The sequence below is a fragment of the Chlamydotis macqueenii genome, chromosome 10, assembly GCF_036417535.1.
Source record: "Chlamydotis macqueenii isolate bChlMac1 chromosome 10, bChlMac1.mat, whole genome shotgun sequence".
Taxonomy (NCBI): domain Eukaryota; kingdom Metazoa; phylum Chordata; class Aves; order Otidiformes; family Otididae; genus Chlamydotis; species Chlamydotis macqueenii.
The window spans coordinates 12,893,215-14,021,824 of record NC_141565.1 but is presented as its reverse complement, the minus strand read 5'-3'; the positions used below and the strand labels follow the sequence as shown (position 1 = coordinate 14,021,824).

Below are 1,128,610 nucleotides of genomic sequence, written 5' to 3'. Positions count from 1 at the left end.
CCATAAGCAATCAAGCAACATTCATTGCAGCCTGTATTTCCCATCTCTGCTGAAGCAGAATTCTCCTGTGGAAGGGAAAGCCATGCGAGTTTACCAGCTTTTACTTTTCTGTGCATCTTGTTAACACACGTTATAGTTTCCCACTCATTAATCCTGCAAAGGAGCATTTACAGTGTATTTAAAATGTTTTTTCTCCTTTACCAGCTTCCTGCAGTGCTGTCCAGTTTCTGATCTGAAGAGCAATCAATAAGCTCTACCATCCGCTGGGGTTCCTGGCTGCCCAATTAGAATAGCAAACCTCAACATGCTGTTCTATTATATGACAACAGCAGTTGGCTTTGGCGCGGCTCACGGTGCCTAATGCTGGTTTTAGATGTTTCTATTTGAGTAACAAAGCAGTGCTGGCCTGGGAAGTCAGCAGAGCTGTTCTCTGCCAAACAATAATCAAATTCACACGCGGAGGACCGGAGTTTCCATTGTAGAGTGTTTTCGCCAATTGGTTGTGTGGGGGTTGATGGCCATGTCATCATTTTAATTGCTCAAAACAGTGAATGGGTGGATTTCTGGCTTGTCAAGGACATTGTACAGAAAAGAGACATTATTAATCTCTCCTAAGCCTAGCTGGTGAGCAGGTCCTTAAAACAGCTGAACGGTGAGCACACACTCAGCAAGTGGGCAACCTGACAGTGTGGGACAGCATGGACCATGGCTCAAAGGGAATGTGCTGCTGGCTGGTGAGCTCTTCTCAAGCTGTTATAATAGTTGTTAAAAAGCCTGGTGAAATGGAGCATAAACAGAAGGTGCTGCTCCAGCTCATACAGTTTTCAGAAAGAGGAATATATTTTCTTGGGGCACCACAAATGTACCTTGTGGACCTCTGAACTGGCAACAGCAGCAACTGCTTGTGCCAATGGGATGCCACCACCTCTCCCCAGTGCCTGGCTCCACAGGAGACAATTGAGCATCCACTGACACTACCAGTGAAAAGAGCTGCTCAGCTGGCCCAGATCAGGCCTGAGAGGCAAGCAAGGACCAGGTAAACAAGCTCTGTCTGTCTCTTCCATGGTCACAGGGATTCGTGCTGTCTGGCAGATCCGTGCTGATGAGCACAGCAGTTGGTGGGAAAGGAGTGGGACATGATAGAAAGAGCCAGTGTGCAGGCAGCTGAGAAAAGGAATCCCGTCTCACCAGACTAGGGTTTCTAAATGTATTGAAAAGGAAAACCATGCTAAGTCTCCAAAGATATTGTCAGGAGGGGACTGTGTGGCTTGGCAGGGAAGCACAACCCACTCAACCAGGACTTCTGTTTCCCAGTTCCCCAAGGCCACTGAGCTCCACAGAGCTTCACCCACTGCAGAGAGCACCCTTTCAGAGAAGAGCAGTTCAGTCCACAGCATTCCTCCTTACAGGAAGGTACCAGTTTGAAAGAAAAAGTTTCCCCAACACACACACTTGCAGAGGAAGAGGCAGGAGTCCCTTAGAGACAGCAGCATCCCCATTTTTCCTGCCTTTAACACGCTCCTGTGATGTCTAGCCAGCAGCTCGGCCAGTGAATGTGAACCCAGGCTTGCCTTGCTGGATCCAACCTGCTCTTCTGCTCTCCTTGCCCATCACAAAACCACCCAGTCAGCCACACTACTCCCCAAACCAGTAACTTTTCAACTTAAAATGCAGACACATGGCAAAAGGGACAGCGTGTTCAGAGCCCAGCCAGCACAGCACAGCACCTCATAGTGATGAGCAGACTCCACTCCAGCAGGCAGCAAACCCAAACAGCCACCAAACACAGAGTTCCTTCCCTGAAATATTTGGTTTAAATACATTGCTTTGTATTTGAAATGCAGCCCTATAGGAGAGGCCTGCAGGTCTGAAGAGCTTGAGGTCCATCTTCCAGCACTGTCTTACCCATTGAGGGGCAGGTCCCTGCCTCGCCATGCGTTCTGCTCAGGACAAGGGTTGGTTTTGATGGTCATGAATGCTACACTAGTGAAATTAGAGTGGCAACTAGTAATTTGTTTTTCGACTTCAGAGTTGTTGGTTTTTTGGGGGTTTTTTTTTTGGGGGGGGGGGGGTCGGTTTTTTTTTTGTTGTTTTTAAAAGAAGGAACATCATCAGAACTGGAAGTATTGAATGCCCAGATATTGGGAGCAGAAGGGACAGCATCCTAGTACAACTGCACATAAGTTTGGCAACTCCAGTGTGGACCATGAAGAGACATACCTGTGAATCGCTGTCATCATAAAAATGTGTTTAGGTGTTTCAGCTGCACAGAGCTCGGATCAACATCCAGAAGGAAGCGCAACACAAAGCCAAGCTTTTCCCAAACAGCACACTACATTTGCTAACAGCCTCTTAACCACAGAAGTACAAGAAGCAGGTTTGGAAATAAAGGTTGAGGTGGTCACTCAGCAGGGAACAGCATTCTCCTAGGTGAGCCTCCTCCAGCAGTGCAGCAGTGATCATTAGAGAACTTGCTTGTCATCATTTAAGCCTCCCCAATGGTACCGGGAGTCCAGTTGACCTGCTGTTACCTGGTGGGTAAGCACAGATACAAGACTTATTACCCTAAGCTAAGGCATTGCAGGTCACTGTGCCTCCTAAGAAGTAAAAAAGACAAGAGATTCCCAGTTTTCCTGCTTCCTGAGAGAAGCAGCCATTTTGCACATCCATAAAATAGATCTCTTCTGAGCTATTTGGCCTATAAAATAGTTAGCCAGCACTAACTAGATGCCAGCTTAACTTCACCAAAAATGTTATATTCTTTCTTCAGTCCTATTTTTAAGCACTGACATTAGGAGGAAAGACACAAGGGACCTAAATCTGTGGGAAGTCTTTAAGAGAGAACACATTTCTTCCACCTGCATTTTGCAGATTTCCAAATTTGCTGACTTTCACCCATTAATTTTTCTACTGTACTACCTACCCAATGAATGGGATATTAGCAGACACTAGGCAGAGCTGCAGATACCTCTCACAGGGAGCTAAAGCATCCTCCAACAACAGTCTCTTTGCATCCCTCTCTTAAGTAGCTGAGTGCTTCCTCCTGGTCTGGCTCCTGAGTGCTCAGCCCTCAGGTGATGCACATCACACTTGATTGGTCTCCATTAGCAATTTGGCTACTTCTAATAGATGTCTGATTTTTTTTTTTTTTTTCCCCAAGTCATAGAGTATCCAGATTGGCAACTACAGCCAAGAAACAGACCCAGAAATTTTAGTGGTAAATGGGCACAGAGGAGGTAATTAAACTAAAGGGAGTCCCGGTAGAGTGGAGGTATGCAGGAGAGCTAGGCAACTCCATCAACACTGTCAGCCAAAGATCTGTCCGGAGGAGGAAGGAGATGCTTCTAACTCATTTGCAGAAAAGCCATGTGCAGCTGTGAGAAAGAGTGGCTGCCCTCCTCAGGCAGCATTTTAAATAGGGAGAGCTTTTTAGACCTTTTCCTTACAATCTCTGTGCTCTGTGACTGTGATTTGCTGTATTTTCACTTGAGACAAGGCTGATGCTCCAGGCCAAACCCTGCTGCCAGGAAATGACACCTCCACAGGGGTATCACATAGCTGTTCTCCAGGCCCCTTTCACACCTCCCTCAGGAGCAGCTGGTGCTGCCCACGCCCGGAGACAGGCTCCCAGAGCCCATGAATCACTGGTTTGAGTAAGCCTGGCAATTCCTACCAAGTTGGACCACGGCAGACACGTGCTCTGGATCCGGAAGGTGCGTCGCAAAGCCTGGGCATACAGTTTGGGCTGCATCATACCAGAGGTTTATAGGATGCGACGTCGGCTTGAGTCTTTCTGTCGCAATTCGTGGTGGGGTATGCCAACAGGCTTTTCACAACAGATGTCTCCCAAATTAGTGAGACAGTTATGGTCATTGGGGAAATGGCCCTGGGACCAGCAGTCCCAGGGCCTTGCTGCTTCAGGATGGTCCTTCTTGTTCACAAAGCCCACGCTGTGACTCTCCTTCCTTCACTGTATTGCAGCAAAGCAAAAGCTGGAGAGTGACTGAGCATCCTCCGCAACAAGGGGCTGCATCTGCCCTGCGCTGCTGCTGCAAGGCTTGGACTGGGTCCAGAGCCCCCAAAATCTGCATTTCCAAAACTCACCTCCATGCTGCTGCAGCACCTGAAACTCTAACAGTGGCTGAGCCTAGTGACGTGGAAAAGGGCACCCCCCTGGCAGTGGGTCTGGCCCCAATGCTGTGCAATGGATTAAATAAACGCATAAAGTGCCATGCCGTGAAAGGCCTGATGTACTTGTGGTTTCCTCAGCTGCTAAAACAGCCTCATCTCCCCAACCCATATTAAGCCCAAGCCCTATGGTTCTGAATCTTTGCTGAATGGAGCCCTAACTAAGTAAATCAATCATTCTTCAGTGTATGATCCGTCACTGCCCGCTGCGCTACCATTCCCGCTTCCCCTGGCCTCTCTCTAATAGGCTCATATTGACGTTTAACAGTGAACGGTACAGATGGGAGCTGCTGCACGTGAGCATCCCAGAGGGGTCTGTAGGCCCTGCAGACAGCACCCCATAGTGCCGCACGCCAGCAGGAGCCTGCAGATGCAGCGCTTCACACCGCGCTAACGACCATGACAAATTGCTGACGATGCTCAGCCATTTTGCACCCAGCTACTCTGACGCTCCTGGTTGATACAAGCGGTGACGTGTTGGTGACAGGGAAACATTAGTCATCCCTAGTCCACAAATGCCAACCAAATCCCTCGTCCTCCCCATCGCCTGCCTGCTGTGCAGCTGTGAAATGGAAGCCAGGATCACCCGCTTGTGCTGAACTGAGAGAGGAAAAGAAGGAAGAGAGGGTACTGGGATACAGCAGCTGTACATTAACTTCCCTATAAAATTAGTATCCTAGGGAAACACTGATGACCAGCTTACAAATTCTCCTGGCCTCTGATAACACCCTACACGTGCCTTACTTGTTTGCCTTACTCCCTCACCCTACAAGCTCTGTATCAGCTTTTGTCATTGTGGCTACAATCACATTATGTCTATGTAATAATTAGAAAGTCATAAGTTTTCCTCGCCATGAGCTTGCAGAAGTTCATTCTGAGCCTATGAGTGTTTCCAAGGTAGAGAGGAAAACACACTATTCTGCAGGAGAGGGAGGAATACCTGGCTGGTTGGCCAAGCTCCCAGTATTTCACTGGACACAGCAAGGAATAATCCAGGGAGATGTGTTTTGTGGCTTTTTTTCTAATGAGGTCAGACATCACGGTATTTTAGCTGGATTATGGGTCTGCAATCACATGCCTCATCTTTGGTTTTCATGAGCTGCTCTCTGCTGTGTAGGACCTGAGGCTGAATCAATCGTTGCTGTACTGGAGCTTCACCTTTTGTGCAATTAGCTCAACCTTTCTGGAATAGCACGGATGGCCTTGTAAGTGGGAGAGCTTTACACACATCATTAACCGCACCTCAGCTCTGAAGGGCTGGGTGACAGGAGCCCACCACTTTGGGCTGCCAGGGACCTGGCCTCAGAGCTCAGTGGAGGAGCACAAGACTCCCACTGCCCATGGGGAGCCGAGCTGTACGTCAGCAGGAGCCTCCAGAACAATTTCAATGCCAGCTGCTGAGAGAACACCCTGTAGCAGGGAAATCTGCCCCAAAAATGAGGGGAGGCTGCTGTGGGAGGGCTGGGGCCACTCTCACACTGCAAAGACAGACATTTCCCCTTCTCCCTGCTGCATAAAGGTTTCTGCCCTAGGGTGAACCTAGGTAATAAGCACAAAAGAAACATAAACCCTGAGCATTCAAGAGGGAGAAGGAAACAGTACCCGATCTTTGGTCGAAGACAAGAGACAGGGCAAGAGGCATCCTCCAAGGTGGGATTTAAAAGAGACAAACTGCAAACACCCAAGAGTAATTTAAGCTCCTCATCCCACACAGCTCAGTCCAAGACAGCATCAACCATTTCCTAAAAGTCCCTGGGAGTAGCGAACTGGGGAGGGGCACAAAGAAAACTGCTGATGAAAAAGGCATCACAAACACAAGGAGTGAAGGTACGCACGGCCCCAAAGGCAGCTCTCATCTTCTCACCCCCCATCTGCTCCCCCTGCAAAAATCTCTGTCAAATGACTGTGAAATGTCGTGTTCTGTGTAAAGTTTTTGGAGTCAAAACCAAAACCGCTTTCATGGAGGAAAGCTGCTTTAAAAGTAAGAGATGACTCAAAGGATGGCACATCCTTAGTGCCTGCTGAGGAACGCCAAAGGGAACCCCAGCTGAGGAGCTCGCTGCATACTGAAGCGCACTTGAGCTGCTCTTGCGGCGCTGCCTGTGCACAAACACGCTCCATATCAGAGGATAACCTTAAGGGGAATAGCTTTGAAAATCCAGAATTAGACATTCCTATTAGACATTACAAGAGAAGAGATGCTGGCTTTTAATGTTGCTTCTACCCTGAGACTGGTTTGCGCAAGTAGGAAGGAGTGTTGTGTTTGTTTGAGTTACTCGCCAGGAGGAAAGACATCAAGAGCATCCACTGATAGCACGTCTGCCTTTCATAGGCACGCATCAGCCTTTTCTGAACCCCACTGACAAAGCTGCCGACAACATACAGGCAGCCTCTGGCCAGCACTACTGCATGTTTGTTTGCCAGACTGCAAGACCCTGATCAACTTTGTTTTCAGAGGAAGACATTAAAAATCTGAATTCCAGTGCCAGACAAGTTGTCACAGTAGAGAACAACCAACTCTACATCTCTACCTGGAACCTTCCTTTCTGTACACCTCTGTCCCACACACAATAACCTCTGCAGTTGCTGCCCTATTGCTAATAGCAGAAAGCAGAGCATCATTCCAGGAGATAAATCCATGTTTGTTCCATGAAGATGGGACATGGGGGCAATTTTAAATCCCAGCACTGGTTTCAAATGGATGACCTGCTGGCAGAGGACTCCACAGTCACTGGGCAGTGCCCTTCTTTGTAAACGCTCACAAAAGAAAGAAGGCTGAAACAAAGGTACTGGTCGACCTAAAATCAAAGTGTCCACACATCCATTCATTTACATATTACACTAGAGGCAAAAGCTGTGCCTTATTTGACAGTGTCAGGAAAAGAAACGTAGACAGCAGAAAAGGAAAGATATTTACTCCTATGCCAAGTTATCAGGCTGTCAAGGAATAAAATCTTGTCATATATCATTCATGCACTATATACGGGCTTCACACTTCTGTAGCCTCTTCCTTCTTTCCTTGGATCTCAAAGCTGTTTGCAAACATAAATGAATAAAACCTCTCACCTCCCATGAAGCAGGTAATTTGTTTTTATTAATACCTAAATGATAGAGGAAATTAATTAAGGAATAGAAAGGGCAAGAGGCCCAAGATCACACAGCAAGAGCACTTTAATCACTACATTCTTGCCACTTAACAGTAGTGCTTGCATGTTAATGCCTTCCCGCTCTCCAGCCAGCGTTTGTGATGGACCATGTTTCCATTCTGAGGACTCCCCCAGTCCTGGCCAGCTTTGCATCTTTGCAACATCAGGGACGTGAAGTTTTTCTTCACAGTCACACCATCACACCTCTGGTTTAATTATTAATTGTGCTGAATATAAGTAGCAAAGGAGATGATCCTAGGATTAATACTGAAAAGGCAACAAGAGACAAAATGCTGCTCCAGTCAGCTACTATCCTACCTGCTTTATATTAAACACGTCTCAGCACTGGATCTCTGCATAGCAGAGGAGGAAGGGTGAGGCTTAGGGCCATTGCACACTATGAACTTCCCCAATGTATCACAGTTACAGAACCTCCTGTGCCAAATAACTTTGTGCTTATCCACAGTGGAAATTCACAGTGCTCAACAGCCCTTGAAATTTCTAATTTGTACGTTCCCATAGATGAGCGGTGCAGTGGGTGCGTTTCTTGCTACTGTACTGCGCCTTGGACACAGGATCAGGCACTCTTTGGAGCCTGACCGCACTCCCTGAAATTTGTGGTTCTATTTTAATTATTAAGCAATGCATATCTATCTGCTTCCCCATTTGCATCTGGTGCTTTTAACGACAAGAAAATACATCCTTTTTTAATGCGAACCTAGTAAGAGGTATTAGGAAAGTGAAAGCTATTACATGTGCAAATTTCAGAGCAATTAGTCACAGAGGCAGAAGCACAGACACAAGATTAGTTCTCAAGTCTCTGCTCCCTGTCTGCTTCCTCACTGGAATCAGCAGTTTTGCGCAGACCCAGGAGGCAAAGGCTACGCTCAGCACCACCGTCACGCATCGGACCGATTCTCCAGCACCCACCATGCCATTAGCAAGTGCAGTGCCCTTCAGGCAACATCTCCTACAGCTTTGCAAGGCTCTGAACTGGGCGCAGGCTGTCAGAGAGAGACTGGCCAAGGGGAAGGACTCAGAACAGATTCATATAAAGAAACAAGAGTTTTCTTTCTCCATTTACCTGCAGCCGTGTTCCCACTGAAGAAAATACTCTCTGTGGATATAATACTATATTTATTATATAATTTACAATATATATATATAACATATACTTTCTACACACTCCCCTGTGTAGAAAGGGAACACAAACAGCTAAATTCTGTTCACGTGAAGATTTCTTCCCCTGACAGTGCTATTCTAGATGCATCACTGCGTATTTGCAGTGGAAGATGGAAATACTTCTGGCATTAAAGACAGTGGCATTCTTAATTTATCTCACATGTGGGAAGGTGCATGTGGGAGGAGTGTGAGCGACTCTTAGGAATACCTCCTATGTCATTTAATAAAGAATGGTATGCATTTCCCCTAGAATTTTTTTTTTAATAAAGCTCAAAATTGTAATAGAAGATTCGTTGGAAGAGTTTAGGAAAAGATAACTAAGGGAAATAAATCTCACACTGTGCTCCATCTTGTAGGATTTTTGAGTACTATATATATATATAAAAATAGATTAAATTATTAAAAAATGGAATCCAAATTATTCTGCTTTACAACACTCTTGAGCACTTACTCAAGTCTGCTGTCTGATCTGAAAATCTTTACATTTTGGAATGCTCCCAGTTTTGAACGAATCCGTGGCTACAGTTGTGTTGTGGCAATGAAAATCTGTGCCTGAATAGCCCGTGGACTGTGCCTCTGTTCCTTGGAGGGGACCAGAGCCGGGAAGGACTTACCATCCCAGAGAGTTCACCCCCAGATTCCTATGAGAAGCCAAGTTTCTCACAAGGGTGAGGGCCAGGAAAACCATTTGATGCGAATTTCCCAGGCCACCTTTGCTGAATGCTCTTTCCCTGTCTACCCTACAGCATGCTCTGCAGCCATGCAGGCTGCACCTTCCCTGCACAGCATCAAACCAGCCTCCCCTCATACCTGGTGCTCTGGATGTGAGCTACTGCTCTGGTACCTGCTGCCATCAGCAACCATCACCTGGACTGTGTAAGGGAAAGGACCACACAACAGACCTGAAAAAAACAAAAACAAAAACAAAAGTTTGCTTCTCAACATTTGAAGGGACTTTTGCCATTGTGAGTTAAAATCTGGGGAAGTTTGCCCTGCCTGAGCTCTGGCTACCTAGCAGAAACAGCCATCTGTGCCTGGGCACTTCCACACAGACCCACAGCTTCACTGAGCTATGCCCTGAGCCTGCAGCTCAGCCCAGCCCAGCCCAGCCCCGTCCCCTCGCCGATCTGCACAGATTGGGAAAAGCATTTCACAAGCAGGGCAGGGCTCCTAGCTGAAGGTGAGCAGATGCAGAAGAACCTTCCCATGCCCCAGGAGCCGCCCACATTCCTCACAGGAAATTACAGAGTAAAGGTTCCACAGGGCACAGGCAGGGGGTCCAGATCCGCCCCTGAATATAAGAGCTACAAATAGTCTATTTTCCTCTGGCTGACAATACATTAGCAAACCTATTTTTGTTGTTCATAGATGTTCACAGAAGACCTAAAGATAGTCTGTTATTGTCAACAGAAAATGCAATTCAGTTCCCTAAAAATATCAGGAACACGGGCTATGAAGAGTTTGGTTTTCCCCGGCAATACACTTTTTCATTATTGCCCTGGATTAAAATTAAATTGCTAACATCAGGACAAGCAGATGAATCCATGGTTATGATAGCATAGAAAAATGTCAACACAATGCTTGTACACTGTATGCTCCTTCAGTATTTAAAGATTCTTATCTCTAGAATAATATGAACTAAAACGCATTGTGAGGGTCTCACACCATTAAGCGAAGCAGTGCTGCTCGTGTTGCTTCACTCCTGGGCACTGCCATCAGACAGGCAGTATATAACATTTTGAAAGGAATTTTCAAGGCTGTTTTCTGGGTTTGCCGTACAGGGAACTAGCACAGTCAGTTCTAAAAGAGAACAGGAATGTTCTTGTGCCTGCAAATCCAATCATAACATAAGCAGAATACCGATAAAAATGCTAAAGTTGTGTACCAATCCCAATCAAAACAAGCCCATACCAAATCCTGGCTCACAGCATCTTTGTAGCGGGGCCAATGTGCTGTCAATTTTTGGTGACAGGTAAAATAGCAACTCAAGTTCTGAAACATTTAGTAATACAATAATGACTTGAGGGGTCAAAGGAATGGTATAATTTCCAATTCCATATAAGAATATAAAAGTAATTGAGAAGCAAACTGCTGCTTCAGGAAAGGGCACATTCATATATCCTTCCAAGATGCTTTATAAAGACAACCTTTACCCTGAAAATGCCTTTTCTCTTCCCAGGGTGGCAGCACACTGAGGCGGAGGTTGCAGCCAAACTCCACTGAATCAAATCATTGCCCCACACATTCCCCCAGACCAAGAGCTGGTGCTGACAGCTCCAGCTCCATCCTGGAAAAGTTCCTTTACAAACCCTATTTCTGCCAGAGTTGGTACGCTCCTCAGTTTTCACTTTTAGCTGGTGAAGAGTAATTTAATTTGCAAAATACGTATTTTTGCACTTGTTTCACAGTAGTTTAATCACTAAGCCCAATATAAATACATGGGAACAGTAATTGACAGAAGAAGGTTACTAATGACAGTCACTTTGAACCAATTAATTGGGAAGTGCTTTTGATGCAAATTACATACACACCAATAATTTCATTTTTTCCTTAGCAACCACTTCCCTGGGGTTATTCCCAGGATTCTGTACAGATGCACTTTCCCCATGAGAGCACTGGCCAGTACGGACACTTGGCAGTCCCGGAGAGAGAACGACACTGACAGCAGGATTAAAGCATGCGAAGCCGCATGCAATCAGGCTCTCAAGTCTCTGAACTCGGTGCAAACCCCATATTGCACATGCTGCAAGCGGCCCTGCTAGCCCTTAGGCTCTTTCAGATCAGAAAGGAAACCACAGCTTTGTTCTAGGAAAGGCATAAAGGGCTTCAGAAGTCACATTATCAAAGAGCTCTGCAGGCACGGGCCAGAGTGCAGCATTTTGTTATGTCGTCTCACCTTGTTGGAAACACGCTGTTGGCTTCTAAGGAAAAATAATAGGGATTAGGTTTATTTCCGTAAACTCAATTCTTTCTTTATTTACTTTTTGGCCAACTGTTGAGGCTCATGCTTCTATACATCACCACTTGGAAAATATTAATCTAAAATAATATGGACAAAAAATATCACTGGTTGTTGTTGGAGTCTCAGGGGAGCACAAAATGAAAAAATAATTCTGGACAATTTCTGCTCTTTCCTGTAATGAAAAAAGTAAATGGAAGCATCAAAGTGACACCTCCATCAATTTAGAATTAAGGAATCGACTTTTCCTGTCTTGACTCAGAACACAGCAAAAAAATTTTGACAATCCCAGTTTAGAAAACTGCCATAGGAAAAGCAGTTAATTCATTCATCGATTCAGCTTTAATGTATAAGAAACAGTGTATTATACAAACTAATACACCTACTGAATTATACTCTACATGATTCTTGTCTCACTTTTCACTTCTGTGCTTTCACTAATTGAGCTTCTGTCCTTCATTATTTGTACAACAGTGTCTCAGGGGATCCTCTTGTTGTCTTTATAAAAATGTAACTTAAGTGCTCCCATAAAATAACCATGTCTTTGTATTAGCTTGTGTTAATGTAATTAATGTAATTAATTAATTAAGGGTGTGCTTTAACTGCATGGATGGATCATTTAAATATACTGGAGAGGACATGAAGAGTACATAGAAAGCTTGCAGAGTGTTTACATAGTCTTCCCACACGTTTTGCCAAAACTGTATTGCTCCAAGCCCTGTGACACGCTAAACAAAAACAAATTTGAGCACCAACAAGGGCAAGCCTCTAGGATAGAAACACATAGTACGGAAGTACAAGTGTTATTTACCATAAATCATATGGCTGGGATCTTTAAAAGAAGCTCCTTTCCCATAGGATCTTGAGGTTACTGAAAGGAGTCACCCACCGAGATGTGACACTCCCCGCAGGAGAGCTGAACGTTAACGCCCTGCAATTCCGCCTCACGAGCCCTCACCATATGCCACACACAAACACACGTAGTTTAGAAATCAAGGCGCTATCCTGCAAGCAGCTATGCGAAAGCTCAGCCGTATTCCTGCAAGTCCTGATAAGTAAAGGAAACTGTAGAATTAATTATGTGAGTTGGAACTTATGGGCTCAGGTATTTCCATACTGATTACAATTACCAACGTGTTTATCTCCATTTGTATTCTTCACCTATGTGCTTAACATTTATATCAGCCATATAAATTGCACATTTTAAAAAGGAAAAGCTAATTCAGTTCAGCCAGGAAAATTTCTCCTTGGGATCAAGCTGGACCAAGAGCTGCACAGAACAGAAACTGTCCTCCACGCACGTCTGCCGCAAACCTCACTGATGCATTTGGGCTCCAGCATGGGTAACATCAGACCTCTGAGCACCCAGAGGTCTGGCCCTCAGCCCCAGCTCAGCCCACTGGAAACACAAAGCAGACTCGCATTCCCAGCACACGAGGATACTGATAGCTGTGAATGGGCTCGTGCTGCAGAGCCAAGGTCACCTTGCGTGGCAAAGGGCTCCTAGGTAGACACACAAACTTATGCAGCCAAATGAAACCTGCACCTTTGTGTGCAATGCACCTGGGGCAGCCCTTAGTGCTCCATGCTGAAGATGGCTCTGGGATGTTTTTTGAGCAGAAATGAGCTCCCGGCCACACACCACACCAGCCAGGTGCTGCAGAGAGGCACAGCGTATCTGCTCCTGCGGGGCGTGGGGTTAAACAGGTACCCAGCTCCTCATCAGCTCACAGCAAAACCCTGCAGGGCCAGAAGATAAATCCCTGTGAAGATAAATTCTAGAGGACACAAGATCCCATAGGAGTGAATAGAAAATTTTCCATAGGAAATTTATTTCCAAAAATATATTCAGACTGCTGCTCGCTCCCAAGTGCCACCAGAAGCCACACAGCGTGTGCCGTCCTCATTTCAGCTCCCTCTGCACCCACCCTAATCGGATGTGTTACTGGCAAATAAAGGCAAAGAGATGCAATCGCAGTGACAGACTACAGGGTTTCGCTGTCCGAAGTACATTCCCTTTAGAGCTGCTGCTGCTGAATTGTAAATTAATAATCAGGCACACAGCCTCTTCTGAAGCAAATGGTGAGAAAATACTTCTACGCTGACTTTCTGTCCCTCCATGGTAGACCTGCAAGGAGTGCTTCACAGTTTTCTGTTGGGACTGCAGTGAGCAGGTTGTGCCGGCACACGGGGGTCAAGAGAAGGACTTTGTGTCGTATCAGAGCTGGACCTGGCATGAGTGCTCACAGCCCCACGCGCTCCACCCGAATGTCCTTTCTGGGACATGTTCCTATGATGCAATCCTTGGGTTGCACTCATCTGAACATCACAAAGGAGCCTTTTCTTTCAAAGGTCAGGTCTTTACACACTTCAGCACCTGACCAACGCGCGGCACATCCAGTGAAGCTGGATTACACATTGCATTAGCACTGGGAGGAAGGGTGTATGTATTTTATATATACATACATGTGCACTGTATTGTTTTTTCTAAAGTCTGTCAGATTACTACATTGTAACAGAGAGGCTATTACATACAAGTTTAGTTAGCTGTGCATCATTTCACACCTTCATTACAATCTTTACCAGGAAAATGGATTGCTTTTGAGCCTCTCTCCATTCTCATTAAACTTCCACTCTTGCGAGGTGTCAGAACTGTAAAATGCCTAATATGGCCAGTTAATTATAACACCGCTCAGTTCTTTAGCCTTTTCAATTACCCACATTTCCACTGGCTGAAGCAGCCAAGCTCCCACTTAGGGTTAGTCAGACCAAAGCTAACAAGGGAGATCAAGGGGTGGCCAGCAAATGGAGAACAACATGCTCCACTGGCCAATGCAGGACCTGTGAAACCAGCAGAAAGCTTTCCACCAGCAGCAGATGGCATTTCTGAGAAGGTGGAATGGGCAGTCTGTGCTTGTGCAAGGACAAAAGACAGAGGTGTGGCATGGTTTTCAACTTCCTTTGCTAATACTGGTAACTAAGAAGTCTGACACTATAAGCATTATTAAGAAAGCTCTCCTCAGAATTGCGCAGGGTAATAGTAGTATTTGTCAGAACAAGAATTGGCAGGAATTAGCCTGAAATCTCATGAACAACTTTGATTTCTGCTTCAGGACACGCGCTGCCGGATGCTAGCAGTTACCTCTCAGCTTGAGCGCTGTCATGTTCTTGTGCGTATGGAGAGACCTGCAGAAACTCTGGCTGATGGCAGCTCCCAGGGACCAGACGCTGGAAGTCTCCTCCTAGTCCAACGGGGCCACTTCCCACACCCTGCTGCAGATAGGAAGAGAGAGGGTTAGGCAGTCTCTGACACTTAGGCAGAGCAAACTGGCCCCATGTCACTTGAGTTTCTGGTGAAACTCAAGTATTTGGGGGTGACATGAAGCTTTCTGAAGTTTTTTAACAGCACAGATACTGTGGAGATCAGGGAGCTTGACGTTCCTTCAACTGTTGCATTATGGCTGGATGAAACACTTCTGCCCACCCCATCCAGCTCCCCTGACAGGGCCACCCTACCAGCTCCCATCTGAGCTGACACCAGCCTGCTCAAAAAAAATCTTGATTTAAAGTTTCTCGTAGCAGCAAGCCCACTAGAACGCAAAGCAAGATTTTCTCAGAATAAATTACCCTCCTACCTTGCAGGCATGGCATATACCCACACAAAGGACACTCTCTTTTCATTTTTTTTCGCTTAGTACAGAAACAAAGCAACTCAGGATTGTCCAAGTCACACCGTGCTGTACAAATGAATATTTCATTTTTAACAGGGAATATTTTTCAACATATTTATGAAGAAAGCATCCTCGCTGTAAAGGAACACCATGTTCTGGCAGAGACATCCCAAACACAACTGAGAAAGCCATCTCCCTGATGAGGGATCAGGAGATCAAAGTTGTGTCTTATTAGTTGTATAAAAAGTATCTTTAGCTCTCAGTTGAAAGGAAAAATTTGCATTTAAATAGAAAGATTAATAACTGTAATACACAGAGCCCACACTGAATAATTTTTTTGTAAGAGAAAATAATTCATATTGTTTTATATAAATTGTACACCTTAAGTCAAGCTACAAAAAATGATAATTGTAATATTTTATGGAACAATTTTAATATAATACAGCTTTGTTACATTATTATTCTCCATTGTAAATAATGCATGTCTGGAGCTTTGGGAAAGGCTGGATTTAAAATACTTATCTCTGAAAATTCAATAGTGTGTGTGGTTTTTTGGTGTGTTTACACTATGCATGAGTTTTACTTATTAAAATTAAAAATAAATAAATAAATTTAAAAATCTATCAGAAGGATAGGAACAAACCATCCCTCCAACTGCAAGCACAGATCGGGAGGTGATGCCTGTAGAGACCTTATTGAATTTTTTTTGAAAGAAAGATTGTTCTCTAGAACAAGCAGATTTAGATTCACTCAAGTATTTTGAAAAGCTATTGAACTGTTGAGTTGTTTTGGTCAGGTCAGAAAAGCTGATCTTTAAATTTAAACCTAAAAAAATCAATTTTGACAATCTTTTAGCATTGAGGGGTAGCTTTTAATTTTATTTTGAAATTATTTGTCACATACAACTACATTTTTAAACAACTGACTCTAGGCCACAGGAAAACAGCCTCCCTTTTCCATTTCATTCTAAACAAGTCTTTAAAAAAAAAAAAAAAAAAAGAAAAAAAGAAAAAAAGGTTGTTTCTGAGAAAACTTCCAAAAAATCCCTTAGGATCAACTGGAAACATTTCCTTTTTGGTCTGTGTGCGATTTGCTTTAGGCATGAGTTATTGCCAGCACTGGGGAGGTCAGCGGGGAGCAGAGGGCTCTGTCTCCAGGTTGTCTCCCCTGGGTGCTCTCCTGCAGCCGTCCCAGCAGGACTGCAGTACCTCAGGCGTTTGAGGGTTGCGATTTCTTCCTGCTCCATCCTTCTGGACTGCCAGTCTCCTCCCTGCTACCCACCCCGCGTGCCTCCAGCCCACCGTGAGGGATGCGCGGGGGAAGATGTCAGGCGGAAGCCTGAACTGCTGCAGTTTGGCAGAAAAGCTGCGTTTTCCACCCTGTGCATTGGGAAAGAGGCCGGTGCAGCCCAGGGGCTGCGGCAACTGCTTTAAGCAGCTGTACTATTGCTGTTTGAGTGCTGGAAGAAGGTAATTCCTTTGCTTTCCTCTCCTGGACTAACACCAGCAGAGCCCTACCACACTCAGCACATTTATTCTGCCTTTGCTCAAGGGATAGCTTGTACATCCCACAGCCAGTTTGCTACTGCTGGGCACTGTCACTGGTGTCAGATACAGAAAACACGGCAGCCTGCCTCCTCGCCTGCCGAGGGAAGCTGGCTGCTGCTGAAAGCACCGCAAGCTCCTGTTTGCAATGGGAAAGGAGCGGTTTCTTCACTGGCCGCACTGCGAGACACAGAATCTGTTTCCTGCTGCAGCATGAGCACAGAGCAGGGAACACACAGCCTTTAATTTATCACTTCTTCATGTATTCCAGTCCCTACCCAGAAAAACCTTTTAATTAGAGACGGATCAGGAGGGAGCTGCCCAGCTTTCCCCCAGTGCCATGTGGCTAATAGAAGAAAGCAAAACCCCTTGCTTTGCTCAGAGCCACCAGCACCACTAATTACCCTCCCAAAATTCAGCTCAGGTTCCTCTCGCTGCTTATTTAATCTCCATCACTCTTGCTGCCTTCCATTTCATTGTGCAAGCACCAAGCAACAGGCCCAGACACAATCAAGGAAGTTTGGAAGGGCCATCGCTGGCGTACGGCAGAGCGCCCCGCGCTCCTGGAAGCGAGGGCTTAACAGCAGACAATCAGGAGAAGATGGGCAGACGCTTGAAAACACGGCGTGTGTCCATTAGGGAGCACAGCTCTCTCTTTAGGCTCTAATGCATCCGGGCTCCAGAGGCTGTGGGCTTTGCTGTGATGCGTGCTAGCTGCCAGCAGCAGCGCTGGGCTTTTAGGTCGGATGCTGGTGCAGGGATTGAGATGTTCATCACCTTTCTGCTCTCGTCCTCAGTGCCACCTTGTGCCCAGAGCCCACAGCCTGGCTGCCACCAGCATGGACATGCTGGCAAGGCTGGCAGCTCCTGGGAAATCCCTCTCTATCACTATAATTACAGAGCCAACACAAAAATAAAAGTGTGCAGGGAACCACATAACTTGTGAAGTGCCGTACAGATATAAATGCATCAAAAACCTAATTAAAAAGTCTCTCTCAATGGTCAAAGTGAGAAGGCAAAGCCCTTGACAACAACTAGAGGAGAGCACATGGGAGCTAACGAGAATGAGCCCCAACATTAGCAGCAGCCCACCTGGACCACAAGTGAGATTTAGGTGACCCACAACTGACCTGCCAGTGCTGGCTGGGCTCCTCCTGGCCCAGCTGCTCCCTTTGGTTTGGGAGCTTAGCCACGCAGATGGATACAAAACAGTGGCAGGAGCCCAGGGGGAGCCCTTCCCCAGTGAGGGAGTTGGGTTCAAATTTGTTTATGTCGATTATTTGCCTCAGGAGATTTGCGTCAGGGAGACGAGGTGGGTGGCAGCAGATCGCAGCAACATGAAGGGCTGTCAGGCAGGCATACAGCAGCTGGCCTGATGTGCAGACACAGCTGGAATTGCAGCTTTCATTGTCTGCCTCAGGACCTAACAGCACAAGCTAGTATAAACCAAAGCATATATCCCTTTTTTTTTTTTTTTTTAGGCAAACCTAAATTTTAAAAAGTGCTGAAGTAGGAATTTAAGTTAAGATGTTGGTTAGCAAAAACAGCAAGAAAGACCTGAGAAAGCCCTCAGCCCTCACCCTTTAGGCTTACTAAACCACGGGACTTCTTTATCCCCATCTTCCTGAAAGGAGAGAATGAGATGTTGAATGCTACAACTTCCAGAAGATGGATCTGAAAACAGGAGGACTGTTCTGCTGCCCATGGCCACCTGACGTCTCTGCAAGTATGAAAGAGCAACTCTTCCTTCAGCAACCATTGTGCCTTCAGGCAGCTTTGCAGGAATTTGTGGTCTCGTCACTATTTTCCCCTATATTGTGGGGAGGGGAAAGATTAAATCTTTTCTATTTAAAACAGCAGTAAAAGCAAATCAGTCGTTTTGTAAAGACTAGTTTTCTTGCACACAATGTCAGTTAGCTTTACAATATTTTGTCATATGTTCCTTAGCTACTCAGTGTTACTTGTGGAGCTTCTGAATGTAAATATTTCCTGACAAGGAGAACGATGAAACCACATAATTTTTTATCTCACATTATACACTCACATATCACATATCCAAAGTCAACAAATGACTCTCTTGTGTAAAGTAGTTTTCAACTTCCCGTTCATCCAAAATAACAGCTATGAAAATCCTTGTCTATTGTGTAGTAAGATAGTTTGCTGCCTTCATTTTTCCGACCACGTGTATTGTATGAGCAGAGGACAGAGTCTTTTATGTTATCATCCTGCTGTCTGGAAATCTCTTTCTGCAATCTGTTTTTTTCATTGCCATTTTCAGATGTTTAATGAAGCGACACATGGATAGGAGATGCCCCTGTTATTTCTTTTGACCAGTCTCTATCGTTTTCAATCTCAGAAGTATTGAATAAATGGAAATATGGTTACAAGCTCTGTTTTGCACTTCCTGAGCAAAACTGCCATTGCAGGTGATGAGAAATGTGGGTAAGGTAGACAATGCAGGTTTCAGTCTCCTTTTTTTTACCATGTTGCCTGTGTGGAAGAACATAAAAGGAACATATTCACTGTTCATAGGCTTTTTCTCCTTTTTCACAAAGTATTACCATTAGGAAAGGGTGTTTTCTAAATAAACGATCCCTGTTCATACTCTGCCACAGCCACTCCTTTACCTAGCAGCCTTCCCCTTTGGGACGTCATGCTAGTACTAGCAAAAGTCCAAGACATAAATATGCCACGGTTCTCTGCATGCAGGTAGGGATCTACCCAAGAAAGCTGTGCAGAAAGCCGAATTCTCACCATCTCCAGCTCAGAGGTGCACCACTGACCTTTTCTTCCTGCATAGCCATCTCAAATGACAGGAATGATCAGGCTTCAACACTGAAGGTCAGTCACATCAACCTTGTCCATTTTCAACTTGAGTACAAGCTCACATACATCCTTCCACTCACCGGGATCATGCTCAGCCTACTGGTCTGCGAGAGCATACATTAGGGGGAATTTTAATGACTTGAACTTGTGCTGAACTTCCTCTTTTAGCTGCTGTTTTAGTGATTTGTTGACTCTCCAAGGCTCATTCAGGACTTTTTTTTTTTTTTTTTTTTCCTAGCCTTGACAGAGTAGATAGAGTAGACATAGATTTTATGTGCCAACTCTTCTGCATTTTTGGCACTCCACTCGTCACATAGCAGGTCATTGAAATACAAGTTCAAGAAACAGAGGATGCCTCCTGCGTATATCTGTGGTGTCTCAAAGTAGCCTAAACTAATCTCTCCCTCTCTTCCCCATTAGCAGTGACACTAAGCTGGAAGCAACGGCTGGGGATGCTTTAGCAGCCACACAGAATCTTAATAAGATCTACGTACATTTATATTGTGCATTTCAGGCCGGCTGGCTCAGTTTCCTTAGCCACAGCCTCACAAAAGGAGCTGAATACACTGGTTTATTTTTGTGGGCTTTTTAATTATTTTAGCATTGTCTCTGATTTTTGTATCAGCCATCTGCAAAGTGTGGCAGGATGTGTGTAATCTTCTATGGCACATGTTGTACTTTCTCCATTATTATCAGATGGGAGAGAAAACCAAAGTTAAGGGAGATTAAGGTCAGCGTTCTCTCAACATTCAATCGCTGTATAATCCACTGCGTTATCGCTAGGGAAGATTATCAGCCTTGATAGAACCCATTCTTCGAACCATTCAGCTCTGTTGAGGCCCACTTCTCTCACAGAACGGTATTTCTGTTCAATCTGAACGAAGAGAAATCGTGCACAAATTTTCCACTACATCCTGCTAATATGCAGTAAGTGATTGTTTCTGGGCAGGATGCGGGAAAGGCATTTCACTGTAGAGCATGGCTGTGCACTGTGCTGCCCTGGGCCAGAGCAGAAAGAATGCTAACACAGCCACATTGGCAAGCTGGAGACAGCCCCCCCAAAGCCTTCACCCCAGCAATGGACAGCCAAGTCAATCACTGAAACACACTTCATCTACCAAAGTTCTGTAAGGCTGGGCCACACACGGCTTCTGAGCATCACCACATGTAACCAGTTAATAGTCTTCGAGTGTGTCCGTGTGACAAATCAAGAACAGGGACAGGACCAAACAGATGCTGGGCGCTGACACATTTTGCATGGGTTAAAAGCACCCCAAAGAGAGAGGGAGAGGGAGGACAGCAATACTTATGCACAGTTGTAGCCCCACTGTGAAACAGCCAAAAAAATCCATTAAAATGACCACAGTTCAGGAGTAACCAGAACACCCCAGAATTCAGGATAATTTCCCTGTGTTTACAATTAATGTACGGCGGTAGAAGTCTTTTCAGATTACTCTAATCTGGGGTTCCTTATCTAGTTCCAACAAGTTAATGACTGTCGCTCCTCTGGAAGTCATCTCTTAGCAACAAAAAAAACTCATTAGCTTGGAGGACTCCCTCAACAAACCGCCCAATGCTGGGAGTTCATATGAGATGTCAAAGGAAGACAAGATGGAAGAGCAGACGCTGACCTCGGGCAGGCAGCATTCAGCTCCAGGAAACTCACTGTCAATTATCACATTGTGCACAAGTGAATGGGGGATCTTCCGCTCTGTGCTGGGAGGCGATGGAGAAACAGGCATCATCTCTTTCCCACAGGAAGACTCACCGTGTGCACCAGAAGAGAATGCCTCATTGCAAGCCTTGGCTGCAGAATCCACTCCTTACAAATTCCTGCAGGCCTACAACAAACAATGGCTACAGTTCAGGCAGTAGGAAAACACGAGAGAACTATTTGCAATTTGGTCAGACATACCAAACCAGCACCTTATTTTGTTCATGAGGCTTTTCAATCACTTGTAGGTTAGCTGTGTGGCACCTACACCTTAGTAGTCCAAACTCCACAGCTGCTTTTCCATGGATTTCCACTTATTTCTTGTTTTCAATGACTTGAGATTGAAGTCCTCATGTTTTTTCCCTATTCAGTCTCTGCCTGAAAGGGCATATAGTGTGGATACACACAAGGCAGGAATGCCAACACTAAAACTGATTGGTCTGGAAGTGAACAAATGAGCAACCAAAGCTAATACTGCAGAAGGGATCAAAACAACAGAGTTTCAGCAAGCTATAAGCAAATGTGGGTAAAAAATTGATAAAATATTTCCACTGTGAGAAAACATGAGGCAAATAATCCAAACACACCAAAATGTTTCATTTTTAAAAAGTCAAAGTATTTCATTTCAATATTTTCCAAATGAAGCTTGCAGCTTTTTCTCTCTAAACCAGTTTTGGTGTGTAATTCAGTTTAAAAGAAAGAAAGCAAGTGTTTTTTAAAGGGTCAGTTCACCTACAAAGTAGCCATGGCAGTGTTTGGTTGATTCACAAATTATTTTGACGTTGCAACCATGGAATCCTCTTTGAGGAATGAGAATTACTGGGGAAAGATAGGATCCACCTCACGGAATGGTGCAAAAAGCAGCCAATATCCTACTGAGTAGGGCACTCAACCAGGTTCATAGGGGCCAGATACCAAAGCGGGAGGACTAGGAGGGGAAGAAGCAGGCATACACAGGTTAAGCAGGAGACCCTGAAGAGGAACTGCCATGAACTGAGCTTCTATGTTATATTAAAGTCAGTTAAAACCACGCATAAAATTTTGCTACCTTGCTTTCCTGGGCAATAAATGATGGCACGTGTCATGAGGAAGGCAAATGAACATGAAGGCAGTGAAGCAATGTGAAACAGAGGTTTTCCCCAGTAGCAGAAAAGGTCTGGAGAGCCGAGACTCCAGTTCTCACCACGGTCCCAGGAAAGTTCCACTCTTTGCTTCAGAGTTTTCTGCAAGATAAGAGATCATCACTAATCCCATAAAACATGGCACACCTCTACTCAGAGCAGCTGAAAAGCAGCAGTCAAGGCTGAGAGGTGCTCAGACCCCGTGTGCGAAGAGAATCTGTGTGAGCACCAGCATGGTCTCCAGGATCGGTTTCTCCCGAGGCAGAGAGGAACTGACCTGGAGCCAAGCAAGCAGCATGTTTGCTCCAGTGTGGGAAACCTTCCTGGTGCCTAATCAACTTTCCAGCTAGGGTAAGGTCTTCATTCTGACACACTTTTAATTTTTTACTTATAGCTTTAGTACTGCTGTATCGTATGTAACTGTACTTTCATGCTTGGGTAGCAGCAGTAATGGATCAGCAAGATTTCTTGCACCTATCTCAGGAGAAGTTTTATTAAATCATTAAATAAAATCATCACATAGTCTGCTTTTAAAAAATAAATAGTTTTTTTTTTTAAAAAAGGTCAGCTTTAGAACTGAAACACAAGTGGGAAATTAGGTGTTGTGAACATTATACCAAAGTAGCTGAACTAGCTCCTCCTTATTGAGGAGGAAATAGAGTGCACAAATTTAAGACAGAAAGAGAGAAAAAAGAAAACCAAAAAAAAAGATCCTTTTGAATTAAGCCTTTTCTCACCTCTAGCAAGGCTCTAGAAACAGCACTAATCAATCCAAATGACACTTCAGTGTGGAGATCTATTATATTCCTCAACGATCATATGGCTTTATATGTTATAATTTGGTTCTGAATTATGGCCTACATCAATTATAATTGAACACTGCTTCCCACTCTACAATCAGACTGTGCTGAGAACAGAAAGGCAGTGGACATTAGAGGATTGCTATCAGAACCACCTAATTTAATTAAGGAGGAGATTTATTAAAATGGTAACATTAACAGGTGTTTTATGAGACTAATAATTAATAAGGTTTCTGTAGAACATTTGTAAGAGAAATAGACAATATGCAGGGCCAGCAGAACTCCCTGTAATGGGATAACAATAAAGCATTACAAACTGTAGATCAGATATTATGATAATAATCTGATACTGTAAATTATGGCTTGAAGAGGATTAAATGTCATTACTGCAAATTAGTATTTATTTAAGCTGCAGCAGGCCTTTGCACACCGTCTGGAGGAAAGGTGGGCTGCAGACAGGCTCCCCAGCACAGACACTTGCTGTCCTCCTGAATCCTGCCATGATGAGCTGAGAACCTTGCTATCTGCCAACACAGCAATAATGCTGACAGTGTCCACCCAGGAAAATGCAACGGGGCTGTGAGGAGGTACTTCATGCCGATGAAGTCCACTGACACTTTTTTGACCTTTTTGAAGTTACCTTCAAGCAGCTGAAAGTGGGCAGCCCCATGCTGCTCCCCAGGCTGCAGGCTCAGAGGTCTCCCCATGGGACAGGGGTCCACGCTGTCTCCTGGGGTTCCAGCCAACTCCCAGCCCACAGGATAGCAGACAGTGGGAACAGGAGTGGGGACGGTGGTGGCTGCTCTCTCCCTTCCTGTTGCAAATCGTGCAGGCACAGCAAGAGGTGAGTCTCAGGAGCACAAGAAGAGAAAAGGGAAAGCAGAGCAGGAAACTAAGGGGGAGAAGTGTGCTTTCATCGCAGCGAGCAACACCCCAGCTTGCTAACGGAAGAAGTAGAGAGAAAATAGCCTCAAGGTCTCCTCTGGAAATGAGGATGCTGAGGGACTTTGCCAGAGTTACTTAGCAGTTTACAGCTCACGTTAATACCTGGCACTTTCTTAGCTCTAGGCTTTAAAAAGTTTCATCCCAGCCCTGGTCCCACTAGTGCCCCAGGTAAGAGGAGGGAGGTGGCTGCAGAGAGCACAGCTCTTTCTCTAAACCAACTCCAATCCCTGACACAGTGATGGAAGAGGATATTAGCAGTGGGAAATTTTTTCAAGGCCAGCACTTTAATGAGCTCCTAAATAATGACTTTATCTTAGAGGCACACTCAGTATTCATTCAGTATCACACCCGAACAATACCACTGCCTGACTTCAATGAACAGAAAACAAGTTCAGAGAAACCAGTTCTCCACTTTGGGAGGCAATGATGGGATGGGGCATTCATCCCTCGCCAGGCCCAGGGTGAGAGACTTCCCTGGTGTGATGGAGGGTGGCATGGGCCGTGCTCCCCTCTGAGCTTGCAGTGCCGCTAGCTCCCACCCACTCTGCGCCGAGGCAAAGATGCCCGTGTGCCTCTGCAGCTCAAAGGGCCGTTCATTCCACTCAGCTGAGGTCCAAGGCACCTTTTTGCCAATAATTAACATCTGACATCAATGACAAGCACAGAGTTTGCAGAGTGAATGAAAGAGCCACTGGGTGTCAAAGCAGGTGTCTCTTCCCCTCTGGAGTGCAGGGATGCTGATTTTGGACCAGATCTTAGCTTCTTCTTTCTTCAGGGGAGGATTTTATTTGCTTTTTAATCAGGCTGAGCCAAGGGGGAAGGCCTTCAGCTTTGCTTTTATCACCCAGCCTCTACAGAGGCTCTGCCACAGTCCTTTTCCACAAATTGCCACTGAACTGGTTTGGGTTACTTCAGATGTGCCCATTAATCACAGCTTAGTTGCTGTGAATAGTTCTGGTTAGCACATGGCAACTGGGGCAGTTTTGATCAGTTTCCTCAGCTTTTATTTCCAAGTTTTGGATCACAGTCATCTTGGAGATTTATACCTACCCCAATATGAAATATTGTCTCTGCCAGACCTTGGGGAACTCCTGCAGGAGGCAATTGCCATTAACATTTCCAGAAATGGATGCTGGGCAATGGCTTTTTATGGTTCTGAGATGCTTACAAGAGTGGATTAACCTGTCTTGACAGAGAAACCAGTTACCATCCAGCAGCCTCTGGAGCTCCCACACATCTACTTTCAAGTTTTATTTTATTTTTAGCATTCTCCTTTATTTGTGTGTGCCCGCAGGGAGCAGAAACCCATACCAGAGTGCTGTGAATACCCTGCTTCCCCAACCAAATCCCTCATGAGCTGCAGAGACCGCTGATGAGAGGCATTTCTCGCAGTGCTGCAGACTCGGGAGGTTCACAGCATGTAACAGAATCTCCACCCCATTTCCCATGGGCAGGCAAGGACTCCTGGGCACTTTGAGGGACTCCCATGCCCAGTTCTCACTTCACTGACTGGCTCTGTGAATCCAAACCTCATAAGGTCCTTTGAAATTCCCACCTGTAAGTGGTGCACCTGTTGTGACAGCCAAATTCCTTCCGTTTCGCAGGAATGTTCTTTTCCTTTGTTTTGTATCATGGAACACATGAAGAACAGTCTTGGGTTTGCATTTGAACACCAGTTCCTGACCGTAAACAAGTAGCTGGTTCCCATGTACAACCCAAATATTCATACCTGCTTGTAAAGGCTGCAGGCTGCACCCAGCCACGCCAACAGCAGGCATCCTCTTGGCTTCACAGGCATAGTACAGGGCTGGAAGAAATTCAGATTATATATTTCACAGCAGAAAAGGTGCACAGCCTATTCCCTCCCAGCAAGGGAGATCCTCTGGGCCAGTTTGGGCAAGATTTTTGCAAATACAAAGCCTGCTTACTTCCCTGGTATTGCTATTTAAATCACTTCTATGGGATGCCACTGTCAGTCACTGAGTTTTAATATTACCACAGCAGCATTACAGGAGAATGAGTGCTGAATCAATAAAAAATTAAGGAAATACAGTTTTTATTACACAGTGATATTTGGAATTGATCCCTTAGGCTTTCCAGTCGCCTCAGTTTTGTTTTATATGCCAGTGGATAGAGTATCGTGCAAAATAGTTTGAATGCAGGAACCAATCAGTTGTAATCTAATTTTAAATGGACCACAAGCAAACCGAGAAAATAAAGACAGGCAGGGGCATCATGTTGACAGATGTGCCTGTGGTATATTCTATCTCTGCTCTGCTTAACTAGAAAAAATACTCTCCTAAATCGTTTTATCTATGTATAATGCCAATAACAAGAACAATAGGGGGAGAAACTTGATTTCTGCAGGGACATGAAGAAATTTATAGAAAAAAGTGAAAAGAGAAAATAATACCATTTCTTCTTGGCCTCACTTGTAAAACGCTAAGCTAACAGCCAATAAGCATATGAAAAGCATAGAATGAGCAGCACGGGTGTTTTACTTGTTCAAGTTAACAAGAATTTCTCTCTGAGGCCAAAATCCAATTGTTCCTCTGACTCCACAAGGGAAAGGGCCGCAATTTGCCTCTAAGAATTGTGGATGAACAAAGAGATTGTGATAACCAGCAGGTAGTTACACACAGCACGGTGGGCAGCTTTCTGCAACTTCACCTCACACTGCAGTCCTAATTAATTTCAGCTGCTTTCACCTGCTATTTGCAATTATGATTTTCTCTTTCATTTCTACCACCATGAGCTCTTACAGCTCACCAATCCCTCCCCTGCTTAATCCAGCTTGCACTACTCCATGAAGCAAGTCCTTAAATCATGACCTCCGTGCTGCTCCTAGTGCTGCACTGAACCATCAGCTGTGCTCCCCACAGCCAAAATCTGACTCCCCCAAGCAGCGACATCCTTAGTCTCAGCTTAATACATTTGAGTATTTGAGCTTCAGCCTCCTCTGCTTCTCCCTCCAGGAGGGCTGATGGTCTCTATGAGGGGTCCATCTTCCACCTGCCAACCCCTGAGGGCGATTTGCCCACATATCAGAAATCAGCTGAAGTGCCTCTGTGTGCCTCTAGACCTGACCCCTTCCCAAGTCAGCAGCTTTCTTTGGTCTTACACTGAATTTGCACCTTTTACCTGTTTATCAAGTCATCCTGTAATTCCTGCTCTGTCTTGACTCAAACTGCTGTGTTTGCTTCCTAAACACAAAGAAAACAGAATTAGAGGTTTGTCTATAAATTTTAGACCCAGTTAGTGCAGGAAGCTACCACAGAGCATTAAGAACCTTCACTCTGAGACCCCTCCAGACCCACTGAAATACATCTGCCATAACACTTGGGAGAAGTTACATTACCACAGGGGCTCAACTTCAGGAAACGCTTTAGAAACTGATATTTTTCTAACACAAAAAAATATAGCAGTTACATTGAGGTGGTTCAACAGTCAATCTCCCTGGATGAAAAAATAGATAAAGAGAACGAATCACCAACCTAAATATTCATCATGGCTTCACTACTAGTAATCATGGCTACATTTCATTTTCCTCTGCAGCTACTAGCTTGACCATTAATGCTGACTGCTGGTGCTCTGAAAAACTGACAAGCCAAAACAGAAGCTAAAAGTCTTTTGAGGCAAATAAAGTGTGAGTGAATAATATCCAGGAGATAAGAAAAAGAAAAAAAAAGCATTTAAAAAAACCCTGCAACCATGAAAGAAAGTTTCTTTTAAAAAGGAAAAAGATATCTAGTTAAAATGCAAGCTGTAAAAATAATTTCAAAATTCAGTCACAAATGGAAAAATGATGGCTGTGATCTCAAGAAGCATAAATCAGCAACAAGGAAGAGCAGAGAATTTGAAAAAGGAACATAAAGCTGTCAATGGGAATCCTATGTATTGTAGAATAATCAAAATATTGAAATTTAATATAATAGCATGACATTAAATATGCAAGGTTGCAGAGAGATAAGGATGGAAAAATTGTCAAACATCGTGCAGAAAATGCATAAATAAACAGCAAACATTTCTGTTCTGTATTTAAAATAACAGAAAATTTGTTCATCTTTTACAGTAACATTCAACACTTTCTATTCCAACAGCAACAGATTTTAAACAGCCATTAAATGTAAACATTTAAGTGCAAGATAGAATAATTTGCTCTCCAGCCTATTAAAACAATTGATAAAGATCTCTCTGAAACAGCCATGTTCCTTTCAAATCATCTGCATTCTATGAGGAAGCCTCAAAGGAACCTCAGCAAATTCAGGATCACCCCAGTACTGAGGTTTCCCAGGGTGACCACAGCACGGACCCCCTGCACCCACAGGCTGGGTTCTCACCCCCTGCCATCCCCAGATCAAAGGGAAAAGGCATTGCTATGCTATTTCTTGACTTTGAAAATGCTTTGCTGTCAATTTCTTTGATTCGCCTGTTCTCCAGCCCACCTTGGAGAATGCTATTTGTTAAATGGATCCTACTTGAGAGTTTGTGAATACATTTTGATTGGATTTGATTATCACACATAAACCTCGGAGTACTTGGGCTGGCCAGGAATACAAATACAATTATTAGTAGTAACAAACCTTAAGCAAACCTGCACTGACTCACTGCAAAACACTCTTCAAACCCCAGCAAAACAACTGCTTTCACTTTGCTCCTCTGCCCACTGTTTGCACAGCAGATGCTCTTTGGAGAAAAAGCTGTATCACCTTCACCCAGAGTCTGAGTTTGACTTTTCTACGCATTTGCCCTCTCGCTTAGGTTATGCCAGCCCATCTGCAGGCATAGCTAATCCTCTCGTTAGCTAGCAACTGGTAGCTCAGCTCTGCTCTGCTGTGCTTAGCATCATACAGATCAGCCAAGTATTGATGCAGCATCACTGAGGAGAATCTAGATTGTTTTTTTTCCCATGCTTCCTTCTTTTGAAACTTAAAATATAGGCTGGAAATAATTTCAAGGGCTGCTGAGCACTGCCACTGGGGGAATGCAAGGGGCTTTCAACATTAAGACTCAAAGACAGTTGGAAATTTGGAAGCAGTTGCCTTTGAAATTAGATTGTGAGGATAAATTCAAAGAAGCCCCTGTAGCTTGTCCCACTCCCTGCAAATACACATAGCACTTCTGAGAGAGGCTAACAAAAGCTCTTCTCTTTTGCTAGGTCCAGCCCATCATGTCTCATCCCAGAGCCTTGGTCCAATCAAAAGCACTCAACCCACAGGCTGCATGGGGAGTTGGCATCAGTGGTGGACCTGCATCGGCATCAGCCAGGAGAGGCCAAGCCAGCACTGCAAACTCAGAGCAGTGCCAGCAAAGCATCTCTGAGAGGAGGTGGAGGTCAGCTCTTGTTTGCTCAGTGTGCAAACTGAAGATCAGATTCCTTCAAAGACAACTCACCAGTAGAGATGGGATGGAGAGAGCTCACCTATGGCATCTCTGTCCTACCAGGCCCTGGATCACTGGAAACAACCACGAGCCACCAGATGGTGGTGCACATCTTGTGGTGTTATTACCATCTCTGTTTCAGTAGCACACAGGGGTCTGCAACAGAGCCAGTTCTGCTTCCGTTATGCCCTTTTCATGATAAATCCTTCCACAAAGCGTTGGCACTCAAACTAGCCAAAGTAGACCAGAAGCATTATAAACCCAGTGATACAGCTGGAAAAAAACAATGAGGAACTCACTAAAGTGCACAGAAGTCATCTGTGGCAGAAGTAGAAACTAAAGCCAGGTATCCTCAGCCCCAGCTCCAAGCTCAGACACTCCCTACAATCTGTTTATCCAATTCCCTCCTGCTCCTCAGCCCTCTGAGGCACCACAGTTCCACAGCTTCTGTTAAACAAAGGAAAGCAGCATTGTATCAGAAGAGGATCTGGCAGGAACAGTCTTTGCACAGCGTGTTATGTTTCACTCTTGGTACTAGTTTCCGTTCATGTAATGTATTTTTAAATGACAAATTTCCACATTTTGTCTTCCTGTAACCTAAACGTAGCTTAGTGACATCTCCTTCCATGCCATCTCCACTTACACACAACAAGTGAAGGAGACTGCCAAGTCATCCTCACAGAAAGGTCGCTTAATTTTGGTTTGTAAAGCCAAATCTCCTGCAGTCTCCATAATTACCAATCAATTTTACATAAATAGCAAAATTAAGCCCCATTATTCTCATTTACCACAAAATTAAAGGAATTAATTAAACATGGGAAAAATGCTGATCTCTGCCAAATCGTTACTTCCAACTGATAAAAACAAATTCAGGAATGATATACAGACAGGAGAAGAAAATCAGTTTTCCATCCAGCAACTCAGTGAAGTATTGCAAAGACGACTGAAAATAACAATCAGTGAGCCAGGCTTCTCTGTCTGAACACTGGGACAAGAAAGGCACATTGGTTGTTATGGAGGAAAAAACAACTCCAAAACAATCCCCTTGTTTTTGTTGTTGTAAAAAAGAAAAGGCCCTGGGGACTGGTAACAACAGGCTTCAACAAGAATGGTTCTTTCAGACTTGAATTTGTCAAAGGACTGCTGCTCTGTAATTATCATGAATGGTTTTAGTTAAATATCTCAAAGGAACAAAAGAGGGTGCAAACATTTGGAGACAAATTGTGACCACAGGAAATCTTTGCAGGTGGCTCAATAATGGGGGGAGACAGTTTCCGAAGCACAGGAGCCAGGGTTGGAAAAATAGGGAAAAACTGAACGAAGCATTGAAGAGCTTTGAAACTCCAGCATCTTCTCCTGTCCTAATGAAGACACATCAACAGGCTGGTTCTGAAGTTACCATCGTCAGACAAATGCATTACTGCAAGCAGTGTTTGAAAGACACTTGCAATTACAGCTGCTCTGGAACAATGAAATATATACTGTTCCTTAAATAAACTGAAAAAATGATAACCTCTTTTAACTGTCATGGTGTAGTAGAGAGATCTTCATATCTTCCTTAATGAGATTTTTATTGCCAGTGTAAATTTGTCTTGAACTGAATTTTTGTCTTGGGAACTCTGAATTATGTTTTACAGAGTTGTTCCTGGTAAGCATGCAGGCTTGCACACATTTTTTTGCTGTGAAAATGGCTCCTTCTGGCAAACCGAAAGCAATTGAAGCTCAATTTAATTAGCTGCCTTCTGTAAATATGCCATTATTCTTCTAGCTCGGTGCTGGAGTTATATTTACAAAGGGAACAGATAGCAATAATTATTTTGGGCCATAGTTAGTCAGTATTAGTTAATGCCTGAGCGTAATTGAGAGGAAATTAAGACAAGTGTAGTCTTTGAAACAAAAGGGGGAAACAGAAGAATATATCAGTCTAGAACACTACAGACACTGCACCTGTATGTTCCTCCTCGGGCTGGAATATGTAGAAAGTTGTAGCTAAAAAAGCAAACGTTTACCCTGTGCTCTGGAACTGCTCTGGAACCAGAGAGGAGTAATGATAATCACCTTACATTTTTGAAATAACTCTTGCCAGTCTTCTCTGAGTTTCTATCTGCTTCAGCTGTGTCAGAGGATCCAGAGCCGGAGGAGTCCAAGCTGCTGGGCAAGGTTTCAGACAACATCTGAGAGCCCCTGCATGGCTCAGGACAGGGAGAACTTGCTCCCATGACATTTTCATGGATCTCTGAAGTGAGCTAATACTTTCCAGTGCCCATCTCAAGAGTAAACATGATTCTTCACACTGAAGCACTGCCCCACAACCCTTTTCATGGGGCTGGATACATTATTCAAATTAACACTCAGAACAGATTAGTTTAATTGCATCACCATGTAGATGCTTCTATTTAGAATTAAAGAGGCCTTAATTTAATTTACCTTAATCCACTTTCAAAGTAAATTATAGCAAAAGAAGACTTCACTAATTCTGAATGATTGTTCACACTTAGGTTAAATGCAGTTTAACTAATTCTCTTTAATGTATGCATCTACTTAATTTTCATTACTTTTTCATTACATGTTCCCCCATCTTCAGGTTAGCCACTTGGGCCCACTGTTTCCATGCTGGAAGTAGTTGTCAATGTACGCTGTAGGACGAAGATGGTTTTGAGATTAGCTTGTTACACCATGCAATAGAAGACAGTGTTTCGAGATTCACATTTCCAACAAAAGCTCTCTCTGCCATACTGGACAAGCCCAGCAGGTGACAGCTGAGGAATGTGCCCGGGCCATCAGCATCAACCTCCTGGGACCTTGCACTGACAGCTGCTCGGCTAAACGGCTTCTGGCTCCAGGGCTGACTTGCTTGCTGTGCTGCCTTACGTGATGAAGAAACTCCCTCCAGTTTCCTGTCCTCAGCTTCTCCTCTGAGACAGGGTCAGGAACCCCTTATTTTCACCTGCTCGTTGCCTGTTCAAGCCATTGCCCTTCAGTGTGGTCACACACAGTGCTGAGAACAGCGGGACTCTGGGCCACGATATGCACGCAGGGCCTCCCCACGCACGCAGGGCCTCCCCACGCACGCAGGGCCTCCCCACGCACGCAGGGCCGGCACAGGTAAGGTGTGCTGGCCATCCCCCTCTCCCCTCTGCGCCCAGGCAAAGGCAGGATGCACCAGGGCTCACAGCAGCATTCTCCCAAATGCACTATTGTCCACAACCTTCCTTTAAACTTGTCTTGAAATCATGGGTTTCTCACTGTGCTTAATGGTTGGCTAACCAGCATCACTGTTAGCAAACGTAGATGCCATCTAATCTGCAGGTGGCAAGTTAATGGGGTCTGAGTAGCAAGACATTGACAAGCCAGAAATTACGCAAGCTCCATTGGTGCTACTAACTCCTGTGCTATTTCCACGCACACGGAGCTCCACAGCAAATCAAAGGATTTGTTCAACAAGGAACAAATTCTCACTTCAGCCATTACGTAAATGAAATGCTAAAAATGTTCTTTTGTTCCTCTGAGGTATTAGTACTACTAATGCGAAGTGCACAAACTTCATAATCAAGTAAAATATTATCTTGTGGTACTTGCAACGTGCCAGAAGTTTATGAACTACATCGCTGGGAAACTCGCAATCCTCACAGAGCTTTGGATGTCCTTTTACCAAGGTTCAGACAAAAAGTGTTCTCATAATTTAAAGTTCTGTTGTAAGGAGGGATGGGAAATGGCATGCATCTGGCATGTAGCTACTTAGAAATGAAGAGTTAGTACAATAACAATAAAAAAAAGATCTAGTGTATCTGAGCACACCAGGTTTCTCCTTTGCGTAACTTATGATTTCAGAGTGCCCTGCCAAAGCTGAGCTGAACTATGAATACCAACTATTTTAGTCTTCAAGAGTTATAGTGCAGGAAATTCACATCTCTCTATTCTTTCCCCTAGCTGTCACTCAGGCTGCTCCTTGTGAAAGACCTGAATCCAAAAGCCAGCTTTGGACATTAATTTGACAGCAGATGGATCAGATGGATTGGACCTCCATTCTAGCAGTGCAAAGCTGGAATACATTGCTGCGGTGCAGGCTGAACTGCTGTAGTGCCTGACTTAGAGCCTAAGTGCCTCTGTTTGCCCTGGCTAGTGACACCACTGCTCCATGGGCTGGTGAGGATCTGTCCCAGGGTACTGCAGGTCCACAGGCTCTCACAGACATATTTACCCTGATGGGCACAACAGCACTTACCCAGCAATGCTACCACAAGAAGCACTTCTTTCTGTACCTCAGAATAATTCCAACTAAAGCATTAAATGATTTTAACACAGGAATAAGTAGCAGTGGACTGAGAAGAGCTCCTTGGGCAGTGAATCCAGGTTCCTGCAGGACTCACCCCTGTAATCTCTTTCATGCCCTGAGGATGCTCCATTGAAAAGCCAGCTCTGGTTTGTTTGTTTGTTTTTTTTTGCCTGACTGCTCCTACTAAGACACGAGGAAGCTTCCAACATCCTAAATTAATTCATGACAAATCTAGCCCCCTTTCTTCTCCTGCTAACATTATCCTCAGCTGAAACGGGTCTTCCACATCCACTTGGGGTTTTGCTCCTTGATGTGCTTGTAGGAGGCAAACTAATCCCATCTCAGCTTTTGTTTTGCTTGGCTAAGGAGGTCAAGCTGAAGTTTAAATCTATGTGTTAACTAAGAGTTTGTAGCAGTTCCCATTACTTTTTAAATAGAGCTAAAATGATGGGGTTTTTTTCCTGCTACAGGCACAAACCTAGAAATATAGACACCTAGTGAATGAAATGCATACAGAATAGTTAACACAGCAACCCAAAGCTCACTTCTGCTTACCTTGTGCAACCAGGTAGGATGGCTGAACTGCCACCAAATTTAGCCCTCTTGAAATGGAGGAAAGCCTGCCAAACAGACATGCCTCTCTAATGTCATATATCTATATTCAGAGGAAGCCATTTATATTCCTGTTAGGTCAGCTTTGCAATTAAAAACTTCTAATGCTTTTGCAATGCAGTGTTATGACTGAACACCAAGCATCTCAGACACAGAGACCGACAAACCAACAGTAGGATGCTGTGGAGTGAGGCAACAGCAGTGCAGTCGCAGAGAGGAGAATTAGAAGATGTCCAAAGGACATAGACTGGAGCAAGGAAGTTTGGGAAGTAAGTAGAGATGCGCAGACACCAGCAAGGCACAATGTCCGCAGACAGCTGGAAGATAATGCCATTGCCCCATCAAAGAAGTCAAAAGAGACACAAGAAAACCTATGAAGGGCTAAATTCCCATTAGCTTGCAGGGGCCAAATGCTGACCTCTCATTCCAGACGTACCTGGGTGCAATAACCTCTTCAGATGAGTGGTGGGTAGTTAAGGGCAGGCACAGTCACGAGTACGTAACTTGGAGCAGGCTGTGCCTCACACAGCAGCAGAGCAGTCTCAGCTCCACCGCTGTAACACAGACGAAAACGTGCCATTAAACATGTTACTCCACTCAGCACTGCCATATATAAAAATGTTTTTCCAAGATACAATTCACTACAAAAAGAGTTGAGTACATTTCTCTGTCACAGCAAGAAAAAAAAATATGGGTAGTTAGGTTTAAAGGAGCAGAAAGCATGTGCCCTGCTTTCTGACCCTGTTTTTTGTTTATTGTTTGGATCCTACATCATATTTTTCTCGTTTTCTCCTTCAATTATTTATTAAGAAAAAAAAAAAAGAAGAAGAGATGGAGAAGGGTTCTCTGTTCTTGTTTGTGCCACTGCTCATGGCTGCTGCTGTGGGAATACTGCTAACAGCAGCTACTAGTGTTTTATTAAAAATAATAAAGTATATTGTTATCATAAAATAGCAATGTAATCAAACGGATTATTCTCTTATGCCCTTATCTGAGTTTTAACTGTAAATTAGAGCTCAGATAAAAACAATCTACTGTAGAGCATATAGAGTTTTGAAAAGCTCATATATTTCTGTATAAACCATTCAGTTAATCTTTTATATATATTACAGAACAGCCCCCTCCCTGAAACTGTGAATCTCACATATATTTTTTTTTTATACTGAGCCTCTTATTCTGTCTTTTATAGATGCACAGGGGGACAATCGTCTTAACTCTATTGACTTTCATAGAGCTGCTCTGGATCCAGCCCCACTCCCAAAGCAGAGCGAAGACTCCCCTCGCCAGCAGCCCTGTGGAACAGGAACACTGCTCCATCTGCCGGGCTCCCGCACAAGGGACAAGGAGAGGGCGAGGTCTGGAATAATATTCAGTGCGAGCGATAAATTCGAGGCATATTGATGCCTGGCGCTAGGGCCTTAAATCTGTCAAGTCAGCCAAAGGCAAACGCCGAGAGTGCAGGTTGTGCGTCTTCCTAAGACAGCGCTGTCCTTCTTGCAAGAGGTGGGATGCAAGCAAACAGAAGCGACTGCGCACGTGAACAACCCTTCCACACGTTATCGTTCACAGCTCCTAGGTGACGCTCCGTGCAGGCGCACGCACCGACGCTGATGCTCCCAGTGTACAATAACGCATTACGGGTTCCCTCACTCACTGAAAATCACAGCCTCTCTGCAGCAACCCATTTTCCAACCGTCCCCTTTGGTTAAAGCATCGCTGCTTGTTTATAGATAAATCTTTTTCCTACTTTCAGCCCACAGCACTGATAGGTCTCAGCTATTACTAATGACACTCTTCCAGTACCTGCTCTCTTTTCTAGCCTCTCATATATATATACAGCAAATTACATAGTCAAAATGGACCTGAGGCACAGTCAAACAGATACGGCTCTTCGAGTTCTTGATCTTTCCAATACAGGCCAGTAGTATCTCCTTCCCTTACACATACCCCATTAAAAACAAGCGTGAGTTAGATTACTAAAATGGTGTCTTTCTCTAGCAGTGTAACATGGCTTTGCAATAAAACAGTCTGTTAAAAAAAACTTATTTAAATAAAAAAAAGAAAAAGTTCTTGTCTTAACATTATTCAAAGCATATTCAATGATTTAAGTAAAAAAAAAAAAAGTTAAACATTTGCATTTAACTTCTCTTTTTGTTATGCTTTATTCTCTTCCTGAATTTCTAAGAGCTCAGCCAGTGTGAAATAAGGAACTGACTTCCTAGCTTTGTTTTTCCTTTCTGAGATATCGTCACCTTATAGCTGATTCACTTCAGGGTCCTTTTTCATTAACATAAAGCGGTAACATCTGGATTGCAAATGGTGCAGGCCAATGTTCATTTATGTAAGAAATGTTCCTGCTGAAAATAAAGTAACAAAAGAAATTCATTTACAGAAGTGCTTTTATTAACCCAGCGGCTAGCAGAGGTTGAGAACAATACCTAAACAGAGGAATAATGTGATCTGGTGACCTATTCGTAACACTCGTGGATGGTTTTAAACCCAGAAGTTTGGGGTATGAATATTACCAGACAAACTGTTGGGGAGAACCTCATGCAGCAGGAAGCATTTGCAGGAGCCTCTGCTGCTCGCCTTCAGCCAGCTCAGCTGCCATCACACCGCCTCGGAAACGGAGATTATGTGGGAGCTCACTGATCCACAGGAGGAGAATAACAGGTGGCAAGTGAAGGGAGCTCCAAGATGATGAAGTGAACTGTTTTTATGTATCCAGGATGCATACTAAAGCAGCAGTCTTAATACTTATCCTCTAGCATTAAGCATTGTATTGATGGAGCGACTTTTTGGTCAGAAGCCATCTGCTGTTTCCGTGGGTAAGAGTCTAAAAGAATTTGCAAAGCTGGCTATCAAAACAGGAAAAGTTTCATTTGGCTGTGAGTGTTTTCATGAGGCACTAGATCAGCAACAACACAGAGATGCAAGATAAATCCGTTTATGAAATAAATCAGAGTGGACAAGGCATCCTGCTGCTGAGGTCCAGGGTGATGGGGAGCAGCATTTGCTCGTGTGAGCTGCCCTTTGAGGTGCAGAAGGCAAAAGTCTGGTCTCCCTGGAAGAACTGGGATAACTCCTGGTGTTTCCAACTCTGAGATAAGCAGGGGTTGGGCTTGGCAGGTTTATGGATTTAAAAGTTGGTAAGGAGAGAGGGGGAAAGGAGAGGTGGCAAGTCAGGGGCAGCTTGGAGGGGAAGCAAAGATGGAGTAGGGCAGGAAAGAAGGGCAGCAGGGAAGGCAGGGGACTGGGGTTACGAAGCACTGCCAGTGACTACAGCAGGAGCTGCAAGAAGCCAACCAAAAAGTGGCTGACGTTTGAGGAATGAGATGCTGGGGGCCAAGGCACCCCAAGGATCCCTGAGCATGGCTGATCCTGCAGCAGCGTGGCACCAGAAGCACTTCTGGCAGAGGAGGGGCAGGATCTTGCGCACGTCCCTCTGGGGCTGGACTGCAACAACAGCCCCTGTGTCGCCAGGACAGGTCAAGAGAGGGTAGGGTATAGAAAGAAAGTAACATGCTTTCCTCTGAATGAGTTCAGAATTAACTTACATCACTCCACCAACCATCTCCACATGCCCCAGTTTGCTGGTCTCAGTTTCAGAGCAGTGAATGCACCATGTGCCAGCTCTCTGTGCTCCTGACCATGCTGCAGTAGCTGGGACATCGTCAGCATCCTTGATGTGTCACACAGCCTGCTTTAAATGCCCCAAGAAGTGCTCAGCCATGGGAGGACACGCTCAGGATGAAGGCATACCCCTGAGCGATCGCCCTGACCTGATGCCGGGGGCATTCGTTCCTCTCTACTCTCATCCCCATTCGCGCAGTTGCCCAAAGCAGAATAAACAGCAGCATTTAAAGGTGAAACAGAGTCTCACAGACAGTGTTACGTAGCCCTGGAGCTGACAGCATAAGGGCCCAAGTCACAGGTAGGAAGACGGGCAGCCTTTCACATTTTCAAGAAGGTCAAGGCGGGGGCGGAGAGAGGCTAAAAGACAGTACAGGCTGGCAGGAGCAGCCAGGGCTGCTTCTCTGCTGTCACTCCCCTGGCACAAAGCAGCCAAATCCCTTCAGTTGTCAAACGTGCACTATGCTATTGTTAATGATGCTATTACTTACCATATGTTTAGCAGTATGGCTGGATTTATTCAGCTTATTCAAATGTGGGATTGAACATTTCGGTGTAGCATGCGGCCTCAGGCTCAGGGGGGTTTGAACTGTGGGAGAAAGCAAAAGCTATTTCAGAGGAGGAAAAATGTTAGTTATTTAACAAGGTCAATAGCATAAATTCTTATTTTGTTTACTTCAGAGAGCAGAGAAGCCAGTGTTTACACCCTGTTTCTGTTAATTACTTTCAGAGTAGGCTGAAAAATCATTTGCTCTCCTACCTAAAATTGTGCTTTATGCTGCTAAAAAGAGCTGCCAGCCATTTTACTCAGGAATGACTACACTCTGTAGACAGATAAACTGATTCTTTTATATCATCATAGATGGGGTCAAGCTATACTACTCAGAGCCAGTGCTTGCAGGACCTGGAACATTGGTTCAGCCACTTGAAAAAGTAAAGGTTATTTGTAAAATTTAGATTCAGGTTCAGCTTTCAAACTTGTCCAAAGATTTAGGTTATCCAGTGAGAAGAGCTTGTTAAGAACTGGCTTGCCTTGGTTTATCTTTTAATCACAGGTGCTCAAAACCTGTAGCTCCCATCAATTTCATACAAACCTCTGTTCTGCATGTTCAAAAAGAGAGGCCTGGTAATTGCTGAAAGTAGCACTATGTTCCAAAAAGCTTGTAAGTAAAGTCTTACTACAAACCATATTTGTTTAAAAGAGGAATAAACCTGAGACTTGTCTCGTTTCCCTTTGCTTCGCTGCTGTGAAACAGATGTTAACACCATCTATCTAACCCATACGATATCCCCATTGGATTCTTAGCCAGTTTAATTCTCAAGACCTTCCTATTACCAGAACTTGTTCTGGTAACCAGGTACTCCCAGTTTAAAATATTCTGCTGCTTTTACAGAAGAATGCGGCACACCAACCTCTTTTACCCCTGCCAGTGTCATTCTGGCTCTTCTTTGATGTATCCAAGCACAGCTCTAAAACTATCACCAGCCCAAATTCTTATTTTTATTCTGGCAAGCCTGCTGACAATAGTTGACAGAAAGGAAACACCTTCCAAAATTACATTTAAAATACCATTCTGTTGGGAGTCCTTAATAAAACCAGTAAAACACAGAGCTTATATAAAATGCAAATGATGACAGCTGATTTGCAATTTGACTGGATCACGTAGTGAAGAGAAAAGAAGAGAAAAACGCAGAACAGTAACTGTGAGCATATTATTTTCCAAAGCAGAAAAAAACCTGCAAGACCTCTCCAGATATTTAACATCAAAAATCCTTCCAAATATTATAACTCATTGCAGAATAAACCATACTAGTTCAGTGCTCATGAACTACACCTTTACTGCCCATTGTTTCCAAGGAACAGACATGGCAGTAATTAGTGGGGCATGAAAATCAATTCTGATGACTCAAAAGACAATCTGTGATTGTGGAAATGACAGTGCTTGGAATAACAAGAAATATACTTTGCATTCAGAACAAGGCAAGCTCTTCCTTTGACCACAACCATACTGATGCAACACCATCATTTCAAACCAACCACTCGGCATATGAGTGGCATCCAGGGGATCAGGCCCAGCCAGCACGGGTTCACTAAAGGCAGGTCGTGCTTGACCAACCTCATTTCCTTTTACGACTGGGTGACCAGACTGGTGGATGAGGGAAAGGCTGTTGATGTGGTCTACCTGGACTTCAGCAAAGCCTTTGACACGGTCTCTCACAGTATTCTCCTAAGGAAACTGGCTGCCCATGGACTGGGTAGGTATACCCTTCTTTGGATAAAGAACTGGCTAGGGAGCCGTGCCCAGCAGGTAGTAGTTAATGGAGTCAAGTCCAGCTGGCAGCCTGTTACAAGTGGTGTCCCCCAGGGGTCGGTACTTGGGCCCATCTTGTTCAATATCTTTATTGATGACCTAGACGAGGGGATTGAGTGTACCCTCAGTAAGTTTGCAGATGACACCAAGCTGGGTGGCGGTGTTGATCTGGCTGAGGGTAGGGAGGCCCTTCAGAGGGATCTGGATAGGCTGGATCGCTGGACTGAGCTGAATGGGATGAGGTTCAACAAGGCCAAGTGTCGGGTCCTGCACTTTGGCCACAATAACCCCATGCAGCGCTATAGGCTCAGAGCTGAGTGGCTGGAGGACTGTGAAGAGGAAAGGGACCTGGGGGTGTTGGTTGATGCTCAGCTGAACATGAGCAGACAGTGTGCCCAAGTGGCCAAGAGGGCCAACGGCATCCTGGCCTGCATTAGAAATACTGTGGCCAGCAGGAGCAGGGAGGTAATCATCTCCCTGTATTCGGCGCTGGTGAGGCCGCACCTCGAGTATTGTGTTCAGTTTTGGGCCCCTCACTACAAGAAAGACATTGAAGCCCTGGAACGCGTCCAGAGAAGGGCAACAAAGCTGGTGAAGGGTCTGGAGCACAAGTCTTATGAGGAGCGGCTGAGAGAGTTGGGATTGTTTAGTCTGGAGAAGAGGAGGCTCAGGGGAGATCTCATTGCATTCTATAGCTTCCTGAAGGCAGGTTGTGATGAGCAGGGGTTTGGCCTCTTCTCCCAGGCAACAAGCAGGACCCGAGGAAATGGCCACAAGTTGTACCAGAGGAGGTTTAGATTGGATGTGAGGAAAAACTTTTTCTCCCAAAGAGTGGTCAGGCACTGGAATGGCCTGCCCAGGGAGGTGGTAGAGTCGCCGTCCCTGGCAGTGTTCAAGAGGCAGCTTGATGAGAAGCTACAAGATATGGTTTAGTAGCTGTGGCAGCAATGGTAATGGCAAGACAGTTGGACTAGATGATCTTATAGGTCCCATCCAACCATGTGATTCTATGATTCTATGAATCTAAGAAGTAGCTCCAGACCCATCCGTTGCACAGAACTACCAGGTGAAACAGCACTCCTAAAGAAGAAAAATGCATGCTGAAATCAGGGCTGTGACCCCAGCTCCCTGCCTGGCTACGGGAGCTCTGCCTCCACACCTGAGACTGGCCCAAATAGCACCTCCCTGGCCACCTCTGACATGGTACACTTGGAGCACGCTAGCATTCTGCATGAACAAGGAAATGAAGATATGACCCTCAATCCCTCTAATCCTCTGTTTGCTTCTGCTACAATGGTGTAACAGGTCCATACTTGCCTACCAGTGCATTGACAATATAGAGAAGCAAATACTCATCTCATGCAGAGTACCAATCCAAACCAATTCCAGTGACAGGCCTGGGAACATGACGTCCTAACATACACTAGATGACAGGGGAGTATTTCATTCCTCATTTTAGTGGATCTTCAAAACACAAAGCTCATCAGCTTCTTCAGGACTAAAAGGTACTTTGGCAGAGAAGAGTAGTCATGAAGCAAATTTGCAACAAAAAGTGTGAACAAAACCAACAAATTCCTTCTGAAAAAAACCCATCATGTGCTCTTTGTAGATAGCACTGTAATTTACCCAAAGCATCACTACCCAGGCTGAGAGGCTCCTATTTCACAAGAGAACACTGCACAGGCAACCCTGAGAGGGACCTAATCAATGGATAATGTGAGGATGGTTCTTGCAGTGCCAGATCTTGGTTGAAACAGAAAATGTCTTTTTCAGAGAAGCTGCAAGGCTGAGGTGCTTTGTAGAGCATACAGAACACTCAGTACGTAACTGGATGTCTTTACCACTATGGCCAATACAGCACAATCAGTTGCAACCCATTTATACTTCTATTCATAACAGCAAAACATCCTCAGGGAGACCATGAAGGGACCTGGCAGCTTGTTCCAGTGCCCCAGTCCCGCTGGACCAGCCCCCATTGTGCAGACCCGGCCTCTGAATGCACGGCTTCCCCACGCTGCTCCAAGCGCGGCCACGTTTCCATTACATCTGGGGTGGTGTAAAAGATTAACGGCATTAAGAAATTTTAGGCACAATGATGGCAGAGTAAGCAGAGAAATAAAAAACTATCAGTATATAGAACAATCTTAGATGTAAAAAGAAATTTTAATAAGACATTTCCTTTGGGTCAATATCTAGGACCCAGCATAGTGAGGTAAAAGGCACAAGGAAAGAACAGTACCAGATGCAAAAGCATCTGGGATTAAAAACAAACAAACAACAAAAAAAAAAGAAAAGAATAAAAAAAGAAGAAATATTTCAGACCTTAAAGTAGACATTTAATAGTAGCGGGCTGTTCTTTAGCAAAAATACTGCTTTGATCTGTCATAGCTCTGCCTATGGGTGTGCTATTCCGAGTGTTTCAAAGAAATCTCTTATCATTGTGTACCTGCCTCAGAGAAATCATACCACTGAAGGAACAAGAAGGTTGATTGTTATTTTAATTGAATTTGTTTTCAATTTATTTTCAAGTTGTCTGGGGAAAACCTTTTACACGTGCATTGTTTGATTTGTTTTTAACTTTGGTTCCATTATCCTAATAATGAAGCTTTTAAGGCATTTTAAGAAGCCTGTTTGTCAAAAAAGTTACTCGCATTGATCAGATCAATACCTACAAAAGCACCTGAAAGCAGGAAATAAATATGGATTTTAAAAAGCCAGCATTATGTTACAGAACTTGGGTTTTGTTGTGACCTCAGATGCTCAGCATGAATCGCTGACTTGATCTCTGCCAACGTACACAACCATGAGCTAATGTGCCAGGGGATTATTTTCCAGCATCCTTTAATGCAGGCTACCCGCATGTGGTCTCTTTTTCAAAGGTGCTGAACGCTTCCAGCTCATGCTGCTCCCTGCATTAAGCTCTGGGACAAACCAGAACAGAAGGACTCCTTGAATGAGATTAACAGTAAAGCCAGGATTTGTGCTACAATAGGTTAATTAGTTTTCTAGGTAGTTCGCTAATAGTTCTTTACAATTTTATAACAAACTGGAGATGTATGAGCTGTGGAGCTGCAGGAAAGGGCAGGCCGCGTGCAGAAAGGGTTGTTGGGCAGCCACGCACCTCTTCTGCAGGCTCCCACCAACTCCAGCGGGCTTTGGGACGAGGCCCTGAACTACAATGTCTCTTCTTCCCACGCAAGACCCTTCTGCTGCCCTGAAAGCATAAAAGGATCCGATAATCCCCTGCTCAGGCCCTTCCCACTGCCCTTCACGTGCAGAACCGGGTGGGAGCCGGGATGGCTGGGTGCCACGGCGCAGGGCCATGCTGTGCCCAGGGGCAGCTGCCAGCCTTCAGAGCCCTGCAAGCGCCTCACCTCCCGCTTCCCCACATCCGTTTCTTTCAGGTCCACAAGCAGCTTCCTCACTGCCTGCCTCCCTCCCACTTTTCAAATATATCAAATCAGTCAAAACATCCTATCGCACAAGAAATCGAGGGGGGTTTTGTTTCTTTAAAGTATGCTGTTGCGTTAAGACCAAAAGGTTTTAAAGATGATCTTTTCATTTCTGAGCTTTCTTCTCTAAGTGATACGCGCTTCATTTGTTAAAGCTGTTTGGAGTCTTTTAACACTTGGAACTCATTTTCATTAATAATAAAAAAGTCTCAGCTAATCTTCTAATGATCACGTTCTGTAGCGCAGTTTCAGCTCATTTAATAGCTGAGTTTGCCTGTGTTGCCTGATGCAACAGCAGTGGCTTATACCCAGCTCTTACATTAATTTTTTTGCATTTATGAATGAAGTTCATTATTTCTTTTCCATGGTAATAAAACAGCTGGGTGGCATTAGACAGACAGGCCTCATTTTGTTATTATTTCAGTGGAGATCTATTAATTTTTCTGAAGACAAAATTTCTTGAAAAGCAGAAATGAAAGGACCAAAATGACTTGTAATGAGTTGTTTCTGTCACTCCCTTCCCTTTCCTCTATACCAAAAAAGGAAACAAACTACCAACACCATTAATTTTTAAAATGCCATTTTGAAATTAAATATTGAGTTAGGTTTTTAAAAGACAGGATAGTTTTAAAAATTAAAGAACAGAGACCTAAACTAAGTACTTTTTCAGAATACAGAGTATCTCTTTTTGGCCACTAAACTATGACTGCTCATTCCACCTAGCCAATTTTTCGCTTTTACTACCAATCCAAAATATCCACGATTTACTGAGCTCTGACTTCACCTAAGCAGCAAACCAGAAGTTTTAATAATCTGAAGAGAAATTTGTTTAAAGTAAGGTCCTTAGGGAAGGACCTGCCATTAGTCACATGTTTGTTCAGCATAAAGTCCAAATCTTAGTTCACTGAGAAACCAAATTGCAATACAAGTAACGAGAATGCCTTACGGCCGCGGGATTCATTAGACAGCCCATAGAGGTAGGCATAAAAGCAGAAATGCTAATGTAGGTATCCTGGGCAAAACTTAAACCCAGGGAACGACACCAAGAAAGTTCACTGAAGACACGGGGAATCTCTCGAATACACAGTAGCTTTACAGTTGCTGTAAAGTCTTACTGAGGAGTGACCGCAGTTCACGTTCTGCATCCAGTGGGACGGGTGAAAGCTGCAGCTGCCTACCTGTGCCCCAGGGCAGGTTTCATCATGTGTCTGCCCCCAGGCATGGTACATGAAAAGCAGCTCCAGCCTCTTTTGTCACAGGTTTTTCATATCTCCTCATGAAAGCACTAAAGCTGAGGAGTGTCCATGTATTACACCACCCCTACCTGTATCAAGAAGCACTTTACTGATCAGGCAGCCCCACTGAGACAGATAAAAGCCTCAAGAAATCTTAGACATGCAGGAGGGAGCAGCCTGGCCCAAAGTAAACACCACTGTCATATGCAGGTCTTATGAACGAGGAACCTCTGTTGCTAGATCTGAGAGAATAATGCCATTAGCCGTCATCAGCTCTGGCCTGTATCAACCTGCTGCCAGCAAGGCAGATCTCTGCCAGGACATAGAGTGGTTGGTGCCAGCACCAAACAAAGGATGGAGCCCTGCCATCCTCACACAGGCCTGAGGGAGCAGGGACACGCACCACAGTTGTGCGAGGAACCAATGCTACACCTCGAGGCCTTGGTAGACCCCAGATTGAAGGCTTGGCCAGCCAACCACACCCGTGCCCATCAACAGCCGTGGGCTCTGGCTGGTGTTCATGCTTCTCCAGCTGGAAAAGCTTCATGACTCTGCTCCTCGATCACTTTTAGCAGCCAACAGAGGAGGGAGGACACATGGCTCTGGCCTCTCTGGGTGGTCACTACCATCACCTTGGTCCCTCCATATGTGCACAGGGCTCAGCAATGGTCCTGGTCCCCTACTTGGGGCCTGGAGCAGCACACCTGCATGCCAATGTCCCCACTGTCCTCATGGACTGCTTATTTAGATGCCACCACCCTTTAGATGCCCTCCTACTTCTGCTTTAATTTCTGTTCCCCGTCATTTGCAGTAGTGAACAATGATGCGTTACAATTTTCAGGTGCCTAAGGCTTGGAGAGCTTTCCTAGATATAATCAGCAGAAAAGAAGGATTCTACACTGAAAGCCAGTGCCAACATCCCTGCAGTGATAACCATCCCTGTATAATTAAAACGAACATTTCATAAAATGTCATCTCCAAGCAGCATATTTTAGATAAAAAAATAAAAAACATTTCCAAGATCAAAAGAAGAGAATTATAATTGGGAAAGGGTGGAGGTGGGGGAGGACAGTGTGACAGCCCCAAGAAGTATTATTATTATTACGAGGCAAAGTTTGCTAAAATGCCAACTGCTCGCCCACAGTGAAAGGAAGCACCAGTTTACTTGTTAATCGCCTTAATTAATTAACTGGCATTGTTCTGGATTTCCTGAAGCTGGGTTTACTGTTTGAATCAATTTTAAAGAGCTTCCAGAAAGAAAATTTAAATTTCTGCTTAAAGACTTTACAGATTAGTAAACAAGAGCCTGCTTCCAAACCATTTGGACAAAACCACAGCTGTGATTCATGGAAATGCGGTCGTTTTTCCCCATAGAGTCTGTTGTGATCAGCTATATTGACCTAATGCACAGCACAAACTTCCCTGAATTAATCCCTCTTTGAACTACAGCAGCTCTGTTAGAAAAACACCCCATCCTGATTATCAAATTGGCAGCGAAGCAGCAGCCAGCATCACTGTGGTGTGCTGTACCAAGGGCCGGCTCTCGCTGAAACCCCTGCTTCTTTCCACCACCGATTTGTTCGGTTCCATGCTCTACCCACTGCTGGCCTTCCCCGCTACTAGGATAAAGGCAGTTTGGCAAGCCCTTGCTCCCTGTACGAGCACTTACAGATGGTGACTGAGTTTTCATTACCAGGGCTGTGATCTTCCAGACTTTCTCAATTAAATGGGCATGAAACAGGCCCTGACCTCTCTCATGGTCCTCTGAGGCTACTCCAGTTCTTAGCATGCTTCTCAAAATCAGGACATAGTTACATCCAGTGCCAGATATTAGGGGACACCATCTTCCTGAGAGTCATGTTAATATAAACAGTTATCTGCTCTGTAACCTCTGACCACATCATCACATTCTACTTTCTCCCACCCCACAGATTATCCAACCTGTGCCTCAATTCTTACTTCAATCGCTCTTTCCAGAGTTATCAATTCCCACTCTGTAAACTTGACTACTGACCTCTGGCTGTAGTAAAACAGATCTTAAAGTTACCCCTTACATGGAATCATAACTATGAAAGCACACACACAAAAGTTTTCACATCCTGAACTTAAATTTTTTCTTCCTGTGTTCATCAGGGCCGTTTCTTTCCTGGAGCTCTGTAGAAGACTTAGGTGTGGGATGGTACTCACCTTACCACAGACTTGACCCATCAAGGCCTGGCACTCAAAACGCCCTTTGTGATCAATGGGGACAAACAGTGGCTTTCAAGGTTCATTTAATCTCACCTGTCTTACACATTTTTGGACAATGAATGACACCTGCAAAGTACCAGCTTCCTTCCACTGACTGTACTAGAAGCTGCATGTGTCCAAACTAAGATGAATACATCTGTGTCAGGTTGGGTGAATCTCATCCTTTGAATATAAATAATACACTGCAGATAAACGCAGCATAACATGTATGATCTTATTAAAGTACTTCAGTACTAAAACACCTATCACATAAATATGGAAGTGCACACTTCTTTAAATAATGGATTTTAAGTGGTAATTTTGATGTCAGAGTCTGCTTTTACATGCATGTAACAAGACAAGAGGGAGTAAGGGGTTCTCCCAGCTCAGTCCTTGTGAAGAATAGCTGGCTGGAATCAGCCCCTTCCAAAAAAGATGCACACATAGATGGTTGTTCCCTTCTCTAACATGGTCAGCACCACAAAAATGGGGATGGAGAATGCATCCCTCTCACCTATATATTAAAATCTCAGTCCTTTCTGCTTAGAAGGGCAGGAGAAGATCACAGCCTAGCAACATTTTTCTTCTCTATTTCATGGAATGGCTCATTGGGCAATGGCAAAATTTTCTTTGAGAAAACTATATTCCATGGAAGGAGGACTCAAAAAATCCTCAAAGAGAAAGCTGAATGGAAAGCACACAGCCATTTTTCATCGGCTTTTTCTAACGTGCAAATAAAACAGTTCCCCACTCCTCCTGGCAGGGGCAGAAGAGCAACTAATGAAGCAGTGATGATCTCTCCAAAACAGAGAGCTGCCCTCCCCCCCCCGCCCGAGAAAATAAAAACTGCTGCAGCCTGCCTGCCATGCTCACAGCTCATGCCAGGTGACTGGTTTCTTACCCTGCTGGGCACACTAGAGATGCTGGAAGGAAACTGGTAAGAGCTGTTGTGGGGAAGAAGGAGATTTTGCAGAAATCTCTGCATGTCTCAGCCCCTAAACATGCACTTCCACATAGGATTGAGAGTGAGATAGTCCTCTGTACACTGGTGCCTGGTTTGGGATGACATGGATCCTCTGGCACTGAATATGGGCATTTATGTAAGGAGGAAAATTTTGGACAACACAACAGAAACTCCAACTGCAGAGAAATTTGGTAAGACCTGAGAAGGAGCAAAAGACACAGGGAGGAGGGAGTGGGGAACAGAGGGAGAGAAGGGAAGAACAATATGGCCTCTGGAGGGCTGACCTGCATTTAGGATTGGCTTGTCATCCTGCTGCTCTGCTCACCTTAGAAAGGACTCGGTTCTCAGCATAGCTTTGTCTTACTTGTCTGACTGTGAAATCCTCTTGAGGAACCTCTCTAAGCTGGAGCAGAGGGAGAACCAGAAACACGGTGACATGGATGCAGGGCCAGGGAGCCACGCGCTGTCAGGGACTGCAGGGCACTGGCAGTGGGACAAGGCTTTGCAACATTGCAGTTTGGTGTCTTTGGCACATCTGGAGCTGCAGCAGTCCTGGCACAGCTGGATAGGCTTCCATTTGCACTCACGCTGACAGCAAGGGAACCCACGCACACTGTAGCTTAACTGCTTCTCTGAATGTCCAGCTGTTGGATATTTCCAGGAGAAGACCAATGCATTAACTTTTTGCATGATTTGACTGAAGCTGTGCAGTGAATCCTGTGTTACAGAGGACATTTGGTAATCTCCAGCACTAGCAATTGAGTCCTTGTCACTCAACCAGGTGACAGACAGGAGGCCAGGAAGGGAGCTTAAGAGACAGAGGGGAAAGTACAATAAGGGGGACTGGCAGAGAGTAGGTAAATACTAGGGTCCCAGGCAGAAACATCGAAGACAACCACACTCAGAGTGCACTTAAGAAGGATAATTCTGCATAGATTGAAACAGGAAAGTTTGTGGGTTGTTTTGTTGGTTTTTTTGTTTGTTTGGGTTTGTTGTTTTGTTGTTTTTTTTTTTAAGTGGAAAATCAAATTGCAATGATGGGTGCTGGGCAACTTGTCCCCACAGTCAGGGCGAGACCACACACTGTGAGCAGCTCCCACCCTCCCATCTTTCTTCAGCACTGAAATCTCTTTTACTCCTTACTGAGCTATCAGGCCAGAGGACAGCTGAATAATTCTGCACAGCAGGGAAATTGCTGCTGGACAATTAGCAGAGCTCTCCAGCATTACAGGGCTTTGACTAACTTAACCTCCAGCAATACAAAGTTTCACCTGACAATTTGGTCTTTTCTCTGCAAAAATACTACAGCACCAACACAGAGACATGGATAAGTCATGCGCTGGTCCATTGCCCAGCTTAGTGTTTGGTTTGGCTTCAGCAGTTCAGCTGACACATGCATCTTTCTTTGGTTTCCTTTTTCCAGTCTTCCATTTCCCTAGTGTCCCTTCTCCTCCTGCCCCACGGCTTTCCATCACCCCTCAGCCTGCTGCGCACGCTCTCCACTCACAGGCAGGGCTGCATGTGACGCCTTACTCAGGTCACACAGACCCCTCTTGAGGCTGTATTGTGCATTACTGTGCAAGTTATCAAACACACATACCCCCCCAAAAAAAAAAAAAAAAATCAATAGGACTATTGAGTAGGATACACTAGACCTGACTGGAAAGGGTAGAACAGCCCAAAGAAAGTGGGAGATGATGCAGTCACATCACATCCAGCTTTTTACGTAGCCATGTGCTGCCTTCCTTTCACCTTTTTAGCCGCCAGTCATTGATAACCTGTGCCGTTAATCCTGCCTGTCACTAAAGCTACGGCATACCTGCGCACCGCAGTACTGTACAACGGCTCGGCGTACTGCGTAAGAGCAAGAATCTTCTTAATGGACTTCTGCAGCAAGAGTGGGAAATGGGGGTGTTCCCACTGACATATATCCTCGTGAGAGGTAACGATCAGCACTCCCATGGCATTTTGCTAATAACCTCAAATAGAGTGATGAGTTCAGCTGGGAGGGGTGATTTTTTTTTTTTTTTGGCGGGGGGAGTAAAAGTTTGATTAGCTTTCAGAATGCAATATTTCAGAGCTTGCTCATTGCTAATTAAGGGTTAGTATACTAAATTAGCAGTAAATTAACATTCATTTCTCTGCTAGTACACTAGAGCTGCAGGAAATTACCCAAATTATTCAGGTAGTGACATTCATCACTGGGTGGAATGACTGTAGCTTAAACAAGATTTAGTGCTACTCCATAGCTAATATTCACAGCTGCAGTAGCAGAGAGGCAAGCTCCCTCATTTGCAGTAATTTTGACAGCAAAGGTGCCAAGATAGGGTAAAATGTTCATCTGAGCTGTTGATGATTGTGGCAACAGGACATGACAGGCCATGCATTGCTGAGAGATCACCACATGCTTGGGGTGCAAATGGGGAGGCACCTGGCTGGCGCCTGCAAGCGACCAAATGCTGCTGTAAAATGAAAATATCACCCCAAAAATGTATCTGTGCAGTTACTGGGGATAATTGATGCTGGTGCAGCATTACTTCAAACCAGTTGTAAAGCTCCATCTGTAGCTTCAGCACTATAGACATTTCATAATTATGTTTAATATTGCAATCCCCTATTTCAAGGGAGGATTTGAGGATCTCTGCACATTTGTCTAAGTGATGAGCATTTTATCTAGGGCTTAGGAGCTTACCTTCCTCCTCAGGGGAATAGAAGTCGCTGACTGCCTTCAGAGCCCTCCCTCACCTCCTTTCAGATCAAATGCAACTCGACCACAGCAACCCGAAGAGCCTACCACCCAACATGCTTTTGATGGTCTAGGAGAGAAGTAGTGGGCACCTCAGTGCAGTCATATGCCCTTATCCCAGCAGAGACCTTTCCCAATCCTTCCATCGCCAAGGAAAAGGGTACACGAAGTGCTGAAGCCTGGAGCTTGCTGTGTTCCCAGGCCAGGTGGTGCCCAGTTGATTTGGCCCTGGGCAGGATTTGTACCACCATTACGCACTCTGCCCTACTGCAAACAATGCCCTGCTTCTTTCACCACCTATCCATTTGTAGCACATTCCTGGCAAGAACTTCAAGCCGATACACAACATTCATGAAGAATGGAAAACTTGCACACTGTGCTTTTGAGCAGGCTGCAAGGTGTGCAGGGAGGGAAGGTCCCTCTGAGAAGAACAAGGACTGCCCATGCTCTAGTGCAAATCCTCAGCAAAGGAGCCAAAAAGAGGGAGGGCAGCAAAGAACCTGTGTTAGGAGGAAGGTGGCAAAGTGGGAGATGGGGACTCTGAGAACAAAGCGCTGTTGCTTTCTTATTCACTAAGGCTGTGTGAAATTAAGGACCAAAAGCCCTCAATATTTGAGACACTCTTCAGGATACCATTTTACCCTTGACTATTAAGAACACAGTCCCTTTGTAAAATGCATATGCCTGAATAGACACAGTTACACAGACAACAGGACATATCCCATTTGATCCCAAAGAAGTCCACGTGCTGTCTGAAGTCTTGTACAGAATGGCAGCAGGTGTCTTTACACTCTATTTTTCAATTCTCCAGCACTCAGACTGGGGGAATGAGCTGTTCCCCCCTGCAAATAAAGGCCTAGTCTGAAGCAGGCATGTTTTTAAGCTCACGGATGGGGATTTCAGATGCCATCACTATTAATTTTCACTCTTCTGGCTCTGTTCCTTGTCTGCTGCTGGCAATCACAGTAGGATCAAGAATGAGTCTCAAAACAGGAGGAAGAGACAGTTGTCTAGTTGTGCTTTTTACATTCTCTCACAAGCAGCCCAAAGCAGGGATGATAATGCATATCTTAATTAACTAAGGCCCTCCACAAACTGCCTGGGGCAGGTTTTTATAGATACTGGCTTCTGGCTGGACAACTGGCAAGCAGACTTTTACTGCTTGGAAACAAAGCCATTGTAAAAAGCCAGTAAGTTAAATCAATGTTCTATTAATTCATTTTTAAAGTCTCACAGGAGCATAGTACTCTTTGTCCAAAAATGTTCCAGAGCTTTAACAGCTGCACTGCTAGCACAGGAAGCAGAAGAACAGGCTTCTCAGATGTCGATGTGTGCAGGGACATTGCTCTCTCCAGTTTAAAATCCACTAGGCTTCATACAAAGCTGGTATCAGCCAATTTTTGTCACCCAGCTTGCCCTTAAGATGAAGGATCACCAGATTGCTGCACTGGGAAGAGCTACTAACATGAAAGAAGCAAATCTCTAGTTTGCAGGGTGGGGGGAACACCCCAAAAAAACTCCCAGTTTGTCTCTCTCCCTTCCTTATCCTTCATGGCACAGGGGTCCCCACATACATGCCTTGATGCTGAGCAGGGGCAGAGGGAACAAATCCTCTGTCACCATTTTGCAGCCACTTCTACCAGGGGAAATAGGAGAAGAATCTATTTACTTGCTCCTTTGCGACCTGCAATGAAGAATGAATTTTGCACAGTGCTCTCAGGAGGAGCAGCCACTGCCTGCCTTCCCAAAGGGATGAAGTTTGCTCTCTGTCGGTTTCAGCCTTGCTCTGCCAGCCAACACGAAGAGGACAGCAAGGGAACTGAAGTTCCCTTGATCTTTTTTAGCACTGTTTATCCTTGAGGAGGTGGAAGGGGTAGAACTGCTTCTCTCATTAGCCACAGCCTCATCTGAGCCCCTCCGTATCAGCTGTCTGCCTCACAGAGCCCTTCCTGCAGGACCTAGTTACCGAGAGCCTCAGTGGAAAACAGCACTCCCAGATGTCAGTGACTGCTGAGGGGAACATGGAATAAAACTCAAGATTATGAGAAGAACAGATGAACAGAGAAACCCAGATGTATTATTTGGTGTTGAAGCTGTGTTACGATGCCATACAGGGCAGGAAAGCTGGCCGCTCAGAGCACTGGGGCGCTTTGCTGCGTGGTGACGGCACCCTGACCTGGCCCCATGCCCACCCCCATCCTCAAGAGGAGCTGTAACCACCTCACCCCCCATTTAGTAACACAGTTCCCTAGTAGCTCACAGAGCCTGTGCGGGGGACTGGAGGTTCACAATTTCCATTTTGCAGAGGGCTGGGGTTGCTGCAGTGACTTCCCTAAGCTCACCCAGGAGGTCTGAGCAGAGCCAAGAACAGACCGCGGGCTTCCTGCGTGCCAAGTTACCAGCTCTACATTAGGCTAAACTGTCCTACAAGCACAAAGCGCCTCAGAGCACAATTTTTGGGCACAGAGTAGGAACTGCACAGAGCAGAGCATCTGTGCCGGCACTGTACCCCATGCCCAGCCTGCTCTGACTTTGCCTGTCCATCTGTACCCTCCCCTTTTCCCAACGGGCTCTCCCCAACCAAACATCACTGTACATTTTGGAAGCACTTCCCTCCCATGGATATTTCATACATGTTTTTAACTTGCCACATTTTCGAAAGAAAAAGAAAAAAAAAAAGCAGCAATGAATGTCTTGCAATGACAAATAACGTATGCTGTGACATTGGAAAACATGCAGCATCTTATTAACGAAAGCTGTTCAACTAGTCTATTGCAGGGACTAAGTCAAAGTGCCAATTTTTTAATGCTGTTTACCAAATCAAACAGACATTCTGCAGTCCACCTGTTCCTAGTGCTGCTGACTTCACGATAGCCATTTTCTGAAGCCAGAGAAATAATTACTAGACCAGTTTATTGATGGCAGCTGGTTTGGAGTGAAAAAGTCCAAAATGTGCAATAATTAAAGACTGTAAAGGATGCAAGCTATTAAAAGGACAAAGAAAGTAAAACAAACCAGTCCAGAATGGGCAAACAGACACCTTCCATGGGAAGTAAAAATCTCTTCTCCAAGCCGATGTATTCACAGTCAACTCACAGGGAAGTCAATAAAGGTGCAGAGGGGGAAATAAACCAACAATCCAAACTTCAGCACTTATATTTTTATCCAGGAATTGTAGCCCAGCCTGTATCACTAGCATGGGATTCAAAGTGCTGGAGTCAAGCGATAGCCTAGAGACCGACCTGTGCCAGCTGCTTCAAAAGGCACTGTAAAATCCCATAATGGAGGATTATGCACCAGTATGCCTGAGGGAGAAGTTGTGTTTAGCGTATGGCTGGAAGTACAAAGGACAAAACTCCATCCTGCCTAACTGTAGATGATATTGCTAATCATACAAACGATGCCAATCTGTCGGTCTCAATATCCTACCTTGTGGCAATGAGTCCCACAGGCTAATTAAAACTTAGGTTAAAAGTGCTTCCTATTAAAGCTGTTCAATGCATTGACTTCAAATTTAATCTGATGTCTCTTTTTCTTATCCAGGAGAGAAAAAAGTTACAGCATTGTTGTTTTATTTATATTCATCATAGCCTTTCTCTCAGTGGCACATCCAATGCATTGTTCTCCCTAAAACAAACAGACCTACCCTTTGCAGTCTCTGCTTGCACGCAACTCTTCCCGCTGAAATATTTTCCATGGCTCTGATTAGGTTTGCTGCCCTTCACTGAACCTCTTCTATTTCCTGCTCTATCATTTTTTAATTAGGGTAACCAAACCAAACATGCCTCTCAAGGTGAGGCCACATCACCATCTCTAGAACAACACTGTCATATTTTCAGTGTTGTCCTCTATTTAGCAAATTAATGTCATGCCATTTCATATTTATGCTTTCCTGATCACTGCTCAGACCTGAGCAGATGTTTTCCACTGAGCTCTTCAAGATCTTTTTCTGTTTTGAAGCTTATCCCATTACGAGATCGACTGTTCCGTCCAATTAGTAGTAACTTCCTTTTACTCACATAGCATTTTTCTATCAGTATTTTGATTAATATAGCTTTGGTAGATTCAAAAGAAATTCTCAATTGTATAAATTTGTTTATATTTTGGAGCATCATATTTCACCAATTTGTGACTCACTGTCTTTCAGATTATCATAAAATATTGGGTACAAGCTTAAGGGGTGCCTGCCATGCAATGCAAATGATTGCATACATAATTACTGAAGCTCTCCATGGAGATACGATTTTTAAAGAATGCATGTATTATAACACAAATAAAAGCCTAATTTATTTTTAAAGCATTTTCAAATCTCAGACCTCATCTTTCTGCACCTGCACCACAAGCCTACAAAGAGGAAAGGAGGGAAGGAGCCTCTGTCGCTTCCTGGGGTACGTTCACACGCACAGCACCAAGCCAAACGACCCCACCTCCTCTACCTGCTGTAACACAGTTTTCAAGAAAGGTGAACACGACGGTCTTCAAAGGGATTTTAAACAAAACAATGTCAGGAAAGGCTTCATCACCCTATGTACCACACACTTCTATAGCCTGTGAAGAGAAATATCCCTCTCAGTGAAATGCAGACCACATGTGGTTTCTGAACACAGAATGTCTTTTTATAATGATATATTCATGCTCACTGTCGTCCTTCAGAGATTTCCTATAGAGTGGATGCTTTTCCTTTCAAAAAAAAAAAAAGTGTTGAATTACTTCAGTGGGAATCAAGTTTCTGAACATCCAAAGGAGGAAAAAGAGAGATGAAGAGAATCTTCAGCAGTTTCACATCTAAACAGAAGTTCCTTTCCAAGGATTTAGATAGATTTCTCTTGTTCCTACTAGAGAAATATTTCCAAGTACTTGGCAGCAACCTCCTGCAGCCACAGACAGGAGGCATTTTGCCCTTCAGATAGCTGAAGGGCGCACCTCAAATCACCACTTAGTGCTGGGGTTGTTGGCAATGGCTTCTGGAATGTTATTAATTACAGCCGTTGGTTTTAAAAAAAAAAATTTCCCCAGCATATGACATACTAAGTTGTCACGTGTTACTTATTTCTAATGAGAACTTAAGTTAGGTAACAGTCCAGAAGCATAGCTGGGTGTTATTTGAAAAAGCTGTGTTTCTGCAGGGAAGGAAAAATCATCACATTTTCCAGAGATCAGTTTTCTAGAAATAAAAAATGGCTACTTTCCTTTTAGGACAAAAACAATACTTTCTACCTCAGCTAAAGAATCCCATCTGCTGTGGGCTCTGAGTCATCGGCTTATTAGCAAAATTGTCTGAGAGAAGCATAAATCTGATTTGCTCAGAACCCAAATCTGCAGTTAGACAAAAATCACAGCCTGCCACTTCCCCCTAAATCACACTCCTTCCTTGTCTTCAATTCATTACCACCAACGATCAGCAGCACCTGCTGACCTGCTGCTGGACAGGCGCTCCCCCAAATCTCCTGTAGTACTTTCCCTTTCACCACGAGGCTTTCGGCCAGCACCAGCCCTGAAGGGTGCTTGTTGCCCTGACAGGCAGTCCATCCACATGCCATAATTTCTGGCTGGTGGCGTTTATGCTGTGATTCCCTTTTGGCCATATGTATAAAGCGTTTTGGTTTTTTCCTCTCTCTGCCTCTCTTTATCTTCTGAATATTACACGCTGTCAGAACCACACGTTGGTTTGTATCTTTTAACGGCTGTCACCACTCAGGAGCTCACTCCATGCTTCTCTTTTAACAGCACATTTCTCTGCTGCTTTACGCTGAGCCATTACTACTTGGATGACCAATGCTACACACTTCTGGGGTCAGGTGTGAGATTGTAAGTTTGCTGGGGTTAATTTCTGAGTTGCTTTTTTGCTGGTACTTAGACACGCTTTCTTAGTAAATCATCAGAGCTAATGGGGGAGGGAGCCCGAGGAGGATGACAGAGGCATACTTTACAGACGATGTTTATAGCTCTCTCTTCTTTTCTCCATCCAAGCTTGTCATCTGGGGAGGCAGCACATCCTGATCTCTACCGATGTAAGATCAAAGCCTTCTAGGGCTGTCAGAACTCTGAGCCTGTCGCTATCCCTATTTACACGTGTTTATTTTTAGTATTATTATTAATATTAACTCATCTTGGCAGTTCCTAAGCAGCCACACAGGCAAGGACCCTATCTGCTAAATGCTGTACAAATGCAAGCCAAAATGACATCTCTCCAAAGAGCTTACAGCCTCAGGAGAAGCTTGTAACAGAGATGATGTTTAAATGCTGGACTTCATTCAGGTTGATGCAGTGTTAGCAGAGCCATGCTGCACAGGACAGATCATCACAGGAGTTTAGAGTCCCACTTATGTCATGGTGAACCAAAATTGGGCACCTGGATGTCTTTGAAGAACTGTCTCAGTCCTTGTGCGCCTCATTTTCAGTACAGTCAACGAACACTTCCTAGAGCAGCAGCAGCACCCCAACATCAGTGCAGTGTTCCCACAGCAGTGCCTCATTTCAGAGCAGGAGGAAAGACTATGGGTCCCTAGTGACAACCTGCTCCAGGATCTTGACAGCCCAGTTCTTCAGTCACCTAGGTACTCAACTCCCCCAAAAGCAGCAAAGCGCTCAAGTACCTGAGGGATTTGAGAGCTTGTTTCATTTTGGCAGAGCAACCCCCAAGGTGTGAGATGCCACGAGCACAGAGCTGTCATGTTCACAAGTGCAGAGGTCCACCAGCAACCACTTTGTGATAAATGGCACCAGAGGAGATCCACGCCAAATGCAGTTTGAGTTTTACGATTGTTCTTTTAGCACCTCTTCGGATTTTGTTTAGTTCACTTCTGCAACAACAGCTGGGAGCAGTATTTCCTTCAAATTACAGAAAGATTTAGTGTTATCTTAATGTGATACAAGTGTAGCCTGAATTATATTTAGGAGGAAGCACAATATGTGCTAATGAATAATAAAGACTGTGTACAAGGGTATTAGCCTGTCTCTGCTGCTGCTTGAACCAGTTCTCACCTTCTTAATAGCGTTAGTAACCCACAATGGTTCTGCCACTCAACAGCCTGCTCCCAGGGGAGAAAACTGGAAATATTCTCCATTTTGTACGGCGTTAGCTGGAAAGAGGCATCTCCTTCCAGAGCTGGAAGACAGATAGACTTTCCCCTCTGCTAAAGATGCCTTGCAGGATTGCAAAGCCAGCAGCAATAAAAACAAAGGTGCCCACGTCCACCACGTGAAAACTGACAGTTACACAAAGCGTCTGGGCAGAGGCTTGGCCCCAGCTTCACTCCAAAAACTGGCAGCAAGTCCAAGATGCAGTCCTTATTTTGCCCTTCTCAGTTTGTCCATCTGCAATATAAAGGGGCATTCTGCAGAACGTTAATGTCTGTATCACTGCTACGGACGTGTGGCTGGTAGAAAACAGAAGTTTAGTGGAGTTAACAGCAAACTGTCAGCTGCGATCAAGAATAGCACCAATATGGTTCACTGATTATCTGAATTACTTCAGGCTATCTTAGCAAAACCCTGCAATGTATCACAGCCACCAACAGAACACATGATTTTATGCAAAGAACAACATTTTTAAAAGATGCTACAAAAAAAAAAAAAACACCGATACAAATAGCTGAGGGAGTGAAGTGCTAATGGATGCTCCTTTCTTTCTGCATTATTTATCTTTCATAAAATACCACATAAACATGCTTTCTCCTACACAGTCAAAAATAACGTATTTGACTTATCTATTTAAGAAGCAGTGATACATGTCAACCAAATCGTTTCAACACGGGATTCTTCAGTTTCAGCAACTGTCAGAGGGCTCCTCTATTGAAAATAATCAATGTCTTTGACAGATAAAGAGAGGTAGCATAGTGACTTATTTTGATACAACTTGACAGCTTTTTTTGACAGTAGTTTTCACTGTCAGTCTATTGGATTTGAATTTTAACTGAGGCCCATGAGAAATACACTTTTGGTCTTTAGCACCAGGTCTCTGCAAATCAAAAGGGCAGTAGGAGCACAGTACTTACCTGCTTTTTATTCACCATTATCTATCAAGTCTTCAATTTTAATTACTCATTTTTAATACCCTTCCCAATTTTATACTCTTGAGATGTCATAATATGGCACATTTAAGCTATACTTTGCTACTCCCTTGGCAAGAAGGGACATTTCACACAGCTAGACTTGGAAACAGAGCTATTTTCTAATGTCACTGTGTTCAGATTGACAGTTCAGTTCCATCAAGAGCTCATCTGTTCTGCTCTTACAAGACTGCAGAAACTTAGAAGAAGTTATTAGTACTGATTATGAAATATTCAGACACTTGTCCATGCAGGAGCTGGTGGGCTAAGGTTCTGTTCATTAAAATTCTTTATACAAACACATCTTTCCATTAAAAAAAAAAAAATCAACAAAGGATCCAGATATGAATTCTCACAGAACAGGAACAAGGCATTTGAAAGAGTCGCTTGAATTACAACCATGTCCTTCATTGCAGCAAAGCAACACTGCCCCACCAAATAGATGAGGCTTGCTGTTGGCAGACATTGCCCTAAGACAAAGAGGAGGCAGGGGCAGGGTGAAGAGGACAGAGGGAAATTCCTCATTATTCTGTATTTTTATAAGCATTTTTCAATAATTACCATTTTAAACAACTTCTCCCACTTAAGAGGTCAGGCAGAATCCACTTGCTGTGATCCAACTTGTTAGTTCCTGGCTGCAATTTCCATGAACACTGTCATTGTATAATTTCTCTTGTCTTTGATATAAATATCTGACCTTGTAGGGTTTGGTATCTAAATATTTATTTGTTTCCAAGCCTAAATTCACAATATGATGTGTGAAAATTCCCTTTGGTATAACAATGCTCAAAGAGACAAGGCTGTGAAATGACTGAAGGTACAAAGGTGCAGGAAATAAAAGGACTTGCATTCCCAACTCATCATTCCACATACCGCTTGAGACAAGAATCGCATCCTGGCTTTTGATGTATTGTTGTTGTATATGTTGAGAGCTCGGTTATGTTTAAATGTAGTACTTCAGCTCCTTTGCTTAACAACACCTGATAACTTGCTTGACATCTCAAAGAGTTTCTTAAAATATTCTTAAACCTTTGGCGTCCCTTCCTGCCCTGGGCTTCATGAATAAAACATTTATCCAGTCAGCAGCTTTAGCAAAGAGGAACAGCCAAGTTCCATCCATCAACGTCAGCAGCTGAAATACTGAGTGATTTCAGATCCTTTAATAACTCTGTTTCTTTATGACTATGTTGGTAAACAATCAAATAGTGCTGCCACCTGGCTCTCAGTGAACATTAATTTTTAGTATTATCAAATACTACTAATAACAACAAGCTGTATTATTTCCATTTTAAAAATGTCTGCAATGCTGTTCACCTTCATGAGAATGCACTGAGGTTTATTTCTGATTTGTTATGAAGGTCATCGAAAGCTACTCACACTAAACCTGCTGTGACTTAAAAAAAAAAAAAAAAAAGAAAAAAAAGAAAAAAAAAAAAGAGTAAGGATAAATAGAGCCTTTACTTCACATATAATGTGCTTCATTTATCATTGGGATCACCAAGTAGCAAAACAGTGCCCTTTTTGTAAGGTTGTTAATAGAAACTAAGCATTTTGGGGTGAAACACCAATGATATAAAGCTTCTGTTGTTGTAGAAGTCCAATGAAGCTTGGAGATCCAAGTACTATAAGGAAATTGCCTACAGAGATTCAAAAGGAGGTTCCTGGTTCAAGCCTCCATGCTGGGGAGGGGGAGGAATTAGGAGAGGGAGGAACAGGGAGGAGAAAAATCAGAGCTTTCTGAATCAAAAACCTAGCCAGCACAAGTGTCCACGCACATTTTCTTTGAATTAAATGGGTATTCAAGATAAAAATCTTTTCATAGCACTTTACACTGGCAGAACAGTAGGAAGAGCTTTTCCACACACTTGGATACAAGCACTGGTTTAGCCTCTAACTGGGGCATGCAAATGGGAAGTCCTGATATCCAATCTTCTAACCTCTCATGCAGGAAAACTATTCTTAGGCATGCAAGAATAACACATTGAAGTCAAAAGGGTCATCTAAATAAGGATGACTGGGCAGGGTACGGCCCCTGGTCTGTCTGTATTCACCAGGGATTTGTGCTTGGAATATAAACAGCAAATACCCAGAGACACGCTGATATGAGCATAGCTTTGAATATTTGATCCTGCATAAATGAACCTTCCCAGCTCTGGAGAGAAATAATTACCAGCATCGCATTTGCAGAGGATGAAAACCAAGTGAGGTCCCAATAAAAAAGCAGAAGAGCACGAGGCTCCCTAAGCCCAGCTAGACTTTTGCTCCTAAGCCCTTCGGGTGCAGCTGTGGGTGCTGCTTTGGGATCACGCCAAAGACAGCTCTAGGGGGTTACAATATTTTCCCCTCCTCTCCGGGGAGACTCCTTGCTCCCAGCACAGCACTGGCAATAGCCCTGCTGAGCACTTCTGGGCCAGACGCGAGCAGTGCAATGCGTGCAGGAATATCGGAGAGTCATTCCCACCTCCCTGTACACGTTCCCAGCTGCAGAGCAGTAGGAAACCACAGGCTGATTGCACCAGTGAAAAGATGTTTTTTCTAGGTTTCTGCAGGTTTAAACGAGCTCTGTGCTACTGATGTCGGGGGCACAGGTAGGGATCCGTAACATTTTCATTTAGAGACATCTTAGAGCCTCTCCATAGGAAAATAAACAGACTCTTCAGTAAAATTACACCCAATTAAGCCACAGGTAAATAATTAAGCCACAGGCTTCAGTATTTAAGCACTTCCCAGTTGCTTGGATAAGTGAATGTCACTGTTATGGATTAAGCTTCTATACTCTAGGTTTTCTCTGTTGCATCTTAAAAAACAACACTTAGTCCTATCTAACTGAAGACCGGCTCTGACTCCTTTGTTGAAATGAAGACAGGTACTCTTCCCAGGGAGCACAAGGTAGCCCATTCTTTGATTCCCAGGAAGGGTGATGGCAAAGATTATTAACCATCAACATGCTGGCTTGGTAAAACAAAAACCCACTGGCACAGAAGACTGGCTCCAGACCCTTGTCACACAGTTGGCTTGTACAACTACACATGTTAACTCATGTGCGTGTGGACCATGGCTGATCATGCTGGCCAAATCAATCATCTCTCTTTCCATCTGCTCCTGGATATCCAGTTCTCATCCCTTATTGCGTCCTGCATGCACTGCATCTTCCCTGAAGGCAACCCTGTGCTACCCAAAGTCCTGCACGCCCACTCCCACGGCCAGCTCGTGACCCCTTTACTGACTGCTTTCGGGACCACTGCCACTGGCAAGGGACAGGGAGGAAAAGCCATCAAGATCTTCTCCCACCTGCACGGAGCAGCCCAGCAAGGGCAGGAGAGCTGAGAGCCAAGTGGGCTTTCCAGCAAGATGCTGTGTGTTCTGCTCTCACTGGCAGAAGTTTGGGCACAACTTCAGAAATCTGCCTCCCCCCGCTGAGCCAGAGACATGTGGTTCCCTCCTTGGCCTGCTCCAACATATGCAGGACTACTCATTTGAAATCTGCAACCTCTCCATCATAAACCAATCTCCAGAGAAATTAATTACTACTTTTTCTGTGGGGGATTTTCTTTGTTTTGTTTGTCTGTGTTAAACAGATACTTGGATATTTTTTTTTGCTTTAAAAACAAATAATAAGTAAATAGAAGACCAATCCCATCTCCTCCCTATATCAACAGCAGCAGCAGCTGGAATGCCCAAGGACAAAAATCCTTTGTCTTGAATTAAAAAAGAAAAAAAAAAAAAGTCTGTTCCCCCCCCCCCCCATATCCCCATTGAAACATGTTTCACACTTTGCTACTGGAAACATAGCCTGCAGACATTTACATCACAGGCTTTGTTATTGTATGTTATAGCAAAAGACAAAAGGAACAAGGTTTTGTAACCAGAGGGCAAACACTGCAACTGGTAATTTTTTAGGGGGTGACACTTCTGATAATGCCGCTTTAGTTGAGTTACCATTCCATATTGTAATTTCATTACAGCGTCCTATCACAGCACTTAATAGGAGATATAGACATCAACACATCTATTACCTAAAACAAAGATATTAGGAAACTTCTTGGGACTGAGTTTTATATTGACTTCTGGTCAGCATTTCCAGAGAATTTCATTAAATTTTTCATCAAAAAACATAACATATGGACCTTTTGAACAGGAACTCCTACCAGCAGGAGTAACACAATTTTTTTCCCCCCATTTTGTGATTTATCATCCATTCCATTACATGCTACACAGATTGTCATTTTTTTTTAATGCGTTTGATAAAAGAGTTCTTGTTCTACTAGGTCAGGTATTATTATTCACCAACATCACGTACCAACGCCAGCAGCAGCTGCAGAGCTGTCACTGAGTATCAGAGCTACCGCTGGGCTTTTCCCTACCATACTCTGGTGCCTTAAAATGGGAGAGCAGCTCCCTGTTCCCTCCTTATCCCGAGGAGGATACACACACTCTCACAACTGATATCACAGCAGGAGGCTGCAGAGAGCGGAAAACAGCCGTGCCTTTCCACAACGCAGCCCATCTGAAAGATCTGGAGCTATGCTTGCTGCCTGCCAACGCTGGAGCAGGTTGCCGCTCGCACAGGTCAGTGGCTGTAATTGCCGGTGGCTCCATGTCAATCTCCCTCTTGCACCCGCAGCTGAGACCTGCCCTAACCAACTTCCCAGGGACTTCGCAGGATTTGCAGCACAGCAGTGTCAGTGGCACTGCCACAAGCATGGTACGAGGAAGGAGATGTGCCCTGAGCGCCCAGCAGCCCTCGCACAGCTGAGCCACCAGTACACAGCAGCGGAGCTGGGGTCCTGCCATTCGCATCGCCTGTGCCAGCAAGTACTCCTGGCCCTGCGCCCGTGAGATCAGCGTAGTGGAGCACAGCAAAGGCAAGAGGCTCTCATTGCATGTCTTGCCAGTTCTTAGATGTTCCCTTATCTGCTCTTAATTATCCCGGCTATTTTTACACTGTTTCTCCCCCCATCTCCTAATTGCCTGAACTTATTTTCCTGATGGTTTTCTGCTGAAGATGAATTTCAGGAGCTCAGTATCTCAGGCAATTTCAAGACGTAATTAACACCAACACTCCCCTCATTAGCAAGTGGCCTACTTTCTCTCCAGCACTAAAATTCCCCTAGATGTTTGGGAAGAAGTTCTTACTATCCCCCTGTAGCTCTCTGACCAATATTAACTCCTTGTGCTTCACAGGGCTCTCCTCTCCCTGCCTGCAAGTGGGAAACACCTCCTGGAGTCCCTTCACCTCCTGGTTTCCTCCTCAGGTTTCTGCACGGGGTAGTTTTAGCTTCCAGTCACGGAAGAAGAGCTGTGCTGCCTGTCCCAGCACAGAGTTCAGTCCCCTTCGCCATCAGGGTGTACAACTGACACTGTTCTAGGTGCTGCTCAGACATCTAAGAGTGTCCTCATCCTAGAGGGCTTGCAATCGACCCAGAGAAGACAAGGAGGGATGATCATCCCCGTGGAAATTTTGGGTACTGAGGCACAAACACACAGCCTACAGCAAACCTGGCTTTGCAGCTCAGTAGCAAACCACCTTTTTCTTTTAAGTGCCCAAGCATATCTCCTCCCCTCCACCCAAGCTAAACTTCTTGTGACTTCGGTAGGAGTTTTCCTCAAGTAAGAAGAGCTGATTTGGGACAGCAGAATGGATTCTTCCAGTTTTCCTTCCTATACTCCAACACCCTGGTACTGACATGTCCTACAAACCCATCACTTAGTAAGCAAAACCAAAGGCTTATTTCCATAGCTAGCCATCAAGAGCTCACATAGGAGTCTAAACTTAATTGTCTGTGGCTGTAACAATATCAGATAACCCCTGCAGAGATAAACAAGCAGACTTGGGAGATTAATATTTTCTTTGATCTAAACTTCGTAGGACGCTCTGTTGTCAAAAAGTCCACAGAGATTACTTGTGTTGTAGTAGGTGGCACTTCATTTTCCAGAATCTATGACCCAGCAGAAATTACTGTCAGCTCCCTGACCAGCGGAGGGGTATTGATTCCCCTGTTACTACAGCAACACATTAGTTATTAGATGGCGTCTCGTATGCGGTGACTAATCTGCCTCAGCAAGGTCTCGCGTTTTGACACTTTTTCATTCTAATCCTTAATTAGTGTATTTGATGCGGCCTGCACATTTTATTTTTATACTAAGTAGTTATCGAGAATACAGTGAAACTGAGCACAGATCAAAGGAGCAAAACCGGTACGCTGTCAACTAAACTAGTTATGCAAAATAAGAAGAAAAAAAAAATAGCATGCCATATCAAGTGCGTAAGCCAGCTTCACTCAATAGTCCTAAAGTTGCATAAAAATCAACCTGGGACAGTCTTCCATCCCCAGACTTCACTTGAAACATGAGTAACCCTGATACATTACCTCCTTTATATCTCCTCTGTCCCAATGATTACACCAGAAGGCTAGCACATGTTCACCAGCAACTTTATCAGCTTCCTTTGATACTTGGCATCTCAAGGAGGAATAGAGTTTGACAGGAATCTTCCCTTTACACCAAAATAGCCAGAGACTGAGTATCCTTTTATGGCTTACCATCTCTTTGATGTGAAGTGGTGAGTGAGGGTCCTGTCGAAAACCAGATCACACACGTAGAATCCAAGCGGTTCCTGCCTTCATGAGGACCCAAACCTGGACAAAGCAGCAGTGTACTTGGCTAAGACCCACACTCATTCTCACAAACCACTTGATACATAAAACTGCGGGTTTTGGCCACGAACTTAAGCAACTTTAACTTTATGTCACACTCATTAATGAGCACCTGTGTAACCTGACAAAAATATTCCAGTACTAGAAGCAAAAAAAAGCCTCACATTAATTGAGAAATTTGTATCCACAAACCCACCAAAAATTGAGAAAATTCAGTACCAAAAGTCAGAATGAAAATAAAAATGAAGAATTAACGTTTAACTGAGGTGCCATAAAAACTTCTTCTTACATCTACTTCAGTTCCCTTAAGTTGTAATTAATTGAAAATAAAGTTCCAAGCAGAGTCCATCCCTTCCAGCTTTCCTATCACAAGACAGAAAATAGGAAAGAAACTTCATTCTCCAGCAACAAAATCCAGTTATGTCTACTGACTGTACAGGAAGGGCAATTGCTATGTGTTTGCCATGGGAAAGTTTCACTATATCAACAGTCTGCATTCTGATAAAACCTCTCCCTGTATCTTTCATGGAAACCCTGCACCCTTTGCACATTGGTATAAAATAGATGAAAACAAACCCATGTGCTAGGTCTGCTGTTCTACTGAGGACCAGCAGAACATTAGGCATAACCTGTTCAATTACTGAAGAAGAGATGAGGAGGACTGCCAGATGAATTTACTTCAGAACCACTGCCTTAACATCAAAAGGGCAAGCTCTAGCTAACGCCTTCCAGGTAATGCTTCTCTTTCTTTTCACCTACAAAGGTTTAGGCATAAAATATCCACCAGATTTCTTGTGCACTTAAATGGATGAACATGAGCCTGCGAAACCCATGTCCCTCCATAGGTTTTGCCATGCTCCATCTCTAGATGTCAGGGTGTCCACAGGCCTCAGCTGCACATTGGAGCTTACACAAGCAAGATATATTTGTACAGATTTAGGAGAGGGATGGAAAGTTTGCCATACTATGCAACAAGAAGTTTTTCTTTAGCTTAATTTGATAGCCATAGCGTGAATCCATACTTTGCTTTTTCCCAATTCCGATCCATCAAGTGACGGAAAAGGATCCTAGAGAAGAAAGGTGAATATCCAGACATCTGACTGTACGCATTTCCATTGCTTAGTATTATCACCAGGCTGGAGGGCACCAAAGGTTGCAAATTCAACCTGGGGACTCTCTGCTTCACCAGTATTCCCTGTCCTACAATTTAAATTTCACAAAATCAAAGATATGGAAAGGGAACATTTAGACCACTCACTCACCAGTCCCAAGTCACTCTCTATAGCACAGTCTCCACTGCTTTATTCAGTTTCAAAAGTCTCAACTAGAGATGAAATGTGACTAGACTAAAATAGAACAGAATTTGGAATTGCCTTGATCTACGTGATGCAGCGTGGGAGTGTATGTACATGTGTGCCAGCAGTTTTCTGAAACACACCCACTTTATCCATTAGAAAATTGACCTAGTATGGTCAAGAAAGTGTCTTGTATTAGCCCAAGCAACCCATTTGTGTTATCATTCATCTTGAACAAGTCTCTGGATGTAATTCATAGAATTGTGGACCAGCTATTAAATCAGAACACTGCTCTCCAGAGAAATCTAACCCAGACTCTAAGTCCATAACAGCAAGAGCAGTCAAGTGCTCCACCAATAAGCAATCAAGTCAGGCTTACCCTATTACTTAAACGGAAACCTGCAGGCACAGTGGATTGGGTAGTAAACCACACAGTATTTGATTGTATTAAGATATATTTCATCGGAGGTGGACAGAAGCACTAACAAAATGCAAAAGGAGGTTTCTCATCACTCTTCGTGAAAAGTGTAGTAAAAAAACTTAAAGTCAATCAAGATGCAGTTGCATCAACAATAAAACATCACTTAGAAAATTCAAAGGCATTGGCAATTGGGCATTGGCATTTAGTACAATTGGGCATACAACTGGGGAATGTTGCCAACCAATAAAAGCACCTAAGGAGCAGAGTCATTGTTCCTCACGCTCTTCATTAAGAAGATGGGACATCAGAAGCTATCAGTAATAACACAGCAACAAAACTGCCCACTAGACAAACTTATGCTTTCTGAAAAAGTATTTCATAATACCACCACTACCTTAGGCGCCCCCTCACTAAACAAAATCACAACATTCATACATACCGGTTCCACCATAGATGAGTGTCGTGGTTTTGTTAGTAAGGGGGGGCTTAAGGTGGTAGCTTCTGTAGGAAACTGCTAGAAGTCGCTCCCCTTTGTTCAGTGGACTCGGCCGGGCCTAGGGCGGACCTGCTGCTGGCCAAGGCCAAGCCAATTGGTAGCAGAATGTCCCGTGATAACGCCTCTGCGATAACGTATTTAAGTAGGGGAAAACAGGAAAAAGAGGGAAGAGAAGATGTGACGCAGCTGAGCGGGGGGCAGAGAGGGGGAGGCGCGAGCCTCATGGGCCTTGCAGGCCTCACCCTCTGGCCTCCCGCCGGGCAGCCGACTGGGCCCAACTCGGCCCGGCCCGGCTGCAAGAAGTGGAGAGGAGATGAGAAGTGAATAAGATGTAAAAAGAATCCTGAGAGACGTCTGCCAGCCTGTTGTGAGGAACGGCTGCAGACGCCAAGGTCAGTGAAGAAGGAGGGGGAGGAGTAATATGGCTCCTGGCCAAGATTCCTCTGCAACTCGTGGTGAAGACCATGGTGGAGCGGGTTGTCCCCCTGCAGCCCATGGAGGTCCACGGAGGGGCAGAGATCCACCTGCAGCTCGTGGAGGACCCCACGCCAGAGCAGGTGGAGGCCTGAAGGAGGCTGTGGCCGGTGGAGGGCCCGCTGGGACAGCTGTTCTAGAGGGACTGCACCCCGTGGAAGAGATGACCCACGCCGGAGCAGTTTCACGGAGGACTGTGGCCCGTGGGAGGGACCCCACGCTGGAGCAGAGGAGGAATGCGAGGAGTTCTTCCCCCGACAATGATACAGCGGCGTAAAAAACAACGCGTGATGAACTGACCGCGACCCCCATTCCCTTTTCCCCCCCCCGTGCCGCTCGGGAGGGGAAGGTAGTAGAGATAATGTTAAGCCCGGGAAGAGGGAGGGGTGGGGGGAGGTTATCTTGTTCCCTGTCTCATTCTCCTGCTAATTTTAGAAATAAATGAATAGTTTTCCCCAAGTCGAGTCTGTTTTGCCCGTGACAGTAACTTTAAGGATTTCTCCCCGTCCTTATCTCAAACCTTGAGCCGTTTTTCTTATATCATCTCCCCCTATTCTCTCGGAGGGTGGGGGGAGCGAGAGAGAGACTGCGTAGTCTGGTCCCGATCGGGGCTGAACTACGACAATGAGACATTCACCTCAGTCTTTCTTTCCATAAACCTAATATTCTAGTTATGAGTAATCCAGCCTCAGGTGTAAAAACCTGAGATGTAAGACCTTGATATGAGGCATAGAGCAAGAATTAAATCTGTCCCCCATGTTCCCAGACTCCTGACTCCAGTGCCCCTGGCTGGTTTTGGGAGTAAGAACTGGTTTTCTGTCCTCTGAGATTTCCCTTCCAAGAGCCTCCATTTCATCCCAGTACAGGCCAGGAGGAGCCCTCCTCCCAGTCCTTTCCTATACTAAATGCCCTTCTCCATTTCTTTCGAAGTTGGTGGGAGTGCAGCATGTCCCACAAACACCCCAGGAGATCATAGCTTTAAGCCCAAAGGCCCAGCCTTGTTAACACTGCAGCTGATGTCAGCCACCCCCTTGAAGTCTGTTTTATTTAATTACCACTGTCAAACATCTAAAAGGCTGTTAGCTAAGAACAAACTTTACGAAGGTGAGACAGAGAAGAGAAGCATTGCTAGGAAAGGAGGCTTACAAATGATAAGTGTCTCATACACTTGGGCTTGGGGATGAACGAGAGAGCAGAAGAGACTGCAGCTAAGTACCAGTTTCTGACTCTTTATACACCATTACATACCCAGTTACCCACAAATAAAGCACATTCTGCACTCCTCTCCACATCATATTTCACTCTAGCATATGAATAATCTGATATGCCTATAAGCAGAGCCCAGATTCAAGAATATTAAGAAATTGCACAGATACAGTAATAATGAAACAAAATTCCTAAGCCAGAGAAAAACCAGCTGTGTGTAATTCATTATGTCACAATAGTGTCATGTTGCTCGACAGAAAAACATGCCTTTTTGCCTGGCTTAGATCAGACTCATTTGCTGCTGGGAATCTTGCTAAACCTGAAGAAAAATATGAATTGTGCTTCAGGATGTCACACATTTGTCTTGCAAATGTAACCTTACTTGAGACAGCTCCGAGAGTAAAGCAACATGCAATGCAAATGCACATACACTAATCGTAAATGGATGAAACAGAAAAAACTACAGCTGGATGTACAGTGTACTGGAGCACAGCATCCCTCTCAAGCACAAGTCCTGGAACCACCACCAGAAGACACGTCTATGGGCCACATCCTAACACCAACAGTGATTAGCGTAGTTCCCTTCAGTGCAGGGCAGCTGTACATAAAACCACTAGATGAACATGTGGTTTAACAGCACCTGTATGCTAAGAGAGGACAAGAACCAGTGGAGAGGAAAAGGAACAAGTCTGTAGAGGCCAGTTTATCATACTTGAACCAAGGACTTACTGCTCTTATATACTGCCCTTAGCAGCTGCTGTGCCTTGGGGGCATTTTCTTTGCTCAGAAAAAGCTGTGTACAGTAACTCTTGCACCTTCTCCTAATGGTGGCTGGCTGTGATCCGATCACTGCTGTATGTAGCATTAAGGTCAATACGCCTGTGGCCATAAATACCAAAATACATTTTGCTAATGATCAACCATCGTCACTGAGCAAAGACAAATGTGTTCACCGCAAACTCTGGGAGCACCATAGCATTGCTTTTAGAACAAGAAAATATACTGAAGAACCTGGACTTCTTGTCCCTGGAAATAAGCCATGTCTTCATGGCCTAGTCACCTCTATAAATACGATGAAGTATGGTAAATACATCTGGGATTACATTAGACACTGAGCAATTTGGGAAGATTGGTCGACTGTGGAAATCCAAAATGATCTCACTAAAACAGCTTAAGTGGTACTAGCTAAGCAGGTTTGGAGCCCACATTTCAAGGCAGAATACCATTTGGTATAAGAACTCACTCTGCAAAACTGTCTAGGCTCAATGTCCATTACTAGACTACTTGATGATTTATTGCGTCCTATGTTGGAACTTCTCCTGGTGCCTTTTGTGTTGATGATGTCATTTGAAGATCACTTCTCATCATGGCTGGTACATGCAGTAAAAAGATTTACAGTGTTTGTAGGTCTCTACCAATGGCTCTTACACACAGCCTTTAAGATCTGAACACAGAGAGCGGGATTCACCTCATCTAACCAACATCCCAAAGTCAGGCAGTCAGCCTGCCTTGCTATATAGGCTCTTCTATATAGGAAAAAAAAAAAAAAAAAAAAAAAAAAGGGAAAGGGTATCTCCAGATGGTGAGTCTTCCCACCTAGCTCAACCATCTACTTGATGAATTCAAGCCAAAATGATGTTACCTACTTATCTGACGGTGCTACATACGTTCAGTATCACAGGACAGACTTATCCGTGCTATAGAGCAGTAAGATCTCAGCTCTGTAAGAAACATAACTTAGAAAGGGGGAAGGGGTAGGAAGTGTATTAAGATGGCACATGGCCACCTTGTATATGTAACTGTTTTAGTCCAATTTGTATGACATCTTCCCCTCCAAACTTCGCTTATTCTGGAAACCCAGTGAAACAAAAATAAGTGAAAATACCTGAGCTCAAGGCATTTTTGAGGCTAAATCACATCACAGTTCTCAGGTGTCTGCAGATGCAAGCCCCATAACAAGCAGAGAGAAGCAGTGGAGGTGGATTAATCCAAATCCTTCCCCAATTCCACATGTGCATCACTGCCACCCCATTGAGCTTTGAGGCAGAAATACCCCAGAAAGGGTTTACCCATTTTCACATAGCAACAGAGAGTTCATCACAGGCATGATGAAAACTAAGCTACTGTGTCCTGTAACAGACACTGAGCTCAGCTTCATCCTGCAGTGAAGCATCTCTGCCTCCACACCTCTGTGATTTTGCAGCCCTGCTCAGCATGGAAGCGCTCTCCACATAGCGGAGGTAAATCCAGTGATGCCTGACCAGGGAGGGCAGGGAGGAGTTGTACAGACAACACTGCCGCACATGACCCAAAAGGCTGCCCTGGCTGTACTACTGGTGGGAAGGGGAAGGATACACAGCAGCATCTCTAGCAAGCCCCAAATTGCAGTTCCTTCCTTGGCGGGATCTTTGCATTACCTGGAACTGAGGGAGGTAGAAACCTGTACCATCGCAGCACCAAAAGCATCCCGAAAGTACACTCAAAAGAACACTTTAAAGATCCCAGAGGAACAGAGCTGTTGTGTCCATGCAGAACACCAGGCAGTGAAAGCACTCCCTGCACCTTCCCTGCACAAGGTCAGGGTGGTCTCACCGCAGGCAATGGGAGTTCACCCTGTCCCTCCACTGGCCCCTCAATGCAGCCCCCTCGGGTTATTTTGCAGCCTTCCTCTGCCTTTCAGGAACATTTACATCTTCCATCTCATGGGAGGAACATGCAATGCAGGCAGCACAGCAAGCAGAGACAGCCACGTTTCTAGGTGCTGGGGCATCTCTCTTCCCCACTATCTTGTGGGACACCAGCAGGAACACCAGTCAGCACGTTAGCCCTCGCAAGTACAAGTCCAGCCTCTGCATTCACAGCAAAGATTAAAACAACTGCACAGCCATACCCATCTCTAAGATCCTGTTACCAAATTAGTAAAACATGCAGCTACTGTATGTCATTTTTATTGTATGTAAAAAGAACCCATTACATTTATTTGGTAATTTTTGTTGGTGTCATGAATGCCTAAATAATCCTGTGTTTAGAAACAAGCCACTGGAGACCAATAAGATACATTTATTGTAATTACACGATTCTTCTAATTAATTTTTTTTTGTCAGGAAATTTCAAAAGTAAAAATCTCCAGCTAAATGTGCCCCCCCCCCCCCTCCAGTCAGTAGACACGTTTCTGAGCCTTACTTAAAAAGCTTGGTTCCCTTTTGCCTAGTTGAAATAAAGTGGAATTGTTAGTGAGAGTGGGCAGAAAGGAGAGAACATTGTCATTAGACCACATTGTTTAAATCAACCCGTAACAAGCATTTCATTTTGTTTGGGTCATTAACTTCATTTGAATAAAAAAAATGTAGTTTGCCTGGCAAATTGGTTGGTGACCAAATGCCTCCAACAGGAGCCTCTTCTGGGTTAAACCCAAAGCCTGTAACACAGCCACACAAATTTTACAGGTGGGAAACTTAACCATAAAGAAAACACGTTTCAAAGAAGCACCTAAAGAAGCAGATGCTTATCAAAGATATACAAAAAATTTGATATTTACTGATGTATGAGATCGTACAGCCTGAGGCAGTACTCCTGTAATTTGTTCAATTCTCCCCTGTAACACAGATCACTGAATGTCATAAAGTAATTCAGATAAGGCAGCCTGTAATTGGGGGCTAATGATATCAACTCTGCTGGACGCACAGCCACTTCTAACACAGGACGCCCAAGTGATTTATGATCTATGATTCTATGATTTTACTAAAAACAGTATACCACATCCCTGGATAAGCCTCAAACAAATCCATTTGAACAGTCAACCCCTCTTTTCCAAGCCACACTGGGCTTTGGAAATAGCTCACTTACTTTCTCTCTTCCTGCAGTCATCCGCCGAGTTAAAAAGCTACCACCCTCTCCCACTCTTTTTGCCATTACCCCAAATTAAACCAGCTCATCTCCCTCAGCCTTTCCACACAGTGCGTGCCCACCAGCCCTGCGAGGCTCCCCACAGCTCCCCTTTGGATCCCTCCAGTTCCTCCTCTTCCCCCACAGCACCCCCCAAACCACACCCTGTGCTCAAGCCTCCATCCCACTGGTGCGGGTGAGCAAAAGGCAACTGCCCCTCTCCCATATGACACCAGGGTTATCAGTCTGTAAGCGAAGGCTGGTTTGGATCTTTTTTTCTGCAAGAACACGCTGTTGTTCACCCATTTGTTTTCTGATCCCTGATAAGCCTTCATATCCTTTTCTGCTGTGCTTAGTCCAATGCTGTCAGCTTGTGCCTCTGCTACTGAAAACTCAAAGCTAGACGTAGTGTGTGCGCATATACATTTTTTTTTTTAACTGAGCTGCTTTCTGATTATTTCTCAGTTTTCCTATACAGCTATTGAATTCTAATGATGATCTCCAAAGTGATGCCACCTTTCTCAGGAAGGTTCCATCTCTAGGCTCTGCATGTAGATTCTTAACTCCACCGCAGTATCAAACAGTCCCAGACCCCTGACAGGCACCGTAAGGTACCTCACCTAAAGCCCTCCCCAGTTTGACAGCAAACCACTGATAACTTCTCCCTGCACACAATTTGACAATCATTCGTAACCTGTTTTAGAGATTCAGTTTCCTTTGATTGCTTTGGAGGTTGACACAAGATGGGACATCAAAAGACTCAGTGCAGCCAAGCTGTCTGACACTCCTCTCCTTCCACCCTGTCGTGTTGTCATAGAGGGGAAATAGGTGGGTTTGATGTGATATGCCCCTGACAGTTGTGCTGGCTGTTCCTTATCACCTGTGATGCTCTAAGTGCATACAACCAGATCACTGGATCCTTTGCCCCAGCAGTGAATTCAAACTGACTGGTCTAAACTTGCCCAGCTCTTCTTTTCCCCTCTCTTTCAGAGGCAGGTGCTATCCACATCTTCTCTTTTCCCCTTGAGCCTCCCCAGACCTCCTCATGCTCTTGAGGATAACTGCTAATTGGCCCTTAAAATTGCTCCAGTTTCTTCTCAAAATACTTCAAGAGTTGGGAATATCTAGTCTGCCCCAATATACTAATAGCTGCAGAAATTTAGAAATCTATAGGGTGTGCATTCCTTTCCAGAGAGCAAAGGGGAGATGTTTTCTCCCCAGGGTTTTGGCAAGCTCAGCGTCTCAGCACTACTGGTCTCTCTTGCTATCCCAGAGACCTTATATGCCAATCCTAAAGCACATTGCCTTCAGATTGAATTGTGAGCTTTTCTTTCACAACTGTCACCTGAATTGCTTTTCACCTTCCCTCACTCCACCGGCTTATCCCTGTCTGTTCAGATCTGTACCTGTCCATCTATCACTCTATGGACAAAAATTGTGAAGTTGCTGGGTATTGTATCCTGTTGTGTTCTCCTTTCCAAATCCTACCCTGCACTGCCTGGGATCTGATCTGGCAGATGCTCAGCACCAGCTGCATTCATCCCACCTCTTTGGTGGTCCATAGCTGACTGTCTCCAACAGACTGCCTGTTCCAACAGCCAGCACCAGGAGCCTTGTGGCAGATCCACCCTGACATCACCCCAAGCATCAGCCTCTGCGTCATGGCTGAGTCCTCCCTGAACAAGCTGCATGCTTTTCTACCCAGACTCTTGCTATGGCCATTCTACCAAGCCTTTGCTATGCTATTTAAATTATAACATCGATTATACACAAGACCTGAACTTCCTCCTGTTTATTCCTTGTGCTGACATAGCTTAAATATTTGACTGATGAACCCATTAATTTCCTTCTTGTGACAATTGTCCCTCAATTTCTCTCAGTTCTCAATCCTGCCAGCACTCTGATGCACCACCATCCTCTGCCAATCCCATTTCAAAGCCTTCCTCAGCAGCAGCAAATCTCTCCTCGTTGTCTGTTTCCTGCATACGTGATTCCACTGGGACAACACATAACACAGGGACAATGTCTCACGTTGCATTTGGTCCCTGCTACTCTCCTCCCTGGTCTCCTGCTGCCTATCATCTTAACTGCAGTAATGCTTATTTAAAACAACCACCCCCCCAAGCTACTCTCTCCTATCCTCCTGTTTACGGAACAGCACTGATTAAGCAGAAGTATTTTTTTTTTTTAAATCTAAAAGTAATTTATATTATATAGAAAAAAAAGGTCAGGTAGATACTCCATTTATCACTATTACAAAGGGCTGTAACACAGTGATGAAAAGAAAGAGAAATTAATTACAAGTCAGAGGCTGCAATAACTCTCTCTGTAATTGTGACGAAAAATTTAAATTAACGTTTCTGTCACCAAGAGAAGTTTGATTAATTTTACAATAGTGGAGATGCTATCACCTTAATATTGGTGGGTAAGGAAATTTTACTATTTGCAATTTAGATGTAGATCATTTCTTTAAGACTCAAAAAGTGCCTGCGAGGCACCTTCACACTTTATTAACAGCTCAATCAGTGCCACGCTAGAAATAATTAGCCAAGAAACCATGTAGTAAATATATCTAGACTAGCCGACCTGCAGAATAAGAAGTACGTGATAAAACCCAGACCCCTCCAAGAGAAAGTCTCTCTCCAGTGCTCCAAAGCAACCTCCGCTGCCCAGCTGCCTGCTATGCCACTCTGCCTTCAGGGAAACAACACAAATACCAGATTTTCTGACAGCTTTGTTTTGTTTTCTGTTTTTAAGCCTTTGTTTGGCTGCAAAGCTGGAGGGCAGAAGGGTTCAATCCAAGCAGTGCCCACTGCCACTGCACCCTGACATGGTGGCAGCCCTGCAGCGCTGGGTGCCGTATGAGGTGCTGGCTTCCTTCTGGGGCTCATGGGTGCAAGAGTGGGGATGGCAAAGGGCTGCTAAGGGAAGCTCATTGCTGACAAACAGCGAGTGAAATGCAATAGGAAAGAAGCTGAGGTAGGTAGGGATTACCATGGTGTAGGACAAGACTCACCCAGTCTGCAGCTGAGCACAGCGTTCAGTGGCCAGGCAGGCCTCCCATTCCCAGCCCACGGGCACAGGAATTGCTTTGTTTGGGTTCTTTTAATCCTCACAAGACCCTGACCAGAGGTCTTGTGAGGACCCTGCAAAAGCCCAAGGATATAATGCAGCAAAGTAAGGATCAGACAAAAGCCCTGGGAAGCTTTCCCAGTTCCTCTCTGCACTATTTAGCAAGGGCCATTAATTTCTTCCTTTCATAAACACTGCAAACGATGAAAATCTGGAAAATAAAATGAGTGTAATGAAAATGTATTGGTTCTAAGGCAATCAATGCCTTTCTGTTTCCTTTTCTCTGTAAGCTCAGTTCCTCGTCTGTGCTCTGCTCCCCGTAGCCAACAAGGCTGACTGTTTCCAGCATGGATCAATGAACCATTCGTTAGAAGAAGTGAACCTGTACGAACAGCACTTGTTTCTCCTCCAAGATCAAACAGACCCACAAGAGAAGTTTCAAGACGGCTCTCAAAACTTCAAGTCTAGGGAAAGTCGGAGCACTTGAAGTGCAGTTTGTGCATAACAGGTCTAGCAAATCCTTGTACTCACTGCACCTAAAAACTGAGCAGGAGGAAGCCAAGACTGCATGTGGAGGTTGGATCATCTCCTCTGCAGAGCAGAGGCAACACTGCACCATGGGTGCAGGGGCTCATGAAAGGCATTGGGGTGAGCAGCGGCGGGGGAAGGGCTTTCTAATGCTGTCACCTTGTAAGTAATATTAAAGAACTGATGCAATTTTCTCCTTGAATGTCTTTAAATACAGTGATGTTGGGGGACAGGGGGCGCAGACACAGAATGGAAGGAAGGAAAACAGTGGTGTAGTATAACCAAAGTAGCGTACTCATCATTCAAAGAACTTAAAAGATGCGAGTTTGCCTTAAAAATCTGAAAATCCTTACAAGGAATACTATTAAGAAATGTTTATTCCAGCAGTGAAGTGATTCCCCAAAGCAGTCAGGAGCTGGCACTGCTGTAGATAGCTCTGCAGCTCCAAAGCCTTAGTGATGGGGAACGAGACGGAGGTAACAGTTTCGTCAAGCATGAGGCCCTTTCCTCAAATGTATCACCATAACATCTGACAAATGGTACCTCCAGGATATCTGTCAGGGGCTGTCATTGATAGGGTACAAGTAGCCAGTGTAATTCAGCATGACGCTACCTGACATGGGGCAGCACAAGGTTCACAAACCACACTTGTTTAAATAACTAGAAAGTCAAAGAAAGCACTTGCTGGCCAAGGAGGTGAACTGCAGCAGGCACATAAAATGGCAAATTATAGCACATGGCTAAGGCAAGGCCATGTTCCTTCCTCCCACTGAACTGACACAAAAATTAATGGGAGATCTTTAAAAGGATGAGCTATAGAAAGAGGCACTAAAGGCTGTTTCCAATTACTTTGAGGTATTTGGAAGTAGGCAACAATAAAGAGAGGAAATTATGAAATACAGATGCTGGACTGGTTGCAAAACTTGGATTTCCATGTTCTGAATACTGTTGTAAGCCACAGAGAAGCACTTGGCTGCCTTCTGAAAAACAGCTGGGGAAAAAAAGAGAAACAGAGAGCAAAGTAAGTGTAAGAGGATAACGCCACCACAGCAGCGTGCCCTGCAGTCCGAGCTACAGCTGCCAACAGGACCAGCCCAGAGAGAGCAGCGCTGGGCACAGCTATGGGCAAAGCAAAGCATGATCTCTGCCTGTTCCAGCCACTGAAAGCATTCACCCATGCCTCAGGGCCAGCATCATGAGGCAATTAAAACCACAGTTCTCCTCAAATTGCTCCAGTAGCTTTATGGCTGAGCTGCCCCTTGGGAGCAGGCACTGCCAATAGCCTCCAGGGAGAAAGAGCTCCCGACGAGGCAGTGGTAATCCTGCTGCCAAGACATTTTGGTAGGGCCTTTCACATACACTAAAACCTGCAAATACTCCGCTTTAGTGCGTTGGTAACACGGAGTAGACAGAAGGGGACAGTCCCCTGGCGACAACATCCTGGGTGCTGCTGTAACCCAAGGGTCATGCTGAGCCCAGGCCTTCCTCAGTGTTCAGCCGCACCTCCTTTTGGCACAGCTGCTTCTGGTGCCTCTCACCTGCTCCCTTTCCAGGGCTGCTTTCACACCATGTTTTTTCTTCAAACACTTCCCTCCTGCCCATTTCCATAACCACCATGTACAGATCCTCCTCTGCTCAAGTCAGTGCCTTTTCTCAAGTAGCTGGGCACTGCCAGAGTATAACGTACACATGAAGCAGTAGTTCTCTGATAAGTATTTGACAGATTAAACATTGCCTTGAGCTTTAGTTCTTCTGCAGAGTTATGAAAAATAACTTCCACTGGAATTTACATTTCATGATAGCTCGCAGAGTGACTGTCTGCCCATTGAGGCTCTGCGTTGGAGAGCGTCTGAGCTTGGCAAGCGACCCATCTCCACCCATCAGCTCCATCTCCTGTTCTCATGGTGCTGCAAACCGGGAGCCAAGACCTAGCACTCCAGCTGCCCTGCAGGGATGACCATCCCTGAGAACAGGGCAGGCTCTAGAGGGACGCCAAGGACAGACAGTCTGTGTGATACAGAGGCTGGTTTTGATGTCTGGAATTAAATACTACAGCACAATTGGAGTTTCTCCTTGAGGCCTGATAGAGTCATCCCCAAGGACAGAGAACAGCAGAGGGCACAGATGCTGTACATCCACCCACATACTAATTGAAAGAAAAAAAAAAAGTAGGAGAAATGTTATGATGCTTGTTTTAAGAGCTGATGACACATTTGAGAACTTTATGAATCACCCAGAACAGCTATACACTTGTGGGATCTGGCAAGATATGAGGCTTTCCAAACCACTTACTATCTCCGGACAAACAGATGTCACAAAGTATCCAGCTTCTCTATTACATGATTTCTTCTTCCTCATCCCCAAGAAGAAATAGATGTTCAGCTCTGGCAGCAGTCACAGAGAATCAATTGAAACCGTTTATTGAGAAAATACTTTCAAATAAACAACCAATTCCTTATCAGAAAGGATGCACTGAGGAACTATGTACCATCCATGAATTAGATCCAAAAGCTCTCCAAAACTTCATGTCTTTGAATAGTAAAGCTTTTAAGAGGGTGTTCTGGTTTTATTTGGTGAGGTGGGGCCTAAGGTGGTAGCTTCTGTAGGAAACTGCTAGAAGTTGCTCCCCTTTGTTCAGTGGACTCAGCCAGGCCTAGGGTGGACCCACTGCTGGCCAAGGCCAAGCCAATTGGTAGCAGAATGTCCCGTGATAACGCCTCTGCGATAACATATTTAAGAAGGGGAAAACAGGAAAAAAAAGAAAGAAGATGTGAAGCAGCTGAATGGGGGCAGAGAAGGGGAGGCACGAGCCTTGTGGGCCTTGCAGGCCTCACCCTCTGGCCTCCCGCCGGGCAGCCAACTGAGCCCAACTTGGCCCAGCCGGGCCGCAAGAGGTGGAGAGGAGATGAGAAGTGAATAAGATGTAAAAAGGATCCTGAGAGGCATCTGCCAGCCTGTTGTGAGGAACGGCTGCAGGCGCCAAGGTCAGTTCAGAAGGAGGGGAGGAGTAATGCGGCTCCTGGCCAAGATTCCCCTGCAGCCTGTGGTGACGACCATGGTGGAGCAGGTTGTCCCCCTGCAGCCCATGGAGGTCCACAGAGGGGCAGAGATCCACCTGCAGCCCATGGAGGGCACCACGCCGGAGCAGGTGGAGGCCTGAAGGAGGCTGTAGCCCATGGAGGGCCCGCCGGGACAGCTGTTCTAGAGGGACTGCACCCCGTGGAAGAGATGACCCACGCTGGAGCAGTTCCACAAAGGACTGTGGCCCGTGGGAGGGACCCCACAATGGAGCAGGGGAGGAATGTGAGGAGTTCTCCCCCCGACAACAAAGTAGCGGCATAAAACAAGGCACGATGAACTGACCATGACCCCCATTCCCTCTTCCCCTGTGTGCCGCTCGGGGGGGAAGGTAGTAAAGATAATGTTAAGCCCGGGAAGAGGGAGGGGTGGGGAAGGTTATCTTGTTCCCTGTCCCCCCTCTCCAGATCCAATAACACTGCTAGTAGCAATGTACCTTTGACTACTGAGGAAAAAAGAAAAAAAGAAAAAAAAAAAAAAAAAAAAGATAAAATCATTAAATGTATCTCTCACAGAATCCACTGTACAAGCTAACATCACTTTGCTTTGCTTTCAATCACAGATTAAGGTTAATCTCCAGAACTACTGGCATACATGCAGACATGTTGAAAAGACGCAAATAACTCCACAGAGGAGGCACAGAGAAGAAAGCTGTTCACCAGAAATGTATTATTCTACATTAAAATGCATCAGCTGATTTACAGTCCCTGTTGGATACTAAAGTACAGCTGGGAACAGCAGAAGCTGTGAGCCCAGAATACAGCACCATGAAAGCACGTTCCAAATGACTGCATGCATAACTGTGTCCATCTGGTGGGGGGGGTCTGGGCACATACTTTAAGTGCTTGTCAAATACTGACCTACACACACCTCATTTTCTGTCTATTACAAGAGCTCTGACACAAGCCTGAATAAATACAGAAGGGTCCCTTTGTGAAGATGCAACCCTCATGGTACCCTGCAGCACAGACTCAATGAGCACTTCCCAAGCCTTCGATACAGCAGTCTGACTCCCCAGCGATGAACAGGAACCCCCAGCTTGAGGCTAAGTGATGCAGATGAAGGTATCATGTCCTGAGGTTGCTATACGCTAGATACAACTCCCCTGCACCAAGGGCAAAACGTGATCTGCCCTTATGCTAGCAGAAACAACTACGTCTTGTGGAAGACAATCAGCGTGAAGTCCAGGATTGCATCAGTATGTTTCTCCTTAGAGACTGGCAGCTGAACCCCAGGACTGGGCTTCACAGCAGCATCCTTGACAAAGGCTACCCATGAGATGCTGTTAGTGTCCTAGGCACCTGCTTGCAGTTTTATTGCAAGGTACCAGATGATGCTGCAGAAAAGGGGGGGGGGGGGGGGGAAGTAAAATTTTACTTATTCCAATGAAAAAGCTTTCCCTGGAACCCAGAGACCAGGTTACAGTCCTCCCAAATAAGAGGAGGTCCTAAAAATGGATGGATTTGAAAGGGATGTGTCGTAGCTCAGATACACATTGTGAAGGAAACACTAAGGGGCAGCCACTTGCATCCCTTGATGCCATGAATTCGCCACAATAGTTCAAAGCTTTGCTGTCCAGCCCTTCAAAAAAAGCTTTCAGAGACCATCATCAAAAAATACTTCCCAACTGCTTTGGCTTCAGTTGTGCCCTAAACTATCCAATCACTGGACTCTGATGCTGCCACCACCCTCCTGAGTCTTTTTTTTTATCCCATATTTCTCCTTTTCCTTGGTTTTCTTTGCTTGGTTTTATCTGTGCTTACCCAGAGTATGACTTTGCTGGCCACAACAGACCTGGCATTTCACTGACATGTCGGTCTATTTGCAACATACTGCTGACAGAAAGAGGTATTGCTTTTTTACTTTCCTTTACACCTGAACTTTGCCCTTGCAGACCCATTAACACCTGCTGGGAAAGTAGCAAATAATTGTTTTATATTGTAGAGTAATTCCCCATCCCCAATCCTCTTTCAAGCTGGCTGTACTTCTGCAGCACACCTACCTAGGCAGAAGCAAACACACGGTGCAGCAAACTCCCTCTGAGACTGTGTGAAAAAGACTATCTGGAAATGTGTCAGCAAGGAAAGCCTGAGGACACAATTTTGTAAAATGTGTCTGAAAGCTGTGGAAGGTCTGTCTGGTAGTCAAGACCTCATCATTAAAATTCAATCAAAAAAGGCAGTAGAACCTTCTAAGTTAAAACACTAAATAAAAGGAGATCAAGATAAATAGCAGATATCATCTGAGCCAGTCATAAGAACGAATGTGCATCAATCTCTGAAAAAGTCACTTAAGATTGATAACACCAAAAGACAACATCTTGATAATCAGTTTTACAGTGATGGATTGAGGGAAAGCTTAATGAGTCAACTACAGGATTGGAATTTCATTACAGACTTCACCAGAGCTAGAAGAACCTGTAAAAACATAGGACAAAATCTGCCTTGTAAAATACAAGAGCGCATACATTTCTGTCCACATGGTGAATTATCGCATATATTTGCGCGAGGAGGTGTTTGACTGGAATCTGCTGCAGAAAACAACCCACATCTCCCAGAACTATATTATGCCTACCACTCTGTAATTTAGCAGTTGTGAGAGCTGATCTAACATAACGTAATTGTATTTTAACGTCTTCTATGAGACTAAGACTCATTAGTCATCTTCTATAGAGAAACACAAGCTGAAGTCACATGTCATTATGCCAAGTTGTCGGGCATATGGTGCTCCACACTATCTTCACACTAACCTTTAAGTCAGACTCTGCCAGCAAATGAAATCTGATGAGAGCATCCTTAGGAGGTGAAGCTGTTTTTTGGTTTCAAACTATAATTAAACCTGTTTAACCTTCCACATTAGCAGGGCTGATGACAAACTGCCATGTTTCCTGGGTCAAATTCTCATTTTATTTAAAGCAGCAAAGTTACTTCAGATTCAGTTGATCCATATAAGATTTCACAGCCAAGAGCTAGATCTTGATGCTAAAATTGCCTCAGTAGAGAAGCATCCATGTTAATTAAAGTACACTTTCTCTCCCTTACATAATACACTGGTTGCACTCCTCTTGAAGCTTTGCTCCTCTATTTGTTAATCCACTTGGCCATTTGCCCTACTTATCTGTGTAGTTTAACTCAAAATATACCATGACACGCTGCTTCAGGAGCCAAAATGCTAACATGGAGCTCAAAAATCTCAACTCATAGGATGCTGCAACATAACAAGAGGATCACAACTCAGTTGTTTTTAAATAAAACTTCAGCATTAACTTTTATTCTGAGAAAAGGTAGAAAGGTAGTTTTTCCCTGTTGTTGATTTAAATGCTGCAAGCAACACGAATGCTAATATCACAGATACGCAGTGATTATCAAACTCTCTAGGTGTTACATTAAGTGTGTTGCCAACAGCATGTTTTTCTCTGGAAGGCAAACTCATTTTGCAAAATTTTTTTTTCTTTTATGGCTGAAAGACTTTTCCTTATTACATTAAAAGTGTATAACAATGATCCAGTAACGTGAACATCATGAACAAGAGCATAACCCTTTACACAAGCTATCTGTGCAAAGCACAGAAACAAGCAGAAACCTCAGGAGAAAAGTTCAACTATCAAAACAGTTATATATCCCCTGAGACTACCTAGCAGTGACAAAATAGCTTATTATTCCTTTTGTAGGACATCTATTTGTGAAAAATTTACATTTTTCATTCCCTAAAAATGTATTATTAATAACAACAAGCACATCCTTTCCAACGAAGTCCTGCCTGTGTAATCCACAGGGAGAAGCAACTCCACACAGTGCTTCAGCCTGGTGTAAGCACTGACAGCACCAGAGCAGCGACTGTATCTGAAGCCATGTGTGCTTCAAGCATTTTACCGAAATGGACATCCCAGATCTTACAGTATTTAATCCAAGCTCCTACCCCAGTGAGTCCCGGGCAGAAGGCAGACGGGCAGCAGCTCCCTGCCTCAGCAGACAGCAGGGAGAGAGCAAGCCCTGACCTGGCCAGGCAGATAACTTGACCAGGGCACCCTTGCAGAGAGCTGAAGGCACGCCTCAGCCCTGGAACAGAGGTGTCCAGCTGGCACGAAGATCAGCCCCTTCTTCCAGGGACATCAGCCCAACCATAATGTGCAGTTTGCAAGGGAAGGGCTAACTCCATCCCTCAAACAGAACCTAGTCAGAACTAAATGCAAGAAAACCTGTGCTGCCTTCTCCAGAAGCCACAGCAGTGCTGGGCAGCTCACCCTTTTTTTCAGTTTCCACAAAGAAACACAATATTCTCGGCAGGAGGAGAGACCCTCGTGCCCCTTGCAGGTTGCCCACTGCCACCAGACCTACCTGGAAGGTGAGTTCGAGCAAAAGCAGGTCAGAGCATTGGCATGCAACTCTCCAGCAAGGACAAGACAGGGCATCTTTTTTAAAAAAACTGTGATAAAATGAACATATTTAATAGATGCTGAAGTGAATATCTCTCTGGAAACCTAACTGGCAGACATTTGGGTTTTCCTAAGTGGATAATTGATCACAAGACTATGCAGTGATGTTATGATAATGAAACAAAGAGGGAACTGGGATTTGAGGATTTCAAATAAGCCTGTCAGAAACATGTAATAATACTGTCAGATCAATGTGCCGTCAAATACAGGTGTGATGCGATAAGGCCTCAGAGTTTTTAGTAGATTATATTATTGAAGCAGTAATTTCAGAACATCTTTTAGGTAATAAATTACAATAAATCAAACTTTAAATCTTGAAAGCATGCACCAGAAGAGACAGTGTATGATGCAAGAAAGACAAGTACATTTAAACAGTACTCCCAAGTTGGAGTAAAGCAAATTCAATTGTTTTTGAGAGATAATGCTCAAAGGCTAGTTTCGTATGAAATCAATAAATCTTGCAAAGTTAGAATGAAAAACCTGCTAAATGCTCCTGTCCTTCACTCTGTGTTTCTAATACAGGCATAACCAAAGGTGAGAAAGGAGTGCGAGGGGAATGCCCTCACAAGGCACAGTGGTCAGTACCGAGTACTGTACAGATACTACAAGGTGGCATTTTTAAGAGAAACAGTTTTCCATAAGAAAAGTTCAATTTCTGTGAACAGCATCATTTCATCAAAAAAGGAAAATATCTTATTAGGTGCCAAAATGCTATCTGCTCTCCTAAAGGAAAACACCTGATTTTCATTTCAAAAGTGTGGGGTTTTTCATCAAAAGAATTTTAATGTCTTCAAATTTACCAAGAGTACATCTATAGCTCATAGTCCATAATTCACCTGTTTCTGTCCTCTAGCACAACAAAAGGGATGGAAAGAGAAATCTGAAGTTACAGCTTGGACCAGATGGGAAAAATGCCATCAGCTGAGTTTACTGATGAGTACAAAACAATTAAGGCCAGTACAACACATGGCACTTAAACTACTTAAACAGGATGCAACCAACCAGCAGGCCAATATCATGCCCAATATTGCGTTAGTGACAAAGAAAGGAAAACAATGATTGATTATTGGAATGGCAGCCAGCAGAGATCAGGGAAGAAAATAAATGAAATCTCATCCAGATCAGTGGGAAGAAGTTTTAGCAGCCTTCAGCAAAGGCCTTTTAGAAAGGAATGTTTTCTAAAACCAGATTATACTTTGTGCTCGTAAGTTAGAGGTTATTGCTTGTATGTTTTCCTAGTCAATCCCTTTTGCAATTCTTTTTAATTTTAAATTACAACAGAAAAAAAAAAGAAAGCACACCTATGTACCCTCTCCCACTGTTGAGCGCATTCATAACCACACAGGGTCTCTGCAACAGCCATTGTAGTCGCTTAAGTGGAGAAAAATAGAATGAAGGAGAGCATTTCATTTATTTTTAATACCGTTTAACACAGTTCAGCACCTGAGGTCCGGGATCCAGCAGAATGTGGCTAGCCAGCACTCTCCTCTGAAAAGGGATCATTTACTGCTTTACTCAGGGGAACATTCTTCCAGCACAACAGGAGCACACGAGCTGCAGTCAGGCAGCTAACGCTCCACTGCCCAGGGATCAGAATCAGCAAAATGTTTCCTCTATTATATTTTACATAGGTTTTCTTATAGAGAAAGAGACAGACAATATTGTATTTCTCTACCTTTGATGGACCTCTTTTCCCAGCAATCATTTGCCTCAGGTTTTCCCTTTAGAATTTGGGTCATAAGAAGCTTTGCTGACTTCACTTTCTGGTGCAGTATATTTTCCTCTGAAAAGCAGAGCCTGAGAGCCAGGTCAGTATTACAGCAGCACTCCTCTTCCTGCTCCGAGCTGGAATTGTTCCACAAAGATGTGGAGATACCCAATTTCTGTCAGGGCTTGCACTTAAAATGCACTGTCAGTTCTCATTTCTCACATTATCATCTCAAATGGATAGAAAAGGACAACTAAACTGGCAATCAGCTTCCGAAAAAGAGAAGGTCAAAATAGACTCTCTCACACGAAGAGCTGTCTGCTGTCATGAGACAGCCATAACAGGTGCAGTCAGCAGACCAGTAACGTTTAATGTGCTTTCTGGAGGAGCTCGCACCTAGGCAGACCCGTCCCAGGGGTCTAAGCAAGAAAAACACATCAACGAAGATGTCCCCCAACAGATCCAGCCCCAGCCCAGTTCTGCATTGCTAAGTCACACACAGAATCTCAGGCAAAGGCATCTCCCAGATGAGGATTTCTGTTACTGTTTTCCTTAAAACCACAGCACAGTGCAGAACAACTGCAAACAGACACCTGTTTAGCAGGCACCAAGGCCAGGTTCTCTCAAACCTGGCTGCTGGACACTCCCCAAAGCTGAAGGGCCCCAGAGAACTGCATGCAACAGCAGTGAATGGCACCAAACACCAGGCGTGAACCACACCAGAGTACAGGGATACACAAGACAGGTAACGGCTCCACGTCATCGACACAAAACCCCCTCCAGAAATGACATTTCTCCCTCAGCTCAAAGCACCCTCTCTGATGAGCAAGACACCTCTTTATCTGAGGCTGAGCTTCAATTCAGCCGGTATAAGAAATGCTGGTATTCAGCAGTTTAACAAGAGAAAGGATTAAATGGAAAATAGCCCTTTCCTTGTTCCTGGCTAGGAAGCATGATATCAAAACAGATCTCTGCTTTGCCTGTTTACTGAACACAGGATTAACCGGTGCCCCACGTTGTGCCAAACAGCGCTTGGTCTAAATTTTTGTAAGCTCAGTGTTGTCACAAACTTCATCACACATTAAAAGCCGATATCTGTATCCCTCTCCCCACCCAGAAGGTGAATTGATATTGAACTGATGCCTTCTGCTGCTGTGACAAAATAACCCCCTGAAAACCAGAAGTAAATGGAAAACACAGTGCTTTCTATCGATTGTGATGTTTTCAGTTAACTCAGTTTCGCCTGTGGCCATCCCCCCACAGCACATGCGCACCGGGGGAAGTGCTGCACTGCTCCAGCCAATAACTTGTAGGAAATGGAAAGCTGCATCTGTTTAATAGATGTTTCCAATTTCTTACATCACCATCAGTATCTGTTTTAGTCACTTGGCAGGTTTTCTACAGCTTCTCAGGCCCGAGCTGATTTCAAACCTATTTGGTAATATCAATGTGACTTCAAGGTTTAAGGATTCATTATTTTTTTTAGACCTGAGAGCAAGAGAATGTGTTCATTTTTTTTCCTGCATGGGCTTAGTGGTTTCCTTCTAGTTTATTCCTCTATGTATCATTAAAAAGAAGGGCTGATAAGGAAATAAAAAAGCCTTCTCAGTGAAACATGCAAAAAAAGAGACGACTTTAGTTTAAAAGGCTATTATAAGCGCTTTATGTTTTATAACCTGCAGAATTATTACAGGGGTAGCGTTTCTCCATGCAAAACACCCTCTCCAGGAATCTTAGGCTAGTGAAAACTCACCACCCTATCCTTAGATAAAAATTCATATGCACATTTGAAAGTTTTGAGCCTTGTTCCTTCTCCTGCTTATTTTTAAACAGTAAGAGGGAAAAAGCACCACACCAACACACCACCTTCTGAGAGGATCAGTCAGCACTCTGTATTGCTCTGGGTGAGTTCTGTAGCCATTTGTTAAAGAAATGCTTTTAGCCACAACCCAGGCAATATCACAAATGCTAACAGTGTCCCGCATATCCAGAAAGCTCTTCCACAGCTTCTTCTAGACCTGCACATCTGACTGGCATTTGTTTTATACCCAAAGGCCTTTTCTGTGGCATCAAAGTCACCAGTGGAGCATCAGGGACCTTCTTGCACGTCTGTCCTTGTACTCCACAGGAGTAGCAAACACCGAGTCGTCTCACTGATCCGGCGCGCCAGGTTTGATCAGTGCAAGGACATGATGGATGTGTCACACAGGGGACAAAGCACACAGAAGCGGGATCTCTGCTGTAGGCAGCATGGGCTGCCCTGCGGCCAGCCGGGCTCCCAGGGCCTCCCTGGGTCTGCGAGCACAGGGCAGCGGCAGCCCCGGGAGCGTGTTTCACGTGGGCTAATCTTTTCAAGCGTAAGCAGGAAAGAGCTCCTTTCTGAATACCCTCTGATAAATGTTGTTTCCAGATCCCTTGCCACAAATCATCTGCACAAACAAAAGAAAGGAAAAAAAAAAAATTCTTCCTTCTTACAGGTTTCAATGATGATTGCTCCTGGCACATATTCCAAACACAGGGCCAGGCACTTGTTTCGGGATTTTACTATATATGCACCAGAATTAACTAGTACTTGCTGCTTATCCACAACTGCCAGAGCCTGGAGAGGGAAAGAAGGTTGGAAGAAATCATCCAGAGACTCCTTTCTCCCCAGTCTCTGCTGATGCATATGGGAAAAGGAGAAGGTATTCACATAAAGAAGAATTAGAGGACTGCAGTAGCTCTGCAAAGATTATTAATTTGGTTCTGAGTTGGCACTAGTCAATACCCTCCTGTAAAGAGCTCAGGTCTCTCATGTTTCTCCAGGGCCAAGAAAGCACCAGAAGCTGCAGGGGGAGAGTTCAGAGGGCTTTGGGTGGGCAGCCTGTCCCCATGGGAATGTGGGCAAGCACTGGGCCCCAGCCAGCATTCCCCACCCAGAAAAAACCTGCTGCCTTCTACATATGGAGGGAGCCAACACAGTGCTAGATAGCACAAATGCACAGGGTATAGGTCAAGCCAGAGAGACAATGTACTTCTAAAGAGATTATTTTCTAAACACCCGTTAACATCTGCTCCTTCATTAGGAATGTCCTTGGTGTCTTGGCAGCAAAAATGCACCAATCATTAAGATGCCTGCAGTTTCCCCCTCAATATTTCAACTTCTGCATGACTCAGGAGCTGGGCAAGGCTTTTTCCTGCCACAGGAATCAAGATTGGGAGCTGAATGCACGAGGAGCAAGGTAAGATAAACAGTGGCCTAGGGCATATAGAAAGGGAAAAAGGAAAGCATTTCAACCCAGTCTTTCCTAACTGTAAGAGAATGTCCCGGTTTCAGTGCAAGTAGAGAGGGACTTGGAGTCAAGGCTGGACTGATATTGCATAAAACTGCAGTCATTTACTGCTTGTAGGAGCTGAAAGGACTGCAAACGGCCCACGCTAAAGGTGCTTGCCTGGTCCAAACAACTGCCATCACTACCAGGGCTGAGTGCATCGCATGCCTCTGGCCAGGAGGAAACTCTCACGCAGAGGCATTAACATGCAGAATATGCCACAGCTAAATGGCCTCATTCAACCCAGAACGAAGAAGCAGTTTCACAGAATTTAATGACTGATTAATATTCATTTAATAATTCTTGCCTAAAACTGCAGCAAATTATTTTAAATTATACCATTTGGGAGACAGCAGACTCAATTCAACAGGATCACTGGGCTCAGACTTTCCAAGTTGCTCCCTGGATTATTTCATTCTTCCTTCCCTTGCCAGGTGACTGGCAGGTGTCTACCTCGCCTTTCTTTCTCTTCTTATTTCTGCCTTTTTCCTCTTTTTTTTCTATGTTTGTTTTCAAAACGCATGCAGATCTAACAGGACACGTAGAGGAACTGCGACCAGACTAAGGCAATGGCCCTACCGTTCTCACAAACTTTGGAGATAGCAGGCTGTTGTGAACCAAGAAGGACAAGCCATGCTTGATCTGCTGCCAGCAGACTCCAAAGGGAGCAATAAAGAGAGCATGCAGGGTAGAAAACAGATCTGAGCTAGCAAGCTGTGCAGCTTCAGTCTGCTCATGCTCTGTAGGAAGATTGGTATTTTAATGGCATTTTTTTAAAATGCAAACCCAGAACAAAAATTAAAGAAGCCTGGTGGGCCCCTAAGCACCTACCACTCAGCAGTCTTAGCACCAAAACCTGCACCCACCAGCCCACAAAGAAAGTCAAGGGAAGAACAATCAAGGGATAAAAACAAAGCAATAAAATCCACATTATATTAGCTTCAGGGTTGTCCCTGGGGAGATGGGTCAGTACATTGTGCAAGGCAGGAAAGTCAGGCTCCTTCACAACAAACCTGCAGATCAGCGACCCCAACCCAACCTACTTCATCTAGAGCACACATCGAGCCCAGCGCCCCACACGAACTCCAGTGCAGGCACAACGAACGGGTGTCCAACACAGTAAATCTGCAGGCTAGGGATCCACAACACTACAAACACAGCCTAGGCACAGCAATAGGAGTTTTTGTAGCTATAGATGCCCCAAACCCAGCACCTCACCCTCCCACCCAGGCAAAGCCCAGACAAGAGCTCAGGACCGAGCAGCGTGCTGTGCTCCCACCTCTGTCTCCAAATGGAAGAAAGTTATCAAGATGCAAAAGCAATGCTGCAGCAGCCCCTCAAATCCCAGAGAACATTATTCCCTCTCCTCTTCTCCCCACAGTCCCCACCAGTGTGGACAGCATTACCTTTTCCTTGCTGTGCTATGCCCTGGCAGCGTGCTCCCCCTTATCCAGAGCCAGTCTCCCTTCCCATTCCCAGAGCCTGGCACTTGGCTGGCCGGCACCTTCACCTTAAACTCCTATCGACATACCTGCATTTGGACAACTACAATTCTTCCCTTTTCAATTTCAATTTTTATTGATTTTTGAGGCACTCATTTCTGAGATGTATGGTATCATTGGATTATACTGTTTAGCAATTTATTTGTGTCTCTCTTTATGCGCTGGATTGATTCTTTTTTTTCCATCAAGTCTCAAAAAAAAGATGCTGCCACTGTTGTTATTTGGCTATCATAACAGCTCACATAGCCCTGAACTATTAGGCAGTGCTGTTCCAAGAAATTTTGTGCCGAGGTAATTTGGAGACTAAATCAAGTTTTATCACTGAATGAGGTTAGTGGATATTAATGGGAAGGCAGGAGTTTGCACTGAATCATTAATGTGGATAAATGGAGAGGGCCCGTTTAATACTTTACACAGCGAGTGCTAATAATGCCTGAAAACGGTGGGGAAATATTGCAAGTTGTACTTAAACACAGCCGAGAAGGAGGCCTAATTTGACCTGTTCTGGTACATTAGTGGTGACCGTACAGCGGGACCCTCTGCCAGCCCACGCCATCTCTCTGTGCTGCCCTGCTGTAGTTCAGCGGCCGAGTCCTTACTTTCAGGAACATTTATGAGTTTCTCTAACTGAACTAAATAAATACAAATGCAGCTGGGACAATATGCATTTGAAGGAAATTGCTGCAAACAAACATTTCCAGGAACCTGAAATTTAAAATAATTCTTTAAATAATGAAAACTAACTTACAAAAGAAATAACAACTAGAGGCAAGTGTGACTGCCAGAACCTGCCCATCAATTAAATGTTAGGTATTTTCCATACAGGCTCATGCATACATTGATTAGGTTGTTCAGAAGTGCTCAGAGCTACTGTGACCTTTGTATGCTGAGCAAGAAGCAACTCTCTGGGATGTACGGCCTGAACTGCCAGTCTAACATCCAGCCATTTCCACAGCCTCTCTGTGAACGAATGCCTGGGAAGAGCGGAGCTAGAGAGGGATGGACAAAGCCAGGGCATGCTGCTGCAGGTATTTTAACTGGCCAGAACAATGCCATACACAGAGCATTCATACATCTTACTTCCAGGAAGAAATTCAGCAATAGTTGAATCATTTGTCTGCACTGGGGTGTGCGCTACAGCTCAGAGTTTACAAAAGAAGTCATCCTGCAGCAACAGGCACTTTCACTGCCAAGCAACTGTCAGCCCAATTATTCCAGGGTAATGCACACTAAGCAAGCAAAGCGAGGTGCGTTATCAGAGGCAGAAGCACAGGTCTGAGGTTGCCTACTACAGTAAGGAACATGCAGTCTGTACACAGGACAGAGCGGCGAGAAGATGATGGGATTATGGAGGAAGACTGAAGTGTGTTTACTGCCAGCAGAGGCAACATGGTATTCTTTGTTTCCCAAGCAAAAGCAACTGCTCAAATCTTATGTTAACCCTCTGCAATAGTAAGAATGAAGCTCAGCAGTACTCACCAGCTGAAGAGACAGAGACCACAGCTAGTTATAAAACAGCATCTGCTAGGCAGCCTTCCCGTGTATAAAAAGCAAACCCTGGAAAAGCAAACCAGGAAAAAAGGCTCCAGGAAAAAGGGAGCCCTGCAGTGGGAGAGTTAAAAGAGGACTAGCAAGTCAAAGAGGTGCTGTTTGAATAGGGATGACCCACTCTGTTAGAACAGCTTAGGTCCCCTTTTAAGCAGCTAAATGAAAGGACTAGTACCCTGAAAAAAAAAAAAAGGCCTGACCCAGCAGGAGCTGAGCACAGGACTGTTTGTCACAATAAAATATTGGTCACAGGTGAGCTGGGTGTGCTTTGCCCTTCCCTGAGCACAGCTGAGAAATACACAGCTGATCACTAGCTGATAAAATGGCGCTCAGGATCAGAGACCATTTGCTTTCTTATTGCCTCACTGGTCAGTGCAGAGCCCTTTGGGGACCCCTGAGTACTCTACTTTTTTTACATCCCCAGCACTGCCATTTCTGGGCTGTGTTTCCAATGGTGTGCCATGGCACTAGTTGCCATGCTATGTTTCAGGGTTTCTGAAATTCTCCTACTACTGCCTCCTGTGCCTTACTAGGACATGGGAAGCCTCAGGTGTCTCCTGATCCCACCCAAGCACAGCTGGTGCTCTGCTCCTACAGGCAAGGCAGGTGGGTGCTGTGCTCACCTTCCAAAGTGGTGTTGTCAAACCAATCTTCCGAGCGCAACAGGAAGGCTCTGCAATATTTAGAGTTCATTAACCTAAGCGAGCATCAGTGAAGCAATTAGTGAGAAGCTCATACAGCAGTGGTTTGGGGGCTGCTCTTGAGGACACAGAGTTTGTCTGTCACAATTGCAACTGGAATTTCAGAAGAGCTTTCTGAGCTGGAAAATCTACCAAAAAAGACATGTGATGAGCAGGCTTTCAGAGATTCTGATGCTGTTTTTTGATTATCCCTTTAGAAATTCAACTATGTCTGGAGCAGCCCCCACACTTTGCATGATATTGCTTTGCAAGCTTTCCTGGCTGCAGCTCAAATAGGTTTGATTCTACATTATTGATCTGCCTGGCCTGTGCAAATTGCACATGCTGTTGGGAGTCCTCAGCAAGAGTGTTTAGCAGAGGGCTGAAACTGTGACGGCATCCCCTTCCAAAGAAGGAAGGAGGGAAGCACAGAGCTGAGAGAGAGTCTAGCAGGGACAGTGATTCCTTCTTGCCCTGCTCCATGCTCCCAGCTGGCACAGAAACCAATGAAACTGTCCTGGGGAGACAAACAGGGAAGGAGTATGCCTAGATCCATGCAGGCTACTCAGTGTATGCCATGGCTGTTAAGTCAGTAAGAACTGGATGACTGCTAACCATCAGTGTGATCAGTGGGTACCCCACAGCTGCAGATCCCTTCCAGCTACTGAGGGCCTGCTAGGAAGGCTGCTTCCCACTGCAAACTTTCCTGTGATCAGAAAATTCAGTCAAATTGAGTTTCTCAGAAACTTTCTCAGGAATAAGGAGTTTAGCCCAGCTGCAATTCACTGATCAAGTCATGCAACTGAAAATCTACCACTTCATTGGCTTTCCCAAGTAATAAGTTTCAGATATCGTCATGTCTTACTGAATGCATTTCACAGAGTGAATTCTGAAATGCAAAGTCAAAGCCCTGCTGCTAGTATGCTTTCATCAGCCTTGTCTAAACTGACCCAAGTAATTCCCTCTCTAATTCTGATGAAGCAGAGTGCTTCAGCCAGCGGAGAGGAAAGGGGTTGTTTCAGGAAGAAGTGACTGAGTTAATCTAGGTTAGACCGTGCAGGTGAGCTCACTTGTTCTTTACAGCTCTAAGTGCAATTGCAATTAATTCAGTCTTTAACAATGAATCTGTCTGGTTATTTGAGAAAATGCAGTCTATTATCTTTATCTATTTATTGGAAAGTACTGGCAAGCACAGAAAGTGAAGAGTTAAAACAATACTAACAGCTAAATCAAAGAAAAACACGTGAGTAGCAGAACATCACATAGCAACGAGAGAATTATGAGGAAGAAATGATTACAGTGTAGAAAGGGCACAAAAGAACAATATAAAAGACTGAGTTACAAAAAGAATTCCATGTAAGGGGAAAATATACATAAATAGGGAAGATGCTGAGAGCTAAAGAAAATGCTTTCAAAACTCTGAAATCTTTGGGTTTAGCATGGAACTACAATATTTTACAATTATGAGGATATTATTTGATGTTTTTAGAATCCTGCGAACTTCTGCAGATTGAGGAAGCAGATGTTTATAGACCTTATAGAGGTTTAAGAACAAAAGAGGTACTGAATGTTTTTTTTTCTAGTTTGCTCTCTAACAGAACAACGACTGGAATTTCAGTTTCTGAGTCTTTAGGAGACATCCTCCATTGATTTAAACACCCAAATGGCAAATCTGCCACTTCTTCCTTTAAGCTGTTTCAATTATTAATTACATTCACAGTTAAAAACTGAATCTTATTTCCAATGTAAACTTTGCTGACTTTTTCTACTCTCTGCTGTGAAATCAGACTCAGTCTACTAACAGGGTAGGTGAATTTTTTGAGCCACACATTATTTTTTAATTTTGCTCTCTGAACTTCTTTTAAAGTATGAGCACCAGACCAATGGTCACAGTTTACATTATTTCAATACAATTCTATACATTATGAGATTTTACATATATATATTTTACTTCACATACTCTTAGGAAGGCATGGACGGACATTGCTCATTTCCACAGCTTTCCAAAGATTCTGGAACATCCCAACAGTCTTATACTTCCCTCAAGTCCTTGGATTATCCAGGAGTCCACTGCCTATCAGGAACATGGGGTAGGACATGGTGAAGGATAGTCACTTCTTGACAAAATCTCACCACCAATCTCCACACCAATCCCTGCATTCAGAGATAATAGGGTGATGCCCAATAAAGTATTGTCAAAGTGTTTTACAGCTTGCATTAAAAAGACCTCACTGCAGCTGGGTTATCGGATGAGATTCCTTCTAGGACTCTGTTTTCAGGTTTCCTATCTCCCTTTTAAATTCTTTCCCTCTTAGTGGTAAAAGAGAAGGCTTTATGTTCAAAAAGGCAGGGAGCCGGGGAGATGGTTGTGGCATTGCTGCTGGCAGATTTCCTGCACTCAGGCCCTCGGTTCTCCAGGAAAATTGTAACTACTGCAAAGAGAGTAAGGGCTGAGAGCTGTCTGGAGACAGGGATTAACCTCATACTAGGATGTTCACCTCAAATCCAAGCTTCAAAGGTTAGGCTGGAAGGGTCCCAAAAGCTAAAGGCTTCCCTACAAAGGTGGGCTGTGCATTCATGGCAGTGGCACAATCAGCCATAGCAGCTTGCGCAGACATAAATGAAATAGCATATAAGGCGCAGTGCTCCCTCTCTGTGGAGAGAAATTCCCCCCAGAATGAGGGATTGAAAAGTCAACATAATCTCTTTTGCCCTAACTGCAAATGAACCAATTTCCAAGGCAATATTCTTAGACCTGAAAAGTCTCTCTCTCTTTCACAGGAAATAAATTCAAGCAGGAGCTACGGGCAGGGGGTGGGAATCCATCTCAAACAAAATAATTATTTAGATGGCTTCAAATTTGTGAAGGAAACTTAATTTGAAAATATACATTTCTTCCTCCAGCAGCTCCCTCCACATCCTCCCTATAAAACACTCAGGGTGACTGCAGAAACACTGCAAACAGTGGGGTCAAAGGGTGGCAGAACGAGGTCATAGAAGGTGTGTTGAACAATACAGCCCTAAGTTAAAAAACTCACATTTACTCATTGTGTTCAATTGAAGATGGAACTGCTTTTCTCAAACCAACACATCAGTCCATAAACAGATGGAAGTCCAAGGCTCATCCCCTTAAAAAGGCACCATTCCTACCCTGCAGCCACACGACCCACACAAGCAGTGTCTGTAAAACATTCTCCTATTACAGTCCAGGACATTACACCTGCAAAAGTGCTGCTATCAAACTCAACCCTTTTTTATGCATCCCATGGGCAATGTTACCACCATCACCTTAACCAGAGGCAGTCCAGCTCTCTGGGGGAGTCCAAGGGCTGCAGCGGGACCTGTGCTGCTTCTCAGGACTGGAGGAATGGCAAGAAGGGCAGATCTCCTGCAGGAACAGGGGAGACATCACGGATCTGGGAGCCTGATGATGTCTGGTCTTGATGGAAAACTCCATATGAATAGCCCCATTCTACACCTTCCCATGGAAAATCCACTTCCCGCTCTATTATTCGCTGTTCTCTATGTCACCACAGTTGCACCACTAGAAATCATCTTCAAAAGGATGGTTCTGCCATAGAAGGGGTGGAGTGAGGAGGTATCTGAGAAAGGGACTGCAAGAGGGGAGATCTGCACTCCCCAAGCAGGGACAAGGCAGGGACAGGCACAGAAACCAGGCTGAGCATAAAGATGCATGGCCACAGCTGCCACTTGGTTTGCATTTTACTTCCAGGACAGGTCCCCACCTTAGGCAACTGCTTACTTACCCGGTGCCTGAAGCCCTGGCGATAGGGCCTGTCTTGTGAACCGTGGCCCTAAAAAATCATATGAGGTGGCTGTTTCCCTTGAGGAATCGGTTGGGGAGCATTTCCAGGAGCTGGAGACTGTGCTGAAATCAATCAAGTTAAATGGCGGTATATGAGAATAGGAATGAATAAACCTCGAGGGATATCATTTGTCATTTACTGTACTTGTTAAAAGTTACAAAACAGCAGTTCAGCAGAGGTTAGAGAAAGGACAATGCAAGAACACAAACTTTCAATCCATTTCCGAAAGTGCTTACAGCTCCAGTATTTTCTAGGAAGATGAAAAATTCATAATGAGGAAAAAAATAAGAATTAAAATGAAACTTTATTTCTTTTAATGTAAAAGTAATAAGCTATTCAGACCTCTCAATTGCCAGCAACCATTGCTTATAAGGTGAAAGATCCTGATCCAGTCATGAAGAATATTTTGGACAATAAAATGTCTGTGAAAAAGCACACAAAAATGATAATAATAAAGAAAACTGCACAGCCAGAGGTCAGACATACTTTATACTAGGAGCTGAACTCTGATAATTCACAGTAGATTAAATTCAGCAGCAGTAGAGGCTTAGCAAGAAATTTGGATGTTAGGAAGATTTAAGCTGGGAATAGGCCTTATTCTTATTTTACCAAAGGCCAGACATAGACTCATACATGTTTATGAGGAAAAAGCAAAAGTGACTGAATTTCAAAGAATGGGCTGCGTAGAAAGTAGATCGGGCATAGCAGGGTCTACGGAAAATGCTGTGAAAAGTTAGAGGGCAATAACTGAAATTTTAATCAGCAACTTTCAACTTTACTTCCAAGTGTCAAAAGCCAAAAACCATGGCTAAGAATACTAAGTGCTGAAAGGTTTTTGAGAAGCTACTTCTAATCTTCGAATGTGAAACTGAGAATTTTGAAAGAAATCAAACGTTTACAATCAGAATTTCTGTTACTCAACATCAATCTTTTGACTTAAAAATGTTTTGAGCTACATTTTTCTATTAATTGTACTTTAAAGTCCAATTCCATTTCCTTCAGCAATAACGCCACCTCTTTGATTACAGAGGGCAGCAGAAATCTTCAGAGCAAAGCAGGAGATGCAGTAGCTTAGGGCTGCACTTTGCCACCCCTGGGCGAAATCTGCATGGCACAGCGAGCGAGGCAACAGGCTGAGGAGCAAATGGCAGCGTTCTCCTGGATTTGCTCCAAAGCAAATGCGACCCTGTGCTCATCACTGCCTCTCTTCTGCCTTCATCCATCTTACAGGCTTATGCTATGTGCTCTTCAGGGCATGAGACTGACTTGTAGAGCCTCCACCGTGGGCTGCTGGGTCACACACAAACTGTGAAAGCACCCAGATTTAGTGACCAGGACATGGACTCATGCAGAGGAGCCCGTGCTGCTAAGGGCTCAGGCATCCACACAACAGAGAATTTCTTCTGGTAGTTTAAAACTTCATATGGAAGAGTCCATCTTGGCATTTACTGTGAAATAAGGTAATTCTCTGTGTGCCCTTCTGTGTGGCAGAGCCCTGCAGCCATTCCCATACCATTGTGTGGGTGGTTCAGGGATCCTCTGTGAGGTTTCCGGGCAGAGGAATTGCAGGCTAAAATTTTCCAGTGACAAGAGGGAAGGGAATTTGCAGGGCAGTGGGGCAAATCTGCCTGTCATTATTATTAGCAGGTGACTACTACTGTAGTCATGTGCTGTCAGAGTTAAATTGCAGCCTGCTGAGTTCTTTAGCTATTCCTGCCCATAGTCTGTTCTTGAGAGGCAGTTGTTGAAGAGACGGTATAATTTTGATACCTGCTTAATTTGTGTACCTATATCCTGCCTGACAGAATGATTTCTCTGGCTTTATAAACAGATCCGTGTTCCTCTCAATTGGCATTCACTCCTCTTGCTGCAAGAGCATCCGTCTGCCCGAAATCTTCAGAAAAACAGTTCATAGGGAGCAGTTAATTGTGATCTGTCTCAAAAAAAATTAGTCCCTATTTTTCCTCTGACAAATGAAGACATTGTTCCAACAATATTTTCCTTCTCTACTGACAGTGCTAAATATTTATATCCCATGCCTCCTAGAAACGCTAGTCTCCTCATGAATAAACACCAGGCTAACAAAGAGCAGCTTCCAAGAAGGACGCAGGGTGCAGCTGACCTATTCACACTCCTTCCCCATTTTAAATACCAGGTTGCCCATGGCAGCCATTTAAAATCAACGCTGATCCTGATACCTGACCCGAGTTTTTTGTGTTTGCCAGAAAACATACTTAAGTAGGCCCATCTTGGCAGTATGTAACAAACAAATCTAAGCCTTGCATTGTAAAATGTTACAACCCAAGCCACATATTAAAAATGCAGAAATAAAATGAATGCGTTGTTGGTAAGCCTTGGTGAACACATCCCATTTCTGCCAGCTCCCGTTTCATTGTGCAAGCAAGTACTGGTGTGGCATCCTTCTTCACTGCCCTGGTCTTTGCAGGTGGACCTCTTTAGCAATGAGGCTCTAATTTGAAGGGGAAGGTTCCCCCATTAACCACCAGGACCTGATCCAGCAGACAGCCTAGTGCTGTCAATGGAAATGCCTCACGTTGCCTCCCAAATGAGGCAAAGCTGCTGAGCAGCCCTGGCCATGCACCTCCGGCAGCACTGGCCAGCAGTGAACCTTCCTCCCCAAAGAAAAGCTTTTATTCTCTTCTACATTTTTATTTCAAGCTTAAAAGAAGGAATAAAGGAATAAAATGCAATTATGATGGCTGGTGATGTTATTTTCACCATTTACCATTTTTATTCTTCTGCAGTTCAGGGTTACCTCATGCACCAGGAAATAGATGTGTCAGCTCCGCTTCTGGCCAAGGCCTCTATCTCCCCAGGACTCCACCTACGGCAAGGCCATTTACAAAGATGTCAAAACAATCATACAATTACATTTATAAGGTTTCTTTGTTGTAAAGATTATCAGAAAGGCAGGCAATTTACAGCAGGAGAAGAGCTTTGTATTCTAATTACTGCAAAGCAGGGCTCAAGCAATAATCAAACTAAATAGGTTTTCTCTTCTGGGAGGTGAGTGTATGAGCTGATGTGGAGATTTTTTGTTACATTAAGGGACCAGTTAGACAATTGGCTAAAACGACAGCACTGCTCCCAAAAGGGGCAGTCCCACACTCTCTACTCATATGGCTATTCAGTATTTTTCCACATTTTACGATGATTTTCCCTTTTGCTTATGCATCTGTAGTTGTTGTCATATTTATATCATCTCATCTTTCTCCTTTCCTTCTCAAACCTCCAATTACTGTGTGCCCATCATAAGCCTTCAAGAAGTTCCCAGCTTCTGCGTCTGCCAGTAATACAGCAGTGCCCTCTTCTCCTTTGTAGGGCTTTTCAATCCTCAGAACCCAGCTCCCTCTGGAAGAACTGAGCAGCCTGCAGCAATCTTTCCTTCAGCTTTAGCCCTCTTATTATCACATGCAACTCCCATTTGAAATTAGCCCATCAATATTTAACTTCCATCATTACAGCTGGTACGGAAAATGCACGCTCCCATCCCTTGTTTGCTTGCTCCCACTGAGCGCCTCTGGAAATGATTCCTCTGATGTTGGGTAACAAGCATGAGCCTAAGTAAGGTAAACAAAGTTCTACATAGCTGCTTCTAGAAAATAATGCAAAAATTTCCCCTGTTTTCTGCACAAGCAATTGCAATTCCTCTGTGTGACTCCAGAGAAGCATGTTTCTGCTGCTAAAGAAATTTCTACGCTATTTCTTTTACAGATGAGCTAGCCTATGTGCGAGCCAACCCTCCTAAATATTTCCCTGCAAACTGCATTGGCACAAGTTAAGTAACCCACTGAACGGCATGAGTAGGAACACACTCCCGAAGTCCATGGAGGCCCACTCAGACTGAACCCACGGCAGGAGCTCAGTTCTGTTATTTAAAAACATTGAAAGTGTTCAGCTATTGAGTTCCATTTGTCAGTACTTCCAGTACTGTTTTCCAGATGGAAAGGAAACTGAACACTTCATGTTTAAACAATTGCTTTATTTTGATCCCAAGAACACTTACTGAAGGAAAAAAAAAAAACAACACATCTCTTTTCTGTGGACAGAAAATTTTATCAGAAATTACCTACTTTGCCAAGATCCCATCTGCATGACATTATTTGATTCTGTGTAAAGAGGAATCCAGAAGCATCATCCTTAACAGTGTCTAGAGCTCAGATAAATACATTTATTTATTTATTTTCTTAAAGATTAGCTTTTAAATTCTCACAGTTGCCCGACTCTTCCCAACGGCCTAGTAAAGCTTTTGTTTTATTTAAAAGTCTATCACCACCTGTCAGTGCATCATCAGGAAAACGCTGGAATGTGCCATTAGTCCTGAGCTTGGATAGGACAGATGAGCTTTTTTAGTAGCTGTACTGTATTAATGCCTTGTTAGGGTTTCTTATATGTCTCCTGCTAATAGGAATAACCTCTGGAGCAATAGCAATTTATCCATACATCTAGCTTACACTGCTTGTCACAGTTAGTAACAGCTGATAACCCTCTTGGGCTGCTTTTCATCTTCTGTAGAAGTGCTCTCATTCTAGAACGCATTATTTTAACCTGTCAGAGTATAAACAGGACAATTACTTAGACCAATGTAGGCTGAAAGTCTTGATAACTAAAGTTAAATCCAGCATTGTCACTCTAATGTGTTCGTGTTAAACCAAGCACAATGAGACAGCTTGCCTTCTCAAATGAAAACATTTGTCAAACTCGCTAATTCAAAATCGACCTAGTATGGATCTCTTGATTTGCACTGCTTGTCAACAAGCCTGGGAAAGCAGCAACGGAAACAGTGAACTGATTATTGGGGCAAAGAGAGAAAATCACCAAGCAGGAAGAACCAAGCTGGCTTGTGTCTATGAAGGGAGAGCTCACCAGACTCCAGGAACAGCAGCAGCAACCCACCCATTGCACTCAGGATTTGTAAGACTTGCACAAAATCCAGGCCTGCTCCTGCACTCTTGAGCACTCAGGAACAATATCTGGTCACCAGATATTTCTGAGTCCACAACACGTGCTACAGCTGCCTCCACATCCCTCTATTTCCCCCCAGCGCACGCAGCTGTGTTAGCAGCAACGTCGCTTTGCTCAGCAGACCGCCAGCAGTCAATCTCCAGCCCACGCACTGCATGCAGCTCACCTGCTCTTGCTGACCAATTTCTTCAAAGAGAAAGGGCAAAAGATGTCAACACCATTTCCTTCCCCACATCCCACCCTTGCTACAGTGCCTCTGTCTCACTTATTCCATGGCACATCAGTTCCTGCTAAGCAGAATCAACGGCCATGCTGCTCTCTAACCTTTCTGCTTTCTTCTTCAGTGACTGCCTTGGTGCTCTCGCTCAGGCCTGACCTTATCTTTCTCCTCTGGCTCCTTCCTCTCCTTATTCAAACCTAGCACAAGTTCCCCTGAAACTACCCCTCCTGAAGCCTCTGCTGACCTGTCTCCCCAGGATGGACCATGGCAAAACGTCAGGATTGTTCACAGTCCAGGCCTGGAACCAAGCTGAATGTTCCACTACTTTGTTTTGCTATGCCTAGTCCCATATAAAAATATCCTGAAATGTGGAAATACAAATATCCCAGCTAGAAAGAAATGGACATCATTGATCAGATTCCTCTTTTCTGAAATTGCCAAAAGCACTTTTTTCCTGTAATACCTAGCTCAGTTTTCATTTCCCTGTGATTGTGAGCAGACAAAGCTTTGCTTACAGTGATCTGATAACTAATACAAACATTCTGAATTTAAGAACACCTGTAAACTTATTCCTGATTGTTTTCCTGACAGTTTTTAAATGCCAATCAGTTATGAAAATGTTTATGAAATTGTATACCTTTTATCATTCCCTTAACTCCATCACATTTGTATTTTTACAATAGTTTTATTTCAAATTGGCTTGCCATTACAGTAACCATATCCTGCAATCTAACATTCAGATGGTAACAAATCCCTTTATAATAGTTTGAGCAAGTAATTATAACCAGGAACATATGCACAGCTAATTGCTTGCACCTCTGGATAAAGCCTTTAACTCATGCTTTTCAGTAAGACTGTTCAATTGGAAAAACAAGAGTGAAAATTAATGACCATACAAGTGCCCTGTGAAAATAACTGGAGACAGGACATCACAAATAACCACCCATCAAGGCAGAAGGACTGGGGTTCAGATATTTTCAAGCACAAAACGGAATGAAATGCTGGTTTGGTCCCATTCAATGTTAATATTATCAATACCCCTCCACTGATGAGGCTGACAGAAAAGATACAATTTAATAAGCCATGGTCCGTTTAAAGTCTCAGGTTTATTAGATGTAGAGGCTAGCAACATAAATGTTTAAAATGCAATCAGAAAAATTATAGATGGGTTCATTGAATATTTCTCCTGCAAAAGCCTGTGTCCCAGAAAATGAGGAAATATGTAGGATTTTTACATACAGCACAGCCACAGTAAGTCAAACACTTGACACACAGGTTAATATATCCTTCCAGCTTCTCTTTGCATAGTTTTTCTGTCTTCATAAACTTACCTTTGTATCTTTTGTCTTCTTTTTCCAATTTGTAAACACGGTTTCAAAGTCTTATTTCGTTTCAAAGTCTTCATTCAACTCTCTGCTATGACTGGTTCTTTAAAAGGCCAGTCTTTAGTCATCGCTCTGTTACTCTCTTAATGTCTACAACTCATTCTTTCCTATTATTTGCTTCTGTATTTTACTGCAGACTAAACCCAAAAGTATCAGTTTGAAAGGGGAGATGATGTATTTTCCACTGTTGCATTCTTCCCACTCTTTGGGTACCTCTAAGGGTCTCGAAGATCTGTCTGAAATGACAACAGTTTAGCAAACCAAGGAACTAATCCCCATCCAACCTTTGCAACCCTGGTATCTTCCTGAACTGCAGGCTCCGGACCCACTGAGAGAAATAAATAACCTATGTATCTGTCAAAAAACTCACCAATATACCACTGTGGTATGTTATCCATTGTACTGGATAACTAGAACATTCTTCTTTAAGCTAAAAGAACCCAGTTATTTCCATTTAGTTCATACTTACATCATTTTAGCACAGAATACTTTTTAAATAGAATTTTCTTCTTCGTTTTCTCTTTTTACTTTTGATGATAAAAGTAGAGGTATTTATTTATTAAAAAAAAATATTGCTATCTAAGATCCAACAGAGGCCTAAGCACAATGATATATCGAATGTCGTGCTGAAGGTCAGAAGTCTTGCAGTCTTACCTGGGTATATCGCATACAGTGTAGGGAAGAACACACGGCTGATAATTGCAATAATACCTTGAACAAGCAATCTCATCACGGCACGATGGGGGAGTGAAAGTAGTTGTAAATGCGGGAAATGCCAATAAATATCCAATGTAAAAGAAGGTTGGCAGCAATACACTAGGAACCAGGAATGACACAAAATTAATAAGGGAAGCAAAAGGACAACCAAAGAAATCAATGGTCAATAAAGCTAAGGATAATAAAATGAAGTTTATAAACTGTGTTGTAACAAAGACTATCTAACTGGTCCGTTACCACGATGGAAATTATAACATTGTCAATAATACTGCAAGAAAGACAACTATGTTCATTAAACACTTCTGTTCTGTGTTTCAGCTAGTGATGTAGCCTCACAACAGATCAATGCTGATTAAATACTTCATTTTCCAGTAATAATTAATTGATAAGGATGTTAAATACCAATCAGAATCTTTAACCAGCAATCCAGACAATTTATATCCAGGTGTTGAAAGGCTCTATCAAAACATGTCTTTTGCACTTTTTCAGTTAATCTTGAACATTCACAAAATTCCAGGCTCCAGTATAGTTACTCTTGTCACAATATTTAAAAGATTTTAGGCAAAATTAATGAATTCATGTTGGTCTTCAAAGCAAGAAACCAAATTGTCAAAAAAAAAAAAATGATCTGGGATTTAACTGATAAAGAATTCACAGAAAGTACTTCAAGCAAACTCTAAAGAATGGCAATGAACTTTAATTCAAGGAAAACAGACACTTTTGCTTTGTGTTGTATAAGATTACAAAGTTATTTAATAAGGATAATATCCCTAACTAAACAAGAATTATCCTACTCCAGTTGGCATGGCTTCCCACAGCATTTTGACAAGGAAAACAGAACAATCGAAATCTATTGAAACAGACATTAAACACATGTCAAAGAGATGCAACCACTGGAGAAACTCGTCCTAGATCAACCTAGCCAAGACAAACACTGCTCTACCTGGACAGGTCACATCCTCCCATCTTCCCCTGCTGTCTCATGCCATCTTTGTCCCCAGCTACACTCCATGCAGGCAGCAAAAGCTGGATCACACTGAAGGAAAGAATTTGAAATTCAGTGCAATGCAGTTAAAATACAGCAGGGCCGAGAAAACATTCTGTGAGCGATACTGAATTTATGGACAGGGGCATTGGCGAAGTAAGAACAGAGGCTTTGCTGTAGGACTTTGTGGATCAATGTACAAATTGTTATTCTCATTGTTCAGTAGAACAATTACTAAAATCCATTTGCCGGTAAATGTGCCTTGTCTTGTAAATCATTGGGTCATTAACCTTAACAATGTCAGTGTGTTGTCACTATCCAATTCAATTAAATTACTGACCAAGGTAATACCTAAAAGCACACTTCAGACAAAGGGATCTACTATTATATTATTATCTATGACAACACTTAGTAATATATTAATTTTGTACCTGGAAATAGGAATATATCCTAAAACTCAGGTAATATATTCTAAAAGACAAGTGAAGTGATACACAAACTGGCTGAACAAAAAAAAATGGGAATGGAAAGGTTAGGAAAAGAGGAAGAGGGGAAGAGAGAGAGAATGGAAAATGGTACCAAACAATCACCTCCAAAGGGTCATGTGTGCATCGTTAGTGCCATATTTCGATGTTCCTAGAGGTCAGAACGCGTCAGAGATGCAGGATTTTGTCCTGCCCATGAGTTATTAAATCTGGCAAACTGATTTAGCAAATGTCCAGTGATGCTGTTTCTAAAAAGGGCCCCTCTCTCCACATGCCAGAGTGAGTACTACAGCAGCACATGGAAAGAGTGAAGAAAGTCCCTGATGACCTTCTCAGGCCAGCAGCGAAGCACAAGCCCAGCAGCCTGTCTGAGTGGGAGAGGAAAGAGCAGTTTCACTGGAAAAAACAACTGTATGTACAATGCATGAAGGCTGGTAAGCTGCTCTTATCACACTAAGGAGTCTCATTTAGATGTGTTTCTGCTGCATGCTTCCATGCATATATTCTCACATTTCAGGCAGATTCTCAGCCCACACTTCAGGGCAGGAAAGTCTTCCTGGGTTTTTTTGCTCCTTTTGTTTTCCTCCAGTTTTCTCCTTTCTCTCTAAAAAAAAAAAACAACATAGGCTTTATGACACAAAGGCACAAACAGGCAGGCTCAGTGAGGTAGCTTATTACTATTACTTATATGACTTTTGCTTTTCCGTGGTCCAAGACTTCACTGTGGTAGGTGCTGTAGAAAGCACAACAGCAAAGACAGCCCCTGCCATCAGAGAGATGCCAGAGGGCTGTGGGCAGATGGCTGGAGAGTATGTGGAAGCCACAAGACCATGTTTGTCAGCACACCAGGCAATAAGCAGCCTGTCTAGCCACTGACAGGCTTTTTGTAAACTGGACAGCAAACAAATTTGCCTTACTCTGTGGTCTCTGTTCAAGCCATTGGATTGCAATGGAGAACTCAGTCTCATTTATTAAACCTCAACAGTACTGTGTCCTTGCTGGACACTTTCTGGGGTAGGTCTGCCAAGGTGGAATGCTTTACCTTGAATGTATATGTTCTAGATATCCCAAATTATGGAGAGCTTCCTCAGGGATGTCTTTGTGAGGCAACAATACAGCACCATGTTAAACTCAACAAGCTCAGTCAGAAACAGCAGCCACTGGCTTTAGAGGAACTGTTGATTCTGAGGCTTCTATGAAGACTGTGCTACTGTCTTAGCAAGTTTTTTTGGAAGGATACACAATTTCAGGCTGAATCAAGAACTTTACAAACCCTCTATGCACAGAGAGCCCTTGGTGGTATACAGAAATGGCACGTAATGCCATGTGAGTTCAATGTATTTTACAGAAAAGAATATCTCAGCTCTCAAAGGTGGAGGGAGGAGAACAGTGTGAAAGTGGAAAAAAATCAACATCCCATTTTGTGTAACTGAAAATTTTGATCAAATAAATGCATTCTACTTTCACTACAAGTTTTATCTTGAATGGAAAAAATGAAAATGATTCTACCAAATATTTTGTAAAAAGTTATTTGGGCTAAAAACAAATAGAACAGGACTGGAAATGAACTAAATTAAATCATCTGCAAAACTTCCTATTTTATGGGAGACACAATGACAGGAATGGGCTTTAAGCATAACAACACACACAAAAGGTAGAGTGCTGCTTTGTTAATGGAATTGCACTATGGATCATGAGCCGAATAGATGTAATTTTATGTGAACAGCACACACAAAAAAATTCCCTCAATAAACATATGGAACATGAGGCTTCTTTTCTCCTTACTTTAACTAGGCAGCAGGGAAACATTATGACCGAAGAGCAGATATCAGTATTAGAAGACTTACAGGGTTGCTTAAATAGGAGTTCAAAATAAAATAGAAAGCAGACAAAATAATTGTTTGAGCAATGTAAGTCATTATTGTTTTCCTCATAGGTTTTCTCTTCTTTCAAGAAGTGCTGACCTGGGCACACATATACATTTTTTAAAATATATTTTCTTTTAACTGCAGAAGTGTCTTCCGGATGTAGCAAAAGAACAATATATCCTGTAGAGTCTACTACGAGAGCTAGAGGTCTTTGGGGAGGAAAATATATTTATTAGAAAGGAGCATAGTATCTGAATAAAGAGACATAAAGTAAGACTTAAACAATGCTCTTTGCTTTTCAGTGACTTTTCCAGGTCACAGATAATTAACTAGAAACCACTGACATTAACAATATCGGACTTGTATTCCTTTCCTTGCTTTGGAAACTGGATTTGGCAGCACACTTAAGAGCTTTTCAGAAAGCTCCTGTTGATAAACTATTAGAGTGAAATCCACATCCCATTTGCAGTTAATCATCCTCGTCAGATCATCCTTTATTAGTCCCAGCTCACAACCCTGCTGGCAGTGACTATTTGTTTTTAAGAGAGCATTTCTTTTTAAAACTTACCTGACACCAAGATGCTCATTATGTTGGAAATTATGGGAAACAAGGACAGCAATTCCAGACCTAGAAAACACTGGCTCTCATTGCTCTCCTGTTCCCCAACGCCAGGTCTCATAGGGATGATTGCAGCGCGATCCTTAAACGGTTGTCTTCATCCTTCGAGTCTTGCGAGGGATTTCAACAACACCCTAAAGCTTGCTAAGAGACAATAACTCATTCAAAGACAAGTGCAGCAGCTTCCAGAGACAGATTTTCTTCACAAAAGTTACATGGATACTCCAAGTACTTTATTGCCATTTGAAAAAAACCTCCTCTCTTAGCTGCTGCAGTTTCCAAACTCTGCTTTTAGAATTCTCTGGAGAATCAGTATTTTACTGCAAAACTCCTTGCCCTTTCCTAGCTCTAAGCCACATTTTCAAATTGTAGTATCTCGAAGGTCTTCCTGGAATGGCTTTGGGTTTGTTCCTTCTAGTCTGATTGCAAATTTATTAAAATCTGCAAGACTTCCCAGTAAGGAACGTGAAGGTTGGTACAGGTGGGTAAAATGTCAGTGTCCGCAACTTGACAATCTAGACAGGCAATTTAAGGTAACAACCATGTGGCCCTGAAGAACAAATCTCGTAGTTCTATGATGTCTGTTTTCAAAATCTTTTAATTATTTAGAAGGCAGCTATTCTGGCTCACCAAAAGTTAATGATTAGGGCCACACAATTGGAAGTCATTGATTATTGCTGAATTCTCCATGCTGTCAGTAGCACTGACATGCATGTACCACATAGCATGGCTGTGAATACCAACACCCATAATCTGCCTTACTTATTCATAGTGCATTAATTGCAACAGACCACATAAACCTCACATACTTCATCATCTTGATAAGTTCTTACTGCATGAATCATTTTATAGATTAGCTTTCAGTGCTTGTTCTGATTTTTGATTCCTATGGAGGCACAGCCACACTACGCCACTCACTCATCAGTACATTCCACATCACATTCCCCATCTTTCCTCTGTGCTTGCAGTTTCCAATTTGCACATTAATCAATGATCGCAATGATGCTGAAATGACTTTATTTACACCTGTCTCACTTTGCCTCCAATACCAGAGACACAGTGCCCAAACCCTTAGCAAAATGGCATTCTCCAAAAAGTCCAAAAATAGCAAGGCTTTTCGCTGTTCCATACTCCTGCTTCAGGAGTGCAGAGCAACTAGAGGGAAATTTTATTATACCTCTACCTCAGCTTCTAAAAAGCTTCAGGAAAAGTTCATACTTCGCTAACCTGTAGCTAGGCAAGTCTGCTAAATGTTTAATCATAGATATCCAGAAAAACACTCTGAAAACAATACAAGAAATCCTAACACAACCTTCAAACATCAACACTTGAATAAGTTTACTTGTTCCTGTAAGGAAAGTCTTGAACTTACTGAAATGGCATTATCTTAGCTGAACCACAACTCCACTGTGTTTCTGCAGGGGTCCTCTTCCCAGAAAGACTCCTTTCTGCTCAGCAACAATTTTTTTGCTACAAAAAGGTGAGTGCTGAGTACTCCAAAATCCTGTATAAGCTATAAGTACAGTGTGATCTGTGTGTCAAATGGTTGCAAAATAAATAATTTTCCCATAATTTTAATGAAAATGTATTCAAATTGAATAAACATATTGCACAAAAGATGTAGTGCAAGCATCCATTTCATAAATACACTGTAATTAAACAAATGTCAGCAGTTCAGTCTTATGCAGAGATGCTCTGACAGTACTTGAGAATCTCCATTGCACAGTTCAAGACAATTCTGAGACCTTGTTATTGTTTGCAATATAATTTTTTCCTTATGCATTTTACTCTAACAACCTCTTAGCAAAACTGTATTCATCTTCAATAAACATCAGCTCTACCTAGGCATGGATGTATCATTATAAAGCCTTGCTCTCCATCACAAGTGAACAAGGTAAGGTAATCCTGCTGACCACTTTCCAGACTTAAAAACTCAGAAAAAAACCCACATTATTCTGTAGATAATTAAGTCAAGGTTAAAACTCTCACTGTCAACTGGCTCTCGGGGCAGCTCTGTCCCCAGGGTATAGCAGCCTTTGTTAAACTACTTTATATTCTTCAGCTCCTTGAAGCTGGCAGATCACAGGGACTCTAATGAACAGCCACATTCCAGTGCTACCAGAGATGAAGTGAGAAATGACCATGGTACTTTTCCACAATGTGACTCTCAGGTACACAGGAGGGCAAGGCTCTATGTGACTGTGAATGCAAGACTTCACACAGACCCACCAGCAGAACAACTGAAGACCACAGTCAAATGCCATTCCCAGTGGTGCGCATCAACCAGCAAGATGCATATATCTACAGCTGCCTAGGAAACCCAGACTCTGGGGAGCAGAAGGGAAGAACAGGGGAAGTCCAGAAAGCTCCACACACATGCTGAGCTCTGCAGGCAGGATCTTCTCCTCTTCCTCTCTCCTGTTTATGTTCAGACCCTGAAGTCCCCACCCACAACTGGAGATAGAAAGATGAGAAAGAAGAGACTGTCAGCTCCATTCCTATGCTCACTGGTTGCTAATTACAGGGCAACACAAGTGATATCTAGATACGCCTGACAGAAAAGCCCATGCCCAAAGCCCTGTGTTTCCTTTATATCACAGATGAAATCTTTAACAATAGTAAGACATCCAGCAGAGAAAGGAGTTGCTATACAACAGCATCCATTTTTGTCCCAGGAACAAGAGAGTTAAATCATTCCAAGCAGCCGGCAGCATTTTTTTCTGAGCAACGGCTCAGTATAACCATTACAGAGGCTGGATGTACAAGTAGCAGCACAGTTCTGAGTGCTGCTGTATGGTGCCCATCATATTTGTCTCCTCCTGTGCTCAACGTTCTTGTGCTGATAAAAGAGCAGTTAGTAGCTCTTTGTTATATAAATGTCAGCAGAGGCAAACAGAGGGGAAATTTGGTGGTCAGATGTAGGTGGCCCAACACTGCTAAAAAAGATTAGGCAGCTGATAGGGAATGATATTTACCAGCTGCATAAGGTGTCAGGTGTTGTGGAGAGGTATTGTTCTCACAAAAAAATGGCTTGAAATAGGTTCCTTTTGTTTCCCCCAGGCTTTTCAGCTCAGCCGGAAAGGAACCCACTGATCTTCACAAGACAAAGAAGGTCCTTGAAATACTTCAACGCTTGGCTGAACCCTCAGAACCTCTTCCACAGTACTGCTGCACAGTGCCTTTGTGCTGAGATCGAAATCACAGAAGTACAGCTTTCTTACAAGAAGTGAAATCAGCCATCACTGACTCAAGCATCTCACCAACCTCCTCAATTTCTCAGAAGGAGATTTATCAAGTGCTTGTAATTATAAGTTGCGTATGCTGCAAATCGCTCCAGAAAACAGTGGAGCTCAAACACCTGTCCTCAGTGTCACAATCTCCAGTGAATTGCAAGGAACCTCAAGCACCTTCTGTGCAGACCTTCAGGCAGGGTAAATTATAATTGTTCTGTCCAGTCAGGGGAGCTGTGCTGATTTCCATCATGGAAAGATCTGCTCCCTTGTGTGGGACAAGTTAAAAGGAGGAAATGGACTGCGTCATGCTTGCTCCTTATCTCTGTTTCAACTCTCCAGTTAAAAACATATTCCTTGATTATGTCGAGATGACTTCTGAGTCTGTGATTATTTGGTCATGTCCTGTTCTCTGACAGGGGTGTGGAGTAATGCCAGAGCCAGCTGCAGTACTGCTGGGAGCAGGTAAGAAGCTGCTGAGTGCTTCCATGTATTGTGGTTTTGCTGAGGACTTGGTTTTTCAGTATAGTGGGATGTGCCCTTACCTCTCTGGGCAGCCCAGTTCTCACCTCCACAGCCCATTTCTTTGGAAGCAGTCAAGCAGTGCACGCACCCACTCAGGAAATGTATTGCAGCACTCCAAAGACCACTGCAAGAGCTGCAGTAATCCACGTCTGAAGCTTATGTGTGTGTGTTGTATAAACCCCTGTAATTCTGCATGTGGATGCTGGAAAAGGCAAACCTCAGTTCTTTTTAGAGTGGGCCACATTAGGGATCTCCAGATTGAAGAGCATGAGCTGGTGTAGCTTCAACTTAAAAACCAGGCTCTGTAGTTGAGACAATAGTGAATTCACAGCCAGGATAGACTGGTGGGGCAGCACATCTTGATCAATGGGTCACATTTCTTCTTTACATGACATTTAATTCCTCACTACAGCTCTTGACTGCCTGAAATCCAATATAAAAAGAATGCATTCCCATAAATGTGAACGCTGAAATAAGTACCTCAATAACATCAGGCACCAACTCCTCACCATGAGGACAGCTGGTAACTAATTAAAAGCCTGAAAGAACACACGAGCCAGGAACCATCCTTGTGCTTTGTTGAACAGGCTCCAGCAGCCAGCTGTGTAAGGGAAGCTTTTGATCCCAAGTGCTCCAGTACAGAGATGGTTCATCTCCAGAGAAGACAGGCACACAGCACTCAGATCCAGTCCCTCACCTTGCCCACAAGGTCATGACATCCTGGGGATGCAGAAGGGCATTTCCCAGCCTGCAAGTGGGAAATGTGGGGAGGGGATGTTACTGGAGCCAGCACTCTGCTCAGCTGAGCTGTGCTCCAGTGCAGTTCTTCAGGCATAAGTGGCGGCAGGAGGAAGTCAAAGCACCTCTTTAGTTCTAAAAAGTTGCACCCCAGAGGAAAACAAAGCTCCTACTTGACTGCAGCATGATGTGAAAACTCTGCCCAGGATGCCACTGACAAAGCTGAAGGTCTGGCCCTACAACAAGCCCCAACTCCACGATCAACATATTTTTGCTGCTCTTTGTCACTGTTTTTAGTTCAATGTTTCTTAAAGATCACTGAAGTGTGACTCTTGCGTTCAAATGACCGGTTTGGCAGGCAGAGGATACAGCACAGATCTTGATGCATGCCATATGAGCTGGTGCGTAGATACTGCATGGCAGAAACCTGACCTGGTGGAGCTTCATCACTTATTATAATTAGCAATCTGAGGCCTGTCTACACATGCCAAGAATCACACTTCACAGCACAATGAAAACCTAACCTAGCTTAGACTCCACACAGGGAGTTTGTACCAATTTTAATTAAATCAGTCTCCAGAACAATGTGACTATATTTCTTGTGTAGGCATGCCCCAGAAGCAAATGGATTATAAAATTGCTCACTCACATTTATTATCAATTTCATGTTAACAATCATTCTTTTTTAAGCCTTAATTTCTGGAATCATGTTATTGACTGGGAAATTCAACTTATATATTTCTTTTAATCCTGTGTTTAAAATAATGGCATGAAAACATATCCTTTTGTCTCATGACTACTCAAAAAATTGCATGCAAATTATCCAACATGCATTGTTCTTCCTTTTAAGTAGTAATTATTTATATGCCAGTCCCATGATGTGCAGGAGCGGTACTCAGGATCTTTGAATCCATGAGAAAATAGTATGAAACTAGAATAAAAGGAAAGGCTCTTCAGAGACACTTAACTGAGACAGCTGCGTTACTGGGCTCTAGGATCTTTAAAATCCCTGCAAAGATTCAGAAACCCCAAGTAGTGGTCCTGATCTTGGCTGCACTGGATTGCCCCTTGGTGGTACCTCTCTTCAGTGTCTACTTGAGAAGCCCATCTCTGCCAAAGCCTTGCCATTAGGCAGGACAAACTCAGCTTCTGTACATGCACAGGGGCAGCTCTGTACCCCTCCCCTCTGCCAAAGGGCGTAGCAGTACCAAGGCAGAGACTGCAGTGCCCACACACCCAGCATCCCAAAGTCTCTCCCTATTAAATATGAAGAATAAAAACTATTCTGGGAACATCTGCATTGCAATCACAGCTGCACATGCAGTTTCTCTGTGGCGCAGGGGACACCAGGACTAAGCCTGCTACCGGGCTCCTGCCTCCTGCCAGGAGGCTGCTGCCTGCCCATGTTCTCTTGCAATTCCTCCGCCTGCCTACCAGCCCAGCTGTTGCCCCCCTGACATCAACTCTTGTACTAAACAGAAGGAAAAGCACCCCACCAGACAGCTGTGAATGATCTGCCATCCCACTCTGAAACTGCCAGTACAAAGGAGTTAACAAAATCTGTTTGTGCTGAGAGTATTTATGCTTCAGCAGTTCCATTAATAGGTATTAAATAACGCTTCTTTAAGCTACAACGCTGCTGCATAGGGTTTCAGCCTCATCTTTATGGATGCCTTGTCATAATTTCTAGAATTATAGAACTTCCTGCCACGCATCTACATATATCTGCAAAGTTACAAAATAGTCAAAGATTGTTTTTTCTGCCCAGGAGTAGCACAAATGACTTTTCATTAATCAGGATCAGACAAGATGAAATTAAATCAATTCTTCTCCCTAGAGTTTGAGATGCACAAAGAGGGAGAAACCAATTCTTCTCAAACCTCAACTCAGGAGCTGTACAGTGAAACCCCAGCTCTGGGTAGATGGTCTCTGGAAGGAACTACCACAACAAGTAGGCACCAGCTACTTACCACCTCTCTGCTACCTGACCCCCTCCACACACACACAAATTCTCTTTTCTACAAACTAAGCTTCCAAAACTCCCTCTGGATAGACACTTTCCAGCAAGAGAATCATAATGTCCTTGGCAAATCCAAAACTACAAGATGCTCTAATTAAGATTCTCTAATTTTATGTATTGGGTTTAGCTGGCAAGGTTTTGATAGTGGGAGGGCTGCAGGGGTGGCTTCGGTGAGAAGACATCAGGAGCTGCCCCGGTGTTGAACAGAGCCAGCTGAACAGCTCCAGAATGGACTTGCCGTTACCCAAAGCTGAGCCTGTCAGGGATGTCAGTAGTGCCTCTGTGATAACATTTTTAAGAAAGGGTAAAAAAATGCTGCATAACAGCAGCTGAGAAAGGAGTGAAAGAAATGTGAGACACCAAGGTCAGAAGAAGGAGGGAAGAAGGTGCCAGGTGCTGGAGCAGAGATTCTCCTTCAGCCCATGGAGAAGCCCACAGTGAAGCAGGTTGCACCCTTGCAGCCCATGAAAAGACCACAGTGGAGCAGATGTCCACCCTGCAGCCCATGGAGAGCCTGCAGTGGAGCAGGGTCCTACCAGGAACTGTGACCCATAGAGAGGAGCCCACAAAGGAGAAGGTTTTCTCGCAGAACCTGTGGCCCATGAGGGACCCATTCTGGAAGCAGTCTGTTCCTAAGGGACTGTATCCCATGAAGAGGTCCCATGCTGCAGCAGTTCTTGAAGAACTGCAGCCTGTGGGAAGGACCCACGTTGGAGAAGATCGTGAAAGACTATATCCTGGTGAAATGACACCATGCTGGAGCCGAGAAAGAGTGTGAGGAGGAAGAAGCAGCAGAGACATCTAGCAATATGAGAAGTACATGCCCTGTCCACCTCCATGTACTTTACATGCATGTACTCATGTGCAACACACAAGAATTCATGGGACGGATAGGAGGGACTACACTATTAGGCAATCCTCCCCTCTTTATGTCATTCACTTATTCCCAAAAACTCAAACGCAGTCTAGTTCATATGTTCTTTCTTCTACATTGTACATCACACAGTGTGATTAGGCATCATCTCCAAAAGGAGCATCCAGGAGACACTGTATCCCACGTTCCTTCAGGCGATTCCAAATTTACCCAGAGTAGGTGATGATCTCCTACACATGGCAAAAAAAATGTTGGAGAGTAACGAGAGGTACCAGGTATGGGAATGTAACTGTACCTGAGAAGGAGAGAAGTAAATGGGCTGCACTGTAATAATGCAAAATTCAGATTGCATGCCGACTTTAGGATTTCCACTGACCCAGAATCTAAGCTCAGATCTCACATACCTCACTTCTAGTGTTTGTATGTGTGAACGCATCTATAGCAGAGCAAGGGGCTGGAGAAAAACCATAAGTCTGCTACTGCTCATCCTGAAATGCATGGAAGTTTTGGTTAAAACCTCTCTGAGAATCCCTGAGCACAAGGAGATGCTGTTTGCATTCCTGGAGACAGCATGCTTCTGGACACAGCGAGCCTTGCTGAGCACCTGTCCTCACACCCATTTATCTCCAGATGACATTGGAGGGAGGCTTTTAATACCATCAGAGCCTATTCTGCCCAGCCCAAAAGCATCCAATACAGTTCCCAGAGCCTTCCGTGTGATAAACGGGAAATTTGAAAAAACATGGGGGAGGCATATCGGAGCCCAATAAAATGAGATGGCATCCTCTGCTCTACAGGGGCCAAGACAGATTTCTGACTGAACTGTAGCAGCAAACCAGCATGATAAAAGAGCTAAAGCAAGAGGTTATGATATGCTTGAATCACTCCAGAGAAAGCAAGTGCTGTGTGTAACTAGGGAGATAAATAATCAGGCAGACAGAGTAGCACTGCCCCCTCACTCGCTTAAATCAAAGAGGCTCCTCTTGCTACTGCTCCACCCACTTGGAACTGGCATCAGGGAAGTTAAAAAGTTGTCCTTGGGAGGAACAAATAGAGAAGTGCAATTCTGGAACTGAGATGAAAACTCACAGGCAACAGCAATGCCTGTGCAGTCTGCTAACCAGCGGTCCCGCAGGCTCGCTCCCAGAGAAGCAGGCACAGCAGCAGGCCACTGCAGCGGGTTTCTCACATGGCCACCCAATGCTTGGAAACATTCACTGCCCTGACAAGGAGCTTGGTTTTGGGGATAAGCGGAGCTGGACTGCCATACCCTCAGGATATGTCATGGCCATACAAGCCAAAATACAGCAGCAAACTACACTCAAGCATGCTTGGCGCAAGTCCTTCTTCTGAGATCCCAATGGCAGGATGTCTGATTAGTTGGCAGTATCGGCCCCTGGCTGACTGACGCTGCTATTCAGCAGCTCGGATTTGACCCTCAGCAGGATTTACATTCTGCCTGAAGAGCCGTGCATTGAAATCAGAGGGCCGTGTGAGTGTGTCCAAGGTCAGGGTTTCCTGTAAGTAATACCCTTCACCTCAAAAGAAACTGCATGTTCCTGACAATTATTTGAGAAGGTAATTGAACTCAGCTGTTTCAAATGCGATTTCCATACAATGTGCACTGTACTTTGATCCTGAGTTGAAAAAAGGAATAAATAATCCTGGTTTAACCTTGACTTGACATGGGACTTACTATGCAAACACCCTGCCTGCAGATCGCACAGCCCAAGGAGGAAAGAATGTGACACTCTAGCATGGGGGAAGAGCTGCTTGTTTGATATTTCTGCCCTTCAGCTCCCAGTGTCAAAAAGCCGTCTAAAAGCTCACAAAACAGGTAAAAACTTGACAAGAAAAATCTGCTTTGGCCTCCCACTGCATTCTTGAAAGGGGAAATTGAAAACTATACTTCTCACAAGGACCAGGCGCTTAATGGTAGAAGGAGGATGTTCAATTCTCTTGCATTATCTTGTTGGTGGGAGAAGCCAGTGTATTTGCTGCATCTCAGAATAAGAATTTTTCTCCTTACTGTAGATAAAGAGCAAGTTTCCAAAATGCATCCTTCGCATTACACACATGGCTGAGGAGGACCAGCTGTGAGAGAGAATCCTGTTCTTCACAGGCTGCAGCAAGATCACAGCGAGAATATCAAGGGATGGGAAAGAAGGAGAAGACTCCAGTGAGCAACCTTCCTGTACGACTGTATACACACGTGGCTCTGCCCAACACAGGGTCACAAGCTTCAGTGAGTTCATTCTTACACCACATCTATGAGTTAGAGAAGTGGCCTTATTCTCCAGCCGGGAGCAAAGGCAGCAAGAGTCCCAAGAAGCTTGTGGTGATCAGAGAGCTGAAGCCAGCTCTAAGCCAGCTTAGCCATCTGAGCATCCTAAAGTCTGGTAGGAGTAGGGAAGAAAGTATGCAAAGCTATGCGTACACACATATCCACCCACTGGAACCAAGGGATAATTTCACATATAAATTACAGTGCAAAAGTACCTGTGCCTCTGCATGCAAAACGTGAGGCCACGCCTGAGAAGATCTAACTTTTGGGGTGCTGAGTGTAACACTGAGCTTCCCTTCTATGAAACATACAGACATTGCAGAAAGGGGAAGATTTGGGAAGAAAACATAGAAACAGGTAAAGAAATGTAACTAAAAGGATGACAAAAAAACCCCCAACATTACAATTCCAAAAGTGTCTTAAGAGGACCAGCAACAAATTGGGGGCATAGCTTCCCTACAAATATCAAAGGAAAGTATATCTGCCATGATTGCAGAAAATGAGGTAAGGCACCAGTTAGGCTCAGCAGCACGGAAAGTACTGACAGGAGGCACAGAGGCAGTGATGGGACAGTCACTCACAGATATTTGCATGAAGTTGTATTTAAACATCCAGTTAGCTTTGATCTGTTACTCTTGCAAAGAAGCCGTTCTTAGGAGTCCTTCTGATCTAATCCCTGGCAGCTGCTCTGTTTACCCTGCTGACATCTCTGTACAAAAATGCATCAAATACTGTCACGCACATTTGGGTACAGGTGTATCCATGCATGCGCAAGCATACACACACAAGAATACACACAGGGTACATGCTTTTCGTCTTTGCAACCAGACCATTAATACACAGGACAGAAACCATATGTCCTTCTCATCTTTCACTGTGCCTGCGCCTCACTTCAGCAGAACCAGAATTAAACACTGCTCATGGTGAACAAGGAAGGCAAACTCCAGCTCCGAGTGTGTAACGATCCACTCAGAATGCACCAAAGGATTCACTGAGTCTTTACATATGCTTCCTCTCAGCATGCAGGTGTAAGATTTAAAAATCCATATTTTTCTCCAATAAACTTAAAAACAGCTATAATACCAAGTACCAAAAGCACCATCTGTGCTTCACATATAGCGATGATGTTTTTTTCAGAGTTGATGCTGTTTCTCGGTATAGCTTGATCCTATTTTGTCAACCACATCACGAAAAGTGCAAAGAACCCCTGTGGATCCAAATGTCTCTGAAACAAGATGCTTTAACAAGTGCATATGACTTCTTGCTTCTTCTTTAAGGTACTATCTTGTTGACTGACACACACAGTAACATTTTAAATTGTACAAATGTTCAACCCAGACACTGAAGTGCTCCACACACCTCGGCACTGATGGACTGGAGACTGTTGTGGCCAGCACAAAGCAAGGATTGCGTGCTGAAGAAAAGGAGCTGAAAAAGGCAAGCGCTTCCAACGTTTTGCTTTCATTGCTCTGCAGGGAGCATCTCCTAGCTGGCCATCTGCTCTTTACTACATATCCACCACTAACATCCCCTTCAGGAAAGTCCATCCCAAGCACTGCTTTCTGTACTCTCACCAGTGTCAAAGCTCCTCTAAAGTCCACTCAGGACCTTGCTGTTCCAATGTATCTCAAAAGCCCACAGTCAAAGGCCTCAGTCATGGATGTGCATACGAAACTCTAGACATTGAGACCTGGCAACATAAGTTTGACAGACTCCTGTCTGGTGTTCCCCTCCTTCACTCTCCTCTGCTGTAAACTGTAACTTAACCCTGGATCTGTTGCCTCTCCTCAGAGCTATGTGAATGCTGTTCCATCAACCTGCTCTATTTAGGGCAATGTCAGCACCCATGATCCTTCCCAGAGGTACTGCAGCTATTTCTCACCACACTCAAAGGCTGGCAGTGTGGGCGTGGGTATCTACTTTAAATCTACAGTTACCAATTTGATGTTTGGTATTTGATTTGACTCAGAAGTCATCATATGGTCTGAAAGCCACTCCTTATACCATCACAAAGGCAGACCCTGCTCCACTATGTACCTTGGTGTAGCGCCTGCACCTGCTTCTATTCCAAGCCCTTCCTTCTCTCACTTTCTTCAATCCCTTCTTTTGTGTCTCATAATGTCTGTAGGCAGAAACATTACCAAATGCTTTTTTACAGAAGGTTTCCAGTTGAAATAAAAAGATATTATAAGAGAGCAAATCTGGGTCACCACAGGGTACAGAGACAGCATTTCACCAGAAAGTTCCCCAAGAATGTATTCTTAGAAAGAAACAGCAACTTTGAGCAATTTCCTTCAGTAATGTTAGCCTGAGTTCCCTTGTCATCCTTTGGTTTGCTTCCTTTTGCTTCCTTACTTTTATCTTTCCACTGGAGCACAGCTTCACATCTGCAACTTTCTCTCCAGCAGAAATGCGGTATCTCAGCAAGGCCAGTGCCCTGCTCTGTAGATACTGTCTCCTCCTCCAGTGCCTGTAACATTTTAAACGAGAACCAGATGGCTACCATCACATAACCTATGGTCATACCATCAGATAACGTACTGAGGGAGCACTTTTTAGGAATGTGTCCTGACTTGCTTTCTCACCATGACTTCCTACTTAAGTCAGCATGTTAAATGAGCAAAAAATCACAGCATTTCATCCACAATCTAATACCACACATGTCCTTTGAAAGTTCATATCTATTTGTTTTGACCTAAACCCATTTGTACAAGTTCCCTCCTGTTGTACTGCAGGAGACGCTCCTGATGCATCCTCCTCCAGGCAAGAAATGCTGTATGAAGCAAGGATACAAAGACAGACATCAAACTGCAACAGACACAAAATTGCATTCTCTGCTGGTGTTAATCATCATAGTTCCACCCAAGTCATTCTAGTTTTGCCAGTTTATAACGACACAAAACACGTCCCTGCATTTCCCTTCAGTCTGTCACTTGTTAATCAGTTTGAATGACAGTCATTCTATTCGTATTTGCTGGAGTTCATAGTCACTACTTAGCACCGTTGCCTGAATGCTGATTTTTTGGTACCACTCTTAGCAATACAGCTATTTCTTTCATAATTCTTTGCAAACATCAAAAAGAGAGAATAGAAATGATTTACTAGTGAAGCATATTAACATTTAAAACCAATGACCAATTAGAGATTTTAAAATGTCTGAATAGACCCACTATTCAAAATGCCATCTGGTCTCCTGATTATTCCTTCCATGTACTTCCTCATGACAATGACACAAAAGAAGATTAGGACAAAAAGAAATTCTTCAAAAGAAGATCACTTTTACTGTACTTAGCTGCTGTCATTTTTGGGCAGGGTAAATGATCAGTTTCCAAACAAAAATGCCTAAAGTGAGGTTCCTGAATCAGACTTTTCTTCCACTACTTTCTTTTTGCACAGTTTCCAACAAACATCTATTGACTTACAGTGCAAAGCAGCAAGCGTACCTAAAGCTGTACTCTAAATTCACCCCTATTATCTTTGTGTTGACACTTCATCCTAGAAGATATATGCTGAGCTCCAGGTAGATCATTTGTAACCCTTATAATGATGATGGCAACAAATATAGCACAGTGCCCTCCAACTGACACGGAATGGATACTCAATGCTTCACTATTTTGCAATGAATAAATTGGTTGTCAACATATGCGCAGTAGCAGTTTTTCCCCCAATTTAATGATCATACAGCCATGGCACAGCAGATCTCTATGTATTATAATGATCAGGAAAGCTTGATTGAAAGATTTGGAGAATGATCTTCAAGCCAAAGTTGCAGTTGCCCTCGAAAGCAGCCATATGAATCGATTTCTGTGTCGGAGAGATGCCGCACAGCAGTTTCACCTTGCCTAGGGGTGACCTTCATTAAAATACAGTTGCTTTCTCAGGACAATAAAAGCTCTCTCTTCCAAAGCCTGTTTTCATAGATAGCCAGATGCAATACCTATGTCTGTCCGTAATTTGGACATTTGTCCTGCAAGTTGGGGGACTGAACATGTAACTGTGTAGATGGTCTTTATATTGGAAGCGAAGGAGACACACACTGATGTACCCAAATGGCATACTGCAGCAAAGAGGTTTGTGTAAGGATTACAAGCCATTTCCCTTCTACAGAAGTTCTGTATAGGAAAACAATCTGTATAGGAAGACAGATACCTCCTGCTTTGTGAGCATTTCGATCTTAGGAGTAGGATGCTTTGATGGCCACAGAAACGTAGATAATCTCTGTGGAAGAGTGGACGTGACCCACGTCCACACCCCTACCGAGCACCAGCACTGGGACAGCCCCACTCAAATGCAGAGCTCCCTGCAATGAAGCAATGCTGCCCGTCCCGGTCACTACTCAATGCCACACTGCAATTCCAGCACAGTTCAACAAAAAGTTTGGTTGATACTTTTCAGAAAAAAAAGTTGAGGTTTTGACAAGTAAAATTCTCACTGGCGTTTATTGCTTCTTTAACATTTTCTTTTTTATTTTTCTCTGGTATCAGGTTTTCATTTTTTTTTCCCAACTAATCTGAGAAAACTCAATCTTTCCAGGTAAAAAAAAAAAACCTTCCAGATTTCAGATGTCAATTTTCAGTTTTACTTTTTCAGTAAAATGTCATATATTTGTTGAAAAAAAGACAGAAAAAATAAAATTCAAAAGGAAAAAACTAGACACCACTAATGAATTCCATTTCCCAGCATGTACAGATCCATCTGGCACAGCAGCAAATTGCTCACGACCCTCTGGCAATGCCTTCAACATTAGGGGACTCTTTAATCCCAGTCCTCTCCTAACTGGAATTAGTAGAACAGGGAGGTAAGTGGCCCTTTATTGATGTTAACAATCTTCATTATGAATTTATATTATGACTACTTTAAAAATTCACAGAAAGCATTATATTTTGAACACTGAATACATAAAAAAATATATTGGGATTGATTGATAATTATAAATTATGTGTTACATTTAAGGTTCATCCCTGTGCAAAAAACACAATTGATTGAATTTAGGGACTTTCCCCACAGAAATATTTGTGAAGAAAATCAGCAACTGAATTGTTACCCTGTCCCATTCATTTCATTGGCTGTTAAAGGGGAGAAAGCACTTTAAAACTGGAGTTTTTTCTCAATTTTGCTAAACTTTAGGCCTTTTTTAGTGCCTTCCTGCTCGCCAGCATATGCCTATATACACATGCACACACACACACTTTTAGCATTTTCTTTTACTACTTTGTTTACCTTTTTCTACATTACTGGAAATAGGTTTATTTAAAGTGTGACTTTCACCTCTGAGGCTTTCATTCCTTTGCTCTTCCAATTAAGGAACTTTTTTCCAGTTAGGAAAAAGTCAAGCAAATGAGGATAAGCAATTTCCACCTTTCTTTAGTTTTACCAGTGGGAAAAAAAACCCAAGGACTCTAGATGTGCTCTGGAGTATGTCAGTTAGCATAGCAATTAATTACAGCATCCAGTACCGATGAAAATTTGGTTCAGTGCAACAGCACGCGACATTGTCTCACATTCTGAGTACATTTATTTCTTCCCCAAATTACACATGTAGGCCTAGAAATGTCTCACTTTTTAAATTATTATCTCATACCAGATGGGATGACTCAAAGTGAGTGCTTAAAATTCATGCTTAAAACTTTTCTTCTGCAGGAGCCTACGATGGCATCTAATGACATGTGCCCCTCTCCAGTGGTGGGACAGCAGAGCCTCTCTTTTGGGGACTTCAGTGGGCACTAGAGAAACAATTCACGTGACATCAAGTCAATGCTCATGTCTTTCCAGTGGTGGAGGCTTCCCTTGGATTCTGCATTCAGTGTGCCAATGCACAATTTGAACAGAATGACTTCTGGTTTCAGACCGACTCCTTTGTACACCCCCTCAAACATCAGCGCTTCAGGCCCAAGGCAATAGCGCTGACAAAAGGAGATGGAGACAAGGCCAGACAAGCCATTCAGCAAGTCTCAAGCCAGGGCATGAATTGACACAGAAAGTTGTAGTCAACCTCCTCTTCCTCCCTCGCCGCAGTGTTTCAAGGGGCAGCTCAGCAGCTACTCTCCACATTTCCCTTCCGCCTGAGCTGTGGTAGAAGTTTATGAAACTGCTTGCAGCTTTCATTATACTTCTGCACTTTTCCAAGTTGCACACTTTCCTCTGAATACAATATTTGCTTTAAATATTTGGAGAACGCCAGTTTCTTTATTTACACATGCCTGAAAGAACTCTGACGACTCTGCTGTGTTCCCTGGGTAATTCAGTAATTCCTGCTAGCCTCCCTTCAGTTAATTACTCTGTAAGACTGTCTGGTGAAAAATGAATTCTGCCCGATTCCTCTCCTGAAAAACATGCAGCAAGCAGCAAGTCAGACTAATTCTTGCTGCAAGAGAGCAGTGCACAGAACAAACACCGCATGTGAAACAAATCAATATTGTAATCACCAATGCAACCAATCAAAGGGAACTCCAGGATCAATCAATACTGTATCTTCTCAGATGACAACGGTGGAACAGAAGTTTTTAATACCCTTCCAAGATAAATCTCTTCCCCCACAATGTGAGACACGATTTGCCAGTAAGTTCTGTAGTCAGGGGAAGATCTTCCTAAACACTAGCCAGATTGCAGATTAAAGCAGCCAAACCTTTCTGCACTTGAGGGGATCTCCTGATGCCTGTCCATTCAGGGACCCTATTTATTTTTAACTGTAACCCTTCCTGTTCTTGTACTACAAACCAAGCAATGCAAACCCTTCAATTTGTCACTTCAGGAGAGCAGATCATTTCATGACTGAACTGTATCTTCCAAATTAAACACTTAATAGCCCAGAACCTCTTATTTAGCACCATCCGACTGCAGTTTCAGGGACTAGTTTATGTAAATCACAGATACCAATGTGTTAATGTTAGCTTTAGATGATCATGGTTTATCTATGCGCTTATTCTGGGAATGAAACCCATCTGTCTCAGCACTGTGCAATGATTAATAGGTTTTTATCCCATGCTAGCTCCATGATGCAGTGGGCTATTAGACCCCTTTGACAGAACCAAGACACAGGGAGATTAAGGGGGTGCCTACACAGATAAGTGCAGGCAGATGCGTGCTCCTCTGCCCGCACTGGCTGGAACCGGGTCCGTTTGGGCCTGGAAGCCGTGAACACACTGCTGAGTTCCCAGACAGGAGCCATCCCATGTGCAGCCAGTCAGCGTGCAGAGGGGCACAGGTCTGCCTGCAGCCAGCCGTGGGGACACGTCTGCAGGGACATTCCCTGATGCAGGGCATCCAGCAGGTTGGAGATGGAGGGGTGAACCAGATAGAAGCCTGAGTAGCCAATTCACCAGATTCCCATCCCTCATCTGATAAGCTACAAATTAGACACAGTGACCACAAGCCTCAGGGAAGATAAGGAGGAAGAGAGAATATTTAAAGGACACTCCTTCCATCCCAGGGTTGGGAACAGCGCCCAGAAAATCAAGGGGATCAGCCATGTGAGCACAGCAAATTATGGGCATGCTTGCAGCAGGGGATCTTCCATTTCACTGCTTTTTATTAAAAAAAAAAGAAAAAGCCCTTCTGGCAGCTACAGGAATATATCGTAGCTGTGAGTGACTGCTATTATTGCTCACTTTAAAAGCAAAGTAAGAAAAAAAATAATTAAAAAAAAGCAGTTCTCCCTACTTAGAATGGCTCAGGTTGAGATTAATTTGGTATACGTCCCTAAAATACACCTGCAAGCATCCAGCCATGATTTTGGCACTTACCCTGTGCATCAGACTTTGTGCCTTGCAGAGGTCTCTCTTGAGAGCAATGAGGGGCACACGGAGAGCATCGGCATGAATTGGAAAACAGCCTGTTTATAGTAGCTCTCATTAAGGAAGAAGGAGGGGGCTCCCTTGGAAAGATGCAACTGAAAAATTAGCTCTTTGATTAATTGATTTTCAGGTCATTAAGGACCTTTCTGGTCCTCTCACTCATTCTCCTGTGTGAAAAGTCAGGGGATTTTCCCAGAGACTGCCAGGGCTCTGCTGGAGATGATGAGGTGTCCGTGGGGACAACCATCTGCACAAAGGCTGCCAGTCTCCAGATCAGAGCCTCAGTCTAGCAAGGGCCAAATTTCACAGCCTGCAGACATTTTATTTTCAGTTTGGCATCCTGCTGATTCCATCAGAAGTGCTAACTGAGAAAAGCACATGGACCCTGAATCAGGATCTGGAACAGACAGTGATTCTTTTTTAAAGTATTTCCCTCAGCCTTTTAAACAGCATGTCAAGTGCTGTGGTTCCCTCTGACCCTGAGACATTGTACCAAAGCTCCTTTTCCTCAGGAAGCCTTTCCAAGCCTCTGATATGCACATTGTACAGAGAGAATCCTAAAATGAAGATGACAGTCCTGTGCACCACTCTATTTCTTAGCATTTTTTCTCTCTTCTTTAACTTTCCACTCCAGCAAGCAAAGTTTAACAGAATCAATTTCTCTATAAGCTCAGTAAAATCCTCAGTGGGAGCCACTGCTCTGTAGACTTCTTTTAGTTATTTATTGCCTGCCTTCTGCATACCATATATGTTAAAAGATGTACTACCAGCTTAGAAAACAATTAATCCTATTATCGCTTGGGACATGGATGCTGCAGAAGCAGTAACAGCACCAAGAGGAACTGCGCAGGACTGAGTTCAAATTGAAAGGCTGGTTCCAGGATGTGGAAATACTTCACACCCCACACATGGCACAAAGCATCTTTCTCTACATGCTCTAACTGCTTGTATTGTCAAGATTCTGGAAGTGGTTCCCATTCCCGCCAGTAAAATCTGGAGAGACTTCATAGTTTATTAAGGTTATCAGCAAACTGCTGCAGATACTTCAACTTCCAAAAATGTGGATGTTTACCTGCAATATGACAGATTTGAGTTGCACTCATCTGCCAAACCATTGGCTGTGAGCAGGAGCTCCATGCATCCTCTCCCTGGTGAAACCCTCACTGAACCGCACTCCTGCTACCCGCTCTCATTCTAACACATCTGCAGTTGTCAACAATATTTTTTTCCTAAACTCAGTTATCTCTAGGCCAAGTGTCTCTCACTTCCACTGACCTGTTAACAGAAAAATGTTGTTCTGTACGTGGAGATGAAGTCAGGTCTCAGCGTGTCAACCTGGATGACACAGGTCTGCCTGAGATCACACCTAACCAAGGATGTTGGTGCTGCCACAGCTGCAGCTTTTCAGAGGACATAAAACAAGATCCTGCGGCCAGGAGAGATCCCCAAACACTTTGCACTTCAGCAGCAACATTAGCAGCCTGCCCTGGCTGAGCTCCACGCTGCTGTCAGAACGCTGGCCACTCACCAGCCACACAGCACAGAGGGCACCTGCAGCCCCAAAGACAGCTTGCGTTGAAAGATAAAGCCTGTGTACAAAGCACAAGAGCTATCAAACCAGGAGGAGGGGAGGCTCTTGCACAGCAATATCCAGCACAAGCTGCCGCAGACTCAGGGCAGAGCTGTGAGAGACACCCGCATGTGCTACCAGCAAGTGACATCCCTGCCCCAGAGAAAGACAAACACCTCGATGCGTTTGGCAGACGTGTTCAGTGAAGATCCGGCTCTCGCTTGTCTGGTGTATTGTGCTCTCAGGTTTGCAGAGATGATTGGACTGTGACCATTTTTAGCTCAGTCTCAGTAAATCAATTTATCTGCAGGTTAAATCGATTCATCTCTCTTTGCCTTCACTTCTACATATATAAAATGGAGAAAGAGTCAGCAGCCTTTCTCTCCAGCAAAGTATTTTAGGATCATGATGAGCATGATACAAGAACTCAGGTTTCTTACACAGTTACCCTGTGCAGTTGTGTTATGCCACCACTCCAATTCCAAATGAAGGCAGTGGTGCTGTGAAAGTTTCAAAAGTTGTATTTTTCTACCAAATTAAGACAGAAATGTACCAAAATGTTGGAATTCCTCTCCCCCTTTGGACTCTACAGCACAGACACTGCCTATGGACTCCTGTAACACACAGCAGCAAGTTCCTCAGGCAGTCACCGGACTGATAACCTGGCTGGGCAAAGGGACGTCCATGGGGCCTCCAGCTACAAAACCTATGGGACCCTGCGACAGCCCATGGTATGACCAACAGAAAAAAAACCTACAATGTCTTTGTCAAGTTTTCCCAACTTGAAACCAAATCAAATTGAACTTTCCCAGCAGAAAACTGGATATTCCCCTCTGACTGCTTCCAGTGAGGCGTACGGGATAGCTTTCAGCTGCTCTGGTCAAGGGCTGTCATAACCCCTACACACCGCTGGGCATACAAATCTCATGTATTTGTCTTTACCCTCTGACTTCCCCTAACCTTCAAGTAGAGGACATCTCCTCTTTTTCCCTCCCTACTTGTTGGGGTAGTAAGTACTCCTCTTGGAATTTTATGGCATTAGGCATAATTTTATGGCTTTCAGTCCTGGTACTTATCAGGCTGACAGAGGCCTTTCATCTGAGCACCCACCACTGATCTTGCTGCTCTTGCAGGTCAACTCCTGCTTGCACTCATCTGTCAGATGCCAGTTCTGCACGGTGGGCAAGGCTGCGGGCTACAGCTCCAAACACGGCTGGGTCAGCTGAGCTTGACGTGTTGCTGTAAATACCTTTGCTTTTAGGTAGCAAGTTTGTTACTGTCAGTACTTCTATCCCAGGAACAAGAAAAACTGAAAACCCATCTGCACCCCAAATCCTTCCCTTTTTGCAAGAGAAGTGAGTCATTCCTGCACAGACCAGCACATCTCTGATGTAGACTGCTGGGCTGTGGGTTCATGGCTCAAAGCTCTGCTCCATCTTCTGAGTGTTGCTCTCACATCTGAATTACTTAAAACTCCCTGGACAGACTGGTACCCCTCTCCCAGCTTTCACACCCATCCTGTTCTGGGCAGAACCTCCACGAGTATTCCCTCTGCCATTCTTCTTGTCTCTCTGTTCCCTCAACCTACCTCTTGCTATTTTGCCCATGTTTGTAAAAAACTTTTCCCCTCAGCCCCAGCTCTCAGTCCCCTGGGGCTGGGAAACTTAGCAGCCCTTCAGTTGTCACAGACACCAGTGTCAAAGGCTCTGTTGTTTGCTCACACAGCCCAAAACAGACAGGCCAGCCCCCACGGACCAGGGGCACACAGCTTTTCCTCAGCTCAGGCTCCAGGGGAAATGTTTTCAAAGCTAAAAACTGATGTTGTCTGAATGTCAGAAGCCAGAAAGCAGTGAAACAGAAATTTTAAAATAATGAAACAGCTTGGTAACACAATTCTCCACCCTGAAGCCCTCCACAACAGCAATTCACTGCTTGTTATGGACAGAGTGATTGCTGAGCAAATCTGGCCGTTGCTAACAGAAAGGGAAGTGCAGCCTCTTTCTCTGGTTTTAGCTCCAGCCCCAGCCAGCACCAGAAAATGCAGGTTCACGAGAGGTATAAGCAATTCAGGAAGGCAAAGAAAATGTCCCCTAGATGGGAACAGCATTGCCTAAATTCTGTTTCAATTTTAAGCTTCAGTTCTGGGCAGTTGTGACTTTATGAGAATCACTTTAATAACGGCTAATATTTGCAAGTCTCCTGTAAATTCAATTTTTACAAGCAAATTCTATACAGAGCTCTGATCCTCAGTGTGAAGACCGTTAAAGTCAACAGGAGTTTTTCTGTGGGTTTTTTATCTCATTCCCTAACCACAAAGAGAAACAATCTGTCCCAGCCAATGTAAAGAAAGCACTGTCAGAACATTTACAGGACAGTTTTCCCTGGGAATTTCTATTGCCTACGTCTCTGCTCTGCTGCCAGAATATCAGACATGAAAGAAGAGTGTCCTTCAGTACAGGATTGCTCTAGAAACACGATTAACATTTCACCACTACTTTATCAGGAGCAGGACCAAATCTACAGTAAGCCCCACAAGTCAGCTACTGATACAACACTCAACACCACCAAAGCCAACAGACTAAGGAGGTCTGAATTTGGCCAGACACTATCACACCCACAGTCACGTACGTCACACCCGGACGAATCTCTTCCATTTATAAATGAAGTTTTATTAGCTGTATTACAGGGGCTTCCGCCACCCCAGGAAACACACCTAAGCCTGGCACCAAACTCCCACTGATGGTTTTCTGGGTGGGCTACTACAGTCAGAAAAATACTGCCAATACTACACAACTTTCAAAGCATTATTAAAGCAATATTTTTTATATTATTACCAAGGTCTAATACTGTTTTGAATCTGCAGTTATGGAGTTCGTTTTAAAGCACTTGATTATACTTTGAGAAGAAATAGTCTTACAGTACAAGTCATTTTCTCAAGTACACTTGAAGAAAGGATAGTCTATGGCTCAGTAAATACAACAGTCTGAAAAGTTATGAGCTATCAGACTAAGCTGAATTGACTTACTGATATTACCTGCAATGAATGAGTTTTAGATAGCCTCTCATAAATAGAAGGCTACAGAGCCTACGATTTTATGGATGTCTTGCACTTATCAATATATATGAGAAATGATGCTGTCAGGCTTTCGAGGGGATACTATGTGAACCACACCACTGTCAATTTAACTTTTTATGATTAAATATTTGGTGCTGTTAAAGGTTATTTAACATTTAATATAGCTGCTCTTCTACATAGCTGATAACTGTCATCTTTACATAATACTGAAGCTGAAAATGGATGGGAAAGGCATATTTTTCAGAAGGTTCCTATTTTTTTTTTCAATTTACTGTTAGATTTGTTCCAGTAATAGAATAATATTAGGTGAGTTTAAAAGGCTTTCAATATTCAGATGTTCAAAAATTTAGTCTTAATGGCAGCTGCAGCTGAGCTCAATGTTTGCTACTGAGGCTGCTGAGTTTTCCTCTGCAGCAGAAAAATCTCTCCCAGGTTGTACAGTGGGATGGCAGCTCATCCTGCAGTGGGGATCCTTGGGGCTCATATTCCATCTAATCAGTTTTTATATCTTTGAGAGAGACATCATCAACTTAAACATCACATTCCTGCTTGATCATTTTTTTTTTTTGTACCTGTTAAGGTTACTGTAGCTGAAAGAGATGAAGGATAAAATTATTTCTGTGTGTTTTGCAGAAAGTACCCTTTGTGCAGTGATAGAATGCTGTCTAGGCAGGGTCCCCCCCACAGCTATACTGCAAACATTTACAGACTTGAGAGAAAAATGCAACTGGCTCTACCCAGGCAGGTCTCAGCTCTTAGTGAGACAACTTGTGTGCAAAGGTAAGCACACTGGCATATATTTCCAAAGCTCTTGAAAAATAAAAAAAAAAAAGGCACAAGAGAAAGATGCCAATTCTTAGAGCCAAATAAATTATCAGTAAACTGCACAGACTTAATGGATAGATCTGGTGCTCACATCACTCTCCACTGTTTGTTTTTTTTCATTTGACAACTGAGCATTTTAGCTGGGTTTCCTAAGCAGAGTCCAAAGCTAGTCTTTATATTTTTCTGCACTCGCACATCAAAAAGATGGAATTTTTAAAACACCTAGAGGCAGAAAAAAAAAAAAGTTTCTATAATTAAAAATAAAAACAAAATGTATAAACAAAAACAACCACACAACTAGAGTGTAGAATCAGGTCAGTTCAGGTCTTGATCCCAATTACATTTTCTGTCAAGTTGATTCCTTTGTGGAACTGAGACTTAGTATTTTCTTCGGTAGCACTTACTATGGTACATTTACGAAGAAATCTTTATTGCTTTTCAGTGACTGAATTCTATTTCTGTGTAATAAAACCCTTTATGTGGACTTCCCTTAGTGATGTAATAATGTAAAAATGCAAGCCCTCTTAATCTTCAGAAGCTATCATTCAATTTTGCTACAGTCTAAGGTCTTTGAGTGTCTGCCCTGTGTCTAAGGTCTCATCAGTGGGTTTCTGGGTTTCACCAGCGCATCCCAAATGCAGACATAAATCATTGTTTTGCAAGCTGTCATATCTTTCCTGTTACAAAGCTCATTAATTGTGATGACAGCTCTTCAACAACAGAGAAAAGAGAGCAGAATTATCACTTATCAGTGACATTTAAAAAGTGCATGAGGCTGTTGTTGCAGGAAAACACATGGACAGCAAAGCACCAAGGCACGGAGGGCCCAGCGCAGGGAGCCCTGGGCATCAGTTCCTCCTGCAAGGCAGGGACAGCGCTACCATTCTGCTGCCCAAATGGACACCTCTCACCCGGGTGCAACGCAACAGGGTGGATACGCTTGGACAGAGCTCCTGTAAAATCCTTCCTGCACAAAGTTGCCTGCCGGGGTGCAGCTGGAGGTGGCCTGCCATGGAGGTGCACACCTCAGAGGTGTTGTGGATGATGATTAGACTGGTTTCCTGTGCATCACACTTTCAAGCTGTACTCCATAGCTATGAGAATTAACCATGTAAACTAAAATATAAGCCAAGAAGACGGTGCAAGCACATATGCATAGAGTTTGGGCCCAAAACACCGGCTTCGAATGGTGCCATCTCACAGACCTGGGAGAACTCACTTCTTTTTTTTTTTTGTTAAAATTGCTTACATCTCCTACAATACAAAAGACTTAAGCAGAAACCAAATTTTAACCACTCTGAGCTGCAATGACCATATGGAACTGCTTCATATTCAACTTCAGATTCAAACAGTCTCTGAATCTGTGGGTCATTGAATTAAAGGGGTTTTTGGGAGCATTTTTCAAATGAAACTTCTAATATGCCTACTGCTCCCTTTCAGTACAGCCGAGCAAATTCAGACATTAAATGAAATAGGCACACTTTCAGATATTCAAATTAAGTTTCTACAGCCCCAAATAAAATATATTTCATTATGTCAGGTTAAACCTCCAAAATAAATAGGTCAGAAATACAGATTTCCATATAAAAAAAAAAACCTGAGAAATTTTTAGTGGAAATTCTCAAACACTTGAAAGGCCTCTTCTATCTCTTTGCAGCAGAGGTAGGAAGGGCAGAAAATTATGACACAGTAATTATTATGATGGATGTTGAGCCAGTCCTTTATATTAGATACACTGCTTGTGCAGGAACCCGCACTACAGATTGCATACTTCACTAAGCAGGACACTCGAGATTATAATGGGCAATATAGATTAACAACATTAGGTTAAAGCAGGATAATTCTTCTTCTTCCTCATTTCTATTCCTTTCCCATGGACCAGCTTCTGCTTCACATTTCTATGCTTCCAAATTTCATCAGCACATCAAGCAGACATTTTCCATTCAGCCAGGACAAATCCGGAGTAACTGGATGGAAATTTACAAAATTGCACTAGTGTAAAATTCAACTATGACTAAAGAATCAGACCTGTCTGTTGCAAATTAAAGGTGATGTTGTGTTTGCTTTTGCTGTCTCGTGCAAACAGCAGGAAAGATCCATCTTACTCTAAATCAGCATAAGAATTCAAGAGAAAGGCTTGTCTCTGCACAGTGTAAATAATCAGCATGCTATTATAAAAGGGCCTATTTACAATTGTAGCAATTATTTCAGCGTTGGTGTGAGACCAAAGCAGTGTAACACTTTGCATGTAGGCAGGGGCTGAACACTGTCCTATGCTCATCCCTCTCAGATTTGGGTTTGCTACCGAGAAAAAGCCAAACTGTGCTTCGGTAATTATCTTTCCAAATGCAGCCTCACTCCTGACGTTCAAATGGAATCAGCTAAAAGCCTTGTAGAGCTCTGACTCAGATCCTTGTCCCAGCTTCACTGCCACCTGCTCACACTGAGTCCGTCCGCCTGCTTTCGGCCGGGCAGCCGTGCAGGGCTGCGGCAGCCCGGAGCTGAGCAGGGGCTGCCTGCACGCAGCGTTGGCTCAGCTCCTTCTCTCCTTGCCTACCAAGCTCCTTGTCAGTACAGTTTCACTGTGAGTATTCTCCAAGCTAGTTAACAAGCTTAAAGACAAATTAGCCTGCAGGGTCACAGTCACACCGGGGACAGCAAAGCAGATGTGACCTTTGTTTCTTTGGCCAAAATTCATTCCCTTCTCAGCTGACTCAGCATTCAGGTACTAAACTTCACACAGGAAAAGTCTAGGTATCAGAGCTGCTGGGCAAGCACAGCTTCCACCCAGCTTCAGCTAATCGCACCCATCAGCATTTGCTCCTTTTTCCATACCACACATACATTTTGCGGTGCTTTTAAGCCACACATTGTAGCTGCTCTCTGCCATGACCAAAAGCATCTACATCACATAAAAAAAAAAAAAAAAGAAACAGAAGTCCTCATCACATCACGAATTCATACCCAGTTACACAACAGGAGAGCACAAGCAAGACAGCGCACATGCTGGCGGGCTGCTTGCAGGCCTAAGCAATTGAACGTGTCCTCTCCACAGCTCATGCCAGGCAGAGTACGCGGAAAGCCAGAACATGGTTTCCTGGGTATGCAGACAGGGATGATGAATTGTCCCAGTCCTGGCAGCAGCAGGGCAGTCCAGTGCACTCCATGCTGCCCCATTTCCCATGCAGTCTCTAGGGGCCCCATCTGCAGGATGCTGACGCTCCCTTGCTCAGGCTGCAATTCCTGGCAGGGCTGCCCCTCTGCTTGCCCTGTGCTGATTCCTAAAGGACCATTTTGGTACATGTCAGAGTGACCCCTTCCAGCATGCTACAGGACTGGATTCCAGCACGGCTCATGAGGAGAGCTGTTAAATGTTTAATGTCAGCTGCAGTGGAGAAATGCTGTAAACATTTCCTGTAATTGGTCTGCTTTAAAAATTCATTTCATGTGAAAAAGCAAAGGAAATACCACACTGCAGTTTGTGGCTCAGGGGTGCTAGCAAACCCTGAGATGTAAAAATCAGAGGGAAGCCATTATTTTTGCAGCACTTCTTCTCTTCCAGTGTGGTCTGGAGGGCAGACATGCCTGTGCTCCCAGCAGCGTGCATGCTGCTTGGCCTCGGCCAGGGCTACGGGGTGAGACAAAGAGATGCTGGGGGCTGCACCAAGCCTGAAGAGCCGTTTACAGGTCTTGCCTGTTTCTCCTATGCTCAGCTCAATGCCTCCACTGAGGGAAAGAAACGCGGGAACAGCCAGCAAACATCTGCAGAAGGGGGAAAGCGAAGCACGAACATAAAGAAGGGAACTCAGTGACTTAGGTGACAGAGACTGAAAGAACTGGAGATTATTTGTGCTGTGCATTATCAGTCCTTAGGACTGGAGATAACAGAAATGATAATACAGAAGCAGGCTTACTGTGAATTTATGAATTGGTAAGTCACTTTCTTGTAACAGTCCACGGTAAATCACTGTTTGTTCCTACGTTTCTGTAAGTTGTTATGCATTCCCTACCTGCTATCTGGCTTTATCTCAGTTTGCTTCTTATTTGTCAGACAGAGAATGCAAGATTTCTCCTAAATCAACTTAGCAAAATGCTGACATTTCAGTCCTCTTGATTCTTAGAAAAGGAAAGAAAAAAAATAGTTTATTCTTTCAAGTCCTCATTCATCTGGTTGCAATTTCTGCAGAGTTTGGTTGGTGATTTTCCTCACACTGACAACAGGTGGGCATCGCTGGATCTCTGGTTAGAAGAGGAGAATGGCTCAGGGAGCCTGGGTTTAACGTACAGAAAGGCCTTGCTCAGCTCCTGGCTCTACTGGTCAGTTTTTTGGTAAAAGCAGAGTCCCTCTCCCTCAGACCACAGCCATTGAGCAGAGAAGGTATTTCTCTATGTTCAGCCACTCAGTATTCCACTCTGTCCATCCAGGGAGATTAGCTTTAGAGTAGAACTTTTTACTACTGTGAATATATATACTGTGTCTTTGATGCTGTTCAACTTGTGCCTCCCAGTGCCATAAAACAGATTTTAATGTCCCTTTCTTCCCAGGATCTAGCAGCCTGGAGTGGGTATTAACTGATTGTTCTGTTCATTTTGTTTTGCAGGATTTCCCCATGGTATTATCACCATGATAGAGAACAGTTTTCTTGCTTATAGGGGCTTATGTTATATCCCTTTCCTATCTTTTGAACATCGACAGTATCACCTATATTTATCTAGAAAAAAAAAATCCACAAAAACTACCTATCCTGTTTACTAAAGAGTTTGTTATTGTCTTGTGTTCCCCATTCATCCCCTATGAGTGCCTGTCACTTTCTCTTATTACTTACGTAAGAAAATAATTTGTCCTGTCAGAAGTTCTGTTGCTCTTTAATAAGGAGTAATTAGGTATGGAAATAAACAATCTCTCTATTTTCCTCTAGACACATAGATTGATTGGTTTATACTTTAGGTGTATGTACTAGATTGCTGTCTGCATGTGTGCAAACGAGCAGGTGCACGTGCAAGAGAAAGGAGGAAATTACTGAGGAAACACAGCTTAAAGAAATCAGTTTTGCATTTAGATTGATTTCTGTCCTGAGGCCAGGTTAATGTAACTTGAGTGAGACTCATGAGGTTGGGCACCCCATCTGAAACAATCCCAAAGGCTTTACTTTTCACAACCACTACCAAAAAAAAAAAAACAAACAACAACCAACAAATAAGAACTGTAAAAAAAATACCACAATTTTGGCATTCCAAGCCCAGTCTATACCCAAAACACTCTGTTCAAAAGTCATGACTCAAATTTCTTGCTGCCACAGTTTATGAAGTGTGCAAACAGCACCATCACAAACACGAGAACACATTATCTGCACCTTGCAAACACAAAGCCTTTCCTTGAAAGGAGAGAAACATTCGTGTTGATCAGACATGTCTGGACAGTCTTAGAGTTTTGCTTTCCCCAAATGACATCAGTTCTGATATCTCACAAAGAAATTCAAGAATCAAATCTTCCTAATTAAAATGAACAGGATATTTTATAAGATTATATTATGCGTCCCATATTATGATTTATTATTGACACATCACAAAATAAATCAAAATTCCAGCACCTCCTCAATTTTGAAAATATTTTAACTTACACTTTCTAGAAAGTTTCAAAAATCTTCTTTTTTTTGTACCAAACAGGAAGGAAACCAAACTGGAATTAAAACATTTCCTAAAAAGATAAATTCACAAGGTCAATTCATTCTTGCTTCCTATACAGCAGTAATTCAATAATAGCCATAGTCCAGTCTTTTCTGGTGTAATATGACAAAGAAAATGCTCTGGCTTTTAACGATCATTGTCTTCAAGCTATTTTTTTTTTCCCCTCAGAGGTTATTAAACCTTCAGGCACTATTAAGTCTCTTACAATGACCCTTTTGCTGTCGGATGATGGGGCATCCCATAAGGAACTGTAATACTAAGGTTGAGTAGTCATATTCTTCTACTACAGGTCAAGAATATTCAAGAGATTTTGTAATTTAAGCCACTGGAAAAAAAAAAAAAAAAAAAAAAAGGAGGGGGGGAATAATTAACTGACACAAGGATTCTTGTGCTGCTCCAGAAAAAAAAAGGCCTTTTCTTGTTGGATTTCTTGGTTTTCATCACCACTTGCTGCAGGGATTAGGGTAAGCTCTTTTCATTTACAAGTAGAGTTGCTCAGGAAAAGAGGAGCTTTCTTTCCTTTTCTTAGATAAAAGCCCTAGCTTTGTGTGCTTTTAAACAGAATTCTAAAGAAAACACTATTCCTAACACCTCCCAGATTTCTCCACACAAGAAGTACTCAGTACACCTTTGGCTCTCCTCCCTAAGCCCTATTTCAAACATTCCCTACTGTTTTGTAGAAGGTTAATGGTGTAAGCATGCTACATTACATAGATATAAGTAAGCAATAAACAGCGATAAATACATCTTACAGTTGACCATGGGAACATCAGCAGACTCCTGGAGAAAAGCTTGTAGTGACAGCCAGCTGGGGTATCAGCAAGACCAAGCGGGGCAAGAGGAAAGTCCAGGAGACAAATTTATATCTACAGGCAGACAAGATGTCAGAGACCCCAGAAAAGCTGCTCATTCTCATTCTATATGTGAGACTGGAGAGAGCAAAAATCCAACATCTAGTTGGGAAAATATTCGAGATGAAAATATTTACTGTAAAGGATTCCTGTGAACTGAGATTACACACACACAGAGGAAGAACAGCAGCAATATTCTTGACTATGTAAGTGAGACAGTGATGTGATAAGGAAGATTAGACCTACAGAATGCTTAGCTCTAAAAGAAGAGCTACCTAATAAATATTATTACTAGGAAACTAAGAAATTGCAGATAAAAGGGCAAGACATTTATGGGTGGCATGGGTACTGTTTAGAAAACCATAGATATTCGGAAGAAACATTTGCCCCTTATCCTTTCAAAAGGATCAAATGAAGGTTGATGTGGTCAAACAGGAAGGGGGGGTTGGCGGGGGGGATGGGAGGGAAAGGCCAATAAGAGGTCCTTCTTTAAAAGCAGAAATCAGGTCCAAACAGGTAAAACAAAAGAAACTCAGATACACTAAACAGGAAGTTATAAGAAAGTGGCCAAAAAAAACCCCTATTTTGAACAATCAACATGCTAAATATACAAAAAGTAAATAGCAAAAACTTTTTCAATCCACACGGAAAAAAAGGAATCCTACCAAAGAGTCTGCAGGGCAAATAAGAAATTGAGCTATTAAAGAAAGATTGAAGGAAGATAAAACCATTGCAAAAACCAAAACCAGCAAAAAAAAAAAAAATCCAACCCTAACTGCATTCTTTACATCAGCTTTCTTGATGGAAGAGATTAAGGGTGTTTGGATATCAGAGGTTTTTTGTGGGCTTGTTTTGTTGGGTTTTTTTTCTATACAGGAAAGATGTCTGAGGAATTGTGTCAAACTGAAATGTCAGTAGGAGAAGTTTCAGAATAAATGAATAAAATTACTAGTAACCAGCACCAAGATAGTATTGGATATGAAATTGCCAAAGTACTTATTGTGGCATGTACCCCATCGCTTACGTACAGCTCAGTAAAGACAGGAAGAAATGAAAAAATGACAGCAATTTTTAGGAAGCTTTCCAGAAGGAGCTAGGTCCATTAAATCTTACTAGTTGGGTGAATCATAGAATTGAAACAACAACAAATAAAAGAATTAGCAGACAGTTAAATACAATACTATGAGAATGCACCAACAAGGCTATTGTTGAAAGAAATCTTGCCTCACAAATATACTGGAACAATGACCTAGGTGAATAAAAGGATAAGAGAGGGTGTTATTTCTGAGCCACTGACAAGGTCAGAGGTAGCAAACCCAACACAGGAAGGAACGATCTGCCCATGGGATCTGCATTCATAGGTAACGGGGAGACTGCTGTGAATCCTCAGGCGACAAATTTCACTGAATAGGCAAACCTGTTCCAGACATTGTGAGGTGTCCTGCACATAAAACAATACGGTGATAGAATGGCAAATAAAACTAAATGTAAAGAAGTTAAAGTCATCAAGAGGAAATACATACATATTGATTATCTTCAAATTAGCTATGACTACCTAGGAAAGATCTCAAAGTCACTGTGAACAGTTCTATAGAAATATGCTGTTACTTTAAGCAGTGGTCAAAAAAGTAAATCATAGAATCATAGAATCATAGAATCATAGAATGGTTAGGGTTGGAAGGGACCTTCAAAGGTCATCTAGTCCAACCCCCCTGCAAGGAGCAGGGACATCCCTGACTAGGTCAGGTTGCTCAGAGCCTCATCCAGCCTGGCCTTGAACGCTTCCAGAGATGGGGCCTCCACCACCTGTTCCAGTGTTCTATAACTCGCATCGTAAAAAATTTTTTCCTAATTTCTAGTCTAAATCTACCCCCCTCTATTTTAAAGCCATTACCTCTCGTCCTATCGCAACAGGCCCTACTAAACAGCCTCTCCCCATCTTTCTTGTAGGCCCCCTTGAGGTACTGGAAGACCGCTATCAGGTCTCCCCGGAGCCTCCTCTTCTCCAGGCTGAACAGCCCCAACTCTCTCAGCCTGTCCTCATAAGAGAGGTGCTCCAGCCCTTTTATCATCTTCGTGGCCCTCCTCTGGACCCTCTCCAACTGGTCCATGTCCTTCTTGTGTTGGGGGCTCCAGAACTGGACACAGTACTCCAGGTGGGGTCTCACCAGGGCAGAGTAGAGGGGGAGAATCACCTCCCTTGACCTGCTGGCCACGCTCCTCTTGATGCAGCCCAGGATGTGGTTGGCCTTCTGGGCCGCAAGGGCGCATTGCCTGCTCATGTTAAGCTTCTCATCCACCAGCACTCCCAAGTCCTTCTCCTCAGGGCTGCTCTCAATCCATTCCCCGCCCAGCCTGTATTTGTGCCTGGGATTGCCATGACCCAGGTGCAGGACCTTGCACTTGGCCTGGTTGAACTTCATGAGGTTGGCACAGGCCCACCTCTCCAGCCTGTCCAGGTCCCTCTGGATGGCATCCCTCCCTTCCAGCGTGTCGACGGCACCACACAACTTGGTGTCGTTGGCGAACTTGCTGAGGGTGCACTCTATCCCACTGTCCATGTCACCGACAAAGATGTTGAACAGGGGCGGGCCCAGCGCGGACCCCTGAGGGACGCCACTCGTGACCGGTCTCCACATGGACATTGAGCCGTTGACCACCACTCTCTGAGTGCGGCCATCCAGCCAACTCCTTATCCACCGAGTGGTCCGTCCATCAAACCCATGTCTCTCTAGTTTAGAGAGAAGGATGTCGTGCGGGACAGCGTCAAATGCAATGCTAGGGTCTATTAGGAATAGTTAATGTAAAAACACAAGAGAGAAACAACATTTTGTCACTATATAAATCAACACATGCCACCTCTGTAGACAACAGCAGTCCCATCTTTCAAAATTCATGGAGCAGAACTAGAGAAAGCAATGGAAGGGGTAACTAGCGTGATCAAATATGTATGCAAAAAGCCTACCAAATGTAATTTTGCTCTTTTTCTCAAAATTCAAGATGAAGGGAACAAAAATTAAAATGCCAGAAGCCAGTCTGAAACAAACAAAAAGAATGTCCTTTTCACAAAAGCTAGAATTATTTCTTAATGTCCTTGCAACAAGAGCTTGTATCTGCCAACTCTTCATAGAGGTCTAAGGAAAAATTAGACAAGTTCATGGAAGAAAGATATTATATACGATTATGTGAACATAATAAACTAACAAAATTTCCTAAGCTACAGCTGCCAGAATCTATGAAAATACCTAGGAAGAAAATTCACACTTTAATTGCTCCCTTTTTTTGCTCTTCCCTTGAATGTCTGCTACTGGCCACTCCCAAATCCAGATTAGGGCACTGATAAGACTTGGATTACACTGGCTGTGGCTGTTACTACGTTCTTATGATAGCAGGAAATGTTATGCATGGATGTAAGCGATAATTATACGGAACTGTGATTAACTGGACCCAATAGTGATCTTTGGTGATTTCTTTAAGACATTTTGGTAACATCTTTAAAGTTAATGGAACTTTAATATAAAATGTGTTTGTATTGTATAGGTATTCATATAGAAGTGCTTTAATTAGATATCTTTATAGCAAGTGGTCTTTATAGTAAGTTAAACACCATTTCCATTTTTACAGAAACTGTTACCATTCTGAAATGTCTTGTCTTTGCCATTCAGTTTGGGAAAAATGCCAGAAATTTAATTTGAGCATTTTAAGCAAAACAAAAAAAAAAAAAAAAAAAAACCAACCCCTCACAAAACAATTTTTTTCCAGAGGAATCATGTTTATCACAAAAGATAATTACAACAGCCTTTTTCAGCAAAAAGACCTGTTCTAATTTTATATATATGTAAAATCCAGCCTCACTACTAAATAGGTCACCCACCCTAGATACACTTTGGCATTGCTGCTCTCATAATTCAACTCAACGAGTTTTTCATTGGTATGTGTGTTCATCACCCATGTCATATTCCAGCAGGAAACCTGGACAACAGCCTCTCAAGATGAAGATACAAACTCCTCTGTGCAGTTTAAAGTGAACCAGACCCTACTATTGTTTAATCCAAATTAAACTCCAAGCATCCACCAACACTGAACCACAGCAATCAGCTCCTTCAGCCGCTTCATACAGTACACACCAGCTCTCTCTTTTCTCTGAAGATCACAGCTGCCACTTCACAGCCTCTTTCTGTCTCAACCCAGGCTCTGTTTCGTATTATTGTATCACCAGTCTTGTTTACAACACATGCTCAGGTTCGGTGTTCTGGGTTCATGCTTTTCCCTGCAAAGCGCTTTCAAAGTAACTCTCTCTCACACAGCCAGGGAGTCAAGTAATATACAGCAGGGTCTACTGCACTCCTCAGGACCAGAATTGAAGTGGGTGGAAGAGCAGGGGGACAGTGCATCCTTGCTGGAAAAGATCTTAATCTTCATGATATCTAAGGACAATGATCAAATCGCAGAGTGAACCCAAAATACACAAGTATAACTCAGTCTTGAGATTCATATCACAGCCTTTCCAAAAGCACTGGAATTTATGTGTTATTTTGGGCATCGTAGCTCAATTCGCTAAAGGGAACCACATCAGAAATAGCATTTCAAAAGATCCTGTACATAGCTGCATTCCTTACAATGGTCTCTAGAACACAGCAAAACCAAAATATATTACTTTTGAATTCCTTTGAATAATTCTGCAGAAGTTATGAAAGATGAGGAGCAGTCTAGGCAAACTATTTTATGAGAAGCACAAACCTTTCTCATTTGCATTTTCATGGTTTTCAAGCTATGCAAGTTGTACTATCACCAACATTACACAAACTTGCTGAAATGCTCCTAACTTGAATGGCAAAAAATACTGAGTGTATGCTGGAATTTTCACTCACTGTGGATTAAATGACTCTTCGTCTTTTACTGCTAATAATGTTTATCATTTACTTTCAGCTCTATGTAAAATTGTTATAGCTATGTACATCATGAATAGTCTGAAAAGCATATAAACTACAAGGTCTGTGCAATTATGTTTGCCAAGAGTATGGCATATTAATCAAATTTAATATTTTGCTTCAGTCAATTTTATTTCAGAATGCAAAGAAACCTGTTATTGTTTTGAGACTTCAAAGATTTCCATCTTTCTCCTATGTACAGGGCTTTGGTGAATTAGTCAGCCGGGGACCCTGAGAAGCCCCCTGTGTGTCACCTCAAAGCCTCTGCTCTTCTTCTACCTCCCAGCTCTGCACAGCTCAGTTCCCAATTTCCTCACCCATTTTCTTTTCTTTTTAAAGCCTGACAGGCTACTTTCCACAGATTTTAATAGTTCTTTGCCTCAGGTACACTCTCTGAATTCCCCCCTCCAGTAAATCCATTGCTGCCTCACCTCCACTGCTCTCGTGAGCTCTCTTGTTATCAGACATAAGCCGCAGTAGTTAGCAAAAAGCAAAATCTCCTCTTAAAGAGCAGCTACAGAAATCAGCTCATTTCAGTGAATGAGGCTAACCTCTTTGTTTCCTTCCCTCCTAGGACTGTAAGGTGCAGCTGTTGATCCCAGTCCTGACTTTCAACCTAGGCTGTCTGGAAGTGATCAATGGAAAACATGTTAGGGAGATGGAAGGGACTTGTCTTGCTCAAACTGAAATATTTGTTGGAGGATTTCTGCAAAATTCATTTTGTATTGATCCAGAACATTTCTTTTGACCCAAAAGAAAATAATCTTGACTTCACTATATGGATTATTTACCTTTTATTTGTTTGTTTGTTTAACCTTCAAATTCAGGTCACACTTTTCCATGAAGAAATGTTACTTTGAAACAAAGTTTGGACTGAAACAAAAGGTTGAACTGAAACAAAAGGTTGGAAAGTTTTTCTTGATGCAATGTGGCTGTGCAACACTGGAGAAACCCCACAGTGAAGCATTTCATTTGGATAATGCGGGGAAGAAAAGCGCACAGGATGCTACACTGACGTGAGGCTGCTGCCACATCCCAGGTCTGAGCCCCAATCCCGGGCTCGGCAGCGCCCGTATGAGGAGACAGGGCTGCAGCCACCTGTGAAAAAGGGTTTCAACATATTCTAAATTTCTGTCTCTTTGTATGAGCTACTGCCAGAACTCAATCTAAGTTTGTAAATAATGTGCATCCCACCACCAAAATCTCATTTTTTTAACATACGCAGTCTTCACTAAAATACCACCCAGTTCCTTCCAAACTTTCTGGCCACATGAACAATACAGTGACACACCTGAAATCAGTCTCAAAATCTGTAGCATTGCATCCAAATGAACAACCACTCCTCCCCAGCCACTCTGCTCATTGGCATTTTCCTGGGACGCTTCCCTGCTAGACCCCAGAGTATGTTGCCAGAGGAAACCACAGATGTCAGCTGTCTGAGCTTACACGTGTATTTCCATCCACAAGACCTTTTGCAAGCTGCAATGGCCTGAAGTACTTCATAGACACAGTCTCAAAATTTTGTTTCCTTCATCGTGTATCCAGTCGTACCATCACAGTTACAAATCCCAGGAGACACCACAGCAGTTCTCAGTGACACAGCAAATAGCAGCCAATTCACGTGGCACATTTGTAAAATTAGAAAATTTAAGTACTGCAGGACAAACCACGCCTTCTTCCAGCCAAAACCCTCTGTCCTAACTCTTCCAGTAGAAAGCCACGTTCTGTGGTAATGACTTAAGTATCTCCATTTCCACTCATTTATACCCAGGCAACTGTGAATCAAGGAGTTAGAGCCCACTTATTTCCCCATGTCTCCAAGTATTTTTATTAAGTAATTCTGGCCAAGAAGAGAATCTGGTTTTGCATGTTTATATTTTTGCTGCTCTCAGCCGTGCCCCTTCTTTTCAATGTGAGTTGCAAGTGATAGCCCTGAAGAAAGTGCTTTTAACTCAATGTACTTATGAAAAAAACAGATTTACAGTCTAATCTCTTCATGTGCAGTGATGTGTGTTAAACAAATTCTGTTAGCATCAAAAAACACTGTAAATTTGGTGTATGCCTAGGAAAATACAGTCCGTATTATCATCAGCAAAAATCATGTTTTTTCCTCAGTTCTGCTACTTAGATGAGCTAGGGACAGTCTTATTGAAAGAAAATACAATTTTCCTAGCATGCTCTTCATCAGTTCAAAGCAGCAACAGTCCACTCAAAAAAAAAAAGAGTTAATGGTTGATTTTTCCAACTAGTGTCTACTTTTTAGTCATTAGCTAGCAAAATGTTTACTCCTATAAAAATATCTGTTTCCTAGGGATTATTAATCATAGTTTATTGAAAAGCAATCAGTTGTGTAGTTGAGTTTCCCACCCCTTTAGAAAATTAAAATGCTGAGATATTCATTTTTGCAATGAATATCTATCCAGTAATTACCATATTTACTTTTCATTTATGGGGGAATAATCTGTTTTAATTAAGCCTAACTGAAGAACTTTTATCAGATGTAATTATCCCTTTCGATAAATATGTCTCCGCTAATTACATTTAACCATGGGATTTATAGCTCTTAAGTCATTTGGGGGGAAATATAATAAATCTTTAGTAATATATGCTAAATTACTATAAATTAATTCAGATCATTAACATAATAAACAAATTAGGATAATTTCACTTAATTAGTTTGGGTGGTTAACTCAAAATCCCTTATAGAGCTTCATGATAATAAAAATTTTACCAGTATTTTCAGAGATAACTTTTTGTAACAAACCTGTTTGAATATTTACACAGAAAATTAGACCACTGCTGGAACACAGTAAACAAACATTCCTCTTGGATAATAACGCCTTTTAGGAATTGATGCTGGGTACCTTTTTAAACGGAATTAAATGTGCCTCCCAGGTTTTCCAGTTCATACCATTGCATACTGAAGAACCTGCATGGGGGTATGGTAAAATTTTACAAGTGAATTCCTTCCTCTCTCCTCCTCCCCTTCCTAGTTTTTGCTAGTCATCAAAAGTCAGGTACAGGCAAAGGCAACAACAAAGTACCCTGTAATCAAGAGAAACAGGATTCCACAGGGGAAGCAAAGCGGCTTGCCCTGGCAGAGGGAGATGCCCAGCTCTGGATTAACGCCCACTGCCTGCTTCCCTTTGGTTTCAGGGGTGATGCAGTGGGGGACACAATTTAACTGACAAGCTGCAAGGACAATCGTGCAGCCTCTTCCCAAGGCACACCCCAATGTGTACTGTCAAACCATCAAACGCAGGTGTCTCCTCTCAAACAACAGCTTATGCCCCATTCCACACCAGGACAACAGAAGAATGGTGAGTCAGGGAGCTGACACCACTGACATAACTCACTCAGGGGCTATCAGAAATCCCTTGGCCATGTTCTTCTTGAACTGAACTGTTGGTGTATCAGTCAGATTTTCCTGCAGTGGGTCCACTTACGCTAGCAGAGTTCTCCCCCTTTGCATAGACTACAGAGACAAACCCTACAGAATGCCAATGTGCTGGCCCACAAACCATTTGTAACTGCTGACAAACGTACCATCTCAGCAGTGTTCCCACCTCCTGCTAGTTGGAGATAAGTCTTGAGCTTAGTTCAGCCAATGTCAAAACCCACCTATAGATTTATACAGAAATCACTCACCAGCTTACATGTTCAAGGTGAGGAATAAAGATGAAAGCAGATGAGCTTTTTAGTCATAAACTTTTGGAGCTTAATCTTCTTAGATGAACTCAGACAAGCAAAGAGCTTCCCTGCAGGCAAAATATTCCTCATAAATAGAGAAAAATACCGATCAGCAAGACTTATTATTAAAAGAACATTTTAAATCTTTTTCCCTAAAGCATTATTGGATCTTTCTGGTGGGAGTGCCACCTTTATTCCACGCTGTCCTACTTTGCTGTGCTGATCTGTGAGAGGCAGGGGGTGTTTGGTTTAATGGCCTAGGCTGGTTGCTTTTTCCTGCTCTCAGTTGCAGCTTGTGTAGGTGAGGGAAATAGGAGAGAGAATTTTCCATGTCTTGGCATCAGGACTCAGACAATTCACTGCATATAAAGCAAAAGGAGAAAAATAATGTTTGGGATCTTGGCTTGATTTTTATGTGCCAATTTTGCTCTTAGTATTTTCTCTGTTCTCTCATTGCCCAGCACCAGTGTCTGGGCCCTCTGCAAGGACCTTTCTTCTGGGCTCCACAGGCAGTTCTGCCCACAGTGATCCAGTGTCCATAGACCATCTCCTAGCCAGCATGTCACCCTCCGCCTCTCCCTCCTCCAGTCCCAGGAGGTGAGCAGGCAGAAGGTGCAGTGATAGTACTCTGCCACAGTGGCTCTCAGGAGTGCAGAGCTGGCACAGCAGCACAAAAAAAAAAAAAGAAAGGTTTTTGTTTCACCTAGGAGCCATGGAACAACTTGGTAGCATGTCTCTGTGGCAATCTGAAGGCTAGAGAAACTGTACATCTGATGCCTAGTACTGTTTCCACTGTCCCAAGACAGAAAAGTCCACGTCAGACCAGGGCAGATCCTCCCTTCACTGAAAGCTTTGTCTTCAGTGGGAAACTCTTTGGGAAAATTCACTCTTACGTACCACATCAAACCCAGAACTAGGGCAATATGAGGCTAGCATCATGCATGAAGCTGAAGCTGTCCTTCTATGAAGGAATGAATTTCACCCCAAACTGAGTATTTTAATAAGTCATCTGTGCTGGTTTTGGCTGGGATAGTTTATTTTCTTCAGAGTAGCTAGTGTGGGGCTATGTTTTGGATTTGTGCTGGAAACAGTGCTGATAGCACAGGGATGTGTTAGTTACTGCTGAGCAGGGCTTACACAGAGTCAAGGCCTTTTCTGCCTCTCACTCCCCCCCACCAGCAAGTGGGCTGAGGGTGCACAAGAAGTTTGAGGGGACACAGCAGAGACAGCTGACCGACCAAAGGGATATTCTATATGGTATGATGTCACACTCAGCATATAAAGCTGGGGGAAGAGGAAGGAAGAGGAAGATGTTCAGAGTTACAGCGTTTGTCTTCCCGAGTAACTTACATGCGATGGAGCCCTGCTTTCCTGGAGATGGCTCAACACCTGCCTGCCGATGGGAAGCAGTGAACGAATTCCTTGGTTTGCTTTGCTTGAATGGCTTTTGCTTTACTTAAATTGCCTTTATCTCAGCCTACAAGTTTTCTCACTTTTACTCTTCCCTATCCCATCAGCTGGGGAACGAGCAAGCTTAGTTGCTGGCTGAGGTTAAACCACGACAGTCAAGAATTGTCCATCTTCATGCCTTATTTTCTAAAGATGGATGGCACAGATGTTTTATTTGACATAATGCTGGGAAACTCAAAATCCTATTTGTATTTCCAAACTGTCATGTTAACTTTCCTCCCATTTTACTTAACTCATTTTTTACCTTAGTCATATTAATGGTTATGTAATAATATTAGACAATGTTCACTAACCATTAACTCCAAAAATAATGGTTGTGCTAAATCAGAGTTAATTAGCGTGTCACAAACTCCAGTCCTAGCACAGGGTGATGACTGAATGAAAAGAATGCAATGTCACTTCAACAAGAGTTACATATACAATTTTAAGGGGTATTTTAAATATTTTTCTTAATAGCTGTCGGTAGAAATGATGGGATGTGATTCTTTAGAGAGCATTGCTCTTTACTAAGTACAGGCAAGTGAGCTATCACCAGACTTACACTGGCTGCAGAAAACAGATTTAACATTAATTTATGAGTAGCTGAACTTTTTCTCTTTAATGTTTAATAGTGAATCATACTCTAAACCCTTTATATTTCACTACACATCAGCAAGGCTGTCAGGAGCAAAAGATCAGGATAACATAATTCTTATGGCTTGTTCTCACACACCCCTCATTTATTCCTGAAGCAGCCTGAATCATCCTGAAAGTAAGACGCATGGGGTGGCAAAATTTAAATGTGAAAGGAGTTGCTCTTTAAGGGCCATCAAGTTTTTAAAAGCATAACTTCCAGCTGAAACCATGCGAGCGGAATTCATTCTCTCAAGCAGACACTGAGTCATGCACATTCACTTACAGAGCCCGTAAGCAAGGGAAGGTCAGGCCCCTGTCTGTGCCTATGTACCTGCATCCCACACACATCACAGGTAGGAAGAAAATGCAGATGGCAAAGGGTCCCAAGACTCAGGATTTTCACCCTTTCAAATCTTCCCTCTAACTTACTTAATGCCACAAAGAAATCATATGCAGATATACCTCTTCCTCAGTGCCTCATGAGTCATGAAGCAGGCCTGCCAAAACGGTAACTTCTGTCATTGTTATCAGTAGATCACAGTATAGTATGGATTCCATGCATTTTTAACTCTCCAATGTCTTTTCAATATAGAGCAGATACATCAGATTTTCACATACAGCGGAAAACTACATGACCGCTTTGATGATCTCTGAAACCAGATCCTTAAAGCCTAATTTTACAACTGTACGGGGATAGACACTTAAAATATGTTCACGGTGCACTGTGGAATCACAGTATTGACACTATTTTTCACTTTTAACTTTCTCTTGTTTATGTATGTTTTCCACATTTATGAACCATTTACAAACATATGTAAATGTAAATGATCAGATATGTCTTTACTTCTAGTGAGAAGATTAAAAAGAAATAATAATAATTTTGAGGCCTAAAAGATCTATTTATAAATGTCTTGGCAGACATTTTCATTTGGAAGAAAAAAAGTCATCACTGAGGGCCTCAGAAGACCAGCAGAAACTGTGTGATTCTGTCACCTCACAACATAGCAGCAAAGCCCTCCTCACCTTCCCCCCAAAGCTTCCTATGCAACATGGAATAAGGAGCAACACCACAGCAAAAAAAAAGCCCTCACAATTCACTCACGTCACATCAGGTTGGGTTTTTTACATTAACTTCTCTACATGCTAGCCCCATACCTCTTCCTTCTCTTTCTTGATCTCTGTGGATGACAGCTCCTACCCTGCCTTAGGGTTCCCAGAAAGCACTGAGGCCATCTTAGTCTTTAGCCCTTCAATGCAAAGGGCTGCAAGGAAATTCAAGGGTAGGTAACCACAAAGTGCCCTTCCGCTATCTCTATTGTGATATCCCTGGACACAAGCACAAAAGAACTTTGCTGCAAGTCTTATTTTTTTTCCTACATACTATGCAAAGTAAGAAATTCAAATGGAAGAATTCATTATCATTTATTTAGATCTAAAATGGCCAGAGAGCTCAGGCTCCTGGAACTCTGGACATCACTTTAGTATGGCCGGTGAGTGTGGAGAGCAGAGGTTTCAAGCTCTAGGAAAGCGGCTCCAGTTCAGTTGCAATCAAAAATCTAACTAAGACGAAGGGGTAAAAATATTAAATACCTGGTATGATACTCAAAGACACATGGACAACTGTAGCACTGCTGTCACTGCTGAGCTTTGACAGATGAACTGCTTTTCTCTATCATCTGAAAAACCTGAGATCCCTCGATGAGACCCTGCAAGAGTGACTCTGTAACACCTGATGGAGAAGAAGGCTCCAGTTAAGAATCTGACCTCTGGTATTATAATAATGTAGGAGGAAGATGAGTACTCCACAGGAACATCCACAGGACACTTAATGGAAGAAGTGTATTCCCTTACCAAGCAGACAATGGAAGAAAGAATGTGAAAGGCTTTTATATGAGACTTTTTATTACTACCACTACCACCTGGGTGTTCTGCCTACTCAAAATATCTCTGTGATCTCTCAGGTGTGGTGAAACACTGACTAGTGCTGGACATAAAATCGGTTAGCCTCAATGATCTCACTAACTCATGGCGTTTCCTGAGTAGTTGAAAACTGTTGACAGGCTGCTGCTCTCTCCTCCCCAGGCTGTTTTCTCAATGACAGTAGATACATCCAACACTACGCTACTGCTGTATCACCCCTTCAAAGTGCTGCTGGTACAAACCATTGATTATAATTTTACAAAGCCATAGAGGCTAGTTGTTATGTTAGGTAATCAGGAGACTGTTACAGAACCATGCAAGGAAAGTGAAGCCTTGGGCTGTTACAGTAGCTAACAAACTTGTCATTAATTACTGAGAAAAAGCTTTCTGCCTTTTAAATAATTTATACAGCTGGATCTACAGTAGCAAAAGACTAAACATAATTAAAATGGAAAATTTAAATTCCAAGGGGAAGGCTGGCTTCAGGATTCAGCCAGGACCAGCAAAGCACAGATAAGGACCACAGCTAAGGACGATCCCGCCCTCAGGCTGGCACATGGCACTTCCAACACTCACCCTGGACTGGGGTTCCCTTTATGAAATAATTTTGGATAAAGACCTGCTAATCTCATAAACTTGCACATTGGATGCCTTGCTTAAGCACTTTATCCCTATGACCGGCATATCTTTGGAAGAGCTTTTTTGTCTTAGTCTTTGAGGTTCAGTGAAGGGGAATGTAATCTTCCAGCAGGGTTACTGTCCTCTTAGGTTTCAATTTAATTGGGCTATGCAGTAGTTCAAGTACTCTGTACATTCAAAAAGAAATCTTTGGGTGAATTCAATCCGTATAAATTATATAGTCCCTTAATATGCAAAGCAGTCTGCTAATGCACTCCAAACTCATTTGCATTCTTCTTTCACAGGGAGCAGCTTTTATTATACTATATTTTAAAATTAAGTAAAATGTAGCAAAATATTAATCTCATCACTACATTTTATTATAGCGATCCTCACTATATCTCCTGTTATGTGTTATGTCTGAAAACAGATCAGTATTGCCCCAGTTTTTAGAACTCCAAAGCTTAATGAGAGGACTTACAACTGTTTTTCAGTATATATATACACACACATACACACACACACAGTATGTCCAGTTATTGTAACAGGACATGACTATGCTAATCGTCAGCCTACGCAGTCCCATCAAGAGGACATCCCAATCAGTAAAAAAGAATGTCCAACTATGCTGGTGCTTCAGGATTTAAAAAAAAAATAATAATAAAAAAAATTTTTTAATGCTACTTCAAAGCTCTCTGCTCTGTTATCTCTGGCTCAAAGGTAAGAACTTTTTTCTTCAGTGCAGATTTCAGTCATTTTAGAAATAACCAGTATCTTATTTAGATATGGAATATGTTACAGCAAGAGCACCACTACCTCAGTTTTTCATCTACAGCCTGTAGTCACTACCTGTGTTGCTTCATCTCTTGCACAGAGCTCACATCACGCAGTATATATATCTTACAGTACAGTTACAGTCTTCTTTCTTAAAACTACCTACGAGTTATACCTTATTATTACTTTTCAGTGTTAAGGTTATATGAAAATTGTTATTTGACATAAGTATCTCCCTATTATACTGAGTATTCCCCTAACACCACTATGGTTAACCTAGATTAACCTCCACATAGTTAAATTAGCCTTTCATGTCTAATCATGCCCTGTGATAGGAGATATTAGTTCCAATCCTCGCAGCCATAAGGGACCTGCAGTTTCAAGTGACCTCTATACATGGACAATAATCCAAAGTAAAATAGACATGAAAGCAGGATTAAGGTCTAGACATGTAGGATTTTATACCAGTTTCCAAGGTCATCTTAAAGACTTGAAGATTCTGTTCTAGTTGAGAGCTCATGGAAAATTAACCTGTTTTAAAACTGACAGCAAGGTAGTACTCAGCAAATAATCTGTTTGTGTGCAGATTAACTTTCTATCACATACTTATATCCTGACAGATTCATGTGCTGTCCTCAGCTACTTGTGCAATACACTTACTTACTGTATTGGAAAATACACAGAAGCACTTTGCGATGAGCTAATGATTCTACCTGCACAATAAACTATTGCTATCTAACTGTCGTAGAATAATCACGTTGGCTTTTGATGCTCTGTTAATTTATGATTTTGCAGGTTATGATCTTCCCATCAATTTGCTGTTCTCATTTATCTGGCCTAATTCTACTGTGATTTGGTTGTTTGGTAATTTTGCTAAGGTGTTCAATTTGCACTTAAAACCAAGTCAATGCACGTTAATAAAATTGTGTCAACTAATCAGTACGGAAATGTTAAATTGGTAAAAAATAAACCTTTCTTCTGAGTCTGCTTTGAGCAAAGACAACTGCTTTGCATAGCAGACAAAGCTGCTCAGACTGAAAAGCCCATGGAACCAAGGAGAAGAGCTACATGAAATTGAGTCTTAAATCATTGCTGTGCACATTTTTTCATTTAAAAATTTAAATATATTAAAGCCATGTGGGTCTTAGCACTACTGCTTTTCCCACACAGCAACTGTCCCTCACTGCGTTCCTCTTAATGCCACATTTCAGTTGTGCAACCAGGGAGGAGCAGGATGGAATGGATGTGCTAGGAATACTCAGACAAAAATCAAGACATCTTATGTTCTTAATGCTCAGCATCACCAGCCCAAAATTGGCTGAACTTTGCACAGCACCTCAAATAGCTTCTCTCTAGCAAGCTGTAGACTCTAAGGGCATGTCAGGTGAAGGAAGAAAATATCGGTGCCAGAGGATCTTCAGCACAATAGCAGAAATTAACTCATGGCTCCAGCAGAGAACTGATGCCTGAAGTTCTTTTCTCTGGCTGTCATCAAGAGAGACGTCTGGGAAAATTGGAGTTTTGCCACTGGCTTCAGTAAGATAAGGACATTGCACTTTATACAGAAGTCATTCTGAATCTCCAGTGAACCCTGAAGAGAGCATTTGTTCAAGCAGGTCAGCAATTTCCCCACTTCACACATTGCTTATGCTGAACTGGCCCTGCAGTAACAACCCTGCAGTGCTGCATGTCAACTCAGCAACAAATGCATCCAACAGTTGCCCTTATTTTATGCAATCTGTATCTCATCCAAGTACTTTTGGCCCTTGTAATACGTTTTGATACTATTTAGCACAATGTGTTTTCGATATGCAATTCCTCACTCCATTTTTACCTCTACGTTCAACTGTTGTGTACAGTAACAGGACATTTGTTTCCCAGTTCTACCTCCTGAATAATGCAGAGTGCTACTGCAGCATCACTCTCAGAAGCCATCCCCTTTCACAGCTGGCAGTCACTGAATTTACACATCTGCCATTCACTCAGTCTTTCTGCTGTGTGCTTTCTTCTCCCATGCGGCTGAGAGCCCCTTCCCCACTCCACAGTTAAATGAGAGTTCAAAACCCCACTTGCATTGGATGGTCACCTGGTTAAGAAAAGCAGAGGGGCCTGTAGCCGTATGGAAGGCTGTTACCTGCCCTGTAAGGGCAGAATCCAGCAGAAAATTACAGCCAGGACAGGAAGCAGAGCATGCCTGAGTAACCCCAGTCTGTCATGTTGCCTCACATCAAGGGATACCCTCCCCCAGGCAGCCCTCCAGGCTGCTTCCTGCTAAGCCAGCTCAGGAAAGAAAATGCAAAATGACAGACCTCTGCCCTGTGGGGTCTTCCCCAGAGGGTTAGCATTTCCCATAGAGTTCTACCATAGACTTCATAGAAATTACAAAAACCACAAAGTTCCATCTTTTCTCCAGCTCTGTTTCAGTGGCAAGTCTTATACTCTGGCAGATTCTTAGTGGGTGCAAAGCAACACAGTCCTGCTGGATGGGAAAGGTGTTGAAAATCCATGAAGTTGTACCAGTTTTCACCAGTGGAGGATCTAGACCACTGTACTTAATGAGAGTTGGCTGAGAATCAAAGCACTACTAATATTTAGTGTCTGTAAAGAGCTAAAACTAATAAAACATTCGAAACAAGTGGGAAAAAAATACCTAAAAGGAGAAAAGATGTAATTAGGTACTATAATTTCCTAAAGTACTTCCAGCGCCCACATCTACACTGAGATGTATGACTTTTATTATTAATGACTTAAATGCATAAGTAACAAAGGACTGTGCTACCATTTGCAGTTCATAATTATGCCACATTTGTCTGCCATCACTGATTCACTAATACTAATTTTGTTTAACATACACTGTGTGGAGAACTGTACAATAAATCTTGTGATATAAAGCAATAACATCTCCCAACCTTGTCTATGTGATTTCTCTCATCTTACCCAGAATACAGTTCATCTTTTTCATATTCTCTATACACTGTTTTAGGAATTAATAGCAATAAATGCATGTTTGTACAGCATAAAATGTGAATTATAGCAGAATTGTATTTGCTGGAAGGTCAGTACTGAGAGCATCTCACTGAACGTGGCTTATCAACTGGGAATCAAAGGTCTAGAAAGTATAAAATGTATTACCAGTGGAATCAGAACACAATCTAATTTAGGATTCTTTTCAAATACAAAGTGCCATGGAAATATTTCACTTGTCAGTGCCTTTCTCCATTTGACACAGATATCTTCTTTAATGTTATATTGGCACACTCTAAGATGAATTTTACCATTTGTTCTCTTAGCCCTATAACCAGATCCTTCACTGCTGTATATCTGAACAATTGGGCTAGATTTTAAATTAATTTTCACAATGATCCACCATATTATTACAAGTTTTTGTTGTTGAAATCAATATTCAAAGTTACTTTTATATTCTGTATGAAGTTTCTATACTTCTGCAACTAGAGCGTACATAGTTTGTATTATTCAAAGCTCCTACAGCAACCACATGAATATTATAATATTATTCTAAAATTAACTTTTACGTGCATTCTACTACAAAACAGTTGAACAAAGAATATAAATGCAGTTTAGTCCCAACATAGTAATCTCTTCTGAACATGTTTTGATGTTTTGGAGACAGACAAAACTTTATATATCATGCGGGGCGGGGGGAAGTTTTACAATGCACTTGGCTTACAGAAAGCTTTAACAAGTATTCTCAGCAGACAACTGAAATCCAGTGTTTATTCATTGCAAGAGATTGGTGTTTCTTACTGACTTTTCCTTAGTTTTGGAAGAAACTGAGGATCAAAAAAAAAAAAAATTAAAAATCTGCATTTGTGAACCACCACATCCATTACTGTGTAAATGCTATGGATATAGTAATATTTGCTGCACTTCTACGCACTGCAATTGATTTTGATCTGACTAGGCTTATTACTTACCTACGAAAGATAATACTGCTCTTGGCCAGTTCTGTGGCTGCAAAACTTTGCCCATCAGTTTCCAAATATCACCAAAATATCAAATATTCAACTCCAAAACATCATCCTGAGCTGGTAGGCAAATTAGTTACAGGAGGTAACAACCCTCTTCAGAGTTTCAGGTTTTTTTCTTTCTTACCATCGTATCAGTACCATTGTATCTATAAAGCAGTACAGCATGGACAAGTAGGATTTAATGATCCACTTAAAACCCAGAAGTGGATGTGTGGCTGACAGTTCATCTACCATTTATTTACTGTAGCTCAAGCCCAGAAAAGCCATGTAGTAGCATTCAGCTCCAGCTTTCTTCACAGCAATATCATAAGCATGTGCTTAACTTTAATCACGCCATTGCTCCCATCCTGGACTTCATTGCTGCCTGGCTGCAGATGCTTTCCAGAATAATGTCTTTATGTCAGTCGCTAAGATCCATATGCACAGATTTAATGGACCAACTCCACACTTCTTTCTTACTAATGTCAATGGAGGGAAACGGTCACCCGAGACATCTGCACACCAGCAGATGGTTCCTATACTTCTGACAGCCACACAGCCTCACTCTACCAGCTCTAACTACACCGACAAGTTTCTTCTCATGCAAGAAGTCCCTTCCTACACAAGCAGCAGAATAGGGAAGAAGGAGAGTTCTGCCCTGCACTCAGTGCTGAAAAAGGCAGACACACCCAAAAGCTTCATTGCACACACCAAGATAAAGATCAAACAAGCTCATTACTCAGTCCAAGCAGTATCTATTCTTCTAAATGTATCTTTATCTATTGTTCTGAATATATTATCTTATTCCTTTTATGAAATAAGAAGCATACAGCAAATGAGGGCTTATCTCATACCCAAAAGATCTGGATGGCAATCAGCTTTTTGATCAAGATGTCTAGCTTTCACAGCTTTTCAGAAAAAGTGTGATAAAAGATAAAACCTGGTTTTGTGAGTGATCTCTCTGATGCCAAAAGTCCAGCCTTAAACCATCTCCATCTGTCTCTCAAGAAAGAGCAACAATTATCTGTCCTTACTCAAGATACAGCATTTGATCTGTGTTGCAGAGAGGCGCAATAGCATATTTAGATTGTATCACGCAGATGATACAAAGCTCAACATGAAAAGTACTTCCCATAGAAATCTCTGCCATCACTGTTAGCTTCCTTCACATGATACCAGAGATGCGCTCTGTGCTGTAAAAAAAACAGAATGCAACTTAGTTTGTGTATCAAGGCATATAAACTCAAATTAAGAAAGTTTATTGTATCCTCCACTGATTTCCAGCCACATCAGGCTGCTGACTACCATTTAACATGTTCTAGCTGGAGTCAAGCTGAACCAAGTGCAAAAATTCGAACTGCTAGCTGCTGTCACGTGTAGACCGAGAGGGTAAATTGAACAGCCCAGAACATCTTGATATCTCTATTTCTATGAATTCCACAACAACAAAAATAAGTGTTTCTTCTTTAACATCCTAAATCGTGAACAACAAATAATTTGATAGGTCTCATAAGATCTATCTTATTTCAGTGCCATGCAGTTCAAATCTATTTACCCAAAATGACTTTTAACTAAGCCTTTTCTAAAATATAAAGTGGTCAGCTGTACTCTCATACCAGAAGACTAGGGAGTAATAATCCTCCCTTGGTACAGTCCTGTACAGGCTGAACTCTCAGGTCTTTTCATTTCCCATAACTTTTCCCCCAGAGATCAGATGTTTCTTTCCTATATAGCAGATATGTTAGAGATTTCTGTGGATCTAAAAACCAATAAAAGAATCTAAGTAAAGTATTGGGAAATAATTTCCAGATTTATTGAATATACATTTCTCTCTGCACAAAAATAATTAAGACATTCAAGTACTAAATTATTTGAAGTGCACAAAAAATGGTTTTAAAAGATGATATTCATGGCATTAATTTTCTTGTAACTTCATCTGAATCTACTTCCTTATATGCTCAGATTTTTTTCAGCTACATAATTACATTCTTAATTCTTAGGAAAAAAATATATTTGCAGCTATCCATCAAATAATTTTTCAATTGCTAAATAGCAAATTAGGAAAAAGATGAAAGCCTTTATCCTTTGCAAAACCAGAATGGCCTTGACTGTATACCTTGGTATTTGACTTTGGGCACAGTACTTACCTAAGCGTACTGCACCAACTAATGAAACACATAATAATACGTAACCATGTTACTTCCGCTTGACATAATTTAACACTATGTGAACTGAAATATTTCAGATTTTCACAATAAACTGACTATGCAGTGGAGAAGCTCTGAAACATTTGCCAAAACTTTCCATGAAGTACAGAAACTCAGTTTTATACTTAAGCATTTCACCATAAACTCTGAACTCCAACCAAAAACAAATTTAATGCCAGTCCTTAGAGAATGGGGAAAGGAAAATCCAGTCTGGACACATGGGAATTTCCAATTTCCTCAGTAACAGAGAACCTGGAAGAAACTAAACTCTTCAGTGATGACACAGATATCGTCAGATGCACTTCTGAACATAATTCAAAGATGAAAAAGCAGCAATCAGAGGATAATCCCTTCTTGGAAAGACAACTTGTTCTACTACTCTGGTTACTGGGAATATTTTCATACATCAGCAAACAGAGAGATGGTGGAGGAACCCCCCTCACTCCTAAGTCACTGGCAAACCTGGCATGTGTAAGAGCCACGACAAAGTCATTGCTTGGGCAGCCACAGGGAAAACATTTGCTCCTAGCAAATGACTTGTTGGAATTTGAAAACTATGGCCATAACGGTAGCCCTTTCTCTTCTAGTGACAAGCTCCAGAATGAAATAAATGCCTGTGTCCAATTTCTCGTTCAGCTGTCACGCTTTCGACCCTGGAGACCCTTACTTCAGTTCCCCTGATATACGTTCACTGCCTGGGAATAGGTGGCTGCACTGTGTCGTATGTGGATTTCCATTGCAAGACCTGTCATCCTGGCACTGTTCACAAAATACCAATGCTTTTCTGTCCTGATGACTGCTTCATTGCTGTGACTCTGATGATGAATGAGCAGTAAACATGCCACAAAATTAATTCAACCCTATGGCAGATTATCATGAGAAGCTGAAAGTTACAAAAATAGACTCATTCTTGTTACAGCTTTAAGACCGACAAGTAAATCTCATTCACAAAAGGAAACTATAATGACACGAATATAAATGTTAATGTGAGGTTCAAATGCAATTTTAAATATTTATCTTGCAGAGGTAAACAGCCACAGTGAATATCTGAAGAGTAAACACACATTAAATCAATTCAAGTGCTTGCAAACTAATCTATTCTCAAATACATTTACTTAAAGGCAAAGAGTCTGCATTGCCAAGAACACAGACATTGACTGATACCATCATACTTCACAAACATCAGTCTCTTGTGAGCAGCCATCTTCAACAGGTCAGCTCTCTGCCCAACAGTCAGATTTCCTGGACTCTCTCTCATCACTGATTCTCACGATAGTTTTGCTCTCTTTAAGTTGAGATTGAATGTTTTTCCCCAAAGTGTACACAGGTGTCAAAAAAAAAATAAAATAAAAAGCTCCAGACATCTCCCTGCTGTCTTTGAGATGGAAGATACTTTTAAAAGCCAATATGTGGGTCCACATTCGTACAGCATTTCCGTTTTCATTGTCAAAACTCTAGATTAGAACCCAATTGCAGCAGCTGATCTAAAACCCAGGAAGCTCCCATGAGCTAAGCAAGCACTGTGTGGAAATGTTGATTTTTCAATGGTTTTAACTGAATTTATTTTGATAGTTGATATCCAAACATTTCACAACTTACAGCTTTGGAAATACGTATTTTTGCCTTAGCTTTTTCTGAACTGTAATTTCAGCATGCAGATGAAATACAATAGAAAGCTTCATCAAGCATGGCGATCTTCTCATTTACCATGGTTGGCAAATGTAGGGACAGACCACCACTGAAGACAGTGAGACCTTCTGAAACCTGTGCTTCACTTTTTTAAACAAACACGTGATGATATCCTTAGAACATAATATTAACCGCCAGGTCCAGAGAAGTGGCCTATATGGGAAACTGGTATCTCTTCCTAAGGTAGTGATTATATTTCCATACAGTAAAGTCAATGAGGTTAAGATTGTACCAAGAAAAAAAAAAAAGCAGTTAAGAACTTTCAGATTGCTCCCTCCATGTTATCCATAACATGGTTTATGTATCAGTACTTGAAACTATAGAATAGAAACGTGAAGTCTTAATAGCTCTCTATTTTAAATGAATACTTTGTTTGGACTTTTTAACAGACCCACCTTTTAAACTTCCAGTATCTCTCAAGACAGTAATTTCACACGTTGTCAGAGCTGGCCATTACCTACAAAAGGATAATTATGATGTTCAGTGAAGATCAGTTAGTCAGAGGTCTTTGTAGTTTGATGACAGTATAATGACAAAGAGCTGGAAACAAGGATATCTCATTTTTGTCTGCATAATGTAACTAATTATACAACAATTCATAGATAAACAAATTTTGTATAAACATAATGCATTCATTTGTAGGAATTCCCTCAGTTTAGTTTAGCAAATGCTTTTCTAATTCTTGAGGTATCATTAAAAGCTTCCTAAATTGAATAGAAACAGATGTGACTTGTAGTACCATTGTCAAATGTAACCCTTGATACTCCTATTAAAAAAAAAAATGAAGGAAAAATTATATTTTTCTCAGATGCTACTTAATCACTTAGTATAAGAGGAAATAACAGTTACTAAGGACAAAATTAAGGGTTTCAAGCTGTAGTTTTATTAGCCTTTGGCATACAGCAACATTTGTCAAGGTAATTTCCCATTCACATGGGGCATAATGTATTTTTAAACAAAAAGAATCTAAAACCCTAGTAGATTATTTGAACTTGGTCACTTCCATAAAACAGCAGGAGATTCCCCAGCTAAAACACTAAATGATGCCCAATATGGAGACCATTGGCAGTTTGAACTGAAGCTGAAGGCAGTTAATGGACCAACATCAGATGTACTTAGATTATGAAGATGCTTATTTTACAGGATATTACTATGCTAATAGATTGTAAAAGAGCTTACAAGTACCTGGCTTTAATGTGTTTACCCCTGAAGACCATCCAAAACCTGCTTTGTAAGCAATACTCATGAATTATTACAGACCTAAAAAACAATTACTGTGTTATCATCTGTTTCAGCTTTCAGGTTCATTACTGTAAATGTACATACAGTGAAAACAGTGAGCAATCTAGTAGAAAATAGATTAATTACAAACAGAGAATATGATAATATAAGATTAATTTTACCTAATTTTATCTAATCAAAGTCAGATAAATTAAATAAACAGACACTTCCACCCAAAAAATGAAGCCTTTTAGCCTAGGAACTGTGGAGTATTTCATAAGCAATAGCCACTGAAGTTTATATCTAATTCAGCAAGTCACTTTTTCCCTGTTACCGCCAACATCTCACAGCCAGCTGCTTGGTACCTTTGAGCCTCTAGCAATGCCACCTCCCCTTTTTCCTTCCCAGCTGTTTTGCTTGCATGTAAGAAAAGGCAGAGTAAGATAGACAGATCAGCCCAGGTTGGCAGCCATCTCTGGAGAAACCAACACAAATCAAAGCCTCTTAGCATCTGTTTACCAGGTCCCTTGGGGCAATGAGTCTCACTTGAAAATCCCTGCCTAAGGACATGTAGTCTTCACGCTGTGACAAGGCTGAGTCTCCTTAGAAGGACGTATGCTTCCCGTTCTCCTGCCACAATACTCTTAAATTAAGAAGTACAGGTCTTGTCAGGCACTGAAGCGTGGTACACATCAGAGTTAGCAGGTAGTTGCGCTAGTTGCAAATGGTGTCATTTTAACAACAGGTTTTTCAAAAACAAGTCCAAGGGTACCCTGCAAGCAGCAGCCTGCTGCAGCAAGAACTGGGCCTGGGAGGCTGTGCTTGGCAGTAGATGCAGGTCTTGATATAGTATTGCTAGGCACAATTTATGGCGATAATTTCAAAATTAAAGTAGTACAAAGCACTGAACTGAAAAGAGCTCAATTAACATGCATGAGGCCAAACTTCCTGCTGATATAATTTCTCCAACTTCAATGGAACCGGAACAGAAGTGAATCTGGCTCATTATTTGCTATTCTTCTGAAGACATACAGATGATAGTATCTGTTTTACTGTTATCACAGCATGGAAGGAGCTCTGTTATAGTGACCACTAATGCCATATGCTGGGGAAAAGATAAATGCTATTTCTTGCTTCTAAACAATGAACAGGGAGATTGTATCTGGCCTCATATAAGCTAATATTCAGTGTAAGCTCTTATACTACACCATGGTAACTGACATACTCTGTCTAAATATGAAGCAAGCCACAGATGCAGTCTTCTGAACAAGAAAATTAAAGATTTTAAATACCATTCTCAGGCAAAAGTAAGGAAATGTAGGACCTAGTCCAAATCCCACTGCAGATGTGGGCAATCTCACTGCTAGCAATGGGTTCCTTCTCAGAGTTCAGACTCTACCCAGGTATGTGGTGATGTCTCATACATAATTCTTTTTCTTTTTTTGCTTCTAATTTCAGAACTGTAGCCTGCTTTGTCTATCCTAGGGTTCAGATTTAACACACTTTGATCTTGATTTGCTGATATTTGCTAAGCTTCATGCTGGGCTTCCAAAAAGGAGATGAACTTGTCCCACTAGCTCTTTCTATGCACAGACCTCCAATCTGCACATATGTTCCCTGTACCTGCCCTGCAAACTAAGGGTTGCAATTAAAGAACCATTTCCTGTGAAATAGGACTTACACAAACACTGTCTTACAGGGCTAGCCTATGAACAAACACCGTATTTAGCCAGGCCTGATGTCCTTCTAGCACTTAGTCATTTTCCCTTTCAGCTGTAGTAACCCAAGAGATTTCATTCTACTCTAGTCAAACATTCCCACTGAGGAACAGCAACTAATTAAGCACATGAAGATTAATGAAAAATAAAAGAAGAAAAGATATCAGAGTTGTTGAATTTAAAATAGCTCCAGTGTCACTATTTTAAAAATGATATATCAAATTTCATTACAGTCTCATTTGAAGAAATGGTAAGAATTAATATTAACAGCAAATCTTCATTTCTTAGCTAGTCACTAGCAGTTACAAGGCCAAACACCAGCAGTGTGATACTTATGGAAAATAAAACACAGCTGCAATGCTGGACACAGAAGATAAAAGTATGTCTCAAAACATTCCCTGAGAAAACAGGCACTGTTAGAAGATCGCCGTGTGTCAGATTTCACAGGTAGGTCATGTTCTGCCATCTGCTAATAGTATCACAGAGTATTATCAACTGGGACAGCATGCACAGTTGCCTGATGAGACACTAGATAGCTATAGAGCTGCATTAGAAGAATTAGGCAGGATATGTCAATTTGGTAACCTTACTGTAATGAAATGATAGATGACCAACTGGTGAGAAAGGCCACAGCTTCCCGGATCCATGCAGAATTACCTTCTGAATCAAAGCTGACACTAAGACACAAACATCTCTCCTCAGGTGGAACAAGCCTTCAAGGAAGCCTAGGCTCTTGAAATAACAATATAAATATAAGTTCAGGAGAAATTGAGCTGCAAAGAAAAGCTTTGTGTTTAAGGAATCTCAATATGTCCTGAAACAGTTCTTCCTATAGCTTTTTGACAGCTAAAGCAACATCTTTTCCTTGCTAAAAGTGGCTTAGAAGAGTAAAGTAATCATGCTTGGGCATCACTGCCCTAGAAGTAATGGCATTTACACAAATATGTTCCAATTACTGGTGCTCTCCTGTCTTGGAGATAAGTCCAAAATATATTTCCAAGTGTACACTTGCATAGATTTAAAACATTTTTTTTCCCATGTCCAAGGTCCTACCAATAATGTTGTAGTTCATTATTAATTTCATCTGCTTCCTAATTCCCTCATGCCACATTTTTGCTGAAAAACTGAAGGCTAGATTGTATAAAATGTTGTGTTAAATTCTAGTCTTCAGATGCTGACTTCCTCAAGGCCAAAAAGTTTGGCAATGAATTTTTCAATCAGGCCATGGTTTTGCCATGAGATCCGAGATGCAGCTGTAGATTCCACAACATTTTTCTTGAGCCCTTACCAGCATGTAGCTTCTAGTGAAGCCACACATCTGTAAAAATTCTCCGCTACTCACTGTCCTCACCAAGTGTATTCATCTCCCAAAGAATTAAGTTGCAATTACTTTTCTTCCATCTTTGGAATATGCTACAACTGATACATGAATGGCTTATTTCCTTGCTTTGTATCTCAGCCCAAATTTGCTCACATTAAAAACCTTATTTGCTCATCATTATGAAGGGGCAATGTCTGACCCTAATTCTCCTGGGAGGCAGCTGGCTGCCTTCATGTGTGAGGCAAGACAGAAGCACCACAGACTCTGCTGTCATGGAATATTCAAGACTGTTGCTAAGACATTTTTGCAGCAAGCCCATAAAAATGCCTGTGATGTTTCTGGCTAAATGGGTAAGAAAAAACATTGCTTCCTGCACAAGCTGAAAATGAGAAGGGATAATTAAATCAACTCTTGATACTGAAACAACACAGTAATGGTTTCTCTCTCCAGCACACAAAGTTCAGGCTGGTCTGACCCAATTACTGGAGGCCAGGATGACAAAGGAAAAAACCCAGTAGAAGAAGAAATTACTGCCTGGGCACTTGCTGGTATGTGGTTCTGAACAATGGAAAAAAAACTGATACACTCTAGGCTTATCAGGATGTCTTTGTGGTAGGTGTCACATACCCGTGAGTCATGTCCTGTTCAAGGCACACATACTCTGAAACCTATTTGTTGCAAACAATTTTCTTTAGGAGCTGACTAACTAATGGGTAACACTGAGAGTGGACCTGCATTCAGGGCTGCTGGGACAACCACAAGAAACTGCTGCTCAAAGTTGGTCTGGAAGAAGAGAATGGCCATACATATGGTCAAAAGCAGATTTTTTTTTCCCCTTTTTTTTTTGTTTTTTTTTTAATGGTAAGCAGAAAATCAGACTCCTAAAGCCATTCATGCACACCCATGGAAAATACTGACCTACCTTGGTGTTCATTGCCTCTGCTCAGGAGAATTACAGTAAAAATAGCAGTCTAGCTATTTTGAAACATATTTTACTCTGAGCCCACTGGAGTCAGCAACAAACCTGCCCTTTCAGGTAACCTTATTTTGCTTCTTGTCATCTCCTGCTTACAGCATAAAGGAGCTTGAATTGTTACTTTCCAAACATTTGGCTCTCAGTTTCCTGCTAATAAACCAGCAGTACAGGAGACTTACCCAACATTACAAAACTCCTTCTTAGACTCTGTAGGACTAACAGTGTTTACACTTGTTGCCACCAAAGACAGGACAGAGCAGACACAAAACAAACAAAAAGATATTCATCTATTTTCCAAACTATAAGTTTAATTAACACAGCTGTAAGTCTGTGGTGCAGGTTAGTTCAGAGAGTACATTATTTCAGGCAAAGCCATTTGTTTAGGCAGATTTTTCTTCTCCTCCACCAGAGTAGACCCAGAGCACAACCATGGGAAAAAATCTGCACTCAAGCAGACTGTGTATTGTGTGTGCTAGTTAGCAAGGTATCTGTATTATAGCTAAGCAGTTAAATATCATCAAGGCCAGGTTGGATGAGGCTCTGAGCAACCTGATCTAGTCAAAGATGTCCGTGCTCCCTACAGGGGCATTGGACTACGTGGCCTTTGAAGGTCCCTTCCAACCCCTAACCATTCTATGATTTTAATATTGACCATGACAATGAGTAAGGGTGCAAATGCTCTGTCTAAACTACCTTTGATCAACAGGCTTGAGGATGTTCTTGAAGATAAAGTAGTCTACAGGGCTTACCTGGAATCAGCCCGTTATACACACTCATCTGCTGTGGAGCTATCAGCAAAACCCTTCCAAGACAGATTGCAGTCTTATGGCCCAGGACTTACGTACTTCCTAACTGGTCTATTGAAATACACGTCAAGACGTATTACCAATGAATACAACCAATGCACTGTTATTTACACAGAAAGAGGGCTGTATCCACCTCACCTCACTCACTTCTCTAAGACTGCTAGAAAGAGCAAAGAGGACATCAACGGACATGGGATCTTGAAGCAATCCCACACAGCAGAAATTCAGTTTTGCTCTTTATGTGGAGAAATAAAGGGCAGTGCAGACTCCTGTCAGTCCTAGTTATCTGTCTTAAGGACATTGCTTGATCCCAGCAGGCATCCATACCAGGAGGTGGCCAGGCACCAGATAAAACAGGAAGGCACTGCAACATTACCATTCAGTAGGAGAGTTTAAAATGAAATCAATTAAACTGGTTACATTTTTCCAAATTTGACCCTTTCATACCCATGTCCCTACCCTCTCTCACATATACATCTCTGCCAGATCAGCCAAAGAAGAAGAGAAGAGGCAAAAAGTTCCAAGGAGGTTTCACCTTCCCTTAAAGCAGATGTCATGGCCAGCCCTCAGCAGTGCCATGAGCAGCACACTGAATCTGAACGTGCAGCCTGTCCCTGGCTGCCAGCAGACCTGCTCTTCAGCACACAGAAAGGGGGACCTGGCACAACGCTGCATCACGTAAGAGGGTGAGAAGCACACAGGGAGAAAACATCTACAAGTGTCTTGCTTCTGATCCATGCAGTCAGGATCAACTTTACACACCAGCCTCATTTGCAGATGTGAGATTTAAAGAGGGAGAGAGAAAGAGTGGATCTGCCTTCAACAGGCATGCTGAGCTGTGCTGAGAGTTCAGACCCCTCCAGCACTGCTCCCGGAGGAGATGGCCACTAGACTAGATGGACCACTGCTCCGCTGCAGCCCTGCAGCTCCCATGAAATTACAAAGAGAAGCAGAGTGCTCCAGTTACCATGGCATCCCTAACAGCAGCCCTCCAAGTCTTACGCTAATGATTTTGGAGTCTGATGTTTACATGCTTAGTTTAAAAGTATAATGATTTAGGAGTTGACAGGATTACACCAGAGGAAGAGAAGCATTTTGCCTCCAGGCTTTCATTAGAAATTAGATGTATCATTTTTAAATATGCCCACTAGCATTTTAGTGTACCTTTGAGATGTTTCTGCTCTGGTATGGCATCTCAAAAGCACAGGAAGAGGAAAATGCAGGCCTTCCACATCTAGACTGTAGGAGGAAAGGGGGAGGTTGGTGTCCCCAAGGAAATGGTTTGGGACTGATGTATGAAATCACTTTGTAATTCAGACTTTCTAATAAGACTCTCACAGCAAAGGGTCCTAAATCTCCATGCCTTTTTGATTGATAAAGTAGGAGTATCCCTGGGCAGAATGAGGACAACAGCAAACATGCTTTAAATTAAAGGGAAAGCAAGCTGAGCAAGATGTGACCCAAATAGCTGAATGGCAGTGTACGGGCAGCATTTCTTGTCCAAGCCTCAGGGAATCTGCCAGGCACTGTTCAGACATGCACTGCTGCTCCAGCACTGTGCAGAGGCCCTGGAACAAGAGACACAGACAATGAACACAGTCACAACTTCATGCACTTTTTGCTCGGTACCTGTTATTGTAGTCGAGCCTGGAAGACAAAACAGGAACCCAGTAGAAGCAGCTAAAATTTCAGTTGCAGCTGATGCTGTTTAAATGCCTAATTGTCACCATTACATGGCTCCAACTTTTTAAAAATAAGTTTCCCATAATTATTTCAAGTTTTTGGCCTAACTCCAGTACAGGATTTAATGGGACTCATTCTGACAAGATATAGGATATTGTCCCAATAGAGTCTCATTTGGATATGGGCCACCTGCAATTACCAATGAGCAGAGCTGTGCAAGATTAAAAGCACAGGCAGTGTAATTTCTACCTTGTGTCCCAGGCTCTGTGGATTTGTTACTCATCCAGCCTGTCCATCTGGGGAGCAAACAGCATGTACTCCTTGATGAGAAACTCTGGCCAACCGACCAGCTGTGAAAAAAAAATAGATTACTCTTGTCACATTTTTCTCCTAAGTAATTTGATAGGAGTAAAAATATAATTTCTTTGAAGGTTTGCAGTTAAAAGAAGATCCAAGGGATGGGTCTTATTTATATTTTAAGTCCACCACACTTTTATTTGCTAAATCCAATTTTGAAGATATAGCACTGATGGAACAGTTTGCCGTCATTTGGGACACTGGAAAAGTGAATTTCTATTATTCAGAGTACTGTCAAAAACACAATGGCTGTTAAAGGAAAAAGTTCCTTATAAATGCACTACTGCACTCTATGAGAGAAAGCAGACATTATTAAAAAGGAATTAATAAAGTGGTGGGGAAAAAAAAAAAATCATATGTTCCTGCTGTAGCCGGGAAACCTAACAGAGAGATCTTTTCTTATTCAAGAGGGTTTTGTACAATATTCCATAGTTGTTCTGAAGTTTCAAGAATGGGTCAGTGACCTAGAACTGCTTTTAAAAGGCAGATTGCAAGTAACAGAATAAATGGCATTATAATATGAAAATTATACTTTGGCTTATATTCAGTTGTAGTTGCAGGTCTATCAGACAGTAGCTCAGACATCATGCTTGCGAACAGATTTACTGCTTGAGCTTAAGAAGCAGAGGGGTTTGCTATAGCTTCTAAGACCTTCTCTAGAAATCTTCACAAGGGGCTGCCAGAAAACCCACCTCTCCTGTGATAGAGAGAGAGAATTCAAGCACACTCAGATAGCACGGTAAGTTTTAGAGGTTATGCTGGTTTTGGCTGGGATAGAGTTAGTTTTCTTCAGAGTAGCTAGTATGGGGCTATGTTTTGGATTTGTGCTGGAAACAGTGCTGATAGCACAGGGATGTGTTAGTTATTGTTGAGCGGTGCTTACATGGAATCAAGGCCTTTTCTGCCTCTCACTGCCCCCCACCAGCAAGTGGGCTGGGGGTGCACAGGAAGTTTGAGGGGACACAGCCGGGACAGCTGACTGACCAAAGGGATATTCCGTACAGTACGATGCCATGCTCAGCGTATAAAGCTGGAGGAAGAAAGAAGGAAAGGGAGGGAAATTGAGAGTGATGGTGGTTTTCTTTCCAAGTAACCGTTACACGCGACGGAGCCCTGCTTTCCTGGAGATGGCTCAACACCTGCCTGCCAATGGGAAGTAGTGAATTAATTCCTTGGCTTGCTTTGCTTGCATACATGGCATTTGTTTTACCTGTTAAACTGTTTTTATCTCAAGGCACAAGTTTTCTTACTTTTACTCTTCCAATTCTCTTCCCCATGCCACTGGGCAGGGAGTGACTGAGGAGCTGTGTGGTGTTTAGTGCCAGCTGGGTTTAAACCATGACAAAGGTACACAAAAGTTTTATGCGCTGTGCTTTTTAGATCTTGTATCTGATGAGACAAGACTAGATACTCATGTAAGGCTACCAGTCTTGAAACTTTCTTTAACAGCTTGTCCCAACTAACAAGTGATTTGAGGAAGTTATTGGCGATTAGCACATCAGCATGACTTACTACTCAGCGGCTGTCCTAAACTTTATCAGCCAGTTGTTATGTATAGATTTAGGTCTGTCGGTGCAAGAATCACCGTTTCAGGGATGTTGGCTCTGGGCACGTAAATCATGTCATGCAGACTTGAGAGCAGTGAATATATTACAACCCTGAATTACATCATGAGAGGTAAAATGCTTCTATAGCATCCTGTCATTCCCCACCACCTGCCACATTTCTAAGATTTAAAAAGTAAATCCTATTACTTTTTTATACCTAAAGGAATATAAAAATTGCAGAAAAGTATTTTGAAATACAGAAAATATTGTTGTCCTTTATGATTCTCCCATTATCTCTGCACCACATGGTATAAATACCCTTCCTTTCCACGTGTGCCACACTTCCTATACTAGGTAATGGAAAGAGATGGATCTCAGTAATTACGAAGAGAGAAAAGCCACAACAGGAGAGAATGCGCTTGCTGCGTGTAATACAGCAATCGCTAACCCGACCTGACTGGCAGAGGTCATGCAGAAGGTATGACTCCTGGTGCTGTCTGATGCCTCTGACTTAAAGCACCAAACTCCCCCAGATAACTGAGAGCTAGTCAGAACAGCATTTTCAATGTTAAAAGGAGAGAGAAGAACAGATGTGTTCCCCCTGATTGAGAAAAATCTTTGATAACAGCTTAGCTGTCAAAAGGAGATGATGGCAGGGAACCTGCACTACAAGCAACTGTACAGACTACTTACTCCTATGATGTCAGAGATGGAATATCTCAGGGGACAGCAGTTATCCAGCATATGCAGTACTAAAACATTAAGATGTGCTTCAGCATCAAGAAATTAAACTGCTTCCCATTCTCATGTTCAAAATTACCTTTCATTTAAGGAAATGAGAAACATGCCAAAAAGCATTTCCGATATTGCCTTTAACATTTGTATATTTCAATTGATGATAAAGAACAACAATAACAACAAAATTCCTGGTGGCTTTCTGAGCACATGGTCAAGTGAGATGGACCAGTTCACCTTGTAAGACTCACCTAGTCTGGATTCAAGCAAACTTTCAGCAGAGATACCAATAAAAACCACCTACCAATGACTTAGTGGTAAAAATCCATTTTCAAACACTTTTCACCTCAAACAGTTACCCCATTCTTCTAGTTTTCCATGTATGTATAAAAGCAGCATGAATGTACCCAGAGATGTGCACTGCAGTAGTCAAATTCAACATTCAGCTTTTCTTCAACAGAAAGGGAGTCCTTTCACAGTGCCCATGGGAAAAGAGGAGTTCCACAAAACACAGAACAAATCATAAGGCTTCTTGCTGAAACACTGTGGTCACTCAGTTATAAATTCCCACACCAAGTCGTGTATATCCCATACATTATTTTGGGTACAGTGGACTATTCCCAAAGCGGAGGCTGATACTGTGTAAATCATGTAAATCAGGCTGATACAGTCCAGTAGGGACATTCACCCAAAGTTTTATTTGCTGTTTTCAGAAAAGGCTTGTTTCTGGAATTTTTATGGTGTGTCCAGCATAATATATGGTGGGTACAGCAAACACAATGCCTGTTTCAAAATACACCTATACTAGCCATCCTCGGACCGGTCTTATGCTTAATTGAAATCAAAAACACCTACAGGTGAGGATTTGCTGATCTTCAACTTTAGAAACTCAGATAGTGTATGTATATACATATATATATATATATAGTGTGTATATATATTTTTTTTTTTCCACAAAATGCTGTCTTGAAGTCAGTATGTTCAAAATGCATGCTTTTTTTTCATTGCATTTAATAAGTTGTCACTCCAATGGAAACCAATCCAAACCAGGATTTACAGCAATTTAAAAAAAACAAGAACATGTATGTCAATTATTTTTTCTGTATCCTGAAGCATCAAAATTCAGAAGTCTGACCATTTAATTATAGATAAATATATACCACAGTACACACACAGAGGGGGATAAATAAATGTTTGAACTACATGAAGTATATGTATTTCCTACCCAACATTTCAGTGTATTCTAATCAACTATTTATCATAAATAGAAGACAGACTATTTTCCATTCATGATATAGCAGCTGTGATGGACTCTATAAAATACTGACTCAATATACATTTCTTTTCTTTTGACTGCACTGAAATCTATCTTGTAGTGAATGCCTCCACTTACAAAGAGGGTCTGACACTGGATTAGGAGCCGTTCAAGCCTGAAAAATTAGTCCTTATCAGGCCTGTGCATGGGAGTAAGTTTCACATAATGAAAGCAACACGATTCCACTGCGCAAGGCTGTGTTTTAAGTAAAATGGACAGAAGGCAACATGCCCAAAACCTGCAGTGTTCTGCTGCTACATGAGATGGGAGATATTTAGCCAAATATTCTGCTGACATATGTCCACTGACTTGGAGTCAAAGCAGTCATAGCAGTACAGAACCTGCTAACAATTAACTGTATTCACACACAGAAATACATTTATATGAATATGCATGCATACACAAACAGGCTTATTCCTCACACAGTTTCCAGATTAGTCATCTTGTGGGTACAAAAAGATACATGCTCATATTTTATACAGTACATTTGAAGTTTGAGCTACAAAGATTCCTGCATGTAAACGTATGGGTACATTTCCTCCGACCAGAGAGGTATGTCAGGAGAATATGATTTCACAGCCAGATCTGTAACAACCACCCCAGAGATAACCCCAGAGGCAGTTCCATGGCCAGCTGTTCAGAGTTCACAAAGAACTCGGGCAATAAGCCAGAGCCAAGTCCAGATGCCGCTATTGGGAACTTTCCAAAGCTTTACATCTGGATCCCACTTCTGCCAAATGCCCCATCTGCCTACGAGGTGATAAATTCCACCTCTCAGAGGACATGTAGCAAGACAGCACAGAAGGGAAAGGGAGCACCAACAGCACCAAATCAATAAAAGAGACAGCTAACACTTGGTTAGAATTTAAGAAACGATTTTCTCAGTATCGTCCTGCTCCACATGCCTGTGTCAGTGTTCCACAGAAGGCCCAAAGCACTGCTTTTTCACGGCCTTCAGCTAGATCTAAAGCAACAAGACATGTGTCAAGCATGCAAGGGTAATACAAAGGGTTTGTGGTATTTTTTTCCCTCAAGATATGAAGAGAAGGCTCAAGTAAGTCTGAAGAATGTAAGAAGAAAACTGAGTCCCAACACAGAAGTATCAATATAGGAGGCTGCCAAGAGGCAGGATTGTCCTTGAGAAGGGTTGTAGGTTTTAAAAAGATAGGCTGTTCAGGAGAAAGAATTAGTATTGCTAGAGTAAAAAGGCATTCCTTTATGCTCATGAACAGCAGGGAGGAAGAGAAACTGCATAGGAATAAAATATGCATCTACTAGTGGGGCAACACATCAGATTTTTGCAACTGAGGACTGTAACACAGCAGCCAAAGAGGAAGAATTGAGTGAGAAATCACAGAGGATATTGTGTATGTGGAACTGTACAGCAAGGTGAGATTAAAAAAATACTGTGGAAACAGTTTTATGTGCTTTAGGGTTTCTATTGCACCCCTTTTTGGTGTCTTCTCCTTCAAAACTGGCAGTAGTTCAAATCCCTCTGAATTTCACAGAATCGTCAGCTCTTCTTTCACACTGAATTGCAGAAAACTCAGCTTGGGGTGGGATCCTCAGTGAAAAGAACTTATCTGAAAAAGTCCATTGCATTATATAGCTCGAAGCCTTTGCAATATCACTAATATTAACAGCAATTGTTTGTACATCACCCTAGAAAATTGAAATTATTTTTCAACAGGGGAAAAGGAAATTTGAGGAAAGCTAACATGGCATCCACACTTAAAAAGGAATGAAGAGCCAAACTAGAAAACTACAGAACTGTGGTACAGACGAAGATCCTAAACACAGTGATAATGCAAAGAACAGAAGACTCTTTGGACAGGCTGCACAGTGAATGGTCCAAGAGGATTTCAAAAGGGAAGGTCACGCTCAGCAAAGCTTTTGTGAGCACAACAATGAAAAGCTGTTGGGACTGAAGCTAGAAATACAGGGTAGTTGACTCCATGAATGCTTTTTATACAATATTATATAGTATATAAAGATGAATAAGTATGGCAGATAGCACAATTCACAGACAGGAAAATGAACTCAGTACTACATCGAAGGTCAGTGATTAGTAATAGATGGGTTCAACGTGGAGAGAGGAAAGAGAAGTGACTGGTATTGCAATTTGGCTTTGTGCAGGGCCCAATTAATAAACAGGGCACAACAGCACCATGGAGGAGACAACCGAGTGGTTGAAGCATTAATCAGTCCTGGAAAAACAGAGATAAAAGCAGCTATGTATTTTTTTTAAAAAAAAAAAAAAAAAAAAAAAAGAGAGAAACTGGCAAGGCAGTGACTTATACACAATGATAATTTAACATTAAATATAACAGAGAACATAATACTGCTTAGAGGCTAATCAAGTTAATAACCCTTTGTGCAAGGTATCGTGTAAACAGAATAAATATCATCCCCTGCTCCAAAGGCCTTACAACTGTGAGACAAAATAGAAAATACATGACACTGGGATCAGCATTTCAAGAAGATAAAAGCCTAATAGCAAGCATGCTAAAGATATCACAGTGAAAATGGTCCAGAGAACAAAGGCAAACAAAAGCTGAAAACCAAACAAGAGTCTGGCAGTCAGAAGTTATGGAAGCAACCAAGGTTGCGATCAAAATGCAACGGCAGATGAGCAAGCCAAGGAAATCTCAGGGGGTTCCTGCAAAAAGGACAAAAAAGGTCCTAAAGACAGGAGCTAGAACAACAAAAGGAAATGTAGATATGGGTAGGTATAGATATGAATACACATACACACATGTATATAGACATCTATAAACAGATACAAGGGATTAGACTTTCCTGGAGACTGAAGCAGAGCTGTGAGCTTATAGAGGCTGTGGAGTAGGAAAACGAAGAGCAATTCTACTTAGCTGATTCCTGTGAAGCTGAACTCACAAAGTGCCCCACAGGTTGCTGCATGGAACCACTCACTCACCTCAACCTTGCTCTGTGCAGGCAGATGCTGAAAGCTGTGACCTGTCCATAGCTGACAGCATCTCTCCCTCCCTTTCTCCACATACATACTTTGTCTTTTCTGTCAAACGCATCTGATCTAGTGGAAAGAGAAAACAACTTGTCCAGTAGGCACCGTAAAAGAAACAAATGCAGAACATCTCAGGTCAAAATCTGATAATTTCCACCAAAATAAATAAATAAATAAATAAACAAATAAACTTTTTGTTCTTTGAAAATGGTCCACAAACTAAGCCAAAACTATACAGGATTAAATATGCCCATTTTCGTAAAACTGAAGCTCTGAACAGCAATGTGAACAATCTTATCTTTGTAGGATCAGTTTTGGGTTCTTCCCTGAAAAAAAAAGGATTTAGAAGAGTTTTGTTCACTCATTGGAAGTTTATTTGGTTTTAGGTTTTTTTTTTTTTTAATCAGTTGTAATGTCCCAAGGAGGGTGATGCATCCAGTAGCACCAATCAAGTTTTTATTCTGAATTATCTATTAGTGGCACACTGCAATGCTACTTACCTTTGCCCAGTGTTCATTAAGATTGCAAGACACAGAGCATGGCACCAACTTTAATTCTGGCAAGGAAGGTTTGCCTTAAATGCATCAGCCCATAAAGCAGCACTGACAGAACTGACACAACTTAATCCTGTACCTCCTGAGGGATTAGACGCCTCACTCTGGGCTGCCAGAAGCATTTAGACACCTTGGGTTTCATGGCCATGAACCTCCACCAGAGTTTTGACACCTAAATTGTCCCTCTCGGAAGGGAACAGGGATCAGCCTTAAATCACTGCGAAGGCGGTTGCTACAGACATCATCTCCACTAAATACACAAGCTGGGGTGATTAAAGCAATAAGAGACTGATGTTCCACGAACTTCCACCACTGCAGCAAAGCCATGGGTCAGAATCTGCCACATCTTAAGGCATTTCTCCAGTACTTTTGACTAATACTCTGATTAGCTTAGCTTTACAATGCAGTGGTCTAGGAGAGCAATCTGGGGGAGCACGAACAGAACTGGATTTTCAGCACAGAGTTGTGGCTTGTACTGTTGCTTTTTACTATTCAATACAGCTAGATTCCCTCGAGTCCTTTTGGTTTGGGGGACTATTATAGGAGATTTTTTGTCCGGATAGGTGCTAGAGTGGCCTGTGCTATTTTCCAGTGTTGAAAGCCAAAGATTTATATACATTAGTAAAAAGTAAAAGTATTTCACAAGAAGGCAGCAGCACTGCATGTTGCCAAAAAAAGCAGAGCTGCTCACTGCCATGGCTGGAATGCATTTCTGCAAAGGACCGAGCACCACTTTGATTTAATGGAAGAGCAGTGCTGCATTTCTGTACATCAGCCAGTGTAAGATTAATGCCTTCTGATGTGAGACTACTGCACACCAGAGAGTGCTGACTGACAGGAGCATTAACTAATGTTTGTAACATGATGGTTTTACAATCAGTGTCCTCATATCTTTTTAACCAAGGGCTCCCGTAAAGCAGTAGGCAACAGGACATGTCACTTTAATAAGCCTCTAAAATCTAAATTCAAAATCTTGCTGTTTGTGCACAGAGTTGTACATCTGTGTGCATGTGCACATTCATGTACACTCTATGAAATGTCTTAAGATGAGCGCTTATGATTACTGGTATGGAATTGCACAAACTGAGAAGAATTATTGGTTTTTAATGGAAAATAGCAGCATAATAGTGGATAGGGGGTTTCCAAATTTTGAGATTATTAGGCTCTAAACGTATTCCTCCGAGAACTCCAGTATATTTATATCATTTTCTAGGGCACACTAACGGTACAAAAATCCTACCTGGTTGCGAACCAGTAGCCATGTTGCCTTACAGTAAACTCAAATATGGCTTACAAGTGGGAAGCCCAAATTCCAGCTTTGATCTGTCCTTTACTGGAAAACTGAAATTGAGCCAGTTTGGGGTCAGAGATGAAAGAAAATAATGTGCTGTAGACTAAGGCTCAATTCTAAGCAAAAGCAGAAATAAGACAAACAAAATTAGTATTCTGAAGCCTGTGGTAAACTCTACTGAGCTGGAGACTTCTCATTTATCCATTGCTGGTTTCCAAGATTTAAGACGTGCCCAGCTTCAGCAAGACTAAAATCAAAACTATTTCTACTTTTCCTCATCATCAATGCAGATTAATTAATTAAGAACTAAGCAAAGACCATCAATCTAACTTCCAGGTAATCAATAATAAAGTCCTGTAGGTTCAGACTGATCCGTCTCTATTTTCACTGGAAAACAATTAGTGGGTTGAGTGTTATTAGAGTATATTGGACCAATTCCGACAGAGATGTAATGAACGGAATTAAACTGATTTAATTAACACCTGCATATTGAAAGATATACAGAATAGGCCTGAACAGAAATCTACAAGAAACATGATCCCAATCCGAATCTTCTTTTCGGGCTGTTCTCCAGAAAAGACAACCCTGCTCTCTAGACTCCAGTCTCTGTCCTGTTACTTTGCTCTGCAGCTGCCCCTTGATCAGGGAAGCCTGGGAGGCTTTGCAGAGGCCTGACCATGAAGAATTACCTCTTTGCTGTGCTCTGTTATTTCCAAGAGGACAGTTAGAGGAGGCTGTCAGATCAGTCTCACATGACAGCATGCAACCTTCATACAGTTTGGTCTACTGACCACTGTCCAGGCTCTGTGGAGTAGAATTCATGTTTAAAGATTTTTTTTTATTATTATTTTTTTTTAATAAATTTTTCTCTGTCTTTAAGGGTTCATAATGTGACACTGCTTCAATTCTATATGCTTAAGGTGTCATCTCCCCTTCTTTGTTCACATTTTTACAGGCATGTTCTCCATATTTCAGCGAGATGATTTTATTTTGGAGTTAATCTATCCTTTACATCCAGTAGTCTTCTTTTTGCTTGCACATTAATAATAAAACAGGGTAAAAAATAAAGAAGGTTCATTTCACAGGAATACATTCATTTTTTTTAAACTCAAAACACTGACACAGCTCAAGTAGCTACCTTGTATCTCCAGGTTCCAGCAGACTAATGGAAAGACTGATAACCAGCCCACAAGTCATTTCTATGCCTGCGAACACGTTAAATACAGGCTGTTCCTGTTCTGTGCAAAAGAATCTCTGTGTTATCATCCTGTTTCTCCTTAAGACTTTTCAGCTGCTGCTTTTATGTTTCTCTTAGGGTGGAGAGAAAAAATTAACAGATTTCTGTTCATCTTTTTGTCTATAGCCACAGTTCAGAAGTGGCAGCAAAGTAGATAATGTGTTTGACCTTGTGGGAGTGGTGGGGGTCTCAGGGCACCATGCTCTCGTGCTCTCTTCCTTTCTTTGGGACCCTGCAAGTGATGGACAGAGGATTATGAGGAGATGAAAAGAATCCTTTTATGTTGCTGTTGAAATTAACTGATCAGACTCTGTCATCTGTACGGTCTTGCTCTTCCTTTTCTTACACTCTCCCCGCTGTGGGAACAAAGTTCTGCAAAGAGAACAAAAGTGCCACTCAATTCAACTAAAAGGAGTTCTCTGAAATGGCAAGCTGTTAATGTACATACTAAAGATCATCTCCCATTGTGCTTGTCAACCAGTTTGCCAATCATTTTTTGCTTTATCTTAAAAGTCTGTGAGTTGCCATGACAAGTCCTGAAAAGAAATCTTAAACACTTTACACCTGAAGGAAGATAATTGATGACATGTTTAAACGTAAGTCTATAAAGGCTAAGTACCAATTCCTGCCCATCAGCAAGGTATGGACGCCTGGGAAAAGAGCTCTGCAGAATTCAGACAAAATCTGGCTACAAAAGAACAGCTAAGGAAGTCTTCAGAAGTTTTTATCAAGAACACTCTCATCAGTGAGCAGTATCTGCAATGCTACTGCAGTAGGAGACAAACCTAAGGGCAACATTCCCAAAGAACTCATTTTGATAGGTAGGACAAAAACCAAACTTATGATGCATCCACTGCAGAAAGAAGTTATCAGAGACGGAGAGACAGTATGAAAAAGGAACAGGCAAATACATAAGTCAAGACTGTCGATGTTCTGTGTGAGGGCTGTCATCTTTAGGTGAAACTCCTAAAATAATGGAGTCCTGACCTTGCATTAGGGCATGCAGATGCTGGCAAGACTCAACACATCATTGGCCATGATAGTTAAGTGTTGGCATTGAAGTCTTTTGGTTAAGCCAGTAGTGACTCAAGGAGATGTTTACGATGAAGTAGTTTCAGGGTAGAACAATAAGTGTGATTTTTCTGCAGGAAAGGGGCACAAGAGAAAGGAAATGAGAAAAAAAAATAGATTATGAGCTAGATACCTCTGTGGAAAAGAAGTTTATTGCTACAATTATTTATTTTTTTTAATCTCAAGATCACCGTTAGAAATACATGCCTCCCATGCAAAGGTGCAATCCAGCATAAATTTGGTGAAGACTATCCTTAGATCAATATTCATTTAGATTGTAAAAAGGTGTCACAGCTGAGAAAGCTCTAAAATTACAATTGTTGTCAACAGAGGAATGTCCAATTGCAGACTCTTAGATTACGTTATCTAGTACCTGATAGCAAAGATGTTTATAAGAGCTATCTACAATGTTTGGAAACTTCTGCTATCTTTATATTAAATTTGGCTGATAAGCTACAATACTTCAACATGTGCATGCACATTGTTTGTGCAAAGGGCTTTCAAGCTGAGGAAATTTTAGGACACCGAATTATTTCTTTTCCTTCTTCATATGTGCATACAGTACACTACCTGGAAATGCACGGGCACCATAGCTTTGAAAATGTTGAGACTCCTTTGTAGCTAAGGCAGAAACTTTCTACTTAGAGTTACTAGCTCTTTAGAGAATACCTTCCTTTAAATTATCTCTTCTTCCTTTCATAAAGATCATTAATTGCATGGGTATTTGCAGTGCTACCTCAGACAGGTGTCGTCACATATCTTTGCCCAAGTCATTTGATTAATTGCCTCCAAAGCATGCCTCTGGCTAGAGGGCATGCCACCTTTTACTACAATCCCTGCCAGTCACCAGCAATTTATCTGTTGCATGTACATACACAGTCCTAGCTGAAAACAGCAAGGATCCACGTTACCATGCCCATCTCACTCAATTAATTGCTTCAGTGGCAAGCCCCTGTCCAGGACACATTTCGGTAACTGTAGTGTTAAGTGACCCATGCAAACATTTTCCACATATATACTAAATCCATTTACTGGATTTACCACTCACCCATTTTCTGTCACCATACACTCCAGTCCTTGCCACTCATTTGAAGGTTAAATATCAAATGTACAAGCTTGGCTCCAGCTGCTGATCTCCGACTGCCTGCCCTTTGCCCCGTGTTCTGGGGCTAGAATATGCTAGGTGAGATACAGTTCTTTCTAGATCTGAATGTATTTCATTAGGTAGAAAGTGTCAGCATTAAGAAGCTAGATGGTATAAAGTTTACATTATGTCAAATTTATATTTTGTGCAACCTACTTACATCCTCTGTTGCTACATAATGCCCAGACAGCTGCAGCTTGCACCAGGTATACAATGACCAAGAACTTAGTCTTGCACACCCTAAAGAGGATACAGAAGTCAGGATGAGGAGCTCCATAAGTTCCCAGTTCAATAAATGGCATGTGTCATTCAGGCCAATAAAAGTTTTAGGTCAGAGTATACATGTCCATGGAATCTGATTACAAAGACTGACACTATAACTGTAGTTGTGACCAATGTCTGTGCAATGCAAATTAGGCACAGGCACGAGGATAAGGAGAGAACATATTGCTGCAGGTTAATAGATACAGAAAATACTAGATGGAATCCCTTCAGCAGAGCCCCTACTTCACAAATCAATGGGAGATCTGCAATTGTCATTAACTACAGCAGGAGTCCATCTTAGTCTGGCACTCTTAACTGATTTTACAAAGTCATAATTGCAACTGGTACACATCACTTCTAATTTCTACATAATAATTATTAATCACTAAACTCTCCCTTCCTCAAAAGTTACCCAGTAATGAAAAAACGTCATGAGAACAGGATTGTAAATGTGTCTGATAAACAATTCAGCCTGACCGCCGGTGATTATCAGTTCATAGCACATTAATGTAGAAACTGAAGTTAAGTAGAGTCAGTCAAAATCATCGTAAGTATTAGTGTAAGTAATTTATGGTGCAGGAAGTAACATTTCAGAAAAGAAACAATACTGGGAAAATCCTGCTAGTCTGGCATGAGTGAGTTAGTGCTGTAGCACAGAGGGAGTTGCTGCATATGAGCCCTTATGTGACAGTTACTGATACTCTGCATCTCCTCAGTCAGGGAAGCACACATGCTATCCTCAGTCTGAACAGGTAGAAGCTACACAGCAAGCAGTTATCCTCCAGGTTCACAAAATTCCCCAAAAGCTCAAATACACCCTGGCCATTCTTCATTTAAGAGTCCCCCACACAGCCATGTGTGCACAGCAGATTTATACACCAGTTAAGCCACTGCTGTTCATTCTGCATGCAGGACCATGCTGAGACTAACTACTGCAGTATAGCTGTATGCATTGGGAATGATGCTATGATTTCTCTGGATATCAGCCACATTTATGGAGCCTTATTTATTGATCTACCAAAGGTTTCTGATACAGTTGACCGCACATTTTTGTTACAGTAATTTAAGCGTGACACAGATTTTACTGTAGCTTGGTTTAGCAGCAATACAATTGGTCACTACGTATTATGGAAAAACTGGCATTGCAACAGCTCTGTGCTGTAAAGAAATGACGTTCTATGCCCCTAGATAGTTGGCCTAGTATCTTTTCCAGGTGAGGCATATTCATTCGCCATAACCTGCATGACTCCCCTGAAAAGTTCGCAATAAACACTGTTGCTCATATTCTTCAGTAGAACCCATCCACAGCCTGCAGCCTGGGCAGACAAAGGGACAGCAACAATTTTAAATATCCTCTCTGCTCCTCTGATTATGAACGCTCTCAGGACTCAGAGGCCTCCAGCATAATCTCCCAGGCTTTCCCCAAATGCCACAAGATTGCCCAGTATTTGGTATTGCTATCTCTCTAACACTCATCCTAGCAGATACCTAATTATAAGGCTTGCAGAGGGATATGCAAAACCCCGTACAAACTTCAGTAAGTGACCTTACTTCACATGACAACAGTCTCTCTTAATATGTATGCTGTTTTAAAGAAAGTACATATACAAAGTGAAAGAATTAATTCTGTCAAAAGAAGCACTTCCTGTTTTATTTAGTGCGATTCTCATCTACCTCCAAAAGCAGAGTAATAAACAAGAGAATCTCACTTACAGAAAAACTGCGTAGTATAACATGATTTCCTAGGTAATATAGCAGTTCTGGTCTCAGAAGGCTAGCAAGCTGCATGCAGAGGTGAGAAGCCATGGCAGGATCAGTACAGCTCCAGCATCTAGGAGTCACCATTGCTGGGCACTGTAAAACACCAGAGGTATTATTGAAGACCATATGGCTTGAACCTACTATTTGGCCTGGAAATGGAAGGGAAGAAAAGGAGGAAATCTGTGAATGGTTCTGGGCAGGCCCTTTATCCACAAGGGACAGCAAGCAAGAGCAGTCCTTTATTTTCCTCAATACTCAGCTCAACATTTGAAAAATTATTGTGATCAGCTCTTTTGTTTCAGGGTCTTATCTGATCACCTACCAGAGTTAACGAATAATTTATTTTCCTTCCAGTTGAACAGATGGACTCTACCTCCATCCCTGAAGCATCAGAGATCAGCTGTAATACGTAGGATGCGGTGAAGAGAATTTTCTTCCTCAGGCACCCATTTTCCTGGGTGCTGCAAGCACAGGTGGGAGGCACATCCATCTTTCTCTGCCTGTGACACACATCTGCTTTTTCGAAAGGCTTCAGTCTAAAAATCACTAGGCCAAAAGCACAGACACATCAGTGAAAGGTGTTAGTACAGAATTTACTTAATATTTAAGATTATATAGCGCCCTCATATCACTCTTAACCCTGTGATGATAGTATCTTAATAAGTATGCATAGCAGATTAAACTTGAGGTTCATCAAGAAATACCATGGCATCTCTGAATTGAGCAGTTAACTCACTTTTTCCTGCAGAATATAAAATAAATTGTACTTTGAATGCTATATAGCACTCAAGGATTATGGCTCAGATCACCTTCCCTCAAAATTCCTTAGCAGATGTGATGAATTGTCAAAAAAGCCCCTCACTGGAGGGAGGGAGGCAGAAAACATTCCTCCACAAAGCCAACAATATAGGGAGGTGACCTCTCTTATCCCAACAGTTCCTGAATCCATAGCACAGTTGCTTGATGAAACTTCAGGCTTCACAATCTCTAAGTGTTACAATGCTAACACATGTGGCCAGAAGCTCTTATCACCTATGCATTTTTTTCCCCATGAAAACAGCTGCTTAAATGATTCCATATCCTCAAAGAAAGTTGCTGCATTTTCCACTCTACAGTACGTTTTGTTTCTATTCCAGTTCATCTAGGATGATATTTCCATACCTTATGTGAAACAGTGAAGCTGATCTCCCTTTTACCTTCTCATTAAAAGAGACTGGAATGCATTCCCTGTACACTTACACACAAAATGGCTTAGGTCCCATTCCAAATTATATGTACTTACTGAAATGGGATCCAAAAATGGATAGAACTTGAGATCACACATTTATATTAATTTTAATGTTCTCAAGATTAGTCAGAATTTTTAAGCAAATCAGTCATTTACTTGGATCCCTGTTTCACATTAGAGAGGGTGGTTGTACTGAGGTTTTAAAATCAATTTTGGAGTCTTTTTCTACTGAGGATTAAGCTTGATGTTTAAAGGGACTTTATGTTAATTTCAATAAAATTTTGCTTCCCTTTTCATTTACTATTTTATCAATTCAGTAAGAGAATTTTGGAGCATCTCATAGCTCAGCTCTTGAGGTCTAACATGACAGTTTCTTGGTAGGCTGCTCTTTCTCCCTTTTGCATTGACTATGACAGAGGACTTGAGCAATGGTCTCTCCCCTTTGACACTAATCTGATGGAAGACCCCTAATGTCCTCCTCCCACCCCACTCTTCTCACCAAGTATATTTTGACAAAAGATCAGAAAGGTCAATAACCAGCACATACCCATGGCTACTGAGGTTTACCCTCATAGCTACTAAAAAGAGCAAGTACAAATCACAGTCTATGAGCAAAAGCTAAGAATAACTCACGGGCAGCACTGCTGGTGCCTTTAGAAAGCTTATCACACAATAATGAAAATCCTAGATACTGCTAGACAACATAAGAGAAGAACAAACCAACTGTAAATTTCAGCCAAGCTACAGTGACTGTTATCAGTCTGTGTTATGATAGCCCTGGAGGCCCCAACCTAAAAATCACTAAGAAAGGGCAGGAAAATGGCTCCAGGGTCATCAAACCCATTCCTTACCTCACGGCAGCAACAACATGCCTGGCCATCCCTCTGAAGTGTTTGTCTTGCCTGTTCAATAACTTTGCCCCCCTCACTCTGGGTCTGCACAGCCAAAAAGGACCAGTCCCATCCCTGCACTGCACCAGTTAATAGCTGAGAACAAGAGCAGAAGGAAGGCAGAATTCACTCCTCCCTTGTTACCGATGGGCAAGAGGGGTGTGCCTGAGGTGTAGCCCCAAATACTTCAGGTAAACAGCTGCCCCAGAACAAGGGACAAAGCTATCCTTCTATTTAGTTGATAACCCAAAATGCAGCTCTGCACACCAGACCTATGCACTCTGCGTGCACTTCACAGCCTCCACCTTCGGCAATGTTCCCACAAGAGTCTGGCTGGGTTCTGGGCTTCGTTCATAAACGCGTAAACACCGTCCAAGTGCTCTACTGAACTGGGTTCACAGCTTATAAATACAGAGCACTGACCAATGAATTAAAATATAAGGAGACCTGGGAAGTCACAGGGACCAAGTAGATAAGACTGGTCCAGAGAGCAAAAGCTACAACGAAGGCTTTTCACCTCGCTGGGAGAGGAGAATGAAAACAGAGATGGGCGTCCACACAGGAGTGTAAAGCAGTTTGGCCTTATACATAGAGGGATGAGCTAACAGCCTTTAAAAACAAGAATATACATTTCTTCCTAACACCGATCAGCTCTGTGATGCAGGGCCAGCAACCTCCCCAGCGTGCCCTTTCTTATTCCATCTCTTGCTGGCTTCACCAGAAGTTCCTCCAGGAAAGAACAGTCTCCCAGTACTCCATCCCAGGTTGTCATGGGCTCAGCTGCGACCTCTGTTCCTATTCTTATGCAATTAATCCAAACAAAATCAAGATGAGCAGTGATCACTTTTGACAGAACACACAAATTTTCTCTATAGTGTGGTAATAGTATTTTTCCACTTATTTTCCTGGCAGTTTGCTCAAAGATTAGATTTTGCTAATTATAAATGAAATTTTGTAAATATTTCTCTTAATTTTCCCCTCAAAAAATAATTTCAATGAAAACTGATGGATTTGCAAATAGCCTTTGTTACCAGAAGTTCCATTTTCACCAGGTACATCTACAAAGTGCATAAAATATTGTCCAGTGCCAAACATGATACCAGCATTCAGACAAAGTATTCAAGGTCAAGAAAGAGGTCAAACAGCTCAACAAATAGCGAGAGTTGAAAACACTCCTAGCCTCATGATCCCCTCCATAGCATCTTGCTCCTGTGCCACCTTATTCCTCTCTGCTTGGTACCTGTATTAATGAAAGCTACATAACTGACATCACCTACATCTTGTCTGTGGCTATTTTAACACCTCAAATCTGTTGCAAGTCTCCCCCTCACTCCTTTTTAAAGTAGATTTATCAAAGAAATAAGTCCTTCTCTCTGCAGAACATGGAATCTTTCCCCTCAATAGATGGAGTAGATTTAAGACCCAACACCTAATGATTTAGCAAGCCAGAAGAAGGAGCTGTTCAGCAGCAGAAAGGGAAAAATTTTAACTTTTTATTCTGAGAAGCATAGCATTTGCTTCTTCCATAAGTGTTCCCAAGAAAAGTATGTCTAGAAAAGAGATTTGAAATAATTTTATAAAAGGTTTTTATGCTGCCACTGAGCCCTGTGCCTTTGGACTCACACCAGCAGTACTGAAGGATTGCAGTAGATTCCAGCCATTCATTCTTCACCACACACATTTCAGATTCATCAAACAGGAGTGGTTTGTTCTTCCTGCCTCCGATGGAGTTTGCCAAGCAGCAGCAACACATTAAATGTTTTTGCTTATACGATTTCGACAGGCTTCAGCATTGTAAATAGCTTCTTTAGCTCTGCTACCTCAGGTTATGGATCTCTTAATAAATATCACTGTTCACCTTTCTTCCTAGAGTGTGGTTTTACTGGTATCTCAGAAACAAGAGCACATGGGCCTCAACCTTTGGTTGACTGCTCCCCGGGCTTCACCCCAGGTCTTCTCAGCACTCATTTCTCCTGCCAAGAGAACTGCTCCTTCCACTCCTCAGCCTCACTCACAGCAAATAGGCAGAAGCTAACAAGGGTACCACAGCTCAACAGGCAGGTTCTGTGAATCTCTTTAATGGGAAGGTGCGGATGAAGTTGTTCTATCCCTCTCCTCTCAGTTCTGCTTCACCCAAGCCCTGGCATCCTTGTAGTCACCATGTCCAGATAGAAATAGAGGATTCTTCCTTCTCTCTTACAGAATACCCTGGCCTATCTTACTGTCCCAGGTAACTACCATCCAAGAAACCAACCAGGTCTCTCACAGCAGTACAAAACCCTCCACATACTCATCACTGTACCCCTAGACAATTCTTCTCCTTACAATTAAATCTAGAGGATGCTATGCTGGTCTGCTACTCAGTCCTACTCTCCAATTCTCACTCAGGCTGACTATTTTGTAATGAAAAAAGGGAATAGAAACTGTGTTGCCCTATTCTTTAGCCAAGCAATGATCCTCTTATTGCTGTCAGCAGTTTGATTAACATGGTTACTGCTCAGTATAGACTCCAGAGCCCCTTTTGAGAGATATGTAGGTGAAAGGTTTGTCTAAGGAACCCACTGGAATCAGTCTGGGTTTAAAAAATTGTTGCTAATGTGATTATTAAATGCACACAAGCCTATTTCTTCATTGCAGTTGTGAATGCAGAGATGCTAGAGACCATTTATATTATAACAAATATATGAAAATCCTTTGTGTTCACCTAGGGTTTTGAGCTGAGCCCAAGCTGAAGCCAACAGTATCTTTTTCATGGTACAGGATTCTTAAGATGCCTCTGAAGCTTTTATCAGATATTTTAGCACACAGTTATTGAGCACAGGTGCCAAAATACAAGAGTACTTCCATCTCTGTCTGCACTTCTTGATGGAGGAAAATAGGTTCTCTGTTCTGTGCCACTGCTGCCATCCAGAGCCGGTATGAACGGCTGTTTTTCTAAAGTCTGACTCTAGCAGTAGGATATCTGATAGAATTTCATGCCGCAGCATTGCTAGATTTTATTTGCTGCATTTGCAATGCCATCCTTTTTCCCTTTAAACAAATTGACCATTAAAGAACATCCTCTGTGAAAACAGCTCAGAGGACGCTGGCACTTTGAATGTTATGCTGGAGGATGGGAAATTTGTATCTTTTGATGGAACAAAGTCACTGGTTTTACTTTGCTGTCGCTTTTTGTTAAGCATGTGTCCAGCTTCATTTACATGCCTGTCAACATCCCTTTCCCTTGCTTAGAAACACTGAGGCCAATACTACAGAGCTAACCCTGGAAACGGAAACACAAGAACGCATCTCTCTTTCTACACTCACAGCCCTAAGGGTGGTGCCAGGGGGCAGCCAGAAGAAAAATACCCCTGCATTTTAGCTATGACAGACACTTACAGACCAGCTTTTCTGAATTTGGTGCCATAAATATACAGATTTAGTTTTCTAAATAAACAAAGCAGTCTTTGCTATGCACCAAGAGTGTTTGGGTTTGTTGTTTGTTTTTTTTTTTTGTTCTTTAGAGGGATATAGGGGTGTGGAAAAGGGGATTTTACTGCATTTTACTGATGGATCTATGACATGAGTCCCATCTACCTCATTCTGTTCTCTTCTACTTTCCTAATAAAGACAGCTTCACAGCAAGCCCTCTTTGGCACAAAATTTCCTGCCAACTAATGTCAGAAACACACAGTACGTTACAGTTTTAATGGTTGGATTTAGTTCCCAAAGATGTCAGGGCTATATTTGTGACCAGAGCAGACACTGGTCTCAGCATTTGCAAAACTGCATGTGTAGCAGAAGATGGTCATCTGAAATCAAGCAACCAGCCCCTTCAGAGTAACATTGCACCAGGTAGAAAATGGCTAAGGGAAGGCCATGTATAGGATTTAAACACAATAGATAGGTCTTTCCATACATACAATGCAGAAAGTAGTCTGATAACAATCAAGCGATGCAGGACTGCACATACCAGCCTAACCTAGGTGGTGTCTTTGAGGTTACTCAAACCATCATCTGCTGGTTCACCAATATCTATTGTCACATAGGATGGTCCTTCAGAGTAGGAGCCCAATTCAGCCACGTAAGACTCAACAGCACTGCCCTGCATCAGCATTCCATTACAATGAACAGGACCATTTAAAGACAGAAATAAATATTAATAAGGTGAGCAGAACTCAGCCCACAAGGGCTTCAAAATACATTATATATTTTTAGGCAGCATGGGGGCTGTTGTATCAAACTGCCAAACGCAGTAAAGGCATCCACTCACACAAAATGACTGCTTGTCTCAGTCATTGTAGACTTACTTGACAGTGTTCTTGGTAGAATCAAATTTTTCTAAATTCAGCAGGGAATCTTGCTTTGTTTGCAACTTTAGAACACCAGCACCTTCTAGACAAGTTACTACTAGAATTGCAATTCAAATTTATTTTTGTAGATCTCAGTGCTAATAATAGCAGAAAATGTATCAGGCCTATTTAACAGCAGACAAAATAATTTTTTATATGATTTCCAAGGGCTATATTTTGCATTTGCATGATCATACACTTAATCAAATCAATCTTATGCCCTAAAGATGAGTATTTAATTTAGTATTTTAAACCATGCTGCATCCCGTGTTCTACATGAGAAATAGCCAGGGTGTATGCCTGTGCCTTAATCAAGATGAACTCCATTTCATTAAGACACACATTGCCTTTGAGAAGAAAAGTGTTAGGATGGGATTCAGCAGGTGGCACTGTTACACATAATTTAACACTTTTTTACAGGATAAGTATACTTTTTGATTTGGAGATGGGTTATGCCTTTGTTAGTTTTTCCAGTGAAGTTTCTTTCTGGAGAGCAAAAAAGAGGGAAGGACAGCTCTTCCAAAGTATACGAAGTTCTCTCTCCACTTTAATCTCTCTCACAGGAGTCAGCAGTTCAAGCAGAAGTTGAGGTGTACACTGGAAACACATGACACATTTAAGACCATTTCTGTTTCAGGAAAAAGGTGTACATTTAAATAAACCTCACATTACTTTGAATACAGCCAACATCTGTATTATAGCCAACAGGGAGCCAACTCACAAAAATTCTTGAGGGATAAAACCTTCTCATAAATGATGCTCACAATATTACGTAGCAGTTGTAAAAAAAAAAAAATTAAAAAAAAAACTGTTGAGTACTTAATGGTGAATGTTACTTTGTTGTACTGAAATTGGCACGTTCCTCTTTGTGAGCACCAGCAAGTCTATTGGGATTAAAAACGTAAGAAATTTCAGGATACGACTTGAACTGTACCCTTTTCTCCTGCCCTTGTATTTTTTCTGAGTGAACTGTAGTCCAGCTCAAATAGACATCAGAAAGGATTTCCTTTCATTATTGCTGCCTCTTGGCTTGGTGCCCTCTATCATAACTACTACTACAAGGGAAAATATTGAAATGAATAACAAGTCTCTACCCATGAGCACATCCTACGTTCAGAGATACTTAAGGCAGGAAGGGGGCTGCCAAATCTAGAACATCTGTAATCAATGTTTGGCACCTTCTACAGTGCAGGGATGAGCTCTGTCTGCAGATACAGCTGCCATTCAGTCCTTCCTATATTCCAGAGGAGGACAGTTCTCATTGATAAATTTCAGGCTAGAGGACATGGCTTGAAAGCTCTTACTAAATGGAAATGTAAAGCTCAGAAGCTTGGATCACACTAGCATGGATGCCAATAAAAATGCCTCAAGAGGAGATGCACTGATTTGTAGTTCCTCACAAACATTAGGAGAAGCCTTCTAACAGCAAGGAAAACAAATTGTCTACTGTTTTGGCACACCTATCACACTCTAGTCTACTCTTTAAGATTGCCAAGCACCTCCCAGCAATGTGCTCAGCAGTATTTGAATTAGTCTTGAAAGCGGAAAGCTGGTCTCAAGGCTCCAGCCTTGTTTTCCTACTTCTCTCTCACTCACCCACTTCTACTATCAGTCATGACAGAATTAGTTACTGGCCTGCTCCCAATCCACTTTCCACTAGTATGCTCTCTTCCCAGCATAGCTGAGTCCACTACTGACTGCCCATCAACTCTTCCCAATAGTTTTTAAAATGTGACTTCAGTTTCAAAGAGCTGACTTTGTATCACTGTTGCTAGTTCTGCAAGGAATGAGATTTTGAATGCATGCAGTTTCACTGGGCAGATAATGATAGCAGCCGACACTTTGGAATCAGATCTAGGAGAAAAAAGAAAAAAAAAATATATATATACACACACACACAATATCTCTTGCATAGAATTCACCAATCATGAAATAAATTACCCTTCTCTTTTTTTTTTTTTTTTCTTAATCATACTGTTCAAACTCAACTGTGCCAGCATCAAAATCTTTGAACTTCTATCTAGGAGGATGAGCTGAGTAAATAACAACAGATTCTGCCACATAAGCTTTTGGGGAAAGGCAAGGATGCAGAAGCATCAGGAAAGATTTATGAGAGAAGAGTTTTGTCTATTTTGAAGCAAACCTATAGTGAGATTAAAATAGCTTTTAAAACAGATGTTTGAACCAGGAAACCACAGGTGGGAAGAGTCAGATGACATACTTCTATGAAGGCTAAAGGAAATCAGGAGAGAAGGTCTATAAAGGGTAGACCCACACCTCCCCCCTCCCCCCCGCCCTTGCAGATGCTGAAGTAAAGGGCCTTGTTGGCAGGCGCCATGTGGGAAGAATTTGAGGAAGTTTTCAAAGAAAAAGGAATTATTGGATTGTTCTATCTTACTTGAGGGCATGCTTACTAGTTTTCACGCAAGAATAAATGCAACTGAGAGGAACTCAAGCCTCTGCATATAACCCGTAGAGACAAGTTATCACCCTACAGTGGGAATGATTTAAATGTCATTTGTTGCTGAATGCTAGACAAGGAGACTGTACTTCCAAAGACATGCCTATTGCTTTGAGTTAGCATTTGCCTTTTGAACTCATGTGCATTTGTAAAGGTAAGTCTTTGGCACCAAGAAGAGCCTCAATGCTATACAGAAGCTGCCTATTTGGAAATGAATTCTCCACCACGAAGATTCCAGTAACCTTCTCAGGACACGGCTGAGTTCCACGCCTGTGAGTTATTCTGATAGGAAACTATTATATGCCATTTGAAGGTGGTATGTAAGCTGAGGAAACCAGCACAGAAAACTCAGAGACCAGTATCAGATGGGCTCAAAGACACTTCTAGTATGGGAAGACATGCTGGGCTATTCTCTGTGTAAAACAATACCATCTGCCTTCCCCCTTTAAAAATTAAAATTCAAATGAAAGCATAATTCTGATTGTTTCAGCCTTTATCTAACTCAACTGTTCAGCACAGCATTAAATAGCATGAAATAAGGACCCTTCGAGGACGGTGCATACTGCATGAAAGCATTCATTAAGTCTAAGTTATGGTTACTTCTGCTGTCAAGTCAACAATGCACAATCAGTGGTGGCTAAAATTTTAGGCTGGTATGTTAGACTAACAAATAGCTTTTGAGCCTATAAATTCTGTTTCCTGCTAATGAGGACAAATTATATGTCACCACGGGATTAATTTCTTTCTTTGCACTAAACAAAATAACAGGAAGAAACTTCTTGCAGATACAACTTTGTGAAAACTTGTCATGATTTTTTGCTAGAAACAGCACTTCTGTTTTCAGCACTTTGGTTCAGCATAAAGCATACAAAGATGGAGCAAAGGCAGCAACTAGAAGATTTGGATTTAAACACATACGGACTTTGAAGAGAAATAATACAAGAAATTGAAACTCACACCTAAACAGGATTCTGCAAGTGCCCCATGTTGTCACAAAGATATGGATTCACACAAAAATGAAGCATCTCTGAAGCTCAGGGTGCACTGAATCCAAACACAAAATTTATGACCAGGACCAGCACTAGTTAGGATAATCATCCTCCAGTAACACAGACCATCAGCTTGAGCTATTAGATTTTATTGAATACTCTTCCTAAAGTTCATAGGCTGTTCTCTGCTGGCTTGACAAATGCCAACTCAGTCGTTCAAATCAGTACTGCAAACCAACGTCCTTATCTCACTTCTCTCTGACTGTATCACCACCACTTCCTGGAATCCACTTTACCTGAGGCACAAAACTTTGTCTCTCCCATTGGGCCTGCCACAGCCAATTCCCACAGCGTGTCTAATAATGCTCCTGATATCTCACCAACCAACACTGCTGGCTTTCACAACCTCAGAGTACTTTCTATTTTCTACCTCAGTGTCCCATAAAGCTCAGAGAAATTCAGTGAACAACCCACCTTCCCTTTGCTGCCATGCACACAAAGCACTTAGCAAGGAGCAGGCTGCTGGCGCAGTCTGACAGCTGCCTGTCACACCAACCAGGGCTGTCTCATCCATCTCAGGTGCTGCCCATATCCAGCTGCTGCCTCCTCTCTTCTGTTCCTATTACCATTTGAACCAGTTTGCATTTCAATACTTAGCACAGCAGGACTCTGGCCCAGTATAGAGGTGTTACCACAGTGTAACAACATGCTATTACATACAATATTTTCTGAGCTTGTCAGCCAGGCAACCATACTAACTTGCTGCTATTAATGCAGGTAGAGGAAATTCTCTGTGCTTCGGTGAAAGAACAGGGTACAGAATTAGCCATGTACCCCCCAAAAAATTAACTAAAACACAACAACATGGCAAACCAGTAATAAGAGATCCTAGATCCAAATTAAATATATAGCACATATTCCAAGACTGCAGTGATGGAGTTTGGGATTATTCTAAGTTTATATTAGCACATTAATACCAGCTATGTTACTAGTGTGCCATATTTATATTGCACTCAGTGCCTTCAAGGAAAGATTGCTAGCACTGACAGCTGAATTTCCACAGATTTTTAAATTTTATCTAGAAAATAAATACCATAGGTATATAGTATTTAGAATAGGAATTGGGAATAACAGCACAGGCTACATCACCATGGATCACACAAAGGGCATATAACTCCTCATGGAGACAAAGCTTATGCCTCATGGACAAAACAAGAATCACACAAGCATTTTACAGTTAGTATGCTTCCTCAGGATCACTAAAACAAGAATTTACATATTTTGCAGTCCAGACCATGCAGCTGAGTCAAGACAAAATAGCCCATACCTCTGTAGAGATATACTCTTCTGGTGGACAAAGAACTCCAGAAAGCAAGCTCTATGTGTGGGCTCCAAGGTGCACAAATCAAGTTGTGTAGAAAAGAAGGGCTGTTTTTCCATGTAGAAGATAGTAAAGCTTGTTAGAGGTTGTTTGGAAGACAACAGAAATAAATGGATAAACCTACCTTAACCTTGTGTTACACTAGAACAAAGGTGAAAGCTTGCACAAAGCAACCCAACAACAGCAGCTTCAAATTTCATCCTGTAACGCTAATACCCCTAACCCCCCTCCAAACTGCATAACACCTGAAGGCATTAGGCTGATAAAGGGAGTTTAACCTTTGACCTTCAGCCCATGTGTTCCTGGGAAGTGTAGTTCAAGGTAGTTAGGTGACAATGTGAATCAGAGTGAATTACAGAACATAATTTCACAGGATTATTTATTTGTATGCAAAAGAAGTCATGAATTACTTGATGGCTTGTATTGTAGAAGATTAAATCAAGTGTTTTCAAGTGAAAAGACTTAAGTCTCTGGGTTATTGCAAGAGGATCAATTTCTCCTACAAAGTCAAATTAACCTCAGCTCAGGTAAGGGAATTGAGATAGAGTTATCTTAGCAAATGGCTCCATAAGCTTTGACATGCTTATTGTTATATCTGATAGGAAGTTCTACAGACTGAGCTGTGTAGGCTTAAATATTTTATATTAAGTCTTCTAGTATTTTTAACTAAAAGAGACATTTTTAACCATCTTTCCCATTTCTCCAGGAGCAAGCCTGCCAGTCACAGTTGATTCCTGAGTTCCCAGTGACTCACAAGGATGTCATCCCCTTTATTCCAAACCAAATCCTTTCTAGCATTTCAGAAGAGAGAAATAAAATCATCTACTCACAGTTTCAGCTATAATAGTTCTGAATAATTTATAGGTAGGAAGAGATGGAGAAGAGATGTACAGCATATGACTGATCATATTAGCATAGTACAGCCAGATAAAATGTTTTCCAGAAGAAAGGCAGTTTAGTTGCGTCTTTGTAAATTACACTGAATTACTGAACATGCAATGACTTTCAAAATGTAAATATTTCTAATGAAAGCGCTGTATATGAGAGTAGCTTCTCCTACCTTATTGCATAAAGTAGATCCTGATTATCTTTTCCATAAAAGCAGAAAATAATTATTTGACGGTTTATCAAAATTCTCATTAGATTAGGGGAAGATGCACTGAGGTATGGGCCTCCGAAGCATGAATTCAGGTCTCATCTATCCAGCTCACTGGTCTTTCAGAGGCAGTGATGGATGGAGCATGATGCTGAAAGTCAGAAGACAAGTTCTGTTCCCAATTTTGCCAAGTGATCCCAGCAAAGACGCTTGTCCTGTTAAAATGCTATGGTCTTTACAACATAACAATAGACTTCTATGACTTTAAAATCCACAAGACATGAAAAATCTACTAGTTTAGTGAGATCACAAAATAAAAGAGGCTTGGTACTTGTTCTAGCATGACAGAATTAGTGAATTGCCCAAATAATTACACACAATTACCCACACAAAGTCTCACAAACAAAAACCACAACTCTCAGTCCACATCTGTCTATCTCCATGTGCATTTGTAAGCTGGCATCCCCATTAGTAATAGACATTTCCCAATATATGCCATGTAAATATTTAGCACAATAAGTAGACCTTACTAGGTGAGCAGGTCCATGGGGATAGGAACAGTTCTTTGCTCTTCCAGACTTCCATACAGATTTAATGAAATGAGATATTTACAGTTTAAGATGCTCAGCAGATGAGGAAAATTTCAGCTTTTGCCTCTACAGTATTTCCTGATGGTTTCATTACTGGAATACTTCCCACTGGGGGAGAAGGGAAAGTGGGTGTGAGTGAGAAAGACTGTATATACTATACAGAAAACTACAAGGCAAGAAGTTGATGTGAAAAAAAAAATGAGTGAAATGACTGAAACAAGACAAGAAGGAGTACACTATCATTTGTAAGTTACTGTGCGCCCCTCTGCTCCCTAATAGCATCAATCACGATGGTCACTGGAGTGTACACGGTGGAAACAATATCTTTAGATATTAAGAAAACCCTTTCTACCATTGGATCAGACACCTGAGAGAGGAAATAGCACAAGAGCCACTTGACCAATTCCCTGGGAAGGGTAAAAGTATTGCTTTTAAAATTTAGTCCAAAGTGGCTGCTCTTCCTTTTCTGTCTCCCTTCTGAAGCTGGTTACTGGGAAGCGACAGCTTCCTCACCCTCATCCTGAGCCCCATTTGCAAAGTGGATTCTGGCAGGAAATAAAGGTGCTCAGCTCCTGTTTGGACAAGGCTGCTATGTGTTAGTAACCCCACAGAGCAGCCAAAGCAGGCTGTGTCAAAGTGTCACACCTCAGCCAGTCTCTGCTTAGCATACTAGCTTAATGGCAAACAGTAAGTGACGCGAAACACTCTGCTTTCTCTTGTGTCTCTGTAATACCAAAAACCAAAAGTCAGACTTAGTAAGTCACCAGGAAAAGTGGATTCAAAATGGATATTCAACTTTTTGGAGACTTTTTTGCGTCCAAGGAGGTCTCTTCAAATCACCTCTGATACTTCTTATTTTCCAGACATCCTAGACACTGCCATGAGGAAAGAGGTAATTGATTGGGGCCTCGAAATTTAATGTATTCACTGAGACTTGGTCTACTAACAGCTCATATTCATTTCAATAATAATTGAATCAGCAGGTCACACCATGCCACCAGGATAATTACAGACAGAATGTATGAGATTTTTAAAATCTGATTTTTTTGTGTGTAGTTTTAGTTTACATCAAGCATGAATGACAAGGAAGGTCCAAAAGGTTATAGCAAATATTTGGCATGATAAATGGACAGCAGAATACTATAATATTCATACCCAATCCTGCTATTTTTAGTGAGTCAAAACACAGTTGGAAGGCTGGTTTTTTTTCAGAGTTTTTTGTTTGCCCACGTAACAACTGCAAGATTTGGCCCTATTCACATCTGAACATAGAGGCACTTCATTACAATTTATAGTGAAACTCAGAGAGCAAATACACATTTAAAAGTATTTATAAAAGCAATCACTTCTACAGTCCACAATTTCCACACTTCAATTTGGATCTTATTTCTTCACATTTTGTTATTTACTCAGTAATTTCTATTTATCTAAGAGTGCACTGCTCAGATGTAATATCTCGCTTTCAGCAAGGCCCTGCTTCTTACCCAATTTTTCACAGCTAAGTTCACTGGAGTAGAAGAAGGTCAATAAGTGATTCTCTCAAAAGTCTTAATATGCAATTCAATTATTTTATGCATTTTTTTTTACTTGACAATGTGCAGGGTTGATAATACCAGAGTCAGATAAGCACACTGGAAACATGCTGGAGGGAAATTCTTCTGGCTCTCTGGTCTCTGGGTATGCGCCATTTGTCAAATAGGAGGACTCCTGTCTATCCACAACAAGAACAGTTCCTTTAGAAAGCACTCACATGCACTAAGCTACATCTCTAGCCTAATGACTTTAACAGATCCATTCCTGTGTCAGAGTCAGGTACCTACATGACTTAGCTGAATCATGACCAGGACTAACTTTGCAGTAGCTGTTGTGGAGCAACTGGTTAAGTGCTGACATTTCCATTGTGCGTATTGTTAGCATACAGGCAGGAGATATGATGCTGTCAGAGCATTTGGAGCCAGACAGAACCTCCTAATATTACCAAGTACTCTCAGGTATTATGGAAAAAGAACTTAACCCTGAAGAATAGTGTTTAATATAACTTAGACTTTAATATAGGCAGACAAAATTGTGCCAGCTAACCAGAAGTAAATACTACAAGAATCAGAGCTCTACCGACAGACAGTCTTACTTTCACAAATGCCTTATCCCACAGAGCCACACTTAATAAACTATTAGTTAAACACAGTTTAACTCACAGTTGTGTTATAATATGGTCTAATCTTTTTACAGAATACCAGTACAGACAGGATATAAACAGGATGCACCCACGCGACGGCAGAGATTGGCAGTACTGGAGTGGTGTCAGTAATAGCTCTATGGCTGGGGAGGTTACATCTTACTGGCACACCCATGGAGACACAGCCTCTTCTGCAGAAATGACATCTCAGTCCCTGTAATGGAACATCATAGAAGTGCATACCTCAAAGTCACGTGCACCACACAAGAGTAGCACAATCACCGCAGGATGGCTAAGGAATATTTGACTGGTGTCTTGATGGGTGAAGGCAGGTGTAGTAAGTGGGACAGTATAGGAGGGATATGGAGATAGACGGAGTCAAGGACAGAAGTCTCTTCTTATTGCTTCAGACTAACTGACAGCAATGGCTGTTCCAACCTGAGAACTAGGCACATCCCCATGCCATAGGAACAAGGGCTGTATAATGAGATTGCATCAATGGTGCTGCGACTGCCATAAAAAATAAAAAGAGGTAATGATAAGATACAGAAAAATAGAGCAGTGAGGTTTACAACTGGGCAACCTGAAGTCATACGAAAAACCTACCTAATTTGACTACATCATAGGGACCAAGAGGAATTCCTAATCGGGACTGGCAAGCCTAGCCAGGTTTTTTCCTCAGCAGTGTATCTACATTATTACAGTCTGTCACTTGTTCACAGTTAAGCCAGAATAGCCGCATTTCCTTTGAATATTCCAGCTTCCAAAAAAATCCTGCCAACATTGTCTCTAAGTCTTAGTTAGGACCCAAAGCCACGCCTGTTCTCCATATGTGTGCAGAGATGCTGAGGATTCATTATAAATTCATATCTTCCCTTAACTGTTTATAATTTACTCGTACTAAAAGCCCAGTTCTGTGATGTAAACTTGTGTGCAACATTACCACAGCTGATGAGAGGAATTCAACACTTAACAGTGTTACCTGAGTCTGCGCTGCAGCCGTGAGTGACAAAAAAAAATCCTCTTCCTTTTCTTCCTCTAAATGGAGTAACCGTCATATGAGCCTCTTGCTATGCCTGGAAAAAGAAAAACAATAAATTACATTAAGCTTTCACTACAGGCTAATGTATAATTTAAGTGAAAAGTTCTCTACAGACAGAAAACAAACATGCTATGCATTACCGCTGTGTTGGATACTTTATTCAAGTGTCTCCTGAGGCCATTAAGTAGTTGACAATGTCTACTGAAAGTATAATGTATGGGAAACTTCACCTTGTATGGAGATTTGGTAACCATGCACCCCTTATACACTTTGAAAGTTCTCCTCCAGAAGATACTATATATAATCAAAATAAGGTTTAGAAATAATTTCTCTGAAACTCTTCACAGCTGTCATATAATAGCTGAAGAGGACCTTCCTGTGTTGCCCCAATATCATAAAAGACTCCAATGAGAAAAACAATCAGCCAGATTCTCCACTGGTTTAACAATCAAAACAAGAAGTTTGCTGCTCACATTTAATTAAAGAATACACTAAATGCTGAGAAACAACTTTCAGATGGGGAAATTTCAGATCATTATGCTGCAGCTTGCTGTTTGAAAGATTCAGGATGCAAATATGGTTAACTTGGTATCAACCACCAATAACCTGGCATAATCACCGTCAAAGTAACTGAAATGTTATTAAAATTATTATCATAATACTTAGGAGTCACAGTCAGGCATTACAAGTCCTTGATATTAGACACTGGGAAGACAGAACAGAAAGACTACCCACTGTGAGAAGCTTACAGCCTAGTTTATTATATGAGACAACAGAAGAATGCATACAAATAAACAGGAAAAAACACACACTGAAAATGTGCAAAGCTTGTAGCAGAATGCTCTGCAGAGATCCCCAAGTTTGTTGGTAAGTTCACACAAGAAAATGAACCCATCTCCTGGCCTAGGAGCAGGGCTATGATCCATTCAGCTGGGTGCTCCCACATATGTCCTCAGCACATGTGTACTGGGTATCACACATATGGCAAGGCAGCGACCTTATGACATTGATTCACTGCACATTCTTTACACTTTCAAAGTGCACAGGCTCAGTATATCCCACGCTCTCTCTGGAACACTGCTTCCATATGCCCAAAAATGTCAGATAAACATTACACTTCCCAAAAGTTCATCCAAGATTTTGGCAGCAAAAGATGACGCATCTAAGAGCAAGTAATATCATTCTGCTCACATACCCATGATGTGTAGTAAATGAGCCCTAATGCTCAGGCACGTCAAGACAAGGTAGCAAAATGTAAATGAGGTCATACCGCTTGAGAATCTGCTCATGCAGGTTTTGGTCAGCAGAAGCTAACAGTTCCCATTCCCTGCAGGAGAAGAGGACCTAACCCATCAGGTGAAACTCAGCTGGACTGCTGCCAGCAGTTCAAAATCATCCCACCTTCCTTCAACACACATGCTGCAATTGCTAGCAATGCCCTTGGCTACCACCAGTGAGTTAGGTCATTATGATTTGTTGCCATAATTTATTTTTCTGAGACATTTTTAAACTGTTTTGATCCTAAAACTTGTTCATTCCCTCCTTATATCACAATTTTGGGGTCCCTACTCTAAAACTGTCATGCGGTGGAATACTACAGTGTATGCTGGTGACTAAAGATAAATAAACTCCATATGTGGTTCAAAAGTTCAGCTACAATTTGAATGCTTTGGAGTAGAAAGTGATAAAAGAGCAGAAGAAAAAAGAGAGGAAATATAGGATGAAAAATGCAGTTGAGAGGAGGAAAGAGAAAGTTGTAAATGAGCATAGAAGCAATTTAATTACCATATAAAGCACACTTGTCAAATGCTACATTTCCTTGCTTTGACGTTTGATCTACAGAGGAAAGCTGTTTGCTGTTCCTTCTGAGGTGGTTTGGTTTTGTTAGTGATTCAGCAGATACTGCCGGATCCTCTGCCCTGGACTTCTGCCAAAAGTAGCCCAGAGAATCTCACCAGTTGATTTCTGCACCGAGCTGAATAACTTCTTGTTGAACTGGGTCACGTCTTTCAGGAAGACATCTGTTCTTCACTGGATCCATAGGTGAGTTGTTTCAATTATTATTTTCCCTTGCTGTTAAAAAATTTGCACTTTATTTCCCATTTGAATTTGCCAACCTTTGTTCTAACAGTCACAGGTCTGTACCCTGATGACAGCTCATCTATCAGTTCAGCATTAGGCAATTCATATGTGCCAACGCAGCTACTGGGAAGGGGACAATTCTATCTTTGGAAAGACTTTCCTTTAGAGAGGGCAAGAAAAACAACCTTTAATAAAAACTCCTCAGCAAGAAAACCAGCCTTTAATAAAATCTCCTCTGTAACTAAAGAGTGAATTACAAACTACAGGGAGCAAAAATACAGGGAGCAATCAGTAATAGCACTAGAAGCTAGAGTGACAAGCTTGAATGTGAGCAGCCTGAAAGGCAGCTGCTGATGCAAAACTAGAACAGCTTCTCAATGATTTTTTTAACGACTCAGCAGTCCTGTGTTGGACTCTGCAAATCATCCCTAAACTGGAAGGGATGAGGTGCCCAAAAACTGTCTGTCTTTATCACTCAGACAAAGTCACTGTAGCAAAAAGTTACCATACTTACTTCTTAATGACAGCAAAAGCAAGTTTTAGGGTTGCTACTTTTAACTCCTATCCAATGCTTGTTGCTACTTGCAAATATCCAAAGATCACCGTATCACCGTGCCAGCTGCCCAGAACAAAGAGTAGTGCTGGGATCAGGGAAGTGACTACATATGGACTCGGGTAGCACCAGTGAGTGAAACTGAGCTGGCTAAGGAAAACAGCCAGGCGACCTTTGTGTAGGACTAACCTACTAATGGCAAAAGGGCTTGGCTGAGGAACACCATCTTGCTAAGGCTAGCTTTGCAGAACAAGAGGTTTTGACCGAAATGGACAGCCTTCAGGGTCATAGATGACTGTTTAATGCATATGCACCTTCTGAATCCATGAGGACGCAATGCAACTCTGTGAAATATTACTGCACTGATTCCGTCAAATGCCAAAGAGGGAAGAAAATAGAGAACTACCCAGGAAAAAAAAAATCACAATTTTTATAAGTAAGATTAAGTATGCAGGGGCACAGTAATACTGCCTAGAAGGAAATGTCTATCAGGACAGCAGTCTTGTCTATACCCTCTAGGATCTCACCATCTTGATTTTCCCAGTTCCCTGTTCATGTGGATGCTATGTGCTTACCTGAAATCCATGTGTCCATCTATTTACTCGCTGGCAAGCTCCAAATTGTCTTTCTACTTCTACTATTATATATACATAGATACATATATATATAGTATGCATGTGTGTATGTAATAGTTTAATTGTAGCCAACACAGCGCTTACTTTTCCTCACAAAAGATGACTGCTGGCATTCTCTATCTTACACACGCTTCTGTATCTGCTCTCCATTTGAGTTTAATTTCAAGTCCACCTCCTTTTCTAGTTACCATTGTTTTATATCACATGGACAGAAATGTCTGAAGCAAACAGAAGGACTAGTTTGTTGCTAGAATCATATACCAAGCTGACCTAATGTCAACCAATACTCCCTATGTATTCCCCAATTCTGACATTCTTAATCTGAGAGATGTAAATGCACCCATGAGATGGAACAACACTTTTTGACCTTGCATGGAGAGTAGACATAGAAGAAGTGATTTTCAGCCAAAACAGTTCACTTTTTACTCTGTGTATCAGGCATGAAATTAAAAATCACCAGAGCCATGTCTCAAGAACTAAGTTCATGTTTTTGCATGCATCTACAATTTTGTCTACGAGAGACTGGCAGGTACATCACCGAGCACTGGAAGGGCTTGAATCAATATATGCTTCTGACTGACAGATGGTCAATCACATAGTACAAAACTACCCCACAAAGAGCCTCCTAGATGTTGTACCATAGCAGCTAAGCAGCTATTAAGGTTAATGTGGAAAAACAAAATGGAAAGGCCAAATGTGAGAAGCTGTGCATGAGCTGATCACTGCTCTGTCTTCTGCAGAAACCCTCTCCAGAAGGCATGATAGACCATGTAGGACATGTGTTGGGTTGCAAGCAAACTGTTAACTTTCTATGTAGGAAACACCAAAACAGGATGAATGGCTGTCATACTGCAATTCAGCTTCTGCTCAGAGTACTTGTCAGATTGTGCTGGCTCACCCAGATTCAATTACGGACAAGCTGGCTTCCAGGAAGATTCTACCATGAAGTCCAAATCAGTTATGTCAGATGAAGGGTCAGTGGTGGAAAGCCAAGGCTGATGAATGGCAGGCAAATGCTGACAAGCACCATATGTGCTTGTTTTATGATGAGCTCAAGGGGGTTTATGGACCAAGAGAGAACATGACAATGCTGATCATGAGGGAAAAAAATATGCTGATCACAGATTGCCAAGGCATAAGGGCCCAACACTTTCAGCATTTGTTTAGCAAAAGTACAACCACCAGTAGAAATGTGTTGAACTCACTTTTGAGGAGGCTTGGTTGAGCTAACAGTCATAGTCAAATCAGCAATACAATAGCATCGATGCAAGATGGTAAAGCACATAATTTCCTGAAACATAGAGTGTGAGTTGCTAGGCTCTGCTTAAATGATTGCATCATCTTTTTTTGTCAGATCTGGGATGCAGGTGTCACTCCACAATATGTCAAAGACAGATAAATCATCTAGAGATGGAAGAAGAGAAACCTTACTATGACTACAGAGAGCAATCTCACCACTGGCCTTCACTAGCCAGTGGCTTTCTCAGATTCTTCTCTATCATTTTTACTTCCCTCTGACAAAGAGGAAGGTTCTGGACAGCAAGGTAGCCCTAAGGAAACCACAAAACATTTCACACGTATTTTGCAGCTCAGCAAATGAAGGAGAAATGTTCAAGTTTTAATTATTCTAAAATGGGAGCTCACCTGCATTCCCATGACTATGCAAGAAAGTTTCAATCACCTTTAGGATAACTCTAGCAATCGAATGTACTGCACAACAGAAAATGTGTCTCACCTTCTCCCTGTGACAAGCAAGGTCAAACAAGGATGTATTATTTAGGCCCTATCCTATTTGTATTATTTTATATAGCAGAGCTGGACCAAAGTGACCGAAACCTTATCATGAATATCAGGACCTGCTTTTGAACTGATGTAAGTTTGTTTAACCTGTTGGGTTAATACAACACTTAACTGATGGAGAACTGATGCTCAGCACTTGCCACATAGCAATCCTCTTCTCTACCATTACCATACGCAGATCTAAACATCTACCTACTTAACTGTTCACTTTTCTTGTGAGAGTTTTGAACTGTGACAATTCTGAAAGTCTATTGTATCCAGATCAAGTTTTCCACTAGACTGAAGGTGTACAAAACTGGTTTGCCTACCACATTGTAAGTCATGATGTTGTTTTAGAGCCAAATTTATCAGCTGGAGAAATTCTACTCCAGCTAAAGGAATATTCAGATACTTTTCTGAATACAGTGGTAAGACTAAGTGATGATTTCTCACAACATGTTGATTCTCTGCTCACAAAAGCACTAATAATGAAGATATAACAGATGGGTCAGGCACACTCCAAATATGAATGCCTTACTACCTCTTTTATAAATCGTATTTAGCATGGAAAGAGGAATCATATTTGCCTAAGAAAGTGCAGCACACACATACAAAGGAAATGCTTGTGTGAGTGCCACTTACTGGCTGACCCTCTCAAGATTCCAACTGCAAATAGGCAGCAATGGAGTGGCAATACGAGGAAAGGCATAGGATGTTTGAACAGAAGGGACATGTCCTTGGGCAGAAAAAAAAAAGTGTAAAATAAAAGACACAGAGCATCAAAACCAGAATACCTCAAATAGTGAGCCTTGTTAACCAAATAAATGCTTTGAAGAAGCTTACAAATAACTCAAATGTTTTTAAAGATACTCTTTAGATTAGAACTTTAAAAGTGCAAGAAATTGATTTAAAAAACCCAGATGTTTTCTCCCCACTCAGTATGTCTGTAGTTGATAAGCTCCCACAACAATTCTGTAGTGCATCCTCATCAGCAAATTTTTACATTTCCCAGACACACACTGACCTGGAATCTCAGACCACAGAAGAAAATTCTCAGATACACTGTGTACTGCTGCATATCTACATAATTTTTCAATGCATTGTAAACTTCATTTAGAGAATAAAAACAGTTGATTTGTCAAACCTATAATTCAGTTATCACACACCAAAACCAAGACATAGGAATTAATGAAGGGATGCATTCTCAGTTTAGGAATCTATTCCTTTGTCTCTGCTGTCAATTCTGGTAACAAACAGAAGCTGTGAACACACTTCTTCCTTTTCAGTTCTACACAGCCGTCACACTGGGCTGCAGAGTCAGTTACTGGTTTTCCAAAAATTAGAAAATATAAACCAAAATTTACTTAGTAATAGCATTATGTCTCTTAGAATCTGATCCTTGTGTGGCTGCACTTGTGTGAGTGTTTGCATATTCAAATTTTAGACAATAGCAGTTTACAATCTAAATTAAGAAGCACAGCTCGGATAAGGTAATCATACATAATGATGTTAATGACTGGACCTACAGCAGGTTTGGAATGAGAAACCTCTCAAATACTTTTGAGTTCTGTGGGACTAGGAATTTCATTATTAAAACCAATTGGCAATTGTCCTATTTCCATAGACACTTTTCATAGTGATGATAATGACTTTATCAGAGCTCACAGTTCCCTCTTGCTGACCTGTTCACCTGCCCTAGAACTGCACTCACCAATGGGAGAAACAAGGATTCTGACATTTATATCTAGCACTCCAACAGCATGGATTGCACATATCAGGCTACCAAGTCAAATAGAAAATTATGTGTTAATTTAGCTATCACCTGCCCTAATCAATGTCATTAATCTAATATGACTGTATCCACCAGCAGCGTGAGAAAGGATATTCAATGATGCTGAAAGTCTAGAAAATAAAGATGACAATTCTATATGAAAAACAGGTAGCAGAAGAGAGATTCAACAACAAATAATTGAAATCAGCGCTTAAGATAAGGACAAACTCAAAATTCAAACTGTATCTCCTACTGTTCAGTTTTGAATTTGGTACCCTTCTACAAATGTAGCTTTTAACTTTTAACAATTGTTAAAATTGCTTGTCAATTCTTTAATTGTTCTCACCATGGCTATAATGTTACCACATAGCCATTCCCATGGTATATTCAAGAGGAGTCAAGGAAGGAAGTCCTATGGCAAATCTTAACTTTACAGCATTCCTACAAAATCATTTTAAGGTCATGGGCTCCATGTCACTCTCAGATTGATTTTGTGCAGTCACATCCATGCATACCCACAGATTCTAGCACACCTCATACATAATTCAAAAGGTACAAAGCAACAGATAGTCAGGCTTGGCAAGTTATGCAGCTTACTAATTTTTTACTTAAGTTCCCTAGTGTGTATTATTTTTATTTTGTTGTTGTTGTTGTTGTTGTTCTTATTATTGCCTATCACTATTAAATTCTGATGCCCTAGCAATATTTACAGGCTACATTCAAACTGAGCTGTGCTATGCTAGCCTCTATACACACTTTTAAGCAGCTCACCCTGGCCTAAAGGACGTTGAACCAGAATTTTGCATTTTTCAAGGTTTGTCCTTCTCATGTATTACCTTGGTTTCACATTTCACTTTGCATTGGCTATTCCATCATTTTTCAAACATTTCTGGTTATTCTACCTGTCAAGGAAATGTGCATTAGCCTTCAACAGGAAAAGGCCATGTACCTGTAAGTAAAAAGCAATTAAGTTAATAATGAAAACAGTCAAGGTTTGTGTAGCTCTGTCATAAAAATGAGAGATTTATTAATGGTACATTGGTTGGGGAAGAGAAACGTTAACTCCTGTGTAGTTAACTTGTATATGCTTTGTACGCATTTTGCTTTTGTAAGAACTGAGGAATGAAACTGCATTAATAGATGCCTATTAAGAGGGCAAGTTTGCGTTCACAAAACCTTTGACCCATCAATCAATATTCACTAGTCCAAACCGCACATTGACATAAATAGAGTGCAAGCTTTTTCTGTTGCAATGAGAGAGCGCTTACACTTATGAGCTGTGAAAGTTTAAATAGGTTTGCAGCAGGTGGGAGAGAGAATATGAACAAGTTCATCTATGAGATGCAGAAGCAAGTATGCTTGAATTTTGTAGGTCTGTGCCAAACAGGACACAAAATACTCCTGCTGTGGGCAAACCGAGTACGTGAAGATACTGGAAATTTGTGTCCTAGGACTAACATCTTAGGAACTGACTGGCCATTGCCATTCCCAGGCTGTTTTGCCCACCAGAGCAACTTCACTCCAGTTAGCTTAGGTATAGCTCTGTGCTAACAAAGTTATACATCTTTTAGCTCTGCAAGGTCGCCTGCATCTCTTATACCATTATGGTGACTCACAGGCCTCTGAGACATGTTTTCACTACAACAAACTTATTTTGACTATCAAAGGAAATAACAGATCTATTGCCTGCCCCTTTCCTAGCTCCTTTTCAGATTCTAGCACTGGATGATGGCTAAGGGCTTGCGAGAGACAAGGAGGAAAAGACTGAGGTGCACCACTTAGTGTATTTTTTACCACTGGAAAATCTCATGGAAGTTACAGGAATCCTGAATGCAAGCCAGAGGGTCTTGAAATCACTCTGACTCATTGCAAGGCTCATAAGCATCAAGCTTTCTCAATATAAAGCAGCGCAAATATGGACTAGAGCCACCTCTCCCCTTCTGCACTCGATTTCCTTTCTGACTTCATTCTTTCACTGGTGTAAAGAAACAGGGCCATACTGCTGAAGTATTTATTACAATCCATGACCACTTGAAATTAGAACTGACTCATAAATAAAGTGGCACAGGCAGATTTGGGGTAAGCATATCTGATTTACAGACTACAATGCTATGCACAGAAATAGACTTGATTAGCAGCCATCTCAATTTAGTAGCTGCCTACTTACAGCACAGTTTATAATAGACTTTGACTTCATTCATTAGCTGCTCTTGTTTGGTACAATATTCACTCCTTTATCACACACACTTTTAAGCAAAGCTGCAGGGGAAGGCAATTAAATGCAATCGAAGCAGTGCCTTCTAAACAAAGATATACAGGATGTTCCCTCTGCTAACATAGCTGAAGGCCATGATTATAATTTATAACTAAACAAATGCACATATATATGACATTACAAGCTCTGAACCATGATGTGTAGGTAATGAAACTGTACAATCCTTATTTATGCTATGAAACAAGCTCTTACTTTTATTGCAACTAGATAAACTCTTCTTCTGTTGCTGTACGCAGGTGCAGCTCACAGCGAGTCGAGCAGGATTTGCAAACGCACCGCAGTGGCAGGTAAGGGCTGCCCACTTCAGTACGCACTTGGTTTTTAAGACCTCATACTCACGGGAGATATCAAATTGTCCTAAATGCTTATAACCAAGCAGGACAACCTGGTTTGAAAACATTTTATAAACAATTAGAGAAAATGTAGAAAGAATTTTGTCTCTGCACTGTAACCACAAAACGCATGACTAGAGGAAAACAGGAAAAGTGTCAGAGCAGTAGGGTTTTCTTAGCTGCCTGGGAGTGCCAGCAGCTGCACATTGGAACCGCCCTGCAGTCTCTGGGTGGCAGGTGGGCTACAGGCCCACTGGTTTGGGCTTGGCAAAGAATAACTTCATGCTCTTTCTGTAAGCCTTCAGCCAGAAGAACCATCTCCTTCCCCGCAGCAGCTAAGTGTCATCTTGGGTTATCATCCTTTAGTTTCAGCACCATACCCTCTTATTACACTCTCATCCATCCCTATTTCTATGGCTGGCACATTAATAAGAATTAAACCCACTAACACTTTTCTGATGTTAACTTTAATTTCATTTTCTGTAGAACAGGTGTCATGAGGAATTAATACCATTGCATTTAGCATTTCAATTAGTTAAATAATATTCAAATTAAAATAGGAATGAGTTAAAAAAAAATGACATTTTAGCAGTGTCAGAACTCCCAAATTTCAGTAAAAATGTGCAACTCTGATGAACTAGTATTAACCCTGGAGCCTGAGAACAAAATTTAAATTCTTTGCCATCCAATCACAATTCTGCTCTCAGCCTAACCAGTTATTATTAACTTCTCTGCTGGTGATGAGAGCTATTTTGTAACTTTATTTCATCAATTTCTAGTAGAGCAAAGAGGACATGTAGTTTGGTTCCATTTTTCATCTCTAAAGACATGGGTAAATTATCTGTGGATGCAGAATTTGAGCTTATGACATCTAAATAAATCATTTTCCCCTGTAGAAGTGATAGTAAACAGAAGTTAAACTCTTATTGATCTCCACCTCACATTTGCCACACTGGATCATAGAACTGGCATCCAGAATCTGAATATAAAATACATATTTTTTTTTAGCACTATGATTATAGAGCTAAGCCTGAATTTAGACAGCAACAAAGCAAATGTCACAGTTACTTGTCAGCAGATGTGGACAGCTGTTTGAATAAAGCTCTAGAGGTGTCAGCTGCTTTACTCATCTTCTCCATGACAGCCAGGCAGATCCCACAGCTCTGCAGCTGTACCATGTGTCAATTACCCAACATGGAAAATACCAAATTTTTGCTATGAGAATGGCCCCGCTCCTCGCACAATCCAATATAACTTCCTGCTAGAAACAATCCGTTATGCATTCTATGTCAACTATTATTCCCAAATACAGGACCATATCTGTGCATGCTCTGGTGACAACAAGAAAGAGTGAGAACTGGGAACACATCCTAAGAAGATAATTTCAGAGGGTAAAACATTCTGGAATTGCTGATATCTAAGGAAGGACAGAATGCTGCAGAATGTGATTCCATTTTGCCACAGAGCCTTCAGTGAACTTAGTAGCTGCACATGAATGGATAAGAGGATCTGACTAATTTATGAATTCACTTTAAGGTTTTTAAAAATATAGGTAAAAACATGTTGAGTAAAAATGCCAAAATACAACCCATTACAAAGTCCTAGTAGTGGTTAATGCAAGTGGTACAAATTCTGTTTTGGAATATTTCTCGACATCCTCACAATTCTTTGGAGTAAGTGTGCCAAAAATATGTATTTGTCACAAAATCAAATTAAAATAAAAAAACCACCGTATTTACAAAAAATATGTCCCATTAAAGCTCAACAGTTCCAGAGTACAGGAAATGTTTCATATACAATCATCCGGAATCCTTTCAGTAGGAAATTTCCCATTGATAGTCATGGAAGCAAGACTGGATCCTTAATTACACACAACATTTGCATTCTTCATTTTAGTAATTGCACAAAGTTCATCTGTTTGGCTAAGTGCTGGCAAACAGCCATGAGAACGTGGTGACCAAACAGAACTGATGCCAGGGAAGACTGGCACAGTCATACATTATTAATATTACTGTAATACACAGCCAGTGAAACCGCTAGTTATCTCAGACTCTCTTCTCTTCCTCTTAAAAGGAAAAAAATCTTCTTAAATACTTGTGAAGAGAAAACAGGCAAGTAAGCCAAGCAAGTTGAAAAAAAAAGACCTCTGGAATCAGATTTTTAGCTACACGAAACATCTGTCATGTATCAAAGCCAAGACGTACTGAGGCAAGAACCACCTAAAGGCATAGTGTTCTAAGCACGGAAGAATGAAAGGTCACAGACAAGTGCATGTGCAGTGTACATAATGGCATTTCTGAGCTGGGGGAACCGGATCCATGCACATGTAATTCATCAGTCTAAAATGTGAGCAATGCTTTGCTCTCCATCAGAAGCAATGCACTTTCATAGGGTTTATCTTCTGTAAATATCTTGGGCCTTCAGTGAGATTTCCTGGAAACTACTTCCCTCAAATTGTTCAGTACTTCACCTATGCGTCACCCAGGAATTAGTTTTCTTAAGCAGCTTTATGATGACCATGACCTGACTCCAATGAAATTAATTCTACAGCACTTTTTAACTCAATCCAATAAAAACCTACTCATCCCAACATGGACTCATGGATCATTTTAATATATACATTTATGTCAGTATAATCAGCATTATAAATTAAATGAGAATCCTACCATTTATTTTACACAGAATAGTGACAGAGTAATTCAAGCCAGTCAGCATTAGAACTGTACAAAATATCTTTGAATATTAAATCTAATATAGGTCATAGTTGTTTTAAAAGTATAAGATCAGAGAGAATTTGTTGACATTAAAAAATTACTTTCTTTTTGTCATTTCACATAAGTGATTTTTTATTTCCACATGCTTAAATACATATGTAGAGAATGCTTTTAAAACATCACATTGTTAAATCATCCCATGTGAAAATGAAAATCCTTAACAATAGACATACGTTTCATTTCCTTAACCTACCTATATATTTGCATGTCTCCTCTCAGCCACTATCTCTTCTTATAAAGACTAGTGTACATTTTTACTACTGTGACAGAGACCTCCAGCAGATCACAATATCTCTGTGTCATTAGAAACACCAAAGCGTGATAAGTATCTGTTCTGTCCAGTATTTAACACCCACTCAATTCACAGACTCTTGAGTTGTTTTTCAGCTGTACCCATCTTCCCTGGAGAAGCTGTATGCCACTTTTCCAGTGCCTCCATATCACGTCACATACATCTACGATAGACAAACTATTTTTATCTGTACTTTTTTGTCATCATTTTTAAGGGACAACCATGCTTTCACCACCTGTCTTTCCAACTACCACTCATACAGACCCTTCCTTCTCCAAAAGACCATCTGAGGGCCACCTCCTGCTTCAATGCCAGCAAGAGCTTCTTTATAGCACAGAATAATATCCTCAGCCACTTTCAACTTCAGTAAGCACAAGGAACAATGTGGAAAATTATCATTTATCCTAGATAAAAATTCGAGTATATTCAAGAAGTAAGAATTCACTAAGTTTATGCAGCTGGAGAAGTTCAAAATGTTATTCTGTTCTGTCTGGTAAAAAGTCTAAAACTGGGCACTAAATTTTATTCCAAATCCATTTTCATTTCATGTTAATTCCTAAAATAATAATGGCTTTATTTTAATAGATTTCCAGATAAATCATCACACTCAAAGATTCATTACATTTTCTGTATAAGGTAAAGGCTGAACTCTTCACAGGAGGAGACCCTAACTATAAGATCACCACCAGTGCTTCCGGAAATCTCTAGGGACAGATTTACTGGTGTGGAAAAACACATACTACTACACCGAAGTCAACAGAGCCAAGAAAATTATTACATACTTGAAATGACTTTCTGCAGAAACTGTAGCATCTTTGTACGAGGGGGAGCTAGAACAGCCCTTTATCTTAAAGCCTTTGCTGAGAGAAAGGAAGATTAAGAAGTATGGTTTCTTTTAACCAAAAGGCAAGTGCAAATATCTAATAAGTCATATCCCACAAGTATATGATAAGAAAGAGGGTTTCTTTGTTAAGTACTGCGCAAAATAATAGCTGTGCATAATAATAGCTGTGCATAGTAATAGCTGGGACAGATACCTCTCAGCAAAAATGGTAGCGTTTGATTACATGAGTAGAAAACATTCATCTGACAGGTTAATTATTTTTGAAGCAACAGCAGCAATGAACTGATTAATACATAGAGCGCTCTATCTGTATGCTTCTGTAACAGTCACATTAAGTAAACTCCATTTCCCTGAAAAGATTCAGACTTACTGAAAAGTCTTTATGTACTTATAAATGTGTCAACAAGAGATAGGGAGGTAAGGGTTTCTAAGAGGTATTACTGCAATGTGTATTTGATAATGAAATTTGCTGGTTAAATTAGCCAAAGAAAAGGTATAAAGGTGTAATGGACTTAATCTACCATTTAAAAAGAGCACACATTTCCAGTTGTAGCAAAGATATGATGGATGCTTTCTACAACGGAGTATCACAACTAGCAAGGACAGAGATGAATTTACTTGTTTGCAAGTGAGATATTTTTACAAATTATTTTGGCCATAAGCATGAACTCTTCTCTTTGACAAACCAATCCCAATTATCATATGCACCAGTTGTAAAAAAAAAAAAAAAAAAAAAAAAACAACCCCCAAAACACTAAAAAAATAATCAATCTGTTGTATGGATCATTGCAACTTGTCCACTTCAGTGGACATTCAGAGAGTCACTGATCACTTAAATCACAAGGTATTGCTACTGTTCTAATCCCTAACTGGATTATTGAAACTAGAAATTGATAAATAGCAAACAAATATATTCATTTTGAACATTTGGATGCTTTCAATTTGTACTGAAATTAATTATATTTTAAGATTTGCAATTAAAGTGAGGATTCAGAGACTTATGAGAGCTGTTCAGAGTGCACACATTGGGAATTTTATGTCCCCAAAATTAATATAAATCAAACTCAGAGCTTCTGCTTACCAAAATAACTTCAAATCAATCTTGTTAATAGTTGATTAGCCATACCAGCTAAACAGTTGCAACTCAGTGCTACTTATTACACTGGAGAGCAGAGCTGCCTAAAAGTGGAAATCAAAATCTCTAGCATTTAAAGATGAAGGACATCAGGGAAGTTATTTGACTAGCACTCATGTATATACTCAGATTATATGACTAGTGGCTTATAAGGAATGACTCAAGTGTCAGAAAAGTGTCATGTGTTATCACGGTATGCTATTTAATATGCATATCACTTTTGTTACCTCAGAGCTCCTTGCTCACGAAGAGGAAAAAAACCTAGTGTGATGTAGTACAATGGTAATGGTATATTTATGTAAATGCAAACTTCTCATCAAACTTCTCACCAAACAAGATGAATCAGAGTTCATTCTCAACTTGAGACAAATGATAAAATATCAGAATTTTTTACAGTTATGCAATTACTTTCACCTGGAAGAACTAAATCTAAAGGGATGGTATGAAGTAGTGGAGGGCTCTGGGACAGGGTTTCTTTAAGCAAATACATCCCATATTTCTGTAGAGAATTACCTCACATTTCAGAGTTCTATACAAATATAAAACCATGAAAAAAAATTGTAAAACTTTACTCATATGCTAATAGGACTTCATCTTCCAAATAGGTGCCAGATTTATATTTCTCCTTATGAAATGCAACAAGTCCTTTCAGATTCCTTCTGAGGTGAAAAGAATTAAAGTTCATTTCTGGAAGTGTGAGAAATTATACTTTATCAGTAAATCTTATATCTTTACAGATTCTAGTGTGAAATTAATACATCACCTCTAGATAAAATGTATAATTCATGAACTGATACCCAGTCAGATGTAGCAGACACGAAAACTCAAGCATCTGAAAATCATCAGCATACATCTGGAAAACAAATGATGTCAACAATCCCATAAAAGCGGAATTTTTTTTTTTAAGTAAAAATTTTTCACTACATCTATCTGTTAACTTTGCAATGTAAGATTTAAAAATTGAGACAACACTTAGAAAATAAGATAGAAAACTTTTCTGAGAACACCCACAAAATCATTATCATGTATAAATAGGAAACAAATGAGTTGTTACAGACCCAAGAAAACAGCTATACACCATGAATATAATCATGGCACTATCTCTTGGAGAATAGTAGGAGCATATATTGAAATAATGATGTAGCTTACAAGTTTGCTGAGAGCAGAATTTCGGAAATCTATGGTGAGCCAAAAGGAGCCAGAATCTGTACAACTTATTTACTTGGAGAAGAAACGGAGTACATTTGAGAGACAGTGCGTAACAGGTGCTCAGCGTCTGATGCAGTGGATAGCACAGGCACAGACTGAAAATGAGGGAATAAAAATGCCTTGCATCTGCCATGGCTGGAGTGCCAGTGTATATCACAGCAGGCAAAGCAGGAAAAGCCAGTACAAAATGCCTCTTGGTTTTGTAGCTCTTTACAGAGATCTCTTTTCAGCTCAGTGCCAATGGCCCCACATAACCATTCAAATTATGGCCTTAAAGGCAATTGACTTTGCTGACTGACCCTCAGAGTATTCCCCCAAAGCATTTCTACTCATCCTTAGGGGAAAATGTCGACACGATTTGCAGCATCTTGCACAGAAGTCACAGGAGACAGAGGCTTCATTCTCCTCTCAATGACCTATGGCTATACCCAGAAAAAACCCTTCTCAAACCGGTCGAGCCTGATCCCACCTTCACACCAGCTGCCATTCACTATTCTAATGGCTTCAAGCAGCCCTAAAGCCTCTTAGCCAGGCACTGGCAAGCAGCCTTCCCTGCAGATTTTACATTACCCTAGGAAAGGGGACATTTCCAGTGCACTCTGAATGTGCTGCAGTCCCGAGCTGTCAGCGCAGCCTCTACAGACACGGGCAGATGAACCACAGGAGGTGAGCTTTCACTAGGAACTGCACCAGAAGCTGGATGGCTTCAGGGTACTTGTGGCATAAAAGAAAACCTTTATGCCACCTTCACATGCAGCCACAAATTACGAACTGGCTCTTTGCAAGGGACTGAAACATAAAAAGAATGTTTTAAAAGGATACAAGAGCAAAGAAGCATTTTGTACTGGCTTGTCCCGCTCTCCCTGCTGTGATCTCTGCACATTGCCATGCTGGCCTTGAGAAATGCAAAGCATCTTTTATTCCTTCCCTCTCACTTTGCAGTGGTGGCACACACTACAAGAAACACTGCAAATGTCTGAATCAATTACTCCCAAATATCCAACTCCTCCTCAGAGCAAACAGATGTCCCACAAACTTGTCACTGCATGAGGCAGGATGTCTTTGCAAAGAAAGCAATTTACTTTCTTTTACTTATATTAAAGAAAGATTTAGCAGTAGAAGCTACACGAAGGTTTGAGGAATAAGCAGGACTTGGTACCTTTAGGTAAAAATAATTTACCAGGCATCTTTAATTTTAATAGAAAGATTTATATATGGTTTAATATTTTCCTATTTCGTATATCTATCCAAGATCAGGTGCTGATTAGGTCTTGGGATCTTAATCTCAAGAAATGATGAGACAAACATGCAAGAAATTGAACTGATATACAACTTAACTTGTAAAAAAAAAAGAAGATAGTCTTGTCTGCTTCTCATTCAATCCACCATGTCACAATAACCCCCTTACATAGTTTTGTCTTGAAAGGCATAAAATAATTTTTGCCCCCACATCTTTCATGAGAAAGCTGTTCCAGAATTCTACTTCATCAACAGCTAAAAATGTCCTTCCAGTTTCCAAACTTAATTGTATTCATGATTGCTTTATACTCATTTGTCCTTTTGCCAACATTGCTCTTTAACTTCAGCACTTCTTTTGCTTCCTCAGTCATTTCCCACACATGAGCTTGCAACTTATTAGTCTCCAGATGCATGACCTTGCACCACATAGCAGTGAATTTCATTTGATTTTGACTACTGCAAGCCCTAAGTTCATCCAGCTTTTCCTATCTGACAGGCTACTCCTATTCAGGCTTCTGTCATCTGTGTATTTTACAATACACATCTTTTTTTTTTTTTGGACTACAGTATTAACAAAAACACCAAAAAAAAAAAGATTAGTCAGAAGACCAGTCCTTAAAATTCAATTAAAACTTTCCAGTGTCTCCTGTTGTTCTCAGACCTTTAACATCATTCTTTACTCACTCTGCAACTTTCTGATGAGCATTACCTCTAATTTCCCTAAGAGATGCCAAATCACATACACAACTGCAGTCCAGCTAGAGGAGTCCAATTACATTTTCTTATATAGAAAATGAGTTATCTTATCAAAGATGGATTTATCCTCAACATATTCCATCAAATCAGTGCTGAGCAGTGGCCAAGAAGACAAGTTGCTGAAAGACTGTTTGCAAAAATGCCAGGTGCTGTATTTTTTATCCAGCCCAGTTCACCTTCATTGCTCAAAATCCCAACCTCTATTAGTGGCAAATGTGACATTAGTGCCCATGTTTGCCACTGCTGAGCTAAACCAAATTCCATCATCACTTGGACCTGAGTAACCCTTTCTATCTAAGCAGCTATCCAGGAGCAGAGGATCTCCCCATCTTCTCTGTCTTTAGATTCAGATTCTATCAAGGTGCAGCATATTTTGTGGTAGCCAGAAAATTACATCTTTAGCTGTAAGCTCCAAAAAGAGCAAAAAGTTCAGTCAGGGAAGGGAAAAGGTAAAAACGTGATCTCTTTTCCCAGATTCACAATGATATTAATGAAGAATTGAGCCAATAAATACAGAGTTTCATATCATCAAGACTGATGTGCAGAACTCCTGTGAACCGTTATCTCCTGAACTCTGCCAGTCTGATTTGTCCTAGGTACAGTTGTTTGTCTGAGATACATCTTCTTGGGAAGGACTGGGAAATGCAGAGGAAGGAGGTGATAATGAAATGTAGTATTACTGTATACAGTGATTTGCATCTCAAATTCTTCTACTTTGTGGCACAGCCCCCTGAGCTGAGAAGACACTCCATCTCTAAAATCACTCTGGTCTTTACCCCAAGCTTCTATAAAAGCCAGGGGTAACACAATAGAAGTTGAAGAAATTGAAAAATGTTTCTTATTTTAGCAATTCCCTAAAACCTGTTTGTCACCATGCAGTTGGCTTTATTCATAACATCTAATGATGAAAGCATACAAACTGTATTAGCAGAGTTCTGCTAAAACTCTGTGAAAGCTCAAACCACCAGTGCCCACAAAAGCATCGTGTGCTTTCGCCTTAGTGATGCATACTGGTAAGAAGTAAATAAATGTACCTCTCCACAAACTATCCTCTGTGAGGGTGGCAGCCACCTGCAGCACTTAGTTCATTAATTTAAAATTAAACTTAGAGTAATTCATGTTATACTGCTTTTTTTTTTTTTCCAAGGTGAATCAGTTACAATCAGACAGAATTCATGCTTTGGAAGGGAGCAATATATTTATGTCACATTGCCTACTACAAAGTCTCTGCAAGCATGTAGAGTTTTAAAAGGCATGTCATTTTGGTAGGTTTGATTTTGTTCATGCTGTCCTCATGACAAAAGAATTTGTCAGCTCCCTCTTAGAAATGTATAGAAACATTTGTTTCAAATTGTTTAAAACAAATCTAGTAAGAAATTATCTAAGACATGGCCCCTGTCCTTTCCACTCTGCTTACAACAGAAAATAGAGCTAACTGTATCTGAAAGAGGAACACAAAACACTAATCTTACACATGTTGGGCTTTTAGATAACCAACTACTCAGTCATAACACAGTAAATATTGATTTATATTTCAGTTCACAGATATGAACAAAAGGCCATAGACAGCCAACTTTCAGAATATACTGTATTACATAGAAATGTAAGACATTAGGTCAAGTACTGCCTGCAAGTACTCAAAATCTTCCTCTCAAAATTTGTGACATTTTTTTAGCCTTATTTCATATGGTATATCCTACAATATTAAATTCCTCCAAGTTTTATGAAAATCAACAGTGGAGTGGAGAACAGGTGTTATTAATGCTGGCATTAGTGAAAGATGGGAAGAATTAAGCCACTATTCATTTTTTTATTTGGTAGTGGCCAAGCTAATATACACTTACTGGCTGCCACTCAGCACATCTACTGCACTGGACAAACCACAGCACACACTGTCTTTTCTGGCTGCTAAGCAGGAAAAGCACACAGAGGACTTAAGGCATCTGAGAGCCCTGCACCGGGAGAAGAAGACTTTTAGGAAAACATAAACTGGTCAAGATACAGGATAAGTAACATGTGATGTAGGAATGTGAAAATATTAGAGAAGAAAAAGGAAAGACAAGCAGGATTGCTGTTTTAAGGAAGTCACAAGAGACAGAGGTTGTCAGACTAGAGGAACTTACAGCATGAATCTGCATGAAATCTGTCTTTGTGAAGACTTTTCTTCACAGAACAATTTCATAAAGCCAAAATGGAGAATACTGTACAGAATCCAGTGCCTTAGCCCAAAAGAAATCATTGAAAACTGTAGATGCTTTTCATTTCTCAAAATTTATATTTGGGTTTATATGTTTATCTGTTTTCCAAATGTGCAAAGAGTTTTATTTGCAAGTACTGAAAGTACTTACAAATTTGTAAGTATTGAAAGTACTTATACTTACGCAAAACTCAATATTAATTTTTTAAAAATTAGAGATATCACAACAGAAGCATTTATATGTGACGCATACTGTGAGAAACCCTAAACCCTAAGAATGTGAACAATAAATAAATAAAAAATAGCACCAAAACATTAAACAAAGATCTGACAAGTTGGATTAGCAATGTCAAACTATATATTGACTTCTTTTTCTATCTTGTCAGTAAAAATAAAATTAAAAGTGGAAAGAAAGCAAAAAACCCCCACCCAGTAATCCAAACGAATAAAGGCTCTGTTTATCCTTCCTCAGCACGAAAGAACACAGGAAATGTCAGAATAGAAGAGACTGCTTTCACCCATTGCAAGCAATATCTTGCCTTCTAATACTTCATGCTACTTCAGAGGAAATACTCTATGACATTCTCCTTCATTGTACAATCTGTGTACTGGAGAGATGAAGAAATTTCTCTGTGAGTCCAGATAGCCATCCATTTTAGCCCTGAATCATGAGGCTGCTTGTGAAATAGCAGTTTTTATTCTTCTCTCTCCAAGTCAGTACAACTTTTTCAGCATTATGAACTATCTGCCTTAAGAATGTCCCAATAATAGCAAATTAGTAGTTAAAAATTTTACTGTATACACAGTCATCACAATCAAATTGATAAAGGCCATCAGTTTATTTCAGAGGTGAAATCCTCTGCAGTACTGAGACTAGTGTGGACACGGTTTCATTCTGAGAATAGCATGAAGATGGTTTCACTCCAGACTGAGAATGCTGTCGTCCAATTTACAATAGATAACGCGCTGAGTGCATAATACAGAAATTGTAAAATGGTTTCTTAAGAAATCATTGGCAACTTAATTGTGTTATAAAAATCAATATTTATCATTTAATGGCTTTATTGGACAGAGAAGAGTGGCTATGCTATTTAAAGTTCCCACTGGTCATCCAGAGCTGTTTTTCTTTAATCCTTTTCAAAAATTATCTGAATCAAAGAGGCATGAACAAACTATGAAAGACAATAGACAAAATGTCCTTCTACACTGTAAAGCTGAAACAAAGCAACCAATAGATCAGTATAGCTTGGAGTGTTTGAAGACTATAACTACTATAAAGCACAACAGCAGGTGCAAAGAGAACTTTTTTCACTTTAATATAACATGCCAAACTTAAGCACAGATTGCTTCAATACTATAGCAAACCGTGGCAAGTTTTTGCTTTTTCTGTACACTTCCATTGGTATTACGTAACCTTAATGAAGGTTCATTCGGAAGGAATGAAGGTCACTAGCACACATACTGCATAAAGCTGATGGGTCCTTCAGTTAAAGAAATTTACTGCCTTTTTTTCAGATGTTATGACACTTATTTCATCTGTAAACAGACACTAGTTGCCCCATATTAAACCAAACAAAGCAAAAAAAAAGAGGAACAAATTAATACTCTTTTCAGCTCTCTGCTAGTTGTCTTTCTATGTTAAAGAATACTGGCTGACTAGTTAGGCATTCTCAATAAATATGTCTTCATAATTTTCAGGGGTTAAATGCCTGCTCTGAACTGAAATCTGGTCAACTGATAACATGGATTGATTCCTATAAAGCTTGACAAGACCTAAGTAGCCAATTTTCCAGTTTCAAGTATTATTGTCTGAGTACTTGGTGATTTCTGGAGCGGTGTAGTGCATTTGTTTTACAGAAAGAATTTTTTTTTTGTACATTTCATGAACAGAATTAGTCTGATGATAGCAGGATACTAACGTCTTTGCTCTCATCTCAGCACTGTCCAGTGTGGTGTAAAGAAAAGACACGTAGAGAAGAAATGCCTCCACAGCTTTCCCATTCCTACTGCAACTGCATCCAGCCCCTTACCAGTCATCTTGACTATGGCTCTCCCTGAAGTCCCCTTCCAAGCTTGAGCAACCAGACTGCATAGCACTGAGAGGAAACTTGATGAAAGTCTAATCTTGGAAGTAAACACCACAGAAATTGGCTCAATTATGTTTTTTCATAACTATCCACAATCCTAAAATAAGGATTCTACAGAACCTTTGTTGATGAAGTATTTGCGAGGCTTAGGAAAACAGGTTGTGAACTGATTCTCAGTTTTAACATATTTACCCAAGAACTGTCTTCTCCAAATTGCTGTGTTTTCTGAATCGAAGGTGTTACTCCATCCTTCCGAAAGAAAAGCCTTAAGCTGATGGAGAGATTATATACATGCATATATTTCTCTCTGATAAATTATTCTCTTCTAGAAGTTCAGATAGAGACAGTTAGGATAACTAATGAATTCCACTATTTTATTTACTTGAACAGTACTTGTGTCAGAAGACCAGTGTACAAATAAAAATGAGATGAAATTCAGAGTTCATGTACATGACCGAAGGAGGAAGCGTTCTGCTGGAACCACAAACAGTAGTGGATACAATGGTGACCACACAGTTAAATTACCCTGCATGATGCAATCTTGGCAAACACATTCCTAGGAAGGTCCCTGGCTGAGGCGGAGTGCTCAAAGGAGATGAAAATCGATCTGGCACTAAGGCAAACATGCCACAGCTCCATGGTAGCTGTTACCAAGTGAAGGCTAAGCAAGCAGAAAGCCACGCCATGTCTCCCTTCCCTGTAAGTCAAGAATGGCAAGAAGGATCTACAGAAAATTTCAGAGGATGCTTGTGTGTCTTCTTTCTTAGCTTAACTAGTATTTATAACTTATATAGCTCTCAAAACATAACATGGCATTTTAGGAAATACAGCATGAACTAGAAAGTCAAGAGATTTCCAGACTACATGAACTGACAGTCTAAAAAGGCATAAACCAACCAGTTCAGAACAACACAGAACAGACTGGCAAATGGCCATCAGAGCTGAAACGGAGCTTTACATAGGAGGGAAGGGAGGCTATCAACTGGCAAGCTGCTCCAAGTACGAGCAATAGTATACAATAAGGCAAAGTCTGGAATGGATGAAGGAAATTACAGTACTATTCCTATGGATATAAACCCCAACCATGTCAGTGAGGGCCCTTTAAAAATGGCTGGGTTTAATATCACACACCAAATATCTACTGCATATTGAATACCCGCGTAAATTAAATCAATTCAGTTCCCAGCATGATGCTACTAACATCTTGGTATGTTAATTTAAGACAGGAGACCTAATCACACTTTGTGCTTAGGGCATTTACAAAAAGGGATGTCCATATGTTCCAGTTTCCTACTCCAAGATACAGTAAAAATCTCTTCACTGAAATATATTGTACCATGTAAGGGGTTAAGTTAGAACATAGAAAGGTTGTATTAGAAGATAAACATATATGAGTTCTCACAGTTTTCCCCGAATTATTACCCAGGCGCTGGCTGAACACTCTTCTTACCTTTCTATGGCTTCAGTAGATGTACACTACACAGCAGACTAAAATGTTTAGCCAAAGAAAAATACATAACCCGGCAGCTCAGGTACCAACAGCACCTGATCTACAGATACAGCCTTAAAGAAGTCAGTATAACAAACATCTTGACTGTGTGATCATTACTCTTACAGTGTTTCCCACATTACCATAATTCCAAACCAGACCTTGGAAGTACGATGGACTCAGGCCATAGACGGGCCAAATTTCACAACAGAAGGTTTCTTGCTAGTTTCACATTACCTGCAATTTTTGAGTTATAGTGTCTACAACAAATGGTATGTTTTCTTCTGTAAAACTGGAAAAAAAACAGAGGAAAAAAATTTCCCCTGACAGTATGTCTAAAACCATTTTTTTTCCGGCAGCTGGCAAAGGGGACTTGTGCAGCCCAGTTTTGCCCTAAGCAGGCAGCTTCCACACCTTACACTCACGGCTGGGTGTTTCATATACCTCTATAACTTCAGGCTCTTCAGCTTGAATCTCAGTTTTTAACTGGAATTTCTTCACTCCTCCAGCCTTAGTATAACTCCTGTCACAAAGGATTCGGGCTTTTTAGATATAGAGCTATGTGTAACAAATTTCAAGATGACTTCAGGTTAAATCGTATATAATGAACTATGTGGTTTCTGTTGGCTACAGAAGTCCCCAATAGCTTTTTCACCTTTCTTTTGCTATCATCATCTCTCTTTTGTCCTTGTTCTATTAACTGTTTTTATTTAATAACCTGTAGCTCAGTTTTAGTATTATTGTTTTCCTTATCTCCAGTACCCAAGAACTCTAATCAGTGTAATCCAGTGCATGATAAAACTACACTGGATGTGATTTCTTTGAAAATCCCAAGGTAAAATAAGAAAGCTAAACATGTTTTATAATTGATTTAACTCATTCCTTTCCTTGGCAAAACCAGGACAATACCTTTCAGGAGCAAAAGCAAGGAAGGTGACTGGAGTGATGGTGGGCCAAGACATGGCAGGACCCATTTGTGGCTCAGCACTTTCAGTTCGTGTATTTCATCACGCTGTGATGGGTTACGGGGTTCTTAACAATAGTTCTTGTAGGAACATTAAGACGCACTTTGAGGAAGAAAAAAGTAGTCAATTATCTTCTTGTGAAAAGGCTACAAAGTTTCATGAAGAAATGTCATAATCAAAAAACCTGTCACTTCACGGAAAGGTCTTCTTTGACTAATATCTCATAATAAAACCAGGATCAAATAGGTTCCCTGTGACCTTCTTCCCAGATGTTTTTGAAGCCATTAGGAGGTATTTGCTTATTCTTGGCACAGATAGTAAACTAATGAGGCTGGCCTTCTCATTTCCTTCTCTTAGAGAAAAATGCCAGATCTGCAAGTCCATTCTAATTCCTTAAAAAAACAAGGACTTTGATGTGGCTCCTCTCACTCATAGCTCATCCTTCTCAAAAAAAAAAAAAAACAAAAAAAACCACTTTACACAATGAAGCCTTAAAGAGTAAATGGCAAATGCATTCCAGGAGTTGAGTTGTTGGAAACATGTCCATTTGAAACTCCTCCACAGGCCCTGGGTGACAGAGCGCCATTTCACATGGCCACCCTCCGCCTTGGTGCCTGGAGGGACACCCTGTGAGGGGGCCAGCACAGCCTTCTGTGCCACCTTTGGCCAGGTTTTATCCACTTAATGGCCCGCGGGACAACTATGCCCCTTCTCTTCTGAGCAGCTGCCGACGATGGAAGCCGCATTGACAGACGAGGGCGCGGCTACACTCAGGTAAGCGCCGCCAGCCATGATTGATCGATCGAGCCACGCCCCGTGCGCCGCCATTTCAAACGGCTCCCGTCCTTCCTCTCTCCCTCCCCGCCTCACGGCCAACCCTGGGCCCACCCGCTCCGTAGGTGCGGCCTCGTCCCTAGCCACTCTCGCCCAGGTGAGACCCGGTGGGGGTCTGAGCTCCCCGGGCTGAGCGGTCCCGCTCCTCTGTGGCGAGCGGCGGGGACGCGGCAGGGCGGGAGGGCTGCGCCGGGTCGCGGCCAGGCTCCCCCCGGTGGCGGGGGGAGCCGGCCCGGCGCTGGGGGACGCGGACTTGCCGCTGCCAGGGAAACGGTTCTGCGGGGATGCCGGTGCTTGAATCGTGGGCCTTGTGTCAAAACGTTTTATGATCGAATTTTTATAAACGTGAAAAGCTTGCTTTTAATTTTTTTTTTCTTCTTAATTCCGTGAGTTGTGCCTAAAGGCTGTTCTGTGCCACTATTCACATAGGAACACCAATAGTCTTGGTATAGTTTATTAATGGTCTTTCTGCCCATTTATTATATTAACTTCTATTTTGAGAAAATATATAGCAGTGTTACAAACCGGGCTTTAAATATTCAATATGTGGAATTCATTTGTCTGGAAGATACTAAAACTCTTCATCAGTGATGAACTGCCTTCCCTGGTGTGTCCCAGCCTGCCGTAAATCAGCGCTGGCTTTGGGCCCGTGGTGGTGACTTATATGTATTAACAGTCTTGGGCCCAAGCCGATGTTCCCTGCCAAAAATAGTGTATTTGTGTCATTTTTCAATGCAAATTAGTAGTAGGTGCAAATTCACTTTATTTTGCTTTATACTTTTGACTTCAGAATAGAAAATCTTAGATAAACACAACTTTTTCAACACTGGGATGTTGATGAGAAAAATGCATTTGGACACTTGTATAAGTAGTCCCTCTTAAGTCAAGGGCTAACTGTAACTACAAAGATTTTTAGGACTGCATGAGTCTGGCCATCCCTCTCTCCCTTGGGGTTAGAACAGTGTTTAGTATTAAGTAATTTAAAGAAGCATGAAGGTCTGTTTGCATTTACTGTTTGTTAAATACTCTTGCTTGTAACTTACTAGAGACTAATTGTTTGAATCGTGGGTCTACATAAACATAAAATATTATTGAAATACTTGAATGTGAAACATTCTAGTCTGAAGAAAAAAAAATACACATAAGATGTCACAGGATGGAGATATTTTTGCAGGGTCCTGAGTGTCTTGTGTGAATGGAAGGATTAGGGGGCCCTTTGGACTGCTGCTAATTTATTTTCAGTGTAGGAAACATTGTGAGACTAATGATCCAAGTCAGTGCACAAATCAAGACCTCACTAGGTAAATCCGACTAGGAATATATTCTTCCAAAGATAAATATATTTCATTGTTGCTTAACTTTATAAACAGCATTGTTGATGGTTTGTCATTGACTGACATTTTAAGCCTATATTTCCAGTTGGACAGATGTACTAAAGTACATGGTTCAGGGCAATTAAAAAAAAATGATCTGGGACTGAAAAAAAATTAGAGAACTGATACTTAATGGCATTCTATAAAGATATCATAAAATATCTATTTATTTGACAAAAATGCAAGGATTTGAGGACTTATATTTCAAGAAACTGTTGATTTTTCTAAAATAGTCCTTCTGGATTTTAAGCACTTTTGATTTTTAGAATTTCTGGAGAGGCTAGGAGGAGGAAAGATGAAAAGGGGAAAAATATTTCAACCATCAGTTTTCCAGACCATTCTCTCTTTTTTGTTTTTAAGCATAGGATACAATAACTAAAGACAATGGTACTTGATGCGTAATGAAAACAGCTCTTATCTCAGTAATTACATGACAAATATGTCATTCACTTAATGTTTTTAGTAGCTACCAATAATAATAGCAAAGATAATTTCTAGTCTTCGTTGGTAGTAACTTAATGGGAATTAGGAGATTACAAGTAAGCGATATATGGGCAAAAATGTATTGCAATGTCACTTGCAGTATTTTTTGCCTTTTTGAAAAGCAAACTGACATTTTACTGATGTGTTTATGGTAATTGACTTTGTAGTATGAATGAGTTACCCTAACAAACATGAATGTTTACAAACTTTGGGTTTAGTTTACCTTTCACTAAAGTTAGGAAGAGCCATTGTGTTGTGAATTTGATAGTTACAAGGGTCGTCAGTTTTCTGAGTTTGTTTAAAATATGTTCTGCAAATTAGGAAATAACCTATCTTGCAGATATGTATCTCAGTTTAAAAAAAAAAACAACTGCATTAGTGACAAATTTTAAGCCATATTTTAAGAGTGAACTTTATTTGACAACTTGAAGATTTCTAGTGATGGTTTGAGATTTCTAGTCCTTCAATAAGTGTTCAGCACCGCACAGTTTTTGTATTTCTTTTTGCTACCGCATACTTCCTAGATATTATCTGTTCATATATAGATCTACTCTTTCTGTGACCCATTATGAAAGTCTTTAATTATATGATCATGTTTTTTATCTTAAGTATATCATTTGCCTGAGAAACTTTCAGTTCAGACACATGCTTTCTCCACTTAAATTTGAGAATTAGTTAGTAGCAGAATTTTTTTTGTGTGATATGTGTTTGTGTCTTCATGGTGTTTTACCAGTGCACGTATGTTCATTCTGTGCTCAGAGACAACTGAGAACTATTTCCATACAACACAGTCTGGAGAGAAATTAGTGAGGTCAAGCCAAAGCTAATAAGCACTGCTGAGAGGCAAAGTGTATTAGCACAGTATTGAACCCAAGTTAATATATCTACATGGCTTCCACTCATCTTGTACTCTATGCAGAGCTGTTTGCATCTTCCTTCAAAACTCTGTGATGTGCCATCAGTGGACTGGCTCTTGTGAAATCCAGGTATACTTTATGAGAAAATAGTTAAGAAAATTAAGTACTACTTTCTATGTTTTATGTGTAACTCTGACTACAGCAGAGTCTGCAAATACTGTAGCTGTCCACTGCTAGCTTTAGCATTTCTGTCCTGAAGGATGGTGAAGTAATGAAGAGGAAACTTGGCCTCTACATAGCACACACTAAATGTTTGTTCCAAAATATATGGTGTGATTCCAGTCAGCAGAAGACTTCTGAACAGAATATTAGTAGTACTCTCTGAAAGAGATAAGTTATTATTTTTAGTCTCAGAATTTTATACTTTTCAGATAGTGACTCTTACATAAGGATCCTTCACATTTATTTAGTCTTAATATTTTTCCCTGAAATGTAATAAGGCATAACAGAACTGCAGAATGTGTGAGGGTTATGTTAGGTGCATGATGCTTGGTAGATCTGGAACTGATTTTTAAAGCAAAAGTAACTGGAAGGGCTTTACTCCTTAAGGCAGTGCCTTCCTTCATACCTTCTTCACTTAAAAGTAATAATAAATAAAAACTGGGGGATGGTGAAATCCTTAGTCCTAGAAGGACAAGTGCCTCACCATGTGGGTCACAGTAATGCATTTGTTGTAGATGTGTACTGTAGGAGGGCATGACTTCGGCTTCTCTGTCCCTACTGCTCCTTCACATTTAGGTCTGGCAAAGTGAATCAAAATAGCAGGTCACTCTGAGATTAGTTCCATGGTACCATAACTTCTCATTAAAATGTGAATCATGCTATTCTGAGTAGTTCTGCTTGTTTAAAGGCTGTAGATAATAGCAAAGATAGGGCTGCAAAGAAAAAAAAAAAATAGTGATCAGTGATTTCCAAAATGATTACTCTGTATGTAAAGTGAATATATACAGAAGCAAAAAATAACAGGCTTGCTTTGGAAGTGCTTTCTTTAAAAGGCATTTCCAAAATGTCTTGTTCATAGTTTAGAATAGTTCAATATAGCTATCAATGTAGTCATTCTTAAAAAAACAATTATGCTAACTAAGCAAGTGGTAAATTTGTGTAGAAAATAAACTAAGATGCAGAATAATGCAACTGATGTGTTAGATGTGCAATGGCAGTGTTAAAGTAATATAATCAAAGTACTAATTATGGGTCTGTTACAAATGCTATGGTTTCTAAATTTAATTTTCCTTATAATGAAAAAGTTTAAAATGAACTAATGTTTGTGGCAGCAGCACAGGATAATTTTCTAGTATCTGGGGTTTTCTCTATTTTGATTTCATTTACAGACACCTTTAAGACTTAAAATAATTGTTGCTGGTTAAAATATTTGCAGCCTAACATCAACAGATTTATCACATTTTCCTAAATGAATGATTATATACTTTTTTAATAGAATGCTGCTCTAATCCTTTAAATGTGTACATTTTTTATTAACTCATACATATTGTCACTGAATTTCTAGCTCGTTCAGTCATATATCTTCTTATAAAATTTTTTAAACTTTTTGTCACTTCTGGTTGTGAGAGCTAAACTGTTCTTTATGAGAAGCTATACTTACATTCTCCTGGTCAGCATATTGTTTTTATCTGTTAAGAAAATGGTTTCAGGCTCAAAAAAAAGTCAGTAATTAAAAATAATTTAAGTGATCTGTGCCTAAACTTAAGCAATGAACATAAATAAAGTATGCCAAATAAGTGAGAGGCACAGTCTTCTGAAAGAGTTTTTCTCTGAGTTGATGAGCACAGTAGATTTTCTACAGTGAACGTGCATGTTGTCGCTTATGGCTGGGTCTGCCTGTCTTGGCAGATTGACAACTGCCTTTTATGTTCAAGGTCCCTTCGCTTTTTATTGACTTCAGGTGAAACTGCAGACATTCAGTGTGATCAAATGAGGACATGGGAGGCTTCCAGTATCAGTCCCTTACTTTCTACTGTTCTGATCCTCTAACTGCAGACGTCTCTTAATTCACAGTGGCTTTAAGCAGCCCTCAAGTAACTGAAGTGTTTGGTTTGAGTCTTACACTAATCATCTTCAAAGAAGAATGCTGAATGTCAAAGAAGATAATTTGTCTCAGAAGTCTTTGCCCAATGTCTCTAGATGGAATGGTTTCTGTTGCAGCTATTCCATGTTTCTCTTGTTCTATATTATATGTTAAGCTTCTCTTTAATGGACTCTAATGTTCTCTGTGGGAATTTGATAACAAAGAATAATAAAAAATATGTATTAAAGATCATTTTCAAGCCTTTTTAAAGTATGAGAAAGCCTTAGTTGTTAAAAATAAGGGCTGATGTAAAAGTATTAGTTTTACTTGGAATATAAGGAAAGGCAGTCATGTGGACTTGATACCTGAAAAGAACATTTTCCAAGACAGCGTCAATGTTAGTATTTTTTTTATCTTAAGTCGTTTGTTATAACACTCTAATGCAGCTGATATACATTCTGTACTCATGAAAAGTATTTCATAATAGTATTCATATATTTTAAAGTATTATTGGAATTTCATTATAGGATGTTTTTCATGTCAAGTCTTGTATAAAGTTTTTTGTTTGTTTGTTTTTTCAGCATAGTCTGTAAGTGTCTTTACTGATTGAGAAGCTGAAATTATTTTTTGCCTTTGAAAGCTGGAAAATGTTCAAAAATCAGTATCAGGTAAAACAAATAGTTTTATCTTTTACCCTCTTTCATTTCACCTCTAATAGAACTCAATTAAAATGGCTTATTCTGGGAAGCAAAAAGCCCAGATACAGAAATGTTTTTGGAATGTTTCATTATTCAGTATTTTAATAGAAATGTTATGAAACAATGGGTAGCTGCTGGTGCCGTCAGGTCTAGAATGGACACCAACATGGTGTTACCAATGGTTTTTTTGTCTGGTGTACCTTCGCTTGTGGGCCAGGGAAGGCACATCATCTGCTCCTACCCAGTCATGGAAGCAAGCCTAAGTCTTCGCGTATAGCCAGAAAAGGGGGTTGCTGTATTCTCTTGGTCCAGCACAGGGCTGTGACAACATTAGTTGCATCATTTGCAAACCTTGTTTATCCCTCTTACTGTTTCCTGCCCTTCCTTTTCACCATGCTTTGCCTGCCTTTCTCTGCACCAGTCTCCACTCAAGAGAGCAACCTACTCCTGACTATTTTTCCCCACTAGTTCCAGATGTGCTACAGCTGTACCTAAAATTGGTGTTTCTGATGCTGTTACCTAAGCTATTTCAGCTTTATATGGTATTTCTGATACCATTGCCTAGGTGCTGTTAGCTTTGCAGAATTGTGCTCCGCAAAAGATGCCCCATGCTCCCCTACAGTTGGCTGTAGAGTTTGATAGTGTCTTCCTTCACTCCCCGTTGGGCACTCATGACATCCAGCCATCCTCTATGACGCTAAGTAACGTTTGTCAGCTTCTCACATCACTGTTTGTTCAGCATTTTCTCATGTTGTGTCTGGTGGTTTTCTGAGTCCTGTTCAGTTAGTTTAATCTCAAATGAGGACCTACTCAAGGGCTGCAGTATTAACAAAATATGTTTGTAAAAATGGGAGAAAAAGCCACTTGTTTAAGATTTGCTACAAGCACATACAGCTTGGCAGTTGATCTTTTTTAACTTGCTGAGAGTTTGATCCTGTAGTCCTTAAATATGTCAGATAACTTTCAAATTGGTAGTATGTCATATTTTTTAATTTTTTAAAATCCATTTTAAATTTTAAAAATTTCATGAGTTTATGGAATGCCATTGAGCCTCCTTAGAGCTTAGTAATTCTAGTAGCTGGGGTTAGCCATGTGACTGGAAGCTGCCAGGTGTGGGTGGGCAGAGGAAAATACCTAATTCATATACAATGCAACGTTGATGTTCTATCAAAGCGTAATTTGAAGAACATTTATGTTACTGGCAAGACTGCTCGCTTCTCTTGCTCATTCTGACTTGTGTACAATTGTTTGGGCAGCTGAGCATAAAGAGAAGTGGGGAGCGTAGGCAGCTAGGAATGAGAAGGGAGCAGCAGATTTGTAATGATTTATTAGGTCAACCATGATGCTGAAGAAATGCTTATCAAACAATAGGCTGAGTACATCAAATGTCACATTTTTTGTGACATCAAATGAGAAAAATATTGAAGCAAATAATTCCCTAAGCAGAGGTGATAAAGCCTACCTCCCCAAGAGCCTATGGTTAGTTTCTTTGGTCTGTGTAAGGAGTTTTCACCTGGCAGGGGCATTCATAATCATTTTCTAATTCTGTGATGCCTCATGAAGACTGCAGCAGGAGTACAGCCCTTACCTTTTTATAATGATACTGGTAGGATCAGATCTATGAGGCCACTTAAGTCAGCTCAGAAAAGACAATAAATTTTTATGAGTTTTTCCAGTCAAGTCAGACTGCAATTTGGTAACTAGTAGGAAAGTTACTGGGAAATGTCTTTGACGTGGTCACATAGTCACATGTGCAGGCAGAGCCAAATGTGTTCATATATGTAGACAGATTGTATAAACTTAGTTTCCGTAGGAAATCAGACAAAACATCTGATCTACAACAGTTCTAATTTTTTTAGCAGTATGTTTTAAAACTTACCTCATTTGGTGAGTTGTAGAAAAAAAACATATCCCAATATAAATTACTGATCTCCTCCTCCTGCATGTTTTTAGAATTTTTACAATAATTTTGCCATTTAGAGAATGACATTATAAATAAAATAATTTAAAATATTCCATACTGTTCCTTCAATTTTATGTTCTGATCCTCTAATAAGGCCAAATATTGACTGTATAGATTGCTGTATTATAGGAGTCTAGAATCATAGAATCACAGAATCATAGAATGGTTTGGGTTGGAAGGGACCTTAAAGATCATCCAGTTCCAAGTGCTCTGCCATGGGCAGGGACACCTTCCCCTAGACCAGGTCACTCAAAACCCCATCCGACCTGTCCTTGAACGCTTCCAGGGATGGGGCATCCACAGCTTCTCTGCGCAACCTGTTCCAGTGCCTCACCACCCTCACAGTAAAGAATTTCTTCCTTATGTCTGATCTAAATCTATGCTGTTCCAGTCTAAAGCCATTGCCCCTTGTCCTATCACTACATGCCCTTAGTTGTTATTAATATTCTGCTGTCTGACTGATCAGTAATGCTGACTGTGGTAACAGCCTGATATGTGGAGGTGTTGTTCTTGTCTGCTCTTCTTGACCATTGATGATTCAGTGCTGAACATTTGGTTGGACCATATATCCTTAAACCATTTTATCATAGGGTGGCCCATTTGTTGAAATATTCAGTGCTCAAGGCAAGAACCCAGGAGCAAAATGGAAGACTTTTGGCAATCCATCAGCTATACGGAAGGTAAGTTTTTAAAGAAACTTGTAAAACCTAGAGTATAAAATAGAAAAATGTGAATGAAGCTTAAAATTAGAAGGTAATGAGGGCTTTGACCTGACAGTGGAGTTCTCACCTGCAGTTCTGTTGTTATGACAGACTAAATAACTAATTAGTTCTTAACACCTGCTTGCAGACTAAGTTGGTCGCAGTGTAATTTTATAGTTTAAATATTTAGAAAGTAATTTTGCTGTTCTGATAACTAATGGATTGAGTTGGGCCCATTGGATCATGATTCCTGTTTGTCAGCATTATTTGTTCATAAAACATGCAGGTAAAGGATGTATTTCTACGGGTTATATTACTGCCATCATATCTGAACTACTGTCACGCTTGCACTGCTGTCTGCCACTTGTAGTTTGAAAAAAAAAAAGTAGCTTTGCATGTTAGTAGCATGGTTGGTTGCAAGGGGAAGAATTCTGTCAGGATGCTTATGTTTCTTTATTGTTCTTTTTTTTGTAGGAATATGATAAAGAAATTAAAGGTTTTGTTTTTGTACTTGAAGGAAACAGTCAAATCAACAAAATGCAGCTGCCAAGGGAAACTAGACAAACTTGTAAGTGTCAGACAATTAAGTTTCTGTGATGTTGTTCTGATTATTGCATCAGTCTTATATTGGAATGTGAAAATTATGTTATTCTCCCTTACTTTGAGTGTAATTCAGCATTAGCAAAGTGGTTTTTCATTAACTTTTTAGCAGGTCAATTACAATAAGTAAAATCTATAGAAATGCCATATTAAAGTAAGTGCTGTAGGGAAGATCATTGTTGGTACGTGTTGTCCTAGTGCTGCTAGGTTCACTTCTGTACCTGATCTTTCTACAGATTGATGTCTGGCAAATAACTTCTGGCTCCATTCAGCACTTACCGAAGCCAATACTTCTTTTGGCATTACAGAATGTGCAATAGGTTCCTATCCCATTTCTCATTTTACTTTTTAAAATATTTTTATTTTGGGGTCAAATAAGCACTAGCAGTACAGGGAAGTTACACCCAAATTTCAGCTGTGTTTATCAAATCAGTCTTTGATAGGTAGCACGGAGTGTTTCCCCAGGTTATCTGATACTCACACTAGAATTATCCAGAATCAAAGCAGTCTGTTTCTGAGGGCATACAGCAATCATCATAATTTATGCCTTAAACTCCACTGCAGGGTATTGTACCTTATAAGGCTTGTAGTAGTGAATCGAGCTGGTTTAGAATTAACTGCTTGCTTTTGAAGAAAAATTGAGATGGTGATTGTAGTCAAATGAAACAGGAGTCTTTTAGTATACTTCTCATGCAGGGTAATTCTAAGTTAGTTTTTCCAAACAAACACACACACACAAAATTGTATAGTCTAGTCGTGCACTAAGACCTTGAAGATTAATCTGATTCTTAGAAAAGAAATTTACAGTTATCTTCAGTATAATAAATACTAGTCTTATATATCTTTCTGAGAAATCCAACTTTAATTTGTTTATTGCTAATGTTACAATAAACTGTTACAGCCTGAAATGAGGACTGAGAATTAGTGTTGTAGATTATCACTGCTAGGAATGGTTTGATTTTAAATTTACTTTAGCTGGTGCTGAAATACTGCAGTCAAGTTTCCATCTGTTACCATTCTGTGTCTCTCTGTCTCTTCCTCTCTTGAGGTGTATGTACCTCAGGTATTTCATTTCTGTCAAGTATACGATCTCCTAGTTGTACTGTAATCTCTGAATAGTCTTCCAAAATAAAAGCTGTTTATATATACAAATATAATTTGAAATTGTAGTGTCATTTGACCCACAAGAGAAGGAAATTCTGAATTGACATTCTTCAAAAGAGGAACTAATATTGCTATTGAGTCTTATTAAGTAAATGAAGAGCAACCCATACCCTCCCTGATGGAATAACTAAGAAGAAAACATACAGTTTAATTCAATCTGTTTTCCCCTTGATAGGGAGCTACTTGAATCCTGAAAAATTTCTTGTGTTTGTTCCCTCAGTTAAGCTGCTTTCTAAAAATCAGAAACCTCCACTGAGCATTGTCATGATTGGGATTGCATTTCTACCCAAGGATGTTCTGAAGTTGTTTAATAAGGTGTACATTGTCACAAACGGAGCACAAGTTTCACTTGACTGTGAGATAATCTTGATAGGAAAGTATTGCTTTGTTTTATAATTCCTGTGGGATATTTAGTGTCTACATATACTTGGAACACAATGTAGAATTGTAAGTAAAAAAAAAGGTTCCTTTTATTTTCATGAGAATTCCACCAAAGCCACAGATGGGACTTTTAAAACAACACTTTTATTGCAGTTTGAATTGGTTTTCTTCAGGTTTTTCTTGTGTACATATGTTGTGTGAACCTTGGGAAATTGTGTTGCAGAAGCATAGTTGTATGGTACAAAATTGAAATGCTTGATGGTGAAATGTGCGTCTGCACGCACACAGCATGTGTATTTATTTTTTTTGCTGTTTCTAGTAGGACTGATCCAGCAATTTCTGACACTTCAGATTTTTGTGCCATTGGGACAAGACTTCTCCACTGAGTTACTGTAAGACGCCTAAAATTTCTTTGAATACTTAATGTAAAGTGAATGCCTGATTGCAGTCATTGACTATGGTAGCAGATATTGCATTAAAGCATGGTGACTTACCAAGTCAATAAGAAGTAATTAAGTTAATGAGATCATTATTTATCAGATGTTTTAAATGCTGACATTCCTTTGAAGACAGAGCAAACCCTCAAAATCATGAATGAAGATGGTGGAAAATCTGAAGAAATGAGTCATGAGTTTATCAAGCATATGAAAATACTGGCTCATGAGGGTCTCCTGAAAATTTATAAGAGCTTTATAAATAACTATTCCAAGACCCTTTGGTTCAGGGCAGAAAGACATATATATTATAATAATTGGGGCAGAAAAAAAAACCCTGACAAATGGTAAAAAGCTAGAACAACAAATGGAGTGCTCAACTCGTATAGTTATATCCATGCTGTAAGGAAAGAGAGGTATAGCTGAAACAAACTTTTTTCATTAGTTCAATGTGGAATTATCTACTACAGTTTTAAACTTGGGCAATTGTCAGTATTTGAACATTTCCCACCTAATCGCTCTTTATAACCAGCCCAACACACTCAGCTCTGTGGCGAGTAGAACACGTAAGATTTGGATTAACAAAATAACTATTATGCCATTAGGAACCCTGCAAGAAAAGATGGGTTGAATGATATGCAATTAAACTGAGTAAAGTCAATGCAGAATTTTATTTTTGTTTGTCTTTCTCTAACTTTGCATTCATCTATACCCATAGGTGTCAGCTTTTCTTGTTAGTATCAAGCCTCTTCTGTCTGGAGTAAGGGGAGACAACTCTTGTAGGTTTAAGTCAAAGATGACAAAATGAGATGCTGAGAAAATATCATTCCAGCTATATTGTAGTAGAGAAAGAGTGTTCATTATAATGTCAATAATATATTTCATGAAATTAGGATGGTATTCTATTTTATGTTGCTAGGTAATTCTGTTGTATTCTGTGCCTTCATATAAGTATTCTTTTGCATTCTGTTCAGTGATTGATCTGATCAGCAGACAAGAATTTCTTCAAGGCCAGCCATCACTGCTGGCATCAGCTGAGCTATACCTTCTAACTTGCTACTATCAACCAGTCATTTAGGATTCCTGTCACAAATATTCAATATGCAAACAACTGTTTAAATTAGCTGGTTTGCTTCTTCTTTCAAAAAAAAAATTTAAGTAGAATTTTAGATCCTTTATTAGGTGGCGTGATTAGATGAGTATCACTACATTAGCAGCCAATGTATTCATCTGCCTAAAAAATGTGTGAAATAGGTTGGGGATGAAAAATTTGGAGAAGCATAATAAAATCACAACTAAGGTGGAAAGCATGTAATTTTTGCAGCCTTTTTTGAAGCAAATAGTAACAAAGCTGTTAGTAATGCTGAATATAACTGTCTGTTGTAAATGTAGTAGCCAGTTGTTAAATCTTCAGTATTACGGATTTTGCTACCTTCCTGAAAAAGCAAAAGTAACTCAATATTTGAAAAAAATACTTGTATGTAAAAGAAAACAACATCTGGCTTCTGTTGTCATTCTTGGTTTAATTCCCAATATACGGACATGTGCAGGTGCTAGCACTTCTGCATGGTGTTTTGTCAAGCACATGAACATTCATTCTTCTTAAAATACTGTGATGCTAATCATTGTCATATTTTATTTCAGATATGTTTGTTTTCAGTGTTAGGTGTCACACAAAATTAGTGTATCATGGTGTAATAAGTTTTTATAGCAAATAAGTAGAGCTGTTGATGTAAGACAGTAAACCTTCAAGTTGTACCATAGCCTTCAAATAAAAATAGAGTGTTCTGAGCTTTATTTGTGGTTATGTACTGAAATATTATGTGGTCTCCTATGTGTCCGTGTAGGTTGCTCAGCCTTTTTTTTCCCCCCAGTTCTCCCATAAAAGTTATGGGAGTAGTATTTATGAATTTATTTTGAAAATATATTATAAAGAGTTAAATAACTAATAGTTGTATGATGCTTTTAAATATATGAAGTGTAAGTGGAATTATAGTAAATTTTAAAATCTGGTGGTTGATCAAGTACCTGTTCGTTGATATGCAGGCTAGCGTGTGCTGATAGTACAGACTTAACATTTGATGTATTATCCTATCACTGAATAGAGGCCAGTTCAGGGAGATAGCATTCCTGATGAAAAAGAAGTTTCCCAGTTCTGCATTTGGGCATCCAGATAGGCCAGGAGATAGTAACAACAAAATGTGGTCGAACTAATATCTAAAGTGTTGCAGCAGGGTTAGTGGCAGAACCAGGTATGGTCCTTACTGGTCCATTGCTGCGGCTCTTAAGTCATGCTGTCTATCTCAATGACAGCCAACTCCATGTTGGCTTATTCCTCTTCAGGACTATTGGAATAAATGCTAACCATTTTTGTTTTAATCAAATTACAGTTACTTGGCTTTATCTGTTGTGATTTCATTAGTTAGTGGAATTACTCCCGCAGTTGTTTCTTCCCTGCTATTTGTAGTTTCATTAATATACTAAGTTTTTTTTTTTTTTTCCCCTCTGTTTTTCCCACAACAATGAGCTGACAGGAAAAATATAAGGAAGAACTGCAACCACTCACAGAATGAGATTGTAGCTGAGGTTGGGAAGAGCATCCAGATGGTCTAGTCCAGCCCACTTGCTCAAAGCTGACTCAGACTCAGCTAGAATAGCTTGTGCAGGACTTTGTTCAGTTAGGTTTTGAACCGCGGCGAGGATGGATAATGTACAGTCTCTATGGGCAACCTGTTCCAGTGTTCAATCACCCTTACAGTAATTTTCTTATCTGTTTAAACAAAATCTCTTGTATTTCAATTTGCACATTGCCTCTTACCCGTGCTTTAAATACTGGTGAAGAGAGTCTGGCTCAGTCGTCTTTACTCCCTCCCATCAGGTATTTGTGCACATCACAAATGATGTGAGATCCCCCCTTGAACCCTCTCAAGGCTAAGCAATCCCAGCTCCCTCAGCCTTTCCTCCTAAGTCAGATGCCCTAGTCCCTTAATCATCTTCATTATCCTCCCTGAACTTGCACCAGTATGTCTCTTATATCGTGGAGCTGAGTACTGGACTCAGCACCCTAGCTGTGGTCTTACCAGGGCCAAGAAGAGGAAGAATCACCTCCCTGGACCTGCTGGCAATGCTCTTCCTAATGCAGCCCAGGAGGCTCTTGGCCTTCTTTGCTGCAAAGGTGTTTTGCTGACCTGTGGTCAACTTGTTGTCCACCAGGACCCTCAGGTCACTTTGTACAAAGCTGCTTTCCATCCAGTCAGCCCTCAGACTGTACTGGCCCATAGGATTGTTCCTCCTTATGTACAAGACTTACAGTCTGTAATTTAAAGTTATGACTTTGTATTTGAAATCTAGTTTGGTTTTGTCTTTTTTTACTTGTTGAAATTCATCAGAATTAAGGCAAATGCTTTATTTTTGTTCACATGTATTTTTTACTAGGGAGAAGAATTTCAGAAAGTTTGGGAATAATCAGACATAGTTGGTAGGTATTAGCTTTTGAAAATTTGGCATTTTCCTAACTCTTTGGAATGGCATCTTAGAATTAGCATGACCTAAAACCACAGTTGTAGCTTATTTTCACTCTATAAGGAGTGATGTTTTTGATCTTACATAGAAGCTTAGTTGGTTTGTAACACAGAGATTCACTTGATTTGTTGAATAAATGGGAACTCTGTGGGGTTTCAAACTCTGGAACATACCTGATAAGGTTTAAGAAGTTTTCTGTCAAAGTTTAACTAGCTATGTACAGAGGAACCTGCCGGGGGAAAAGGGCTTAAACTGTCCACATTCCTAAAGTAGTAGTACTTGTTGATAAGAAATTTTATTGCAAGGCTTATGAACAGCACGGTAGAATATAGATTTTTGTACCATATTTCCTTTTTTCAAAATGCTGTTTCTGTAAATATAAGCTTATTACTTTCAAACTTTTAATAATCAGAACATACTAGATTTTACATGCATAGCTAATTTATTCATAGACACCATAATAGCTTAAATTTGTGTGAATTTCATGCTATCATAATTAGTCATTTTAGCTTTGCTAACAGAGGTATCGTAAATTATTCATGTTAGTCTGAAGACCCAGCATATTTACAGATACATAACAGTAAAAATAATAAAATTATGAATCTTAGTTAGTCTTGGAAAACTTAAACCAACCTTTCCTAGATCTTGCCACTAACTTAGTTATTTTATTTCTTTTATTAGGTAGGCAAAACCATTTTACTTACTGTTCTGACCCTCAGATGTTTTCATTGTCTTACTACTTTCAAAAAGGATCAGACCAAAACCAGAGGCGAAATAATTTAACTTACTGGAACACTGTATCAATCTGAGAGAGAAGAAAAGTACTAACTATCTATATTTTGTTGGTGGATCAATTTAAGTAACAGGGGGTAAATGGAATCCTGTTTGGTTGGTAGAGTTTGTTAGCCAGGATTTCCATATGCCAAGTAAAGTGAATGCATGATCCAGTGTTAGCAAGAAAACATAGTTTTGTCCTTTTAAAGGGTAGACTTCTTAGCAATTCTTAGTTATTAGACTAAATGGTTTACATGTGAGAAATACGACTGTACTTGCGTGAACTGACAGCAGGTGCGAACATAACTTTGTAAGCACAAAAGGACAGATTGTCTCTTTAGAACAGATAAATTCATGGAAAGAAAAACAAAGTGGAAAAAATAATAGCCAATAAACTAAAGAAAAGAGGCAGCAGAATTAGTTGCAGGCATAAATAACTGCATTATAAGGGTAATTTGTTTAGATTCTTGAAATGTAGGCACTAAACTTTCTACATATTAATACTGAGTACAGTACCTTGTACCGAACAAATTAAAAACTATTTTCTAAAATTACAGTTTTCTAAATGATTTGGCACAGTTAGCCATGCTTCAGAGGACCATACCACCATGCCTTAAAATAGAAATTACTAAATAGTTGAAAATAAGGGAAAGATGAGCTCATTTCAAACAAGGAGTGTTACAATATTGACAGAAGCTGATAGATTATTTTTGAAACATTAATTTCTAAGAGTAACGAAATTTTCACAACAAATTATTCTTCATCAGTGAAAATACCAGGTCATTCTTTCAGTTGTAGAATTGATTGCAAATATGTCGATATCTTGTAGGGAGAGCTCAGGAATCACCAGTTCTTTGTAATTGCTCATGTTTGGAAAGTTTTTCTATTCTAGCAGCAAGATTTGATGATTCTTTTTTTTTTTTGCACCTACCACCTGTATTACTGCCTTTTTATGGATACTGTTTAAGGGGATTTTGGTCTGTTTTTCCTTAATTCTCTCCAGAAAAACATTATCAACAGAAAATTCCAGTATATAAAAATAAAACTGGTTCTTCACAAGTTGTTCTCTAGGCTAGGTGACATACCAATCTTCCTGATCTCTTGTTTTGTAGAGAGTTCATTGATTTTAAACATGACTAAGTCTATTTTTATGAGGGCAGAATACAATGCTCTGGATTTTGGATGATCAGGCAGCCCATTCAATAACATAATATCTCCTAAAAAATCAATTTACAAGCACAAAAAATAAAACATATGTGAAGTACAGACTGCTCCTGAATAAAGAAACTTAAGAATCTGTAAGTGTGGCAAATCAGCTGACCATTGCTATTACTTTGTTTTTCTGTCTTTAAAATTCAGGTGATGATGCTACTGTCTAATGTTTCTGAAGCACATACTTCTTATGGAGAAAATGGCACTACAATTGCTAAGTACTAATATACTAACATACTAATAGTTAAGCTTTAGCAGAGGATTCTGTCTGGATTTTGACCAGGATACAAAGATTTCTGTTAATAATAAGTTTTATGGGAGTTGCTCTTGGCTTAGCAACATCGATGAATACCTGCTTTCGTGTTTGGTAAACTTCCAGTTTAAGTCATTTGTAAGGAGAAAACCACTTTCATCTTAAGAACAAGTGAGCCTGATAAATAAAGCTTCCTTTCAACAGTCCAGCATCATTTTTTCTAAGTTCATTATAAGCCTTGAATTGAACATTAACAAATGGTTATAAACTGTTATACATACAGAAGCAAAGTGAATAGGTAATCTGAGAAGATTAGTTTATCTGTACTCTTGGGTAGTTGCTACCATTTACTTGCGATCTCACTGTAGTTACCATTGTGAGGAGAATAGTCAATCAAAGTTGAAGATACAAAATAAAACTGAAAATTGAATTGGAAGGTAATTTTGCTTTCAAATGGTTTGCAAATGTAGACGTTAAGTGTGAAATGAATGCAGTTAATGACCATAGCTGGGAGAGTTATGCACCTGCTGATCACAGGAATATTATTATAAATGATGTTGATTTTCCTGTTGACTACCTCATTTTTCTCAACATGGTCTCATTACTTTTCTATCACATGTCTGACCCCTAGATATAAATACTCAAGCACAGACATAATAAAAATACCTTAACTCCTATACAGATTTTTATATGCATCTTTTAAAATCAAGATGTGTGCTGCAGATGTGTTTTGCCTTTGTAGATTTAACATAGGGCATGCTTTTTGAATAACAGGAAAAAAAAGGTTGAGTTTTACCGTAAGTACTCTTGAGTCATTTTACAAGTGAGAGTTCTAATGTTCTAACTCCTGTTGTCTGAATTCTTTCAGAAAAGAGTTTCATCAGGCCCTTATTTTATTTTTATTTTCCAAGAAGCAATATAACTGAAAAGTCTGAAAGTTACACTGACTCACAAGTAATTACCTTTCTTCTCCCAGGAAATAAATTATTTTATAGAATTTTAAGACCATCTTCTTTTTCCAATTTTGTCTGTTCTTCACAAACTTAAACTACTTTTGCCTGTAGAATATAAATATTTATATTGTTTTAAATTTATTTACTGAAATTTTTAGCTTCCTTAGGTGTGGTTATAACTATGTATCTAAGGTTTTCTGCTTCTTTACAGCATACACAACATCACAAAAACCATCTTATTGTGCACTTATATGACAGTCTGAGATAAATGTGTGTGTGTTTATCTAAATGAATGTGTTCAATATTGCACTTTGAACTATAACTGAGCTGTACATTTACTAATGGCCGTTTTATTGCTAAGGTACCTAATATTTTCAGGAGGGAGAAAGACAAAACTATTCATATTAAAATAAATAATGAAACTTAAATATACTGCAGTAATATTATAAAGTGAACTTAAGTTATTATTGGCAGTTGTTCGGAGATATACATGACTTAAGTCTAGGCTTCTACTGCTTTGTCATAGCAACATTCTCAATTGAGAATTACACAGTTTGAGTTTCAGCAGGAATAGTATTTTTGTGTTTCAGCACTTAGATTACTGCAGCTACCTGGTTCCTCAGCGCAGTTGCTCAGCTTTACACGTAACCAGGAGATCTAGGGGAATTTCAAGCAATCCCTACTCCAATTCTTTGAAGTTCTTTGGCACCTCAATTTCTTAGCACCTCTGAACATCAAGATTTAGAACAGAGTAGTGAGTTTCTGAAAACTACATCCGTAGGTTTTTCATCAAAGGAGAAGCAGCAAAGTGATGGATGGAGCTAAGCCTTGATCTTGGGCACAGGCTTAGCTGTGCAACCGACTTGCTGATGATCTTAAGCAAGATGCGAAGTAATTCACCTAAATTTCTTCAAAAGTAAGATCAAGCCCAGAATGCTAGCTTTGTAAGACACTTTGAGGTCTTCTGGTGAAATAATTTTTCAAGGACTTGATGGCATTATTCATCCATACATAAATATATGTGCAGCTGATACTGAAATCTGCTGTGTCAAATGATAGGAGTGATAAGGATATTGAGATTCTATGATATAATGTTCTTCTCTCAGCATAGTAGTGAAAGTTCTGCCTTTGAAGTGCGTGTGATTTATGAGAGGAACTGCTAATCTTTCAAAATGAAACAACTAGTAGACTCTTCCACTTACTTTTGATTTGCCCACCCATGTTATGTGGAGGAATAGATTGCCTGCAAGGGAGAGGAAAGAATCAACAAGTTCTGGAAGGCTGATGGACTTTGTTTGCTTTGCATGATTGTCCTGATGATTATGGGGAAACAAGGAAGTGCTTCTGTGTTTCTGTCGCCTGTACTAGTAGAACCTTTTGATGTTTACATACTTGCAGTGTATTTTGTACTGTCCTTGTTTCATCTCTTGAACTGCAAAAATTAGCTGAAGTGTATAACTTACTCCAGAGTTAATGCTCTCCTAACTTGACTTAAGGAACCCTAAGAACATTTCAGGGTGTTTATCTGCAAATTCAGGGTGACAGCATTTCATTAGTTAAGCTACAGCTAGTCTTTTACTAATGAAAAAGTGTTTTTCAGTGATTAAAAAAAAAATCTACAGAGCAATCTCACAATTTTAAAGTAAAACTCAACATTTAAATATCATGATTTAGAGTAATTATTTTTAACAACACTAGTGACAGAAAGTTGTTTATTGTAATTATTTGTCATCTTCTCAGAGGGGCTGCTAATTACAGAGAAATACCCATCTGTTAGGAAAACGCTTGTTCAAAAATAATAAGTAAATAAATCATTATTTCTCCATACAGATTGCAGCCTTTACAGTAAGGTCTATTCTCTGGTATAATAAGGTAGGACTGCTGGGGGATATTAAGGTTGTGCTGCTGTTGTGGTTTAACCCCAGTAGGCAGCTAAGCCACACACAGCCACTCTCTTACTGCCTCCGCAACAGGATGAGGGAGGGAATCACAAGGGTAAAAATGAAAAAACTAATAGGTTGTGATAAAGACAGTTTAATAGGTAAAGCAAAAGCTGTACATGCAACCAGAGCTAAATAAGGCATCTACTAATTCCCATTAGCAGGCAGGTGTTTAGCCATCTCCAGGAACACAGGACTTCATCATGTGTAATGGTTACTTGGGAAGACAAACACCATAACTCTGAACTTCCTCTCTTCCTCTTTCTTCCTCACAACTTTTATCACTGAGTGCAATGTCATATGCTATGGAATATCCCTTTGGTCAACTGGGGTCAGCTGTCCTGGCTGTGTCCTCTCTCAACTTCTTATGCATCCCCAGCCCACTCACTGGTGGGGTGGTGTGAGAGGTAGAAAAGGCCCTGACACTGTGTAAGCACTGCTCAGCAGTAGCTAAAACACTCCCATGTTACCAACACTGTTTTCATCACAAATCTAAAACATATCATTATACAAGCTACTCTGAAGAACTTTAGCTCTATCTCAGCCAAAACCAATACAGCTACTCACAAGACTTGAAGGAAACAGAACATGAAAATAAGCCTCTTTATCAGTTTAAAGGAAACCTAAATCTTTGTGATCATGGCTGTGGTCTGAATCTGCTATAAATGTTCACATTCAGTGTCCTTGGCGTCATTGTGAGATAACCTGAACTTCTGTATTGTAATTCACATTTCAAGATATGTGCTTAGGAAATGAAACAGGCAGACAATGTCTTGGGACTATCTTTAAGCCAACAAAGAGTCTATATAAAATGATAGAGGCATTTTTAGGAAAAGAAAGCGAATAATGTTTTTCTAGTTAGCAGGTGACAGCGTGTCCCAAGATAACACAAGCTTAAGGGGCAGAAACAAGTGTGATTATTAAAGGCTACTGGGTTCTCAGTTTGTACAAATTGAATTCTTTCGTAGTGTGAAGGGCTATGAAAATCTAGTGAAGAGTATAGACTGTTGAAATAAAATTAGCATGTAAAGTGATTTTAGATATGCAGGAATATAGCCACCAAGTTTGAATTTGAGGAAAAGATCTCATTACTCATCTTGTAAAAGAAGTAATTCTTAAATTCCGTATTTGCTCTCGCTGACATAAAGGTTCTCCATATGAATAGTTGTTTTGTGATTGCCCAAAGATACTGAATTATTGAGTTGACAAAGATCTATTCCATTCTCTCTTGCTTTTTCTTTTATAGGATAACTGATTTAGAAAACATTAAAAGAAGATTGTATTTATCAACGGTCCACAAGGAGTTGTCTGTGACCCCTCTGCATGCAAAAATTCCTCTGTTTACGATCAAGCGCAAAATAGTAGGTGTCTTGGGAATATTCCTTGAACTGTGGTTGAGCATTCTTTTTTATCAGAAATGTTTTATGAAAGTTTATAGACCTGTTGAAATTACTGTTTGGTTTAGAATTCAGTTCCTGCCGATTCAAGATAAGTGTGTGTGTGTGTCCCCTCTGCTGGATGGTATCAGAACCAATTAATACTACTACCCTTTACTCTCCTTCTACCATTAGGAGTTCATTCCCATTTTCCAAGATTAGTGGTATTTGCAATGTGTTTTTCAACATGTATGCACTAAGAGGACTAGATAACACTTAGTACACTAAGCAGCTGTGGATTTAAGGCTAGACATGAGATAGAGTATTTCACAGAAACCTCTGAAGTTCTGACTTCTTTTAAGATAGTTAGGTGAAGGCAGCTGTGATAATTTTAAATTTCAGGAGTTTTCTACTTTGTGGGAAGAACTGATTGGATTTTTTTTTCAAATGAATATACATCAGATCATACCCTTGAAGCTGTCGTTAATTCAAGATCCCCTGAAATTAAATTATTTTTTTTCACTGTAGTTTCAGTTAGTTGATCTTGGTGTCAGGCTAGCACAAATGTTTCAGGATTGAAGTATGCATTAATGTACAAGTTAAATTCTATCAGAATATGGACTTCAGTTATGTGTTTTAATTTAGATAATAAAACATTATATCAGAGATCTGATCAGTTATAATGACAAAATATTTTAATAACCTTAATGGTTGACCAACCTTAAAGAGTAGATCTGTATTTCTTAGTATATCTGAATGCATATCTATCTTCTTGGTTACCTGCCTTTTTATTGTTGCTTTTACTTAAAGGAGGGAGTATGCTGCTTTCAGTGATTAGACAGATCTTCTACGTGGCTCTGGTAGTTTAACTTACTGTATACACAAGATGATAGCAATTAGCAGTATGATTGGTTGTGAATAAGGTTTGTTCCATCAGTAGTTTACATTGTAGTAGTTTATATTGTCATATGCTAATTTCCTGTATTGTATTCGTACAAATGATGCTATTTTTCAACCTTAGCAATAGAAATAGCAGTTATAATTAAATACTGCATTTTTCCATTCCATTGCTTGGTGTCTTTAAAACAAGTATTCCTTTCCTTCTAAAATATAGCAATATACAAGTGTTGAATTAAATGTAAAAAAACTTGTAACTGAGAGAATTTGAAGTGCTACTAGAATAGTGTAGGAGAGTGTAGCATATTGATGTTAGTGTTCTGACAGTGTTTCCTGAAACAAGTGGAATAATCATCTAATGAGAATTAAAACATTTATTTAAGTAGGATCTTGAGCAACCTAGGCAGTTGTCATTATTTGATTTGTCTTTTGGAAATGTCTTGACAGGAATGGATAACATTTATTATAAACAAGAAAAAAAAATTAAAATGTTATGATACGTGGGGATCTTCTCCATATTAGAAATTTGCCTGATAGCTTTCAGTGTGGAAGGGATACAAGCTTTGGAGAGGTCCTTTTTTTATGAATCTCAGAAAGAAATCATCAAAGAATCTCTAGCTGTAACCCTTGGAGCACTTAAGCTGCAGTAACTTTAACTTATGTTATGAAGTAATATTGAATAACAATTTTTTTTTCCCCAGAAAGCCTTCAATAAATATACTTTCTCACAAGTTACTTAGAAATAGCTGCAAAACATATTGTGGGTACGCTGGGTAACAGAGCTCACTTAGGCTGGCAGTCACTAGGTCATCTATGCTGATTTGTTTGAACACATAATTGTTGTGAGTGCAACTACAGCAATATCTTTTTTATTATCAAAATGTTATGCATTATGAATCACAGTTTGTGAGAATCTAATACTCCACGGAGATTTCATTTATAGAGAACTACACACTAATACTCTTCTGCAATGATTAGTGTTTGGGTTTTATTAAAGAGTATTCTTTCTCTTTTTTAGTGGTGCAATATGTGTATTGACTTGGTAGAATTCACCAGTGAAATATTCAGAGGAGCTGTCTTCCAGTCTTTGGATGGAATTATTATTTCAGCTAACTGTAAACTGAGAAAGATCTTCACTTTAAAATCCAAGCCTCAAGATACAGCTGAAGAAGATGGTGTGTTATAATTACTATGTAGTCTTAATCATGACTGTTCATATTGTAAAATCTAAGGCTTCTTAGTTATAAGTTTGGCAATTTGAAAGATTATATGGTTTCATGAAAATTAAAGTGATAGTACAGCATATGAAATCTGCTGGTGGGGGATTTGAGGCAGCTGCTCATATGTATCTGTACTCCTCTGTTTTAAACATTGGGTTCCTTAGAAGTATTTTATTGAAGAAATTCTGGCAAGATAGAGAGCTTGTTTTAATGAGGGTATCTGATAGAAATCACGTATTGGCCAAGAAGAGGGTATCTGAAAAGAAAAAGAAATACTAAACTTGACAGCATTTGCTTAAGGTTTTTTTCCTTAATTTTGGATGTTTACAGTTGATAAAAGATTTTTTTCTTCAAATAATCCAAGACAAAACTATAACAAAACAAGATTATGTGAAACAGAGCTATGAAACTATCATAAGCACCTCTCTTTGCTCTTCAGTCCATTTATCCTAATGTGTCTTTGGGAAAGTAATGTTGGTGGTGAGCTGAAAAATGAGATATTATATATGTAGTAGGGCAGGATATTGGTCAAAGGTTTACTGGTCTCCAAACTAGCACCATAATCCTGAATCATTATTTTCCATTATTTTTCTCACTGATACTTATAATAACAGAGGAGGAATTACAAAAGCACAGCTGGCAGTTCCTTATTTTGTAGGAAGCCCAGGTATAGTTCAGCTTCAATTTCATTCAAATTTTTGTTTTGTGGCTTTTAAAGGACACGCCTCAAAAAAGGATTCTGGTTTCTGAAGGAGGGCTAGTTAGCAGTATTGTAGGTGTAACAAACTGTATCTTCCATTTGGAAAACCTAAACCAGTATGGGAGAGTATGTGGTCATTGTGATTACTCCTCTTTTTTTTTTTTTGTTGGTGAGGCTCAAAAAAAAAAAAATTTAAAAAATTACTGCAGAGAGAATCTGGTAAAATTTCAGCAGAAACTGCAGGTAGAGCATCTGTGCATTGTTTCCTCTCTTCAATTCTAAACAGTTTCTGAAATGTGCATAAATGTTCTAAATGAGTTCTAGAATTCCAAACTGTAGTTAACATAATGAGTAGACAGTTTTAATAAACTGTATGCATGATAAAATATTGCACTTTTAATTACTGGATTATCAGTTCTATGATTACTGCACAGCTGGTGGGCATTAGTATTTTCCGTATGCTTATGAATTTCCTTATCTAGGCAAGTCTTAAAATTACATTACAGCTCAAGGTTTGGCTGTGTTAAAATAACTCTATACTTCATACTTAATTACAGAAAAACAATAATAGTTTTTTTGTTATTATTAATTAACTTTCAGTTAACAATTATGATTTGATAAAGCTTTTTTCCTCTCAGATGGTTGGACCAGTTAGTTGAGCTCCACTGAATGCAATGACATTGCAACTTTTAATGAGGGTTGAGTTCTTTGCTTAAACATCCTTGGTTGTGGAAGTAGTTATTTCAAGGTGCAGCCTGTGTGTTGTTCTTTCTTAGTAGCTCGTATGCAGTATGTTTTGCATTCTTAAAATGCTAGCAAGTAGAAACAAGAAACCACGTATACTAAGAAATTATTTCTGTGTGAGATCATTGAGATAGAAGGGGAAAGAACTCCTCTTCTTTACCCCATGACATTGAGGCATACAAGCTTGATATATACCTAGTTTCTAGTTTCCATAGTAATTTCAAGGTTACCTATTTTTTTTAATCACTGAGTATTGTCTTACAGTGGTAAATAATGTACTGGTTTGGTGAAAAAAATGGTTGCTAGCATTTATCTTAGTTAAATAAAAACATCCACTACTGAAATATAACATGGGACACTTCAGTTTTTCTCTTAGGATCTCGATACTTGATCCATTATTCGTGTTTGGTTTTGAGATTATGTTTTCCTCTTCTTATCATTGGGAAAACAGGCTAATAATATTCATTAGCTTGCTGTGTTCAACTCTTATAAAATTTTAGATGAATTTGTGTCAGAACATCAGGAATGGTTCTGACTTTGGATACCTTTCTTTGTAGATAATAACTTCATAAACTCAGTGTATATTGGTTATCAAGGGAAAGCAGAGGCAATCACATCACATTCTACTAGTGCCTGCTGTCACAAGAATAGATAGGTTGGCAACTCTTTGGTTTATCATGAAAGTGTAATGGTGTCCCAAGTTTGGAATTGAAGCTTGTCAAATTCTTGATCTGCATATATAGGACTTCTCTATTGGCTACTTATGTTTCTCTGGTATAAATTCCATTTTCAGATGCTCAGTTTGTCTGAAAATCAGCATATCAGTGTTAGAATTAAAGCTGAGGTGTAATAAAAATTAACAAAATGTGGTTTGTGATCCTGTTTTGCTTGTTCACTTGCCAGATCAAAGAAGGTGGTTTACTGTGGCTATTCCAGCCATTGGTGCATATTTCTTAGTTTAAATGTATTCAATTTTTTTTTCCTAAAAAGATACATAATATAAACTTAAACTTTACATCCTTATTGTCTTAAAAGTGAACAATAGCAGCAGATTTTTCAAATGACCATTGTTACAACCATATGACCTAAAATATATGTAATCTAACTAATCTAACTAACAAATAATGTAAGTCAGATTTAATTCCATTGTGTCATCTGAGTGAGGTAAAGGCTGTTTTTTGATTCTAGATATGTGCGTCGTTCCACTTATGCCATATGAGTCCACAGATGTTATTCCTCGAACCTGCCAGCTAAATACAGATGTGCCACAAGTTACACAGTTACTGAACCTGACTAAAATTCACAAGCTAGAAATAAAATGCAGGAGATACCCAACAACAGTGCAAGAAACAGGTATTCTGTTTATTAAAATCCTGTGTATAAGATCTATACAGTATGCGTACAAATAATGGATTTTTTTGTAAAAGCGCATGTTAAGTGTTCCAGTGTCTTAAAATAAAACATGACAGCTCTTGCATAGCTGTAATGTCATGGCTGCACAGACACATGTCTGCTCTGTAGTTTGAGATCTATGTGCAGCCTAAACAATTCTCATTCAAGTGGGGGATTTGTAATAACAATATTTAAGGTATGTCTTCTGAATGTACATTGAAGTGTGACTGTTCAGTTGTTACACTTCTTTTTAAAGTATGTTAACATTAATGAAACTCTTCTAAAGATATGACCAAACATAGTCTCCTCAGCTGATACTCTGAGAAAAGAAATCTTGTCTATATTGGTGTCTTGGAGATACTTGAATGTTTCTGTAAGCTAGAAGATAATAAAATATATAATTTAGACTTTGACAGCATTGCATAGAAGAGATTTATTAAAAGAGCTAGACAGTCATGTGCCAAGATACAAACTATTGGCTTGGATAGAAAGTAAGAGACAGAAAGCAAACAGAGGATCAGTTTCTAAATTTTTGTAATAGCTGAAGGCTAACAGCAGGAGACCTCGAAAGTTTTTTGTTCTAGGCTGCACAGGATTTGTAAGCCAAGAATTGGTAGAAACTGAACTGTAGAAGCAGATGCCAAGATTCGAATGTGAAATTGCTTAAATAGATTTGGGCCAGACAGTTGACTGCTTTTTACTAAAGCTGCTGCTTTGGTTTAAAACTGTGCATTTTTCCTACCTGCGGTAAAGTCAATAGCAAAATTTCACTAAGGCAAATGTGTTTACAGTCCTTAATGTTCTAATTCTCTTTAAAAGAATTTTGTGATGAGATAGATCGTGATTAAATAGCAGCAATAGAATAAGAGATGTAAATTGTTTGTGTTCATTAATGGCACTCTCTAGTTTTAAAATTATTCATAAATCATTGTGGTTAACTATGTAAAGAATGAACTAAAATTTTCAGCTATTGACAGGAGTTTTTTTGTGGTTGAACAAAATCAGGTTTTTAAATCCTGGAATATGTGCAAGCACTTCTTAAAAAAGAGGATTATAATGGATTTTAAAATTAGAATATTTTGTATGCTCTGATACATGTCCTTCATGGAGAACTGATAATTTTGCTCCTTTTAAAATGCTGAATTGATTGTTATTTTCAGCTTAAACTTGAGTAGTACATAAACTGCTCACTACTAGAGCTTAGAAAAGTACACAGGTGAAATATTTCTCTATAGGAACCCTCTTTCCTCTTTTGTTCCTCTTTGGCTTCTGTACAAGACACAGGACTAAGCCTTTCATTTGGCCCATACAATGGGCCTGACCTGTATGAACATGAAGTGCCTGCCGTGTCTTACTAAAATTTTTCATTTTCCCTTTAGTCTGTACCACCTTTTATGAGTCATTGGTTCATCATACCAAAACAGGGTAGTAGAACGTATTTTGAAAAGGAAGTAGGTTTGAAGTAGCTCAGAGAATTAGAATCCATTTCCAATCTTCATCAGTGTAGGAAATGTTACAAGTGGTGCTGTAAGTAAGGAAGATACATTTTTATTCCGCTGTTTTTAGTACTTTCTCAGTCTTAAGCATTCTCATCTTTAGTTTAAATTCAATGAACAATAATTTCTACCATTTCTGTTAAAATGCTCAGGAGATACATATGCAAAGTATTGACCAAAGGAATAAGATCAGTTACAGGGAATGGTAACTACTAGTGAAGTTTAATACTGTAGAAGACAAGACTGTGACAGACAACGATAGTGTTTAAGGTGTAGCATCTCATGAAACTCTAAAGAAAAATAAACTGTGAAACAAGTATTTATTTGAGAATAACCTTGACAATATGAAAGGTTTAACAAAATACTTTTTAAACTTATTTTCTTCTACTTTTACCAGAATATGAAGAAAAAGCTAACTCCAAGATTTTATCATCTGCACTAAGCTACCATGGTCATGCTTTTTCAAGTTGTTAACTTTTGCTCTCTCTTGATACACCTCATTAGTAAAGGCAGTCTTTGTCCTGCCGCAGCTGAAATGAATAGGAGGGGTTTTAGATTTTTGCTTAGAGACTCTTCATACGCTTACTTATTTAAATTACATTCAGCTTTTTTTACTTGCAAGTACCATTTTTGCAGTATTAATATTTTTAGAGTATTATTGCCCTGCAAGTAGTCAAGCCAAAGCTCCGTTGTGAAATTTGACGATAAGTTTTCTTTTGAAATACCAGAGGAAACTCTGCAATTACTTTCTCAGTGAATATATTCAAAAATCAGTATTTCTTGGCTGGATTGTCAAAATACGAGGGGCTGTAAAACTCAAATGAGTACAATAGCATGAGTGATCTATCTAAACAGAAAAAAAAAGAATGTTCATTTAGAATAAGACTCAAGTTTTATCATTTGGACTTCAAAGATATATAGCCCTTAGGTATATATAGTAAAATAATGAATGATAACATCCCTAACCTGCGTGAAAATGAAGTGCCTTCAGTTTAAGGTTTAATCTTTATTTTTAATCCTGTCCTATGAACATAGCATGTGTTCTTCCAGGTATGCTTTTCAAATTTAAGAAGTTTGCCTTCTTGAAAATGGAAGCTTAAGTATGTTTGAGTACATTTTAATTGGAAAGCGTTCTTTTTATCTGCCAAATGTTTGGTTACTTGATAATCAAAAGCCCAAATTATTTTTAGTATCGTCAACTTTTAATTACACGTATTATATTGTTATGCCATCAGCACACTGTTATGTGTAGATGTAGGTAATTAATTGCAGTCAATTAATGTGTTCATAGAGATATTTTCATGCAAATCAGCTTTTATAATTGGAGCTAACAACATCCCAAGGTAGTCAGCAAATTAAAGAAATTGTTGTTAAACCAAGGCAGGTCATCTAATCTTGTGAAATGGCAGCTGTTAGCAGCAACCAAATGTCACACCAGGAAAAAGGGAAGAGGGTAATGACAGAAAGTGGCTTGTTTTGTCCTTATTAGTACAGTAAATTATTATATTTGGTGGCTAATGCATGATCTTTTTTCATTTCCGTGATGACACTGGAAATAAAGCTGGTGTTGAAATAAGATTAAATAATTCTATGTAAAATGCTAAGGATTGACAAAATGTTTTGTTTCTTCTTTATTGCTTTATGAAGCTGTCAGATCTCTAAAGTGAGATAATTAACCGTTAAGTTGTAGCAAGAAAAAAAATCTTCAGACATTGTAAATTTAAAATATAAATTAATGTGAAGATACCCTTTTTTATCAGCTCTGTAAAGGAGAATTCACTGACAATCTTGGAGAATTAAAAAAGAGGAAAACAAATATTACATGCAGTTTTGCAACCCTGATGATGAAATTAATACATAACCATTTTCCTGTCCTTCCCTTTTAATTTGTTTCAGAAAATTTACCTGCATTCCATTAGGGTTTGTTGTGCAGACTGGTTGGCATTTTCTATGCTTGAAAAGAATCATAAAAATATATCTACATTTTAAAGAGTAAAAGAAATTAATCAAAGGAGTATATTCCTTTTAAAAGGAATAGAGTATGTTTGCAATATTAGGCCTCAGCCTTGGTAATACAGTAGATCCAGTAATTTCAAAAAGTAAGCTGCATGTAAATAGTTCTCTGAGCTGTGAGTGACACCTTGACAATATTGCCTCAGTCTTCTCGTGTTATCATTTATTTATGCTGTTATTTATTAATTAGAGGTTTTTTTCTTCCTGTCAGAAGTTAAGTTTTCATTGAAGTTCTAAAGAAATCATGCAAACCAATTTTTTTTTTTTATAAATAGCCCCTTTTAAATAAATCTTTAAAGCAAGGAGATTAGAAATATGTCTATATAATAGACCAGAAGTTTCTTGCTTGTATGTTGACGTACTTTTATAAAATGTACATTTGCTGTTCCTACTTACTTCTAGGGATTGTGCTGTAAAGGAACATAATTTTTGTCTATGTTTAGTATTCATAATTCTTTTGTTTGAAAAAATACTAATATTTATTCTTTGTAAGTACTGTAAGGTTTTTTTACTCTCTTTTCTTAGGTAGCTTAGTTAATAGAGGACAAGACAATATATGCAGCAGTAAAACACAGGATGTATCACATATTGCATTTGGATCAAAGATCCTCAGGCCACCTCCATCTTCAAACAGAAGAGTCGGTACAAGCGTATCTGGAGAAGTAAGAAGGCTTAAATTACTTTAAATTAAACCTACTGGCAGCTCTACAAAGGAAGAGGTTGGCAAGCAGAGTTACACTAAAGGTTTTTTTCAGAACTAATGTGAGGTTGTGTCTGGGGTACTGTGTTCAGTCATGGACCGCCAGTGCGAGAGATGCTGTAGCATCCAGTGGAGGGCAAGTAAAATGCTTGGGTTGCTACACCCCATGATACGGTTTAGTTCAGCCCACAGAAGAGAAGGCTAAGGGAGAATCTAGTTGCTATTTTCAACTAATGCAGAGTTGTAGAGAGCACAGGCCCACATTCTCCAAAGAGGTGTTGTAAAAGGACAAGAGGCAGCAGGCCCAAATTGCAGGGAAGCTTTGACTGGGTATAAGGATAAAGTAAAGTGGTTCTGTACTGCAACAGGGTCACAGGGAGATGGTGGAATTTTAGAACTTTCAAAGATAACAGAACTTGACTGGAACAGGCTGATCTGATTTAGCATTAGGCCTACAGAGGTCTCTTCCTACTGAAATTACTCTGTGATTTCTTATCATTCGTATTTTTCTGAATTTTTTGTTTAGACTGCTGAAATTTGTGTGTGTGTTTATGTAAATATTTTTCCTTATGATGAAAGCTACGATGCAGAGTGGAAACTCTGCTTTTCAGTATGCTCTAAGTGGATGATAGTCAGCCATACAGCTCATGCGATGCTGTCAGTTACAATGAGGGGAAACAGCTGGTCTCAGTCGACCAGGAAACAATATGCAGATTTTAGGAATCTGATTGGAACTGTAATTCCCAATTTAACACAGTTAATAAAGAATCCAGGCAAAGGAAGTAGACTCTTCTGTAGGAAGTCAATTGAAAGATAAGATGTAAAATGAGATTCCTTTATCCAAAGAAAAAAAGGACTTCTGAGGTCTAGAATAGCCACAAGTTTCACTGTTCTTTCATCCAAATAGTAATTTTTTTTTTTTCCCCTTTTCTTTGCGTTGCTTTCCTTTCACTCAGTGAAAAACCGCCTGCTTGTTACTGGACTGTAAAGATTGAAGATAACATGGAACTGTACCTGCCATAGATTTTCCTGAGAATATAATATTAAAAAAGAAATTTTGAAACATTTATTTGAAAAATAAGCCTAATTCAAAATGTCTGTTTACCTTTGAGTATTTTGAAAGCTGATATATTTTTGTCTTTCACTAAGGAAGTAATATCTTTCAAGGTAACAAAGACCTGGAGCAGCAAAAGTAATAGATCATGCCGACTTCAAAATTCAGGAAAGGGAACGGAATCCATACAAGACATTGAGAGATTGAAGTTGTCATTCTCACCTCCTTTAGATCAAGGAGGCAGAAGAAATACTCACCAGACAACTAAAGATGTTTGTCAAAATGGTAAGAGCGTAAAACAAAGAATATGTAGAGTTCACAAACTGACAAAATTTTTGCATGGTTCTGACTTCAGAGTGTAAGACTTAATTATCTGTTTTTCTAATCCTTTATCTACCTTATTAATTACTGGAGACATTTATGTTAAATCATGGCTTGTTCTCCTGTATGAATTTGAATAAATGCTCATTCTCTCTGCAAATATTCACATTGTTAAGTTTTTGAGCCAGGGATAACCACATACTGGTAGTAGCCACAGGTTTTATGCATATTCCACTTTCATTTATGCTGTGTATGTAACTGGGCTACTGCAGTGGTTCTTGGTTATTTTGCAGGCTTTTGCGAGCTTGTTTTTTGTAACTTCTCTGGTTTGCCCTTCTTCCATACCTAGTATTAAATTTTTACTTTCCTGTGACTGTCATATTCCTGCTGCCCTAGAAGATTCTCATGCTCTTTGGGAGATGTTTGTATCCCAGGACAATGCTCCATATGCTGTTTTTCCATGCCTCAAGTAAGAAAAGCACACAATGTGAGTGTTCACGGGCATTTCATAAGCTTTTGCATTGTATTTCAGACCCTACAATTCAGACTCAGGAAACCTCTGAGAGTGGAAGAGCTGATTTTCAACTCACCTCACCAGAAGGACCATCAGCAGACAAAAACAGTCATAGAAGATTATCTCTAGAAAATGCAGCCAAAATCACATGGGACATAACCAGTGGTATGATGCTTATTTTATGTTAGTTTACATCTCATTTATGTGTGGCGTGGGGGACTACCTGTTGTAAATTTCAAAGGACCCAGAAGCAGTTCGTATACAACGTACATATCTGTGTTGTGGAGGATTATGGAAATCAAACTCCCTGCAACAGAATTGCTTTTGAGCATTGATAAAGATTTGCAGGATTAAGCAGAGTACCGGAGCAGTGAATGAATAAAAAAAGATAAATTCCATGTTCTCATGATTAAAGGGAAAGAAGTAAAAATAATGTATTCTTTAAATCCCTGTTAAGTTTAACGCTAAAGACTCCAAACATCAAATGTATGAGAAATTTTGCTTGTCCCATATAAGAGTTTACAATATTGATTATGGTACCTATGCAATATGAGGGTTTTTGATTTTGTTTTTAAAGTTCAGTGGTGAATTTTCTTTTCTTTTTTTTTTTCCTATTAAAAGCCATAGCCACCAACTATGACACCACTTCTGACAATGCTCCATATGCTGTTTTTCCATGCCTCAAGTAAGAAAAGCACATACACCTATGGCAAGTCATTGGCACAAAACCACATTCCCCAAGCAAGTGCAAGCTTACATGGTTTCTGACTCCCCATTTGTGCTGTGGTCAAAACAAGTTATATCAACAAGAATCTATTGTATTCTACTACTCTTCTCTTATCACCAGGCATTTAGTATTCTTGAGCCCTTGTGCAACCATATCCTAAGGTGATCTTGGGGCAGTACTGCACTTGTTCTGCCATTAGCTTGAGTGCAAATATTAATTTAAATTTTGTGGGCATAGGGAAGCTTTCATAAGTGATTGTTCATATTACCTTAGAGGTTAGTCACTGCTGTTTATAGTAATATCTTTTAGATTTATGATAGACCTCAGATCAACATGTCTTCTGCAGCAGGCGTGCAGTACCTTTACTAAGGTAAATAGTTTTTAAGCAAGGGACAAATAAAATGAGCATTATTTATAGTTTGCAATGCTGAAACCTTCATTAAAATGTTAGGCTGCAATTAGAAGCTTTAGCATAAGTCTGACTGTGTAGAAGAACTAATTAGATGTTTAGGTGATCATTCTTGCATTTATCTTGTTTGCTGCAATGTTGTGATTACATAGTAATTTGCATATTTTGCTAAGAAGATATTCCATATTGTTCATTACAATTGACATGGAAATGCTGAGTTTAAAAGAAATTCCAGTATCATTTGTGGTGGAGAGATAATGGGATTTGGTTTGGTCCAAAACACCCCATATTTTTCACTTGTAGACTATTAACAAAATGCTACACTGACTACAGGTTACAGAACTTGCTGAACTCTGTAGCCAGCATAAAATGTCGTCTTAAAGCTTTACAGACTTCTCTGTCTTCCCCCTGCATATTTCATTAAGAATAAGTACTGTGGTATACAAACTATTTGCTTTTAACTTACTACTAACCCAAGTATATTTCTTCAACATCTCTGGAAACAAATGTTCTCTTTACAGAGAAGGTTAGACTAAAAACATAGTAAACTTACTGTCTTCTGTGACAGCAAGCATTTTATTATTGCAGTGTGATTTTATTTTTACGTTTTTAGTATTTTTATAGAGGCTTTTTTAATACAGTTGGTGGTAACTTTGGTTTTTGGGGCCAGAAAGTTTCAAGATCCAGTGAATAATCCACACCATGCTACCTTTAATGAAGATAAGGGAGTATTGCATACTTGAGCAATTCTCCTTTTCTCAGATGCTATTTGAGATTGGTTTTAATCAATCAAATTGACATTTTTTTTCTATACCAGCATTCCAAACAGTAAAATATAAGTTAACAATAAGACTCTAAAAATGGCCTTTTCATGTTTATCTGGTGCACTAAATCTTTAAATCCATTTCTGTAGTTTATTGCTTGTTTTAAAATTGGCAGATTAGTGCTGCCTGTATTCAGGGAAACTTGGTGAAACACATCTTCATACATTTTTCATGTCACACTATTTTTGATCAGAGCTGTAGTTTGAAATTGAGATTTAAACCATAAGTTGTAGACATAAAAGAAAGTGCAGAGTTTCAGCAATAAAGAAGTAACAGATTGTAGTATTATGAACTTTCCACCAACTATGTGTGATTATTTTTTTAAATGTCACCCACAAAAAAATGCCTATAGAAAGAGATTAATAGCCAAATTTAATAAAATTATGTTTTCCTACAGTGAGATTCACTTGAACAGTTTCAAATCTTAACAGTTTCAAATAGTTTCAGATCTGCACATTGCAGGCTTGCATATCATATATCATAGCCTGCAGATTTGTTGAGCTATGGTCTGGAAATATTTTTATTAACTTTGCCTCACTTAGAACGCAGCTTGATCTTTTTCGTTGCATCCTCCTGACTCTTCCAACTGGTTAAATCTGATAAGTAGAATGTTTCTGTGTGAAAAAAAAAAAAACCTTATTTTGCTATGCAACTTCCAGATAAAAAGAAAGTGATCAGAGTAAAATACAATTTACGTATTCGGTGTTAAAATAAATATTGTACTTTTCAGGTGATTTGGTGTTTCAAAAAAATTCTACTGAGAGTGTTCAGTTGGATAGGAGTGAGCAGTTTGTAGCTACTGAAGATTCAGCCTGCAATAATTTAACCTCAGCACAGAATGCCTCTGTTGAACATCACAGCAATGAAACAGGTGATCACCAAGTGAATAATAAAGAGATTTTCACATTTTCTTCAAGACCTCGATCAGCTCCTCATGGGAAATCTCCAAATGTGTCACCAGAATGTTGTGTTTTCCCTTTGGATTGGAAGAAAGACAGTAACGGAGTACAAATGAAAACCCAAATTGAAGATAACTTTCAAGGAACTGACAGCAGTGAAGAGGTAGGCCACTTTATACATGTAATTCTTGATAAAGTAGTCTTCATCCTAAAAGCTGTAGGATGAGATTCTGTCTTCAGGTTAGACAGAGAGGATGATTCATCTTTTCCCCATATACCTACAAGTAGATTTGTCTTTGTCAGGTTGCTGTGTCTAGCTGGATACAGGAGTGAAAATGCAGGTATGGCATCTGTAACAAGTGGACTAAAGAAACCTTACTCTCTGTCAGCCCATGTGCTAACAGAGAAGTGCAAGTATAGTGCATCATTACAACAAAGAAAATTCTAGGACAGTCTACATCATGGATTTGAGTAAGTTATAAGTCCGTTATGGTTGAGGAAGAGTGCAGTAAATAAGGCTTCATTATGCCTTTTAAAACTGCAAGCAGGGACTGTTTTGCTCACCAGCATTGTCGAAAGTGAATTAAGAAATTTCAGCTTTTTAATATCACTTGGTCGTTGCTGTTTCTGCTTTATATCCATGCTGTGTCAGCATGACCAGTGTTAATTCTTTTGCAATGTGGAAATCTTTCAGCAACAAAATTAATGAAAGAAAATAAATATTTTTTTTAACAAATCTATCATACTATATAGAAGTTCACCCAATTGTTAATCCACTGAATAGTTGCATTGTTTCAGTACAGTGACTCCTAAAAGTTTCTACCTTTATGAACATTCTAATATATTTCATTTTTTATTGTAAAATCTGTTTCTTAGCATTCTAATCTGTTGCTCATAGCTGAGAAGTAAAATGCAACCAAGTTACACAATAGCAAGATAGACTGAACTTAACAGAAATACTGCTCTATATTCTGTATTTCTGAGAAACCAAATTGCTGATGCTAATTGCAAGAAATAAATTTTTTCCTCAGTTTTTTTCTGTGGTTGTGGGGGTTTTCCCATTATCTGGGGCAGTGTATTATTTTTTTAACTTAAACCAGTAAGACTTTATTATTTCAAACAAAGTTACATAATTTCAGAATTGAATCCGTTTTAGTCAGGTTAATAGTTCATGAGCAGTGCTATATGAGATACCATTCTGAATTTATAGAACTGTTTGGATTTCAAAGAATTTATTTGTCCATTATGCTCATGAAAAGCCAGAGAGGTTACTGTAGAAGCTAGATTAAGGAAATATTTCCATAAGAATTATAGAAGCTTTCAGTAACAGTAGTTTCCAATTCGATTGCAATTGGCGGGCGTGGGGAGGCATATTAAAGTCCTTTGTAAAGATATGTCTGCAAAGCAGCGTAAAAATGGCAAATGAAAATTTCTGAAAAGGTACCAAACAGTAAAGGCCGTGCTATGATAAGTGAGTGAAAATAAAGTGTCTTTTAAAACACAGTGCATATGGCATACTTAACTAATGAACTGGAAAGCAAGACAAATTTATGTAAATTAATTTTAAAAACTAAATTAAACATTAAAATTTGCTAGTGCTTAAGCCTTTATTGAAGATGGGTAACCTGCCATGCCATTCCCTAGCCCCAGAGATCCAGTGCCAACTGCACAGAGAGAAAGCAGTAGCCAAGTACTCCTGCTTTTACAGCACAACAACATTGAGGTGCAACATTAATAGCCAGTCTAGAAGGCTGGTGTAAGAGAGACTGATAGATCATCTCTGTCTTCCTTAAAAAGATTTAAGATATTATATAAACTAAAAACTTTTCTTTGACTATGTGGTGTGCTAGGCAACAGCCTTTGTTTCATTCATTGTCTTTGGATGCAAACTGCGTTAAATAATATCAGCACTGCAGCTGGGGTTGCATTATACTTACAAAGCTAGAAGATAATTACATTAAACAAATCTACAGCATGCTAACAAGTTATCAAAGGTTTTTTTTATCAGTCTGACTACTACATTAGTAATTCATAGTTAAGTCTTTCTTTGATGTGAAAGAAGTCACTGAACCAACAAATTACTTAGCAATCATATTTTGCCCATATTCATCCTCTTCATTCTGCATTATTCTTGAAGTCCGCTGTATATTGATAGTCTGGATACACATTTAATATTCAGATTGCTCTACTTTGCATTACTGAAGTAATGCAAACATTTTTAGAAAACATTTTTATTTCCTGAAAATACAGGAAAGAGGATCCTGGAAAAGCTGTGATAGCTGAACCCAGTTTCCTAGTTTACTTCACTTATATGGCAAAATGTTTATTTGACTAAGTTGTGCTGAATCTTGCAATGCTTTTTAAAAGTATGACTGAAGACACATTAAAAAGTGTGAGGGATTTAAGCTTCAGATAAAGTTATCCATTTACTTCTAATGTGTGGAAAACAAATACAGTGCTTTCTTTAGTAATCTTCCTTCTTAAGCTAACCTAACTTAATATGGAGTTCCAGCACAGATTTTAAGATAACTTATGGCAAATAAAAATAAATGGAAAAAAAAAGGGAAATACAGATTTTTGTTTCAAGGAAATTACTAAGTGAGGGAATAAAACTGTAAACTTCCAAAACTGAGGGGTTATTTTCTTGAATGTGCATTTCATTCTGTGTAGTCCAGTCCTGGACTCACTGAAGTCAGTAACAAACTTGTACCGCCTTCATTTGCAGTAGAACTGCACCTTGGCTATGAGAGGCATATTGACGATGGTATTTCAGTGTCTCATTGAATCTTGCAGTATATACTGCTTTGCATCCAGTGTAGTAGCATATGGCAGAGGACCAGCATGATGACAGGAAGCTGAGGCCTCTCTCATCCTTTCTTCCTTGACAATAAGAACATTGAGGCAAATGCTAGATGTGCTTACCTATTATTTTTCTTTCCATGTGTTCAGAGTTGCTGTTTTTTGTTGAGATGGGTTATGAGTGAACATCATACGCGTGATTCGTGGGATATTCTGCAGAGATATTGTTAGAAGCGTGAATATAAGGTTAACAAGCTAACCTTCAGAATTCTTAAATTATATAAAAATGTTACTGAATACGATATTCAGTTATATTACCAGAGGTGAGCAAAGTGATCTCAGCAGGAGTTATTCCCTCTACGTTTAAGTTGAAGATATGATGTGAAAATATGGAATATTAATAATTAAATGGGAACACATCATTGTCGTGGACTTTTTGCTTGCTTTTGGTTTACAGTTTTAATAAATGTTATTGAAATTATTATTGTCATATAAAACAGAGATTTGCAAGGTTACTAGCATTCCAACTCCTCCTCTTTCTACTTTTCAAGACTTGAGATGTAAGAATATGTTTATGGTATACTCAGTGTAATTGCCAGGAAGAGCAGCTAGTTTTCAGAATCCTTGCAGATTTAGAATTAGGCAGCAGAGATTAAGGAGCCATTTCGAAATTCTGAGGTTATGTAAAACCGTATTGTGTGATGATGAGAGGGAATTGCTCTTGTTTTGTTTCCTAAATTTAGGATGACATCAATGAATTCATCCAGGGTACTGAGAATGTTGAGATCAGCCACAGCAGGCAAGAAATGTCTGATTCAGCAGTTTTTAAAGAGATCCCCTTGAAAAGGATGTCATGGAGAAATGAATGCTCGAAGAATAAGGGATGCAGCAAACATAACCTCAAAGAAACCATCTTATCAAAACCACACAGTTCCACTATGAGAAAAACAGATTCTGTTGGCTCTCAGAGAAGCATAAAGCCTACTCTTTCTCTTTCTCCAACTGGAAGTAAATCTGAATTCTTTAAAGTAATTCCAAATGGATCTGAAAAAAATGAAAAATATGAAGGAGTTTCTGGTCAAATAAAAAGATCCATCAGTAAGAAGTCTCTCAAGGAAATCTTGAAAGAAAATTCATGTCTGACAACAGAGACTTGTGTAAGTGATTTTTACTTTGTAATTAAATTATTAGATTGTATAGAGAAGCTATATTACATATAACCATGTGTATGAACTGAGAAGTAATAGATCTTTCATCCAGATGTATTCTGGTTCCATCGTAACATTATTTACTGAGTTCAGTTTGTTGAAAGTTGATTTAATAGTTTTTTGCAGCACACAAAATAGTACTCCAGATAAAACAGAAATTACAGAGCTTTATAGATGGAAAGAGATGTCATTGAGCAACTCACATTTTGGAAATATGGGAGTTAGTAGTTTGGGGTTGAAAGATTGCAAAGGAAAACTTACAGACTTTGAATTGATATATTAACAAGTGACTACAGAAAGAGCGTTAATCTAGGTACTTCATAGTCTTTCTGCAACAGCCCTGAAAAATAATAAATTATATGATTGAGGGCCAGCAGTGAGGCTGTGTCATAGGCTAAATTGCCAGGCTACTAAAGGAATTGTTACATTCACCAAAGTGTTGTTTTATTCCTTGTTTTTTCTTCCTGGATTCTTCTTACGGAAGCATGCAGTAATCTGAGGAACAAGTGTGTCTGAAGCTAATTATGTTCTTACATATTTCCTAATAGTTAATTCCTGTCTTTTCAGCTTATTATGATGTGCTTTGAATTGTGCTTTGAATCAGGAACTGTAGCTTAAGAATCAAGTGTGTTCCATAAATCACAAATGAGACAGTACATTACTGTTCCATCTTTTTGGATGGAGTTATTTTGGGCTTAGAATTACTGCAGATCCATATCTTTTAACATGTGACCTCTTATTTAAATGTGTTATGAGTAGATTAGGTTTATTCCTGAGCATCTGAGAGTGGAACAGGCCAAACTTGTTCCTTGGGCTTAGGAGATCTTTTTTTCAGACATCAGCTAGTACCCTATGAGGCCAAAGACTTACATAGCCAGCATCCCCTGTCCAGCAGCCATCAGTCGTAGATGGCTACGGAAAAAAAAAGCAGCACAAGGACAGAGCATACAGTGATACCTTGCCAGCATGTCCTGCAGGTTTCCATCTAGCAGTCCAAAGTTAGCAATTTCTTCAGTTAAAGGTGTTGTCTTTGTGGTAAATAACTGGTGGTGGGATTTTTTCACCACAGATTTGTGTAGTTGCTTTTTGTATCTGTATGGCCTTTACCTTGTGACAGTGAATTTCAAGTTTAACTGCTATTTGTGGGAAAAAAATACATATATTTTCTTATTTGTTTTGAAAGCAGTCTCATTACTAGTGCTTTCTAATTCTTGTGTTTCTTATAAGAAACAATAAATATATTTTTTAATTATTATTCTTACCTGTGCCACTTATTATTTGATGGCTGTATATCATATTCCCCTGCAATTGTCTCTTCAACAGATCAAGGAGTTTTATGGTGTTTGGTCCCAGGATTGCTGTTTTGTGAATTATTTTTGTCAAAACTAGTGATAGAAGCCAAAGACATCAGTGAAAAATGTCAGTGGCTGGTAATCTTAAAGACAATAAAAAGAAAAACAAATTTTAATAAGCAGAGAAAATCCTACCGATAGCAGCATATGTTCTAAGAATTTATTATCTGGAAAAGACTTTACCATTGCCACTAGTGATGTAGAAAATGTGGAAGAATGCAATGCTTGTATTCTTTTGTATTTGGGAAGAGGTATGATAATGTTTCTCTAATTTTTAGTGATAGGAAAACCCCAATTGATACTGGTAGTCTGATTCTGTTTCTTAAATGTGTTAATATCAATGTATCTGTTTGTAAGTGTGTAATAAAATTTGCTGACATTTTACATTCCCTTTCCCTCCTAGTTTTATCTATAGGAATTTATTTTTTCTAGTTTCCAGTAACTATTCACTTTTTTGTGATTAAATATACTCCTCCCTTGTTTCCTGGTTCTTTTCAGTTTTGGAAAATTGTTCCACTTAAAAGTCAACTATGTTTATTACCAATCATAACTGTATCTATTTGTCCATAACAAATGAAGTAGTATGTTGGTTACTTTCCTAAAAGATGTTACCAGTATTTAATGCAGTGATGAACTTTGTCCTGTAGAACATAACTAAATGTAGATTATCTAGGTGGATTGCAATTAAGTTTTTAAAGTGTTAGATGTATTTTACAACTTTTTTGTGATACTTTGTTTTGAAAGATGAAGGAAAAGAGCTATCATTTTTCCTCTGCTCAATAAATAGTTGATTACAATTTAGACAGTATGGTTATTACCATACTGCACTTATAGCTCTAAGTGTATTGCACATATAATTTATTGCTTGTAAGTATTTTTTGCAAGGACAAAGCCTATTATCAATGTATAGAAACTCAGGAGTTACAGACTTTGTTTTATTGCTGCAAAATATAAGATGAAATATCTGGCAAATTTAGCTCTCATACTTGACTTGATCAGGTAATAAAACTTTCCCATCCAGAAGCCTTTCCTTGGAGTTGGTTGATACTTCTCTTTGTACTAGGCCATGGTCAAAATTTGAAGCCAAATTTGAGTGCCACTGATTGCTTTTTAAGCAGTGGTTGTTGGTATTATAAAGTATATTCTCCTAATAGTTATAGAATAAAGTAATATATATATATTATTAGTTTTTACTAAGAATATTTCCAATATTTTTAAAATTAATATAACAAGCCATTTGAATATGGCCTTTTTCTGACCACATACATATGTAAAGATTTTTTTTGTGTCTTCTGGAGCAGTTTTGCAAGAAGAACCCCACAAGTTTCTAGGAAAGAAGTGCTGACATTTAGTATTGTTAAATACAGTGAGACAGCACTGGAGGGTTTTTTTTTGTTGGCTGTGAGCATGTAATTATTTTATTTCCACTTCGAAACACTGTTCATTGTTTTAAGAATTATGTATGAAAGCATAGTTTCACATGAAAGGCTGTTAGAGTGAGCGTTTACAGAATAGTCCCTTCTAATCTGCTCATACAGAGGACTGGTAAAGAAAAATGCTTAACCAACCCTTCCTGCGATCGATTTGCTAACTACTTAATACACTTTAAGGACCTCATTGCTTGCAATGTTTTATTCATGTTTTAATAGAGTATTCTATTATTAAGTTCAAATATTTTTAATTAAGAAAGAAGTACAGCCCTCTGGGTAATATTGCAAGCATGTAGATAGCTAGTAATTAAAGTTTTCCACACGTATAACTACATTCAAACAATTCTGAATAAATCATTTGAACCTAGAAGAATGCAAATGTTATTATATGTGAAAAAATCCTTTAAACAACAGGTTTTGTCAATTTAGCAAAAGTTTTAAGTGCTTAATAAAAATACTTTATCATAAGGGGAGGATATGCAAAAAGACAAGATAAGCTTTTAATTACTAATGAAATACTAATTTTCGACAAATTTAAAAGTATTGCAAAATTACTTCTTACATCAAAAGCGTCTGTGAAATTTGTGAAGAGGCTTGTTTTGTAGTAGTCATGTGAAGCTACAGAATAAATAGTCCAAACTATTTCTCTGTTACAAGGAGTTTGCTGTACAGGATATTTAACATAGAAAATTGTCATGACATCTGTTCTCCTTTCTGAGTATGGTATTTCTAGAGTGAGACCATTATAAGAAAAGAAAAGAGAATGGCAGTTTCAAATAAGCTGAGGGGGAAAAAAAAACAACAAGAAATGTTTTAAATTGTTTTGTAAAGGAAGAGACAAGCAGGTTTGGGCAATGTTTTCCCTTTATTAAATAAGAATAAGAAAAATGTTCTTTCAATGCTTAGTGCTTTTATTCCGCATAGCACTGCAGAATGCTGTCATTTGAATGACTACATGCCAATTGCTTCTTACATGAGGTAGGAAAGATAAACCAAAGCTTCTCTTATACTAATAAAATAAATGCAGAATGCTTCTGTATCGGAAAATTAACAGGAAATCAGCATCTTAAGTGAGATCAATAAAAGTCATAGCAGCTGTAGATCTGGTAGAATACTAATACCTCACAGCAAAGCAGACTTTCCAGAGGTAGCATAACAAGATTCATATGAAGTGAACAAATAACAAATAGTAACTGAGCTAATAGGGTTCAGTAAGGGTCTAGAGAAAACATCATGTATTATTTTAGGATTAAAAATGGTACCAATAATCACACTATTCAGGAATGAAGCTTGGACCTCAAAAGGCAGAGATAGCAAAGGGGTGGCAGCTGTGCTAACAGCTTCTGTCATCTCCTCGTACCTTGTAAAAAATGGCAAACTGGGTTTATCTATGCCAAAAAGCAGCCTCTGAGTGCTTGAGGTGATTCTGTAGGAAAAATCTTTGCAAAGATATTTGACTTCAGAATTTGAAATACTTAGTAAAAAATCAGAAATGTTTGCAATAGCCTTTAGAACTGTCTTTTTCACAAAGATTTGCATACTTACAACTGTTTCCATATGAGCACACATCAGTCATAAATCCTGTTTTGTGTGATGTATTTACCTGCTGATTGCCAGCTTCCAGGCACACTTCCCTTCAAAGGTGTTTTACTTTGTTATTTCAGTCCTAATTTTCTTTTTGCCTGGTTATTTGCAATAGATGGCTTTAAGTGAAATCTGGTATCATGGTAGTCAGAGTGAAACATCAAACATATATAATAGCTACTCCCAAAAACTTAATGTTGGGCAGCAATTTTTACTGAATGGTACTTAATTTCTTAACTAGAATTAAAATAGGAAGTATTATTTTACATACTATTGAGATAATAACTGTTGATTTCTTTTATGGCACCCATGAGGAAATAAAAGTATGCTACATGTTTTTATTCTAAAACTATATTTGTGAATGCATAGTAAGATATTCTAGAGCTTGAGGTGAAATCAACTTTGTTCATTGCATGATGCCATTACATGTATTGTTAAAAAGGAAGAGATTCTCCATCTGTCCTTGATCCAAAATTCCTTCCAGTGTTCATTGTATTGCACATCCTATACTTGGAGTTTAGCACTGTGAGTGAATCTGTGAGCGTATCCCCAGTTAAACTCCTGGAGGGCAAATATGTGATGTAGTATCCTTCATTATCTGGCTTTGCTTTGGTCTCAAGGACAAAAAAATCTGGCAAGAAAGGGGATCAGACAGACAATAATGCTTTTCTGATTCCCAGAAAATACAGTTGTATTAAGGTATATGGAACTCCCTAAAACAGGAAAAAGTACTGTCTGTCACTAAAATAGCCTCCTTTTTCAGCGGTGTTGTCATATCATGTTTCTACTGAAAGCAGAACGTGAAATGCATATAAAATACTAAGCAATAGATATGAAAATCTAGAATATATACATATCTTTTTGCATGATTTCCTTAAAATAAGGAAATCTATGTCCAGTGTATAACATCTTTTGTAAGCTGTATACCTCATACCTTTGTGGAGCTGAATAAGTGAGCCTATATAATATTTTATTAATCACTCGCATATATTCATGAGTGTTTTAAAAATCAAATGTCGTGTTTGTGTGGTGTCATAACCTGAAGGTATGGAACATTGCTGTACTGTTTCTCTAAGATAAAGCTGCAGTTCAAGTTTTCCTGTGTCTCAAGTGTGACCAATTCATGATTATAATCCACACAGAAGACTTAAATATGTGTCTTGTATACAGAGGAAGAAAGCAGAGGAGGTTGTAGTAATAATTCTAGTGTGTGATGTTTCAGTGTGTCTTCTGGTGGTAAGGTGACTTTTGTACCCCTGGAAGACACACAGAAACATTACACCCTGGATTTCGTAGCAGGAAAAGCTAGCAACGTTCATATCACTGGTACTACTGATTTGCTTGTGTTCTCCAGGTCTTCACTTACTCTGTACCTCCCCACAGCAAAACAGACTGTGAGATTGCCTCTTCTGCCAGGAACATGATAAACCCCTGGTCTAAAAGCCCCATTCTCTTCACTAGGCTCAAAGCAGTGTCCCTCTTTGGGATACTGTTACATAGTGTCTTGCAGCCCACTGGCCGTATTCCAGTGATGTAAATCCTCTGAAGTCCTGGTGACTACTTGAATTCACTTTTCAAGCAGAAATGCTTTGTAATTCCATTCAGAACCAAAATTGTATCCTCAAGTATTAGAGCCGTTTGCGAAACAGCAATCTATATGTGGACCCTTAAAAAAGGGAAAGTTTTTCTTTAGGAAGTTCTTTAGACAAAGATGATGCCACAACAGTTGGGTGAACTTAAACAATCTTATCATGAGGTTTTGTGTGAGGTATAAGTACAAACTGCAAATAGTTTTGTTTGTTTGTTTGTTTTTTGTTTTTTTTGCTTTTGGCCTGTGAATCAAACTTGGTATAACAATTAGAGTTACATTAACAATTCAATCAATTAGGATAAAGAAAAATGAAAATATAGTTATTTTAAAATGTATACACTAGAAAGTTACCAAAGTAAATTTTAAAATTTAGTGCTGACGTATGTAGCTTTCCAGAGAAATTTTATGCTGTGCTTGACCAATAATTAAATGTTATGTTGATGCTGTTTGTGATACTGTGATAACTGAGTGATTTGGTTTATTTCAAGATTTGTATTTAATGCTTAAGCAATTTCAGCTGCTGGATTTTTGAACTTCTGAAAGCCTGCTTTTATCTTGTTTTTAATTGCAGTAACTTCACCAAACACCCTGGACCCAAACTGCAGTCCATAACAGTGTTTGTGGTGTTCTTCCTTCCTGTAATTATGTGTAAATATGCTTGATCTTCACAGCTGAAGGGAAATCTGTTAACTAATCTTTTCTAGTAAACATCATCTTTGTCTTTTTTAGTATTGTAGCTTCTTAAAGATTCCCCAAGAGATTCTCCAAGGTATCTATTTCATTCATATTATTCTGTTCTCTGATCCTAACTATATTGTTGGTTTTTCTGTTTTATTTCACAGGAATATGACTGGAGAAATTACCAGTCAAATAGACTGAGTTCATCTGAACTACAGATGCTGGCTAGCATGAAGAGACAACAAAATGAAGAATTAAGGGATACTGGGATCTCACATGGGCTGAGTGCATCACAGATAGACAACTGCAATGTTAGCATAAGTACAAGCAGTGATGATACAGCAACTTGGAATTCTTGTTTTCCGCCAGTAAGTCTAAACCCACAGTATTTTCTCTATATAGTTTCTATCAGTTCTGAGACTCATGGTTCTTGAATAATAAAGTTTATTTTAGTAGCTTTGAAATTTAAGGTATCGTTACGAAACATTTTTTAGAACTTAGAGTAAAACATGCAACCAAAAGACACACACTTCCAGCAGGTTCTGTAGTACCACCATGGACAAAGAGCAAATCCGTTATATATATATAACGGATTATATATATATAATATATATAATATATATATATTATATATATATAATATAATATATATATATATAATATATATATATAATATATAATATAATATATATAATATAATATAATATATATATTATATATATAATATAATATATATATATATAATATAATATATATATATATATATATAATATATATATATAATATATATATAATATATATATATATATATATATATTCCTTCCTAGAATCCTGAATAATCATGTAGGCTGTATAGCTTGTCACAATAGTGGCTGAAAACCTGCAGGTGTGTGGGAGAGTACTTAAAAATAGTTCCAAAATGAATGAAACCCAGATATACCAGTCAGCAACTGCATTACAGTGTGAGTAATGGAAAATAATTGCTTCTTACAATGATGAAGTCTCATTACTGAAAAGGACTGAAGCAGGAGAACAGCGGCAAAAAGCTGAAGTCATTTTGAGCACCTAGTATGTGATCCTTCTGTATTTTACACTGTATATCATTATTTGTCCTGGCACAAAGTGGTACAAAATTACACACAGCTGTACTACGTGACGGAGTACTGCTATAAGCAGAGGAGTATTTGTTACAGTCCACAAAGGGTATTGAATGTATGAAATCACAGAATAACATTTCAGCAACTATATAAAGGAATTTGCAGGAGCTGCTGTAAAACTAGATAACCTTGTACTCCATTTATATCTCAGCAACATAGTTCTTATTTTATTATAGGTGAAACAGTAATAAACAATGAATGTGGCTTAAGTAAAGAACACAACACAAATCTCAGAGGCAGATTGAATGTTAGAAGTGTAAACACTGGTGTGTTGTCCCAGTATAAACTATTGTGGAGTAAATGCTCTAAAATATTAGTTGCAAATTACCTCCAGAGATCTATAGGGCCCAAACAGAGACCTGTAGTAGCAATGTTCCATAGTGAGTGATCAACACAGCACTGGAACTTCATGGCACACTGGTAAACAAAGATTTCAGATGAGAAGAGATGTATCAGTAAGTGGTTAACTGTACAAATAAAAACTTGGGTTACAAGTAATATTTTGCAGGATGTCAGAGAAACATTAGTTGGTTTTAATTATTTGAGATACATCAACGTTACACATCTAGTTGATTTCATCATATTTCCGATGCATTTTCTCAGTACTCACTAGATAGACTCAAACATGGTGTAACTCTGCAAGACTGGACAAATGGAACTCAATTAAATAAAGAGAGTAGCAGTCTCATTAATTTTTGAGTAGTTTAATTATAAGGAAATTGATAAGAATATTTAGACACGTCAGGTTTGGTTAATAGAAATTGCATGACTAAAACAAAATGAGCTTTCAAAATGTACTGCTCCAGTATTCAGTGAAGCACGATGTGATTGCAAAGACAGTTCTTTGATCTTACTTCCTTGATCAGCTTCTGTAGCTTCAAACTAATAGCATCAGTCAAAAAACAGTGTTTAGATATAATAGTGTTTAGTTATAATAATTTAAATTGTAGTTTAATATAGCTGTATTTTTTCATAATAGTCTTTGGTAGCCATCTTTCTCTACATAAACCAAGTGTAAAAGGCAACATGTTTGAGATAGAAGTTTTTCAAATTTTATTCAGTCAATTGAAGTGTTGGTGTGTCTTACATACACAGCCTTGTCAGGTTTCTCCTGTACATTTTGCAAGGAGGGTATTGAGGTTTTAAGATTTAATGGCAAGAGCCTCATTTCCAAGAAGAGATAGTTTAGAAAACAAACCTAATCTTTCTCGGATAAGGACTAACCACTTTGTCCCTCGCTACAACAGACTGCTGAAATTCAGCCTCCACGGTCCTCCCTACCCGTATACCTCTGCCTTTATGCAAAGGGACCCTGTACCTGTACAGTGTCGGTTAGTCCACGGTGTCTATTGATACACTTCATATTTTCCTTTCTTAGATAGCTGCCATGGCACCAGCCTTTCATAGATGTGGTTAGAAGTTTTTGGAGTATGGACTTGTGTGTTTAACACTGCTTGATGTAATTCTGTTTCAATATGTGGAAAAATGCAGAGTATTCGTGTGAGGAGGATGATTCATTTTCTAGACCTTTAGTAGGTGAGAAGGTTATAAACAACATTTATTAGGGAAGTTGATTATTTAATCACCTCAAGTTGATTTAACAAAAAAGCTTTTAAAAGAGTAGTTGGGGGCATTTTTGGTATGCTGATGTTACATTTCAGTGTATTTTGGTATGCTTACAACATTTCAGAAGACTTTGAGAGTAGTGACGCTGTGCCAGTGTTCAAATGGATAGCTGAAATGAAATAGTCGATGTAAGCCAGTTGGTCTGATATCATTGTCAAAACAGTGAAAAATCTGGTGTGAGATTCAGTTAACAGAGATTTAAAGGGTGGTAATATGTTTAATGATAGTCAAGATCGTTTTATAGAAAATATGTCCTGTTTAAAAAAAAAAAAAATCTAAATTTACTGATAAAGTTACAATTGTTAAGGCAACTGCTTAGATGTAACATGCTAAGACCATTGTACGTATTTGTTTAAAAATGAGCAGCATACAATATTGATAAAGGACACCTTGAATTAATTTAGAACTGGTCAACTGACAAACATAAAAAGCAGTCAGCAAGGAATTACCTGTGAGTACAGTATATTCAGAGGGGCCCACTTCATGGTTCATTCAGTTCTGTAGCTGATTTTGTTCAGTGTTTTTTATTGGTGAGCTACAGTTTAATAGCCTGTGATATACGTGTGGTCATGAATTGATCTAATTCTTCCCTCTGGCTTTCAAATCTATAAATCTGACAGATAATTTAATAGAGCTGTTTTCAGTGAATCCCCATGGCGTTCACATGTGCAGTAAATGTGTGCCGTGTATGCACAGGCAGTCTGCACAACTGAGAGATCAAAATACAGCCTAGCTGGAGTGATTAGAACATGTTAAAAGGTTGCTCTTCCTGAACTTCAGACTTCTGCCATCCATGGTCATGCAGTAAGACGTAAAATGAGTAAAGTCATTGTTTCTTCAGCTTCCAGGTTTTACCAAGAAGTGTTCCTTATATGGAACACTATGGAAGTGTTTCTCTCTCTGTGTGTGTATATATATTCCTTATATATATTATGTAGAAAATATGTGTAGAATAAAAGCAAATTTGTTTTTATGTCACTGATCTTTAGTACCACCATCATTTGAGGTGAGTCAAGAGAATCTGCAAATGATCAATCCTTCCAAAATCAGATGCAGAAAAGTTTATATATATCTGTAGCCATGTTCCATTGCATAGGCAAATGATTTCAGCAGTGCAGGATATAGAAAAGAAATAGAAATAATCCTCATATTGTAGTTTGAGAAATTAAGGACAGCTTGAAATTCTTGTCATGATTAAACTTTCTTGCTTACATGTGTTTCCAGGTTGTATCTTTTTTATTATTTAAATCAGTAGTATCTGTTGCTTTCTCTTATGTTCTTCAAAGATAAGTAAGGAGTATTTTTATTCCAAATTTTCATGCATTTTATACAATATTTTTGTCCCTTGGTGGAATCTATGGCAACAGCACCACCAGAAGGCAGCTTTTTGTGTTTCATTTTGAAATAACTATGATGTTTTGCAAGGTAGGACAGGATATAATCATGTTAGACAGTGAACTTATGTATCAAAGTAATAGTTTATATATAAAACATATTTTAGTGAGTTTATTTTTTTCATCACTTGCTGTTATTAGTCTGACTTCCAGATTCATTGGGAGTTCTCATTACTGACTCTGATAAACCTAAGAAACCCTTCTGAATGTAAAGGCATATGGATCAATCATATTGCTAAGTTGCAGTTAGAACAGATGTCCTTAAACAACTATAAAACAGATATACTAAAACTGTATTTTATATCCTATGATACTTTTCCAAGAACTGAATATATCCTGCCAGGAGAAATCATTGAAGTGTAAGTTGTTTAGTAGCTGCTGTAAACTATGACAGCCAAAAAGGAATAAAATAGTTTTGGATATTATACGTTACCCAGCGTAGCTATCAGTTATAAATATGAAAAACTTCTATTTTAAAATGGATTTAATTCAAAGGAGCACTATAAACCCTTGTAAAATATGTGTGGGGCACAGTTCCGAATCAATAATATGTGTATGTAGAACTAAATATTTTTAAAGACTTTATTTGATCGTGTCTTACCTGAATGTTTTCTTAAATCTTAAGGTCTATGAAATTTCATGTTAGCTTTGCAATAATATGAAAGACACAGTTCTATATATTGCAGTATATAATGTGAAGTTTATACACACACATATAGACATTATCTGAGAAAATTTGCAAAGCTTACAAAATATTTCTGCTTCAATGCTTTGCATTATTCTAGAGATGCAATAAGTCCTTCCTGCCCCATCAGGGAATCTATTTCCACACTTCAGACGCCACTTCAGATATAACACAAACATTCTGGAGAAAGATCATATATAAAAGAACTCAGGATATCTTCTTGCATATGGTCCCTGATGCAAAGGAGATGGAAGATTCTACTAGATTGCTCACTGATACATCCTGGAAGCTTGTAGTGGTATAATGCTGCATTAGCAGACTCCAAAATATGCTCACCACTAAGACCTGTCTTTTGAGTAAGGAGTTCTCACAGAGAAGAAAGATTACTTATTCCCCAAGCAACTTCCTAAATATAAATTCAGTCACATAAGCCTTGATCTGCAATATATTTGAAAGAGTACTTCCAGGTTCATACCTAATTTGTGGAAGGTCTTCTGGCCTCCTTTGTGATGATTCAGAAAAGAAAGCCATTTAACACAAAAATGGTCTGGCAGAACTGAAGTCTGACAGACAAGAGGAGTGATATTTAAACCCAGAATTATTCCAACTGAGAGCTCAGTTTGACAGCCCCTGGAGGGATCTGTTCACATCAAGCCAAATTGCAAAACTGAGGCAGACTATTCTTTACTATGAAATGAGACTAAAAATTATTTAGACAGATACTCTGGTTCATAGACTGACTAATTCACTTTGTCTCATCCTCAGTCTTCCACTAGCCATCATTTGGGAATTGCACTATCCACCACCAGGCAGTGACTCATATTTGGCAGTAATTAGGATGTCATTCATCCTGAACATACATTTTACTACATCCCCCTCACCTCCTGAAACCATGAGAACATATTCATATTGATTTCGTGTAAAAAAAAAAAAAAAAAAAAGCAATTACTTTCATAATGATTAGTATTTATTTTTAGTATTTCATGTACTAAATTGTACAAGTATTGGTAATGTGTGTGTATATTTTAACTTCTTTTACATTGGCTTTAGTGATTTGTGTAGAACTGCTTTTGAGGTGTGTGATAATGGCGGGAGGGGTCTCTTCTGAAAACACTACATATATACTGAGAGAAAATGTATTTCTGAATTTTTTAATTGATCTTTCTTGCAAATAACTGTTTTTAATGCCATAAACCAAATGTAGTTTAGAACCTTTGGGGCACATTCTTACAATGGGTAGGCAAGATTTGGAGACTGTGGAAAATTATGATCTTCTATATGAATATTCATGCAGTCCACTGTTAGCTATTCATGAACAGCTTAATCCAGGTTTCAAGTTGGCAGTGCCATAGAGAAGCATATGTGCTTCAGTAAACCTCATTTGGGTTTGCTAAGATTACTGTTAATGTTGCTTCTGAGGAGAGAGGAGCCATGCCTGCCAGCCCTATTACCTCTGGCTCAGTATTGTCTAGTCTTAAGAACAGTTGGTTGTGCCCAGATCCTACTAAGAGTCCCTGTACCATGCTTCCTATACATGTACGGTTCAGACTTATTCTATCAAACAAGACTTTGCTACCCTTCCCTCTCTGAAGTTTCCTGATACTGACCCGATATGCTCAGAGGCAGTAGAGAAATGACCATGTGGTCAGCTCCTTAATTCATATGTGTTTGCACCCAGAGAATAATCATCTGTTAAGTTGTCCTTTTGCACAGTTAGGATCTGAATATCTCTTTTACATTTCACAGACAGGAAAAAAAGACTGCAAAATTCTAATATCAAAAGCTGCAAATGTGTATGCTCATAAAATATCTCTTACATAGTTTTAAATATTCTGAAAGAATATTTTCAACGTTATTTTCTCACTATTATTTTATGTTTTCCACAGCCCATCAGTCAGGAGCATCACTATCAGAAAGAAATGAGCTCACTTTCTCATTCCAACCCACGGTAAGATTCCATTTATAGCCCAGGCAGTAAGGATTCAGTTACAGTGTTCTGAATATTAAATGTGACTTTCTTTGATTTAATCTTAAATCTCTTTTCAATTGCAACCTCCTCTCAGAGGGCTTTACTATTGCTCATTTTAGTCATTGTCTGCAGTATGTCTGTGTTGTCCTGGAATGCAGAACTGAATTCTGCATGTTTTGGATGTACCACTGTGTATTTAAAGTAACTGACATAGACCTTGCTCCTACATCTGCTTTGATGTGTGATTCAGCAAATCATCCTCATCTGACATACATACACTCTCACCTATTTCTTTCTCCCTCTCTGCTTTGAAGGCTTAGAACTAGAATTCTGTATGTGACTGTAGGTGTCAGGGAATCCATTTGTAACAAAAGATTTTAATGTTACTTATTTAGACAGGTTTTTTCAATAGATAGCCCAGTCAGGAGACGGTGTTACAACACTGTGGGATAGTTCAAAGAGATCCTGTCTACAACATGTTTTGGCTGTCAAGTTTTTTGCTTCATCTATTTTGTGTGGAATCAGCAACAAAATCCCTGTGACTTTAATATAAGGTGAGATGAAGACAAGGGGAGAAGGTGGCTAGGGAGAAATAATCAAATTGAGACAGTCAAAATTAATTGTCCAGTTTCAGAACTGCCTTGTACTTGTGAAACCCCAGCATCACTTTGTCGATTTTTTAACATTCTGAACAGGAAGTGTACTTATTTTTAAAAGTAGTCCTGTTTCACTTTCACTTGGTGTCATTAATGTGGATTTTGCTTTTTCAAGTTTTAACTGTTCAATTTATGTGTGTTGGGAGAGGTAGGAAGAGAGGACATTTCAGATAAAACTTCTTTATCTTTTAGCAACAGTCTGAAATGTTCTATGATAGCACAGTGCCAGTCAGTTGTGCGGGATAATATGTATTTCTCCTCACACAGGTGTTTTAAGTCACTTGTCTCACTGTCATCCACATTTTTGTTATCTTCTTGTTAGATTTTGTGAAGTGAACACTGTGAAACTTCTGCAAATTCACCCAGATGCATCAGTTATCGCAACATACAGCCATATGTTTCCTAGTGCATACTGTATGTTACTGGAGTTAAAGTATAATCCTGGATTCCTTCTTACTTTCACATGTAAATCAAAGTGCTCGTGTTGGTCTAGAAAACCTCTCTGTCTTGGGTGCTGGTTACTAAAGGAACTGTCTCTGTCCTTATGAGTTGTTACAATGGGTGAAGCGGACAGAGACGCTTGACGGCAGTGCACAGAGTAAGATATCAGGTACCTTGTGATTGACACTTTGTCAAGGAATTTTCATTCCAGAATCTATTTCATAATTCTGATGGCATTAGAATTGCCTATATTTTAGTGCAAGCTACATTGTTTTGTCTTCTTTTTGCCCATACATTGGTTCAGTCAGGTTTTATTAAGTTATTTTTGTGTATGTGCTAAAGCAATTTGGTACTCGGTACATTTTATATACTGAAAAAGAGAATAAACACTATCTGCAAAAATAAAGCTTTTCATCATACCAAGTTAATATGATCAACAATGAAAACTTGTATTTCCATATAATAAAATTTAAAACAAAATAATATAAATTACAACTTAGTTCTTATGCTATTTTAATCCAATGCACACTGTAGACTTAAATTTATCTAGAAATAATTTTTGAGAAATGTAGGAAAAGTATTCGTAAAATACCTGACTTGCAAGTGCCTCATAAATTCAGTAGCCCTTATGAACTGCCAGAAAAGCATTATTGGGCTGTAAATACAGAAGATGACAAAATTATGAGGTCAGTTTGTATCATGATATAAAAACTGGAGATTATGTGACTTGAATACCATTATTCACATCATTACCTTTCATTTATAATGGAAAACTCGGTAATGTTTTTCACTGAGGGTGTGTACCTAAATGAGAGGGAGATAAAATTAATGGTGATTCTATAACTTAGTTCCTAAACTGTTTTTAAAGCCAATTTTAACAAGTAATGTATGAGCAACTGGAAAATGTCTAAATCCTTGTAAGCCTACTGTAGCTATGTAGGGGAACACGCAGAATATTTGAAAAATTGATATATCTGATGTAGATGAGTGCCATGGCATGACGACAGTTACGTGATGCACTTACCGAAACAACAAATAGTTTGTTGTAAAGAGTGATAAAGAATTTGACAGGTCTCAAGTAACTTTAAAAAGTGTAGCAGTGATATTTTCTGGGAAATAAAAAAGAGAGCAATGTGGAAGCTATTGTCCAGTAAATGTAGCTTCTGTCCTTAATAAGATAAAAGAACAAACCAGGGAAGAAAGCGCCTGTGAAGATAATGGAAATGCAGTCAATAAAAAGACCCAGCTAGACTCATTTTCCATTGGTTCCACTGGGTAAAGGTCGTAAGTCTGCCAAGAATGTTGCTACTGCAATACAAATCCCCTCCACATCATCTGCTTTGCAAGGCATAGAACCAGTTAATGAAAGGAGACAGATTGACCGCAGAGGCTACAGAGCCAGGTGAGCAAGATGATATGCAGTGTTTCAAGCCTTAGCTATGCAGTTCCCACTGACTGATGTGTTGTGTGGCCCTAGCTGAACTTCAGAATTGCTCTCTCCTCTCCAAATAAGAAGCTGTAACTGTCTATGTTATTTCTTCCTCCAGTGCAGGGACTGGAAATTGCTATGTACCCTGCATCTGCTTACAAAGCATTTGTCCTCCAAAATATGTGTGTGTCATAGAAGATTTGTAAGTTTCGTTAAAGGAAATGCTGAAAGAAAGTAAATATTCTGGAGGAATTTCAGCCAAAATGTAGAGCTGCTCTCTGAAAAAGATTACTTGAGTCTAATTTTATGAAAAGATTTTCTGAACTTCTACAAATGCTCTCCATAAAATTTATTTCTGATAAAAGCTGATTTTTTCTATCTTTGAGAGTTTTTTAATAAGTCAAAACCTATCTTTATAAGCATTGCCTTACCAGATCTTCTGTTAGTACCCTACTCAACTCTTCCCAAGCTACTGAATAAAGTCTATTCCTCTGAAGTTCAAACAGCTGTTCCCCAGAAACTGCATTAACGTAGGACACAAATATTTTAGCATTCCGTTGGGTCTCCTTTCACAAGAAGTATATTTTACTTAAGCAATTTCATACAAAGTGTGCGCAGACAAATTTTCAGTTAGTTTTTACCCAGACGTTTAACTCTACGTGTTAAAAAAATGTGTTCCCTTCATGAATTGTGGCACAGAGATTTGATAATAGTAAATATCTGCCTAATTTGGACTATAGCAAAGAATGCAAGATCTGCACATAAGACACAGGCATAATTTTATGAGAAAGTCTGTTATCAGTGGTCTCAAACTAAAGAATGAGTGATCAAGCTGTTTTTCATTCACAAATGAAAGTAATTGTTAAACCGAAGTTGAATTTGTTGTCCCTATTAGTGGCTGGTGGGTTTCATGTGTTAACAATGCTAAAATCAACAACCTTCCCAAACCACTCTGTATGTGTGGGGTGGTAGCTTTTCCAAGGGTGGTTGGAACCTGAGAAGTTAATCAGCATATCAGTCAATGAAAATGATCTTTTGAAGTATTGTCTGTGCTTCTGCTTTGAGCTTGGTAAGAGTTACTGGCATAGAATTACCGGGAGTAAATAGAACTGTACTCCCATGTTAGCTCCACCGCTATCTCCTCTGTGCTGCTGGAAGCTCACGCTTGCCAGGCTGGTATGTGGAAGTGCGTATGTATCAGTATATAATGTACCCTACCCATTCAGCCCTATGTGTTGGAGTTCGCCCCACCTGATGGATGATCATGACCCCATGTGAGGACAAGAGGGGAGTCTTAAGCCTTCTTGCTGATGCTGAGTCCATCTGTAGCTCATGATGTAGATTGTCAGCCCCAGAATTCCAGTAAGAATCTGAAGAAGCTATGAGATGTCTTTTCATCAGGCTCTCATGTACCCTTTCCATTGTCTTGTTCTTCTCCATGACTCTCTGACCTGCATCCATGTTAACTGTTACCTCTGCAAGTTTTGCTATGGAAAGTGAATGTTACAGCTGCTCTGAAGTGGTAGGATTCAGGACCATCCTAGAGCCAGTCCAGTAGCTAACTTGTAAAATAAGCTAGGTTTATCTGCTCTGTACATGCAAGTCAGTTGCTTCTTCAATGGGAATTTTTATGTTTAAATTAGATTCTGGCGATGGTTATGTAGTGAATAAAAATAAATCTCTTAAAACTAAGAAATGTACAATGTCCCTAAGATTTTAAGGAAAACCAATGATATTATGAAGTGTTTACTAAAATTGCTAAATGGAAGTACGGTGCAATTCAGGCCAGCATTTCGTCTAGATTTGTTTTATCTATAAACAGTGTCACCACTGTACTGTGGTTTAAGTTTGTTGTAGCTTTGCAACTTGTGGATGTGATATAGTGTTCCTTGTATCTATAACTGGCTGATAAGAGCCTGCAGTCTTTGACAAATGATTAATAGTCGCTCACCTCACTTCACATGGGCTTGGTACAGCCTGACTAAAGCTGTCTTGTCATTGTAACCTACATGTGTTACATTAGGCTGATCAGGATGTTGTGATTCTTCTTTCCCCTACAATAAAAAAAAAACAAAACAAAACAAACAACCACCACCACAGCACAAGCTAATAACACTTTCTTCCTTTTTTTTTTTTGGTAAAGATATCTCTCCAGTTATGGTAAATGTTATAGATTTGAGATTTATCATCACAAAATAAATATTTCATTGACATGGAGATTAACATGTTTGAGGAGGAAAATAGCTACAAACTTTTCAGAAAAAGTTATAGGTTTTACCTTAAGAAAAAAAGCAGAACCCATATCATTAATTACTACTTTACCAAACAATGTGATTTTCTTATTTTTGTAGTAATATGGATGCACAGTAGTTCGAACAGTGAATCATTAAATGGATAAACATGTTCCTGTAACAAAATACATTTTTAACTTCTTTTGAAACTTGATTATCAGTAAAATTCTGGTGTATTAGTTAAATATAATGAACACCTCTTTCTATGCATAACTGACCACTCTGTTGATTTTAGGAAGTAAATTATTTCTTCACTTTCTTGAAAAATTTCTCCTAGAGAAGTATTTTTTTAGACTCTGTTGTTGCCATAAGTATTCCCATTATTATGGCACCTAAAATGTGCATAATATATCAATGATTCCAGCCCAAAAACACATCCACTGCAAACTCTCAAGTATTAAGAGTATGTTTAGCTTTGAGACCACCATTCAAGTACTCTCATCCATCCCAGATTAAAACTAAACGTTCCAATAGCTGATGGATGTGTTATTACACCATTGAGAGATTCAGTAAGATTAAACTCTCCTACAAAACGGTGCAGTAAAAGAAGGTTTGTTGCTAGAACATTTATTTGCATCACACCAGAATTTGTCCAACATGCATGCAGTGAAATTTAGACACAAAACGTCTTTGTCTCCCATATTTCCAAGCAAAGGCTTAAATAGCAGAATAACTTAAGCAAATTTAAAAATTGAGTTTTGCAAACAAAGAGGCATATTTATTTTAATGATTCATTACAAGATCAAAGTCATACAACTCCATTACTGCTGCAAAACAGACAATATTACATTGTCAAGTATTATAAAATTACACAACAGTAGTCAAAACAAGTGAAGAAGAATAATATATCACAAAACGTACTCTGGTTTTTCATTGTACTTGTTCAGTTACTTTACTCATCCACAAAATAGACTAATTTGCAATGGGTCTCCCAGTCGTTAATCTGAATTACCAAAGTTCTACTGCATTTGTCAGGCTATAATATGCATTAAAAAGAACATGACAAACGAAGCAAATGGCACAGGAAACATCTAATTGGTAAGGTTAAAATTTTTAATCCTGATGGTAAAAAGCTTAGCTGCAGAAAGGTTGTTCAGAGCCAAGTGGCTAAACTGTAAAAGCATGTTAAAATGATCCAAAAATGGCTTTCCCTTGTATGGGAATCTGAGAACATGAAAAAGTGGCAGCATATACACTAAGGGTTTGAAAATAAAACATGGCAAATGCTTTCAAATCTGCTGTTGCATCTATGTTTATATAAGGTAGTTTATATCCTTTTTTTTTTCTTGTATCTTCAGGGTTTATTGAGACTATCTTTTATTGGTTCCACCCTTTTTCTAAATTTTCCTGGGCCATTCAGAGTTGTCTGACCGAGCTTATACGTAGAGACGGAAAACAGGCAGTAAAAGTTTATACGTGCCTCTAAGATCTCTAGGATTGATAGGGAGAGATAGGTGTTATCTTGTTACACGTCCAGGATTCACAGAGTGTTGCAATCTCTCCTTCAGAACCCAATTGAACTGTTGCTGTGGCCCTTAGCCAATGTGTCTTCTTCCAGGGGATCTCCGTTGTCTACAGATGACAAGGCACTTCCATCCAGCCACAAGCCAGCATCTAAGGTCTGAGTCTAGCTTCTGACACCTCTTAGAGCCTTGGGATTTTAGGGTAGTTCACAGGGTAGGCAAGCTTCCCAATACGTTTGTACCAGTGGTATTGTTCCCTTTCCGGAGAAAAAAGCTTACTGCCACTAACCACACTCCCATTTATAGAAGTATGTATTTATTCTTCCATCCTCCTTCTGAACTGGAAGCTTATTTAAATACAGGCTTCTTGACTGACATCCCATACGCATACAGGATTTTCTTACAGAGCAAAATCGTCTGACTTTCCAAGGGCACAAATGCCCACACTTCCCTTCCCTGCTATTCCAGTATAATTTGTGCAAGAGTGTTGGGTTTGATTCTATTATGGTATTTTACATTTGTCATTGACAAAACTTGATATTTTTGAAGAATTAAGCTGAGGTAGCATACTTTTCACTTTGTGGTGATGATTAAGTTTCTGACTTTGTGCTATGCCATTCATTGCATTACTATACTAAAAGCTCAGAGTGTTCTTGAATTCTTTTTTTTTTTTTATTTTTTTTTTTACTTTTCTGGAAAAGAAAGGTAGTTTTCACAGACTAGCAACATTCAACAGCATCACCTTTAACAAGTTTGATAATATTAAAGTTAGTGCTCTGTTGAGTCATGTCTCTCCATTGATTTTTTTAAAAGCCCTCTGGCTCCATGTCATCCATTAAAAGTTAAATGGGATGCAGTCTACATCCAGTATACATAGAACAGTAAGATGCTGTGGGTGGCTGACTGTGGACAAGAGGAATTACTTTAACTCCAATAAGACTCGTTAGGTACTAGATTCAGGTGTTTCCTGAACTGGTGGAATATTAAAATATAATTTTTAAATGAATGGTTTATTTAATTGTTAAAAATATGTAAAAAAGGAAGCACATCCAACTTAACAGACACTTCATTAAATGTGGAAATCCATTTGATTCACTGATCAATGGCTATCTGATGTAGTTATTGGAATTTATTTGCTTAAGATGAGATTAATATGAAGGCATTTTACCACACCTTTGTAAATGCATTGCTTCCAATGTATACAGCTGATATTCTGATAAACTAATCAAAGCTAGCAAAGAAGAAAGGGCTGGTGTTTTACTTAGATGATAAAACACTGTTTTTTCCCTTCTGGTGTCATTTTTTGCTAGTGAATATTGAGACTATAATCTAGCCAGCAAGCCAATATGACGATGAACTAGAGGTTTAGTGTTTAAGTAAATTCCAATGTTACTGTTATTTAACAAATCTATGATAGAAGTCTCATGTATTGAACTGCAAAACATTGACCAAATAGCACAATATATTAATTACTAATTACTAAGCTGTTAAACCTCCAAATTCAGGTCATTCATATTTTTAAACTGATGTAGATGACTGCATGTGGTTTTAATAACCTGCACAAATTTATCTTTTGAACTTTGATAAATAAAGAAAAACAGGATAGCATTAACAGGTCAAACTTTCAGCTAATACAGTCAGCATGATTATACTGTGTGCTCTCGTAATAGCACCTTACACTATGTACATACCTTGCTTAATAAGTAGAATTCACATTTCCTTTGTTATCCTTGAATCTAATCTGGCACCCGTAAGCCAGTTCATTTACAGATTTAAGACTTTTAGAAGAGCAGATTCAAGTCTTCCATGCACAGTTGCACTTGTACTTTTTGTGATCTCTATTTTAGTTAATAATTCATTGAAAATTAAATAATGTAGTTTCTATATAGGTGTCTCTACCTCTATTGGAAGTGTGTTATTTGGCAGGCTGGAGTTGCTGAAGTGGTTTGGAGGGAGGAAAAAGGCATTCTATGAATCCGTTCATGATTTTCTAAATCTTAGTGCTAGCAAAAAAAGAAAGTTCCAGTAAAGCATACAGTAAATGAAGATATTATGTATTAGGGATGGAATGAATCTGTCACTTTGACGGATTGTGAGGCAAAGAACAGATTAACAGATTACTCATAGTCAGAATGCAGCTCACTGTGAAAAATGTGCGGGAAATGATAAGTGTTGGTTTGTGCTGATTTAATGATATTTTGAAACTACAATAACACTCCAGGAGAATAATGCAATGTAGTTCATGGCTTGCATTTTTTTAGTCATCAATGTGTTGCCAGTTTGCCCTTAAATACTTAGGATATTTCTTTTTAAAATTGAGCTTTCAGTTCATGCAAGTCATATGGATATGTATATTTCTGTTATTTTTCAAGATTTTTATTTAAAAAAAATCCCTGATTTGCATTATAAGTATACTCTATGTTCTTTTGGTGGTATATCTTTTTCTGAATAGTCACTCAGGTTTTGATTATAAAGGTGCTGATTTTCCCCCCTGGAGCTAAGTAGCACTGAACAGTTACTGATTTATAGATTACTATTGAATCTTTCATGGTTTATGGCATATTTATCTAAGAACTTTAAGAATGTTCAAAAATTGAAATTGTTTGAAGCATTTTAGATAAGATAATGAACAATTTAAGTCTAAGATGACTTCACAGTTATTACAGACATGTAGTGGTAGGACCTGAAATTTTATTTTGACATTTTTTCAAATATGATTGCATTTTGAACATAACACAAACACATCTTATTGTTAATGGCCTTCATAAGTCTGAAACTATTATTGAAGGGTTTATTTCTATGGAAATACTTCTATTTAAAAAAGCTACCCATTACGCATACATCATTAATATATTACAAAGCAGAACCTAAATAGCTGTGCATAGGTAATCTGATTTAAGTTAATGAACTTACACATGCATGAAGTTCAGCAGATACATAAATAATTGAAAATTCAGATCTGCTAATCTAGAGGAGCCTAACAAGTAATGCATGCTCCGAAAAAAGATGTAGCAGGGAATAGGTGAGGGATGTTACAAAGCTATGTGCCTTTTTATTGATTTACCTAAGAGCTGAGTTAGTCTCTGAAAACCTTTGTTAAATAGATATAACTAAAAATCCAAACAAGTGAGAAAAATAGGTCTTCATCTTAGCTGTGTTGAATATTTAGGCTATACTGGACAATACTTTTGATATGAGCTGGCACTTTGCATTCAATGGATCATGGTAAGATATTACTTATTCACTTCGAGCATTTGCAGTAGAATTTGCTTCATGTGATATTAAATATTACTAATACAACAGAAGTATGTGCTGAGTTTTTAGTTGATAGTTGCATAAGATGTCAAGAATTGGTCCTTTTTTCCTTAAAGTATTTTTATACTCTTGATTCATACATTGGCATTCTCTGGCCAACCACAGAGTTAATCAAATTATCTATTGTAAAAAATAATTCAGCAGATGTGCTCCTCTTTTTATCACTCAGGCACAAGCCAGTTCTCCTCTCATATTCATAAAGTTTATTGAGGAGTTTATGCAGTTAAATATCATCTTTTGTGTTCTTTATTGATTGTACTCTTTAGATGCTTAATAGTCTTTCAATTTGATGTGTTCTTAATGATACAAAACTGATGTTGTTTTTCCATTCCTTAATTTGATGTAATGTAGCCCTTGCCTTGGATTTTTTAAGTATACTGCCAGGCTGACCAAATAATTTGAATATTCCTTTTAATTCCTGTATAGATTGTTGGAGAAAACCATACTAAAACTTTGAAGCATTTTAGTGTTATTAATAATGTGGATTAAATAATCCCGTCGACTTAAGTAATACAAATTAAATCTGATCCAAAAGAAATGTGATAAAGTATGCTATCTTAATTCACAGCAATGTTAAAAATCCTAATGCTGAGTGATTTGCATTTTTCTCAATCCAGCCAGAAGGAAAGACTAAAAAGCAAAAATACCTGTGAAAAATCAAAATATCAAAGATGTTCATTAAGATGTAAATCAAAACCCTCTGGTTCTTTGGATTTCTGTTTGTGGTAATAATTTTGGTACATTGTCATTGATAAGTGCTACTTAATTAAGCATCACTAATTTTCTCAACAGATTTTACTGATGAATGCAATTTTCTGCAAAATTTAACATACTGTCATAAAACTGAAAACGATATTCATAAGTCCAAAAGTGTATTTTACTTTCCATCACAGTTCAGCTATCGCGTGATATTTCAATATATGACAATTATTTTCTGAAAGTACTTTTTAAAGTAAAGACCATGATATAACAAGTTTATATAACATTTTAATTATATTTTGGTATGGAGAATAGCTTTCAGAATAATGAAGAATTTCAGTGCAGGCATTAAAGGCACATGATACTGTGGGTGTGTATGGAAGCTATTCTGAGCCTTCATGCAATGCAACTCACAATGTCAGAAGACAATACTTAGCATTCTGCATTGTCCTCAGGAAAGCTCTAGATAGTTTATTGCATGTTGACTGTATTGATTATGGCTGGAGGCATTGATAGTATAAATAGATTGCCTTTAATTAGTGATTAGCTTTTGTGTTTTAAGGAGGTAAACTAGCTTCTTGAAGAAGTTCCCCTCAAAAATATTCTTTATTCAGTCAGAATTAAAACACAGGAAATGGGAACACAAGCCACAGCCTGCATTTCTCAGAATATTGCTAGTTGTCTCCATGCTGGGCTCTACTTCAAGGCAAGGTCTACAGATTTTTCAGGGGTTGTTTGTTTGTTGTTTGGTTGGTTGGTTTTTTTTAATTAACTCATACACTTTGTCTCTCACACACACATGCTTTAGTTGCGTCCTAAAAGCAACTGCAGATTTCGTTGTGAAAAAGTCTGTCTTAGCTGCTAGACTGCAGCATCTATCAGAATTACTGCTGTTAACCCGCTTTTCAGAAGTTTATCAATCAACTACCAGTATTTACTCTCTACTGCAATTTGGCCAAGAAGATTTAGGCACACATGATGGTTTTTGGTTTTGTTTTTTTTTTTCTTCAAGATTTTAGGGAAAGTTGATTTAGACTTTGCTAATTTGTGGAAGTAATAAGCCAATTTCTAATATATATTGTGTAAAATGTTTCAACCTTAAGGGAAATATTAAGTCAACAATGAATCCCTAATACTGTAGTGTTTTGATTACTTGTCTTGGTGGGAGGGGACTGAATAGCAAAACTATTTGTTTTTCTTGGACATTGAGAGAAAAAAAAAACAGGAACTGAATCTAGACTGTCTTAGTAGGAAATATTAAACTTACCGACACATCTCTGTTGCCTCTATCATAAATAAAAACTCCTTTGCTTCCCTTTAGAACCATCAAAATCCCTAGATGCTACACTTGCACCTCCTAGAGAAAGTAATAATTTATCTACTGAATGAGATGTATCAAAATAAATATAAAGATTAAACTGAACAACTCTTTACATGAGAATTGACTCCAATAAATGAAGGACAAAATCAAAGACAGAATAATCCAACTAGTCACAAATGATCTCATCTCTGATTTCTCAGACTTGATCTTTCAGGAAGACCTTCCAGAGATGAGACTTCAAATTAAGATTCATACATTTCCTGAGTAATAAGAACTATTAATTTAACAGAAATACTGGTTAATGACATATGATTACCTCAATCCCTCAGTGTTCTCTAAATGAATTGCCTCCTTTTTCATTGGAGGTAATTGCCTTATTATCTTTCTTTCCTTCTTACTAACATCCTCTCTGCTTTCCAGGCACCAACTATTTTCTTTAAAAAATCTGATACCTATTTTATATGAAAAATACATATCTTTAAACTCTTCTGGTTTGTGCCAGACCTGTAGAACTGCCTATATATTCTAAAGCTTCTTTACTTTTCTAACTACATTTCTTGGTCTGACTAAAATAATTCTCTTTAGAAGCAAGCACTGTCTTTCCTCTGTCCTTGTACCACTTTTCCTTCAGCAATCTTCCTAGCAGAAATATTCTAGTTTCTTCTCTGGATCTCAAACATCACTGTCTTTTAAAAAAAAAAAGCTGTAGTGAGTTTGGAAGAAAGGGTAGCTTGGGAAGATGTAGATTAGTTCTAATAGTTCTTCCTTACCTTATGTTGGCTGATTCTGAGGCAGCACAAGCCACACATGCAAGCGGCAGCAATGGAAAATGTATTCTACCATGCCACTGGATATCATAGCATGTATTTAAGTGTTATTCCTAAAAACTTTTGAAGCTTTGGTGTGAACAAAGATATTTTGGCTATATTCAGGCAATGCAAATATGGTGAGCAACAACAGAGAGTACTAATAACAAGATATCTAGGCAAGCCTGTTGCTGTGTGGATTAGTTTTACCAGTTCTTACTGGCATTAGATGAATAGCAGACAAGGAGAAGGATTGGTTTTGAAGTTGGCCATATATGTGAATATATAAAAAAAAATTGACATATGTTTTTTACATATTGAAATGATGGAAAATTCAATAGATCTTCTTTTAAATCTGCTGTACTACTTGCTGGATTTCTACACCAGCAGTTCTGTTTCCTGAGGCAGAAAATTAGTTTTTTCCATTTTGACTGCAAATGTGTAGGTGGTTGTCCCCTGATTCACCTCAGATTATGTGTACGTGCCAACAGGAGATGATGTGGAATCAATAACGAGTCCAGAAGAATCAGAAAAACTAGCAAAAAAAAAAACAAAACAAAACAAAAAAAAACCAGTTGGCATATTTTAGCAGTTATAACACATGACTGAGCCTTGCTAGATTTCTCTGTCAGAGGCAAATCTTACATGACATCATCAAGGCTTTTCATAACATAGAAGTACATTACCTGTTTACTTTGTGTTGGACAACTGAGTTGAAACAATTACAGTCTGGCATCATAAAGAAATCTGTCAAGCTTTGGAAAATTTCATCCCTTCTAGAGGAAGCCATGGATGTTGAAGTTACCTCTACAGCTCTGGCTAATTTTCCTGGCCTCTAGCACAAGCTTGCATGCACAGTGTTCTTGTGCCAGCTGTTGGAACAGCCATGGCCAGTCATAAGTTGAATCAATCCCAAACCGAGTTTTATTTACTCTGTAGAGCTGCACTGTTCCCGTCAGCACGAAGCAAACGTAAGGGAATTTAAAGACCCCTTTTCCCTTCCATTCCCCTTGCCTTGCAGTGAAATAGGTTGGTCAAAAAGGATGGATCTAGTTCAATCAAAATGAGATTATTTACTGAGGTCCCTTGAATTCTAAATAACTTGCAGTTATTTAGTCCAGTTAATGGTTATGTGGAAGCTTTAATGTGTTATAGCTCTTTACTGTTGAAGAGGAGAGATGGGAACTTGAGGCAACATCAGCTATGCCCAGTGTACAGAGATTAGTTTCATATATGAAAAGGATTACAAGATGAGGTTACCTGCACAAGGAATGTCTTAACTTTGTGACTTAGATGTGTCCTTCCAGGGATATCTTTCTCTGATGGTATAAAGTGAGTGACTTTTTCAGTGAAAAAAACTGCAGTTCAGTTTGCAATAAAAAGCAATAACGGCAGAAACAACTGTTCTGTTTTCCTTTCTTTGAGCTGTAACGATCAAAGACAGTGGTGTATGTGGAGTGAACGTTGAACTTTGCATGAATGTATGATAATGTGAAAATGATTTTTAAAAGCTATCACTAAGTAGTATTTTGGAGAGGCATAAATTGCTTATTAAATTGGATAGGTGAAAGAAGGTTCGTACTCCCTCTTCTATGATAAAGATCCTATCAAAACTTTTTTCTTTACAGAAGCAAAAAAATAGATATGTGACAGCCATGATCAGTCCTCTATGTAGTCTTGCCTGTAAATAAAGTCATGGTACACTCAATAACAAATTTTTATTTAGAACATATAAGATTTCATATAATAAAAAATTGTTACAAACAATTGTTTATAATGCATTTACTTAACAGAGCTTTTTTTCAGTGTCAACAGTTCTGTGAACAGTAAGAACCCAACTCCATCCAATGTTTTCTTATTAAAAACACTAGAAAATTGTTAGTATCTTATTCTTAGCTCTGATCACTAATTCCATCCCTTTATTGAAAATTTTAAAGGTGAATTAAATTGGAAATATTAAGTTATTTAATACAAATTAGCTGTCCTACAGTTCATGAGCACTGAGTTGGTATCGCACTGTTAGGGGCATCCATCTCATGGCTAAGCTCAGCCCTAACCCACCAGCCATCCAGACTGAAAGATACAGCACTGGCTATGTTACCCTTTTCCAGGGGGCTCCAAGCAGTGCCAGGCCAGTGGTAACCAAATACATCTTTTGTGATTGTCTCCAAGCCTTTTCCCTTAGGGAGGGTAAGAATTTTTAGTCAAATTGACCTTCACAGTCTTTCATCAAACACAGGTGGTTCATCCCAAGTCTTTGCTCCACAGAAAAAGGCTCCCATGAGTCCCATAGGCTTTCAAAGTGTAGCTCTGTGGATTATGGATCACACCTCATGTACCCCTTTGGCAGAGAGAACAATACCAGCTGAAATCTGCAAAGCAAACCTGACTTAAATCATGGATTTTTAGTGTGAATAGAGCAGGTAAAAAGGCTAAGGAAGGGAAGAATCTTTAACATTTAAAAATTACATTAACTGTAAAGTTTATTTTTATAATAATAAAATCCAGCTTGATTTTCTTCCATTGCACTCAACAACCTGCAATTTCCTTGGAAATATTTTTAATAATCAAAAGAATTAGAACAAATAGGAACACAAACTGTGCTTTTATGAGTATTTTGATTTGTGTTTTTCAGGGATTGGTTGGACGTGTTCAGCCCCCCCATCATTCCTGGAAGCCAACAACAAGAGCACACTAAGTCTTCAGTGACTCAGAGTATTCCAGGTAGGAATTCTTGAAGACAATGAAAAAGACCTGGGTTGGGTAGAAAGACATTTCTAAATATTGTTTCTGTAATGCTACTGCTGCATTTTCATAGTTTTCTATACTGCTACATTTTGATTCCAGGTTCTCTTATTTATTATTCTCGGTTCAAGATAGCAGAGTTTGCCATGCAGTAATCTTTGCCTCTGATAGAAGAATAACTTATGCAGTTGCGGTTTCCTTATGTTGTGGCTCAATGCAGATTAATTCATGAAAAATGCATCTTATTTGTTAAAAATAAGGAATTTATGCTAGTGGGGGTAGCAAACCAATGAAAGAAAGAACACAAAGACTAAACATTCTTATTCAGAAGCACAGTTACACTTACATAAGTGATACTTCTCTTAGGAAGAAAAATTTGAGATTTTGCCTTAAATGAAATCTCAGCGTGATATCCTGAGTAAATACTGTTGTCACCGCCTAACATGTTACAGGTTTTTGTTCATTAATGATGTTTGCTTATAGAATGGCAAAGAACTTAGCTGAAACTGGGAAGTCAACAACAATAGAATAAAACAAATACCTTGTTTTCTTCAAATGCCGTTTTTTTTTCTTATCAGTTGTCTTAGGAAACAGGGTAGGTATCTACATTTTTCTTCAAGTCCGGGGAATTCAATGTGAAATCTCATAAATCTGACCTTTGTATTTTGGCTGCCCAAGGGATGAAGATGTCTCAGTGATTTACTGTCTAAAATAGATTATACCCTCAAATTTAGAATGTTTTCATAGATGTATGTTTGTAATTGTTTATGACAGCAAAATAGGATTTTGCTATCAGGAGGAGACTTTAATTTGAAGAATCAAATAATATGTTTTGTTAAGGGTCCTAAGAAAGCCAGAGACAATTGGACAGTAGTCCTTGAGTTAAAGACATGTTGGATATAAATCTCAGAATTTTTTTTTATGTTAGTATTATGAAATCCAAGGTTTGCTGCAGTAAAGCTAGAATTTCTGTAAATTTTAAAAATTGGATTATTATCTTCAAAAAGCTTTTAAAAATAAGTGTACTTGGGAATTTGTTGGATTTCTTCTGTTATTCACACTTGAATTTCCAAACTGTTTTGTGAGCTGTTCCTAAACTCATTTTCCTTTATGCTGACATATTTTACATCATATGTCTGTGATTGCACATTTGGAGAACAGAAAATCTTTATATACCATAGCTTTTTATTTTGGCTTTTTATTTATGTACCTTTATTCAATCAAATTAATTTGACTGACTCATGTATATGTATGATATTTGTAATTTTGGTAACTTCACACAGAAACTATTTCTTCAAATACTCAAAGAAACCTGCGATAGTGTTGAAGTGATCAAGCTTAATTTTAGTTTGGCCATGGACACTTCATTCCTACATATGGTCAGGTTGCACACAGTATACCATTTGAAAGTAGAAAGAGATCTTCTAATGCAACTGTTACACATTAGTTGAGTCTTGTAGAAGAATGTCACTTAATTTAATTAGTCCTTCTTTTTAGGAAGTAAAAGAACAGAAGTAAGGTTTTCATATGTTTTCTTAATCTGTTCAAAACTGAATACTCCATTCTGCCATTGCAAATCTGTTGCAGCATCTAAAAATGCCCTAAAATGCATTTGGGGATGTTGTGAGATGCTAAAAGAAAGAAGCCTAACTTTTAAACCAAGATACATCTACAAAACTTCTTGTGCACCCAAAAATACATGCAGGAAATTATTGCTATAAAGGTACAAATCCAGCTAGTCCTGCATGCAATCTAATTCTGATTTGGTATGAATTGAAGGCATACAGAGAAAGAGGTGTACCCCTGATTAATCTGAAGAATTTCTTATTCCTGAATCAAACCATGGAGTATATTGGGAGGCCAGTTCTGAGCTAGAGAGGGAAGGAAATTTAAGCTTAGAGAAGAAAAGAGAATCATTTTGAAGGAAAGCATAGGCAGGGAAAAGCAAAATAATAAAAGTAAGAATTCAGTGGAAATAACAACACGATTTCAGGTGAAAATACAAGGTTATGTGAGGGAATGAGGCATGAATACCATTTGCTTGTGTACCGTGATCTGAAGTGTAGAAAAAGACGTTCAGTTCTACGCCTTCTTTCTGCGCTGCATAATTTCTCCCAAGAGCTATCCAAACAAAGTATCTCAGTTAACCTCATTTAGCTTACCAGGCCTGATGAAGCACCCACAGCAAGGAGGGCTACAATTTAACTTTACCTTTTTACCTTTGGTTACAGTAGGAGACAGTTTCTTTCTGATGGCATTTGTTAATGCTACTGAGGAAACAAAAATGAAATCTATTCCCAAACGATAAAGTGCACACTTCTGTATGCATTAAACACACCAACCTAGATCTCTAGATAATGTAACCTATATATCGTTGTGTGATCCTGGCTGCAAATAGATTGTGAGCGTTGTGAAACTGCTGCTGTAGGCATAACAGGCCATTACTTATTATGAAGTGTTAGGGCATACAAAGCATTCAGTTTGTATTAGCAGTCTGGGAAGGAGGTGAACATTTATGATGAAATTTCAGATACAGATTGCATTCAACTGTGAATTATTTCCTATCAAAAAGCTATAGATCGTATAACTTAGCTTATATGAAAGATAGACAGGTTTAAAAAAGGAGCTACAATATATAAAGCACCTGTAATAAAAGTCTGCATAGTTTTATTAGTGTATTTTAGGCTAAGGATTCATTTCTGTTGCCTGAAAACATTTTTGCATTTTACATAACTTTAGACAACCTAGATTTATTTTTTTTTTATTTTTTTTTATTTTTATTGTCTAAAAGAATCTTATTTCCTCTCTGGTACTGAAAGCTCTCTTGTACACATTTACCTATACTGGACATTCAGGTGACGTGTTGGATACTAGACATTCAAATTCTTTGATTCTTACAGGCCTTAAGTACACACTATCTGTCTTTGTACTATAACAGTATTATTTAAGAAGGTCATTGAGAAAAATATCACTTAGGAATACTTTGATCCACTATTAGTAAAGGTACTTCTGCTGAACTGCTCCGCTGGACTTTGTAAAGTCCAGTTGTTAAGCAAACTCTGACTGGCATCATTTCACCTCAATTAAATACAAGTCTTCAAAAATATAATAAAAATGTGAATTGCTGTTATATTGAAGGTAACATTCAGAAGTCAAAAGATTATACACTTTAAAAAAAATTCAGCACATCTGACAGGAATGTATTTCCATGTTATTGCCTAAGTGAATAAGAATGATTTAGTCTCACTTTTCACACTTAACACAGGTGAAGATGACCTCAATGCTGAAGATGATGAGGAAGTGTTGACTCTTTTGTATGATCCATGTCTGAACTGTTACTTTGATCCGAATTCTGGGAAGTACTATGAATTGGCATAGTCGGATTATGAGAGGATATCGGTTTGTGTTCAGAGTAGGTTTATCTTTTAACTGTTTGTAAAGTGTGACTGAGCTGTATAATTTATCATGTAACTTAAAACTTGAATTAACTAATAGTTTTGCAAATTAATATATTTTGTAAATAGTATCTTGTAGCTTTGTATTAAGTTGTAATGCAGTGGAAAATCACATAATATAAAAGTTCCTTGTGAGTAAGACATTTATTTGTTAGTCTAATTTATTTCCAATATTAAAAGGTTTTATATGGGAACATTGATATTGAATCAAGAGAGTTTGTGGTGTTAATTTGAAAATTACAGTTTTACTCAAATAAAATTAATTTTTTCATTACTTGCTTACTGTGTATTTTTAATTGGTTCTGAGCCATCTTATTCTTCATACTCTAAGATATGCAGTGTGTTGTTCAAAGGCCTCTATTTCGTAAGCTCACTCTCTCCCTTTAATCATCAGAGAAAGCAGTATTTTCCTCATCTTCAAGAAATTCTCTACTGTTGGATATTACAGTAATGGGATGATGTCAGAGCTATAGTGTGGTACAGTGTGTACAGTGCAGTGCACTTTAAGGTATGTGCATGGACAGTTTATAAATCTAGACCACAACAGAGTAAACTGTCTATTTTGCCGATGTAATTTAACATAGGACTGAAAAGCAGTAAGAGTTATTGCTTCAGGACTCAAAAACTGGAGCCTTGTTTCATGTAAGGCAAGAAAGTGTGTGTGTGATTCATATGGGAAGCTGTGCTCAGAGTGCAGGTCTTACATGTTTATATTAGTTTTTCCGTTACACTTTGCAGTAAAAGAATGAAATTTATTTAACCCAGCTGTACTGAGTTTCAGTGCAGTTTTCAGTGAGAGTCCTAAAGTTCCAACTTGGGGATTTAAATTGCCTGCATCACGGCAGGTTTTTTTTTCTGTGGTACATATAATATCACTGTTGGCCATGGAGAAAGACTATCAATATAAACCAGACCATACATAACCTTCAAAAATAAAATCAGCATATGAAATGAATAAAATGCTGTGTATGGAGACATGTCAAGCCTTGTTCTAAAAACCAGTTAACCTGATCCTGATGTTTCTGCTTTGCCATGGCTGTTACTTGGCTCCAAGCAGTGCCCCACATTTCCAGCCCCAGAGCAAGGGAGATTCTGACCACTGTACAGTGCTGCTCACCACTCGTGTCCCCCTCAACCAACAGAACACCTGCTCAAAGGGTAAATAAATCATTAAAAGATCAGCTGCTTGGTATTGAAGAAAAGGTGGCAGGCAGGGGTTGCCTATGCAACATGAAGTCCAAGGAGTTGTGTTGTAATGGAGCTGAGGTAGCGGCGCAGCTCTGGAGTTCACCAGTTCAGTACATAACAGCTTTCTGGAGGCAGTTAAAGGAAACGTCAAAATCAGATAGAAAAAGTGATCTATAGGTGCTTCTGGTGAATCTTGTTCTAAATTTCTACTTGATTATATCCAGTGCTATTCCACTGTAATTATTTGCAAGCTGATTACTCAGTGCATTTTTAAGAATAATGTATTTGAATGTCATAAAGTGAGCTTAGTAAGCTCACTGGTAAGTGATTAAAAATGATATGTCTGTAAATTATATGTAGTTATGGATCCCAGTTAATGAGTACCCTAGAATCAATTGAAAATGCAGTTGTTAATAGTGGCTTGGCATGAGATCAGATTGTGTATTTGGCTTCTGTGGCAGGTACAAACATATCATCCCAAATTGATTCTAATAAGAGTAGCACTGAAATCCACAGGAAGACAGATACTGTGTTGAGATAATTTACTTACCCTGCCTTAGCCTGTTTCTCCCAGAAGGATTTGTACCTGTTCTTGCTAATGCCATAATCAGTTTAAAAGTTCAATGAAATCATAATTTTGACCTTCAAAAATCAGATGCTAGCTTGAACATGCTTGTGCATATCTAACCACTTTCTTTTTAGCATCATTTAGTGATCAAGACAGTGCTCCCTACATCTGTGGCAAGGGCTATTTAAAGTGTGTTGTTAATTTTCCTTTCCTAGCCCCGTGTCACACAGGAGTGATTGGATGTCCTAAGGCGCCACAGTGAATCCAGACTGGGTCACTGATGCTACTGAGATAACTGGTTACTTTAAAAACAAACAACTAGCAAAAAACGGGCTGCAAACTGGAGAGTGCTGTTTATGAGGCAGAAGTCTGTAAAGGTCCAGCGGGTTGTCTGCCAGGCACAGGCACTGTGGGGGTAGAAGCACTTGTTCTGGCTTCACAGCAGGCAGTCGCTAATGTGTCACATATAAAAGCATACCAATGGACATCCAAAGCCTGGACAAAAGGGAGTCCTTGGAGACTCCACACTCTTACCCTCACCTCTAATGGGATAAGGAGGCAGGTGGGTAGCGACACTGCGTTCAGAGCGAGTCTGTTGTTCCAGACAGGTTGATAGGCAAGTCCAGATGCACTCTGTTTTGCTCTCATTAGCACAGCAGTTTTTTATAGGTAAATCCTACTTCCCAAAATGAGCAGTTTGAGATCCCTGCCCTTTGTGTTCTAGTTCACAGCTTTATGTCATCAACATCCATGGGGATTGATTGCCCTAGTGCTGTGAACAACACCTGTGAGCTGAGTGGCACAGAAGGCTGAGCTACAAGGACGGTAAGTTTTGCTCACAATGTTTTTCTTAATCATCATCCTGTGAACCTAGAACTCAAGCACCGCTGGCACGCAGCATGCTTTTTGTTTAGCCTATTTGTCAAAGCCAGCATTTATGGCAAGTGATGAAGAACACAGAGCAGTCATGCTTGCTCCTAGCAGTCATGTGCAATGTTTTAGTCCATGGGCATCACATCGTTCTCACTAGAGTGTGTTTTCCAACAGGTAGAAAGACCTGTGTCTGGGCGTAAAGTTTCAGGTTAATGAAACTGCCTGCAGGGATTTATTTCTACAGACCTAGTATCAGTTATGATTTTTGAGAACATTTTGAAATGCAGTAAATTTTAGTTTCTTAGATGTGCGCTGAAAATAGAGGAATCTAAGTTACCTTGGCAGAGCTGCTGGAATCAGCACATCAGAAGTCAATCAATTGGTCACTCAGGCCTATCTGTGTTCCTTACACACGAGGCGTGACAGGCACCTGTGCTTTGTTTCCAGTTGCTAAAAGCCACCATCAACCAGCTTTCAGATAGTTAAGGAATAAGAAGAAATCTTTAAAAGACTTTTTAGCCACAGCCCAGAGCAGCGTGTTTCTATGTCACTGGAATGATTCTCCCCGTTTCTCATTCTTTTTACCTTAGATCCATCTAGCGAGATTTTCTCCAAAACCCAGCCAAATAACCAGGTTTCAGGCCTTAGATCTCTGTGGGCTGCAGCAGCATTAAGCTGCAGGTCACAGACAACCTGGTACACATGAGCACCACCATGGACTCCTCCAAGCAGGTGCTAGGACTTCGGAATCTTTGATCTTCCAGTGCTGTCACTTACACCCAAGTGTTGTCTGTACGTGTGAGCCTCATTATGCCAAAGAACACACTCTGTCCTAAGGAGCTTACAGTAGGACATCAATATTGATTTTTTTCCCCTCTGCTGCTGTGGTTACTAGGTGACAAAACGTGAAAAGTCATGCTTTATTATTCACATCTCCTTCAGCCATAAAGCATTCTGTTTAGCGACACAGCCTCTAAACTTTGGGTCAAATGGTAAGGTTGCACAGGCTGAAAAATCCTTAAAAATAATTTTGCGTAATGCGTTTCATATTCAAGTTATTTTTCCATTTTATTTCTTTATTTTAGAAAAGGGCTTATTTTTTTTAAGCAATGAGCTACAGATAAAATGAAAAGACAATCCAGTCTGTCTTTTCTATATGGTATTGCTGATAATCACCACTTTTCTCATGGTTACTATAGTAACTTGGCATCCTTATCTGCCACCTTTTTTGGCACCTTGAAAAAAACTATTTAAATTCAGTTCCCTGATAAACTGTAAGCTTGGCTTCACGGTACCCATGGGAGTATGTAAGTGTAACAACAATACTTGTCATTTTTTCTTATTTGGTGTTTAACTTGCTTGTTAGCAGCTGTACAGGCAGTTCTGACTGTGATGTTTTGGGATCCTGCTGCAGGCGTTATAACGAGCGCAAATGCGAACACCCTGGATGAAACCCCAGAAACAGCCATAAGCTCCCAAGGGGTCACATACAGAAGCCCATGATGCAAAGACCTGAGCAGGATTTTTCTCTTCGCATGCCACTCTAAAAGCAGTTCTGTTTCCAAGCTTGACAGTTTTCAAGAGGAAAAATAATCTGCGGACATTAAACTACACAGTGAGAATTATTATGAAGGTTCCTGTAGTAAATCAGTGGTGAATCAACAGCCTTGTGATGCTTCTAGTCCCTTTCCAAGTATGTGACATCCAGTCTGCATGGCAGATGAGAAGTGGACCCGGGCTGGGGATGCTGGAGAGCTGAGGGACAGTTTTGGAGGTGAGTTCAAGGACAATGCAAACACCAGGTGCCTCAGCTGAGCACAGCTCCCCAGCAGTTCCACCTTTTATTTTCCTCTAAGGGCACCAAAAGGGTGCTTATGATAAAGGTTGTTTTTCTAATTGTGGCCCAGATATGTCCCTCTGCTCATGCACCCCCTGCATTGGTGACCTTAAACCCCTCTGCACAGAAGTACCCTCATCACTGGAAGAGGAAAGGAGATGTTGACACCTGAACAGCCGGTGTTAGCTCCTGGCCATCGGGCACAACAGTCCAGCATGTCTGCAGAGGGGCTGAACATTTTGCTGAAGCTAGAGCATTTGGTGATGCATCCCTGCAGCTGTGGCCTCTTCAGCACATCTCAGGCTTTTTTCTTTGTTATCATATTCTTTTGCTAGGAGTTTTGAAGAGCAGACAGGTTTGAAAGATACGTGGTTGCAAAAAAAAAACAGAGGAAAAATGCTATCAAGAGCCATTAAATAAAAATAAATAAAAAGCAATTTTACTTTTGCAGTGTGGCTAGAGTGCTCCTGGGGACTGGCAGTGTGTCCTTGTCCCACTCCTCACAGGTATCCTCCCCTGGCCACTGCCAGAGAAGAGATACGTGCTGTCCCGATAGTGGGTCCTCCGCGCTGACCAGGTACAGCCACAGTAAGACACTTCACATAAAAAAAAAAGGCTAGGCTCCTACTACAACTGTTACTACATCAGTAGTGCCAGTGTACTTCAAACGATGTTTACATTACACTGTTTAAGGTTTTTATCTATTAAAAAGTTTATTATTGGATGATTGTGCATTTATCTGCGTGGGAGACTAAAAAACCTTAGGTCACGGAAATTACAAACCTCGTTTTAGAGCACGGCATATTTATTAGACCATCTGCTACTGCAGTGCTCAAGGCAAAAATCTTCGTATAGGCAATCTATTCACAGCTACTGTTTTACCACCTGATGTGCAAAATACCAAAGCTCTGGATGCATTCATTATTGTGCTGAGTAATTTTCTAATGAATTCATAAAGCTCAGGAAACGTTCCATGCAAGAGTTTCCTTTACATTAGGCTGCTGTTTCCTCACTGGGGCTTGAGAGGGGCCTCTGAGGAGGAATCCCATCATGTCAATAGGTTTGTTGTGCTGAACACACAGCTGGGTGGCACTGCATTTTGTTATTCCAACCTTGGTGAGACAGATTCTGGCTAGAGAGTCTGGCAGACACCTGTATGGCATTTCCCATATATCTGTGTGAAGCCCAAATTAAAATAGCTGCTGTTTTCCTAAGAAAAAAAGCAAGTAGCTTTTCAGAAACAGCCAGTTCCAACGTAGTGTTAATGCCTGGGCAAGCTGCATGATGTTCACAGGAATACCAGAATATGATCCAACTTTTGGGTTTCCTTGTTTTTCCTTTCTAGTAACTAGAGAGCCTCCACAGCACATGCACATCCACCATCCCGATGTGACACACAGCCTGGGCACCACTGTGACCCGAGCATCTTTTACCCAAATGTATCCCCCTGTCTTCTGGGACTGAGCCAAGATCAGACTGTGATAAAAATCATCCTCAGTGCTGACGTAAGTGCCTTGGGTTCAGGGACCTGCAGATCATGGCACAGCAGCGAGAGAGGTTTGACAGAAGCACGGCACTCCTTTTCCAGGTACCATCCAGCCATTTACTCCATCTCAACTTCAGGTTTTCAGCTCTGTTCTCCTGCTTGCAACTGTAAATCCCTGGGAGCCAGGAGAGCTGTCCTGTGCCTGCCCGTACCCTGCACCCCAGGGCCTGTCCACCCTATGCTGTCAGAGTCCAATGGTGCTTAATGCCACCGGGGCCAAACTGCTACCACACTCGCACAAATTAATTTTCTATACTTGAGTAATGGAGGGTGAACTGAGAGGGCAGGTTCCCACTCTGAAGTGTTGGTGTGGTAAAGTACAGGCATGCCACCTGTGTGCACACACATCCCTGTGCGAGGCTGTCCGTCCCCGGCACACGGTACTGCTGGGACTGGGCAGAGGAAAATGGGGATGGACAGGGGCTGCATGGAAGAGCCTGGACACCCATGAAGGGCTCCCACCATCCCCAGCGAGTTGCTGGTCCCCTGCCATGCCACATAGTTCCCCCTACTTGTCAAGGGTCCCAGGGTACCCAGCCCCAGAACTGCCTTCTCTGAGCTCCGAGCTGAACATTTGCCTTGCTGTGAGGGTCTCAGCCCAGGGCATCATGTCCTGAGGGGCCACGACAGATGTTATTCAGAGGAAATGTTTCATAAGAGAGTCTCTTACAGCAACAGATCCTTCCCCTGCTCTCTGCACACTTACAAGGCTGGGGCTCTTTACACTCACCCTGTGCAAAACATAAAGAATCCTCCATCTGCACTGAAATAGCTTCATCCTGCCCGTGGGTTTCTGCCGCAGGTGAGGGCCTGGCAGCTGTTGTGCTGTTAATACATTGCTCCACAGTGCCCTGATGTCTTGCAGTGCATTACACCTTATTTAATATGATCTATAAATCCTCACGTGCCAATAGAAGGAAATGTGTGATCAGTCTGTAAGGTGCTCAAAGGACACATCTTTTACTGACATCTTCTGTTAACTTCCAGCTCGTGAGCAAAGCCAACACACACCAGGTGCTCTGCCACCCGAGAGGAGCATGTCGGCTCGCATCGATCCATCATTGCGTCTCCTGCTGCGACGTCCCCTCCAGAGCCACCTGCAAGCTACACGCACACAGACAGAAGGTATTTATACCTTCCTCCACGTGAAACATGGGGCTCAATATTACTTTGTGCACTGATCGCGTTGAATGTAATCGTGGGAACGCTTTGCCACTGTTACAACTTAATGACGCGTTGTTTAAATCGGAAAGAGGTGTTTATAGTCAAATTTAGCTGGAGTTGTAACACTGAACCTCAGGCACAGTCCTGGCGGTGCTGAGCTGCGGCAGCGTCACCATTGCTCATGGCAGGGAAGCTGCGCTGAGTCCCTGGCCAGGGCTGGTGGCCCAGGAGAGCTGCTGCCCCGATCTCTGTCCCTGGGACACGCTGTGCCCCTCCTCGGGCTCTGCTGGCCTGGACCCCATCCATGTGCACCCCAAGGCACCCACAGCCCAGCAATCCTTGGCCGCAGGCGTTTGCAGGTTCCTGCACAAATGGCTCCGGTACATCTGGGGCAGCCCAGTGAAAGGAGGATAATGGTGCTAGTTCATTAATTTGCTTTCCCTTGCCGGTCCTCTGATACCTCCAGCTCTGCAGTCCTCTCAGCTGTAAACTGAGTGCCATGAGATTAAAACGTACAACTACGTGACACCTGATAAACCACATAAATATGAACTGGCAAGGCCCCTTAACAATGACAGATTTTGTGCAAAATCTTCAGGCGCTAATTCAATCTGAGGACTCTCTTTCCATTGCAGTGGGCACGCAGTGCCATTAGGAAATTCTTCTAAGGTATCTTTTTTTCTATCTGCAACAAGGTTTTGTTTTGACCCAATCATGAACATAAAAAGCATACGAGATACAAATGCACTTAGTGATAGATTTGTTTTCTCTGTAAAAATGTGCAACATTGTGATGCTAGGAAAACAGCTATTAATTTGGAGGTTATTTCACAGCTAATGGATAATTATTATTCTGTGGAATGAAGAGTTTGGTTTGCTGAACAGTCCCTCTCCATTTGCAGCGCTGATGTTTCTATTCCCCTACATTAACATGTTACCACTCAGAATGAATGGCTGTGCTTTTGGCTTTGAATTTTTCTTCCACATTTTTGACAATTGTTCTTTATGTCTTGTATAAATCACTGCAGCACATGATAAAGTCAGGCACATTCAATGCCTGTGAGTAGTTAAGTTACAGTTTCTCCTTTGTGCAATAGCCCATAAACATATTTTAAAGCAGTTACAGTCTTTTATCAAGCACATGTATTGGCATATTTCTGTAACTGGATTACTGAGCACACTCTAACGACTCTTAAGCAGCTCTCACGGACTATCATGTAAATCCTTCTTAATTCACGGTTTATTGACCACAGTAGTTCTGGATGAGCATCTGGTGCCAATTCCCTCCCGTGGGCAGCGTGCCACCTGCTACCATGTCGCCATGGAAATTCCCAAAATTCCTCTTGAAAAACCAATCTGTGTGTTGCAGACCATCACCACTTCCGTAGGAAAACTAAGCTGGAGAGGTCATGCCGTTTGTGGTGAGTTGATGAATGGAATAGCCCGCAGCCAAGCAGACAGAAGCCCCTTAGTCCTACTTTTCCCCACAAGATCATGGGAAAAGCCTCAGCTTCCTGTGGTGCAAAGGAGTGGGAACACCCCATTCCCATGAGCAGGAGGGTCGGGTCCTGGGGAGATGGGAGGTGACATCCAGCACTTGGGGACATTTGTGGCTGTAACCAGCCTGATGGCATCTGTCTGCAAACCTCCTGGTGTCCCAAATCAGCGTATAGCAAGATCTAGGACACCATTTGTTGAGTGCAATCTGCAGCCAGTGTGGGTGGAAGGGGTTTATTTTGCTCATTTTATGGGCTGATTTATGGCTTGTTTACTTGGATGCCTTACCCACTTTGCCAATGTTGTAATTAAACCTTGTTAAAGTGCTCAGGCCCCCCTCAGGCATGTGGTGTAACTTTTTTTTTTTTTCCCCTGAACAACAATTATTATATAGAGGGGAAAAAACCTGCATGTTGAGGAAGGGTGTCAAGTAGACTTGGTTGTAATAAATACCTGTCTAGCAGGCAGAGGATGTTTAATCCTAAATGAAATTGTATATTAAAAGGGGAAATTGCTGAGATTGGTGTTTACCTGTGAAACCAAAATTACTTCACGAAGAAAATAATTATAGACACAGGCTGTCTAAAAAAAAAAAAAGTTGAGCCTTTATTAAATAATTAAAATCAAGATCCTGCTATGAAGCGCAGCATCAGCACATCACGCGTGGGCCAGCTTGGAGGGATCCCTGTGGCAGAAGCACACCAGTGGGCTGTGCATACCGTACCCCATAGAGCTCTACCCTGCATTTTTCCGATGCATTGCAATGCTTTCCAAGTTAAAGGTCTTCTAGGAGACAGCAAACCGCATGAAGTAATAGTAAATCAGGTGAAACAGGGCACAAGGGAGAAATCCTATTACCAGAAAAGGCTGATGAGTTCAGGAACTTAGGGGGGGGGAAATGAAAATTATATTAATAATTGTTGTTTATTACCTGTAACGAGGCACCAGCCACCCTAATGAGCAAGTTGAGAGGCACAGTGCTCACCCATAGCCACGACCCCTGTTTCACAGAAGCCCTTCCCCTCCATTTAAAGCAGCTTCAGTTCAGCTTAACTCCTCCTGCGGACACAGAGCCAGGAACAGGGTGTCCCTTTCCTGTAATGCTCCTCCAGCGCCGCGTTATGAGATGGTTCTTCCAGGAATGATCTCCTTGTGTTCAAGCTTTATGACTGAGGCATGCTGGAAGCTCACCAACAATTGCATGGATGTGGGCTTTTTTTAGTCAACCGTCTCCAAAAGCAGATTATTTCTTGAAACAGCAGGCATTCCTCCTGGAAGAGTGGTTTAAAGCCCAGTCTGGGAGAGTCACTTGAAGGGACAAAGCTGCTGCTGAGCCCCAGGAAAATGGTTTGGGCTGAACTGGGTGTGCCGTGTGTTGATGCATCCGTGCAGCCACAGCCAACAGCATTCGTGCAAACAGCACTGCTCCCCGACGTACATCATGAATGTGCTGGGTCATCAGTTATTCACTGGCCGTTTGACAGTGTCTTAAAAGTTATGTTATTTGGGAAAGAATTGTTGAGCTGTTAAAAACAGCAGCTCACCACAGTGCATGCAGTGTAAGGGATCTGGATTTCATGAACTGAAGAAATCTTTAGTCTGGATTAGCACTTTCCCCTCCCGAGGATGACAAGAGCTGTGGTGAGGGACCCCTGGCAGCCTGAAGGCCTTGACTCCTGCCTGGCACAGACAGTTTGCCTCAGGAGCTGCACCATTTCATGCAGCTCCTGGATAGATACTCAGTGACTGTCAGCGGTGGGAAGAAAGCGGCAGGGGGAAGCTGGATTTTTCTTGTGGAGCTGCATGAAAAAAATTCTTTATAGATTTTTTTTTTTTTTTTTTCGGGCAATTAGTCAGCAGTACCAGATGGCACATGGAATCGCTCCTAAAAATGAACTGGTCACAGTGCTGCCCTACATAGAAGTTAATGGGTTTTAAAGCCACGCAGTTTTCAAAGAAATGCAGACAGAAGTGCAGGCAGTTTGCAACCTGCTTAGTGCAGCTCTATGTGTGTCATGAATTCACAATCTGCACACATGTCTTCTCCTTAGTTCTTTTTTTTTTTAATTCTTCCTTGGGTGCTTCAGGAACCAGGATGACCTTTCCAGTATTCTTCTCTTGCATCTGCTTTGGCACCAGTTCTCCAGAGTCAAACATGGGAAACCAGCGGTAAGGAGAGCCCTGCAATAAGCTTTTGGATGCTCTAGAAGTGCCATTTATTGATGGCAGAACAGCACCTTGGCACTGCCTCTGTCATGAGGGCATTTCTTTAATGTTACACACATGCCCCTCATGTTTGGCCAGTCTGGCCTGAAAACCTCTGGAGGAATTTGCACTTTTGTAAATTTTACCATTTCCTTTAGTAGCATCAGCCATTCCCTGCGGGACCAAACTGCCACTGTGATGGCTTTGAACTGCAGTGCTGATGGACATCCTCTTGTGTACAGCAAACCTATTGGAAAAACATAAACTATTGAAATATAGCAGGCAGAAAATAGACTTTTCACCTTTTAAGACTGAAATGTTTGAACTGTTGGTGTATTTTCACTGTAAGGGAGGCCAGGGCCGGGCTCCAGCACAGGGCTTTATGCTCTCTTGGGCATCTCCTTTGGAAAGTGAGGAGGCAATGCCAGCCTCTGGCTCCTCAAATCCCTCAGTGTACTTGTCTTAACCAAGAGTAAAGGCTAAATAAACACATCTAAACAACTGAAAAGCACGTCAACATCCAACTTCAAAATAAAATGCAGTGAAGTGTGAAATTATATCTTTTATTCCATAAATCTCCAGCAACTGGCACAGTTCTATAACTTGTATCGTGCTTTAATATTGGCAGAATTTAACACAACATGCAAACCCCATAAAGTAATTACATTTCATCTCAACAAAGAAACAAAATCCCAGCTATTCAACCCCCTCCATCTGAGGGAGGATTATAGACAATTCAGTGCATGTCGATTTTTCCTGGTGATAAATCCAAAGCAGGTCACCAATGAAACGGTAATGTGAGTTCTCAAGGCAGCTGATTTACAGGGAAAAATAAAGATGTTGTTTTGTGTCCTTCATCCTGCTTTCTGAAACTTTCTGAGGTTTATCCTCTATTTAAAAGAAGTTTAAAAATGTAAAACTTACCTTGAACAGACCATTTTGACACTTGGCAGCTGCCCCTGTGCCAGTTGGTTACCGTCTTCACACCAGATTCCCATTCAGCTTTTTAAAAAGTTATTTAATTTTGTAATAAATGGGGTTATATGAATCATGATGATGACAGAAAGCCAGCAGAAAACACTCACCAGTCCACATCTTGCAACACTGGCTATCAAGCTCCAGGGGTTTTGACACTCCACACCCATGGGTCCAGCTGGAAGTGCTTCTCATCATGTGTCAGCATGTGTTGGCTGCCCTTCTGCCAAACCAAGGGTACCTCTGTACACAACAAACCACAATTAATTTAACTAATTTATCTATTAACTACCCTCAAATAACGCCTCTGAACTTTTAATTAGACCATTGTGATTAAATGCAATTAAAACCCTTAAAGCGAGTCAACAAGGACTGCAGGCTCTCTCATTTCCAAAGCCCAGCACAATGCTACAAACACTCACAGGAACGGTAACTGAAGGTGATGGCAAAAGACATTTTTCCCCACCAGGCACAAAGCAACACGGCACCAAAGGCTCTCTACCATCCCTGACTCAGCCTCTGCAACAGGACAAGACCTTGGAAAGGAGACGGGACACACTGGCCTCCCGAGGGGCTGGGATGAGAGGCTTCAAAATCCTAAAACGGGAGAGGAATACAATTGCCTGCCATGGTCTGTGTTGGTGCATCAGCTCAAAACGCAATCACACCTCTCAGCAGCACTGACAGCAATGGGGCTTGATGATGGGGCAGACACAGGGGAAACTTGCAAGTCCACAGATTTTTTTCCTTTATTCCTTTCAAACTACTGGGCATCTGTTTGCTTCTCCTATCGTGTTTATTATTTGCATCTCAGGCCCAGCCTTACTTACTTGCTTCTGACCCGAGCTGACTCTGTGATAGATATTGCAGTGATGGGAAACACGGTGGGGAAAAGCCATTGCAGCTTCCCAGCATCTGGTGCTGCTGTATCAAATTCAAGGCAGACAATGCAGAAATAGCTTGCACAAGTGTTTTCATGCATTTTTTCAGCTGATATGCCTCGTGACTGTAGCTCAGTTCGCTCTGAGAAACCAAAGACTTGAAATGGTGCGCACAATTGTTGGGTCTTTTGTGTGGAGGGGTAGGAGGGAAGCCATCACGAGACAGAGAAAGCAACACTGGGCAGTAACAGCAGAAAGGATTAAACTCCACCGAGCATCACCTGAACACAGAGCGGGCTTGGTGGAAGACATAAGATTTGATGGGAAATTTTTGTATCAAAAAGTTCACAACCTTTTTAGGAGATTATGAGTGGTGCAAGACCAAAATGAGGCAAAAAAAAAGGGCAAGGTGAGCACTAGTCAAGTTGCACAGAGCAAAGAATTTGATAATGTTGTGAGCAGTCATGATGAAATAGGAAGACAAAAGTAGAAAGGGCTCTGAGAGGCCAGGAAATGTTATTGGGGTGGGGGGAAGCAAGGAGGTGAGCAGCAAGCAAGAAGAAAAATCAAGTTTCTATCTATAAACCCAAGCCAGGTCCCTCAATCCAGCTCTGGTCATTTCTTTTGCCCTTTAAACTTTTCAAAAAGCTGACACTATGCTCTAACTTTAACAACCCCAAACCATTCATCCTAATGGCACTTGTATTCAGATCTCTATTCTGTGGTGAGTTGGAGTTAAAGGAGAGTTGCAATAAGCACCCCGCGGCACGCCGGCCACCGCAGCTCAGTGTGTGTACGGCACCAAGAAAAACTCAGCAGGTGCAGAAGAGTTCCCTGACTTATTTCCTATTCTCCGTCTAGCAATAAAGACACAGTTACACCGGGTGGTAACTCTTAGCAGATGGTGACTTTTTAAAGTTGATTGCTGTATAAATGATACTTTCTGAGTTTGTTCCTTTTAATTCAAATTCTCAGTACTGTGTTCAAATGTCAGAGAGCATCATATTTCTATCTTTTATTTCCTGTGTGAGCCAAAATCTTCTTTAAGAAGTCCAGGAATTACAGCTTGGGAGAGAAGATAGGCACTCTCGATAAAGTGATGTACTTTACAAGTGTTACAGAATACAGTAAAAACAGTAGATGCAAAAAACCCCACTGGCTTTGTTCTCAGTGGAGAGTTTTAATTTCTATTGCACTTTTTAAAGAGACATTTTTTCTGCACTGTACTGGTTTACTGGATCCATGAGGTCCATTAGCAGCACAAAGGCAGGATTTCCTCTGCTCAGAGCACAGGGAGATTGCGGGAGTGAGGATGGAAGACAGCTAATTAATCAGCTACTATTATAGGCAAATAAAATTAACAGGACAGCTGAATGAGTACCTTATTGACCCCCCAACTGCCTAGCAGTCCCAAGCAGGGGTGGCCATGTGCCAGACCCCCGCGGCATGCAGGGGTTTGGGGGCTGCACGTGACCCAAACTGGCAGCCACAGCCTTTAAGGCTGCACTTCAGCATAAACCAGATTCAGAGAGACCAGAGTCAACGCACTCTGGCTCCAGCTGCAAACCCAAAGCCTGGGCAACAGCCCCTGAAGGCAAGAGGGCTGTCACATTGCTCCAAGCTACCACCTATGGCTGGAGGGTTTACCTGCTTGCCCACACTTCTTTACTGGTCTGAGCAAGGTGGCAATTCACTGCAGTCCCAAAGAGCTGTACTTGTACCTGGAAGCTGCAACTAGAAGGCTTTTCTGGTTTTCTGCAAGGTGTGTGTACATGTTGTCTTTTTAATTAGTGTTGTAGCTGGAGACCATATCCCCCACCTACCTTTGTAGAGGGTGCTCAAACCAGCATGGGCTGCTTACACAAAACTCACAAGGATGCAGTGCTCTCCCCCGAGGAGGAGTCCCTGCGAGGATGATGGGTCAGCTCTGAGAAGTTCACTCTACATCAGCCGCCAGATCAGAAAAGATATGTCGGTCAATAACGACAATATATCTTACTGCAATTTACTGCCATCACTGCCAGCACCAGGTGCCAGCAGCCCCACCACATACGCCAGAGCTGGCCTGCACGAGATTTTCCTGGGGAGGCATAAAGGAGCAAATGACCCACCCTCCCCCACCAAGTACCCTCCGAGAGCCAGTGTCCTGGGGCACTCCACGTCACCCTGGTGAGGGATCCTGTGGGGCTGGGAGAGCAGCCAAAGGCCCAGTGCCCAACCTCCTCAAACCGCATCCCCACCTGCGGGCTCACATGCTTGAAGTCACTGTATTTCCTGCTGCCTTTCTCTGTGCGAGGCAGCCCGCAATGGATCACTCTGCCTAATTAGAGCAAATAGCAGCAGTTCTGGAGCATTCAGATGATCTATCCCCATAGTCCTGCTCTGCCATAACCGATAAGCAAATCTGGCCAGCCTGGCGTGCAGGATTCCCGTATGCTCCTTTAGATGACACACACAGCAGAACTGGCCACAAATAAAGTCATCCCACTGACCCAGCACCAAGGACCGTCGCCTCCTGCTGACGTGTGACTACTCTGGAAAAAGTGGTGACAAACAGATGTAGCACCTGTGTGATTTGTACTACTGCAGACCCCTCACCACCGCGGGACAGCCCCTGTGTCCCCAGCTTGGGGTAGCTGTACCAAAATCAGTGCCATTGCGGTGAACCGAGGAGATTCAAAGGGCTCTGGTGCAGCCACTAATCTGCCCTCCGCACTTCACCTCCCCTCAGAGATTGTGTCTCAGACCATTTATTTATTGCACCTTACTGGCAAAAAAGGAAAGACATCCCCTGGCCAGAGGGAAATGTCCCAGTTAAAAAGCAAACGATGCAGTAAAACAGCAGAGCATTCCTGAGAGCAGCGGTAAAAGCAGCCACCTCTTGTCCTCAATTTGTGCTGCTCCCATCACCCCGGGCATTATATTTGTGCTGACAAGGATCAGTTTAACCCCTGCCTGCAATCTAATAAAACGCTGGCATGGTGGAAGCATGCGTGGTCCTTCTTCAGTGTCCTAGGAATGGGTGCAATAAAAAACTGCTGCTGCTGCTTGATGGCCACAGCCGCTGCCTGGAATAAATAACTCCCTGCCCAGTGCAGGCAGCGGGAAGTGCTTCGGCCCAGAGCCCTTCTCAGACCCTCATCCCTTTGCACTGCCACAGCCCAGGGAGGGCAAATCATGTCAAAATAGAAAAAAAAATGCCAGAACTGCTGTGTGGGACAGGCTGAAGTGTCTGCAATAACTCAGGAGCCTGTGGCATGGAGCCAGCGAGCCCATCCACTCCTCCTCCTCGTCTCCCAGCCACGGGGAGCACAGGCTAACACCCCAGTACACGGCACACGGCTGGGGGCAGTCACCCACCAGCCCTCGGTATTTACTAGGGGCAAAGCAAAAAGAAAAGTCCCAAAGGCTCTTCCTTGGGTAAATGACAGGATCTTCCCCCCTCTCGTCATTAATTGACCGAATCAGTGTTGCAGAGCTGTCATTATGCTCTGCTACGCTTTGTAATGAAAGCACTGCCTGCACGTAAGAAACAAATTTAATGACATGATACTAATAGGGCTAGAAATTTCCCGTGCAAATATTAATAATTTATATCTACATTCATTTTTTTAATACTGCTTGGAGTCTGTCACCAGAAAATATGGAGATCTACCAGCCCTTCTCACCGGTCTTGTCTGGGGAGGGCGCAGCCACTACCATGCTGGAGACAGAGGCCCCCAGCACGATTTCACTGGAGGTGCAAATTAGGATTTGGAAATCATGTCCTGGCCTGCAACCGTGTTTGGAAAGAGAGAAAATACTTAAAACAAAAAGCACTGCTTGCATGGCACCAACCGGCAACAGGAGTTGGACAGCAATCTTCGTTGCTGCCCCAGGCATCCCTGCAACACTCGCACTGAGAGCCAGGGCTGCTAATTGTCTCTGTAACGAACGTGGGTGAAATGAGCTGTGACCCAGGGGTTACAAATCACACTGGGCACCTGTCGGTGTTTTGAGGCAGGTCGCAGCAAAAAGAGCAAACTTTGGGCTGCAGAGCCAGAGGGATTTGGGTACTTGGGGCAGGGGGGCATTTTGTTATAGAAGTAGTAGGGAGGGATTTGTGCTAGATGTTCTCTTTTTCAGCAGTAAAAAAGTATCTTAAAGGAAGGGCAGTGCCTGGAGACCTGAGAGGCTGAAAGAGAAGATAATGCCCTCGGACAGGCATAATCGCTGCAATTCAGAATGCTAAAAATGTGGAATTAGGAATAATCAATGGCTGTGTCTGTACCGTGAATACAGCTAATACGGAGTAATTACACCCTGCTAATTCCCAGTATTTGTCATCGCTGGGTTGCAGAGTCCTGCAAAGCAGTAAAAACAGATTGGCTGCACCGGGCCCGCAGACGAGGGGCTTAGCACTGCGCGGGCTAATTTCTCTTTTAACAGAAAAAGCAGTTATGATTTCCCTTACTTATTTTTCTCTCCTAGCAGCAAAGCCGGTGTCAGCGGCTGTGCTGCCAGGGCTGCAGCGAGTGTGCGGATGCGCTACACAACAGCACCCCCAAAAGTCAGCACCGCCAAGCTGCCGGGCGAGAGGCGCAGCACACCAAACCCCCTGGCCAACCTAACACCGCTCTTCTCTTGTGAAACTGCTTTTTCATCCAGTATTGTGATATCATCCTTCCTACCAACTTTGTCCTCGCACAGTGCTTTTTCTAGCCTATCTGGCACAAGGTAACTCCGCCAGCGTTTCACCCAGATGCTCGGTCACTGGGACGCCAGTGAAACCGATGGGATGGGTCATCAGTTCGCGGGTTTGATTCACTCTTCGGGCAATGAAATACTGCTGTTTGCTAACCTATGCAAAAGCGGGAGAGGAGAGGCGTGTGCCGGAGCAGGGTGATTTATTGATGGGTGATCATCCCCCGCCACAGCCCAGGCGGGGAGGTGTGGACAACCCTCACACACAGGGCATGCGGGAAATGCCAGTGGTGTTTAGCACTGGATAAACAGAGAAGGAAAAGCCTCTTTCCTTTTAAAGCTGCTGCATTTAGCAGTGGAGTTATGTGGCTTAGCTTGGCACGCAGCAATCTGAAACCATACAGCTGCAGCACTTCTCCTGACAAAGTTTGCAAAGTAGCAGTGACCAAACCTTTCCTAGGAGCAGCAGAAATTGTGCACCCAGGTGCTGAGCTCTCGCAGGAGAGCTACATCTATTATTTTTTTCTTAATGTCTCTTTTTCCGTATCATGCAGAAGCCTCCCGGGGGCAGCCTGCAAATGAGACTGATGTAATTCCATCGCACTGCACAAGTTAATTATTTGCTGGGTTGAGACCAAGCTGATGCCTTGTTCCCAGCTCTTGATGCATTCACTAACGTAACGTGTAATTTTAAATGAACCTTTCTGCCATGTGCCACAGTCAATGGGCAAAACGTGGGCTACCACCAGCCACGGGGACAGGACACAAGGGCTCCCTGCACCAGCACCAGTGCTTGGGCTGTGCCGCAGCCACATCCCACGAGGAGAATGTGCAGCTCCCACTCTTCTGCAGTTTCAGGGAAACCTCTTGGTAAAACAGGGCTGAAATCTGCAGTTGCAGAGCAGAAGCTGTTCACACAAGGTTTCTTCGTTGGGATGACAAGGCCCATGGCCCTCATGGTTTTTTGCTCATTTCCTCTACAAGCAGCAGCATCTCCATCTCCATTAAGGATGCAAGGGACTTTGGGTCCCTTGAAGCAGGAGAAATTCAACGCAAAACAGTCGTCCCCCAGGGCCTTACAAGCCTTGTGCTGTGGGCCAGCTCCTGCACAGGTGGGAAGCAGGGGGACAGAGCAGAGACGCATGCTGCAGCACACCGGGGCTTGGGGCGCTTTGTTATTGAGCCCAGTTATTGCCAGCAGCTGAACAAACTAATAGGAAGGATATTTCCCCGGGGAGGAGGTTTCTGATTCAGACTGCACTGTTCAAGCCCAGACTCCCACCGCAGCTAAAATTTCCTTCCGAGGGCAATAATTATCCCAATGCAAAGCCCAGGCCTGTGTTTGCTTTTTTGCTCCCTGTCTGGAAGGTTTTGGTGCAGAGGCTGCGAGTTCCTCCGGTGCACTGCCTAGCACCCCCTGCACCCCGGCTGCATCCTGCACCCCTCGCCCAGCACTGGGCACAAGTGCTGGGAGGAGGCAAAGAAAAGTTCAGTGCACAGTTTTCCGCAGAGAGCATCCTCAGGTATTAAACTAATTACCAGGGAGCAGCGCTGGTTCCGCCGGGGCTCTGCTCTGCACGCTGCAGTCCCAAAAGCAGTGCTGCCACTGCCGCATCTCCTCTGCTGGCTCTCGGAGGAAAATTGCTTTAAAAGTTCCGAGATAAGCTGTTTGGTTCTTCTAAGTGATGGTAATGGAAAAGAAAAAGGAAAAGGAATGGGAACGCTTTTGTTCTTGGCTGCCAGGTAAATGAGGTTCAGCTTTGGAAAATGTATAGGGCCTCTAGTGCTAACTGCAGAGCTGGAGTCCCCAGGGAGTGATTTCTTCCTTCAGAAACGTAATAATAACAATAAATGATTAAAATGAAAAAGGCCTAAATCTATACCTACAGTTAACTCAGGACTCCTTCGGAGTTCAGGACTGTTGCTGGATAAATAAATGCTTATTTGAAAAGGGAACCTCCAGCTTCCTGCAAAGAAGAGGCAGCAAAGCAGTGCTCAGGGCCAGCCCACACATGCGCAGCGCAGCCAGGGGAAAACCCACCGGATCGAGTTATTCCGGATTTATCTCGTGTAGGGGGACACTAGTCCTGGCTTCGTGCCCACCTGGTCCCATTTAAGCAGCCTCCACCAGCCGCACTGCCCAATGTGCTGGTTTTGTGCAAATGCAGAGGGTCAGGTTGTGCTCACCCTGGGACAAGTTTTCCTCTTTCGATATGGAAAAAAAAAAAGCAAGTGCCAAAGCAGAGAAATTCACCAAAGGAAATGCTTAGCTCACAGCCACAGGAATGACTTTTTTTTCCCCCTCCCGCAGGCCAGCTGCTGCCAGCCGCTGTTGGCCACTGTGCCCCATGGGGCGGCACGCCTGGGCACCCAGCCGTGTGCCGGGTAGTGAGATAAAGCTCGGGGAGGTGCCATGAGTCACAGAGGGCTGGGCCAGGCTCCCACATGCCCAGCTCCCCAGGATGCTCCGACACCCGCACAGCCTGCGGAGAGGGACAGCGCGCCTGGGACACTGAGCGGTACGTAGACTTGTCTGTCCCTGACCGAGGAAACGGGGTTTCTAGGGAATGACTGAAATAATGCCTTTCTGCAGTAATTTTCTTTTGACTTGCCAGCAGGTTGGAGGGTTGCACAGGGAAGGTTTTAGTTGTTCCTCCTTCTCGTAGCATGGAGATGAAGGAGAAACTCCCTGTGCTGGCATCCTTTCTGTGAGGTGCAGCTGTGCTGGTTTCATAGGCAGAATTAATGAACTACCTGTGTTAACAGCAGGGTTAAATCCATGTTTCCACCCATTACGGGACATGTGGTGGAATTAGCTGTGTGATGTGTGGTCCAGGTCAAAGCCTGGACCATCTGGCCATCTATCATGGCTATCGATGAATTTGCAGCGCATTCACCACGCAAAACATGCGGCTTGTCCGAGGCCAAGCTGCTGCTCAGGATATCATCTGTTTTTTCTTGCACTGCTGAAAGAGCTTGTGTAGGAACCAGGTCTTGCTGCCAACACAGCACCAGTGGGGAGGGCGTTATTTTCTTTAAAAAGGTGATGGCATCAGCCAGAGCTCCAAGAATCCAGACTACACGGAAGAGTAGGAGGCCACAAGGTACCAAGAGCTTTCTGACAGAAAGCAGCAAAACACTGGTGAGCTGAAAACCTGCTCTGACATGATTACAAAAGCATCTCCATCTCCCAAGGACCACCTCTTCGCACTCAGAGCAGCCAGGGCTGGGGCTGCACATGGGGAAAGTGGCCGTGTAAGCAGGAGAGCCGAGCAATGCTCCAGCGCACAACCCCAGCTGCCGGGACACCTCCCAGGAACCCACCAGGAGCTCCCAGGGTGCTGGCACCCAGAGCTTTGCTAGCTGCCAAAAAATGCATTGCAGGTCCTCCTGTGAATAATTACTAAAAGCCAGAGCCCTTCACCATGGCTGCCCAGCGGAGAGACTGCCGCTCTGCTTCCAGCCCCAAGACGCGCCTCTTCCCAGCAGCCAGCTTGCTGCCAGCCTGAGCAGCACCACTTGTGTCCCTCCTTTTGCCCTGGGGTTTTGGCACGGGCCGTTTCAGTACAACCCGCAATCCACAGCACGGGGATCATCACCAAGCTGTCAGAGGCCATGCCTGTGTTGGAGGGGACGCGATCGCTCCCCTCCATCTCTCATTGCTGCTGCAGCTCTTGATTCACTGCTTGGGGAAACCTCACCGGAGAGGCAAGCTCACAGTGACTTCTCTTTGGGCTCAGTGACACGTACAGAGAACCAGACAAGTGGTCGCCAACAACAAATAAAAGAGCAAGACCCCACGGCCCGGCTTTCTCAGCAGCATCTTCAGGTTTCACGTCCCACCTAGGCTGTTATTCTGGTCCCAGAGGGGCTCGACCACCACCACTGGCCCCAGCCCCACACCTCTGCCCACCAGCACGAGCCTCCTGTTCGGCTTTTGTTTCAGGATCAGGGCCTCACCCCGGTTAACTATTGATTTATTGGGGGACAGTTTCGCCATGAGATGCTCTCTCCAAGCATTTGGCGTATGTAGCAATGCTGGCCAAGCATTTTTAAGAGCTGAGGAATTTACAAACCCTCTGGCAAATAGCACTCTCCCATTGAGGAACTCAGCAAAGCTCAGCTGGATTGACTAGAAACGGCACCACAGCATCCTCCAGTCTGCTGTGGTGGGATCAGCCCTGGACACACGGTGGATGTGCCCTCACCCCACACCGACTCCTCTTCTGCGTCCCTGCATTCAGTTTTCCAGGAAAACCCTGACTTTTGGAGGGATGACTCACCGGGTGTGGGCAGGTAACTCACCAGGTGACAGCTGGCAGCCACCCTCTTTGAAGCCACATCCCCACACCAAAATGCTGTCTTGCTCATGGTCAGAGACTTGCTGGGAGAGAGAGGGATGTGTGGGACTCAAAAGTAGCAAAAAAGAAAACAAACAAAACCAAACCTAAAGGCAGCAGTTTCTGTGGAAGAGAAGTGAAGTTTTCCTGCAGTGCTGGGAGGAAACGGGAACATTCACCCGCTGCATCCTGGAAAACTTCCCTGCGAGGGCAGGGATCTGCCTGGGTTTCTTCTTAGCAGCAACAACTCAGCGCTGCCGAGCAGCACCTCAGTCCTGAGCAGGCTCAGGGCGGAGCCTTTGCCTTCCCACGCCATGGAGCCTTTAACAATATTTATCTGAGAAACTTTTTGTTCCTGGAATGGTTTTTAAGCAAATAAGTTTCAGGTTTATTAGACAAATGCCTCTGTTTATCACCCACCACAATTCCTTCCTTTCTCGCTCTCCTGCAAGTCACTCTGGCAGATGCCAGAGTACAGTCATCTTTTCTTTCTCTCAGCACAGCCTTAGCAAAAAAAAAAAAAAAAAAAAAAAAAGCCAACAACGATCAATCTGAACAATTAAAAGAGAATAAGAGAATATAACTGAAATCCCAGGACAGGGCTACCCGCTTGTAATACAATCAGGTTCAAAGATTTTCAGCACCAATAACTTCACCCAATAAATTTTACCTGGGATTAGGGTGAAGACAAATAGCCCAAATAAATATATGACTTCCCTAAAGCAGTAGTGTTTATCGGTTTATTTCTCCATTTCTCTCCCTCTGCAACAAAATCAATACGTGCATAGAAAAACCACCGATTTGGTGAAGGAGAGCACTGTGCAACAGGCCCCGGAGAGGCCGGTGCACCCTGCAGTGGCAGGGACCAAACGGGGACATTTTGCAAACTCGAGGGAATCTTTCTCCGCTCGCTGTGTCTAAATCACAGCCCAGGTCTGAATCATCACCAGCTCCAGGCTTGGCTCATGGCATTTGGAAGCCAGCTCAACAAGCTCCAAAAGCAAACTGACACCAATTTTGAAGACTTTGTGGCCTGCCAAGGGGGATTTTACAGACTGCTCTTCTGCCCCCATCCCACCCATCACCAGATCCGGCACTGGGGGAGGCTCCCTGCATTTAAAAAGCAAAACTTCACGCTGGGAGGAACAAAAGGCACTGGTGCTGTCCCACCAGATCCAGCCACAGGCAGCATTTGCCCTCCAAAACCTCTAAACTGTCCATTCTCAGGCCTGTGGCTCTTCCACCAGCTCGGTGAAACCGGCTTTTCACGCCAGCTGCGACACGAGGTTAAAACCCATTTCAGGGATATTGTGCCGAGGGGCTGGGATGGGCCAGGACAAGGTGGCGTGAGGAAGGGCTACGGGCACTGCGGACCCGCATGTCACCTCCTGAGGTGTCAGATTCTCGTTCATGGCCACCTTCCTCTGGGAGGAATAGCTGCAGAGAGAAGCGAGATGCTGCTGGGGAGGAAGTGTGTTTAGCAGATATGCTATCAAAAACACAACACTGTGATACATCAGAACACAAAAATATCTTCCAAGGCTTCCCTTAAGATGCAGATAAGCCGTGAGGCCACTCTCCCGTGGGAAGCTGCTAGCGAGTGGCTTCGGCAGCTCCTCCTCGCCAGTCTCACGGCCGACACGGGTGCAGCAGAGGGGCCTTGTGAGGAGCAGTGCCGGGCTCCAGACAGCTGAAACGTCACTGCAGGGCTGCCGCTCTGGTCAGACACTGGCCACCCTGGCCCACTGTAAATTCCCTCCGAGGCTGCAGGCCAAGGAAGAAAAGAGCAGCTTTCCTCCTGCAACGCAGATTGGTCTCCTCCGTGTTTTTAAGGCTGCCTAACAGACCCTGACAGCAATGCTGCACCCCAGGGTGAGGGGGAACATCTCACCAGGGCGCTGAGGGGAGATGCCGGGTGTATCCCACTGGGGCACCGGGGGGGATGTGGGGTCCATCCCACCCAGGGTGCCCAAGGGAGGACGCTGGACCATGGCCAACCACATGGCCATGCGCCCTTTCCCTGAACCCAGGCCCTGGGAGGGAACCCGGAGCAGGGCTGGGCAGGAGGCAAAGCTTTTTTGTCCTTCCTCATGACGCAGTAGCCTGAAATCAACTTTGAGCCCAGCCCTGCTACAACCTGTGGCTCCTTATTTACCCTTCAAACAGGAAGAGCAACTCTCAGCATAGCTCTTCTACAAATTCTCTATGCCAAGCCTCACTAGAGGGCTGCTTCAGTTAACATTAGGCTCTAACTCTGAACACACGTCTCACAGGTGACAATTTGCCTTAGGACTCCGGAGTGGTTTCCAGGACGGACATTCATCAGCCTGCATCCTCAAATTTCAAAGGTAGGAATGAGTCCCCAGCCCCGGGGAGCCTGGTACATGGGGTGGCAGGTGCATGTCCCATCCACTGAGGCAGTGGGAGGGCAGATGGACTGGCTCCAGTAGGAAATAGTTCACGGTCCAAATTGCAGCCACTCCCCACTCGCAGGGGTGAAGACGCTGCAGGGCTTGGACAAGGGGAAACATTTCTGTTCTTAAGTCAGGCGTCCCCAAACCTGGTGCTGCTCAGCCCAGCTCAGTGGTGCTGCCCTTTTGCCCTTCCCTTTCTGGTTTTAAGGAGGACAAGCTTGTTCCTGCAGATTCCCCTGAACGGGCAGGGCCAAATCACAGCTTGTTCTCGAACGGCATTTTGCAGCCCCTGATATTTGAATGCTACTTTGCCTCATCCCAGAAGGAAGCGCAGCAAAGCCGTGGCTGAAAATGTGCTCCTTGAGCTCATCGCTATGAGAATAGATAAGCATGATCCATTACTGAGAAAAGGATGTGAAACAGGAGTGCACGGGGCAGCAGCCACAGTGGAGGGTCCAGCGACTTGAAAATGAGGAGAGCTCAATCACGAGCCTGCTCCAATGTATAGGAGTCAGGACGTCAACATCGGGGTGGGACTGAGCACCACGCCTGATAGGAATTTCTGCATCTTGGTGACCTCTTAGTTACTGCAAATACGCCTCAACAGAACAATTTTTTTTTTCATCTAATACCTGCCTGGTTTGGTGAGTTACAGGTGTGCTTTATGGTATTTCCTTCTTTTCCCTCAGGGTGACCCGTGACTGTTGGCCACCCTCTCAGTTGTGAGCTATCTCCCATCACCATGCGACTGACAGGTAAGGAGGGAGATAGAGATTTACTTTTTTCTGTCCCTTTTTCTACAGTTCTTTATGCCTCCTTCTCTTTTACATGACCCTTTTTGAGCTCAGCTACCCTTACCTTCCCCTGCCAGGACCATGGTGAAGGGCCTTTGTGTAAGCATCAGGTTTTTAAGAGATTTGTGTAGATTTCAGCCCGTTGTATTTTTCCCAGTGAAACCCTCTGCGGCTGGGAAGAGATGGCTATTGAGCCGTTCCTGGTTCCATAAGAGCCGTTCAGCTGCAATACAAGTATATTTTTCTACTCTCTTTCCATGCAGGACTGGAACGTTTTGCTCCAATGAGTGCTGCTTTAAAGCCAAATGCCAATCACATTTGTATTAGCAGCTGCTCGGCTGAAGCTAGTGACTAATTGGGGGATAGCAGCCTTCCCAGCGCTGGGACCTTAGAAATACTTGGATTTACATAGCTTTCTGACTAATTACCAGATTTACTTTAATGCATAGTAAAATATGAGTAGTGCCTCCCAATAGAAGGGTAATGCCTATCTGAGCATCGCCACATGCTCTAGAGATATTAATTAAGAGATCAGAGTCCTTTCAGAGGATGAAGGAAGGAGTGTTAGAGGCCTTCCCATGCCACACAAGTCCTGGCTGTCACCTTGTGTCTGCTAACTTTGGGACACATGGACCAAGGCCCCAAGAAGCCAAATGGATGCTCCAGTCCCTGACCCACGCTGCTGCTCTCACCCAGCTTCTCTCCACCCCTCGTAGGTGTGATCCGGTACGTGGTGCTGCTAGTCATGGTGCTGGGCACATGGTTCATCGTGCAGATGTACTTTCATCACAGATGGAAAGCCATCAGCCTGCGGAGCTGGCTCGGTGAGGCACCAGCAGGGCTCGGGACGGGTCCAGAGGGAGGTTGTGGGCAGCCCCATTGTGAGCCAGACGCCAGAACTGTCTATAGCTGCAATGAACATTTGCACTCACAGTCCCTGACCAAGGCTATAGGCACCAGGTCTGATCATCAGGGCACAGAGGGGACAGCATGTGGGAAGTTGCATCGGAGCAGATGCCTCCACAGGTGCTCACAGCCCCGGGGAGCTGTTTTGGAGAGCCAGAGCCCAAATGGATGCTCATGACTTAGGAATCGCTCTGCGGGGTGTCTAACCCTCCTGCTTCATACCCACAGGTGTCACCAACAAGCTCAGAAGTAAGTACCACTCTCGACTTCATCGCTATCACACCACACCGCTCCAGGGCCAAGGGCGATGCTGGAAGCATGACAGCTGTCCTCAAGAGCCCCTTTCCCAAGGCAAAATCCCACACTCCCAAACACAGGGGAATTTCAATCTTGCACACAGCAGCAGTGTCTTTGGTGGGCTGTGCAAGAACATGAACCTCCACACGATCCCCCTGCCCCAGCAGAAACACCCCGGGCCACCGGCTACAGCAGGAAGCAGGTCGCAGGCCCCATCTGGGCAGAGCAGCACAGGTCCCTACCCCGGCCGAGAATGGGGAAACTCCGGGCTGAAAAGCCACAAGAGGCTGGCCTTGAATGAGCGCCAGCTCCGAACACTCCCCGGCAATCCCCACAGCATCAGCCATGCTGTCCCACTGCTCAGAGCAGCACTCAGCACCCCAGCCAGCTTGTCCTAAGCCTCAGCGCCATAAACCTCAAAGAAGCAGCTGGTCCCAGTCCCAGGACAAGTCTCCTTCATGCAAGAAGCTGGCCCAGGGATTGCCCCCTTAGTGGGCCACTGTGCCCCAGTGCCAGCCCAGCCCCTTGGGGACACAGCCAGCGTCCCCGCGCGGGGCCAAGACCACAGCTCGCAGCTCTGCTCCTCCCTCACAGGCGAGCAGGTGCCCCGGCACAAGTGCGGGAACCGGAAGAGCTGCCCCCAGAACCATTTCGCCTTCAAGATAATCAGCGGCGCTGCCAACGTGGTGGGACCCTCCATCTGCTTTGACGACATGGTGTAAGCAACACACAGCGGGCATGGGGCAGCTGTGGCTGGCCCGGGCTTGAATATGGAGAGCCTGGCCTCTGCCAAGAACATCAATGGCTGTCACAGTGCATTTGTGGTTAAAAAAAATTTGAAAATAGTTTTCTTTGCTACCACTTCTGGTGATATTTTGCTGTCTGCAGCCACTTTGCCCCATCACAGTTTCACCAGCACCAGCATCTCCAGGGCATCCCTGCACTTACTGATGCTCTCTGCTTTCCATTCCAGCCTCATGAGCAGCGTGAAGAACAACATTGGCAGAGGCCTGAACATCGCACTGGTGAATGGTGAGTCAGCTGGCAACAACCCCTCTCTCCTCATGGCCAGGGTCCCTTCCTGCCCCAGGAGGGAACAGGCCTCCAGAGACCTCATCCCAGGCACCATGGCTGAGCCAAAAATGCATCAGTCCAGTGCTGCATCGGGTGCACAACATTCGTAGCAGGAACACCAGGCTGGTGGCCAGGCAAAGCCTAGAGCCGCCCCAGTGCAAACTCACAGTGCTCTGTTTTGAATTTTAACCTTTCAGGAACAAGCGGGCAGCTCCTGAAAGCTGACACGTTCGACATGTACTCCGGAGGTAAGCGCGTCGCTTCGCTGCTCGGCATCTCCCAGCCCGGGCTCACACCAGCGCTGCTGGCTGCCGGCTGTTTAGGGTGCTCCTCAGTCGTGTATTTAACGATAAAGTCTGGTGGACTTTGGCCAGGATTGCCAGCTCAGGCAGTAAAAGCTCAGCTTTCCCTGAGGCCATTGAGCCTGGAGTCCTCATAAAGCATCCACATCCAAGATTGGCTTCTCGCTCCTTCTATGTGCACATAATAGCCTGAAAAACGCAATTCCACTAAAATGAATAAAGCAGGGCACTTGGGACCTGAGAGAGGGCACTTTCTGAGATCAGCCAGTTACACTACTTCTGAGATTTTGGAATTTTCAACTCAGTTTTTGAATGCTGGCAGTGGCTGAGCAGCAGCTTGTTTCCCCACCTTTCACAGAGGGATGAACGAGGAGCTCAGGGCACGGCAGGGGAGATGTGGTCCCCAGCCCCAGTGAGGCTGGGCACAGGGAGCAGAGCCTGGTGGCAACAAAGACCACATCCCTGCACCTGCCAGCTTCAAAGAATCTTCCTAACAGTGAGAAGATGCCCTGCACCCAGGCAGCACCCACTCACAGCCCAGCTGGCGCTGACTTGCAGGACGCTGTAAATCCCACGACTGTGGCAAAGCTGTTACCAAACCTCTCCAGAATCTTAGCAGAATTCCTCAAAATCACATGCTAAAACCACCTCATAATGCTTTTGATTTACCCTTTGCTGTTTGAGCCTTTTCAGGGATCATCACTCTTTCGGCTTTTTTGTTTTGCAGCCTATTTTTATTAATTTTAGAGTTTTAAGGAGAAACACCAATATCATGAGGTCTCAGGCTGAGTTTGCGAGCAAGACGCGGGGTGGGAGAGGCACTGGGAAGGAGATGGCAGTCGGGTCCTGTGCCACTAGATGGGGTGTTGGACTCGAGCATCCCAGGGACGCGGGATGAGGAATAATTCCCACAACACAGCTGAAGGCAGGGTTGCAGGGCAGGCAGCTCTTTGGTCAAGCAAGTTCATTTCCAGTGTTGGGAGGTAAATTCACACAAGACTTCACAGTTAGCGAGAAAACTTTAGGTGCAAATTCGCCCCTGCAGTTCTCATGTCAGCAGGAGGAAAGTGTCAGCCCCGGGTGCTGCAGGTGGGAACACAAGATGGGGAACACAGCGTCTGGGACCCCATCCTTCCCCAGGCCAACACTACCAAACCCTGGCTAGTACCAGCACAGCCAGGATACTTCCCACCGACCCAGAGGAGATCCCCCCAGCTGCCATGCAGCAGTCCTTGCTAAATCCCTGTTTTTCTTTTCCTAATGCTTTTCTCTCCTAGACATTACCAAGCTGGATACCTTCCTCCAAGAGATCAAGCATGGCACCATTGTGCTGACAGCCAGCTACGATGATGCTGCCACAAAGTGAGTTTGGCCCCGGGAGCAGCACCTGGCTCCCTTAAAAACCCCCAGCTGGGGGGAGTCGGAGGTGCTGTTGCCAGCAGCAGAGAGGGGACAGGAGGGGACACCCACTTGGCACCACACTAACACCTTCTTACCCTCTTTCAGGATGAACGACAAAGTACGGGCACATTTTGTGGAGATGGGCAGCAGCCATGTGAATAAGCTGGGCTTCCGGGACAACTGGGTCTTCTTGGGAGCGAAAGGGCTGAAGACCAAGAGCCCATTTGAAGAGGTATGTGGCCCTCCCCTGCCACGAGCTCTGGAGGCTCCCATCCTCTTCATAGCACCTCCTGAGCTGCATCTCACTCTACCTCTCTGCAAAAGACATGGGCCAGCAGCATTACATCAAGCTAAGCTGCAAGTTTTGCCATGTTGCAAACTTGCACTGTGCCAACAACCTCCTCATTCATCGTCTTTTTTTTTTTTTTTTCTCCTGCAGCACATCAAAAATGATAAGGAAACAAATAAATATGATGGCTGGCCTGAGCTGCTGGAGATGGAGGGCTGTGCTCCCAGGAAGATGGATTAGCATCAAGCCCCAGCCTGCCATGAAGGGCTGTCCCCACCAGCCATCACAGGTACCCCAGCCCCATCACACCGACCCCAGCCCAGGTCACACAGCCCAGCAGCGGCTGCCTGCTCCCAGGAACTGGCCGTTTCACAGCAGGGGCTGTGCAGGGCTTGGAGAAGAGCTGTACAAGCACCTGGAGAGCCTGAGTAAACGCCCAGCCAGGTTTCAGCCGAGCTGTCCTCCTCCATGGGTCAATTTTGGGCATTTTATTTTTCTGTCTTTAAACCAAAAACTTTGTAGAAGGTTTTTCAGATTTCTTAAATAAGGTATCTAATTATAAAACACTACCTTCTCACTTTCAGTTTCAAACATAATACACACTTTTCCCTGCAGGCACAGCATGCCATGTCCTCTGCTGTCAGCCGGGCACCATCACCTGTCCCACGGCACTGCGTACAGGTGCTCCCCCTCCCACGCAGCACAGGGCAAAGTCATCCCTGGGGATGCTCAGACCTCAGCAGTTTCCCCCTGCAGCTCCTGCCAACCCCTGCCCCACCACCTTCTACAGTCACAGTAAGGCCAGAAGGATGGCTTGCAGGAATGTAGGTTAATATTTACAGACCAAAGCATTTCCCTCACCTGGTTGCATCTTTTCTGGGTTAAATCCAAGCTAAATCCGCCGTGGTGTGTCCCCATCAAAGGTCAGGATTACAAGGGATGTCCCAACCCTACTTCACCCTCAAAGAGGGAGGGAGGGACACACATTTTCTCAGGCAGCTGAAGTTGTGCAGCATAACCAATAGGTGGGAGCCTTTTACCGGGAGAGCCAGAGCCAGCATCAGGCTGGAGCGACACAGCACCCCCGGGCCGGCACCCCGCTGCGGGCACCCGCGCACCCACTTGGCTCCAGGAGCTGCACTCCCACCCAGGGCCGGACAACACCGCCGGGAAAGGACAGATCCCTGTCCAAACGCAGGCCAGCAAAGCCCCACAGACCTCCTTCCAGGGTGGTTCCTATGCTGCTGCCCAACGTTGAGCCGGTGCTAGGGGAGCATCTGGCCCCCACTCATGTCCAGGTGCATTCACCCAAGCACCGCCTGTGCCCGAAACCTCCCTGAGCGTGAGCGCTACTGAGATCTGATCAGCTGTGTGAGCGACAGCCCGGGCTTACCCATACCACAGACACAGATACATTTACACCATAGACAGACTTTAATTTCCTATGACTGTGTCTGGGTTTTCCCCATTCCTTAGAGCAGCCCAGCATTTCGCAGAACGCGATCCAGGCAATCCTGCACGGCCTTTTCTGACTCTGACAGCAGGGTTTGCCCCAGCACAGCTTCTGCAGCCAGTTTGCGTTGGTTATCTGAGCCCATAGGACACCCCAGGGGGGCAGGAGGAGCGGGGAGCGCTGGCAGGATGAGGCCAGGAAGAGACACAGCCTGTCCTGTGCCAGCCACCTTAGGGATGAAACCCTGGATCCAAAACCCAGCACCACCATCCAAAACCAGTGAAGCAACTGGTTTTGCCTAAACAAGGGAAAAAAAAAATCCCCAAATAGTGTAACACCTATAAAAACTTCCAATGGCAAAACTGAAATAAAACCCCAGAATAGCCATCAGAGAAGAATCCCCCAGTAGCTGTAGTATTTTATCCCAGCTTATCCTCCTGTGCTCTTAACGTGCACCTGACCACAGCGAGGGAAGCCTCCGCCAGAAATCGATTCCTCCATCTGCTGCAGCAGCGGCGGTTAATCCCGAGCGCTGAATCATCCCTACCCACAGCAGCGGCGAGAAATAACACAACACAACAGACACAACAGCCCTCACATCACACAGCCCCGCCACGCTGCCAGCATAAATATGCCAACTATTTTAAGCCCCCTCAAAGGATCTAGATTCACTCGTAAGCCAAACTGAAAACAGCCCAAGAGCTGTAAAGGCATGGGGTAAACCAGCACCCAGCATCAGCTACGGCCCAGAAAACAACCAGCCCCTTTTTCAGCCACGGGAAACTCTTCCTAGCCCTTTGCAATGCACATTAGAAATCTGGTTTAAAGCCAAAATAAAGGAAGTGTATGTTTCAGCATGCTATAGATGGTTAAAACTAGCTTTGACTATAGCTGAGCCGTTAATAAGGTACACAGCTATTTTCAATAAATAGAAAAAGCTGAAAGTGCAACTCCCATGCAGGGACCTTAACCAGCAGCCAGTGTTTTGAAGAGCCATTCCTGACAAAGCTACCGTGTCCTGATAAATAAAATCAGAGCTTTTCAGAAGTCCAGAATCTGGGAAGCAGTGGTGTAAATACAGCTTTAGGAGTCAAATTTAACTTGCTCATTTTTTCAAAGTGATCTGGAAAGGGTGGCAGGTACAGGGACAGCAATCCCCAAGTGAGGTTTTTTAGTGCTGTGGCATTTTGAAAGCTGCATTGCTGCAGAGACAGGCACCTACCTGGCTGGTTTTCACCACGCCGCATCCCCCAGAGACTTCAGCAAACACGGGCCCTGACCTGCCCAGCTTCCCAAGATGCAACTCTGGGTAACCCAGAGACCACAGCAGACTCCAGCAGCAAACAGGCAAACTGGGGCATTTGCAGGAGCAAAGTTTGCAAAATCCAGTGCTGCGAGGAGCAGAGAGCCAAGAGCCAGGATGCAAAGAGGTAGCAGAGGGACAATCCTCCTTTATTTTGGGGGGTACTGATTTATTTCGGCAGAGTGCCAAAGGAACAGCTAGGAAGGATGCCACAGGCGAGGACCGACGGGTGCCGGGGCCCCGCAGCCGGGCGAATCCGTGTCCTGTGACATCTTGCCCTGTCAAGTGCAATTACTGTAATCTTCCACAGCCTCTCAAAATACGGATCCCGGCTTAGAAACCGGGCATCCGCAGCATGAAAGCTGCCTTTGTGCCCGGGCAGAGCCTGGGCGCGAGCCAGCCGTTAGGTGCACGAAGAAAATGAGTTCTCCACGTGCTGGGAGAAGGGAGGAAAAGCAAGCTTTCCCGCCCGACCCCGCTGCAGATGGGCTGGATTTCACCCACGTCTCCCCACAGCAGTCACCCAGGGGCCAGGAGCTGCACGGCCGCGCATCTCCCCAGGAGTAACAGGGCCGGTGAGCGCAGGGAGCCGGCCGGTCCTGCACTCCGGGTGAGGCAGGGCACAGCCGACACGTCGGACCATGGGGGCGGCTCACGGGAAAAAGGTAATGGGGCAGTTTTATCCAGGGCTGCTGAAGTGGTGGCGGGATGATGGAGAAGGCACCATCTGCTCATGTGTTGCTTGTTTTGCCCCGCGTGTGCTAAGGCAGCTGATGGCAGCCAGGGATTAGAGGGAAGGGACCCTCTCCTGGGTGCGGGTGTTGCTCGTCATGGATGGATTAGGTAATTCCACCTGATGGGCTCAGCACAGGGGCCTGCTGGGGCTTTGAGGGCAGCGAGGAGGGGATCAGAGCATCGCATTAGGACAGGCGAAGTCTGGCTTTCTGGGGAGAAATATCAGGCTTGCTCCGAGTGCATCCAGCAGCTTGCTGAGCTATATCCCACAGATGCAGTGCAAGCGAGCCCCAATTTCTTGGGCTGCAAGTCATTGCCAGCTCCTCTCAGGACAGGGAGGAGCCAGGGCAGGTCCCACAGCACCCACACACCTCTCCCTCTCCTCCAAATCTTCCCGGGACAGCACCCAAACAGCTCTGAAAGGAAGCGGGGCTTTAAGGATTGAGAGTCAGAGCCGTGTGGAGGTGGCTGGAGATGCTTGTGCTGAGGATGCTGTTAGGTGTTGTCATTGTGCTTTCATGTCTGATGACATCAGTGCCTAGAGATGCATCACCACCACTCGCTTGTGATGCCCTGATCCTGTATTAGGCTGTCCAAGAGAAATGTACCCATACACTACACAAGGTCAGTAGCTTCTATTGCGACAGGGACAGCTGCGACCCTTTGCCCCAGAAGGGACCTCCATGCTCAGCCGAGCACAGTCTCTGTGGCCCATGGAGGTGTGGGCACATCCAAACAGGGTGCCTTGCTGAAGTTTGAAAATCTGCTGGGCTTTCTTCCAAAATCAGAGCTAAACACTGTTGCATGGGAAACATGCATAAAAGCAATACACTGGCCAGTGCTACCGACACCCGGAAGGAAAATTGGAGCTGACGTGGGATGAGCAAATGTTTTTGTATTTTCCTGGACCTCAGAGAAGTACCAGGTGCAGGAGGTGCTGCTCCCAGCCATCCCTGTTTCTCCAGCACCCATCCGAGGTGTCCATACCATGCTCCAGCACAGGGGAGCCATGGCCAGGCTGGTGGGATGCAAGCATTCCCAAGGTTCAGGGCTACAACAGCACAAATGGGAGAAGCCGCGCTCCGCCTGCAGCAAAAGTCTGGGGATTAGCTCACGTGGCCGTGACCTTCAGGCCTCGGCACATTTGTACGGGCATTACTGAAAGCAGGGAAATAATCTGGTTAGGTCAGGCTTGGCTCAGCGCCACCCAGTTCCACCCTGCTGCGTTCGAAGCGACCTATGCCAGCCTCCCAACCCCTAGATCGGACAGCTTTTGGACAGCTTTCCCTATTGCTCCCTCTTTCTGAAACACCACGATGCCACCGCAGCCCAGCACTGAGCAGCCCGGCTTTGAAACACTCCCAGGAGCTCAGGCTCTCCTGCCGCACCACCTCACCCTCAGCTTGCTGGCAGCCCCAGAAAGCTCCGAGACAGTTTAGCTTTCATGGGCACCAAAAAGCCAGAGATTTCACTCCTGTGTCCAGGCTGGGCATGAACAGTGGGGTCCAGCCTTCCTCAAGGACCAGGCTGGGTCCAGGTGATGAGCAGGAAAGCTCTCCTTCCCCCAGCCCGGCTCAGGGCACGGGGCAGGTCAGGGGCTCTGCCAGGCACAAACTCATGCTCCAGCTCCATGCCAGAGAGGAGAAGAACTTGGTACCCCTCGCCAGCACTGCCTGCATTAGCAGTCTCAGCTGCACCCCTGTTTAGCTCAGCCCAGAGCAGCTCTCCAAGGGGATTACAGTAGTGGATTGTGGAGCACAAGGCAATCCCCAGCTCCACAACAAAAGGGACTGGAAAGGCTGCCAGCAGGGCTCCAAGGACATTTCTACTTTCAAAGGCTGCAGCTGCTCCCAAAAAACCTGTTCTGGTGTCACCAGTGTCCCGTGGGTACACGCCAGCAGCAGGGCTCCAGCAGGACACAGGCCCCTGCCAGGGTGCCCTTCGCTGAGAGGCCAGGGCTTCGACAGCGGCCGATTGCTCTGCTCTGCAGAGCACCGGCCCCACTGGGCACAGGAATGCTGCTAACACCCCTCTAACCACAGAAAACCGCCTTCCAATAATCCTGCAAGCTCAGCCCCCCCAGCAGCAGCTCCCCACAGTGCCCGGACAGATGCTCCCAAACCCCCAGACCACGGAGCGGGATCGTTTCCAGGCACCTGCACCTCTCTGCTGCTTTTCTCCCCCTGGTTTGCTCAAGGAAGGGTTTGCATAGCAGCCGTTTCCCCAGGGAAAGTTTTCTGTCCCCAAATTCCCAAGAGTGTCAGTTTACACTAATGTCAGATGAGCTGAGATTAGCCTTGCCGCTAAGCGGGGAGCTTTGCTCTGCGGCTGGTTTAAAACAACAAGAGGCAGCATGCCAGCGCCAGGGAGAGAGACTCCGCTTGCTCAGGCAAACCGCAGTACCTGGCTGCCCATGCTGAGAACCGGGGCTTTGAGAGCATAGTTTAAAACTCTTCCATCTGCAGAGGGGTGGGACCAGCATCTCCAGAGGCTGCAGGTGCAATGACTGAACTGGGAAGACCACACAGTAGTGCTGCTCTCTCGCAGCCCTCCACGTTGTCACCCACCCTGTATGACAATCCTATCAAAACCCAAAATGTAGCCACATCTCCCAGCACTGCCCTTGCACATTCATCACCAGCCACCACCCTCCCTCTGCATCACTCAGAGCTTCCCCCCCGCTCCAGCACTTGCTGATGTTGCCCATCCCTGACGCAGCTCATCACAAGGCATTTAATCCACCCAAGGAACTTTCCCACAAACACAACTCACCCCACCAGTGAGCAAGCCCTAAAAAAAAAAAAAAAAAAAAAAAAAAAAAGAAATCTCTGCAAAAGGGCAGGGGGGTAGTAATTCTCTTGCTCTGCCCCTTGTTAGCAGGAGGAGGCTCTCAAACAGGTCAACGAGTGCCGCTGCCCTTCCAGCAGCTCTGCTGTGGGCAATAGTGGGGTCATGTTCCTACTGTCAGTCATCTTGTCTGTCAGGAGAATGGTCTCAGTCTTAAGGCATCTGTCTGCTGCTGTCACAGGGCAGGGAGAGAAGAGATAAAAGTTGTGATTTTCAGGGTTTTCCACCCATCCTGAAGGAGGCAGGAAGCTGCAGTCCTATTTTCTCAACATCACTTCATGCTGAGCAAGGGATTCCCTTCCCCTGAACCCACAACACAGGGGAACACCCAAAAGCAGGCACCCCTCCTGTGGGACCAACCCTGACAGTTCAGCTCCATGTGCACATCCTGCTTAGCATCACCCCAGCACCAAGTCCACGCATGCAGGGTAACTCCAGCTACAGCAGCATCCACCGCGCTCAGCCCCATCACTTTTCTTGACTGCAAAAGCCATGGTCCAACAGGGAGCAGAGCTCCAAAATGCCAAGGCAACTTTTTTAAATAAAAAAAAAAAATAAGTCTATGCTATTAAAGGAAAGATCTAGATTGACCAAAAAGCTAGTTGTCGCCACTCAAGAGCTTAGAAACTCTTATCCTGACTACAAAGATGCTGGGCCTTTGTTTTGGAAAGTACAGCAGCGAGTAAGTTGAACAAGAGGAGCTGGGGCTGGGGCTGGCAGAGAAGAGGTTTATAACAAGACAGAAAAGGGCTGTTTCATGCTGGTGCAGCAGAGCACAGGGAAGAAACTGCCATGAAGGGACTGGCACGGCAGCTGTCCTGGTACAGGGACATTGATTGCACGAGGCTGAAGGAGGCACCCCCAGGACTCATCCTCACCACTACCTTCCCTTCCGCTACTGGCATGGGCAGCAGCTGGAACTGAAACCGCTTCAAAAAACAAGACGAGGAATAAGGCCCACACTGCTCCCAGAAGGCCTGAAAGAGAAAGACAAAGAGGATGAAACAGAGCAGCTTGTGACACCCAGGAGAGGCTCCGTGGTCCAGCAGCCCCTCTTCACACGAGAGGGGACATCACAGGGACACAGCCCTGCGAGGCAGTGGGCTGGGAGAGCGCTGCCCCATCATGCTCCACAGACTGGCAGGCACAGCGGGATTTTCCTGGCTTTCCCTGACAGCTATTCCAGAAAGCCGGTAGCCAGCGTCCCTGCCAACGCTTTCAAAGCATCCCTGTGCCCGGGCAGCACAAGAGTCCTCCAAGGGACCCTGCCTGCTCTGCCACTGGAGCAGCGGCCATCCCCCCTCGCCGGCCAGGGCTGCCACTCTGCTTTCAGCAAGAGGGGCTGCGGGTGCCAAGGCCCATGAGCAGAACAAGTCCCAGCGACAGTCATTGAATGCCACTGGTTGTTTGGTGGCACTGGCCCTGGGAGCAACTCCAAAAATCAGATGGCAACTGGGAACCACAGCATTTCAGCATCCTGGAGCACTGCACTACTCATGGAGAAGCATTTGCCGGTACTGCCTGCAACAAGCCTGGTTCAGAGGGACAGGAACAAGAGCTGATGACTTCACACACCAGAAAAGTCACAAGTGCCTCATGAGAGTGGGGACATCATTGACAAAAAGCCCATTTCTGGGCAAAAAATAACATACATTGAGAAAACAACAGCTCAGGCTCATGAGACAGCAAATACCTGTAAGTCCTCTCATCTTTCTGACACAGCACAGCCCAGAGCAGGAGAGCTGGACCAAGGCTGGTCCCCAAAACCTCCACAGAAGCCCTCTAAGGTGATTTTATCCTGTCTTTTCTTGCCTCCCTTTTCTTCAGCCCTTTAAAGTCCCCATAAGTGGCAATATCTGGGCCTCTAATTAAGCAGAGACATTGCTCCAGGCCTTTGTAGGTTTAAAAGAAAGTAAAATAAAATGCTGTAGCATCCCAGCCCACAGAAGCCAAACATCTTACAGTGGGTTGCTCTAGCTCCTGGAAAGAGATGACAGCTTTATTTCTTACCTTTTCCTCCCAAGAACACAGGCAGCACAGGTAAAGCAGCTCCAACCCCTCATGTAACCCACTCCCTTCCTCCAGAAAAGCTGATGGTTTGGTCCTGAGAGGGTTTATATGCGCTCAGTGCAGCCAGGGGACCAATTTGCACACAGCTGCCCCAGTTTAAGGCTCTGCCTTGCCCATCCTGCATTGCTGCTTCTACAGCTGTGCTGGACCAGCAGCCTATGTGTTGCCTCCCTCCTCACAGTGCAAAACCAGCTGCTGGGACATCCATACCAGTTCTCTAGACAGCCGACTTTGTGCTGAAGCAGCATAGAGGTGCCTCAGCACATAAACGCAGGACACGCAGCCCCCGTGCCAGTAAGGAGACTGAGCGTATCTCACCAGTCGTGCATGAGAAGCTGTGACACAGGGGTTTGATGGGTGGCTGAAGGTGCTGGGCAGGATGCAGTGGAGCGCGCTGCCAGCCCCTCCGGAGGAAGGGCAGAGGCCGGCCAGCACTGGCCAATGCTGCCTGCAGCATCTGGGGCTGCAAGGGAGCCACAGAGGAGGGCTCAGACTGAGGGGAGGTGCACAACGCACTCGTGGGGAGACCAGGAAGATCACTGCATGGGAAATGCAGCAGCTGCCAGGTCTGGGATGGCTCAGCAGTCCTCAAATAAAAATGGATTAAAGCAATTAAAAGCTTCACTGCTTCGCTGCTTTGCTCTGCTCCCCGGGGGCTTGTTCAAGCAGCGCCTGCTGCCTCCTCATGAACCCTGCAACAACAGGGACACTTCATCTCCTTCTCCGCTGCCTCCTCGATTTGCAGCCTGCAGTGGCATCTAGTCCCAGATAACAGCCAAACCTCCTCCGTTTTGGCCCCTTCCTCTCAGGATGCCCCCACACAGGACCCAGCCGGCTGCCACTGGCACATGCTACCTGCAGTGACCAAATTGCCCCGCTCTGCCTTGCCAGCCAGCTACCGGCAGTGCCTGGGGCTGCTGGGGCATTTCTGCCCTTATTTTTTACAAACTGATTTTCTGTCGACCCCGACCAGGTAAAGAGCAGAACAAGGTGGTGTTAGAAGAGCAGATTTGGGATGGCAGCACTATCCTTGGCCCCTATCATACAGTCCCGAGTTGTGAAGTGGAGTTATGATGCTGCTGCAGCCTGGCAGCTCTAGGACAGCATGGTACAGTGCCAGAAATAAATGTTGTCTCAATTATTCATGTGATATAAGTCACCATTTTTGCAAAATGCCATTCTTCAAGGCACTTTAGAGTGCCTTAATGGTCTCTCTGCAACATGACAGCAATTGTCTCCAAAACTCCTGGAGCCTTTTCGTGCCAGTGACTGATGCTCTTCCCGTGCATTCAACAGCATCCACAGAAATAGTGGAGCAACCTTTCACATCATTAGCGGTACCATAACTACAGCACAGGGCAAAAGTAAGCTCCTGAGACAGGTAAAAATTGGTTTATCCATAGCAAGAGCTTAACTGCTGCTAACAACATTGAGGTGGACAATGCAGGTATTGCCAACAGATAGCAGGGCCAGAATTTGGCTTTGGCCTGGCATGTAGTGGTGTTAACATGCTCTGCAGATTGCAAGGGACTAGAGTAAAAAGCACTGAACGGCAGGCAAAAGTCTCCTTAGGACTAGCAGGTCCATCGGCACCATGCCGATGAATGGACAAGCTGCTCCGATGAACGGGGAGCAGCTGAGAGCCTCCCCGTGCCCTTGGCAGCGGGACGTCGAGCTCTGCAGTCAGCTTGAATGCTGACAAACGAGCCTTGCGCACCAGCTGCCGCGAGGCTGAGCCCTCTCAGTGATTGCTCTCATTAATCTGCAGGAAATTTTCGGCGGAGGTCTGGAGCACCGCACCCCATCTCCCCAGCCGCCCGGGCCCCTCGCAGCCAGGAGCAGTGTTTGCTCGGGCCTTGGCGAGGGGTCCCTGCCCCGGGGCTGGCAGCTCCAGCAAACTCCCCTTCCCATGCTGCTGCTTCCCTGCTTTAGCTCTTTTTACATTTTTTTTCTGGGCAGTCCGTGAAATTAGGCTGGATTTGTCAGTTTTCATGGCTGCAGGAGGGCTGTGCTTGCCTCCTGGGGCAAGCCTTGCCCAAGGATTTGGGAGGGGAACGAGCAAAGACAGGCAGAGGTCAGCGCAGCATTCATCTGTGTCAAATTGTGTTTTCTTTATGAATAAAATAACACCAAGTGCTATTTGAAGCATTTGCAATTTTCCACTTGACTGGGCAGCAAAGTGGCCACCTGGCTGGCGCTCCTCGCGAGTGGCGTGGGAGCCGCAGTAAGGCGAGCCTGGCCTCCTACCCAGACCGAGAGCCCGGGCTCCTTTTGCAAACCTAAACTTACAAATTACTCTTGTCAAAAAATTCCAGAGGCTGCTGGTCTCCCTCCTGAGAGTGGCCACGAGCATCCGCCCTCAGCTCTGCCTTAGCCCAAGAAACGCTGCAGACTTGTAGGGGTCAAAAGACTGGTAATGAAATGTTACACCAATAACTTGATATTTCTTAAAGCCCTTTGCAATCTGATAGTGACATCGGCTATTGGCTGTGGCCAGGGACAAGGAGTAACACAAGCTCACAGCTTTGCTTGGAAAACCTGCTCACCCCGGGGAAGGTGTGCACAGAGGGGTGGGCGAGGGTGGCGGAGCAGCGGGCAGCGCGGGACAGGGAGCGACGGGGCTGGGCGCTGGGCTGCAGCGAGCGCTGGATGCCGTGGTGGTTCAGAGACCCTGCTGAGACCCCTGCCCATGACAAGGGCAGTGCCACAGCAGCAGATTTCACAGCTGCCGGCTCAGGAGCGCTGGGATGTGCCTGGACACCGGCCCCTGGGTGCCTGCCAGTCCCGATTGCAAAACCTGCCAAAACAACAGGGTCCCACAATGAGCTGGGAGCAAAGGAATGCGCACGGTCAAGCTCCTTGCCGGGGAGTAACCCTCCTGAAACCCAGCATCACTCTGCCCCTGCAAGAGAGAGAAACTCAGAGTTTCTCACAACAGCCCTGATGGCAGCTACATCATGAGCACCACCAGGAAGGCAGAGCCCAGGCTGCCAGCTCCGGAAGGAGATGTTACACTGTCTAGCCCTCAAGAAATTTTGGAAATTCATCCAAACTGCACCACTTCCTCCGGCCAAGGCCAGCAGGGAATTTGCAGTGATATCAGGCGCTGCGGCACGCTGCTGATTTTCTCTGTATTTCTCCTTCACAAGAAAATGGTGTCGTCTCGGCAGACATGTGCACCAGCTTGCTGGAACAAATAAGCCTCAGCACCTCACATGGCAAGACTTTGCAGCAAAACAATCGAGCTGACAGATTTTTGTGCATTTACATCACAGATGGGAAAAAGTCTTACTAATCCTCAAAAGTTTCTTCCAGTGGATGATTTCACTGAGTCGCTGGATCGGTCCCAGCTGCTGCAAATGAGCAGATAGACCAGGATTCAGCAGTAACACAGGAGATTTAGGCAACAGCTTAGACAGTATCTCAGCTCCCAGGAGCACGTAAGAGATGTTTTCACACAGAGCACCGAGAGCAGCAAGAGGGTATTTGGGGCTAATTGAAAGCAGTGGTAGAGTACGATTTGGCTAACCTCTAAATCGCATGTTTTGTGGCTTCATCACACACAGAAATGCTGGCTTTGATCTGCCAACCATCAATGTCTTGCTCCAGGTCACGACAACTTCTTTCAAAGCCGCTGGGTTAAGCAATAAGACTGTTTTAATCAATGGTTGTGTTCATTCATTGAACTCCGATGCCAGCAGCTGCTATAGCACCTTATTGACAAAGTACGTTTCTCCGAGCCCATCTACTCCCAAATAACTTGGGCAACTTCCAGCCCTGCTAATGGTGCCTCCCTCCCAAAACCAGGTCTGTGTCGGCTCTCAGCCTGGGCAGCATTTTGCCCTCTTTAATACCTCTTTATCACTATGATCTGATTGCAGCAATTTCTTGCCTAATTTATTAGCTCAGGGTTTGGCTGTAGTGCAATATAGATGCTATGATATCGCACCTTAATGGCACCTTTATTGATCTGAAGCCGCCTGAAGCCATCCTTGCATTTTCCGTGGCTCACACTCTGACCACGCTGACGGCTTATTTCCCTCACCGCTTTCATCAAAGCACAAACATGGTCCACAATTACCAGCTATCAATTTTGCTGCAAGTAAACATTACAGTACCTATGTGTAGGACAAGTAATGCTAATTAATGGTTTATACAAGGTGGTTGGCTTTACACTGTGGTAGGAGCATTGCACTCCCCGAGCAGGGAGCCACGGAGGAGGATGCCTGCTTAGAGCCGGTGGTTAAAGCAGCCTACGCTTGCGAAACTGCCTCCAGATATTTGCTGCAGGAGCTCTTTGCTGTGCGTTGGAGCAGGGGCCAGGAACGGCCCTGCTGGTATATAATGATGCCCAGGATGTCTGGGAGTAACACAGAACATTAAAAGTACAACATGAGGCTACTTACTATTTAAACTTTATGTTGCTTTCTTGCATTTAACTTCACTTAATAGCCAGGCTAATTCCAGCTCAGGCGGTAGGTGTCCTCACTGACGTGGCTGAAGCAGGCTGGGGGTTCCAGGCAGGAGATGGCCTGCAAGTTGGAAATGGTACCTGTTCCCATCAGTGATGTTTCCAGGATCCTCCTTCTCTTGCTGGAGAAATTCCCTGGCCAGGGCCGCTGCAGGCTGGTTGCTGCCAATGATGATAGAAGCATCTGCCAGGCTTGGGGCAGGTCCTGCTTCATGTGCCTGCCCCACTTGCTTCTGTCCTGCTTACCTGCAGAGGGGCACAGCGTTACTGTCCGGTGCCAGATTTTAGTACTGCTTCTTACTCCCCAGAAGATGCACTCATACTGCACACAGAAGTTACTTTCACATGGCAATAGGAAGTTTTGGGAAATAGCAGGCATTTTCCACCCATTTACTGCAATGCACCCTCCTTGTCTGAGCCCTCACTGCAACAAATGAAGGCCTCTGACACCGGGATTACACATCCCCATCCCCAGCTGGGCCAGGGACAGAGTCCTGTCCCCTGTTTTGTCCCATGGGGAGCAGGCAAAAGTCTCATCTGGGCAATCATTAACTCCCTGCCTTGAGATGGGGAGGTGCAAGAAGCCCTCCCGCTCCACAAGCACACTAATGGCTGGAGCGGAGATTAGCAGGAGTGCATTTCCAGCCACCCCATGCCACTGAGGTGACGGGGTATCAGGGACCAAGCAGAGCTCTGACCAGCCGACACGTCCCCTGCCCTTGGCTTTGCCACCACCAATGTCACTGCCACCGTGCAACCAGCACAACTTCCTAGGCTGTAGCAGGATTGCATGAAGTTTGTGCTGGCAGTCAGGGCACACGGAGTGGGAGGGAGAGCTGGGCTGCCCAGCTGGTCCCCGCCATCACAGACAGCACCTCAGCCAACATTAACCCAGTGGAGGAAATGTTTAATCAGCCCCCAAGACCTCCCCGCAGAAGGAGGAGAAATGCTGCCTGCCTTTAAGTCCCAGCCCCAGGTGACTTCAGTGGGGCCAGAATTTTCTCTGCAGATCGAGATCCCGGGCACGACTGGCAGCGACGCCGCACTCCCAACCCCGTGCTGAGAGTGCAGATTGAATAACGATACAGGCAGCAGCAGGGCCAGGCAGAGCCGTCTGCTCTGTAACTCACAGCTTGCATCGAGGCTCCTCGGCGCAGCGGACAGCAAGCCCAGCTCGGCAGCGGCGTTATCTCACTGGCATTGCATTCACGTCGGGCTGGCTGCATTACACAAGCACGGAAAATCCAGTATTTGTGCTGGGTACTCATTCAACACGTCTGGGGTTTTTTAATACACAGGAGACATGTCTGCACAAGAAAGCTCCTGGTGCCGCAGCAATTGGCTTGAGAAATGACGGCCAGCAGCCAACATCACTAGCAAAGGAACTCAGCAGCTAATAAGTCAATATAATGTACAGCTCCAGTAACGAGGACCCAGCTGTGGGCTCCCCCAGAGCCATCTTCCTCTTCCCAGCGTTCATTAATTAAGTATACAGCCAGCCATCAGCGATGCCCCGGGTGCACATTCAGCACAGCATTATTTTCTCTTTACATGCGTAGTGAATAAAAAAAAAAAAAAAATGTCACTTCCTCAACAGGGCAGAGTCCAGGTCCCAAGAAATGAGCCCTCTGTGGCCACATGTGCCAGAGCTGTGCCGGAGCCGTGCCGGAGCCATGCTGGAGCCGCCCAGCTCTTCTGCCGGCTCCTGGCACCAGGACTCCCTGGGCTCACTGCTCTGGGGGTGACACCTCCACACAAGACCCCCACCTGCAAAACCCCCACAGCATTCACAACAACACAGGGCCGTGCAGGGCACAGGAGACACAGTGAGCGGTGCTGGGAAGAGCTTCCCATGTCACCTTCTCCTCGGACACGAAGCCACTTTATAGGAAATGCGGCAGCAGCTGGTGAGTGACGCAGCTCCTTGTCTGCAGGAGCCACTCCAGATAAATACCGCCCAGCAATCAACCGCCTTCCCGCAGGAACCTTCAGGGAGCTAAGGGGGGGACACAAAGCGTTTTTGTTAGTCCCAAAGACTCAGGAGCACAGGGCAAGATTGCTTACTAATTTAGATAACAAAGAGAATTATTGTACAAGAAGCTCCTAGAAAAACAGCTTTGCCATGAAAAGTCCTTTGGCTCAGGACAGGAGGTCCTAAACACCCCACAAACCCACCTCCCTGCAGAGAGGAGCCCAGATGTGCAGCTGGTCAGGCCCTCGGGCGCATCAGACAGAAGTATGTTCGGAAAATTTAGCTTGCCTGTTTCCAGCTTGTTTTACTCAGCTGAAAGCAGGTACAGACGGATCACAGCCCGTTTCCACTCCCGCGTCTACCAGCCATAATCCCACTTGCTCGGGGGCTCAGAGCGGGTTTAAATTGATGCTCTTTTCCCCCTTTGAGACACCTCCAGTGAACTCACAGCCCCGAAGATCAACGCCAGGTGTTCAGCTCTACCTTGCTCAAAGGCGACCCAAGGGGAGTAGTGCAGACGTGCATCCATCTGTTTTTCAGTTGAAAATCAAGCCAAATGGGTTTTTAGAGCAAGCAATGAGCAGCCAGGCTATGGGGCAATGGGCAATGTGAGGGGAATCTGCATGGCCACAAAAGCTCACGGGGCATGCATGGGCTGCGAGGCAGGCTGCAGTTTGAGCAGATAAACTGCACAGCCTCCCCACTTAAAGCCCTCTCTTCCACCACAGCCTTGGTCCAGGGGCAAAAGCTGTGTGGGACCTCCAAAACCCTGCCCGTGTCTGACCTGCAGCTGGTCGGGCCGGGCTGACCGCGCACACACGAGCACACGTAGGCAGATACCACAGACAAGGCCAGCCTGTCTCTCATCTCTTGCATCTGATGCTGCATGTCCATTAAATTTAACAGCTCCTGATCAGGAGGCTAAAAAAATAGATAATTTTTGAATTATAGTAGGAAATGACTAGCAACAACTCCTACACTTCATCTCCTGTAACGGAGCAACACCTGTACAGTCCGTCCCATTTCTCTCTTGTCTTTACTTCTAGAAAGAATATTCCCTCCAGTCCAAGTGTCCAAGTGGAAGCGGAAAGCCCAGGAGTGGTGGCTCAGGTGAGTGCTAGCAGCCCACGCTGCCCCACGGATGACTTTGCAAGGAGAGGATGAGGCTTCTGTTCATACATGGTGCTGCTCAGGCGTGGCTGGAGGACACGGCTGGGATGGGGGGAAAAATGCCGGGATGTGGAGAGGAGCAAAATGTGGAGAGGTGAAAATAAGTGAATAAGCACCCTCGTGCCCCAGACAGCTTGGCCCCTTTCTCCAGTCCTTCACGGGGCTGGAAGCGTCAGGTCAGGACGTGGCTGTGCCTGTGCGTGCAAGGGTGTGGGAAGGCAGCTGGTACCTGCACCTCACTGGTGCTCCCGGACTTCCCTTATCCCCTTCCTCCGGGTGAAATGATTTCACCCCATCCCTGCCCGGAACACTGGGCATCTGCAGGTTGGCATGGGGTGACCTGGGCAGAGCTGGACCGCAGCACCCATCTAAGAACCAAAAGGAGCTGCTGGGGTGGTTTCACTCCTTCTCCTCTCTTAGCTTTGCAGCCTCTGGTTTCCCAGGCCATGGCAATTCAGGGACAGCCAACATGGTACCTCCACAGCCACGGTGAAGATGGGGATGAGGGGCTGCATCTCAGCAGGATGAAACCCAGGGCAGCGGGAGCCTGGGGCAGCGATGCAGCAGCATCACACAGCCCTGGTGCCACCAGGGTGCCCATGGCCCCCGTGCAGGGACCACTTCTACCTCCCGCAGCCCTTACCCATGGGGTGCAGCAGCGGCTCCCCCAGGCCCGTGCAGCAGTTGGTAAATGACGGGGTGTTGCAACATGCCGGGGAATAATCACGATAACTCGAGCGGTTGCCCTGGTGCCGGGCTTGGCTGTTGCAGTGGTTGCTAAAGAGAGTGGGCGTGCAGCTTCCTCTGGGGCGATCTGATTTCTCCAGGAGCGTGGTTAAGGCACACTTAGGAGAAATTGTCCTCTGTGGAGAGGGACGCAACCTCTTTGCTGGCAGCAGCGGCCGTGCTGAGTGGGCTGCTCGGGTGCCTGGGCATGCATGGAGCTGTTTGCTTTGGGGGGCAAAAACGATTAACTTTTTCATCTGTCCTGGGAAAACATCATCCGGCAACAAAAAGCAAAGGCAGCAAGTTTTTGGGGCGGCAGAGAGACCCTTGGGATCAGCACTGAGGACCAGGCAAGGCCACCACCTGCTACTGGCTGAGCTCCAGCCCTTGGTGGAGTCCCCATGGGGTGACGAGAGCAGCAGGCGACAGGGAGGGAGCACCGGTGCTGCAGCCACCTCCACGTGACCCTGCGTCCCGGCTCCCACCGGAGAGACCTGGCAGGAGCCAGGCAGCTTCACCGGACGCGGCCAAGAAGTCACGCAGGCGCGAGTGCAGCCAGGCAGAAGCGGCAGCCTCAGCCCTCACAGCCCCATGTCGTGGGGTGCGGGGCAGCACCTGCCCCCCGGGCTCCCCAGGGCCACGCTGCGGAAATCAGGTAAGCCCACGGTCCCCCGAGGTGCCCCGGGGGGTCCCGTGTCTCTGCCAGCTCCACTCTGCGGGGACGAGCTGCTGAGCCCCAGTGGGATTAGTCTGCACTGCGTACCTGTTTACCCACAGGTGACTTTGGACCCTGTTTTTAACTGTATCTGAGATATCGTCTTACTTTAATACTTCAGTAGCTGGTTGAGGAGCTGCCTGTCTGCTTCTGCCTTTCAAAGCAGACCCATATCCCACGAGAAATTCCCCAAGCAAACCCATGCTACAATTCAAACCTCCGTCTTGGAGAGGCGCTGGGCTGGACAAGGGGCACTTGCTAATAAAATCCCTGCAAATCAACGCGGGAGGATTTTCCTTGTATTCAACAAAATACCTTTGAGCTACCTTACAGCATTCATTAATGATTGATGGGCGTCTCTAGCACAGGCAGGCGAATGCACAGAGCAAATATTTTATGAGATATTAAAACTAAGTTTGCGATTATAGAGAAAGATTTCCAAGCATCTGCTTAACAAAAACTAAACAAGCCGCTCCACACGGTGCTTGCAAAAGGCATGGGGCTGACGTCCCTTGGCAATTGCTAACAGAGTGGGAACCCAGCCTTGCTATCTTTGCTTATCACAGTCCAAGGTAATTAAATGAAATTATTAACCAGCACACCCAACCCCTCCTGCCTGCAGGCGGAGGGGAGCTTGCTGCTGCCTGACTGTACAGGCATTTCCAGCATTAGCCAACACAAAACTGGGCACCAGTAACTTCTACGCACCAGGCAGCTCAGCTACCCCAAACCTGCCGGGATTTCTCTCTTCCAAATACACGAGCATGAGTGCAAAGCTCAGCGGGCAACCGCAGTGACATCCGGCGTCCTTGCCATTTGGGGTGATGGCAGCCAGTGGCGGGTGAGCAGCCGGGGCTGAGCCAGTGCCCACTCTGTGCCCCCTCATGCGGGCTGCAGTCCTGGCACGGCACTCTGCAAGGGTGGGCAGGACTGGGGGCACTGGCTATACTGGTAGGAGGACACTGGCTGTACTGGAGGGCAGCCCCATCCCCAGTACATGCTCAGTAGAGAGGCAGAGGCAGGAACAGTGCTGACATGTGGCAGCGGTGCCAGGAGCTGCAGAACCGTGTTCCCCTGCCCCGTTTTACATTTCCATTAGGGTTTTCTTTCCCTTTCCAACCCCATGACCTCGGGGGGTTTACTCCTGAATGTCAGGGCTGAGCGAAGGCAAGGGGATCTGGGCGTGTGTGCCTGCTGCCCCAAGGCAGCCACTCGATAGCTGGGGACTGCTTCCCACAGCAACCACATCAAGTTACGTTCACCCTATTGCATTATAAATACCAGAATTAGCCTTGCTTAATTATTTAAAATTATAGATTAAAAACAGACAGAGGCTCTTTGCCTCCTTTCCGGAGCACGTGTATCATTTATCGGTGATACGGTCACCTGGTGACAAGCAAGGGGGAGCGTGCCAGGTCTGTTGGTATGAGATGCTCCCGAGCTGCCGGCACCGCAGGAACCAGAGGAGAGGAAAATCACGGTGAGGATGGGAGCTGGTACTGTCTTGCCCAGGGAGGGAACAATCAGCATCTGCCAATCTTTGGGCTCGCCATATTATTATTATCATCACCATCATTATTATTAACATCATCACCATCCATCACCACGGCAGTAAGTCACAGCAGTCATTAAGCTGATGTGAAGGAATGACAGGTATTTTGTTCCGGGCTCGTCTGCGTAATAACGACACACAGGTTAGTTGGGGCGTTAAGGCGCATTTTGTGGGCTCAGCTGCGAGGACTCACCCACCAAAGGGCTTCCAGGCACTGCGCACCTCCCCGTCGGGCAGCACCCACATCTGACCCACTACACCTGGCACCTGGGTGCTTTGCTCTGCCCTGAACCTACCGACCGTGCAGAAAGTGGCTTCCGAAAGCAAGTACCTGGCTTTGAGCTCAAACCGCTTGTCCTCCCAGCGGCAGATCCTCCATGATGCAGTTGCACACCCTCTCACTGCACAAAGCTTTGGGGCTCATAGAGACCAACGTGCAATTGTTTCCCTGCCCCATGGTGCCAACTCCAGCTACTCCGTGTTTCTAAAATAAAATTAATTAAATTTAGGAAAATCATGCAAAGTAGAAAATGCCATCAATTCAAAAATCCAAAACAAAAGACAAACTTTCAGCTTCATTCTTTGTAGGACTTAACACACAGCACAACCTTGTCTGCCATTACACTCATGGGAAAAGCTGTAGGGCCAAACTCCAGCCCCACTTCAGACAGTGGAAATGCATTGACTGAAAGTTCATTTTCTAAAATGAAAAAAAAAAAAGTTAACTTCTGGTTAACAGGTAGAAGTGTGCATGTACCAGTTTAAAATGAACTGAGGCTAGTTTAAAGATCCTGTGCACCTCCATTTTCCAGGCTCAGGTTACTTGTGTAAATAGCTTTAAACTGGGTCTGCCAACCCGTAGTAAGCGTGTCAGTTTTGCCGGCTCCTTACTTGCAGGATGTGTATGACCAGCTTCTTTCAGCAGCCCTTCATTAATTTGTCAACTCTTTAAAAAAAAAGACACATTCATGAATACATCCCAGGCATCCAGAAAACCAGAGGTTCTTCTCTGTAGCCACAGCTTTAAGTGATCATTTCTGCCCAGGAAACAGACCCCTGGCTCAGCGGTTTTACAAACCCAGATCCAGGGCTCTGACCCTAGGCGTCCTGAGGTTTTTGCCCAATCTCATCCCTTCTGCCAGCTAACAGGGTTTTGCAGAATTACAGACAGCAATATCCTCTGAGCTTGGATCCCTTTCCCAGAATAATGCCTCCTGCCTGTCCTTACGTGCATGGCACAGAGGCCCATTCTCTGCCCAGAAAGGGATGGCCATACAGTATTTTTAACAAGAGCAGTTTGGTCACCATCTGCCCCTATTGACAAACCTCTCCTGAGATGCTTTAGCTGGAAAATCAAATGATGCAGACAGCGGAAATAAAAGACTGCGAACTACGTTTGCTTTATAGATTTCAGGTATAACCAAACACTGTCCTGTGCTGCAGAGGACAGCATCCACAGCTGTGCGAGTTAAGGATGCTGAGAATCAGCAGAGCAGCGCTGCACGGGGCAGGGCACGCTGCAGTGCGGGGCTGCCTACGGCGCTGAGGGAAGAGAAACTGGGTTTGCATGGAAAAGGGCCAAGGGATGCACAGGGGAAGGGCGAGCGGATCACAGAGGGACAGGATGTCGAGGACACCTTGGCAAAACAAAAGTCAAGGGGGAGGAGGCATTTTGCATGAAAACCTGCAAAAAGCAGCCGAGTGCTGGTGTCCTTCTGCACCCTCCATTCTCCTATACTGTCACGAGTTGAGAGGTGCTGGGTAGGAGCCCAGACCTCCACCCTACAGTTTTCTAAAGCCAACAGCCATGGATTAATTTTCTTTTCTAACTCTTTTGTTTTTCCCCTTGTGAAGAATGGCTGGAGCCACGCAGGCAGCTGTAAGCAGAGCTGCACCCCTCAGGTTACCTGCCCTTTCCAGGGCCCTTAATCCCCTTAACATTCCTGGGGATTATTTCCATCCCGACGGGACGGTGAAGCAGGCTGCCAGCCACAGCGCGGGGGGCAGCACATGGCAAATGGTCCCGATGGAGAGGGGCTCACTGGGCAACCCACCACGGAGAGACAAGTTGCTTAATCCTAAATAAATGCTCTGTGAAGGGCATCTGCTCCGAATGAGGGAAAACCAAAAGCAACAGCAGCACAAGTTAAGTGTAGCTCAGCTCTGGCCACAGCCAAGCCCTCATGTCTGATGCCTGTCCCTGGGCGTGAGCCAGTCCTCCTCCTCCTCCTCCTCCTCCTCTTCCTCTCCAGGAGCAGACTAAAACCTTTCTCCTTGCCCTGGGCTGCACAAAAGCCACTCAGCAGCCCAAGCAGCACACTGTGTTTTAGGCTCCTAGTAGGCTACATTTAAAGTATTATTTGCAACATTCAGGCTTTCAAAGGCACTTAATGTTACAGCAAAACTACCTGATATCCTGCTCCCCGAAAGACTGGGGCTGAGCATAATCAGAAGTGGAAACAATTTGCCCTAGGATTCTAGACTGATGATTTTATGGCCAGTCTCCCAGAAATCAGGGGATTTATAAGCATTTCCAGGTGGTCTAAGCAGGAATTTGGGCTTTGCTTTAGGTCAGAACAGACCAAGATATTAAAATGTCATTTTTCTCCTTCAGCCAGTCCCACACCCTGGGGCAGGAGAGTGGTTAGTCTCTGAGTCACCTCAAAGATGCTGGATATTCCCTGTGGGGTCTCTTAAAAAACTGATCAAGACTGGGACCTCATTTCACAGCTACAGTTGGGAGAGGAGAGAATACCATGCATGAAGTCCAAGTATCTGCCAGTGGCCTTGGCCTCCTCATCCTGGCAGTCTTGCTTTTTACTTACAGAAAAGTCCATTCCTTACCTTTCCTAGAAAGCCTCAGGCTTCTAGAAATAGGGAAAGGGAAAATATTTAAAAGCAAGCAAAAGATTCAGTATGTCGAAGCAAACACAGCTATTTTTTATAAGCAACACTCCAAAGCAGATCTATTTACAAGGTCACACTGTCTTTCTGAGTACAGCAGAGGGTATTAAAATGCTCATGTATTTTTTTGTTTATATCTTGCCAAGAACAATATAAAAACGTCTAACACCTTTTGCTGATTTATGATGGTGGTCAAGGAGGTGCCAGAGCAGAGCCTTGTGCATTGATCTACGGCTGAATCATGCAAACCCAGACATCCTGCTGTAAATCCACTGCAGAGACCTGCCTTGATTTACACCTCCAGCACTATAAATAATGACAAAAAGCAGCCTGATAGCAGTCTGTCTCCCCTTACACAGACATGAATTACATCAGGTCTTGAAGATGATAGATCTACTCCACGAGAAACATTTTGCACTGGGTCCCTATCTGCCAACCTGCAGGAGAAAGGATGCCCCGTCCTTACTCCCAGCATAACCCCAGGCTGTGTTTCAGGCACACCAATAATTTTACATTCTCATTTTTCTTTTTCTGTTCAATGCAAATTAAGACGTTTCTTGAATTGTTCCAGACTAAGGTCTTCTGAAGATTTACAGCGCTATTCCTGTAGTGAGGTTCAAGGCTCCTTCCAGTTCCCGTCAGGGACAAGGTCAGGGCTTTGGCTTTGCCCCTGGGGCAGCAGTACGGACCCCCACTGGAAGCCAAACCCTCCAGGTCGGTGTCTGCACACCCTTAGGCACATCCAGCGCAGTGAAAACCAAGCTCAGAGGTACCTGCTGTGTCCTGGCCTCCGCAGTACTGTTCAGGCGAATTGCATGCATTGTGAGGACTTTTGCATGCTGATTTAACAGCCACCTGGACAGAAAGGCTTCCAGTCACTTTCAGTTCCTCCCACTCCTTTCTCCCCAGTATTTTCTTCATTTCTACTAGTTTCAGGGAAAAGTTCCCCATCTGGCTTCAGTAAATAGGTTGATAAATTGCTGCTTCTTTGCAAGCCTCAGCCATGCAACGTTAGATTGCTGCAGTCTGGAAATAATCACATTAGCCAATTCAAAACCTCCAGGCTGGCCGCAGTGCTCCCCCAAAATGCTGCATAAGCAGAGGGTCCCCCAAGGTAGGTGGAGTCAGTCAGACAGTCTGTCCTAAGTGAATCTCTCGGGATCTGGGCTTTGGAGGTAGGGAAGAAGGAACTCCCAGGCCTGACTTGGAAGAGGAAACCCATACATCATGGAGGCAGGGGGAAAACAGTGCTTTGTAAGTAACAGCCCTGCACCAATGCCCCAAGAGCTAGAACGGCTTAGCGGCAGTGCCCGAGAGCCACTTGGTACAGAAAAAAACACCAAAGTCACTAGTTACAGCCATTTACAGCATCCAGGTTGGTCCTTCAGGCTTGGTTGGCCGCATAATCCTTCCACGCTCACTGCTCACTGCATTGTCTCCTAGCAGAGCACAACAGGCGGATTTAAGATGGACAAATCCAAGATCGATACGCCCCAGCCCTTCTCCTGTCATGTGGCAGGATTTGGTACCTAGCACACAAGCAAGTGCAGGCATCTCTGTCACCGGAGGCAGCTCTGGTCTAAATGATGGCACAGGATCAGTGGGAAAAGGGTGACAGCATAGCACAGTGACACTGAGGCTAGTCTGTTGGTATAGCTGTCCAAAAACGGTGTTTCCATCTGGCATTTTATTTAAGTTCCTCCATGGAGAGGCTTTTTTTTTTTAAGAATGAAGACATTGCTTTGCCATTTGAAAAGGGAGCTTATTCCTTTAATTCATGCCAAAACAAGCCTTTGCTTTTGTGCTTTCCTTGTCTTTTTTCTGCCTCTTCTCCTGTAGAAGAAAAAAAAAAAAAAGACTAAAAAAGAGAAGAAGGAAAAAAACAAAGCAATTTTACCTCAGTGAAAATCCAACATGCTTTCTCATTGTTCAAAACATGGTTTCATCTAACAAAAATGAGCCATGAAATTGCGCTGCCTTAACCCTTGTCTGTTCTTCCGTCCCTGCATCTCTCTGGAAAGCAACGGTGAGCCCCCAGTTTCAGCCTGTGGAGTGCGGTCCCGCAGGGGTTTGAGGCAGCTTGGCACGTGCCATCAAACATCAAACCACGGCACCTTCCCCTCTGCCAGCAGTGATGTGTGATCCTAGAGGAAAATAATTTGATACAAGAAATCACTGGTTCCAGCTTCCAAGCACTCTTTAAATATGTACCGAACTATTCACCCCAATTACACTCATGTAATGGGCTCTGATTTGTTTTTCTTTGTTCCCAAAGCAGTAGGGCACCGGCCACATTAACATTCAAGGAGAAGTTGTTTGATATTGAATCATTTCTTCGGCAGTATTATTCCTTACACAATTCTGTTTGATTGCAATCCACTTTACATTTGATAAGCACTTACTGACTATGAAAGAATGATCTAGCCTGTTTTCTCTTGCTTTTTTTTATTGATTTCTCTTTTAAAAGGGTTTTATTCTCTTTAGACATGAGATTGCAATAAGAGAGAGGCAACATTACTGAACAACTGTTTTCCTTGCTGCTCCACCAACCCATACAACTTCACACTAGGCCCCCAAAAATACTGTAATAACAAGACACTTACAGCCACAGAGCTGCCTACACCCTTTTCCTGGGACTTTTTGTTCTTACTGGTAAACTTCCAAGTTGTTCAAGTGAATAGTCAGGAATAAATTGCTCTTTCTGAGCCCCTGATTAGACCGTACACTGAATAATTGTAGGCAGCCCCACTGTGCTCCGCATTTAAAGACACAGCCCACCACATTTTGTCTTATACCTTGTGCTTTGCACTCACTTTGTATTGGGGTTTTGGTAAAGGAGAAACATAGAGCACTTGGAAAATACCAACATTGAACACACTCTGCAGTTTGCCTGAAATCCAAGCTGCCATTACTTTCAAAACAGTGGGCTCCTGTTCTCACATCCAGAACATACAAATTATTACAGCACGCTCACACACTGCATGGGCGAATCACACTTTTCTTGGCATTGGGCTCGATCCTGATTATTAGGCCAGCAGGATATCTGCAAAATCTTTCTTTGACAATAGGTTTCAGATACAGCAGCACTTCCTCGGGCCCATGTTTTGTAAGCCCCTCAAATCCCACAGCATCCCCTTGTGTGAAGGGACTGATGGCCTCGGCCAGGACGACGAAAGCAGCAGCTCGGCACAGTCCACAGCCATGGCTGTTTCCAGTTTTAGTTAGACTTATCTTGCATTAATTAACCCTTGGCACTAAATGCTGCAGCCACTGAAGCGAGCGGCTGGCAAGTAACTTAAGTGATCTAATTAATGTGTGTCTCATCAACAACACAAAAAGAATATTTTTTATATTCTCTGAAACACCCGCACCAGCACACGGAGACGCGCACGCAGAAACTGACACGGGTGTCGAGCAGCCGGGGCAGGCACCATCTCTTCTCCTGTACCTTGCCCAGGGGAGAAGAGCTCCAACAGATTCCCCCACCACAGCGGGATGAGGCTTCTCACACAAACACCTCTCTTCTCTTCCAGCGTCGATGTACACTGAAATACAGCGGGAGCGACCAGACGGTGGGAATATCCTGACACACCCAGACTACATAGATGGAAACCCAGACCTCATCAAACCTAAAAAGCTCCTAAATCCTGTAAAAGCCTCGAAGAGCCACCAAGAGCTGCACAGAGAGCTGCTGATGAACCACAAAAGGTAAGAGGAGGTGGCAGCCTGCCGCTGGAGTGGTCCGAGAGGCGCTGAGCCGTCAGAGCACAGCGGCCAAGGCACAAGTGCCAGCGACAGCCTGTGAGTTGGGAGGGCGTGATACATCCCTTCATTGCAAACAGATACAGCGTAAAACTTCCTGTAGCCTTTTCCTCTTTTCTCTGAAGCGATAGTTTCTTTTAAAACAAAAGCGGAATGAAAATCCCCCAGCTCTGCCAGCCTGAAGCATCGGCTAGTGCTTTTCAGAGCTGTTTGCTGTTTCCACCCACCTCGAGCCACAAGCGCCAGAAGATGTGACGTGTCCCTACAGCCCCTTTCTCGGTGTCCCACACACGTTTTCTCCCTGGCCCTGTTTTTTCTATCTCCATCACAGACTTGCCAAGTCCCCAGCAATGTGCCACTTTCCTGTGTGCTCTAAGGTCAATCCAGAGGCAGCAAGAGCTGCAGGCTGGATGGAGCCATTGAAAGCTGGGATAGCACCGTGTGAGATCTTCTGTACAAGGAAAAGGCTAATCACTGTCTCCCTAAAAATCAAACCAGTAAAGATGGGCTAGAATTCACACTCCTGATTTCCTACTCCATCGCCCTAATTTAACGCTTTGGGGGTACAGATACAACATCAGGATAACGACACCAGGGACAGAGAACCTATAACCATATCATTCCTTTGCGGCAACTGTCTGAACATCAGTGCAATAAAAGCATATTCAGTTCAGAGCCTTTTTAGCACAGCAAGAAATCTGCTGGCTTTATATTGACATTTTCTGAATACCCTGAAATATTCTGACACGATGGCACTTTGACCATCTAATTAAAACGAGCACAGCCTCTGTTCAAAAGGACTGCAGTCATTACAAGAGCCAGACACGTATATTAATTCGGCAAACAATCAAGCTTGCCAGCGGGGTGCATTAATCAATACTGGCACTGGCTGCGCTTGGGTTTGATTTGATTTTCACAGAATCAGAAGAATTACAGGGACCATGCCCAAGCTGTTCTCCAACATTGAGGCAGAGGTAACTGTATCAGCCAGATATTTTAAAACTCTGGTTTCAGAGTGACCAAATTCTGCTTTGTGAGAGTGCTCCCTTGAAAGGCTCACTCATGAGCATCGGCTTTGATCTTGCAGAATGTTATCCAGTCTAACCACGACGAACCAAAGCATCAAGAAATTCCTGCCACAGAGATAGCAGAGACAAACGGTGGCAGACAGGGTACAGACCCCACGGCATCAGGCCAAGCTGAACTTCAAACCAGCAAACACAAAGTGCGTCATCACTTTGTACTCGAATCCTGTGCCCCTCACCATGATACATCCATGCGTGCCATCAGATTCTGGCAGAATGCGGCCCCATTGCAGCCAACCTGCGTCTCCTGGCTCCTCTTATTTTAGTTCTGTATATCTCAGGCATCAATTTAAACCTGCTTCAGCCCTGGCCTCCCAAATATTTTTCAGCAAATACATGAAACAAACTCTACTGCAAACAATAATCCATTGTTGCCAGTTTCTTCTCACTGTCAAATCCACCAGTTTTGCTTCTTGCTACAGGTTGCTATAGGGTCAGAGAGGGGAGAAGATAGAAGGATCTACGACTTGCTTCTGTTTCTGCTTTGCTGTTGGTTTTTTCCCTAAAGCAGCAGAGAGAAGCCACTCAAATCAGCAGCTTGTGCAACAAAACCCTTATCTTAGTCAACAGCTCTGGGTACTAACAGCACAGCCTGATTAAATCAAAGAGTAGTAACAAATCCACAGGCAACATTGCAAGCTGTGTCTCCAGCAAGCCAAGGCAGGTTTTCTCTCTCTCAAGCCTTGGGGAAAGCATCTCTGCAACATCTGAGTTCTTCCTGCCTTGAAAAAAACATCATGGAAACTCTGGGGCCAATGCTATGGCTATCTTTGCTGATGCTGCCATGAACTTTGTCCCACCATAATGCAAAAACCAGAAATGACAACAGGAAACATTGTTAAACGTGGCACTGGGAGGATGCAAGCACTGGTCCCCAGCCATGTTGTGATAGCACAGAGGTTTGCTGCATCTGGAGAGTTTTTCAGTCATCAATCATCAATTTCTCATGATGTGAGGTACCACTTCAGTGACCGCCATCCTGCCAAGGAAGCTCAGTAGTCCATAGGGTTTGATGTCTCTGCTTTCAAACTATTTTAGCAGAAAGCAACAAGCCTTCCATCAAAAGAAGTCTCCCAGTGCTGAGGAGGAGCTTTGCATTAATAGCGCGCCAACCTGCGGTGCCCTGGGGAGGCCTTAGCACAGACGTGGATATGTCCCCTCCTCGCCTCAAAACAGAGCTTCACCCACAGGAACACCGAACACCCCACAGTTTACAATGAGACTTGTAAATACTCTCAGCCCATTGATTTAAACAAGTGTTAAACAGAGCCCACGAAAGCGCTCAGGCCCCACTCCTTCCCCATGTGTGACAGCTACAAGGTCTTCAACTCCTTCTCAAAAACACAACTTCAGTCAACCACTACTTCTGCATTTTCTTGCAAAATTGCTCACATTCCAGCTGCTGTTGCAGAAGACAGCCTGCGTAAATATGGCCTCGACCACTTCTTAATAATCCATTCTTCAGCGACACAAACTGTGCAGTTGCAGTAAGGTCTCCCCTGGATTCAGCAAATGTTCAGCTTCCCAGAAGCTTCAGATTTGGCCTCTCTCTGTCTAGGGCTCAGCGGGGCAGAGAGGCATGGCTTTTAGCCAGGAAGCTGATGGATTTTACAAAGGCAGATTCCTTTTGGCAGGGATGAGTTGGTCAAACCACTACCGTGAAAGGGCAGGAACCGTCCCACGACCACACAGGAGCACATCTGGACTTGTTCCGCCTTCAGTCACAGCCCTACACTTCCATAATTGCTCCCATGCTTCCGAGGGGACAGGAGCTGGTGGGAAGGTGGCTGGGGTCAGCTGCAGGAGGTAACTCTTAGTGTCTAAATTCAGGCATGACAATATTCAAAGTGTTAGGTTTCTGAAACTTGTTTGGAGAACTTTTTTCATCCCTTTACCACACATTTCTGCCTTGCCTGCATGTCCTTGCCATGTCTCCTTTCCCGGGATCGTTCCTCTCATGGGACAGGGCTCAGAGCAGCCCCACGTCATCGGAGAGGCTTTGTGCGGCTGAAGAGGAGCCAGGTGCCTGTGCCATCGGCAAACCATCTGGCTTCCAGGAGAAAAGGACATTTCCTTTTGGCCTCTTGACCCAAACCCTCCATGTCAACAGGGGGGCCGCTAGCCCTCAGCTCTGAAGCAAAGCTGGGACGCAACAGCAAGGGAAGGAATGGCCAGGACAATTATTGCAGATCAATGACTACCCCTGCTGGTGGAAAAAAAATCGTCATTATTTAAAATGCCCTCAGTGCTGCTGAAGCTGTCACTGACAAAATCAAAGCTAGTAACCACAGGAGCCAGCTGAAGGTCCCATTTCCATACCCGACCCAGAAAGCTGTAGCACCTCACTGCAAGGGGATTAGCCAAACTTCCAGCCCCACAAGCCCTGGACGTGGACAGCAAACGCCGTGTCCACCCGAGGCCAGCAGCTCAAGGCACTGTCCCGCAGTAAGGTGCTCCTGGTAACACCCTCAAAGCCTTGTGGATGGATTTGTGGACTGGGACTGGTTTGTGGACCCTTTTCCATTTAGGACTGAGAAGATTTTTGGGGTTGCCAGGCTGGCAGCAGTTACACCCCAGGGTGTAGGTGGTCTGGCCCTGATTTATCTGCTTTTTCTCCACAGAGGCTTGGGTGTGGAGAGCAAGCCAGAGCTGCAGCGGGTACTTGAGCACCGACGGCGAAACCAGCTCATCAGACAAAAGAAGGAAGAGGAAGAAGCAAAGAAATTGCAGTCTCCTTTTGAAAAAGAGCTATTAAAGAGGCACCAGAGGCTGGATCAGGTAGAATTGAGTTTTCGGTCATCCCCAGGTTATTCTAACCACCCCGCACAAGGCACAGACCCCAGGGGAGATGGGTGGGCTAAGGCTCAACCCAGGCTATAGCCTTGCTACCCTTCCATAAAATGGGAACCACAGTCCATCCCTCACTGCTGCCCGATGCAGCTGCAGCATCCTCATCCTCACAATGGGATTCACTTCGTTCATACTACCTCACCCAGGACCTCTGCCATGCACCACTGACCCTGGGTCTCGTCTGGGTCCCATGTGGTGTCCTTGGGGCATGGCTTTCCTGTTCAAAGCGCCCCAAATAGCATGGGGGCTGTTGCAGCACCCACCACAGGGGTGCTCAGGATCTTGGGGTGCAGGGTGAGAGGCTGAAGAACTACTGGAAGGTGCAAACTCTGCTGCAATCACAACCAAGCTGCTTTTGGGAGCAGGTCCTGGCATGTACTCTGGCCAAAAATACGCATGGGGAGAGCAATATTCAGCGCGGGCACTTGTCAGCAGCAGAGCCTTGCCCTGGGTGCCCTCTGCGCCTGTTCTCCTACCCAAATCAGTGCAAGCAGCAAGTCAGCTTGCTGCCACTGAAAAGAAAGTCATTCCCTGTCCTACTTGCCAATATTTGCACTGCAAATGGATGAAATTATTTGATCTAATTAATGACGCAACAGGTCCCTTGCAATAATATCAGCCAAGCCAACATCACTTGAAAATCAAAGCCCAGCACTCTCAGAGAAGAACCAGAATATGAAACGGGGAGGTTTAGGGACAGATCCATAAAGACTTTGCATATAAAATGAGGCAGTACGACTTACCCCCCCACCTTAGATGATAACCTAATGCTGAGAGGCCTTCCCAGGCTCACAGGCCTCCTTTACTGGGAAGGATTGAAACCTCCTCCTTCTTCCTCCATGCCAGGTCTGAAGTGAAGCACTCCTCCACTTTTCTGCTGGAGATGCTGTTCCTCCCTGGAGGAAAACAAAAATAATGTTTCAGTTGGCCAGAAAAACTCAGGGTGAACATGGGTCTGGTGTAACGGTTTGGAAAAAAGAGAGCACTGACACGTGTGCTACACACTTATTCAGCTTTGGGCAATAATAGTGGACACCCTGCGATAATGAAGCCCACCGTTTTAATGGAGCTACAGCACTTTTGTCCTTTAGCATGTGCAGATAACAGTGACTCTTCTTTCTTACAGCTGGAGAAAGAGCAGGAGAAGCAGGAAGACCATGCACCAGAATTCATTAAAGTCAAGGAAAACCTGAGACGAACATCGACGGTGACTGGGGATGAGAAAGCAGCATAGCTTCGGCCAAAACTCAACAGAGATCCTAACACGTACACACTGACATCTCTGTACATGGTGGACATTCACAGCCACGTCATTGGGGCTACTTACAGTTATTAACACTCGCTCCACTAGAAGGCACAAAAAAGGTTTTCCCAGCCCAGGAAGGTATCACTGTGGAAAAGGTGCAGTATTCGCCGAAGTACTCACATGAGGAGATGCAGAGAGAAATGACGTTATTTTCCCCCCAGATTGTGGGTGCACGCTAACCTCCAGCTAACTCTTGGTTAACCCTTGAGCGACCATTTAAGCCAGGGAAGTCTGTGGAGGGATGGTTTGGGGGATATCCCTGCTTCTTCCTGGAGGCAGGCTCACCAGGCACGGGGTGGCAGGAGGGAGGCTGCAGCTCTGGAGAACCTCCTGGAAATCTGGCGTGGTAACTAAAAGGGACAATCTGCATATTACTGAGAAGAGCCCAGGTGACAGCAATTGCTTTCCCAAGGCTCACCGGTACTGCACTAGTGTGCAAGTCAAGCCTGGCTGAGGCCTGTGTCCCAACAGAACATCTGTAATAGAAAAATCAACCTCTGTGTACCCCTACCAATGCAGCCCAGGCAGGTGCAACTGTTCTTCACAAGCACCTTTAAACTGCATTTCAAACCTGCTTGAAAAATAGCTGCTTAGCCAGTCCCATGCTCAGGCGGAAAATACGTTGGACTATTTCATCAAGCGAGAGGCAAACGCTCCCTGCAGAAAGCAAAGGCTGGGTGTTTTCAGCATGGGTGCTCATGGAAGTGTGCAGTGACAAGGCAGAAGATCCCTGCGGGTGGAGCAGACAAAAACTGCTTCTTCCCTCACCCAGCAGCTGGACACGTGCCACCACAGGGACCCACAAACACGTCCTGTGATTGAGAGGTGGTAACCTCACACTGGTATCACGCTGCTGTCCTGTTCACCCTGCACACAGCTGGCATCTGTACACACCGAGGCTATGGGGAATGTAGGCACTGATGCAAAACCATTCATCAGTGCTTCTCATCCCCTTTTCCAGAGGTCAGAGCTGCGCATTTCAGCTGCCACCTTGCAAAGCTAAAAATCTTCCTGCTGCTGGTATAGCAAAGCTGAGGTAGATAGTGCACTTGCACCATATGTGGACAGAGCGCACCACGTTGATGGGGCACCCATGCCCTGAGGTGTCCACATCTAGAGCTAAAATTGTGCTGTCAGGAAGATCTCCGCTTCTTGCTTCTCACATCAGTCCTGATACAAAGCCTAAACAGCAGCACTCACCGACTGCCTTTGAACACTGGCTCTTGAACAGCAAGCCTCAATGGACCTAGCCAGTTGGGAAGGTAATACCTGGTTAAACAATATCTACTGTCCACATCATCAGTGGATCCATACATAAATTAAGGGAAACGGAGCATTCCTCACATATTTCTTAAACAGCTACTAATCCATTCCCTACTCTCCCTGGTCCAGTGGGGTGTTTCATTTCAGCGGGCTGTTGCTCAACCTGGCAGCTTGAGTAAAACATCTGAGCCACACCACATATCAAGAGAAGTGACATAGGTACAGGGCTTCCACGACAGATTGGACTACAAAAGCCCTATACTCAGCCTCTGTCCTCGAGAGCCCCATCTCATGGCACTGTCCCTCTGGCAGTTTTTAAGCCCCTTGCTCATCATGCTTATCCTAAACAAGTTTTTATTTCAGAAATCCAGTGCATATGGTCACTATGTGTCAAAGAAGATCTGAAAGGATCTATTTTGTCCTTCCCAACTGTGAAGCTTTTCATACAGGTTATGATTAAAATCATGAGGAAGAAGCAGCATCGACCATTTTTTCAGGGGGGAAAAAACCCCGAAATTTCTCCAAGGAAAAAAGGTGTTGCTAAGGTTGCTTGTACACAGCCATGAAGAATGCTGTATGATGCTCCACAGATAACACCAGTTTAAACAACAAGCCAGAATTACTGTGCTGGGCTTTTGTGAGGGGTTATGGCACAGATTAAGTAACCTTGATCAAAAGAGCTCAAAAAAAAAATCAGCAAATTAATTTGTAATTTTGCCACAGATGGAAATGCACTGCAGGAGAGGCAATCTGTCACTCCATATGCACCAGTGAAATCAGTGTTACCAGCTCACCCGGGCTGGGACAGGGGCATTTATGCAAGTACTTGGGTGGGAGCCATCCGGTAAGATCTGGGTAAGCTGAGTACTCAGATCAGCAACGAAAAGGTTGAAAATACTTTGCTGTGGTCTTCTTGATTATGCAAATATTATTTGGGAAAGAAATAATAATCAAGGTGTTTCCCTTTCACGTGGAATCCACCAAGCACAGAGCAGGGCTGCGCACCGATGCAGTCCGTCATTGCTAAGGGGTGTCTGGGTCATTTTCAGCAGGGGAAAGGGAGAGCTAGGCCACGCTGTCCTAACCCAGACTGGGCAAATGGAGCCACAAGAAACCCTCCCAGTGGTGGAGAGACAGCAGAAAGCCCTGACCCGGCTGCTCACCGGGACCCCAAAGGCTGTGAGCTGGGACCCAGCCCCACACCCGCACACCGACCCACCAAACCAGCCACGAACAGCCAGCACAGGGAGGTCCCGCAGGGCCGCAGCGGGCTGTAGCAGCCCTGTGACACACAGCGGGGCACACGGCGTTTCATTCCCGGCAAGAGCTGCAGGCTCCAGCCCTCTGTGACAGCACGTGGGAAATGATGATTTTACTGTTCAAGCGTTGGCTTAAAAACTCACAGCGTTTTCCAACACAGCTCTTCTCACCCCTGCGAACTGCTAACTGCCTCCCAGGCTGGGCTCAGACCCAGAGCCTCTACAACCTTCACCGATGCTCTTGTGCTTCATGGCACGGCAGCACGGAGGTGGCACCTGAAAAAAAACATCAGTGTAGGCATCACCAGGGAGATTTTGGGGTATCTTTGTGTCTCTTTTTTCCCTTAAATGAATTCCTCCCTATGCCCCTAAAACACATTCCTGAATAAACGTGGTGTATTCAGAAGATACAGATTATCAGAGTATTGACGGAAGACAATTTTTTGCACTGTGTATGTTGCCTATGTGGTATATAGTCTATATTCTGTGTTGGTGTTTATACATTTATATAAAAATATATGTCATACAACTCCACTTAATGAACTCACACTGTTTCATGTGGACACTTCTGAAGAAATAAACTAAACGATGATTGTATATTCTGCTCTTTTCCACAAGGAACTGAAAAAACTCCGAGGATGCAAGCAGACAGCAGCCAAATAAACTGAGTGAACATAAAAAATCAGTGAAGTCTGACAGCAACTCCTTTGTTAGCGCTGTTACTTACTCATCAATGAGCTGTTTTCAGCATCCACACCCAATGCCGCATCCATTGCTTATCCTCAGACTTCATCTCAGTTTACTGAGAGTTCAAGGGCACAAAAATTGTGGAATCAGGCTTTGTTCACTGAAACTTCCCATATGTTTGATTTCTAACTGGACACAGATACTCACCTGCCTGCCAGGGTAAGACCCACAGAGCCAAGGAAACACATTGCCCTTGAATTTAATTTAAAAACTCAGTTTTGAACTGAAAAGTAATCCTCACACCACTGAGCTCCCTCCATTATTTTTAAAGTGTTTTAGCAGCAACCAAAGACCATAGATTAAAGACATAAGAAAAAAGAGGATGCTTCACACATGCAGGTCACAGACACCACTCTCCCCAAGAGCCAGAACCGAAACTGACTGCAGCAAAGCAAATGAAGAGGACTTCTCTGTCTCATTAGCAATATTCTGAATGGCAGAGATGCCAACTTCCCGCTCAGAACAAGGCAGACATGGTGCTTGGATGCATTTCTCCGACACTAGGTATCTGCTGGGGTTGCCACAGTGGGAGGTACACAGCGTTCCCGACCCTCCGCGCTCTGCGGCACTGGTGGGGGCAGCCAGCTCACCATTAGGGATGAGGGCTCATTGACTAAACTTTTCTTCTGGTCAGGATTCCAAAACATCTTCCCACCTTGTTGCTGTTTATAATAACATTTCACTCATTATCCTACCACGGCAGGTAGTGTACTTCGTTTCCTGGCACAAACCACTCAAAGGAAAACATCTTTGCCGCAGACAAGGCCAGGGAGCTCAGGCAGGAATTTGTAAAATGCTTTATCAACCCCTCACAGCCCCCACTGGTGAGGTTTCCATGGGCTATGCCCCAAGACTGCTTACACTAATCACACACCTCCTTTCACACGCGGATGCCAAAGGCAGTCGTTCGTATCATGACGGTTCTTCTTCTATGGAAGAAAGTAAGAAACAATAATTTCAGTTCTTTAAAGATACACTGCCTTTCAGCTATGCACAAACTGCTCCATGGCCTGGAATTTTCTTACTGCCAGAGTTTCAATAACAGCTTTGCAATTTATCCAGGTCATGCTGAGATCTCTTTTCCCGCACACTCACTCCTGAAGTGCCCCTAGATCGCTTGCTGCAGTGGAATTTCCTGTCAGGGAACTTACATTTTACTGCCTAATTCACCTCTTGCTACTGCCTCAGAAATGTTAAGTTCTGGTTTTCTTCCTCAAGCTAGCGGTATCCTCAGACTGGCCCTGGCTGAACACTCCTTCTCAGGAACCCTGCTCTGACTATCCTAGGTATTTCTCTGTATTTAGAACATTTCCCAAAATTGTCTAGAGCAGCCACAGACTGACCAGTTTGGTTTTGATTACAGCATCATATGAAACCTGTAAGTCAGATATGATACCAAAAATATTTGGGCTTACAGAAAAGGGGGAAAATGCAAAATTTTCAGCAACATAATAATCAGCAAAATTATCAGCAACATAATAATCACGGCATGTTCCAACTCACCACAACCAGATGCTCTTGTAGATTTTGTGGGTTCCCACCATAGCCCATGAGCTCCCTGGGAATCCCATGGGCACTGATGTAGCGGGGGGTGTCGGGGGGGAAGTTGCCAGCTCCTGCCCACTGGACACCAGGACAGACTGCAGTGGGAGTGGACTGACAATTGCCAGAGATGAAGGCACCACACAACCTGTGGCAACCTCCCTCCAACCCCCTGCATGACCCAGCCTGCCAGGCACACCCCCAGTCTCCTGGCTGTACCCTAAATTGCAGGAAGAATTGAGGGCAGTGCCGTACCGGAGCCAAGCGTGCAGTAACTGAGCTGGGAAAACCTCGAGCAAGTCGAATCCGCGGGCAAGGGGCGATGAGAGCCCAAGGGGTAATGAGAGCCTCCATTCCAAACAGACTTAAAAAAAAATAAAATAAAATAAAAATACTAGAAGAGCAGTGTGGCACTTGGTGACAGAGCTGGAAGTGCAGCCTCCAACGCACAAATTGCCTGAAGTGAGATCAGAAAAAATGGCTTTTTTTTTTTTTTTTTAAACACAGAGGCTTTCAGCACGGGGAGCTGTGGGATTTTTACGCCTCGCAGGCGCACAGGCCGCTGCCTGCAGAGGTCAGCTCCGGCGCGCCGCCGCGCACACGCAGAAACGCCCGCGGGCCCACTCAACCGCCGTTGGCGATGGGGACAACGTCCCTGCAGCGGGGACAGTGGGAGTGTGGCCCAGGCAGGTAGGCAGCAGCCAGACGACTCCCCCAAGGACGTGTGGGACAAGGTAGGTGGGGGGTTTGCGTTTGCGCGTAGCAGGCAGACACACAGATTTTTTTTTCTTACGCGGCCTCACGGAAGAGGAAGCTGGCGGCTGAGCTGCCCCGCTGCTCCAGTGCCGAGCCCAGCGCTCCCCGGGACGGCTCAAGGGCAGGTCTGCATTACTCCAATCTTGTGTACTCTGCACGCTGCTTGGAGGCTTTTCTCCCTCCCAGGACAATAAGACATGTTGAATTAAAGGTCTGAATATCAGAAAAGCAGGAATTAAGAACATATTCGCAAGAGCTTCTAGTGTTTAAATTTCTTACAGTATTAAAAATAGTTCAGGAAGGCAGGCAGCCTCTTCCAGAGAAAAATCTGCTTTATTTTTCCGCACACCACGCTTGTTTTTTATTAGTATCCTGCAACAAATCCTGCTAACACAGGAATTACAAGGCTAGGCGTTAATGTAAAGCCGAGCCCTGTGGGAAGCAGGACGGGCAGAGCGCAGGGCTGCGAGCCTCTTCACAGGCACCGTGGTCCGGGCAGCAGCGGCAGCCCCCAGCACGGGGCAGGGAACAGGCCAGGGCCAGAAACTCCTTTAAACACAGAGTTGTGGAATATTCCAGCAGCAACTTCTCATAAAATATTGAGGACAGATTGGTGAAAGAAAAAGATTTTATATTTTTAAAAAATATCATAAAACCAGCATTTTGAGCTCTTAAAAGTGCCCTAAATTTTCATTGTCCATATTGCAATGAGGACAACACAGTGCTTAAATATTCATGCAATCTCTGTTTGTTTTGCGGGGTTTTTTTTTAACTAACATGGAAATGTGCTTATTTATGTACAAAGTACGCTCTTACACCGATCTTGCTGAGCACAGCACCCTGCAATAGCTGTGCCCACAGCGCAGGGAGCCATGCCCCAGGCTGCCGGCGCAGGTACAACATCTTGGCCAACCTGCTGAAACCTCTCCTCGCTGCGCCCAACACCTTCATCAGCCACCCACTGAAGAGGTGCCAGCGCCTAAGGAGCCCCGTCCCTTCCCGGAGCCGCTCAGCCTCCAGGATGGCTCTTCTGGAGACCGGCAAGTACCCACAGGGCTCGGTGCTCGGCAGCGTGAATCCCGACCTCGCCAGCGAGAGGCAAACACCCTCCTTCAGCGTGGAAAAGCTGACAGCCTGGCTGGACGGCGGTGTGGAGCACACTCGGATACGGAGGGCAGTGGGTGAGTGAGCCTTGCGAGATCCCTGGCTGTGGGCTGGTACGGAGCACACCTACATCCCCGTTCCTCCTTTGCATGGTGGGTTTCGTGCTCCCGGGTATTTGCTTATCGCCCATCTCTTTAAAAAGTGGAAGTGTGGAGTTGGACTCCCTGCTAGCGTAAAGCAACGCCACTCCTCCGCAGCCACTCCCGCTGCCTGAAGCTTTTCCCTTTCCCTGCTCCCATTCCCAGTATCTCTGGCAAGACTGGTTAAACTGGAATAAAAGGGCCGAGGGTCACAGGGACGGGCGGGCATCTCTGTGCAAGGGGGATGAGTGCGGGGGCTAGCAGTGCTGCGCAGCGATGCACGCCATGCACGCAACACAGTCAGACACCCTCCTCAGCACTTCAGGCTCATGCCAGTGGGGAATTCCATGTGCGGGTTGGCTTGGCCAGGCTGAGCTGGTCTCCCTCGTGACAGGTGTTCCGAAAAATGACGGTGTGCTCAGAAAGAACAGAGGGGCAAAACACCAAAACAAAACCAAAACCACTCTTTCGTCTCTGTAACTAGCCCCATATGATACGCTCATCAAATGAAAAAGGCACAGGCCACTGGGATCGCACTACCTTTACAGTGCGACTGGAGTTCAGTAAAACTTTAAACATGAATGGGCTCAAAGGTTTCGAGGCAAAAAGGGAGCAGCGGGAGCATTCAGGCTGGCACAGAAAGAGCAAACCCAGGGTCGCTCTGCAATGCTGCAAAGGGCTGGCAAAGTCCCGAGCCAAAGCGCTGGTGCAGAGTGGGCCACCCGGCAGCTCCGGCTGTTGGCCACCCTCTGGGCAAAACTCGACTAACCACAGCTCTTGCTGCCCTCACAGCACAGGAACAGCTATTAGGGACAGAGGGACCCATGACATTTTCTGTCTGAGGCACAAAGTCACCTCCAACGTCCTGACCAGGGACGGTGCCTTACCCTGCACGGTCACCATTGCCACTCACCAGACCTCTGTCTCGCGCCCACTCGCTTCCCCTCCCTTCCTCCTTCCCCAGCCCCACTGCTTTTCAGAGTTAGGCGTGACAGCCATCAGAGCCAGCACTGGCAAAATAAAACCTGCCCACAGTCACCCTAAAAAGTCACAGCATCAATATCCACAACCCCAGCCCTGCCCGCTCCTCCTGAGCAGGGCTCGAGGCACAGCCTGGACCACCCCAGCCCCAGGAGAACCAACTCTTCCCTGTTGCTTTGTAGTCGAAGCTATCGACCGTGACCCTGTATTCAGCAGAGAAAATCAGTATTTCCAGAGCCAGAATGAGAGATACGAAGCAGCCGTCAGAAAGAGTGTTCATCTCCAGAAAAAGATGCATGAGATGGGATGGACTGAGAACGGACCTGAATTTAAGTACATCTACAGGTGATTTTTTTTTTTTATCTTTAATGTACAACTAATTTTTTTGTTAAAAGTTTTGTATGCAAACAAAAATTGGCTTGAGCAAAGCCTGGGAGAGGCCAACAGTTGACAGATAAGGTTTTGATACAAATGTGCTGCAGCTTTTTACTTTAGCAGCACACTCAGGAAAAGGGAAAATGATGATACACAGCAGGGAACTGCTCAAAGAGCAGCACATGGGTACAGCGTGATAGATCACAGCAGTTCACATCCCCAACGTGATATTTCCACTTCAGCTAGCTCCTTATTTGTGCTATCTCATACCACCTCTCAGACATTTTTAAGTGTGTAACCAGGATTGGAAGTGCTGCTGCTTCAGCTACATTATTGACTTCCAGATAAATTTAAAATGACATCTTCTCTATAAAGAAAACCCATAATGTATTTAAAAAACCCCATATCTTAGTTTATAGGTAAATAGAATAAAATATTTTTCACAATTCTTTCCTTAAAAAAAATTTCTTAACACTTTGTATGAGGCTGAGCTCCACATTTTAATGTTAATTGCTTGCCCCTCCTTTTTCTCCCTTTGCTAAATAGAAGGCCCAGTTTGCTGTTGCCTGGTGCACACTGTTAGCTTGGTGGGGTTACATGCAGAAGGTACAAGTTCAAAAGTGCATTCGAAAGGGCAATGCCTACTCCTTACAGATCACCACTGACACTCAAAGTCACTTTCCATATTTCATTCTATGAAAGATTAGCATTTTTACGCTAAGCTCTTCGCCACCTGCAGCGCGTGGGACTGATAAAGGGGGAAATCTTCCAACAAGAGCTCTTGGACCTGATCATTATATTCCCAATAAAAAGCAGCTCTCCACTCCTTCCTCAGAAGAAAAAAAAAAATCCCAGCAGATTTTAAAATCCTGACAAAATCAACCGCCTCTCCCAGCCAGGCTTGCTTTTATCAGCCCCCCTGACGTCAAGGGCATTTGGCTGGATCAAGAGCCCAGCTGCCTGGCAGGACAGCTCTTGTCTCAGGAAACACCAGGTGAGCACCAGGCTCGGACTGGCAAAATCCTGGTGCCAGACACAGTGAATCACCTGCACACATTTGAAAGCCAGCTTTTTTTTTAAGTAACATTATTGGCCTGCCAAGGGTTCATTAAGTCTTTTTCTGTTAATCAAAGCAATTTCTCTTAAACGTCCACATTCATATTTTTCCCCCCACTTTTCCAGCACGACTGATTCTCCCTCCAGGTCACTATAAAGGCAAGGTCGCAGTCATTTGTTAACAATAAAAGGCATGTATCCAGAATGAGGTGCTCACTAGAGCACTGCAGTAAAGCAATGTGCTAACAGCCACAGATGCTGCTGTGAAAAGCGGAGCCACTTATTTCCAGGTGCGAGAGCACGTGTACTTATACCTGTGAGGTGATTCAATCATATCTGAAGAATCCCAGGAAAAGGGACTATATTGCTCATATTTTCTTAGGATTTCTCACATGCATGAAAAAAAAAAAGCTTAAAACAAATGAGTTTCTATTTTGCCCCATGGAAATTGCTTTACCCCAGTTCCCATACACAGCACCTGCAACAGTGCTTTTTAGGATGTATTGAATTTTTCCACAAGAAAAATAAACATCTTACGTCAGGCCAAGCCTCCACAAACCCCAGTGCTGCTCACTGACAGTGACTGACAGCAAACACTCAGGGAATAGTACAGCAACAAACCCAACATATCGAGGTCTTTCCCCAGAACGGGAAGGTTCAGGAAACCCAGGTCTCAGACGCCTACATATGTAATTCAGTCTAATGTGCCCCACAGTGAATTGCCAGGGCTTGGGGGTTTTAGGGTAAGGTGGTGGGGTTTTTTTAGCTTAGCCTTAAAATATTACTTAAATAATCAGAAAAAAAATCCTATGAAGTAAAATATACGAAGAGCTCACAAGCTATCAGAGTCACAGAAGCCTTGGAGCTGGGCTGTGTTTTTAGGAGCTCAGCATCTGCTACTCAGAACAGATAATTCCTGCAAGAGTAAGTGAAATAATGAGCTAGCAACACTTGAGCAAACTGTGTTATGAAAGAAGGAACAAAAGCAACTTGAAAGAGCACTTTTCCTGCAATACTGTGTTGATGCTGGACGTTGTGCAAGGTATGGCAAGGCAGAAATCAAAAGGCAGTAGGTGGTACTGTGTGGTGACCACCACAGAGTCACTGCCTCATTCCTCACACCCCTGGAACTTCACCCCTGTAAAAACAACCCTTGTGCCTTCTCCTCAGGGCACTGTCAGGAGACATCGCGTTTCTCCTTCACCGCATCTTCATAAGAAGTATTTCCATGCTGGGCTCCGACAAACAGATTGCCAAATGGATTCCTCTCGCCAGCCAGTATCAGCTCATTGGAAGCTACGCCCAGACTGAACTGGGGCACGGTAAGGCTGCAAAGAAAATGTAGCATTTCCACAGGACAAAAGCCTCTGGCCCAGATTCTCAGGGGAATTTGAGTTCAAGTTGCCCATGCTTCACTGGTGCAGGGGCAGCTGGAGGGGGAAATGCCACCTGCGCGTTAAGAGGTTGATGTCCTTAGTGTTCCTCTGCAAGCTGCAGATGCTTTGGTTTTGCCAATGTCAAAAAAATAACAAGAGCGAGGGTGAAAGCTCATGGTCTGATAGCAGGCAGTCACCGTCAGCGGAGGGGATCAGCCAGCCAGTTTGCCCAAGCTGACGGCTGTCACCATGAACCAGGCAGCTTGCCCCAGTACCATGCAGGAGATGGTGTGGGGTTGCTGGGAGCATCGTCCCACAGTTCTCGTCAGAAGGACAAACCACAAAACCCGCACCAGCCTCCAGGGATCCTCCACTCTCTCCTTCCTTGTGATACACCAGGACTTTTTTGGTTTTGTTTTTTTTAAAGGAACTTATCTTCAGGGTTTGGAAACAACAGCAGTCTTTGATATCGCTACGCAAGAGTTTATACTGAACACACCAAAGATCTCTGCCATGAAGTGGTGGCCTGGAGACAGTAAGTACCATATAAAATATTTTAGTTTTCCTCATTTGCCTCCTTCAGTTACTCAGTCTGCCCAACTCAGGCTCCATGTTTGAGGGCCCAGGTGCTAGCAGAGGACGTCAGTAAGAGATGCACACACTGAGAGGCAAGTAAGAGACCGAAGGGTTTTGTACAAGTTGAAAGGCCAGAAGGGAGGCACCACCATCGATCAAAAGCCCGTGGGTGGCGGGGCTGGAGAGCTTCGCTCAGGGAAACTCCTGCCTCTGCAGGAATCAATCTTCTCTTCTTTGTAAATAATACTCAGACAACTAAAAACTGCAAGGCGGTCATCAGCGTAAAGGATCAGCATAAAGGATTCAAGTCATCAGCCAGTCTCAGCACAAAGGTATCCAGTGTGAAATTCATGGCTCCCTTCAGGAAGGTATTTGACAGAAAATAACTGGAGTTGCTCTAACAGACACAGCACTTCCCACTCTCTCAGCACTGCATGAACTTTAACTATTTATTTTTTTCTCATCTGCTGATGCAAACTGTTCATCCAAGCCTTATGGGCAGTGACAGAGGCAGAAGGATGATGCAACTTCTGAGAGCCAAGAGCAGGCTCAGAGTGTAGATTTAGGTAATCTCCAGCTTCCAGCATCTGTGGATCACACCTACACTGACCCACACGTTTGCGAGGCCTAACACACATCAGAACTGACTGCTGTTAGCCGTGGAAGTGTTTGTACTGTACCTCGTCTTAAGGGAATGGGGCTGTTTTTCTTCTCGCAGTGGGAAGGTCAGCAACCCACACAATAGTCTTCGCGCAGCTGTATGTCCACGGGAAGTGCTACGGCATCCACCCCTTCATCGTGCAGATACGCAGCCTTCAGGACCATTCACTCTGCCCAGGTAAACGACCCCAGACATCGCAGCACTTGTGCAGGCACTCTGCCTATTTTGCCCTTAAATATCTTCTAAAACATTTGGCCCAGGGAGAGAGAGTTATAATTGCCAGAACCAAACCAAGACAGATACCCAAGGCATAGCTATCATTAACTCCAACCTTTTTACCTAAAGGAAGGTTTAATGTACCCTCAGGCGTATCCATACCAAGCCTTCTTAACCAGAAGCCTGGGCTGCTCTGACCACCTCTACATTCACACCTCAGTTCTGACCTCAGCAAACACACGGATCATGGAAACAAACTACCACAAGGCATTCAAATGCCTGAGGGATGAAACAGGCAAGATCACCCATGCTGGGAAAGAAGCAGAGCTGAACGTGCCCTTTCTTTGAGATCCACAGTCTGACACAAAATGGGGATTAAAAAGTTCAAGTAGAAGTAAGCAGGCCATGTTTTCTCCTACTGCAGGCATAACCGCAGGAGACATCGGTCCCAAAATGAATTTTGAGCACATTGACAACGGCTACCTCATGCTGCAGAATGTGCGCATCCCTAGGGAGAATATGCTGAACAAGTTCTGCGAGGTACATACCGGCTCACATCACAGGCACGCCAATCAGACTTCCATTGCACCATCAGAGAGACAACAGGGACCTCCCTAAATTTAGGACAAAAGTCTTCCTTTGAGGTGTCCACAAGCCTCTGCAGTTTTATCAAGGGCAGAAGTTACCTGAATCCTCAATGAAACTCAGTGTCAGGAATTCCACATTCAGAGGCTGGGGATCACGGGGCAGGCAGAACCTATCTGAACGAGAAACAGTAAGAGTTTGTCTCTTCAAATTGATGTTTCATCCATTATACATAAAAATATTTAGTTTTGCATTTAATGAAGGAATTTGATGTTCATTTTATTCTATGCGTAGAGATTACACAACCATCCTAGTACTGAAGTACCTAGCATTGAAGTATTGAAGAAGGTGGCATCTCACATTCTCTCCCTACTCTAGGTTCAACCAGATGGCACCTATGTGAGACGGGGGTCACAGAAGATTAATTATTTCACAATGACTACAGTGCGCATTTCCCTCATGTCAGACGAAGTTATAACGCCTCTAATGAAAGCTTGCACCATTGCCATCCGATACTCCGTGGTTCGCCGGCAGTCCAAGTTAGAGCCTGGGTAATGCCACACAAGTCCACAGCAGTGGGAAGGGGACCATACACCATGTTCCTCCACACCGGTCCATGTTTCTGCTTTACATCTTATATTTCAGCACATCACTGGCTTATTTCCTGGCCCAGATATGGCATTACAAACGTACTTCCCCATTATTTACATTAACAAGCTTCAGTCAAAGTACAAGAGAATGTTTACAGTTCTTTCTGAGACAAGTTTCATAGTTTTGAATAGCTCTGCGGTTCACATAGGCCACTTAATTTTTCTTATCACCAGCTTTCCCGTGTAATCCCGTAAAACAAAGCAGACAAGTTGCTGAATTCTTATTCCATAGCATCCTACTAGTGAAAAGCCTTTCAACATCCACAATTCTAATATCCACACTTTACAACATTGAATTTTATTAGTCTGGTAATTATCTTTCTAATTTTTAAACAGATATTCCCATTCAAATGGATTTCAAAAATTTCCACTTAAATCTCCTTTCAGAAGCAGGAAGATCCTCATGAGAACAGGGTTTGGTTCAATCACAAAGCAAACAGAAGAGCACAGTACGCTGAACTATCGTAATAACCAGCTCCATTTGGATTCCTAAGCATACTAACCACAGCAAAAGTGGTAAACAGCATCCAAAAAAAGCTCAGAAAGCTTAAAATAATTTAGAATCAAATAGTTTCAGAGAAACCTATGTACACTCAGGGCCACAGGATCCAGTTTGAAAAACAAAGGTTTTTCAGCGTGCAGTGCCACGACCTCCCCTTAACACCCACAAACTCACTGTCCTTGAAGGCTGCACCCTCAACCCCATCCCGCTCCGTACCGACCGATCACACGCTGCAGCCTTTTCTACTCTGTTAGGCTGGTTCATCGACACAGCAGAAAAATCACTTTTTTTCCTAGTCAGGCTTGTTTCTCTAACAGCTTAGCAAGCTGGGTAGACTTGCTGTCACAATATCGGCCCCATCCTGTTCACACTGCTTCTTGGCAATGAAAAATGCCAATTTTTGTTATGCAATAGGTAAATTAACAGCAGATATGCCTGTGTCCGTGCTCTCCCTACTTCATCAAGCTGTCTTCCAACAGGGAACAAGAAGCAAAAATCCTTGACTACCAGACTCAGCAAGAGAAATTGCTGCCCCAGCTGGCAGCAGCCTATGCCTTTCATTCCATCAACAACTACCTGGAGGAACTATTTGACAAGGGGTACAGAGAGATCCAGAGGAGGAACTTCGACACACTGCCAGAGGTGAGTGGCAGCAGGATTCGCTCGTACAGCCGGTCCGTGTTAGGCTGCCCTTCTCATCTCTGAATAGCAAAGTATTTTAACAAACTAGACAAGCATTCTTCTCACCACTAGATAAATGGAGAAAGAGGAAGCACTAAGAGATCAAATGGCTTGTCCTAGATCCACAACCAGTCAGCAACACCATTCGCTTTACCACCCCAAATTTTTGGCTTTGTGAATTATTGCAGAGTGGAAAGTCCTTGAAAAGCACATCCATTTGATAAAAACCTCGTTCCAAGAAGCTGGTGGCGCAAAATGCTATTTCACAACTTCAAATACAAATGCACATGCAAATACTCACTGCTGAGCCAAAACCAGAAACATGACTTTTTATATAGAACATAAGATTTTGCAACTGGAAGCCTGAAATGAAAACACGCTCTGAACAAGGACAGCCAAAGCCACTGCTGGTCGAGAGAAATTTAAAAAAAAAAAAAAAAAAAAAAAAAAAAAAAGCATAAACTGACCACATCGTGCCCAGCACGAGAGTACACAGCACCCCAGGCAGAAACCGAAGGCCAGGTTTAGGGAACTGAATGCTACATGATCTCATGCCTAGAACTTGCACAAAATCAGAAAAGGAAACTTATTCAGAGGATTGCTTTACAACACTTTCACCAGTAACACTCTGCCTTTTTTTTTTTTTTTTTTTTTTTTTTTTTTTTAACAGCTCCATGCATTTTCTTCCGGCTTTAAAGCCATGATTACTCAGTACTGCACTTCAGCAGTGGAGATCTGCCTCCGGGCATGCGGGGGACATGGTTACTCCTCGCTGAGCGGACTTCCTTCCTTGTACACTAAAATACTTGCCTCTTGTATTTACGAAGGGGAAAACACCATTTTGCTCCTGCAAACTGCCAGGTAACAATTCAAATTTGATCATCTAAAAGCCTGCTCTCTCATTTATTCAACCTCTACCACTTCTTCACCAGAAACCAGTAAAACCAGCTACTCCTCTCTACTCCACAGCACCTTCTAAAAATACAGCTCAGGACATAAACTATTCACATCTTCTGTCTAAGAGGCATGGAGGGGTGTGGGAATTGGATTCTCTCTTCTGGTTTTGGTTTGGGGATGTCTGCAGGTGCTGTTCTGCATAACCTCATTTTCCTCTCTGTCCAATAGCACAGCAAAAGCATTGCTATACAAGTTTTCAAGTTTATTTTTTACGCAACCGCTGTAAGGCAATATTGGCAAAGTGAGGTTGATTCAGGGAAGGTAAAGTTGCTGGATACTGAAAGCAGATAAGTCATGTTCCAAGCACACCACTTTCCTCCGAACACGCAGACTGATGATTATCCAGAGTGGATGAAATACAGGAGGAAGAAACCACAGCTGCTTGAACTTTTAATAATGTGTGGTTTTACTAGAAGGAGAAAACCAGTACAGTTCCCAGGGACAGAGGTGGTACCACACAGCTCTGTGCTTGCACGCAGACACTTCTGCACTCATTGGTGCCTCTTCTTGCAAGATCAATAGCAAGGTCAGGAGGAATGCTGTCACCTTTTCCTTCCAGAACTGGTCAGTCTAGGTCATAGCAGGGGTGCCAAAAAAATAAGGGAGTGGGGAATGCTCCTTGGACACATGTTTAGCTCCAAGAAAGGGTCTCACATTTAACATAGCGTCACTGTGTGTTAGGGATCACAGAGGGTAAGACCAAACCACCATTAAGACTCAGGCTGCAAAGCTCATAATGCATGTAATCACCACGCTGCTGAGACTGCTAATAACCACAGCAAGTTTCTTCCTAAAAATTCATCACTACAGATTGCTGTAGCATGAAATATGGCAGACAGGTGACCCCCGAGACCCATCACAGACCAGGTTATTGCAAATAACATGCAAAACAAAAGGCCATCACTTGTTCAAGTCCATTCTGGACCACTGATGGGATGGGTCACACCTTGCTGCTCCTCACCCAAGCCCACTTTACTTTTTGCACAACCATATCCTGCGCGGGGATCACAAACAAACCCTGCTCTGACTGCTACCCTCTTCCCAGGTTCCTGATTAAGTGCTTCATGGCAGCCAGCACCAGCCAGTCTGTTCCGCCATCTGTCACTTATCTGGCTGCAGTGAAACCCGGGAAGTGTCCAGCCAAGAACAAGTTGGATTTTCTCCGTCCAGATATTTACACTGAGGCCTATCAACACATGGCAGTCAGGTCAGTATGGAGGATGAGAGACGGGCTTCTTCTCTGACATCAGAAATTCATTAAAAGCTCAGCTTCTTCCTTGCTTTAAAGGGAGGTAAAATAACATAAATTACACAAGAATTTACAGCATCTGCTCCTGAAAGAGAAAAGGGAGACTCACACAGGATTACCAGCCACGTCAAGGGTTCATTATGAAGCTTCCACATTCAGAACATCAGAAGTTTTTAAGCCACGTGCTACCTAACAACTATACTCCATAGAGCTGATTCTATACCGAGGTGATAGCACTATATACACAAATCCCCAGCCACATCCCTGCGGTGCCATCCAGTAAAACCTTTAGGCAATTGGACCCTGTGCAATTCCATACAGAAGGTTAAAATCCCACATACCTGTGAAACTGACGTTTGTTTTCAATTAACACCACAGCAAACACAGGGCCTCTCATTCTGTCTGTAGCCTTTCAACGACTCAACACAAATAAAACCGGTATCATGAGTGGTCTCGTTAGTATTATACGCGTGGCTATGGGCCATATAGGTGTCATCTCTGGAAACCAAGTAAACAAATAGATAACCCTGTTGTCACTCAAATCAGTGTAAAAACAGAGCCATTCTTCTGACAGCTTCACTGTCAATGGGAGTAGGACTTGGATCCCTGTGTAGAAAAGCAGACACATAATGTAACATCAGTCGACATTAGCATTGCTTTATTTTGTTTTGCAAGCTCTCCTTACACACACACAACCCAAGAAAAACTGAGCAGATCCCCTGGTAAACTACCCTGGAAGCTGAGAAGGCAGAAATCCTTCAGCACTAGTGTGGTTTGGGTCGTTTTCCCAACTTGTACTTCGATTTTGCATAATCTAAGTTTGTTCATACTGAGAGTAGATGATTTCAAATGTCAAAAATGTCATTTTGCCATGTGATCACACACGAGTCTGAGGATGAAATGAGTGCATGCGGGCTGCTATATTCATATACAACACGCTTTTTCAATTTTCCAGACTCGTAAGCAGCACAGCAGCTAAACTACAGAACCTGATTCAGTCTGGAGTCAAAAAGCACGAAGCGTGGAACCAGTGCACAGTGCAGCTGGCGCAGGCTGCGAAGGTTAGCAACATTTATCTGCTTATTTGATGTTTGTCTTTATGATACAATACGCAACAGAAACAGCACGATTAGCTTAAAGTCTCAGCACCGTTTATTGGTTTGTGTTAGCATCGAAGGGACACCACAAAGACCAGGGCACCACTGTGGTCTGCATGGTGGAAGAATAGTAGTAAGAAACAATTCACGATCTGAAGAATTTGCTGTCTGAATAGGCCAGGTAGAAAAAGATGAGAGGGAGTAGAAATTAAATTGAGGGGAAAAAAAAAAAATGGAAAAAGAAAAAAATTAACAGTTATGCTGACATTACTAGCAGAATCAGACTTTCCATATCCAGCAACAAGAACCCACCATCTCCAGCTAACGCCTTTCTTTTTACAAGAATCTAGCGTTTCTGGCTCCCGGAGGAAAGCCTCCCCAAAGCCACCCTACTGAAAGCTGGTGGAGTCACAGCAAGAGTGAAAGACGCCTGGTATTTCTTACATCTGCTGCTCTCACAAGGAAAGATAACTGCAGAGAAAACAATGAATAGCAGCGATAAGTGCAATGTTAATTATGACTGAAAGAAAAATCAAATCAAAGTCAAATTAATAAGAGATTCAAAAGCAACTCCCAGTTCACATGCATTAGACAGGCAACCAGCATGCCTTCAGCTGAAGTAGCATCAGGACAGCAGCATTTGTTCCCCAAAACAGGGGTCAGTTAGTACAGAACTAAGCAGAAAAGGAAGCAAGAGGGGAGAAAAGCCCTATATTTAAATGAAAACCAAACCACTGATACTTCAGTATCTCAAAAAAAAAAAAAAAAATTTTTTTAATATGCAATTAAGTGCAATTCCTCTACAATTGTGGTGAGGGTCTTCCTTCCTTCCTTCACTGAGGAAAGAAAGATTTTTGAAACAGATCCACGGCTTCTTTTAATTTCATTCAATTTTTAATGAAAAACACCTTGCTGTAACCAACCGCTCAGCCAGAGCTAACCCAAACTGAAATGGACTCAGCAAGAGGGCCCTGCCAGGGAAAAGGGAACCCTACACATACCTAAATGTGGCAGCACCACCTTGGTAGGGAGCAGCCCCCTTGTAGTCAGTCAATCAGATGAAGTCTTTGAAGAGTCAAACTCTTTCTCAGCAACAGCCACCATCCTTTCAAAGCCATCATCAGAAGTGCTGATCTGCTCATACTGGTGAGCACGGTTATAATCCTTCAAAACAAGAACTCACTGAGTAAGGGAGCAAAGACTTGACCTCAGCAGCAGCAGTTTTTTTGTGGTTACCTGTCTGCTGTGCATCACCCCTCATTTTCAATTACAGACTCCGTGGAAGCAGCAAGTATTCAATACTGCAAGGCTGAAAAAGAGCATAAAAACCTGTGTAATTGCCTCAAAAATAAAGGGGATCTCCTATAAACAAAGTGACTTTTAAAAATTATTTTCCCAATAATTGCTTAAATGTAAATATATTTTTAGCGGAATGAAACTGAAGCAAAATGTTCCCATTTGAGATTCCCTCTAGAAAAGGCTCTGACTCACACTCCCCACACACAAACTTGAACAAGCCGTTCCCTCCTGCACCCACTCAAATGGGTGGCCAAGGTCTCTGGACTGAAGAGCAGAGGAGACCACGTGTCAGAGAAGGAGCTGGAATCCAAATCACTCTGAGAAGCGAGGAGGAGAACCTAGACATGGGATTAGTCAGAAATAAACTATTTCTGAAGAGCCGAACATATGCAGAAGGCTGGCTGTGGCATCGTCAGTGGTGACGGCACTGCTAGACTCTTCAGAAAATGGCATCTAGGCTCCCAAAGTTTCTTAGATACTTCAGGGAGAGGAAGAGTCACCCAAAACCCTTGAATTTCCCCTGTAACTTTAAAATCGTGATAGCCGGCTGCCTTCCTGGGGCACTTCTGTATTTACTTCTTATTCCACACCTTCCCTGGAGACTCACCCACACGACTGGCATGGCAGCTTTATAAACTGACACCCGCCAGCTCTCGGCTGAGTGGCTCGGACACTGCGTACGGCTTTGCTGCAGACTCCACACAGGTTAATTGCTTGAGTAGACATCTAGCTTCTCAGGCAGGTTCTGCAGTCCACACTGGTCTCCACGCCGCTTGACCGTGCCAAGAGGAAGAGCTGCCATGCAGGTATGCCGTGCTTACATCCACAGCTGGGAGGAGAACCCACGCGGATACCAACACCACCAACCACCCACAGTAATGTCAGCATAACAAGAGTCACCCCCACAAACAGGAGGAGTCAGCCTGCTTCATTTGTTCTGGAGCTCAGCTAATACTTCTGTAACTTGGCAGTTAGATGCTCTGCTGGTGTCTGACCCAGAAATTATCAGTTTAGTTAAAACCACAAAAGCGAGAGGGAAGTCTGTTTGTTCTTCTGTGACAACAGATGTTTTTACACATCAGCTTTCAGCTGAAGCCCTGTAGACACTGAGCCCGAAGTCCCATGAGCCCAAGGGCTTCAACAAGAGTTTTCTCCTGTTGATGTATAACCAAGATTCACTTGCTAGGGGTCAAGACAAGCACATTCCAATGTGTTTCCATCACACAAACTCTTTGGAGTATTCATCAGAAATATTTAGAATAAGTACTATCATGATTTCTGAAGCAGTTTCCTAGAGGTTACAAATACCACAGTGCTGACTGTTTACACCAATTCTGTCCTCTACTGTTGCTGTAAGACATGAATGCAAAAGGCCTGCTAAACCAGCAAACAAAGAATACAGACTGGAAGAGTGCCAGGGAAATGAAAAGGGTTTATATTCTTTGCGAGAATGTTTGAGTCACTTGGCCTACTAAAAGTGTTCTGAGGTGCATTCACTGTTGATTGCATTTGTTTTCCAGGCTCACTGCCACTACATCACTGTGAAAAACTTTGCAGAAACTGTGGAAAGACTTGAGACCAAGGCTGGCATCCAGAAGATTATGAAACATCTTTGTGACCTCTTTGCCTTACACGGGATCATCTCGAACGCAGGAGACTTCCTGCATGACGGATACATATCTGGAGCTCAAATGGACATGGTCACAGCATCATATCTGGACCTCCTGCCTGTTGTTCGGTGAGCTGCTCTAGCATGAGAGGAGATACACAGCTACTTCGTTTGTCCCTGTGACAGGCATAAAACAGTGCTGCTGTACCTATGGCAACATCTCCAAAGTCAATTCACCTCATTCAGTTTTTATTTTCATTGCTTGGCAGCACTGGAAATTGATCGAAACATCTAAAAGAGCTAATTTTCACAGCAAAGCAGACATAAGTGTCCAGCTCCTCTGCAATCTCTAAATTAAAGTTCTGTAACATGAAATCTCAAATTATAAATCAAGAAGTCCTGAACACTTCATATGATTTGCAGTTGAGCAAAGGCAGGAAAATATGTACTCAGAGCAGCACTGGCAGAAGGCAGCCACAGGAACCCATCATACGCTGCAAAATCTGCTTAAGCCGCAGCTAATACAGCTTGCTCTGTTGCCATGGCTGAGTTGCAACTGGTACCCAAACAATCCTGCCCACAGCTAGTTCAGATGCATCTGCTCAGCATCATTTATTACTAACTATGTGAATTCTGAGATCTGCTAAGGTTTTACTTACCGCAGCACTCACAAAGGTTCACCTTTCACTACTCAGCGCTGTTTGTTAAGAGCAGATTAACTGACGGTGCAGAGAAGTGAGCTGCTACTGTATGTAAAATTCTACTTAAGCCACCTGGAGAGAAACAAGAATACACCATAACCAAGAGCTGAACCAGACTGAGCCAAACAGCAAGCATTTTCAGAACTGATCACAGAATTCCAGCTAAGCAATAAGCTTAGCATAACATTTTCAAAAGCCTAACACACTGTCATCTCTGGAATTCACTGCAATGTGTCTGTGTTAGTCCATGCTGTGTTAACAGGATTCAGGACTGGAGCGGATATTTACCTGGGTAATTACAGTCAGTTATTCACAAGTAGTAGAAAGGATACAAACACTTCCCAGTCTGTAGCAAAAACCCAGCCCTTCCCCAAAAGGAACTGGTAGATGCGAATGCCACCATTTGAGCAGACTGCTTTGCATTCCTGTACCTCAGGTGTGGGGTAGAGCCAGCACAACATCCCACACTCAGGACAAGAGGAAGACAAGGAAAAAGAAACCATCTCCTGCTTAGGAGAAGTTGTTGTCATTACATATTTGTCCTTACGCTCTAGCTATCTGTTGCTGACTGCTGTCGGATAGGCCCCCGGGCCAAATGGGCCCTTGGTGCAGTTTGGGGTTGCTTTGTTCTTACAGACACAAAGAGAGCAGAAGTCCTTGACATCTCATGATGAGGCAATAGAAATACTTTAGAGCAGATGAAGGCTGGAGATCAGCAAAGCACTGCACATCAATCTAGCAGCAACCTTATTCTATTTTGTGAGACAAACACATACAGCATAAGAAAAAACAAAACAACTGTCAAAAATCAAAAGCAAGAACCGGCAGAGTCTGCAGAGAAAACATCTGACATGAGACTGAGTCCTAAATTAAGGAATTAGGGACAGACCCCAGGTGATTACAAGACCCTGCAAATATCCATTGAACAGCACAGCCAACTCGGGGCGTTAGTAGAACACGCCTCGGAGGAATCAAAACAGGCAGGATTTTCCCCACAGTGTGTGCAATGGGAAAGACCAGCACAAGCTTTTTAGGCCTAGGAACCTGGACAACTGACTTTGAAGTTTACTGTTTTTTCCTCCCTTACCAAGCAACACCTGCTTCAGTAATACAAATGTCATTCATCTGCTCCTTAGGAAGAATGCTGTTCCACTAGTGGACGCTTTTGACTTCACAGATAAGACCTTGAATTCCGCACTCGGCAGTTACGACGGCCAGGTTTACCAACGGCTTTATGAGTGGGCCCAGAAGTCACCGACCAACAAGCAGGTACAGATGCTGGACCACAACCAGACCACTTCTGCATCACCTAGAGCAGAAATTGTTTGCTCTTCTGTTAATAAAAGCAATACATATAAAAAAAAATTGAATAAGAGCCTTTAATTCTTAGTATCTCGCTCTGAACCATGATCTGTGATGCTCCAGTTGTGCCACTTGTACTCATAGCTGACATTAACCTCACGATGAACTACAGCCCCCAGAGTACTACAGCTTTTACCTAAGAGCTGGGCTGTCATGTGCCACCAATCTGGTTTTTTTTGTTTTGTTTTTAAACTTATACCACTGCAGTAACACTGTACAAGATAAGCTAAAACAGAAGTCTTGTTTACATAGTTTACGTCTTATGGAACAACGCTAGATGGCTGCAAGAGCCGCTAATTGCGGGGTGTTTTCCATTCACTGGAATTTTTATTAGTACAATACTTAAATTTTTTTAATAATATGTTTAACCAGAAAGAGTATAAATGTTAACAAAGCAATTTTATCCTTCATGGTCTCTAGCACTTTACTTTCACTGCTTAATTCATCCATATTGTGGAGCAATGTAAAATCTGCATGATGCAAATAGCTATTGCTCTGTTTGAAAACTCATTTTGCCTTCAGTGAGATTTTTACTGTGGTAATCAGCAACCCTTTGAAATTCTATACCTGAGCACAAAACTTGCCTTCAGCAAACATTCAAGTTCAAGCGTATTTTTTAAAGTTAAATAGTATGCTGTTCCACTTGGGATGAGTATTGTACTGGTTATGAAGGACAGCACATACCACAGGGAAAGAGATCTTGTACAGCTGAAAGAGCTGGCTGGTTTGGTTTTTTTAAATAAGTCTAGCTTTCTGTATTTCAGAGATCATTCTTAAGAAAGAAAAAAAAAAAAGCCTTTTCTTTCTACTTAATTACCATTAATTGCCTTCCATTTTCTCTTTCTGAACAGATGAGCCCAGCCTATGAGAGGTATTTGAAGCCACTTCTTCACAACACACTATCAAAATTATGAAGACAACGATCTAAGTGAAGGCCACACATTTCCTCCTGTTCTTTGTGCAGCAGTACATTTATGAAGCATCAGTAATGACTGATCAGAATTAAAAATCAATTGCAACAAGTATGAAACAAGATTCTTAGCCAGCCATTTGCACTTAATCAGACAGAAGCCAAACAACGCTGAGTGGTCCCCACTGCTGTGAGGCAATCCAGTCAGAAATAGCCTAGGGTTTGCTGTTTTCTCACCTGACTCATGCTGATAGCATCAAAATTATGCTATTTGGCTTTCTTATTCTAAATCCACTGTATGATGATTAAGGAAAAAACCCCACATTATGAGCTCCCTCTCAGGGTGTTATAATTGCACAGTTTACCTAAGGAAGGTAAACTTCTGGTCCTTGGTTTGTAGGAACAACTTGGTCTCTTAGAGCAAGAAGTGTATTAGAAAGCACACCTGTTTGGACAAATAAAATAGCTCTTAGCTTGCTCAGCAGTGGACTGTTCCTGGCTAATGAAGATGCAGACAAAGCTGACGACAACTCCAGTCTGCAGAATTCACTTTCCCATTAACAGAGCCACTCATACTGTCTTTCTATAAATCCTGGGCGCCAATAAAGTGTATTATTTGGAATACAGCTCTCCAATTATTATACTTCATAATTATGGAAAGGGCAGGCTGATCCAGGCCAGTCATTAATTTGCTAGCAAATGAAGTGTTGCAAAGAACATCTTGTGATTATAATCCAATGCCAGTTAACACAGATATTTCTCACCACGTGTTGCAGGAAGGAAACATCCACTTTTCCTGAGCTTCATCAGTTCAGCTTTTCTTTCCCCCGTTATAAGAAGAGTAAAGCTCTTATGGCCTCTTATTACAAAAGTCAAAGCCCCTGCAGAGTATGAAGAGGGGCAGACAAAATACGACAAACACACTCCTGAGACAGACCTTCTGAATGAGAGATGGGAAGGAAACCTTCAAGAACAACCAGCTACCATAGAAATCCAGACCCCCTCTTACATCCCCAAAGCACTGGGGTTCACACAGCCCAGAGAGCAAAGCAGCTGTGGTACGGAACACTCGTGACAAGAACTTCATGGGAGAACGTGATCCATTCATCAAAACGGACATCAGCTCTCTTACCCCCAACAGCACAACCAGAAATCTTATTAATAACTAGGACAAAGTGACAAAGAGAAGCAGAAATGGCTAATCAAAATTCAGTAAAACCACAGAACTTGAGTGCCTTGATTTGAACATCATCAGAAACAGCACTCTACAGTTAAATTCTATACATATAAAGTCACTAGATAAATCACGGACAAGCCAGACAACACTACTTAGTGGCTACAAGTACCTAGGCTCTGTGTTCCCTCCATCCCTATCCCTTTAGCCAGTACCAATACTTGCCTTCCTTTTGTTACTCATAATGCAGTTTTCAAAAGACAAGCTTTTTCTATAAAGAGGGCAGTTGAATTAACCGATTAAGACAAAAAGGAACAAAGTACCTCAGTAATGGAGGAGAATGGAGCCCTACCAGAGCATCTGAATTACTCTGCAGAACAGAAAAATAAGTTCTGGGTGAGTTTTTTTGGTTGCTTGATTTCGGTTTTTTAAATATTAGCGTTCTAGAAGACAAAAATAAAAAAAAAATACAAAATAGTATTCTGTATTTCACATTTTATTAGCTTCTTGCTGGCAGGCATTACACTTGGGAATAATATTGCACCAGGCATTAAAAATATGAATTCTACCACAGGGACATTTTGCATTTAGAATCCAATATAAATATTTCTAATCATATTTCCATGGCTACAGATAATATTTGGTTGCTTGATTTATATGCATAGAAAGAAACAGTTGTCATAACTGTAAGAAACTGTACTTATCAAGTACTTTTAAAGGGTGGGATTTGTTTTTCTAGAATATTACAATACTGCTTATTGATTTAGAAACTAAATTAGTCTACATGATAGCAGCTTTTCCCCAACTGCATCTTAAAATTGTTTGTTTCTTGCTCCCAGTATCGTAGCATTAGATGGATTAGAAACCATTTAAACAGAGGTAATTTTAGCACTTTAAGTTGCGTCAGAGAATTGTGTTAATGACACAGAATACCCTATTGTACTAATTCTTCGGACTCCCTCTTTCAAACAAAAAGGTGTCTTGACTGAACAGGCACATGCATGTTTTTTTCTGAACAGGACAAAAGGACAGAGCTGCTAGAGAACGAAACTCCTCCAGTCCTTACTGATAAACAATAAATAGTCGTAGAAAAAAAAAAAAAAAAGCCCACATTGTTTCTTTAGCCAAAATCCAGACTCTCTTGGGTTTACTGTCCAATTAAGTTGCTAATCACTGAAGTGGCTCCTGTGGAGTCAGAATCAGTCATCTGTTTTCCGTGCCAGTCTACAGAAAGTCCAGTTATGCTCCACTGTGTTTTCATTGGCACGCTCGCTCATATGATGAACTCTGGTATTCCTGATCGTGAAGCCTTGCTTTGTGATGTACTCCATCAGATGGACTCTGAGCGACACTTCCTGGTGGTAATCACACGGCCCAAAAGTGAAGGAAACCTGGCAGTCCCTGGTGTCCATCATATGCTTATTCCACTTGGTGAAGTGGTTTGAAATGCCTTCCAGTAACGAATGGACTTTTGTTGTGATAGTGAGCTGCGTGATGATGACAGCCACCGGGTTGGAGTACTTGGACAGTTTCCGGGTGCTGGACAGCTCCACCACCTCCTCAAAGGTATCCACGGGATACAGCGGCTTGGGGTCGTTAAGACACTGAATCAGCGGTTCAATCTGATAGAAGTCCGCTTCCTTCCGAAGTAGGTCGAACTCCTTGAAGTCCAGTGGCAAAGTGAGCTCTGAGGTCCTTAAAAAGTTAAGAACATAACGGAAAAGTGGTCCATCTCTGTCAATAAAGTAATTGCCCTGAGAGTCCCTGGCAGTAGGGAAGTCTCCCCTGAACATGGCCCCAAGCATTGAGTCAGGATATCTCGTTAGAGTTGTAAGGGATGTCGTATACATGTGTCCACCCACATTTAGCGTGACTGGATCAGTCATCTAGAAAGAGAGAAATTGCAGAGTTTATCAAGCCACCACAAGAAGATTCAATCACCTACATACAAAAAACGCTGTTTGAGAACTGCAGGCCCTGGAGAGAATCACACTTCTCCCATTCAAAGCCTGTAAGTGGTATTTAAACCCAAACACATCCAAGCCACCTAGCAACAAGGCACAACTGGCAACTAGACAGGATGATACTTAACATTCACAACGCACATTTCCAGAATGCTTTAGAAACCTTAACAACTGAGCTACTGTCACAGAAGTAAGTTTTGCATTTGGGCAACAAGTTTTTTTCCTGTTCTACAGATGGGGAAATGAGAACAGAGAGATTTCCTGAAGAACAAGTTAGTCTGAATGAGGCCCATCAGTGCTGCTTACTTTCACAATCTGTTTCTCATTCTAGAACAAAAAAGAAAAAAAAAAAAAAATCAGCTGAACAAGTCTTAAGCCTCTCTCTTTCCCTCTAAAGAGGATGACAGTGCAAGTTTAGACACAGGACCACGAGCTCACCATCAAAATAATCCACACATTGATTAAGAGGCATCATTAAAACAGGCAAACAAAAGAGAATTTTCAGGTTTAACTCTAAAAAGAAATATTTATTAGCAGATTAGCATGCTGCATAGAAGAAGGGAGCACAGCACAAACCAGTCTGCATCAGCTTCCAGATAGCACATGAGGAAGCAAGAGAGAAAGGAACATAAATCCCATCTGGCCACCAACCCTAACAACCAGGACTGAGGCCAGACAGAGAAAAGAGACATATGCATGGCAGCAGAATGTTTAGAGAAAGAGAAGAGGAGAAAAATAAGATGCGTTTGCCTAGTTTGAAACAGGGTTTACAAGGAAAATATTTTTCTTTTCAAATAAAATGACAAAGTCCTTGAAATTATACGCAAGAAGCACAGACTACTTTCAGCCTCTGTGTGTCAGGAAAACGGTAACAGTGAGCTTAAGGCGTCAGTTAAGTAGTCACTGATTTCACCTAGGAAATGTGAATGTGAGCTCTCCCCACAAATAGCACGCAAGGTGAAGCACTCCAGAAAATTTAAGTAAGCTGTTGTAACGCGCACAGTTTTTCTTCTCACGTGACTAAAGCTCTGGATCTACACAAGACAGATCTGGAAGGATTCTTACTGCAAGGTCTTGAAAGCCCAGTTGCACCACGCAGCACACACTCACACAAGCTCACTTACCATATATCCCCAGTCTCCATTATCCATCTGTTCAATTGCTTGAACCGTGGTATTCTGAGTTTAACAGAAGGCTGCTGAAAGGTTACGTAATTCACCTCTTATTATCTCCCTGCAGGAAAAAGCACACACAAAAACACAAAGAACAAAACATGGCAGACCATCAGTACCTACAAGAACAACCGAGGGGAATGCTTTCTAATCAAGGGCAGGCTCTCTGCCAGGAGCGCATTCAGCTACAAAACCACATTAGCAGGAGAATCTACAAACAAGCTTTTCCCTCCTTCTCCCTTCACGCTACCCACAGGACTGCCTCCGAAGCACAGGGGTAATCACTCCACCAGCTGTCTGACCATCCCAACTTTGTTAAATAAGAAGCAGTGTGCCTCTGATGACAGTGTACATTCCCAAACGGACTACCTTTCACCTGGGAAACTGTAAGGACTTTGAAAGACTAAAAAAGTTTATTTAGCCACCATTGAGGTCATACATGTGATCCATTAATATTCGTCAGAATTCCCATGCTCCAGTTTCAAACTGCACAGGAGAATAAATCAAGCATGAAAGTAAGAAGAAAAAAAAAAAAAACAAACCCACAAACAAACAACCTCACTGTGGAATTTATAATTCAGTAGTGGAGAACTGCAATTGATAGCAAGAATATTAATCTACAGACAGAGTACAAACGGACTTCACAGACATATACGCACTTTGGAAAGAAACCTCTTTAGGGCCAAGCCAGAGGACATCAAGCATGTTTTCAACAATGCTCCAACAGAAGCAATTTGGGAAGCGGTTCATGCCATAACTTCCCTGAAGATGCTGAACTGCTGACTTGCATAACAAGGGGACCCACTCCGCACAAGCACGGCAAGGGAAACCCACAGCCCGCGTTGTGCAACTCGAGGTGAGGAGGGCAAGTGAATGACCCCAGACAGCAGTGGAGATTTTCCAAAGGTGGCCTGTCAAGCACGTCAAAGCCATGCACAGACAGGGAAGCCAGTCGTCAGTAAGCCTTTATCCCTACACAGAGCCTGCCTCTCGCCAGAATTGCTGAAAATTTAGGTCAGTCTGTTTTAAGTAGGGTACAGCTTCTCAGCTTTGTTTATTTTTACATCTTGAAGACCACACAGTTACCAAGACTTCTGCTCCCATCCTCTTTACTAGCAAACTTCAACACAGCCACCCAGCTAAAAGCAGCACTAAGACGTAGCTGAGCCAGAGCCCTGCTTTCCGACACAACTGAAGGGTCACAGTTAATTCCCAACCAAAAAGATGACTTGCCCTTCTCATTCCTAGCAAACAAGGTCAGTCTCATTCACCACAGAACAAGGCAGCTCATCCCACCTCTCTCAGCTCTGCTGCCCTGCCCAAACCCACAGCCTGGGCACAGCAGCATCCAACGGGTCAGGCCTGGCAGCACAAGCACAGCTTCAGCTGCATCTCAGATGCATCAAAGAGTAGAAAAAACAAAATCAGTGTATGAAAATCATGAGGTCAGACAACAGAAGACTAAGGAATACTAAGATACAGAACTAGTCACACCAGGATCCCATTTTTACAAATTAGAGACAGAGCATGCCTCAAGAAAGTATATTAAGGCACACACCCCCTCCCCTGACAGCAGATAAACCTGGGATGCCAGCTCTTTTGCCAGCCTCTCTAATTATTTTATTTCAACTCCTCACAAATCAAGACATAAATTCGTTCAGGTTTTCTGTATTTGGAATTGTCCTTCAAGTACAGCCCATTAACTTTTATCAACAGCCCAGACCTTTTAAATTCCAGCACGTACAGGTGTTATTCTGGTCAAGTAAAACACCAGTACAACATGCAGATGCACTAAAACCACGGGAGAGAGGTCCAGGTTTCTGATATTCAAGGAAAACATTCACTTGGAAGTGAAATGATGCAGCCAGCCAGAAACTTCACTGGTAATCATGACAGAAGAGATTTGCTATCTTAATAAAATTAACTGGAATTATACATTCAGAATATTTCAAAGACAGACAGATGTCCATCAGAGTTATTTAAACTGGTAGACAGATACCATGTTATTTTGGTCAGCATCTAAGTCCACACTACAGATTAATCAAGACTTTCTTTATCAGAGAAAGAAAAAGATTACACTGCCTGTCTGTCCAAGGACATGAACTAATCTTTGATCACAGCACTGCTACGTAACACGGGAGTGAATAATTTACAGGAGTAATTAGCTGAAACAAACCCAGCTCTCAACATGTAAGTGGCACTGAGAAGTCTCACTGACCTTTGTGCAAGGACCCAGAATTGCTACACACACACAAACCTCCCCGGCAAAGCCAGCACTGGAGCGAGATGCACAACACAAAGGGATGATACCAGGAGGCCATCCTAAAACGCCCGAGTGTGATCACAACTGTTCGCTGCTTCCCTCATCAGCCTGGGAGCTCTGAATTTCTAGACAACTTCACAGGCAAAAATAGCTCTGCCCAGATACAACCTGAGATAAGGACTAGCAAAACACATCACAAGGGTGGAGACGTACGCCCTTCATGATGTACACCCTTTCGATGATGCTTTAAATTCTTCCTGAATGAAATACAGTGATGCACCCGTGAGGGCGGGCAGACGCTCACTCCGTCTGTACCCCGGGATGGGCAGCCTCAAGCCAGCTCTTGTCCCTGTGTCACACAGCAACACACCGCACCCAGGGACAGCCTCGCTGACACGGCTACTCGCACCCAGCCAGCGGAGAACAGATGACATTCAGCCACATCCCAAAACATCCTGCCTGTAATAACTGTAAGAAACTCATTTAAGATGAAATTCAGCCAGACAAACTGCTGACGCCATTTAAGGCAAAGAGGACATCATTCTCTGGTGAGAGCAGAAGCGCACGGACAGTGTCAAACCGCAGCCCTGCTTTCACTAACCTGCTTCTGCGAGCAGGGAGAAGACACACAGCACTAACATGATCGTCACAGCTGCCGCCATAGCCCAGCACCAAGCACATCCAAAACCAGAAAGGCACAAAGAGAAGTGAGTACCTTTAAAGAAAAGCACTCAAGTCGTCCTCTTCCACTTCATACACCAAACTGGATACCTGCATTTACAAAATGCTCACTCTTATTCCACGTATTATGACTCAGAGGATTACAAGACTACGTACCAGCAACACTACTGCAACAGGTAGTCCCACTAACTTCAGCAGAGCTGCTAACATGCAACCATTTTGCAAGCTGAGAACCAGAAAAAGCAAATGAGAATCAGCTGAACATCTGCATCTGTGAACACGCACACACAGGCTCAGTACAGGCCCAGGGGACGCCAGCATCGCTGCCAAGCGTTTGCGCTGCTGGGACCACGTGCACCGCGTTTGGTCAAGGCCAGGCTGCACCTGGAGAAAGCCACCACGCTGGTGTCATACGCAGTTACCTGAAGGAGCAGCAGAAATACACCAGTTAAAAGTCAAGAGGCACGCACCACCTGATTTGCTCTGCATGTTTTTCATCTAGTTTTTCCAACAAAAGAATTAAAGGATTTACTTGTAGCACCAGTCTTTAGCAGAGAGCAAAGCTAGGACTGTACTTACACAGATAAACGTACTTGGTATTTCAAGCTATTCACCCACTTAATGAGTTCCCTGCCTCTCACATTTAATTTCTCCAAAGATGAGAAAAAGAAACTCCTGCCCTCAGCACAGTTACGCTGTACATGGGCAACCTCTCTATTCCCCAGCCAGTCATAACACTTGAAAGGCAACTTTTTATTGTAAGTCATTACTGGTGACTCACCTGAACTGACAAAAACTAAGCTAGCACCAGTGATGACCATACTCCACCAACCTGTACAGCGAGAGACGATAGCCTACAGAGCAGATCCACGAGGACCCAGCACCGTGCTACCCTAACCAAGGGAGCAAGGAGGAGGCAAGCTCTTAAAACAACCAGTTACTGAATCAGCTGGTAATTCAGCACATCTTCCTCACTAAAGAAAGCATCCACTGCCTTCTACATGTTAAGTTTATGACTAATACAGTTTCTTAAAAATTAACTTAGCTCTTGCTTTTCTTTAGTTGCCTTTTAGTAATACTTAGTCTTCATCTAAGGATGGAAGGAAAAAACGCTCATGCTAGCCACTCAGCATTTCCACTCCTTTATGTCTAATTGCTTCACTATAAATTCCAAGCTCCTGAAGTTGCCTTCCCTCCCCTGAGGAGCTCTACAACATCCTGGTTTAAGTCCAGGTTCCCAACTTTTATTTTAATTGCTACTTGTTTGAAATGCCCACATCGTGATGTTACTGTGGTCCTCCTCTCACGAGAGCCAAAAGAAGACATTCATATCTCCCTTGCTCCTCCTGGCCCTGTGCGTCTGAAGGAACCCAAGGCACCCAGGCTTTCAGCACCTGGGACAACAGTTGGGTTTTACCCACGTATTTTGCTTCTGTGAAACTAACCAGCAGTTAGTTGTCTGCGTGCGGAAACGCATCTCCAAACAGTTTTGGAGGAAGGCAGGTGTCAGAAACAGAACCAACCTGCACACACCGGTGGGGCTCAGCAGGTGCACGGACCAAGGAGCAAGAGTAAGAGAGGGGCAGAAATCCTCCCTGCGAGCCCAGGGCAGAGAGGGGCCCAGGCCCGCAGCAGGAGCCGGGAAGCGCTGGTTTCTGTCACAGAGGAGCCAGAGAGCTCGTGGCGGAGGAGCTCTCCCCAGGATCACAATGATTCAGCAAAGATGCTGGATAAAAACCCAGACGTTTTATCTTCCCCCCCTGCAAGTGACCCAAGAGCCCAGAGCCTCACCCCCATCCCAACCCAGTGTCCCAGCTCTGCCTCCTCTCCCCGCTGGGGCAGCAGGACCCGCTCCCCTCCCCGCGCGGGGCAAGGCCCGCCCGCCCCAGCCCCTCCCTGCCAGAAATCACCGCCGGGCACCGCGGCTGCCGCCCGGCATCGTCCCCGCTCCTGCCCTCAGCCCAGCCGGGAACCGGACCCGGGCACCCGCTGTCCCATCCCCACCCCAACACCGCGGCATCCTGCCCCGCCACCCAAAAGGCCCCGGGAGCCCAGCCCCGCGCCCCCACCCGAGACTCCGCCGTCCCCCCTTAACGGGCTCCCCGTACAGAGGGTGCGGGCACCCCGCGGGCCCCGGGGAGCCCGGTCCCCCCCCCCCGAGCCAGGGCGGGCCCCGCGCCCACCGGCACTCACGGGCGCGGCTCCCGGCGCTGAGGCAGAGCCCGGCGGCGGGGACGACGGAGCGCGAGCCCGGAGTCGAGCCACCGGCGGGGGCGGAGCGCGCGCGGAGGGGTGTGTCCCGATCACGCCCCGCCCCCCCCACCCACCCACCCACGCCGCGCCCCCTTCGGTCGGTGGTGGGGAGGGGCCCGAGGGGCCGCCGGACCGCGAAGCGCCTCAGCGCCGCCCCCGGTGAGCTCGGCGTCACCGAGGGGGCTGGGAGGGGCCCGGGCTGGGCAGCTCCGTCGGCAAAAGGCGAAGCCGTGGCCGCGGGCGGGGCGCCTGAGCCCGAGCCATGCGCCTCGCCGTCAACGCAGGGCGCACGGCTCTCCCTGCCCGGCCAGCCGCCGCCGTCGCGGGGCGCCGGAAGTGACGTCCAAAGCTGCGCCGCCCGCGCCGGTTCTCGCGAGAGTGCCGGGGGGCGGAGCGAGGCCGCCGGCAGGGGCGGGGCCTCGTCGTCAGCGGCGACGCGCGGCGCCCCGCTAGCTCCGCGCTAGAGGACACGGCCAAGATGGCGGCGTCTGCGGCGGCACTGCGGCACCTGGTCCCGCTGGGCGCCCGCCTCGCCCCGCGGGGCAGCGCCGCCGGGCGGCTGCTGCAGCAGCGCAGGGGGATCCGCCTCTCCGCGCCCGCCGCCATACAGGTAACGGGGCCGCCGCGGGGAGGGGTGTCCCGAAAGAGGGGTAGGGGGGGAAAGGGGCTCGTCGCCCTCCGAGGAAGCGGGCGGCCCCGGGGCGGGTGGGCGGTGAGGCGCGGTGCCGTGACTCCCCCGCGTCCCCGGAGCGTGGCGGGCCGTGCCCTCGCCCTGCCCGGCTGCCCGGTGTCTCGCAGGTGACGGTGCGGGACGCGCTGAACCAGGCGCTGGATGAGGAGCTGGAGCGGGACGAGCGCGTCTTCCTGCTGGGAGAGGAGGTGGCCCAGTACGATGGCGCTTACAAGGTGCGTGGATGCCGTTACCGGGCCGGTAAGGGGCCTCAGGCGGGCCCTGACTCCTTTCTCCTGCCCTGCAGATCTCCAGGGGTCTCTGGAAGAAGTACGGGGACAAGAGGGTGATCGACACCCCGATATCGGAGGTGAGCTGCCCCTGTCCCCTGCCCTGGCGATCCCTTCATCAGCCGCTCCCCCGGCGCTCACCTTTGGTTTCCTTCTCTTGCAGATGGGCTTCGCAGGAATCGCTGTCGGTGCTGCTATGGTTCGTAAATTTGCGTTTCTTCTGTATTAAACTATTTTCATGTAAAAACATACTAATACCTATTTTACTGTATTCAATAGGCAGGCTTGAGACCAGTGTGTGAATTCATGACATTCAACTTCTCCATGCAAGCAATTGATCAGGTTATAAACTCCGCTGCCAAGACCTGTTACATGTCTGCAGGATCGATCCCTGTTCCCGTTGTCTTTCGGGGCCCCAACGGGGCATCAGCTGGAGTCGGCGCTCAGCACTCGCAGTGCTTTGCGGCTTGGTACGGCCACTGCCCGGGACTGAAAGTTGTTAGTCCTTGGAGCTCAGAAGATGCCAAAGGTCTGCTGAAAGCATCAATCCGGGACGATAATCCAGGTGAACGCAGGCAGATCACGGCAATACTTAGCACTCGATCCTGATAAGAATGTCTGTTTTCCCCTCCTGCCCAATTTAAAACAAAACAAAACAAAAAAACTGTGAAACCCTAAAACACTTAAGGTTGTTGTACTGCAGCTTTAGGGTACTTAAAAAGGCACAGAAGTATTGATTCACATGCTTAACTTTTTCCTGACAGGCACTTGGCTTGCTGGCAGTAGACTCTAATTTTGGGCTGTTGCCAGCACCCTGTCTTTAACACCAGTCTGGTACCAATCAGGGAACTTAGAAGAAGCATTTATGAATCTATCATAAAGGAGTTAAAAAGGATTAAGATTACTCAGGAGGAGTTTCTACACATACAATGTCTATGTAACTCATTTTTACAGATCATGAAGTTCACATGATAAATTCAGAATGTCATTAATTAAAAACAAGGCAACCTTTGTCTTTATTTCTCACAAACATGCATGCAAAATCTAAGACCTTTCTAAAACTAGCGATTTTGCTGTTATGTACCAAAAGCTAAATATCTGATCTCATTTAAGACTAATTGTAGACAATTTTTTAAATAATTCAACATTGAAGTAAAGACTGTGAGGTTTTTTGGTTTTAAATTGCTTCTACAAACATACTCAAGTCCTTGTGGCCTGGGTGGGCTTAGTATCTTGAGCTAGTCTGCTGCAGTACCGTTAATCGCCAGTACAATCCTCTGCCTGCAGACACAGATGTTAATCCAAGTATGTTTTCTTCTAGTTGTGATGCTGGAAAATGAATTACTGTACGGTGTTCCCTTCGAAATGTCTGAAGAGGCACAGTCAAAGGATTTCATTGTTCCAATTGGAAAAGCTAAAATAGAAAGGCAAGGTAAGCTGAAAATACAGTTTGTTTCCCTATTAACCGAACTTTTTTTTTTTTTAGCCTTTTTGCTATTAAGAATACTGTCATGGGGCACAGAAAAATATTTCAAATCTTAACTCTTCAAATGTTATTTTATCCTGTAGTATACTTAATTGTTCTGTGGCCCATATAAAGATCACTTGATTCTCTGTATCTCATCTAAAACTATACCTTTCTGAAAGATTTGTTCCTTAGTATAGAGATGGAATATATAATGGCTGAAAAACTTTTTTCCTCATCTTAGTATGTAATTTTTGTCAAAACCACAGAAGAGATCACTGTAATATTTCAGCCCATTTGTTCAGAATTTACCACTGAATTACAGGAATGTTTGAAAAGGGTTATCTGAAAACTATATTTAGTATCTCTTCAGTTCCCTGAATTAAAGGGTAAAGTTGTGTCTTCACATAGTCTTTCTGCTACCACTCTTCATGCTATGTATGGGCATAGAATACTTAACATTTCAAATAAATTTAAGGAACTTAAATTTACAAGAGGATTCTACCATTGCCTTGAAAGTAGCATGAGGTGCAGAGAAAAGCTTTAAGGTGTTGCTTTTTGGTGTTTTTTTTTTTAACACTTGTTTCTGTTTTAGGAACTCATATTACATTAGTGTCACACTCGAGACCTGTCGGACACTGTTTGGAAGCAGCTGCTGTACTTGCTAAAGAAGGTGTAGAGTGTGAGGTGTGTAGCATTTCTGTTGGCTTTCTCGTTCCCTGGAGTGAGAAGAAAAAAAAAATCGGAGCACCTTCTTGTTCAGGCTGTGCAAAACTTTAGTGTAATAACTGTAAGCTTCTTATATTTGTAAATGCATTAACAGTCAGTGAGCTAAGCACAGGCATTTCATGTTTCTGCATTTGACCTTTTCATTACAAAATCAAGGCAGAACTGCTAACGATTTTCAGAATGACTTAGCTGCATGGTAAGAAGAACAATGACAGTATGTATTAGTATGGTTGTGTCTCAGTACAGCAAGACTCACCTATCTGTGATTTTCCAGGAGCCACCAGAAACTGTTCTGCACAGTCTCTGCCAGGACAAAAAGTTAGAAATTTTATTAACTTCAAGTCTTGTCTTGAAAGTCAGAGTAGATGAAAGTGCTAAAGGGCAAAACTGAGTCCTTTTTTTGGGTTGGTTTTTTTTTTCTCCAGGTTATAAATCTGCGTACCATTCGACCGATGGATATTGAAGCAGTGGAAGCCAGTGTTGTAAAGACAAACCATCTTGTAACTGTAGAAGGGGGTTGGCCGCAATTTGGAGTAGGAGCTGAAATCTGTGCCAGGATCATGGAAGGTACCGAGTTTTGCAATATACATGTTGATCTCATTCCCTAGTCTAAATCTTGGCAACTTCTTGACAAAGCCAGATGAAGGCAAAGTTAGGTAGGTTCCAGCTCCTCAAATATAAAACCCTGTCTTGCTCTAGAGATTTTCACAGGGTTGATAGAGCTGGTGTTTTGTAATTCTTATCTCAGGAACTTGACTACATGAGCAGAAGTTTTGTCTAAACTGTAGTGTATGAAGATAAATGAGCCCTCTGGAATATTAGAGCTAAAGGCACAAAATTGTTTAAATACATTAAGATTTAAAAATTGAATTGAGAGAAAACTATAGTGCATAGCAACCTGACAATTGTCTTCTGTTTCAGGATCTGCTTTTAACTACTTGGATGCTCCAGCTGTGCGTGTTACCGGTGCAGATGTTCCTATGCCTTATGCAAAAATTTTAGAAGATAACTGCATACCTCAAGTGAAGGATATAATATTTGCAGTGAAGAAAACTTTGAATATCTAAATTGTAAATACATGTTTTAAAGTCCTGCTTTATAAAGTATCAGTGGTGTAGGGCAGGTTGTATGCATAACTTTGTGGTATAGCTACATGAACTTTTGTACAGTGGGGAAAGTACAGTGACCTCCCAGAATATTTATATGGGGTTACCCTCTCGGCCACACTTCGTGTAAGCAACAGTGTGGTTATGTTTTATTCAACAGTACAGGTGGGTGGGTTAGCGCTGTCATATGTGGAGAAACCCGATGCTAAATTCAGAGTGAGGAAAAAATCCTCTGTTTCTGCTTGGCTTGTAATTACCAGACTAGCTGTGTTAAACTGACTGGAGGGTGGCCGAGTGAAGAACTGGTCCCCAGTGCAGCCCTGGAATGCTGTACATGGCCATGGTCTCAAGGCTTATTAAAGGTGAATGATCAAACGAGCGGGTGAAGCCTTGCTTTTCAGTTCAACAGTTAAGTGCAATTATCTGCACAAAGTGGCTTTGGAAGTCTGTGGTATGGGTTTAGAGATGGCTAACGTGTTTAGTTTGAAAAGCACTCTGCTTATGCAGGAAAGCTTCTGCAAAAGAGCTTAAATAAAGATTCTGATCCTCTTCAGTAGGTGATGGGAAACACTACCTAATTTTTCTTCACTAGCTATCACATACAGTGATAAAACACATAAAGCATCTGGGCAAGTATTTTTTTTAAACTTGTCACATGAGCTCACAGTAGCATGCTTAAACTATAGTTCTTCCAGTGCAAAATAAGTTATTTTATACAGATGAACTGAGCCTGGGCCTGCAGCTGCAGCATAGATTGTGTTTGAAGAGCTGGGAAACAGTTGCAGCAGCCTCCTGGCAGATCACCGCGTGCCAGGCTTTAGCTAAGGGGTCAGTCCTGACAGGCAGGGAGAGAGCTCCACAGGGTTTGTTCAGCAGCTTCTGGTACAGAATGAAAGCTGCCTAGAGGAGTCCGTGCAGGGTGCCTTGCTCTGTACCCCAGACAGGCTGCAATTCCACGGAACTGTCAGAGAGGAGGTGCTTACCTCTGTAAGCAGACAGAAGAGCTCAGCTTCTGTTTCAGTTTAGGGCCAGGAATACCTCTCAGGTATTCTCAGAAGTGCTGTTAGGTTCTTAGGAAGTCTGGCTTGCAGGTGAAATCCCAGCTGAATATACCCACCACCACGCTGCTGAAGGAATTCCATTAACATTTTAATAAAAATGACTGAATATCACAGGTTACATGAAACTTTGTACAGACATTCTCTGCATAGTAACAAACACTGATGTACTTGAATTTAAAAATTGGATTATCTATAATCCTTTAAAGTGCAATTTGTTTAAGGTTTTAAATCAAAAAGGATCTTTCAATAAACTTTAAGCTGTAGAATTAACTTGAAGTAACTTTGCATTTAACTAAATCATGAATAATGTCGCAGTGCCCTATTAACTCCCATTTCAATTGTTTCCTCATTTAAAAACACTTTCCCTTAGAGTTACAGGTAGGATGGCCATTTAAACAAGTTTAATGAAACAGCATTTTTACTCCACCAGGCAGTATGGTGGGAATAAGATTTAATTCTCCAGTTCCCTCACCTGTGCAGTATGCTTTTAGGGTTGGGGCAGGGGGTGGTGGATTATCTAAAACAAAACTTGCTGATTCAGTGCAGCAAGAACTAAGATGGGTAACAACTGCAGGAAAAGTGTTGAAAAACTGAGCAGACTAAAATTACATTCCTGTAATTTGAAAAAAGTGGTGGAACAGAGCTATAAAAAAATGCATTCATTCACCGTGATCATTCCTATTTTCAGATTTTTATTCAGCTATATAGAAGTTGCTGTACCCCTGAAACTAGCTAGAGAGCAAAGTTCTTGAAACCAAGTAAAGAATGGAGTACTTATCACGGCATGGCAACGCAATTCGGACAAGGCAGTGCCGCTACTCAAGCTGAAATAGGGGTAAAATGGAGCTACAGCGTGATTAGCCGCTATATGCTGGTGGCTCAGTCGCCCGTCAGGAGGGTCTTGTTCCTAGACAGCACAGGAGAGGGAGAGGAAATTCAATCCTGGTGTGACCAGGTGGCCTCAGCTGATCCTGGGAGCACTGTAGTCGCAGGTCTGTGTTTTCTTCAGAGTTCCTTTCTGAAAGTTTTGAATGGAGCTGAGTAAGGCTCCTCGGCTTGCACTGACATCGGGCTGCGGGCTTGGCTGCGTTGGCACCTCTGTACTCGGAGGAGGAGCTGCTGGTGGCAGGGGTGGCGGTGGTGGTGCTGGGGGTATTGACGATGCTCCTGTTGAGGAGAGAAGATGTCGTTTGATTACGTCAAGGAGGTCCTGCTGCAGAGGACTGCAGCTCTTGGCTGGACTTGGTCAGTCCTGCACTAGTCACGTCATTCCTTTATGCCAGTGGAGTGTGAAGAACAGAATGGATGAAAAAATGCCAAAGTGATCAAATGCCTCTATCTGCAGGTGAGTCATGTCATCTGAGACACCTCTGAAATGAAGCCTGAAATGCCTCAGTGCTCTGGGATCCAAAACATGACTCACATGTGATCTTGCACTGAGAGAAACGGAGATCATTTAACAGGATTTCCCAGCTTCAGTTTCTCTTGTTTGTCCCCAGTGAAGCAGTTTGCTCTTTGGGTCATGAGCAGTAACAAAGACCGGAAGCAAATCTCACTACTAACTTCACATTCTTACGAAGGACCACATCGCTGTAGTATTTGTGATGACTGCTTGGTCAGATCATATTCCATTTTTAAATTACTAACTGCAGATAGAGTTTTCTGGAAGTGTTTTACACTTCCACAGTACTGTCAGACTTTCTTAGAACAAGAAACAAATGCTTGTTTCACAGGCTGAATGAATCACAACCATCTGTCACTCACACCGCCTGCCTGCCTCTCCTGCACCCACCAGTCCCCTTCGCACTCTGTCCCTTCCTTTCTTCCCCAATCACATCCATCTCATGCTTTTCATCATGCCTCAGCCTCCATGTCCTGAGTCCCTGGAAAGCCAGAGCCCGCAGCGGTGCGTGCGGGCAGCTAGCCCAGCAGTGAGGGCCTGTGTGGAGGTGCTCCCTGGCAGCTCAAATCCAGGCAGGTGGCCTTATTGTCCCCAAGCAGCTCTCCCAAATAACCTGATCTTGTGCAACTCTGCTGCTGCTGCGCATTACACCATCATTTCTACAGAAATGTAATCAAAGAGCCAGGCTGGAGTAAGAGCAAAGGGCTTCAGAGGTGATCCCTTGCCATCCCCTCAGACATCCACGTGAAGGTCGCATTTGCAGCACATCACCAGCTGTATGGTGAATGATGGACCTGTCTTGTCTCATATATTCTGGAAGGAGCACGGGGCATAATGATTAATATCTTAGAACTATTCAGCAGTGAATTTTTACTTAGGATCATCTACATCCTAAGTTACACCACCGTAAGTCTAGAGAGACAGATGGCACCTACAGCATAACACTTGCTTTTGGTAGTTCTAACGTCGAAAGAGGAATATACTGGTGAGTGGCAAGAATGATGACACAACGCAAAACAACATGAGGTCAACCAAGAGACTATGGCTACTGAAGGAGAACTGCTTGCTATGAAGCAAGCAAATACCAAGCAGTTAAAGGACATTATGCCACACAAACTTGAGGTATTTGATGAAGGATAAAGCTCAGCTACAGAAAACAAAAAGCAGGCAAAGTTCTCTGTGCTCCACTTCTCTTTCAATTCCTCACTAACACTCATTCTCAGATTAACAAGTAATAGCAAAAAAGTAACTGCCGTAATTTAAAAAAGCAGTTATACTAGATGAAAGTCATAACTCAAAGCTCCCTCATTTTCTATTTGTACTAGTCTTTGAAGAGAGACTTTTCCCATACGGGAGCAAGCTCAAAATGCAGAGTATTCACACAAAGCACTCAATTTTGTCAGTGTACGTTAATACATGCTGTGACTGTAGCACCACCAACTTTGCAGGAGAAATTCTCATTGGCATGAAAACCAACTGTGACAACAAAACATGGAAGTACATATTGGGCTCATCTTCTCTCCTCCCTTCAAGAGGAAATACTCAAGTCCTAGTAGATATACCAGAGATCAACCAAAGCAATTTACCATGTCTGTTGTACATGGATCAACTGCTCTACTTAAGTAATCAAAACATTACACAATGTTAACAAAAACAGAAATAAATTGCATATTGATGTCTTAACTTATCCAAACCTACTTTTTACCCTAGCCAAAGATGTAAGTCAATTTATTATTAGAAATACTGCAAAACCATGCCTTAGGTTAGAGTCCTCCTGTTTCTCATGTGTGTACAGACTGCCAGCAAAGCACAGCAAAGCAAACCTTGACACTTTGCCAAAGGAAGAACAAGACTAAGAACAGTTAAAGCAACCACTTTTGTGGTTAAAGTGGTCAGAGCAGAACACCAGCACTGGCGTACCAACGCTATCACCAAACTGATGAGGTGAACTGCTGTAAAAGAGCCAAGACAGCTACTCATAAATGAAATGGCTTGTCAGAGATGCAAGAACTGAAAGAACAAGGACACGATTTTTGACTGGAACTGCAAGGTGAGGTTGAAGAGGTTGTGCAAGTAGTTGTACAGATGCAACAGAGAAAGACCATGAAAACAGTGGCCAGGACTCTGTTTGGAATACAAATACAACTGTAACATATGCAGTGAAAGAAGGTACACATTTGACAGAGAGAGGGCCAAAAAAGCCAAAAAGTGCTTGGATCACTAAGTATTATTAGGTCAAGATTCCATATATTATCTTCAAATTTTGGTCTGGTTATTTTACAACAGGGGCAGAAAAGACAGAAGTAGGGGGAGAGGCCACCTTCCTTCCAGGAAATCTGTTAAATTCCTCAGGACTCACTGCTAGTGAAACTGAGCTGCTGACAACATCATACAGTTAAACTCTTAGGAGCCTGATTACAGACAATGCTACTCTTACACCTGAGCTCTGCCTTGAAACATAAAATACACACAGTTTTTAGGACAGTATCTGGCTAGCTATGAACATTACTTATTGAACAAATTAATTAAGAGCATGGTTCTGAAAATCTTCAAATCAATTCATTTCAACTAGTCAATCAAAACCAAGCTGTCCTTCCCTTCTTGACACGAGTGGTACAAAGGAAATCTTAGTTCATGCTGGTGTACTCCTATGCAGGTACATGTACAGATTAAATTGTTCTGTCCAGCAGCGAAATATTTTCCTGTATTTACTAGAAAACACATTTGAGACAAGGGCTCAGTTGTAACTAGACCTTTCCAACACACGTGTTGGAAGAAGTTACCTGCAAACACACATTTTACTCATTCATGCAGTTGTAAGAATAAAACACTCAAACAAGAACTTACCAAGGGTTTTTTACAGGGACATTTTTGTTAAGAGAGTGTGTTAAAAGGAATAGGAAGTAAATCAGATGCTGTAAACTTGATGCCTGAATTGAAACAAAAACTTAATTATGAATTTAAAGTGACAGCAATTGTGCAAACAGCATTAAAAACTTGGCTGAGAATGGGATGCAAAGAAAATCATTTTAGTGATAGAGTTTTTAAAGATGCTGTATTTCATTAAAATAATCTATAAGAATGTTCAGATCTTTTTCTTCTATTCCCTCCCAATACTAAGCAAGTTCAAGATTTGCATTCAACTTTCCCATACAGAAACAGAGCATCTTTAAAGAGAGAAATCAGCAATAGCTTACTTTTCCGAAAATTCACGTTCAAAATGATGCATGCTCTATTGAAGACAGCAGAGAAAGAGAGAGGACATAAGTTAATCATCCGGTTCTCGTGTCAAAGTAAGAAAAACAGATACTGTTAGCTGAAAAGTTAGTACAAAAGTCAATGCATTCTTATTCACTGACAAACATGAGGATAGCAGATTGACTACTTCATATCACATATACAATACTTTGATTCTGAATAACGAACCACAATTTTCCACGCTATAAGTATTATTACACTTGATGAACAAATACAACACACATGCTTTCAGTTGCACGTGACATAATTCAAGCTTTACAGGATTAAAGTGCATTTAGAGAGATTTAGCAAGAAATCTGCAGGAAGATTAGCCATAAGCGACAAAATCCATTCGGTTCAAGGAACACGTCCTGTCATATTGACACCTGTATTTACTCGTGTTCCGGCTATCAGAGGCACTCAAGAACAGCACTAGATAAAGCATTCAAACTGTCATACAGAGAGGTGAAGAGCAGGAAAGATGCACCACATGGGTATCTATGAAACTACGTCGTACTGAGGGTTCAGAACAACCGGCACAGAAAACAATAGCTAAAGTAAAGTCCAGCTCTCTCACTTTTATTTCTGCAGGGAAGCAAAAATGGTGCCCTCAAAACTTGTCTCTATTGTAAGAGAGCTTGCTGGTATTTTATGGTCTTACTGGATTTAGAGAATATGCAGCGAAGTTTTAAATAACCCATTCCAGTGTTCTGCATCCCTTCTGATTCTAGCCACAGCTCATAGCCACAAGGGAAAATAATAGATTTTCAAGAAAGCAAAGAATTGTGCAAGTGGAGAAAAAAGAATCAAACATTCAAGAGAGAATGTCAGAAACACAGGAAGTTACAGTAAAATCACTTGCCACGATCTAAACAATGCATTTCAAAGATGTTATTTAGCCACATATCTGCAACAAAACCAGCCCAAAATGTTCTAGTCAATGAGAAAAGCCCATGAGAGCTTATGTTTCTACTAGGCACCTTTCCTCTCAAAGCACGTCACGAAGATCGCTGAAGCCAGCAATCATTTCATTTCTTAGCATGTTCTGCACTGACTATACCGAGCACCCTGCTGCAAGCTAAGTCCTGCAAGGCCTTTGTTCACATCTCAATGTGTGAGGGACCCCCTGACTGAGGTTCCTTCTCCAGGGCATGTCAGCCTGGAGCCTGTGCCCCTCTGGTCGGTGTCTCTGGCTCTGCACACACCCACACACTACATTGATTTGTTTGGTTACAAGTGGAGACAAGGGCAAGAGCTTCTGCTGGGCACACTTTTCCATGTCAGCCTTCATTTTGCCATGGCATTATATCAGCAAGATGCTCTGACATGCCGTGATTCTAACACAACCACAACCAAACCAGAAAGACAGACTGAAAGCCTCATTCCCCTTCTGACAATCATCTCACCACATTGATACTCACAAGGAATTTTGGTTTAGATAGAGGTAAATATCCTTAGCAAGTACAAGGAAACTGGAAGAGATACAAGCTACAGATCCATTAGTTGTCACAAAGAAAGTCCTGCCATGGGGCCAGTGAGTCTTTCACCTAGTCATTAATAGTATACTTGCTTAGAATAGCCAAAACTACAACATCACTGGTGAAAAAAAAAACATAAATAAATAAAAGAAATCAAGCATGCTGGCTTTCCTTAGAGCTAATATCTGAAGTTTCTTCTATGAATTCTACTCAAAAAAAACCATTCCTGAAATGGTGACACTTGCCTTTACACCCGATCAAATGCATCAAAGCCACTGGCACACTAAAGCACTTTCCAATTCGGATGCAGTAGGGCAACGTGCACTGTGCCACGTGGCTGATCATCACGAGTCACCATGTGCATACCAGCAGCAGGATGACCAGCACTGCGACAATGTGGTCTGAACTACTGTGCCAAGTTTTGAGCCCAAACTTGAGCCATTTTTAGCCATTTGAGCCATGTCTACACATAAACCTGAATCACGCGCTGAAAACTTGGAAAAGCTTTCAATCAAATTCCAACACGTTAAAGTTAAAACATAAGTAAAAGGTAGTTTTATTGCAGGTAAAAAAAAGTATTCTAAACATCTGTCCATCTCGGAGGCATAAAGTTTTATTTTGCATTTTCAGCTACTTCCTTTTTAAAGTATACAGAACTTGAAATAAACCCTCCAGCTAAGAGCCAGTATATCCAGAGAACAGCACTGTTATTGTGCAACACAATAACAGTAATTATCTTGTTTAGACTAACTGGGAGAAGTTAGTTCATAAAATACACACTTCAGCATACCCTCAACTCGAAGGAGCACTGACTGATTTGAATTTCAGCATGACTGATCTGAATTACATCACACAGACTGCAGTGTCCTTTGAAAGACATCCACAGCAAACACAAATGTGACTGCATGGCTTCAGTTAGTTGACAAGTCGCGCTGTGTAGAAAGTTCCTGGGACTAGAAATCATACGGCAATAGTCATCGTAACAAATCACATTGCTACGGACTGCTTCCTTTCTAGAAATGTATTCCGTTAACGCCTTTTGCTGTTAACATTTGCCAGTGCTCCTCCTTCTAGCCTTTCAGACTGAAGCACACCCATTATCGCTCAATATTCAGATTTGTAATCAAACTTTCACAAGCATTTCTATTGCCCACTCAAGATCCTTCACCACTTCCCACCTGTCCTAAACGCTAGCAAAACTGTTTGCACAGCTACCCAGCAAACTGGAAGAGGGAACTGCCCCAAAATAATAAATATATTATTTTTAATCCTCATCAGTCTCTGATTTGTTTCTACCAGTTCTACTGGTGTTATCAACGGGCTATAGCAAAACAGGAGATTTATGCAGTCTAAGCCATCAAATTTGTCACCATCAAAATTCCTGAAACTACATCATAGCAGTACAAGTATAGAGAGACAAGACACAAAAACAAGGGATCAACCAATAGTATTTCAGAGTCAACAGGCTATTAACATCAGAACAAATGCATAATGCAACATGAGGCCCAGAAAACATCTGGAAAGTAGCAATGTCATCAGGACTCAAGTAATAGAGACTTGGAAGCAAGGACTTATACTCGACGGGTAAATCATATCACATATCTCAAGAAAGGTTATGAAAGGAAAAAGAACAGTATTAAGAGGTTCTTTGTGGCCCTCAAAAGAGAGCAAATGCCCACAGTCCATCCTTGAAAGCCACCATCCCTTAACCAACCTTGGGAATAACATCCACAGTTGGGGCAGAGGAAATACAAAACAAAAAGACAAATACCGTAATGACCCTTGAGCTTACCTGCTGTAGAGGGCGGAGTGGGGGACGATGGAGATGTTAATGGGGAACTCGCCCCAGAGCCTGCTAAATAAAACAACAGTCTAGTAACTAAAGCTGTGACATTAAAATTCAACACAGTCAGGCAAGACAGATTGTTGGAAACAGGCCAACTTTATTCACTGAAGATCCAATCCTGCTTCCACTGAAATCTTGGGAAAGATTCCCATTCATACGAACAGTGTCACTCAGATCGATCTGAACAGAGCAGCACACAGTACACAGCATCAGAGGAGGTCCAAACACATAAGAGCAGCACTCAACTGTATTCCTCAATGGGAAACACTTCTTTTCTGTTGCTTAGGCTGTTGGATTTCAGCGTCCAAACTCTGTTCTCCTTAAGAGTTGTGCCACTGCATGGATGGCACCCCATTTCTCCTTCTAAGAGATGATTTCCAGTCAGTTGCTGTACTCCACAAGTTACTCTGATATCTGACTATTGCACAATAGGCTGCTTTTGGACACACTTTAGCCAAGCAGGTCAACTCTCTTAAACTGTTCGCTAGTACCGACCATTCCTTTTAACTAAATGAAGATCTGTCAAAGGCTCTGTTGTTTTAGAATTTGGAACTGAAGCAGCAATTAAACAGATAATTTTCTCACTCATCTTAACACCTTACTATGGAATACAGATCACCACAGAGTTTTTCCCTGAAGGCTGCACTATTAAATGGCCCAATTAATGGGTGTTATTATTATTATTCCACTCAAATGTCAAACAGACTGAAGAGACTGATTTTTCTTTTTAGGAATGGGCCACAGAAGAAAGGACACATTATTTCGTATTCAGCAGCTGAAAATCTAACACTGACAATATTTTTAAGCCCTCAATATATCTGTTATTAAATACCCAAAACAGTGTTATCAGTCTTAGTCCAATATTCATGTGTAAACTGATGGCGACCCTGGATATTTTAAGCCAGAAAATGACAGCAACAAAAACACTGACACAGCTGTGTAGAAGCAAGCTCTTCTCTCTGTAGTTACCTGAGTTATTTGAATTGCTGTATTTTGCTGAGTGTTCTTCCCCACTTTCGTAGGCAGAGCGTTTTGACTTCTTTAAACAAAGCAGAAGAAACAGAAGGTGGGAGTGAGTAACTGCTTTCCGTGATAAGGACTGAACCGACGCACAGATTTGTTACAGCCATCCACTGTATCACACAAAGTTTATCAATGCCCAACAGCCCTCTCCCCACACCCAGCACGTGCTGTCATGATGACAACAGCAGGAACGCTGTTCTGCACTCAAGTATCTCCAGGCATGCAACCAGGGCAACTCCAGTGCCCTCTGACCACAAGGGAAAGGCAGAAAACTGACCCACCAAAAAGGAAGAGAAACACAGACAGCGTGCTGCAGGAGCAAACTAAAAAATGCTCAAATTCCCTCACCTGGCAGGGGGAAGCAGCACAGGCTGTCATCTGTGTATGAGGTGTTAACTAAGCCTGTTTTCACACAGCAACCTCAACCAATATAGAAGTCAGCCACCATTGTAACCTGTACTACTTAGGAAGCGTATTGCTCAGCTACAGAAGTGAAGACAATCACGAAGCAGTACAGAAAAACACAGGACAGACTAGACCAGCGTGCTTGTGGTAGCACACGCTACACATTCAAGAAGGACACACATCCTTTTCTGTGAGAAAAATCTATTTTAAAATTGCTTACTTTTCGTGCTAAGATCTTCCTTTTCTTTTTTTCTTCTTCAGAGCCATGATGAGATTGAGCTCTTGTCAGCCTTCTGTGCTGGTGAATCTTCAAAATAAAGGGAAAAACAGAAAGAGACCATGTTAAGATCTTAAGTGTTTTCAGACAAGGCATATGTTTAGGGTGCAAGAAAACACACTAGTAATTTTGCATGTTTAGTTTTCTTTTTTCATTTTTAGATTTTATCTTTACTTTTGCTGGTACAGGATGGACCCTCATATTGTAGTTAAAATGATTCTTTAACTCAGAAGCCACTGCCTGTGAAGTTGCACCACTTAAAACAGTGAATGCCATACAGTTAATAGCTGTTCTACAACTCCTCATACTGCATTTTTGGGAAAGCAAGTCTGTTGAGGAAAGACTTTATTACTCAGAATCACTTTGAGTGAGTAAAAACCCACTTTCCCCCTGTAAAAGTGATAAGAGGAAATGGAATGTCTGTAGGAAATACAGTAAAGAAATGCAGACGTTACCAATTTCTGCTCTTCCGTTAATCGTTTTTCTATGCACTCCTTGGCTGTTTTCAATGCGTCTTTTAGCTTAGTAGGAATCTAATACAGAATAGGGAAAAAATCATAGCAGAAAATGCGATAAAGGAAATCACAACTTCACTGCTCAAAACTCACCACTCATCTGACCATGTTGCCCTTCTAAAGCCCCAAGTTCTGACACTATTCCCTTAGTGAAGGAGAAAAGAAGACTCTAGATGCATGTTTTCCTCTCGAAACCTAGCTACAGACTTAACAACAGGGACAAAGAAACACCAGGTAATGGAAGGGATCTCTAATGGCAGGGACTGCTAACTATTTTGACACTCCAGTCACATCCCAGCTGCCAGGAGGCTGACAACACAGGACACACAGCATGTGCCCTCCAGGAGCACTGGAGCTGGCAACAATGTGCTGGTGGTCTCACCCAGCAAAATCAGTTTCCAGAGGTCTCAGCAAGTCGTTTCCTCTCCTGCAAGGGACCCACATTACTTAGCAGCCTCCACTCAGATTGAGTGCCATCATCAGTCATTCAAATTAGCTCCAGCACAGGAATTACATTTGAACTCTCACAGGTCACACTGTGCCTCCCTTCTAAGGGATGACATAACATTCTCAGGTACAATTCACCAGTGAATCCAAATATTGATGGCAATTGCCATAAAGCGAAATAAAGCCAGCTGTCCTTTACCCTATTTGTCAATTAATGCATAGCTACCCACACAGCCTGGCACTTCCACAAACATCAGCAAATCAATGTTCAACTCTACCTTAAACTGTGGTTTCTCAGAGTTTGTTAGCAGGACGTCACTGAATAATCTGTGAGTGGACAAAAAAAGAAAGGAGTATTATTCCCAAGAGATAGGCAGAACCACAGTGAGAATACTACCGGTAATGTTTGCTTAACTCCTCTTTCTCCTCTTCCTTCTCTGCCCTCATGTGTAAGCCACTGCTTGGGTTTTTTTTCCCACAAGTTTTTATGTACTGCTTTTTATCTTCCAAGCACTGCTGTAAAATTAGTAGCATCCAACCCTCAGAATGTAGCCACTACTGATGGCAGAGTTAGTAAGACTGTGTGAAGTATTTTGAACAGGTACAATTATCAAAGGCAGGGAAGGGTTTCCCAAAAATGAGAATGCCTTTTCCTTAAAAGTATATGGGTTCTTAAATGACAAAAGATTACCGGGGACTTTACTTTAAATTTCACCTAAACAAAATAATTTCTCTTTTTAAGAAAACTCTCTTAGCACAACTGTTGTTTTAGTATTAACAAGAACCATGTGAAAGATCAATGAATGAACTTAACATTTGAAAATGTCTGCATTCTTCTCTGTACTCTGGCAAAGGCAACTAAAGCAAACATTCTAATATTTTTGCTCTCCCCTTTGTGGTACCAACAGCAACAGCATAAATGATTAATCCTTTTCCATCCAAAACAAAGACACTAGAGGGCAATGGTAGTCTGAAAATAAACTGCTTAGTCCATTTCAAGATACCCTGTTTTGGAGAACATACTAGAAAACTGTCCCAGAAAGAGATCTCAAGCCTGGCTCCATGATGAACATTTCAGAGATCTTTTGGTTGCTGTTCAATATGGAAAATTATCACAGGCTTATACTAGAGAAAACAAATTCAAGTCTAGAATCAGGTTTATAAGAATAGTGAAAAACTTAGATATAAATCTAATTTTTAAAGACTTTTTAAAAAATGAGCATTTATCCTTGTTTACATGACATTTTTGACCCTTTCTGATTATGTGTCCTTGCAAAATTAAGCAAACTCATAGTTTATATGGTTATAATAAATAATAAAGCTTAATAAATATTTAAATTACATTACTTGCATTGCACATCTACATAAAACACTTGTGAAAAGTATTGGTATGAAGGGAATGTAGTATAATAACCTACATATCAGATACAGCTGAGCATGGATTGCTTGTGCAACATCTTTTAACACCTGTATATTCCTGTATTCAGTTTTCTTACAGTATTTCTCTCCTGCTTACATTCTTCTCTCACCTCCCACCTCCTTTAAAAGCAGAGGAAGGGAGAAGCAGCAGGAATTGAATGCTCAGACAAGCCTGCAGTGATTCTTCCCAACCGGGAAATATGAATCTTGGAGCACGCTCTGGATGCACTGCAATCTGTATACTGTGAGATCAGACCCTGATTTAGGTATGGGCAATCTGTTATTTATAAGGTCATGACTCTAGCACCTCCTATTAAGAAAAACCAAAAGAACACCCCACCAGGAGCTGTTGTTCTACACTCAGCATGCTGGTGATACGTCACAGCGCGGTGACAGCAATTTCCCTTGTAATGTTGTCTTCTAATTGCAGGAAGGGTGGCACTGCAGACAGGTATGATCTCCAGTTCAGCCGTGCACTGACATTGCTCCCTTATCTGCATCCTAATCTCGCTCTGTACCTGCCTTTACAACTTCACTGCATCACTGGGAGGACAGCCTGCAAGGAAATACATTCTGTCTATGCTTCAGCGAATCCCTAAGGCAGCCGCACAAGAAACCAGCCAGAACTTCCACGTAACGTTTCATACCCAGACCCAGTCTAAATGTCACTGCTGAGCAAAGCAAGAGATCTGTTTTGGTAGTCATAAGTAAACTGATAGCAAAACCTACTGAAGCAGGTCTGAAGGGAACATGCAAAAAGACTCCTTATTGCTTTAAAACAATCTGTATATGATCTCAGTCATCCTTACACTACTTTGATAGCTAGATCAATTTAAATGATAGCACCATGCTAAATAAAATGCATTCATGACAGCTCCAACACACCAGGAGACAAAGAAATGTCAAACGAGCATCTATCATATTCACAAGTGACAGTTTTATAAAGCCTATAAATTTTAAAGCTTCATTAGGGATACGCTATACATCCCTCAGAATGAGGAGCAAATCTTTCTAAAAATGAACAAGAGCAAAATTCTTCCTCCTAATATAATTAAAAACATTCCTACAAGCACAAAACAAGACTTACGGCATCTGTAAGAGCCGTGAAACAGTTGGCATGCCATTCTTCATAGCATCAGAGGTCAGAATGGATTCCAACACAGACACTACCAAAGAAAGAATAAGAATGAACACATTTTTGCACTGCAGGATAGCAAATGATTTAGAATGAATGTCTGGCACTGCTGTAGGATGTTCCCCTAAGCACTGCATCAACTAAACAGTGATGAAGCTCTGTGGCATGTGTTTTTTATTATAATGTTACTATTACACGTACAAACTTTTCAAGAATGTTCGACATGAAGCGAGGGAATCCAGACATCTAATTACTTACTACACACTGTTTTATCACTCAGTTTAAAAAAAGAAAAATATATATATATATATTTATGTGCGCGCTACGTATATTTCAATAACACACTTTCTGTTTTTTAAAAATTAACCAGTAAGTTATTTCTGGTCACAGGTTGCAAAGATCTTAGGCTGCTAATTCACAAAATTTCAGCTTAAGTAAAAGGTAAGAGTCCCCAAGAAGCTGAGACTGACGTTTTCTCGATTGTATACTAACCAACAAACACTGATGGTGCAGGAGGGAAGCTCTCTACTGGAATCGTATCTGGGGGCCTTCCATATGTCATTTCATACAGTAAGTGCCCAAAGCAATGTACATCAACACCTTCTAAAGTCTGTAGAGGAACAAAAAAATAAGAACAAAACTTGCTAGAACTAATACATTTTTCACAACTAGTTTGAAAACATGTGATAACCCATTACAGAAAAAAAAAGTGGTCTCACATTTGAATAAAGAAAAGAGGAACCATTAAAACAGTTTGTAACCACAACCACTTCCCTGCATAACTTCAGCTCAAATGAAATCTTCAGGCCTCAAGCTAAAGCAGCTACTGCTGTCCTTCTCTATGTGATGATCTAAATGGAACAGCAGTACAGTCGTGTTCAGTATAACAGCGTAAAGTAGTAAACTCTTTTCACACACAGCAGCTTATAGAGCCATATATTGATACAAATCACAACCAAACACGTTTTCCCAGCTAAGTCAAATAGCAAATAATGATATTCATAATATGTCCAACCACCACTTTACAGGGCAATAGATAAAAAGGCAGCAAAAATACATACCAAACAAACCTAGCAGAGAGAGCCTCTTTCACCCCTCTTCAGGTTTGTACAAGCTGTACATACATGCTAAGCTCCCAGACAGCATATTTCTGAAATTTTTGAATCATGTTTAAACAGAAATGGCTCCTCTTGCTGGAGGAGGCTTAGAGCTTTGATGGCACTAAAAGATTTGGACTAGCCATGAACTTTTGATCGTTTCTTTGACAACAGAGTAGAACTTGTTTAGCAAGGTCAGCGAGCAGCTGTCTCATGATGTTGTACGAAATTTATTACAATAAGCACTTAAAGGCAGGGCAAGATGCTGGCTAAAGGACTATTGCTACAACAGGGCAAATTTGTTTTCATATTTTTGCAGGAAGATAATATTTTGCTGTGCAAGCCTGCAGTTAAGAGACACTCTTCAAACAAACAAAAAGCAGCTTTAAATAGCTAAGACGTCTGCAAGAATCTAATCAATTTTCACAGCATCCACCAAAGGCAAGGCTGATGACTACTCCCAGCTAAGACCAAGTACTAAGCTGTGCTCATTGTACAGACACACAAATGAAGAAATATGGTACAAAATATGCACATTTCTATGAAATACAGGAACAGGGCGGAAAGAGATCTTAAAACAACTGCAGTTTACCTATATTTGTGCCAGCATGGCTGCCATGAAAACACTCATCTGCACTCCCCTTCTACCAGCTTACCTTTGGCCTCAGCCTCACTCCAGTGTGCTGCAACAAAACTTCTGTGCAGCCAGTGATTTGGAGGAAGGAGAAAAGGGATTTGATGGAGAAAAGCTCAGATTTTAAAAAGGGGGTTGAGAGATGTTTTTTTTCATTCTAGTCAGTTCTCCACAAACAGAAGTTGAAGATAAAGGGATGAATAAGAGTCAGCTGAATTAATTGTCTGAATCTTACATTAATTTTCCGAAACTGTGAAAAGTATGATCGATAAAATGATGGAAGTCCCAACAGGGAATTTTCTAGATCCAGTAACTTGCAGGTGTCCCCATCCAACATCACATTGGCAGAGTGAAGATGGCCGTAAGGAAATCCTTTCTCATGCAAGAATTTTAATACCTGAAAAAAATCCAGACGGGGCACTGTCACATGATGCTCTGATGATCTCGAGATCTTAAATGTTCCAATCATAAAGCAGATACATAATAAATGAGGCCTCTATTTGGAATGCTTGTTCAACTTGATAGTCTACCTATGCCATCTTTGCCTGACTATTTATTTCCATTTCACTGGTAACATTTGTCACAAAACAAATATTTGATGCTGATTCTCAAGCAGGCTTATAGACACCTTCCAAAGGGATGTGGAAACAAAAATTCACAATTTCACTGAATAATTAAAAAAACACATTAACGGCAATGAATTTATGGCACATGTTCTGTAGGCTATGAACTACTCCTTTCCCTTTACCCACAAGGAAAAAACTACATTATCACCTCTCGCCCACTTCAGCTCCACATGTACCAACTGGCTGGTTGGTTTTTTTTTTTTTGGTCAGAAACAGCCTCACACATACATATCTAAATTCAACTCCCAGCAGCTAATCTCAATTTACATTTATCTTTGAAGTCTGCTGCCAAAATAAAACTCGTGTGTTCAAGAGTTCGTCTACTTTTCCTAGTTAAACCAGTTGGCCTGAAAAAAAAAAAAACAATAATCATAAAGGCTGATAAATAAAGGAAAAAAATACCTCTAATATTTGCCTTCCATATGTTTTTATTTGCTGAAGTTCAAGACCTTGAATTTTTTTAGGATTGCAGTACTTCTTCAGGAACGGGTCTTTTGGCTTTGCCTTTAAAAGAAACACACATATCAAATATCATGCCTAGAAAAGCCAGTGATTGTCTTAGTTTGCTTAGCAATAGATGGTAAACAGTTTTATAAAAGACACACTATGATCATGCCAGCAAACATTCTACCATTCAAGTTGTGAGCAGCAGGAGGGAGATATTACCTTATAAATAAGGTCCTTTAGTGTCCCCTTTTCATTGAATGGTCTAATAACCAGCACTGAAGATTCATTGGCAGTGGCAAAAGTTATTTTGTAAATATAGGGATGCTACCAAAAGAAGAAACTGTAGGTAAGTTTTAGATTACAGATTCTGCGATTCATTTTTGCTCGATTCACAAGTAAGAAAAGATCTACCTGAACTGTATGTTTTAAGTAATAAACTGGATTCTGTCAGTGACATTTGCTCAAGTTATTCAATCTTAGCAAGGAGAAAATGCAAAGAAACCTTCATAAGGACATTGTTCAATTTCCACATTATTAATAATTTAAAAATCCACCATTTTTTTTCAACAAAACAGACTCGCAGTTTAGACAAATAATCCAGCCTCGTTAATACTTATACATGAGCAGCTTTACTGCAGGTTTAAGTCATGCTAAGCTAAAAAATTCATTCACGGTTTTATACAATTATGACACATAAGGAAACTCGGCATTAATAACTGTCATAACAGTTTTATGTCTTCAGAAATCATAATAATGACTTCCTGCAGCTTTATGAAACCAAATGACACAGCACAGCTGGAAATAAATTACATATACAATACAAACTTTAATTAAAATTTCAAGTTAGGAAAAGACCCCTTGTTCATGTCCTACATGAACATCACTTTCAGTCTGGTTTGGGGGTTGAAAAGCCTAGTTTTCAGGGTTTTCAGCCTCTTCTGTTGTGTGCATCTGCTGAGTTCCAAGACTGCACGGAGGTTTATCAGTATAAATACCATCCTTTTCAGCCAGTCTCTCACATGCTTAACATCCTTAAAGAGAAACTCCTTTTGGAGTAAAATGACACTTTTTCAGACAGAGATGCCTACAGGATTTAAAATGTAGCATTGCACAGAAGCTCAAATTGTACAGCCTCCATTGTACCTCTACCAAGATATTCCTGTCTTAAGTCCAAAGAACTTGAAAAATAACACTCGTTGCACTGCCTTATCCACTGCTGCCTGAGAATATCCCCAGCATATGGGTTAGCAATTACATCTAGACAGCACTATCCTAACAGCCTAAAAGCATTCAGGAACTGAAATAAAAGCTTGTGATCTCACATTACTGCACAAGAAGAAAAAAATACAATTAGCCTCAACTCTAAATGTCCTGTAATAAACCTGCAGGATTATTATTTGTGCTGAGAACATGTTACCTCATATTGTGTGGGAAATGTAATTAAAAGGTTCACATATCTTTAAATGAAAGCAACTCTAAAATTACAAACTATGTCTACTAGGCTACATGTGCTTTTACAAAATCAGTCCTTGACAAGCACTTTTGTGCTGACACAATTTAAAAGTCTTCAAGTAATACTCACAGAACAGGAAGAAAGAAGTTTCACAGCATACTGTAAGTCTTTGTCAGACAAGTATTTATCAGGGCCAAGATCAGCCTGGAAATAAACAGGAAAAGAATGGCATTATAATAGATGCTGCATTCCATAAAGAAAATGTGATCTATATTCTGCTCTCACAAATTAAGATAGTTGCTTGAAAGTATAGTGTGAAGAGCAAGCAAGGAAATTACACATACAGAATGAAACTTGAAGAGGCTGAATAAGGCCATGGTTTCACAATACGAAGTGTCTGACACTAAATAAGTATTATTGCCTCCTTCCTCTCCTGTATCTGACATACATTACTACCACTGAATGAACCCTGCCAACCCCAAACTTGGGGACTGTGTGCATTGTGAACTGATAAGGCTTAAACTCCCACCTTCCTCTCCAGAAAAAAAAAAAAATTCCCTCCTACTGCAGGCATTACTGATATCCGCTCTCCACTGAAGTCTCACAAACAGCTAAGCCGATTAAGAGGGCAGCACATTTCAGGCCAGGAACACAAGCATGTGTTCAGTAACAACAAACTATTTGGTGTTATACATGTCTACCTTAAAGCATCAATTCATGCTTCTCTCGCCTATTAGTTTGTCAGTACAACTAAAGATCCAAGTAAGAAAACCCATCACTTTAAAAAGGATCACCTTGTTATTTTCAGTGAGCAAATTTGTACTACGGTCAACAGCTACATCATTACAACTAAAGAAACCTGAGGTGCAGGAGTGGGAACAAATGACCAGGCGCAGAAATTTGCAGACTGGATTTGCCACCAGAGGAAAGAAACACAAGAAGTTCCCACACCACACATCCACCTAAGGGCTTTCAAGGCTCTTTCAAAGCCTGAGCTCTCTGTCACTCACATGTGGTAGTCAATATAAATTAAATAAGCCAAGGTCATTAAGAAAGATTTGAGTATGAGACGAAAGTATATATACCCAGCTTAACATGAGCCGTTCCTTTGGTTGATTCTTAATCTTCATTAAGAAATATTTCTTACGTATTCGCCAACCTACAAAAAAATGGAGTCAGCAGCAGCCTTAATTAAACACTACCAAATCACACAGCTTACAAGCAGGACAAGGACTGTAAGCAAAGCTAGGAAAACTGATATAGTTGGAAAAAAAAAAAAAAACAAAACAAAACCCAACAACCAGACAAGTTTTCATGCATGCATGCTCTTCTTACCTATATCTTTTAATGGTTCTACCACTTCCCACTTTGGCTCTGATCGGAAGAACATTGAAACATGCTGTAAGGCAATTTCTGGGGGGAAAACAAAAAAAAAAAAAGTTTTTAAGAGACTGTTTAAGACTGTTATCCACATGTTAGGTAAGGGTCAGTGCCAGAAGGAAGCCTGCAGGAATTCAGACTGAAAGTCAGCAAAATTACTTTAAAAGGAAATCAGATAAAAACACAGTTAAAGGGCATTTGCATTTTTAACCTCAAAACTCAAATCCACAGAGAAAAGAGAGAAAGCACTGCCTTCAAAAAACTTAGCTTACTGAGTCTGCATTCTATTGTACTAGACCTACATTTACAAGTCCAAATTCAACACTCACAGCTAAGATCTCCAACACTACATTAGATCACAAAATGTTCCTACTATACCTGTAAAAGTGCTAACTTTTACATCTCTTTAATGTGCATCTACGTTGCTACTACTACATGTAAACAGTTCTGTTTCACTATGTGTTATTCTGCCCTTTTTTGTGCAGGCAAAGGTATTTTGCTAGCTATCATGATCCAACACACATTTCTGAGGGGGCGAGGGGGAAGGTCACCCTTCTGGTTACTGAATTCTCGCACAGCTGGGAACACAACTGGCTTATTCACGAAGCAATTTGAGGGGAAATCTCCGTGAGAAACAGTGACAGCTGGGGGAGAAAGGGAATCATGCCAACAGGGAGTTTTCTCTAGCATAGCTCATCTTGGCATAGAAACACAGCAAAAAGGTAAGGATGCACTGATCTTTCTGCAATGTATCCTCTCTCTAAAAATCGGCTTGGAAAAAGAGAGAGAACAGTGCAATATACATGAGCTCACTGCTCAAATATTTTAAAAAATGACAAACTGATCATGTATCCAAAGACGATAGGCAACGACTTCATTGCTACTAACTTCCCTGCAACCTGTAGAAAGAAAAAAAAAAAAAAAAAAAACTTGATTAAACTGCTCAGAATTAACGCAGAAGTCACAGTGTCTCCCCAAGGATTTAAGTTGCTTGCTCAACATTAGCCAGACAAACTGCATCCTTGAAAAGTTACTAATAATTTACAACTGCTCCACAGCTTATCATAAACATCCGGGAAATGTTCTTTGCACTTTGAAGCTAAAGACACGAGAATGTTACATAAATGGAGAGCAAAAAGACAAGTGGAAAGGAAGCAGTAAGTTCCTGCTTGAGCAGGCTCTGCTTCTATGAAAACAAGCTTTGCATTTTGCAAAGAGTCAGTCTGCCCGTTAAACCTGCGTAAATCTGGAGTGGGTTTCATCACTAAGAGGAAGTTTTTTTCAGTCTTTAAGACAAATGTTTAACAATTTCCAATGGCTGAAGCTGAAGTCAGACGAATTCAAAGAAGAAACACTTAATAATGAAGATAACTGATCACTGGGATATTATTTTAAGGGATGCAGTGATTTTCTAGTACTTGGGTGGAGAGGGTGTGTGACTTATTCAGACCTTGAAACAGTACGCAGTCTAGCTCAAACAGTTAGTTCTAGGAAGTCTCACAACCCAAAGTCATAATGGGAGCTAGAGAAGATGACCGCAGTTGTTCCTGTTGATTTGAAAAAACTCAGAACCACGACAAATGCTAGATTCAGTGTTCAGAAGATTGGCTGTTTTAACAGAACACAGAGCTGACAAACTTAACTCCACTTTGCACTCTGGTAGACAAATGATTTCCAAACACCAACCCTCTCCATTTATCATGAACTATGAAAAAGTAGATGTTGTTCTCAACAACCCCCCTCCTCCAAGTTCTGCTTATATAGATCTTGACTCTCATCTCTCCTGTGTAAAATAATTAAAATATTTAGATTTGACAATCGCAGTATGATTCATGCACTCAGCTGGAGAAACATTATCATAAATAATCACACGCACAGTATGGTCATCGTTAAGGTTGTTCCCCCCATCCGCCCTCCATTCCAGTGTAAATCCTTGCCAGCATCAATGGAAGACAGGCACACACGCTAAAGGGAAACTGTCATGCAGTGTTGCAATTCCCCACTTACCAGTGTAGTTCACAGAATAGCTGTTTGGGTCCAAGAATTTTTTTACCAATTCACAGTTAGACAGTATGTGATGAGTAGTAATCACATCGAGATAGGCCTGGAGTCCCTTCTGTCTTTCCGCTATGAATTCACGCTCCATATTTCCAATCAATTTTTTTGGAGGAAGAGGTAGACTTAGAGTTGAGATCTTAAAAAGAAAGGAAAAATTACTAATCTTGCTCTCAAAATGCCTCAGGGATATAAACTAGCAACCCAGAAAGTCAAAGACTCTGAGCAGCAAGCTAACTACTGGATAACACTTTTTGTCCTGAGCATACAGAAGCTTTTATGGTTTTTCTAAGTAAACTGGCAAACCAGTCAGACAACAGCATCCCACTCTGAAAAGACTAGTAAATGGAACACCACTGAAAATGCAAAGAGATACATTTTTGCTAGTGAGTCATGCATTTAAGATTACTACACAAAACTTTCAGATACTAAATGACTACAATTTTCAGCTAAATCCTTTCTATGACATACCTTTGCCACAGCACAAAAACAATTCACATCTTACCATTTTCTCCAGATAAGATTTATGGTTTCTTATTTCATGAAGTGCAGATTAATAACTTTCCTTTGCCTCTACTGCCTTTATAGGTAATTCAAAGCCCTTACTGTCAGTATTTTAAATCTGTCATTTCAAATATGGTGCAACTTTTCCATTTTCTCTTCTGAATTTGTTGTTGTACAGTTTTTAAACAGCCATACATCTTTCAGCCCTGAAATAGCTGCAATCTACCAGTGGACATACAGTAGTTGTTTTATGTTGACATAAGTGATCCAAAACTTCAGATAAAATCACAGAAATACTTTGATATAGGATGATGAAAAAATGTACAGAAATTCAAAGCGTTATGTAAGTTGGATCAAAAATATCATCTTTAGAAAACAAAACTAGGTTGCACACTGTGTTTATATTCAATTAGGTCATGTGAATTGCCAGAATATTTTTTTCATGTTGTTAACACATCATCGTCCTGCAGATCAAAGCACCTGCCTTGGGTAAGCTGAATCTCCACTGGAGTTAGTTTCTAGAAATGTGTATTGCAGGAATCAATTGCACCAGATGCAATAACCTCATTTCTAAAGCAAACAGTTCACCAGGGAGAAAGACAGCGACTTTGGGTGTTTGAACACCTCTCATTTTAACTAGTGGAAAAAATAAAGGAGTAGTTCAACAAACTGGGGCACAAGGAACAATCCTTTTCCTTTTTTTCCCCCCTTTTGAACACAGGAGTTGTTCTCTCCCTAACCTTAGCGCTTCACTTACTTCTCGTGCTTCTGACTGCAAATCATGGGCTGAATAGGAGCTATAACTACAGCTGAATTACCAAAGATGTTAATAAAAATCATCCTATGCATGGAGCATTTTTAAATGCTCTTTTACACGTAAGGGGAAAAAAAAAAAATCCAGGAATGAATAAATAAAACAAACCCAAAAGCAACAATATACCACTTAAAACTAATCTGGTGAATTACTGGCTGTAACAGCAGAGGCATACAAACTTTAATTTGGAAAACCACTCTTACTTTAATTCAAAACCAAGTTTCTAAACAAAAACTAAATCCATTTCTGGTATTACTCACTTGAAAAGCACGTCCAGCCATAATCACCTTTACCTTCTTGATCTGACAGTTAGCTACCATCAGGAGAAAAAGGCTCTAGTTCAGATGTTTTCAAAGCACTATTATTTGTTTTAAAATTTAGTTCAATAAACCACGCATCTGCTATTTTTCAGCAGAAAGTAACATTCACCCCTAGGTTTTTGTAGCTATCTGCCAAAACACACAGCAGAGTGAGAACACTCTCTACCACAGAAAAACACCTCACTGAGGTTCTGACCTTGCAAGGATCTCACATGATTTCAAACACGAGCAGTACTTCTCAGTGGCCCCAGCTCAGCACTGGAGCCAGGATGGGTTTCACCACTGAAGAATCTGAGAATTAACATTCTTATCTTCAAATCACAGCCCGCTCAGGAATGTCTGTTCAAAAGCTGCAATAAAATGCTTCACAAAAGCCAGATATCTTGCTGTACCAGTAGCTCACTTGACAAAACAGAAGAGCAGCCAATGATCTCCATGCATCTGTCAAGTAAGTGAAGAGGAAGAAATGCAGGACTGTCTGGAAGGAGCTTTTTAATCCAGTACACAGCTGAGAGTTCAGGGAATCTGTCTTGAAACCTTTGGATGCACATCAGAGTCACAGGCATACACATCTCATTATTTTCAAGGTGTTTGGTAGGACTGCATCCTCTAGCCAAGACAGTTTGGAAATTCTTAGTCCTTACTATTATTGCATAGGTAGCACCAGATGAACAGCAGAAAAGTCGCATTCCAACTCAACTGCAGCTACGTGTTCCAACACAACCAACCAACCTACAGAGAGGTCAAGAACTAGAAGAAACTGGGGCTTTACACCCAAAAGAAAATCCAGTAGTTTTTCCAGCAACATTTTAGTTTTGAAGGAAGGAGACTGAGTTTTGGTATTTTCTCATTGCTCATTACTTTATAATGTTTTGGGGGGTTGTTTTGTTTGGAGTTTCGTTTGTTTACTCTAATTTCAGTATACACATGATGAGAGTTTAAAGAGTTTAAAAACAAATCATGGGACCTGAATATTGTCATATAATATTGTTGCTTAGTGTTCTGGATGGAAAGAACTGAGGAGTGTTTGTTGCATGTCTTATTGGATCAGAAAACTTCAGCTCCAGCATCACAAAGAGCAATTTATTTTAAAAACTCCAAAACAGTGGAAGAAAAGAGCAATTTTAAGATGCTTCTCACTGGCTGTTGTGTCTCAAGCCCTGGCATATGAAACCAGGTTGGAGGAGCAGTGGTTTGTCAAAACCAGAGTTGTGCATCTTGGATAAAGCCTTAAAACTCTCTTCCTGCCCTTCTGCTGGGTGTATAATGAAGAATTGCATCTCTTAAGGTGGCTCTCTGTGCTAACCAGAAAAGGCTATCTCCTAGCATAAATACATCTTTGCCTTTCCAGACTGTGGAAAGCAGAACAGGAGTTTGAACATCAAGGGGTGAGCAGTAGTTTTCATTGGAGATTACCAAGTGCTAATGAACACGGCCTGTTAATTTAGCCACCCTCTGCACATCTCCTGTCCGAGTCAGAGGTGTGTCTTGAGGATTCTGTTTGTTCTTTTCTAGCCATCCAAGCAGCTGACGTTTTTGTCCCAGATCTTGGTATCTTATATCTGCAAAATCTCGCTCTCATTTCAAATTCCTCCTTGTCCCACTCTGCAAGTTGCTATCAAACAACTTCCTGAACCCTGCACTTTTATCAGTCACCTGTCTCAGATACAAAGGCCTTTTCTTTCTGCACTACATCATCCATAACCTATTTACCTTCACTTTCTAGACCTTCCACTTTAGGCCTAACCTTTCAGTACCTGTCACTGCTGAATGTTAAGTCTTAAAGGTCCATTGCCTTTTCTACTAAAGCTGCCTCATTTGAAAGTTAAATGAGAAGGCAACAAAGCTTTTCACATTCTATTCCCCACAGTTAAGAGAAGCTTGTTATAGGTGGCTGCAAAAGTGAACTCTTTCTTCTTTTTAAAACTTTCTGAAAATTCTGTCTCCGTGATCCCTATCAAAACTCGACAATGGTTGAGACTACAATGACCACTATGTAGTAAGGCAACTAGTACCATCTCGTTTCCTCCTGTTCCTATGGGTGCTTATCAAATCTTAAATCCTGGATTTCTTTGGAGCAGGAAACATCTTTGTATTGCAGTTATTCAGCACATCACACAAGAGGTTTCTAGGTCATGATAAAAGTTCCTACATGCTACTGTACAATCAATAAAATAATTCCACACTGCAACCATGTTGCATCTGTTGAATTATGACAAATTTGCCGCTTCATCCACATTCTGATTCCACATTAGGAACCAGTTATAGCAGACTATCAGAGTGCACAATTCAACATCTTTACACGTCTTTGCCCACTGAGGCTCACCAAGGAGATAGCTGATTTGATGGGGGGAGGGGGTGAGCAAGTGGAAGCAGTATTAAGCTCTTGAATTCGCACAAGATTTAACAGGGGAAAAGCTTTCAAAGTCACAAAAATACATCCTCAAATCGCAGAAGCGTTCACTTTTTATCTTGCTTGCTTAGTATACTGTGGGAATCTCAAGTAACAAGTTCCACTCCTGTAGATGCTAGTCACTGCTCCTTCCCCTCTTTTCCCAAACACACTCATACACCCCGCTTTTTCCCACACAAATTGAAAAGAAATAATTGTCCTAAAAAGCAAAAGAAAACACACAGTAAGTCCAGTGTTTAATGAAGGAACGCTTTCCAGTGATACAGAAAACCATCACATGATAAGCAGCATCTGGTACTGCTTTTAGACGAACATAAATAATGGGACACATAGCACTTCAGTGCTGAATTTATAAGGTTGGTATGTGCCTCGGCTTTCTTCAGATCAAAGGAGGAACAAATAATAACAGATAAAACCGGAACAAGTCACAGCCCTGAAGGGAAAGACTCAGCATCTGCCAATTTCCTCCATTTCTATATAAATTGGTCCTGTTGATGCTAAAATTAAAATTTTAAGAAAACATAAGAGTGAAAAAAGTATACATTTAAGTTACACTTGAAGTCATAGTTTCTCATTACAGCTATGTGAATTTGTATTTTTTTCTTCAGTGCAATGTAAAAAATACCACAAGCACTTTTAAATATATACTTCAAATTGGCATTTTATATTTATATAGCAAGGGTAAAAGTTACCTGCAAGCTATTATTAAGCAAGTCAAAGTCACTGTATCGCCTCACGATCTGCAAGATATAAAGAGAAAGTTCAGGAGACTTATTACTTTTCAAAAAAGACTTATTACTCTTCAAAACCCCATCAGAGAAAAGAAATTCCCTTTTATATTTTTTTCTTCTTTTAACCATTCTTGGGCAGATGCATAACTGCTGGATTTATGTCACACTGCCAGAGAAAAAAGAAATGTTTTTAAGCACATCTTGACCAGAATGAAAACACATTTCAGATGCTATCTTAAAATAGCTTTAACAAATATTTGCAAGCAAAATTGTCTTCTAACAATGCATTTTTGCCATGTTAGAAGCCACAACTTTTCACAATCATCTCCATTACTTTTAGGTTTCCTTGGTCATGTATCACTAGGGAAGGCAAACTGGCATTTGAGATTTAAAAATTATGGTTGTACCAACACACAGTAGTAAAACGACAGGCATTTTTCCTGTTTTCCTGGAATATTCACAATAGCAGCAGACAACATGCCTTCTGTAGCTGGCAGCAAGACTGTTTTTTTCTTAGTTTTTGACCAAAAGTATTCAAGCACTTCATGTTCTCAATTCTAAACCAACATTTCCCTCTCCAGCTCAAATTTAAAAAGCTAGGAAGAGATAATTTCCAAATTCTTCCTAAAAAGGCATCCGGGTTACATGAAGCACAGTTTAAGAAATTACCTGCCAACTGTTTTCTGCTGATACTCCTCTCTGAACACGGATTATGTATTCCTAATGAAAGAAAAAAGTTATTAGAAGTGAGAAGTAAGGAGCTGAAGAAAGTTATTCGGTAATTCTCCAGATATGACCACTGTCCAATTAGGAAACATTCAGAAACAGAAAATTCAAATCCAGATTTTAAGTGCCTAGGTGAAGGTCAGAGCTGCGTTTGCTCAGACTGATCACGAGCAGCTTGCTCTTTGCTTTGCAAAGTAAAAGACAAAAAGATGCCCAAGAGCTTGCAGACCTGTGAAGCACTTGAATAGTTCCATTTAAGGAAAAAGATAATAAAAGCATAATCACCACACACCTCGAGCGACAAGAGCTGAAGAAACCTCTCCCTGCCTCCAGTATCTAACAAGCAGCCCCCAGGAATTAGTGCCTCCGTCACAGCAGAACAAAACACCACTACACACCCACAGCTGCGCAGCCTCTGATTATTTTGATACCAGAAAGGCTACCACAAAAGCTTTGGTGTGTGTTTGAGTAACTAGAACCCATCGGTTTCTCATGATGATAATCCCTCATTGCTAATGCATGCTTAATGTTAATTATTTATATGTTAACTATGCAGATATATCTAAATCTCAGTGAACCACTTTGAGATTTTAGGAATTAATAATTCCCCCATGACAATTACATTCATAAAACAGAATTCTTTTCAGTCTCTTCATGTCAAGCTCCACTGTACCTTTTGTAGACCAATACATGGTCAATACAGCAATATCATTATTTGAAAATTATCGAATTATCTCAAAATACCAAGTATTTTGTACACCTACTCAAATACTTCAAAGAAGCTGTGAATTTGCTTACCCCATTCTGTTTAAGTTTGAAAACAGCTCTAAAAACACTTTTGACATTTCACAGATCATAAACAAGGCAAGTGCTTTTTCTAGAGAGCCTACAATCTCTGTTTTAGATATTGTTTAATTAGCAAGGAAATAAAACTAATCTGGGCTAAGTGTAGTAACAGATACTTCCTTTACTATTTGCATACACCGAAAGCTCTACAAACGCAGCTCTCTTTAAAGTCCTATTACACAGATAATCCCACGGCTACATAATTTACGTTGAAGAACATGAAAATGGAGACCCAAAAAGGTAAGGTGCTGCCAGAGAGAACGCTTCTGTCAACACTGAAGAGCACTGGAGAGTACCCAGAGTCAGAAGGCAGGGAAGAAGACGCACAGGTACCAACACTTTTAGAGTTTCCTTCCAACTGTATCAGTCTGACGCTGTAGGAGAGGCCTGTGTCCCCAGGGCCTTGTAAGCACATTCACCATCTCTGCTCTGCTTGGCCGGGGGTGGCGGGACCCACCACTGGTGCTCAGAGCACCAGCAGATCACCCAGGCTGCCTCACTGAACACCTGCGGCTACAAAATTCAATGTGAGAACTAGAAATTCTGAAACCAGATACAAATTGAAGCCACGGCTCACACTATTTCTAAGCTGGGACGTGCAAAAAGGTCTTTACATTTGTGCCAAGCGACGCTTGAGTACCCACCCAGGGACTGCCTGCAGTGCTGCAAGCATCACATGAGAAATTGTTTGTTACTCAGCTCAGATGACTTCACTCACCCTGGTACAAACTTTCAAATATATTTTATGTAAAGTGCTGAATAATTTTGCAATTTCAAATGCCACCTGATTTTGCTGAACGGCTTACATCAACAGGAGTCTTACACAAACAAAAAGAACAGATCAGAGCATTATGCACAATTTTTTCAGATATTAAAATTAAAGCTGCATTCCAAATTATTAGGAATAGACAATAATGAAATAACAACAAATAAACAAAGGCCACCTTGAGTTTATATACCAAATTTGTCCATTCTGTAACAGTAACTCTATCTGGCATGTGCCAGAGTGTTTGATCCATGAAGTATTATAAATTCAGCTTCACAGTTAAAAATCCACTACACACATTTATAAGTAGCTTCTTTCAGTACTGTGAAGCAGCTCGTGGGTTTGGGAGTTGCCTTCAGAACCACACAGAACTAATTCTGCTCTTTCAAATGAAATTAAATTGAAAGTTTGTACACTGAAAAACATAAATATACCATTGGATGCAAACAAACAAAGTGTAGCACATTAGAGAATCCCTCCATAGAATTAAATTCCCATTTGACACTTACCACCATGAAAAGCAAGCAGTGTAAACCAAGAATTCTGACTATTCCAGACAAAAGGCAAAGGCAACACTTATCAGATGCTATAATCTTGTGTGTTCAGCCTTAACTAATCCAGAATTTATTTACTGAAGTTTCCTTCCAAAGCACAATGCTGCTCAGGCAAAAATGCTATGCCATTTTCTAAAATTAACTTAAAATATCCTGTATCATCAACAGCTCCCAAGTATCTGTAGCAATTTTAAACCATCTAGGCTTGAGAACAAATTCAAGACTAGTAACCATGAAAATCAAAGTGATTTAAAATACTTCATGTCCTAGCAGCTTAGATGGAAATAACAGTAATCTAAGACGTCACAAACCAAAACACATAACGATCACATTGGAATTCAAGTGTCTCTTTTCAGAAAGTCAGCCTGACAGGCTCTCTCCATATTATCTTCTAGTACCCATTTGAAATTATAATTAAGGTATTTCCCGGTAAAACAAGAAGCCCAAATCCTCATAAATAGTAACAAAAATCCATGGAGCTGACTGCAATTCGATCAGTGTAACGTTTGGAAACTGCGTGCCAGAAACCGATTAAACAGACACCTGGAAACCCAGATTCACCCCTAACATGTGGCTTTTCCTGTTTTGTGATTTTGGGAAGTAGGAAGAGGCGACCTCACACACAGCCAAAAAATTGCAACAACTGCTTATTCAACAAGTCTCAAACGAACGTTGGCTGTTTCTCTGAAAAGCCACGTCAGTGATGATTCACCCGTGTTCACTCATTCATCTTTTCTAGGATTTTGAAAGCAGCAGAGATATTGCTCAACCCCTTGTAGCGCTTACTCTTTATCCAGCAATTAAGCTTTTCTGTTGTACCCCAAGAACACGCTCTCGGGCAGGCGGAACACAGAAATTCATTAGACAACCATCAAAGCATCTTATTGCACACCACCATTCTGATCAATGCGACTGTCGTCTCTTCTGGAGAGCCTGGTGATAAACAACCCAGGGCTCAGAGCTCATTCTCCCAGTAAGATTGTATTACAAAACCTGATTATGGCCACAACTATTTTTTTTCCATGCAGGCTTGAGCATTTTGCCATCCAGTTCTGCTTTGGTGCCCTAAAGCACGTATCAGCCCTCTGTTTACATCACTTTTCAGATGTGGTTGTTAGTTCTGCTTGTATGGAAAAGGTAAATCCCCACCACATGCTCTTCATCAGCGCTGACCGTAATGAAGAATTGGCCACCTCAGCACTATCTTGTCAATACAACTAATGAAAAAGCCTAAATAGTCTTGTGGGGTTTTTTTTCCTAAAATTGATAATGAGATTGAAAGTCAAAAACTAGCTACAGTAAAAAAGCCATGATAAGAAATACAATCCCATTCCCAATATCTGCCCTGGCTACACATAATCAGCAGACCACAGTACGCTGAGTTTCAGTGAGAAGTTGATACTTCCTATTGCCTCCGCACGGCAACAAGCTTGTTTTCGGATTATAATTAGCACCACTGATATATGCTTCCCATAGGACCAAGAAGAGCTTTCAGCTCTGCAACGAAAAAGCCTAAACACACAAAAGCCTTTATTACTGTGCCAAATTCTGTTTTGTTTAGGAAAAAAAATCTGAATTACAACCATTTTCGTCTGAGACAGCCTGATTTGATAGTGGGACTGAGACTGTTCCCATAGGAAATAAATGAAACTGTAAGGAAAACACAGGCACACTCAGAATCACTTCTGTTTAGCTGCATCATCTAACACAGGAAAATATGGTGGAAAAGGCTTCAGAAAGGGTTAGTAATTACCAGAGTTCACTCCTGCTGACAATTTTAGGGATCGACAACCAGGCTCAGTGAGGTCTAGGTTAGCTACGCTCATGCAGAAATTCCCAGGGCATCTTTCACTCCTACATGAATGGCTCAAAATCTTTCCTAGGTTTCAGTTTACCAAACAACTTCAAAGGAGCCCTAACAGCTGCTAGCTGGCAAAGAAAGGTCTCAGCTTGCAGAAGAGAGACAACCTCCCACCACTGATTTTGCCCACGGACAGCAAGGTCACTGCCAGCATCTACATAGGAGCCACCAACAAGGCAGGCCATAAAACCGTTCCCAAAGACGACCTCCCCGAGTCCCTCCAGGCTCCCACACAGCTACGGTTTGTACATCCGCTGCTCTTCCTACCAATACTGCCAATCCAGTTCCTGCCACAACCTTGATATTCCAGCAGCAGTTCAATATACATTTTTAAAGATGCCAAGCAAAGCGGTTTTACCTGTGGGATGGGATCATTTCCTGCCTGCTCCGATCAGTTAAACCAGAAACTGGTGCTGGGAGGAGAAGGTTGGGAGTAGGAAAAGCTGTATGACCCCAGATGCATGCTGTCATTTCCCAAAATCTTCTTCCTACCACTACAGAGTGCTGGATAGAGTTTCTGAAAAAGAGTGTTTTCCAAACATCCACATGGACCAGCGACAACCATGCTGCATTTCTCCAAACCTTTGCCAGTAACAGGTTCACAGTCACTGCCTGGGATGAACGTTATCCTGAACTTACCCATTTTCATGCAGAGCCAACATTTAGGTGTTTTTTCCCCCCAAATTCACCAAGGTTATTCCCTGGTACTCCAGCACTTCTTAAAACATCAGCAGCAGCAGCTCAGAGCAGCTCAAATAATTTTGTTAACATTCCTAGGTGAAAGTTACACAGCAAAGCATGTCCAAATGTTTAACAATTGCTGTTTATCATCTTTCCTAGTTTTTGAAACAGAAAGCAAACAGAAAAGAAAGGCTTTCTGCAGACTCAAAATAGGAAAGAATAAATGGTGAATTTAGAGATTCATATAATAAAGCGTAGCGAGTCTTGCCAATATTGGTAATACATTCTGTTTTCCCAAGAAAACAGTCTCTGAATTTCTGTCTCAGGATAGTCAGTCTATTTTTCACAGATTTCTGCTGTACGTCTGTTTAATCCAACAGGCTTGAAAAGCCAACCATTATAAAGATCCAGGTCACCTTCAGGTCACATCAACTAAAAGTTTGAAAGGGCTTTATTTTACAAGCATTAAAGAAAGGAAAGCCTAATTAAGCATGAATACAATCCCTGCTTAAGTAGGCTGGATTGGAACAATTTCTAGTAAGAAGCTCTTTTAAATGTTTATTTAGAAAATCTCCCATGTGAAAAGTAGCAACGAAATCAGGAAAGCTGCTCAGACTTGGGGAGCTCTTCGCTCCAGTGCATCGTACGCATTTGCTGTTGCACAACTGGCCATTAAACCCGTCTGAGCAGCCACAGCCGTCTTCACCTGCATTTTAAACAATGCACGTGTTTGTCCGGGAACATTACGCGGCTCCACACACACTGTATCGCTGGTGTAGTAATGAGTAAGCCATTCAATAAGTGAAAGCTATGAAGTAGGACAACCGCAGGAAAAAAACAGGACACACACTTACATCATTTACATGCAATAAAATGTACTGAACAAGAAAAGCTCTGGAGAGAGACAAGAGAAAGAACTGCTTTTCATTGCCCTGCATCACCATGGCCTTCATAAGAAAAGCAAAATACTCAGTATTTTTCAGGAAACACTCCGTATCCAATAAAAATATTCTAATTACACCGCAAGATCTCTAAGGCAATGGATTTACTAAGGTATGATACGGCAACTAATATTTTGACTGCAATCTTTGCAGGAGCTACAAACGCAATACTACTTTAGTAAGTTCACCAGTGGAAATCATAAGGTTGGGATATCGAAAATCAGGTGTGATGAAACAGCTATCTTCTTTGATCTCAAGCTGGGGAGGAGGTGGGACGTGGGAGGTGGTCAAGCATACTTACTAAGTCCAGTGGAGGAACAGCATTTCCAAAATCTCAAACAAGTGAACTCTAATAGTTCCCTGTCTAAAGCTACCTCTAAAAGTAAGCTCATTTTTTTTCCCCAAAGTGAAGGCAACCTTGTAGAGATTGAATTCCTTATAAAGCAGATGTGCAAAGTCTTTTACAAGCTTTTAAAATAAATCCTACAGTCCTACAAACATATGGCTCCATTTTTGTATCACAGAACAATATAGGAAAAATATAAATTCTTTTTCAACATTTTTCTAATCTAAAAGCTGTAAGTGTCAACATTCATCATTGCTTACGGAAAACGAAAAACTGAAAGTATTTTACAAGGGGGATTTATTTCAGCTGTTCATTTCCAAATGCCTTTAAGACAACCATGTACTGTAGCAAAATTGGCTTTTTCACTACTTCAATTTCAACATGAAATGCATGAAAAAGAAAAATCACTTCAGAAAAGAATTAAGGAATGTTCAGATGTATAATTTGCTAGTGGCTTTACTGCTTTAAAGTGCTCTAAAACTTGTATGTACACATGTGTATTTCTTATTAAGGAATATGTCTAGATTATTGTGAAAGAAAATAGCATCCTATTTTAAGGCTTAAGAAAGAAACCCACTTTTCAATAGTGAATAAGGAGATGAAAGATTGCAGCATGAAGCAAGTTCAACAGCCAACAGTTATTAATGCTGAAAATGCCTCTGTTTTCAGAACACAGCATTTGGCATTAAGATGAGACACTTGCAAATGGCTAAATATGCTGGATGTAACTCCACTGCTAGTGAATTCAAGGAATGCAATGGCAACAAAACAATTTCATTTTCTGAAAAATGGTTGGTACAGATACCTACCAAGAGCACTGAACCACACATAGGAAAAGGTGCCCAGCACCCTCCTGGAAGTTACACAGTACTCCTTCTCACGCAGTGCTAGTGATGGAGGCATACAGCAGGAGAGAAAATGAAGCTGACAGAGTTTGCTCATGTAATTTCAAATCTATTAAGTGAGGCACCACTGGAATGTGCCTGCAATATCGATTTATTTGGCTTTCAAAATTAAAAGGACTCCATAAACACTGCACTATAGAATTATTTGTATGTAAGTGCACATTCCAACAAAACTCAGACTCCTTGTAACACACTTAACCGGGGAAACAACTTTTGCAAAAAGAAAAGGCATCGTTTTCATGTTCATGTTCATTTATTATATGTAAATGTTCATGTTCATGTTCAATTATTGAACATGTTCATCATGATGAACATGTTCATCATGAACATGTTCATGTTCAATTATTATATGTAAATAAATATGCAGAATGAAAACCTCAGCTGACAATTTCCTTGTTGCAACACAAAAGCATGAAGATTATGTACCAGCTGAGAGGTACTAACTCAAGTAAAAACTTCTGAGCTCTTCTGACTTGAAAGAAACATAAAAGAGCTTCTGAGCGTATCAGAACATCTTGTAGTTGATTTTCTGACAGTCTAAACCCCGCATTTACTAGGGGGTTGATATGCACTTACTAAGCAAGAAGTGCAAACTCTCTAAAGTACACTTTAAATACTGGCTTTGTCTCTTCTTGGGTTTCTGGAGAATTCAGGTAAGTATGTAGTAGTTTTGGGTTTTGTTTTCAGTTTTGTTTTTTTTAGTTTCACCTTCATCCCCAGGAAACAGAAACTGAGCTTCTGCCAAGTACCACCCTTGATTCAATGCTATTAAGTTTACACTTACCCAGTCTGTTGTACTAAATTTAAATTAACAGAAGCTGCTTAGAACAATAGACGAGCAAACTATTCATCTGAGACAAGCTTTGGTCTTCTGCGTGGTTTTTCACCATGTCTACAGAGCTTTTCCTGAAATTCTTCACCTTTTCCTTAGCTGGTTATTCAGAAGACTGGCTATTTTCAGCACCCATAGAAGGTTTAAATTTTACCAGTTTCAGTTGCCGCGTTAAAGTTGCACCTAACCTGGGCCTAAATCTTCTTCATATGAGTGGTTTTATAAGCCATGATCTACAGAAAAAAAAATTATAAATGCAAGTTTAAAGCAATTCTTGCAACACTAAGCAGCATTATAAAATCTTAATACATACTGCTGACAAAATAATAGAAAATTTATTCACGGATGCCTTTGTATTTCAACTTCAGAACAAGTCTAGCATGTGAAGACTAATGTTTGATAGTTTGGGATGGAGAACTGTACAGATCTACATCTTTTGAAGATATCACTTTGAGGTGGGATGAGGAACAAACCCCAAAAAGCATTCAGTTAATAACAACCTGCTTCCTTACATCTATAATATAACAAAGTAAAATACAGCTTTAACACCCCACAAAAGCACTTCAACCCTTATTTCTTAGAGGGACTTCATTTACACACCTCTTCAAACACAAAGCTCTATTTGTGTGGCTCATTTAAACCAGGAAAGTTCAAATCAGGCACAGCATCACCCACCAATAAACAAATCATTCAGATACCAGGCACATAAGATGAAGTGTCCAAAACGACAAAATAGTCATCAAATAAGAAACCAAGTCCCTGTTCTGGCTTCCTGTATTTTGTTATCCCCCACTGCCTCTACGTAAACCATCTGTGCTACACGCACTTCAAGCCATCTTTCAACTATCAACAGGGCTTGTGCAGTAAAACAAACAATTACTAATAGATGTATCTTAGAGACAGATTTTAAATCAAAAGGCACAGTGCTCCAGCATTCTGTTATTAACAAAAGATCAGAACAAATCAGTAGAGATTTTTTTCTGAACATCCGTTAGTAACAGAATACAGAGATGAAAGACAGAGGAGGGGGAGCAACATTTGCTATCACACTCACCCAGACAAGACGACACACACACAGAGTCTGGATTGAAAAACTACTTCCAAGTGTTCATTCTAAAAGAATTTAGTGACTTCTTTTTTTTTTTTTCCTAACCAGAATCACACAAACCAAAGGAAAGAACACAACAAGCTATTGTCATTTGCACTAGCAAAAAAAAGTGTAATAAGGCATGATGGAAACAAGTTAAGAACAAAACTGTAATCTTCACTTCTAACTGGAGTGCATCAGAAGGTACACAACTTCTCATAGGACTTGGCGCACCCACCCCTCAGCTATTGAAACAGGTAAAAAGTATTAGGCTTGCCAGAAAATAAACCTCATCACTTTCATTTATAATAGAAGTTGTGCCAATTGAGAGCCATGGTCTGCTAGATTCGCAAGATCTTCTGGACAATTTCTCATACATAACTTCTGTTTAGAGGAAGACTGGAACATTAGTTAACGCGAGTTCCTCACACAAAAAAAACCCCACTTCTTCAATGTAGATTACTTATAGGAAGAGTATTTAATAAGACAATCTACAGATTAGTTGTGTTTCCTGTGGTGAACCTACAATTATTGTCACTCAGGTTAAGAGTGTTCACCAGACACAAGGAACCAGGAAGAGAGATGAACAACGCAGGAATCAGAGCTGTGTAAGGGGCACAAGGCACACCCTCTCTCCATTTAAAACACGCTTCCTGCTAGTGTACCTGCTGCTGAGGTACCTCTGGCCTCCTCTCAGCTCAAGCAGGAATCAGAAATGCCAGCCAGTTCTCTCTCTGATTCACAGTACTGCTTGGTCGTACCGTAAGTAAACCTAGTTTTTAAAGTGGAAAATAACCGCAAACAGGAGATTATGAAATTGGGACTGTTACTGCATGCTCACAGACAGCACAGTTCCCAAGGAGCCGGTGTGCATGTGTGCTAGACACCCAGAAGAATTAACCTGTGACAGAGAAGTCACGGCAGGGCTGGTGCTGCTGAGTGTCAGCGCTCCCCACAACAAAGCCAGCGGGGCTGCACCCTCAGATACGTCCCTGCAGCTTTACAGCCTTCACTACAGCTGCACGGTAGGACACGGAGGCAAACGTGGCCCGTTCAAACGTAACTTCATCGCAGCTACTGAAATGAGGCAACCAGAGCCCATCTCTGCTCCAAATGCTGCAACAGACCCCGAGAAAAACAGAAATTACAACAAGTTGCTCAGTCAGGAGGCACAAGGCCTCCCTCAGAGCGGAGCCCGAGGGAACCCGAAGCCCACGCACTGGCTGCACCCCGAGAACCCCGGCGGTGCCAGCGCCGGGAGCTGTGGCAGCCCGCAGAAGGAAAACCCGCTTCGCGGAACGGAGGAGAAGGAGCCGCGCAGCTCCGGGCTGGCCGCAGGACACCGGGCGCCGGCGGCACCGCCACATCCCCGGCGCGGGGGCTCCCCGGCAGCCGGAACCCGCGCTCCTGGGGTCTCGGCCCCGCTGCCTCCCCCACCGCTTCACCCTCACCCCCCCAGCGCCGCACCAGCTGCCCCAGGCCCCAGCTCACCCCCCCCAAAACTGCCCCGGGCCCTGCCCCACCGCCCTCCCCGCCACCCCCGGCACCAGACACAGGCCCCCGCCCAGCCCCGCTCCCTCCCGTGCCCCGGACACCCTCCCCGCGCCCCCCGTTACCCGACCCGCTCCGCCCCAGCCCGGCACCGGCCGCTCCCGCCGCCCCCCGCGGCCCGGCCTGCCCGCTGGCCGGCGCCGCTCACCGTGTGGGAGTGCAGGCTCTGGCTCGCCTCGATCTGCGCTGTCAGCGGCACCGTGTCGTCCAGCAGCACCTTACCGGCCGGCGGCTTCTCCATGAAGGCCATACCGGGAAAGGGGAGCGGGAGCCCCAGTGCCGCCAACCTGCTTCCCGGGGCAGCTCCCGGCGCGGCCGCCGCTGTCAACACGGCAGCGCCGCGACGCTGCCGCCGGGCCTTAGCGCCGACCGACCGCCGCCGGCCGCTAGGGGGCGCCGCGCCCGCCGCCCGCACGGGGCAAGCGCGGCCTCGCGCGGTGGCTCCCGCCCCCGGCAGCGAGCGAGCGGGCGGCGGAGCCCGGTGCGGTGCGGGTCGGTGCGTGACCCGGGGTGAGCAACGGAGGGGGAAGCCGGCAGAGCGCATGTGACTGCCCGGTGCTCCGCACTCGGTAAGTCGCCCCGCCGCTCAAGTCATCCGCGCCCGGGCGCTCCGGTGGCACAAACAGCTTCGGTGGCTTCGGCTGCGGGACGGGGATGAGCCCCGGGACGCTGCGGGTCCTCGCAGAGAGAGAGGAACTTAACAGGGCCGGCGCACTTGCTGCTCTTTACCTTTTGGGAGGGGGGTTTGTCGTTAAACGATTATAAAAACTCAAACAGCATCCAGTATCTGCTACTCGCTTTGTAAATTTCAGTTAACCTTTTCTCAAAACACTTAAAGTTGTTGTTACACTGAGTTCCACAACCTAGCTCTTGTTGTAGCAGCGTGGAAAACTCTTTATTTCAACACTCCTGAGCACTTGGCAACCCGCTGCCTGTTGAACGCTCGTCCACATTTCCTCTTCTCATTACACCGTGTTCAGAGGTGAATCTCACTTCAGACGTTGTAAGAAAGACTGCGGAGCTTGAGTTTGTCAGAGGCTTCGAACAGTTGTCGTAAATGGCCTCGTCTGGCAGCTCCACGGTGACAGGGAACTGGGCAGCTCACTGTAGTTAAGCACATTCCAGGCCAGGTTGGACGGGGCTCTGAGCAACCTGATCTGGTTGGAGATGTCCCTGCTCCTTGCAGGGGGGTTGGACTGGGTGGGCTTTGAAGGTCCCTTCCAACCCAAACCATCCTGCGATTCTAAGCAGCTGAATCTCGGGCTGGAGCAGCACTCTTCCCAAACTGCTCCTTCTGCAGTGACCCGGGAGTTCAGATACAGGGTTAACTCCTTTTGTTAACAGGAATTAACATGATGGCTTCCCAGATAGAGAGGCAGGTGAACAAGGGAAGGAGCATGAAGTCTGACAATGGAGCATGAAGAAGGAGTTTGAAAAAGTGTTTTGTACAGCAAAAGCTGTACGGCTGATCAGGCCATGACCTAGGGCAGAAGAAAAGGAAGTGGGAAGCGAAGCAGCTCCTACAGAGAGGAGATAAGGAAACCTCTCGCTGAGTACTGGTTCCGTCCCGTGAACAGGAACCCTGTGCTCTGAAAAGAGGGCACACTGAAGTCAAACAGCTTTAACATCACCCCTCCCTCCGGTCCAGCCTGACTGAACACCCGCGGTTTGTGGTTACAGCGCAGTGCATTTAAGAACAAGACATCACACCCAGACAGCGAAACTGTTTTGCCAGTAGCTTTCATCACAGTTTGAGGACAAACTTTCTTTCCATAGCCATCAACTTTTGAGGTTATTTGTAGCCAAGGGAAGTTACACGTGTATCAAAACCTCCACTCCTCTTCTGCTTGTTAAACACACAGCCTCCTCCCCTCGCTCTGGTGCTTGTTAGCAATGCAACAACTCTGTAAAGGGGAAAAAACTTTTACCTGAACTTAGCTAGTGCGATTTTTACGAAAATAACTGCCTGAATACAAGCCCCACCACGGCAGACTTCCCACCACAGCACAGCAACGGCTTGTCTAAAACGTGCCACTTCTGTCAGGATAGGTGCCCAGTTACATTGGTTTAGTCTTGGCAGTACACGGGAAAATGAAAAGCTCTAAGTTTAATGCAGTCCTATCAAGACTAAGCTTGTGCACTTTGAAACATTTTTAAGGCTTTTTTTATTACAAATTTACTGGATTAGGTGATGTCACGTAAAAAAAATAAAGTCAAAACCAAGCATACATTTCTGACCTTTATAGTAAAGCAGCATAGGATCAACAGCTCTGGCTGTCTGACACCATGACTTTCACCATCCCTTCCATAACAGTCCTTCCGCTTTCTCTGACTTTACACGATACCGAAATGTGTGCAATAGAACCCTTCAGTCGTTCAACTTCCGCTGCAGCTGTGACTTCCTCTCCAGTATATAAAGGAGCTGGAAATCGGATCTCCTGAGAAAGAAACACGCAACCTGGACCGGGCATTTTAGTACCCAGCACTGCAGAAATAAGTCCATTGATCAAAACTCCATGTACAATAGTTCTCCCAAACCTAGATTTCTTTGCAAAATCTTCATTTAAATGCAAAGGATTTGTGTCACCTGTTAAAGCAGAAAAAGTGACAACATCATTCTGTGTAAAAGCTTTGGTAAGTTCGGCTTTGTCTCCAACTTTTACGTGTAAACTCTGAAGGAAGGGACGTCCAAGCAGGGAGTTGATAACTGTTAGCTTTGTCAAGGCTCTGTGTCGGAAATCCCCTCCACAAATTCCACACCTGAAGGCTTGCAACATCTCAAGCAAATTCTGCTTCGTACAACCAAACCAACAACTGCATTCAGTCCAAGACTAGTTCTCTGCTGTTGCCAGACAATGCAAGAAGAAATGGAGATGTCTAGTTTGAGGAGAAGAAAAAAAAAATAAAAAACAACCCACAAAGCAAGAAATAAACTAAGGCATTAAACAAATAAAGCCACCATCGAATGCACTCAAAGTTGAAAATACGTAAATTTCCCTTTTACATAAAAGATTGAAAAATTAGAGTTATGCCTGAGCAGATTTTTTGTTTAGCAATGGCTTCAGAAACAAGGAATTAGTGGAACTCATTTTATTAGGCAACATTCTCTGGAAAAAAAATAAGCTCTGAAAGTGCATGTTCATGTATACATTTTTAAACGAGGTGTCAACAGTGACTATTAGAAAGGGAAGAAACGGGGTAGGGGAAATAAAAGATAGGACCGAGGTGTGGGCCAAGAACAAAACTTTCCAAGAAAGAAATTATTTTATTGCAGATGCATTAATGAGACCAGGACTTCTCACTGGAATGAAACCACAAAGTAATGAGAGAGCCACTACCGGCACATTTTATAAGATTCATTATCAGATGGGAATTGCTTAAACACAGGCCTACACACCTGCACTGAAAAGCATTTCACTCCCATACCAAGACGTTTTTGCATCTGTGTCATCCTTCTGTGAAGGGGCAGCGCACTCAGATAGCCAGACAGCCTTACAGCGGGAACTGACATTTGGGGGAAGCCATCCAGCCCCCACAGGGCTTTACCTGCAGCACTCGAAAGGCACACCTCCTGTTCTGGTAGAAGCCCAGCAATGTTAGAGCACTCCACAGCTTGACAAGGCCACTAAGTAAAAAAGAAAAATGAAATATATTAATAAAATTTATTTTTCTCCGTTCTCCTGCAGCATAAACATCTTAAATAAAAGCACATTACATGAAGATTAATGAAACCTTAACTGAGTTTAACAGCAGGTAATTTAACCAGCAAGTTCCAGTAGCAACGCTGTGCCCTGGAGGGTTACTGCAAGGACTGCAGTCCCTTGTCCTTGACATACAAAAATATGTACTGTAAGCTTTCCAGGTTCCCTTTAGCAGCCCTGTTCTTGTTCTTTCTGTGCCTTTAAGCTCCTTTTTCCCCTAAATCACCTGCCGTTGTCTTCACCATTTAAATCTGGTAACCATTCTCATCTTTAGTCTATAAAAAGATTTAAAGCCACATATTTCAATGGTCCTGCCAGACCATTCTGTTTTAAAGCAGGAACGTACTGATGCATGTAGGTTACCAAATCTTAGTGAATTTTTATTTTCTGCATACTTTATGCAGACATCTGCAAGTTAGGTTTAATTCTTCAAAGACCATTCTTAGCTTAAGAGTTCTGTTTTCTTATGAAAAATATTTTCAAGGCAGTATCTGAAGTGCGTGCCTGCTGCACCTTACCTGCTAATAACTCTTAATATGGCAGACTGAGTTTTTTCCTCGTATGTTAAGACATCAACAGGCAAAGCTGCTCCAACCTACGAAAAAACAGGTTATTTAATAAGTACCATCCTATGCTCTTATAGTGGTTTACAAGCAAGTGATTTCACTGTCAGCATGTGACATCACTGAAGTTGTTATAGTTATGCTCAATTTCACACGACTGTTTCAGCCACAACGCTACTACGTTTTATACAGTACCCTTCCTCTCAGAGCTACTTAGACAGAAGCCACTTTTAGTTCCACATCACAGCTGAAGAAACAGGGACCCAGCAGTGATGTGACTTGCTTAAAGTCACTCAGCAACACCGTGAACAAGGCAAGAACAGTACTGTGGACTTCCCCATCCAAGAAGCTGTTCCCTTCCCGTAGTTCTGGTTTTAAAACCTCACTACCGTGAAAGCGTCAACACTCCAGACTCTCAAAGCCGGCTATAATGTAGCCGCTTGACCATACACGTTAAGGCAAGGCATACAACCCCAGCTTCGTTAAGAAGAAGCCACAACACGGGCTGGGGAGCAGGTTAACGGAGAGGCAAACCGAGGATGCCCACCCTGCCTCCGCACGCCCAAGGCTGCAGCCTGCCCCTTCAGCCCGCCGCCAGCTCGACCTCTCTCCCGGCCCGCTCAGACGCTGCTCTGCGGCCTTTCAGGGGGCAGAGCCGACAGAACACCGACCGCTCCGCAAGGCTCTCCTGGGCCCAGCGCGAAGCCGGCAGGCGAGGGATGGAGCCCAGCCCCGGCCCACCTCTCCGTGCAGCTCCCTCAGCGCCGACACCACCAGCTGCTTGAACTGCGCGACGCTGGGCCTGGCCCCGCCGTCCGGCAGCTCCCTGCGGGGAAGCAAGAGCAGAGAGCGGGTTGGCGGCGGGGGGGTCGCACACTCACGCGGTCGCGCACCCCGACGCGCTCACTCACAGCCGGACGCGCAGGTAGTGGTGCTCGGCCGCGCTCCGCAGCACCCGCCGCTCGAAGATGGCGGCCGGCGGCTCCGCTCGCGCCATCCGCCCTTCCAGGCCGCGCGCCCCCGCCGAGCCAATGGCGGCGCCGAGCCGCCCGGCCCCTTCTACGGCGGCCCGGCGGGGTCGGCCCCCCTCGCGCCCCGCCTCGGCGTCGCCGTGGCGACCGGGTGGCGCGAACGTGCGCGGGCGGGAGGTGCCCCGTGAGAGCCTCGGCCGCTCTCCCCGTCTCCGGTAGCCGCTGCTGACTGCCCCGGGGCCTCTCCGATACGCCGAGGCGGCTGCGGGGGAAGGCTCCAGCCAGGGCCTAGGCTCGGTGACCGCCCTCCACCGGGAAGGCCGGTCGCGCCGATCTTCTGGGCAGAGGAAGCGGCTGTGCCGGAGAGGAGAGGGGCCGCTGCCGCCCCGCCGGGCCCGGGCAGGGGTCAGTCGGAAGGGCTGCGGGTGGGTGCTGAAAGTCGCAGTACCGATGTCCAGGCAAGGCCTGTGCCCAGAGCCCCTAAACCGGCCACGTAGGAAACCCGAGCTCAGACTTTGCCGATGGAGGAAGGCAGCGAGCAGTGTTGGGGGCTGAAATTAGTCTCTGGGAAGCTGTGGGAACAGATGGTGCTTCCGAGTGCTACATGCTGGCTTTTAGCTTCAGAAAGACAAATATTGAACACTCCCCAGTAAACATGCTGTTGGAGAGGGGCTAGCAGAGACGCTCCTTCGCTTCCCCTTTAAACAAATTATGTTGGTCCTGATGCAGTTCCTGGTGGAGTGTGTTGGCTGGCACCATAACGCTGAGGGCACTGTATTATCCTAGCCTCTGTTTTGCAGAACACACAACTGAAACAGATTTGAAACGTACACAGAAGTAGGTTGGCAACACGTCTTTGCATGTTACTGGCCAACACTCAGCTGAGATAAAACAACACAATTTTAGTACCAGCATGAATGCTTGTAGCTAATCTGAAAATTCATCCTCAGTCCCTTGGCGATCTTGACCGCATCTATCCCAGGTGCTCAGCAAGCTTTGGACCTGAGCCCTAGCACACTGGCAAGTTGTAAAGGGCACATCTCTCTCTTTTACAGACACTGATCTGTCTTCATCTTCCTGTTGCTGATGTGGCACAAAGCCTGGAGACAGCCTGTTTGTATCAGCCCTTGGTGATTTGAAAGAGGTATTGCTAAGAAAACAGCAATATATCTTAGAAAACCCTCCCCCTAGAGGTTATCTAAGTCACCCCTGCCTCAGACAGATATTGTAAGCATTCAGCAGAGACAGTTTACAACTGTTACAAAATGGGGGGGGGGGGGGAGGAAGTGCTGGAAGATTTCACGCTCCCCAAAGCAGTCTGTTCTAGCTCTCTTCCAGACAGATCTTTTCAATGCTTAATCAACAGCCTCCCTGTTGTAGCTTATGCCCTGTGTTAATATTCTGTCCTAAGCACTATGGGATCATTCCTCCTTGTTGAGATCTTTCATATATTTGAATATTCCTTGCCCCCTTTCCCCTAGTCCTTCTTTCCATAGAAAAAAAACCCCAGTTTTTACTTGCCCTTCTTCAAAATGTAACATTTTCTAGATATTTGTTTATCATGCTGCTGCCTTCTAGCCCTTTCAGGTGTCAACATCTTCCTTGGGTTAAAGTGCCCAAAGCTTAAGTACTGTAGTCTGGCAGAGGCTTCTTCATGATTAGCACACAATTCCTCTGAAGTACTCTCCTAGACTAATTTAAAATTTGTACATAAAATACTAAGTGCTTAGAAACAAAACTTCAGCAAAAGCAAATATTAAGGCAATTTCACATGTACTAAAGTATTTTTTTCTTTTTAAATTGTTAGTCAGGTTAAAAAGAGGCAGCTTGCCTCATCAAATTTAGTAGCTGTAAGCATAGGTAGCAAGAAACCTTCAGGAATATTGTGCTTCTAGGAACCGAGAACCAGTTAGCACAGCACTTGAACAATAAATCACTTCTACGATAATTTGGCAGACGTATTGGAGCAGCCAGTTTTATTGGGAGCAATAATGTCTACAGAAACTGTTATTATTTTTAAGATATTAGTAAAATTTTATCCAAACAGCAAAACTTGGTGGTCGGGTGATGTATAAATCTCTTTTGGTTATTGCAATAGGGCCAGTGCTGTTCCCTGTAAGGCTCTGATAACACAAGCAACAGTGACTCAGGCACTCCCAGTAAATCTAGTTAGCTGCTGTAAAGTCCACTCCTGACATAAGCACTGGGGGGTTGTGTCAGCTGCAGTAAGTCAATAAAGAGCACACACAGGATTGTACAGGAAGGCTGGACACAACACGTCAGTTTTTTATTAACCAAAAGTGAAGCTGAACCCCAGAGCGGTTTAACTTGTTAAAACCATGTTTAAATGGCAAGTATTCTTCTTTCATGTTCAACACTACAGTGCAAGAACCAAACTTTGCAGCTGTTCATCCTTTGAGAATCAAGCACTAAATGTAAAATGAATTAAAATAAGGGTCCCTCAATGAATCAATTAAAAAAACATTTAACTGAAAAGAACAGACCAATTTTAAGAACTGTCTTATGAAATTCTCCCAAGTGAAAGACCTTTAAAAGCACTTGGAGCCTTGAGGTAGCAACTTTATGCAGAATTTAATTCCCCTCCTGCCCCACAGAGCAGAGGAAAATTAGTAGCGCATTATTAGCTCCAGCCAGCTAAGCGGAGTTGAGTGCTCTCCTATGAGGTTAGTGACTTTCTCTTGCATCTTGAAATAGCAGTGTAGTGCTGCAGACCGTCAGGTGGAAATACACAAGGAAGGCCTCTTGAAATAAAATATACTATTTGAAAAAAGTGAAAATAATCAGCAATAACCATAACAAGAAAAATCATCTGGAGTGAAAAACAACCAAAGTGCTTGTATTTTGGCAAGACTAGTTTACAAATACACGTCAAGAACAAGAGTCCACTTTCAGCCAATGAAAAAGAAAGAATGGAAGTGGCATTCAAAGGGGTTTCAGTTTTTTCACCCTCTGTGCAAAATTGCACTTTGTTTCTAAAGTCTTGTTTTAAAGTTTCAAGATTTGCACTTTTGTTTCTAAAAAGAGAACACTTTTTTCCCTTTTTTGTTCTTTTACATTGTGAAACCTGTGCTGTGACATTAAACAGAAATACCATATGCCAGGATATTTGACCACTGAAAGCTCCTCTCACTGACTTCACAACAATCACAAGCAGGGAATCACAAACAAGAGACTTTTCTTCCTCTAAGTCTCGAAGACACTATCCTCTTTGCCCACTTTGCTGCTGAGTTCTTTTATTAAAAACTAGATCTCTCTCCACTGCCAATTTCACAGGCTCCACGGTAGTTTTACTGAACACTGAGCAGTAACAATAAAAAAAAAAAACCTGGGCTCGTTCTCCACAACAATTGCGATGAACAGTCGTAGTGAAAAGCAATGAGCCGAGATACAGTGATGCGGGCAGATCTCTACAAACAGGCGCCTCGCTTCACTCCCTGGTCTTGGTATCACCACTCACACGCTTTCCAGACTTCGTTCATTGCTGGTGCTCTAACCAGATACCTGGCAATGTTGAGTATCTTACTACAAGTTTCTCTCACTAACTTCAAGCTCCAAAATTGTACAGAACAGGTTGGTTAAACCAGACCAAACTAACCAGGTACATTGCAAACTATAGCTTTTAAACAGGTGAGCCTTCTTACAGGCTCATTCTCTTTGAGCTCAAGGTCAGGTTGCCTCTTTACACCACAGAGTGATGTCACACAGATCCTGGATGCAGGATGGCATTGCCCAATTATGCCTTTGCTTCAGGGAGTCTAGAGAAAAGTAAAACTTCTAAAGCTTGTTCTTGCTCACCCAGGATCACAGACTTTTGATTTTACACTTTAATCCTTTCCTTTGACTTCTAGAAGTCATCAAATTCTCCCTTCCTGGCAGAATTACCTTAAGAATCTAACATCAGCCTTGCCTGATTTTTTTGGTTAAGCTTCAGAACAACTGCCAATGTTGACATATGCTGAGGTATATAATCTCGTCCTGCAGAGAACCAAAAGGCTGTAAGAACCAGAACCCATCTGTAAGGCAGCCCAACCTGCCGGGCTCCTCTGGATAAAGGAGAGGATATTCTGCCTGGGAGCAACAAAGGCCAGCTGATAATTATTCACAGCAAGTTTCTCTTTAGTTCACATGACAATTTAAGCAGCATAGAAACTCATACTGGTTTGGACAGCAGTTTATGTCTGGTTTGCAGACAGTCACAAGCTGGCTTCAGAAAGACTCTTCTCTTGGAGCCCAAAGTATCTTAAAGTTTTATCTGTTATCAATGCAAAGACCTGATGAGTGGGGTTTTTTCTGGGTTTTTGTGTTTTTTTTTTTTCTTTCTTTTTCTCCTTGTTTTTTGTTTGTTGGGCTTTTTAAATTCTGTAATCAAAAGAATTGTTTTGTCTTTGGTTTTAAACCTTGGAAGCATGAATGAGAAGTACCTCCTGCTTCTTTGGCTGTAATTTACAACACAAAACCAGCCCAGTAAAGCAAGGGAACACTGTTCTAAAATACATGCAGTTAGAACAGCCACTAGACATCACAACCGGACTTTAATAATATGGAAACACCTAGTTCAGTGGTGTCCATTACAAATCATTTGCCTTATATAAAAATATGACTCCAATTACAGTAACTGGACAACAGCCATTCAAACTTATCAAGTTTCCATCTTACTCATATTGCAGGAACTGGGAGGAGCTCATCCATTTAGGGAAAAAAATTGTCAAGAAATCAACTTAAGAATTGCAACTAAGCATCTCGTGCCGTAGAGAAATGTCCACTGTGATAACTAGAAGCAGGAACTCAACATTAGCACCCTTCTATTCTTGCTCATGTGACCATGATTAAAAAGAGCAGGTTCTGTTACACTAGCATCCACAATTAAAATTTTATAACCCCATAAAACACCAGTAAGTTTTGCATGAGCTGCAGAAGAATGCAAATTCAAAGGGTCACTAGATTTATTACCTACAAATTCAATGTCTTAATATAAATATTCTGTTTGTACACCATAAAAATGTCCTTCTTATGGCCTGATTCTTATTTAGATAATACTCTGATAAAATCTCAGCAGTATGCCAATTAAGGTCATTAAAGCTACAGAAATATAACCTACCTAATAAATGCTGCAAATTTAACAGGTATTTTAGATAAATATCATTAGCTTAGTTATCACCTAAACCAAAAAGACTCCTCAAACACACCAACTGCGTAGATAGCAAAGACATTTGCTTTACAAAGTCAAATGTTGCCGACTTTTGAAAAGTTTTGCAAATCAACGTGGTATTTGGAAGCATCCAAGTGTCTAATGAAGTTAGAATACTGTGAAATGTTAGGACTAGGGGGAGCTCCTGTAAACAAGTACAGAAGTAGTCTTCATTTAAATTACAAAACATTAACCTCCTTAAAAAGCTTTAAAACTGACCAAGTCAACAACAGCACCCTGGGAAATCCAGCAGTATAAAGGATCTCTGTAAGCAAGAGAAGGTCATATATTGTGATCTCACCACAATAAAATGTACTCAGTGTCAGGAACAAGGAGCAAATTTGGGGAGATGACAATTATGACACCTTCAGGCCATTTGATCTGAACCACTGCACTTTTTTTGGGCAGCATTGAGTAAAACAATTTTCTTTGCTGCTCAGAAAACACTTAAAACATAGTAATGCTTTGTTTTCTGCATTTTGTTGCTAAGCAGACTCTCCCATGTCCCCAGCTCGGTTTACTTGGTTTAAAGAGCTATAGTACCTGCCACTTTCAGCAGGTGGAAGAAAACTTCAGTGCCACCTTATTAATTGGCTCCATTGCTATTTTAACTTCAAACCCAGACGCTACAATTAAAAGCAAATTTGACAGTGCGTAAGGAAAGCATCAGATGAAGGTAATAAGCCTGTAAAAGGCTTGTATTCCACAGGTTGCCTCTGCAGGGCAGGAAACCTTCCACTACAGAATGTGATCTGAAAATTTATCCCAACAGTAACACCAGAAGGAAGGAGGCATCTCTATCTTGCACACTTTGGGTTTCTTATCAGGCACTTGAACTGTTGGACAGATGCCATTCTGAACCAAGTAAGTGAACATAGGGTTAGAATCATCTTTAATCTAGGTCTAATAATGAAGTATCAGCAGCAAAGTGGAGGCAGGGAGTGAGCAATCCATCTGTGCTGAGACTTGTTTATGGTTTCTAAAATGCCCAAGAAGACAGGAGCAGTAACTGTTCCGTAGTGTCCGTTTTCCTTGTGAGTTGTGTTGCTGATAGGAGGCTTTTCCGTGTCTTGAACTAAGGCGGCATTGAGGTACTCTGTACCTAATTCCCTGGATCCAACAGGTCCATGCTAGAGCCAAACATTGCCACCAGCTGCTCCTCATAATGTGTTATATTCCTCTTCATAATGTCCATGCAGGGTCCAAGCAACCTCTCAAATGCTTGCACATCCATGACTGCAAAGGAACAGATGTGAAAACAAGATTGTTTGTCAAAAGGACACCACATGCTCATCTATTTTTTGATCTCAGAACACAGACCTCCAGTCCAGCTCATCGGGGTTTGAGGCTTCAACAGAAGCCAGAGAAACAGAAATCAAATTTCTGATTTCCCTCTATACTGTTACTTAGAGAAACAAGATTAATGAAATATACACCTGACCTCAAGAATAAATACAGAACCCAAATACACACCACACTGGCACTACAAGATCACCTAAAAGCTGTGTGTGACAAACAAGCCACAGACAAGAAGCTCATGCTACTTACCCCTTCAAAGAGTACAGGCCACACAAGCAGAAAAAACAGAATCTGCTGGAAGGAAGCAGCGGTGCTTCTCAAACTTCAACATGGAGAGCTGCTCCAGCCCATGCTCCTAACTTCTCATGTCTGACCAACAGTTACCAAAAGGCTGCTTGGTTTTGAATAGCTGCTCACTCGGGCACAGTCCACAAAACAAGCGAAAATCAGAAAACGGTAACTAGGAACACAGCACATCCGCTTACCTAAACATTTGACCTCCCCAACAGCATAGGCAGAGGCTGCTCTGGGTTTGTTGGTAACAAGTGCAAGCTCTCCAAAATACTGCCCTCTGTGACACCGGGCAATCTCCACTTCTTGGTTAGCTTCTTTACTTGTCATGGTCTGTAAACAGTACATTTTAATTATTTGCACACGATTCTGTCCTTGTACGAGACTGCAGTTAACCCCAGATATCTTACAGATGTGCAACAGCTCATTGGTTTAGGGCTTTTAAACTAGGAACTCCCAAGTCATGCTCTGTACTGGTAGAACACCCTAACAGCATGTTCAGTTAGGAGTTTGATAAGAAAAGTGTATGCCAGTCCACAAATTTTGAGATTGGCAGATATTTACTGTTACAGCTCAGGGAACTGCTATTACATTAGCCTAACACGGGTTTTATCATGCACAACATGTTATTCCCTAAGGCCGCTTCAGACCGTACAGACATCCGTTCACATGCTAACATCTAGTATGTCACTAGAGATAACAGACCCCAGTTTTCTAAGTTGCAGTTTTCTATAACCCTAGAAGAAAAGCTCCATCTCCACCCTCATGGCCAAGGACAGTATATCAGGTTGGTTTGCAGAGGAGCAGATACAAGCAGGAGACTTTCCATCTTTACTAAAGTGACTTCTGGCCACTTCAGAACAGGTATGGGGATTTACAATCTACAACATGTAAGTGATGATGATAAATATCATAAAATAATAACTTAAAATAACTCAGGGTAGGCTTTTTTTCCACACCACTTGTATTAATCAAATCAGGGATTGACCTGAAGTCTAATCACTCAATTTGAACTCACCTTGCTCTTAATCAAGATTTTTACTTCACCAGATTCTACAATGTAAAAACAATCTGCTTTATCACCCTGTGAAGAGGAAAAGGTAAAACAAATTATTTTTTACTTTACTGTAAAATGTAAGATTTAAAGATGAAGTTACAGACAAAACTGAGCACCTAGCTAAGCTTCCTGGGGATGGTTGTAAGCCATCCAGCATAAAACTTTTCATTCACTGTTGCCATCTATCACAGCATGAACTAATACACTCAGCACACTTCTGAAAGAGTAAGTACTGAAAGAGTACTTTAAAAAAAAAAAAAAAAAAAGAAAAAAAAAGAAAAAAGAATGAAAACAGAGTGGAAGACATCCTCGTAACACTGGCAAGCACTAACAATTTTCAAGCGCTTTAAAGCATACTGCCCTTAATTGAAGGGTTAAATTCCAGAAAGGTAATTAAAACAAAAAATTATCCATGAGAGAAAAGGGGTTCATGGTATTGATGCAACTGCTGTAATGGAAGAGCTATTACATCTTTTCCAAGCATAAAATTTCATCATCTTTAGCAGTGTATTACCATCACCCAGACCTATCCAGACTATTAATCCTCCTTCTAAGGGTAATTACATCCTTGTCCTTAATTCAGTTATTACAAAAGATTAAAACCAACTGCATAATTGGATCACTGATTGCATGGGTTCCCAGTTTTGAGACTGATTTATAAGCTTTGATTTTGCTGAGAATTCAGTCTTCTCAGGGTCTTAAGCAACAAGATTTTCAACTTAGCAAATTGAGAGTATTTTTGGAGAGAAGTGATTTGACACTATTTGGTTATCAGCAAACTAAGGTTTCCTGCATTCAGAGTTAACTGACATTCAAGGTGATTAAGATTACTTATTCAAAATATTACCAAGGCATCATATTCTGTTTATAAAACAAGACAGCAGTTGTGATCAAATGCCTTCAATTTCAGGTAAACTAAGGACTTTCTTGAATTAACTTCTACTTGAACTAGAGCACTTTTGCAACAAACAAAGCAACCTCGAGATAAACTTTATGGAAAATTGCAGCGTTTCATCAGTAACAGTGTTCCAAAAAGTTACTTGTGTCACAGCCCAAGAAATCCCACAGCTTTAGCTTGAATTTTTCCCAGTTTCACATTCCACCACTCTGGCCTTGTTCTATTATAGCAAACAAAACATATACCAACAACCAAAGGCTGCCAATTGAAGATAGTATTTAAATAGCAGAGTAGTCTCTTTTTAAGAGCATCATGAAAACATTTATTTTAATTAACCCTCATAGTTTCTTAGAATAGTTAACTGAGTTGGGTGCAACTACTGAAATATTTCCAAGGACTTCCTTTACTTTCATCCAAATCATACTCATGTTGAATTGTTTGGTTTTGTTGTTCAGTCAGACCTAGGAATTAGAGATGCCTTTACTCCATGCTTGTGACTCCTTGTTTAATCTGGTCATAGGTGCCTATTAAAAGTCTAGCTGGGGGCTTTCATGGAAAAAACATTTAATGTCAGCTTCTTAAGACATACTCCTCTTGAAATCTTGCAAAGACCATTTATAGAAAAAAACAGATGAGAGAAGAAAAACCCAGAAGCTAAAGTGATACAATAAATTTGTAGCAAAAGTCATAGTGGCCATTCCCCAAACATTCGAGAAGTGGTTAAATAAATTTAATGTATTAAAAGAATAAGTGTCAAATTAGTCCAAGTAATAGGATTCTATAAGTCAATTCCAAACAGGAAAAAAAGAAGCAGAGAAATGAGAATGACAAAGAGAAATTTAGACTTCAAGTACCTGAGAAATGATACGTTCCCCATCTTGATACACTTTCTCTCCTATAACATCCACTATCTTCATTCGCTCTGATGCCTGGAATACAGAGGAAAATTAAACAATCATCTACTATAGTACATCTCTGGTAAACTTTGTAGCCCTGAAATGAAGAGGCATTCACTAGACACACAAACACACAGTATCTGGGGACTGAAAAATACAGCCCCTACAACGGCATTGTCGTACTGCACCACAGCTTTCATGACTACCATAATCAACAGGGAAAGAAAATTGTCTAGTGTCCCATTCATGTGCTTTTCTTACTCCCATAGTTAACAAATAAATTATTTGGCTGATTTAGATTAAAGAAAAAAAAAAAAAAACACCTTCCTCTAAGATTCAGTTGACATATAAAAAAAAATCCAGAAAAATGTCATAAACTTCTTAAGAACAAGCTTCAATTGGAAACACCAGCCACACATTTTCAAAATATTTTTATCACCATATACTTAAATATGTGGGGGTTTTTTTTGTGTCCCAGAACTCATTCCTAGAGTGGAGAGAGAAAGGGGATATGAACAGGATACCTGTTCTAAATTGTAAGCAGGTACTTCAACAGGATGCCCAGCAGCGAGGGCAAGAGGTAATAATCTGACATGCAACGAAGCATGCCTCAGTCTTCATAACCAGCAAGGGAGAGATCAGTTAAATTTATCTCCAGTGTTTCCCACTGCCTATCTAGAACACAACAAAAAAATTTTATTGCTTTATAGCAGTGGAAAAACCACTGTTGAAATCCATTCACTCTACAAATGCACCTTAATCTAGCCCATGTTTGAGAAACTTAATTCTGATCCGTGCATGATTCAACCGCAGTGTGTCATGCAAAAAGCCATCCAGTGCTAATTAGTTACTTTTCTAGATCTTTAAATATTTATGAGTCATTTTTGTGCTCAAAAAAAGTCACATTGATGGAACTAGTTTAAGCCAGGCACTGAGGGAGAAGGTGTTGTGCAATTTACCCCTTCCACAGCTACCAACATATGTCCAGAACAACATATATTAGAGGTTGCTGTTCACATCTAATCGTATTTTGCAATTTTGTAATCTTCTCTCAAAAGGATTAAAAGCTCTTCTCAAATACTAAGAGATTAATGCTGAAAAATATTGTTATGATGAGAAAACAAAGAAAAGCTAAGTTATGGTGTAAGGCAAAGACAGACAGTAATTTCAGAACAGTTTGGTATGACTCCAAAAGCCCTCTGAAGCTACAGGCTGAATCAATAGCTTGTGACAATTTAAATATTGTTCCTAAAGTCATGCACCATAAACATCAACATGACATCCATCATTTTCCCACATAGCAGTGCTTCCCTTTAGCCTATTCTTAGTTTACCTCCTGTATATCAGTTAAGATTAAAGTAAGACCTGCTACGGCCCACATCTTGGTCTCAAATTTAAAATCATTCATGGCTGCTAAAGGCCAAATATACCAGTGATTGTATCATCACTTCAATATCACATCCTCAAAGGAAACCACAGCCCTGAGTTTCAATTTTCACTTTAATACCTTTTCTCTGACATATTGGTAGATGTTTCTGTTTTGTGGTTTTTTTGTGATTTAAAAAAAAAAACTTTACACAGATTGAGATAAAATCAGCAAATCGCTTACTGTGAATAAAGCATATTAAAAAACTGTACAACTTCAACAACGCAAACTAAGTTGTACAGTAAACATGATACCAAAGCAGCTCTTAAAATTTTGTTCTAAGCAAAAATTACACAGATTTCTGATATAACAGAAACACTGACTGAGGAGCTAATGCTAATGCAAGAATTTGATGCAGATGTCAGAGGCTTTACCTCCAAGGATTTAAGAAGGGGCACAGACTCAATAAATAATTCATAAGTCTTCCTCTTCTTTGCATTGTTTTTCAATATAATTCTTCTGAATGTCACTCGATCCTGCAAGAAACAGCACAGAGAAGTACATTATTCCACTTCACTAAAATGCTCCTTGTTTAAATAACTGACAAACATGAACTAGTAGTTGCAACAGACAGTGGGTTTGAGAAGCCAGCTGTTGAAATGATACCCCGTCCATCACAGTGGTGATCGTAACAGCTCTCGTCAGAGTACCTGCTGCAACAACAAACTGAAAACCAGGGAGCTGCAAGACCTGGTCCTTCTCAGATAAGCACTTAGGAATTCCATTTTCCATCTATCTTGTACTATTTTTCAGGGTTGAGCTTTTGGATTTTTTTGGCTGTTTGTTAGTGTATCTTTCATGCTTCCACATACAGTGAAGAAGTTTGTTAAGGCAACTGCGAGACTAAATCTGAATTGGATCCTTCTCTATTTGAGTCACAGATTTCAAAAGTAAGTTGCAGATTTATACCGGTCTCAAACAGACCAGGAACAGAACATCAAACAGCAACAGGCTTGATTCACTCCTCCACCTTCCACAACCCGAGGCAGCTTTTTGCAACGACTGCTTCCCTAATTGCCAGCTGTCCATGTGTACCATAAGCACCTCCCTGATGGAAAAATTGTTCGGTTTGTTTCTGAAGCCGAAATACCGGGCAGGATTCCTACCGACTTCCCCCCCCCCTGCCCCGCTGTGGGCTTTTCCCCAGGCAGCGATGGGCTCGGTGGCCGCCGGGCGGCGCCAGGGGCCCGCGTGATGGCGGCCCGGCAGACATGTTGGAGAGCCCGCGCTCAGGCCTCCGCGGAACGCTCTCTACTGCCGCACAGAACGGGCTGGGCTCCGCGACGGGCCACCGCCGAAGGGACACAGGCCACGAGAGAGCTGAAAGTACACTGCACGGCCGGGCTAAGGGACGGGCAGGTGCCCGGCGGGTGTTTCGTTTGCAGTAATGGCCATGGTCCCTCTTAGGGTATGAACAGTCAGAGCTGCAGAGTTTACGTGACAACATGAGGCCGTAAGTGTACAAATCAAAACCAAAAAGTCAGAGGAAAGGAGCAAAAGCTTGGTTAGGAAAATGGTACCAAAAAGGAAAGAAAAAAAAATCTTTTAAGTTTACATATACGACAATCAGCAGAAACATGTGAAGTCCTGAGAGCCATTCCTCTGGATCTCATTTTCTGAAAACACCGACTGCTACCTCAGCAGAGACATTTTGAGGTGAAGATGTATTTTCAAGTAAGAGAACAGTTTTATGGGGTGTAGGCTGCAAATACATGAAACAATGACTGATACAGGTGACACTAGTGCAAGGAGGTGAAAGGTAAAGGCAAGAATGGTATTACCGTTATCCAAAGGAGAATAGAATCATAGAATGGTTAGGGTTGGAAGGGACCTTCAAAGGTCATCTAGTCCAACCCCCCTGCAAGGAGCAGGGACATCCCTGACTAGGTCAGGTTGCTCAGAGCCTCATAAAGAGATGGTAAAGCATGAAGGATTGTTATTTTTATTTCTTTTAAGAAATTCTTCAGTGGTAGAACTCTCTTCAAATGCACAAGTTTGGAGAAACAGAAAGGTGCAGAGATAGTCAGGGGAATTGCAAAAGCATAAAAAATTCAGAATTCATTTGTTGGGGAGTATCAGTGAAGGAGAGGAGCAGCAGTATTTGAACAACAAAGGCAGAGCAGTGAAGCAAGCGTGTGTGAGCATGAGATTTTCCCCAGACACATCCAGTAGCAAAGGCTGAGGACATTTCCCTGCTCCAGAAGAGACCCACGTTTGGGAAATGCTTTGTGCCTGAGCCTTCCAGGCTTTTGTTGGGCTAAGTCTGCAATGCAGCAGGAGTAATCCACATTTTGTAAACAGCAGATAACCCAGGAGCTTCAGTAGTGACTTCTGCAGGCTAATAAAAAAATATTTAAATTACATCAGGCACGAAATAGTAAAATAAAACATAGCAACAAAAGAATAACTGAAAGAAATAACCAGGTAGGAAAATGCAGCCTTAGTTAAAAAATATCCACAGGACAGATGACTAGCAAGACGTCCCCTTCAACTACACCTTGCTAGTGAAGTGAATGTAATAACAGAAAAAAATCCAAAGTTAACCTAATTTGTGCAGTTATTTTCAAAGGCAAACTGGAACAAAGAATCATCTTCTCATTTTCTTCCTTTTATGAATGAGCTTAAGTTTGTAGGTAGCTGCTTTTATCGGTCTTGTTCAATAAATTAGATTCTGACATTACTCCCTGGTTGATTTACCAAAATCTTTTATTTCAGCTCACAAAAAAAGAAGTCAGACGTCAGTTTCCTCTCAGCAAGTGCAGAGATCGCATAAGCACGCGGTGTGTAGCTGCTTATCAGTCCTATAATCAAGGTCACAACACACGGTCAACCCCCAGAGATAGTTGCCGAGGAGCCCAGCGCACACAGAAAGCATACAACACTTCTGGCTTCAAAGGCTTCGATGATCGCACAATCTGCTTATTATGTGAGCCCTCACAGAGGAGTAAGAGAGCACTGTGAAAATAACCCTATCCAAATAGTACAGAGAAAAGAACTAAAAAAGGAAACTAATGTCTACAGCTTCACATTCAACACTGCTGGGCTAGAGACAAGCAACACCATCATTTAGCTTGGTATCTCATAGGTCATGCTGACCTGAGAACCTCTTCCAGGGTAACACAAAGGGACCAGAAACATCATGACAGTTTATTTTGAAGGAAAACAAAGCTTTGGGCAGCTTTCCTAGCTCTTCACATTACTGACATCCTCAAGAAGATATTTAACATTTTCCCATTCTCCTTAAAACAGACAAAATGGTAGGAAGGCAAGTTCAAAATAAAGAATGTCATTTAGGTATTATTTCCCCCTCCCATAAAATATATGCATTAATGCCTCTGTTGTCCTCTGCAGGATGAAAACAAATGCAGGGTTTTTTTCCCCCCCTCTAACAAAAGCCACAATCACAGCAAGTGCAAAACAATAAAGGGATAGATAAAACTAGTGATATATTTTTTAGAGACAAGTTGTTCTAGAAAGGTGGCCAAAAAGATTTGCACAATGGATCTCTTATGCCAGGAGGTGAGATAACAGATCATGATAAAATAGCTGTTAGCACAAGGAGCCGTACCAAGAGAAGCACTGAATACAGTGAGTTAGTGTTTAAAATATTATGCATATGAGAGCAACTTCCTTTCCTTACCAGTCCCCAAAGGGCTCCTTCTGTTGTGGCAACAATGGTGGCAGCTCTAGGAGTGTTGTACATCAACGCCAGTTCCCCAAAACTGCCGTGATTATCATAGCGGCCCACACAGCGTGACTGGTTGTCCTTTGCTACAACAATATCATACAATCCCCTGGAAAACAATGGAATAGATGCTTTTTATTAGACAACATTCCAGTACAAATCATAAAAACAGCTTTTTGCTCTTATACAAATAGTGAGATGGAATATGCTTTATTGACCTTTCCAATTGCCTGACACCAAGATGCTTCTATCTACACTATTTTCACAATAATTCTCTTGTAAGAAAGCATTTCACTCCTGATAAATCTGGGCAGGATCTACCTGGTTTCCTCCGCACAGTACTTTGATATTGCTATTGTAAGTGTTCTGGCCAGGATGATAGGTAGTTTCATCATCTTTAACAGTATTTGTCTTCACAGCACACGTGTTATTCAGTGAGGCCTCTTCGGAGTCACCTGGATCCATCTATACCCATCTTCTCAGCGACAGCATTGCTGCACCTGCTACTATGGTTTTGCCTCAACTCCAGCTTAAGGGTATGTCTGCACCATGACCCCGAGGTGCAATAGTAGCTGGTATCTGCATGTGCCCATGCTAGATTCAAACTATCCAGCTCTTGTATGGACAACAGTGATGCCACAGAAGCACAAAGGTCACAGAAAGGGCCTTTCTTTACATATCTAAGATAGTGAGTTTTGCCATACAAACTGACCAGTCTTACTACGAGCAGCACATACTGATCCTCAAGCTGGAGGATTTAAAGCTAGTTCAGGAACGTTATACATGCCACATCTTTACACTGTAGCACAGAGATCTCCAGAGGCAACCATTTCCCACCTGGTATTTGTCTCATAGCTCCCTTACGACCAAAACTTTTATCACTCAGTTCAACTTTACATCATGCTGCAACTCCAAGCATGCTGACAGCTGAACCAACCAATTTTATCACCATTTTCCTGGAGATGTGGCTACTGAAGAATGCAGGTTACAGAATGCAATGTTCAGACTTGAAGAGCATCTGTTACTCTCACAAAGCTCTGTGCACTGAGGTGACACAAACTTAAGAAGCATGGGTTTTGCAAAACATGACAGGTTCCACTCTAGTCACATTGGCTTCAAATTAAAGCAGCCAAGCTAAAAGGTTTTTAATTCTTCTTTCCCCCGCCCGCCCCCTGCCCTGTTATAGCTCACTTGTAGAAACAGGAAAGCTCTCTCAAACTGCTGACATCTAGCCAGGATCTCTGAACAGATCAAGAGGAAAGAGTTCAAGTACCAGAAACCTCCTTGCACCTTGTTCATAATGAGCTGTAACCTGTTTGAATTGGAAAGGCCTCCTCACCCTGTTCTCCAAAAGGCACATTTCCTACATTATTATGAAGTTAAGGGAACAGTATCCCAGAATTTACTAAGAATAAAAAGACTACTCTGATGAAGATGCAGGTACAAGTTCAGTGAGTCAAAGCTCAAGACACAAATCTGGACCACACGCATGAAGAAATAGGCTGTGCACAGAAAGGTAGCCCTTTAAAAGTCAAACAATTGTCTGTAACACCCTCAGAACTGTCTTATGATTGGGTCTTTTAAAAATAATTTTAAAATAGCTTGATTAGGATTGATTAATTCTTGGCTATGGCACCAGAGATCATTCTGAGACTAGCCACTGGCCTAAGAGACTTTAGAAAATATGTCATGCCCTGGGGAAAAGCAGCTAGAGAACATCTTCCTGCCTTTAAGCAGCTGAACATGCATATAGGTCTCCCCAGGAGTTTAGATCTTTGTCAGAAGGAATGGTATTATCTCCCAGAACATCATTAGACACATAAGAAAAAAAAGGAATCACCAGAAGTGGCAGTAGGTGAAACTTTTCATGATAAGCAAGTATGGGAACAGACTCATCAGTGAAACCTGCCTGGTATCAACAGCAGAGGGTCTTTCAGGGTTGTTGATGGACAGCCCTGGGTTTGTTAGTTACCTTAGAACAGTGCTGCATCTAAAAAAAAAAAAAAAAAACCAAAAAAAACCCCAACCCAAAACAAAAAAAAAAAAAAAAAACCACCCCACAAACACATACCAAAAAACCACAGCAGGACAGCTTTATGCCAGCTTCATTTGTAATAGATTCCACAAAGTGGGCATTACGTGCATCAAACAAACAATACATCAGAGTAAGTCATTTGCACTATGACTTGAGGGTTTACTGCATTAAAGCCTTTCAGACTCTGAAAAAGCTTTGACTACTAGATCAGTAGTAGATGGGCCAGATTCAGACATGTCAGAAGATCCAAGAAATATAGTCTCTCTGTCAGAAAGCTAAAGGAGGAAGCTAGGTGCATGAAGACTGGGTAACATCCTTATCAGACACTTTTTACACTCTACTGCTTACTCACACCTAGGAGACAGGAAAAGAAACCAACAGTACGCTAACAGTAAACTAAATAAGGATTAATGTTGATGGTAAGTTTCACTAAGTCTTTTAATGTCTAATATCTATTTAATGATTCTCTGAGATGCTCCAGAGGCAACAACCTTCAGAGGTTTTTTTTGATCTAGAAGAGCCATCTCTAAGCACCCTAAGCAAATGCAACAACTTCTTCCCATCTCTTAGTCTGAAAGTCACTTACTAGTGCCATTTATTTCCAAATAACTACAGCCACATAACCTTCAGCCAAGCACTCAGCTGTCTGTGGCCCAAGGACTATTGGCAATGCACCACTGGGTGACCTTGGCTCAGCTTTATTGAGAAAACTGTTGCTCAGCTGTGAGTCAGTCCATGTGCTAAGGCCGTGCAAGATAAGAATAAAAACACAGACCGAAGTGTAATTGCTGAGATGGTAATCGTTAGGAGCTCAAGGACTTGAAAGAATAATACTGACACAAAAAAAAAAAAAAAGTGTAAAACCCCAAGGAGGAAAAAAAAAAGAAATTAAAAAAAAAGAAGCAGAAGAGGGCTACTCAGCAAGATTGTGGATCAGTCTGTTCCAAGAGGCAACAGAGGCCAGTGCTGCCCCGCCTGACTGAAGACTGCTCGATCAGCAGAGACTCCTCAGCTGCCTCCTCAGCAGTGATGAGCATGCTAATGTTTAGCCATGCAACACATTCATCCTAGCTCTCCCTTCCATGCAGCAAGCACTAAAATAGCTGCTGCATCCTCAAGTTGCATTTGTCCTGCCTGCCATCTCTCTGCACATGGTAAAAGACACTCAGACAAAAGTGATCCAGTGAGGATGTACTGGATGTATTTTATTACAACCATAAGACTTGGAGGGGGAGAGAAAAAGGCCTGTGCTAGAAAGCCTATTTTTCTATGGAGATAAGAAGCTAAAGAGTTACATCTGCAACACAAAGTCACTGTTCACTCAGACAGGAAGAAACTAATCCTCGGGGATATCTGGCATTAATGACTTATCCTAGAGTAACCAGACATGCCTACTGATGCCTTGGAAGAGCCAGACTCCTCTGAATTTGCACTTGCAGGTAAGTGGAAATACTGTAGCTTTCCATAAGCACCAGTATCTTGCTATTCTTCTGCATGAAAAAATGAGAGGACTGGGAGGGAGAGAGGAGGACAGAAAATTCGTAACTGTAGAATTCTTTCTAATAACTGAATAACCAGCGTAAGTGTTGCAGCCGAGTTGGTGTTTACAGAAAAGGCCGGCATGCTCTACTGCTGGACAACACCAAATTTAATTTCCCTCACTGTATAGCCTTTCTGACACACACAATTCAAAAGGCAACGCGTTGTCTTGAAGAACTGCTTTGAAAGCATTTAATACAGTATTAATGGTGTCATTATTTCAGCGATAAGGAAGGTAACAGCACATCAAAAAAGTAGTTTGCCAAGATCGTGTTCCAACATTTATAATTCACTCAGTAATATTCTGTTTAATATTACAGTTTTACATGAGGAAATAAATCTGTGTCCTTAATTTTTCTTCAAATATGGTGATTCAAAGTAACATTAGTCAAAATTTCTTCCAAAAGGGCAAAAGATACTCAAAAGGTGCAGGCACACATGTATCTGTTATAGGCCTGTTGCAATACAGGCAATCTACAAAATTATTATGTCCACCCGTGTCAAATTTGTTTGTCCCTGGGCAAATGATCCAAAGTCAATGGGGGCCTAAAGGCAAAAATGGAAAGATCAAAGGAAGAGGCAATGACTGCAAAAAGTAAGTTTCCTTGAGAAACTGTCCTGCAGTATTCCAATTCCAAGCATTTCCCATTATTTCTAAGAAACTGAAAAGAAACATACTCTACATTCCAAGGGCACAGTTGCTTACCGCTCAATGACATAGAAGTTGTCTCCATCATCGCCTTGGTCAATCACATGTTCCTGAGGTTTCACCTTCCTCTCAAACATGGCATCAAGGACCTGAGACAACTGCTCCTATAAAACAAATGGGACATTGAGGGGACGGGCAAGAAAAACCACCTCTCAGAAAATACACCTTAGCATTATTGCTGGACAAGGGCAAGTTAATTTGACTTGATCTGGACAGTGAAATGCAACATGCATTGCATTATTTTTACTGTATGCAAATACAAGTAATTCTGATATTAAATGTTTATTTCCACTAGCACCTCGCTAATTTCTAGCTTACTAATATAAGTTAAATAATGCAGACAAACATAGATACTTCATTACAGAAGAGCTATTATCTCAAATTTATGTCAAAATGGCTTAACTTCTGCATACCATTTCAGTGCCTGCACGCACAGGTACAGCGATCTCTCACTTGGTATAATCTGACACAGCTTCACTGTGATGGATACACATTGATCCATGTCAACAGTGCCTATATTTCACTATATGTGTGTATGTCTGGAAACTGCACCATGATTTAATAGTCACTTATTTGTACTGTCATCACCTAAGAGCCCTAGTCATGGACATCACTACTAGACATGACTATTTCTACAGAGTTACTTCCCTAGACAGTCTGTGGCTTGGAGAACCTGCCATTCCAGCACGAGATGAGATCAGATAGGTACAGACAGGGAGCACATACAGAAACTGGGATAATGCTGGTCTGCATGGCAAACTCAAGCTAGGTTTCTCTGAAGAGCCATAACTACGTAGGCAGCACAGCCAGGGAAGCTGTGAAAGCCAAGAGAGACAATGCCATATAAATGCCTTGCTTCAATACTGAGCTGCTTTAACATCTTCGTTATTCCGAAGTCCGTTAACAATGGACTTTCATTGCATTTTCAGTGACCAGATGTTCAAAGTTGAAGATGTAGATCACAGCTGAGTTTCTAAAAATATATTGCTTGAACACACAAACTAGTCTTTATGCTGCCAGATACACTTGAAATATTTACTGCGTTCCTTAAGTTGGGAATAATCATTGCAGCATCTGTAGGCACCACTATATTGAAAATACTGCCTGTCTTTTCACTAGAATGCTATTTTCTGGTCTTTAAAAACTCTCTTGATATTTAAACTAATCACACAATCATTGCATGAAAGCCATTTATTTTAACCACATATTTCACAGCATGCATTTAAGTAACAGTTGTCGGAAACCATGCAATACAGATTTTAAAAAGATTTTTAAAAACACAGTAACTCAATAATGCTTTATTTGGAGCATGAACACGCAAATACTTATTTTAAGTAAATAAAATACTGAGCTCTTCTGCCAATAAAAGGACAAGCGTCATCAAATTTCTGAACTGTAAAAAATCCTCTTGATTTAAATATGAGTACTAAGCATGCTCAGGGGCCTTGCTAGTAAGTCATTGCTCTCAACCAGTACAAAATTCAGTTGTAATCAGGATTCTACAGACTCATTTAGAAGATACCATGGAGCTTACACACGATACATCACACCGAGCTTTTAACAGGAAAGAAGTTATCTACTACCCCAGCACTTTACACTGAAACATAAATCAGGTTTATCATTGGGGATGCCCAAAATCTCAGGGTTAAACTCTGCGACAATCTGAATTTATTTTAGTCCAAAGTCCAATGTGAACCTTGCTAGAAGTGATCCATTGGACACTGGCTCCCTTATGTTTGATACCTATTCGGATCATAGAATCACAGAATAGTTTGGATTGGAAGGGACCTTTAAAGGCCATCCAGTCCAACCCCCCTGCAAGAAGCAGGGACATCTCCAACCAGATCAGGTTACTCAGAGCCCCGTCCAACCTGGTCTTGAATGTTTCCAGGGACAAGACATCTACCACCTTCTCTGGGCAACCAGAGGGTGTTCCACCACCCTCATTGTAAAAATTTTTTTGCCTTATATCAAGTCTGAATCTACCTCCCTCTATTTTAAAACTGTTACCCGTCGTCCTTACACAACAGGCCCTGCTAAAGTCTCTCCTCGTCTTTCCTGTAGGCCCCCTTTAGGTACTGGAAGACTGCTACAAGGTAAGGTCTCCCCGGAGCCTCCTCTTCTCCAGGCTGAACAGCCCCAACTCTCTCAGCCTGTCCTCATAGGAGAGGTGCTCCAGCCCTCTGATCATCTTTGTGGCCTCCTCTGGACTCGGTCCAACAGGTCCATGTCCTTCTTATGTTGGGGGCTCCAGAGCTGGATGCAGTACTGCAGGTGGGGTCTCACCAGAACACAGTAGAGGGAGAGAATCGCATGGCCACGTGGTGCTGGCCACGCTTCTTTTGATGCAACCCAGGATCCAGCTGGCTTTCTGGGCTGCAAGCACACATTGCCAGCTCATATTGAGTTTCTTGTCCACCAGCACCCCCAAGTCCTTCTCCTCAGGGCTGCTCTTGATCTGTGCTACAAAGCATCAACTCCAGTTAATATTTCCTTAAAATTATATTACCTGATCTAGGTTTTTGAAGAGCAGGATATCTTTACATGCTTCCTGTAGTCTGCATCGCTGTTCATCAGTTTTTGGATGAACTACCTTTAAAACAAAGTAAAACAAAACTGTTGTTCACGACAACAAAGAAATATGATTACAGACTGAACTTTCACTTCAGAGTGAAAAAGTAGATCACAATTTAAAAGTGTCAAAGTACACAGTTCTTTGTTGTTTGCATAAACGGTATTTATATATAAACATACAATGCAAGACAGAATGAAAGAAAGAGACATAAGAAATACATTATGCTGACAATTTAAAAATGCAAAGTAACAGTCAAGAAAGACAAGAAAGAAGAGGAGGCTTTTTCCTTTCTCTTCCCTTCTAACCCAGCCACAGATACAGTCAGAACTTGAGCACTTGGAACAGAGGAAAAAGTTAACAGTTTTCTTCCTATACTCTGGCTATATTAGTCACAATGTACTTATTGTTGGTATACAGGTAGTTTATAAGATTTATGATTTATATGTATCTCAGCCCACCTAATAACTGAAGTTATATAAGTAGAACTTTTTTGTTTCAACAAAATTATTTAAATAAAAGCTTTGCTGTTTGAGAGATTTTTTTTGTTACTTCTTTCCAATTATAAACATCTCATCAGGTTAAAGGAACCAACAGTCACTGTGTCAAAAATGTTTATATATGTGCTTGTTGGGGGCTAATTATGGAAGCACATATAAAAATATTAATTACCTCACATTCAACACATTACCTATATTTCTGGAATAACAAATATTCCAAAAATCAGTTACATCAGTAGGCATTTCTAAAAATTCATTGTCCAAAGTTGAGCAGATCTCAGATCTTTATTTTTAAAGCAAATTGAATATTGAGACAGTAATCACAAAAATTAAGACTTTTGATGGAATTCATATATCCAGGTTTACAAACATTTGGATGATCAGACACACTTATATTCTTTTTTCCTTTTTTTTAGCATCTTATTTATGAATTATCTTATTGTTTAAGAAAAATTAAATTAGATTTAGATTTTCATTGCAGGACTGTAAGCATCTTTGAGATGGAATCTGGAAAAGGAACATCAGAAGTACAGAGAGAAAACATTGATCATCACCAGCCAGGCTACAGGATTTGGTCACATAAGAGCATCTCTAAAGAAATACAATTACAGTATCCAGACTTGCAATTCCTAGAAATTCCCATCTTTCAAAAACAATAGAACAACAGGTGGCCACAGTCTCAAAATACTTCGACAAAGTATTTCTCCTACCCAGGCAGAACTGCTTTGACAAGAAAGGCAGTAAAAAGCACGTGAGGAATTTTAAGCACCCATGAAGAAACAGCTGTGGTAAAGCTTAACTAATTCTTCAAAACAGCATCAATGCTGTAGGAATTGCCTCAACAAGCCTTTAAGATAATTAAGACAGGAAAATATCCAGAATTTTAAAGATGGTAGACTTAAGCACAGCTCTCAAGCCCTTTGAAGTAAAATTATATTAAAGCTGTAGTGACTAAAAAAGTGCATGAGGCAAAGTCGCCCTAAATTTCAGAGCAATGACACTTTGTCAATGTCAGCATACCACACAGCCTCTCAGAACGAAAGGCACAAGTGGTAGGGAAAGGTGACGTACAGCCTGTCAAACTGTAGAGAGAACCATGCATGATGCAATTCACTGGTGCTTACCCTTTGTTCTGTATCTTCTTCCTCTTCATCTGGATTGAAAGCTTCAGCACAAACTTGGAAGAAAAAGAGAGAGGAAATTAGTAAAAAGAAGCAATTACATGAGAACATCAAACAAATCACGTTTAAATTCCTTTCTTCTATATTTTATTTTCCTACAGGAAAAACAAAATCACTTTTGCTTTTATGTCATTATAGTGTAAGAGGCTTAAATCCTATCTATTCTCCCAGTAGGCACAGCATGGCTGTTCTCAAACTCTCATGTAAAAAGTCTGTAACTTACAATAGAAAGTAATCTTTCCTAGTGAGTACTCCAAAGCACGCACACAGATTCCCTTTCAATTCTTACCAAAGCATAACAATCTCGATTCAGATTCATTTACAAACACCATCTCTAAAATGCAGGGGGAAAATACTGCAGCTACATTGCTTTGTTCTTTGCAGTGCAATGTATACAGCAAAACACGCTACAACAACAACAACAAAAAAGAGAGTACAAGGAGGCATGTGGCACTTACTCCCCCTCGGGTCAGATTTGCAAGCAAGTATCTATATATAATTATTTTTTTTTCTGATACATAGAAATCACATTTACACAGAAATTAACCTGGGAAATCAACAACTAGCTTGACCACAGTATATTCCATGATAAAAAATAACGTTTAGTTCCCTTCCCAATATGCTCCTACATCTTACTACATTTGAATCAAATGAATGTCAAGTTGCAATATAAAAACAACTTTTAAAATACACAAAGTGGTTTTTTAAGAAAGGATGAGAACATTTGTGGAAACCATACACTGTAGTGCATAGGAAGAAGGCTCTGCCAAACACGTCATTATCGCTACAGGATCAATTGTAAGAGAGGCAGCGATGACAGTGAGCTTCTAAAATTTCTAATCATTGTTCTTCAGTTTTAATACTTCACTTATCTTGCCAGCTACGCTGTTATACAATTTTACAATATTAAACACAGACACCTTTGTCTGCCAAAAGCCTACGTCTCTAGCTCAGGCTTTCTTATAAATTCGTGGACATCTGCAGTTCTTACATGTCAAAGTGAACTCTACATTCTAACTAGCTGTACAGAGAGAGAAAGTGGGAGCCAGTCCTGTTTTCATCTAGTTCTGCTCTTTCTTTAATAAAGGTGGTCTCGCTTCTGAGGCTATAATGCTACTTGTAAAATTTAGAAGGAAACAGAGAAGCATTTTTCTTTGTATTTTATCCAGCATCCTGACAAACTGAAGCCTTGGCAGGATGCCCAGAAGCTCACTGCAGTGACATCTAACTGCTGAATGGACTTAGAGTATAAATAAAAATAAGCAGATTAAAAAAAAAATCTAGAAGGTCTGGCATTCAGTAACTTGCAAATAATTTGAAAACATATACAGGACTATTGACCTTGTCATCATGCTTTCAAAAGGACTATAAAAATGCACAAGTCCAGCACAATTGGCTAGGAAATACTTGTGTTTGTTTTTTTTTTCCTCTCCCTAAAAGGTACAGGTCTTTCCTAGCAAATTAGAGTTTAATTTTTTTTTTTTCCTGGAGAGTTTGAAGAGACTGGAATACAATACAAGCATTCCATTTACCAAACCACAATGTAAAAACCCAATCATGTAATCATGAGGTGTTTAAAGAGTAGTTATTGCTCATACAATAAACCCAGTGCCACATTGCCCCTTCTGGTTTGCACCATGTAACAATATAGAAATGGTATATTAATAGTGCACCTACAACAAACACATGCTTTTAGTTTAACAGAGTGGTCCACCCACACTTAGGGCAGATACTTTACAAAGGATAAACAGCATTCTTCCCCAGCTGACAAAAAAAAAGTACAGTCCACCACACAGTCCAGAGATGACAGTATCACGGGAAGGTAGATGCCTACAAGGCTGCAGAACTTGGACTGATGGCAAAGATCCATTTAATATGCAATACAAAGGCACTAACAAAGAGAACATTATTAGCATTTTGGTGTGAAAGCTTTTCTCCTCCTTTCATTTTATAGTAAGGATCAAAGTCTATTGTGAAAGCTTTGGATTTTCTAATAAGGAACGTTTTCTTAGAAGAAAGGCTCCTTGGTTTAAACAATATGGTAAAACTGGAGATTAAAAGTATGTTTACTCCTTACAAGCAGCATATCTTGGCAGTAACTAGAATTCTTATGCACTATAGTATGTATTATAAACACACTTCTGTATGTTTCTGAAAGTACCTGGCATACAAGCACACCGAAGCCGTGTATCTATGAATTCAGAGATCACTGTATTTCACTATATCATTCTATCATTTCAATTCTCAATATTAAGCTGCAAATTAGAATTTATTCCCGCCTCAACCACAGGGAAGCTATTGCTAAGAATATGCTTTGGAACTGAGGAAATTCTCTTCAAGATTTCCATGGGAAAACAAGTTTAATTACCACAGCTAGGACTACAGCATTAGAGCAAAACCTTATCTTAAAACACACAGCAATCAAAACAGCACCATTTTCTGCAACTTTAGTATCAAACAGCTTTGGTTAGGATTTGCACATGCAGGTCTCCTCTGTATCATCTTACCCAGTAAGGGCAAAACCAGCTTCATAAAGCCCGCTAAGGATACGGACTAGGACTTACGGCCCTTCCCTTACGTATGGAAATCACTTCTGTAGTGCCCATGAACAAAACACCACAGAAATATAACAAAGATGTGGCAAAAATACTACTTCTTCCCATGCTGGCACGTAGAAAGCCTTCCAGTTATACTTTTCGTTCTTCAACCTCCTGCTGAGATTTCCTTTTTCATGCAGAAGCGGTAGAGCTGACATTTTGGACCTCGACTGACAGCTCCAATTGACAGGACTTTATTTACTTGCAGGCAGAGCTGTAACACTTAGTGTAACGTATCTGTTGTGGGATGGTTAAAAAAGGGGAGAGACAAAAATGATTAATTCTGATCTCAAGCTTAAATTAATATTGTGATATGCTGGAAAGCCCACAGAAAGCTTTTCAGCCTACTCATAACAACCAACAGCATTTTCCAAATATTTTCGTTGCATTAGTCATGTTTTAAAAGGCGAACTTTACGTCAACACCATTCTGTGGTTTATGTTGCAATACGTCCAGTTTTTCTTTCCACTATTTTTAATTGGTAAATTACTTGTGGAAGTCTGTACGGGTGAACATATTACCTGTCAAGATTTGTATGCCAGTCTTGTCTTCACTACATTTCATGTTAGCTGCACTCAAACAGTATTGCTTCTCTCTTCTTCTGACTGAAAAGAACCCCCATAACTACCCTAAACTGAGCCAACCCTTGTCAGGAATCCATGGAAGTTCACTTCAGCACTCCTGAAGGTCAGTCGTTCACGGGTTACAGTACAGCCGGTCCCAGTGAAAAACCATTTGATCCTTCATCCTGACGGATTGAAAACATACTTGCCCCACTATTTTACACGACTGAATTCACATATTAACTACTTTGGTATCCTAATAAAACAGATACTCCAAGGCAAGCTGACTCTCAGACTATCCTGAAGAAAAGTGTTGGTAACATCTTTTCAGACTCATTGAATCAGCAGCTGGAAGGGATCTCTGACGGTCACAGTCCAAGCTACCCCTTAAAAGAGGAGCTATTTGCAATACTAGATTGGGGCTGACCTGGAAACCTCCCTTGGTGAAGACTGCAAATCTCTCTGGCTAACCCGCTCCACTGCTGCACTGCCCTCCTGGAAAGGTTTTTCTTAACAAGCAACCTAAAGCTCAGAAATACCTTGATGTAATTTGAAGTGACTTCTGAAATCACACCTTTCCTATGTGAGATTTTCAGCACAACTCTGCCCTTGAGCAAACACTAAGCACGAAAGCATCAGTGAAGTTTATGTACAAGTGTGACACACACCCCAATTACATATTTCCAATACTACAGCTGTATCAGCATATATCATGTGGATGAAGCTTCCTTCCAAACCTACCCACATAGATCAAAGAGCTTTGGAACATAAAAAACAATTTAAGAAGCTTTAAGATAAAAAGAAATTCAGGCTTTTATCCTACTATCTACATTTAGTCTCTCTTAGCTTCTGCAGCTTCTACAGCTAGTTTAGCTTTCTCCTCATACAGCACCTTCTTTGGCTTTCAGGAACAGGCACATCTGTTATCGCTTCTGAAGGCTCAGAAATTATACAACTCAGTTGCTGCTTTGTTATGCAGGTGACAGCATCTGAAAGCAGCAAAGATCTTTCTAGCAGTAGCAATAACATAAGCAGTGGATGGGTGAGGGGGAAGTAAGGGGTGGGGAGAGAATGAGAAGTAGCAAAAGTTTGCCAATACAAACATCACCTTTGTTTATGCAAGTTTTAATCGCTCCCAAGATAATATTGTTCTGCAAAATGCGTGTTTTGTCAAGATCAAAGTCCTTGAACTCTATGCAAATCTGCATAATAGCTCAGCATTTAGCTCTCATAAGCAAATAAAGCCTTTGTGAGAAACGCACACCATTCCGGCAGTTGAGACATCACTCTTACTTTTTTTTCAAAATAGTAGCCAAGAGTCTGAGACCTGAAGACCTTCAGACACAGACAAGAGGAGGAAAAGTTTTCGTATTAGACATGAAAATTCTACATTTCATGTAAGGTGAATGCTTTGTTATTATATCTGCCGTTATTGGAAGAAGTAGCAGAGACATGCTCTGTCACTCTCTTTGCAAGTCTGGATAGCACTTTCTGTAGTTGGGAGAGAAATCCTATTCACTCGTCTTTACTTATGAGGATGCATTACCTCCAGTTGATGTTATGACACCCACTAATGAAAATCCACCCATAGCAGTACATGCAGAACAATTTTTCCAGCTAATTATTCAGATTAGTAATCTTGGACTATGTTTAAGGGTACATTCTTTGCATTTGAGCTTGCCAAAGCTTCAAACATTTTGTAAGCCTGTCTCCCAAGGGACAGATGCATAGCCACTTCTGGGAGCACTATGCCAGCTGGAAAGGTGACCGCTTCCAGGGGCTTGTCATTCCCTCTTTGACAGCTGAGTTGCTAAAGCAGGCACTTCCAAAAAGACATAGTCAAGCTTAGGAAGCTTAAACAGAGCTTATACATAGGTCTTTGCTGGCACAGCTCAGCCTGGTTTTTTGCACTTGGGAAACAACTTCAAGTTTCCTTTCACTTCTGTTGCTGGATAGCTCAGAACTTTTTGGTTTAGAAATTGCACTTTGTTCCCTGAGTTAAAGATCTCACCATGTCAAAGCAGACAACAGTTTCATACCTCAATCCAGCAACTGGGAAACAGAACCTGCACCCGTTTGCACTACCTGAACAATTTTCACATTTATGACAGTTAGAATGAAAAGCGGCACTGAAACCTGAAAAGCAGTTAAGCCATCTGCAGGAAAATCAGCTGTTTCAGCCTTCAATTCACTAATGAGAACTGATCAAGAGTAAATTTTTAGTTAAAAAGAATGTCATTGTGCTAGCCCAAAACTCAGATCTCAAGTCTTAAAAAAGGGGTCTCTCTCTTTTACTTTATGTGCCACTTGAAAATCCCCAGATGCAGGAGTACCCACAGCAGCACCACCTCATCTCTTCATTCTTAATTCCCAAAGAGGCATAACAGACACGACTTACAATGACGGGGACTTGAGCAAACAACGCCCCCTCAAATCTTTGTCAAATACCAACGCAGAACATTCAAACACACAACCACTTGCATGGCCTCATGTGTCAAATCAAGTGTAAGGTTTCGCATTTGAGAAATATTTAAAAATAATGAATTTAGGTGGAAAATGAAAATAATAGATTTTCAGTTCTGGAAACAGCTTCAAATATCATTTAACGTTACAAGGAAATTAAAGTAACATCAGCTCAGTTCTTCTCAGGCAGAGTAATTCTGTGTTACAGATTAACTACGAAGATACAAAGTCACTCAGTGTGCCCCTGCAAACCAGCTCAGTCCAGCAAGGACCGCAGGTCCAGGTGCAGCTCTGCACATGGTCCCAAAGCCTGCTCAGGTTGGAAAGCTGCACAGATCATTTTCTCAGGCAACGAAGCCCATGAGACACTGATAAGTCTGTAACGCCCTAAAATCCTGCACGGTCTCACCCAGCTCTGCCAGCGTTGCCCCTCTGTACTGTTGTACACACACAGCAACAGATCTTTTAGGGGCAGAAAGGTGAAAATGTTCACCTGGCTTACCCAAAGCTTTGCTTATACCCCTAATTCAATTTGAAAATCCCCATCTGATGTGGACATCACTGATACTTCCCAAGGCCCACCACATTAACAGAGCAGTAAAACCGAGGTCACAGGCGCAGCTTGAAAGGACCCCCAAGCTTCCCCACGGCACAGCTCTGGCGAGGCTGGGGCATTACAACCATCTAAGAGAACTGGATGATGTATCACAGTGCTTGCTGTCCTTGCCCTTAGAAACCTTTGATAACCACTCCCTCAGTGTCATTACATACTCTCCAGCAGTATTATCATCTAAATCAGACTTCTCTAGCTTGTTTTCTTTCCAACGTACCAAGACAGAAATGCAACTGTTCCCGTGACAATGGCTTGTGATAAAACTGTAATGCCAGTGCCACACACTCCTACTTCATACTACATTTCAGTCATGAGTTCAGATCAGACTGCATAATCAATCATAAATGCCACCTTTTACGATAACGTGTTGGCTTTTCTTTGCAGAAACTCTAACTCTACATCCACAGACAGCTTTTCTCACAAGACGCATAAAGACAGGCAATATAACAAATCCCTTAAAATTATGACAATTGCTTGACAACTATTTATGTATGTACATTTGTTTTATATATTCTGAATTATTTTTTTCCAAATATTTTTACAAAATTACTATAGATTAATAAAAATCTGGGTTTAAGTGTTTATCTTAAAGGCTTTCTAATCAGATATAGAGTAAAACAATTTAGACGACGCATTACAGCAGAACAGCCATTAAAATCAGAGCCACAAATAATTCTTTTATTTTTTTTTCCACCAGAGGAAGATTTGGTAAAGTATTTAAAATTACATTTCCCTAGGGGCAAATGAGACCTTTCATGATGAAAGACCTAAAATAATAAACGGAAAGTAAATAATCATAGTCTCTTTTAGATTTATATCTTTACGTACATATCATGAAAGCATTACAGTGCAGACAATACTGCCTCAACTAGATTTTAAAGATAAACAAAGCACTTTTAACTTATAATAGAACGCATTCCTACTTAATTATCATTTCTAGATAGGCTTTCTTCAGAGTTTGGTGTTTTGGTTTTATTTTGCTTAACTCCTTCTGCAACACACAGCATCTAGAATGGAAGTAGCTCCAAGTTAACTGACAGGCCTTGCTGTGCCACAGCCGTCCCACGCATCGCAGGGGCATCCAGCACTAGACAAATAACAGACCAAAGGCTCCTTAGCAGCTTGAGAACCTGCTCCTGGGATCTATTACGGAAAGACATTTCCTGTCAAAGTAAGAGGCAAATAGAGGGGGGAGGTATCCTACTGAACTGCAAGGAAACTTCAGAAGACAAACCTCAGCCTGTATATCTTTATTTAAATCCTCCTCCTACTCAGGAGCAATTAAAACAAAAAAACTTGTGCCAGTGTATGACTGGGGATAGAATTCTCTTAGGCTCTTTTCCTACTTCTCTGGGATAACCAGAGGAGCACGACATTTGCCTTTTTTTTTTTTCCCCTCTAAATTAAACAAACGGATGTTTATCATTGTATTTGCTTTATGTGGTTGCCTGTTGAATTATACAGAGGCACAACTTTTACTTAATTCTAAGTACTTTAGCTTATCCTTCCACTTTACATGCTCACAAGTGGTTAAAGCATCACATCCTCCCACCTCACAGAAGCCAGGTGCTGGAGAATAATACCAAAGTCATGAGGCTACTTTGTTTCACAGAATAAAACACTGGCAAAAATAACTGAATAAAATGCTTCTAGATATCTAAATATACATTTGTGCATACACTCTAATAATTCTACATAATTCCTAGACTGTAATTTTGGATAACTGGAAATCCTACAATTTACAAAGGACTTATCGTGAAAGCACTCTGTAGATAAAACAGCACTCTGCAAGTAGCCTCTCTCCTTGTACAGCTGGAGAAACCAAGAGACAAGATTACTTGATTTCACAGAAGTAATCTGCTAACAAAGCCACAACGAGGGCTCCTGCACTTTTGGCTTCCATGTCCCTATTCATAACAGCAGAGCCCAGTATGTCATCAAACACTAGTGTGCTCTGGACCTTGCAGGAAGAACTGAGTCCACATGAAAAATAAACAACAACAAAAGGCTTTCCATCATGGTAGGTGACTAATTAAAAATAAGAAAGCTTTCCATGTGGCAGTATTAAAGGAGTTCACATCTCTGACATGGTAACAACCAAACCCAAAATATTGCCCCTTATATCTTAAATAGCAATTTAAAATCTGCGCTTCTGTTTCCAACTCCCTTTAGTACATTTAAACAAAAATCTTAAAACATCAGCAGGGTATTTTAGAGTTATACATTGTTATTCTGTGCGGTGCAGCCTGAGAAGTTCAAATGAAGCAAGCTTTATTCTTGCAAGTTAAGAAATCAGAAGACTGAAATGGATAAACATGCTGCTGACCTTGTTCAAGCCTCCTAAGAGAGCCTTACCGATGAGATAGTCGTCCATAAAAAAAGGTCTCCTGGAAAACATGATGCTACTGCTATTTCAGAGCACCGAGCTTCACAATTGTAGAAGTAAGCCTTCTGCTTTAATGATCTTTTGGTTTAGCCCATCACTTAAATCTTACCACATTTCTAAATTGTTATGTAACCAAGGCACATAAACCAGGAATTAAGCACCAAAAACGTTTGCATGTCTGATAAATGCAGTGACACTTTATCTCAGTTAAAAACAGCATGGAGAATGTTCATTTTCCATTCAACTTACATCAAAACACCACAAGTTCCAAGAAAGGGCTCAAATACATACCTTCCAAAAAACAAAAACAAAACCAAAAACAAACTCCACCCAAAAAACCAACCAAACAAAAAATGGCATGTATCTTACAGGCTTTCAGTTGCAAACAGTAGATAGAAAAGATAATTTAGCTGAGGAGTGAAACAGGAAAAGTGTTTGTCCAGTCCAGAAATAAGAAACTCTTCCAGTTTCCAGACCAAAGCATTTTTTGTTTTTCTACTTGCAATTCTGACATGTGAATTGCTAAACCTGCAATAAAGCACATAATATTTTAAAAGAATCCCAGCATCTTGGGAAAAGTGCATTGTAGTACTTGTATGTTAGAGGAAAGCAGATATTTAGCAGTGAAAATTACCCACATCTTTCCAACACCTATCATGACAGAGAATTGAAGGCCGTCAAAGTGTTAGAAGGCATTTCTGAAATTAACTGTTCAGCAACTTAGATGTCATTTTTTTTTAATTTCTAGAGAACGTCCAAATAGATTAAAAATCACATTACCCCAATGGAACAAGTATTGCCTATTTACCAGGAGCAACAGCGAACAACATAAGCATGGTTTTGAGACAAAAGGATTGTGTGCAGAGTCACGATGTGGAAGCCCCCAGGTCCCTGTGCCTGGAAATGACTGCCACCTGTCCTGGCATGTAGGCAAAGGAATGTGGAAACCTACTGTCCCGCTCCTTGAAGAAAAAAAACAGCAGCTTGTCCCATTTCTGTGCAGCTACTGAGCAACTCGGATGCCCTGGTGATTGCTAGTAGTGGGGAAGGCATAACTATTTGATTTAATGCGACTCATCTTCAGGGTGAGTCAGCTCTTCAGTGGCTCACTGAACAAATGGATTTCAGTTACAGGAAACATACAGCTGAACTGGTCTGGCAAAAGACTAATATTAGGTAGAACTTAATCAGTTAGAACTTGTGTACTTTATTTGTAACCACTTAGTTCTGTGGTTTTCTGTTACAGAAGATTAGCGGGTTTAATAAGATTACACTCCTTCCTATTGGAAATTTGGGAGACATGGGGAAAACATACATTCAGACGCGCTAATCTGAACCAGGTAAGTGCTTCAGGCAGCTAAGCACCCATGCAGAAGCCATCTCCCAAAGTCAAGCCTTGACTTAAGTCTCTGCTTTAAACCCACCATATTCCCTGTAGCTAGTTTTTTAGCGTGCTGACTAAAGCTTTGCATTATTTGGAGTACACACAGTCTCATCAAGGTGTTCTGGTGTTAAAAAGTGCGTGAAGTTTCTGAAAACACATGGCATATCCTTTCACATTTAAATCAGGTAAGTTTAAAGTTCTCTGTTCTACACGGACTATGCAATCCATTTCGTATTTAATCTGAAGTTACAGCAACCTAAACTTGCCAGGAGTGTATTAATCAGTATAAAAGGGTAACTTCTACGACTTTCTCTAAAACTTTATATTAAAAAACGTGATCAAGTGCTGCCTTATTTATTCACAAGAAGAACACAAAATGCATCTAACTCCCGAGGTCACTCCACATCTATACATCACAGCACCATGTTTTGCAGTAAGTATAAAACTGCCCTTTTAGCCTGCATCACGGCATGCATTTTGAGATTTCCTCCAGTGTGTTTGCTTTCAGTTCCTTGTGCACAACAAATCACGTGGGAATGTTTTAATCTGGGCTTTAACTCACATGTTTAAAAACAGCTTGGATTCAAAATAAAAGGAAAACAAAAGGCAAATCTCCTCTTTTCCATCTCACCTCAAAAAAAAAAAAAAAAGAAAAAGAAAAAGAAAATTAAATCCCAACCCATGAAAAACCAAGATAATGGAATTGTACTAAAAAAAAAATCAGCTGAAGGCTGATATTTTCAAAAGTATTTATGTATCTAAAGATATGGACTACCATTTATGTAGGCTTTTTAAAGATATTTAATGTAAAAGAATTAACAAAAGTTAATCACCTGCACCTTTTGCCACAAGAACACTTTTGAAAAACTAGTCCTTACTGCATTAATTGCTTAATAAATGTGCATAGCTTTACCTTATTCTCCTGATTAATAAGGACTAATTTGAGTTTAAAAATTTGGCTTCAGATGAACAATTTTTAATCACTATGTAACATTATAAGCATGAAAAATTATTTAGAAAGAATAAATTAAAACAGAGGAAAACTGAATGAATTCTACTTCACTGTAGCACTTATATTCACTTATATTTGCATTCAGTAGATTGGATTAGATTTCATCTGACCACTGACTTAAGTGTTAAATAAGGGTGCTCATTGAGTGTTGTATTTCTCTTTTTGTCATTTTTAAAAAAATCCAGCAATTACAAGCAGAATTATTCACAAGTGTGAAATCCAAGTAATTGTGAAGTCACGACTGTTAATTTCCAAAAATATGCTTTTCATTATTCACTGAATGCCAATTACATGCCAAGAGTTTTTAAATAAGTACCAATATTGCAAGCAGAGAAAACAAGCTTTTTTTTTTTTGTTTTTGTTTAACGAATAATGATTCAGGCACTTTCTTACAGGAGAGCACCCACACAATTTATCACCACTTTCATCTGTCATCCCACACACTTGGCTTTTGCTCATATCAACATTTTTTAAAATGAATTATTTTCACTCTAGTTATGATATCAGTTTTGGAATCATTAGGGCTAGCAAAAAAATGATAGAAGCATCAGGTTGTTGAAATAGGAACGCAGTTTGTGCCATTTATAAAAATGTGAATTTTTAAGTCAAAAGGCTCTTGCAATTTATCATCTGCCTGAAAACCTTTCAGCAGAAGTTATTATGCCATCAGTTTTGTAAGATGGTGAATAATCAATACAGAAATTCATTAAATAGCTACAAGAGAAGAAACCAGATCATGATTTTCAAGTAATCCTCTGATAATCAGATAGTCTGGTAAGTAGAAAGCAAAGAAAATGGCACAGAGAAAGTTAGTCACTCAGTCTTCCTCCCTCAATTTGAAGTGAAGTGATTTGATCTCTGAGGTAGTAGATGGTATCCCGCAAAAGAAAACACTCAAAACAACCTCCCAAAGCGTTGCTTCTTGCTTCATTGCTACTATTTAGATGTCCTAATTTAATGGTATCCTAAAACTGTATTCTTTACCAAATACTAACATGCTGCATGGCAGTAATTAATATAAAAGCTTTCTTAGAAAATTATTTTTTTAAAGCTGTCGTTGTAAAAGGCTGAAACCTACTAGAAAGATTTTACTATGCATAATATCACCATACGCTGACATTGCCAAGGTGTGAAGAAAATGCTGTATCTCACTAGAAAGCCCAGAGAGACATCAGACTTCAACACCACACCTACTTTATAAGATGATTGCTCATCTTTGGCAGGAGTCAAAATGAAGAATTGAAGGTAAAGAGTCTCCCATTGTCAAAATGGAGAAGAATCACTGAGTTTGAAGAACCAGTGGTCATACAGGCCTCTTACAGAAGTTCATCTTATGAGGAAAGAAAAAGCCAGAAACTGTCAGGGGACACAGATTTAAACATTATTCAAATGCAAAACCCTATACCATCTAAAAATAGCATGTTAAAACATCACATGAAGATTTTTAAAAGTCTATAGTGCTATATCAGAGTGCTAGAAAGAAGCAAAAGAGAAACATCAGAAATACTGATTCCAAACCCAATATTTGTTTGGGACACTGACAATGTTAAATGTCAGTGTCCCTAACAATGTTAACGTTCGCCATACACAGGGAAACAAGATTCAGTAACATGTAAAGAAAATTATCCTCTACATTCATAAACATTTATTCAGCAATCATATGTTAGGATAGGGCTCAGCACCTGACTCCAGGGACAGCAGATTTGCTCCTTCTCACTTCACTGAGTCTCTGCTGAAAGCTGCCCTACCAAAGGGACGAAGTGAAGCAAGCCTTGTTAATTTGATTACATTTTATATTAACGGGAAAACTGTCACAGATCCTGACAGTCATGTTACTTGTCTGATATGAAAATATTAGGGAAACAACTATCATATATTGCTTCCCTAGATTATATAATTCAATTATTCTACTTCTATAGTCGTTGAATGTGAAACCTATAACCTCATTCCTATTGCACAGAGGCCGAAAGAAGATTGAGGAGGGAGTACAGGAACATGCAAGAGAGATAAACTAAACCAGGTCACTCAGACAAACAGAAATAATCAGAGAAAACAAATTAAAGCCTTCTGTCACACATGTATGGTATGGGTGTCATATTTTGTCAGATTTTTTCTATCCCATGAAGAACTCAGCAAGTCTGCTGGAAAGTGGGTGTTCTGTGGAATGAATCAAAGGTGTCTAGAAATGGCACTATAGAAATCCAGAAAAAAAAAAAACAACTTTAGTTTTCTGAAACATGCTAAAACTAAAAGAGGAGAAACTATGCCAAAGTAAGACTCTAGTAGGCGTAACACTCTTTGTTCCAAAAACCACAATTAACTTTCATTCATATACTGTCAGAAGCAAAATTCTCCTCAATGTTATGTATCAGTTCTCACAGTGGGACAAATATCAATGCTCTTTTCCCTCTAGTTTTGAAATAGCTTTGATATTACTACTTGAGAAAGGAGATATCACTGATTTCTCACATCTGCCTGCACCCTATAGTCACTAATCAAGGGCTGAGACACTCACTGGTATTCTCTGCAGTCTCTTTCGCTACAGAAAAGGAAGTGACTAACAAAAAGTTTGTCAGGAGCCCCCTGTGCTTGGAGGAAGTTCAAGAAACGTAATCAAGCACGTATGAATTTCACCACAGTCCAGCTCTTGGGAGGAAGGAATCTGTATGGTTTTCAGGCCCTCCAAACCCAGCCCGGGCAGACTGAGACAGTCAGCAAGCCGTGTAACATCAGTTAGAGAAGGCTCAGACATTGCTAATTCACTTAAAGCAGCAGCAAGACGACTGTTTTACTGGGTAATTAGCATTGAAATTGCCCATGGCACCACAGTCTATGGCGTCCTATAGTTCGGAGATTTTAAAATTACTGGGTTGTTTGGTTTTTCTTTTTCTTTTTAGTTTCTACATAGAGATAGCTTATGATTTTGTGAACAGAGGATTATTTTAAACAAGTCAGCCACCAGCCTGTATACAAATTAGAACTGATTGACACAATAGTTGGGGTTTGTTTGCACATGTTACATGGCCAAACGTGCTATACACAAGTAATTTATGCATTAGATACATTTCTAGGGGACTATCGAGCTCTCGTTTCTCTTTCTCCCTTCCAGCACTTCCCTTCCTGGAAGTGTTTCTCTTCATGAGAACACTACTTTACCACTCTGCACTTCTATAAATAATTCCATGAACATGATTAGATAAGTCCCCCATTTCCAGGATGACCCTCCTGCCAACCCATCCTGACAATGGACTTTCTCACTATATCACCTCTGGACCCCTGCTTTGCTGGCCGAATCTCTGACAGCACACAAAGCCATGTTTCTCCGGCCAAGAAGCAAACGAGATTGCTTGCAGAGCCTTTATAGCTGTCAAACCACCTGGAAGAGTTTAATGACAAGCAAGCCAACACTATCCTTCTCCCTCAGGAGGAGGATGCTAACACATCGGCCTAGGAGACGAGTAAGTAGCAAATGTTGCAGAAATGGGGAGCATAAGTGAGCAGAATGAATCCCCATGTTCTCAGTGCTACAGGGTGAGAAAAAAGAAGCAGCATGTGAGAATGTACTACTATCACTTACGGGATATGACATCAGTATCATCAATTCTGGTCAACGATTTGAGAAATGTAGAAATAAAATTCGTTCTTCTTTAGACAAAAAGAAAAACAAGGTATGTTTACTGTTGTAGATTACCATTTGTCAAGAAGTTTTCTTAAATCTTGATTTCTTGAAGTATTTTCCTGAGGTACTGCATAAGCTGGAAATAAACTAACTTGCTCAAAGTTTTTGAAAAGTGCAAAAATAAACTTCCAGACCAATTCTTGCCATGTGTCAGAAAACTTATATTTTGAGGAAGTCTTAAAGAATGACAGCTAAGTATTTACAATCACTAAAGCAATATTTGCCAGGGCAGTCAAGAGGCCCAGGTTTAGATGTTTCATGACTGAAAATAAACACCTAAATGAAAATCCAGTAATCATTACAAGAGGTTTTTTCTATGGGATAATGTATCCTTAGAATTTGCATTAGTGCACCAAGTGAATCATGATCATCCTCTTATCTTTAGGCAGCTAATCACAACCGACCAGGACTAAACGTCCCAAATTTAATATTGAGGACATTAAGAAAGCAGTTCAAAATAGATTCTGTAACTATAATGTGTAAGAGAGGGTCGTAAACATCTGTTAGTGTCCAAGAATATACATCAAGTTGAATTGTTTATCAAAATTATTATCAACCATAAACTGTATTTGTAATGTAGACAATTACTTTATTATCTTTTCCTTTATTAAGAATTATAACTTTTCTGACTTTGGTTCTTGACCTACCGAAATATGACAGCAATACTATTAATTTTTTAATTGTGAAAAGTATTTAACACACAGTATTAAAATATACTTATTCTACCAATGCTTGTCTCCATGAGAATTCTAACATGTACTGTAAACTCTGAATTATCCTAGCTCTTCTTGGAACAGCAGTGTTACTAAGCATCTAAACAGTCCTCCTTAATCTAATTGCATAAGTTAGCAATTCAATTTTACATTCGCTGTTTAGTTGTTCACATTAACCTTTAGACCCCTTCATTGAAAGGGGCTACGGAAAGTAGCTCAGTACTATGCAAGCACCAATACCATATTTCAGCACTGAAGATTCAAAAAGATTACAACTACCCTCAGATTAAGGCTCCACTTTTTAACTTCGGGAATAATTCAGCCTTTATTTAAACTTAAACCTGAGATGTATTCACTTCTCATTCCTAAGATTTTACTCCATCAGCAGGTTCTATTAAAGTAATGCTAATTAAGCTAATCCATATTAGTTTAATTAGCAGATAAATGAAAATGTCTTGGGACTGTTCAGATTAAGATATTCTACAACGTATGACTTCCAATACTTACTATTAGAGTATCAAGCTCCATCATTCAAGATACAATTCTGTCTTGCCTACATTTCTCGTGTAATAATATACCCAAACTAGTAGCACTGTCAATTTTTAAGAGTTAGGAAGTTCTCATTATACTCACAATTACTTATATGTGATGGCATAAATACATAGTCATACCTTTAATCATACCCAAGCAACTAGTAGTAAAGCAACTGATTTGCATGGGTATAAGGATATTTTGCACATAAAATTAAACATGCATTTATCTCTCATACATATAGACACACACCCCACACATATATATAATCAACAATGCCCCACCATAACTGTCATACCAAAGAATGTGTCAGATAAAATACACAACTCACAAACTGAGCAGACTTGAACTGAGAACTAGAGAGAAAACACTGAACAAACTGGCATTTTTATAAAGACATTTTTCAAATCAGAACCATAATGACTTTCTAGACCAAATAAATGTTACAACTGAAATATCTGGAGAATTAAAAAGTAACTTATGCAAAGCAATCCACATTGCAGCTCAAATGAAAAAATACCTCCTCATCTACACGTAACATTTTGTCCACATGATACTGTTGAAAAACAACTTTTAAAATAATTTGTTGGGAATAACAGCCACTCAAAGTATTTAATATTGGATAAGACAGAAAACAAATGAACAAAAAAGATCTGCATCTCCAGAACAAGTGAACAGCCACAAATCCAATAACTTTAAATAGCAGTTTCACAAGCACAGGGCTAAAACAACAGAAAGAGGGGGCACCTTCCCCCTCCATTTTCTGTATTCTAACCACAGATAAAATTCTTAGCAACACGGAAGATGAGATGTGTTCCAACAGAAAGAAGTTGCCACTTTTTCAATTCCCTGCAAAGCAAGCCTTTGCCATAATTACTATGTTGCAAAAAAAAAAGTTCTGGGAAGTTTTTCTGGACAGAATTGTTGCTACCGCTGAAGTTGCTTTGATAGTCTGTAATCACCCACAGAACTGTTTTCTAATCTACTCTCAGTGTGTTGCCCACTGGTTTCTACATTGAATTAAGAAACAATTCTCATTATTTCAAATAATTTCAAATAAGAGGTATGAGAAATAAGGCAGTGATGAAGAGTAAGGTCATTTTTAATGTAACTCCTTTAGTCAAATATGCATTTCAAAACTTCAGAAACAATACATTCTGAAAAGGAAATCATACCTGATACTCTTCTGTTGTATCGGTTAACAACTGGAGCTGCAAAATAAACAGATCAAAATTACAAATGTTATTTATTATTGCAAATTCAATGTCATGATCTTGACTAATCATGATACATTTTAACTACACAAATCCCATACAAATATCTTTTTTAAAAATGCATCAATATAAAGCTTTCATCCATTTACTTGCCAGCCAATAAGTGTTTATTCAAAAACCAAAACTTCATTCTCCAGAAGGTCATTGCATGCTAAGATGAAGGGTAGGAAGTTTGGGGTTTTTTTGTTGTTTTTTTTGTTTTGTTTTGTTTTGTTTTGGTTTTGGTTTTTTGTTTTTTACCCAATTCTGAAAAAATACACCTCTGGAGAGATCACCCAATCTCAACCTATTCCCAGGCCGCTTAGCATCATTGGAAAACATTCAAGCACTTTAAGTTAGCTATACCTGCTTAACACAGATCAAAAGCTGATGGAACTTATTAGCTAAACCATTCTGCACTCCTACACAACACCAGCCACCTCACTGGTCAGGCAGTGCTCCCGTACTAACTCCAGTTATCTGTCCTTGACGAAGGCTGTCTTCCATAGGGGCACACATTTAAATTGAAAAATTCTGAGATAGAGGATCCATTGCTTCATTGCTCCTTAGGTATAAAAGGTATTTAAACTCTATCTCTATTTTGGGATGAACTTCCTGACTTTCACTATTCACATACATTTCAACATTAAGCCAAGCTTTAGCAAACAGTATTATTTCCCCCTTTCACTGTAACCAAGTCACTGTCTTTGTGAATTGCTTCAGTTTCAACACACACACACAAAAAAAAAAAAAAAAAAAAAAAAAAAAAATCAACCTGTAAAACTTCACCCAGAACAAAACCAAAACACTATGCTCCCCTTCACCACTAACAACCACAGGAATTTTATTCTGAATGCTTCATGTTTTCCCACTCCTCTTCCCCTCAACTGATAATTCTGTTTTTCCTGATACAACCAGTGACCTTTCTATTCCACTCTTTAAACATTTAAGAATTACATGAGTCTTTATACCACATCAAAGCAGGTGCATCACAGAGCCAGATTTATTAAACACATGCTACCAAAAATCTTAGTGATCGCATCATTTCTTAGAAGTTAGAAATTTTTTAGTATCTCAGCACCACCAGAATATGAAGAACAATGCTTTTTTAGCAAATACACAAGAACATAGCTTCTTTTGAGCATTTACAACTATCCTGTGTCTATATTAAAACACATAACTGAGAATAGTACCAGAAAAACAAGTATATTCTTTTGTAATGATAAAGAAAATCAGAAGAAAAAAAAAAAAAAAAAAAAGAGGTTGGAGGGGAAAATAATCAGATTAACTCCATAAAGTTTTCTAAAAATAAGGAGACAATGCTCAGCTTAACAAGAAGCTAAGGATTAAAAACAAGATTCTGAATTTTTCAATTTAGATCAAGACCTAAACTTCTGTAACACAGCATCATCCTTATAACACTGACGCAGTTTCTCATACATCAAGCTTGAAGAGGTTCAAAAACACTGAATGATAAACCTGAGAATTCAAGAAACCTTATTTTGAAACCTTTAAGGAATTTTTGGCAGCAGCAACCCTTCCTGCAAATAAGGGCAGCATATATTGCACTTGTCAAAGGATGCCACGGACGCAAGGAGTTTATATTACCTTACGGGGAGACAGGCACTTGGAACAGAGACCACGCCACTCCCTGAACTGAAAATGGTTGTGTTTTGCCCTGTTCTTAACTTTCCATGATGGCCTGCCTGTGGCCATTAGTGGCAACTGAATACCACTCTAGACATTAATTTGCCCTGCAACGGTACATTCATTCTTATCTCCAGTTCATTGAGCTGGTTTAACTGAGTAACTACTCAAATCTGGGAAGCAAATTTAGATCTTAAGAAACAGGAAAATTCACTCCTTATCTAGAGACACAGATAAACGCTTACCAGTTCTAAGATACTGAAGAACAAGAGAACCAAAACCAATTAGTTCAGTTCCTGCTACAAAGTGACTTATTACAAGAGAAATATTAAATTCAACATGAATTTGGTAAGTTTGCAGTAAAAGCACCTCCTCTAGGTCATAACAGTTTCATTTAAATGATTAAAAGTATCACAATACATGTATGAGACTAGTTAATCAACACCATTAGTAAGTAAATACATCATTTTATTTCAGGCGCAATCTCACGCATGTAGACTTTCTTCTCCACTTTTGACTACTACATCCATTTCTTACACATGTTTAAGAATAACATTTTAACATCTTTGAACAGAACTAACATACTCAGAAAACTCTGACATACTTTGGGTACCATAGAAAAAAAAAAATCCACTTTTCAAAGACTATGGCTTCTTTTAGAATCTTGATTATTTTATCCCACAGCAGGGTTCAGTGTCATCAAAACATCATCAAGTTTTCCACAGTGTTAAAAACGAGAAAAAAACATCACCTTTTAAGGACAGTTAAGAGAGCACTATTATTCTGCCTCCACAAAGCTTTTAAGATTAAAATGATAGTTTGCTTTTCTTACACCAGTGACAGTTTTAACATGTATAAAATTTCAGGTTCACTTTCACATGTTGTCAGAAGATGAGTATTTTTATGCTAAAGAGATAAAATCTCACATTTCCTACTACAGAAGATTAGCATTTTCTTTTGTTCTGGCTTACCAACGCAAAGCTCTCTTTGTTTACGACTATTTGCAGTTCTGCACAGTCAGTATAGCTACTCCTATGGCATCCTTATGTTCTGTCATTAGGAGTGCATGAAGAAAAGCCTGGTGTCAAGGACTGCTCAGAGAATAACTCACGAAGGTCCCACATACACCTAGATTAGTCTCCGGACAGATTCCAAAAAATTAGATGAGGCGTAACGGAATAACCGTTACGTGGTTAACCCAGCCTATTTCCTAGACTGAACACTAAAGAGTGTTTAATTTAAAGCAACAGTGACAGAAACACTAACAGCAACCTCTTACAGCAGCACAGCCATTACAGCACACCTCTGCTTGCACCGCAACAGAGCGCAGCGAATCCAGCGCACCAGCCTGGCAGCACTCAGTGGAGCTGGAATCTTCAACAACAAAAAGAAATCGCTGCTTTGAAACAGGAAACAACTCATTTGTACCTCCGTTTAGGATTTCCTTTCTGCACACCAAAGGGCCATGTCTCAGGCCAGTTATGTTAATTGCAGAAATCATAATGAAATTAAAAGATTTTCCCGCGAGATGATTGTATTGCAAACTCTCTGTTACGTTCAAGTAATAATCAAGTTCAAAATGTCTCATACCTTTGGCACAGTCCCTGCTTTTACTTGCCTCTTGGGAGTCAAGACCCAGTAATTGGGTAAACACAACAAAAACTGAGGTAAATTAAACCATTGTACCAGAACAGACCAAAATGGCCCAATTTCCTCCCTGGCAGCCAAGGCAAGTGACACTGGCAGTGGAAAGGCAGATCAAGTTGTGCATTCCACAGCTTTGCCAGAACTGACTCAGGACAGCAATCCTACTCCACGGTTCAAGAAAAATCAGCAATGTCTGCTGAACACGTGCATATTTTCCACACTGTCCTGAGGCACAGACTGAATTAAGCACTAGATAGGAACACTTAAGAGGGGTTGTTTCAGATTGAAAAAGTTACAGGTTTCTGCTTGTGGGATTCTTTTTTATTTACAATTGCAGTTTCTAAAATCAGTAAGTTCTCCAGTTTAAATCAAATACTTACTAAATAAGTAGTTATCAACTTTATGTCACTATCACTTAACTTCACTCATAATTCTCCTTCTCCTGCACTGGGGAAAAAAAAAAAAAAAACAAAAAAAAAACCCCAAGGAAACAAACAAACAAAATAGTGGGCATTCATTCCTAAATATATATATACACACACACACATAAGAATGCCACATACAGTCAAAGAAGAAACAATGCTATAAAGGTGCTGAGCTTCTCAATTTCAAAAACATTTTATACTACCTTCAATCAGTTAACTCTGCAAAAATCAGTTGCACGCATACTTGCTAACAAAAGACCACACAATCTTTCCTCCTCAAAGTAATGAAATCCCATTAATTTAATAATGATCATTTTAATCATTTGCATAAATAAATCAATACTGTGCATTCTGTTAGTTAAATTTGCAAATGTACCTTATACCAAACAGCACTACTGTCAGGCAGCTATACTACCACTTAGTGGCTCCATTCCATTTGGTTTTCTCACTTGAAAAATTAGGGATACAGATTTCAGAAACAGAGGATGGTATGTGATAATGCTGGGAACCACTGACCTCAAATATAGATTTTTAAAATACTTTCCAAAAGTGAAAAAAAAAAAAAAAAAAAAAACCAGGAATTTCTCCAACATTCTTCACTGTGCTTTGCCATTGAGATTGCTTTGAAATACCTGATGCTGGATTTTGGCTCATGATGCTTAACTTACAACAGCTCTGACTAAGGTTATAGGTAGTTGTTAAAACTCAGCCTCATATATGAAAAAGTATATAAAATAAAAAGGACACATATTACCTTTTTTTTAGCCCTGTTTTCAAAAACAAACCAACAATTAAAGTATTTAAGCCAAACAAGTGACAGTAAAAATCATTCTCCAACTTTACAAACCAGATCTAAAAGGATATTTTTCCTACGGCGCGTGGGAACCCTTCTTTATCGGTGTACTGAAAGTGACTGGTGAAAGACACCAGCCAGCTTTTTAGAAGTTACACTACTACCACAATAGTGTAAGTTATTTCTATACATTACTCATAAGCATTGTACAGTTACAGAAGACCCTATAGCTTGAAATGAACAGAAAAATTACAACAATCATTCTTCCAGCTATTGCTATCTTCTCTTTACATATACTAAGAGCATTAAATTCTTACAGAAAGGATAAATAAAACGCAAAAGATCAGTTCAGGGTCACAGGAAAAAAATTCAGGGACAAATGAAGAACTGGCATTCCAGGCACGAGCTTACAGTACTAGATGTTAGCACTCTGTACTGGGTACCTTGAAAACTTTATTTCTCCTCCACAAGCACTTTGCTTTTTACAAGGAGCTGTGAACATCTCCCACTCACAATTGGGGGAAAAAAAATCTCCACATGCTGATTGTTTCTGATATTGGATACAATTTATAGCAGAAGACTAAGTTAAGCTATTGCGCACACAAAAGATAAATACAGATCTTTCATGTAGCACACTGATCAACTTAATTTGTTGAAGGTTTCCTGATGAAAGATGGAGAAAAGTTTGCTATAGGTTGCATAAATTCAGCAGTATAGTACTCAGAGTTCACAGAGCGCAGGTATAAAATACCAGCTTTACTAAAACAAACTAGCAGAAATCAGTGATTTCCAGAGTACGTTCCCATCGAATCATGGCACAAAATCATCCTATGCGAACAGAGACAAAAAGAGAAACAGAATGTAAACTGTCCTTATTTAACAAGTCAATTAAGATTATCCAAACAACATGTGAGTTGACACTATAAACTATTAAAGCTGAAATACCAGAAGCAGAGTGGAGTATAAATCTGAGGCGTGACTGTCTCTATGGAATGCTATATCAAGTTACGATAAGGAAGTGCTAGACTACAGCTGTCAAACTGTTTTTCTACACACCAAGATGTTAATGGACTTACATGAATACAAACCATCAAATCTGTGAGAAAATAGAAAGATTCACGTATCAACTTCTTAGGATTTCTAGTAATTAAAAAGTAATGCTATAGCAGAAACAAGACTTGAGATATGCAATCATATATTAATAAATGCAAATCCAAAATTGTTTTTCAACAAATAAGTAAAACAGTGGGGTTCCCTGTGACTATTACTAATATAATAGTTACACATCCATGATTTCCTTCAGGATGTCCCTGCTGGACAGTGGCAAATTCCACCAACCCCTTCCAGATATCCGCTTGATTAGGTGGGGACCATACATTACCATACATTAGGTGGGGCTACAAAGGACTATAATTTTTTCAGAGGCCATTCTGGACCCTAACAGTCCACATGTTAACGTTTCTTTCAGAAAAGCAAAACAGATAGAAATGGACAAGAGTTTTACAGGTGCCAATTTTTTTTTTCCTTCTATTCCCACACCTCCCAGAAGAGAATGGAAACTCAGAACCTGGTCAGAGACAGGCAGGAGAGATTCTGATGGTGTCAACTGAAGCATGCCAGATATTTAGAGGAAGACAAAAGGTCAGGGAACGCTAGGGAGGAAGAGAGTTTTCAGAGTGCGAATTAAGTGAGCATGGAGCATTTAAAGGAAAAAAAAGAAAAGAGCAGATAAATGGAAACTGTGGTCCAGGATTGCCTGTGTACACACACACACTCTACTTTTCTGTAAGAGACTTTTACATCTACTAAGTCTGAAAACAATAACAAAAATAACATTAATACTAAACCCTGTTTTCCTCTCTGCTGCAGGAAAAGTAATAGACACATAGATACCTTTTCATTCCCAATATTTAAAAATAGCTCTCATCAGTAGCAAGAGATAACAAAACATAAAAACAGAATAGCAACACATCCTGGTCTCCAATGTAACTGATTTTTTTAACTTGGATTTTAAAATTACTGACACAAAATGGAAAAACAGTGCCTGGAAGCTTCATCTTAAAGGAGCCCCTCATCCTTGCTTTCAGACATTTTAGAAACTCTCTCACAGAAAGAATGCAATAACTACTTCTGAAGTGAAAAGTTGAGTCAACAAGCAAGGCATCTATGTCAGTTAAAAAAAAAAAAAAAAAGATGTTTTTATGAAGTTATTAAAGTAGTGCTATTTTGGGCTCGCTCTTTTTCTACACAAAGAAGAAAAATTAACATGCGCTCTGGAATGGACAGACTTTAAATAGCTGATAAATTCAAGAAAATCATAAATCTTTACTTGACTCCAAAAGAATTTCGAGGGAACCTCTGACAATAACACCTTAGTCAAGAACTGCTGTTAAAAGTTTTGTCTGTTTTGAATGAAAGGCATTTTAGAAAAATGCACCACTATTTCAATATTCTTATTTTATGACTGAATTTGAACAATCATACATGGTATTATTTTGCTTACGTTTTTCAGTAGATATTAATTTGATACGAAAAGTGACCATCACTCTGTTATGCAATGAACCCCGCTCTCAGAATGCAGGAGTTAATACAGCCTGACTGAAGCCCAAGTACAGCAGAATGAATACCTATCAAGCAGCACTCCACATTATCTGACATTGCAAAGGCATGACCCACGCAGTCCTCTCCTATTTCTCGCTGACATGTTTTAGAGATCCAGCCAAATACAGCACTTCTTCTTTTGCGTTGATTTTTTATGAGAGTAATCTGTATTATGAAGATCGAAGAGATAGCAGTAAGGCATGCACTTGCTGTGCAGACATGAAATTAAACAAATTCCCAGTGCTAAGGTACAATCTCAGCTGAAAAGACACATTTCACGGTGATTAAAGATATAACCATATGCTGATACTACAACAGAGATTGTCAGGGACTGAAATGAAAGACTTAGAAATTTCTTTCAAGGATTAGAAAGACAAAATTATATATTGAGCAGAAAAGGGAAGAGGCTGTGAAGAACTAGGAGAGCTGGGAAGCAACTGACGAATCTTCAAAGCACTGTCAGAAGAGGCAAGACACTGGAGGGTACAGTAAATCAAGACACAGTAAATGAAAAAGGGAAATACTCTTGGGCTTGAGGAGCAAGCTTACAGAGGAAGGCATCAGAGACAGAAGCGTGGGAGCCACATTAGTACTGTCATGAACATTTTAAGAGCCAGAATGATGTTAGCCTTACAAATCCAACATTAAGTAGATGATAAGAAGTAAAGATCCTGACCATATTCGGAAGTGACTTTCATAGGGATTCTCTGACAATGAAAAAGCCAGAAAGGGTCAAAGATGAGTACGAGACTATGCAGCAACAGAATTATCACATCAAAAGAGAAATAAATGCAAGTTTCCTTAAAATAAGTGTTTCATACAGGAAAAGACAGTTGCATCTTACCTAGGGAACGACAAGGCATTTCCCAATCAGTAAGAAATATGGGCAACTCAGCCTAACGTCATGGGGCAGTGGCAAAGGAAGGACAATCTCTTCTTTTTCCACATCTCTTGACTCTTCCCTTCTATCTCACCAGTCCCGCCTTCAAACTACACCTCTTTATTTACAAGACTATGTCATTTAACTACGTCTGGTAAACTACTCAATTTTTATTATTTCCAACTGCGTCTCTTGTATAAATCTCCTTCCGCAGATTAATGAACTGTATACAGGTGAATGCAATGTGAATAAAGATAAAACAAACAAAAAATCCCACAAAAACCTGATACAAATTTGTATACATTTCCTTGTTATTAAATTTGCATTCTATCACAGCACAGAGCCACTGCTAAGTATAAAATTCTAAAGTGTGTAAGTCAATGCCCCAAGGAGCACAGTATCAGTCACTCCTCCTGATCTGCCATTGAAATCAGCCATGACGACTTCATTTTCCATTTTCAAAAGCCTAATTAGAAGCCCCACTATTCTCTTGAACAACTGAATGCATTATATATTATTATGAAAACTTTAATGAGAGCAACAACCCACCGAAGGCCTCTCATGACAGGTAAGTCATTTTCACCAGGCAATTTCTACACTCCTCCCTAAGGGAAATGGCACCCACAACTGTGGTGTGGGACAACATCATTAAAACCAGCTTGAATGAGGTGCAGACACAGCTCTTCCTCACTCTGACCACACCTGGTCACCGCTGTCCTCCCCGAAACCTCATGGGCAATTCTGCTCTTGGTCTCACTGTGGTCTAGATTTTAAAAACATTCTTATCAAATGAATATTATCCTCAAGAATAGCACACAGCTGACTTCCCATACAGCATGCAAACAACACTTAAATAAGTACCCTTGCTGAAGCCAAGAACCTCTTTACAGCTAGGCCAGTAACTCAGAAAAATATTAGCCAGGCAATATAACTGCAATAGCCAAACATAATCCAAATGTAGATCTGGGGAAAAATCTTCACTGAAGTAATATGGATGAAGTGGAAAAGGCTATCACTAGCACTGGCTTTAGTTTTTCCACAGCCTCAGGTATAAGCTGTTGTAAAATTAAGTATGAAAGGGTGGGAGACAAGCATGTCACGGCTATGGGAATAACACTAGTGAGTCAAACAGTGCGCTGGATTTACGTATTTCCCACCTCCTGTCACTGCCTTTATCTATAACCTCTTCCCCTCCTTGTACTCAACTACTCATTCCCTTCTCACACACCTGCATTCTGCCTGAGAGGACACGATAAAGTTACAGTTACCACTCACACAGAAACCCTGCTACTTTCTGTTTCAATGTCACACTTACCCTGTTATTTGCCATTAATATATTCCTACTACCAAGGCTCTACTCCGTATCTCAAGGACTGCCATAGAAGCATGGTAAATACTTAGGTAATTAATCCACACGCTCTCCCAGCTGGATTGCAGCTGTTTTCTAACAGCTAACTTTGGGTTTGCAACACATTACGTCGCAGTGCAGCACTGATGCTCTCGTCACTCTCTCCAGTTCCTGGTCTTGTACTACCTCTCCTATCCAGGATGAACTTGTGTTAACACACCTCACATACCATCTTCAAATCCCAATTAAATACATACACCTATATATACTTTCACACAGCCTTTCTCAATGAACAACTCCTCAAATAACTCGGACATCCTACATTTCAACTATAATCTATTGCCTCATGCTGTCCTTTAGGCAGAGGCATATTTTAAGGCACAGCAAATGTTGCATGCGTTCTTAATATTTTTCTAGGTACATCTGGCATTTAAGACAACTTCAATAAGGCATAATGTCGTATTTTTATTTTGATGCATAATGAAGAGTTGATTTCCTCCTATATATAAAGAAAGATGATGGCAATACAGAGATATTCTTGTGGTTTAGCAATGAAAAACAAACAAAAAAAAGGAATAATTTTGAACTGCCTTTCAGCTTCCACCAAAAATCCAACCTTAATTTTACATTCACTGTATTGTATTTTAAAGAGATTCCATCTGCTCTGTCTGTCGTAACATTAATATTCAGAAGACATCTGCAGGGTGCAGACCAAGCTTTTAATTGGAATCATGTCACAGCTACCATCACACAACACTGAATGTAAATGTTGGCTATCTGCACTTGGCAGCTGCTTGGCAGCCTTATTATAAAGTCCTACTGAGACTGATAGTGTCTTTAAATAATGCGGTATCGGGACATAAAAGATATCTTGAAAAATCAAATATTTACTATCATGAAACATTTTTACAATGCCATCCATATCTAATAGTTTACTAGCACCTTAAACTACTTATAAACAAAATACTGTTTATATTCAGACATAATTTTCAAAGAGAGCCAAAGTGATACAACTGAACACTCACGTCTTTCATTATGATAGATATTTAAGTAAATCTAAACATGCACACAAAGGAGGACAAAGAAAACTGAACTTCAGTGCAACTGAAATTGTGCAGTGAAGCTTAAAGCATTTATGAAAATCTAAAGCTCAAGCATTGCTAAGCACGTGAGAGCACCTGAATAAAAGAATTCCATTAAGAGGTGTGCTCAGTGACTTCAGACATTTTCCTACAATGTTAGGCTAATTATTCTAGAATGAACAATATAGTTACCTTTTTTAAGAAAAAAAAAAAACTACTAAGTTAATAGCATCATCATTTGCTTCAAATCCTTGCCAAACCATGATAATATAAAATTACATTTTCCCAATTATCTATATATTTTCAGCTCGTGCTGTTCTGTAAGTTTTTGACAAATGGGGCAATCTATATGGAGAAAAGCGTATGTAACACTAAAGTTATCCGTCCAATACAAGCAATTAGTTGTTACACCATTAAACTGATCTAATATATGCTGCATGTTATATAAATCTCATCAGTAGGCAAAAGGAAGGTAGGAACTCTCAGAACAGCAACGTTTGCCTTTCATGAAATACACATTTTGTCAGGGAATTTGTCTTTCACAATCTTTGCCACAGTATCACAACAAGCTTTTTCACAAATTTAACAGAACTTCAAGACCATAGCTCATTAAGATACAGATATGTTGCCACAAAAATGATAACACAAGTAGAGGCAACATAAGAACAGAAAGTCATCGCGATCCAACTGTTCTAACTCTAGCGCCCTTCTCTGACAGACTAATTGGCTTAACGGATACGGCTTAGCTTCAGTACAGCTTCCAACACAAATAAGTGAATTACACAGAAGGGGAAGACGCAACTGTTTGTGCTCAGGGCATACATACATGGTCAGTCTCAAGCCTGTACTCGCGCATCCACTACCATTTTAGAACACATTATGGTGGAAGGGCAACAACAACAACAACAACAAAAAAAAAAAAAAAAAACAAAAAAAACCACAAAAGGACAGAGCAAGGTTTCAGTCCCAAACCTCAGCACACAACCAGCCAATCAACAACCACTGACTGCAGCAGCACTTCCAATCTACTTCAGTGCAAAGGGAAAAAGGGTAGGTCTTAGCTTTCCATCAGTGGTACAGAGCTGGTCTGCTCAAGTTTCCACTAGAACGGAAAGGAAGAATTAACGTGGGCAGTTACGGATGAGCTGCAGTATAAGAAGCTTTTCCTTTTGCCTCTCAGCTATTTACAGTCTCGGATAAAACAGATTGGAGTCACTCTCACAGTCAGGTACTGTATCTCATGTGACAGACAGTAAGAAACAACTATAACTGAACTTGTTCTACAAAATAGAGCAATTTTGAAGGAAAATATGGAAGAGAAGATTTGAAGCTCAGTAGAAACAACCAGCAGTACTGACAGGGCATAGTGTTTTATATGCTCAGCATGGATGTTACACAGCTATACTTGCCAGGTCAACCTGAGCTCAGGATGGTATAATTATAGATACATAGGTAGGATTTAAGAATAGCATCCTACAGCTAAAACAGGAGGCACATAAAAGCCCATAGTTTCTCAGTTGGGTTGCTTGTGATTTCATTACCAGTTGCTACTTTCCTATCATTACTGATCTGGGTGATGAAACATAGCATATTTTTACATAAGACAAAGCTGAAATGAGTTGTGCTGTCATCCGATTTGATCTCTATAAAAGAGCAAAAGGAATTTCAATTAGAAACACCACCACCAAGCGTCACTTCAAGCTGATTCAGAGCCTAATCTCACACATCCACATTTAAATCAGGGCATAAGTACACTTGCATACGCCAGGCAAGACACGCTAGTTCCATGGCACCCGGGGCTGCGTTAGGAGCAGTGTGGCCAGTAGGTTGAGGGAGGTGGTCCTTCCCTTCCACTCAGCCCTGGTAAGGCCAAACCAGGAGGAGTACTGTGTCCAGTTCTGGGCTCCCCAGTAGGAGAGACATGGACATACTGGAGAGAGTCCAGCAAAGGGCCACAAAGATGATGAAGGGACTAGAGCATCCCTTGTACGAGAACAGGCTGAAAGAGCTGGGACTGTTAGCCTAGAGAAGATAAGGCTCAGAGGAGCTCTTATCAATACCTGAAGGGTGGGTGCAAAGACGATGGAGCCAGGCTCCCTTCAGTCCTGCCCAGTGACAGAACAAGAGCCAATGGACACAAACTAAAACACAGGAGAGGCCACTTTAACATGAGAAAACACTTTTTTTTTTTACTGTGAGGGTGGACCAAGCACTGGCACAGAGAATCTCCATCCTCTCCAGATGAGAGAACATCTCCATGTCCTCTCATCTGGACACGGTCCTGAGCAACCATTCTAGGCTGCCTTGCTTAACCAGAAGGGTTGGACAAGATGACCTCCAGAGGTCCCCTCCAACCTCAACCATTCTGTGATTCCGTAAAGATACTCTAACAGCTCTTTAAAACTCATACTTCGCTTCCAGTTTAAGTTCCAATGGCAAGATTTATGCTTCTAACAATATTAAGTCAAAATTCAGCAAAGCTTACTTAAAACACAACACAGTTTTAGAAAGAATAATCTCCATGTAAAAAAAAAAAAAAATTTTGACAGACAAAATCTCAGATCAGAACAAAATACTAAAAATACCCCCAAAAACTAGGCGCACATACACACTTCCAGTAATAACATCATGTGCACTTTCACAGGTAGAGGATTTTGGGGAAAAGAGGAAGCGTGAAGACAGATAAATTTGTCCTGTTTCCTAAGAAAGGATAGTAGTAAAAAACAGTGTGTTCTCCCCAGACCAGGGAAAATCCTCTTTTATGCTCATGAATGTTTGAAGTCCCTGCAAGAGGGCACAAGTTAGCATTCATCCTAACACAGCAGTAACAATTAAAAAAAAAAAAAGAAATCCCCCTCACCAAAGTGAGCTGCAGCAGGTGGCAAGTACTACATGGTGCAGCTTCCAGATCAACAGATTTTTAGTAACACAACTTCTAGTACAAAGCTCCCTCCAGTCACGGCTACATACTACCGCAAAACGAATGGTACACATTGCAAATCTTTTAGCTATGGAGATAACAGTGTCTGCGCGTAAAAGCTATGAAAGGTAAAAAAAAAAAAAACCAAAAAAAAAACCAAACACACTAGCAAAAACAATACACATCACAGACAGTTATATTTTTTCATAGTGCTATGAGAAAAAGACACAAGGCATAACACTTAATAATTAAGTGTTTTCAGAAGCGAGAAATTAAAATGAGCACAAGGATGTAAGAGATGCTTACATAGAACACGAGAAACTGAAGCCCAGTTTATGGCTGTTTATCATAATGCAACACAATCTCAAGATTAGAATTAAAATCATCACACAAATTACATCCAGTGATGTTTCATTTCTATATGCTTGAGAAACTGGAGTGTTTAAAGTAAAAATCAATCATCACGACTGAGTAATATTAAGTTTTAGCATTTTAGAACAAGAATACTTGTGGAATCTTCCCCCCTCCTTCCCCAAAGGTGTCAAAGACTGAAAATTAATCTATTTTAATGAGCCATCTTTCATAACTTACCCCTGAGAAAGCTCTGAGTCTTACAAATACTTATGAATTATAATCAGAAACACTGATAACATTAAATGTTAAAAAAAAAGTTTCAGAACAATTACTTAAAAAAACAAAACAAAAAAAAACAAAACAAAAAAAAGAAACTCCATCACCTTTGAATTTTCATTCTGGAGCTGTCCATGAGACATCATTCATAGAGAGGTACTCTCCATATCCATGACAACCTGAGACTGACCAGATCCGTACACTACAGCACATCCTTACGGAAGCAATTCTTCCTGAATGATCAGAATTAGCACAAGTGTTGCCACAGAAATGGCAGTGTTTACTGGAGCCCCAACAGGAAAAAAACATACAAATATTTGTATTTTTCTTTTCTTAAATTTCTCCTGTGGAATATAGTTTTCTCAATAGGAAGCAGAAAACAATATGCCATCCCAAGGGAGGAAGAACCAAAATGGAAATGAAGGCCCATTGTGACATCCTGCTTTATACAGCCTGTCAATATACAATCACCAAGAACAAGGAACGTGGCACTACAATTTATTCAAAAATATACAGGGAAACTACAGAGTAGTTTCTCAGCCCTCATCTAAAAACCACACAGTTCACTCCCCACACCGACTCCATACATGTTCTTAGAATATTCTGCAACAATAGTAGCAGTATTTAAAGCTTTGCAATCCTTCACTACATACAACGCAGATTCAGAGAAGGACAGCAACCGTCACTGAAGGAAGAACCAAAACCACCATTTCATCTCCCAACTTGCAATCCTAATCCTTCTTCACACAACAGTTTAGAGAGAAACTTTGTGACAAGTTGCTCAATTGTGCTGGTAAGGCCCCACAGATCATCTTGGTTTGGACTTCACCAACACCCACAAAGGAGTGCAGGGTTCCAGACTTTTGTAAAATGACCTCAGAACAGAACCTGACATCATGCTAGCTGGAAACCGAGTTCCTGAAAATCATATACCATTTCTGAGGAGAAGCAAAGCTGTTCTTCAAGCCACCCTCAAAGTTAACAGGAAGTAGAAGGAGGGAACAGAAAGTAGCGTAATTTTTTTTAGAAAAACAAAAACCAAGTTAGTTTGTTGTTGTTTTTAAATTATCACAAAAGCAGTGCTACAGAAGGAATACCTGCAGTCCCTCCCACATGCCTTGAAGGCAGGCTGTTCTTAGAGAGGTCTTCTCCCCTAAAGGGAATTTCCAAGTCTGTACACAGACCAGAATTGCCACTACTCATCATTTGCAATTTCTACACAGACAATAAATGCCCCAGGATGGAAACAGCTGATAGCTAAACTGCTACTAATACAACGCTGGGCTTCATTACACACAGCTTTTTATATTTATGAAACAGAGGCCAAATCCTAGCAGTATGATAACTGTAAGACAGGCTTGCTTTCTTCTAAACTTCCTATTCCCTACTCATTAAAATACACAGAGAACACTGCCACGATCACTACAATTTGTGAGATCGTGAAAACAAAACACCAGTGATCACAAAGCAGCTGCTTGTTCTGTGTAACAGATTTCTGGAGTTTCCTCCTGATAGTCCCTTTTCAGATCTGTACTTTCAAAATAAAAGGATGCTTTTGTATTAAGGGATCTCATAAGCACACATCTTTTACTATAATTAGTATCTTGGTGCGAGAGTCTTCTATATATCAGTGTTTCATCCACACTCAGATCTCCCAAATTCCCCACTAGTTTCTTTACTAACCAATGCTCCTGTGATTTACAATTTACCTTGTCTGTTTCATATTACAGTGATGCATGAAGATACTAAAAATGCAGAGTGCAGAAGAGTACACATAATTTGCTATGGAACTGACAGTACCTCAGGAAAAAAAAAATTAAACCTAAGTGAATCAAAGAATCTTGATGTATCAAAAAAAAACACCAAACAATTGTTACATACCAAAGAAGTACTGATGCAAAGCCAGACGTGGATCACAAGATGCAAGTGCAGCAGCATATCTCAAGGAATCTAAAGGGCTGTTGCAGAGACAAGAACAATGTCCCTCTAAAAGAGGAACTGGTATGTTTGTTATGTTTGTCATTGACACCCTCTTCTTTCACAAAAAAATATGAATGATCATTCATGAAGTTGAAACTGTTACTAGGGAAAATGTTACCAGTGAGAAACATTCATAGCTCATCTTGGCTACACTTCCAGTTCGCATCTGAATAATGAGCAACTGCTCTTTGTTAAACATTAATGCTCTTTAATGACTGACTGGTGAATAATTTGAAGTGAGCTTGTTCTCTGTTGTCTCCTCTTCTTCCCCGAGATCTCCATTGTTCTATTTTAGACAAGAGTGTACAACTAAACTTCAGTATTAGCAAAAGGGGAAGATGGCACTCTACAACACTGACAGAATTGTCTCAGCACTCTAATATTAATTTATTAAATGAAAAAAACAGCACAGCTAAAAAGAAGCTAGTATACAGTACAATATCTAGTATCACAATACAATAATTTCCTTTAGCTTAATTTTAGAACCAGCTAGAAGAAACCAATTTTAGAAGTTTCATACATTTTGTCTTACAATAAACTTTTTCAATGCGGGAAAAAAACGCTTTTAAGAATTCAGGAATAATTTACAAAGGCTAGTTATCCACTTCCTTTATGGTTAATGATACTCTTTTTAGACAGTAATGCACTTTCTATCTGCCCAAAGTAACAGCAGGATACCAAAAGAACAGAAACTGAGTCCAGAATTTCATTCATCTGTACAGTTATAGTTAGTATCAAAAGCTCTTTCAGGAAAGATCAAGCGTAACTGTTAAGTGAAAAAATTACCAGCAAGAGATCACAAATATAATTTAAAATAAATTTGAAAGAGTACTGGTTGCTTCTTCACATTCTAGGATGTACAGATTACTTAAGGAAAGCAGAATGATTAGGTGAAGCCACTGAGAGCAAACTGGAATAAGAGGATACCTTCCTCAAGAGATTTTAAGGACTGTCTACTAGATGCTATAGGAATAATAACAGTGCTGATGACAGGATGTCACAAATAACACCATGAAGTTTACTATGTCAAAATTGCAAAAAAAAAAAAAAAAAACAACCTTACCTTTTAACATAGAAGTTCCTCCTTCCTGATGTAAATCAATATACATTTAGCAATATCCAATGACGTTTGCAAATTTCAGTTAACTCCTCTACAATTCTCTGCTTCACAGCCAGCCAGCAGCTTTTATCCCTTAACTTCATACTTTTAGTTCTTTTACAATCTCGGGTAAGACTGATGTATTACACCTGTATTTTAATTAAATTTTTATTTGTACTGAAGATTACTGATGAAACTTTCCTTCAGGCTCCACTGAGATACAAATGGTGACATCCTTAGAACTACGTCACTTACTTTTAAAAGTCCTAGTCTAATCTTGTAACAGAGTAAGTAAAATCTTAAGAACAAATGCTGAAAAGCAAGTCTTTTGTGATAAGAAAATAGAGAAGAGGAGAAAAAAAAAAAAAAAAAAAAAAACCCCACCCTCCAGGAGAAAAAAGCCTTAGATATTTTGTCCAAGTAACTAAAGACAAGTGAAATCAGTCTTCCTTAACACTTAGTTTATCTTCAAAGTTCCCCCGTGTGAACAAGATAAATATAGGGAGTGAAGTTCCATTAGTACTAACAGCAGTTACTCTATTTAATCCTTCAGATTTAAGTCAGTGAGAATTGTCCCTGCAAAAGCAGAGACGTGTGCGAGTAAAGCAGCTGCACAATGGTAGTCTTTCACTTGGTATTTTTTATGTTAAACACGTTCAAGATACTACCCTGCCAAGACCTATTGAAATCAGAAAATTAAATGTAGAAATATATTAGTGATGCATCCATGTTGATAATGTTTTAAGAGGACTGCTTTGCTTTATAATTTATTTCATGTTATTGATGGAGATCAAAGAATAAATAAAACTAAAGTTTCTTCTACACCCTTAGGTTGTTAGATTTGCTTACACATACACTCTTTTAAAACATGTTATAAAGAAAGTATGTGCATTTCTTTAAATAGTAAATTCAAATGCAATTAGATTATGAAATAGAGCTTCTTCCTCCATTTCCTTAAAAATCTAGAGACTACTTAAGTAGAGCACAAAACACCTGTGTTATAATCACTATTAAGCTGCTAAGCCACATGAGTTAATCAAACCAATTTCAAACAGGGGAGGGGGGGAAAAAAAGGAAAAAAAAAAAAAAAAAAGATGTAGCACTAGTAATTGTCAGATTATAAAAGTGACCACTGTGCTACCCAGATTTTAAATAGAGTAGCTATTTTGGATTGAATTTGCATCATACAATGCAATAATACTGTAAAAAAAAAAAAAGACGTTCTGCAAAGAGAGGCTCTTTTAATGTTAAGTACAAAACAAAACAAAACACACCAGGGTGAGGAGAGAGCTACTGTGCTTTATTCCCAGTAAATTAACAATTATGGAGGAAGCAGATGAACATACTACTAAAAAGTTAAAAGTACTTTCATTTTAGAGGTGCCAGTGTCTCACAGGAACGCTTGCAATAAGCCATGAATCTGAATTATATCTGAAAACTTGGGCAGTACTCTTCAGAAGGACCACTGTTCCTGTTCTGTCCTTCAAAAGTCCTAACATCATCTGACTTCTATCATTCAATAAATTTCCTCAAATTATTTCTGGAAAACAGCAAGGGGTTATGCCTGACCTGTAAACTGATGCAGGTAGAGCATAAATTCTTTGTGATTGATGTAACACAGTAATTCCTGAGGAATTCCACAGGACACATCAGCCAAATACAGAACAAGAAAACATAAGGAAATGATGCTTAAGAATAAGAGAAGTGAGTAACCTGAAACAGTTTTAATTGAACATTAAGCATTCCTGTCAACAATTCAAAAAGACAAAGACTTCAAAGATGGACTGAACTCTTATTCAGTATCATGTCCAAGATCTAATGACGTAAAAGTGCATTTCCCTATTCCCTTCTGCACCGATACCCTATTGACATTTTAAAGATGACATTTAGCAAATCCTTGAATTTTAATTGAGAAGCTGAGCGCAGAACTAAACAGGATCTTTTAACCTGTTCATCCAGATTCATACACACCATTTTCCTTCATAACAATAGAGCATACTGAAGAGGATTATTTCAAAAGCAATATATTAAGAAGTGTTCTCTTTTGCTCAGGGAGCAGCTGAGAAGCGCACAATCTTTCCTTCGTTATAAAGGTGAAACTCTGAAGGAAAAATTGGTTTTGCGCTAAAATATTTCTCATTAGTGAAAACATCTGAGTTGCTCAGGTTAGTACAAAATCCCAAAACCATTTTAGTTCCACTGCTAGTTGGACTTCATCTCTCCAAGAACAAACACAGGTGCTTTTTTTTTTTTTTTAAGTAATTAAGCACTATTACAAACAAGGAGACATAAAATGGAACCTTAACGGTGCAGCACCTTGCACCTTTGAGCAATTGCCTCAACTGACAGGGAAGGAAAGCTGCCTGCCTTCCTTCAGATGTGCTACTCACAACAGAAGGTTCCCCAAAGCCATGACTAAGTCTCAAACAGTGGACAGATCATTTCTGTGGCTTTAACTTCACAGCCTTAACATATCAATTCAGAGCTTAGTTGTTAAAATTACAAGTGTCACGGTCAAGGACATATTTTAAGAATATATATCCATCCTTGGCTACATCCTCAGCCTGATTTTTGAAGTTGTCACTTTGCATCTTTTCCTAATTCTATCAATTTTGCAGTTATACCAGTCAAATACAGGCTCTGAGGAAAGCTTTGTAGGTATAAATGATCTGCCACAGCCTACTGCATAAATATTTCTGAAGGCTTCCCCCCCCACACTATCATCATGTTCTTTCCACACATTCCTCACGCTCCACCCTCTGCCAAACAGCCACATCCTGATGTCCTTTGATCACATATGCAAGAACTATTAAAATCAGCGATGAAACTCCAGGGCATTCAGAGAATAAATATCATAGAACCACAGAATCATAGTATGGTTAGGGTTGGAAGGGACCTTCAAAGGTCATCTAGTCCAACCCCCCTGCAAGGAGCAGGGACATCTCCAACCAGATCAGGTTGCCCAGAACCCCGTCCAACCTGGCCTTGAATGTTTCCAGGGATGGGACATCCAGCACCTCTCTGGGCAACCTGTGCCAGAGTTCTACAACACTCATGGTAAAAAATATAAACTTGGAAGCAATTTCTTAAGTGTCTCAAGAGACTAGAAGTCTTTTTTTGTAGTCCAGTTAGTTTCAGTGACTTTTACCGCGTTGATGGAGTGCCATTATGGCAGAAAGGAACCACTGGTGTCACTATGACTACATGAAGACATGGCGTGGTTCAGACCAAAGGCAAAGAGCTTCTACTTCTTGCTTCTACTACCATATGCACTCAAAGCATACCAAAAAACAGATAACTTGTCTGAAGTGTTCTCTAACTCACAGCATGCAGGTGCAGCATAGCGAGATACACAAACTTAATATTGTGCCAGAAGAAAAAACATTAAGACAACCACATGATTTCTGCAGATATCTTTCATACCCCCAACATATACAAGCAGGTTAATTATTTAAACTAGCTTTAAATTTTCTTAACATAATACCCTCACAAACACACCACTGCTCAATTTCATCTTTATGTTTAAAAACAGCTATGTAAACATTTTTAAAATATCCATTTGACCTGACTTTGTAACCAGAAGGTAACAAAGTGTTAACCTAGGAAAATACAGGGAAATTGACTGAAATCTTTCCTAAGTTGTCCAAGATGAAAAAATGCAGCCTTCATAAACAGTACTAGGGTCTGTCCAACGAGTTTATCTGAGACTCTCTCATTTTGTGTCTTTTCTCTATCTTTAAGTATCCTTCAAATGTCAAGCAGTCTATAAGCACGCAGGATCTGGTCTTCCACAGCAAGGTAAAAGTATTTTCCTGTCTATAAAATTAAATGAGGACAGAGAGATCAGAACCTCTAACTTAACATTTTCTAGTTAATAAAGCCTTCTATGACAGGTTACAATGGAAATGTAAAAAACACATAGCCAGGGCGGACTGCCCCCCATAATGTTAAACAACGTCAGGAAGAATCATTTCCCTGACCCAACAGAGGGATCCTCACCTGCTGTTAAACAGAACATAGCGCTCTTCCTCCCCCAGGTCTTTGAAACTGTAAGAAGGGAATAGCTCAGGTTTTCAGATAAGAAGCAAGACAGCATTACTGACAGTGCCGCTTGCCTCAAGGGTTCTGACTAGCACAGGAGACAACGACCAGCCTTGTTAATTTAGTTTTCTCTCCAAAATAGAAAGATGATGAGCAGAAACTTGAAGCAAAGGAACCCCCCTTCTGCTTTGGACAGCCTCACCACAAAAAGCTGTATTAGAAAAGCTGTTTGCCACCACCAAGGTTTTAGATTTTTATCTGAAAATATTTCACTTCAGAAGATCCTTTCAAGCTCGAGTTGCCAACATCCACTAGCAAAACTCTACACCTACTTCCCTGAGGAAGATCTTCCAAACCCTAAAACAAGAAACCAGTCTCAAAATAGACACTGATCCCAAATTGATCAGACAACCAATCTCAAAATTACTTTGAAAGCTCTGGTGAAGCGGGTTTTTTGTTTATGTTTTTGTTAGTGTGATTGAGTTTTTTACAGAAAACACTATCTACTGAGATATTGCAAATTTCAAAAAATTTAGTGCATTTTTTTCAATCTATAACTTTATTTTAAAATAATATATTTTAGGAGAAACTATATGTACTTTTATATCTAAAGATGTTTGAAAATATCGCTGACTTGGGTCACATTGCAGGACAAATTCACTTGTATTTATCATCGCAAATCCATGCTCACACTTGGACATCCCCTTAGCTTCAATCCAGTCACGACCAGTGTACATCTCTTTACCCTTCACCTTTCATCTTTTCTCCCTCACACTCTAAACAGAACCTCTCTCTCCACAGAAAAAATAAACATTCAAATCTAGACAGTGATTGCAAAGTGCTTTTTAATTCAGACTATATATTTTATTCTTGTCCTCTTGCATATTTCACGTCGCATTTAAGTTGTGTATTTTCAAGAGCAGAAGCAGTGTTATACTCTGTAGAGTTCCCAGTCTAAAAGGGCTGCCGGTGTCTCAATGCTTCACTAATGAAAGCAATGATTTATTCCACAGTTTAATTTCTTCTTGTTTAACAGTTAACCAGAGCACAGATGTAAGAACACACCACATCCACAAGGAGACATATAATGATTAGTCTAAAAGAGGATCCTCTGTCAATAAAAGTCAGAAACCTTTACCCACGTTATAGGTCAAGGGCATAAGACCTCCAAACGAGGGCACTGAAAGTTTAGGGAAAGCATGCCTTTTCTGCTACCTTTAGTTAGCTTCTAATAACGAGGGAGTACTCAGTAATTTCAGGTCCAAAATTCTGGGCATGCCAAGAAGTACCATTCACAAACATTTTCAATAACTTTTTGCATTGCAGCTCAATTACAGCCCAAGTAATAAACACCGCGCATTGCACGACACACACAGCACATTCTGAAGGGAAAAAAAAAAATGAAGTACCACAAGTGGCGTTTAATTGCCCTGATCGGGTATGTCGTCTACCTCAGAGAGCTATGGTATAAGCAGGAGTACACAGGTGGGTTTGAATTTTCACCGTTTAGTAACATATTTTAAAGTTATTTCAGTGGTTTACAATAACCACTTTAAACACACACCAGTGGCAACAAGCATCCCCAGCTTCGCTCAAAAAGCACTCGCCCACAAGGATTTAAAGACAGAAGTGTAAAGATAAGTGCAGAAGAGGCTGCACAATAACACATGATCTTCCCTATCACATGCTTGGCAGTCCGCTCCATCCACTCCGGTAACTCCGCTCGGAGCCCAGGCGCAGTTCTGGCCGTTACGCGGCAGATCCGCACACCGCCTTTCCGACAGCCCGCCCAGGGAAAGAGCCCCTGCCCGCAGCCTCCGGGCCTAACGCCGGGGCGGGCAGGGGCGCGGGGACGGCTCTCCTGCACGGGCACGGCGAGGGACGGGTCCCGCCGGCGGCGCCCAGCAGCACCGGCCACGCTGCGGCGGGGCTGCCCGGGGACGCGGCCGGAGCCTCCCCGTCATTCAATCCATCCCGCCCGCTCTCCCGTTCCCGGTGCGCCGAGGACAGGGGTGGCGGAGGAGCCCGGCCGGCCTTGCCGGGCTGCTTCCCGCCCCGGGGTCGGGGGGTGCAGGACCCCGCCGCCGCTCCCGGCCCTGCCCGGCCGCCGCTCACCGAACCGGGCGGCCCCACCGCCGCCGCCCCTCACCGCCGGTACTTACGCTCGAAGTCGGAGTCGGAGTCCTCGTCGCCGCGGTCGGGCTCCCCTTCGCCGTTGGACTCGGTCTGCATGGGCTCCCCGTCGAAGCTGACCACCCGCCGGCCGTCGCCGGCCGCCTCCTGGTCGCGGGCATCCCGCAGGCGGGCGAAGTAGTCGGCGGCGAAGCCCAGCAGGTCGGACGGCCGGTGCCGCAGCACCTCCACCGTGTAGCCCTGCAGCAGCTCGGTCAGGCCCGGCGGGATCTCGATGCTCATGGTGCCGGGGACCGAGGAGGAGGAGGAGGAGGCCGCCGCCTGCCTGCCTGCCTCCCTCCCTCCGTGCCTCCGCGGCCGGCTGTGGCGGTGGCGGGCTCGGGGCCTCCCTCCGCGGGCGCTGACTGACTCCCGCCGCTCCGGTCACACGAGCCGCGCCGGAGGGGGGCGGGGGAGGGAGGGGAACGGGAGCGGCGCCGGCTGCGCAGGCGCGGGGCGGCGCGTGCGTCACTGCCAGGCGCGGCGCGAGCCGGGGAGCCGGGCACGAGGGCGGCGGCGGCGCGCGCGGGGCGGGAGGGGTGGCGGCGGCGGCGGCGGAGGGGGGGGGGGGAGGCAGCGGGTGTCCGGTAGCAGCGCGGGGCGGGAGCGGGGGTTCCGGGAGCGGCGGCGGGGAGGCGGGTGTGCAGGCGCGAAAACGGAGCACGGGGCGGCGCTGCCGCCCGGGCAGAACGGGCTGAAACCGTGACGGCCCCGCCGCGGCGCTCCGGGAGGGGCCCGTGGCGTCTTTGGGAAGCTGTGGAGCGGAGCTGGCCGTGGTGGCGGGGGCGGGGCACTGGGCCTCGGGGCTGCCCCGGAGCGGGTGTGCGCAGCGGGCGGGAGGCTGCCGCCGCTGCTGGGATTTTCTTTATTTCACATCGTTGACCCCGTTTCTAATTTCTTCCTCTCTTCCCTCAGGGTCTCCGCGAGGGCGGCTCAGAGCTCCCTCGGGAGTGGCAGATGGAGGTTTTCGTGGCTCCTGATCGGATCTAATCTAAATCTTGATCTAATTCTTGGCTGGCATTAGATTTAGGCCCCTCCGACTCCTCCGTCAGAATTAAGTCATTCAATAAATATTCTTAAAACCAGTGAGCACAAGAGAAAAAGCGTGGAGGTCTTCACACCTTTTGGTAAAAGCCATGTAAAGCCATGGTGTCATCTCTGAAACCGTGGCTTAATCATTAAAGAGCACTAAAGACGAGAAATTTCAGAAAAGTGAACCGTCTCATCAATTGCTCGTGTGTGTGAGCTTTGGCGGTAGTTGTTCATATGTTGTTAAATGTGCTTTATTCCGGTTTTTGCTTGTATTCCTTGTGCAAAACCTGTGATCTGTTGGTGTGTGCCAGGGAGGTTTGGCGGATGCCCCGGGGTGGGTGGCTGGCTGGGTGGCGTTGCTGGAAAGCTAGCCCTGGAAGAAAACGGGCCTGTGCAAACGTGAGCCGCAGGGAATAGGGATGTTGGCTTAGTGACACTGCTGCATGTTGTTAGTGTAAATATTTTTATTTAATTCTTCTTTTGTTTCAACAATAAAAGGGCAGAAGCCAACTTGTACTCAAAATACAAGATTCCACTTAGAAGCCCGGAATTGGCTGAGGCAACTTACTGCGTGTTTTGTTTATATTTGCTCGTGTGCCAAAGTGTCCCGTCGCTTGTCCGGATGGTTCTCACCACACTCCCGTACAAAGTCTCTTCATCGCCCTTGCACGGGGGGCATAACTGTGGATCCCAGAACACCACATTCACTGCTTTTACTGACTTCATTGTCAGCAAGGGAGGCCGGTTGGAAATCTCGTGGCACTCACTGCAGCACCCAGCCTCTCTGGTAAAAGGTGCTCTTTATAGTACAGCTGCTGTATTTTTCACGCAGCTTAAGATTACATTTTGCATCTATACAAAACGAACGAATTAAAAACAAGCACAGGAGGCAGATTTACCACATCCTGGAGATTTTGTACGAAGCTGTTTCTCTTCATTTTTATTCTTTTTTTTTTTTTTACAGCAGGCACAACAGTTGCAGTATCCTTTTTCTCAAAATATAATTGATACTGATTTTTCGTTTAGCACTCCTGCCATGTTGTCTTTCTGATGGTCTCGAACAATACGAGAGCACATTTCACTGCTCCATGTATATGCTTTAACTACTGATGGAACTGGTACAGGGAAATGGTTCCGATGAGCCAGAAAACTGTATTTGGTTAGTTTCTCCACAAAATTAACGTTTTTGGTGAGATCTTTCCTTTGCCAGTTGGATGCTGAACATACTACTGGTGGTGAAAGGGTGAAAATGAAATTTTAAGAACGCTGTAAAAATGAGAAAGTACTGCAAAGAATAAAAAGCACTGGCAAGTAGGATCAGAGGAAGAAAGTCTAATTCCAAGGGAAACGCTTGTTTTTCTTTCCCACTGTCTTGCACAATAGCCAGCCACCTGACAAGTGCCTGCTTTTGGCATTTGTCAGCCCTTGTATCAGCTTTTAGTATTTGTTGATAATTTTCTCTCATTCGTGCCTGTGGATATAAATCTGGTTATTTATATGAAAAAAAAAATGTGTTACCAGTAAATATTGTGGAGTCTCTGAAGACCTACATTGCGTTAGCCTTCCAATATTTATATGTCCACGCGTAACTAATCGGCTTCAGAGGAAAGTAAACAGCAGAGGTCTGTTTAGCCTCTTTCTGAAGGTCAATGGACAAAAAGCATCCAAGGTCACATGAAGCACATTTTCAAGCTGATTTACACCACAGTTTATCCCCTTTCTTTATATACCTTTTTATTTTGTGAGCGTGAGAATTGATGTTGCTTATATGCAAGGGACTTGCCTGTGATCGAGTTAATTGTAACACTGCCTGCTGTGCATACATATAGCTCATCATGCGCTTTCCTTCACCCGGAATTTGCATAACTTTTAAAATTATTACTATAATAAGCATCTGCATTAAAAGAATGGTAGAAAAGAAATTAGGAAATGCACTTGCAGCCTTAATTTGATCCCCTTTATAATAATGTTTTCAATTCATGCAGCATGACCAATGCAATTTCTTTCCGCTGGCTTCATGGTGTATTCAGCACCCAGCACGGCACTAGATAAGACTTGTGTAACCGATGAAGCTGGTCCCCACAGTATTTCTGTCAAAATACATACATTTTTCAGAATCCTATTTTCTCCTAACAATTTTTTAGTGTCTGAGAGCTATTCTGGTATTTATCATGTGTCTGTGCTCCCAAGTGTTGAGGTCTCTTCCCCTCACTCTGCCTGTCCTACCCGGTGCTGCGTGACTTTGATGCACACCCTTAGTGAAACTGCGACGGAGCTTCAGTGCTTGTCCTGCTAGCGGGAGCAGCAAAGTAGCAAAATAGTCTGTGTAGTCTTGCACTGGGGAAAAATAATCAGATTAAACATCCAGACTGGCTCTTTCAAAAGTAAAATAAATCCTTTTATAACAAGTAATAATTTACTTCTCATAAACCTGTCAGCACCAGCCAGAGCTGAGATGCTGTATAAACATCCGTACATCTTGGATTAATTACATTTGCCTTCAAATTCTGCAGGTAATTCAGGAGAAAGATAATGTAAGAAAACGCTAAATATTCTGTTGGTTGGTGTTAGAAAACAAAATCTCCTGTTTAAGGGAAGTTAGATTAATTACCGCGTGTACAGCTTTTGCCTGTTGTGGGTGACGCACTAGCCAGCCCCCCCACGTCGGGCATGTCCCGAAGCAGTGCTCCCTATGAGCCGGGCTCAGGCCCTTCTGCAAGCAAAGGGAAATCCTGCCCTTGCCCTGCCGGCTCGCGGAGTTCAGTGGTGTGGGATGCTCTTGGCACAAAATGGGGGTTCACTACAGTTTAGCACAGTGCAAAACTGATGCTGTCTGCTTTGTTCTCTAACGCGTTTCCTTATGGTTTTTCGCCTGCCACATCATAATGAACTGAAGGTATCCAGTCTTCGTTGTAAGATACAAAAGGTGAAAAAAATTCCCACTTCACTGTGTCTGTTTCTGCAGTGGCTGACCACCCTCATTATGAAAATCATATGCTGAGCTTCGTATTTTAAATTTTCTATGTTTAATGTTCAAACTTTATTTTTCTACCTATTGCTTGCTGCTGTTGCTGTGAATGTGCATATACATCCCATAACTTTGCGCATAGTGTACACAAAACTTCTGAGTTTTCATTTCAGCAAGGGAAGTAATGCTAACAAAAGACAGAGTGATTCTGGGCTTACCTACCAGGATGCAGAGATCCTTCAACACCGTGCGCAAGATAAAGCCGCTTCTCCTGCCTCTGTTTGTTTTTCCTCTTAGGAAAGTACTAAACCTCAGAAACCAAAGTCTGGGACTCTAATGACCCAATTTGCTTGTGGTAGTAAGTAAGATTCAGGATATATTTTTTTCTTGTTAGCTTTAAGAGTGAGTAGCTTGAGCACTGTGTGTTTCAATAAATGATACGGGACTGTCTACCACTAGTACAAAGACAGGAGAAAAAAAACAGCTTTGTGAATAAATATATAAAAACACTGGCATCAGCTAAAATATGTTACTTTGCCACTACCTTTTGTCCATCAAAAATATTTCAGATAATTCTTGGGAAGATACTTTTCTGCATTTGTTGATAAATGTCAAAGTATCGAGTTAGGAAAAGCATCTGTATAAATGTCCAGATTTTCATTGGCATAACTGAGTTTATGAACACAAAAATACTGATTCTGTTGGTAACAATTACAATTTTTCAGGCAGTAGAAAACATCAATTTTAAAATACCTGATTTTGTAAAACATTTGTCCTAGCCATTACCTAGATGTAAAAAGAAATATCTCTGAGTATCAGCCGTGTCATATTTATGACGTAAAATGTCACATGTATTAATCTAGATAAAAGTAGTCTCTGTGACGTAAGACATGTGGGATGATCGTGTTGTTCAAACTACCCTGAGCAACACTACGTAGCAGATGTGAAGTTTATGTTTCCACGTCAGAGAAGCCCTGAGCAACAGCACTCCGATGTGTAAGCAGGGGATATTCAAATAAGAACTTAGCCGATCATTTGCTTCTCTTGCATACAGAGTGCAAACCATACCCGCTTTGGTTGTGCTTTAGTTTCTGTCCCCAGCACCGAGAACATTACATGAAGAACTTCTCGGGTGAGGTTGGTATGAGCTCTGGGCAGAGGGAGCTGGTGGGAGCAGACCTTTGTGCAGGTCCCGCGGTAGCCACTCACTCACCGGGTAGCCCTGACCCTGCTGGAACGGCTGTGTCCGCGTTACAGTACACGGGCATTGTGACTAAATAAAGGTAGCAGGTTTTTAGATTGTTTTGTTTTAAGACAGAAGATTAACCTGCCTGTGCATTGTTCAAAGACTAATCTGAATCTGAAGTACTAGTTTCTATCCACTTTTTTCAGCAGAACCTATTCAAACAAAAGTTTGTTGAAGTTAAGGGGTGTGTCCCACAAACAGCTCTGAACTTCATTTCTTCCTTGAGCCTTTGCTTGCAAATCTGGGGTTGTCTTTTACTCTGTGTACGTACTTGTCCCTTCCCTCCCTATCTTCTCACATTTCTGCCTGACGCAGTTCAGGTTATCAGCATTTCTGTAACGCAGTCCCGACCTGCCGCTACCCGGCCTGTGGAGCGTTTCAGACACGAATCGCTCTGTCCCTGCTGCTGCAGCTCCCGTTTCCCCGTCTTCCCTTGTCACCTCTGTCTGTTGCATGTCATTAACCACTTCTCACACCTCGGCATTTTCCCGTTTCCCATATATCCTCACTAGCTTCTTGTCAAATAACCATTGCCATTCCCAGAACTTCACCTCTGAGGCTTACCCCAGATGCATAATCTATCCCTCACCCCATCTTGCTTATCTTCCCCCACGGGACATCCTTCCAGATGGAGCCTGTCTCTCCCCCTCCTCTCGCAGCCTTTATCCCTTGCTGAGTGAGGCGTCCCGACATCTTTGTTCTTTGGCCTCATTTTATGGTACCTGCAAGAAGCAAGCCGTTAACGCATTTCACTCTTCCCAGTGTTTACGTCCCTGCCCCTGCCCTTTGGTGCCCGCACATCCACCCCGTGCCCAGAACCGCCGTATACGAATGTGGGGCAGCGCTACGATGGACGGTATGCGAGGGGTTCATTTTACCAGCTCAGTGCAGTGTGTTGACTAATTCCAAGTACTAAAATTGCAGTATTAAATGTAAATTACAACAGTAATAAATGAGCTTTATCCACCAAATCCCTAACATTTTATATTTCACTCTGAAAACCCTTTTATGAGCTCTATTACAGCTGTTAGCACTTGTTTTAATTAAGCTTATAGCACAGCATGCAGCTCAGTTAGCCAGTTTTCAGTTTTCAGAGAAAATCTGTAAGCAGTTCCAATTACATTTTTCTGTCATTCTTCACATGCTGTGCTTTAGCATAAAGATGTTGATAGAGGATTATATACCTCAGGGGATGATAATGGGGACATGAAAATTCTTACTGCTAGACTATTTTTTTCCAATGAGTTTAAGTTCTTAAGTTTTATAAAAGTATTTAGTGTTTGACTGCAGCTTGGATGCCTGCATTAGCGGGAAGAGGTGGTCTCAGCATCCAGGACAGAAGATTGTGAGGCCACCTCACCACGGCTGGATCCCTCATTGCCAGCCGCAGCAAAAAAAAAAAACAACCTGAGTAGTTTGTAGGGCTGAAAAATTCTTCCTGCCTTCAACTGCAACATAAATCCTATTTGTATCAGAAACTAATTGGTGTTCCGTGTACAGCGCCTCTCCTGGGTTTGTTTTGTGACTTTAATTCCCAAGGCTGTCAGCCCAAAGGAGCTGTATTAAAAGAAGAATCCGGTTTTAGAGAAGGCAGCAGCACAGCCTTTGGTGCAGCTGGCGTGAAGCGTCTCTCCGTTGACATCTAGTGTCCACACGGAAAGATCTTCAGATTCCTCACCGCCGTGCCGCCAACATTTATCTCTAAATCGCTGGAGATCTTTTCCTTGCGTGGTTATCAAGAGTCCTTATTGCTAACACCAGGTCAGCAGGAGATGAGACCGATGCTGAAAACACAGGAATCTCCCTACACGTGACCTTTTGTGATGTCAGTGACATCCGTAGGTGTCTATGCTCTGAACGGCTCCGGAAACCCTTTCAATGCCTTGCAGTTCAAAAATACTGTCCTTTTTTAAGTTATCCTGTAAACACCTGCAAAACCCTTTCAATCTCTGTCTCTTTCCTCACAGCATACAAGCAATTGTGAACTAATAAATGTTCTATACTGATTTTACAAGGTATTGTACTTTGTAGTGAGGTATTATTCTAATTTTCTTTAATTAAACAAGAGTCTTTTTCAATGACAGAAACCTTTTTATTACGCTCCATGATCTCGCTAAAAGTCATTTAGTAAGGAACTGTCTTCATCTATTTTTACAATTATGACAAGAGTTATTTTCATATTTATTTATTCTGCAGAAATTCCAGGATTTACAAAAGACTTTATTGTTCTGTTTTTGGAAAATCTTGAAGGGTGCCAGTGAGCAGTTAATCATGTCGTTGCTGCACACTTGGCTCTGTGAGCAGCTCCACCTTCGCAGTTCGTCCTCTGGCTCCTTCAGTCAGCCCAAAGTGCTTGTGTTGGGGCAGCGCAGAGAGGAGCTGCGCTGGAACCACAGCCCCCGGGCTGGGTCCTGAACTGATGTGGAAAAGCCCTTCCCTACCCTGAAAACTCCCTGTGGGTCTGTATTTTGATCATTTCCATTGTTCTCTGTTTTCAAAGGCAGATATTCCAAATAAATTGTGTTATGAAAACTTAACCAGATTTGTTGCCCTAATATTTGTGTGAGTGTCGCAGCTTCAGGAGAAGAGGACGGGTCGAAGGATGTACACTGGGCACGGCTCCTATCCATGACTGACTCTGTGGCTCCAACAGGCTCATGGGCTCCATTGTTTCTTGGCGGTGTTTTGTGATCCATCCCTTTCCAGCCTTTCCTCAGTATCTCATAAGCTCTAGAAGAGCTCTCTTGGTTTGGTGACACCTGACATAGCACGGTCCTGTCCTTGCTGGCTAGTGGAAGCTCCTAATGTGCAAGTAATAAATCTTTGCCTTGGAGCAGTAGGAAACTTCTGCTGAAAAAGAGATACAACAGCCTTGAACTTTTACTGTGAAGGTCAGAGGAGGGTGATACAATGTTTCCCACAATTTCTGGAAAAGGAGCTGTCATCAGTTTCCATGGACAGTCAAATATTTTCCCTCTTGCTCCTTTCAGTGTTATGTTATTTAAAAATACTCGTCAGATTAGCCCAACTGTCGGAGAGTCTGTATTGAAGGAACTTCCTGAATCAATACATCCAGAATAGGAGTGAAAGCATCATTAAAATGTATCCTGCTTAGATTATTCATAGTTTAACTATAAAGCGAAACATGTGATCATGAGCAACAAAGGAATGTGACATAAATCATTTCATTCAGAGCTGTGCATTAGTGCGGGCGCTGGCAAAGCTGCTGCAGCAGCAGCCAAAGCCTTTAATGTTCAACCGCTTTATGATCAGGGTTACAAACACACGTTTGTATCTGTCCTTGCCACGACCCCTCATCCACCCCGACTTTTCATCCCCGGTGGGGCTCAGTGCTTCCAGCAACTCCAAATTCTCCCTCCACGGTGTCAATGGAAGGAGGCAGCGGCTACAGCTCACAGCATCGCGTTGCTATGGCAATGCATCCCACTTCCCTGGGGACCACGTTGCCTCGGCGACATCGGGTAGGCAGACACCAGTACATCAAATTGTCTCCAAGCCACTGCCCCCCAAAAAGCAGGGCAGCTGCCTTTTTTTTTTTTTTAAAGCCTTACACTGATTCTTGCAGGAGAGCAGAGCCTGTTTCAGGGGCTCCAGTTTTACTTTTCGCCTCTGAAGACACGATCGTAGGCTGCAGTGCTGTGTCTCAACAACGTTAACACACCTGGCTCTAAGTAAGCTCTGCTTGTACTCACAGCTATAGCCTTGCTACTTGATTTATCCTTGTGTTTCTGACATTGGCCTTACTCTCTCTGAGCCATTCTTCATGCATTTTCTGCAAGACATTATCTGTCTTTCTTCTCACAATCAAAGCTACAGCTAATTGTGTTTACAAAGAATTCCTGAACTGTGAGGAATGTTTCTCAGGATGTGCAGTTTTGCATCATTCAGCCTTGAAAGGCTGCTGCTTTCCCTGACCTCTTGCTGTTTTTTCTCAATGACTCTGGTATTTGCATCAGTAGCCTTGGGAGTCACATTTCCCCTTCACATCTAGGAAAGATCCAACCTGTCCTTACCCTCTCCCAGCTGAATCACATACTCAGTGCCTCCTTTATGCTGTGGCTCAACCACATCACCTCTTTTTCTGGCTTCTGTGGATGCAATCTTGTTTTGCTCTGCTCCAGAATAAACTCTGCCACTTTCCTGGCTCATCATTTCCACCATTCTACTTTTCCATGAACTTCGCAGTTTTCCTTAAGCACAGCGAGGAACACAAAAATGACCGCCGGGAATGCATCCCGAACCCACATATTTATGACTCTGATGTCACCTCAAGGCTGCACAGTCCCCAAACCAACGCTTCACCTTTTCGGCAGTTCTGCAAGGGGAGGTTCCCTTTCAAATGCACAGCACTGATTGTCGAGGTTTAATTTGCAGTCAACCAGAAGCTAGAGGCAATATGCAGGAAAAAAAAAAAACATGTTTCCTCTCTTTCTTCACACCCCTTTAAAGGTGACCAATTTTTCTGAGTCGCAGCTAACGCAAACCTGTTGAAAAAGACTCAGCCTAGATTTATGCTAGAGCTTAGAGGACCTAAAAGACCACTGAGTGTTCAAAGTACGGTTTTGAATTATTAATCAAGCTCCAGCTCTGGCTGAGCTCAGTCAGGTCCTTCTTCAGATTTTGTGGAGTTTATTTCTCTGGTCATCCTGAGCAATTTTTAATGGGCAGAATGTGGGTTTGCCAGTAAAACGGGAAGATTGCTGCCAAAGTTGGGCTCTGTCTGTGCGTTTGTAGGAGGATCTTGGTGCAGGGGATATGCACTGCAGTTGTTCCTTTGTTCATATTTAATTATACGAGAAAGAATAATGTAATTATGGCCTGTCTCCCTCCATCTCCTCGCTGCCTCTGAGTATTTGAATTCTTTGAGATAAAGGCAAGCGGGAACGTAGAGTTTTCTGATAGCAGAGCACATCCCAGAGCAAATCAGAAGCAATTCTGCTCCGATCACTCTGCAGTTTCCATTTGACAGAGGTTTCCCGCTGAGCCGTCTCCCGTCTGAAGGAACATGGCCATTGCAAACAGCATGGCAAGTACCAGAACCTGATCAAAGATAAAAGCGTGGTGTTTCCTCTTGGTTTTCTTTGTATGTCTGACAGCCCCGTCAGTGCGTGCTTGCTTCACTTTTCCCCTCACCAGCTGGCTGATTTCTCCTTATCTGAAAACACGCTTACGCATGTTACTAGATTTGAAGATGCAGCATCAAAATGAGGCTTGGCTCAGAAATGGACTTTTCTTTTTCTTCTATTTAGCTATTTTAGCTGTTTGTTTTCTGTTCAGCTTTGTACTGCAAGGTAAACTCACTTCATTTACACCCCAAACCTATCAACCCCTTTAAAGCTCAGGATTACAAAAGATTTACTGCCAAAGAATTTTGAAAATTCACAGAATCATAGAATGGTTTGGGTTGGAAAGGACCTTAAAGATCATCCAGTTCCAACCCCTCTGCCATGGGCAGGGACACCTTCCCCTAGACCAGGCCATTCAAAGCCCCATCCAGCCTGGCCTTGGACACTTCCAGGGATGGGGCATCCACAGCTTCTCTGGGCAACCTGTTCCAGTGCCTCACCACCCTCACAGTAAAGAATTTCTTCCTTATGTCTGATCTAAACCTATGCTGTTCCAGTCTAAAGCCATTGCCCCTTGTCCTATCACTACATGTCCTTGTCAAAAGTCATGCCATTGTAAAATTGAAAATGTCTTATTGAAAAGGGTGCTTCAAGCTTGCGATTTTGGTTGGCCTCAAGGTGAAATGAAACCATAACAGCAAAGACAAGAAAGGACTGGAAGGGGCAAAGAAGGATGAGGTGACCCAGCCGACTCCCACGATGAGGGCTCGGGCTGACATCCTGGGAGGCTGTTCGGGATGCTGACAGTGAGGGAAGGTGTTTGACCAGACCACAGAGAAACCTGCTGAGCCTGAGCTGTGTGGCAATGCCGGAGAGCTACAGAAAAAAACAGTCAACGAAAAGACAGTTGATTGATGAAATTGCCCAAAATGAGGGAAGATGAAAAAGGCTGTATTATGTAAACACTTTAATTGCAAAGTTGTTTAATCTGAGCTGTCCTAGGAGCTGACAGGGTAAGTGTTTATTGCTGCTTCCTTGGCTAGGTAACAGGCACAGAGACTGACGGGGAAATTTTCCACTTAGGGGCAGGAATATTAAATTATAAAAAAAGATAAGAGTTTATCTCAAAAGAAATGAGCTGCTATTTTCTCAAGACCTTGGTGCCGAACTTTAAAAGAAAGTGGAAAGTGGAAGACTGTGGAAATCAAAGCAGTGCTCAAAAGGAGAGAAATCTGCTACAGAAAGAATGCTGATTTAAATCTTCTTTCAGCTTGCAAAATAGTTTTTACCTACAGAGAGGCTTTAAACAAGGGGAAAATGTATTCCAGTTGCTTGAGATCAAAGTCCAAGTCTCAGACACACAGAATAGTCCAGAGAGAGAAGCCAATAATTATCTGCTGAAAAAAAGCCATGGCAAATGAGAAACTCAATAGGGGTGGAAAGTGAAGGGAAAAAAGTACAAAAGAACGGAAAGTGTTTTTGCAGTAGTAGACGTGCAGCTAAAACCGAGGATTTGAATATGTGAGGAATAACCAAAAGGTTATATGGGAGGATTTCTTGGGAGTCAGCATGTATGAACCATGGCACACTGACAGAGCTGGGGCTTCGGAAGAAAGCTATGGGAAGGCTGGTTTAGTTGGGAAGAGCTTATTCCCATTGTGGAAAAATACAGAGATGATGAGCTCAGGGATGAGGAGGTTAAATAAAATGGAAAGGATCCTCCCAAAGAGCTTCAGTGATGAGCAAAGCAGGGGCCGGTGCTGGGTGCCCACAGTGGGAGCGTGTGCGGGCGCAGCGAGGGCTGGCGGCTTCCCTGGGGAAGGGGAGCCGGAGCTGCCGGGAACGGGAGCCGAGCAGGAGCTGAGAGCCTGGCTGTGGTCAGGGTCTGGCCGGGGGTCGGTGGGGCCCTCACTCCCACAGGTGGAGACGCAGAGGGAGCTGGACCAGGCTCTGCTGCTCAGCATCTCACAGTCCTCCTTGGTCACTGTGGCCCTCCTTGGCCCCACCGCGGAGATGAGGCAGCCCCGTGCCTCACAGGGATCGCCTCCTTCAGAAGCAGCACATCTGAATCTTTAAAAAAAAACCTAAATAATTACTAGTTGCCTTTAAACTGAGATATTTGAAGATCAAAGAACTAAACAATGAAGGCAAAAATGACAAAACTAAAAATCCTCTTCTGTTCTCTTACTTCAGGAAAGTAATTGATGGAGTGCTAGACATGAAAGACCTGCTCCAGCAGCTGTTTCTGCAGCTGGAGCAAAGGGAAGCCGTGGACCCTTTGGTAGCCTCTTTCCAGACTGAAGCCGTGTATAAGAACAAGAAGCGATGGTATCTCGTATTAAGGGACACAGTTGCTTGCCCAGTTATCCCTGTTAGAGGGCTTAGCTTCTGCTCACAGTCTAAAGCAAATAGTTTAAAATGCACCTTAAAATAGGCCAGAACTTTGGGAAAGGTCAAATTCTTGTCGGAATTTTGACCGGTATATATTTTAACTAGAAAAGACCCAATAAAGAAGGTAAAATAGAAAAGGCAGCAAGCACTCACTGTATCAGCAATTCAGGCTCCCAAACTGAGGAGAACTGCCCTCAGGGAAATGAGATTATATTTTACTTATGACTATACAGAGTAACAGATTTGTCATTCTTATCTCAACTCACATTGAAACCAATTAGGCGAGAGCTACTGGAACAGGAGGAAAATCATGACCAAACCTTAGAAGCAGTATTTGATCGCCGGATGAGGTCTCAGGAAATACTCTTTGGGAAATGAATACTCCGGTCGCTGGAACAAGTTAGAGAAATTAAAGAAGACTGCTCCATACTCCTTTCAGTAAATGGAAACCCATTTATTTATTTATTAAAATTAGTTGCTTAAGCAATATTTAGGGCAAAGAAGGTCTTGGAAAAAGAGAAGTCATCAAGAATAAGTAAGACATTGCATCGTGAATAAATACTTACAATCAGATTTTTCTAAAGTGTATTTAGAATTAGTTTACGTTTAATATCATGGCATATGACAGAAAAATCTGATATCTTATGAAAATGAAAATCAGGTGGTAGGGATTATTGGTTTTAATATACAGGAATTCAGGAGCACCAGTGTTTACAGTAAGACAGTTAGATATTGTAGGAAAATGTGTACTACGTGTGTTGTTTACTTATTTTAAAAAGCCTTTATAATTGAGATACCCTGAAATAAACAAAAAAAAAATCCTAAACGTAACAATTTATCAACTGTTACATTAGTTAAATATATAAAGAACAACAAAATAAGACATCCTAGAGAAAAATAAGAAAAAAAGCAAATGTAAAACCTAAAAAGTACTCTACTGCCCCTAAAAAGGGCTACTGGAGATTATGCCTTCCCAGCTGGGCTCTACCAAGTACTTAAAATGCTTTGAGAAGTGCTTGGGTTTGCATCCTGTGAGCAACAAGCTTACAGGTGAAAATACATTTTTTTCCCTGAAATATGTACCCCTCTCCTTCTCTTGTAGCCCTTTGTGGTGTCTTAGAAAGTCCTGTGTTCTGCCAGCGCCCAATATTGCTGCTGGATCCCGGGGTGTTCACATCCCTGACCACACAAGCTGTAATCTATTAACTGGATTTTTGGGTCTGTTGTTGTTTGACACAGAAAAGGCTCTGAAGGGCTGCAGCAGGACTCGAAGGCAGAGTCCCCTCCAGGCGAACCTTCCTCCTCATCCTCTCCATCGTTCAATGATGCAGGAAGAGCGCGGGCAGAGCTGCCTTGGGACTGGGGAGCACCAGGCGACGGCTCTTCAGCCATGTGTTCTATGGACCTATGAGTTTACGAATCTCAGAGTTATTCTTGGTGTCCAACTGAAAGCGTCTGCGTACATAATGAAGTTGGATTTCCCGTTTTCAACACCACAGTCACTGAGGTGAGGCTGGCACTGCAGTCAGTCCTCACATTCCTGAACACAAACATCCCAGGAAACCAGGGACTTTGGGAAGATCCCCCCCTTCAAAGTTGAACTGTGGCAAATTTTACAAGTGACACAGAGTTGCCAAAGATCTTCCTTCAGAAAATACTTGTGAGCAGATATTTAACAGATTTCGAGCTTCCTGGCAATCGCATTTTGAGAGACTCCAGAGCAGCCGTATGACTAATACGATAAGCAGCTCCTTTAGCAAGCTAAACCAACCATAAAAATCAAGATGACCATCTTCCATGGACACCTCACTTCAAGGTCTTACCGTTATTCTGCGCAAAGCCTTAGCAGGTGAGCTGAAGCACGAATAAGAGGGACACAAAGTAAGAAGACACTCTAAATGCAGTGGGCTGGGCGTTGCCAGCATTACCATTACCAGCAACAGAGTCAGGATAAAGAAAGGGCTGGGCAGCCTTTCGCTCAGAAAAACAGTAATTGTTTATTGATGGTGTAAATGTTGCTAGGCTACGTGGATTAAATTAAAAACCCCATCCTTTCCCAGTGTGTGCACCACCTTCAGCAAAGCATGCTCTGTGAATTCAGTAAAAGTTGTTTGGTTTTTTTTCCAGATAATTCAAATTTACCAGAAATGATGGACCAGAGAGTTTTCATTATAGAAGAACCAATAGAAGACAGAATATCATCCAACTACTCAGTAAAGAAACTTGTCAGTATATTTAGAAATCAGTACCAATTTTAATTAACCAACTGTTACAGTGTCCAGAGGAAAATCACAGAGAATAAAATAGAAAATATAACTATGGCTATATAGAAACTATTATCTTTTCATTTTAAAATTGTATGTAGAACTAGAAGAAATACAAAAAAAAAAAAGGGAGAAAGGAAAATCGTGGCTTTGTACAAGGACAGCTGAAATAAGACAACAGCTTGGAAAAGGACCCAAAGGAGAAGGGCCCAGAAAGTCACAAAGTATTTCAGGAAAGATGAAAGGGAAACAATTTATTATTATTTCTCACAAGACAAGATTTAAGTGACACCAGTGAAATAATCGTTCAACCATTCTAAAACAAAGCAGCACGTGATTAAACAGTGCCGCTCGCTGCCATCGGGTATTGCAGAGGCCAAACCCAACCAACCCCAGCGCGCGGCTGTGGGCGGCAGCCTGGGGAGGAACAGCTGAGTGCATCGTGCCTCCTGTGCTCCTCACAGGGAGAAGAGCTTTGGGCTGAGAGATCCTTGGTCTGAGTAAGGCAGTTCTTAGTGACACAGTGTGCTTTTATCTTTTCCAGAAAGAGTAACCTCAGCTGTAATGAATTCTAAAGCGAGGGAGTGAGACGGAGGAGCTGTTCGGGTCCCATTGGGACACTTCCCTGCAGAGCTCCTCTACCCTCCCCTGCGCCTGGAGTGGGGACGTGGGACAAAGCCGGGGGAGAGGGCAGCACAGATCCATCCCCAGGAACGGCTGGTGTCCTGTACCATCATCTCTGGCATCTCTAAACGTGCCCGTGCTGGCGAGTGGGCAGCTGCAGGCTTGGTTTTGTGAGGTTAGTGAGAGAAATGCCAGGAGCGATCTCTGCCTTTGGGGCAAATGGTGTGTGGGACAGAGGGGTTCTTCATCCCCTTAGCTGGACCCATAGGGAGGAAAATGGGGAAAACCCCAGTGATTTCTCATCAGCATACAAGAGAACTCGTCCGTGTTGCAAGGAATTTCTCATTTCAGGAGAGGCAGGTGTTCCACACCAGTGTCACCGTGCCTCATCCGTGGTGCCCCTGGCAGGAGCAGAACCAGCTCCAGGCACATCCCCAGCCCAGGAGAAACTGAACTTTGCCATTCTGACGCAGCTTTTGCTGAACGGAGTCAGGGGGATCTGGGACAGCCCAGCTTCCCCTGCCTGTTTCTGCTGGGGCAACGGGCAAGGACAGAGACCAGGAGGGCTACCCAGGGCTCTCAGTCCGTGCACCTTCCCCATCCCGGCGGCGGCAGATGCCAGCCTGTTTCCCATGGTGCTGGCGGAGCAGGAGGAGACCCTGCTCCCGCTCCCACCTCCTGGCCGGCGCAGCTTCAGGCTCCTTCCCGGGAGACGCCTCGGCTGTTAGAGCCAGGGTTCAACTAGCCTGCAGAAGCTGGCCGTGCCTGCCGCTGCTGGGAAATGGGTGGCTGGGCTGGGAGAACAGCGAGTTCCCTCCGCCGAGTGATCTCCTGCCATCGGCTGCCAGCTCCTGAACTTTGGCTGGGGCCAGGAGGCAGTAAACGAAGCAGATAATTGCCTGGCAGTGATTGATAGGGAGTCAAGGGTGAGCAGCGAGGGAGGAGGGGGATGAGCGGCAGGATTATGTTTCAGAGGGAAGTATTTTTTTAGGATTTGTCTATGCAGGCAGTCAGGAGCTTTTCTGAATCACATGGGCTTAGCCCGAGCAGGAGGACGTGCTGTAATTTTACACCTTTTCAGCATTTCAGCCGGTTCTGCTGAAATCTGGCCAGAGATTAAAGATGGGAAGGGACAGAGAACAGATTTCCTTGCCTTCAGTTTACCATGACAAGCATTCAAGGCTAAATCGCAGTTGAGAATTTTTTTAACGGTATGAGTGGAGAGAGGAAGGCGCAAGCAGCTGCCAGCAATAAATAACTATTAGGAAACAGTATTAGGAAATAGTACCGAGCAGAAATGTTGCTGCTAGGATATGCTTTCAGCCTTGAGGAATCCATAACCAGGCAGCTCAAAATTTACTTTGGTACCAAGAGCTCATGTGCAACTTCTCTCAGGCCCCGAGCAGCCGCGGCACTGCTGGAGCAGCCCGAGCTGGGGGCTCCGGTGAAGAAGGGACGTCAGCTTGTCGCACGGATGAATGTGGCAAGCTTCCACTCAGCAATGCCGAGGGCTGGCAACGGCGTAGCGCGCTTCAGCAAATCTACATTCAAACTGCCGCCTGCCGAGGGAAGTGAAGCTTATCCATGGTCTGTTGCTGTGACTTTGATACGGATCTTTACAGCCCAGGGAGAACCTATGCACTGTAAACTGCTTGAACGGAACCATCTGAGCTTAAACCAAGCTGTCTGAGTTTAAACTAAAGTGTCTGAATTTAGACACATGTTAGTAAAAATCCTGTCCAATCTCTACTTAAGGTTTACATTTTTACCAGGTTTGAGATACACTTGAAGAACTATTCTAACGCATTGAGGTAATGGAAAATGTCCTTTATACACAAACCTCCCAAAATTAGAAATAGTTTTCCATTTCAAGTGCCCAGCATCAGGCAGCCCGTTCCCGCTCCTTCACTGGGCAGCTTTCTCAGGGCAGAGTCTACCGGGCAGAAAGACAAAGCGCAGTGGAAAGCAGGGTGAGGCAGAGCCACGTCCGCGGCCGCTGAGCAAGCGGTCAGCCCGCTGTTATGAATGAGCACAGCCGCATGCAGTCGGAGCGCCCGAAATGCAGCCCGGAGAACGGGGAAGAGGCAGGAATCCCAGCAATCCCTACAGCCTTCTCCTCCGGGAAGCCCCTGGCTGCAAGGCAGGCTTCTCCCTGCCACCCTCTGGGTCAGGAGCAAAAGTCCCCAGCAAACAGCTGCCAAGGCAGCTGGGCCTATTTTCGAACAGGAACAGTTGAGCAGCATTTTTGAAGCCCTTCAGTGCAGAGCAGGCCTGATGGCAGCCGCACAGTGCCGCAGCGTGCATGGCTTCATGCCACTGACTCAGCAGACATTTTTGTCCACGGCTTGTACAAGCAAGCAGCGGAGTCACGCGTTACAGTTGGAAACAAGATGTCGTGAGGAGAAGCACCCCATGCTGCACGTGTGAGGTGCATTGCTACACAGGGGCTGCAGGCTGCCAGACGGGACTGTTCTGGCCATGGTGGAAGATCTTGCTCAAGGACAGCTCCAAAATGCCAGCTGCTGGTTTATTCAGGTGTTCCTTCTACAGCTGCCTTGTCAATCCCAGGCCCCTGAGACCAGTGGGAAAGTGGGTGAGATGACAGGTCAGTGGGTGAGGGCAGAGCCATGGAGGTTGTTTATCTTGGCTTTGGCAAAGCTTTCGATGCTCTCTCCCATGACATCGCCCTGGACCAAGTGATGGAGTACAAACTGGGTTAGTGGACTGAAAAGTGGCTGAGCTGCCAGGCTCTGAGGGTTGGGATCAGCACATGGAGTGCAGGTGAATCGTGATGAGGGTGGTCACCAGTGGCCTGCCCAAGGTGGGTACTGGGGCCACTGCCACGTGACATCTCCATTAATGACCTGGAGGATGGGACAGAGCACACCCTCAGCAAGCCTGTGGATGCTACCAAGCTATGAGGAGTGGTTGGTACACCAGAGGGTTGTGCCACCATTCAGAGAGCCCTCGACAGGCTGGAGAGCTGGACCAACAGGAATCGGATGTTTGTCAAGGGGATGTACAAAATCTTGCTCCTGAGGAGGACTAATGTGACGCACCACTCCACACTGGAGGGGCCAGCCCACTGGGAAGCATCTTTGCAGCAAATGCAATGAAGGTCCTTGTGTAGAAAAGGTTGAATATGGGCCACCAACGTGCCCTTGTGGTGAAGGTGGTCACCAGCCTCCCAGGCTGCTTTAGGAAAAGCACAGCCCTGGTGAGACCACATCTGCTGCATCCAGGCCTGAAGTCTCCAGTACAACAGAGACATGGAAATACCAGAGTAGTCGGCAAAGCACCACAAAGATGATGAAGGGTTAGAGCATCTTCAGTATGAGGAGGCCAAGAGAGCTGAAATTTTTCAGCCTGGAGAAGAGAAGGCTCTGGGAGGATCTTACCAATGTGTAAAAATACCTGATAGGAGACAGTTCAGGAAGTGGATCCAGATTCTTCTCAGTAGTATCCAATGACAGGACACAAATTGAAATACAGAACATTTCACTTGAACATATGAGAGAGCTCATTTTGCTGTGAAGGTGAGCACACACAAGAGCAGGTTGCCCCAAGAGAGGCTCTGGAGTTTCACAGTGTATGTCCTGTACCATGAGAAATAGGAGTAAAAGCACCCTCTTCTCATTCCACATGGTTTGTAAGATCCACCATGCAATGTCCTTTCCAAACTGGAGAGTCTGTAGCAATCCTCCCATGGGCACCTTCCTTTAAGTAGAAAAATTTCATCAAGGCTGACTTGTCAGGGGTATCCAAGGACCTTTCTGTCAATAAAGCAATACTGAGTGTACACAAAAGCCACTTGCACGCAATGGGCAGAGAAATGTAAGCATGGAAGATTTGAAATGCAAGCATGGAAGATTTATGTATCATGGATTACTCCTGGAATACTTCCAGGCACCGTGAATCACCACTAGAAAAATCACTTGCCTCGGAGCAGGATGGGCCAGGAAGATGTACAGCACAAGAATTTTGTGGAACTCTCTGCTAATTTTGATATGGCACAAACATACACTGTCAGCACGAGGAGCGTAAAGACAGATGTCACTGGTATCCTCTGCTGGTGGAGACCCAGCTCACCAGCTGCTGCTGTGCACCATTACCCTGCATACGTGCTACCTCGATTCCCACAAGAAGCTGGAAAATTAGAAAAATAGCATTTGAATGTAAATCTGGGCTTCTGAAAGCAAGAGAGTCCTCAGCATGCAGGAAACTACCTGTGCTAAAATCCCTCTCTCATTCTGAGGCTGCACACACCACGGGGCAAGGATTTGGCAAATTTTCTACGGCAGAATCCTGAGGCACGAGCAGCTTTTTAAACATTTCCAGGGTGTCTGGGTTTCAGTTTCCGAACAAACAAGCAGATGTGTCTGATCGGCCTTCCCAGAGCTCCCCTCCTCCCACCACTGTTGTTGGAAAGCAGCCCCTCATTCCTGATTTCCTTGTTCCATATTTTACTTAAGTAAAAGCACCAAATGAAATCAAGCATGTTAAACAGCCAGAATTTTATCATGCAAAATACAAAGCTCCGCAAAAACTTCAGACTAAGGAGAATATAATTAGGATAATTAAAATTGGAGAAAGGATCTGAAATGCCTTTTAAAAAAAGCATTAAAATGGATAGTTTGGCAGAAGGGAGGTAGTTTACAGTTACTAGTAACAAGTGAAGTATTAGAGAGCGTAGGAGTGTCTCAGAGCAGACGCTGCTGAAGGCTACAGACAGCCCAGGCAAGGCGAGTGCTGGAGCACCAAGCGGGAGGCCAGGACACAGAGCAAGAGAAGGCTCCTCAGCGCCCAAATGGAGGAGCTGCGCTCTTAACCCCAGCAACTGAGTCCAGGGCTTTTAGTCCCTGAGCTGTTTTCCAAGAATTAAATGTTTTCCATAGCCTGCAGTGCTCCAGACTGATAGGACTGGGATGGGAGGGAGCGCTAACTGCACTGCACAGCTCGTCAGGAGTCCCCAGTTCCACCTCAGCACTGGTTATCGCCAAGCCTGGAGGATCACGGTCCTCCTCAGCAGGACAGATGGGAAGAAGAGGTTCCTGCCTTCCAGCTGCCTGTCTGTCCTGACACAGATGTAAAACTTCCACAGCCTGACTCAGAAAGTTACAGCTGCCACAAATGGATGCAGCGGCCTGCCAGCAACAGCTGGAGCATTGGCTTCCTCGCCTCTGCCCTTGCCTTTGGACCTGCAGGTTTGTCCGTCTTGCTGACAGCCCCAGACAGCCATCTGCTGGGCAACTCCATCATCAAACAACCCGAAACAGCGTTTACAACAAGGATGATTATGCTTCAGTTCTTCCTGTGAGACTAGGAGCTCAGCAGGATGCATTATATGACAGGGCAGCTGGAATAGGCAGCGTTAAGCATCAGTGTCTGGAATTTTAAGAGAGGAGATGCAGAGTCTGTGCATGTCTGCCCCTCCCAAGAAGCACCAGTAGTTCTGGAACACATAAGTAAAAGGGAAGGAAAGAATTCACCCTTATAACACTTTTTAAAGCTGGAAGTTGCTTCTAGGCGTCACAGCCCAAGCACTGAAGTCAGAAAGGCGGCCAGAGCAGCTAGGGAACCAAAGCAGTGCAGGAAGCACAGAGCCATGGTCCTCTCCAAACTAGGTTGGATTTAGCCTCAGTAAACCTAGTTGCGTTTAAAACCATTTGAGAGGTTAATGTCCTTTAATCACTTCTCTGAACCAGTATTAACTCAGTATTCATGCTTTAGCATTTCATCCATTCATTGCTGCAGTGACTTTGGGAAACAGGAGCAGCAGCAGGTTACCAAGCAGCGAGGAATGGGGAAGGTCCGCAGTGGGGCAGGCAACAGCAAGAACATGGAGGCAGCTCCAAGTGACTGCGATTTTCCCACTCCAGGGGCTACCTCATTGGTTTCACACCTCCACACTGTAAAACACAAGAGGTGGACTCTGGGGAAGGCAGCTTCCCTTCCAGTCCTTCCAAAGAATTGGGAAGGAAAGCAGGATTCAGCGCTTCTGCAGCACCTTTGGGTAGAAGGTGTTCAGGGCTGACCTGGCCTGTGGAAAGACAAGGTGAAGATTGTTTCCTAATGGCAGAGGCCAACGGATCATGCCAGACCCAGGACAAACTCTCAGCCTCCTTTCCTGTGGGGCACCAGGACAGACGCTTTCCCTAAGCTCCCCTATTATCTGTGTCCAGGCCTCTCCCTGGAAAACATAAAACACTTTCCACAGGCAAGATGTGTTACTTAAGTTTCTGGCTTTATAGTTAAAAAGCTGCAGCCACAACAGAGCACCTAACAGGACTTGTACGACAAACGTGAAGTGCAGAACATTCATTTCCATGGCTCATGTTGGACAGCCAGAAATACAAAAGCTAAAAGGCAAGAGGCTGACAATTAAAGACAGCACGGCACAACTTATTTCCCAATCACATCTCAGAATTAAGAACTGGAAAACTTTTGCAAGACTAACCATGCAAAAAGTAAATGAACCAAAGCACACGTTTCAGCCAAGCAGCAGCTAGCTTTATTGAGTTCCAATAACACTGCATCAAAACCAAAAGAAATTAAAGTTGCGTTTTGCTTCTTAGCATTAGTAATTTCTCAAATGAAAGGGTGATTATGTTTAATATTATTAAGAGAAAACCAAGGAACAGGAGCAAGAATAAAGTTAGACAAGACTGCAGAGGCAGTGTCCCTTTCATGTACCCCTCTCATGTAAGATAAATTGAGTTCTTGGAAGCCCTGTTAAATTTTCTCAGGTCAGGGATTGAATCCCAGGACACAGCACTTGATGAATCAAATATGTCGTGGGTTGCTGTGAACCATGCTGTACGTTTGAAACCACAATTAGGGTATCTTCAGTGGGACAGAAAAGCATTTCAGAGAAAAATTCAGGTTAATCAAACATATTTCCCGACTTGCTGCCTCAGTAAAGCTCAGTACAAATGTTAAGCATAACTCATTTTCCCTCCTAGCTCCACAGAAAAGATCAGTGTGCAAGAGCTGATGCGGTACCTGTGATACTTCTCAACCCACTAAAGCATCGCTCTGGCCTCCCCTGCTCAGTGCTCTGTTTGCTACATTACTTGCGTAAAAGATTAAAACCACTGTGAACACAGAAACAGCCCAAACTAAAAAACTACAAGAGATGAGAATGCTGTCTGATATTGCTTGTAGATACTAGTATGTGCAGCTGCTAACTCATGCCCTGAGAGTTAAGTACATATTGCCAAACCTTTTAAGGAAGTTTTTCAGCATTAACAGCTACATGTTTCTTCAGTAAATAAAGAATTACATTTTTAAGAAGTGTCCCCTTCTTCCATGAGGAAGTACTTAAGGTAGTGTGTGTAATAGCGACAGCTGTCTGTTAGCAGCATTAGTGCTGTGGTACATTGGCTCAGAAGACAGGTGTATCACCTCTAAGTCCTCCTCAGCTCCGGTTCAGAGCTACAGCTTGCATTTCTGAACGGCACATAGCACCACCTAAAGAACGTGAGGAAGGCAAAAAGGTACTAGGCAAGCAATCATTCCTGAAACTTCAAGTGATCATTCATTTATTCCTTTGAGGCAGACTTGCACTCTTTCTTCTCCTCTCTGATTTCCAAAGACTTTCTACTCTTCATAGACCTGGTGCAATCCAGTTAAGAAATTTCATAGCAACTTCAAAACCAAGAAAACATGCCTGGAAAAGAGAGAATACACAGAACAAATAAGGATTCTAAAAACCTATTCCAAACAAGGTTTTTGAAATGCAGCACTGTAAACACCCAACATGGCTGATGTGGAAGGAGGAAGAGAACAACAAAAGGTCTTGGACCAGAGGCAAGAATTCTACTATATCCCCCCACACAAAGGCAGAACTTCTACTCTGTTAGGCTCATTATTTACCGAAGGGGAAGCAAGCACGAACTTACCCACCCATTGGTGGATGTACAATCAGACAAATACTATGAGAATGAGTCAACAAAGGGCTTTCATGCAAAGCCTGGAAGGAAGGTTTACTTGGTGTTCCCCCTAGATTAAGGAACATTTTTAGTACCTGGACACCAACAGCCAAAAGTACCTGCAGTGACAAGAATCTCACTGAAATGGTACAAGACTAAGCAGCCAGTCACCTCTACAGACTGCAAATATTCACTGTGAGCGGCCAGGTCCCCAAAACCCATCTGGAATCGCAATTTACTTACTGCGTTAGCGGGAAACGCTCTGATCATTACAGCTGTGAAGCCCTTATACAGAGATGCAATGCCTTCCTCTCTGATAAGTTCTCTCAGCACATCTCTGAAGCCATTTGGGTATTTGCCTGGAGGAGCTGAAAGGGGTAAAAAACACATTAGCTAGGACATGTGGCAGACACAAACGCTGAAGAATGTGGTGTATGTAACAGACTAGGATTTTCAACAGGTTCCTACTGCTATACCATCTAGGCGACACCAGAATCCAGGCATCGCTGAAACTATGTTGTGAAAACATCTGCTTGGGAAAATTATCTATTTCAGTCAAAAGCAAGCAAACAAAAGACACCTTACTAAAGACTCAGTAAACAGAAGGTAAGTGCCCACCATCACCACAAAGAATTTACCTAATCAAGTCATTAGGGGGCAGGGAAGAAACGAGAATAACTTTTGTCGGGGTTGGATGTCTGAACTCTTACTCGCGGTGCTGATCACAGCTCTCCCAAGAGCTGCAATTAGGAAACACGAAGGTCAGACATAAAAATTGATTGAGTTTGTTTATAAGAAACAGAAAATGATCCTATCACATGCCCTAGCCAAGAATAGCAGCAAACTTCAAGGAAAAAGCACAGGCTGCTTTAATGCTGACGTTACATAGATTTTGAAGTATATTTAGAAAGTTTTTTTTATTCAAAGAACAAGCTCTTCCTTCTCCTGACGCTTCTCTGGAAAGTGCTCCTTCTGCCAGCCCCCTGAACAAGTACTCCACAAACCAACCCAGTCAAACAGAGCCACCATTAAAGCACATCATCTACACAGCAGCACTGGGGATCGGCTCAGTGGAATAAGGATGAAAAGCTGTAATGTATTTCACACTCAGCCCTTGGTATGATATCAAACAACCACAGCAGCCATTATTCAGAGAAAAACAAAAGAACTTTCCTGTACTAGATTATCAAGACTCAGGAAAAATGCTTACTGTCCATCCCATGGAGAGCTGAGTCCACAGACGGAGAATACGAGGAGCCTTAACAAAAATATTCATTGACTACGACTCACAGATAGACCAAGGAAAAACCTGTCAAACTTCACTGAAGCTCAAGGCCTGGGGCCATCCTCACTATAACTAGGCCACAGATATTTAAGAGCAGATCTGCTACTCTAAAAGAAATGCTCTTGGCAAGGCATGCCCAGTTACTATAAATTTCAGATAGCACAGGCTACAATTTATACAATTATGTCTGAAGTGAAATAGCAAAACCTTTCAAAGAACTACATTTGTAATAAAACAGCCATGATAAGTGGTTCTATTATTACAACTTCTATGCTTAGGTTTCAAAACAGGTATCTCAAATTGGGCTCATTACATTAGCGGGCAGGCAGAAACAGAGAAGTGCAGCCTGATTTGCCAACAATTTGTAAGGAAACCAACTAAGAAGCTAGGAACACACTGGGTTTTTCATGTACTTGTCTCAAGCAGCACTCAAGACATGCTGTCTCCCAGATGCCCTGCTCAGACAGCATCTCCCAGTGCTGCCCAGCCCACTCCCAGGAGCCCTGCACCGAGCGCGGCTGTGACAAGCTGGCATGCAACTCACCGGTCTGGAAACGGGATTTCAGCACGTCTGGTGGAATGGCAACTGCCCAGTTGAAGATCCCAGCCAGGCCCCCAGCAAAGAGAATCCTAGGCACACTGAGGTCACTAACACTGTTGCAGGATTGGAGTGGAGTGAGAGGAAAAAGAAAAAAAAAGTAAAAATTCCTCTGTTTTGACAAAGGTGACAATCAAAGAGGCAGCCTGGCTGACAGCCAGAAGGCAGCACAATGCTGCAGAGATAGACAAGTGTAGTCTCTGAGCAAGGTCTCCAAGAATCAGAGCCCTGTGGGCAAAATGTACTAACTCCACCCTAAAGGTTCAAATCATTTCATTCAGCAGCGCGCACACAGATGCTGGGGGCGGGGTGGTGGGGGGGAAGGGAACCAAGACACACAACAACCACAAAAACCCCCAGCTCTTTGTGCACACACAGGGGTGAAAGTGAAGAGACCTACTTTAAGTGTTCCTCACTTGGCTAATAAGATCCAGTACAGAATCTGAGAGAAACTCAGAATACTGTTTTAATTGTTGGTTAACGCCAGACCAAAACAGCTCAACTCACAAGACGAGCAACCTTTTTTTTTTAATAGAAATAATTGTTTTGATGATACTGCTCTAAATCACTTCATAACCCGGGAGATTAAGTGGTGTCTGGGAAGTCCAGAAAATGATGACTGTGAGACTTCACTAACCTCTTTCCCTCAGGGGTCAGAATGTTCTTCAGCCATTCGTACGTCATGAAGTACATTCCACTGGCTGGGACGTCTAGTGGGTAAACAACAAAGACCGTGAGTAGTGGGAAACAAAACGAAGCCTAGAGGCACAGCAGCCCCATGCCAGCTCAGCAACACCACTAAGTACATCCAGATTCTTTTACTGAACTTCCTCTACAAATAAAATAGTCTTCTGTTGCTCTAGACAGAGGAGCCTGAACTTTCCCAGGGACAGCAGGTGCTACAGGCAAGAACTGGGAAAATATCTGATCTCGAGCGCTTCTGTCAGCAGACTGTGACCTGCCTGCTGGCCGTTAAGCTAACGATGAGAAGCTCTAAGCTTTCTTAATTGCTGCAAAGCAGATCAGAGCAGTTCAGGAACTTCAAGAGTTTTGCACACTATTTGATTTAATGATTCTATTTTGGGATTTTTTTTTGTAGTTGATGAGTTTTGTTTTGGGGTTTTTTTTAAGGTACTCCCACAGGCCATTCTTAGCTCACGCCTAAACTGGGGAACCAGCTTCTGGCTAGGGAAGCTGCCAGAGTTACATCGCTAGCTGTTACACTACTATGAGAAGCAGAGGATCGAACAAATTCCTAAACTGACGTATCAAAATGCAGAAATTTCAGCTTATCCTTGGAAAACATTGCCCCAGCACAGGGAACAACCTAATGCTTTTCAAAGGAGAAAGTACTGAAACATGGAAAGGATTCAGTGTCTGGCACAACTACTTTGTTGTTACTGCTGTGGTGAGCAGGGTCATGATATCCCAGTCCAAAATAACGCCCACTCAAGCAGGTATAAAGCATAACTGCTACAATCACATTTTTTAAAGCAATCAGTATTATACAGCAACAGTCACAGACAGTCACAATCCTTCCCTCAAGGAAGGAAAAAAAATAAAGGGGAAAAAATGCAGCCCACTTCTGTATTTTTCTTTTCTCTTTGCTCCTCTCCTGAAGTCTCTCATTCCTCTTGGCTTCTCAGATCTTAATTACTTCCTATATCCCTCTGATCCTTGTCATCTAATCTCTTCCTCACTCACTGAGAATCTCATGTTTATTTCTCAGTCCCTTTGAGCACTGGAGTAGCTCTGCAGACTGCAAAAAGAGAAAAAAGGGTGACACAGCATCTCCAACTGGCTAAAGGGACAGCGAGATCTATGACACTATGTCAGGCTTCTTATCTTAAAAGTACCCCGGGCGGAAGCAGCATAAAAATGTCTCCATCAGTTACCTCTCATGAGGGTGAGCACTGTCCCCTTGTACACGCCACGAATCCCAGCCTCGCGGTACAGCTGTTTTGCACAGTCCAAAGGGCCGCTGTATTTAGTTTCACCTGTAGCTGCCTGGATCTGAAGGATTAAAGTGATAGTTTCTGACCAGTGAAGGTTTCTGGCATTCAGCTAATAGTTAGAAAGCCACGCGCATGTTTCCAGAGAGGAAAGAGCGCGTACTCGCTCCGCAGGCACTCCTGCATATGGAACCTCTGCATCACTTCCTCAAACAGCGGTCTCCTGTTCAAGCTGAGGATGTGTTTACTGTTCCATGCAGTGGCTAGATTCTCCCTTATTTTTTCCCTGGTGTAAGTTTGAAACAACTGAAGTCCGTTAGGTAATTCAACACTTACACTGACAAAAAGTAGCTTTCAAATAGTTTAGTGAAATTCAAACGATTTGTACGTGTATAAAAGCTTCCACGATAATATCATGTCTGTCAGAACTAACACGTGACCACCCATCACCATCCTAAAGGAGTTCAACACAGCCTGAAATAAGCAAAGCTCCCCATCTCCGCTCAAGACGGAATTTTCATTTGTTTAGGTTTACATTTTCCAACAATTCCTTAAAAATCCCAGAGGAGGTGTAGAGCTAACAGTCACCCAAACATTAGAAAACTATTTCATGTATTTCAAAATGCGTTCCTCCGTTATGTATTGGGAACCTGTCAAGGTAAAAGAGAATCTTTACACTAGAAAGAGTCTTATGATCTAGTAATTCTGCATTCTTTTAGAAAAAGCTTCATTCTGAAAAACCAGACTTTTCCATACTTTGAAGTGGACTGAGGCATTCACTGATGCCTCATCTAATGCCAGGTAGCATAAGGCTTGTGCTCTGTAAACAAAGAGAGCAATGAATGCTGCATGTACTTATGTCATGGTGAGTTTGTATAACGCTTCTTCGTGACACAGTTGCATTAAATGACAGTTGTCTCAGTCCTGTCAAAAAACAGAACAGAGTAAACACACTAACCAAAGAAGTTCCTGGTATGGAAAGATAAGACTCCTAAAATTAAATTCCCATCACCGATGCCTTACCTGTAAAAGGCACTTGATTCTCTCTCCTGGAGCCATGATTACTGTTGTGAACACTCCCGACAACATGCCAGCAGCAAACAGCTGAGGATATCTGCCCCGAGGAAATAGAAGAGACCCTAACACAACACAGTACACAGGAAACGAAGGGCAGAAAGACCCCTCCATCACCAGATTACGCTGTTCCGCACAAGGCTGGCAGTGGAACTAGAAATGCATCCCCTGCTTTTGATCAGTGCAGAACTGCCTCAGCAATGCATAATTAGAGCTAAACATTTACGATCTTTAGGATTCAAAGCCCTGGTTCCCACAGCAACCATAACTCAGGTCTTCACATGCACCGTGTTTGTTAATATTTCTTCTACTTGCAGTTTTTGCTACAGCATTCCCCATTGATTTTTATATTCAACAGTTCCTTCCTTCTCCAGTCTCCCACACTCTTCTCAGTGACACCAGCTTCCACGTATATTCCTACTTGTGGAGCTATAGGCTGCACAAGCATACATGCGATATGCTGCTCGGAGCCTCCTTTCTGTAACCTCTCAGTCCCTCACTCCTTCAGCCTCTGCCATTGCTGAGTCTGTCCTACCAACCTGCCATCATCCCACACGCTCCGCTTTCATGTGGCAAAGTCTCCGTGACAGAAATCCCTTTAACAGACAGAGTTTCTCCATCACAAACTTATTTTAACATCCAACATCCTGCCACATTCTCCAGTAAGATGACCTAATATCTCAATTTAATTAAATTCCACACTTCCCACTTCTCTCCACTTGCCCAAAGGTGGCATTCTATTCAGGTTTCCCAATTCTTACACCTTTCTTTTAGTCTTAAATTCCCATTAAATCTTCCAGAACGTTCACACCTCTCTCACCACTCCACCTCCTGCTCAAATTAACCTTTGAGTTTTCTAACTCACTTTGGGATTATTCATCCCCAGAAAAGAAAAAACAAGCTTCTCAAGTTTCTCTCCATCCTCTTCCTTCCAAAACTTCCCTTAAAAATCAACATGGGGAACTGCTGCCATCTTGCCTGCCTCTAGAACATGGTGCTCAGAGTCTGACCTTTCTTTTTGGGCCTCACATCCCAGGCACACTGAATCTTACCATGTGAAGTCTGCACCTAAGGTACAGCACAGCTGGGCACAATGACAGTTCCACCATTTATTTGTTGACCTTTGTTCTTTCTCTCCCGCTGCTCTGCTTGGGAGGAGTTCTGCAAAGAGACTCAAAAAACCATGCTGCCCTGCTCCAGCTTGCTCCTTAAAGCTTCCCTTGTGTATGATGTGTATAAAGCACAAGGCACTGAGGTGATGGGGCTGCTAGAAATAAGCCCACAGCCCACGTGTTTCCTTGTATTCTCCACTCCTTCTTGTGCCTCCAGTCCTTCCCTTCAGCATGAGGACACTGCTGTGGTAAACCAGAGCAGTGCCCCAGCATCTCGGCACTACCTCCCTCTGAGCAACCCGAGCAGAGGGAGCTCACTCCAGCTCGCTCCGTGTCACGGCAGTGGCTAGCGCTGCAGAGACAGGTGGGCAGCCTGGCTCCAACAGAAACCGCACCTCCCCACCCCACCACGCTTGGCTCAACACAATGAATGGACTCCTGCTTTCTGACAGAGCTCCTACGTATTGCGAGGATAATAGAATGAAATGTTGCTAAGCTACAGTTCTGTTCCTGTAGAGCTATAAATCACAACTCAGCAAAGAAGTTAAGGGAGTACTTTATGGGTGGGGGAGCTTTCTTCATGCATAAGTTAGCTTGGAGAAAGCCACACAAAGTCTTGTTAGCTTCCCATCTCTTTTCCAGAAGGTCAGACATGCCTGAGAGGAGGGCTGCTCACAAACACCTCTTTTCAGAAATTAACGATAAAACATTTCTATGGTTATTACTATATCCTAACCTAACGATGCAGCAAGAGTCACAACCAACAGTGAAAAGAATCAGGACCGTGAATGTTGTCAAGACTGCTTGACCATGAATTTATTTCCCCCGCAGTTTCTGTTAACACGAGACTGTTGGCAGGCAATCATTATATAACTGGCACTGTACTCATCCAAAGCGGAATTGCTCCTTAATGGCTCTTTCTTGCGTAGAAAGGGAATTGCATAGCACCTGCCCACACCCTGTCTGTTTTTAGCCTGTGCTATCAGTCCCACGCTTCCAGAAGCATTAAAACACACAAGTGTTTTATTTTTTAGAACTATATTTATAACCTAGGAGAAGAGACAAATTTACACCACAACTCGACGTGCGACAATACAGCGTGCGGCAAGAGCCTTGGGGTCCCTTTCCCAACTGTCTGATTAATTTAGAAACTCACGTCAAAACGTCATCAGGTTTTCTCTGTTGGAGTTTTTTTCCCAAGCCAAATCCGAAGAAGCACACAGCAAACATGGGTGTCACTCCGACAATAGGAGCTGCCATTCCTCTGTATAAGCCTCGGACTCCCTGCGAGAAACATTATCACAAGAATTACTTGGTTTTGCACAGACTTTGCACACATTTCAACTTACTGAGAAGCAAAAGATTACAATACAGGGTAGTACCAGTCAGACAGTCAAATTAATCAGAGGAATAACGGGGCCTGTTGTTCATTTGCAATCATACACCTTTAGCTGAGGCTCAGGGCCTGCTGCAGAGGACATGATCCTTCCTGGAAAACACTGGCACCACGTACATCCTTCCGTTCTTACATCTCACGTATGAGGAAGTTAAGTTAAAACCACCTGAATAATAGTCCCAATAGATTATGTCAAAAGTCTTCTCTCTCAGATACATACAAAACCACACCTGTGCTTTATTAATAAGTCCTCGAATGCAACAGTGGAAAATCCTGACACTGAGCCTGCGAACGCTGACTCGAATTTACTCTTTATCTAAAGGAGGAGCCAGGAAGACCAACCTGAACTACTTTGCTCCCCACACAAACTCAATTTGGAACGAGTTCAAGAGCAAATTATTTTTTCTTTCCTTCCCCAAGTCAAAACTTTTTCACCGTACAACTTTACATTCCTGGTGTTTCCCCTCATCAGATTACACACACGGAAAATCCCCAGCAGTAGCATTTATTTCATTTATCCTGCCTTTGAACTGAACTTTTTCTAATGAAAAGGAGAGTTCTCTTTCTAGATGAAGGCTAGATGCACATATTAACTATCTGCCGGTCTCTCTGCCCCTTCCTTCCCCCCTCAGATAAACCAGTGTATCCCAGACCAGTGTCTGTGTGCTTACAGCCAGGCACAACTGACTCTGTAACGAAATTGTATCTGGCTGCTAAAGATGAGACACTCCTGCTCAACCTTCCCATGAGCAGTGGGAAACAAAAGGCCTTGGCAGAGAGGTTTAAGAGTTTTCCTTATAGGAATTCATGAGTATTGAGTAGGCGTAGAGAGGCAGCACTACTTTTGAACTTCACATCACAAGGCTATTATTACGGCTCGGCTCTGACGTCTGTGCTTCAGCAGGGGTGTTAAAAACCGCAAGGGATTCAGAGCTAGCAAAGCATTACAGCGCTTTGTGGGAGAGACTAGGGAAGCAAGATTTACTTTGGTTATATAACAACCTGTTAATACCATAATGAAAGTAGATTTCAGATATGAGGCAGGTCTTTCATTTAAGAGTTACCTAACAAGATCCAGTGGTTAGAAGTTAGGCTTCAGACTAGTAAACGAGCAGCTGGGCTTTACAGCCATTGTTTCCAAATGGCAAATAGCTGCTGCGAAAACTTACGAAGCAGAAAAGTGGATTCTATGTCACTTAAAGTCTTTAAACCAAGGCTGCGTGCCTTTCTAAAAACAAAATAGACTACAGTTCAATCACATGATGTGGCTGATTCAGGAGTGAAAACTGCTGTCCACCTTCTGAAGAAGACTGAACAAAACTACTATAATTGATCCGCTGTTCTCAAAAAGAAAAAGAAAAACAAACAAAAAAGGATCTATGAATTAATGCTCCTCTGCCTTTTCATACATAGCATAACACATTCTAGAAGAAAGTTAAAATACTGCTTGTATCAACAAAAGTCATTGCCTATTTTAGGATTTCCAGAGACAACTCCAAATACCAAAGACAGCAAGATTCCACTGACTACAACAACAAAGCCAGCAAACAACTGCCAGCATTCACTCCAGTCTATAACTCCAGATATTAATACCATGCTACTTTGAACCAAAAGCATTTCCTAACAAAGCAGAGACACGCACACCTGGACCACATTGGTGCTAAGTATTCCCCAAGTTTTGTAATCTGCTTAAAAAATTTAACTACAATCAACCGATAACCCAAGAATCGTATAGTCTCCGGGGGGCAACATTCCCACACGATTCCATTCCCGCGACGTACAGGAACAACTGATACTTTTGGCAGGCGTCGCAGATGACACGCTAGCACAGTACCTCTCCAATGAGAGTCTTTTTGAAGCAGTCAAAGGTCCCAGAATAGAGCGGCGGCTGACCAGGCTGCGGCTTCGGCTGGGTTTGCAGTCTGACCTAGTAAAATCGAATAGGAAAACGTTATTTTATTAAACATTAGGACCTAAACTTTGATTCAGAGAACACCTCTAAGTGACTGTGATGGAGTAAGTTTTGTGACCGGACTTTATGATATTGGTAGAGGCGCGACATCATTTTAGCCCTTTGCAGAAAAGATTTAATTTTAATGTATTTCATAGTCAACGTATTTAACTCATTAGTAGCTGGGATGACGTCAGGATAGCAACTTCACCTCCCAACCTGAGAGCTAGCGCCATGTCACTGCTCGTCTTCCTCACACACCTGCTGCGTGGGTGCGCTCGCCTCCTGAACCCCAATTTGTCTGTGTGTCCCCCCACCCAGTCACTCCCGCCCTCCCTCCGGCCCCCGGGACCCCCCGCCACAGCACGGGGCTGGCGGGAGCTGCTCCGGCTCTCAACTCCTCCCAGCGCTGCCAACACCGACGCTCTTTTTCTTTTATTTTTACTGGAAACCGGCCACTGAAGGAGCCCGACGGCCGCCGGGCCGGCAGGGGGCGCCCGCCGCACGGACGGCCCTCCCCGCGGTGCACGCCGGGAACTGTAGTTCTCCCCTCGCCCACCTCCCGCCGGGAAGCCGTGCTGTTCGCCGCGCAGTGCCCGCCGGGAAGCGTAGTCCCCTCCCGGCTGCTCGGGACCGGACGGCACGGCACCGGGACCCGCGCCGCACTGCCGCCTCACCTTGATGGTGTCCAGCGGGTGCCCCACGAACACCAGGCAGACGCCGCCGAAGCCACCAGCGAAGAAGTTCTTCACGGGGCTGATGGGCTGCGGCTGCTCCGCCATGGCGGCGGTGGCGGCGGGTGAGGAGCGGGGCCGAAACGCTGCGTCCCCGCCGAGCCAGTGCCGCCCCCTTCGCCCCGCGACCTTTACCCCAGTGCCGGGCCGCGCGGCACGCCGGGATAACGGGGGAGGCGAACGCGGGGCAGGCTGGGATAGTGGCGGACCGTGCTCGAGGCCGGGCAGTGGTGGCGGCGCGGCCTTCCCCCGTCGCGGTGCGGGGCTCGGTGGCGGCTGTCATCAAGCACTGGCACCGGCCGAGGCCAGGCCGGGCCGCCAGCGTCCCCTGAGGGTGCAGAGTCAGCACCTTAGGGCGGCTCCGATCCCCCCCACCCCTCCCTCAGTAGTTTGGTTGTTCTCCCCACCTCCCCCCCCGGCCCAGCGCAGTGGTACGGCCCCGCCCGGCCCGGCGGCGGGTCCGGCCCCGCCCGGCGGAAGTGACGCCAGGCGGAGGCCGGTGCTTCCGGCGCGCAGGCAGTGGCGGCCCGGCAGGAGGAGCCCGGGGCGCCGCTCCCTGCCTCCCCCGCCCGGCCGCGCTCCGCGGCCACCGGTGAGTGCGGGGCGGCTGGGCCGCGCTGTGGGGCGGGGGTTCCCGGTGGGGCGGGCTGCGCCGCACCGTCCCGCGGCGGCGGGGGGCTGGGGGCGCCCGGTGAGCGCCGCCACCGCCGCCTGCTGGGCCCGCGTCCGTGTCCCTCAGCGGGAGGCGGCGGGGACCCGGGGCGGGGCGAGCCCGGCGTGAGGGACGCGGTGCCGTTTCTCCGTAACTTCTGCTCGGTTTAGCGCTGGGCCCCGGGGCCGGGGCGGCCCGGGGGGAGAAGCCGCGGCCCGTGAGCTCTCGGGCCGGCGCTGGGCAGGGGCTGCGAGTGGGCTGTGCGGGGGCTCTCCGCGCCCCGCCGCCGGCCGGTTCCTCCTCCGCAGCTCCCTTCTCTTCCCCCAGTTTTCCTGGGCTTTCCTCCTACAAGTATGCAGCGTTCTGGCTGTGCGGGACAAGTACAGGATTGCACGCGTTACAAAAGAAATGGACGTGGGGTAATTTAAGTGGAGTGGGTACCTTTCTGCCCAAGCCCAGAGTTACCGTGGAAGGAAGGCTTGTGTAAGTATCCGCAAGATAACTTGTTGAAAGTGATGGTGGGTTAGGAAGGACAGGAATGAAGTGGGCTGGATGGGTTGGGAAGGACAAGGCAGTCGTGATAGTAGGAACAAAGACTGGGAAGTGGGAGGAGAGCATGCAGATTCACGGGGGACGTGTGATATGGCTGCAAGGAGGTCTCTGCAGAGTCATCTGCGGTGAAAAGGATGGGGGATGTTGTTCTAGTTTCTTGCTCTCAGGATGAAAAAATCCCGTCAAAAAACTCAGTGGGAAAGGAAATGGTAAGGTACACGTGCTTCGTGTGTGAAGAAGCGATTGAGGATGATCCGTGGATTACCGGCTTGAGTGACACAGACAAAGATGTGATTAACATTGGTAGCAAGTGTGCAGTTGGGGCTGTAGGTGGTTGCAGAGCAAAGAGGGAGTGCCAATCCGTTTGAAGTTTACATGGATAAGTAGTTCAGGAGACAGACTTGAGTTAGACTTTCTCTGTTTCAGAATTATCAATAAAGAGGTGAAAGAAGAAAAAGCCATCTCAAATGGCTGTGGAATATCAATAGAAAAAGTAGGAGTACCCTAAAAAGTGCTTGCTAGAGAAATACCACAGAGGTAGATACAGAGGGCAGGAAATCAGCAGAGTGATGTGATGGGACAAGATACGAGGTGGGATCACGTAACTTGCTGTGTCTGCTGGTGGTGAGGTCAGAGAGAGACTGATGGTGGCATATTTGATGGTATTTTGTTTCAAGAGACCTTGTTAAGAAGAACCATGTTGCAAAGCAGGAGTCAGCAAGAGGGCATCTCTGTTGGAGCCGAGAGGCAGCAGAGCGAAGGGGTGGGTGTGTTAGGGAGCTCTTGCAAGGAGGCTGGAGGAAAAGAGGGGATTAAATTGTATCAGTGTTAATGAAGATGAGGGAGTATCTTGGATGAAGGTGGTAAAGAAGGATGTCATCCTCCTTTGGGTAGCAAAGCGATCTAACTATAATTTAAAATTTTATAATCTGATTTTTGTGATTATGGTAATTATTTAATCTAAATACTGTTTGGTTTTTAACCTTCTTTTTTGAGCTTAACATCTTTATTGTCTTAAAAACTAGCATTATCAAGTATTAGCTGTGTCTTGTCTTTGTATTCAGAGAGCTCGTCACTGGGTCATGAGGGCGTTAGGCTGGGCATTAGGTGAGGGGAGTTCTGTTCCTCGTTTCCGAGTGCCGCAGAGCTTGTGCCTTAGTCTCCTCTCTCTGCGCGCGTGCCCGCCTGACGTTCAGTTATGATGGAAGTGAGCTCTTTCTGAGAACGTTGTCACAGAAGTCACAAAAGTCATCCAGTCTGCAGACTGTTTTCTGCTGGATGTATCCCGTGTGCCCGTGCAAACAGTTCCTCTGTTTGTTGAAATAAGCGCGTTAGTGGCACAGAGGAACGGCTCTGCGCTCTTGTGAGCCTCCTCCCCAGCGACTGGTATGGAACTGCTGAGGTACCCGGTAGGCCCGTTATTCTACTTACGTATCGAAGAACATCTCAGTGCTTGGATGGGACTCACTGTGTGTTGAGATAGGGAATGGACCCACTGTTTTGGGGTTTTTTTTTCAGTCTTTAGAGTGTGGGATGATCTGAGTGCGTCTGAGAACTTTTCTGATTGGTGAAACGTGGTTGGGCTTTGTGACGCTCTGAGGTTCGCTGAACAAAGCTGCTGCAGACTGGGCTGTTGATATCTCTGTAGGAGTGCTCGCAGTGGGGTTAGATTCTCAAATAAGTTATTCCTTTAACATAAGATTTAGCAGGTAAAGATCCATTACTTATTTTATACAGGTGGTCAGTGTGATTAAGCCCGGAACTGAAGCCTTAAGCAGGGTGGAGGGAGGGACAATATAGGTTTGCCTTGTGTCTGTCAAATCAGATTTCACGTCTACCTCCTTCCAGTATGGAGAGACGATGCCTCTGCTCCTCTGAAGTTCTATGGGAAGCAGTGCTATAAAATATTTTTGTGCTGCTTATGTTGTGGATAGCTAAGGAATCAAGAGGCGAATGGAAGGAATGGAGACCAGAATTCAGAGAATAATGTAATTAGCTGCTAGCCTTCATCCTCTCTCACCGGAGGTTTGTATCTGCTGAAATCGCCGCAGCCCCTCAAATTGTACATCACATCTCTTCCTGGTTATTCTGTACTGCCTGCTCTGGTTACTGGAAAAAGAAAACAAACAAGTTGAGGGAAAATAATGAAAATTTATGATTGAGATTTCTTGTGCTCTAAAGTGAGGATTCTCAAAACTTGATTATGGTTTCCCCACCGACTAGAAATTGTGATACTCTGAGAACATACTTGAGTAACAGAGCTAACAACATAGTAATGCAAAATGCAAACGTGTAAGAAACCCAATATATGCTGCTTGTGGAAAATATAGCTTTGATTTTATGTATATATTTTTATATGTAGGATTTGGTTGCAGCATTGTTTTGTCTTTTATGTTTAATATAGTCTCTCTTGAAACAAAATAATTTGGTTAAATGGAAATTTGTGGCTAAGATGACCATAATTCAAGGTTGATACATACTCCACCACTGAACCTCTTAGAACTCAAATTCATGTGGTTTAGTTACACGTGCAGAAGCTCTGTAGTTCAGATAAGTAAAGTCAAATATGTGATTTTTTCAATACCAGTGAGAATCTAAAAAAAAAAAAAATTATGTTCTGATTCTTCTTGAGTAGCAGCTGTAAACACTTGAGCACCAATTTCTACATTCAGAAGGTAATAAGTGTAGATTGAGAAGGTAATAAAATAAGAGAATTAATTTTATTTCCCCCTTCAGATGTAAGGCCCAAGCCACATCACCTCCAGCAGAACCTACTGGTTCTTTTGAGATAGTATTGAAGACTGTTAAATTAGGTATATGTGAGAGATCTGTACGCTTGTCTTGTTTTCTGAAGTCCCCCTTAATGGCTATGGTTCTGAAGCAATATGGACTTTTACAGGGTACCACAGGTTGCCTTCCTAGCTACTGCGGTCATAGTTAAGGGGTTTGGTTTTTTCCTGTTGGTGAAATGGATATGATGTTTTTCTGCAGCACTTCAGGCTGTTGGTAAAAACTTCATGTCATAAATCTAGTTGTATCTCTGAAAATATCTGTACTGAAGGTTATGGAGCCACTTTTGAAATGTCAAAAGTCTTGGTGGCCTGAGCTGGGGGCGAGGATGCAATGTAATAAGCTGGTCTTTGAGGCTTTAGACCTCACCTGTAAGAGCAAACTTGGCTTTGCAGGTGCAAGAGTCACAGTGGATCCGAACCAGGGATCTGCACAGCAGAATCTCCTTTGGCTGGGCCGTTGGGTCGGTCGTGCCTGGCTGTTTGATCGCCTGTATGATGTTGATGTGGCCTCTCTTAAAATTTCTTAGGCAACAGAAAAAATTGTTTTTCCCCCCTTAGGAGACAGAGCTCAGATGAAATCAAAAGAACGATAAAAGTGTGGAGGAGAAAAAGAAGCTGCAATTGCTTTCCTGGTCTGCAGTTTGACAGGGCAGTAAGATGTCCGTGGACATGAACAGCCAGGGCTCTGACAGCAATGAAGAGGATTATGACCCTAATTGCGAGGAGGAGGAAGAGGATGAGGATCCTGGGGATATTGAGGATTATTATGATGGGGTAGCTAACGACGTGGAGCAGCAGGGAGCAGATGCCTTTGATCCAGAGGAATATCAGTTCACCTGCCTGACTTACAAGGAGTCGGAGAGCACTCTGAACGAACACATGGCCAGCTTGGCTGCCACGTTAAAGGTGAGGAAAGGTTTTTGCATTAACACAGGTGTAAAATAAGTCTGTGATTGAAAAGACAAATGCTGAGCATACAGTTTGAAATAAAAGCTGTGGTAAAATTACTGTTACGGGGGGTTGGAGGAACATTATTGAAGGTCCCTGGTTCAGAACTGATTGAAACATTTAAAATTGTTGCATACTGGTTCTGGGGCCTGAAAAATCTTCCTTACTGCATGTTGATTCTTACAAATTTTTTTTTTTACAGAGCTGAGCTTCATGACCAAAATTTGTGAGTTATAACTCTTTGCATTAGCACAAGGCAAAGAGGATATAGAGAAAAGAAACAAACCAAGTCATAAATGGTGCAGAATGGTACACCTGTGTTTGAGAATATAACTGACGGATAGGAAGACATGCTGAAACTCTGTAATTCTAACAAAAACACCTTTTTTGTTGGTTCTGAGAGAATAATAATAGACTTTCAAAACGACAGATCAGCTGTCATGCTAGGTATTAACCCAACTGTTGCAGTGACAGCAATTAAAGTACAATGAACTTGCCAGCTCTTGTAGTGACTAATTCATCACAGAGGAGTCCCACTCCAAGTCAGCTCAATAAGACTTTTGTGAAGTTTTATTTCTCTTTGTGCAACTGATTACCGTACTGCAGACTAGTAAGAAAGAGGTTCCCTCTCTGCCTTACCAGTGTGCTTCAGTCCCAGCCTAGGTCAGAGGAAAGCAGATTTTCGAAGCTCTAGGTGTTGACACTGGGTTGAAATTACCAATGCATCTGCTTTGTCACAGGTTCCCTAGTGCTTGTTGTTCTCTGGAGCAACCCCTGAAAACAGGACAGGTGACTGCAGCGTATAAAAAAAAACTATGTTGGATAGGTTTTGATTCCTATTCATTTGGTCTGAATCAAACCTAATTTAAAAAAATAAGGAGCGTCTCTTGATCCTTGTGTGCACGCCAGAGTGTCCTATAGAAATAGTGTAACCATGAAGCCCGAGGGCTGTGGAGCCTATAAACAATAGGCTGGAAAGTGCACCCATACTTTTTGCTGCATCTCTAGCTGATTTTGCTGTCCATGCTTGTTCCCAGCATTCACCACTTCAGAAAATGACGTTTTACTCTTTCTCGACTGTCAAACTCATGTCTGTGATTTATTCAGTCAGCTCTGAATGCCTGCTGTTCCCTACAGATTGTAGGAAAAGGGAGGCAAAAGAAAAGAACAAATGACATTAGTTGGTCAGCACTTTTGATCCAGCTGCCGGTTGCTCTCGATTCTTAGCGATTAGGTAAAGATTTAGAATGGCTTTTCTGCTCCTTACTGTTCGCCTTCAAATGGAGCACCCTTCAAAAAGATGACCCTTGCCATATTCTCTTGAATGAATTAAATTAACAAAAGCAATACTTTTAGTCTTGAAAATCAAACTTCCAAAGTTGAAGTAAATTTTCAAAAAATTCTGAAGGTCTCATTGAACAAATATTATAGCTCACCAGATAATACCAACCTGCTAGCTCAAATCTAGCCCCAAATATGCTCCAAGGACAGAATATTTTAGATTCCTTTTATATCAAGAATATGCCTGCATATTTGCTTGAAAATGAAGTGCTACACATTTTGGTTTGTACATGAGAAGATAAAAATAAATCTGGGTAGGAACCTGAAAAACTGTGATCTTGTAAGCCACACACTAAATCTTTAACTCTTGAAGTCCCACATTAATAATATTTGCCAGCAGTGGTGATGCAAGAATTGCACTTTTCTTGGAAATCTGTTGTGTATCTGCAGCATGTGCTTTTTGTTTCCTGGCATCCTTCCTTCCAATACTTTAGCAACCCTGTTTGTTCCTTCCCCTTTCTTCCCCCAAGGAAACTTGTCATTTCATTAGTTTTCTGAGACAAACTGGAGTGGAAAGAATTTGTGTTGCATTAGCAAGCATAGAGAAGAAGGAAATTGAATAGAACATGTTGAACTGTTTGTTATAATTGCTTTCCATTGACTTAATGGATGTAAGTAAATAGGGACAGACTTTTACAAGAACTATGTTAACTTCTTTCCTCTAATTTGCTTGAGCTTTAAAAACTTCTTCGAAGACTATGTTTCACAATGTCTTGGGTTTTTCGGATAGTGATGATTGTTCTTTTGGAGCATGCTAGTTCATTTTGTTGATTTCATCTTCTTTCCCCTGTGAGAGCTAGTGCTTATGTAGTGCTTTTCAGCATTAGCTCGTATTTAAGGCAGAGTGGTTGCCCCTGACAGGGAAATTAAGGTAAATTAAACGCTGTGTTCAGGAGGTACAATGTTGAAGGCAATGCCTGACATGGTACCTGAGCAATTTGCTATCACGCAAATCCAGTTCCCTAAAGCAAAGAAGAAATGAATGCAATAAACTGGCTCAAAGCCATGTTTGAATGTTCTGCAACTGTCATTAAATGATTCACTTTCTGAAGGTTAAATTGGGAGGGGTGTGTCTTGACCATGGTTTTTCTCAGTGACATATTGTCAACGTGCTTTTAAGACCAGAAACAGGTATTCTGAGCTTCATATCTTTGTACTTGCAATCTGTACTGTTATTAGCTAATAACAATCTAAATAAATAGTATTCCATTTGCTCTGCTCATTAACCCTCAACTTTTTTTTTTTAAACTATTTTATTCAACTATTTCAGGCTGATTATTGAATTCCTGTTTTCTTAAAAGTGTCGAGGTAAAGGGTGATCTTCCTTGGAAACCCTCTTGGCTACCTTTTTTTGATTCCTCATGAAATACCGCTGCCTTTATTCTCACTCCTACTGAAGCTAAAGAGACAACTGAACAAACCTTGCACTAGCTGGCTAACTTCAGGTCAGGTGTGAGCACCCTGCATATGTTTAAGAGTTTGAATGCACATCAGAAGAGACAGCCTCTTCAGCAAAACGCTTGGGGTTTTTTGTCTACCCCAGTTAGAGACAAGCATCTGTTAAAATCTTAAGTCTGATAAAAGCATGAAACTCAGCATGTAGGTAGATGTGTGCCCTTCTATCTCTTACTGTCATAGGAAATTTGTACCTTGAATTCTTCTGACTTGCTTTTTATCAAGTGGGGAATTCTGAATAGAAAAAAACGGTACAAACAAGGAAGCAATAGATACAACCAGCTATGCTGTGTGCCGGGGCTGCAACTACAGTAGTGGTTATCCCAGAACTTTACTGAAGCTAGAGGGACTTTGTAAGTGGTACTCTGAAAGTTTCTTCTCACTTTCATTTCAGTAAGAGCTGTGAGTAGATCCTTGCTTTCCAGGAAAAAGAAAAGGAAATGTTTGCTCCTTGGTTAGTGCTATTAAACTGGAGGTCTGGTTTTGGAGGACTAAAATTAGGACAGGCTATCTCTGTTGAAGCATGCCAGAAGAAAATTTCAAACTAATATTATCCAAAACTGTGATTCTCTGATCAAAAGGCCTGTAAATTGGAGCAGATCGCTTAATTCCTCAAAAGGTCGCTTGACCACCAGTCCACACTTGTTAAGGGCAATACTCTTGAAAGCAGAGTGGCATCTATTGCCTGCAAAGGAATTTGCAACAGTTCTTTCTAACAAGTGTGTATATGATTCTAAAATCCTGTATCTTTACAAAATAATGAATTAAAAGTTTGTAATAAGAAGATTGTTTTCAAGATAATGGTCAAATAGTCATGGAGTGATTGTGGGGCCTAGAGTGGCAGTATCCGTACGTGCACACAAACAGTACAATACTCAACAATTGTACAAACAAAGTTGACCCTGTCACTGACGAGCAATTAAGTATGTGATGATGTCATATTGTTTTTGTTTGTGAATGACACTTCCTGACTCCGCTGAGGGTCGCGTGCAAGTGTGGAATATCTGTGGTGTTCCAAATAACTGGCAGTAGTTTCTCTATTTCAGTGACGAGGTGGATCTTTCTAGTTTTTAGAAATTTTTTAAACAGGTCATATAAGCCACCAGATAAAACAATTACAATTTATGAAAAAATGTTACCTTGACTTTAGGTCTTTTTAGAAGCTGATTGTCAGTCATGAGAAAGCTAAGGTATGTCTGCATGTACAAGGTGACAAGGAAGATAGTTGTGGTTTTTTTACAGGCTATTGATACTGATGTAGTCTTTCCACAAAACCAAAGGACTTATAAAACTGAAGAACATACAATTTTCAGTTCAGTAATGTGAGTAATCTGCTAATATTTACTGGACAGCAAAAAGCTTACTTCCCTTGCTCTCTGAAATAACAGCTTGTGATGTGGTTCTTTTAGCCCTGTCCCGTGAAAAATAAAACTTGGTAGATGCAAAAAGTATTTGATGCTATGACATAATATGGATGAACAGAGTCAGTACTGTCACTGCTGATCTTTCGGAGATAAACCAGTTCTTCATATATTCTTGCTCGCCTTATTGGTGTCATGTCTTTTTAATGCAACCAAATTAGTATTTGTGCTTAAAAACACAGCCCTGTGAAACTGTTCCACACACTCAAATTGCGCTGACACAGAACAGTTAGTTTGTAGAGCTGCTTGGTGAATGCTGGCAGCAGTCCTTTTCAAATACCATCTTTAGCAGATCCAGAGTCATGCGCGTGGAGATTGGCAGCCCGTATGAGCAGCTCTACCCGAAGGAGCTGGCGCTTACAGAATGCCTGTTCAGTGCAATCGCGAAAAGTCTGCAAAGAGCCAGATGTCCAGAGGCTGGCGTGTGTGCCTCCCTGTGTCACTGCACAAACCGTGACCGAGTATGTGGCGTGGGGTGCTTGTCTGGACAAACCCGCAGTGTTGCATGGTTGTCCTTTTTGATGCCATAATGACCGTGAAACTCGCACCCAACATAAAATGGCAGTCATAAAAGACTGGCTGCCCCTGGGTGTCTTAAGCACATGGGAAGTATTAAAGCCCCTTGAAACATTAAAACGCACATACATATGAAGAAAGTTTGAAAAACTTCTGTACAAAGTTAGTGTCCATAAGAACCAACGCTGGTAAATGTTAGTATATGTTAGTAAACAGTAAATATTTATCACTTGTTATAAATGGTAGACCCTGATAGGCAAATTTGACTTCTCCACAGAACCCCTCTGGAGCTGTTTGGCGGTGATAACACGCTGTTTTGAGGTACCTGTAAACCCTAGATTAGTCAGGACATGCAGGTTTATATCTGTACCGTGTTCTGTGTTTTAATATCAAGCCAACATTTTGTGGGGCATCCAGTCTGAAGTTGTAACCGTTAGGAGCACACATCTTTGAGACATACCTTTGTCCTTTTGTCCTTTACCCAGTTTTTATTCCCAAACAGAAAAATCCTTAAAGTTCTGCTGTACAAAAGCTGTGTTGTTGCCCACCAGATTCACTATGTATTTCACTAGTATGTTAAACATCAAGAGGACAGAAATAAGTCTGTAACTGTGTTCCGTATGTATTTTATTTTGGCTGCTAAAGGGCTTTTTTCTTTCTTTCTTTTTTTTTTTTTTTTTTTTTTAAGCATATTTTTGTAGACTTCTGGTCAGCAAGATAAGAGAGTTGGCTGGAGAGCCCAGGCCTTGCAACCTTGTGACAATTTCATTAAGTCATTTGAGGAGAGAAATCAGTTTTGTTCCTTATTGCCCAAGACTGCTGAAGATCTCAACTTGATTGGAAAAACGAGCCACAAATGTGGAGGGTGATTATAGCCCACGCATTTCTTTGTGATTCACGCCTTAAGTGAATCTTACAGCCACTATGACTCTCAGTGAGGGGAAAAAAAAAAATCTGTTCACAGCTGTTGATGAGTATGATCTTCGTGGGAGGTAGAGGCAAGACACAAGTCATTCAAAATGCCAAAACAATCTTTCAGTAACTGTTTCATGTTGCAAGCTTACAGCTGGACAACAGGATCAGAGCAGTGACATGAAGCAGCTGAAGTGAATTACCAAATTTGTGTGCTGTGCCCGTTAAGGATGGTGCAGCAGAAATGCTATGTGCTATGAAACACTGTTTTACAAAGCAGGTGTTCCTCCTCTTCATCTTCTTATAACAAAAGGAAAATGCCCTTAGAAGCTGGGATTGTCAAGTAAAGGACTGTTATTTGAAACTGAACAGGGATTACTCACTGCAAAATTACCTAAGCCCTGTGCTCTGCATGTGCATTCTGCTGTGGCTGTGTGCACGCACCAGTGCTTTCCAGTTCAAGTTGGCTGCCCTGTGTCCTGAGCCACCGGTCACAATTGTGTGGATGCGGGTTATTACCTGCCCTTCGCTTCCTCCCTCTGCATCCTTCCCATCCTCCTTTCCGTCAGCCAGAAGGAATTGTCTGCTTCTCCTGTGTTTTGCTGGGAAAGCACCTAGGCAGGGGCTGAGCCGAGTGTGCCATCTTAAAGCTTTCTTGCTGCATTTCTTTTGCTCTAAATCTTTCAAAGAAGGAATCTCGTAACTATTTTGTAATAATGCTTTCTGGCATACCATCTTGTTTAAGTCTTTTTTTTTTTTTAATTTATTTCTGAATCTCCTCAGGAAGAGTAGACTAACAGCTTGAGAAATACGTATGTTGAGATTTCCTAGCTGAGTCCTACTGATCCTGTTTGTTGGCAGCTGCAATTGTTGCTGTCCTGTGTGGGAGCATGGATGGATTAAAGCAATGTGTAAGTGTGGAGAGGGAGTTAGAATTTAACCCCAGATCCCCTTTCTTCAGTGTATGGCCAGCTAGGTTATGCACTGACAGCTTCACAAACCATGTGTATAACACTGGCAGAATTTGTCATTTCCAAACTGCGCTCTGCCTCCTAAATCTGCTTCTAATCTTGCAGACTGACACCAGGTCTCCGCGTGCCAGAGGGTGAGTGACGGGACGCAGATTAAAACCCTGTGATGAAGCAGAGCTCGTGTAGCGCTGTTTGTCAAGGCTTCCATGGTATCGAGACTGCAGCTACAGACTCTAAATTGCATTTCTTTCCCTAGTGCAGCCTGCACTCTGTAATCGGGAGAGGGGCTGAAACATCAGGCAAATTGAAAGCAATACTATGAGTCAAACCTAAAGATGGAGGGTTCTTTCTCACTTTTTTTTTTTAAGCTTGATTAAACTGCCCCCAAAAAACCCAGGGTATCTGATTTTGTTGTAAGTTTGTCTTTTTTTCTTCTGATAGGTGAAATTAATTTGAGTTCCGTTTTGAAAACAGCATTGTAATGCTCAGAAACCTGTAACAGATATGGAGGACTTTGCTACAAGACTTTGAACACTTGGGGTGTTTATGGCAGGTGATGTTAATCACAGCTCAAGCCCCTGCAACCTCATGAGTTTTCTAAAAGGACTGCATATTGGAAATGTGCTTAAAAGAGGGGTAGATCAAAGCAAAGAAGAAAATGTGATCAAAAAAAAAGCTTTCTGGTTGCCCTTTTATTTCTTTTTAATTGCTAATATTTCTGCAGTTTTCTGAGAAATACTCCAGTAAAAACAGGACAGTCAGATAGTTTTTCCAGTGTGGCATGGAGGGAGTCAGATCTACTTTGCACATGAGAAATGAGTGTTAAATAGTATTTTTTTTCCATTTATAAGTCGCTTTCTTTACCTCAGTATCCTTAAGTAAAGTGTGTCTGAAAGTACTTTTTTTCTTTAGCAAAATTATTTGATTGGTATGGTTTCTTTCTGAGGTGTTAGTGTTCTCTACTCTGAACTCAACTCAGTCTCCTCTATTTTGCCCATTGTTGCTCACAAACAGCAACAGTTTCAGAGGCTCTTGCTCTGTGTGTTTCTACCGTTGTAAAGAATTTTAAGAGTGTGTTTTTAGAAGTTTTGATGCAACACACAAACTAATATCTTCCCAAGTTCTTACTTTCCTTGTGGAACTAACAAAAACTATTTGTGGATTAAAGAATGCTTCTTAATATTAATCCTATTGGCTTAAATCTATTTGTGCAAAAGCCTTTGATTAGGGGAAGCACAAGGAATGGAAGCTGCATTTCTTTATGCCAGGTTTGTGTTCATCTTGGCCAGATATTTCAGTGCAACCCTCATCTAACAGGAATTGTCAGCTTGGTGCAAAGCCACAGGATGTCAGCTCCAACCAGATCACAGTATCTCCAACTCATTCTGAACTGAATCTCTTTGAGAATCATATGATGATTCTTGTTTTAAATTTCTGATACCATATCTCTGCAACAGTGAGGACTGAAACACACCTCCACAAAATAGGCCATTTGCTGGAGAAAAGTGAAATGAGCTCATGAGATATGCATGCAACATAAATATGCATGAGCAATTTCTGTAGAATATAAGCTCTACAAAAGACGGTGGTTTTTTAGCTTTTAGGAAACATTTCTGTCTGAATTAGCAACTGTCAAAGTGGCATGGTTGAAGAAAATTTTCTGCTGTGGAGAGATGAAACTTCAGCTCTTCAAACAACTTCGCTTATCTAGGGAAGCAACTTGAGACATCGTTGTCTTAGAGCTCTCCAAACGCAGCAAGGTACCTGCAGAGCATCTTTGCAAATTCTTTTTGATATTGTCTCATCCTAGAAAGTGCCAGACTCTCTCTCACACTTCAGAAGTGTAAGAATTTTGCTTATCTTGGAGACTGAAGAACACAGGAGATAAATGAAGATAGGAATAATAAGAAAAAAAAATACAGTGCTGTATTCTAGAAAATAAATAGATGTGTGTTTAATGCAGTGGCATTAGTTCTTTGTTCTGCTTTCAGAATCTAATTTTGTCCAGCACTATGTAAATTTTTCAGACTTTTCAGACTCCTGTGGAGTCTTTCCCTTATGCAGAGCAGCTTCCCCTTGGCACCCTTCCTGTGTGCATAGACACTGCTCCTCTTTTCCAGTGCAGTCATAAACATTAGCATTTGGTGCCCATTTCTGGCAGTGAGCAGCCTTCTGTCACTGAGAAGTCAGAGTTAAGCTGATAGAGGTGTGGAAGAGGCATCTGAGGTGACCAAATTCCTGTTTTAAGGTGTAGCTGGAAATTGCAGATCGATGAGATTCTCTCTGTTCAGTTTTGCCACCCCATCGTAAAGAAAGAAGCTTGGTCTTCAGGCAGAAGTTTTCCAGGTTCAGAGTTGGAGTGAGCTGATCTTTGATCTTAAAGTTTTAAGCTGATCACAAGAAAATGGGGAAATGAGAATGAGGGAAAGACAGACATTTTTTAGCATGACTACTGCTTCCAGCTTTCATCTTCTAAACTTTAATAAATTTAATTACAACTAGAGGAGTTCTGGAGAAGTCAAGCTATGTAGAAGCCTTGGCACAATTCATCAGTTGCAGGCAAAACGAAAATAGAAGTGCAGCATCTAGAATATGCATTCCCTTCTGCACTGTGGTCTGTAGAAGTGTTTTGCTGAAATGACCTGCTGCCAGCAATACAATAAGTGGACTGTCTCACTGTCTTTTTTGAGCCTTAGTGTTCTGAATTGAGACTAGGGAAGTTTAAATAAAGCTGACGATTTATTAAAGGCATTTTTTTTAAATTTGTTTTGTGTCTGAGATGAAGCATTATTGTTCCTGGATAACCTGAGGCTCTTGGAGCACCTGGTGACTGATAAGGGACTGAATTGTAGCTCTTTCTGAAATGTTTCACAAGTTTGAGGTCTTTCATTGTGTGAAACTTCTGACTATCCGGGAAATACTGTGCTGGACTGTGTGCCTGAGCAGCGATCAAGGCTCGTTTCCTCAGCTGGGACGCAGCAGTGGGTGCATACGGAGGGGGCATCAATGTCTTCTAGCTGAATAGTTCAGCCCGTAGTATCAGCTTCTGTACGTTGCTTGTACAGTACTGTAAGGCAATGAATTATGTACATATGGACCAAACTTCTGATTGCAGTGATATTATTCTGTGCTCAGCATGTTTTGGCTCCTGTTTACAAAGAAATACTTCAATTATTCTGGGTTGTTGTTGTGGAAGAACTGGCTGACTTGGTACAATCATTCACTCATTGCGAGTGTACAATCATTGAAGAGGCTGGGAGGCTCTGCTAATCAACAGAAGCAGGCTTTTGTTTAACACTTGTTTTTCTTCTCATGCTTTTTTTCTTGAATCTGTCCAGTAGTGTTGACCCCTGACGGTATTCACGTTTGCCTTCTGAATTGCCAGCCTTGGTGCTGGTGAGCAGGACGTAGATTGCAATGTGGTGACTTTCCACTCAGCAGGCGTGGCCCAGCCTCATCAGTTATCTGCTGCTCTCCCATCCCTCTTCCTTTTCCTTCCAGTTTGAATGTTATCTATCTTTAATGTGTGAGAACTAGTATGTCCATGCCAAGCAGACACTGGGTACCTTGCTGCAACTGACTGACTCTGGGAGCTCTTTTTTGCACCATCACATGCACTCCAATCAGGTACTGTCAAAAACTTTTCTGCTTCAGGGCTTTTCTGAAAGTGGACTAATGTCATGAACCCAGCTTTATGAATTGAAAATGTTTTATTCTTAGGTGCATTTATGATGAAAGTAATAAAATTAGCACTACAGCTGATCTCATCAGTGCTTGCAGTTGAAGCAAAATAGGGATGGTCACAGAAGCTTTATTATTCTTCTAGATCTGTCAGTCTGGCATCTTTCTGGAGCATTAATTCCACATTTTGCCTGACAAATAATTTGACTCAAAAGCATTTGATTCTGTTAGGGTAGTTTGTTACATTTCAGAAATGTGTATGCTGGTGTTTATATTTCTTTTCCTATACATCTTTATTCTCAAATGTGATTAGTTCTTCCTCTGGGAACAAGTGACTTCATGGAGTCCTGATGCTTCAACGGATGCTGCACCTCAGGCTCTGAAAATCCAACTGGAAAACACTAATTTTCATATGTTACAGATGAACTTCCCGTTTAAGTCTGGTGGTTTGGGTGTTTTTTTTTTTTTGTCAGGTTGGTAGTTCTTCCTTACTGCTACTGAGAAAGAATTTCATTACTGTTAGAGAATGATTCATTAACATGTGGTTTGCATTTGCAGGAAGCCAATCTTGTAGAGACCACATTCCTGATGCTTGTTTGTTTTACAAATGCGAAATGTAGATGTCTTTCTTGTAAAAGCGACTCAAAGGTGTCTGTCTGGGTCTGCCAGGCTGGAGGCTTAAGATAACAACCCTTTTAAGGCTGGCAGTGGCGCTTCACCCGTACGGACTGGAGCAGACTGTATGTGCTGTCAGCAGCAGCCCTGTGTGCCACGCTTCACCTGGTCACAGGCTTCTGCGGTGGGAGGGAGGGCAGCGCCGCCTGGGCAGCCTTTGTTTTCTGAGGGTCACATCACTGCTGAAGTTGAGGAAGGTGATATACCAGATCTTACGCAGCACGAGCTAACGCTTCAGTTCTTCTAGAAGAAGGATTATTTGAACACTGAAAAGTACTCTTCTATTGCTGTGGCTTCTTAGTGGCCAGCAAAGTGAGCAAATTGGGAGGTGGAGGTGGATAAGCCATTTAAAAACCCCGGCTGCTTCGTGTATTGGTGCTACGCTGGTTTAGCTCGCTGAACCAACCGTCCAGTGCTGACAAAAGCCAGTACAAGGCTGAGGCATTATCATGTGGCAGGAACAGGTCAGTTGTGTTGCGTTGTGTTGTGAAACTGCACCGCTTTGGTGGGGTGGATTTAGAAGCATATGCTGCCCCTAGGTGTGCAGAGCCAGTCTGTTTTGTAGAAGCAGCAACTACTGCTTGTTTTTTCCTTCCAGGGTTGTGTTAGGGTTGCTGTGTATCTGTATTACCAGTACATTGGATCCTGTGATTCACTTGTAGCAGGATTCAAGAAGGTTTATGGCTTTTCAGCTGATGATTGGGACTGACAGCTGCTCTAGGGGATAAAAAGGAGCTCTTTCTGCAGCTTGGACAGAAGGAGTTGTGTTTTCTGTATGTATAGTAGAGAGACAGGTGCTGTGGTGGTAGCTTGTCTTGGAGCGTTGGAGGCAGAGCCCTTTAACAGCAGAGGGTGTTTGAATGCATTGGGCTTGCCCAGGCGATTCCTAGCTGGCCTGATAAAGGCATGAAAGTGTCAAGAGGCATGTTGAAGGTCCAGCAGCTCAGCAGATGCATATGGTCATGGTGGGTGCGAGCCTTTTTGTGCTAGCAGACCGGTCTGTTTTCTTCTGAAATAAACTAATACGTAGAAGCAAAGGAAAACTTGTTTGCTTGTACCCTTGTAACATGACTTTAAATGTCGTGTTGCAGTATTTTAGAGAGCACTCAGGCTAGCACGGGCTGTGCTAGTGCTTGCCAGGAGTCCACATAATGCAAGCAACTCTGCATGGAAATAATCCCTGTCACAGTAACTTTCCATCTTCCTATTCCAGTCCAGTGTGTAACTTTTCTCTACAGTGAAGGCTTGGGAAAATGTTTTGGTTTTTCCCCCTACCCTTTGCTGTCAGAATGTGCTTGCGTTTGCAGTTTGTTACTGCTTCTCCAGCTCAGTAAGTGCTGTCTGCCTGCCTCGTGGTGCCTACTTCACACGCTTAGCAAGGACTCTGATCCCGGTCTGGTCTGGGCCTCTCAAGTGGTGACTGCAGTCAGGACTGGATGTGGGGCTTCCATGAGCAGTTAAGCTAATCCAGTGAATTCTTGATTCCTTCCTCTCTGTGCTGTTGTGACTAAGTAGGTGAGTTTGAGTACATCCATGCTTCATTCCAACCTGTGTATTGCAGATGCACCATGTGTGAACATTATCTTTAGTAGTTTAATGGGAACTGAGTGTCACTGGGGTATTGCACTGAGTTTGTACAACTTATAAAACCACCATAGTCCTAAGAAGAGATGTGGCCTCAAAATATGCCTAACTTGACTTTTTTTTTTTCTTTTTTTTTTCCGCCTAGGTATCACATGCTGTTGCAAAGCTAGTATTAGTTAGTTTCCACTGGCAAATCTCAGAGATTTTGGAAAGGTAAGTGTAAATAGTCTTACCTCTTGTGTGCTCAGTGCTTTTCCCCCTTGCTTTGCAAGAATGCTCAGGGTGGTCCATAGGCATATTTTTGACAAGCATCTTTGAACCTGAAAGTAAACCACACAGTCCGTTCCAGGGAGCAGAAGAAAAACACTGGGTTTTTGAGGCTTCATTGCTTGTAAGAAATTTGTAAACAGGGAGAGGGTAGTGGTGGCGAATGTCTTTCAGTTTGAGGAATTCTTGTTATGTGAGGAACCCTGTAAACACATTTAGCTTAAACTTTGAGATAACAGATTGAGAGTGCTGCATCTGTATTTATTTATTTTAACAAATATAAAGATAACATATGTTCTGCTTTGAGCATATGGGCCCTAAATCGTAAAGGAACACTGAACCTATGCTGATATGTTCTTTAATGGTACATTCACACTGAAGTTTTTGCTCCTTCTGAACATGAGTGATATTTTTTTTCCAAGCTGACCAGCATTTGCAGAGCCAGAGAAGATGGTGTGAAAGGACTGAAAAGTGCAGCCCCTTTGTTGCTTGGTCGGTGTCACTCTAACAAAGTCCTCCAGCTAATTTCAAAAGGAGGGTTTGGACTCTGTCCAGACGTATATGGGAAGTGTGTCAGGAGGCACTGCTATCTGGCAGCCCCTCCAGAAAATACTGGCTCAGAACTGAACATTGTCTGAAAATAGAGAGCATATCAGTCTGACTCATTCTGCCATGCCATTTTTGACCCTGTAGCCAGCAACTTCATCCAGAGAACATATGGGGAATGCATCTCATGAATGGATATTGTTGAATCATCTTTGGTAACTGGCTCGTTGGTTACCATGCATCCAGTGAAAGCTTTTCTCTGGGGAAAGTGGAGGGTAAAATTCCTGCGCAGCAGTCCGGGGCGATTCTGCAGGTTAACTACCGAGATTTAAACAAGAGGAAGTTTGGAGAAGAGTTTGCTTCTAAAGCTGTGACTTTGCAAGTTACTCTCCAGTTGATGTGGTCCTCAAACTTCTGTCTTGGTAGGAAGTGACAGTATGACATGAAAGCTCCCTAATACAACTAAAAGGTGCTCGTGGGGAGAGAGGATTTACAGCATGGTCACAACAGCGATGCTGATATTTCTGAATTCATTGAGATATAAACATTCTTCTGCAATGGAAATCACAAACAGCAGAACTCGTTTAATTCTAAAGCTGCTGATAAACAGCTTCATATGCCTAGCGGGTGATAATCTGTCACAGTGTAAACACTTAACTAGATAATAGGCTGGAGTCAAAGTGAGACCTGACCAGGACGGCTTGATTTTACGAAGAAGTAGGAGACAGACAGGAGACTTGCTGGAGTGTGTTATACTGGGCAGTGGCTTAGGGCTGCTCTAGGAGTGTGGATAGAAAATCTTAGCTTCCAAAATATTTTTTTTTGAGGGAGGGAGAGAGTTGTAGAAAAATATTAATGAAGGAGTATGAGAGAAATGTTAATCCATTACTGGAAAAGTATTGTTCCTGTTTCTGATTTTGAGCTCATTACGTGAAGAAGCCTCACACAGGACACATTTCCACTTTTCTTGTTGAAATCTATCCTATCATTTGCACAGAGCCTATTGTTTATTCAGGCAAGAAGGATCAATTTAACAAAACAAAATGTGTTCAGAAATTGATTTGATCTTTCTTCAATTGCCCTTTTAGGCACAAGTCTAATGCTGCCCAATTGCTAGTAGAAGCACGAGTTCAGCCCACCTCATCCAAACATGTAAGTATGTTAACTATTTTGGTCTGTTCCCTTGGCAAACAGGCCTGACCCACCTCATCAGAGGATTGTATTACTAGTGGCGTAGTCTGGCCCGTATTAACCCTTCGCAAATTCAGATCAAACACTCTAACTCAGTGCTAGGTTTACTTTTTAAATGAGGAATGCATTCAAGAGGTGTCTACCACTTCAATAGCAGCTTTGCTGTTGTCTTGCAGGTAGTGTTCAAGAATTACTTGCCTCAAGAAAATTAAGCTCATGGTTTTTAGCATGAGTGGTGGTACACAATGAAAGGAGCAGACTGCATGGGCTTGGCTACCTCTTCCAATTCTACTCTGTAAAAGACACTCAAGGGAAGCTCTGGCTGCACAGAGTGAACAGAGCTTGTCTGTGGCTGAAACAGAGATATATATATTTTTTTTAAAATTTTTTTTTTTTTTAGTGTTTTTTCCCTGAGCTGACTGTTTGCTGCCTTGCTTTGCTCAGGGGTGCTTAAACCGAATCTCCAGTGGTGTTGCTGCTGAGCCATTCAGTTATGATATTTGAACCAACAGCTTGTGTTTTGCAGCCAGGGCCACACAGGTCTTTAGGTACTCCCCCCTCCCGCTTTAAATAGAAACTTCCTGTTGCATATTTACAGATTTCATTCACAGTAGGTGTCTCGGTACAATCCCCAGTTACCTCAGAACACATTGCCATGTGTCAGATTTTGAGTGATAAAATATTAGATCTGAGAAACGCTCTTTGAGTTGGGGGAGGGGAGATTTTAAAAGCCTGATTTGGCATCTGAGCTGACTTGTAACTAGCAGAGAGTGAATATGCTAGAACAGCTGACAGGAGTAAGCTTCATGGACTCAAAATAAATTCTCTGCCTAGAGTCCAGGAAAAAAAAATCTTTGTTATTTGGCGTACCTGCAAATTAGTCTATGTTTTTTGAGATTTATCTGAATCTTGTATCAGCTGTCACTTAAGTACTCTCCACTGCAATGGTGATTTCATTTTGGGAAGAAAGATATTACAGTGAAAAGGTTAGTTTAAGTATTGACAAACTTGGTTTGGTAAGCAATTCATTACCGTCTTTCTGTATACGCTAGGGCAAGTTGCTTTGTCCTTCAGCTCCTAACGCAGAATGATGATGTTTTGGGGCCAGATGCTCATACTGAGTGTCTGTAGAGCAGCTGACCCTACAGGGAGAAGCTGTAGTACTGAGCTCAGAGGGACGGCTTGCGAAGGTTTGAGGTAGCGCCTGTGCTGTTCAAGTTGAGCAGTTGATCCAGGCAATCAGTGCTGTTGCGGACTCAATAAATCTTGTTCTGGTCCGTAAGTGAGGCCACTTAGAACAAAGTCGCATTATTTCCTTTTTCATGTGGTCATGCTATACAACAAGCTCTGTTGGTCATGTGGCTGCGTATCATACTGCTGCTCCTGTCTCTGGCATGCAGAGCTAGGCGTGGAAACCGGCGGCTGTCTTGCACAAGCTTCTCAAAGAGTAGTAAAGGTTTAAGTAGACGAAAAATGATTGTATGACTTCTCTGTGAAAGGAGAAATAGGACCATAAACTCTCGCTAACAGCTTTGTAGAGCCTTGCTTTTGATGATGCTATGCTAAACCTAGTTCTTCAGGTCCCAAGCGTGAGCCGAGATGTGTTGAAGGCTGGATCTGTTGTCTAGGGAATGATCTCTGCACCACCCAAGGGGAGATCCAGGCTGCTTCCCAGTGGTTTGGTGAAGTAATACCAGAATTCTGCCTGACTTGAAACAAACCCTCTAATCCTTTTCAGCTGAAGGGATGATGCCTGCTTTGCCAGATGTAGCATAGGCAGAAGATAAGAGATGTGAGATGATAGTCTGTGAACTCCCTTTCCTCTCTGCATAACAGCCTACGCACTGCACCTTCAGTTGCCTCTCTTCTTACCCAAAATCATCGTCCAGTAAAAGGGCACTGCTAAGCCTGCTTCCAGCTATAGCCGCTCTCCAGGGCCTGTGGAACAGGGATTGAGTCTGACCCAGCTAACAAAGACTATCAGTCAGTTCAGGGAAGGACTAACACAATTACGTATTTCCTCATTTTTCCAACAAGGTGAGAGTAAGAACCAGAAAAGTAAAGGTGAGTGCTGGGTAGCGCTAGGTTAAAGACAGGACCTGTTCAGTGACTGTCATGCTTCATGAGATTAAAGAGGTTCTCGAGGAGGACTGACTGTTGGGGCAGTGTGGCATCCCAGCACACCAGCTGCTTATGAACCTGTTCTGGCCTGGAACTCCCCTGAGACCTTTGTTGCAATGAAGGTGATGCAGGTGCCTGTGGATGAGGTGAGAATACTCTGGGAGAGCTGAGGTGCTTTCACTGTAATGCTGATTTGTCTCTCTCCCAGGCAATGGTACATTCCTCCCATCACTGCGCAGTATGCATGCAGTTTGTCCGGAAGGAGAACTTGCTCTCTCTGGCTTGTCAGCACCAGTTCTGTCGCAGCTGTTGGGAGCAGCATTGTACAGTGCTCGTCAAGGATGGTGTCGGAGTCGGTGAGTTCAAGGCAGATATGGTACTGGGTCTGTATTTGTCGTGCTGGCCGTTCTGATGATGACTGGCTGAATTGGTTGCAAATGTCTCAGTAACAATAAAATGAAGCACGGAATGAGTATTTGTGAAAACCTCCACTTGAACTAGTGGTCTTACCTGAATCCCTGGTTAGTGTTGACATACCACCAGGAGAGCGCTACTCCTGCCTAACAAAACATGCAAGTCTATAGATCCATTTGCTGCTTTTCTCCCCTTGTTATCTCAAGAGCATGACTATAACAAGTTAAAAGCTGCAAATCTGCTGCATTTTCCTTTGCATCTCTCATGGTGTATTGTTGCACTGCCCCTGGAGTGCTTGTGGATGCAAACATCCGTTCCCTTTGTGTTGGGTAGAAGCCAGTAGTTGCCAGAGTTGCTTTGGGCTTTTCCTAGCCTGTCTTTCATGCTGGCATGGCAGTAATATGCAATTTTCTACTTTAAGTGTCTGGCCTTGTGAAGACTGGTTGAAGCAGTTACTGGTCCTGGATGCACGTGTGCCCTGGCATCTTTCAGTGAAGACAGTTGGGCTTCAGCTTTTCAGAAGCCCGGATAGATTTGTTTCACAGTTGTGTCCCTCTTGCCACAACAACAGATGGCACCTAGGAAACTGTGTTGAATGCTCTCTGTGCATTCACTCCTTAGTATAAGTTGCACTGTGCTGAAACGTTGCTTTCTCTTCTCAGGGGTCTCCTGCATGGCTCAGGACTGTCTGCTTCGAACGCCAGAAGATTTTGTGTTTCCATTGCTGCCTAGTGAAGAGCTGAAAGACAAATACAGGCGCTACCTCTTCAGGGACTATGTGGAGGTATTGAGGCTTTTTCAGTTTTAAAATACTTTGTGTCAATGCACCAATGACTTGCAGAAATTTTCTTTGAAGTGTCTTGCATCTTTGATTAGAACTGCAGTAACTGCAGCAAAGTTGTCCCCAGTAAACGTGATGTGACTGCTCCTGTAGGACAGCCTCACTGACAAAATGCTCCAGCAGGTTGCCAAAGCAAATTCTACTATAAGGTCACCGAGTAACTCCTTGGCTGGAGCTTGGCTCTTTTCCTGAAGCAGAATTCTCAGAATGTTGCAGCTGAGAACTTCAAACTTCAATCTGAGTTTTAAAGTCGTCCTTGCTCTTGCATACATCTCCCTCCTCTTAGTGTAGCCCAACTGAATTGGCTTGCTCGGTAACATTTTCTGTGAGGTTTTTTGAAATTAAAGCAGCAATTGTTAAGATTAAATGTGCAGGATGTATTTCTGGTAACTGGGAACACTCAAGAAGCAGTGATGCAGTATAAAAGAGTGGTGTCACCTCTCTTCAATAAGAGACCCTTTGGGAAGGAACAGCCACCAGAGGAAAGCAACTGAATGCATTCTGGGGCATAAGGAGAGGACAGGGGAACAGGTCAATGGAGTAAAATTGTTTCCTCAGTATTTTGGTGGGGTCTTATGGTTGTGTTGCCTTGCTTATTTGATCTGTAACCCTCTGTTTGAATTCCCTGTCCTAGTGATGCTGTAAGTAACTAACACTCCCTTTCCTAACATGGAAGAGGTTCATCTGCACATTTAGCTCAGACCTGGTGACAATTTTCACTCTTTTTCAACAAGAAATAACTGACTTGTATATTTTTGGGGATAGGAGTGGTTAAACCTGGATAGTGCTCTTCTGCACCCGCTGCTGATCTTACCACCTTTGTACGTTCACAGAGCCATTATCAGCTGCAACTGTGTCCTGGTGCAGATTGCCCTATGGTCATACAGGTACAGGAGCCAAAAGCCCGGCGAGTGCAGTGCAATCGTTGCAATGAGGTCTTCTGGTAAGAAACAGAAAAGGTTAAAGATCATGGGGAAAGTGTATGCTGTCCTCAGAGCTACTCCGTTTGCTTGCCAACAGGTTCAGTGTGTAGAAGCACCTCAAATGCTTTGCTAGAGTTGTTTGTAACTTGAGTTAGCTTGAGTAATTGGACACTCAGGGTCTGACTTCTGCAGGTGGTCAGCCCTCCCCTCGCTCCCTAAACTCCTTGGAAGTCGGGTGTTCTGACAACTAGGGAACATAGGGCTTGAGTAATGAAGGGGTTACAAATCTACCATTCTCATGTTTGGCTAGGTTACAAATTTTGGTCCAGTCGTAGTGACTGGTAGAGTTACTGGTAATGGATGTAGAGGCCTTGCTGCTCTCTGCTGTATTGAGTTTTTAGGTTTATTACAAGTATTTGGCTTCCAGGGTGTCTGTCATGTGTTGAGGTTGGTATGAGAATACATTTCTGGTGAATAGGAATGCTAATGTTCCTTGTCTGACTTCAAGTGTGTATGCAACCAGAGAAAAAAAAACATAACTTGCAGGGCTACTGAGTTGTCTTCTGCTCCTGGGTCTCTAGAATCACTGCTGTTGAGAATGTCTGTGGAGCACAATACAACTGGTTTAGAGACCCAGCTTACCAGTATCTCCATGCAAATGGCCCTCACTCACCTGGGGATGGCCAGCTCATGCTAATGCAAGGCCTTGATACCTGCTACTGGAATCAGGCCACTTGTAAAGCCACTGGTGTGCCACAGGCCTCTGCAGTCATGTTAGAGCAGACATAGGTGGGCACTGCGGGCAGGGATATGTCAGCCCTCAGATACATGATTTGTCAGAGAAGGCCTTGGGTCGCTCTCGTCCGGACTCCAATTTCTGCAGAAGAGGGTGAGCGTTTATTGGAGCTCAGCCTTGGTCTTTGTGCTCTAGGAACGCACAAACATATTTGCATCCCTTACCCTTGCTTTCGCCTCCCACATTTTGGCCATCAGGAAAACTTCGATTCTTGAGTCACCTCCTTGGAAATCAATATGTCTTTCTTTTTTTTCCCCCTCTATTAAGCTTTAAGTGTCGGCAGATGTACCACGCACCCACAGACTGCGCTACCATCCGGAAATGGCTCACCAAGTGTGCAGATGACTCCGAAACAGCCAACTACATCAGTGCTCACACTAAAGATGTAAGGACAAGCACCTGCATGTTTTGTCTTGTCCTCTAGTCCTGCCTGGGAAGCAAGATACAATTCAGTACATATGTAGCATTGTGTACTGCTTTTTCACAGGCTGCAATTTCTCACAGCTCCGTGGGGACTGTGAGACTGCAGCTGAATGCCTCGGGAATGCTTTGTGTGGGAAGTCTAACTGCCCTCCTGCAGTAAGGACCTGGTGGTCCTTATTCCAGCCCTGGTGTGAATGTCTTTGGCAGCCGAGCGTGCTGCCCTCCCACGGGGGAAGGAACTGTGGCTACTTTGAAGTGATCTGTGGAGATGTATTTCAAATAGAAGGAGAGAGTGTACTAAGTGCAGAGTCAGTATCAAATAATACACTAGTGGTGTTTAAACCTGAACAACTGTGTGGAGTACTGTGAACTGGAAGGTGAGGGAGATAAAGTCTTGATTTGACAAGGACAGCAAAATGGGGTAGATGAAGTCTGTAAATTAGGTACTGAAATACTTCTAGGAGATTTAGACCCAAGAAAAAAAAAATTGTATTACATATTTTGCACTCTAGTCTACCTATAGGATTGTCTTTAGAAGTTGCAGATATACTACCTTGATCCTCTAGATTAGCTGTCTGCAGATTGGAGCTTTTAATGTCTTTTGGGGATTTTGTGGCCTGACTTCAAAACAATTCTTAGCTGCAAGCTTCAGTTGTGCTAGGAAAGTGGGTACTTAGATAGACTAGAGATTTTTAATTCCCTTCTTTCTCTGGAGAAGTCATCAACATGTGATGGCATTGCTTCTGCTGTGCTCTTCTGTAGAAATAGGGTTCTGTTACATTGAGCGTTGTCCTGACATATGTTTTGCCTGCCATTAAAATGTATAAAGAGCAGGAAAACTCACTTATTTTTTTATGCCTCTGCAACCCAAAAAAATGTAACTGAACTTGGCACTCCAGGGCATCAGTGGACTGCTGATGGAACGGAGGAGTGTGCGGTTCTCACTGTGGTCAGCCAGATTCTCTGCAGCTAGCTAAGTTTTCATCTGTTAGTGGCTGCTGAAGGCAGGATATAGTGCTGATTGTCTTGTAGTCTAAGTAGCTGTGGAAGCTACTGCCGTATGTGAACTAATTATGTCCCTATTGCTGAGCAACTGCTAAATGGTAACTTGGTAAGATCTTCAGTTTTACAAGTAGTAACAGCCATGAACTTGTTTTCTTGAGCAAGCGGTCCAGTGCTGCAGTGTAACTTCTCTGGCTTTGCCTTTCTGCCTCCTTTTTAAATGGAGCTGTTGGGAATTGGTGGGAGGCGGAGTGTATATATGTTAGTATTCTCATATATGCTTATGCATATTTAAACAAAAAAAAAGTAATGCAAGAAGAGAATAACAAAGCAAGTGGTGTGAATCTCCAGAAGGTTGCTAGAGACAGAGTTGGGTCTAACAAGTGCTTCTGTTTCCCCAGTGTCCCAAGTGCAATATCTGTATTGAAAAGAACGGAGGCTGCAATCACATGGTGAGCAATTCTCTGAACATGTCAGACCTTCCTTGTTCTAAGCAGAATTTTTTTTCCCTACTTTCCACTAACCAATGGTTCCTGTCTCTTCTTTTTCAGCAATGCTCCAAATGCAAGCATGGTAAGTAGGATTTGGAAACAGTTTTCTCTGCAATGTTTGCTAGTGGTGATGTTCTCTTCTTTTTTTTTTTTTTTTTTTTTTGTGATATGGAGACAAATTGTGAACATTGACTGAAATATTTTTTCCCCCTAGTACAAAGTGAACAGGATGTTAATTACAGACTTAGATGTGATAGTTTTGGGGGTTTTTTTCCACTGGCTATGATCTCAGCTGAGTTCTGATTCAGTGGTGATTTGGCTCCCTCTCCCTGACATGTCCACTTTATAGAGAAGTCTCCATCTCTGCCATAATACTAACAGTGGAATCCATCTCAAAGTATTAAATGCTTTCCATTGTAATTGTATTTGTCATCAGCTGAAAATACTGGCAGAACTGAGCCATGTACTCAAATCCACTTAAGTCTTTCTGCTTACTGATGGAAATAATGAGCTTCGACCCAGATGAAACTGCAGGAGCTGTGAATTGTTCTGCATAACGTTATCTTTTGGACTTCTTAGTCCACCCCTGTGCAAATAGCAGCCTGAGTGTCTTTGGCCCATTGTGTGGTCCTGCAAAATTACAGCCTGTTCTTGCACTTGTATTTTCATGGGAGAATTAATTCCTGTTGCCTTGGAGAGAGATCATTTGTATTCAGCGTTCTAAGTGTGCCACTAGGAAATAATACAGTATCAGAACCTTATTTGGAAGATCAATAAAGATTACTGTCCTCTCATTTCCTTTGCTTTGGGGTCCTCAGCAGCACTGGACGTGATTTGATGGAGCTCTGTGACAAGGGTGAGCAGGCAAGTGCCAAGGTACCACGGTGACTAGCACTGAAGGCTGGTGAACTCTGGAAATGCAAATTTCAGTCTCTTATTATGAGTAATACAGAAGTGATTCCTATTGTAGCAACTTAATCTCCTTTTTTTTTCCTTCTGAGCAGAACACTCACAGCCTCGCTCTGAAATCAGGAAACTGTCACGCGGATTTTGCTATTGCTCTCTTTCCTCTACTTTCTTCCCAATTCAGTGGCTCCTAACTTGAAGTGTCTTAAACCACTGATATCTGAAGTTACCTCTGTAGTTCCCCCCTCGAGAGAACTGAGGGGAGACTTTTTCTTTTGCATGAGTTAGTTCATTTTTGGATTTGCTTGTTCATATTTTATTCAGCCAGAGGCCCGCATGGGGCAGTGTGCCGGTGATGGGGAGGATGCAAGTCACAAATAAGACTGCAGCCTGCCTCTGCTTTAATCTAGAGTGACAGCCTATGCAGAGCACAAGCACAGTTTGCCCAGTGGTCTTACTGTACAGGGTGCAGCACTTCAGGATTTACTTTCCATAGCTGCACGGGAAGCTGTACAATGAAAATCTTCAAGACAGGCTGGTATTTTTGGCTCACTATTGTCTTCCGTTACGCAAGATGATACAAAATGTGTATGTTTCTTGGCTTAGCAGAAATATCTGAAAACAGATGTGCTGTGTCTACTGAAGCTTTTCTTTCTCTGAGGTTTCTTTCTGTGCATCACAGTGGGTTTTTCACTGTTTTCTGCAGACTTCTGCTGGATGTGTCTGGGAGACTGGAAGACTCACGGCAGCGAGTACTACGAATGCAGTCGGTACAAAGAGAATCCTGATATTGTAAACCAGAGTCAGCAAGCACAGGCCAGGGAGGCCCTTAAGAAGTACTTGTTCTATTTTGAGAGGGTAGGAGACATCTCCTTGGCCAGAGCTGCTGTAGCCTTTTAATGCTCCCTGCCTGGTGCAAAGGTCATTGCCAGCAATCTCCGTGCAAGAAACTGCCCAAAGAGACTCTGTGCAGAATTTTCAGACCCTGTTGTTTTTCACTCAAAATCCTGCCCTACGAGTACCACCCAAAACAGTAATGTTGTATCCAAAGCAAATCATATTCGCTTGTATATTTCCTTGTGCTAGAGAAAATCGGTATTACCTGTGTCCCACTGTACTGTTTTCCTGCAGGCTGAGTGCTGCTGCAGTAGATGGATACTGCTCCAATCATTTCCTTCTGGAATCGGGGAACTTCAGTTCCTTGCAGTATGTCTTTATAGAGACAAAGACTGAAAAAACTCTGCCATATTCAAAACTCCATTGGCTGTAGCAAAGTTGTCCTAAAATTTAATGTAATCACGTTTTTTAACATTGCAGTCAGAGCATCTCTGTCCACACAGCAGGCTCGATGCACCTGGCCATACAGTGCAATTCTAGAGCAGCATCTCTAGAAGAGAACGTGGTAGAGGTTCAATGCTGCTGCATTTCAGTTTCCCCATTAAAATGAGTTTGTTCTTCACACCATGAGTCAAGTCCTTTGGTAAAATGAATGTGTTCATTCCCGGCTCTCCAGACCAACAGGCTGTGGGAAATAGCTGCGCTTACAATGTGGACATGGATGTTGGGGTTCACTGAGCCTATTTTACATGTTAATTTAAACTCTTGACCTTTCTATAGAAATCCTTGAAGTAGGAAAATCACCATTACTTTCCATCTTGTTAGACACAAGGTCATTGTGCAACAGAGGGCATTCCCACTCTGAGGAGCTGGGTTTGCTCCCTGCTCTTTGCTGCTGTCAGTCTGTTGTATACAGCCTCCGCTACTAGCTACTGGAGGTGCTGACTTGCTGTTCTTTCCCACAGCATGTCTTGCCTTGCTGGACTTCTGCCCCACTTCAATTTCTGCTTGCTAGAGCTTGTGCTTTTACAGCAGCAGTATTCTGGTCTAACGCCATTTTTTTCTTTCCCCATCTCTGCACCCCCACCCTTTGCAGTGGGAGAATCACAATAAAAGCTTACAGCTGGAGGCACAGACGTACCAACGAATCCAGGAGAAAATCCAAGAAAGAGTTATGAACAACTTGGGAACATGGATAGACTGGCAATACCTACAGAATGCTGCAAAGCTACTTGCAAAGGTGGGTAGTTGAGGCTTATTTGGCACAGAGAAGAGAATACACACCAGTGCTAAATTCACAAGATTATGCGAAGAAGGGAATTTAGGGGTTGTGGGTATGTGGAACCGCACCTCTGGTCTAGGACATGAACTAGCCAAAAGTCATCTGGAAGTTACCTCTGTGAAGTTATACTTTAACTGCACGAGTTCTTCCGAGGAAGGTGTAGGAAATTCCACCATGAAGTGTCCAGTTGTCCTTGTCAGAAGGCAGCTTGTTAGCCTGTAGTTGTCACAGAAGTGTGACTGTGCTGACTTCTTGTCTGAGACTTTTGTCCTTTTTTTCTCTCTTCTTCCCACTCCCTGACAGTGTCGTTACACTCTGCAGTACACATATCCGTATGCCTACTACATGGAGTCTGGTCCCAGAAAGAAACTGGTAAGATATTTTGCTCTTTTTTTGCTGATCATTTTTTGGGGTGTAGCTGGTGGCGTGCTGGGCTGAATTCCAGAGGTGGGCAGTGTCTGAAATACCAGTCCTGAGTTTGAGGTAAGGATGGGACAAATAATAGGTGGGTTTGCTTGCACCTTTCCTCTTCACTTCAAGTTGATCAGCAGCTCAGTCCTCTGATACATTATGTTATTTTCCCAGGGGAGCACACTTTCACTAAGCAATTTATCCAGAATGTTTTGTGGCTGGAAGTCTGTGTTAGTTCCTTGTAAGACTTATCACAGTGCTGTGGGCCTTATTTGTGTGAAAAGCCGCTGGAGGACAGCTTTTCCAGTCTTGAATCAGGGTGTAACTTTGCTTTTTATTCCTGCGGTAGGTTCCTTGCTGGCTTGAAGCATCCCATGGGCTAGACATGTCCAAAAATAGTCCTGAATTCACTGAACAGGTTGTTTCTTTGACTCAGTTGTCCAGCGAAACCTGTTACTCAGTCTCTGCCCACAGCATGATAGGTGTTCTCTGAGGCTGTGGACAGATGTTGTCATTTGGGTCTGGCTGCGCCAGTGGCACAAGTTATTGCTCCCAGCAGTGGTTAACAGGCCCTCTGCTCTGCATGCAGAGCTGCTCACAAAAGCATTTCCTGACCCATTTATGGCAAAATGAGCTGACCTAGGAGATATTTATCACTTGCAGTGTTTTTAGGCTGACCGGGTTGATTTTGAGTAATGCAGGTTGGGGAGTGCTTACACAAGAAACTCCTGGAAGGGGTGATGCTGTGTAGCTGAAGGTGGATAAGGAGCAGGCGCAAACCTGCTCTGCTAGCACAGCTGTCAACAGAACACGCTTGTCTGCTCGTCAAGTGTAGAGTGTGGTATGAAACTGCTCCACTAAACTGTTATTGTTGCTCTCTCTGATTTTGCCCTTTGCAGTTTGAGTACCAGCAGGCACAGCTGGAAGCTGAAATTGAAAATCTCTCATGGAAGGTGGAGCGAGCAGACAGCTATGACAGAGGGGTAAGTATTCTTGCTTGAGCCTGCTGGACAGATTTTGTTTGTTGGGCTTAACATTTCTGCAGGAGCAGTCAAGTGAGGGTTCTGAGAAACTAGATCCAGAAACTCACCTTTAGGCAGGATGTTGCAGAAGTGAAATGCTCACTGCCTTACAGGAGAGGAGAGAGGCCACAGTGAGTCCTGCAAACTGAAACAGGACCAACAAAGCTCTGGAGAAAGCTGCACGTAGCCCTCTGGTGAGGAGCAGATTCTTTCAGTGCTTAGCTTTTAGACAGATCAGGAGCCAGGTGACTGCAGAGGGAGCCCACGTTAAAAGGAAAAGGATCTGCGACCTTGTGATCCACAGTGCGTGTAAAGACTGGAGCTTTTCAGGCTGGAGCTGAGTCTCTAAGGAAAATGCGCTCTTCTCTGAGTAGTTCATGCTAACGGTTTCTACCTTCTGTTTTACCAGGACTTAGAGAATCAGATGCACATAGCAGAGCAGAGACGGAGGACCCTGCTGAAAGACTTCCATGACACATAAGACAGGAGGAAGTGACAAAGTGCAGGGGTGAGAGCAGCAAGTGAAGTGATGGCAGCTTCACCGGGATAAGCAGGCACTGCCTCTGGGAGAACACGGCCAAGGACAAAGCCACCCCTCCCCTTGCAAGTCAGACACATGCAAACACCACATCTTAGTCCAGTTTGTTCTCTTATCTTTCTGTTTCTCTTTCTGCCAGGCTAGAGGCCAGAGTTCAGATTGGCATATTTCCTGGGACATTTCCCTTCTGCCTGTGATGGTTTCAGAAGGGGAGGGAGTTTTTCTCTGAATGGCTGTTAATAGTATTAGATCATTACATTTATGTAATTTTCAACGGTTGTACAATTATGCAGACAAACCTTAGAATAACACACGACCCTTTTTAAAAATAAATTGGCAGTGGAGTGTTTTTCCTTAATCTGCTTGTAAATTTAATGGGCTTTTCCCCCCTCCTGCTCCCTTCCTCTGACCCAAAAATCCTCCTAGGCACTGAAGGAGGTTACAGAATATCTCAGCTAGATTTCCCGATGCTCCTTTAAACCGGGCGTTGTCGCATTGGCATTGCACGAGGAGAGTGGCTAGTGGTAAGAGTGGCTGCCGCTGTGTTTGACCCAACAGTACCAGCAGTGGCTGTGATTTAGTATGATTACATGTGACATCTCTTTTCTTGTAAATCAGCTGTGCAAAATCCTGCTACACAAACAAAAGCAAACAGAGGAATTGTAGGGGAGAGACCAAGTTAACGCTGGGGGATATGCCTTGAGTCAGGTCAGAATCCGCTTTTGATGAATTTTAGGTCTTCCATGTAGTTTTTTGCTTTACTTGTTTTTGTGGGGAGGATGTTGTATTGCCAAAGTGAGTGATGAGGGAATAGTAGCATACAGTTGTTAATCAAGGCTTGAGGCTTTTGCAGAGTGAAACAATCCATGTTATAACAGTGCCATGCAGCCTGGTAAAGATTATTTGTGCCTGCTGGGTAACATGGCTGAGAAAATTTGATCCCATTGATCAAGGTGAGACTAAACACCACTTCATTATGAGGAGGAAAGATTACATACAACACGCTCCCTGGCATGTGTTGGCAATGTGGATGGGCACTTGAATGCAGGTGCACTGCTTGTGCAGAGCCTGCAGCAAGCCAGGCAGAAAATTAACTAGCAAAATTAATTTATTTGTATATTAGTATTGATACTGGTGGGGACTTAGCAGAAAATTCATTGTTAGGAGCATGTGGAGCTTTTTTATTAACATTCTTTTTTCTAATGTAAAATATACACTAAAATAAAAATGTGAAAACCTAGTTCATCTGAGTAGGGGTTAACATGAAAAAGGTTACTTAAGCACTGGTGGTTGCCTGCTTGCTACAGGAAGCAGGCCACATGTTAAGATTTCACAGGCACATATGTCACCTGCACCAGGAACATGTTTTTTCCAGCCAGTAAGGTGGAGCTGGAGTCTGTGATCTGAGGAAATCTGCACCTTTGTGGGGAACTCTGGGATTCTCTTCTGTGCTTTATGTGGAAGTGTTGCCTTTGTGGCATCCCTGTACTGCTCTTATATAATGTCACTTGATAAAGATTAAACTGGAGGGGGGAAAAGTGCTAAATTCTTGCTTGTCAGAATAAGCTAACACTGCTGTTGGAGCCTTTTTTATGTACCTGAGATATGTGATCCAGGTATTTCAGCACGAATAATTGTGCAGATGAATTTTAACAAGAGAGATGCATCGGTTTAAAAGAGGAGTAGCTGTCACAGGAGCTGATCCTGTGGCCGTGCTTGTACACAGCAGAAAATTTCAAACTGAGCGGCCTTTTCCTTCCTCCCTCCCTTCCCTGCTGTGGGGTGTATCCTCAGGGAACGGGGGAATGTACTGCCGGGGAGCTGCGGGCAGTGGCCTGGGGGTTACAACAGGCACGGCTGAGGGTAGAGCAGGGGTGCAGAGAGGTGGCTGGAGGCAGGGAGCGGGGCAGGGTGGGAGTCTGTGGTTTTGGGGAGCAGTGCTGCTTGCTGCGCAAGAGATCTCCATAACTGTGTCCTTGTATTCCTGCTCTATTCTGTTCTGGCTCCCCTCTAGGCTAGAGCCGTGGAGGTAGATAAGTCCTTGCTCCTGCCGCTCCCTCCTGGCTTCGTTCCCTCCTCCGCTCCCAGCACTCTTTGTGCCCTCCTCATGATACATTCTAGAGGTCAGTCTTCTTCCTCTTCCCTTCCCAAATGATTGTCAAAGTCTGGGCACACTGGGCCCAGGGGAAGGGATAGCGTGGGGGAAGGCTTGGTGACACCCAGCGGTTTGCAGTGCGTAGAATCAGTGTTCAAACTGTTCTTTAAAAATGTGATGTGCAAAGTACTAATTAGGATAAAAGCTGGTGTTCTTGGTGTCTAAATGTAACTAGCGTAACACCTCATCTCTTTGCAAAACAGGTATGTGGAGTTTCCTAATCCCGAAGAGCTCTCACTTCTGTTGCGTAACTGTCCAGCTTTGAGCTAGATGAGAATGGGGTTTTTGTCTCCTTCTCCCTCCCTCTCCCATGCCCCCACAAAATGCTTTGCTATGAATCCCTGTTTGTAGCCAAGCTAGGCTGTACAGCTGTGGCCGAACGCACTGAAGGGGCTGAGGCGCTCGGCTGAGGAACAGTGATACATATTGCACAGTGCGCCCCCTAATTCTGTCAGTTTTTCTGGAGCGAGAGCTTTGCCAGCAGTCCTGTTTATTTTAAAAGAAAACAAAACACCCTTTCTGAAGGCGGTGAAAGTCCTGGTATGCAGGTGCAGATCCTGTTTCTGTACTCTGGGAAAACAGCAGGACTGGCTTGCTTTTGCAGCCCTGGCAGGGTGACTTCTGCGTTGCCGTCATACAGAAGGTTGTAGACTCTCAGACGAAGCCTGCAGAGCACAGGGACTACGGGCTCTTTGCGTAAAGTGAGCGACGCTCCTTGAAAGGCAGGTGACAGGACGGAAACAGGAGTTCCCAGCGCCCAAAGACAAGGCCAGTTTTTCCCCTCTAATAGGTGCACAGCCCTGTTCAGGTCAGCAAGGTTACATGAATGTAGGTGAATAGGAAGTGGCTCAGGAACTATTAATTCTGAGGTACAAGTTTCCCTTTGGTGCATTACTGCTACAGATGTGGAATGTTTGCTCTCTTTTTCTTTTTGCACTCGTCTCCAGTTCCTGCGCCAGCCTGACACCTCTCCATCCTTCCATCCGATACACTTTTATTTCGGCTTCGCTTGTGTTCGTGCGTTGGCTGCCTCATCTCTAATAGTCCTCAGGCTTCCCAGACTGTAACAAAAAATTTTCTACTGATGACGTAAACTGCATGACTGCTGCCCTGCGCTCTGGCGAACACGCTGTGCCCACGCAGGGACGGGGCAGCAGGAGGTTTCTGTACTATAGTCTTGCACTCTAAATTTTAGACTTTTTAAGCGGGTGAAAAAAAAAAAAAAAAATAGAACTTTATTTTTAAATGAGGCACTTGTTCTGGGAATTCCTTTCCCCGCCCCGGTCCGGTGGAGGCTGTGGGGGTAGCGTTGGCGGGGGGCTGGGGGGCTCACAGAGGTGCTGTCGCTCCTTGCTTTTCTTGGCAGGTGCTGGAGAGGGGCGGGGGCGGCGGAAACCGCCCGGGAGACGGTTGCTAGAGGCGTGCCCTCGGTTTATTTGAAATAAATTGTGACTTTCTAACTTCGGAGGTGTCCTGGCTCTTCTTGGGGTGGGGGGGGAATGGGAGGGGGGCGTGCTCCTTCCCGCCAGAGCCACGCCCACTATCCTGACTCCTCCCCCTTCCTGCCCGCGCTGGCCCCGCCCCCAACGCGGTGACGCAGCACGCCAGGCGGTTGCCAGGGTGACGCGCGAGGCCTGGCGGGCCCACGGCGCCATGGCGGCGGCGGCGGCGGCGGCGCGGGCCGAGGGTCCCCCGCTGCCCGGCCCGCCGGGGGGCCGCCCGCGGCCCGTCTGCTCGCGGCCCTACTTCCTCGTCCTCATGGTCTTCGCCCACCTCTACGTCCTCAACGTGCTGGGGCTGCTGCTCTTCGTGCACCTCAGCGCCGGCGAGCCCGGCGGGCAGCCCGCCGCCGCTGCTCCCCCGCCGCCGCCGCCGCCGCCCGCCCGCGCCCTCCCGCGCCTCGAAGGCATCAAGGCAAGGCCGCGCCGGGGGTGCTGGGGCCGGGGCCGGGGCCGTGCCGCCGCTCACCGCAGCTCTCCCCGCAGGTAGGCCACACGCAGCGAGTGGAGCTGGTGCCCGGCCGGGTCCACGCCGTCCGCACCCTCAGCCTCAAGCCGCTCCTCTTCGGTGAGTACCGGCCCCGCTGACCCCCCACCCCTGGCCTCCTCCCCGCCGGTAGGGCAGCGGCGGAGACGAGCGCCGGTAGCGGGAAGGCGGCTCGGCACCTCCCCCGGGGCTGGCGGAGCGGTGCCCGTGGGTCCCGGCAGGCAGGGCCGGCAGGTTTCCACCGCTGCGCTAACGGCGGGGGGTTCTGTCTCGCACCCCCCGCTGTCCCACACCCACTCGGAGGAGAATGACTTCTCGCGTGTTCGCTTCTCCTCCCTGCGCCGCTTTTCCTCGGGGCTGCGTTGAAATCGATGTGGTCTTGTTCAAGGTATTTTTGATACAGCGTTCACAGAGGTTACTCCTTCTGGATGGCCCACTTAGAAGAATTTGGAAGATTAATCTTTCCAGGTTTTTCAGATTCCCTTTAAAATACCGTCAATAGACAGAAGATCACCAAAGACGACCTCAAAGAAGCCGCTAAGTATTAGGAAGGGACAGGAGATCCCCAAACTTTTGGTAATAAATGATGATAAAGCAATTCAGTGTTGGTGCTTCAGTGCTGAGGAAATTAATAACAGAATGAATAGACTTAATATCTTCCACCATTTTGCGTCCTGCTCTAGATTTATCTTTGTTTCTGGCTGCTCTGATACACTACCACATGGCATCCATCTTTTAGATGTTTTAAAGCCTTCTTTACCTCTCTGTGATTTTTGCTGTGAGCGGTAAAGTCTCATTAATTGAACTCTGTGTTTCGGAAATCTACTGAAAATATACAAATTCATGTTTTGGGAAAGATGATTACAAAACCCGTACTACTGCAAAGTCAGAGAAAACCTGTTGTCTTTGAAAAGATAGCACTGAGGGTCTTTTAGATGCTTTCTGAATAATATAAGAGGGTTCTTTGTCTGATTTCAAATAGATTATACACACTGCAAGCTTGGCCATAAGTCAGATAGGTTTCTTATTAAACTCCTTTAATGCAATAAGTATCTGTAAGAAATACACAAAGTTCTTATGTCATTTCTACATGTGTGGTACTCATGGTTTGCAAATTTCTAAGTGAATTTCTGTCTGACATTCAGTAACAGACAGACCAACCTGGAACTGATACCCCACAGCGATCACAAAACTGACGTCGTTACCAGAACCGGGGCAATCGCTCTGGTTTTCACTGAGGAAAACTCCTATTTCCACCTTTTCTGCCGTACCAGTGCTGCTTAAATAAAAGAGCTGGTCCTGGCCTGCACAGAAGGTACTGAAGTTGATAAAAGGCAGGTTGGTCTCAGCAGCACTAATCCCACAACTTTTAACTTGTCGCTGCAGCACCTTCTTCAGCTCTGGGGGAAGCTTTGCTCCCCGAGGATGGTATCACGGACATTCAACATTTGAGATGCCGTGCAAGTCTCCTCTCCTTTGTCCTCCGATAAGAGTCCCTTATTTAGAAACTGCAAGTCGCAAGACAGCTCTTATCTCCCGGATGAACCTGCCGGGAGCCAGCTCTGACTTTAAAAGACTTCCAGAGGCTTCTCTATCTATGCAAACAGTACCAATCTAAATCAACTGGTTTAAAAAAAGACCCTAATTTATTGCATCTTTGTTGTTTAAATTAGTAGAAGTGTGTATTTAACTCGGTTGTGTTAGACAAACCCAGAAGTCGCTAGCAAAGAAGGACTCCTGAATTTCTGGGGATTTTACTTAACACAAAGTGTTGTGGCATGCGAGAGCCAATTTAAGGAAATGAGTGGCTGGTCTGTGATCTTTGCTTTCAGCAGAGCAGGCTGTAGTGGGACTACAGCAGCGGATGGCTCGTTAATGATTTAATGTGAGCTCTATGTCTTGGAGCATGGCACTGGGTACCGTAGGGGAATTTGCGGTTTGTTTCTTAAATGTGGGTAAGACATCTGCGTTGAACCCAAGCGTATTTCGTGGAGCTATGAAAAAGTCCCTGCCCTATTTTTTTCCCCCTGTGGCTACAAGACGTCATTTATAAAGCTTGTAAGTCAGACCATCTGTGCATTTTTTAGTTAGGAAACACTAGTAATCAAATAATCCTATTAATGGAAAACAAATATCAGACAAAGCCTTTTCAACCTTTGGAGCTTTTATGTTTTCCAAACGCAGTCTGTTCAGAAGATATTGCCATTGCAGGGACCACCTGGCAGCAGATTCTGCGGATTTGGCGGCAGCTTGCAGGACAAGGCGGTGGGAAGGAGTAAAAATAGGAAATCTCGCTCTGTTTTTCTTCAGAGCCTCAGGGAACAGAAGTAATCGCTGCACAAATGTCAGGGCGCAGCTGAATTTCAGTGCGAGTGTCTGAGCACTCATCTCAGCCCACATTAAATCTGAAGAGGAGATCTCAGGTTGTTGCTGTGCTTTACAAGCACAGGGAGGCAATGTGTCTCCATCAAACCGGGTGGCTCTCCACAACTGAGACGGCAGGCGTGGTGAACAAGGCAGAATGCGTTTCTCCCAAAAGCCATTTTTCCCCTTATTTCCTTATTTCAGTCCCAAGTTTAATCCAGTGTAGAAAACTTTCCACGGACAGTGATTTGTTAGGCAGTAGAAATCCAGCTTGTTTTCTCATTTGGGGATTCGCTGTTTTCTGCTCTGTGGTCTGGAGAACAGAGCTATAGCTGTGTTTACCCCGGAGGGAATTATGGTCCCTACGTACTTGGTGAGAAAGTGAGCTGTAGAGAACTTGGTGAGATTGGGTTTTGCACCTTTCTGTCTTCCTTGCCTGCAGGGGAAAGGCCAGACAGATGTCTAACGTTACTTCCCTGTCCATATCAGAACCGCAAGTATCTCCTGCTTCGCTGTGGTCAGGGCTCACCCCCAAGTCCCACGCAGAGCTGCTGTTGCACACCAAAGCAGAGATTTAAACAGCTGACGTCCCACTCCTGCTCTGCTCTTTCTCAAGGCTTTTGTATCTTCAGTAGTTCCCCTAGTTACCAGAATATTCTGATCCAAACTTAGTTTCTGATGTTAAAAAATGGTTTTCACTGTTACATGGAAATCCTCAGCTGTCTTTGCTCTGTACCTTTCCTGCCCAAGAGCGGCTGTTTCCTTTTACCTGTGCGGATGCTCCAGCTCTCAGTGCAGCAAGCTGAAGGGACAGCCTGAGTGACTGCTCAAAAGCAGAGTTTAGCATTTATTTTTTAAGGAGCCAGGCATTGCCTGGTTGTGTTCCTCTCCCTCTTAATTTGCCTTGGATGGTTCAAAAGTAAAGTGTTTGCTCCATTACATAAAAAAAAAAAAATCATCTCTTTGCAGTCAGGGAGACTTTAATGTAATCTCTCTGGACCAAAAGCAAGCAGGGACTTGGACAGCATCAATGTCTCGGGGTCAAATAATGAAGCTGAATTGTCTATCAGCTTTGAAGATGAGAACTAGAAGGAACTGTTGTTAAAGGTGATTTCTAGTTTGTGTTCACCTGCAGAGTTCAGCTCAGTTTTGTTGTGACACTGGATCTGACACGAAGCTGTCCATCGCAAGTCCTGGATCTGCAGAGCCTTGCAAGAGGACTATGTCAAATCTGCATCCTTAAGCTCTGTCTCAGTAAAACAGGGATCTGTAGTGAGGTCCTAGCTGTGGACTATGACTGCTTTGAATCACCTAAAAGTATTGACTGCACATCACCAAAACACCAACTGCCAGGGAAAGGAGTTTTCTAGCCATAGGGAAGGGAGCAGTTTCTTATTGTTGGAATTGAAATTTTCAGACCTTCCGGCCAGCCTGTTCAGGGCAGCGGTGATGTTTCCACCTCCGCACCGCCTGGTGCAGGTTCCTGTTCTTCTTCTGCCAGGCGTAGGCCTTGTTCACCACCACTTTGTCACTCTGTACTTCACCGCTTACGACAAAGACCCCTGCGTGAGTGCCTCTCATGATGTTGTGGACGCAGGTAGCATCTATGTCCAGCCACTGCTGGAGCCTGACGGGGATTTCGGTTCTGAGGAGTGGGCCGTGCTTCAGGACCTCCACCCTGGCGGCATCCAGGTCGAAGTCTGAGATGGTGGTGGTCATGTTCTTCCTCAAGATTCGGATTTTCACTGCTGCGGGGGTTGGAAAAAGAGCTGTTAGTTCTGTTTACTTTTCATAGCTCTTACCTACTTAAACACACAGCCAACACAAGGCTTTCTTGCTGTTTTGGTGGTGCGGTGACACATCCATCCGAGCCCACGTGATTGCAGTGAACTTGTAAAAGTTCTAATTTGAGGTTAGTTTCCAGTACTGAACACCATTCTTCTCACTCTGCTTTTTTTTTGTGAGAGTGGCAAAGGCGTATCAGTAGCGCTGCATGGGCAGAAACCCTGTAGGAAGCAGGGCACAAGCAAATGGATGCATCAAAGTCCTGGTCTCATGCAAATTACTCGACTTTTCTCTGAGCTGGGATTTCAGGAGGTGCCCAGGATTTTTAGCTTTTTTTTTTTTTTTTTTCCCAATGAAGGTTGTGTGCCTGAATTCAGGACAGTATCTTGAAAACTTCCTGCCAGCTGATTGAGCAGAGCCAGTGCTGCCACCTGCTTGGGCTAGGAGAGGGGTTGTTGCATTACTAGAACAACAATATTGAAGTTTGAAATCACTAATGTGAAATTTGCTAAAGGTTTTTACGGACATTGAAATGTTGGTCTCTGAGGGAAAACCAGAGCAGTGCTTGTATTTAGCAGCCACAGACCAAAACCAAATGAGAGCCCACAGAAATAAAGCAGGTTCTCACCTTCGGTGCTGCCTGGAGCTGGGTCCTCCTGCTACCTAACAGGTAAGTTGGGACCTGAAAATCTCTGTGATCTGCTGTAAAAGCTTCAGTTCCTCCAAGTCAGTTTGTTACGGCAAAGCCATTTTCTGTGCATGGCACTACTTGGCTGCTGGAGGGAACAGCAGCGACTGAGCGGAAGAGTGAGGGGACTCACCAAAATCATTGGCGCAGAGGTTTTCCAGGATCTCCCTGACAGTGCTGGCCTCCTCAAGCTCGCAGTCCTTGCAGCTGGCTCGGGGTACTGCTGTAACAGAAATTTGGTTATAACACCCTTGTCAGGCTTCACTGGAAAAAGCAGATCTGCGAGTGGTGGCTTGCTCTTTCTGAGTGGTGCTTCCTCCCGAGCTGCCCAGTCCCTGGAGAGACAGCTCAGGCTGCCAGCGTGGGGAAAGTTAAGCTCTCCTTTCTGTGGCTGGAGCAGATGCTGCTTGTCATGCTTTGTTTAGGCTTGCATGTGTTGCTTCACGTTAAAGCAGCAGTGAAAATGCCGAATGAAGATCTCCTAGTTTGGATGGAACAGTAGAGCCATTGGTATGGCCAGACTCCATCCAGTGATGCTGAAATGAGGCGGCTGTTCTCCCCTTAACTGCTCTTCAGTCTCCCCAAGTGTTCGTCAGTATCTGGGTGTTTAATTTAGTCTTTCAGTCTTAAAGATTTTCCTCTTGTGTAACTCATGTCTGCAGAGGCTTATGCCTCTTTGTGGCATTTCCTAATGTTTAAAGAGAAGGCTTGCAAAACATTTCTTTTCGCATGTTTATTTAAACCCTGGGCACAACTGAAAGATCAGGGCTGCAGCTCCTTAGCTCCGCTGGAAGCACATCTCGTCGCCCGGAGCCTGCACACCACGAGCTCTCATGCTGTGCCTGAGCGTTAGGCTTTTACAGCGATTCCTTGCCCCTGCTCCAAGCCCTGCGTGGTCTGATGGCACCCGGGGAGCTAATGAATACAGTAAAGAGGGGAACAAGCTGCAGTCAACTTTACGCTAATTTTCTAGACACAGTGAAGTTCCCAGAGAGAACAAAACTAGAATTTGTAAATTATTTTTTGAAAATGTAGCTTAAAACGAGAACTATTAGGAATAGAAACAAGGCATAGGTCCATCCTTTTGAGCTTTCAGTGTTACAAAGGGGAAAACATGAGGACAAAAAAAAAAAAACCCTTACTTCTCCTGCTCAAGGAATTTTCATCCGTGGAGACTGCTGCGATGCACAGTTCATGATCTGCAGGAAACTTGTTGCAGTTCAGGATTTCGGGCCAGGGGTAGCCGTAACAAGCCATGACGGGTGCGCAGCTTCTCTTGACGGCTTCGCACAGGCTGCGGCAGGGGTAGATGAGCCTGGGGAGGGGACGGGGATTGCAGCACCTCTGGACTCCCGGCAGCAGGCTGCAGGTCGAGCCCTGGCACGGCACTGCTGCCGCACAGGGTTACATTGCACGCTGTAGCGCTAACAGAACTATTTAAGGGTCTTTGATGTGTTTTGAACATTCATGCCCAGGAAGCAAACAACAAATTTCTGAGGACAGAGGGATGAGGCTGTTCAATACAGGCTGCTGCCAGAAGCCCTTGCCTCCACCAGAGATCTTCTCTAGCTGTGCAAAGGCTGCCTACCTTTACAGGTGCCCAGTTAGATACCCGATTTCCTTAGCAGCTCTGTACTTTGACAGCTCTACTGCAAAACTGGGAATTTCTCTCTGCTGCTGGCGCTGTTGGGCTGAGGAAGCCCCTGCATGGTTGGGGCAGGAGCTGGGAAGGGGGCTGCAGGGAAGGTGGGAGGTGAAGCCAGTGGGCACCAGCAGCGACTGCGGTGTGCAAGGGGAGCAGCCAGGGGAGAGGGCAGCAGTGCCTGGGGTGGGAGAGCAGAAAGATCCAGAGGAGGGGATGTAATATTTCTGCTCCTGTGAGATTAAATGCTCAAATTTCACTTCCAGAGGGAAGGTCCCTGCTGGGTAATCCAATTGCCCCTCGCTGAGAGGGGCAGCACCACTTCATGGGGACTGCGCTGATCATATTGCACGCGTTTTCTCCCAGCAGGCAAATGCTGTTGCGCTGTTGGGGAGTGTTACTTGCTACAGCTGAAATAACTTGTAAAAACATCTTACCTGTCCAAGCAGATTGGTGCAAAGAGGGAGCAGAGGAAAATCCTGGCATCTGGGTGGCACTCCCTGGCCAGCAAGGGCAGCCAGCTGGAAGACTGCTGGATCACTTCTGGCATGGTCTCGTGCTCCAGCAGGTTGGGAATCCTCATCTCGGAGTATCCAATATTGTAGCACAAGGCCATGTGGTGTGGAATGGGCGTGCAGCTGGAAGATCTCCTCAGGTAGCTCGCCCAGGCTCCTGGAGAGCCCCAGAGCAGCAGACGCGCCAGGAGACCCAGCAGCCATGGGCCACCCAACCTCGAGGGCTGCCTGCGGTGGGCCGTGACCATGCTCGGAGCAAGCTGGGAGCAGGCGAATGGGCAGCGCACCCCGGACTGAGCTGCTCCCGACAGTGGGACGCCTTTTATAGCCTATGAGCCACCTCTCTGTCAATCCATCCTCATTAAGTGCGGCCCTTTCAGAGCCCTCATGGGGAAGACAATGCTCCAATTTTCATTTGCCAGCGGCCCCGATTGTTTGGATTTTAGCAGGGGTTTGGCTTAGATCAGCAGGTGTGGAAATGAGGACAGTTGGGGAGGGATGAATGACTTGGCCCATGTGTCTTGGGGCGCTTTCAGCTGAGATTGAATCTCTGTTTGACACCAGTGCTCCAACCCATCCCCTTTCTCTTGCTCCAGGATTAGTCATTATTTCATAAACCCCAACGTTTTCCCCTCTTTTGTTTTTTGTAAAAGCAATCAAGTGTTGCTCAAAGTCAATTAGGAGGCATTTGTTTAGCTGGATCTATTGTTGAGCAGGCAGAGAGATAGGATGGTCTCACAGCCAGAAGTTAACCGTTTCAGAGTGCTGAGGGCAGAGAGGAACTAATTTGCAGCAGTAGAGCCAGGTTGTTTGCAGATGGGATTGGCAGCGCTTAGCTGGAAACCCCCTCACCTTGCAACCTGCGTGACACAGCACACTTTCCGGTTAACAGAATCTTTACTTCATTACGAAATCCCGTCGCCACCGCTGAAGAGTGAGATTGTCCTTCCTCCAGCACGTAATTAAGATTCCAGAAGCCGTCATTATTGTAGTCCAGTTTGGGGAACTGGAAATACTGGGGGAGTTGCTTGCCAGCGCACACGGTTCATTCAGACCTGGTGCCGTGCCACGAGGTTCAAACCAGCCAGCGGAAGCTCTGGCTCTGAAGCATCCTCTGGCACAAGGACCCTGTGCTGCTTGTGGCGGAAATTGTTTCCTCGGAGGGTGTTAGGGATACAGCCAGCTGCATTGTGTTTCTGGGGCTTCCCAGGAACATCTCATGTGTCTCCAGAGCTAGTTCTGGTCTGTACTTAGCAAGAAGCCAACTGCTTATTGACAGTTTGAGCTGATAGGGTTGATTTAAGGTCATGGAAGTAATTAACTTTTTTTTTCCTTCCCTTTGAGGGTTGCTGCTATAGTGGAGATATAATGTGTCCTGGGCACATACCTGCAGGAGCTCTAGGGGGCTGTGATTTGGAGAGCAGGACCTTGGGCCTAGGAGCACTTAAATCTGTCCTGCTTTGGTGGTTTTTCTTTCCCTCTTCAAAAGTCTCAGCAGCTGGTAACAAGATTCCCGTGGCAGTGACAGACATCGGCCAGAAGAACCTTCTCAAGCTGCTGGGCCGCAGTGTAACTGTGCTGTGGAATGGGACCTCGCCAGCGCTTTGCAAGTGCGTGCCCAGTGCACCATGCAGCTAGAAGTCTCGTAGCCTCATAGCCTTTGGAGGATTTCTCTGCACTTAAATTTGCTTGGGATCTTGGTATTGCATGATGGCTCCTGGTGCCATGCAGCAAAGGAAAGCTGGTGATACCAGGACGCTACATGGGTATGGGTATAGGGTGCGGTGTCTTCCCCTGTAATAACAAATTTGAAGACCATTTTTAGTGGAGGACCAAGGGAATGAGGGGAATAAGTTTCAAGTTTCCTTGCTGTTTGAGTTTCATAGGAGAGGACTGTGCCAGGTTCCCCAGGTTTTGTGCAAAGTGCTGTCCTCTCCACGTGAGAGCAAGCAAGCCTGAAACCCTGGCCATCACCACTGCCCACCACAAAGGTTTTGGCTTGCCTTCCTGTGGAGCAGCAGTTCCCAGACTGTGATCCACATGTCACCTTTGAAGTGATAATATGCAGTGATATGCACGTGTTTGTTCACTCCTTTGTCCATTGTTGTATCTTTGAGAGAGTTTAAGGGCTTGACCCCTGGATCCAAACATTTAGGAACTGCTGCTGTAAAAATACCCACCTCCAGCAGCTCAGGTGTTCAGTGTATGCTCTTTGAGTGCTCTTCTGATAGAACGCTGGATGTGTTTGAATGTCCCAATGTCCCAAACTCAGGCAGTTTCTAAATTGCACCCCCCTCCTCCTTTTTTTTTTTTTTTTCCTTCTGAGTGGCCTGCCATTGGTATGGTGTCCCACTGTAACAGTTCCTCAGTCTCTGTTGCTGCTCGCACTTTTGCTGCAGAAATTCCTGACTTCCTGACAGAGGAGGAGTGCAAGCTCATCATCCATCTGGCACAGCTGAAGGGGCTGCAGAAGAGCCAGATCCTACCAACGGATGACTATGAGGAAGCCATGGAAATGATAGAAATCAGCCAGATGGACATTTTCAATCTGCTAGACCACAATCAGGATGGGCAACTGCAGCTCAAAGAGGTAGAGTCTGGGACAGACCAGGGGAGGTTTGCTGGGGGGCCCTCTGGCAGGTCCCTTCCTCAGATGGTCTCTTGATTACTCATGTGCTTGCGTAGGGCCGGACCCCAGTATATACTGATCAGTATTTGCTTAATTTTATGTCTCAAGACTTGTGCTGGCCTCCAGTGTGCAAATTTCTGGGGAAATGTGCAGCAGTTGCCATGCTGTTGGGAGGTAGCAACGGTCCTTGGCAGGACATGCTGGGTAAAGTGCTCCGTGTGCGGTGGGTTTCCTCTTGCTGGGTGTCCCAGGGAAGTGAGTTTGTTGTGCAGCCGCTGGCAGAGCTGACTGCTCAATTGACCAGACATCAGCAAAGCCACCCCTATTAATGACCCCGGAGGAGGATAACGAGCACCTTGTCCACAGCTCTTCAGCACCCTTGCCCTGTATGTCAGGGTGCATCGGGGCAGGCGCTGGCATGCCCAGGTGGGGCTAGGGGTGCGTACTGTCCTGTGGGCAGCACGTGGTGTGAAGTAGGGGGAACTGTGCCAGTGACAACCCAAGGCAAAGCTCCTTTCTCTGGAGCTCAGAGCATGCCGAGAGCTCTCCAGGATACTGAATCTCACTGTCCACGTGGAAAGGAAGCATTTCGCTTCAAGCCCATATCTTGGACAAGTAAAAGCATTCACTTTTATCGACAGTAGCTTTACTTTCCCTTGAAGAGAAAGAGCTGTTCCCCCTCCATCTCATGACTGGTTAGTTGAGTCCCAGCAGTCGTTTACCATTACCTGAACTGTAAATAACAGCACTCATCAGCCGCACACTGTGTGTGGCTGCCAGATGATTCTTACTGCAATCTTTTTGCAGAGATGTGCTGACGCCTCGCTGGCCAATGCTCTGCAGAGGACAGCTCACCAGGCCTCAAGCAGGGAATCTGTAGGGTTTCGTTAGTAAAAGAAACCAGTGCCCAGCGCTGATCTATTTATGAATTTCAGGTGTTGACCCACACCCGGCTTGGGAACGGCAGATGGATGACCCCCGAAAACATCCGGGAGATGTACACTGCAGTCAAGGCTGATCCTGATGGGAATGGTAAGAGCAGCTCCATGAGAATCCCTTCACCCCCAGCATGCTGGATGCCTCCCACAGCCACGCGGGGCAGAGCAAGAGCCGCGTCCCTGCCCAGGCCTGTTTCTCTAGCTGTGTTCTTCAAAGGAAGATAACACTGCTTTAGAGACCTTCGTGGAAAAGCAAAATCAGTGTAAACCTCTCATCGCAGCACTCCTGGCCCTTCATCACCAGTCTAGCAGCAGTCTAGTTCCACCACCTCGTCTTGGATCTTGCAGAAACAAGACCAGAACACAATTCTGCACTCCCTCTCCCCTGTCAGACCTGCCTTGGTCTGTGCCCAGCTGTAACAGAACCTTCAGGGTGCACTTCTGCTCCCGTGGTCTGAGAAACTGCTCTGGCTCTGACTACATAGCTCTTGTTACTCTTGTTACCTGGGCTGCAGATTTTAAGATGCATCCTCCACTACCTCCCTGTTTTCAGGGAGATTTCTGCAGCAGGCTGGGAGCGCTGTATCACTGGCCGAGGAGGGCAGAATAAGTGGAGGTGAGGGCAGTCTTGTTGGTCAGCCTTTGTTGCTGATCCCCCTCTCTGCTGCTGCAAACTCTCTGTATTCCCTGAGGCCACTTCTGCCTCTCCTGCCCCTGGTCTCCCAAGGGCTCCCGCTGGTCCGGACGTGCACTCTGACCTCTGCTGCTCTAATTAGAGTGGCCTCAATTAAGCAACTCTCCATTTCCTAATCAAATTAAGTGAACGCACAGGCTCTGCACGCTCTCATCCAGTGACCTGGCGTTGAGAGCTGCCCAGGAGGAGCTGCTTTCTAGTTGAAGCAGTACCCATGTGAATGCTTAAATGCTTAAATATCCGGAGGGCACCCCATGCCCCGCTCCTCCGGGCTGGTGGCATTCTTGGCAGGGGCAGGAATATGACTGAGGCATCAGTGGCTTTTCCACTGTTCCGGACATTAACAAATGAAAGGTCCTGTTAAAGTGCTTTTGGCAGGACCTTGCTTTGAGTGCTGCTTCCCTCTGTTGTTAGATTGGTACGTGACACCGAGAGACCAGGTCACAACCTGGATGTGGCACTGCGTCATCAAAGACCCTGTGGAGCAAGGGCAAGTGGGGACAGGGAGACACCAGAAGTAACAGTGGTGTGGATAATTTGGTCATGACCACTGGCGCCTAGCTGACCCTGGTCCTTCCTCCTGCCGGAGGGTGCTGTGTGCCCAGGGAGCAGAGCTGGCACCACAGCAGCACTGGGTTTGCTGCCTGAGCGAGCTCCGCTGGCAGCCCGCGATGCGTGCTGGCTGCCGGGCAGCCCAGTGCAGCGCTCTGCACACTCTGATCCCAGGGACCTGGTCCCCAGTACAGGGCTTCCTCCTTCTCCAGAAAGGAGAAACCACAAATGTGAGGATTTTTCCAAAGGTGACAAAGGCAAAAGTCCATCCCTTGGTGAGTCCAGCTGAGTGCAAACAAGAAGTACCTGTTTTAGTAGAAACCACTTTTTACCTCTCACTTTTCTGTTATTTCTACTTACGCAAGATCATACTCTGTTGTATTTCTCACTCATGTTTTGCAATTACACAAATGCAGAAGAATGTACCACTTGTTTAGGGTTTGGCTTTTTTCAATTACCATGCAAGGTCTTGTAGAAAATGTGGTCTGAGGTGTCCCACTCTGCTCTTAAATATGTCTGTTTAAACACCTAGGTAACAAGCCCCAAGGCACCAGGTGGCACCGGCTTTTTAGCTGTGGGATTGCCCACGTTAGAACTGTAGTGGCTGTTTCTCTGTTGGATTGGTTTGTGTGTTTTAGGAGCTTTTGAAAGTTCAAAATTGTACTTTTCCTGTCCCAGTTCTGACCTGCACAGCATCTAGCTGCTCGCTTTTGCAGGTTGCTGTCTGCCCTCTGCTCAGCTAAAGGTGAGAGTGTTGCTGGGGTCTGCGATGCTGCAAGTACCGGGTGCAGCCTGTGGTGGGTGTGGTGGTGGACCCTGGATGGGGTTTGCTTGAGGAAGGCAGTTTCTGCAGTGCCCTCAGCTGGTGGTTTCTCCGACTACAGGATGCCAAGACCTGTTACCTACACCAGGGTCAGCCAGCTTTTCCTCTTTTCCCCTAGGTGTGCTGAGTTTGGAGGAGTTCAAACAACTGAATATCCGCGATTTCCACAAGTACATGGGAAGCCAGAAAGTGAAGATGAGTGACTTGGTGCGCAACAGCCAGCACACCTGGCTGTACCAGGGCGAGGGGGCACACCAGGTCATGCGAGCCATACGGCAGAGGTAAGGGCCAGGCAGCCAGGTGGTTGGGCTTCCGTAGGCACGGGGATGCGAGAGGCAGTGGCAGACTTGCTAATATTCACACTTCCTAATTGCGTGAAAGTCTTTGGAGTATAAAAAGTAATGAATACAGACACAAAATGGGGAAGGGGGGGGGTTCATTAGAAGAAGAATTTGTATTGTCCTGTGTAAAAGAAAAAAGAAAAATCAAACCTTTCAGCATGTCCATTCACTTTTGGGAACAGCCCTATAAAACCAAGAAGACTTGGCATTATATGAAATAATTCATTCTAATTAGTAAATGAGCTTACTAGGAGAAACTGCCTGTTTCCAATGCTGTCTGGGTGCCAGTGGTTACTGTCATTTGCTTTAGTTACTCATGCATTTCACTGAAATCTGTCTTAGCTGGTCAGAGCTGACTTTTTAACAAGTATGGCTTCACCTCAAGTAAGCTGAGTTAGTTTAATCCTCTGAGTACAGGTATTGCAGGGCAGCTCACAGCAGAAGGGAGAACCTCTTACTGTTCCCTTCATCTCAGATTTGGTACTGGGAAGCGTTGAAACCCAGCACTCAGGCCAAATTGTTTAGCTGTGGTGAGTTACAGATAATTGGCTGGAGACTCTTGTTCCTTGTGGTGCTGTTCCTCACCCAGAACAAGGGTGGGTAAAATCTGTCCCGAGGCTTGAAAACGGCTGTTGGCCACTCCTTTTCTTCAGTACATTCCAGCGGGAGAATGGGGTTGCATATTGCCTTGATTAGAGCAGACTGTGGCTGCCACCTTCTCCTCGCCAGCTAGCCAGCGCACACAGGCATTGGCATGCTGCTTTTACGCTCTCCAGTTGGCCACTGCTATGAGGACGTGAAGACACAGTGCTGAAGGAGGCTGTTAAGTCCTCCCTAGGACCGCGCGGTGCCTGGAAGGGCTTTGCCATCCTGCCTGGGTGCCGCGTTTCCCTCGCGCCTGCCCAGAGGGCTTCACCGATCCGAATTCTCAGAGCTCTGAGTGTTCTTTGGCAGGTCTCAAGAGGTACCTGCTTGCCTTGGGGATGATCTCAGATGTAGCAGCGGAAAAATCCCAGAGCAGGAGGGCTCCGGTCTCCTTGATCACTTCCCATGCCCCTCTGCCCTGGGGGGAGGCTGCTGAAAAGGCAACAGGGAAAGGTGAGTTAGGTGACAAGAATATTCCTAGAGCTAGTCTCTCCTTCACTGCCAGCAGGGGCCCTGTGCTTTGCTAACTGTCCCTGAGGTCTGTAGGTGGTGTGCAGGAGTCCAGAGAAGCGATGAGATGGCACATGAAGGCTCCAGGGACACACACAGAAGGGATCTTGCTGAGCAAGCAAACTCTTCCTGAGAGCAGTCCTGCTGGAGATGCACCCTTCGGTTTTGGGGTTTTTTATTAACCTTGACGAGGACTTTCTGAGCTGATGCTGATGGTCCAACAGATCTGTAAGGACCTAGTTATCTCTTGGCATGCTTGCTGCAGCCCATCCGTCTCTCCGGTCTGTTGGGGAAGGGGTTTATCTTTCTCTGGATTTATTCGGTGCTGGGGAGTAGCAGCTGACCAGGGTGATAGTGCTTTCCCCTCACCTGCTCTGCTCTCCTCTTCTCCAGGGTAATGCGCCTGACTCGCTTGCCCCCTGAGATTGTGGAGCACAGTGAGCCCCTCCAGGTTGTGCGGTACGACCAAGGAGGCCACTATCATGCCCACATGGACAGTGGCCCCGTCTTCCCCGAGACTGCCTGCAGCCACACCAAGCTGATCGCCAACGAAAGCGCTCCCTTTGAGACCTCGTGCCGGTAAGGTCTGCCTTGACACAATCTGGAACGCGTTAGAGAAGGGTTTCACCTCACCTTGTGTGGGACTCGGTGCTCGGGTTGTGGGCTCACAAACCGGCTCTGGAGATTGTTGGCGCGAAGGGGTCTGCAGAGGGAGGTGGGTGAATCCTGCACGTCCATGAAGCTGGTGCGAGGAGGAGAGCAGTGAGATTCTGCAGGGTGGCTCAGCCATCCCCACCGGGGGCTAGAAATGCACCCTCGGAGGCTAAATCCCCACCCATTGCAAGTGAGGATTTTCTTTGTTGTCCTTGTCTTGTCCTTGGAGAAAAGCTGCTGATGTAAATCACATCTCTTGTGATGTCTTGGAGGAACTGCTGTGTGTACGGTGTAGGGGCATGGTGCGGACAGCCCCTGTGTGTCTCCTCCTGTTCCAGTTGTGTCCTCTGACAGCCACCCTGTCTTTGCAGGTATGTGACGGTGCTGTTCTACCTGAACAATGTGACTGGGGGAGGCGAAACAGTCTTTCCTATAGCCGATAACAGGACGTACGAAGAGATGGTAAATGGGTCTCACCTACATGTTTCCCCTGGGGATTTTGAGTCCCTCTTTAAATGTCTTTTATTTGCTGTGGCTGCATGAGGTTGGTGGATGTTAGCCTTCGTAGCTAGAACACAGGGTAGCTGTGTCCCTCTGAGGCCGAGACTTTGACAGCTGCGCCTCTCCCCGCTCAGAGGTGTGAGGGGTGGTCTGTGGCCTTGCTGCCGTAATGCAGGTCCTGCTTGCTTCCATCTGGGCAGGTTTCCTCAGACTAAGTCTTGGCAGATGTGCTGTGCTCCCGTCAGGCAATGTGTTAAGGAATGGGCGGGTGCTCAAAACAGGTCACGGACCTCCAGCAGGGCTGAAACCAGCTGCTCCGGGTGGGTTGTGAAAGCCCTGTCCTGCCCAGCATCAGCCTTGAGCTGTCCCTGTGGGGTGTTCAGGCAAAGGGCAGGATGGCGGCTGGCAGCAGAGGCAGCCCAGTGCGTGCGCTTCATTCCAGCCCCATTTGCAACACCTTCTCCATGGTTTCTTTCCAGTCTTTGATCCAGAACGACGTTGACCTGCGAGATACTCGGAAAAATTGTGACAAGGGCAATTTGCGAGTGAAACCTCAGCAAGGCACTGCTGTCTTCTGGTACAACTACCTGTCAGATGGAGAAGGTACGGGCTCCTTTCGAGACACGGCTCTTGGGAGGGGTAGGACTGCAGGAGGTGATAGCCATCATCTTCTTGTGGCGGCTGGGAGCTCAGAAGAGAGCCAAAGGGTTGTAGCTGCCTGCTAGTGGGAACTGTGGGGTCTACTTGTCACCAGCTGGGTAGGAGCTTCCTGGCTCTGAAAGGCCTTTGTTTACAGGCAGTAGGTCAGTGGCTCCTGATGTCTTCGGGGTACGGGACTAGCTAGCAAACAAAGACCTTGGCTGCACTAGCCATCGCCAGCTGTCTTCTGTCCCGCTGTGCGAGCTGAAACTCCTGCTGGAACTCGGTCTGCAATTCAGAATGTTTCACTGATGTGGTGTTGCCCAAAGCGGTGGGGAGGGGAGGTAGACAAAGGCACGGCCATCAGCTCTGCAGCACAGCGAGGCATGGCCCACCCTGCACAAGGCTCTGCCACGCTTGGGGCCAGCTCCTGCTTTATAGCTCGGCCGCAGCCTGATGATCTGTGTCCTCGGGGCTGTTTTATCTCACAAAACACAGCGCGGTTTTCCCTGACAGCCAGGCTGGGGGATTGACATGAATCTTCCAGGCTGCTGGTGAGCATGACTCCAGAGTGTTTCGATGGCAGATTCTGAACAGTGGGGGGAGGAAGGAATATAGCATCCCGGCCAGCTCCCCTGGCAGCAGCCCATGTTTCCATCTCTAGAAAATCCACAGAGGAGGTCACAACACCAGCATTTGGGATGTTGGATGATATTATCAAGACCATCCCTCTCCTGTAAGAAGAGTCCTGTTGTTTTTTTATGAGCAAATTGTTCCTAAATGGAAGGCGGCTGCTGATACAAGTCTGCCACGGGAAAAACATGGGACCTCTGTAAAGATGGGGTCATTTAGAGCTGCTGAAATGCCATGTCTAACATGGCCGTGAGCCTCTGACTGCCACGGGCTTACAGCGACAGCACCCATCCTTCTGTGCCAGCCTCCCCTTTTGGGAAGAGTGGGGAAAAAACTCGCGGAATGCAAGAGCCCCTTGTGCTGAGAGGAGACACAGAGGCAACGAGCGTTTTGCGCTTGGGGAGCTCCACCTAGGTGCTAGGGTGGGGTCGCGCTAAGATGGAGGGGTGCCCGGAGGGGCCAGCTCCCGTGGGATGTGTCTGAGCTGAAATCCAAACGGGCACCGTGTGCATTGGCCGTGCCCGCCCGTGCGCGCTCCCGGGCCGGTGCGGGAGCACTCCCCACCGCCTCCTCACAGGGTTTGTTTTTTTTTTTTTCGCTCCGCAGGCTGGGTGGGGGAGCTGGACGACTTCGCCCTGCACGGGGGCTGCCTGGTCACCCAGGGCACCAAGTGGATCGCCAACAACTGGATCAACGTGGACCCCAACCGCCGGCGGCAGCTGCACTTCCAGCAGGAGATGGAGCGCTACGGGGGGGCCGAGGCGGGGGCCGGGGCCCCGGGAGAGTGGACGGTGGATAAGGCCTACAGCGGGGTGCACCTGGAGCTGTAGGGCCTGCCAGGGCCCGGCCGCCCCTGCGCGGGTTTGGGGGGTTTTTTGGGGGGTTTTTGGTTTTTTTTGTTTTTTTTTTTTTCCCCCCCGCGCTGGGCGGGGCCGCGGGCCACGTGCGCGGCGGGGCCGCGTCGCGCGCCGATAAAGCTTGGCGAGATGGGCGGTGCCTCCGTGTGCTCTGTGGGCGGGGCCCGGCCAATGGGCGGTGCGCGGGGCCCGGCCAATGAGCGGCGGGAGGAGCGGGGCGGTGCGCGGGGCCCGGCCAATGAGCGGCGGGCGGAGCGACGGCGGCGGCGCCGACAAGATGGAGTCGGTGGGGCTGGTGGCGCCGGTGACGGCGCTGGAGTTCGCGGGGGACGTGCTGCTGGCGGGTGAGCGCGGGGCCGGCGGCGGGGCGGGCGGCGGGGACGAGCCCGGCGGCTGACGCGGTGTCCCGCAGGCACGGGCCCAGAGGTGGCGGCGTTCCGGCTGAGCGGCGGCGGGCCGGCGGCGGCGGCAGGGCGGCGGAGCGTCCTGCGTGAGGCCAGCGTGCAGGGGCTGCGGGCCGAGCCGGGCCCCGGCTCCGGGGCGGCGGTGCGGGTGGCGGCCTTCGGCGGGCGCTGGCTGGCGGTGCTGGCGGTGCGGCGCTGCGGGGAGCGGCGGCTGGCGGCGTGCGGCGGCGGGGCGGCGCGGGAGCTGGGGGTGCGGGTGTGGGAGGCGCGGTGGGCGGCGGGCGGGCGGCTGGCGCTGGCGCTGGGCGGCGGGACCGTGGCGCTGTACGAGTGGCGGGGCGGCGGGCGCTGGCTGCGGCGGGCGAGCTGCGGCGGGGCCGGGGCGCTGCGCTGCGCCGTGCTGTCGGGGACGGGCTGGGCGCGGCTGGCCATGGCGGCCGGCACGGCGGCGGGGGCCGTGGTGGTCTGGCGGGCGGCGGCGGCGGAGGCCCCGCGGCGGCGGCTGCTGGGGCACCGGGGTGCGGTGCTGGCGCTCTGCTACGCGGCGCCGCGGGGGCTGCTCGCCTCCGCCTCCGAGGACCGCAGCGTGCGGCTCTGGGCCGTGGGCGAGCTGGGCGGCGGGGGCGGCGAGGGGGACGGGGCGGGCTCCTGCCTGCTGGTCTGCTACGGGCACGGGGCGCGGGTGGCCGCCGTAGCGCTGCGAGGGCCGCGGCCGGTCAGCGCCGGGGAGGACGGCGCCTGCCTGGAGTGGGACGGGGGCGGCGGCGTGCGGCGGGCGCGGCGCGGGCACCGCGGGGCCCTGCGCGCCCTGGCCCTGCGCCCCGCGGGCGGCTGCCTCGCCACGGGCGGCGACGACGGCGGACTCCGCATCTGGCGGCCGCGGCGGGCGGCTCCGGCTCCGGCGGCGGCGGCGCTCGGGTCCCCGGTGCGGCCGCGGGCCGTGCTGCTGGCGGGGCCGCAGCGGGTGCTGGCGCTGGGCGAGGCGGGCGGGCTGGCGGCCTACGAGGCGGCGGTGGGGCGCTGGGTGCCGGTGCTGCCCGCCCCCGCCAGCGGGCCCCGCGGGGTGCTGGCGGCCGCCCCCCTGCCCGGCGGGGCCGAGACGCTCTGTGCCCTGGCCGGCGGCGACGGGCGCCTGCTCCTCTTCGCCCTGGGCCGCCCCGGGGCCGTCACCGAGCTGAGGCTGTTCGAGGGGGCCGTGCGCGGGCTGGGCTGGGCCCTCCGCCCCAGGCTGCCCCCCGACAGCACCGCCGCCCTCCTGGCCTCCGGGCCCGAGGGGGAGATGCTCTGGCTGGACGTCGCCCACCGGCCTGGGCAGGCGCCCCGGGTGCGGCTCATGGGACGCTACCTGCTGCCGCCCTGCAAGCAGCGCTGGCACACCTGCGCGGCCTTCCTGCCCCAGGGAGGGCTCCTGGTCTGCGGGGACCGCCGCGGCTCCCTCCTCCTCTTCCGTTGCAGCAGCTCCCCGGGGCAGGCTGCGGAAAACACCGGCATCACCGACGGCAGCGCTGACCTAGTTGGTGAGGACTCTGGCAGCGAGTCAGAGCTCTCTTGCTTGTCACACAAAAGGGCTCTGCCCCTTGAGACCCCGCTGTCCGTGCTTTTTGGGCTCCACGGGAAGACTGGGGTTACCTCGGTGACCTGTCACAGGGGCTACATTTACAGCACCGGCCGGGATGGCTGCTACCGCCAGCTCCGCCTGCGGGGCCAGCAGCTGGAGGTCCTGCAGAAGCACAGGCCTTGCAAAGGGCTGCAGTGGATTGAGGAGCTGCGCTTCTCCCCGGATGGGGACCTGCTCGTGCTGGGCTTTCACGCCGACAACTTTGTGGTGTGGAGCACCAGGACCGGTGAGAATGTCCACTGTGTTCCCTGCGGCGGGGGGCACCGCTCCTGGAGCTACTGCAGCAGTCCCTCGTCCGAGGCCTTCGCCTTCATCAAATGTGGGGACGTGATGCTGTACCACTGTGAGGCCGAGCCCAGCGAGCAGCAGGTGCTCCTGGCATCCCTGCACGGGCGGGAGATCACCTGTGTGCGGCGCCTGGGGCTGCTGGAGGTGCCTGGCCACACCACCCTTAATGTCTTCGTCACCGGCAGCGAGGACACCACAGCCTCCATCCTGGTGCTCCATGAGCACTCCCGGGCAGCCGTGCCCCTTGCCCGGCTCAGCGACCACATCTCCAGCGTGAGGGCACTGGCGCTGGCTGATGACCAGGGCTTTGGTGATGAAGGCTTGTCTACCCTGCTCTTCTCTGCGGGTGGCCGGGCGCAGATTGAGTGCTACCGGCTGCTCTGTGCCAGGGACCCAGCCTCCGAGAGCGCCGTGGCTTGCCAAGTCGTCCATGTGGCTTCCCACCGGCTGGACGAGCACTGGGAGCGGAAGAAGAACAGGCACAAGCTCGTCAAGATGGACCCGGAGACAAGGTGATGCTCGGGGACACCTGAGGCAGGGTTAGCAGGGACCGCAGGCCAGGAGGGTGCTGGGAACCGCACTGGCCTCCGCTGGGATGCTCACTCTGTGTGGCTGCAGGCTTAGCTGAGGCAGAATGAGCCAGTGCAGCTTCACGTGTGTGTCCCTGGTGTCCGGTGCTCAGCTGTGGGGCCTCAGGGGCTTTCTGGGGTTAGGGAAAGGCTCAGTCTTTCCTCCTGCCTCCTCCAAGTGCTCAGAGCTGCATCCAGTGCTGGGCTGATGCTGCTCTGCTGGACCACTCATCTCCCTGGGGCCAGAGGTGTCATGGAGGTGTCAGTGAGCGTCATATGTTTGCTGCAGGTACATGTCCCTCTCAGTAGTGCCAGGGACCAGCACCAAGCAGCTGCCAACACCCTGGAAGTTCCTGGCTGCCGCATGCAGCGATGGATCAGTCCGGTGAGGAGCTGTGGTGGGGCTTGGTGGGGAGAACAGAGCTGGGGCTGGTGACAGGAGCAGAGCAGGCTCACGGAGAAGGCTGCTGCCGTGGATGCGGCCAGCTCCAAGCCTGGAGCAGGATGGTGTGTGGTGGGAAGCTGAGGCAGAGGCACCAGGAGCCTCTGCTCCTGCAGCCAACTGCTCTCTGCTCCAATGCAGGGTCTTTGGGTTGCTGGAGGCCACCCGGAAGCTGGTGCTGATGGCAGAGTCGTTTCACCACCAGCGCTGTGTGCTGAAGGTGGAGGCGTTCCTGCACGCACGGGCAGGAGGGGAGAGGTGAGCCCTGAATGCTGTGCTGCGACCACTGAGGCTCTGGGGAGAAGCATTCGTCCTCGCAGCGATGGCAGCTGGCAGCTCAGCAGGCGAAGGGAGAAATCAGTCCGCAGGGGCTGTTCTGCCGATTCCCCGGATCTCGGTAGGGACCCTCGGGGCTGCCTGTCGCAGGGCTGCGGCCAGAGGCTCCCCCAACATCTCCCTTGTAGGAGGCACCTCCTGTGCAGCGCAGCCACCGATGGCAGCGTCGCCTTCTGGGACATCACCAGCCCCATTGCGGATGCGGCAGAAGCCCTGCACCGAGCGGAGGGAGAGATGCAGCCCCTGGGTGGGTGCAGCTGCCAGTGGCTTGGCCCTGCCTCCCGAGGGAGACCACGCTGGTGGCTCCTCTGCTCCCTCCGGCCAAGGTGAGCATCGCTCTCCTGACCGAGCCTGTTTTCCCAGACCTGGGCGCCCCGCTGCTCACCGTCATGGCCCACAGCTGCGGCGTGAACAGCCTCCACGTCCGTGAGACGCCGGAGGGACGGTACCTGGTGGCCAGCGGCAGCGATGACGGCTCCATCCACGTCTGCCTGCTGGAGGTGGCCCTGGGCGAGGGCGAGGCCGCAGCGGGGACCTGCCTGCATGTCTTGGAGCGGGCGGCCAGGCCCTGTGCCCACGCCGCCCACGTGACAGGGATCCGGGTGCTGCGGCCGGACCTGCTGCTCTCTGCCTCAGTGGACCAGCGCCTGACGCTGTGGCGCCGGGGCCGGGGTGGGCTGGATGCACTCAGCACCACCTTCTTCCACGTGCCTGACCTGGCCGAGCTGGACTGCTGGGAGGTGGCAGAGGCCGGGGGCGAGCTGCGCTACTACTCCGTGCTCTGCGGGCAGGGTCTGGAGGTGCTGTGTGGCACGGCCCCTGCCATCCCCCTTGAGCCCCTTCCGATTTAGGCTCCCCAGTAACAGGGCAGGTGTGTGGCACGCCCCGCTCCCCCCCTGCCTGGGGATGGCACCCTACACTCGTGCTCTGCCCGTCACCACAGCCCCTGTCCCAGCCTGCGTGCTGCTGTGTCCTGTCTTGAGCAGGTGGGCAGGTTTGGCCCCTTTGGGGGCAGCACAGCCTCATCTGGGGTGCTTGAGGCCGGTGGTCTCAGGGTGGCCCATCCCAGACTAGCCTGTGGCTCCCCGGGCAATAAAGGAGGGGGGACATCAGGGCCCACCTGCCCAGGAGAAGTTCCTCCTCCCCACGGCACAAGGGAGCCGTGTCCAGGCTTTCCAGCTCTGGTCCCAAAGAGGAACCTGCTCAGCAGGGTGCTGAGCGCTGTGGCCCACCCAGGGAGCCTGAGGGCAGCAGGAGGCCAAGATGGGTTGGGCGCTGGTGTGGCATGTGGCACGCTGCCACACGCTCCCTGGGATGGAGCCCCGTGTGACAGCCGTGACCCTGCAGTGCTGGGGACCGTGCTGAAGTGAGTGGGGATGCCGACCCTGCAGGGGGAGGGCTGGTAGCCCAAAGGAGCAGCCCTTGGAGCAGCCCTTCAGCGCTGCCTCAAGCAGAGCAGGTTGTTCTGCGCAGCAGCAGGCCCCACAACAGGGAAGGGCAAGAAGCTGCACATGGCCCTGGCCTTGCATGAGGCAAGGTGCTCCGTTGGGGTCAAACACAACACACACAGAGCATTTGTTCAGCGACAAGTGGCCTTGTTGTCCAGCAACAAGTGTGGCTCCTGAGCCTGGAGCCTCAGGAGCTCCCTGCCAGCACGGAGCGGCCTTCAATAAACAGTTTTGAGGGAAGCAAGGTTGGTGCCTGGCTTTGTGGTGACTGGTCCCCGGTGCTCTCCAGCCCGGCTCGCAGGGTGCCGCAGGCATCCTCCCTTCTGCTGGTGTGGACGCGGCAGGCGCATCCATCCATCTCCCGCGCTGGGCGCAGTCACGAGGTGCACGTAGCCGAACCCTCAGAACTCGTGGGCAGTGGGAGGGAAAGCACCTGCCTGGGGCTGAGGTGTCCCCTGGCTCCCTGGCTGGCCGTGGGGCAGCCCCTCGCCCTGCTGGGGAGGACATGGTCTGTCCTGCCTCTCGTGGCGCGTTGTCCTGGTGCCTGTCACGGCGTGGCGTGGCTCTCCAGGAGTGGCTCAGATCTGGCTGAGAGGAGGGAGGTGCAGAGTCGCCAGAGCACTGTGGAACACGTCTCTCACTGCTCCCAGCAGCTGGAGGCGGGCAAACATCTGGTCAAAGAGGTGAGGGAATGGCTCCTGCAGGGAGAAAGGCAGGGACTTGGGGCTGGTGGCCCGAGAGGCACTGCTGCCTCTGCACCCTGTGTACGCATCCTTGAGGGGCTGGTGCGGGGCTGCACTGTGCTGCTGGCACTCCGGAGCCTGCTTCCCCACACGCCTGCCCCTCAACTGCAGTCCAGTCCAGCCCCGGGAAGAACCGCAGAGTCACAAGCCTGCAGGCCCATGACATCCAACTCACCCCCAGGATGTGGACCCGATTGTAGTAGGAGCTGAAATCCATGCTCAGCTGGATCAGGAACTTGCACACCTGCAAGACAGAGAGCTTCTGCTGGCACAGCAGCGTCCGGCCGGTTGTGGGCCCTTCCCTGCTCCAAGCAAAACAGGAGCAGCCCCAGGGGTACTGGAGTCTCTTCCCTTGGCACCGCCCCTGCGTCGCTCACCGGCGGGCAGCACCCTGCCAGCGTGTGGCTTTGCCCTGGGCTCGGACTGTTGGAGGAGCACCCACGGTGCTATGGCACGTGGCACTTACTGCCTCGGTGTTGGCTGTGATCCGGATCCCCTTGGTGGCTGCGGGAAGCTGTGCTGCCTGCTGCAGGACTTCAGGGAAGGGCAGGAGATAGTTGAAGAGCAGGAGCCACTCACCCTGTGAAAAGATTACTTGTGTTGGAGAGGGCCAGATCCTCCTGGGCCAGCAGCATCCATCATCTCAGCACCCACCTCCTCCCGGAGACAGGAGAAATTAAGTTCTGACGCGGGTGGCAGAGGTGGGTATGTGCCTGGAAAGGAGGTGGAAGACTGTTGTGCCCAGAGAAGCCCTTGTGGCTCCAGGCGTGAGGACCAGCCCAGGAGTGGCTGTTAGAGGAGTATCACTGGTGATACTGGTGCTCACCCCGCTGCACAGCCCGCTCGTAGGTGTCGAAGAGCGTGGCCAGCCGGGCACAGTTGTACATCACAAAGGCGCCGCTCTTTGTTCCCTTTGTGGAGATGCTGCTGTCCTCCAGGTCCAGGGTGATCTGAGGGCAGGGAGAAGTTGCAATCCAGACTGCTCAGCACAGAGCTGCTCCGCTATTCCCATGGCTCCCCTGTCCTGGCTTTGCGCAAACCGCTGTCCTACCTGACTGCGGTGAGCAGTGCTCAGCATCTCAAACCTGATGGCAGCCACCGTGAGGGTATCAATCACCTCAGTCCAAGCTTCATCTGTGGAGAACACAGGTGTCACCATGCACAGCTCCGCTCCATTCCCACGTACCGTCACCTCTAGCACCCAGGCAGGAACCCCACACCAGGGCCAGGGGCTCCCACAGAAGCCGGGGACCATCACATTTCCCTGGCCCCCATCTGCAGGTGCTGCTTTTGGCCAGTGCCCCAGTTTAGATGCCTTCCCCCAAGCGAGGTCAGCACCCGGCTCCATCGCAGAGGAGAGGGAGCGCCATGCAGGGAACAGCCCCGCTGGCTGCAGACTCAGGGGAAACTCATGGGAGCAATGGAGATGGGGATGGTGCAGCATCCATGCTCGGAGCCGCAGAGCAAGCCCTCACCTTGCGCAAGTTCCCCATATTTCATCACAGAGGCTTCGTACATCTGGCGTTTTCGGAGCCTGGGAGGAACACAGACACTCACAGTCACCACCCCTGGGCTGAGATGGCCTCAGATAGCGCCCCAGGGCTCCCCCAGCCTTTGGGCTGCTCAGGGCATCCCAGCTGCAGCAGCGAGGCAGCCAAGCAAAAGCGGTACAAAACCTCCGGGAGCTGGGCAGGGACAGCTGCACCGCGGCCAGCCCCTTGCGCCGCCTCCTCAGAGGGCCATGAGGAAGCCACTGCGCCAGGTACGAGCTCTGCCTTCTGGCTGAGAAAGGGCCACCCTCACACCAGGACCGTCCACGGCGTGAAAGCAGGAAGGTACCACCCTGCACCGCTGCGGCACCCAGCTCCTGCCACTGCCTTTCCTCCCAGCAGCCCCCTGGCAGCACTGCTGGAGGAGGCCACTGGGACCGGCAAGGGCCCTGTGGCTGCTGTTCAGCACCTCTGCTCCTCTCGAAACAACCCCAAGGCCATGGAAAAGCAGAACGGAGAGGCTGCACAGAACTCTCCGCGCACCACCAGCTCGCTCAGTGCTGCAGCGTGGCTGCATGGCTGCCCCCAGGGCCGGGCAGAGCAGAGGGAGCCTTGGCAGGCGAGCAGCTACACACCAACTTACTGGAAGTACTGGTCTGCCCCGATGGGCAAGGAGGGCTTTGTCACCTTCACTGGCCCACAGACAAGGTGTTTCTGAAAGAGAGAGGAGAGGCTGGGATCAGAGATTCAGAAGCTCCACCAAATCACAGCACAGGAGAACTGGGCTAAACCCAGCTGTTTTAGCAGTCTGCTCCTCCTTTAGCGTGGAAATCCCAAGGGCAGGGAGGCTGCTGCACCGCCTGGGCAACAGTGCAGAGCAGCCGCCAAGGGGAAGGGAAACCTCACCCGGGGGCAAGGCTGGGCCTCAGTGTTTGCTGCGGGGATTGAAGGCGGCCGGCTGAGCGCAAGGATGCTGGGACCTACAGTGAGGAGGCTGGGAGGTTCCTCACCTGCAAAACTGTGTGGGCTCCTGGATCCAAAATCCTCCAGAGCAGATCCAGCTGCTGCTGCTGGAATTCCTCCTCGCAGCTCACCACGTGCACGATGCTGCAGCAGCTCCCCTGGCCTCTAGCCTGCAGCAGAGCACAGTGGGGAGCTCACACGCCATCGCGTGACAGAAGGGAACGACGTCTGGGAAGCCAGAGGCAGGCAGCGCTGCACGGTAACTCACCACGCACTGCAGAACAGCTTGCTGCAGCTCAGCCAGGGAGCGCAGCTTCCCCTCTGTCACTGAAAAAAAGGAAGGAAGGATGCTCAGAGCGGGACACGAGGGTTTGCCAGCCCCCACCATCGGGCCTGCTGCAGGCTGTCTGCGCTTCTGGCTCAAACCAGACTGAAGGGGAATCGGAGGAAAAGGCAATTTGGATCTAAAATCCCCTTATTTTCTGGGGGAAGAAAAGGAAATGGGCCTGTTTGTAGCTGTTTGCTCCCCTGCCCCGTCACACTAGAGCTGCCGTATCCGTGAGGCTCACCGAGCAGGACATCGAGATTGGGGTCGTAGCCCACCAAGCCCTGCTGCTCCACAAAGCTCTTCAGGTGCACTTTACAGATGACGTCCTCAGGCAGCGCAGCTGCGCCCGGCCCCGGCTCACAGGCTGCGGCACTGGGAGACCGGCCCAGCGCTCGCTTCAACGCCGAGACAGCGTCAGGGAGGGCCGAGCCACCGGAGCTGGCGGGCCAGTCGACGCGGAGCTGCCGCAGGACCTCCCGGCTTCCCTCCTCGGCCAGGGCAGGGACCAGGCGGACGCCGACCCTGCGAGACAGGGAGAGGTGGGCGCTGGCAGCGGGCGGCCGGGCGGCAGCGGGGCGGGGGGGGGCACAGCACTCACCCCTGGGCGCGCAGCAGCTGGGCCAGGTGGTCGGCGAGCAGCAGGGGGCGGAGGTGGCGGGGCCGCAGGACGGCGGGGCCGCGCAGCGCCGGGCAGTGCAGCACCACCCACCTCGCCTGCGCCCCCGCTGCAGGGGCCGGGCCGGGCGGGGGGCCCAGCAGCCGCCGGAAGGCCTCGGGGCGCCGCACCTGCACCGCCAGCCCCGCCGGCGTCTCCTGGCAGCCCCGCACCGCCAGCACCCCCGGGCCTCCCAGTGACGTCACGCCCGCCATGACGTCAGCGGGCACCTGCCGGGGGGGGGGGGGGGGGGGGAGAAGGCGAGCAGTCAGTCCCCTGCCTGCACGTGGCCCGGTGCAGGCCCCGCCCCCTTTCTCCGCCCCTCCGCGCAGGCCCCGCCCGCGGCCTACGCGCTCTGCTCGCGGCCTACCTGCTCCCCGGCGAAGGCGGCGCTCAGCGCGGCCCGCGGCGCCAGGAAGTCCCGGTGCCGCAGGTTCCGGGCAGCGCTCTCCTTCACCCAGAGCGCGGCGGGTCGCCCCAGCGCCCCGTTCAACGCCCGCAGCGTCGCCGCCACCCCCGGGCGGTCCTCGCCCGTCTCCATGGGAGCCCGGCCGGCGCTTCCGCCCCGGCAGGCAGGAAGTGACATCACCGGTTCCCCGGCTGTGGCTGGAGGCGGGCGGCCGCCATGTTTGGCGCGGCACGCAGCGCTCCCGGGCGGCCATCTTGGGCGCGGGCGGGTTGGAAGGGGCACGGCGGCCATCTTGGGGGTAGCGGGCGCCGTGCCGCCATGATGTGCGTGGCGGGCGGAGCGGGACCGCCATGATGGGTGTGGCAGGCCGGCGTTCCCAGCGCCCGCGGAGCGTGGTGGGGCTCAGAGGGAGCGTCCAGGGCCGGGGGCCGGCGGGGTGGGCGGGCCCAGGCACTGCCCGCCTCCGCAGAGGCCTCTGGCGGGGGGGGGCGAGCCCTCGCAGGCCCCAGCACGGTGGCACTCTGGGGGGAGGCCATGGGGGCGATCACCCGCGGGGCCCGGCGCAGGCCGCAGGGTCTCCCCCCGCACGCTTGGGTTGGGGACCAGGGGCTGCTCCCGCCCGGAGAGGAGGGGGCACCGCTCTGCAGCCTCCGCAGGGCTGCTCCTGCCTGTTCCCCAGTGCCTGGGGGGGGCGGCCCAGAACCGAAACCGCTGGCGGCCGAGCGGAAGCAGGAGCGCCCGAGGCTGTGCCGGGGTTGGGCAGGCCCAGGCGCTGCGGGGGAAACGGGGCCGCCCAGGGCAAGAAGCGTGGCCGAGCCGCCGGCATGGCACAGCCATGCCCCCCCCCCTTGCAAGGCTGGGGGCCGCGGGGCAGCGAGGGCTCCGGGAGTGGGCTGGCAGCCCCGGGCGTGGCGGGCAGGTGGCTTTGGATGGACTCTGGCTGCAGGCACTCAGCGATCACACGCTTGCCGGCTCGGCCTTGAGGCCCTATGGCGGGGGGGGGGGGCACAGCCTGGCTGAGGAGCGCCGGCAGCAAAGGGCGATGAGTGGCCGTGGGTGCGCGCTCCTCCGGGCCCGGCTGCTGCTCCACCAGCCCCGGCAGAAGGATGGGCGCAGGGAGCCACCCTCCTGCCCGGCACAGCGACACAGTGTCCTGCTCATCAGCCCCGCGAGGAAGGAGGTGGAAACAATTGGGTCGCACCATCGTGGGCTCCATTACATCTGCAGAGCCGAGCTCTAGGAAGTGCCGAAGCCCACCCACCCCCACCAAAGCAGCGGGGAGCGCGTGTCCCTGGCGAGCGAGCTCCCTGCCCTTCCCTTCCTGCCCCCCCCCACCCCCCCGGGGCCGGGGGGGGCCGCTCTGCCCACAGGGCCCAAACCGGTTCCTCTGGGGCTGGTGTGCGCAGAGGGGGGCCAGGGCGAGGGCAGGTCCTGGCTGCACGTCCCATTGCGTGGGCTCTGCCAGGAACGCAGGAACACATTTTGGGCCCCCACAGGCAACTCTGTAGCCCCGGGGCTGCTGCCCGTGGCCAGGGCAAACCCGCAGCCCCAGGGCAGGAGCTGACTGGGGGGCATCCGCATCCCCCCCGGCAGTGCGGGGCCGTGCCGCGGTGGGGTGCTCCCTGCACCACCCACAGCCAAGAGGTGATCTGAGAATCGCTGCTCACACCAGACCAACTGCTGACTGTCCGCAGGGCAGGAGCTGCCCGGGACCCCTGCCCGGCCGGGGGGGGTCACACCGGCGTGGCCAGGAGCACGCTCAGCCCTTCTGTCGCTGCGCAGGGGGAATCCAGGCTGGATCTGTCCTCGTCCCGAGTGCCGGGGGTCCCTGCGGGCAGCCCACACGAGGCCTGGCCGTGCGGCGGCTCCGGGGAGAGGCTCTCGGAGGCGCCGAAAGAGCTTTGGACAGACACGACATCCCCGATGGCTCTCTGGCTGCCCGCTCAGCGGGAGTGATCGTGTCATTCCAAAGCCGTCTCTCTCTCTCTCTCTCTCCAGGGAACAGGCACAGCTCATCCCTGCTGGCATCGGGGGGGGCTGCGGGGGTCCGGGGAGAGCCCAGCGCAGGCCGGTGGCAGCAGGAAGCCTGCGCAGCATCTCGCAGCCCACGGCACAGGTGGCCACATCCGTGGCACGCTCGCCCCGGCGGTTAGTCCCCAGGAAGCGAGCTGCTATTTTTAGCTCTTGGTGGCACCAGGCTGCCAGAGAGACCCCAGCCCCGGGGGCTGAGCCGCGAGGCTGGGCACCAGTGATCCCCTGTCCCAAACTCTTCCTTCTCCCCGCGTGGCTCTCGCACACTGCCCCAGCCCCACAGAGGGGTCGGAGGGGGCAAGCAGCTCTCCCCCCGGTGCCTGGCTGGGCGTGGGGCAGCAGCAGGGCAGGGGGCACACGGGGGCGAGGCGGGGGCGGGAGCGCGGGTAACGAAACCCCAGGGCAGCTGGGCGCAGCGGGGACAGCTGCTTTTGGGATTCCGTTGCCCGCACCGGCGCCATGGAGGGACGGGCATGGGGGCCACCGCCATGCCACCCCGGCCCTGGGGCAGCCCGCGGGCCAAGCGGGAGAAGGGTGACTTACCGCCGGGACCGGGGCGGAGGAGCTGCGCGGGAACCGCAGCCAGGCCGGTTGTGGCCCGGGGTGCCAGCGGAGGCTGGGGTTGTGCTGCGGGCTCCCCCCACGCCGCGGGCCGGGTGCCAAGGGGAGGGCGGCGCGGCCGAGCCAAAAGGAAACAGCTCCGAAACAAAGCCCCGCTGGGGCTGGAGCATCTGGTGCCAGCCCAGCAGCCCCCGGCGGGGCCAGCAAACCCGAACTGTCCCCGAGGGAGGGCACCCGCCCCGGCACCTGTGCCCGGCGGCAGCACCGCACGGCACGGCACGGCCGCGGCACGGCCACCGCTGCTGCCAGCGCCTCCAGCCCTCCGCCAGCCGGCCCCGCGGCGAGCGGGCCCTCAGGCACCCGACGTGGGGGAAGTGAAACCCCGTGGGGAACACCACCGGCCCCGCGCGCTGCTCACGCACTGCCTGCCGAGCGGCACCGGGGCCTGGCCCTCGACCGAGGGTGCTGGGGACGCCCGACACCTCTCCGCCCCGGCACGGCACGGCACGGCACGGCACGGCACGGCACGGCAGCGGGAAAGGTCCCATCGCCGACGCCAGGGAGCTTCCCGGTGACCCCGCGGTGCGGGGGCACTGGCTGGCCCCGGGTGGGTGGCACGGGGATGTGGGCATCCCCTCAGCCCCCGGTCCCCTGGCACCCGCTGCCAAGTGCGGTGGGGCGCAGAGGGGACGCCGGCAGCCCGCGGGCTCGGGGCCGGGCGGTCACGGCGGGGGCTCGGCCCGGCTGCCAGCAGCCGCCCCGCCCCGGGGGCACGCGTCCCGGCCGAGGGCAGCTCCGGGGCACCGGCGGGGCCGGGCGGGCGGAGGGGACCCCCAGGAGCCCCCTGCACCCCGGCGGGCGCCCGGACGGGAGCGCAGCCGAGCCTCGGTCCCGGTCCCGCTCCCTCCCGCCGCCCGGCCCGGCCGCCTGCGGGGTGGCGGGGACCCGGCACCGGGAGCCGCCCGCTCCCCTCTCACCTCCGGCCCCGCAGCCTCCAGCGCAGCAGCCCAGGCCGGTCCGCGGCCCTCCCGGCGGGGGTGGGGGGGATCGAAGCGCCCCGGGCGGGACCCTCGCCGTGCCCCTGGCTCCCCGCCCCGCCGCCGCTTTCGGTTTCGCTCCGGCGCCGGCCGCAGCCCGCCCCGCACGCACCAGATCGGGGCGGGCCCGGGCCCGGGGCAGAGTGGTGGCGGTTCAGGGGGGTTGTGCCCGTCCCTCCCGGCCACCCCCCCCGGCAGGAGAGGGGAGCCCCCGGCGGCCCCGCTCCCCCCCCCCCAGTGCCGCTGTCCCAGCCCGGTCCGGACGGGGGTTGCCGGCGGTGTCCGCCAGGGGGCGCGAGCGGGGGGCGGCGAGGAGGCGGGGCCGCTCCGCGCTGCATCCGGTGGCGGCGGGGCAATGGCGGTGGCGGCGCTGCGGCTGCTGAGCCCCGCGGCGCGGCGGGCGGCGGCCGGGTAACGGGCACCGGGGCCTTGGTCATCACCCTGGGGCCGGGCGGGGAGAGCCGGGTGGGAGCCCAGGGGCAGTGGCAGTGGCCGTGGGGCTGCCGGGGGATCGCTGTGGGGTGGCCGTGGGGCTGGCGGTGAGTCCCGCGCGTCCCAGCCGCTCCCCGTCCCCGCAGGGCGCCGTGCCGGGCTCACCGCCTCACACCGGCGGACGACGAGTTCTACCAGCGGACGCGGGTGACGGTGCTGGAGCCGGAGTCCCCCAGCACCATGTTCGTCGAGGGCTACACCACGCGCGGCTTCACCGTCAACGGGGACCTGGTGGTGGGGCCCTGCGCCATCCTGCCCCGCGCCATCCTGCAGTGGAACGTGAGTGCCCGGCTGGGCCGGGGCTGCTCGGCACCCCGGGGGGGCCCTGCCCCGCTCAGCGCCCTCCGTGTCCCCGCAGGTCGGCTCCTACAGGGACATCTCACACGAGAGCCTGTCGCTGTTCCGGCTGCTGGAGCCCCGCATAGGTACGTGGGGTGGCTGGGGTCGCAGCTCTGCCCCAGCGCACCCCACAGTGCCCTGCCGGCGTTTCAGGGGAAGGGGCTGCTCTCTGGCATCCTTCTGCTCTGCAGCGGGGCAGGAGGGGCAGGCTCCCCCCTCGTTTGGGCCCCTGTGGGGGAGCTGCTGGTCCCTGCGGGGAGGGCAGGTCTGGGCCGAGGGAGCCCTGCCCGCCCACCCAGCCTTTGCCTGCGGTCCTGTCCTGGTTGCAGAGATCCTGGTGCTGGGCACTGGAGACAGGGTGGAGCGGCTCCACCCCACCGTGCTGAAGCAGATGCGGGAGTGCGGGATCGCTGTGGAGGTGCAGGACACGGTGAGGAGGGGTGTGCACAGGCAGCACCCCAGTGAAGGGGCAGGGGGGTGGCACTGGGAGTCCCGTGCTGCGGCCTGGGGCTCTGCCCGCCTGAGGACAGGCAGGAGGGACGGGGTTGTGTGCCCTGCGGGGAAGGGTTGCGACTCCTGCCCGAGGGCTGGGCCTTCACTCTCTCCCTTTTCTATTTCACAGCCAAATGCGTGTGCAACCTTCAACTTCCTAACAAGTGAAAAGCGCATGGCAGCTGCTGGGCTCATCCCTCCGCGGGGCACCTACGCAGGGGTAGGCACTGCTGGCCATGGGCTGAGCAGCTCTTCCCTGCCTGGAGCCTTGAACCATCACCACTCCAGGCACAGAAACGCTTTGGACTAAACAGTGGGAGCCCGGCTGTGGCTGGACGGTGGCTCTCTGCACACAGGAGGGTGTTGTGAAATGCTCAGGCTTGGCTCTTCCCTGGAGTACCTGACTCCCTATCCGCCTTGCCCAGCGCTGGCCTGGGCGCTGGGGGACACGCCACGGGCCCGAGCATTGCTGGCAGCACCGTACTCACGGCCCTGCTGCTCTGCCACGGCAGCGAGAAGGCGTTGCCCTGAGGCACGGCGGAGGCTGGTGGGGTGAGCTGCACACCCCTGGGCACGTTTTGGGCTCCAGAAGGAAAATACATGTAAAGTGGAATTACAAGGCAGTTGTGTGTTGGTTAATGCACAGCAGAGCGAGGCTGTAACGCCCCGTCGGGCTGTGCGTGCGCACTGCCCCTGTGCAGCTGGCCGAGCAGTGGCGGGGGCTGTGGGTCAGCTGCCACAGCTCTCTGGGCAGCACGCGTGGCCTCGGGGCCACCACCTGCCAGCAGCTCTGTGGGCACAGTCGGCACCAGCAGCTGGTGCATCCCCGCTGGTGCTGGCTTGTCCTGGGCTCTCCTGCAGGGTTTTGTACCCCCCCCCCCACCCCGCAGCACCAGTGCCCCTTGTGAAGCCTTGAGCTGCGATGGGTGCCCGCTCGGTACTGGGCGCTGCACCGCGTCTCCCTGCAGGCTCACAGCTCAAGCAGGGGACACAGAGAGCGTCACTGTCGCACTGCTGCCCCTCGCACTGGCTCAAGGTTGTGGATGCCACCCCTGGGGCTGGGGTAGGAGGTCGCGTGCCTCAACTCAGCCTCGGCCCCAAACCCTGCCACCTCCATGGGCCCAAGCTGGGAGGATGCAGCTGCAGTTCCCAGGCTGTGACACAATTTTGCTTAATGAGCCACCTGCGTTAATGAATGTTTGACACCGACATGATTATGTTGTGACTCAAGGCTATGGTTTTAGCACACATAAATCTAATTTGACCTTACCATGGTGCAGAGTGAGTTGTTTTCAGGCGACAACATTAGAGACACAAAACACTGATAGTGAATGCAGTCTTCAGCGCGAGCCAAAGTACAGGATGCTTAGGGGCAGGAAAAAGTGCATTGGTGAGGACCTGGCTTGTCTGAGGGGCTGCAGGGCAGCGCAGTGTCAGGGTGTGTGTGCATGTACAGACACAAGCACCTATGTGCTTATCAGAAAAGTTTTTTTTAAACACCCCACACGGCATTATCCACTCAGCCCTGTCAAGGAGCTGCCCCCTCCCCATGCCCCCTCACATGCACACAGTGTCCCTTCTGGGGACATCGACTGCTCCTGAGAGGGTGCAGGAAGCAAAGGAGAGCACCAAGGAAGGAGAACAAGGGCAGGACAGAAGGAAGAGGGGCTCCAGGCTGACGCTAATTGCACATATTTTCCTCTTTTATTGTAAAACACGGCCACCACGTGCAAGGCTCCAGGCACCAGCCCAGGATCGCTGCTCCTGGGCGATGGGTGGGCCCTCTTGGGTGGTGATGAAGCAGCCACGGGACACAGGGAGCTACAGGCAGCCCACAGAGTAACAGCACTTCTGCAGCAAGAGCAGCTCCCGCACGGGGCGGCGCAGGGCTGAGTGGCATGATGACAGATACAGACGCACCTCTCCTTCAGAAGAGGCGTTTCTCATACCTGTGAGGGGAGCAGCAAAACAGAGAGCCCTTTTACCGACCCGCCTCACCCGGGGCAAGGACCAGAGGCACAGCTCGGAACAGCTCCTGGCCTGCTGCAGGGAAGAGCCCCGGCACACCGGCAGCGAGCAGCTCGTCTGCTCGTGCCCTGCTGCGAGAGGAGTGCTGGCCCACTCCGCTCAGCACTGCTGAGCCAGCAGCGTGCCAAGCCCACAGCACAGCAGCTGAGGGACACAACAGCTGCGCTTAACTGCCCTTGACGCCCACCCCAGGGAGAGAGGGGTCCTGTTCAGAAGCACTTACGAGTGAAGGCCATGCACCCCTCCTTCCACCTGGGCAGATGTTGTCCTTTTCTCAAACTTCAGCTCTCCCGAGTACATCATGGCTCTGAGGGGGAAGGACACCCGTCACAAGCCAGCCAGAGGCCAGGGAAGACCGCTCTGGCACACGGCCAGCTGGAGCCACTGGGATGAGGGACACTGGTTCCTCCAGTTGCGTCCAGAAAGGTCTTTGCTGTGCTCCCAAGAGCCAGGCAGAGTAAGGTAACCCCAACATTTTAAGCCCAGGCAGCTGAATGTGCTACAAGAGACCACACTCCTGCATCCCCGGGGCTGGCACATCATGACACAAGCGGCCACTGGAGATGAGGGAAGAGGGCTACAGCGAGGTCAGACCACGCAGAACACGCTGCAGCGTGGGCACAGCTTGCCCAAGGAACCCAAACAGCAGCACCGTGGCCTAACCAGAGCACAAGCAAGGGGAAGCACTCACCGGACTTGGGTCAGGCTCTTGGCACCAATATCCTGGCAGGAATGCTGGATCCCGGCAATCAGGTATGGAATGAACTTGTGGATAGAGCCCTTGTCCTGCACTGCACCAGAGACCCCCTGGGCCACTTTGATTTTGTCTGTCTCACTGCATGAGAGCACAAATCAAGGAAGTTTGTGAAGCAGAGAAGCCCCAAAAGCTTGATCTGCTGCCCCGAAGCACCATCTCTTACCTGAAATACCGGTTCTGGCTGCCCAGGTTCTTGTCCATGGCATCTAATGAGCCCATGCCGCGGTATTTCTTCAGCCTAATTCCATCCGAGAAGAAGTACTCGCCTGGGGCCTCCGTGGTGGCAGCCAGCAGAGAGCCCATCATCACTGCCGCAAGAGATCACCAAGAGCAGCAATCAGCCGCTGTAGCCGCAAAAACCCTCAGGGCCCCTGGGCGCAGCACTGTGCTGGACCCCCCATCCCCCAGCCACCTGCAGGTGCGTGCTCTCGCGCCCAGAATCCCACACCATACGGAAACCCTTCCTAGGAGATGCCCTCCAATGTGCACGACCCGGCCGCCCGACGCGCTGCTCACCTGTGGAAGCCCCCAGCGCGAGGGCCTTTGCAATGTGCCCAACCGTCTGGATCCCTCCGTCTGCAATCACGGGGACGCCGAATCTCCTGGCGTATTCGGACACCTTGTACACCGCCGTGGCCTGGGGGCGGCCGCACGCCAGCACTGTGGGCAGGGAGAGAGCAGAGAAAGGGTCAGCTCCCACGGAGCAGCGCGTTCCCTCCCCAGCAGGCCCTTTTAGGCTTCCGGCACACACATGCTCCAGCACTCGGGAACGCACAGATTCCTGGATGCTCCTTCCCTGGGCCGAGTTGCAAGAGAAGCGGATGCCCAGGAGATGCCTGCTGGGACATCCTCATGGCCCTCAACTCCAAAAAGCTGTGGGTGACCTCGGGACTGGGGTCTTTGACCAAACACCTGGGATCAGTGGAGACTCGCGGGTCGTCCTGGTGCACAGCAGATGTGTGGGGAGCTCGGGAAGGAAGCGGAGCAGACTCCAAAAGCCCCTCTCCAGAGCATCCCTGGCACGTAGCCATGTCCCACCGCTCGCTCCCTGGTAGCGGTGCCAGACCCCTCTCCGCATACCCAGCAGCTGTACGATGTGCGTGGAAAGGCAGCTGGCTGGTATGTGTATATATATTTACATTTATATATACACATCTGCACACAAACACACACACACACACATGCAGCAGTGGAAAAGGAAACAGGGAGGATGATTTGATGGCTTACGGGAAATGAATTTCCTGCCCTGCAACACAGCAAGGATTCTGTCACGTTTAGCTGCCCCACGGGAAGGGATTTATTAGCTTTGGATTCACCTGCTCTTCCCGGTCGGTAGCAGTTAGAGGCTTCCCACTGTGCGAGGGGAAACCAGCACAGGGCACATCTTGTAACACGTCTGTCAGCCACAGGCATGCAAGTATGCTGAGATAAGCTGCTCTCAGGGAGACTTCCCTTCCCCACAATTAACTGGAAGCCTTTTCTCCGGTCACGGTTAGTCCGATGCACCAGGTAGGATTATGGCCATGCGGGATTAGTACTCAGGAGCGTGAGCGCCAGGTGTGGTTTAGCCGCCCGGCAGCAGCACTGGCAGAGCACATCCCTGGCAGAGGTTTGCCAAGGCCGGGAGCCTGCAGTTGCTCTGCTCCCAGTGCTCAGCAGCAGCTGCTGAGAGGGAAGCCAGCCTCCAGGCCGAGACTGTGAAAGAACCGATTTTAACTGAATAAAATTTGGCTTTAAGCTAGGGCTCAGCCAGCCAGGGAGGGTCTGCCAGCTGTAACATGAACGCTGTTAGTCTTAAAGAGATGGTCTCGCTCCGTCCCGCACTGCTGAAGGGAAGAGCTCTGTGGAGAGAAGCACCTGATTTTGGAGGGTTTACAGCCCACGGTCTATGGGATTGTGCCGCAGACAGTGAGGGGCCTGCAGAAACCTCACAAGAGCCACCACAGAGACCAGCCCTTTAAGGAACAGCTTGGCCCAGGTCCTTGGGAGCATCGCACCGTTCCAACTGTCCCAGTGCCCAAGCTTCCAAAGCAGGGCTCAGAGCACACACACGCCGAGTGGTCTGGGTGAGGGTTTGTCTTTTGTAGCCTATCTGCAAAGGGTGGCCCTACAAAACCATCTGCTAGAGAAAACCTTCCGGGATCTTCAACGGGAACCTCTTTCCCTTTGAGGTGTGTCAAAACTGGCAGAAAGGGCAAAACCCAAGGCTCGCCGCGGGTGGCCGCTCAAGCCGGTAGCATCAGAGAAGTAGAGAGCAGCCAGCACTGCGCCCTGTGCTGGGCAGGGGAAGAGCCCTTTCTCTCCACAGGCGTCAGAGGGGAAAGACGTGGTTCTGGCACGCAGCTGCACGCTGCACGCAGCTGCACGCTGCACGCAAAGTCCCTCTGTAACCCCAGGGGAGCGAGCTTCCAGTGAAGCTTGGCCAGGGCACAACTTCCCCGCAACTGGGGCCAGATTTAGAGCAGGACGGAGGACTGCTCAGGGATCACCTCCGAGCGCTGGATCAGCAGGGACGTGCCCAGCCAGAGATGCAGTCAGAAAGCCCAGTCAAGCTCCTAACTGGATTTTGGAGTGGAGGGTGGACAGGCCTGAGTGCCCTCAGCTTTGACAGTTCACACCCTGCTTTAGGAATTCAGAAAGGCTTCTCAGCTTCCATTTCAGATTTCCAAACCAGTATCCAAAGCCACAAAACCCCAAGTGCATCTACAGCTAAATTATTCTCAAACAAGCAGTAGGGCCATGTGCAGCCAAATCAGGGTCCTGCTTCAAGACACGTAATTAGGGTTGGGAACAGGGCAAGTGACTTACTATAGGTGCCCGTGACAGTAGAAGGGCATTTGGGGCTGTGGGACTTTAGGTCTGGAGGGATCTTTGGAGCAGCTAAACAAAAACAAACACACACATTTTAGAGACAGAAGAACAGCAGCAGAACAAAGGACCCCAGCAGTGACCTACTACTGGGCAGAGCACACGGTGTGGGACAGAGCTGACCTCGCAAACCCTTCCTAGCCCGAGCCAAGCCAGAGGCCAGATCCAAGCCAGCCTGGCCCGGCTGTGCACAGCGCATGCTCGCCCTACCCCAGCAGCCACGCAGAGAGGTGACCCCTAACCCAAAGAGCCAGAGTTCTTGCCCTAAGAGGGACAAAAACCTGGGGAGCTGCGGTCAAGAGTTTTGCAACCATGTCTCCCACAAAGCACCACGTTCTACCTTTGCTCTGTTCCTTTCCCAAAACCAGCACCCAACCCCACCTCCCGCAGCAGCCAGGAGAGGCACCCTCTGGAGACGTTCACCCTGCTGCAGAATGGAGCAGGCCTCAGCGGGTCCTCTGCCTCGGAGCCAGAGGAGGTCGCGTGCACCCCGGTTCTGCTCTGGCTGTGAAAGCGTCAGCCCAAGGACACCACAACCTGCCCAGAAAGGTCACCCAGACAGACCGCCCCAAGAAGCCCCCCGCAGCCAGCACGCTCCCATGGCAGGCAAAGCAGCCTACGTGCGGGGCTGCTCAAAGGTGCTACGCTGGATTTGGCAGAGCTAATGCAGCGCCTTTAGCCATCAGCTACGCTCTGGCTGCCTCCCGTGGCAAGGGCCAAGGAGCGAAGCAGTGTAGGGCTGTGTTTGTGGGCTGCAGCGCCTCGCTCCACCTCTCTGCACCTCACCTGCCAGGTTCAAAACACGAGGACCGAGCCCGTCCTCAAGGCAGTCTTTCTCCAGGCCCCAGGGACGCCCCCCTCAGGGCGACAGGGCCTCTGCCTCACACAAGCTCCAGCTAACCGCAGAGACAGCAGCCAAAAATCCCATTTCGGCCTGGAACTTGCAGAAAGGCATCGAGCCCAGCAAACCAATTCTCAAGTGTCACACCGCTGCCAGAGGGAAGGGGAGTGCAGACAGCCCGTTGCGCTCTACCCCTCAGCACTGGGGATCCGATAAGCCCCTCTCCCTGCAGAGCTGCCCGCCAGCCCCATCCCACACCGAGCCAGCGGCTCCTCTCGAGCAAAGCTGCGCGTGCCACACCTGCTCTACTCAGCCTCGGTCAGTACTGGGAAATGCCTTTGCTGCTGCTGCCACCCCAGAGGTTTGACCCAGGTGATGAGAATGTCCTGGACGAAGGGGGTGAAAGATGGCTTGCTGGTGGACACTGCCCTTACAACGGGAGAAGTCCGTCCCGGCTGTGCTGCTTTTCAGCAGGGAATCTCTACTGAACAGATGTCTTCAGCCAATTTAGGAGACGGCTGATCTCTCTCACCTTCCTGCGTGATGCAGATGGAGCCACTGCCCATCCCGACTCTCAGGGCATCGACCCCTGCGTCAATGAGGTTCTTGGCCTGAGCAGCAGTCACAACTGTGGGGAGCAGAAACTGGTTGAAGAGAGACAAGCAGATTTACGCGCGACACTGCTCTGCCCTGGTACTTTGTGGCTGCAAACGTCCCCTACACAGGGCACCAGCCGTACACCTGTGTCAGAACCAGGCCTGGCTCTCCGCTGCGACCAGCCCAATCTGCAAAAGCAGCAGCGAGCTCCTGTCCCAGCTGTCCCCAGTGCATGAGGTGACACCGGTCCTTCAGGCTACTCTGCAACACACTTACACCCAAAGGCTGAGGTAGGAGAGGTCACCGCATGGTGCCAAGCGCTCTTTGGGCCCCATCAGGTAGCGAGGGCAGAGCACAGGCTACCAGCAGCACCAGTGACACACTAGCCAGGTAAAGACAAGGACTGCTGAACTCTCCTGTCAAGAGGCAGGGAAAATTTCCATTAGATTTCCACATTAAGCAATATTCATTATTATCCAAAATTTTCAAATGGTGTGTAAATGAAGCTAATGCGTAACGGGCTACAGAGGACTGAAGCACACTGTGCTGCAAAACAAAGGTTTCAAGTTTGCAGCTGTGGCAGCAGCAGGGTACTGCTCTGCATCTGCAGTGGTCTTGCTCTGTTCCACAAGCCCAGGGAAGCCATTTCAAGTTCACAGACTGCTATCAAAGAGGATAATTTCATCCCCGTCCCTGCAGCTCCCTCTATGTCTAAGCAGCAAACATACTTTAAAACCAAGAACAATCTTGAACACACGCCTACCGTTTCCTCCAATAACTTGCAGGTTGGGATATTTCTCCTTAATATATTTTATCATATTGATCTGGAAGATGGAGTTCCCCTGAGAGGAATCCTGCAACAGAAAGAAAACCAATTTCAACCAGAATTTCTACAAAAGATTATAAATACAGCTCCAGAAGAGCCCCAGATCTTCACTCTGCTCACTGTGGTCTCTGCTAAGCTGCCTAAGTGGGCAAAACGACACCTCAAACCAAGCACAGAACCAGAGGAGAACCTGCTGCCAAGTCAGTAACGTACCTTCTGTATGTAAGGCAGTTTATCGTAAAGACTTCAGTAAAATCCTTCACGCTTAAATCCTGCAGCTTCTGCAGTAGGCAACAGCCAGATGAAACCCTGGCTGAGGGTAAGAACCGTCTGGCTCTACCACCAGGACACTGTCAGCCCTGTCTCAAACTACAGGTGACACAGCAAATGCTCCTCGTGAAACCCAGAAGGGCTGGGGCGGGGACGCACCTCTCCCCGCAGCGCAGCAGAGCGGCTGAAACACCAGATGTCAACCGCTGAGCGCTCAGGCCCTGCCAGCCCCCGTGACCTGGCCAGCTCGCAGTGGCTGTTCAACATTTCCAGCTGCAACGCTGCTCAGCCGTGCCCTCAGAGCAGGGTGGGCTCGCAAGCTAACGATCGAGGAGAAAGCAACGTGCAAGCGCAGGCAGCGACGGCTGTGCCCGAAAGCTTACAGGCCAGCAGGGGAGACCGGCAGAGCAGCTCTGGGCTGACCGCTCCTGAACATCAGGCAGTAACAAACACCAAACAGCTGAACGGAAACTGTAAGAAGCCAAATATTCAAAACTAGTTAGGAGCATCAGAGGCGATGGTGAGAGACTGCAAAGAAGCATTTGCAGGAGACTCTGTATTAACTGAGAGTGTTTCTCTTCGCAGCCTTCAGGGCTTCGATGCGCCCCACGTACTCCCTCAAGGTCAGCAAGTTCCCAGGCAGGAAGAATCCCTCTTATTTGAGGACTCCAACCTGAATGAGACTGAGAGGTCAACAAACTGCCGTATTCTAACACAAAAGGACCTGTAACGGAGACAGCAAGTGCCATGCTGCTGCCCCACTGCCAGAGAGATTCATTCAAACCAGATCCTCAGCCCACTGAAACCCCCCAGGCCAACGCGATGCCTGCGAGCGGCTCACCAGCACCACGGCGTCCACGCCAGCCTGCACCAGGAGGTCCAGCCGGTACTTGTCATCTTCGTGGGTCCCAATAGCGGCACCGCAGAGCAGCTGCTTCTTGGAATCCTTAGAAGCCAGAGGGTAGTCCCGGTTCTTCTTGAGATCGGTGCGGGCAATTATAGCCACCAGCTCATCGTCTTCATTAACAATTGGCAGCTTGCCTTCAAACAAACAGAAGGAACATCACTGAAGGTTTCTGCAGGAGACAGACGTTTGGCCGGAGCAGTGCAGCAGACCAGGAGCATCAGGCAGGCAGCAACTGGTACAAGGCGGAGACTCAAAGAGGTGTGTTACCAAATCTTGCTTGGCCACAGATGCCAGCAACCCTGGCTCAGGAAATAAGAGCAAGGAGTTTGCAGGACTGGAGAAGGACTCAGTGTTTTCACACTGACCACAGAAAAAGTGCGTATTTTTTAATAATTAGACCCACAACACTGTGTTAAAAGTCAAACTACTAAACCCTAACAGAGCTGGACTGAGTGCCAAAATGTGAAGGCCAGGACAGAAAACTGAAGACGTGCGGCTGGACAGCCAGGCGCTCTTCAGCTCCTGGGCTGCCAAGAATCCCTCAACTTCAAACAGATTTGAGATGAACAGATGTGAACTCTGTACCCTGGCAGAGCGCTGCGGGCACTCTCTCCTCAGCGTCCTCTCCTCGTGCTGGAACGCAGCCCTCCCGCGTTCCACCCACGCATGGACGCGTGCCCACGTTCACCCACTCCAGTGCCTCCACGGCTCGCGTCACAGACGTTCGCAGGTACCTTTTTTACTCCTTTGCAGAATTTCGTTTGCTTCTTTCAACATGACGCCAGCCGGGGCCACAACCAGATCCTCCCGCTTTGTCATAATCTAGTGGGAGAGAGAAGATAAAAAGTCACAAGAACTCCTTCGCACTGATCTGAAAATACTGAACCCCTCTGCCCACGTGAAACGCTCCGCAGCAGTCACGTGGGAGTGCTCTACAGACAAAGGAGCCCATAGCGCAGCAACACACCTCCAGAAACACACAGGAGCAGCCTTCAATGTGCTGTTCCCATGCAAGCAGCGGCCAGCAGCCCCTAAACCCATCGGTGTAGTGAAAACGGGAGATGGCAGAGGGCCTCAGCAAGCCGAGGGAGAGCACCTAGAAGCAAGGGACGACTCTCAGATGACCCTTGCTTGGGATGTCACCCAAAGAGCCCTCCCTTTTAATAGAGCACAGGCAAATAAGGGCTGGAGACACCTCCAGAGTCCCATGCTGTTCTGGCAGAAATGCTACCCTCAAGCTCACTTGCAGGCAGCGATCCCCGGCACACGGGCTCTGGAAGGGCTCTGCCCAGAATAACCCACCGCTGCTGCTGGCAAGGTCAGCGGGGCAAAGGAGTCGCTTCAATCCAAACAAACACGCTCACCCACGCTCGCTCTTGACAAACAAGCACCAGAACTCAGCGGAAAGGCAAGGGGCAACGGACACAAGCTGGAACACAGGAACACCGGAGCTGGTACACAGAGGAAAACTTTTACCGCACCAGTGGTCAAACACTGGAAGAGCAGCCCAGAGAGGCAGTGAAATCTCTCCGTCCTTGGAGATGCAGACACAGCCCCACACAACCTACTCCAGCTGCATGCACCTCAAGCAGAAGGCTTGACAAAAAGACCTCGAGGTCCCTTCCCACTCGCAGCGTCCTGCCATCACAAAGCTCACGTGGGACGTTCTCATGAAAGGTTACTCGAGAAGGCCAGGCAGAGCTAAGAGGGAACACTCTCTGACCCTCAAGAAAGGTAGATTAGTTGCATGCAACAAAGAAAAGAGGGAATGTTTTAGCTATTTATGCCATAAGAACAGATATTTTCCATCAGGAAAGAGGTTTACCCTGCCTGCCTCCACCCAAAATCCTATCTGTGACAGGATCCACATCTCAGGAAAAGCCTGAGGCATCACAGACACATCCCGAGACATTCCCTAAGCCCGTGGGATCCATGACCTTCCCGGGCTACAGGAGACCTCTGGGTTTAACTGGATGGCAACAAATGGCTCAGCAAGATGACTGCTGGACGGCAAGCGGGGAGGGATTTAGGAGACCATTCATGTCAGCAGACTTGCCTGGTGACAGAGGCAAGCACCAAATGCTAACAGCAGCAAGCTTCCAACTTTGCAGCACTGAGTGATCCACATAAAAGATGAGAGGACACTCTTATCTGGCTCCTCTGCATGGGCCAGCATCACTTCAAAGGGCCATGTGCACTTTTATAACCTGCTCCTGGTTTAAGATTCTCGTTGCAGGTATTTATAGGCGATTTCAAACCAAACAGGGATGAGCATGTGATACCAGGTTTGGTCAGCAAGAGCTAAAAATAGCTGTGAGTCAAGAGCAGAGGCTGGCCGAGCGGTGGTGTAACCTGACAGCGCTGCGGATCTACGGTTACACAGCTCCCGTCACAGGAATGCCAGAACTAAGAGGAATCAACATCAGCATCGCAGAGAACGTTCTCCCGTACGAGGGGATTTGACAGCGCGGCATCATAAAGGCTAAACCACCACTCTCCAAGCCCAGGGCGTTGTTCTAAAGAGCAAGCAGCCTAGATCAGGCACGCAGGGAAAGGCAGTCCAGAAAAGGAAGATCAGCACTTGGAGGGCTTGCTGAGCACAGCGCAGCTGCTACAGCCCTGGCCAGTGCCAGCACACTATGCGGGACCGCCGCGGCAGCCAGGAACACCAGGAATTAATTACTGAACCAGGGGAGAGCACCAGCTGTAGAGAGCACGGCTTCCACAGCGTTGAAAGACAACCCCGCAGGAGGAGTCACGTGAACGCTAACGGCACGGCCACTCTCTCATCTCTGCACTGCAGGAGTCACAGAGCGAATGAATGAGAGGCTCTCCCCTGGAAACACATTTAAAGATGGACCTGCAGAGTTAAAGCGGAGCCGGTCCCTCCTGCTGACGCAGCATCCTCACAGCCACGCACTCAACCCTTCTCCTTATCACAAGCCACGCTGCTTCCCAACACAGCGCCCGCATCCATCAGGTGCTCGCAAGCCCTTCTCACCTCGCCCAGAGGCAGGTCGTGCTCCGACTCTTTCAGGAAATCAATATCTCGAGACGAGATGATGCCGACCAGCTTGCCCCCCATCTTCCCGTTGTCCGTGATGGGAATCCCACAGAATCCGTGACGAGCTTTCGCCTCAAACACATCTCGCACTCGGTCGTTGGGGCTCAGCACCACGGGGTCCGTGATGAATCCTTGCTCGTATTTCTGAAAAGAAGCCGATTCAGCAGCCAGGCTAAGGGGCACCGCCAGACCGAGCGGAAGCGGGGCACGTGCCCGGCGGTTACTGCAGCCGCTCACAAAGGTCTGCAGCCACCCAGCCTGGCCACACGCTCACCGACAGAAGGACTCCCGAACCAGCACCAAAGCTCACCCAAGTAGCATCAGATTCCCGAAAGTTCCCAGGCTAACCTCCTTCCTGAAATTAGGGGGAATATTCCCACACCGGGAGGCCTGGCAGCTCTCAGATCCCAGGCTGTCTGTGGGACAGCGCCTAACACACAGCAAGCGGTCTGTGCAGGCAACTGCGGCAGCACGGCTGCTCTGAAACACCGAGATCTGCCACACGTTAACGGTGTCCTCTCACAGCTCCTGCAGCTGGACCAAACCCCACCGCCCTCCTCCACAAAGCGCCCTTACAGCGCAGTTTGGCGCTGCCGCTGCAGCCGCTCACCTTCACCTTCCGCACTTCGTTGGCCTGGAACTCCGGGGTGCAGTTGTGGTGGATGAATCCAATGCCCCCTGTCAGCTGGGGACACAAAAGGCGGCTGTAAGCGGCTGCAAAACCCGCCCGGCCCTTCATCGGCCGGATCCAGCACCCGGGGCCACCCGCAGGGAGCCGCTGCGGCAAAACCGAGGGACCGGGAGAAGCGTGAGGCACGGCTGCGCCCCGAGGGGAGCCTGGGGCGGTTAGGTGACCCCAGAGCAGCCAGGCCCGCACCTCACGCGGCGGTTCCACCGCCACACACACACCCCCCGCCCTGGGGCCCGGGCCCCGCCGTCTCGGTAAGGGCGGCGGCGGGGCAGGCCCGCACTCACCGCCATGGCGATGGCCATGCCGGCCTCGGTGACCGTGTCCATGGGGGAGGAGACCAGCGGGGTTTTCAGGGTGATCCTCTTGGTCAGCGCCGAGGTCAGGTCCTGGCGGGGAGGCAGGCGGCGGGCGGGGGGGTGAGCGGCGGCCCCGGCACCGCTCCCGACCCCCGGCCCGCTCCCCCTCCCCGGCCACTCACCACCTGGTCCGCCGTGAAGTCGATGTAACCGGGGAGGATGAGGAAATCGCTGCGGGGGGGGGTAACGAGGGGAGATGCGTCAGCCACCGCACCGGGCCCGGGCCCGGTCACAGGCCCCCGCGCCTCCGGTCCCGGCCCCTGCGGCCCCAGACCCCGGCCCCACTCACTTGTAGGTGAGCCCATCGCCGCAGCTGAAGAGCTGCTGCGCCGTCAGCCCGTCGTCGGGCACGTAGCCGGTGCCGCCGCTGATGAGGTAGTCCGCCATGGCGCCGGCCCGCCGCCGCCGCGTGCCCGCCGCCCCCCGCCGCGCCGCCCCGCCCCGCCCCGCCCCGCGCGCGCGCGCGCGTCCAGACGGCGGCCGCGAGGGCTCAAACCAGCCCCGCCCCGGCGAGAGCGCGGCCTCGCCTCCCCCCGCCCGCCGCTGGTTCCGCCCGTGGGGAGGAGGCAGCGGGAAGGGGCCCGAGCGGCGGGTTGCGGGCCCGTGTGCCGTTCCCCGGGGTTGTTCACGGCCGCCGGGCCCGCGTGGCGTGACGGATGCTTGGGAAGCAACCCACGCGGGGAGACGCCGGGCGCGGATGGCCCGCAGCTCCGGACGAGAACGCGCGCGTCGGGCGTGCGGGGGACGAGGGCGTCGCGGAAGCCTGTGCAGCATTTCCAGCCCGGAGCGACGGGCGGGGGCGTCCGCCGCTCGCCAGCCCCGGGCCGCGCAGCGCAGGAGCAGGGAGAGCTGCGGGAACCGCACCCGGCTGCTTGCGGGGTGGAGATGTTCCCCTCCCCGCAGACACATCGCGTGTCAGGAAGAGCTCCTGTGCTGCGGGCCACAGAACAACCTCCTGCTCCTCCCGGGGCCGGTTTGCTTGTCAGGATGCTCCAGCCCTGGCCTCGGAGCACCAGGGAAGCGGTGCCAGAGCCCTGCTCGGGTAGAACAGCCTCTCCCAAACAACCCCGCGCTGAACACTGACAGACTAGAAACTGGAGACTGGTGCGCCTGTACCTACCTATACCTGTCTTCCTGCAGGAGATTGCACCCTTGTCCAAAGATCAGCAGGTAGCTTTAAGAAAACACAAGCGTCACTCGTGTTAGCCAGCTACAGGACACAGAAATGTGAGCAGAGATGTCTGTTCAGCCCTCCCAGAACACCCGAAAACAAACGGCCCTTGTATCCTGTGCAGTGCGTCAGCCAGGCTCAGTCCTGTAGTTCAGACAAACCTGCTTTGGTCTCAGTAAGGTGCTCCAAAAGACAACGCAGAGTTTAGAGACCCGTTAAGCTAGGCTTTGGAAGACTCTAACTTTTACACAAGGCAGGAAAAAAACCCACACGAGTGAACCATGCTATGGACAGAAGCAGGACCCCAAGGGAGCTTGTTTCTGACCACATTGTGGTTTTGTTTCTAGCAGGAAAGGAAGGCACATGCCCCAGCGCAGGGATGCTCACTTTGCTGTGAGGAAGGGGATGTGCAGCTTCCAGGGGCCCTCACGTAACTAAGAAAAGGCAGCCCTTGCATAGGTAAGAGCCAGCAACAAGGATCCGCAATGCCACCGAAAACTTTAGGCCAAGAGAGTGGTAGTGATGCTGCTGCTACTGTGAATGGGAACATCAACACCATCTTCCTACAGCCACGTCTTAACAGTGCTTCTTGTTACACCACGCTCTGAACTTCACAGGGTTTCAATTCTTGTTTCCTGTCAGTCTGCTATAAGAGATGGCATTTTACCCTAGTTTTACTTCTTTACGTAATTCCTGGGTCCATTCTCAGCTAAGAGCTGATTCCACCTACGCAGACACAGATTTCCCATTGTTTGCAGTTTGCTCGGGCTATGGACTGCAGGAGAAGCACCGTCCTTTGCAGTAAATGGTGTCCGAAAGCAGAAACCTGCAAAGGCACGGAGATACGCATCCCAGAGGCCGAGTTCAGAAACGCCGCCTTCCAAAGGAAAACACTGCCTGCCAAGGACACGCGCTCGAGTCGGCGTTACCTGTCACAGGATCAGCAGAACAGGAGGCATCGTGCCAGACCAAGATCAGTTCAACTGGTCTCTCTACCCTTTATTTTACGTAAGGACAGCGCTAACAAAGGTTTGCTAAGCCTACCTGGGAGGCACACACCGACCTCGGCTGTTACGCTAGAGCGTGGGCACAGCAGGAAGCAGGCAAGTTGGCTTCTGTTCCAAGAGAAACGCCAGGCAAAGTTTAATGGTTCTCAAACAGACTACAACAAAGGCTGCAGGGAAAAACATTTTATTTCCAAGCAGATTACAAAGAGCAGAGAATATAAGAGTAAAATTAAATTAAAAAAATAGTTGAGTGCATCTCTTTAAAATGATTTGTAGTGTGAGTTACTCACGGGGCAAAGCTACTGGAGAGTTCTGAAGGTCACTTTGCAGGATGCCAATCACATGTGCTGTTTAGACCAGGGTCAACACGGGAGGGACAGACAAGACGTATTTTGCATATAGGCTGCACACTCATCACCAAGCAAGGCTCTGGGCTGCAACGGGACCCTGCCTTTCTGAGACATCCCCTCCACCTCGTTCTCTCCTGCTGTTCCCCCTCAAGCTCTAGACACGGTTTATTGCTGCTGTAAGTGGGTTCAGTCTGCCTCCCCATTCTGACGAGCTCAAATGAGAGCAGAGAAGCAGGCAAGCGTGGCTGCTGTGCACAAGGTTATACAGGGAAAGCAACTGCAGTGCCAAGAGCTGAGCTGCAGCCACGCAACAAAGGGAACTGACAAGTAGGGGACACAGCAATTGCTTCAGAGATTTTGGGGCAGCATGTCAGTGATACTTCTGGAAGATTCGAGATGCTCCTTAAAGTAGAAAGATGCTTGAGCTGAGAAGGGCTCTTTCCTATGCATTGGCACCAGTGAAACGAACAGACTGAAGCCTCAGGATAAGGTGCGCTCCCTGTAGTATCTGAGCAAGCAAATGGGGAGAAAAGCCCCATATAGGGTGGAAGACAGTTTATATCTCACTTTAACAGTGATTTAAGAGTCCAAACACCAATTGCAAGTCACTATTAAACTTGGATGAGGATGCAATTTGGCTGTACTGCGCAGAGTCAATCAGTGTCCAGCAGCACTCAGACCAGCAAGAGGATGAGCAACTACAGTACCAGCACGTCCTCCACCCCACGTATGCTCAGAGAGCTCTTTTCTACCACTTCTGTATCTGTCGTTATCACGGCACAGGAGGCCTGAAGATGGCCTAATCCACGCTACGTATACCAAGGCAGACAGCGGCCCTGACGCAGTTGAGAACAAGACTATCTGAATTTCTGCCCTAGGAGCAGCAGCGCGGAAGAGGATTCTTATTTAGGGATCAGATTAAGTCTTTTTCCATTGGTCCAAGGCAGAATAGTTCAGGAACTACTTCAGACCTTGTCTCCCATCTAAAAGCCAGGAGATCTCTAGGGGTGAAGCAGCCAACAGATGAGAGCCCTTTTACATTACTTACTGTTCTCTTGACTCACCACTCCAGACAGGAGTGAAGGACCACTCTCTAGCGTACTCTCCGCTGCTTCAGCCATTACCACTTAGAGGAAATGCTTAAACTCTTGAAAGTAAATGAAAATCTCGTGGTGCTGTGGATAAGTGTGTAAGAGGCTACAAGTTTCCTTAGGAAAGCAACACACTTAGTGTCAAGAGAGAGGACAATACACGAGTCTCACTTGTGAGGTGCTTTACAATAGTCAGTCACGCTCTGCTTTCTATGGTTCCTTTCATACCACAGAGGCAAGACGGGCATAGTTTGAAACCAACAACGCAGGGTCTCTAGCTTGGCTTTTCTCAGCTTTATTTAGAGATCGATGCATTTTCAGCCTGTCTCATACAAGGCATAGGACATGGAGAGTTCTTGTTTAATACGTACACGCATACAAGAGCTAGCAGTTTGGCACTGTCGGAGCCGCAGGGGAATGCCCTTTAAGCAGCAGTCAAGCTGGTTATAGGAAAGTGTTAAAAAGCTATTTTACACGTTTGACTGGGAACGTTTCCCAGAACTTGGATAGCAACCCTAAGCCACGGCACTCTTCTGTGCTACTCTGTGCACATGTCTTCCTATGAGCCCCTAAAAGGGAGCAGATCATGTTCTTCGCTATCAAAGAACATAATATTTATATTCTAGAAATACTGTACCTTTTAAACTAGCTCCAGAGAGCCAGACTAGAAGCCAGGTCCAGGAAAATAATCCTTAAGTCACAGTATATCGATTGTCTCTAAAAACAGGGAATGAAGTTAACACGGTGGACGTTCTGATGAGACAATACAGAACAGTACGGCAGTCCACTTCCGCTGCAGCACATCCCTCTCCTATGTACATCCGAACAATGAGAAAGTAACAGGAACACTTCAGTCTGTCAGGGAGATCTCACCATGTGCCGAGTTCCCTTGCTCTTAAGTGGCATACTCCAAGATCAAGGAGAACTTCTCCCCTACAAAGATTCTGGATCATCCTGCAGTTAAGGGTAGTAAGGAGAGCGCACAAAGTAGAATTTTTAGGTAACATGGAATCCTCTTTCCCCAGAAAGCTCAGCTGAAGTATCTGTTCACCCCTAACCTGGAACTCCCCTAATATTCTGTCATATTCCAGCTTCTGACAATTTTTAGCATAAGAGGTGACTCCCAAAGCCACCTAACAAAGAGACTTATACGCTGGGTGTCTGGCAGATGACTTCAACACCCATTGCATTTCCGATGGAGACAGACAAAGCAGCAGGCTCACGCTGAGGTGCAGGCATGCTGGAGCTAAGACTCAGGACTGCAGAGCACACGCTGGGACTCAAGCGCAGGCATCTGCAGTTTCTCTCTGTTCAGAAGTCAGGACAAACTGTCCAAAAGAATGGGAAATCCACTCTGTGGAGGGCTGTTGGGCATCCTGAGCGACAAGCACACCCAGCTGCTGGGAACAGTGAGTGCTTGCCCCTAACCATGGCCTTAAATACTTACATTAGGGCCAGAGATGGACATTCCAGTCATTAAGATACGGTAAAGCGATTACAGACTTCCAACAGCTGAAGCAGTATTAGCAATCCTGACAGCCACCCTACCAGGAGGCAACTGCTGGCTCCCAACAGCTGAACTGAGGGGACACGGTGCCAGCACTACACACCACCCGGGCACCATCTTCCCAACTTACCCACTGGGATCTGGGCACCAACCCCAGGCTGTTTCCCCTGGCATACCTCTGAGGGCAGACACTGAGCTAAGACTCTAATACTTCAGAGTGCAGGTATTAGTAAACAACCTCACCTCTCTGCACCTGTTTGAGCAGAGTCCCACTGAGGGAACAAACTCATACTGACAACCAACTCAAGCACATTTGCTCCCTCATGAACACCAGTGTCAATATGAAGCATCAGAGGCCTGAAGTCTCTGTGAGCCCACACAGCTCAACACTGATCAAGAGCACAAAGGCAGGGAACATTATGGCTGCTCTCATCACGGACACTGTGCACAACCAACAGGGAGGGCAGACCTTCCTCCTCAACACAGACAGCTGCTGGTCAACAGAAGCATCAGAAAAGTTGCTTGCCTGTACACAAGTTTAAGTTCTTTTACTGTAATATATGTTTAAATATATAAATCTATGTATTTTGGAACAGGGAAGGGACATGAGATGGAGAAGCAGGGAAGACAAGTTCAAGAAGCAGAGTCATCTCTCTGCATCCAAGAAGCTGGTGGCACAAATAACAAAGCCTGGCTAGAGTGATCTCCCATTTCGAGCACGGTTGGCTACCCACTGGCTTCAAAAAGAGCAGACTATTTGTTAATGGTAAAAAATACAGCAACCATTTAAGATGCAGCAAGGCAAGGCTACAGGGCTGGGGTTTATGATCATGAAGGATGCCAGAAGCTACACAGCTGTGTTTAAAACTGAAAAGGCTGTTAAATGGCAGGAGTAAGCCATGTGCTGCTCCTGGAAGGCCTTTTCCCTCCAACACCCCTCTATCATGCCGTTGGTGCGATGCGTTTGTTAAGCTGGGGAGAGGGGGATTTGCCTAGGGGTGAAGCCCCACAGGCTGGCCACAGAACATCAGGACAGTCTGGTCTCACAGATCCCACGTTCCTAGCCTGACACTGAGCTTCCATCAGCAAGCAGTCATTCAGGTCCTTCAACAGAAGTTAATCCCCTTCTACCTTCCTAATTTGTAGGGGTGAAAGAAGTCCAGCCGAGTCAAGCTGGAAAGCACAAACAGGGATGAAAACAACCAGTTTGCATACTGATCTTTGTATAATGACCCCCCCCACCCTCACAGCTCACTCTTCCCCAAATAAAGACACATTGTTCAATGGCATGTTGAAAAGACGTGCTCGTCATTCTTAATAAACAACTAGAGTAAGAATACATAAGAGAAACAGGGTGGTATCTTTATATGATACACAAGTGTATGTTACAAGAATTCCATCAGGCACAGGAGCCTCAAGGTTTAAGGCCTCAATGTTAGGCCAAAAAAGAAGAGTGTGGTAAAGTTTGTACTTTTAACATCTAAAAATGTCACTTAAAGGTCTGAATAGAAATCGTTGGTTTGGGATTTTTTGTATAAATCACAACTGCAGTTCACTCTCTCCTCTTCCTTCCAAGTTAACAGCAAATTAACGTCCAAGCACAAGAAAAGAAGATGCCTGCCTCTCCTCCACCGGCTGAGCAGGTCCATCCGTCATTCTGTGCCCTCTAGGCTGCACGTGCTCCAAGGAGACAGAGGCCCCAGCCATCCAGGCCAATCCTGTAGTTCGTGTTTTCTACATCATAAAAAAAACCAGAGTCAACCAGCAGCTTTCCACAGCTCCCAGCTCGCAGGGGATATGCAGCCTCCAATGGTTCCAACAGTTTGGTGTGTTGGGTAGGATACACAATGGGTAGGTTTTCCTTTAGAATCTTTTAAAGAGAAGAAGCCTAAAAGGGCTTCATAACTACACCAATAAAAAACCAAAAACTTAGGCATCTCCTTTAGTGTAAAAGTCTGTACAATTTATCTTTGCTTGTCCCTCCCCCGTCAGCCCGCCCCACCCCTTCTGAGCCAAGAAGGATGCCTTAGTGCATGGTGCTGGCATTAGCCACGGCAATAGCTTCCTGAATCTCTCGTATCACCAGGATCCGGGTGAGCATCTGCTCCATCTGCTCTCTGCTGATCGGCTGGATGGAATACCAGATAGGGCTGTTGGGGGCCACCACTGGCTCCGGTGTCAAGTAAAACGTGTCATTCCGGCCTTTCACACTCTGGGGGCTGCGTGAGGAAGATCAGAAATAACCAGACTAACAGAATATCCTAGGAGGGAGAAACGGCCGCTGTCCTCACCCCAGGCTTCCCAAATCCTGACAGTGAACGTCTGGCTGATGAGACATGAAGGTACGGAGTTACATCTAGGGGCAACAGTGGTCCCAAAGTTTTTAGGCCATGCCAAGGTTAAAAAGCTATAGTGACAACTACAAGAAAGTAATTTTTATTTCACTCTAAGTATAACACACACATGGCTTTAGGGGTCTTTCACAGTGCAGCAAGGATGGGCTATTTTTGCATCCAGGCTGGCTGCAGGCCTATCCGTGCAGAGGAACATCTACATTAATTGTCAGAACCATCCTAAGTTAGCAGTGAGTCCTTTGAGGCTCCCTCCAATCTCCAGAGCAAGTCCTCATTTCTGTTCAGAAGCCGATCTGAATAGGATAATCTCAAGTAGTGGATGCTTCCAGATGACTTGCTTGCAAGTCGCAGGCAGAACAATGAGCTCGTGCCAACACAGCAAACCTCTCGAGTATGAGATTAAGAGCAGCCAGTTCACAAGTCAGGATTTGTCTTTTTAAATACCACATTACCCTGATGGCACATCAGGGTAAATCCCACCCTTCCACATCAACACCCCTCCCCATTTAAGTAAATGCAGAAACTGTGCCAGCAATAAAACACAGTTCTAAAAGCCAGGCCAGCCACAAGATGCGGCTTAACAGTCACAGAAGACAAGCAACCATACACATGAACAAGAGCTCTCACCATTTGAAGAGGTAGAAGTCATACAGCTTTATCGGACACCTCAGGGGGTTCTCTGGATTCTCAGTCTGCTCTGCATACATGTCATCTGTAACTACAAACCAACCCCCCAGAAGCCTGTCAGACAAACTGTGTAAGTACAGGGAACCGAGCAGTGTCATACAGCCTCGGCACTCCAAAGCACTTTGTCACCATGCAAGAGCTGGCAAGAGACATACGGCTGTTCCAGGGCGGAGGCACCCAGTTATAAATGCTCAAAGCATTATATGGAGAGCCTGCTTTATCCCAAGGCTACTGAAGAATGCAACCCACTCATATCTGTCTTTCCACATCTCTTTTACCTCTGCTCAAAATGAGAAATCTCTCTACTGAGACTGCAATGCCTCAGCTAAATCCTGAGCCCGTGCTTTTAAGAGATGGTACTTACGTATGGATTCTATATGGGTTCACGTGAATCAGGATAAGAGAAGCCCTCCCAAAGAAGTTTCTCCCTCGGTTCATAAGCACTTACACCCAATAGCTTCTCTGCCCATAAAAAATGAAAGTAAAGTGTTATCCTTAGCTCTTGAGTCTTATATGCCTCAGGTAAGGTATGTCCTCAGGCTTATTATTAGAAGGCGTGACAGTCTCTCAGGTAGAAGGGACAGAAAATTCATGCTGCTAGGCTGAAGGTGATTGGCAGAGCCTTGGGTTCTCGTGGCCCTACCTGCAGACATCTCCGGGTTCATCTACTTCCTTCAAGACCAGTAAGTAAATATTCCCAAAGAAAACTTCCAGATACTACCTTTCTGTCCAGTCTGGTGTATGCCAAGAGCCTTCAGATAGCGGATACTCGTGCTTTTATCCTTGGGATTAGAAGGGTTCTTCTTGGTCTGCCTCAACACCTTGGAGAAGGCCAGCTTCATGTGCTGGTCTACTGTTTTCAACAGGAAGTATCTGAGCAGCAACAGAAGAACACAGGACATTCAGAGGCAGGCAAAGGATACACTCACAACAGCAAGGTACTGATCTTTACTCATCATGAGAGCTGAAGCTCAAACCAATACCGAGTTAAAGACTGTTCCAGCAGAAAAGCATGCAACAGCCACAAGTTCAGTTTCCCCTCTGCTAGCCCATTTCCTTGTTGTACTGCATCTTCTTTGCCTGATGGGGCTACAAAACGGCCTGTGTGCAACTATTCAAAAACTCATTATTCCACCCTAATCCAGTGCAGTTTCCTACCAACCCTGTCAAGGCATTTTAAGTTCTCTTATTCCCCAAGGTTCCCAAAGACCCAAGTACGTACTTTGTATTAAAAAACATCAATGTAGTGAGCAAGGTGGAAGGGGAGTGAGCTCCTAGCTGCTTACACTCCCACAGCATCTCTTCTGTTACATGACTGGAGAGGACATAACCTGCAATAATCAAAAGTCAGCATCATGCCAGGAGACAGAGCAGGAACAGAGGCAGCATTTAACAGTCTGTAAGTACTGGAGAACATAAGTCTTACAGGGAGGAGGAGGAGATCCTCACTGATGTCAAGATCCACTACTGTGCAAATAACTTTTTAAATAGCAGGTACAGTTAGGGAACATTTGTCTACATATGCCAACCTCTAGTTGCGGAGAGTATGCTTCTGCAATATGCCTATACATGCCAGCCCAGAGAGGAACAAATATGCACTTAAACAGCTTTTAATTAATGGCTTGACTCCAATGCAGATGCTCGTAATCCAATAATATGTGAGAGCAGGCAGGCCAGTGTAACAAATCAGCTCTTGGCCCTGTGCGCAGCTTTAGTCAGCACACAGTGCCAAGTGATGTATTTGGACACGAGTAATCCTTTGATTCTCAGATTTTTTTTTTTTCCTTTGTGTAGAAGAGAAATACTATACTCCAAATACAGAGATAAACAGAAAAACAGACAGCAGTATGAACTCCGGGGCTTGTGGAATGACAAAGCACAGATCAAACAGCCAGAGTGAAAACAAAAGGATTCCAAAACTCACGGTGCTACTTAGCTATCTAGCCTGTAACATCAGCTACTTTTCTGAACACAAGCAATAGGTTCTTCGCTGACGTCTAATCAGATCAAAGGGAATGAAGTAATGAGACACCAGGTTTCTGTGCTCTGAAAATGCAATTCTTAATCTAATTCTCATACACAACTCTGGAAATCCATCTCTTCTGGAACTGCTCCTCCCAACCCTCTTGCCATCATCGTCTGAACACAGGGTTGAGCTGCATTTGATTGCAGCATTCGAGGCTCTAATCGCGCATCGTTTTTTCCTCTTTGACACTCAGTTTGTCCTGCAGACCGTATCCATCTGACTACATGGCAACATGACAGTGCTGTATTATCTCACAAAATAACAACACATATTAGAGGCAAGATGTATTAGCACTTCAGATGAGAAAGCTTGATTCAGATCAAGGATCAGCTGGCTTCCAAGTAAGCCAAATCTCATGACACTACAAAGTCTCAACAATCTGCCTTCTGATGGGTGACAAGTGACAGACAAATAATCCTCAGTGACAATCAGGGCTAGAGTCTGACACGTGCAACAACCCCAGCTTTCACCACAGATGCAACATTTTTCTCCCTGACCAATATGAGCTAGGGACATCAAGTACTTCGAAAGGATTTCTATTCGGACTACACTCACACTATAGTTCAGTTTAAACATTCCAAGCTCCAGAAGGTTTTGAAGTTCTTAAACAAAAGTACTTACCAAGAGGGGAAATACGGGGCTGTACGTCCTTGAGAACATCGTGCAGCCATTCAGTGAATCGAATATAGTAGAGATCGGAGAAGATGTCATCTACTCGACCATTTTCAAAGAGATACTGCAAGAGATTCACAACACAGTCCAGTACAGTATAGCAAGTGTATTCCTCAGACCAGATCTTACCCTAAGAGCCCACGTACCCAGTTCGTCAAGCATTTTACAGCACAGCACTGAAGACTAATACATTCTACTTAGAAGAGTGAGCACCAAGGCCAGCACAGGGTAAGTAATCTCAGTTACTATCATGGGAATACTAAGACAGAAAGGAAAAACCACTTAGAAATTAAAGCTGGTTGGATTTCACCTTTTATTTCAGATGTGTTCACTGCAAGCTATTTCACATGACTGTCCTTTGGACACTAGACTTTTTCAGGTTAAGGCAAGAGATGGTCAATTCTCTTATGGGAGTTTAGCTCTGTTGCTGAAGCTCTTCCAGAGAGCACGCTAATATTACCAGCTCAGACTTCCCACACCACACAAAGCTAAGTTCTTGCCTGTTAAAGCTTCAACTAGATAAAGTCAACTTCCTCAAACATCATCCAATCCTCCTTCCCCCGCCAAAAAAATCTAAAAGGATTTATTATCCTCACTGTAACACTGAGCTCAGTTACTAACAATGCTTTACAAACTTAACTCAGTAAGTGAATGCATTGCTGTGCACTAATTACATTTCATCTGTTTTGTTTTTTTTTTTTTTAAAGGAAAGAGACTCTCATGAAACTGTTGGGAAGCTTAATAGAAGCCAGAGCCTTCATTTTTATAACAGAGAATCCTCCCTATACATGCTGACAACACGCACAGCTGTCCTCCCCCTACCTTCTGAATACACAGGAAGATGTAGTAGAGCACATCTGGATCATAGGGTTCACCATCACCATTTCGAGCTTCTCGTGTCATTAAGCATAGACCATAATTCAGCTCAGCCACAGCTGAGGAGATGAGATCTTCCTGGAACCTCAGCAGCTGACGCCCTGGGAAAACAAAACAAAGCCATATTATTTAAGCCATAAAGCCATATTATTTCCCAGTCTCTCAGGAATTATTTCCCACATCTCCAGCTTCGCCATTCTATCTGGCAGGCCCAGCACTACCTCATTCTCCCAGTATAATAAAGAAAGCTGAAATAAATCAAGATCTTAGGCTGTCAGATCTTCTAAAAGATAAACAAGCAAGAATCTGACAGGAAGACTCCGTGCTCTGCCAACTGCACGACTACTGCCTTCTTTTACCACGTCCACAATGAAATGCTGCCCTGCAGCAACAGGAAAACAGCAGCTCCGTGACTGCTCCACCAGCTTGGCTGGTGTTCACAGCCATTTTGTGAGTCCATGCACCAGTCATACAGCGCCCTTTTCTACTGCTACCAGCCTAGGTGCTCCAGTTGGCTCAGCACAGAGTCAACACCTCCCTTGGAACACGTCTGATGGCAGTGGCAGCATGCAATAATTAGCACTGCAGAGTAAATCAAAGTTTAAATTTAAAAACAACAACTGATTAAACAAAGCTGTTTTCCAGAGCAGTAAAGAGCTAACATTTTAGTCACTCCTACCCTACTTGAAAGGAAAATGTTGTCATGACACATACTTCCAATAGGTGCTAGCCTATTTTGGGCTTCTTTTTCCAGCTCTGCATTCTTGGTCTGTGCCCAGCTTTTCCACACTTCAAGCCCTTCTTCTGGCTTCAGAGAGTTTGGAAGTAGAAGTTCAGGTGAAGTCTGTGGCTGTGGCTGGGGTTCAACTTCAGCAACCTGAACAGTTTGAGCCTAGGAAAGAAAATATTTCATTTTATATGTACATGGTGATATGCAACAGTTCAACAACAACAACAAAAAAACCAACAAGTAATGCTGCACGACCTCTAGCCCCAGGACATCAGCCTTTTACAACGCTCCTCTCTAACAAGAAATTAAACCAAAGAACACAACTTTTGCTGTCCAACCTGAATTGCTGCTTGTGAAAGAGTATTAATCTCTCCAATAAAACTCTTGGTTTGAATCGACATATCTATAACCCCTTCTGCAAATCCACACAACTTGCTGTTTGATGCATTTAGAAGTCCTGCAGAACATCACAGGAGACCTAACAGCCATGACCTGTCCTTGCTGCAATACTATTAAGAAGCTAGCTGTTACGTTCAAAGACAAGGATCTTCATAAGGTTGAAGTCCTCTCAACAACAGACTTCTGGTCTCCCCTCGAACACCAAAACAGATGACTACCGATTCTGAAGCCCTGTTTGCTCCAACGCATTTTTCTTGGTTTCAGCTAACTTGTCACTGGACCACCACTAAAGCCCATCGACTCACTACAAGAAGTGCAGCCCAAGGCCCCTCGCAGACACGGCAGCTACCGAGACCACCAGCCCCTGGCAGGGAAGAACAGCAAGGTGCCATCAGCTTTACTGACCACTGCTGCTCCAAATCTAGACTGCCCTGAGCAAGGTTTTGGGTACGCTCATGTGTTGCATGCTGCCGGCATCCTTCCGGCATCTTTCGTAAGAGTTACCCCAAAAAGCAAGGCTTTGCTATAATGAAGTAACTTTTCCTTTGATACTGTCAAGTGCCAACCATCAGTGAAAGTTGCTCTGACAGTACTAGAGATCGTAATGAGTGTGCATCACCAGCAGCGTCTACCATGGCTGCAGAGGAAGACGATGACTGAAAGGGCCCAGCTTTAACCAAGGCAGATAGTAACAAAGTTTAAGTTGTCAAGCAACTGACACCTTGTCTTTGTAGGAGCTTCACTTTCCTCCAAAATGCTGCCCCATTACTCTCCAGAGAGCAAAAAGCTTTCCAGAGCCAACCACCTCCATCAGCCCAACCTAAGGGGCAATCTTCTGCCCCGACCTCGCAGATACCTTGTCCAGTGTGAAGGCATGCAGGCTGAACTGGCAGTTTCTTCTTAACTGACTCACATTTTTCACAAATAGAGCAAAAAAGCTGCAGCTTGCCCAGATCCCACAGCAGCACAATGCCAGAGGACAGTGTGGGGCAGGTAGGCAAATTCCTTCTCAGTCTCAGTTGTGAGAGTGACAGCCCCCAAAAGTTTGATGTTCACCTATAGCAGCTTTATTGTCCTCTTAGAGGAAGAATGCATCCCTTCTGGACTTGCTTCTGTATTTAGGAGCTTATGCAACACCCAGTACTCCAAAGAATTGGGATCAGAAAAGTGTATGACACTCAAGAGTTGCAGACCACTGTGCACAGGAAGACACAGCATTAGTACAAGCTTTACAAGTAACCATTAAAGAAATTATGTAGTTAATACCCCGGAAAGGATCCCAGCACCATGGCTCATGCTCTTAAAAGACGCTAGAATAAGTCTAAAAATCCTGTTCAGCAGAAAGGCAAGAAGTTCTATCAACTTAGTTTGTTCCAAGTACCTGAAAGCAAAGCGATCTCTGAAGTACCAACACTGGGAAAAGATGAGCTACAGACTGCTCTTTGAACACGACAAACCAAAACACACCCCAACCAACCAAACCCCGTGCTTTACAAGACCCATAAGCTGTAGCTTAAAGTGCAGCTTTATAAAAGAGAGTATCCAGCACCTGAAAGTTATCTGGAGATCTAGGGAACCCTTTTCAGTGAAGACCTTGGTTACAGCCCACAATGAACTCAGAAACAATCAGACATGACTACAGAAAGTTCTCCTCCTTGTCTCAGTGCTAACTGATGAAGCAGAAGGCATACAGGCCTTTATAAAGCCAACAGTGTTATTTATAAACTGGAAAGAATTTATAACATTTATGCTAGCAGACTTGGATATTTTTGCCCTCATTCCATTCAGCAAAAACAGGCTCTGACAGATCAATCAATTCTCCCTTTCTGCTAATAAAAGATAAATTACATCCATTTGCACATACAAGAGAGGCCATTAATAGCCCCAGTTATTCCAGTTTTAAAAGCCAATTCAAAATAATCTACGGCTTAAAGTTAACAACAAAGCCTTTAAAAAAAACAGCAACAAATTTGGCTGCCATATTTGCCAAGCACTACGAAAAGTTGCTTACTTGCCGCTGCTCATTACTGTGCACACCAGATGCACACTCATTTACCAGAAGCAGGACACGGAGTTCCAGGTAGGCACATCTGATCCATTAAGTTTGCTCACAACTAGTCGGATTTTGACACTTTACCTGGGCTCTGGATCTGCTGTGGACTCCATGTGCTGCATAACACAAGCAACTGATAACTAAGTGACCAGTATATTTGCACACCTTCCTTCACTGTAATCACCCCTGCCTGTCCACTGCAACCCCTAACAGCTCAGGAGAAGACTGCAGACCTCCTAACACCTGCTATGAAGAAGGCAGCAATGAGCATGTATTTATTAAATTACTCTATGAAGATCAGAATTTAATTTCTTTGGGGAAATTTTGCATCCTATAATTATGTACCAACGTTAATACATCACAGTCTAACACTTACCAGCAGTCAAATGCCCTACGTCACACCCAGGCTACTGGGACAGATGCATCTCCGCTTCCCAGATACCAGCTGTCTGCTCACACCCCCCCTCCCCACCACATTCACAAGCTGTTAATCATGGACCAAGACAGAGAAGCAGTTTTAACTTACTGAGCAAGTGACTTGTAGCTGCTGCTGCTGCTGCCCCTGCTCTTGGGGCGTGGGCTGCTGCTGTTGCTGCTGCGGGTCCCATATGTGCACCGTCTGTGCTGTATTCTGGTACGTCCCTGCCACAGCCTGCACTGCCACTGGAATGTGGATGTTGCCATTCATAAACTGTGCTGGAAAGAGCGAATTAGCAAGAGTCTGCACCACCTCCTCGTGAGAGTTCTTCACTACTGAAGTACTTCCCACCATCTTATCCTTGTCGTCTTCCAGCTTCACAGTAGCCAGCGTCGTTGGCGAACCACTGACGTGGACGGCATTGTAGGCCTCCTGAGGGATGGCGATGTGGGTTATGTTTTGCTGCTGAAGGTCACCACGTGGTTGAGCAGAGTAAACAGGGATGGTCCAAGTCTCTCCAGTGGGGCTAGTAATGGTCCCAGTGGCACTGTACAGGTGGGCACTGTCCACTGTTAACAAGTCTGGCCTTAAAGAGACATAACTTTGCTGCTGGCCCTGAGGAATGGCCAGCACTGTGGCAACTGGCTGCCCTGAAATAGCATACGATACAGTAATAGGCATATCCACTTTACGCTTCTTCACTGGCTGAAGGACACTAGCAGTGCTGATCCGCCGCTCTCCCTCTCGTGGAGAGCCTTGTTGAGAAGGTGGAGGTGACAGTGCCCCAACTGTTTGGATCTGTATCTGCTGGCCACCAGTAATGGCCTGCCCTGCCACAAGCTGGGCCTGGATCTGCTGGTGTTGTATGTGTTCCTCCTGTATCTCCGCAGCCTGGATCTGTTGGGCAGTCTGCACATGCTGCACCTGGATCTGAGCTGCCTGCAGCTGAGACGGGCTGGGGCTCTGAAGAGACTGACTCTGTATTGTCTGGGACGCCTGCTGCTGCGCCTGGCCTTGGATCTGGACTTGGACCTGTATTGGTTGCTCCGAAGTCTGATGGACAGTGAGCTGCTGAGAGAGCTGCTGGGCAGAGACCTGCTGCGGTGACTGCTGGACCTGGACCTGAACCTGCAACGACACCAATTCAGCAGTTAGAGATCAGCAAGCATCAGTGACTCACCACGGGGACCACCAACAGAGATGGTCCATCACTGGAGGTCTATGCTCCAAGTCTTTTATGCTCAGTTTTACGATTCCATATATTAATTCATTAGTAAAGATCTCGGGAAAATGAATCCAAGTTACCCTAGAAGTGCCTGGTTGATAACAGTGATACGGTAGACGATGTGTTTGCTCAGCGTTGCACATGACCATATTTCTCAGCACAGACAGAACAGCGCATGAGCTGCATCTCCATCCTCAAAGGTCTGTGGGCTCAAGCCAACAGACTGCATCCTTGGAAGCCAAGAGTCTCCAGAGCTATTTGCACTGTTAAAATGTTACTTCAGCACAGGCCTCGCAATAGCGAGACTTTAAGGTCACACACGTTACAATTCTGACATTAATTTTATCTTGCTACAAAATGCACGAGCTCGCCTCACTCTTACTGTGCTCCACAGATTGTTTTGCTGCTTTCAAGCCCTGTCCCACAAATGGCTGCAGGATCACTTGCGAGTGACAGGCAGTAAGAAATATGGGTAAGCTGAAACCAGCACTTGGCTCTTTCCACATAAAGCAGAGAAATATTATTTTGAAACCCACTGCTAATAGTAACACTACACAGGGAGGTGTCAACACAGAAAGCTGCAAGTCCAACCTGAATCTTTGTCTTGTGCTAAGGGGCAACACTGCAGCATTTGTTGTTTAAAGTCCAGAAGTATTTATTTGGAAGTGATAATTAAAACCAGTTCTTTTCATTATTTAGTTATTCCATTTATTGTCCAAATTACTCAGTTGTGTTTTCTAGCTCATGCACTTACACAATGCTGAATAACATGGACAACATATGTTAAGACTTGGATACAAACATAGTTCCTTTTATTGTGGGGCAGGGAAGAGAGAAATCACGCCCTCTCACATCAATGCTCCTGCGTCCAAGGTCTGTCACACTGTCTAGCAGCAGTCCAGGAGCAGACAAAGCTAGGAGTCAGAGGTAGCCCCCAATGCAAAGTTCAGATCTCAACAACTTCACACTCCAGGTCTCAAACCCAACTCAGTTGGTAACTTCACTGTCAGGGCACCAAGTGAGGTCTGCTCTCCTTGTCCAGACACTCCACCACTTTGTCCCCCACATTTACCGAGCCATTTGGTTGCATCTTCCTTGTCCTGCACGTGATATCCTAGGTTCCCATGATCATCTGCTTCTCCAGGCTTCCTTAACGCTGTATCTTAAGACAAGGAATTAATTACTCCATCTCTCCTTTGAAATCCAGCTGAGAGATGTAGAGCTTTATCAGTAGCACCTATGGGGACCATATGAAGTTTGAAGCTAGAACTACTTATTTCCAAAACTATGTCTTCCTACTCATGTTCTCTCACCCTTTTCTGCCTCACTTTCTAGAGTTAGTCAAGCTTGTGTGACACTTGCACAGAGACACCACACCAGCCAGCCTGACAATACCAACCAGAAACACCATGCAGGTCTGCATTGCACAGGTACACAGAATCTCACTTCCCAACATCACCTCTAAGAAGTCTTAAAAAAAATGTTAAGGATTCATTTGCAGCCAATTAAGAGTTGCTGAGGAAAAAAGTGGGGTAGCAAAATGTACCATGAGCAGACCAGCTTTATAAGTCACCTCCCGTTAAGAACTAATTCCATTTCCTGGAAGAACAGGGAGTTTTACAGGTTCCTGCTGGGACCTATATGCAGTATACTGTAATCCAGATGACGTGGATTTTCTATAATATGTTTCTTGTTAGCTTGCAGGAAATTATGACCTTGTGTCAGTATGACAGCTTAAAAAGCTGCATCAATGAGTGATTTGATCAGGCAGTTAATTGAAAAGGATGAAGTCACCTATGGGATGCTTCTTCAGTTCTACCTGATGCTCTTACACTACCCTACAGCGTGAGTGCTGCCTTGGACAAACAGGCCTGAGCACAGATCCCAGTCAAGATTTCAGTTTAAAAAACCCAGTTTCAATACACCTCTAAGGCAAGTTATTCTCCAAAATACCAGATTTTAAAAATCACTGATATAGTCCTCAGTATCATTTTAAGTCTTTGTTCAAAAGATTACCTGCAAAGTAAAGGCCCAGGACTAGAGAAAATAAAATGCATTATCGCACTGATATATTTTCAGTTTCACACAAGAAATAAGTGTTTTATCTGCCAGGATTCAAAATCACATCATAGGAAGAGGTGAGCGTGTCATTGATCCTGTACTTCTGCAATATGTTTTCAGAATCTGGACAGGTTGACCGAGAACACCTTGGAAGTACTCCCACCTTCTTTCCACATGAAATTTTACATTACAGTTCCTGTTACAGCAGTAACATACACAAAGTAAGTACTTTTTTTTTCCCCGAGCAGTAAGAATTGAAAGTTCACTCCTGCACTGGAACAGTTTTATCACATAAGTGCAATTAGAAAGGCAGTGGAATAGGTTTAAGCAAGAGGCATTGTCAGCAAAAGAGGCATAGTCTAAGAACAAACCTGACAAGACAGCATTTTCTTCCTTCTGCTTTTACAGAATAGAATATTTCAGTTGGAAGAGATCTACAATGACAGTCTAGTCCAACTGCTTGACCACTTCAGGGCTGACCGTGAGCTAAAGCATGTTATTAAGGGCATTGTCCAAACGCCCCAAACACTGACAGGCCTGGGGCATCCACCACCTCTCTGGGAAGACTGCTGCAGACCACCCAGTGTCCAGTCTAAACCTTCCTGGGGCAGCTTTGAACCATTAACCATTTTATAGCCTGAGCCTCCTGTCTCTAGAAGTCCATCACTTTCAGCAGATGAGCAAAAATTACCTGAGAGGTCCTAAGATACTCCCCCAGGACTAAATCTTGACCCCTACAACTAAGATGTGTTGCTAACTGCTTTAAAGTTCACACAGTGGTATTGTTAACGCCCAAAGAATCAGTCCAGACCCAAACAAGATGAAGTCAAGACTCCAGAATCACTGGAAGCTCTCCATGCAGCAAACTGCACACATGCTTCTGACTAGAGACAGCTCCTATTTAAAAGGACATTGGAGCTCTACCTACCACACATTATGCATCCCTTACATATTCCCTTATGAATTCCATATCCATTTTTAACAATGGTATTTTGCAGTAGATCTCTCCCTATTTTCAAGTAGGTTGTACCCAGGAGTGCTACAAGTATTCAGATTTACAGACTTTAATCCAGTCTGAGACCTGAACTTCTTACGTTGACCTCATTGTCTAACTTGCTATCTGAGAAAAAAAAAAAAAAAAGACAAAGAATTACACTAAACATCATCAGTAGTTGACTTTTTAAAAAGTCTCTGTACTGAGAGGAATGCTTTAAATTTACAGGCCAAGACCAACAGGGAGGACTTTAAATCTTCACCTTATGCTGAAGATTAAAGCGAGAACATGTTATGCTGGGAATTCCTGGGTTATACTGGTGCAAGAGAGGAACATGCCAAGTTACTAGTACTGAAAAACTGCTTATTGCCAGAAGTTTGGATCCAACAGCATGAAAAGAATCACTTCTCAGCAGGTTACCATCACACAGAAATCCCTTTTTACCATAAAATAGCTAGAAGTTGGGCCAAGTACAAGCTGACTGGAGAATTAAAAGCATTAGAAGTCAGCCCTGCATTGTAGCAGGAGGGCAGAACTAAACTTTTAAGCTTTCCTTAAAGGAAATCTTCTATTACATTAAGCTCAAAAACATACTCTGTCTAGAACTAGGCACGTGCAAAGGGAAACTAAGTAACTCCACGAGCATGAGAACAGCTGAAGCTTGGTTTCCAAGAGCTTTTATCCCTCATGGTTGAGAGACTAACTCCGACAAACTTGGAAGTAGGATTCATAACATGTCTGCCCTGTGCAGATTCTCTGCCCTACAACGAATCAAACTGCAGAACTGCAGTTCCGAAACAATTACATTGTAAAAATTCCCAAGCAAACAAAATCTCATCTGCGACTGACTGAATTACCTAATATTTCCCAAAACCTAACTCCAAATGAGCGCACATACCAACTCTTGCCTGCATGGATTCGCTGGTATCTCGTTTGCCCTACAGCACCTGACAGGCTCCTGAACGCCTCTCTTCATCACATCTTGGTTTCTGGAGCTGTTTACACTAGCAAGTAGTAGGATACACCAAGAGCAGGCCTTCAGAGCAAGACTGAAGACCTACTAACCTGTCCACACTAGAAGACAGTTACAAACTTTGGTCTGGTCTTGCCCACTAGCCAAGCTAGACAAACTAGACACACGATGACTGTATCTTACGGCTTAGTTTCATCCCAAATGACAGGCTCCAAACCTAGGACAATAAGTGCGGGCAGGTGCCAAACTTGCTGTGGGAAGTATGCTCCAAATCCCCACCAGAAGTAATGCAGGTACACCTCAAGCTTCCACACGTGAGCAAGCTGACTGAAGTCAAACACTTGGGACAAAAAGTAAGTGAGAAGAGCAATCTCTATTTTTTTAGCCCAATTTATGGAAAAAAGGCTTAAAATACACTTTACTCAATCATAATCCTAAGCTAAAGTGACTCCAGCACTGAAAAGTAATACTGTAATAAAGAGTTCCTCCTAACATTACACTAGAAAGCATGCCTACAAGTGAAAAACAGGTCTGAGGTATAGAGTAGGTAAAAAAACCGATCACTGAAGTAGCAGGAAATGTTGGAACTTGTTATTCAACTACTTTACAGGAAGTCCTTTGCTATCTATCTAAGTAAACAAGGTCTACAGGAGCGTACAAGTCAGCTTTTCAAACAACTGCCAGACAGTTTCTCACTCCAAGTTTTTCCTCTGCTCATTCATCAGTATCTGAGAGAATTCCATGGGCCAAATTAGACCTTGCATGCATTTGAACAGTTACAATATCAAGATTATGTTGTCAGGCTGTACACTGGGGCAGAATTTAGGCCTAAGACAGTTAAAACACGTGAACCAGGGAAAACAAAACAGCTTACCTCTTACAGAGGAACCCACTTCCACATACAAAAACGTGCTACCTTGAAAACACCATTCTTTCAAGGGCCACACTCAGCCCTAGCAAATGCTACTTAGCTGCTACACTAATATCTTGTTGGGATGCTTTTGAAAGGTGAGTGAACAGGAGCCCTACCTCCAGGATAAACTTCAGAACCAAGAGTGGGGCATGGGGAAGCTGCATCCATCAGAAAGGAAGGAAAGGTGTATTCCGTGCAGAGCCAGAGATAAGATTTTCTTCTGAGCTACTTCAGGGCATCTTTCCCTACCTTACGGCATTAATAACGTCAGCTTCCTGTAATGGTCTGAAGTCACAGAACAGACCGGGGAAGACTGAAAAAGCTCAACAGTAACCACATAAGGAACTGAGCAATTGGACAGGTACAAGCCTTAACTGAAAGACATTTTATGCAGGCATTTAACCATTCCCTCTATAGTTCTGCAATCCTGCTCACCTGCAGCATCCTCCTCTCAAACCCTGCCTGAGAAGCTCTTACCACCTACCATCAGACTCTGTCTTAATAAAAGGCTGAAACGAGGATCTTCCCCACACGCACTGTATGTACCTTAAGCAGAGACACTTTCTGTGCTCTGATACTCTTTCAGTTCATCTTCTTCCAGAAGAGGAAGAAGTGCAAGAGGCAGAAATAGCATATTCAGAAAGTCAGTGCTAACACCTCTTCTTGCTGGTGTCATCAATTCGATGGCTTCAGCACACAAGACCAACTAGCAACAACTGCACCAAAGGCAGAGCTGATAAAACCCTCGACTGCAGCAAAACACAGCCCTTCCCAGCCACCCCCTGATGCAGCACAGGGTACAACAACTTGACACAACTTGACACACTAAACTCTGTCTTACGATCACTACTGGCACCACTGTGATACTGGGCACAGAAGGAGCTCCACGGCACTTGTACAGCAGCACTGAGTACACGACCCAACAGTTGCACCCACTCAGCCTTTAAAATAAACATTTGGCAACAGTCTGTTGAACCTTTTAGGCAAGAAACCCTGAGGTGGCAGCTTCTTCAAACAGGAAATTTATTTTGCTAGGATAAATAAAAGCAGCAAGCAGCAACACAGTGCCTTTGGTTGTTCACAGCAAGGAAAACCTCGGATGAAACCCGAGCACCGTCCGTCTATCTTTATGATGTTGTCATCAGCGCTTGCAACTGTGAGGTCATCTGACTGGTTGTATTATTAGTCACCTTCAGCATCACTGTCACCCTGCCAGACATAACTTTAGTCATTCAAAGGGTCTTCCACTGATTTGCGATTGGATTAGCAAGAACTAAACAGATTATCAAGTCAAGTCTGGGATGACATAAATTTGATCAAAAGCTAAGAGGCTTCAGCGGATGACCAAAATTTCTCATGTTACAACACAAGCAGTATTTTTGCAAAGGGAGCCAGCTGGATCAGGTGCACTGCTCTAGTGGAACACTGTCGCCCCAGAGTCACAACCAAATTAAACTTTGTTCACACACTGTGCTCTGCTACTGCTGTCACAGTCAGTGTTGGTTTGGTGAATACCAAGTCATGCGTTTAACTTACATCATGTCTCGATAAGAAACCTTGAAAGACAGAAAAACACTCTTGCAAAGGGGTAAAGACACTCCTCTCCACCCCATCCTTGCAAAAAAAATTGAGATAATTCTGAGCTAGCTGCTCAAATGTATGTGAATCCAGCTGCACTGCTGACACACAAAAGCTGCAGCCACATCTAGTACCAGATGTGCCACCTAAGTGTTCTGGGAGTTTGTAACATCCCAAAGTGAGTGGCAGGGTAGGCAACACAAACACTAATTATTATCTGTACTGACAGAGTGAAAGCAGATATTTTAAAGCAGAGCCACATCAAAAACAAGGGGGAGAGAGCGGACAATGTTCTTTAGGAAAGCTGCTGAAATCTTGACTTTCATCAGATATTCTTCATGTTCAGGGTGCAGGCCATTCAGTTTAAAAAACAGGAACAGGTCTCTGGCAGCAAGTCTATGGTTATTTTCAAGAAGGTCAGGAGATTATTTTTCTCTGGAGCATATGATATATGACGTCCCTCCCTATCTCTGTTACTAGAAGACTTGCAAGGGTCAAGCCTGAACTTTCAGTAGTTCTGAAAGGAGGCAGCAGCGTACTTAGGGGGAGGAAAAAGAAAAAAAAAAAAAAAAGAAAAGAAAAAAAACCACATACCACAAAAAAAAAAAAACCCAAACCAACCCACAATCCAGAGATTCCTTCTGACTTTTACAATTGGTTTGGGGGCTTTCCACATCTTCAAAGCTGTGGCACCCTAAAAAGCCAACCCTCCTAGTTCCTCTACTGAAAAATGAAACTTCTCCCCAAAAATGTGCCAGCTGGTAGAACCAAAAGCACCCTTGATCAGTTTTAATACTCAGAGTTCCAAGTCACGTCTCTGAGACTAGAGGCTTTTCTTCTTCAAAAGCCTTGCGACACAAGTTACGGTAGGGCAACAGGTTACAGAAGTCCCAGTTAAGCATTCATTTACTCAACAGAGAGAGTAATTGGAGACTGGTTACCCAGCAAAAGAGGCAAGTTTGTCTTTGCTGTAGGATAAAAGCACACAAGTGAGCTGTTAGCACAGGTCTAACTGCACTGCAGTAAGTTCACACTACCTGATCTCCAGTCATTTGTGTCTCCATAACCTCGCATTTGTTGCAGAAGAAGAGAGCTCACAACTGTACATTCACGTTACAGAAGACACAAAGATTCACATCTGAAGAGTATCACAATTACAGCTGTAGACAGAGCTCCGCTGTTTGGAGCTCTGTCATATCATAAGAAAACCTTAGAAAATGCCCTGCCACCTATAAACTCTTCAAATTACAAAGTGTGTTTGAGGATCAACGCAGTTATCCTAAGTTAGAAGTTTGGGTTCCCCCCCCCGCCCCCGGTGCTGGATTTGCTCATTTAATATTTAACAAAAATTATTGTAATACCTATTAAAAAAAGGAAAAGACTCCTCCCACTGTGCAAAGGGATAATCCACCTCAACACATACGCATCTTTTAGAGTTCCCTTCTCAAAAGGCATCTTCCCCTCGTTCATATCATAAGCTGCCCTCCTTGCATTTCCCCGTGACTCAAAAGCGAGTTTAACAACTACAACTTTCAGAACATTCCAGCAAAATCGTTTAAAGAGTATTGCCTTCATTAAAAAAAAAATAAATAAATCTGAAAGCGAGTTAGATACCACGACCACTCTGAACAACCAGATAAAATAAGGCCAGCAGAGGGAAGCGGTATTTATAGCAGCTTCAAACAGAGTGCAAGGCTTCAGGGAGCCGTGTACATACCAGAACTGTCAACCATTTCTCCAGTGGTTACACCACTACACTGCTATGAATGCTACTCCTCCTGCAACGGGGCTCAATGGAGGCACAGTCAAGAGAGAAATTTACTACCAAATTCCATAAGTGAAAGGGAAAGTGTTCTATATAAAGTTAATTGGCCCTGCTTCTTAAGTGCTTTCCTGTGGTTTCAGGTTAGACAGTAGCTGGCTATGAACACTACTCCATGGGTCAGCAATTCATATATACATTTTGAGATGATTTAAGATGCTTACCTGGACTTGCTGGGGTTGCTGAACCTGTATCTGCTGCTCCGGTTGAGTCTGCTGCTGGACACTGGTTGTCACAGGACAAGCAAGTTCAAGCAAAGACCCAGCCACCTCCGTGCTGTCCGTGTAAATGCAGTTGCCACCCTGCTGATACACCATCGTGGTGGTGGCCGTCTGCTGAAACTCCTGCAGAGCTTCCGGCCCCTTGGAAGCAAGGGAGTCCAGAAACTCCTTCATCCTGTGCTGGGGAATCGTTCGCGCCTTCACACGGATGTATTCTTCAAAGGAAATGGTGTTCTCCAGAGAATTATTCATATTGCAAGGTCCTTTGGGTTCCTTAAGGAAAAAGAAAGGAAAAGTCTTAACTACAGCACTCCTTTGATGCAAGGATACTCCTATCTCCAGTCACTAGTTTCTCATACCGAGCACCATATGAAGACCAGCAAATATGCACAGCCAGATGCCCGAGACAGATGCTTTAGTTTTATGAGGCATCTTATGCTACTACACATTTCTGAGATTAACCCTCAGCAGCTCAGGGAAGTCTGAACGATAACCAGAGGTAACTGTGGTACTGTTCAAAGAGCTCACTGCCACGTAAAATCTTCCAGCATTGTACTTCATCCGGATCAAGCGAGTCCCACAACAGATGAAATCAAGTCACACATTTCATTTGTTTGCAGCATGCAGTATTAGCAAGAGAAGCTTAGAAATCAATATCTGTGGCCCCGCTTTGCGGGCACAGAAGCGGGAGAACGGAGCAGTATGTTCTGTCAGGCCATGCAGTTCTATTCTAGGCAGCTAATGGGAAGCACAACGGAAGAGCATCAGATGTAGCATTCAGCCCACTGCCATTAGGACTAGGACAGCCTTATCGATTCAAACATAGCAAGCAAAAGGAGAGTGCTGGAATCAAGAGATTCCTCAAAGAGGGAATTACACACGCGGAGAAGCAGAGCTCTGGAAATGACAAAGGCAACAGCAGCATTAGTTCTTGAGGTCCTTTCAGTACAGAAAAAGGTTAACATGAAACATGCCATGTATGAAGACGAAAGAGAGACGGAAAAATAAAACAGATTATCAGGGAGGAAGCGAGAGCAAGGGGAAAAAAGCCAACAAAAAATATGACTCCACCTGAGAACATTAGAAAGCTCTAGGGTATATTCTGACAGCATTCTTCTCTTATTGACTTATCTTGTTTAAACCCACAAATTGTTTCTGCAGTGAGTATACTGGTTGTTTCCAAGGTACTGATTTGTCTTGATAAAGGATAAATAGATCTGAGCTATAACACCACCAGATACTGAGACGGTTGTGAAAAGATGTGAAACAGTGCAAGATTAGGACTAGGTTAGGTGATTCAGCACTGCTATGTCGAGCTGAGGAAAGGAGGGAAGAGGGACAAACATCACTACATGTACACTGTGATTGTAGTTCTAAAGGCAATAGGCACAAAAGCAGAACCTTTATATACGTTCTTACCACGATTTAACAAACAGACAGAAATATGTGGTTGCACATAAGACTGCAACAATCTGTGTGAAACAGGAGTTACTTCTACGCTCTTAGTGTATTCCACAAGTCCAGCTCCAATTCCCACCAAAATCAGTGGGAGTTAGAGCAAATTCTAACCACTCTTTACTGTTACATGACAGCAGTCTAAACACACAGAAGTTTTTTTGTTACGTGGAAGAGGTTCATGGCTCACCAGAGAAAGAGCAAATATCAAAGGTAAAGGGAACAGACATGAGGGAGCTTGTGCTGTACCTACAGTTTCTGAGAGTTATTATGCAAAATTTGTTGCTGTATGAGATTACTACAGAAAATATTCTTAAAACACACATCAATGTTTACTAAAAAGCACCAGTTAACAGTGTTCACTTAGTAAATCCAACAACTCTGTAAAAGTCAGCATACAGAAGCTCCCGTAGAGCCCACGGCTGGACAGAAAAACAATTCTCCCGCCTTTCAGAGACTGGTCTGAGACACTTTCAAGCCAGTTCTGCATGACAGAGCCAGTAAGACTGTTCACTTAGTTGCTGAGTGAGGTTTCCTCCAGGAGACACCAAGAGTACCCTGCACGGTGACAGTTATGTCCAGGGAGAAACCAACAGAGAATAACCTTGTTAATGCATCCTCGGTGTCTCAGACAGGACCTACGCCAGGGACACCTGAATGCATCTCACATCTAATTCTAAGAGGCTCCGTTACACACTCTGAAGTTGGAAAACTGATTTTGAGCTATTCACTTGTGCCCATGTTCTACTTGGAACGTGCAAGTACTCGACTTCAATGCTACAGCGAGGCTTTCAGGAAGAAGAGCACAATCATTTTGCATGTCCCCTCTGAGGTGCACTAGCAGATACAGCTTTCGGAGGGAAGACTCTTCTGAGCAATAAGCCTCAAGGATACCACACCAAGAACCCAGATGTGAACGCTACAGCTGCTCTTTGAGAGGATATGCTCTTTGACAGCTAGCTGCCTCTGAATAGGACGGGCTCACGTCTCAGCAAAGGCCCTGCCTTCTTCCTTGCTCCTGCACTGGTGCTTATCGTGTTGTAGCACCTCAGGGAATGGCTATCACCTTCTGTTAATCTTGTCAAGGGAGAGAGTAGGGAGGTCAGCAGGGCAGCTGTTTTCAATTTCAGCTGTTAGCCCCCACTTCTACTTTTGGAACACCAACCCTTCTGTCAAGAGCTGCTCACAGGTACATCGTGCTCCTGTGCAGCAGAGACCAGAAGCCACCAGAAACCCAGGCGCATAAGCAGCAGGCTCAAAGATCAAGAACAGGTCCACCACCAAATAAACCATCACCTACCTCTTCCAGCCAGCAGGAAGCGGAACAAACGCAGCATGGATTTCTTAGATACAAATCCTTGACCCTGCTCGGCTGCTCCACATTAATTAGTTCTCTTCAGCAAGCATCAAAATCAAGAGCCTACTAGGCCAGTCCTCCCCTACCAGTGAATCTTCCCCCGTCACAAGGAATCTCTCTTTTCTCTCTTCTAGCATGGAAAAAGCTTCCTTTATATTTGCCTGAAGTTACTACATTGAGAGCCACCAATGCCCAAAACAACGCAATGCTCATCTGACCCACCGCAGCACTCAAAGTCACAACCACGGATCCAAATCCCACTGCTCACAGGGTAGTTGTTCCTGCTCTGGAACAGCAGCAGGGTCCTCTTTTGGTTTTCTCTACAGCTCTCCTACTCTGGCAATCAGAAAGGAGCTAAAGACACCGCAGGTAACAGCGCGGGCTGGACTAAGTTTCTCCCAGAGTCGTTCCTGTCAGTTTGAAGGCTGCTTGGGATTATTTAACTAAAAGCATTGACTCCTCAAAATAGCGCATCGCAGAACCCTACGCAGCAGTGCGGGTACCAGGTCTAGATGAAGATTCAGGAAAGTAACACTGTACTCCCAGAAATGTTATTTATTAAAACTAAACCCACCTGCATTTACGACAGAAAATATTTTTAAGGCTCAAGTGTGCATTCAACAGGCTTTTGTAGGGCAAAACACACAGCTTGCTGCTGCTGTTGCCACTTTTACTGTTAGTTATTAAAACATACTAATTAATGCATTCCATTTATCCTGTAGACACATTAGAAACGGCAAACACCAATCCTCACTAGATCTTGGCAGCATGTTTTTAATAATGCATGTCAAAATTTTTAAAAAGAGCATCCAGGCAACAAGCTGTCTCTGATAAAGGGAGGTAATTCCTCCCTGTTTGGTGTATCTGTGTTTTTCCGGGAAAGAAGTTCCAGAAACTCTCTGAAGATCAGGAGCACATACGGTTAGTTCATAAAACTTAGACTGAGGTTACTGAAAACACACACACAACTTGCAGCATGTGGACAATCTGGACTCACCAGTCACCATGTTGCATGTATTTCTGCTGCTCTTGTCCTGAGCTCTTAGACTTGTAACGTTCTGGAGAAGACAGAACAAAGAAGCCCTTTCCATCCCCAGTTCCTCTTTCTTTATTAAAGCCATTTTATTTTTAATATGTATTCAATTTAAAATTTAAAAAAAAAAAAAAAAAAGGACTCAGAAAAGAAAGACATGGCCATCCACACAGCTAGTAGCTCCTAGAGAAGATTTGCGAGATGCCCAATTCCTAACCATTGCATCCCTCAGCCTGGCGTTACTAGGAAGGAGCGTGCGAGCACATCCGTCACAGGGCGCCGAGTGCTCGCACCGTGCGGCGCCGGTGACAGGCGCCGCGCAGCCGGTGACACCGGAGTTACTGGAGGACAGAACTTAGAACAAGGCAGCAGCGGTGACCGTATCCAGGTATCCCCACCACTCCTCCCGCAGGTGTTCCCGGCCGAGGCCCGGGACCGACGGGAGCGACACAGGCCGCCCGCCGCCCAGCCCGGAGGAGTCGAAGCTCCATATTTAGCCCCTGAGATCATCGGCCGCGGCCCAGCCTCTCCCCGCCTCGAGCAGGGGACGCGGGAACCCGCAGGGCTTCCTCCTGCGCCACGGCCGGTCCCCGCCCGCGGGCAGCCCAGCGCCGACCGGGCCGCTCCCCGCCGCCTTTGTTCCCCGGCGGGGCGGCCGGGCCCGCGGCAGGCGCCGCCGCCCCCCCCCCCCCACCTCCCCGCCGCAGGAGCCATGTTGGGGGCTTCGCCGGGGACGGCGGCCGCCGAGGGCCGCGCCGCGCAGAGGCGGAGGCCGCGCCTTCCGGCGCGCGCTGCCGCCGCCGCCCGTGTCCGCCCGCGGGGTGGTGGGGGGGGGGGGGGGGAAGGGAGACGAGGGGACGGACACGGGACGAGGACGCGCCCGGTGCAAGAGGAGGGAAGTGAGCAGGGGGCGCGCCCGGCGCGCGCACAGCCAAGCTGCGCGCGTCCCCGCGCCACCCCCTCCCCCTCGGGCCCGCGCCGCCCCCGGAACCACCGCCGCCGCCGCCGCCACCTCCCCCCCACCCGCGCACGACGGGAGACCCCGCCCGGCCCCGCTGCCGCCGCGCACCCCTCCCCGCGGCCCGGCGGCCCTGCTGCGCGGCCCGGCCCGGCCCCGCCTCACCCCGGCCCCGCTGCCGCCGTTGCCTCGCGCCGCCGCCGCCTCGGCCCCGAGTCTTTTCCCCTCACAGCTCCCTGGGCGCCATCTTACATTCAACCCCCCGCAGCCAATCAGAGCACGGCCCCAGCCTCGCGAGAGCGCACCCCCCAAGTCCCGCGAGAGCTCGGAGCCCCGGCCCGCCCCGCGTCTTAAAGGGGCCGCGCCCCGGCGGGAATGGGGAAGGGGCAGCCGCCGGGGGGCGCCCTCCGCGGGGGGGACGCGCATGGGGCCAGGACACGCGGGACCGGGGCACGTCGGGGACGATTACCCCAGCGGGGTGGGGACAGCCCCCGGTCGCGTCCGCGGAGCTTGGGACGCTATTGGCACGCGTGGCCGTGGGGCGCCGTCGGCCGAGGGGTCCCACGCAGCCGCCCCTTTGCTCCGCGCCAGGCAGGGGCGGCCCGGCCACGACCCCCACCCAGCAGCCGGGGGCGAGGCCCCGCGCCACCCCACGAGTGGGCGAGATCCCAATGCAGGGGCTGCCCGGGGAGGGCGCTGGGGCCGCCGCTGCTGGTACGAGCGGGGGCTGCGCCCTGCCCCCGGGCGGCACCGCGGGGCGAAGGGTCTCCCGTGAGGGGTCTCCCGCGCCGTGGGGCCGAGACCGGGCTGCTTTAACATGCACATGTGCTCGGCGCGGCCTCCCCGTCCCCTCTCCCGCTTAAGGTGGCCCGTGGGGCCGGGCAGAGCCTCCCCCCATACCCACAGTAGGGTCAGGGCCCCGGTCACGGGGCTCAGGGCAGGGGCCGACCCACGCCGGTCCCGCCGGGGAACACCTCTGGCCCCCAGCCCGGGGACAGCTAGGGGTGACCCAACTCGAGTCCACCTTAAGGGGGCACGGCGCTCGGGCAGTGTTTGTACACAGTGCGCACACCCTCCCGCCCGCCTGCACCCCGCCTGCACCCGCCGCGGGCCGGGGGCCCTCCGCCACCCCACCCCGACACCCTCAACCCCAGCCCAGCCTGGCGGTCCCGCGTGGGGGGAGCACACCCCAAGCCCCTGGGAACCGGGGAGACCCCCCCCCCTTGCCCAGCACCCCAAGGCTGAGCCGGGGGGACAGGAGGCAGTGACAGCGCAGGGACAGGGCTGGGATGCTCCGTTTATTGAGGCGATGATGTGGGGCGCCCCGTGGGGGGGCTGCGTCAAGGCACGGCGGCGGCGCTGGGGGTGCGCAGGGACCCCCAGTGGGGTGGCAGCGGTGGGTCTCTCAGGCCTTGCCGGGGTCCTCCTTCAGCGTCACCGTCCGGTTGAACACCATCTGGGGAGAGGCAGAGGGTCAGCTCAGAGCCCAGGGGCGGGCAGGGGAGCACTGAGCCCCGCGGCAGGCAGGGGGGCACTGAGCCCCCTCCCCAGGGCTCACCTTCCCCTCCTCGCTGTCGGGATCCACTGAGAAGTAGCCCAGCCGCTCAAACTGGAACTTGTCAAAGGGCCGGGCAGAGAGGACGGAACTGTCGACCAGGGCATTGGGGATCACGCGCAGGGAATCCTGGCAGGGGGAGAGGCAGCTCAGAGGGCACCCTCGGCCCCTCTGCGCCCTCTACAGCCCTTCTCCCCGCTGGGACACAGCAGGGTCCCACCCAGGGAGGGGTAGGGGTTGCACAGATGGTGCCTCCGGTGTGGGTGTGGGAGGGCCCCAGTTCCCCCTGGGCCATGTAACCACAGCTCCTGCCGCTACTCACGGGGTTGAGGTCGCTCAGAAAGCCACCGGGCACCTCCGCCGGGTCCTCAGGATTTTTGTGCAAGAACCTGCCGTGAGACAGAGCCTCGTCCCAAAGTTGCTGGGCACGGGGACGCGGGGCCCTGCGGCAGCTGCAGGGCAGCAGCTTGCAGGACCCCACAGCAGCACCTTCCCCGCCAAAGAGCCGGGCAGAGCCTGCTGGTGCACAGCCGCCCTGCTGTTCCAGCGCCGCAGAGCTTGCGCCTGCGCCTCTGCGGGGAGCTGGGTACTCACAGCCGCTCATAGAGCCGCACTTCGCACGCCAGCGGCTCCGACACCCAGTGGATGAAGGCTTTGGGCTTCTCTGCCACATCTGATTTGGTGCAGGTCACCTCCAGCTCGATCACGCGCCCACTGGCGTCCTGGGCAAAAGGAGGTGAGACAGCCCGTCAGGCAGCAGTCCCACCCCACAGGGCGGCCTTGGGGCAACCCCGCTCCCCACCACGCGAGGCACAGGGCTGGCAGGGAGCCGCCATACAGGCGGCCTGCCCCCACGCTGTGCCCACGGTGCCTGGCCCGAGATGACCATCGCTGCCCTTCCCTGGCAGGGCACAGCCATGTCCTGACATCTCAGGGCCCAGCCTCGTGTCACCAGCACCCAGAGCCACCCACCTTGATGATGTTCTGGACGGTGATGACGTAGCCAGCGTGGCGCAGCCCCACCGGCTGCCCAGGGGCCAGGCGCTTGTAGCCCTTGTCCACCTCCTGTGGGAGAGTGCACAGCTGCGCGAGGCGTCCCAGCTCAGGCAGCAGGTCCCCCCTCCAGCGTGTGTCTCTGTCCCCACGACTGTGTCCCTCCACCCGCTCCTGCCATCCCAGGGGCTGTTTGCACTCCCAGAGTGCTGCAGGACATTTCCCAGTGCACAGGCCAGGTGCGGGCACCACGGGCTGAACACCTCCTGGCCGGGCTGAGGGCAGTGGGGATTTCCCCAATGCCCGTCAGAGCTGCTGGCACGTTTGGGAGTTGCAGCTGGGTGCCTGACACACGCCTGTGCCCCGTGCAGCACCAGCGCCGCTCCCAGCACTGCCAGGCTCCCGCTGCCTGAGCCATAGCTCCCAGGAGCGAGAGCAATGTGGCCTGGTGACCCTGGCTCACCTCCCTGAAGTCCGTCTCCTCGATGTAGACGGTGGGCTGGAAGGGCACTTTGTGAAAACCCCGGCTCTCATCAGCTGGGAAGTTGGGCACAAGGACTTCAAGTGCCTGGGGAGAAGGAGGGGGTGAATGCTGACCTTGGGAAACCCCACTCCCACTCCAGCCCGCAGTAGTCTCACCTTCGGGGCAGGGAAGTTGGTGATGGTGACTTTGAGCGGCTCCAGGACAGCCATGGCGCGAGGGGCCTGCTCGTTCAGCACCTCCCGCGCACACGCCTCCAGCAGATGTGGCTCCATCGTCGCCTGGGCCACTGTCACGCCGACCTGCAGGACAATCTGCTGGCACCACACCAGCCGGGGGACACATCCACCTGTCCCGTCCCGTCCCGACCCGGGTACCTACCCGGGCACAGAAGTTGTTGATGGCCTCGGGAGGGAAGCCTCGCCGGCGCAGGGCTGTCAGCGTGAAGAGCCGTGGGTCATCCCAGTCCCTGAGAAAAAAACCAATGTGACAGCCAGGCGCACCCCAGGCAAGACCCACCCTGGCTGCTGTCCCCGCTCCTACCTCACGGCACCTGTCTCCACCAGCCGGATGATCTTCCTCTTGGAGACAACAGTGTAGAGCAGGTTCAGGCGCCCATACTCCCACTGCACAGGGCAGTAGACATCCAGCGTGTTGCACAGCCAGAAGTAGGAGGAGCGCCTGCAACAGAGGCAGAGGCACAGCCCAGCTCAGCCCCACACCCGCCCACAGTCCCACGGACACGCCATCCCCCGGCACTCTGGCAGCTGCCAGGATGCAGCCAGCGGCTCTCCCACCGGGTCTGGCTCAGCCCTGGGCCACGCCGTGCACTGAGCTCACCTGGCCTGGAACTCCTTGGTGCAGAGGGAGTGCGTGATGTGCTCGATGGAGTCGCAGAGGCAGTGTGTGTAGTCATACGTGGGGTAGATGCACCTGCGAGGCAGACGCAGTCAGCCCTGGGGCAGAGCCTGATGCTGCTCCCCTCCAGAGACCTCCCCGCTCCCAGGAGCCGCAGGCCCACCCCTGCCCCGTGTGCCAGGACGCTGTGGGCCCTCCCTACCACTTGTCCCCAGTGCGGTGGTGCGGAGTGAACTTGACGCGGTAGGCGACGGGGTCCATCTTCCCGTCCTCCATCACCAGCTTCATCCGCAGCGTGGCCTCCCCCTCTCCAAACTTGCCCTTTCGCATGTCCTGAGGAGCGCAGGGAAGCTGTCAGCTGGGCCATGGACCTGGACCCCACAGGCACGCAGCGCCTGCCCCCAGCCAGACGTACCTCAAAGAGCAGGAGCGACTCCTCCGTGGGTCGGTCCCGCCACGGTGAGGGCGGTGGGTTGTGGCCCTTGATCTCCTCGACCTTCTGATGGCAGACGTATGCCTGGCCCCTACAGAGGGGAAATGCCATCACCAGACACAACTGGCCCGTCCCCTGGGTGAGGGGGAGCCCCAGCCACGGCACAAAACATCTGCACCACCCCAGCGCATCTGTATCGCACCGGCACACTCACCTGCGGATGAGCTCCAGGGCCCAGGTGTAAAGCTGGTCAAAGTAATCCGACGCGTGGGTCACTGCGTAGGGCTGGTAGCCTGTGGGAACAGGGGAAACAGAGGGGGTTGGAGGCAACCCCAGGGCCTGGCAGCAGGACCTGCACGCAGGGACATCCCCAGCAGCTCCTGGCCTGATCCTGCCATACCCAGCCACTCCACCATCTCCCGGATGGCCGTGAAGTACTTCTCCTCCTCCTTCTCGGGGTTGGTGTCGTCATAGCGCAGGAAGCACACGCCACCATTGGCCTGGGGGTGGGGGGACAGTGAGCGCCTGCTCCCCGAGGGACAGCAGGCCAAGCAGTGGCGGGGGGCAAGGGCCAGCGGGAGCTGCCAACAGGGTTGGGTGCTTCTCACCTTGGCATAGCCAAAGTTGAAGTTGATGGCCTTGGCATGGCCGATGTGCAGGATCCCATTGGGCTCAGGAGGGAACCGTGTCCGCACCTGCAGGGAGGAAAGGGGACACCTCTGTCGTTCGGTAGGAGTCTCTCCCTAACAGCGGGGCACTGACATGCGCCTCCTGCGATCCCAAAGGGCCCCCTGTGCCAGGGGAGTGCCACCTCTGGTCATGCCCCCAGTGAGCTGTGTGTCCCCCCAGTCACCGCACACATCTGGCTGGAGCCTGGCACAGCAGTGCCGCCCACACACGGAACCGCTGGACTGGGGGACGCGGCCTCACCTGCCCACCCGTGATTGCCAGGTGCTGCTTCAGCAGAGCCATGGTGTTGGGTGTCACCACATAGCCCTCCGTCTTGTAGTTCTCTCCTGCGGGCAGAGGACGCTCAGGGCTGCAGCATCACCCAAAATGGGCCAAGCCCAGCAGCCGGCAGGGAAGGATGCAGGGCCGGGCTGTGTTCTGCAGCACAGAGACCGTGGTCCAGCCCCGCACATGGCAGCGGCTCTTTGCACTCACCTGGCTTGTGGAACTTGAGGGCTTCTCCCCGCAGCTGCTCCAGCAGCGACCGCGTCTCCGTGCCCACCTCGCCTGCGGAGAAAGACGGGGCTGAGCAGGGCCCTGACTACAGCTCCCAGGGCCCAGCTCAGAGGCAGGTCCCAGTCAGGAACCGAAGGGCTGGGGAAGGTGTCCGCAGGAGGACCATCTCTTACCGTTCTCCACCACAGCCGCCTTCTGCTTCTCTGCTGGGGCTGTCCGGGCCTTTGCAGCCTGCAGAGACCAGCACAGCACCCTGAGTGCCCGGCCCTGACATGCACCTTCCCCTCCTGGCCCAGCCTGCTGCCCCCAGCGCTCCCTCAGACCCATGCCCATGGTGCTGGCTGGACCCAGGGCAGCTATTTGGGATCCTGCCTGAACATTCAGCAGGGAAATACCACCTCAGCCCCCAGCCCCTCCCTCCTCTTCACCTTTGGTTTCTTTTCCAGGTCAGCTTCTGTCTTTGGCCCCAGCAAATGCAGCACCTGAGGAAAACAGACATAGGAGTAGAAAAGCATCATGGTGCCCCAAAGCCGGGACGTGACCTTGTTCAGCTGTCACCCCCCCACACTGCCCACACGTGCCTGGGACAGGCTGTCCCCAGCACCAGGCCCTCCCACAGAACAGGCCAGCAGGTTCTGCACCGGGCACAGCACTGACAGGTGACACCGCCCCAAGACGGACAACTCACTGCCCTCGTACCCACCTGCAGATCCACCTCATTCTTAACGGTCTTCCCGTCTGCCCACCGCAGCCGGCTCCGCGCCTCCCCTGTGGACAGGGCACCCCGTGGGCGAGGGGCACGGCCTGGCCCCGGGGGCTCCAGCCAGGGCCGCTGATGCAGAACGCCGTGGCCAGCGGCTGGAGACAACCCTTGCCCCAGGGCCGTCCCTGGCACAGGGCACCACAGGCAGCTGCCACCCACAGCCCTGCCCGTACGGGGGACATGGCAGGACGTTTATCCTGCATCGCGCGGGCTGCGGCACAGCGATGCAGCGGCTGGGGCAGCCCATGGCAAAGGGCTGGCTCTCAGGATCCAGGGGAGGAGGAGTGGCAGGCAGGGGCGGCCCCGGTGCCCCCCACTCACCCATCAGCAGCCCCATGTTGAAGTGGTAGCGCTGCGCCAGCAGCTCTGCCCGGTGCTCGCCGATCACGGCCTCCACCTGGGGAACAGGACAGGGACGCGGGGGTGAGCGAGGCAGGCGGGGAGCGTGACAGCAGGGGCCACCAGCTCATCCCGTCCCACGCCCCCCGCACCGTCCCCACAGCCCCGCCTGCCCCACAGCCCCACTCACCGCCTCCTCAATCTGCTCGGGGGTGACGCACACCCCCACACCGCAGGCCTGCTCGAAGTCCGCCACGTCCAGGGGCTCCAGGGGATGGCTCCTCACGTACTCCAGGGCGGCTGGGGACAGAGCGGGGATGAGGAGCGGGGCCCAGCCCTCCCCGCCGGGGCCGGGGGTCCCGGGTCCGGTACCGTTGAGCTGCAGGTCGGTGAGGATCTCTTTGCGGGCGATGTAGCCGACGAGGAAGCCGAGGTGCTTCGGGTCCCTGAGGCGGGCGGCCGCGTTGTACAGCAGCATCCCGGTGCCTTTGTCCAGGGCCGGGCCCAGAGCGCTCCGAGCCTGCCGCCGCGCCGGGGAAACGTCAGGGCCGGCGCGGGGCCGAGCCCCGGCGAACCGGCATCCCCGGGGCGGGGGTGCCGAGGGCCGAGGCCGTTCTGTGGGACCGGGAAGAGGCGGGGCAAAGGGGGCGGGGTCACAGGGAGGGGGGCGGGGTCCCGGGGGTTGCGGTGGCGCCGGGGACCGGGGGACCGGGGGACCGGGGGACCGGGGACGGGGCCCGCGGCGGGCGCACCTGCAGCACGGCCTGGCGGAGCAGCGCGCTGAGCGCCCCGTTGCGCAGCGTCTCGCGCGCTTTGGCCTCGCTGAGGCCGATGCCGGTGAAAAGCCCCAGCGCCTCCTCCGCTTCTTCCGCCGCCATCGCCGCCGCCGCCGCCGCCATGCTGCCGCCGCCGCCGCCGCCGCCACCGCCGCCTGGGGGGGCGGGGCAACCTCCAGCCAATCGAAGCGGGAAGGGCGTGTCGCCGGCACAGGTCGAGCCAATCGACAGCGAGAGAGGCCCGCCTCCGCCAATGGCACGGCGGAGTTCGGCGCCGGCTCCGCGAATAGGCGCGCAGAGGGCGGGACCAAGCGCGAGGCCGGTTGCATCATTTAAAGAGACAGACGGCGGCGGCAGCCACGTGGGGGGCGTGGCTGGAGGCGGTGCAGAGGGGCGTGACCACCGCAGCGCCAGGCCCCGCCCCGCAGCGGTTTGTCCTGCCCCGGCTGCCGTAGCCCGCTCCCACCGCAGCGCGGGGGCTCCCGCAGCCCCCGAGAACGGTTCCGTGGGGTCGCACATGCCCGGGCGGGGGGCGGCGGGTCGCAGTTGCTGCCCCAGCCCGGTGCGTGCGGGTCCAGGACAGCCTGGGTCCCCCCCTCCCCCGGTCCCGTGCCCCCCCAGTTTCCCCAGCCCGATGTCCCTTGGTCCCCCCCAGCCCAATGTCCCCTGACTCCCTCAGCCTGGTGTCCCCGCAAACCCGTGCCCCCCCCCCCCAGCCCAATGTCCCATTGTTATAGTTTTATCTGTCCTCTTTGTCCGATTAACTGACAGAGATTGGCCAATTAAAAATTTGGTTTATTAAAGCAAGCGACCAGTAAGCAAAACAGCGCTGGGCGGCCGGGAGTCTCCTGCTCCGCCAACGGCGCGCACTGAGGTAGCAAACCGCCCCGTTCTTATACAGTAAAACAATTAATATTTCGTTGATGCTGATACATATTCATTACCTAAACCCACCTACTCTCGCTTCGTATGTTAATTAGCTTATCAGTCCTTCGCGCTTGCGCAAATTCTCCCAGGAATTGTGGGCGAGGGGCTTCGGGGGTCTTTTGGGAGGAAGGCCGTAGGTCTTCTTCATGGTGTACTTTTCACTTTTGCCTGGAATGTGCTGTTCCCACAAGTTGGCAGTGTCCTTATCAGCCTGGGCCAATTCGTGTCCTTCTTGAACAAGGAGATTTATGTGATGGGTGCCATCCTGCTTTTGAATCCTTGCTCCTTTTAATCACTCCCTCACCCCCTCGAGATAATGTGAGACTGTTTCTTGCTCCTCATAAGAACAGACTTCCCCCTCCCACTAATTGCTTCTTCAAACTATATGGTTAGAAAGTTACTGGTTTTATACCCTTCAACTTCATGAGCCCCCCCCCCCCTTTCGCAGCCCTGCATGCCGTGTTTACACAGCCGGGTGCCTGTGGCCGACCTTGCGTATTTCATGTAACTTTCTTGTGGCCGAGTTTATGTATTTCATATAACTCTCCATTGTTCTGACAAGGTTTGATGAACAAACAGTTCACAGTTTATTACAATGCCCCCTCTTCTTTTCACTATTTTGTTCATCAAATCACTTACGTGCCTGCTGGCTCAAAATGAGGGTCTCCTCCACCTCCGGTATTCCTCCCAGAGGTTCATGCTTGGCTCTCATAAGCATCAAATGAGCTGCTTCTAATCTGTTTTTTTACAATTGTAACTATTCTATTGAATATACAGGGTCCAAAAGTTAATACCAGTATCAATATAATCAAGGGTCCTGTAGATAGTAATGTGGTAAGCCAAGGAGAGTGGTTAAACCAGGACTCGCACCAGCTTTGTTGCACTTCTTGTTCTCGTTTTCGTTTTTCTAGGCCTTCCCGAAGTTTTGTCATAGTATCCCTTACAATCCCTGTGTGATCAGCATATACACAACATTGTTCTCCCAAGGCAGCACATAGCCCACCTTGTTGTAGAAACATTAAATCTAACCCCCTTCGGTTTTGTAGCACCACCTCTGATAATCATCTAACAGATTTTTCCAAGGCAGTTATTGATTGTTCAATTCTTACCAAGTCTTCGTCTACTGCTATTCTAAGTGATTGAAATTTCTGATTTTGTTGGACCAATGATGTTATTCCTGTGCCCGCGCCTGTTGCTCCTACAGCTATCAAAGTGGCTATTGTCAAAGCCGTAAAGGTAAATGGTTCTCGTTTCTGTAAGTGGTGACTCTGGGTATTCTGGTTATTATGCACAAATTCCTCAGGGTGGTATATGATCCGGGGGATTATCATCACTTGGATGCAGTATTCCTCATATTCGTTGAACAATTTAAGAGATAAACAGGGAGTGATTCCAGTTTTGGAGCAGATCCATTTGGTGTTACGGGCTGGTATTAGCCAATCAGCAGGGGGCTTCCCTTTCAGGGAAGCTCTTATCTTGCATAATTTATTTTTCTCTGGGGGTACATTCCCAATACATCTCCCTTGTCCCGATACATGTTGCATCGTCAGGCCTGGTTTTCGACCTTCAGAATCCCATAAACCTTGTGTTGGGTTTGAACCATTTACCCTTTTCGCCTTTGAGTGGATGCCTATTGCCTCATAGAAGGGAGGTCTAGTATCGTAACACAACCAGCAATGTTGGGTCATATTTGGGTTTGTGTGGTTTAATACCAGGTAACTGGCTTGCATCAGTTTCCAAAGAGGGTTATCCCCAGAGTTTTCGTCAGGGGTTTGGATGGTTTGGGTACTATTCATTACAGTAGCTCTCGTTACATCACCCTCTGTTTCCTTGACCAAACTATCAGTCAATGTCTGGTCGGGGTCTGTTTTCTTAGCCAAATCATCAGTCAGGACCTGGTTGGGGCCTACTGGCAGTGGATCATTCGAGGTTGGTTTCTTCTTAATGTGTATTAGCCCACCTCTATCTTGCCCTAGTTCCTTATAATAACGAACTCCCCAAGTTCTTCCTACTAGCCAGCTAGGGTCCTGAGGTCGGGTCACATTCAAGTGCCAGTAGTTGCAGCTCCACTTTGCGATACTGACGGACCCACTTCTATCCAGTGCACATACCACTTGCGGCTTACATCCATAAGGGGCCCAAGATACCTTCAAGAAGGAATCTTTTCCAGGCTCTGGAATCCACCGGTTAGCAATTGTTTCACAACCCCAGTATGCGCAAAAATATTGTCCCGGTTGGTTACAATACGATTTCCCAGGGTTAGAGCTCGGGCGTAGATAAAATGGTGTACCTTCATTTTTACACGCTCCATCTCCTGGCGCTAACTGACACAGAGTGGTCTTAAAGGCAGGGGCCCCTGGAGTTATTATAGTTTGTATGACTTTATCATCATCATTGCCCACTTGATGCAGTGTCCATTCGAATGGCTGATGAGCTTGGTGGCTCAATTTCCCCCATGTTTGTGGTAACATTAAAAACAGAATAGTCAGGACGTACCGAAAAGGGTGAAGCCTCCAATTTTGTTTTAAGCCAATTTGACTAGTGCCTTTTTCCCATTTGGAACCTCGGGGCCTTTTCACTTGGAGGGCCTTTATATCATCTGCAGTGACAGGGGTCAGTTCTCCACAGCACCTTGTCCCTCCACCTCGCTCGTCAACTCGGTTGCTTCGAGCTACGAGGAATGTCATCTTCTTGGTGGCAAGGACAATCTTCAGGAGAAATGTGATAGTGAATTGGCCTTCACTTATTTATTTTCTATTCGGCTCCCGATTCTCCTGGGAATAGCACTTTGGTATTTTATTTTTAAATCTTTTAAACGAGGCTACTCCTGTTTTCGGCACTTCCAAAGATATGTAAGTTCCCTCCCTGCTACTACCAAACTTATTACTACAATTAATATGAACTATGTGACACATCATTTTCCTTAAAGGATCATATATAATGATAATTACAATTACAACCACAATTCTGATTTCAATATAGTCCTTACATATCCATGTATTTTCCAGGTCTCCAAGTGTGGTTCTTCTGTAAAAAAAAAGGTTAACAAGCGAAGCGTCTCCGCCTTACCGATACATATTCATTGCTCAGTTCAATTTATTAGTCTCTCTTTTTCTTCGCAGTTTTAATTTCAAGGTATTCGGGTCTCCAGAGCTCTCCCACTGCTCCTCGGAGATGGGTCCTTTTACCCGGCTGGCATGGGTCCACCCCCATTCAGCAGTCTGGATGGCGGTTTCTGTAGTGAGTAAAACAAGATAAGGCCCTTCCCAGCGGGGAGTTAGTGAGGACTCCTTCCATGACCTAATTAAAACGTTATTTCCAGGTTGTATATTGTGTATTGCAATGCCCAACGGAGGCCTTTGTACTGCTAAGCCTTTATCTCGCAATTGTTTCCTCATAGACATGAGTTGGATTATGTACTGTTTCAGTTGTAAATTTTCAACCTGGGGATGATCTCGGGGAACCTCCAAATCATAAGGCATTCCATATAACATTTTGAAAGGGGAGATTCCCACATCCGTGCGAGGTTGGATTCTAATATTTAATAAGGCTAAGGGAAGGCATTTTACCCAAGATAATTTGGTCTCCATCATTAATTTGGTCAGTTGTTTCTTTATCTCACCATTTACCCGCTCTATTTTTCCCGAACTCTGTGGGTGCCAGGGTGTATGATATTCCCACTTGGTCCCCAAAGCAGTAAAAACTTCTTTTATGATTTTTGAAGCAAAATGTGGTCCCCTATCAGAGTCAATAGTTTCAATAGAGCCATACCTAGGTATCACATTTTCAAGCAACAGTTTTGTCACCGTTTGGGCAGTGGCCCTGGCTGTTGGAAATGCTTCTACAAAGTGTGTTAAATGATCTATTATTACCAACAAATATCTATACCTGCCTACTTTCGGTAGTTCGGTGAAGTCTATCTGAATTTTGGCGAAGGGTCGGTGAGCCAAATCTCTTCCCCCTAATGGTCTTTCTCTTAATTGGTGCTTGTTCACTTTTTGGCAAATTAGGCAATCTCCAATTATTCTTTTTGCTATATTATATACCCCAATGCAAGCATATTTTATGGCAAATTGACCTACTAGTGCTTGAACCCCCCAGTGGGTGTTTTCATGGTACTTGTGCATGATTCTTATAGCCATAGTTTTTGAAATGACCTCTCGTCCATCAGGAAGTTCCCGTTCTCCAGATTTGACTTCCCTTGCCCCCATTCAGACTAACTTGTCTTTCTCCTGCACAGTGAAGCTGTACAGGTGGTACTCTTCCCCATGCACACAACAAAACTGATAATTAGGATTCGCACAGCTACAATGAAGTGTGCTCTTCCAACAATCCTTGCAAGGAAACTTTCTATCTTTCTTTTCCTTGAAGATCATTAAAGCTGCTCGTTTTGCTTCTTGATCTGCTAGATTGTTTCCCCTTGTCAGTGGAGTTAATCCCCGCTGATGCCCTTTTAAATGGACCACTGCTATTCCTACCGGCCTCCGTAAAGCCTGCAACATTTCAATTATTAACTCCTTATGAACCAATCCCTTTCCCTGGGAATTTATTAAGCCTCTTTCTTCCCAAATTTTCCCAAATGTATGCACTATTCCAAAGGCATATTTGGAATCCGTATAGATGGTGCCGATTTTTCCTTCTAATAATTGTAAAGCTCTTAAAACTGCGTATAACTCGCACGCTTGAGCCGACCAACTGGGACTCAGGGGCCCTGATTCTATTACCTTAAATGTTTTTCCATTAATTATCGCATATCCTGATTTTCTTTTCCCCTCTATTACCTGGGAAGATCCATCTACAAAAAGTTTTTCCCCATCCTCTAGCTCTTCTTCCTCCAAATCTGGTCTAATTTTGGCTTGTTCTTCAATAGTGTGTAGGCAATCATGAGTTATTTCCTCTGATGGTTCCCCGTACAGAAATTGTGCTGGATTCTGTAAACCAGTAACTTCAAGTTCTAGTTTAGGTGAAGATATCAGGATACCCTCATACTTCAGGAGCCTGGCATCAGTAATCCACTTTTCAGCTTTCTGTTGTAAAATTCCTCTAATGTTGTGGGGTGATAATACTTTCAGTTCTCCCCCAAAGGTAACTTTGTGAGCCTCTTCCACTAGCAGAGCTGCAGCCACTATAGCTTGTAGGCAGATAGGCCATCCTCTGCTTACAGGGTCTAACAATTTAGAAAGGTATCCTACAGGCTTTTTCTTCCCTGCCCATTCTTGCACTAACACCCCATATGCTGTTCCTTCATCAACATTAATAAATAAATAAAATGGTTTCTTGACATCCGGTAAACTCAAAACAGGAGTGTTTACCAAATCCATTTTTAAAACTTCCAATTGTTCATCATCATCCTTAGACCATTTTAATAGGCCATCCTTAGATATCTTAGCATATAAAAATTTTACTTTCCTACTATAGCCTTCAATCCATTGTCTACAATATCCCAAAAGGCCCAGCAATTGTCTGATCTGTCTCTTAGTTTTTGGAGCCGGCAATGATAATATGCCCTGTACCCTTTCTGGGTCTAACTTCTTAGTTCCTTTACTCAATCTGTGTCCTAAATATTTCACTTCCTTTTCGACAAATTGCAGTTTTGATTTCGACACCTTTAATCCCTGTAAACTTAAAAAATTTAACAACCTAATACTCTCCTCCCTAACTGCCTCCTCATCGCTGCCGGCCAACAGTAAATCGTCCACATACTGGACAAGGGTCACCCCCCCACCTAATTCGTACCCCCTCAATATTTGTTCTAATGCCTGTCCAAACAAATTTGGAGACTCGGTGAACCCTTGAGGTAAAACGGTCCACCGTAATTGTTGTTTTCTGTAAGTGTCCGGGTCTTCCCATTCAAAAGCAAAATAATCCCTGCAATCTTTCTTTAAGGGGCATGCCCAGAAGGCATCCTTTAAATCGATTACACTATACCACTGATCATTGGGGCCCAACTGGCTTAAAAGTGTATGAGGGTTTGCCACTACAGGGAATCTGGTAACCGTTCGTTTGTTAATTTCTCGTAAGCCATGCACTAATCTGTATGTCCCATCAGGTTTCTTTACAGGTAAGATGGGGGTGTTAAAAGGGGACATGCAAGGTTCTAATATTCCTTTTTCAATTAACCTTTGAATCTCAGGTTTCAATCCCTGTGTCCCCTCCATCGGTAGGGGGTATTGTTTTATTCTCACTGGTATTTCTGGGTTTCTTATTGTCACCGAAAAAGGTTCAATATCCAATTTTCCAATGGTCTCTGCAGTGTACCATACCTCAGGGTTTATTTTCCCCTCATCAACTGTCCGTAAAGGACACAACTTAATTCTTAGTTCATTTTTTATGACTTCTAAGCTAATCCCTAATTCTATCATTAAATCTCTGCCCAATAAGTTATAGTCCGCCTCAGGCACTAACAGCAAGGACCCCACCCCAAATTTAGAATCACTTTCCAAAACCACATTTTTTATTACAGGAACCCCAAAAGGCTCTCCTTTTGCTCCAATAACTTCTACTTTCTCCGAGGATGTCTCACACCCCCGGGGCAATTTTTGAACAGTAGATCTTTCTGCTCCAGAGTCCACTAGGAACTCTATTTCTTGTCGCTGGGGACCCACTTTTAATTTTATCAAGGGCTCAGTTTTCTCCCGGGTCCCCAGCAGATAGAGCCCCTGACCCCTCTAATCTTCTTTAAACATTCTCTCATCCATCATCCTCTTCCTACAATCCTGTCTTCCCACAATAGAAACAGATCCTTGTTTCCTTCTCCCCTCTCTGGTCCCTACTTTCCTTTCCAGAGGGTCCTGATGGGTTAAGGTTCGTATTCCGTCTGGGCGGAGGACTCTCTGTCCTTCCCTTACTGCTGCAACCAAAAGCCTAGCTTGTTTCTTCTGAGTTTCTTCCTCTCTCCGAACATAAACTTTCTGCGCCTCCCGGAGTAACTCATCTAATCCCCTTTGCTGCCAGTCCTCCATCTTTTCTAATTTCTTCCGGATATCAATACATGACTTAGCCACAAACTGAGTTTTTAATAATGCTTGCCCTAAATCAGTGTTTGGATCTAACCCGGAGTACAGTTGTAAACTCTTCCTTAGTCTTTCTAACCATTCTGTAGGGGTTTCATCTTTCTTTTGTTGTTCATTAAGTGCTTTATTAATGTTTGGTCCTCGAGGAACAGCTTCTCTAATTCCCTGTATAATTATTATCCATAAATCGGACATGTGGCCTCTATCAACTTCGTTCTGATTATTCCAATTAGGTCTCTGGATTGGCCACTTTATATCTGCTGCCGGACCCCCTTGATGTTGATGGTCCCATATCCTCATTCCAGCTCGTCTGATCATATCTCTCTCTTCAGACATAAATAAAATATTCAAAATTGCTTGTAGCTCATCCCAGGTATATATATATTAGGACCTAGGAACTGATCCAATCTTTCCGAGACCCCTAGGGGGTCTTCCAACAAACTCCCCATCTCTTTTTTAAATTCTCTCACATCCCCTGAGTTAAGTGGGATGGATACATACCCCACGCCAGGTTGAGGTCCCCCCATCGCAATTTCTCTAAGGGGATATAACTCTGCCCGCTCCTCCCTCCGTCTGGTTTGGCTACGGGTTACTACCCTATTTTCCTCAGGGGAACTAGGAGCAGAGTCATTCTCATACCTTGGTGCCACTAGTGGGGGGGGCGCCAAAGGCTGTGGAGGAGGGGGTGGTGGAATATAAGGGGGAGGTGAGGTAGGAACCCCTTCCTCCTCCTTCTGTTTCTTTCTCCTAGCCCCTTCCTTTTCCTTTAAGGGATACAGATTCACTCTGGTCTCTGACCCAATCCACAAATGTGCATATTCACTTTCTTCTAAACTAAAAGGTTCCTTTGAATGTATGTAGATGTTTAGGGCCTGGCAAATCCAATCTTCAAAGGACCCAAATACAGGCCAATATAGATGGTCCCCTCTAATTTACCACCCCAAACTTCCATGCAATAGTGAATCATTTTTACTTTATCCTTACCCCGCCTAGAGGGGTAATCATCCCAATGTTTAATCATTAAGCCTAATGGACTATCCGGTGGTATCTGCGAGAGCCTCACCTGGACCCCAGACCCACCCATGGGATCAGAGGGCTTGCTTTTCCTCTGTCCCATCTTCCGAAGCGCCTTCTTTCACTCACACACTCACTTCCCCTGGTTCGTGGCCCAGCCCCTCGCGGGGTTTGGGAACCGCACTACTGAGGGTCCGCACTCACTTCGCCCGGTGGACTGCTGAGCCCAATGGACGTCTCACACAAGCACGCTTCAGGATACCCAACCCCAACCGAACGGATAACCGGCCTATACTCACGCGTCCTGCGTCTTCGTCCGGGGCTTCGTACACAAAGATTATGGGGTTAACCAGTTTTATTTGCTTACTGTCTAATTTAAGGTTCGTCGGTAAAGGATTTAGCATAGAAGCACCCTGACAAGGGCCGCTTATTCAGTGGGGCGCCTCCCCTGCCAAGGACCTCAGGCCAGATTGCCTTTATCCGAGTCACGGCACCAAAATTGTTATAGTTTTATCTGTCCTCTTTGTCCAATTAACTGACAGAGATTGGCCAATTAAAAATTTGGTTTATTAAAGCAAGCGACCAGTAAGCAAAACAGCGCTGGGCGGCCCAGGAGTCTCCTGCTCCGCCAACGGCGCGCGCTGAGGTAGCAAACCGCCCCGTTCTTATACAGTAAAACAATGAATATTTCGTTGATGCTGATACATATTCATTACCTAAACCCACCTACTCTCGCTTCGTATGTTAATTAGCTTATCAGTCCTTCGCGCTTGCGCAAATTCTCCCAGGAGTTGTGGGCGAGGGTCTTCGGGGGTCTTTTGGGAGGAAGGCCGTAGGTCTTCTTCGTGGTGTACTTTTCACTTTTGCCTGGAATGTGCTCATCCTACAAGTTGGCAGTGTCCTTATCAGTCTGGGCCGATTCATGTCCTTCTTGAACAAGGAGATTTATGTGATGGGTGCCATCCTGCTTTTGAATCCTTGCTCCTTTTAATCACTCCCTCACCCCCTCGAGATAATGTGAGACTGTTTCTTGCTCCTCATAAGAACAGACTTCCCCCTCCCACTAATTGCTTCTTCAAACTATATGGTTAGAAAGTTACTGGTTTTATACCCTTCGTCTTCATGAGCCCCCCCCTCCTTTCGCAGCCCTGCATGCCGTGTTTACACAGCCGGGTGCCTGTGGCCGACCTTGCGTATTTCATGTAACTTTCTTGTTCTGACAAGGTTTGATGAACAAACAGTTCACAGTTTATTACACCCTGACTCCCTCAGCTTGGTGTCCCCCCAACTCTGTGCCCCCCGCCTCCGCAGCCCGGTGTCCCCCCCCAGCCCCAGCAGCAGCAGACCCCAGCAGCATTTAGGGAAGGGGGGGTTTATTGGCAACACACGGTGGAGAGAAGACCACGGCGGGTGGGCCGGGCAGGCAGCGCCCGTGTCCCTGAGGGTCCCACACCACTGAGGGGACAGAACCGGTGCACGGCACCGGGACGGAGCTATAGCTCCGTCCCGGTGCCGTGCGCCGGCTCTGTCCCGTCAGCAGCTGCCTGCTCCCTGCTCGCAACTGGTAGAGGCTTCAAACTATAGCGGGCGCTGATGTTGGTACCCGAAACGCTGCGGTACTCGCCCATCTCCGTACGAACGGCTTCGTTCTGGGTGATGGTGAGCAGGACCGGGACGGAGAGCGTCACCTCCTTCCGCAAAACTTGGATGCTGAGCGCCGTGCGCGGGGGGATTTTGGCCGGCAGCTGCACCTCCACGCGTTCCCGGCGGGTGCTGGATTCGCTGCGTCCTTTCTGAACTGTGAAGATGTTGGAGGCTTCCACGGTCAGCGTGAAGGAGAGCCCGGCTTTGAGGCTGGTGGCGTTGCTGAAGTGGAAGCTCTGCCAGAGCGTGGTGCCGTACTCCCGGCTGCTGCTGGCTGCCAGCGTCTGCTCCGACTCCGTCTCGTTCACCCCCTCGATCTCATCCACCAGCACTTCCCGCTCCTCCTCCACCCTCTTCTGCTCCCAGAGGAGACGTGCTGAGATCAGGGGCTGCCCGGGACGCAACGGTCGCAGGTGGGACAACCGAGCCTGGAAGTTCAGCTCGGGTTTGTAGTCGGCCAGACGCTCACCTGGCCATGCCAGGCAGTGCCAACCGCCCCGGCCAGGGTGCTGGTAGAGCAGCCAGACCCCTCGCTGCACCACGTGAGAGGCCACCCGGTCGTTGAAGTACCCGTATGCCAAGTTGGTCTCCTCCGTCACCACCTTGCAGGCACCTTGGAAGTTGGGGCGCTCGTAGAGGGTGATCTGGGGGTCCCCCAGGTCGTCGTGCACGAGGCGCAGCGCCGAGAAGCTGTTGGGCCGCGCCACGGAGGGGTACTCGCCCTCCTCAAAGGCGTGCGGCTCCCCCTCGTACTTAGGGTCCGTGTAGGCGATCCAGGGCTGCCCCACCACCTTCAGGGAGGCGATGCAGTTGCCAAAATCCAGCTCATGCAGGTCAGGAACGTCGCAGGTGAATTCCCGGCTCAGCCCCTCGAAGTTGGCACGCTCATACACTGTGATCCGGTTCATGGCGCTGCGGGCGCCCACCAGCGCACGTCGAGTCCCCTCGTGTGGGGTCGTGCGTGCTACGGGAAATCCGTGGGGAAAGCCTGGCCAGAAAATGGGCCCCCTGGCACCCCCTTATCCCCCGTCCCTCCTTTGCCCACCTCCACCCGGTCTCGGCGCTCTCACCGTCTGTGCCGGCAGCGCCCCGACGCCAGCCCACAGCCGTGCCTTTTAAGGGGGGGCGGCGGGGCCGGGACGTGCTGTGGCACGAAGCGAAGGCGATGACGGCGCTCGCCCCCGCGCCCAGCCCCGGCCCCACTCCGGCTGCGGGAAGCCAGCCAGGCCCCGCATGGCCGCACGGCCGCCGGCGCACTGGGATGCCAGTGGGCCCCACAGACCAGCCCTGCCGGAAAGTCCTGCCGCACCCCGGACACGCAGCGCTCCAGCGCTAACGAGTCACTGCCAATTATCACCGGTGCTTCCACCCTGCCTGCGCTAATTACGGTGTGTGTTGCCGGTGGGGCAGGAACTGCTGGCTCGCCCCGGCGGGGTGAGAGGGTGTCATGGTGGGGTGAGCCGGTGCCCCGAGAGAAGCACCTCCGGCACCCCAGCGCCCCCGGATTCAGGACATGGCCCCCCTGGCACGGCCCCGCTGCCCCAGCCCCGCGCCCGACAGTGGCAGGGCAGGTGGTGGCACTTCTCCCCCGTTGCCCCTTTGTGGACAGGACGGCCAGGGACCACCGGGCGTGGCCACGGTGCTGCTGGAGGGTGACGAGTGCCAGCGCTGGGCACGAAGGGACGCTGGGGACAGCCCGGACACAGGGATGGCTGGCAGCTGCCCTGAGCACAGCGTGTCGGGGGCTTCTTCTGGGCACCACGCGGGTCCCCATGGCACAAACCGGAGCTGGCCTCCCCGGGAGCTGCTGGTGCCGAGGGCCCCTAAGCCAACATGAGCAATTCCTGGTGGGATATGGCTGGGTCCTGACCCACCCCCTGTGGCCCCAGCTCTGGGATGGGGACAGCCAGGACCCCCAAAGCCTCTGGCCTGAAACTTGTCCCCTGGGGGTGGGGAGTGGGGCCAGCCCTGGCTGCGTGGGGTGCCCCAGTCCTGCCGGGGAAGCTGGGTTTGGTGCAGCCTGCAGGCACCCACACCCTGCCATGGCGGAGGATGGAGACCCCGCTGCTCGAACCCCCCAAAAGAGGAACACAGGCGTTCCCACATCCCCCGTCCCCCCCCAAACCCCCTCTCCCTGCAGGCAGGTGCCACCCCACACCTCTGCCCCCCAGCTCGCCGGTGCTCCCCCTTCCCCACGGTGCCGGGGCTGCCAGGGTCTCCCAGTTTATTGCCAGATGTCGGGGCGGTCGGGGTTACACCAGACAAACGCTACAGGAAGTGGTTAGTGAGTGGGGGGCCACGGGGGCTGCGGGAGGGGGCCAGTGAAGGGCTGTCCCGCTCACTCCCCCAGCCCGCAGCCTCCCCGCCAGCCCCCCCCAGGGTTGCCACGCTCCCCCGCGCTGGGGACCCCTCCCGCTCCCTGCAGCCGCCCCAGCCCCGCGGCCCCCAGTGACCCCCCCACCTCACCGTCGTGCACCCCCCCACTGCGGCGAGGCTGGCGGGCTGGGGCGGCGCGGGGTAGCGTGGGTGGGAGGCAGTGCTGGCATTATTGCTATGGCGGGCGGGAGCAGCGCGACCCTCCCCACGCTCAGATCACAGTCTCGAAGAGCGTCGCCTTCTCCTTGGGGGGCTCGGGGGCCAGCAGCTTGGCCTCTGCCTCGGGCGTCAGGTACTCCAGGTGGTGGTGGCCCCAGATCGGAGTGGTCAGGAGCTGCCAGCGCTGCGGGGACACGGTGTCAGCACCCGGGGGTGGCAGCACCCAGGGACTGAGGGACTGCCTGGACCTGGCACTGTGCATCCGCTCCCGCAGGCGGGGCCGGGACCGAGGCGGGGACAGGGGTGGGATGGGGGTGAGACTGGGATGGAGAAGGGACTGAAATGGGATCGAGAGAGCGAGAGGGACAGCACGGGGACAGGGATGAGATGGGGACAGGAGTGAGACAGTGATGGGGACAGGGACAGGATCCGGCTGGGAGTGAGAGTGTTAGGGATGGGAACAGGGACGGGATTTGGCTGGGGATGGGACCCAGTGATGTCAGCAAGGATGGGATTCAGGGGAGGCTGGGGGTGAGACAGGGATGGGGACAGGGAAGGGAATGAGACATGGGGACAGGGATGGGATTTGGCTGGGAGTGAGAGTGATAGGGATAGGGACAGGGACAGGGACAGGATTTGGCTGGGTACAGGATAGAGATGGCAGCTGAGATTTGAATGGAGGGAGGACCGGGATGGAGACAGCGCCGAGAGGGGCACGGGGCTGAGGATGGCTGAGATGGGCTGGGGAGGGAGGCAGGAGGACGCTGGCCGCGCTGCCCTCACCTCGCGCAGGGAGCCTTTGCAGCGCAGGAGCTTGTAGAGGACGGTGCAGGGGATGCAGAGCATGGAGGAGAGCGCCAGAACCCAGCCGATGGCTTCCCCCCACCACGGGTACACGTACGTCTTGTTGTACGTCAGCGGCTTGTAGTTCACCACGTGGAACACGAAGATGCCCTGGGTGGAGGCGGGGGGGGACGGGGGGGGTGAGGTCCCACAGGGCTGTGGTCCGGTGGCTCTACAGCCCCCCCACGCCCGTGGCCCCGACACGCGTGTCATCCTCCCCCCGTGGCTGCCGTGCCCGAAGCAGCCGCCTGGGGGAGCCCGGTGCCCGCGGCACGGGGCCGGGGCAGCCGGCACACGCGAGCACACGCGTGTTCCCGCGTGGGGCGGTCCCCGCTCACCACGCAGACCAGCGGCGTCACCACGGCCCAGCACCACTTCATGAAGGGCAGGGGCCGGTAGCCGATCATGCGGGCCACGTCGTCCATGAAGCGGTCGGCACCTGTGGGGACACAGGCGTGAGCCGGGCCTCGCGGGGCACCCACGTCCCCTCGTGTCCCCCCGCCCCGTCCTCACCGTAGACCCAGGCGATGACCACGCACTCCCAGAAGGCCTGCCACAGCAGCGTGATCCCGCTGGCCGAGTAGTAGTCAAAAAGCTGGAACACGTACATGCCACCCTGCCGGGACGGCACCATGTGTCATCGGGGCTGCGCCGGCCGCCCCACGCCAACGTGGGCACAGCCCCGCCAGCACCCACGCCCCGTGTGCCCCTCACGCCGTGAGCACGCCATGCTCCCACAGCAACCCCCCACAGCATGAGGACCCCCACAGAACGGAACACCCTGGGGAGTTCCCGCCCCACGCCAGGGACCCCATGGGAGAGGACATCCCGGGGGGCAGGCGCGGGTGCCCGGCGTGGGGCCAGCTGGCCGGTGTCCCCGCCACGTCCCTGCTGCATCCCCCACCTGGGTGACCATGGAGAGGTCGATGAGGCAGCAGACGATGCAGCAGAGCGCGGCAGTGAGCTCGCGGCGCAGCGAGCCGGCCCCCGGCTGAGGGAACAGGTCCAGGATGCCCGTGATGAAACCCTCCACGCCGACAAACTGCACCAGAGAGCGGAGCTCAGCGGGGACGTGCCGCCCCGTCCCCTCCCTGTCCCCGTCCCCCTGCCCGCCGCCACACCTGGCTGTCCAGCCCCAGCACGAGGAGCATGAAGAAGAAGAGCGTGGCCCAGAGTGGGGACAAGGGCATCAGCGTCACGGCTTTGGGGTAGGCGATGAAAGCCAGCCCAGGGCCTGTGGGAGAGCCGGGTCAGTGGTGCTGCCCTGGGGGCGACACACAGGGGACGTGGTGGCACCCGCTGCCCAGCACTCACCGGACTCGGCCACCTTGGAGATGTCCACGCCTTGCTCGGAGGCCATGAAGCCCAGCACAGAGAAGACGACAAAGCCGGCAAAGAAGCTGGTGGAGCTGTTGATCACGGCCAGGATGTAGGCATCCCTGCGGGCAGAGGGGGTCAGGGGGGCTGGGGGGGACACCGGGGGGGACACAGCGGGGGGACACCTTGTGGCCGTACACGGCCCTACCTGTAACAGTTGTTGTGGAAGCGGTTGTAGCTGCCCAGCGCGGTCAGGGCACCCAGCCCGATGGCGTAGGAGAAGAAGATCTGGGTGCCGGCGTCGATCCAGACCTGGGGTGCGAGGGAGGGCGTCGGGGGGTGGGGTGGGTGCTAGGGGGGAGTGCCCAGCACTCGCTCCCCTCCTCCTGCCCTCCCCACCGCCCTCACCTGCGCCTCAGCCAGCTTGGACCAGTCGGGTTTCAGGTAGTAGATGATGCCGCCCAGCGCCCCGGGCAGCGTCACCCCGTGGACCAGCAGCACGATGAGGACCACGTAGGGGAAGAGCGCCGTGAAGTAGACGATCTGCAGGGGAGCGGGTGCCAGTGAGACCCCCGCCGGGCCAGGGAAGGGCTAGGGCTCTCCATCACGTGCCACCGGTGTCCCAGCTCGGCCAGGACGCGGGGGTGTCCCCAGCGGCTGGTGGCACCTCCCAGACAGATGCGGGACGGGGAGTCCTGCACCGCCACGGGCCACGGCACGGGAAGGCAGTCCCATCGCCCCAAGCTGATGGCCCCGACGCTTCCGCCGCCGCAGCATCACCTTCCCCGTCGACTTGACGCCCTTCCAGATGCAGAAGTAGACGATGACCCAGGTGGTGACCAAGCAGAGGATCATCTGCCAGTTCATCTCCCCCGGCTCGCTGAGGTCCCCCGAGAGCTGCAGCACCTTGTTCCTGCAGAGTGGGGCTGTGTTGAGTGCCACCACGACCCCTTCCCCCAGCCCCGACCCCAGGCGAGACCCCCGCCTCAGTCCCCACACTCACTCCCAAAACTCGATGACGGGCGAGCGCTTGTTGGCCAGGTCGGCACAGCTGAGGTTGAAGGGCCCGGGGCCGGCGCTGGCGTTGGCGCTGGCGTTGCGGCAGAGCTCGAGGTGGAAGAATTCAGTGCACTGCTCGGTGTTCCAGGAGTGGCCGCAGGTGGCCCAGGGCAGGGTGTCCGTCAGCGAGTGCACCAGGTAGAAGAGCCCCCACACCAGGATCATGATGTAGTAGGAGTTGCAGAAGAAGACAATCACCATGGAGGCCAGGCCCAGACCTGCGGCATGGGGAGATCAGAGCCCGCGGGTGCCCATGGGCACTCGGCAGCCCACCCAGGGTGGGACAGGGGGGTGCTGGCAGCGACAGGGCAGGACGTGGGCTGCTGGCGTGGATGGGGCAGGACGTGGGGTGTTGGTGGGGATGCAGGGGGCCAGCAGGACGGGGAGGACGGGACGGAATGGGGGGAGCTGGTGGGACAGCAGCATGGCACAGGACAGGGGAGAGCCAGTGGGGTGCAGCCCAGGGAAGCCAGCAGACCCCCGCGGTGGTGGGGGTCCGGTAGGCTCCCCCGGGAAGGCGGCAGCGCGAGGGCAGGGAGCCACGGGGGCGGGCAGGGCAGGACAGGGTGCCGCGGGGCACGGCGCCGACAGCTGCCGCCCTTGGCTGGGGCGCAGGGCAGCAGCGGGGCGCGGGCAAGGTGCAGGGGAACGGGCAGGGCGTGGGCAGGGTGCCGGCAGGGCGCCGGGGGCCCCACGTAGGGCGCCGGGAGCCACGGGCAGGGTGTGCGGGTGTCACGAGTGAGGTGCGGAGGGGTCACGAGTGGGGTGCGGCGTTACCCTTGAAGAGGGGGGCGATGTTCCAGGCGGCGATGCCCCCCTGCTTCATGAACTGCCCCAGGGCCACCTCCAGGAAGAAGACGGGGATGCCGCCCACGAAGACGATGAGCAGGTAGGGGATGAGGAAGACGCCTGGGGTCGGGGGTAGGGGGGTGCGGGGGGGGGCAGGGGGCCGGTTCAGCCGCTGCTGCCGCCCCCCCCGGACCCCCCCGGGCCCCCCCTCCCTTTCCCTCCCCGGGAAGCAGCGAATGGCGAAGGCGCCTCCGCGCCCTCCCCTCGCTCTGCCGCCGATGTAGGTCAGGGCGGGCAGGTGGCGGGGGGCTCCCCACGGACCCCCACCCTGGTGGGTGACACGGGACACGCGTGGGGTGGCCCCTTGCCTCGGTGGAGCGTAGGGTGGGCTGGCCCACTGTGGGGTGATCCCTCCCCGCACACACACCGGCTGTACAGAGGGAAACGGGGTGCTCCCGCGCGCCGCGGGGTGCCCCCCCCGCCCCACGCGTGGGGCAGGCGCGGGGCTCACCTCCGCCGTTCTTGTAGCACAGGTAGGGGAAGCGCCAGACGTTGCCCAGCCCCACGGCGAAACCCACGCAGGACATGATGAAATCCATCTGCCGGGTCCATGTCTCCCGCTCAGGGGCGGCCGCTTTCGGGGGGCCGGGGGGTCCCACCAGCGGTGCCGTCATCGCCCGCTCCTCGCCCGCCGCGGGGGGCTCCGCGCCCTCCGCCTCCCCGCGGGTCTCTGCCGAGACAGGGGGGGAGGGGGTGGGGGGGAATCCATGGTGCTGTCACGCGCGCCCCACTCCGCGCGTGGGGGCGTGACGTCAGATGTCATCCCGGCGCGTGACGTCACAATGCAGAACGGTGACTCACGCCGCGGCGGCGAGAGGGGGTGCGCCGTGGTCGCGCGTGGCCGTGGGTCGTGTGTCCTTCCCCCCAGCTCCCCTCACCCCAACATCCCCAGGCTCACCCCTCCCCAGCGCTCCCCGCTTACCGGAGCCCGCGGGGGCAGCGGCGGTGGCAGCGGCGGTGGCAGCGGCGGCGTCGCGTCGCGGGGCGGCGGGCGGCTGCGGGGTGGCCGTGTCGGCGGGGACGGGGGTCATGTCGCGGGGGGCCGGGGAGCGGGGGCGGGTCGGGGGCGGCTCCGTGGCCGTGGGGAAGGGGGGGGAGGTCCGGGGGGGGCTCAGAAGCAATCCACGAAGCACTTGAAGGTGAGTCGGAAGAACCTCATTGAGGGCGGCGGGGCGCGGCGGGGCGGGCCGGGCCGGGCGAGCGGCTCAGAGCCGGGCTGCGGGGCCGGCGCCGCGCGGCCGCTCCGGGGCTCTCTGCGCCGCGGCACCGGGCGGCGGCGGAGGCTGGAACCCGCCGCACCGCCCCCCGAACCCCATTGGACGCGGCGCCCGCCCGCGGCTTGACGGGACTTGCAGTCCCGCCGCACCGGCACCGGGCGGGGAGCGGCGGGACGGGGGACACCGCGGGACAACTGCCACTTGCAGTCCCGCCGCGCTAGCACCGGGGCACACCGGGCACTACGGCGACGGGACCGCGCCGGGGGACACCGGGCTGTAGGGTGCATTGAGGGGAACAACGGGAGACGCGAAGTTGCAGGGAGCACTGGGTGCCCCCAGAACACCGGGGGACACGGTGCTCGGTGGTGGGGGGGGGGAGGTTGTCACCGGGCACCGCAGAGTCTCAGGGAACAGCAGGCAGCGGAGGCGAGTGGAGTTCAGCGAGTTTAATGAACGCAGGACAAACTCCCAAGACCCCACCCCGTCCCCCCCACCCTCCCGGTGCCCAGCCCGGCCCGCACCCCCCGGGGCAGGCACCCCGCGACGCCCTAGTCGACTTCTTCCATGCTGCTGTAGGAGGGGGCCGGGCGCTCGGCGGGGCTGGCGAAGCGCTCGGGGAGGCCTTCTGCAGGCAGCGCCGGGGCTCCTTCGGGGGCCAGGCCGGATCCGAACGGCACCGGGGGCAATCCCTGCAAGGAGAAGGCAGGCGTGAGAGGGAGACCGGGGGCTCGCCCACCACCCATTTTCTCCCTCCCCGCTCCCAGGGGTCCATAGGGCACCTAGGAGGACATGGCCCCTCGGGGCAGGGACCCCACACAGCACCTGTGGCGCCGTGGGGGAAGGCAGCGTGCCCAGGGCCCGCGGCAGCAGCCCACCAGAAAAGAGCCAGGCTGCAGCACGCTCAGCCCGGCCCCGGCAACGCTGCCTCTCCCCAGCCCGACACCCGTGCACCCAGGGCCAGTCTGAGCAGAGCCCCGCGCCCCGGCACAGGCGCCCAGCCAGCAGCGGCGAGCCACGGGGCAGGCTGCCAGCGCCTGCCAGGGTCTGAGGAACGGCGCGGGACCAGAGGGGATTTCCAGGGCCGAGAACGCCTAGCCTAGGCCTCGCTGCTGGCCACCCACCTCCGGGGAGGGCAGGCAGGCAGGTGCAGGCAGCAGCTTGTGGGCCCCAACCCCGGGGCACCAGCGCCAGTCAGAGCAGAGGTCACTCCACCGGCGCCGGGCACTGACTCAGCCCCACGAGGCCAGCACCACGGGCAAGCGGGGGAAGCCGCCGAGCCCCGCGGCTGCAGACAATGAGGCGACTGTTCCAGGACAGGCACCTCATGACCATGGCCTCACCGGGCTCCCTGGCTGGGACCCGCTCGGCCGGGAAGACACAGCGGCACACGTGCGACAGGGGCGTGGGACTGAGGCAGCGGGAGCCCCGGGCTCCCCGCTGTCCGGCTCAAGCCCCAGCCAAAAGCTGCGCGACCCTCTTCCCTGCCAAGCATCTTTCCCGAGCCAGCCAAGGGCGCTGTCGGTAGGACAGCGGCGGAGACGGAAAAGGAAGTCACAGGGCTCTGAAGTCGTCTCACACCCAAACACGCCACAGCAGCCTGAGCTACGCTCAGCCAAGGGCAACACGTCTCAATGTCAGACGCCGCTGGAGCCGCAACCTGCGCCCCGGCCCCACGGGACTACACGCTGCCGGCCCCACCGGGCTCCCCGCACCCCAACACGTGCCCCACGAGGGCTGCTGCTCCATGGCTGGGGGGTGGGAGCCCAGTCTGTGCCCCACAGCGCCGGCAGGCAGAGCTCTCCCCTGAGCCCGCTGCCGCACACAGCGCGCCAGGCACCCTGCAGAGCCCGGGGTACGGTTCCCGCGCCAGCTGGGACGGAGAGGGACTCCACAGGCACCTGCTCGCGTGCTAGAGCAGGCTCTGGCACAGAGTCCCTGCCCCTCTGCGGGGGTCCCATCACACAGGACAGGGATGCTGCATCTCTTTGGGAAACCTGGCTTTATTAACACAGCAAAGTGCTATCTGTGCTTCCCGACCCCACGCCTCTCCCGTGGCACGGGGAGCCGGTCCGCTCGCAAACAAGGCGCTGAGCCACGCTCCCCCGGCAGAGACCCAGCCCCCCGGACACAGTCAGCTGGGGTGGAGTGAGGACAGCCCACACACTCCACGGCGCTGCCGATGGGAGCCAGCAGCCCACAGAGGGAGGCACTTGCCATGGGTGCCTCAGCCTGGTTTGCCAGGCTCCCCAGCAGCTGCCCCAGGGAGAGGAGCTGTGGCAGGGCTGAGACCTCCGGCTGAGCAGGGAAGCACACCATCCCTCAGCAACAAGCCCCTCCGGCCCCAGCACAGGGGCGCGGCGCGCACAGCTCCCGGTGCACGGGGCAGCCGGCACCAGGAGGCTCGGCAGGAGGGACGGGGCTGGCCCAGGAGCCGCGGGTTGTGCCAGCTCCGGGGAGCACAAGGCTCCCACAGCAGCACAGCGAGGAGACGTGGCCAGACCAGGACCCGTGTCAGGGCATCCTGCCCTTGCTGCAGCCTCCCAGCAGGTCTCCGCTTCTTTCCTGGGAGCTGAGTAGAAGCAGTTGGTGTTCCCGGGGGCCTCCAGCCCCCGGCTGTGCTGCAGCGGCAATGTCCCTTCCTGAGCAGCAGGTATCCGTGAGGTCTGCCCTGCTCCCTGTGGGCAGCAAGGGCGAGGGAGTGCCGTGGGACTCCTGGTTCCGGGCTGCGCCTTGCCAAGGCAGCGGGCTGGCCACGCAGCCCTGCCAGCTGGCACGGAAGATGCCAGAGCAGACAGGCAGGAGCCGACGGCCTCACACTTCCCTCAGCGAATCCTTCCCGGTGGTTTCTGTCCTGCTGCCTGACATCTTCGTCGCGTAGCGTCCTAGGACAGCGCGTGCCCCGGCAGCCCTGCTCCCGCAGCTGGCCGCATGCCCGTGCCTATCTCCAGCGAGTCTGGTAAATGAGCGGGTAGAAGACGTTCAGGAAGAGAGCCACAATTGCGGCCGTGGTGGCCAGGACGAAATATCTGACGCAGCCTTCGTCGGGGTGCTGGGGGGTGCCCGGACTCCGCTTCTGGCCACGGGGCCTCCAGGAGTTTCTTGCAGGCCTTTGCAGTGCCTCGAGCTGCAGCTCTTGTTCTTCAGCCTCCAGTTCCTGCCAGATCAGAGAAGCCTGCGATGTGGAAACCTGCGTCAGCACGTGGAGAACACAACGGGCAACACCCCTCGCCATCCCCCGGGGCAGGCGGCTGCCTGCGAGCCCAGCCCCGTGCCCAGCCAGCCCGCCTCCCCATGCAGAACCGTCGCGGTCGCGCCCGCCCTCGCGACTTTTTGGGGTCTCCGGTGCACAGGGCGCAGCCGGGCTCGGGCGGGTGGCTCTGCAGAAGGGAGCACGGGGGCAGCTGCCAGGCAGAGTCTTTGTGGGGCTGCGGATCCCGATGGAGCCGATGCTCTGGCATTGGGGGGTCCAGGTGGCGAGGGGGCAGGGAGCAGCCAATCACAGCCTAGCTTCTGTGATCCCAACAGGATCCTTCAGACGACGGCCAATCCATGGCCAGCAAGAGCAGGAGGTGCAGTTGCAGCACAGCCAGTCACAGGTCTGCTTCAGTGGGTGGGGATCCTCTGACAGCCAATCGTAGCCCAGCTTCCAGGACGATTATCCACAGACAGCCAATCGCAGCCCGGCCCTTCACTGTGCCGGTGATCAGGCAGGGCAGCCAATCAGGGCGCAGCTCTCCAGAGGGCACGCGGTGCCTGGCAGGGTGCAGGTGGTCTGAGGCGCTCAGGGACCCGCCGAGCCCCGGCGGGATCCAACGCACCCCATTGCTGCAGAGGTTCCGGTGCCACCAGGGGTCCGGCGAGCCCCGGCGGAAGGGTCCCACCGCTGGCATGGGATGAGTGGCGCAGCCCTCCCGTTGGCCCAGGCCGCCCTCAGCGAGTAGGGATGCTCCAGGACACGTGCAGCCCCCCAGCACAGGAACAGCCCAGGCAAGTGGACACCAACATGCCAGATACCCCCCAGCACAGAGACAGGCAGCCCCTGTCCCCAGCCGAGAGGGCAGAGCCGGGATCCCCAGCCAGCGCCAGGGCTGCGGGCGGCACGAGCCAGGCGAGCTGCAAGAGCAGGCCAGAAGGGCCCCACAAGGCAGACGCGTGCAGCCGTGCCAGAGAGGGGATGAGCATCGTCCTCAGACCTCGTGGGACCACGGGGGTGCCGAGCACGGAGGGAAGGGCTGCAGGACAGCGGCACAGGGGGACCAGGTAGATGGGAGCTGCACCGTGCCCCAGCCTGGGCCTTCATTTCTGACGTTCACAGAAATATCAGCCCAACTGCTTCCCACTGGTGCATGCTAAAAGCACCCTGTTGGCTGGCCCACCCCTCCCTCCTGGGCGGCCCAGCAGCAGAGCTCGCTCTGGCAGGTTTCGCGTCAGCACCCTGCGGAGGCTGCCAGGCCTCTGGCTCAGCGCTGGCATTTGCCTTTTTTGCACCTAGCTTGGCCCCGAGCTGGGCCCCAGCAGAAAGCGTCCCCCACCCTGCCTCAAGAGCGGCTGCGGAGGGCAGGTCCTCACCGCTCCTGGCACAGCCAGCTCCTATTGCACCGCTCACAGCCTTCCCCTGGTGCAGATCCCGGTGAGGCCGGGCCCACTCCTGCCTCCTCTGGTGCCTTCCCACACCGGCAGCTGGAACCAGCTCTCCTGTGGTCCCTCCGGGCAGGGACTGTCTCAAGCTCACAGCGAGAACAGGGCAAGACAGGCCCCAAAGCCCGGCCAGCACAAGCTCTTCGGCGTAGAAGAGGGGCGGGCACGACACCACAGCTGCACCAGGCTCTGTGGGCGGTGGCAGAGGTGGGCTGGGCCCTGTGCGTGGGCACCTGGGCACCTTTCAAGACTCTGTGGCTCCAACAGTGCCGGAAGGGACGCGAGCTCTCACCTGGCTGGCAGCAGCTTCAGCAGAGGGGGTGCGCTCGGCTCGGTGGTCTGGGGGGTGCCCTGGCAGGGGTCTCTCCACAGGAGAGTTCCTCCGGCGGTAGAAGAGGACGTAAGCGTATCTGGTTACCACCTGGCTCTCGTCCACGGTGGTGACTGTGCTGTCGTCGAAGAGCCGCCAGCCTGAGAGGAGAGAAGGGTTAAGCAAGCCGACAGGCCATGGCGGCGGGAGTTGGGGGTGGCGAGACGGGCAGATCCTCACCCACGTCACTGCGCTGGCTGTTCTTGTCGCTGGGCAGGCGGGCGTACGCTGTGTAGTGTCCCCCAATCATGCCTCCGTAGTGGTTGATCACAGCGTACAGGTCATACATGGGCAGCTGCTGCTCACCCTTCCGGCCAATGCAGAACTTGCTCAGGTCCAAGCTCCTGGGGAGAGACACGGGGACAGCCGGGGCAGTTGGCATTAGGCAGGGAGAGGCCAGGCTGCAGGGCAGCACAGGCAGTGCCAACCCAGGCACTTCGTCCCCCAGGTTCTCACCGGACAGGGAAGTCCACCATGTCATTGATCTTGTCCCTCCAAATAAAGCTGCGGAAGGAGAAGCGCTTCAGCTGGATGATGAGGACGTTGGGGAGCCGCCACAGCATCAGCTGCTTGGAGGCCTCACGGTGCTGCTTGCACTTGGGGCAGTACCTGGGGGAAGAGCACACTCGTTACCGGTGACAGGAGAGCCTCAGGTCTCGCAACCCAGCCCCAAGGTCCCCCACATGCGGGGCTGACAGAGGGGAGGTGGGAGGTCTCAGCCGCCTCTGCCAGGGGCGGGCCAGTACAGTCCCGCAGAGCGCTGGCATTGCTCCCTGCTGGCTTATGGCCTCCCTCCTCAGCGCACAGGGAAGGCCAGCCCAACGCTCCTAGCTGCCAGAAGAAACAGCGTGCAGGCCCAGGCAGCTCCTGGGAAACCCCCACTGCCGCCTAGGCCCATGGGCTGGAACCCACCCCGCCGCCTTCCTCACCAAGCTTCCTCTGGGGCCAGGACTTCGGGCTTGGTGAAGAGATTGAGGCACTGCTCCAGGGTGAAGTGGCCAGCCCGGGCTGCTTCGCTGGCCGAGCCTGGGTCCTCCACGCACTCCAGCTCCTTGGACTCCACCAACACAAATTCCTTGAGGCGCTCATTGTTCTTCCACACCAGGGCGAGGGAGCAGTCATCTGTCAGCTCCAGGGGGGTGTCACCTGTGAAGGGATGTACACCTCACACACCTGCCCCACCTTCCTGGGGCTAGGAGCAGTCTTGCCCATCCTGGCTCAATACAGCTATCACGCAGTGCTGCCAGGAAGGGACTAGTGCCCCACAGCCAGGTTCACCACCCCAGGGCAGCAGAGTCCCTAAACCAGCAGAGGCAAGGCTGGCACAGCCCCTCTCGGCAGCACCTACACGACCAGTGCTGGATGCAGGCATCCCATTGAGACATGAGGTGACCCAGAGATCACAGACCCCCTGTGGATGCAGGGGGCCGAAGGGAATTGGTGTATTTGTTGAGGAGAGCAGGAACATCATGCCCAGGAAGAGCTTCCAGGCAGCAGCAACGTGCAGCAGAGCCCTGCTCTCCCCTGTGCCAGATGCAGCTTTCACTGTCCAGCCTGAGGCCATCGTCACATCTGGCTTCACCTTGTGCCAGGCAGCCTCTGGCACCCTGTCCAGGCAGATACACCACCCTGCCAAAGGCCATGAGGCGCTTTCCGGGTTTCTGGGCTCACCTTTATCTTCCAGCTTATGCTCTCGGTTGGCAGCATCGATCTTGTTGATGTAGAACTGCGTGGCACGGGCACTCAGCGAGTCTGGAGTGTGCTGGTACCCAGGGATGGCAGCTGTGGACACGCAGGGACAGATCTGTGGTGGCACTGCCTGTCTGCCCTGCGTAGGGGCCAAGAATTTGCAGTGCCCCCACCCCCACCTCACATGCTACGGCCTTGCAGGGACACAACCACGTGCCCCGTGTCCTTGACTATTTTTAGCAGGCGCCTGCCCCTGGCAAGCTGCGCTCCTCTGCCTGCCTTGCCCCTTCGCTACACATTGCTGCCATCCTGAGACGAGTGTCTGGAAACGTGACAGCCAAGCAGCCGAGCGCAAGAGGCTGCTCCCGTGCAGCTGAGTCAGAGCGAGGGAAAGACTGCGTTCACAGCCCTGAGGGGATCAGCCTGCACTGGGCTCTGCCCTCCCACAGGATTCGGAGGCTTCTGCCAGCCCCTGCCTTCCCACCCCTCCCACAACACCACAACACTTCAGCCTCTTTCCCAGTCAGGTCTCTGCTCCGGGCGCTGCCAGGGCAAGGCAGAGCGTGGGCAGGCAGGCATTTCAGGTGGGGCAGCACTGCCAAAACACAGCTCCCAGGGCCTCATGTCTGTCCCCAACGGTCTCCGGACCAAGCTCACAAGGAGAGAACAGATGCTGTGGTGGGAGGTCACCCCAAGGAGGGAGAATTGCTCCTGTTTTGTCTTGGGGTTGCCTGGGCTCCTGGCACAGGCACGGTTAGCACCGCAGCACCTCTTACCTTCTGGCTTGAGGGCTCTCTCATAGGACGGCTCCTTCTCGCAACAGCTGTCGCCCTGCGAATCCATGTGCTCGGAGAAGCCAGAATCCAAGCTCAGCAGGGAACTCCTTGCTGCCAAGACCTTGCTCCGGACAGTGCCAGTGTCGCCCATCTCCGGGTGCAGCTCAGGCACAGCCGGTGAGAGGGGGGGCTCCTGCAGGAGGCTGGAAGCCCTGTCGCTGTCCCCCAGCTCGGGGGCAGAGGTGGCTGCTGCACAGCTGCTCTTGGCCAGGGGCTCCAGCTTGTCTGGGAGCAGAGGCTGCAGCCCCTGCTCCGGCGACATCCGGCCCAGCTGGAATGGTGGCTGGAACACGCTGACCGAGTACCTGGGCGAGGAGGTGGCAGTCAGAGCCGGACAGGCACAGAGCTGAGCTCAGCTCTGGGGCAGAAGCACCCTCCCTCCCTGGACCCTCACCTTGCGTAGCCCTCCAGCAGCTGGGCCAGGCGGGCGTAGGTGAGGCGGGACTCTGGGACGCTGATGAGGAAGGGGAAACCGATGTTCTCGGGGCGGCACAAAGCCTTGTGGTCTGGCCAGTGTGTTTTCTGACATGCCCTGTAACACATACAGCCCCGGCTGAACCCAGCATCCGCGATCACCCCGGGCAGGAACGTGGCACGGCCAGAGGGGTGCAATGGGGATGAGGGGAGCGCCGCAAGCCAGACTGGCTCCCTCCCAAAGGCCAGGCCCGCCCCACGTCCTCCCAGTGGGCTGAGCTCTCCCATCCAGCCCCTTCAAGGCACGAGACCCTCCCTCCCTGCCAGGCACCAAGCCAACTCACACGTTGCAGTAACCGACTCGGTAGCACCTCGTGCAGCGCCTGAGCTTCTCATCCTCCGGCAGCTGCTTCTTCTGGCAGGCCGCACACTTGGCAACGGGGCCGCTGGGCACCTGCGGACGCTGCAGGAGAAAAGACCCATTGGGCAGGGAAGAGCACGTGGGCAGGACAAGGCAGCCTTGGTGGGCACCCGTGCTCGCTGCAGCTAGTCACTCTTGCGTGCAGCTCTCTCCCTCCTGCTCAGCCCCACGTGCAGGCTCAGCCTCCTTACATGCCTCCCAGTAGTCCCAATATCCCCTCTTACCTGTTGGACTTGCAGCTCCACAACCCGTTCCTTGGCCAGCTCTGGGGACAGAACCTCGAAACAGAGCAGCAGGTCCGTAGGGGAAACCGTGTCCAGCGAGTTGGACGGCAGGAACATGCGGTGGAAGCGATTCTTAATCACCTGCCCAGAAAGCAGTGGAACAGGGCCGTGTGAGGGCTGCCCCACGCTTCCTCTCCTGAGAAAGCCACAGAGCTCAGCCCCACAGTGAGCTGTGGGGATAGCAGTAGCGCAGGGATGCTGGGCTCAGCTCACCACCCTGCCAGGGAAGGAGGGACACCACTTGCCCCATTGCAGTGGCCCAGCCTAGTGCAGGACACTGCCACCCATGGACAAAATCCACCCCATGGTCGTGTTGGATACGGGCAAGTGACTGCCAGTGGCCACATTCCCTGCAGAGCCGGGGCACCCACAAGAACAGCCTGTGGCTTGCTCCCCAGCACTCTCACCTCTGCCAGGCGCAGGTTCTCTGGTTTCACACGCACACTATGGGCCACCGAGTCAAGTACCTCCATGGCACTGGAGTTCTCCTTGCTGATACTCACAAGAAACTGCCATGAAGAAAGTGCCACATCAGTCACACCATGCCAATGCACATGGGCCCTTGCTTAACACAAGACTTCGCCTGTTAGCACACAACCAGCTGCCTGGGGCACCTCCAGGAGCCCTCTCAGGCTAACTCCCCAGAGCAGATGGGGTTCTTTACCTTGATGGGTTTCTTGTGCGGCTCCTTTGCGAAGTAGTACACAGTCAGTACCTTCTGCTTTTGTGGGAGGGGCACGGGGAGGTACAGGAAGGGGTCGAAAGTGATAGACACCTGCAAACACAAGAGCACATTCAGTTGCAGGAAGTGCTTGTGACTGAAATCAGCAGGGCAGCAGTCACAGCAGACCTGGCAGCCCTGCCCTGTGCCCTCTGAGGGTCAGGAGCCTGCTCTACAGCCAAGGACAGGGACAGAGCCTCCAGGGCTGCCCTACCTTGGAACACACTGGGCACACCAGCTTGGATTTGTACTGGCCCTGGAAAAGGTCCACAATGAAAGAGTCGTTCCTCATCTTGTGTCGCTGCCAGGCCTCCTCAGCTACCACCTGCAGAGAGACAGGGCTCAGCACTATGCTAAACCACCCAGCCAGGACCACTCTCCCAGTGGCTTTGGGGAGGGACATCCTCACCTCATCGGGCCTCCCATCTGAATCAACCGTTTCTGTGTAGGGTTTATTCTGGATCCGGTTGAGGTCCTCGTGCAGGCCATCAAGCAAGAAGGCCATGAACTCCTGAGCGTCGTGCTGGGCGTAGCCCGTGAACTGGCTGGCCTTGCTGGCCACAATTGCCTGGAGGGGAGCAAAGTAGTCAGGCCTGGCCAGCAGGCCCCCCCAGAGTACCGTCTGTCCCACACACAAAGCCTGACTGCACCCACCCAGCTCTCAGCGGCACTAGCAGGGCACACAGGTGCCCACAGAGAGGTGCTGGGGGCCCAGAGCAGCTTCCGTGCAGTGCTGGTGCTTGTGGCCCTACCTTCAGTTTAGAGGGCTGGAAGGCATGGTGCGTGCCCTTCCACAGTGCTCGCAGCAGCATGGCAAAACCGATGGCCAGGCGTCCCCCCGTCCCCAGCGGGTTGTTGTAGTTGATTTCTGACTCAAACGACCGATCTGCAAGTGACACAGGAGAGCAAGGGTGGCCACTGGCCGCACCGTCCGAGCCGCAGGGCTCTGCTGGGTCCCTGGCGTGTGCTCACCATGGAAGTAGTCGCGCAGCTCCCGGGTGTTGGACAGGGACTGGATGACACTGTTCATGAAGCAGGTGTTGCCCAGGTTCACCAGCCCTGTGAAGCCAGGCAGGCATACCTTCTTCTTCTCGTCCTCATCCTCATCATCCTCCACGCTCTCGGTACTCACCGGGCTGTGTGTCATTGGTGGCACCATACATGTTGGCTTGGGCTGCCAAAGCAGAGGTGGGGGTAAGGGTGCTGTGCTTGGGGGGGTCTCTCTGGAAGCACCAAGGGAACCCCACTGCCCAAGGCACCCCTCAGACATGGCTGGGCTGCAGCCACCACACCATCTTCCCCCAGGACTGGGACAGACAGGCCAACAGCTTCCCCCAGTCCTGCCAGCTATGACTGAGGAGCGCTGCCCTCTCCTCCAGGAGCAGTTTGCCAGTCCCCAAAGCAACATCAAGGAGGTGGGGTCCCACAAGAAGGACAAGTGGTCTCCGCTTTCCCCCCACCCAGGTCAAACCCAGTGCTGCCACACTCACTGAGGGGATGTGCGGCTCCTGCTTCACTGCCACATGCTCCGGGGCTGTACGGGCTGCCACACCATCCAGACCCCCATCTTCCACACGCGGCTTCTCTTTGTCACTGGCTCGGGCCTCCTCCTTGCTGGACAGTGGGTGCTGGTTACTGCCCGGGGGGTTCTTGTCCAGAGGGGTAGGGCCTGTAGGCATGGCAACCTTTGCACCACCCACTGCACCTTAAAAAGGGGGAAGGGTGGGCCTGTGGTTAGCAGCCACCTGCGTTGCCCACGGCAGGGCTGAGCCTCTCAGTCCATGCTCGCACACAGGCTCTCTCCTACCCTTCTTCCCCCAAGAGCAAGAGGAACAGCAGTGCCCTTCCCGCAGCACTTGGCTCACCCTGCCCCACACCCGTCCCGCCTGCACCCACACAGCCCCTCTCCTTCCCCACAACCCTGTGCCAGAGGATCCGGCACCATCCAGCTGCTGCCAGTGGTAAGGAAGGCCCATGCCCCACCGGGGTGTGGCAGGCAGGCAAGACAAGAAGGCAGGGTGCAGACCTCGTGTGGCTGGAGCCTCCAGCCCCCCCCAGCGCTGGCTCTGGCGTTTCTTCAGGCAGACGTCAATGCGAGACACTGTGAAGTTGTACGTGCACTGGTCTGGCTCAATAAGGTTCCTGCAAGACAGGCAGCAAGTCAGCGGTGTCACAGATCCCCCCAGGCAGACACAGACATGCCAAAGCCTCTGCAAGGCAGGGCAATGACCTTCAGGCAGCTGGGACCCAGCTAGCACTGATCCAGAGGTGGCTCTGGTAAACCAGGGAGGAAACCCTCGAACCTGGCCATATGGAGCACCCAGAGGGCTCTTTCCTGGTAGATTCATTCCGCTTGGCTCCACACGCCCCCTCCCACTGGACATCCCACCCAAAGTGCATACAGACTGGTCTGCCTCTGTCCCCAAGAGGTCTAGAACAGCTGGGGGAAGACTGCAGGCAAGGAGACACTGGGATTTCCTCTCCTGCAAGCCACCAGACCAAGTCAAGGCAGCCTGGGCTTGGGCATTAGTGCAGCATGGTGTAAGGGAGACACTCAGGTGCAGAAACGAGTATGCTCTGCACAGATCCACCAGCCAGGACTGGCTCCTGCTCCAGCTCTGCACTCTCAGCTCCTTCGCCCTGGCGCAGGCTGGAAGGATGGGAGCCGTACCTGAGCTTCACCTGCCACCGGAACACTGTGTGGGGCCCGCAGCCAGGATGGAGGCGAAGGAAGTTTGTGTCGCTGCAAAGAAATTGGAAGTGAGTGAAATTGGAAGAGGTGAACAGCCACGTAGCCCAGCCACAGCCAGGAGATCCGCAGCAGCCTGGCACCATCCTGAGGCATGCTTATACCTTGTCTGGAACACCAGTGTGAAGTCCTGCTCCCGGAACAACACCTTAGATGTCTCCTTGTGGATCTCCTTCACGTAGACGTGCACCACCACCAGGTCATTGCCCTTCTCATATGAGTCATTCTTGACAAAGGTCAGGCTCACAAAAGGCTCTGGCTCTGAGCGAGGAAAGCCATGGAGAGAGAGATTACCTTCCTTGCACACCGAGGCAGCACTGCAGGCTGACCCAGGAGAAGGTTGGGACTAGATGGACCTTCCTGATCAGGCCGGCCTCTGGGCTCTGCCACTCACCATCAGCCGCTGCTTCCAGAGCCACATCATCCTTGGACCAGTCCCTCTTCTCACCATCTCTGCCCAGGGGAGGGGTGGCCACTGGGACAGCCTTAGAGCTCTCTCCCAGGACAGGCGTGCAGTCCCGGCCCCGCAAGGCCTCAGCAGGGCTGCCTGGCTGCAGGACTCGCTTCTCCACACAGGTGGCAACACGGTGGGGGAACACCTCTGTGGTAGCCGCAAGAGGTGGCATCTCCACTGGAACAGCCTCCTTGGCCAAAGCCACAGCCTTTCAAGACAGAGGGGCACAGTGAAAAACAGACACCATCACCCCCGAGCTGCCCTGGCCCACCTGCTGAGACTCCTGCCAGCCAGGCAGGCACAGCCCCATGCTGTCCACTTCTCCCACACATCCCATGTTCAGCTCGGCCTCGTTAGCACCGGAGAACATGCCCAGCCCATCGGCTGCGGGGTCCACACATCGCCCTCTCCTCCTCCACAGCCAAACTCACACCACCCCTCAGCACCACCCACGGGACCCCGGAGCTCATCTCATCGGCAAGGATGAGTCCCTGCGCAGGGCCTGAGGGAGCTGGGGGGCCCCATTCTGCTGAGTCCTCAGGTACCTTCTCCAGTGGCGGTGCGAGGTCTGCAAGGGCTGTGGGCGCGTCGATCTGGCTGGCTCTGCCATTGCGGCGGCTGCCTGCCCTCCCGCTGTGCCCTTTGCTGGGCTCCGTGCTCCCAGTGACTCTGGCATTTGGCTCCTCTTCGGTGGGAGTCACTTTGAGGTATACTGCCCGCTTGGCACTGGGGCCGCTCTGCGTCCCTGGGCTGGCTGGGCTTTTCCCTCCCAGGGCCTCACTTCTTCCTGGAGCGCGTTTGGGGTTGGAGGGCTCCCGCCGGGACCTCGGCAGCTCTGTGCCTTCAGCCCTTGACTCTTCAGGGGCCAGCTCTGCAGAAGCAGCCTTCTCCTTCCCGTTCTCCCAGCATGCAGCCCCTCTGGCCAGCTCTTTGGATCCGTCTTTCCTTATTTTCTGTGAAAAGCAGCACAACACAGTGGGAAGGTATCCAGGCAGCAGCACCTCTCACGCTCTCTACCAGCCACTCACCCTCACTCCCCCTTCCCAGAACGCGCTAAGGCCCTGCTCCAGAACCCGGAGGCTACATGGCAGGCAAGAACAGGGGTATGATGACATCCTCCTCCGTGCGACAGAGGCAGCTGGCTCACTGCCCTCATGCAGCAAGTGGATGCAGGGTATGCCCCACACTGCTCCCTGGGCAGCTCAAAAGCAGGGAGTGAAACCCTCACCACAGCTCCCCAGGCTCCGTAAGCTCCCTCAAAAGGCAGATCCTCCCCTCCTCACCAGAAGCGAAGACCAGTTATGGAGTGGGATCTTCTTCTGAAGCACAAGCTGTAGAAAGTTGCCCTTCTTGCACTGGACCTTGCTGCAGGAGCTCTCAATCTCTTCATAGAACTGACAGCTCCACTGGCGCCCGTCTGCAAGCAGAAGGGGACCGCACCTCAGGCAGCACTCCAGACAGCTGTCACCTAACCCACAGCCTCCTTTCACCTGCCCCAAGGACCAAGGGAGCACTCATCCAGAGCCAAGGAGGCTGCAGGCAGGCTGCCACCATGCCTCGGGAGCCTTCTGGGTAACACCAGCTTCCCTGGATTTGCTTTGTACATCTGGCTGGCCTCCTTCCCAGAAGGAAGGCCCTGGGCCTCCCCGCCCTCAGGGGCACAGTCACTTTTCCAAGGGATACCCAGGGCCGACACAGTCATCCCAGCGAGCAGGAGACAGAGACGCACCAGCGCAGCAGCGAGCACTTGCTCACTTGGCACAGAGGCCAGCTCCTGCCCTCCCCAGCTCTAAACCCTTCTTCTTTTACACTGCTCTCCTGTCAGCCCTGCCTGCTGGCTGAAGCTGAGCCAGCTGACAGCAGGGCATTGCCTCCCAAGGAAAGGTTTCACGCCTGCTTGGATCAGCCCCACGTCTAGCGTAGAGCTGTGCCAAGGCCCACTAGAGAAATGTCTGTGGCAGTCCCTCTGCTCCCCATACCTGGAAGTTTGACCACACAGTCCGTGTCGGTGAAAGCAGCATCCACATCCTCCACCTTCAGAGCTCCACTGCCCAAGTTCAGCTTGACGATGACCTCGTCAGCATTCTGCTTCCAGTCCAGCAGCAGCTCTGGGAAGAGGGAGGGAAGTGTCACCCACACACTGGGGCACGAGCCTGCAGTGCCCACTCCTTGACTGGGGAACGCAAGCCAGAACACACGCTCGGTTCAAAGAGGTCGACACAGGGAGCACAGATCAAGCCAATTAAAGGGGGCAGTCACAACCTGCTCTCCTCAGGCCACAAACGAGCACATGTTGCAGCAGGGCGGTTGGATCCCGGTGGGAACCGGAGAGACAGAAAGGCAGCGCTGCTCTCGGCCCAGTCATGTGCAGCAGCGGCGGCTGAGAAGAAGGGGTGGCTCCTGCCAACTACAAAGCAATTGCTGCTTTCCCAGGGAACGAGGAAGCCACAGAATTACTCTGGGGGATTCAAGTGGACTCTGACCACAACCAGAAATTGCCACTTCCCCTTTGCATATGCAAACCAAGTGGCCCAGCTGCAATCACCACAGCACTGTACTCCTGCCAGGTGAGCACTGTTAACACGGTTGAAACACGAGTGAGCAAGAAGGCAACACCCAGGGAGAAAATGGTGTGGCAGCATCACTCCACTGCAGGCAGAACCTCCACCAGGTGCCTACCAGGCTCCAGTTCTGGCCCTGTGGCATCCCAAAGTCTTCAAGGCAAAAAGGTGATTTCAATCACCTTGATTTCAACCAGGTTCATTCTCTGTGGCACGAGGGTGTCCTGCTCCATCTGCTCTAAAAGCAGGCCTAGACCAAGGCAGAAATCAGCCAGCAGCACCTGCTGGGTGACATGGATTGGGATTTTCCCAGCACAGCTCAGTTCCCTCTCCAGAAACAAGCAGAACAGATGCGAGCAGTAAGACATCCCAGGACAGTGCTCAGTGGCACGGTGACTCCTGAGTCAGAAGCACCCAGCCACGCGCACAGGGCCTCTTCCTTGAGACAGCCCTTCCCAGCCATGTGCACCCTTCTCCACCCTGGGAATGCTGTATCCTGTTAAGACAAACGCTGTGGCAAGGAGCACTCAGGTTAGTTCTGCTCAGTGCCAGAGCATGGGACAACGACAAGGTGAGAGCTTCAGATCCCTCAGCAAGGGCACTCCGTGGCCATGCACTGGCAGCCGGCAGACACCTTGACTTACCCTCCTCTGAGTCTTTCTCCTGGGTGGTCTCAGCCTGCTCGAGCTCAGGGCGAGACACTGGTGGGCAGAGAAGCAGAGCGCGGGCAGGTCTGTCATTCTGTCACCTCAGAGCATGGGCCAGCAAGCTGATGTCCAAAATTTCACACATCACCTCCTTCTACCCTGAACCTCTGTCCAGGCCTTTCATCCTGCACGTGCTGCTCATTTCTCTCCTCTGCTTCCTCACACCGCTCTCTCCCAGAGCCCCTCCTGCAGCACCACACCAAGTCAGCCCTCAGGACAGCTGCTCTGGGCCACACCACCATATCCCAGTCTAACCAGCACCACAGTGGGAGCAACACAACATTACTGCAGTGCCCAGACAGCGCTGCTTTGAGGCACGTCTCAGTGTGAAACTTGTGGTAACCGGGCTGCGTGCCCCTGCTCAGTGCGCCAGGCCCTCAGCCTCCAGCCGTTCAGAGGAGTCCTGCCTGGGTCTGACAGGGAGAACCTGATGTTTGGTTGTGCTCAAACCAATTCTGCTGTAATGAGAGAACCACGTGGCCCAGCTGCACTTTAACATTCTCATTCCTGCGCGAGCTGCCAATGTCCACAGCTGAAACTTCCTTCCAGATCAGGCTGGCAAACCAAACTGACCTGACACCTAATCCCTGCTCCCCGCAGGATTACCTCCAACAGGCCCTCTCAGGGCCTGCTCCACCCCCACACGGCAGTGAGCTCTGCCAGACAAGGGGCTCAAAGTGACGGCACCTTGTCCTGGAGCAGAGAACCGGTGGCAACTGGAGCTGTGGTCTCCACCTTGGAGCATTCAGAGGGCTGTCACTACCTCCCTTGACCACCTACAAACCAGTAGGAAAACGCTGCTGTCACTGGTGCGAAGGTGTTGGCGGGGCTAGCAGTGAGAAGCGCTGCAGCGGCACTGTCTGAAGGATCTACAGCTTGCTCCAGCCCCTTGGCACCCCTGCACAGAGGGGACAGAGGCAGCGTGGCCGCACCGCTGTCCCTGGGAAGGCAACAGCCCCCACGTCAGAAAGTGCCTTACCAGAGATACAGCACGCTTGCCACGCGAGAGAAGCCGCAACGCTGCGCTCTCTGCACCGCGGGGTTTTGCACCGGGGACTGCAGCCAGCCGTTCCAGCACAGACCTCAGCAACCGCCCATTTACCTTGGCCTATAAAACACTCTGTGATTTTGAGGTTAAACAGTCATAACAGAACAGGGAGAAAGATCAAGCAATTTTCCAGGGCTGCAGGAACTCTTGCCTGCATCCTGCCTGCAGGCATTCCCTGCCCCACACCAGAGCCTGCACCTGAAGCATTGTTTCTGTCATCGGATACACAGCAGCTACAGAAAGAATTACTCCACAGCAACTACTCCACTTGAGCCACACCTTGCCCTGACACAGAAGCTGAAGCACCAGCCCCACCCACGGGCCTCGCACTGTGCTGTCAGCTGCCAGTCGCCTCCTCGCGGCATCTGGCCCCTGCAAACAGAAGAAGCAGCACCACCTCCAGCTGCAAGAGCACCCGCAGGCTTTAGCCTCACTCCCTCCGGATCGGAGCAGCTCAGCCCCAGCCAAAAGCAGAGTCTAGAAACAACCACACAGGCCAACTCCAGGCTTAAGCTAACAGGCCGTGGGCCCGACCTTCCTCATGTAGCTGGGGCTAAGTAGTGCCCAAAGGAAGCAGGTTACAGGTCCAGGGAGGACACTGTGCCAAAGAGGATCCCACATCACACGGGTTGCCATCAGCTGCAGGAAGCGATTAGTTAAATCTGCTTATCCTGCAGCAGATGGCTGCAAGGTTCCCACCCTGCGGGGCCGAGAAACCACAGGCCTGCTCACCACAGCGCTGCCGAGGGGCTCTCACCTTCCTTGCTCTCTTGGTTGGCTCGATCCTTCTGCTTCTTCTTGTTGGTGGCATCATCCAAGCCCCGAGACACTCTCCTCTGGCCAGGGGCATTGGTGCTGCTGGACATTTTCAGCCGTTTGGAGGACACAAACGGCCCGCCGGGGTCGGTAATGGAGTCTGGGTCAGGGGTGCGACGTTTTCTTCCTGGCCCAGCTATCTTGGCGACTCTCTGTGGTCAAACTCTCTGGCAAGGAACTAGTGGCCTAAACAGAGGAGAAAGCAAACGTGGCAAGAGGAGCATGTGAAGAAGGCCCAACAGCATCAGGATCCACTCTCTGCCCCAGGGCTGGGCCCTCCCAGGGCCAGTGCCCTTACATGACCTTCACTGTGGCATTTACGGGAAGCCCCACGCAGCGCTCGCTGAGGAAACCTACCTCATCACAGCTGTTACAACGCTTACTGCCAAAAGCATGGGCTTGTCAGAGCTCCTGAGATACAACAGGGGGTCTTCCATATGTGGCACACATTAAAAACCTGGAAAGCAATTGTCATGCTCATGGCTCCCACTACAGCAACATCAGCCCTGAGGAGCCGCCGGCGCTAACAACACCCAGAGGCAGAGCCGAGAGCGAGGACACGGGGAGGCCCCCACACACAAAATTGAGCCTCCAGCGTCAACTGGGGCAGCCTGCCCCATGGCTTGAGGCGGCAGCTATTTCAGTCAAACAGTGCTCCTTGTAAAAGGGCGGGAATGCAGAGAGTAACGCCCTAAGAAGGAAGAAAGGGGAGAAGCAGGAGCAGGCCCAGGACAGTCTCCTGTGACAGATGAGAGCGGAGCTCCCTGGCAAGAGGAGAGTTCCTCCCCCTCCACCCATCAGCTGGGAACTTAACCAACGGCTGCACCTTGCATATTCATCTCCTCGCCTGTTTACAGACAGCGCCAGCGGGGCCTGGCCTGGAAACAGGACACCTCCGCTCTGCGTGCCCCAGGGAGAGGGCAGAGCAGGCAGAGTGTTTGCCTCTGCTCCCTTAGATATGCCCTCTCAGGCACAGCCAGCTCCCCTATGGGGTTTGGGAGCTGCTGGCCCAAGGGTTGGTCTCAGTTTCACTCTCCAGTTTCACCCCCGCAGCTGCGACAGAAAGCTGGAATAACCCGCTGAAAACGGTCCCGCTTGAGATGCCGCCACGGAGGCGGCGAAAGTGGAGAGCTGGGAAAGCTTCCTCCCTTGCTGCGTGCCCTGACCCCGGTAGTGCTCGCCCATCTGCAGGGTGCCCATCTGTGGGGGAGTGGGTCCAGCCACGTGGATCCTGGTGCTGGCTGCCCGCAACGGCTCCCAGGGCGCCGATTCACATGTCATCCCTTGGCTCTGCTCCCATCTGAGGACACAGAGCTGAGCCTGACAGCATCTTGGTGTAGCACAGCTCCGCCGAACCTGCCGCCTTCAGCGGGAGGTGAGCTGTGCCCTCAGGAACACCGCGCCCTGCCCCAAAACGTGTACCAAGCACAGACCCCGCAGTTCCACTCGGGCACGGCCAGGAGGCAGCTCCAAGGGAAGCGCTTGGTTGGAGGGAGCATGCTGGCAGCTCTGTGTTGCCTGCCCCACGTCACCAGAGCACTGTGTTCTAGAAATGCTTGGGGCAACAAGTAGCCACAAACACGGAGTTGTGGCCACAAACTGCAAGGGATCCCAGAGAGCAAAGCGATTCTGCCTGCCCCCAGCTCTAGCAAAGCCAGCCTCGTGACAGGTGCTGCGCCCAAACCATTTTTCTTCAGGCCAACTCGCCGCCATAACCAAGAGCCACCAAAGCCAAGTGAAAAGCTCGAGTGCCGAGTCCACCCTGGGGAGAGGCCTGACACGATCTGGAGATGGGAATGCTGAGCGGGGCCGGGCATCAGCCCCTGAGAGTTTGAAAGAGTGTGGGAGGACCGCAGCGCCATACCCGAGCTGCGCTAGGTCTCCCCAGAACGCAGCAATGCCTCCGGCTGCAGCGGCGAACACGGCTGTGGATCGCGAGGCTGGGCCTCTGGCGCCGGCAGGCCACTGCTGCCAGCCGCGCACCGCTGCTCAGCTACAGTCTGCCTAGAGATGCTTCTCAGTGCTGAGAAAGCTAACCCGGACTCGGCAAACACCGCAAAGTGCTTTTTCACCTCTAGGGTGAGAACTCCAGGAGGAGCGAGAGACAAGAAGCAGCAACTGCTTCGTGCAAGGCCAGGCAGGTTCCATCGCCTCCTTCCTGTGCCTCTGAAGGGGTGGCGCAGGGTAACTGCCAGGCAGGGTGACAGCAAGCTCCAAAAGGGTCCTGGAGGGCAGAGAAAGGATCATCATCCTCCCAAGAAGGGGTGAGGGGCAGAGCCAGGGTCACGTGTCTGCTGTCACTCCTCTGGGAGAAGCCTGCTGCGCTCTCTTGCCTCACTGAGGGCTTGGCTCCCTCAGGCGCTTTGCCGACAGTTATTTCTAACAGCAGGCAGGAGGGGAGCGGGGCTGGGGTTCTGCCCAATTCCAGCTGCCAGAACGATGCCAGCCCAAAGCTGCTACAGGCACCGTGGGTTTTCGGATGAGTGCAGAGAAAGCACAGGTTATTCCCATTCATCTCTCCTAACCCCCGGGACCTTCCGCCTCTCTGCCATCAGGAAATGTGCAGTCAGGCACGATGTTCGGCCCCTGGGGTGCACAGGGGCACAGAGGTTTTGGCACCGCTAACGTCGGCACTGCAGGGGAGAGATGGTGAAAGGCCGCCCTGGCCGGCTGCCAGTTGTACCTCTGAGAAGCACCCGGTGGGCTGGGCACTTGTACAAAACCTGACTCAATCCTCCTCCGAGCGGGGAAAGCCTGGCCTCGCTACCGAGAGAGGAGGTGCCTCCCTGCTCTCTGCTCTCCCAGCCTTTGTGCCAGCGGGAGCATCCACACGGCTGCAGCGCGTACTGGATCAAGACGCCAGCTAGAGAGAAACTGCTTTCTGCCAAACGCGTCTTACCCTGGAGCGGTTCCCCTCATGCTGGGGCTGTGCGAACACTTTCACTGGCCAGAGGAAAGGGAGAACTCGGGAACAGGAGTAAGGGCCCAGGGAGAAGGGCCGCTCCTTCACACAGCAGTACCGGCCCGGGCTAGTGTAAACGCTCAGGTAGTGACAGCAGAAGGTGCACAACAAGATGTCGTTTGCCCTCCGTGGTCGAGGGACATTTAGCACTCGGCAGGAAGAGGTCCCCTGGTTCTTGCCTGCTGCATCCTCCCCTCAGTGCCCCATGGCCTGTACCGGGGTAGCTGCAGAGGAGCCTCATCCTTCCACACTCTTGACTCCTCCATGTCCTGAACGCAGCCAACAGAAACACTTTCCTCCTCGTGTGCACAAGTACTTTTGGCACCTTCTGCTTCTTGTCCTCCCTGAGGGATCAGAAATCTCAAGAGCTGAGCTCATCTCTCCAGTTCTCGGTGTGCCTGATGCACAGGCTGAGCCAGGACAAGCACAGAGCCACTCAGGGCAGGCACGCAGCATGGCCACACATAAACATTTCCAACCCGTATGGAAATCACCGTGTCCCCAAAGAGCTGTGACAGCAGTGAGCCCTTACAGCCGTGATGCGTGGGAAGGCCGGCGGGCCCAGCTCCCCCCGGACCCTGACGAGTCTCTGGGGAAGATGACTCTGATCAGACAGCCGCCGGCGGCGGGTCCCCGGCCTTTTCTGCGCTGCTGCCCGGCCCCAGGCATTCGGAGAAGGGAACGGGACGGGGAATGATGCTTCTGCCCAGCCGCCGCGGGCCGAGCATCCAACCGCAGGCAGGGGCCCAGCCCCGCGGCTCCTGCCGCGCTCGGCCCGTCCTGCCGTGCTCCCCGCCGCCCCCCGCTCCTGCCCCACCCCAAGCCCCCTCGCCTCAGGCCCCTCTCACGCTGCTGCCGCCGCCGCCGCCATCCGCTGCGCCCTCCCACACCGCCTCGCTCCCCGCCGCCCCGCCCCCGGGCCGCATCCCGGCCTCCCGCAGCCCCCGGGCCCTGCCCGCCGCCGCGGCCCTCATCCCGCGCCGCCCCGCCGGGCCCCGCCGCCCCGTCGCTGCCGGCCCCGTCCCGCCCCGCACTCACGGCCCCGCCCGCCGCTCCGGTCTGTTTTGTTTCGAGCCGAAGTTCCGAGCGGGCCGACCCAGGAGACAGGCCCCAGCCCGTGACGCACTTCCGGAAGCCGGCGGACGAGCCCACGTGACACGGGAGCGCAGTTGATTGCAGGGGCGGGGGAGCGGTCATGTGACACCGGACGGGGCCGGCCGCTGGCTCCTTCCTTCCCCCTCCCGACGCCGCCATGGCAACGACGCACGCCGCGACGTCATCACGGCGCCTGACGAGGAGCGCTCCGCCCCCAAGAGAGGGCAAGGGCGCGACTCGGCCCCGGGCGTTCCCATGGCAACGGGCCGGGCGGCGCCGCCTGGGCGCAGCCTGCGGCCCGGGCCCGCTCCGTGGGTGTCCCGGGCCCACCGCGTCCCCTGGCCCCCTTGCTGGTCTCGCACTGTGTCTCCTGCGGCGTCTCCCAGCCCCACAGCCAGCCCTTGGCCGCACAGCCTGTCTCCCTGCCCCGCACCTGGCCCCCGGCCCGCAGCGTCCCACACCCAGGGGCAGGCGGCTCCCACTCCCCAGGCTCAGGGAGGCCGCTGCGGGACCACCTGGGCGGGCACCGGAGCCCACCGCACGGGGCAGACGCCGGGCAGTCTTGCTCTGTAACTTTATTCACACAAGGGAGTGCCCCAGAGCCCCGACCCTGCCCACTCCTCTGTGGGCTGACCGAGGCCGGGCTGGGGGCTGCGGGGGGGGGTCTGGGCCCCTCCGGGGAATCACTGGCAGGTGTTGTAGATCTGGACCTGCTGGTTGATGGTGGCCAGCACCTCCCTCATTCTGGCCTCCAGCCCGCCCAGCTGGGCCGCCTTGGCGTCCAGCACCCGCTCGTTCCGCTCATACGCCTCCTCCAGTGCTGTGGGGATGGGGGGAAACGGGGTCAGCCTGGCCCCCTGCCACCACCGCCACCCCCCGACCCACCGCCCTGGCCTCACCTCGCAGCCGCTGCAGCTTGCCCTGGGCGTCCCGCAGCAGCTCGGCTGCCTCATCCCGCAGCTGCTGCGCCCGGCTGCCCGCCTGCCGCGCGCCCTGCGCCCGGTGCTGCACCAGCTCCTGCACCGTCCGGTACCGGTCCCGCAGCGGCCCCTCCAGCACCTGTCGGGCAGCGGGGCCAGTTACCGGGACCCCCGTGGGACCCTCACTGGTCCCCCACACCCCCTGTTCGCTCACCTGCTTGGCCTCGCCAGCTCGGTCCCGTGCGGTGCTGGCCGCTTCCTGGGCACGCGTGGCCGCCAGGCTGTTGTTGGCACGTTTCACCTTCAGGGCGTCTGTCTGTCCGTCCAGGAGCCCGATCCGCCCCATGGCGCCTGCCAGCTGCTGCTCTGCGTCCACCGTCTGGGCCTGCATCTGGGGACCAGTGGCATTGGGGACGGGCACGGTCAGGGTGTCTGCACGGTGGGGATGGGGCCCTGCCCATTTCCGTGGGGCTGAGGTCATGGGGACGGGGCCCTTACCGTGCCGAGGGCTCTCTCGCTGTGCTGGATGTCACCGGTGGCATGGTGCAGCGCCTGCTCGGCCATGCCCTGGGCTCGCTGCGCCTCGTCCAGCGCCTGCCGCACTGCCTCAGCTGTGCCCCGCACACCCTCTGCCCGCGACCTGCAGCCAGGGTGGCACGGCCTCAGCACCAGCCCAGGCTGGGGGTCCCTGGGGGGGCTGCATCCCCGTGTTTTCGGGCTCACCTGGCCCGCTGGGCGTCCTGCAGCAGCTGCCTGGCCTGGCGCACATCGCCATCCGTCTGCTCCAGGATGGCATCCACGCTGGCCAGGCTGCGCACTCGCGCCTTGATCTCCTCGGCCAGGCGCTGGATCTGGGCCGGTGCGGCAGGGAGCGATAGCTCCAGCACCCGGCTGGCCACCACCTCGATGCTTTCGGGGTCAGCCCCCTCCTCTGCGGGTGGGACCCATCAGCGCGTCCCCTCACAGCACCCCAGGACAGAGGGGACAGGCGTACCGAGGGGTGGTGGAGGGCAGGGAGCAGTCACGGTGAGGCAGGGCAGGGGGGGCAGGGGACAGCTGGGACACGAGAAGGGCAGGAACCATGCAGCAGAACGTGGGGCAGGGGCTGTGCAGTGCGGTGCCAGGGCGGTACAGCACCCACGCTGCGCGGGAACCATGCAGTGCAGCACGGTGCAGGGTCGGTGCAGTGTGGTGCAGGTGCAGAGCCACGCAACGCCGGGCAGGGGCGGCCAGTCCCCCGGCAGGCCAGCACTCACGGCTCAGGAAGGCCTTGATGTGGCTGATGAGCTCCCGTAGCTCCTTGTTGGAGCTCTCCACGCGGGCTCTGGTCTGGTTCGCCTTGTCCAGGGCTGCCTGCGCCCGCAGCCGGGCCTCATCCGCCTTCCCCTTGGCCTCGGCCACCTGAGCAGGGGCAGAGACCCTCAGTGCCAGCCCGAAGGACTGGGGGGCACAGCCATGCCACCCGCTCCCACCAGCGCCTGTGTGCCGTGCACCTTGTGGGAGAGCTGGGCCACGTCGCCGGCAGCTCGCCGCAGCTCCTCCTGTGCATGGCGTGCCCGGTCCAGCGCGCTGTCGGCCGTGGACACAGCCCCACCGCAGCTCAGACCCCCGCAGCGCCGTCCCCCATCCTCATCCCGGCACCCGGCTCCCCCACAGGGACTCTCGGCACAGGGCACGTCGCCCGCCGCACCGCAGACCTGCAAGGTAGCGTGGGCTCAGGGTGGCTCCAGGCGCCATCCCCCCACTCCCCTCTCTGCATCCCACCTTCTCGTTGAGCGGGTGCAGGCTCAGCGCCCGCGCCCTCGCCGCCAGGTCCATCAGTGCCCGCCGGCTGGCCGCGTTTTGGCGGTTGAAGTCATCGCGCCGGCTGGCCAGGAGCTGCTCAGTGCGGCGCCGGGTGGCCACCGAGGCACTGATGGGGCTGGGCACAGTGCGGGTGGAGGCATCTGCCTGGCGCTCGGCCTCCCGTGACTCCTCGTGGGACTGGCGGATGCTGTCGTAGGCACCTGGGAGTGGAGGGACACCGTCAGACCCCTGGCTACAGCCCCGCTGCCCCAGCCCGACTCTCCAGGGTGGCTCACCGAGGAAATTGGAGGTCTTGAGGGCATGCAGCCGCTGCTCCAGGTCCTGCAGGCTGTGGTTGAGGGCACGGGCGCCCCGGTCCACCGTGCCCAGCACATGGCTGGCATTAAAGTTGGCGTCCTGGGTAGCCGTCAGCTCCCCCTCCAGCCGTGTCAGCCTCTCCGTCGCCTCCTCAATCTGTCGCCTGCAAGGAAAGGGGGTGACAACCCACCCCGGGGCCACCCTGGGAGCCGTGCCCCACACCGGGTGCTCACCGCAGCCCCTCCGTGGTGTGTGTCAGGTGGGCAGCAGTGGCAGCGGTGGTGTTGCGTGCGGCCACCACGTCACGCACGGTGGCCAGGCTCTCCTCCAGCCGCCGGAAGGTGCTCTGGAAGGCGCCAGCAGCCCCGGTGTGCTGCAGGAGGCTGGCCCGCTGCGCCAGCGCCCGGGTGCGGGCAGCCAGGTCCTGCACCACCCGGTCCCAGTCCCCAAAGCAGGGGTGGCAAGGGTAGCAGGCGGGAAAGGCGCCGGCGAAGCCTCGGGCGCATTGGTCGCAACGGATGCCAGAGATGCCGGGCCGGCAGTCGCAGTGGCCGCTGCCGCGGTGGCACTGGGTACTGGCAATGCCACGGGGGTCGCAGTCACAGGCTGTGGGGAGAGCGGGGTCAGGGCACCGCGGGGCCCGGTGCAGACCCCTCGCCAGCCCCGGCTCCCACCTCGGCACTGCTGCTGCGGGTTGCCCCAGTGGTGCTCCTGGCAGTCGGCGCAGGTCCGGCCCCCAAAGCCTGGCCGGCACGAGCACTGCCCCGTGAACTGAAAGACACGGCGCAGTGGGGGCTGGCACTGCTGCAGCGCGCCCCCAGCCCCATCCCAGCTCCCCGCGCCCCTGTCCCTTGTCCCCGTTGCATCCCACCTGGTTGCAGGCAGGTGTCAGGGCGTGCTGGGGGTGGCAGGCGCAGGGCTGGCAGCCCTGCCCGCTGCCCAGGTTCCAGAAGTTGGGGCTGCAGCGGTCGCAGCTCTGGCCCTCCACATGGGGCAGGCAGTGGCACTGCCCGCTGTGCCTGTCGCACTGGCACTGCTGGGGCCCGCAGGTGCTGGGGTCAGTGCCCAGCGCGTTGCAGGAGCAACCTGGAACCAGATGGGCGGTGAGCGGGGACAGGGATGGAGGTTGAGAGCAGATGGGGACGGGATGAGGACAGGGATAGGATGGGATGGGCATGAGATTGGGATGGAGACGGGATGGGGGGTCAGATGGGATGGGGACACAGGCAGGAATGGGATGGGGACGGTGACAGGTGAGGATGGAGGCAGGATGGGCCAGGATAGAGACAGATTGGGCAGGAATGGGGTGGGGATTGGATGGAGGTGGGATGGAAACAGCATGAGGACCACTGATGGGGATATGATGGAGATGGGACAGCGCCAGGATAGAGATGGGATGAGGATGGGATGGTGACAGAGCCAGGGTGGCAGTGGGGATGTGATGACCATGGGGACAGGAATAGGCATGAGATGAAGACGCAGATGGGATGGGACAAGCTGGGTATGGGGACAATGACGAGGATGGGGCCACAGTACCAGCACTGGGCAGAGGAGATGGCCCAGAGCAGGGCAGGGCTGCACGGACCCCACAGTGCTGTGCGTGAGCAAGGGCAGCCATGGGAGCGCATGGTCCCCAGGGACGTGCTGAGCCACGGAGGCAGCTCTGGGCATGGCCGTGGGTACTCACGCCTGCAGCTGTGCCGCGTGGCATCCCCGTAGTAGCCAGGCTGGCACTCGGCACAGTGTGGCCCTGCCGTGTTGTAGAGGCAGCGCAGGCAGTGCCCCGTGCGCCGGTCACATGCCTCTGGGTCCGTCATGTCGATGTTGTCGTGGCACTGGCAGGGCAGGCAGCGCCCGCCGGGCTGCAGCGGGTCCCCGTAGTACCCGGGGGAACATTCGTCGCAGCGGGGACCTGCCGGCACAGGGCGATGGGTAGTGACCAGGGACGGGGGACCCCCGAGGGCACCGAGCGTGCTGCGGTGGGCACCCACCTGTGTACCCGGGGCTGCAGTGGCAGACGACCTGCCGGGAGCGGCTGTCCTGGTAGCAGGAGGTGGCGAAATGGCGGGGGCTGCCGGGCCCCTCGGGGCAGGGGCAGGGCCGGCAGTGCTGCCCGGAGCCCAGCGAAGGGTTCCCAAAGTGCCCATCCGCACACCTATGGGCGGGCTGTCAGCGGGGGCCAGGGCAGCACCCTGCCTGGTGCAGGCGTGTGCCCTGCTCACCTCTGGCACCTCTCGCCGTCCGTGTGGTCGCGGCAGCGCAGGCAGCTGCCCGTCCGGGGGTCGCACTCCTCGGCATGCCCGTTGCACTGGCAGGGCCGGCAGGCGGGGAAGCCCCAGTGGCCAGGCTGGCAGCGGTCACAGCGCGAGCCGTGGGCACCCTCACGGCAGGAGCACTGTCCCGTGGCGCTGTCGCAGACGGTGCTCACTGACCCCTCGCTGCTGCACTGGCACGCTGGAAGGCAAAGCACCCATGGCGTCTGCCCCCAGCATTGGGGAGCATCCTTCCCCAGCCGCCTCAGCCCTGGGGTGCCCACGCTCCTCTCCGGGCTGGGGCAGCACAGTCCTGCAGCGCTCACCTCGGCACCCGCCAGGTCCGAAACCGAAGGTTCCCGGGGAGCAGCGGTGGCAGCGCCGTCCCATGACATTGGGTTTGCACCGGCACTGCCCGCCCTGGGGCTGGCACTCGGCGCTGAGCGAGCCCTGGGGGTCGCAGAGGCAGGCTGCGGGCAGAGGGCAGGGTAAGCGGCGACCGCCGAAACGGGGTGTGGGAAGGGGCGCAGGGCCTGCGATGGGGCACACCACTGTACTCACGCAGCGCCCCGTTGTGCAGGATGGCCGAGAAGCTGTGTAGGAGGCCGGAGCAGGGCTCAGCCACGGGCGAGGGCCCCGCGGCGTGGAAGGGCTGGGCGCAGCGGTACCGCTCAAAGGTCTGCCGGCGCTCCATGGAGCCGGAGTCGCCCGCGATGAACATCTCCAGTGAGGAGTAACGAGGCAGGAGCACTAGCTGAGGAGGGCAAGTCAGGGGGATGTCACATCCATCTCTCCTCATGTCCCCTATGGTCGCATCCTGCCCCCGCAAAGGGCTGGTGTCCCCCGTCCTGCTGCCCAGCCGCCCCTCACCGAATCGATGAGCACGCTGGCGGTGGGATCCTGCCGAGCAGTGGCACAGCCCAGCTCCAGGCGAAGGGTGTAGGAGACGCCCCGCTCCAGGCAGATGGGCTGGGGCAGCACCACGTACCTGGGGGCAGCAAAGCAGAGCACCGGCAGCCAGATGCCTCCCGCGGGCCCTGGAGCAGCCCGCTCCCGGCGAGGCACTCACCTGGCACCAGAGGGGAGGCTGGTGGAGAGCTGGTCGTCAGCTGGGATGGTGTTTCCGCAAGGGCTGCTGGCGGAGACGGGGCTGGGGCGCAACACCCTCACCCTCACCTCCTGCCAGGGCTCCGGATGCTGCCAGTAGAGAAGGGACTGTGCCAAAAAGCCTCACCATCCAGCATTCCCCGCCACCACCTCCCATTTTGGTGATACATCCCACCACCAGCTTCACCATCTGGTGCTCACCTGGGGCTCGTAGCGAATGATCATGTCGTACTCGGTGGAGAAAGGCACATCTCTCACGTGAAATTCCACCCAGCCACCTTCCAGCATGCGGGCAAAGCCCGCCCCCGTCCATGAAGCCGGGCGGTCCGTGGGGGGCTCACGCTCCACCACCGAGCCCTGGTGTGAAGTTGGGGTGTGAGACGGGACCCCAAAAATTACCTTGGCCAGCAGGTACCGCTCTGCTGGTTGGGGGCCTTGCAAAGAGCCACCTGGTGCCCTGCTCTGCCTAATGTTACGCTCCAGGAACACCTTCGTCCCTTACCTGATGCAGCCGAGCATCCTCAGCCTCATAGGTGTAATGGTCCAGGTTGATGCGGTAGAAGCCGGGCTCCACCTGGCTGCACTGCCGTCCCACCACGTGGCTGCGGCACCGGCACTGTCCTGTCTCCATGGCGCAGCTGGTACCCCAATGACACCGTCAACCCCGATGCCACCAAGGGATGCTCCTTATCCCCTGCATCCCCATGAAGACTCACAGGTTGTCGCGGGCACCTCCCACGTCGCAGTCGCAGGGCCGGCAGCCCGGGCGATCATGGCTCAGCCCCCAGTGCTCGGGCTGCGGAGGGCACGGGTGTCAGCGAGCGCCCAGCTGTGGTACCACGGCCCTGGGCACGGTGTACGGCCCCGAGCACCGCGCACAGCACCCGGCACAGCCCCGCTCACCAGGCACTGCTCGCAGTTGTGCCCAGTCACCAGCCGCTTGCAGAAGCAGTCGCCACTGACGGGGTCGCACTGGCTGCCCTCGGCCACCGTGCCGCGGGGGTCACACTGGCACCCTGCACGAAGAGCCAGCAGCGTCCGGCGGGGCCAAGTCACGCACGCGACCCCAGTGGGTGCCGCCCTGGTACTCACGCTGGCAGCCCTGCGGGTTGGCGGCGCTGAGGCCGAAGAAGCCAGGTTTGCAGCGGTCGCAGCGGGGACCAGCCACGTGCTCCTTGCAGCGGCACTGCCCCGCGATCAGCCCCCGGGCCGGGTCGTCAGCACCGTCGCACAGCCCCCCGTCCAGAGAGCCCTCGGGGTCACAGTCGCAGGCTGGGGGCACGAGTAGGGTCAGCACCCCGACCTCGCTGCCCGACCCCATGCCACACACCCCTCGGCACCGACCTCGGCACACCGCGGGGTCCCGCAGGTCCTTGCTGGGGTCCTTGTAGTAGAAGGGCTTGCAGAGGTGGCAGCGGCGGCCCATCGTGTTGTGCTGGCAGCCGTCGCACACGGCCCCGCTGGCGTTCCCCGTGGCCAGGAAGACGGCCATGTCGAAGTGGCACCGCCGCGAGTGCTCGTTGCAGTCGCAGCCTGTGGGGACGGTGCTGCGGCACGGCATGTGGCACCCCAGCTCCCCACCTAGCAGGGCCAAACCTCCCCAGCCCTGACCCTCCTCACCCCGGTACGCAGCACCCCAACCCCAAACCTCCCCAAACCACAGCAGGCAGCACCCTAAACCTGCCAGTCTGCATGAATCCCATCCCCATCCAACGACATCGCTCACATGCGGCACCCAAAACCCCTGGCACGGCACAGCCTGCCAGCCTCGGCACAAAGATCTCCGTGCCAGAAGCCAGTGCTGGCACGGGGCACTCACGGCGGCAGGCGTTGGTGCTGGAGCCCTCGGCCGGGCGCCAGGGCAGGTCGTGGTAGAAGTCCTGGCAGCGCTCGCAGTTCAGCCCCTGCGTGTGGTGCTTGCAGACGCAGCGCCCATGCACCTGCCGGGATGCCACGGTGAGGGGCTGCGGGACCGGGCAGCGCAGCCACCCGGCTCCGGCAGGGCACACGGGCCCAGCTTGCCTTACCATGCCGTCAGCGGTAGTGGTGGTCCCGCTAAGCGGGGCGCACTCAGAGGCATGCCCGTAGCAGAAGCAGTTCCCACGCAGCACCAGCTCGTAGAGCGCGTAGTAGTACTTCTCCCGGATCTCCCGCCGCGTGTCCAGCAGGTTGTCCCCCAGCGTGTGCAGCTTGGTGAGGTTCACCCGCAGGTTGGTGACACGCAGCAGGTCTGGGGTGAGGAGAGACCGGCGTTGGCACGGGGCGGTCAGGCTGATCTACGCACGGGCAGCGTGGTGGAGCCTGTGCACGGGCTATGCCTGGCACGGGGTGTTCGCGCAGGGCTGCACGCCATCGGGCTGGGCTGGGCACGGCTTTTGGCATCGGGCTGCGTGTGGTTTGGCTCACATGCACGTGGTTGCACGTGGCCAGGCTGGGCTGTACGTCGCTGCGCTGGTTCAGCTCCCGTGCACATGGTGAGGCTGCGCACCACTCACCGGGGCTACGCACGGGATGGGGCCCTGTGGGGCCCCCCAACAGACATGGTCCGTGCCCCTGCCAGTGCAGAACCAGTGCCCTGGGCTCAGGGCTCCTCTCTGAGCCTCGGGACACCCAGCACCGGGGGCTGTGCCGGGGGGGCGCAGCCGGGGAGCCCTGGCAGGACAGGACAGGCTGGACGGCTCCCCCGGGAATGGCAGCTTCCCAGCAGCTCTGCCCTGCAGATTCCTCCCCTCCTGTTCCCAGTCTAAATTTAGCCCTGGATCATTAACTCGCTGTGTCCTGCGCCTGGCCCTGACTCCTCTGCCCATCACCGACCCCATCCCACACCACGGATGCCGCTCAGCGCTGGGTTTGGCTCCGGCATGGCCATCCCACTCCACTCGACCCTGATGCAGCCCAACCTTTAGCTGCTCCCACGGGGGGGTTGCAGGAGGGGCCCGAGCCCCCACAGGACGGATCTGGCCCTGACCCCGCAGTGGGGCTCAGAGCAGGGAGAGAGCAGCCAAAATAGCTGTGCCCAAAATAGAGCAGCCAGGCAGGAGCCCAGGGCGGGCAACTCACTCTGGATGGCAGGGCTGTAGGGGTCCCGGATGGGGATGGCGGGGTCCAGCACCCGGTAGATCACCTGAGGGGAGACAGCAGGGCAGTGAGAGAAGAGCGGGGTGTCCTCTGACCCCTCCTGGGGCACCGCCGGGGCCTTACCTCCCCCTCGGTGGAGGGCTCGATGTCGGAGTAGCGAGACTCACAGACGACGTCGTCGATGCGGCGTGGGGGCCCGCGAGGGACGTAGGGGAAGGCGGCGGCGCAGTCGTAGGCGAAGTAGCGGTAGACCTTCCAGCTGCGCCCAAAGTCAGCCGAGCGCTCCACCAGCATGGCCGCAGGGCGGAAGGTCTGCGGGACACTCAGCTGGGATGGGGGCCGGCCCCAAAGCCCCCGTCCCATCCTGTACCATCCTGTGCCATGGCAGGTACCCACGTGCCAGGACCCACCTTAAAGGTCATGATGAGGTGGGTGAAGTGGAACTCAGCCTCCAGGTCCAGCTGGATGCTGACGTGCTCCACGCCTGGGGATGGCACATGTGACCATGGGGAGCACCCACCGGCGGGTCCCCGGGGCTCATCCCCCGACCCGGCCACGGTCCAGGGGCGCGTCCGCCGGCTGAGTCACACTTCCTCGGCGTGGGAGGAAGGGAAGGAGAGCCCCCTGGGATGCCCCGCCGGCCCCACCCAACCTCTCACCATTCTCCGACTGCCACCAGGCTTTTTTGGGGCGGGGGGCGAAGGTGGTGACCACGTTCTCGATGCGGTGGCTGTTGGCGTTGGCATGGGCGTCGTAAGGCCGCCGCGAGTCGCAGACGAAGCACTTCTTCTCCTCCTGAGATCGAGGGGGGCTCGGTGGTGTGTGACCCCAGCCGCATCTCGTCCCCTCATCCCCGTCCGGTCCCCCCGGTCCCTGTCCCGCTCACCTGGAGGTGGCTGACGATGCAGTAGGGCTGTGGCCGGCGCAGCCCGCACGTGGAGGTGGCACTCAGGCGGGGGGCTCGCCCCACCAGCAGGTCCCCGGTGGCCGGGTAGCAGCTGCCGCGGGCGCAGCCCTGGGGGCGGTCGGGGGCCGGGGCCCCCCCCAGCCCTGCGGGGCGGCGGGTGGCTGAGGGCGCTGGGGGGGGGACGACGGGACCCCGGGCCGGGGCTCCGCCCGGGGCCCCTTCCGCGACCACCCGGAAACGGGACGGCGGGGCCGGACCCTGGCCCCCACGCCGGGCCCCGGTTGGAGGGGGTGGGGGGGCGCGGACTTACCGGCCAGCAGCGGCAGCAGCAGGAGGGCGCCGGGGCTCGGCATCGCGGGGCGCAAGGGGCGCGCAAGGGGCGCGCAAGGGGGGCGCAAGGGGCGGCGCAAGGGGGGCGCTCGGCAGGTGCCCGGCGGTCCCGTCCCGTCCCGCTCTCGTCCCGCCCCGCCGGTTCCCGTTCCCGTTCCCGTTCCCGTTCCCGTCCCCGTCCCGGTCCCTCCCGTCCCGTCCCCCCCTCTCCCCCCGAGCTGGGCGGCGGGTGCAGCGCTGCGGGCTGCGCGGAAAGCGCGGGGCGGATCCCGGCCGGAGCAGGGAGCGCGGGCAGGAGGCGGGCGGGCACCGGACACGGGCGGGCACCGGACACGGGCGAGAACCGAACACAGGCAGCCGCTGTTCAGGGCTTTATTTGCAGGAGCGGCCGCGCTACAGGCTCCTGCGAAGGGGACGGGACCCCCGGACTGCGGGGACCGGGGCGGGGGGCTGCGGGGCAGGACCGGCCCCCAGCCCCCGGCCCCACCGGGGGTCCCTAGCAGGTGGCATAAGCGTTGGCCCTCTCCCGGATCTCCTCCAGCAGCCCCCAGACCCGCTGCTCCAATGCCTGCAGTCGCGTCGCCTTCGCTGCCATTGCCCGCTCGTTGGCCCCGAAGTGCTGCTCCAGCTCTGCGGGAGGGAGGGGGCACGGTTGGGGTGCAGCCCGTCCCCACACCATGTCACCAGCACGCGTCACCCTTGGGGCATCCGGTGCATGGGGAGGTGGGCACCGAGCGGGGTCGGGGTGGCAGGGAATGCCCCCCACCACGAACTCGCCCCTCACCTTCCAGCTTCTTCTTGCTGCTGCTGGCCTTGTCCAGGAGGTCCCGGGCCTCGGCCGTCAGCTGCGTCACGCGCTGCAGGGCCCCACCGGACACCCCGGCCAGCCCGCTCACCCGGCCCTTCAGCACTACGTAGCGCTGCGTCACCTGCGCCAGGTCCTGGTGGCACAAGGGCACGGCGAGGCTGAGCCCCGCCCTGGCACCCCGTACACCCTTGGTGCCGCGCCACAGCTGGGCAGGGTTGGGGCTCACCTGGCTGAGCATCCCCGAGGCAGCGGTGGCACGCTGGGCCCCATCCTTGGCTTGCTGGGCCATGCGGCGGGCATCCTGGCCCCGCTCCTGCAGGGCGGTGACGCGCTGCGCCAGCTCCCGCAGCCGCCGCTGCGCTCGAGACTCCTTCCCCTCCAGCGTCTGCAGCCTGCGCTCCGCCTGGACAGGCACGGGCACTGGCTGCTGGCAGGCACGGCGACGGCCGCACCCACGGTGCCAGTCCCACCACCTTGGCAAACACATGGCACCTGCCCCACAGCATTCATGTCCCCCTGGCACAGCCCCCTCTGGTGTGCCCGTGGCATCAGCCTTGCTCTCCACGGCACCGACCCCATTGCTTCCAGTGTCCCCACAACACCGACACCATTATTCCCAGTGCTCCCACGGCACCAATCTTGTTGCCCTTAACACGCCCAAAGCACCATCCCTGCTCCCCAGCTGTGCCGGCAGCATTGGCCCTGCTCCCCTGGCCTCGGCGTACCCGCAGCGCCGGTGCCCCTCACCTCTTTGGCTCTGCTCTCGGCCGCCCGGATGGCATCCCTGGCGCTCCGCAGGGCGCTCCCCGCTGCTGCTGCCTGTGCCCGCGCTGCCTCCAGTGCCCGCTGCGTCCCCGCCAGCTCGTCCCTCACACCCTCCGCTCGCTCCCTGTAACAGCACAGGCAGCTCTAGCCCCTGCCAGCGCTGGGATATGGACCCCCAACCCCCTACCCGCCCCAGCACGTTCCCCGCCACTCACCTGGCGTCCTGTCCCTGCGCCAGCAGCCCCCGTGCTATGGCCAGTCCCTGCGCCGTGCTGTTGAGGACTGCGTCCACCCCTTCCAGCTGGCCGATGCTCTCCCGCATCTCCCGCAGCAGCTCCTGGATCCGGCCGGGGCTGCTGGGCAGGGAGATGTTCAGCACCTGCCGGGCCACCAGCTCGATGCTGCCCGGGTCAGCGCCCTCCTCTGCGACACAGAAACGGAGTAGGCTCAGAGTGGGCGTGCTGACCCCCTCACTGCGCCCTTGTGCCCACCCCGTGCCGACACTACCTGCCAGGAAGGCCTTGATGCGGCGGATGAAGTCCCGCAGCTGGGCTGTCGCCTTCTCCGCACGGCTGCGGGCAGCCTGCGAACGTCCCAGGGCCTCCTCCGCCCTGCTCCGAGCCCCCCGTGCCAGCTCCTGCACCTTCTGCGTCTGGGGGGCATGGGGAGGTGGGCAGGGAGAGCAAGGGGACAAGATGGGGGCAGGCAAGGGAAGTGTAATGGGGTACACAAAGGGGCACGCAAGAGGACACGAGGGGGTGTGCAACAGGGTACAAGGAGGCATGGAAGGGGTCTGCAAGGGGGTGTAAAGGGGGTGCAGCAATGGCCCAAAGGGACACACAAGGGGCATCTGCGAAGAGGGACACGCGGCAGGGACATGTTTGGAGGACATGTGGGAAAGGGCACAAGCAGGCTGTGCAAAAGCAACGTAAGGGGACCCCAAAAAGCGCCATGGAGCCACCACCCCTACCTTCTGTGCCACAGCACCCAGCTGCCCCAAGGCCACCTCCAGCTGCTGCGAGGCGTTACGGGCACTGCTGAGGGCTCGAGCTGAGACGGGCAGTGCCCCCGCGCACCCCCTGCCACCGCAACGCCGTGTCCCCGCACTGTCCCGGCACAAGGCTCCTCCACAAGGCGCTTGCTCACAGGTCCGGTCCCCGGGTGACCCACAAATCTGCAGTGATGCCAATGGTGGAGGTGGCAGCTCAACATTGCATGGGGGGAGATCCCCGTGACGGGGCGACATGCAGGCAAAGCCCGAGAGTTGCCCCGTCACGGGGATCTCCCCCCAGGCGCCTGTTTACCCCCCACCAGTCCCGCTCTCACCTTCTCATTGATCCCGGCAATGCTGAGTCCCATCACCCGTTTCTGTGCCTCCCGCAAGGATTTCCGTGCCGCGGCGGTGCCACGGCGAAAAGCATCGCTCCGCTGCCGCAGCACCTGCTCAGTTGCCCGACGCGTCGCCCGCGACCCATTCAGCTCACCGGCCGTGCCATTGGCCACCACCTCTGCCTGCCGCGAGTCCTTCGCCGACGCCAGGATGCTGCGGTAAGAGTCTGCGGGTGCTGGTGTCAGGGTGCGGCCGGAACGATTGCCACCGAATCCCCCAGTCCTCGCTGGATGCTCTTACCACCAAATCCGGCTGCTGCTACGGTGCCGAGGAGGATTTGTAGGCGGGAAGTAGTTTGGTTGAGACTCCCCAGCTCGCGGCTCAGCCCAGCTAGCTGGTTGTGGTGCTGCACATCTGTCTGCGCCAGCTGATCCAGATGTTGCTCCACCTCTTGGAGCTGCTTCCAGAATTCGTCCAGCTCCATCCTTTGGACAGGGGAAGAGGGTCTCAAGCCTTTTTGGGTGACAAAAGGGGTGTCCTCCCCACCCCAGGCCACTGTGCACACTTGCCTGGTGCTGTCCAGCCGCCTGGGCAGCCCATCGAGGAGGGGGCCGCTGGGGTTTCCCCCATCACCCAGCAGCTGCTCAATGTGGCCCAAGGCCTCCTCCAGTGCCCGAAGGCGGCGGGGGCTGAGCTGGGGCGCGGAGCTCCCCTCCCGCAGCGCCCGCGCCTGCACCCCCAGACGCTGCAGCCCATCCCGCAGGCTGCCCAGGGCCAAGTCCCAGCGCCCGAAGCAGGGGTGGCAGGGCGAGCAGCGGGGGAAGGCGTCCTGGTAGCCTCGCTGGCAGCGGTCACAGCGCAGCCCCCCGAAGCCCGGCCGGCACCGGCACTGCCCGCTGGCCTGCTCGCACTGCGGGCTCTCAGCGCCCAGCGGCTCACACTCGCAGGCTGCGGAGACAGGCAGCAGTGTGTCTTGGTCTCTGCAGGGACCCCCGTGTCCCCAGGGTGCCATCATGTCCCCAGCGTCCCACCATATCCCCCTGTGTCTCCAGAGTCCCACCATGTCCCCAGGGTCTTCTGTGTCCCCACAATCCCACCATGTACTCAGCATCACCTGCATCTTCCGTGTCCCCAGAGACCCATCATGTCCCCAGGGTCCTCCATGTCCCCAGCATTCCACCACATTTCCAGGATCCCTTACATCCCCACGGTCCCATCATGTCCCCAGCATCCCACTACAGCTCCAAGGTCCCCCAAGTCCAAAGCATCCTGCTATGTCCTCATGATCTCACCATGTCCCCAGGATCTCCTGAGTCCCCTGTGTCCCCAGTGTGCCCAGTGTCCTGCTGTCTCCCCAAGACCCCCATGTTCAGAGTCTCCCACCATGTCCCCAGGGCCACCCTATGTCCATAGAGTCCCACCATGCACCCAGGGTTCCCCTAAACCCCACATCCTGAGCCCCTGCATCCCCGGTCCCCGGGACGTGTCCCCACCTCGGCACTCCTGCTCGGGGTCTCCCCAGTGATGCTCCTGGCACTGGGAGCAGACGCGGCCCCCGAAGCCGGGCCGGCACTGGCACCGCCCCGTCACCTGCAGCGAGAGTGGTGTGCTCAGCCGGACGGCTCACCGGGTGCTGGAAGAGCAGCTGAGCTGTGCCGGGGGACTCACCGCATCACAGGCGGGGTGCAGGGCATGCATGGGGTGGCAGCCGCAGGGCTCGCAGCCCCCTGGCCCCCCCAGGCTCCAGAAGTGGGGTGCGCAGCGGTCGCAGCTCTTGCCCACCACGTTGGGTCGGCAGGCGCAGGTGCCCGTGCCGCGGTCGCAGGCGCAGGTGCCAGCGGTGCAGTGGGAGACCAGGGTTCCCTGTGGGTTGCAGCCACAGCCTGCGGGCAGGTGGGTGGCCGCGTGGGGCTCAGCCTGCACCCCCCACCCAGGCGATGTCCTCCTGGCATCTGGCACCGGCGCCTCAAATCCCTCACCTGCCCCCAAAACCATGCACAGCCCCAACACCCCGCTGATCCCAACACACCCCCCCGACTCCGGTCCCCATCCCCTGCCCAGCCCCAACCCTGGCCACAGCCCCAAACTCCCCCAAAAGCCCCAAACCCCACCTGGCCCTCACCCCACCCAGACCCAAACCCCCCCAAAACCTGCCCAACCCAACCCCTCCACACAACCCCAATCCCCTCACACTCCAACGCAGCCCCAAACCTCACCCCCACCCCGAGCCCTTGCATCACCCCAAAATCCCCCGCATGTCCCCAAACCCTCGCTCGGCCCCAGCCCCGGTGCAGACCCCGCCCCGCTCACGCCGGCAGCTGCGCTGCAGGGCATTGCCGTAGTAGCCAGGCTGGCAGTCGGCGCAGCGGGGCCCGGCGGTGTGGTACAGGCAGCGCAGGCAGTGCCCCGTGCGGGGGTCGCAGGCCCCCGGGTCGCTGGTGTCAATGTTGTTGTTGCACTGGCAGGGCCGGCACACTCCTCCCTCCATCTCTGGCGCCCCGAAGTAGCCGGGGGAGCAGTGGTCGCAGCGGGGCCCTGTGGGGAGAGGGGCCCGTGGGCGCCGGGGGTCCTGCAGCCCCAGTGCCGAGGAATCCCCATTCCGTGGTGCCTGCTCTGCCCCTCACCGGTGTATCCAGGTGCGCAGAGGCAGACGATGTGGTGGGTCTCCTCGTCGGCGTGGCAGGCGCTCCCGTGGTAGTGCCGCGTACCGGGGTAGCCGGGGCAGGGGCAGGGCCGGCACTGCTGCCCTGAGCCCAGCACCGGGTCCCCGTAGTAACCGTCCTGGCACCTGCGAGGGCAAGGAGTGAGTGCCCCAGAGGTCCATCCCATCGCCACATCCCATCCCACCTCATCCATCCCACGCCATGGCATGCCACCACATCCCATCTTGTCTCATCCATCCCATCATATCCCATCCCATTATCCCATCCAATCTAAATCTACCATATCCCATCCCACCATCCCATTTCATCCCATCATACCACATCTCACCATCCCCTCCCATCCTATCCCACCCTATCCCATCCAATTTTATCTATCCCATCCCATCTCATCCCACCCCATGCCATGCTGTCCCACCTCCTCCCCTCCAACCAGGCTCACCTCTCGCAGTGCCGGCCGGCGGTGTGGTCGCGGCAGCGCAGGCAGCTGCCCGTCCGGGTGTCGCACTCCTCGGCATGCCCGTTGCACTGGCAGGGCCGGCAGGCGGGGAAGCCCCAGTGGCCGGGCTGGCACTGGTCACACTGCCGGCCCACGGCGCCAGGCTGGCACTGGCACTGCCCGCTCACCGCATCGCACAGCTGTGACACCGAGCCCTCCGGGGAGCACGCACAGGCTGTGGGACAGCACGGCTCGGGTCAGGCACGTGGGTGCAGGGACACAGGGACGGATGGACAGACAGACGGACCAGGGACCTGCACCCAGGGCACGCCCAGCCCATGGAGGGACACACAGGTGGGTGGACGGACAGACAAGTGAGTGCAAGGCAGGGCGGTGCCCGCACCAGGCAGGATCACGGGGCTCAGATGGATGGATGGGTGGATGGATGGAAGGAAGGAAAGATAAATGGACAGAGGGAGAAGGGGGACCCAACCCACGGCTGCAGGACAGCAGGGCTGAGATGGAGACATGCGCGGACAGATGGACAGACAGACAATGAATACGGCAGCCAGTGGGGCTCTGAGGTCTGGACGGATGGACAGGAGGGACAGGGATGCCCAGCAGGCGCAGATCCCACTACTCACGGCTGCAGCCCAGGGGCCCGAAGCCGTAGCTGCCGGGGGCGCAGTGGTCGCAGCGCCGGCCGAGGATGTGGGGCTTGCACTCGCACTGCCCTCCCTGCGCCTGGCACTCGCTGCTGCGGGAGCCCTGCGGGTCGCACTGGCAGGCTGCGGGCAGCAGGGCCAGCGTGGGGACGGGGCTGCCCTGCCCGCGCCCTGCCCGCGCCCTGCGACCGCTCCCCTGCCCACCCTGCCGCAGGCATGGCCCCATCCTGACCCACCACCCTGGGTACCCCTGCCCACCCTGCCGTGGGCACAGCCCCATCCCGACCCTCTCCCACTGCCCTGGTCATGTCCCCGGACCCCGGCAGGGTGCCCTGCCCGCGGTGGTCCCACTCACGCAGTGCCCCGCCGTGCAGCAGGGCCGAGACGCTGCAGACCAGGCGGGCACAGGCCTGGGCCAGGGGTGATGGCGGGGCCATGCGAAACGCCTCCAGGCACTGGTACCGCTCCAGCTCCTCCAGGCGCGTCGCCGCCTCCGCACCATGGAAGCCCGGCAGCTCTGACACCCGTGGCAGCAGCACCAGCTGTGCCAGGCAGCAGAGAGAGCAGAAGAGATGAGGCTTGGGGAGGCACAGCCAACCCTGCTGTGGGACCTGCCCCCTGCCCCCCGCTCCTCGGCCAGATCCATCTGCCCTGGGGCAGCCCCCAACCCTACTGGGGGCTCAACCACCCTGGCCCCATCAACAGCTCCAGCTCTGTTGGCATCGCCAACCCCATCAGCATCCCCAGCCCCATTGATACTCCCACCCAAATTCTCATCCCCACAGTCTTCCTTATTGCTGTCCCCTAAGGTCAACCCCAACTTCATCAATATCCCCAGCCCCATTGATATCCCCTTCCCCACCAACATCCCCATTCGCTTTCCCATCCCCATCCCATCTCCATCAACATCGCCAGTCCCATCCCCAGTCCCATTCCATCCCCATCCCATCCCCATTCCCGCGTCCATCCCCACCCCACGTGCAGCCCCGAACAGGGATCACTGCCGACCCCAGCCCGTGGTCCCCCATCCCTGCCCATCACCCCACCCCTGCTGAGCCCCGGGCACGGGGTGCAGCAAGACCCCCCTCACCGAGTCAATGAGGATGAAGGTGCCAGGGTGGCGCTGGGTGACACCGGCCCGTTGAAGCCTCATGGTCACCTCGTAGGGAGCGCTGGGCTCAAAGCAAAAGGGCCGGGACAGCAGGACATACCTGTGCAGAGGCAGGTGTTGGGGTACGGGCACAGCAGGGCTGCGGGGACGGCCAGGGGACAGCAGCAGCACTGGGCCACCTTCCTTGTCCCTGTCCCCGTGCCCATCCCTCAGTTCTGAGAGTGTGGCAGGGCTGTCCTTGTCCCTGCTCTGTCCTGATCCTTGTCGCCACCCCCATCCTATCTGCACCCTATCTCCATCCTCATCATGTCGCCATCTCCATTCTCATTTTCATCCCATCCTGTCCCATCCCGTCCCGTCCCACCTCTGGCTGTGGGGCAGGCTCTCGCGGTACATCTGCTCGGAAGGCAGCAGGTTCCCGCAGCGAGGGCTGGTGGGCAGCACGCGGGAGCTGACGCTGACCACGGCCTCCCAGTCCTCGGCTGACTGCAGCAACAACGAAGCGTCATCAGGGCTGTGCGGCACCGTACGTGGCGTGGCCACGGCCGTAACCACACTCACCTCGGGCTCGTAGCGCAGCAGCAGCTCGTAGTCCATGGGGTAGGGCACGTTGTCCACACGGAAGGTCAGGCCAGCCCCGTCCCGCACCCGGGCGAACCCCGAGCCCGTCCACGTCACCATGCGCTCGGTGCTGTCCCGCACCACCTCCTCCACGTCCGGCTGGGCAGAGCACCGGCACGGCTTGGCCCCGGCTCTGCCCCGAGGCTGCCCCCACCCCACAGCGCCCCGCCATGCCCCGTCCCACCCCCCCCGGGCTCACCTTGGGGGGCTGCTGGCGGCTGCGGCGCGAGAGGGCACGGGGCTGGGGGACGCGGGGGGAACTGCGCTGGTGCCGTGGGCGCCCCTTCCGCCCCCCTGGCTCCCCGGTGTCGTACTCCAGGCAATCCTGGGGCACCTCTGCCCGGATGGCGCCCTGCGGGGACAGGGTGAGGGGACGGGTGGCCATGCATGGGGACAGCCACAGGCGGGACAGGGTGACAGCCACACGCGAAGCATGGTGACAGCCATGCGTGGAGCATGGTGCACAGTGACAGCCATGCACAAGCCCAGGCTGGGGGTGCAGGGACCCCTCCAAGAGACTCACCGGGAGCTGGGGGTGGCCGTGGCCGTGGCCGGTGGCCCGCTCAGCCTCGTAGGTGTAGTAGTCGAGGGGGGCGCAGAAGAAGCCGGGCTGTACCTGGTCGCACTGCCGCCCCATGAGGTGGGGACGGCAGGGACAAGCCCCGTCCTCCATGGAGCACCTGGGGTGACCATCTTGTGCCTTTGCCTGCCCTTCTGTCTGGCTCTGTCCCCATCCACCCCTCCCTCCATCCCAGTCCCCATCCCTCCATCTCAGGGGATGGAGATCCCCCGGCTCCATCCCAGCCCCTCTGCCTCCCCAGCCCTGTCGCCATCCCTTCACTGACGTCCCCGTCCCTCCCCCCCAACCATGCCTGACCCCCAGCTCTGTCCCCACTCCTGCACCCCCATCCCAGTGCCCCGCCAGGCGCTGTGCTGGGCCCCACCGGTTGCTGTAGGCTCCCCCGAAGTCGCAGGCGCAGGGCCGGCAGCCCCCCACGTCGTAGCTCAGGCCCCAGAACTCAGGCTGCAGCAAGAGTAGGGGGAGTGTGGGGCAGGTGTGGGGCTAGCCCAGCCCTGGGGGGTGCAGTGGGGCTGGGGAGAGTCAGGGCCAGGGAGTACGGCGTGGGGCAGGCTGTGGGGCAGGCTGGGGCACTCACCACACACTGGCTGCAGGAGCGCCCGGCCACGAAGCGCTTGCAGTAGCAGTCCCCGCTGATGGGGTCGCAGGGGGAGCTGCCCGCCACCGTGCCCCGCGGGTCACACCTGCACGCTGTCCCCCACATGCACACACACCCCCACACATGAGGGGCTGCCGTGTGACACCACAGCCCAGGGACTTCATGGCCCCCCCCATCCCGTGTCCTTCCATCCCTTACCCCTCCATTCCCATCTCTCTGTCCCCATTCCTCTATCTCCATCCCTCCACCCCCATCCCTCCATCCCACGTCCCTCCATCCCACGTCCCTCCATCTCTGTCCCTCCGCCCCGCATCCTCCTGTGCCCATCCCTGGGTCCCAGCTCACGCTGGCAGCCCTGTGGGTCGCCGTGGCTGAGGCCGTAGGCGCCGTGCCGGCAGCGGTCGCAGCGGGGGCCGGCCACGTTCTCCTTGCAGCGGCACTGCCCTGCGATCATGCCCAGCGCCACGTCCGTGTGCCCGTCGCAGGCGCCTCCATCCAGTGAGCCCGCTGGGTCGCAGTCACACGCTGTCGAGAGAGAGAGAGCGTGGGGAGCTGGGGATGCCAGGAGCCGTGGGGCCAGGGTTGGTGGCACCAGGAGCTGTGGGGCAGGGCGAGCCATGGGGTTGGGGTCCCAGGTCACTCACGGGCACAAGCGGTGGGGGCACGGATGTCGGAGCGGGGATGCCGGTAGTAGAAGGGCTTGCAGAGGTGGCAGCGGCGGCCCATGGTGTTGTGCTGGCAGCCGTCGCACACGGCCCCGCTGGCGTTCCCCGTGGCCAGGAAGACGGCCATGTCGAAGTGGCACTGCTGCGAGTGCTCGTTGCAGTCGCAGCCTGCGGGGACAGCACCGTGGCATGACATGCAGTACCCCAGCCCCGGCAGGCAGCACCCCCAGGGCCAAACCTCAGCCTCCAGGACGCCCACCCCCAATCCCTCAAGCCCCAGCTTGCAGAACTCCCAGCCCCACACCCCAGCAGGATGGACCCCACCACCAAACCCCCCAAATTGCAGCCTACAGCACCCCGATGTCCCCCAAAATGCAACTCCATGTGCAGTACCCTCAACCCCAAAGCATGGCACATAGGACCCCCAGCCCCAAGGCATGGCCCCTGGGATGCTGACCCCTCACACACAACATGCAGGACCCCAAAATCCCCAAGCACAACATGTAGGACCCCCATTCCCCCAAGCCCCCTGGGCACAGCACAGTGCTGGTGTCGGCGCAGGGCACTCACGGCGGCAGGCGTTGGTGCTGGAGCCCTCGGCCGGGCGCCAGGGCAGGTCGTGGTAGAAGTCCTGGCAGCGCTCACAGTTCAGCCCCTGCGTGTGGTGCTCGCAGACACAGCGCCCGTGGATCTGGGGAGGGAGGATCCGGCTCAGCGTGGCCGACGGCTCCGGCAGGGCACCGTGCCATGCCGGCAGTTGCGTGCACCTCACCATGCCAGGGACGGAGGACAGCGGGGCGCCGGGTGCCGGGGCGCAGTGGGCAGCGTGGCCGTGGCAGAAGCAGCTCCCGCGCAGCACCAGCTCGTCCACGGCGTAGTAGTACTTGTGCAGCACCTCCCACCGCGTGTCCAGCAGGTTGTCCCCCAGCGTGTGCAGCTTGGTGAGGTTCACCCGCAGGTTGGTGACACGCAGCAGGTCTGGAGGGGGGTGATGACACCATCAGCATCGGATGACCACCCTGCCACCCACGAGCCCCGCGGCCTCGGCACCCCCGGCCATGTACCCTGGATGTCCGGGCTGTAGGGATCTGCCACAGGGATGGAGGGGTCCAGCACCTTGAAGATGACCTGGGGAGAGGAATGGGTGGGTAAGCCCAGACTCCCCAGACCACTGGAGCCCCCCGGTCACCCTCTGCGCCGCCCCGGCCCCACGCACCTCCCCATGGCTGGAGGGCTCGATCTCGGAGTAGCGCTGGTCACACAGCACCTCGTCCACCAGCCCCGAGGGCTGGCCTGGGACTCCAGGGAAGATCTTGGAGCAGTTGTAGGCGAAGTAGCGGTAGACCTTCCAGCTGCGCCCGAAGTCGGCTGAGCGCTCCACCAGCATGGCCGCAGGGCGGAAGGTCTGTGGGACACCCAGCTGGGATGGGGGGGCGCCAGCCCAGCAGCCCCCGTGCATCCATTTCGTCCCATCCCACCTTACCCCAGGCACTCACGTGCCAGGACCCACCTTAAACTTCATGATGAGGTGGGTGAAGTGGAACTCGCCCTCCAGGTCCAGGCGGATGCTGACGTGCTCCACGCCTGGCAGGGACAGAGAGGTGATGACCGAGGCTGGGGAAGACCCCCTGGGTCCCATGGCCATGTAACCCTGAAGCACACACACATGGGCGCAGCCCTGCTGCCGCCCTGGCCTCACCGTTCTCCGACTGCCACCAGGTCCGCTGGCCGTGGGGGCCACTCAGGTAGATGACGTTCTCAATGCGGTGGCTCTCGGGCAGGGACGGGTCCCGTGAGTCGCAGGTGAAGCATTTCTCTGAGTCCTGCGCCGGGGAGCGGCACCGTCAAGGATGGGCGGCCAGAGGCTGCCTGCCCCAGTGCCCGGCTGTGCCGGGGCCGTGCCAGGGCAGGGTGGGCTCACCTGGAGGTGGCTGACGATGCAGTACTCCTGCGGCCCGTCCAGCCCGCAGGTGGAGGTGGCACTCAGGCGGGGGCCTCGCCCCACCAACAAGTTCCCGGTGGCCGGGTAGCAGCTGCCGCGGGCGCAGCCATGGCTCGGGTCGGGCTCCCACCAGCCCCCCGCTGCCGGCACCCCCACTGCAGGGAGCGAGGGCATGGGCTGGGGGTGGTGCCTGGGACATGGGTGCCCCTCGCCCACCGCCAACACCTCGGACGCCTGCCACGCACCCTCCCCACCCCCAGCCGTCCCATCCCGTCCCATCTCTGCGTCCCGACCCACTGATGCATCACGAAGCTCCGTGACCCGGAAAGGTGCTGGCAGCAGCGCCGGGGCCTCGTGACCGGGGGGCAGGGAGCAGGGCCAGGCAGGCAGCGGGTGTGAGCGCTGGGCTGGGGGCCGCGGGGCCGGGCAGGGGGTGGCTGCCTGTGCTCCCGGAGGGACGGGCAGCTCCCGGGGTGCAGAGCGGTGCCGGGGGGAGCCAGGAGCCAGGTCAGGCGCTCGTTAATCCCACCAGGGCTCAGCGCAGCCCAAATTCTCCACTGGGATTTGTGGCGGTCAGGCCCTGCCCGCTGCTGGCCAAGGAGCATCACCATCGCTGCCATCGCCGCCGCCTGGCACCCTCTGCCTGAGCTGGGGTCCCGGGGCCACCACAGCCCCCAGCACCATGGATGTGCAGGGTGCCCAGCCGCGCGCGGTGCCCCACCAAGGCCAGCGCTTACCCAGGAGGACAGCGAGCACCAGGAGGTCCATGGGCAGCCGCGGGCTCTGCCTGCAGGGACACGGAGAGGTGCTGTGCCAGGGCATGGGGTACGGCATGGGGCGCAGGGCGGCCGTGGCCACCTGGGAGCACTCCCTGGGGTGCTCCCACCCAGTTTGGGCATGGCGGTGCACCCCAGGGACAGCACTGTGAAGCAGGCTCAGTCAGGTGGGGCATTTGGGTCCCAAAGTCTCCTGGGGGTGCCCACCCCTGTGGCTGTGCCCCAGCCCCGTACAACCCCAGGGGCTCGCGGCACACAGACCTGGGTGCACGGCTGTGCCCCGCACCCCTGGACCCCACACAGGCTGTGCCGAGCCCCATCCTGCCCTGCTCAGGACGGATCCGTCCCTGAGAGGGTCACTGGTGTCCCTGGGGGGTCCCAGCTCCGGGCCAGGGCCCACCAGGGAGGGGAGCCGGATGTCCCTGCTGCTGGCCAGGGTCCCACTGTTAAATTTAGGCTGGAGCTGCCTTTTGTGCTTCCTTCTCTCCCGGTAATGCCCACTCGCAGCCTCACAAGCGCTGGATCGAAGCCTGGCCCCAGCCTGCCCAAACACATCTTTCCTGTCCCCACGCAGGAGCCGGCCGGGACAGGGGGGCTCAGGGCGGCAGGGGGACCCGTGACTCTGCTCCATCACCGACCTCGCTCGAAGCCATGCCAAGGCGGCCGGCGAGGCAGCAAGGGGCCGCGTGCCGGTGAGGGGGTCCCCGAGCCCCACGAGCCCGCAGTACCTGGCGTCCTGCAGCGTCTGGCGGGCTGGTGGGTCAAGGCCAGGGGCGAAGGCAGCGCCGGACCCGCTGCCCTCTGCGCTGTGCGCGCAGAAATGAGCCGGGGCGAGGGCGGCGATGGGATGGCGGCGGCCGGTGGCCCCCCTTCCCTGCACACGATTCTTATTCAAATGGGCTGCCCGCTGAAAGGGACTGCGGTCTCCAGGCTACGGGAATGTCACTGCCGATTCCTTCTGCCTGGAGGCCCCTGCCGCCTGCCCGCCCGCAGAGGCCAGGCCAGCCAGGCGTCGGCAGCCTGGGCACGCCCCGACCCCCGAGCGGCATGGCGGGACCCGCCGGCAAACAAAAGGGTGCCTCGTGGGCTGGCGAGCCAGCGGCGCCGCGTTCCCCGGGCTCCCGGCACAGCGTGGCAAGAACGCGCCTGCTGCCACTTGCAGCGGGGTGGCACGGTGGGATGGGCGCCCGACGCTCCGGGAACCAGCCAGTGCAGCCGCGTGGGGGGCCACGGCACCGCTTTTTGCCCCATCTGGGGATGCCCCGTGGTGGAGGCACCAGCACGGCTGGGCAGCAGGGTGGAGGCGTGCCGGCATCTGCCCCACCGGCAGCTCACCCGGGCACAGCCACGCCACCGCCGGCTGGGCACGTTCCTCCCGAGGGACCCAGCCCTCCCCACCGCCACGGCTCCCCAGGCAAAGTCCGGCATGCACCAGCCCCGGGAAGTGCACTGCGGGTGTGGGGGTCCCAGTTTGTCTCTCCCGAGGGATCCCGCAACCCTTTCCTTGTCTGCCGCCTTGTGCCAGCTGCCGACACCCAGCCTGTGCCCGGGGCTGTGCCGCGTGCCAAGGGCTGTGCCGTGCCCCGGGGCTGTGCCGTCTGCCAAGGGCTGTGCCGTGCCCCGGGGCTCCCCGCCGGCACAACGGCTCCTACCTGTGCCCGTGGAACCTGGCGTGCCGGGCAGGTGGCCGTGGCCCGGGTGGGCCGCAGAGTCGGCCAGCTTGGCCCCGCTGGGCTCGGGCTGGGCTCGGCTGCTGTTCCTGGAGGAGGGCGGCCGGCGCCTGTCTCCTCCTCCGGCAGCCGTGCCAGGCGAGGGAGGGACCCGCCCGCACCGAGCTTCAGCCAAGGTGAGCCAGAGGCCAGGTACAAGCCGGCGGTGGCCCACGTGTGGCACGGCAGTGCCCCATGCCCGGGCTGGCCGGGAGCCAGTGCGGCATCCCCACAGGGTTGCTTGTGCCCGGTCGTGCGGCACAAAGGGACACTGAGACAGGCAGCCTGGCCAGGGCACGTCTCCAGGAGCGGTACCGGGAATCCCAGGGCGGCATGGCAGCCAGCACCCGTGCCGGATCGATCCTGCTCCCCCCCATGCTCGCACCATGGGCAGCACCATGCCCCGAACCAGGACCCCACTCACCCCGTGCTGGTCCGTGCTGCCTGGGATCCTTCGGACTGGCCAGGCCGGGTGCTGAGCCGGCAGCCCCTGCACCCCACAGGGAGCACAGCCGTGAGTGCGGGGGCTGGGCTCAACAGAGACCTCGCTGTCCCGCAGGGATGGTGCCTTTTATTAGCCGAGGCCGAAGGAAGGAAGAGGAGCCGCGTGCTCTCCACGCCAAGGCTGTGCTCTGGCTGCCCGCCGGCGAGCAAGGTCGTGGGCAGACAAAGCAGCGGCTCCCCAGGCGGATGGCCATGGGGGTGCCAAAACTTGTGCCCCCAGGGACCCCCAACACAGCACAGGCTGGTCCCACGCGTCTCAGTGGGGCGAGGGATGACGTGAGCAGAGCCCTGCCAGCTCCCCACGGCCCCACTCGCAGCAGGCACTGGGAAACTCAAGGAAGGGCAGGGCTGTGCCTGGCAAGGCCGGGCATCACCGCCTGCTCGGCCAGGAGAGCTGGCAGGACATGAGCTGATAAAGAGCCATTAGCCCTGGCCAGCGTGTCCGTATCGCAGGGATCTTGCCAAGCAAACCTTATCTGCTCCGAGGAGATCCAAAGCAGCCTGATAAAGGTGACTGTAACAGGATCTCTGGCCTTGAAAAGCAGGGTGAAAGCGTGAGGGAGGGATCCTCAGCGGGATCTGAGGGACAGGTGAGGCGTCTCAGCCCACGTCCAGGCGCCTTCCAGCTCCCGTGAGGGCTGCTCTGATTTCCCACCCCAAGCTGCAATTCGCTCAGCTGGCCCACAGCTGGACGCATGGGGGTGGCCCGTGTCTGCCCGGGGGCAGCTCCACTGTCCGGAGATCTCCTAGCTCCACCGCTGCCCATCACCAGCATTTCAAAGCTGCTGAGCATCCCCCGCTCCCTTGGGCACCCGCGGCCTCGGCTCCGCCAGCACCCTTCAGCAGCCATCAGAGCACTTTTGCCATCCTCAGCAGAACAAACAGTGCAGAGTTGCAGCAATGGGAGCCGTCAGCGCTTGCTGCTTTGGGGAATGCAGAGGAGGGGCCCCCCAAAACCTTGGCAGAGCCCTTGAGCTCCTGGGGCAGCCTCTCATGCCTGGCCAGCCCCGCTTGGACTGACTTCAGTGTGCTCAGCGGGCGGCCAACACTTCCCTGAACATCCTCAGAGAGCAGAACCACTTAACCACTTCCCTTCCCAAGGAACGAGCTCCGGAATGGGAGCCAGCGTCTGTCCAGGGCCATGGTCCCACCATTAGTGCCGAGTCTGCGCAACAACGGCCCCCACGGCACAAACCGGCTCTGGATCGCAGGCGGGAGAACAACAGCATTTCTGTTGAATGTACGGGCTGCGGGGTGCCGGCTGCAGATCGGGCAGATCCAGAGAGGTGAGAGGGTGGGCAGGCAGGCAGGAGCTGGCAGAGCACTTGCCAGCACCAGGAACTAACCTGGAATGCCGATTTATGCCAGCTTACACCAGTTCAGCACCAGTGGGCTCGTCTGGAGCATTTCCATCCCGAGCCAGGCATTCCTTAATGAGGCTTGGGTAACCCCAAACCGCACTGGGGGGGACTGGGGGGAAGAGGTGGCAGTGGTCTCCAGCTGAGTGCGCCCCACGCAGCCGGGCACGCGGCAGACGCCGTTCCACGGAGCCGGGAGGAGCAGTCTGGCAGGGCTCAAAGAAAAGCTGGACACGCTGGGCGGTTCTGAGCACCGTTTTACTGAAGGGCTGGACACCTGCTAGGACTTCGTAACAGAAAGTTCACTTCATTTAAGAAAAAAGACAGGCTGGGTTTTGTCCCGTTCCCTCTGAGGAGCGGAATAATACCAACGCTGTCTTTTCACTAAACAATGCCATTCCAAAATATACAACACTGAGTGTGGAACAGCCCAGCCTCATATTAAACATTAAATATTAATATAGCTCCAGAAACATTCTACACAAACAAATGAAACAGTAAAAAGTTCACTCAAGAACAAGATGGTCAGTTGCTGTAAATTCATGATACAAAAGTTCGTTACTCGCCCTCCCGCAGGCTGCAGTTGCTGCTCCCCAGCTGCCACTTGGGACCCCCGAACACCAGGGGATGCCCACGGCGGAGCAGGTCGGTCGCGCTGCGGAGCAGAGACGGCTCTCTTAGAGACAACGGTTGGCAGAGACGAGCGCGAGGGCACTGCCCACTCTGCTGCTGTGCCTCTGCTCGGGAAACGCTGTGGCAGGAGGTGGAAACGGTGTCATACGCCGTGCTTTCTCCGCCACAAATGCCGACGCTCGTTTCATCCCCGGCCTGGGCAGCTGGCGGGGCAGGGGCTGGATGGGAGGTATTTCTGGGGGTAGCTTTGCAGCACCTTCTCTTTTACAACAGCACCGCATGCCTGACCGTGCCCGTGGGAATCACCAGACTCTCACAGGGGCTGCCTGTAGCAACAGGAACGGAAAGGGCTAATTAAGACAACACGGAGAGAGTCCCAGACGATAATAAGGCCTTTAAGGGACTCCCTGGGGCAAGGCCTAATCATCCCTGCAGGGGAAGGTATTTGGGATGCTCACCGGAAGAAGTGCTACCCACCCTGGGACCAGAGGGTACAAGTCAGCACCTGCGGGGTGCTCTGCAAGCTGGGGGAGCAGCTTACCTTCACCACGGCCACCCGAGCAGGGCCAGCTTGTGCAAGGATGGAAACCAAGGGTTAGGAGGGGCACTCCCTCCAAAAGGGCACCCCTTGCCCCTACCCCAGAGCCTGCAGCACCAGTGACTGTGCAGTGCTGCCACACAGGGCTGGACAGGCTCCGTTAGCTGGGCTGGGCAGAGCGGAGGCAGCGCTCCCTGTGCAATACCACAGATCTGGCTCCTCTGCTTCCAGATCTCCTGCAGCCAGCCGGCCAGGTGCCACTGGAGTCTTTGATTTCCCCTAATCCCAGCTTCTTGCTTTTTCACCAGACCTCCTTGGTCTTCCTCAGCAGACTGAGGGGTCTGCCCTCAGCACCACGGCTTTGGAGGAAGCAGCTGGCCAACCTGCGAGTGCTAGCACAGTCACACCTACAGACAGGGACCACTCAGCGCTCGGGGCTGGCTCTCCCGCCTTCTGGGACAAGGGCTCTGCTCCTCCAACCAGCGAGGCAGCTGGCGCCTTCCTAACGGCACGCGGCTCCAGGCAGGAGCAGGCTGCAAGGAGAGGGAAACCCGAGCGTGGTGCTCTCTAGCACAGAGCCCCGAATGCAAGGGCCTGGGAGCAACCTGCCCTGCTGCCCCTCTCCACGGATGGTGCCAGCCCACCCAGCTTGCAAAGCCAAGGGCTGCAGCACCATCGAGAAGGTGTGAGGTGCCCCAGAACAGCTCTCCTCTCCTCAGGCCACCTCAGCTCCTGGGAAGCCATCCCCGTCTGACCACAGCAGCAAACGGGCCAGTGCCATTTTGAAGACTGAAACAGCAACTGTCACTTCCACACACACCAATCAACGTGCTTGAGCAGCGGGGGCTCCACAAGGCTCAGCATCGACCCCGCCGACCACAGCCGACCCTAAACCTGTCCTCCTTCCCGGGAAGCTGTCCAGCTCACGTCACACTGTCCCGTTGCAGCTGAGAGACAAACCTGCTCTCCACCCCCACACGTCCCCCGTGCCGTGGCCAAAGGCCCACCTCCCAGACAGGGCAGGGAACCTGGACCCAAGGGGGAGAGCAGCTGGAGCTGCCGCCCCCCAATGCTGGCAACGTCTGGCCACAAACACAGCACATGTCACAACTGAAAGGGCCCAAATTCTGTGCTCAAGCCCAAAACCCAAAGTCCCTCCTGCCACAGCTGGGGTTGGGGGACTTCACCAGCTCCACTAGTGAAGAAATGCTGCTGGCGTGCAAGGGGGGCCTGGAGGACACGTGGCAGAACAGGAGCAGCTGCAGCGCAGGGCCAGGGAGCGAAGTGCCCAGCGTCGCCCACCCGCGCTGTTCTGCTCCCAACTTCCCTCGCGACGCTCTGAGCTGGTCACCGGCTGAACTCCGTGCACAGAAACACCAGGCAACGAGGGGTCTCAGCCCACTGCCCCCCTGGCCCTGTGAGCGCGAGCGCTGCAGCCTGGGCAGGTGATGCCCTGGTCTGAGAAGGATCCAGCTACACGAGTGCTCAAAGTGCTCCAGGGATCACACCTCCTCCCCATGCTGAAATATCACTAGCGGGCCACAAAGCAGGAGTAACAAAATAATCCCTTCTTGTTTTGCAGAAAAGTGCTTAAGAAATTCTGTACGAGGATCGCTACGGCAGCTGGCTCTGTGGGGGACGCAAACAGTTTGGAAGCAGCAGCACTACACTACATGGCTTGCAGGGAAGAGGCCAAGGATAAACTTGTCCAAGTAAAAGTAGTGGCAGATGGTGAAATCCGATCACAGTGGTCATGAGCTTCAAAACATTTCTACCAATTAGCAACGTGATTTCAACTGGTATCTGATGTCAGCTTCCCCTTCGGCTGCCTGCCGGACAAGCTGCTCTCCCCACGGACCTCGCTGACGGACTTCTGAGGCAGGCAGGAAGCTCAAGGACCTTGTCTGGTGGAGGCGAAGCATAAACTCTTGCTTCTTGGCAGCTGAATAAAAGGAGAAATGACTTCCACAAAATCAGTCGGAAGAACAGCATTTTGACCGCTGGCTGAATCATTTCTAGAAGTGACAGCGGCACAAATCCATGCGGTAAAAGCATTTCTAAGAGAGTCTCCAAAGCTCTCGGCTGTCACGGTGCCCGGGAACAGCACAGGCCAGGTTAGGCACTTGGATGAATTCAAAGTGGCTAATACAGAATCAGGTCTGAACAACCTGCATACAGCACACTCAGCAGAGACCACAGCGCTCCAGGCAACGATGTCTGTGTGCCCTGTCAGTCACTGCTGTGCAGATTCTTGGAAGGCAAGTGTCACCCTGCTGTCGCAGAATAACATGGAGTGGAAGGGACCTCTGGAGGGAGATCTCTGGTTACATCAGGTCTTAGGTAGGTCTGGTCTGATCTACTCTAAACACCAGCGTCCACGGCACAGCCCCTTCTGCAGCCTCCTGCACAGCAGTGTTGAAGGCCCAGGACGTCAGCAGCACCCGCAGCAGCTGTGGAGACGAAGGATGGCGGAGCCAACAACGAACAGACTGCAGGCGCCCCGTCAGCACTGGGCGACAGGTGGCAGTTGCTGACACTGGCCCCAGGGGCTGTAAAGCCCCTCTGTGAATAACAAACCACAAGCCCTCCAGACGAGTTCCCAAATCACCTGCAAAGGGGAAGAAGAGACAGAGAATCTAGCTCCAGCGCTGCCCAGTAGCTCAAGGGCCCTGCGACCTGTCAGAGATGCGCAGAAGCGCTGACAGAGACTGGACTGCTGATGAGCAACTCCCTGAGCACGGAGCTATGGGGTGCTCACTTCCCTGGCAGGAGCCTCAGTGACACAGAAGCATTTCTAACGCTCGTCTCTCCCTGTGGAGCAGAAGACCTCTCACTGATGGCCTGGGAAGGACAGCAGGTGAGCTGTGGCCACTAAGCACTCGCAGAACTCAGCTGGGTCCTGGGAAAGGCACGGCAGCGCTAAGGCAGTATGTTCTGCTGGACGTGTAAAGCAACAGTACAAGCCAAATCCTTAACTGGCAAAGACCTAAGCTGTGAAAGACAAGAGGTGACGGAGAAGACTGGGGAGGCAGGCAGCTGTGCAGCTGGGGGAAGAAACACAGCGAAGAGGAGGGATGCGGCCTGACAAGCTGGCCTCAGGTGCTCAGCTTCCTGCTCAGGCTGGAGGAAAAGCAACCTCAACCCGAATTCAGCCTTGTTGATGCACGGTTGTTTTTCCCAGTGGAGGCCAGGCGTTCAGCTGGGATGTCTGCGCCGCACGAAGAGGCTCCAGAGACAGCTCTCGGTGCCCTTATAAGGGGCTGGGAACAGGGGAAGCCGCTGAGCAGCCTGTCAGACAGCGATACCACAGGCAGGAGTTCAGAGCCGTCCTCGGGAAACGGCCAAAAAGAGAAACTCCAGTGCAGGACTTCAAGACCTGGCATTTGAGAGCGTGGGAATGAGAAAGGTCTGAAGGATGGGAACAAAAGGGATAAAGCAATTTTTGGCCGGTTAACAGTGATGCAGGGTCCCTGTTCATCCAGCATCATGTCAGGACAGGGAACTCTCTGCCAGGACATTTTAAAACACAGAAGCAGAAGAAAGTATTTTCTCCTCCTCTGCAGCCAACCAGCGGCATTCACAGGTCAGTCTCAAACACTGCAAGATATGATCTCTGACAGCAGCTCAGATATGCAAGTAACACCAAACAGAAACCGAGCGTGCGATTCTGAGCCTGCAATCGTTCCCCGAGAGAGAACCTCCACCCAGCTTCACCTGAGCGAGGGAGATCATCTCCGGCTGTGCCTTGGACACTCAGCTTTCCTGCCCTCTCACTCCCTCATGAACTTCCTCTCTCTTCTCCATGCCGCCGTTTTCCTCTCTGCGCTAGGGATCAGACGCTGACCCCTTTTACAAAGCGCTGAAATCCAGCCAGGTGCTAGGGAGGGGCTGAAACGTAAGGAGCTGGGGCTTCCCAAGGGAGCTCATCCCTTCAGCCAATGTCCACAGAGATTACTAGGTCAGACAACTGGTATTTTGAGCTGGTGAGAGAACGAGTGGATTACCACCCCACTGCTGCAGAGATCTGAACGTACAGCGGTGCACAGAGCCGAGCCCGTGCCTGGCCCGACGCTGTTTCCTCTCCCCAAGCTGCCAAGTTCTGCCTTTGCAATACCCCAACGCAGGTCGTCTCATGGGAGGCCGTCCCTCCTAGGTGACAGCTGCAGCACCGACCGCTCCAACGCAGTGTTTCTCCTGGAGTTTGCAGAATCTTTCCCTGCGGAGAGCAGACCCACGCACGTAGTCTGTGTTCACATCTGACAGCGTGCCTCCAGCACAGGAAGACTAACGCCGCCCGTCTGCAGCAGTTCTGCAGTGCCTCCCGGGGACGGGCAGAGCCTGCACTCCCGCCGCTTTCACACCTGCCACACACCTTCTCGCAACATTCCTCACGGCACAGCAAAGCTGTCACCCATTGCAACACGGTGCCGATCTCTCCTCCTACTTCTTCTCCCCCACAATCTGACAAAAAGAAACTCTCTGTTTAAGTGCTGGCATGTATCCTCTGATCCCTTCTGCTTTTCTGCTTCAATTCCGGCTCAAATATCCCTCCGAGCTCTGGGACCCGCAAGACGGATCTACTACATTCAAACACAGCCTGTGTCTCCTCTGTTGGCACCTAGAACCTGCTCCTGAAACACTCAGCAACAGCAACGCAGTTACGTGGTGGGCAGGACACTTTATGTAACTCTTATTAACAACTCCAGCCCTCGGCTCTAACAGTCACAGTTCATATTCTACGTTTGCACCCGGGGTACAGGAGAGCGGAGCAACGCTGGGTGCTGAGGAGGCATCACTCTCTGGAGGCAAACCCCCACCATGAGTCCGGAGCTTCTGCTACCAACAAAGAGAGGAGGCACCTAGAGATGTCGGGCAGACTTTGAGGCAACAGCCCCCCACTCTTATGCAGAGGTAATACCGAAAATATTAAAACTATAATCAACTATCCGCTGGTAAATCTCCAAATTGCTTGGCAAACAAGTGGCTAAAACTCTGCCTGCCTCTGAGCTGCTCAAGAGAGCCCAGAACAGACTGTCACAACACTGACTCACAAAGAAATCCTGGCACCTTTCAACAAAAGACTGGTTGAAGGGGAGGGGAACAAAAGCTATCGAACCCAGTCCCAGAGGGACGGAGGAAGTGCATCTTCCCACAGCTCCTGGGACACGTGCACATAGATGGATATATAGACATATAAAGTTATAAAATTTGATCAAAATAAAACCAGTAAATGTACAGCTTCAAAAAGAGCAGTATCACAGTGCATCGATGTCATGAGAAAATCCCATGTTCTCCCCCTGCACGAGAGCGCAGCCTGCCACGTTCAGAAGGGCGCCGGTGGGAAGCGAGCGCTCCGGCCTGCTCGGCTCGCCGCGGGCGAGAGTCACCGTTCCGCGTTCCCGAACGGGGTTTTGTATTTCTGCAGTCAGTTCTGCATAGCAGTGGTAGACAGGCAGAAACAGCGTGAGAGCAGGCTGCTCCCTCCGCAGGTTAGTCGACATATCGTCATCAGGCACCAGAGATCCAGAGTCGCTCTTAAACTTCTCCACGCTCTGGTGCCAGGCTCGTATTTACTTACTTACAAAAAAAAAAAAGTGACAAAGTGAAGAAACTCAAGGGACGCTGTGAGAGTGTGACAAGGGCTGAATTCGGATCACGGGGGACAGGTTGACCCTAAGGATCTTCTGTGCTCTCCTCCTCACTTCATCGTCAGAAGAAGAGTTGCCCACCTTGATGGCCCGGAATTTCAGCAGGTTCAAAGTGCTCTGAGCCTGTCGAGATTTCTTTCGGACAGGAACGGTATTTGCTTTCTTTCTCTGCGGTGCTTCTCTTGCCTCCGTAGCTCTTCTCCTCTTCTGCCCAGTGCTTTCCTGGTAAGTACTACTGTCCTTCCACTCTGCTTTTCCCACCAGCGGTTCCTTACCTTTGATTTTCAAGATCTTGGACTGCGGTGCTGTGGTGCAGCCCTGGGACGAGCTGCCTGTGACTCTCCCGTTGAGGACTCCCGAGGCTTTGCAAGCATTGCTCTCCTGCAGCACCCCAGCCTTTGGTCCCTTCAGAAGACTTAAAGAGAGGGTGGCAGAATCCGATGCTTTCTTTATCAAACGCTTGTACCCCTTACCTTCTGTTATTTTGGGAGTCTTGCCTGAAGAAAACTGCCTCGGCGCACTCGAAGCCTTAAGGAGTTTAAGGTCCGAGGGTGAGATCCCAAGACGCCCTCGTGTGTACTTGGACTCCAAACAGGATGCGGGAGTTTTCAGCGGCACCAGAGCTTCCAGAACCACCGACAGTCTCATGGCTGGATACACGTCAGGATACGTGCTGGTAGGGAAGCCCACTGCCGCAGCCTTGGACGCGCCGGATCTTGTCTGCTTCAAGGAGCTCAAGAGGAGATTTGTAGAATCCCCTTTAGAGACGGGCTGAGCGGAGACTTTCGAAGAGTTCACCGAAGTGCTGGTGGGCGAAGCAGCCACCTTTGGCGTGGCTGCGGTGTTTCGAGACGGGCTCTCAGCAGCCTCGGTGGCGGCGGTGGCGCAGTTGTGCGGGGTGCTCTCTTTTGTTTGGCTAGGTGTGTCTGCCGTGCACGAGCTGTACCCGTACACATCCTTACTCCTCAGAATTGTGGGCTGGTAGCCCTCCTCCTTCAGGCCCTGAATGAAGGCCACCAGCTGGATCTCTGTGTCCGAAAGGTCCTTGGACATTGGGTTGAAGACTCGGAGGGCTTCCTCCAGAACTTTCTGTCCTGCAGAGGAAATTCTCGACCAGGAATGGACAGCTTTTTCTTCCGCATTGTTCACTGCAATATTCATGGCATTAGGCAAGCGGGTGCTTCAAAAAGGTCCAAATTACTGGAAAAACAACCTTTGACACCTCAAAAGGAGAGAGAAGATAGTTAGCTTACAGCAACTGAAATTATCTTGCGCTTTTAAGCAGGGACCCGAAACCATTAGCTCAGGCGTGGCTACTCACAAACACTGGGTCAGATCCTGGGCACAACCCAAGACAATCCTGTCACTGATTCATCGCTAAGCAAAACTAAAACATCTCTCACAGAAATACCCTCAAACCTAAACAAATATTTCAGGCAATCCTGTCCAACCCATCCCAAGATGAAGGGTTCCCATGAAAGGGTTCCAGTTTCTCAGTGAAATCTGCAGCTCGTTTCCAGTTTGAGTTTGACATGCCCCAGCTTCAGGTAACCAGATTTCGATTTCCCTCGGTAAAGCAGCCCTTCACTGAACCCTCGCCTGGCGCACGCACCAAGAACACCACGATCGAGCCATCTCAACACTGAGCAGCCTGAGCACCTCAAATCTATGCCAGCATCACCTTCAATTTTCCAGCTTCCTAATGGACTCTGCTCAAAAATTGATTCTGAGTCGCTACCAAAGTGGCAGCATCCTCCTGCAGACCTGACAGCAGGACTGGAGGCTATTTCAGTCGTGCTTCATTGATGCCGAACGCTGTGGCAAAGCAACACCGCTCCTTGCTGTTCCCTTGTTTGAACAACGGTCTGCAACTCGCTGTCACAGCGAACTGGTGTTGATCCAAGGGCGCTCGCTGCCAAGTGAGGAGGAAGCAGGAAATTCAAGCAGGGCAGCGTGAAGGAAACGCATATCAGCAGGGCCAAGCGTACAGCGGCCTGAGGGACAGCACTGGGATCACGCTCAGAGCGCTACGCAGCTGCCTGCCTGGGACAAAAGCACTAGTTATTGCTTTAAATTAAAAAACAGGCACAAAGAGCAGCCCACGCAGGACTTTGTGATGCACCCAGGAGAACTCTCATCTCGTAATGTTGAGCTGGCGGCCTCACCAGCTCCGCAGCTGGATGCTGCACAGAGAAGTTATAAAATCTTTAGCTTCATGAGTATCTCCCAAAACAATACGAAGGATTCAGTGAAAAATCCTTCCCAGGGAAATGCAGAAGGTGTTGGACACATTATCAGAGAGAGCAGAGCACAGGCAAGGAAGCTGTGACGGAAAAGCGAGCGTCTGAGCAGAGCAAGGAACCACTCGTGTCCAACGTTCCTTCCAGAACTCCAGTTTCACCACAACCCCAGAGCCTGGGAGCGCCAGCCCCAGACCGGCGCCCGCGCCGCCACTGGCTGCACAAGCAGGGAAGAGACACAAGCCAAAAGCCGCCGCAGCAGGGGAAGCACAGGTCAGCAGGGCGGGTAAGAGCCTCCGCATGACAGACTAATCTCAGTCAAGTGTTCTGCAGACGTCACGGCAGAAGAGGGATTTGGAGGAGCATAATGTAGTTGCACTGCAGCAGGCAGGGATCTCCCACAGAGGAGGGGAGGCAGGCAGGGAAGCACTCCGACGGAGCCGCGGCTGGTGTCATCGGCCACCGGTGACATTTGCCATCTCCAAAATGAGCAAGCGGTAGCAGGCGCAGCGTAGCCAGTGAGGATGTAAAGCTTAATCCCAAGCTGGTAGAGAAGCAGCACAACTAACAACGTGCTCTCAACAGGCTGCACAATGGATCACCTTCGGGCTGCAGCAAGCCCCGCAGCAGCCGGGACACCTCGAGGTGCATTCTGATGTTGAATGGAGAGGCTGGGACATCTCAGCAGGGACAGGACACCTCAACACCGATCCGCCCAGTCTCCTTTTGTGCAGTGCAAGTTGTAGCAGGAGCGAAAGGTGGCAAGCAGTCTGTCCGCCCAACAGCCAGGGCCCTCACTTGACACACTACCAGCGGATGTGCCCTAGCTAAAGCACCCCGGCGCCACAGGCCTGCGGTGCTCCTGGGGGGGATGCAAAGTGCTGGCAGGACCCTCACGCAACGCTCAAGCAATGCCAGGCCCGGCTGCCCGGGCGCGGAGCTCAAGGAAAGGGCTCTGCAGTGCTTCTCTGGATGCACTGGAAGGGGACACCGGCTGCCGGCAGGGCCGAGACGTGGGGCTGGGCAGCCTGGGCAGACGGAGGCTGCTGTGGAGACCCAAGGAGGGCTCGGTGGCTCAGCCTCTCCTCCCGGCCCACCCCTCGGTGCAGGAGATGCCCCTTCCCGAGCGCCCGCCCCCCGCACACCCCTGCCCAGGTTCGGCTCGGCCCGGTAAGGAGAAGCCAGCGGCAGCCCTGGCTGGACCACCTCGTCCCGCCGGCCGGAGGGGCCCCGGGGCGGGGGAGAGCCGCCCGGGCCAGCGCCCTCCCTGCGGGGCTGCGGGAGGTGATTGGTGCAGACAGCGGGTGCGGCCCCCCCGCTCGGCCCCGCGCCGGCTCCCGGGCCCGTCAGGGAGGGAGGGGGGGCGGGGGCGGGGGCCGGGGCGGGGCCCTCAGTGTCGCGGCTCCGCCTGCAGCGCCCGGAGGCCGCCCTGCCGGGCGGCTCGGCAGCGCCCTCGCCCGGGAGCGCGGGGCCCGGGCACCGCCGGCCCCAACCTACCGGCCGCCGCCAGACCCGCACCCGCCGCTGCGCTGCGACCGCCGCTCCAACATGGCCGCCCGCGGAGCGCCGGAAGCACCGCCCACTTCCGCTTCCGGCCTCCCTTTGGCGGGTCGAGGCCACGCCCACAAGTACGGAGCGGGTTCGGCCACGCCCCCTGACCCCCGACCTCCGCCGCGTTCCCGGTCTCCGTGGCAACGGCGGCGGGGGCGCCGGTGGCGGGCGGTGCCCCGCGGCGCGGGCCCGGGCCGGCAGGGGGCGCTCGGCCGGCGGAAGCGGCGCGGGCGGAAGTGGCTCCGTTTCCACGGTGACGGCGGCGCGGCCGGGGCCGGTTCCGGTGGCCGGGGCCGGTTCCGGAGCGATGAGCGGCGGGGCCGGGCGGCGGCGGCGGCGGCTGGTGCTGCACGTGGACCTGAACAACACGGTGGTGGCGGCGGACGCGGTGTCGGGGCAGGGCCCGCGGGCCGCGCTCAATACCTTCCTCAGCACCGTCACCTGGGGCCGCGCCGGGGCCGCCGGTGAGCGCCGGGGCCTGCGGGGACCGGGCGGGAGGGCGGCGGGGGCGGCGGCTGAGCACCCTCCTCTCTTGCAGGCGAGTGGCAGTGGGCGAGCGACCGCCCTTCCCTGGGCCCCCCCTGCCCCGGGGCTCTCAGCTACTACAGCCACCACGGCCGGGACCCGGCCTTCACCGAGACGGGCCCGGGCCGGTGCTTCGGTGACCTCCATGCCCGCCACCTGCAGCTGCTGGAGTGGCCTGGCCGGCCGCACGACGTCTTTTCGGTCCAGGGCGAACGGAGCAAACGTTACCACCTGATCCTGCCCGCCTTCTTCCGCCTCCTGGACAGCCTGCACCGGGACGGGAGAGCCTTCGCCGTCGTCTTCAGGACTTTTGGCACGGACCTGCCCCGTGCTCTCCGGGCCGTCAGCTGCGCCCTGGACGGGCAGCACCCCCAGTTCCCAGCCCTGCGGGATCTGGCGGTGAGTGGCACCCCGAGGGCCCGGCGCGCGGGAGAAGGGCAGCCGGGTGGCTTGCACAGAGCTCCCCACGTCAGGCTGCTCTCAAGCTGCTCAGCCGTCTCGCTTTTAAAAGCTCCAGCTTCTGCAGCGAGGAAACACAGCCGGCTTCTCGGAAGAAGCTGTTAGCCGGAGGAGAGTGCGTGTGCGTGTGGATCCTGCGTGGGAATGGTCTCCTCTCGGGGTGTCCCGGGTTGGGCAGAGCATCCCTTCTCCCATAGAGAGGCCACTGCAGCAGACCAGGGCTCCGCGGCTCAGAGCCGATGGCAGCCGTGCTCTCCCCCCAGCAGCACACCAGACAGGAACACTGGGAACGAGCTTCAGGAGCCGCTTCAGTTCTTCCTCAAAGCATTAATGGGGAACAGAGATTGAAACGGGGGCAGTGTGCAGCTAGGAGGTCATTCCTTTCCATCCCTAGAGAGGGGATGATTTTTGGGTGGGAGGGTTCCATGCCTCTTCTTGTCTTCTCCGCAGCGCTGTCCTCTCACATGTTGGTGGGAGTCTCCACCCTGCTGCTTGTTGTCTCTGCCGATGCACAAAAAAAACCTGTTTGCTTTGGTCCTGCAGCTCCCCATGGACCTCACCCCTGGCCAGATACGCTGCAGCAAGCAAGGGGTGGTGCTGACAAGGGGAGCAGAGCGGCTGGCCACCCGTGAGGATGGCAGAAAGCTTTACAATTACTTCAGCTCTTTGGAGGGAATTGGAGGCTTCCAAGACCACTTTGACTGGTGAGAAACAGGGCACTAAAGTGAATTGGGGATTCTCTCCTCTTTTGTGACTCTCTGAGCTTCTCCCAGTCTGGGACAGCTCATATTTTTGAGGTCTTCAAGTGGTTGGGGCCCCTAACATTAACGTGCTCCCCATTTTGCCTGTGGGCAGCCTGATGGGGCTCTCACATCTTTCCTCAGGTCTCCATCCCCTGGTGTACCTCCTGCTTTTCTGCGAACACCCCCTGATTTGTTATCTCACTACAAAATGCTTCTCTTTCCCGGGAGGCAGCAGCAGGCAGAGGGACAGGACGGTCTCTGTCCTCCTTCCCTGGCCCACAGGCTTGCCCTGAGCCTGCACCGCAGCCTTGCTTGCCTTCACCCGAGAGCTGTCGCCTTCTCCTTCCCCTGACTGCTCCTTGTTCTGCTTCCTGTTTCAGGTGGGCCAGGAATCAGTTCTCTTCCCGGGGTGGGAAGCCCCTGTGGATCGACCCACATGATCCCAGCGTTCACCACATCTTCATCGACGACAACATCCGGCTGGACGACGCAGACACCATTGTTCATCCCCAGGTAGGTGGCTGAAGGCCCCTCCGGCTCCAGCTGCCTGCGCTGCCGGGTGTCCCCGGCGAGGTCAGGCACGTTTTGTCCCCTTTGCATGAGTGTGAGCCTGCAAAGGGCGATCAAGGCGTAACCCCGGTGTCACTGCACCCCGTGCCACCGGCAGTGGTGGTGGCAATGCATAGGGCTGCCCACAGGGAGGGTGAGATCGGCCATCGGCAGAGAACAGCTCGCTGCCGAGCGCCTCTGCTCTGCCGAGGTGAGTCAGTCCGAGTCAGTCTGGGTCGCAGCGGCAGCAGGCCAGCCAGCCTCGAGGTGCGACCACCACTTGTCTGTGGCACCGAAATGTTTGTGGTGGACGGTGCTTGGAAAAGGGAACATTTGTGCAGTCATGCGCCTGGCAGTTGGACAACTGTCCGTGTTCAAACAAGAGCCGCAGATCCATGGGCAAGGCAGAAGCCCTGCCCATTTCCATCCAGGAGGAGACAGCATGAGAAGGGGGAATGTGCAGCAGCTTGTGAATGGTTGGCAGCGTTTGCCAGGCAGCTGGGGAGTGGTGAGGGATGGGATATTCATCGGATATTCCCTTCCAGACAAGTTCCCTCCGTTTGTGGATCTGTAGCTGGTGGCAGGAGTTGTTGCTGCCCGGAGCAGAGCTGTCCGGAATAGGCTTCGGACTGTCCCGTGCCTGGTTCAGGTGAATTCACGTGGACGGCCCTGCTGAGAGCCTGAGGCCTCTGTGCACAGCAGCTGCTGCCTGCGCGTCTGCAGCAGCCGGAGTGTGGCTCACGCAGCTCCACTTGCTGCATTTCAGCTTTGGGCTCTTTTCCTGATCAAGGAACTCTTCCTTTTGCCATCTGTAGCCGGCACGGCTGGTCAGTCAGGCTGCTCGGCTTGTCTCAGGGCAGCCCTGCAGCCAGCCCCAGGGCTCGCCCCACATCGGATCGGTCAGGTAGGATCAAGTTATGCTGGCAGCAGATCTCGTTGGGGTCTGGGAGGCAGCCAAGCACCTCGCCAGCAGAGCTCATCCCTGCTGCTGGGACTTTGCTGTCCTGCAGCCAGGATCAGTAGGTTGGACGCCAGCTTCCCCTCTTTCGTCACCAGCTCTGCAGGGCTGTGCCTATGTCAGGCACAGTGACAGAGCAGCGCTGGGAGGGGAACAGATTGCCAGGTGGCCTTAGGCAGAGCCATGGTTAAGATCAGAAGGTGAAGTCCTTGTTCCCTCCTGTGCAACAGGCTGTGGGAGCCAAAGGAAGAGCTGCTGGCAGAGATTTTCCTGAGGTCGGCCGCTCCACAGAGCAGTTTTCTTCCAGCTGCTTGGTGTGGCCTGTTCCTTAGGGGAGGCCCAGCCACCTGTGCAACGAGCTGGTTCAGAGCCAAAGGGGCCTCAAGGGAAGGAGGGAAAAATCCAGAAAAACTTCACCTTCTGCTGGAGTGGAGATGGGAGCCCCTGCCCTTTGCTGCTGACCCACAGCCAGCGTGAAGGCTCCTGGCTGAGGAGAAGGGCTCTGCTCTCTGCTGCTGGGCTCTGCGCTTGTGCTGGGCATGGCCGCTGCACTGCTGCCCGCGAAGGGTGTGAGTGCTTCTGCGTGCTGCTCTCTCCCTGCAGGTGTTTTCGGAGCCAGGGAGCAGCAGCCCCAGGCGCGCTCCCACCTCGGAGCTGTATGACGTTTGCCTGGTGCAGACCGACCTGCTGGAGGCCATTGCTGACGAGGACTATTTCCTGCGCTGCGTGAGGAGGTGCGAGGAGAACTACGACCGCTACCTGGCCTGCGTGGAGAAGGACAGCCCGAGCTAGCGGTGGGGTGGACAGTGACACCGCCTCACAAGGCCAAGGGGCTCCGGGCTGGGACACCGCCTGCTTCCTGCTGTGCTCAGGCACAGCGCTGGGCTGGGCTCCCGCTGCGAGCTGTCCCCTCTGTGATGTGTGATGTGCCCGCTCAGTCCTACCAGGAACCTCCATGCCCGAGCACAAGCATTCTGGGAGCTTGCACGATGGGATCCCTGGAGAAACAGCTTTCCTTTCCTTGGCAGTGCTCTGGGGAGCTGCCCGCCTGGCTGGCGGGGCAGGGGCAACGCAGGCACCCACGCAGTGTTCACACCTCCCTTCGCGCTCCTGCAGCGGTGGCTGGTACGGAGCAGGTGTTACCGGTGGCACGCCCAAGTGCTGTTTGCACCGCGGTGTTCTCCCCATGTCACTTCTGCCTGTTTTTAAAGCAAAACTTTTCTAGCACGTTTCTGTTGTGAGTTTCCTGCCTGCCTTTGGCTCTGCCTGCGACAGCCCCTTTCCCAGCGCCGTCATTTGCGAGGCTCAGCCAAGCAGGGGGTGACGTTTGAGGGTTTGGGACCCCATTGCACCTTCCCGCTGAGTGACCCCGGCATGGTTGAGCTCAGGGCAGGGCCGGGCTCACGCTGCGTCCCCGGCAGCCCCACAGTGGCAATGGGCAGGGGGTCTTCTTCAGGGTAGGATGGTGGCTTCTCAGGCCGGTGAGCCCGGTGCCAGGGAGCATAGAGCCGCTGGCTCCATCACCGTCTCTCCAGTCCCTCTTCCCGCAGCGGCTCCTTCCCGGCGGGGCGAGCAGGGCAGGGGCACGGCGGGCCGGTAGCAGCACCGAGAGCCCCCGGAGAGCCGGGCGGAGGGGGGCGGGAGTTGGGGGGGGGGGCAAGCGCGGCACCGCCCCCACCAGCAGCAGCGGGCGGGCCCGGTGCGGGCGGCGGCGCGGAGCGGAGCGGAGCGGCGGGCAGAGCGGCGGAGCGGGCGGAGGGGTGAGCGCGCTCCCTGCCCCGCTCCCGGCAAGCGGGGCGGCGGCGGAGGGGATGCGGGAGGGAGCCGCGGGGAGAGCAGAGGGTCCGGTGGGTGCGGGCGGGAGCAGGAGCCTGGGGGTCCGGGCTGTGCACCGGGAGCCCCGGGGTGGGAGGTATGGGCCGTGCCCCGGCAGCCCCGGTGGGCAGGAGCCCCGGTTGGTGCGGGCAGGGAGCCCCGGGCAGTGGGAGCACCGGTGGGTGCGGGCTGTGCACTGGGAGCCCCGGTGAGCGGGAGCCCAGGGTACGGGAACGTCGGGGAGGGGGAGCCCCGGTGAGTGCGGGCAGGGACCCCCGGGGAGTGGGAGTCTCGGTGGGGAGCGGGACCCTGGGGTAGGGGAACCCAAATGGGTGCAGGTGGGGAGCCCTGGGGAGCTGTCGCCCCACCAAGGGGAGTGGGCTCGCTGGGGCCAGGGGGAGCGATGGGTGCCCGGGCGCTGATTTGGGTGCTCTCCCCACAGGAAGCGGTGGGCAGAGCCAGGCCAGATGGGTGGCACGGCAGAGCTGGGGCCCGGGGACCCTCGGGGTGGCTGAGCCCGGCCCATGGCGGCGGGCGCGGGCGCCTTCGTGTGGGCCACCTTTCCCGCCATGCCCACGCGGCGCGTGTACTGCAGCACCGCGCACCGCGATGGGCAGCTCTTCGTGCTGGGCGGCTGCGGGGGCGCTGGGCGAGCCCTGGGTGCTGCTGAGGTGCTCGACCTCCCGGCCCAGCAATGGACCACGCTCCCGCCGCTGCCCACACCGCGGGCCGGCGCCGCCGCCCTCGCCCTGGGCAAGCAGATCCTGGTGGTGGGCGGCGTGGATGCCGCGCAGAGGCCCCTCGCCTCTGTCGAGGTCTACCACGTGGATGAGGGCAAGTGGGAGAAGAAGGCGGCGCTGGCTCAGCCCTCCATGGGCATCTCCGCGGTGCAGAGAGGTGAGGGCTGGGGATGGGGCGTGGCTGCAGGTACCTCTCCTGTCCGGAGAAGCGGGGAGGCAGGGGTCAGGGATGCTCAGGTGGGATTTGAATCCCATCGCTGCTTGGGATGCAGCACAAGGCTTTCACCCAGCAGCCAAACTTGCCACTCAACGCCAGGGTCATGCTCCTGCCGCAGCGGCCCTGTTGCAGCCCGGGGCTGGGTGGTGTAGAGCCCCTCCAGGCACAGAAGCCTTTTCTGGCTGCCCTGGCTGAGAGCCGGGCCAGGATAGCCAAGCACGCTCTACTCCAGCCCGGCTCGGCGTGCTGTGAATCAAACACATTGCTATTCCTGCCCAAACTTTGCTGAGCAGCCTCCGAGCCTTGGCACAGCCTGGCAGCCCGTGGGCTGGGGGCTGAGGGCCAGGGTTGGTGCCGTACGTGGTGCCCGTGTCTGCTCCTTGGCTGCGGACGCTGTGGCATGGCCCCGGCGGGGTGGGCAGGGCAGAGGGGATGGCAGGGCAGCGGTGGGAGTGGGCAGGGGTGCTGGCCGTGCCGGGAGCGGGAGCAGGATTTGGCAGCATGGCTGTGTTGCCATGGTGTCTCCAGGGAGATGGTACTGTCAAGGATAATTAGAGCCGATGGCCTTGTGCTCTGCTCTGCACCTGATGGATGGGACCAAGAGGGGGACAAGGGGGTCCCAGCGGGGTCAGGGCACTGCTGGGCTCAGGCCTGGCCATGCTCACCATCCCCTGGCCACCCTGGAGCGACGGCTGGCCATGGGGCTCAGCAGCACCCGTGCTGCCTGCCCTGGAGGGCACAGGGGGGGCTCCAAGCCCCACGATGCTGCCCATGGCTGTCCCCACCTCATCGCTGCCTCTTTTGCAGATGGAGCCGTCTACGCTCTGGGGGGAATGGGTATGGACACCTCTCCCCAGGCGCTGGTCCGCGTCTATGAGCCGGCGAAGGACCACTGGCAGCCCCTGCCCTCCATGCCCACCCCCTGCTACGGGGCCTCTGCCTTCCTGCAGGGCAACAAGATCTTCATCCTGGGTAGGTGCTGCTGGGGCGAGCTGAGCTTCCCTCCCCTCCGCTGCCCTCTCCCTCCCCTGCCCTCCCAGACTGGGGGGTAACCTGGTGCATCCCAGGGTGGCTCTGTGCTGCCCTCCCACCCCATCCCACTCGCTGAGCACACCGATGGTGCCAGCTCAGGGCACGGGGCGCCATCAGCCACAGCATCTCCTCTTTGTGCAGGGGGCCGGCAGGGCAAGCTGCCCGTCACCGCCTTCGAAGCGTTCGACCTGGAGACGAGGAGCTGGACGCGCTACCCCAGCGTGCCCAGCCGCCGTGCCTTCGCCGCCTGCGCCATGGCTGACGGTGTCGTCTTCAGCCTGGGAGGGCTGCAGCAGCCGGGACCCCACAACTTCTACTCCCGTCCCCACTTCGTCAACACCGTGGAGATGTTCGATCCTGCGCAGGGTGAGTTCCGTGTTCCTGGATGCTGTGGGAGCATTTCCTGCGGCTCCAGGATGCCTCTCTGGGTCTTGGTGAGGGGTGTCCGTGCCCAAGGGACATGGTTCCTCTGGGGTCTGACCATCAGCCCTTGCTCCCTGGCCCCGGGGAGCCGTTAGTCCAGGGGTGTCCTAGCCTCGGTGTGTGGAGAGGAGCCCCAGCGAGCCGTCCTCATGCTCTCTTGCCTCCAGGTGCGTGGAGCAAGACGAGCCGCGCCATCCGCATGAGGGAGAAGAGAGCTGACTTCGTGGCCGGCTGCCTGGGAGGAAGAGTGGTGGCCGTGGGTGGCCTCGGTAATGCCGGGGGTAGGCGCGTGGCCGTGTTCTCATCCCTGTCCTTTGTGGCACGTTAGTGGGGAGGTTGGCTGTGCAAAACCACAGGGGTACTGCAACACCAGCTGCAGCCGCATCCCTCCTGTGCCCCCCAAGTGCTAGGGGGACCCTACTGCCCTGCCCTACTGGCTGCCCCCGCTGAGCCGCTTGCCTCCTTCACCCCCCCCAGCCAGACTCCTCTCAGCTTCTGTGCAGCGTGCTGGGCTCGCACAGCCCACGCCAGCTCAGCCCTGCTGTGCAGGCCGGCAGCGCTGCATCCCTCTCCCGAGAGAGCTGGGGAAAGGTCAGTGCTGTCACTCAGCAGCGGGGATGCAGCGGTGAGGGCTGCTCGGGTCGCCCAGCGCCGGCCGCAGCACCCCTGCAGTGAGGGCTGCCAGACCCCGCTGAGCTCACCCAGGGCGAGCCAGACCTCTTGCCACAGGGCAGGAGGGGATGATGAGGAAGGCGAGCAGTGCTGGCTGGATCCCTGTGGCGTGGCATCTGAGCCCTGCCACGGCTGGAGCTGCCCTCCCTTATCCCCCAGTGATGGCTGTGGGGGGCTGGCACGGGGGCAGAGCGAGCAGCGCAGCACCAGTGCCAGCAGCCTTCTCTGTGGGGACGCCGCTAATCCTCTTGTGCCCCTGCTAAATTGCCTCTGGGATGGCAGAGCCCCCACAGCTCAGGGCTGAGGGACCAGCTGCCGCCAAGGGCTCTGGCTGGGGAGTCGAAGGCGTATGAAGGGGGAAAGGCAGAGCCTGGGGTGCACAGAGGGCTGCTGGGGGCTGATGCCATCCCATCTCCCACAGGGAACCAATCCTGCCCGCTGGACTCGGTGGAAGGGTTCAGCCTCTCGCGGAAGAAGTGGGAGCCACTGCCCCCCATGCCCACCGGCCGCTGCTCCTGCTCCAGCTGCCTGGCGCCCAGCCTGCTCTTCGTCATCGGTGGGGTGGCCCAGGGCCCCAGCGGTGCCGTCGAGGCGCTGTGCCTGCGCGAGGCACCCTGAGCGGGGCCCGGGGACCAGCCCCGGCCGAGCACCAAGTGCCTGAAGTCGGGGACAGGGTGTGCACGCGCCCGCACGTGTGGGTGACCAGGCTCTGGGGAGACACTGTCCTGTGACGCCAGGCACCGGAGCAGCAACGGTTTCTGCCGTGCTTTGGAAACCCCTCTCAGCTTCTGCACGGCTGCGGCAGCAGAGCCCAGGGCAAAATCCTGCCTGGCGGGCATGCCATGGCCGGCGGTGCAGAGGGAATGGTGGCGGCAGGACTGTCACTGGCCACACTGCCCTGTCCGGCCCCGTCCATGCCGTGTGTGTAGCAGTGAGTGCTGTGTCGTCGTAGACCCAGTTGATGTCTCATGTAGCACAAAGGTGCCCTGTAGCTCAGTGCCTAGGAGGTGACGTAGCACCTCGAATAAATGAAATACGTGGAATTTTACCCCACTAGAGTCATGTTATCCCTGGTTATCCTGCTCTGGGCAGTGACATGTCACAGCCTGTTGGGAAAAACTCCTCCCAACGGAGAGTCTGGCCAGCCCTTCCCCAGTGGAGGCCTGTGCCGCAGGGCACCATGCCATGGGGCAGGGATGCTCTTGCTCTTTTCCTCACTGCCAGGGCGAGTGGAGCAATGTGATGGAGATCTCCTTTTGGAGAGGGAGAGCCGAGCGACGGCACAGCCTTGCTCCTGCTCGACCTCTCTGATAGGCAAAGCGGCTGCGGGGGTGAAGGCAGCAGCAGGAGAGGGGCTTTGTCAGAGAAAGCCGGGGCGCGAGAGGAGGCAGGGAGTGGTGAGGGCTGCCAGGATGCTGAGAAATGAGATGCCTAATGATGCCGGGGCTCCTGGGCCCCATCCAGCACCACAGCTGTGTCTCAAAGGATGGAGTACAGTTTGATGCCTGGGAGAGGCAAATCCAGCAGTGACCAGCTCTCCCAGGCAGGAACACCACATCTCCTGCTTTCCAGCACTGGGAAGGGAAGGTAAGCTCCGTACTGATGGTATCTGTGTGTGATGTTTAGGGGCGCACAGTGAGACCAGGGGGTGGGAGGTGTGATCCCCCAATTGCTTGGTGCCACGGGCTCGCCTGAGCCTCATTGCTCTCGGCTCCACGCAGAGTCACGCGCCCCAAAGCACAGAGCAGCAGTCACAGAGGCAGGTGAGGCATTTGATCTTTCACTGATGCAACATTAGAAAGATCTCACAGGTTTGGGTAAATATCGAGTGCAGATGCCTGACCTTTTGGAGAAGACAGCCGGCACTATCCTCAGGTGGGTAGCAGGGCTGGAGAGATGGCAGACCAAATCCTGGCAGAGCGTGGCAGCCTCCGGCACACCGCTGGGGCAGGCTGTGCCGTCTGCCTGGGGGCATCACAACGTGGGGCAAGTTGGAAACAATTTAGAGAAGAGCATTTGCAAGATATTTTTGGTGTTGATGCTCCATCGCCTCCACTGCCTGCCCAGTGTGGTGACCACAGGATCCGTCCTGGTGTGCCACATGGCCATTTGCCTGTGTTTTGGGAGGAACATCCTGGGATACTTGGTCTGGCTGTACCTCGGCTGAAGCCGTCCCTGCATCTGCCTCTGGAGTTGCCATAGAAACCACCGCTGTGCCAGGGCCAACATCAACAGGGAGTCCCGAATTAGTGATTGAGCCGTACCTCAGCGGCCGGGGGGATGTGCTGGCAGCCCGAGAAGGTCAGTGCCTTGCGCTGTGCTGGAGGGACTGGACAGAGGGACCCTCACCTCTAAGCACGACGTGGCTCCAGCCTTCTATGAATATTGCAGCAGCGCCCCATTTTCACAGCACTCCCTGACCTGTGCTCAGCCCTGGTGAGCTTTTTCCTTCCCAGAGTTCTGGGAGGTGCCAGACCCCTCAGTGCAGCTGTGGGCTGGGGTGCCTCTCCCCAGCCTGCCAGCCCTTTCCAGAAGCCATGGAGATACATAATTAACTTCACTCTCACCAAAACTTTAGTCACAGGGGACCCTAAATCATGGAGCTGTGTTGGAAATGCAGACCTGATTAATAAGCTTTTCCCGCAGGAGCATCGCATGGATGGGATAAATCAAATGCTGAGTCACTGGCAAATTGACATCCTTGTGTGCCAACTTCGCAGCTTTCCCTGATATTGATGGGGTGCCCAGTGCTGCTTTTACCAAACACAAGGAGAGAGCCAAGAGACGCCAGAGCAGGAAGCTGTGTCTCGGGAGCCTCTTACTGTTGTGTGTCCCCACTGCGGCGGTGTTTCCAGCAGCGCTGGTGCCCAGCTCAACATGGCTGGTGGTCCCTGTCCCACAAGAGGTTTGCCCTTTTCTCAGCAGCACCTTGCCTCATGCATGCAATTGCCTGGCACATCAACCCACCACAGCGCTCTTTGGCTTGTCTGTTCCACCCAAGGTGAAGGTGAACAGAAATCTCTGACCTCTCCTAAAAGTGTGGATTTCTCATGCTTTTCTATCTCCACTTTTGGGCACAGAACTAGGATCCCATCCAAATGAGGGGAGGAGAGCAACCAGGATGATGGCCAAGGGCATCTTGGGGTGGATGGAGAGATCTTCAGGCAAAAGGATGATGGCCCTGACCACCCTTGAAGACTGACATGTTATTAACTGAAGAGCTCCTGTGAGTTTCTAATGAAATGCACTAAAAAAAAAAAAGAAAAAAATAGAGGGACATAGCACATATATTACTGTCTATCTCCTGGCAGCTTCTGCTAATTTTTACTAAATGAAAGGCTTGAAGTATCTGGCCACACTCTCTAATGTTAGAAGCACAGTCTGTTACTTCAGATACAAGGAGAGCTACAAGCCAGCGCCTGGCAATGTGGCTAATCTCCCCAGAACGTGTTATGGATGGGGGAGATTGGAACTGGAGGTAGCTGTCAAACCTATAATTAAAAAAACGTGTTTCCTTATAGAAATTTCTTTCCATTGTCAGGAGAGATGGAAATACAAAAATCTCATTTATCATATTCCATAAACTCGGTAGACACTCAAACCAGAAAGCTCCAGCCACACCAGAAATAGGAATAGCTCTGTATAATAACCTAAAATAATGTGCCGAATCTTATCGCTGGTGTGCAAAGCACTGGCAAATCCTTTCCTAAGGGCAGTGGAAGTGCTGTAAGCAGACACAGTGCTCTGCAGTCTCTTCTGAAGGGAGTTCTGGGCCAAGTTTCCAATTACAAGCAATAAAATGATGGAGAATCACCATTTATGATGCAGGTCCATATAGGACCTGGACACACAACAAGGCTCTTGGCAGCAACACCATGCACCAGGCTGTACAAAGGGGCTGTAGGCAGTTCAGGAGCAGAATAAGGCTTTTATTTACTCAACAAGCGCAATAGACATTAATGTTCCTGTCAGCACAGCTCTCCGGAGGAAGGTTTGCCTTCCAGCCCACAGCTGCCTTGGACAGTCTGGCCATTATCCCATCTCTGAAGCAGGAACACAATCCAGGCTGTGATTCCCCACTCCAGCCCTAGAAAATCAAACCATTAGAGGCTCATCGTCCAGCTGAGAGTTAACAAGTCACTGTGAAAAATCCGAGCTATTTATACCAGCCCTAGCGCTGTAGTGACAAGCAAAAACAATGCAGCAAAGTCGCTCCAAGAAGTTTTTTTTTACGGGTAAAAGTCCGTAGTGACTTCTAGAAAGTGAAAGCTTTATTTCTGCGGGATTTGATTAGGAAACCAGATACATGCATCAAGCAAGCTGTTATTTTGACGCCTCTGAGCTCCAGGCTGCCTTTAATACTAAAGCCAAAAAAGCATAAAGGGGAACGTGAGTGGTTCCTCTAATTCCATTCCTTAAGACGGAGGATACAGAAGCACAAGGAAAAAAATCCAGTAAAACCATGTTTGAGAATCTTTCTCTGCGGAATGTTTAGATGATGGGTTATTTTTGTCATGCTTCTAATGGGGGGAATTAAATCGTTCTGCATTTTTGTGAGAGGTATTTCCATGAGAGACCACACAGCCTCTGGACATGAAGTAAATGGGTGCCATGGCCTCCGCGCTGCTGTGGGACCAGCCCTTGCTGCGCCGGGCTCTAAGCCTCCTCTTCCTCCCCTCACTCCATGATGGCCCCTGTGTTCCTGGGGGTCTGCTCCCAGGCAAAGGGGTGGGCGGGCAGGGGCCAGTCGGGCACCTGCCATGGGTGCGCTGGGGCTGGTCCTGGTCCTGGGGGCTGCAGCCTGGGGTGGGATACGGGGACCCCCAGCCCCAGGGTGGGATCCAGGGGCCCCCAGCCCTGAGCTGACCTCAGGAACCCCCAGTCCCAGGCTGTGAGGCCAGGACCCGCAGGCTCCTGTGGGGCAGGTGGCTGCACCCTGGGCCCATAGGGAGCCACTGGGCCCAGGCCTGGGGTGGCCATGTTGGCCGGGCCTACCCTCGGCCTGCAGGGCCATGCCCCCCTCCCCAAGCTCTCCCCACAGCGAGGGGGCACAGGGGGACGCTGCCCCCGAGCGGGGCTTGTCCATCTCCCTCCATTTTCTTCCTCCTTGCAGGAGAATGTGACGGCATGGCCACTGCAGGATGGGAGAGGCCATGAGACCTGGGATCATGGTGAGGGCCAGGAGCTCCCGGCGAGGGTGTCAGTTGTGAAAGAAACATGAATTTTAACGTCTGGAATATCAAGGAGATGCTGAGCACACCGACAGCCACCGGGTGAGCCTGGGCTGTGGGGTGGGGAGGAAAGATCGTGAGGAAATTTTCTATAAAAATAAACACTTTGGGTGATTGATAGTGATGGGGGGGAAACACATCTAGCATTGCTTTATGGTTAATTACGGTCTGGTAAATGATGGTTAATTAGCCTACTCTGTGATCCTGTTTGTGCCTGCATGGCTCTGAGCCTGCCAGGCACCGTGATAGGTCCACCATTGCTGGGAATTTAAAAACCAGCATTGGCTGAAAGCCATTCTCTGGTTTATTCGGGGTTTATTCAGGCAAGTCCTATGGCCTATCTACGTCTAATTAGATAAGTTAAATGTTCCCTCTTCCCTCATGTGGTGGGTAGATAAAATGGGTTGTGATTTGCAATATTATTACACATTATGTAACTCTAAAATTATTCCATATACTGCATTTCTATGCATGGCTTAATTTTTTTCCCAGCAGAAGTCAAACATCAGCCAGAACTCCCCACATCTACAATACATGGTGAAACAGCAAATACTATTTGCATATAAACCTCTGGAGTGCAAATACGTAAGACGGGCTCAGTGTTTTACAGCTGAGCATCACCTTTTGTATCACCTGGCTAAAGAAGACAGTGAGATTTATTCCTTGTTTAACAATGAAGAAGCTAATTGATGAATTTGGTCCTCTGAGCCTCTGTTAGTTAAATAACCCACTTACATAACTAACTGTTGTTCAGATCCACGGTTTTAGTCATACTGTCTCTTTGGCCTGATGTTACCATGATGATGGATGATAATGAAAACATAATAGTAGTTTTCTTGCCCATTATAAAAATACTTGTCATATATGTATGAATTAATTGAATTTTGCACAGATGCGGGGGTCAAAGGGCAGCCAATTCAGGGAAAAACGTGTTTATATCTGTCATGATTTTGTCTTTATAAATATGCATCACATAATTCTGTTGTCTTCTTGGTACCTTCAGATTTCTTTTATTTGTTTGGGGTTTTTTGTTTTCTATAAGTTGCTTCTAAATAGTTTGAAAACCTGTGACTTACTTTCTGGTCAGAGACTGAGCACGGGAAATTTACATTATATATATAAAATACACAATATTATACACTATTTTATAGAGTTACATTTTATATCACATATAAAATATATAATATAGCTTTTTAATATATGAATCATTCTGTGGAGTCATACAATAGGAAAGGAAATAAGTAGAAGTACAGGTGCCTGTTTGGAAAGGGATCACTTGAATTCTCTCTTCCTCCAAAGTATCCTGTCAGTTGCAAAGTCTTCCCTTTTAACTCGTTTATTAATGCAGGAAGGAAATATAACCAGATTTAACACCCACTCCTCAGCATTCCACATTTTTTGCAAGTGAGTTCAAAAGGGTCAAATAGGGCACAAAATGTTACGGAAAATGCGGCGGAGTTTTTGGAGCAGAAGTTAAGAAGAGGGAGAAGGTTCTCAGGAGAAGAATTAACTTTTTCAAGGGGGAAAAAAAAGGTTACTCATAGGAGTGTGTGCGTGTGTGTGTATTTGAAATAGGGGGAAAAGGTGTTGATTACTTTTTCCTGGCTCACTTCTGTTACTAGAAACCTTTCTCACCACAACAGGGCATGCTTTAGAATTCCCAGAATACTGTCTTTCAGGGGGCTTTAAAAATGAAACATAAAATCAGTGTATAATCTAGGCAGGGTGTGAATCACGCTGTGAGTTCTTTGCAAGTTTGAGTCAGGGTGTTACTTCTGAGAGCAGCTGCCACCAGGTCCCTAGGAAATGCAGAGCTCCAGTGACAAAATACCCTCAAGCAGCGGTTCTGCAGAAGCCCAAGATTGCTCTGGATTTTGTTCGTTATCTGTCTTTTAGACACAGATATGCTTCTCTGTAACCACTAGCAGGCCGTGAAATAGGCTGGGGAACCAACGACCCTGTTTTACCTGTTTTTATGTATGAATATTGACATAATAGAGATCCTTGAAACACAGGAGAAGGCAGATTATCTAGTTGGACACTGTAGTAGCAGAGTGCCAATTATTTAAGAAGATGGGAAGGAGTCACATGGATAGAATGACAGCTATACGGTAGAGAAAACTTAGGCTCAATTTAAGTGTATCGACAAACCACACAGTTTTGGTGAACTGAAATGCCAGATCTAATTAGGGAAAGTGCTGCGTTAGAGCAGCGCTGCTGGCTGCCTAGCCAGAAGGGCAGGCAAAGAAAGATTGCAGAGGATGTGAGAACAGCAGCCGCAAAAGCAGCGATGCTTCAATCAGCCTTTTATCGACTGAGTAAGTGTCACCGGGGTGCGATGCTGAAAGTACATTTTCAGACACCATAAACACCTGCCTTGGCCAGGGAACTCCCGGGGGAAGAGAGGCGTCTTGCCTCGGCCCCGAGCTGTGCACAAGACCGGAGCTCAGGGCGTTACTCTTGTAGTGCTGCCACGAGAGTGACGGTGGTGAACTGGAATTGACATCTCTGCAGGAGCAACAGAAGCCAAAAAATCCACTGGTGTTTAATTCCAGAATTGACACTGACATAGTAATAAGGAAGCTCATTAAAAAGAAATTAGAGTGGATGGCCAAAATGGTTAAATGCTTGCCTGAGGCATAGAGATTATTTAGACCTCATGTTGAAGCTCAGAACAAATGCGTACCAGCTATCAAATCAGATGAGAGAAAGATGAGTACTGGCCTGGCACGGGAGAGATGGCTGCTGAAAATGAGAAGGCATCCTTCAAGAAATGAAATACAACCAAAAATAGAAAAATAGAAACTAATATATTCTGATTTTAAATTGAACTTATGAGAATTTTCTTGTTCCATGAGAAAAGCAGTAACTTGCTAAAGGCATAAAAGCTACTAATACACCTAATTCCAAAGATATCAGAAGCAGAAAGCCTGCCAGAGAGTACATAAGCCCAATATATGAGGAAAATATTAAAAAGGCATTCAAAAATGGTGCTGTAAGTTAAGGCCTACTTGGACCGTTACTCTCAATGGCTTATTTCTGCTGTTGAGAAGAAACTTCCAAATTTAATACCTTCACTCAATCCATTATCCCATGACATTCCATCCCATATAGCAGGGCCACATGTTCTGAAGTCGCCTTAAGGTCCCAGAATAAGCAGAAAATGACGGAGACAGCTAGGGCAAAGATCAAGAGAGCAACCGTAAAAATCCCGAGCCGTGGAGGATTGAGAAACCAGGACTGTAAGTGCAGGCTGGAAGATAGTTTCAGAATGGAGGGGCAAAACTCTGTGTCTCCAGATGTCTAATTCTTAATATTGTTGGGGATATGTTTTGTGTAAGTAAACAGGGCTGCTCTGCAGAAATCCCAGTCTCCTCCTCAGGAAAAGGCCCTGCAAGCCCCTGCAACCAGTCACCGGCTCAGGACAAAGGGCTAACACGGTTTCCAAGGTGAAGAATGTCTGGGCAGTATTGAATCACGGCAGAATGAATAATGGAGTGGCTCACAGAAGGTAAAAAATTACCTTGAGGAATTAAAACAAGACCAGAAGGAGTTTAAGCCTGGAATCTGGAAACTGGAGGCAGTGTTTGAGCTGAAGAACCGAGAGAGATTTTGTTGTGGTTAATGCATTAGGGCCAGTGCCAAAATCTGTTTGTAGAAATTCCTTTTAGGATATAGCACAAATTATTTGCAGCAAGCAGGTCATGCTATTCCAGAGGACAGAAAGAAGAAGAATAATTTTATGCTGTGGCTGTTCCTAGCGAAGAGATGGCAAATGTCTGTAAGCAGCAACAGCGGCTGAAACTCCTTGATTTAAACTCCTCCGGAGCCACAGAAGCCGAAGCTCCTCTGCACCCAAAGCCAACGCTGATCCTTGCTCATTTGCACAACACATTGCCAGGCAGCAAATAGTGACAACGAGAGCAGCATAGCAGAGCTAGAGACAGTTCCTATAGATACAGACGAAAGCCAGGAGGAAAAGCAGGTGAACAGCAGCTCCCAGAATTACAATTGGATTTGTTGTGATGCAGCCCTGGTCACTAAATGAGGAGGAGCAGAAAGGGCTGGGAGATTTTCTGGAGGGGATTCAGGAGATAAGGAATGGTATGTCACTGATCTCACTCAGGATTACTACCAGGAGAAAAAGATCTCTTCTTCAGGAAAGAGACTTTACTGCATCTTGAAGAAATGTGTCAGGAAGGCGTAAGTGAGCTTCACCCACAGCGCTTGGGAAGAGGAGGGACATTGGCATGGGTTCAGTGGGGCTGATAGAACCAAATAAAATCGCTGACAGCAGTACCGTGGATAGATGTTCTTTTGCAAGTTGTAGAAGGCTCAGTTTGCTTTTCCAACTGACTCTTAAACCTTAATGTTTAAGATGGATCCAAACAACAAAGTAAAAATTACAGATTTTAAAAAAAGACCGATAAGGCCTGTGGCAATTTATAGTTATGATTTTTTAGCTTGTCAATGCTCCTAGAAACATCTAGGAAACACAAGAGGGTATTTATCGCATGCTGTGTTTCTCTTGTGTGTTTTATCTGACAGCTCTTTGAGGGCACGGCAGAACCTTTGAATGAAAGGTGAACATTTGCATATGGTTGTGCTAAAATGTTTGAAAGTGTAAACTGTAACTTAGAAAAGTGAAAGAGGCTCGCAGAAGATCCAGCTTCTCCTGTGGAGGGGGCATTCCCACTGACAACAGGGAAACGGAGACTGCGAAGAACCAGCTGACTCCCCAGATATGCAGAGGGCTGCAGATTTTTTTTAGATCACGCTCATATTACAGAAGGGGTTGGTGTTGCCAATATTGTAATACCTTGTATAAAGTTAGGTGGGAAGAAGAACTGGTTCTATCAGTTAGCAGAGGATGATTTAGCATTTTTTTTTGTAGCTGACAAGAACTTATGATGGCATTTGTCTTACATATTTAAAGCTGGTTTTCCTTCGGACACACATGCTAGTGCCAATACCCTACAAATGCAGGAACGATTCAGGGAATGGCTTCTTTTAGCAGAAAGCTAAAAGTTCTGTTGCATCGCCTAGGAGGGACTTGTAACCGAGATTAAATATCTAGGATGTTTCCTCACTGTTTATAAGGAAGGACTTATATTTAGGACAGAGCATGCATCCCTGCAGCCCAGGCATCCTGAAGCGAATGGTCTGGTGGTTTAGAAGAGCTGTGGCTGCCTGATTGTGGATCTGATCACAGTTGTCTGATGTCATCATTGAGGATGGGCCTGGGCCAAGTGTGGCCAGGCTGATGTCTTGGCCAGATGGTCTTGTTAGTAAATTAATTACCAGCAGCGTTAAGCAAGGGAGGAAGAAATACATTGCTCAGGGGAATGAGTGTATTCAAAAAAGACATCTGTTTCATCTCCCCCGCTAATTTGCAGAAATGCCATTGTTCCTAAACCAGCCTCTGAGGCAGTGGACTTAAGACAGAAAAATTAGGCTCCAGAGTGGCCCACAGCCACCTTTGGTCATAGTGTCAGTGCAGAGCGAGCCTAGCAAGTCACTTGGCTCATAAAGCCCTCTCAGCTCCACACTCCTCAAAATAGCAATCATAAAACTCTTTGTTACAGGAATCTTGTACTTCAGGCATTAAGTAATGTGAAGGGACCAAGAAAATGAGGAGGTTATGGGATGTGACATTCACCAGTTGCACTAGACACTTTCAAAGGGGATTTGACATGACAGTAAAGCACTTGGGGATTACAAAACCCCTTCCTTAAACTAAGAGGGAGCCTTTTCAGCTGGAAGACAGGAGGATTTAGAAAACTGGTGCAGGAGATGTGATACTCACATTGCAAGCCGAGGTCTTGCCCATGTGGAGTCATGGCAGCCTGTCTGCTCACATCTCTCCCTGACATGCTGGCTGTATATTAAGAAAATTTATTTTACTTTACAAATATTAGCTGAGATGGAAACAAGAAGCTGTGCTAGTAAAAGTTGTATTCAGAGTTCTTTCTTTGTAGATTTGGGGTCCAGAGACAGATTGAGGGAGAAGTTTTGAATTCAGACAGATTGATCAGGCTTTTTGAGAATCCAGAAACCTGTACCTCAGCTATTTTTGCCTGCGGCTCAGTGTACTCACTGAGCTCAAAGCCAAACGTATTAATACGATATTGTCAGTGACACTACCATATAACGAAGAGGGAGACCGAGCGGTTCAAGTACTGCTGTTAAATCCCTTCCCTGTTGTGTGTATGATGTTTGAGCTCCTTCCAAAACTGGGAATTAACTGAACACGTCACTGCTAATAAATATTGGGGTGATCATCTTTTGTTATACACATGAATTAGTATCCTAATCCTTCTCCTTTACTTATATGATTTGATATGGAAGGAAAACGCTGTGTAAGAATATTTTTCATTAATTTTAGTCTGTAATTGCCAGTTGCAAAGGTAGCAATGCATCTCTCCATTTTGGTAGCTTAAGAACCAGTAAGAACTGAGAGTATAAACCTGGCCTAGCTTTTCTTATGTTTGGACCTAGCTTAAGCACTCTGGCAGACCTTGTGGACATAGAGCAATGGAATAGTGTTCATATTAAAAATGAAAAAAGTCTGTTTCTTTGCTAGCAAAAAATTGAAGCCAGCCTCTGACACAGTGAGAAGCAGTGCAGCTGTGCTGGGAAACCCTTGTTTGAGGGAAGCTGGTACTGTGCCACAATCCTAGTTCATAAAGCACTAGAAGCCGTGTCTCTGAAGAGGAGTAGAATCAGAGCAACATAGCACAAAGTCAAGGCTAGCTGGAAAAGGTTTATTTGGGCAATCCTCAGGGGAAAAAAGAGAACTTTTGAGTAGGATGTTACTATGTTTGAAATATTTCTAACAATGCAGATCGGTTTGTCCAGCCATATGCTACCTATTTATTTGTTGTTCTAGTCTGTCAGACGTAAGGCATCTGGAGAATAAATGCCCAAGAAATGTCAGCTACCAGTCAGAAAGGTTTACTCTGCTGGAACTGCCTTCTGAGTAAGCCAAGCATCATCTGAGCTACAATAGAAATTATCCACAGTAGTGAAAAGGGAGAGGCCCAGCACTTGCAAGCAGCAAACCCCAAGGTGTCCCTTAAACTGGGACTTGACTGACTAGGCAGGTAGAGCGAACTGAGTTAGGTGGCCAGTCCTAGTTTCAGTCTTCTGTCTGCAGAACGTGCTGGAGAAACGCCTTTTGCCCTTCAAGGTGAATGCAGAGGAACGGCAACGTGTTTGTATGGATGTGCCAGTTTAAGATAAGCCAGTTGGCTTTGCCTAGCAAAAACATGCTGTTAAACATTATCCAGTTATAGGGACGGTACCCTCTCTGAGTGGAGAGTGAAAATGAACATGTTGGGGTGAGCCATGCTTGAACAGTTCCCACAGGTCATGTAGGGAATTCTGTTTGGCTTCTTAATTGCTCCAGACTCATTCACAACCCACTCTGCTCCCTTTCAGGCCTAATAAGTTTTCCATCCAAAGCAGTGCTCCTAGCGACTACTCGAGTTTGAGTGATTCTCAGCTGCTCTTTGGCTCGCAGTTCTGCCCGGAGAATGTGCAGTCAGCAGTGGCACCGCTGGAGCTGGGCATGCAGCCGGGACAGCACAACGCCCAGGATGTGAGTCTCGCTCTCGTTCAGCCCTGTACAGGCACACAGCCACCATTCAAAGTCAATGGAAAATGCTGAAATGAGGTGGTAACATTTGCAAATGTTAGTAACTGCCCAAATCAAGTTATGTTCTTGATACACACACACACATTTACTGTGACTAGACAGAGTAGCAGCCTGGTTGGCTGAAAAAAAACCTATTATTTAAAACAGATTACTATAAATTATTATTGAGATAGGTATTATTTTCTTTAGTCTCATTGTTTTAATTATTAAAATAATATGAACTTATTCTTAAGCTGTGGTCTTTCGACCACCTAGCTAAGGTAGAATATTACATCTATTCCTCTTTGAAAAATACTGTGTTTCTCTTCATTAGCTTTCTGCAAGAATGACAGAGGTATTCAGTATTTACATCCGTTAACTGAAAATTACCTTGCTGTATTGTTGTTATGGCAGATGCTTACATAGTTTTGTGCAAAGAGCTTCTACGCTCAGAATCTGTCTCCTACATGTTTCTGATGTTACCAGCCTCACTAAAATAGTTCCTGCACTGCTATCAGGAACATTCAGATCTGAATAAAGACACCTGAGAGCAAAGATTAGGAAAGAGCAGTGGTGCCAGCTCGGTGGCTGTGGGCTTTCCTTTACTTCCAGATTCTATCTGCTTTCCTCTGCATTTTGATTAACTGCGGCAGCTTTTCATCAGACACTAAAAAGGAAATTCACTCCTCATAATGAAAGAAGAAAATTTAATGGAGTTTGCATTTTCTTATGTTTTCTTGTGTTTTAAGGAAAAGGCGTTTCCATTTTTGTCACACAGTGTTTGTAAAGTTTGTAGAATGAAAAAGGTCTTTAGAGCTTTCATATTAATATTAAATTTATTGTTCTGAAATGCATATTGAAGCGTGTGAAGAACTTATCTGGTAATGTTGCTAGCTGGCAGCAAAATGATGTCATCCACCAGGAAATTCAGTAGGAATTTCTCTAGATTCCTGTACAGAGAGCTCCCACTGACATCCTTAACTTTTCCACAATTCCAGGAACACTGGAATTCATTTATAATCTCTGTGTTGAGCAGACAAGAAAAAAAAAATCTGCACATCTGATGATCGCAGCCAACAGAAAATCGTCAAGATGAGAGAAAAGCCTGAGTCTGGAGCAATTCGGGCTAGGTCTCAGTTCCACAGAGAGTCGATCTAGCTAGGCACACTAAGTGAGCCATAATCTCGTAAAATTCTTAATCTCCTCGGCCAATCTCATCTGTCACGTCCAATCAGTGTGACCTCTGCCTGCAAAGCACTTGGTACACAATTTTTTTTTTCTGATTAATGTTCTGACTATTTTTATACTTCAACATTTTTCTTTCTTTTGTGCACTAGAGCGAGCCCAGTATTTTTACCAAATACCAGACAAAACCACAGTTATTTAAGGAAGATACAAAAGAAAAAGGTTCACTTAATTTTGGTGCAGGAAGAGTGAAAAATGTCTTGGAAAATTTTGAAGTGAATAAGAACATAATAAAGGACAAATATGATCGGTATGTAGACATCCATTGGAAATTCCTTCTGTGCTGGTGGTTATCAATCCCTGCATCCCCTTCTTCCCCTCCTAAAAGTCTTATACATGACATAGCTGCATATTTCTCCAAGAAAAGTATCTTTTCAGGTTTTAAATAATCTCTGATTGGAAAGAGTCTCAGGATAAGAGAATAGAGTTTATTTGCGATGTGATTTATGTAACATAGTCAGCCATAAGCCACAAAGAACAACGAAACTCTAACCTGAATTTACCTTTGTCCTTCTTTACCTAATCGGGGGGGAGGGGGGTGTGTATTGATTCTCTGTGAAAGCCCATATTTCTCAAAATTTTATAGACTGTGTTGAGATTGATTAAAGGGACTCTGAGGATGGCCTTCACATTTAGGCCAGATGAGATTGCCAAGCGTACTTGTGTGCAGTGGAAGATGCAGTGGTTACACCTTTATAAATCTGCACGCATATCTAGAATGTAACTGGTATACAAGATTTTTTTATCTTGTGGTTTTAGTAACAGACAATGTAATTTGCATCTGCTCTTTGTCAGATGTTAAGAATTAAATGTATGTGTAGGTCCTAAAGGACTTTAGGGAACAAGCTAACCATTTAAAAAATGAAAGATGGCAAACTCCCCAATGCACCTATAAATAGTTCTTAGTGCTGTACATTTTGTAATGTAACATCCAAAGTGAAAGACATTTTTATGAAAATCCTTTGATGATATTGGGCTATGTATCTCTTTCTCTTTTGCAATGGGCACTATACTTCTGATAAGGCAAAATTTTATTCTCTGCCTATTACAGAAGAGGAGGATTTTTGTAAGTGAATTATGAGAAATGAACAAACAGTTTTAAATGTTTAGGCAGAACTCTTAATTATCCTTTATTTCTTCTTTAAATGAATTATGCTCCTTCCTACACTCCAGACTCACTCCCAGATTAGAAGCCTGTTTATAGAATTAGCTATATTATCTTTGCAAAGATAAATGTGTAATTTATCCATTTGTATCCCCCACAAGTTTGACTAATAAAATGAATATCTTCCTTTCCATAAGGCTGGAAAGATTTCAGAAGCCCTGCCTAATTCTCGTAACTAGACTCTACCTGCTCTCTACCTTTTTGGTTGTTGCCATTTGGATCGCTAAATGATTGGTTTAAAATGACCCAAATCTTCAGAGAGGAAATAGATTATCACTTTGCTTAGCAACCGTCCTAGCATTGCGGTTTGACGGTTTAATCGTGAATGGTTCCTGATAGGCTCGCTCAACTTAAAAGAACGGATAACAGAAACCACAGGCGTAATCTCAGGAGGAAAGGATTTGAGTATTTGTTCTTCCTGGCTTGAGCTTTGTCGATGCTGAAGCTTTTCCTGTATTTTTCCCACAGTTATTTTAGCCCAAATACAATACCCATGTATCCCAGCAACTAGCACGTCACCTCTGCCGAGGCTGGGTCCTTCCGGAGCAGATAGCGCGGGGGTAACACCCCAGCAGCTAATGGATAGTTGTGTACATGCCAAATACAGCTTTTGAGAGAGGCACAAATGCTAAGCCAAAAATGGGAGAGTTAAAAAAAAAAAAAAAATCATGTATGTGATATATATGTATATATACATAATGTGTATATTTATTTTTTTTCTTACTCTACACAGCAGAATCCATGTTTTCCTAAAACAAGCAGGGTGACTTCAAAGGGTTATGCCCCCTGAAGTAAGCAGGTTTCTGTGCTTACACTACGCACTATGCTATGCCTAGCAGTGTTTTGTGTCTCATATTCACTGTGATCTTTTCAATTTCTGTCTGTTTCAGTAACTTACATGTCTGTTTTATACTTGTTTTGTTTTTTTTTTTTCATTTTAGAGAGGTTTTAAGCACCTTTATTTCCAGTATCAAAGACAGGCTTCAAGGGGTAAGTTAATTCAATTTCAGAGTACAGAATAATGAAGAGTTAAAAATGCTACAGGACATTTGCCTTCTCTCATTTACTGTGCTGATATTTGAATTATTACACTGTTTGTCTTGAGCACTCAAATACTTTAAACCAACAATTGTCAATTTTTTGGCGTATACCATTGTCTTTGTGGCCTGTCCTGAGGGTCAAGGTCTTTAGGGCCTTGCCTCAGAGTCAGCAGTGGAATTTGTCTGAGTCTTGGGAACAAGAACAAGAAAGTAAGTAGGCTACTCTATGGAATAAGTCAGTGTGGCCTTACTGTCTGAAAGTCTCTCCCCAAACACTTTTATAATTAATTTGATTAATCTTATTATTAATGCTTTTTTTACAGATTAATATCTGTATTTAAAAAAATCCTGTTAAGACTTCTGCAACATTTCATGAGCCTTTTGAGCCATTACAGATCTCCTTTGGGGTTGCAACCAACAGCTGGACAAAGTGTTTCAAGCGACAGATAAATAACCGTTTTCAGGCTGTTCCATGCCACAAGTTGCAGTTGTTGTTCTGTGGCATTTGGGGCTGTATTTTTGCAAACAAAGAAAGGGCAATGTATTAATTTTCTCACTTGCCTTTGTTTTTTGCAGCTGCAAGCATGCTTGGACAAGTTTGGAGAAATGTTCGATTCAAGAAACAAATCCATTGTGGTTCACCTAGAAACCATTTCCGAGACACGTAAGTCCTTTTTATATTTCTGTTAACAGCAGAGGGCACAGTCAAACTGCTGAATGTCAGCGTGTTGTCTCCAAGCTGGGGTGAACTACGCAAGTCATGCCACTCACAGCTGCTCTGCATAAGCGAGAAGAGCAAATAAGACTTATCCACGGTTTGGACTGGACTGTTTTTCCACTCTTAATCTGTTGTATTCTCCTTTTCTCTGTTCTCTTGTGCTTTGTCAAAGAACTTAGGTGTTGTGTGGTTCAACACCGTGTATGCGTAGATAAATGCACCTCTCTGTTTTTGTGTTCTGCCTGGAGGGTGATAGTTTTTAGACTGTCCAGAGCACTAAAGGAATACACAGTAAAAATAACTTAGATATTTATATCCTGAGTATCCAGTTTCAGTTTTTAAAGCTTTCTCAGATTTTCACGTGTTAGTTTGAAGTCTTCCATCTCTCCTCTTGCTTGAAATGCTTGAATGCTTGAAACGATCATATTTTAGATATGAGCAAAACTGGTACTGATGATTTCTGAAGGAAGAAGCAAGCAGTGAAGCGCACTTTTGCCATGATAAAAAGGTGACCTCCCAAAAAACCCAATAATGTAAAATACTTTTGAACAGCTCCATCTCTGAAGTGGCTAGTCACAGCAGTCTTTACTGAGGGAAAGTGCTCCAGGGAAATTGTTTCTAATTTGGCTTAGATCTGAGCCTTTGAGAGGGCATTAATTTTTGATGCTGGCATTTTTTACCAACATCATGTCAGGACTCTGCTCTGTGCAAGAACAAGAAATCAGCTTCAGTACATGTAAGAAAGGTGAAGTGAGTTACGCCTTGTGAGGTCAGGGTAGCAGACCTTCACAAAAGCACTGTAATATTTATTGGGCGATACAGTACGGCTTCCACGAAGCACAGCTTTAACAGGTACCCTTTCAGTCAGCACAGCCCTCTCAGGCAAAAAGTGGTGTCTGGTGCATTCTTTGCGAGGCCGTGATAGCTTGTACGTTTGAAATACTGATCTTGTTATACTAAGAGCACTCCCTTGCTGTGCTTGGCAAGTGCTCTTGGTGGGACCTTAACGTAAACAAGAATCTGTCTGCTTTGGCCAGCACAACAAGCTTCCTATTACGCATTTGCTCACCTCCTAATTACTTCAGTGCCTCAACTTGTCCACTCCACAGCAGGACTTTGCTGAATTTCGTATACCTCTTACACAGAAATTGTTGTCATGGCACTGAAAATCAAATCTATTGTTCACAACTCCCCCTCTTCATTCCATACCATTTGCTCAGCTGTCCTGTTTCTTCTCCATACTCATTTTAAATAAATGTGCCTAGAATGAAAGGAGAAGCCTCACAGAGGTGCCTGCTGCTAGATTTTCAAAGCAATTGAAAAGAAAAATTGGCACTTTCTTTAATGTATCATGCTGCAGAATGTTGAATATATAATGAAAATCATCATACGCTCCGCAATGTTATTCTTTTTATATTTCTGGGAGGTTCATCTGTCACTGGTTAGTTGCTGATAAACGCTGCCATTTGACTGGTATCACAGTGATGGATAATTAAGTTCCCACTAAATAAATACTTGCACTAGTGCCTTGAAAAGATCTCAGCTGAGGCAATTTCCTTGAAAAACTGATGTAAAATTCCTAAACTCAGGTGACAGAGAGCTAAATTCAGAGCTGATAAAGCACTGAATGCCAGTGACTGATGATACAGTACCTTGGGATGTGGGTGACATGGCAGAGACACGTGGAGGATTTCACATGTAGGAGAGGAATGCAGACGATGAAGAGCCACTTTTCAAAGAGAGAAGTAGTACACCAGGACATTCAAACAGCTCTAAAAAGCAAAGCAAGGTGCAACTTAGAATCAAGTCTGTCTTCATTAAAAGCATATAAAGACTATCGCAGCCCCGTTTATAGCAGCGGGTAGCAAGCACATTTGGCACAGCCTGCACAGCCCCTGGGCAAGAACAAAACAGAAAATATTTTCCAAAATATATTTCCAAAGCATTACCAAATGCTGCTGGGTTGGCATGCTCTATGCAGTAAGATAAAAAACGTTCTCTTTTGAGTGTTTGTCCATATGTGCTTGCACACAGTGGATAGAGCTGTGTCTGGCACTGGAGATGAGCTAGCATTTGCCTGAGCAGCTTCCGCAGGCACAGCTGCTCTGTTCCTTGCACACGTCTCGGTGTGCTGTGCACAGGGCTGTGAAGAGGCAAGCAGACCCTGCGCACTCAGTTCTTCCATACAGAGTTTCTCTGGTTGACTTGCCAGCTCACCATTTGCTCTTTCCTTCTGATTTCAGCTCCTGTAACTCATTTCTTTTTATCTTTTTCTCATTTTTATTTATATACTCACACTTCTATCAAAACTTTCTATTTTTTAATACAAATCCCGATTTTCACAGCTCAGCCCTCTCTGAACTGCTTTGCTTTTCTGGTATCTGATTGTTCCAGCTATAACTCATAACTGCCATATCCTCTGCGCCACCTTGACTTTATTGCAAATGAGAAGCTTATTCCCAGCCAGCATACCACAGGCAATCCTCTGATGCTCCTGCCAGCAAAGGTTACAAAATAACGCAAAATACGTCCCTTACAGAGGTATGAGCTGATGCAATTCTCTGGCAAAATGCAGTGCCTGGTGGGCAGTTTTCAAACACGACTGACTTTGAGACTCCTGAGACCCAGTAGTTGCTGGCAAGGTTTCTAGGGGAATTTGCTGTGTTTATAACAGTGGGATTTGAGCTTGTTTACTGTGAACAGCGTGGTCCGGACTGGGACACTCAGTCCAGACTCCCTTATGTTCCGTATTAATTGAAAAGTCAAAATGTTTAAAATCGATACGGGAAATGCCTTTCCCATTCAGCTGCTCACTAGCTGTGCAGTGACTGGCAATGAAGGTTGTTGAGATGAGGGTCTTAAACAGACTCCAGTGTACTTTGGCGTGGATGGCGAGAGGATGTGCGGTTGTCTGGGTGAATAGCAAAACCCCTCAACGTCACACGTCAGGGCTTCTGGCGCTATGTGCCGTGGAGCCGGCTGAGATGGGGGGGGAGCTCATCCCACAGTCCCCTGATGCAGGTGTCTTCTGCCGTACTTCTCCCTCCAAAGTGTTATTTAAATCCTCTGCACTGTCAGTGTCAATCTGAGGACGAGTTGCACGGATGATGATAGGTAGGCATCAGAAGCAGTTGCTGTTTAATACTCCCAGGCTGGGAAGCTGCTGCTCCCTCTCTCGGCTGCTCAGATTGTAGTTTTCAGCTGTTGGGAGTGCGGCTGCACCCGAGTTCAGGCTGATTTGTGGGAAACCTTCTGCAGCACAGGGCGGCAGACCTACCCCAAGGTCCTACAGCCTTTTATCTCATGCCAGATTTCATATTCCGTATGTTATTAATGTAAACCAGCAGCATCTGAAGAAAATGGTACAGCAAATCAAAACACAGCGATGATCCAGGTTGTAAAAAGCTGTTTTGTTTAGAGTAAAATACCTTAAGAAAGGCACAAGTCTGTACATAAGCCACCCAGTAACCGAGTAAAGATTTTTCCTCTATGATCAAGTTATTCAATAACTATCTGATGTGGGGTTCATTTGAAGAAAACTGTCTCTGAAGCAGCTGACTTTGATCATTTTCAAAGACAAGAGATTTGACTAACAGGATCTTTGATCTGATCTGGTTTGGCCATCTCAATGCCTATTTTTTAAGCCTAGAGTAATGCTCATTTTTATTTTGTTTAATAGTGTTTGACAAGTCTGAACACTCCTCTGGTATGGAAGGAGAGTGCCCCTCCTCTGTACTGAGGGTTTTTTTCTGCAGAATACTCCTACATGTACAAGTGAAATGCGTTCAAAGACTGGCTGTTGGTTACTTGCCTGCAGCATGCTGTGCTGACTCAAATGTATGTGCAGATCACAAGCCCGCTGGATGCAGTGCTATTTTTAGGCTGAGGATACCATGTTGTAGAAGAACAGATGGACTAGGGAAATCAGAAAGTTTTATAAATAATTCTGAACTAAAATTAAGCCTATGGGGAAGAGCAGCAAGCTGACGTACGCTTGATGATGCTGGCTTTCCTGTAGCCTCACTGTGTAGAGATGGAAGGCGATGAAGTGACGTGAAAGGAGTTTCCTCCTCTTTACAGGCTTGCAGGCCAGGAGGGGGCTGGCAGGCACCCCAGAAACCTACCCTCAGGTTGCAGGTAGCCCTTAGGTCTAACCAGGGAGATGCAAAGTCTAAAAGGGCCCACTCAAACGTTCACTCCACTGTTACAAACCCATTCTGCAAGCCACAGCTTTCCCTGGTGATTTGTAAAAAAAGTCTAAATCTGTCAGAGCAAGAGGCTAAAAGCTTAAATGTGGCAGTGGGAGAGCAGGGACAACCAAATTGCCTGCAACAGCAGAGAGCTTATTAGTTGAAATATGTGCAGATAATCCTCAGAAATTGGCCACTCTCCTGCAGAGAGCAAGGCAAAGGCATGTAGTGATGGGCATCCTGAAAAAGCTGAGAAATTCCCCGCAAGCCAAGGTGGAAGTGGTTTAACTCAATGTGTATGAGAAGACGCATGGATGAGGCAACTGCAGGGTTCCTTCTCCCAAATGACAGCAGCGTGCACTGTGCCTAGGCATCGCTCTTTCAGAGGAAGGCAAAGAAAGATAAAAATACAGCCTGGCACAGGGCTTCCCTGCTGCTGGGAGGCAGCTCTTGGCAGGCACCCCGTCCCTCGAGCGTCAGCCTCACCACACCTGAGCAGCACCTCCAGCCCCCTGCCACCAGACACCTCTGGTTTGCGTGGCTGAGTAAGCTGAACGCTTTCAATCTCCTTTTGTAAGAGGAGCTTATCATCTAAGCAGTTAATTATCTTGTAGCTTTTCTCTGCACGTGTCCCAGTTCAATCTCTTTTTTTTTCTTTGCGCACAGACGGCTGGGGCTGTGCATGGGCTTCCAGACACCCCAGGGTGCAAGCAGCAGCAGTTCACGTCAGCCAGAGCCCATGCACCGCCGCATGCCACACTGCCCTAGCTCACCTGTAGCCCCTGATGCTGGCATTTGCGTCTTGGTGTCACCTGCTAATTACCTAAATGCCCACTGGCTTTTGCACCCAGGTGACTACAGCAGATTTTAAGCAGATTTGGCTCATGAGCAGGCCTTGAGGAGCACCTTCCAGAGTTGCCTTGTCCCCTCATGCCACCCCTCTCAAGAGTCAATGTTTTCCCTTTAATTGAGGCTTATCCACTTAATTTTTCTCGTATTTTTTCATATTACATGACAACTTCCACTGAAAAGCTTTGTCTGAATCCACAGAAAGGACACTGTGTTGCTTTTGTCTAAGAAGTCACCTATCTTATCCTGACATATTACATTAGTCAGCCACAATCCGCCTTTTATCAAATCTTGTTCCATTTTATTCCACTTCCCTCCCTGTCTTTGAGTACTCTTTCCCTTAAGGTTTAGTCTAAAACCTTGCACAATATGAGAACAAACTAGTAAGTCCATAATTGCTCAGATCTTTCTCCTTTCTTCCTTCCCAAACGTACCTTTTTAAAATGTTCCTGTTTTGTTTTTTTTTTTTACAGAAACAAAGCCTGCACAATCAATCACTTGCTACCTGCTCTCCCTAGTAGTTTTTAACTCTTTGACCAATTCCGTCTAGAGTTTGACAGCAGGGCAGAGCTCACCGAGATAATTAAGTCCCTGCAAGCTTAATGAAAATAGCTGGGCAGGAGGAGGAGAGATCCCGAGTGCTCTGTGGCTCTGCAGGCTGTGAGCACACCTCTCTGGGGCGAGAGGTGCTGCACTGAAGAGCTGAGATAAATACTCCACATGCAGGAACAGCTTCACCGGGGCTCTCAGCTCCATGACACCAGAGTCGATCAAACACATTGGATCTGTAGCAAAAGAGGATTAATAAATTGCAGAGCTCTTGTAGCCACTTGTAGGAATGTAGGCTTTATTCTGATTTTTCGCAGGCAGGCAGTGCTAGTGCAGGACTCCAGAGTTTCGGTTATCCCGGCCCATTGGCTTGGCAGTGCTTTGTTTTAGCAGGAGTGCTTTGCATCCTGTTTTGTTCCCACCAGCCGAGTTCCACCCCGGCCACACCATCTGTATGCACCTCCCTGTGCCGTTCACAGGAATGACCAGGGATGTTTAGCGAACAGCTCTTTCTCTCTGTCCTAAAGGAGGACTTCTGTAAGACTGCTATGGATTTTTCATCTCTATCATCTTCAGCTGCTGACAGAAGAGGCTCAGGTGCCCTGGGGTGGGTCAGCTCTGTTGGGGTCCCCCTCCCCTGGCCGTGCCTGTTGTGAAGCTGGCAGACAGCTAAGCCTCAGCCTTCCTTGCATTGAGCCAACCAAGTTTTGCAGCTTCGCGTAGCCTTTCATCTCCAGCTGCCATATTAATAGAGCACGGTAAACAAGGTTTGCCTATACACAGCATCTTAAAAATTTCAAGTGCTTTGCGTTAAACATCTAGCCTATTGTTCATCGCTTGGGGCTCGGGGAGATCTCAGCGGGGAATTGCTATGGTTGCACAGCACACTGAAGTATTTCATGCCAAGCCGTGGAGGACATAGCAATAGTATTGGTAGTGCTTTATTCACATTTACAAATAAAAGACCAAATGTGTTTTTTATTGATTTCCCCATTTAGTGCAAGATGCTCTTCAAAGTCACTGTGGCTCAGTGCTGAAAGCTCTGACAGATAAAAGCCAAATGGAGCAGGCACTGCTGGAGATGGAGAGAAGACTTGCAGCCGTAAGTGCAGAAATTAATCTTTTATTCTGAGTCCTCATTCTGAATTTCTCCCGCTTTTTCAAAGCATTAACTTGCCTTCGAATGATGGATTATAAAGTAGACTGCTCCTGTTACAATGAAAGGGAAAAGACATATTAAAATGCTAATTCTAGGCCAGACACTGACTGATGCTTACCCGAGCGCCAGTCAACACTGCTGTAAGCTCTGAGGAAACCCTGATCCGTAAGCAGGGAGCCCAGCAGTGCTGTGTCGTGGCAGGCCGCAACAGAGCATCGCTTCCTCACGCTGGCCCATGTGGAGGAGGTGGTGCAGTGTGTGCCTGCAAGGGGAGAGCATCTCCCAGAAGTGCAGTACCTCGTCCCTTCAGCTGGATGGTTTCCCAGGGAGAGGAAAAAAGAGGTGAAAAAAGAAGTGTGCATCAGAGATGAAGGAATGAACTGTTAGAGACTTCCTGGACAGGTCTGGTTTCTCCAAAGACACTGCTGCAGGAATTGCTTTCGGCAAGACTGTGTCACTCCAGCGCGTGAGAAGGCAGCACTCCTGGTAGAGCGGGGACACAGCAGGTTAGGGGTACCCCTCAACCCCAAACCTCTGACTTTTGTGGGACAGTTTGGGAATACATGTTACACAGGGAGATACAAATTGCTGGTCTTTGGGTCAATACCCAACTTGAGAGGTCTAACTGACACATAGTACGTAGAAGTTTCTTGTTTGAGTACTATTATTGCACGTTTTTAATGTGTTGCTTACTGCTTCTGCTCTGCTTGCTGTCTCCCCAGAAAGATGTGGAGATTTCAGATGTGAAATCCAGTGTCCAGCTGCTGAAGGAGAGTCTGGAGTCGCTGCCAGCTCAGCTGAGTGATCGGCACCTGAAGCTGTGTGAGGAACTAGGCTTCCTGAAGCTCCCTAACACCTTAGCTGAGCTGCACACCTTCGTTTCCAAGGCCAGACGCCCCCCTCACACTGCAGATAACTCTTCCCAGACCTCCCCTGGCCCGTGCCAGGACTGTGCTCTGGGTGAGGAGAACGCGCGCTGGCCATGCTGCCAGGGTGGGGGGGTTTGCAGCTCCTTGGGTCGATCTCAGCCCCCCTGCGTGGCAGTGGGGGAACAGCACGGGGACTCCCCCATGAGGAACCAGGGCACTGGGGATGACACATCTAGGGGGAATCTAAACACAACCTCAGGAGGGAAAGTCAGCCCCGAGGCTACAGCGGCGTGTAGCAGAGAAGACACCTCTGGGCAGGAGGTGAAGTACGATTTGGAAACACAGAGCTGTGCTAACCATCCTTGCATGTGCTGTGCTAACAGGCACTTTTTGGGAGGCAGTCTCAAGAAACACTGTCCACAGGAGATGCCTCTACCAGCGCCACTGAGGAAGGCGATCAGGAGAGGCACTCGAGGATTTGAACCCGTGACACCGTCACAACAGAGGCAGCCTCAAGTTTGCCACCTTTCTGTAAGAAAAGATGTGCCGGGGCAAAGAGACAATAACTGGGCTGCAGACCGTGAGGTGGAGAACGCAGCTGTAGGGAGCAAAGTGAAGCAGAGGCCAGGAAGGATCTCCTGGAATAAAGCGATGTGGAGAAAAAAAACGTGCCCCACTGTGAGAAAAGGCGAGCTCTCTCGATGTGCTGACAGCGGGCTGAAGCAAAGGAAGGGATTTGAGTTGGAAAGCTCCAGAAAGAATTGCTTTCCCGGATACATGGTTGCTCTCAATTTAGGGAGTGCTAACCCAGTCTCTGCGGCTCCCAATCAGCAGATCCTCAGCAGCGCTCAGCTGAGGCGTACCAGGAGTTTCCCACCAGCGCCATGCTCCAGTAAAAACCTGCAACAACTTGCAGACAAAAGAAAGAGAAGTTTGGAAATTAAAAATAGAGCAAATGTTTCCAGTATAAAAAGGAATCTCTGGGATTCCTCTCCCCAGGAGAATGTCTTTTCCCTGTGTAGCACAACAGGTGAGAAAGAGGTGAGCTGCTTCACTCTCCAAAGCCCTGCAGCCTCCAGTAAACCACGTGCTGTCAATACGCTGGCTCAGCAGAATACGGCCTGCTGCTCTTTTGTTTTTGATAGCGATTATTCCGATTGAAGGGTTTTGTTTCGTGTTTGGAGTCCGCAGCGCGGGCTCGGCCAGCTCAGTCACGGTTTATTCCTCTCGGTGTGTTGCCTGCCTAGTGGGAGACGAGGCTCGTGCCTGGGGGCTTGAACGTGTCATTGCCTACTTCGATGGTAAGGGACTAGGTGGGATCTGAGGGGAAGCTCTGCCATAGCTTGGAAAGCAGATGGGCTCCATAATACTTTCCCTCCCCGCTCCAGCAGAGCTGCCGTGGGCTTCAGTTACCATCATATTTAAGCAGCAGAGAAGTACCTGCAGAGTCTGCCCAGGCATTTACTGAGGAGGAGAGCGCTGGCAGAGCACAGACACGCGCAGCTCAATTAGATTTAGCACAGAAATCTACTTGAAAGTTTTCAACTAGATAGCCTCTGCGGCCAGAGGCTTTGCTCTGTTTCTCCCCCATAGTCTCTGTGTTGGTTTGTGTGTCTGAAAGTTCAGCTTTTTGGTTCCCTAGGCAGTAGCAGTGTTGTTCTGGTTGATTTCAATAAGGTTCAGATTTGTTCCAGGAGACATGGACAGATTTAGCTGAGGAAAACCAAATCCTAACATCTCAGATTCATCACCTGTTGCATTTCTCCTCCTTTTAGGCTGAGATTTTTCAGTTTCAGAAAATTCAGGAAATTATTTAGTCTCTATTTGTCTCTTGTATCTGTTAGCTAATCAAGCAATTGTCCAACATACACTTTTCAAGGGCAGTGGTTCTTAAACAGGAGCCAAAAGATGTGATGCTCAAATTCAGCAGATGAAGTCACTGATGGATAGTTCTCATCCTTATGAAACCTGCACCTCTAGGGAGGAGTCACTCCAAAATTTTCAAGTTGGAAAAGATCAGCCTGCTCACCTAACCTGGCACGTACAGCAGAGAGATCGCTGGGCAGCCCCAGTTCTCGCAGAGCGACTCACCCGGGGTCACCCAGCTGTGACTGTCTGCTTCCACTGCTTCAGGTATTGGTTATCTCGTTTAGGTTTTGATCTGAAATGTTACTACCAGAAGAAGCATTTTGGTGTTGATGAAGCAGGTCGAGACCACAACTGGTCCGGCTTTGTCCTCCTGAGGGGGAAGACGGGGATCTCTTTTTCCTGGCTTTAATAAACTCCTTGTGTCTTCACAAAAGTCCGGTGTCTTTGTATTGGTTTTTCAGGAGAGGCAAGATCTTGTTTCAGGGGGTGAGCTGCTCTCTAGCTGTTTCACTCCCCTGGATCTGGGAGGATTTGGTTTTTTTTCAGCTCCTCTCTGATGTTTAAAGAAAGGAAACCTTCGTCCTTCCAGTCTGACATTGGTTTGCCCTTTGCTGGGCAAAACCGGCTCCTTGGGGCTTGCCACCCCCCTGCATTTTGGGGTCGGCCGGGATGGGAGCAGGCCCCTGCACAGCCCCTGCCCTTGACGCTCACCCCGTCTGCACCATCGCCAGCTCAGCAGCGCATGGCTGAGCTTGGAGGGACCTCTGGAGGTGTCTGCCGTGAGCCCCCGCACGCAGCCAGCAACAGGCCCCTGCTCGCTGGCACCCCAACGATGGAGCACCCGTGCTGTGAGGTGCAAGGCAGGGCTGCCCTGCGGACCCCCGCAGCCCCCCACCAGCGCGCACATGACACACAGTGGGGCCGCAAATGGAATCCACGGAGAAAGGGTGCAATGGCAGACAATGGTGCTTCCCCACATGCCGGCCACCTCCCTGGGGAAGCAGGGGAAGCCCCACGGTGCCACCCTGGCCCCCACAGCCCCACTCTGGGGTTTTCGCTGCCAGTGGGAATATTTGTCCCAGCGTGGCCGTGATAGTGGTGACTCCTCTCCCAGCCTCACCAGACAAAATTGGAAGTGTGCATGCTGCTGGCTCTGCCCTGAGGCCCGGGGCTGGTGTCCCTGGTTGGGAGCCACCGCAATCCCGCGGGACGCAGCAGCCATCTCACAGGCACCGCACTTGCGCCCCAGCAGAGCTGGTCCTGTCTCCCACCCGTACCCCCAGTGCGCGTGGCTGCCTGCTCACCATTTCTGGGTCCCGGCCAGAGCCAGCCATGCTGCCAGGCGCAGGGCCCTGCGTGTGCCATTTCTCCCGGCCTTTGCCGCCCTGGCACCTGTGTTTGGTGGGGGTCTCATCCCACCCTTCACTGAAGATCTCTGGAGAAGATGCCGTGGTGGGGGGGTGTGGGGTGCTCCCCTGGCCGCACAGCCAAGGGGGGCTGCGAGGGGCACGAGGTGGCACCATAAAAACCATAGTGGTTCATGAAACCGCAAAGCTGGGCTCCGGGCTGTTTGTGGCACGTAATCAGGGCAGTTTTCCCCTGAACTGGGGTTTCATCCGGGAGGAAAGGAGGGCGCGTGGCCAAACGTGGGGAAAGTTGGTGAAACCCAGGTGGCTGCGGGCACAGGGGTGTGAGGGTGCAGGTCGCCGGCTGTGCAGGCGGGCAGGCAGCCGCTGCGGCGGCAGGGAGCGGGGGCTCTCGTCTTTTCACCCGCCGGTGAGTCCCTCGGCAGAGGAGGAAACCGCTGACAGCACCGGGGATGCGGGGCTGGCTGCTGCGCCCGTGCCTCGTGCTCGAGGCGCCCCGACGGCTGCGGTGTGCGGGGCGGTGTGCGGGGCGGTGTGCGGGGCGGTGTGCGGGGCGGTGTGCGGGGCGGTGTGCGGAGCGGTGTGCGGGGCGGTGTGAGGGGCGGTGTGCGGGGGGCAGCCGGCTCCCTCCGCACCGCGGCTGCCGCGTCCGCAGGGTGAGAGCAGCCGGCTGCGGTGGTGCCTGGCGTTGGCAGTGCCCGGCGCGGTGCGGGCTCGCCGGCCACCCCCCGCCACCGCCCCCGCCGTGGGCGCTGCCACCGCCTGGCTCTCCCCGCCGTGCGGCCTCCCCGGCGCTAATCCCGGATTAGCTGCCTGCCCTGCCTGCTTTGTGGGGGCCGGCGCGTCGGCATCGCCCAAATTCCCCAGCCCCTGTGTTCAGCTGGCTGCCGCAGCCCGCCCCCCCCCGGCCCTGCCACCCGCACCCGGCATGGAGGGGTGGACTGGGGCCCAGAAATGCCCCCTGCACCCTCAGTGACCCCAGGCCGCGCACGACTCCCCGGGGATGGAGAGGTGCCAGGGAGCAGGAGCGGGGCACTCGCTCGCACTCGCATGAGGTGCCGCACGTCCCCGCCGGCCCGGGCTGCGGCGGCGCGGGCGCAGGTGTCACCGTGCGGGGCACAGCCCCGAGCCGGGGTGACTTCGTGGCGCTGCGGCCGTGCCGATGCCAGCCCGAGCCCTGGAAGGGCGGGCAGCTCTCCAGCGGGACAATTAGCTGATTAGCTAATTACCCGCGCCTTGGCAGGGCCCCATAGCCCCGGGGCTGCCAGGGTGCTGTGGGCAGGAGGTGTGGGGCAGGCGTGGGGCGGGAGGGTGCCAGGGACACCCACAGATCTTCCCGAGGACCCTGCGGAGGGGTGCCAGCTGTTCCCCCCACCTGTCCCACGGCTGCCGTGGGCCCGGCCTCGGCAACAGCCCCGCATTAGGGGGCTGCCCGCCCCCCGGGAGGGGCCCTGCCTGCCCCACAAGCAGCGTCCCCTCTGCTGTGTCCTGCCCCCGCAGGGAGCCCACCCTGATCCCCACGGGGGACCTGTCCCAGAGGGCCCTCCCCGCAGCCGAGCCCCACGGGGGTCCCACCCCATGGGACTCGCCCTGCCCCGTGCCCTGCCCCGCGCCCTCCCCTCCCTGCACGGCAGCCCCACCCGTGCCCCCCTCCACGCCCCCCTCCCGCACGCCGGTGCCGGGCGGGTTCCCGCGCGGGTGCCCGCGGCTCGGGGCGGCGCGTGACCGGCTGCCGCCGCCGCCGCCGCCCGCTCCGCCGCAGAGCCCGGCCCGCACCGGCACCGCCACCGCCACCGGCACCGGCAGGTCAGCGGGGGGGCTGCGGCCGGCACCGGCACCGGGGCCTCCCGGGCTGCGGCGGGCGGCGGGAGGGGGCTGACCGCACCGCGGCCCGGGCACCGGGCACCGAGCACCGAGCACCGGGCCCGGCGCGCTACCGGCGGGATCCGCGGGATGCGGCGGCCGCGGCCCGGCTCCCGCAGCGCAGCCCCGCCGGCTCCCGCAGCCGGTCGGTGCCGGCCCCGTTCCCGGCCCCGGCGGGGCTGAGCCGCGTGTGCGGCGGTGGCGGGGGGCGCCGGGCCGGGCATCCCCGCCGGGATGCAGCCGGGGACGCGCCAAGGTGAACGGTGGGCGCCGGAGCGGGGCCGCCGGCAGCGGGGACCCCGGGGGGGCCACCGGGGGCGGGCCACTGGGGGAGGGACGCCGGGGATGATGGGGACACGAGGGACGGGGACACCTGGGGGGGACACCGGGAATGCTGGGGGTAGGGACCACTAAGCACCAAGGACCACCAGCACTGGGGACACTGGGATGGGGACCACCAGCACGGGGAATACTGGGAAGGAGAGGGCTGGGAATGGCGCCACTGACAGCAGGGACAGCAGGGATGGGGACAGCTGGGAACAGGGCCCAGGGCCAGCCAGGCCGCTGGCTCTCTCCCCGGGCAGTGGGTTCTGTGGGCACAGTAGACCCACGGCCGGTGACATGAGCCCCCCCCACGGGGCAGCCGCCGTGGGTCCTGGCTCACTGAGCCCCTCATCCCAACAGGGCCGGCGGGGTGCTCACCATGGCTGCAGCACAGCTCGTCACCTGGGGGCTGCTCCTGGCCTCTGGGGTCTCCGCCGGGGCCCAGGGGACACTGCCGGCAGGGCTGTCCCCAGGTGGGACCCTGCAGCGGGACAGGGATCCCCTGCACAGCCCTGCCTGGGGACAGCAGTGGCTGGGCCCATCCCCTGGCTGGGAGGCATCGGGGGAGCCGAGCGGTGCCGGGACCCCCGGGAGCGAGAGCTGGTGGGATGGCAGCCCTGTGCACTGGGCCCCACCGCTGCAGGCGGGGGATGCCACCGGGGCACCCTTGGAGACAGAGACCACCATGGCAGGCGCTGGCACTGGGGACTGGCGGGACGGCAGCGCAGCCCCAGCCATGGCAGAGGAGCTGCTCATCGCCTGGCAAGGACACAAGGCCAGAGGCCAGGAGAAATCCCAAGAGGGGACCTGGCTGCCCCACATCTCTGTGCTGGGGATGCTGGGCCCCGAGGTGGCCACGGATACGGGGCTGGGCTCCCCAGGGCCACCCTGGGCAGGGCAGAGCCCGTCACTGGCCTGGCAGAGTGCCACCAGGCCAGCCAGCACCCTTGGCCCTCAGCCGACCGTGTCCACCATCGCCCTGACCCCCGTGCCAGCAGCGGGGACAGGGACTGGGACAGCAGACTCCCACACAGGGGAACAGCCAGTGGCGGGGGGACCCACAGTGGCCCAGGGCCTCCCTCAGGGCACACAGCCGGTCCCCCTGGACACTATCCCTGTCCCCCACTCCACAGACGTGGGGCCAGCCTGGGGTCCCCACCCCAACCCTGGCTCCACACAGCCAGTGGGCAGGTGGGGGAAGCCAAGGGGGCCCCCCAGCCCCTCCCCGGCTCTACCCAGCTCTGCCCCACGGCTGCCCCAGCCCTGGACCTGGGTGCTCCCAGCCCACCAGCGCAGCACCCGGAGGGCCCCGCTCAGCAATGCCACCACCAGCCCCAGGGACACAGCCCCTCGTACGGACCTCGTGCCAACGGGGCAGCGGGGACCCCAGCTCATCCCGGGGGCTGCCCTCGGCACCAGCCCTGCACCACCACCGGCCTCCGGCACGGCTGCCCCCGGCACCCCTGGCACAGGTAGGAGCCAGTGTGGGGGGGCGGGGGGGCTCCTTGGCAGGGACTGAGCCCCCGTGGGTGCCAGCGCCTGGCTCTGTCCTCTCTTGCAGGGCTGCTGCCTGAGGAGGACATCGGCTCCCCCCAGCAAGTCCGGGGTGCCGTGGGCCCCGTGAGCCCCCTGAACACCACTGAGGCCGTCCCAAGGCCGACAGCGCATCCCACCACGGGGACCAGGCACTCAGGTGATGCAGGGAACGCAGCCGAGCCCACCCAGTCCATTCCCAGTTGGGGATGCTGCGGGAGCCCATCCCCGGGGTGTCGGGGCTGGCAGGGGGCATGGCCGCTATCTGGGGCTACCCAGCTGGGACTCTGTGACACCTTCAATCAGGATTGTGCCCGCCGACGGCCCTAATCTACTCCTAAGATTAGTGCTAAGTGCCCAGTGGGTGGGATCTTCCCTGGGGTGGGGGGGGGGGCTGTGCTCAGGGACGTACCCGGGTCTGTGCCACCCCCTGGACTGTGGGTGCTGCCAGAGACCCCCGGGAGGTGGTGGTGGGCACAGCCCTGGCCGACAAGGGGCATCCCCGCCACCCCACAGTGCTGTGGCTGATGCGTCCCAGCCATGGGGTGGGTGTCACTGAGCCCCCCCCCCCATCGCTCCCCACTGACCGTCCCCCCTCCTTCCTGCCCACAGATACCCCGGGGACGCAGCCCCCCACCCACGGCACCGCAGCCCCCTCGGCCACGTGGCAGCAGGCAGGGGGGACGCTGCAGCCAGCCCCCCGGCATCCATCCACGCCGCACCCGCAACCCAGCCATCCCTCGCCAGCGCCGGGGGCCAACGGGACAGGGCTGCGGTGGGCTGAGCTGCGTCGCCAGCTGGGCTTCGCCTGGGAGGCCCACGTCTATGGGGTGGCCGCCATCTTCCTCCTCCTGGCGCTGGGCTGCCTGGCCGGGCTGGCGGGGGCGGCCGCACTGCGCCCGCTCCACCTGCCCCACGTTTTAGGGGCCCATGGGCTGCTGCTGGCCGCCTGCCTGCTGCGGGCCACCTTCCTGCTGCTGGACCCCTACGGGGCGAGGGGCCGCCTGCCCCTGCGGGCGCTGCTGCTGCTCAGCACGGCCCCCTTCCCACTGCTGCTTGGCGCCTTCGCCCTCCTGCTCCAGCGGCTCCAGCGCCTGGCCCAGCTCCGGCTGCTGCCGGGCCGGCTGCGGGGGCTGCCGGCGCTGGGGGCTGTCGCCGCCCTGCAGAGCGCGGTGCTGGGGGTCGCCGACCTGCTCCCACCCTGGCTGGGTCCCACGGCTGGGCTGGGGCTGCAGGCACTGGGCTGCGGGGCTGGGGTACTGCTGCTGCTGGTGGGGGTCTGGGGGTGCTGGCGGGTGCTGCGGGCACCCCGGGAAGGGCCAGAGCCATGGCGGGGGGCCTGGCCGCTGCTGGCGGCGGCGGTGGTGGGGCTGCCCGTCTGTGGGCTGCAGCTCTACAGCAGCCTGTGGCTTCGGGGGGTCCTGGGCACCCCTGGCCGCTTCTCCCGTCCTGGCTGGGTGGCACAGCTCTGGCTGCGGGTCGGCGAGCTGGGCACGGTGCTGGCGCTGCTGGCGGCCGCCACCGAGCCGCTGTGCTGCCGGTGCCGCCGGCGCAGCCCCGCCGGCCATTCCTGCTGGGCCAAGGCGCTGCGGTACTTCTGCGCCAGCCGCAAAGCCGAGGCGCCCGAGTATCCCAACAACTGCTACGACTGGGCCGGCGGCACCACCGGCGGCGCCTGTTCGGAGCGGGCGCCTACCAGCGACATCTCCAAGAGCCTCATTCGCAACCCGGCGGAGCAGTTGCCCCTGCGAGCGCTCAAGGACAGCAACGAGGCCTGGGCGGCCGCTGCTGGCAACACCGGGATGCCGGGGCTCAGCCCCAAGTGCCCCAATGTGATGGCCGCCCGCTCCTGCGCCGCTTTCGAGCAGGGCTCCTCGCCCTCGCTGGGGGAGCTGGTCTTCCGCCCGCCGTCCCCCATCGACCTGCGCCGCAGCATCGACCAGGCGCTCTGCCGCCGCCACCTCCTGCACGATGGCCTCTTCGGCTGGCCTCGCCGTGGCTCTGGCGCATCGCTGCACGGTTCCCCGGTCCCCAGCGAGACCCCCGGCCTGGGGCGCATGGCGCGGTGCAGCTCGCTGACAGAACTGCCTGGCCCTCGGCAGCCCTCCGGAACCGTCACCATCACCGTCACCGCTTCGGCCAGCTCGCTGGAGAGCAGCTCACTGAAGATCAGCTGGAACCCCTGGCGCCATGGCCTGTCCTCGCCCGACAGCCTGCCCCTGGACGAGGCGCCCAGCCGAGCCCCCCTCCTGGTGCCCGCCGTGCCCCCCGCCTGGGAGCGCGAGGGTCCCCGCAGCTTCCCGGCCCTCAGCAGGGCGGCGGACGCCCGCAGCCTCTCCAGCGACACCATCGAGCTCTGAGCTGGGGAGACGCAAGGACGGGCAGAGACTGGGGCGCGCACGGGGACGAGGATGGCGTGGGGGTCCAGGGCCCGATCCTGCACCCCTGCGGGGCCGGGAAGGAGCGGGGAGCTGGGCTGGGCCAGCTCCGTTTGTGCCAAACCAGAGAAATAAAGAGTTTATGTTGGGAGGAGGCAGCCCCGTTGGCGTGCGGAGGGGGTGGTGGGCAGCAGCACCCCCAGGCACCCCCGGCCCCCCGCCCCAAGCAGCCGGGCTGGGTGTGCAGAGCTTTATTTCCTGAGATACGGACACACGGAGAGATGAGCACACCCCGACGGACAAACCACGGACAAATGCAACGGCCACGTTCATGCATCCAGCAGGGCCCCCCGGGAGCAGCCCCTCACCCCCTGCGAGCCCCTGGCCCCCCCCAGCCTGGGAGGGGAGAGATGGGCTCTGCCCAGGGACAGGGGGAGGACGAGTTGGGGGGACAGCAGAGAGGGGGGACACACAGCTTGCAGCCCCACAGCTGTGGGCAGAGGGGGAACCCAGCCCCCCTCTGGGGAGGGGAGTGGTCTCACTGTGGGGGACACACAAGGTCCCACAGGACTGGCAGCCCCCAGCCCCAGGGATGCTTGCTGGGCAGGCAGCAGGGATGAGCTCTGCCAGCATCACCACGCTGGCACCCGGCAGTGCCAGCGCACCCCCCTAACCTGCCCCCACACCCTCCCACCATGCTGGGCTTCTCCCCCAAAACACGAGGGGCTGGGGGCAGCATGCTGTGCCCCCCGACCCTGCAGTGCTGTAATACTGCTCAGTATCACTGCGCTGGCTGCAGGGGGGGCTGTGCCATGCTACCCCAGGACCAGGCACCCCTCCTCAGCTCATTCTGCAGGGGGGAGGCGAGACCCTACGCTAACGGGGCTGGGGGACGCATGCAGGGCACAGCACCGCACGCAGGATCTGGCCTCAGCAGCCAGCCCCTGCTGGGGGGGACACCCCACACCCCAGGCTGAGCCTGCCCCCCCATCCCGCCCCTGGCAGCCCCAGAGCTATCTGCCCTTCATGAAGCCGTCAAGGACGCGGTCGCTGCGGTCGGAGAGCCAGTAGCCGGCCATGGCAGCCACGGCGCCGATGAAGATGGCGGTGAAAACCATGTCGCCCTTGGCGGCCAAGGTGGCGAGGGCGCAGATCATGACGCCAAAGAACATCTGCTGCAGCACCACCACCTCGTCGTCCGTCACGTCGTCGAAGAAGCCCTTCTCCGGGGCGTCTGCAAGGACGGTGTTCGTGGGGGGGGGGCACGGCTGAACGGGCAGAGCCCCTCGTGCCCCCCTGCCCATAGCCTGTGCCCCGCCGCACCGCATCAGGCCGTACCGGGGGGCTTGTCCTCCATGCAGTGCCCGTCCCGGCGGACGTGGCCACGGGCGCAGACGCAGCGGTAGCTGCCTTCCGTGTTCTCGCACACCTCCTGCACCCCAGTGCACACCGGCTCCTCGGCGCTGGCGCACTCGTCCACATCTGAGGGGAGAAGCGGGCCTCGGGGAGGGCTCGGGCAGTGGGGAGGGGGCAGAGCTGCCCCCCACCCCGCGGGAGACACTCACCCAGGCACTTGGCTCCGTCTCGCCAGTAGCCCTTGTTGCATTTCTTGCAGCGAGCTGGCCCAGCACCCATGCAGCCAATGCAAGCGGTGGAGCAGTCTGCCATGAGGAGAGGAGCCGGGGTCACCACCAGAGCCCCCTCCCAGCCCAGCCAGCAGCAGCCTGAGCTGGGGGGGGGGATGGCTCCGAGCAAGGGGGAGCCCACCTACACGGAAACCCCAACACCTCTACCTGACCTCGGCACTCGTAGGAGCCCTCCGTGTTCACGCAGAACTGGTTGGCTCGGCAGTGCGCCATCTCCGTGCCACACTCATCGATGTCTGGGGGAGAGGAGGGGGGATGGCCCTGCTGAGCCCCAACTCCTGGGACGCAGCCCCCAAATTGCCTCCTGCCCCCTGGCCCCGCTGCGGCCCTCACCGATGCAGCGGTGCTCATGCAGCACCCAGCCCCTCTTGCAGCGAAGGCAGCTGGAGTCCTCCGGCCCTGTGCAGCGCCCGCAGGCCCGGTAGCACTCTGCACGCAGGGGAGAGCGGGCGTGGGCATGGGCAGGGGGGAGCTGCCTGTGCCCGGCGCCAGGGCAGCACCACGGCAGACCCCCAGCCACGCAGCCCCCCATCCCCACCGGGCCGGACCCCTACCTACCGGCACATACCAGGTGGCTCTTGTTCCGCGAGGCTTCGTAGTAGCCATCACCGCACTCGGCGCAGAAGGGGCCGCCGTAGCCCAGGCTGCAGATGCACAGGCCAGTCCCGCGGCGCGTGCCGTCGCCATCACATCGCCCGTTGCCGCTGCAGGGCTGCCGGGGCCCGCCGGCACAGGCTGCACGGGGAGAGACCAGCTGGCTGGCAGCCGGAGCGGGGGTGGCGTGTCGGGGGGGCCCCTCCAGCCTGGGCAGCGTGGCCGGCACCCCGCTCGCGCCACAGCTACTCACGCCGGCAGTCAGGGCCATAGGTGCCGGGCGGGCAGCAGAGTGCCAGCTTGTCCACGCACAGCCATTGGAAGAAGTCGGGGTGCTGCTGGCGCCTGGGGGGGGGGGGAAACATGACACTCAGTCCCCGTGCACTCCCCCGTCCCCCCAGTGTCCCCGTCCCCAGACTCACTCGTGGAACCACCACTGCTCCACCTGCTCCTCGCTCCGCTCCAGCAGCTGGTGGCAGGCGAAGTCGGAAGGGGCGCAGACGCCCTCCAGCACCTCCAGCAGACGGGTCTCGCTGCGGGGACAAGGGGGTCAGCATGAGGGGATGCGTGTCCCCCTCTTAGGGGCAGCTGGGCCCCCTCAAACTTCTCCCCCCACGGCTGAGGGGGCACCCACCTGTGCTGGTACTTGGCCAGCTTCTCCTCCTCCCAGGCCGTGTTGCCCCCGCCGAAGCCCTCGTGCTCCGTCCGCTCCAGGCCCTGGGACCCCCCAACAACCCCCCTCCCCATAAGGTCACCCCCCTGGGCCGTGCCACCCCCTCCTTCTCCCCAGGGACCCCCAGCCCTCTCCCCTCCCCAGAGCAGAGCTGCTGGTCCCCCCCGGGACCCCCTCCCCTCCGTAGGGATGCTGTGGGGAGCGGCCCCCCCCCCCCGCCTCACCAATGTCCCTCCCAGGCCACCACCCCCTCCCCCTCCGACCCCCCTGGGGCCCCCACCCACGACCCCCTTTCTCCCTCCTGCCCCTCACCCGTGGGCCCCCCTCGCCCCAGCCCCCCCCCGCCGCAGGGCTGTGTCACCCCCCGTGTCCCCCCCCGTGCCCCGCACCCTGCTGAAGCTGTCGGCGAGGCTGCGGCAGGCTCGGCAGGGCTGGGCCTCGTCCCCGTCCGAGTCCGGATGGGCGCGGGCGGCCGCCATCAGGACCCCCCCGAGGAGGGCGGCCGCCATCAGGCCCCGCCCCAGCCCGGCCGGTAGCGGTATCGGTACCGGTATCGGTACCGGCAGCAGCGCGGCCGCCAGCCGCCGTCGCGGCCCCATCCTCCGCCCCGCCCCGCCCAGCCCAGCCCTGCCCACTGACTCAGCGCCCCCCGCCCCCGCCAATGGTCGCGCTCCCGCCGACTCCGCCCCCGCTCCCAGCCAACCCGCGCCGCCCCGCCTCCCCGCGCCTTAAAGGGGCCACGGCCAAGGGCACCCGACGGGAGGAGCGCGGGTGGGCCGCGGGCGGTGACCCCGCACGGAGCGGCTCTCCGGGGCGTACCGGCGCCGCTCCCGCCTGGCCTCAGCTCCCGACCCGACCGGGCTGCTCCCCATCACCCCCCAAGACAAACCAGTCCAGATCACCTTCCCTCGCCAAATGGTCCAGTTCCCCTTCACCCCCTCCCAAACTGGTCCAGTTCAGCCCCATCCATCCTTGAACTGGCCCTGTTCATCCTCATCGCCCCTAACTAGTCCAGTTCCTGCTCATCCCCCCTTAAAATGGTCCAGTTCCCCTTCACTCCCAAACTGGTCCATTTGCCCCTCATCCCTGCAAACTGGTCCAGTTCTCCTTCACTTCATCCCAAACCAGCCCAGTTCCTCCTCATTCCTTCCCATACTGATCCAGATCCTCCCCTTCCCTCCAAACTTGTCCAGTTCCCCCTCACTTCTCCTTGAACTGGTCCTGTTCCCCACCCACTCTCCAACCAAACCAGCCCAATTCCCCTTCACCCCCCAACCACCCCAGACCCCTTTCCTGCCCCACAACCTTCCCATTACCCCTCTCCAATCCATCCCAGTTCCCATTCTCCCCCCACACCACAGGGGCTCACGCTCTGGCAAAGCCACTGTCACTGTTTTATTCCGCCATCGCCCGCTGCAGCCCCTCGGCCACTGCCGCCACATACGGCTCCGGCCACTGGCCCCCTCGCCGTCCCGGTCCCGCCAGCGCCTGTAGGAACCCCCCTGTCTCACTGGGCAGCGCGAAGGCAGGGGCTGTCTGCAGTGACAGTGGCACCGTTGGCACCAAGGCCTCTAGCCGGGCCACCACATAGTGCCCGGTGCCTGCCACCAGCACTGGCACGACACAAGACAGAGCTGCTGCGAACGCCTCACAGGGTGCTACCGCGGGGGCATCGCTGTGCCGGGGGCCGGAGACATTTTCAGCATCCCCGGCCCCCGGCACAGCCCTGGCCCCAGTGTCCCACAAGCGTGCAGCAGCCACAGCCGCAGGAGAGAGGAGGAGGATGACGGTGTCACCGTTGCGCAGCGCCCGTCGGTGCTGGGCATGCAGCCAGGGCAGCAGCCCCCATACCGCTATCCCGCTGCCGCCTCCCGGTGCCGCCGTGACCGTCAGCCCCAGCGGGCGCAGGGCTGCTGCCAGGGCGTGCGCCGCCCGCTCCGCCACCGGTTCCGCCGCGTGCATCAGCAGCGCCCGCCGGCCTCGCAGCAGGCCTGGGGGGTACCATCAGTGCCTGAAACCCCCACCCCAGGCACCCCGTACCCACCCTACGGGGCAGCCATGGTGGGAGGCAAGCTGGGAACCCCCTGATGGGAGACCCCTCGCTGTGGGGAAGGGGACGGGCCTCCCTGCCCACCCACCCCAGACCCCAAGCTCGCCCTATGTGCTCACCCTCGGAGCTGTAGCCAGGCCTCAGGGACTTCAGCCAGCCTGCGGGGAGGAGAGGTGGTGAGGTGGGGTCCCTGGGGAAGGGGGTCTGGGGCCGGGTACAGGCACCGCTCACCTTTCACGTCCTCCTTCTTCATCAGGAGCAGGAGCAGCAGGCAGGCGGTCCCCAGCAGCACCCCCATCCACGCCAGCACCCAGCGGGCATGCAGGTCTGCAGGGCAGGGGTCAGTGCCCGCCGAGGGCCCACGGCACCCACCGAGGGTCCCCGGTGCCTGCCTGGTGGCTCCACAGTTGGATGTTCTCCCTCGGCCCCTCACCAGACCCCCTCCTCCCTGGGGACACTCACACTTGTGCAGGGGACAGGCCCACAGCGTGACCCCGGTGTTGTTCCCACGCTGCCAGATCTGTGGGAACAGGGACACGTCACACGCAGCCCGGTCCGTGCCCACTGCCCACTGGCTGCCTGCACTGACCTGTCTGCATTGCCTTGCCACCACGTTCTGCCGCAGCTCCCGCTCCAACAGCCCAGGATGGCTGGCTCTCTGCGAAGGTGGCACGGGGTGAGCCGGCTGCACCGCCACTGCCGCCACCGCAGGGACACGGGGATCCCTGCCCCTTACCGTGCTGGCAAAGCTGGCGAGGGGCGTGCAGGTGCCCCGTTCCAGGGCACACAGCGAGGCGTTCACCCCATGCTCCAGCAGCAGGACGTCGTCGGTGCGGCCGGGCAGTGCTCCTAGGGATGTGCCAGCGGATGGGGGGCATGGCGAGGGGAGGCCAGGGGGGCTCAACCCCTAGCCCAACCCTTGGGGTGCCCCTGCCCCCCTGCCCCGCCAATACTCACGGTCTCGCAGGCACTGGGTCAGCCGGACCTGCCCGCTGCTCCACACCTACCCCAGAGAACAGGTTAGCACTGCATGGGGCTGCCTGTGGGGCAGCCATGGGGCAGGGGGGGTGTCCTACCTGCACGCAGAGGTTGGGATGTGGCTGCAGCCCTCCAAACTCCTGGGGTCCCTGTGGGCAAAAGAGATGCTTCATCAGTGCCTCCTGCATCCCTCCCTGTGCCCCCAGTGCCCCACAGAGCCCCACTCACCTGCCCCACGGCAGGCTGTTGCAGGCCGGGTAGGGCCTGGCAGGGCCCAGTGGGTGCCGGCTGCCAGCAGGGCACCAGCTCGGCCAGGAGGTCACAGGGGGCCGAAAGGGAGTAGGTCAGCCTCTGCCCCGCGGCGTGCAGGACCAGCTGGCTACGTGCCCACAGCCGCTCCCAGGCCTCGGCGTCTGCGGCGGAACCGGGAGAGGGGTGTCACCCCACACAATGGCCCCTCAGGTCCCCCTGCGTCCCGGTCCCTCCCTGTGCCCCAGCCTCCTCGCATGGGTACCATTGGAGAAGGGGCACAGGGTGGCCCGCAGTGGGTCCTGTGTCTCCAGCCAGACCTGGAAGATGGAGAGAGACAGAAACAAGAGGACTTGGGGTGCCCATGCAGTGCCCAAAACCTGGCTGGTCCCCTTGGGATGCTGGAGGGGGGCACGTGGTACCCCGAGCCCCTCTGTTTCAGAGGCAGCCCTGCCAGCCCCGCGGCGCCCAGCTGGCACCCACCTGCAAGCAGAGGCAGGGCAGCACCTCGTCGGCCGGCAGGCTGTAGTTCAGCGGGCCGCTCTGCCGCGGGGAACCAGACGTGGGTCACCCCGCGGCAAATCGCCCCTCGGCAGGGTCACCCAGCCCAGCGGGTCCCAGGGACCCTCTGCCAGCACCCTGCCTGTAACACAGACACGGCTTCCCGGGGATGGGGCAGGGGACAGCGGCCAGAGCCTGGCCAAGGTAGGGGTCAGGGAAGGGGTTCGTACTCACCACAGTCACTGTGCGCCCCAGCCCACCAGCACTGTGGCTCTGGTTGTGGTAGAGCCAGAGGGTGTAGCTGTGCCCCGCAGCAGCCCCCTGCACCTTCACGATCACCTCCTTCAGTCCCGGGATGACCTGCAGCCTGGGCACTGCGCCAGAGGCGGCTCAGTGGTGAGCACACCTGGCAGTGCCCACTTGGCACCGCGGCACAGGGCACAACACCCCGGGGGTCACCCTCTCTCCCAGCACCCACAGGTCCCCAGGGGACACGAGCTGCAGCACCTGCGGGATGCCAGCACCTACCTTGGCACTGCGGGACAGCAGCCTGTGCCGCGGGCCACGAGCAGTCTGCGGGGACAAGGGGTCAGCAGGCAAGGGGGACAGGGGGACAGCAGGCAGCAGCTGCCGCAGCAAGGCACACCGGGGACCCACCTGGCACACGCTGACTCTGGCTCAGCCTGCGGCGGCCACGCGAGTTGGTGTACGCTGTGACATGGAGCTCAGAGCCCAGCGGCGCATCAAAGCACCGGAAGGTCACCCAGCCCTGGGCAGGAAAACCACCACCGTGCTGCGGCAAGGCAACGGCACCGCCAGCACCCACCCCCGGTACACCGGGAACAAGACCACTGTGCCACGGAGATGCACCAGTGCCGGCACCCACATCCCCACGCGCTGTGGTGCCCGGGGACTGCCGGTGCTGGGGACACCCGTCCCTGGCACCCTGCACCTACGTACCAGAGGTCGGCTGGGCAGCGTGGAGTCTGGCAGCACCGAGACCTCCACGGCCACGCAGCGGGAAGAGGCGTACGCGTGCCCGGAGAGCAGCAGCAGCCCGGTGATGTTGGGCTGGGACGAGGCAGCCCCATCCACCGGCGACCAGCGTCCCTCGTCACTGCCATTCTCTGTCCCGGGGATGCCTGACGGCACAGGGCGGCCGGGCTCGCCGGTGCCCGCGCCGGGCAACAGGGCCAGGCGTAGGCGCGCCTCCAGGCAGGGCGAGCAGGCCGCAGGCGCGGCACAGCGCAACGCCGGCTCCAGGTGCAACTGAGCCAGGGCCAGCCCGTGGCTGGGCTCCAGCGACTCCGTCCCGCACAGCACGTCGGTGTCTGGGGTGGGAGAGAGAGGGCAAACGTGGGTGCGGGGTCCCACGCCCCGGGTTGGCCAGGGCCCACGGCGGTGGCACTTACCCAGGAGGCGGCAGGCGAGGCCCTGTGGGGAGGCGGGGGTGAGGCCGGTGGCGGTGCCGGGGTGGCCAAGGGCCCGTGTGCCGGTGACACTGACCCACCTGGGAGCAGGCCAGGGTGTCCTGGGGGGCCCCACGCCCGCCCGCCGCCCCAGCCGCCAGCAGCAGGAGCAGCAACAGCCGCCCCAGCGCGGACATGGCGGCGCCGGGGCCGTGGGGCGGCTCGGCCCCACAACCGTCCACTCCCGACGGCCCCGCTCCCACGGGCCCCACCGCCGCCGGCTCCTGCTTCCTGCTCCGATCCCGGACACCCGGGTCCTTGCGCGGTTGCTGGTGACCGCCCCGGGGTGGGGCCTCCCCGCTCCCGCACCGATCAGCGGCCGGGCTCCGTGCCCCGGTACCACCGCAACGGTTTGGGGCCTCACGGGGACCAGGGCAGCCGCACGGCTCGGGCACGCAGCCTACAACGGCCTCACGGCACGGGCACGGCCCTCGGGCCGGCCCCGGGGAGGCGGCAGCGGCCGCGGGACGCGGAGCAACGGCCGCGGCGGGACGGCCTGTCCCCCTCTTGCGCCTCGCCTCGTCCCCCCGTCACACAGGGGGGCATCGGGCGGCCCCCATTTCCCCCCGTGGGGCACCGGCCGAGTCCCCGCACACCAGACGGACGGCGGGGCACGGTGAAACGGCGCCTTTATTGCTCCCACCGCAGCGCAGCCGGGGCGGGCCCGGCACCCGGCCCCCCCAGCCCCTCCACCCCCCGGCTCCTTCCAGCGCCGCTCCAGCCCCTCGTCCGGCCGCGGCGTCCCGAGGGGGCTCTCCTCCGGTGCAGGTCCCCGCGTGGAAATTGTTATAGTTTTATCTGTCCTCTTTGTCCGATTAACTGACAGAGATTGGCCAATTAAAAATTTGGTTTATTAAAGCAAGCGACCAGTAACCAAAACAGCGCTGGGCGGCCGGGAGTCTCCTGCTCCGCCAACGGCGCGCGCCGAGATAGCAAACCGCCCCGTTCTTATACAGTAAAACAATTAATATTTCGTTGATGCTGATACATATTCATTACCTAAACCCACCTACTCTCGCTTCGTATGTTAATTAGCTTATCAGTCCTTCGCGCTTGCGCAAATTCTCCCAGGAGTTGTGGGCGAGGGTCTTCGGGGGTCTTTTGGGAGGAAGGCCGTAGGTCTTCTTCATGGTGTACTTTTCACTTTTGCCTGGAATGTGCTCATCCTACAAGTTGGCAGTGTCCTTATCAGCCTGGGCCGATTCATGTCCTTGTTAACCACCCGTTTTCCTTGAGCAAGGAGATTTATGGGATGGATGCCATCCTATTTTTGAATCCTTGCTCCTCTTAATCACTCCCTCGAGATAATGAGACTGTTTCTCACCCCTCATGAAAACAGACTTCCCCCTCCCACTAATTGCTTCTTCAAACTATATGGTTAGAAAGTTACTGGTTTTATACCCTTCAACTTTATGAGCCCCCCCCCCCCTCCTTTCGCAGCCCTGCATGCCGTGTTTACACAGCCGGGTGCCTGTGGCCGACCTTGCGTATTTCATGTAACTTTCTTGTTCTGACAAGGTTTGATGAACAAATAGTTCACAGTTTATTACAGAAATGAAGCTGCCCCTGCCTGGGCAGCACCTCCGCTCCCGGCTCCGGCCCCTGCCGCACGTCCCCAGGACGGGACCAGCCCTGCTCGGGCCCCCGCGGCACCCCACGGGCACCCCTCCTGCTGCCGCGGTCAGCTCGCTCCGCCGAGCCCCCCACCTCCACGACGGCGGCCCCTGCCCTCACCAGGGGGCTGCACCCAGCCCCGCCGGCCCCGCAGCAACGCCCAGCTCAGCCCCGGCGCGGCCGCTCAGGTGCCGGCAGCCACCTCGGGGGGCTGGGGCGGGGGGCCGCCCTCCCCACCCCCGGCCTCCAGCAGCCGGTGCAGAAGCCCCTCCGCCCTACCCCGGCAGCGGCGGGTGGCCGGGGGGCTGCCCCGTAGGGCACCCAGCAGCCCAGGCAGCTGCCGGGGCAGGCGGTAGGTGGGCAGGGGCCGGAGGGGCCGGGGGACATCGCGGGGGCTGCAGAGCCGGCTGAAGTAAGCCAGCACCCAGCCACCGCCGCGGCCCGCCGCCCCCAGCTCCCCGTGCAGGCAGGCCATGGCTGCCCCGAAGATGTCGTGGGCATCCCCAGGGACTCCATCAGCCGCCCCGACCCGCCACTGGCGGAAGAGCCGGGTGCTGCCCCGGCTCCAGAGGAGGAGGACGGTGCCGCGCTGGCGGCCAACGCGGCCCCGCTGAGCGTAGAGCCAGGGCAGGACGCCCGCTTGCCCCACGCCGCCCGCTTCCCACAGGTCCAGGCGCACGTCGCAGCCCAGCCCAGCGCGGAGCCGCTCGGCCAGGGCACAGACCAGCCCCAGGTGCTCCTCCGAGTCCGGTGAATACAGCAGCAGCACGGGGCGTCCGCCCGGGGCACCTGTGGGATGGAAGGGGACAGCGGTGACAGCCCTGCCCCAAGCCCCCCGGCATCCCCTGGGGACACCCTGGCATCCCCCCAAGGGCATCCCAGCATCCAAGCACCCACCGCCCTGCACCCTCTGCAGGGGTGGGAGCTGTCACCCCTCGGGTGCCTCAGCCGCAGGACCACCGCAGCCGCTGCCCTCCTCCACCCTGCAGCCCCCCCGGGGTGCCCCTCACCGGCAGCCGAACTCCAGGCACCACGGCAGTTGAGGAGCAGCACGGTCACCACCAGCCCCAGTGCCAGTGCCAACCCCAGCAGCCCAAAGTGCCTGCGGGAGACTGGGAGAAGGATGGGGAGGTGAGGACCATCCCCCCACCTCCGCCACCCCTTGCAGCCCCCCCGGGACCCCCGCTCACCATCGGGGCAGAGCAGCTGCTTCCGGGCAAAGCGTACATCGGATCGCCACACCTGGGGAAGGGGTTGGGTGAGGGAGGGGACCGGGCTGGGGTCCCCCACTACAGTGCGGGTGCCAGTGCGGGGGGTCACCTTACCAGTACGCAGCTGCCCAGGACCTGCACGGGCAGCAGCAGCGCCAGCTCCCCCGGGGCAGAGCCCTCCGGCTGCAAAGTGCAACAGGCAGGCTCAGTGCGGCTCGGTCCCCTGCCGTGTCCCCCCCGGGCCCCGTGCTGCTCACCTGCGTGACGGTGTAGAGGGGGGCCTCGGGCTGGCACTGCCCGTCCCGGCGCTGGCAGAGGGTTGCGCTGAAGGCTGCCGGGATGCTGGAGGTGAGGTGCAGGCGCAGCTGCAGCCCCTGGGCGCTCACCGAGACATTCCAGGCGGTCTCTGCGGCCACCGGAGAGAGCGGTGGACGGAATCACGGGATGCCCGAGGGGATGAGGGGTGTGAGAAGGACCCCAGGGTAGGGCCGTGCTCAGCCCAGGGGTACCCCTCGCCTGTGGGGCTCACCTGGCCGGTGGGGACACTCCACGTGGCTGCTGTTACCATAGGAGAACTGGGGGGAGCAGGGGTCAGCGGAGGGGCTGGGTAGGCTGCCATCACCCACCGCTGCCCCCCAGGCGACGCCCACCCATCCGCAGGGGCTTACCCGAAAGCAGAGCTGGGGGTGCACGTCCACTTTGTCCAGAGTGTATGCCTGAGTACAGGCAGAGAACGCATCACCATCCCCAACCCACACAGCCCACAAGCACCCCAGCGCTTGCCCACCGCCCTCGGGGAGACTCTGGGGTCTGGTGGGTGCCCCAGACAGGAGCACAGCCCTGCACTCCTCTGGGCCGGTGCCCAGCAGCACCCCAAAGCCAAGGCCCCTCACCTGCTCCTCCTCGCTGGCCGTGGAGTTGGGGATGTCATAGCAGGGCGCAGCCTCAGCCGCCGCCTCCCTCCAGCACAGGGTGGCCCGGGGGCGCAGGGGGCAGCTGGCGCTCAGCACCATCGCCATCTGGTCCTTGTTGCTGGCGCTGTAGTCGTGGAAGCGCACCGAGGACCACAGCTCGGGGCCATCTGCGGGGCACTGCGTCATTGGGTGGCGGGGGGACCCCGGGGACCCGGCTCCCCGCCCGGCGGGCACTCACAGGCAGCTGGCTGGTCATGGAAGGGGCAGCGCTTGCTGCGCGGGCTGTCATGGTGGGGGTAGGAGGCCTGGGGGAGCAGAGAGGGGTGGTCAGGGTAGGATGTGCCCCGGCTCCCCCTGCACGGGCAGGGAGAGGGGCCTGGCAGCCGCAGGGAAGGGCGACGCACCTCGATGCACAGGCAGGGCACCAGGAACTCGTACGGCAGAGAGATGCTGCGGCCCCCCGGCACCAGCACCTGCAGGCACGGAGGCAGCATTAGCCGGCAGAGACCACGGCCCGGGATGGGGGGGTGACCGGGGGGCCAGAGCCGTTACCTGCCGATGGAAGGGCCGGGGCAGCTCCTCGCACTCCAGGGCCAACTGATGGCACAGCCGCACCATGAGGGCAGGGCCCGCGGGCACCCGCACCTCGATGGCCCGTGCCTCGGGGACCCAGGTGTGGGTGAAGACGGGCCCTGCAGAGCAGAAGAAGGTCAGCTGGTGCCAGCGTCCCCCACCCCGGGACACCACCCGGGGTCCCTCCCAGCCTCACCAGGTGGCTCAGAGGTGACCAGGTGGCTGCGGCTGATGGCCAAACCTCGGTCGGGGATGGTGTGGAGGGAGACGAGCACCCGCCGTCCGCTTTCCACTGGGAAGCAGTCGAACTGCACCTGCCACTGCGGGGAGCGCAGGGACGAGTGGGGTGTGCCGCCCCGACGTCCGGCCCCACGCTGCGCCCCGGGACTCACCGGCGAGCTGCCCGGTGCCCGGTGCCGCCGCCACACCTGCAGCCAGCCGGCCCGGTTGGAACCCAGCTCCAGGAAGTTGAGCTGCAGCCCACGGACATCGCCGAGCCCTGCGAGAAAACGGCGTGAGGCGCTGACACGGGTGGGAGGACAACACCTCCCCAACCCCCCCACCCACACACCCCCCCCCCCCCCGTACCTGCGGCGGGGAGGGCCAGGCGCACTCGCAGGCAGGGCTGGCAGGGCTGCCGGGGGGGGCACAGGCGGGCCCCGCTCAGAGCCAGGGCCGGCGGCTTCAGCGGGGGCCCGGGCCGGGCCGGGCGGCGGCAACGGGGGCGGCTCAGCACGCTGTCGGCTGGCGGAGAGCGGGGAGAACAGAGAGGGGAGGCCGTGCGCCGGGGGTCCCCTGCACCGGGAGTCCTCGGGAGGGAGGAGTCCCGGGATGGGGACCGGGAGCCCTGGGGAGCGGGGAGCCCCGGGACCGGGAGTCCTTGGGAAGGGGGAGTCCCAGGGACCGGGAGCTCCAGGGACCAGGAGTCCTCGGAAGGGGGGAGCCCCGGGAAAAGGTAACCCCGGGAACCGGGAATCCTCGGGCAGGGGGGAGGACCGCGCACTGGGAGTCTCGGAAAGGAGGAGCCACGGGAACTGGGAGGCCCGGGCAAAGGGGAGCCCCCCCCACGCTGCAGGACCCAGTAGCCCCGGGCAGCGGGAGCCCCGCGCTCGCAGCCCGGTCCCGGTCCCGGTCCCGGTCCCCGTCCCGGCGCTACTCACCGGTGGCCCGGCACTCCTGCAAGCAAAGAGACGGGGGTGAGCGCGGCACCGACCCCCACCCCGCCCCGCCCCGCATCCGCCGCTCCCCCCGTTGCTCACGAAGTTGGCGAAGACCCGGAGGCGGGTGACGGCGGCCCCGGTCCCGGTCAGCAGCAGCAGCAGCGCGGCGAACAGCACCGACGGCCCCATGGCCCAGCCGCCGCTCCCCGCCCCGCCCCGGCCCGGCCCCGCCGCATTCCTCCGCCGGCACGTGCGGCCCCGCCACCGCCACCGCCACCCCACCCCCCCCCCCCGCTGCCAGGCGACGGCGCTTCCTGCGGCGCAGACACGCGTGGGAGCGTGGAGGACGCTTTATTTCCATACAGCAGCACGCGAAGGGGGGGGAAAAGCACCGAACCCCGGGGACCTTCCACGGCCCAGGGTCTCCCCCATCCCACCCCGCATGCGAGTACGGAGCCGTGGCGTGGCTCAGACCCCCACGTTGGTCCCCGGGGAACCCTCCCACCCACCCGGAGCCGCGCCAGCGCTGCCCCACGAGGCCCGGCTGTGGAGCTCCAGCCCTCACGGAGCCCCCGCACCCCCATCCCCGCTCATTTCTTTTTCTTCTCCTGCGTGCTGGTGAACCAGGAGTCCAGCAGCTTCTTGCTGTAGTAGAGCTGCCAGCCGTGCACCTGGGCGGCCACCACCACCACCAGGTACATGACGGAAACAGCCGAGAAGCCGAAAATGAAGCGGTAAGCTTTGCCGTGACGGTAGAGCTGCTGCGCCATGGGGAACATCTCCATGGCCCCGTAGATGAGAGGAGCGACGGAGAAGAGGCCGGTGCTGATCATGGAGAGCACCAGGTAGCTGATGTTGTTGCGGGGGAAGGAGAGGAGGCCCAGGAGGGACGGCAGGATGCTGAGCAGGTAGGGGTACTCCCACTGGTAGGGCATGGCCACCTGGTCGTGGGGCAGCAGCTTGAGGTGCCCCACGCACATCTGGGCCAGCAGCAGCAGCCAGATGCCCACGTGTGTGTAGATCAGCTTCTTGATCTCCGACTTGAGGGCCACACTGCGGGAAACAGAGAGAGAGCGTGGGGCCGTCAGGGCCTGCTGGGGGGGACGCCGGAGCCCTGGGGAGGCTCCTGGGTCCCCGGGGCGGCGGGGTGGGACACCCACCTCATCTGGTAGTGCGAGGCCACGCGCTCCCGGTGCTGGAAGTCGCTGCCGTCGGTGCCGGTGGCACGGGGACCCCCGCGGGAGGCCATGGCGCTGCCCTGGGGAGGCACAGCGTGAGGCGGGAGCGGGACCCCCCCACCCTGCGCCCCCGAGGCAGCCCCAGCCCAGCCCCCCGGGGACCCTCCCGGGCCCCCCTTCCCTCGTGACAGCCCCGGGACCCCCTTCCCGTGGCTGCCCTGCCCCTGCCCGATCCCCCTGCCCCCCGGGCATCCCCACGGATGACAGCCCCACGACCCCCTCCACGGGACCGCCCTGTCCCCTCCCCGGGCACCCCCACGGATGGCCTCCCTTCCCCCATGACAGCCCCGGGGCCCCCGGCCCGCCGCACCCCCGCCACCTGCAAGCGGGACGCTCTAGCCCGCACTTCCGCCTATCTATGACCGCCGGCTCCGAACGGGGGGCGGCCGCTCTGCGCGCCCGGAGGCCCGCGTCTCTATGGTCGCGGGGCGGTGCTCCCCGCCGCTCCCTCGGCCCCGCCCCTCCCGCCCCGCGCAGGCGCAGTGCCGCCATGGCGGGCGGGCGGGGCGCCGCCGGGCGCGTGCTGGCGCTCGCCGCGGGGTCGGCGGGGCGCGGGGGCGCGCGCTGGTGAGGGGGGCGCGCGCGTACGGAGGAAGGCTCTGGGGATGCACGCGCGCGCGGGGGGGGGGGGGGGGGGCAGAGAGGTGGCGGGGCGGGGGGAAGGGGGGTGGGAGCGGGGACGCGCGTGGGGGTGGCACACGCGTGAGCACGGGGGGCGCACGCGTGGGTGCAGAATGGCTGTGGGTGCAGGGGCGCGCGTGGGGGGGCGGGACAGAGTGGTGGGTGTGGGGTCAGATCTGGGGGCACACACAGAGTGGGGGGGGGGGGATGTGGGGACACGCAGCGTGGGGTGGGTGGTCGGGGAGGGGAGCATCCCGCGGGAGGGGAGGAAATCCCACCCGTGCCCCCTGCCCACTCCACTCCCCGCAGGAGGGAGCGGCCGCTGGGCCCCGAGGAGACGCTGGGGCTGCTGGAGGGCTCCGTGGTTCACCGGGAAGGTACCGGGGGGGTTCTGGGTGGGGTGGGGGGCAGCGGGGGGGGGCCGCATCCTGACCGGCCGTCCCCTCCCCAGGAGCCTTGCTGGCGCTGAGCAAGCCCCCGGGCCTGCCCGTCCTAGGTGAGTGTGGGACACGAGTGGGGGGGTCCCGCTGGGGGGGGTCCCACCGGGCGTTGACCCCCGTCCCCAGGGCGCCCCGGGGAGCTGAGCCTCTCGCTGCTGCTGCCGGCGCTGAGACGGCGCCTGGACCTCCCCGCCGAGCTGCACGTGGTGAAAGCTCCGGCCAGGTACGGCTGGGGGGTCCCGGGGAGGGGGTCTGGGGGTGCCACCGCCCCCCATGGGGCTCAAAATGTGCCACGTCCCGCAGGGAGTGCTCCGGCCTCGTCCTCCTCTCCAGCTGCCACCGTGCCACCGAGCAGCTGCAGCGGTTCTTCACTGACGCCCGCCGGAGGGGCCAGTACCCCGCCACGTACCAGTGAGCCCCCTGCACCCCACCGCACCGGGATGGCACGGGGGGCTGTCCTCACCTCACCCCCTCTCCCCGCAGCGCCGTCACCGTGGGGGTCCCGACAGAGGCGGAGGGCGAGATCTGTGCTGGGCTGCGCTGGCAGCAACAGGGTGACACCGCCACGGTAAGGGGGTGCCGGGGAGGAGGGTCCGGGGGGGTTGCCCTGCGTGGGGTGCTGAGGGCTGTGCCACCGCAGGTGGTGCCGGTGCCGGCCCCAGGACGCCGCAGCCTGGCCAGGAAGGAGGTAAAGAGCACCCTGACACGCTACCGGGTGCTGGGGGCTGCGGGGGGCTGTGCCCTGCTCCAGCTCCAACCCAGGACAGGTGAGTGGCCCCCCCCAAGTACCCTCCCCACCCACCGTGTCCCCATCGCCAGCGCTGTCCCACCCTCCCCGTGCCTCCCCAGCCTTCCCAAAGCAGCTCCCGGTGCACCTGACACTGCTGCTGTGCCCGGCCCTGGGCGACCACGAGCACTCGTCCCGTGTGGGCAGGGTGCTGGGGGTGCCCTTCCTCCTGCCCCCTGAGGATGCCCCAAACCGCACACAGGTACATGGTTGGGGCGGGGGGGTGCTCAGCACAGCCCCCGGGGACCCCGCTGAGTGCCCCCCGCCCCGCTGCAGGTGCTGGACGAGGAGCTGATGCAGCGGCTGGGGCTCTCCCCGCAGCAGCTCCGCCGCCTCCCGCTCCACCTCCACCTGCACCGGCTGGCACTGCCCCAGGGGCCGCTCTGCGCCCCACCACCCCCCCAATTCCTCCGCACCCTGTGCCAGCTGGGGCTGCCCGAACATCCGGAGCCCTAACTTCTGCTTCCTCAACCCCCTCTCGCTCTGACACCCCATTAAATCCCCAACTCCTGCTGGGCCAGCTCAGCGCCCGTTTCATTTTTGGCACGCATGCAGTGCGTCTTCGCCCTCCCCGTGATGCTGCTAGTTGTGGCAGCCCTGCTGCCGTTCCTGGTTCCCAGCCCGGTGGCGTCACCGCGGCCGCGGCTCTGTCTCGCAGGTGTGACCGCAGCCGGGCGGGAGCGGAGGCAGCTTTTCTTGCCCGCTCTCTGCTCCGGGACGAGGAGCCACCACGGCAGCCCTGGTTCCTGCCCGCAGCCCCAGCTGTGCCCACGCCCTCCCGCACACACAGAGGCAGAGCCGGGCTCGCTGTCACAAATGGGTTTTGGAGCCACCACGGCGGGTGGGCTGGATGCGCCCACCCAGCGATAGGGTCTGGCTGGGGTTGAGGGGAGCCAGGTGCCACCACGCGTCGCCTCCTGGGTGTCCTTCAGCATCACGGTTCGTCTCCATGCCCTTGAAAGTCACCACGCGTCTCCTCTCCGCTGCGGGGCTCGGCTGCCCCGGGCAGGGGGGGCAGGCGCTGGGTGCCAGCCCAGCCGGGCACAGCACCCTGGCAGGATGGGAGAAGGGGGGCTGGCCTGCGGGTCTCCAAGGGCTGCCGGCCAGGGGGGCTTCCCGGGGTGGTGGAACGGGCACCCTGGCCAGGGGACAGATGTCCAACGGGGGCAGAGGTGCCCAGGGCTGCCTGTGCAGGCGGCCGAGCTCCGGCTGCCCCAGGTTCCCGGCACAGCAGCCCAGGGGCTGTGGCGGTGCTGGGGGGGCTGAGCTGGGGGGGCAGCGGCGGCTCCATCGCCCCAGAGGAGCCAGCTGCCCCCGCACTGCTCCCAGCTGGGGGAGCTGGGTGGCCCTGCCCCAGGGGCTGGGGGGCGCAGGGGGCAAGGGAGCACCGAGCACGGCGGTGGGGGATTTGCTCTGCGACGGATGCTGTGCTGGCTGCGGCTTCCTCAGCGAGCAGCCTTCCACCATCAGCTTCAGCCCCACATACAGGGGCGGGCGCACGGGTGCCTGCAGGAGGACATAGCGGGGAGAGGGGGGCCTTGGGGGTAGGAGGTCCCTGCCCCACAGCCCCCACACCCCATCCTAGCTACCTCTTTGTAGATGAGCTTGAAGGCGCCGGTGGGGCAGGTGGGGTTGTCCTTGCGGTCGATGACCACGCGCAGCGTGTCCCGCTGGACAGCGGCACAGAGGCGTCTGGTCACCGCCGAGGAGGGGGCCATGGTGGGGCTGACGTTGATCTCCAGCAGCCAGGGCTGGCAGTCCTCCCCAAAGATAAAGTCGGCCCCGTAGAGCTCAAAGCTGCCCTTGCGGGACTCCACCAGGTCCTGGGCACTGCGCAGGGCGCCCACCACTGCCGCCTTCATGCCGGGCACCATCACCCGCTCCCACGCGTCCGGCCGCCCCACACGCGCCAGGTAGGCCTGGAGCTGCCGGCTGGACCAGATGTGGTCAGGGGGCAGCCGGAGGTCCTGGCCCCGCGCGGGCCCGTACTGCTTCTGGATGGAGACGTTGCAGAGGTGCTGGGCGCTGGGGCAGGGAGAGCGAGGACGGATCACTGGGGTGCTGGGGTGCCGGGGTGGGGGATGCTGGGGTGGGGGGCACTCACGGTCCCAGGTGGCGCAGGGAGAAGGGCCGGGAGCAGAAGCGCACGTAGCTCTCTCGGTAGAACCAGACAGTCAGCGGGTTCCAGTCGGTCACCAGGAACCATTGCCGGACGTCGAATTTGGTACCGAAGATGAGCAGCGGCCGCTCCACGTACTTCTGCACCACCCAGTCGCCTTCCCGTGCCAAGGGTGCCCTGCAGTCCCCTGCCCGCTGCAGCACCTCCTCCAGCCGTGCCGTGCAGACGATGCCTGGGGGACGCGGCGGTGGTGGGACCCCCTTCCTTGACAGGGAGCCCGTGCCCCCTGCTTCCCCGTGGCCTTACCTCTGCCACGGGATTTGGCACCGGGCTTGAGGATCCAGACGTCGTGGTTGCCCTCTATGCCGAACTGGGGCAGCCGCCCCCCAAGGCGCTGCAGCAGGGTCTGGCACCGCTCCCGCTGCGCCCCGCTCAGCACCAGCCTGGCCCCCTCGCTGTGGTGGGGACACGAGGGGCTCAGTGCCAGCCCCGCCACCGCATCCCCCTCATCCCGCTCGGCACTCACTGCACCACGCGGTAGTAGTCCTGCAGGAAGCGGTCCCAGTCGGTGGCTGTCATGCGGGAGGACAGGGGGTCCCCATCGATGTCCTGGTGTCCCAGGCTGTCCAGGTGCTGCCCGCAGATCTGCAGGGCCTCCTCCACCAGCTCCGGGAGGGCCAGCTCCACTGCGGATGGCGTGGGGTGGGGGATGCAGCTCTCAGGGACCCGCGACACAGGGACTGCCCATGGGACGGGTGTTTTGGGGGCGCTGGGCTGGGCTGGGGGGACAGCACCCATATGGTGGGCTGGCAAGAGGGAGTGGGGGGAGTCTATGAGCAGAGGTGCACCCACAGTCACATCCCTGACCCTAAACTCCCTGTCCCCCTTCTCCCAGACCAAGCTCTGCGTGCTCACCTGGCACCTCACCAGATTTTGGGGGCCGCTTTGTTGCTGCTGGCTTGTCCCTCTCCAGGGCCACTTTGAGCAGGCTGCGAGCTGCCGTCAGGCGGAAATCCTCTGCAACGCAGGGGGGATCACCATCCCCACCCAGTCCCACACAGGGGGGACAGGGAGGGGAACAGCCTGGAGGGGGGGTTGCACCAGCCCCAAGCTCACCGATGAAGGCTTGGCGCTCATCCGCAGCCCCCAGCCGGTAGCAGCGGGGGAAGAAGGTGTCGGGGTCAGCTTGGTCGAACCAGGGCAGGTTTCGCAGGTTGAGGCACAGCCCCTGCTGTTTAGAGAAGGGTGGCAGCCCTCACTGGACCCCCAAGCCCCCCACCCCTGCTGTGTCCTGACCTCAGGGGGCTCCGGGCTCCCACCTTGGTGGCGAAGGCGCCCACCTGGGCGTAGTGGTTCACCACCTGGTCCCGCCGCAGCTGCCGGTTGTCAACAGCACTGCAGGTGTTGGTCCAGATGAAGTAGGGCACCTGGTCCCGCACCAGATAGGACTGCGGGAGGAAGGGGGCAGGGGTGAGGCACAGACCCCTCCCATCCCACCCCTCACCCCCTGCCCCAGGGGGTCCCGGGGGAGCGGGGCTGGGGCAGAGCTCAGCCTTGGCTGTCCCAGCTAACCATGATGTCATGGATGCTGTCGGTGTCGGGGCCCTGTTCCCACGGCTCTTCCTCCTCCTCCTCCTCCTCCTCAGGTGGCCGTGGGGAACGCAGGGGCTCTGGAGTCCCTGGGAAAGGCTGTGCCCCACAGCATGTGGGCTGTGGGTCCAGCACTGTGTCTCCCCACTCAGCACCACCACCTTCCTCCTCCTCCTCCTCCTCCTCCTCCTGTTCCTCTTCCTCTTCCTCCTCCTGCAGCTGCTCCTTCTGGCTGCCGCGATGCTGCTCCGGCCGGCTGCCCGCCCTGGGCCGCTTCCTCTCCACCCAGCCGCGGGCCCGCAGCAGGCTGCGTATGACGGGGTAGGGGCCCTGCACCATGAAGATTTTCTTCTCCTGGGGAGGGACCCGAGAGCTGCTCTCACCCCCGAGCCATCAACAGAGGTGCATGGCATTTTGGGAGGGGGTAAAATCAGGCCTCTCACCTTGATGGCCTTCTCCACGTGCAGCCTGGCCCTCTTGAGCTGCTCAGGGTCGACCGAGCGCCGGCGGCTGCCGCGGTGGCGGGTGCCACCTGCCCTTCGAGGACACAGCCCCAGCTGAGCCCCACTGGCTCCCACGTCCCCAGCCCTGCGGGGCGGGCAGGGAGCGGGGGAGAAAGCGCCTACCTGCCCGCCTCCGCCTGACCGAGCCGGGGGCCCCTGCTGCGGCATCCACTGGCCCGTTGAGCCTCATGCCGGCGCCCCTCGGGACACCCCGCTCCCCGGCTGCGCCCCGGTCCCCAGCCTGGCAGGCCGGGGGACAGCCGGGACCTCTCCTGCCCGCGGCGCTGCGTGAGCGTGGCGCTGCTCTCCTGGAGACACCGTCTCACAGTGGCCTGAAGGCGAGGGGAGCTGCGGGTGGCTCTCCCTTCGCCAGGCACCAAGTGGGTCCCCTGTCCCCTCACCCCGCTGGGGACTGAGGGTGGGGTCCAGCGCAGGACGCAGCCCCCCAGCCCCAGCGCTGCTGGGCGGGCAGTCCTGGGCCTGTCCACTGTGCTGTTTCCACCGCCCAAAGCGGGGACAAGAGCCAGCCTCCCACTGCCACAGGTGCAGCCCCCCACTCTGCCCACACCCCGCCTACAGCCCCCATCCCAAACCTCACAGCCCCCCAGCCCCACCCCAAACCCTTTTATGCCCCACCCCCAGAGAACCCTCTCCCCAGCCCCCTTGATGCCCCTCTCCAAACTCTCCCATATCCCTCCCGACGCTCCCCACTTCGCACCCCCGGCTCTGCCCTCACCGTCGGGGCCGCCCTCACTGTTTGCTGTTACCATGGCGATCTGCCAGGCCCCGCCCCGCTCCCGCCAGGCCCCGCCCCCCCCGGTGCGTCGGGATAGAGGGAAGAGGCAGCGGTTACAGCAAACAAAACCGTTTAAAAAAAACGAGACGACACAAAGGCAGCGAGCGGGGCCGCTCTGCCACAAGCGGGGGCTGCTCCCAGCACGGCCGCCCGGCCCCGGGGAGGGGCAGGCAGGGCCCGGCCCGGCCGTTCTGCCGGGGGAGCGGGAGCAGGCGCAGGCACGGTGCCCGGCGGGCACAAGCGTCGGGGAGCCACGGGGTCCTGCACCACGGCCTAAAACTGAAAGGCGAAAAAAGACACGCAGCTGTCAGCTCCTGCCTGCTGGTGCTCCTCCGGCCCTCACCCACCCTCCCTGTCTCCGGGGAGGGGGGCAGCAGGCGCACAGAGCTCCAGGCTCAGCATCTCCTGCTGACTGCACGTCCCATCGCAGCAGCCACCCAAATGACCACGTCCCCCATGGCTGCTGCCCGCCCCCGATCATGCTCCAGGGGTCTGAAAGCTGGCACTTGATGAACAAAGGGGGTTTGAGCACCCCAGGGCAGCCCCTCCCATCCCCACGAGGTTCACTGCGCAGAGCCCACCAACCATGCCCACAGAGAGGACGGGGGGGCTCTGGGCACAAGGGCCACGCTGACTTTGAGTCCCAGACCCCACTGCCAAAATAAGGGACCCATCTCCTCCCGGTTCAGAGCCTCACGTTCTTGAGAAACTCCTCTGCCACAATGCGGGCCCTGGCGTTGACAGACAGCTTCATCTCACTGATCTCCTTGTCGATCTCCTCCATGAAGTGGATGACAAAGTCCACCAGCTTGTGCTTGTACATTTGCTCCGTGTGGAAGTTTGTGATCAAGAAACTGATGTCGTAGCCCTGAGGAAGAGAGAAGCACCCTGGGGATGAGCACCTAGGCCCCTGACCTCGCACCCCAGTTCCACACTGGAGATCCCTCCAGCGCCAGGAGCGGAACTGGGAGCTGCTCTGCCCTCTCACCTCCACAGGCTTCCTCCGCAGGATGAAGAAGTTCTCGGCCCTCATCATCATGAAGCGCATGAATTTGTGGCACAAGATCTTCTCGATCTCATCGGCCTGGGGAGAGGAAAGGGAAGTGAGGCTTCCCCATGCTGGGCGTGAGCTGCCAACCCACTGCCCGCGCCCCTCGCCTCACCTGCTTCACCGCGATGCTGACGCGCACGGAGTTAATGGAGCCCTCGATGAGAACCTTCTCCTTCTCGTTCCTGCTGATGATCACCGGCTGCAACAGCAGCTCCTTGCTGCTCCTGCGGACAGAGGAAGGGCAGGACTGACTCAGAAGGAAGCATTTACTGGTCAGAAGCGGGGACGGGGAGTGCACAAGCCACAAGGAGAGCAGAGATGAGGAGGCTTTGCGTCATGCAGATCCCACACCGATCCCCTGCGGTTCCTCGCCTCCCACCGGCGCCAGCCCCGTGACGAAGGGGCAGCAGCTGGTGGGTGCAGAGGCCTGTCCCCTCGCACAGCCCCCTCCCGCCAGCGCTACCGGGGCAGCTCCTTTACCGGCGGCACCGCGGCAGGGACCGGCCAGCGGCCCCCGGGGCAGGCAGCCCGGCCGGGGCAGGGCTCCACCGGTGCCCCCCAGCCCTTCCCCCGTACCTGACTTCCACTTCGGGCTTGTTGTGCCGCTCCACCACCTGCGAGGAGAAGTTCTCCAGGCACAGCGCGGCCTGCAGCGTGGCGCGCACCGCGTTCAGGTACGGGCGCAGCGTGGCGGTCTGCGGGGACACGGCGGCGGCGTCAGGCCCCGGCCCGAGCCCCAGCGCCTTCCCCCGCCACCTGCTCGGCTCCAGCCCCCTGACCTCGCTCGCCCCGGCCTCCCCATCCGCCGCCCCCCCATCCCGGCCCGGTGCCCCCCGCCCTACCATGGTGGCGGCTGCGGTCCGGTCCCGGTAGGCGGAAGTGTCCGGTCCCCTCTTCCGGGATGCGTCGGATCTCCCACTGCTGTGAGAGGGGGGAGGCAGGAGGTTCCCACCCAGCTTTCAGGGCCCGGGCGCCGGCGGAGCGGCCTCTCCGAGGAACAAGCCGGGAATAAACAGCGCTAGGGAGCGATCGCTGCGGCGGCGGCCGGCGGCGGCGGCCAGATCCCGCACGACTCACCCCTCCGCTCCCCGCTGCGCTTGGTACGCTCCTGTCATCGCTTCCATATTAGGGAAGGGAGATGGAGAGCGGGCCGGACCAATGAGCGGCAGGCGCTGGGCGCGGCCGGACCAATGGGAGAGCGCGGGGCTGGGCGCCCGCCGCCTACGGGGGCCGGAAGGGGCGAGCGGCGTAGGCCCGGCCCGGCCCCGCGGCGCTCCCGCCACCCGCGCCCGCGGCGCCCGCTGCCCCGCCGGTGCCCCTCCGCCCTCCGCGCTTCCCCCGCGCCTGGGTGCAGAGCACTCCGATGTCCCTCAGCGCCCCGGTGATGCCCCCCGCCTTGTTCCCCTCAGCGCCCCGCTGATCTCCCCTCCGGTTCCCCTCAGCTCCCCCGTGATCCCCCGCCGGTTCCCTTCAGCGTCCCGGTGTCCCCCCGCCTGCCCGTAGCCCCCCACTCCACTCCCTTCCCTCTCAGCTTCCCCTGTTCCCGGTTCCCCCATAGCCCCCCGTGGCCCTCCGGTTCCCCCAGCCCGCCCCGTGCCCCCCCCCCCCCGCCCCGGTTCCCCCAAAGCCCCCCCGGTGCCCGGTCCCCGCCGCCATGAGCGAGCTGAAGGACTGCCCGCTGCAGTTCCACGACTTCAAGTCGGTGGATCACGTGAAGGTGTGCCCCCGGTACACGGCCGTGCTGGCCCGCTCGGAGGACGACGGCATCGGCATCGAGGAACTGGACACGCTGCAGCTGGAGCTGGAGACGCTGCTCTCCTCCGCCAGCCGCCGTCTCCGCGTCCTGGAGGCCGAGACCCAGGTGCCGGGGCTGCAGCCGTGGGCTGGTTCCACCGTCCCGCTCCTTCCCGGTCCGGGACCTGACGAGGCATCGCTCTCTTCCAGATCCTGACGGATTGGCAGGACAAGAAGGGCGACCGGCGGTTCCTGAAGCTGAGCAAGGACCACGATGTGGGCACCTCCGTCAAACACGGGAAGCCCAAGAAGCAGAAGCTGGAGGGCAAAGGCGGCCACGGGACCGGGCCTGGCCCCGGCCGGCCCAAGTCCAAGAACCTGCAGCCCAAGATCCAGGAATACGAGTTTCAGGATGATCCCATTGACGTGCCCCGCATTCCCAAAAATGATGCTCCGAACAGGCACGTGGCTGCTGGGGGGCGTTGGGATCGTCTGTCTCCTTCCTTGTGGCACACGGCGTGGGGGAAGGGATGCCCCAGTGGGACGGGGGGAGTGTGTCGGTCCCCTGCAGCTCTCCCTCACGGTTCATCCGCTCCGTCCTTGCAGGTTCTGGGCATCAGTGGAGCCGTACTGCGCCGATCTCACCAATGAGGAGGTCAGAGTCCTGGAGGAGCTGCTCAAGCCGCCGGAGGACGAGGCTGAGCATTACAAGGTGAAAAAGTCCTGAGCCCACTCCGAGTCCTCCTCGCCCTATCCGTAACCCTCTCTCTCCCCGATCCCTCCCGGCCCTCGGCCGCTCCGTGCCCTCCTGCGCCTCACGGCGAGTGTTCCCGCTTGGGGATGATGCCGTGGTGCCGGACGGGGCCCTCTGGGAGCTGTGCTGAGCCCCGCTCTCGTAGATCCCGCCCCTGGGGAAGCATTACTCCCAGCGCTGGGCGCAGGAGGACCTGCTGGAGGAGCAGAAGGACGGAGCCCGGGCAGCAGCCGCTGCTGACAAGAAGAAAGGCGTCCTGGGGCCGCTGACCGAGCTGGACACCAAAGGTGCCCCTGTCCCCGACCCAGCAGAGCCAAACCCAGATTCCTTGCCCTGGGCTGGAGGCTGCCCTGTCCCCCTGCTCACCTCTGTGTGTTTGGGCTTGTTTTTTTTTATTTCCTCTTCCTGCTTCTTCCCAGACGTCGATGCCCTGCTGAAGAAGTCGGAGGCCCAGCACGAGCAGCCGGAGGACGGGTGTCCCTTCGGGCCCCTGACGCAGCGTCTCCTGCAGGCCCTCGTGGAGGTGAGGGGCCTCCGTGGGGCTGTGCGGTGGCTGGGCTCCCTGGGGCTGTGCTGTGACCTGGCCCTGTGGGGCAGCATCGCCAGGGCCCAGCGCGGTGACCCTTCCCTCGCGCTCCCGTCGCTAGGAAAACATCATCTCCCCCGTCGAGGACTCCCCCATCCCCGAGATCGCCGGCAAGGACTCGGGAGCCGATGGCGCCGGCACGTCTCCCCGCAGCCAGAACAAACCTTTCAGGTGAGCGGCTGAGGCGGCCCCGGAGCTCGGCACTGATGGCAGGGGTGCCGGACACGCCAGTGGCTTCCCCGCCTGGTGAGTCAGGGGGAGCAAAGGGCGTGCGGTGGGCAGCAGCCGCTCTCCGTCCCGGCAGCGTCCCCCACACCAAGTCGCTGGAGGGGCGGATCAAGGAGGAGCTGGTGGCCCAGGGGCTGCTGGAGTCGGAGGACCGGCCGGCCGAGGACTCGGAGGATGAGGTGCTGGCCGAGCTGCGCAAGAGGCAGGCCGAGCTGAAGGCCCTCAGCGCACACAATCGCGCCAAGAAGCACGAGCTGCTGCGGTGAGCGCCGGGCAGGGATGGGTGCGGGCAGGGGGAGATGCCCGGCGGGGACTGACGCCCCCCGTGTCTCCCCGCTCCAGGCTGGCCAAGGAGGAGCTGCACCGGCAGGAGCTGCGGCAGCGCGTCCGCATGGCCGACAACGAGGTGATGGACGCCTTCCGCAAGATCATGGCCGCCCGGCAGAAGAAGCGCACGCCCACCAAGAAGGAGAAGGACCAGGCCTGGAAGACCCTGAAGGAGCGGGAGAGCATCCTCAAGCTGCTGGATGGGTAGCGAGGGGGGCGAGGACCCCTCCATCCTCTGTCGCGGACCTTGGCAGCTGGCGGTGGTGGCAGTGGGCCTGTCACCCGTGGGGTGCCAGCATCCCTGCGCCCTCCCAGCGTGGGAGGGAGGGGGCGTCCTTGGCCTCCCTGCCCGGGTAACAGGTCCCCTCCCTGCACGGGGCTGTCACCCACCCCCTGTTATTCTGGGAGGGTGACATCAGCGGGGCCACCGCAAGGACCGCATGTGGTGACTGCTGCGGTGTGGCTCCCACGGTCCCCTGTCCCTCCCCACGGCCCCGCGGGGGATCCCGGCTCCGATGGGGTGGGGTGGGGAGGGGAGGGTGGGCACGGGGTGGGGGGGGGGTGGCTGGGCTCTCCGTGTACCGGTGGTTTGTGCTGCCGTGCGCGGGCAATAAAGGGAGCCCCGTGCAGCGGTGGTGTGGTGGCTTCGGGGACGCCGTGGGGTGTGGAGGGGCGGCCCTGGCCGTGGGGCAGGCGTGGGGCGGCTGTGGGTGCGTCCTGCCGGCGCTGGGCTCAGTCTGGGGCGGGGGGGAGCTGGGCGGCCCCCTGGGCTGGGGCGGGGGGAGCTGGTCCCGGGGTCGGAGCTGTCATGCAGCCCACTGTGGGCGCTCCCCACGCGTGTCCGCAAGGGCCCCACTCGTATCCCCATAACGGGCACGGTCGCCCCGCCCATTCCCCCCCCCCCCCGCCCGCCAAGCGTGGCCTCCTCGCCCCTCCCGCGTGGACACGCGCCCCGCGGTCACGCGTGGCTCCCGCCAGCTCCACGCCACGCCCAGGCCCGCCCTCCGCCCGCCCATTGGCAGTGGCGGGGCATGGCCCCGCCCCTCCCTGTGACGTCAGGGCTGTCCGCGCCGGGAGGAGCCGCCGCTGCTCCGGGACCGGGGCCGCAGCGCCGTCGGTAAGGGCGGGGCGGGGGGGCGGCGTGCCCACGAGCGGAGCCGGTGATCCACGCGAGACCCCAACCGGCGACACCCCGGGGGTGGGAGGGGGTGGGCAACCCTGTTCCCACGCGTGTCCTGCCCATTGCGGCTGTGGGAGTCGGGGCTGGGGATCCCCACGCACGTCCCGCCCGGCGAGGCTGTGGGGGCTGTTGGTGGGGGCTCCTACACACCCACGCGTGTGCCTCTGCCCCTCCCGTTGCCCGCACGCCCCGCGCCCGCCCTCTGGGCGGGCGCGGGGCGTGCGGGCATCGGGAGGGGCCCGGCCTATGTACCCCGTGGGGCACCCCACGCCAGGACTCCTGCGTGGGGGAGGCTGACCGTGGGGCCGGAGCAAAGGCTTGCCCCCATCACCCCGTGATGATAACTGTCTGCCACGTCCCCTGGGCACCTGTTGCCCCCGCCGTGTCCCAACATCCCCTCGCCCCACAGCGTCCTGGCTCCCCTCGAAGCTCGCCCATAGCCTGCCCACTCCCCACTCGTGTCACAGGTGGGAGTGGGTGGCCCCACAGGGCCACCATGCCGCTGGGGCGGGATGGGCCCAGCTGGAAGAAGAGGACCGAGGACATTCGGCGCATCTACGATTTCCGAGAGGTCCTGGGCACGTGAGTTGCAGACCAGCGCGGGGAGGGGGGCACTGGTGACAACCCACTCACCGCGCCGGATCCGGCTCCCGTCGGCTTTGCCAAACCCACTGGGTGGAACCGCGCCAGCTCAAATATTGGCCCAAGGCGGGGGTCACTGCCTGGCTGGCACACGGGGGCCCGTGCCGCGGGGTACGGGCAGGAGTTGGCGGTGCTGCCTGCCAGCTGGACGGTTCCCCGTGCCAGCTGCGCCGGACGCCGCGCCCAGGGGTGCCCGGCGGTGGTCCCTGGGCTGGCAGAGGGGTGCCCGGCCGTGCCCGAAGCGCCGTAAAGCTCTTAGGCTGGATTAGCAGGTTAATTACGGCACGGCTTAGGGCCCGGCGGGGCGCGAGCACGCTGCCCGCCACCTGCCCCACCTGGGCATCGCCGGTGTCTCCCGCACCTCGGCCTTTGGGTGGCACCCGCTCACCTTGGGTGCTGCGGGACGGCAATGGCACGGGGCTGCCAAAACCCACCCGGGGGCTCAGCCTCGGCTGCCGGCGGCGCCATGGTGTTATCCTGCCTGATAAGGGGATGGTGCAGCCGCACCAGGGGATGCCGGGCGCTCCATCCCCAGCAGGGCCTGCGTCCGGCCGTCCCGGCGGGCGGCTCCCGCTCGCTTGTCTCCTATAAATAGCTGGACTTTCTGCCCGTCGCCATGGCGATCGCGGCACGGCGGTGGTGGGTCCGGCCAGCGGACCAGGCTCACCCCTGGCCCTCTCGCAGAGGGGCCTTCTCCGAGGTGGTCCTGGCGGAGGAGAAGGCGACGCGGAAGCTGGTGGCCATCAAGTGCATCACCAAGCAGGCACTGGAGGGGAAGGAGACCAGCATCGAGAACGAGATCGCCGTCCTCCACAAGTAGGGGCTGTCCTGCAGCCAGGGTTGGGGTCCTGCTCTGTGCCCGCCCCCCCCCCCCCGCCCCGTCCCGGTACTGCTCCCCGCTGCCAGCACCCATTGCTGGGTGTTATCGGCAGCACCTAAAATAGCGGTCGGCGCGTGATACCCTGCGGGGCCAAGCCCGGCCGCTCCCTGTCCAGTGGGGGCTGGGGTGGGGGGCCGTCGGGAGCCCCCTCACCCCCCCCCATGCCTTCCCTTCGCAGGATCAAGCACCCCAACATCGTGGCCTTGGATGACATCTATGAAAGCGGCACCCACCTCTACCTCATCATGCAGCTGTGAGTGACGCCGGCGGGGCCTGGGGTGCTCGGGGGGGTCCGTGCTGACCGGCGCCGCCCGTCCCCGCAGGGTCTCGGGTGGGGAGCTCTTCGACCGCATCGTGGAGAAGGGTTTCTACACCGAGCGGGACGCCAGCGCCCTGATTCGGCAGATCCTCGACGCCGTCAAGTACCTGCACGACATGGGCATTGTCCACCGTGACCTGAAGGTGAGCGGTGGGACGCACACACACACACACAGAGCCCCCTGCCGCAGAGGTGGGGAGGGGACCCCAGCGTCGCCCCTCCCTGACCCCCCCTCCCCGCAGCCCGAGAACCTGCTCTATTACAGCCTGGACGAGGACTCCAAGATCATGATCAGCGACTTCGGGCTGTCCAAGATCGAGGGCTGCGGCAGTGTCATGTCGACGGCCTGCGGCACCCCCGGCTACGTGGGTGAGTGCCTGCCCGGGGGCTGCCACTGCCCCGCGTGCGGGGTTGGAGTCTCTCCCCGGGGTTGGGGTGTCCCCTCACCCCTACCATCCCTCCTCCAGCCCCCGAGGTGCTGGCACAGAAGCCCTACAGCAAGGCTGTGGACTGCTGGTCCATTGGAGTCATCGCCTACATCTTGTACGTACCCCTCCCTCCTGCCCCTATCCCCTCCGCGGGGGCCTGGGACACCCCGGGGCCAGCATCCCCCTCCCCGCCGCCCCCCCCAGGCTCTGCGGTTACCCCCCTTTCTACGACGAGAACGATGCCAAGCTCTTTGAGCAGATCCTGCGGGCCGAGTACGAGTTCGACTCGCCCTACTGGGACGACATCTCAGACTCGGGTGAGCCGGGACCACCGGGGCGGTGGGACCTGGGACGCCAGCGCAGTGTCGCGGTAGCTGGGGTGGGGGCGGCGGCGGGCGTAGGTGCTCACGGTGGCTCTGTGCCCCGTCCCAGCCAAGGACTTCATCCAGCACCTGATGGAGAAGGACCCCAGCAAGCGCTTCACCTGTGAGCAAGCCCTGCAGCATCCCTGGTAAGGGGGAGGACCTGCTGCTGTCTGCCCCCCACCCTGGCTCACCCCACAGCAGCCGTGGGGCAGGGGGCGGCCCCACTGACCCCCCCTTCCCACCCCAGGATCGCCGGGGACACAGCCCTGGACAAGAATATCCACCAGTCAGTGAGTGAGCAGATCAAGAAGAACTTCGCTAAGAGCAAGTGGAAGGTGAGCAGGGGGTGCCGGGGGGGGGGCTGCGGGGTGTTGGGGGTCACAGGGGGTGTCAGGGGGTGCAGGGCCCCCCCCGTGCCAGGTGACAGACGCTGTGGGGTTGGCAGCAAGCCTTCAACGCCACGGCGGTGGTGAGACACATGAGGAAGCTGCAGCTGGGAACCAGCCAGGACGGCCCCGGGCAGACAACTCCCACCAGCCCGGGCGAGCAGCTGGTGGGGGGCACCAGCAACGGTGAGCCCCGACGTCCCCCCCGTCCGTGTCCCACAGCCCCCGGGGCTGCCGCCAGGCTCTCACCCCGCTCCTCCTCGCAGGGTCGGACTGTGGGTGCCCGCCCGCGAGCAGAGCTCAGCGCCTGCTGCCAGACTGAGCACGGCCCCCCACAGCCGCATCCTGGGGGGGCCGCAGGGGTCCAACCCTCCCGTGGGCACAGTGTGGGGTTGGGGGCCCCCACCGTGCTGGAGCGGGGCGGGGGGATGGTGTCGGGGGACCCTGCACTGCTCACCCCGGGTGTGTGGGGCTGCCCCCCACGGCAGGCTCACATCAGAGCTCTGCACTGGGGCAGGGGCAGCCCCTGGGAGCCCCACTCAGCGTGGGGCTGCATCCCGGGCCCCCTCCCACACCCTCTTCCCCCCCCCCCCCACACCCCAGCCCTGGCACTGCCCACCCTCCCCAGCATGTTCAAGGAGAATTTTCCAAATGGATGTTTCTATTTTATTGCTTGTAATAAAGGCAAGAGGCCAACGCCGCTTGGCTCGGCTCTGCCCTGGGCGGGGGCCTGGACACAGCCCAGATCCCCCCCAGTCTCACCCCTGGGGCAGCGGCTCCGCCCAAGCACACAAGTGACCCCCCCCAGCCACTGACCCGGGGGGCTCTGTCCCTCCTGGGGTATCCCCTAAGGGGTCCCGTCCCCACGGCTGTCCCGGCTTCGGCCCCCCCTGGCCCGGTCCCGGTCCTGGCTGCCGGCCAGCTCCTGGCCCTTGCGGAGGTCGGCGCAGAAGAGGACCTGGCGTGGGGAGAGGCGATGGGGTGGGCACGGCCGGGGTGGGGAACGAGGGCTGAGCCCCAGGGTGCCCGGGAGCGGGGTACTCACCGCCTGTGCCCAGCCGGCGCGGGGGCCCCACAGCCCCCGGAAAAAGTCACCTGCAGAGAGAAGGGTGAGTCCCAGCGCCGGGGACACCGTCCCAGCGGGTCCCAGGCCAGGGCCCAGCCCTGCTCTCACCGATCTCCTGGTAGGCCCGGGGCGTCAGGCTCCTGCCGCTCAGTGCCGTGCCGTAGCGCTGCCGCGCGATGCGCCAGACGTGGGTGTCCACCGGCACCGCCTCCGCCTTGTCCAGGGCCATCAGGCAGACGCAGTCGGCGACCTGTGCCAGGCAGCACCGTCAGCCCCCTCCGCCGGCCCCCCGCTCCCCAGCCCCCGCATCCCGGCACCCACCTTGGCGCCAACGCCGGGCAGGGCACACAACACCCTCCTGGCCTCGGCGTAGGGCACGGCGCGCAGCCGGCACAGCCCCTCGGCGCCGAGCCCCTCAGCGATGGCCCGCGCGCTCCCGCTGACAAATTTGGCCCGGTACCCGAAGCCCAGCTCCCGCAGCCGGGCCTCAGCGTCAGCGCCTGCCGGGGGGACAGCAGAGGGACACGGGTGGGCACGGGCGAAGCCACGGTGGGGTGACAACGGCAGCAGCAGGGCGACGGCGAACCTGTGAGTGCCGAGAGGGAGGGGAAGGCGTGGACGGGCCGGGCGTCGAGGCGGCAGAGGCGGCGGCCAAAGGCCTGGCAGAGGCGCTCGATCATGGCGGTGATGCGGGAGATGTGGTTGTTGGAGGTGCAGATGAAGGAGAGCAGGCACTCGACGGGGTCCTGCCGCAGCACCCGCACCCCTGCGGGGGGGAGGACGTGGTGAGGGGATGCCGGGTGGGTGCTGTGGTCGTGCCCTGTGGCCCCACGGGGCCACCTCACCTGGGAAATCGTCAGCCACCTTGCGGAAGAGGGGGTCGGCCGCCCCCCAGGTGCGGTACAGGGCCGGCAGCCCCACATCCAGCTGGAAGAAGTCACGCAGGATCTGGTCCGTTTCGACACCGTCCGGCTTCGCCGTCCCGGCGGGGCGCCCGTCCTCCTCCTCGCCGTACACCGTGTACCACAGCCGGTCCCGGTCCTGCCGCAGCGTCCAGACGCGCTCCCCCAGCACGCCCGTCCAGGCCCCCGGGCTGCTCTCCCACCACCTGCCCCACACGGGGACGTCGGGGCCGGCCCTGACCCCCACCCCCGGGCCGGGTCACGAGTGGGGAGCTGGGACCCCCGGGCGGGCTCACCGGAACGTCTGCCCCGACGACAGCACCAGGTCCAGGCGCAGCTCGGCCGGCGGGCAGGGCAGGGACCGCCACAGGGACGGGCACCCCGACGGGGCGTCCCGCAGCTTCATGGGGGCCGGCTGCGCCCCCCCCCGCCCCACGGAAGCGGTGGGGTCAGGCACCGCCAGCCCCCCACCCTACCTCCGTTATGCCCCCCCAAAACTCACCTCGGCCCCCGCACGGCTGCTGCGGAGCCCCACTCCTGCCTGCACCCACGGCCACCCCACCCCACTTCCCCACAGCCCCAGCCTAGGCCTCCAGCCTGGACCCACAGCCCCCCCGCACCCCCTCACACCCCCCCGCCCCACACGGCGGCCCCGCCGCTCCCGCACCATAGAGTTTCCCTCCGCGCGGGCAGAGCGCCCGCCCCCTCCCGTGACGCTCTACCCCAAATTCCGGTCGCGGCGCGGAAGCGCCACCCGGTGGCGCGGCCCCCGCCCCCCCCCCCCGCCCCGCCCGCAGCGGAGGTTGTTGTTTTTTTCTAAGAATCAATAGATTTTCTTTTTTTCCCTTCAAAATAAATACAAAGAACGTCCGAGCGCGGGGGCCGGCCGGGGGGGGGGGGCAGCGCGGGGGGAGAAGGAGGGGGCGCCCCGGGGTACGGGGAGCCGCGGGGTTGGGGGGGGGGGGGGAGCGGGCACCGGGAGGGTTGAGGGGTGGGGGGCGCGGGGGGTCCGGCCCCCCCGTCCCGGTCCCCCGGCGGGTGCAGACCAGCTGCACGGGGGTGTCCCCGAGCCCCGTTTGCCCTGAGATAACGGCGGGGGCAGCGGCCGGCTCAGTCGCTGTCGCTGGAGTCGCTGCTCTGCTCGCCCTGCACCTTGTTGCGGTGCTGCATGGCGCGGTGGTAGGCGATCTGCACCGACTTGCGGATGTTGGACTTGCGGCCCTCCAGCATCTTCTCCTTATCCAGGTCCTGGTTCACCCCCAACGGCACCAGTTTCGTCCGGGGTAACCACTGCCTGCGGGGAGCGGGGGGGGGCCACCTCGTTTGAGGGTGACAATCGTCTCCGGACAACCCCCTCCCTAAAACCACCCCCCCGGCCCCCCGGCCTTACCAAGTGCGCTTGTTGTCGAAGAAGAGGACAAGGTAGAGGTGCTCGCGGGCTTCCTGAGTCATCTGCTCCCCCAGCTTCAGCACCTCCAAGGGGGGCACGGGGATAGGGACGCCGTGGTGGAACATGCCTTCCCGCGGCATCTTGGGGTCGATGATCTGCCCAAAGAGCAGGGGAGAGCTGAGAGGGGAATGAGGGGACCCCAGAAGCGCGGCTCTGCAGGATGGGGGGGTGGGTTTCGGAGGCCCCGACAGCGGGTGGTACGCACCAGGGCTGGGTAGGAGGGGTAACCCCGGCACTTGGCCCACACCAGGTCCAGGGCATCCAGGGAGGAATCCTCGTCCTCGGAGAGCCAGCCCGCGCCGCGCCCCATGCCCTTGCGCACCACTGTGCCAGAGGAAAGGGGAGACGGGAGTCAGCTGCGTCCCCCCCAACGCAACAGCGCTGACCGGGCACGCGGCTGCACGGCCGCCGTACTTACTGCCGTGGCCCACGCCTCGCCCCGTGCCCACAGAGTAGGACTCGTTCTCCGTCCCCGACGTGTCCTCACTGCTGTCCTCGGGGAAGTTCACTCGGGAGAAAGAGGGTTTCCCTCTGCCCTGCTTGGAGGGCGTGGTGCTGTGGAGAGAGGGGAGCAGAGCTGTCAGTAGGAACCATGTTAACCTTCCAAAAACCACTTTCGAGGGGGCCAGCCTGGCGGGACGCTGGGGCTCGTGGGCTCCAATCACTGGCCTCAGGTCTGGGAAGGACTCGCGGACGGTGCTTCTGCTGGGGCACCTGCCAGAACCCCACCTCACTTCACCCAGGAGGACCCAGAAGTCGTGCACTGATCCCGGTTGGAGCTGCAGGCAAGAACCTGCCGGAGCAGCCGCTGCGCCAAGAGGGAACCCCCTGATTCAGGCTCCCTACGAGCCCTTTGCTGCACTCACACTTTCAGGTTTTACATTTCAAATAGGCACAAAACCTGCAGCTGTCCAGGGTTTAGCTAACAGCGGCCGGGCTGCCGGACGGTGAACGTGGTGGGTACCAAGCAGGCTCCTTGTCCGGCAACTCAAGGCTGAGAGCTGCCCACTGCCACCCCGAGCAGCACCCGCGGCACCGGGGCCGTGCCGGGGACGGTACCTGGTGCGGTCCGAGGCTGCGCTGCTGCTGCTGCTGCTGCTGGACTCCGAGTCGGAGCTGCTCCGGGGGAGATTGCAGTCGTTGCGGTACACCAGGAAACTCTTCTTCACCGGCTGGTTCCCGCTGCTGAAACCGTTGGCTGGCAGGTCTGCAAAACACCCCATGAGAAGAGCGTTAGCGCCACGCGGGACACTGCCAAAGCACTGCCGGAAAGGCCACGGCCGCCCGGCCACGCAGGGGGAGCTGCCGCACCCACCCATGGGAGCGTCTTCGGTGGACTTATCACTGTCGCTGTCCGAGCTGGAGCTGGGGCGCGGGCTTCGCCCTCGCTTCCTCTGCCGCTGGGAGGACCCCATTATCGGGAGCTGGGGAGGGCCGATGGGGCTGTTCCCGTGCCCGGGAGTGATCTGGCTGTCTCGATTCTTCGGGGGGCGTCCTGGGCGTTTTGGAGGGCCTGCAGTTTTAGGGTTCTTCTTGGAGAAGAGCACTGAGGTTCTCCTGCCAACTTCATGTGCTGGGGTGGAAGAAGAATTGGGACCCAGACCTGGAAAGGGAAGGAGAAGGTGTCAGCTTCAGCCTGCGGGACCTGGCAGGGACCGCACGGCAGCAGCATCAAGAAACAGCTTCGTTTCTCAGGAATGTTATCTCAGAAGATCCTCCATCCCAAGCTTTTCCATGCCTGTACTTTCAGAGTTAAACTATCCAGTCTGCTGACAGATGGGGACATCAAAGAGCACTGCACCAGCCAGGGATGCCCTCCTTTCTCGCAGGAGAACAAGAAGTCAGGAATAGGAAGCAAGCAACCACAACACGCAGCAGCTGAGAAGCTCCACTGCACCCTTGAAAGACAAAGGCCCTAAAACATTCCCCGCTTGTGGATGAGCCTGATTTTCCCGGTGCTTAGCAAGGCAGGATTGGAAAGCAGAGATGGCAAACACCCCCAGCGACATCTGGCAGCTCTGCTTTTGCTCTGCTCCCCACGGAGCCCAGCTCAGCATCTCCGCCAGGGAGCTGGCAGCTGGCCCACGTTCGGCGCTCAGCCCCAAGAGGGCATTTGGAGCTCAGCAGTCAGTGCCTCTGTAACTCCCACCCGTGCCCCCAGGCAGGAAGGGACGCTGAAGGCAGCCTGCTCTGTAATGCCCCTAGAGAAACCGGGCAGCGTGGCGGAGCTGGCAGGGCCTGGCATGACGGAACAATCCATCTCACACCCCACATCGCGCAGCTGGGACTCTTCACTCTCTGGAATGACACCCAGTTCCTTGGCCACACGGGAGGTGAGCTCACCGGGTGAACACTGACCACAGCTGCAAACACCAGTGACCTGCCAACCCTCCCCAGAGGCAAACGCACACCAGGCTGCGGCTTCCAGGCGCAGAAGGCGGCCTCCTCGGTTGGCAGTCCTCCCTGCTCACCTGGCATGGCTCACTACAAACTACCCAGTGGGGTACTGTCCTCCACCGTGCCCCCAAACCAGCAGTATTCTGGAGGGACCAGTACCTTTGCCAGTCTCCTGGCTGCTGCTCTCTTCCGCAGCGCTGTCTGTCTGCGGGTCCTTCTCGCAGGGGTTGTGCGACTGCAGGACTCCCCTGGCCGAGGAGCTGTGCCGCTCCAGCCCATCTCGGCCCAGGTCCCGTGGGTGAGCGAGTTTCCGCCGTAGGACTGTGATCTCCTTCTTGATCATCTTGGCCCGGCGGGATCGGCCTATGCTCTGCTTGCCAGCATTGACCTCATCCAGCCGCTCCAGCAGGATCTTCAGCTGCTCCTCCAAGGGCAGGTGCTTCTGATTCTCTGAGAGCAGCAGCCGCACATCCTCTGGGGGAACAAAGCAGAGCAGATGGATGAAAGAAATGAGGGACTCTTTGGAGCTGCTCCACTTGAAAGGGCATGGGGCATTTCAGGTTCCCCACAAAAGGGAAGTAGCTGACATGGTACCGAACACCTGTGAACATGGGAAGTTACCCAAAAAGACCTGCAGAAGGAGCCCCGTGGAAAGCAAGCCAGCAGGCTGATGAGCAGCTTGGAGAATACCATCAGCTGGGGCAAGGACACAACAGGAAAAAGAACAGGGGTTATAACAGGAAAAAGGGATCCGGAAGAATTACAGAGCAGGGAAGTTCCCCTGCCTGAGCGGGAGCAGGGAGAGGGGGACCTTGAAAGGCTCCTTCTCTGACAAGCTGCTCCTGGCAGTGCTCCCTGCTGCCAGCAGAGACAAGCAGACCTACGACCACAGAGGCAGTGAGATCTGGCTGAGGGGTACTGGGAGCTGCGTGGAGCCAGCGAAGCCTGGGGCTGGGGACAGAGAGGGGAGCACACAGCTCTGACTGGGGGAGTCAGTCCTTCCAGCCAGGCAGCACAGCGGGAGCTGGGGCCAGGGCTGGGGACGGTAACAGGCAGCCCCCTGCTCTGTCCAGGAGGAGGATGAGGGATGGGCAGGACACACAGATGAGCCACTGCCTAGAACCAACCTAATGAGGCCAACAGGTTCCTGGCTGGCAAAGTCCTCACCTCGCTGGGGAGCAAGCACACACAGCCCAGGCGTCCAACTGAACGGACCCTCAGCAGCTCAAACAGACCCCCAGGCGCCCTGACTCTGCCCAGGTTTTAACCCTGAGTAACCCTCATAGCCCAGGACAGGAGATGAGTACTCACCATCCTCGATGTCTTGGACCTGAGCCTCTTCCACCGTTACGCAGTGGGGGAAGTGCATGCCTGTCTCAAAGTCAATGCCCATCTTCTCTGCCTGCCGGCGAGCCTGCCGGAGAACGGCGCCACCCTGCTCCCGCAGACGGATGGCTGCCCGGTAGAAGATTGTGTCTTTGGCATTGTATTTCAAACAGTTGTTGATAATCAGGTTGAAATCCTCCTCAAAGTCATCGAAATTCAGATAGCGATAGGCTTCCAGGTTTTGTTTCATCGTCTGAAAATCCATCGGCTTCTTGATGTGATCTAGGTAGTCTGGGACCTGCACGAGGAAAGAGCCAGAGCTAAGAGCCCAGGAGCCATCGGTTAGCACTACCTGCTCCAAGAAAACAGTCGTTAGAGGAATCAGGTATCGCTCCCTCTCTTCTGCCCAAATGCACATCGGGGAACGCTGTCTGCTTTTGCAGCTTGAGGAACAGTAACGCCTCCAGGCTAGGGAGCCCATGTGCTGTTAGAGCAGATACGCACTCTGAAGCGTTTTTACAGCTCCAGCACACATGCCAGCATCCTGTCCTCCTGTCTGCGGGCAGCTGGGATCCAGTACGCTACACGGTGTTCCCTGGGGGAGGAAGCTGCAAGCGCAGCCCCCGGGGATGCGGGTGAGTGCAGACAGGTAAAACAGAACCGTCCAGGCGGCAGCAATGGCTGCAGGTGGGACCGCGCAGCCTTCCTCCCCAGCTCTGCTGGCACACCTCCGTGCCGACCTGCTGCGGGAGCCGCGCAGAGCCAGCGCAGCCTTCCCCCACCCCCCCAGGCGGGGACTCAATTGCAGTCTCAGGAATCATTTCCCTTGCCCCTAGCAGTGACAGTCCGGGGGTCAAACCCGCTTCTGTGCTGTGCTCTGTCCGTCACCCAGCAGAGGCCTTCACAAGAGGACAGGGAAGAGCGCGCGGCCTGACAAGGGCCAGCATTCTGCCTTTCCCAGAGGGAATCCCCAGCCGCTCGCAGACACTGGGGAGTCACCAGCAATGTACAGAAGAGCCAAGTGCTGTGCTCCCGGCCAGCATCAGCTCAGCTGCTCTGCATTCAGCTCATCCTGGACGGGCATCGCTGCACACCCTCCGTGGGTGAGCTGTGCGTGGATGCACGAGCCAGCACCACGCTACCCAGAGAAGCTTCTGGAGCAGAGAGCACCCTGGGCAGCCCTTGGCACGAGCAAGGGAGACAACTTTGAGTGAAGTAGAAATCTGGGGGAGGGGGTTCTTACTTCGTAGATTTCTGTTACCTCAGACAGAGGGACTGGCTCGCTGAAGATGTTGCCCGTGTCTTTCTCCTGCAGCTGCTCAAGCGTCTTGCGGAGGAGGATGAGGAAGGGGGTCAGCTGCATTTCCAGTGCCACCTGCTGCACCTTGATCTAAAACAGAGGAACAGAACGGGGCTGAGCTCCCCGCCTGGCAGCAAGGACAGTCCCCAGGGAGCAGCGATGCAGTCCCACAGGACAGCGACACCTCTCCTCGCTCCTGCGAGGGGCAGGGACTGCACCTCACCCCGTCTCTGCGGAGTGGAGGTGTAACACTGCCTCCAGCACCTGCGCGTCCCACCTCAGCCTTGCAGAGCAGCCACCTTTGCTCAGAGCCACCGGGGCAGGACGCAGCATGGCTGAGGAGACCCCAGCACGCACCCTACAGCACTCTGAAGAGCCCATGCTCATGCCCACCCCAGCAGCTCCCCAAGGAGGGGCAAACAACCGTTACCGTCTCTCTCTTGAGCTTCTCCCGCTTGCGTATCAGCTCCACCAGCAAGCGTGCGCGCTCTAGGTCATGGCGAAGGCGCTGCCATGACTTCAGCTGCTCCTTCAGGGCCCAGTTCTTATCCTCAGTGTCTCTCTGCGGGAACATCAGAGACCATGAGCTGACAGGAGATGTGTTCCCATCTCCAACTCCCTGACCGTGCGGTGGGGCTCTTCCCTGGCAAAGTGAACCGGCATGCCTGACCCGCTGCTTCAGCGAAGGTCCCGCTTCCCTTGTTGTAACATAGGTGGGTGACTCAGAAACAGTCTGACCTCTGGCCAAAGCTGAATGCCTGCTCCTTGGGCACCAAGCCTTCAGGATGCCAGGAGGCAGATACCCCCAGCCCCTGGAAATACTCTTCCTAACACAACCAACCGCCTGCATCTCCCTGGCAGCACAGATCAACACCATCAGGGTCTGTGCTGCTGCGCAGAGCTCTGGAAAAGGGAACAGGGCAAAAAGGGAATACGGCTCTGGTTGCTTTCACTTCTGGAGCACCAAAAAACGCTGACTTTTATTCAGCGGTAGCCAAAGATGAGCAGAAGCAGTTTCAGCTCTTCTCTAGCAAAACAAAAATGAGACGGGGCAAAGGCAGGAGAAACCCCAGCCCACAGTCTTCAAAGGGCTCAGAAAAAGAGATTTAGAGCTCAGACGGGGAGCCAGAAAAATCTTCTCTGGCACCAGAGACTTCACATCTGTGAAGCACTGACTAAGGGCTGAGGCAGACAGTGGGCTGGAAGCAGCACCCAGAGGGAGTGCTCCTGGAGCGGTCTCAGAAACGGGAAGCAAGGCCTTGGTTCCTTCCAGATTGTTTCTGGAGGTCTCCGGCCATCTCTCTCAACACTCGCTGACACAGCGGCCTCAGACCAGAGTCATTTCTGACAGGTGTGCCATCGCCACCGGCTAAACGCGGGCATGGGGAAGGAGCTAAGTTCTGCGCAGCAGCTTGAGAGGGCAGGATTCCCTTCCCGTGGCAGGCTGCCAACGGCATCGCCGCCTGGCAAATCTCTGAACGCCGAGAGCGGAGGAGAAAGTGAAGCAGCAAAAGCAGCTGGGGCTGCCTTTTCCTCATCGGGGAGCTCATTCCCCTGGCCCCGCTTCTGCGCCTGCAGGCACCACATGCAGCAAAGGCTTTGAGCCCACAGCTCCGTAGGCACAGGAAGCATGCACGCGTAGCCAGGATTCCCCGCAGCGCCCCAACCAGCAGCCCTTACCTGGTCGCAGTTTCTTTGTGACTGCAAGTGTGTCTGAAGGCGACGGAGCAGGGGGACACCGTTGCGGGACTGCCTCTTCAGAGTCCAGTAGCTGTGCAGCCTCTGCATGAACTGGCTCTTCCTCTGGATGGTTAAACGGTTTGTAATCTTACTGAGCCTGAAGAAGGGAGAGGAACCACAGATCCCATCAACGAGGCAGGCCTGGCCGCCGCAGGAGAAGCCCTGGCTGGGGGGACGTAGCAGCAAAGCCACCGAGAGCTACTGAGCAGCTCCACAGGTGGAGAACACCCTTTCCCATGGCAGGAATTTCTGTAACACCAAGTCACGCAGGGCCACAGCACCCCTGAGACAGCCACAACAGAGGACATCAAGAAACATCCAGCCTTGCCTCTCCAAAACAGACTCTTCCTTTCCACATCCTGCCGAATTTCAGGGCAGGCTGCAACAGGTCGGAGCGCAACACAGCCACATCGGGGGCCGGACCTTTAACAAATCCTACAGTCCCTGAGATCATGAGCATTTGGTGCTGGTATCCCAAAACCATCAGTTACCTGGCTAAGGGCCACTCACAGTGACAAAGGCCCCGGCCAAATGTCACCAGGGAGCTCGTAACTTGACCAAACCTGGCAAAGCGTGAGGAGGGAACGGGAGGCATGAGCACAACAGAGCTCCTATCCGAGCTAATGAAGGACTACCCTAAACAGCCCAAAACACCACAAAAGGGATTTTCCTCCTCTCTGCAACTGCAGAAAGCCTGGAGGGGCAGGGACAGCCTCGTGCAGCGAAGCTGGACAGAACCCCCAGCGTCCCCATGTCTCACAGGGAGGGTTCTTCGCAGGGGGTGACCAGAAGTGCATCAGCCTCAGCTGAGGAGGCTGGGGAAAGCAGCCTCATGTGCCATCGCCAGCCAAGCGCAGCCGCCACAGGAAGACATTTGGCATTCTGGCAACAGCCCTTGAAGAATAATTAATCCCAACAGGAAGGCCTGGAGAGAGGTTAACAGCTTCTAGCTCAGTGGGGTTTTCACTGCGCGATGATAGCAGCAAGAGCCTACAAACTGCCTGCCAACATGTCCACACATAAGAAAAGAGGCTCTGGCTACAGAGCAAGCCCCGAGCGAGCAAAAATGTAAGGTTAGGACAAAAACAGACCGTGGCAAAAAGCCCGCAACCACGTAGCAGAGACCTGTCTCCGCAAGAGACAGAGAGCAAAGCCCATGGCTTCTGTGTGCTCCCGTCCGACTGCACGGGAGAGTCTCAAGGGTGCGCAGGGAAGCGGCAGTCCCGTGTTCCTGTGCTGTTACAGCCACACACGACAGTCCGGCAGGTACGGTGCCGGGGTGTCACGGGGTTACAGCCCTGGCACAGCTCCTCATGCAGGGAGGAGGGCTCAGCAGCTCAGGGGTGGTGGCTCACAACCATGAAAGCAAACACTTCTGTGCCCAACCCGAGCTTTGACTGCACGATGCCTGCTGCAAGGTGACAGCAAGATCCAAAACCATCCTAAGACACTTCTGTGTGCTTTTGCACGCTGCCGAGGGCACCCAGAATTATAAACTACACTGACAAATTCTGCCAAGGCCCTTAGATCCTCCTGTTTTGGGATTTGCACTCCAGCTTGAGCATCAGACCACAGCGAGACACACGGCAGTTACACCTGTAACTACTGGGTGCTTGCGCCTTCCCACGACAGAAACACGACCTCTGGCAAGGCCTCGAGTACCTTTTTGACAGCACCCGTGCTGCAAAGCCAACCTCAGGACAGCTGTGCCCCTCGGCAGGCAGGAGTGCTGGTCCTCTCCAGCCACCCCTCGCAGGAGCTGCGCAGGGCCCTTCTGGGCACCGCTGCCTCCCGGCCCCGCTCTGACAAGCAGCAGCGTGGCAGAGCTGCTGCCTGCGACCGGAGGCACGAGCGGCTGAGGAAGCCCAGGGAGGGGTAAGCGGCTGCTGGGATGAGTGAGCTGCGCTCAGCAGGGCACAGGGATTCCCCTCGGGAGCTGGATACAAGATGTGTCTGCTCCAGAGCCCAAACAGCCCCCGGGGTTAGCCCACTTCCCAGGCCTGAATTGCTCCCACACTTCCCAGTGGGACCGTCCCTCTTTTCCCTGGCACGGCCCCGGAAGGAAACAAACCTCGGCAGAAAGGAGAGCAGCCCCCTCCTCCCTCCCAGTTTAGTCCAGCACCTGAGGTCAGCACAACAGGAAAGGAGCGCTGGGAACCCCCAGCTGCTTCCTGACGCACGCGGCCAAGTTCGCTCTCTGCCGTTAAACTAACAGCAGCTATTTCCTGCCCCGCCGAGGGCCCACACACCTTTGTGGGGCAGCGCATCACCCTGCCTTTCGGCAGGACTCCCAGAGGAAACCACCAACAGCCCTCTGCGAGAGCAAAGTGAAAAGTACCTGTGCGAGAAGCTAAGGAGAGGAACAAGATAACGCCCGCGTGGAAAGCGGGACACGAGGCACGGAGAGAGGGAGAAGTTTCTCCACAGCCAAGGGAGGGTGGTGGGTCGTACCTGTGCGGGGGAATGCAGGGCACAGAAACCACAGGCGCTGCGGCTCGTTTCTCCGCCAGGATCTTCCGTGCCTTCTTCATCTTGATCCTAGACTTGGCCTTGGCTTTTTTTACTTTCTCAGAGCTCCAGCCCTTCCCCTCCTCCTCCTCCTCCTCATCCTCCTCTTCCCCCTCGCTGTGGGAGAGGGCGGGAAGCCTGCGCACGGAGCCCGGCGGCGTGTGGATGTCGCAGTAGGCGGTTTTGCGCACGCTGAAGGAGGTACCGTTTGCCCCTGTCTCCCGGACGGGCTCCATCTTCATGTACAGCCCGGCCTGCTGGGCGCAGGTGACGTGGAAGGCAGTGTAGCAGTTGGCTTTGTGACACTGGATGCAAGCCCCGGAGCCGCGCTGCTTGCAGATGTAACAGGTCAGCTTCCAGCGCGCGGGCGGAATGTGCTCGATGCTGTCGATGGGCTCCAGGAAGACGGTGTTGGCAAAGCACACCTCCGGGATCCAGAGGGCACAGACCACATGTGCCCAGCGCCCGTCGTCTGTCTGCTTGAAGGCCCCCCCCTTGTTTGGGCAGAGGGCGCAGTCCACGGCTCGCGAGGGCGACTGCAGGCACCGTCTGCAGAGCCACTGTCCCTCCGGGATGTAGGGCACCCCGTAGCACTCCTGGTGCACAGCCAGGTTGCACATGTCGCAGAAGAGGATGACGTTGCTGTTTTGGCACTCCCCGTCGTTGCAGATGCAACAGACGGCATCCTCGTCCACCAAGGCGTTTGGGTCCCCCTTGTTGTGGCTCTCGAAGTAGGACTCCTTCTCCAGCCGGTCCATCAGGTACTCAAAGATCTCCTGGGGAATGGGGCTCACGCCTTCGGTCTTCCGCCGCTCGTTCATGATGTCCAGCCAGATGTAATCTTCCTCGTCCATGTCGTACTCCACCTCCTCATCCAGCTCCTCTGCCGACTTCTCGATGTATCTGCAAGGACAGCACGGGAGGGTGAGGGCACAGCCGGAGGGTCTCGCAGCAGCTGAACCCTAACTCCTGCACCCTAACTGTGGCTGAGGGAACGTTCAAACGCTACAGCCAAGCCGTAAGTCAAAACAGAAAAACGGGGACAAGACTGGAATGCGCAGAAGCGGGAGGTGCTGCTGCACCCTGAGCGGCGCGGCAGCACAACAGCGCATTGGGCACGACACAGACAGAATAACACCCGTCTAACGGGCGAGGTCCGGGCCTTGGAGACTCATCAGCGCAAGATGGGAGCCTGCACGAGCCACCAAGCAGCTGCCAGGTGCTCTGGGGACAGGGGCCTCCTGCCCAAGGCACAACAACAACCAGGCACAGAGGCACCAGGTTTCGTTAATTCTGGCGAGGGGAGCTGTGCCTTTTTCTCTTTCGCTCCAAGTGAAAGGACGTTATTTAGAGAGGAAAGAGCTGGAACCCTGAGGCTGCTGCTCCAGCAACTGACGGGAACCACCCCCTGCCATCACAGCGAGCGGCACCGCAGACACCTCAGGGGGAGGTTTCCTCTCTAACACCCTGACACAAAATATCCCCTCCCTGAAAGGCGATGCTGGTTTCTCAGGGCACATGGCAACAAGGTGGCCAAGGTGGCCACACAAGCATTACTGTGGTTCAGCATTAACTCCCTGCTTGAGGTATTATTTCGGGCCACCGCACCCGCCAAACCACTCATGGAAAGCCGCAGGACAAGGAGAATTAAGCCCGTAAACAGACACATCTTACAGGTACACCTCGGTGCTGGGGGGCTCTAGAGCTACCCCCGTGTGCCTCCGAGGAGCAGTGTGGAAGGCAGGAAGACACATTCGGGTTTTGTTACGATTATACATGCTGGCTCAGCAAGGAAAGAGCACAGCAATCAAACTACCAGCAACGACCTAAGCAGCAACCCTGAGTTCTGCAGCTGCATGGACCCCTCAAAACTGGGGCACAACAACAGACAGAGCTCCGAGAGCCTAAACCCACAGGATGGCCAGCTCTGCAGGACCCGGGAGAGGCAGATGGAGGCCATTTCCACGAGCCACAGACAAGCCACCCGCACAGAGCGGGGCCAATTCCGCCTCCAGACCCTGGGCACGAGCTAGAGCTGTCTGGGAGGCTCCTCGCGCCTCAGCCACGGACAATACCTGTAGTAGGAGGTGGGGCGAGGTGGGGCGTCGGGGGTGTCCTGCTCCAGCTCCCGGTACACCACCTCGGGGAGCTTGGGGGTGGTGCCAGCCGAGGCGTTGTGGTGATGGTGGTTGGAGTCCTTGCGCTTCTCCTTGTTCTTGTGCTTGCCAGATTTGGGCGGGACGCTGGGGGTCTCTGTGTTCTCCTTATTGCTCCCATTCTCAGGCACCTCCTCGGGAACCTCCTCGTCCTCGGACACCACGTCGAGGTTATCGAAGATGCTGATGCGATGGACGCGGCCGTGCAGGTCCACCTCCACCATGCGCTGGGCCTGGGCGTAGGTCATCACCTCACGGCCCGGCGACTGGGAGGTCTCGGAGGGGTTGGGCGACTGCTTGTTGGCGGCGCGGGCCTGTCGCCCCTTCTTCTTGTGCTTGCGGAGGGGGGTGTGCTGGGGCGGGGGGGGGTTGTCATGGTCATAGTGGTAGAGGTGGTACTCGATCCCGCTGTAGCTCTTGTAGATCTTGCGGCAGGTGCCCACCGGACACTCGTAGGGGGGTTTGGTGGCCCGGAGGTTGTGGCAGAAGGTCTTCACGTCGAAATCTACGCCCATGGCTTCGCCCGCCCGAGCGGGGCTGAGAGAGGCCGAGGAGGGGCTGAGAGGACCTGGGGGGGTCCAGGGGGCTGAGGGGCTCAGGGGCTGAAGGGCTGAGAAGGGCTGGAGGGCTGAGAGGGGCTGGGGGAGGCCGGGGAGCTGGGGGGTTGTGGGGCTGCGGGGCTGAGGAAAGCTGAGGGGGGGGGCTAGGGGCTCAGGCCACGCCAGGCCAGGCCAGGCTGGGCCAGGCCAGGCCGGGCCCCCCTCCCCGCCGCCCCCTCCCCGGCTCCCGGCTCCCGGTCCCGGCCCTCTCCTCCCTCCCTCCCTCCGGCCGCGCTCACCGGCCCCGGGGCCGCTCTCAGCGGGCGGGCGCGGGCGGCGGCTCCATGGGCGGCGGCGGTGGCGGCGGTGGCGGCGGCGCTGGGCCCGGGCCGGGCCCCAACAATGGAGGCTGCGGCGGCGCCTGGCGCGGGGCGGCTGCTGGGTAAAAGCTTCGCGCCGCCCTTAGCAACCGCACTTTCGGCACGGCACGGCACGGCCCGGCACGGCCCAGGCGGGCGGGGGGAGCGGGGCGGGAGGCGGCGGCGGCGGCGGCAGCAGGAGGCGGAGGGAGGCGGCGCGGAGCGGGGAGGCCGCGGGGAGGCTGGGCCGCGCCGCGCCGGCTGAGGCGAATCTGCCGCCCCGAATCACAGGGCCCCGCCGGCGGCCCCGCCCCGGCCCCAGCCCCAGCCCCCCCCGCCCCCCCAGCCCCAGCACGGCAGCGGGCCCGGTGCGAGCGGTTTATTTACAGCCGGTAACGCGGTACAGACCCGCCTGCCCTCCCGCCGAGCCGCCCCGGCACCCCCCGGCTGCGGCACCCCCCGGCTGCGGGGCGGGCAGGCCGGAGGCAGAGGAGCCGGGGTGCAGGCGGGAGCGGGGTGCAGGCAGGAATAAGGGGGCAGGCTGAAGCCCCCCAGCCCCAAGGAGCTGGCGGGGCTGGGACCCCCGGAATGCGCCCAGGGAGGGCCGGTCTCCTCCCCGGGGGGCCGCCGTGCCCCCCCAGCAGCCTGAGCCCGGGTGCCGGCCGTGCCCGCGCTGCCGAGGGGCGGTACGGTCCGAACCGGCCCCGCTGTGCCGGGGCGTCGCTGCCGGACGGGGACATCCAGCCCCGTGCTCTCGCTGCCAGAAGAGGAGGGTCCCAGCCCCGTTCAGCGGCCATCGCCCTTTGCGGGGTCACATCTCCACGGCCAAGCCCTGGCCGCTGGCAGAAGGAAGGCGACACGTGTCCTCGCCCCGTCGGCCGGGCCCCACGGCACGCGGAGGAGCTAGTGGGGGTCCGCCCGGCAAGGTTTGATGTCACGGGTTTTCATGTAGGAGAGGAGCTGCTCGGGGATCTCGGCCAGCACGTCCTTGGCCAGGCGGGCCATGCTCAGCACCTGGTTTCCGGAGTCGTCCACGTAATCCCGAAATGGCACAAACTTCAAGGGGAAAGAAGTTTGCAGCCCAGTTGGAAACAACCCTGCGGCCGTGGGGGTCAGCAAGGCGCTGAGCATTTCCCACCCGTGGTGGGACCAGGCTCAACGTTGGTGTTACCTGCACGATGTCCCTCTCGGCGAAGCGTCCCCGGGAGGACACTCGTACCTCGTCACCATCCAGCTCCTCCATGGCTGGGGGGTGACAGCCGGTGTCACCGAGCCTCGGTGGGGTGGCCACCGGGGATGGAAACGCCACCCCTTCCTCCGGGATGGCCCCCAGAGGAAGGGATGGTGTTTCCGTCCCCCTTCCCCAGTGTCCCCAAGTCCCAGCTCACCCTCAAACTCAGCCGGACCCACTCCCACGATGATGATGGACATAGGCAGGGCGGAAGCCTGTGGGGCAGAGGCAGGGTGGCAGCTGGGGGCAGCACCCGGCGTGGGGTGAGCTCATGGTGATGAGGGTGCACTCACGCTGACGATGGCTTCCTTGGTTTGCAGCATGTCGGAGATGACGCCGTCGGTGATGATGAGGAGGACGTGGTACTGCGAGCCGTCGGTCACCTGGGCGGCCGCCCTGTGGGGACAAGGTCCCTCCAGCAACCCCCCCGGTGTGGGGATGGCCAGTCTCGCTGTGGGACTGGGGGTATTTGGGGATGGCAAAGGGGACACGGTCCCTTGGCGCTCACCCAGCCACCTGGTTGATGACGGGGGCAAAGTTGGTGGGACCGTAGAGCTGGACGGTGCGCAGGCTCTGGAGGTAGGACTCCAGCACGCCCTCGATGCCGGCGCAGCTGGGGTTGTCCGCGTTGTTGTTCTAGGGGATGGGGATGGGCGCTTGGAGGGGGACCAGGGCTCCTGGCGTGTCCCCACCCTGGCTGCAGGATGCTGAGGCGGGATGCGGCCAGGGTGCTTCCCCTCCCCGCTGAGCTGCTGTGGGCACCCCACAGCCGGGAGATCTGGGTCCACCCTCAGCCCTGCCCCACGGCGGAGCGTCCCCCCGCCTCCCCAATCCCGGGGTGTACCAGGGGGAACTGGTGGGAGATTTTGCCGTCAGGTGGGACTTTGGCACCGAAGCCGTAGGCGGGGAAGAGCTTGTCGCTGTCGTAGTCCTGGATGATCTCCCCCACCGCCTTCAGCGCCAGGGCGTAGGCGCTCAGCTGGTAGGGGCTCGCGTAGTGCAGTGAGGTGGGCTGCGACGGCATCCCTGCAGCACAGCACCCATCAGCGCCCGCCCCACGGCCAGCCCCACGGCCGCGCTGCCGGGACACCCTCCACGCACCGGCAGCACTCACCGTTGGAGGCCGTGAAGTCGATGGCGACGGTGAAATTCAGCTGCGTCCTTGGAGGGAAGAGCGAGGGAGGCTGCCGGCGCCACGGCCGTGTCCTCCCACCCCGGGATCCCCCCCTTCCCCAGCCATCACCCCACAGCCCGGGGCTGCTGTCCTGTCCCCCAGCCCCACCGCCTCCCCACGTCACCCCCCAGGCTGCACCTGTGCCGTCACCACCGTCCTCACCCCGAGACCCTCGCCTGTGGGGGATCTCGGGGAGCCGGGGGGCACCTGGCCCCCCACTCACCCGCCCCGGATGTAGTCAACAAAGGTGAACTCAGACTCCACGGAGAAGGAGAGCAGTGTCACCTGCGGGCATGGGGGGGTCAGACCTGGAGTCCCCCTCCTTGGTGAGCACGAGGAGGGGGTCAGACCCGGCCCCTGGCAGGGTGGAGCCCCAGGAGCGCCCTGGCCCGACTCACGGTGCCAGAGTTCACGTATTTCTTCTTCTTGCATTTCTTCCTGGGGTTCAGCACCTGTGGGCGCAGGGGTGGGTCAGCCCCGCTGTGGGGTGCCCCCCAGCCCCCCAGCCCCCTGCCCTACCTCATACACCGTGAACTGGCTCTGTGCTCGGGAGAGCTCCCGGTAGCTGGTGGCAAACTCCCCGATGAAGTCGTGGCTGTGGGACGAGGTGTGTGGCCAGGCACCCCCGTGAGGGACACCCTGGGAAGCAGCAGCAGCACCCCAGAGTCCCCCCCATACCCCATGGGCACAGCCTCACCTCCCGTCCCGGTCCCAGTCGTACACATCTATTTTCACTGTCCTGAAAGCAAAGGTGGGCAGAGGGTGAGCTGCCGGCCTGGCTGGCACAGCCACGCCCCCAGCCCCACCCTGGTTTGGGGACACCCAGCCCCGCAGTCTGCCCCGCAGCGAGCACCCTGCCTGCCAGCTGCCGGCAGAGCCACCCCGCATCTCTGCCGGGAGGGAAGCGGGAAATTTGGGTCACGGTGGGGGCCCTAGAAAGGAGGGGGATGCCTTTATATAATTTGAGTTGCAAAAGAGGGAAAAAAAACACCAATAAGGACCCAATTCTGAGCTGCCTGCCGCTGCGGGGCCAAACCTGCAAAGCAGATGCTCTGGCCCCATGGCTGCCCCCGTCCTCGTCCCCACCACGTCGCCCCAGTCCCCGTCCCCGTACCGGTCGTAGTCGCCGTTGCAGAGGGCGCGCACGGGGATGGTGAAGGGCTGCCACACTGGGTTGAGCGTGTTCTTCACCACCTCTGTCTTATGGCAGATGGTGAAGCTGCGGGGACAGAGCAGGGTAGGCGCGCGCCGTACGGCGATGTCGGCACCCTGCCTGTCCCACCGGACCCCACGCTCACGTGCCATCCTCGTTGCTGCGGTAGAAGACGAGGAAGGGGTCAGATTTTCCGAAGAAGTCCTTCTTGTCCAGCTTGTTGGCGCACAGCTGCATCGTGACAATGTCCTGGGGATGGGGACTGTCACCGCCGGGTGCCTCCTCATCCCCAGCCCCAGCAGCCCCCCCCGCGCCAGGGTGGCACTCACCCGGCAGTTGCTCAGCTCCTCGGCCAGCAGCAGGATGGTCCCACACCGCTTTCCCGGGACCCCCCTGGGACCAGATGCACCTGGTCAGCTTGGGGACAAGGAGGACAGGACAGGGGCAGCAGGTGGGGTCGGGGTTGGGGCTGGTGCCCCACGGCTGGCACACGGCAGCTTGGCCAGTGTCCCCAGGAGGGGACGTGCAGGGAGAGGCCCCATGGGGCGGGTGGCTCGGGATACAGTGCGGGACCCCCGCCACCCTGCCAGGGGCTGTGACTCACGTGAGGGCTCTCTCCAGGCGGCCCCGCTGGGACCCGATCACCTCCCCCAGCGCCACGAACGCCTGCCCCAGGAAGTCCTGCGCCCCGAGCACAGCGCCGTGAGACCCTGGGAGCTCCTGACACAGCCCCCCACTGCCCACACCCACCCCTTGCCCTCCCAGTCCACCCACAGGGCCTGTCACCACCCTGTCCCAGGGCTACCCCAAGTGCCCTGAACACACCCTGTGCCCCAAGAGCCACCCCCCAACCCAGGACCCATCTGTACCTGCAGAGTCCCCCCCAGGTGCCCATTCCACATGCTCTGGACCCATCCTGTGCCCCCTGAGCCATCTCAGCCCTGGACCCACTCTGTCACTCCTCAGAGCCACCCCACGTGCCCTGAACCCATCCCTCCAGAGTCATCCCATGTGCCCTGAACCCACTCTGTACCTCTCAGGCCACCCTACACCCATCCTGCACCCCAAAAGCCACCCCCGTGATGTGTCCTGTGACGAAAGACACAGGCACCCCCACGAGGACTGTGTTCCCAGGGCAGAGCAGGGGCTAGCGCGTGGCAGGCACCTACCTTCTGCCAGTCCCCGTGGGGCACGGAGAGATGGAGAGCGGGTTAGAGACCTCCAAGGGGCACCTGTCACCCCCCAACAGCACCCGCACAGGGCACGGCCTTGGGGCACCGCAGCGTCTCCGTGTGTACCCCCGGCACGGGCTGTGCTCACCTGCTTTAACACGGAGCAGCTCTTGGAGTCCACGTTGTAGCTGGTGATGGGAGAGCAGAGCCCTGAGCTGGTGCCCGCGGGAGTGTCCCGGCACCCAGCCCCACCTCCCCATCCACCCGGGATTTTTGCCGCCATATTCGTATTTCTTATCCTTATTTATTACTGGCTTGGTGCTTTGTTCCACCCCGAGCCGGGGCCAAGCCCTTTCCCCACTCACACGTCGAAGCGGAGGTTTTGCTTCTCCTCAAAGTAGTAGTCGAGGACGAACTTGCGGACGAAGTCGGGGTTCAGGGTGTTGTCAATCACCTCAGTGCGCCCAAACTGCGGCAAGAGGGGTGAGGGTGACCCTCCCCCACCCCAGGACCTCTTCCCATTGCAGCTGCCCCCGTGCTAATCCCAGCAGCGGGATTAGCGTGGCCGGCGGGGCCGGATCATTAGTGTGGACGCAGAGGGATCATTAGCGTGGACGCGGGTGACCATATGGGCCCATTTAACCCAGCGGGGATTAGCCAGGAGCGGGGGCGCTGGGGGTGGCAGCACCCCCGGCACAGGGCTCAGGGCCTCCCCAGGGACCCAGCGAGAGGGGCCATGCTCACCTCCTTCCACTCGCTGCCCCCCGAGCCCTGCACGAAGAGGACCACCACTGCAGAGAGAGGAGCAGAGCCAGGCTGCCACGCCATGCCGTGCCATGCCGTGCTGTGTCCCCTGCCCTGTCCCACCACCCACCTGGGTCAGATTTGGAGAAGGTGTCCATGTCCAGCAGGTTCCTGGGAGGACAGAACCAGGCATGAGCCACCCTGGATGCCACCCACCCAGCTCCGCAAAGAGTCCCCATGTCCTCTCCCCCAATGAGGGGATGGCACCATGCAGCAAGGCCATGTTGGCACCGGAGGCCAAGAGCCCTGGCACCCCACGGGGACGCACGGGCTCCTACCGCAAGGTTCGGCAGGAAAGCGGGGCAAGCGGGGAGCGGCGTCTCCAGCGCTGACAATGATTGAACATGACAGGGAACCCATTTAGAGGATGAAACCTTCCACCGTGCCGCCAGCGCCAGCTGAGTGCCCGCCGCACCCTGGCAGCGGGAGCGTGGCTAATGGTGGGACACAGAAGTCAGAAGAAAGGAGACACTGAGAGCAGGGGCTGGGCAGCCGGCAGGGACCAGCTCTGTGCCCCCGGCACGGAGCGATTGATCCTCATCCTTTGCACGGTGTCACACCGGGAAGTGCAGGGGGCTGCAACCGGCTCCGCTGGGATCCTTCCCGCACCCCAGGGGTGGCTGCACAGGGCGGGCTGGGGCACGGCTGGGGGGTCCGGGACTCAGCGCTGGCCCCAGCGCACAGGGCTGGGGGCGCAGGGGAGAGATCCCCAGGGTTCCCCCGGGAGCCCTGGACAGGGCTGAGCTCTTGAGGGGCTGCGGAGGCAAAGCCTGCCCCTGCCCTGGGCCGTCTCCAGGAGCGAACCCTGGCCCCTGCCTGGAGGTGCCAGGCCCCATGGCCCCACAGCCCCTCTGCCCGCTGCCCAGAGGGGCTGGCAGGGAGGGCAGGGGCTCAGCCGCAGGGAGGGGGCACGGCAGCCCCTGGCCCAGACTGGGATTGACAAAGCTTGGGGCTGTGCCAGAGCTGGGCAGGGGGTTTTGCGGGGCCGGCCGCAGGCCCTCCCTGACCCCCTGACACAGGGGACGCTGCCGCCCAGGAGGCCGCTGGTGCCGGTCCCTGCGGGCAAGACCCCCTGTCCATGGGCAACGAGGGCAGCGGTGCCTTTGCCGGGCTAAATTTAGCCCAAACCAGACTGCCTCAGCAGCTGCCGCTCGGCCCGCGGACCCCGCCAGGAACCAGAGGCAGCCGGCAGCACCTCTCCCGCAGCCCCGTCCCGCCGTGGGCCACGCTTGGACCCACGCCTGGCCCAACGCTGTCTCCCACGGGGCTCACGGAGACGGGCAGCCTTGCCTGCGGCCGGCACCGGCACTCTGCGCCCCACCAGCATCACTCCCTGTCCCACCAGCATCATCCTGCACCTCACCAGCATCACCCCGAGGGGGGCCGCCCCGCGCCCCAGCCCCGGTCAGGGCAGCGGGTCCCTCCAAGGAGCCGTGCCCGGTGCCAGCACCCCCCGGCACCCCACGGAAGGGACGAGACCTCTCCCCACGCGCGGCAGTCGGGCAGAGGGGCCGTCGGGCACACGCCGTGGCACCGAGCGGTACCGGGGGACGGAAGGGGACCCGCAGCCCATCCCCAGCCCCGGGACGCTGCGGGACACGGGCACCCCGCAGCGCATCCCCACGCGTGTCGCCCCCCCCGGCCCGTGCCCCGGCCCCGCTCCCGGCTCACCGGCAGGACACGGTGAGCTCCACCTTGGTGCCCGGCACGCTGCCGGCCGCCGGCTCCAGCGCTCCCGGAGACGCCATCCCCGCCCGGGCGCCGCCGCTGCTCCGCGCCGCCGCCTCCCGCGCCGCCGAGGCGGGCGCGCCCCGGGGGCGGGCACGGGCACGGGCACGGCGGCAGCACCGCCCTGGGCACCGGAGGGGGGGGGGGGTGTGTGGTGGGGAGGGGCTCGGCACCGGGGACCGGCCCGACCCGCGACGGCTCAGCCCCGGGACCGCGTCCGACCCGGCTCAGCCCCACCGGGAGCTCCCGCCCGGGGGTGCGGGGCTCGGCTCCGCTCCCCAGCCCGGTGCGGCGGAGGCTCAGCCCCGACTCCCCCCGCCCCGCCGGGGGCTCCCTCCCGGTCCCGGCTCGGTGCTATTTCGGTGCCGCCGCTCCCGGAGCGTGGGCCGGGTTATTTATAGCGAGCGGCTCCCGCCGCCCGGCTCCCCCGCGCCGCCGCCCCCCGCACGCAGCCCAGAGAGGAGGCAGGAGAGGGCACAGCTTGGGGGTCTTTACTGCAGAGACTTCTCGGAGCGCCCCCAGCCCCACCCAGTGCTGGGTGCCGCAGGTGCCCGCACCGGGAAAGGGGGGTCCCGGGGCTCGGCCAGCCCCGGTTTTCCAGCCAGAGGTCCGGGAACGCCGCGCTCAGAGCGTGCTGCTGCCTCTCAGTCCCACGCCCCGCACGAACTGCTCGAGGAGGCCGCCGATGGCCCCCGAGGGGCTGGGGGGCACAGCCTTCAGGCCGATGGTCCGGCTGTAGCTGGCCAGAAAGGAGGAACGCACTTCTTCCAGCCGGGACTCGCGGTCGCTTGCCGACACCAGCCTAGGAGAGAGAACGGGGAGGTCAGTGACGGCAGCCATCCCTCTCCCAGCCCCAGCTCTCACTCCTGATGTGGGGCAGGAGGCTGGCACCAGTGGGGCCGGGGTGCTCAGCTGGCTCCAGTGGCTGTGGCAGCACCAGCCCCAAAAGGCTGCGGGTACAGCTCCTTGTCCAACCCAACCCAACCCAACGCTCTCCCATGGAGCCTCTCCCAGCCTCCTGCTCTCCCCTGGGTCTCCTCCTTTTCTCCCACCGCCACACTAGTTACGAGGCCATAGTTCATACAGAAAGTGCTGCTTTCTCCAGGTGGGTGCTGGCTGACGTCACCCTTGCGCCAGCTCCCTCCCTTCCTCGCACAGCGTTCCCAGACGGAACCTGTCCACACGTGCCGCGCCTCGACAGTCGCTTCCAACCTATTTGCCGCTGTCCCTCGCTTCCACCGGCCCCAGCCTCTCACGCTTGTGCCAGCACAGCCAAGCTTAGGAGAAGGCAGGGGATGAGAGGGGGCAGACAAGGTGACAAAACCCCCGAGGAGCACTCCAGCCGTGGAAAGAGGAGAGCCGAGCGGCGTTTTACTTCTGCTCCCCGGCACGGCTGCTCTCCGCAAGCAGGAGGGCCGCCTGCAGAGTAGGGCACGGCTTCCCCTGGGATCTGCTCTCCTCTCTGGCTGGATCCACGCACCTGGTTAGGGACGGCAGGGAAGAGAGAGGAGGGGAAGGCAATACTTCAGCCGAGGGAGCAGGGGAAAGCGAGACGAGGGTTCGGAGGCAGCTGTTCCAAGCGCTCCGGCCTGAAACGGTCCTTGCTGCGGCGCCTCTGCAACGTGACGGTGGTTCCCAGAGAGAATAAGACATTCCTCAAAGGTCACTCCAAGGGCACAGCGCGAACCTTCCCCATAAAAAATTCTCTTTAATCTCTCCAGCGCCTGGGCTGGCTATAAATTGGCACAGCTCATTTGAATGGAAGTGTTAACCACCCACAGCCAACAGCTTCGGTCCGGAAACAGCAGCAAGAGGATATGGTGGGAGGCCTATAAACAGCAAGCGATGCCGAGGCAGCCAACCGGGCCGCTGTTTACAGTGTCTGATAATAAAGAGAAGCCAGAGGGCAAAGGAACAAGGCAACATACCTAAACATATTTAAAAGATGCTTTTTGGCAATGTAATTAGGACGTGGAACTCGCAAACCTGCTAGTATTAAAAATAAGCTACGTGAAAGCAGGACTTGCACTCGAGTACAGCGATCTTAAATGTCACACCCAGAGACAACTGAGGGTGTGCAGCAGTTAGGTTCCGCGTCTTCTGGCTCTCGCACCTCTTCACAGGGCAGATTTTGTATTTAGACTCTCAGGTTTCTTTCATGGAGTGAGACACTCCGAGGCGCAGGGTGAAGTGACCGGCCACTGCCCGACACCAAGCCCTGCAGGGTTGCCCCATTTCACTCCGAGCAGTTCAACCAGGGCAGTGGGTCGCACTTCCCTGCCAAATCCATGGCGCTCCGCCCTGCTACACTTCCCACAGCCTGCCCGCTCGCCTGCAGCTTGGGGTGCCGGGTGAGAGGAGGCTGTCAAAGCCCCAGCTCGAAGTAAGCCCTGACAAGCCCCACACAAGCACAAGGAAGTAGGCTGTGTAAAACGTACCTTCATCGAGCTGCTGCCAGCCGAGATGTAAAGTGGGAACTTAAATGGAATTCAATTTTCCAAAAACTCATACTGTGCTGGGCTGCGAAAAACTGGGATAAAACCGCAACGGGCTCTTGAGCAAACAGAGCCAATGCAGAGCAGAGAGTGGAGGCCCTGGGTCAAGCTCAGCACCACACCCTTGGGAACTCTTCATCCCTTCCAAACAGCAGCTGGTACCGGCATCCAGCCGGGAGTTGAGCAGTCCCCAGCCCCCGAGCACCCCACAGCGCCACTGAAGAGCTGAACAGGGCAAAGCGCTCGCAGCATCTGCTGCACACCCAAGGGAGAAGCACCACTGCTGCTTCCCTCCCTTTGAACCTGGCTATCTCAAGCAGCCGGACTCCAAACCGCATGAGCCTCTGGTCTCAGCACAGGCTGATTCAGAGCTCAACTTCAATTCACATTTCTCCACTGGATTCCCTGTTCTGACATTAGATGCAACTCCAAGGGCAGCAACAACTCGCTGGTGATCAGTGGCCAGCAAGCGCAGCCAGGTTCAGGCACAGTAAAGCAGTCACTAATTCAGACACCCATCCTTCAGTCCCTTCTGCTCCCTCATCCATCTCCAAGCAACTGCAGGAGCAGCTCAGCATGTCCTCATGAGAGGAGGAGAGCAGGTCCTGGCCAGGCCGTGTTTGACATCTCTCTGATTTTTTGATTTGTTAATTCATGTGTCTTGTAGCTTCACCACAACTTGGGGGCAGCTGCTCTGCTCAGCGGCAAGCACACAGCCACACGAGAAGGTGAGCCAGGGCAGCGAGCCTGTCTCACAAGAGACACTGGTTTTCACGTCGTTTGCCTGCTGCCTCCAAAGCACGTACTCAGATCTCAGTACAGACCACAAGTGTTTGGCAGCGCAACTCTAGCACAGCGAGCTAGCGGCAGCCCCTGATCTGCCATTTCAGATTCTTGATTTAGAGTTTGCAGCCTGAAGGAACAAGCCAAGGCTCTCCTCTAACAGCAATTAAAACACATCTCCTGTCTTTCAAGCTTCCACAGAGGTGGCTTTCTATCTGGGAAGGAACGTTTGCCTCCCAGCCACTTTACATGGCAGAATGTGGCAGGAGACAGCGTCTCTGCTGCTCTGCACTGGCCAGATGCAGCCCCTGCAAATGATGCTGTGCGTGGTCAGACAAAATGGGGGTTACAGGAGGAAAGCTCCTCTTACTGCAGCAACGATCTGACCCCAGCAGGAAGATGGAAACGAGCAAGATCCAAAAGCAAGAAAATCTGGGTTACCAGATCTTCTGTCCTGACAAGCATGCATCCTCAAATGCACTTGATTATGCCCAAATTCAGTGTCTTCAGGGAACAGAGAAAAGCCTCTTCCTAGAGAAAGCAAAGTGCATCCCTGTCATTAGGCAGAGAAAAAGCCGGTTTCTTTCCGAGTTCAACATAAGCAAAGAGTGCTCAGTGACTGAATTTGTGGATGGAAAGCATCAAGGCAGAGCAGACACGGCAGTTTGTTACAGGCTCCCAGGCTTCTCTGAAAGTGCCAGGGCGATAAAGTTCCAGTGCTCGCAGCCAGCCCAGAGACCCAAGGAGAGATCCTGCATTTGAGACACTTACAGGCAAGTGCTAGGGAACTCATCCGGGAAGCTGCAAGGGAGAGAGGCGTCTGCGCTCAGGATTGCCTGCTCCCGAATACTGCCACACCCTGTCACCATCTGCCAGCTGCCAAAGTCTGTGGAAACGGAAGATCCGGGCAGAGAACGGTCCGCCGATCTGGGGCAGAGAGAGAGGGAGACGGCGCGATCAGTCAGGTCATTCAGCCACAAGCCTTTGACTAACGCGGGTGCCAGGGACCCGCCGGGCTGATCGCCAGCAGCGCCTGTGCCAGCAGCTGTGACACTCTGGGACCAGGGTGCAACATGCAGCTCTGGCTGGGCCCCGGGCCAAGCCTTTCCTCTGGAAGCGAGGGGAGAGCCAAGCTGGCTGGGGCGGCAAAGCAGCAGGAGCGCACCAGGAGCCGGACAGGACAGCGCCAGAAAGAAGCAGATGGCCATGCAGAACTGTGAAACTCATCAGCGAGATGCAGTGGCACGTCCTGCCTCGAATCCCTCACAGATGTGGACGTCGTGCTTGTTGTAGCTGTTAGCACGTTCCCTGGCAGCAGCAAGGCCTGGTGGAGAATCAAGGTTGTGACTTGGTTAGTGCTGAGGAAGACTTAAGAGATCCTCGGTCCAGCAGCTGTTAGAAAGCAGATCACTCCCAAAGCATTGACACCGGATCTGAACAGAGCCAGCCACTGCTCAAGACATCCCCAGGGCACCCCCCGCCCCAGGATCTGAAGATCTTTTCATTCCTGTGTTAGGAGAATGAACTACATCAGAAACCAGGTGGCAAAACATCTTTAGGTCAAGAAAAATAGCCAAGGGAGGATACTTGTTTGATGTATGTAACCTCCCACCAGGAAAGGAGGAAGCATGAAATCTGGTCAGTGAACCTGAGGAGTCCCTCCAAAATCTCAGAGAAGACAGCACAATCACTTGAGACAAACCCAGAGCTCTTGGCTTCCGGGGAGCAAGCAATTACTGTGCCCCGCTGCACAGCAGAGTGTACATAGCTGCAAGCACAGCCTGTGGCAGAGATACTCAATTACACACTCCCAAGATCTTCTGGATAATTTATCTGAGATCTGCTGGGCAGATAGCAGCGCACCAGCTCCAGCTCGGCTGGGCCAGGTACTTGCACACTGTCTTCACAGCTAAGAATAGCAGTGGCGCACTGCAGCTGCTCCCCAAGAGAGCAGGAGAACAGCCAGAAAGACAGGATCTCCCACAGCAAGAGGGACCTCAGCGAGACTGGAAGGCAATGGTGGGGGGAGACGCCCAGCAGGAAACCTATTTGCAATCTCAATCTGAGTGAAGGCCTGCCATTTAACCAGTCTGATCAACGGGGCCAAGTCTGAGAAGTCTGAAACGCAGTCCTGAGCTGGCTGCACAAGCGGAGAAGGGGAAGTCACGCAGCTCCTTGCATGTCAGCTTCCCATCGCAGTGCTGATGCTCCCGCAGCTGCAGTTTGGGGGTAACACCACTGTCTGGAAGTTCAGGCTCTGGAAGGGCATCACAGCAGAAAAAAGGAAGAGCAGAGCTTCACTTGCCTTGCACAGCTCTTGTTCTTTGGCTGCTTGATGAACTGAGGAGCGAGGTTCAGAGCACTGGGAGACTCTGTTCTTGCGAAGTGTTTTTCCTAGAGCATGTAACGCTGCAGTAAGAACGAGGGCATTTCATTGAAAGCAGAACTGCAGCATGTCATCTTAGAAAGACCTTTTGGAGATCAGCGATAACCTTCCCTGGGATGCAAGGAATTCATAAGGGAAAGGGAGCAGCTGTTCTGTGACATCTACCCCTCTCCCTGCCTTTGGAAGATAAAGACAAGAAAGTCAGTGTGAAGGAGGAGAGCAGGGAGAGCCTTTGGGCCCAGAGCACGGTGCCATGCTGGAAGCCCAGCAGGAACAGTGCAGGAAGCCAGGGAGAAGCACAGAGGAACACTGCTTCAGTGCAGAGGGAAGAGGAGGATGTCACCTCCTCGAGAGTATGGCACAGTCAGACAGGAAAAACAGGAGTGTCACACACAGTGACAAGAATTTGAGCTGAAGCAGTAAAGAGGTCTATAGGCAATGGGCTTGGTCTGAAAGTGGACAGGGTATGACTCTGTCAGAATAGTGAGTTGCTGAACAGAGGATGGGTTTGGGGGCAGGCAGAAACAAAGGTTTTGAAGAGGGCAAGTCTGGATGGCAGAGGAGGGCTTGGGCTCCAGGTTCTCTAGGTGAGGGTGAAGAAAACTGAGCAGAGCTCTGCAGTTCTCACAAAAGCAGAGGAGTATCAGGAGCCTGCCTAGGAGACTGGGCAAGTTGCAAGCAATGAGTAAGACATAATCCAGGGACAGTAAAAATGTCCCTCTGCCCAGTATCATCAACCACATCGGTCAGATAAGTCTGTGCTAAAGAAGGTGAGCAGAAAATTGTTTCCTGCTTTGGGTGTGTGGCCTCAGATTCCAGCTGCTGGTCACCTTCCACAGCTGTCAGCTAAGATTAGACTGATCTCACACCACCTCTTAGAGGTGGGTCAAGTCACTTCTTGAATCCTTTCTTGGACAGGCTGATAACAGCATCGTGTAGCTCCTGCGAGACTGACTCTCAGTGGCTCTCTAACCCTTGCTGGGGTACCCGACCCTGCCAAGCAGCTGTGCAAAATTAGTCAAGTTACACTTAACCTAACAGCACGGGAGTCTAGGAGTTCAACGCAGCCGATTCTCTCACCCCCAGGCAGCAGAATAAACACTTGTCGATGAACTGAATAAACTGATTAACTCTGCAATGAGTCCAGGCCATCTCTCTCCTGGCTTAGGTATCTGAGCCTTGCCAGCTGAGCTGAGATATCATGGCAGACTTTCCCCTCTATCCCCAAGGCCTTCTCCAAGGAGGCCCCTGAGGAAGCGTCACAACTAACAACCATCTTGAACAGCCTTGAGAGACAGCAGGGGCCACGGCTGAGCGAGACAGGCAGGGAAGGCAGGTGTGGGAAATCTTGCATTTGCACTGCAAGGGCAGCAAAGCTTCTTGAAAGCTGTCCTTGGCTGGAGAGCAATACCAGATCTCTAAGGGGACTGAATCCCAGTGCAATCCAGACAATGCTAGAGGTGAAAGTCTTCCTGTTATTTCTACTCCTGAAGACTCCTTGTAAAGTCTTGCTGCAGAGGCCCAAAAAGGGCTTCAGTGAGGCAAGTTAGGGCTGCTGGGACACCAGCCTGTAAGAACAACATGCTTGCCACACACTGCAGAGGCTGGCTAGTTGGGAGGGCAGTGCAGAGGGTCTTGGGAAGCAGCTGGCCAACTACAAAGCTGACATGGTTAGGGGAGATGAAATACAGCGAGTCTTCAAGTCGCTGTCTCTGCCACAGACATCTAATGGCAGACAGAAAGAGAGTGAAAGTGAGCTTCACACACCCACCTCTTCAGGTCCACGAGTGGGAAGAAACTCCCTCAAAAGTGCAAGATTAACAAAATTAGATTAGCAAAACAGAGATGAGCTGCAAGCTGTTCCTTCACACAAGGAAGGACCTCTAGCAGGCCATAAACTGGCAACTCCTAGCCTGGAACGTTTCCTTTTAATTAGGTCAGTGCTTCCCATGCAACATGCTGCACAAGACAGAGTATTTCAGAGCACATGGCCACTCGCCTACCAGAGGAGAGCCAATTCCGGAGGCAGAGCAGCAGTCAGGGATCCTTCCCTTTCTTAACACGTAACCGAGACGAGTGCCAAGTGCCAACAGCTAGGCTCTCGTCCTGCCCCGTGCTGCCCCCGCTCACCTGCCATATTTCGGCAAACCGAGGATTATCTGGGAAGCCGCTCATTTGCCAGCATACGCTCTGTGCCTCAAATTGAAGCGTGAAGTCGGTACTGTACGCGCAGGCAGTGTGGCAACCTGGAGGAAAGGGCAGTCCTTCCCACCTTTGCGTGGGAGATGTTGGCAAGGAGGACTTGGCAGAGCTGTACCGAGAGCCCTGGCTGATTCTCAGGCCATGAGTTAGTGCTGTAACAGCCCGAGCAACAGCGAGCGCAACCATTTTTTGATTGCAACACAGTCATGTGCCAGCCAGCAAGCCCATTTTGTGGCATATTTTGTGCAATAATTCCAGAAAACATTCCTGTCCTGCTGCGGTCGCTATCCCAAGTTGTCTCATCGCAGATACAGCTTCCAAGCCAGGTGGCTGTAAGGAGCGAGACACAGAGTGCACATGCAGTCTTATCACAATCAACAAAACACCCAAAGCCAAGGGACAGCAGCTTCTCTGTCCCTCTCTGCGCTCACTGCCCTCCCTCCAGCCCCACACCTGAACCCTCTGCAGCTCTTTAAGTAAGGGAGTTCTCTGTGGCTGTTGACCAAAGCATATCCTCCACGATTTACCTCCTGCAGATCTTGACTCTTCAGATCACAGTGCTTTGGGTTTTGTTTAATTGACTTAGCAAAAGCACATTCAACCAAAGATTATCCAGCTGCTAATCCACATTAGTGCTATGTGCACACACGCTAAATCCCTGACACAGATACGGGGTTTTTCTGCAGTGTCATGGGACGCTTAGACTATTAGTGTCAAATGCAAACACAGAACACGGTTTGCAAGCCGTTACCCACTCACACGTGGGGAGTTCAATTCAATGCACGCTATCTGCCACGCCCAGAGCTCTCTGTAGAACAAGAAGCACTCTACAAAAAAACCTATGCAGTATCTTCATGCATGTTTGCCCTCAGCAGATGTGATCTTATCATTGCATTGGGAGAAGCTAGAAAGACTGCTAGGAATTTGCCTTTGAACTGCTTTTCCTAACAAGAACCATCCTGGGATTTATGGGTACCCAGGACCTCTGGATCAGAGCAGGACTTGGAAGATGGGATGGTGAGGTGATGGTAGCAGCAGATTGCTGACATGGCTCTGCCAGGAGAGGAGCTTGGCTCCCCCCGCCTGAGTCGGCATTTGTGACTCTTTCCTTTAGGACACCCCAGTTCCTCTCCCAGGCCCTGCTCATCTCAGTTGGTTTGCCATCCTGTTTCCCCCGGAGCTCCCCTGCCTGCCAGCACAGGGACTGGGCTGTTTACCTGAAAGGTGCCTGCTGGCATTTTAGAAGCAACCATTTTTCCTCAACTGCTGCTGCAGTGGTTAAGTGTTTTGTTGCTATGGCCACACAACCAGAGGATTAGGAAGTCAAGTACAGTAGTTTCTTCATCTTAAGAGCCTTGGCTGTTAACCTGCCAGCAGCACTGAGAGATAAAGGTATTTTTGGCATCACGATCAGTGTCTGTGCTCCAGCCTTTCCATCCTAGTCCCACCATTTTTCAGGAGGTGAAGCAAGAGAATTTACCTTTTCCTTCCACAACAGATACACTCCTCCTCCACCCAAAATGGGACTCCTCCTTTCCTTCAGGATGGAAAATGGTGGCTGAAGGTACTGTGATATCCACTACCTGCACAGAGCTCACCAGACAAATTCAGACTAATTTAGTCTAAGCAAGGAGACCAAAACCAAGTGGAGTGACATAAAGCCTTTCTCTGGAGACAAAATATACCATGTTCAGGCTCCAAAAAGTGCAAGTCATGTCAACATCTGACGAGGCAATGCATTGCTCAACTCCTTCGCTACCAGTGTCAGCCCAGGGAAGGCAGGCAGGGCACAGACCACAGTCTGGCTGATCTGGCTACAGACTACAAGGCAAAGGAGCATGAATGTGCCAGAAGACGTGGTTTGAAAGGGAAGCTCAGTTCAGCCGTTGCCTTGACAATTCCACCCACTGACTGCAGGGTCTCTAGGCTTTCTTCCTCCAGCCTGCACACCAAGAGGAGCAGAGGAAACCCAGGTGACAGCAGAGATGGAGATCACACAGGTGTACACAGTTTCCAGCCAGCACGACTGTAGCAGGGCAACCCTCTTTGTGTGTAGCTGACTTCACTGCTTTGGCCTCACAACTGATTCCCTTCTCCCGTCCTCTTGGTTTCAGGCTGTGCAAAGAGTTTGCTCCCCTTTTATCCCGCTTCCCCCTCATGCACTTTTTTCCACAGCCCAGTCCTTCATGCTGCCTTGTTCACAAAAGTTAACGCGGACTCGGGGTGGATGGTGCAACTTTGCTGTGTTGAAGGGTTATGAAGGCTTTGTGCATGGCAGAAGCTATCATAAAGGTCAGAAAGAAACATTTACAGCGGAATTCACAGGATGTTTACCTCTTACAATGACAGAATACTGCAATTCCTTCTCAAGTTACTTATTTGGCACAGGGAAAAGCCACTCCCAGGGATTCTGGCCGGGCGGTAACAAGCTTCCCCACCACGCCTGCATGCTGCCTCAAGCCCTGAGAGTGGAGTTCTGAACACCTGACACCAGTGGGCACTAATCATCCAGAAGCTTATAGATACCTCATCCAGACACAGCCAGAGGAGAGATAATTGCTGGCTTTACCAACTCTGTGCCCCTGGAATGCAAATCCTAAGGACTGTGGGATCAGCCCCTTCCCGCAGTGCTGTTCTGCCTACTCTGTCTCTCCTCTTCGCTCTCGCAGAGCGGAGTTTGGCTGAACCATTATAAACAGCTTCTTCACAGCACTGCTGCAAGCGCACTACCAGCCCATCGCTGAACAGCCTGTTAGGGCTGGGGAACAGCATGAGATCACACACAGGAATTGTGGCATTGCCGTCGTGAACAAAAGCAGGCCCAAGACAAGCTGCTTCTTCTCCTGTATTTTGTCCTCTTCTTGGGAGATCTGTTTCATCTTGCAGAGAACGTAGAGGTGGGCCTCAGCAACAAGTCAAAAACATCCTCCTCATCTCTCTCCCTGGGGATAACAGTTCACATCATTTATGAAAACTGTCAGACTGATTTTTCTCTGGAATCAGGAAACTTAGTAAGAAGGTCTTATAAATTTTCAATGCTTTACTTGTTTGTCATTTTATTCTCCATGTGATAAGAGAGTACTAAAATTTGGCTGGTGGCTGTTTCTTAAGGGAATCACTAGAAAGACTCATTGGAAAACCCGCAGAGAATACACAAGCGTTTGATGCTGTTAACAGCAACCTCTTATCTAAGAGCCTCTTTATCCTCTGTCGGCCGAAACACATGGTGTTTGCTCCACAGGCTCTGTTCTTTCTTCCCCAGCCTCACGCACAGCTCTGCTTTGCCCGACCACAGCATCAGACTCCAGAAGGGTGCCAGAATACCCTTTGTTACAGCATCAGATTAGGCTCAGGTCCAGGGTCCCCGTTCCCTGGTTGCCCAGTGAGAACACACAGCCTTCTGGGCGAAATCCTTTGTGCTGGCACAGCACTGGCAGCTTGCTCCCAGCAGGTTCTACCTCTGCTTGCCACCTGCACCCAGAGTTTTTCCACCCTGCAGTGTCAGGAAGGTCAGCAGGTGGAAAGTGGGACAGGATAGATGCAGAGAGAGGTCTGCTTCATTTGAAAGGCTTCCTCCCCCACACAACACAGCCGTTTCAAACCTCTGTGGACGCGTTCGACAGAGAAAGCATGCAGGATGCAGAGACGCCAGAGCTCGTGGAGTTGAGGCATGCGCTGAGGACAGACAGAACAAACATCTAGCTGTTACCAGCATGGTTCCTTACTCCTCTAAATGTGCTGAGGTAGGAGTTTCTGTGTTTAATGGCCAGCATTTCACACAAGGTTAGGCTAGAGAGGAACAAGCCTCCTGAGGCCCGTTTGTAGATACAGACTCATGCACCCCAGGGTTCTCAGAGCCACATCAGTGCAGCCCCGCATTTCCTTTATCAGACACTCCTTTTGCTGAGAAATGCTCTACTCTGGGCATCTCACCTGGATCTGGGCACTTCCAGTGGGCTGCTTCCAATCCTCAGGAAGTTATCAGAATGGGCTGACGAGGAGGAGCTGGAAGACTTGATTTCGACCATCCCTGTGGAAGGCAGCCTGTCTTCAGACTGCTGTGCCCTGCTCCAGAGCACAGCTTGTGGTGATGAGGCACAGCTCTTCCTCCTGTGGGATGGAGGACTCGGGTGAGAAATCTGGCTTCCCCACATACTCCAACTAGGAAGCCTTTCCATAACAGGCTGGATTTTACCCCAACAGCTAAAAGCTCTTGTTCCCACTGAACCTGCCCCCCTCCCTCCCAAGGAACCATGAGTCACAGCTAACCACCCAGTGACAGGGGTACACGGAGCTCAACCCATCTTAGCCCATTCTTTTATAGATCACCATCCATGTGACCTGGAAATCAGAGACAGGAGAATGCGTCAGCCCACACACATACAGCGACTGCTTTGTTTAGTCTAGCTGTAAATATGCCTCAAGCAAGGGGCCTCCCAGCAGGGAAAGACCATTTCAATCTGCTCCAAACTCTACAGAGTCTATCAGCCTAGGAGCTCAGCCCAGGTGGGTCTTTGTGCGCACTGATGGGAGTGACAGAGACACAATGCCAGCGTTATTTTCCCGTTTAGTGATTCCCTTCCTACTGACCACACTTCTGACCATGTGCTCAGAGCCGACAGTCACTCCAGATGCAGGTGCATTTCAGTCCTCTCCCTGTCCGTGCTGACAGCCTGGAACTGCTCGGGCTTCTTTTCTAGCCAGCACATTCAGACTTGGGTGTGATTCACCGTCTGTTGCTGCATCAGGCCTTGGTTCATAGTGCCATCCAGCTATATACCAAATAGGCACACCTATGTAGGACTAATTGATGTCACTGCTGCTCCATGTTTAGAAGATTTTCTTTCTTATATCAGTTTCTTTTTCCTGGGAGAGTCCCAAGATTTTTCTTCCCCTTCCAAAACCACAGTGAATTGGACAAAGACCTCCCTATCTACACAAGTAAAAAGGAAAAGTCTAAAGCAAACAAACTCAAGGAGAAAGAGATGCTGTTCTTCCTGGAATTCAGAAGGGCACTTCAGCTTTGACTGAGATCTCCAGCACTGTCAGCAAGAGCAGCTAAAGACAGGCTCATTGTATGGTGGGAAGCACAATATCCTCTCTTCACTTCTTAGTGAAGTGGGCAAAGTGTGCCCACCCTCAAACATCACACCAAGCCTCTCTGAAGCATTATTCATCTCATGTTATCATAGCTGCCAACATCTCTAAGCACAGCCTGCAGAAACAGGCTCGTACAACTAAAAACCAAATGCCTCTCCCTGCAAGGATACCTCAAAGCCACCTGTTTTCAGGACAAAACAACGAAGCACATCCCCTCCTCTCCCCGCTCATGCTACGCACAGCCCAGCTCACCCAGCTCGTAGCAAGCCCTACCTGTCCTCCAGACTCCACAGTCACAACAGCCTGCAGCAAGAGATCCATGCCCAGTCCCCTCGCTGAGCACTCACGGCAAGGCTCACAACCTTCCCTTCCCCAAGGCTCATGACCACGGCATGGGCCCGAACCATCACCGTGGCAGCAGCAGCTAACCGCAACACAATCTGCTGTCTCCAACAGGAATGAAAGCAAACTACAGTTAGAAAACACATTACGAAATCAAGCCCTGATACACCCTGCAGCAGATCTCTTCCAGTATGCTCTGGCCACTTCACATTTAATAAAGACCACATGTAGATTTTGTGCTGCAAGATCTAGTTGGTATGTCCTGAGCACTCAGAGGAACATAAACATAAAGTTTACTACCCTGTAGACAAGCAAGTGGAAAGATGTTCTCTACTTGCTGCAGTCACTTTGCTGTGAATAGGCAAGTGCTGTGTGTTAGAGGACTCTGTGCTGCTCACTTGGCAAATGCAGTGTAGGGTGCCCCATCTCTGTTTTGTGATTCTGCAGGAAGATTCTCTCTTCCTCTCTTCAGCATTTTATAAATTGAATCACAATGTGCTTTAGAAAGGCTGCTGCCACTAGCATGGCTGCAGGCTCGGTCCCAGAGGACTTTCAGTTGCCTCAAGTGCAACCCAGATTTAATTTAAAATAATTGCAATATAAAATAGCATCTTCACATCTGCTGAGGGAGAGGAGAGAAAAATTAAACTGACAGGGGCAGCCCTACAGAAAGGTTCTGAAATCCCCAAACAGCACCAGAAACTCCACAAGCAACCACAACGCCCCTCCCAGAGCAACAGAGTCGCCAGACGCCTTCCCCAGTCCTGGCTTCCAGCCAGCCACCCGCATCCCCAGGCGAGTCCTAGGTGATTTTCTACCCACAGGGAGCACTGAGAATTCCATATTCTCCCCCAGAAGTATCTCGAAGCACTTCTGCAGGCAGCAACCTGCTTTCAGCTCACACACCTTGGGCTGTTAGAGTGGCTAAAGTTTAAAGGGGGTTCTCGGCCAACCAGCCCACTTTCCAATACCTGCGGACGCTCCCCTGTATCATCTCTTCCATAATCTGATTAAGCTTCATTTTAGGGCAGCTAAACTTTCTCTCCTCTTTTCCCTGGGGAGGCTGCTGCCAAATGTCATTTATCTGGTAGTTTGGAACCATCTTTTAAAAGTGATGAAATCCTTTCTGGATAAAGTTTAGCAGGGAAGCTGGTGAAAATGAAACAAAGCTGCTTTACTCTCATGAGGGGACAAACTTCAGGAGCATCCCTGCAGAAGCCTGACAGTCTTTAACATGGAGTGGTCTCCAATTTTTGGTGCAGAAGTTCTGTAGCCCAAGTTGCAGCAAAGCCTCTGACAGACAAACGTCTGTCAAATGTCAGACAAATGTCCCTCCGCTGTAAGGAACACATGCCACAGAGAGCAGACCTGAAGGGCAAGGGAGTTCAGAAATATCTTTTCTCCTGTGCTCAGAGCCTGTCCCTTCTGTTCTGCCTCCCACTGAGTAGTTATCTCCTTACCACGCTGCTTGAGCCTGCGCTCCTGCTGGCATCAGCTCCACTGCTTCATAGGTGAAGCTCCCAGCAGCTCCAGGAGAACTTTCCATTCCCAGAGAGAAGTCACTGCTCAGACTCGTGGTACTGCCTCGGTCTCTCTGTTCTAGAGAAAGGAAATCAAAACTACCTCAAGGCCAGCTTGGTCTCGCTCCCTTTCTCTCCCTTAAAGCAACGCACTTCCCATTTGCCCTGGCGCTGCATTCTTGCAAGGCCCCCATATCCATTTGCAGTGATGGAGTTCCCAGATGCTGGGAACCCAAGCCCCTAAGCAATCAACCATTACCAGCACCCAGGGATGCTGGTGCTCGGCAGCAGCACTCACTGAGCATGCAGATCTCTTCCAGGGTGAAGCCAGGTGGCAAACTCTTCCTTCTGGGGAGGAAAGACAAGGTTACCTCAGCCACGAGGGCTGTGAGGAGGCTGGCCATAGCCAGATCTCTGTAGCACACATCAGAGCAGAGCAGAGCTGTGCAGCGGCAGAGGAGAGGGGATGGGGCCGGTGTGCAGTATCTGACCCTCCGAACAGCCCCAGCCCACACACCCTCTGCTTTGAGAGGGTGACAACAGGCTGCAGGCAGACACGTGCTTATTCAGAGCCTCCAGGGTGGGCTTTGTTTCTTTCTGCCCCTCCAGAAACAGGAAGGTGTTAATGTTCAGCACTCTGTTAAAAGCCAGCCACCCCGCTCCCCGCAGCAGCGCCTGATGGAGCTTGCTGTGCAGCCTCCTGGAGCCGGAGCACACATCTCTGGGCTCCTCCGTGCCAAAGCAGCCACGGACAGTCATTAAGCAGAGCGCACATTTCAGCACGGACAGTTTTTCAGAGCACAACGTGGCACCTCACAAGCCTCGGCCCCATTTTGCAGCCTTCAGAGTGCAGAATAAATTAAACAAAACTGGGCCAGGACACCAGGGCTTCCATCTCCCCAAAGGAACAGCACTAACAAGCTCCCTGGCTCTGCAGCCCATACAGCAGCAGGCACAGGCTCCTTACCTCTGCGACTTCACAGCAGAGAACTCCTCAGAGGTGATGTGCTTCAGAAAATTGAAGCAGAAAAAGAAAATCTGAGCAAAGGGAGAGAGAAGAGCGGTTCAGGAATGAACCCGAGGCTCCATGCAGCCTCTTATCTTGGTGGGGAGGTGCTGGCAGGAAGGAGATAGCAAGAAATCTGCAGCTACCAGCCTTCACCGTGCCACGGGCTGCCACCATCCCATCCCGGGCTGTTTCTAACACATTAAACTGACCCTCTGCTCCCTGCCACAGGGACGCCCAGAAAGGAAGGTGTACAACAAGTCTCCTTATCAATGCCTTGCACACATGCCACAAGCACACAGCAGGTACTTATGCCATCAGTGCAGAATGGAAAAGAGATGGCCCCCAGCAGCTGCTTACCCACCCAGGTAAGCAGCACATCCAGCAACACCAGCAGGGTTAGAGCTACACGCTCCACCTCGACACCACAGCTGTATCACACCTGGAAGCATGCGGTTCCTGCAGTGTCTGCGGTCCCAAGCTCGTGCCCTGCCATGCACCAGTCTGCTCTGCGGCACTCGCCCCGCTGTGCCCCTGCCACCCCACCCACCCCCACAGAGCTAAGCCCTTCTCCTCCTGCTGTGGGGAGCAGGGAGTGCGCACTCTCTCCGCTTCCAGCTACCGACTCTGCCCTTGGCCAGCAGGCACCAGAGCAGGCTCGAGCCAGCAGAGCTCTGGAAAAGGCATGAATGGAGGAACGATACTCATATGGGGTCCTGGACCTCTGAAAGATGGAAAATAGGCCAGGGTCCTGGCTCTGCTGCTCAGAGGCAGGGGATTCCCTAGTGAGGTGAGAGTCTGAGGAGCTGGGGATTAGTAACAGGGTTAGACACACTCCCCAGCTCTTGATCCCTATCCAAAAATGATATTGCAGTATACTGCAACTACAGTCAGAGCAATTATTTTTTTTGCTGTTAAACAGTGAAAGATTTGAAGAGAATTAGTTCCACTAATCTTAACTGCCTTCCAGATCCATCTGTGCACGCACAGACACACCCCACCAAATACACACACCACAGCCAGCACAAGCTGCCCCACGAATTTGTGATGGCATGCAAACCACATGCCAATGCAGCACCCAGGCAGGAGGGCTGGCACCGAGGACAAGCACACAGGACTGTACAGCTTTATTTCCAGGCTCCCAGCACTCACACACCTTAAGCATCCCTTACCACTGCTGAGCTGAATAGCAAGTCCTAGCACCCCTTCACCAGGGGCCTGAACACTAACGGCACAGGAGGGGAACTGGCAGGACTGACGCCCACCAACCAAACTGTAGCCTGAGAGAAAAGCATTCCCACACCTTATGCATCGGTAAGTGAGGGTGCAAGGCTCCTACCTCACGTTTCCAGCACCTGAACGTTTTTAGAGCCCAGCCAGGCCACTGATACTACCAGAAACAGGCAGTGAATGCTGCTACCGTAAACAAGCACCCTGAGAACATAAAGCAGTGCTGAGCCACTGCCCCAGACCAGACACTCACCTCTTCTCCTTTACTGAGTCGATCAACCAACATGTGCCTGGAAAGAGAGCAAGGAAAGCTCAATCACACACCGGAAGCCAGAATCAGCAGAAGAGCACAAGCTGTCAAGAACAGCCAGATGTCTGAGCCTCCGAGGAAAAAAAGGCATTAATCTCTCTTGTTACAGCTCATTGGGAGCTGCCCCAACATCCACCTTTGGTTGTGAGCAAACAAACAAAGATGACCCCCTGAAGGCTTCTCCCTGCTGTGCAGGGATGCATATGCAAGTAAAGCTTAGTGTGCCTACCCAAAGAGAAACCAGTCATAGGCCACTGTCAGGTAGAGAATCTCAGACGGCTCCAGGGACGTGTGGATCAGCCCATCCTGCAAAGCAAATGAGAACAGTCTTCAGGCAGCAGCTCTGGGGACTGGGACTTGGGAATTCACAATCTACTGAAAATTGCCATGGTGATCCAAGACACCCAGCTTGCTCTACCTGCCTGTGATACTGTGCCTGATGGCAGGCCAGCATGTTGGGCTCCCATCAAAGCCAATCCATCCCCTCTTCTGAAGTGAGATGGTCAAAAGGAACATTAACTGCTCCACCACCACTTCCTGGTGACACAGTCACTCACCCTCCAAGAAATCACCCCCAGAAGCAGAGCAGGTCAGGCAGGTACTCACAGCCCATAAGGAGAGGCGCAACAAGGAGATGAAGAGAGGAGTTCGATCCCAGCCGGATATACAGTGCACCAGGAGCCCGCTGTCATCTGTTTCAGGTTGGGGTAGGAAGGAGAAGGAAAAAGAAGGATGTTGTAACAACAGCAATGGCTTTTCTTTATGGCAAATCTGTAGCGACAAGCTACCCTCCAAGCCCACAGCCTGGGCTCGAGAGTAGAGCTCAGCCACCAAGCCAGAACATTTTGTCTTGAATACGGCAGCCAACAAATTGCTCCGAGTGTCCTGGGTTGTCAGCAGCCCCAGCTGATGCGCTGTGCTGGTCCTGACAGCTGCTCAGGGCATGAAGTCACTAGGTATGAACATCACTTTGCTACCCAGAACATATACATACCCAGCTGCAACCCACTATCACAGTCTATCCCCGCATCAGAGAGAAACCTGCTCCACCTGAACACTTTTTCAGTCTCACCAACCCTCCTACTGAAACACATTGAGCAGCGGCACGCACAGGGAACTACTCCTTTGCAAACTTGCAGTCTGTCCCAACACAGCTGCTGCAGGAGAGTCTGCAGTTGGCTGTGCTGGCAGAGCCAGCCATGGTTCCATCTATCCAACAGTGCCAGGTACAAAGCCACAGAGCCCAGAGGGGATGGGATGCCAACACAGAGCAGTACATGCCCTTAGAGGAGTGGGGGTGGCTGTGATGACAGACGATGGAAGGGGCTCTTAAATGAGCACCTAGTGAGACTCCGTGTTTTGGGAACAAACCACAGATGTTCAGCAAATTAAGAGCAGGAGTCAACAAGGAGAGGAACCAACATTTGTCTCCAGCTTTAAAGCAGTAAAACTTTAGCTAAAGTTTTCAGATATCCCTCCACCCCAGGTGGAGAGGGTCTTCAAGGGATCAGCAAGGTCCCTCTCTAAGAGGGGAGCTGGAGCCCTGAGATGTTAGGACCATCACTCTGTTTTGAAGGGAGAAGTGAAACATTAAAATGACTCTTCCGTTCTGGGAACTGATCCACAGTGGCCCTAATACCATCAACTGTTCTTCTGGGGAAAGCAACTGCTCCATTTAGACCGCTGGGAGCACACAGCTTGCCTTACCATCGCTATTGATGATGGAGATCAGCAGCTTCAGGTAGTTCTGTGTCTGCTGCACGAGGTCCCAGCTCTATGCAAAAAGAGAAATATTGATGGTAAGGGACCGCGCACAGCAAAATCCTGCTCTGCAGTTCAGAGTCTGCCATGCCCTTGGCTTCTCTATCCAGAATAATAGTGAAGCAGAAATAACTCCATGGCCACTTCTCAGAGTGATAGACCCCCTTGGTGCTCTAACTACTCCTCCTATCCTCGTAAAAGGCACTCTGGGACAAGAGATCAGGCAGGAGAAAAAAAAAAAAAAAAAAAGAAAAAGGAAGAAAAAAGGCCATCTCTCCTGTCTGCCTGGCTGGCACAGAACCTGCTTATCTGCCCCCCAAAGCTCCAAGCAGACCATGCTCAGAGAGAGCACACCTGTGGAGTGCTGACCCAGTTCCGCAGCCCCCTGCATGCATGCCCTTTACCAAACGGCTCCGCAGCCACGTTACAGCTGTGTACGTGATGCAAGTGGCACAATGGGGTGAGCAGGCCAAAGTCAGCCGCCCATTCGCACAACTTTGCCCCAAATTCTCTGGCCCCTGTAAATGGCCCCAGCAGGCTGCCTGTGGAGCCACTCACAGCTGCTCCAGACAGGCACTGCACCTCTGCAGTAATGTCCAAGTAGCAGCATACCACAGAAGGGCTCTGAACTCAGAGACCTTCAGCACTACAAGAAATCCAGGTGGAAAAAACATTACAAGAAGTTCAACCGTGCCACTCTTGATCTTGAGAAGATGCAGGGAATTTCAGCAGTCTGATCAGAGCCAGAGCTACCTCAAGGAAAGTGGGATAGCACTGGCAAGGAAAAGGCAGGGAGAGGGCCACATGTTTCATCGTGACAGTGTCAGCGGTATAAAGTGACATCTGACTCTCAGCAATAGAACACTTGCTGTGTGCTTGCATGCGTGCACATAACCACACTCAAGACTACTGTCAGACAAAGAACATACTGCTTGCTGTGAAGCCTGCACAGCAACAAAGAAGTAGGAAAATGGGGGACACACTCAGCCTGGGGCAGAAAAACACATCCTTCCAAAGTCTTTTATGTGCCCAGTTCAATCTGATCTTGTGCTTATGCCAGAAGGAATTATCTGATCATCCACTCTGATCTCTATACCACAAACCAGAAAGTTCTGCCCAGTTGCCCCATATACAGCCTGAAGCTTGCACTTGGCTACATCTCTGCCCAGAGAAGCACCTCAACTAGGGGTGACAGCTCATTGCTCCTTTGGCAGCATGTTCCAACAGATCATCGTCAAAAATAACATGCAAGACTGCTTTTCCTTATTTGAACGTCTGATTTCAGACCGCAGATATTGCTTCCTGTGCAGCTTTTCTTCCCCAGATTGAAGAGTGCTTTGGAATTAGTATTTTCTTCCTGCAAATGTACTTACACATTAATCAAGTCAACCCTCCATCACCCTTGTGATTAGCTAAACAGACTTGAGAACTTTAGCTTTAAGTGAAGCACCTTCTCCAGTCCTCAGAAAATTTCTGCATCTGTTTATTGAACTCTCTTCAATTTTTAAAATCCTTTTTAAAATATGGGCTGCTCAGTATTCTAGTGAACAAGTTTCTAGCCATAAACAAGCTGTGGTCCCATTAGTTCTGCTTCAACACTGCAAGCTACTTTTCTGCAATTCTGCTTATGCTGGCACTTAATAATTTTTTACATCGCTGCCTGACAAACACTGACACAGCACGGGGAGCTCTGCTACTTCTGTGGTGCTTCGAGGCGCAGAGCATAGGAGCGTGACACGCTCCAGCACAGTCAATCATCACAAAACCTGGGGGGATTGGTAGGTCCACTGATGTGTGAAATGGCACGCACTGATCAGCAGTACAAAGTGATGCTCCCTGGTATGAATAGACAAATGTAAACCTCCAAGCTTGGGCAAACAAAAGACTTCAATTATTATTTGCAATGCTGTTGCACTAATAAGGAATAGAGACGTGCTACGGTCAACTAGGATTTTCTACTCTCCTAAGACAGGCACCTTGCACAGCCTTGAAGAAGGCACGCAGTCGCTTGGCTGCTGCTCACCTAAGGGACCTTTCTCAGGTCTCTCCACAGCCAAGGAAATCCGTGTGCTGCAGCTAAGACTGTGAGCAAGTAATACCGCTTTCCATTTCCTGGCACGTTCCTTACCTCTGTTAGTGACATATCTCCCTAATGGATTGCAAGCTTTACGCAAGCTACAGAAAAAGATTTGATGTTACAGTCAGCTGCCTCGGGACACACCAAGCCACGGAGCTTTTCGGTAGAGGATTTCCACTGTCATTCTGAACAGTCAAGTAAGCAGCCCTGCTCCCACTGGGATGGTAGGAAGTGACCCAGATTACGGCAACAGGAGCAAGTCAGACTTCAAATCTGATCCTTCCTGAATCAATCTCTGACCTCCCACAGAGACACCTGCTTTCCTCACCTGGTACTCGCTCCAGTCAATATTCAGAGACTGGGTCAGAGAGACTGGGATACTTAATGGAGCATCTACGTAATCCTGCAAAAAACCCAAACACGATTGGTCAGAGAAAAGCCATGACTTGAACGCAGTGAGTGCCAGAAAAAACCAAAACAACAAATGTCAAATGGTACATCGACAAGAAAATGTCTCAGCAAAGCCTCCAGTGCTAAGGAGGTCATAGCCTCTCAGAAGGACTAGTCGACAAGAGGAGCTCTTCTGTATCCCAGTGGTGAAAGTGAGGAACAAGGCATGTTAGTTTCTGAATTCCTGTAGGGCTGCTCCACTCACTCAATCAACTCCCTCAGCAAGAGACAGAACATGAAGACAGAACTGAGAACAGAGGCTATCAATAATATATCAAATTCAAAACCAGGATCAACCCATACTCCCATGAGAGGTCAAGCGTCCTGGACTTCAGGATAACGATTCATTTATTTTACACATGAATTTTACAATGAATAATTTAGTACATTCACAACCCATTTTGTTTGTCCTGTTTCCTCCTTGTGACCAGAAATGAGCACACAACACATACACCATCGCTCAGGAACTCTGAGGCAAGACTTAAGCCCAGTAAAGCCCACAGCTCTCATCCATGTACCTGTTTCCAGTTAAATATGAGGCCTTCAGCTGTATAATCCCGGTCTTTGTACTCCTTAAAAAACTCACAGCCTGCAAGAAAGAGAGATAACGCACAACTGTTCAGCCAACTGGTATCTAACAACTGAAGTGCCCTGTGGGACTGGAAGCGCTGGCAGCCCCGAGCTCCAGAGCACCAATCAAAACCTCTGCCTGCGGGAAGAGAGGAGCAGTAATTGTCGGTACAGCGTACAGCCCGGCCTCACAGCAGCAACAACCCAGAGCACTCAGCAGTGAACACATTCACACAACAAAGGGCAAACTCCAAACACACAGCAAACGTGGAGTTTGAAGGACAGATTTCCTTCTTTTCCAAACATGAGGTTTCACCAAGGAGTTATGCTTTCCAGAGCCACTGACTTTTGCACAGATCTAAGGCATCAGCCTGACACGCTGAGTGAGAAGGAACCAGCAAAAGGAGGTGTGGGCAGAGCCCTGGGGAAAGCCAGCTTTCACAGGGCAGCTACTGCAGGTAACAAGAAAGGGCTCTGTCAGAGACAGCCATGATTTCTCTCACATCTAAGTCTTCTCTTTCAAACACTCAAATTGCCCTGTCTGAAGAAAGCAGGTACATAACCACTTTCAAGGCTTCCCCCAAGCTCTCCCCTCCTGAGTTTTCTGTCCTTTGGCTCTGTTCTTCTCAAGCAACTATTTGAAGTCTCTGCTGCAAACTGCAGTCACTTAGTCACAGCTGAGCAGCACCATTAGCACTGCGGCTGCCTGCAGGCTACAGGGAACACCTCTCCCAATGTACAGGGTACGCCCCAGCAGCGTCACGGTGCCCGTGTTACCAGGACACCCCCGTGCCAGGCACTGAACAGAGGCAATGATTCCTGCAAGTCACAAATAACTCCAACGGTGGGAAAAAAAAAAAAAAAAAAAAAAAAGAAATCTTTGTGTGCAAGGACAGGACTAGCCCTCGAAAACATGCAGTCAGGAAGCAATCTGTCAGTTGAGATTTAACTCCAGTTAAAGAACGGCTTAAAACAAAGAATGGGGGATTATGGCACTAAGTATTGGCATCTACAAATGCCAACTAGCAGTCAAATGCAAAAGAGGGCTTCTGTGCTGGAAAGCACGACAGCTTCTGCAGAGACCCCATGTTAACACAAGTCTTTCACCCTAGACAGTCATGTCTGGACGCTGCTTCGCTCACTGAAGACAAGAGGATCTCAGAATAACTTTAGAGACAAATCACAAAATAGAAATTCTTTCAATGCAAACCTGGGAACACCAATCAGAATGCATCATGGCATCTGGCCAGTTGCCTGAGAGATTGCTGATGCTTAGATGTGTACACCTTACATTTACCAGAATGACAACATTCCCCTCTGGACCATCAGTGCTGAAATCAGGCAACATCTGCAGGGAGAATTTCCAGTTTTATAAGGTTTATCTCTAGCATGGCAGTGAAGAGCTGCTAAAAGACAGCAGCTGTCCCAGATGGCAGAAGAGGAAGGACCATCACTGAATATCGCGTACAATATGCAGATTCCCATGCAGCAACAACTCCACAGCTTAACTCTGCAGAGTCACTTCTTCCTCATTCTTTACAAACCCTACAAAAGATCTGTGTACACTGCCTCTCCCATGGTCTAAGTTTGGTGAGGCACAGGGCAGCAACTTATACCTGTGCCACGGGCTACAGAAACCTGCAATACTCGTACACCTCTGCAATCTGCAGGGCAAACTCAGTAGAAATCTTAATGTAACCTCTCTGAATCATCAGTAATTTTTGTATGAAAGGAAAAATACTTTTTTTTTTAAAAAAAAAAAAAAACAACCCCGATGCTTAAGGGCAACAACTAGTAATTAAGGAAAAGCTTGGATCATCACAACAGTTTAATTGGATTTTTTATGTTGTTTGTTTTTTTTTTTCCCCTCCTGTCCTCTTCTTTGTGCACGAGGTCTTGCAGACAGACTTTAAGCACAGCAGTTTCACATCCAGTCCTATCGCCAAGCCTGACATCAGCAGGCAGGCAGCAACATTCCGCTCATCTTTAAGAGCGCAGCAAGTGACCCAGCAATGGTTGCTAGGCACAGGGACTAATATAGCCAGGGAGATGGGCTGAAGTGCTCTGCATCTCACTTGTATGCTGCGGGCTCAGGTTAACAGCTCTGCCTGATATTCTCTCAGCAGAGAGAATATCTTACAGTGGTGCTCTGGAACACTTCGACTAGAAAATACTCTTAAGAATTGGGGTTTTACATAACACAGAGCAAGAATTATCTTTTGCATAAAGCAGTAGTTTGGAGTTGCAGGGGTGTCAAAGGCCATCTTAACCCCAGATCCACCTCTGGGACTTTTTCTCCACAGTTTAATTCATTAGAATTGCTGAGAAATTATTTTACCACCTCAAAGAGCGCCTAATGCTGACTCACACCACCAGAGCATCCAAATCTGTTGCACTGTTCTCAGTTTAGAAGAGCTTCTCTTCAGAGGGAGAATAGGAAACATTCACCAAGGCACAGGCGTTCCACCACACACACACAGGTAGTTCCCAGTCCCCGGAAACGGACTGTCACCTGTCCCTTGGAGTCCCTCTGGACCTCAGTCCTGTACCTGGATATGGGATGGAGAGAAGCGTGAAATCAGCATAACGTTGAGCTTTGTCCACCTTCTCAGAAGACGTCACACTGCACAGGACAAGAGGAAAACAGCAGACATTTGTAGAATATTTTTCATGGAGACACTAGCACCCGAAAAGCTACCTGTTGCATCTCTCTGCACGATGACTTGACTCAAGATTGATCAGGGGCAGAACTTCCTCAATGCATCCAAACAAACAGGCATAGCCCCAAAATACTAAAGCTTTCTGCTGGAGAGGAGAAACATCTCTGTTCCTATACACAGACGGCTCCTTTACTCTTCCCTTTCTGAAGGGGTGACTTCACATCACCACAAGCTCTACAGAGCAAACCTACCCAGACTGTAGAAGACAGATGATAGCAGATATCTTGCCTGTTGATACAGCTTTCTCTAGCCTTGTCGTGGTTTTGTTAGTGAGGGGGGGCCTAAGGTGGTAGCTTCTGTAGGAAACTGCTAGAAGTCGCTCCCCTTTGTTCAGTGGACTCGGCTGGGCCTAGGGCGGACCCACTGCTGGCCAAGGCCGAGCCGATTGGTAGCAGAATGTCCCGTGATAACGCCTCTGCGATAACGTATTTAAGAAGGGGAAAACAGAAAAAAAAAAGAGAGAGAAGAGAAGATGTGAAGAAGCTGAGTGGGGGCAGAGGCGCAGAGGGGGAGGCGCGAGCCTTGTGGGCCTTGCAGGCCTCACCCTCTGGCCTCTCGCCAGGCAGCCGACTGGGCCCGACTCGGTCCAGCCCGGCTGCAAGAAGTGGAGAGGAGATGAGAAGTGAATAAGATGTAAAAAAGATCCTGAGAGACATCTACCAGCCTGTTGTGAGGAACGGCTGCAGACGCCAAGGTCAGTTCAGAAGGAGGGGAGGAGTAATGTGGCTCCTGGCCAAGATTCCCCTGCAGCCTGTGGTGACGACCATGGTGGAGCAGGTTGTCCCCCTGCAGCCCATGGAGGCCCACGGAGGAGCAGAGATCCACTTGGAGCCCGTGAAGGACCCCGTACCAGGGGAGGTGGATGCCTGAAGGCAGCTGTGGCCCGTGGAGGGCCCGCTGGGACAGCTGTTCTAGAGGGACTGCACCCCGTGGAAGAGATGACCCACGCCGGAGCAGTTCCACGAAGGACTGTGGCGTAGGGGTGGGACCCCACAACGGAGCAGGGGAGGAATGCGAGGAGTTCTTCCCCCAACCATGAAGCAGCAGCATGAAACAACGTATGATGAACTGACTGCAACCCCCATTCCCTCTTCCCCCCTGTGCCGCTCGGGGTGGGGAAGGTAGTAGAGATAATGTTAAGCCTGGGAAGAGGGAGGGGTGGGCGGAGGTTATCTTGTTCCCTGTCTCATTCTCCTGCTAATTTTAGAAATAAATGAATAGTTTTCCCCAAGTCGAGTCTGTTTTGCCCGTGACGGTAACTTTAAGGATTTCTCCCTGTCCTTATCTCAAACCTTGAGCCGTTTTTCCTTATATTTTCTCTCCCTATTCTCTCGGAGTGTGGGGGGAGTGAGAGAGAGACTGCGTAGTCTGGTCCGATCGGGGCTGAACTACGACAAGCCTAAAACCTTGGGGCTCTCTTTACAGCACTGCCTAACTACTCCTGCTGCAGGGCTCTGTCAGGGACTGCTCCCAGGTTGCTGAGTGCACGCCCAATAGCACTTCACAAGCAAGGGCTACACCAGCTGCTTTCCAAAGCCTGCAGAAAAACAAGTGAACCCAGACTCACTTCAAGCCAAACTTCACCTTCTTGTTTTCCACCATCAGGTCACAGATATATCGGACAGACAGGTATCGAAGTAGCTTGATGTCATGCCCTCTGACCTTGTCAAACAGCTGGGAGTCCGCATTTCTGCAAGACAGAACAAGACAGAGCAAGATGAGCATGGAAGGTTGACCACGTTGCATCTGATTCTCTACAATATTGCCACAGTTCTTCCCTGAACCGCTTCGAGCAGTAAGCCGCGCAGCACAAGCCTTGTCTCCACAGGTCAGAGTCAGACACTGCAATGAACTGACACTGCAAATCTCATGCATAGGGTCCTGCCCCACATCTCACTGTGCTGCAACAAGCACATTAAGATACAGAACAATTTCTCCAGCCTGGAGATGTACTTTTTGATGAAGTAAACATGGCTGTGTAATTCAAACACCTTTTTAAATGGCTCTAAATATTCCTGTCTCCAGCCCTTCCCTCTGGCGATAGATTAGCAGCCTTCAGTTACACTGGGTTCAGCCAGTCATTAGCATTCCAGACTCTTTTACAAAAGCAAAGTAAGACTCTGAGCTTGCTGACGGTCTCAACCCTATACCCAAAGCTCAGCCTACAGCAGAATTGAGTGGCTGAGCCAGTCAGCTTTGGTTCAAACTCCCTTTTCCCCAACCCAGTGATGCATACAAACCTAAGTGCAGAATCTTCCTCTGAAATGTCTTCTGCATCTGCCCAAGCATCGTCAGAACCCCCTGCAAGGAAGGCATTAAGAACGGAAGCTTGTGTAAACCAACTCAATCCCCAATCTGACAAGACATGCATGCAAACAAAAAGGTCACGGTTTGGTGCCCTCTCTCCACATGTAAGTCCTCCCAATAGTTCCCCACGTTTCCTCTTCCTGAAAAACCCATTTTCTAATATAGCCTGCTTGTCCCTTGTCATTGCAAAGGACCTAGGCAGGTCAAACCCACAACTGGCAGCCAGAAGGACACCCAAGTTGTGCTACAAAGTGCTTTGTTAAGGCAGCCTTCAGCTCCCACACTACAGACACCCAATACTCCCCAGAAGAGCTATCCCTAGAACCCAGTATACCTCACTGTTAGCAGGATTTGATTCCCAATGACTAGCCAAGCAACAGCAAGTTCTTATCCTCTTTCTTCCATCATTCTCCAATGTCTGGGAATCAGTACCCTGAATCCTTTTGGCTGCCTTACTTGCCTACATGCTTCCCATAACTCACTCTTCAGCCTCAGGTACTTTTTTCCCTGCTGCTTATGAGCTATGGCACGCTGTCCCATAGTACGGGAAACGGACACGACATTTCAGTCTTTGCTCTGTCATTCAGGGTCTAACACAAGCAGGGATATGCCAGAGCTCCGCATCCGCTCTCAGGAAGAGCTTGCTCCCGTGTGCAGATCACTGTCCCAGCACGGACCAGCCTTACCAGGCAGACAGCGGCAAATGGCTCCTCACTCACCTGAGAAGATATAGTTGTAGCCAGTGCGCCCATAGAGCTCTCCCCAGCCGGCCAGCGTTGCTGATCTGCAAATATGCTGGAGGAAGATTTTGTTATTAACCACGCATGCTCCAAGAGTCTTTCCCTTATCAGGTCTCTGGCTAGCCCAGATCAAGTTCCCCAAACACATCAGACTCCCAAGTGCCTTTATCCATAGCTAGTTTTTAAAACACATTTTCATCTCCAGTTCTCCAATTCGCTAATTCAGTCAATTCTTGCCACGTTAGCAATGTCCATGCTCTGATAATTCCCTGCTTGAGCCTTATTTCCACATTCCTGTGGATAAGATTATGGATGGTCCCAGTAGGACTCCAGGCAGTTTACTCCCGCAGAAAAAGGTGAGTGGGGTTCAGCCCACGATTACTTCAGTCAAGCTAGATTAAAACTGCCACAGGTATCATTTTGCTATTCATATTGTGTTTCTAAATCGAACTAAGAAAACTGAATTAAGCTACTTAAATTCTAAATGAGACTACTCCTACAGGGCTTCATTACAGCTTAAGTAATCCACATAAAAATGAATCTAATTCCATTTTCTTATAGGTCCCCTTGCAGACAAGCCCACACATCCACAAGACCATTTATGCAATGTCACCTCCTCAGGGAACAGACAGGTGAAACTTCTCTTTAGAGAGAAAAGTTACTCAAAGGGAGCTCACTGCTAGGAAGAGGAAGGAGCAGAACGTGACAACAGTTGTCTTTCCCCTCTCAAAGACCAAACATCTTTGGTCCTTCAGAAGGGACGTACATATGGAGAAAATGTCAGCTCTTTGGTGCAATGCTCACGACGTGGCAGGGTAAAACAGCCTGAAGCCCCCACAGATCACTTATGAAGCCTGGACAGCAAATGTTACTACTACACACTGCCTGCTGGCACCTAAGAACAGATTTTTATTCAGAAAGGTGACAATCGACTGAAGACAAGGCTGCGTGGTTCAAACAGCAGGAAGAAAGGTCATTTTCTAAGTTACCACAAGTAACCCAAAAAGCTTTACCTTTCCCTTGTACAGAATGACTGGGCAAACAAATCGTCCTCTACACCTCGCCATCTTACTTCGGTTGATGAGGTCCTGCAGCTTGCCAACCTGCACAGCGCTCTCAAACCTAGAGGAGAAGAGATGCGGTTCAGTACGCAGAGCATCTTCATGCATACCTTTCAGCGAAGCTGCTACATTCACCCTGGGCCGTAACCCCCATCCCTTTTGCCTAGTAGCTCTGGAGTTAGCAAGCAAGAGGACACTTCTTCAGAATTGCTTCCGCTGCCATACAACATCTATGGATGCTTTTCTGTCTCCTCTTCTTTATTTTGAAAGACCAGCTGAGCAGTACAGGGACAGGAGCTGGCAATACAAGTGCGGTCAGAATGGTCTGCTACAGACTAACACGCGGATTACTAACAAAGGACTGCCAGAGTAAGCCAGCACCTACAAAAATATACGTTCTGCTTTCCTCTCTACCACCTTTACATCAAAAAGAAGCTCAGGACTGCCATCAGGGTGAATTAATTATCAGAGCGATAATTTTGCAAGCAAAAATAAATAAAATAGAGAGTCAAAGCTTGAACACTCAATGAACCTTAGTTCTGGGCGCTTGAGCATCCGTGTTGCTGGATAATTAGACAACTGTCTGTAAATCAGCTAGTGGGCTGAGCAGAGTAGTTAGATTACTGTCAGCTGCACCTGCATAACTACATTTCCTTTGGTTTTCTGGTTAAAGTTAAAATAGAGACGTGTTCCAAGTTGAAGGCATTTTGGAAACAAGTTAAAATTGCTGTAATTTGTCCAAGTAGCAGTCCACACTTGATAGGAATCCAAACTGACTTTTGAACGACACAGACCTTCAGGAGGAACTGTCAACACAGGGAGGACTAGAGTTTCCACAGGGAATTGGAGAAGCATCCAGACTGACATAATAGAAATCAGATTAAGTCCAGCAATACAGAACCGCATGGTGATGCACTTAGAGATGATTCACCATAAATTCCAGTTAGCCCTTTCCTGCAGCGGAGCTCAGCAGAAGAGCCCGGATGAACTGGCTGATCTCTGGATGCCCGTACGTTATCAACACGGCAAGTGTGGGGAAAAAAAGGGAACCACGGGAAACTCTCCAGTGGGACAGAGAAGTACCAGCGCTACTGTGCAGAGCACAAGATCCCAGCTGAGATAAGGCATCTGATTCTAGTGACCTACCCATGCCTGAAAGGGCACAGCAAGATCATCAGGATGGCCAGGGGGTGGTGGTCCATGCTGCAAGAGAAACCACCACGGACTGATCGGCTGAGCGAATGCAGACGAAGTGAGGATGCATTAGGCTGAAGGAGAAAACTTAGTAACAGAGAGGAAGAAGAACTCAAAGGTGAAGGACAATGCTGGCCTAAGAACAAATTAATATCTTTACGCTGGAAGTCAAAAGAAAGTTGCTAAGCTTCAGAACCAGTGAGAGTGTAGAGCAACCTACCTGCAGCTGCCATTCTGGGAAGGATTAAAAAAAACAAAACAAAACAAAACAAACAAAACTATTATTAACATGGAAATTGATCTGACCAGAATTTTAAGAACAAGAACCTAAGCTAATCTTCTTTAAATGTTGTGGACGCAAGGATGCTAACGCGATATACATTACAGGGGAGTACGTGAGATTGCGTACAGACAAGAGAAGCACGCGCCTGACCACCGCAACCCAAACTCCACTCATTGCTGTCACCGCAAACAGCCAAGAGCTCTGCTCTGTAATCTGCCTCCCTCCTCAGGGAGCATGTGAATTACACACACCACAGGAACAGCCTGTGAGCAGTCTGAGAAGAGATGCCTTTGTGTGCAATTCCCAGTACCAAACTATTTTTAAACTCTGAGCGATTCTGATGCACAGATTTGGTTGTGGGGTTGTTTTTAAATGAATGCATGCAATTAACAGACACATCCTGCATTCTGCTTCAGCTGTCTTTATGTTTCCATTGTAAAAGCAAATACAGAGGAAAACAAGAACTTTAATCTGGTGTTACCTGAAGAGCTCTGTGGCACTGCTTCTAAGTACAGAAAACGGGATTTGGCAAAAATCAAATGCCTGGAAGATCAGAAACAATAAGAGAAGCACCTCCCTGGGGAGCCGAGACAAACCATGAGGTTTCACCTCTTGGCACACTACCTGCACCTCCCCGGAGAGGCATCGCAGCACTAAGGAATGAGTCCAAGCAGCTTGGCCGGAATCTAGGACACAGGGAGAGCAGGAAGCCCAGCGCCCCACTGGGGACACAGGATGAGCCCCTCTCCCAGGCTCCCATGCCTGTTCCCTGGGAAGCCTGCACGTGCGCAGGAGAGACCTGTGCTGCTATCCGTCGCGGCTGTGCTACAAACAGGGCTTCCGGATCTTCTCGTCTCAGGAACCATCGTCTGTAAAGCTAGAGACAAACAGGAGCTAGAGGTAAACATGGTAAGCTGTACCAAGACTACGGTAGCGAGGGGAAAGGCTGCTCTGAAGAACGGCTGCTATGCTCTTACAGGGACAAGCGATTAAATGCAGCACAGCCAGGAGCAAAATTTACCGGAAAAGGTTCAGAAAACAGAGCGCTCTCCAACAGCAGTGTGAAAGAACATCACTAAGGCTCCTTGCGACAAGGTAGAGAAGGAGGTGGAAGGAATGATGTGTATCTTAACTCTTTTTTTTTTTTTTTTTTTTCACTTTCAGGTGTTTTTTAGTGGTATTTTTTTTCCTTCAGAAATTTGTTTTCCGGAAGATAGTACTGGGCAACCCTACCTCTGTGTTAACCCCTCAGCCCGTCCCGACAAATCAGACCCCAAACCTGAATTAATCTTTCCAAATGCAAGGGAAACATTTTCTATAAGAGCAAGCAACTGTTTTGGCAACTGTATATTTTATACAGGCCTGAAGCAGAGATACTTCTCTTTGAGCAGGCATAACAGCACTGGAACCAAAGTGTTCCTCTCACATTGTTAGATTACATGCAACTGTGATCATATTTGTTTGGAGTGCAGACACATAACAGGATCTGCAAGTGAAACCAAAGCCGTGGCTTGTGCCCGAGATCCAGGCATTTTCATTAAGCACAGTCACAGTAACTCTAAGACAGCGAGTAAAGAACTGAGCGCATCCTTCTGCTTCCATTGCCTGTGCAGCACCTGCTCGTGCCTTCTGGGGGAACATCAGAGATCTCCAAGCACAGGGAAGGCACTTCTGGCTGTCAGATGCACTCTGTTACTTATTGTGGCTCCTTGCGAGCAGCACCTTTGTTGATTGCCAAAAATACATTAAATTCCTCCCGCTATCTCCTGCGCCTGCCTGGATTTTAGAGTACTGTTAGCAAAGTTTGATGAACATCCTTTCTTCCCCCAGCTGCCTAGCCACAGAATTAACAGGATCAAGAAACTGATCTGAGTTAAAAATATTCATTTGTTGCTGGCTCCCCACACAACTTCAGAAGCAGCTGTACCAGCAGATGGGGCAGCACAGAGCTCGCAGAGGCAAGAACTGCTTTGGTATTCTCAGAGGTGTCAGGCGTCCTGAACACTTCCAAGAGCCCTTACCAGCTGATTAAGAACATTAGAAAGATGAAAGGCAGCCAAAGACACTTGGTCCTAGAGGGAGCGTCCCATTCACTGCAAGAGGTTCTTGCGTTCTGTGACACAAGGAGCGCAACAGTCCCTATTTCATAATTATTCCATAGGGTACAACGATGAAACAAAAAAAATCAGATTTGTCTAAAAATTATGTATTGGTTTTTACAGAGATTACCACCTAGAAATCAGGAAGAGAGGGATGATGAAGGGTAGTCTGTTTCCATGACTCCCTTGGACAGTAAATCAAGACTTGGATAGAATCAGTATTTAAAATGCTAACTGCCACTGCTGGGTTGCAAAAGTCTCGGAAGAAAACAGGGCACTGAGTTTGAATACTTGTCAGAAAAATTAAGCATCCTTCGCAAGAACAGGAAAAGCAGAAGCACTCGGTTTCCCTTCCCTAAAGAGACTCCTAGTTACATTTACAGCTTCAGAATTCAGCTTCCCCTTTTTTTTTTGCAGCAAGGGGTTTAATCTTTTCTAAACTGATCTAAGGATTAAGCAGAAATTCTCCCACCTGACAATCAGTTGTGGCTGTTTTCCACAAACCCTCTCCTACAGCACCCGACCCACGTGCCAGCGCAGCAGCTGTTGGTTTGCTTTCCTCAGGCGAAGCAGCCGGACGTGCGAGGGGAGCTCAGTGACCACTGTCCTTTTGAGCGTGGTACTCTTGTCACGGACACACTTAAGACTGCAAAATTGCATTATGTTTTGTTGGAAGAGAATATAAAAAAAATGAGAGCCTGTCATTAGAGCTGCAGGGAGCAGCCGATGCTCAGCCAGAAGCAAGACCAATGCGATTCTGAGCTTGTGGGTCAACGTCCAGAAATGTTCTGGCTTAGGCTCACACTAAACTGCAAGCAAGCATTTCCCAGTAACTCATTAAACCTCAGCACCCGATGACTCACGTACCACGGTGGGGTCAGGCTATTTCTGTCCAGGTTGCCTGGTCTGTCCAGCCCCTGTCAGCTCTTCCCACCCTGAGATGTGTTCCAGACTAAAATTCCGCTAATTAGAGGCCTTTCAGCATGACCACAGGCGCTTCATCAAGACAGGGGAAGCATCGCACCGTCCTGCTCCCAACCACGAGCTCTTCCGAGCCTGTGGGCGAGCTGCAGCACAGCGATCGTTACGATCTACTGGAGGGCAGCAGGCGGCGGAGCTGGCACTGCCCCGCAGCATCCCGTTCCCTTCGCACCCCCCAACCTACAGGCTCACAGCTTCGCAGTTTTCACCAAGGAAGCCCAAGAGGCTTGGGGAGCTCGGAGGAGCCCCGCGGGAGCCCCGGCGGGCAGCGAGGGGTGCCCGGGCAGCGGCTGACCCCGCCGGTTATATTTAGCCGCAGCGCAGCCCGGCGGGGTTTCCCCCGGCCGGCAGGAGCCCCGGAGCGGCAGATGCTGCCGGTAGGCGGGGAAGCTCCGGGGGACAAAACGCGAAGCCGCCTCCGCCGGAGTCACAGTCAGCCGTGCGGGACGGGGGGAGCGGGGCCCTTACGCGTCGCGGCCGGTGTCGCGCTCCAGGAGGACGATGTGCCGCGGGTAGTGCGCGCAGATCTCGCCGTGCGCATTGGGGATGACGCTGTAGCGGTAGTCGCGGCCGAAGAGCTCCAGGCACCGCCGCTCGATCCGCTCCACCTGCGTACAGGCACCGGTCAGCGCCCGCCGCACCGCCACCGGCCACCGGCCCCCACCCCGGTCCCGCTTCTCCCCCCCGCTCCCCACCTTAGCGGCGGCGCCGCCGCCGTCCTTGGCGCGGTACTGTGCCCGGGAGAACTCCAGCAGCAGCTCGGTCAGGGCGCGGTCCCCAGAGCCCGCCGGGGGGCAGCCGCGGGCCGCCGCCATCCCCGCACCCCTCAGCGCCGCCGGCCCATGGCCCCTCCGCTTCCGCCCGCCGCCGCCGCTTCCGCCCTGCCGGCCAATCACCGCCGCCCGCCCGCCGGCGTCATCGGGATGCGACAGCGCCCCCCGGGTCCGGACCCTCCGGCCCTGCCCTCCGGCACTGGGCGCAGGACGGCCCCCGCCGAGCCCCCAGCGGGCGAGGAGCCGCCTGGCTCTCGGTGCGAGCCCGAAACGGGGCCTGGCGGAACGGCTGGGCACGGCAAGAGTGGGGCGGCACTCGGGAGCGGGCTGTGCTCCGCTCCCCGGCACTGGGGACGCCCAGGCTTTGCATAAACCCGCGTTTAGGCCCGCGGGAAGGCGGGGGAGGCGCCGGCAGGCACCGCTGCGCGGGTCTGGTCCGCGGCGCTGCTGCCCGTAACGAATCCCCGGGCGGGTGACCGCACACACAAAGCCTGGCAGGGGGCTCCTTCGCTCTCCCGGGGGAACACGGGGGACGGGGGGTTTGCTCTCATCCGCCTGGGTCTGACCCGCAAACCGTGAGCTTTGACCAGGCGTGGGAGCGAGTGAGGCCCCGGGGGCATTTCACGGGGACTGAGCTCAGCAACAGCCGCCGGTAAGGCGGTGCTGCTCCCAGCGCCCGCGCTGGCCGTGACCACCGCGCTCCAGCCCCACCGAGCAGGCCGGGAAGGGCTGCGGGGCTCCTCCGCCAACCCGCAGGTCGGGGAGGGGTGATGAACGCCCTCCCTGCGGGCCCGCTTCGGGCCAGACACGCCCACGCGTGTACCTGCCGGCGCCAACCGGGGCTGCCCCGGTGGGCCGGGGTACCGGAGCAGCCCCGCGGCTTCCTCAGCACCGGCTCAACGGACCGACCCGCTCCGAACTTTGCCGAGGCGGCCCGAGCGGAGCCGAACCCCGCCGAGCGCGTTCCGAACGCTGCCTGAGCCCGTCGCGAGCCGAGCCGAACCCGCCCGAGCCCCCTCGGCGGGGCGGGGCGGGGCGGGGCCGAAGCCGCCCGATCCCCGCGGGGGGCGCGCGCGCGGCGGAGCTGGGCTCGGCTCCGCAGTGGCGTGCGAGGCGGGGCGGGGGGGGGGGGGGGGGCCAGTGTTCGAGGAGGGTGGCCGCGCACCCGCACGCGCTCGCTCGCGCGCGCGCGCGCGCGGGGCGCAGAGGCGGCAGCCAAGATGGCGGCGCGGGTGGCGCAGGGGCCGGCAGCCCGCGGGCGCGCCTAGGCCGCGGCGCACCCCCCCCTCCCCCCCTCCACTCCCCAACCCCCTCCCGCCCCCCCCACCCCACCCCCCCCACCCCCTCAAACCCCGCGGTCACCGTCCCCGCCCCACCCCCGGCAGCGCGGCGGCCGGCAGGATGCTGCCCTCGCAGGAAGCCTCCAAGCTCTACCATGACAACTACGTGCGGAACTCGCGCGCCATCGGCGTGCTCTGGGCCATCTTCACCATCTGCTTCGCCATCATCAACGTGGTGGTCTTCATCCAGCCCTACTGGGTGGGCGACAGCGTCAACACCCCCAAGCCCGGTTACTTCGGGCTCTTCCACTACTGCGTGGGCAGCGGGCTGGCGGGCCGGGAGCTGTCGTGCCGCGGCTCCTTCACCGACTTCAGCACCATCCCCTCGGGCGCCTTCCAGGCCGCCGCCTTCTTCGTGCTGCTCTCCATGGTGCTGACGCTGGGCTGCATCACCTGCTTCGCCCTCTTCTTCTTCTGCAACACCGCCACCGTCTACAAGATCTGCGCCTGGATGCAGCTGCTGGCAGGTACCCACCGGCACCACCACCACACCCCTTCCCCCCCCCCCCCCCCCCCACCCTTCTCCCCGATGGGCATCGGCCCCACGAAGGGTCTTCTCGGGGCGCTGGGGCGGGGGATGCGGGGTTTCGCCGGGACTGGCGCTGGCACCCGGGGAGCCCCTGAGCGCTGGAAGCAGGGACCCTGGTCACAGTGGGAACACCGGGGTTGCTCAAGGCAGCTGGGCTGGGTCCAAGCGCTGCGGGGACACGGTTCCAGGAATCAGCCTCAGGGCTGCCTGGGACATCCAGGCTGGGCACTCGCGGTGACGGAGCGCCAGGAATGAGCACCAGCTCGGGGCAGTGGGCCCCGGGGCTCCCCAGGCACTGGTATCAGGGTCCCTGGCCACAAGGAACACCAGGGTTGCCTGAGGAAGCTGGCGTGGGTACAAGATCTGTAAGACATCCCAGCCAGGAACCAGTCACAGGCTTCTTGGGACACCCAGGCCAGGCGCTGGCACTGTGACAACACCAGGAACAGGTGTTGGTTCTGGGCACAGGCAACCGGGGCTCTCTGGGCAGAGGTTGGTTGTGGGGAACACCGAAGTCGCTCAAGTAATCTGGGCTGGGCCCAAGCACTGCGGGGCCATGGGGCATCCCAGAGAAGAATTGACCCCAGGGCACTCCAGGGCTTCCTGGAACACACAGGCCAGGTGCTAGCACCGACAGAGCACCAGGAACGGGCACCTATTCTGGCACCCAGGGCTCTCTGGGACATGCTGAGAAAGCTGGATCAGGGACCCACTTCAGGGCACTCCAGAACAGGCACCAGCCGTGGGGCACCTGGAGCATGCACTGGCCTTGGAGCACCCCGGGACAACCTGGGCTAGGGACCCCAGTACATCCCAGTCAAGGACCAGCTTTGGGACATCCTACAACAAGGACTGTCCCAGAGTCAGGGACCAGCCCCAAGGATGCCCTAGGATGCCCTAGACCTGAGACCAGCCCCCCTGGGGACCCAGCCCAGCCCCCAGGGGATACTCACTTGAGGGAAACCCCCAGCCCCTGAAGGGACCCCATCGCTGGCAGGAGCCCGTGCACGGACCTCCTAGCCCTGTGAAAGCACCTGTACACAGAGAGATCCTTCAGCTCTTCCTCAAAGAGAAGCTGTGCCCAGACTCCCTCCAGCATCACAAAAGGGCGGTGAGGACAGACCTTCCCCCGCTCTCTGCATAGAGACCCCGAGCACAGCGCTTCCTGCAGAGGGACACCGTACAATTACCTTGATGTCTCCTCAGAAGTGACCACAGGCTCAAGCCCGCTCCCCCCAAAAGTGGCCCTCTTTAGCTCCCTCCACAAAAGAAACCCCACCATAGATGTACCCCAACACCCTCATAGACTCATTCCTCAAAGGGACATCATGCAATAACCCAAACTTTTCTCCAGAAGGGGACCTGATGTGTTTGTTGATAAGGACCCCAGGTGTCCCGTTGTATACAGACCTCCAAGCTCTTCTCACAGAGCTTTCCAAAAAGACAGACCTTGAAAACAAATGCTGAGCTTTCCCTGGTAGCAGGACTCTTCACTTCCTTCTCTCTCCAGTTTTACCACACGTAGGAAGACATTGTGCTACTCCCCACTGCATACCAAGTGTGAATAGACCCAGAGCTTCAACCAGAAGGGCCCAGAGCCCCCAGCGTTCCTAATGAAAGGTCTCCAGTCTAGCACTTTTGGGAGAAGGACCCCCCCTATGCTAGGGGCTTGCAGCTGGCCTGGCTCCCTCCAACAGCTGGGCTGTGCTGGAAAGCCTGACCTCTCCTCACCCAGATCAGGACCAGGAGCTGCCTTGGCTTACTGGGAAATTCCTTCATCTTTAATTTTCCCTCTCCCGAAGATTTACCGGTTTAAGGCAAGCTCAGAGCCCAAATCCTACTGATTATCAGCAGCTTAATCAAGCGGCTTGGAGCGCCTGGCTGGTACTATTGCTGCGCAGGGAGCTGCGTGATGGAGGGCACCGCACCGACAGCGGCCCCAGGCTTCCTCCCTGGTGCCTCCTGTCCTGCCCCACCTCAGGCTTGGGTGGCCGTGGCAGCACCTTGTGGCTGTCACCTCCAGGTACCCCTCTCGCCCTGCCCTGGGGCTTGTTGCTGCTCACACTTTGCACCTTGCGGCTGCACTTGCAGTGTTCACAACTGCGCTTGTGAGAAGCCCGAGTGTGTGTCTTGCTGGGGCCATGAGCTGGCCCCCTTGGCCCCAGCGGGCCCAGGCGTGGCTCGCAGCTCTCCCGAAGTGACTTTGCACCTTTCAGTTGGGGAAAGTCCAAGACAGCGTGCACAGCGCCTGGCCCTCCACCCTGCCCTGAGATGGGGCAGCCTGAGAGCTTCCATCCTGCAGGAGAGGCTGCTGTCACCATCAGGGAGGGCCAGGACGCAGAGGCGGTGGGGTGGTGCATCCTGACGAGGGGGAGCCTTGTTTGGGGCCAGGTCGGGCACGGCCGAACTTCCCCGGGCACGTCAGAGGCAGCCGCAGGTGGATGAGTTACCTTGCACGTGGAGCAGGAGCTGCCGTGACCTGTAGAAAGGACACCCTGGGCCAAATCTGGTGGGTAGGGCAGAGATGTGTCCCGACGCAGGCTCCGGCACAGCGCGATGGCAAGCTCTAGAGATTCACCTGCCTGGGAGGCTGCTGGGTCGTGCTGGGGCAGAGGGGTTTGGGGAGGCGGAGAATGGAAAGGCGTTCCCCGTGCCTGGGTGAGGTTGTAGCTGAAGGAGGACTTACGCTGCTTCAGCAGGAGCCGCTGCAAGGCCCAAAGTTTCACAGTCTCACTGGTGAAAACCAGGTGAAAAAGGTGAAAGGCAGAGAGAAGGGGCAGAGGTGAGTCCACCCCGGCTGTACGGGATGGCCGATGCGGAATACAGGGCTGCTGAGCGAGGGCACGGACGGGCTCTTCAGAGGAGAGAAACCAAGAGCAGGAAGGTGGGGGAGGAGGAGGGTCAGGAATTCAGTATCTCTTTCAGAAAAAAAAAAAAAAAGTTTAAATCATCAACGTCTAATTAGTGGACCACAATCAAGGAAGGGTTTAATTAGAGCTTCACGGAAAGCTCCAGCTCAAAAGCCACTGCCCCCCTAGGAGGAAACTGGATCTAATTAAGAGGAAAGACTCTGCTTTATCGCAAATAGAAACGTAGCCATCTGCCCTGTTCAAAATCCCAGTAACGCAGGACTGGAGATTTCGCTAAATCCTTCTGTTACAAAACCAGAAATGGGCCATTGACATCGGCATGTCAACAGCTGTATGACTGACAGCACCCTGGTGCCACCCTGGTCCTCAAAATTAGCGGAGGAGCTCCTTCGGAAAGTCCCATGGGACGATGCTTACTTGAAGAGAAATGGGCTGCGTGGGTGATCCCTCTCGTCCCCCTCCGCGGAGGGCAGGTACAGGAGCGAGATGAAGGCAGCCGGGCTGATTTTGTGGATGCCTCCATTCCAGCGACCACGTAGCAGTCATCTGCTGGACACCGTGCACAGGAATACACCACTGCCACCACGCTCCGAGGCGGCTGCCCAGGAGCCTGAGCATTTCCTCCGATTCCCTAATTCTCTGCTGTAACGTCAGACACAGTCAACCTGTGAGTGAACTCCGAGCTTTGAACAAAGTTGTCCTGGTGTCTGGCACCAATGCCGGTGCGAGAGACCCCAGCCGCCTCTGCGTGGCACCGCACCCACGTGCAGATGGGCCCTTCCCTCCCACCAGCGTGTGAACTGGGAGCAGAGGCAAAGCCTTGCTCAGCGCCTTCATCTTCCTCACCTGAGCTGCGTTTGCTGCCATCTGAGTTGGGACTCCTCACACCGCGCAGCTGCACGGCGTCGTTTCGGCACGTCCGTGGAGAGCAGCGGTTAGGAAGCCCGTTGCTAGCCGCCGGGCTGAGCACAGCTGAGCTGCGCGGTGTGGTGGCGTGGTGGCAGCCGAAAGGGAGAGCAGGGTCTGGCCCGAATTAGTGCCACAGCCCCTGGAACACTCCCCGGTGCTGGCAGCGATGTGGTGGCTCTGCTGGGCCGCCTCAGGATGGGCTCACCTTCCCGACTGGGACTTGCTGGAGAGCCAGCTCCTCTCAGAGAGAGTTTGAAGTTTCAAAAAAATTGTTTTCATGGATATAAAAGTCATTAATTTAAATCCTTAATGAAAAAAATGAGAGACAGATACCACTGCTGCAAACCAGCTGGGAGAGCTGCTGGCCGTGAGGATGAAGTCGTCTCAAGCCCTTTCTCTGCCCAAGGGAGAAATATTGCCAGCGTACGATCTTCCAGGTGAACCGCTTCCAGCTGCCCACCTTGTAGCGAAAAGAAGACATCGCTGCACAAAACCTTTGCCTTTGCTGAATTACCGGCTTCTGGCCCCCACAAAAAATCTTTCCTGAAGATTTCCCCTCTCCTTCCCCTGCCACTGCTGTCGTGCAGTGGGGGCAGGAGCAGCGGCGCAGCGCAGACCTCGCGTCCGTCCTGCGCCGTGCGCTCCGCGGCAGCCAGCCCCGGGCTCTGCGAGGCAGCGGAACCCTCCCGTAGTAGCTGTTCCTGTGCCTGCGGACCTGCGGGGAGAGGCTGAGCCGGGCGTTTCGGAGCCGCTTGTGTCCTGGAGCTTACATCCCTTAACTGTTGTTCCAGATAAAGTAACTGTCAGTTCTGATTCATACCAACTCATAACTCTATTCTGAGTCCTGCTGATTTTTTGGCTCAGGAACAGCCTGTGGAGCAAAATGCCGTAAGGGAGCTCCCGTCTCTGTAAATGGCCGGTGTTTGCCGTCCCGAGCGTGCTGCCTTTAATTTTCATTTATTTTAGAGGGATTTCTATTTTTAGGAAGGGGTGGGGGGGCTGTGTTCCCTTTCCTTTTGGTGCTCAGCTCTCAGGAGGTTTCCCAGTGCAGACCCCAAAGGTGCCGCACATCCCCTGTTCCCCCGCTGGTGCCCCGGGGGCACCGTGTCGGGGATCCCCGCTGGGGACCCTCCGTGTGCGGCCATGGGCGCAGCGGAGGATGTGGCACGTAGAGCTCCTCCCCTTCGCCATGAGGGACTGCGGGGTCACCGAAATACCCTGGGCAGCGAGACGTGTCTGCAGTGAGGGTGGGAGTGATGTGCAGGAGGGCAGGGGACAGCCAGCTCCCTGAACCCCAGGGAGGGCGAGCCACTGCCCACAGGACCAAACACCTCGCTGTCCCCCGGCCAGGTTTGCCAAGCCCCTTTGGGACTCTGGTTTTCCCGCAGTTACGCCCGCACTTCCAGGTTTTCAGTCGCCTGTGTGTCCTGTGGCAGTGCCTTGCTCTGCACCTCCTTAACCTCTTCCACCCATGGCAGATGAAAGCAGTAAAATCCAGTCTTCACCCAAACCTGCAGACTAAACTAGCCAGCAAAAGCGATCCAAAAATCGGATTTGAATCCTGCAGGCACGACTGCACGGGAGTGGGGCGGCACTGGGGTAACCCCAGTACTCAACAAACACACAAGTTGCTCAGCCGGTCCGAATTGGCTAAATGCACCTTATACCGGGGAATGTCATCCTGCCAGGAGCCTCCTCATCCCTCACTGCTAAAATCTCGCTCCAGTGTTGCAGCCTGAGGCATTAATTCCCTTCGATGACTTTCTTTTGCGAGAATATCAGAAGCCCTTGAGGTGCCCATTTCATTTCTAGGGGACCCTGACAAGGGAGCACCAAGGAGTGGGAAACCGTGAACCAGCTGCCAAACCACCCCAGGAAATGCCGTGTTCCCCGGGGCCAGAGCCCCAGCCCCAGCGGGATCCCGCGGGCAGTCCTGCACACCACAGCCCATTCGTCCTCCTGCCTGCACCCTCCTCTGGTGATCCCCGAAATGCCCAGTCTCAAATCTGTCTGTCCAACTGGGAGAACTCCGTAAGAGTGAGCTGGAGCCCAGGGCCCCGGGCAGGGATGGCAGCCGTGGGTGTGACGAAGTGGCAGGCTGTCCTCAGTGCCACTGGTAGTGGGGACTGGCACCACACCCTCAGGAGAATGGGAATTAAAACCAAAATGGATTAGAGTTGGGTTATTTTTTCCCTTTTAATAGCGGCTCTTGTAGGAGTCATCCCTTGGTGTTTCCATGCAGCTGCCAGGCATAGAAGTCGGCTGTTTTAAACAACAAAAGAGGTTTTGTTGCAGGTCTGCAAGGGACCTCGGGGCGTTTGGAGGCAGGTGCTGGCAGAACGGTGCTGTGGGCAGTGGGATGGGCAGGCAGAGCCCCGTCTCGCACCCCTGGGACCTGCTGCGAGGGGCTCGACGGAAAGGGCAGCGCCGAGGCTGGTAACCGTGCCGGGATCCCCTCCTTGCTCTGGCTCCGCGCGTCAGCGCTGCTCCTTGCTGCAGGCACGGGAAGGTGTTTCCAGGACATCGGGCGTCCTGGGGACACGCGGAAAAGGGAATTGCTTGTGACAGAGCAGAGGACTCCGCTTGCTTCTGGGAACGCGTAGGACAGACGGGAAGAGGCGAGCGCTGCGCTTTGCTGGCAGAGGAGCTGCCATGGTGGCGTGGCCCCGCCACGGCCCCCTCCTGGGAGCTGCACAGCAGCGATGGGCTCGTGGGAAGGGGCTGGTCGGCATCGGGCAGAGGTGTTCGGGTACACGCGGTGGCTCGGACACGCTCCTCTGCCCTGGTGGTGAATTTGTGGCCGTGTTGTGACAACCCACTGCACCGGTGGCTCACGCCCTGGGTATTTTGCCCTGTACCTTTTTGAGCCGCTCTCTGCTTTCTCCTTAAACCCCGTCTCTTGCGTCCTCCACGAGCGCCGTAGCCCTCCAGCGCATTAATCCGCTGCCTCCTGCATCACAGCCCCGTCCTGCCGTGTTTGGCACCTGCTGATGTCCTGCGGGACCCTCACCCGTGGTGTTTGCAGACCAGTGAGCTCTCGCTGAGCTCCTGCTTTGCGCGGGCAGCTGGATCTGCCCCGAGCCCAAGTAAGTGCTCAGAAACGCGGAGGAAATAGCGATGCTGCAGAGGCCAAAGGGAAAGACCCAGAGGCTGCTGTTCTGCTCCTGCAAAGGACTGACCGAGGGCCTGCACAAAAGCCAGGAGCCCGCCGGAGCCTCTGCTGGTGCAGGTAAAATTGGCACCTGATTTTTTTCTTTTTTACTTAAATTTGCCTTCTCCTGCAGCCCTGTTCTCTTCGGGGCTGAGAGGGGCCGTCGCTGAGGGCTGCTGCCCACCCAGGCAGCGGGAGCGCTTGCCTTGCCACTCTCTGTGCTTTCCTCTGGCCTCACCGTGGTCTTTTCTCCTCCACCCATTTTGGCAGAGCCGTTACAGCTGTGCCTGTTTCCAGGCTGGGTCTTGTCAGCCTGACCAGCGCTGCGGGGACAAAACCACCCCCTCGCTGGGGATGGCCACAGAGCACCTCGGCATTTTCCACAGCTGCATTGCATCGGGAACTCAAGGGGGTCCTAAAATCCTCTCCGCACCTCTGCTTTCCCGAGGAGAGTCCCCAGCACAGGTCTGCTGCTCCTCCTTGCCTTTGACTTAGGCACTCAGCTGAATTAAACAGCATCTGGCTCGAAAGCGCCCAGGGTAGCAGGCAGGCCAGGCTCACCGTTTACCATGCAGCGCACAGTGCTGAGCATGTTTCCTTCCAGCGGGGATGGTTTTGGGTTCGTCTGGTCCCAGCGGACAGGGAGTTTCCCAAGACGTGGCCGTGCTTGGCTAGGAGTTCCTGGCGACGACGTGCTGGAGATGCCAGCTCGCTGGTTCCTCACGTGTGCACCACGCTCCGCAGTCACGCAGTGCTGGGGTGGTACGGTCATAAATCAGCAAGTGGGTTCGTAACGCGGATGGAAGAGGCAGAGACCGGGCAGCAGCTGGCGGGTGCTGTTTCGCACTGGTGTGCGGGCTGCCGAGGGCCACTCGCCTTGGCGCCCCTGCCCTTTCCTGGGGAGAGCGGGCGGCGCAGCTCACCGGGATGCGAGGGCCGTGCCAAGTCCCGCTGCGATGCCCTGCGCCAGCCCTGCACTTGTTCCCCCTGCACCTGGGACCTCCCTTCCCTACCAAGAGCGGCTAAAAGTGCCCGTCAGCATCCCTGCGCCATCCAGGCCGCTGCCCGTCCTCTGCAGCTGCCGCTGTGGCAGCGCTTGTGCCTGGCGAGGTGTTTGCTGTCGTGGGCACAAGCCTCGTGGTTCTTCCCTAACCCAGGACAAAAACAAAGCACACCCCGAGCTCTCTGCGACATCATCAGTATTTTTAGCCCTCCCAGCTGATACGAGGTGGGGAGCTTTTGTACTGGCTGTAGGTAGAAAAGACATCACCTTACCTTGCCAGTCGCAGGCTTTGTCTCAGCATTTCCTTTCCCCTTCATTTCATCCTGGCACTCCCTGATGTCTCCCTGCTCGGCACGGAGCGTGCAGGACGGAGGCACGCGGAGCGAGCGAGCCCGCTGGGAGTGGTGCTTGCAGGGCTGCCAGGTCGGATGGGGGTGCTCCCAGGACAATGACCCCTCTTGGCAGGCAGCACCCCTGCCCGCAGCACGCCGGTAGCTTCTGCTCGCACACGGGGTGGCGAGGAAAGCCCATGGGGAACCACTGATCCTGTGGCTGATGCTTGAAGAAACCGAGCCCCTGATGTCCCCACTTGTGTGCCGGCCAGGTTTGGGGCAGCCGCGTGCAAACGCAGTCCCCTGGGGCAGCGGTGGCTGTCACCTGCTGTGCTGCCCCACTGTCCTGGGGCCACGGTGGGCTCCTTGCTGGGCACGGACTGCGCTCATGCACCGACCGGGGGGCTCAGCGCCCGGCACTGCCACCGCCGAGTCCCCCCCGACGCTTCTCCCTCCTCTCCCCGCTGCAGCGCTCTGCCTGGTGCTGGGCTGTATGATCTTTCCCGATGGCTGGGATGCAGAGACCATCCGGGACATGTGCGGGGAGAAGACGGGGAAGTACTCCCTGGGCGACTGCTCCGTGCGCTGGGCTTACATCCTGGCCATCATCGGCATCCTCAACGCCCTCATCCTTTCCTTCCTGGCCTTCGTCCTCGGCAACCGGCAGAACGACCTGCTGCACGAGGAGCTCAAGACAGAGAGCAAAGGTGAGCACCACGCCACGGCCCCGGGCGCGATCCTGGGTGGGAATAGCGCGGGGGGCTCGGCCCCTCCGACAGCCTGCAGCTGGGTCAGGGTCCCACGGGCTTAACTGCCACCTGCAAAGCAAGGGAGGTTGGGAGGGAGCTACCGAGCCCCAGCCCTGCCTGACGCCCTCTCTTCTCTTTCCACAGATTTTGTCGGCACTGCGGTAAGTCTTGCGTGTCACTGTCCCGTGCCCCAGCCCTGGCTGTCCAGGGTGTCTGGGTGACCCCGCGGGGGCTGGGATGGGGGGACCCTGGCTGTGCAGGGCGGTGGGGCTGTGGGCAGTGGGGCTGGGAGGCAGCAGGGGTGGGGACAGGCGTGTGCATGGCTGGTGGCATGATGGTGGAGCCAGGCCCCAACCCGCTGTGCTCTCCCTGCAGAGGATATAAGGCCGAGCGCCCGCAGCAGGACCCTCCTCCCGCAGCCGGCAGCCTGGGCGCTCCCTCCCTGTCCTGCCCTTCGTCTGCTGCCAGTGGCCACGCAGCGTCTCGTGCTGCCCTCTGGGCCCCGCTGCCCACGCCGGGGACGTGCCGGCCGCCCGCCGTATCCATGGCCACCTCCATGTCCACGCCGGCACCGCCATCCCACGCACCCTGCCAGCTCTGCACCCCCCATCGCCCACGGGCTGCTGCCGGGGGAGGATGCCCCAAACCCGCTTCGTTTGAGAACGACATCCAACTGCGGTTTTGTTTCAAGGAAAAAACAGTCTCGGAGTTTTTAACAGATTTCTACATCCCCAGGACTCCTGACCTGTCACCTCCCTCCTGAACGTGCACCCAGTGACGCCCCGTGCCGGCTGCTCCAGGCCCCAGCCCCCTCCTCACTCCCATTTTGTACAGCTCCAAGATCCTGTCTCCACGGCCGGGGGACCCAGCAGCCAGGATGGGGCCCAACCCCCTACTTTTACGTGTAAATTCATATTCTCTAAACAGGGTAAAGTGACTCGAGCCCCCTCGCCCCCCACTCTGGGAGCCCGGTCCCAGGATGTGGCGTTCCCTGGCGCCTGGTTGGGGCCGCAGGCTGCTGCTTGCTCCCCACCCGGTGCGGGGACCACAGGGGCCTCGCTGCCGCTGGAATACCCGACTTGCGCCGCTGCTGAATGTAAGCCCTGGTAAGTGGGAGCAGCTGAACATGCAAAACCCCCTGGGTGGGCGCAGGAGAACCCCCTGCCAGCCCCCTCCCTGAGCCGGCCGCAGGCTGTTGCCAAACGCCTTCCCTCCCCATCCCCATACGGTGCTTTATCTCCACTGGTGACGGCAAGGCTCTCCCTGCCACACAGCGTGGCCCGGCGTGACGCGGTCACTCCTGTGCCCACCCTGGCATCCCGGCCGTGTCCCCTGGCTGCACCTCGCTGGCCCACGGGGCGCTGGCGGCAGCTGCCCTGGGCGCCCGGCGTCCTCCGAGCGCAACGCAGCCTCAATCGCGCACACGCAGCACCCGAAAGCTGGCACTGACACCCCCGGCACCCTCCCTGCCACAGGCCAGACACACGCAGGTGCACGTGGGCTTCCCCGGGTCCCGGCCGCGGTGGGCTCGGGTCGCCACAGCCCTTGCAATGCAATAAAGCCCTCAGCGCTGGCCGCCTCTCCGTGCGAGTAGCCGGGGGCTGTTTGCAGGGCCCCCAGCTCCCCGGGCAGCAACGGGCCGGGGGCTCGCGGGGGTCCTGGCAGGGCTGGACCCAGGCACGGGGCAAGGCCTGGGAGCGGGACCACGGCCCCGGGACGGGCAGCCCCGGGCAGAGGAGCTGCTGCCTGTCGGGGACATGGGGCAGGGCCGCAGTGCTGGAGGCTGCTGGGAGACGGCAACGAAGGACTCTGCAGGAACCACCACTCAAAAACCACCCAGCCCGGCAAGCCGGGGCGCCCGGGGCTGGCCGGAGCCGGTAAGTCGTGCCCAGAGGCCCTGCGGGGCGGCAGTGAGGGACAGAGCTGCGCCGAAACACCTACTGGGAGCCAGAGTCACCTGGGATGGCGTGGGTGCCAGCGCTCCTTCTACCAACGGCCTTCGCCAGCCACAAGCCCGGCAGCGCCCGCGTCCCTCTGGCAGCCGCGCGGGTCCGACAGGAGCCCCCCGCGCCCGGCCCCGGCAGTGCCCGGGTTTTGCCAGCTTGTGAGCGCTGTTGCCGGCTGAAATGGAAAAACAAAGGAAGAAAATCAGTGGAGAAAGGAATACAGTAGCTGTAATATATCTGTATTTTAGTACAAAGTTTGATACAGTGTTTCACAAAACCTTATTGAAAAATATAATTAAAACCAGACAAGCTCGGAGCCCTGTGGTCTGGGGGGATGGGGACGGGCTCCTCCGGGCACCGCTGATGGAAACGAGGTGGTTTGCAAGGAGGCTGAAGGACCCCCCCCACATGGGCACTGGCCACGGCACAGCCGGGCAGGGTGGGGAGCGGCCGGGTGGGCGTCAGAGCCATGCCAGAAAGGGAGGGTGAGGAGCCGGCCCTGTGCCCCGTGCAGTTGAGCGAGCCCCCAGGACAGGGTCTGTCCCACACTGCAGCAAGGCAGGAGATGGGTGGGCGTCCCATCTCATTAGGAGCGTTTCAACACCCACCTTCTGCCCGTCCACAGGTTCCCTGGGGCTGTGGAGCCGGGGTGCACCAGGGGCAGCTGGTCAGCTCACGGGCTGACACAGGCCAGTGGGAGCCTCCTGAAATACAGCAAATTCCCACATCTTGGTGGAAAAGAACTCGGGTGGCCCCATCAGTCCAACAGCACACTCTGGTAGAAGGGCATTCCAGGCTGTGCGAGCGTGAGGGCAGCCTGGGGCCTCTCGTACACCTGGAGAGCTTCTGCCGGCTCCAGTCTCCCCAGTACGGGACGTGCTCGCAGCCCGGGTGACGCCCATGCAGGCACACGGCAGGGAGAGGCGTAGAGGAGACAGAGCCAGACTCTTCTGGGGGGCAGGACGAGCCACAACAGGCACAGTCCCAGGAGGTGCCGGGGGGTTTCCACGCAGAGGGCAGTGGAACACCGGAGGCGTTGGGCACCTCAGATGCGCCAGCTTTGCGGACTCGGGCGTGGGGCCCACCCCACCTCAGGCTTCGTAAGGAAAGGCAAGCAGCATTATAACCAAAAGCCCTGGGAACCAGCACACGAGGAAACAGGTTTTGAAGCAGGAATGCAGGGGATATCTTCCACCCCATCCCCTCCCCAGATGAGCTTAGCGAGGGGAAGAGGAGCAGCGCAGCCACAATCTCACAATGCCAGCCAGAAAGTTTGGGGAACTGCCCTTCCCTCAGGAACTGCAACAACAGCCCCCGGTTTCACCCAGAACGCTGGCAAAATGGAGATCTGCAGGGCTGCTCCTGCAAGGTTTCATTTACCCTGCAGGGACAGGGAAGGGGCATCAACATGCACCCCCCAACCCCTCACCCCACGACCTGGGCACCAGCGCTGACGGTGGTAAGGAAACAGAAAGAGATTTTCAAAGGGACCGGTTTTCAAGTTAAGTATTTTTATTATCAAAATTATTACATCTCTTGTGAAAGTTCAAATGTTACAGCATGGTGTAAAAACTCCACTAGAGTAAGAAGCTACAGCCCCCACCTTTCCAAGAGCTTTCCAGGGTCCCTCCCTCCTGCCCCCAAGGGTGCCGGAGCCTCCGGACAGGGCCCCCCCGGCCCCCTCCTGCCGCCCCGCAGGGCAGAGCCCGCCTGCCCCGTGCTGTTCAGAGCACGAAAGGGGAGGCTGCACCCGCAGGGCTAAGCGAGTGAAGTTTACACCTATTTTATACAGTATACAGACACCCAACGGCGGGGTGACAAGTTCCATCCCAACACGCTCACAGCCAGACAGTGTGAGAAAGTTACTCTTTGTTTCAATATTTTAAAAGTCTCCCCTAGGTTGAACAAACACCTGATTTCAATTGTGAATTAGAGAAACCTGTAACAGTCCTAAAAAAAAGGAAGAAGACTGTGCATCTGAAAAGACAGGGGAGACAGACTCACAGCATTATGTTATCCAAGAGAAAGGAGAAGTTCCACTGCAGCACCAGGGATGACACCTGTCGTATATTAGCTAACCTACTATGGTTATAACTGAATATAAAATTAGATAAATAAAAACACGCCCGATATTACAGTAAACAAGTGAGAAAGAAGCTGGCAATCGTATGGAATTGAACAGACAGCGCACTGTGTCTGGGCTGGCTCTGCTGTCACGCTCAGCGGGTGACGGTGGCTGGGAAAGACATCCCGCACAGAGAGCGTCCGGCTCGGCACAGACCGGGGTCCCCACCGAGCACCTCACCACCGCCTCTCTGCAGCACCCCCGCTCCTCAGCCAGGCATCATTATGCCCCCCGCAGCATCACTTCGCTTCTCGGGCCCTTGGTCACCCCCCAGCAGCCAGAGACCCCCCAACCCCGGCACGGCGGCACGTGGCAGCACCGCCCCCAGCAATGCTCCCGTTCACAGACCTGCGACGGACGCGGCGATTGCGCCCCGTCAGAGCAGCACGCGACGGTGCATCCCAGACCCTTTGCAGCGACAGGCACAGACACTCCAACCCCCTTCTCTGTGCTAGTTCACATTTGCGGAGACTGTTGTCCTGGAAAAAGCTCCGACCGCGGCAGTCGTGACCCAGGCCCAAAGGCAGCCGTGTGCGCTCGTCTGCTTGTGACTGGAATGATCGTAACGGATTAAAGCCCTCCCCAGAACGCACTGAGAACCTGACCTATAAAGAGAGCTTTGGGATTGGAGTTCAACTTCCCCCAACGTTTTCTTTAAACTGCTTTCGTATTCAAAAAGATGTCCGTACGGCATGAGTGACTATGGCCATGGGCACGGACAAGAGACAGAGGCTGCACCACAGTCATTGCACTTGAACCATTTGCCTTTTTTTTTTTTTCCTTTCTTTTTTTTTTTTTCCTTTTTTTTCTTTTTTTTTTTTTTTTTTTTCTTTTTTTCCGCAATGTACCCACACTTCAGGGACCAGCTTTGCTACAGTCTCTGCCTCAGAGAAATCTGCGTTCTCCTACAAGGCCAGAGGCCAATACTGCTCACAAATCTCACCCGTGCATTTCAGACCTCAGCCTCTGACCCCTGGCACCCCAGCATCAGGTGCAAGCTCCCAACACTGGCCCAGGAGCCACTTCCAGAGGTGACTGGAAGGAGCTATGGGCAGTTTTGTCCTCCTGGAGTCCAGGCAGCCCTAGGAAAGTCCTGTCTGAGTCTTTACTCCAGAACCTTGAAGCTGCTGAAGTCTGTACTGATGGACACTGCTCGCCCCGCGGTGCGGATAGTGTTGTGCATTGGAAATCACTGCCCCCCGGGAGCCCTGGTAGAGAACAGACTGCCCAGAATTCGGCAGACTGATAGTCCGCAAGTCTGACTGTAGTGACCTAGCACTTTGGGGAGCGGAGGTGGAGCCCGACGCGCCTGTGCAGGGCTGGGAGCCCGATTCGGAGGAAAGAGAGTCCACAGCTGGCTGCTGTGCCGGGCTGGCAGCAGCAGGGCAGCTCTTCTTCAGGAGGCTGCTGCTGATGCTGCCAGAGTGCTGCTGGCTGCTGTAATACCCCGAATTCCCCGCAAACAGGGCGGAAGAGTCTGTGGAGACAGAGTGGGCAGGGCTGGAGTACGAGGTGGAAGAGAGGGATGTTTCTGAGGAACCATGAGAGAGGCTGTGTCCAGTCCTCTGTGCTGCTGCTCGATAGCTGTATCCAGGAGAGGGAGCGAGGTGTCCTCTGTAGGGGGAAGAACTCTGCTGGAGGAGGGTCTGTGATTCTGCCTGGGGACTGTCAGACTGCAGGAGCTGAACACATCGGCAGGGAACAAAAAACAAACAAACAAACAAAAAAAAGCAAAGACATGTCAGACTGACTTCCCTGTTTCCTACCTCCTTCTCAAGCCAAAGGTGCTTGGCGTAGCAGGACTGGGAATAACCGGCAGCCAAACCCAGTTTCCCCCCAGTCTCATCAAAATCTTTATTTCAGAAATGGGTAAATAATATAAAAAAAATTACCTGGTAGCTGTATCGGGAAGGACTGTAAACTGATGGTCCTCTGTGGGCTTCTGGAGTGTCGCCTCCTGCTGTGTCTGCAACGTACAGGCAAGATGTTAAACTTCACCCTCTGGACTGAGGCCACAGCAGTTCCATCCCCAGTGACAGCCGCACACACCCCAGCTGTCCTGTTCTGCATCTAGCTAGAGCTGAGACAAGAGCGGCTTCTCCAGCCATCAGTGTTTCAGAAGCTGAAGAACCCTAGCAAAAGGCAACTGGGAAATCTTAACATGCACAAATCAGCCATACATGCTAGGAACTGCTGTGCTCTCTCTGGTTTAGGGCAAAGCTCACCTGCCTTGGACCAGCCTATCTGAACAGCTACCCCTGGTGACACCACACGGACACAGCCCAGGCTCCCTCAGCTTTCCTGAAGGTCATGAGCAGCAAAAGACAGTTTCTAAGGACTCAGCAATTCTCCCGTCAGCCTCGGCGAACCCGCACTGGCCTCAGCTGGGGAGATAAAACCGCCCCTTCTTATAGACAGCTGTCAGGAGGATCCTGCTGCAAGTTCTCCTCAAAGGCAGTTCTAGACGTTGCTGAAGACTGAGGTCCCGTGCTGCCAAGGCTGCTGTTTTGGGAATTATGCTTTACAACTGAGCTGCTCCAAACAGAGCTACTCTTAGACCTCTGAAATACCTAATTCAGAAACAGGCCAAGATTATGAAAGTGCTTTGAGGTTTGAGGAGTAACAGCAGCACAGTACACGATGACCCACCTTAACTACGCGAGAGATCAAGAGCAATAAGCTTCCTGACAGAGCAAGCCTTTCTAGCACCCTTATCTTAGAGGGCAGGTGAGCTTCTTGTCCTACCAAATAACCGAATCTGAACTGGGGTAGCTAAGAAGTACTTACTGCAAGTGACCCAGTCACTTTGCCATGTTTATTTTCATTTGCTACTACTGTAACCATGGCGTTCAGCTGGCGATCATGCTTTCATGCTTTCTTTAGGAGGGATGAAACTGGTGGGACTAGAAGATTTCACATCAGAGTTATGTTGCAGCCTTAATGAGACAGACCTGTTTAGCTACAGCATCTCAGGGATTCTCAGCAGCCGCGTTTGAAAAGCCTTGGTGAAACAGTGTTGGTATTAGTATCAAATTTGTATGACAGATGTGTCTTGGTCGTAAAACAGGCCATGCTGCCTTAGTCTGCTCTGTACTTCTGCCAGACAGGTCTGGCTCTGCACCAGATGCACTGGGGCAGGAGCATCAGTGCCAGCAGTGCCCATGGCTTTGCTGCAATTTTGCTCTCTGTGCTACATCACAGTTGGTGGCCCAGCTAACCAGGAATCTGGATGGAGCTGTCCTGTCTGTCTGCTGGTGAGGCTCAGAAGCTGCCTTCCTCAGGGCACAAGGCTTGCACAGAGACCGGGGTGTGAAGCTTCCAGCACATGTCCTCTGCCACCTTCCACCTTCTGAAACTACAGCTGAAGTAGCTGTCTGCTGTGGGTGACATGCCGAGTACTGCAGTGCAGAAAGGCAAAACTTGAAGTACGGGGCACATTTTGTGAAAACAGCCACGCACAGAAGAGACTAACTCTTCAATTCAGAGGACTGTTGTGCTTAATAGAAGTTGAGTACAAGAATCAGCAGAAATCTAAAGATTTCTGGAAGGAATTGTTTCTTAAAAGGCCAGGCACACCAGCAGGGCTGCACAACGTGCTGGCAGTGCCTGTTCACAGAAAAAAAACCTTGTCAAAGTTAAAGACTATCAAAAGACTCTAAATTACAAAGACTATAAAACTATAACCTTCCTGAATTTGCTCTATGTAAACTTAAAAGATAAAGCCAACACTTCCCTGCCCCATTTCTTAATACCTGAACAAGGAATGACATAAAGAACTGCTTTTCTGGGCAGCACTGGCTTGTGTCAACCTAAAACATGTATGAAGTGAACAGCTTTAACTGAGAGCAGCGGCAACCCTCAGAAGTGTGGCATGCACATAAATTCCATTTCATTTGTTCGTGCCTCACCAGCAAACCATCCAAGTTTGAGGTTTGTAGTTCCTCTCATATTATTATCTGTTACAGCACCAAGTAACCATGTGTACCTTCACAACTCCTACAGGTGATACCAGGCACGGCAGGGACTCCACTCACTTGTTTCACTAAGAAGCAGACCAGCAGCTGGGGGAGGGAAGGTGGCTCTCAGAATCTAAACAAGCTACTGAAGAAATTGCCAGAGTATGCAGAAGAAAAAAAAAAAAATATTTTGCTGCACTAGGATGAAAGAGACAAAAATACTTTTGTCAGCTACAGCGCTAGGTTTCCACAACCTGGAGTGGGATAGGTTTTAGGTAATACGGATGAAGAATGGATCAACGCCGCTGAAAGTCTAACTCCAGCCTAACTCTTGGGTAAGGCTGAAAAGCCAGACCCTAGAGATGACAGCGGGCAAAAGGCCTGTTGTGAGTCTGGATTTTGCCTCCCCTTCTGAAAAATAACCACCAAGAAAGCCACTTCCACTGCTATGAGAAAGATGGGAAACAGGCTCCCAGTGGGGTCCCATGAAATCAGTGAAATTTTTGAAAGGGTAGAAGATTCCCCCTCAAGACTACATGAGGAAAAGGCATTCAGAAGAGATGTGCTTAGGTGCACAAAGACAACAAAAACCAGATGAGAGGCCAGTTTTCAGAAAGTGCTCCCAAATAGACCTTACTGCAGCTGGGGTGAAGTAAATACCTGTTTGCCCTAAAATGCTCAGAAATGAGACACCTCAAAGGGAAAAGTTGCTGTTGCTGCTGAATGACCCAAAGCAGCGCTCTGTGCTAGTCTGGGTTAGAGGCTCTCGTCCTTCCACATCCAAAATACCATATGACTTGGTTCTGGCTTCCAGAGAGATTCAGATCCCTACCCCTGATCATCAGCAAGCTGTAACCATATCATCCAGGAATCTCTAACAGCAGTTCTCAGCTGTGAGGAAGCAGGGACTGATGGCAACACACAGAGCAAGTATTTAAACATGATGATCCATTGCTGCAAGTCCCAAGTACAATCACGGTTCTGAAGGCACAATTTGTTATAGAAAAACAACCATGTTCAACAGAGACTGCTAAATAAATAAAAGAAAAATAACTTATTTTCACAGCTGAGAAAGTAGGCAATGAAGAAGTGATATGTCCATCTCTCAAAGTCGTATCTCACCTTCAGACCACCGATAGATAAAAGATGGGTGTAACTTCAGCTCAGGTTACAAATACTGACCCTGCAAGCTACTTGGCAAGGACAATGCTTCATTCAGAGAAGAAAGGAACATCAACACAGAACTGAATTCATCTCAGGAAGGAGGTGCACTTCACAAAACTGACAAATATAATAACTCAAGGAATCAAGTAACTTCAAAAAGAGCTGAAGTAAGGCTTGGAAGCTGAATTAGTTCTTAGCACCGCATAAAGCCTACACCCGCATTTTAGTGTGACAATACATTTATCTGGGTGTTAAGCCAACCAGATTATTAAATGATAGCACTTGCATCCCCAGTAAATAGGGGCAATTGAGGCAATGCTGCTTAACCCATCTCTCCAAGGACAAAGATGCTATCCCTGCCAGAGCCAAGATGCAGGTAGTCTTGAATCCAAACCCTGGGGGTCTTCCAGGTCTAAACTAAGAGGGATATAGGCTCAGGCAATATCTAAATAACAATAAAGCATTGTTTGCAGAAGGCTCTTATAAGGCACTGATAATGTTAAAGACGAAGGTACAACTAACTTCACAGCCAAGTTTGCAAAGTTATCTGAATCCATCATTTCCCACCAACCAAGTGTTCAAACATTTAATCTTCCTACCTGCATCTCTCTCAACAGCACTGTCACAGGTAGGTGAGGATTCATTCCTCTGGGATACCTTTGCGCCACTTCGCAACACCTTCTCAAGTATGCCTCGGCCCTCTCGAAGCCTCTCCACCGACGTTGGGACCATCCTGCAACAAAAACCCAGTAACGGCTGAGGATTGCTATTACGCAGCCGAGAGCAACGTGACCAACGCACAAGGGGGCTGTGGGATCCTTGGTATGATCACAAGACAGGTTTAAATTTCTGCTTAAATTCACTAGTATGATGTTAGTGCAAATGCAAACCCCTACCACAGAAGGGAGGAATCAGAGACCACCAGCTCTCTAGACAAATGAGGAATAAACTTCTGAAGTGCTTTTGCAACATAAATAGCTTCCTGTGGGTTTTTAGACTGCCAGTCACTGGCTACCATGATAGCACTGCCCTCAGAAATACAAAATCTTTACTCTTATGAGAAAAATGCTATAAACATCCAGTTCAGCAGATCACCTGATTACGGGACACATCCTCCCAGAAAATGGTTTCAAGATTCAATAGCATTTTGAAAATCCTGGCATTGTTTTAAAATTAGATGCAGTTATTTTGCATAGATTACTTTTATCAAACTAAAAAGAAGCAAAACCAATACCTTTAGGATAATACAGTATCAAGACAGTACAGTCAGATAATGCAATGTTCCTGGAGCAGAGCTACCTTGGCCATTTTGCCCATTAATGCTACTTTGTCCCATTTATTTCATAATGTGAAAACTCTCCACTCAAGATTGGTGCTAGATCTTATTCCATTAAATATTAAAAGTGTCTAGTCTGAGGGTGAAAAACAGAGATTAAATGGCTTTCCGAAGCCAATCTGTAGAAGAAAAACAGAGCCACAGAGAAACTCCAGACCCCTGGGTCAATATTCAATCTACCGTGCACAGAACCATCCAAATCTCTTTAGAAATGTGAGTTTTGACCTATAAGATAGTAGCACCTTGATCAGGGATTTACAATGCCATTACCCTAGACACTGAAGAACATGAGCCTTAAAAATGTCTGAATTTAAATATTTAGTATAATACTAAATGCACTGTATACCATGTAAGTATGCAGCTTAACAGCATATTAAGAGATTTCTGTATTCATTTTTTGCTTTTTAAAGATCTATTAAAAACTGTTTTACATTAGCTTGCCTTTTTTTTTTTTTTTTTTAAAATAAATAGCCCAGACATTGAAGTTCACCCCTCAATGAAGCAGAAGGGAGCAGGGGCCAGAGTTCACACCTCATGGAGGTGAATGGGGTGAGGGGGTGAACTCACACCTTCGTTGCTGCTATTGTTTTGCTGGAGACAGTTTTCTGCAAGGCTGGGTTTACTGGGCAGCAGCACATCTGTTTACATTGTGATGGCTGTATCTTGGCAACTGAAAGAGACAGAAACTTAATTTTTTTTAAACGAAAGCTATTGGCAAATATTGTAGAATTCAGCAAAAATCCGGACAACTCTAAAAATTAAGGCACGTAATTTTAGTTCCCACCATTTTCTTCTGTCCCTAATATTATATTATTGTGAATGTCTGGAAATGTACCTGAAATGTAAGCAATTAAGAGTTAAAGATGAAACTGAATCACAACTTTAACTCAGTAACATGCAGTTTCTAATATATTTTTTAAAAGTAGAAGGTGACTGTACGTTTGCTAGCCTTGCCCATTAAAACATAGAAGAACAAGAATTCAAAAGGCAGCAAGTCTGCTTAAACCCATTTCAAAACTTATCAGCATAGTTTCAACTTTACATCCAGCGTCCCATAGCAATACGATCTTTATTCCCACACAATACTTACTCATGAAACCATGTGGGAACCTGAAGCCAGAGCACCTGCTGAGGAGCAGCAGATGAAGCTCACAAAATACAAAGATGGTACTAGAGCAAGGCTGCCACGCTGACATCTCACCCTGAACCAGTATTTTTTCATTCAGCTAGGTTTTTCTTTCACTGTTTAGGAGGCAGAAGGAAGTGGCACAGGAGGAGAAGGGCATGGGATATTAACACTTGCACAGAACAATATTTGATTATAAAATAATGATTAAAAACTAATCATCAGCTGTGGCCAGTCCTAACATCTGGCAGAAGGTCATCTGGTAGACAGACTATTATCAGAGAGGCATGAGACAAATTATTTCTGTTAATCTCCGCCTGAAGAGTGATGGAAAAGGGAAGGAAATGGATCTTAGCACTCCCGCAAATTCACTCAAAACGAGTATTTCTCAAGCACTTTCAACATAGACTTCATAATTCTCACTGCCTTCAGCACCGCTTAGCATCTCTTCCCTTGCCATCCACCTGCCATTACATGAACAGTGACACAGCTGCCTATGCGGAGAATCAACATTTCTGAAGCTGTGTCTTTTTGCCCGTGGTGCGCATGAACAGAACTTGAATCAAAAGCAGCAGAGCAGAGTAGCTCCAATAAGCAGAACACCCTAAACATCACTTCATTGACACCATGATAAAACACTTCGCATTTCAGTGTTGCAGTATTTAATTTTTTGGACCAGACATTACTATCAGGTTCAAAAGTTTTTGAAGACCAGCCCTTCTCCTCATCAAACCTTCTCATGGTAACATGATAGAGGTGTTTTTCCATGTCTTTGGTAAGCCACCGACTGCAGTCTGGTAACTGCTCTTCAAGCTACGCCTGCAAAGCACTAGGGAAGCTGGAGTTATTTCACTGTTCCTGCTTCTCACACACAAAGTTGCAGAGGGCTCTGTTAGCTTTCCTTCTGAATAGGAGTTGACTTAGTATCACACATGTCCAGGGTGGTGGTTCAGTGAGAAAAGACCCAGATTAAACTCTGATCTCAAGAGTAAGACCTTCAAACCTGAGACCATAAAAGGAAACTGGTGGAAGAGAGAGACAACTGTTTCACCTCTTATCTTTCGAGACAGTTTTTTGATATCTAAACCAAGAACTAAAGGGCAGGCTGAGAAGGCTGCTGGTATCCTTCATGGTTGTTTAGCAATTACAAAAGAGGACAACACCAAGAGACCCACTGAACCCATCCAACTGCACTTATTGTTACGGAAATGCCCCCTAGAGAGACTGGTCCTCCCCTGTGGAGCACTCTCGGGCTTGTTTGGAAAGATAACACTCACCACCTACTGCTGATGTTGTCCTGGGATTTGCTGAGTGATGTTGAGGAACTAGCCCCCCTCGAGTCTGGCGGGCTGATGTCCTCTACGTGGGGCAGGGAGGGATGAGAAGGGGAGAAGCCACTTTGTGGGGAGGATGGAGTTCGTACTACAGAGCCCGGTAGGCTGTTGCCATCTGTGTCAGTCACAGAACTGCTGCTGCCCTGTCGGGTAGGAGTCCCTGTACATCGCACTGAATCGCCTCCCTCCTTGGCTTCTTGTTTCCGCTTGCGATATTCTAGTAGAGATACCTGGGAGAGAGAAATACAGCCGTGAGTCAGGGAAAGCAATGGACTAGGATAGGGGAGGAACATGCCCACACACCATTAAAAAAAATCTATTTATCTGGATTTGTAGACAAAACTTTAAAAGGTATATTGGGATTATTAAATCTTCCTGAATCTGCAGGCACTCTGGACAAAGAGTTAAGTGGTAAAAATTTGGATCACTCATCAACTGCCATGCTCACACACATTTTACTCTTTATGACCCATACTTCAGTGGAAATGTCCCAGCTAGTCTGCTTCTCTTACAATCTGCAATTTCACTTCAATACCTGCTTGCATATTCAAAAGCATCAAGCCTCTATATCCTCCTCTCAACACTCTTCACTCCCTCTCTCTGGTTTGTGACATTCTATAAAATGTGTATCAGTACCTGTACATCCCAAAATCAAAGAACAAGAGCTTCCTTCACAGAACTGGTATCTTCAAAGAGTCTTGTTCACTCACACTAGTTCAGCCACATTAACGCTAAAAACTTGGTGAAGCCTCACGTAGAATTTTAGCCTGCTTAGAGCACGTTCCTGCTACGGTGGTTCAGCAACCAGTATTACAATATTCCAGCACCATCACCTAAATAAGTTACTTTTAGCAAAAGTATAATGTATTTTGTGGAAATTAGTCTCAGATTTGTCAAAGGCACAGACCAAAAGGTCCCAGATAATGCAGTCCGTAACACAGGGACAGCAGGACCAAAAACACACTTGTATTTCCAGCTGAGCACTTACCTTTCACTGTGCCTTCCCTTAAGAGTTATTATGAGGCACAGACCTCATAAAGTACTTGCAGAAGGCAGCTGTGCTGAAGAATTCATCAAGTATGATTCAATGCCTGTATGGAAGGCTTTGAACAGGATATTTCCAGAAGTAACTCAACACATGAAGGTTTTAAGATAAGTATAACTTTAAAAGAAAACCAAAGGAAAAAATCAAAACCCTCCAGAAATTGAATGGAAATAAGATATTCCACCCAGCTGGACATCTATACAAGCGATTTAAGTTACCACACTTGCAGTAAAAAAAAAAAAAAAAAAGTCCAAGCACAGGAAAAGGCATCGATACACATCTACAAAAGCATATGGTTATTTGTCCCATGAGTACCCAGTTTTATCAACGTCTGATTTGTCATTTTCACTCAGTTTTAGTCCCACAAAGGTCACTGGCCTGCTATTAGAAACCAATACACATTTGCTTTCTTTAAACAATCTTCCTGTGGTTTTAGTGTCAAAGAGCTAAAAACTTAAGTAATAACATTCATCTACTTTTCTTGCAGTGTTACCGTGTTTCCATATTGATGGAAATGTTCTAATACCTTCTAACAAAGCCTGTGTTTTCTTTTGGAACACTAGACTCTCTTTCCTACCAAGGACCCTTTTCATCCTGATAAATAACACCTCCACCAACCAGTACAGCTGCACTGTGTTACTGCTCTGGGTCTCGTCTCAGTTCAACAACTGTTTATGAAAGCTGTGAGCATCATGCTCTCCTTCCTGTGCTCCAAAAAGAGGTATTTTCATTGTGATCGTCTTCTTCCAGCTCTCACATCAAAATCTTGCCTGAAGGGTAGCTCACTCTCTCTTAACAACTTTTAGGCTGTTTTCATCCAGGCACTGGATGCCTGGATTACTTGCCCTGCCTACATTTTAGATGTATTCTGCTCTCGCTGTTCTCCCTGTAAGTCTTTCCCATGGCGTGGACTGTTCCTGCTCAGGTTCCTGCAATCTTAATCTTATTCTTTCACAAGAATACTTGCCTTCTTCCTTTGTGGCGGATTCTGGGGAGCAGATCTGACGCCTTCACAAGCCTTCTCGCCGCAGGGAGACATGGATCCATGCACTGTCTCTTTAAGCAGTCCTGACTCATGTCTGCTGAAATATCCTTCGGCAGGAGAGCTGCAGCATCCTGCTTCCGAATTCACTGGCTTCCTCTCTCCCAAAGGAGCAGATCCCCGCAACAACCCATCTACACGTGGCATAGCGTTCAATGGGGAGAAGGCATACATTAAATTAAACTCTGTCCGAAAAGCCTGATCAGAGCTTCGTAGCAGCATCTGTGCTTCCCCACTTTTCCCTGGGAAGTTCGTCTCTGAAGTAGAGTTTATGGAGGGTTGCGGAGTCAGATCAGAGGATGCAAAGCTGAGCAGCGATGGTCTTTCTGGGCAGGTGTTTGCACTGGAATCCAGGTACCCACCCTTCAAATCCAGGTCGGATCGGAGGCAGAGCTGGAAAACCCAAGAAGGATATAAGAGAGGGGTGGGAAGTCAGGAAAAGCGTCAGGCAGGGTGGGGACAGAAACTTTATCAGAAAGCACTGTACAATGCTAGCTTACTGCTTTCTAGTTTCTTTCTGATCGCCCCTTTGGTCCTTTCCTGCCCCGTTCTTCTCATTCTACAAGGGAATGACTGAGACTAAATAATAATCAGTTTAGCTGTCCAGTACAAGATGCCCTTTCCCCTTTAGCAGTCTTACTGCAGCAAGAAAAGGCTCAGCACTTTCCCTGGGCAGTCAATGAAGAAAAAACAGCATTTCCGAGTGCCTCATATGTCCCAAAGTTGATGCCAACACACACTACTAGCTAGGTTCATTATGGGGAGAGAACAGAAAAGATTTGCTGTCAGTTTGCATTTTTATTAGCCAAGTTCTTGACTGTCCCAAGTCAGCCACTACTAGCTTCCTAAAAATAAAATGCCCAGGATCTACAAGCCATTTGTTTTCACTTATTCTGAGCTTCAGAAATCTCTAACAATAGTACATTTAATTCATACTGCATTTCTAAATTTTCCATTCTCTAACAGAGCCATAATGGCACCATCTCTGCGCTGTCACAGTTTCTGGAGCACTAGGCACTGACAAAACGGTATATCCATTTATCTACTTTAAGTGCCAAAAAACCTCCAGGGCAACAGCATAATCATCTCCTTTACCATGTTAACATGTCAGGATCTCAGACAATGAGCACTACTGACATGATTTCATCCTCTTTCAGGACTCTAGTGCTTAGGGAAAAACACAGCAGCACCAGGCACCAGCTCTGCCCTACTGCTGCTGCTGAGAACGTTTCCTCTGCTGTACTACAGCTCCAAGTAAGCTGCCACATTGGAGATGAGTGCGTATCTTCTACTATGAAACAGTCTCTGAGCAATGTACTTCCACTCATATTTTACAACAGCCCATCAGGTAAACAAAGTACCCCCTTTCCGGCATCTCCTCAACATTTTAAGTCCGCAAGTGAACAGCTGATAAATCAAGGCTGAAGAGAGCAGGTCGGGGGCCCACTGTGTCCTCATAAGCCAAAACTGCTAGTGAATGCTTCCCCTTTTCTTCTCCCCTGTAGTCATTTTGCTGCTACTGAGTAAACATGACACACCACTTCTCTGCTGGCTCAGGGCTGAAGTTGATTATGGTATTTCCAGGGTCCCCAGACCTCTTTCCCTCACCTCAGTAGCTGAGACATACCAGGTCTTCACAATGCCTGTTTCCCACCAGTGTCAACAAGTGAATAATAAATTCCACTGTTCAATTTGTTTGCTCTCTTGTGATAACCCTAAAGACTCTCCTCAAGCCTTATTGCAACTGATGCCTCACCCTTATTCCCACCCGCCTCCGCACTTCTCATCCCTCCCCTCCCACCACAGCCTCAAATCCAGACACAAGCATGCACGTTTCCCAGCCTCAAGTGCAATTGCGATGGTGTGATAACTACCTCGGGTGACATGGACTCAGGCCTATGCGCAGGGGAACTCTCAGGGGAGGATACGTTCTAGAGGAGGGAAAAGCATCTTGTTATTCATCTACTTTAAAAGTCCAGAAGCAAAATAAAAATAAATTAAAAAACAAGCACAGAGGTTAGCAACGGCTATTCTAAACAAAGACTGTCCCAGGAACTGGCCCCACCCTGGATGGCAATTCCGTCAGTCAAACCGTTTCGAAAGTTCCTGGAAGCACAGAGACAAGGCCGGGTTACTATGCTTCATTCTATAACTTAGTACCCAAAAGAGAGCACAAACATTCGGAAAAGCAGCATCTTACTCTTTATATTTCTGATGCTGTCAGATACAGAGCTTGCACCATGAAATATAGAGAAAGTAATTTACAGCGTTTAGTATTAAGACATGGGAAGGTGGAAAACCTGATTTTGCCCAAACAAAAGGCAACTAAGATCTCTTAAACACTACAGTGAACTTTCATAGACTTTATCCTAGAAAATAATAATAAAAAAAAAATCTTTCTGTTCCCTTCCTACAGTGCCACAGGACAGAGGTATAAAGCTTTACACATGGTGAGATGTATTTGCTCAAGTTAGAATTGACGATAACTAAAACAGACATGACACTGAAGCAGAGATATTATCAATAAGCTGCATTGAGGGAAATATAAAAGTTTGAACAAAGCTGCCTACGGTCTACCGAGGGGAAAAAAAAAAAAAAAGTGTAAAAGGGGTAAGTAAGGTATAGATGCCGTGACATCTAAGCTTCCCATGTCTTACATACAGCAACAGAAATAACTAACAGTAAGGTGGGACAGGAAATCTGTGACTACACTGCAGAGGTCCATAGCAACGCTGCCCTGATCTGCCATCTCAAACAGCACAAAGGTAAGGATTATTTCCAGTCAAGCTCTGTGCCTGAAACAGTCTTTCACCTCTCATCTCAGTGCTCCACAATCTTCCCTGCTAACATCTACAGATCTGCCTCTCAGACAGCTTACAAGGAAGGGCTCTCAAAGAAAATAATCAAAAGCACACTAAGCTAAAAATACCATAAAGGACTGTTTGCCCTGTTGCAAAACAGACTAGGGATTCCTGCAAAACAGTCCCCAGCACGGAGCAGTCTGTCACTGCACAATATTTTTTTTTAATGGTTTTAACTGGCAAAGTGTAAGCAGCTGGCCTGAAGAGTTTCATTTTTGAAATGGAAATGGAAATATGCAATACTAGAAAATAAAATTAAAACTGCAAACAGCATGATCCCTATTCACAGGCACAGAGCAGCAACACAAAGCGGAAGATCCGAGCTGGATGGATGCTGAAAACTCTCCCACATAGTTGAGAGCAAGGGAAACCACCTACATAGCCCTGCTCAGTACTTCTGCAAATTCTGGCAAAAGGAAACTATCAAGAAATCAAAGGTATAAGGTATTTTCCTTATACCAAATGAAGGGAAAGGAAAATCAAAGGATACAGTGGAAGCTGATGTAAAGTATGTCTGCCATACTCGGGATTACTGAAAGCTGTTTAGGGAAAGAGAAGCCAAGGATGTCAGGCAGCCTTTGAGAAGTGGAGCACTGTTGCACTCTCTGGAAGATGCAGGCATTGAAAGCCACACTGGGACAGAGATCTGAAGTGGGGAAGACGACTAAAGAACACTGAAAAGCCTGCAAAATTTGGGAGCTACTGTGCAGAAATGGAGAAAAGAATTAGACTAATGTTACTGATAGATACAGAGTGAGGGGAGGCTGAGCTGCAGCAAGGTTTGATGTTTAACAGAGCAGGAGATTTGGCCAGAAGTGGAGTAGAGGAGAAAGGCAGGAGTGCTCTTGAATCTGACACTATGATGCTGCTCAGGAATATAGCCACATACTCGAAAAGGAAGTTGTCCCCAGTGCTACCTCTGCTGCAAATATTCCAGTTCCTCCCTTTTTAGCATTCCCGGTCCCCAGTCAGATTTACCTCAAACTGTAGTGGAGTATTGCAGCGACTAGCAGCCAGAGAAGGAATTGGTGAGAACATCACGCCATAACCATTGCGACTCTCCTCCTCTCCTGGCAGCGACGAGCAGGGTGTAGCCAGCTGTGGGCTCACCGAGTCAGGAACTGAGGGGATGGGAGGTGGAGGGGTGATGGGAGACAGCGGCCTTAGCAACTTCTTAACATTCTGCTCCATCAAGTAGCGAGACTTCCACTTCTTCAGGGGACTCAGCAAGTCTGAAAAACAAACTGAGCTGAGGACAGGGCCGAACCATTAACCTTAACCATGTGCAAATCACACACTTTCTCACTTTCTCCTTCCCCCTACTCCCAGCCCAGATGGAGCCCAGGAGTTTCCAATGTGACTATGAAAGAGTCCTAAAAATGAAGTACATCTGAAATACTTGTATACCAGCCGTGAGACATGTCTAGGTACTGGTAACAGCCAATACATAATCAGGAACGTACCGTGAACAAGGAAAGGAAATATTTCAATTACAAGGAAGTATGAGATGGAGCTTGGAGAAAAGAAGACAAGAAAGAATAAAAGGAGGAAAGGAGAGCAGAGGAGAGGGGTCAGAGGACATGTCACTGTCACTGCTATGAAAAAACCACAGACAGCTCAGTTTTCATTACCTGAACCTAGTAGTTCCCTATAGGCTACATCAATACAGCCCAAACACATTTAACTCCCACAAAGGACGAATGACTTGCCCTCAGGCCTATGTCTATTCAAAATAATACATTTTTTTAACGCTCAATTTATTTTTTTTTAAAAAACATATTCAGTAAATTCTGCAGTTCGGTTGTTTGCCTCTTCATGTCTTGCTCAGGGATGTGTATTTATTGGTTCTGGCACTCTGTTCATTTCTTATTCATCTAATTTTCCAATAATCAATTCTGTATTATCTATGTGTTGTCTAGCCTCTTTGTCGTTCTTGGAAAACTGATCCCTGACTGGGCAGATCTTCACCCTCAGTCTCTATAGAAAGATGCAGACAAAATGTTTAACCATTCTGCTGCTTTACTCACAGATTTTAGCTTCTCCATTTCTGAGACTTAATCATTCACTTATTACATACGTGCCTGTGAGACCTTGCTATATCTTCCTACAGTCAGCAGATATTTAGTTGTCCATCTAACAGCATCCTGCTGAAAAGAGAGGATATTGTACTCTTTTTTTGCCCCTCTACTGGACAAATGATCACACGGCACCAAGGTTATCTTTTTCAAAGAAAATACCGAGAAACTTTACACGTGCTCAATCTAGAATGGGCCTGCAGAAATTTGAATGGACGGCAAAGTAACATTCTCACTTGCCATAAAGCTGTGCTGTCAAGCAGCAGTACATGTTAAGATGTCATCCTGTGCAGCTGCCTTTGTTATTCAGCAGCTTCCCCCGTTTCACTCAAGTGCCCACGATGCCCTGACGGTGCTGAGCACTTACCTGTGTCATCTTTGCAGATGCTGGAAGAACTGTTCTCGTTACTTTGGTATAGACATTGGGTTCTGTTCTCTTGCGGAGCTGGTGAGGTCTGAGTCATCCCCTCTTCCAGGGCTTGTTTGATCCAGCGCTGAAACAGAATGAAACTACATAAACGTGCAACCCCTCTGGTAGTTTCTATGTAATCTTGCAGGATGTACTCGAACTCCTACACTACTGTGCAGCAGGGCAATCTGCTCAGAACACTGATATTACCTCCTTCGCGTGCGCTCAGACAGGAACCCCTTAGAACACAGCTGTTAGCGCTGAGTCTAACACCTACTGTGACTGGGCTGACTACGTGCTCTTGGTGAGATGTATTCTGGGGATTGGCAGTCTTCAGCAGTAACACAAAGATAAGTAAAAAGCAAATTACAAATTAATAAAATTCCAAGCTCAGGTGGCTGAAAACTATTAAAAGTAATCTTAATTAAAAGACAAGTGAGAGAAGTATGATGAACTGTCTTTAAACCCAGATTTTTGGAAAAAACAAAAACCAAAACCCAAACAAACAAGAAAAAAAAAAAACAACCAAAAAACAAACCCAAAACTCCTCTTTCCTGCCCAGGAGCACAAACAAACTGTCTCCCTGCTCCACTAAGGCATATTCAAGCTTAACAGAGATTCTGCTCTAACAATTCCAGCAGAGAAATGGCCGAGTTTAACCACGTAACAATTCTTCCAGGACTGCGCTTGCTGCCAGAGACAAAGAGCAATCTGATAAAATGCAAGCAGCAGTTTTCAAGGGGGCTAAAACAAGAAGAGAATAAAGGCAAATCTTTTCATCAGCTACTAATAAAAGAGATAAAAGACACAGTGGTCTTCTGAACAGAGACAATGAAGAATGTTTCACATCTCACGCAAGTGAACACGAACTGAAATCCCAGCAATACAGCTGCTGCAGTGGGAGTGGCAGCCCTGCACCTTGATAGAAACAGACTCCTGATGGCAGCCAGGAAACCTCTGCTCACTTTACTATAAAAAAGAACTGTCACAGCATAAGGGAAAACACCCAGGTGATTCAGTAAAACGACAGCAAACTGCTGAAAAAATCCCAAGCATTTGTGTAGTTTACCCAAGGGATTCACCTTACCAGCTATTCTCCCAGAGAGGTTTAAAATCATAAATTTACCTTTCAGTAATCCACAGTTCATCTGCATGCCAGCAATACGTATCCAATTAGAGATCACAAAATCATAGAATGGTTAGGGTTGGAAGGGCCCTTTAAAGGTCATCCAGTCCAACCCCCCTGCAAGAAGCAGGGACATCTCCAACCAGATCAGGTTGCTCAAAGCCTCATCCAGCCTGGCCTTGAATGTTTCCAGAGATGGGGCATCCACCACCTCTCTGGGCAACCTGGTCCAGTCTTCCACCACCCTCACCATAAACAATTTTGTCCTTATGTCCAGTCTGAATCCATCTCCCTCTATTTCAGAACCATTACCCCATGTCCAGTCACAACATGCCCTGCTAAAGAGTTTCTCCTCATCTTCCTGTAGGCCCCCTTCAGGTACTGGAAGACCGCTATAATGTCTCCCCGGAGCCTCCTCCAGGCTGAACAGCCCCAACTCTCTCAGCCTGTCCTCACAGGAAAGGTGCTCCAGCCCTCTGATCATCTTCATGGCCTTCTCTGGACTCGCTCCAACAGGTCCATGTCCTTCTTATGCTGGAGGCTCCAGAGCTGGATGCAGTACTGCAGGTGGGGTCTCATCAGAGCAGAGTAAAGAAGGGGAATCACCTCCCTCGCCCTGCTGGCCACGCTGCTTTTGATGCAGCCAGCTTTCTGGGCTGCAAGCGCCGCATTGCTGGCTCACGTTGAGCTTCTCATCCATCAGCACTCCCAAGTCCTTCTCCTCAGGGCTGCTCTCAATCCATTCTCCACCCAGCCTGTATCTGTGCCTGGGATTGCCTCGACCCACGTGCAGGACCTTGCACTTGGCCCTGTTGAACTTCATGAGGTTTGCAAGAACCCACCTCTCCAGCCTGTCAAGGTCCCTCTGGATGACATCCCTCCTCTCCAGTGTGTCAACGGCACCACACAGCTTGGTGTCGTCAGCAGACTTGCTGAGGGTGCACTCTATCCCACCATTCATGCCACTGACAAGACATACGTGCATATGTCTTACGATTCCTTAAAGCTATCATCAAAGTGCATCAGAAACTCAGTGGCCACAATCCTCAAAGTGAAAACTTCAATGTGAGGATGAAGAGTAGGTGACAGGATCTATTTTGATGGCCTTCACTACTGTACAGCAGATGTTTCTTCTCTGTTCAAATATATCTCAATGGATTCCACTGCGGCCACCAGGAAAAGTGAGAAGTGCCAGCCAGTCTGGAGCACTGCTATCTCAAATGTGGCATCTAACAGCCAAGTCACTGTACAACGTGACATTAACGTGAGCAGGTTACACAGCTGAGTTTCCTTGCGAGGTTCAGACATTGGCACGCTTTGATTGCAAACTGAGATCACCAGCTGAGGTTTTTTGGCACAGTCCTCAGTAGTTCAAGGAAGAGGCCTGCTGATAATCCAAGAAAATATGTGATCTATTTCAACAGCCTTTATAAATCAACCTTCCTGAGTAGTCAGAAGCAGACAAGACAGAAAGATCAGGTGTTGAGAGAGCAATGACATCAAATTCTGGATGATTCCTAGACCTCATCTGGCTGAAAAAGAGGCCTTCCCTGTGAGAGTTTTCTAAACATTCCTGAACATGAGAAGCAGACTTTTTCTACATCTCCAGATGGTTAGTGATAAAACCACCAAATGCTAGTAAGCATTTTCCATGAAAAAGCTGGGGAACTCCTACAAAGTGGATGTAACCCCTTACTAGTTATCAATTATTTACTTTGAAAAAGTAGAAATCTAACAAATTATTTTCTGCAACATCTGTTCTGGACACAGAAGCCTTCAGTATTTTATTAATTATTTAGATAATGGAACAGGCAGTGTACTGTAAGTTTTCAGATGATGCCACCCTGGGAGAAACAAGAACATGCTAGAAGATAGTGTTCAAGATTTTCCTACTAAATTAGGAAATGGATGGGGAAAAACAGGACACAGCTCAGCACAGGCTAGAACAAAGTACCATATAAAGCCAGAAACAATCACTTCTAAAATTACAGGCTAGAAAACTAATGGGTTGTTCTAACAAACATCGTAAATCACGAACTGAATGTGAGTCTAAATTACCTGACAAAGAAAACTCAGTCATCATACTGGGATGCACAAAATGGGTATAAGCTACAGAGCAACTTTCTGCATTGAAGTCTCAGTTCAGGCTTCCTGCATAGCCACAAGTATCTGTTGTAGACAGGCAGTCTGTGATCCCGAACAAAGAGCTGTGGGCTTGCTCTTCCGCACAGGCAAACTCAAAGCTTTGCTAAACAACAAAGGCTCTCCAAAGACAATGGATCTTGACTGAGGCATTCTATTCTTGAGGTCTTTTGCAACGCTGTCCTATTCCCCACAATGCCAACCATCCTCAGACTGTGAAAGTAGTAACATAAAACATTCTAGGGGCAACAATTAAAACTCCTTGACTATCCTTATATGCTGGATAATAAACAGCCACTGCAGATTTGAAAGTACATGCTTCTAAGAAGAGAGTCACACAACAGTAAACCATGGTAAAAGGCAAGGATGAAGACTGAACTGTGACAGCAGTCATAGCCTGGAGACTGCACCAACACACCAGGCAAGGTCAGCTCAGCAGGAATACATGGAAGCAGGCTCAAAGAGGATACAACTTTACAAGGGTGCCAGTAAGACCTCGATGAGTATACAGCCCCTGAAGGTAAGACACGAGCAAACATACCTTTTTACAGGAGCTGTAAATTCCATCCAACAGAAAGGGCCTTCGACGTCTCTCAGGGTTGAAAGGTGAACCAAAACGAATGTAGTGTTTAGGCGTGGTACAAATTAGAGGGGAGTGGATGAGGCCTGGTAACATATTTAGGGTAGTTGCCAAAACAGTTGGGTCTGTAGTAATGCGCAGAGGGCATTCAATAGGGCACTCCTGCTTTTCTGCCTTGTCGTTCAGCCATTCCGTAACAAGATACTGAAGAAGAAAAACACAGATGTCAATGCAACTAGCACAGGTGAAGGAGAAAGGCAACGTGGCAACAAGGCGTATGGGAAAGCGATGCTCAGGTCAGCCTGCGTGTTCCTTCGCAACACGAAGGAACACAGCCAGGACTTTCTGCGACAAATCCAATTCTGATTTGCTGCAGGCACAACACGTAGTCCAGTTTTATACAAGCAGCTTGATTTTATGCTCCACTAGTCTTATGAGAAGGTTCTCCCAAAACTTGACCACCTTGTTCAAAACTAGTTTCTAGCTGTAAGCCTAAGTGTATTAATGGCTAATTTATTACCAGTATGTGCCAGCTGCCTGGTAGCTTCTGCAGTTTTTCCTCTTCTCCCTTACAAGTTTCTCCCAGTTTGTACATTATAGTCTGCAGTCACATTCCCTCTTGGTCTTTAATTCTAAGCTGAAAGCTAACCTCTTCTACTTTGTCCTAAACAAATACCCTCCCGGCCTGCCATCCCACCCCATCCCCAAAAGATACTGCCACTGGTTCCCACATCAAACACATTTTTATGCCATCCTAAATTTATTTTAAAATTCCAACTAATATTTACTACATAATGGCTCCACTTTTCTGTCTTCATTCTGAAAGGTTCTCTCAAACAAGAGAACCCTTGTTTTACTATCCTTCACAACATGCAACACCCTTGTTATTTCAAGGTGGTTTTGTTGTTTTTTTTAAGTGAAGTCTCACTACACCTGTATGCTGCTTGATTTAAGGTAACTTTCCTGGTTAAGAGTCTTTTTCTCCTTGCTCCTAAGACACTGGGAATACACAGAAAACTTCTTGAGATCACACGCATCCAACTTTTTCTAATAAACATCCTTTCTTATTGGCCCAGAAGCTAGTGCTCTCTTCTAAACTATCAGCATCTAGTTTATAAATGCCATCAAGAGTTCTAACAACCACTTTTGCCTGCTGCCTCCAAAACATAGATCCATACACATCAGCTCTCCCCATCTTTCTATTAGTACCTTGTTCCTCTGCAGAAACAACACAAACAGCTTGTTGTCCTCATGGCCTTTGCCAGCCATCTCCCAAGCCTCTCATCGCCTTCCCCACCAGTAATGAAACATCTGTACACAAAGCTGAATAATTTGCCTCTTTCTAGATTCTCTGCCATAATTAAAAGTGAGACCCTTCCTGTTCCACCCTGTCAGCATCTAAGGTCTATGCAGACTTGCAGTAAGGATCAGCTAAACTATTTTTCTGATCTTTGTGTGCACAGGGCTGAGCAGACAAGTTCTGATCCATGATGTCTCTTAGCCACTATAAAAGAAACAATACAGTAAAGTCACATAATTCCAACTATTTTGAAGAACTGTTTCCCCTAAGCCAACTTTTCCCCAAAGGCCACACAAAACCTCTTTTTCCCCTCTCCAGTTTGAGCACGTGATCATACTTACCTTTTTAGTTTTGGGGTATTTTACTGCAGCTCGATTAGACTGAGATCCTGCAGCCAGGATAGCAGTTGGGTCAGATCCCGCTAACTGTCTGCCTTCTCCTGGACCTTCTGCATTGCTGACATCTGTTGCGGTTACTGAGCTGGCAGTGCTTCCTTCCTCTGGGACAGCCTGTGCAAGTTCAGCTTGCTGGGAACTGGCTTGTTTCTGCCTTCTCAGTCTTTGTGCTGAACTGGTCCGGTATCGAGAGAAGCGACTTTTTGGACGAGGCCTGGAAGGTTTTGCTGGAGCTGGCTTAGTAACTGTTTTCTCAGGGACAGCATCCTAAAATACAAACTGTCATTAGTCCGAGCACCTCTAAGAGTATTGCTTTTCTCTGTACATAGGATCAAGGATTGAGTTTTATTTATTGACACTACCTGACTCATAAAATGGACCCTGTTTGCATTGGCTTATAGGATGGCTTTGGGGACTGGCATGTTATCATTTTGTCTGCTGTATTCTTAAATGAGTCAAACCAGACTTAAGGAAGTCTTAAGGAAAACTTAACCAGTCTTAAGGAAGAAGGCAGCAGTATGAAGCTTGCCACTTGTCTCAAGGGAACTGTTATTACGTGTCAGCTCAGACCAAGAATATAATTCCAAGGAAGTATCTGGACTCTACCGTATAATGGGAACACATGCATCCAAAGCAGATTGGGAAAAAAAAACAAAGATAAAGCAGTTATGCATTCAACTTAAGCTCACACGGGTACTGAAGGGGCCTACTTGGCTCTGGGCTTGTTCAGCCCAGAGAAGAGAAATACTTAGGGGAACCTAACAGCCCTCCCAAATCGAGGGAGCTTCTCCTACATCCAGACTGAAGCCACCAAGAAGATGCAGTGGTGCACCAATGTACATACACTGAAACAAGAGGTTCAGATTGGACACAAGGCAAAATTTTTTCACCATGAGAACAGTCATGAATTGAAAGAGGTTTCCCAGAGATGCTGTGCAATCTCCATCCTTGGAGGTACTCAAGGTTAAGACTGGGTAAAACCCTGGCCAGCCTCAGAGCTGACTCTGCCTGATGCAGAATGGATTAGAGACCCCATGAAGCTCCTCCCAACCTGAACGATCTTATGATCAGATATGCTGTATCTGAGCTCGATACAAGCTATTATTAAACAGTCCTGTCTTCGTCTTACCACTACTTGTGAAGATCGTCGTGTGTTCACCCCAGTACTGCTGTTACTGTTAGAAACATTTGGAGCAGCAGCACTCAGTGCTGAACTTCCATCTTCAGTTTCAGGAGTCTCCATCTTTATCTCCTCCAGCTCAGGAGCTTCGGAATTGATGCTGATTTCAGCATCAGTGCTGTTACGGTCTGATGGTTGTTCTCGTCTCCTCTTTCTCTTTTCCAAGTTTTCAAACATGTGCATGATGGCTTCTACCTTTCTCTCTTCTCGAGACTAGAATACAAGAGAAGATTTAAATCAGCACTGCAAATTATACACACAAAGAGGAGGAGGCAAGAACAGATACGGGATGCAGCACAGGAAGCAGAACAACTGCCAAACAGCAATGACTAGAGCCAGAAAAGGGACAGAGAGAAGCAGTTATTTTCAGATATTTGCATTTTTCAACATGGCAAATTTCCCAGCATAACAACAACATAATCATGTGTTCATAGAGTAACTAGAAGAACTAGACTTTGTTCTTAAATAGGACCACTTAGATACTACTGAGTTGTATTTATAAAATAGCCACAAAGAAATGCATTATTTTGAAGAACTAAAAACCATATGAAAGAATAAATAAAGTTAAGAGATGACCTGGAAACAAATAGAGCTACTCACTAATGACCAAGCATTAGAAGCAAACAGAAGCCAGAGGCAACAGAAGTAAGTGAATCAGTAATTTGCAGCAAGTGTAACACACCACACCAACTGACTAAAATTATCTAGATTCATTCCTTCTCTGATGTCAGGAGATCACCTAGCTCAAAAATAAAAGCTCTTGTCTAAGCAGCTTACACAGTGGATATGAAAAACAGAACATGAGAGAATAGAAAGGCAAAACAAAGGTATCAGGTAAACAGAAAGGACAGGAAATCTTATCACCTAGCTGTGTCAGAAGTAATTGGTTATTTCGCTTGTAAAAGGCCCAGTACAATAATGCTGCAGTACCTGGCAAAAGCGAGGCTGAATCAAGGGAATTTTAAGAAGTGGTGTCAAGTGCCTTCTGAGATTTGTCATGGAGGAGAAAGTATCTCTATGCACACAGTAGTACTCAATCACAGCAGCCTGCTCTGTTTGCTGTTCAAAAATACTCAATACACACACATAAAAATAGAGACTGGGAAAACTATAGATACAGGTATTTACCTGGTGCTAAGTATAGAAAACTGAACCTCATTAAAAAAGATTAACTGGGGAAACGTACAGGAACAGGGCTTACAGGCTGATGGGAGACTAACACTTCACTTAGTCTTCTTGGACTATCCTGTCCCAGAAAGATAGCAGCTTCCCTGCATTAAAATGAGATCTTCCCTCCAAGCTTAAGGCCAATCTGCTGTAAGACTGCTCTTATTCAAATTTCAATAGAAACTGACTGCTTTATCTTGCCTGTTTGGAAAAAATCTATTAGATAATCCAGTGATCTCTGCTGGATGGCCCCTGGCTCTGCAATTCAGTGCACTATCTTATGCACTTAAAGCATTCTTAGGAAATTTACACGTGGAAGATCCATACCTCCATTAGAGAAAGAAGGGTGATTAAGGGATTTGGTTAACAAAGGAAAAGCAGGGAACTCCTAGCTCCAATACATTTGTTGGCTGGTAGGAGGATGGGAGCACCTTTTCTTCCTTACTTTTTTAGTTGGCTAGTTGCTTTCTTTGGGGGTGGATTGCTTGTTTTCGTTTATTATTTTTGTTTTGTTTGGCGTTTCTTTATTTATTTATTAATGAATTAAGTAGAATCAGAACAAATGCATTCACATGCATAAAACGTTCTAATCCAGGGAGCAATCCCAGGTGCCATAAGAAGCACAAAAAAAAAAAAACCAAACCCAAGAAACAAACAAAAAAAACACAAACTCAAAAAAACCCCAATCCCAGCTCTACTCAGTACAGAAAGAGGCTGAGAAGGAACTCCGTTAACAAAGATCCGAAAGTCCCGAGAAATATTTTGACCAAGACGACTGATTAAGACAACAATTTGTGAGCACAAAGGGTTTTCCTAATAAACCACACAGTAAATTTTGCTGACGTGTGCCAGTAGTGCTGTTGGTGGTCTATCCCTCCTATCAACTTTTGCCACTTGATCCTACCCTTTTCCCACATAGCAACACGTTTATAAACTCATACAGGGAATAGGAACATCTTAACAAACCTAACTCAGCAAAATGGGTCAGGTTTTAACAAGAATCAGTTTCTGGTTCATCACATGGCTCCATAAATTCTTGTACTGGCAATAAGGAAGGGCAGCAGGAACATAAAAAGGGTGCAATTACCCTTTTTTAATTTGGTGCAGTTTGTTTTGTAAATGGTATATTTTGGACTACAGAATAGCCCTGAATGTCAAAGTTAAACTTTTAAACCAGGAAACAAATCTGTTGTGTACATTCTAATCTTCATTACCCTAACAGAAATCCTGTGATGTGGAGTCAACCTGGGAGTTTTTTGGTTGGTTTCTTTTTGTTTGTTTGTTTTTGGTTTTTTAAATCAAATTATGAAGACAACTGACAGCTGGAATTTGTGTTGAAACAACTGAAATAAGCAACTGGACCTGTTGGTCAGTACATGAAGCAAGCCCTAAGGCGGATGATAACCAGACTGAGAAAGGTACTTGCCCGTCGGCTGTGGACCAAGGCTCCCTGTTCATCAACAGGCTCCTCTTTCTCCCCTTCTTGTTTCTCTTCTTTCTCTGCCACCTGAAAGAGAAGCCCAGACTTAGTATGTCAAACAAAATCCGGTACTGTTTTCAAGTTATCAAGATTCCCACAGTAATCTAATGTGCTAAAGGTTTAAAAAAGGCCTCCCATAGTTTCTGAAGATCTCAGCCCTGTATTGGATCAGATTTCCCACCTCTGAATGATAAAAATATACACAACAAACTGTCAAGGGTTTTACCTCATTGTCACTGACTGCTGCAGGTCCCTCCGGAACTTCCTCCGTTTGTTGACTGCTGTTCTCATCCGATGCAATGCCCTGCTGTTCCATTTCTAGTTCCTTTCGACGGGCTTTTCGCCGGCGTGTTTCTGCCCCAATCAGTGTGCCTAAAACAGGTGGAGGTAGGTGTTCTGCAGCATTTGGGCTACGTTTCTGCACAGGGCAATTCCGGTTCCCCTTGTGACACGCACAGTCCACTTTATAGTTGCTGCTCCAAAACACAAACATAATTCATGTCACTCTTCATTTCTCAACCCGTGTACAGAGACATTCAATGCATCTCCTACTAAACATCTCACCACGTGCCAAAGCAAGGACAGCAGGCTACCTTATGGCCTCTACTGGAGAACATGCCAGCAGAACTGGACAGAGTAGCCGGAAAATGCAATTCAGTAGAAAACGGAGCAAAATGTAGAATGCGAGGAAAGGGCTGGAGGAAGATGTCCAGTCCAGGAGGGCAGTGGAGAGCTCCTGGGTGAGGTGAAGGACTCACCAGATGTTGTACTCATAGTCAAAGGCGATGGTAACCTCTGTGTCCTTGGCAATGGTGGCAACAGCATAGATACACAGGTGGATCATCCCATCAGCAATCACATGACGAACCTTGTTAAACAAAGTAGAGAGAAACTAACATCTCCACAAGTTGCACTTCTTACTTCCAAGCGGGAAGCCTCCTTCTGCAAAGTAGCTCTTATCTATTTAATGAATAATTAGCCTAAATTCTCCATAGGGAAAAGCCGCTTTCACTGTTCTGTCTCATCCTGTGCTTTTCCACTTAACACTTACTACCACCTGCTTACGCAGCCAAAGGAAAGCCATAAAAGAAACCTTTTCCTTCCCAAGAAAAAATACATGTTCCCAAACCTCCTGGTCTCCTCTTTCAAGTCTAAATCATCAAACAAGCATGAGATGTAGAGAATTTACTTCTTTTACTGCATTTTAAGTTTGAATATTCTTAAAAAGGGAATGCACCAAATGCACGAAAACATGTATTTGCAATTTACAACAATGGTGAGGAAAGAATTACCTCTGCATTTGGAGTGCAGGAACGCCTGATGAACCTGGCATCATTACCAAAGGTGCGGGCGTCAACACACATTTCAACGCCATTGAACTTGGAGTAGAACAGCACAAAGGGATATGGCCTGGAGAAGTAACAGAATGTCTCAATCCCCAAATACCGAATTCCCACAGCACTTATAACAAGTATCCCTTACTTCACTGGAAGCAGAGCTTCCATCAGTGCTATTGCTCTGGAGGTTTACGCACTTCCATCACCAGTTTAACAGATCTACTTCAGAAGGTTTTGGTCCGTAAGAGCATCAAGCTGAGGTTGTGTATTTGATTTCACATTTCTATGGATGGCACAGCTGACAGGGGCCCTGCAAGTGCACGTTACCCCACAGAGACACTAGTCTCTCCGTGCCGTGATGCTCTCATACTAATCACTTCATAGTACTCTTACTTTTTGAAGAAATGCCCATTGACCTCGAATTGCTGTCGTAACATAACCTTCCCTCGATACTCAATTATAAGGGTATCTAGCGCCAAGTCTCTTGCCGCCCTCAGGATCTTCCGGTGCTTCTGAACCCGAGTCACCCTTCCCACCTGCAGCTGTAACAAAAAAACAGAGCAAAATATGAGAACTTAAACCAGACATCTCTAACTTGTGAAGAGCATTTTACCTACATGAAAAGAAAAATTAATCTAGTAGCAACACACAGAAACTCAGCCAGGCGAGTCTTTTGTTTATTCTGTAACAGTTTAGTAATGACCAATGACCGTGATAATATTTATCAAAAGCAAAGAGTATTTATTCCTTTCCTTCAACAGTAAGTCTCACAAATCTGTCAGACCCAATATTTCAGTCTTGCAGCTAGGAGGCATAACCAGACCTGTCAGTTGCTGCTAACAGGGAACTGCTCTGCAATTATGGCCACTTTCACAGGCAGAATAACTCAAATCTTCCCTAAATTGTGGGTTGTCACACATTCAGAGGAAAAAATACAAGCTTTTCCTTCTGTAGAGGATGGTAAATTCTAGCTAACAAGCCAAAGACTTAAGCTGGCAATTTCTATCTGTCTCCATCTAGAAACTTCTCTTTGTCTGTCTGCTCAAATTAGTGCTGTGGATTTATTTATTTATTAAAAAAAAAAAAACACGAAGACAGACATTTTTAGCTAACTAGTGACAGTTTGTGGAATCTTCTTAATGGTAAAGTCCACAGCTCTATTACAACAGATTTTCACAACAACACGTCTTGACGACAGTATGAAACCACACCATTCTTTAAGCACAGACATCCAAAGACAACACATTTTACAGAGTAATGGAGGGGATATTACAAGCACTGGGGTATAGGAAAGACTTCTTCCATAAAAACAAAGCACTTTCCTTGCTTAACAGGTTGAACCTCTCTGCAAGTAAAAATTATGTGAAAATGGCTGGCTGCCTCACCACAAGAGCTGTGCCTGCTCTTTCCTAAGCATGCTTTTCACTGCAGTAAGGACTCAGCTTTGATACTCTTCCGGAGTGAATTGAGGCATAAGTGTTCTTACTTCAGTAATAATGACAGTCATCTGTCTAAAGCAGAAGTAAAATACAAGATTTTATTAAAAGCAAGCTCCAACTTTTCCTGATAAAATTCTCTTGTTAGAAACAGCTACTGAGCAGTCTGCTCAAATGGATAAAAATCACATCAGCTTAAGAAGGACAATGACAGCATATATGATGTTCTAACCTTGTGAAAATAATGTTAATGCCTTAAGGCAGCACCCAGCACTGGGAGCCAAATGAAACCCTCCGTACTGACCATATGAAAGTATTGAACCATAGATTTCTTCTTTTGTAGCAATCTTGTATGTGCTCTGAAATTAAATCTCTTTGGGAAGATGACGACTTTCATTACTTCAATATGACATTATACTGCAGATCTTGGATTAGCCAGTAAAGTAAGGTGTATTTGCTGACTTCTCTCACTCAGGTCCAGGATATAGATAGCTTTATAAAAATATCCATTTGAAACCCATGCAGCTGGGAGTAATGTTCTTGCTATTCCAGATCTCCTCTTAGATACATATCCAGTGCTACACTTATCATGCCTGCAGAGTAGATCTTTTTCATACCACTGTATCTGCCAGCAATTGGAAAAACCTCCATGTATGTACTGGAGACTCTGAAAAGCCTTGCAAGGTGTTATTCATCTCTTCGTATCTCAGGTTCTGATAGGAGCTCACAGAGGATTCCTCAAGTCCACTGAACTGGCATAAAAGAAACATGTTATTTCCAGATTAAGAAGCCACACTGCTGCCCCTGATTTCTCATCAACAAACTCATGATATGAGTGATCTGTAGGGTAAGACTGTTTACATTGCCGAGAGTAGTAGGAGTTTTCTGTGGCTAAACTATTTTTAAAATCTTTGGATACACTTTGTACTATCCAACTGTGGTAACAGAGAATAAATAAATGGGACTACATTTGTTAGTGTGTGAGAGAAGATAAAGTATCTGAAGTAAGTACACAAATTAGGACTGAGGCACAAGTGTGTCTCCAGTTGAATAATTTTGTTTCCACACTACCACTTGTCTGCTGTCATAATCAGCTCCTCATCTAAGCTGGCTCTACGCAGGAGCGTTGGACCAGATGACCTTCCGTGGTTCCTCCCAACGTAAATTATTTTACTACTCTATCCAATTCTTTTAGTATATTTCAGAGATGCGAGTTAAGTGTCTGGTAGCCTTCACTCTCACCTTTGGCCCATGACTGACTTGTATTACTGTTCTCCTGATGCTGGAAAACAGCTTGGGGAACACAGGTGGGACAAGGTGGAGTGGGGGGAGAAGAGAGCCCATGAAGAAAAGAGAAGCTCTCCATCTGTGAAGTTCACAATGATCTGAATTTGGCAAAACAAGAATGATGTCATAGCTTTTCTGATAAGATCCTAGCTCAGCCTGTTGGTTTTTTTTCTCCGAATTTAGAAATATGAAGAGGATTAGCTGCCATGCTTTCATGTGTGAAAAGAACAAATGATTTTACTCATGTCATAGGCTAGGGATTGCTGACTGCTAATCAGACAAAACTGTTTTGATATGTTTGCAGAGCAACATCTGCATAATACTCAGTGGCTTTATTTTGTAAAGGCCCTTTCGCTCTTCACTTCAGAATGTGAAATCAGTCAGGGGTTTGAGCTCAAGTCAGCGATTATCAGAGGCAACAAAGAGCAAATACTGACCCTGGGTTTGGTTTGGCAACTGCAGGCAGAAAAGTGATTCACAGCTTTCAGTTTGTCAAGCATCTGGCAGTACCCAGCACTAAGATGATTTTATTCATGACACTGAACAGTTCCCTATTTTCACAAGTTTCCCTTTGCATTATTAGGATACTTGTGAATTGGTTTATCCAAAACATTCCAGTGATCAAAATCCCATATCCTGCATGTATAACTCAACTCATCTTTCCCTTTGGGAAGCTTTTCGGTCACACTTTGTTTTTTTTCCTCCCTCTCTCTCTTTTTAAAAAGTATACACTTGCATCATTGTTTACCCAGCCCAAACAACTCTCTCAACTGTGAAAGTATGCAGGGCATGTAAAACATTTTCTTTCTAGTCCTTTCTCCTCTCTCTCGAGTCTTAATGGCCAAATAGAGCAGTTAGGATATCCACCTTATACACACAGCTGCTATCTGCATATTGATACCATCTCTCTATTTTTTTTCTAGCTTGAAATACCTATTTTCTTATCTCCCAGAAAAGCTATTTTTACGTCCAGTAAAAAAGACAGTCTAGTTAGAAGAAAATTGATGCAAACCAAGAAGCCTTCTCATTTTGTCTAACAAAGATGAGACAAATGAGTGGAACAAAAACATAAAGCACAGGATGAGAGACCACGCACTCCACACCTGTGCAGGCTATCCTCCTCACAACACTCCATAGCCATCTGCTGAGCGGAGAAAACAAGGACATAAGGGCTGAGAAGCAGCAGCCCGGGACAGCCACCTGATCTTTCCTCAGGATCCAAGAGGAACTACAAAGCCACTAAGTGCCTTTATACTTTCCCAGCATGCACAATGACAGGTACCTACCTACAGCTTGTTTAGAGTAACTGCAGCTCTCTAGGAAGTTTTGCAACTTTCTATCTTTTTGTTTCTTTGGGATACATCGCATTTGGAGTCTTCTGATTTGGAATGTTGGCCACTTTTCCCTGTGGGAAAACCTATGTCTGTACAGGGAAGGGAGAGGGCAAGAGAGTATGACAAGAACAAGCACATTTATGTACAGTATCTTTTATAATAATCTGTCCTGCTGTAGTCTAGGAAAATGATTTAAAAAACCAGCATGTTTTATTACTTACTTCAGGATTTTTCCCAAAACTCGTGAAGGAGACAGAAGAGTTTACATTTAGATTCAGAAAACACTAAGACTTCTAGAGAAGCAGAACTTTTTCTTCCCTATATTTCCTCAGTTGCTCTCTTTAGGAAGGCTACTCACATAGCCAAGTAGAAGTGTTTCTCCCCAACCCCCACAGAAGTCTTATTATTGCAGAACTAGAGGCAAGAGTGGAAGGAAGTTGGGTCCAAAGTCCTCTTCTGCACTCTCCCTTACTGGCAATATCTGTGCCCTTCCTGATGTGCTTCACCTACATGAAAGTAGAGGGAAAGGTGGGAGGGAGCACGTGAACTTCACAGAGTGGTGAGTCAGTTGATATAAACAAGAATGATTCAAGTACAAACATATACCTGACATTCAGGTTTCTGACTCTGCTCCCCTTCTACAGAAGAGGTGCCCCACATGTGTTTTGGAGCCCATCCTTTTCAGTTGCACCTATCTCCATTCTCCCGGACAAGGAAGCCCCACAAAACCTGAAGTCAGTGGGAACGCTGCTCTCTGTTCAATAAAGCAGGGACCAGATGAAACATCAGCTAAGAAGAGTAGTAGGGAGGACACACACCACAAACACGTCTTTTTCTTGTTTTCCTTGTCTACAGGCAATCCATAAAGCTGACAAGACATCAATCATTGCGCATCTTGGAAAAAAAAAAAGTTCGGGAGAGACAGTTCCCTAAAATCGATTTTGTTGTGCAGTATTTGAAAGTTACCAGAGTTCAAATAATCATTGAAAATACTGCAATAATGTTGCAAGGTTCTTTAAAATAGTTTTTCACACCGCTTAAGCTGGCGGGGTGGGGGTGGGGTGGGGACAGACGGAGAAAAAAAAAAAAAAGAAAAAAAGGACAGGAATGCTCAGTTAGAAAGTAGGAGATTTCCTATCTCCAGCAAGTGATAGATCTGGTTCTGCCTCAAGCCATTCAGTGACCGAAAGCATTTCTGGTAAAATATCTGTGATTCATATCACAGAACTGTACAAAACATCCCCAACTTAGCAAGACTGATTTGGTTGAATGCTACTGTTTCTGAATCTATCTTGGTACTGGCATCTTCTCCGTTCCCTTTTATATAAAATCTATGCCTACTGGTCTGATATTATATGACCAAGCTATGATATTGTTCACGCATGCCCATGCCTTATATCTAGAAACCAGAGGACCTGACCTACCCCATTTCTGCCGCAATGGTTCTTACCTGCATCTGGGACCCAATAACAGTATTATTGCAGGCCAACTCTGTTTTGTTGATTGTGTCTAGCATAGCAGTTTTGCCCACATAGTCTTTATTAGAGTTTAGATGACGCTCCAACAAGTTCTGTACATCAGCACTGTACTGATTAGTAAAGGCTTCTTCGTACTGATCCGTCCAGAGTCGTATTCGGTTCTCCCACCCTTCAGCTGTGTTTTCATCCAGGGCGTGTGCTTCAGAAGGGGAATTCTGCACCAAACAGCAAAGGATGCATGGCTAGTACACAAGGGGAAAAACTATCCACAGTGCTCTAAGCATATGAATATGCTGCAAAAAAAGGCAAACCTATCCCAGCTAAGAAAGCGTCGGTTACGGGGACACCTTTTTCAAACCTGCATCCTCCAGAACACTGTACAACAGTGCCACTTAGGAAGTTACGAAGAACTCTGTGCAGGACCTCTTAAGAGTGGGTACTTGGTACTGTTACATGCAAAAAAATTAAGCTAGTAGATGGCCAGAAGTTTTTTTTAAGTCACTGTGGAAAAATGATTAAGTAGACTAAAAAAGCAAAGGAACAGAACACACAAAGGCAAATAAATCTCATGTAGGCTTGTCCCACAGTCAGCCCACTCACACCCAACATAACATTAGATGATGCCAATTGTATCTCAATCTTTGCAGTGACTGATCCCAAAACACTCCCGAATCCTCTAGCTAAATGGTCAAAGTTTCAAGAAACTGAATGTAAAGCATAAGCTAATGCCCAGAGGGTTAAAACTAAGTCCTAGGCAGTGTAAAGAAGAGAGGGCAAAATCAGGTAATCTGTTTAATATAATCTTGCAAGGAAGGGAAAAAAAGAAGCTGGTAGAAAAGAAACAATTAAGCTTTATTCTTTACTTGGCATTAGTTGAAGTAGCTCAACAAACTATATTCCAGAGGTCAGTAACTTAACTGGCTTCATAAGAGACTGACACTTATATGACACTAGGTATTAGTGACAAGGAACACTGAAGAACAATTGTTATTTCCATCATATATCTTAAAAGCATTAAGAGTTTTCATGCATTTTTACCCTCACAAAGCACTTGCGTACTATGGAGACAGGTGCACACAGACAGAAACACCACAGGATTGTCCTACTTCCTCTGAGTCACCTGCTAGAAGCCACTGTCATCTACAGTACTGGGGTCAGATGGAATTGAGTGAACTTTAAGACACGTCTTGTGTTTCTAGGAACACGTTTAGCTCAAAGTGCAAGTCTACTTTTTTTTTTGTCAAATAAAATTTCTATTAAATAGCCACACCTACCAGTATTGCAGAAAGTCAGAGATAACTATATCACATCCCATCCATCCCTAGAAACAAGGCAACGCTGCTAGGGACACCCAGCATTAAGCTTGTGTGCAACGTCGATGCCTAAGCTTAAAATATCTTTGATGCAATCAAAGATAATTGACCTCACAGAAGAGTGGCCACAACCAGTTGTACACCCCTTACATCAAACACCCCACTCTCAGGTGTCATGAATCAGTCATATCTCTTGGAAGTGGATAACATTAGCTTACAGAAAGTGATGAGCTATCTGAAGCAAAAGCAAAGTTCAAGGTGCAATTCCTGTGATATCCTTTTGAATAGGCCTGGTTGCAGTGCACGGTAAGGTTTGGGATTATCCCAAGGCTGGTCCCATAATCAGAAATTCCTCAGGCAAACCAAGAGAGGAATAAAGTCAGAGGGGAAAAAAGCCCACCATTGTCATAGAGGCTTCTCAGTTCCACTCACCTTCATCCTCAGAGACTTTCGTGAGCCCTCTCGAAATGCCTGTCCCCCGAACAATGAGAGAGAGAGGAAAAAAAATAAATTATATAACCTTTCCTCATAATTAGCGTCTCAGAACCACACTAGATCTTACTCCAACAGACCAACTCTTAACAAAAGACAGCAAGAATTACACGAAGATCTACACAAGAAGCAATGGACTTGAACAAAAAGACTCTGCAATGCAAAACCAGTGGAAGCTGCTGAAAAGCTTGATGGCCAGGATTTCTGAACTAAAAAGGCCTGCCTCATTCTTAGTAAAAATTTCAAGATCAAAACCAAAACTGTCCCAACTAACCCCACTTGCTTTGACAGAAGAAAGGGCCAGCAACAGAATCAAGTTGGTTAACAAAAAAACCCAACCCTGAAGACCTCACATGGCTCCTGTTCCCAGACTTTTATTTAATCAGTGCTTACCTGAAGAACTTCAAGGGAAACCTAACCTGAGGAAAATCATGGTAAAGCTAGCAGATGATGGGAAACAACCAGCTGCTCACACACTTGCATTCCAGTATAAGCAATCCAAAATTATTTCAATCCCCAAACCCTCACAAACAAGACAGTAAAGTCATCCCTCAAACAAATGTTCATCACTACCTACACAGTTTTCTACACAGGCACTATCTCTGTCCCCGAAGAACAGTGCCAAGGAGCTCTGCAGCCCAGGCTCCTCAGCATAGCCTGCTAAGAAATGTCACACTCCCTTCATTTTTCACTCCATTCAGAGACTCCCCCTTTGCCACAAACAGACAGACTCCAAGAGCTATTTCCCCAAATCCTAATGGAGCAGAAGGGAAAATATGCGACTTCAGGCTCTGAGCATGAACAGACAGCACTGGGAAATAAGGGTGGTGTTCCAATAAGGTAATTTGTAAACCAACAGCCACGTACTCTAGCAGGTCACAAACAAAAGGCCAGGTTGGATGGGGCTCTGAGCAACCTGATCTGGTTGGAGATGTCCCTGCTCCTTGCAGGGGAGCTGGACTAGATGACCTTTAAAGGTCCCTTCCAACCCAAACTATTCTATAACTCGATGATAAGGTGTCACATTATTACACCAGAAAGAGCAATTCCTTACAGGACAAAAGTTTATGGTTTACTGGCAGCTTGTCAACCTGCTCTCAACAATACACAACGCAGCATTTAGCAGGAACTGCATCAACCTTGTCTCACTCCATATACCTTGATCTTTTTGGCCTTTGGAGCAGCACGAGCTTTTTCTGTACTCCTCTTCCTCTTCTTAGGTTTGCTTCTACGGACGCGGTTGACAGTCAGTGTGATGCTTGTAGGGGTGTGCTGCGTCGCTGTGTAAAGCACTGTAGAGGGAGATAGTTCTTCATCCCAGCTCTCAGTTGCACTGCTGTCCCCACCTACAGAGAGAAGTGCTTTGTCAGCAACCATCCCAGAGAGAACAGCTTACCCTCCTGTCCATTGTCATCAAGACGGCTTGATGACCCTGCATAGCTCTTCCCTGACAAAACTATACTACCTCAAGTTTTCCCACCCAAACCAGGAACATGTCTCTCAAACTTCTGGTATCTCACAGAATGGTACTGATGAACATTTCCCTTTTCTGTTCACAAGATAATCTGGTTTTCCCAACAGCTATCTGAGGTGAGGCAGAAGGAGAGGAGAAAATCCCAGAGGCTGGGAGGCAAATAACATTCGCAGACAGTGATCATAGTGAGATGACTACAGCAGCCAAAAGACAAAGGTCTTATAGAAAGAAAGCAAAAGTCACTGTTATCAGAATTACAGCCTCAAGCTCACCTGACACGTTGTCCTGCTTCCGACGGCGGAGTCTGATCACCTTCCCCCTGCTCATTCCTCTGCCAAAGGAGAATGGACAATTGAAGCTGGTTTGTAGGAGTAAAGTCACTTGCAATTTCAACAGGATGTCACAAGATGCGTGCCCTCAGTGGGGCCCAGGATGATAAGAACATCGATTTAACATCCTCATCTCCACTCCTGGTGCCACCAACACTTGTCAGGCTGACAACGCAAAGGAGGAGGGTCAATACTAGGTAAAGCACTGGGAAGAACGCTCCAGTTAGCAAAAGGAAGTCCATCCCACAGCCCAATTGTGACATGGTTTGGTATGAGAAGTAACACGAGGAGCAGTCCAGATCCATACTGCTTACCTGCACTTTTCACACTTGAGGAGGAAACCATCTTGGGAAACACTGCAGTGGCACCAAGTGGGAATTGATTCTCCTTCTGAGGAGCTCTCACTTTCCCCGGAGTTCTCCTCATCAGGCGAGTGCAGGCCGTTCAGTTCTGCACGAGGTATAATGGTCTGGACAGGAGGAGAGGCTGGCGGCGTTGGAGGAGGAGGGGCTCCGTAATTATGATCCTGAAAACGAGTATTTGCAGTACTACTTTTAACGTGAAGATACAATGCCTAGAAACTGAAGTCCCAAATCCACAGTTCCCAGGTTACTATTTAACAACAGGTGTAAAACAGTAGCCTGAATTTCTCAATCTACCAAGAAGGTAAAGCAATAGCTCTGAAAGATGTGAATGGTTTTCTTCTGCACCAATAAATTAAATTCAAAACCTATGAAATCAACTAGGCTATTTCGACTCTAACTATTGGTACTGCTAATAATCTCAGATGATATCAGTGGTCAAACACTGGAACCGGTTGCCCAGAGACGCTGTGGATTTTCCGTCTGATGAGATATTAAAAACTCAACTGGACACAGTCCTGGGCAACCTGCTCAAGCAGTCAGCCTGAGCAGGAGAGTTGGATTACGTCATCTCAAGAGGCCCATTCCAGCCTCAATGATTCTGTGACATCCTGTTAATTCCACAGTTTCAAGCCACTCTCCCACTCTTTCTGATTGTTCCTTGTTTCTCATAATTATCAATTACCACTGTGAAAATACACGCAGTTGAAACAAGTACAAATAGTGCACAATAAACCAAACGGGGCATAAAATTACCACCAGGGAAGTATTATATATTCATACATATTCACACTGCATTCATATATTTAATTCAGTTAAAAATCTATCACCTAAATACTAGTAAAGCTTGCTATAGAGTAGGCAAGACTCCACAAACAATAAACACACAAATGCAAAATACACGGCAGAACTCAGCTGTAACTCAGTGTTCCCTAATAAAAAAAGCCAAAACTCCTAAGGCTTAACAGGCAAAGAACTATGGAACAAGGAGAAAAGAATAAAGTAGACAGTAAAGAGCTGATTCACTGCAGAGAGAGTACTCACTGCGTAAGGCAGCCCGCGATAGCTGTGTTTCTGGGTGGCCCCATAGCCGTGGCTGGAGTACACATTCTTCTCACTGACAGCTGGACTAGCTTCCACAGACTCTGGGCTGCAGAAAGGGCCAGAAGTAAAACCCATCAATATAACATCATTTTTTTTGTGCCAGTATTGCACTGCTCTTTTCTATTCAACACATGAGCTCAAAATGAAGAAACTTCACGAAATTGAGGTGTTATGCGCTTCACCAGGCATCATGTGTGCAGAAGTTGTACAGGATGAACCTGCTTTCAACAGAGGGAAGCAACTCTGAGTAAAGGCCACCCTGGTTAACTCATTAAACTGGGTCTCAATCTGGTTAAAAAGATAATTAGCATGTAAGAAGCTCAGTTTTCTGATAGTTGAGGAAGTTTGGTCTAGTTCAGCATTCACATCTGAGCTCAGCCAGCCTAGTCTCAGCCACTGGACAGTACTGCCTTGTTATCTCTGCAACAGCTTATTTCAAACAGCAGCTAAGCAGCTTTCCTACCTCTGTGCTTGTTTCTCTCTCCCTCAGATACTAATTGTTAGCCAAGTCCAATGTCCTGTGATAAAGTCTGCATGAAACCTGCAACTATCCTGACAGCAACAATCAGGAGCTGGAGAGGCAACACAATTCACAACCTGGACAGATAGTGGCTACAGATAAATCAGATTCGCCCTGTGCTTTCCATGCAGCAACACGCTGTGCAATGTGCTGAAGAGGAAATTTGCTGCTGAGATACAATGCACTCTTCCACCACACGGTGGTGAAAAAAAGCAGCTAAAAAATGAAAAGTATATCCCTTTGCAGAAAGCTGCGGAAACCCTACTCAGAGAAGGGACAGCTGCAATTCAATGCAGAGAATATTAGACAATGAGACTAGAGACAGAATAACAGCAAGGAAACACACTGTCTGATACAAGCAGGAGATACAAGTCCGCTAACCTCTGCACAGATTAGAAGTAGGGCCCATATCAGAATAAGGAATCGGAGTCATGTCTGCAGCTCAAATCTCCAAAATTTTAGCTGGGAGCTGAGCAAGCAGGAAAGAAAAATGCAGGAAAGGAAAACTTTACCTTGGACCTCTGCTGCTCTGGTGAGATCTTGCAGGATTCTCAGTGGGTCCTATATTGTTAGTGTGAATCAGGCAGTACTCAAACACCAATGACCAGTGGTCATGTGTGGGGCAGTATTTAGGCACCACCCAAGAACACTAACCCCTGTGCCCTTTGGACTTCCTATTAGCTCTTGAAATCTCTGCTGCACTGAAGTCTGCCCCACCCTGGCACTAAAATACTCTCCAACACACTAACGTTCTGAGCTTCTGCCTTATTCTGGAGTAAGGTGGATCTGCCTTTGCAACATAAAGGAGCAATAACTTACTGTACAAAGAACTGCAGAAAGTAGTAGAAGAAGAAACCTTAAACTACGCAAACACCACTTCCGTAGTTCAGGATTCAGGCGCATGACATGATAAATTCAATTCATTTTCAATGTAACTACAACCAGCTAAATTGTCAAAAGCAGGAGATACAGGTGGTGGTATCTCTCAGAGCACTTATATCTTAACAAAAGACACAGTCTAGAGCTTGCCACATAATCCAGACTTGCCGGATCTTTGCAACGGTCCTTTAGGACTTCCAGATTGGTACAGAGTTAAATCTATTCAGGTTTAGTTGTATTTTCTGAACATTAGAAGGAAAAAAGCCTAAACAGGTTAAGCAGCAGATCCATCCTCTGTCCAAGTTACCCACATTCCTAACTACAGTCAGTCTGGAATACCAGTGATGCTGCCGCAAGCATTAGCAATAAAACTTCAAGATTGTTGGTGCAACGGTGTCCAGGGGCAACAACACTGGGGCCCATGCTTCCTCTGCAGCAGCCCACCAAGAAGCTTCAATAACTTCCAATATGCAGACTAACACAGCAAAACTACTCTGCAGCCTCCATGTCACCTCAGATGAACACAAACGCCCTTCAGCATTTTCACCTCCCTTCTGTATCAGAGGCTGGGGAAGATGCTAAAGCTCAGTCCGAAAAGAGGGCCAGCTAGTTTTCCTTTTACCTTTCCACTGCCTTTGTGATGTACATCTTTGAAATCAATCCCTCGTAAGAGACAAGAAGCTCAAGCACCCCAGACTTCATGCATCAAACTAGTAGAGTTTCAAAGGAGAAGTAGAGGATAGCCTTAGCTTTGAACAGACTCACGAAGGACACTTCAGCAGTAAGTAACAGTACATCAATGCAAAGCCTGGAGAATAAAGTCCTAGCATTCCAAATTTTTTATAAAACAGACAGAGGAACCAATTCAGAAATCTTCAAACTCCTTTTTTCAAAGCGCTCTAGCCTAGCCTCAAGTTGGACCTACAAATTTCTTACAACCAGGGAAAAAGCAAATGCTTTGCAGAAGGTTTACAGACAGTCTTTTTGATATTTAAATGTTACAAGGTACACGCATAGATATATCTGGCTCTCCTCTCTACCATCCTCAGCTCAGAAAGTAAAGTGCCTAGTACATGAGTAAACTATTTAGCACTCTTTCTCCTGTCATAAACAGTTTACAATTCCTGCATGTTGAGTCTTTAAAGTGCTGGTGTGGGAGAATCATGGTGACAAGTAATACTGAATGTTAAATCTTGAATAGTGAAGGATCCTATACCCACTGCAGATGAGCAACTTACTAGATTCTGACTCCTCATTTAAAAACAACATGTAAAAATACAGGCTTTAGGATGGAATGAAGCATCAAGAAGAATGCCTAGAATGGGGCCAGTGCCAAGACAGACAAAAAAGCGCATTAACAGTCTTGCAGAGAGTGCAACTATGTAGTCAAACTCTGTGCACAGTCAAATCAGGGTGAGATGGAAGGGAAAAACAATGATTCATACCCTAGCCCACTGCTCTTACAGCTCAAAATTCAGAGTCTGGAGCAATATCTGTTCTACACTGATCAATCTGACACGCAGGTATTTGCACAGTAGGTACCTTTAAATAATACATAGGTGAAATCTATCTCTAAAACGTCCTTTGTAAATTTTTGTAAAGAGATGCTACAGTCTGCATTTCAAAGAAGGATGTAGGAAGGCAGGAGATAGAAGCACACAGAAATAACTTGAGCCCTCCCTCTCGCCCCCGACAAAAACATAGTACTCATCCGAGCTGACATCATTCTAACAAGGGTTTTAAGAAAAGATCACAATGCAATGCTTTCTGGACCCGAAACGTGCCTGACTCCCGCAGAAGCAGAGTATTTTACAAGAAATGGTAAGTCCCCTCCAACAGGCCTCAGAGATAGGACTGCAGTGAGAGCTCTGCATAGCGTCCTGAGGCAGGGACCCCGAAGGACTGCCCACTGAGGTGTGTTTCTTGGAACCTTCTCAGTGGCAGAAACAGAATAAAGGTGTCTACATAGGCTGATGCTTTCTCACATCTCTGGCCAAGCTCCAAAGGGGTTCAGAAATCAGTCACGTAAGATCAGTACTGAGTCTGAGCTAAAAGGCTCTGCTGAGGGGGAGGCTCAGCACACCATTCCCTCATATAACAGCTTTTGGAAAAGGACCTGGCTTCTACCTTGCCGACATCAAGCATGGGTACAGCAAACACACAACTGCCTGTACTTGAGTATAGACTTACCAAGCAAGCTGATATAAAACCCATGCTGGAGTGCCCCATACTGTTGGAATTCTTCTTTTCCCTGTCTCATGGGTCAAACTTACTGATTTCCATAATACTGCATTTGTTAAACACTCACAGCCTGTCTCTGCATTGATCTCTCACACAGACAGTGGACCAGCACCAATCCTGCAGCCCCACTCCAGGGCAACCCTCTGACACCCTCCCCTCCTCCTCCGTGGGGTAACACTCACTCCGATCCTGCAGCCATGTCGGAGTAGGACGTATCTGGTGTGGTGACTCCCAGAGGGATTGCAATGCTCATGACGCCCGTCGGGGATCACGGAGTCCAGAGGGCAGCGACTGGCCGCTCCGAGGGCGGAGAGGAGCCGCAGAGCCTCGGCCAACACGTCACGGACATGGGGAAACCTACCGAGGTAGAAACAAAGCATTGCATTTCTGTTACAGGATGAGGTCTCCCTGTATACCCCTAAAGAAGGCTTTCACAGCAAAAGAAAAGCAGAAATAGATTTCCATCAGTGACATGCTGCATAATTTTTACTTCATGTTCATACGCGGGGCCAGGGAAGAGGTAGATGGTAGTAGTTTGATGGAGGTTTTTTTGTTTTTGTTTTTTTTTTTTTCTTTTTTTTTTTTTTTTTTACAGTGTTGGATTGACATGCAATGAGCTGCTCTGCCATAAAGCCGATAATGACAGTTTTCCCCTCCCCCAACTAAACTTCGGGCTAATTATCAGATAAGCAATCTATCAGCTCCTTCTGCATATAAGCAGCAGCTGTTACCTATCACACACAGCCCTTCATCAGGATTTCCTAGCTCCTTCCCCAAACAAGTTGCAGGCAAAGCCCCATTTGGGAGGACAACCAGACAGAGTCGAGGTGGACTGAGCTGAGACCTCTCGCTTGAGATCAGCTCGTACTTGCGTTCACTGGGCGCACGGCACAGGCGAGCGCGACCGGCAGGGTGGCTGTCCTCACACCACTGACGGCTGCCTCTCGGCAAGCGAGGCCCGTCCTGGATTCTGCACCGATTACTCAGTCTGGCGAGCCCTGACGCAGCGGGCCCCGACATTCTGAAATCCCAGCTGACACCTCCCCGCAGCAGAGCCACGTCAGATGTCTGGGCACTCGCACATAGGCCGCTCCGATGGGAAACACGGCGGGGCCATTGGCTCGGCGCGGGGAGCCAGGGTGAGTCACGGCGGCATCATGGGGCGCAGCCCTCGGCCGAGCTGGGGCTGGTGGGGAACACGCACCCAGGCTCCACCTTCCCTGCTGACCCCAGCGTTTTGCTAAGGCAGCGAGCGAAATCACCGAAAAATGCAAACTTCCAGGGGTCGGATGGCGGCCGGCCGGAGGTAAAACGGGATCAGCGGCTCGTTATGTAAATAACCTCAATAACACAGCCGTCCATAAAGGAGCTATTATTCCACGCAGCTCTAAAGAAAACCCCCACGATGCAGAGCAAGGCTGCGTTTCAGCACATAGCAAAGGTAGCTCCAAAATCAAAGAAAAACTATGAGGATTCAGCCATCCTCTCTGCACGTTAAACTTTAAGGGCGGCCTTGAATAACTTTTTGCAGTCTTTCCCCCGGCTGCAGCAGCGCAGATGAGCCAGCCTGCCCTTGCAGCCAGCCGTCACATGCTCCCCGGCATCGCAGGGGCTCTGCCAGCAAACCCTCCCGGGCTACAGGGAGGCGGCGAGCCAAGTTTTCCTGCGGGTAACGAATTTCTCACAGGGAGCTAACTGCCGTTGGATACCACAGTCCAGCCATTGTTTAACACATAAAAACCCCAGAAACATGAAAACACACACTCACTATGAGGGCAAATGAAGGAAGAGTAAGAGTCAAATGCCACACACTATATTGCCTTTTCCTGTCTTAAAAGGCAGGTCACTTCTCTTAGCACAAGGAAATATTTTCCTTCTTCAGTATACATCTCTAAGAGAAATCCTTCTGATAGTATGACAGGCATACAGCAAATTACAGAAGTAGCATGTGAAGATTTTTTAAGCAGTCTGTGGCAATTCCCTGTTATGCCCCAAAGCAATGGTCTCACAGGGAGATGGGAGATGAAAAAGCACACAGGCAGGAGTCAGCTCACAAGCAGCTCAAACCCAAGACAGCCCAGGTGCCCTTGAGTGTGTTTTTTGAAAAATAAAAATAAAAGGACCTTTAGGAAGTGTCTCATTTACCCCTCCTCATGTTTGTGACAGAATTGTGATTTCTATGCTGACACCAGATGAAACAAACTGCTGCTAAACTACAGCTAAAAGCTATGGACATCAATCCCTGCTTCAATCAAGAGTCACATAAAACTCTGGCACAAGGTTAAAAGAAACAGGACAAATTTCTCAGTGTCTGAAGCACCCTTCCCTTTTAAGGGACACAGAAAACTTCCCCTCGCCCCACATAATCTTTTAAAATACTTGCTTACATTTTTTTTCTCCTATTATTGATCTCTTGCCTTTGCCACAACCATACCCAGTTGGCAGCAGCCTTGAGATTTCATCAGGACAAATTCCAGCCTCCTGCCTGCTTGTGACTCAGCAGAACCAGAAGATTTCAGGTGCAGCTTCTGGACTCGTGAGTCACAGGCTATCTGGTCAGTCCTGGGGTAACTGGGACAAGTTTTCAGCCAATTCTCAGGAAACACTCTTTCCATCAACACTGTACAAACACCACACTGTTTCAGTGCAACAGTAACTCCCACTTTTGGGAAACATTACTGGAGAAACATGAAAAACCAAACAGAAAGGTTAGACAAGGCAAATTCCAGTTTAGTCGCTTTTGTGTTGACCCAGCAGTACTTGCCCAACTCAACCATCACCCGCGCTCAGATTTTGCTGTTTGTTGCTGCTGTTTTATGTGTACTTTCAACTCTGACAATGTAACATTCAAAATGAATTGCTCAGACCCATCTCAAGTGCTGTCCAAGACCACATCACTTTCGGGCTAGATTACAGTCTGGTCTTCATGAAACTTGGCCTGGTAACACCCAAAACATGAGCCTGCACAGAAAATACTGTGGCTGAGATCACAATGTTCACCCACCGAACTGGCTGATTTTCCGTATATACAATCCACAAGCTCCTTCCTACCTCTTCCCTCCAAAATATACAGCTGTATCAGAGAAAAAAAAAGCTGCATCAAGTTCTCTCCACTGCCACTGGAAGAAGTTTCCCTAAAATTCAAAGTCTTCATGAAAATTTGATGAGCTTCAGACCACAGCACCAGCCTATCTTCCTTGTGGTACAATTCTTGAAATCAAATGGAAATAGGAATTTTGATGGCCTAACAGGTAAATAATACTTAGCTGGTTTTGAAAACGCAGATGTATTTTTTTTCCCCCCCATCTGGCATCTACTCTCCTTCCTCCTTAACCAGTCATACCAGTAATAAAGACACCTGGTCTTCCCCAACATCATCAAACCAGCCCAGATGAGTATCCACCTGCACAGCCACCCCAGCATTGGTATCCTCGATTCTCATTCAGCATAGGTCACACACCAAGGGACGCACCCATCTTCAGACCAAAACCTTCAGTGGCTGCCTTACCTAAAATGTAAATATATGCTTTTCAACTATTTCAGGTAACATCCTGTACCGACAGAAAGTGCTGTAATAAATCTAATCTGGCCACGCAGAGGTTAGGCAACACCTGCTACAATAATTAATTTAATATTTGAAACTCTGCTTAGGATGCAACAGCTGCAGCACTGCATTGGTCCATGTTACAAATAAAGCAGATGCAGAAAATTTACCGCTAGAAAATCTTTTCATTACTTGTGGCCTTAAAAGTCAGTATTACTAAGCACAGCCAGTTAAACAGCTCACCAGAGCTTCCTCCTTCAAGATGCAGTTGCTCCAGTTTTCACTAGTGTCCTGGTCTCACAGACATCTGAGCACCCTTGGTGTGCAACACCTGGTGACAGATTCTACAAAACACTTGTGAGAACTGTGAAAAATTCACCCCCTGGACAAAAACCATGGGCACAGCCTCACAGACTGTATGTGTTATCTAAACTCGGATGCTCAGACTCCATCCCACGGTCATAGGCTCAAGTGGAAAGCAGTTACCAAGCAGGAGGAGGACAGAGAGATTCAGCCCATTTCTCTGCAGAGTCAGTGCAGGTCTGTGACTCTGTGTCTACAGAAGACTTCAAATATTTTAGCGTTCTGCATCCAGTGTCTCATGCATTGCTGAGAATTATAAGAAGGTAACACTGGCACAAAACACATCACAGACAAACTGAGAAAAGCCGTTTCTGATTATATGCAACTTCAACACGTGTGCCGGGGCAGGGAAGATGGGGAAATCCCCTCTGCCTGCACTAGTGATGGCCACTTCTCACGTATCTCCTGTTTGCAGACAGCAAAGGACAAACAAATGCTTCCTGTACCAGTCCCCACAACTCCCAACAACGCCAGTTATTGAATTTCCAAAACTGGATGCAGACTCAAAGACTTCTGACAACCTAGGCTTGCTGGTATCCAAACAATAACCGTCATTCTCCTCTTCATGCTCAGCAACAGGCCAGCAGGTCACCTATATAGGATGAGCTCCACATACGAGTGAGCTGCGCATCTTTATGCTCCCAAGCCACTACCAGTCACAAAATTCAAAGCATGTTTTTCTCCTGCATCTCACACTGCCATAGGCCAGAGCTGGTGGCAAACTGGAAACAGCAGCTCTGCCATGCAGCCTTCCCTTGGCACCCTCCCCAGCAACCTCATCTGGGACAGAGCCAGCAAATTCTAACCAGTTCATATTCAAGCTCTCATCTGCATCAGCAGCAATAGCACTCTGCAAGTGTAGCAGTATACAAAACGTTAGCAAGCTTACAGAACCTATTCATTTATCTTTTCCCTTGGAAATTTCAGAACAGCCAAAATCTATGGGGCATCTAATGCAAACACGAAGTGCTTCAACGACCATACTGAAAACATCCTGTCTCATCAGCTGGTGCCACCCAAATACAAGTACAGTCCACCTGAGTCCAATCAAGCACGGCCCATTCTCCCCAGCACACTCATAAACCTGACGTCAAGGGCAGTTCTCACAGAGGGGCAAGCACCTTTACTGCTGACAGAATCAGATCAAGGGGTTTTCCACTTAAAAAGGCTAGCTCAGAAATGCATCAGCCTCCCAGAAATTCAGACATACCATTTCATACAGACTCCTACACAGAGGTACGGGCAGAGCAGACCAATCCTTAAGTCATTTAGCTCCAACTTATTCTGAGACATACAGATTCCCAAAAGCACCTGACTTGTGCCTCAGTCTACCGATACATACGCTTAGCTCTGCTCTGAAAACAGGCCAGGTTCACTAAGCAGCAAGGAAACAACTGCGCTAGTTTTAAACAAATGAAATATTGACACAAGTATTTACTATTATCACTAGCACCATACATCATCTGCTAGCTGACAAAGCAAGGCAGCAATCCATCCATCCCACGGGGTCTGGGAAAACTCAGTCCTAGTCTACAACAGAAAGGATCAAAATAACAGGCAACACAAGTATTCATTACTAGCTACGTACACATGCCGTGATAACCAAATTATGGACAAATACAGGGCAATAGCTAAAGATTTATCCATCTTAGAGCTTTCTTAGACTGTCTCCTGCTTTATACATAGGGGACTATATGCAAGAAGAAATGCTTTTATGTGTACATTCAGTTCAGAGTTCATCTTGCTTTCTGGGATCTGGAGAACCATGGTAAAGCACCGATGAGCTGTTAGAACAACAACATTTTAAAATTGTTAAGTGTGTCAAAAAGCAGCAACCTGGCAAGACCTGATCCTGCTCACCGTGCTGCACAAGACCTGGAGCCAAGGATCGGGGAAAGGCAAGACAGCTGCTTTCAGGACACGGGTGATTCCCAACAGCTTTTGGTATCCATGGGCCTACGCATCAGTCAAGTTGTTCCATACAAGATATGAAATGATATTAACGATTCCCATTATTCTTGAAGTACTTTATGGAAGTACTAGAAACTACCTCAAAACATGTCTATGAATACACCTACTTAGCTAAAGTCAGAGCAGTTCAATGAAGGCAACGTAAGCCACGTTTAAAACTGAGATACAAGCCAGTTAAACAGATTTTGATAAAATTTGGTAAAGAGCTGGAAACAAAAAATATTTTTATTAAATTTACTTAAACTAGGTTTACATTATTTTAAGGCAATTTTCATCATGTCCATCCATGGGATGCCATCATTTTATCTGATGGAGAGAACATCCATTTTAGTTAAAGTCCTCTGCAAACTACACCGTAAGGGAGTACAAATGAAGACAGTGAGCAACTGAAAGAAATTAAACCATCAAGCAGAGAAATTACAAAATGCAGTCAAGCATTCTCAGCAACTGATCCAAGACTGCGGAGATTACTCAGGAAAGCAAAAAGAATAACCTCAAAACTTTGCTGCTGCCTCATCAGTCAAGAAGTTATGAAAATCTTCTTTATTTTGCAGACAAAAAAAAAAAAAGAAAAATCCAGTGTTTTTCATTTGGAATCACTACAGATTTCAGGTATTATGACAAGAAATAGAAAAAAAAAAAAAAGAGATAAAGGAAGGGTAGATAAGACTATTCCAGAAATATCTTCTACAGGACAATTCAACCACATTCTTTACAGTCCAACACACTGTGGAGGTGGAGACACCAGAGAGGGCTTATTTGGACTTTCTTAAAACATCTAATTTGCATCATGGAACCTTACTGGAAAGTTTAATTTGTATCGATTTGAAACTGGTTGAAGAGTCATACATAAGGATAATTCCATAAACAAATACGTGCCAAATTAGAAAGAAGAAGCAAATTACAGAGTAGCAGTGATCCACAGCAGACCAAATTATTCTGAGGTATGTTGACATGGAGAAGTAGCAGGCAGATACCAGGAAACTTCGCCATCACCCCACGCTGATGACAAGGGACGTAGCTGCATTTGCGTGGTCTGCGCACACAGCCTGCTGAGCAGGATGGTGACAGAGATGATGTTTTAAAGGAATAACAACCTCAACACAAAGAGGAAAAGACCGTCCCAGCTACGAACTTCCTATCAAAGTCTGCATAACCTTAACGGCCATAAACAGAGGAAATCTTCAAGAAAGTTTCACAAGACAAAATTTTGAAAATCTAGCAACCTATATGAAATTGCTGACATCTTAAAAATGTTAATCATCAAAAGAAAACTTAAAAAACAACGGTCATAGTGGAGAAATTAAGAAAAATCTCACAGACTGAGAAGAGTAATTCTTGGCCCCTTTCTATGCTAAGAACATTGTTTTACATTTCCTCTGCCTCACAGCATAACAAGTTGTTGGCAAAGAGGACAAATTTTTCAAATACTGAAGCATTTAAAATGGTATTTTCAAAAACGAAAGGAAGGCAATCCCCTGAAAACACTTATTTTTTGCAAATACTGTTTTATATTCTTTCCTGAAAGATATACAGCAATAAAAGAGAAAAAAAGAATTATACATGAGACCCCACAGAAATTATGATACAAGAATTACTAAAGTAAATGAAACAGGAAAACATCCCTTTTTTCCTTCAGTTCTACAAACTTTTGATTTGGGATAGTCACAGTGAAAAACTATTCTGCAGTGAAGGCAACACATCCGAATTGCTGTGCTGGTTCTACACTCTGAGATAGCTGCTTTCTCTTCCCATGGAGTGAAGGAGAACAGTCAAATGTCTATGTTACAAAAATAAGAAAATGCAAACAAAGATTCAGAACCAGTACTTTGAGATTAAGGGCTTGACAACTAACCTCCAGAGAATCCAGCTGTGGTAGCTGAAGTTACTGCTGCGACTGACCCCTCTAAGCCTTTGCCAGAACAGCTGGCAGGAAGGAAACGTTGCCATGTCTCATCAAGTGCAGTTGCTGCCAAGAAGACTGGACTGAAAGCAGAAGCAGGTAAAATACATCTTCCCTTTTAAGATACTGCTACAGGGACAATAAATTTCTGCAACGAGGCAGAGCAGACAACTAGGAACAGCAACACTGGAAAGCACCACTGCTCAGTCTGCCACACCTTGTCCATACAAATCCTGCATTTCCAGATTCAATTTAAGAGGCCTCCCTACACCAGAAAATGGCTACAGTTAACGTAAGACTCAAGATTAATTTAAATAATGTAAATGACACTGGTTTAATCCTAGTAGACCAGAGCGTTTCTTTGTTCTCGATTTTGTTGCTTGTTAATGTAATAGTATTCAGATGAATGGCTGTAGCTGTGTAACTATTAAACTTTTCCAAGTAGACAAACCCTAAATTAAAAAGGTTGTGAGACAACCCCCCTTCAAAAACAAAAAACACCTTTAGCCCTTGAAATTGTGTTCTGCATGGATTTCAGAGAAAAGCCCATACCACATGCAAGGTCAGAGGGAAACAGAGCAATAAAGGGCAATAACTAGGATCAAATCCAAACCCAGAGAATTACAGTTCCCATGAGAATCCGGACAGTCCAGAGTCACGGGAAGTCGCTGAATATAGAAGGGGAATCAGCAGAATTTACTGGCACGGAGCAGCGTCCCAAATTTGCAACCAGTGGAAGGCTAACCACAAACAAGTTGCCAGGAGTAGGATTGCAACCTCCAGTCCTAGAATTGGAAAAAAGATTTCTCCGTAATCCCACTAAATACTCTCTGCCTCGCAGGTCTGGCAGTACGTCCTTTATACATCTATTTAAGGCCACCACGTGATGAAGGCTGCCTGCCTGGCCACTCCCAGCCGGGGCAAACAACCCAGCTCCAGAGGAGACTCCAGCAGCAGCTTCCAAGGCAGACGTTGCATCAGCCAGGTGTGCAGGAAGCGGAGGAGATAAAGCAGCTGTTGACGAAGGGGCTCTCGGATGGAGGCAGCTTCAGGAATTCCGTAGAAAGGACGACAGGAAGGAGAGAGACGCTCCGCACACAGAACAAGCTTCATCGGCTTCAGAAAGCCTTTGTGCTGGGGCTCCGGACCTGGCCTTTCTCCCAGAGATGATGCAACACTGAGGAACAAGGTCTGTGCCAGAGAAAACTATTCACAGGCTATGCAGATGGCAACGCGGCCAAAGGATCTCAGATCAAAACACGCCAGAGCCCATCCAGGCCCGGCGACCACCCCCCCCCCAGGATCCTCCACTTCACATTGCCACCTCAGTTCTAGAGCAACTATGACTTCAAATGGAAAGAAGGACCTTACGATAGCGAGAAAGAAGTAAAAGGGGGTTTTAAAGTCCTGCAAAAATCACAGCTAGTCCTCTGATCTGTTAGAGAAAGACACAGGGGAACAGACTGAGCTCAAAGCCTCAAATCTCCCAGACGGGGATCCTCCCGTCACCACGGCTTGCCAGCGCATGCCTGAGCTCCCCAAACACGTATGGCAGCTCTTCGCTCACCGGCTGCCTCTGCCCTGCTCTTCCACACCAGGAAACCACGCAGGGACAGCCCGAGCAGCCATGGCAACATCACACAGTGTGGCAATTACGGAGCTGCAGCTCCCAAGCAAAGGTTCAGCATTGCTTTCCATTATAGGACTTGTTTTCACCCTCCCCCCCCCAAACAAACCGTCACTGAGTGCCCTCCCAGCTCCAGTCTGGCCTCTGTGGTTTGTGACCGATGAGTTTTGTAGCCTTGCACCTGAGCCTGAAATCATGCAAATACATTTTTCTCTGCATTGTCAGGAAGCTACTCCAGGCTTATGTAATGCTTGCATGCCATGTCCCAACAAACACCAGTCTGTCCGACATGCCTCGAGTGGGAAACCCAGCTACGAACACGCCTGCAACCTGCGCCACACACAGCAAGACAGGCAGATACATTTACTGACTGAGCTATGTAATCGCTGAGAAGCATTAAAATCCAGTAGATTTTACACTGTTAGTAAGGATTTCAGCCATCTTCCAGCGCTGTGGCAGGTTTCAAAGCTCAGCCCACTGCACTGTCCCACCACATTCCCTTCTCAGGAAGGTCTTTGCAGGAAATGCTGTCGACTACAAACAGTGCCTAGTGGCACTGTTGGCCATATAAGATAGTTCTGAGACCCCTAGAAAATTCACATATTTCCTGCAGATGTGCTTTTTCTACTTAAGAGAGCAGACAGAGTCAGTAGGACAGCGGCAGAGAGTAATTACGAAGGCCCAAAGGCAGCATATCAGCCAAAAAGACTCATTTCCTCTTCCGGGGCTTCTACCTGCTTGCTGATGCTGAATTATGTTCAAGAGATACTTTTCTGTGGTTCACTTTTCCGGCTTACTTGCATCTCATGTTACGTTGTATTTTAGCACTGGCAAGATACGTGCTGATCTGAAACACAGGTACTACCGACACGGCAGCACGGCATGCCCTAATTCTGCACGTTGGATCATCTGTGCACGGTGCACGTTCACCCAATTGCAATGTTACAGTACTCAGATTTACAGAATAAGCCATCAGCAAACAACATATTGGACCATCAAGCTTTAAGGAACGTAAGTTTTGTTAAGTTATTTTGATAAGTTTTTCATAAAACAAGATAATCAAAGACTTGCTCTTAAAACCACAGAGATGAAGGTGTGACACTTTTTCAGGAAGCTCCCAAATACTTGCTTCATAACTACTGGCAAGAAAGGCAAAGCTCAGTGGTACAGATAGTGCTGAGAGCCATGGTCACTTTTGACTAGCCCATTTTTTTGTTAACAAGATGAAAAGCAGAAAATCCAGTTGAAGGCACTTTCAAAGTAAATGCAGATGACCAGAAATCAGCAGTTGCAAACCTGCAACCAGTCACTGAATAAAGACAAAAGTCACTTAGACCACATTTACTATTTCGTGTAGATAAATTAGTAACTTCTTCCTTTGAGAAGATTTCGTCTGTGAGTGCACAATGCTGTAACCAACCACCTTACTGCATGTGGGTGGCAACATGGGAGTACTGACATCAAACAGTTGGCCAAGAGTGCTCGTTGTAGAGCTCACACGGAAGCGATGCTGAGTAAGTAGTTCTGTAACACATCAATAATGAAATGCTATCTGCTACCACAACCACTGGGTTTTATGAAGGTTGAATTATGAGCAGGGTAATATATCAAGGATGTTTTCATGATTATTGCAAACGCAACTAAGCACAGGTATGAAACGAAGAGGTTGAAATGCGAGAGTTGCTCATGCTGAGGAGGCTGACAATCCTCCTCCAGCATCGCATCTTGATCTGCCTCTCGATGCTGGGGAAAGGGGGACGACGACAGAGCAGAGAGGGAATGCCAGGAAGGGGGAATATTTCTTTACCATTAAGCCTTCACAACTTCTTTTATATGTAGCACTTTGCGCGAGTAGGTTCTGCAGGTTAAGACAGATATGGCTGTCCGGACACGGTGAGTAGCAGGAATTGCTGCACAAGATGTTGAAGCGGGAGGCCTTCACTTTACACTGTGTAGTGCCCCAACACGTTTCTGCAGTTTGCTATCCCTTAAGCCCTACACAAGGAAACTTGCAGTTGCTAGACAGCCTCTTTCCCACCTCAGAAATAGCTCGATTTATGTGACAAACTGATAGGCTCATTCAAAAAGGTACAGTTTTGAGCTGCTGCCTCTTCCTTAGGATACAGGAGTATTTCCTTACTGTACAGCTGCAGAGATGAGTGACAAGGCTCCTCTCTGGCCAGACCTGGAGGAGGAGAGGCAGGAATGCAGCCACGTAGAAGAGGCAACAGCAGTCCAGGTAGTTCCACATTGTCCTCTGTGCAGGCAAGGATGAGAATACACACAGGCAGGGCCGACCAGGAGAGCTCCTCCTGGACAAAGCAGCAGAGCTTGAGAGCTACCAGAAGGGAATTTAAGAGCTTTGCACATCTGCAAAGGCATCTGGAACAAGGTAATCTATGGAAATATAGAAACTCATCAGCCATCGAGGGAGTGGTGCAATGGACAAATGCAAATAAAAAGCAGAAGCACAATCTGGAGCTATTACCAAACTGAGTCACTCAATTCCCCAGGTGAATTTACAAAGTGAGGGAGAAGCAGAATCACTGAAGTAGTCTCATTTGGATGGCATGAAAACCAGGAAACAAGTGGCATTAGAATACTGCTTCTGACAACTATTTAATAGTTTCAAACACGAATAAACTTCCCGACTAAGTCCAGTTAACTTGAGAGGTAGAGAACATCCTACATTAATTTAAGAACAAAACCTACCAGGAGAGCTTGTGCTTACTTTGCCTCTCAGAGGAATTGTAATCACATTGCCATTGTGCAATTTTTTAATACTGTTTCTAAAAAAGGATGAAAAAGATTTACAGACTTCTGCTGCGGTCAACTGGAATTCAGAAATGCTCATCTGAATACAGTGAGTGTACACAGTTGCATCAGGGCTCCTCTGTAGAGGCTTTCAGAAAGCCTTAACAGTTATCTCAAACATCTGAAGCAACGCAGCATGGGAAAGAACTCAGTTCCAAGGATGCAAGCCACAAAGCATTAAATTTCAGAGTTCCCTTCACATCTTATATGTCTTATGCAAGGCAGTATTCTAGCACCAGGTTAACTATTTCTCCTCTAACTTCATCTTAATTTCACGATCTTGGCTTTGGCTGTGAGTGCATGTATCTAAACTTGGGCCAACTGATCGTGGCATGAAACCTTTAAAGATTCTTAAACTCCAGTGTCAGAAGAGGAGTATTATCATTTAAACAAACAAACAAACAATATACTTTCTGCAAAATGAAATGAGCTGGGACTATTTTAAAAGACTAAGACGAATGTTTGCTCCTTTCCCCTTCCCTGTAAACCATTCCAATCTTTAATTATTATCATTGCTAAGAAACTGTACTTCAAAATTTAATTTGTCTAACCTCAGTTGATACTGCTATGCCTTTGTCAGCAAATCTCACAAGTCCTTTTAGAGAAAGATCAAGTCCTCTCTCAATTGTCTTTTCAATAAGCTGAGTAAGTTGAGCTTCTTTAAGCCTCACATCATGAGGCTTATTTTCCAGTCCCTGGATCATTTCTGCAGCTGTCCTTTGAATTCTCTCCAAATACACTGGCATTCTTCTTGAAGCATGGAAACCAAAATTCAATTCCAGTATCAGTCTCAACGTTGCTGTGTTTATAAGATTACTTATTTTTGCTTCACATTCCTTTCCCCCACTACTTTTTTTTCCTCCTCAATATGCTGAAGAATCACAGTAACCCTTTTAAATAAAATACTGCCCCAAGTATCACATAGAGGCAACGAGCTGTAAAGACCTGAAAGTCCCTTGAGCTACTGCTTTACAAAACGCTGTTTCTCAATTTATAGGTGGGTTTGCAGTTTTGCTAACAAATGCATCACCTTGCAATGAGATGGATTCATATATTTTGTTGAAATGTGGCAAAACAATTCAGAGCTCCCTAAACATACTTTATTATCCCACTAGTCTCTCTGGCAGAAGCTTTATCAAATATCTTATGCTTTCCAAATAAAAAGATTATAAAGAAGAGTAAATTAAAAGCTGATTTAATCTCACAACCTCCTATAAAGCTAGATGTGTCCTACCCGAGTTACAATCGCAGATATTTTACATCTCCACTGTTAATGTAATTTCTCCAGCACAACCATTTCTAGTGTCAGAGTACCCTGCCTTCTTCCTCTTAACTCTTGCCCTCTCCACCCAAATCAGGTGTGTCCCCCACACTTCCTGCACCCAGTCCAACACCCACAGAACCACAGAATAACTCAGAGTGGAAGGGACCACCAAAGGTTAACCGACTGAAACCCCCTCCTCCCCCCAAAGCAAGGCCAACATAGATCAGGCTGCTCAGGGCTTTGCTCATTGCTTCTCCAGGGTCACTGAGTGTTCGTGTAACTATGCATTTTAAGGCCAAAAATAACCTTCTGATGATCTGACTTTCCACCTTACAAAGACTGGAAAATCTCACCTAGTCATTTCTACACTTGGCATGGCACCTTACAAACGAGCTAGACTATGTTTGTCAAGCACAGCCTAAAAACCAGCATACGGATTTACCACAGTTCTTTGGGGGGAATTTAAAATCATGCAACAGACTGCAGCCTAGAGGTCCCCAGGCAGCATCAACCCAAGCCATTAAGTCTTCACAGTGAGCACAGTACATGTGTAGTTTTTATGAGGAAAGTGTACATTTTTTTTTATTTAAAAAAAAAACTACAAACACTTTCTTGGAAGCCTTTGAAGAATGCTTCCAACTACCCAAGCGAAGCCGCAGTTCTAGCTACAGCTCCAGAGGAGGCTGTTCTTTCACTGCAAACACAGGTGACTCAAGATGCTAGCTTCTCCACAGTTTCATGAAACATGTACTGATGGCAAATGTATTGATATAATTTTAAACTTTTAATCTTCCATGTTCACAGCAGTAAGATTGATCAGCACCTATCCTTATCAATACGTTCATTTAACAGCACATTCACAGCACCCGTTTCCTTGACTACCTAAGGATGCATACCAACCCTTAACTAGCACAGAATATCTTTCAACTCACACAGGCCCGTTCCTACCAAGTTTACCAGTTCTTACTTCAGTCACTAACAAGAATCTCCCTCACTCCCCGAAAAGCCCCCTAATTATATAAACAAAGGATTAATGTGGACATACATTTATCCATACAAAAGCGTGTCATATTAGTCAAAGTTATCACCCTTTCCTTAAAGAATAGCTGTGTGAAATCAAAGCGACTGAGAGCAGGGCTGGATTTAATGTAACAGTATGAACTACTATGCTGAAATTAGAGATGTCAGCCAAGATCCTGTGATCCTCTCACCTTACATTCCTCCCTAAGCATCAATTTTTGGCCCTGTCAGAGACAAACAAAACCTTCAGTCTGACTCAGGAGAGTCACTCTTGTTCTCACATTACATACTCTGCTCTGCTATCTGGGATCATCAGTGCTGTATTCCCTGCCAACAGCAAGGAACCTCTTTAAACTTGGAAAATTTGTGGAACAGAATAAAAAAAAAAAAATCCCATCACAGGAGTAAATGAGGCTTGACAGCATGATGGATGCTGCAGGTTCACAAGTATGAAGGCACTCCTAAGAAGATGGCTAGTGCCTGTTACAGCTTCACGTAAGCATAAAAGATGCTGGTTTGCCGCATTCAGGAGGGAGATGCTCAACTATTCAGATTGGATGCATTTTATGTAAGACTGAAGATGACTAAGTCACAGCTGGACAGATTATGTTCTAGAAGCAAGCTACATGCTCCTCCCTGTACCTTAAACATCAGTGTTTCCTAATCTGCTTTTCTCCTTTCCCTTTCAAACACAAGATGCTGAATTCTCACAAGAAAAAAATAAATAGTCAGAAAATATTCAGGGCAACATGCTTTAACCGAGAGGAATTTCACATGCACCAGTCATTGTTGGGATAATTTGATTTTGTCATTATGGAAAAACTGAGAACTATCAAGACCTCAGCTGGGTAACAGTCAGATAGCAGAATGATCTCAACACAGGAGGAAAACAGCACAGACAGGAATTATCTTCCTGAATAATGCAGATAGACTTTGTGTGCACTAAGCATCCAAACACTGTTTGCCAAGACACTCTAAAGGCCCCTTCACATAGTTTATCAGTCCTGATGGTACAAATCAGTAGCAACATTGTTCTTAACCCACACTATCTTGCAGCATTGCAATGCTGGTGAAAACACGCACAAGAAATACCCTGGCTCATACTACCAGGCTTCCCCATCAACAACTCATACAGGAGATTTTTTCGTCTGCATCCACTGCACAATGTACTCCACACCACACCTATTAACATCAGTATTAAACTGCCGGTTGCGTTACTGAAAAGAATGAAAGGTATATACAGAAGCACTACAGAATATGGACATGTGGGAAGAGGTGAGGATTGGCGTGGGTGAGATAGCTACCTAAAAAAGTCTGAGAGGCAATTTGCACTGCTAAACCAGGAGTAAAAAAAAAAAAACAAACCAAAAACAACAACAACAAAAAAGTTTTACCTCCATGCTGCCTATAAGATGTCCTATGCAAGCTAATCCTTTTTTTTTATGCCTTAATTTTCCTATCAGTAAAATCAAAATACTACTTCTGAGATGTCACACACAGTCTTTTGAGCCATACACTGGATAGCTAGAGATAAATAAATAAATAGATTTAACCAGAACAGGAGTGGGGACAAACTGCCGTGGCAGAATTCCATCTTGAACTTTCAGGTGGGGAAAAAAAACACCTGAAAATAATTTAAATCATTGTGGCCATTTCACTTGTTTCATTCACAGTCAGTACAGGCTAAGGACCCACACAAGCATCCCAAGTGAGAAGCAGCAGCCTCCAAAAAACCAGGGATGATCCACTTAACCAGAGAGATTTTAACCTGAGCTAAATTAAACCTTCTCACAAAACTCCATAGCAAGTCCCATTGTTCAAGATGAATTTTTACATCTTAAACCCACATACCATTTCAGTAACAACCGCCTTTCTTAACAACTTAGGTAATTTTGTTTTACAAAATGCTGAAAAGTTTCCATCATCTTTAAAAAAATGTGTCAAGGCCATTTATTTCCTCCCTCACAACCTTCTCTTCATGTAAAACTGAAAATACCAGAATTCCTGGCAAATGTTGCCCCAACACAGTGACTCTCATGGGAACAGCCTACTTCACTATCACTCAGAAAAAGGAGTGACGCCTTAAACTCTGACACTGGAAGAGCAACAGAAAGCTACAAACTTTGCTCGCAAGAACAGTCTGCTCCTAAATGACTCCCATCCATCTCTGCTGTGTGACATGGTTTAAAGAGAAGAAGGAATTTCCAGGCACAGGATTTCACTGTTAAGCAGTTTCAAGCTGATGGTCCCAAGCTATGCCCAAGAAAGGCCTAATGACTGCAGGTTTCAATGTATAGTCTTGTTTTTAGAATATGCTAGCGCTTTATTCTTTATTAATTTATTACTTCTATCTGTGTACATAAGACTTAGAAATACAGGAGCAGGAAATAGGAACTGTGACACATTAATTTCACTCTTACATTCTCTGACAATCTGTGGGGAAAGTCTTCTCCCAGCTTGTGACTTTTTCATCTTCTTACAAATGCTGTACATGAACTTTTCCTAAAGGATACTCTGAACCCACAGTGGCTGAAGAGAATCCACCAAATGGTGGACTTGTGCCACCAGATCCAAGCACTTCTGTGCTCAGCTTCTGGAATTTCTCTGACTAACCCACACCATGCTCCAAGTGTTTCAGGAGCTAAGCTGGAAAGGTAACAAGCACCATTCTTCCAGCAGTGCTAATGGTGATTTCCATAGGTGTGTAGAGGATGCCATCAGCTTGGGACTTTGTCATCCAAGTGCCTCCCACCTCAGGCAGAGCACCCAAGAACAGCCTTTCCAAACAGGACGGTCGTGGGCAGCAGTAAGGTATTTCCTTCACACATCTCACAAGCTGTAGTTTTAACCTCAGCAGAGATCTTCCTACTCACAAGACACTTATCTAAAGAGACAGGTTTGGGGTGTAACACCCCAAAATACAAGGTCTATTACTTAGTACAACTTTCCACCTTCTGCCCAGCCACTGTCAGATAAAGGATGCGTCCCAACTGTGGGTTGGGGGCATGGGTGGGAATGGACACAACTGCTCCGGTGACGTACACGGGAACTCTACCTACATATGTCACCCTGCTGCTCACCTAGGTACTCCGCTACCACACCGCAAAGTCAGAACAACTGCTATCAGCCGTGAAGCATAACACAGCAAATACAACCTGCTTAGTTCCTGTATTGCAAGGTGATTGATTAGGGGCTATCTGTGAAGATTTGCATTAAAATACCCTTACAAGAGATGAGATGTCTTGCTTATGAGACATACTGCTCATGCTCAACATAAAGTTTTTGTGCAGTAATATGGATTTGGAAATGTCACGACATGCTAACATGTAAATAACTATTCAAACTCAAATAGCCAAATTCAATAGCCAAATGCTGCCTCAAGTTCTACTAGACCAAACAGCCTCACCAGGTACGAAACTAAAAGCCTCAACTGGCAATGAGCAGAGGAGCAGCACGTATTGGGACTTGCAGTAAACAGACAATTGCTCTGTTTCAAATATATGCTATCATAACCAAGTTTTCCATATTAAAGAAATAGGATTTAAGTTTCTGCTGCATCTGGCCTTGCCTGAATTAAATGTTTGCCTTGTTCCAGTTGCATTCATGTATCTCAACATTTTCAGTAAAGCCAGACGGAATTCATGTTATGTTTTTTTACTACTACATTTTTTACAGTTTGATTAACAATGTATCCTCAGTAATTCATAATTTTCTGCATGCCTGGATATCTCACAAGTCATAATGACAAGCAAGTAAATACAAAATGAAGACTTTCTAATTACCAGGCTAAAAAAAAAAAAAAAAAAATGATAAGGAATATTGCGTGGTACATCTATTTACAGAAATTTGTAATAATTGTACACTAATTAACATTTTGCCATCTTCCAAAATGAGACATCACTTCATCTCTCTGCTGTATTTACTTTCTGCAAAAGTACACCTACAAGAATTCACGATTTTGAAACAGTTAAGCAGCATCTGTCAGTTATAACACCATTCCACCACCACAGACCAAGTCTACATTACAACTCACATCTGACCAGCTTCCCGAGCAAAGGAAAGACTACACTACCAATTTTCAAGTGGGGAACTAAAGGTTCCTGTAAAGAAAGCACTCCATACACAGCAACCAAGGGCACAAACCCGCAGTGTTTCACAGACTGCTCACCACGCAGTGGATGGTAGCTCACTCTCCTTTAAAAGGACTGTGAAGTTACGGAGGACAGCCCGAGCTGGCCACACTGCACACTGCCACGGAAAGGCAGAGACTCTGCTCCCCTTCTCCAGTCCCCACCACATCCTCTGTGCTTCCACCCTTATGCTCTCCCCTATTTATTCTCTGAAAGCTCTGGATTCTTGTCAAATCTCTTGGTGAGCCAATTCAGTTCACTATCTTGGCAAAAAAATAATCCAGCAAAAACCAAAACACAAAATAACCCCAACATAGCTTTCTGCTGGGTTAGCAAGCTGAAGCAGTTCAGAAGAGGGATCCAGCAAGAACCAGAGCTGACAAGCAGAAAAGGCAGAACTCCCCGTTGGGTGGGAGAGGAAGGGGGAGCAAAACTTCCCCCATTCAGCAGCAGAGCTGTTGGATGTACTCAGCTGTCTCGTGTAACTTCACCCGGAGTAACCTCACTCGCAGGGTGCAGTTCTGCCATAGTTTCAAGCTGACTTCAGCTGGCACAGCTTCAGTGCAGCCTCCCCATCCCTTTCTGCACTGGTGCTAACCTGACCCCACAGCTGAGCGGTTCAGGCAGAAGCCAGCAGAAAACTCTTACATCCAAAAATGAAATCACTTGTTTTTGTCATGGTAGCCTTCCTGAGCAGTTCACTACCGGGGCAGGCAGGTGCCAGAACAGAGCCAAAAGTGGGAGGGAGAGCAGGACTGTGGCAGCACCATCTCAGGTCAACCTGAATTCCCACAGAACCGTCTCACCAGTGTGCACCAAAAACCTGCAGGAAGTTGTGCAAAGAATATACACTATGTCACAAACACCCACTCCAGTTTAACACACACATTTCCATATACAAGCAAACCCTGAGGTATATATTAGAAGAACTGCACAACAAAGCGAGTTTGTGGCAAGCTCAGAACCTGACTTTCACCCTACAAGTATTCCTGTTCCCTGTTAACCTCCAGGCCATCTTGAACCCCAACATCCTTGAAATTCATGAAACTGCAAAAGAACTTTGAATCAGAAAGCCAGTCTTCTCTGTAGTCAAGCAGAGCCTACTTCACTTGATCAAGCAGTCATCTTTTCTTCAAAGGTTCACTTTAGCTATATTTATACAGGAAGCTTCCAGATCTTTGCTGTGGCAAAAGTTAATCTACAGCCACATTACTGAAAGCATTCCTGTAGCATGATTATAAGTTATTCCAACCTAATGCCACCAAAACACAGGAAACAATTTGTTTTAGTGTCTTTAGTTAAAGGCCACATGAATGCAAAAGGCTCACATATTCTTCCAAGTATCTATAAATTGATACTGCAACTCAGGTTGAGACATGTTAGCTATTTTAAGGGCTCCACGCTGAACCCCAAGGGCACTTCAGTTTCCTAAATCACTGGTTCTCAAACTTTTCCCAGTGTATTCTTTCCTGCCTACAAGCAAGGATATGTTCTCACCTCCTCACCCTCTCCAATGAAAACATTTGAGAATTGTTCCTCGGGAGCAGCTTCCAGACTGGCATCCTGAAGGGGTACCAGTCTTAGAAAGTGACTGAGAGCATTGCCAGAAAGATGTAATTTGGGCAGAGGCACAGCTGGGAAATAAGGCCAAAATGAGAAGTCTCAGTCTTCCCAGTCCCATCCTCCTACAGCCATCACCTCTGCAGCTCCCATGTTCTGCTCCCAGAAAAAAAGCTGCTCTTTTCCTCCTCCAGTCTGAGCAACGCTATTTTACATGGGCTTCCTTATCCAAATATTTCCATGCAACACAGTCCTCCAAAATCCTCTGGTCTCTTATTTTCATGATTAAAACTCTATGCAAAACCAAGAGTCTGCATTATCTCACACGAGCAAACTAAAACTCCAAGCTGCATCCTGACTTTCTTTTTTTCTTCCTTTACTGAATCATCAGCAGCAGGCATGTTCTGTTAAAAAGTCTGATGGCGGGGTCCCACACGCCTTCACTATCAAGGACTTGCATTTTAAACCGCTCACTTCAAAGTCAAGAGGATTCTTCTCAGTATCAGAACTTCAAGCTTTTTTCTGGACTGCTGGCATGGTCGCTGAAAAAGTTTTGTCCTGTAAATCAACAAGGCTGCAGAAGAAAACCCTGGTACAAGCTCCTAAGGACAACAGGAATAAGCCTGAGTCACTAAATGAGCAGCTACAAAATCCAGACAGTATCTTCTTGTCAATGTGTATGACTGCAATTGTAATCACGTTCTAAATATGAACACATCAAAAGCACCATGACCTTTCTGCTATGAAATTACTTTGAAATATTTTAGGGCTTAAGCATCTTGGTTTTAAAACTAACTCACATTCTGTCTCAAATGTGAGTGTAAGTGAAAGAGTTTGTGAGCTTATAAGTGAAAAAAGCTTAGAACAGGATGAATAAGCAAAAAAAAGTTTGCTGCTTTCAAAATTGCATAGATCTGACTGCTTGGGATACCTCCCCTTTGCTAAACTTAGCCTTTCCGTGACCCTCAGGGAGGAATGCAAGACCTGTCTACGTTATCAAGTTTATAAGGATTAAACTTTAGCATAAACAACAGACCACTTCTAAACTTCACTCTAAAAGCCAAATTCCTGACTATTTCTCAATGCCACTCTTCTATGTTCCTCCCTCTTCGTTCCCCCTTTTTTTCTTCATGTTTGGTGAATGTGGGACTATTAGATTCCTGACCACAAAAGAATTACTTCTCCTGCTCACTAAAAGCTTGCCACTCAAACTGCTGACAAGTCCTCCCACATTTTTCCACCTTGAAGTCTGAGTACATAAGTACACTTTTCTGAATATTTCCCATATTGCTCTTTAGAATAACCGGGGTTTGTGTGTGTTTGGTAGGAGGAAAATAAGACTCACCAAAACAGCTTTTCTTTCTCAAATTTATTATTTAAAATTATAATTAGTTTGTTCTACTGTTTAAGCATGTAAATTAGGTTTAGGGATCAGAAAGTTTCAGATTTACAATTTAAACAACAATATTGACGCTCCTATAGGGCTTGTGGCAACAAAACCTAGCATTAAGGCTATTATTCGCTGCAGATCTCTTCTTTTGGGCTACAGCTTTTCAAGTTCAGACTCATCAGCTGAAGTGAGGGAAAAATCCCTTTAGCTATTTTTGTTAAAGGAAAATAATACTTCACCACTAGCTTGGGCTGGAGGGAAGGAGGATGATGAACAAGAATCTCCTGATTTGTCGCGCAGATCATCTTCTGAGACAAAGAGCATCTTTACTAATTATAGAAGAGAAAAAAAATTAAACTAGGAGCAGTTGAAAAACTGTTTCTCAGCATGCTCAGTGCGCATTAGCTGCGATTTCAGCAGCTTAGCAAGTCCCACCCCTGCGTGAGCTCAGCAGGGAGGCCAGGAGCACTGCACATTCTCCCTGCTCAGCAGGGACAGGGGCCACCGCTCGGTTGATTTGCTGCAGGAATACTGGAAAATTGCCACCAAAATAGCAAATCCTGTGGAGGAAAAAAAAAAAAAAAAAAAAGAAGGAAAAAAAACCCCACCAAACCAAGAAAGCCCCACCAACTTCAATAAAGAATTAAGAAAAAAGTGGGAAAAATCCCTCAGCTCACACAGTTTCAAGATGTTGAACTCTTGCTGCATTACAGTCTGGGGCTTTTTCCATGATCAAAATAAGCAAAAGGTTTAGGCTAAGCCAGATTTACACAAAACTGCCTCTAACAATATAAGTGCAAACTTACTGTGCACTGACTCTTACCACAAGTAAGTCATGGAAGCCAAAGACTGGCTGTAGAATCTGTAACAGCTTTAATATCCACAGCTATTTTTATTTTAATTTGGAAGAGGAAAAAAACCTAAATAGACAAGTAAAATGCAACAAAGTCTTTATTTTAAAATCAAATAGCAGCTTAAGTTTCACAGGGGCAACTGAGACTTAATATCTCACATGCTACACATTTAACGCTTTCAACTCAAGTACCGCTACTACATCTTGTATACATAAAAAAAACCAAACAACTTTGCCTACTGCAACCTTTCTTATATACTGCACATAGCACAAGATTTCACTGGCAAGATTTCAGAGTTACACAAGCAGCATCAGAGTAAGAACACAAATGTGCATCTGTAATACAGTGATATTGCCAGGAGAACAACGATTTTTGAATTTTCACTTTTTATGTTTGTTCTACTATTGCCACAACAGATAGAAACTTTTTTATCTCATCATATCATTAAAAACAAGATTGTAAAAGTCTGATCATTCAAAATGGGAGAAAGAATAGACCAGTCAAACTAATAAATTGCATGGCTGGAACATCACACATTTAGTTCTCCCTTGCATGCTTCACACTTGGAAGTCTGAATTAGTTTTTTGTTGGTTTTTTTTTTTTTTACTTCAGGGAACATCTGGAAAATTTAAATCATCAGTTGTTGTCAGATTCTCCCCCCACCCCTTCCCCCTCAGAAAAAGAACATAAACTTTTGCACATTCTGAGATGCCAGTTCAATGCCATCTCTTTCCTATGGGTTTTTTCAACTTTGGCCTACTACTTTTCAAAAGAAGATCTAGCTGTAACTGAGTCCTCTTTCTAAAAAAGGAATAAAACGTATGTGGGATTTCACCGCCTCACCTAGGGTGGTGAAATCGCAGACAGCATTAGCTAAGGAATATTACTTTCAGGTCACTTGGGATATGACAGTAAAATGAAAAGCCAGGGCCTTGTCAAAGCGGTGCCAGTTATCCAACAGGATGCGAGCCAGTGCACTAATTCCCCATCGTAACCTACAGAGAGACTGTAAACAGAGACTAAGGGGCTATGAAGATCACTTGCTGTATTTTATTAAACCAAGGAGCTAGTTTTCACACTCACAGAATCCTAAATTCGTTACCACTGTCACGTCACTCCACGCTGCGCAGCAGATACCGCATTCAGCCCCAGTGATGAACGTGTTTTAGGTAGGTTAAAAGTTGCTCACCCCACCTTGTGAAACAATTTGGGTGCTACAGATCCTGAAATATAAAAGCTACTTGGAGTTTGGCATCTACCACATGATCACTGCCAGTCAAGCGGATTTAAGGGCATATTTTAATCTCTCTCACATTATTCTGGTCCTGGAATTTTTGCTTCAAGCTCACAGTAATTCTGAGTTTGGTAACTCAGGCCAGAGCAAGGGGCTCCCCATTAGAGGTGTTCGTTTCCAAAGATGGCAGTTGTTTTCTAATGCTAATGTATTTCCCACAGTGCATACCTCAACTAACAGTTTCATCTTTAACAAATGCACTGGAGTATGCTGATAGCTCCAACTCGACAACAGTATCATACAGACAGCAGCCAGTGCCAAATGGTTAGTTAAGCAGATAAGAAAGGCACTCATTCTTCCTTAAAAAAAAAAAAAAAAAAAAGGAAGCTATTGCAGTCAAGTAGACAGAGTGTGGATAGAGGCTGGCAGATTCCACAATACAGAGTCACGTCAAAAATGGCCTCCTGCAAACTGTTCCCTCATCAAGCATTTGAGTCAACCAAAAGCCAGGAATCTTCCCCATTATTCAAAGGAGTTTCACCTCCCCGTTCCACAGCAGAGCAGCATTTTTTATACATTTTGACACAAAAGTGTGTAAGAAGCGCAGAGGATAAATTTTGCTCTGCAGCAGAGGGAAACTCCTCTCTCTGCTTTCTGTTTGCAGTCCCAAAGTTGAGCCGGGCCTTTATTTTGACTGTTCCCTGGTCTGTGAATGGAAAATCCCTCCTCAGCACTAGCAGGCTGGTGTCTGCTGCACACACCCACTGCACACAGCAGAAATTCCAGTCAATAAGGCAAGTGGGGCCCAGGCGATGGAAGGGGAGGAAGGAGACATACAAACAATAAGAAAAGCATCTGGCTCTGTTACTGGCTGGAAAGGAGACTGGAGTTCAAAAGAGACACGACTGCAGCCTTCACTTAACAGGAAGATCATATCAATTCTCGCTGTCCTACTTTTCATCCGAACCAAAATACCTGGAAAGGGTAACTCGAGGTTGCCAGCCCACACTTTAACACAATTCCATTAACTTAAGAACAGCGACAAAACCCACCTTGCAGTTTTTTGTCCCACTGGATCAAAACACACCCCTGCTTCCACTTTGAACCTGTGGAAACAGCCCAAAAAAGTAAAGCCCTTTGCTGAGCGTGAGCCAGCCATCTCCCCACCACTACACTAATGGAGGCTGCTCTGCTGTCCTTCCCTGGAGATAGCAGCCAAGTCTACTGAAGCTTCTCTCATAGCAACCAGAGCTCCAGAGCCAACAGCAGCTGCTGTCACTGCCTTCAACGCTTACCCACAGGATCCAGAGCAAAGCAGCACCCTCCTCCCTGCACCTCTAGAGCAAAAAAAACCCCAGAAGGCTGGCGACAAGATGACTTCCTGGGTCAACCACAAGAAGAAGAAGAAAAAAAATCCTAGTATTTCCTATCCAAGTGAAAAGGGAATTCTCCTACTTCTACCGAAGGAATAGGAAATTCCTTTTCTGGGTTTAGGTGCTGGCAGTAACACCCAGTCAGAGTGGGGGCCAACCATCTGAAATCCACTATGTACTGGCACACCACTGGACACCAACAGCATGTTCTTTGAGATCCAGCTGCATCCTTCACACAGGAGAGGCCTTTTCCCCCCCGGCCCCTTGCCCTGCAACGCTCCCATTACATCATGGCCAGAGCCACTGCAGCCCTGCAGCACCCTGTGCCCTCTACAGACCCCTCCCAAAATAAAAAGCCCACCCAGGAGACCTTAGTTTCTGGCAGAGGAACGCGGGCACAGGGCCGGGAAGCAGCTGTGATCCCCATTTCCCTGCTTCCACGGGGACACACGCGGCTTCGCACCTCGCCTCCCTCCCTTCCCCCGCCCCGGGGACGGCGGGGCCCTGCCCGCCGCCGCTTCCCCGCCCGACCCGGCGGTGAACTCCGGTCACCGGCACCCCAAGGACGAGCCGCCGGGCGACAGTGACCTTGCCCGGTGTCGTCGGAAAGAAGGCGGCAGGGGGTCGGAGCGGGGCGGCGAAGCCACCCCCGCAGCGGCCACGCGTGACGGACGGGGGAACGCAAGGAGAGTCCGCGCTGCAGCCCCCGGCGGCGGGCGGGCCGGGAGCGGGGGGTTAAAGGGGGAAGACGCCCACACGGGCACCATGAGAAAGCAGAAAATGCAGGTCAAACGCCGCCTCCCCCGAGGCCCGGTGGCTCGGGGCGGGCAGCGGCGGCGGGGGCAGGCAGCGGCGGCCCCGGAGGAGGCTGCCCCGAGACGGACAACGACCCCCGAGGCCCCTCGGGACAATAAGGCGGGGAGGGAAGCGGGGAGCGGAGGAGGCCAGCCTACAGCGGGGCTTCCCTGGCGCTCACCTCCACCGACAAAGCCCCGCGGCTGGGCCCGGCCCCAGCCTCAGCCCCGGCCCTGCCACCACCGGCCCCAGCCGGCCGCCGCGGGCGGGCGCGCACCACCGGGACCGCCATGATGGCCCGCGCTGCCGGGCCAGGCCTCCCCCGCCGGGTCGGGTCGGGTCGGGTCGGGTCAGACCGGGCCTCCCAGGCTGCCTGCCCCACCGCCACGGCAGGGCCCGGACGCCCGGACCTCCGAGGCGAGACACGGCAGAGCGCCGGGCTGCGACCCGCACCGGGAGCTTCCCGCGGCCGCCCTCCCGCCCCGGCATTCCCTCCCGCCACGGGGCACAGCCGGTCCCCGCCCGCCTGCGCCTACCTGGCCGGCCCGTTCCCCGGGCCCCCGCGCGGCACTAGGCCCGGCTCAGCGCCACGGCGTTTCCTGGGCAGCCGGCGGGAGCGAGCCCTCGGCGGCGGCCGCGGCGCCAGCCCCTCCCCCTAGCAGCAGTAGCGGCGGCTTCTCCCCAGGCCGGGCGGAAACGGCACTGGGCGCACGGGGATCCCCGGCGCCGGCGCCAGGGGCGCCCCGGACACGCCCACTCCCGCTCCCCGTTGGCTGCCACGGCGCTACACCCCACCCCGCCGGGACGCCCGCCGCTGCCAACGCCCCACCCAGCCAGGCTTGCCATTGGTGGCTTCGCCGCCCTGCCCCGCCCGCGCTCCTGCCTCATTGGGAGCCGCTCGTCCGCCCCGCCGCTCGCCCCACGGTCGTGGCGTCCCATTGGCGCGCGGAGCTGCCAGTCGGCGAGGAGACGGGGGGCCGCCAGCGTCGACGCGGTGCAGCCGGGCGGGCTGCGACAGTGGCTGCCGGCCGAGCCGCGCTACGTGCCGAGGGGCGGGGCCGGCGGGGCCGGTCACCGCCCCCGGCCGAGGCGCCGCTCTCCGCGGGGTAACTCCCGCGTCGGGACACGTGGCAGAAAGAAGGGGCGGCGCGGGCGGCCGGGATTCCTGGGCGGCAGCCGCCGCTGCGCCGCGCGTGCGCGAGGGCGGGAGTTGGAGGGGGAGGAAAGGGGACGCGGGGCGCATGCGCGGCGGTGCGGGAGCGGGGCCTGCCGCTCGGCACGTCCGCGCGGCGGGGGGAGGTGGGTGGCTGGGCCGGGGTCCTGCGGCGGGGGGTGGGCGTCCGCAGCCACCCGTGTTCCCGCTTCAGGCCTCGCGGGTGCCGTGCTACGGAGCTGCTCCGCCCCGGGGGCTGCTTTCCCCGGCCGCCCGGCGAGCCTTCCTGTGGCGGCGGGGGAGCAGGAGGCGGTGGGACTGCCGCTCTCTGCGCCGCCCGGCAGGCCGGGGCCAGCGGGGAGCGGGGCCAGCGCCCGGTGCAGCCCCGCGCTGTCTGGTTCTCTGGAGCCCCAAACAAAGGGCGGCGGGCGCGGACAGCGGGGAGCGGCCTCTCGGCGGGAAGGAGGGGCGGCGGGGAGGAGGGGCCGAGCCCCGCGGAGCCGGGCTGGAGGGAGCCTGCGGCAGCGGGCTCTTCCCCGCGTCTCTGCGGGATGTGGCTGCGGAGCTACCGGCCGGGGAGCGGGCAGGGAACGGCGCTCCCTGCTCTTGGCCTCCCACCCCCCCCCCGGGCTTAAACAGCCTGACAGACTGCGAGACCGTGGGACGCTAATTACTGCTTCCAATTAACGCTGCGTGCGGCCTACGCGAACTAAAGGGACGTTTAAGGCAGGCGCACGGAGCCCGAGTGCGGGAGGAGCTGCGGGGCAGAGGCCGCGCAGAGGCCGCCGAGCCGCTCCCGGGGTCGCTCGGCAGAGGCTGTGCCGCGCACCGCGGGGGCTGAGCAGCCGCCGGCGCCCGAGGGACGGGACGGCCCGGCCCGGCCCGGCCCCGCCGCCATCTTGTGCGCAGCGCCATGGCGGCCCGGCCGGGCCCGCCCCGCCCGCCGTACCCCCCCGGTCTCCCCTGGGATGGCGGGCCCGGCTGGCCGCGGCGGGGCCGGTCACGGGGCGCTGAGCCACGCGTGGTGCAGGCACTGAGCGGCCGTGGCGCGGCGGTCGGGCGCGTACTGCAGCGCGGGCAGCAGGAAGCTGGCGAAGGGGGTGACCTGGTGCGTTGTCCATTTGTGTCTGTCGGCCAGGGTGGCGTGGAGGCTGCGGGGGCAGAGCCTGGAGATCCGCAGAAGAGCGCCTGGCAAAAACAGCGTGAGCACAGCGCCTTCGTTACGCTTGCGAGACTGAGCGGCTGCCGCTCCTCACCTACAGCTCGGCCACAGCAGCCTGAAGGAGCCCTTCCCTTGCCTCAGTCTTCCTCCCTGTAAGCTGCACCTGCACTGCTACTTGCAGCTGTGGCTCTCGGTTTTTTTTTCTCAGAAATCATTTTTCCAAGCTAGTATTTGGTGTCGCGCCCTTCCCAAGCACTTCTTTGATGAGACTGTGCCAAGAGGGAATGAAGTGTTCCCAGAACAGCCCTGCCAAAGCCATTGCTGCTTGTTCCCTCTGCAAACCAGAATGCATCAGGCCATTTCAGTGCCAGAGCTCACAAGACACTAATATTTAAATTTTTTTGTGTGCCTACTAGCTCTGTGGGGCCCAGAAAAATGCCACTGCTCACTGAGAAGCTGTCCTTGTCCCTAGGAGTATGTGGTGTAGTGATTCAGGTTAGGCATGTGTGGTCAGGCCAGTTTGGTTCCCACAGAGAATGAATATAGAACAAGAACTCGTTTTGACTCATTTCTTTTGAGCAACGTAGAAGGAATAGGGGTGAGGAAAGGGTGTGAATGTGCAGGGAGGTGCTTGCTGAACTACAGCATGGGACTAGCACTCGGCATGAAGTGAACTGTGGGTAGGCTGAGGCTGCGTGGCTGGTGAGTGTGAAAGCAGAGAAAGAAAACTAAATTGCGGAAGGATGGAGTCATGTGATACCTTGAAGTCAAAGACAAGGATTTCAGGCCTATTGAGTCAAAGGGAAAGGAATTGGGGAGAATGAAAAAAAAAAAGAAGACACGTTAGAGTTGGGTCAGAAGGCTAAATATAGCATCCACGTTGGAAGGATGGAAGGATATGAGTGTCCCGTTCCTGATCATCATTGTTCTCTGACAGTGAATGGGTGAAATCCAGTGTTACATGCTCTTTTCAGCCTTCCTGCCATGCAGCTGTTTCCATATTTCCATTCACTCCAAATCCAAAGGAGAAAGAATGGAAATGTTTTCCCCATCGGGTGTTTGCTGTGATAATTTTTCAGGATTTTGCATTCATCCCTGGAATGCTCATGGATTGCAAAGGTAGGCAGGGCAGGGAGTGTTCCTGCTCTTTATGAAATCACTTCTCTTTGTCTCTGCTTGTAGGCTGTGTTGTGTCATATAATTTTGGAGGTGAAAACTGTGTGAGCTGAGTAGGAGTGTGTCAGAGATCTGCAGTGTTTTTTAGAGTAAATTTCCTTGCTCCAATTCTTACCTGGCCTGCTGAAAAATTTTGTTGACTTGTTCCAGGAGAAAGCAATTTGAGGAGGAATTCTTCCCAGCAGCTCAATAATCCGAGCGACGTGATCTATACAGAGGGAGAGAAAACAGATGTAGATACAAAGATTGTGACATTTCTGTCAGTGAAATAAATAAAACTGATGGAGTCCTACCATCGTCTCTGGAGAAATATTTCCCAGGCTGAGGATCAAACAGGCGCTCCCCAGTTGCCATTTCAAATGCCTAGAAATGGAGGAGCACTGTTAATTCAGTGGGTGACCTGGAGCTTTATTTCCCCATTAACTCTGATAGTACCAGTTTCCCTTCCTATCGCACAAAACTGATCCGGAAATCTGGAAATATTCGCACTGCGTTGGTCCATACCACGTGAAACAGCACCTTTGGAAAGCAGTGTGTGCCTGATTCAGTCAAGTCTATGAGTTAACATACATGGAGTGTGGATTGCCTCGTCGTTTAAACTAACGAGGAGTGAGTTTTATCAGCAGCATACTTTCAGTCCAAAGTGAATCAGTGCAGACAGCTGCTTTCTCCTTCTCAGCAAGGAATTCTTGCTCCCTGCAGAGCCGGTTTCAGTGGGTGCCGGGGACACGCTGTGTCACACTGTCAGTGTCTGTCACCTCCCATGCACGCGCGGCGTTGTCCCCTGTCCTACCAGGCAGCCCGTGCTCCAGATATCCGCAGGAGTGCCGTAGTCTAATCCGAGAAGCACTTCCAGGGCACGGTACGGCTGGGTCTGTATCTCCTTGGAAAAAGGCTTGTACTGAAACAGAAACAAACTCCCGTTGGTTAGCGCCCGTAAACCAGCAATGGCAATGCTTGTGGGTGCGAGCTTCCCGCGCAGCGAGGAGGACCCTGCGGGGCAGAACCGAATACGTGCACTAAACTCCGCGCGGGGTACGGCAGGCACATTCTCAGCCCCGCTGACACCAGGGTGAATTATCTCCCAACATCTCACACCGAACACAGTTTTGAGTTTCTAATTGCAGGGACTAACTGCAAGCTGAAGAAACGTCCAAAACTGATATTGTCTAGAGTAGGACCAGGCCCAGCTATGAGCTGGGAGTGCTGAATAGAACACCCCCCAAAATCAGCACCTCTTCAGCACGCTGAAAGAGCTACTCAGCTGTAAAAGGACAGATGTGCAGGGTGGGATGGAAAGAAGTACACAGCATCCTGCATCGTCACGCGACTGAGACTCAGAGCAGACTCACTGTCCAGCATGCGCTCCCCAGATCTGCAATTTTCACTTCTATGCCCATTAAATCAGATTCTTCCAATCGATTGCCAAGATCCCCTCCTAGATGGACAGGACAGAGAGAAATCAGGTCTTTCCAAACCAACAGCTATTCATCACTTACACAGGAGAGGCCTTTAAAAGTTTTTCAGCCTAGAAGGTCCTGAAAAGCTTTTCATTATCAATAAAATGCCCCCTCTGATGGTGAGGGAACACAAAAGATGACCTGGTATCCAGTCAAAATCTAAGAGGATGCCTGGGAGGACAGTAGCTTGGAGTGGAGCAGTGTGACCACGTGCTCCCGTCCTGCTGCAAGGTTCCTCTGGCCCCGAGGTTAAATTACTGTGGGCCCAGAGGAGAGCACATCCTACCAGCACTAGTCAGACACAAACCATCTGCAAAGCCTCCGTAGCCGCCAGCAGTCCTGGCTGTGGCGGACCGTGGACACGGCCTGCTTGGCAAGCAGCGTAGAGCTTACATTTTCATATGACTCCGGAAAAGGGTAATTTCTGGTTTACAGCTGTCGCTCTATGCCTAATATTGTGCTTCTCTGCTCCAAGCGAAAGACTTGGTCACTAATTTAGCATTCCCTGATTGCCCCAGAGTTTGAGAGACAAAACAGCGCCGTCATGGGAGAAATGCTCACGGGAGAACATTGTGCGAGGAAAATAGAAGGGATCTCATTGCTGGGAGATGAGCTCTGGAGAAACTCCCCAGCCCAAATTCTTATTCGATAGTCACACCATTCTCTGCAAATAAATTATGTCTCAAAAGGCCTTGAAGATTAGCGGTACGTACAAGTCCCCACAAACCTCAGAAGAAGGGGAAATAAAGAGCAGAAGTGTCACAGCTTTTTGATGAAGTATGTAAAGGTTTCAGTGGCTGAAACCCCAGACACAAGGGAACTGTCCTGTAGCTAAAGCCGTAAGAATGAGCGCCAAAGTCGTGGTGGGGCTGTTAACGGGCGACTGTGATCTCTAGGTGTCCTCCACACAAACCCACCTGCAAGACCACGTTTCTGTAGGTGCCCTGAGTGGCTTGTAGCTGCTCAGCCTGATGTTGGTATTGAGCAGAGTCAGGAGAGGCCTCTCAGCAGCATGAGCTGGCTGTACTGTTTTGTGTGGCTGTTGCAGGAGGTGAGAACTTTTCCCGAGATATCTGTACCTGCTGCCTCTCTGTTTTCCTCCTGGCAATAAACACCTAAGTCCATTTTCTCGTTAAAAAAAAACCTGGAGTGCTCACCTGCTTCCTTTAGTCTCAAATCCGTGCTCTGGCCGCAGTCAAGCAGATCAGGCAGAAGCCTTTGGAAGCTTTTGTTACGTCCACACAGCAAGACGTTCTCCGGTTTGATGTCTGCGTGGATGATGCGGCAGCGCTTGTGCAGGAAGTGCAGCCCGGCCAGCACCTGGGCGAACAGGCAGCGTCACCTCAGCGAGGCGAGCGTCCCACCGCCTCCCCTGCCCCAGCCGCTACCCGTGCTGTCGCAGCAGCCAGGCACAGTAGATGTGCAAGCTGTGGACGTTCTGGTGTTGGAGAAAGGGGGCACTGATGAGATCCGTCTGCAGGAACTTGCTTCTGTGTAGGGCGTGCCCCGTACGAAGCTGGAGGTGCAGCCAGCAGAGCGGTGACATTGGCTGGGGTGGCCCTGTGGCAGCAGGCACGAGGGGTTTCATCACACAACGGGGAAGGAAGGTGTGGGCGCCGGAGCCCCACATACCCAGGACGCCGAGCAAAAGGGGCCTGGGGAGCCCTGCGGGGAAGGAAGGGGCTGTTTGGGGGAGGTGGGGGTGACACCCAGCAGACGGCAGAGGGAAAATCCACAGATATCAGCATGGATGGGCAAGCCCGGGGAGATGGAAAGAGGGCAGGGCTACGAGGAGCGTTACGATCACAAAGCTGGGCTTTCTCCTGAAAAAACACTCCTGTTCTTATGGCTGTTATGTCATTGGACCACCGTGCCTTCTGCTGATTGTCACTCACATGGAAGTTGGGGGCTGTTACAGAGTGACATGGCACGGGAGGGCGTCCCATCGCACAAGGAAAGAAACGGATGTGCAGCATAACCGGGACTGGAGGAGGGACAGACCAGGAGTGCGTGCAGGGAGGAGTTAAGGGCAGTGCAGGAGAGCCATGTAGGGAAAGAACGACTTATGGTGGAGCAGGGAGAGTCTGGCCTGTCGCAGCGGGGAGATAAACAAGGGCTGCCAGAGAGAAGCAGTCGCCATCAGAAATCAATAACAGCGAAAAGGCTACTGGGAGAGTCACATTTGTTTTTTAAACACTCTGGTCAATCATAAAGGGCTGGCGAATATTCTCTGTGTTATCAAATTCTATTCTGGGATGAACACCAGCCCCAGGGAAATACCAGCCTTAAATGGTAACTGCGAAACACGGGGAAAGATTTAAGGAGCTGAAGTGGAATGAATCAGAAGTAAATACTGCCCCGGTGCTGATCTGACGGGGGAAGAAAGATTCCGAGGTTTTACAATTAAAGCAGATGAGGAAATCGATCAAGCAAAAGGCTTGGGTGTGAATGGGGCACAGAGGTTAATGCCACCACATTTTTGTGTAACTTATTCAGGTGTTAGTGGAGTTTCTTTAGAGGAAGAAGAAGCTATTCCAGAAAACAGGATGAAGGAGGAAGCGGTTTTCTTTCTTAGTGTCCCTAGAAGGGCACAGTGATCGGGGTAGCAAATCTTCATCTTGGCATGTGTGCAGACTTCTGAGAAATCTCAGCATGAAAGGCAAAATGTAATTTTAACTATTCTGAGGCCTTGCTCGGGTTTCCCGTTCCTTAGCTGTTCCCAGCCAACACATAAGAATCTCAGTTTTCAGGATCTGTTTGATTGGCACACCACATCCCTCCAGGGGCTGAATGAAGAGTTGGCTCGGAGCAGGAAAACCTCAACACGGGCTGAGTACCAGCCAACTGAACCAGCAATTTAGAAAGCCCTGGGAAGACGTCGGCGCTGAGGGAGACCTCGAGCAGCCTTTGCTGGTGCGGTGCAGAAAGCTGCCGGACCTGGCGGTGCTACGGGGCTGGATGCTGAGGCAAGTGCCAGCAGTGTGTCACTGCTGCCAGAGGGGACTTCTCAGGGCCATTCGATGATTATGGGATGATGGGAACACAAGTGCCACCCCTGAATTCCCAGTGCAGGTCTGCAGGTGGCCCTGAAGCTTTCCCAGACCCGATGAGACTGCAGGGCTTGAGCAGTAACGCAGAGTCCCCCTGCATTCATGGGAATGTGATGACTTCCCCGTCTGCATTGTAATTAACATTTTCTCTCCTTACACCCAAAAGAAATGGTCATTGTTTTCCTTAGAAAAAAAAATGCATGCCTTGGGCACTCACTCTGTTGTCCCTTTCTTTGCGGATGCAATTATGGAGTTTGTGGCAGATGACCCCGGGATGAAGACTATGGCACGTCCCCCAGCCAACAGTCCATTGGTGCCCTCACCCAGCTCCAGCTAAGTTCTCACCTGCTGTAAAGATTTTTTCACAAAAGGCAAAGGCAGTCCCTGGGCTGCGTAGTTACTCATCAGACATCGCAGGGAAGGACCCAGCGCCTCAAATACCAAGCACGCATGTGGCAAAGAGTCAGGGATTCACTAACAGAGAGAAGGTGCTACCACCAGCCTTTTGCCCTTCACCAGAGAAGCCAAATATCTCCTTTTCCAGCTTCTCCCCTCCAGCCACCTCCACGTGCCCCACGTCCAGCTACTGCCCTGCTCATCCTCCTGGGAGCACAGCACTCGGTTTTATACTGTCCTGCAACTCTCCGAGGCAAGCCCAGGCTTTGCTGACCCAGAGCTGCAGCATTCTAGCAGAAGGATATGGAAGCCGTTTTCTCCAATCATTCTGAAGTCGTCCAACAAACAGACAATGTTTTCTCCTGCCTGGTCCTTCTTCTTCATACTGCTCACCTGGGGGGGGGGGGGATTCCAAGAGAGCTGCAATTAGAGACATATATATGCACAAGGACATCTTGCACCTGTTTTATCTCATTCTACAGACTTTCTCTTCCAGGAGTTGGCAATTCCTGACAAATCCCATGAAAACAGCATCAGGAAAACCAGGCTCCAAACACACAAGTCATTTACCAAGGAATGAGTTTCTGTATGTTGTCTAGCTCTTGACCAGGTGGGACCATCACCCTCACAGTCTCCAAATAACTCAAAACGATCCTGCTAATAGTGTCTACCACGCTTCCCACTGCTTATTCCGTCCCATGCAGGCCCAGACATTTCTCCTGCTTGTGCTGGAAGGGGATTCCCCCAAGGCCGCAGCTCCCTGCTCCCAGCAGCAATGGCTGTCCATGTCCTTTGCCCTTCTGCAGCCTCTGCTCCTTGTCCTCAGAGCGGGGATGGCCCTGTCCCTCCCTGGCTGAGAGCAGGAGGCTGAGACATCGCCTTTTAAAACCCACACCTTCCCTTCAGCAATTTCTCGCAAGGGGTTGCAGAGAGGCAGAGACCTTGTGGTTGTCTTCGGCAGCTGGAAGGGTGCCTGTCCTACTGGGGTGGAGAGCGGCTTCCATGTCTGGAGAAACCCAGCAAAGCGGGCTGCTTTGGGCTGAAAAAAGGTTGGCTGGGGGCAAGTACTGCAGAGATCTGCAAGATGTGGAGTGGGTGAACATAGGTCTTTGGTACAAGAACCATGGGACATAAAACTTAGCACTTGTGAGGTTCAAAAACAAAGCAGAGGAGATGGTCCTTCACACAGCGCATGGGTAATTGGCAGTTCTTGTCACAGGGGGCTGCGGGTGCTGAAGCCCGCATGGGCTCACAGGAAAGCAGGTCTCTTGAAAGTAAATCCACTGAGAATTACTGCCCACTGCCCAAGAAACAGCCAGCTGGAGACTGCTGCAGGCTGGGGAGCGTTCAGTGGGAGCAGCACCCTGTGTGTAGCTTGTCCTCGCACCCGTCTGTGTGTCTGCAGCTGGCGCAGGGTGCTGGGCTGGGCCAATGCCCGGCCTGCCCGAGCACGGGTGCTGCGGTACCCCAGCGCTTGCCCCAGCCCTGGCCGCCTGCGTGCCCAGGTGTTTTGGGAGTTTGCTCTTGCAAAGCACTCATCCTGGTACAGCAATTCATACTTTTTTTTTTTTTTCTTCCCTCTTCGCAGCCATAACGGTTGGGATTCTGGTTTGGTGTGTTGTGCAGCTGCCGGATCCGCCTGCGCCAGCCCCAGGAGGTTCGTGCTGGCACGACAGGGGTGAACAGCCCTGGAAGCAGGGGAGACTGGGCCGCCTCTCCCGGCAGCTCCGCAGGCACCGACCACCCAGTGCCGCTGGGAACAGCCCTGGGAACCAGCTGCATGCTGCTGGAAGGAAGGTGTGTCCTTCAGAGAGAATTCATAATAAATCAAGGGTAAGGCTCGGTCTAAACGCAGGCTTGTGCTGATGTGTACAAAAGCAGCCCTCTGATGACGTTAAATTAGTGCCACTTGCTGCTTCCTCTTGCATCACTGTGTCTGGCTCACGTCCCTGTGGAAGGGGCCTGCAGAGTTACAGATGTGAACTAAACCTTTCTCAAACCTGTTAGCAAAAGGCCTCAGAGTAATTTGAAATGCAAAATTTTAATGGCTTTTCCTCTTCTAAAGCTGATGTAACTTTGTATTTAGGCAAACTCGAAGAATTGTAACCACGAGCTTTCCAGAACTAGCAGGTCAAGCCACCCTCAAAGGCAACAAGCTGAGACCCAGATACAGGCACCTAATTACCACAGCAATTAGCAAAAGCAGGAGAAAGCTTTCTGACTGCAGAGGTTTATTATGTTTTTGCTACATCTTGCTTTTTTTTTTTTCAGATATTTCCTTTTACTTCAGGATCAGTGTTGTGATAGAGCAATGCCCTCTGAGCTGGGAATGACACAAATACAGTGGGCACACTCCCACCTCGTGCTTAAGAACATTGCCACCTTTTTCTGTCGATTATCTGCCTCATCTTTCTGCAGGTTCCTCCTGTTTACTGGATTTTGGTCTCAGCTGAAAGAAAGGGGCTGACAGGGCAAGTGGGACACAGCCAGCATGTCCCAGTGTGACAGGAGGAAGGAGAAGGTGCCTGTTTCAGAGGCCAGCACTGAGCTGAGGTGATTACCTAAGGTTTTGTTTGTTTGTTTGTTTCCTGTCCCCCACCCAGCTCCTCAGACTGCGACCTGGAGGGAGAAGGGATGCTGAGGCTGACACTCAGACCTGAACTCGGTGGCCGTCCACGCAGAGCGAAGTGCAGAGCCCCAGAATATACATACGCAGCGGAGGAGAGCGACCTCGTCCTGGGCAGCCTCAGCAAAGCCTTCCCTGCTTTTCAGGACCTTCACAGCTACGTGTTTCTTCCTCCTGGGAAGTGAATCACAGCTGCCAGCCAACGCGTTCCAGAGTGGCCTTAACCAGCAGCACCTCCCCGTCTCCCAGTCACCCAGCCCTGGGCTGCGCAGGGAAGGTGCTGCCCTCCTGCCAGCAGCCTTGCCCTCGGTCTGCAGCGCACCAGGCATGTGGGCATCCCTCCTGATGATGCTGCCGGTGGTGGCAGCGCAGCTGCCCCAGGGACTGGCGAGGCACTGGAGAGAAAAAGGCAGAGCAGGGCTGATCTGCCCTGCTGCAGGGTCTAAACGAGAAGGGCAAATGCAGAGCAAGGGCTGATCCCACCTCGTTTATGCTCTGTGGTTTCCAGGCACCAGCTCTGCTCACTGCACCCCACCAGTCTCGCTGACGTGTTTGCTCTGTGCTCAGGGGATGCTGATAAGCTCTGCTGCTCCTGTGAGAGGGGCCAGTCCTGCCCAGGAGATCAGCCACCCCTTCCCCAAATGCCGGTCAGCCCCTCACCTCATGTCCTGGCACAGCCAGACGGTGGCAAAGGCGCCGCAGCCCAGCTTGCACAGAGCCTGGTATTGCGAGTTGAACACATCTCCTTCCCGCGCAGGGTGGTGGCCTCCTGCAGGGACCATTGCCAAGAGACATTAGCGACATCTCTAAATGCTTTTAGACTGAAAGAGCAGCTGAAGACAGCCATCATCCTGGAGGAACAGCCGGACAGGTCCCGGAGGCCTCCTCTGGCCTGGGAAGAGCCTGGCACGATCTCAGCTCTGGAGCTGCACACCCAAGGACTGACCTGTGCGCTGGGCTGCCGGCATCTCCTCCTGCAGCTGCTCCTCCATGGCCCAGCAGATCCTGGCACGAGGGGATGGAGGCAGTGGGGAACCGGGTCGTGGGGCACGGGCGGTGCGATCTTCAGCACTTTACTGCTTTAAAGAGAGTTGGAGAGCTGCAGGGCAGCCGTACCTTTGCTGCATGCTGCGCACATTGATCTCTTCTACCTCTGCTCTCTCCCTTCTTTCCCATCGGCTTCATCAGCTGCTGGAGCCAGGCTGTTACAAATGCTTTTGGCAATTCACGAAGGCAGGGATTATTTTAAGAGTTCAGAGAAGGAAAGCTGGCAGGCTGGGCAGGGATCCCGGTGGTGTGTGGCCAGGCCAGGGCCAGGTGGGAGTCTCAGGTTTCCCTGTGCCCAGTGTGGATTTTCAGGGGCTTAGTGGGGACTGCGGGATCCCCTCCTGCGGCCGCAGCCATCCTCCCCATCGCCGGCCCGGCTGAGGAAGGGACGCGTCTGGGCTTTCACTGGCAGGAGGAGCCTTGTGCTCCAGATGGGCGCGAAGCAGAACTTGTGTGCTGCACATCTGTCTGCAGCCCATTCCTGGGCCGGAGCACGGGTTTATCACTGACTGTCCCGTGACGGCCTAGCGAGAGGCTGTGATGGAGGGGGAGGCTGTTCCCAGGGTTCGTTACTGTGACAGCCCGAGGTACAAACACCCAGGCTGCGCAGACAGACTGATGCAACTGCTGTCCCCCCGCCCGCAGCACCGGTGTAGAATTGGCTTCAGCACCGGTCACCTGAAATAGCCACCCAGAACCCTAATGCTAATGGAAATACAGATGTCAGCTGCCGTAACTGGGGTACTCCCGACCCAGCCTTTCATAATTTGGAAATGTCACTTGCTGTAGGGCTGAAGCTTCAGGCTCACAGGCATTGCCAGAGCTCGTGACAGGTGATAATAATCCCTGCAGAACATTAGCACAGGTAGAAATATTGACCTTTAAATCCTTCAAATCAGATCGCTAAAGCTGAGAGCTTGTCTGCACCAGAGGATTTTCAGAAATACAGTGGGCTGGCGGGGGTGGTTGGAGCCACGTGACAGGGAGTTGTTCTGGGACAGTAACATCTCCCAGGTGCTGAGACAGAGGTGTGATTTCCTCAAAAGACTAAAGTTTCTTTCCACGTGGATGCTCCTCTCCCAGCACAGCAGCCAGAGCCGCAGCCTGCCTTTAGGCACCCAGCAGGCTCCCAGCACGGCTCTGATTCAGGGTCAGACTGGGGTTGAGACTCTGATCCTGTCAGGGACAACCCAAATTGCTAGAGCCAGCATTGCTCCGTTCACCCCAGCCCATACAGCAGCCTGAAAGGAGCTCAAAATCCTCCCCCCCCTTGTATTTTTACACTCTAATCGTGGCATTCACCCCGTTCAGAATCAGCTTCCTTTAGGCATAAACCTCCAGGATGATGCATGTCTGTATTGTCACTCTTTACAAAATACTTACTAACATCTTAGCTATGAAACGGAGAAATAAAAATTTTCCTTATTTGTGCACAGTCTGAGCGTATCAGTGACCTCGCCAGCTCCTGCACCACCACATGCTGCCCAGGCCCCCCTCACTCCCGTCACTGGGACAGCAGGGGCTGAGCTGAGAGCTGGGGGCAGCCCTCAACATTTTGTGGTGTTGCTCACCACTCAGCTGCCAAAGGAAAACTCCAGATTGTGTGAAGATGGGAGTTCAACAGCGTCTTCCCTAGGTGGATTGTTACAGTTACAGGAGATTTTGGTGGGAAAGCAGGACCCAAAGACAGACTCAAAGTGTAAAATGCATCCTAGCACTAGGGCTGAGGGAGCTTTTTGGGCAGCTCACTGCGCCCTGGTGTCCTCCTTGCTGCGGCGGTGAGGCGAGTCTGTCCTTAGGCGTGCGAGACTTCACCTCCATCCACCCGAGGCGGATGGGTGCACCGGCGAAGGACAGGGAGCGTTGCTATGCAACTTGCTGTAGGAGAGCAAAGGTACTTTTCGACGATCAATGCTTTAAAGTCCTTCATCGCTTGATGTCTTTACGTTAAAAGCAACTGTTACTTTGGTTTTGTCATTCAAAGCTACATTGTGCAGAACCTACTGGTTTGCTGCAAGCTTGAACCAGGTCACAGAACTTCACCCCTAAACCATACTGGTCCTGCCTGGCATGCGAGAGCCACGGGCAGGGAGCACTGCTTCATGCCAGCCTGGGGGCTCCACCTGACCTGCACGGAGGGGCGTAAGGAGCTGCCCACCACCCAGCCACGCACCTCTGGAGTCACAGAGCTCACCAGAGCAACGCACACCTCCATCTTCTGCACAAACACAGACCTGGCAAGCCCTTGCTGAGCGCAGCATCCCTGCGAAGTCACAACATGCAGCGTAAGAGCAGCCCCGGCGGCGCATGGGGCTCCGAGCAGACTTACCGTGCAGCAGGCAGGACACGGCGCTCCGGTCGTCATCTGTCTCATTCTGGAGCTCCCCAAAGTGAGATACCAGCTGGTCCTGCTCTCCTTTTAGTTTGCGCTGCCCGGGAGGGGTGTCCTTGAGCAGACCAAACTTTTCTGCATTGCTGGATGGACATGGTGAGGAGCGGGCCAGGGTATCGGATCACAGCACTGCTTCTGGGAACAACCTTGGCTTTGGGATAGCAGGAGATCTAGGACAGCTGCGGTGGATTCACTTTACTGCTGGCCTCTCCTTGCGTCCCTCAGCCTCCCTGGCAGCAGCTCTGTTAACCTGCTGCAGCTCCAGTCTCCACAGCAACTATTTATAGAGGGAAATTCACAGCTCTACCGAGATGGAAATGGAGAAGTCCTTTCCCTCTGCTCCGCCATCCCCAGACCCAGGAACCGTGGGGCTGCCTGGCGTGTCCCACTGCTCCCGACAGCGCGCTGGCCAGACGCGTGGCCCACGCTCGCTGCTGTGGCACTATCTCCTGCCCCGCACAGCTGTCCCCAGCCTGCGCCTGGCAGAGGAGACAGGCTCCCCAAGCCCACGCGTGTGCCGTGCTGCCCGACCTGAGGCACCCCAGCTCCATCCAGCGCTGCCCGCACGCAGTCGAACACAATCGCAGCGCGGTGCCGGTGACCACAGGGCCTACGCTTCCCCCGTTGCGTTTTTGTGGGGAGTGCAGCCCCGTGCCGCCGAGGTGGGACCCGAGCATCCCAGCACCCACGCAACACTGAGGAGCCCACAGCCACACACAGCGAAAATAACTTTTTTTTTTCTTTTTTTCCCCCCCTGCCACATGCTGCAGCCTCACAGCAGCCCCGACAGGCCCTGGCCTCCCCCTCGCTGGGGCCCTGGCCTGGTACAGCTCAGGTTTCCTGGCTGAGGCTGCAGAGCCCCAGCCCTGACGCAAAGGGTTAAGGCTGCCCAGCAGCAAGCTCTGCTGCAGATCCCGGCTGCCAAACCCAGGTCGGGGCCTCCCGGAGCAGCTTCTCCCCTTGCCTGTGCCCCTCTCCGCTCACCTGCCCTCCCCGAGCTAAAAATAAGCAGGGAGGGGGCAGCGGTGGCCCCAGGCTGGGTGCTGAGCAGCACCCGGGGGCAAGTGGTTTGTAAACCCTAAAAGGCCAGCGAGAACACCCACCCGTGGGGAAAGGAGGGACTAAAGCAGGGACCTGACAGAGATAAGAGGGGGGAGAAGGTGCCCGTGTCCAAAACTCCGCTAGTAAAGGACAGGGGTGGGCTGAGGGAAAGGCAGGTGTGAAAGGCAGGGACAGGCGTACACAGGTGGCAGGCGTACACAGTTTCCACGCAGGAGGAAAAAAGGAGAATAGATTCTGGGCAACTGCACCGTTGTGCAACAGGAGCATGACACGCAGACTGTATATTAAAATTTATTGAATTATTGTGTAAGAATTCTCTTTATTAAAATCATTTGGACTCTAAACTGATTATTTACAGACAAAACCTTTTATATCACCAATAGACTCCTACATCTCAGAACAGTATCTACAAACAGTTATTACACTATGTAACAAAATTCAGATTTTTTTTCAAGCTTTTTATATTAATATTAATTCCAATTTGAGAAAGACAGTGCCTCAGGTGCTCTGAGCAGAACTCAAGGTGTGGCAGGGCATAAATGCAGGTCAGGCCGTACCGTAACAGACAGAGAGACACCAACTCACAAGGCTGGGAGAGAACAGAGTCACCAGGACAGAGGACCGGGAGAAAGACTATTAGAGTAAACACACTGGGTGTTCTGAAACCAAAAGAATCATCCCGACAAGAAAGGCACCAAAAAAGCAGCATCTCACTGCAGCCGCGGCACAACCTGGAAAAAAAACAACGGCATTCCACCGAGGCAGCAGCAGCATCCGAGAACCCTCTATTTTCATTTAAAAAAAACCTAGCCACCATTTCTACAAAAAAAAAAAAAAAAAAAGCTTCCAGGTACAGCCTAAGTTTACCACCAGATGAAAGCAAGCACTGTCACATCTACATCGCGTGGGTGCCAGCTACTCTTAGTCGTGCCAACAGGAGAGACATTCAAATACACTAACAGTTATTTATCTTAATACTGATCGGTTCTCAGCGTTTCATCCAGACCACGGTGGAAGTAAGCTTCTTTCTCTGGCCGCAGTACTAAATAAATCCAAATGCCTACCACTCAAGAACATCACCTTTCCAAGAATACAACAAAAGCAGCGACATCCCCTTGCTGCACTTGCAGAAGGGGAACGGTTGCTGTGGCAGGGCACTCTCAGCTGGTGCCCGCAGAACTTGCCACCAGTAAGAAAACAGGAAGATCCAGAGAGGATTCTCCGTCCTGGAGAAGGAAAGTCTGTCTCCAGAGTGTCTGACAAGCTGGTCATGGAATCAGGCAGAGACTGGAAGAAACTCGGAAGGGTCATGACAAATAAATAAATAAGTCTTCCCTGCAGTAGGGAATTTCATAATAAAACCTGTTTTGTGCAAATTTAAATGCAACAGAACCCTGTCGTAGTAACGGATTTTGCCACAGGAGAGGGGCATGGACGGAGGGAAGGGGGCCATGCCTAAACACCCAAGTTGATCCCAACGAGGGGCCTTCAGTGCGTGTCCGCAGGGGAGGAGGATGCCGGTATCCAGAACACCAAGGACAGACGGATGGGAGAGACGAGCACTACCAGCTTTGCACCCTCACTGCGCCTGCGCCAGGCTGTGCCTCCTGCCCAGCTGCGCAAGGACAAGCTCAAGGTGTTAAATAAGTTGATCATCTACATTTAGCTCTATTTTTAAGTCTTGATTATTGCTCTAATAAAAGTAGACTTTCACAGATACACTCGGAGAAAGCAGATAATTTCCAACATCCAGGAGTGCTACTGAGAGGCAAAGAGAATGTGAAGCCCACTTACCTTGCGGCCCAAGTCAGCCGCGTGGGCAGAGGCTCCGCTCCCGGCAGAGGCACCTGGGCTCCTGTCACTGCGATTCCAGGAGAGCCACCGAGTCCCCCTCCCTTTGCCGACGTGACATGGATTCAGAATTAAGCCCTAAGACACCCTGTTCTGGGAAAGCGCAGAGATAATTCTGCAAAAATAGGGGCAGACATTAACAGTCTGCAGAGCCATAAATCCAGCAGAGAGCCTGTGGCTCCTGGCAGATGCTCAGCAAGTTGGAGAGGCCACAAACTACGCCCTGCTGCCTGGGGTGGAAAGTCCATCCGTCAATTCACAAGGGGACAATGCTACTCTGCCACTATACCTGCACCTGCCTCAAAGCAAGGAATCACCTCCTGCATTTCCTGAGGGTTTACCAGTGTGCACTGTATCTGCTTTTTTCCCATCTGCCAGTCCTTTCCCCCACCCAGCTTTTTGGGCTGATTTAATCAGATTTGGTCAAGACAGAGGTTTCAGAGATGCTAAGTTCCCATAGGTTTTGTGGAAATGGATGGTCAGGCAGGAGTAAGACCCAAACTGGTGCTCACCTGGAGGGAAAGAGGCAAGCTCGGCCCATGCCTTTCAGCCTGGCAGCAGCCGGCAGCAGCCAGGAGGTGGCACAGGGACGCTGGCCATACTCTGGCACCCAGAGTACCTGGCAGTACTGCTGAGAGACGGTCACAGGAGGGAACTGGCTTTGTAGGAAGAGAAGCCAGCCTTACCTTGTTGTGATATTGCTCAGAGAAAAGTTTTGCAACTGCGCAGCACTCACACAAAGCGACAGGGCAGATTGGATAGGCCTGGAATTGCTGCTGTATGCCCTGTAAAGAGAGGTAGGGACATGATCCTGCCCTATTTTAGCTCCGGTCCTTCCTGGCCCACACAATCACCACCTCAGGGAAGTGACAGGGAAGTCAGACCTGTCTCCCTGCCCCAGGCACACAGGACTTCAGTATGGAATTAGCAGCAGGGAGTGAGAACAAGCAGGGCACCCTTAAAAACAGGAATTCACTCCCAGAAGGGCAGAGTACTCCGTTCACGAGGCGCAGGAACTGAGGAGGGAGCAGCGAGGAGCTGCCCAGTGACAGCTGGCAACTGTGCTTGTGCCTGCTCCAGCCTCTCCTTCCTCGCAGGAATCATTCCCATTTGCAGGACACCTGATGCTCCTTGGGAACAACACAGTTGTGCTTCATGGCTTCCCCGAGGTCACAGCTCATCAGATAACTCTTCTATGTGCCACAACACGAGAGTCTGGGAAGCAAAACTGTGAGTCAGGTGTAAGGCAAGCCTAACAGAAGAGCACGCAGCTGAGCCTTGAACTAAGCTGCGGGGAAAAGCAAGCTGCTGTTACGACAATGGAGACATCTACAAGTTATCCCTGCAGACAAAGCAGTGGAGAAAACCTTGCTCCAGTGCTGACAGACGTTTGTCAGTAGAAGTGCACAGAGATACTTCTCCAAGAAAAGCTTTGTCTCAAAGCCACAAAATTAAACATTCTCATTTAGCATTTAAATACATTAACTTTCTGAGGGTATTTACAAGTCCAGTTCAGAGCAGCAGAACAGCCAGACACCAGAGGAAGGGGAAGTGGCACAAGCCATTTGTTGTGCTTTTCCAAAGAGCAGGGCAGCCTCTGATCACAGGGAACCAGGAAGATGGATCCCGAGCTGGGTCAGTGGCGACTGAGGCAAGCCAGGCAGCGACTCTCACATGCTGAATTTGTCCTGAGGGAAAGGGTGGGGGGGTGCTGTCCATTTACAGTAGGCTCCTGGGCAAGCGCGCATGCTGGTGAGCACGTTACGTCCACACAGGTGTCGCGCGTGAGCTGTCAGAGACCAGAACACTGGGGAGCAAGAGGCCTTCGCCATCAGACGCTCTCCTTTCTACATCCGACATCCGGAACCAATGGGGACATTGCTGCAAAGAAGTTTCTCAGGTGGGACGCTGCAGGAGTGCTCGCTAGCCAGGGACAGAGGTTAGCACAGCCATCAGCCTGGGAAGAGCTTCCTGTGTCCCCGCTGAAGTGAGTGGCTGCAGCAGGGGAGTCTCCCAGCAGTGGCAGGGGCATCTGTGCAAGGCCGAGGACTCCACAGACATGGTGCTTGGTGTCGTCACCTGGCTCTTCAACAACGTTGTTTGGAAACTTGGCACATCTACGTAACATCTGTAGGAAGAAGCTGTGTGGTCCTCCTGACAGTCTGCCAGAGTTTGTTTTTTTTTTTTTTTGTTCTGTTTTGCTTTTAAAAAGAAAAAACTGTAAAAAAATATTCTCTGAGATGCAAGGACGCTTGTACGTTGCACTGCCTTGGCCATCCCTGTTCATGTCACCCACGAGTTCCTTGGAGAGTCTGGTTCCAATGGCAGCAGGACACCCTGTGTACAGCTAGGACGAGCACTGTCCCCATTCAGCCAGGGGAGAGCAGTCTGTGCGCCTGTCACAAATCCGTGACTTTATTCTCCACAGCTGCTGCAATTTGTTGTAGTCTATATCCGAGCTGCATCTTCTGTGCCGTTGGGTCTTCCTCCAAGGCAGTAATGATCTGCAACGAGACAGAGCTCACTGGTAGCCTTTCTTCAGCACACACCACTGTCAACCAGCTCAACTCCACGCACAGTGGAGAGCCCCAAGCTGGAATCCAGCGTGCTCAAAACCAGAATGGGTACATAGTAATTAATCTCAAATTAACCACAAAATACATATTCTAGATTCATCCTAATAACTTATAAACTTCACAGTGCAAAAAGAATGCTAAACTTCTCACCCGAAAATTATATCTTCAGTAAATGAATCTGAACTAACTGTATTTCATTTTTAAGTAGAGTATTTGGATACTGGAGTCAAAAAAAAGAAGTGCACATGAAATCCCAACAGCCTCCAAGTTAGAGATAAGTCCTTTTTTGTGATTTCCTCCCTCCCTCTTTGATAAGAATAAAGCAAACTTATGACATGGAAGTTACACATGCCAATGAAACAATACACAGCATTGTAATAGTCCAGCTGCTCTTAATTATTAATTTTGGAGGTTGTTTGGTTGGATGGTAAAAGGAGAAGGGCACATTCAGCCCTTCTTCCAGCACTTGCTGGAAGCACACACTCACCTGGTCATAGTACTTATTGATGTATTTGTACAATTCATGTAGAGCCACCAGGGAATTGAGGTCACCTGAGTAATTCTGAACAAGAGAGGAAGTTAGACAAAACCATGAGACATCTAACAATTGTTCTTTTAAGTTCTGTGTCCTGACAGCTCATTAGGAAATGCACCTGTTGCACAAGGCAACAGGAAAGAGAATTCACCAGTAGTTCCTAGCAAAAGAAAAATCACACATACTCCTTGCCCTGAATGCCTGACTACACTTTTCTTTCCAGTGCTAGCGGGGCAGACTCTCACCTCCTTGTGGTGCCACAAAGCAGAGCAGACACTGGGAACGGTCAGTATGTCTGAGCAGAACCGCACACTCAGCTGGAATACCTCATCTGTGCATTACTAATTTTCTCTCAGATGCACAGGTGAGGGGCCAGGGTGACTTCTGAAATAATTTTACTTACCCGTGATAGCTCAGCCAGGGCAGAGTTCATCTCCTGGTCGCTGGCAGAGATGGTCTGACGAATGTCCGCATAATACCTACAGAGTGATATACAGGCAATTAGCGTATTGTTCCTCCTGGCCTCTTTCTTCCTGCTTAAACTGTGACTCCTCCCATCATTGCTTACCTTTCCACCATCTGCTTGTAGCGAGGAATGTCCCGGGCATACAGCAGCTTATTGATTGGAGAGTCCTTGAACAGCCAAAACCAGAATTGATTACAAAAAGCTCCTTCACCCTGCTGTGGACTAACCTTCGCAGGTAACACCATCACCGCTATTTTCTGTCATTCATTCAGGATCAGAAATTTTTGTCCTCTGCATGGAGAGACACTTCAAATACCAGGCTCCCTTCTAGTAATGCAGTCTGAGGAACCATGAGATGTGTTAGCGGAGGGACCTCCGAGACCCCTAGTCCAGCCTTCTACTTGGGTGATCACCAGTATGAGATCACATTGGCTATGACTTTGCATAGCTGATTCCTGAAATCCTCCAGAGATCCACTCATCCCATTTCTGGTGACCTGCACAGGACTGTTCCATCCTGGGCACAGGGTGAGTAGTGGTGGTAAAAAGTTTTTCTGATGGCCGACCTGAATCTCCCAAGATGCATCCTGTGACTTACACTGTGTGCCACAGCCAACTAGAGTCTGTCCCCCAAGTAGCTGCAAGCTATAAATAAAGAGCTCCCCTCAACAATTTCTGTATGCCAAACAAAACCAGCTCCTCCCTCCTGTCTTCCCAGGAGTCCCCATCACTCTCCAGTGCTCCAGTGGCAGACAGGAGCAAGGATGGGCCTGGCCTGCTATCCCAGTGGTGCTACACAAACATTATTGCCTTCCTGGGGCAGCACTGATCAGCTGTCTGTGCCAACCACGCTCTCTTCTCCCTCTGTACTTACCCGCCCTAACTTGTGGTCAGCTATTGTACAGGAGTCCATGAAGGTCTGTGCAATGACCAGGAGCACAGCATCTACGTTATCCGATGTCTGCACGTCAAAAACAAACTGGGGATTCTTGATGATGTTGATCCAGAAACGCAGGGGCAAGCTGCAGAGATGACAGGAGCGCAACAGGGTATTAGCAAAGGTAGCAGCTATGGTGCTGAAAGATATTCTGCACTTTACTGCATCTCCCAGCTTTGCCCTCCCAGCAAAACCAGCTTTTCACACCATGCTCTGCTGCCTTGCACTCCCATGTTGCTCCTCCTCAGGAGGCAAAGGTGGCTGTCACTTTGCAAGTGATCAGCTCTAGAGAGCTTAGCAGTGCCTCCTCCAGGGCCCACAGGAACACCGTACCTGTTTGTCTTCCAGATGTGGATGGTCTCAGGGTCTGCGATCCCATAGTGTATTGCCTGCTCATCCAACAGGTCAAAGAAGTATTTGACTGCCAGAGGGACAGGGCGGTTGGTACTGAGGATCACCTGGAACAAGTCATCCACAAACTTCTGCAGAGTGCCCTGTGGAGAACCGAGCAGGACAAAGTCAGCATAGGCAGAGGAGAGTGGAGAGCTCAAACCTCACACAGATGAGAGGTCACTCTCTTCTGCTCAACCTCCTCCCCTCACTGGTCCAAATCTACCTCCCCTCCACTGCAGGGAACAGCAGGAAAGGAGAAAGGAGGCCCCAGTGGTTTCTGGAACAGAGGCCAAGGAGAAGCTCATGAACAAAGCAAAACGTGGAGGGGAGTCAGATGTACTCAGAGCCGCTGCAGGTAAAGGGGATTGCCACAGGGGAGAGAGCTTGCAACACGATGGAACGGCACTGAACTGTTGAGACTGCTTAGTGGTGGGGAACTGCTGGCTGCCAGCAGCTGGATTCAGACAGACAGGAACAAGGAGAAGGGGTTCACTCAGCTGCAAGAGGAAGTTCAGTAAGTGAATACTGCTGCCAAAGAAACTCTACTGCAAAACACAGAGTAATTCCTTTTTTTTCTGTGGGACACACAAAGACAAACATGGGGTGGGCACTGGGATAAAACCATTTCTCACTCTCCTAGAGGCTCTGCAAAACTTTACCCATTAGTAGAAGTTTGCCACTACAGTGCTGGGATCAGAGGGGAAACAACCAGCACATGCATCAACTCAGGCAAAGGGGGTCTTCATCTTCATATGCATCCCTGCAATCTGCTGGGGGACGTGAAGATCCCAAGCCCAACACAATCTGTGCTGCTTCTCACCTTCATTGAGAGCAGACGCGTCAGATAAATCTCCGGGATTGCCTTGGCTCGCTCCCGATCTCGTAAGCTCCCACGCCGATGCTTGGGAAGCTCTGGCTCTTCTGTTGGTTTTACTAGGTGCCAAAGTTTGATCCCACCTTCATCTGCATCCTCCAGCATAGGTGTTTCTAAAACAAGCAATTGTTTACAGATGAGTGTCAGTTCTCTCACAGTAGAGCTTGGCCAAGTGAGCCCCATGGAAGCAAGATTTCACAGCGCAATAGAAACACAAATGGGATGGAACCTCTGGAGGCCTCTGTCCAGCCTTCTGCACAGAGTACAACCATCAGCACTACCGCATGTTACCTTTGTCCACTGAAAACCTTCAAGGCCTTGGAAACTTCCCCAGACAGAGATCCCCCACCACCCCAGTGGTCTGTTCCAGGGATGCACCACCCTTTTGCTAAAGTAGTTCTTTTTCCACCCCCAAGATGAACTTGTTAAGCTGCAGCCTGTGGCTATTGTCCCTCGCACCACAGGAGTATGCGTGGAGCTGTTCACTCTGCCAGGCAGATGTATGCCTGGCATACATCACCACCTGAAGGTAGAAGGCTCCTACAAGTTGCAAACTGTGCTCAGCCTTAGACAGTCAGAACTAGAGAATTGTGCTTATCCTGCATTTTCATGCCCAGCCTGTCTTTCCTCTGCTCTTACACTCTTTTGCTTTTCTCTCATCTCACTTGCACAAGCTTTTAATTTCCTGACAATCCCATGAGGGTCCAAATCATGTATCAGCCTTCTATAGCAGCATAAAGCTGGGGCTATGGCAAGAGACTTGTCCTACTAATTGGCAAGTGCTATTAAATTATTTTATGAGAACAGGACATCAAACTCACTCTCTCCTGGAATGTAATCCTGATTCTCCCTATGGATGTGCTTGGTCAGGCGTGGGACCAGTGCTACTGTTGCTCCATCAGGCACCTGCACACAAGGAAAAATCAAAGTGGGGTTGCACAACAGGCAAGTTCTTGTAGACCAAAACAGACTATAGCATTACTAGAAATAGAGAGAAACAGGGATTTGGGAGCACCATCACTGTCTTTCCTGGTGGTGGGAGAATCTTGTTTGTACCAATTAAAAAAAATGATGTGCAAAGTATGATAAAGATGATAATACCCAGGGACTGAGGTCATTCACATCTGGAACATGTTGCATCAAGGTATGACACACTGGTGCAAGGTAGTTAAAAAAATCTCTTTCCATTCCTAGAAGCTACTTTGCAGATGAGTGCGCCATCACTTACTAACTGATTTGGACTAGAACATTGGCAAATCCAGCAGCATCACCTTCACTGCAACAGCTACCAGGCATGAACTTGTACGTTTCCTTACAAGCTCTACACTTGCCCATGTCTCAGGTACAGGTTCAGGAAGGGTGCTTCAGCCTTTTGACAGTAATTCACCAGGAGCCAGAGCGACAAATAGAGCATAACAGTGCGTAGCGAGACAAGGCAATAGCAGACTGAATTCTGACCTTGTAATGCTGAAGGGTGTTCAAGCGTTTCCAAGTTCCTTGAACAACAGATGTCACATCCTCATCAGACAGTATCAGATGACCTGCCAGCCCTGATCTCCACTCTACAGCCATTAAGACATAGAAAATTAAAAGATAAACTGTTAATTTGAGGCATCTCTGAAGTCTGCTGTGCTTCAACCCAGCTGACCTCGTTACACACTCACTGGTCCTCATCACCCATGCTAATTCACAGACAACATAACCTGAGCAAGCGCTTGTAGCAACGCCGAGTCCTGCAGTCACAGAACAGTCTCTCTGAGGACAGGGGGCCTCATGGCCTCCCAGGTTCCACTTGCCAAATTCCTAAAATTCTGTCAGACGGTGACTCTTCAAGCAGGTGATTCAAAGCACAGAAATGCCCCATAGTCCTTATTAGCTACTATTTCCACAGTACCTGCTCATCTATAAACATCACCACTATTCAGCAACAGCCAAAGAATGAAGAAGATGGAAAACTGAGTGGTTTCCCATACAATGTAAGTCCCACCTTTCATTAACTACTGTGGGCAAAATCCTCCGACATAGACTACTGAGATGCTGCCATCGACTTCACTGGCAGGAAGAGCCAGTCTATGACTACAACATCTCTGTGCTGCACTCAAATTGTCCTCCCCTCCCACACATTCTCCATGCCTTTTTCTTTTGTGTCCCCTTGCCCAAGCTATTGCCATGCTCCAAGTCTGGCAAAGAACACTATGAAATGGAAGTGGCTGGACTCAACTGCTTCTTTCCCACCCTTGCCTCTTGCTGTCAGCCTCTTTCCTGCATCACGCCCTGTTGGGTCCAGCCAGAGTGCAAGATCCTTGGTCAGTGACTCTGCACACTCAGCAGAGAAAAACAAATGTCATGCAGGGTGCTGTGCACAGATACAAAACGACCACTCTTCCACTTTTTCACTGAGTTTTGGCACCAAGGAGTTTTGCTCACCGAGGTCCAGGGTGTCTGGGTCTGGTCGGTGACAATATGGCGTCCCTTTATAAATCTGATCCAGGATCTTCTCTTTCACCTGTGTTATGGTGTCACAGTCCAGCACTTTTGCAGAAATCCCTTGGGAGTCCTCTGCCCCTCCTGCAGCAACTCCCGCTTGTGTCAAAGCATTTAAGGTCTGGGGAATAAAAGAAAAGGTCACAGCTGCTCAGCTAATAAGATTACATCTGACATATTTACACCTTTGATGGCTGGCATTAAGGCAAGCTAGCAGCTAGTCCTTTCACTGGAAGAGTTTCAGAAAAGAAAACAATCACAGATGTTAAACATAGTGTTCTCAGTCTTGTGTCAAGGGCTGGAAGCTCCCCAACAGCACTGGGGAAGGCCTTCGATGTGCCATCAGCTATTTCATCCAGGTATTTCTAGACACAGAGCATAGCACACACACCAGATTACTGTGGTGATGGCTCCTATCAGCCTAGGGCAAAAGTGCCTGATTTAGCAGAGCTCTTGCTCATCTCTGGAGTTGTGCTGCTGGGATAAACCTGGCTCCCAGGAGCCAGTGGCAGGATGGTGCACTTCTGCCTCAATAATGGGAGTAGAGACATTCAGCCCTGTCACACTGGAGAGCCCAGAGGGAACAAAAGATTTGGTGCTTACCAGAGTGCGGTACTCCAGGTCCTCTCTCAAAAGGCGGTTGTCATTCAGGGTGTACTTGGCCTTCCCTGTCACCCAGTCGACTGGCCCTTTGTCCACCTGGTGCTTGATTCCTCGAAACAGCATGTAAAGGGGCTCCCCAACAGAGTCCTGGCACAGAAAGGAAGGAGTTTCACCTGAGAGAAATTCAGCTTGCTCCTCCCAGCAGAGCCCAACAGCTTGGACACCCAAGCAGAGGAGGAGCAGGACTGGGGATACAGCAGCTAAGCCACAGCAGGCAAAGACAGCTCCTCTGCTGACAGCTCCTGCTCCATGCAAAGGGAAAGTGCACAAGCCAAATACCAGGTGGATGCACGAGACCAACGTATTGCTTTGCCTCCATGTCACTGACATGAGAAAGTCTCCTTGCCACCCCCTCTCCAGGAAAGGAATTAAATCAGAATCTGTCCCCCCCCCGCCCAGATCAGCCTATGGCCAGTGCATCTCAAGATAAAGGAGCTACACTGAGCCCTCCATGATCTGGCCAGACATCCCGGAAACAATGAGTGGTATTAATGCTGATTTAAACATCCCTGTCCCCAGTGAACAAGAAATACAGGATGACCCTGGCACTATTTCAGCTACCAGGGAGGCACAAAGCAAAGCTGTAGCTTTCTCCCCTCTTTTGGCCCCTCTATATCACAAAGGGACAAAGAGCTCACCCTCACAAATGCGTACAGGCAGATGGACATCCAGTTGGTTAACAGCTTCTCTACCACTGTTTCTGTCCTGAAAGAGAGCGGGAGGTTGGTCACAGGAAAACAGTGCAGAGCAGGGAGGGGATCTGAAGATCACTCCCCTTGAGAAAAGTGCACTCTAAATGATGATATGGCATCAAGGGACAGGGAATAACCACCCCCCCCCCCAAAAAAAAAAACCGAAAACAAAAGAAAAGGACTTTAGAGACCAGTAAGATTAATGCTTTTGATGCCACTTATTTGAGACACTTTTCAGCCTGAAGGAGGCACCAAATTACAGAAGTGGAGAGACCAGCAAGCAGCGAACACAGGAAAGCCTCTGGTAAGTCTCAAACAAGGGAAATTTGTTCAGATCAGAAGGATGGACCGGAGGCTAATGGAGATCCAAACACAGGAGATACTTCAGTTTAGCTTCCAAACATGGCATGACTGCAAGCCCAGGGACCTCTGAACAGCAAAGTGAGATTAGCCGACTGGCAGAGCCCTACTACCTGAACACAAGGAGAGACAGCAGCTTCAAAAGAAGAGGAATTTGGGGTGGGCAGCCCCAGCTTCCTACTCTCTTCACACTTTTCCTGCTCTATGTCCTGCCAATTGCTGACTGGAGAGAGGGGTATTGCTGTTACTGCTTCCTCCTGTTTGATGCGTATTGTCTGGACACACACTGGTCTTACAGCTGCAGCCCATGCCAGGATGTTGTCCTACTCACAGGAGTTTCAGAGCTTGCCAGCTGGGCGGAAAGGCTCTGTCCCCTTGGGCAGCGAGCAGTGCGACCATGGCTGGCTCACTCACCTCCGCAGCATCAGCTTGGGGTTCTTGGCCACGTACTGCTCCACAAGGTCATTCAGGAGTGTTTTGAGGATGTCAGTGAAGTACTCCAGCTTCCCATGCAGCGACACGGTGAGCAACGATGCCACATAGGCCCGGTCTCTTGGAGAGAAAGTGCGCTGGATTTCCAGAGTGTGGATGAACTGGTGGGGAGAAAGATCGGCCAGTGTGTCAATCTGCAGAACGCAAGGCAGTCATAGCTACTGGCTCTTGGAAGAAGCAGTGCTGCAGGGAGCTACTCAGGAATGAAATTTAACAGACACTACCTGCTTCCTGCCACCAGCTGCCAGTGATGTGGCCCTGACCCCACAGCAGGCTGCAAACACAGAGAGGGACATTACCTTGGTGAGGAAGAGCTTGCTGTTGAGCAAGTTGGAGAGCTGGACCAAGCCCTGCTCCACAGTTTGCCGCCGGCACTCAGGGATGTCCAGGTCCCTTTGCAGTGGTGACTCGCGGTGGCCCGGGAAGAAAATGCGCTCTGCATAGGACTTGTAGTCCAAGAAGGGGATTCCTGTGCCCACAAGGTCACTTGTGAGGTCCATCATCTCAGTCATCAGGTCTGAGGGAAAGGAAATGCCCATGAGGTTGACTACATGATCACGCAACTGATGGTGCAAAGCTTTAAGTGAGTGCAGGAACTAGGGCCATCAGGAAGAGGAAGGATATTTCCTGTCTGGAAGAGGCACATTGGGGTCCCATTGCTAGAACATTTAAAACTAGGTTAGGCACTGGGAGAAACTGCATGAGGAAACTTACAGCCTTGGGGAGGAACCAAAGGTGAATTTGGTGATTATTCTAATTTACAGCCAGGGGCTGGCTTCCAGTTTTATAGAGAGGAAGCTACTGTTCAGCACAGATCTGTGGTTACATTACATTACTCATTAGAGATAGAGTATTAGAGATCTGCTCCTCACGGTTTCCCGCATCAGTTGGACATTACAGTCTGAGCCACCCCACACAAGGGCTCACTGCTGTAAGCGGCTGAAGTACCAGGTTTGTGGGCCTAGAACACGGGGTGTAATTAAACTCGCCCGTCACAAAGACTGGGCTAGCTGTCCTTAAGATATCTCCAAGTGTGCTGTCCTGACCTTTAACTCTTCATCTGAGTCTGGAGGATGAACTGGAAAATCAGAGGGTCTGTATAGATCACTGTGCTCTGAATTAAAGAGAAGAATTAAAAATGGAAGAATCTGTCTATATGTTTCAATGCATCGGCACAGGATAAAGTTATTGCCTGCCCTGAGCTACCCAAACAAGTAAGCAGGAACGGAAAGAAAGGTAGGGCTGAGAGCATTTCTTCAAGCTTCCCTAAAGCTGCAAGAACCTAGGAGCTCAGTGGCTGACCTGTGAATTCCTTTTTGCATCTGTCCCGAACACTTGTTTCCAGATTTTCCAGCTGGATTTGAACTTTCTTGTAATCCCGCAGAGCCTGTTTGCTCTTCCTCCTGCAACAGAAGCAGAATTGTTCCCAGTGGCCCTAGCCCAGAGATTGTCCTTGCCAACTGTTGTGTTGCTGCCAAAGACTCCAGGGCAATTGGTGTTGAGGTGATTTCTACTGAACATCATCTCTGCAGGATACCAGTGTTTTGTAATTATATGTGTCTAGTCAGAGCACCCATTAGGTGTGGGCTCTAATGGACCACAGTGCAGGCTGTGACCAGCAGGAGCAACATGCCTCACACATCCAACACCACCCTGGGCTCAGAATTTGGCACAAAAAAAAGAAAACAAGGACCTTGTTTAGGCTTAAGATGTACACGCTTGGCTACATGCACTGAATAATGTTGCAGAGGAACTTAAAGACCTCACACAATGCCAGAGTTTCTCACCTGTATATGAAGACGATGACCAGAACAATCAGTGCCACAAAGGACGCACCAACACCCAAACCAATCTGTGCCTCCAGCGGGAAGGTGAGCTGGCTTTCTGTGTCATACTGCACCCGGCCCAGGAGGAAGTTCAGGTTTCCCATCTGCACCTGTAAGAAAACACGTGTCACGACATAAGCTCAGTGCAGCAATGAAACGCAAAGCCGCAGGGCTTCTCCAGAATGGGTACAGGTGGCATACAGCTCGCTAGCAAAGCTGTCCCACAGGACAGCTCCTGAATCCAGCTATACTGTTTGCTTTCAATGTTTGGCATGTAAGACCAGAGTTGAGACCCAGAGCAGCTCCTTGCCACTCCTCGTACCTCCCCTGTCCCCCAGCAGGGCTTCTGCTTTTCCTCCACTTCCCATCCCACTCCCTGCCTCCACTGATACTTCTGGCTTGTGCTTCAACAAACTACAGGATTTCTTGTGGTACTGCTGATTCCGTACCGTGAACTCTGGGAGCAAGTCTGTGCCCTCCCGTTTCGTGCGGTGCCGCGGAGCTGGCTGCTCAGAGGGAGGCTCACAGTAGAGATGATTCCTTGTTAGTGTCTTCACTACACAGATTCCTTCCCCAATCATAGCCATAACTTCATCCTTGGAAATGGCCAGATCTAGATTTTCCCCCTGGAACAGATATGGAACAGCACATCAAACTGGGGAAAACACACCTCTGCATTTCCATGGCTCCAGATAAGATGGAGGAGACCAACACAACAGGATGAAAATAGCATTTTTTCTTCTCTGACTAGGCTTGCATCTAAACTGGCTGCAGAAGTTAATTTTGTAAGCTAAAAAATTCACTTGCATATGACTTAGATTATAGCTTTAGGACCCACACCATGCTGCATAAGTACAGTTATAAATAGCCTGTCTTCTTAAGGCTCTTCAGCCACAGCACAACTAAGGTCAACACTTCACTCTGTGCGTACATGCATACACACACACACGTATATATATTTAAAAATGTAGTCTCATGTCTGTTAACCCAAGCATTCAGGTGAGTCAATCAATGCCTTTCAAAGGTGTAACACATTTATGCAATTGTTCTTATCTGCTACATTAATCTGCTATTAGTTTGGGGGGATTAAGACAACTTTTTTTTTTTTTAATAAAACCATGCTGACTGATGTTAATTACATTTTTATGCTTTAATGCTTTCTAAGCTGAATCCTGCAGCAGTGTTTTCATGCTTTTGTCCAGTGCTCTGTCAGGGTATCCTGACAGGTTGGTAGATTAACCTCCTTGCTCTCTGAAAGCTTGCATCTTGTTAGTTCTCTTTCAGTCTTCTCAAATTGCCCTACTTCTCCAAGATGCAGTCAATACCAATGGAAGCAGTCTAGGTATTTCTAGACTAGTATATCCTCACCATTTTTACTCATATGTAAAAAGAGCAAGTGAAGAAAGTACATCTCCATCTGCAGCCATTAACTTTCTTAATGAGTACTGGACTAGAAAGTATCTTTCCATACAAAATAAATACCTCATTCTTTTTTTTTCTCACAAGTACAGAAAAAAACATTAGCCACCCTGCCCTTCCGTATCATCTTTAAAGAGTGATTTTCCTACCTCTAGCAAGTAACAGGTCTTCCCTACTGCCAAGATTCTTTTACACTTAAATTACTTCTGCAGGAATCTTAAGTAGTTAAGAAAAAGCCAGCAGCTGAGAATAGGATGTAGGGTTTATTTAGCACTAATATCTCATATACAAATAGTTTATTAGGATTAAAAATAAAAAAGCATGAAAGTTTCCACAAGCCCTGTGAAGCCCTTAACAATGATTTATGTGCTCCAGAGGCTTTTTTGATGAACTCTTTCCTCTCTTCTTATGTACCATTTCTCATAGGCCCAAGCAGATGTGCTGTGACAGGGGTTGTAAGCCTGTCAGAACCTTAAAAACCTTGGGTGCTGCATAACATCAATTTAAAACACTCATGTTAGAAACAACTTTGTACAAGGAATTCTCAGCTAGCTGTTATGTTACCTCCACAGAGATGACGCTTCCTGGCTTGTGACGATATGGTTTGGCAGGGTCTTCAGCGTTCAATGGTTTTAGGATGGGGTTGACTTCGTAAGAGAAGGGCATTGGATGCAATGAGTTGAAATCAAAGCTCAGATTATCCAGAATAAATTCCAGTTTGATATGGACGCTCCTCAACAGCAGGTTAATGGCTGGAGTTTTGCACAGGATCAGGTAGGAGGAGTTGACAAGACATGGTTCTTCAAACTAAATGCAAAAGGCGAAAAGAAGTGTCAGTAGTGAAACACTAATGCTTCTCCTGCAGCTTTGCAATACTTCCCCAACCCTGAGCAATCTGCGGTCAGTCTGCATTCCTCTCATCTGGAGCAATGCCAGAGGAACTCTGCTTAATTGTAGAGGGAAAAACCCAAGATCTGAGGAATTTCCCATGTCCCTCTGAAGAAAGTTTTCATAGCACTGGTTTTGTTGCAAGTACCTAGTGGGAATCAGCTCTGGCATTCCCCTGGCAGCAAATTCTGGAGAGGCATCAGCTTTAGATCTCCCTGCTCTGACAGAACAGGACCAAAGACGTTCAATGCAAGGCTGATTTCCTAGCCAGAAAGCTTCTGTGAAAGAAGTGTTCCTTCATCCAGTTGGATATGTTTTATACATTTGGTGAAAATATCAGAGGAAATTTTTTTTTTCTCCCCTACAACCACAAATGCCTCCCTAAGAACATGGATAAAACCAGCTATTACTGATACATGTGCATCAGGAGCATATTCTCCCAGTTTATGTACAGGAAGCCCTCCATCATTTCCACTAATAATGCAAATCCTTCTTGTACTTTGGCTGCCAAACACCCTCTACCTCTGCAAATTCTGCTGCATGCTCTGTGACCGTGATGATCACATCAATAACTCTGTAGTGACCCATCTCAGGACACTGGCAGCAGGAGAGCAGAATATATTGGTAGAACTGGTAATTTCACTGAACTCTGCCTGGTTTTGTATCTCAGAGTGAAAGAGAGCCCAGGGGCTAAAGAAATGAACTGAACTATGCAAAAGGAAAAGTTTGGAGCATGGACGTGCTGAGCCACACAAGCTCCCTGGCTCAGCTGTAGATTTCTTTATCTCCACACTGCTGCCTTGCTGTTTCTGCCTCACATCACAAGCCCTGCACATCTCTAAGCATAAGCAGACTCAACTCATGGAAATGTTTGTTAAAGAACTTAACCTCTCGGTCTGGCAGAGAACACTTCCACTTGGCCAAGACTGTTGGTATGATCCAAGCAGATAACAGCAAACGGGGAAAAGCCCTAGGGACAGAAAGTCTACCTCTCCAGAACAGCACATCAACCCTTACGCACCCTCAGCTCCACTGAGCACTTTGCCATGTTACCTGCTGGACACTGCACAGAGTGTCCTCAGGGCACTCAGTGTCTGGAATGATTCTGCGCCATCGTCCCAGTCCTCGTCGCCGGCGTTCAGATGGAGAAACTGTAACTCGGATCTTCGGTTTCTGTACAACATCCAAGTTGTATCCATGAACTCTGAGCACTCTCCCTCCACTGAAAGAGAACAGTAGCTGATCTCACCCACTCTGTTCATTAGCTCTGTCTTGCCCAGGCTCCCACCCCCTGCTTATGCTCATTCCTACAAGCTTGGCTTTACTCCAAAGTGCAACTCAACAGACAGATGCCATTGGTGCTGTAGTACCTGCCTCAGCACACAGCCCTGGGGAAGGTGCACTCAGTCTTTCTACCTGAGGAAGCTTTTTGGTGGCTCTGCAAAAGTGATGTTGGGATCCAGAGTATATCTGAAGAGGGATCCTTCCAGTCTCCGCTCTTGGTCCCCATATTTGATAGTGACCGGGAGTTCTGCAGACACATTGCTGGGACTCGTCTGGCATGCCAGCTGATCCTCTGTCATCTCAGAGAGGCTTGGAGAGACAGAAGAGAGAACAAGGGATTAACACAGCCACTGCAGAGAGAGATTCTACAGTACTATGCCTTGCTCTTTGCAGTCTGCTAACCTTTTCCGGTATTTTCCTAAATATAACGCTGAAAGGTCTTATGCCTTATCTAAGCAAGCAATAATTCCTGGGCACTTGTCAGTGAGCAGCACATAGAAGAAGAACAGGTACAGCCACTGTCCAGCCTGAAGAGACTGGAAGCATGCCACCAAGGCACGTGCACCTTCTCAGCAGCAGTGCTGTCAAGTGGCATCAGGATCCACCATGAGCTACTGTACCGTAAATTACACGGTTAAGAATTTTGTGTTACTGGGGTCTTTTTGTTGTTTGTTTTCCATGTCTGTTTTCTTTTCCTCTATTGTTCTCTTAAACTGTTTTTATCTCAACCCATGAGTTCTGCCTTCCTTTCTTTATGGATTCTCCTCCCCATCCCACGGCGGGGGGCGGTGAGGGGAGAGTGACTAACTGTGTGGTATTTTAGCTGCTGCGTGGGGCTAAACCACGACAACTCTTTTGCATCCCAGGATGCAAGAGAACAAGCAGCTCTTAGTGTTAGTCTGCAGGAGTCAACTGCAGTTTCACATCAGCATTATCTTGTCAAGAGACATGCAGAACAGAGGCCAGGTAGCACTGTTCATGTCCAAGGGAACATGGGCAGGAATGCAAGATGGCTGAGGTTGCTGCCAGGACCCTCCAGGGGAGGATCTCCTGGAACACCAAGGAAAGCAGAGCTCCAGCAGCCTGTGCTAAGGGCTGAGCCAGGCAGCATCACACCCTGCAGGTCTTTGGGAAGGAGTCAGGGCAGTGTACAGCCAGCACATCGGCAGGCTCTGACCTTACATGTGGCAAGGGAGGTCTCCAAGCAGGACACTGATTTCACTGGGATGCCCAGTCAGCAGCTTTGAGCCCAGCAGGGTAAGGCAGGTTCCTCCCGCTTTAGGGCCCTGAGTTGGAATGATGGATTTCAGCTCTGGGTTCTAGAAGAGGGGGGAAAAAAAGGCGGGGGGGGGGGGGAAGCAAGTGAGTGACAAAGACCTCAGAAGATTAGGCAAAGAAAGAAAACAGCAGAACTTGTTCAGTAATCTCCAGTGCTCTGAAAACAGAAGCTGTAGATCCTAATCACAGGCAGGCCTCAGCTAGGCTCCAGCAGCTATGTTCTGGAGCAGAGGCAGCAAAGGAAGAACCATCACGAGCCACGGATCAGGGATCAGTCTTTCCACGGACTGCAAAAGGCAGATGGGTGCTGCAACCACAGCAGGGCTCTGAGCCTCACACACAAACCCTAGGATTAACAGTTCAAAGGGATTGTTCAGATCAGTAACTGGATTAATAACTCAGGTTAGGAAAAACAAGGTAGCAAATAAATTGTCTGTTTGTCTAGTAGATGAGATTACCAGCAGGGAGCCCTAAGAATTGGTGTTGAGACCTGTGCTGTTAAACATACTTGTAGACGACCTGGAAAGGGGAAATGAAATTTGCTAAATCATTCAGAGTAACAAAAACTTAGTGCCACTGACAAGCTGCAGCAAAATTTAGAGGGTAAGTCACTGCTGACAAATGAAGAGCAAGATACATCAAGTGAGAAGAAGCAGGGAGACTACAGCAAAAAAGCAACCCAACCATATGTACACAGTTGTGAGTTTCAAAATAGCCCCTGCCCACTCAAGAGTGTTTTGGTACCTATAACAACTTTATTACCTGTAAGCACAGATCTCAACAAAAACATATCAAGTTGTAGGAATTACAGGGAAGGGAATTTAGAAAAAATATTTTTATGCCACAGTAAAAATTCCTTTTGCACTCACATCATGAACACAGTATGCAGTTCTCATCACCCTGCCTCAAAATGGTGATAACAGAATCAAAACTAACTCATCAGTTCAAAAAGTCTCCAAATCAGAAAGGTATCCTGCATTTTTCCTCTTTAAGCATCTAATAGTTACCATTGCAAAAAAAAAAAAAAAAAAAAACAAACCCAAAACAAAACCCCACACTAGGCTACAGAATTTTTAGTATTATGCAGTACAGCTGTTCTTATAACCTAAAGCAGGGGGTGGGAGGGAGAAAAAACCAAAACAAAAAAAAACCCCAAAACACGACACAACACAAACACCAGAAAAATCAGATAAAAATACCAGCAGCAAGTGAGCAAGGGCCTGGTAGAGTCCTGTAAGTTCATGCAATAGACAGTCATTTAGTAGAGATACTGGAAGAACAGGCAGAGAGCTATTTTAAAGAAGCAATAGTTACGCTACCTGATAGGTGAAAACATGCCCAGAAACTCCACGTCCTCCTCCAGGCACTTCCACCGCAATGTGCCCAACTCTCTCAGTCCAGCTCCCGCCAGTGACGCAGACGATACTGCAGGGCAATCCAAGAACAGTGTCACACCGTGGAAGAGCAGATGAGCTGTATCCATTGCATCATGTCCTAAAACCATCTAGCAACTACAGGTCCCTTCTCTCAGCCTTATCGCATGCACAGAACATACAACCAAACACTGAGAAACACCTTTAAAAGCTGGATTAGATGCAGCAGAAAAAAGCAGGGAGCGGTTCCAAACAGGCACATCCTATCCAAGATTATTCTTTCTGGGACAGACACGATGAAGCCCACTGTATCACAAATGCACAGAGTCCAAGAACACTCTGTTGTCCAGACCTCATCAAATCAGTCACATCTGGAGTGACCCCAGGCTAGCAGCGGTCAATCCACATGAGCGCTGTGTCTGATGCAGAAGAAAACTCAAAAGACTGTAGGTTTAGCTGGCACTGGTCTTCAGCCAGTGGCCTCTGCGACTAGCCAGTTCCCCTAATGTGCACCACCCATTCTTCCCAGCCATAGTTTGGTATGGGAGATGCTGACAAGGTAAGAGGTCAGGCGGCACTTATAACAGGGCAGCAAGGGATCCCGTGTTACAGCACTGATTTGCTAACAGAAAAACTACTCTGCAGGAGACTTCCCAGCCTTCCTACACAGTAGGAGATTAATTTTGTCTGGGCCTTGCTCACAAGTGGGCTCCAGGTTCACAGCTACATTCCCTCAATTTGGTTGGAATTTGATCTTAGGCTCAGGAATTTGATTTTAGGCAGTGCAGTCCCAAGCCAGGACCCTGTGATGCCAGGTGATTTACAGATACAGAACAAAGACGGTGCTAACCCCAGAAAGATTATGCTCTAATTCTAGGATGAAAACAGAAAGCAGATGGATCCAGACAAACAAGGCACACAGACAGGACAACACTGCTCAACACAGCAGGCCATTTCCCAGCAGGATCTTACCTGGCTCCCAGAGGGAAAGGTGCTACAACTACTGCTACCACGGAATGGGAAAATGGGTTTGTGATATCTCTGATGAGAGGTTACTCACAATTGCTCTTCTCCTGCTGGTTGCTTGGCTCCTCTCCCTCCCTTGTCCAAGGCTCCCACCTACTTGCCCTGTCACAGGCCAACTACACAAATATTCCTTTCTCCTTGCTTCCCAGTTACCCCCCAGTCACACCTCTCAACACCTGACTACACTGCCTTGTTATATCTGCCAAGGCCAGACACACCAGCTAGCCAGTTCTCTACCGCTGACATGAGCTGGATTCAGCAGGATAGGTCTTTCTGCTTCTCGTTCTCCTCTTAGCCACTACTTTTACAAGCATTGTGTGACCTGCCAGGCACTCCTAGCCACCAGAAGAGTGGCCTAGGGCCCAGCAGGACTCCCTGGTCTATCCCTACTTGAGAGGGTCCTTTCACTGGGTTTGTTCCTGGGAGGCGGAAGTCTGGCTGGGAAGTGAAGAATGACAGTCTAGGGTGTGCCCACTCCCACTCAAGCAGAGGCAAGAATCTGTGCTGTACCTCCAATCACGTATTCTCATCCTCACCTTTTGTTAATGTGGTCAGGATATTTTCCTAGCAGTGACACTTGCACAAACCATGTCTTTCGCTTTATTGAAATCACCCTGTGGCTGGGAGATACACCCATGAAACTGCATGGTTCCGAACCCGTGATTCCCTGATCTGGCTGGCCCGCGGGCTCTGTGCTGGCAGCACGGTCGGTATCTGGCAGCACTGTTCGGCCATTGCCTTGTACACAACCTTATCTCTCTAATGCCACTGCCCAAGTAACTAATCACTCGGTGACCTTACTCAGGGGCACTCCCTGGGGAACGGGCAAGGCTCAACACCTGCTACAGCAAAGGCAATGACATCTCAGGCTGGTGTCAGCAGCCAAGGGAAAAGCCAGTGCCTGCCTCTGGGAGGAGGTTTCGCAGATACTCTACCTGCTAGAGATCTCATACTCTTGAGCATCTACGGCACAGGGAATTCCTGCAACAGTGACAGTTTCTGCAATGTCTTGATGTTTCTGCCCGAGGTTTGAGCCAGTGATGGTGATTCTAGTGCCACCTTCCACTGGTCCAGACAGGGGGTACACCTGCAAAGACATCCGCGCATGTGTAAATGTCACAGTATCTCTACACTCTGGCAACTCATCTACAGTACAGGGCCCTTCAACTGGCCCATTACAAACTCTGCCCTGGTTAGGTCACTGCTATGGATTCCTTTTACCGGCTTGGACTAGTACCAGGTTGCACCCTCATCAGAAGAAAGGCCACAGAGAACACCACAATTGGAGCCTTCTTTCCCATACCTCACTGTTGCCAGCAGCCCCCCACACGAGAGACTTCTAAAGCACGGACTGCACTGCTTTGCCTTCTCATCAACATGCTGACCACTCCATAGGGCTTTTCTGCTGAAGAGTGGGAATGCACAAGCCAATACACGTTACTGGTATCGAAGCAGCAAGCACCATTCTCCCCTCAGCATCAGTACGACAATGAATTGCATGCTGCACAAAACGTCAAAGCTCTGTCCCTGAGCAGCATCCAAGATAAACTAAGACAAGATGCAGCACATGGATGTTGTGTGCCACTGGAGGGAGGACAAGCTGACAGCAAAAGGGACACATGGCTACAGACACTTGTCATGTGGCAGTTAGCAAGAAACATTTAAAATAAACAGACAAAAAAAATTAATTCTAGTAACCTGTCATGCCTTTCCCATCCTTGCTGTGCCATTATCATTAGGTTTTGCCCTCCTTTGCCCCAGGCTCAGCTGGGCCAATCTATTTCAGGGTCTGGCTCAGGACAGTTGGAGGATCCAACTTGTGAACTCCTTCCCAGCTCCTGAATGATTCTGCTCCTTCTGGTGTGCCAGTTTCAGCTCACGAGATACAAATGCATCTTTCCCCAGCATTCTCTATCAGCAAATTGCAAGCCCAGCACAAAAGTCTAGGATCCTCTCTATAACGAGCAATCATAGTAGAATAGGACTAACTTGCTCTTCAGATGGCCAACGCATTATTGAGCTGCACTGTTTGCACTCTGAATTCACAGCGCTCTGACTTCAACTGGAGAATGGAGCCCTGCTTGCCCCAGGTGCACTACACTAGCGAGCAAGTTACTCACAGAGTGAATGAGAGGTGCTGGACACAGGTCTTCTATCTCTTCCTTGCAGGAGCCCCTGAAGATACAGCTGGGGTTGTCACCTCCGCACCACACACAGTTGTACTTTGGATCAGCTGTTTGGCAGCGGCTACAATCAGTGTGTCCCACAGAGCAGTTGTAAAAAGTCACTGCAAAGGAGAAGAATTCAGAGGCACCTGCAAACATACCCTAGGGCACAGAACAATCCAGCAACTCAGCATCTTGCACAGAACCCTCTCCTCCTCCCTCCCCTGTGACAAGCAGCAGAAATGAGGTTGTATGTTTTGCTTAGTTTCCCTGTGATAGGTCTACTAGATGCAAAAAGCCTCATTCAAGGATTTCTTAATTCTCTTCCACCTCATCTGCTGTCTTTTCGCTAGGGAGGTGTTTCACACCTACCATGAAGATCCGCAGCACTGTCCACTCGAAGGTGTCGTCGCCTCTGCACAAACACCACAGCGTTGAATTCGAGTTGAGGTGCTGTGTAACTGTACTGCAAAGACAAAGACCATCAAGACAAAAGACTTAACAGAGGCACAAACAAGCCACTTGAATAGGCAAAAAGCATCAGCATTCATCCTGCATAGTGCACTGGCACATACAGCCTATACAGCTCTTCCTGTGAATGCAGACAAGGCAGCGTTAGCTGGGGTGATGGCAGCCCAGGCTGGTCCTCACTGGTTCATGCAGTCACAATTCTGCTGTAAAAAGAGTAGCAAGCATTGCTCCACTAGGACGAACATTGAAAATAAATGTGTACTCACAACAATGCTTGTCTAACTTCCTAACTGCATTCCTAAATGGCTAATTCCTATCTATAAGCCACCTGCTCAGAAAACTGCTCAAGCTGGCATTTCTGCAATTTCAGTAGAGCTGAAGACGCAGGATTACAATTGGTCCGCAGGGCTTGTGTGCACAAGAGCCTATGTTGTTCCTCTTCCTTAAATATATGGGTTTGTGAACTAAAAATATCGTCTCTTCTTGCAAATCTTGCCCTAAGTGAAATCCACACATCATCTGGAAATGTACATGGCTGTTTTAATTTTGCCCGCTAATCTTATAATCCACAGGCTAGCTTCCACACTAAGAACAAAATTAGAATTAACAACATTTTTCTTTTCACAAAAGAATTCACGATCCAGAAAACCATCAACGACAGTGCCTCACGCCAAAGCAGATGTGTTGCTGTCCTGGCAGATTGCGATGAGTGGTCATTCAGAGACGGCCTCATCCCATACTACAGCAAATGGTAGCAACAGTGTGGCTCAGACTGCACAAGCTTTCTGCAAGTTGAAGATACCAGTACTGCCAGACAGCAGCATCACAGATGAGGGCCTGTAAGTATTTTTGCAAAATATGCTCTTTTCCCCACAGTTTGCCTTCCAGCCTGCTGTTTTGCTGGGCAAAACCAGCACCAGTGTGAAATCTGAAATGGCATCATATTCCAAGCACTCACCTGGTTCATCTGGCAGGTGATATAACAGAGGGACTGGTTTGTTTCATCTCCTTCCACATAAGCCTCCATCACCACTGTCCTCCCCTCCAAATTCAGGACACACTCATAGTCCCACTGTTGGTCCTGCAGAGAAGATACACGTGGCACTGTTTCTCAAATACACAGAGCTTCCTGCTACACAATGGTGTACTCCTGCCTCTCCAATTCAGTACCTTTTACCAAGCCACTCACTGTGCAAGCAGCGTGCTCCTCTCATTCCCTTTGTTATGCCAACTCTACGCTATATTCAAGGGCTCTCTATGCTGTCACTGCCTCCATGTGTGAAAGGTAAACCAACACAAAATAAAACACCCAGAAGGGAGCACGTGTATGTCAGTGCAGGGAGAACTCAGCACGGGAGGAGGAATTAAAGAAAAACCAGTGGGACTGTGAAGTTATGACTGTATGTCTCTGTGAAACACTAGCCTGGAAATTAAAAGTGGAATACGCAGATTAGGGTAGTGCACCTCAAAAAACACTAAGTGTATTTTTATGCTCTCTCTCTCTCTCCTGTAAATCTCATACTGAATCACTTAGATATTTCCTGTAAAAAAGATGGATATGCATCTGCAACCAGCTCTGCTCCTCTGAGCAGTGCAGTGTATCAGGTTTAACATATAAAGTAACAATTAGTCTGCGGCGGTTGTTTGTAAAAGGATACCAAATCTGCCTTCTGTCTTGGGAAGCAAAGAGCATTTTTATCAGGGGCACACCCAAGAAACATAGCTTTCAAGGGTGGTTTTCCTTATTGCAGAAGGTTCAGGTACAACAGGAATAGCCACATTAACATGAGCGTGCGAGAAAGGAAAGGGAACAGACGAGTTATCTTTAGCTTGTGGAGACACAAACACTCAGCAGAGACTCAGTAGGAAGTTATTCCAAGAACTACCATCTACAGAGCAGCACAGGTGCAACTTAATCCAAATGCATGCAGATCTTCTCCAGCAGGCTGGTGCACACCTGTGCTCTCCCTTCCTCTGGGTGACCTCCTGCCCACCAATAAATACAGCTATGTAGTTTTTTATTCACAGAAGTAGGTCATTCCTCTAGGTGTTTCTGCAAACAGGAGAAACCTAGGCAGAGCCATGACTGTGTCTTACACATATTTTTAGCAGTCTAAGTTGCCCCAACAGTCCTCTGAATTAATAAAGTTTCTCAGTGGTGATGGTGTTGAGCTGACTACCTGATAGAGGTGGAAGTTCTTTCCCAGCAGGGTTATCTTCCTTGCCACGTTGACTGGAAACAGCGAAGATCCCTGAATTCCCTGCACACAAGGACATGCATCTGGACCCCAGTTAAGCTCTTCATTCTGAAAACAAACACAGGTCTTTAGAGAAAGAGACCTCCACAGCTCTGATACAGGAAATCAAAGCCTAACACACCAACAGAGAAACGAGCCCTGCCTGAACACAGACACAGTTGTGCTTCTTCACCATGAAGTTACAAGAAAGCAACTCAATATTCCAAAGGGGTGAACAGCAGAAAGCTGTGAATGTGCTGGACATCACAGCAGCTGCCATCAGCAGCACTTCTACAAGACCTGGGAACCTTGCACACATTTTTCCTCCTCAGGCCGCCACTTCTCGCTTCGCACATTACAGCAGTTAGCTTCTACCCTCTCAGAGGGCACAACCTCTCCTGTGTGCTGAAATACTAGACCGGCAATCTGCAGGAAAATTTCAGTGTGTTGCAGACTTAGACTGTGAATTCCAAAAGCCAGCAACTTACCTCCTCCCAAAACTCAGGGGCATCATACTGATAGTCAAGGTCAGGGTGGAGGATCCTGGGAAAGTCAGGGACATCCCTCTCTGACGAATCGCCATCGCCCGACAGAAGAGTAGAAGCAGAGAAGGGAGACGTGTCATTCTCAGCTTGCAGCAAATCCATCCAGTCCTCTGTGTCCTGGAGCTCCGCACCTTCCTCCAGCAGCCAGTCTGGAGGAGCTGATGGTGGGAACTCCGAGGCAGGTAGTTCAGTTCCCAGCAATCCGGGAGAGTCATCAGAGGCAAGAGGGCCCTCCGGCACCTGGCTGGGGGTTTGGGGAGATGGGATTGCAGATGTCAGTGCCTCTGTTGTAGGAAAAGAACTCAGAGGCCACTTGAAACTGGTGGCATGAGGGGAAGGTGTCACTGCTGCTGCAGATGTGTGCAGAGGGCTACCCACTAGGGTGGTGGGTGGGTCGGTGTGCTGTGGCTCCTGGGCAGTGGCTGGCCCTTCAGTGGGCAAGGCTGCGTGATCCACGTTTTTGGATGGGCTGGTGAGGACAGATGCAGCGGGAGAAGTTGTCTCTGGCACGGTGACAGCAGGTTTGTCTGCTGGTGGTGGTAGAGGGGATTCTGTGACGGCCTGGAGAGAGGCTGCTTCAGTTGAGAGAGTCAAGTATGTATAGCTTAGGGTTTCTGTAGGCTCAGTCATTGTATCCGAGGCTGCGGAGAGCGTGATGTGGTTGGGCTCTGTGAGGGGCACAGTGCTCGGCACCACACGCACGGGGGGAGTGACGGGTTTTGTGGCAGCAGGTGGGGCTGTGGTAGAGAACTTGGTGAGAGGAGCTGCTGAAGAAGGAAACACACTTGAGGTTGGGATCTGGGCCTAGAGAAAAACAACACGGTGGGGTGAGAAGAGAGAAACAAACAAAACAGAATAAAACCCAGGCAGGAAAATACCATATTACTTCCCATAGCAGTGCTCACAAGAGGCTGCTGCACCCTCTGGATTTCAATAAGAGCTACATTTCACGTCATCTTGTCTTGGGCTAGGACTGAAGAGTGCTTACAGTGCAGAAGATCCCATAACATTCCCTCTTCCCAGAGATTCCTGCGCTCACCTCCACTCAGAGGGGATTCTGCCTGCCTTCATCCTCCACAAAACTGCAAGGCCACCTGTGGCAGCCACAAAGCGGGCATCTGTTCCACCTCCCCACTTGCAGCCTCCCTGCCAGTTTGCTCTTATCCCTTGCTTTGAAAACAGGCTGGATAACTCCAGGAGAAGGGTGACCTGCTTCATCTGCTGGCACTTCCCCAGAAACCTAGCAAGGCCTTGTAACATCAGAGATGCAGAGCCTTGTGTCGCTCCAAGGGAAGGCTCTGCTCCAACAGCTCACGTCCATGCTTGACGTGACTGACAGTCACTGTTTCACCTGAGAAGAGATCTGATTCCCTGAGACTTACTGAGGCTGCTATAGCATGTGGGACTAAGACTGAGCAGGTGACGTACCCTTTCATTGTAGATGATGGTTCCTTCCTCACAGGCTGCTTTGTGGGTGCAGAAGTGCTGCTGGATGCACCAGTTACACCCCCAGAGACTGCTCACACACTTCTGGCACCTGGAACAAAGACAGAAAAACAGCTGCTAAGACAACCCAGGAAGGGACCGCCACCCTCCCTATAACTACAGACAAGAAAAAGCAGGTGCTCACGGTGCCGATTTCCACAGCAGGGCCACTGCAGCACAGTCATAGAAAGAGAAGTCCACAGAAGCAATGAAGATGTCATGGAAACGCACTACAAGCTTTATGGTGACATGATCTGAAAACAAACAAAAAAATTTCTTAGGAAAGGAGCAACTGTAAGTCTGCCATACTGTTAAGACACAGCACGCTTTAGGAAAGACACCGTCAAACATGGAGACAGGTTCCCTGCCATGCTTCTAGCATCTCAATCACTGGATTATCCTACGGACACTAAAAACAGGTTGGACAAGTTTGTCAGGAGTAGTTTATGGCAGCTCTTGCCAACCCATGGGAAGGAAGAGTAGTCTGAAGATCCCTCCATCTTTATCTGCTATAATTCCCCTGTTATCCACTGTATTAGAGGAAGCAGTAATATTCCAGGCTCAAAGCTGACGGTCTGCCTTTGTCTTTCAAAGGAAAACCAAACCCTTAGAACTGACATGCCCTCACATATGGCCTTGAAAGCTTTGTTCTATGTCCAGACTAAGAAGTGAGTCAGTGAAGAGGTTTACAAGACTTGTAATCTCAGTCGCAGTGACTGAAGGCTTATCAGCTTTCAATCCAGGTCTCATGTCAACTACAAGCTTCAGCACAGCCCAGTTCTCTTTGGGAGAACATCACTGTTTTCTGATAGACCAAATAACTGCAGAAATGGTCAAAACTTACTGCAGCTGATAGCATGAGCCTGAAGGAGATATTTTGCATATGACAGTACTAAACCAGCTAATTAATCTTGTTCCTGACAAATGCCCCCAACCCTAGAGCTGGGCATTACTTCTCCAAATAATTGAAACATATTGCATGCTCTGCTCAACTCCGGGAGCCGCCATTTCTCCAAGACAGTTTGCTATAAAAATAAGTAACAAGAAGCTTGTTCATCATTCCTCTCTCAGAATTCAGACCTCCTCTTGCAAGCAAGCTCTATTCACAACAAAACAATTGACATGTCTGGTGGAGGATCAGTCAGGCCTAAGCTGGCTTCCTGACAGGATGACAAGTGAAGCAGTATGCTAGCAAAACAGCTGATGATGAGGTGCGTATGAAACCCATGATTAGGATAAAATAAGGGTATCATATGCAGCTGGAGGCAGGAGTCACTGCTATAGAGGTGATTGCATTTGGCAGTGGTGAAAGGGCTAACACCTCCCAGGATTTCAGGGCTATGACACTGTATTTATAAATATTCCCTTCTCCAAAAAGGCCGTTATTTCCCATGACTGCCAATAATGCTGTTCAACAGTACAGAAGATTAGGTTGAGCACTTGCAAACTGAGAGCAAGAGTTCCTGCTATCAACTTGGAGCTCAACAGCTTAAAGTGACAGATGAGCTGGTATGAAAACTTTAAAACAAAGCTGAAAAAAAGGCAAATATTTTAGTGAGCTTCGAAAAGTACTATAAGTAGGAATAAGAAAGTGCTGGTATCTAAGGCCCTGATGAGACCTCATTTAGAAAGCAGTGTATGATTCTGGTTACGAGCTTCAAATTTATCTCAGCAGAGCACTGAAGCCGCACAAAGAAGGGCCAGCAATACAGCAACGGAGAGAGGAAGTCTGAGTAACAGAAGAACCTGAAGAAAAGGATGGCAGAGTTAAAACGGCAAAACTCAGTGCTATGAATGCCTGTCAGTAGTTCATTGAGTAGGAGAAGAGCTGTGGAAGGAAAAGGACAAGACAGATAGATCAAATGGACACGAATCATGCATGAGCAAGCTTAGGCTGGAGAACAGAAGCGACTTGCTAAGCCTCAGAGATGCAATATGAAAATAACACAGGTAAAGCATCTATGGAGTCTTGGAACAAAAGCAAGACTGGCTTACAAAGGAGTCAGTAAGAATACCTGAAGCCTGCAATAGTGAGAACTAGACTGTGGCTTTATCTACACTGATTTTTCACAACTGTGCTTACATTCAGGCCCACATTTGCAAAACTAAACAATCCTGCCCACTCTGCCTGCAGTGGCAGTGCATGAAGCCCTCTCCCTCTGTGGCTGACCACCCTGAATGGAAACCTCGTTGATTTGTTCCAGATAAAGCAGTGTGAAAGCCAACAGATATAGTAATATTGTAAGTAATACTGAAAATAAAGATGTTTGAGATCACTGAGTGTATTCGCTGGGTTCTGCTCTCCTGTTGTGTCCATGGAGATTACTTCAGCTCTATAGCCAGCTGCATACTTGCACGGAAAAATCTGTTTAGCAATGTAGGTGAATCACGTGGAATGTTCCCCAACTGGCACCTGCCTTCAACTTCAGATGAACAAGCTCTTTGAAGAGATCAGCTCATCAGAGCTCACACTGACAGGCTGGGTAAAATCCAATGCAAAGACTATAAATGGAGAACTTTCCAGGTCCTTTAGAGTGGCCAGTTAGCAACTCAGCCAGTTATTGTTCCCAGTAATAGAAGTCTGGCTATGTACTTTCTGAGGTTATGCTGCAGATTGATTTTTAACTTTAAGGACTAGGGATCTCTTCTTGCCTTTCCTTACATGTACTTCCTTCTCCCACTAATATGTGGATTTTAAGACGGTTTGCATTTTGTTTCATTTAAATAATAAAGCAATATTTAAGAGACTTCTCTCCCCGCGTTTATGACAAAGCTGCCAAACCAGCCACCACTCCAGACTGCATTTCAGATCATATTCAGATTTGTATACAACTCTTCAAGCAGGATCTCCTTTCCAGCTACCAGAATTTGGCATTGGAATTTGGCAACAGCCCAAAATAGCACAGGATGTGCGTGACACACAAGTAGAAAGCAAACAGATATTATGACAGAATGAAATGAACACCTGCTGACAGACCACATACATTCATGGCTGTTAATCCTGGCAATCTGATGGACCTACAACGTACTTTCTCCCAACAAAGTTATCAAAGCTATCATGCTCCATTTAAAACATTTCACTGACCTGCTCCTGTTGGCAAAGCTGGTGCTTGGCTGGGATCTGGAGAAGGACACATGATTCCTGACTCTGTCAGAACTGCTGGGCTTTCATAATCTTCAAAGTAACACGAGTAAAATTCTTCCTCACGCAGAGAAGGTAAGTCTGAGATAGCCAGGAATATCTACCAATTCAATAATATCAAGTAAATAATTTGCCCTCTAATATATTCTTCTATATTTAATGTCATTTTCTGGTTCTATTTTTTTTTAAAATAAGAGCACCATAAAGTAGTTATCTACATATACACTCATTTTCCTATAATGCCTGCTACAACTGACTGTTTCATTCATCACCTCTTCCAAACTGAATCTGGCATTCACCAAGCAATTGGCAACTTCCCCCTTTGCTCAAGTCTCTAGCAAAATACAGGTTCTTGCCACCTCCTGACACGATGACAGACTTCAAAACACTGCAGCACTTTCTTAGCTTCCTTGACAGCTCTCAGACGCCAAATTGAAGCCATAATTTTGGATAGCTCCAACAGCAAGCATCAGAAACACTCTGAAGCCACACACATGGGCACCTTATAGGTAGTAAGCCAAGGAAACATCAAATACTCCAGAATACCCAGTAACTCTTAGCTGGCAAGGACATTTAGTTTTACAGGGAAAAAAACAACGAAATTATCTCCTGGTACAGCCACGCCGTTAAGTCCTGTATGCGAGGCAGATAATGTGCTTGAAGGCTCAGTGATTCAGTACACCACTGAAAGCAACAGGAAGACTTGTGACTCCTCAGAGTTTGCAGGTGACCTTCTACATGCTTGAGCATCATCAGAGGATCATCACCACTCACATTTCTCTTTTCCTCTCTGCTGATATTGGCTGGAGTTAGTGACTGGACAGACAGACACTGCTGTGTAGAGTTAAAGCTCCAGAGCCACTGCTCACTCAACCTGGACCGCAAGCACTCGGAGCGACGGCTGCACCTGCAGGGAAACAGCAAGAAGCCCTGTGAGAGATCTGTGCAGCCCCACCAGGACACATTTGGCTTCCAAGCTGACACCGGCTGACTGAAGCCTTGCTAGAGTCTTGGGGAAGCTGCTACACAAGCCACAGAAGTCTCAGCCCCCCCCACCTTCAACAGTAGGATGAACTGTTGCCAATATATAGATGAGTAGGCATTTTTTGGGCTTCAAGGGTCATAAACTAGTTCCTATGGCCTTCTACAGGGAGACAGAGCCAGCAAGCAGACAGATACACTAGAATGAAACCCCAGTAAGGGAGTAAGAAGTGAAAAAGCGTGCTAAAGGAGTGACACCAGAGGAAGAGATAAGACAGTTTCTCTACGTTTGAAATGAGGGAGTTTGAGCTGCAGTCAGACTAAAATCAAACTGAAATCCATGGGACAGGAGCATTGTAAGGGATGACCAAAGACCCAAAAAGCAACAGAAAGATACCCCTGTGTGCAACTGTGACTGCTGGCAGTGTTTTAGGGAGGCAGACAAAGGAACTGTAAGTTAGAGAGAATATCCCATAAAGGAACTGAAAATAAAATAAATCCAGACACACAGATACACACAGACAGAAGGAAGAGAGTAAGCAGAGATAGTCTCTAGGCACTATCCCTCCAAAGTCCTCACAGGTGCCAGGGATCTATCTTACCGTCCTTGAAGGACACACCAGCCACAGTAGGGATCTTTCAGCGCCAGACAGGATTCACAGTCCAAGTACAGGGAACATTCCAGTATGGGAACCTTTACCACCTGTCAGAGAAAAAAAAACAGTGAAAACACAGCACACAACACAGACCCCAGGTGTATGGCTGCTTCTGCATAGACAGCAAGTCCTATCATCTGCGTGCTCACTGAAACTTCTTAATCCCCAATAATCGCATAAAACTAAAGAAAAAAGGAACAAGTTTCCAGAGCCCATCTGAATGGCCACTTCACATACTGGTGAAGGACATCTAAACATCAGGCTGTACAGAGGCTCTGAGGCAAGCAAAGTGTATTGCTATTAATGGGTTCTCTGTGACACTTTTTGCAAGAAGGTGACTTTATTTAGTGATAAAACTATATTTTAACAAAGTGGATCAAGGAATAGCAGACTGAATACCGTTCACTCTTTTGCTTGACTGGACTCTGTCATGGGAGATCATCTCTCTTGACATGTAGGTGACTGAAGCTGGACACTGTAGCTCTGATTGCACCTGCACTATTGCCAGCTCTGTCTGGCAGAACTATAATTTTGACTGAAAGTAGACCAAGAAGCTTTGATCAGTGCAGAACAAAAACCTCTGCCAGTTTTACTGGCAAAACACTTCTGCTTTACCTTACTATCCTTGCTGGCTTCAGCCTCTTGCCCTCTCTTTAATCCGCCACTACACTTCAGCTACTACACTGTCAGTTACTTTAAAATACCAACTTCTAATACTCGACCTATGACTTCTGCTAAGTACATGATGTAATTTGCATTTTTTTTATTGACAGAACAATTACTGTTAAGGATATATTTCAGATTTCCCTAATCTTCTTCCACTCACAGATTTCAACTTCTCCTTTGAAGTATTACAAAATTTCTGAGTATCTCAAAGTGCAGTGGCGGGGGTGAAGGGAAGAAGTAGTTTTCCAGCATGCTTTCATTTTTTGTTTGTTCTTTCCTTCAGAGTAACTCAAGGGCTGTTTTTCCTTTGCTAGGAGGATCCTTTTCACTCCAGCTCAAGGACCTGATATGAGTGGTGGTGTACAAATCCTCTCAAAGTATCCATAACTGGATTTCCTACTCAGCAGTCACCAATATCCCAAGAGCCTGAGGCATCGCAACGCCTATTCTCCTTCAACTGCCACTGGGCACAAACAGAATTACAGAAAGCAGGGGAAGAGGTGCATCGCATGGTTCTGTATACAGCTTGATTTCATCTGCAAGATTGTTATTATATATCCAGTCAGAGTGCACCTCTGCTATCTGAAGACACTTCCCACACATTTCTGCTTTTTGTGGGTTACATGCCTACAGAAGAACAGCTTAATTTTTTAATTGATTAAAAACAGGAGAAGTGCCACAGTTTTAAGTACAGAAAACCTCCCTTTTCTCTTCTTAATCTTTTGCAAAACCAAGACAGGTCACATTACTTGTGAACCAAGAAGGCTCACATTCTTCTGTTCAGATGGAGATGCAAACTGTTATCTGAACAGTTTCTGCTCAACACAGAGGACCCCAGGAATTTGCAGTCCCATGTCTGCATGTCAACAGAGCAGCCAACAGAACAGTCTGCAGTTCACATTCCTCCATCACTGCTGACACATCCTGACTGACTTACAGAAATGCACATGCAAACAGGCCATGGTTTAGGGCAACGACTTCCTTCATGCTTCCTCCAGCTTTTGCAGAAGGCCAGTCCCCATCCCTGTAAGCCAGACTGGCAGGCAGGCAACGCCCAGCACAGGCTTAGCTATACACGCTGTTTCTTTGCCTCCCCCACTCCTGTCAGTAGTTTGGCTAGACCTCAAATGCTTTCAGCCCTTCTGTGGAAGGGATTTTATTGCTCTTACCATTGACTGGGTCATGACGAAGAGGTGCTCCTGCAACTGGTCAAACAGCAGGTCTCCACTCACCATGCTGTTTAACTGGATAGCTAAAGAAGAGTATATATATGCATCTCCCATTGCTCCTAAGTACACCTGCAAGAGAGTCACAGTGGTACGCAAAGAATCACAGTAGGAATTGGGGGCACACCTCCTACACCAGAAACAAGCTGGAACCACTACTTGTGTGCAAGGATTTCAACCTCCCACCAAAATCTCACTGCAGTGACTTCAGCCACATGAAGCACATGCCTAGCAATACCTGCAGAAACCACGTAGGATGAACCAGCCCTGACGCTGGCTCAGTGCAGATGTAACCAAAGGCAATGTGACTATTTGGGGTGTTCACGTTCTCAACACTCAAGAAGGGACAAGAGAAATTGCCTTTTTACCCTTCCACCTTAAGATCCCCAATTAGTTTTATCCTCTTTGCTTCCTGTCGCATCTAGATCATACCTTGTGCAGGCTGCCTCTACTGTCTCCCAGAAAAGCAATGGTGTGGCCATCTTCCACATTCACTGCCACAGCTGTCAGACGGGCCTCTGTTTTCTCCAGGAGAGGGGCTGCTTCCAAGGGCACCCGGCTGGCCATGGGGCTGGGAGTGTGGTCAGAGCCACAGGGGTATGCATACAGGGTGTCCTTTTTGGGGAGCAGAAAGAACAGGGAAAACAGTAAAAAAAAAAAAAAAAAATGGTTCCAATGAACATTAGCACCTTTAACACTTCCCACCATCCCCTTCCACCCAAATTCCTTAAACAGGTGCCCTAGCAGAGAATTCAGCTTTGAACTCCTTCAAGCTTTTTGACTGAGAGTAAAAACCAGCTTTTAATAATTAGCTTAGGTATGCTGGCTGTTTGTACCCTCACAGAATCCTGCAGACATTCCAGCAAGTCCATTCAGCATTGTAATGAAATGCATAAAAAGTCAACTAAACTCTTTCAAGTTCTCCACAAAACATTACTGGCTATACATTGCCATGATACAGCTTTGGGGAAGACTCATTGTGTTTTTCAGAACAAGACAAGATGAAAATTCCTGCTTCCAGTGCAAAACCACCTGGTCGCAAGCATCGCCTCCAACAATTAGCATGGTTTTGTTGTATTACTTACAAATTCTAAGCCTGAAGTAGAATCCCAAAGCGTCAGGACATACATAAACACACGGTGGAGCACAACCTGCTCTAAAGAGCTTACTAACCACACACAGAAATCATAGAGCGCACACAAACAGAGACTCACAAAAAGTCAAAACAAGAGTCATCTCTGCATACTGCTTCAATTCTTCTGAGTCTTGTGAGATTTCTGAAAATTAACTCCACAGCACTGTAAAAAACAGTCATCCTTCTGTTCCAGTTAGATCCCTCCCGGTTCTGCCAAACCTTCACTCACTGAATTCTAAAGGAGAGAGAATGAAAGCTGCCAACTTCTTTACTATTTGTATGTGCAGAGAGAAGATATTCCATTATAATTCATCTTTTTCCTAAGTAACAAACTCAGTCTTGTCTAGGATAGTTCCTCTGTTGCTTTATGTCTTTCCTGACACCTTGTTCTGTGTCCACTTTAATTTCACAGTATCCTTTTGGAGACTGAATGCAGGATTGTTCACCCACTCATCACTATTAAAACTACCATTTTTTAAAATGATTAGTGACTTGTCTTCAACGTGGCTTGTGTAAACTTATGATTTTCATCATGAAATCCCTTACGGATAACATTTTCATCCTCCTCTTCAGCTCCTTACTAATATCCTTACGAAGCTGCGCGCGGAGCAGAGGCGCAGTTCACAGCGATGCCAGCTCCCTCTCTTGCCTTGGGCAACATGGTTGAATTACACTCCTTGTGAGCAGGGTTACGTATGCCTTCTGTCTGATGTCCATGGCTTTGCATTTGGCACTGATGTCCATGGCTTTGCATTTGGCAGCACTGAGCCGCGGTACCATCCAGCACCAGGCAAGGGAGCCGCCCCCGCCGGAGGTCAGCGATAACAGCACAATGTGGCATTCCCAAGGCATCTGCTCATCACTCCGTGCCAATCCCAGGGAAAACCTGGCCCTTTTTTCCCCTCTCTTCCCATCCCTCTGCATTTTTTTGTTGGTTTTGTTTTTGTTTTTTTTTTTTGTTGTTGTTGTTTCATTTTGTTTGGTTGGTTTTTTATACTTGACTGCTTCCTGGAAAAACGAAAAGCGATCAGGAGCCTTTGACAAAATCTATGGAAATCCCACGGTAAAATGTATTTAAATCTGCTGATTCTATTCACTTCTCAAATGTATTGCTATTGTAGCAGGCAAGCAAGGCTTGACACGGTGGTTCCATGTAAGAAACCATGCCAGTTAGACTACCACTACTTTAATTCTGCTGCTTTATTGCTTTCTTTTCAAATACTAATTTATTTTCTGCATACTAGGCATACGGCTCTGACTTAAAGCCTCAGAGGAGGTTACAACTTTTAATGACTGCTAGTTTTTACCATTCTTTAAGCTATCATTCATTTTTCTTATCATCCAGTGTCCTACTGTGATGCAGCAAGTTTGGATGAAGCTGCTGCCATGAATTCTGGTGTGTGCTTCAAGGACAAGTTACATACCTTGAAAACTACACCCCCAGAAGATACGCAGCCTTCCCAAGCCTTGCAGAAACATGTTTCACCCTTCCAATTATCAAGTCTCTAACAGCATCTGCAGACTCTCCTGCATCTGAAGACTAATGGGTCTCCAGCAAACCAGAACACAGGAGCTGGTTCTGAAATTCTTATAAAAACAAGCAACTTTTTTTTTTTCCAGTTGATGAGATTGTATTGAGCTGTAAAACTCAATCTTAGCCTGTCCTGATGAGCTAAAAATAGGAGGCAGTGCTAACTAGGGAAAAGGGCATACCTGGTGCACAAGCTGCTTTAGAGGCAGAAAAACATGAAATTAATTACCACTAGCCTTACACACAGCACAAGCCACCACCGCTGAAATAGAGTTAAAACTGTTCCTGCATAAAATGCTCATCGACAGCCGCGTCCCGGCGCTGAATGGTGCAGGCTGGAGCTGGCACAGGCCTTTCCGTGCTGTTAGATACAATCTTAACGACAACCGCTACCATGTACTGAATAGCGAACCATACGGTTTGTTAGGACATTTACATATCATTGGACACACTTGGTAATAAGATGCCACACTTCAGTCAACTCACTAGTGCTGAACCGCGCAGCTGGGTCCCTAGGATCACGGCCATGAGGCACGTAGCAGAGACTGGCCTTTTTCTCCCACCCTGTGCACCCACTTCCCTATGGGATCAAGCGGTAGAGGGGGACTCCACGTCATTTTGAATGAAGGATTTTTCTAAATTGCTCACAGCAGTTTGACATTTAAATCCCCCAAGCTGCCCCTAAAAAATCACCTGTGACAATTCCTTCCATGTGGCCCTGCAAAGGACACCCTGGTCATGGTTACGAGATACAGGGAAAGCAGGACATCAAGCTGGGCAGTCTCTTGCTTACCAACTCTTAAGATACTCCTCCTGACCTTACACTCATCCTGCTCCAAGTCTGCTCTTTACCCTTCCCTTGTCCCAAAAGTATTATAGTCAGCTTTAGCTACTGAAAGGAAAACCATGATTTTAAAACTGGTTTTGGACCACACATCCAACCCCAGAGACTTCTAAAGCTCTGTGGTACCACTTTGCTCTTTGTAGCAGGAGGCTGGGAAGAGGTAATTCTCCGGACAGCCTGTTCTGTAGAAGGAAGACACAAGATAACAGGCTGTTCTGCTAAGGACTAGCAACGCCCTCGGTGAAAACAGGCTACTCACAACCACAGAGCCTCACGCTGGGGCACTGCATCTAGCACCGCCCCAGTAGACCGCTGCTGCTCTGTGTTTGTGTCACCGTCCCCGATATCGCAGCATCAGCCAGCGAGGCTGACAGAATTAGCCTGGCTGCAAGGATGCAGGGTCACAGCCACTTCAGCTCACATTTTTATCCTGCAACATCCCATCATGCATTTGTCGTAGAATTTAAAGAAGGATTATCACCTCTTACAGTTCTGGAGACAAGAAGAGCCAGGTCAGGAAAAGGTTTTCCTTGGGCACAAAATTCTGCAGGACTAATGCAGTCTACAGGAAATCAGGATTTTGTTGACACTTGGTTTTGCTTCTGTTCTATTTTGTTTCTCAGGGCCCTTACAGGAAAATGTTGTGAGGTGCACCCCACCATAAGCAACAGGGACACAGCACACCCCCTAAATTCCCTTCCCAAGACAGATGCACATGCGCATACTCCTCTCCTTCCCTGTAGTGCAGACCAGGACATGAAATTACTGATCAAGAACAACTTGAACTACAGCTTCAGTGCTCTTGCCTGGTACTGCCACAAGACAGGCTCACACCAGATGGCCTCCCCATTGCCACACACAGTTCATCTCCTTCTGCAAGGAAATTTGCCCATGTGGGGCAGAGACTGACTGTACGCAAACAGGACGCAATGGTTCTTGCACCGCATTGCTGCGGTAGCAAAGAAACAGCCTGAGACCAAAGGCTTTTAACCCAAAGAGATTTCAACATCCAACTGTGGGAAATGGGCTGACTTCAGGACAAAAAGCAACACAAGAACACGCTGCAGACTACTCTACCCTAGCAAAGGTGCAAAGTCACTTACCGCTGGCAGCTGGACGCAGTTGGAACTGACATCATATTCAATATATGCCACTTCTGTCCCTTCTTCTGACTTCCCATCTCTCATGTAGCAAACATCCCTAGTCCAGTTGGTCAGGCGATCCACCTCCTCCATTGCGTAGACACAGAGTGCAGACTCCTCGCTCAGTTTGCCAGAAGAAGCCTGCCAGGCAGAGAAGGCCGCAAACAGCACTTCTCCCTTGGTGTCCAGCTGCCCCTGGGCCAGGCCTTTTCCTGGCTGGGTGACATAGGCTGCTTGCAGGAGGCTGTATGTGTTGGCTTTGCTCTGGCAGAGCAGAGGTAGCTCCACATACGAGTAATAATGAGAGTCATCCAGGCAGATTCGTGAGATGTAGGTCTTGTACTCACGTGACTGAGACTTGAGGTCCCGACGGTAGAATAGGAAATAGACACTTGAGCGATAAGTGAAGGATTTAATGAAATGGTGGTTGTACTCAGAGAGCCGGCCCACAGCCAGCTTCGCTGTTTCTTCATAGGAGAAAATGGAGTGAGAGTCTGTTGCTTGAAAATCCGCTCCGTGGGCCCTGAGATTTCGGGTAGTGATGGGAGGAATCCCTCCTCCAACTCCTCGGCTCGTGTACCCTCGCCCCACGAACAGCAAGGGGACCTCATCCTTTGAGTAGGCTATGAGTCCCACAGTGGTGATATTGGGATCATTGGCAGCAACGTACTGAGTGTCACCAGGGCTCTCTGGTCGGAAGAGGATGTGGTCAATGGATGTGAGACTCCTCTTCTCACAGATTCCCTGGTGCACACTGCCACACACAATAAGCTCCTTCTGCACCGCGTTCACCAGCAGCAGCTTGTTGTGGTTGTCGGTGTGGTGTGCCTGAGGACACTCCAGCTTTGAGACGGGGGGGAGGCAATCTTTACTGTCCAGAACTGGTCCAGTCTGAACCACGTTCTTCATCAGCAGGTCAGATGTCAGCTGAAAGAGAAAGTTGGTGGCCCCCAGGTAAATAGTCCCGGATTCCAAGTCCATAGACAAGTGGAGGAATTTCGTAGTGTTGTGCGAGAATGTGACATACTGCAGTCCCCGTGGAATTGCGGCTCCCAAGAAACAGAGAACGGGAAGGAGGAACGTTCCCAGAGGCATGGTAAACACTCTGCAAGAGAGGAAAAGCTGTTGTAAGTCTTTATAAACCAGGAGTGAAGATGAACAGTCATCAAAATCCTTCAATAGCACTCTTATTATTAGAGGTAGGCAAGGAGGACATGGATAACAACAGAAAGCAGAGAGCTAGACACAAAGCACCAACACAGGATGTTTGCAGAAACACCAACAGAAAGAAGCCTGCAGGTGTATCAGAGACTTTACTCAATCATCTCCACATCACGATGACAGGCACAGCATCTTCAGGAGAAGCCAGAATACTGCAAGAAATGTTCTTGGGGGATTTCCCAGAGACTGCTGGGGAAAAGCTTTCCTTCACAAGCCCAGGACTTGTATCAAACTTGCTGAATAAACAGTCCAAAGCATAGATTCATCAATCCAGGGACACCACCTAAGGAGGAAAGTCCTATCTATACTGTGACAGAAGTGCTTTAAATATTGAAGCTGATCACTATTCTTGTAGCACCAGAAAAAGCCATGTTTAACCACACTCCCACACAACTCTTTCCTATGATGAAAAGTTCTTGGAAGTTCTCCCGGACAGGACCGCATTCCTATAGCAGCCAGCAGATTGCATAAATTGTTAATGAGCAACACCACAGTAAAACAAACCACTGTCCAAGACAAAGACAACCTGCAGGACCATTGTTCAAATAGACTGCAGCTGGGATCCAATTCAGAGCAAACCAACAACACATTTGATCTACATATCATAATTAATCCTTCACTTTCTTATTATTTATTGCTATCAACAGCCTCTTTTGGGTCTAAGGCTCCTCCACAAGTGCTTCAGAAGGAACCCTCCCATGCTATCTCTGCCATAAAAATGGCCCACCCAAGCAGGACTGCTCTGCCCTGATGCCAGGATGAGGTCTCTAGATGGTCATCATAGTAGCTCCAAGCCACCTCCCTGGGTCCACCCATCTGGCAAGCCAGCCCCTGTGGCCCCCCAGCTCCTTGGGCAGTTATGCAGCATGTCCAGGCGTGGGGCAGACCACCTTATCCTGCTCACTTGTTACTGCACTCTCTGGGGAGAAGTCTCTTGCTGGCACTCATCTCTCCACAGCACCTCTACCAGTACTGTACAAGGCGATCTAAATATGCCTGCTCTGTGGATGATGCTCCCTGTCCCACACCTGAAAGGGCAGGCAAGGCCAGATGGCGTGGGTGTTAGACAGACCCAGGGAACTACCAGACCTGTTCTGCTCCTCTACAGAGGATCTTTAAATCAGCTCCTCTTGAAATCCACCATGACGCACCCAAGCCATACCACAGATGGGAACTACCATCCTGAACAGCATGGGGAATCCCACAGCATGGTGGAAATATGGTAACCAGTACCTGCAACATTTAAATTAATGCTTTCCCAATGGAGATAGGGCAGCAGCTGCAAGTACTCATAATTTACTATGAGTAGGTTATTTGAATTGAGAAGTAGGTGATGATGCAGCTGTGAATCTACTACCTTCCCTCCCTTTTTCTTGCAGACAAGGTATCAAAGCTACATCGAGCTACACAGATGCCAGGCTGGGCCAGGGGGCTCAACACAGCTGATGGGTACAGTATCTCCTCAGAACTGGCCTGTAATCTGCTGTGCTCATTTTGGTAACTCAGCTCCTCAGGGGTGACGTTAATTTTGTAGTTAAAGCTAAGAAAACTATCATCACTTTCCTCCTACAGCATCATCCCTCTTGGATCTTCTTGGTGAGCTCAAAGTGCTGTTAGCTCAGAAGGGCTTAGAGCACAGAAGTGGACAAAGATCTGCAGCATCTGAAAAGAAGACTACCGCAGCATTAACTGCAGCACTTACCCAATTTAGGTCACAAACTTCTCACCACACAAACTGTCTTCTGCTTGTTCTGTACAACATCCAGCACCCAGTGTGCAGAAGACACAGTAGCAATGGTGAGAACAATAAATGTAAGACTCTAGATCCATCTTTTATTTCACTGCTATTGCGAAAAACCCCACAAAAATCTGCTTTCCAGCTCCTTTGTCAGTAAAACTGGCATCTTTGCTCTACCAAAAGACCAGTTGAGAGGATTAGTCTACTTGTGAAATCCAGCGGATGGAAGGTATTATAAATACAACACATTATTAAATATAGGCTTTGTGAAGCTCTGGGAAAGTTCCACTTCACATGGTTATTGTAGGGAAGTAGGTAGTACTGTCAGGATATACCCACATGCAGGATTGCTGGCTCTAAGCTGGCGGCGTTCCCCCAGAGCACACAGCCGCCGATTCACACCACAGCAGCACTGTGTTTAGGTGACGTGCACACTGGGGCTTTTGTTTGCCCTGATAATGAACACTTAGTGTTTTCTGCTCTCCGTGCTACTAACACACTCTGCTTCACCCAGATTCACAAACAGCCCTGAACTAGCCTTGGAGTCTCTTTCCAGGGTGGTGAGAGAGCGCGTTGTAGCACTTGATAGAGGTCCTCATCATGTGGGAGATGGTATCTGCGAAGCGTGATGAGGGATATTTATAAAGCCAGCAAGTAGATACACGTGGACTGAAAGATGGAGCTCTAGCTTAACTTTATCACCTTGGGTTTACATCAGCAGAGCGTATCTTGCCCCGACTCCAATATGTGAGTTATTTTTCTGCATTCTCACCATTTTTATTGGGGAAAAAAAAAAAACTCTGTTCAGGGAACTCAGCCACACAACTGCTTTGGTAACTCTGCACAGCCATCATGCAGACCTCACGATGGCTTGTTGTGCAACTGTCTGGAGTCTCCTCAGCTTCAAAGCTTAAAATGCCTGCAAACAAAACAATAGGCTGATGACCACCAACAGCAGGAGCTTGACTACGTCGAGCGCGCCACACTTACATGGAGAAGAGTCTTTGATCTGGAAGCAGCTGAGGATCACAAGACATCATTACACTACACCACTTACAGGAATCTCTAATCTTCTTTCTAGCTAATGCAACCTTCCTATGCCAGTGCTTACACGGTAAAATCAGCATGTGTCTTCAGAATTTATGAATTCTGAAATACTGGCTTTCTGGCTAGAGGTCATGCCATAGCTGCAAGCCTCTGCTAAGTCCACTACATACCATCACTGCCAAGTGCTGGGGCAGAACTAAAGATTGTGCATGCCACCAGCGGTTGAACTCAAAACTCAGCGCGTGACACCACTCTAGCACCACAGATATTTTTACAAGCTCTCTGATCTGTAACTGAATCTATCCCAAACTTTCACTGAAAGCATTTTACCTATTGGAGTGCCTGTACTGCAAAAGAGATGGAAAAGCAACGAGCCCTTCATGCCAGCAGACCACAATGAAAAGTAGATCCTGCTGTGGTGAAATCTCTGACCTGAAGCTATCCTTTCACTCATCAATATGTCCCCAGAAGTCACTTTATTAAGAGTTAATCCTCAAAGGTGTTCCAGGTAAGAAGCTACTATCTAGTCTTCCTGACTCTGGGAAAACAGAGGGCAGGTGAGAAGACACAAAAGGAAAAACAAAAGAAGGGTAGTACAGCATGTTCTGCAGGCTGGTTCTAATCGCTCTGAGCAATGGGTAAACACTGAACCTAGTGCTCTTTGTTGCTCTTTGCTGAAGAGCCATTAGCAAAGGAACTTGTATGTATTGCTAAGTGAGCAAACATACATTAGAAATGAGTCTGTGTGGCTATCAGTGGTTAGAAACATTGCCATTCTATGTGCCAACTGAGATAAAAAGTCAGCAGTGTCTTTTGATTAAATTTTCCAGGTTGTTTCTCAAACACGGGCATCACTGCCTTTTTTATTTCTTACCCGTCAGTTAAAGCCATCACAACCTCTCAGAGAAGACAGGAAGGAGGACGATAACCTACATTTAAATCTGATGGTTTCATGACAGGCTACACTTCTGAGCTCTTTACGGATTTACTGAACCCTTCTGCTTCCTGCGCTCGCTGCTAGTGTATAACACAGCTGTTACAGACAGATTGCACTAAAAGTGTGTAACCTTTAATTAATTCTGAAAGCAACTGCCAAGGCTTAAAGATTCTTTTTAAATATTCCATTTTTTTGATGAATTCCCGTTAAATAGGAAAATGCTTCAGACAATACTCTGAACATTGCCTCTAACACTCTGTAAAATATTAATATCCGAATGATACTTCTGAGTTTCATTTATTTAATCTGGATCACAACAGAAGGATGTGATCCTCTGCTAGAGGATTAGTCAGTTCTGCCACAGAATATTTATATCACATCCACAAAACAACAAGCAATAACGTGGAAGCAATGGTACTATTTTGTTACTTGGAATTTGAAATAAGACTGTGTTCTCTGTAGCACTATTTTTACCTCTCTGACCTCACGTATCCCTGTCAGAGACTTTACTCATTTATTGAAGAAACAAACCCAGAACTCATGTGGACACATTTTAACAGCATATCAACACATAAAGATTATTTCAATTCTCACAGATTATTTCCCTAATACCACATTTTAACCCCCAAACATGGAAAGGTCAGATAACGTTCCAACCTCTAGGCTAGATTTCATACGCAACCCCAATCCCAGCGGAATTATCCTTGGAAAAATGTAGATCCTGAAATTTGCACCTGTATCATGTGCAGAGCCAGCCCACAGCGAGAGTACTAAAAGATATAAAATGAAAGGCAGAATTCCTCCAGCTGCGCGACGACCCTTGTGCTCCAGCACATCCAAATCACCCAGCAGTAGGAAGATGACGACTGCTGTGCTTTCTGCACAAAAGCTCTGAATTACAGCCCCCCTTCTAAGTTTCATATGCTCAACAGAGACTTGCTGTTTTCTGCTGGGAAAGATGACATTATCATTAAATAAATAAATCTCTTTTGGAGTCTTATTTACTACTACCAGGCCAGTTCCCCGCTCTGCTGTTTAAGAACACTTGCAGCAAGCAGCTCCGGCAGAGAGGAACACAAACCTCTGTTTTCCAAATAAAACTGACCCCAAGGAGACTCCCAGCTCCAAGCCATCCTGTTGGAGCAGGACTGGAACAGACAAGGGAGCTCTGTTACACCACAGCTGAGTAACACCAAAGCTGAGGTCAAAGTAACTTTAAACCCTCTGAAGACAAAATATCAAATCTGAAACAGCAAGGGAAGGTGGCAGAAAACCTGTACTTTCAGGCCACAAAATTAACAGCATTATTAGATAAACACCTGGGAAAATTATGTTTTGCTAAGCCCTTGACAGTTACTGCTGAATATTACAAGGGTACTTTTCAGGGTGGGAGTTGAAGAAGTTGTACTAAAACATTATTGCACAAAATATTTTGTCAACTTTGTGATGCTATTGCCATTTTAATGATGCTTGTGCATTGTTAGGGTTCTTTGGAAAAAACTGTAGAAAGTTCTTCTACATAAATACTAATTTTAGCCATTCTGGAATTAATTGACGGTAGCAGACAGGTATTTCCCCTAAACAGCTCTAGCAAACCTGATCTTTTCTTTGGCAAACATGAAAATGTCTTATAAACACTAGTTTAAGCTTCCAGCACAAACGGTTAATTAAGAGTTAATGATTAATACAAAGTTAAAGAGTGAACTTTTTATGAATCAAGACAAACTACACAAACAAGGAATATAAAGCAACCACAAGCTCCTGTTAAAAATCTTTCTTCATAGATATTCTGGCATTGTAAATTGAGGGATGATTTTTCACTTTGCCATCCTCTCAAGCGCTAACAAAAAAAGAACTCAAGCACCATGTTGTATATACATTTTTAAAAGGGAAAATCAAGTCAGCTGTTAGCTTTTCAGTATCTTAACACAACCAAAAGATAACTTTCTGCCTATGTTAGACATTTGAAGTCCTTTAGGACCTGCTCCAACTTCCTGCGTAACCAAACCACAAAACACCACAAAGCAATCTCTTATTTTAGATCATAAGCTTCTGACTAAAGTCTCCCAGTGAAAGCAGAATTTCTTCTTAGGGCTCCTAAATTACAGAAACTATCACCCTAACTCAGCAAGCTGATCCCTGAGGGTTATTTATCCCAAGTAAAATGCCTTGTCATTTTGTCTAACTTTGCTTGTCACAGGATCTCCTGAGTCAAAGAAGCTTCTAGTTGCTTTTTGCATGAACAGTTTGAAAACTAATCCTTCTTCTTAATCCTCCTTGGGCAAGAAGATAACGATGGCTATTCTAACTCAGACAGAGATCCACCTACACAGCAACCCTGGCTCCAGCAACAGACAACAATAGATGCCTAAGAAGAAGGGCAGACAAGCATAAAGCAATCCTTCCCCTATACATCCTGTCAGCTTTGGGCCTTCCTGAACCGTCCTTCGGATGGATACGTTAGGTGGTCTGAGTGGACCTGGATGAGCATCCCCTTTTCACAGCACCTGACCCAGACACACTGTTCCTTGGCTTTCTAACGCTGCACACAGAGCAAGCGTTACTGTCTCCAGTTCGACCCCCCACTCCTCCATCTACCTGTCTCTTCCAGCTGCCACATCGAGTGCCAAGTCTGTATCTAGTTGAATACCATCAGTGACTCAAACATTCTTCCAGGCAACTAGTCAGGAAAAAAAAAATATTCTGTTCTCCAGCCTTTAATGTGTAGAGAACATCCAGAGAGCCTAGATAGGCTTAATCCAGCTGTAATAGAATCCTGCTGGGAAAGCAGAGCTCACTAAAGTTACCCATCCAATTAACCCTCCTGAGCAAATCCACTGTTTCTACACAGATCTACATAAACCTAACTCAATCACCGCCAGTAGAAACAAGTTTGCTTGTAGAAGTTCAAGAATCCAATTGTTGATGAAAATAGAGACTAATATTGGAGCAGAGAGAAATCCCTGCAGTACCTAGGAAATTCCAAGAGCAAATTTCCCATTTCCAGTTAACTGAGATTCAAAAGCCAGTTTAATATGAACTAAACTGATCTTAAAAGAACTGTCAGCTAAGGCTCTTGGAAAAAAAAGTTAAGCTACTGTGAAATTAAAGTTACAGCCCCTGTCATGATTTAATAAGTAGTTAAAAGACAGGAAACCAAAAGTGGAAGAGTTTCCCGTCAGAGGAAGGTTATCAGTGAGATCTGCCAAGGATTCTGCAACCTGCACTGTTCAATACGTTACATAAGATCTATGAAGAGGAATATGTCCACAAGTGGCAAAGTTTGTTAACTAAAAAAAAAATAAGTCATCACAATCAAATTCAGAAGAGACTGCAAAGACTAACAGAACTCATGCAGTCCTAAGTAACTACACAGTATATACAAATACAAAAACCAACACAAAATATTCTAATTACATAAACACAACAGGATCCAAATTAGGTGTTACCACTTAGGAAAACTTTGGAAACTTGGTAGGTTAGGTCAGTATTTAGTATCAAGCAAAAAGGCAAATACAACCTTCAGAGTGATTAGGAAAGAAAACACCCATCACTATTATGCCGTTGAATCTGCGGGCAGTTCTGATTCTCACATCTGAAAAAGGAGACAGAATGACAAAAAGAACAACAAAGATGATCAAAAGCGTGGAGCAGCTTCCATATAAGGAGAGACTGAGCAGAGTAGGACTTCAGATGGACAAGGAATCAACCATGGGGAAGATATGGAAAATTTAAGAGATCTGAAACATGACATAGTGTCAAGATGAAAAACATGGACTAACGGACTACCATGTCTTACAATGCAGAAACAAGAGAGCACCCATGAAGTTACAGATGACTTTTCTAAGCCCATTCAAGGATATTGTCACTGGATGTAGAATATTTTAAATAACATTTAAAATGCATAATTAAATTGTAGAGCTCACTGCTGTAGGATGTCATGGAGACTAGAAACATAAACAAGTTAGAAGAGGGATTATATAAATTAATGGAGAATAGATGTAGTCAAGATCAGATGATTAGATACAACTCTTGGACAAGGAGGGCCCTAAACTGATGATGGTCATAAACTGGGAGTCAAATGGGGAGGGGGTGGGGAAACGACAACGAACCCACCACATTATACATGCCCTGTTTCTTACAGTCCTCATTAAGCATCTGCTTCTGGCTCTTGTCAGAGACACGATACTGAGCTACAGAGAGCTTTGCAATTTACTCCAGGATGACAGCTCTATTTAAGCTTCTTTTTTTTTTAATGGTACATTTATAGATTTTATTTATTTTTACATATTAAGAATGTAACTTTAACTCTGCTTAATTGCATATTTAGGAAGCCGGAACCCTAACCTCATTGACTAAAGGCATTATTATCTATCATATTAACATGTAGATACCATCTAACCGAATCCTGACAGCGCAGCACAAAGTTAACGCACAGCACAGCAGCGGAGCAAGCAAGCATTGCCTCAGCAGACTGAGAAACCAAAGCAAAGGCCAGAGCTGTGGTGCACAGCAGGGGCAGAATTGGGTTTAACACACCAACAGTCTCTCGTGCAGGAACAGCTCTTCCCTGTCTGCTAAATGTTTGATGGAAATTTCTCACTCAGCAGCCTGAACAAAAAAGATAACTTGTGTTTGCTGTACATACAGCTAAGCACTGGGTAGCGTTCAACAAAACTGCTATTGCTAAAAGTAGGTCAGGACCGTCCGTCCTAATCAGGGAGAAAGGAAAGCTAAAGCACACTAGACTATTTGGCCAGGTATTACAGAAAACCTTCATCTGGGATTTCGTCACTACTTCAAACAGACATGATTCATAATTTACCGGCCTCCACCTCAAACAAGGCACACCTTCCCAACCGCACTGCCCTCCCTGTCATTAGGGGCACCGCTCCCCGGCCTCAGCCGGGATCCTCCTGTTCTTGGCTTCGGCTCCACAGGCTACGAAAGCCAGAGCCCTGCTCTGCACCAGCTGCCTTAGCTACTCTGTGTTGCTTTCTGTAAAACAGAAATGCCCAGCCATTCCCTCCAGAAATAGCCAGGACAGCACACGATCTCCATGTAATCACTTCTGCCGGAGAGCCTGTTTTCCTTGGCAGGGTGCCCTCCAGAAGAGAGGGAGGAGACCTCCTGCAACCAGCACATGCTTCCCAGGGGACAGCACCGTGACCCCTAACCAAGCTCTCACGTCCCGGAGGCAGAGGCCACACTCCCAAGGAAAGTCCTTTTGCATATAGCCTGGCCTTGGAGTAACCTAGCAAGAGAGGACAGGAGCTCCAAACGTCCTGTGAAACTCCTGTGAGAGGAAGCCCATCCCACGCTTGCACCCCAAGAGGAAACCATGGTCTCCATGCCAGCACCAGCCCTGCAGGACTGCACAGCGGAAGGGAGAACAGAGAGACCTACCACGCAAGGAGGTGATGCTAGCAGCGTTACAGACCACAAGCAGACACACCTCCAGCTCCACCATCCACCTGTCAAGACGCAAATCAGAACCGTTAAACACTGGTCCTGCCTTGAATAAATCCTTTCACCCTGGGCACTCTGAGCAGCGCAGGGGGCTCTGGCCTGTTAAAGAACAGCATTTCCTTGACACCCCAGAAGTCTTCAATTTTAGTACCACAACAGCTCTATAAACAATTAACATGCTCTGGGCAGACAAGAAGGAATCCTTATCCTTCAAGTTTTCCTTCATTTAAAACAAAATTCACTTTTCTGCCCTCCCCAGTAGTCTCTGGGAGAACCATACAGCCCGACAGCAGCTTGACAGTCTTCCCCCATCACTCCAACAGCGTCAGCAGTTCTGGCTACAGCCATGAATACAAGCAGTAACATGCAAATAAATTTAATTCAACGCAACCACATGAGTAGCATCTCTCTCCTCCCACCCAGAACAGACAGCAAAATCAAGAGAATTCCACATCACTACCACAATCTACTTGAGGTTTGCCTTCAAACCAAGTTGGGCTGTATTCTACCTTGTATTACTCAACTCATTTTAAAGCATTATCAGAAATGAAGCTTTGATCAATTAATCTTCCATAAATTAGTACCTAAGCCTGAAAGGCTAGCAGTAGTCAGCTACAAACTATTAGGCTCCATATTCTGGTAATTAGGTTACACAGGGCTGCCAGATAATGATCCAAGTTGAGGTGGCCAGACATTTTCTCCCACCTCTGCAAGCCAATACCAAGGCTTTCATAAAGCCAAGAACAGATAACAACACACCAGGTTGTTCAAGAAGCCTGGAGACCTTCCCGAGTTGCTCGTAACAGGTATAAAACATGAAAGCTCCCACTGCACTACTGCAGAAGACTGAACAGGCTGGGTGTAGACTTGAGATCCAGGATCAACTTCGCACCAGTTTCAACACTCCTAAGCAATGACCTTCCTACAGAGGTTGGGATCTTTGATATACAGTGCTTCCAAATGTAGTTCACAACAGAATGGTGGACAGGAACCACTCATGAAGGGCTCTCAAGGTCAAGGACCCACAGGCTGGCAGCAGTGATGCAACGTACTCTTCCACCCTACAATCACAGCCCTCCACCTCAGACATTGTCCACACTTGGAAGTTATTGTTTCAAGGATAAAATTCAGAGCACCAGACTGCATACAGATAGGGGCTGGAGGACTACTACAGTGCATGGAGAAATAAACCATCTGGAGCAAGAGTTCTCCAGTCACTTTGTGAACTGGCAGGCATCTAGTCACACCTTATCCAGAACAAAGAATTTTATTATAAGACAAAATTCACCATAAGAAATTTTAGCACTATCAAGTGGCTTTCTAACATGAGTTTCTGTTTTTTTTTTCAAGGCTGAGAAAGATTCTTTGGTGCTGTTCTAAAGGCACCATGGCTCAGAACTGGCTACCTGTTCACAGCAGCCACAAATTTTAAAAGTTTTTTGGTTGAGACTGTTCTCCCATCTGGTTTGCTAACCTCCCGCCTTCGCAGTCTGGCAGCCACTGGCTGGGCAAGACCAACTGGCTCTTCCCTTTGCCTTTCAGGGAAGCCCAGACCTCCACCCTAGGGCCACAGAGATGCACTAACAGGTCTGCTGCATCAACTGCAGTGCCAGTCTGAAATGCAAACTGCTAGGAGCAGGAACTGCAGCCAGTGTAACTGGCTAACTGTCGGCATTTCTAGAGAATGCCACCTTGCCAGAGTCACCCCTGGGCAAAAGCGTCCAGCAGACAGGAAAGCCAGAGTTATATAAGCTTGCTAGGAATGGCAGAGTTTTGCATGAGTGGCTGTTCTTCTGCTGGAGGGAACAGCTAGACAGAGCAGAGAGGCTGGAAAAGGGAACAAGGGAAAAGTATGCACCTCTATGCTGAAAGGATAAACCATAGCCTGTGGTCAGCACAGTTCTGTTTGCAGTACCAGTTCTGTTTCCCAGTACCAGGCACCCTTCCTCTGTCATTTTAACCTATATGCTCCACATGGCAGGGACTGTGCCTTCCTCTGGGAAAGGAAACTGTTCAGCTCTGCCGTAACATAGGCAACAAATCAGAACCCTACAAAAACATGGCTCAGGCAGCATTCTTCAGACATATACATGATGAAATTGAACAATCAGCCACCTAATGTCAACACACGAGGCCACAGTGGAGCTGACAAGTCCAGCATGATAAAAATATTTTAAATTAAACTTTCTCAGGGCTTAGTTAAAACTAGTTGAAATCATGAACCAGCTAGAGAGAGAAGAGGTCATACAGGCTAAAGATGGGTTCAAACTAAATCTGATCAGGATAGACTGGAGAATGGCAGACAGGCCCAGCACTCACAGGAACACGTTGAGAGAGAATCATTGCTGAAACAAAACTACTGATGAAAACGATAATTGAGAAGTTGAGAGTGAAACAGGAACGAAGCTCTCTAAATGCTGTTACAACTGAGTCCACTGCTACTCGACGACAATGAGACTTCTGGTTTGGGGTAGAGACATCTTCCTACAGACAGTTGACTAAATAGGTGCAATGCGTCAAGATGATAGAGGAACAATCAACAGGAAGGGAACTAAAGCCCACCCCACCTAGTTCTAATCTTCCTCAACATAACCCTCGTCCTAATCGTGTGTGTACATAATAGTGGTAATTCCATAGCCGTAATCTGAGCACACGACTTCTCAGCCAGTCCGTGGAGTGAAGTTAAGTATAGAATGTGAGATGCAGACAAGTCAGTTTCTGTATCCTTGCAAAGGGGCTACAGTTTCCCAAAACACATCAGCTCAGTTGTTTTCAATCATAGGAGCATGCCTCCAGGAACACATATCATCTTAGTTCTGCTACTGATCAGCCTTCCATAGCTGTTCCCCAAGGACCACAGCAGCAGTTAGTCAACAAAAGGTTAAAAAAAAAAGGACGCTATCTAACAGCAGAGATGTCCCTAGGGACAAAAAGACAGATAGCCCACATTGTTCTGTTCCTTCTGAAAGAGAAAGGAAAAGTTCAAAGGAACAACCATATTGTGCCCTCAGCAGATTTGGGTAAGCATCTAAAACCAAGTGCAAGATCAGACTTTCAAGAGTTAAGCATTTAGAAGTGAGCCCTAATTCTGAGTTATTTTAAAATGTTTAGATAGGACCTAAAATAAGACCAGTATTTTGAGTACTTCTGAAGAGTACGAACCTCACGTAGGCCATGACATTTTTAGTATGAAAACGCTTTGGGACAGGGGTTGTACTGTTTATACATCTGCTGATCACCCATTTTAGCTCAAATTAAGTTACAGTCCATTACCAGGCAAGAAACACTCTTTTAAAGGGGGCAAATTCACATAAATAAGATTGAGGCTATCAGCAGTAACACAGTCTCTAACTCAGTAAAACACGTACCAACTCAGAGCATGAGGAACGGTATATGCCACAGAGAAAGGGAGAAAGTCAGCTTCTTTGCTTAGAATATTTGTCTTCACACCACCCTTCCTAGCTGCATAGTTTCCACAAATATACTCTCCACCTCTCTTCAAACTCAAGTCAACAGTCTGCAGGCTCCAACAGCCCACAGGCAATGCTTTTAGCAAGGAAAAGGTGCATGCAGCACATCAAAAGCAGCACAGAACCAACCAAGACCACAAGCTGTGTCCGTCTCCGTTTTTACCAGTTTTATTTGTACCCCCCCTCCTGCTCCACACTGACAAACCAGGTTGCAGTTCTCTGGCTCTGGCAATGCTCTGAAACAACTATGAAGTAAGCACATAGTAGCACTTTAACTCCCTGAATACTTTCCCAGGTTTCAACAATGTTCAGCTCCGGGATTTCTCGGGATAGAGGCGGTTTCTGTGCATTTAGTAACCTTCAATAGCTCCTTCTTCTGTGGAGCTGCCCTGTGTCCTCAAACACACACAGATGTTTGGCATTCACAACATCCTGTGGCAAGAAGCTTCCCAGGTTAAATGCACACATCAAGGACCAAGGCTTTATTTGTTTTTAAGCTTACTACTTGCTGGCTCCATTCAATACCTATTCATACTTGTAATGGAAGAGGCAAAAAAAGGTTGCTCTGCCTCTAACCTTTCCATGCCATTCAGGATTTTGAAGATAACTATCACTCATTGCTTTTCAGGTGGACAAGTGCCCATTTATTCAGTTGCTCTTTGTATGGAAGGAAACCTCACCTCTGGTCACTGTTGCTGCTGTTCCAATTCTGATAACTGAAGATATCTTTCTTAAGATGCAAAGGTTTTCCAAAAGCTGTAGAAAACTCAACTCCTGTCAGAGCTAGAGAAACTACTGTGATGGTTATTAACTACAGCAGGGATTCCCAACTGCTATAGTGAACTGCTAGTCAGGTAGCTCTCTGTTAAAATATTCAGCCTAACTTCTTAAACCGAGTTTGCTCAAAAGCAAGTTTACTTTCAAGCCACAGCATCCAGCTACACCTTCTTCCTCCATCACCATAAATACACCATACACCTCTTTTAATCCATTTTTTTTTTTTCCCCTCAATTATGGGCATAGTATTTAGTGATGCTCATAAAACAACAATATCTTTATTGGACCTTGTCATTCTACAGAGTCACATGAGAATATCTGGGTTTGGACACTGTTTTTACCATGACTCCCTCAAAATCCCAGGTGATTTCTTCCACAAGTTCAGTGATCCTAATTGCTTCCTACATTCTTCATTATCAAATATAGGACTTCACTACTTATACACGCTTAGCTCACGACGCAACCTAAGCTTTCCTGTCAGGCTGAAACATCTGGCTTTTCTCCGCCTTTTGCCAGTTTCACTGTTAAGAATCAAACAAGCATTTTTTAAAGATGTAGAGATGTAGAAGTGTAACTGGAAGAAAAATAAGTGAGGCCATTAAAACCCAACAGAGTTCAAGATAGGGCAGATACATTACCTGTAGTTACAGTGCTCAGTGCTAACAACATCTTAAAAAAAAATTAAACCTACCTCACAATTTAGGGCTTTGAACCATTCTCTAAGGGTTAGAAGGAACATCTCACCCCACAGATAGCCCATAACTGGTCCTGATCAAAGTGGAGAACCCTCCACTCAAGGCTCTAAAAGCACCTGAGGTGCTTTTAGAGGCAAAACATAGAAACAGGTTTGGAATTTTATTCTTTACTTCACTGTGGATATGTGTAGATCTGCATTATTTTTCCACTGAGAGAAGCTCAGACACCACCAAAACAAGAATCTAGTTGTTACAAGGTTAAATAATTAAACAAATGGAGCATACACATCTAGTGACAAAGAGCTCAGCATGCAGTGGGAGATACCTCAGAAACAGAACTGCAAGACAACAAGATACAAGAGCAGAGAGCAATCCAGACTAGTCTTTCACTGAAACACGACATTTGGAACTGGAACTGGAGTTTGAGGTAGCCTTGCAGAGGCATTACATCACATATGAAGGAAGTATGTGGCCCCTAGTCTAGAAATATGCCACCCCCCATTCTGACCACCTTGCAGAAAGCACACTATACAGAACTGCCTGCCAGGCGTAGAAAGCAATGAGAAAGAAATGTCTATAGAAAAGCACATCATCACAGTCCCTTCATTTGAAAAATCATGCTCACTACCCCCAAAGGTGAGAGTTTCTCCTGAGGAATTCTTGCCTTGCACACAGCACAGCAGTTGTATGCTTATTCTTACTCTAAAGGAGAACAAGAGGTGGGTCACAGAATATAGGACAGAAAATCAGCCCCTACACTGCTTAAAAAGGAAGGGAGAGAAGAAAAGGGAATAAGTAACGCTCTCCTAGGTAACATCAAATTGCTGCTCCGGCTGCACAACAATGAAGCATAGTGCAACCCAGATAATAACCCTAACTCACGTTTCAGCCATGATCTTTTGCACTTAAAGGCACTAAAAAGCACATCCTCTAGTGCACTTCTGCTGGAGCACTTTTTCAACAGGATCTGGGTAGAATCAGCTTGATATCTCAAAGAATACAACATACAGACCTCTGTCCTGCTTATGATCTTTTATTTTTTATGTACCCTGAAAGCAAGGATCCAGAAGAGACTGGCCTGAATTCAAGTAATCTCAAGTACTTACTCATCCCCTATTTCAAACAGGTTTGATTTAGTAGTTTTACTTGAACCTCCCACAGCAATGCAAAGCTGAGAAAGTCAGATCCACCAATCTTTGTACACGTGTTATATGTACTCAGGATTTATTCTTGAAGGCTCCACATTGAAACAGGTTTTCTGAAAACTTGCTCTTTACCATCCAAGAGTTCAACCCAGGTCTACAACCAAACTGAAACCACACACACTGCACACACAGAGAAGTCCAGGCTAGGGGTTGCTGTCTGGCTTTGTTCGTTGTTTTTACTTCTGCCAAGCCCTCCTGCTGCTATAGCTGCGAGTCCAACAAGCAGATACCCTTCTGATGAAGGGCTCCTGTACTCCCAGTGCTCTAACGCGATACTCATCTATCCAGCGCAAGAGTCGGTGACTCATCTAAATCGCACCTAGTGTCCAGGTGCCAGGGTTTCATTTCCCAACCAGAAGTTCATGCAGATCTGCAGATCTCCAGCAGCTCTTTCAGTCTGGAATCTCTGCAGTACCACCCTGTATTTGATATTCAAATTCCACACATTCACTTACGGAGTGCTTCGCCAGGCAAACTGAAATAAGAGTTGAACTATCCTGTTTAACAGGAAGCAGTCTGAAAGGAGCAATCCATTTCAGGGAGACATTTCTTCAAGGGTCTATAGCTGTCAACACCACAGGGCTCAGCCAGCACAAAGCAGCTCCTACACTGCATGTGATTGACAGCCAGATATGAACATCACCCCTGCTCCAGAAGACTGTCTTCAGATTTGGCAATGTTTACTGGCCCATTTCTGGCCACAGATCACCATTAGAAAGTACCTTTTTTTTTTTGTTTGTTTCCATCTGTAGGTTAAACTCATTGCCTTGTATAAAAAATTCAAAGTTTAAAAGTTATTTTTTACATTGCAACAGAGATGGAAGCGCAGCACCAGAGGTGCCGAGAAGACTCTTGCAAAGGGTGTACAGTGGCCTGTCTTAGGCACCACTGCAACCCACAGATCTCAACTAGTCCCTTAAGAAAGGGGGGGGTGTAATGGGTAGGAGGATCAAATCAAAGACAAAAATGACAAGCAAATGGACAGCCAATCTTTGGAGTAAATACATCTGCTTACAGCAGAACTCTACAGATCAAAGCTTCTGTCAAAGAAATGCCCTTCATCCTTCACAGGATTTCTTTACATTAATGGAATGTTCTCTCTGCAAAGGGAACAAGCACATATTCTCACATATATTCACTCACTCTTTCCAGTAGACCACGTGCCTGGTGAACCCCCTTGTCCAGCTAACGATGGGTGGAACAGCTCGTCAGGTGGGTTCGTTATGCAGCAGCATCAAGAGGCTGCCCAGCATGACACTAGCTGCACAAACCGAGATGATCAGGAACACGGAGGAGCCCAGCGCGCTGCAGCAGTCCATGGGTGTCCCAGTGCTGACTCCCGGCGCATTCTGCTTACCATCTGGGCTCTTGGGAACGTTGAGACACCTTCATTTCTCTTATTGAAGAGTGTGCCTCAAGCTGGAAAAAAAACAACATAGAGTGAAATGCAAAGACTATTTTTTCCAATAAATTAAGTCTCTGTTGCACTTGACTCCCGCTGCAGTTCCCATCCCCCTGAGAAGGCAAGGTCCGGCCAGCTGCACAAAGTCCAGGCAGCCCTGGGAAAACAATGGGATCTTTTTCTTGCCAGAACGAGCCTTCCCGTTCACCCTTCTAACCATGGCATGGACGACACCCCCAGTGTGTCTGCAGTGGAGAGGAGTCTGTTGGCATAGCAACAGTACACCCTAACTCTCCGCTAATGAACAGGGATAAAATGTTTTGTTCTCATTAGGAAAAATACAGACACATTCCTGATTGGTGAGTAATGTCTCTGCCTCTGGGAGATTAGCTCAGAGTGGTGCAGCCTGAAACAGCCTCAATTCAGCCCACTGCGGTGCTTCCCCTGAACAGCCACTCTCCAAGGACCCCACGTCTCTCAAGGGCAAGCCTGCAGAGCCTTCTGTAGCACTTGGCCTTCAGGCTGAGACAGCTCAAGGCAAGAATAATGAGCAGAGGCTTGACAGGAGCAAACCAGAACAGGCACAATGGGAACACACCCCCTGTCCCTGCAGGAGCATTCGCTGCACCTGGGGCCCAAGCTACAGCCAGAGTTTCTCTTTGTGCATCCGCTGCAGGTCCCCTCACACAGGGCTCAAACCAGACCAAGGCTCCGGCTCCTGCTCCAGCCACATTTCCCACTGCTGGGCGAGTAAAGGGACAGAGGAAAGAGCTGCAGCATACTCAAAAGCAGAGCTCAGCGACCACTAAGCATGGACGGCCGAACAAGGGCTGCTGCCTACCAGTCTTTATCAGGATTTTGGCATCTAGCAATCAGCAAGATCCACCGCGAGAAATCTCTATATACTTTGATGTTTGCAGAATATCTGCACACACTGTTGTTTCATCACTCATGTCTGTACCTAGGTGCTGTCCCAGGCTCCTCCCTTGGTCTTCCAAGAAGTAAAGACTCTGCCCCATGCAGGCAATTCTGTTTCCCAGACCCTCTTGCCTCCAGATCCTTTTACCACAGGGGCCAGCACAGCAACTGGGAGGAGCACAGCCTTTGCAAAGAGGATCTGGGACAGGAGCAACACCAGATATTCCCATGCACAAACAAAAATCCAGTATCCAACCACAAATTTGCCATGCTTTTTGGCATAACCTGGTCTGCACAGTGCAAGCACAGCCCAACAGAATTAAACTGTGGATTTGGACTCTGGACCCATGGTACATCCCTCATTTATGCTACTGCTGGGTTCCAGGCACTCACACCAGTTCACCTTGCCTTGAATTTGGAAGTTGTTGAGAATAGGGACTGCACACCTTAGACCTCAGAGAACTTCAGGGAGTATTTCTGGGGGCTGAACAGGTTCTCTAACTCCCTTCTTGTTCTGCTGGGAAATTGGTACTGGCTGGGGTTAGTACCCCACGCGGAGACAGACTCAGCTCCAAAGCAAACTGGCACACGGCAGAGCCCTCTCGCTCTCCCACCCCTGTGCTGCCAATGGAGAAACGGCGGATTTGAGCTCCGAGCACCCGCTAACTCCCTTCCCTGGCCCCTCAGACTTTCACCTGCTCTTCCCTCTTCCTGCTCCTCCCGGCTTCAAACAGCCCAACTCAGCAGCTCAAAATGGTGCAGGAGGAAAAGGTGGAGTCAGCATCAGGAAAGAAGGGCCCTGCTATCTTATGCCTTTGAGAAACTTGCACGTCCTGTACAGAAAGATGCTTTTTTAAACACTGCTGCTCTTGCTCAGCCACAAAACCCGTATGTTAACCTGTGCTGGGATCTGCTCATGGAACTGCTGGGACGTGATTTCTGCTGTACATCCTTCCAGCTGAGAAATAATTTATTTCAGTCCCCTAGGCAGGAACTCTATTACCTGCAAAGCCATCTCGGTCTGCCTAAAGGAGGGAAATAAACCCTCGATCCTACCCGGCCTTGGCCGGCTGAGCGACCACAGGCCCCAGCCTTGGCCGGCAGCCCCTGTCCAGCGCGCAGTGAAGCTCAAATCCCTCCCAGCCCCACACAAGGCCAGAGGGGCCCTGGGTGCTGTTTTCCAGCCTCCGGGCATTTTACTTGTTCCAGGCTCCATCCCTCCCCCTAGCCCTGGTCAGAAAGGAGAAGCCGTGGGAATGGAGCTCAACACCCCGAGGTAGGCTCACCCCCAGCACTTAACTCCCTCCGTGCCGGCGGGCAGCCCTCCGCAGAGACCACCGCTACCGTCCCTCGTGCTTTCCCAGGACGCCTGTCACTCCTGCTGCCCTACCTTTCAGTGTTTCCGTCCTCCACCAGCACATGGAGAGAAAACCACAAGAGGAGAGCACTCTTTCCACGCTCCCAGCAAGTCCCAGAGGCTGCCCAGTTAACAGAAAGGTTCCTTCATCATTGCATCGAAGCACATTTTCTTCCTTTTGCACCGCAGGCTGCCGTATGAAAGTCGCGCTGCCGTACAAAGCAGCCCTCGCTCCGCGCAGAACTTGTGGTCAGCAATCAGCCGGCATGTCAGGAGTTAAGTTAGCATTTCCATTCTCCTGACCTGCACCGAGGCTGGCTGAATATGGAGCTATTCTTTGCAGCTTGATAAAGCATGAGAAAGCCGAAGGCCTCACACACTCCTCTTTTCACAGCTTGGCCTGCTGCCCACAAGCTGTCACTCCCTGGCACCCAGGGCAAAGAGAAAGAAGGAGGCCAAACTGCAGCCAGCTGCAATGAATCACTGACTCCCCCCGGTCCCCTCCTCCCCAGGGAGCCTGGATCCCTCCTTCCGGCAAGGGGATAATGTCTGCCTGGCTATGCTGGCTTCTTTCACAGAAAAAGCCATCTTTTTGGAGGCGGGGCAGGGGGGTGGGGGGGGAGTGGGGGCTCCTATTGCAAAAGCTGCTGCCATAGAAAAGTGCAAAGCAACTCCCAGCAAGACTGAAGAACGAGGATTTCTGCTCAGCAGCTGGATAGGAACGCGCTCCTGCAAGTGCTCAGCACAAACACCACTCAAAAATCTGATGTTGGCCATTTGACTAAATTGCAGGAAATTCTGGAGGAAAGCTCAGGCACAGAACTTGATTTGAAGGAGACCACTTATCCCTTCATGCCTCGCTTGTGATATTTATTTCAGGGACCAATTCCCATTGCAGTCCTCCTTCTCCCCCTCACTACAACATCCAGCCCAATCACCATGTTTCATCCAAGCACTTCGAACCACCACCACCATGCCCTCATGTTTATTTTGATGGGTTCCATCATACAAACTGCTTCCCCATGTTAGAGTTCAGTCTTCATTTTTAAGACTACACAGCAGCAGGAAAGGCATCCAAATCTCAGGGTCAGTGGAGTCCAAGACAAAAAAAGCAGCTGAGAAGGCACAGGAACACCAAGGTCATTGTTTGCCTTCCTTGCGCTGTATACCTGAGTTTCGAGAGCAAAGCCTTTGCAAGGGAAAGATGCTAGCTGTTTGCTTTCTGAGGAAAGGGAAATTCACTGATAAAACACTTACCAACTCAGCCCCTCACCGTCAGCCTAAGCATGGACTAACCAGTGGCACGTGGGTCCACATGGCGCATTTCCATCCACTCATTTGTCTCCTGGAGAGAAGGTGTTCACTGCACGGTAGGCAGTCCCTGCCAGAACAGTCACATCTCTCTCCCAGTACAGAAGAACAAACTGCAGTTTGACAGGGAGAAGGGTTTAACCTGAAGCCTGGCAAAGGCAAAGTCTTGCTGCCTCCAAGGAGAAATGAGAGGTTGCCCTCCCAACAGCACATGCTGCCACCGCCAGCACCCGTCTTCCCGCACTGGCAAATCTGTAACCTTCGCTATCCCACTGCCTCGTATCCCTCACAACCATACAATACCGTCTACCTCCCCTTCCTCCGTAAGGAAGCCATTTGGCCTCCAAGTTCAGCGTACCTGTCTGCTGGTAGTGTGCTTCATACTCAGGCAGTGCCAGGACCACACACATTTCTTTTATCTCTCCCTGCACTTGTGGGGTGATGAAGGAAGAGTTGCACGGTTCCCACCTGGCAGCCAGTGCATATTAAAGCGGTGAGAAACTCACCAACTTTGGGTCACCCAAGCCATCTACAGAGGATTTATTTTATTACAGTTGTTGTTTGGGTTTTCAGAGGTTTTGTTTTTACAAAACATGGAACAGCACAAACCAAAATATAAATTATGAAGAGAAACCTTTTTTTAAAAAAAAAAAAACAGAAGCGGGAAGGACCTTCAGTATTCCTAAAGCTACATTCATCACAAAATAAACAGTCTTAAAAACACTCTTTCAGAGATACAGGCTGTCAAGAATCACAAGCAACCACATTCAACGCCGTTTTATCACATACTCTGTTACATGACACGCTACGTACTGATTTATCCCTTACAATACATTTCTAGCATTTTAAGGTTTCTGTTGCACTTCTATACATGTACGTAAATAAATTTCTCTTCCACAACATCTGCAGCTACACAACTAGTATATTGAAAAGATGTTGCAGTGAGCATCCATAAGTTATGGAACTCAGGTTACCCCCTTGTGCAAATCACATACAAAACACTCCCTAACTGTACAGACACACACAGAGTTTTGCTGTGGGAATGCCAGCTCCTTCAGCATCACCCTGCTCTGCCAGAACGATCTCTAAATGCAAAGCTTAATAGAAACAGTTAATATTCCGAGCGTGGCTGTGAGCCACCTGAGCTGTATATGTAATATAATCAGGTTCCTAATGCTCAGAATAGCACTCTGGAGTCCTAGCACAGACTAAGACCTCACTGTATTGAGTGTTGTGTAGATAGTTGTAGTGGTGCCGTTCTCTCTTCTGTAAAATTACTGAGCATCATACACAGGAACCATGCGTAACCCATATTTTACAGATGTTAGGACACAGGAGAGCAATGTATACTTTTCAAATGTCTTTTTTTGGCAGCTACATGAAGTTAGTATTTTCACAAACACACTGAGGGGAGGGAGGCAGGGAGGGGAACACTGAGGTTACTCTCTGGAGCAGACAGGCAAAAGCCCAGTTCAGCCAAAGCTCACTGAGGCTCTTTATGTTCCCGTTCAGTGACAGAGGTCACTTGTCGAAGACCGAACCAGATCTGGTGCTGGGCTGCCTGCTAAGCACGCTGGCAAAAGGATCTGAGCTATACCCTTCTCTGCAGTTGTCTGCATTTCTTTGGGACCACCAAAGGCCTGGAGTCCATCCCAATGCTGCTCGCACCACCTTTGCGAAAAACATGCCTTTTAGCTTCAGAGTAAAATTTGCCTGAAATTCCTCACGCTCTGAAGAAAGGAAGCCCATACAGAGGATCTATGAAGAAAAGAAGGTCATCACTTGTGTTTGCCAAAACACTTCATTTACGCAAATTCTAATTCTTTTGGCTCAAATCTCAGGATATTTTCCTACCATAAACACAGATTAGATCCATATTTGAGCTGATCATCCTGTGATCCTCTTCAGGTTCACATTGCATGGTGATTGCTGCAGCCTGCTCACACTCCCAAGCATCCAGAAGTCACAGCTCTTCAAGTCATTGATTTTTTAAGAGGCACCAGGTCACGCTGTCTGGCCTTCAGCTGATCACAGTTCACGAGCTTTCTGCACATTTCTGGCTTAGGAACTGTATGCATTTGAAGCGAATAGAGACTAGATGCCTTTTGGCAAGACGCCTGAGGCAAAGGCCTCAGGAGAGAAATCCACCATTTCCCAGGCTGATAGAAATGGACAGGCATCCCCTCACTTCAGCTTTTATTCCCTACTTGTGAAAAGGCTGAGGGAGCTGGCTGTTACAAGGGAGAAAGGAAGAGCTGGAGGGTCAAACAGTTGCAGGTAGTGTACTTGAAACATCTTACATGAAGAAACAGAAGCAGACATCTGAGTACTTAAAGAGGGGAGTCCTCTGCAGAAACAAGGCAAATACCGCTGCAGAATAATCTCTTCATATACCTCGCTCCTTCAGATCTACACTTGTCTGAATGCCCTGATGCAGTGAGAGAAAACGCTGTACGGTGGGGAGCAGGAAGGGACTATGTAAGGGCATGAGCAGGAGGAGGCTATGTATAAAGGAGGACATTCTTCTCTCAGCTAAAAAACCCCATGGTTTTCAGCACTGTTTTGCCTTTCCTCTGCTGTGCTGTTTCCCAGCTGAGAGGAATCCTGTCAGCCCACTGCACGGTGTCTGATCAGAGCCCGTCCCGCTTGCTGCCCCAGCACGGGGCTCCCCAGGGACTGCTCAAAGGGAAAGGGATAGAAGCAAAAGGGGACAGTAAACATGTACCCGACAGGGCTTGGGCGCCAGCACGTTCTCCTGAGCTCAACAGAACAAGTGGGGAAGCAGGAAGAGAAACTTTCACAAAGCTGTTTCTTAAACCAGATTTACAGCGATACAGTAAAACAGGGTAGGGTTGTGGGTGAGGGGAGATTGAACGCATTACTAGCTAACCAGCAAGACTCCCGTGAGAGACTGCAACCTACAACAGACCTTCACAGGGAACCACCGAATCCAAAACTGTCACCTGCAGACCAACTGGGAGCTGCTGCTGTCTCTGCTCTTTCCGTACCACTGCAATACAATCACAACTACAGTACCATCCCTCCCCCCCCGAAATCCCTGTTCCTCTTAGAGGAGGTCATACTCAAAACTATCTTTTCTCTTTTTTTTGTGTGCCATTAGTGATGAGGATCTGGAAGTCTAGGTTTCAGCCACTAAAGTGACTGCTGTGAAAATGTTACTTGAGATTTTTGCCAGAACAGGTGAGAAAAGCCTTCCAACTTCTTGAAAAGGTAGAGTGTACAACGGTGATCCGGTGCAGAGCTGCAGGGACAGCAAAAAAGGAAGTCCTGCTGCTGTGGTGGACATTCTTGAAGTTGCTGCTTTACCTGTAATCACTAAGGAGACAAGCCATCAAGACCTAGAAAAATTCTGTCAGTCTCATGAAGAGCAGGTCATAGGAGGAAGACTTTTTATGAGGATACTGTCTATTGCTTGAATAACTTCTTTGTTCCAGACTACAGCAGCTAAAAAAAAAAAAAAAAAGAAAAAGAAAAAAAAAAAAAAAAGAGCCTTCCTGCTACTGCTTTGCCATTCAAGACATTGTCATTGTCACCTTTCAGATGTGTAAGCATAAGAGACAGCAGCAGCTGAGCTGTGGTAATTAGGAGGGAGAGATGTGCAGGCCTTGTCTCGCATCTTTCTGTTAAGATGCACTTTACACTTTGGCAGGTTTAACAGTCCCCAGTGAAAATAAGCCATCTGCATCTACTCCAGCAGACCATCCTCATTTCTGAACCCTTCAAACAGTTCTGGAAAAATCAGCTTTGCCTCCCCTACCCTGCATTCTCTAAGGCCCAAACCAGTCACAAACACATTACTTCTCTTATTTACAGTAATACAGGAACAGTGGCTCTAGAATTGTTTGAAAGACATCTACTTCAAAAAAACATTTCCCATTTTATTCCAGCATTTATCAAGTTCAAAGTTACATTGCTCTCTGTACTTGCAGCAGGGAAGCCAAGGAGGACGGGACCAATCTAATTCAATTCTATTCACAAGCACCCTTCCTGACGAAAGCCAATAACTTTCGGAGTCTCTGCAGACTTTGCTTCACCGCTTCGCACGCTGAAGAATGGCTGGTTGGTAATCCGCTTTTCACTCAGTGAGCGCAGACCCAAAGGTTTTCATCCCTGTGAGCTCAGAAATTTCCTTTTCCATTTCAGAGAGAGACGTGTTCCTGGCAGCTCTGAAAAGATGCATTTGTAAAATAGGAAACAACCTCAAGGAATGCTAAAGCAAAGGAAGAAAGCTGTACGTGGACAGTCTTTCTACCTCAGCCAGGAAAGGAAATTCCTCCTCCGCACTGATGCCCCATAAACACAAGCTACTCTGCAACTACCAAACACTTGATCAACACCAAGTGACTGGCTGTCCACCCTATCCTGTATAAACACCCAACATTTTCCTAGGCTTTGGTTTCAGATCAGCTGGGGCAACGGCCACTAAAATCTCAAAAGAAATAAAAAGTCCAGAAACACATACTTGTGTGTGCATGCCAGAGAAGAAAGGAAAATAAGAGGTGCATGTCAGACGGCTGAGACAAACTGTGAAGGTATTCTACTGAACCCACTGCAGGGAAGACACACGGTGTCCGTGATTTTTAAACTTGTAGTCCATGGACTTTTGTTGTCTGCAAAGGTAATTAACAAAGCAAATCCATTGCAGTTTCTCTATTGGGAAATGTTTAGAAGTCTGCAAATCCAAAGAGGTTGAAACTTGCTTCTTTCAAGTGCAAAACATTCAGCTGGCCCAAAGCCAAGTCCCAGAAAAAAGCCCCAGTCAGAAGCTCAGGAATGCCAGCTCTGAACACAAACCAAAAGCACACAAACCCTCTGCTCAGGCAACTCACATTATCCTCTCCCACCAAAAACTTACTTAAAATTGCACTCTGAAAATTGCAGCGATCATCCACCTCCTTGATTTTACGCCAGGGAAACCTGACCAAAGTCTCACATTGACACTTTCTAAAGCAGTCAGCGAGCTATTTTTCTTACCTCGCTTTGGGGAATTCCTGTTCAGCGTCTCTGTAAAGAGAAACACGAGGCAGGATCCCTCCCATCACTCCCAGCTCCTTAGCAAAGGCATTCCTGAGGCGCACTGTGCACAAATAAATCAACACAACCGCTCCAGGTTTCCCCGGCAGCTGGAAGCTGGAATTCTGCAGTGAAGGCAAACACCTCCCCAGCTAAAGCAAACACGGCGGTAGAGCCCCTCCTGAGCGCCCATAGCTACTGTCAAAAGAGGGATGGAGAGAGAAGGTGGGGTTCATACGGCATGTGGCTGACAAAAGGCAATCCAGCTTAAAGACAGAAGATAGCCAGGAGTCCAGCCCTGACCTAGGCATTCCTCTGTCCAGGCATGTGCTTGCCAAAACGTTTTATCAGTGCAAAACCACAAAACTTCATTTTTAGAGCAATGACCATCTTCCCCCTGACATGGATGGTAGTTTTGCATTTAAAAGCTTTTTTTTTTTTTTGCATTTAGAAGATGCGTAAAAGATCCTGCAAAAGTACTGAACAAAAATAGTCCAGCCTTAAACAGCTTATAGCTTAACTCTAAAACAAACGGAGACAAAGGAAGCAGTACTGATCAGTATGAGCAGCAGTCAGCTCAGCAGAACAAGATGACTGCTCTTTCCAGGGATAAAGGGAGGTGTTTGGGGTGGGTTTTTTTTTCCTTCTTTTTAAACTACAAACCAGAAAAGACCTGATGAAGGATTTTTGAAAAGAATTATTAGGTGGGCTGGCATACATTTACAGGCCAACACAGAAACCAAACCAGTATTTTTCAAAAGCAGCACAAGGAAACAACAGAGGCTAATGTTACTGGACAAACAGCACCAAGTGTCCAACTTCCAGCACTAACATTTGCTAGATTGCATACAAAAAACTAGATGGGCTGCTTCAATACCTCACTTTCAGTTCCACTTGGCAAGTAAGGGAAGGGAGTAGCCAAGGCAGGGCTGAAACAGCGACAGTAAAAGAAAAGCAAAAGAGTTGACTGCCTCAAACACTCTTAACAACAGGCACAAAGCCATCAATACCTTACAAATAAATCTCATTTACTAAAACAAGGGCATCTTCCTCAGATGCATCCGGAGAGCTGGAGTAAACACCCAAATCTCACCATCTCCCACTCCTGATGGGTATGCTTTCCCACAGGGAATTTCCATGGAGAGCCTTCAGTGCATGCACGGGAGGTATCGCAGGAGAAGCACGAACAAATGCCACCTCTGTCAGACCTGATCTGTACCGCAAACCCAAGTCTTCAGCTTCCACGGCATCATTTGGAGCCCTCACTCTGAGACCAATGGAAGGCATATTTTCCTTTCCACTGTGTCGAAGAACCATCAGATCCCAGTCTACAGGCAAATATTGCCTTTAAGGTCTACCTACACGTGATTAATTGAGACACACACGCCAGGCAGCTAACAGTGCACAGCAGTGGGGGAAAGACAGCAGCCCATCAGTAGGTGAGTGCCAGGAGCTCCCTGGCTGTATATCACCCCTCTCAGCCCCCCAAAAACAAACCCCCAGATTGCTGTGTGAGATCCAGCCTGCAGAGCTGTGTGGTGTTTGGGAAGACCTTGACTGGCAGCAGGGCACTTAGGAGCCCTGGGTCTCAGGAAAGGAATCACAGATGAACGGGCTGGGTGAAGGACTCTATGTATATGCAGAGAGGCACAGACACAAAGGAGGGCAGGGGGTGGGAGAGAGAGACAGTGAGACTTTTCTCCAGACCTTGTGCTTATTTTGACCTTTCAGTTAAAGATTCTCCGAAAAGGCACTCTTCAGCCCTGAGCCTGATTAGACATCTTGGGAAAAACAGAGCACAAAGCATCACACATGAACGAGCACAGAGCCATAACACGATCTTGATATTCCCACCCATCCATATGGCCAAAAAAAAAAAAGCGAAGTTCTCCAGTGCAAACACTGGCAGCAGCCATATGAAACTAATGTGTTAATTAGCAAACTTCACAATCCAGCACAGCACAGGGATTGCTGATGTTGGCTATTATATAGTCAATCAGAAACCAAACAGAGCAAGTCCCACGTTAGTTAACCCATTCAGAACAAAGTTAATAATTTGCTAATTGCAGATTTCTGGAATGAGCAGGCCAAGGTCTGTTTTCCAAACCTCTTTTCTCAGGGGTATCTTAAAATGTATTTGCTATGGCAAGCTCGCCATCACTCGCAACTCTTCTCTTCATTAACATTCAGTCTCAACTTAGATGTTTAACTAAAATTCAGGGAAGCCCACTGCCTTGCTTTACACAACATCAGACTAAATGAGCTCAATGATTCATCTGGCCTTAGAAAACTGTAAGTTAGTTTTCAGACTGTAAACAATCAAGTTATTCTGAAACAATCATAGGCTAAACTACAACATTCATCAGATTTACTTCTTGTATAGGACGCTCACACTGAATACAGGAGAAGATTAACGAAAGTAACTGAAATTACTTAAATACAATTAGAATTTAACACTGTTCCTTGGTGTACATGGGTTTACACACCAACTGCTTAATAAAACTACTTTCCTAGAAAGTTTAATCAGTAAAATAATTAGCACAAGACAGGTCAAATAGAAAGATCAGGGAAACAGTGAAAGAAACACTGTGAGAAATGCAAAGAAGATTTTATTCTCAAGAGACACTTGAAGTACAAACCTCAAGTTAACACTCCCGTCATGAACAAGATTCTTCATATCCAGGATGTACCACTCAGGTTGCATAAAACATTTAGACATGAACAAAGTTTGGGAGGAAAAAATACAGGGATAAGGAACACAACTGCATTAGTCTTGGGTTTATTTCTAAAGCACAGAAAAGCAGAAATCCCTTGCAGCAGGACCAGTCAGAGTCACATAATTTAAAGTAAGACCACTCTGACTTCCTGCCTAACGGGCGCTGTTCCACTTTATCCGCTCACACCTCCACAAAGCCCATTAAGTGGTTCTGTGAAATGTAGTGGTTTATGGCATCTCGACTAGAGGCCTTTAGAGGTCAAAACATAAGTTCACTACTCTCCTAGTAGTTTGCTGCACTGGCTCTATCATTCTTTCTGGCAGCAAGGCCAGACTAATGTCTTATTTGTTTGCCTTCTGGCTTGAGCCATTAATTCCTTCTCGCTGTGTTAGAGTAGCTCCTCGGAGGCACCTATGCACGTGCTTTACCCAAGTCACCTCTCAATAGCTTTTTTTGGCAACCAACATTTTCAATCCTGTCAGTCTCTCACTGTAATGAGAGGCACCTTCTTTGATGCTTGAACTTTTTTTTTTTAAATATCAATTTGATTGTCATCCCCACCACCTCCTCCCTCTTCTTCAGCGTCACTGCTTTGGTGAAGCACACAGTTGGTGAATGATCAGCATCTCTGGCACACAGAAGTCTATACTTGCCTGTACCACATGGATGTTATTTCACTAGACCCATTTTACAGTGTAACGGAGGAGCTACAGAAATCACAGACGGCAAAGATTACATCAGTAGCTAACAGTCAATTATCTGACTTCACTGAGTGTAAGGAGTTCGTATCTTTCTTAATCACTGTTTAATCATTTCTCCAAAAGTGCTAAGGAAAACTTCACTACCTGATCCTCATTCTGTTAAAGATTTATGTGCTATTCAGGATCTTCACGCAAGAAAATCCCAACAGACCTGTCATTTCCAGCCATGGGTTTGAATTTGCCCTGCTCCTCTGCTGAATCAACATTAGCAGTGGCTTTAGATTCATTTTCAGAACACTGATGAACTATTGAACAGCACAGAGATAGTACTGACGCTCGCTAGGAATACCACTTCCCAACATGTTCCCAGTAACCCATTATTTTAAATGCATTGGCTTTTTTTTTTTATTAAATAATTATGAGGTATACTGTTGATGTTGGCATAGATCAATTATTCATACCATTGTACGGCTCCAAGTCAAACATCCTAAGAAACACATTACATGAACACAGTCACCTGCTGCTGTGTGCTCACCTGGTTCTTTCCAGCTGCTTTTTCTTACTGTTACCACAAACAAACCCCTCAGAGGTACAGATCCTCTGATGGATACATCACAACCAATACCTACTCATCTTAAATGTCCCCGAAGAGTCGAGTTATTCAAGGTCACTGCATGAAAAGCATTAATCCCTTGTAGATGTTAACCAGACACTCCATTTCATGAGGACCAGTATCTCCTTCTGCTTCTGTTCTAGCATGAGGCCCATGGAACTTCCACGTCCAACCAGCATTTCCATTTAGTGACAGTTCTTATTTTATGCTGTATGTCAAATGCACACCTGAGTTTGCAAAGAGCACAAGGCAGAAAGCTTATGCGCTGTGTGCAGGCAGGAGCACAGGCCAAGGTCTGGCTGCAGGTCACTGTGACAGCAGGAAGGGCTCTGCCCATTGTACCACTCAGAAGAAAATAATTCCAAGGCAATAGTCCAGAATGAGACACGTGGCTTTTATCAATCCTTAAACTGGTATTTTCAAAGCAAGAAACTTACTTGCTGTTGTGAATCCCCCAGCCCGGCTATCTGGGAACGCTAACACCTGGCTATCATGGACACTGTCCTCTTGAATGAGATCCTCAGCATAGCTCCAAGAAGCAGAAACATGCGGCCTATGGAAAATTGGTGGCAGGGAAGGCTACCCATTGGTTTTAACAGCAGAAAGTCTGCTCATATTTATGCATGACCGCTCAAGTGAACTGCGTGACTGCTTTTGTTGATCTGCTCTCAGTGATCCATTCTTTCAGCAAGAACACCAGGAGGAAGCCATGCTGGGACTGGGCAAGGGAAAAAACCACCCTGTGGACATAGTGAATGAGACAGAAAATTCCCCTGGAAATTCTGGAAGTTTACTTGCAATGATGCTCTGCATTGACTTTTCTAACAGCTTTTTGGGACACCTTCACACATCAAATCCCCACCAGCAGTCACTTTGACTAAATCTACTTTAGAAATTGATTAGACCATTGATTTTTTTTTCATAGTGTAGATAGAGACAAAGTGACCTTTCCATCCCACAAAAAACAAAGGGAATTAACACATGTAAACAGTCTTCATTTTAAAGGAAGCATTTTGCAATACTCTTCATTTTTTTCTTGCAGCTCCCAAGAGATCAGTTCTCCTTTCCCTTTTAACTTTAACTTTTTGCCTTTCTGTCCAAAACAGGCCAAAGGGGCAAGACTTCTCAAAGCATGTACAGAAGAGCAGCCTGAAGACAAACACAAGACACAGGTCTTCCTATGGTCACCGAGTGGTAAAGAAATCAGTACCAATTTGTAAACTAACAGTTCTGTTTGTCTTACAAGTGAAGCAGCATCACAGAGGACGGTTCCCAGTACAGAGACAACAGTTTCATAAGCACAAAAAATGTAAAGATTTCTCTACGCAGAGAAGAGTTTTTCAAGATGTATTCTTCATTACACAGTGGAATGATAAGGATGCTCCATGTGTTTATATTGGTTGAAGCTATTTCCCTTGTGCATCACTGCATGGATATGATTTCTACCTGCTTAAAATAACATTGCATTTTGGGCAAAGTTCCACCATTAGGACCTTGTGCCTTCTGGTGCTTCCTGCGTGGTGTGCTTGGGGATGCAGATTACAGTCCTAGCGCTGAACGGCCAGGTGTCATTTGTGCTTTGATGATCCAAGAGGCTCTGGCAGCCTGCAGAGAACACAGAGGACTGTAATTGTCACTGCAATCCGTTAGGATTACCCTGGGCTGGCAGCACTTGGAGGAAAGTAAACAGATGCAGAGCCCAATGGCTTTCAAACATTCAGGGAGCAATACAGGCAAAGGAAAAGGATGAAACCTCAGAACTGCAAGCGCAGGTCATTCTCCCACAACAGGTTTGCTCAGCGCAGCACCACCCTGGGACTGGCATCCTGCTGCTAAGCACCTGCACCAGACACAGACACAAACCTTTGATCGGCAAGAGAACATCAAACTACAAAACTACTTAACCAGAAACATCCAAGGTTATTTGGGCTGTGTGAGCAGAATGGCAGCATACAGTTCCTTGCAGCAGGACACCCATCATTGGCATAATCTGGAAGGTAAACGCTATTTAGATGTTATTTGTCTGTAGCTAATGAGTTTGGCATTCACAGATCCACCGCGAGAGCTGTTGCTATAGCAGGTCTATGATGGTGGGATGCCCTAGATGTATTTCAATGGCTGGCTCCAAAATAACATGAGTCTGCAATACAGCCGTCAGCTCGCCTACTCTTTCTACTCTTTACAACCTTTATTCACAGACTTCAACAAAGACAGCTCTCCACAGTGTTGCGAAGCCTCGTTATGCATTACGGAACAGTGACCAGTGTCAATATGGGTCATTAAGGAGAGCCTCACGCTGTACATACAGGCCGCAACACCACAGCGAGACAGAGCAATTATTTGCAAGGCTGTTGATGGCAAGCAGGCCTCCCGTGCTTTGCGGACAGATAATTCATTTACAAGGTTCAGGTATCCAGAACACAGTACTGTTACTATGGCACACAGGAATAGCTTTAAAGTACAATAAGCAAGAAAGCGTGATGGTCAGCACCACCCCAGAAGCCTTTAGATGTGTGGCACTCTGCTGAGCTTGTGACTGAGGCTACTGACACAGGCTTTCACTTCCCTGCAGCTTAGCTCAGTGTTAAGAAGGAAGGGGCCATGGTGACTTGGGCGCTATGAGGACAGACACTCGACTGTCCCAAGCCCAGAAAAAGCAAAACAGGCTAAATGGCTCTTTCATCTGCTCCTGTGCAGCTGCTCATATGGCCACACTGCCAGCACACAGCCCCTGCTCCCCATCTCTGCTGCTGCGGGGAGCAACCTCGCAGGTAGCTGCCCTCTCGACAGCGCAGAGAGCAAGAATAGCATTTGTAGGGCAGCTGCTCTACCTCGCTGCTCCTTTTTCTTTAGCTCTACATCATCTCAGCAGTGCTGGGCACAGAGCACAACCAGACACTCCAGCAGTGGGACTCTAACTGTCTGTTACCGTGGCCAAGGAGCTCGGCATACTGAGTCACTCGGGGATGGCAGCGCCGCAGGGAACGCTCTGCCTTCTTGCCAATTCAAATTTTGCCTGTGCTGCCAAGAGGACAAGCTGGTAGCAGGCACCCAGGGCCATTTTCTAATTGCCCGTGCACCTCTGATGGCTGTCACACATCTGGGAACGTTTTCTGATTACAAATCCCAAGACGACAGGAAAAATCTAGATCAAGGAAGCAAATAAACAGTAAGGGTCAGTGCTACGCGTTACAGTGATAGCAGTGCCCCAGAAGGCAGAGTCACGCAAGGGAACCACACCTCTCCATCACAGCCATGAGAAAGCTGCACTGACACGCAGGCAAAGGAGCAAAGAGCCCTTGCAATCTTTGCCTTAAATCTCTCTCAACAGTTGCAGGTTGGCACGAAACGCAATCCAAAATACATTTCAGCTAAGCATCAGAACATAAATTCACAAATGTCTTCGTCTCCGTAGGTCCTCCAACATTTCTGCTGTCTCATTTCAGCAATTTCTCTCAAAATGCTAAACTAGCTAAAAAGAGTTGGCAAATAAACAGACCCCCTGGTTACCACTTCTCTGTTTCCCACAGTGGCACACACAGCTCCCATGCAATTAATTCAGCTGCACACCCGTTTTACCATTCTGTTGGGCAGAATCATTCAGTGACGGATGGCAATCTGTATGCAAGGAGTTGAGCAGTATGCAAATAGAGATCAAAACATTGATGTCCAGGAACTGCTTTTGCACTACAGCACATACATTTTTCAGCTACACTAAAGGCAGGACTCAGAATAGAACAGGTGAAAAGAAATGTATGGAAGACGGCAGAGAGATGATCCCAGAAGAGTTACTGAAATGCTCTCACATTTGATACTTTACTCTTAGGCAATTCACTAACAGAATTGCTCTCTCCAGCGTTTTAAGGTTAGTTTGATGCCAAAAATCTTGGGATCAAAGCTAAAAGTGCTAAACAGAGAGTTGCTTCAGGGCCATTAACTCCAAGCTGTCCAAAACCCTACACCAGCTTCAGTGCTAACATTATTTCTGACAAAGTTTGGTCTGGCAGGAGCATCTCTGAAGCCCTGGTTCCTGCGCTTTAAATTCTTGTTGTCTGAAGGACTTCCAGCTGCGCACAGAGCCCTTGCAGGGCACTGTCAGACGCATATTCTCAAGCATTTGCTTGGCCAGCTGTTCACAGAGGTTGGCAGTTCTTTATGGAGGTTAGAGAGCCCAGAAACTCCTCACTGTATCACACGGCAGGATGGGGCATGGCCACTTGTAAGTAACAAAGGGATTTCAAGAGCACACATTCTCCGGGAGTCAGAACCAGAGCGGGGAAAACAGACTGCGCTGCAGTGCTTAAGGTAACGCCACACAAAGAATAGGGAGGTCACCTACCCAAAATGTGAAATGGCGCGGTATAGGAGAGCTAAAGGAAGAGAGATTGAAACAAAAACAATTTGGAAATGCCCAGAATACATGGGCAGAAACCTTCAGCTGAAAATACTACTTCTATGTAGTAATTTTCAGAATTATTATAATAGAGTAAGATGTAAAACATACCCATCCTATTTATAGAATGACATGCAATTTAGTCAGAAAACCAGTTTCATCAGCACAGACAAATGCATGAATACAATCAACTTCCCCCACCTGCACAGTCCCAGGCACAACGGCAGAGCTGCAGGGAAGGGTAGGACACAAGAAAGACCACATTCTCCTTGTGATAGCTTCAGCAGGAGTATGAATCTCATCACTGCTACTCAGTTGACAGGCAATACTATATTATGCGGAGATAAGCTGACCCACATGTTTTTTCACTGAAACCCAGAAGCTCCAAAGGCAGCACTGCCTTTAAATTCAGAATTAAGGAAAAGTGCAAAAGACAATGAAAACAGTGATGACTTGAAATTCTCTGCACCTGCAGATGCAATGCTTGCTACCAACAGCAATCCATTTAGTTAATACCTTACAGCTGCATAATCTGATGGCTCACTACAGATTTAAGGTGGGTATTTGGAGCAAGCAGTCACACAGTTCCTAAACTCCAGCCGCCCCAATACAGAAGCAGCCTAGCTAAACAGCCACCAGGAACAACCAGCAACCCACCTACAGCCCCTGTGACACAGGGACAAAAAACTTTCCACAGTAGAGTGGGAACAGATACAAGTAGCAAGATAAAATTACAACGTTCAGATACTTCCAGAAGGGAAACGAATGATCATTTCCTAAAACAGAGTAGCTATGAAGCTGCAGGAATTTTGTGAGCAGAAGCAGTGGTGCAGAGCTGAGGCTGGGGAAACTCAACCCACCAGTTCCATGCTGTTCTCTAGTTAAACTTCAAAGCCAAAAGCAATGCAAAAAGCTCACGTTTGCCAGGAAAAGGAAAAGCATTCCTCACAGTACTTGCAATGTTTATACTGCAAGCAAGTAACTAAAGTTCACATGTGATTGAAGTCTGGCATCTAGCAATTTCCTTGGGATCTATATAATTTGAAAATTCACTTTACATTTCGATCAACATCTAAAATCTTGCTATCAGATCACGCTAACTCAAATTTCTTTCCTACTTCACTTCCCCCTCTTCCCCCCCCTTTCTCCCTGGGGGTGGCAGGCAGGATTTGAAAGTGAAATTCTAACATTACATTCAGGATATTAGAAATAATTTAAAAATCAATTCAATCTAAAAATCCAAATCCATCTAAACTAACACCATTTGTTTCTCCTTTTTCTACCACAAGCATCAGGAGGCAGTGCTTACTTCTAGTTAATGAAAAGGAGACCTTAATTGCTTCCTGCAACCTCTAAATAGCTCAGATGTCTTAGTTACTACTTGGCTAAAAAAAAAATTATTAGCAGTGAAAACAAGTCCTCCACGTTTATTACTTAAGCAATTGGGGAGAAAAAGCAGAGCCTTAAAGAGATCACAACAAAGCACTGTGGTTCTTCCATTAGTCAAGGCTGCGTGTCAGTACAGGTCGAAACATCCTGCTTCATGTTTCTGCACCTTTGCAGCTCAGCAAGTCTGAGCTCCAGCGACTACAACCTCCGCCAGTTTATTAAGCAGGGTGCATCTCAGTTATCACTACAGCAAGCCATAGCACGAGGGCTGGTCCTACACGGTCCTAGGGAGCAGTTAGCAAAAATCCCTCCATGAGGTTTTTAGGAGAGTCCCTAGACAGCGTGCCGAGGGGAAAGGCTTTTTGACTCTCACACCTGTGCTGGAGCGAAGACTGTGCAACACATGAGATGACTGTTTCCCAGTTGAATTAAGCATCTACTCTGCCTCCTGGAGCAACGGTATCGTGTCACGAGACTGTATACACTCTTAATGTCTCAAATGCTGGTCCCTGAAAAACGCAAGAATTTTCTAAGAACTGTCTTCTAGCACTGAGACCAAACCAGACAATGCTCAAATAACGATCAATATGGATCTTCTCTAAAGACATCATCACAACCATCAGGTCAAAGACACCTCCAATAATAGGACATGGAAAATGATACCAGCACAATGAAAGACCAGCTGGCACATTCCCATAAAGGCAAAAGCAGCCCTCCTGTGGATTTGATGAAGAGCAGAAGATGAATCCTTTCAGATACAGTAATCCTGCAATCAGATACTCACAAGAACCGCAAATAAATGCGACTCAAATCCAGGGCTTTAACAGATTATGGGGAATGCAAAGGGGAGTCAGTAGAATGCACCCATTTTCCAGCACTCAGAGCACAAAGACGTTTCGCTGAGGATCCAGGTGAGCGAAAATGGCACCAGTCCAACCCCTGCTTCCTGAAACTAGCTTATGTCTAGAGGGCTAATTCTTACAAGGAAGCAGGCAGGCTCACGCCTCCTCTGGCTGCTACCAGCCCGCGCAGCCTGCAAGTTGGGATGAATCAAGGTCCTATCATCTTCCTCCAGGATGCCCTTATGCAAGATTGGGAGGGTTCAGCTCAGAACTTGGCTACAACAGCCAATTTGAAGTTTCAGGGGAAAAAGCCCAACAGCTACAAACCAACAAAAACAAAAAAAAAAAACCAAAAAAAAAAAGAAGGAATAGAAGGAGAGGCTGCCAGGGAGGAAAAACTGAAGTCCTTATGAGTTTCCTTTGAGAGGCGAGAAGGACTGAGACAGAGAGGAAGATGACAGAAGAGAAATAACGTGAATAGGACCGATTCACAAGTAGAGCTTTTACCACAGAAAATACCAAGCATTGGTGGGAAGTGGCTGCTTCACCTTCTTCTGAACTTCCCCTCATTTGTTGTCCTTCCTCCCCAGGTGACATTAAAGCATAAAAAGCACTTATTCTACAGAAAAAAAACATACTGTGCCTGCCCATACCAAACACTACTGGCTAAATGAAACCACTCCAGAAAGCAAATAGCAATAGCAGAAGAGCACAAGCACAGTTACTTTTGTTTTCCCGTTGGACAGTGCTGGATAGCACACACCCCACACACAGGCAACCTGGGTGGGTGCTTGCTTCTTCCTTCAGAGCACACCCAACATACAATTGGCATCATTTATTTGGCAGGCAGTCTCTCTCCAGGCACACAGGGCCACCTTCAGCAGCAACAGATACTTTCCAGACTCGTTCAGTCCTTGCAGTCTCTGCTGACACTGCCAGGAAAGCCCAAGAGTGCCAGCAGCAGCAACACTCACAGAAACAACCCTGCTTTACACAAAGACTGGCACTGAAGCGAAGGGAATGGCTCTGTGCGCTCCTTACAACCCTCTGTCAGCTATTCCCTCTGCCCTTATATGGGAATATCCCGTGGCCCCGCCGGGAATATGATGCTGTTGGTGGATATGAAAGGTAAGGCAATACCTGAGCTGTCAGCACACGAGGACAGAATTTTTATTTTCTGAAAAGCAAGCAGAGTCTAGGAGCCCAAACTCTTTGCAGCACTTATGTGGGAGAAAACAGAGATTAAGAGTGTCAACTGCTGACAGTCTGTGCCCACCTTTCTCAACAGAGTTATGCTGGTAATTTTAATCTCATTAAATATTCTTAATCGTATTACTAACCTAACTCTTTTCACATGTTGGAAGAAATTTAAAGAGAAAATTCCATATATGACCACATTATGTTAAAAGCTTTCTAACCAAGTCTCAATTCAGGGCAAGTCCCTGGCTTGCAGATCCCAGTTCTGCTACAGACAGGTGCTCAGCACCAGATTACCGACAAATCACCTTCCCTGCCAGGTTCTTCTCTCTCCATAAATTGCTTGCTTTCTTCTCTTGAGATTCTGTTAGACATTCCTGGCCTCTCAAAATGATTCTATTAAAACCTACGCAGTTCTATGGCCAGTTTGCAACGAACACCTCCATCAAGGAGAAACACCAGTTTCCCCCATTAGAATGCAAAACCACATAGCAACAACAGCTCAGCAGACCAGATCCTTCCCGAATCAGGGTGAATGCCTCCCATCGCTGGCTTGGCTCCCAGCATCACACACAGAGACACATCGTCAATGCGCTGCTCATCGATTTCTACATCGGCATCACACTGGACTCCTGCGAGCGCCGTTCGAAAAGTGAGACTGGAAACGAGCAGGCCACATTGAACACTGAAGACTCTAATTTAGTAAATACTGACCCCGCCGTTTTACAACGCTCGAGGCTGGAGCCCCCTTTCTTTCTAACGACCGCAGCAGTCCGGATATTCTCTGAGAGCTACTCCTGATAAAGCAAATAAAGTTGAGATTTGAGAAAAGAACGGTTCATGGAAACCTGAAGACACTCGAGTCACTCCAAGGCGTGGGGCGAGGGCCGGGCAGCCCCTTCCAGCACGGCTTAAGGCCGTGCTGGAAGGGGCTGCCCGTTCCTCGCCCCGCAACCGCCCCACTGCCCCCCGCAACGGCCCCGCATTGCCTGAGCGGAGGGTGTGGGGAGGTTACCCACCCGTGAGGCCCCGTCGGGCCGAGGCCTGGCTTGGCCGCTCCGGAGGGGCCGCGCCCATCCCCCGCCGCCCGCCCCTCACACGGAGACAAAGCGCGGCCCCCGGGCGGCACCTGCCGCTGACCCCCAGCAACGCCCCTATGCCCCCCGCCGCTTCCCCGGGCCGGATACGGCGGCGGCGGCGGCGGCGGCAGCCGGTATCACACCGCCCGCCACTCACCCCGCACCGCAGACCGACCGACCGCCCGCCCCCCCTCCTCCCATCCCCGCCGCCCCTCACCGGTCGCCCCGCTCCGCGCCGTCGCCGAGGAAGCGCTGCCCGCCCCGAAGCAGCGGAGCCACGGCCCCGCCCCCGCCGCGCGCGCCGGCCCCGCCCCACCCCCGGCCGCCACACCCCCTTCTCTCCAATAGCAGCCGGACGCCCCTCGGAGGCCACGCCCCCCCGCGGCTGCCCCTCACGCTCGCGGCCAGCGGCGAGACCCCATTGGCTGTCGCCGGCGGGGCGTGGCCCGCGGTCCCCTGGGCGCGGCGGCCGTCTCCCCTGAGCAGCGCCGCGACCCCTCCGCCGCCGCGGGAACCGGTACCGGGCCCAGGTTTGGCTTCTCCCGGCTCAAAGGGGCCTCGGCCCGAGGGGCTTCTGTCAAGAGACAACGAGCCTCCACATTTCCCGAGTCACCCCGAGGCCGTCGCAAAGCCTGGCGGAGGCGCACGTTCTGGATGCCACTGCCAAAACCAGGGAGGCAAAGTGCGCTTTGCAGCCCCTGTGTGGAGAGCTGGACTTAAAACTGTACATTCGGGAATAAATCACAGCATTTCTCCCCTCTCTGTATTTCCTAGCAACATAACATTGGCGTCTGGTTCGACAAGCCTGTGCGCTTGGCTGCCTTCAGTGGGAATCGGCAGCGCCGCAGCACGCACGGTGCGGAGGGAGCAAAATCTGATAGCAAAACCAGTTTCTAATTATTTAGGAACCGTCCTGTACAAACACGGCATTGGGTGGCTGAGATACAGCACAGTTCCCAGTTGCAGAGTATGTGGGAACCAGGACACGAGCGAGGTTCAAGAATGTGACAGACGCATCGTTATCTCCAGTTACAAACCAGTGAAGAACATACCGTTCTGGCTGAAAGTCGGTGGAGACAAAAGCACCGTAAAGCAGAAGCGCCTGAAGTGATATGTGTAATGTAAACTGACTGCTGGTTTTGTGATTTTTATTCCTGTGAAGCTGGAAGCTCCAGTCATGAGAAGAGCAGAGGCTGGTGCTCTGTGGAAGAGACAGAGGCTCTTGCCCCTGAGAACGGACTGCACACAAACCCCTCTCTGAATTGGGGGCAGGTTCTGTCAGTAACAGCTCCACAGAGGGACAGAATTAATGCTCCCATTTTTCTCGCTCACACTGTAACTTCTGTCTTCCCCAGATGTGCTGGACTCTGTTGTGTCGTTGATCAGCAAGTGCACCGTTGGTCTGACAACTGCCCTGCTATACGTGCCCTGCATACAATGACACGGCACAGTGGCCATTTGCCCGCTGAGCTGACTGCCAGACACTTGGACATCCCAGACAAAAGACGAAATTAAGCCTTTACCATCCAGCCACAAATTCCGTGTGGAAAAAGATGACGTATCTGAGGACACACAGATGCGATACAGGAGCTGCAGGTTAAAGCAAACTCTGAGGGAGAGGAAACTGGGTTGTGCAAAGCACAGAATTCGCTGTGTGCCAGGCGTGTCTATCACTTGTCCTTTCTGGCCAGACGCAGCTACAGATCTCTGCTCAAGACACAAAGCTGCTCTGAAAGTCTGAATCAGGCTTCCCTCCCACATGCATTTCTGACATTTCAGACGAACGTAGTTGGTACAAGTCCCAAGTCCAGAAGTGTCATTAAACATCTACTCTCTTTGTTAAAATCCGTCAGCCTCTCACTCTCCCACCCCCACCCTGAAAAGCAACTATTTTATGAAGGACAAAATATGGCTGAAGGGTTAGAGATACTGAACAGTCCTCAGGATCCTTCCCCCAAAGGAACGATTATTTCGGACCTTCGCCCCTTGGCACTTTGTTATGCGGAGGGGTCCTTGGGGCCCACTGTACGCAGAGCCCGTGAGGATGCTCAGGAGATGATCCCTGACTTCCTCCGCTCCCCATACAGACAAAACCATCCTATTGCCACCCCCAGCCCACTGAATCGCGGTTCACGTTAGACTGAACAGAATATTATCATCTCACTAATCAGAGACATTTTAACTGCACTTAAATTGCTTCCACCAAAATCCAGTTTTGGTGACTAAGAGCATAAAAATCCCTCAATTTCTGTGTGCTCCAACCCATTCCTGACTCAAAACACTAATCCCTTTTGTGCCCTTCCTCCAGAGCCAGTCCCAACCTGCAGCCCCTTCCGTCTGCAAGCTTCTCCTAAAAAGCTGCAAAAAGGCCCATGAGAGCACATGGAAAAGAGCACCTTTTTGTTCCGTCCCATGGCAGAGCAGGCACAGGGAGCTGGCTCCAGGGTCTGCCTTGGCTGTGCACTTGAAAGATGTTACAGTGTCCCCCTCCTACCCATCTTACTGTCCTTACAGACCTCCGGAGTGACAAGGGTACTGTAAAACCACCATGGGATTACACATCCCCTTCAAGGAGGAGTTTTGATTGGTCTGCACAAAAATCTTTTGCAGTTTTAAAAAATAAACTGGAGAAAAAGCTGGTTCTCAAACATTAGACAGCTGAAAACAGCATCACACAAAGAACAAACATATTGAGGAACCAAGTTAGTTTTTTATTTCCATTTGTTCAGAAGCTTTAAAAAATATATTTAAATCCATAAAGGATCCTCCTCTGTAAAAGCCATGTCTGGTTCTAAGCAGGTTAGCTAAGTTTCTTACGTAACTGTTATGATAATCACAAGGCCAGCAGCTGCTTATGCTCCTTTTGATTTTCTTCTTACTCTTCTCCCCTCCAAGCAGGGGATGAGTCGGGTTAAGAAAGTCACGAGGGATATCTGAGTACTGTCTATAGCTTCTAGGAATAAACTGCGTTGAGAGCAGTAATCCAGGGACCAACGGAAGGTTGACTACATCTACCCTATTTTAAATCTGACTCTGTTCCTTTCAACTTTTCAGTTTGTCAGAACATTTACAAACAGCATTAAGGTCTTCATTACCCTCATTTTGGCATCTAGAGTTTTGCTAGCAGCAGTCTGTTGATGTTTAAGGATCTGCTTTTGAACATGCCTCACAGATTGCGTAGCCTGAACAGTGCCCAGCCTCCCAGAACCTGCAGAGGCAGAGTCAGAGACTCTTAGCACGCACCGATTTGCACAGATTTACTTTTGTCTCCACAGAACACAGCAAAACAAGCTTGGAGTGTTTGTGACAATCCCTTTGTCTTGGAGCTCTGTGGCCTAAGCATGTACACATGACATGTCCAATGTCACCACGAACAACTTTTCCAACGTCGTAGGTGAGGGCTCCAGCCACAGATTGTCACAATCACCCCCTGAAGAGCAAGGATCAGACGTATTTGATGAAGTAGATGACATGCACCAAACCAATACAGAGGGTTGGGGTGAGCAGCTCGCTAAATCAACACAGATGATGTGTTGGGTTTTTTTTTTTTTAAACAAGTCTTGAAACACAGGGAAGTTCCTCAGAGCATATGATATACCAGTATTTAAAAAGAATAATCTTTAACAGGCCAGCTTGCTTGAGGCAAACTCACAGAAAGGCCAGTATAGGCTGCAGCCATTTAAAGGCTTACGACAGAAGTGTGCGAAGTTCCATTAAAAACAGCCTTTAAGAAACCTCCCTGCATAGTATTTCAAAATTGGTCGAGAAGTCACTTTACAAATTTGACTCTGAAAAATAATTACTAAGGCGATACTTTTAGGGTCATACGTTACTGCAGCTGTGCATACCTGCACTCTCCCTCTCTCCTGGTGCCTAACACCACACGGCTCCTAGTGAAGCGAGCTGTTATTTTCTCAGCGCAACACTTTCCCATTCTACTATAACTTGCACTGTAGGATAACCTGCGCTGGGATGACTATGTTATCAAACTGTCCATAGACTCTCCCACTTTATTAAAAAAACCAAGCAAACAAACCCAGGCCGGTTCTTCGAACAGCAAAGTTTGAAAGCTCTTTAGTGAATCCCTCCTGTCCCAGGACAGGCTCTGTCTACATCTGTATCAAACCTGGTGACATTTATCTAAACTGTTCTTAAAAACTTCCCACATATGGAAACTCCAAAACCTTGCCACAACCATAATTACTTGAAGGCTTAATTCTCCTTAAAAATAAAAACTGTGGCCCAGCTGGTTTTTGCTGTTTTTAAGCCCACACCTTCTTAGATTATCCACCAATTGCCAAACACCAGAAACCGCACTTCTCTCTGTTTTATGAGGGAGGTCACAAATAAAACATGCTAGCAAAAATCTGTCAATAAAATACAGTTCTAAATATACTATAGACAAACCCAGCATTTTCTCCCTTTTCCTATCTCACAAAGCTCACTCCTACTGCAAATCTCAGTCTGTTTCTGAAGTAAACAGGACACCTCTACCACTCCTCAGCTCCATAAAGATGGAAGTATTTGTTTTCAGAAGGTACTCTGTGAAATAAGCTGTCTTATCCAACAGATAGTTACAATGAAATCAACAGGAGCACCTGCAACTTCCGACCAGGATCTTGGAATGTTGGAACATTCAAAACTCAAGTGTTCATAAATAAATATATATATCCTGACGGTGACATCACATATAATTGCTTTTGTCCTGTATTCACAAGCAAGAGTTGCTATTCCTTTCATGAGTGGAAGGAAAGGCAACTTTTCTCTTCAAAATGCACCTACTGTTAGAAGTCTGCAATGACCTCACTAAAAGTTATTTCCGTAGCCACAAGGCTGTTTGCTTTTGAGTTACTAGTGGTTTCTCTTGGAGCAGTAAGAACTCAAAATAGCTCAGCATGGGCCAAGCTCAGGCCACTGCCACCCATTTTTCTGTAGTTAATGTCTATCAAAGGGCTTCCTGTTGCTCTTACTAGGTTCCCTCTTTAACTTATCTTCTGTGTCTTGATTGACAGTGGAATTAACTTGAATTAGCCCCGGCTTTCTCTGACGTATACACAATGCCTACGTCAGTCCCTGGCCTCACTTAGACCTGTACACGCTCTTGCAACCACCATCCCTCCTGGCTGATGAGCGTTTAGGGCACAGAACCGGCTGAGCCATGCTCCCCAGAGAGGACTTTGCTCACAGAAAGAGCAAGAATGTAAGTCTCAAAAGCCCTTAAAGCAACCAGAATTTTCCTGTTGAGGAAAGCTTCAGCTGTGAGACCTCATTCCAAAAGCGAAACTCAACTACCTGTTATAAACTTTGTTAATAATCCATAGGTATGCAACAGAGCACTTTTTAAAACTAAAATAGCCCAGAAGAGAACAGGCAATGAACTATTCATCTAGCCATAGCTGAATCATCAGGAAATATGCACTGGGATGTCGCTGTGCATTGTATAAGTCACTGTCGGTACTGAAAACGCACCTGAACTAATGTGAGCGCGCAGATAAAACACCTCTGTACAGCTGTGCTGGTTTTGTTCAAATTTTGTTCCACAAAGATTTAGCATAAAGTACTGAACAGATTATGCGTACAGTCGATGTTATAGCGTCTTCCTGGATATTGCCTTCAGCTAGCTGAAGGTACAGGTGTCACTCTTGCAGCCACACCTTCTGGCTGTGGGGTACATATACAGCACAGCACTAAGCTACACATTTAGATCATTGCCACAATGGAGTGATGATTAATCCAGGATTGAGGGAACATACAAATCTGCCCTCCTAATTATTATATAGACACAGATAATGACAAGAGGTTTTTTTCCTCTGAAATCATTCTGCTGTCACTTCACATATGAGGATTTAGCAAGGAAGAACGAGGTAAGAGAACCACATAATCACTTGTAGCAATGAGTTCTGCCAGCTGTACAACGCTGCACACAGAATATATTCCTGAGTCTTCCAAACTCCCTACAAAGGATGAGATCCAGTTTTTTTCATCTTGATATGGATCACAACATCCACCTCTTCTCAAATTTCAGGCTGTGTATTTCAAACTGTCATTTATCACAGATTTATCTGCTACTGTTCTCATTGACTGACTTTTTCTTGCTGTACCTCTAGGTAACATTAAAGCTACTTGCTATCGTATCTCCTTTAAATGGGTAGAAATCAGATCTCTTTAGAACAATAAACAACCCTTGGTTTTGTGCTCTCTCATGTATCATATACAAGTTTAGCCTTGGACCTTTACTCATTTTTTATGCCACCAAGTACAATTCAGTGAGTGTTGCCCCAGCTTTCGAGTACAGCTGCCTAACATGCAGCATTTTAAAACCGTGCTCACATATACAATCCGCATTTTTCAGTGATGCTGAGTACCTAAAATTCAGCAACTTACATAATAAAGGGACCTAATGTTATGTAGTTAAACTGAAGGAAAAAAACCCCCAAAAGTTCAAAATTTGTAGTGACTAGTGCTGGTAAATTACAAATAGAACCATTGTACTACCCCTTCGCCTTTAATTCCACATCTGTCTCTGATTTTCATCACGCTGTTGCAAGACGTATAACCTGCAAAAATATTTGTGAAATGAGAAAATGAAATATTACAGATTTGAAAAAATTGTTTTGATCTGACCTATACTTCTTGATGCAGCTAAGTGTATGGGAATTTTTATCCCAGTTCTCAAGCCATCAGATCAAACAGCTTCCCCTGTTATTCACTTTACACTCCAAACAATTACTAAATAAATCAGCAGCAGTCCTTCCCAAAACCACTATTTGCATACTTCATCTCCCTTACAAGCAGTGAATCATCACAGATCTTTCCTAACATTGTCTGTTTATTCAGTCATGTTATAACAGCACCTAATGATACCAAACGAGGTTGGTGCTTCATAGAGCAAATGTCCCTGACCTGGGGATCTTACAGTCTTACGAGCTTATAATCAAAACCTCGTACTCTTTTAATATGGATACTGGGCAGAAGAAACTAGAAAGAGCTGATAGAAAAAAACCCCAAACTATAGCAGACTGTATTCTAAACACAATTTAGTCATCCTGAAATGCTTACACAAAAGCATTACAGCATGAAGTGAGTTTGTCACTCCTTTGTCTGCAAAGGTTTCACAGACATGCTCACAGACCAGGAGTTTCACATCAAATTTGCTTATCTGTTCCATCACAGGGACAAAACTACCTCTTATCACAGCGATACCAACAACTTTGTGTGAGGCCACACACAGATACTGATGTTTATCTCTTTAGACAAGTGGTTTCCAATGATTCATTTTTCATCCTTCCAGGAAAAACCAGCAGCTGGACCTTTCACTTTTTTTCCAAATATTATTTTGGAGTAGTTCACATAATGCTATTACCATTAATGTACCAGCTTAAAAGCACCTGCTATAGAATAGCAATTCAATTTCTAGACACGACAAAATTGAAGAAAGAATAAAAAATGGAAAACGTTCCAATGAGATACTAGTGAGGATAAGAAAGCGATTGCTCCATACACGACAACTAAAACCACAAAATATCTAGGGAATGACGGGTTAAGGAGTCTGTAGAGAATGGATAACTGGCTTGAATCTGCAGAATAAACATAATCATACTTAATACATCTCTGTATCTGAATCCTCTTCCCGTGCCTGTAAACCTTTACGGACATGGCAGCTATCAGTAACAAACAGCTAAAGCTCCAGAAATGCTTTCTGATACTTCATGATAAACCATCTTAGGAAAAAGTTACCAGATGTAACTTAAACGTATTTTAAAGGCATCATCTGGCTGTTCAGCCACATTGTATCATGGTAACGTCAATCCTTCTCACTTACATGGCCCCTGCTGTTCGTCATTTTGCAAGTCACTGCAATGTATCTAGAATTTAAAAAAAAAGTAGTAAAACAAAAGAGGGCAAATTTTTCGACCTGATTGGTAAAATGACTCTTAATGTTCTGTGTGTGGACAAGTTGCAAAACTGTGAAAAAATCATGAGCAAAATTACAAAGGATTACACATGAAGCACTTAGATGGATGATAAATTAAAAGAACCATTTGAACAGAAAATCACAAATACGGCTTCAGAGTGAAAGTCACTGATTGTCATGGCATACAAGACTAGATGGTAAAAGAGTGAAGGAATGAATAAAATCAACAGATGAAACCGTGGAATTTCCTTTGCTTGAGGAGTTCAACATCACAATGCATGACAAAGAGTGTTAACATGCAGCCTGCAGCAGTAGATGGACTAAGTCTTCACAAGTTTTCCAAATATACAGGAGAAAACATAACAAGAAATGCTAACGGAACTTTATTTGGACTTGTACTCTAAGTACTTAGAGTGCAAGTTTACTTTTAATAATCTAGTAAATTGTGGCAATTAATTAAGAGATCAGTTCCCCTTAAGTATAATATAGAGTACTGGCAGAGTAATAGCAAACATAGCACATGTCACTGCAGTGCTGTAAACAGAATTTCTCTTGATTTGCGCTTCCAGTCTCCGCTCGGTATCACACAATTCTAAAATCACATCTCTCACAGCGGCAGCCTGGCCCTTACCCTCCACTGAAGACCGCGGCATCCCTTTTTCTGTAGGTCTAGAATGAACGGCAAGTTTAACACTCTGCATCTCAGAAATCATTTGCGCTGTACTTTCCTGCAAACTGTTAAACTGCTGCTGTAAACTCCCTAGACATGAACTGACTTGTTTAGTGTAGTTTAGCTGTTCGTTTAAAGGAATTAGAAGAGAATCTATTTTTACAGAGTCATTCTTGTCTTCTCTAGTTAACAATGCGCCTTCTTTTATTGCCTGTGATGTCCTTGTTTGCAGCACATTTTTCAGGTCTGCTATGATGTCACTGAGATCCTTCTGCTGTAAGTAATGACTGGAGGCCTGTTCTTTGATGGCTTCTTGCAGATTTATTGGGCCCTTCTGTGCTTCAAGCACCAACACTTTTAGTTCTTGCAGCCTGACTCGATTAACATAGGTGGAACCAAGAACACCTATAATGGCTCCCAGTACAGAACCAATAATAGACCAGTTCTTCGTTTTTTCAGCTCTTGTTCGCTCTTTCTCATGGCTTTCCCGTACAGCTGCAGAGAAGAGAGAGAATTTTTCTCTCTCAGATTCTTCTGCCTTTAAATATGCAGCTCGGTACCTTTTCTCTTCCTGCAAGAGATACAGTGATTTGAAGGAGAAGGTATAACATAAAGCTATAATGTTCTATACTAAATAAAAAACCCCAGGAAATCTCCCAAAACCCCAGTCCAGATGAAGGAATGGGAATTGAGAACATCCGTTAGTTCTGTTTCAGAAATCTTCTTTTTAATGTGGGATTTTCTTTATTAATCCTGCTTAAGTCCATGAGACATCGTTTTAAGTCAAAACTGAGAAATTGAAAAGGTCATCAATAATTACAGCTGAAAATCCTCTACACAGGAATCTGTCACATGCTGATGATACAAAAAGGGTATGAGTGGAGAAACTACTTCTCTCCCTATAACGTTCACTTTCTTGGCCCTGCTTACTTCTCTGAACACTACCTTTACCACTCTTCTTCCCTTCAGTTCTAAACCCTTTAAATGGGAACTGAAAACGGGACTGGAAAGGATGCCCCGGACAGGTTCAACTCCTGAACATATACACTTCTTATTCCTCTGTCTTCTCTTTCTTACCCTGCTCATAAACAAATGTCTTCTCTTTCTCCCTCCTCACTGGTTTCAGTGCAGCAGCTCCTTTTGTAAGCCACTTTACCTCAGTAAAATAGCAGAAGGTTTTCTGTTTGTTTTCCTGCAGTAAAATTCCACTGTTTTAGCAAAGGAATCGCTGCTTTTAGTGGTGGTGAGCCTGTCTGTCACCTAACTGCATCTCCCAGAATTATTCTCATTCTTCTGAGCGTGTATTTCTTTTGTAAGGCGGCACCACCACGTTATGGACAGCAGTGACTCGAGTTCTACCTTTCTTCGTAGTCATGAAGAGCTCTGTTCCTCTTTAAGTCTCATCCACACAGATGTGAGGCCTTATTTAGACAACTACAGCTCTCTCTAGTTCTTTCCTGATCTTCTACCCACTGATCCAGGAGCTTAAGTTCAGGCATGCATACCCATCCCTTGCCTGAGCTTTGCCATACGTGTACCTGCTTCTACGCCTGTTCCCTGCTGTTCCTGCAGTTTCATCTGGATTTTCTGGACTGACTTTGGCTGCTACCTTGTCTTTATCTCTGATTGACGGACTGTTAATAAGCATGTTCCTGTCACCAGCCCTGCTTGGGTCATCCATCTGAGGTGCCGTAGGACCGTGTCCTGTTGGTGAGGATACTGCCCCAGCCTGCGCTGCAGTCAACCTCATCTTCTTGCTTGCCCTTCCTCACGGAGCAGTCTCGCTCTTGCTGCTCTCTGACAAAAGCTTTAATGGATTGCCTGGGTGCTGCACCCTCACAGAAGGAAGCTGAGGGAGTTTTCATGGATTAACAATCAGAAAGGAGCTTCTCTCATCACATGCAAGGTTAATTCATTGAATCTCAGCTTTTTGTTGACTACTTATCTACAGGTCACCACTCAACTTTCTCAGCCTATTATCTTCAGCTTGCTTCTCCAAATTTGCTGCCCTATTTTAGCATCAACATATACAATTTGCATAGCAGATGAAATAGTCTACAATAATTAACTAAAATAAGTCTCATCAGAAATTGACTTCAGAACTGAACTGCATCTGCAAAAAGTCACTAGTGACAGAAGCAAAGCACACAAATTTCCATCATATTTGTCAGTGCTCAAGTACCAACAAATTACCTGCAGCAGCCTGTGTTCCAGAGTAGCCAGTTCTAAATACTGCGTGTCATCCCGCGAGACTCTGTCCAAGCGGTCCCGAATTTCCTTCAGTTTAATCTGTTGGGCTTCTACATTTTCACGAGCCTCTCGTACTATCCCTCGAGCTATCATAAAGACATTTTCAGCCTGAGAAGAAAGAGTATTTATTTTAGAGACTTATTATTAGAAAGATCTAAATCGCTAATTATATGAATTTGGGGGAATAGCAAAAAAAACCAAAAACCAAACCAAACCACTCTCCATTTCAATCTAAGGGATAAGCTACATTTACTAACATGCATAGCCTCGAACACATTCATAGTATCTGCACAGCCAGTCAAAACAGAAAAAAAAGACAAGATTCTCCTCGGAGGCTCTTTTGTTGCCTCACAGCCAGCGTTTACACTTCATATAGCTTAACTCATAATTTTTACATCTCCACATTATCTCCATGTTTACCTCTGTCACTTTTCCCTGAGCCTCTCGAACTTCATTAATTCCAACAAACTCTTCGTATCTGTCCCACCAACTCTTGCATGCTGCAGACATCTTTTGAAGAGAGTTTTTCCCCATAATGGTCCCAGCTTCTGTCAGCCGATTAAGATGACCCAGGGCCATTTCTCTTGCAGACTTGGCTTCAGGCCTCTTAGGTGCTGATGAGCAGTAAGTCCGCACTACGTGTAAATTCATTTTCGGACTCTGCTTTATCAAAGAATGGTGATACTGCAGACCACAGGACACCGAGGACACACTTGACTTATATTTCATTGGTCCCATTTCTTGAATTTAATCACTGAATAAAAGTGCTACAAGGATGAAGAAGAAAAAGAAAATGTACTGAAGTGCAGCTGATTAATACATCTTAAAACTACACGTGTACCAAACTCAATAAAAATAAAGAATAGCTAAACTATCATTAGTTTTACACCATTACTTACCTAGAGAAATTTCCATAATTTTCAACAAATGGCAGTTCTGCCATAGATTCCTGCTTTTTGGCTGTTTGTAAGTACTTCTACCATGCTTCTTGATCACTAATTCCCTCACTGTGCAAATAGTGCTCAAATGCAGATTCAGCACCAGCACTTCAGAGTAATTTAATACTTCAGCACAGAATTGATTGCCATATGAAATTCTGCCTTGTGCTTTCACACTGGAGTTCGGTGTACCATGTCACAGGTACTAAAAATTCTGTAAAAGGATAGAAAATGAAAAAAAGACAGAGAGCGCGAAAAATCTTGATAAGAAATGAAGTGGGACTTGATCATTCCCTTTATATTACACTCCTTAGACACATGAAATCTTAAAGAATGCAAAGACAAAAACATAAAGGACAGAGAGAAAACACAGAAGTGATGAGCTTGAACACAAGTATTCACATGAGACTGCCTACAAATGTAAAACATAAGGAAGAGCCACAAGATCAGAAAAATATCAGGTAGTGAACGTGCAGCTGTTTAAAATGAGCTTAACATCCTTGCTTTCATTGCAAAAGCAGACTGATAGTTATGGTTTATTGTCTATTGATTTGTAAACAAGATCTTAATTTTCTACTGAGCACATTCCTCTAAAAACGGTAAACAGGAAAACTGCCATAGGTTCATTCCCTGTTATGTGTATTCTAACACCAAAGAGCACTGTGAAAATCTTATCAGTTGGTTTACATGCATAATAATACAGTAGATCAAAACCACAAGAGCACGGAAATGAAGTAAGTTTTCTCTCCTTCCAGCATCACTCACACATCTTACCATTACAACACTGACTCCACGTTGCAGGCCGTGTATTAAAACCGCAGCTCAATTTGTCCCTGCTAGACTGCAGGACTTCCCTCTTTTAATTGCACTACTACATGAAGTTTTACCAAATACCCAGGCTATTGAAACAGTTTAACAAAACCAGAGAGAAAGTTGAGATTTTTAGAAGAATTTCTATGTAGACAGTTGCAAACAGACTGCAAATACAGTAACCTCAGTTTGAGCTAACAGGACCTAAGACAGTTGTGAGAGTTTTATCCGAGATAACATGCCTTGTCTGCCTCTTCCTTCCCCCTGTAAAAAAAAAATTAGTTTCCTCTGTCTGCAGTCATTGACATAAATATTCTTTCAAAAGGTTTACACGTCAGTTACTGCACACACTGGAGGTGAATAAGACTAGTTTTTATGGGTCCTATCTCATTTCGCAGCAGTCTCTCTTGTTACCGCCAAAATACAAACGCATAATTTCCGACACTCCCGCACGCAGTCACAGCTGTACTTCTCACGCTGGAGAAGGGTCAAAAGCCTGGTGTTTCCCCATGACCGACCCCTTCCCAGCCGGAGGGGCCCTTTCACCGCACGCAGAGCTACGAGACAACGCTCCCGGCACACTACAGACAGCACGGCGAGGCCGTCACCGCCTCCAGCAGCCAGGCACAGGCCCGGGCAGCAGCACCGGCCTCACCTCAGCCACAGCGGGCGACCCGCGGGAGGGAGCGGCCCGCCGCAGGGGGGTCCCGGCGCCGGCCCTCGCCTAAGCCGCGCCGCCAGCGCCACGGGCGTCCCGGAGCCGGAGGCCGAGCCGAGCCGCTCCTCCCCACCGGGCAGCCGTCCCCGAGGAGCCCGCCGAGCAGCCGGCCGCCGCCGCACCACCCATCCCCAGCAGTACCTCCCGCCTGCCCGGGGCCCGGCTCCGCCCGGCGCCTGAGGCGGAAGCGGCGGCGGAAGCGCTACGGCGGCCGCGCTGGGCCAGGCGGAAGCGGCCGCCCGGCGGCGTGAGCCCGCTTGCGCGCTCTCGGGCGAGGGGCGGCGCGGAGCGGAGCGGGCCGGGCACCATGTCGGGGCGAGAAGGTAAGGCCGGGCCCGGGGCCCCCAGCGCCGCGCCTCCTCCCTTCCCCTCCCCGGGCCTTACTGTCCCCTCTGTCTTTGCAGGCGGCAAGAAGAAGCCGCTGAAGCAGCCGAAGAAGCAGTCGAAGGACCTGGACGAGGTAGGGCGGCGGGCGAGCCCCGGGGGGCTTGCGGCAGCGGGCGGGCACCGCTCGGCCCCGGGCCACGGCTCCTGCGCGTGGCGGGGCTGCTTGCCGCGCTCGGTTACCCCTCGGCTCGCCACAGCCATACGCGTTTCGTGAAACGTCGCTCTGACGGTAAAACTCCCGGCCGTAGGGGCCCGAGAGGTGATGCGCTGCCTTCCGCGGCCCCGGTTTTCCGTTGTTGTTGGTTTTTGGTTTTTTTTTTTTTGTTTGTTTTTTTTTTTTTTTTTGTGCTGACATCCCGCTTCTGTAAGTGCAGCAGTGCTGGCTAACGGAGGAGTCCGGTGCCACGGAGATGGCTGGAACGTCCTCGTCAAAGCATCCGGCTGGGATCTGGGATGTAATAAATTAACGCGGTCACAGGGGCCTAGGACAGGATACAAAAAACGGGGATTATCAAATAGTTTAAATAAATGAGGTAGTGAACCTCATGTTAGGGATACTTAAATGCAAGAGCTTGGAGTATGGGTGTAGGCTGTTATTTCTGAGGGTGATGGAGGATGGATGAGGCACCAGTGACTGGAAAAACACAAATTATGATTTCTCTTTGAAAAAGGAAAAAAAAAAACCCAAACATAACTTTCTAAGTAAGCTTAATTGTTAGAGAAATGGTGTGCTTACAAGGACCCAGGTTATAATAACGTAAAAGTTATTAGCCAGTATGGATTTTAGCAAAACCGAGGCAAACAAATTCTGTTCTGTAGCACAGCCGTGCTCTGTGTACGAGGAGAAAACCGGCAGATGTAAGGTTCTTGGGGCTAACTCGTGTAACGTTCTCAAATGCAAGGCAGGAACACGACCTCGAAAGGTGATGAGCACGCAGCTTGCTGGAATGCCACACGCTCTAAAAGCAGTTACTAATGACTCGGTGCCTGGCTGCAAGGAGTACTGAGAGGGGTTTTGCAAGATTTTTGTCTTCAATCAGAGTCCAAGTAATACTTTGATTAGAGCCTTTGTTGGCTGGTTGACTGACTGACTGACAATAGGCTTACTCTCTCGGCAGAAAACAGAAAATTTGGAGGGGCCACAGTCTCTCATTGGACAAGACTAGTGGTCAAAGTAATCCTAACAAATTCAAGACAGTTTGGAAAAAAAAAAAAAAAAAAAGATTAATTCAATTAAGCGTGTATGCTAAGTCCCTTTCTTTGGTAAGAATAGCCAGCTTGTCAAACACAAGGAGAATAACTGGCTAAACTCCAGGTCCACCTGAAAGGATTTGAGACTTAGATCATACGCTGGACCTGAACCTGCAAAATCATGTGTTGCAAAAGAAGAAAATAACACAAGATGTATAAAACAAAATCTTGTATGTCGAACATGATGTGATGATGTTTCTTTTCCTCTCAGCAGTGCAATACTGCAAGCACTTGGGGGCAACACGTCACAAGGAAAAAAACTCACAGAAGTCGATAAATGGGAAAAGACACATTAGTCTACAGGAAAAAAAAAACAGAGGAAAATCTGGAGAGGGAAACAGACTATTCTGTTCTGTGTGGGGTAGGCAGGGGAAGTAGTAGGCTTACACTGCAGCAAGGGAAGTTTTAACTTAAAGAAGGGGAAAATTTTCCAGTTAGAAAGGTGGTTGAGCCTCGGACTAGGTTGGTAAAGAATCTGTAGAATCTCAGTTGTCAAGGTCCTCAGTTTACCGCAAAATCCTGAGTGCAGGGGAAAAGGCTATGGTCCCTTTCAGCCTCGGTGTCTATGGGGATGTGTACCTAAGGGACAGGGCGTGTCTGAGCGCTCTCCGTTCTGGAGGCTGTTCTAGCAGGGATGCTCAGCAGCTGGCTTGTCTGTACCATTTGCCAGCAGTCTCATTAGATTTCTTGGAATTGATGCAAATTTATTAAACCTGGCAAAAATAGTGACATATGCGTAGAAGGATTTTTTTAAAAAATTAATGCATTTTTAAGTAAAAGCAACTTTTTTTTTCTTACATCCTATATAATCCAAATTTTATTGTTAGACAGTGCTTATGTGCTAGGCTTCCACTATCACTGGTGGGATATTAATGGATGGTTTTAGTGCAAACATTGATTATTCAAGGGGCAGAACGAGATTATGCTATGGGAATGATACTTGTTTATTCAGAAAGATCAAACGTACAAAGTTAAAATATAGGGATTGCATTCTGGTACAACAAAAAACTTTGTCATAGTTCTGCGACGTTTTGCATATTTAGTAGTATTCAGCCACTGTGAATCAGTTCAGTCAGGTTTTTATTGCTGTTAGAACATTAAATTTGTTTTTCTTTGCTTGTCAGTTGTTTTTGAATTTTTTTGGGGAAGAGATGTTAACAAGCACTGTTGTTCTTTTCTTTAGACAGATCTGGCATTTAAACAAAAGCAGAAGGAGGAGCAAAAGAAACTTGAGGAGATGAAAGCAAAGGCTGCTGGAAAAGGGCCCCTCGGTAAGTGAGGTGCCATACTGATAGGAAAAATGGAGGGCTTGCTGGCTTCAAAAATGTAATGTTTTTGCTTAACAAACATAAAAAGGCATGCAACTCTAAGTTATTTAACATACACCATTAAGTTGATGGCAGGTGCAGATGATAAGTAACAAATAGAGGGTTTTTTTCCTTTCACTATGCAATTTCACCCCCGAATTACTGATGCAGGTTCTGGTTTAGCAGGGGTAACTGTGTCTGGCATACTGACCTGTTCTGGTGGGATGGTGCAGAGACATTTCCACCCTTATTTTAGTATACCTTCCTTTTCTTTCTAGATAGATTATGTGTAGGCTTTGCCACAGTCTTGAAAGTTTAACAAATCCAGTACTTGTTCTCTTAGAGGTTGAATTTCTTTAAGAGAAGTTAGTTTCTGTCAGGGGAAAAAAAAAAAAAGTGACTGGAAATTAGTCTGGCTTCAACTCTTTTCCCTAAGTGGCTGTAACATACGCTGTGTCACAGGTTTGCAGGGTGTATCTTGATGGTGCGTTGAGCCTGGTCTTGCTCTCAGATGGTGGTAGCAGGAGACAGTGCTAATGTGACTGTATCCTCGCCTCGCACGCCTCCAGCGTTTGCAGTGGTTGGATTAGGGCTGTTAAAGGGTGCACCCCTGCCTGTTCCCTCTGGATGTTTTTGATCTGTGGTCCCTTAATGTGATTAATCTCTTCTCCATTCTGTGAAGACCATTACACTTTACACTTTGCTTCCTATTCTTTAGCAAGCTTTCAATCTTGAAAGGTCCCAGAAAGACCTTTCCAGCAATTTAGTTTCACTAAGAACCTTTGCTCTGCAAACTTGTCAGACGTTGTTTGAAAATGTGAAATCCCCTAGGTTCACTTTATCCATACACTTAATGATAACCTCAGAGTTCCAGCAGGTCGGTGAGGAAGGATTTACCATTTACAGGAGTCCTGTTAACTCTCACAAGACTCTGCTTATGCATTTGCTTTGTTACAGACTCAGTTATCTTCTCAGAGATCAAGGTCAGACTGCTTGTCTGTAGTTCCCCAGTCCTTTACAGAACTCTTTCTGTATCTGGGAGCTCTGCTGGCAGTTTATGAGCCCTCTGACATAGCGGCTCTAGTGATAAGTTTCACATCTTAGCCAGCAGTTCTGCATTTTCACATTAGACCTTGTCAGTGTTCTTGGAGGGAGTGCCATCCAGTCCTGCTGTCTTGGGATATTTCTTGTTTGTTTATCTCAAATTGATCTAGCTCCTTTGATGTATTGGCGTACAAAAATGCGCTGGAAATGGGACTCAGAATGTCTTTGGTGTCACATAGCAATGCAAAACAATTCATTGAGTCTCTTTTGTGTCTTTACCATCCTAGCCTTGATCTGTACAGGGTGCTTCAGCTTACAGATTTCTTCATGGTTCTCTCCTGCCTTTTTCTAGACTGAATTTCAGTCACCTCGTCCTTGTCCAATGCTTGCCAAAGCTGATAGTGGTTATTATGTTATTGTGGGAGGGCTAGACTATTCCCAAGAGTCTCAGCAAGGCAACGCTGTTAGAATCATATTGCAGTGCAAAGTCTGCTGTTGACCATCAGCCCTTGCAGCCTATCTTTCTGTAGTCTTGCTATTCTTTTTTCCTTTCCACTGGTCAGACGTGACATGCGCTGTGAAAAACAGCATTTACAAAAAAATATGTACTTGTTGCATGTTAATGTTTTTTTTTTTCTTTCACCCTTGTCCTGGTTTCAGCAGGGATGCAGTTAATTTTCCTCTCAGAAGCAGGTGTGTTTTGGATTTCGTGTGTGAAGAACGTCCCTTCAAAAATAGGGCCTGCAGAGAACAGATAATTCCAGAGAACTGTAATTCTCCTAATTCCAATACCTGCTTCTGTAGAGCTTTGATCCCAACTAGGCACTCTGGTTGCTGTAGGTTGCTTTTATTCCTTTAGCCTTGAATTTGATTTGACCAGACTATACTCCTTCTGTATAAGAAATAAACAATGGAGGGTGTCCATGGAGGAACAAAGGAATTGTTGAAATATTTAGTTCTGTTGTAGATTTATGGAGCATACTTGGTTCCGGGAGAAATTTGTTTTCTAATGTTACATTATTCATTCAGAGTAAAGTATGTGAGATCACAAACAGAGAAGAGTAACACATGCAAAAACAATTCACCAGTGGGGATCCAAGTTGTACAGGCAGTCTAGTGGGGATTTGATTTTATGAGGAACTAAATTTGTAGCTAAGCTCTGTAACAGTTGTCTAACCAGTTGTGTTGTGTTTTTTTTTTTTTTGGCAGCTAGTGGTGGAATAAAGAAGTCTGGCAAAAAGTAGTTTGATCAAACTGGAGGGTAAGAAGTTACCGAGTTACTCAATGGATCTGCAGTCTTCAGCGAGTCCTGAAAACTCACTGTTATTTGGGAAACATTGTACATTTTGTTCAGTTAGAATAAATCTTTTTTGTTAAGATGTAATATTTTCTCTCTTTACGTGTAGGTTTTGTTTTTAAAATAACATTACTGTTCTATACTGGAAACGAGACTTTTACTGAAGACCACTTGTGACCTTGTGCTGCCTGAATGCAACTGCTGGTTTGGTAGTCATTTGTGAGAATAAAATTCAACTTCTGCTCTTTTTTTTTTTTTTTGATAATGAGAGTCAAGGCCTGAGTGTTAAAATCTGCAGTTTTAATCTGGAGACTTAGGTTTAGCTGCAGTTGTCCATGATGGGGCTAAATCAGCACATGCTCTCGTAAGAGCTGGAGGTCTTCTCTAAACAAAAGGTTGGGTTATGCTTCCATTGCCAGCAAAGTGGTTACCTTAGGGCGAACCACTATCCAAAACAATGCTCCTTTTCATATTACTACTTAAGTACACTGTGTTGCTATGCCCTGTAATTCCGGTGGCTGCTGAACATACACTTGCCTTTGTGCTACAAATTGTCACCTGCCTGTCACCACCTGTCTTGTTTTCCTTTAACTTCTGTGTACCGAGATCACTACAGCAATGCTCTTGTGGGTGAGAGAGAGGAGGGGAGCAGTGCTTATGGGACTACAACTTAATTTTTGGAATGAATAGTAGTGACAGTACACTGGGGATGGAAACTTCAAGGAAGGAATATGATGTTCCTAAGGTACGAGTTAAGGGAGAAAGAATTAACATGGGGTGCTTCTTACCTGAGTAAGTGGTAGTGGTGGGATGCACACTGCTCCCTCTCTCAGGAGAGGCAGCTGTTCGCTTCAACTGAGGGATCGCTTCTGTAAACAGCGAGGCACTTCAGCAGCGTGTGTGGGGAGTTACCTGGTGAGGCTGGAGACACGTCCTGCGCTCGTAACGAGGAGACTGTAGATGCTGGTTGCCAGTGCACAAGGCCTACTCCAGGGGTTTATTGCTTAGATCTTTCCAGAGGGCTGGGGGTGAGTACTCAGGGCACGCACCGTGCCCCGTCCCCGCGGGGCAGGAAGGACGGGTGCCCTCGACCCCCGAAGAGGCCGGGGCAGGCCCTGCCCAGCCGTCGGGCCCTTTCCCGCCTCAGCCGCGCGGCGGGAGATGCGCCGAGGCTCTGCCGCCCTCCTGCGGTCACGCCGGGGCGCTGCAAGCGGGCGACGCGCGCATGCGCACTGCAGCGGCGGCAATCTCCGCACGCCTCGCTCGCCGGTACTGCGGGGGGCGGACTCGCGCATGCGCTCCCACGACATCGCGCAGCCGGTGGTTCTCGCCCACGAGCATGCGCACTGCTTTCTAGCCGCCGTCCCCTGCTCTGGAGGTCGCAGAGCGGCAGCGCAGGCCATCTTTGCTGCCTGCGGCTCGGTAGTGCCGCCGTGGTACGGCTCTGCAGGGCTCCAACAGGACTACGGCCGCCAGCGTTTCGGGGCCGTGCCGGGTAAAGCCGCCGCGGTGCCCGGCCCGACGGCAGCGCCGGCCGCCGCACTGCGCGTGCGCTCCCCTCGTGTGGCAGCCGTGCAGTGCGCGCGCGCGCTCTGCTGGCGCATGCGCCGTGTCCCGCGAGGCTCCCGCCTCAGGCCGCGGTGCGAGGGCGAGCGGCCGCCCCTCAGACCCCGCCCGCGGGGCTCCGGCATGGCAGGGACCCCCGCGACTGGGTGGTTTTTTGCCAATGGTCAGGACATCTGTAGCGTGGTGAGAGACACTTGTCTGTAGGGCCTCAGCTTATAACCCCCAGGCAGCCTGTTCCTTAATATGGAGGAGCCAGGCCTCCCCAAAGAGAAAAACGGCCCAGGCCTTTCCCTCCCGTGGGCTGTGTTTGCTCCGCACTATGTGTGAGAGGGGCGTTGGCCAACAGCCGTGGACAAGCCGTTGGAAATTAGTGCTACAGCAGACACTGGACAGATTTTGTCATGGAATTGTGTAAGGGCCACAGTGCTCTAATTTTGTGGCACAGCATCCCCCCAGCTCTAAGGGCATATGTTAATAGTTTTCTGAATGCCCTCTGTGCAGAAGTTAAGTATCCATTTTTTTTGGGGGAGCTGGATCTTCTAGAAGACAGCATGGTGTGATGACCCCTTTCTGGTCTAAAAGCACACCTGTATGTTCTTTAAAGTTCTAGGTAAATCAGTTTTGGTGTAAATTTAGTTGGTTTGGAGAGAGCGCTAGCCCTGGACGCTACTGGGGACAGGATCTCTGGTGTTCCTGTATGCTACAGTCTTAGGGAAAGTAAGGGAAAAATGTCCTTGCAAACATCAAGGGAGGTCTAAAGGTAAACGGAATGAGGGAGAGATTGTTAGGACAAAAGATGAAACTGTTCAGTTGTTACACATCTATGGTAGATTGGCACAACGTGATCTATACGGTATTGCCTCTAACATTACAGAATTGCAGCCAGATACTTTTTACCCCTTATAGCAGCCTTAGCTGACATGCTGATAGTTCAGAGTCAGATCCAGATCCTTGCTGCCCTCCAAGGGGTGAAAATCAGCCTTTGGTGACACAGAGAAAATTGTCTTCTCTAAAGGACCTTCTCTGGAGATCAGATGGAGTCCTGCCAGCCAGACAGAGCAGGTGAGGGTTGAAATTTAAGCATGCTTGAATGCTTTTTGCATTTTGGACAAAGGTAACTTGTGTATCAGAAAAATACTCACACAAAGATGTGAGACAAAGCTGCCTTGGATATGTTGCCCAGGAGCAAGGGACTGCCCTTGGGTCCGAGCAGAACACTGAAAGCAACACGAACCACCATCCACATGAACCGTTTGCAGAAAAGCTCAGTTCCAACACGTTCAATGCAACCATAGATTACACTGTGCATGCTCAGAGAAGAGTGAAAACACAAGCTTGTTTTACTTTACTTACACCAGTTATATGCTGATAGCAGATCCATACCAAGGTAGCCCAAGTACACACCTTTTCCACTGGCATCAAAGTAGGAACCTTGGGGGTGGTGGTTTAAAACGAGGAGGAAGAGGGACTGGGAGACAGTATCCTCTAGATCTAGCCAGCACATGAGAGAAATACAAACTTGGCAGTTTATCAATAAGCAATTGTTTGCCCCGGGAATTACTAAATGAAATGAATGAGGTTGCCAATCACAGTGAAGCTAACCTGAGGTGGTCTGAGTGAATAAGAGTGAAATAGATTGAACAGAAACGTGTGCTCCACAGCATGAGAGAATATGCAAAAACGTTTCAGTCAAAAATCAAGACAAGAGGGAAGGAGACCAAATGGCAAAGTGACAGATTGCTGCTGTGGGAGAGCTGTTCTCAGTAGGCTTTAGTTTAATTTAGACATTGAACTGCCTTCCTGGCCCAGAACCCTCCTGTGTTTAATATTAGCCTATGGAAATGAAGCTGAACAAAGGAAGACTTTGATCGTATGTTTTTACGTAATGCTATGTAATAAATGGCATTTTATTCCTTAGTGCAGCTCCTTAGCTCAGTGTTAAACAATGCAAAGGCAGTATAGCTCCTACATAACCACAACACGAAGGGCACAGAAAAAACAAAGCCCAGCAGGCAGGAGGTAATGAACATCAGTGATTAAAACAGTAGCGGAATATATGCAAATATTCTTTATAGGGAAATCCATCGAAGGGTATGATTGCCATAATGAACTCAAGTCAAGCTGTAATGTTTTAAAGTACCTTCCCCACTCTTTAGAGTTAGTTCAGCTCCAAGGTAATCGTACCCTACTCTGAATGACTTCCACACAGCGATTCATGTGAGATCTCAAATATTAAACTTCTCTAGCGTAAGTCGGCCAGCCTGGAGAACTGGGTGTGAACTTCGGCTCTGCCAGACTTGCTTTGTGACCTTGCATAAGGCATTTTGCATTTTAGTTTTCTTCTTTCTGCAAAATGGGATAGTGGTATTATCTTATTTCACAATAATATTCTGAGACTTAATTAATAATGAATTGTAATGTACTGTGATTCTAGACTGAGAGTAGCTAAGAAAGCATGAAGTATGCAACCCAAAATATCCTAAAATCCTTCACTGCACTGTCCAGTGAGATTCAAAACACTCTGGGGGGTTTCTCATGCTCTTATGTTCCAGTTGATCCTTCCTCCCACAGCTGCCTTAAACAAAAAATTGGAAAGAGGGACAGAACATAACACAGAGGTACAATGGCAGTCGGAGCACAGAGCTCCTGGGTCTAACTCTGCATGGACTGGTGGTTCCTGCTTTAGCACTTCTGCCAGTCTCCATCTTCCATTTCCCTTTTCTCCAAACTGTAAAGGTACCATTTGGTGGACCCTCACCTTCCAGTGGCATTATAGCAGTTTTTAAGTTGTGACCTTTCATTATATAAAAGATATAAAATACATCTCCAATTTTAATCTTTTTCCAATTTCTTTCAAATAGCAAATTGCTCACTCACTCTCATCTTATTTGGAGAAACCAATGAACTACAGTAATAAATTATTTCTTGCTATGAAATTTAATTATGGATTAGTTACAGTATCTCTAGTCAAAACGGATTGTTTTTCCAATAGATATCATAAAATACTTTAAAATGCATTACCTGCTTTAAAAAAAACAGTGTTTCTAAGCTGGAAACCAATTCTACCCTGGCTCACACATTAAAATTGCCTGTTACGTGTGAAATCTTAGATGTTTATTCCAGTGTTTATTCCAACATACAGCTAAGCTGTTTTGAGTCCAAACTTACCATTCGCTCCCATGCACAAAGTTATATCATTTGAACAAAACTTTCCCAGACTGATGGTTGGAATGTGAACGAGGTCCTTTATTTCCTGTGCTGTAACAACCAGGCTGCCCTAATTAAGCATGACAGTCACTATTAAGTTGCTCCTGTCAACATGGTATTAGACATGTTCCAGCCGTACCAGCGAATCGCACTTAAGCATGAGGACAAAGGTGGTGATCCCCTTCGTGAGGCTCAGCAGTGGAATTCGGTAGTGGATGCCTGGGAAATGTACTCAAAGTACCCTAAAGAAGTATTAGGGTCTTTGGAAATAACTGTAGCTTTAGCACCTAGCTTTTGCCTTGCTTACTCTCTGGGCAACCTAACACTTCTTTACAAAACATTACAACATTTAACATTGGTTTCTGCATGCAAGTTCAACAACTGGTGGCGAAACTGGTGGTGAAAGAAAACTGTTTTCCTAACTAGTCAAATTTGAATTTGTGTTTTGATCACTTCTTTTTGGCCACTGGCAGAATTTCTTATAAAAAATTCGTAACACTAGACTGCCACCTCACGGACATTGACTAAACCTGAGACTGTACCAAATTTACGAGGGAAAAAACCTGTGTGTTGAAAAACCTGTGTGATTATGCTGCCATGTTTGGTAAAACCAGACAGGTTTGCAACATCTCCCTCTTCCTTTTAGTTTTTAGTATACGATCATTATTTATTTTCAGGTTTTTTATTCATACTGAAAAGATTCAAGGCAAGGAAGAAATATACACCCTAACGCTGCACGCAACAGCTGATTTCAGGTCAGTGTCAGCAGCACCAAGAACAATGAGCTGCTGCTACGCTTTCCGCACGTTTCAGGTGGATGTGGCTATTAATAGTGCCAGATTATCCTAAAGTTCTCGGTCTGTTGAGAGAAACAGAAACTCAAGGTTATCATAAAGCTCCAGTCTTTTAACCATTTGGTGAGGGTGGGGTATTTTGTGCCTTTAAAATGGTACCACTGGTGCTCTTGTGGGATGTTATTCCTGCTCTGCAAATTCCTGTGTAAAAGCCAGCAATACAGGAAAGAGGAGACATGGAAGTGTGTCTACGAGCTGAGGTTAAAACAGAGTTTGGGGACAGCGAATGTGTTCTGCATCTCGCTAAGTCTGCTCAGTCACCTTGAACACATTACTGTTCACCAGGCTTTGCAAAGTAGCCTGAGATCTGACTGAAGCACACAATAGCAGCACATGATCTCTGTCTCTTTGGCCAGTTCACTATTTCATTCAAATGTTCACTATTTTGACATTATCATTGTCATTTAACTTCAGACAATCTGTTAAATTGCCCATTCTAACCCGCTTTTCTACATCTTAACCTTGTATGAGCTTTTAAAATAAAAACAGAGGTATCTAAATCACCTTTAGAAATAAAAATATTCTACCTGATGAATAAGTAGTATTCTCCTTTACTAAGTTTCTGAAATAAAAGCTTGTTTGGTAGAGGTTGATCTGCTTTTATATATAATGACTCCAGCATCACAGTTTTTGGAAAAAAAGTATTCAATAAAATAAAGCCATAAATATAACAGATGATGCAAGAAAAATGCACTTGAATTATAAGAGCATTTTCTAAACCAGTAAGACAGTAATTCCAAGTGTCAAGACTTCATCTTTAGTGAAGCGTTTATTCTTAGTCTAACCACCATTATTTATTGATTTCTGCAATGCCTCTCTCCACTCTGATTTGCTTCACAGGGTTATGAGTTATATACAGGCCTCAGGAATGCGGAAGCTATTACGACCATGTGAACCACCACTGTTCACTAGATAATTCTGCACTTCCTAAACGCAGGCGATTAAGTAGGTAACAAATTTTCTAAAACTATTCTGTATTTGGCAGCAGAGGGCCTGCCATTTCAATACTGTTTCCACAGATATCACTGAACTTACAGTACCTCCAAACCAGAGCCTAGCTGGGGAGAGACAGAATAAATGAAGAGTTCATCTTTTGAAAGAAAGCCATTAATATACCCCAAAGTTCAGGTGTAAGTGGCACAGAGTTAAAATTAAATATTTACTAAACTGAATAAGTACTGCAAAAAAATAAATCACATAATGTTTAAAAGGGGAAGAAAAACAAAAAAAACCGAACCAAAACAACAGGGCAAAAGTACAGCTGTGATGTAAAATAGCTTAAGTCTCCAGGAGATTTATTTTAGTCTACTTACAGAAACTTATTTTTCCCAGATGTGGGAAAATGATATTCTTGCTGAGAAGATAATTCTATTTGAGTTCTTTAAATCACAATTCTTGCTTATCTTTTTTGCTCAGTTCAAGTCACCTGTCTGTAATAAGACAGCATATCATCTAAACTTTGGTAAAGTGGTTCCTGGTTTTGAGTGTCACTGCTGTCGGTTTGTGCTGAAGGCGTCGCATCTTCGGCGCTGCAGCCACAGGCCTGCGCCGATGGCGGCACATCTTGAGCGCTGCAGCCACAGGCCTGCGCCGACGGCGGCACATCTTGGGCGCTGCAGCCACAGGCCTGCACCGACGGTGGCACATCTTGGGCGCTGCAGCCACAGGCCTGCACCGACGGTGGCACATCTTCAGCGCTGCAGCCACAGGCCTGCACCGACGGTGGCACATCTGGGGCGCTGCAGCCACAGGCTTGCATCGCTGGCGGCACATCTGGGGCGCTGCAGCCACAGGCCTGCATTGCTGGCGGCACATCTGGGGTGCCGTAGCCGTAAGCCTGCATTGAAAATGGCATATCATGAGTGCTGTAGCCATAAGCGTGCATTGGTGGCAGCATGCCTGGAGGACCGTAGCCATAAGCCTGCATTGGAAATGGCATTTCATGAGCGTTGTAGCCGTAAGCCTGCATTGATGACAGCACATCCTGAGCGCCATAGCCGTAGGCCTGCATCGGTGGTGGCACACATTGAGCACCATAACCGTAAGCCTGTGCTGATGGCAGCGTATCCTCATCATCGCTGCTGTCATCCTCCGATGATGATGGCACATCTTGACTGTCACTGCCACGGGCCTCTCTTGACGCTGACTCATCTTGAACCTGGCTGCTATAAGCCTGCACTGACGGTGGCACGTCTTCTGTGCTGCTGCCGTTGGTCTCCACTGGTGGCATCTGTTGATTTTGCGCTGCCTCCTTTTCCAGTTTTTCAGAGGAGGTTTCAGGACTGTTCAAATTCTGACTTCTGTAATTATCATCTTTCTTTTGTCCCATAAAGTAATCAGAAGGTGGTGCAAATTCTGGATCTCGCTCATCTCTGAGTTCTTCCTGTTTCTTTGACCATTGTCCAAACATCAATTCTGTTAGAAAGAGGGAAAACGGTAGATTGAATATAGATTTCAGGGTCTGAAGATCAGTTAGAAAGGAGGGAAAACAAATTGGCAAACAGAGAATATGTAGCTGTGTAAAGCCACTTTTCCATCCAGTAGTACACTGCTGGCTGAGCTGACAGTTCACTTTCTTGGCAGAGCAAGAATGAAAGCATTGAGCATTAAAGATCACCACCATCCTCTATAAAACTCATCCAAATTACTTTAAGATCCTTTAACAATGTGGTGATTGGTTATGAGAAACGACTAATTAGTTAGGAGTGAATCAAAACACAACCCAATCAAAGCATTAACTTAGTTATGCTCAATCAAAGCATAACTTAGATATTAGAAGATGGAGATGATCAGATTATCTCTAGTGGGCACAGGTAAAAACCAGTAACTTTGTTATTTCAGCAGAAGTGGTAGATATTCTAGGTACTATGACAGCTGTTGATTTCTGATTAAAAATAGTTCTGAAGTACTGCAATGGAATGACAGCTCAAGATCACCACACTTAAAAAGATATCCCCTAAGCCTACTCCGAAGATGTCTCCCAAACCTACTGTCTAAAACGAGTAAAATTATTTTCAGTATTCATTTCTATCGAGATTTCTGTAAAAAGTGAAATAGAAAATTTTGATACATTTGTCTGATGTAGCAAAACAGAACCTAAGTCAGAGCAGGGCTTCTTCCTTTGCTTTGGTAAAAATAAAAATAAAAATAAATAGTAAGGAGGAAAGCATCTAAGAGAGTGAGGAGTTTTGTGTATCTCATACTGATTTAGATGCTTGTGTTACATTTATGTTCAGTGAATCGCAGTTATTTTAGTTCACATTTTAAAGTAAGCTGTCCTCTGCTTTTTAAGTGTAGCATTTATTGCACAGTACAGTGCTGCCTGGGTGTCAGTCAGATGCTAGGATTCCACAGAGGTAGGAAGAAACCAGTGTTGGGCAGGATAAAGATTTAACAGGTAAGACCTGAAAGTTTTGGTGTTTAATGGAACCACAAAGCTTCCCCTCACAACAATGTTTGTTAACTGAACACAGAGACTGTGAAAAGTAAAAAGCAGCTGGTAATATCAGTATTGCACAGAACAGGAATGCTGCTCTTACAGGAGTACTAAAGAACGTGGGCATTTATGTGCTTTGCCTATTCCTTGTTTGCTTTTACTTACAAGTCAGGCATCAGACTACAAGAATGTGCATGAGCTTAGAAAACTGATGCAAAATGAGTTAATGGATTTGGGAAGGATCTGGAAGACAGCAATCACTTGATGTTGTGACAAGAAAGGTGCTTCAAGATGAGACACTGGCACTGAAGTGGTCTCTGCTTGCATCACTTTTTAGTATTGTCCTGTACCTGTTCCAGTGTAATACATCCTGCCATTACATAGCACAAACTACAGAAATACATCAAGAAAAGATCACACTGAAAGACAGTAAATCTTATGAACTATGTAATTTGTCATTTTGTCAACCTCTCTGGATCATCCAGAAATGGGATAACTCATTCCAGACAGAAGGAAAAAATATGGGGACATTATAGCAGCTACTGGCATTGAGGCAAGCCTTGCTAATCACTGCACTGGACACTAGACAGTCATCAATACAAAGGGAGAATGTATTTAATTGCTTCTCAGTCTTACCATACTTTGTCACAAAATAGAACTGAAACCAGCAGTATGCACACTGCTTCCAAACAATGTTTCTGAATCTGCATTTCCTTACCTTTGCCTTTATCCCACTCTCGGACATAAGGCACACCAGGCTTTGTATCTCTTCTCTCCTGGATGACAACCTCCACCTTTCTACTTGCTGCAGTAACTCTTGGAGCTTCTGGTTCAGGAGTAACACCTTTCACCTCTATGTTACAGAAAGAGATAGTAGTTTTTGTTAGTGCCAGGATAAAATATATCATAGGAGGAATGGGAAGCAAGCTATTTGCATTTACAGAGCTCATACTAGTGGTTGAATTTAATTCTAATAATGAAATGCATCTAGAGTAGGGAAGTGATTTTTTTTTTTTAAATTACTGCATATTAGTTCAGAAAAGATAATGGGTAAGCCAGATAATCAGGAAGTTTATCTACCAAGAGACACTTCATTAGCCTTCTAGTTGTATCAAAAAGGCTGCTGAAAATTTATTGCCTGACAACCCAAAAAGGAATGTGCTGAATGTTATACTGAAGCTAGAAAATTAGGTAAAAATAAGAACATTAGAACACTATCTCAATTTAATTTACTGGAGAAAACAATTTGCATTCTTACTCTTCTGAACAACAGTAACAGTGAGCAGTGGCACGTTAATGTTCTTCATTTCCAGAACACTTCACAGTTAATCACTTGCATATAATTCTGACACAGTGAGATATTAGCTACATTTTACAGTAGACGAGTGACTAGTAGAGTCATAAGGGAGACAATGCAGAAATGGGATAAGAACTCAAATTCATCATCCTACATCCTAAAGTCAGCTGTATGTCCAATTTACAGACTACTGAAACTGCGGGAGTGTGTATTATATGATATCAAAATTAACTTGTTAATACTTTTTCTTCTACTTCATCTTAAAAAAGAAAAAGGCAGTAGAACACCAGGAGCTCTAACTTCAACCTGCATAATTAACCCACATAATTCCTGCTGTCAGGTGTGAATCAAAAAAAGCCTACCATCTACATATCACATTTCTACCTGCTTTATTAAGCTATTTCTGGCATGATTTTATATCTACACACAATTATATGAACTCTCACTATCTTCACAGTTATACTCTTTGTATATATAAAATATGTAATACCAATCTACTGAATGTCCAAACCTAAATCACTTAGAATATGCCTGTCCATCGATCAAGTACAAGATGAAATAGTGAGTATTTAACTTAAAAAAGCAGATCATACCTCCATTCTCCAATTTTTCTGCCTCTTCCTCTAATCCAGCTTCCCTTAACTTCTTAATCTTCCGTGCTCGAAGTTTAGACAGCCTTGCATCTAGAGCTGCCTTCCTTTTTTCTTTTAACTGCTCACGTTTAGTTCTCTGATCAAGTGTCTTAACACAAAGAAAAACATGAATTAATCTTCCTTTGTTATTATAATCAACTACATATCTCCTTTAACTAAACAATTAAAAGCAATCCTTACCAAGCACCATGTTTCATCAGGGAAAAAGAAGCCCATTTTTTGGGGAGTCAGTTGCAGGCATCACGAAGTATAAGACTTATATAACAAATAAAAGATGAGGATGACTGAAACTATGATGCCCTCATACCACAATTTGCTCTGTAAACTCATACCTGCTCTCTTAGCATATCCAGTGTTGCCCGTTGTTTATGCCTAAGTTCTTTGTCACGAGAAAAGGCAAAGTAACCAACGCCAAGCTGTCTGGCCTCTGACAAGAGGAAGAAAATAAATAATTTCAAGTTACACTCCATTTATAATTAACAGTAATTACGAGCACCATGCACCCTAATTTCAGGCACTGAATTACTCCCCAAAACCTACACCGCATTAATTTTAGATGGCTAACAAAGGCTTTCTTATGTGATGCATGAAGTGAAGCTTTCTGAAGGAGAACAGAGGAAGATGTAATTAAATTTTAAAAATACATTTGAGAAAAATACAATTTGAGGAAAAATAAATCTAGATTTATGTGCTGGTAATTTGAATGGTTATTACACATGTGGCTTAACACATACCTACACTTTGCTACAAAGAAACAAGAATTAACTTTCCCCTGCTTCCTCTAAAACTAATCTCTTTGGTGATATAAAGATAAGTGATATCAAGTATGCAAGTGTACCATTTTCTCGAATGTCCTCGTAATGTATGGGTCCCATGGGTTTTCTGAGGGCTTCTTCTTCTTCTTTTTCCCACTGCTGCCTCTGAAGTTCTCTTCGCATGTCTTCAGATAACAGAGTATTCCCATCAAGACCTTGTCTAATTTAACCAAAAAAAAAAAAATAAATAAAAAATGTTAGGGATTACAGAACAGAACGTAGCAGTTTCATGGTATCAAACAGTGAAAAAATGCTTGGGTCTGATCCACTGTTGCAGTTTTTACAAAACACAGATCACTGTAGGCACTGTTTAGTGATGCAGCATTGATGACTATGAAGTGAAGACAGAAATACAAAACTACCTCTGAAACAAGGTCCTGGTATAACATGTTATTAAAAGACTTAAACAAAAGAATATCCTTTCTCAGAGGCTTTAGGAAGTCATTATCAAATTACAGAATGGGAGATGAAATAATCCCTTTTATTGGCATCTGTTGGGATCCTAGCAATCACATAGAGAAACATTTCAGATTTAACCTAAGAAAATGAAAGGTATTTGAAATAACAAAAAGCTAGCCATTAATTTACCCTAGAAGTCCATGCCAAATATTAATACCCAATAAGGGAAATATTTTCATTTTCCCAAAAGAAGCAGCAGGCTCTTTTTTTTTTTACTGTCTAGCTAAAGCTGTTTTTGCCGACCGACGGTCATCCATATCAATGCAGAGACTGCAATTTCAAAGCACTCGTATTCACAGAGGACACACTAATAAGTTGTTAGTGTGGAAGAATTTTCACTTCAGCAACAGTAAAGGCTCAGTTGAGGTGCCTTTACATTATATTCTTAAAGCAATTCTCAGTGCTGCCATAATAATTTTAACAGAAGAGATGTTAAACAGCTGCTTAACAGAAAAGCAAAACGAAACAAATGGAGATCTAGCAAATTCACTTTGAATGTCATGATAAATTTGTAATTTCTAAAAGACTACCACCAGTCTGCAGGTTACATAGAACCAGGAAGCTGTGTACCTCTGTACAGAACCTCTGTAGCTATTCTGTCTATGTTTTAAGGCACAATGTCGTAACCAGCAGGTGTTTGTGTAAAGTAAATCTAGAGAGAGCAGTAGCATCAAAAATTCTGGATTGAGAAAGCACAGCCTCTTTTCCCTCTCAGTAAAAATATGTATGTTAAATACCACAAGGAACATGCACTTCTATTAGCAAAACCACACCTTTTCCCTTGAAGTTCCTGATCCATTTTAAGTAGACTTGGCAAATCCTTCTTCATACAGCGTCTAGATCGGCCCAAGAAATCAACATAATCAACCCTGTAATGAAAGCAAAGGAAATTTGATGCAGAACTTCTATTTACAGATTTACAGAACTCTTAACCAGAAGACAGAAGCAGTGACGCTTTCCACAGAGTATTCATCACCTCTCTGACTCTCCACATGTGACAGTTTCTTCTGCCTTTCAATTAACAGACTCACAGATTAAGAGGGTACAGTCTGAGCAGGGCATATGACAGTTTTATCACAGACATTTTACTCTGTCTCCCTTCAAGCCAGCTGTTTGGCTTGGCAATAAGATGGTGTAAAAAATCTTCAAGATTTACAATGTCCTGTAGTTTTCACACCAAAATAAAACTGAGCCTACTACTTGCTTCCTGTGATGAAAATAATGATGTGACATTGACTTCTTGCAGATACTAAATTGCTACAATATATTTCAATTATCAGCCTAAAGCTCAATTTAGAATAGGCTGAGAGCATTCATTCAACTGGCATAACAAAGGCTGACTTAAATGCAAGCAAAATGTTCCTTTGAAGCACATATTGTGCTTCTTATTCAACTCTTTATAGTACTGAACACTTAATTTACAGTTTTCAAAAAAGCTGTTAAGAGCTGTACTTATTGTCCTAGAATGCTAGAAAGTTCTTTAGCATCAAGCTGCCTCAATTATCCCATTCTAAAGAATTAATATTACATCTGAAAAAGTATGACTGGCAATCTAGCTTCCAAAACCCAAACTTTTAAAGATCTGTGCTTTTAGTAAGTTAAGTCTTTTACATAATTTTGAAGAATGTCTAAAGCTTAGTATATACTTAGTGCCCTTTGTTTTTTTTATTATAATGTAACATCAGTAGGAAAAAAAAATCTGCATTCCCTATAGTAAAAATGTAACTAGATGTAACTAAAGATCACTGCAGAATAATTAGCATTAATTATGCTATCACCCAAATATCCTCATTAGGATATGGCCTCACTGAGGCAGAAAATATATTAATAATAACATGTCATTGATGTGAGATGTCAGCAATGACAGAAAAGCACCACGTGAACAGTAAAACCTATCAGTTTAAATTTCTGATACCGCAGTGATTAGGGCACAAAGCAGTTTGAGCACATCGCTCACCGATAGTTTCATCTTGAATTTCAGTAAGATGCTGCTAATGAGTATGTGAGCCTTTCCAACTTAGCAGTCTTCTGGTACTCTGCTGGATTCATTCTCCCACTTTATTGTGAAATGTTACATTGCAAATCTTAACTTGGCCTAATAAACTGAAGAATGGGGGTGCTCTGTTTTGTATCGGTTACTGCAGCTTTAAACTGATTACCAGAAGGAAAATCTATGTTCCATAAACATTTTAAACAGATGGGCAAAGAAAATGTTTAGTCAGACTGGTTTCATAATTATTCCTAATGTCTTGGATGAAAAACTAGTGGTTACTTGGAATGTCACCGAAAATTGTCACAGGCTATTTGCTGTGCTGTGGTTAAACAGTGGAAGAAATGCTGGGAAATAGTGTTCTTTTCCCAGAGTTTCTCTCCTTTAAGAGAAGGTCATACAATGAAAATGACTGCTTGTTTTGTAAGTCACACACAATTAGAGAATGGAAGGTGGATACAATAAGAACACCAAGACACCAAAGCATAAAATTGTATCAATACTGTGATCAGAACTCCCACGAACTATGCAAGGAAATAAGAGAGGATATTATGATTTCTCACTTATAGTACCTTTCCCTGATTGACATTTCTCAGAATCCTAGATGTAGATTCTATTGCAGTGGAAAGGAGAGTAACATGAAGGACTGTCTTTTAATGAGACATGAAATGAAAGAATGTTACCACCTCTTCTTAATGTGTAGTATTAACCAAAAAAAAAAAAAAAAAAAAAAAAGAAAAAGGTGCCACACCACGTACTTTGGAGAATAAAATTATTTTCTCATTCAGTTGTCAAGAAACAGACTAGTCAGGACAGCTTAGTCCCAGCAGTAGTACCAACCATTCTTCATCTGGGTCCTCAGGCGGTGGTATTTCCATTTCAGGTTGAGTTTCCTCATCATCTGTCTCTTTTTCTAAAGTCTTTCTAGCAGTTTCACTCTGATATAGTTCCTGTACTTCGTGCTGTTTGTCTATGATCTTCTGAGTGAAATCCACTAGGTACAAATCCTCAGTTTCTTCATCTAAGGCAGAAAATCGATTCTTAGAGAACAGCCATGAAAAGAACAGAACTGAGCACAAAATCAATACAAAATAGCCACAATCAGCTTTTCAGCTGACAGCAATGTCCTTGACCACACTATTGGCGAATACTTAAGTCTCATTCAGTGCCAAACAAACTTGGAGCTATAAATTGGCTCCACAGTGATAACCTCTACTTCTGAATAGAAGGTTTAGGGTATTTTAAAGCAATTAATCATTTGTGTACAATACAGAAAAGGGAGCAGTCTTTGCACTAACACACTCCCTGCTCGTTAGCTATTTCAGAAGTATAGGTTTGTTATTTAACAGTTCATATACTTTTTTGATGCTTAACATCTGGTCTGTTGGCAGTAGTTAAGCAGTCACTGGAGTACTTTTCTAAAAAGTAGAGAAAAGTGGTGGGGTCATCACATGTGGCAAAGACGGACACTAGTAAAGAAAACATTAGAGATAAATCGCAAGGAGATTTGGATTCTATTTTAATAATTACTTCTTGCAAGGGACTGAGCATGTGAGAAAAGAAAGGGACAGATTAGAGTTCTCTAACCCTATTAGCTGCATGACTGGCATTCACATATTCACCAGCCAGACTCCCCTCATGCTCCTCTTCTCTTCATAAAAGGTCCAATGCGGGACAGAACATCAGCAATGCAATCCAAAGACTGCATAATGCAGAATAAATTAATTTTGTTTTTCTGAGATTCTGTATTGAAAAACTAGAATATATTCCGCCCACTTAATGAATGAGTGAATGAAACAAGCCCATAGTGCTTTACTAGGACAGGCAGTTCTTCAAAAAGTAATTTTATTTTCTCTAGTACCTATATTTTTTTCCTCCCTTTCAAAGCAGAATAGCCTATGTCAATCACTTTCTATAATAACTGCCCCCAAAATTTCCCATATAAGAAGACAAGCAGTGAATTCATAGTGTAGCTGCTGTAAATCACCAGTTAGGCAGAAATACCAAGTTTTAGGGTGAACTCTACAAACAAATTTTATATAAACATATATTTATTATATATTTTTATATATATAAAAATTTATAATATATATAATTTATATATATTTATTTTATGTAAATATATATGTAAAATTCAAAATACTAATTTAGACTAGTTTTGTTGTTTTGTTCACCTGGAAAGTCGCCTTTTGTCATTTTCTCATACAGCTTTGCTTTCTCTTCTAGTTTCTTTCTGAAAAAGGAAAAAAAATTAACATTGCAATCCCACCAATTTCAAATACAGTTCAAAATGACCAACTTAGCCTTAGATAAATGGAACAGGAAAGTACCAGGAATACTTGAAATATTTACTATCTGACTTATGCCTGGTTTTTGTTTTGAACCTTAACTGACATTTCTAAAGATACACAGATAACCAGTTCCAGAGTTTATACTGAAAATAATTTTAGTGAAGTTACAGAATTAATCTTATGCCTGATTTGTCAAATAGGCAGGAACGTTATGTAACAAGTATTCCACCCCTATCTAACTATTGTCTGTCAGATAAATACTGGAAGCTAGATCATTATTTGCAGGTATGAAATACTGAAATACTGTTTTACAGGGAAAAAAAAGAAAAAAAAAAGGAAGATGAAGTTGGAGTTACACTTAATCTTAGAAACTGAAGATAAAACCTTAGCTGATTTCTGGAATGGTAGAAAACAGTTTTGAAGAGCTAGGAACTGCTTACAAAAAAACAAGCAAATGCCTTATAAATTGCATTTTCAACACGTCTTACTGTACAACTAACCCATGTGGAAGATGAGTCAAATCTTCCAAAAAAGCAAGCCATTTTCTGTCAAGCCCAAGAAACACTTGGCTATAGAATTCTGATGTATTGCTGCCCGGGCTTTTAATTCTAAAGATGACTTTCAGAAATCAATAACCTGACATCTTTAGACAGCTGTGATAACGTGAGGGCAGGTACCCCTAGAGCATGAGACTGCTGGGATGCAGTTTGTACATCACCGGTAAAGAGCATGGAATTGATGCTCGTCTTACTGGTTGGTCTGATGAAAACTGCAAGTCGAAAGCATGCATAACTTGTTTTTCAGTGTTTAGAAAAGCACATATAAAGCAAGTTCTACACAGCATTCCTTTCTTACAGAGCTTAAGAGTTACCTTGATTTGTCTAATATATGCTCCTCTTCTGTCTTCTGCTCAACATCTTTCTCGGCTCGATTTGCAACTCCGGTGTTTTGTTTGTTCCAGATGCTTGGTTTCTATGGAGTACAATTTTATAACAAGTAAAGAAATAAATTAAAATATTGAAATAATAATAATAAAAAATGTTTAAATGAAATGATTAAAGTATTTCAACTCCATAATGCTAACTTTGCAAATCAATCATGGAAGACTTTGTAAATAACATCTTAAACATGTTTGACTTGAGACTGCATCTACATGGATGCAGCAGGTATGTCCCAAATTCCAGACTGCAGTACAATATCGTACCTAAGGACAGGCTGAGAAGCAAACATTAAAAGCACTCAGAAATCAGAAAAAGCCTATTCTGGCAAAGATGTTATGGTTAAAAAAACCAAAAAACCAACCCAATATTGCTGATTACGAAAGTAATAACAAAGCTATGAATTAGTTCTGTTCTCTGTTGCGTTCACTTTAGATATAAAATACAATCAGTTTGCCTGTTTACAGCATAAGAGTGTAAATGCTGCATGTTCTTCAAACATGGCAGCAATACTATATTCTACTACCAGAAAGCTACAGAATGAATAGAAAACAATGTGCCATAAAGAGTAAAACATGAGAGAGAATTGTGTATGCATTATTATACACCGTGATACAGAGGAACAGATAGCAGGGAAGAGTCTCTCATCCTCCATCCTTCAGGGAACCACACAAAATCTAGGAGGAAAAAAGAAACATCTTTTCCTATAGTTCACAAAAGCTGTGGCTCCCTGGGGAACGAAGATTAAGTGGTGACTTAGTTTTCCTGCTGTGCACAATAATCTCACCTGGAAGTGAGTTGATAGAAATTTAAAGAATATCCTAATCACATAGATTTTACATTTGAATAGCAACACAGCTCTGAGTATTTATTTAGATTTTAATATGAACTTCCTTACTTTAAGGAGAAAGAATGACAAAAACAACGATGGAAAAATATTTCTACCTTATTTGAAGTTTTGGGCTTTGCAAAGATGCCAGCATCTTTCAATAGCTTTTCTTTCTTGAATTCTTCTTGCTTTCGGAAGAGTTCTGCTTTGAGATCTACCAACTACATCAACAGCAACATAAACAAATAAATAACCAAGACATATCACATGCATACGCATCAGCTACTGTAATAAATAACTATTTCTAGTAAAACAATCTGGCTTTTACAGTTATATAAGCATTTGAATGCATTTTTATGTGGAACTTTGAAGCACTGATCTGATCACAAAGATCACTCTCGAGTTTACAGCAAACAATAACAAAAAACACAGAATGCAAATCATGACTAAGGATTTAAAAAAACCCCAAAGATACCCTTGATCCTTTGATACGTAATGGGAATAAGAGAGACACAATTCCATACAGATTTTACCAGCCTCCTGATGGCAAACAAATAAAGAAGGACTAATGAAATAATTTGAAAAGGAAAGTTCTAATCATTAGATTATTAATAAAATCTTGTCTCAGAAAATAATTCATAAAAGTTTGCTTTCTTAAAATATATATACTTTCCTGCTGTTCTTTATGCTGTTTATATAATTTAAAATTTTCTTTTTTTTTTTTAATGAATATGTAAGTAGCATTGCCATCTATGGCCAACGCCTATCTCATCTTTTACTAGGAAACATCACCAGCAAAGGTATTGTCTTGAAATTACACTAAAAAACCTAGGCTGGGAGAGGATATTGTGCCACTTTCCCTGCAAGTCCTACAGAAGACAAATGTCACAAATGTACATTAAATCAGGAAAATGGAAAACTTGGGTATTAATATTTGTCCCAAACACTAAAGCAGTTGCTTTTCAGGTCCCTGTAACAATGATGCGTAGTGCTGTAAACTAACTCTTTTTTCCCCCTCGAATGCTTACAAGTGATCAGCCAAAAATTCAGTGTGAAATGGTTCACGTACAGCAACCCACAGTGTAACGGTTTATTTGGAAGCATGAAGCGTTTGTCAGCAGTTTCTTGTTCACACGAGTACTGCAGAGCACGAAGGAACAGCACCTCGCCATCCCTAGGGGTCGGAGGGTAGTTTGCCGAGACGTGGATCTCCCGTTACTTGGAAAACGATGAGGAAATAAACTCGCATTTCCCTCTCGTGCCCTAGTTTTATCATTACATCAGGAACGGGGGCAAATTCAGCCCTGGCACATGCAGATTAAGTGCGCGGCCTTATGACATGACCCTTTAAATCAGCGTTTGCTTTAGCGAGTGGGGACTGAAGTTGAAGCGAGGGGACAGGAGACACAGAACACACCCCCGGTGTACGCTTTTCCCTGGCAACCGCTCACACCGGCGCGGCCCCAGGCCCCAGCCGCGGCCTGCATCGGCCGGGCCCGCCCGCGGGAGCCCCGCATCTGCGGCCACAGGGCACACCCGGCCGCCCTCGCACCCTCATAAGCCGAGCCACAGCCTGGAGAGGCTTCTTTTGCTTCTTCCCGGCAAGGCTCACCCACTCACCGAGGAAGCGGCCACGTCCAGCGGCTTCTTCCTCCGGTCCATGGCGGACACCGCTCCACCGGCAACCACCGGCTGCCTTCTTCCTCGCTTTGCGACCTCACCGTAATGCGCAGCGAAAGCGAGGCGCTATTGCGACAGCGCCGGTGAGGGCAGGCGGGCCCTTCCCCGCCGCCATGTTGGGGAGGTCGGGGTAGGGCGGGGACGGGCGGGTAAGGGAGGACGCTGCTACAAACGGCCGTGTGTGGCCCGGGGGCTGGAGCTGCTGCGGCCAGCGAGAGTGGTGTGTGGGGCTCCGGGGCTGGGGGATGGCCACTGTGGCCAGAAATGAAATTGAGCTTGATGGGAATGCAGGCCAGCCCAGAGCTGGGTTTGGAGCTAAATGAGGAAATACACGGTTGAAAAAAAAAATAAATCTCAGTCCTGCCTTAGTTGATCCGAGTGCTATGGAGGTGAGACCTGAAATGCTTCCTGGAGCTGGAGACAGCCATGTCCTTCAACACTAGGCTGGGTTTAGCTCTGTGGCCGTTGCCGTCGCGGCTGCCTTGTTGCAGCCGTGTGCTTGGGATGAGGTGCTGTGGCTCTCCTGCTGTCCTCGGCCCTGCGCCGCTGTGGATCCGTGCTGAGGGAGGTGGGTGCTGCTGAGCCACAGCCTTGCAGGACTGACGAGTGTGCTGCATAACAGCCAAATACAAACACATCTACGTGTGCTGGAGCTAGCCCTGTAACCTCAGAGATGAGCGCAGGTGGCTCTTGGGGAGCGAGGCTCAGAGTTTTATTTATAGCTCGTTGCATCCTTTGTGATCCCCATGAAGAAAAAGGACTGTCTGATAGCTTTTAATTCAAAGTGATTCTGAGGATCATAATTATCTGGAGTTGCAAGAGGAAGCTGTCTTTCACTTGTCTTTAATAAAGTGGAAAAATATAAGGTGCCCTGATGTTGTTGCCTGGCAATGTGATGGCTGATAGAAGCGTCAGATACAGTTCTTTTGATTTTTGAAATGTATTGCTTTTGTGTTTGGGAAGCTGGGTCAGGCTCATATTTAAATAGTTTATGGGGACAGAATTGCAAAGCTGACAGAGATACTCAGCTGCTAAGTAAGCTACACCTGTATTCCAGGGAGCATGAAGTGTGCAATTCAGAAAGAGCAATTTCTGGCCCTAGTGAAGCTGTCTTGCTTTTGGCTTTTTAAAAGAAGAAGGGGAAATGGTGGGAAACAACAGATACAGAGAAGTGCAGGTCACGTTAAAGCCATAAGGTTTACTATTTTAATCTGTGGTGGAAGAAGAGAAATGAGCATTACTGAAAAATAGGACAAAGGAATTAAAACATCTGTGCTGTTCTAATTAAATCTCACTTCAACAAATCATGCATTGTTGCCTGTTCAAACCTCACCTAGCGACAACACTGAGAAGAGAAACCAGCCCAAACCCAGTCAGGTTGGTTCTGACTAATTCCCAACTTTAATTTGGAGGCAATGTCTGTGTCGGGGGACATTTCCCCTCTAAGTGCATTAATTCTTCTCCGCCTTGCTCACACTCTACACAACAGTGATAGGACTCACTTGCTCTCCTGACAGGGTTTCCAATGCTGTAGGTGCTAAGCACTTTCAGGAGCTCAGGAGTATTTCTATCATGAGAGTCTCCTAAGATGAAGTGTTCCTCAAGAGCTGATAGTCAGATTTGGTCCTGTGTTATTGCCTTGTTGCTGCGGGTGCAAAAACATGCCAAGAAATCTTGGTCTTTTGAAAACTTGGCCTGCAAAATATAACGGCGAGCGGCTAAGCTGAACGTCTGAGGCTCTGGGATAGGAGCCCTACATCACCAGTTTTAGAAATGTAACACTAGATAGCTGTGTAGGTGCTTCAATGCTTCTTTATATTTTCTGACTGAAATATAAAATGGTTCAAATGCTGAGTCTATTCAAGCTACTACCATGGAGGCCACTTTTTCAGCTGTCTGTCATCTCTCCTCTTCAGATGCCTGAAACCAGACCTTTGCTTGCAGGGTTCCTTATTCCCTGGCACTGCCTAAGCCGCTGTAAGGCTGTTTGCAGCTCCTTACTGCATTCTGTCCTTGCTGCTGCATTTCCCCCCATGACCTGCCCATATCTCTTAGCAAACTGCTTGCCACACCATCCTGATTTCAATTCCTAGTAGCACTTTTCTTCTTTACAAGCAAACTGACCCTCTCTTGTAATGTCAGAAGCATGTTCTCCTTTTCCACATTTACAAACCTGGGAGTTTTTTTTCACTTGCTCTCTCCTTCCTGCACTCTCTGGTTTTGTATTTACCTGTCTGAACCATGCTGAAGCAGCACTCTTTCTGGTTTGGGTGTTGCATAAAATGGCTTGGTATCATTTCAGCAGCCCTCTATGTATCAGGTGTTACTTGGATAGTCTTAGGAGATATGTGAAGACAGAAAGAAGCCCTGGAGGTGTCAGCATCTCTCTTAAAATGTTCATTTCTGCTTGAGAGTGAGATGCATGACCAGGGCTGTAAGGAAAAGCTGCGCTACTGAGCGGTTACATGACAGGATGCGGAAAAAGGAATCAATCTTAGAAATTGCAAGCTAGCTCCTGTTGTTGCTGTGAGCGAGGATCGCAGAGCTGGCACTTCTGTGCCTGCAAGAAACAGTAGATTATTTTGTGAGTAGCAAAAGTCTGGCTAGACATGCCTGAATTGGGAATGAGTCAATCAGTGTCACTGATGCTCTATAGAACTGATGGACTCGTGCTGTGAGATAACCCTTCGCTCACGTTCTCTCTCCTTTAACATCAGCAGGACCAGCGGGCAGTGATAAAAGCAGATCCGGACAGAGGAGAGCACCACGCTCGCCGGAGCCGTGGGGTTGCTCTGTGTGCTGTCGTATTCCCCTAGGTGTGGGATTCGGCACTAGAGCACACATCCAGACAGATAGCTTTTGGAGCACTTTGTAAACATCAGTTCAGTAGTCTTGTATTTACAGGCTAAGAACTGACAAGCTTTCACACATATGGTTCCCTCAGAAAGGCTCGACATCGACTCTAACCTGTAGGAAGCTGTTCTGGGCATTTTTTTTAATCCAGCCCACAGGCATTCATAAAATGCCAATGAGGGAGGGGGAGCTGGAATAAGAAGAATAAGAAGCTTTCTGATTTGTGAAGCAAAATCAGCTTAACTTAAAGAAATGAGATGAGGAAGGGAAGGATCTGTCTTTTTGTGTACAGTACAGACTCAGTGTGGCTGTGCTATGGTTATTTCTTATCGGGAATGTGTGAAAGCTGTATGAACTAGCATGTCTGATCTCAGACTGCTGATAGCCTGAATTCCTGGGGAATAATTGATTCATCACTTCTCATTAGTATGCTGCTCATTTTAGCATGAGGCCTAATTGTGTTTACTTCCACAAAGCTGCTTCAACACAAAAAGCTTGTTTATTACTTTTGAGGAAGGTGGGGAATCGCAGTGGATTGTTCTAAGGGGATTTTGTATGAAATGGTGGCGTTTCAGCATCTTATAAGACTGGTGAGAGATGCTGCACAAACTGGAAATTAATCAGTTGCAAAGCTTCAGTGTGGACTTCTCCTACACCCCCTCCTACCAAAACTAGACTTACAGGAGTCCAGAACAAAATTATACTGATGTTTGGGGGATTTGCTGTTCTGAGACTGATTCTCTTATCACAGACACTAAGGTTTCATCCTACCCTAAGGCTTTGGTGTTCTATCTTACTTCCTACATCTTGGCTTTAAGATGAAATAAAACTGTGGGCAAATAACAGCTGGACATTTTGGGAGATAAGCCTTGGTGCTAGGGCACTGTGTCCTCTCCTGTTTTCATAGCCACTCGACATAAAGCAACTTATCTGTGTTTCTCAGAGGGATGAAGAAATTCCTTCTGTTTTGTTTTTTTTTCTTTTTGTCAGACTCTTCATCTCTGAAGTTATCGTGTGAAAGAATTTGTGCTATGTCAACAAATATCTTGTTTAAAACAATGCAAGAATTCTTCTACTTTCCATAGTTTGCATATTCTTGGTTGGCTAGAATATTAGTTGGTTGAATTATTGTGACTTTGGGTGTGTGAAGCCACAAACGACTGTGGCACAAAACTGTTTGTAAGCTAATTCTTGTAACATGAGAGATCCAGAAGTGTTTCTTTCCTTCATAGCAGAGATTACATCTCTTCCCAACATAAAGTCCCAGCATTTTTTTTTTTCACTTACTTCTGTAAATTTTCCTAAAGACACGTGAAGAATACTCTAGGTTTTGTATTTTAGCATTGCATTGTGTTGAATTGCTGCAGCAAAACAAAAAACCGAAAACTCTTTGGTCAGAAGTCTAGATGGACACTATGGATAATTTTTTTTTGCAGGATGACTGAAAGTTAAAATCATCTGGGTATGTAATTAGCAGGTGCGCAAGTTAGGAGAAAAATTGTAATTCTTTGATAAATGCTTGAGGGTTTTTGCATGATCCTAGGCAGAAAGTAAAAAAACAGAAGTGGTGCATAAGAACAGTGTTTGTAGCCTCTTCCTGGCGTGCATGTGGCTCTCCATTTATTTGCCCCTTGGGTCACAAGCTGCAATGCCAGACTGCTTTTGTGCTACCTTATTTTTGCTTGCAAACTACAAAATGGGCACAGAAGACACATCTGATAGTGAATTAACAGTAAACTGAAATGAGATCTAACGTAGCCTTGTCCTGGTCTGTGGGAACCTGTATTTTATGTACAGCTTTATAATGCACTTGAAATCTTGTTTTGTATCAACAATATTGTCCTCTCTTCTCTTTTGCATATGTTATGAGAGAGGGAGTGCTGTTATGTGCTACTTGTGTAGAAATTGTAATTCCTCTCAAATACAGCTAGAAAGTAGGGATTCCCTAAAAGCATCCAACAACTTAGATCAGAAATAGGCTCAATGCCATCTTACAACAGAATCTGTAGCAGGGACGTAGTTATTGCAACTGGAATTAGCTTAGAAACCTGTTATTGATAGCCATGACTTTTTTTTTTTTAGTATGCATTTTTGCGTGCCTTGATGAAAATAGGCATATGACCCTTTCTCCTTTGGGAAGCATGTGTGCATGTTCTTAAATCTGACAGGCATAAGAAAAAATTGAGTACCAGTTCAAAAGATGAATAGGTTTGTCACTATTTTCCTGTACTAAGGGATATAAACACATGGATTTTCTAAACTGGAGATATAAGAAGCAAGCAAGTTCCAAAGAAAACTGGCTTATCAATTAAATTGAGGGGGCTACTGTGGATATTTTCATCCTCTGAACAGGAACCCTAAGCTATTGGACGACATTGTGTTGTGAATATATTGTCTGTGGTTTCTGTGCGGCTGGCATAAAAGACAAACATGCCCTTTAAGAAACTGCTCAGCTCCTTCAGATTTACCCATTCATCTGTTCTCCCTTCTCTCACCATCTGTTTCTTTCACTGGGGACATGTGAAGTTGCTCCATCCCTGCAGCAAAACGCAGTCTGGATGGCTCACAATCAAGCTTTCACGTGAAGCAAGAGTTTTCCTCTCTTGGCAAGCACGGATGGACTTGCCTCTCCATGAAGGTGTAGCCCTATAAAGAAGCTGGGTTTTGTATTCCAGCCGCACATCTGCAAGCTCCTTCAAGACACTGCAGGCTTGTATTTTTTTCTCTCTAGGTTTGGGATGCCGAGCTGGAGAAAGAGCCTTGTTTTTTGTCTGCAAAGAATGCAGGACAGAGGTAAGGCAAGAAGGGAATACGATGGTGAAGGGGGAGACTATAACCTCGGGGATGCTCATGAGAAGGGGTTGGGTTCAATGCTCCCTTTTCTACTCATTGATGTTGCTGAAGCTGCAGGATCTATCCCAAAACTGGTGACTTTTTACCAAAAAAAAACCAAACCCAACCAACCAAACCACAATGTAGCTTTCTCATTAGAAAGCATATTTTTAACTTTAAATCTGTTCCTCTTCCAAAGTACTGGTCCAGATCTCTACGAGGATGTTGTTATTGAGTGCATACCTGCTTTGCTTATGGCTCAGTCTTTAATCTGAACCTGGCCTAGCAGATACAGTTTTTACAGTGATAAAACTGTGTCTATTAAAAGGCACCAGAGCATAACAGTTGGGAACTTTAAAGCTCACATACCTACTTCATGCTTTGTTTTCCTTCTTTTAAAGAAAACACTGGGCTATTGATTGTATCAGGTAGACAGACACATGCTCATTGTAGCTGTAACTTTCCAAAGAGGCTACTTTCTAGCTTTGAGTTTAAACCCAGTTATTTATGTTTGTTTAGCATCAGGGTGATGATGTGAAGCGTACTTATATCCCCTTCACTGCTTGTGAAATACTTCTGTTTGTATCCTGCTGTTTGAGCCAAAATCTTTTAAACCAGCATGTTCATGGCAGCAAATTCAGGTTTTCTGACATGGTGGCAGAAATCTTGGATTGCTAGATTACTTTGGAGGAGAGGGGATAATTTATATTTACTAGTCCCAGCACAATGTTGTTGAATTGCTGTTGGTGCTTTTAAAACATACATTGAATGGTGTCATTACAGTGTGAACTGAGTAGAATTTCAGTTCGGTACAAAGCAGCATGTTTTTTCCTTAGGACCACAGAAAGCTAGCCTGAGGTTTCTCATTTGTCTTCTTGGGCTAGAAATGTCAAAGCATGTGTCTGTTTTAAGAATAAGTGTGTCTGTGTGTATATATATATAATCTTTGTTCTGATGGTTATCAGTGATCCTTGAATTGCACTTTGAGATGCGGACGTGAAGACATCCCTTCTGCACACTTTCTGTTTATGGAGGGTCTAGTTCTTGACACTAAGCAGAAGATGGGCTGGCGTAATTGAGCAAATTATGGCTCCACATGTGATTTCCCGATGAACTGGAATGATTAAATCTGCATACTTGGGCAGGACATATGTCTGGCATATGATTATCTTTACCTTGTTGCAGCAGAGAGATTTAAATCAGCATAATTGGGTATGGAATTTCTCTACCATGTGGGCATTGGTTACCTAGCAGTCATCTGCCGTATGCCTGCGTAGATGGCTAAGTGGCAGCTATGATAAATTTATTAAGAGCACAAAACTATCCTGTACATATATTCCTTCTCTCGTATTCTGGTAGTGAAAAGCTGCTGTTAGATGTTTCAGAACCAAAGGACTTTTTCCTCTCCACTCTAGCTCAAAGCCTTGAAGCATTCTAGTTTGGATTCCTCTTTATTTTCAACAGTTGGATTTATCTGCAATAAAGTGTTCTTTCACTGTCCATCGTCCCATCAATTGCCCCCAAAACATGAAGTGGAGGAGGTAAGTGGTCTTTCTGGGCAAAGTACTTGAGCGTTGTAGAAGTTTGAGGAGATGTTCCAAAGGCTATATAGCAAAATCTTCCCCAGGAAAAGCCACAGCAGCGTCCAAGGAAGAAAGGGATAGCTGGTGGGGGCTCACTCCCAGCTTCCCTCTGCAGCAGTGGAACGGAGGCATCACTTGTGGTATTACGGGATCTCACCACGGCAGATGGCAGTACGAGACTGTGACTACACGTAGTTCGCATCTCAGCGGTGCTGTGAGCACTTGGCAGAGGTTACCTCACACAAACGAGCATCTGGCCCTGCAGTTCCCTGTCATCTCTCCAGCATTTGAGGAGTAAATTGGTTTCTTCTCCCCATTCCCCCAGTCTCGTACATGTAAAGTTAGGTGAGAAATAAGACAAGTGGAGAACCCAGAACTGCAACAAGAGCTAACCCTGGATTTCAGGCTGCCGGTTCAAATTCTGCATGGGTTCGTTTTGGCTCCTGCTTTGGCCAGCTCTCTGAAATAGAAGTTGGACAAGTGCTTGTGTGTTAAGTGGCATGAACATAGCAGCTGCCACCCTTTCCAACTCACAGCTGACAATGGCTTTGCTAGGGATAAGACTAAAGATAAAATAGGTAAGGAATTTTCCAAAAGGCCTGTTAGGTTTGCAGAGATGCCAAAACACATACGCTAAGGTAATCCACATTTCTTTTGCCTGAGTGATCCCTATCCAGTAGTTGAACAGAACTCCAGCCCCCAGGACAGGCTTCCTGAAACAGAGGTTACTTAAAATAGAAGCCCAGAAGGCACCGAAGTGTTGCTATATGTATCACAAAAGAAAGCTTAGCGTGATTATAGATGTTATTTTAGAAATAATTGAGTAAAGAAATATTGAGTCTCTGTACATAGAGAGAGCTTGGAAGTGTGTGTAGCACTGCTGCCATTAGTCAAATACAGACAAGTGAAATGAGAAATAGAATAATACTTCAAAATGAATAACTACATCAGGCAAAAGTCCAATGATTGCTTTATTAAAGCCTTGATGAGTGCCAAGCAACTCCTCAGCTTTACCAAGGAGCTGTACAAAATGTAAATTCCAGTATTTTATGAAACACTGGAGGAGGGAGCCTACACTATGTGGAAGTGAAGGGGGCTTTACATTTTTTTAGCTCTTGTTCACAGTGCTCCTTTCCTTGCCAGCTAGTTTGGGAGAGATCAGAACACTGAAATGACAATTATTATCTTTTTCCATCCCCTTTGAATGCACATGCAAAAATTCAGAGTGTTTCCATTAAGACCAACAGTCAATATCAATTATTTGCAACTGTCCTGCCTCCGTCTCTTATCTGAAATAGACTGTTGTCATTGATGTGTTACTGACAGCTGGAGCTGGGTCACAATGAGAAGGACAAGGAAGCAAGACAGTCACGGTAATGACTTTTAACATATGTTGACAGAGCTGTAGTGTTGCTTTCTGCACCCTGCTCATTTCTTGAACTACTTCTGTTCACCAACCAGAAAAAATGAAAACATTGAATTTTTTCTAGTATTACTATTGAAAGTAGTCTTCATGAGATGCAAATGCTGATGTTCCTTACTGAGAGATGGATGGATAGTGTTTCTCTGCTTGCTGTCAAGTGCAGTAGTTCCCAGTGGGTTTTTTTTTTTTGTGAAACAGATGAGTGCTTAATGCCAGGTCTGGTTTAAAGGAAGCTCAGGAGGGAGCCTGAGACTGTGGCATGATTGAAGCGTAGGTCCAAGCCTGTCTTCATGTCCTGAGCCATCTGCCACTGATGCACAACTGAAACTCACCTCACAAACTTTTTTAGCACAGCTCCAGGTTTATGGGGTCCGGATGGAGAACGATCAGCAGGACCAAACCAGTCAGAGTCAAAGCTGCCAGCCCTGAGTCTGGCTTTCCTGAGCACCTGGGGTGGTTGGTCTGTCCTCCCTTCCCTTCCAGCATAGTTGTAAATGGAGTTTTGGGCATGGCAGAACCTGTTGTTACATTAATAGATGGCACAGAGGTACTTCTGCTGCGTGTTTCTTCCATGGTTGTTAGAAGACACTAGGCTATTGCTGGAAAAGAGGACAAATCCCAGGTAAGCAACTTTTTTTTTTATTTGCACAGCTAGTAACCAAGAAAGATGCTGTTTGGGAGTTTAGGGACAGCTCAGAGATCCTTCCCCGTGTAGAAAAGTTTATCAATTTGGAAATCAAAGCAAAATGTAGGGCATGTCCTAACTGGGAACTTTCCCAGGCTGAGATCTGTCTGATACCTGAGGTTCTTGGTGGTGCAGAGCTGACTATCCCATACCTGGTAACTCCTTCACTTAAGTGATTTGTAAAACTTCCCTGAGGCACTTCTGCCATAAGGAGCAGAGATGAAACCTTTTGTAGCCAGAGGCAAATCTTGCTGCTAAGTGAATGCCTGGAATTAAAACCTTTATATAGCGTTGGGATGGTATGGGGATCTTTACTGTGGGTAAATGGTGATACGATACGTTACGATACGTTACGATACGTTATGTTACGTTATGTTACGTTACGGTGGGGGTCTGTTACAGGCCGCCTGGCCAGGAGGACAGAGCAGATGAAGTGCTCTATAGGCAGATAGGAGCAGCCTCACGGTCACAGGTCCTGGTCCTCATGGTCCTCACCCTGACATCTGTTGGAGAGACAACACGGCAGGGCACAGGCAGTCCAGGAGGTTCCTGCAAGCGATAGAGGAGCCGACAAGGAGGGGTGCCATGCTCGACCTTGTGCTCACCAACAGGGAGGGGCTGGTGGGGGATGTGAAACTAAAGGACAGCCTTGGCTGCAGCGACCATGACATGGTGGAGTTCAAGATCCACGGGGCAGCAAGGAAAATACATGGCAAGCTCTCTGCCCTAGACTTCAGGAAGGCGGACTTTGGCCTCTTCAGGGACCTGATGGGCCAAGTGCCATGGGAGGCGGCCCTGGAGGGAAGAGGGGCCCAGGAAAGTTGGTCCATATTCAAGGAGCACCTCCTCCAAGCTCAGCAGAGGTGCATCCCGATGAAAAACAAGTCGGGCAAAAAGGCCAGGAGGCCGGCGTGGATGAGCAAGGAGCTCCTGGACCAACTGAAAGTGAAAAAGGAAGCCTATAGAGGGTGGAAGTGGGGACAGGTAGTCTGGGAGGACTACAAAGAGGCTGCGCGAGTGGCCAGGGATAAGGTAAGGAAGGCCAAAGCCCTGGCAGAACTGAATCTGGCCAGGGATATAAAATGTAACAAGAAGAGCTTTTATAGGTACGTAGGGGACAAAAGAAAGTCCAGGGAAAATGTAGGCCCCCTCCAGAAGGGAACTGGTGTCCTGGTTACCCAGGAGGTGGAGAAGGCTGAGGTTCTCAATGACTTTTTTGCCTCAGTCTTCACCGACAAGAGTTCCTGTCCCACCGCCCAAGCTGTAGAAGGTGCAAGCAGGGACTGCGAGAATGAAGAACTGCCCAATGTACTCGAAGAGCAGGTTCGGGATCATCTGAGGAACCTGAAGGTGCACAAGTCCATGGGTCCTGATGAGATCCATCCGCGGGTCCTGAGGGAACTGGCGGATGAAATTGCCAAGCCACTGGCTATCGTATTTGAGAAGTCGTGGCGGTCTGGTGAGGTCCCCGATGACTGGAAGAGAGGGAACATAACCCCAATTTTTAAAAAGGGGAATAAGGAAGACCCAGGTAACTACAGGCTGGTCAGCCTCACCTCTGTGCCTGGCAAGGTCATGGAGCAGATTCTCCTGGAAACCATGCTAAGGCACATGGAGAGCAAGGAGGTGGTTGGTGACAGCCAACATGGCTTCACCAAGGGCAAATCGTGCCTGACCAATTTGGTGGCCTTCTATGACGGGGTGACGGCATCGGTGGACAAGGGGCGAGCAACTGACATCATCTACCTGGACTTGTGCAAAGCTTTTGACACTGTCCCGCACGACATCCTTCTCTCTAAACTAGAGAGACATGGGTTTGATGGACGGACCACTCGGTGGATAAGGAGTTGGCTGGATGGCCGCACTCAGAGAGTGGTGGTCAACGGCTCAATGTCCATGTGGAGACCGGTCACGAGTGGCGTCCCTCAGGGGTCCGTGCTGGGCCCGGCCCTGTTCAACACCTTTGTCGGCGACATGGACAGTGGGATAGAGTGCACCCTCAGCAAGTTCGCCGACGACACCAAGTCGTGTGGTGCCGTCGACACGCTGGAAGGGAGGGATGCCATCCAGAGGGACCTTGACAGGCTGGAGAGGTGGGCCCGTGCCAACCTCATGAAGTTCAACCAGGCCAAGTGCAAAGTCCTGCACCTGGGTCATGGCAATCCCAGGCACAAATACAGGCTGGGCGGGGAATGGATTGAGAGCAGCCCTGAGGAGAAGGACTTGGGAGTGCTGGTGGATGAGAAGCTTAACATGAGCAGGCAATGCGCCCTTGCGGCCCAGAAGGCCAACCGCATCCTGGGCTGCATCAAGAGGAGCGTGGCCAGCAGGTCGAGGGAGGTGATTCTCCCCCTCTACTCTGCCCTGGTGAGACCCCACCTGGAGTACTGTGTCCAGTTCTGGAGCCCCCAACACAAGAAGGACATGGACCAGTTGGAGAAGGTCCAGAGGAGGGCCACGAAGATGATAAAAGGGCTGGAGCACCTCTCTTATGAGGACAGGCTGAGAGAGTTGGGGCTGTTCAGCCTGCAGAAGAGGAGGCTCCAGGGAGACCTGATAGCGGTCTTCCAGTACCTCAAGGGGGCCTACAAGAAAGACGGGGAAAGGCTGTTTAGTAGGGCCTGTTGCGATAGGATGAGAGGTAATGGTTTTAAAATAGAGGGGGGTAGATTTAGATTAGAAATTAGGAAAAAATTTTTTACGATGCGAGTTATAGAACACTGGAACAGGTTGCCCAGAAAGGTGGTGGAGGCCCCATCTCTGGAAACGTTCAAGGCCAGGCTGGATGAGGCTCTGAGCAACCTGACCTAGTCAGGGATGTCCCTGCTCCTTGCAGGGGGGTTGGACTAGATGATCTTTGAAGGTCCCTTCCAACCCTAACCATTCTATGATTCTATGATTCTATAAGCACTGTTCTTGCTTGCGAGGATTATGTGACTCCATGAAGGTGAACGCTTGGACATGGTGCAAATGGGTGATGTTTTATTATTATTATTAGTGATGCTGAGTGTGTGTTGCCTAAGGGGAAAGATGGTGTGTGGGAGGGGGAAATTAACAGAAGCAAGAAAGGGAAGACAGGAGTCCTGAAAGCAGTTTTGAAAGGGAAAGAACATGTTTCCAGCAACAGCATCTTCAATCACAAGTTAGAAAAGTGGCTCTTACATTGCTGTGACTGAGTAAGTTCAGGCTTGTTTTCAAATTCTCCTGTCTTTCTAAATAACAGTCCAGATCACGCACCTTCTTCAGAGTAACCCAGACAAAGCTGTCCACTGGCTGTTCTGAGGAGGCTTTCACACAGGATGGGACCAAAGGGTGTTTTCTCTTATGTTGTACAGTTGTAAGCAAATATTAACAGTATTAAGCAAGTATAACAGCTGCTAGCACTTCAGGCTCTGTGTCAACTGCTTGGATTTGGAGGGTACACAGAATAACATGTAACATGCACGGTTATCTCAGCATATTTAGTTTCTGAAACCTGCCTCAGTGGACGAAATCAAAAGGCAGCAGCTGCAGTGGAGCTGGGGGCATTGCACAGCCCTATACCCCCCTGTTAGCAGGGGAAGAGGCACAGACCTCCGAGTCTTGCTTAAACACTGATGGTTTTGGGCAAACAGTGAGGAAGACAAAAAGCTCCTCTGGCTTTGTCTTGCCATGCTGTGCAGTCCTCCCAGCATGTTCTTTGTGCTTATGTTGTCATTTCTATGGAAGGAGGTGAGGAACTTTGGAGCTGACTCCAAATGTGCCTTTGGGGCAGAAACAAAGAGCACTTGAGCTCCCTTCCAGCAGGAATAGAGCATAGCAGTGACCGTATCCTCATGGTGCCTGTAAATGGGGTATATACTTGTGTCAATGCAATCCAAAGACATTCTCTGTTTGTCTAAAAGGTATTCAGTCTTTCAGATAGATGAGTATCACCCAGAAGAGGCAGAATGACAGATTGCTTCCAGCCTTCAAAACCTAGTTGGACATGAGCACTTCTGCAGAAGTCCATAGGATGAATGTATGCCCTGAAGTTCCTAACAAGAAGCAGGCAACAAAATGAGTAAACTGCACTGCCTGAGTTTAAGACAAAACAGAACCAAGTTGGATTAGTAAGTAAACTTGCTATTTAATCAACCTCTGGTGGTGGTAGCAAAATGAAAATAATCCATTTTAAAACTGCCTTTAACCTTCTACCATGACAGAATGGTTTTTAAATTCCGTGATCTCAATGCTGTTCACTGCTGGCTGTGGGTTGTGGGGCACACTGCTGCAAACAGGTAAGAGTGTAGCAGTCATCAGTGAAACAAACCCATCCTGATGCAGAGATTTATGCAATGTATCCCCAGTCCCATTTCACGTGCCTGGGAGGTGAAAGTAGAGGCTGGTTTTTTTCATTAAAATAGCTGTGTGCTATTTACATGTCATGGTGAGATGGAAATATATTGCCCATAGTCCCCTGCCTGCCCCACACACAGTTGTAAAGATGCGAGGTTCACTGCTTTGACAGTCAGCAAAGCAGTCCAGCCTTGGTAGAGAAAGAAAATTTACCTTTTACTTCATTAAGTCCAGGAGGGGGAGAGAGAAAGGAAAAGATTATTCTAGATACCTAAATAGATTTCCTTTGTGCAGGATTACATAGGTCAAAGTAATTTCTAGCCTGGTCTTAACTATTGAATGCTGCCAGGCAGTAGGTCAATATGGGAGGGGAAAGCTCACAGTCCTCTCTATTTCCCCAGAGGGTTTCATGAAGCCTCCAGATGACTGTTGAAATAGTGTGGCCTTGGGCAGTGACACTTCACTGGTGGTACATCTCACTTCACTAGTGGTATATCTTCACTCAAGCTGCTGGGAATGGTGGGAGGACAGAACACCACTCCTAAGGGTCTCCCAAGTGACTCAGAAATGGCAAAAGGGGAACTCTTAAATCACTCCGTTTGGGGCTGAAAGTGAAAATTATCTCATTTCACTAACTTTCCTGGTTGCAGGGAGTCAGCTTATTCTCATTGTGAGATGAAGCGAGTGACCTTCAAAATGAGGAAACGCGACAGGAGAATTTGCTGGAGATGTCTGGAGGCATACATATCAAGGACAAAATGGAAGCTAAAAAGTCTGGACATTCTCCCTTAACCCTTGCAGGAAAAGGGGATTTGTATTTGGGAGCCTCTGCTCACCACATATGTCATATCACTGTCTGCTCACAATCCTGTGCATGCAGTGTGCAGGAGAGTGTGAGATCCACCTGCCTTGGAAAGCCTGGTGTGCAGGCTTGGTGACAAGCCTGAACCTTTGCTCAGTAGCCAGCTCCTGAGATTGGAAAACTTGGTGCTTTCATCTTTTCTTCTTACAGCTGCAGTGGTGTTTAAAGCACAGTGGACCCATCTGTCTCCTCTCATATGTGAAAGCAAGCTGCTGGGAGGGAGGTGTAGAGCTTGGAGCTACCTAGGACTGTAGAGACTATGTTCTCTACAGACCTGTTAAGAGCAAACCTGCAACTAAAGACTGATCGTCATCCCTCCAGCCCTAGAGAGATGCCCCAGTACACATTCAAGGAAAACACGCTTTTTGTTCTGAGCTGTGTTGCACTGCAGGGCAGAGACCTTATCTTTTGGCCAACTCACAAGCAGCTGGGAGTTCTGTGTGTTCCTCAATGGGAACGGCTGGTGGAACAGTGAATGCACAGGGCACAGTTTAGTCAACAGTTGATCAAAACAGGTCACCTTGTCCCAAGACATATGGTCAAAGAGGGACCTCTGCCTCACAAATTTGGTTTGACAGCCAATTCTGCAGGATGGTGCAGCTGAGTGGGAGGACAGCAGTGCCTTCTAAAGTTGTATCATTGTGGTGCCTAAAATCCTACAGCTGGACATTTCAGCTGGACAGATTAGACATTGCTCAGGGACATGGATATTCACTTCTGAGGTTTCCTATGGACTTTCTGCTGCTTGAAATATCCCTCCATGACTCCCCTCCAGAGGTGTACCATAGCATGTCTTGTGTTGATTCTGCTTATGAATTCACTACCAGTACTTTTAGCTAGGTTTTGTTTTCTCTAACACAGTTTCCCATTTGACTACTGAAGTTAGGCTTGAGTGCTTGAGAAAATCTTACCGCATTGGCTTTGGCTCTTTCTACAATAATGTTTGTGTCAAATTCAATTGTTAGAAGCCCTGAACTACATTTTCAACGAGTAACGTGCTTGCTATTTTAATGTTTAATTACTTCTGTGGCACCAATGTCCTTTAAAAGTAGTACTGTTGTAGCCAAGACAGTCTAAAGAGATTTAAGAGAGGGAGTCTTTCATGAGATCAGCCAGTGTAAATGACAAAAACAGATAAGTGTTTAGGTACAAAAAGTGTAGATTTGACCTTACTTTTAAAAGCCCCTTTCTATGTCATGTTTTCCTCAGATTCCCATTACTTGCCTTGAGAGCAATGTTAGAGCAATAACAATCACTTTTCTGGGAATCCTTTTCTAACACTTAGAATCTGAGTATCATCAAGCAATTATAAATTACAGTTGAGGAAACTAAGGCAGAGAAAGGGCAGGTGGGTGGTTGAGTCAGCCATATAACTCAACAGCGCTTGTCTCAGTGTGCTGGGTTTTGACTATTGAACCAGCATCCTCTCCTTCCACCAGGCTGTATGCTGGCTTCAGATTGGTCCTTCTCTAAAAAGCTTCCGAGTTTTGCTGTCAGCTAGAATATCTGGTGCGTATCACAAACATCCTGTAAGTTAGCGTGATGTGTCTTGATCCAATCCAGCCATGGAGTTGTGATTTGTTGTGAGTCGCAAAGATACCAGGTACGTTTGCAATGAAATTGCGGAAGGCTGTGTTTTCCCCTGAGGAGCAAGCTGTGGAAAAATGCCATATTTAATGTAAAGAAAGGAGCTCTTTAAGAAATGGTAGCTCAGTAGGAAGTCAATCTCTACTTGTATTTCTACTCTGATGGTAAACGTGGGGAAAAACATCTTCTTTCTGTGGATTTTTTTTGTGCTGCTAGTGGAGGACAGGCAGGGTCTGAGCTATAGCAGTGCTTCTGCTACTGACAGTCCTCAGGAAATGTCTCTTAGAAGTAATTGCTCCAGCTGGCTGGAATAAGCCTTCAGGTGCCGTCACTCCAATGACTGTCCTTTAAACTGACGGGCAACTCCCTGGGTTGAAATATGGAAGGGGCTCAGCCTGTACAGTGCTGTTCTTTGCTGTAGACCCTCTTGTGCAGCTCTTGGTCATTGCATGCTGCTGTCTGCCCTCTGCTGTGTTGCAACTCCTGGGCTTAAATGAAGAGGGCTGTTCCATGGGCTTATGATTATCGCAGCTTAACTCACTGAGAAAACACTACTGATAGTAACTTCAAAACAGATCCTCTCCAGCCCAGCTCCCACATTGCTCTTCAAGAACCTGTGAGGGGGGAATAAAAAAAATGCTTAGCTAACTTAACTGTAGGTCTCTAACTCAAGTACCTCAGTTAGGATCCTCAGCCTTTTAGACTCCCCCAAAGTCACAGACTTTGGTAGGTTGCTGCTTTCAGCCCATTTCTGCAGAAAATGTTGTGGTTTTTTTTTTTTTTTTCCCTTGATATGCACAGAGCTGCAGGAGGTTGTTTCAAGCAAACTCTCTCCCAGGTGCCTTTGGGTTGAGCCACTTTGGTTTTTACCAGGCAGTGGAGAGGTTTCCAGACTCCACTGCCCAGCTTGGCATACGCTGTGTCACACTTGGCTGCCCTGTAAACCTGGCTGCCAGCACCTGAAATGGCAAACGCTTCTCAGACGTGAGCTGCGGGCAGAACACAGAGGATGGGACTGCTGCCCCTTAGCAGGCTCCTCGGCTGTCCTCCAATGACTGCTTTTCTTTCAGGTGGGGACAGAAAAGTTGATCTGAGAATTAAGCTGAAGTCCACATGGATGTATCTAGATGCGTGTATTCCTTTGGCAGCGCGGCTGCCCTGTGCAGTCCAGGCAGTGGCAGACACTAACCTTCTGAAATGGGAATTAGCTCATGCTACCCCAAGGAGAGCTTGGTCCATAATATTTTAGATTACAGCAGACGTTCCACATAATAATATCACTCCGACAAAGGGAGGCAGAGATGCGGAGTGAGACCTACCAGCCAGCTAATAAAAGGCCTAATGAAGAACAAAAAAAGCTGCTAGTCACTGCAGAGATATGTTGCTCCCAGGAAATTAAAAACATGAATACCCTGGCATATGCAATAAACATCTCCTTTGTGTCTGTGTAAAAGCACTGAAGCCTCTAGAATATTAAGAAACAACAAAGATGCTTTTCAGTCCCCCCTACACTTCAACTGCTTGCAAGTGGTTGTGAAAGAGGTGCAATGGATCAGCCTGACTGTTGTGCAACTTTATTTACTGGGAACCCAACTTCAGATTGAACACAGGTGCAGCAAGGAGCACACCTGTGTTAGGACTGCCAGGCAGCTGCCGCTCGTTGGGGGAAAAGCCACCCGGTTAAAGCTGTGAAGAGAACGTTGAACGTGAACAACACGTTTTCCATCCCTTTCCCGTGCGTTCAACACCAGCTGGCGATTCGGGACCCTCAGGAAGGCCGGTGTGGCTCAGCCCCCGGTGCTTGACAGCAGGTGGGGACCGATGTTATCCAAGCAGACCCCACCGTGGGGGGGGAATATATAAAATATATATATTATAGATATTTCTAAAGGCCCCCGCCCCCGCCCCCGGTTTGGGCTCGCTCTCGCCATCCCCGGGTGCAGGGGAGGGGTGCCCGGGTCTGTGCGCAGGCGGGGGCGGGCAGTGCCGCTCCCCCCGCCCCGCCTGGCCCTGCCGCCGCCGCATGCAGCGCCCGGCGATAAAGCGGCGGGGAGCCCGGCCGCGCTCGGCAGTGCCGCTCCCGCCGGCCCCCCCGGGCCCTCAGAGCCGTGCCGCTGCCCCGGGGGGCGGCAGCGGGGCTCCGCCGCGATGCCGGGCTGGAGGAAGAGCCTCGCCCTGTGCCTGCAGCGGATGCAAGAGGACGGTGAGCACGGCCGGGGGGGAGGCAGCGCTGGGGATGCTCGGGTTTACCCTCCTTCTCCTCGCTTTGTCTTTTTTTTTTTTTTTTTTTTTTTTGGGGAGGGGGACAATCCTCTGCTGCCATGGAGCTTCGCGAATGAAGGGGCTGGAGGGGGGATGCGCTTCGTGCCGGTAAACTTTGCCGCAGCAAATCTGTCCTTCCACCCTCGAGCTTCCTTAGTCTCTGCTTTATTTTATTTTTTTTTTCCCCCTTTTTAAGTGATAGGGGCAAGCCTGAGGGAGAGGTGGCTGCGCGGTCCTTTCTGGATGTTTAGAGGGGCTTGCAGCACCTGAGCTCTAACTTTCTAAAGCTACTGGTGCTGTTTTCAACCGTTAATTCTTCCCGGTGCCCAGCTCCAGCTGGGGATGGAAGGGTTTGCGACTTGCCCAGAGGACGTGTCGCGGTAATCTGATTCCTATTGTGTTGCTTACTGTTGCTCACAGTGACTGTGAATTATTTTGTTTACATCCTCGAGAGTGTGATGTTAAATAAACACTGAACCTGCAGCTCATAAAAGCCGGGAGAAGACATCCACGAGGTGGCACAGCACAGGGAGGTTCAAACCTTGCGCTCCGGCTCTTCTGGGTTTGTAGATGAACAGGGGTGAGAGTAGTGGGGAAAGTTTATGCCTCAGAAATAAAAAGCAGTTCTTCTGTGTTTTCGTAAGGCTCAGGTGGAGGAGCTGATCTGGGATGGGCAGGAGCCACCAGTGACATGTGTCTTGTTAACCTCAGCTGCTTTGGTGGAAGTGGTTAAGAGCAGTTTTTTCTTTTGCATCCCTTCCCCTGACCGCCTCTCTAGATTGTGCAAAGGTAGGCAGACTTATCAAATATCTGAAACGGCACTGTTTCATCATTTGGTGTGAATAATGCAGAAACCAGGGAATTCTCTGCTCCTGCTCGTTAATAAGGATGGAGAAAAATTGTGCTATTAGATGCCCTGTAAGGTGCCAGGACAGAGCGGTTAAGCTGCTTGATTTTTTTTTTTTCCAATGCTGCTTCTGTGCTCCTGTTGCTTTGGGAGAACACCATCTATATCTGATGTTTGACCACTCTGGGATCATGATTTCCTCTCAGAGACGCCAGCCGTGTGAGACAGAGCTGTTGGAAATCTTGTCCTGTAGAAGAGTAAATCAATCCCATGTTTGACACCCTGAGACCTGTCGGTGTGAGTTCAGCCCGGTCATGGTGCAGTGCTTTGTAATGCTGCCCTGCTGCAGCTGACAGGGATGCTCTTGCACCGCTGGACTGGGGATGGCTTTAGGAGCCTTATAAAACGTTTGCAGCAGTGAGCTCTTGATGTACGGCTGTCCTGGGTTAGTGTGTTTGCCAGGTTACTTTCTCTGTGACTTCATATGTATGTACTGGCTCTTGTCTCTGGGGTCTACGTAATGCCTTTCCTTCTCATCTTCCCTCCCCCTGACCAGTCACAGAACTGCAGTGAGTCTGTGGCTGGTGTATGTCCCTTCAAGTATGCTGGGCATTTTCCCTAGTGACACTGCATTTATTTCCACGGGTGGCTCAAGAGTAGTTAGTCTCTGAAAGTTACCATTTAGTTAATCACAGAATGGTTTATCTGGAGGAATAAATCTTGCAGGCTCGAGCTGGTGTGCTGTGTAGAGGAGGAGGTATATGCCTGCTAAACAATGTGCTGAGTTTGTAGGGAGCTTCTTTCTCCTTTCCCCAGGGCGACCAGTTTGATGGTCATATTACAGCATATACCTTCTCTGCTAGCTCTGCAGAGTTATTTGGTAATGTTTTTGTAGCACTGCAGTGTTAACAGGTATGGTATGATATTGGGTTTAACTGGATGCTAGAGGAGGTTTCACATCACGTCATATATAACACTGCCAGGAAATCTCTGCAGGGTTCTGTTCAGATTTCAGTTTTGCAAACCCACCCCCAGTCTATGAAGAAATACTCACTTCTGATTTTCCTTAGTCAAAACAGGTTATGCCTGCCTTATTGGCATCTCCATGGCTATGCAGATGTGGTAGTTGTTTTTCAGATATCTAAGCTGGGGAGCTTCTCCCCACACATGCGTGGTCTGGCCCATCAGTGTGTTGGCTTCTTCTGAGCACCACAGTACTCGAGTTTCCAAAGGAAATGTCCTGGCATTCAGCAGGAGCACATTTATGATTAGAAGAGTGGTATATTTTGGTTACTGAATAGTAATGTGATGAGCATCTCACAATTTGCAGCCATTCAGTGCTGGGTTGGAAGCTTCATTAATCACAGCTGGAATTAAAAGGTCAGCCATGGTAAGTCACATAGGCAAATGCAAGAGATGCACGAACTGTGCTGAAGTATGATTGCCATTTCAAAACACCACCTACAGTGAGTTTCCTTATACATATTTTGCCTTAAAACTTCTATCCCTTGGGAGATGGGGGTGACTCCTGACCAGTGTGCAGAAATGCTCCATTCTGTAATGTATTTTTGTTCCCCGCCAGAAGAGGGTTGCACATGGGATGTGCTACTTCTTATTTGGTTTCATGTAGAAAAGAGGAATTTATGTTAATAGCTTGGAAATTCTTGGTGGAAAATGTTCCCTACAGCCTGTATTGATAACAGCCCTGTTACTACCAAGTTGGGGACTGATTTGCTTCTCTCTGTGTAACTGTGGGATTGTGTCGGACCTGAGAGCAGAGATGAGCGCATACAGCCTGGCAGTTCTGTCAGCTGCTGTGTATACAGAGCTGTGTGGCCAGATCTTATGCTGATTTACTTCCCTGATAGTTGGTCCTTTTTCAGAGCAGTGGAGAGAACTAGTTGGCCACACCAGACCCCTTCCCATCCTGATTTTTCCCCCTTGTGCTGCTGTCTTTTCTGTGAGGACTGCAGGATTTGGACTATATCCTTGGTGCTCCCAGGTTTTCAGTAGCAAAAGAAGCAAAGACTCATTTCTTCTTTGGGAGCATGAATGCATGTGGGCAGGTGGGAAAGTCTCTGGGGATTTTAGCATATCTGAGTGGATGTGAAATCTGAATGCCTAGAAAGGATAAACTGTATTTGCAGACAGAGCAGTGGAGATGCTTTTATCAGAGTTGATGAAAATAAGTGTTATCTAGATGTGTGTGACTCGTGTAAGATCATTTGCAGTAGTGGGCAGACACCCTTTGCTAAACCTGCGACACTTTTCTGCTTCTACTGGGAGGGAATACAGAGTTTGAGTGCAAATTTAGGTTGTTGATGTAATTCCCTTTCCTCCCCCAGATGGTTTTCCTTCAGTGAAACCAGAAAATTTGACTCTCGCCTTAAAACTCCAATATGATGCCTTAATAAAAAATACCAACTAAACCGAAACAAAACCAATCAAAGTGCAAGCCTTAAAGACGGATGTAATGGGATCGTAAAACGTGAAGTGAGTTACCCACCCCTTGCATGAACCATGGGGTAGCTGGAAAGGGGCGACTCAGACCTGCTCCTGAAAGTGCCGATATTACAGGATCGCATTGTTGCTGTTTGCTTCCCTCCCTTGTATATGGCTCCGTGCTGGTTACCTTGGAAACAGCTGTAGGAGCATATAGGGGCATTTTGCTGCTGTGCGGCCGTGGGCAGAGGTGTTCCTTGGTGTGCGGGGAAAGGGAAATCCTTCGTGGTGCACGATGAGGGCAACAAAGTAAAACCCATTGCAGGATCTCCCCTTTCTTGCCTGCCTTATCTTGCTGCAGGTGCAATTTGGCAGCAGTGGGACCCTGGGGAAAATTTAGCAGGGGGATAGTTTTTCATGGTTTTGGCAGAGCTATTTAAATTTTTGTAATGGGAAGGTAAAAATATCACAGCAGTCTGTCTTGAGGGGTTTATAACAGCTGGATTATAAACATCAGCTTTTTATTCTGTTCTCAGAACAGTGTACAGGGATGTTTTGCTCCATAGCTGTGAAACTATGATTATGACTGGAAATGGGATTGTTCTTTACTTAATTACACACATCAAGGAGAGAAACATCCCAATAAGATGGAAAGTTGCTGTTTTTGCATGATCAGCAGAAAATTAGGAGATCTTTCATTGAATTTCATGTTGTTTATGCTATACATGTAACATGTAGAAAAAACTAAAATGGGGTAACTTAAAAATAATGCGTTTTGTCTTCTGTTCACTTACCCACAAACATCTTGATCTTGCAAACTGTGTAGTGTGCATAACTTGAAATCAGTTGAACTATTCTGGTGCTTAAAATTGTTTGCTCTTGTGCTTGCTGTATTGGAAATAATTCAGTCATTCAGAAAGGAGGTTTTTGTATTTATCAAGTCATCTTAGGACCATCTTTCAGTGCCAGGTTGAGTCTGTTCAGCTTTAATACGTTGCTTTACAAGAGTCCTTTTGTCCAAGCCTACAATGACATGATTATTGTACTGGCACTTAATTTTCAGTAAAGAAATTCAACTGGATAGCTGTCACTTAAATAGTGTGCAATTGAACTGCTCTGTAGTTGAAGGGCTGTTATGTCAGTCTGCTGAATGCAGCATATTAATGTATTCTTCCATGTGATACTCTTACTTTACAGTGTATCCCAGCTTTGTCGGAGATGAGGACTTACACATGGAGTGCTCAGGAATTTATGGGCTGCTGTTTGTTGGTAATGCTCGTTATACAGGCCACTGCTTTTAAACAAAATGTAGAAATAGAGGTTCTGACCCTCCAGTGAAGTGTGGTGGGGAATTAGGATTGCTTGAAGGCTGTGGCGGAAATGATTAAGGGATAATGTTCATTACTCAAGCGGATGGGACAGCCAGAGCAAGTCCTGCTAGACTTTGATGGGGTCTTTTTAATTCGTTAATATGTTGATGTGGATTTGCCACCCATCAAGGGAGGGAGTAATAGCAGCACCTGAGTGCTGTGCTTGCTGGCTCCCCTCCTTGCTGGCGGTCGTGCTGAGCTGCTGCTTTTGATCCTGTACTTCAGCGAAATGTAAAATTTAGCTCTGACTGAGAAGTCCTGCACAACTTAAAGATGATGCCACAAGGGTTTTACAAAATGACTCTAAAGACTTGTTGGAATTTGATTAAAGACAGATTGATCATTGTTTTCCTTTTTGAAGTGGTCTGCCAGATTTTACAAGCTGGATATGATCCTGTGCTCACAGAGTTTGTCTGTATGAAGCAGTATGGACATCGTGTAGTTCTGCTTGCTCTCGTGTAAGCTGTTACACTCTGTAGGGCTTCTTGCAAAGGAGTTTTTATTAGCAATACTGAGTGATGACACTCAGTGCTGAGCAAATGTATCAGCGGCAGTGGTTTGGCATGCTCTCCCTTTAGAGGTGCCAAGGCTGGGAGGTGTAGGGGGAACCTTTCAGGAAGCTGAGATCCTTGATGGAAACCATGAATTGTGGGAGCCAGGAGAATTTCGGAGTGAGAAGAATTGCCAGATCTGTCTGGATTCAGGCCATGTTGCTGTTGCTATAGGCTCATGCCAAGTGTGGTGGAAAAGCACATGGGCAATTCCCAGAGAGTGGGCATGATATTTGAAATGGCTCCAGTCTTGAGCTGTGGTTGCAGCTGCTGATCCAGAGGTGCTCTGATGCTGTAGGTTGCATTGAGATGAGTATTGCCCAGGTTAAACTGAGGTGTGTGGCAAGTCTTAAGAGGTGGATGATTTGCTCTACCTTTTTTTCATTTGCTGTTTGGATCTTCTAAGCAGACACAAGTGCAGGGGAGCTGCTTGGTTATACCCACAGCCAGACCCTTGCTGGGTGGGTGGCCAAAGGAAGGCTCTCCACCAAGGCATGTGCTCTGTGCCAGGTCATCTCTTTCTGTGGTTAAATCTGTGTAGACCTTTCTACGGATGTCTTGTTTTAGAATAAAAATGACTATTTTGTTAATTACTTGCCTTCATTATAATAGAATAAAATATCTTATTTTGAAACAGAAAAGAATTTACAGTGGTGTAACTATAGTAGAATAATTATCGGGGTATAGCTCTGTCAAAATTATGCCTTTCTACATGAGCCCCAAGACAGTGAATTGAGCATTTTTGGAGCTCTGCATCACATAAATGGAGCAGTGTCTTTTAAAAGCCAGTCCTAGCCCTTCAAGCTCAGAGCAGTGATCTACACCTGAAAGGCTTGTGTAATGTCTACAACAAGTTGAAAACTTTTTTTTTTTTTTTTCCCTTGATGGTTTCTTTTCCCAGAGGAGTCACATGTCTCCTGCTCCAGTGAATGCTGGTGATGACCCCACAGGTATGGGTGCTGCTCTTGAGTGAATGTCTTAGCCCAAATGCAGTTACACAGTATAAAATGTCTGTTCATGTTCCTGAAACCAGTATAGCTACTGTGGCTTGACATTGGTGTGACTGAGATTGGAGCATGGGCAGTGTTTGATCTGGAAAATAAATTCTATGCTAGTGGCCTCTGGAAATGGTAGCTTCTCTTTCACAGTGCTTGGCCTGGGTGAACCACACACAAGATTAAAACATCCCTTGAAGGGTCTGCATTTTGTCCAGTTATACGTGATCTTCCCATGGACTCTCTCCGTTCAGAGGAAAAGCAGTGAAGCTTTCAATTGAAAATTCAAATAGGATTGTGTCAAGAGAATGAATTACCTTTTTTATTTTCTCCCATTTTTCCCTCCTCTCTTTGTCTTTGGAAGATGAAGGAATTAAAATAAAACCAAAAACAAATAAATTCTACAATTATGGTGATTTCTCCGTTACTGACTTTCCCTCTCATTAATGTTAGATGAACATGGCATCTAGTAATTACTGGCTTTCATTTTTGAGCCAGAACTTTTCTGGCTGCAGCAAAACTTGCTGATTCCACTGACGGCATTGGAAGAGCTGCTTTCCACTGGGAAATTAGTTCAATCAAATGTATTTTCCTCTGACAGCTTCAGGTATTTTGCATCAAGACCACCCTACATTTAAGGGGAAGGGGGCTACCATGTGCTGTTTGGGATCAAGGAAATGCTGTGCATTAAGATGTGGTTAGAGCCATGTCTTCCCTGTGTATTTAAGCAGAGGTGTCGGTGACCCTGCCAGCTAAACTGCATCTTGATGAGCAGAAACCTCTTGTTGAGGCTGCAAAATAAATTCAGTTCTACACTTTTCAAGTTGCCTATGAAGTAACACACTTTTTTTTTTTTTGCTTAACAACTTTGTTTTCACTGTGAACAAGGCATTACAGAGCTTTTGTTTTAGCAGTTATGTTAACCTTGGCTGCTGCTTTGTTGCCAGAGTCGGAGGCTATTCTGAGTTTTTATTTGGGTTGTAGGTATTGTCACCTTTTCGTGTACATGTGATGCTGTTAGTCATCTTGGTGACACTTCATTCATCTGTGGAGAGAAATAAAAGTCTTGGCTCACATTTGAGTATTGTCTCGTACAACCCAAGAAGGGAGCTGCTACTAGAGGTAAGGATTACATCAAGCTTGAGAGATCTCAGTTGGGTCCTGTGGGATGGAGCTGAGATTGGCCTCTGGACTTTTTCTCCTGTCTTTCGTTTAAAAAAAAAAAAAAAAATTCCTCTCTCTTCTCATAGCAAAGTTTAGGTGATCCTACAGTGTCTGCACACAGAGGGCCCCTATCTTACCTTTGGTCCCAGTTTGGCAAGAGCAGTCACTGCAGAAGCAGTGTGTAGACTCATGGAGGGGTGGGGGTGGTGGTGACTCATCTTCCTTTGCATCCCCTTGCAGCAGAGGCCTTGAAGTTTTGTCAACAAATGAGATGCAAAGGAACAAGGAGAAAAATAGGAGAATAAGGAAAACTGTCAAGCAATGTGACAGTTTTACAGGAATTAGTGATGCTAAGTTGCTCTTTTCTTGCTTGGTACCCATGTGCTTTCCTGATGCAGGTTCAGTCATCTCTGTGTTTCGGGAAATGATGATGTCTGCAGGAGTGGGGGCTTCCTCATTAAAGCCATCTTTCCCAGATCCATTGCTTTTGACTACTGGGAACCTGGGGAAACTCCCTGAGGCTGTCACAGTGGGGTGAACTTGGCAAAGAGCTGAGAGGATGAGTTAGTAAATATTTTAGCAGCTTGTCTCGGGGCTATGTGTTAATCCTGAATGGAGGGCACTATTGGGAATGAATATTTTGCTTCTAGATTAAATGTTCTTTTGCTTACTTTCATCTTTGAATAGGAGGCAGTCAGTGTCTTTATTGTACATGCAGTTGTCCTTTTAAAAAAAAAAATCACCAAAAAAACCGACCCCAAAATAAAAACCTCATGAACCTCCCTTTTGTGAAGGGAGGGCTGGTAGGTCTTTGCAAGTCAGGGAGCAGCACTGCGGTACTGCCTCTCCACTCTTCCTACGCCTTGGGAGCATAATCTCTTCATCTGTCTTCCATCTTTGGTTCTCCCCTTCAAGCTGAACATATAACTGGTCTCTCTGGCTGGCAGTCTTCAGTGACTTAGAAAAAACCCTCTTGTGGCCAGGATGCTGCGAGGTCGTGTTCCTGCAGGATGCATCCCTCCAGGTCCCAGGAGAAGAGCAACTCCGTGCTTGGTGAAGGACATGACTGCTCAGAGCTGGTGTGTGGTTGACCTGCACACCTTATATGTAGGATTTGGACATAATTGACAGCTCCTTGCCTCTTTGGTACCTCAGTATCTAGAGACTATGTGGTCTTGTGGATATTGTCAATGCTCTCATTTGCTTCCCTATTCCTGTCAATGGCTGATGCCCTTTGAACTGCATTTTTTCTTTCTTAAATATGGAACTCTTTCCAGACCAGTAAAAGAGAATGGAGAGTGGAGGAATAAATCTTAAACCTAATGCTCACAGTCCTAGGAAAAGTGAGCAAATGACGAGTGGTGGAACTGTTAAAGCAACTCTTGCCTTTAATCTCCTCCAGTGCTGCTAACTCTGCAGTACAGAAATCAATACAAGTTGCTGGAGAGTGAATGAGGATGAAAGAAATAACTCTGTATTCCTGCCTTTTTTTTAGTTCTTAAATAATATTTGCAAACAGCATCTGGCTAACTGGCTTAACACATCTTTAACACAGAAGCCACAAATTGTGGAGGTTCCTCCTCGGTGGGTTGGAAGGTAGCTGCAGGTAGTGTGTTTGGGCTCTGCCCCCACATGGGGCTGGAGGCTGCTGTGCTGCCTCTATGACTGTTTCAACCAAAAGTAAAGTTCAGGCGAGCTGCAAATCCCATTGCATATGTTTAGATGAGATGTTGATGCTGTGAGCATGCTCCAGGTTACTGGTCATATTGCTACTCCAGCATGTTTCATGGGCTTTGTCCTTTACATCCCATCCAAACACCTCGTGCAGTGGCACCTGCTTGCATTAAGTAGCTGCTGTGTTCCCCAGCAGATCAGGTTGTAGTCCAGTGGTAACTGCAGCAATTCCAGTGTGACTGGCACTTATTAATCAGTCAGTACTGGGGACTGAGCCACAGGCCTTTTGGTCCTCTGCCTAGCTCTGTTCCCAACCGAGCGTAGGGCTGTGAACAAAATAGAATTATCACTTAGCTTTTCAGAGCAGTGGGGAATTTTCTTTGTTGGTTGAAATTGATGGGACTGGGGAGTTGTGTGCTACTTGGAAACCCAGTCTGCAAACCTCTGCATGCTTCAGTTGTCACATCTGCAGAACATGGGTAACGACTACACCTCAGAAGGTTTTGATTCTCAGATCAAAATGGACATGGAAGTGCAGTTGCTGAGTGCAACTTCATGGCTGTCTTTCTCTGCCTAACATTTTCATACTCAGAATTATGCCAGCTGTGCCAAATATTTGGAAAAATGACCAAAATGTAGTAGAAAATGTCTTTCTGGCACAAGCTTGCAAATCTATTGCAGCACACAGCTGGGCAGAACAAAAAGTTCTGTTTAAGTGGGTAAAAATTTCCCTCTACAGTAATGATCTGTGGTGCAAGCTTACCAGCTATCTAATCTAGTTTCCATCCGTTACATCAAGTGATAATCCTCTAGCAAATTAGGCGCTGTTAGCAGCGTTTCTGTCAGCCTGGGTCTGGCTGCACATCCAGGCAACCTGCCTTTGAGGAATTTAAAAATTCACCCTAGTCAGTCATGCTGCTTCCTCAGCCTCTGGAGACTGCATTTCAAACGTAACACAAAGCTGAGCTGTCTGTCTTGCTTATTTAATTGTATTTATGCTGCTTTTCCTCCCCACCCCACCTGCCGAGGGTGTTCTGCTATGTATAGGGATGGCTCCTGGATTGTCTTTTTGAAATAGCCATTGTAATTGGCTTTTTGGCATATCCTCTCCTACTTTAATATAATTCCTTTGCTGTCACTGTGCTTCCACGGGGGCTGGTTAGTAAGTGGGCTGGAGATCAGAAAGCAAAAAAATTTGCAAACCAGGCTGTGATGCTTGGTTTCTCTAGGGCTTGCTGTAACTGGGGGTGCTGTCCTCAGCTGGGACAGGTTGTGTGGCAGCTGTGTGCCTCCAGCTCGCAGAGCCAGGCTTGCTCCACGATGAACCCTGTGCTGCTCCGGCAGCCAGCACTGCCCCTGCGCTTTGGGGCTGCTCCTTGCCAAGGGTCAGGTACTGCCCAGGAGTAATTCAGTGACAGGCAATGCTGCGACAAATGCCATCCAATTTCTGCCTCTGAATAATGAAGAGGGAGTGTGGCTTTTGGCCAGGGAGTGCTGTCCTCTGCCATCCATCTGCTTTCCTGACTGTTGCTCAAAGCAGCTGCTCCTCTCCAGGAGGTTCCCAGCAGGGCATGAGGGCACTGACTCCTAACCACCCTTCATTGCCTCGCCACAGACTTTATCTAGTGAGCTTCAAGTCCCCTGGGTGCCATTTTTCTGTGCCGCTTTTCTCTCCCACAGAATCATGCCATGATGTTTAATTGCAAGTGGCAATGTTGGTGTTTGGTTTCATGGTGGTGGTGGAAAGTGCGGAGGTGGCAGCGAGGATTGGGAGCTGGAGGAGCGTGGAGTGAGGGGGCTTGTTTCCCTGTTATCTCCCTCCACAGCTGTGAGTTTCTTACAGAAATCCAGCTCTTGAGCAGCTGGCTATAGGCTGGAGGTGCTATTCAGCAGTACGCAGGGAGAGCAGCATTGAATTACACTGCAGGGAAAGTCCCTTGTGCTCAGATCTTGGCTTGATGGGCATCCTGTCAAAGCCGCTGTGTAGCAGTGGAGAACATTTTCGGCAGGTGTAAGGGAATACCACTGACACAGCAGCCCTTGCGTTACAGGGACAGGTGGTGATGCCTGCTTTTGCAGGGTTTCAAAACAGCTGAGGAATTTCCTCTGTGTATGAACATGTGCAGGCTTTTGAAAATGTGAATCCAACTGCAGAGTGAACTGGCTCTAGAGGCTTTTCATAGCCCCAAAGTAGGTGCAATATCATTGTTGCTGTGCCCCTGTCCAGTGAGGTAGTCCAGTATTTGACCAGTTGGACCTCAAGACCAAGTAAGTGAAAGCCAGGAAAACACCCTAGAGTTGTGATGGCTCCTAGCTTTGCAAACTCATCTCTGGACACTGTGCCCCACTGCAAACCCTACTTCTTCCCCATCTGCAGCTTTCTTTGTTTGGAGTTTCCCACTAGAGCCCGGCAGATTTCCTGTGATGAATTACTCTTCTGAGCCAACATGATGGTGTGTGAGTTCTGTTTCCTGTCTACCTGTCAGCCTGCTACTAACCAGCCAGGTTGGTTAGCCAGCAGCAAGCTATTAAACTCTGACGCAGTTTTGACACAGGGAGTTAGTCAGGCTCGTAAGCTGGAGGTGAAATAGACCCCATCATACAGCACAGATAATTTGATCTGTACGGAGAGTGTTGCTGATGGTGTTTGGCGAATGTTATGTGAGTAGAGGGGCAGAGCTCTTTGAAGAGGTAATTTTTTTTTTTTGAGATATTTCCCTCTTTTTTTTCATGCATAGGAATTTGAAGTAGAGGGGAAAAGAACAGTTTGGGGATGGGTAGGGGAAGTAAGAAAACTCATTTATACAGCCAAGTAGAGAAGAGAATGGAAGTGGTCTGTGCTGTGGCTGGACAGGTTTATTAGTGCAGCTCTCTCCTAGTGTACTATATTCCCATTTCACTGCAAGAGAAGACAGACACAGATCTGCCTAACATTCACAAAACTTGTTTGTGGAAAGGTGTCTTCTTCCTAGGAGGTGGTTGCTTCCCACCAAGAGAATAAATCCATCTTTCTGGCCAACTGTGGTGACCCAGCACTGGAAGGAACCTCTGGGGTCTACTTTTCCTGTAAGCGAGACATTAGAATGCCAATTGTCCAGGATAATACTGTTTCAGGAGTTCATTGATTTTTAGTGGCGGGAAGGGAGTTAAAGTGATGAGTCACTGACCTCTTTGGAAATGAACAACCCCCTCAGTGTCATTAGGAGCTGGTAATAGATCATCCTGGACAAGAGCTGGTGCAAGGGGATTAAGGGGTCCCCTTGTACCTGCCATTGCACTCACAATTTTTTTTTTAATGAGTGAAGAAGCAGCACACCTTATATATAAAAAGCCAACAGTTTCTTTTGAGTGTAATTGAAATTGTGTCTAATCCTTATTACGCCAGCTATAATTGTTACAGAAAAAGAAAAAAATAATAATGCAGTTAAAATTGTTATGCATTCATGTTACTCACCAGGAGGGATATGATGTTCATATTGATGGTTTCTTCTTCCCCAGCTAGGATCTGCTTAGGATCATCTTTGTTTGCTAAGACACTTTCATGCCTTTGCTCATCGCTCTGCAGCGCCAGGTTACACTACAGCTTATGTATGCTGGATGCTATTTGTTCTCTTCGTTATCCCTACAAGTGGTTTAGTCCAGTGCCAGGTGTGATTTAACTCATTACAGGTAAGCTGCTTACAACTGTGCCACCTCCAGTGTCAAGTCTGTGGCCCATCGCTTGCCATCCTGTGCTGGAGTTCCTCTCTGCCACATCCTGTATCTCTGATCCTCAAGCACACTGTTTCTCTGCCCTGTGTCGTGGTGTTGGTCATAAATATCTCGTACTTTGTACAATAACCACTTGTTACAAATGCTCATATAAAACTATGGTTGTACCGTACAGAGATGTACAACGAAGCCATAGATACCAGTAAATTAGAGAAATTGCTACCACAGCTCAATCAAGTAAAACAAAGCTGTGGGCAGGTCAAGAAAAGCTCAGAGCAAGCCTGGTGAGCCTCAGTGCTGAGGCCTTGCAAGCTCGGTACAGAGCTTACGGCCAGTTACTGGCCATGGCAATGCCACGTTACAGGGCACCTCTACCATCCGAGAGCTTCTTGCGTGGGGACATCTGAATTATCTTGCAGGCCAATCCCCTCCAGTTTTTCTTCTCTGCTTCTCCCTGCCTTGGCCGAGGAGCTGCTTGCTGCTTCTGGGCTTTAGGTAGCCGCAGGAGGTGTGGAGAAATGAGTGACTGCAGGTCTGGTTGCCTTATGAATTTGTAAAATGCTCTGGGATCCTTCTTCATGTGAAGAGATGAACAAATATAAAATTTTGATTTTTAAATTGGAGTAATACTGCAATCATATTTTTTTTTTTTTTTGCTTCTTGTAATGTAGATTAACATTAAGCCCAGGCTTATTTGCTCTCTTGCTGTTAAAATTACAGTTCCTGTCTATTGGTCACTTTTTCCCTACCTCTGGAACCTGCACAGGGTTTTGGGATAATAAAGTGGAAGTCTTCTGTCAAAGTATCTCATAGGTTTTGTGCTAAGCCGTGACTTTGGGAGTTCAGTCAGTGTTGTGTACAGATTTGATCAATAAAGCTCCTATTTCTGTACTTTGCTATTAAGTCTTAGTTTGCTGATTTAAGGAGCTACCAGGAGCTAGGGAAATAACATGGTTAATTAAGTTAATTGGGTTGTAAGGTTTACAGGGGTTGTGCCTTTCTGTCTGCTCTCTGAAGCACCTCAGACACCTCTGATCACAGTAAAATGATGGCTTTTTCTTTCCACACGCTGGCAGTTTGAACTATTTAGTTACTTTAAAACTATTTGCATTTCAAGGCAACTAATTTCTATGTGAGCCATGGAGTTGTGGCTTTGTAGCCCTTGGCTTTAGAGGTCCAGGTAGACGTGGAGAAGGGGATTCTTAACAGGGCTCAGCTAAATGATCCTCGTATTTGTCAAGATGTCTTGCTATGTGGTGACCTGTGCTCTTAGCAAAAAGCCTGTGGGATGACTTCTAGTCTGTTTGTGTTTTATATCTTGGCCTTGGAGTTAATTTTAATTATGTTCCTCTTGCCACCTGGCAAGACACGCAAAGAAATAATATCAGGCTCTAGAGAAATCTGTTCTGTGGCATCCACTGTTCAGGGAAATAAGTAAACAGATCTCCCTCTATCTAAAATGGAAATTTATTCTTGGTATGTAAAGTGAAATCTAGCACAGAGGTGTTCTTCTGGAGCTTGTATTTCTCCTAATTTATATCTACTCTTCTTTTCCAAGTGAATTGGAGACTTAAACCTCCCATTATGGGTTTGTAATTTATATTTTCAAAATATATTACGATTGTTATCTTTCAGTGTTTTTATGAAGCTCAGCTCTGGAGGTGCTCAGATCAGGTTGTATATTAAGTACTTGCCGATTCACTAGGAGCAAAACTGGGATTATAAACTGCCAGAAACTTTCTCTGTCAGCGTGAGCTTGTTCTCACATTAATTTCTTTAACCTCTTTGGAAGAGTTGGGAAGATGAACTATGGAAATATGGATTGAATGAAGGTACTATGCAGCGGCTGGAAAGCTGTACTTGAGCTTACCTGCATAGTGGTTTGTTCGTCGCTGTGGGCAAACAGATTGAGTGAGGTTCCCATGGCATCTGCTGAGGGTCTGGTATAAGTCAACCCTTTCATTAATGACCTACTGAAGGAAAAGAGAATAATACTCATTGTTTGTAAGATTGCACCAAGTCGTAAGCTGTTACAAAAATGTTGATGAGGCAAGCATGGGCTTGGTGATCTCTTGAGACACCTTCAGGAATATTTTCTGATTCCTTTTGTTTCAGTACTTTATGGGGAAAAGCAAGGAATAAATTATACTGAAGATGCTGAGGGACTGCATTTGGTTCTTGTATGAATTGAGCCTTCCAGTTTTTTTTTTTTTTCCTGGTATTCGCTGAAAGAAAAAGGGTGAAAGGAGAAAACACTCTTGTGCTGCTCAGTAATGCACCTGTCAAATGAAGAAAATCCTTAAAACTGTATTTATCAGGTAATTTATCTTGAAACTGTATTTAACCTTTAAAGTTTTAAACGTTGACCTGAGCATCTGTGTCCCTGTGTCACCCTTTCTGGTTGTCCTGGTACTCTTTGTGTTTCCAGTCCATGAGAACCAAGGAGTCGTCGAAACCTGGAAGTTAAACAAAGGGTGTGTTTTTTTTTTTTTTTTTTTTTTTTTTTTTAGCTAAAAGCTCAACACTTTTTAATTTAGAAGCATCTCTGCTGCCCCAAATGAAGTTGTGGGAGTAACTTGGCATTTTTCGTGGCTTGCTATTTTTCTTACTGCTGCTTTTTGAAGAGAAACAAATTGACATAAAAAAATTTGACTGTTTCCGTAATGCTATCTATGGTGGTATAAATGGCCCATTGCCCTTCTTGCCTCACGAATTGTCTTGTCAGGCAAACGCTTGATTCTAAATCTTGGTGGCATACTTGTGTGTGTACTGTTCTGCTGCATGTTGATACGAAGTGGTGCTTTTAAAATTAATTTTTGTGTGAAGAACTTGATTTTCAGTATTTTTTTAATGACTAAATAGAAAGCAAAGATTGTTTTGTGTGTGGCTGATTGGTGGTTTTTGTGTTTGGTTATTTGTGGGGTTTTTTTTGGGGGGGTGTGTTGTAGTGGGTTTTTTTTCCTCCTAAGAGAGGAAATATTTCTTTACAAAAATACCTTCCTTAAAAAAAGCCAAGTTATTTCTTCGCAGGAAGATGCAGTAACACGTGATTGGTACAAAATCAGAGGTACTGAAGAAATGCCTGAACTCCATGAGGACAGGTTTTCTGAGGCATCCAAGTATTGCATGGTTGGAAGTGGGAATTAATGATGTGTACGTGGCTGCTTTGGTGTGGTTTTTTCTTTTCTGTACATAGATGTGTGATTTAAAAGCTTGCCTGCTGACACCTGCGTTTGCAGAAGCTGGCTGTCACATGAGTGAAAGACTGTCTCCTTGTCTGCCGTGCCTGATGTATGGGTAATCTTCCTGTCACCGGTGGCAAATTTATTAGCTGCACTGTGATTAGATCGAGGGCAATGGAGTTTTGCAAGCAGTGCAGTGTACCTTGCTCTCTGTTGCGTTGCCATCCCCATGGTCAGGAGGAGCAGGAAAGGAGAGGGTGCTGGGGCAATCTGCCATTGGTTCCTCATGGTTTTTGGCAGCGAGCATCTATTGCTTTTCACCAGTTCTCTGCAAAGCCGCTATGAGATGCATGACCAGATATATAAGGCTTGCCCTCCTTAATGTTTAATGCTTCCTGGGAGCTTCTGCAAATGCCTTTCCAATTTCTCCCCCAATTCACCCCAACTGCTGCAAGAAGCTCCGCTAACTAGCTAGGACAGCCTGTTTTATCAGCTCTTCCCAATGTTAGCAAACTCCTTTATTTCTCGAACTAATTACCAGTGCCTGAATGTTTCAGGCTCTCAAATTAGTTTTGAGAGCTTGTGGCTGGGTGCAAGCTGAAGCAGGGCAGGGGAAGCGATGCTCCTGGGGGGCAGGGTGGGGGCTTGCCCAGGACTCCTCTGTTTTGCTGGTGCTAGAAACCTGTGGACACCATGAGTTGCCACTTCTGTAAACCCAGTGAAATACAAATCTCTATGGTATGGCACAAGGAGCTTTTAGCTTAGTCTTATGGCATAAGTATTTTAGATCTAAAGAATTGCATTATTCAGGCTGCAATCTTGCAAATTACTCACAGAGCTGAACAGGTCTGGCCTTTCTTCCCAGGCTGAGTCATGCGAGAGGCTGCTGCTTTTGTCTCTGAATATAGTGGGGTCACATTGTGAGAGGGAAAACACCAGTGCTGGAGAAGGGGAAGAGGCCACAGGAAAGGAGAAGAGCTGTTGCTGATACCCTTGTCCAGGACCAGAAGTGGCACTAAGCAAAATGCCATTGTTGGTGAGCTGTGATGGAAATCCCAAGACATCTGGAGGAGGAATGCCAAAGTGCTTCTGGAGGAGAAAGATTGCTGCTGAGAACTCAAGTGCATTGCTATTGAGCAATGAGGAACTCTGAAGTTAAACCCAATGAAGGGATGCAAAGTCAGGTAGGCACATCTGTTCAGTGAGCCCCCAACTCCCCTTACCGCCATCCTGAACACCTACAGCAGGAAGCCTTTTGAAGTAGTCATTTTACTTTATCTATATGTGTAAGCTGTCTCGGCCAAAATACTAGAAATCCCTCAAAAAAAAAAAAAAAAAAAAAACAAACCAAGAAGAAAGAGAATAGTAAAGTACGTCCAAACTACTCCCAAGTGCTGCCTCTGCAGTGGATACAGCTTCCATGAGCACAAATCACTGCATTGCAAACCAGCAAAACAGAGGAGCTTGCACCTGAAATAAGCTGCAAAACTCAAAATAAATCCTTGCAAGCAGCTCAGCAATAGCTTATTTAGTTTTCAGGATTGTTTTGGAGGAGAATGAAACAAGATTTAAGCACTAAAAAACATTGAAGTAGTCTTTCTCCACTGTGAGAATCTGCAGCAAACTGCTTACGTCTGGTAGTAAGGTTTGGGGGTAGGGAGAGGGAATAACGGTTTGAGGTGATTTTGAATTGCCTTGAGAAACTGAGCAGTGTAATGTGTCTCTCTTCACTTGGAGTTTCAAATAGATCTTGGGACACTTGTCCCTTTTGTGCCCTGGCACCCCCTTGGTCTAGCCTTCCAGTGGGTGCTTCAGTCCTCCCTGACTACAAACTCCTTATGTAGCCCATCACAGTAGCATTGGTCATCTCTCTGAGCACCAGCGATGCCATTGCTGCACAGCAGCCCTCACCACATAGGCAAAGCCTTTGCCTGTCCAGGGCTGCTGCGACTCAAGCAACTTGTCACTAGACTGTCTTGCTGCTCTGCCTGTACTTGGCAGTCCACAATGGACTCAAAAGCTTAGCTGTCTTCTGCTCTTCACACCAGCAATACTGAAGTGCCTAATGTGACTCATTCCGCATTATTCTCACTGTTGTTATGGACCTCTTCTGGGGATCTTTATAATTTTTGTCTTCTTGTCTGCTAAGACCTTATGTCATCTTTATTAGTGTCCCAAACCCATGAAGGATACTGGGACCAGAAAGAAGAGGCTAGATTTCTCAAGAGCTTCAAGGCTGGGAGTTGAAGAAATGAGGCAATAGAAGACATAAAGGCTGGGAGGAATGCAAGAAGGTACACAAGAGTTTAGATACAAGCTACTGGCTTTATCTTGTGCTGGATGCCAGTCCTGTCCCAGCCCTCTGATAACACCTTTCCAGTTTTGGTTTTTTTTTTCTGTGCAAGGTTTTGAGGCATCACGCACACCAGTATCCTTTCAGCTCATCAGATGCATGTTAGCTACAGCACTGGCAGTTTTAATTCACTGTCAGCAATGCTTACTTCTTAAGTTCCTTTTTTTTTTTTTTATTTTTTTTTTCCCAAACACTTCATTTTAAGCAGATGGTTGGAGGCTCTCCCTGTTGGCAAGCTTTAAATAAAGATGCTGTAGGATGGGATTTGTTTGCCCAACTTAGCCTGTCTGCCTTCCCTCATTACAGGAGGGAAATCAGTGGTTTGTCTCCTTTCACCCCAATTTGGATACCCAGCATAGCTATGTGAAGCACATCTGCGGAGGCTGCTTCCCCCTTTGGCTGTGAAGGGGAGCGGCGGTGACTGCCTGGAGCGGAGACACCCACACTACAGAGCCCAGCTCTCTGGCCAGGCGTGGCTAATTGTAAGCAACGTGTAATAAACAGGGCCCAAACCCTCTGTTAAGACTAGAGGTGTTTTAATGAGACAGATGAGACATCTGGAGAGGCTGGATGTCCCTGGCCAGGAACCCCCTTTTACCTCAAGGCAGGAGAAAATGGAACCAGAGATCCAGTAAAAGTGAAATTTGGGTTGTTCTTCTATGGAGGTTGTGATTAGTGATACAGATATGCCAGTCAGTCCATTAAGTCCTAACCTCACTTACCAAGTCCTCAGAGACCTCACCTTCAAAGCAGAAGGCCTGTGAAGGTGACTAAGAGCAGGAAGAAATGAATGAGGGAAAGATTTGGCATCCCAAGTTGGAGTGGTGTCTTGGCTGCCTGGCAGATTGTCTCTGTGTGTATCTCAGCTCTGTTAAACGAGAAGGGTGCAGGAGGTGTGGTGAGGTGAGGGCCTTGCTTAAGGAAGAAACGTGCTCACAAACCAGAACTGGGGAGTCCCTCTGCCCTGCTGTATGACATTAAACACTGCTGTGCAGCTCATCTTGCCAGCAGGAGGTCAGAAGCGATGCCTGGTAAACAACCACCTTTGTGTCTTGTATTCCATTTCCTTGTCATCTCTGTCCCCTCCTGAAACCTGAGCTTGGCTTTTCCCTTGTAATAAAAGCTGATTAGAGAACAAGATTATCAGGGAGGGTTTTCAAGTCCAGATTCCTTGATACCTAGCCAGGTATCCCCAGGCCAGCATTTCCTGTTTTGTACATCCCATTTGAGCCTGTCCTGGCTGTGAAGCCTCTCGTTGCTCGGGCAGTGCTGCTTTTGCAGGAGCTGGGTGCTCATCCTGGGCAGTGCCTGACCCTAAATCACCGTGTGCAGTAACGGCGTGATCTTATGTTGGAAATCCGTGTCAAAGCACTGGAAGCTAGCATGGTGAGGTGTGTTGTGTGTGTGGCTTGTCTTTTTTTTTTTTAAGCCTGCAACCCATAGCTTTAACTCTCCTTGAAATGAAGAGTGAATGCATTGCTGCTGTCTTTATGCCCCAGGGAAGTCTGTGTGTGAAAAGAGAAGGTTATAGAGTTCAGGAGTTCATTGCATTGGATTAGCTGGGAGGCAGATGGGGACCTTTTTTACGCATTTGGTAGTATACGGAGTCTGCGAGGGGAGTAGATTTGTCCCTGTTCGTATCTTTTCATGGAAATTTATCTGAAAATGGACCCATCCATCAGGAGAAACAAGTGCTGTTGTGCACCCAGCTGCTCCTGCATGGTCAGTAGGAACTGAGCAGGTCAGGCATGTCAGTAGCAGGAGGACCATAATGTCTGCTTCTGTGCCAGTTCTGACAAAGCTCATGGTGTCTCCTCTGTAGAGAGGAGCCACCATCAGAGTCCTGAGGTGCTGCAGGGCTGGACATTTTGCCTAATTTAGTGCTGCTCCTGAATTCTATAAAGTGGATTTGCAAATGGACTGGACTGTGGTGTTTCTAAGCACACAGCTCATCGGTGGAGGTGTCCAGCTCTGCATACGTTCCTGTGAGTGGTAGGTGATTCCGTGGGGCAGGGCCCAGAACCCAGCATGTAAAGTACCTGGACCCAGCTCTGGGGCTGGCTTACCCTGCTTTATGCTTGGTGTGATGTGTTGGTGCCTGGCTCTTAATATGTGCTTGTTCTCTAGCCCTGAGCTCCTGAAGGCGTTACTGGACACTGGGGGGACAGGGAGAAGGGATGCCTTTAGACTTGCTCTTGAGATTTGCTGTTGCTTTGAGCCAACAGCAAAAACATCATTGGACTTGGAGGAAGCAGGATTGGAAGAGAACTTGCGTCCCCAGAGCATTCACTTTACAGCCAAGATTAGCAGCTGAGGAGACAAAAGTGCAAGCCAAATGTCCAAGTTTAAATTTCCCGGTAACAGAGCTTGCTGGAGGGACAGCAGCCTCCTGGGGCAGTCAGTGCTGGTGCCTCCCATCCTCAACACAGCGTGGGAGCAGCGCAGGGAGCAGTTCTGCATTGCTGCTTGGTAACTCCTGCAAGAGACTGCAACGAACTCTTCCTTGTCTCCCTCTTATGGGTATCATGACTGCTAACAACTCCTTTTCCTCTTCTCAGGATTTTTGGATGTATGATTTTGTGCAAATCTGAGTCCCTCACTGCCTTTACATCCTGTCTAAGGTTATTTAATAACGTACAAATATCTGTGTAGAGCGGAGCTGCTGGCTTTTGGGTGATGACCGTATTAGCTGTGCTGCTGACAGCTCCTTACATTTTGTGCTAGAGGGTCATTCAAACAATGAAATAAGCCCCTCGGGAAAGAGGTAGGAAGGCCACTGGTTGATGTTTAACACTTGACTGCACAAGGAGGGCATAGAGAAATCAAGCCCTTTGGGAAGGAGCCAGGCGTGACACCCACACAGAAAGGGATGTTGGAGCCGCCTGGGTCATGGGCTGACTGCCCCATTGCTCTGTCAGGCAGCTTTGCCATGATGGTGAGCACAACCCCTGGGCGATGCTGTGGCAATGACATACCTATTAATTGCAGCAGTCCAGTCCTCTGGTTCTGGCTTGCCAGGATTTCCTGAGAGATTTGCTTTACCAGATCAAGCTTCTGGGGTGTGAAGCACAACATCCCACAGTGGGTGGAATCTGAAATGGCTGATCCTGCTATGATGTTGTGTTATCTGTTGGACATCTTATGTGGACAGTGGGTGATGCAGAATTAGGGAGTATTCAGATGATGGAAGAAGAATAATTAATGAATTGGAAAAACTTTATTGGGAGTAAAAAAAATAGACTGTGAGTCTACCCCCATTAAGCAGTGTATAAGAAGTGGTATAAATAAAACTTATACTGTGATGACCAGCCTAGAGAAGGCCAAATGGAAGTGTTCAGTCCTTCTGTTCTGGAAATAGGGAACAACAAAAAGGGTGTAAAAAATTAACAGAAGAGTGATGTTTGAGGTTGGTGAAGGGACAAAGTACCCAACTCCAGAAATGGGAGAGGAGGCCACCAGGCATCCTAGATAACAGCACTTAAGGACATCCCTCCAGGTTTTTAGGTACCCAGTAGCCAACTCACAAAGCTGCAGGAGGACACATCAGCTCTGCTTCCAGGTCAGTCGCTAACAGAAAGCATGCCAACAGATGGTGCAGAATTACATATCCTTGTGTTGGACCCACTGCAATTAGGAAATTAATGCTGGTTGGCTCCATGGAACTGCATTTCTCTGTGCGGCTTGACAGCTACACAGCGTGTCAGCTTGGGTACTCTGAGTATCCTGTGTTTGCGGCTGGTGTTCGGGGCATGCTGCTCATTCTGACACTTTAAGATGCAAGACAGTCAGTTGAGAAGATCAAAGAAAATGCCATCTTAGCACACCACCACCACAAAACCAGGTAAATCCAGGGTTTCAGAGGCCCATAGGGGAAAATGCTCCATTCTGAGATACTCTACTATCTGGGAGGTCTTCTCCTAATTCCAAAGAGATGGCTCAGTGCTTCTACGCAGAGGCATCTTCTAGGCTAAAACTTTTTAGCTGTTTCCTTAGTGTTCCCCCTCCTTCTCTAAACCTTACTAATTACATGTCAAACCAGCATGAATTCTGACTACTACTTCAGTCAACTCCTTGAATCTTTAAAGAAAATTGTGCCTTTGTTTTTTCAGAGGGTGGTAAATTCTACAGCCTCACTGTGTGGCTAATGATATCTCCCATGAAATGGCTTCAGGTGGTAGACCTGCAATAGCAGGTCAAACCCAGTATGACTGAGGGGTTCACAGCAGTGTTCAGTCCATTAGTTGATCCACGGCTGGGTCCATGTTTCATAGATCCCTCGTATCGCCCACTGGCAGAAAACCACCACTGTGCTCTTTGCTTTCCCAGCTTGGCTAGTTCTCTTTCAGCATGGTGGTAAATTAATCTCTTCCTAGGAGAGGAAAAGAGCCTAGACACCAGGATAGCGAGGAGAGTGCTGCAAACCAAGCAATGCTGGTGGAACTAACTTCTAGGAGTGGCAGGCGCGTTGTTACTGAGCGTGTGGCTTGGCAGAGCATCCAGCTTCTGAGCCGTGCTGTGTGTGGTGAAGTGCAGCACTACAGCTGTCTCTCTGCGTACCTGATCTTACCTGGTGTCGGCCAGAGTCAGAAATAACACTTTCATGGTAAACTCATTTCAGAATTTCCAGATGCTTGTTTTGCTGTAAATAATTATACATTTACAAACTCTCAGGAAAGTAAATACGGAAGCATTTGGAAGCATGGCTTTTAATGTAAGTGTGTGTATATGTTAAACTTAGACATTTGTCACGTTTAAATTGATCTGAATCTAACCAGCGTGCTGAGTTTAATTTCTAACACTGCTTGCTTCCCAGCGTTTCTGCTGTGCCCTGTTACCAAGAAATTTTACAAAGCAATGAGATGCATCTGATGGGTGGGATGTGGAGAGCTGGAGAGATTCGCCCTGGTTTCAAAGCTGTAACAGGACCTGGTTTCTGATGGTTTGGTAGACCACGTTACCTGCCTGACAGGGATGACAGAGGCCCCCTTTGCAGCGTCTGGGTTTTAGGGCAAGGAGGTTTTGCTGCTTTTATGATCTAGGGGCAGGATTTTGGCTGGAGCAGTTGGAGGTGGTATAGAAACTCGTTCTTTCCCAGACTGCTGTTGTCAGGCTGTGGGTTTTCTCTCCTTTCTTCCTTTCTACAGAGCTTGGATTCGAAATGGCTCCTCACTGAAATAAAAAGGGATCTTGAAACTTGATGGCAGCCACATCATTGCTTAGAGTACTAATATTATGATCCTCATAGCACTAAGGAAACTGTGGCAGTTTTACTCTTGCTAGTTGCTGAATTGTAAACCTATTTTATAGCAGTATAAAAAGTGTCAGTAAACTGATCATAAGTTTGTTTGCTGGGAAATCTGTTAGGACCATTCCTGTTCCATGGAAGAGGTGCTTGTTTTGTGAGGGCCAGTTTAAATGCAGCTCTGGGGGAGGGGCGGGGGGAAGCTGATTGTATAGTGCAAGCAAGAGGTTGATGTTGGCTGGAAGGGGTCAGTACTAGCAGATCTGGAGCTGAAATAAGTAATTTGGTCTAAGTGGATGAGTCTATAAATTCTAACAGGGCTTTGCTGTTTCTGAGCATCACTGGGATGGCTTCTGCCAGGAGCAGCGTAACCTACCCAGTGCTGCCTGTGTGGAGCAGGGTGCTCCCATGGCCACTTGATTTTCCACGTACACAACTGGAATTGTATTCTACCCTCCTATCACTCTACTCTTGGTACAGAATAAGATGTCTTAGGTGCATGCTGAAGATGTGTGCTGAGCACATTGTATCTGCTGGAGCCGCTGCTGCATGGAGGAGCACTGCAACTTGCCTGTGACTCACCTGCAAAAGGCCTGTCTTATTTGCCACTTATGTGTGTCCTCTCTTTGTACTGAAAATTTCAGTGCTAAAAGCTTCCAGTTAGACCAACGTGTGCATACAGAGCTGGGAGTTAACTGGAGGGAGATTATTTAATGCTCGTAAATCCAGAGCCTTTTTCAGTCATGCTAACAAACACCAGTGCTCTCGCATTCAGGCTGCAGTTGTATGGTGCGTGGCTGTGACCTCTGGCTTGTGTGCCTGGGCCAGGAAATAGCAATGACTCACTGAGTGCTGTTGGGCAAACATTTCTGAAGATTATGGCTAAAATAAATAATATGTGAGTAAAAATAAAATGACAACTCTAGGACATGGAGAAAAATGAGGAGACTTTTCTCACAGCTCGAGTCTATCAGACAGGGCCGCCAAAACACTAGATACTTTGCTTGCATCCCAAAAGTTCATCTTTCTCTGTGCCCGAGTTACTCTGCTTCATTTAAAATGAGTCTTCAAATCAATTTTGTTAAGTTTTTGCAAAGTCCTGTGTAGATGCTCTTCAGTTGATTTAATCTTCGTTTATGTTGATTTAGTTTCTTGCCAACTTTTGCTAAATCCATTTGAGACAGAGTTAAATCAACTTATGAGTGTCCTTGCAATTTAATTAAATCGACTGATGTAGCTAATGTAACTGATTGTAATTAAACCCAAGCAGCTTTTGTATAAAGACAAGCCCTTAGGGTGTTCAGGAAATCCTATCTCATGTTCCCATTAGCCCCTAAAAGGAGTTTGCCCACAATTTACCACCTCTGCCTCTGATCCTCGTCCCAGAGCAGAGCTCTGCCACGTTGGGCCATGCTTTGTGTTTCTGATAAACCCCATTCCTGGTGGCTCTGCCCCACTGCCTGCCGTCCCTTCCACCGCTGTGCTTGTGTGACCATGTGCCAACAGCCCTGTGGGGAATGGCACTGGGATACTTGCTACCCTAGGTGAAAAATAACCTGCTCAAATGAAAAATAAGCACGCCTGCAGAAAATAAAAGAATATTTTATTTCCCCCCTCCTGCTCTGTAGCATCCAGAGTCATCCTGTGAAAAGCCTAAGCAGTAATCTGCAGGGACAGGGGTATGTGTGTATAGGCTGGAACAAGGTACCTTCTGAAGGATGCTCCTATTCAGCATGAGCTTATACAGATTCACTGATGGAGAATCTTACTGTCATATTACTTGTTTCCAGGTGTTTAAAACCTCTTGTTTCTTATGAGGTCAGTCATTCTGTATATTGGTTTTTACTTAAAGTGCATTGCTTTTTCTTGTTCTTGGGCTCAAACTGGAGGAGGAGGTCTAATGATGTCATCTTCCTTACAACAGCCAGATCCCACATCCCAAAGGCTGCTTTTTGATCTCCAGCAGGGAGCCTTGCTATTCAAGGGAGCAAAAATCGTGTGTTAACACAAATTTTTGTGGCTCTGAGCAATAGGAGAAGAGAGGACCAGATGGGAGAGCAGCCAGGGCAGGCTGTAGCATCCTGTTTTGTGGTGGTGTGTTTGTTTTTTTATTTTATTTATTTTATTCCCCCCCCAGCATTACATGGAGTCTCTGCAGTGATAGCAGCAAAAGAAAAGCCAAGGAGTATCCCTCTTCTCCCACCCCCTGCTACTAATGTCCCCAAAAGTCTGGGTTGCAGGGGAGGCACCATCCATGTCTATGCAAGCTTTTAATTTTTTTTTCTTGCTCTCTGTTTTCAGCTCAGTTCACACATTAAGAAAACATTAATAGCCTCTGCTGATAGTTCATGCTCTGTTTGCATTCCTTCTAATGAGACCCACTTACATCTGTGGGAGCACCGCCTCTGAGTGGAGGTGCCATGTGTGGACATGAAACTGTTTGTGGGGCTGTCACTTAGAGAAACCCACAGGGGTTTGTTGGAGCTGTTCCTGCCCTGGTGCTCAAGGCTGCTCCTTCTCAGGGGCTTTGAAGATCAGCATTGGGCCCTGGGGCTCTGGACTGGGCTCTTATGCTGCCTCTGCTGCCAGATGATCAGGTGGAGGTTCTTTTCTAGGGACATCAGCCTTCCATGGTGCCCACCTTGCCAATGGCTTCTAGGCTCTCTTCCCTCTCATCCACCTCTTCTTCCAGCCTGGGGTAACCTTGAATTTTTCTTGTGCCCTATTAACTTTCTTTGCAGATGTGCCATGACTGCAAGAGCAGTGGGAGAGTGGTGCTTGGGGCTTAGCGAGCTGAGCAAAGTTGTTGGCTCAAGAGAGACTGCCCCACGAGGAAACGAAATGGGAAAGTGACCAAGGAGAAGGCATGTGCAGGGGATGCTAAGGAATATGAGCTCCTCTAATCAGGAGGATTGAAGAGCATCAACCAGAGGGGATTTGTGGACAGAAAGGGAAATGACTGGCTTTAAAAAAACCAACCAAACAAAACCAACAGAAAAACAACCCAACAGTTTCTTTGCATGATTACACATAGAGAGGAGTGGGGGACATGCCAGCAGCAGCTTTTCTAGGATGGAGTTACTGGTGGCAATTAGGGGTCATCTTAGAACAACTGATTGTGAAATCCAACTCTCTGAAGGCTCGCAAGTCCTAGTCCAGTGTTTCAAAAGAGATAGGACAGCCTTTGGCAGATGTTTTTCAAGAAGGCATTGGAAATGGGCCAGGCTGGATGGCTGAAGTGAAGCTGACATCTTGCAGAGTAGCTGAGCAAGGAAGAGGTGAACCTCTGCACCTGCCAGCACGAGGCTGCTGAAAGACTTCGAGAGGAAGGGTGCTCTGGAAGGCACTGAGCATGAAACCAGACATGATACAACTTTCCTCAATCCATGGAAGTTGAGGGGTGGGGCGAACCTTAAAGAAGGGACAGCACAGAAATTTGTCTGGGTGTTAGGTGGAGCGGATCAAACCATTTGCATCTACAAATAGCAGTTCCAAAAGGAAAATTTATCTCAAAGAAAGAGTTCAAAACACTGTTTTGTTCATTTGTTCAAAATCCTTTTTGGTGTGCTCTGCTCACCCATACATAAAAATGCATTTAGATTTTTAATGAGTGAAAAAATTTGGAAAATGATTTTGATTATTTTTGTTGAAAGAGGAGTACTTGCAGAGAAGTTAATGAAGGAGAGAAAAGAGATTTATGATACTTCTCAGCCCTCTCTAGTACCAGGGAATGTTTTTGTACAGCAGGATCAAAACTGTCTTGCTAACCAACATCAAGGCAAAGAAAGGAAGCTGCTGGCAGAGCTGCTGTGAAGCAGAGGTTGTGGGGCACAAGACAGGCGTGCACCACGTGCAGTATGGATTTGTGTGATATATATGTAGCACCTATATGACAAGTCAAGAGTGAAGTTAAATGATGAAAGCAGCATGTAAATGCTATAAACATGGAAAAAGCAGCAGGGCTGCTAGTGCAGGGATGTGCCACAGGATATTCTGAGCACTTAGGGCAAAAACCTCTATAGTAGGTTCAGCCTGGAGAACAAATGAAGGGAGGGGAAGGGGATTAACCTGCGGTGAGTGCAGAGCCTGCTGAGCAATAGCACAAAACATTTGGGCGTTATCTTAAACTCTCTTACCTGAAATGTCTTCTCCCTTGTTTTGAAGACTTTTTTCTCCCTGAATGTTTTGGGTTTTTTTTTTTAAACAAAAAAAAAAACCCCAAAACAAAAAAACCCAAAAAACCACACACCAAAAAAAAAAAAAAAAAAACAAAAACCAAAAAAAAAAAACCCAAAACCAACCAAACAAAAAACCACACTTCAAAAAACACAACAGCCCATAGAAAACCTATAGCATCATTTTGCCACAAAAAAAAAAGTGGAGTGCTGGACCAAGGTGTTCCACTTGGCAGGGAGAAATAAATTTTATGCTGAAAATTGTCTTGCATGAGAAGGAGATGGCTTGAGGTTTTGTTTTTTTTTTTTTTTTTATTTTTTATTTAAAAATCCATAACACTCACTTGTCACTGTGAGCTTATCTTTAATTATCTGGAAAACATGGCCCCATCCTGTGGAGGAAAAGATCAGGGAAATCAGTGATTGCATTTTAAGGAATGCACACAATAGGTATTTCCTATTTTAGATGTGGAGCAGAAGGGAGAAAAGGATAGAAGGAGAGGGCTAAAGAAATAAAGGGAAAAATAAGGCATAAAGTAACCACTGCTGATGTGCCAGTAGATGGTATTTCATTTATTTATTTTTCTTATTCTATTGTGTTTCCCAGCAGGAGTTCTGTGATGCTAGAGTGGCTTTGAGGAGAGAGATAGGATGTAAGCTCTGAATACTGATATTAACATAGCTAGCAACCCTGGATTTCATAAAGAAATGATTGAGTGAAAGAAGTGGATAAAATCACTGACATTGACCTGGCTGTGTGTGAACCCCTCATCTGCTGCCTGGTAACATATTCAGTGTGAACCGAGCTTATTTCTAAGACTGTCCCATGGGGTATTTTTCCAGTGTTCAATACAGTGTTTGCAAACAGTTTCAGCAGATGTGGTTAGTGATGCTGGGGGTCTCCACTTGTTGCAAAATCAGGTTGGGGAGGACAGAGGCACTTGGTAGTCTGGAGATGGGATCCTGAGAGCTTTGAGGCCCATCCTCCTGTCACAGTTGCTAATGGCAGGGAGGAAGGGGAACGTCAAGTGTTAATAAATGTCTTATTCAGGGATCTGCAAAACACTACAAAGAAGTCCCAAAAAGGGCACGAGATGGAACACAAATCATGTACATACACAAAGCAAGTGTATGCTGTGCAAAAAGAGCATGCAGTCATGCGAGAGGAACTGTGTGGTTTTGAAATGTAATTTTATTTCATTAAACTTCAGTGTTTTCTAGGATACCTTCCTCAGCCGCCCAGAGCCTGTGTGGCAAGCGTCTTCGTGTTTTGCTGCTTGGTAGACTGTGAAATGTACTTAATCACAGTGCTCTGTCCCTGATCACAGAATCACTCTGATCTCCCATTAATAGTATTTCTTTTTTTTTTTTTTTTTTTTTTTTCCAGCTAGACATCTTAATTCCCTGTGAAACCATGGCAAATGTTTATTCCCAGCACAACTCTGACATTCCAGGGCAGTAATTTATTTCCTCTGTCTATGCCCCGAGATTCATAAGACTGATTTTAAAACTAAAACAAAAGGCAAGGCAGATTTGTGAGACTATTTTCGTGGTGAAGGTCCTGCTCCTCCCTGGAGTGCTGGCTGCAGGATGCTGTCACGTTTGGCGGGGACTGAGCGTTGTAGAAGCTGAGGCACAGGCACTGTGTGATGCTGGTGGGTGGTTGTTTTGTGTGTTCTCCACTGCCAGGGCTGAATTGGTGGGATTTCTTCCTAGAACATGCTTAGAATAAGGCTGTAAGTACAAGAAGAGTTGTTACACTGTCTTTGCCCTGGGTCTTCCTAGAACTGTGGAAGTCCCATCTACTGCTGCTCTGTGCACAGAGCCTGCTCTTTAAAGCTGTCTTTTTGCCTTCAGGGTAGACCATGTTTTTACAATACTCAGTTTTTCCTCCAGATTTCCAAGCAAGGAGATTTTTCTCCTACTCAGGAAACCCATATTACCCTGATGTTATACTAGGGTGTTTTGTGGAGCAGGTCTGACTAATGCAGCTCACTGACACAGCCTTCTTAAGGACAAGGTTTATTTTATGAAGCTGTCCAGAATGTGAGAATTCCCTCCCAGACTGTGCAATTCAAGAGGGAAACTGGCTTGACTTGGCTGTTGCAGTATGTCTGCAGCATCTCTCTGGAGAGATCCAGGTTTCTTGCAGCAGTGCTGCTATAGCAATATGATTTGGCCTTGTGCATTGTGCTCACACTGGTACCCAAACCTGCACTGGGGAAGTGATGGTGTACCGTGAAAGCCCTACTGGGAGAAAGGGTGTTCCCATGGTCTTGCAGTTGTTTGGTGACATTACATTTGCAAAACCAAGATGATTGAAATTTGAAGATCTTACAGGCTCTGGCACTGGAGCTGGGCTGCAGCCTGGCACTGGGGGAGCGTGTCTGTCATTAGGAGCTGGGGAGGGGTCCCTCAGCAGGGTGTGTGGTGCAGTCGTCTGCCGTGGTGTGCCCTGCGGCAGGATGCTGTGAGGATCCTGCTGCCTGTTTACCAGGGTCTCCTGCCTCCTTGGCCCCAGGGTGGCAGGCAGGTGGCTGTGGCAGCTTTTCTTATCTCTCTTGAAATAAGAATCCCCAGTGGCTGCAGCAGCAGCAGCCTTTTAACCTTCAGTCCTGAAGCTCAGCCGTGGAGGATGGCTTCCCCTGACTGGGGCTGCTGCCAAGGGTATGTAACTTTGCATCCCACAGAGGTCGTGGAACTGGTGAGATCGTACTGGTGGGGATGTAATTGCTTTGGGGAGAGGTAAGTGGCCAGGAGAGGAAACAGCAAAGCAGCAGGCAGAGGTGTAGCGTCGGCTTTAAAGCAGAGGTGGGGGCTGCCAGGGTTGTATCCCTCCCCAGGGTATCGGTCCGTCTTGGTGTGATGGGCAGCCTTGCTCAACCTCACACCTGGGGACCAGGTAACATCAAGGAGAGGAGTTTAGGATATTCCAGTCAGTAGGAGCTTTATGTTTATGGCTTATTTTTCAAAATTAATAGGTGTTTTCGATGTCAATCCCCAACAGCTGGTGTAATGTAAAAATGAAGTGCCATATTTTTGTGTTTATAGTCTTACCTCTTGGAAAAGAAGAGAAAAAGTGATTCAGTAGCTCTGTAGGTTTTATATTTACGTACTGATAATGGGAGGGAAAGGAACCCAGGGCACTGCTGTCCCTGAGCCCTTTGCTCTGTGATGGCAGGGGGGTGCCACTGGCCCACAGGGAACACAAAACCAGTGAGTCACTCCACGGGCTGTTGCGTTTGGCTTGTGTGGGGTAATTTTTAGACAACATAATAGCACTTGGTTTTAGCAACTGTTTTAGGAATGTGCATCTGTCTTCTACTATCCACCCCTTCCAAATGTTGCGCAGGATTTTGTATCAGTCCACCAAGAGGTTGAAACAAAGTGACACTTGGGAGTAGGCATGGGAATTAGCTGTAAGGTAGCCTAATAGCTGTTTGGTAAAACAGGAGCTCGCTTATGCCCCAAATTAGAAATGAAATTAAAACAACTTTTCAGATATGCTTGCTTTCCTCTGGGAGCTGAAATGAGAGAGGATGCAGCAAAATACTGAGCTGGAGCCTGCTTTCCTGCTGACTCTGGCCCTGCTGTAATCCGAACTGCTTGTGGCTGAGCAGTGTTTGAAGGATAACAGGCAAGGGGGTTTTGATGTGCCCTGCAAAGGGATTCACGTGTGAATGAAGCCTCCCTGGCTGTTTGACTCTCAGCTGGTCTTTTGTGACACTCTGATTTGCTGTGTGGTATCTCCTGCTGCATTAACTGGAGCTCAGCCTCAGCTTTCGACTGCAGCTCACTTAACAACACTGCCTGGATTTTCTAAACCTCTGTGCAAATTTCCACTTGGAGCTGTTGTACGCTGGTGTGTTATACCTTGCTGTGGCCAAGAATACATAAGCCTCTAACACAGCCATGTTTTCCTGTACAACTGCGTTTGTCCTACCACCACAAATACGGAGAAGGGGGCTGAGGTCAGGATGTAGCTGAACTAACGGCTAGGGGAGGATCTGGGTAGACCTGTCTGATGTGAGGATACCTGAGGAATGAGTGCTGCAGAGAGCTCTTAGATGCATATACAGGGTTGAATGCTTCCTCTTGCATCCTCATGTCCTCAAGGAGCATTGTCTGTTGCCCTGGGCCTGTGCAATTACTCTGGTTGTCTGTGCTGCTGATCCTGCTCTCCCCATCTCCTGGCCCTAGGTGTACCGCGGTGGTTGTCTGCAGCAGGGCTGCGCGATTGCCTGGCTGTGTGTTACCCTCTGCGCTGCTGAAGGAAAGGGGGGCTGCCAGCTCCAGTAGTACACCTGTAATGTGAGGGTGTGTGATATCCTAAAGCTCTGCAGAGAAATGATAAGTAGCTGTGACATCCACAGCGACAGAGATCTTCCTTGAAACATTCCTAGTCAGCCAGGGAACAGTTTTGTGAGCAAGCCTGTAACACCTTCTGTCCTATGGTCTGCCTTAAAGTTTGGTCCTCCTGTAACTTCTGTGGGTCTTGTTCATCTGCAGCCTTGCGTGTGCAAAGGCACAGGATCTCTCGTCTCTGCTGTTCTGCATCTCTGGATCTGGCCATGGCTGAGAGGTTATTGGAGGCACTGGTACAGATGTACACCCTTCCTTCGCAAGAAGGGAGGCAAGTAGGAGCTAATGGCACTTGGTTCATGGCCCATTTCATATCTGCCAGTGTGTGAGCAGACATCTGCTCTTTTGATTTAATAGTAGCCTCTCAGCTGGATATCCTCTCCTGTTGTTTATACTGGAGCTTTGTCTCTCTGGCCATGCCCATGCTATAAACATTTGTTTCCTCAGGAAAATGGGCCAAAAATTGCTTTTTGTTACCTGGTGGCCAACAGCACTGAGAGCTTTGTTTGGAGCAGACCCACAGTACCTTTGCAAACCCTGAGTTTTCCCAATTCCTTTCCATCACACGCACACAATATGGATGTGCTCTGCAGAGTATGCTCCAGCAGTCTTTTTATAACAAGTTAAAAATACTCCCCACTCTCCCTCTCACTGAAAGCATTTGAATGGCATTAACCGGCAGGCCAGCAGTCCTGGGAGCCCATCTTTTCTGTGCTGATTCATGAGCTGTATCAGGGTTTTTTTTCTTGTCTTTGGACAGCACCTTCTGGCTTTTTTTCAGGCTCAGAATGTTACTAGAGACTAGTATTAAGACCCAATTGTAATCAATTTTTTCAATTAATAAAACCACTCCCTCCTTCTTTGAGGCTAATGAGCTTTGGCCCTTGTTGACTAACAAGTTGTTTCTAAGCCCCCTTGGGTGTCTCATGCAAAGACTGTCCGTCATGAGATATACAGTGAAATGGAGGGTGTTCCCAGGGAACGCCATCCTCTGGAGAAGACTTACAAGGGCCTCACTAGTTCGTTGGACATTGCTTTTCTCCTAAGGTGGGCCTTGCAACACACTCTGTCGCACAGGCAGTGTTCTGAATTTAATTTTGTTACTATTTTATTGCCCCCAGAGATGAACAAATGGAAATTCTGCAGGTGATTAGAAAGAGCAGAGGTGGTTTGGCCACAAAAAGTTCTCAATGTGGTGTGCAGAAGTTACTACGCACAACCACCTGCTTTTAATTAATCTTTTGAACCAATTTGGTTCTAGCAAAGCAATTCCATTAATGGGCTAAGCAGAATAATGACAGGCACAGCTGCTATAATTCCTTGTTATGCTTCCAGTTAAAGCAAAATTCTCTTTGCATTGGGGAAAACACTATTCTAGTGTCATGACTCTGTTCATTATGAAATCTTTGGTAGCTGAGCACATCCAATGCTTCACATGTGTTTTCATAATTTTTCCCCTCCCTGCTGTATGACCAAAATATATAAATTATGAGATGACATCTCCCCAGAGAAACAGAGCTAATTGTTGCATTAATGTTCCTGAGATAAATCAAATTGAAGTCCCCTGCTACACTTAGCTATAGGGTAGACTTATATACCAGCTCTAATGTTCTTTGGGATGATTTAAACTTGGCTTCAGTTTTGTAGCTCACTTGCCAGCCAGATGTAGGTTCAAGTGTTCGGTTGCTATCTTCACTTCAGAGAACTGTAGTGTACTGGGTTAAGCTGGAATTAGCAAATGGCCTCAGCTGATAAGAAAAAGACTTGCCAGATAGAGTCAGACCATTTATCCCAGTTATCCATCCCTGATAGTACTGAAGGATGCCCTGAGAAGAGGGACAGGGTTGGTGTGTGCATTGGGTGCTCGTTCCATGTGTGCAGCCTTCCCACTGCTCCTGCCTCCCAGTCCTGACTGGGTGTCCTGCTCCTTGAGAACTGGCTGTGAGCTGGGTGATGTCCTTGTGAATCCCACCTCTGGTTTTGGCCTCCCTCCCATCCTTCAGCTGTGAGTTTCACAGTGCAGCTGTAATCTTTGCAAGAACGGCAGCCCCAGTCACCAGGGTACCAGTGCATCCAGCTGAAAGGTCAAACTGCTCTGGGAGGAGGGAAACGTTGCAATGCCAGAGCGTGAATGGTCAGGTTGTGGAGTAGGCAAACCGTGAAACCCAAGGTGGCAAGAGGGAACAGAGGTTCAGATCTGACTCATGATCCAACTCCCAGCTTTTGAAGGAATGTTTGCTGCTTGTTACACTTCCCCTGTGCCTGTGCGTATGTGATGCATGCTGCTGCCCTTTGGAGATTTACAGCTTACCCTCAAGACCTGACATTGCTAATTTCTAAAGTGCTAGTTTTCCAAACTGGATTTATCGCTAAGAAACAGCCAAGGTTTCATGGATTAGAGTCAAACACTGAGAGACAGTGCAGAAAGGGGGGTCCTGGCACAGACTGTGTTTCCTCCCTCCTGGAGCAAGTGTGAAGCAGGAGCCAGGAGGGATTCCAGATCCTCTCCTGTGTCTGAAGATGGGCACTGCCTTTTATCTGTGCTGCAACATTATCACCTAACTCCTTGCCTGTAAGTGTCCTCTTGGGACGTGGTATCTCACTGCGTCACTGTGAGGGAGTTGTAAAGCTTTCTGGTCTTGTTAGCAGCCACAACAGCATCTCTTGGTGCACTGACATCAGGTCTAGCTGGTGAAACATCTTGGCCAGTAGCTGTGAGGGTTTACTGGCTGGAGTTGTGCAATGGGGGTTTCATGTTCAAAAGCTGTAATTTAACTTCAGATGGGATGCTCCTTTAAACTGCTCCAGTTCCCCTGTGTATTTTTACAATGGTTAGCCTGTTAGAGCCCTGATGTGCATTTGGCAATCTCTTACCCTACAAACATACACTAGGAAGAGTATTGCTGAAATCTCTGTAGAGAGGCTGTTTTGCCATGCTGGGGCTACAGCTGCTCCTATGCCCTTAAGGGCACAATACAGCTCTGCGTGTGTGGCTCCTGTTCCCTGCTGCTGCATTTGTGGGGTGGCTTTGCAGTCAGCGACCAGGCTGGCATTCATGTTAGACTTGCGTTGTGCGTGAACGCGGAGAAATGGGCTCTTGATTTTTGTGCAAATGATGTTTTCAATGAAATAGCACAAGGCAAGGGAAGAGGGAAATGTAAGTCACTGAGATAATTTTGAGACTGTCTGCCCCGTTGTGAGATTTTGCTGAGTGATTTGAGAAGTGATGTTCAGCACAGCTTATCAGCTTAGCTTAGTTAGGAGGAACAAGAAATTAGAGGAGTGATGGAAGCCAACCTTTAGAGACCAGCTTTGCCAGAGAAGACAGCTGCCAAGCAGAGCTTTATACAACTTGTGCTCAGTGGAGCAAGACCGTGGAAATCCTTATGGCTTTAACTTTAAGTAGCTTGCTGCAGATAAACAAATACACAACCCTCTGCTGACCACGTCCATCCTCTCGCATAGGTGCGTGTGTCTGCAGGCGCGTACGCGCACCCTCTTGGTAAGCACATCCATATCTCAGCTTTCCTGCCTGAGGTAGCTCCAAACCTGCTCCGGAAAGATAAACAAGGAGGGTGGATAAACCACTACTGTAATTGCTCCCTGTATGGGCTTCATCTCTCCTGTGTTAATTAGGAAGATTGAGGCACCTGAGCCGAAAGCTGCCAGGCGCTGTGATGGCAGTGTCAGGAGGTGAGGGCAAGCAGCCGCAGCACCCCTGCAAAGGGGATGTTGTACCCAGCTGGATCAGTCCATGAGTCCCAGGACTGTGCTGTTGCCAGGGGATATACCTGTCACCCTTTCCCATTGCTCTTGCTCTGTCAGTGCGGCTTGCGAAATATGTAGGTGTTCAATGGGGATCGCAGATAATAATGAATCTGCTCTTTTTATGGTTAAAATTCCAGGGTAGGCAACGGAGTTACTTCAGCAATGTATTTGGTTGTAGAGCAGTTGTAAAATCTGTTTGCTTCTGTGTGAATAAACCCTTGACACCTCATTGCACTGAAACCTCTGGAGGGTGATGTGCAGCTTCTTCCGATAAATACTAGCTGATCAACAAGAATGCTAAAAACAGTGAGACCATCCATTGCTAATTATAAAGCTGTTTTGACTAGGCCAGTAAAACATGATGGTTTATCCACTGTTTGCTATCAAAACTTGTTGTATCTGCCTGATTTGAAAACAATTTGTCTTTTAGGCACCTGCGTGGAATGTGATGGTATTTGAACTACAGCTCCCAGAGTATCCAGCTGTAAGCATTGCTCCCAACATTAAAAAAAGGGAAAAAGAAAACACCAATAACTGTCCTCCCGACCTCCCCCTGCCCCAGTAGCGAAGTAATAATCACTGTTAACATTTCAAGGCTCAATGCTTCTGCTATGGCACTTAATCGATAATTGAAATCACAAGAGAAGTGTAATGCTTGAAAATCATGCAGTTAATTT

The 1,128,610-nt window shown here is 47.6% G+C and overlaps 49 protein-coding genes and 3 long non-coding RNA genes across 105 annotated transcripts; 19 read left to right on the top strand and 33 right to left on the bottom strand.

The window, feature by feature from the left end:
• Positions 1–228,524: 228,524 nt before the first annotated feature.
• On the top strand, positions 228,525–294,190 carry CFAP20DC (CFAP20 domain containing). 2 transcript variants are annotated; one of them, XM_086755651.1, is made up of 16 exons: positions 228,525–228,614; positions 231,198–231,287; positions 231,783–231,876; positions 233,773–233,845; positions 243,788–243,902; positions 245,833–245,989; positions 248,667–248,831; positions 252,905–253,041; positions 254,247–254,418; positions 254,987–255,133; positions 257,659–257,990; positions 261,370–261,783; positions 268,634–268,837; positions 275,218–275,279; positions 290,357–290,445; positions 293,732–294,190. In XM_086755651.1, exons 1-16 carry the CDS (start codon positions 228,594–228,596, stop codon positions 293,842–293,844), a joined length of 2,385 nt encoding a protein of 794 aa, XP_086611777.1. In that variant the 5' UTR covers positions 228,525–228,593; the 3' UTR covers positions 293,845–294,190. The 2 variants fall into 2 exon arrangements, with proteins under 2 accessions (XP_086611777.1, XP_086611776.1); XM_086755650.1 differs by having other exon boundaries at positions 254,229–254,418.
• Positions 294,191–304,606: 10,416 nt separating this feature from the next.
• On the bottom strand, positions 304,607–325,979 carry LOC147599562 (uncharacterized). Its single transcript, XR_015259592.1, has 3 exons — positions 325,830–325,979; positions 305,884–306,016; positions 304,607–305,045 (listed from the first exon to the last, which is right to left on the bottom strand). It is a non-coding gene; the product is annotated as an uncharacterized LOC147599562 (long non-coding RNA).
• Positions 311,372–323,427, top strand: FAM3D (FAM3 metabolism regulating signaling molecule D). Its single transcript, XM_086755701.1, has 11 exons — positions 311,372–311,450; positions 317,951–318,025; positions 318,781–318,846; positions 319,602–319,709; positions 320,020–320,040; positions 320,683–320,806; positions 321,062–321,120; positions 321,360–321,410; positions 322,742–322,826; positions 322,971–323,097; positions 323,305–323,427. Exons 3-11 carry the CDS (start codon positions 318,834–318,836, stop codon positions 323,392–323,394), a joined length of 678 nt encoding a protein of 225 aa, XP_086611827.1. The 5' UTR covers positions 311,372–311,450; positions 317,951–318,025; positions 318,781–318,833; the 3' UTR covers positions 323,395–323,427.
• Positions 325,980–326,322: 343 nt separating the features above from the next.
• Positions 326,323–357,279, top strand: FAM107A (family with sequence similarity 107 member A). Of its 2 annotated transcripts, XM_086755794.1 has the most exons (5): positions 326,323–326,575; positions 339,052–339,115; positions 348,606–348,780; positions 352,541–352,697; positions 353,896–357,279. In XM_086755794.1, exons 1-5 carry the CDS (start codon positions 326,552–326,554, stop codon positions 354,001–354,003), a joined length of 528 nt encoding a protein of 175 aa, XP_086611920.1. In that variant the 5' UTR covers positions 326,323–326,551; the 3' UTR covers positions 354,004–357,279. The 2 variants fall into 2 exon arrangements, with proteins under 2 accessions (XP_086611920.1, XP_010115271.1); XM_010116969.2 differs by lacking the exons at positions 326,323–326,575; positions 339,052–339,115 and adding an exon at positions 340,034–340,556.
• A 2,214-nt stretch (positions 357,280–359,493) lies between these two features.
• On the top strand, positions 359,494–378,351 carry ACOX2 (acyl-CoA oxidase 2). Of its 5 annotated transcripts, none has more exons than XM_086755266.1 (15): positions 359,494–359,620; positions 360,597–360,823; positions 362,050–362,212; positions 364,469–364,620; positions 365,102–365,209; positions 365,969–366,088; positions 366,552–366,667; positions 367,091–367,263; positions 368,344–368,506; positions 369,216–369,406; positions 370,548–370,709; positions 371,707–371,812; positions 374,668–374,885; positions 376,549–376,726; positions 377,671–378,351. In XM_086755266.1, the coding sequence occupies exons 2-15, from the start codon at positions 360,664–360,666 to the stop codon at positions 377,731–377,733; spliced, it is 2,073 nt and encodes a 690-aa protein (XP_086611392.1). In that variant the 5' UTR covers positions 359,494–359,620; positions 360,597–360,663; the 3' UTR covers positions 377,734–378,351. The 5 variants fall into 5 exon arrangements, with proteins under 5 accessions (XP_086611392.1, XP_086611395.1, XP_086611394.1 ...); XM_086755269.1 differs by having other exon boundaries at positions 359,495–359,620; positions 360,504–360,823; XM_086755268.1 differs by having other exon boundaries at positions 359,498–359,620; positions 360,492–360,823.
• Positions 378,352–379,380: 1,029 nt separating this feature from the next.
• On the bottom strand, positions 379,381–387,563 carry KCTD6 (potassium channel tetramerization domain containing 6). 3 transcript variants are annotated; one of them, XM_086755271.1, is made up of 4 exons: positions 387,177–387,563; positions 385,018–385,073; positions 381,992–382,100; positions 379,381–380,789 (listed from the first exon to the last, which is right to left on the bottom strand). In XM_086755271.1, exons 3-4 carry the CDS (start codon positions 382,016–382,018, stop codon positions 380,103–380,105), a joined length of 714 nt encoding a protein of 237 aa, XP_086611397.1. In that variant the 5' UTR covers positions 382,019–382,100; positions 385,018–385,073; positions 387,177–387,563; the 3' UTR covers positions 379,381–380,102. The 3 variants fall into 3 exon arrangements, with proteins under 3 accessions (XP_086611397.1, XP_086611398.1, XP_086611396.1); XM_086755272.1 differs by lacking the exon at positions 387,177–387,563 and adding an exon at positions 386,507–386,683; XM_086755270.1 differs by lacking the exon at positions 385,018–385,073.
• Positions 387,564–387,660: 97 nt separating this feature from the next.
• On the top strand, positions 387,661–391,874 carry PDHB (pyruvate dehydrogenase E1 subunit beta). The gene is made up of 9 exons (XM_086755967.1): positions 387,661–387,846; positions 388,035–388,142; positions 388,214–388,276; positions 388,360–388,395; positions 388,476–388,761; positions 389,518–389,628; positions 390,257–390,348; positions 390,816–390,957; positions 391,312–391,874. Exons 1-9 carry the CDS (start codon positions 387,715–387,717, stop codon positions 391,455–391,457), a joined length of 1,116 nt encoding a protein of 371 aa, XP_086612093.1. The 5' UTR covers positions 387,661–387,714; the 3' UTR covers positions 391,458–391,874.
• Positions 391,875–392,628: 754 nt separating this feature from the next.
• Positions 392,629–429,661, bottom strand: PXK (PX domain containing serine/threonine kinase like). Of its 13 annotated transcripts, none has more exons than XR_015259607.1 (20): positions 429,460–429,661; positions 418,885–418,935; positions 418,177–418,224; positions 413,386–413,572; positions 411,334–411,411; positions 411,084–411,157; positions 410,128–410,202; positions 408,765–408,869; positions 408,501–408,602; positions 407,708–407,869; positions 406,234–406,351; positions 405,694–405,772; positions 403,466–403,514; positions 402,681–402,758; positions 402,169–402,255; positions 401,490–401,559; positions 400,467–400,529; positions 397,157–397,191; positions 396,807–396,889; positions 393,671–393,724 (listed from the first exon to the last, which is right to left on the bottom strand). XR_015259607.1 is itself a non-coding variant. In XM_086755963.1 (20 exons), the coding sequence occupies exons 1-18, from the start codon at positions 429,559–429,561 to the stop codon at positions 398,631–398,633; spliced, it is 1,566 nt and encodes a 521-aa protein (XP_086612089.1). In that variant the 5' UTR covers positions 429,562–429,661; the 3' UTR covers positions 396,818–396,889; positions 397,157–397,191; positions 398,618–398,630. The 13 variants fall into 13 exon arrangements, 11 of the variants coding, with proteins under 11 accessions (XP_086612081.1, XP_086612082.1, XP_086612086.1 ...); XR_015259608.1 differs by having other exon boundaries at positions 400,467–400,526; XM_086755963.1 differs by lacking the exon at positions 393,671–393,724 and adding an exon at positions 398,618–398,668 and having other exon boundaries at positions 396,818–396,889.
• A 1,801-nt stretch (positions 429,662–431,462) lies between these two features.
• HTD2 (hydroxyacyl-thioester dehydratase type 2) lies at positions 431,463–432,088 on the bottom strand. Its single transcript, XM_086755937.1, has one exon. It carries the CDS (start codon positions 432,086–432,088, stop codon positions 431,573–431,575), a length of 516 nt encoding a protein of 171 aa, XP_086612063.1. The 3' UTR covers positions 431,463–431,572.
• Positions 432,051–434,839, bottom strand: RPP14 (ribonuclease P/MRP subunit p14). Its single transcript, XM_086755939.1, has 5 exons — positions 434,487–434,839; positions 434,317–434,401; positions 433,531–433,607; positions 432,858–432,936; positions 432,051–432,188 (listed from the first exon to the last, which is right to left on the bottom strand). The coding sequence occupies exons 1-5, from the start codon at positions 434,570–434,572 to the stop codon at positions 432,132–432,134; spliced, it is 384 nt and encodes a 127-aa protein (XP_086612065.1). The 5' UTR covers positions 434,573–434,839; the 3' UTR covers positions 432,051–432,131.
• Positions 434,840–437,377: 2,538 nt separating this feature from the next.
• PRKAR2A (protein kinase cAMP-dependent type II regulatory subunit alpha) lies at positions 437,378–498,694 on the bottom strand. Its single transcript, XM_086755584.1, has 11 exons — positions 498,293–498,694; positions 474,960–474,995; positions 457,787–457,839; positions 456,100–456,183; positions 453,588–453,694; positions 449,263–449,416; positions 445,997–446,098; positions 444,155–444,229; positions 442,364–442,429; positions 441,540–441,678; positions 437,378–440,991 (listed from the first exon to the last, which is right to left on the bottom strand). The coding sequence occupies exons 1-11, from the start codon at positions 498,543–498,545 to the stop codon at positions 440,858–440,860; spliced, it is 1,203 nt and encodes a 400-aa protein (XP_086611710.1). The 5' UTR covers positions 498,546–498,694; the 3' UTR covers positions 437,378–440,857.
• LOC147599560 (uncharacterized) lies at positions 498,325–499,901 on the top strand. Its single transcript, XR_015259553.1, has 2 exons — positions 498,325–498,464; positions 499,218–499,901. It is a non-coding gene; the product is annotated as an uncharacterized LOC147599560 (long non-coding RNA).
• Positions 499,902–521,428: 21,527 nt separating this feature from the next.
• On the bottom strand, positions 521,429–532,307 carry SLC25A20 (solute carrier family 25 member 20). The gene is made up of 9 exons (XM_086755661.1): positions 531,891–532,307; positions 531,097–531,189; positions 529,023–529,150; positions 526,704–526,794; positions 525,624–525,741; positions 524,366–524,438; positions 523,675–523,784; positions 522,089–522,213; positions 521,429–521,583 (listed from the first exon to the last, which is right to left on the bottom strand). Exons 1-9 carry the CDS (start codon positions 531,993–531,995, stop codon positions 521,521–521,523), a joined length of 906 nt encoding a protein of 301 aa, XP_086611787.1. The 5' UTR covers positions 531,996–532,307; the 3' UTR covers positions 521,429–521,520.
• A 129-nt stretch (positions 532,308–532,436) lies between these two features.
• Positions 532,437–564,698, top strand: ARIH2 (ariadne RBR E3 ubiquitin protein ligase 2). Of its 5 annotated transcripts, XM_086755353.1 has the most exons (16): positions 532,459–532,539; positions 532,927–533,082; positions 536,502–536,849; positions 549,593–549,660; positions 551,349–551,412; positions 553,781–553,928; positions 554,649–554,770; positions 555,661–555,770; positions 556,814–556,931; positions 558,373–558,423; positions 558,523–558,544; positions 560,075–560,226; positions 561,302–561,445; positions 561,791–561,859; positions 562,798–562,881; positions 563,330–564,698. In XM_086755353.1, the coding sequence occupies exons 3-16, from the start codon at positions 536,601–536,603 to the stop codon at positions 563,399–563,401; spliced, it is 1,473 nt and encodes a 490-aa protein (XP_086611479.1). In that variant the 5' UTR covers positions 532,459–532,539; positions 532,927–533,082; positions 536,502–536,600; the 3' UTR covers positions 563,402–564,698. The 5 variants fall into 5 exon arrangements, with proteins under 5 accessions (XP_086611480.1, XP_086611479.1, XP_086611483.1 ...); XM_086755354.1 differs by lacking the exon at positions 532,927–533,082 and having other exon boundaries at positions 532,437–532,539; XM_086755357.1 differs by lacking the exons at positions 532,459–532,539; positions 532,927–533,082; positions 536,502–536,849 and adding an exon at positions 548,980–549,378.
• A 2,541-nt stretch (positions 564,699–567,239) lies between these two features.
• P4HTM (prolyl 4-hydroxylase, transmembrane) lies at positions 567,240–585,142 on the top strand. 7 transcript variants are annotated; one of them, XM_086755347.1, is made up of 11 exons: positions 567,240–567,527; positions 567,599–567,680; positions 576,083–576,203; positions 576,955–577,183; positions 578,158–578,254; positions 578,714–578,776; positions 580,348–580,510; positions 582,119–582,304; positions 582,751–582,841; positions 583,360–583,483; positions 584,759–585,142. In XM_086755347.1, the coding sequence occupies exons 1-11, from the start codon at positions 567,267–567,269 to the stop codon at positions 584,980–584,982; spliced, it is 1,641 nt and encodes a 546-aa protein (XP_086611473.1). In that variant the 5' UTR covers positions 567,240–567,266; the 3' UTR covers positions 584,983–585,142. The 7 variants fall into 7 exon arrangements, with proteins under 7 accessions (XP_086611473.1, XP_086611472.1, XP_086611476.1 ...); XM_086755346.1 differs by having other exon boundaries at positions 580,324–580,510; XM_086755350.1 differs by lacking the exon at positions 576,083–576,203 and having other exon boundaries at positions 576,993–577,183.
• On the top strand, positions 567,687–568,197 carry LOC147599559 (uncharacterized). The gene is made up of 2 exons (XR_015259539.1): positions 567,687–567,987; positions 568,077–568,197. It is a non-coding gene; the product is annotated as an uncharacterized LOC147599559 (long non-coding RNA).
• On the bottom strand, positions 569,090–575,930 carry LOC104473448 (secreted frizzled-related protein 5). The gene is made up of 4 exons (XM_010118950.2): positions 574,516–575,930; positions 573,579–573,751; positions 572,570–572,656; positions 569,090–571,711 (listed from the first exon to the last, which is right to left on the bottom strand). The coding sequence occupies exons 1-4, from the start codon at positions 574,839–574,841 to the stop codon at positions 571,377–571,379; spliced, it is 921 nt and encodes a 306-aa protein (XP_010117252.2). The 5' UTR covers positions 574,842–575,930; the 3' UTR covers positions 569,090–571,376.
• Positions 585,143–585,247: 105 nt separating the features above from the next.
• Positions 585,248–590,354, top strand: WDR6 (WD repeat domain 6). The gene is made up of 6 exons (XM_086755970.1): positions 585,248–585,353; positions 585,422–587,831; positions 588,178–588,273; positions 588,472–588,588; positions 588,795–588,913; positions 589,030–590,354. Exons 1-6 carry the CDS (start codon positions 585,248–585,250, stop codon positions 589,515–589,517), a joined length of 3,336 nt encoding a protein of 1,111 aa, XP_086612096.1. The 3' UTR covers positions 589,518–590,354.
• Positions 590,355–590,486: 132 nt separating this feature from the next.
• On the bottom strand, positions 590,487–595,986 carry DALRD3 (DALR anticodon binding domain containing 3). Its single transcript, XM_086755971.1, has 13 exons — positions 594,664–595,986; positions 594,237–594,523; positions 593,880–594,160; positions 593,579–593,637; positions 593,358–593,480; positions 592,991–593,061; positions 592,333–592,391; positions 591,909–591,991; positions 591,684–591,807; positions 591,512–591,570; positions 591,324–591,437; positions 591,033–591,101; positions 590,487–590,812 (listed from the first exon to the last, which is right to left on the bottom strand). The coding sequence occupies exons 1-13, from the start codon at positions 594,991–594,993 to the stop codon at positions 590,693–590,695; spliced, it is 1,779 nt and encodes a 592-aa protein (XP_086612097.1). The 5' UTR covers positions 594,994–595,986; the 3' UTR covers positions 590,487–590,692.
• Positions 595,987–598,682: 2,696 nt separating this feature from the next.
• Positions 598,683–600,273, top strand: NDUFAF3 (NADH:ubiquinone oxidoreductase complex assembly factor 3). Its single transcript, XM_086755974.1, has 5 exons — positions 598,683–598,742; positions 598,910–599,102; positions 599,182–599,248; positions 599,492–599,592; positions 599,785–600,273. Exons 1-5 carry the CDS (start codon positions 598,687–598,689, stop codon positions 599,962–599,964), a joined length of 597 nt encoding a protein of 198 aa, XP_086612100.1. The 5' UTR covers positions 598,683–598,686; the 3' UTR covers positions 599,965–600,273.
• A 1,057-nt stretch (positions 600,274–601,330) lies between these two features.
• IMPDH2 (inosine monophosphate dehydrogenase 2) lies at positions 601,331–613,283 on the bottom strand. Of its 2 annotated transcripts, XM_086755972.1 has the most exons (15): positions 613,149–613,283; positions 612,982–613,030; positions 612,788–612,889; positions 612,423–612,497; positions 611,750–611,956; positions 609,483–609,570; positions 608,683–608,882; positions 607,509–607,599; positions 606,681–606,776; positions 605,248–605,319; positions 602,956–603,099; positions 602,603–602,747; positions 602,374–602,517; positions 601,906–601,989; positions 601,331–601,603 (listed from the first exon to the last, which is right to left on the bottom strand). In XM_086755972.1, exons 1-15 carry the CDS (start codon positions 613,244–613,246, stop codon positions 601,582–601,584), a joined length of 1,617 nt encoding a protein of 538 aa, XP_086612098.1. In that variant the 5' UTR covers positions 613,247–613,283; the 3' UTR covers positions 601,331–601,581. The 2 variants fall into 2 exon arrangements, with proteins under 2 accessions (XP_086612098.1, XP_086612099.1); XM_086755973.1 differs by lacking the exon at positions 605,248–605,319.
• Positions 613,284–620,011: 6,728 nt separating this feature from the next.
• Positions 620,012–643,048, bottom strand: QRICH1 (glutamine rich 1). 4 transcript variants are annotated; one of them, XM_086755412.1, is made up of 11 exons: positions 642,956–643,043; positions 641,797–641,857; positions 637,931–638,260; positions 628,309–629,328; positions 625,315–625,492; positions 624,547–624,701; positions 623,674–623,788; positions 622,249–622,357; positions 621,748–621,899; positions 620,967–621,057; positions 620,012–620,204 (listed from the first exon to the last, which is right to left on the bottom strand). In XM_086755412.1, exons 3-11 carry the CDS (start codon positions 638,237–638,239, stop codon positions 620,012–620,014), a joined length of 2,322 nt encoding a protein of 773 aa, XP_086611538.1. In that variant the 5' UTR covers positions 638,240–638,260; positions 641,797–641,857; positions 642,956–643,043. The 4 variants fall into 4 exon arrangements, with proteins under 4 accessions (XP_086611538.1, XP_086611540.1, XP_086611539.1 ...); XM_086755414.1 differs by lacking the exon at positions 642,956–643,043 and adding an exon at positions 642,050–642,230; XM_086755413.1 differs by lacking the exon at positions 641,797–641,857 and having other exon boundaries at positions 642,956–643,048.
• A 1,019-nt stretch (positions 643,049–644,067) lies between these two features.
• QARS1 (glutaminyl-tRNA synthetase 1) lies at positions 644,068–650,313 on the bottom strand. The gene is made up of 24 exons (XM_086755829.1): positions 650,150–650,313; positions 649,770–649,917; positions 649,588–649,697; positions 649,380–649,455; positions 648,999–649,063; positions 648,724–648,777; positions 648,469–648,526; positions 648,275–648,346; positions 648,041–648,126; positions 647,719–647,805; positions 647,511–647,610; positions 647,325–647,403; positions 647,093–647,201; positions 646,880–647,010; positions 646,660–646,752; positions 646,363–646,500; positions 646,201–646,288; positions 645,978–646,121; positions 645,802–645,906; positions 645,318–645,410; positions 644,940–645,067; positions 644,668–644,734; positions 644,349–644,474; positions 644,068–644,246 (listed from the first exon to the last, which is right to left on the bottom strand). Exons 1-24 carry the CDS (start codon positions 650,294–650,296, stop codon positions 644,196–644,198), a joined length of 2,355 nt encoding a protein of 784 aa, XP_086611955.1. The 5' UTR covers positions 650,297–650,313; the 3' UTR covers positions 644,068–644,195.
• A 10,176-nt stretch (positions 650,314–660,489) lies between these two features.
• On the bottom strand, positions 660,490–661,806 carry LOC104479841 (epidermal differentiation-specific protein-like). The gene has a single exon (XM_086755643.1). The coding sequence runs from the start codon at positions 661,677–661,679 to the stop codon at positions 660,621–660,623; it is 1,059 nt and encodes a 352-aa protein (XP_086611769.1). The 5' UTR covers positions 661,680–661,806; the 3' UTR covers positions 660,490–660,620.
• Positions 661,807–662,978: 1,172 nt separating this feature from the next.
• SLC6A8 (solute carrier family 6 member 8) lies at positions 662,979–668,605 on the bottom strand. Its single transcript, XM_086755547.1, has 14 exons — positions 668,297–668,605; positions 667,826–668,044; positions 667,303–667,434; positions 666,470–666,743; positions 666,247–666,379; positions 665,875–666,009; positions 665,675–665,778; positions 665,464–665,588; positions 665,271–665,383; positions 665,054–665,191; positions 664,663–664,765; positions 664,488–664,588; positions 664,090–664,260; positions 662,979–663,490 (listed from the first exon to the last, which is right to left on the bottom strand). The coding sequence occupies exons 1-14, from the start codon at positions 668,403–668,405 to the stop codon at positions 663,359–663,361; spliced, it is 1,989 nt and encodes a 662-aa protein (XP_086611673.1). The 5' UTR covers positions 668,406–668,605; the 3' UTR covers positions 662,979–663,358.
• Positions 668,606–669,109: 504 nt separating this feature from the next.
• Positions 669,110–690,410, bottom strand: USP19 (ubiquitin specific peptidase 19). 6 transcript variants are annotated; one of them, XM_086756023.1, is made up of 27 exons: positions 690,300–690,377; positions 686,657–686,756; positions 686,241–686,485; positions 683,147–683,275; positions 682,451–682,584; positions 681,713–682,120; positions 681,108–681,375; positions 680,818–680,974; positions 680,636–680,707; positions 679,991–680,106; positions 679,455–679,669; positions 678,937–679,138; positions 678,717–678,850; positions 678,374–678,532; positions 678,179–678,289; positions 677,908–678,018; positions 677,651–677,752; positions 677,184–677,324; positions 676,883–677,001; positions 676,519–676,656; positions 676,065–676,429; positions 675,271–675,381; positions 674,529–674,745; positions 674,056–674,208; positions 673,780–673,943; positions 673,522–673,700; positions 670,574–671,763 (listed from the first exon to the last, which is right to left on the bottom strand). In XM_086756023.1, exons 3-27 carry the CDS (start codon positions 686,347–686,349, stop codon positions 671,530–671,532), a joined length of 4,248 nt encoding a protein of 1,415 aa, XP_086612149.1. In that variant the 5' UTR covers positions 686,350–686,485; positions 686,657–686,756; positions 690,300–690,377; the 3' UTR covers positions 670,574–671,529. The 6 variants fall into 6 exon arrangements, with proteins under 6 accessions (XP_086612151.1, XP_086612152.1, XP_086612149.1 ...); XM_086756022.1 differs by having other exon boundaries at positions 686,683–686,756; XM_086756025.1 differs by lacking the exons at positions 670,574–671,763; positions 686,657–686,756 and adding an exon at positions 669,110–669,280 and having other exon boundaries at positions 690,300–690,410.
• Positions 690,411–690,916: 506 nt separating this feature from the next.
• Positions 690,917–701,168, bottom strand: LOC147599555 (laminin subunit beta-2-like). The gene is made up of 33 exons (XM_086755644.1): positions 701,034–701,168; positions 700,703–700,866; positions 700,476–700,611; positions 700,227–700,300; positions 699,940–700,128; positions 699,799–699,862; positions 698,766–698,968; positions 698,558–698,678; positions 698,083–698,271; positions 697,831–698,010; positions 697,642–697,754; positions 697,455–697,534; positions 697,241–697,376; positions 696,940–697,095; positions 696,701–696,828; positions 696,502–696,619; positions 696,193–696,385; positions 695,958–696,101; positions 695,602–695,833; positions 695,371–695,534; positions 695,067–695,291; positions 694,251–694,465; positions 694,054–694,150; positions 693,613–693,985; positions 693,358–693,542; positions 693,041–693,282; positions 692,770–692,973; positions 692,533–692,677; positions 692,000–692,207; positions 691,775–691,916; positions 691,491–691,667; positions 691,256–691,415; positions 690,917–691,176 (listed from the first exon to the last, which is right to left on the bottom strand). The coding sequence occupies exons 1-33, from the start codon at positions 701,074–701,076 to the stop codon at positions 691,040–691,042; spliced, it is 5,337 nt and encodes a 1,778-aa protein (XP_086611770.1). The 5' UTR covers positions 701,077–701,168; the 3' UTR covers positions 690,917–691,039.
• A 243-nt stretch (positions 701,169–701,411) lies between these two features.
• LOC147599554 (laminin subunit beta-2-like) lies at positions 701,412–716,224 on the bottom strand. 3 transcript variants are annotated; one of them, XM_086755720.1, is made up of 35 exons: positions 716,147–716,224; positions 713,975–714,024; positions 713,217–713,392; positions 712,995–713,118; positions 712,806–712,879; positions 712,512–712,700; positions 712,360–712,423; positions 712,068–712,273; positions 711,866–711,986; positions 711,275–711,463; positions 710,976–711,155; positions 710,610–710,722; positions 710,397–710,476; positions 709,976–710,132; positions 709,652–709,804; positions 709,393–709,551; positions 709,196–709,317; positions 708,811–708,931; positions 708,076–708,262; positions 707,700–707,843; positions 707,059–707,290; positions 706,581–706,744; positions 706,267–706,491; positions 705,625–705,839; positions 705,450–705,546; positions 704,526–704,904; positions 704,257–704,441; positions 703,953–704,182; positions 703,597–703,800; positions 703,134–703,278; positions 702,842–703,049; positions 702,609–702,750; positions 702,088–702,264; positions 701,838–701,994; positions 701,412–701,683 (listed from the first exon to the last, which is right to left on the bottom strand). In XM_086755720.1, the coding sequence occupies exons 2-35, from the start codon at positions 714,003–714,005 to the stop codon at positions 701,550–701,552; spliced, it is 5,484 nt and encodes a 1,827-aa protein (XP_086611846.1). In that variant the 5' UTR covers positions 714,006–714,024; positions 716,147–716,224; the 3' UTR covers positions 701,412–701,549. The 3 variants fall into 3 exon arrangements, with proteins under 3 accessions (XP_086611846.1, XP_086611845.1, XP_086611844.1); XM_086755719.1 differs by lacking the exon at positions 716,147–716,224 and adding an exon at positions 715,666–715,770; XM_086755718.1 differs by lacking the exon at positions 716,147–716,224 and adding an exon at positions 714,742–714,851.
• Positions 716,225–724,313: 8,089 nt separating this feature from the next.
• CCDC71 (coiled-coil domain containing 71) lies at positions 724,314–728,226 on the bottom strand. Its single transcript, XM_086755579.1, has 2 exons — positions 728,141–728,226; positions 724,314–725,625 (listed from the first exon to the last, which is right to left on the bottom strand). The coding sequence occupies exon 2, from the start codon at positions 725,562–725,564 to the stop codon at positions 724,368–724,370; it is 1,197 nt and encodes a 398-aa protein (XP_086611705.1). The 5' UTR covers positions 725,565–725,625; positions 728,141–728,226; the 3' UTR covers positions 724,314–724,367.
• Positions 728,227–728,427: 201 nt separating this feature from the next.
• LOC147599553 (uncharacterized) lies at positions 728,428–732,655 on the top strand. The gene is made up of 5 exons (XM_086755677.1): positions 728,428–728,658; positions 728,733–729,118; positions 729,722–729,882; positions 730,302–730,434; positions 732,032–732,655. Exons 1-5 carry the CDS (start codon positions 728,502–728,504, stop codon positions 732,218–732,220), a joined length of 1,026 nt encoding a protein of 341 aa, XP_086611803.1. The 5' UTR covers positions 728,428–728,501; the 3' UTR covers positions 732,221–732,655.
• Positions 732,656–733,121: 466 nt separating this feature from the next.
• KLHDC8B (kelch domain containing 8B) lies at positions 733,122–737,375 on the top strand. 2 transcript variants are annotated; one of them, XM_086755604.1, is made up of 6 exons: positions 733,122–733,188; positions 733,686–734,140; positions 735,008–735,172; positions 735,374–735,598; positions 735,823–735,924; positions 736,749–737,375. In XM_086755604.1, the coding sequence occupies exons 2-6, from the start codon at positions 733,768–733,770 to the stop codon at positions 736,943–736,945; spliced, it is 1,062 nt and encodes a 353-aa protein (XP_086611730.1). In that variant the 5' UTR covers positions 733,122–733,188; positions 733,686–733,767; the 3' UTR covers positions 736,946–737,375. The 2 variants fall into 2 exon arrangements, with proteins under 2 accessions (XP_086611730.1, XP_086611729.1); XM_086755603.1 differs by having other exon boundaries at positions 735,823–735,936.
• A 2,079-nt stretch (positions 737,376–739,454) lies between these two features.
• Positions 739,455–763,263, top strand: IHO1 (interactor of HORMAD1 1). The gene is made up of 8 exons (XM_086755703.1): positions 739,455–739,553; positions 741,441–741,600; positions 748,999–749,158; positions 750,532–750,689; positions 752,546–752,594; positions 753,221–753,308; positions 759,949–760,052; positions 760,832–763,263. Exons 2-8 carry the CDS (start codon positions 741,545–741,547, stop codon positions 762,137–762,139), a joined length of 1,923 nt encoding a protein of 640 aa, XP_086611829.1. The 5' UTR covers positions 739,455–739,553; positions 741,441–741,544; the 3' UTR covers positions 762,140–763,263.
• Positions 763,264–765,995: 2,732 nt separating this feature from the next.
• Positions 765,996–770,463, top strand: PRRT3 (proline rich transmembrane protein 3). The gene is made up of 4 exons (XM_086755741.1): positions 765,996–766,020; positions 766,762–767,873; positions 767,963–768,094; positions 768,547–770,463. The coding sequence occupies exons 2-4, from the start codon at positions 766,781–766,783 to the stop codon at positions 770,292–770,294; spliced, it is 2,973 nt and encodes a 990-aa protein (XP_086611867.1). The 5' UTR covers positions 765,996–766,020; positions 766,762–766,780; the 3' UTR covers positions 770,295–770,463.
• An 85-nt stretch (positions 770,464–770,548) lies between these two features.
• Positions 770,549–773,824, bottom strand: CRELD1 (CRELD disulfide isomerase 1). Its single transcript, XM_086755742.1, has 10 exons — positions 773,615–773,824; positions 773,187–773,269; positions 772,975–773,085; positions 772,806–772,897; positions 772,517–772,693; positions 772,292–772,387; positions 772,111–772,194; positions 771,878–771,973; positions 771,651–771,794; positions 770,549–771,546 (listed from the first exon to the last, which is right to left on the bottom strand). The coding sequence occupies exons 1-10, from the start codon at positions 773,822–773,824 to the stop codon at positions 771,326–771,328; spliced, it is 1,314 nt and encodes a 437-aa protein (XP_086611868.1). The 3' UTR covers positions 770,549–771,325.
• Positions 773,825–774,601: 777 nt separating this feature from the next.
• Positions 774,602–778,683, bottom strand: IL17RC (interleukin 17 receptor C). Its single transcript, XM_086755599.1, has 17 exons — positions 778,514–778,683; positions 778,416–778,437; positions 777,964–778,334; positions 777,661–777,772; positions 777,532–777,576; positions 777,238–777,377; positions 776,986–777,045; positions 776,768–776,822; positions 776,482–776,666; positions 776,352–776,402; positions 776,233–776,278; positions 776,012–776,124; positions 775,865–775,933; positions 775,738–775,795; positions 775,507–775,602; positions 775,395–775,433; positions 774,602–775,216 (listed from the first exon to the last, which is right to left on the bottom strand). The coding sequence occupies exons 1-17, from the start codon at positions 778,607–778,609 to the stop codon at positions 774,621–774,623; spliced, it is 2,154 nt and encodes a 717-aa protein (XP_086611725.1). The 5' UTR covers positions 778,610–778,683; the 3' UTR covers positions 774,602–774,620.
• Positions 778,684–780,121: 1,438 nt separating this feature from the next.
• Positions 780,122–784,133, bottom strand: IL17RE (interleukin 17 receptor E). The gene is made up of 16 exons (XM_086755639.1): positions 784,044–784,133; positions 783,945–783,960; positions 783,373–783,528; positions 783,177–783,283; positions 782,981–783,104; positions 782,764–782,903; positions 782,616–782,684; positions 782,450–782,516; positions 782,191–782,378; positions 781,966–782,013; positions 781,827–781,872; positions 781,555–781,703; positions 781,412–781,480; positions 781,277–781,328; positions 781,097–781,198; positions 780,122–780,875 (listed from the first exon to the last, which is right to left on the bottom strand). The coding sequence occupies exons 1-16, from the start codon at positions 784,131–784,133 to the stop codon at positions 780,271–780,273; spliced, it is 2,028 nt and encodes a 675-aa protein (XP_086611765.1). The 3' UTR covers positions 780,122–780,270.
• A 146-nt stretch (positions 784,134–784,279) lies between these two features.
• On the bottom strand, positions 784,280–785,637 carry JAGN1 (jagunal vesicle mediated transporter 1). The gene is made up of 3 exons (XM_086755529.1): positions 785,502–785,637; positions 785,105–785,202; positions 784,280–784,997 (listed from the first exon to the last, which is right to left on the bottom strand). Exons 2-3 carry the CDS (start codon positions 785,191–785,193, stop codon positions 784,535–784,537), a joined length of 552 nt encoding a protein of 183 aa, XP_086611655.1. The 5' UTR covers positions 785,194–785,202; positions 785,502–785,637; the 3' UTR covers positions 784,280–784,534.
• RPUSD3 (RNA pseudouridine synthase D3) lies at positions 785,528–787,555 on the top strand. Its single transcript, XM_086755528.1, has 9 exons — positions 785,528–785,749; positions 786,113–786,180; positions 786,255–786,299; positions 786,370–786,466; positions 786,547–786,654; positions 786,727–786,811; positions 786,884–787,010; positions 787,093–787,232; positions 787,307–787,555. The coding sequence occupies exons 1-9, from the start codon at positions 785,541–785,543 to the stop codon at positions 787,484–787,486; spliced, it is 1,059 nt and encodes a 352-aa protein (XP_086611654.1). The 5' UTR covers positions 785,528–785,540; the 3' UTR covers positions 787,487–787,555.
• Positions 787,556–787,840: 285 nt separating this feature from the next.
• Positions 787,841–794,190, bottom strand: TTLL3 (tubulin tyrosine ligase like 3). The gene is made up of 17 exons (XM_086755873.1): positions 793,932–794,190; positions 793,666–793,784; positions 793,202–793,313; positions 793,027–793,122; positions 792,736–792,906; positions 791,366–791,574; positions 791,183–791,327; positions 791,025–791,093; positions 790,722–790,838; positions 790,469–790,597; positions 790,266–790,380; positions 790,065–790,166; positions 789,676–789,835; positions 789,456–789,604; positions 789,135–789,381; positions 788,620–789,055; positions 787,841–788,536 (listed from the first exon to the last, which is right to left on the bottom strand). Exons 1-17 carry the CDS (start codon positions 793,932–793,934, stop codon positions 787,841–787,843), a joined length of 3,075 nt encoding a protein of 1,024 aa, XP_086611999.1. The 5' UTR covers positions 793,935–794,190.
• Positions 794,191–794,359: 169 nt separating this feature from the next.
• On the top strand, positions 794,360–797,105 carry TADA3 (transcriptional adaptor 3). Its single transcript, XM_086755198.1, has 8 exons — positions 794,360–794,950; positions 795,034–795,284; positions 795,430–795,535; positions 795,723–795,864; positions 795,997–796,100; positions 796,225–796,334; positions 796,468–796,653; positions 796,734–797,105. The coding sequence occupies exons 1-8, from the start codon at positions 794,744–794,746 to the stop codon at positions 796,924–796,926; spliced, it is 1,299 nt and encodes a 432-aa protein (XP_086611324.1). The 5' UTR covers positions 794,360–794,743; the 3' UTR covers positions 796,927–797,105.
• Positions 797,106–797,761: 656 nt separating this feature from the next.
• On the top strand, positions 797,762–801,614 carry CAMK1 (calcium/calmodulin dependent protein kinase I). Its single transcript, XM_086755199.1, has 12 exons — positions 797,762–797,835; positions 798,366–798,480; positions 799,225–799,356; positions 799,599–799,673; positions 799,744–799,882; positions 799,982–800,108; positions 800,207–800,282; positions 800,372–800,484; positions 800,600–800,678; positions 800,780–800,867; positions 800,978–801,104; positions 801,185–801,614. The coding sequence occupies exons 2-12, from the start codon at positions 798,395–798,397 to the stop codon at positions 801,238–801,240; spliced, it is 1,098 nt and encodes a 365-aa protein (XP_086611325.1). The 5' UTR covers positions 797,762–797,835; positions 798,366–798,394; the 3' UTR covers positions 801,241–801,614.
• On the bottom strand, positions 801,571–803,346 carry OGG1 (8-oxoguanine DNA glycosylase). Its single transcript, XM_086755200.1, has 7 exons — positions 803,183–803,346; positions 802,830–803,092; positions 802,571–802,750; positions 802,306–802,484; positions 802,093–802,234; positions 801,964–802,013; positions 801,571–801,876 (listed from the first exon to the last, which is right to left on the bottom strand). The coding sequence occupies exons 1-7, from the start codon at positions 803,290–803,292 to the stop codon at positions 801,766–801,768; spliced, it is 1,035 nt and encodes a 344-aa protein (XP_086611326.1). The 5' UTR covers positions 803,293–803,346; the 3' UTR covers positions 801,571–801,765.
• Positions 803,347–803,772: 426 nt separating this feature from the next.
• BRPF1 (bromodomain and PHD finger containing 1) lies at positions 803,773–816,411 on the bottom strand. Of its 2 annotated transcripts, none has more exons than XM_086755340.1 (13): positions 815,683–816,411; positions 813,551–814,510; positions 811,040–811,196; positions 809,790–809,921; positions 809,303–809,449; positions 808,045–808,357; positions 806,893–807,207; positions 805,652–805,939; positions 805,396–805,543; positions 804,755–804,891; positions 804,542–804,660; positions 804,277–804,431; positions 803,773–804,180 (listed from the first exon to the last, which is right to left on the bottom strand). In XM_086755340.1, exons 1-13 carry the CDS (start codon positions 816,276–816,278, stop codon positions 803,997–803,999), a joined length of 3,651 nt encoding a protein of 1,216 aa, XP_086611466.1. In that variant the 5' UTR covers positions 816,279–816,411; the 3' UTR covers positions 803,773–803,996. The 2 variants fall into 2 exon arrangements, with proteins under 2 accessions (XP_086611466.1, XP_086611467.1); XM_086755341.1 differs by having other exon boundaries at positions 809,321–809,449.
• Positions 816,412–817,325: 914 nt separating this feature from the next.
• CPNE9 (copine family member 9) lies at positions 817,326–823,979 on the bottom strand. Its single transcript, XM_086755342.1, has 20 exons — positions 823,867–823,979; positions 822,266–822,306; positions 822,136–822,182; positions 821,757–821,860; positions 821,540–821,579; positions 820,824–820,900; positions 820,549–820,612; positions 820,365–820,468; positions 820,181–820,285; positions 819,764–819,805; positions 819,586–819,661; positions 819,465–819,518; positions 819,290–819,351; positions 819,007–819,053; positions 818,737–818,918; positions 818,401–818,528; positions 818,186–818,288; positions 818,050–818,107; positions 817,833–817,906; positions 817,326–817,717 (listed from the first exon to the last, which is right to left on the bottom strand). The coding sequence occupies exons 1-20, from the start codon at positions 823,941–823,943 to the stop codon at positions 817,565–817,567; spliced, it is 1,638 nt and encodes a 545-aa protein (XP_086611468.1). The 5' UTR covers positions 823,944–823,979; the 3' UTR covers positions 817,326–817,564.
• A 414-nt stretch (positions 823,980–824,393) lies between these two features.
• MTMR14 (myotubularin related protein 14) lies at positions 824,394–858,376 on the bottom strand. 3 transcript variants are annotated; one of them, XM_086755197.1, is made up of 19 exons: positions 858,236–858,376; positions 858,009–858,148; positions 852,936–853,044; positions 851,902–851,977; positions 851,116–851,176; positions 850,443–850,565; positions 848,705–848,778; positions 846,104–846,174; positions 845,464–845,538; positions 843,005–843,071; positions 841,904–841,989; positions 841,527–841,603; positions 841,241–841,277; positions 839,719–839,789; positions 839,050–839,099; positions 838,692–838,830; positions 835,723–835,899; positions 827,973–828,128; positions 824,394–824,725 (listed from the first exon to the last, which is right to left on the bottom strand). In XM_086755197.1, the coding sequence occupies exons 1-19, from the start codon at positions 858,353–858,355 to the stop codon at positions 824,548–824,550; spliced, it is 1,887 nt and encodes a 628-aa protein (XP_086611323.1). In that variant the 5' UTR covers positions 858,356–858,376; the 3' UTR covers positions 824,394–824,547. The 3 variants fall into 3 exon arrangements, with proteins under 3 accessions (XP_086611323.1, XP_086611321.1, XP_086611322.1); XM_086755195.1 differs by lacking the exon at positions 827,973–828,128 and having other exon boundaries at positions 858,236–858,372; XM_086755196.1 differs by lacking the exons at positions 824,394–824,725; positions 827,973–828,128 and adding an exon at positions 831,726–832,119 and having other exon boundaries at positions 858,236–858,372.
• Positions 858,377–859,656: 1,280 nt separating this feature from the next.
• LHFPL4 (LHFPL tetraspan subfamily member 4) lies at positions 859,657–871,458 on the top strand. The gene is made up of 4 exons (XM_086755638.1): positions 859,657–860,120; positions 868,918–869,154; positions 869,341–869,357; positions 869,572–871,458. The coding sequence occupies exons 1-4, from the start codon at positions 859,715–859,717 to the stop codon at positions 869,578–869,580; spliced, it is 669 nt and encodes a 222-aa protein (XP_086611764.1). The 5' UTR covers positions 859,657–859,714; the 3' UTR covers positions 869,581–871,458.
• A 1,174-nt stretch (positions 871,459–872,632) lies between these two features.
• Positions 872,633–941,088, bottom strand: SETD5 (SET domain containing 5). 5 transcript variants are annotated; one of them, XM_086755931.1, is made up of 24 exons: positions 940,950–941,088; positions 914,754–914,928; positions 910,872–910,977; positions 909,780–909,991; positions 909,409–909,467; positions 908,821–909,008; positions 907,603–907,641; positions 905,830–906,072; positions 900,716–900,864; positions 900,278–900,395; positions 899,744–899,853; positions 899,212–899,461; positions 898,932–899,012; positions 896,288–896,551; positions 895,105–895,425; positions 893,425–893,667; positions 889,574–889,700; positions 888,110–888,363; positions 886,145–886,201; positions 884,196–884,663; positions 882,127–882,413; positions 878,987–879,120; positions 875,160–875,233; positions 872,633–874,949 (listed from the first exon to the last, which is right to left on the bottom strand). In XM_086755931.1, exons 2-24 carry the CDS (start codon positions 914,822–914,824, stop codon positions 874,350–874,352), a joined length of 4,455 nt encoding a protein of 1,484 aa, XP_086612057.1. In that variant the 5' UTR covers positions 914,825–914,928; positions 940,950–941,088; the 3' UTR covers positions 872,633–874,349. The 5 variants fall into 5 exon arrangements, 4 of the variants coding, with proteins under 4 accessions (XP_086612057.1, XP_086612058.1, XP_086612059.1 ...); XM_086755932.1 differs by having other exon boundaries at positions 899,212–899,458; XM_086755933.1 differs by lacking the exon at positions 914,754–914,928 and having other exon boundaries at positions 940,950–941,064.
• A 1,140-nt stretch (positions 941,089–942,228) lies between these two features.
• LOC147599541 (SRSF protein kinase 3-like) lies at positions 942,229–946,291 on the bottom strand. Its single transcript, XM_086755935.1, has 3 exons — positions 944,198–946,291; positions 944,020–944,112; positions 942,229–942,754 (listed from the first exon to the last, which is right to left on the bottom strand). The coding sequence occupies exons 1-3, from the start codon at positions 944,256–944,258 to the stop codon at positions 942,567–942,569; spliced, it is 342 nt and encodes a 113-aa protein (XP_086612061.1). The 5' UTR covers positions 944,259–946,291; the 3' UTR covers positions 942,229–942,566.
• On the bottom strand, positions 944,659–954,872 carry LOC104477694 (SRSF protein kinase 3-like). The gene is made up of 9 exons (XM_086755872.1): positions 954,813–954,872; positions 952,383–952,512; positions 952,097–952,205; positions 951,523–951,610; positions 949,085–949,203; positions 947,645–947,660; positions 946,522–946,684; positions 945,257–945,342; positions 944,659–944,805 (listed from the first exon to the last, which is right to left on the bottom strand). Exons 2-9 carry the CDS (start codon positions 952,426–952,428, stop codon positions 944,659–944,661), a joined length of 774 nt encoding a protein of 257 aa, XP_086611998.1. The 5' UTR covers positions 952,429–952,512; positions 954,813–954,872.
• A 1,342-nt stretch (positions 954,873–956,214) lies between these two features.
• On the bottom strand, positions 956,215–1,035,356 carry PLXNB1 (plexin B1). The gene is made up of 38 exons (XM_086755526.1): positions 1,035,309–1,035,356; positions 1,013,282–1,013,557; positions 995,541–996,684; positions 991,360–991,542; positions 990,871–990,999; positions 988,982–989,082; positions 988,173–988,305; positions 987,342–987,498; positions 984,402–984,510; positions 984,200–984,308; positions 982,715–983,575; positions 982,170–982,295; positions 980,948–981,070; positions 979,891–979,984; positions 979,474–979,640; positions 978,289–978,440; positions 976,274–976,379; positions 974,859–974,995; positions 973,809–973,985; positions 973,446–973,614; positions 972,069–972,311; positions 970,535–970,711; positions 970,047–970,195; positions 969,562–969,662; positions 968,559–968,776; positions 968,182–968,360; positions 967,354–967,420; positions 966,656–966,802; positions 965,996–966,173; positions 965,027–965,130; positions 964,390–964,474; positions 963,515–963,681; positions 962,635–962,795; positions 962,239–962,386; positions 961,468–961,532; positions 961,303–961,378; positions 960,852–960,926; positions 956,215–960,292 (listed from the first exon to the last, which is right to left on the bottom strand). The coding sequence occupies exons 3-38, from the start codon at positions 996,672–996,674 to the stop codon at positions 960,188–960,190; spliced, it is 6,612 nt and encodes a 2,203-aa protein (XP_086611652.1). The 5' UTR covers positions 996,675–996,684; positions 1,013,282–1,013,557; positions 1,035,309–1,035,356; the 3' UTR covers positions 956,215–960,187.
• A 7,888-nt stretch (positions 1,035,357–1,043,244) lies between these two features.
• Positions 1,043,245–1,048,876, bottom strand: CCDC51 (coiled-coil domain containing 51). Of its 5 annotated transcripts, none has more exons than XM_086755697.1 (5): positions 1,048,777–1,048,876; positions 1,046,826–1,047,078; positions 1,046,347–1,046,693; positions 1,045,870–1,046,034; positions 1,043,245–1,044,247 (listed from the first exon to the last, which is right to left on the bottom strand). In XM_086755697.1, the coding sequence occupies exons 3-5, from the start codon at positions 1,046,662–1,046,664 to the stop codon at positions 1,043,471–1,043,473; spliced, it is 1,260 nt and encodes a 419-aa protein (XP_086611823.1). In that variant the 5' UTR covers positions 1,046,665–1,046,693; positions 1,046,826–1,047,078; positions 1,048,777–1,048,876; the 3' UTR covers positions 1,043,245–1,043,470. The 5 variants fall into 5 exon arrangements, with proteins under 5 accessions (XP_086611823.1, XP_086611821.1, XP_086611824.1 ...); XM_086755695.1 differs by lacking the exon at positions 1,048,777–1,048,876 and adding an exon at positions 1,048,330–1,048,703; XM_086755698.1 differs by lacking the exon at positions 1,048,777–1,048,876 and adding an exon at positions 1,048,534–1,048,608.
• Positions 1,048,877–1,058,469: 9,593 nt separating this feature from the next.
• On the bottom strand, positions 1,058,470–1,073,721 carry CCDC174 (coiled-coil domain containing 174). The gene is made up of 11 exons (XM_086755654.1): positions 1,073,634–1,073,721; positions 1,072,130–1,072,234; positions 1,071,118–1,071,218; positions 1,070,130–1,070,188; positions 1,068,796–1,068,976; positions 1,066,739–1,066,834; positions 1,065,530–1,065,666; positions 1,065,024–1,065,118; positions 1,064,632–1,064,779; positions 1,063,460–1,063,594; positions 1,058,470–1,061,720 (listed from the first exon to the last, which is right to left on the bottom strand). The coding sequence occupies exons 1-11, from the start codon at positions 1,073,673–1,073,675 to the stop codon at positions 1,060,723–1,060,725; spliced, it is 2,097 nt and encodes a 698-aa protein (XP_086611780.1). The 5' UTR covers positions 1,073,676–1,073,721; the 3' UTR covers positions 1,058,470–1,060,722.
• Positions 1,073,722–1,128,610: the final 54,889 nt, after the last annotated feature.

Coding starts and splice junctions, on each gene's coding strand:
- CFAP20DC (XM_086755650.1), top strand. CDS start 228,594: ATGTTCAAAAATCAGTATCAG. Junction 231,288..231,782: donor ATCCATCAGCTATACGGAAG/GTAAGTTTTTAA, acceptor TTTTTTTTGTAG/GAATATGATAAAGAAATTAA. Junction 248,832..252,904: donor AACAACAGTGCAAGAAACAG/GTATTCTGTTTA, acceptor CTCTTTTCTTAG/GTAGCTTAGTTAATAGAGGA.
- FAM3D (XM_086755701.1), top strand. Junction 321,121..321,359: donor GAACATCGCACTGGTGAATG/GTGAGTCAGCTG, acceptor TTAACCTTTCAG/GAACAAGCGGGCAGCTCCTG. Junction 321,411..322,741: donor GTTCGACATGTACTCCGGAG/GTAAGCGCGTCG, acceptor TTTCTCTCCTAG/ACATTACCAAGCTGGATACC.
- FAM107A (XM_086755794.1), top strand. CDS start 326,552: ATGGGGGCGGCTCACGGGAAAAAG. Junction 339,116..348,605: donor GCCCAGGAGTGGTGGCTCAG/GTGAGTGCTAGC, acceptor CTTCTCTTCCAG/CGTCGATGTACACTGAAATA. Junction 348,781..352,540: donor CTGCTGATGAACCACAAAAG/GTAAGAGGAGGT, acceptor TTTTCTCCACAG/AGGCTTGGGTGTGGAGAGCA.
- ACOX2 (XM_086755266.1), top strand. CDS start 360,664: ATGGCTCTTCTGGAGACCGGCAAGTACCCACAGGGCTCGGTGCTCGGC. Junction 366,668..367,090: donor TGCTGAACAAGTTCTGCGAG/GTACATACCGGC, acceptor TCCCTACTCTAG/GTTCAACCAGATGGCACCTA. Junction 370,710..371,706: donor TATCAACACATGGCAGTCAG/GTCAGTATGGAG, acceptor TCAATTTTCCAG/ACTCGTAAGCAGCACAGCAG.
- KCTD6 (XM_086755271.1), bottom strand. CDS start 382,018: ATGGATAATGGAGACTGGGGATATATG. Junction 380,790..381,991: donor ATGGAGACTGGGGATATATG/GTAAGTGAGCTT, acceptor CTCTCTTTCTAG/ATGACTGATCCAGTCACGCT.
- PDHB (XM_086755967.1), top strand. CDS start 387,715: ATGGCGGCGTCTGCGGCGGCACTGCGGCACCTGGTCCCGCTGGGCGCC. Junction 388,277..388,359: donor TCGACACCCCGATATCGGAG/GTGAGCTGCCCC, acceptor CTTCTCTTGCAG/ATGGGCTTCGCAGGAATCGC. Junction 389,629..390,256: donor AGCTAAAATAGAAAGGCAAG/GTAAGCTGAAAA, acceptor TTTCTGTTTTAG/GAACTCATATTACATTAGTG.
- PXK (XM_086755955.1), bottom strand. CDS start 429,561: ATGGCCTTCATGGAGAAGCCGCCGGCCGGTAAGGTGCTGCTGGACGAC. Junction 418,225..418,884: donor CAGCAGAAAACAGTTGGCAG/GTAATTTCTTAA, acceptor TATATCTTGCAG/ATCGTGAGGCGATACAGTGA. Junction 408,603..408,764: donor TAAAGGACCTTATTTATAAG/GTAATATCTCCC, acceptor TTTCTTTTAAAG/GCAAAGCCAAAAGACCCGTT.
- HTD2 (XM_086755937.1), bottom strand. CDS start 432,088: ATGTTGCAAGCCTTCAGGTGTGGAATTTGTGGAGGGGATTTCCGACAC.
- RPP14 (XM_086755939.1), bottom strand. CDS start 434,572: ATGGCGCGAGCGGAGCCGCCGGCCGCCATCTTCGAGCGGCGGGTGCTG. Junction 434,402..434,486: donor CACTACCTGCGCGTCCGGCT/GTGAGTGAGCGC, acceptor GCTTCCCCGCAG/GGAGCTGCCGGACGGCGGGG. Junction 432,937..433,530: donor ATATTAAGAGTTATTAGCAG/GTAAGGTGCAGC, acceptor TTTTTTACTTAG/TGGCCTTGTCAAGCTGTGGA.
- PRKAR2A (XM_086755584.1), bottom strand. CDS start 498,545: ATGAGCATCGAGATCCCGCCGGGCCTGACCGAGCTGCTGCAGGGCTAC. Junction 474,996..498,292: donor CTCCGACTCCGACTTCGAGC/GTAAGTACCGGC, acceptor TTTATTTTGCAG/CTCCAGTTGTTAACCGATAC. Junction 449,417..453,587: donor AACTTCTATGTCATTGAGCG/GTAAGCAACTGT, acceptor ATTGTTTTCCAG/GGGATTGTATGATATTGTTG.
- SLC25A20 (XM_086755661.1), bottom strand. CDS start 531,995: ATGGCGGAGCAGCCGCAGCCCATCAGCCCCGTGAAGAACTTCTTCGCT. Junction 529,151..531,096: donor AAAAGACTCTCATTGGAGAG/GTACTGTGCTAG, acceptor TGTTTCTCGCAG/GGAGTCCGAGGCTTATACAG. Junction 523,785..524,365: donor CTGACCCCTGAGGGAAAGAG/GTTAGTGAAGTC, acceptor ATCCTGCAACAG/TGTTAGTGACCTCAGTGTGC.
- ARIH2 (XM_086755354.1), top strand. CDS start 536,601: ATGTCCGTGGACATGAACAGCCAGGGCTCTGACAGCAATGAAGAGGAT. Junction 549,661..551,348: donor ATCTCAGAGATTTTGGAAAG/GTAAGTGTAAAT, acceptor TTGCCCTTTTAG/GCACAAGTCTAATGCTGCCC. Junction 561,860..562,797: donor CTGGTCCCAGAAAGAAACTG/GTAAGATATTTT, acceptor TGCCCTTTGCAG/TTTGAGTACCAGCAGGCACA.
- P4HTM (XM_086755346.1), top strand. CDS start 567,267: ATGGCGGCGGCGGCGGCGGCGGCGCGGGCCGAGGGTCCCCCGCTGCCC. Junction 576,204..576,954: donor ACCTCGCCAGCGCTTTGCAA/GTGCGTGCCCAG, acceptor CCACTGTAACAG/TTCCTCAGTCTCTGTTGCTG. Junction 577,184..578,157: donor GGCAACTGCAGCTCAAAGAG/GTAGAGTCTGGG, acceptor TATGAATTTCAG/GTGTTGACCCACACCCGGCT.
- LOC104473448 (XM_010118950.2), bottom strand. CDS start 574,841: ATGGTCACGGCCCACCGCAGGCAGCCCTCGAGGTTGGGTGGCCCATGG. Junction 573,752..574,515: donor GCACCAATCTGCTTGGACAG/GTAAGATGTTTT, acceptor TCCCCTCCCCAG/GCTCATCTACCCCTGCCGCA. Junction 571,712..572,569: donor CCTCTGCGCCAATGATTTTG/GTGAGTCCCCTC, acceptor CAACCCCCGCAG/CAGTGAAAATCCGAATCTTG.
- WDR6 (XM_086755970.1), top strand. CDS start 585,248: ATGAGCGGCGGGCGGAGCGACGGCGGCGGCGCCGACAAGATGGAGTCG. Junction 585,354..585,421: donor GGGGGACGTGCTGCTGGCGG/GTGAGCGCGGGG, acceptor GGTGTCCCGCAG/GCACGGGCCCAGAGGTGGCG. Junction 588,589..588,794: donor GCACGGGCAGGAGGGGAGAG/GTGAGCCCTGAA, acceptor TCTCCCTTGTAG/GAGGCACCTCCTGTGCAGCG.
- DALRD3 (XM_086755971.1), bottom strand. CDS start 594,993: ATGGCCGCCGTGCCCCTTCCAACCCGCCCGCGCCCAAGATGGCCGCCC. Junction 594,524..594,663: donor CCGCCTTCGCCGGGGAGCAG/GTAGGCCGCGAG, acceptor CCCCCCCGGCAG/GTGCCCGCTGACGTCATGGC. Junction 593,481..593,578: donor AAGCTGTTCTGCAGTGCGTG/GTGAGTTACCGT, acceptor GCTCTGCTGCAG/GCTAGAGGCCAGGGGAGCTG.
- NDUFAF3 (XM_086755974.1), top strand. CDS start 598,687: ATGGCGGTGGCGGCGCTGCGGCTGCTGAGCCCCGCGGCGCGGCGGGCG. Junction 599,249..599,491: donor GCTGCTGGAGCCCCGCATAG/GTACGTGGGGTG, acceptor TCCTGGTTGCAG/AGATCCTGGTGCTGGGCACT. Junction 599,593..599,784: donor CTGTGGAGGTGCAGGACACG/GTGAGGAGGGGT, acceptor TCTATTTCACAG/CCAAATGCGTGTGCAACCTT.
- IMPDH2 (XM_086755972.1), bottom strand. CDS start 613,246: ATGGCGGACTACCTCATCAGCGGCGGCACCGGCTACGTGCCCGACGAC. Junction 612,890..612,981: donor ACTTCACGGCGGACCAGGTG/GTGAGTGGCCGG, acceptor CCTCCCCGCCAG/GACCTGACCTCGGCGCTGAC. Junction 609,571..611,749: donor ACGACCTGCCTCTGGGCGAG/GTGAGAAGGGCT, acceptor CTCTCCCACTAG/ATTATGACAAAGCGGGAGGA.
- QRICH1 (XM_086755413.1), bottom strand. CDS start 638,239: ATGAATAATTCTCTGGAGAACACCATTTCCTTTGAAGAATACATCCGT. Junction 622,358..623,673: donor GCCCCGTATTTCCCCTCTTG/GTAAGTACTTTT, acceptor TGATTATTGCAG/GTTATGTCCTCTCCAGTCAT. Junction 621,900..622,248: donor TTGATGTTTTTTAATACAAA/GTACGTACTTGG, acceptor GTTGCTGCTCAG/ATACTTCCTGTTGAAAACAG.
- QARS1 (XM_086755829.1), bottom strand. CDS start 650,296: ATGGCGGCGGCGGCGGCGGCGATGGCGGCGGAAGAAGCGGAGGAGGCG. Junction 649,918..650,149: donor TCCGCCAGGCCGTGCTGCAG/GTGCGCCCGCCG, acceptor GCGCGGCGGCAG/GCTCGGAGCGCTCTGGGCCC. Junction 647,611..647,718: donor TCAACTTTGGCTATGCCAAG/GTGAGAAGCACC, acceptor CCCCACCCCCAG/GCCAATGGTGGCGTGTGCTT.
- LOC104479841 (XM_086755643.1), bottom strand. CDS start 661,679: ATGAACCGGATCACAGTGTATGAGCGTGCCAACTTCGAGGGGCTGAGC.
- SLC6A8 (XM_086755547.1), bottom strand. CDS start 668,405: ATGACCCCCGTCCCCGCCGACACGGCCACCCCGCAGCCGCCCGCCGCC. Junction 665,779..665,874: donor CCAAGCTGGCTGAGGCGCAG/GTGAGGGCGGTG, acceptor CTCGCACCCCAG/GTCTGGATCGACGCCGGCAC. Junction 665,192..665,270: donor TGCTGGGGCTGGACAGCCAG/GTGTGGCGGCGG, acceptor TCTCTGGTGCAG/TTTGTCGGCGTGGAGGGTTT.
- USP19 (XM_086756021.1), bottom strand. CDS start 686,349: ATGTCCAGCAGCACCAATGCCCCTGGCCAGAGGAGAGTGTCTCGGGGC. Junction 675,382..676,064: donor GAGAGCCCTCAAGCCAGAAG/GTAAGAGGTGCT, acceptor GCGTGTCCACAG/CTGCCATCCCTGGGTACCAG. Junction 674,209..674,528: donor CTGGCCCCAGAGGAAGCTTG/GTGAGGAAGGCG, acceptor CTCTTCCCCCAG/GTACTGCCCCAAGTGCAAGC.
- LOC147599555 (XM_086755644.1), bottom strand. CDS start 701,076: ATGCCGAGCCCCGGCGCCCTCCTGCTGCTGCCGCTGCTGGCCG. Junction 693,543..693,612: donor CACACCACGGAGGGGCTGCG/GTGAGCACCCGG, acceptor CTTTCCTTGCAG/GCGACAGATTGAGGAGGCGA. Junction 692,974..693,040: donor TGCACCCGCTCAACGAGAAG/GTGGGATGCAGA, acceptor GCTACCTTGCAG/GTCTGCGGTGCGGCGGGCGA.
- LOC147599554 (XM_086755720.1), bottom strand. CDS start 714,005: ATGGACCTCCTGGTGCTCGCTGTCCTCCTGG. Junction 712,701..712,805: donor ACCTCATCATGAAGTTTAAG/GTGGGTCCTGGC, acceptor GGTGTCCCACAG/ACCTTCCGCCCTGCGGCCAT. Junction 712,424..712,511: donor AGCCCTCCAGCCATGGGGAG/GTGCGTGGGGCC, acceptor TCCTCTCCCCAG/GTCATCTTCAAGGTGCTGGA.
- CCDC71 (XM_086755579.1), bottom strand. CDS start 725,564: ATGAATATTGCAGTGAACAATGCGGAAGAAAAAGCTGTCCATTCCTGG.
- LOC147599553 (XM_086755677.1), top strand. CDS start 728,502: ATGAGCGGCGGGGCCGGGCGGCGGCGGCGGCGGCTGGTGCTGCACGTG. Junction 729,883..730,301: donor TTCCAAGACCACTTTGACTG/GTGAGAAACAGG, acceptor TTCCTGTTTCAG/GTGGGCCAGGAATCAGTTCT. Junction 730,435..732,031: donor ACACCATTGTTCATCCCCAG/GTAGGTGGCTGA, acceptor CTCTCCCTGCAG/GTGTTTTCGGAGCCAGGGAG.
- KLHDC8B (XM_086755603.1), top strand. CDS start 733,768: ATGGCGGCGGGCGCGGGCGCCTTCGTGTGGGCCACCTTTCCCGCCATG. Junction 734,141..735,007: donor CATCTCCGCGGTGCAGAGAG/GTGAGGGCTGGG, acceptor CCTCTTTTGCAG/ATGGAGCCGTCTACGCTCTG. Junction 735,173..735,373: donor CAACAAGATCTTCATCCTGG/GTAGGTGCTGCT, acceptor CTCTTTGTGCAG/GGGGCCGGCAGGGCAAGCTG.
- IHO1 (XM_086755703.1), top strand. CDS start 741,545: ATGAATTTTAACGTCTGGAATATCAAGGAGATGCTGAGCACACCGACA. Junction 750,690..752,545: donor ATAAAGGACAAATATGATCG/GTATGTAGACAT, acceptor TTTTCATTTTAG/AGAGGTTTTAAGCACCTTTA. Junction 752,595..753,220: donor TCAAAGACAGGCTTCAAGGG/GTAAGTTAATTC, acceptor TGTTTTTTGCAG/CTGCAAGCATGCTTGGACAA.
- PRRT3 (XM_086755741.1), top strand. CDS start 766,781: ATGGCTGCAGCACAGCTCGTCACCTGGGGGCTGCTCCTGGCCTCTGGG. Junction 767,874..767,962: donor CCCCGGCACCCCTGGCACAG/GTAGGAGCCAGT, acceptor CCTCTCTTGCAG/GGCTGCTGCCTGAGGAGGAC. Junction 768,095..768,546: donor CACGGGGACCAGGCACTCAG/GTGATGCAGGGA, acceptor TCCTGCCCACAG/ATACCCCGGGGACGCAGCCC.
- CRELD1 (XM_086755742.1), bottom strand. CDS start 773,824: ATGGGGCCGCGACGGCGGCTGGCGGCCGCGCTGCTGCCGGTACCGATA. Junction 772,195..772,291: donor GCATGAGCACCGCTGCATCG/GTGAGGGCCGCA, acceptor CCTCTCCCCCAG/ACATCGATGAGTGTGGCACG. Junction 771,795..771,877: donor AGACGGAGCCAAGTGCCTGG/GTGAGTGTCTCC, acceptor TTCTCCCCTCAG/ATGTGGACGAGTGCGCCAGC.
- IL17RC (XM_086755599.1), bottom strand. CDS start 778,609: ATGTCCGCGCTGGGGCGGCTGTTGCTGCTCCTGCTGCTGGCGGCTGGG. Junction 776,279..776,351: donor ATCCCAACCTCTGCGTGCAG/GTAGGACACCCC, acceptor TCTCTGGGGTAG/GTGTGGAGCAGCGGGCAGGT. Junction 775,934..776,011: donor TCGCCAGCTTTGCCAGCACG/GTAAGGGGCAGG, acceptor CCACCTTCGCAG/AGAGCCAGCCATCCTGGGCT.
- IL17RE (XM_086755639.1), bottom strand. CDS start 784,133: ATGGGGCCGTCGGTGCTGTTCGCCGCGCTGCTGCTGCTGCTGACCGGG. Junction 783,105..783,176: donor GGGCACCGGGCAGCTCGCCG/GTGAGTCCCGGG, acceptor CGCTCCCCGCAG/TGGCAGGTGCAGTTCGACTG. Junction 781,873..781,965: donor ACCCCCAGCTCTGCTTTCGG/GTAAGCCCCTGC, acceptor TGCTCCCCCCAG/TTCTCCTATGGTAACAGCAG.
- JAGN1 (XM_086755529.1), bottom strand. CDS start 785,193: ATGGCCTCCCGCGGGGGTCCCCGTGCCACCGGCACCGACGGCAGCGAC. Junction 784,998..785,104: donor GCCTCGCACTACCAGATGAG/GTGGGTGTCCCA, acceptor TGTTTCCCGCAG/TGTGGCCCTCAAGTCGGAGA.
- RPUSD3 (XM_086755528.1), top strand. CDS start 785,541: ATGACCGCCGGCTCCGAACGGGGGGCGGCCGCTCTGCGCGCCCGGAGG. Junction 786,300..786,369: donor CCCGGGCCTGCCCGTCCTAG/GTGAGTGTGGGA, acceptor CCCCGTCCCCAG/GGCGCCCCGGGGAGCTGAGC. Junction 786,655..786,726: donor CAGTACCCCGCCACGTACCA/GTGAGCCCCCTG, acceptor CTCTCCCCGCAG/CGCCGTCACCGTGGGGGTCC.
- TTLL3 (XM_086755873.1), bottom strand. Junction 791,328..791,365: donor GGTCAGGCGGAGGCGGGCAG/GTAGGCGCTTTC, acceptor CCCGCCCCGCAG/GGCTGGGGACGTGGGAGCCA. Junction 790,167..790,265: donor TGAGCGCCAAGCCTTCATCG/GTGAGCTTGGGG, acceptor CCTGCGTTGCAG/AGGATTTCCGCCTGACGGCA.
- TADA3 (XM_086755198.1), top strand. CDS start 794,744: ATGAGCGAGCTGAAGGACTGCCCGCTGCAGTTCCACGACTTCAAGTCG. Junction 794,951..795,033: donor TCCTGGAGGCCGAGACCCAG/GTGCCGGGGCTG, acceptor GCTCTCTTCCAG/ATCCTGACGGATTGGCAGGA. Junction 795,865..795,996: donor GACCGAGCTGGACACCAAAG/GTGCCCCTGTCC, acceptor GCTTCTTCCCAG/ACGTCGATGCCCTGCTGAAG.
- CAMK1 (XM_086755199.1), top strand. CDS start 798,395: ATGCCGCTGGGGCGGGATGGGCCCAGCTGGAAGAAGAGGACCGAGGAC. Junction 798,481..799,224: donor TTCCGAGAGGTCCTGGGCAC/GTGAGTTGCAGA, acceptor GCCCTCTCGCAG/AGGGGCCTTCTCCGAGGTGG. Junction 801,105..801,184: donor GGTGGGGGGCACCAGCAACG/GTGAGCCCCGAC, acceptor TCCTCCTCGCAG/GGTCGGACTGTGGGTGCCCG.
- OGG1 (XM_086755200.1), bottom strand. CDS start 803,292: ATGAAGCTGCGGGACGCCCCGTCGGGGTGCCCGTCCCTGTGGCGGTCC. Junction 803,093..803,182: donor TCGTCGGGGCAGACGTTCCG/GTGAGCCCGCCC, acceptor CGTGTGGGGCAG/GTGGTGGGAGAGCAGCCCGG. Junction 802,014..802,092: donor CCGGGCCTACCAGGAGATCG/GTGAGAGCAGGG, acceptor TTCTCTCTGCAG/GTGACTTTTTCCGGGGGCTG.
- BRPF1 (XM_086755340.1), bottom strand. CDS start 816,278: ATGGGCGTAGATTTCGACGTGAAGACCTTCTGCCACAACCTCCGGGCC. Junction 808,358..809,302: donor AGGTAACAGAAATCTACGAA/GTAAGAACCCCC, acceptor TTCCTCGTGCAG/GTCCCAGACTACCTAGATCA. Junction 805,544..805,651: donor CACCGAAGACGCTCCCATGG/GTGGGTGCGGCA, acceptor GGTGTTTTGCAG/ACCTGCCAGCCAACGGTTTC.
- CPNE9 (XM_086755342.1), bottom strand. CDS start 823,943: ATGGCGTCTCCGGGAGCGCTGGAGCCGGCGGCCGGCAGCGTGCCGGGC. Junction 821,580..821,756: donor CAAAACCTCCGCTTCGACGT/GTGAGTGGGGAA, acceptor TCCCATCACCAG/CTACAACGTGGACTCCAAGA. Junction 819,662..819,763: donor GACTGGGACCGGGACGGGAG/GTGAGGCTGTGC, acceptor CTCGTCCCACAG/CCACGACTTCATCGGGGAGT.
- MTMR14 (XM_086755197.1), bottom strand. CDS start 858,355: ATGGCGGCGGCCCGCGGCTGCCCCCCGGCGGGCTCTGGGGACCGCGCC. Junction 839,790..841,240: donor GACTCAGTAAAGGAGAAGAG/GTGAGTGTCTGG, acceptor CCCTTTGCTCAG/ATTTTCTTTTTCTGCTTCAA. Junction 824,726..827,972: donor GAGTTCCCTAGCACTTGCCT/GTAAGTGTCTCA, acceptor TCTCTCTCCTAG/GCTGGTGTCGGCAAGCGACC.
- LHFPL4 (XM_086755638.1), top strand. CDS start 859,715: ATGCTGCCCTCGCAGGAAGCCTCCAAGCTCTACCATGACAACTACGTG. Junction 860,121..868,917: donor CTGGATGCAGCTGCTGGCAG/GTACCCACCGGC, acceptor TCCCCGCTGCAG/CGCTCTGCCTGGTGCTGGGC.
- SETD5 (XM_086755931.1), bottom strand. CDS start 914,824: ATGAGCATTGCAATCCCTCTGGGAGTCACCACACCAGATACGTCCTAC. Junction 906,073..907,602: donor GAAAGTCTCTGAGGATGAAG/GTGAGTGGAACT, acceptor TGTTTGGTGCAG/AATTCCCCTTCTGAAGCACA. Junction 896,552..898,931: donor CCTTGGTCCACAGCCGACGG/GCAAGTACCTTT, acceptor CTTGTATTCTAG/TCTCGAGAAGAGAGAAAGGT.
- LOC147599541 (XM_086755935.1), bottom strand. CDS start 944,258: ATGGCAACTGGGGAGCGCCTGTTTGATCCTCAGCCTGGGAAATATTTC. Junction 944,113..944,197: donor ATATTTCTCCAGAGACGATG/GTAGGACTCCAT, acceptor CCCTCTGTATAG/ATCACGTCGCTCGGATTATT. Junction 942,755..944,019: donor AAAATTTTTCAGCAGGCCAG/GTAAGAATTGGA, acceptor TGTTTTTGCCAG/GCGCTCTTCTGCGGATCTCC.
- LOC104477694 (XM_086755872.1), bottom strand. CDS start 952,428: ATGGAGGAGCAGCTGCAGGAGGAGATGCCGGCAGCCCAGCGCACAG. Junction 949,204..951,522: donor AGGTCGCTCTCCTCCGCTGC/GTATGTATATTC, acceptor CCCCCCCCCCAG/GTGAGCAGTATGAAGAAGAA. Junction 944,806..945,256: donor TGGGGAGCGCATGCTGGACA/GTGAGTCTGCTC, acceptor TTTCTGTTTCAG/TACAAGCCTTTTTCCAAGGA.
- PLXNB1 (XM_086755526.1), bottom strand. CDS start 996,674: ATGCCTCTGGGAACGTTCCTCCTTCCCGTTCTCTGTTTCTTGGGAGCC. Junction 991,000..991,359: donor GTAGAGGCAGCCTGCACAAG/GTATGATCTAGA, acceptor ACTCTCTTGCAG/GTGTACTTAGGAGCAATGGG. Junction 969,663..970,046: donor GTCATCGTCTTCATATACAG/GTGAGAAACTCT, acceptor CTTCTGTTGCAG/GAGGAAGAGCAAACAGGCTC.
- CCDC51 (XM_086755697.1), bottom strand. CDS start 1,046,664: ATGGGACCAATGAAATATAAGTCAAGTGTGTCCTCGGTGTCCTGTGGT. Junction 1,046,035..1,046,346: donor CTCAGGGAAAAGTGACAGAG/GTAAACATGGAG, acceptor CTTTCTTCTCAG/GCTGAAAATGTCTTTATGAT. Junction 1,044,248..1,045,869: donor TGGAACACAGGCTGCTGCAG/GTAATTTGTTGG, acceptor TATCTCTTGCAG/GAAGAGAAAAGGTACCGAGC.
- CCDC174 (XM_086755654.1), bottom strand. CDS start 1,073,675: ATGGACCGGAGGAAGAAGCCGCTGGACGTGGCCGCTTCCTCG. Junction 1,068,977..1,070,129: donor GACAAAAGGCGACTTTCCAG/GTGAACAAAACA, acceptor TTTCTGCCTTAG/ATGAAGAAACTGAGGATTTG. Junction 1,065,119..1,065,529: donor CGAGGACATTCGAGAAAATG/GTACACTTGCAT, acceptor TCCTCTTGTCAG/AGGCCAGACAGCTTGGCGTT.